Here is a 1,094,784-nt window from a genome sequence, read left to right on the forward strand (position 1 = left end):
CAATGTAGGTCAAGAGGCTTTTATTGCTAGGCCGCTGGTGCGAGAGCGACGACACTCCGTATCTATGCTTACTGCAGGGCTTTTCTGTTTGGGAAGCGAGGCATAAACAGAATAAGCATAGCTGGACAACACCTTCAGCACCGCAAAGGCTGGCTTCGCATGCCCGAAAATCGAGTCCGGCTGCTGCTTCTGACCGGGCGCGCAGGAAGCAACCACTGTGCTCTCGGCCCCCGGGTTACGTGCCCGCCTCGGGCATGAAGCCGCCGCCGGAGCGAGGGAGCAAGCTGCCCGCGAGTCAGCGCCAAACTCGCCCGCCGTGCCATAGTCCGGGGATTAGGTGAAGCCCCGCGAAGTGGGGCTGGAGCTGTCCGTGCCAGTCGCGGGTCACCGCTCCCTCCTCCTCCCTTTCGGGGCCTGGACGCGCCGCTTGCCGAGGATTATTCCCCCGCCCAGCAGCCTCCTTGTCTCGGTCGCGAGGCGCGGCGGCTGGCCGCCCGCGATGACGCGACCCCTCCTGGAAGGCCGGACCAGGAAGAGGAGAAGGAGGCGCGGTCGGGCGGCCTGCAGGGCCTGTGCCGCGTTGTTATGGCGACCTCGCAGTCCACGGCCATGGCGGACGAGGAGTCGGAGCGCGACAGCGTCCACACGGGCGAGTCGCGGGAGCTGAGCGAGGAGCTGCACCAGGACCTGGCCCAGTACTCCATTCACCAACTGGTCTGCTTGGTGGAGGAAGTCAGGTGCGGCGAGAAGAACCCGCGCGGCGGCTCCGGCTCTTCCTCCAACGTACACCCGCTTGGGGCCCCTCAAAAACACCCCCTTTCCTTCCCCGCCACTGGCTGGCAGCCATCCCTGTGGGCAAAGGGAACGACCTACCCTGGGGCGGCGCGGGTCTCCCCCAATCGCCTTCTAAATCCGGCCCGCGGACGGTCCAGGCATCAGCGTGTTTTTACATGAGTAGAATGTGTCCTTTTATGTAAAATGCATCTCTGGGTTATTTGTAGAGCCTGCCTGGTGTTTTTACATGAGTAGAATGTGTGCTTTTATTTAAAATGCATCTCTGGGTTATTTGTGGGGCGTAGGAATTCGTTCTTTTTTTCTTCTTCAAAATATAGTCCTGTCCCCCCCAAAGGTCTGAGGGACAATGGACCGACCCCCTGCTATAAGAGTTTGCTGGCCTGTTTTAAAGAGTAAGCTTTAAAACTTTTCTCAGGTACAGGTAGGTAGCCGTGTTGGTCTGAGTCGAAGCAAAATAAAAAAATTCCTTCAGTAGCACCTTAAAGACCAACTAAGTTTTTATTTTGGTATGAGCTTTCGTGTGCATGCACACTTCTTCAGATACTTTCTACTTTCTCAGGTAGTTATTGTTCCATAATTTATTGCTGCTTTACCTCAAATGGAACCCTCAGAGTGGTGCAAAAGTTATACAGTATACCCCCCCTCTCTAAGGAGCAGGTTACCATAGATTGCAGCTTGAGGATTTTGCCTTAATGGATGCTGTTGTTATCCCTTTTGGTTTGCGACATGCATTGCTCACATGAACCACTGGGTTTGCTCACCTAATCTTTCATCTACCTTCAGCCATGACAATGCCATGCTCAAACTCGAGACAACAATGTTTGAGAAGACTTTCAATCGGCTTGAGCCAAGGGACTTGTTGCTGGAAAAGTTTGGCTCCTTTATGGACATGGGACAAGCACAACTTGTAAGTTATGGGATTATTTTACAGATACTGGTATAGCTGTTGTGACAGTATTTGTGGTTTTGATGGTGCAAAGAGTCGGCTCCCATGTCCTTTCCTGAAGCTTAACTGGCCCAGAGTGTGGATGAGAAGCAGACCCTGAATTTAAAATGCTGTTTTTGTCCTATAAAGCCTTAGGTGGCTCAGGTCCCCACTACCTTAGGAACTGCTTCTACCTGCATGGACCTACTCAGACCCTGCACTTGTCATCTGAAGCCCTTGATGTCATCTGAAGCCCTGCTCCAATGGAAGGGCAGAGGGTGCCAGCACAAGATTGGGCCTTCTCAGAGGTGGCTCGCAAGTGTGGAATGCTCTCCCCAGAGAAATGTACCAAGTTCCATCACTACCTATATTTAGACCACATTCCTTTTCATCCAGGCATTTTGTTCTTAATTGATGTTCATCATTTAGTAGGTTAGGTTATGATTTGTCCTTTTTATTATAGGATGAGTACTTTTAGTCAACTAATGTTCTTTTATCTTTTTTATTTATTTTGAATTTTGTATCATGCATGCTTTTATAATTGTAAGTTGCTTTGAGACTTTTTTGTAATAAGCAACAAATAAATATAATACTAACAATATTTTATTGTTATTATTAATATCAGGCTGCCAATCTGTCTTGTATCCAATTCACCACAAATTTCATCTAAGACACCTAACAAAGCATATCACTTATTAATATTCATAAAGGGGGAAAAGAAGAAACAAATGGTAAATTCTAGAGTTCAGTTGCACCTTTTGTGGCTTTTTATGTAGAGCTGTGTGCTGCTATCTTGCAATCATTTTGTTTCTAGGCACGAGGCAGGCGCAAATCTAAAGCCCGGTTAACAGCAGATCGCCTGGTGGGTCTGACGGTGGAACAGAAATGTGACATAGCACAACGGGAGCTGGAGGAGACAAAGGAAGACGTTCAGAGGTTAAAGGAGAACTCAGAAAGGCTCTTGCAGAACTACCTGGTATAGTTGTCCATCTGCTCTGGGATAGGAAGAGGCACATTGTGTGGTATCGCTGTACTGAAGTGTGTGATTTCTCCTCATTGAGGCACCTGTTCATGCCAGGTCAAATTTAGTAACAGTGAGCAGTGGTATACCATTTTTGGCCCACTCAGCAGTATCTGGTGATTCAGGTGAAGAGGCACTTTTCTACCAATCAAATTTATAATCCAAAGGTAGTTCATTTAGTCAAGGCTGTAGACAAGTGGTCTTATTGAGAAGCAGAAGGCAGGAAATGATGGCACTTGATAACATTAAAACACTGAGCTTCAAGATCCCCTGAATTTTCTTGGATTTAGCGCTGATCTTGTCATACGTTTCTGTGCAGTAGTACTTTGGGAAAGGCTTAAAAACACCAATTTATGGACACTCCAAGGAGCTGCGGGCTTATAAAAGCCATAGTTAAGGGGAGGATGTGCCTTTTAAAAAACTGTCAGTTTTGCTGTTGATTGGGAAGATACATGCCAGGCTGCCTCTTGCAGAATCTCAGAATATTTCTCTTTTGTGTATGTTAAAATAGATGCTGAAGAGCTAAAACTTGGGTTAAATGTCTCTTTTCTGGATATTTAAACTTGGGGTGCATAGCTGGCCAGAGTGGGTGGCTGCTTAATTTTTCTGCCAATAAAATCCTTCTTTTCCTCATTCATTATTTCAGTACTATAAACAAAGCAGGAGCTGTGGCATGAGAAATACAGCTGAAGTACTTGACAGTGTCATTTGCTCACACAGGCTCTTATGCATGGAGTTTGGGGAGCCCAATTAGGGTTAGTTCCAAGATTATCAGTTGCAATAACATGGTCAGGTTTGGAAAGCTTTTCCAATGGAGTGTGACTTTCAAGGTGGGAACTGAGCAAGGGAGATAGACAAAAACATTATATGGGCCTGCACCATCTGCCCTGTGGGAAGGAAAGGGGGGAAGCAAGAGAGACAGGAAACATCAGTGCCTGCTGCCATTGGACTCACCCACTCATAGGCAACTTTAAATTTTATATCATGTGTTGGATTGCAATGTCAAAATACTAAAAACAACAACTTGGGTGCCTTGGCAGAAAGGCAGCATATAATTGTTGTAAATAAAGAATTGCTGGACATCTTACAATCAGTTAGGCATTGTTCATTAACAGTCATACCAATTAATGGTCTTGGGCAAGGAGTTCAGCTGGAGTAGCACAGCCAAGCAATTCATGTTTGCCACCTACTTCTTGCTGCTGGTCTCCACCTTTTTAACTCAAGGGTTTACAGAACACAATACTTTGTCCCAGGGCAGCAGCTGGGCAGCATGGTTCTCCATGAGAACAAATCAATGACATGCAGCCTTCCTTTACTGACGGTGCAATCTGAATTTGGCAGGCTGTCCTGGAGGAAACAGACATCCGCCTAGTTGACATTAAGAAAGCTGTGCAGGACTTTGACAAAGATATAGTCAAAACCATCACCAAGAAGAAAGGGAGTGTCATCGCCTCTGAAAAAGTGCTGAGATACATGGAAGATAGGATACGCTACAGGGTAAGTGGGGAGAACATTGGGCAGTCCCATCAGCTGCTCTCATTTTGCTCTGTTAGCCAGTTGATAAGCTTGGTAAAACAGCCTGTTAGTGGGACAGTCGGTGTCTCTAATCCTCCTGCATGTGATCATGTTTTGTTAGATACCAGCAACTGAGTGCTGTAGCCTGTAGACATCATGGTGGGATCCCACCAAACAGTGGCATACATTCAGATCCCTTAAACAATCTTTGCCATTCAGATGAGGACTTCCTGAGAAATGTGTCCATTTCAGAGCATTATTATTCTATAGAACAGCGTTTCTCAACCGCTGTTCCGCGGCACAGTAGTGTGCCGCGAGACGCTGGCTGGTGTGCCGCTACCTGCGGTGACGAGAAGGGCGATTGTCGCCCGCAATGCACCAGGGTGCCGGGCTGCCAGGGGCGCCGAGCCGCTGCGCCCGTGGCAGTCGTCCGGCGCCCACGGCAGTTGCGCCCGACTCCCGAGCCGTGCGGCGCCTGAGGCGCCCGTCATCACAGCCGCACTGTGTGGGAGGGGGCAGGGGCTGACGCTGACACTCCCGACGTTCGGGAGTCCTTTGCGCATGCGCAAAGCGCAGCTGTGGACTCCGGTGGTTTCTCCCGAACGTCGGGAGTCGTCCGGCGCCCTCCAGACGGCCGCGAGGCGCCCGCCGGAGTCCGCGCTGTGTGGGAGGGGGCAGGGCTGACGCTCTCGTGGTCTCCTGACTCTGCCAGCCAGGTCTCCTTCTCCCGACGTTGGCAGCCTGGCGCAGCTCACGGGGCGCCCAGGGGCCGTCAAGGCAGGTGTTCGGCTCCCGCCGGCGGCCCTTCTCCCGCCATGGCTGCCGTCGCGCACCCGGCTGGGATCCAAGCAGGCGGCCGCGGGGCGGGTGTGTCGCTGGGTCCGCTCCTCCTCCTCCTCCCTCGGCAGGGCTCTGAACTCCGTGTAGGTGTGTTTAAACTTTTATTGATGAAAAGTAAACTCTTCAGCATAAGTCTGTCATGATATTAACACGTATTTTCATTTTAGGCAGGCTAAATCATTTCGATTAATGACACAGCACTTCCTGTCGAGAATCCCAGCAAAACAATTTTGCATAGGTGTACGCCACGCATCCAGGGAATTCCCCCCCCAAAAAAAACCCATTTATTGAGTACATAATCATAAAAGGACATCATTTTTATTCATCAAACTAATGAAACAAAAGCTTCACTATTTCTTTTAAATTAACAACCAAACTTTAAAAATACAATCTTAAGTGAGACACAAATTACTATCTTTTTGGCAAGTGTTTCTTACAGTCATAATTATATAGTCAATATAGGGCGGCACAGAGTTAAATTTTTTAACTTTTTTAATGGTGGTGTGCCTCGAGATTTTTTTCATGGAACAATTGTGCCTTGGCCCAAAAAGGTTGAGAAACACTGCTATAGAATACATATCTTGAAATTATAAAGCTGAATCAGTAAATAGGATGGATATTTATTATTAAATAACTATACCTAACTCTGTACCTGTGTCCTTAACATGCAGAAATAAAACAGGTAAAGCTCCTCCTCCTATCTCCATGCCAGCTTCACCACATTTCTACATGTTATATATTACATTTCAGCCTGGTAAAGACACAGGAGTGGGGCCAATGAAAAAGATGGCAACTGTATCTATGAAGTCCCAGTTCTGATCTTCATCAACTTTTCCTCAATTCAATCTTTCAGAGAATGGCCATTGCCTGTGCAAGGCAATAGCAATAATAATGAGCAGCTGGCATTCCTTCTAGTTTAACTGCATCAGGGTTGAGAGCTGTTTATACACAATTATACACAATTGTATAATTGCTCAAAATACTTCTGAGATGCACCTAACTCTTTGGCCTAAAATTGAGTTCTGTGCAACTCAAAAGTCTTCACACTTGTTAGAGTTGAGAGGCAATTCCATTTGGATACATGTGAGATCCAAGGCAAAGCAGCATCCCTGTTATTACCTGGGAGTTTCCTCTGGAGAGCTTTGCCGCCAGGAGTGATTGGTCACAGCCTGCAGGGTAAGTGCTAATCTCCCAGCCATGCATAAAGTACATGTAAACGCAGGCAAACTTTAGCAGCAAGCCTGAGAAAAAAATTAGGTGACTTTCTTTTTCAGGATGTACTGAAAGAGAAAATTCGTTTGAAAAATGATTCCCTGAAAGTCCAGAAGAATAAGATGCAAATGCAGCTCAAGCAGGTGGGTAAACTGCAATTTTGTGAAGGTGCATCTCAACAGGCCAGCCTCGCCTCGGTGTACCATTGTTTGGTGTCCTATACATTCCATGTTGTTGTTCATTGATCAGGAGTATCTCCATAACTCGAACACCATAATCATCAATTAAGAAAGAGCACCCAACATTTGGAACATGTCCTCTTTTAAAACCATCCAAATTTGACTATCACTGCCTCCTTTGGGAGCGAGTTCCACAGATTAACTGTGCGTTATGTGAAGAAATGCTTTCTTTTAAATTTCCTGAATCTTCCAACTTTCAGCTTCATTGGATGTTCTAGTATTATGAGAGAGGGAGCAAAACATTTACCTTTCTCCATGCCATGCATAACTTTCTAAACTTACATCACTTCACCTCTTAAATGCATTTTCCCTAAACTAAAAAGTCCCAAACACTTTCACGGGGAAGTTGCCCCATCACTTGATCATCTTGGTTGATGTTTTCTGAACCTTTTCCAACTCTACAATATCCTTTTTGAGGTGAAGCAACTAGAACTGTACACAGAGAAACCTGCTATACACTTGGGCTCCCTGATCAGTGACCCACACTGTTATTGGTTGGTCTGCAGAAAGAGGAACTCGGGGAGGCACTACATGAGGTGGATTTCCAGCAGCTGAAAATCGAGAATGCCCAGTTCCTGGAGAAGATTGATGAGCGAAACCAGGAGCTGCTGCAACTGAAGGTGACTGTGGGCAACGCTATCCAGGTCCTCAACTTCTACAGAGTAAGTAGAGCAGTCCCACAGCTCTCTCCCTCTCTTCCCTCCCCTGCTCTTTGGTTTTCCTCATACATGGATTAAGATAGCTGCTGGAAGAGACCTGGGACCCAACTGCCTGCACTTCCCCACTGAGGGGGACAGTGCTGCTGTAGACCAAAGCTCTGCTCTGTAACCAGCAATTATTCTGCTAAGGGGTAAACACAGCTTTTCCTCGTTGCAGCACAGAGTTCCAGTGGTCAGAAACAGTGGCAGGGGAACCTGGAACCTAACCTCTGCCTCATTTACTACACCTTTTCCTGGCTTGCTAGGGTTACTCCTTGGGGCAGACCAAGTGTAATAGCAACACTGCCTCTAGACATCTGATACTTTGCATCCAAGTGGACAAGTCCTTTCTCCAACCACAAATGTTGGAAGGACAGTTTTCACTGGGACTATTGTGCAAGAGGGCTAAATGCTCCCTTCTCCTCACTGTATTCTCATTAATGAGTCTCCCCCCGCCCGCCCATGCCCTCTGCATTGGGGGGTGGGGGTGCTGATATAAAAGCAGTGCTTTTTGGACAGGGAGAGTTAAATTGATCAAGTTGATTCCTAGAGAAGAGGGACAGAGCATAGGAAAAGAAATGGCAACAGTCCAGAAAATGGCCAGAACAATCTAATCAGCAAGAATAGAAGTGGAGGAAGGGGGTATATTCATTTGGGTAATTGTGTGCTATTGAATTGGGGTTTTTAAAAGTTGAATGTTCTGGGCACTGAAAAGAAAAAGAGGGAAAACTGAGTATGGGGGACATGATGTCATGCAAAAACCTGTGGAAAATGAGTGTAAAGCATAGGAGCCAACTTCTAGGGGCTGAGTTCTCTTTGGCCCCTCCCAATAAAATATTTGAGGGGGCCGTGTCCCCCCCCCAGTTGATGGGCATTGCTATTCAAATGGTGTGCATGAGCCATGTCTTGGGATCAATTTTGCGGGTCAGGGCTTACCTGCCCCCCCCATATTTTATTCAAGTTGGTACCCCTGGTAAAGCATGGCTATTCTGCAGTAAATGTCTAGTGTGAAGCAAGCTAAAGAAGGACTGAGTCTCTCTCACTCACACTCACACATCTCCTGCAAGAGGCACCATTTTGGACTAGTGGGTACCTTTTGAATTTTGAGAGAATCCTAGGGGCTCCAGGCACAAAATGGCTGCCATAGGGGGGGGGCTTGGCATAATGCAAAATTAGAGGGACAACTGTCCCTGAAACCTTATGCTTACCATGGAAAGCTTTCCCCACCCCAAAGGAAGATTCCACTGTGTGCAAATGAGCCTAGAAGAATCAAAACTGTGGGACTTGGTCCAGGAGGTTATATCATCCTGGGCCAAACTTAGAGGAGGATGAGCCTAGGGACACAAGACTCTAGCTCCATATTGTCTCTACACTAACTGGCAGCAGTTCTCCAGGAATTCAGACTTGGGCCATTCCTGGCCCTTCCTGGAGATTCCAGTGGGAGTTGAACCATGAACTTTCTGCATTCAAAGCAGATGCTTTTAACCTCTTAGCTTTGGCCCTTTCCCAAAAGCTTCTGGAGCATCTTTCAGTAGGAGTCTCTTTTTCTGGATCTCTTCAAATCTCTTCTTTGCACTACTGTCTTCATTTTCACTTCAGCATTATTCCCAGGGAATAATCCCACCAGCTAAACATTGCAATATATCAATATATCACAATGTCTGAAATGAGGATGGAACTATGTAAAGGCGAAAATCATTTTGTGAGCATACCTGATGCTTTCATTCTGGATTTAGTGTCTGTGCTGGCTACTGAAACCTCATTTTCCAGTTACAGCTGTTCCACATATGGCCAGGTAGCATTCAGACATGCAAAGTAAATCTGGATGCTGCCTTCTGAAAGTTCCTTCTGCTTAGGTAGACACAGGCCATCCAGCCTTCTTTTCCCTCTCAGTCTGGACCAACTTGTTTTATTTCAGAAGAAACTCTATGCTGCAATGACCCTGGCTACAAACCTGGTGAAAGATATTGCCCAGAGAAAGGAGTCCCTGGAAAAAATTGAACATGAGGCCATCCTTGTTGAGGAGGTAGGACTGAAGGGAGGCACAGGAGCTATTTAACTGCAAGCAAAGGTTTTAAAATAACCATGACAGGATCGATTTACTGGGATTATTTGTGTATGATGGTGTTGCCGCCGGGAACAGTGTCCAGTTTACTGGCACGTAATGTATTTTTATTACTTTTTATTGTTAATGCATGTGATTTTTCAGGCTTGTGAGTTAAAGTAGAACAAAAATGATCCCAGAAGAAAAATCAGTACACTAAGAGAGGACTTTATATGGTATTATCTGGGAACTAATTTGCTTGATGAGTGATGCTGAAAAGCCTGGACAGGAAATGAACCTATCACAATGTGAAACATTAACTTTCACATTTTCAGGAAAAAAAGTGTGAATGGTTGCAAACTGAAAATGGCTTATTTGCGTAGATCAAGAGGGGGAGTCATCTGACTAAGGAAAGAATGTCAGGAAAGGCTCAGTGCATCTTTATCTTCTGTGGATTGTACATTCAGGATAAACAGCTATTTCCCTTACTCAGAAAATAGGGTGGGCTACCAATGGGAGCCCTGCAATGTCTGGCTTCAGATGAAAATGGCCAGTCATCAGCTGCAGGTGCTTCCCCCAGAGTATGGGACCCGTGAAGGGTCTAACTCAGGCATCCCCAAACTGCGGCCCTCCAGATGTTTTGGCCTACAACTCCCATGATCCCTAGCTAACATGACCAGTGGTCAGGGAAGATGGGAATTGTAGTCCATCTGGAGGGCCGAAGTTTGGGGATGACTGGTCTAACTACATATTACACTGAAGATCTGTGATCAGCTCTCCAAACATTTTTATTTTTACTTTTAAAAAGTCACTGGGGGTTCTGAATGTGATTGGTATAATGATGTTGGATGAAGAGATGTTTAGCCCTGTCTCCCATTTCCCTGATCTAAATTCCCACCCACCCACCCACCCCCCACCCATACAATGCAATGAAATAAAACTAAAGAGAGTCTCTCATCGAAATACTTGTCCTTTTATATATATATATATAGGAACGGGACAAAGCCGAGGTCGTGAACAAGAAGCTACGGAAAAAACTGGCAGAGTACAAAGTGCCCCCTGTCCTTGACTATGTCCATGAGAAGATGGCAGTACATGAACTGGAGAACATCATCAAGATCTGGGAGAGGAAGGTGGAAATTGCAGAGGTATGGGCATGCTGGCCTTACATCTGGGCACCTGTGCCACATGGTTGACCACAGCGAGGTCTGTGTTACACCTCTATTCTGCCTCTCAACACAAACTTTGCACTGATGTGGGCAAAATGTGGCCAAGTGCTCCATTGCTATACTCAACACCAGATTAAAGAGAGGTAAAATTCCCTGTTGGAAAAGAGTGTTCAGATTGTGTGCAGGAAGTGTAGTTTGGGGATCAGTGTAGGGATAGCCCTGAACTTGAAGAGATGTGGCTATGGACAAAAACTCCACTTTCAACCTGTTGCCTTTGGCATATCCTTTCTTATCCTTGTTCTTTCCCTTGCTGGTTTGCAGAGCAGGGTTTTATTTAAACTTTCTAGGATTGTGAAGGTGGCAGTAGAGCATCAGGAAATAGATAAGCCCTGCAGATAGTGGGTGCTGCTTTCTGGAGCACTCTGAAATGATATTACTCCAAGGTGCAGATGCAGGAGGAGAAGCAGCCTCTCTGTTTACGTGTGTGGTTTTTTCTCCTTGCCTTGAATTTAAAAGAGGAGCAGAATGAGGATGAGCAAGCAAGAGAGGGCCAGGAACAGCTGCTCCACTCACCTTAGGGGCAGGAACTTAGAGAGCATTTGTTATTTAGGGTAAATAGAAGGCATGCAATAGTTGTCCCCCTCCCCCTGGACTACCCATCAGGTGACCTTTGGCTTCCCCAAGGTCTGGGTTTTCTTTCTCAGTCTCTCTCTCTGTCCCTCACTCCCAGTTCAATTTCTTACTGCTTTCCTCTTTTCCCTCTTCCGTCTCACAGATGGCCTTGCGGAGCTACCAGAGTATTTGGCACAAGACAAAGCTGGCTAGTCAGCAGCTGCAGGCTCTTATCCCAGAGCAAGCGAGCAACTGAGAAGGAGAGAGCTGGACAAAGGCACTTTACCAAGGGTCCAGTTGCCTAGCCTTGGAAGAGAGCATGAGCCCCTGCAGCACATGCCTCCTGCTTCCTCTGTCTTCTTTGGCTTTCTCTTCCTGACAAGGTATTTGCACCAGGCTCTCAGGACCCCTGCAGTTGTTGTCCCCTTTCCCTTTCTGTTCCCCTGTGATGAGTTACTTTATAAGTCGTCATTATATCTGGCTATATTTACCTTTTTGGAGTCATTTCATACCACATGGTTCTGAGGAGATTGAATAAGGAGGGTTTGAAGTTTAATTGTCCAAATGGGACTTCTGGGGAAATGACAGATGAGCATAACAGCACTCACTATATCTCAACTGTGCATTTCTCAGAAATGTCTGCTGCTTAACCTGCCACCACCCAGCATGTCAGAATACAGGGCATGAGGCTTGCAGAGAGGAGGCTTTCAGGCTGGCCTAACTTGGCTGTAGAAACAGGAAGAAGCTCCCCACTGTAGTAGTCATAATAGATGGGATCAGACTGCTTGGCCCGTGACTCAGCTGGCCCTTCTGGGAGCTCCTGGCTGTCTTCTGTGAGATACTCTGTATGATTAGGGCTGGTGTAGTCTGAGAAGTCAATGGCTCTCTCCTCCCCAATGGGTTCAAATATCCCTTTGTCCTCCTCCATGGGAGGTCTGAAGGGGCTGTGCCTTGAGCCAGGGATGGGAGAGGCCGGAGCTCCCCACTTTGCTGTGGTGGTCACGATCCAGTCGCCATAGGAAGACACTCTGGTGTAGAGAAACGGCCCATAGCATCTCATACCGCCCTTGGTCATCACTCCCTTCAGCACCCACTGCCTTGTTCCATCTGCCTGGCACATGACCGGGTTGCCTGGGTATCCCTTTGGAAGAGGAAAAAGCAAAGGTGCCTTTATTTATTCATTTCAAATACCTCTCCCCCACCTCTCCATATGCAGTTCAAGGCAACTGACAAAGAAATCATGAAATACAATAAAAGCCAAGGCAAAATAAGAAAATAATATGGAGCTCATGACCTCATGAAAGGTGCACAAAGCCAAAATTTTAGGAACAAGAACGATGGGTTTGTGGAGCTTTTGGGTGGGCCCCCTGTTCCAATGAAAAGGTTCCATCAGGAGAAGAAACTGCTGTTTTACTCTCTGCTCCAGATCCCTTCCAAATAGCAGATCAAGAAAAATGTTCCCCCAAACAACTCACTTCCACAAACAGGGATGGCCAGCAGCAGGCAGGTAGACATTAACATTAGAAATTGGGCACTGTGAGCTGGCTGGCTAAGGGTGTCATAGTTGCATACAGGGAGGGTTCTCCTCTCTGTTTTATTCTCACAATAACCCTGTGGATATGGGCCTGTCACCATCTCTGACCTAAGATCACCCAGTGAGCTTCACAGCTGAGCAGAGATGTGAATTAGGAGTGCATTTAACATTTACCTGTGAATCTTGAATAAATTGGATTGAATCCAGATTCATCATGCTCTGCTCTGTTTTCAGCCATCAGAATAATATGAAAATTAGACATTCCAAGACATTTCTGAGGATACAGTTCTGATATCACTTATGGGCTATGGTTCACCTACCAGCTCATAACTGGTCTCTTGAAGGGTGTTTCTTTTTTCTTTTCTTTTTTTATCAAATGCTGCCTAGGAATGAGTAGATTTGCCCCTTTCTCAAAAGTTCTTCAATAGATTTATATCCCCCTTTTAGAAAAAAATTCTTATAAGGGGTTCATATATATATATATATATATATATATATATATATATATATATACGCACACACACACACACACATAACAATATCTAAAAATTATAATTTAATAATAGAAAACACAAGTGCTAATGTTAAAGCACCACCCTGCCTAGTAAATGGCTGCAGCAATGCTCTCTTAAAAGAGGGAAATATTTTCTGTACTTTCACTATGCCTTGCTGAAGTGTTTGCATAGTCGCTAGAAGAGAACTTGTTGTATTCATGAATTGTGTAGAGGTAGCAGCAGATGAGCCTATGAACATGACTTTCTCACCAGGCATCCAGACACATTGTCAGCTTTCCTGTGGCTGCAGCACTCTGTCGTCATGATTCTGTGCAGGGGACAGGGGTCAACATCCACCACCGAGAGCTTCCGTAGAGAGACGCTCCCTGTCTGGACTGAGATACAAAGGCATGAGCAAAGCCTGGCCTTTCTAGGTCTTTACAGGACTAAGTTTGCAACGGAACACAACACACATTGGGCTGCCCATCTTCCCTTCAAAGCCCACCCTCCTGTGCTAAATGCTGTATTTCCTATCTTCTGTCCAGGACAAAGAGGAAGTAGCTCTCCTTAGTACACAACAGTGAGGGGCAAGGTAAAGAAAAGAAAAAAGATCTCACTAGCTTCCAGAATTTGGTTCTGGCAAAATATCTACAAATTGAAATTAGATTAGTGACTCTATTGGTTCAAAAGAATTCTCAATGTTCTAAAAAAGGTTTGAATAGCACCTTGTCTCTAGTGCCCAGCCAGGAGAAATCTTGGAATCCACATGCAATAACCACATGCAAGGAAGACATAGATCTGATCCCTGGGAACTGTGGGAAGTCTTCCACATGCAGATGGCCAATAGATGTGTATCCATGAGATGGATGGATGTTCTCATGGGAGGAAAACTGAAAATAGGTATAACACCAAATATGCCACCCAGAGCTCCTTGTAGGAAGAGTAGGATGTAAAAGCAATCCAAAAATAATGGAGCAAATGATCTTGCACAGGGTTTGTGAAGACTGCCTTTGTGAGCGCCATGGTACAGAAGTAGCTCACCTGTGTGAGGATGCAGCCAGCCTGCAATCAAGCAGTTCCTCAGAGCTGTCACAGGGAAGTTTTCAGGTGGGAAGCAGATGGGCTGCAGGGCCTTGCTGAAATAGAGCCGGGCGCCTATCTTCAGGAGGGCAATGTCATGGTGAAGAGTGAGTTCATCAAAGGCTTCATGTGGGATGATGGCACTGATGGGGATCAAGAAACTTCTGTGTTTCGGGCCTGTGATACCAACCAGGGCCAACACCTGGGTCCTGGCCATGGAAAGCATAAGCAAAGAGAAGGCACTTGAGTGAACACAGATATGGGCCCTTACTTCAGGCCTCTCCATTCCTGGGGAATGCTTCTGGGCTTGAGGCACAGAAATTGAAGAGGAGGTGCAGCGATACAGTGGTACCTCGGGTTATAGACGCTTCAGGTTACAGACGCTTCAGGTTACAGACTCCACTAACCCAGAAATAGTACCTCGGCTTAATAACTTTGCCCCAGGACGAGAACAGAAATTGTGCTCCGGCGGCGTGGCCCCATTAGCTAAAGTGGTACCTCAGGTTAAGATCAGTTTCAGCTTAAGAATAGACCTCCAGAACGAATTAAGTTCTTAACCCGAGGTACCACTGTATATGAAAAGAATCAGTTAATGAATGCCTGACTTTCAAGTACCAGTTAAAAGCACAGAAATCCTGACATCATGCTAAACATGTCTTTACATACTACTACTACTACTACTACTACTACTAATAATAATAATAATAAATAGCAGGCAGGAGAGGGGTTAGGTTTTCATCAGGATGCAGGAAATGGGGAAGTGAGGTTTAACCGTTTCCTTGTTGGCCACAATTCTGGCCTGCCCTCCTGACTCTGGCTATTGGCTTAAAAAAAATCCTATTGGTTCTCGGATGCACACAACCAATCAGGGTTTTGTCAAGCCTAGCAGGCAAAAGGGACCCTAATTCCTGCCTGCTAGGCTTGCCAACGTTTTGACTGGCCCCTGCTGGATCAGGCCAATTGCCCATCTACTCCAGTAGCCTGTTCTCAAAGTGGCCAACCAGACTTCATTGTGTTTCTTTGCTGGGGGCTATGTACTTCTGGCAGCCTATTGTGGTAGGATTCTGATTAACTGAGCAGCCAGTTTTCCAGTGTGGCTGGGAATAAAGGTCTTCATCTCAGGCTTTCATGGACTCGCCTGGGAGCGGTTTTCCTGAAACACCACCTTTTTTGCAGCTGCTGCAAGGGACAGGAGCAGGCCACTGAGCAGAGGACTCTGCCCGGGCTCCACTGCAACCCTGCTACATCTCCAACTTGACCTACTTGTCTAGCTAGAATGACCCAAGGATAGGATTGTGCTGCAAGAACTATTGTTGCAAAGTCTTTCCTGGCCCTTGAGGGAAGTTGCCTATACAGTGTTTGAAGATTTGCAGCTATAACTGTTCCTGTTCTATCTGTGTAAAAACCTCCACTTTAGCACCCACCTGTTCAGGAAAGTAGAGGCTGCACTTACTATCCAGTGTTTATCCAGGATGCAGCCCAAAGCCAAGTGGTTGCCATAGACATCCTGCAAAGATACCATCCAAGGGAGTTCATCCACAACTGCAAACTCTTGCATGAGTCTTCTGGGATCTAAGCTGATCTGCATGCCGCAATCTGTGCCAGTTAGAAAGAGGAGGGGCAAGTCAGACTCGGCCAGTATTTTCTCCTTTGTCCTGCTAATATCCAGGAGGTTCATTACTCCATTGTGCTGCAGGAAGCAGAACATGTCCTCCAGTGGATGGGGAGCCCCTGCATTCCCTTCTGGACAACTTTCCAAAGGCCACATGCCAGCAGTGGGTAAAGCCAAAGGGAAAAGTGGGTAGAGAAATGGAAGTACATTTGACCTCTCTATCCTCCATCCAGGCAAACAAGAGTCAGGCCCTCTGTTATAGCTGGAGCTGGTAGAAGCCAGAGTCCAGCATTTGGAAGGCCACAGGTTACCCCATCCTTCCCTCTGATACATGTTTGTTTCTCAGTTATGTCTCATCAGCCCTGTTTTCACGAGAAAACCCAAAGGTTGGAAAAGAATGCAAATCATTTGAAATAGTGTACAATCTTGGCCAAATTCTCCTGAAGGGGAGAAATTGTGTAATCTACTCTGAAAACTGCTTCAGCAGTTAAAGATGTGACCTAGGCCAAGTATACCAGTTTGCTTAGTTTACATTGTTTATGTTAGCCTTTGTCAACCTGGCAGCCTCCAAACGTTTTGAACTACAGCTCCCATAACGCCTTGCCACCTGGCAGGCACCTGGTCAGCAAAAGTCTGGTTTACTAAGGTACTAGCTGGCCCTGGCATGCATTGCTGTGCGTTAGTCTGTCAAATGGAGGGTAATAGGCCCCCTTCAGATCCCCCCCGAGTCTCAGAGTCCCCCTGTTTTACAGGTGTTATGTTTAAAAACGGGTACCCCTGTGAGTCCCCCCACCGTTCCGATCCATTAATTATCCTTCCCCCCACCCCCAGGTCATCCCTGTTATTGGGGTCACCCTGTCCTGAACCATGAGGTATTCGGACCCCGTTCTCCCCCCCCCCCCCCAGTCCCTGGAGATGCAGATTTTTTGGAATAATTCCCAGCTTCCCTGGGTATCTGAGTGGTGGGTTCCGAAATTTGCCAAAAATGGTGTTTTTTCGGCACAGGTATGGCATTTGACCATGGAAAGGGTATGGTGTCGCTCTCATAGTGGCAAGTGAGATTGTGGGCAAAGCTGATGAGTATTGATCCAGCGGTTTTTGTGACCATTCATGTGGAACAAACAGGGTCAGTCTACATTTATATATATATATAAGATTATGCACTGTTTGGATTTTGGATCATCTAATGTGGCAGTGCTAGCAGATAATACCATTATTATTATTATTATTATTATTATTACTACTACTACTTACAACACACACAAAATATTAGAAATGTCCACCTTCGTTGCTTTGCATCCCCACCCCATTTCTGATCATCTGTGCCCTCTGGCATCCTTGGGCCCAGAAAGGTCTCTTAGCTCTACCACCCATGGCCAATGTTCTTCTGCAATTTCAGACCCAAATGCTTCACTCACCAGCCACTGAAGAGGGCAAGATGGAGCAGCAAAAAAACAGGCTTCCTATGCAATGTCCCTGTTAGAAAAAAATAAATAAGCAGACGGTAAGCTTGGCACAGGCATTTCCAAGGACCTTTCCTCATCTTCAGCAGTAGTCAAGTCTTTCTGTTCTGAAGCCCAGATCAATCCCATAGCCACTGGAGAAGCAAATGCAGCATGTCTAACAAGGTTCTGCTAGTGTTACAGTGATCAGTTTTACCTTGAAACCTTTTCTCTTAGGCAACACATACAGACACCACTTGTCATCTTCTTTAGTACAATGGTTTTTCAAAATGTCTTCAGGAAGGCCTTTCAGGGATTTCTCAAGGAAAGGCACAGGAATGGCAGGCAAGCTTCTCCAATTAACGGCTACTAGCCACAATGGCTGTGTTCTACCTCCACTGTCCGAGGCATAATGTGCTGGGAAGCACAGGTGGGTAGAGTGCTGTTGTGCTCATGTGCTGCTTGAAAGTTTCCCACAGGCATCTGGTCGGCCACTGTGAGAAGATGATGCTGGACTAGATAAGCCATTGGTCTGATTCAGCTTTTCTTGTCCCTCTTCCCTTGCAATGTATAGTTGCAAGAGGGTTGGGTGTGTTCTTGGTCACACAGTAGAAATGGGCCAACAATGATATTCCCAGAGTTTTATTTACTGCTGAACATGAACTGGGTGATCCAGAATTCTCCACAAAACGGCATTGGAATTCCATATCAAGTGTGGGGATTTATTGGAAGGCCCATCATTGTGCAGGGTTGCCTGGAAGTAGGAAATTGGAAAGCCACTGCTTTAAAGCAGGGGACCCCCAACCTTTTGGGACCCATGGACCATTTGCAAACCAAAGGAGCTGTCCTGGGCACTGCAACTTATTCTATTGACTACAACAGAATGCTGCTTTCAAGATTAATTTCAGCACAGGGAAGAGATCCTGTGGAAACCACAAAGACCTTGACAGGTGCATGTGTGCCTATTTGTCGGGATATTCACTTTTTGAAATATGGGAATGATAACTATGCTGGTTGGGGCTGATGGGAGTTGTAGTCCAAAACATTTGGAGGCCATTGGGTTTAAAAAGTCTGAACTAGAGGCTTGTGTGGTTTGAGAACAAGAGGTGTCCCTCCTCCCACAGTGGATTGAAAAGTAAGATACTGTACTCAAATCAACGAGTATAACAGATGGATGAAGATCCATGGCCAATTCTATTGAAACCTTGTCCTGCGTTTATTCTTTATTTATTGCATTTATATCCCACCTTTTTCTTCAAGCAGCTCAAGGTGATGTACATGATCCTCACCTTCCTCATTTAATCCTTATAACAACCCTGTGAGGTAGGTTAGGGTGCAAGGCAGTGACTTGCTCAAGGTCACCCAGTGAATTTCATGGCCAAGTGGGGATTTGAACCCTTGTCTCCCAGGCCCTATTGCAGCACTCTACCCAGAGCTTTCCAAACTTCTCATGTTGATGACACACTTTAGACATGCATCATTTCACGACACAGTAATTCAGTTATACCAGCAAACTGGAGGTTAAACTAACCCCTTTCCAACACTGGGAGGAGTGCAGGGAGCGTTCCTGCAACACACCTATACACTGCAGCTGACACACTTAACATGTCGTGACACACAATTTGGAAATCTCTGCTCTAACCATTACACCACTGTCTCTTGTTCTCCTTTGTTTGACCTTCCTAGAAACTCCATTATGTGGTTCTTGTCTTGCTCTTTCTAAAACACAAGCCTTTTCCTATTCCATCTCCCAAGTTATTCTGTCAAGAGCAACCATATATGTTTCTGCCTTTTACCAAAGAGGTCTTGGCGCTGTCTTGTGACCTCTGATTTCCTGCCATCAGGTAGAGCCCAGGAGCGACCATGCCCTTTGCCAGAATTTGGCACTGCAGACTCAACTATTGTTAGGTCGTGGTTGCCATGGTGCTGGAGTTCCTTCTTGCTGGTCTCATGACCAAGAACCTTTCTGGGACTAGACCTGCTTGCAATTCCCCTTCTCGCTCCGAATCCATGACTGCATTCCCTAAACTTAAGGCAAATCTGACCCCAGGGTCATTACTGAATCCTACAAAGAGAAGCTTTTCTAGGGATGACCTCCCCTAAAAAAACTCAACAACTTTGACTAGGCGCTCCCCCTAAAAAAAAGTCAACACGTTTCTGCACCTTTTTTCTAGAAGAAAAGACCTGGTGAGGGTAGCCAATGGGTCTCAAACTCTCGGTGAATTAGGGACTTCCCCTGCATGCGAAGACAGGCTCAAGAAGGCGGTTTCTGCACATGGTGTGGGAGCAGATGGGGCCTGTCAACCTAGGAAGGTAGCCCATCTAGAAGGAAAACCCTGATCCTAAACTTTTTCCAAAGAGGGCCAGATTTGATGACGTGAAGGGCCGTGGGGTCCGACCAAAGTTGGTGACCTTTTTAGGGTTGAAGTTGTTGAGCTTTTACCCCAAAGTTGTTGTGCTTTTTTTAGGATTTTAGCCCACTGCCACAAGGAGCAGATTAAACCGACCGGCGGGCCACATTAGGCCCCCAACTTTGGACATGCCTAAGGATGAAACCCTACATAAATCCAGAGTGGAGTCCCTAAGATGGTTGGATGATGCCTTTTACACCTCCTTCCAGCAACTGCTGCAACTAAACTGGTGCCAAATGTATTGCTCTGCTTTCCTTTGGACCACTTTAGCAAGGCCAAGAGGGGGGAGGGTCTTGACGTCTGGGAAACCCAGGACCTCCTGGAGGTAACTTTGGTTAACACAGTGGCTCGACTTCACCCCCAGAATTGGGAAAGGTTAACACTACGCTCCCTGCATGCTGCCCTCCCTCCCATGATAGGCTTAGGGGAGGAAAGGTCCAATTCATGCAAATAGGACTCACTCTTGGCTCAGTTGCTACATTCTGGTGGAGAAATGGGTGTCCGCTGCTAGCTCTTTTTTGACCTTGCCATTCTGTGTGTGTGTCCCACACTTTCCCTCATGAGAATGCAGCAATGAAAAATGAAAAAGAATGAAATAAAAAAGTCCATAAAAACTGAAACAAAAATTGAAACAATAAAAAAATGAAAGCAATGAAACAAGAACGAAACAATAAAATTGTCAGTAAAAACTGCTGACAACTATTTAAAACCTTTGAATAATTAAAACAAACAATAAACTAAAAACCGGATTAAAACACACGTCCACATTCTACATACCCGGTACAATAGGCTTGCCTAAACAAAAATGTTTTAATCAGGCATGGAAAAAGTGCAGTGAAGACGCCTGCTTGATATAAGTAGGCAGAGTCCCAAAGTGCCACATTAAAAAAATCGTACAAGATAACTCTTCTTTACTATTTAGTTGTAAATTAATTTAAGTTTCGTGGCCAGATATGCACCAAGGTTTAGGAACTATTATACTGTAAGTAATATCTCTGTCAAGAACGATTGAAATTAAATATTTTAATAAATCAGCCGTTCTTTGGGGAGCGGAGAGACCCCCAAGAAGGCCTGCAGCCTTGAACAGGGCGAGTGAACCCCAAACAAGCAAATGCACAAGACAAGCGCTTTGCAGCAGCCAGCCCACCGCGCAGGTGCGCGACTTGCCCCGCCCCCTCGCCAGGAGGAGCCATTGCGCGTGCGCGAATCAAGCGCGGGCTTTTCTGTAGCGGCGCTATGGGCGAGGCCTACACGCCGGTGGAGACTGGGCTCGGGACCGAGGAGAGTTTCCTCTCTCTGGCAGACATCCTCATGTCGCAAGAGAGGCTGCCGTGCCGCGCGGAGATCAAACTGCCTCGCCTTGCCACCGTCTTGGGTAAAGCGGCCACTGCCTCCGCCTCCTCAGACAACGCACTCCCTGAGGTGAGCTAACATCCCTCCACCCTCCTGGATGGAATGACTACAACTCCCGACAGCTTCACGTCGGAAGTGACGATGCAGAACGGGAGGTTCAGACTTCCGTTTAAATCGGCTTTGCCCATAGATCTATAATGCGACTTCGATACCATGGCGAGTTTCCGGGTTGAGTTTGAAGTGTCTCGGAGGATAATGAGAAATCCCGGGATTTCAGTGGGGGAATCCAAGATGACTGGTTGAGCAGCAGCGCCTGTTCCCCACCCACCCCTTCCCAAAAAACAATGGCACAATGGGTCGGTGCATCTGGCTGTTTACCAGAAGGTTGGTAGGTAGAGCCCAATCAGAGACGGCTGTGGACAGGATTCCTGCACTGCAGGGGGTTGGACTAGATGACCCCTGGGATCCCTACCAACTTTACTGTTCTATGATTGTATGAATGCAGAAGGTAGCTGCAAGGGCAGCTGTTCGTGTTCTTGTAACTCAAGACTTTTTAATCTTTTTCCTTAATGAGGTCCTAAATCATTCAAAATTGCAATGCATCTCCATACAGGTCAGTGGAGCATGAGGCTTCTGCTTGCCATTGGGCTCTGGACGGGCAACACAAGTAGATCATGCTTCTTCGGGCTGGTGCTCCAAGCCAGCTTGGAGCTCTTGGGGAGGGGAGGCTAAGGCTTGCTCTGGCTCAAGAGAGTAGAGCCCAAACCTTTTTAGACTTCAGCCAAACTTTGGCACCTGAGGATGGGGTGGGGTCCACAGCTCAGTGGTGGAGCATCTGCTTCACATTCAGGAGGCCCCTAGTTCAATCCCTGGCATCTCCAGGTAGGGCTGGGGAAGAAGCCTTTGTGATACCCCAGTGGGCCACTGCCAGTCAGTGTAAACTGTACTGAGCTAGATGGACCAATGGTGTGACTTGGTATCGGGCAGCTTCCTATGTTCCTCTCCTCTGTAGCTTCAGGGCTGTCCCCAACCTGCTGGCCTCCAGTTCTTTTGAACTGCATCTTCCTTGGGAACTACAGCTGTAAAGCTATTGTAGCTAACAGTTTCAGCCACGTGCACCTTCCCACTGCAATATGAGGTTATTTACCATTTGTTGCATTTATATCCTCTTCTCCACTCCCTGTTCATTTAATCCCCACAACGTTCCTGTGAGCTAGGTTTAGCTGAGAGGATAGTGACTGGCCCAAGATCATGTAGTGGGCTTCATGGCTGAGCGGGAATTTGAGTCCTAGTCTGACACTCGATAACCACTACACCACACTGGCTCTCTTTATATGGCATGAAAGTTAGAGCAAATGTCTTAATTTATGTTTTCTGTACTTTTTTACCACATGCATGAATTTGTGGTGCACCTTACTTTGGAACCATTTTTTTAAAATTCTAGAGCAATAAAAATGTTATGCTTTATGTTTGACCTTTATCTTTCAAATCCATTTTTTAAAGCCTGAAACCATTTCATTATAGATTGGCAACAGTTAATCCTTTTCTTCTGTCTTTCTGAGGTAACTTTATTCAAATTCTCATATATTATTACAGTTAAAATGTAAAAACATTTTATTCACAGTACAGTATTGTTTTTTTAAAGTTGGATATCTCCATTTGGAATGATTTTAATTTTGTAATTTTCCAGTCTCTTTATTTCATTCCTACCCTTTTTATATATATCTATACACTTCCCTATGCCATTTTGTGTAGAAATATATCCTGACACAAATAATTAAAAAATCTAACAAATTTTTAGTAGGGTTACCCAAATCAAGCATCCCAATATTGTCTAACCACTTAAGATTATAGTGTAAAAATACATATTTTCGTTACTGTTCTGGTAGTCTAAAATGTATGGAAAGTCTGCTATTGTCTATTCCTTAATTTTACCTATTCATCTGGGAGACTCTGCCAGTACAATTTTGTTGCAATGTCTGAAACTATTACCCCCCAACTCCCCCTCCTAAAATATTAGAATCACTTTATACTGGGAATGCTTCCCTGTCCTACACCACATCCCAAACGGCGCAGCAGAATGTGCTTTATCCCCTCAATTTCAGTGCCGTTTCTGTTTGTGTCGGTTCTCTTTAGGCTGCAAACAAATTTGCTTCTGATTTACTGTGGCAGCCAATGCAAGTTTCTTGGAGTACATAACGTGCCTGCAAGTCTGTTACAGTTTTATGTATACTGCTTATTGATGGTTTTAACCTGTTTGTATTTTGCTTTATACAGGGCTCAAAGCTGGAAATCCCCCTCTGGCTGGCCAAAGGCTTATATGACAACAAACGGAGGATCCTTTCTGTGGAATTGCCAAAGATTTACAAGGAGAGTTGGCGGACGGTGTTAAGTGCAGATGCCAATGTGGTTGACCTGCATAAATTGGGGCCGTACTACTATGGATTTGGCTCCCAGCTGCTGAATTTTGACAGTCCTGAAAATACTGAACTAGCTCAGACTATATTGCAGGTAAAACACTGAATTTGACAGAAGGTTTTCTGCCCCTTAATGCTTCTGAGCTCTCTGTACTATGGCTTCTTTTGGTACTGAAGTGTTGCTCTTTGAGAGCTGTTAAACGTTCATAGCAGCCTTCCCACCCAATTTCCCCCTGTGCTTTGTTGACTTATCATGGTAAGTACAACACTTGCTTCAGTGCCAAATGGCAAAGACCTTCATTAGAACCAACCAAAGTGCTGCTAAATTTTGAGCAAGCTTTCAAGTTCTTCAGCACTCTTCATCTGAATGGATGTTCAACAAAACAGGAGGGAGGGGAGAGTAGAAAGAGTTGGGCAGGATCTTGACACTCCAAAATCTACAGTTCACAACAGTCTTAAAATGGGAGTGCAGGAGAGGCTATGCAGACATAAATAGATACACCTCACTGGGTGTCAGACATGGCAGGATGTGCCCAGGGCTGCTGTGACAAAGAGGTGACAGTGGCTGCTTCCTCATTTTTGGAAAATAGTGTGTGTAACATTTATTCATGTCAATCCCCGGTGCTAGACTTTAGATTTACTAATAATTATTTGTGTGTTTATTTTTTGTAGTAATAGCCTAAATGGCCCTGGGGTGGGTTACAGAAATATCCTGGTTAAAAGCACACAGTAGTGGCACAAGATAAAACTTGGGAGGGGAGGTCATTCCATAACCTGGGAGCCATCTCACTGGCCACTGTCCCTTGGAACACCTAGGCAGGTTGATGTTGGAGGAGGTGTTTCTTAATATTTTTCAGGCTGAAGTCATTTAGAGCCCTGTATGTCAGTGCCAAATTTGGCTAGGCAACTTCTGCATTCTGCACAAGTTGCAGCTTCCAAACCATCTTCAAGTGCATTGCAGTAGTGCAGTCTGGAAGTTACCTGGGCCTGGAACATTGTGGCCAAACTATCCCTGACCAGGAAGGGCCATACCAACCAGAGCTGGACATAGGCTCTCCTAGCCAGCAAGGACCACCTCGTCCTCAGGTAACTTAGATGCTTCCAGGGGAGTACCAACCCACCTCCCTACCAGCTGGACTTGAGTACCTGCAGCACACAGTACCTCTCTCCTGTCCAGATTCAGTTTAATGTATCGGTCCACATTACCAACTCCAGGCAGTGGTCAAGCACCTGAATTGCCTCTCCAGTTTCAAATGGAGCATACTTTGCATGGTACACTAAAGACCAATCTGGATAGTTTTTCCTAGTGTTTTGGAGGGATGTTATCTCCAGAAGTATTAAGTCCCATCTTTGTTTGGTAGAATATCATTTCTTTCCAGTTTTAAAATCCTATTCGTAGACAGCTAAACATGGTATTCTCAAAAGCACAGGAAATTGGAGGTAGCTGTGTTGATCCATTGCAAAAACTAAACCAAATCCATTGGATTGTTATTAAGTAAATGTCCCTCTATGGTCTAGAGATGCTACTATGGTCCCAAATCATTAAGCTCATAATTCAGCCACGGCAAGCCTCGGTCAAAGGAGAAGCTAACTTGACCCAGATCTTTTTGTCTTTTCCCAGGCCAGGACCCCCATCAGCCCTGTTCCATGCCTTCCTTGAGTGCTTTTCCCTGCCTGGAATCTGTCCTTGATCTGTGATAATACATTTTGCTTCCCTGGGTGGAGGTTTTTTTTTTTTTGTGTGTGTGTGTAGAAATCTTTGACTTTTGTGTGGCTGAAATGTAGCCCATTGTACAAAGGTTAGGCTTGCATCCATTATTCTTCCCGCTTTTGCCTCTGACCCCATTAACATGCAGCCCCAAGAAGGTTGGCCATGATGGACTGGTAAAAGTCACCCACCCACCGACTGCTGCTCTAGCTTGTTAACCTGGCTCTGTGTGTAGCCTGGCACTCCCTTTGGCTGCTTGAGCCTACTCAGGACTTCCTTCCATTCTTAGTAACTCTGCTTCCCTTTTCAGACATTTATTGGCCGATTCCGTCGCATCATGGACTCTTCCCAGAATGCCTTCAATGAGGACACGTCTGTGCTGGTGGCCCGTCTGGATGAGTTGGAACGAGCCTTATTTCAAGCAGGCCAGAAAGGACTTAATGACTTCCAGTGCTGGGAAAAGGGTCAGGCCTCCCAGATCACAGCATCCAGCCTAATCCAGAATTACAAGAAGAGAAAATTTTCTGACTTGGACAGCTGAGTTCATGAAGGGCATAGTTGACACTTCCATGGCAAGAGACAAAAGAGGATATGATGTTCATCTTATGAATTGAAAACCTCCCTGGTAACATCTTGAGATTGAACTAGAGCATATTTCTGAGGAATGTTGGCTAACACTGTGTGGCCTGCACCCGTCCACTCACTCTTCTAAGGACGTACAAGATTATTCTGGGTTTGTGTCTGAATGGATACCATCAATTAGAACAAATCTTATAGCGGAATAATTAACATTTTATTCAATCTAATGCAGCTATGTTTTAATCTTTCAAGTGATGACTCTAGAAATGCAGGGCAAAAGGATGAACAATTCTCAGGCAAATGAGTTTGCCCTCAGAAATCATCATTGGAATATTTGTACATAGTCTACCAGGTTATTTTGTCTTGTCTTGCCTTTGCTTTTATTTGCTAGAAAAGTGATCTTTCTTAGGGAGAAAAGGCAGCTCCGATATATTTTAATGTGCCTCTTGGTGCCTGCCCATTGCAAGACTTCCTGTCCAAGGGTCTTAGCTACTCTACTGAATCTTAATTTAGTGGGCAGCTTTTCCAGTCGTTTGAAATGCAGTTTTCTGAATGCAGTTGGGATCTTTTAACTGAGAATTCTCAGCACTCACAAAACTGCTTCTACAATTTATTGGAGGAAGCTGTGGCACTTAAATAGCTTATGCTTTTAATCTAAATGACATTTTATCTTGCTTCCATTGTGTATTGCTTATTTTGGCAGAGGGAGGAATAAATGCCCCATACCTGCCCCCTATTTCTCTGCGCCTTTGCTGCAGACTCAGATTGACAACCCATGTGCCCCTCTGTACCATCTCCCTGGCATGGATTTCCCTACTTTCCAGGAAAGTATATGCTCTCTTCAACATCCTTGGTCTTGGGAATCTCCAGGTTTTCCAGATTTTGCATTCTGGGTTCTGTTCCATCTTTAACAGCATAATTTCAGTGTAGGTGAAAATTAGTAATCTGCTGTTTACCCTTTTACAATTTGTTTAGCATTGCATTATAAATAAAACTCATTTTAGCAAAGCAAGCCTATCTATACCTGTCTATTGAGGCTGAATCGTTCAGATCTATTAGTATGGCTTCATAGTTGCACAAGCCCAGAGTGGCCCTATCAGAACTGCCCCTGCTGATGTAACTCTTCCTTGTTGTGGGCTTAAGCACATGTTTAAGTTGCACTCCTCATACACTATGATGGAATAGAGGCAGATTTCAGTTGGATTCCTGCCTGCTTCCCCACAACTGATTGTCCTCTTTTTCTGCTGATGGGGGACAACAGGAGTATATTTTTCATCTCTTGCCATATGGCCAGTGCTTGCCACATCCTTCTAGCATTTCTCAACCTCTTCCTGGGCAAGGCCCTATATTTTTAGAAGTACACAACAAGAAAAGGTTTGATGTTGATACTTCTCAGTTAGTTCTTCTAGGCTGAACTCAGCATTTTGTGTCTGTCATTTGAGCTGTTACTTGCTCTACATTTTGCTCCGTCTGTCACCTGTGTTTGATCAGGCATTCGGAGTCCGACCAGGCCATCTGCGACTCATTTTTCTCAGAGGAGGCAACGCATGAAGATGGACATTGGGAGAACATTATGTTTGCACCTGTGTGCAGGGCCAGAAATTAATTAATGTTGAAAAGTCATCTAGAAATTAAAACGCTGAATGCTGGAACCTCTGCATTAAAGGTTCAGTGTACATTGTGGGCTTCCTGGGGAGACAGTTTCAAAATGCCACCTCTTGATTTTGCACACACCTCCTGGTTTTTACTACCAGAACTGGCCTTTGAAGGTGTTTGTAGTTACGCACACTCAAAAGCACCCTTCCCTAACCTGCCCTCCAGCTGTTTTTTACACAACTCCCATGAACCTGTACCTGTCCCAGGCCACACCCCCACTGGCAGCCCATTGGCCTGCCAGGCAGAGGTGGGCCAAAGATACCCTGTTACCAGGTGGGTGGCACCCGGCCAGGTAAGCCCCGCACAGGGTCGCAAACTCCGCGCACCTGTTGGGAGGGGGTGAGCGGGAATTTGTACACAACTCCCACTAGCCGCAGTTAGGCCATGATGGAGTGTTCCAGGTTAGGAAAGATAGCTCCAAAGCAATTACTTTGAATAAATTATTTCATTTCAGCACTGGCACATTAACAACTCTATTCCTCTTAGCAGGAGGAAAGACGCAAAGAATATAAGCAAAGCACCGTTCTTGCTGGACACAAAATTTCAGGTACATGCCTAAATGTTTTAAGACTAAGAATGCTTTTGCCTTTCAAAAGAATCTGATTTATTGATTTGTTAATTGAATTTGATTGAACTTAAATGTTAGCATGGGTGCTTTTTTGAGATACTGAAGAAAGGTATTTTTTTTCTTTTAATAACAAAAATCTACTATTAGAAGAAAAAAGTTGTTTATATTTTGTTTTTCATTTTCCCTTATAGTAACACACCAGAACTGAAAGAGCCTTGTAAAAGAAGCAGATGCACTCTAAGCTAGTGACCTCTCCAGCTGAAATTTCCTTTCTGGGCAACTACCTCCAGAACGCTTAGGAGAGGCAGGTGGGGATTACAGGCCAAAACATCTGAAGTGCACCAGGTTGGCAAAGGCTGGATTCAAGCGTCCTCAGCCATCCCAGCAGAGATCTTTTTGCCCAGAAATGCCAGGGAATGAACATCCAGCTTTTTGCACAGAAGGCATTTGCTCTGCTACTAAGCAACATCCAGAGCCAAGGAGGATAAGGCTATCAATAGCTGCTAGTCGTGATGGCTATATATTCCCTCCAGTATCGGAGGCAGCATGTCATTGAAAACCAGTTGCTGGGAAACAGGAGTGGAGAGACGGTGGTTGCACTCATGCCCTGTGGACGCATCTGGTTGGCTGGTGTGGCAAGCTGGAAACTGGTGTTGGTAGCCTTGGACCTGATACAACAGCCAGGCTCTTAGGGGCTTGAGGTGGGCCTGTCTTGGAAGATGCAGCTGTTGCTTGCATGGTGGGATGGATAAATTCCTTGGGGACACTTCCCACCCCATTTCTGTTTCTGCCTTAAGCAGGAGGGGTTAGTGCTTTTGCTGGGTATCAAGAGAGCATGCTCTTTTGCACAGGATCACAATGGTGTTTCGGGGCTGCAGTGTGGAGTAGTCTTCATGAACCTGGTGCTCTCCAGCTGTCTTAGGCTACAGTGCAATGCTTGCTGGAGCTGATGTGAGCTGTGCTGCAAAATGTGGAGGGGGTAACAGATGATTGGCAAAGGCTGCTGTAGGGTGTGCTGTAGGCCAACATGCCTACCAGCCTAAGTTCAAAGTGAGGGATTCCTCACCTCATTGCACTCGACTGCGGAAGGCTCAGATCATTTGCTGCTGTGCAGCATGTGGGTTAAGCTGTTGCTTTGCTTGAAGGAGCTGCACCTGGCATACTAAGCCAGCAGTGCCAAGAGAGCCCTTGCTGCAGACCTCCCTGCCCTCAGGGTCATCGCCAATATCCCCTTGGAGGATCGGCCCTGCTTTTCCCCAGTACGCTTTGTGCTGGCTCCATCCCTTCGTTGTTTGACTTTGGCCCTTGTGTCCCAAGGAGAGCCAGAGGGCTGGAGCCAGAGAAGTGAGCTGATTGGGAGCTGGCCCAGCACCTCTTTGTGGTGCTGAAAGCCCCAGGAGCAGATTTAAGCCCAGCGTGCTAATTGGCAGCGACAGCTCATTTGTTATCTCACATGTCGTTATTGACGTGGTGTGTGCATGTGACTTGAGGCAAAGTGAAGGTCGAACCAAGCTCAGGGAAGCCTCCAGACAAGGAGGGCTGTCGTCCTCCTGCCCCATCCCTGCTCCAGCAGCTTCTGCTTGAGGATGTGCTTCAGCCAAGCCCAGAGGCTTCAGCCCAAGGCTGTTTCTTCCACAGGCTGCTTGGGGATACCCAGAAGCAAACCTAGGCTCCCTTGCATCCTTGGCAAGGAGTTACGGTATATTGTTGCCCCCCATTCTTTGCACCGTTGGTAGAGGAGCCTGCGTCCCTTGCCTGGCTACCCAGAGCAAAGGAGGAGCGCCCCAAGGAGTGTGAGGGCAGGCAGGCGCCTAGCTACTCTGAGACAGAATGGAGAGATGTGATTTTTGTGCACCCACCCGCCCCTGCACCCTTGGTAGGGGCCAGCCCGACCAAAAAGGATGCATTAAACCAAGACTTGCACTGAGAAGGTGGGTCAGGACCTACTAGTTCATAAGAACAATCAAACAGCCTTGCAGCTAGATCAGGTCAAATGCCCTCTGTATCTAGCATCTTGTTCTCCCAGTGGCCAACCAGATGGCTAGGGTGCAACAAAGTTCTCCTCGCTTGTGATTCCCAGCAACTGGAATTCAGAGGCACACTGTCTCTGACAGTGTGGATAGAACATATCCATTATTAGTAGTAGCTATTAACAGTCTTATCCTCCATGAAAGTCTAATCCAATCCATTCAAGTTGGTGGCCAATTCGTGGAAGCAGATTCCACAGTTTAGTGATGTGCTGTGTGAAGAAGTACTTTATTTTGGTCTATTTTGAATCTTCCAGCATTCAGCTTAAGAACATAAGAAGAGCCTGCTGGATGAGGTCAATGGACCATTGTCATAGATTCATAGACTCATAGAGTTGGAAGGGACCACAAGGGCCATCCAGTCCAACCCCCTGCCAAGCAGGAAACACCATCAAAGCATTCTTGACATATGCCTGTCAAGCCTCTGCTTAAAGACCTCCAAAGAAGGAGACTCCACCACGCTCCTTGGTAGCAAATTCCACTGCCGAACAGCTCTTACTGTCAGGAAGTTCTTCCTAATGTTTAGGTGGAATCTTCTTTCTTGAAGTTTGAATCCATTGCTCCGTGTCCGCTTCTCTGGAGCAGCAGAAAACAATCTTTCTCCCTCCTCCATATGACATCCTTTCATATATTTGAACATGGCTATCATATCACCCCTTAACCTTCTCTTCTCCAGGCTAAACATACCCAGCTCCCTAAGCCGTTCCTCATAAGGTATCGTTTCCAGGTCTTTGACCATTTTGGTTGCCCTCTTCTGGACACGTTCCAGCTTGTCAGTATCCTTCTTGAACTGTGGTGCCCAGAACTGGACACAGTACTCCAGGTGAGGTCTGACCAGAACAGAATACAGTGGTACTATTACTTCCCTAGATCTAGATGCTATACTCCTATTGATGCAGCCCAGAATTGCATTGGCTTTTTTAGCTGCTGCATCACACTGCTGACTCATGTCAAGTCTGTGGTCTACCAAGACTCCTAGATCCTTTTCACATGTACTGCTCTCAAGCCAGGTGTCACCCACCCTGTATTTGTGCCTTTCATTTTTTTTTGCCCAGGTGTAGTACCTTACATTTCTCCTTGTTAAAATTCATCTTGTTTGCTTTGGCCCAGTTGTCTAATCTGTTAAGGTCATTTTGAAGTGTGATCCTGTCCTCTGGGGTATTAGCCACCGCTCCCAATTGGTGTCGTCTGCACAGTTGGTGTCGTCTGCATGTTGTCCAACATCCTGTCTGCACAGTGGCCAATGTGTCCTCTCCTGTGGCTTCAGGCAACTGGTATTCAAAAGCATTGCAGCTTCTGACTGGAGGCAGAGCATAGCTATCATGGCTAGTATCCATAGAGAGCCCTTTCCCGCCATGATCCAAGTTGGTGGCCATCAGTGCCTCCTGTGGGAGGGAGTTCCAGAGTTTTAACTATGTGCTGCATAAACAAGTACTTCCTTTTATCTGTTCTGAATCTTTTAACATTCACCTTCCTTGGGTGTCAATGAATTCTAGTGTTATGAGAGCGGGCGGAGGGGGGACTTATCTATCCACTTTCTCCATGCCATGCATCCTTTTATACACTTCTATCATACTTTTCCGTTTTGTGTTTTTCACAGGTAGTGAGAGTCTTATTGCTTGCCATTGTGATGCTTGCCACATCATGTAAACCTAGGAAGAATTTGGATGGGTGGATAAGTAAAACTTTCTAAAGCAGCTACAAACCTTTTTATTTTTTTACTGGAAGTGAGAGATAAGAAACCTGAGGCTTCTCCGCCACCTTTAAAGACAGACCTTTGGAAGCCATAGCAGTTCAAGAGCTGACTCTATAAGAAGCACTTCCTTTCATAAATACATCCCTCCCCCAATTCCCATGCCATTGACCTTCCCCTTGAACAACAGTGGATTGATCCCATTTGCTCTGGGGAGGGATGAGATTTTCTCAGTAATTATTTTGCCCTGATTCTCACTAGTGCACAGCAGTTGCTCTTGCTGCTACCACTGGTTATAGGCTATGAATGTCTGCCTCTTTTGAAACACAGATGTAAGTTCGCAGTGGGCAACGCAATTGTCCTCAGCAAAAAATAAAAATAAGTTCCTATATTAACATCTCAAGTGTTCCAAAGGCTTTATATATAGTATCTCAGTAATACTTGCATCAGTTCTGTAAAATTATCCCTATATTGTGGGTTTTAACTGTGATCCACTTGGAGGGTCTATTTGGCTCACCAAAAGTGGCAAATGGGTGTCAACAATAACAACGTGGTAATTCCCATCTTTATCAATTGCATCTTTTTTTGACAGCACTTCCGAGGTGTTGTAAAGTTAGTGAGCTGCTCATTGATGGAACATTGCTATTCAGAGGTTTTTAGCCAATTATGGTCACAAGAGGGAATGCCAGTGCTAATGATCAGCCAACAGGACAACCCAAGTTTGAAGCCAAAAGCATTTCAGTGGCCCTCGCTTGGCAATCCTTCAATCATGGGCAGTTTTTTTGGGGGGGGGGGCGTTATTTCTTTTCCAACCAAGTGGTGCACCTCCTCTATGTGACACTTGGGCCGTACATTTCAATTATGAACCAACCTTAAACCTGACATTCCTCAGCTGGACAGTCCAGCTTCCTGCTGCTACTCAATCCGTATAACCACATGGATCTCTCCATGTGGTGAAAGAAACAAAATAAAACTGCTTATGTAATTATAACCCTAATTAGTTTATCTTTGCTTGGCTGAGCTAAAAGCAATGTGGGGGGAAACATCTACTTATTGGGATTTTAAAAAGCATGCTGAAAAGTAGATAAATCCATACCAGAGCACAATGGCCAGGTCACAATGTCCTTTTACAGGTGCTTCCTTTTTTGCCTTAGCTCTTCTCATAACTTTCAGTCAAGTCATTGTTACATACTTCCACATAACCTGAACAAAGCACAAGTCTTCATGACATTTAACTAGCAATGCACTAACTTCTATTTTGATTTCCAACAGAGATTCATAGAGGAGAGAGCTGATAATCTTGCAAAGCCCAGCACCTTTGTGTAACAATCTAGGAAGCCTCCAGTGCAAACTTTGATTCAAAACCTCAGGTTTACGCTAGCCCAAATGTGACATGCCTGCAATGTGATGTCCTAGCTACCCGTATTTTAACTGCATGACTGTTTATTGAGTTACAGCAGTGGTGGGCAACCGCCAGCCTCAGGGGTTAATGAGGCCCACTAGGGCTCCCCATCTGGCTAAGCCACACTCACCTGTCCTACACATGATGTTGTATATGATGTCAAGGGTGGGGTGGGGGTAAGGTCCTGGCTCAGCTGAAAGAGGGTTCGCAGGTTTGTAGCTGACCCAAGCCCTGGGCATCAGTTGACTACCAGGTCTTGCAAGATGAAACATCAGCTGATCACCTGAGCTTGCAAACCCCGGTGCACAGAGCTTTGCAAAACCTGACCACAAGGAGGCAGTGATGGCCACCAACACAAATGGATTTAAATTAGACAATTTCATAGAGGATGAGGAGCATCAATGGCTAGTAGTCATGATGGTTATGCAGTTGGAAGCAGCAATGCTTCTGAATACCAGTTGCTGGAAGCTGCAGGAAGGGAGGGTGCTCTTGTGCTTGGGTCCTGCTTGCATGTTTCCGTCAGGCATCTGGTTGGCTACTATGAGAACAGGATACTGGACTAGGTGGGGCACTGGCCTGATCCAGCAGGCTCTTCTGATGTAGTGAAGCTCTTATTATGAAACCTTCACAGCAGTGAAATGCAAGAAGAAACTTGCTACTGGTAAAAGCTGAGCGTGGGGAAGACTGCTTTGGGGACTGGTTGGCTTTCCTCCACTGGAAATACTGAAGCAAAGGCTTGAAGCCCAGCCTGTTTGCCAGAGATATAACTGCAAATCATGTATTGAAGATTTTGCATTCTGGTGATCTCCATGGTCCCTTTCCACTCTATGGTTCTGTGGCAGGGGAGGGGAACCCATGTACTTTCAGATATTGCTAGACTCCATTTCCCATCAACCTTTACTATTGACCATGTGCCCTGGGGCTGATGGGAGTTGGACTCCAACAATATCTGGAGGGCACTAGGTTGATAAAAGCTGCCTTAAATGTATAAAGTTGCAATTTATTGGTCTCTGTCTCCCAATGCAATAGCTCCAGACCCCTTTTCAGGCTACCCCTGGCCTCACCTACATTTGATGAAAGGGGAAATGAACTGCTATAAGCTTACTACCAGCACCTCCCTTTAAATTCCTAATTTCCTCTAGTAGTTTCTCTAGTAGTTTTATACAGCACAGGAAACACTCTGTATAACCCTTAGTAGCAGCAACACCAGCCTGGGGTGAAGCACTAGCCTCCTTGCATCTCCCTCTGCAACCAGCATGTCAGGTTTGACTGGAACCACTGGACTCCAGTGCCCCCAGTTCCCTCCCAGCCAGCTGGTCCATTAGGATATAATGGTCGATGGTATCGAAAGCCACACTGAGAGGTCCAGGGTAATCAATAGAGTCACACTCTCTATGTCCCTTTCCTTGCGAAGGTCGTCCACTAGCGAGACCAATGCTGCTTTAGTTTAAAAATAAAAAGTGACATGGGATTTGGGAACCAGATTAAAATGGATTCCAGATAATCTTCTGCATCCAGGGATGCCCATAATTGAATGCCACAACCCACCTGAGTATTTTTCTCTAACCTAAAAGGTGCAGAATGGGGAAGGGGAAGAGAGAAATGTGTCTCAAAGATGCCCAAACAAAGGGAATGCTTCATTGTTAAATATGCCCAGCACATTTTGGCACAATTGCCTTTATCAAAGGCTTAGGTAAAGGGACCCCTGACCATTAGGTCCAGTCGTGACCAACTCTGGGGTTGCGCGCTCATCTCGCATTATTGGCCGAGGGAGCCGGCGTATAGCTTCCAGGTCATGTGGCCAGCATGACAAAGCCACTTCTGGCAAACCAGAGCAGCACATGGAAACGCTGTTTACCTTCCCGCTGTAGCGGTTCCTATTTATCTACTTGCATTTTGACGTGCTTTCGAACTGCTAGGTTGGCAGGAGCTGGGACCAAGCAACGGGAGCTCACCCCATCACAGGGATTCGAAACACTGACATTCTGATCAGCAAGCCCTAGGCTCAGTGGTTTAACCACAACGCCACCTGGGTCCTCAAAGGCTTATTAAGGTAAAAAAGAATGCAGTTGCTAAACCACACAGTGAGTATGTTTGTATGGGCTATAAGATATGGCTGATTCTAGTTAACATGGGTTTCCCTTGAATATGAATTTTTGAAATTTATGAGTATTTTAAAAGTTTCCAAATGCTGTATTATTATAGAATAGTGCTGTATTATTATAGAATACTGTTGTATTCTTATTTCTTTAGGTTTTTTAAAGATTTTATTGCGAGTTGCCACAGAGGTATTAGACACTCCCCAAGGCAGCTGTGGGAGCAGGACTTTGAAATTGAGCTGATAAAGTGGAAGCAAATCTGGGACCCATTTCTGTTCTGGTCAGTGTCATCCTGAATGAGAGAGAACACCTCGCTTCCTCTCACTCTTGTTAGAATTTCAAATGCTAATAGTCCACTATGCTGGAGTGGCTGTGAAGAGTCAGGTCCCTACTGTTTTTCCATAAGTGGTGGTCATGTGAGAAGATAAAGGAATTCTGGGAGTGGGGTGTGGAGTGAGAGATAGGAAATGAAACTTATCATGCCTCAGATACTAGACCCAGATCACAGTGTGTCATCATTATCCATATTTGATGAGGTAGGTCAAAAGGTTGCAAATAAGAACTATCAGACTATCATTAGATTGGGAAGATGCAGGAGACAACTTGCTCTTTGGTAAAAGCAAACTTGGACACTTGCGTTTCAGGGAAAATGGACGCCAAAGGTGAAAGATGGGAAGGCAAAAAGGCCCTTCACCCAATTCGGGGTCAGGGGTGAACTTCAGGGGACCAAGCCTTCTCAGCCAGGACCCCTCTTGGCGGCAGACGGGACGCCTTGTGCTCCCCCACCCGCCCCTGGAGTGGGGCCTAGCACAGCGTCGGCAGGGCCAGACACGTCGGGGTGGCGGAGAGAGAAGGTCTGGGGGCGGGCTGAGAATCATTGCTGCGGGCGTTCGGCCTGGAGCTGCGATTCCTCCCCGGACCAAGCCCGGGAACCCGGTTTCTCCGGCTGCCTTGCTAGCACTTTCCCGGGGGCGGCCCTCCGGACCGGAAAGATAATTCCGCCGACGGCTGCTTCTGCAGCTCGAAGAGAGGGAAGGAGTGTCTGGCCGCGCTCGGACTGGCTTGCCTTCCCAGTTCCCGAGCGCCTCTGTCCGTCGAAGGTCCAAGCACCCAGCCAGGCTCAGCCGCAGAGCGCCAGCCTTGCTCTCAATCCCCGACGGCATCTCCGGAGAGGGCTGGGAGAGAGCCCTTGCTGCCAGTCAGGGTAGACAATGTTGAGCTAGATGAGCTACGGACTCGGGGGAAGGCAGCTCCCTCTGTCGCTTGGGGGGGAAGAGCCCCGACGGCGCGTCCCTAGCAACCGCCGCCGTTGCGACGGAGAGTGGGAAGGCGGGCTGCAGGCCGAGGCCACGAGACCCTCCCCCTCCCTCTCCTGACGCAGCGGCGGCGCCTCCTCCCCCATTTAAACCGGGCGGCCTCCCGTCCGAGCGCAGCAGCGGCTCTGTCCTCCTGCCAGCCACCGACGCCCCGCTCCCAGGCGCCTGCAACGCGGGAGGCCGCGCCGGGACGGCCCCTCCGTAGCAGACGGAGGAGACCCCGGCCTGGCTCAGCACCGAGGGAGGGAACCACCTGCTCTGGGCTGTAAGTAGTAGACCCGCCTCCCTATCGTCTTGGAGACCGAAATGGAGCTTGGCCGACGGCGGAGTGGGGTGTAGAGGATGCCGCCGCCGCCTCCCGCAGCACGACATGGCAACGGGAATGCGGGGGGGGGTTGTCCCCCCCGCCCACGGTCCTCTTCATCCCCCCCCCGCGCTGACGTTGCTTGGCCAACCGACGGGCTTGGCATCTCCCCCCCCCCCCATTCATCCATCCTTCCTTCCCTCCCCCGCCCTCTTCCTCGCCTTCCCCGCTGGAGCGATGCCCGCTTGCTCGCTGCCTGCCCAGCCGCAGTGAGCAGTCTGGCTAGCTTGGGAGCAGCCTTTGTCTCTCGCCGCCTGCCTCGCAAGCGCTCGCTCTCTCGCCGCCGCCGCCGCCACTATGAAGGTTTTGGGACATAAGATAGAATTGCTGACAGGTAATCCGACGCCCCTCTGTTTCCTGCAGGCTCTCCGAGGTCGTGGGGTGTGGGCGGTTGCTCCAGCTTAGGAGGCTCCCCCACCCCCGCCCCCGTGCCTCTTCTGAATTTGATGCAGCTGCGCTGGGGAGCCAGGCTGGCACAGCTGCGGTGGACACTCCCCCCACCCCAAGGGGAGACCAGGAGGCAGCGGGGGCTGCAGATCCAAAGCCCTCTCCCCAGCTCCAGTGTGTCAAGGTGGGGTAATTTGGCAAGGGGTGTGTGCTCCCTAATGCCTCCCCTTGTACCTCATTTCCTAAATAGCTAATGCTGGCATTTGGGGGGGGTTGTTGTGCCAAGGGACCCTGAGAGTGGCATTCTCTCCCCCCACCTTACTTGGCGAACTGTGAGGGTGTAAAAGGGTTTGCAGGCAGCCCTGGAGGGAGCCTCTGCTCAAGGCAGCCTCCATGATTTCCCATGGGAGGGCTGTGACTCAGTGGTACAGCGGCAGATGCCCTGGCGGGGGTCCAAGTTTGGTCCATGGCATACGCTGCGTTTTCCAACCTATGACTCTCCAGGTGTTTTTTTTTCACTACAACTCCTAGCAGACCCTGCTGGCTGGGACTATTTGGAGTTGTGGTCATAGAAATCAAACTGCCTTATCCTGAGTCAGGCCTTGGGTTCATCTAGCTTCACATTGTCCACCAACTGGCAGGATTTGACCAGGGTTATCTCCTGGAGATGCTGGGAACTGACCCTGGGACCTTTTGAATGTAAAGAGGATGCTCTAACGACCATTGAGCTATGGCCCTTGAACACTGTCATACCTGTTGGTGAGGTGGGTGCACACTCTGCACATGCTCAGAGGTGTGGTTTTATTATTTCACATGTGATCAGGGTAAGCCCTCGCACTGAGAATTTGTTTTGGAGCAGAGACCTGCTTCAAAGCACAACTCAACCTCCGCACTCTGCTCTCCTTATAGGCTGAAGCTGCCTACTCACCATATGTCCAAAGCACATAGTTTCTCCCCATAAAGATCCTTGGAACTTCAGTTTCTTAAGGGTGCAGGGAACTGTAGCTCGACAAGGGGTGAACTACCATTCCCAAGATTCTCTGGCGGGGGCGGTCAAAGCCATCTGGAGGGCATTGGTTGGGGAACATTGGTTGGTGTCAGAACATTGCTATGGTTACACACCACCAATTGCCATCAAGTCCTATGCTTCCAAATGTGCAACCCTTTCTGCAAAGGAGGTGCAAAGTCACAGGAGACAATTCCTTTGCAGCCGACACCTTCAAGAGAGCCTAGATCAGGCATCCCCAAACTGCGGCCCTCCAGATGTTTTGGCCTGCAACTCCCATGATCCCTCACTAACAGGACCAGTGGTCAGGGATGATGGGAATTGTAGTACAAAACACCTGGAGGGCCAAAGTTTGGGGATGCCTGGCCTAGACCGTTGCTAAGCAAGCTTCACAACTCATATTGCATTGATCTGGGTTAGGATGGAAGATTCAGAGCAGGGATTTACCATTCCCCAAGTCATGTATTATTATTTTTTTAAAGGCAGGGCATGTGAAAGGGGGTTCAAAAATTACATGCCGTTAGTATTTTTAAGCCATGTAAATATAGGCTAGTGAAAAGATTCCTACAGAAAGCATTTTACAGTGATTATTGCTTGGAAGCACCTTAGCCAATTTTAAAATAGGAGCTAATGGGTGGACTCAAGATTCTTGTTTTTTTAAAATAAGTTTGGTACCTCCTGGACTGTTCAAAACCATTGCTCTGTTGTCACTCTCCTACACTTCAACAGGGGTGGCCAAACTAGCCATGAGCAGTTTGCCTGCAGCTAATGAAATAATGGTGGAAGACTTGAATTGGATTTGGTTAAGTGTGCCCCAGAGCCCTCTTGCAAGGCCTTTGAGGTGCTGCTACTGGTGGTGGCAGAGAGGAAGTACCGTACTTTTTTTCTCCACCAGCATCAAATCAGCTGCATAATGTCCAGCAGATCTCTTCCTGGTGCCAAGGGGCATTTCAACCTCTGAATTTATGTCCCAAGAAGGTGAAACATCATTAGCTCCACTGTGACCTTTTTTACTTGGCTTTTTTGCTGATAAAATAAAACCACTTGTCTCAGCTCCAGCTTTGATGCTCCAACTCAAATGGAGCCTGCTGCAGAGGGCTCAGAAATGCTGGCAGGTCCCTGTTGCTTGGGTTGCAACACTCTGGCTCCCCTCAATGACATTGACTGGTTGCTTGGTGCTGTGTAGGCTGCAACATGTAGTGTAGATCTCTGTCCCTTGTGGTTGGTGAAAGACAGCAATAGGTAGCCTCTAGTGCTACAGGTCAAAGCAAACAAAGTGTGTGTCTGTGTCTGTTTCCTGCATTCTCGTAAGGAAGGAGTGATTTGTTCTCGTCTCAAAAAACCAATTCTATCAGTTAAGGGGGCTTGGCCGGCTTTAGACCTGTGGCAGCAGAACTACTGTATTCATTTCTTCTCTCTCTCTTTTATTATTTCTATTATTATTTCATTATATGATGTATATAAAAAAGAGAATATGACAACAGATGAAAATTAAAAGATGAAAAACAAAACTATAAAGTAGGCATGTAGCACACTGGGTTAAAATAACCAAGTCCAAGTAAAGACTATCAGTGTTACCAGATTATCAAGTCTAGTTCCAGATTTGCTAGGCTGGTGACGAGGTTTGTCTTGAAAATGATGGTTCCTCTATATATGCATTTTACATAATGCCAAATTATATAAAAAGCACCCGGAGGTTCTAGTCCTTGTTGAAATCTCAAAATAAGGCATTTATTAATCTTGTTCCACTTCAGTCTGGCTTGTAAGTGTGCATCAGAGACAGAAATTGTTGTCTTTGCCCTGTTTTGCTGAGGCTTGGTTGGGGCCTGCAGGAATTACTGATTTCCGGAGCTTCTTCCAAGACAAGGTGGTTCACAACCTTGGACAGCTCCCAGGGAGACCAGGCGGTTTGCCTCAGCAGTCATCTAAAGGTAGGCAGGGCCTTCTCTTCCCATAATCCGTCCTTTGCCGACAGTGTAAGCAAAGGCCCATGAGTCTTCAAGTGTCTGCTCCTGCAAGGTTAGGGAGCAGGAGAAACTGGAGAAAGCTGTAGAGTCATGGTGAGAATGATGGAAGAGCCATGTGCTCAAACGGGAGAGTGTAGAAGGGGTGCTGAGGGTTCCCTCTCAAGAAAGTCAACTGGTGTGTCACCTGCATCCTCCCCAGACCCTAAAACAGGGGACATGATAGTCCTGGTGGATTACCTTCGTCTTGCGTGTGGCTGAGGCTGATCGAAGTGCAGTTCCCAACATCTGAAAGGCAGAAGTTTGGCAAAGGCTGGTCTTGAGCTTGACAGCCATAATACAGACAATGTTGATCTTCTAAAACCTCCCAGTGGCTTTTGATAATGTGAATCATACCATTCTTTCACAGCACCTCCAGATCTCACTTGGGGGCTGGGGGATGACTCTCCTTTGGCTCCATTCCACCTGGTCTGGATGGACGCAGGATGGGTGATTGGGTATGCTGACTCTGCTCCTTGGGGACTGTACTGGGATGTCCCACTAGGATTGTCCTTAGCACTCATCCTGTTGAACTTCTCAATGAAGCTGCTGAGAGAGATTATCTGTACTTTGGGATTGAGGTGCCATTAGTGTGATGGACACATCCAGTTCTGAACATTCCAGTTTCTGAAAGTGGCATTCATATAGAGAATAATCTTTTTCTTTTTCTTTTTAAAGAGTGTGTTGGATTACAAGTCAAGGTACAGGCAGGGAAGCAGTATATATCATCCCTGTGGAAATGGAGTGCATGTAGAAGTTGTTTTAGCAAGTAATAGTAGGAAACAGCAGGAAGGGTGCTTTGCTTGTATTGCTCCTATGCACAAGAGAACTTTGGATCAGAGAATATGATGCTTTGCAGAAGGGAAGGATTTCCTGCTGGGGATTGAATGAAGAGAGAGATGTTGAGTAGGAGAACTTCGGGTGACTGACAGAAACAAATTTAGAAGAGATGAAGTCACAGGTAGGGACCCTAGAGAAAGTTGCAGAGGGGTGGGCCTACAAGTAATAAAGGGAGAGGAAAACCTGGCAAGGCCAATGGAGAGCCTTCAGTGGCTACATTTCATCTCCATCTCCATTTTTCATTGGGAAAGGATGGCCTTTATTGAGGCCCTAGTGTAAATGTTCAAAGCAAACCTTGGGACTTAATCATTTCTGATATTTAATCTTGAAAACCACCAAGCACTGTCTTTAAATGACAAAATTATACCCTTGTTGTTATAAGCTTTTGGGACCCAGGTGGCGCTGTGGTTAAACCACTGAGCCTAGGACTTGCTGATCAGAAGGTTGGCGGTTCGAATCCCTGTGACGGGGTGAGCTCCCGTTGCTTGGTCCCAGCTCCTGCCAACCTAGCAGTTCGAAAGTACGTCAAAATACAAGTAGATAAATAGGAACCGCTACAGCGGGAAGGTAAACGGCGTTTCCATGTGCTGCTCTGGTTTGCCAGAGCGGCTTTGTCATGCTGGCCACATGACCGGAAGCTATACGCCGGCTCCCTCGGCCAATAATGCGAGATGAGCGCCGCAACCCCAGAGTCGGTCACGACTGGACCTAATTGTCAGGGGTCCCTTTACCTTTACCTGTTATAAGCTTTACCAGGACTGGCTGTGAAATGTCCAGAGCAATGACAGATCAAATGCCTTTTCAGACATTTTCTTGCATGTATTATGCATTCTCTAAAATGAGAAAGGCTGCAGTTCAGTGTAGAGCATCTGCTTTCTATCTAGAAGGTCCCATGTACAATCTTGACAGCATCTCCAGGTAGGGCTGGGAATGGTCCCCTGCCTGAAACCCTGGAGAGTCGCTGGTTGGCAGTACAGTCGTACCTCTGGTTTTGGAACAGCTTAGTTTGTCAAACGTTTGGGCTCCTGAATGCCGCAAACAGAATGACTGTTCGGTTTGCAAACTATTTTTGGAACACAAACATTCGACGGGGCTTCCAATTGGCTGCAGGAGCTTCCTGCAGCCAATCAGAAGCCGCACTTTGGTTTTTGAACGTTTTAGAAGTTGAACGGACTTCCGGAATGGATTCTGTTCAACTTCCAAGGTACAGCTATACTAGCTAGATGGACTAAGTACTAGCTAATCTGACCCAGTATCGGGTGGCTTCCAGTGCAGTAATTGCAGATGTGCTATCAAATGTGTTCCTTCCAACAAATCAGTTCTTGTAAAGATGTGCCTAAAGCAATAAAGGAAGGCTCAATAAATGAATGGACTGGAGTACCTCCTCATTCATAGCCAAGCTTTTGCTTAAGTGCAGCTGTATAGTTGGCCTTGAAATTTATCAGTTTAATATCAGTATTTGGGGACATTTCCTCCTGGTGCTATTCTTAGCAATGCTATCAAGGCTTCCTTTCCTCTTATGTACCTGGGCTGATTTCATGTTCTAACCTTTAAAACTCTGGTTGCCTTGTCCTACCTCTTCTTTCTGTCCTTGGACTTTTGTCCTTGCTCAAACCCTCCCTCTTCAGCCACTCTGTCCATCCTCTCTTGCCGTCAACATATACAAGCCTCCCTCCTTCAGGTCTGAGAGAAATGGGACAGCTGCATTCTTAGGCAGGGGCAGTATGAAAAGGAGAGGGGTCTGGGGGCTCCATGGAATGACTTAGGAGAGCTCAGAGACCTCCCTCAGAGCGATACTAGGACCTGGATGCAGCAGGGGATAGGATGTAGTCCGCTCGCTCCCTTAACAGAGGAGCCCAGCTCGGTTTGCAATGACGAGGTGACTCCCATCAGGGTAGGACCTCTTGCTGCCCCAAGCGTGGGTCAGAACAGAATGCCTGGCAAACCTCACAGGTCTGAGGGGTCTGTCTCACACCCTATTTGACATCGTAAAGCTGCAGCACTGTCACCATGAGGCAAAACATGGGTATGTGTGAGCTGCGATGCCACATCATAGGTAGAACCAGGCAGAGGGCCCTCTTAGTAGTGGTGCCTGCCCTGTGGAACGCCCTCCCATCATAGGTCAAGGAAATAAGCAACTATCCTACTTTTAAAAGACATCTGAAGGCAGCCCTGTTTAGGGAAGTTTTTAATGTTTAATGCTGTATTGTGTTTTTAATATTCGATTGGGAGCTGCCCAGAGTGGCTGGGTAAACCCAGCCAGATGGGCAGGGTATAAATAAATAATTATTATAATTAGTATTATTTGTGAAGGGTGTTCTGCTGAAGGAAGCCAGCAGGCAGGCAAGAGTGAGAGAAGGTATCAATGCCACCCAGAGTGGCTGGGGAAATCCAGCCAGATGGGTGGGGAATGAATGAATGAATGAATGAATGAATGAATGAATGAATGAATGAATGAATAATAATGCAGGATCTGGCTATGGAAAAGCAGTGGTGGCTTCCTCTCCTGGCTTCTGATCACGAGGCAAAAAAACCCCAACAACCTTTGCGATACCATCTGGACTTGCTTTGGGTGGAGAGGGAAAATTCCTCCTCCCAGGTGTCCTGCTCCTTCCAGCATCTGTAGTTGGCAGAACACAGGAGGGCCTGCCAAAAACACAGCCTTGCAGAGCAGGCCTGGACCATGGCAGCCTCCCACCCACCTTCTCTCACTCTCTGATACCTACCCTTGGTGCTTAGACTGCTGGGTCTTCCTCTTCATCCCTCCCTCCCCAGCAAGTCTCCTTTTCCTGGCATATCCTTCCCCCAGGCTTCTATCCTGTGACTGAGCCCCCACCCCACCCCCTTGCCTAGCTATGCCCTGAGCTAGCTGGTCATCTCTTCTCCTTTCCCCTTGGCTCCCACTCCCTGCAGAATCACTTGCCCTCTGGGGGTCCCTCTGGCGTCACCTGGCTTCCCTTCTTTTGCAGACAGCTTCATGAGTTTCTACCCAAGTGCAGAGGCCCTCTGGCTCCAGCCCAGTTCCCGCCTCTGTGTGTCACCAGGCAGGCAGATTCAGCTCCTTCTGACCCAAACTCCCCTGCCCTTAGGAGTCAGGAGAGCTAGCCCCATGATAAGGCAGCTTGGTGAGCATCAACGGTGCCACTGGAAACATTTCCCAGCCCCTGCCCAGTCTGCGAGAGTTTACCAACTCTTGTTCCCTCAGGACTAGAAACTTGCTTTTTCAAAAAAAAAAGTTGAGATTTTCAGCACATTGGAATAGGAAGCCAATGCCAATTCCTGATTTAGTGCAACAGAATCATTGATGGCAAACAACTCTACCCATGACTTGGTAGCCCCCCAAGCAACTCAGGGGCACTGCTGGAAAGCCAAAGGAACCAGGCAATCATGAAGCCTGCTTTGTAGGGTATGCAGAGGCCATTCCTAGTAAACTGCTGCAGAGGGAGACTATTCCGAAGGCTTCCTGCCTCCACCTGTCCTCTGCTTACTGTGCTAAACCCTCTCTGGTGTGCAGTGAAATCGGCACTCTAGTGTTACTTGGCTGGGGCTACCCAATGCAGCAAGACAGAGAGTGGGTGTTTGCAGCCCAGATTGTTGCCTCATTGGGGCCCCCAGAAATGTGCATAGCTCTGGGCTCCATGAAGGAGGCATGTTGTACTGCTGCTGTTTTAGATGGTTCCTCCTTGAACCTTGGTGTGCTTTGATGAGATGCCAGACACCTTGAGCGGGCTGTGCCCCAAACGGTGGCTTACATAAAGGTAATAAACAATAAAAATAAAATTAACACACACACCCCGCACAACTTCTCCCTCTTCCCTGGAGAGAAAGAACTGTGCAATCGCCACATGATGCCATCTTCTTCTGCCCATTTGCTTCATGCACTAGATCTTCCCCACAGTTTGTGCTCTGGGTTTTGCTCCGTCAGGGTGGATGAAAAGGGGTTGTGTGAAGGACTATGCACAGCATGTGCAGACCAAGGGTTCTGCAGGGGGGAGTCCCAGAGTCTGTCTCCACCAGGTGCTTGCCTCCTGGCTGCAAAGGTGCAAATGGGTCAATACCACATTGCAGTGAGTGGCTTACATCTTCCAGGCCCAGGATGGCCTGTGGGCAAACCCTCCTGCTGCCCCTGGTGTGGCAACGTCCTCCCAGGGCTGTGCTCTGTCTCAGACATAGGTGGCACTGCCCATTCTGCCCTGTGGCATCATCCCACTTGCATGTGCCTCTTGGCTGGCACAAGATGCCACAGGGCTGGGTTCTTAGCCTGTCAGAATGTTCTGTGTAGTTTGTTTCCCCTGAGTGGAACTGGGCTCCTCAGCTGGAGCAGGGAGGGATAGAGTGCAGTTTACGTATGTTTAATTTGAATCTTATTTATTTATCCTGCCATGTCTTCCCCAAAAGGCACCCAAAGTGATTCATACCATATATATGTATATATTAAAAAAATACATGGGAATCCATAAAACAACCCTCCCAAATAAAGAAAATGCAAGTACAACAAAATTGCAATGCATTAATGAACAGAAGGAAGCAGAGCATGTTCCTTATTCCCCGTGTTCAGGTTACCACCCCCAGCTGCTCCTCAGAAAGCCAGAAGATTTTGCAACAGGCAAAGCTGGTGGGGTGTATTATGAATTGCAATGCAGGAGATACTCTCAACAGCTCCAAATGAGACATTCTCCTTCCTCCCCAGGGAATGTGACTTCTTGTCAGTTAACTGCAAACAGGCAACAAAGCTCCCCAATGTATCCTGTTTCTGGCTCAAAGAAGCAGCTCTCTTTCTCTCTTTCAACTTCTCCAAGTTGCCGCCGCTGCAATCTGCAAAAAGCCAAGCCAAGGCTCACATGAGATGGTCTCTGTTTTCGGCTTGGGCCTTTTGCATCTGGCTCTGGCAGCATGTGCAGGAGGTCACCTGGTTGTCCTTTTCCTGTGGAGACACCTGCAAGGTCTGCAGGGACAACAATGGGAACAGGACACTGGGGGCAGAGGCTCACAGCATCTCTGTGGATGGGGAGTTGCTGTGTCCTTGTCCAGTCACTGCTATTTGGCCTCCTGCAAAACTTGTGTAAGGCTGGGACCTCCGTTGGCCTGAATGAGAGGTTTTCTTCTGAAGTCAGATGAGGTGGTGGCTTCAAGAAGCTAATCTGTGGGAGCCAGAGGCACAAACTTGAAGAAAATGGGGAGCGGGGCAGACAAGGGCAGTGTTATGGGATGGAGTGTGAGAGGCCTCTTTCCCAGTTGCTCCAGCTGAGAAACAGCATCCCCATTCTAGCAAGCCTCTTCCCACCTGGGAAACTGCAGATGAAGCCATGGGTGGACCACCAACTCTCTTCACAAATAGTCTTGGGCAAGCCATGATTCTCCTGACCTCAGTGTTCTCCCGTCCACCCTCAAATCTGAGCTAATGTGGGTGAACCATCCAGGGCAAAGTGCTCTATGAATGCCAAGCACAGTGACAAATCCAACTTTACTTCCTGCTCCTGAGCAGGAAGCTCTGCCACCTGAAGTGTAAGGAGGTCCAGGGAAGTTCTGCCTGGTTCCTGCCTGGGTCAGGATTTGGGCAGCCCTGGGGCTGTGCTGACTGCTGTGCTTGCATTTTCCCCTTCTGCAGGACTTTTGCTGCAGGAAGTGACCATGGCTGGCCTGCATGAGCAGCGATTTACAGAAGAGAAGCCACTGCTTCGGGGGCAGGACACTGAGCTGGTGAGTCCTGCTGGATTTGGCATCACTTAGCAAAAAAACATTTAAAGGGGACAAACCAAGTGGTAGCTGACAAGTGTATGGAATTGACAAGAGGGCAAGCAACCCCTGGACTTAAATGTAAGCTCTTCCCAGGACTGGTGCATTGTCGAACTGCTTTGGGAACGGTGTCCATGATGGTCTCAGATTCAAAAGATACCTGAGTGAGAAATTACTCAGAAAGTCAGCAACAGTTGGGAAGGACTGTTCCCTTAAAGCCCTAGTTTTGGGCTTCTCAAAGGCATCTGATCGACAAGTGGGGAAATGAAGCTGATGGACTAGGTAGGTCTTTGATCTTATCTAGCAAGGTTCTTAAGATACTTGTCCTGAAACTTGTGCCAGTGTGACGTTGAGCTGGTCACACACCCATCACTTTCATTCCAGAGACCTCTTCCACTGGAGATCTGTGGTCTGTGGCTTCAGGACCAAATTCAGCCCCTTTATACTGCATAGGCTGCCAGTTGCTCACTCAGAGGCAAGAGGGATGTATGTGGGTGTAGAGATGGCCATTGGGCCACAAGCAGGAAGCAGGAAGCAGGGCCCTGCCTACCACCCTCCATTCCTTCTTCAGTGTGGATTCCCAGTAAACAAGAGGATGAGCAGAGCCTGATGGAAAAGCCAAAACTCTCCTGGACGTGTTGACAGGTGGGCCTCTGATGTGATGCTGATGCCACCAATAAGGAACTTAAGATACAAACCTGGTGAGCCATGTCAGTAACAAAGAAGTTTGGAAGCTATCTTCTGCCATTATATATATGCAAATATTTATATCTTGATTTAAATCCAGCTCCAAACAGGTGTGTGCAAGTGAAATTCCAAATACTGGCTGACTATCATTTTCTCCTGGCTTGAGGAGAGAGAGGTAAGCCTACTTGGTACTTCACACTAGCACACAGCCAAATTCCCAATTTCCACTTGGCATCTACGCCACGGCCTCTGGCCAGCATGTTGACCAACCAGCCTTCCTCCCAAAATCTGTGCTCTAGAGATGGGCAGAGATTCTCCTAGGCAGTTGCACCTACTCTTAAACTGCAAATTTGAGAGGGAGGCTGGCGGTTGTATGGCTGTTATATTGCCAAGGTTTGCCAGTGACGATCTAGAGTGCCTCAGGTTCTCCACCTCGATTTGTAGAGAGTCGGGATAGATCCCAACCTTTCTGTGACAGGCAGCTGAATGATCCTCCTTTCATGAAACACAGTATGGTGGGGATGTCCCAGGTTTGGGGAGTGCACTCAGTAGGCTTGGAAGATAGTCGTGAGCTATAATAGCCTGTATGAGAAGTAATGGTTTGAATTGGTCTGTTTCCTTCCCAGGAGAATTCAGATACTTTCCTCTCTGCAGTGAACACAGACTGGAAGGTAAGTTGCAATGTCTTCTCCTTGCCTTTGTGCGCCTGCCATGCTCAGCGTGGTTCAATAGATGCAGGCCGGTGGCTTAAAAATGTCAGAAATGGCATTTTGGGGCTGCAAGGAAAGGCACCTATTAAGTCTGAATAAAGGTGTGCTGTTCAAGGTGTTGTCACCTGCCAGGCCGGGCTTCCATTGGTCAGTTTCTTTTAGCTAATGTGGGAGCCAAATGTGTGGTTTAGCAAAGCCCATCTGGCAGGTGTGTCTAGTGATTTTTATGCAATTAACCACATGACTTGTGATGTTTAAGACAGCTTTTGTTTATTTAAAGTCAGATAACAAGCAGAGTTGCAATTTGGTAACTAGGCAAAGGCCTTACCGGTATCTGACAGAGCAAAACCAACATCACAGGCAAGAACGGAAGAACAAGGCCATAGGCTATCTGTGTCAGCAAATTCCTATGCACATCTTCAGAGACATATTGACTCTGTTACAACAGGAGGGGAGTTATTTGTTTGTGTGGTTTTTTTTGTTCTTGTTTTTCTCTTGTGTTTTGTGTTTTTATATTGTCTGTCTATGTTGTGAACCCTGAGATCTACGGATGAAGGGCGCTCTACAAATTTAATAAATAAATAAGAATAACATCTATTCATACTTTTACTGCCTTTTAGACCATCTACCAGTATACTTATCAATTATTTTCTCACTGCATATCCCAAGTTATCTTTTGGGCTACTCATCACTCCATAGGGCTCCTTGTCACATTAGCTTTCTTTATGTAGCCTTCGCCAACCTGGTGCCTACCTTTCCCCTGGGACTAGGTAGAGGAGGCAATGCTTTGGTGCCTTCTCCCACACCTGTCTTTGCCTCTGGGAGGGGGCAGGACTGGTGTGTGAAGGAGTTTTATAGTGGCGATTGAGACACAACTTTTGCACAGCGGAAGGAGTGACTCCTGCTGCACAGGGAGTAACAGGATAAAACCTTCAGGCACCTGCAAGGGGTATGTCCTGACAGACCTCAGGCTGAACCTTCTGTGCCAGGTAAGATGCCACCCCAAAGGCCCTCCCCCCCATAGGGTGAGCCTGCTGATTTGACTGGCCAAGTGGCTAAAGAAGGGAAGTAAATTACCTACCCAGTCCAAAGATTTTCCCTCTCCCTTGCCTCAAGAACCTCACCTTTTGCTGAAGAGAGGGATTTTCAAATATTGTGGTGGTGTCTCTGTTTCCCAGTCACCAAAGATCAATCAATTTGGGGCTGTAGGTTGGAAGACATCAAAATGACATTTACCCAGAAACCCTAATCTGTGGAGGCCACTTGGACTCTTGTTTGCAATAATTGCAGACTTGAAGAGTGTGGTTGTTATTGATTGTTTTATTGTTTAATTTAACAATCTAAACTGTAATCATCATTATCAGGGCAGCTTGGCAGTCTGTCTCTTCTGGGCCAAAGCAGATGGGCGGATGTGCATATTGATTGGATGGGTGAGCGGACTGCTCGTCAGAGGAAGACCCCAACTTTGTGGAATGGTGGTTCGGAAGATTGGAAAATGGGCTAAGACATCTGGCATGAGCCTAACTGGATGGCAGACACATCTGGCAATGCAGGCCTGAGAGCTAGGAGCCAGGTGAAGGCCACATCTGCCCTTTCCAGTCTAGCTCTGGAAGTTTAGGAACCTGTATAATCTCCTTTGTAGATCTCCTGAAAGCAGGAACTTGTTGTGGAATGGCTTTCTCCCAACCTGGTGCCCTCCAGATGTTGTAGTCCTATAACATATGCATAGCTGCCAAGTCTCCTGTTTTTCGCGGGAAACCCATGTATTTTAAACCGTTTCCCGCTGGCAGCCTGGATTGGAAAAAATCCTGTAAATCCCCCGGATTTCCTACCTGCCAGGGAGGCTCCATTTTGGGTCCTGACGCCGCCCGATTTCCGGTGCCCAGACATGGGTAGCGCGGCACCAGAAGTTGCTTCTACGCATGTCCGGACATGCGTAGAAGCGACTTCCGGTGCCGCTCTGCCCATGCCTGGGCACCGAAAATTGGGCAGAGCGCATAGCTGCCAAGTTATCCCTTTTTAAAAGGGATTTTCCCTTATGCTGAATAGGCTTCCTCGCGAGAAAAGGGAAAACTTGGCAGCTATGGCAGAGCGGCACCGGAAGTTGCTTCTATGCATGTCCAGAAATGCGTAGAAGCGACTTCCGGTGCCGCGCTGCTGCTGATCCCGCATTTTTCAGCGGGAGACTTGGCAGCTATGCATGTGGATGGCATCAGGTTGGGTATAGCTGTTGTGGAAAGGAAGGTGGCTTGTTGTCTGTTGGCAGAATCTGTGTGGAGGGGTGTCGAGTGCCTGAAATCCAAGCTCATTTGGCTGGGAGGAATTGCTCTTGTTTCCATGGTAGTGGTTGCTTGAGCAACAGTTCTTTGAGTATTCTCATGTCAAAGCTTGAGCAGCTCTTTTGCCTGCCTCTGACTTTTCTTTCGTTTTCATGCCCAAAGAGACAGAAGTCTGCAGTTTCTGAGCCCTCATTGCTTAGACTATGAACTGTCAAGTGGGGAAGGACGGAGGCCATGCTAACGGTTGGCGTCCCCAAGAAGCAAAGCTCAGGCTGCCTGGGAAATTGCTCAACTCCTCTTCACCTGTATGCTGTACAAGCCTGGCAGGAGCTGCCTCTTGTCCTTTAGACTAAGACATTCGTTATATGTTGCTGTTTTTGTTGTTGTTCTGTAAGTGGCCTTGGTGTTTGAAAAGCAAAGCAAAACACAAATCATTTTAAATATAGTGTTAAAAATAAATATTTGGCATATCCACAGTTTTCCTCCAATGCATACTCTGAGCATCCTCAGCATAATGTCCTAGTTTTGACCAAAAGGGAGAGTCCCCAGACAACTTCGCACAGTCTCCACTCCCTCCCTCTTTCCATGCCTTTCTGTGGTTGGATCCCTTGACCCCAGATGCCAATGTATGGGAGAACCTGAATCATGGAAGTTGAATAAAACATGGGGAACTAACCAGACAGAGGCAAACAAGCTTGTTTTGCCTCAGTCCTCGCAATGGTAGGGCCTGGGCTTCCTGCTTCTTGCATCCCTTTGATTTGCTGATACGAGGATCTCCAAGCAGTGTTAACTGCAGGTTAGATTGCAGGTTCCTGCTCAGTATGCATGCATGATTATTCCAGCCACTCCAGAGCTGGTCTTTTGGGAACTGCACAGACCAGGTATAGCTTTGACTCTCATTGTGGTTTGGTACACTGGATTCAATGTGTTTGCCCAGACATCTTAGAGAACTGGATGGACTTTCAAAAGCAGGGCAGGAGAGCTCCTCCTCCTCCTCCTCACCACAATTTCTCACTGTGTACACTCTTCCCTGCTCCACCCTCCACAGCTACCACACCACGGACCTCTACCACAACCTGGTAGGAGGAGATCTCTCCTTTCACTTACTGCCATCTCATTCAATGTTACCACAGCCACATTTATTGCTGTTCAGGGGGTAACAAGCATCTCAGTCATTTTCTTCTAACATTTCGCAAAGCCTCTGTCTGCTTGCTTTCAAGGCTTTTCCTCTCTGGACAGTGTATACTCCTTGTTAGAAGTATTCAAATTCTGTGCCCATCATAGCTGGATTGTGTGACCAATATGAAATTGTTCAAATTTGCTGTTTTGCATTATACATTCTAGTTTTGCTAACCATGAGAAGGGACTGCTGAAAATCTGGTTCAGCAGCTGCTCTGACTTCTGAAACTTCAACCATCAGTGTCCAGACACTTTATAGCTGTAAAGGATCTTGCTTTTTAAAAATCAAAGAACCATGAAATTCTTAGAAAGTTGAATTCCGTGTCCTCAATTTCACATAATCTGCTTTTCCTGTTCTTCCTGACTATGTAAGTCCAGGTCCTTTTTGAAGTGCTTGTGCAGCGTGACTACATTGGGCTTTAAGCTATCCTGGCTGTCAGTTTCCTTGGAGGGCTCTGGGTTTTTGCATCTTCAGAGAGTTTTCCTGCTTTTGTCACCAGAAATCTGGATGGTTTTTGTAGGAGCTGGCACAGGAACACAGACCATTGAACGTCTGAGTGCACTTATCCTCATAAAAGATACAGAGAGAGAATGAATGAATAGATGAATGAAATAACTGCTAGAGCCAGGTTTTATTCCATTTGAATTCCAGGTAGACAATTTTCTGCGGCCTGTGAATGATGGGAACGAGCTGTTCTTCCCATTAGGAACTGCAAATGCCACCCCAACACAGCCTGTGAAATCACTCCTGCTGTTTCCTGGCACAAGTGACAGCCTTCTTTCTTCTTTCTGCTGCCCCAGCTCTAAGAAGGAACGCTTCTGGTCATTGCGAGCATCGATTAAAAAAAAAACCACATCAATTTATATCTCCAGCATGCTAAAGGTTAAAATCAACTATTGCTGGTCTGTGAGCTACTTTGTGCTCCTATTGCAAGTCATTGCAGGATGAGGTTCACTGAAGCTCAAGTCCAGTGATCCATCTTTTGTTTGTTTATTTATTGGATTTGCAGACCACCTTTCAGTGCAAGATGCCCAGGGCGGCATCTCATGAAAGCATGAAAAGCAGCATATACTGTAGAAGCCATACAAATGGCACTAGCAGTAGTTGCCGAGGGTCAGTAAAATTAGTATATTCATAAAATCCAACAAGCCATTAAAAAACACAATACAGAGCACTGCACACCAAAAAGTTCTGTCCTCAGACACCACCCACCTAATTTCAAATGCTGTGTCGATGCATGTAGAATGAGATACTAAAGAGGGCCTCCAATGAAGAGCAGGCTCATATGGGCTGAAGGTGAGCCTGTTCCCAAACAGTTCAGGGCTTTGTTGGCTGCTAAGCAGAAGCAGACGCAGGTGGCGCTGTGGGTTAAACCACAGAGCCTAGGGTTTACTGATCAGAAGGTTGGTGGTTCGAATCCCCACGACGGGGTGAGCTCCTGTTGCTCGGTCCCTGCTCCTGCCAACCTAGCAGTTCGAAAGCACGTCAAAGTGCAAGTAAATAAATGGGTACCGCTCCGGCGGGAAGGTAAACGATGTTTCCGTGCGCTGCTGTGGTTCGCCAGAAGCAGCTTAGTCATGCTGGCCACATGACCCGGAAGCTGTACGCCGGCTCCCTCAGCCAGTAACTTCTCCCAGGGGTGGCCCTTTAAAGTGACCCCTATGCAAAACAGTGGCAACATTGAGCCAAGAGGGTCCTTGGCCTCTCAGGGTCTTTGGCCTTATAAAAACCAGGACACCCACCAGGAACTCCTTTCTGGCTCCTGTTTCTTGCCTTTCTTTGAGACAAGCTTCATGGAGCCCCTGAAACTCCTTTCTGGGTTTGAACCTGGCAAACTTTGCCGTCATCTATGCAGCAACAGCCATGTCTCAACCCTCTCTCATCACATTTCCTTATAGTCCAGTCATGGAGCAGCTGCCTTAACCTTATTTCTCCTCTTTCACTTGTTGGAAACTAATTAGGGCTGCTTCTCCACACTCAATTTTCATGTGCGCGCACACACACACACACACACACACACAACCTACATACACCAGAACTTTATAAGATAGACAGACAGACAAGTGTTGTTGTTTTTTAATGAATGATCTTTTTGGTGCTGAATGATCTTTTTGGTGCTGTATTTTCACACCTTGTTTCGATTAGAAATTATGTGACAGACAGACAGATGCTACTTTGGGAGCACAAGAGTGAAATGTATCCATAGAGTGATTCCAGGCTAAGAAGCAAAGGAATTTTATTTCAAAAGGCAGTGGAGCTGTGTAAAAGCAGCAGTTCACAGGGCATCCAATGCATCTCGTGTGCATGTTTTTTGTGCCATCCACATGACATTGTTCTCATCCAAGTTGGCAGCCCACACTCACCCCTGCCCCCAATTTAATTCGTCTTTCCTGATCTACAGATAAAGTGGTGGTGGGGGGAATCCAACATGATACCCAACTGTGGACATATTGAAATGTATTGTGTGGCCCATTTGTGTGTGTGTGTGTGTGTGTGTGTGTGTGTGTGTAGAGTGACGTTTTTCTGGGTGCCAACATTTACAAGACCCCCAACTTCCACTGGTGGGAATGGCATGACATGCACTTTAAAAATGTGTTTGTTTTCTGGTATATCAGAAACATAATTTTTTTTAAAAAAATGGCAGCGCACCCAGGTAAATTAAAAGCTGCAGGCATGCCCACAATGGACCTTAGGTTTCCAGAACTCATGGAGGATGAGAAAGTACTAATTGAGGGGAGGGGACAACAAGACATCCCATCAAGCACCTCCCACTAGTGTGGATGGGAAACATTGAGACAGAGTTCAACTGAAAGTGCTCGTGTATGGATGAATGTGTACAAAAGCACATATGGAAAAATCTGATCTGTGACACCCATATGCATATGGACATTCTGGAGTCTCCATATGTGTACACCTTAAGGTGTGATTGCAGCATACACATTTGGCAGCTTGTACATCATACAGAGACATCTGGCATCCTCACAAGTCTCACCCCCCCCCAAGGGCTTGCTGCTGTTGACTGCATAGACAATGGGTTCATCCACACTTCACCTAGAAAGCATGGGTCCAATTGGTTTTGCCTTTCCCCCATGTCTTTCCCCCTGAAAACCTGCTCTTTAGTGCTAAAGAAGGGACCCCTGACCATTAAGTCCAGTCGCAGACGACCCTGGGGTTGCGGCGCTCATCTAGCTTTACTGGCCGAGGGAGCCAGCATTTGTCTGCAGACAGCTTCTGGGTCATGTGGCCAGCATGAACTAAGCTGCTTCTGGTGAACCAGAGCAGCACATGGAAGCGTCATTTACCTTCCTGCCGGAGCGGTACCTATTTATCTGCTTGCATTTTGACGTGCTTTCAAACTGCTAAGTTGGCAGGAGCAGGGACCAAGCAACGGGAGCTCGCCTCGTCATGGGGATTCAAACCGCCAACCTTCTGATCAGCAAGCCCTAGGTGGTTTAGACCACAGTGCCATCTGCGTCCCTTTAGTGCTAAATTGCAGCAAATGACAATCTCTGGAAAACCTGAATGCTGGCTGTTCTGATTCAGCACTAAACCACGTGTTTTTGTAGGGGAAAGCAGTGGGGCAAATGGAAGTGTGGGTGAACCACACACAACCAAGTAAGCCAGAATCCTATTTCTAGCCTTGATAAACCAGTGCTGGGATCCAGTTGAAGTATGCCAGGGGGAAGCTCTGTCTATTTCAGCACCATGGACAGTGGGTTCATTTGCATACTTTGTTGAGCCCTGAGCAGAGCTTGGCAACAGATTGGATTCTGTCTCAAATCAGCAAGCTCAACCTGAATTACTGAATTACGGTACCTCTGCTGTCCCAGGCTGCGATCTGGGCCCTGGGGCTTTCTGCAGACTGCAGTTGTGCTGCAAACCAAAAGATCTGGTTTCTGGACCAGATTCTGATGAATCTGTCAGGCCTGCCAGATTTGATTTTAGATAGGGCGGAATTAAGTTGTCATCTACGAAACCACAGTGTTGAAAACCTGACAATATTTATAACCAACTGCAGAGTCCAACTCACACTATGCCAGATTTCAGATTGTTAAGAATGGTATTAAAGTTAATAAAGAATCCCATTGAGGAGACAATATGAAACACACCAGCTTCTTGGTCTCATTTCATATGTACAGCAACTAATGGGGGTGTGGAGTGTGTCTCTCTCTGTCTGTCTTCATAACAAAACTGAGGATCTCATTGTGGGTAAAATGTCAGACTTAGATCAGGGAGGGCTGGATTCAAATCTCCAATCAGGCACAAACTTCATGGGATGGCCTAGAGCTTCACCAATCTCACCTCACAGTGATGTTGCAAGGATAAGAGTAGGGGATTGGCTCCTCAGGGGAAAGGCAGAATTAAAATGGGGCGAGTAACACTACTTTCATTTCCCCCCACGTTTTGTCTGGAGCTGAAATGGCTCGAGTTAATGGACCAAATTAGACTACTGAAATAGTACCTAACTAGTTACTGCCATTGAATTGTATGTTCCAAAAAGACAGGAAAAAATAATCCTGCAATTCAAAACTGTCTGGAGAGCGTCAGATTGGGGAAATCTGATGTCAGCCTGTCTTTGCTCCCTCTTTCTGTGGGAGCCAAGCCAGGCAGCAGTCACTTTTAATCTGTGAAGTGGAGAGGGAGAGAGCTGTTTTTCAGAGCTTTTCTCCCATCCCAGGCTTTGAGCCCAGAAAAGTCTACCTCCTTGCAGCTTGTCGTGCTATTTTTTACTTTCTTTCCTTGGTTTCTTGCCCTCTTGTTTCTTTCTCTTTCTTCTGATGACTATTGGAATGTTTCCACCCTTCTCCTGCAACTGTTTCTTTGGGGTTCTGAGGACACCTGCTTTTAAATCTACTTCTGGGCCTTTCAGCACTTCTTTCCCTCTTGACAATTGCATGGGATACTGCTGCCCTTGTTTGGCCTTCCGCACAGACACTGCAGTTTCAGGTAATGAGGCTGCTGAGGAGGGAGGGAGGTCAGTGGTGAAATGCAAGAGAAGCACCTTCATGGTAGGCAATTAGTCTGTAGCTAAGGCAGCAAAAGCAATACAACCCACCTCAGAGGCTCTCACCACCCTTCTGAGTAATACCCCTCCCCACCTTCTGACTATACATAAGGGTCTGGTGACTTCTGTTTCAGTGTATCTGAAGAAGTGTGCATGCACATGAAAGCTCACAAACTTAGTTGGTCTCTAAGGTGCTACTGGAAGGAATTTTTTTTATTTTTTGTTTCGACTACATCAGACCAACACGGCTACCTACCTGTAACAAACTCTTCTGTTAAACAGACATGGACTGATCCAGGGCAAATTCTGCACCCTGTGAAACTCCTGGCCACCTGGGTGAGGTCAGGTAGCTCTTTACCTGGACCTCAACCTGTGCACTTGACAGCTACCTGCACTTTGGTGCAATGGGCAGGGCTACATTTGTTTGGGTTGGTCAATCTTAGCCAGTTTTTGCAAACCTGGTACTTTCCAGCATAGCGATGGAAGTTGTAGTCCAGAACATCTGGAAAACATCTTGCCAGATTGGCAAAGGCTGGTCTAAGCAATATTTGTGGCTTGCTTGGAGGGTAAAATGAGCCTGGCACTAGCTGCAAGCTGACTTTTCACAAAACCGGGAGTGTCACATTTTTAAAAAATGTTATGCAACTCTTTGGTTCTCTCTGAACCAGTGGGCATGACATAGCTTCTGTGAGTGGGTGTCCATTTCCAGCTCAGCACACACTAACTAAAGCTCTTATTTGTGGGTACCATTTTATGACCCCACTGTAATTTTTAAAAAGCATTAGTATTTATCTATTGCTAAATGCTCTTCTGGTTTTTTCTTTTTAAAGTGAAACCAAGGCATGGTGTTGTAACACTATGGTGTTATAGCACCATACCTCTCTTTCATTGTTGCTTTTTAAATGTAGCTAGAGAAGCATTTTAGTGACAATTTAAAAATGTGATTAATTAATAAAAACAGGGTCACAAAACAGCACCCACCACAAATGTCATGATCAATGTGTGCTGAGCTGTGATAAGTTAACTTTCCAGATGTGTCGCTGCCCATGTTAAACCCTTCTCTTTTAAAACCATATTTACACATGTGGAGATTGTGGTACTCTTCCATCCTTCTAGAAAATTCCACTCAGTGTGGTCTGAGAGATGATGGAAGAACCACAAGGAAAATACAGGGTGGCAGTGAATGGCTATATATTAAGTGAAGGGCTATATATTCTCATCAGTTCTGAGCCCAGCACTCTTTGTGACATGGAGAACACAAATATATTTATTTGGAGGATTGAAGTATATGTACTGGGGGAAAGGACTAGATGTGTGCTTGACAAACCCCACATATGGGGAAGAGCTGATGCCCCCCAGGCAAAGAGGTTGTTGATGTGTGTTACTCCCCTCCTGCGGAGCAAATGTCCTCAGGAGGGCTGGCGCTTGCAGCAGAAGGTGGGCAGTGTCAAAGATGCTGCAGGTACAGATCTGTCACCTCTCAGACTTGAAACAACCTGTCCTTGGGCATACCCCCAAAATCTGATACACTCCCTGAAGTGATGGGGTGCTGGAGCAAGGAAGGGGCCCTGTGGATTGGTTGCTGCCTACCCACCCCACTCTCAGTGCATGAACGTACAACCCTTAAGCTCGTATGCATGCACAGCTTTTTGTGAGAGGTCAGGAGTTTGCTTGATACCCTCCCTGCTTGTCTTTTCCACCAACCCCTTGAGTGTCTCTGTCCTTGGAATAGACTAAAAGTGCCCACTTTCCATTTTTGGAACCTGAGGACTGTGTGTGTGTTTGCACCTGCATTTGGAGAGTGGGTTTAGAGGAAGGGAAACTTGGGAATGCAGCAGGAAGGCTCTGTCCTTTCTCTGACGTGCTTTGGTGTTCTCTAACCCTTCCTACGGAGAAGGCAGGTGCGAAGCTGAGCATGACTGCAGTGCACCAGAGAGAGAGAGAGAGAGAGAGAGAGAGAGAGAGAGAGAGAGAGAGATCTTCCTCCTCCTCTAGCTGGGGCACCTCTGGGCTGCCTTGCTTTCTCCTTCCCACCTTTCAGAGAACATGCTAGTGGGGTGTGACATGCAGGCATGCAATTCTGGGCCCTTTGTGAGTCTGCAGATCTGCTTCCTCTTCCTGGGGGTGCATCCGTAAAAAGTGAATGTCAGCACTCTGCACTTCTGCCTGCGCGCTCCCATCTTTATTCATGAGGGTAAAATGGAGACTGGCTGGCTGTGTAGTAATGTTGTTGGGAAATAAACATATAAATAAATAAAACAAACAGGTGCATTTCCATCCAGCAGGAGCATGACTCATCTCCCCACCCCCCCACCCCCACCCCCCCACCCCCGCCCATGCCTATCACTGGGCTCCATTTGAGCAGTAGAATGCTTCAAACCAATCTTTCCCCGGTGAGCTGGGGAGGAGGAGGAGTTAAGCCAGGGGGGTGGGTCTCCTTTATCAAGGCTGGTGGAAAGAGGCCAGCCCACTGCAGAGCTGTGCATCTTCCCAGCTGAAAGAGAGAGAGGAGAGCCTGTCTAGAGCTGGAAGTGGCCAGAGAGGCAAAGGAGGAGGTTGCTGCTGCTGCTGCTGCTGCTGCTGCTGCTGCTGCTGCTGCTGCTGCTGCTGCTCTTGCTCCTGCTCCTCCAGAAGAAGAAAGGGAGCTCACCATGCCAAAGTGCTGGGATGGGGTAGGTACAGCTCAGCAAGGGAAGATGGTGTGTGTGTGTGTATGTGTGTGTGTGTGTGTGTGTGTGTGTGTGTGTGTGTAGGTGGTGGGGCTGCTGCATGCCACTGCTGGGCAAGGGGAGGGGGAATCCCCCCTCCAACGTCGCTGGAGTCCCCAGCCTGCTCCTTAACCTTGATGTTTTCTGCCCCAGCTTAACACAGTCCAGTATGAGGGGGATGGATCCGCACTAGTCCTTGAGCACGTGTGGCAGGTAGGAGCCTTGAAGGACAGCCTGGGCCATCCTCTCTTAGAAAGCGGAGGGTGCTTTTCCCTTTGAAGCCACGGAAGGAGAAATCAGGGCACAATGCATTCCGAGTGCCAGCTTGGCCTGGAGGTCCTGCCCTCTCATTTAAATGCCAGGAGATGTGTGTAGGCATTCCGTGGCAAAGCAGAGAGGGGAAATGGGCCAAGCCTCTTGCTCCTGCTTCCCTTCGGGACAACCACAGACTTGGATGGCGCACTATGGAGACAGGGCATGGATTCCTTGGGTGCAACCAGCGGGGTGGGCGGGCAGGGGAAGCATCTCCTCATTTTGCAGTGACAAGGGCTGAGGCTGCAGGCATTTTGGGGGAGGGGAAGAGGAGGGGGATAATCCATGGCTGGTTTCTGCAGTTTCGCTCCTTGCTGTTGTGTCTGAAGCATACAGCAAGCAGATGGGCGAGAGGTTCCGCCGAGGCACATGCTGCTGCCTGGTGTCACCTCTCTGCTGTGCAAAGGGCATGTGTGGCATCTGGGGAGAGAAAGTGCACCATTTTCTCTGCACACCCAGTATCCCTTTTGGCACGTACACAGCTCCTTCCCTCCTTCCCTCGCTGTTTCCATTCCTACTGGCTGTCCTCTTAGATCCTCTCTGCCTGGCTTGCAGAGGTGGGTGGAGGAAGAGAACCTCATTTGTGGCTTTGCACTGGGTGCCGGGACTCATTTGCAAAGCAGGAGGAGAACATCTTTGGCGCCATGAAGCTGAGGCAAGACGTCTCTCTGTCCTTGCTGAGACCACCCCTGGCTTCCCCAGAGCCCCACAGAGCTTTCCCCATCAAGGACAGAGCAGGTGGAGCCTGGAGGCAAAGCTGAACCAGGGCTGTCCGTCTGGAGGGCTGCCTTGCCTTTCAGCTCTGCCCTGCTGTTTGACCTTGAGCAAAGCTTGCCCTTGATAGGGATCTCTCTCAATCTTCCCCTCCCCAAGCATTGCTGATGCTCTGATAGGCATCTCACTCCACTTCCAAGATGTGGGGATAATCTTGGCTAAACCTGCCAGGATGAAGGGAAGAAAGGAGGAGCTTCCCATAAGTGCAGCCTGACCCTTCTCAAGGATGGTGGTGGGACTGGAAGAGGAGAAGTGGGTGGCCAAGCAGAGCCTCCTTCAGACGACTTGACCTGGAGAATGACAGTTTGCTCTTTTCAGCAGCTTTTGGGCTGCTCCCCTGCTTACAGGGTGGAGTGGTGGGATATAGACTGTGTGGGTGTTGTTGCCTCTAATCTACAGGGTTCCCAAAGAAGGTGTTTGCTTCTAAAATATGCAGCTTCCTCTGTGGGGCTCGGTGGGGAGATTTTGCTGGGGTGGAATGGGAGCCATGAGTCCTGTTGGATCATGAGGGCCAACCTCCTCCTCCTGCCCCTCTTGCCCTCCTTTCTGGCATGGCTGCCTCTTTGGTCTCTCTTTGCCCTTCCTTGCTTCCATCTCTCCCCATCTGCTATTGCCAGTTGAAATGGCTGCTGTAGAGGTCAGCTGAGGGAGGAGCCTGATGAAGCTGGTCTTTTAGAAGAGCTGTGAGTCGCCTAGTACTGAGTCAAACCGCTGGGCCACGTAGCCCAGTCTGACAGGCCGTGAGGATGTCTTGAGTAGGGTACTACGTGAGAGTAAGTATAGGAGCCTGGAGCACTCCGGGCATTTGCTTTAGGGGCCCTCTTCCCTTCCCCTCCCCATTCTGGAGTGGGAAGGGCAAAATAGGCATTTGTTACCCGGAGGGGGGTTCTGTGTGTTGCAGAGTTGCTGGTTTCTCCCATCCCAAATGTCCTATAGCCTAATTTTTAATGTTCCATCTATCTAATTTATATTCTGCAAGAGCATTCAAGGCAGCTTGAAATAATGAGCAATAAAATGCAGTAACAAGACTATATCAAAACAGTGCTGCAATAGATGTACAATATCAAAAATGAGAGGTGGTGGAGCTTCTGGAATTGACACCTTCCACCCTGGTGACCTCCCACTCCCCACCCCCGTCCCCAATCCCAGGTTTGTACAAGCTATTTGGAGCTACTCATAACTCATTCATGCTGCAATGGCAGCCTGCACATGTTCTGAAGCCCAATGGATATATTCCCACCACAGCATGAGAACCGCTGCCAACACTGTCTGGTTGCAAGGGATGCTGGTCATGCTTGTGAGATGCTGACACATCGTCTTGCAATCCCTAGAGCTTAACTGGCGGGGTGTGAGGCCGAACCATACCAAAGCTTATCTCATGTAACAGGAAGATGTTCCAGAAAAAGAGACCTGGCCCTGAGAAGGGGCTCCACTGCTGAAACTTGGCTCCAGATAATAGGAAGAACATAGAAAGAGCCTGCTGGATCAGGCCAAGGGCCCATCTAGTCCTGAATTCTGTTCTCACAGTGGCCAACCAGATGCCCATGAAAAAGCAGTCACTTGGCACAAGAGCCATCTCCCTTCCTGAGACTTCCAGCATCTGTTTCTCAGGAGCGTTGCTGCCTTCGATTGTGGAAGTAGAGCAGAACCACCGTGGCTAGGAGCTAGTAGAATAATAAAGAATAACAATACTAAGCTATTCTGCAGCACTTTCAAGTTTTTAAAGGGTATCAAAAACATTACCTCAATAATAGTCAAAATGTCTCATTTTAATTTTATTTGACAACATTTGCATATCCCTTAGCTGTTATCAAATCCTCTAAGCAGCTTACAGAAATAGATTTATGTATGCCTTAAAAATATTTTTTTATCCATTTTATCAATGAAAATGTTGACCCGGAGGGTGGCTGCTGTGAAAAAGTTGAATAGCGTATTAGGGATTATCAGGAAAGGCAGAATGATAATGCCTTCATGCCAGCCTTCCAGCCCCAGACCTAGCACCCTTCAGATGTTTTGGACTACAACTCCCATCAGCACCAGCCAGCATGGCCAGATGATGCTAGGGCTGATGGGAGTTGTAGTTCAAAATATCTGGAGGACACCATCTTGGGGGAAACTACACCAATTTTATTTTGCAACTGCATTTGGAATGTGTGTGTGTGTGTAATTTGGGATATTGTAGAGCTAAGCAGAACAGAGGAGCTGCCATGAGCAACAGCTTCCCAGGTTAGCTGTTTCTGCTTAAAATTGTTTTAATGGTTATGTTTTCCCATAGCTTGGCTTTATTGTGTATTTTAATTAAATATGTTGTAATATTATTGGGTATTTTAATTATGGATTGACCTTACAGTTGTAAATAACTTAGAAGCCATTTTGGCATGTAAGCAGGATATATATTTTTATATTTACTGTTTCCTGCTTGGCAGGGGGTTGGGCTGGATGGCCCTTGTGGTCTCTTCCAACTCTATGATTCTATGATTATTAATAATAGCTAATAAAAATAGATCTGGATTGCCTTCTCCCAAGTGAGCAGCAGGGTCCCAATCCCTTCCTTGAGTCCTTTGGGCCACTAGACTATTTCTGCATATTGTTGGCAACTGTGGCCTTTTTATGCTCATGCACTGGCTTCAGGGGCATTGATGTCCAGCCTCTCAGGACAGGGGCAGATCACAACCTTCCGTTTTGAATAACTTCACTAGGCCAGGGTCACCAGGGACCCATAGTCAGATGCCCCATCATCAGCTGAGTATGTTCAGATACATTTGATCCACCGTCAGGAAGCTGGAATCCTCCTTGCTGCTGTTTGACCCCCATTTTTTATCTACCTCTTTCTTGTGGGTCCATCGTGTGTGAGAGCAGATGAACTGGTCCCTGATCCACTGGCTCCCACATTGTTATTGGAATTGACTACTCTAGGCCATCATCCTATAAATGCATCACTTCAGCTTAACAAATTGCAATCTATTTGCATCATTTTAATAATCATTTAGGGAGTCCTTTTAAAAAGTGGGTGTTATCGCAGCAGTTCCATGAGGTAGATTGCTACTATGTGTGTTTTACGAGAGGGCAACCCCACTTATCCCATGCAGGATATGGATGTTCATCCCTCTCCCCACTTATTATATATATATTTATTGCTTCATTGCATGTATATCCTACCTTTTTCTCCAAGGTGCTCAAGGTGCCGTACACAGCCCTCCTCCTCATTTAATCCACACAACAACCCTGTGAGGTAGGATAGGTTGAGAGGCAGTGACTGGCCCAAGATCAGCTGGTGAGCTTCATGGCAGAGGATGGCGGGGTTTGAGCCCAGGTCTTAGTTTGACACTCTTAACTACTCCACCATACTTGACTTTTGTGGTGGCCCTGGAAACACGCAAAGAAGACGGGCAGGGGAGCCAGGCTTCCACACTTCTGAGGTCTTATGGGAAAATGGGGACTGGCTTCTTCTAACCGTACAAACAGGCTGACCATGGAAGCAGCAGTGCCTTACACAGGAAAAATTGAAAATTGGGAATCGGACAGAGAAGACGGAGGTGCCTCTTCCTCCATTCTGACACCTGGACCCTTCTTCCTGCCAGGGGAGGACTGATACAGCTCTTTCTCTTCCATCTTTCCTCCAGGAGCACGATATCGAGACTCCATATGGGCTGCTGCATGTCGTCATTCGGGGGTCCCCGAAGGGAAATCGCCCGGCTCTCCTGACGTACCATGATGTGGGACTCAATCGTAAGTGTAGCACTTTCCTTCTGACCAAGGCAGGAGAGGATTAACTCCACCAAAGGATGGGAGGTTCTCAGTTGCTGTTGATTGGACCAACTGTGCTTCATGGTTTGAGCACCAGAAAGGAGCAGGATGGTGGCAGCAGGCCACAACTTCAGTGCCTGGGCCCTCCTTGGCTGATTTGCACTTTGGGGGCTGCCAGTGTGGCTGCGAGTCCCAAGATCTTTTGAGGCAGAAGAGAGGGGCCCGATTTTAGTTGGTCACCAAGAAACAGAGACACAGAGTTGGGTAGAGAACTATGATTAGGCCAGCCAACAAACGCTTCCTCAGATAAAACGAGTCTTTTTTAAAAAAGGGTATAAATTCTTGCATTTCTTCTTAGACTAGGCTGGTCCAGCAGATCAAGAGGCAGATGAAAATCAAGGCCAAGAGGATTTATTTGAGGTTCCTCATGAATAAATAAATAAATTTGAAACTCCCTGCCTATTGACATCAAGCAGGCCCTTCGCTGTACTCTTTTCAGGGCCTGGGTATAACTTTTATTTAAGGCAGGCCTATCCAGGCATGTAGATGTTTGATACCCTTTAATCTTTTTTGGCTGTTTTAATTATTTTAAACTTGTTTTTCTTTCTCAATAATTTTAATGTTTTTTGTAAACTGCTTAGAGATTTTACTTCAATCAAGAAGTGTATAAATTTTGTTAAATGAATAAATAAAGCTGGAGGCCCTATTGTTGGGTACTGTTCCTTATGTCCACTGTCACCTGTGTGCCCAGTAATGTCTTGATCAATTTGAGTAGGGTGGTTGCAAATTTCTCTTTCAAAATCAAGGCACCGCGGAGTCTTCCGTGTCTTAGAAATATGGTTTGCTCACACATATTTACACCTGGAGCCTTCAACAGAGGGGGTGCAGAACATTACACCCAAAGAGTGTTCCTCAATGATTCTCTCATAGCTTCAGCAAACTTGGCTCCAAAGCAACAGCCAGTTATGGCCCCTGATCTCTCAGTGCAGCCTCTTCCAGACAGGATTCAGGAATCCATTAGTTGGAGTCTTCTCAAACTCTAACCCTTCACTGAATGTAGAGATTGCCTCCCCAATCATAACAATAAGGAACATAGGAAACTATGATTTTGAGTCAGACTGCTTGACCCATCTAGCTCAGTATTGTCTGCACCGACCAGCAGCAGCTCTCCAGGACTTCAAGCAGGGATCTCTCCTAGCCCTTCCTGGAGACGCTGGTGATTGAATTTTGCAGGCAAAGCAGCTGCTTATCCACTGAGCGTCTGACAGTGCAGATGGCAAGCGTTGACATTTCAAACTAGTCACAGGGGCTACCAGAAAAGATCAGGCCTACTCTGCTGCCCTGTGCCTTTAGCAGAGGCTGCCTGGTGGCAGAGGCTGTTGTTGCTGCTGCTGCAGGTGAGGGGGGGAGGAGGGATGTGGCTGGGCGAGGAGGAGAAGGAGGCGGTCATGTGACTATTCGGCATGAAACTGCTGCTGCTTGTCCAAAAAGGTCACCTTGGAATGCTGCAGAGGGAGAGGGGTGCTGCAGGGAAGGTGGCTGGGAGGCTGATCCTCTACACAGCCTGAAAAAAGGAGAGAGGCAGGGAAAAAGCTGTCAAGAGAACAGAATGGAAAGCTGCAGGCCGATTCCTTTCAGGCATGTTCTAGGCTGCGCTGATCCAGGGACCTTGTTTCCATGCCACCCCTTTCCCCTGAAATTTCTGTCCCTGAGAATCTGAACAATGCCAGTGGCAAACCATTGCAGTCCAGTATGTATTTCTGTGTTGCAATGAGTTGCACTAGATGACCCTGTTCTGGCTGGGGCTGATGAGAGTTGTAGTCCAACATCTGGAGGGCGCCAGGTTGGCAAAGGCTGTCCTAAAGTGTGCGCGCGCCAGCATGGCTTGCTCCCGCCAACCCCAGCATCATATGCTTGTGCTGGCTGGGGCTGATGGGAGTTGTAGTCCACCAACATCTGGAGGTTGAAGTCTGTTCTGTGGGAAACTCTGAAGGTTAGCACACTCAGCAAGGACTGGTGCATGGTGTTCTCCACCAGCAAGGCAAGGAGTTGGCACGAGAAAAGGGGAAGATCAGTAGGCCTGGTCCCACGGAGCAGCTGGGGGAAGCAGGCCAGGCCAGGCCTTCTGCAAGGCCCATGGCTAGTGCTGCTGGCTATGGTTGAGGCAGGCAAGGGGGTAGCAGGAGAGCTCTAGAGATGTGACTATCAGACTTTGAAAAGTGGGTATCACTGGATCAAGTTCATAAATTTTGTTGACTCAACTAAACTAAGTAATCTTAATTGGATTTTTGAATAAATGTGTGATTCATTGTGGCTTTTTCGATTTTCATTCTGTTATTATCTTCCTTAGTGAGTCATGCAAACTGCTAATCCGAATAATGCTTTTTATAGCGTAGGATAGGGTAGGGTTGGGGCATTGGGGATGAGTTTATGGAACCAAGGAGACAGTGGCCAGAAAAGTTTGGGCACCACTGTTTCAGGCTCTGGGGACTGCCTTTTAGTCTCCTCGGGGTTCCCCTGACTCTCAAAGCCACCTGCGCCATCCACCCATTGGAATCTGGTGGCAGAGGTGTCTCTTCAGAGGGCTCTGGTGCCAGTGCAGTTAACCACCCACCAATTCAATCTACATTTATACATAACAATGAACAAATGCAAATTTGTGTCATGCTGCAACCCCTTTAAGCACCTAGCAATTTCACAGGTTCCTTGTAATTTGGACAATTGGGTCCCTGAAGGCCAGGGATGATGGTTTCCCAGCACTAGGCAGTTACACTGGTGCAGAAACGGCTTGAAAAGAATATTTCTTCCTCCCCACACCTGGCTGACAGTACAGTACAAACAGGTCACACAGGAGCGCCAGTGTAGTGTTCATGGTTAGAGCGTTAGACTGTGACCTGGGAGACTGGAGTTCGAATCCACACTCAGCCCTGAAGCCCACTGGGTGACCTTGAGCCAGTCACTGCCTTTCAGCTTAGCCTACCTCACAGAGTTGTTGTGAGGATAGAATGGGAAGGTGAGAACCACACACACCACCTTGAGCTCCTTGGAGGAAACAGTGGTTTATAAATGCTATAAATACAATAATATAATAAAATAAAATAAAGGGTGGGGCAACCAGCACTCAGAATTTATTTCCAAGGACATGCTTCTTTGTTCCTCAAGCTTTTCAACCTTTTTTTTTTGTCCTGAGCCCTGTTGACTTTGACTCTGTCTCTCTTCCTGCCCCCACTTTGATCCCTTGCAGACAAGCTTTGCTTCAACACTTTCTTCAACTTTGAGGATATGCAAGAGATCACCAAGCACTTTGTCGTCTGCCATGTGGATGCTCCTGGGCAGCAGGCGGGGGCCTCACAGTTCCCTCAGGGGTAAGTGCCTCCCATGGAGCAGCCTCTCCCAAACCGGCACCCCTCCAGGCATTTTGGATTACAACTACAACTCCCATCAGCCACCAGCATCATATGGCCGAGCTGACTGGGGCTGATAGGAGTTGTAGTCTGAAACGTCTAGGACACACTCTGTTCTTGCTGTGTTATGGAATTGCTTGATCATCATTGCCACACCTGGCCAGGTTTCCCATCAGGGATCAGGAATGTGTGGCCCTCTAGGTGTTGTCGGACCTCAGCTTCCGTCATCTCCAGCCGTCAGCCAGGTGGGCTGGAGCCGATGAGAATTGCACTTGGACCCCATCTGGAAGGGCACAGGGTTCTCCATCCCTGCCTTAAACGGAGTCCCTCAAACACTCCCTTGTGGGTCATGCTGTGGTGATGGTTGTAACTTGGCAGCCTAGTGAGGATGTGAAACTTGTGGTGGATGATGACCTTCTCATTGCATGCTGATATCAACTCTTCCTGGGAGGAATAACTGTCATGGGTCTGTGTATCAGTCATGTTGGTCATGTGAGCTGGCCCTGGTTCAAGGCAAACATGGCTGGACCTTCTCTAAGGGTAAATGGCATGGGCAGCCAATAGCTCAGATGCCGAAGCAGACCAGCCCCACACTCCCACAGATTGGGGGAGGAAGGAGAGGTCCAGGACTGGCTCAGAGGATGGGGACTTCTCTAAAGGAGAATTGGGGTTTCCCCAGAAGATCAAAAAGAGGGGTGCTTCCCTAGTCTCTGGTGGGTCTTTCCCTTATATCTCCCCCATCATGCTAGAAGAAGACATCAACATTGTGTCCTGGCTCTCCTGCTTTGTCTTCACAGGTACCAGTATCCTTCCATGGACCAGTTAGCTGCCATGCTGCCCAGTGTCGTCCAGCACTTTGGGTGAGCCTTGGGTGACCTACTTTTCCTTGTTGTCATGTGAAATCACATGATGGGGCAGGACTCCCAGGGAGGCAGTGGAAGGAGGAGGATGGTTTTTAATTTAGCTGGGAGCAAAAGCACTATACCTTTGCAGGCCTCCTGCCCTATACAGTAGATGTTTTAGACTCTGGCTCCCATCATCCCCATCACCATGTGGTCCTTCTGGCTGGGGCTGATGTAGTCTAATCCATCCAGAAGGCAGCAGGATGGAGAAAATGATGGCATGAGTGAACGGTGGATGAAGTAATTGGATAAATTGCCACTGATAAAGCTGGGGAATATTTTAGAGCTGGTTAATAAGTTGCTTGGAAGGAAATAAATCAGCTGATAGTATTTGTCTTATAAAAATTCTATGATTAAGATATTTGGCAAACACGAAGCATCAAACTTTATTTGAGTGAAGGAGGCTTGAAGGACAGCCACGAAAGTCCACCAGTGGGAGGAAGGAAAGGAAGTGGCTGCCTAGGGACCACTGATCACTTTTCTTTCCGCAGGTTCAAGTGTGTGATCGGGATTGGTGTGGGAGCAGGCGCCTATGTCCTTGCCAAGTTTGCTGTAAGTGATCAGATGGTGGGTGGGTGTGTCCTGCATCCTAGCCAGACAAGGGGTTTTGGGTTGTGTTTTTAAAACTATCAAGGCCCAGCACCATTTTTGGTGTTTTCCAGGGCAGGGACCTGCAGTCTGATCCTTGGCATGCTTACTCAATGAAGCTGATTGCCGGGTAAGAAGAGTGATAGTACCACCAATTCCTATTTGAAGTGACCTGGGACTTGCAGCTCAGGGCTTTGGAGAGAAAACACTTTCTCCACCCCACTCTTTGATTTCTTAACTCCCCACAGAAGTCTCAAGTTGTGGCTCTGAATTGGACGGACTGTGCCTTGTTACTGGGCAGAGCAGCCTTCCTCGACTTGGTGCCCTCCAAATGTTTTAGACTACAACTCCCATCAGCTCCAGAAAAGCACTGCTCCTCTGGCTGGGGCTGATGGCAGTCGTAGTCTAAAAGCATCTGGAGGGGAAGGCTAGAGAAGGTAACCCAATCAGTGTATTTGTATTTTTAGATTCTAAAGATGTAGCGCTTGCTTTAAGATGCTCGCTTTGATGCTTACTAATTGCCTTACTAATTGTACTAATTACTAATCTCTGTCCCAGTGGATACATCTGTGAGCCAGAATAAACTCCATCTGCTTGTCTATCTGTCTTGATTTAGCTGATCTTCCCAGATCTGGTTGAAGGCCTTGTTCTGGTCAATGTGGACCCCAATGGCAAAGGTTGGATTGACTGGGCAGCCACCAAGGTGAGACAGCCTCCCCTCCCTGCCGCTACTGGGTGTGTGTCAGAGCCAAGTCTCTGCAGGCCAATTGAGGTTTCTGCTGCTGCTGCTCAAGTAGACTCATTGCTGGGGACAGATCTTTGGATCCATGGACATCCGTGCAAAAAGCAAAGTTCATGCATCTCCCTCTGGCAGCCCATACAGAGTGGGGCCACAGGGCAAGTTTGGGGGGCAGGTGTTGGTAACGTAATGTTTTATCCATTTTTAACCGCCAATAATACATAAAACAGGAAACAAATTTTCCCCTCCTTTCCTATCAATAAAAAAAAAACTAATTACAATGGCCTCCCTGATTGCTCACTTTTAGTTTGGTTTGCTTAGCATACAAACAAACATATATTCTTAGGTAATTAGTACAAATGATGAGTACATTTGCCCTCATGTGGCTTGTCCTAATTCACTGGTTCTGTTTCCAGGTATGTTATTACTGCCTGCCAGTCTTTCATAAAATGATCTGCTTCTGTCTCCTTTCTTGGCTTCTAAATTGTTGTGCTAATTGATCCATAATTAAGAAATCCCAGGGTTTTCTTAACCCAATCCAAGCATGTAGGGGTTTTCATTTTTGTGCTATCACAAATTGAGCAGCTGTTTACTAATCTCCATCTAGGGCTCAGAATATCCCAGACCGCAATAACCTGTGCAAATAAATAAATAAATAAATTTTCCATCTGTTTGCTTAATCCCTGTTAACTCCCCCCCACACACACACACCATTTGCACACCTTGAGAAGAAAAGCAATTCAACCTTCAGCAATGAAGGCAATGAGTGACTTAGCACAGAAGGCTTGACAGGGGGATGTGTAGAGTGTACAAATGACACACAGAGCCTAGCCCCCCCAAAGCTTGCTGCTGCCGCTCTTCAACATCTGCCACCTGAGGTAGCTGCCTCATTCTACCTAATGAGAGGGCCAGACCTGGAAGCTGCCCACACATTTAATGCGACAAGCTAGCTCTTTTTCAATGGGCTATTGGGGTGTGCAGAGTGTTCACATGCAACCATTCTTGGGGCAATTAAAACCCCCACACCTCCCAAAATAAAGCTGCCTGTGGCTCAGTGCAGTGCTGGATCTGTATAGTAGTTACCATAGTCCTTTGCTCCTATTTTCCAGCCTTGTGATGGAGGCTTCTCCAACCTGGAGCCCTCCAGGTTCTATCAGTCGCAACCAAATAACAGATTCCAGTACCAGAGCACACTGCCATTCCTTTCTGTGGGTGTCACAGCTTGGGACATACTTGGTTGGGTGTGTGTGTGATGATGGGTAGTCTCAGGAGACCAAGAGCAGGTGGGCAACAGTGGGCCATCCCCAGCTGACAAGACAGCTCCTCCCAAGAGTTCTGCTCCCCACTTGGCTTGGGTCCAAGCAACTGGGTTCTACCGGTATGTCCACCCCTGAGAGTCCATTCTTGACCCACCTATAGGATATTTCAAGCACATAAAGTCTCTGTCATCTAATTTGGGTCTTGGTAGTGACCACAAAATAACATTGATGGGCTCAAAAGCTCAGATGACTTTAAAAGGGAATTCGCCCGGCCTTCCCTAGTCAAGGGTCTTCCAAAAGTTTTGGACTATGTGCATCATCCCCAGCTCCAGACAGCTGTGCTGGCTGGGGCTGATGGGAGTTGTAGTCTGGTTGAGGAAGCCTGAATTAGACAAATTCCTGGAACAGGAGAGGATTGTCAACAGCTATTAGGTGTGGAACATCAATTGGGCTTAGAAGAAAGTCACACTTACTTCAGGTTCAGAGGGCACCGGAGTGGAATGTTAGTCTGATATTGCAAGGCAATTAATTCTTTACTCTTATGCTCTGCTTTCAACTTTCAGCTCTCTGGCCTGACTAGCACATTGCCTGACACAGTTCTGACTCACCTGTTCAGCCAGGTAAGAAACATGCAACAGCTGTGGAAGGAGCTGGGAGAGGTGGGGGGTACTTCTCTGTTAATCTCCTCCCATTCTGCTTTGGGAGCTGAGACACTTCTTGAAAGCCTCCAACTGGCCCTGTCCAAGAATGACTAGGGAAACCTCTTTAAAAGGACACTGCAGCCTGAGTCATCCATGCAAGGAGCTTGAGAGGCAGCCTGGTGGAGGTTGTCACATCCTGACAAGGTGTTGGTTCCTGTGATGCAGCTTCCCACCTGGTTTTGGCAATATTTTGGTGCAAGTCACCAAGAGAGGGCTTGGGTTTCCCACAGTAAAAAAAATATCAGATGTGACCCTGTGATGCACAGATATCTCCAGGTGACTGCATTTTAAGCAGATGCTTACAGGTGTGGAGGGCCTGGGGCAGAGAGTAAGTCCCTATTTGGTTTCAGCAGTCAATAGCAACAAAATGCCAGAGACTCTGTAAGAGAGACCCAGAGTTCTGCCCCACGAAAATGACACGTTTTCAAAGCTGGGACAAAAGCCCTGAGCCAGGCCTGAACGCTGGCAGGGCTTCTTTAAAACTTCACGCAGGTCTCTTACCAAGGATGAATCCAGAGGGATCATGCTGGGAAGTGTGTGTGAGAGAGAATATGAAACCGAGTGAAAAGCCACCTGTCTGCAGCACCCCTTCTGGCAGGGTATCAAATACCTTTCCTTACCCAGGATCAGGGTTGGCAGCCAGCCAGCCTGCTCAGCAAACTCAAAATTGCAGAGGTGACCAGACTTCATTTTGTGGTGTGTTTCTAGGCACAGGTCTGCTCTTTAAAGCACCATATCAGAGTGCTTTGTTTTGCCCCCTACACTTTCCCTGCGAAAACTCTTTACTGCTGAACCAGAGCAAATAGCAATCTGTGGAAAACCCAAATTGCTGTTTGTTCCGATTCAGCATCAGAGGGTGGGTTTCTGCAGGGAAAGTGTCAGGGGCAAAGAAAAGCACTCAGACAAGGTGCTTTAAAGTGCAGACCTGTCTCTGGAAAATGTGGGGGGAAAGTTAAGTACGGCTGAGTCCTAGGTTTGCAATTTTAGTGTGGCTTTTAAGTGGTGAGTTGTGCCCAACAAAGAGGTGCATCCAGCAAGAGTCCTTGGGCTCACAGAGGTGCTTTCCCAGTCAATGCCTCCTCCAGCCCAGAATGGTGGCTCTGGTCCTCAATGGTGCTCTGACTTGGCCTCCTTTCTGTCTGCCCTCTTTCTACACCCACAGGAAGAGCTGGTGGGGAACACAGAGCTTGTGCAAAGCTATCGGCAGCAGATCAGCAGCATGGTGAACCAGTACAACCTCCAGCTCTTCTGGAACATGTACAACAGGTAGGGGCAGGGGCTGAAGGAACTGCAAGCATCTTGGATCATGCTTTCCTCCCAGTAGACAGCTACCACCATACTCTCCCCAATCCCCCCTCTTTTTAAATTTGCTTGCAAGCTCTATAGCTCACATCCAGTTATGATGAAGCTTGTTTTTAATAATACCTTAAAAAAAACTATTTATTAATGTTTTTACTTATTAAAATGTATATACTACTTGATTGCAAAAAAAACCCAACCCTCAAAAAGCCTCAAAGCGGTTTACAAAAATAATAAAACAATAACATTATTAATAAAAAGAAGAAGTTAAAAACAACTCTTTTAAGCTTATTCAAAAAGGAATTAAATTCAACGATAAACTAACAACTAGATGAAACCACATGTCAACATTCTACATATCTGGATAGCCTTGCCTAAACAAAGATGTTTTTCAAAGGCACCAAAAATAGTACAGTGAAGACACCTGCCTGATGTCAATAGGCAGGGAGTTCCAAAGTGTGTACTTTATGTTGTGCTTCTGTTTTTAATTATATTGTCTCATTGGTGTTTTTTTTGTTACATTTTTATACACTCCACAGAGATATATTTTTTTAAGTATGTGGTTTACAAATGCTCTTAAATAAACCCATTTCAGAAAGAAAATGAAGGACTGGGTTGATTTCCTAGCAGCCCTCACCTACTCCCTTATAATTTCCATGTAGTGAACATTTCTTCCCTCTCATTTATTCCTGAAATAATCCCCTTGATAGCTTGGCAAAAGTGGTGCCTTGGAGTTAGGAGCTAGGTCTGAAGGTCCTAGTTCCAGGGTTTGCCAACCTGGTTCCCTCCAGATTCTTTGGACTACAACTCCCATCAGCCTCAACCTGAGAGTTGTAGTCCAAAACTTTTGGAGGGCACTAGGTTGGCAAAGCCTGCTCCAAGTTGCCAACCACCATTGTAGAAAGCGAGACTGGAGGACCATGAAGCTGCACTGAGTCCTGAACGCACCCCATGGCAATTTAGAGCCCAGCAGAGCTAGTCATAAAAATCCCCTAAAACCAAGCAAATTTCCTATGCTTGATTGAGAGTTTCTTGCAGAATTTTACAAATACGTTGTAAATAAAAGGTGAAACGCCACGGTGTGATGCAAATATTGTAGTCCTGCTGAACTCACACATAGCACAGTGGCAGAGCCCCTGCAGGTTTGTCTGCTTCAATTAAAAATCCTAATTTTTTCCTCAGTCGCAGAGACCTGGACATTAACCGACCTGGGAGCATCCCGAACGCCAAGACACTCCGGTAAGCCACGGATTTGCTCCAGGGAGGATGAGGAGGGGCCCCGAGCAGAGCAGGTCTCCCCTGCTAATCATGTTTCTCCCCTTGGGGTTTGCAGCTGCCCAGTGATGCTGGTGGTGGGTGATAATGCACCGGCCGAAGATGGCGTGGTGAGTAAGGAGCTAAGCCCCAAAGAGTTAATTTCCCTGCTTGAATGATGTCTGGGACCAAGCTCATAGCATGGGTTTGTCCTTCCCCTAGACTGCAAGCTTGTCTCTTCTTTGAAGGCTGGTGGGGAAGGCGGTTGGCAGGTACAGTATTTAAGAACAACTAGAGGCCTCCTGAGGATGCCTTTGCAGACTTCAGACCTGCCTTTCACGCATTCTGTTTTGTTTGGTGTGACTGATTTGGCCACTTTGTTCAAATTGGTTTGTGAAATGCAGTGGTGGATAAACATCCCAGCATGAAGCACTTCCTGATACCCCATTGCCTGCTCTCTCCCCCTACCCAGGAAGCTTTGGGAAAGAGAAAGGGAGAGAGGAAGGGAGGGAGGGAGGGAGGGAGGGAGGGAGGGAGGGAGCTGCAACTCCCTTGGCTCCTAAGGGGATTTATTTATTTATTATTTATTGCATTTACATCCCACTTATTTTTTATTATTTTTATTTCATTGCATTTATATCCCACCTTTGTCTCCAAGGAGCTCAAGGTGGCGTATATGGTTCTACCCGCTCCTGATCTAATCCCCACAACAACCCTGTGAGGTAGGCTAGGCTGAGAGATGCAGTGATTGGCTCAAGGCCACCCTGTGAGCTTCATGGCCAAATGGGGATTTGAATCCCTGCTCTCAGGTCCTAGTCCAGCACTGTAACCCCTACACCACACCCCCTATCTTTATTGTTTGAGTCATGAGTGTTAGAAACGTTATGGTTAAATATCTGGAATGTCACATTCCTTTTATTTATTTTAATTGCTGTTGCCAAAGCTGTACACCACCCCCATTTTCCTGCTGTTTCCCTGTTTTGAGGGTTTACTGCAGCACAGAAGCTACAGGGAGGCTAGCCAGGTTTTTTGCCCCAGGTGAAACTTCCAGAGGGGTGCCATTGAGGCTCCCAGCCTGTGTGTGCGTGCATGCACAAATGTGCGAGGGGGTTCCAAACTGGGTCTTTGACCTGGGTGAAATAAAGCCTAGTTTCGTCCATGGTGTACTGAACCTCTGAGGCTGATTGTGTTGGTTGCTGGGTCACCCCACGTGCAGGGCAGGTGATGCTTCTGCTATTTTGAAACTCTGACTTTGCTGTTTCGTTAGGTTGAATGCAACTCCAAACTGGATCCAACCACCACCACTTTCCTGAAGGTGAGATAGAGGACTAGTAGTATCTTGCAGGCACAAGGAAGGGCAAGTCTTCAGGACAAGCCCCTTAATCCCTAGTCCGCTCTCCCCCACGCCTCACCCCTAAATCTCATTCTGAGTAAGTGATTTTGATTCCATCCAAATTTGCTCTCCCCTTCTTCCTCCCACTGGACTCTTAAGGGCCAAGGACAAAGGTGCAATGCCTTACGTATCTATACCCCCCAAACCCAATTGAAAATAGGAGCCATTGAGACACCTAGTGGGGATGGTGGTGCTTATCCCCATTTACTTATGAGCCACAGTTCGGGAGATGGAGATGGTGTATAATACCGTAGGAGCTACAGGCATTGCAGAGGTCTTACAGCACAGGGTAGAAGGCCACCAGCAGGGGTCACTCTAGTTCTGGATATCTTGCATTTAAGAGGAGTGAAGAGGTTGACCCACAAGACCCGTACTGACTCTGTGATTGGTGCAACTTGGGCTGGGCGCTTCCTGCCCTTTGGGAAGGGGAGTGGGGAGGCTGTTTCAGAAGCCACAGCCCTTCATTAGACATCATGGCAGCCTAGCCTTTCTAAAAAGGGATAGGACTTGAAGCACAGTGCGTCAGCCCTTCCCTTCATCTTTGTGCTTGCAAAAGCTGCTGCTGCTTCCAGTTGTCTTTCTCCAAATGGAGTTCTGAGGCTGGAAGAGGCAGCCCTTCTGCTTGCCTTCCCCACCCACAACAGATAGGGATTTGGCACCTGAGCCTCCTAATGTCTAGCTTTCCTTTCACTAGCTGAGGACGTCGGCCATCTTGAAAAGATGGTGGGCATCCCTGGTTGGTTGTCTGGTACAGAGTGGCATTGACTAAAGCCAATGGAAGCTGGGATTTGCAGGCGCCCGGCCCAGCAGTGACTCAGGGGCCCCTTAAGTCTGTACTCAAAGCCTAACCCAACCTTCTGCCTTGCTGATGTTTTGGACTGCAACTCCCTTCAGCCCCAGATAATGACTGGGTGATGGATGCAGTTGAGGGGAGGAGGCTGGTCACCTGGAAGGGAAGGTGAAGCTTCTCTGACTCAAAACTCTGTTTTCCACCCAGATGGCTGATTCTGGTGGGCTCCCTCAAGTCACACAGGTGAGTTCTTCCTCTTCCTCCATTCTCTTGTTCATTAGAAGACCTTCTGTGGAGCTCAGAAACCTCCGTCTGGGTGTGCCTGGGCACTTAGGCTGGGTGCAATTCTCCCACCTCTTCATTTCACCCAAACCTCCCTGAGTTGCGTCCTGCTCTAGGATTAGTTGTTGCAGGGACGCTGTTTTGAAGAAAATCCACATTTTGGTTCAAAGCAGTTTAAAGCAAGGTAAAGGTAAAGGGACCCCTGACCATTAGGTCCAGTCGTGACCGACTCTGGGGTTGCACGCTCATCTCGCGTTATTGGCCGAGGGAGCCGGCGTACAGCTTCCAGGTCATGTGGCCAGCATGACAAAGCCACTTCTGGCGAACCAGAGCAGCACACGGAAACGCCGTTTACCTTCCCGCTGTAGCAGTTCCTATTTATCTACTTGCATTTTGACATGCTTTCGAACTGCTAGGTTGGCAGGAGCTGGGACCGAGCAACGGGAGCTCACCCCGTCACAGGGATTTGAACCGCCGACCTTCTGATCAGCAAGTCCTAGGCTCAGTGGTTTAACCACAGCGCCACCTGGGTCCCCAGTTTAAAGCAAAGCAAAACCCAAATATCTCTGCCCCCCTTTTGCTTGGTGATGGGGAGCTTGTGCAACTGGACGGGGCAGGGGGAGGAGGGGGAAAATAAATATAAGATCAGCATTTAGATTCACAAACAGAATACAGAATCTGAATTTTAAAAGCTCAGATTCAGAAGATACTGGGCCTATCCACATGTGTCTAGCTTGATGCACACACCCACACACCCACTATTTTTGCAATGCCTGGTTGTAGGTGTTTTTCTTTCTGTTTTTCATCCGCATCCCTCTGATTTCTTGAACAGCCTGGAAAACTGACGGAAGCATTCAAGTACTTCCTTCAAGGGATGGGCTACAGTAAGTATTTGTATAGTTTGACGGATCAGTGTGCTCAAAAACTGTTTGTGTAACTGAGGGATTGTAAGAGATGTTCATGTGTTTGTAATTGGAGAGTGTAGAAGCAGGTGACTCAGCAGAGGATAATTTCGTTTGGTCTATATTTGTAATGAACTGGCCTAATTTGTACCTCCCAGAGTAATATTCGGATGAGAGTATAATGATTCTTTGGATTTCACACTTGGTCAGTATCTGAATTTTATGATGCCATTGTCAGCTCAAAGAGTGTACCAAAACATGTATTTTAGGATAAAGCATGTTTTAAAATGCATACATAAGACTCATATGGGTTTAAATTTTTATTTTGTGATAAATTCAGAGTCAAATATGTATTTAAATATGGGTTTTTCCATGGACAGAATGGACTTATGAGCAAACACTGGCAAAACTGGCACATACTAGATATAGATTGATCCACCCAGCCCTTCTCAGCTCAGACTGTGACCACATTTAAAGCTGTATTGTTCCATTATAAACAGTCCTAGGTTCTTAAGGGTGGTGAGAGCTATTAAAAGACTCCTATCCCCCCTCCCCCTCCAAGCTACAATTTCCAGAGTAGTTTAACAATCATTCTTTCTTCCTTGGGAACTCCAGCTCTATGAGGGGAATAGGGGTTTCCCAATAACTCTCAGCAGCACCCTTAACAAAATACAGCCCCCAGAATTCTTTGGGGGAAGCCATGACTGTTCAATTGGAATGCTACTGCTTTAAATATATAGTGTAGGTGTGGTCTCTATGCATTTAACGTGCTCCCATGTGTCCCCACTTCAGCCCCAAACAGATTACTAGCCCTGTTGTTGAGAGCCTGCTCCTGGACAAGGTTCCTCCATCAAGGGCCCATGGCCTGCTGGATGTGCCATACAGAGGCAATGAGCTGTTAGTGTGTTTATGATTAAGGAAATGGGTGTGTTTGGGTGTTCTTTGCCTGATACTTCCCAGTTCTGTGCATGTCTCTGACACCATGAGAACAACTTACAGTCAGTTCCAGGCTTGGGAATTAGCACCTGGAGTGTGGCCAGGGTTTTGCATCAGAGAGGTGGGTGAAGATGTCAGAACCCAAAGGGCATTTGCACTTCTTTCAGTGTGGATTTAAAGACCCATTATCTGCCAACCATTTCAGATCTGTTCTTCTCTTCTCCCAGTCCTGATCACCCTGGTCAGAGAGAGCTTGGCCTGAGCGACATTAGGTATCTCAGAAATAAATGATAAACAAAAATCATAGAAGCATGGAGTTGGAAGGGTCCCAAAGGGTCATCTAGTTCAGTCTCTCCAATGCAGGAATAATTTGTATGTGTGAAATTCTTCCTGCCTTCTCTGTCTCTGTCTCTTTTTCTCTCTCTGGTTATCGGTTGTGATGTTCTTGTCTTGTTTTTCTGCTGCTGATCAGACAAGCCTTGAATGTGTGATGTTCCCCCCCCCAAAAAAGCCTCTCTTGCCCTCCCAACCCTCAACCAGACTCTCTTTGCTTCCACCTCCTACTCAACCTCCCCTCCATATCTCTCTTAGTTGCCTACCTGAAGGACCGAAGGCTGAGTGGAGGATCAGGTATCCCCTACCCCTAATGTCTGCTCACTGTCACATCCACATGCTGCATGTACCCTCCGCCCCCGCCCTCTCCTTATTGTGCATTGCTGCTGTACAGAGTGTGCTTTTCTGCTGCAGCTTCCATAGCTGGTCCTGCAGTATAGAGACAGGCAAGTAAACAGGCAACTGAGGCTGACTGAAAAAGAAGCATCGGCCCTCCCCCTGCTGCATCTGTAGCATGACTCACACACTATGGGAAGCGCACAGCTATGTCATTCCAATGGTGTTTGTTGAAACAGTTTTCCCAAAAAAAGATTTGCCTGCTGTGCTTTCTAAGGCAGCCTCCCTCATTCTGGTGCTCTGCATGTTTTTCAGACTGCAACTTCCATCAATCCCAGCTTCCTATGGCCACACTGACTGGGGCTAATGGGAGCTGTGGTCTGAAACATCTGGGAGGTACCAGCTTGCAGGAAGCTGTCCAAAAGCATCCTGAGTGTGTTGTTGGTGTGATACCTTCCTGCTGGTAGTCACATCTTCCCACAGAGAGATGCAACAGCCAGGTTGTTTGGCAGCAGTGTCACACCTGACTGAATCCTAAAACACGCAGTTCCTGGGGGTTTGCAATTTCTCCTCAACAGCCACGCATGTGCACTTACAAATCCTAGAGTGTCCCTCTTGGAAGATTTATTTTTTTAAAAAAAAGAGGTTAATGACCAGGTGTGGCATTTTCATAGGTCTTGCAATTACGAGTGCACCCATGACTTCTTGGATTTTGTGCATATTGGTGCAGAAAGGGAATTGTGCTCAGCTGAACTGCAGAGTTGGGGGCCCTGTTCATGGGTGGATGCACAAGAGCGGAGTCAGCATGGCCCTTGACTAGCATGGGATGTAAGACCATGCCAAAAGGAGAAAAGGTATCAATAGGAGGAGAGAGGGCCTATCAACAACTACTAGCCACGATGGGCTGTTCTGCCTCCACAACCAGAGGCAGCAATACTTCTGAATACCTGTTGGTGAAAACAAGCGGAGGAGAGAGTGCTGTTGTGCTGGGGTCCTGCTTGCTGGTTTCCTGCAAGCATCTGCTTGGCTGCTGAGATGTTGGGGATTGTGTGTCAGTGGCAGAGCAGGGCACACAGGAGGTGCATCCAGGTGCAGAGTGTCACTTTGCTTCCTTCCCTGTCCCACCACAGCCCTACCTGCTCCCTAGTTCTGATGGTCACCTGTGCCTCTTGCAGCGGTGAGGGGAGGAAAAAAGGGGTGTGTGATGGAACCTCAGAACAGTGGTGGAAGAATTTATTTTGCAGCTTGACATGTCCCATGTGTGTTTTGGCACTCTGCAGTCTTCGGGAGCAACTGGGTCACATTCTGCTTGTTGTGGCTGTTTGCTTAGTCCAGGGGTGGCGTCCCCTGCAGCCCTCCAGATGTTGCTGGACCCTGACCACCATCATCCCTAGCCTTTGGCCAGGTTGGCTGAGAGGGCAGATGGCAATCACAGGGCCTGAGCGGGCTCCTGTACTTAGAGCACATCATTCTGAAATTCTTCACACAAGCCATTGTCTAGCAAGCCACCCACTGTCTCCCCGCAGTCAGCTTGGCCATGTCTTTGGGGTGTGATTGCTGGGCTGGTTTGTCTGCCTTCCACAACCTGGTGCCTTCCAGATGTTTTGGACCAGGCACCCCCAAACTGCGGCCCTCCAGATGTTTTGGCCTACAACTCCCATGATCCTGAGCTAAGAGGAGCAATTGGTCAGGGATGATGGGAATTGTAGTCCAAAACATCTGGAGGGCCGAAGTTTGGGGATGCCTGTTTTGGACTATGAGTTCATGGAGGAGAGGGTGATCAATGGCTACTAGCCAAAATGGCTCGGCTCTGCTTCCACAGTCAGAAGCAGTAATGCTAGAAAACCAGTTGCTGGAAATCACAGGAGGGGAGAGTATTCTGGTGTTCAGTTTCCAGTTTCCCACAGGCATCTACCGTATGAGAACAGAATCCTGGACTAGATGGGCCATTGACGTGATCCAGCAAGCTCTTTTTGTGCCCTTGTGTTCTTATGCTTCAAGAGTTGGTGCATGGCTAGGGCTTGAGTGGCTGAAGGCTGCTGGGCTTTAGGCGCCCTCTGAGGCCAGGGGCTTGATGTTGCTTCTTCCCTCTCCTGTGGCAGCTTTGCTCGTCTTTGTGGCGCTCGCTCCGCCTGGACCCTACCTGGTTCGCTTTTTGTCCCTGGCAGAAGCATTGATGCTCTCTCTCTTTCTTTCTCTCCCCGTAGTGCCCTCTGCCAGTATGACGCGCCTGGCCCGCTCCCGCACGGCTTCCCTCACCAGCGCCAGCTCTGTGGAGGGCGGGGGCAACCGCCCAAGAGCCTGCACCCACTCGGAGAGCAGCGAGGCCATGGGGCAGATCAACCATACCATGGAGGTGTCCTGCTGAGCGCCTCCACCTTACTCCTCCTCGCCGTCTTCTTCACGGGTGACCTCGAGGGCCCACTCATCCAGCCACTCTCCAGCTGGCTCCATCCCCTGCGGCTTCCTGTGGCTTTAATTTCTTTTGCCGTCTTTCTTTTCCTTTCACATTACGGAATACTAAGTTGGGAGGGGGGCATAGGGAGAGTGGGAAGCAGCAGCAGTAGCAGCAGCTTGATGTCAACAGCCACCTCCACCCATAGGCCCAGGTACCATTTTGAACCAGGGAGATTCCCTTGGGTTGGTTTCTAGCTGGCTTGGAAGTGGCAAGCATGTCCCTCTGCACAGCTTGAGGCAAGGCGAGCAGGAGGGATGTTTTACACCTGCCTAGCCCAGGTGCCTCTTCTCCAGAAAAGCCTATAACCCAGTGAGTCAGAAGGGGGAGAGTGTTCTCGTGGGCCCTTCGCCTTAGATGCCCAACTATTAATCCACAATGCACCCATGCAGTGGTTTACTTACTTTATTTATTTTCAGACACTTATATCCCTCCTTTTCCTCCAATGAGCTGAAGGTGGCATACATGGTTCACCCCTCCTCATTTCATCCCCACAACAACCCTGTGAAGTAGGCTAGTTGAGAGAGGCAGTGACTGGCCCAAGGTCCTCGCCTGACACTCCAACCACTTTACAGCACTGGTTCAGGATGGAGGGATATTGCAACCTTGAAGGCAAATGCCTCTTAGTTTCTACCCTTCTCTTTGGCCTTGGAGCACAGGCTTTTTAGTTCCACAGCTTTGGAAAGCCTTTTTGGTGGTTGACTCTTTTGCTGGCAGGTTTTGTTGGGAAGACAATGGAAATTGGGGCTTGACTGGATAGCAACATGCACATAGAGTCAAGCCGTTTCTCCAGCTGCTGTAGAAAACCATCCAGGGGCTCCTATTGCATTACAGCATTTCCTTCCCCTACATGTAAAGTCAGTCAAAAGCAGGAAGTGAGAAGTTGTGCCCCCCCCCCATACAAGGAATGAGCAGCTGGACTTTCCAAGCATAAGGGGTAGGGAAAGGTTATAGTTGGTTTTAGGATTTGTTTGGGGTTTCCTCAAGCCTTTTAACCAGTGCTATAAATGGCCTTTGGGTAAAACTTGTTGCAATATAAGCTGCCCCCACTACCATCGCTTATTATTTTTTTAAAAAAAGACAATCAGTGGCAGGAATCAAAAACACAAGGGCACATTTACGCATGTTTAGACCATGCTAACCCTTGTGGCTTTCCTCTCAGGAATCATAGATTCTTGATACTCTTGCCCAATAACTAACTATCCCCAGGATCCTTCCCTTGAAGGAAACCCCTCTAGAAAGCAGTGCTGGGTTGTGCATATGCCTTTGGGCTCAGCAGGAATAAGTAGCAGAAGCTTATCCAGCCTCAAGGAGGGAAAACAGGGCCCAGGAACATGAGGGCATTTATTTAGTTATTTAAAATATTTGTTTCCTGTTCTTGGTCAACAGTCCCAGAGCAGAGTACATGAACTATTTTAAAACACAGCACAGAAAATAAAAACATATAAAAATATTCCCAACTAGGCAGGCCCTTGGGGTGTCATACTCCAGCCCCTACTGTCCAGGATCAGCTCCTCGTTGTATTTGCAAGTTTTGAGGAGAAAGGCTTGTGTTGATGGGGATAAAGAGCTTCCTCCCCCAAAACAGCCCCATAGGGGACTGGTCACATCTCCTCCATGGTACCACCTGTATGAAAAAACAGGTAGGCTCTTGGAAGGTCCTGATCCCGAAGTTTTGTCTGTGGCCCCCTCTGCTCCTCAAGGATGTGATGGATCATGTGAAGGTGCTGGGATATCTGCCCCTAGACTGTGCCTGTCCACATTCGATGCTGTATCTACTGAAGTTCTACTCTGAGTAGAACTAGCACTGGATAAGAGGCCATTGTTCTAATTGACCCATACCGGTTGTTAATTTATTGAGGTCTTTCCATTTCAATTCATCTCAGAACCCCTTTCAGAGTTTTGGGGAGGAACAGTTAGCAAGAATTTGCCTTCGCATTTCTCCTCAAGTTCCGCACATTCATGCCTTTGAAGCGGCCACTCTCCCTACTCGCTCTGCATTACTGTAAGCCTGCTATTGACGTGAAACCAGAAAGGCTCTTGTCCATGCCACTCTGGGTTCCAAAGGAGCCAATATACCTTCCATTTCCTTTCCCCAAACAGCTGCTGGACCACCCAGCCAATTGTTCTTGCTGAATCCCAAATGCATCCTTACCGTGTCCTGATCTCATGTCAGACACTCAGTTCTTTTTACTGATGAAACACCACACGCACCCACCCACCCACATCACCAATCTTGCGCGTCACTGCGTTTCCACGCAAGCAAAGAGCTTGAAGTGGGGTTTGGCCCAAAGAGCAACAAGCAGCTTGCGAGGAGGTCTGTCTCGCCTCTCTGCTACTCTGCAGGCTTTGCACCTGACTTTCTCGCTCCTGACAGTGCGCACGTCAAGGGGTATATATGTGTGCGTAGCCAGGCATCTTTGCATTTAAATGGTTTGATGTTGCCACAACCAGTCCAGACACACTCTCTGTTTGATGTAATCCTCTAATCTCAGACTCTTTTATTCTGTGTGCTTCCTTCTGAACTTTAAATATGAATGACTGAAGGCTACCAGGACCCTCTTTTACTGTAGATCAGCTTTTGCCAACCTGGGACCCTCCAGAGGTTGTTGTATTACAGCTCCCATCAGCTCCTCAGCATCACAGAGCCAGGTGGGCTGGAGCTGAAGGAAGTTGCAGGAGAGAACACCTGCTGGAGGGCACCTGTTTGGAGGAGGCTGCTGTAGATATTGTTGCCTTTTTTCTTGATGTGTTCTTTCAGATAAGATAGATCTATAAATTCCTATATATAATATTTATCTTTGATTCCACCCCTGCCATTTACTTGTAGCAATTGGCAACCAATGTGCAGTTTTTCATTTGAAGGTGATCTAGCTATTACTGTAGGGTGGGGGTGGGGGGGAATTGGATTTTTTTAAAGAAACATTTTCCTGATTAAGGTGGAATTTAATGGATTTCTTTTTTTCTGTATGAGGTGAAATGTAATATTTTTGTGCATGATGGTTGTTGATGCTCTCCGGTTGCATTGATGCCACAATATCTACAAAATGTAAAACAAGGCAAACAAACAAACCCATTGATGTAGAGAGGATTATTGTGTTGAAAATTAATAAAGATATTAAGATCAAGCAGACTCACACTGCAGTGGAAGCGGCAGCTTATTCACAAGTGCCACACTTACTCATTTACTGTTAGCAGAACCCAATATATCAGGGTTGGGGAACCTTCCGAGCCCAGGGGCCAGATTGTGACCTCCCTTGAGGCAACTTGCAGGTGGGTGGAGCTTCCTACCTGTCAATCACCTGGTGTCATAATGAGATCAGACTACCTTTTTCTGTCTATTTTCCACAGCACTTTGGGGCTTCTGAAGAAATCCCCATTCAGAGCACTGAATATTTTTTACTTGCACCACCCCTCCCAAAAAGTTGTGTTGACACATGCCATGTGATAAAACACCTTTGCTTTGATTCAATCCATAAGCCAGTGGTTTTCAACCTGTGTGCCGTGGCACCCTGGAGTGCCTTTAATGATGGCCAGGGTGCTACGGGCAACACTGGTCTCTGTCCCTCTTTCCTTCCCTCCTTTCTCTGATGCTCTCTTGTGTCTCTGACTCCCCAAGACTTGCACAGCTGTCTGTTGCAGCAGCCCTGGCTACATGCTCCCTAGGCGAATGGTGCCTCTGTGACTGGTCAGGGGCTGCTCCCCAGTCCCCTGTGGGGCAGTGTGAGGAGGCACCTCTCTTTGGGGTGGGATGAGGGGCAGCTCAGACCAGGAGCAGCAGCTGTGGCTGCCCAGAGGACTCCCAAGGAGAGGGGAGAAGAGGCTGAGGGAACACTCCACAAGGGAGGGTGTTCGAAAAAGGAATGAGGGGCTGCCAGCTCTGCAGGCAAGGTGTGACATAATTAGGCTCCTCAGCCCCATAGGGGTGCTGCAGAAATAATGTAGTTGGTCAAGGGAGCCGTGGACCCAAAAAGCTTAAAAACCTTTGCCATAACCAATTACATTTTCCAATGTGGTCTATGCCACCATCTGCCAATAATGTCCTCCTGCATTCTACTTAAGACAACAGGGCAGCCTCTATACAAAAGAATAAATGGACACAAATGGACATCAGAAATGACAATATCAATAAACATTTCCACTTCCTGGAACCCACTATAATTGACATTAAGATGGCCATACTGGAACAAATGAGTTTCAAAGGGAGACTGCAACCTGTAGATAATGTAATTATTACAACTGTTAATAGCAGAATACCCTCAGTGCTCTTCTGCATTTCCTCTCAGTGTTTACAATTCTCTTCCTCAACCATGTATGTTGGTTGTACAACCCAGGATGTAATGAGCTCATGCATCTGTTGAACTGGACTGCTGTCCACGAAAGCTTAAGCCATTATAATAAATGTGTTGGTCTCTGAAGTGCCCCAAGGCTCTGACTTGCTGCTTCTTGCCTTGATGCTCCAGGGTGAACACATCCAACAGCAACTCCTGCTCTCCTCTAACAACCAGGGGTGTGAGAATAGCCCACAAAGGAAGGTGTTTCCTTTGCCATATCTCAGGGGCGGGAAACACTTTTCATCCTAAGGGCCAGATCCCTTTGTGGGGAACCTTTCAGGGACCAGATCTGGCAGGGCCAGAGGCAAAAGTGGGAGGAGCAAGACATTTGACTCTTAACCTTTGTGCAGTAGGCTCCCTTGCAGTCATGCAAAACCCAGATTGCTACACAACACATAAACAAACGTCTCTCCATCCAGGCAAGTGAGAGGCCTTCTCACCATTCAAGAATATATTCTAGCCAAGGAGAAACGGTTGCTGTGGAGCAGGACCAATGAGCAGAACGAGAATGGTTTAAGGGAGACCTACGGGAAGTGTCAACTCTGCATGTGGGAACTGTGGAAAAAAGCATATTTGACTCCAGTCTGCCTTGCACATAAAACCAGAGTTGGTTCCCGCATGTAGCGAAAGAACTTACTGGCACTTGGGGTGGTATTGCACAAGTGCTTAACTTTTGGAAAGAACCGAGAGCTCCGTCAGAGCCCCTGAAGAAGAGGAGCAGCAGCAGCAGCCCGGCTGGGGCAGAAGACGGAGCGAAGCGCCCCAGGGGGCTCTTTGGCGCACTGCCCGTGGTTGCTAAAAGCGGCTTTGTAACGATATCTTAAAAAACTAACGGGGCGGCCAGCGGAACTCCCTGCTACGAGGACACGGAGGAGAGAGAGCGGCTGCCTTGTTGCCAGGCAGCCAGGGACGTTCGCTGGGTACCGCGAAATAGCCCCACCCTCCTGGGCGGGGTTTTGCGGCTCCGCCCCGTAGCGTCAGACGAGCCTTTTTCCCGTGCGCGTGCGCATCTGGGCATTCGTAGTTCCGGGTGCGTCCAGCATGGCGAAAGCGGCCAAGTGCGCCAAGGTGGGTCTGGCGGCCGGACCGCGGCCTGAGGGGCGGCTAGTGGGCGGTGTCGGGAAGGCCTCAGCACCCCGCTCTCTCTTTCTCTCTGTGCTCCGCAGGTGGAGGAGGAGGCGGCGGCGGGTGACTCGGGCGCCCTCTCCGCCTTCCTGGGCTGGTGCGGCGACGCGGGCCTGGAGCTGAGCGCTAAGGTACGGCCCGCCAGGGGCTTCCGCGGGCGCGAAGGAATTAGGCAAACCTCCCCCCCAAAAAACGAGAAAATAACAGCAACATACAGTATCTGCAAAGGCATTGCATCTGCAAGGGAAGCTCAGCGAAACTCCAGGTCTCCAACAAAGGAAAATAGCAATTCAGTGACAAATGTATCTATGTACTGGCTGAATGGGAAAACTTCAGAAATTCATAAGAAACCACTTGTTGTATTAATCTTCTGAGTTCCAATGGCATTTAGGACCCAGGGAAGCGAGGGAATGGTGAGAGATCCCACCACAATCCCCAATATGTACAGTCCCGTCCATCTGCAGGGCCTTCCTAAGGAATCATGATTGATGATAGCCCAGACAAGAAAAAGGGTTGCATTTGACTTGACTCAGGGACCAGGGAACTGTAAATGCTTTCCTTTGTACTGTGATGAAGTGTGAAAGACTATATTTGAGTGACAGGGGCATGCCTGGAACTCAGGTTCTACCCTGTTGTTGTTGTTTAGTCGTTTAGTCGTGTCCGACTCTTCGTGACCCCATGGACCATAGCACGCCAGGCACTCCTGTCTTCCACTGCCTCCCGCAGTTTGGTCAAACTCATGTTCGTAGCTTCGAGAACACTGTCCAACCATCTTGTCCTCTGTCGTCCCCTTCTCCTAGTGCCCTCAATCTTTCCCAACATCAGGGTCTTTTCCAAGGATTCTTCTCTTCTCATGAGGTGGCCAAAGTACTGGAGCCTCAGCTTCACGATCTGTCCTTCCAGGGAGCACTCAGGGCTGATTTCCTTAAGAATGGATAGGTTTGATCTTCTAGCAGTCCATGGGACTCTCAAGAGTCTCCTCCAGCACCATAATTCAAAAGCATCAATTCTTCGGCGATCAGCCTTCTTTATGGTCCAGCTCTCACTTCCATACATCACTACTGGGAAAACCATAGCTTTAACTATACGGACCTTTGTCGGCAAGGTGATGTCTCTGCTTTTTAAGATGCTGTCTAGGTTTGTCATTGCTTTTCTCCCAAGAAGCAGGCGTCTTTTAATTTCGTGACTGCTGTCACCATCTGCAGTGATCAAGGAGCCCAAGAAAGTAAAATCTCTCACAGCCTCCATTTCTTCCCCTTCTATTTGCCAGGAGGTGATGGGACCGGTGGCCATGATCTTGGTTTTTTTGATGTTGAGCTTCAGACCATATTTTGCGCTCTCCTCTTTCACCCTCATTAAAAGGTTCTTTAATTCCTCCTCGCTTTCTGCCATCAAGGTTGTGTCATCTGCATATCTGAGGTTGTTGATATTTCTTCCGGCAATCTTAATTCCGGCTTGGGATTCATCTAGTCCAGCCTTTCGCATGATGAATTCTGCATATAAGTTAAATAAGCAGGGAGACAATATACAACCTTGTCGTACTCCTTTCCCAATTTTGAACCAATCCGTTGTTCCATATCCAGTTCTAACTGTAGCTTCTTGTCCCACATAGAGATTTCTCAGGAGACAGATGAGGTGATCAGGCACTCCCATTTCTTTAAGAACTTGCCATAGTTTGCTGTGGTCGACACAGTCAAAGGCTTTTGCATAGTCAATGAAGCAGAAGTAGACGTTTTTCTGGAACTCTCTAGCTTTCTCCATAATCCAGCGCATGTTTGCTATGTGGTCTCTGGTTCCTCTGCCCTTTCGAAATCCAGCTTGCACTTCTGGGAGTTCTCGGTCCACATACTGCCTAAGCCTGCCTTGTAGAATTTTGAGCATAACCTTGCTAGCGTGTGAAATGAGCGCAATTGTGCGGTAGTTGGAGCATTCTTTGGCACTGCCCTTCTTTGGAATTGGGATGTAGACTGATCTTCTCCAATCCTCTGGCCATTGCTGAGTTTTCCAAACTTGCTGGCATATTGGGTGTAGCACCTTAACAGCATCATCTTTTAAAATTTTAAATAGTTCAGCTGGAATATCATCACTTCCACTGGCCTTGTTATTAGCAGTGCTTTCTAAGGCCCATTTGACTTCACTCTCCAAGATGTCTGGCTCAAGGTCAGCAACCACACTACCTGGGGTGTACGAGACCTCCATATCTTTCTGGTATAATTCCTCTGTGTATTCTTGCCACCTCTTCTTGATGTCTTCTGCTTCTGTTAGGTCCTTACCACTTTTGTCCTTGATTATGGTAATCTTTGTACGAAATGTTCCTTTCAAATCTCCAATTTTCTTGAACAGATCTCTGGTTTTCCCCATTCTATTGTTTTCCTCTATTTCTTTGCATTGCTCATTTAAGAAGACCCTCTTGTCTCTCCTTGCTGCTTTTTGGAAATCTGCATTCAGTTTCCTGTATCTTTCCCTATCTCCCTTGCATTTTGCTTGCCTCCTCTCCTCCGCTATTTGTAAGGCCTCGTTGGACAGCCATTTTGCTTTCTTGCATTTCCTTTTCCTTGGGATGGTTTTCGTTGCTGCCTCCTGTATAATGTTACGAGCCTCCATCCATAGTTCTTCAGGCACTCTGTCCACCAAATCTAAATCCTTAAACCTGTTCCTCACTTCCACTGTGTATTCATAAGGGATTTGATTCAGATTGTATCTTACTGGCCCAGTGGTTTTTCCTACTTTCTTCAGTTTAAGCTGGAATTTTGCTATAAGAAGCTGATGATCTGAGTTACAGTCAGCTCCAGGTCTTGTTTTTGCTGACTGTATAGAGCTTCTCCATCTTTGGCTGCAGAGAATATAATCAATCTGATTTCGATGCTGCCCATTTGGTGATATCCATGTGTAGAGTCGTCTCTTGTGTTGTTGGAAGAGAGTGTTTGTGATGACCAGCTTGTTCTCTTGACAGAACTCTATTAGCCTTTGCCCTGCTTCATTTTGAACTCCAAGGCCAAACTTGCCAGTTATTCCTTTTATCTCTTGATTCCCTACTTTAGCATTCCAATCCCCTGTAATGAGAAGAACATCCTTCTTTGGTGTCATTTCTAGAAGGTGTTGTAGGTCTTCATAGAATTGGTCAATTTCACTTTCTTCAGCTCCGGTAGTTGGTGCATAAACTTGGATTACTGTGATGTTAAAAGGTCTGCCTTGGATTCGTATCGAGATCATTCTGTCATTTTTGAGATTGCATCCCATTACAGCTTTTGCCACTCTTTTGTTGACTATGAGGGCCACTCCATTTCTTCTACAGGATTCTTGCCCACAGTAGTAGATATGATAGTCACCCGAACTGAATTCGCCCATTCCCTTCCATTTTAGTTCACTGATGCCCAGGATGTCGATATTTATTCTTGTCATCTCATTTTTGACCACATCCAGCTTACCTCCATCCATGGTTCTTACATTCCAGGTTCCTATGCAATATTTTTCTTTACAGCATCGGACTTTCCTTTCGCTTCCAGGCATATCCGCAACTGAGCGTCCTTTCAGCTTTGGCCCAGCCGCTTCATCAGCTCTGAATCTACTTGTACTTGTCCTCCGCTCTTCCTCAGTAGCATGTTGGACGCCTTCCGACCTGAGGGGCTCATCTTCCAGCGTCATAACTTTTATATGCCTGTTGTCTTTGTCCATGGAGTTTTCTTGGCAGGGATACTGGAGTGGCTTGCCAGTTCCTTCTCCAGGTGGATCACGTTTAGTCAAAACTCTCCACTATGACCTGTCCATCTTGGGTGGCCCTGCATGGCATAGCTCATAGCTTCTCCGAGTTATTCAAGCCCCTTCGCCACGACAAGGCATTGATCCATGAAGGGTTCTACCCTAGACCACACCTTTTCTGTGACATATGTATGTCTTGATGATGCATCTTGAGATGTATTATGGGAAACTTTGAAATACAGGTGTAACCCATTGATTGGGCTTCTGGCTGCTTCATCTTTGTGGTGGTAGGAAGTCTTGTTGCAACAATAAAGATCAGGGTCCAAGGAGTCCCGATTACACTTGTGAGTACAAAAGGGTAGTTAAATCTATTAAGGGCCAGCTTTTGTGATGCTAACCAGGGACCTGTAAGGGTTGTAGTAAAAAAAACCTTTTGGAGTTGGAGAAAAAACTTTTTTTTCCTGTGTTGTAGGTCAGTGTGAGCAGAGAGGGCACAGTAGCTGATTATGGCTTGGTGGCCAGGGAAGACATTGAGGCAGGAGAAGTCCTTTTCACCATCCCAAGAACAGCAGTCCTTTCGCAGTACACAAGCCCCCTTTCTTCCCTACTAGAGAAAGGTACAGGAATGGTTCCTGGGGGATTCTGTAGCTTCATTAAAAGTTTCATGTTCATTGGGCAGCCTGTCCAACCAGGTGCTCTCCAGCTGTTTTGAATTACAACTCTCATCAGCCCCAACCAGCATCAGTGTGCTTTCTATCATATAGAATAGCCTTTGCTAAGCAGGTGCCCTCCAGATGCTATTGGACTACAACTCCCACCAGCCCCACTTGGCATAGTACATATGCGCACACACAGTGCCCTCTATTAATATATCCATATTCTCTGCGTGTGTCTGGTTGTGCTAAAGGAGGTAGGGGCCCCCAGATTACTGTCCTATGGTGTACAGTATTGACATCCAGTCATAGTAATGATAGGAATTATAGTCCAACAACAGCTGGAGGGCACCAGGTTGATGGAAGGCTGATATAGAGTGCTATTGTCCTACAAAGAAGAATGTGCATGTTGATACTTGTAAACGGGGTGGAGGAAACAGCAAGCTTCTCAGCAAGCTTCCAGATTCTTCAGAATGCCCCAAACTGTCATCCTTGAGTGAGATTGGAGAGTTGTGTTCTCAATTATGGACGTAGGTTTCTGCCTGCTTTGGCTTGCTCTCTTAACAGATAATAGTTCTGGCATTCTTACACACTATTTCATTTACCTTTAATAGAGCAAGCCTCTCTGGAGAGTCAGTCCGGCTGGGTTCCGCTCCTGCTTTCTTTGCTTCATGAATCCACAGCCAGTGATTCTCGTTGGGGGCCTTATTTGTCACTGTGGCCTAACTTCAGGGGTCTGGATCACCCCATGTTCTGGTAAGAGGGGAGGCTGTTTGGCTGTGTTCTGCCAGAACCCAGCTTCCTCAGGTAAATCAGTTGCAACACATCTTCACCAAACAGATTTGGAATCCAGAGCAGAGTCAACCACTTCAAGGATGTTTGTGAAGCATGCTTGCAGTAGCTCAGAAAATAGGGCTGGGCTGGGCATGGTCAGGTGCTTATGGTGGAGCATGACTCCAGTCCTAGGGCTTTTCATTCCCCCTTGTTATGCCAGAAAATGCAGGCAGGCACTCTTAATTTCTTCTGTAGGAAGAAATTATTGACACTGGTGTTACCAGCTTGGTAGTGCTTAAGGGTGGTGCTTGAGATGTTTGTTTGAGAGCCTAGTTTATTTCTGGATGATAATGGTGAGATGTTTGAACCTCAGGCAGGTTTGTGTCTACCCACCCCTACCTCTTTGTTGAAAGCTTCTAAGAATAGGTTTAAAAACACTTGAGAGTGGGTCATCTAAACAAATATCACTTGAGAATCAAATATTAAGCTGGTGACAATAAGTGCTTCTTTTTATGATGGAGTGGGGGGAGTGATGTAGAGAGTACTATAATGAAAGGGTGTTTTAGTGAGGGAGGTGCGTAGAGTGCAGAAACCACATTCCAGTCTCTGGGATTAGGAAAACTAGGATGGTTTGAGAATACATATTGGATCTTTCAGATACCAAGGTGATAGCTAGATCTCCAATGAGGGAGTAGCCAGCTTGTTAATACTGTTCAGCACAGGTGAGCAATTTGGGGGACTCTACATTCTTCAGCACAGCTAATCCACCCAGTCTGGAGAGGGAGAGAAGATAGGGCTATGGATGAAGAAGATAGAGGGTGCTTGGTGTGGGGGTTTGTGTGTGCATTAGGGTGATTACTTTTTTTACAACCTCATTTCCCTGTATCATAATTTGATGAGCTTTCATGAAAGATTAGATAAAATCTTACTTTCAAAGAGATTTGATAAAAAACCTCACACACAAAATGATTTTAAAAAATTAATTTATCAGTTTTTTGATCATTTTTGAAGTCACTGTAAGCAGATATAAAATTGAACCCAAGCTTTAGAGTCATATATATACAACATTATATAGGGTCATCAAACGCATAAGGAAGCTTTTTTTAGCTGCAGTAACAGTATAGACGCCGATAGAGGACAATGTTTTGCTATCTCTCCTGTAGGTTCTTTTCCCAGCATGTCCGGCAGGGTCTGCTGGCTGAGTTTTGAGGTCCCCAAAAGGGGCTTTTACCTTGCGCAGGTGTGGCATTTGTAAACCCTATGTTGCTAAGAACACTCCCCATTGTGGAATGTGCTGTTGTGTCCAAATTTGATACGAAATATATATAGAATTGTTAATACAATTTTATGAAATGGTAAAATGGCATACAAAAAAATTAAAAACGGTTTGTGTGTAACCTTTTAAAATATTTCAATGGAATATACCTCATTTTAGTCATTTATAGGCAAAAGTTCATCCATTTGTGCTACAGGAAATAATTTTTGAGAAAAAATATGAAAAGGTCATCACCCTAGTGTGCATGCATGAGAGAATGGATGGAGTGAAGACGGAGAAAGAAAGTGGATGTTTCGGCCACTTTTTGCTTGGGTGCCACTTCTGCAACTGGCTTGTAGTGCCTCGCCGCTTTCTATCCAAGAGAGTGTAGCCTGCTGTACAGGAACCATTTTGATTGTTCACATACTTGGCTCCTTGCTTAAAGAAAGAAACTGCACCTTCTGCTCGCTGTTTTGTATAGGAGTAAAGAAGAGCGGGTGAGACTTCTGCAAGGAACAGGGATCCCCGAAGCTGTGGACAAGGACTTGGCCAATATCCAGACAGAGTATTCTTCCATCATCCTGCCTTTCCTGAAGGCCCACCCAGATATATTTGACCCTGCAGTGCACACTCTAGAGCTCTACAAGAAGCTGGTGGCCTTTGTCATGGCGTACAGGTGAGAGAGAGGAAAGATGGGAGCCATGAGTGGTCACTCTCTAAACTCTCAAGGGGTGAGCAGGGTGTGTACTGTTGCCTTCCCTCTGGGACACTGTGGTTTGGAGTTTAAAGAGATGGCACCTGAGAAGCATTCAGGCTGAGAAACTAAATATATGCAGGAAGTGAGTTGATAGAGGAGTCTCAGATGAGGTTCAGTTTTTGGTGAACTGAGAAGGTAGAAAAGCAAAAGTTGCCTATCAACAAAGAAGAGAAGTGTCACTGCTGTGTCTCTCTTCCTTTCCACATCTCTGGCCTTGGACAGTTGGAACTTTCCTTGCACAAACCACAGCAGGGATGCGGAACCACAGGCCCAGAGGCTAAATGTGCCTACCTGGCCCTCTGCTTGGCCTTTGGGACTCTTCCCCAGGCTGTGCCCATTAGTAGCCCTGCTTTACACCTTATTTGAATGTTTTTGCCTGACTGGAATGTGTCTTTGAAGTCTGATAATGCTGCTTGTTTGCTTGGATGAAGGATGGGGTTTGAGGGAGCATGTGTAGAAACGAGCCTCCTGTGGGAAGTTAAGCTTTCCATCCTTCGCTCTGCCTTCTTTTGCCTCTGGCCCCTCCTAGGTTGCACCTGTAGAGAATGCGGCCCTCAGATTGGAAATGGTTCTGCATCCCTGCTCTACAGACTGTCTTTACAGTTGAGCATATAAACTGGTATGTTGAGGCAGGAATATACAAATGAACCAATACTGTATGTTAGAAGAATGATGCTCCACTTTTTAACTGTAACGTCCTGCAGCTCCTAGAGCTTTAATTTAAAGAGCCTCATCTAGGGTGGCCAAGCAGCCTAGAACAGCTTTTCTCAACCTTGGGTCCCCAGATGTTGTTGGACCAAACTCCTATCATTCCTGACTGCTGGTCCTTCTCACTAGGGATGATGGGTTTTTTAGTCCAACCACATTTGGGGACCCAAGGTTGGAAAAGGCTGTTCTATGCTGCTTGGGGTGCTAGATGAGGCTCTTTAAAGTAAAGCTCAGATTGAGTTCAGGGGCAGTTTTTGGATTGTGTGTTGCAGTTTCTAAACTAGTAGCCATTATCAGAGCCGTGTGCATCTCTTTCCCTCTCACCAACCTCAGCATGATTTGGCTGTACTTAAAGTGCCTCGGTATAGTATCTCCCTGCTTTGTTCCCCACTAGTTTCCAGGAGCCTTTGGATGAGGAAGAGGAAGATGAGGAGGAACCTAATCCCCCAGTGATGGTGCCCATGGCAGATCTCTTGAATCACGTGGCAGACCACAATGCCAACTTGGAGTATTCGGTGGTGAGCAGAGCATGCTGAGCTTAGATGCACTTGAGCCTGTGTGTGTGTGTACACCAACCTCCCCCAGCCGTTCAGAGCTATTCCATGAGGTGTGAATTTTCAAAGGGCCAAGTGGTTTTCCCCCTGGAGATGTCTGAGCCACAGTGCCCATCATGTGTGTTATGACTTGTTCAGACCAGAGGACTCTTCGTCCTCGATGCAGCTCTGCAGTGGCCAAAGGAACAATTCCTTCTTGCAGCAGTTTCTGCTTCCATAAGGAAAAGCAGGATATGCCATCTGTAGCTGCTTGACCTGCTGGGATTTTTGCCTAGAGAAAGAGAGTCTCTGGGGAGAAGAACCTAGAGCTTGGCTTACATTGTGCAGTACCTTGTGGAATTTAAATTGAGGCTGTTTGGGGAGCTGATATTTGCTGAAATGCAGGAAACTAAACCAAGTACATTTTCTCTAGCTCCCAAGTACCAGTAGGAATCCTTGGGTGGCAGCAACATGACTGACACTAGGTCATGCAATTGCTTTTCCTGGACTTGAGAAAATCCCTTCCTAGATTGCTGAGTGAGAGGAACTGCTTGAGTAAGAAGCTGTTGTTTCTTGTTCCCCTCATCACAGTCCGTGAAATCAAACCTGCAAAAAATCTTAATGAAAAAAATTACAGGTCTGTTGTTGGGCAAAAAGGCGCACCCTTGTTTCCGATCTCAGGCACACCCTTGATTTTTGGTACTTGGATTCTGTTTTCATCACTTTGCAAGCAGCTGTATTTGGGCATGCCTGGGTCTCACCTATCAGGCCCATCACCTGCACTGGTTCCTTCGGGTATTGCTTCTCCTTTGGGGAGCATATAGGGGGCAGGTAAAGGTCTGGTTCAGCCAAAACGGACTTTGCAGGCTCCACTGATCAGCTATGATGATGCCATGGGGTTGCCAGGCCCAAGAGGGGTTGGAGAGAGAACAGTTTGCCCCATTGAGCTAAAAAGCTCCCCCATCCCTCATGCAGCCTTTCCACAGACTGTCCTTTCTTGGTGGCAGATGGGTGGGAGGCTTTGCTTTCTTACATCCCTCTCCAGAATTTTCTCCTGTCTCTGAAGAGCATTCACAGCAAATTTGGTGTATTTCAGGGGAATGCTTGGGAGTGTTCAGGCAATGTTTCCTAAGAGTGAAAAACAGGAAAGATGTCTGCTACTCTTACCTTCTGTATTCCTCCTCCAACTGCATCCCTTTTGTTATTCCTCATCTGTTGCACACATTGCAGGAGTAGAGAAAACTGCAGATGAGCAGGCCAGAGGAAAACGTTTTTCTTGGGAGATTTCTCAGGACTGGACAGGATCTGTCATCTGTCAAGTTTTACTTCCCTCTTTTGTCTGCAGGAAGTATTGAAAATGGTTGCAACTCAGTCCATCTGCAAAGGCCAAGAGATCTTCAACACTTACGGGGAGATGGCAAACTGGCAGCTCCTCCACATGTATGGCTTTGCTGAACCATATCCTGGCAACACAAATGATGCTGCTGACATCCAGATGCTGACACTATGCAAAGCAGCACTGCAAGGCAAGAGGCTGGCCAGGAGACACTTTTAAAAAAAGAAACATTAATCAGCAGAGTAAGAGGATATCTGAAAATCCTTCTGTCTGTCACCTTGTGTTGCTTTTTCCAGCTATGTTTTTAATAGGTGGAGGCTGCAGTTAAATACAGGTGTTTATATGTGACCTCTGCAGCTGCCGGTGGCATCCAGAGCAGAACAGCTTGATTACTTTGCCTCCCAATCTTGCATAACGCCTCCTGCGTCATAATGCCAATTTAAAACAAAATAATCTGAAGGCATGGAACTTTCCTCCATGATGCTCTGGATGGCATTCAAGGTTTTCACCCCCCCCCCCCTTTCACAACTCTGTGGGACAAGTTAGGCTGAGTATGTGATCCGAAGTCTTGTTGGGATTGAGTGAGGACTTGAAGCTGAGCCTCTCTGGCCCCTGCCAGGCACTGTTAGCTGTGGCACTACACTGGCTTAGAAAAAATGATGCGCTTCTGCTTTTGACTGCAGCCAATGTTTCCTCTGCTGCCTGTTGAACCTGCTTTTGTCTTCCTCTCCCTCCACCAGCTACAAAGACAGAAGCTCAACGGCAGCTGGTCTTGGAGCAGTGGGACTTCCTCTGCCAGATGGAGATGGTGGGTGAGGAAGGGGCTTTTGTGATCGGCTGGGAGAGAGTCTTAACTGAAGAAGAGCTGGCCATGGCGTTGAAGGTAAGGGCTCTGGCTGGTTGCTGTGCCATTAGACTCCTGGGAGGCCATTTTACTTCCGTACATGCTTGCTGTGATTACTCAAGCAGTTGACAGAGTTTTACTTTACAGGGGTGGCATGTTGGACTTAATCTGAAGATTCTTTCAGTTTAGATGGAGGGAGGACAACTCCTCTTTGTTGATCAGTGGAGGAGTGCCTTGTGAAGGCTTCTTCCAGTGGCAGGCAGGGAGGCTTGAGGTTGCTTGGGGACTTGCTTATGCACTTTGTCACCTGGGCTTTGCAACCCCAGAATAGGAGAAGAGTGCTTCAGTCTTAGCTGGCTGGGTAAGAAGGAAATTCCTCTGTCAGTCTATAGATTGCAAGGGAGGGGGCAGCTGTGCTTTGTTTTTTGCTGGAGGCAGCACAAAAACTCCTCCCATAATGCAGTGTTTCTCAACCTTTTTTGGGCCACAGCACACTTGTTCCGTGAAAAAAATCACGAGGCACACCACCATTAAAAAAGTTTAAAAAATTAACTCTGTGCCGCCCTATATTATAATTATGACTTTAAGAAACACTTGCCAAATATTGCTTTCCGGCGGGTCAGCGCTGCCGAGTTCTTAAAAGATCCGGGTTTCTGATCCACCCCACCTGACCCCGCCGTCCCGTATCTTACCCTGTGCGTGTTCTCGGACTTGTGAGAGGACGATTTGGTCTTCATGGCTCCGTGAATTAGCAACAAACTACCTTTTGAATGATGGAGATTGAATATTTTAAAAGTAGCTACTTGAAGTCCGCTCGGTTTTCCAAAAAAAGAGACACACGTGCGGCACTATTAGCTGCTGGGGGCTGCCATCTTGGCTAAAGGATTCTGGGATGATCCTGTCACGTGAGGCATGGGGAAAATGGAAATAATGAAAGCTGATTGGTCTGTGGAAACTAGAAGGGGCGAAGAAATAGGACGCCCAGGGAGGTGGAGTTTGCAGCTGCAAAATCGCCCTTCTCGTTGCCGCACGTCGCCGCACACCAGCCAGCTGCAAAATCGCCCTTCTCGTCGCCGCACGTCGCGGCACACCAGCCAGCGTCTCGCGGCACACTAGTGTGCCGCGGAACAGCGGTTGAGAAACGCTGCCATAATGCACTGGTCATTTTGAAGTCTTTCCAGGGCTTGTCTCCACTGGAGGCATTGCCCATTACAAATGTTGCTCTGTGGGCTGTCTGTGTGCTTTGATGTTTTTTGTGTAAGCCCTCCCTATCCCTGGGTTCTGGGATGCCTCTTAAGGGCACAGCAAGCAATGGAGAAGCTATTAGTTGGGCAAGTGTGCCTCTCTTTCCTCCAGGGACTGGCTCACTTGCAGGACCAGGGTGAAGATGTGCACATGTACTCTTGGCTTGCTACTGCTGTCTATTTTAATAGGCAAGATTTAGAAATTGTAGGAAGCAGCCTTCATTCCACCTCTCACAAGTTCTGTTACATGGCGTGCAAATTCTTCCACTGAGACTCTTTTAAGTTGTTGGTTTCTGCTTAAGTTCCAGGCGGCTTCTACCATGTTCTCTCTTTTTATGCAACCACCCCTTCCCCATGTAATAAGCAGTACAGTATATTCTGTAGTGGAATGAATGGGGCAGGTCTAAACTTTTTATGCTGTGTGCCAATGCCGTATCTTCTGTGGTGCTGTCATTGTTCCCAGGAAAGGGAGAAATGCGGCTAGAGAGATTCTGCTTCCATCCCTTGGGACTTCTTTCTCTGGCTTTTGGGGGTCAACAGTTTCACTGACCTTGACCTCTAAGTCGTCTGCCAAATTCCCTGCAGGTGCTCGTCAAAGGACAGTTTTAGTACTAATACTAATACAGTGGTGCCTTGGTTCTCAAACTTAATCCGTTCCAGGAGTCGGTTCCACTCCCGAAACAGTTCAAAAACAGGCACGGCTTCCGATTGGCTGCAGGAGCTTCCTGCACTCAAGCGGAAGCTGTGTCGGACATTTGGCTTCCAAAAAATATTTGCAAATTGGAACACTTCTGGGTTTGTGGTATTCGGGAGCAAATATGTTCAGGAGCTAAGCTGTTTGAGTACCAAGGTACCACTGTAGTTTCTTTTGCTTTGAACATAATCACTAACCAAGTTACATACTTGGATTAAATGCTGTGTGCCTTTGATGACTTTTTCTGCCTGTTCCAGTTGTCTCATTGGAAACTTAATTTCAAAACATTTTGAATGACTTGTCTGCTGTTCCTCCAAATTCTGCCTATAGAAACTAGCAAGTGTTTCTCCCCTCCCCCAAATTATGTAAACTTCGTATCCATCTAATTTTAATGTTTTGCAAGATGTTCTCACTAATTTATCTCTTCCAGAATGTAACTTAACTTGGGAGAGGGGAAGGTCCATAGTTTTAAATCCTGAGAAGCAGCAGGATCCCTTTTGGAGAATGTTTAGCCAACATCTGTGGGGCTGTTGTTGCCTTGAAATTTACTTCGAGAAAGACCAATAAATTGGCTCTCAATAATCCCAGTTCTTTGTGGCTGTAGGTGCTGACTATGTCTGCAGATGAGTTCAAGGAGTTTAAGGAGCAAGAGACCCAGGAACCCAAAGCAGGCGAGGATGGTGCTATGTGCCTGATGCTCTCAAATACTACAATACCAAGACTTGAAGCCTCCTGGAAGAAGCTACTCTTTGATGCTACACTGCTAACCCTGAAGTCATACAGCTCAGACTTAAAAACAGAGGAAGAAATGCTCAGAGACACACAAGTTTATTCAAAATTAAGCTGCCGGGAGAAGTTTGCCCTGCAAGTGCGTTACGGCCAGAAGATGATTTTGCACCAGTTGCTGGAGCTAGCAAGCTAGCCTAGCAGCTGAGGAAGGCAAGTGCTGTTGGCCTGGGAGGCTTAGCTAAAGGTTTCTAGAAAGGCAGAGGCATCTATTTTTATATAAAAATGTTTTTCTGTGAGTATCAATTATATCAACAGGTAGCAAAAGACAATTGTTATATCTGTTTCTGAATCTGAAGGACATAACAGTAGGAAACATGATCCCATAGGAGGGCAAACATCTTCCTAGTGTTGTTTCTGAGAAATTGGAGCCTGCAGGCCACAAGCCTTCATTGTTACTTGCTTCTTAATTGGTACTCCAGAAAATGCTGTCTCTGCACAAGACATTCCATTTAGGTGGCATGTCATAGTGCAGCTACTATGGCCTTCATTAATTTTATCTAATTCACTCTTTAGCCACAAGAGCCACTAGTGCCTGCCAATTCAATAAGTGTGTTTGAAGGTCCTTTTTTGGGAATGTTTTGCATCTAAAGTAGCCTCCAACAATTATCCTTGAGGTTGGGCAACCTAGGAAAAGTTGCTCAATCCTTGTTCTGTATGTTTAAGGCTACTAATTTACACAGCATGGAATTGACACAACTGGGGAATCTGTGTTTTTGTAGATGTGTTCGGACAACTCCCATCATCCCTGACCAGGCCAGACCAGCTGAGACTAATGAAAGTTGGAGTCAAAGGACACCTGGAAAGCCACAGTTTTCCTACCACCTCCTAGGACCCCCTGTACATTAAATCAGCTGGTAAGACGGCCAAGTGAGACTCTTTCACTTGCTTACTGTCTAGATGCTCTTCCTCATCCCTGGGTGTTCTCGTCCTTCTAATGTGTTTCTGAAGGTGAAATTTTTTTCCTACAAACATTTTCATTGTTAAGTCTATTATTAATATTCTATTTTACATCTTGAATGCCTTTGTAGCAACTTACTTTTTCCAACCTTCTTCCCATCCCACCTCTGCCCAGCTGAGCTGCATAGATGTATAGTTTAAGACTAGGCTTGGAGTTTTTAAACAATAAAATGTATTTGTATTGATAAGTGAGAAAAGATGAGAGTCCTGTGTTATTGCTACTTTAATGGACAATCTGAGGAGTTAAGTCAAATGAGTGGGGTCAAATGGTGTACTGTAAAGTTCTATCTCTCCCCTGGTAAATCCTCAATGGTGACTGCAGCACCAGGACTATTTGTTTCTGAACCCTAGTTCATGCCATCTGAAGGTAGAAGGGCCACCACCTAGTGTACATCCTGCTCTGGTCCTTTGGTTGTTTTTAACTCCCCTTATTGGAAACCCACTTACTGCCCAAGGAATCAGCAAGAATAGGATTCTTGTTTACATTTTACTGATGCCTCAATTTTATCCTCTTAAGATAGCAGTTAAACATTGTTAAGTAAAGTAACAATATATTAGATTGTTTGATGTAGTGCACCTTGATAGTATAAAAATTAACATCCTTCATAGATGATGAGAAAACAAGGACACTTGCTGCTTTTCATGACTTTAATGTTTAACTACAGAATGCATACATACAAGAAGTGGGAGAACTAAAGCCCAAGAGAACTAGAAAGGCTACAAAATACAACACGTGGACCAATACATTTACAAAACATTCAAAATCCTTACAAAATGGGCTGTATTGGTCCTTTTTGTTCTTTTTACAAACTCAAACTTTGTGGCCACAGGGGAGCAGTTAACAGATTCACATCCTCCCCATCCCAAAATTTACAAGTGTCAAGAAAGAAAATCTACAGGCCTGGTCTCTTGTTTCCCTTGCTAAACCCACTAGCCCTCTCCCAAAGGGCATCTTTGCAAATCAAAGCAAAGGAAGTCCTCCGCCCCACCGTTCGTGCCTCTTGCTGGCAGCATTTGATACTGGGAAAAGCAACATACTGGACCCTAATCCTAACCTCCCCCCACCCACTCTCCCATATACTGTAGGATCCTGTGCTCCATTTCCCCTCTCTTTGACAACTTTGTGATTTACAGGTCTCCCACCCACAAGAAAAATAAGTTACATAATATTTAAACTGGCTTTTCCATATTCTTTGGGAGTCTGGGAATGTCAGGAGAGCAGATCTGCCCCAGACAAACACTTGGCATCAGCAGCCACCACTTCTATTACAGGCTGGTCAGGCACACAGTATGTGCCTCTCTTGAAACACAATTTGCACAAACCCAAAGTTCAGACAAATATTTCTGTTCTGTGTATTTACAATAGTTTGAAATTATATTCACAGCATCTTCTGAATTTTGGCCAAGAGTCAAAACTTGTTTTTAAAACTTTGGAACATGCCCACAGAGGAGGAGATTTCTCACACAAAGATCTGTGATGTAAGCCCAACATGGGGGGAGGGAGAGGCAGCCTCCAAGGTCTGGCTAGACCCACACACATAATTCTGTCAGCTTGATGGGATGGAGATCTCCAGGCTGGCACAATTTCCAGGGTGGTTGCTTTCTCTAACTAGCTCCAGTTCCTTCCATTACTTGTTGTGCCTGTTTTTGCCCCATACAACATTGCGCAACAGACTGGAACAACCTACAACAAGGAGAATAAACTTATTTTCAAGACAAAACTTCCTCTCCTCTGCAAGTACCAGAGTTCCTAGGACTGAGCCCCCCTAATTCAATGACCAACTAACTGTTTAAAATTACTCACTTTTCAATTTCTGGAGCACAATGGACAAACTCGTGATTCCAGAACTTAAATGCTGGGTTTTTAATCAGCTCGATGAAGGTAATGAGGAGACCCCATGGGTGAGGTCTATTTACAATCAGTCGTTCTAACAGAACTCTGTAAAAGAAACAGATTAAGGCATGGGGAAAGTCACACCGTGTGCCAGTATGAAAGACTTGATGCAGGAATATCAAGGTCCTGCTGAGAATAGGTACCCTTATGGGATTGCTCCTGGCAACATCAATTAGCACTTTCCTGCTTTAAGAATGTGGAATACTTTGCTTCTTAATATAATGTGAGAGTGGGAAACTTGATTCTAGGCTTCACCACTGCAGACTCTGGCTGCGGATTTGTGGGAATGAATGCTCCTCCATCCAGAAAAAAGGATCCTTGCATGGAATCATTGCAACCACCTCAACAACTGTCTTTCAAACCATGTAAACCCTTTAATCAACACTGGAAGTCCTACTCTACATGTGGATAAGAGGGGCAAAGCTTAGAGTGTTTGTTACATTGCCAGCAGTGACTTGCTACTGCTGCAACAGGGACAAGCCACTTTCTTCCTGGTTGCTAGGCAGGGCAGCTTCAGATGGCAGTGGACCAACTAAGAGTTAGCTCCTGAAGCTTCTCCCCAGTTCCCCACTGGCTCTTTTGTGAGAACTAGGCAATGTAGGGATTGTTTTAGACTCCTTATATCTCTTACCTGGTGATTTGTTCTTGAATAGCTTCAGTGTTGGCCTCTGCAAATAGGTAAAGCATGGTGCAGCTGAAATAGTGAGTATGACTGTTTGGGTACCGTAACTGATTGGCAATTGCATTTAAGAAGAGGTACCGACCTGGAACACAAAAAAGGTAAATAGTTAGATTAACTTAAACACAAAGGAAATAAACAGTCCTTGCCTGGCTAATTTGTACTTCCAAGAGTTGTGTCTGAAAGTCAGGAAGGTTAATGAAATGGGTGCTGCCAGCAGCTGACATGAATTTCCCAGGCTCACTTCTCCAAGTTTCCTAGTTTGTAATTCATTTTCATAAACCTGTTGGGTTACACAAGGGGCGGAGGGGGGGCACATTTTGCAACCTGGAGGTCACATCCCAGGAGGGGGATCAGAGGCAAAAGCAAATGATTAGACATTAAGCTGCATTCCAGCTATGTAAAAGTAACCGGTTTCTACAGATACCTACAACTAACTCTGTTCTCCATACAGCCAAGCAAGAGGCATCATCACAGTTCAAGGACACATTCCAAGCTGGCAAACTCAACCAAGGAGAGTGTGGGACATAACCTGGCTTGGGGGTGGGGAGTGATGAGGTCTGGAGGACCACATTTGGCCCTCGGGCTAAAAGTTCCCCACCTCTTAGATGGAACTAAACAAATCCTTTCTATTTATTAGTTGTGGAATATTTTAAACATAATTTCTAAAATCTAACAATCTAAAATCTAACAATATGTTAGTATTATCCATGTGGGCTAAATGGTGAGATACAGGATTGATTATGTCATAGAACGTCAGTACCTGCAATGATCAGCTAGCCTCTGAAGTCCAGTATCAATTGTAAGGCTAGCACATTATCAATTATACAGTATTTATATCTGACCTCACCAGGTTGATTTCCCAGGCTCTTCCCCCCCCCCCCCCAATAGCCAAAGGCCTAGAGAGATAAACCTCTTGCATCTGATTTCACATAAGGCTAGCTGATTTGAAGTACTATCAAGCTTCCTTTTTTACCTTCTGTGTCCAGGTCAACAGCAAGATTCTGGAAGATATCCATGTGAGCCGAATGGGTGATGGTGCTCATGGAAGGAGTGCTGCCTTTGTTGTGAATATGTGCAATAGCTTGAGTACCTACATACAGCACCAGGGCATTTATCAGCTGGATATTGTAGCGATTGCCAGGCTCATTTGATACCTAGAGGGGTGAACGTAAAAGAGGCAAAATCACTGCCTTGGACCTCTGAGACAAGAGCCCTGAAGAAAATATATTAGGCGATTATGAATGCTTAAACTGCAGAGTATAATTCACTAAAAGGTCTGCCAAAGCCATTAGCTTTAACACCAGGCAGGCTTCTCTTATCTCTTCTATCACTGCTGCTGCACAATCCATCCCCAACTAGGTACTAGTTTTTAAAACACACATGCATTACAATATAGTTAAAAAAAATTGCTAAACACAGACCCACAGCTCCATCAGGATGCATTATCTGGGCCAGGTCAAACTGATCTTTTCCTAATTTATGTCTCTTTAAGTGGGATTGATGTATGACACATTCTGCAGTGGGATCAGGGCTGAACTGGGATCTTTCCTCTCTTTGATGACTAAACTATGCATCTGGCAAGCACCAGATCTGTGATTTTTACTGTAGGTCCACCACTGTAAGCCTCAATCTGATTATTAGTTTTAAGGGACTCCGTGTAAAACCGTGCAAATTCAAGAAGATCCATTTTAAGTCTATTGGATCTCATTTTTACCGAAATATTCCCGCCACAAAACAGTAAAGAAAATATCTGTTTGGGGAGGAGTAACACAAGGACACCCTCAAAATTCCAGAACTGCCCACAGCCCCAAATAAGGTTGATGAGCCCTGCTTTAGACAGAGGACCTAAAAGCCTGTTTTGGAGCAGAAGACACAGCAGACATAGGACTGCATGCTAACCTCTTCCTCAATCAGATTTTTGAGTAAGCCCCTCACCTGCAAGTTGCTGCGCAAGTCGGACAGGAACGTGACTGGAGAACGGGTTTTGAGGTAGGAATCCAAATCCTTCTTGAACTGAGGTGGCATCACTCCAGTGAAATTGGTGAGTATCCGTGGAGCAATATTAATCTCGCTCAACATGTCCACCTGTCAAGCACACAGAAGCATCCTAACATTATTTTCTACCATTCAGCTGTTACGCACCAGAAGTCCACAGGGAAGGCTGAGTATCACTCTTGTATCACCATCATCTTAAACATGGCAGTTGCTTTATCTTGCCCAATGCAAACCAACGCGACTTACAACAAACCAACCAAAAAAACCACCCCACATCAATATATTAAAACCAGTGGGGAGGACAGACATTGAAAATATCCTGCCCAATTCTCAAAAGCCGCAGATAGTTAAGGGCCAAAGGACTGGTTACAGAGGAAAGTTTTTGCTTGGTGTTTAAATATACGTTATGATGGTGCCAGGCAAGCTTCCCTGGAGAGAGCATCCCACAAGCAGAAAGGCCCCTTCTCCTGTTAACACCCTCTGGATCTCTCGTGGTGGCACACAAAGGAGGGCTTCAGATGATTAGAACAGGTATAGGTGTAGCATAAGCAAACTGATATGCTGGAACAGATGCCAGTGCTCAAGTGCATCTTTACTACTAGGCAATGACTGCCATTTATGTTTCAGGACAGAATGCTCTTTTCAACAGCAGGAGTTCACAATGACATTCCTCACCTGGGGTGGTTGAGTGTTCTAAACAGCTTGAGCTTCCCTAAGGCTGGGGGTAGCTAATAGGGTGCCCTCCAGATGTTGATGGACTACAACTCCTATCATCTTTAAGCATTAGCCTTCTAGTTGGGGCCAACAGGAGTTTGAGTCCAACATCAGGAGGGCATTATATTGGCTACCTTGTTTCATCAAAGCAGGTCAAGCTGACCCACTAGGGTCTTACTGACGTAGTTGTTTATGCAAAAGCATCAACAGCATTGCACAATCACAGGCGCTTCAACAGATGAGCTCTCATACAAATCAGGCCTTGTACATTACCTTAAGGTTGGGAGTGAAGGGATCTGGAAGCCTCATATTACGTGGGAAGGCACTCAATATCAGATTCCTTAGCTGAATACAGTTTGGAGGAATCACATCACAGAAACCATAGTGGTAGTCACAGAGGAATTCTGGGAAGTCATGTAACAGGACCAACAACACACGCAGAGTACCCTACAAAAAACGGGGGGAAAGAGAACTAAGTATCTATGCTAAATCTATGCAAAACATCCCAGCCAACACTATTATCAGCTTTCCAAATGTTTCATGTTGGTGACACACTTTTTAGACATGCATCATTTCACGACACAGTAATTCAGTTTTACAAGCAAACCAGAGGTTAAACTAACCCCTTATAAAAGCGTTCACGCGACACACCTACACAATGCAGCCAACACACTAATGTGTTGCAACACACAAGTTTGGAAAGCTTTGCTCTATGGATAAAAAGGAAGGGAAAACTGGATTGCGGACTTTGGATCTTGCTGGAATGGAAGGGACTGGCTGGGACCGGGGGGGGGGGGGGGGAGGGAGGAAAAACCGAGAATAAATGGAAAAATTAAAGATTGGGAAGGTAAAAAGGATTTAGATGTATGGAGGTACTTGGAAAGAAATTGTGGCAACGGAGGAAATGAATGTTAATTTTGTGGGAAGTAAGGAGTAATATTTAATTAAGAATATTAGGAAAATAATTTTTGAGGGATGAACAAAAGAAGGGACGATTGGGCTCTTTACCCCTCCTGCTTCTCCCTTGCTTCTGGGGGACTCCTGGTTGCAGGGGGGATCCCTTGGGAGGGGTGGGGGGGGGAGGGAGCTCAATTGGAAAAAGAATTATTTCGGACCCTCCCTTGCCCCTAGGGACTCATCGTGGCAGGATGGGTCCCGGGGGTGGGGTGATGAAATAATAATAAAAGAGAATTTAGCAGGAAAAGATGGATAGTATGTCAAAAATAAGATTGGGAAGTTTGGAAGTAGAACGGGGAATATGAATAGAAAACTGTTTAATTGAGATTTTAAAATGTAAATCTGGAAGGGGGGAGGTAGGGGAAGCCCATATAAAAATGTTTATGAAGAATGAATAGAAATATAAAAATGTTTATGAAGAATGAATAGAAATATATATATCTTTTTTCTTTTTCCTTTCCCCCCTCTTTTTAGTTTTTTCTTTTTTGGGGGAGGGGATTATTTTTCTTTTTTTGGTGGAGGGGAGGGATGGGGGGGCTTTTTTCTCCCCCCTCCTTTTTTTCCTTAGTAGATATGTATGGATAGATAGTTGGGTGGACACTCTTCTCTGTCTTGCCTCGTAACCCAGGGCCCACTGGTGGCAGAAGTGGACTCTGGGGGAGGGAGGAGGGGGGGGGATAAACCCAACTATAAAATGGACCACCTTCAACTATCCACCCGGCGCGGGACCTTCTCGTGGCAGGAGGGGGCTCGTGGGGGGTGGTGGAAGAGGGTGGAATGAATTTGATATGTGTCTTTTATGTTTTATTTTGTAAAATCAATAAAAATTATTTTTTTAAAAAAGGAAAGCTTTGCTCTATATGGTATATAGCTAAGAGTACAAGGGTAACCATGAGCTCAAAAACCATGGCTTAGAATGGCATCCCCAAACTTCGGCCCTCCAGATGTTTTGGACTACAATTCCCATCATCCCTGACCACTGGTCCTGTTAGCTAGGAATCATGGGAGTTGAAGGCCAAAACATCTGGAGGGCCACAGTTTGGGGATGCCTGGCTTAGATCTCAAGTCAAGTCACTCTCCTAGAATCAGCCATTCTGCAATACCTGATTCTTAGAATTTTTCATAAGAGTTACTAAGAATGCATGACCCTTAGGAAGAGTTCTATATAGGTGGGATATCATCACCACCACTTAGTATTACTACTACGGTATATAAAGATAAGATGCAAAATAATAATGCAACAAATGTCTATGCATCTGGCTTCCTCATAGTAAAGTGAGGTACCTCGATACACCAAATTAGTCCAATGATCCATCTCACCTGAACTATCAACAAGTTCTTCCAAGTTTGAGGCAGAGGTCAATTTCCTCATCCACAATCCCATGGAAAAGGGCTGTATGATTTGAACTTTACTGTGAAGCTACAATTGTGCTGGGAAAATAATCCAGACCATCACTGAATTGAAACAAATTCTCTTCTGCCCCATTCTAAATTCTACTTACCTTGTACAGAATTTGCATAGGTTTGGCAAGTTCCACATTCCTCAGGAAAGGAGCCAAATATTTAAACAGATCTATCAGCAGCTGAGCATACATAGGCCACCCCTGGAAAGAGAATTTACATGCTAAGAGTTATGTGATATTTGCTAATATATTTACTGGATCCCATTTAACATTGGTTGGTAGAACTAACAACTTGCATATTACAAAGCAGTATAGTACACTATTCTTTAATCTCTCAGGGCTACCTGAAATATGAAATCCATAGTGAAACCAGCCAATTTTGTACAATAAGGGGCACTGTAGGGGTTGAATTCTGGACTTAAGGGAAATGGAAGAATGAGTGAGATTTACTGGAAAGACTTGGTCACATCTGCCCCAATACAGTGCAGCTGTGGACTCTCAGAAGTTTGATACAACCTACAATGCTGCAAATGGTTCCTTGCAAGTTGTATCAAACTTCTGTTTAACATCTATGGCTGCTGGAGTAAACTGATTTAAATATTCATTTTAAATAGAAAATAATTTTAACCTCTCTTTCTCCTACACTGCACAATCCTCCTCCCTTGCCCCTGCCTAGAAACAAAATAGGGAACTTGTCCATTGCAACCCATGTGCCTCTGCACTATTGTCTTTGTATCCTCAGAGACAACTAAAGGGCCAAACATTTTCAGAAGCAAGGGCTGGTAATTAATAGCCCTCCTAGCAATAATACTGGATCACATCCTACTGAGACAAGCACTGGATCCCAGGACATGCCATGATATGTCAAGCCTCACTCACCACCACTTCAACCATACTATCAAGCTCATAACAATTGTAGCATATAACCATATTTCTCCTACTTCCTTCTCCCACGCAGCTGGGAGGCCTGGCAGGGTTTAGTTTTCACTTTTACAAAACTTAAGAGTTATGTGTAAAACACTGCTAAATTTCAAAACAAATCAATCACAGGTTATAAAGTTGGCCTGTTTAATTAATCACTGTTTGCTTTAAAGCACACTCCTGAATCTAGTGTTCCATGCAAATGCAGCCAGTGTATTTGACTGAAGAATGATTCAGTTTTCAAGGGTTAAAAGTGAAGGTTTAACATTCTTGTATTCAGACTGAATTTTACCAGGCTGGGTTTTTTAAGGGATGAGGATTAAAATCCCATTTTTAATCCGTCCTGCTGAGGTTTCTGGACCTCTTCAGGTAATCAACTCTTAGCAGCTACATTGTGGGAATATGGTAAAGACCTTAAAAGCAGAAATCAAAAATTTAAATGGCATAAAGTCATTCTAGTTAAACAAAACCTGCAAACCAAGATGCATCCTTATTCCCTTTGGAAGCTTCGTAAGTTACAGAAGATAAACTGCAGCCACACCTTCTGCTGTGGTGTATGTGCCAGCATTCTTGCAATAAATATCCGGTGGGAGATCAATTCTAGCCAAGCATAAACAAAACCTGGAGCTTTTGTAGGTCTCAGGATGTGAAATGTGTTACTGAAATAAAAACATACAACACAAGCTTTGTGTCAGATTTGTTTAAAGCACTGCCAAGAATCTGCATTGGACTGAGACCATCCTCGAAGTCTAAACCAGTGATTTGTTCTATGGCACTATACTAGGAGATTTAAATCTCCCTGTCCACCCCCAGGGTTGCATCTGCCTTGAAGGCAGAATTCCCAGTGGCCTATGGGTAGTCATAATGCCCTTCTGTAAAGCCCCGTCTCCTGCCCACAAGGGCCCAACAATGCCAAAGCCATCAAACTACAACTTATTCCTTCACTGCATTTAATGCCAAAAATCTGTGGATTTTATAAGTTTTATAAGTAAGTTTTATAAGTAAGTTTTCTATTTATTTTAAAAGTGCATCAAATATTTCTCCAAGGAATGATGGTGGCCCCAAACCATTCAAATATAGTAAAAGATGCATAATTAAGATCCAATACAATAATGTAACGTATAGGAATCAAACAGATCCAATAAAGTAAAGGAGTGTTTTAGTTGTCATAAATTCCCATAGATGCCCAGAGGGCAGTCTTTACAACTAGAATAGCACCATCTCTTGAGTGGAACACAGGCTCAATGTCCCAGCTTGACCAGGGATTGAGTCTGGCTAAAGCTCTAGAACAGGCATCCCCAAACTTCGGCCCTCCAGATGTTTTGGACTATAATTCCCATCTTCCCCGACCACTGGTCCTGTTAGCTAGGGATCATGGGAGTCGTAGGCCAAAACATCTGGAGGGCCGCAGTTTGGGGATGCCTGCTCTAGAATGTTCTAAATCCAGCTCCACAGCTGCAGATCCCAATGTGGGAGTGCCCAGAGATTAAGACAGAGCAGTATAAAAACCCTTCCCTCACACCAAGAGGTTGAGAAGCATCGGTTCCATACACTAGAGAACAGTCCGCACAGGGAAAGAATCCCACATATGCCCACGAATTTTATTAATGTGCAATTATTCCAGTAACCAAAATAGACTCCAAGTATATCAACGTATTTAAAATTTAAAACACAAAATTAGTATTAACTAAAGTGAACTCTAGAGTTTGAAAAGACCCCAAAGTGTCCTCTAGTCCAATTAAATGATACCTACCAGAAGGCTGTGAGTGTCTGAAAGTTTATGGTTTCCAGGACATGTTCAGGAGCATTTAATTCTAACAGCAACATGATGAAAATGCGGTGGTAGGGAAGCTGCTGGAATTCACTTTGACGAACATCATGATCCTGCAAAAGGACTCCCACAACTATCCCAAGAACCTAGCGGTAAAAAGGCAATGTGCTCAGAATACAACTTTTATGTATGCTTATAATTACTGCAATGACAACTGGAATTCATGCACATACTCAGTATTTTTTGAAGACAATACAAACTGGTGATCCTGACTGCAACTTTACAATAATGTTTTCTGCCCTTTCACACGCAAGTGAACTAGAGATACGCACATTTCAAACCCTTATTCAGATTTATGTAATGCTTTCGTAAATGCTCCAAGTACATCCTGCATAGTACACTGACATTCTTTACAATGTAGCTAAGGACCCCTTTTACAGAGGAGGCAATCGCCTGCCAAACACCATCTATAGATGGATCGCGATTTTAAAACATGGAATTCCTACTCTGTGTTCATAAAAAAACCATGCTGCACCAGTTCCCATTCATTTAACAAGGAAACCTTTGCCAACCTGGCTCCATGGACTACAACTCCCACCAGCCTCAGTCATCACAATTCTAAAGTATACTACCCATTCTCACAACCAGCTAAACTCAAGATAGATGGGTACTGGGGGTGGGGAAGGGTGCTCCCAACCTTGTTGAGCAAGTTGATCTTGGTGACTGTGTTGGTGGCCTCCCCAGAGTGCTTCACCAGCAGTGCAATGAGGCGCACAAAGGCATCCAGGTTGTGGTAACACTTGGCACGGATCATGGTGGGGTTGGCAGCGGGGTTGTGCTGCTGCTCAGCTTGAGCACGATAGCTGATCTCAACACACATTTCAGTGCAAAGACGAAAGAATCGTGTGATTAAATCATCGGTTTTCAGGATTCCTTGCTGATGCATCTGTAATGGGGGAAAAGGTAGACTCAGACCTAAAGAACTTCTCTTTTTTCTAAAATCAAGCTAGTAATGTTCTATCTAGACATGCTGGAAAGCAAGTGGGCTAGACTGTAACACTGCAGTTTGGCACAGAGAAAAGGCTGGTGATGCTTCTTAGAGTCAATTCCTACTACATTACCAACCATAGCAGCGTAAGATCATTTCTATATAATCAGGTACCACACCACACTGGTAACGTCTACATCCAGGAACCAGGTGGAAAAGGAAACTATGCTGGCAAGGAAGTAAACATGACACCCATGTTGCCTCTGTACGTAGGTGTTACTGATGCTGCGTGCTATATGCAGAAAGGGACATTTCTTACTGTGAATTCCTGTTCTACTTCTCTTGGAGGGCATTCCCAACCAGTGGGATAGCAGAAATAAACTCTAAATGCCTTAAAATAAAAGAACCAACAACCTGTATGCAATAACCCAAGCATACATGCAGCAAAAACATGAGGAGCAGCTCCCCATCTGTGCAGTGAGGCAGAAGCCTCAGAGCAATGCTTGACCCACAGGAAACAATGGCAGGTGGAATACCCTTCTGGGTGACACTGAAAACAGGAATTAAGTGCAATAGACAATCTCTTTCTCTCAAGGTTTCTAGAGTACATTCCAAAACACTGGAACATGAAGGAGCAATACCATTCCAGCGTAGACTGGAACTATGGAAGCTGTACTTTATGCAGAATACCACACATCGATTCTGCAGTGTTGAGAGGCCCAACTAGTCATGCTTCTCCTCCAGGGACACATTGCTAGAATAGGATGCAGAAGTGAATGGTCCCTTCCACATGAGGGTAGGAGAAAAGTGCTCAGCAAAAGTAGTGAAGTGAAATTCTAGGCAGGGAAGCTACATAGTGTAGGAGGGTTAAGAAAGACTACTACCCCTCTTAGGAATGTAGGCACATGAGAATGGATTGCTACTCCTGTCACTTTCATAAGTAGACTGTCGATAGATATTTCAGTCACTTGCAAGATCTGATATCACAATTTTTAAAGCATAAGTTATTCAGGATGAAATTCTCATTATGAAAGCATTCAAAACACTTTTCATAAGCAATAATCTCTAGAATGCAGAGCAACTAAAGTGGCAAACCTGAACAGAAAATTCTGCTACTGAACAACAGGGCTCCATTCATCAGTGATCCATTCCCTCTGGCATTTTACAGGGGTCAGAGTAACATTGAAGGCAGACCTGATTTTCAGTTTCTTCCCTACACATCTTTATCAGTTTTACTTGTGCATTATGTAGGCAAATTATGTTGCATTTCAGAGACACTGCAACTTTTTCGGATAGCTGTCTAGGGATCTGGGGGAAACGGCATGTGAAATTTTCCTGTCCTCAATAGTATTGAATAGTTTTCATAGCCACTGTTTTCAAAGTGCTCCATACACCAATAAGACTTATTCATGTTGGCCACATGACCCGGAAGCTGTCTGCGGACAAACGCAGGCTCCCTCGGCCTATAGAGCGAGATGAGCGCCGCAACTCCCAAGTCGTCCGCGACTGGACCTAACAGTCAGGGGTACCTTTACTTTTACAACCATTTCTGCAGTCTTAATAAATACATTTCTATCTGGAAGAGGACCTGCAATTTACTTTATCCACATATGCAAGCAGGCAGTGGAGTGGCTACTTGAAATGCAACTAAAATAAGGCAGCAAAGAAGTTTTGGCACCTCTGAAGGACAACTGTGGTAGCGGAATAAAAAACTGGCAAACTGCTTGCCATATTCCATGCCTACGTATGTAAAGAGATTCTAGCTTTTGCAAACACCTCTCTTAACATCTGCAACATAAGAGTCACCTGGGGGGGGGACTGATTTATCCTCCTGCTGCATTGATTTATCCTCCTGCTGCATTAAGTAGTGTACAAGCAGTGGCCATACTTGGCTGGTAGCAGTCACCCTCCCCTTCGGGGTGGCTGGCCCAAGGCCACACTCAGAGGGCACAGGGATTCTCCTTGGAGCATATCCCACATGACCTCTACATCTGCCTTCAGAAGAGCAGCTTCTTCCTTTGGGCACAAAATAAATGAGTGGAAGACTCTCAGGACTGTCAAGAGCTGCACGAAGTGCCCACTGGCGGTGATGCCTGATGCTCAGGTACATCCTCTGCCCTAGTTTCTTAGGTTTCTCTCCTCGGAGCAATGACACATCCTCCACCCTGAGAAATCCAAAGAGCTCTGTGGGGCACTGGGAATCTTTTCCTTGATGACCACCGCCCCACGGCATGCAGTCCCCCTCAGCCAGGTCATTCTTCATTTAAAGAACACAACCTCCTAGTGGATGCAGTGGAGAGCTCCCAGCAACATGATACTGGCTAGCACAAACAAATGACTATTTACTAACACGTTTCAGTACACTGATATGACATCAGTTGCATGTACTGCCATCATGCAAAGTGGAATTTTTAAAAAGGGGGAATCGATATTACATAGTACTCTACTGGATCCAAGGGCATCATAACCTACTTATGTTGAATAAAAAGCACCTTTCTTTCCCCAAGCTCTACCTGTCCAACAAATGCAGAGAATGCTTTGGTGCTGTCACGCCCAGCTGCTGCAGAGTGGTAGAGATTCACCCACTCCCTCAGGAGGTATTCTGCCTTCTCCCTCAGGCCAGGGGGATCATCATACTCAGAGGCCTGAGAGATTCCAGAATGCATCATGAAATTTGGCCCTCCATGAGCACGGTCAATCATGGCTTCATAGTTGGACCGTACCACTTCCATCAGCTGGGGCAACCTATGAGAGATCCAGAATGAACATGCTTGGGTTTAGATTACTTGTGCTATGTGCATAATTTTTAAAAAATACTCCACAATCAACGGCATTGTATTTCAAACATTTGCATCACAGCCTTGTCCCACAGAGATAGCATAAAATATATTATTATATTATTGCAACCAAAACTATGACGTGGTTTAGGGGCAAGAGTTGGGAGCCCAGTTAGCATCTTGGTTCAGCAGACCTTTGAATCAAAGTCACCTAGATTTAAGTCCAACATGCCATCCACTAACCCACAATGGCTCCATGACGTAACAAAAAAACACAGTAAGAACCTGAATAAACTGTGCCCTATTACTGCCAGATAAATTTGGAGATAAAAAGTGGGGTGACCTAGTCTAGTGCCTGGCATTAGGGAATGGATCTGCTGTAGTTGGGCAAGAACAGAAAAGAACGGCCTCTGTCCTTCAGCCCAAGACATCTAGAAGAGTGGACTACAAGTGCGTCAGAGATGGTGGGTATATTGCTTTTCAAAACCTTTGTCACTTATTATTACACCCTCAGTGTAATCATCACTACCTTCCAGTATGAAGATTTGAAGGTGTCACACTAGGGCAGGCATCCCCAAACTGCGGCCCTCCAGATGTTTTGGCCTACAACTCCCATGATTCCTAGCTAACAGAACCAGTGGTCAAGGATGATGGGAATTGTAGGCCAAAACATCTGGAGGGCCGAAGCTTGGGGATGCTTGCACTAGGGCTTACTTCCACAAAACCATGCCTAATACTGCAGGCCTAAAAAGGCATGTCAATCTTGTCTGCCTGCAGCAAACTTAAGGTTTGAATTACATATTATAAACTATCAGGTGGCAATTTCAGAAAGTAGTTGGGAGAATCCATGTCTGAACATTCCTCAATATGTGCAACTCCCTAAACACTGGAAAGTTGCAACCCGGGGAAAGGGATTCTAGTCTTTTCCCCAAGATGGCAATTTTTATATGTTCACCAAGTTTCTGATGTGGAAGAGCATTCAAATCTCCCCTGACTATTGTTGCTAAAGTGGCAACCGTCTCAAAAGACTTATCACATGGTACTTCCAAATATGTAGTATGATTCTAAACTGGAAGTAAATGTGCAATGGCCCATAATAAATCAAAGTTGTCCCTAGATTAAGTAGAAAAGTAAACAATGGTTAAAGCAGGCTTGTATTATCGCCAAACTTGCACTAGCAGGAAACATTCTTTCACTGGCATTCAACACTCTTAGCATTACCCTTCTGGTGCATTCCCTCTGGAGTGAGCATTAATTCTCATCAAAGTTTCAATGGTGTGAAACAGATCTGCTTCTGTTATGTGAGCAACACTTCTTTCATCCACCAAGAGGATTTTCACCAGCTGCATTGCAAATGCCACTGCCATGTAATTCAAGCCATTCTCCATTGACTGTCAAGAAAAAGAAGGCAAGAATGTGAAGTTTTCCTTCTAAAGCATAAGCAGAGATTTAATAACTAACTTGGCGGCAGTATCTCACCTGAGCCAGGTGGAGGTCATACTGCTGCATGTTAACTAGGTGGTTACGGATCAGTAGCTCCACTGCTTCTACATTGTATTTATATTCATCTCGACATTCTATCAGGCACCTGGAAAAATTAGATGTTTTCTTGTGTTAACTTTGTTTTCTCTTCAATCTCAAGTTCCAAAAACACACAGAGAGGTAGCTTCCTCTCCAATTATTCCACACATTCATTTCAGAAACAGCAGCTGACTGTAAGTGCCCCATGTTAAGAAAGCCAACAGACTTTGTAGCTCAAGATGAAGGAGTCCATCTGCCCCATTCACAAAAGACTGGCCACCCACCAGCAATTCCATAAATGGAGAACACAAACACCCTTTCCAGACAGGAGCATCAGAAAATCAGATGCCTATCCTCTGATGACCTGAAAGCACGCGAGGCAAGAGGAGGAAACCTCAAATTTGAAGTGCATAGGAAAGGGGTCTGGGTAGAAAAACTCAAAGCACCATTGCTGAAAATGTAGTGAAACAAACACTTGCACACCAGAACAATTAGCTGCAAACAATTGGTCAGAATTCTGAGGAATCAAATGACCCATAAAGACCAGGAACAGCACAGGCAGCCACCTAGAGTGCCAAACCCTCACATCTAAGTCTACTGCTTTCCATAAGATTGTTGGAGAGGAGCAGAGGGGCATCATCTATTTTAGATGGTTAGTTTCTGGAAATGGAAACAGGAATTAGGTAGTATCTTGAAATGCTGACACCAGCAAGCTGAACCCTTGCTTGTATCCATATTATGACAGCCAACAGCAAGCCAATACACTTCTAGGGTCCTATACCAACAATGCATGGAAAGCAAAATAAAACAAATTCTATCTGGCTTTTTTATTTCCACTTTTACAGCTTATATATGTAAATACTGACAGACAATACAGTAATCAGAAACTGTAGCCACATTGCTAGGAGCAGCTTATAACAATGTAAAACCATAAAGTCATAGAATAACTATTTTAGGAATCCAAACACATTCATTCTGCAAGTTTTAGATCCAAAACTAGATGAAATTAGCAATTGTGTGGATGGCTTAAAAAAGAAAAAGCAAAAGCAAGTAGGGTAGGGATCTGAATTGAGGCCCTAAGCATGGCTCAGGTCCCCTGCACCTGCCACAGTGTAATGAATGGAAGTTGATCTCTGAATGAAGGTAGCAGGTGCAGGCTCTCCAATTCAAATAGAAGCTGCAAATGGGGGGGGGGGGAGCACAAATGTTTTAAACCCCGCCACACCAGACTCTCCATACAGACCAGGGGTCAGTTTTGCTTAAGTTGCATGAATGGTGCCTCATTTAGTTTGCCTCTTTTATCATCCAACTTAATTCTCACACCAATATCCTATTTCAGGAGAAAGCCCCAAACCCTGGACTACTGAATCCATATGGCACTCATTATGCAACTCATTATGTAACTTAGTGGGATACAGGGCAGTAACATACTAGGTGAAAACCTTATGTTGGCCAAAATCAGAATACATTTAAATACTCGTATTTAAATAGAGCTTCTACAGCCTTCAAAGCTTTATTCTTTCATCACTGACCTTGTAATCTGCTTGTTACACCACGGAGACCCATAAGCACGGCCATCCTGCAGTGCTTTTAAAACAAGCAAGTGACATTCCCGGTACCGGAGAAGGAGGTCAGCATCTGCACCACTGGTGGCATCTAACAAGCCTTCAACTGCCTGTAGGAAGAGTAACAAACACTTAAAAGCAACATCTTACTGAGTCATTTGGAGAGGAATAGAACTGCTTTGCTCTTGGGACACAATGCATTCTGTGGTTTTTGCATAGTATGAATGCAGCCTATCCTCATCATCATCGCCGTTGCTCCTTGTACTTTTGCCTCCAACAATGCTCACCACCAGCACTCAAGCTCTGGAAGAGTAGCCCACAAGGGAATGCGGCAATTGGGCAGTAAAAGGGCTTCTAATGACAGACATTCCCAAGCAAATGTTTTAAAGCCTCCTACACAACAGCCCAGAAAACACAGCAGAAAACAGCAGATGGCAGGAGGAACTGCTATATCCACTATAGAAGGATCCTTCCTCACCAAGTGGAAGGCAGCTTTTCTTAAACAGTATGTATTTTCCCAAAATAATCTTGATCATAATTCAATCCTGTCTGTCCTGATCCTGTGTTCAGTTCAAGTAGTTTAATGTTGTAACTGTGTGAATGTTTCTAGAGTAGAAAGCTTCGGATAAAGTGAGCCTCTCTCCATAGCCCAGGAGTCACAGATATATAACGAAGCAAGTTCATACACAAACCTTCTGTAGCAGTCCAAGGGCTGCAATAGCATCACGAGAATTACGAGCCACAACAACAGCCTCCAAGAGGCTTCGTAAGGCTTGAGTCTGTGGATTCATAGCCAGGGTGTGAGGAATGGACTGAAGGTGCTGCTCCAGTTCTGCCATACACTTATCATAGATCTGTGCTACATCATCTGTTGCCCAGGCTTGCTGATTTAAAAGAAATCAAGAATACTTTATTAGTTAAATGAATGCTTGCTAATGAATGAGAATTCTAACCATTTATCATGACAGATTTCTCAGTAACTTTTAATATTGGCAGGTTCTTTGTTACACTTAACTTTTAGCTAAAAACAGCAAATAATGTGCAGATTTTATTGTGAACAGTTTATAATGAAACAAAGTATTAAGTGTTTGATAAATAGTCATGGATTAAGAAGGGGGGAAATCAGTGAACTGGTTTACGTAATTAGCTCCCACAGAGTTCATAATCTAAATTTCTTTGTGTGGGATTTCATTCTGACTGTCAAATAATACTATTAGACTGTATAGCTTTGAAGAGAAGCACAAACAATAAGTGACCTCACTATTCTCTAGAAGCCTCCAATAACTTGTAAAATAAATGGTCACAGTGTAGTTTACTTTAACTTCTGAATCACTTCAACCATCAACTGAATTTCTACCTTCATAGGCTGAGCTAGGATTCCTGTGGGCTGGGTTGAGTCATTGGTTGGTAAGAAACCAGGAACATTGCGTGCAAATTCTTCATAAACAGCTAGCTGCTTTGGGTCCACTCCACCAACCTTAAAAGAAAGTTGGAAAATTTGGATAAGTAGAAGACTCCAACAAGGCCTTCCAACTGATGTTGTGGCATTGATCATAATTTTAATTCTCTTAATTTCTCACCTTCAACCTGATCTGTTCTGGCATCCGTTCAGCCTGATAAGTCAATACTACAGGATCACAGTACCTACGACCCTCTTGCCTGGCATGTTTTCTGAGCTCAAATTCCTGAAAAAAAGAAGAAAAAAAGATGAATGACTCGGTAATTACATGATTTAACTTTTAACTGAAACTCTGCAACATACTTACAGTGGCCAGCCTCTTGTCCATTTCAGGGCCTGCTTTTTCTACAGCTGTCTTCTGAATGAAACAGCATGCCAACTCACAGTTATCTTGGGCTAACTGTGCTGCTGCCTGCTCCATCATCTCCCTCTGCTGTGGTGAGGCTGCCTATTTTAGAAAGCAAGCCATTAAAAAAGGACTATACCCACAATGGGCAAATACTCATAATGTCAGTTACAGATGTTCATAAATATGGCATCGCTTTGTATGGAGTTAGCATAAAGTAAACCATTAAGCAAATTACATGCTTCATTCAAAATCTACATATCAGCAAAAGGGAAAATATCTGCCAAATAATTAGCGTGTGCCCCACATTACATACTTCTAGTGCAATTCTATGTATGTGCTTTTTTTCTGAAATAAGTTCCAGGCATAGGACTGAACTATCAGTTTATCATAGGTGCCCTCTAAATGCAGTAATGGGATATTTTCCCTCATTAGTATAAAAGGTAAAGGGACCCCTGACCATTAGGTCCAGTCGTGACCGACTCTGGGGTTGCAGTGCTCATCTCGCTCTATTGACCAAGGGAGCCGGCGTACAGCTTCTAGGTCATGTGGCCAGCATGACTAAGCCGCACCTGGCAAACCAGAGCAGCACACGGAAATGCCGTTTACCTTCCTGCCGGAGCAGTATCTATTTATCTACTTGCACTTTGAGATGCTTTCGAACTGCTAGGTAGGCAGGAGCTGGGACCAAGCAACGGGAGCTCACCCTGTCACAGGGATTCGAACCGCTGACCTTCTGATCGGCAAGCCCTAGGCTCTGTGGTTTAACCCACAGCGCCACCCGCGTCTCATTAGTATACACAAATACAAAAACCAATGTACTGGAACGAATGGCTTTACTAAACCACAGCAAAAGATCTTTAGCAAAAGATCCTTCAGTAACGGGCTGCCCTTATTTCTTCTCGTTTCTTCTACAAATAAAGAAAAATTATCTTGATTAATGCTGTCTGACAAATCAACAGAATTCTTATCTGCTAATGGCAAGACTCTCTTAAAGCCATTACTCATACCATTCCTTAGTGCTGCAACATTTTATTCAGCCTCAATATCAAAACAGGCATTCTCATGCCTGTTATAATGCCAAGAAATGTGAACACAAGAAGATTCACTCCATGAAGAATTAGCGCAGTTACAGCTGTAAGGCTGTGTGTGTTTGTTGTAAACTTCACTTGCTTCCATAGCCTTTATTCGCAAGTTGTTGCTGCATCAACCATGGGCCACATAGCAAGTGTTCAGAAAGTCAAGCTGAATTGTTTCACAGATGAACTAAAGCAAATGCTAAAGTCTACTTATTGGCCACAAGTCTAAACTACAGTTTAACAAAATGTGAATGAGCCTGCTAGCCATGCTCTTGTCCCATCACTCCTCCCCTCATCTTGCATGGATGAAAAGAAGTGCAAAAGTTTTCACTTCCTTTTTTAGTTAACCACAGGTTCCTGTTTCATCTGAACCTGGAATTGTAGTTTAAACTAACGATGGTTAGTTTAATAACAAGCCAGCTGCAAAAACCATATCCACTGACAATATCCCTATCCACTGTTATTTTATAATAACAATGGATTCCCTCCCCCCCTGGAAAAAATACAGAAGTTCTCCACAGCACGTCACTGAAAAATCAAAGGTAAAGAACAATGAAGAAGACAATTTGAGACTGGATTTAACAATGGCTTATTAACTTCAATCAATGGAAAATGGCAACAGATGAGATGTGGTCTTCAGAAATCTTCAACCCACAATTCATAGCTCAGGATGCAAACAACAACTGCTGATGGGAGGCAATAATTATCAGGACTGCAGAAGGCGTGTGCGCGAATCCTTTCCTTCCCAGCTGACAAAAAATTCTCTTTTAATCCTATTTGCATTTTGAAAAACATGTAGGTTAAATGCAGACATATCTCACTTCAAATCTAATTTGGTCCACATTTTCATCACCTTTCATCACAGATTATAATACTATTGAATCTGAGCAGGGCATTAAAATACATCATGAAACTAACTCCTACCTGCAAAAAAGAGAGTACTGCCAAATCTTGCAAGAATTCAATGCCACAATACATGGGTTTAACTTATTCTGCTTCAAAAAAAAAAAGTCTCTTATAAACTGCAAACCTACCCGCAATGCAGTGGCAAAGCTGTTCTTCAGGTTGGTAGCTATGCTCATCAACAAAGGTTCCCTACAGGTGATCATAGCCATACCAGCAGTCAAATTCCTCATCATGTGATGTGCCGCTACACGCATGCGCGACTCTTCTGAATCTAGTGCAAAATCCTTCCTCACTATCTGCTCACATGTAGTCATGGCAATTTTAATGGACCGATCCACCACAGGATGTACAAGTTCTTGGACTGCACGCTCTATGGCTTGACGCACACACTGCTTCAACTGTGGATGGGCCTGGAACAATGGAATCTGAGAAGGCAAAACAACCAAGAGTCAATGTCAACTTTTTATACACCATTGAAAGAAAGCGTAAAATTGTCCCTTCCAACCTAAAGGTGAAAGTCTTCTCAAAGTGACTAGGTCTAAAAGCTTACCGTTGGATTGAGCGTAATGTGTGGAGATAGTCCTCCCAGGGAGTAAACGTTGATGTCATGGTAACTGTACTGTGGTTGTGGGGGAACAGTAGCTGTGCAAGTGGTGCTGGTAGCTGGTGTAGTAGAAGCAGCTGAGAAAATAAAAGAGCAAAAAGGAGAAGTTTTCAGAGTAGGTCCTAACATAGACTCAATACTTATGGGGAGGGGGGAAGAATTTTGGCAACTAATATGACAGTCATGCTGATAAGTCTGACAACACTATTATCTTTGATATCAGAGATGTCACTTGAAAAGCAATCTGGAATTAGGTGAACTGCTCAGGTAGAATGAGTACTAGAATTTACTATAGTATTCCTACTACCAGGAGGTGGGAGGGTATCTTGTGAAAGGTTACTCTACCCAGGACTAAACTGAATTCCCTGTCTCCAGGTTTGCTAAAAAAAAAGTTGTAGTATTAATAATATTAAGAGTAAGAGAGAACAGATAATAGAAAAAAGATTCCTTACTAATCGCCCTGCGAGGTGCAGGCTATATTTGTATGATACAAGGATGATTGTATGAATCATCCTTGACACTTACTAGTGGTCGTAATTGGTGGCAGCTCTTCTGGTTGTTTTACATCTTTCTTTGGAGCAGACAGCTGTTCATCCAAACTTTTCAATCGATCTTTGTCTTTTAGGAGGTTCCCAGGTTTCAGTTCACTGATGTCAAGGGCAAGGTTCTTGCAGAGCACTTCAATTTCAAACTTCAGATTCAGCTGTACAATATTTAATGATTTCAAGGTTTTTAATGTAATTATTAGTTATGCATACCTGCTATATAAATCTTAAGGCAATTTCTGAAGAGCTACATGCTTCAAGGCAAATATTTTGAATGAGGTATGAGGTAAAAACCATTGGAACATGTGCAATTTTCTGGAGAAAGTCTACTCTCATTAAACTGGCTACAGCTCACTAGCCAAGTTCAAATCTTCAAACAGATGCATTGTAACAAGTTGTTCAAAAACAAAGCAATGCTGAGGAGCTCAAAGCAGCTAACTGAAACTTACTTTTAAGTCATGTTCCTGGTGCAGCTCTGCTAGTACATTCATAATCGCCATGGTCCAAGGATTTGGAGGCCGGAAAACCTACAAAAAAAGTGGAATGATAAAGTTAACAGTCCCGTTTAAAAAAGAGGGCTAGAACATCATTTAAATGCCGTTAAAGCATGCCTCATCTTTTAGCAAAACAATGGAAACACGAGGCTGTAAACTTTAAGCCAAGAAGGAGAACCCAGTGGCCTCCAGCTGCCGATGGCTTCCAGCTATTACCAACACTAACCGCAGGGTCCCACCTCTGCTTTGAACTAACACACACAACACAAAATATATGCAAGATTCTGCAAGTGTCATCACCTCTGTCCACCTACTTCCCTGCCCATGCTTGCCAGTCAAGGAGCAGCAAAAACAAAAACCCCTTTTCCCAGTACTAAACTAAGATTCATCTGAGAGTCCAGTTGTTTTCTCTCTGTTCAATGGGAGGAGCACCATCCTGTGCTTAGGCTTAGGCTGCCAAGGGTCTTGGACCAATCCTGTCTACTTGTTTGTCACAGGACACTGTACATCATACTTACCACACTTCTCACACTGGATTCCAAAACTTTGGCAACAAATGGCACGACATACAGAAGTTCTTGCTGTCCCTTAACATAAGCCTCCAGGAGTAAGGATTTCACATCCAAGTCCTAAAATAAAAGGAGTATAAATTAAACCCAGCAATGGGCAGTCACACCCACAAATTAGATAACTTTCTTTTGTAAATTTTCTACATGTCTTTCCCCCCTAATTATAAAAGGCACCAAAACCTGAGCTGATTTAAGCATGCAATAATATTTCTAGCCTTAAAGCCAGTTAATGTTTTTCTCCTCCACCCAGTCTCACCGTGTGCAAGATGGGTTTGTTTTTAGCTAGTGTGATCATTCCCAGCCAGTGACCCAGGTTCTTCAGCAAGGACCGGTCTGAAAAGTTGGCAGCAGCTTTATCTGATGTGAGTAGCACCTGAAGGATTTTTTCCCCAGAGAGATGAAATATTAGTTAACAGGAAACCATGGTAAATCCATGAAAGTGCATTAACCATCTTCTTGTATTATTAGACTAATGTTATTTCAAACAACAAACAACAAATTTTATTGGTCAACCATATACAGCCTATAGCTATAAAGCAAAAAAGAAAAGGAAAGAAGTAAATACACAATCTCAGAAATATACTAAAACATATGTGATAAAATGCTTATAATATAGCATGTATGGTATATGTTATTATTAAACTAGTTTATAGACTGCTTCAAGGCATAAAGTCATCAAAGCAGTACACAAGGTAAAAACAGAATAAAACACATCATGAACTCTAAAAGCAGAAAAATCAATTTAACAAACTGAAAACAGCAAAATGATTTGGAGTACTTTCCTCTCTGTGATCTTGCTCAGGAGATCACTCCTCCTAGAAAGGAAAACTACTTATATGGGAGCTAATTGTTTGGGTCCCTGAAGGACAACTGGAAACAATGCTCTAGGGCCCATCTGTAGCACAGAAACAGCAATCAAGGTAGTCCACCAACACATTACTTTGGTGATCAAATTCAATTAGTTTTCAAAATAGGAGCATCTAGCTCTGTTCATTGTTTTATAGTGGCCGTGGCCACAGCCGCTGCAGCAGCATAATCTTATGAAGGTGGTGGTATACATGGGAGAAAGTTTTTTGTTTTGTTTTTGCTTTGCTTTGCTGTGCCTCCCTGAAAGCAAATATTTTCCAGTTAACATTCATGTCACAAAAAAGAGCAACTGAGAACACTCACCTTGATATTTCTGTAGGTTTCGCTGAGAACCATTTTGTTGAATTCCGGATTCTTAAGTGTGTCAAGGAAATTTGAATAAAGGCTGTGGAAGTTTGGCTCAATACTAACTCTCTTCATCACAAGGTACTGTGAAACCCAAGGCATGAACTCCTCTTTCACAGTTTCTTTCAGTTCCTCAACCTGGCTCCATAAACACAGGTTAAAGGGAAATGGATCAATGAAACATAATGTTCATGACACTCACAGGCATTCGTTCCAGTGAAAACATTCAGTTACCAAGACTTGCAACCTAACTAGCACCACACCACTAACTGATTTGCTTACTTCAATTAACCATTTATTTCCTACTGTAAAGCCATTTATTTCTTCCTCTCCTGCTAACTCATCATGAACAATGCTATGTGGACTCTGAGCTAGAAATATTATAAGCCAAGAAAATCAGAATTCAGAGATCTCTAGAAATCATGCAAATAAAATTGATTTGCATAATACTACTTCTCTTGATTAATAATAATGACTTTATTATTTATATCCCACCCATCTGGCTGGGTTTCCCCAGATACTCTGGACAGCTTACAGCATATTTTAAAACATTGTAAAGAGTGCCAAAGCGTTATTTTGCTAGGCTTCTTCCACGGTTTGGAAGCCATAAATGAAAAGAAACTTACATCAAGTAAAAAATGATTAAGGTAAGCAGAATCTGGCACCCAACACCACTTTTTATATTAGGAATATGGAGAGCCAATTATGCAGTATAGAGACCTGCTTATACAATGTGGTAGAATAAATGTGCACGCAATGCCCTTTTCCCCCATTAAATAGTATCAGTTGCAGATGATAAAATGTCCCTGCAGAAATCTGGCAGCAGATAAGGTTTAAAGTTTTTGACCTTTTGGTAGACAAATCTGATCACATTTCCCCAATATATGAGTAGCAAAAGGACTACCAAAGGCACAAAAGACTATCCCAAAATTATTTTAGATTTTAATTATTAATATGTTAATTCATTATATTTATTTTATATTTACAATTCTAAAATTTTGGAAGGCTGCTAAATAAAAGAACATTTGACATGCATACATAGGCATAATTTTAGTTAGTTCTCTACATGTATAAGAATCACTCAAAGAACATAAATTTTCAGGACTAAAATGTTGTGCGACACTTGCCTTCTGAGTCATGTTGGATTGCGACAGGTTGTTGAAGATAAAAGCAATCTTTTCCTGCACGTTTTCAGGGGGTTCAACAATTCTCTCTGTTTGATCTGTGGCTACTAACAGGGTGTCAATGTTGGTTGTATTAATAGAAGGCTGCAGAACAAGAAAAAAGATTTGAGGAAGTGAGTTGATTCAGTTAATCATACAACAGACTATCATGGACTTATGCTATAGCATAAACACTATTTCACAATGCAGTTACAAAAGGGAGACAACAGCTATACACGCAAACAAGAATGTACGTTTAATTTATGTGTTAGTGAATGATAGCGTTAATTTAAGCTTGGGAATCTATAAGACACGTGGAGTAAGATTTTTGCTCACATGGGCAACAGAATAGTGAAAGACAAAATGACTTCATTAAACAAATTAAAGTCGAAATTCACGGTACAGGAAACAACAGCCGGAAACGGAAACCCAGCAGGATTCCTTAGTTGAAACTGGCCCATTGAAAACAGTTTGGAAGAACTAAGAGTGAGAATAGAAAGTAGGAGAAGCAGGTAACGCCAACACAGGGAACGAAACAACTGCTTGATATTTAATAGCAAAACAACAGAAAAAAACAAAAATGGCATACAAGAAAAACAAAAGGTAAAGGACCCCTCACAGTTGTCCAGTCGTGAACAACACTCAGGTTACGGCGTTCATCTCGCTTTACTGGCCGAGGGAGCCGAAGTTTGTCCACAGACAAGTTTTTCCAGGCTCTGTGGTTTAACCCACAGAGCCACCCGCGTCCCTTTATTAGATTGTAACTATGGTTAAAATATCAGAGGTTTTGCATGTGATATGTGTATGCTATGAACATTAGATGGGGTTTATCTTCCTTGTTTTACTCCTAAGAACTGATGCATGTGCAATCTCATTCTTCTTCCTCCCGTAAAATGGCTCATGTACTTACCGGCACATCCTTCTTGAAGCTGACTCGACCCACTGGAGTGATTGTAGTCTTTGCCACAGTAGTGGTGGTAGTAGAGGTGGTGACTATAGTGCTAACTTGACCAGCAAGAGGAGTTTTTGCCGGAACCTGAGCCTGGGCCTGGGCCTGGGCAAGTGCAATACTTCCAGGGGTGGTGATTGACCCCTGCATCTTCACAGGAGGATCTCTAGACTGCTGTCCATATTCAATGTACTATAACAGACAAGAAATATATAGCTCTTAAAATTCACATACAACCACAGGTATGCAATGTTTCAACTGCCTTCTAGAACTACTCCCCAAACTCTTGGCCTTGAAGTTTTTTGGCACAAATGAAACTCCATTAATGGTCTGAAATCACCAACAAAAGACACATTTTAGAAGTTTCCCTTTTGTCTTGGATCAATTAGCAATTCCAATATTAACCCTGGATTCTCCACTCCATCCTCTTTCTCCCATTCTGTGGGAGCAGAAGTAGCAGGAACTAGATCCAAGATGTGCCCCACTTCTGCAAGGGAGGGTAAGCCTTCCTTGCAGACTTCAATGAGAGCAAAAAGTAGTAAACAGTGAAGTAATCCAGGGGTAGAAATATTCCAAATTCTATCTATAGTATAGATAAGGACAACAAATTTCCTGCAACGACTGATGAAGCCCATTACGTTATTACAACTAAGAGATTAATGCTGTCTTTTCTGAAGCAAAGGTGTAAGGACTTACAATTGGTAAGACTTTCAGTGTTACTAATCACATGTAAATATTCAATACTGCATATAAAACATAGAAATCCCCACTGATTGGTGTGTTACTAACGCAGAGATCCTAAACCAACATTGCTTTTAGTGTTTGGACTACAGCCTTTGGATCAGACCTTCAGAATCCTAATTCCACTGTCCCTGGTTTTGTTTGCTTTCAGAAGGTCTGGGCAGACAGACTGCTGTGCCTAGCGGTATGGATTTATTTGCTAGGAAAGACCATGTACAACCCAACCATATAAGAAGCTGCTTGGCAAGGATTAAAGTAACTGTCAAATGAACACTTCCAGTGGCAAAGGGCTACAGGTCTCCTTGAAAGGAGGTTTACGGAAAAGCGGACATGCATTAAGATTAACCTGTTTCTCTCCTCTCAGATGCATGGGCTACTTACACTCAGGTTTTCCAGATCCTTTTGTACCTTTTACAGAATGTACCCTGAAGCATGAAACTAATGGAACGCTGAGGTTTTTCAATAGACAAATACACCTAACTCAATTCAGATGTCCTCCCCCACCCCTCACTGTCCATGCCTTTAACACTCACCTCCTGCAGGTGATGAGGGAACTGTATAAAGTGACTAATGGAAGCCAAGTGCTGACAATACTGGGGATAGTCCTTCAATCTGTCAACAGTAAAACTATCCATTAGTAGGAGAAAACAAATGGCCTGATCAGTACATTAATGGTTAAATTTTTGGCTTAACTGATATTGGATCTGCAGTGATGCAAGCTAGTTAGCAAAAGTATGAATGCTATTGATGTAGCCAGTGATTCCAACTATATGCTGCCAAGGCATAAGCAGAACACAGCCATCGTGGTACCTAGGAACTACTGCTGGCTTTCTCCTCCAAGAATACTGCATATTGCAAAGGGGCCAACCTACCAAACAATAAGACTTAGATCCACATTTATGGGCCACCCCCACAGATTGGGTTTTTAGAAAAGGGTAGCTAATAGCACAATAAATTTGTCAATATAGCTCTCATAGTTCCCAATAACATCTTTGGAAGAACCACAGCAGTCTTCTCAACTGACATATGCCTCTTTACTACATACACAGCCTTCTAACCCCCTCTAGAATTCCCTACCCTGTTGGCCCTCTTTCTTCTGCAGCTCTCCCCAGAACTTTCTTAGTGCAGAAACACAGTTTTACATGCAGAACATTCTGCAATTTAAGGCTAATATAGGTACAGAATCCAATTTGCATAATTCAGCCATAAAAATGTTTTGATAACTAAGTAAGTCAAGAAATCTCAGTCTTGCTTGTTAAATACATGAAGGCTAACTTCAATTTCAGAACTGTATGTTTTTTAGAACACCTGTCTGCTTAGATGTACTTTAAAAATAGGAATCCTTATGCTCTCTCATTTTATCAGCTAGATAGCTGTAAAACTATGGCAGCTCTTTGAATGAAAATTTATATTGAACAAGAAACCAATTCAAATACACAACACTGAAAGGAAGAACAGTAGAGAGCAATAATGGATAAAAATTACACAGTCTCTCAGTAGGGATATTAAACAAAACCCCAAGTTGCACTGATGTTCCAAAGATGTGCTAAAGTTCTGCGAATCTCAAGCTTTCATTAAAAACTTGCAGTAGTTATGGTTTCAGAAATCCTGAACATGGCAAGCTTTCCCACAGGGGTATGAAGCTATGTATCTTGCTCCAAAGATGCAGGAGATAAGGAACAATATGCAAACTGTCTGAAACAGATAGAAGCGTGCAGAGTCACAAGAGTGCTTGCCACAGGATTCACAGGGGTGGCATGGAAGAGTACACAGAGGTAGTGTGAAAGGAAGAGGAGGGGAAACTGACTACTGGGATGTGGAATGGTCACGCCGCTGTGGGGAGAGGAGATATTGATCATACTGGTTTCTACTGTGCAAGAAAAAGTAGCTACTTACCAGCACTTTTGACATGAAGGCATCTGGTAAGTGAGGCCCCCACTAGTTGTTTCTAGAGGGCCATGAATACTGCCTTGCAAAATGGATGAAAGTTAAGCTTTCCATCGTAACGAATCTTGGGAGATAGACCTTGCATGACCCAGACGTATAAAGTACAATCCAGTCAAAGTTATTTCAATGGGAAAGAGGCTCCTCCCAATAATACAAATGAGACAAAAATGGGCTCGGCTCGACTTTAGCTGGATTGCTCCCAGTCTCTGTAAGTCTACAAGGCAGCTTCACACTTCCAGTACCACTGATTTGCATTCTTCTTTTTTCCAATAGCATTATAATATATATGCCACCTGATACTTTTAAAGCCTGTTTAAGGCAATTTCTATTCAGATTCAGACTGTAAGTAATTTACTTCCCTTTCATTTATTTTAAAATCTGCATTCCCTTTATTAGCCGAAGTTTCTATTTAATTTACGCTCTACTGTGAGACATGTTCAATAACTGCAATATACTGTCAACCTTGTATTGGAAAGCTAAATATATTGCTGAAGTAGGCACATAGTTATGAGATTCCCCCATGCATTTTTGGAAATATTATAAAAACACACTCACCTATTTTTAAATCTATCTAGTGCAGCAATACCAAAATAGTACATTTTGGATGTAAAAGGCTTTCGTAAGGCTTCAAGAACATAGCGCAAAGCCAGGCCCAGCGCCATATATGTAACCAGTCCTTTCTCTATTATCCCACCAAAGAGGCAGGCTGTTATGTGCAGCTCTTTATCGGGGTACTGGGGGAAAAACCGATATTCCTCAAACAAGTTCCTCAGCATACAGTTAAATACTTCGCGTTCTCGTTTAATGTTGGAGTCCTTAAACCTCTGCAGCATTTCTAACACCTGTAAAGAAATCAGAATGTTATGAAGAGACTCAATTTATTATGCTTAGTCCTTGGAGAACCTACACAAAGCAAAGTTTGCTGAGAAAATCAGTAAAAATTTTGCTAGGGAAAACCTCACATGTATTATTTATTTATATACCGCTTACTTGCCAAAAGGGTTTCTCCAGTTAACATGCTTGAAACAGAACACCAAGAACAAATAATACTTGCTACATGCAGCTGGCCTCATTCACTGAAGTTTATGTCATTATGCTGGGTTTTGCACGTTTATATTATGATGATTTTAACACTATAAGCGCAAAACATTAAATAGTGTGTCCTAATATTGCCTAAAATGTGTTCAGAAACGCATTCTAAAAGGGGGGCCTCTAATTTGATCCATTTAGTGTACTGGGTCACCCAGACATTTAAGGCTCAGCAACTGCAGCTTTCTTTGCTAAGCAGCACTTTGTTGATTTAGGAACAACCCCCTCCCCTCAGGAGAAGTGTTCACCCAACAGAGGCACAAATGAAATTAAAGTGAAGTATAACTTTTCCCCACTGTGACATATAACAAGCAGACAAAACTTTCAGAATAGTTATCTTTCCACTGGACCCAACTTAAAACATCCAATTTCACTTGCACAAAAGTTGTCTGCAACTATGTGGACATACATTTTGGAATTTTACAATTTAAATTTCCCTTAAACTGCAACCAAACAAAAAGCAATGTTGCAAGTACCTACTTTCTCAAATTTTCCATAAGACTGAAAAGAAAGTCTACAGTAAGGAAGAAGGGTAAGTTGAGAGAGATGCCATGACTACCCACAGCTCACCTCGTCTACAGACATAGTTGGATGCGGTGGGTGATTATAAATACGCTGAAAATAGCTGTTGGCTTCATCATCAATCTCTTTGCTAAAGTGCTGATTTGCCTCTGGCCATACCTGAGATAAGTCAGCTGTTGAAAAAAGTAGATACTAATTAAATAAATACACAAAATGGAGGGAAAATGTATTAAATTCATAATGACAGATCCAATGCCAAGGAAACAGAAGCCAGTTTGGAATATTTCAGTAGATTTCATGATGATGCAGCCTCACTCATATTATGAGCTCAAAGAGGTTGCTTTCCTGTCACTGTCGTTCTTTGAGTGGTCCTCCGTTCAGTTACATGTATGGATTTGTGTGCCTTTGCAAAGCAAACTTGTAGAGATAAGCCACGGAAAGGTTTTGGCAACTTAGTTAAAAGATTGGATAGAATTTGAATTAGGCAAAGGTATATCTTTTGAGGGGGAAATTATAGGCTAAAGGAAATTATTAGAAATAGTTAAGAGTAATATAGTTCAAAACCTAATAGAATTTATTGTGTGGGGTATAAAAAAGAAGTTGTGAAGTTGGATATGGAATTGACCCGGGAGGGGAGGGACGGGGAAGTCGGGGACAAGATATTGTTAGAGATACTATTTTTCTTTCTTTTTTCCTTTTTTTTCCCTTTTTTTTCTAATTTTTTCTTCTTTTATTTTTCAAGCTTTTGTATTTTTGTGCTGTATTTTTTTATTGTTAAAAACCTCAATAAATATAATTTTTAAAAAAAGGAAAGGTTTTGGCAAGATGCCCTGTCTCAGCTACCAAGGCGCTTGCCAGCAGGATGTGGCTGCCCAAAAGAGACCAAAGAAGAGCAACACCAGCAGAGGGAGAAAGAAGCAAGCTGTGTGATTGCACAGATGACCACTCAAAGAGCTACAGTTACAGATAAGCAACCCACCTTTCTTCTTCATGATCAGTGTGTGGTCCCACATATGGAGACTAGCAAGCTGTCTTACCTCAGGGTGGGAAAGGTACTGTCAGGAAAACAATATGTTAAGTACAGTCCTTTCAATGACAGCATCTACTCAAACTTGGACATCAAAGGGGTAACAATTTCACAGAAAGCAAGGTTGCAAGACTGTGAATGTAGTTACTCCCCATGTCAAATGTGAACAGATTACTGACAGGGACAGCAATCAAGCTACTTTATAGAAAATCTAATAGTCGTGCAGACCTAGTAAGAAAGTTGTTGAGTTGGGATTTGGGTACAATATAAAAAGAACTAAGTTCCAGTTAAGATGGAAGACCAATACCACCTTCAGCAGGCAGGACAGATCAGATCAAGCTGTATCACAACAAAGGATCAAGTGCACATAATCTTGATCATTGCGATTGGAGTTGGAAAAAGAACTTTGGGGGCGGGGAGTACTGGCAAGAGCAAGGCAGGAAGCATAGTAAGTTGGGGACAGCCACCCCAATAAGGAAAGGCTTCCCAGCATTTCTTGAAGAATGATCGCTGTTAGAGAAGAAATGTGAGACAACTAAAAAGAGGATACACTAGGAGAGAAGAAGAAAATAAAGCTGAAGATAGGCAAAGCAAGGGAAAATAGGGCAAAGTTCTGGTATAAATGGGAGGAAGCAAGCTCCAAAAACTGCTGCAGCAGTCAAAAAGGCACCTGAGCAGGAAAGAAGGAGGTCTGTGTCACCAAAATGTGGCATAGCTCTAAAGGGTTCTGAACGGTGTTTAGCTCAGATATGTAACACATATGTGGGACTGCATATAGACCAAGAATTTTAGTTAGAAAGGGCTGGTTTAGTTATGAGAACACATTTGTTCTTCATTAGTGATTATTCTGGAAGCCAGGAAAGCAAATCTGAATGACTGCAGAATTAAAGTATCATTCATCCCTAGATCAGCGTAAAGGGCAGGATTCAACAAGCACTCACAGCATGCTGAACATTAATGTGCAGGTACACTTTCAAACTTCTTCAGGCAGAGCAAGAGATTAGAGATCATCTCTGTTCCACAGGCTCACATTAAGGTGTTTGCAGATAGCTATGATTATCAAAACATAATGGCTTTGCAAACTGTAGACGTACGTTCTCACTACTTGTCTTCTCTGCCCAGAAGAGTCCTTTTATTTATTCCTGACACCAAACACCAAGCATTCCACATTCAACTGGCCGCCTAACCCCTTGTTGACCCTCTAAAAACCACCACCCTAATACCAATGCTAGCATATTTCTACATCTTTCTCCTATTTTCTGGCCATTGCCTCAGTTTGGTTTACTGGGAAATATTCAGCAGCAAGATTTGAAAGATGCTGCCTATTGTATGTCTCATCTTCATGATTCAAAGTAGTTTCCCGACCCCCACAACCCAGACACCCATAAGCTGGGGGGGAAAATCACCAAAGGACACCAAAGGTACACTTTGAGTGAACGAGAATTAACAGACAAATACAAGTTGCATAGACTCAATGAGCTAGACAAAATAAATTTCTGGGCAAGATTGCAATGTCACTAAAAAGTGGCAGAGACTGTACACAATGCCACTTTCCCATCAATCTGAGGGACATTTTCCTAGTCTAATATCACAAGATTGGTCTTGAGGACAATTGTGAATAATTCTATGAAGTACTCACATGAAAGCTGTTCGTTCATGAAGCCTGATAAACCACTTGATCTGTGTTGGTTTAAACCTGAAATTACTTTGAACCTACAACTGTACAAGGTTAAGCTTTTGGCATCAGTAGCTGGGAGCACGATTAGCATGTTAAAGCCAAGCAGGTTTTAATTTAGTCACCACAAGAATGGGGGACTGCCTGGAAGCCCAACATAAGCTGCTCCAAGATTCCTGGGAGAAAGGCTGGGCAAAGAAGGCTCCTTAGAGACCACTGCCAGCCCCCACTCTAGAGGGAAAACTCACATTTACCGCACAGCCACAGTCACACTTCACAATCAGACAACATTACCACTTACAAGGTTTCATCTTACTCTGCTGGAATGTAGGCTGGTTCAGTCCTGATGTACTCAGTTTTCTTGGCACAAATGGGTCATTATTCACTGCAGGGAGACCAAGGGCCCCAGTTCCTATGCCCAGACTACCTGTTGTAAGACCACCTACTGAAGAAAATAAAATTATCATTTCAGTTATGTTTACAAGTGCTGACAGACATTATAACTTGTTTGCTGTTCCCACCTTGAATAGTGTCAACATGGTACTTCCATTCGGCCCACTGAAATTAATTCACACAACTAATTTCAGTCCATTGGTTTCAATGGGTTTACACTGAGTATACAATTTGAAGTGCTTGCCCCCAGGCAGAATTATAGGAAAAGCAGCCACATTCCTCCCATGAGTACCAGCCCCTTTACACAAAAGTACCTGGAAGCTGTGAAGACAGTCCGCCAATCCCACTAAAAGGTGTATTCTGGTTTTGTGTGGAAAGTGGTGGAAATGCTTTTGCTGGTGACTGCGGAGTACTAAAAGCAGAACTCAAGTTTGGAGGGAAACCTGGCATACTCTGTGTGTGTGGAACTGCTGAACCACCTAGGCTGAGAGATGCCATCCCAGCAGCAAGTGGATCAATCTGAGGATAAAATCAATATTCAAAAAGAGACAAGGGGTTATTTTCTATATCAATCAATCTTCATTCAGATCAGCCTTCCCAAAATCAGTTAAGACCACACATCAATTCCTTACACTTTGGGTCTACTCTTACAGACCCATTAGGCATCCTCCACCTTCAAAATGCATGCAATGCAAGGCATTTCTGTATAACCTTTTAAAACTAAACATCATCTTGTGGTTATGGAGGTTGGACTGCACAGTAATGCCATATATACTCGAGTATAAGCCTACTTTTTCAGCACAAAAAAAGTGCTGAAAAAGCCGCCCTTGGCTTATACTCGAGGCGGGCGGGCAGCAGAGAAAGGCACAGGACCGGGGGTTCGGAGAAGCACTGCAACTCTCCGAACCTCCATCCTATGCCAGCTCTGTGCGAGGCGGCCGGGGGGGGGGGGGGAGAAGCGACGAGGAAGGGATCCTTCCTCACCGCTTCTCCCCCCCACCCCGCTGACAGCTGGGAAAGGTATAGGATGGTATTTATTTTTATTTTTGAAATTTACCAGTAGCTGCTGCATTTCCCACCCTCTGCTTATACTCTAGTCAATAAGTTTTCCCAGTTTTTTTGAGGTAAAATTAGGTGCCTCGCTTTATATTTGGGTCGGCTTATACTCGAGTATATACAGTACAAACTGAGGTACCACTGTAGTTTGTTCTGGAGCCCAAGCAACCACTTAGCTTTAAAAGCTAACTTTTACAAAAAGCTCTGTGAAACTTAATAGAAGAAAGCTTAGAATCCTTACAGTGCTACTGTCACTGTGTGCTTGTTAGTATCACACAATTTCTTTTCATTAATTAAAAGCTGCTCAATTAATCTTTAGTCTGCAGAATGGCGCCAAATTAAATCTTTAGAAAGTAAATCATGAAAGGCTATTACGGTATATCTTCCACTGAATATAGTTACTAGAACAAGGTCTTCCTCACTATTAAACCTGGAAGAAGCAGTGACAGTGTGTGGTGATGAACAACTAATATGTGCCTTGTTTTTAAAAGAGCAGCTCAGCTGAGAACTGAGGAGCCCCAGTTATAACAAGTCCTTACAATCTAGCACCATTGCTTGACCCAAGAAGCCATGAAAAAGACATGTCAGGTTCAAAGATGGTGCTTAAACTGCAAGGTTTCAATTAATATGTTTGAATTAAATTTGATTATGAATAAAAAATAAGTTTAAAGACATATAAAAAGGCACCTCCTCCCATTATTATGCTACCTTGGCTTCTTTCAGCATCCACATACCTGTACAGGAGAGATGGCATCTAGGCTACTAGCACTTGGTGGACGTCCTTTGGGCATAACTCCAGGTGGTGGCTGCCTGGCTTTGTTCATGACATTGCTGCAGTTGGCTACCATGGTTAGAATAGTTTCTGACAGCTCTTGAGACACACTTCTAATGGGAGAAGAAATGATTTTTACTTGCCAATAACTCCCCCCCCCTTTTATCAAGGTGCCAAGAGAGCTGTCTTTAGAACTAGGATAGCACTAGCACTGCCTGGAACACAATGTCCCAACTAGAACAGAGGAAAGAGCTCCCCAACCTCCCAAGACCAGAAAAACTATCTCCTGGCTTTATAAATTTATCAGCCAATATATATATTGACCCCTTATATAACTGAAGGACAAACTTGCCAACCAACTAACAAGGTATTACAAACTCCAGAGACAAGTGACGAACAGCCCTGTGGAGTTCTCCCCAACTCTTCTATATATGCTTTTAAGTACAACTTAAACATACAAAATCCTACTCATTACACAGCACTGCACATTGGCAAAGGCAAAACCCTCTGTCCAAAGGCTGCAATTGACAAAGCCCTGACTTTATACTTCCTAATAATGGCCCCAATGTAACTAAAATGACTTACACAGGATTTATTTAGTACTTTTCCAAAATCCTTGAAGCACTTCCCACTCAGACACAGTACAAACTTTATACCAACCTTGCCAGATAGGCCAGTGCTACAGAGGATCTGGAGGATGAGAAGGTGGCTGAGAAACTGCAGCTCACAAAGGCCACCTAGTGAGCTCATAGCCGAGTTCCCAGTTTGTAAATTCACCTTCTTAACCACTATTTATGAGACTGACACCCTATCCCAGAAGATATGATCTGCTTACCCAGCACAAGCCTGCAGGCAAGCCAGCATAGTTGCCAGTGTCTCTGGAGGAAGCTGAGCACTTTTGGGCTGGTCTTTCTCTGGGGCAAGGCCACCTAAGATAGAGGGGCACCTTCTCTTTAGGAAAGTCATACAGGCTTGGATGAAAGGCTCCTAAGGAAGGAAAAGTGCAAATTACAGTGGGATACACACACTTAACAATAGTTCAAGAATGTTAACAAAATTATGATATAGAAAATACTGGGTATTAGTTCAACATTATCACTCAAGAGTGCATGCTGAAAGCAATTTTTATAAACTGCAGGGAAACATATATTTTTTTAAAATGAAGTGACTGTTACCACCAAAAAAATTGCAAAAATAATTAAGAAAATCCTGCTTTACCCCATGCTCCCGAATTTTATCTGTGAGCCATTTGTCTAGTTTGAGGTATTCCCGTCGAGAGGCAAGTGCAGCAAGGTCAATAACAAAGGCAAATGGAGTACCATTTAGCAGCATTGACAACGCCTAAAGAAAGAGAGTTAGAAAACTGCTAGTCAAAGTATCAGGCTACGCTTCCCTCAGAATTAGCCTACACACATACACCCTCCCCCACCATATCTATATATTATTCAGTTCCCAACATTTTTTTCCTGTCACACAGAACATGACAGAGACGGCAGCCAGCAAAGCAGCTTCCAGGGTGGGAATTCCTCCTCCTGGGAGAAGAATACATTGGACACATTCACATTGCTTTTCCCTCCAACCTAAGAATTTGAAGCGGGGGGCGGGGGAGAGATGTGGAAGACCACAGACAATGCAAAGCCACTGAGGGTGGAAGGCTTCACAGCAAAGTGACATAAGTAATTCTTCTCTCCCTATTTTCTGATCTATAGGTGGCAGGCACCCTCATGGCCATTAAAGCTGGGTGGGCTGTGTGCATTATCTGCAAGTGGGACTGCTCACTCTTCCCTCCTTCAGCGGTTACGACTCTTTCTATGCTTGGGTGGAACAGGCCTAGAAACTGCCTATGCAAGACTGGAGGAAGACCAGAGCTGGACCTGGAGAACCAACCTGGCTGCTTGGGAGAGCAGCTTTTATGGATGGTTTGAGTTCCTATCACTGCTGGAAACCCAACATTATCCTGCCCATTAAATTTCAGAGGAATATATACTATACATGACATCTATTCATTTCAATTGCAAGGGCTTTTATACAAACTCCAAAGAAAAAGAGGTTGCATAGCCATGGTGCTTGAGGCAATACACTGATACCTTCTGGTGACAATACACCTTGCTTGAAATAAGCAAGTAATTATAGGCCTTCAGCAGTGCTGAACCAAACTGCCACCCTGGGCTCCTTTGGGAGCAGGGCAGTCTCAAGCAGGTCGGGCGCCCTGGCACTGAGGGGCAGAGATCGCTCCGGCACCCCCGCCCTCACAGGGCATAGCATGGTTTCCGCTTTGCCGCGCAGTGCCCTGCCTACCAGCCCGGTGCCATAACACACCACACCACCGGGGCTCTACCTAGAGCCGGCCCTGTTTGGGAGAGTTATAACATGAATGCTGACACAGTAGTATCTAATAAAAGCTATAGAGTTATGATATTCAATGCCACCAAAATCTCGCACACTTTCTTGATGAAGAGGAAAGACAAACATACAACGGCAGTGACACTTTGCAATTTTTTAAGAGTCTCTGGAGTTGCTCTAATGCAATATCGTAGAAACAAAAAAGAAAACTACAGCTCAGGATCTTAGTAACTCTGCAGATGGAAAAAATTACTTTAGCAAGTCACAAATTTAGCAACACAGCTTCATATTAAGCAAAGAGATGAGTTTCTCTTCCTACACATAACCTCTTCCTGTCCTTAGAATAAACATGTCTTCTGATGTGATACTTATTTGCCTCCACTCCCAAATCTTGCATCTCACACAACCCCAACACTAAAGTCAAAGCACTTTCCACAGAATTAAAATATAGAATCAAACTCACCTTCAAGTCTTGGGCCACGTCTAGAATACGTGATAATTTTGCTTGGTCGTACTGTTCCCCTCGCATGTACCATTCTGCCATAGCATGCATGATGAGCTGGCGAATTGAAGGAGACTGGCCCTAAGGAAACATCAGCTGATTTTCAGATTACTACATAAATTATCTAGCTCTTGAAGAGCAATTACACTGGCACATGGCAAGTCCCTTGCTGCTCTGCAACACTGAAATCACAGGTTCCAATTCAATGAAAACAAAAGTAGCAGGTGGAAGAGAGGGTGGGTTTCAGCTTATTTCTCCCCCCACCCTCAGTTCTAGGTACCTTGCTCCTCCAACCCTTTAGCCTCCACAACTTGCCCCTACCATACAGCCAGCTTGGCCCTGTGCTTTGCTCCACGAGCAAATATGGTGGGGCCTGATTACAATAACAAATCAAACCACCAACCCATTTTCCTCTTTACTGCCTTAACTTTTAGTAATAACAACAGAGATGTTAAAGATTGGCTCCACTTTTAACACATTTATGCTCCATCTCTCCATAAAGGCATTTACAAAGGCAAGTTACAGTGCTCCCCCAGAAGAACAATTAAGTGACTGATGCATCTAAGCATAGCAATTTATTTCCATGGTCAGGTAGGCAAGGTATATTATTTCCTGAGGTTATAGAACTGTAGCAGGTAGGTCATATTGCATATAAATACAGGATCTGTAACCATTAAACTTGGCAGGGGGGGGGAGGCAATAGCACATGTGTGCTGTCTCTCCAAGAGACAGAATGCACATGCAACTGCTGCATGAAACAACTTTTAACTAGGGAAAAGGAGAGGGACAGGGACAGGGGGTTGCTACTGCCAGTCTCTACCTCAGTGTGTTTATTCCAATCCAGCTGTGCTACAGGCCACCCAAGCACTAATATAGGACTGACCCCTCTCTGTTCCTGGGTCAGATTAAAATGAGGGACACCTGGAAGTCATAAGTATATTCATACTGAGGTCAAGCTGTTTGGATAGCTTTACAGTTGAAAAATAGTACAAGTACATAACAAAATTCACCTCACACCCAGGACAACTCTCATAGAGCAAAGAACAATTAAATTTCTATCCCACCCTTCTTTCAGGAGCATAACACAGTGACAAGTTTAAACTCTGTTGTCAAAACAAAACCAATGTAATGCCCTTACCTGGCCATGCCATGCATAATGCAGGATGATGGCAGAGTTGGGATGGTTGCCAAGAAAAATGGGCATAAGTGTGGAGATGAGTTCATGCCGCAAAGTATGCCAGGAAGTGTTGATCTGCAGTAATGCCAATACCAACATATCTGGACAGTGCTTGATAGGGAAGCTGAAGAGCTGCTTAACCTGCTCATACTGGCCAACCTCTGCCAACCGCAACAGGGACTCAATCAAGTCCAGGCTCTTCCTAACAAATAAGGGGGGGAAATACAATATTGTGAATCAGTTGACAGGATTCTGGCTTGATGTCTGTTAGACCAAGTTAACATGGGTATCAAATGAGGTAGTTCTAAATTATGTTACACTCGACAATATTTCAAAATAACCAAACTTGGGGAAATAGATCAAAGTCAACTTCCTACAAGTAGCATGCAGAGCGGTCAGAAGGCAGCACAGCCCAAAGGCCTGCCTAGAAATCATGATCCAACCTTCCCAAACCAGACCACAGCAAAAATATAATCAGTGTTTAGTTCACAGCAGGTTAATACACATGGCTAATTTTACATGTTGCTCTCATTATCTATGCAACTATTTACAGACTAGCAAATGCAGCCAGTGTCTGGGGGAGAACCCTCTGCTGAACTAATGGACCATCCCTCTTGTACATCCTCTCAAGTGAGAAGCACTTGGTGACTCAAAACCTTCTTACCAAAAGGCTGTGAGAAAAGCTTGAAAGGGATATCAACCATTAATACTCTGGCTCATCATTTCAGAATGCTGAAGCAGCTGTATTACCAAGAAAAATAATACTGTTTACCATGTGGCAATTTCTCGATTGTCATCCTCGGGAGGGGCTTTCAAAATATCCGTGGCAACAGTATGGCAGGCGTAGTCAGCAAAACAGAAGATCTCTGGGTTAATGAGGGAATGCTGGATGAATGAGAGCTGCAACAAAATTACAGCACTGTAAGAGTCATTTCATATCTACATCCATGTTACACTGTCTTGATGCACTTCCTCCTAAACAATCACCACCCTCCCTCTCTCTTATGCCATTACGATTGCTTTTCCAAATAACTTTCTGAAAGTTCTAAGGTTCAGTCGTCTATAGTCTGATTGCTACCTGTTACAGTAATTGCAGTCTATTTAAAGGGTATATCACATCTTGATAGCAACTGTTTTCTTAGTGAGCCCCAAAGCCAAAATTCAACAAAAACCTGATATAACACTTTTTTAAAGTTCTAGGGTAATTATACTACACTAACCAATGTGGCAGTAGTGAGTGAGAGAGAAAGCATGAAAAAAAATCTCCTGGTTTTTACCTGTCCTTCTGCATGTTTCCAAGGTCTGTATATGAGATCAACTGGGAAGACATCTAGCCCTAGCCCTCTCTGGACACCATACACCACAATCTGTAAGCCTTTGCTATCACGAATTTGAAATCCAGGGTGGTCAAGTTCATAGGTTACTTCCTTGAAGTTCAAATTTGGGTTCTGCAAAGAGTAAAACAAATAGTGGTGCAACTTATGGAGGCAAAAATAAAGAACATGCTTTCACATTTCTCCTTATACAACTTTGAAACAATTCGTAGGATATGAAGCAGGCCATTAGCTCATCTAGGTCTAGCTCATATATTGACTGCTACTTTTGACAACAGCTTAACCACAGAGGGGAAATGGGGTTTTCCCATTCCTTTTACCCATTTTTAAAGCAAAGATGCCAATGACTGAACCTCAGGCTTCCAACATGCAAAACATGAACTCTAGCACATTCCCCATAGTAAGTCTGTGAATATAACTCTGCAGTTAAATTTTTTCCTTTAATATGGTTCATGTGAGTTGTCAAAATGATGAATAGTCACTATATATTTTTAAGTCAGTCATTTAAAAAATTAGTAATCATGTAAAAATTGGTCCCACAAGCTTTCAAGAGTCCTTGTATGCATTATGCAGAATGAGGTGTTATATTTTTCCCCACACGGAAATGTCTATCAATCTTTCTAGTCCCTATGCACCAATCAGAGCAGTTTACAGCATTTTAAAAACAAGGTACTACATAGAATATATCTTTTAAAAATACGAAATACAACAGAGGATAAGTGTCCCTTAAATGAACTAAAACACTGCTAAATACTTACTAAGGATTTGTCACCAGTAAAGAACAAATAAAGGTGTGCTTTAATGATACCATACATCTAATCAGCACCACTTGCAAAGTCCTGATCAAAGCAGAATAAATCTTACATCATTTGATCAAACACACAATGTAAGCATGGAGCCAAACAAGAGGACACTGCACTAATGCTAATCATGAACAGGTATAGCTGTTCAGAATACACATGCTATGTCATCCTCAGTTGACCTTTGAGAAAATAGTGACTTGCCAGTTCATCAGGGACCTAGTTACAGTGATGGCAATCTAGTACGAAATGAACCTCTCTCTGGTTATAATCTTCTCTGGTTAAAATCATGTTTGCTTGTCTTCTCAACATACAGTGTACAGTATACAGAGCTTGCCTGTTAATACTGTTGATCAGTTTTTCTAAGTTTAACCTATATGTTTTACAACCAAATGCAGCAGAACCTACCAGTCAGCATTTCCAACTATACACATGGCAAAATATACACATGCTCAAACATAACCCATACATATGCAGTTTCTTTCACAGAAGTGACATCCTTACAGGAAATCTATCATACAAGAAGCAGCCCTTAAATTTCTGGCATTCGGTTTTTCCTCTAAAGGTCAGATTGTGATCAACATACCAGTTCTTTAAGCACGTCAATCAGAACCTCCACATTCCAGGTATGGGTCTGTGTTCCATCATTTTTATCTCTTCCGTCACTCCAAATTCCACTTCCAGGAGCAGAGATGGACTGTAAATTAAGCATGTAGGTTAAGAATTCCTGTGATGTCAGTTGTGTAGATGGATTTAGTAGATCAAGAAATAAGATCAAGTGACATGAGTGGAGTTTGAATAATACGATTGCAACACATTTATTACTGCAGATCAGCAGTACTTAAACTGTATTCTATAATGCATTGTCAGCTTGTCCCTTAACAATAAAATAGAGGAAAAGGCTTTATGAGCAAACAGTAATAAACAGAATTAAAAACAAAATCCCTTTTTTGTGAATGTTAGACAAAAAGCAGGAGCATGGAGCACTATTATGATTGTCACTCCTGAGGAACGCAGCAACAAGGCAGGGGCATGTGTTAAGGTAGACTTAGATAATCTGACCCAAGTTTTTCACAATCCCTTAAACTTGGCTCAGTAGCATACCAGAAGCCAGGGCAGTCCTTTCAGCAATGGTGTTGTCAAAATTATTCTCCCTCCTGCAACCTTGTTACAGCATCCTGCACCAGCTGCAACTTTCAGACATGCCTTAAGAGAAGCCATAAGCAGGGTACACTGCAGCAATCCATGGATCATGGCCAATCTATCATGATCCAGGAACGACCACAGCTGTCATATCAAATGAAGCTGGCAGAAGGCACTCCTATCCACTGAAGCCACTTGAGCCTTGAGTAACAACAATGGATTTTGTGCAGCCCCACCCTACTGACCAATTTCCTGCCCACCCAGAGAATCTCCATCTTTCAAGCTCAGTTTACTGGCCACCCTCTAGCTCAGGCATGTCAAACCTGCGGCCCTCCAGATGTTTTGGCCTACAACTCCCATGATCCCTAGCTAGCAGGACCAGTGGTTGGGGAAGATGGGAATTGTAGTCCAAAACATCTGGAGGGCCGCAGGTTTGACATGCCTGCTCTAGCTCATCACTGCACCCAGGCACCAGTTCATTTCTTCCACAGCCATACTGAATTAAGATGGTACAGAGAAACAGAGTTGGATATTATGACACAGCACTTCCAAGTCCCCTTATAATCCTCCCACACACACACCAACAGGTTACACAGGGCTGTTAAACAGCATTTGGCATAAAATCATGAAGTGCTGGAAGTCATTTAACCTTTCAATCATGCTTGTTGCTCAAGATCATAGGAATTAAGTGGCTCCAAAATCTTCTGTGTAAACACCATTCAGTAGTTCTGTTTAATTTATATTCAGTTACAACACCTCTGCACACAGAGGACACTCACCTGCAAAGGAATGCCGTCTGCCAATCCTGAGTGTGTTCGAGCCATCATTCCCAAAACCCTGGCAACCTGGGCAGCAGTGACCTCTCCCACACCAAACTGCGTGATGATGTTGCGACATTCCTCCACACTAAAAAATACAAGTCACAATGACCTCCACAAAACTTGGTATAATTGTTTTCTATCAAGTATGTCTATTTTAGGGTGTATTACTGATACTCAAGTCATTACATTAAGCTGGACTACGGTGGAATCTACGTGCATATAAAAACCATTCTGAAAATAAGTTTTTTAAAATACATTGAATTTTCCATAAGGCTTACCATCGCCGCCTAGTGTTACATTGTATATTGCACTTAAAACACACTAAAAGTTTCATTTGCAGCTGCATAGCTGTCCTGCGACCTCCAACAGCCCTCTCAACTGACTTAACTTGTCCTTTCATTTCAATGGGGCTATTCAAAGTATGACTTAAGAGTCAGAACATCAACTCCAAATTTCTGTGAATTTATCTACATACCTTGTACAAAAGCCATAGCCAACTTCCTGCATGAAATCCGCAAGAGAGCTCTCCATCATTGTTTTTGCTATCCCTCCAGAATCAGGCAGGATCCTGTCCATTAGAATGTCCCGTTTTTCAGGGTATAGGAGTGGTGCAAGCACCACAGGGCAACGTTCCTGGGGAAAATCTGAGATCCCAGAGTATTTTAGCATTTCAGAAGGACCAATAACCAACACATAACCCCAATAATTGTTTGTTTCATATTGTGAAAATAATATTATGACCAAAGGAGTTTTGAATAAAAAGGTGCTTATGATCACTGTCTTAGAATGCACGAGACACAGAAAGTAATTTATTTTATACTCCAACTTTTGGCCTACTTACTGTCCTGCTGTGACAGTACAGCTATTTAGATACTATATGAACTTAGTTGCATACCATGGTAAGCCATACTTAATGTTTTACCATGAACATGTCTCGCTTGGCCCCTCTGCTCCTTCCCCCACACGCTGGGAGGAAGCAAACAATTATCCCAGGGCTTAATATTATGACCAAACCAGCAATTGTGGTTCACTTTGCTCTCAACAAGTAATGATTATAGCCCATTAATGTGTGTGCACAGTAAACTATGGTTTACTATGTTGTGCAAACTGGGCCTCACAGTACGGCCTCCATTACATCCTCTGGACTGTCACAGCAACATTCCAAAGCACCTTGAAACTGCCACAAGTTTAGACAGGAAAGGGAAGGGGAAGGCTAAGATAGTAGGGCCAGAGAAGCCCAGGCCAAAATTGCAGAGGAAATCATCAATTTATATCCAAGCCCCATCCCATTTCTAAATGGAGTGCCAACAATAATACCCATCTTGGTAGTTCTAAAGTTGTGAGTAGCCAAACGTCTACCAATTATAGTATCTGAAAGACATACTGTGCAGACAATCCTATCAGGATCTGCATTAAGATAATCGTTTCAGGATCCTCGTTTCTTTTCTGGATTACCACCAAATGTTTACCCCCCACAAAATTTTATTCCTTTTAGAAATGGGTTTCAAATAGCTGTATCAAATAAAATACTTGCCTCTACGTAATGTTTTGAGGAAAGCGTCAATCTGTTCCTGTCCAACCCCAAAGGCTCCCTTCTGTCCAAAAAGAAGATGGGATAGGAGGAGGTGCAAGACCTCTATTGCAATATCTTGGAAGCCACCTTCTTGATTTCCACTGACGTCTGCGTCAATGTATGAACGCAGAAGATCAGGAAGTTTCTGTTTAATAAACTGAGCAGCTTTGAGAAAGAGAGAGAAAGAGAGAGAGAGAGAGAGAGAGAGAGAGAGAGAGAGAGAGAGCGAGCAGTTAACTAAATTGCTTTTTTTAAAAAAGTTTGTGCATCTGCTCTTCTGGTTTATCAACAGCACTTGCCAACTGCTCTGATCATCACGCAATAAGTGTGACTGTACATAGACAGTTGCATACTAGAACAACCAGTCAGAATAACTCAGCACCACCCTGCCTTGGAATGCAACCTCACCTGATGCCATCTTGCATTTCCTTACACCGTTTGCTACAAGCACAAGGAAGCAGAAGTGGAAGCTGGTACTTCTCCAGGCATACATGCTTGGCTTTTTCACCGACTTCACTTTTTCCTGCTTAGGTTGCACCTAAAACCTGCCCACCTATCATGACTCTAATCAAATTCTAATTTGTGAGCTTGCCTGTCCATGGTGATCCAGCTATAGCTTCTATTACACCCTAAGAATTTTTACTTTGTGGTTCTAGGAAACTCAGATTAATGGAAAAATTGTTGCCTGCAGTTGCCTCATTTAATTAAGAAAGTAGGGAATATTTTGGATCAGTGACCCGCTGATCAACTATTTTCAGAGTCAATGTCGATAGAACTGACATAAGGAAGCAGATTTCATATTTCTTAATTACCTCTTAAGATTTTTTGGGTGTGTGTGTTGTATTAGATTTATATTGTGAGCTCAGAGCAGCTTACATATGGTTCCCATGTTGTCTTCCCCTTCTGGCAGGGCTCAAGGAGAGCTGTATCTTATGTCTTCAGAACATTCTATTAGTCACAAAGATCAGGCAAGGTTTTCAAGATCTGGGGTGTTTCCCCTCCCTCCAAACATCAGCAGAGGCAACTACAAGGATGATCCTTGAATGAGTTAACTGGATCTTGCACTGTGGTCCCTTCTGGCCCTTGGATTCTACAACTTAAGCAACTAGATCCAGGAGAAGGATGAAAACTAAAGTCATCATCATCATCCTTTTTATTTGACCGTCAGTCAGAAAAACATACATTTAGAAAACTAAAGTCTCTTATAGACAACTCAGGAATCAGATTACTGTCATACCTCGGTTTAAGTATGCTTCGGTTTTAGTACTTTCAGTTTAAGTACTCCGCGGACCTGTCTGGAACAGATTAATCCACTTTCCATTACTTTCAATGGGAAAGTTCGCTTCAGGTTAAGTACAGACTTCTCGAACCAATTGTGTACTTAAACCGAGGTACCACTGTATACTAAACTGAAGTAAAATCTGGTATGTGTGTCTATGATACTATACAAATTTATCTTACCAAAACCTCGTAGATCTGGGTTGAAGGAGTTTAGCAAAGCAAGGCCAAAAATAACCTACAAATAGAAGAAAGAACTGCATTATCACCTATCACATACATATAGTCCAGCTGTCTGGCAACTAGAATGGCAAAGAGAAACACCAGGGCTGAACTTTACTGTCCTCCCAACAACTCTCCTCATCCCACTGCTACTATAAAGCAAAATGGACAGGAAATCATTGTGACTAATGCCACACCTTATTTAATATGGTTGGAACATTTCCAAGATCACTACCAGCTGTTAACCTTCCTCAGATTCTGTCAGGAAGTCAAGTCCCCCCATAGGATTCCTATTGGGTCCAGTGCTTTTAATTTGTTCATAAACGATCTATATTTAGGTGCCCAAGTTCATAGCGTAAGACCGTAAGAATAAATTCATCATCATAGCGGACATCAAATTATTCTGGGCATGAAAACAAAATAGTGCTCCCAAAGGTATTCACCAAACTGGGTGACTGGACATTTAAAAAGGAAATGCAGTTCAGCATAAAACAAGTGAAAAGTGATAAACAAAAGCCTAAAAAAACCACTGATGAGATCTGAACTGAGAAAGCCACCAGGAAAAAGATCTTGGGAGTTGTGGTGGAGTTTCATGAAAATACTGGTGTAGAGTGCAGCTGCTCTGAAAACAGCAGATTATATATTGATAAAAGTGTTAGGGTTTTATGCTTTTGTTTATATTTTGTTGTTGTTGTTTTTGCTTGCTTTTTTGTTTTTTATGAAGAATAATTGTTGAAGTTACAAATTATAAAATAAAATTTACAAAAAAAATGAAAACAGCAGATTTCATGGGTACCATTAGAAAAGAAATAAAAAATAAAACTATCACTATCATAGTGCCTTTACACAAATCTATGATTTGCCTGTGTTCAGAGTAGCGTGTAGAATTCTGTTTACCACACCTCAAAAAGCATATTGTAGAGCTGCAAAAGGTGAAGAAAAGGGCAAGTAGCATGATCAACTGAAGGAACTCCCCAGTGAGAAAGCGTTTCAATGACTGGGGCTAGTGGGGGGGGGCTGTGAGGTGGTGGTAAGGGCATGATAGAGGTATATAAAATTTTGCATGTTGTTGAAAAAGTCACTGGACAAATATTCATTCCTCATGAAGCTGAATGTTGGGATATTCAGGTTGGATAAAAGGTCTTTTTTTCACAGAGCAGACATAAAAAGCATGCAACTATGGCCAACATTTTTAATGGTCAGACTAAAAGGGGATCAGACTACTTCATGGAAGATAAATCTATGGACTTAACCCACCTCTTGAACCTTGCTTAATTTGATAACTTTGCTCAGCTGAGTGAATAGATGGGGTGACGGCTTAAGACTCTGAAAGAAAAAAGTTATCTATGAGATGCTTATGTTTATAGTTTAAGAGAATACTGTACCAAGAAAAAGATTATCTGTGTCATAAGCTCCTCTACAGAAAAAATAGAATCAACTTCTACTCATTTATGGTACTTCCCAGCTTCTCTGAATATAATATCATTTGTTGCCAAACTACCAGTATTCTCCAATTCCAGCATACAAAGTTCTGTAAATTCCTACAGAAGCCCCAATGAAGAGTGGGTGGTGCAGAGCAAAGAAATGTAAAATAAGTCAATTACCTGGATATTTTATGAGTACAGAATTTACATGATCTAAATCTTAAAAATTCCTTTGTGATAATGAACATAGGTGTACAGTTTGTAAAATTAGCTCACTGACACCTGAATAGGTTTTTCTTTAACATTCTTGTTAACAGCACTTTAAAACTGCATACAAACCTTTTGATAATGCAATGGATTTTCAATAGCATAGGACAGCGTCGAAATAAAATTTGGCTTTGTAATCAATGATGCACACTCCTGGATCAGAAACTGCGTCTGAAAAGGAAGGAGACAGCTGTAGCAAAAGTTTTGGTTGGTTTGGGGGAGACACCCATGATCTAGTTACCAGATATTACCAGGATTTTGTTTCTGTAAACATAATATATACCTCCATGAAAGTACTTCGAACTGTCTTCTTACTATAGGATACGTTTGACAAATATTTTGATATCATAAAGATGAGATGGCAGATGAAAATATTTTGGTTAGTCTTTCAAGAAGGTGAACACAATTCACAATTCTTAGTCATTATTGATTATGCCCAGCACAACAAACATCATCTGAAGACTGTATCCATAGTAACAAAATAGAAGCTAATATTAAGAAATATTTTACAGAGACAAGCCAAACAAGTAACTTGACTTGACTTGTGACTAAACTTGTGACTAAAATTCAAGTTACTGAACTCAGTTACTGAGTCATTCAAAGCTTGAGAAAAATGAAGTTCCATCACACAAGGCCTTAGGAACAGTAGTATTCAAAAGTAGCTCAACTCTTCTATTTTAACATTTCCTAAAGTTCGCAAAACTAAAATGTGTTGGGATTATTTACATTTACAAGCCACCTTAGAAGTACTCAGGGATACAGTTATTTCCATTTATGAATAGCTTCCTAAGAAACCTCCTGAAGCAATTAGTGGCACTTCTATGCAACTTTTGTACTCATAAGCCAATCTGAAAAAAGCACAGGTCTTCTCTTGAGTAGAGCCTCTTTTTAACTCTCCCAGAAACATGTGCTTACCTGACTCCCTTCCAGATTTCTACAGGGTAACGAAAACAATGTTTTAGGAAGTTTTTGAACCAACTGCTGGACAGAAAATCAAGCTATATTTTAAAACTTAGGAACACAGGAACCTGTCTTATACAGAGTCAAGCCACTGGAGCATCTAACTCATTTTTGTAGACTGACTGGCAGGCACCTTTGTAGGGTTTCAGGCAGGAGTGCTTAGCATACCTGCCTGGAGATGCAACTGGAGCATTTTATATGAAAAGCATGTGCTCTATCAATGAGCTATGGGACTTTTAAAAGTAGTGTTCTGTTGTAAATCTGTTGCCTGTTTTAAATGTATCTATAGGTATGCTGTTTTAGTAGTAGTTTCAATGCTGCTTTTACTTTATGTATTTTCACAATGAATTTTGTAAGTCACTACAAGACGGAAGCATTGTAGAATTAAAAAATGTAAAAATTAAAAATCAAGAAACTAACTGGAAATTCTTTAAGGACAAAATTTACCTGATGGAAATCTTTACCGCTACTTTTACCATCGCCACTGAAATCCACATGTGAGAATAGACAGCGTAGTAAATGCCTGTCTGCCTCAGGGCCGTGCCGATTCACAATCTAGTTGCAAGAAAAACAAAAGAGCTGAAGCAGGTACCATAGCATTTGTAACTACTGTACATAGAATCATAGAACTGTAGAATTGGAAGGGACCTTGAGGATCATCTAGTCCAAGCCCCTGCAACACAGGAATATGCAGCTGTTCCTTATGGGGATCGACCTGCAACCTTGGTGTTTATCAGCGCCAAGTTCTAACTGAGTGCTTCTACCACTATCAGCTGCACTCTTAAGGAACAGGAGCCACACAGCTTTCTGGCAGGGTCCATGCTAGTAGCAAAAAGCAGAAAATAAGGGAAAGTCACACAGTGTCCAGGACACATTAAACTACAGTTTAAAACAAGTTTTGGTTTAACATGACTGAACAGTGTACTGTAGTGGTAAACACTGCTCAAATGCCACAGGGTCTGACTTCTGATGTCATCTGAACCTGGGCTCATGGTTGGTTCCCCCCCCCAAAAAAAATATTCAAGAGGCTAGCCAAAAATGAACTTTGTTTAATGCTCATGGTTTGTCAGGCAACATGACAAGCCAGACTGAAGGGGGAAGCAAGTACAGCAGCAAGTGACCTTAGCAGTCTTTCAGAGGTTCAAATGGGCCAATGACCCAGAAAAATAGGGTAGGGCTGAGAACCACTTTGTAAAAATGAAAAGGGATATAATTTAAATTACTCTTTAATAAACAGAAAATATGTTTGCTTTTAAAGTAGAGCATGTTAGCACTAAGCAAAAGAAAATAAAAATCAACCTAAATACATTGCATAGTATGCATATAATTGAGGTAATTCCTGGAGTCCAGAATCAAATATTTTCATTTATTTATTAGATAACAAATTTATCTGGGTTACTTATATTAAATATAAAAGCTATTTTAATACAAAGTAAGTTCTACAACCAAAAGCAGCATAAATATAACAAGAAGGAAACTGCATAGCAACCCCAAAGTTAAAACCAGTACTGGTATTTAAAAAATTTAGAGGCCCAAACCACACCACTCTGTCAGAAGGCCTGAGTGAAACAAAAGATTTTACCTGGTGGCCAAAAGACCACAGGAATGGGATAAGACAAGCCTCCCAGAGAAGGCTGTCTCATAACCAGGATATCACAACTGAAAGATTACTGCCCTCACTTATTTTGGTGGGGGCACCAGGAGTAGAGCCTCCAAAAGATCTTAAGGTTCAGGTAGGTACACAGCTTGCCATTTATAAACCAGCACTTTTAAATTAGCCCTGGAAACAGATGGAGAACCAGTGCAGCTGAGCAAAGCACAGGCATAATATGATCAAACTGCACAGTCTTAGTTAAAACCTTTGCACTCCTTTTCTGAACCAACCACAGTTATTGGACCATTTTTACAGGCAGTCCAACATATAGGTAAAGGGACCCCTGACCATTAGGTCCAGTTGTGACAGACTCTGGGGTTGCAGCACTCATCTCGCATTATTGGCCGAGGGAGCCGGCGTACAGCTTCTGGGTCATGTGGCCAGCCTGACTAAGCCGCTTCTGGCGAAGCAGAGCAGCGCACAGAAACGCCGTTTACCTTCCCACTTGGAGCAGTACCTATTTATCTACCGTACTTGCACTTTGATGTGCTTTCGAACCGCTAGGTTGGCAGGAGCTGGGACCGAGCAACGGGAGCTCACCCTGTCGCAAGGATTCGAACAGCCGACCTTCTGATCAGCAAGCCCTAGGCTCTGTGGTTTAACCCACAGCGCCACCAGCATCAACAGAGGATGGTCAATTGTGGCCAAGGTATCACCACTTTGGCAAGGTCAAAGCTGGTGTATCCATCCACCAAAGCTGAGAATAGGCAATTTGAGTCATAAGATCATTTGAGCCTCCAGTGCTGGATCAATAAGCACCCACAGTTGTACACCTGATCCTTTAGGGAGAGTAGAACACCATCTAGAACAGGCTGAATACTATTCACCTGGATAGATAAACCAACCAAACAGGGCAGCCCAACTTTTCAAACCAAGTGGGCCACAATAGTAATTTGACACAGAGCCCATGAGCCATACACTGCCTTGTTGTGCACATGCTGTCCCCCTACCCCACCAGACTTCACACTGCCTTTGTAAAGCTGCCTAAGTGAGGCACCAGGCTTTGGAAAAGGTCCTACAGTTCTCCCACCTCTGTCCCAAAGCCTTGTTAGCTCTTTCCCAGCTTTGGGAAGGAGGTGGGAGGGCTCTTAAGACACAGTTACAGCCCTCACTCTTCCTTCCCAAAGCCCAGCTCCTTACTTAACCAGCTTTGGGAAGGCAGTGTGAAGAATGGTGTGGGTCTGTGTCAAATGTTGCAGAGGGTTGCAAAAAAAAGCCTCAAGGGCCACATGTGTGGCCCTTAGGTCACGCAATGGACCACCCTGAACCAATCAATACCTCTAATCTTCAGTGACTATGGGCAAGAGGGCTTCCACTTGCACAACAGGGTTTTCCTTGCTCTCCTCCCACTACCCCCAAAATTGGCTGTAAGGTGAGGTCAGAAGAAATCCCCAAAACAGTGCACAGGAAGAGGGAGGATCATTCCATCTGGCAAGCTGCATTGCTTGTACTAATAGGGACATTCATCACAGTGTGATGTTCAATTCCACCCTGAACCTCTGTTTTTCAGAGTTGCCTCACTTGCATCTGATGAGCAATAAATATAAAGTGGAGTATCGTCTTCATTCTGGTGATACCTTCAACCAAATCTTCAGGTGCTCTTTCTAAATGGTTTCATCAAGATGTTAAACAGTGTGGGCAAATGAATAGAACTCTGCAGAACAAGCATCAAGCAGTATCTCCCAAACTTAAACCAGACAGCCGAATTGAAAGGACATCATTAATGGCACTGAACACTACTGAGAGGTCCAGGAGAACCAACAAGGTTCCATTTCCCATCTGCCAGCAAAGATCAGCCTACAGGATGACCAGGGTAATTTTTGGCCCCAAACCAGGTTAGAAGCCTAATTGAAATGGATCTGGGTTAGGAACCTTTGGCCTTCCTGATGTTGCTGAATCACAACTCCTATTATACTGTGGAACCATAAGAGGGACAGGCAATTCAAAACTAATCTGATAAAGCACCTCTCAAATAATTTTTCCCTGCCTAAAGCTTCATAAAGGAAGCTTATTGCTGAGCAGCGGAAGAAGAGAAAGCAGTTTTTTGCCAGTGCTGTCTTTTGATAATGTGTGTGCAATGAATCACATACTGTCTGTGTTTGCACATAAACTGTGGTTAATGTTATTTAACAGACCATGACTCACCTCTCAGACAAGCAAACAAGTCACAGCATGTTTACTTCGTATCAGAGCAGGTGTGAGGAACTGTGGCGCTCCAGATGTTGCTGAACTACAACTCCCATCATCCCTGATCCTGGCCACTAGCCATGCTTCTGAGACAGATGGGAGTTGTAGTTCAGCATCATCTGGAGGCCCAGAGGTTTCCGACCCCAATCTAGATAATCAGATTAATCTAAGAATAATTATAATGGGCAAGCCCCTACTCTCTTGATCACCTTGTGAGGAAGGCTTTATTTACAATTTTCTTTTTTAAAAAATACTTACAGCCCCACACATCACCAAATGGACATGAAAATTTTATACAAAATATCAGTTGAAAACAATATATAGTTCATTAAAATCCTAAGCTAAATTCAGAAAACTAAACAAAATCACAAGAGCAACAAAACAGGAGTGCAGCAATGCAGCAGAAGGGAAAGCAGAAGGGAAACCTGCCTGAAAGGCTTGGTAAATAAGCATGTCTTAACTTGACACTGAAAATGGTACGACACACCCCAGAAGGGAAATAAATAATAATAATAATAATAATAATTTATTACTTATACCCCACCCATCTGGCCGGGCTTCCCCAGCCACTCTGGGCAGCAGCCCTCTTATTTGTCACCAGTATTCAGTTGTTTGGGGCTTTTTATATTAACATCTTAGACTTGGCTCAGCAGCAAATTGGCAACCAGCACAAAATCCTTCAGGACCAGCGTAAGGTGAGCCCTGACAGAAACACCCAGCAGTAACCTAGCTAGCTGCTATATTATGCACCAGTTGCAGCTTCCAAACCATCTTCAAGGGGGACCCCATAGAGTGCACTACAATAAACCAATAAGGAAACGTTAGCCACTAGCCTATAGTTAATATCATCTGGATCCAGGCTGAGCCGACTTGTAGCTTCTTTTAAAGAAGATTGAACAGCTTATTTTGTCAATGAAGAAAGAGGAAGTGTGAGTTTAAGTACAGGGGGTTTCGTTGTATCTTCTGCTGTGAATTCATTCAGCTTCTCTGCATTCACCTTTTCTTCCTTTAGACAGCTTTTGACTCCTTTACTGTTCAAAGGTCCAGCTGTCTCCCTAGATGGTCTCTAACTACTGAAGTATTTTGTGGTTGTGGATTTTTCTTTTTAACAGCTGTCATCCTCAAATTCTTTTTTTGCATCGCTTATTGTTTGCTTGCAATATGAAAGCCTTATTTCCCCCTCCTACATGCATATTTTAGTTTTGTTTTTCATGTTTTAATTTTGGTCTATTATAATTGTTCTCCGTATTATATACAGTATAACATGAAAATTTAAAACTTTACAAAAGAATCAGTTATTTAAAGACCCTTAAACACGAAAGTTTAAAGGCATTTGAAAGTTGGATGTAAACAAGGATCAAAGTAGCATGCTTCTAAGTAGTACTGAGTATAAGACCCTTCAAGTGAGGAAGACCAGAACACACCGCTAACCAAAAACCCTCTTGCCAGCTTCAAAAGTTTGCAGGAAAACTAGGACAGCAACAACGTGGGCATATGGTGCCATATAGATGTTGCCCTGGAGTAATTGTTCTTCAGGTCACTATACTCATGCTACACTTCTTCCGCATTCACTTTTTCACATCTCATCCAGGAGAAGAGACCTGCTAGTTGAGAATTAAATGACATTACTAGCCACACTGGGCAGGGAACTGCAAACCTGAAGGTTCACTTCACTGTTTTCACCATCATTTCCACCACCAGTGCCAGCCTCAATTCTTTTTTTTTTCTTTTTTTAAAATCTAACCATTCAAAAAAGGGAATGCAGACCTGGAGGCAACAAAAAGAAAGATGCAACTACTTTTGTAACTATGAAAAATACAAGCTAGAATGAACCATTTTCATTTAATAAGGAAAAACAGGCAGTTTTAACACTTGCAATTAATTCACCCTAGAATGAACTAAGTATTGCCAATTTAATTTTGCATTAAATTACCACAAGACATTGCAAGAAGGTCAGGGCATGCTGATTTTAAATAAAAGAACTCTTATAAAAATGGAAATGAGCAATAACTCTACAGGACCACTGAGTAAGTAAAGCCAATGTCGTAAATCAATTCAGATACAAACCAAAAAAAGATGAAACAACAGGATAAATAGGATATACAACCACATTAGAGTTTAATAAACTTGACAAGACAATTGTCAACTCCCAGCAAGCAAAATATAGTAAGATCTTAGTGGCCTGTGTTGTTTTGCACTACAAATCACATCAATCAGTTAACATGGTCAGTGGTCAAAGCTGTAATCCACAACATCTGGAGATTACCAGGTTGGGGAAGGTTTTTCTAGCAACTAAACCAATCAAGCAGTGAGAAGTAGAAATATAAACAGTACGAACTAAGTTGTGGATACCCTTTTCATTTCTTTTTTTTTAAATGTCATTCACAATGTCACTTACATGCTGTATTTCCTGCTGGCTGGCTCTGTAGTTTTTCTTGGTTAAATTGTCCACCAGGTAGCTGATTTGAGACAAGGCCAGCGAGAGCGAGTCAAGATTCATTGCTGGTTGGGGCGGAAGCAGGCGGCCGAGCCCGGCGCAAAATCACCATTATTCCCCTTTAGTCACCTCAGAGACAGGTTAATTTTTTTCCAGTTTGCCTATATAATCAATTTATGCTGTATGTTCAGCTCTTCTTTCCCAGTACTCTCACTCTGTTCTGAACCATGGCACCTGCAAGACAAAACAGCAATGATTATACATAATCTATTTGCTAGTGACTGGTCATGTATAACTAAACAATCGTAAATGTAATGATGGAACAGGCCAGAGTTTTATGGGAAAGCACTTGCTTTGCAAGCAAAAGGTTGCAGATTTGATAAGGCTGTTAAAGGCAGTTTGAACTATCCGGACCTGAGGACTGAACCCAAAACTGCCACACCATCTGTGAACCACCTTCAAATGAAGAATCAAAGAGCACTCAGTGCACTCTGGATACTTTCCAGCCCCAAATTTAATTAAAATTGGGACTGCAGAGGAAGATTATTCCGCAGAATATTTTGCCACTTACCTTTCCAAAAGGAGGGCTTATATTTGACATTGAATGTAAATTCAGCAATGAAAGCAAGTCAAGGATCATCTGCATTTGGGAGCTCAAGGGAACAAGTGGCAGATCACGGCAATGCTCCCAATTGTTCCTCTAGAGCAGGCACAGGCAACCTTGGCTCTCCAGATGTTTTGGAACTACAACTCCCATGATCCCTGACCACTGGCCCTGTTAGCTAGGGATCATGGGAGTTGTAGTTCCAAAACATCTGGAGAGCCAAGGTTGCCTATGCTTGCTCTAGAGCCACAGCAGTACCTGCCCTACACCTGAAGTCATAGGTGAGCGTGGCATGGGACAAAATGGTATTGAAAGTCAATCTGGGGCTCCTGGTAGGCTTGTGGTTTATTCAAAACCACCATCATAAGCCACAGTCTGAAGTTGCCCAATTCAGACAAACAAACCAAAGTTAAAACTAACCACATTTGGCCCTAGTTTGGGCATAACAAGCCACTCTAAGGTGGAATAAAAAACAAGTGCTTTCAACTTCCTCCTCAAGGTTCCACTGGAGGAGGAAAGGAGTAGTGCACAAGCCAATGAACACTAAAATCCCTGTTTAGTTTATTATCCAAACACAGCTAATGAGTCCAATCGGAGCAAAAGACTATTTCATTCAGATCTACAGAATTATGAAGTCTTCACTTGTTAATGAGAACACAGGAGTTTATTTACACTTTCAACAGCATGAAGTGTCATGTATAAGATGTGTACCCAAGTACCAAATCCCAATTATTGTGTTAAGCAAATCTGCAATCTTAAAAAATAATTTTAAATGTTCATTAGCATTTGCCTCTTTTGAGAGAAGCTTATCATTATGAGTGTAGATTTCTTAATAGGTTATTGTCCTGCCAATATAGATTCCAAACTTATGCAATGATAAAATTGCTTCCTGTTTACCAGGCAATCTTGAAATCTTCACCAGTTTTGCATTCAGTTTTTATAGGCCACTTCCAAGAACAATGAGGAAAAGATTGCAAGGCCTAAAATTCTGTTGAGGAAAGATAATCATTCTGTAATATATAGAGAGGCGGCATTGATTTGTGGATGGACTGAATATGGGACAAAAGCGGGGGGGGGGAGTCAGAGAAACAAAGATTTCATCCTGATGAAGTGGGCAATAGAGGAAGTGTAAATGAGGATTGGTAGATGGGAGGAAAGATGAGACATTTGGCTGTGAATGTGCAGTGGATCCCCCAGATACGAACTTAATTCATTCTGGGGGTCCGTACGTACCCCGAAAAGTCCGCATCTAGAAGCGCCACTTCTGCACACACACGTGGCGTGACAGAACGCTTCCGCGCATACACACTTCCGGGTTTGCATTGTTCGCAACCTGAAGGTTACGTTACCCAAAGGTAACGTAACCCGGGGGTCCACTGTATTGGCAACTATGAAGCATCCCAGTGGAAATATCAGAGAAGTGATGTGGGGTTGGAAGGAAAGAAATATTTTGGGGGGCACGGCTGTACAGTATTAGCATACAGGTAGTCGCAAAGCCACAGTATGTGATGAGATTACCCAAAAAGAATGTACCAAGAAAAATAGCAGAGGGCCAAAAACAGAACCCTAAGGGATCCCCACAAACTGAGAAAGCAGAGGAAGAGCTTCCTCTTGTGTGTTAGAAGTCTGACTGGCCTCAACTAGAAGTCAGCCATTTGGTGTCACTGGTGTTCCATGCTGTGGAACACATTTGCAGCAGTGATTTGGCAGGCACCCTTGCTTTTGACTGTCAAGCACCTCTTAGACTTTTTAATGCCAAGGGGCCCATGAAATTGTTTAGCATTTTCTTGAGCGGCCAGTCATGTTAATGATTGTTCTGTACTACTTTTAAAGGATTGTTATAATGTTGATTTATAAAACCCCAATGTTTTGTGAGAGCAACATATACATACAGTACTTTTCTAAATAATGATTAGATGGTTAGGAAGAGAATCAACTGAGGGCTGAATCAGGGACCTAGGGCTTAAGGAGAATCACAACTTACTTGTAATCAGCTGTATCAAGGGGAGGCAGAGAGATTGAGGAAGCTGAGGACTTGAACAGAAACCTTTCCACTTGCCAAATAAACTATTTTCATGAGGGTAGCCAATATTGGTGAAATACATAGTGGTAGTCGAAGTCTATCAAGGTTAGCCCAAATTCAGCTAGGGAACTTTTAACATTTAAGCAGCAAGGTTTAAGACAAAGGAATCCGCTAGCTACATTGCAATTTAGATTACAACAAAACTGCTTTCAGCAACTTAAGCATTAGCCATTCTGCATAGAGACTAACCAACTGGTAGGACTACCACTCAAACCACATTGTGACACACAGAGACACAAAGCCACCTTAAATAAATATATAAATCTAGTTATCTACAAGGCAGAATTGAGTAGCTTAGTATTCTCAAATACTAACAGCACATTAAAATGAAAAATCATGATGATTGTGTAAGATAAAACAAATATAAATGTTTCAAAAAGGGGAGGGGGAGGAAGGGTGAAAGGAAGAGCTTCCTGAAAAATTAGAGCAAGATGAGAATTGCACACAAGTAGGAAACAAAACATGAGTAGCCAACATAAACTGATTGAAATGTCTAAATGAGCATGCAACAGCTTCTGCCCCACCCATATTAGTTTATTGCCTCACACGCAGTATCAAGGGTAAAGGTTAGTAGTACTTGTTGTGTATGTTGAACAAATGAAACTACAATGTTGACAGATGTTAAATCCTTTAACCTGTATGAGTTAAATATGGAACATCCTAAATATAGCTCGAAAATCACATAACTTAGCACTAAAGTTTGCCACCTACCAAGGATTACATGGTAGAGCTAACTACAATTGTGCTGCAAAGAAAGCCAAACTTTTGCTGAATTTGATTGGGATCCTAAAACTGAAAGAGCTGTTCCCCACGATGCGTCTAGCCAATTCATGGTAAAGTGAGATTTGAACTATAAACTTTCTAATTAATCGGTCTGCTAGATACACTCCTTTACACAAGAATTAGGCCCAAGTTGTTGGATCCATTATTGCCTCTAACTGGAGCCAGACCACAGCTATCATGGCCAGCAGCCACTGAAAGCCAATTCAAGTGGTTTGCCATTAGTCTCCTGTAGGAGCAAGTTCCACAGTTTAACTATGCACTGCGTAAAGAATTACTTCCTTTTGCCAATCCTGAATCTTCCAACACTAAGCTTCACTGCATGTTCATGAGTTCTAGTGCTATGACACAGAGAGAAAAACTTTTCTCTTCCCACTTTATCCATGCTGTGAATAATTTTATAAACTTCCATCATATCATACCATATATTTGTATAATGGCGTTATGATACTGAAAGTTTTATTTTAATTTTCTTTCCCTAGCATGCCTTTTCCACAGCTGCTGCACACTGGGTAGACATCCTCATTGAGTTGCCTACTATGACCCCAATGGCTCATTCCTGGTCAGTCACTGCCAGTTCAGACCCCATTAGCACAGATGCATTATTATGTTTCGCATGCATCTCCTCACACTTTATTTACATTGAATTGCATTTGCCATTTTACAGTCCATTCACTCAGTTTAGAGAATTTTTTGAAGCTCTTGGAAATCTTTAGGGCACCTCATTGCTCACCCCTATCTCTAGATCCTCTATGAACAAGTTAAAAGGCACAGGTTCCAATATCAATCCTTGGAAGACTCTGCTTTCTACAGCTCTCCATTCAGAGAACCTTCAGTTTATTCCTGTTTGCTTCCTATTAACCAATTCTTCCTCTTATACCATAACTGCTGAGCTTACTTGGGAATCTTTGGTGGGGCAACTTGTCATAAACCTTTTGAAATCCAAGTAAGTGATCACGTCTATGTTTATTGACATTCTCAAAGAACTCTTAATAGCTTCGTAAGACAAGAGTTGTCTTTGCAGAAGCTATACTGGCTCCACTTCAGTAAGTCTTGTTCTCCCATATGCTTAGTTATTTTCTTATTCTTATTAACAGCACTTTAGACCACGCATCCCCAAACTGCGGCCCTCCAGATGTTTTGGCCTACAACTCCCATGATCCCTAGCTAACAGGACCAGTGGTCAGGGATGATGGGAATTGTAGTCCAAAACATCTGGAGGGCCGAAGTTTGGGGGTGCCTGCTTTAGATCATTTTTTCTTGCACAGGAAAAGTCCAAGGCCATATGAACCATGCAGTTCATATGAAAAGATAAAAGTTAGGAACAACGGTTTCAGTTCTGTAATATGAAGACAAGCAAATAAATCATTCTTCAAGTTACCAGAAAGCATTATTCCAGTGCCTGCCTCACCTGCCAAAAGAAGCCCAGCCAAACTAGCATCAGACCACAGACTTTTGCCAGAAATAAGATCCCACTACCTCACCGCCTATCCCCGGTAAAGTAACGCTGTTTATAGGACGTTTGAAACAGATACAGCACCTATAAACAGATTCAAGCCCGTCGTGGATCAGAGATAGGAGGAAAAAGAACAAAAACGGAAAATAAGCTCTTTCTCTGCCTGTATTGTTACAGCCTCTGATGATTCGGGAGCGGCTGAGGAAGCCCGAGGGCGGCACACCTGGGGCTGGCGGGAGCCTCGACATGCATTAACTAAAGCCTCTGAACGAGCAACAACGCTTCCCGACCCGCCTCGTTCGCTCCCACAAGAAGTTGCCCAAGTCACTTCCGGCTTCGGAGGGCGGGCAAGACAGGCCAACGGAGCAGACGGGGCCCCTCACCATTTCTCGGTAGCCCAATTGGGACGGCCTCCTGGGGGCAGGCAGGAGCCCGCAGTTGCCGCGAGCGACTCTCGGTTTCGACCGGACTCGCCTTCGGGGCGCAAGAGGGGAAGGAGGGAGAGAGGGGTAGGGGGTCTCCGGGAGGCCTCCTCGCCCCACCACCGGGGACAACACGTGCAGAGACAGGCGAGCTACGGGCAGGCCCAGCTCACCACTCCTTTGCTTGGCGCTTCAGCGCCGGCTACGCTGGGAGAGACGCGGGAAGCAGGCCGCCCACCGCTACCGCCACTACCGCTCGGCCTTCCGGTGGCTTCCGCCAGCGCCGGCCTTGCCGCCTGGAACGAAGGGCGCGGTTCTCACCTGGGGCGGGGCGGGGGGCGAGGGTCTCGGGGCCGGGGCGGGCGCCTGGCTGAGCCGCTCGCGCTTCTCTAGTTACCTCCTCCGCTGGTTCCAAAACAAAATGGCGCCGGGAGTCGCGCGCTCACGTCGCGGCCCTTCTCTTCCCGTCTTCCCCTGCGACGGACGTAAGGCCAGGGGGCGGGGGCTCCTGGATCTCGCTCAGGTCGCCCGCGCGAGGAAGCCCTGGCCCAATCGCAGGCTGTGTCCAGCTCCGCACTCGAGCCCGCCTCCTTGCTTCCGTCCAATCCCCACCTTGCTTCTCGAGGAGCAGCGCGATATTATTTTTCCTCTTTTGCGTCTGCGTAGGTTACCCAATCCATGTTCGGAAGTGGTTGCTGGAAGGCGGCGCAAAACGGAGGAGATGGCTAGGGGTCGCTGCAGAACTATCGGCCGACAAGGATTGGCTAAAGGCAATATTGAGCTTAGCTCGGCCAATCATAACATGGCGCCACGAAGGGAGCGTGTCAGCTACGACCAATAACAGTCGGGCGCGGTTGCGGTGGCCGAGTAGCCAGGCGTCAGGCGCGATTCCTTGGGAAGTGTAACGGGGCAGCTAGGAGGTCGACGAGCACTCCACCCTGGAAGGAAGCGCATGCGCACGGGCTTCCCGGAGGGCGGGGGTGCGCCTGAGGCGGTTGTGCAGCTGCTAAGCGGATCTTCGCAGCCTCCCTTCGGAGCTGCTCCCGGCGCCTGGCTTGTGGGGTGTCCTCTCGGAAGGCCGCTTCCCTGGGGGCTGGGCTACTCCGCGGGGCCGGAGTAGACGGGGGCTGAGGGGGACCAAAATGTTGGAGAAGCAGCATCCTGGGTGGGGGAAACCACGTGCCATTGAGGTCTGTTTCCTTCAGAATAAAAAGGGCAACTGAGACCGAACGTGAAAGAGGTGCTTAAAACCACGGCGGTGCAGTGGAGAAAGTGGGCAAAGAAGTTTCCCCCCTCTCTCGTAACGCTGGACCCCCGCCAGTGAAGCTGAATGTTGCAAGATTCCGGCCCGACCAACTCGCTTCTACTTCCTCCTTTCCTAATTAAAGAATGTTGCGACCATAGATCTCGGCAGTCCACAACGTAAAATCACAATGTACATAACACAAAATATGTAATTTAAAAAAAAGACAACCCAATAATATCCCCTTCCACAGCACATTTTAAAAGGGCATCGGATGTCAGTCGGCCAAAGGCCTGGTTAAAGAGGACCATTCCACAAATGGGAAGCCATTGCAGAAAAGGGCCATTCTAGTGTTGCCACTCTCCGAACCTCTTGTGGAGGGGCCTTCCAACGATCTTAAACTTCTGGTTAGTATTAATCTTCCCCTGCTGCCATTTTCCCAGCAAAAATTACCTGGGGTAGGGTATCCTTGCACAGACCAGAGTTTTAATCCTAGGAAGTAGGTTGTTTAAAATCCCTGAATCCTGATCTTTCCCCCCTTCCCCAAAGTGAGTTGCAAAAAGGCATCATTGCATATGGTTTGGCTCTGCAGAGTAGGACACTGGTAGTTTCCCCTGTACCTCTCTTGCTGTTTGTGGCTTTGCTCTTCAAGGGCTCCAGCCAATTAGGCAGGACTTTGTAAAATCTGTTTTGGCAGCTTGTGAGCCTTGTAGACCTCAGGTTGGAGTGGAGGAGGATTTTCTGTCGTAGCATGAAAAGCTGGGTAGAGTTGAGACAATCCCTGCCCCCTTTGCGCCCATGGCAATGGGAAGACCAGCCTGGTCCTACCCAGTGACAGAGCAGCCTCAGAGAGCTTGCTCCTTTCCCACAACAACAACAAAAAAGTTCCAAATGCCTGTTGCTCTTTGGCAAAGGAAGAGCAAGCCATTTCGGCCCTATGTCACCAACCAGACGATGAAGAGCCAGTTGCATACTTGCACCACTTATATGTGAGGAAAGGAGCATGACCTGGATGTGGAGGCTTTCGTACAACTTACACTCTGTTTTCACAACGTTAGGCTGATCTCCCATGTTTCTCTTGCTTTCTTTTAGTTAGTAAGTCAAAGGGGAAAGCCTATTACTTTTTTATGTAAGCGGGCTTTGCGAAACAATATTCTTCTGAAAACAGTACCGTATATAAATATAATAAATCTATTTAGGTAGGGTTGCCATATTTCAAAAAGCAAAAACCAGGACACCCCAAAAGTTGAGCTTTTTTAAAATACAAAAACATGACAGCCCTAGAATCAGGTCATGATATAGGTTCTCTACCACAGAGGGGGGGGCATTTCTTTGTGATGCCCCCCAAAAAGTGCCATAGAAGTATCTGTTCTCCCTGCCCTGCCAAGACTGATCACACATCCAAGAGATTACATGATTTAATAAGTTTCTGCAACTATTCAATCATAATAATATATGTACATAGCTTCAATTATGCTACTATGTTACAAAGTATTGTGTACTATGTGTACCATTTCCCCACAACTTTTCAGTGACATTTACTAAAGGCAATAGATCAGATGTAGCTGGCTTTGGAGAGGAAGCATTCAAACATCTTCTGAGCTTGTCCAGGCTTATACTGTGGAACCATGTGACCAGCACCCTATATATAAGAGGGAAAGATGCTTTAGAAAAGAGCTGATAAAGCACATCTGAAATCATTTCCCCCTGCCTAAAATATTGTGAAGGATACTGAAAGCTTATATTGAGCAGAGCAAGAAGAGACAACATCTGTGTGAAGGAGAGAAAGCAACTTTTTGCCAGTGCTGTCTTGATAATGTGTGTGCAATGAATCACATATTGGCTGTGTTTTCACATAAACTGGGGTTAATGTTATTTAACAAACAAGCCATGTACTGTTTATTTAGAGCAGGTGTGGGAAACCGTGGCCCTCCAGTTGTTGCTGAACTACAACTCCCATCATCATTAGCCATGCTTGCTGCGACTGATGGGAGTGATGGTTCAGAAACAGCTGGCAAGCCAAAGGTTCCCCACACCTGCTTAGATCCTATTTTGTTTTCTAGCTACTCTTACGCCATGCCTTCCCAGCTTGAGGAGCATCTGGGGTCATGGCAGAGAGGTAGAGCATGTTAAATGTAAGAAGTGTTTGAAGTAAATACAATCTGGGGTAACAGGTAGGGAAGACAACCATAGTTAAGCAGGATTGTTAGGTTCATGCATAATGTTAAACCATAGTTAGAATAAGCCATGATTTTTAAGCCAATACCTAGCCATGGCTTCACATTGTCATTTATTGATAGAAAATAAACATGTGATATGTTTTCACATGTTCAGACAAACCACAGTTAGGCTAAACAAACCATAGCTTAATGTTACATGAGAACCAAGCCTTTGTTAAGGGGCCCAAGATTACACCTAACCCCTTTTAATAATGGGTCTCTCCAGCTAGAGAAGCCATTGCCCCCAATGTATTTTCTGTTGGCTGCTTATGCTCTAACTGACCAGCATTTTTAATGGGACACTGCACACACACACACACACACACACACACACACACACACGTCATAGGTGAGGGACTGGCTGCTTCTGTAGGGCACACGGAACAGGTGGCAGGTCCTGTTTAACTGTGTACTAAAATCATAGTTGTCGCTTGATGGGGAGGTGATATAGCAAGCAATAGCATTTCCCAGGCTAGAAGTACAGTAGTGTAAACTCAATCAAGCCATGAGTGCCAACCCCCCACACCATGTACTGGGGGCAACATTTTATTTGCTCTATCTCTGATTGGTAGTCAGTGCAGCAGTTTCCCCTAGGCTTTTCCTTAAAGGTTTATCCTGGGAGCAAAAAGCTTCATTTTTAAGGGCAGAAGATTCCCAAAGTAAAATTGTTACCCAGATCAGCACTTTTGCCTGCTAGGACCCATTTTGGCAAAGAAATAAAAGGTGCTTCCTCCACCTAGAACCTGAAGGAAAAGCTGGGAGAGTAGAAGTAGCAATCTTTTATAACCCAATGCTTTATATATTGGCTTTATTTACTGTTGGAAGAGGGGTTGACCTTTTTCTGTGGCTGTGTTGGGATGAAATCTGTAAAACAGTCACTGGGCCCATCACAAACCTCTATCTTGAGAGCCATGTCATGCTTAAAAAATAACCGAGCCCATATAATGTGCTTTCTAAAAAAGCTTTTTGACTCTGCTCCTGCTTTAAAGTATTGTCTGTTAATGTTGCTCTTCCTGTTTTTCTGTTATCCTGCTGTTTATAAACTTGTTATTTTGTGTTTTAATTATTAGCTTGTTGCTCATTTTTACTTGAAATCTGCTTTGAGTAACACTGTTATACAGGGGAGAAGCAGGGCATAAATTTTTAAATAATGAAAAGTATAATGCCCACTGGCTCCAATTAAATCACTGACCTTTACGGTGAGAAATGTGATCTTCTCATACTCCTTGAAAAATCCTGCAATCTGATCATTGAAATACCAGGGTTGGTAATCATTTAGCACCTGTGGAATTAATGAAAAAGAAGGTCACAAACTGGAAACGGACAGCAGACCCAATTTACTGTACATACTAGTCTATCACGGATGCTCCAAAAATGGCTCTTGGTAGACTTATTACTCCAGATCATGTTTTGCTAACTTTCTCTTCATCTCTGCCCATTCATTCTAACTTCTTTTCTAAATGACAGCTTGGTTATGTCTTTAACAACAACTGCACATCTGTCAGTGTTGGAAACCTGTGTCTAAAAGGGAGGATCACCTGTGTCTTTACACAAAAATTAAGGAGCAATAGGTTTTCAATACAGTCATACCTCAGGTTGCGAACATGATCCATGCGGGAGGCACGTTCGCAACCTGCAGCATTCGCAGCCTGAAGCGCCGCGTTTGCGCACATGCGTGACACGATTTGGCACTTTTGCGCATGCGCGTAACGTCATTTTGTGCTTCTGTGCATGCGCCGAAACCCGGAAGTAACCTGTTCCGGTACTCCTGGGTTCGACACAGTCCGCAACCCAAAAACGCGCAACCCGCAGCGTTTGTAACCCAAGGTATGACTGTACAGCACTTAAAATATGCAAAGTTCAAAGGAGTTACTTACAGTCTGATTTAAAGACTCAACAAACTTTTCAGCCCCCAAGAAGTTGCAGGCCATGTCCACGTCTCCATTATAAACCAACGCTCGTAGGTCCTGAGCCAGCAGATACTTGTAGAAGGGAGTCATGTCTCTGTACACCCTTTGGTAATGAGCGCTAACCTGTGGACTGCATGGAGAAGAGAAATGCATGGGGGTGGGTTTCCAAGGAGCTTGGGCCCCTCATCCCTTCTCCCCTTTGTTTCACCAGTAAGATCAACCAAGGGTGCCCTTTTGATTTTGTCACCAAGATGCAAATCCAAGCTGCCAAGAGCGTGCAAGTTGGGGTTCTCATTGACTGCCAACAGCCACAGAATTCCTTTCCTGCCCCTGCAGGCCTATCAGAATATGAGCATGAGCCAAGGCCGTCCACCACCAAGTGGTTTAAAGAGGAAATGAGGCTGAATATGCAAACCCATGTACTCTATGCCTTGCCCCAGAGGAAGAATAATAAAGAAGCTGGGGAGGAATAAATGTTCCCAACCTTAGCGGTCCACGACTGAGACAAATATCCTTTAAAATTTAAACCAGAGATGTCTGGAAGGCAGTTTGTTTTACAACTGTTTCAGAATTCTCATGCAATTGAGATCCAACTTATTAGTTCCAGCCCAAACCTCTTAATGCCCAGTAGTAGCAGTTAGTTGTTGTATTCATTGTCTCTTTTAAGGAAAACCACCTAAGCCTCAATAAGCCATTTTAATGGGAAATGGTGGTAAGCATCAGTACCTAGAATACAGAAAAATGCTCAACTGTGCTAGGTGTGAACGAATGTGAGGATTAGCCATGTGGGTGGAAAACCTTACCCTTGGAGAAGTTATTTCCGCAAATAAATTTTCTGAACATGTAATGTCACTTCTCAGTGAGACTGAAATACCCAAATAAATAATGATAAGGTTTTGCACACCCCTGCAAATGCCCAGAAAAAATACCACAGAGGACTATTGATGACTGCATGTCAGTAAGATGAACAAGGAGAAGAAAGGTCCATTTGTCACCTGAAAAAGTTCTACCAGATTACTCCCTATGCATGCAACCCCAACAGAGAAGTGGGGGAAAGATTTCTTCAATATCATAAAGGGCTTATGCCACATCTTGCAAGATGACTGTAACATGATTGTTGTTCTCCCAGGACTATCAGAATTGGAGATCTTGAAGAAGCAAGGTAGTCAGTACATCAATAAAATATTCAGTTCCCTTCACTTGATTTCATATTGTACATCATATTGTACATCAACGGTGTCTCCGAAAATTTTTACATATCACTTGGGAAGACAGGCAAAATAATATCAGTGTACTGGAAGAAGCAAAGATCACCAGTGTTGAAGCAATGATTCTTCAACATCAACTCTGTTGGACTGGTCATGTTGTGCAGATGCCTGATGATCGTCTTCCAAAGCAACTACTCTATTCCAAACTTAAAAATGGAAAGTGTAATGCTGGTGGTCAACAAAAGAGATTTAAAGACTGTCTCAAGGCAAATCTAAAAAAAATGTAGTATAAACACTGACAACTGGGAAACCCTGGCCTGCGGGCATTCCAGTTGGAGAACAGCCTTTATCAAAGGTGTCATGGGCTTTGAAGACACTCAATCTCAGGACGCAAGGGAGAAACGTGCTAAGAGGAAAGCATGCTTGGCAAATCCACACCATGATCAACTCCCGCCTGGAAACCAATGTCCCTACTGTGGAAGGACGTGCGGATCCAGAATTCACCTCCACAGTCACTTACGGACCCATTGTTAAAACCATGTTTATGGAAGACAATCTTACTCGGATACGAGTGATCGCCAAAGAAGAAGATTATATTGTACATCCATACAAAAATTGGAAGTATTTGGGACAGAATTATCTGGGAAAGGAGACTACCCTTGCAGATAATTCTGACATCACTTCCCCAGCTTCCAGGCTTAGGGCAAGAAAGTATGGGCAGAGTGAAACAGGTGCTTCATGTTAGAGGGTTGTCAAAACAAAGATGGGGAAGCTGTTTTTGTTGCGGTCTGCATTTTCATTTGATCTCAGTCCTAGTACATACCCATATGTTATCAAGCTCTGGCACCTGCAGTGCATCAGTTGTATACCAGCAGAGAAACACCACTTTTCCACAAAGCCTTGCCAGGCCACTGCCCTTCATTACCTTTCCATTACAAAACAACTTTTCCATGCTTCTGAAGGGCAGAAATATTTGATGGGAGTCACCTGCAGAGCTCCCAATCTGGGAGAGTGCTGGGGATGTGGAGAGCCTGCCGAACTTCATCCTGGTTCAGCCAAACATACATAGCGGTGGCATTTATACAATGTGGCACTCCTGGGATGGAGCCAATTTTCTGAAAGTGAAAGCAAGGAAAAGGCAAGATGAGGTTGGATACTTTTGGGGAAAGCTGGTACAAGATACCAGCACCTTGCTTTGCCAGACCTAAGCCTGATTCAGCAAGTGGCCCATAGTTAATTTATAAATGGATGAATCATGCCTTCCTAGCATAAACTTTTGGGAATAAAGTTTCCATACTGAATACTAATGCTTAATAAATTTTTTAAAAAAAGTTTGCTAAATTCACAGAATCGCTAGAGCCACATGAGTGATGTAAACAGTGGCAGAGCTTCATGCTCTGGCACCAGGGGCGAAGAGCAGGTGGGGGCGGGGCTGGTATGCGTCCCGGGGGCAGAGCGCACCACCTGCAAGGGCGTGGCACGCATTCTGGGGGTATGGTGCACCGCCTGCAGGGGCGTGGTGTGTGTTCTGGGGGCGGGGACCGCCGCCTGTGGGGGCGAGGCGCCCAACGCGGGTGGGGGAAAGCAGCCGCGATGGCACCCTACCGGGATCGCACTGCCGGGGGCGGCACACTCCCATCGCCCCCCTCTTCCCATGTCCCTGGATGTAAATGTGATGAAGATAGCCTAGCAACTCACTGGCACTGGAACATCAAACTGGTAGTGGTGGAAGAGGCTTGACAGATCAGCTTCATAACGCTCCTGGTAGTGTGCTCCTCCCCAGCATGATGCATAGAGGTTGTACATGTTGAGGCCAATTCCATAAAGAATTCCATACGCTTGTGATATCTTGAGGATGGGAACAGGGAAGAAGAGGATAGAAGAGTTAGCTACGCTCTGAGTTTATGTGTAGAAAGAGGAGAAAGGAAACAAATGTTTGACATTCGGTAATATTTATAGCCTTCGAGGGTCATCAGTTTATTTTTATGGGTTTATTATCAAATTTATATCTCACCCTTCTGCCCAAAGGAGCCCAGGGCAGCTAACAACAAAGCTATAAAACATATTCCAAAATCTTAAAAACAATTCCAATACAGATGCAGAGTGGGGTAAAGATAGCCTCTGAAAATACAACAGAGATTGCACCTGTGTAATATTCAAGGGGAGGGGATTCCAAAGGGTAGGTGCCCCAACACTAAGGACCTGATTACTACATTGTGCAGAACAGACCTCATTATAAGACGGTATCTTCAGGCAGCCCTCACCTACAGAGCACTGTGATCAACTGAATATATAAGGGGTATGATTATCAGGAATCCTAGTTCCAAGGTGTATAGGGATTTATGCACCAAAACTAGCACATTGAATTTAGCCTAGTAACTAATTAGCACCTATTGCAATTCTTTCAACGGTGTGGTAACATGTTGGCAATATCCTGCTCCAGTGAGCAAGTTGATCTGCTGCATTTTGCACCAGCTGCAGCTTCCAGTCCAACTTCAAGGGCAGCCTCGCATGGAGCAGACTGCAGTAATCCAGCCTGGAAGTTAGCTGTGCATGGATGACAGTGGACAGGCTATCCTGGACCTCAAAAAGCTGAAGCTGGAAAAAGGCACTCCTAGCCACTGAGGTCACCTAGGTCTCTAGTGACAAAGATGGGTCAGGAGCACCCCTAGAATACGATACTGTGATATAGAGCAATTCTGCTTACTCTGATTTAAACTCAGACAAGGTTAGAGTGAGATTGAGTTAAAGCAGTTGGCTGCTTTCTTTTTCTCAATACATGTCTCCAAATCAGCCCAGAAACTTGCTTGACTCCAACCCCTGCCTCACAGCTGCACAGGATGTGCCAGCAGAGAGGGAGAGCTCCTCAGCTATATGGTAAGTCTCAACAAAAGCCAAGCTTTTGTCCCACCCCTTTGAAAACATTGTTAAAGCCTGCTCGTTGGGATGGTTCTTGGCAGCCAAGGCATACCCAATTCATAGTGGGTTTATTCATCTATGTATTATTTTGGTGTGGAACCATTTGTTGCCCACCCAGTGCCATTACAGTTGAGAAATGTAAATTTATCTCAATATAGCTGTAAGATTCTGCTTGCTGGCAAGTGAAGACCTTGCTAGTCCAACAGGCCTTTGGGAACGAACCTATTGATTTTGGCGAAAGGTCTGGTGCTGTGTTTTGTTTTTGTTTTGTCTGTGTCTCTAATGAATCTTCTTATATTATTTTAATTATTGTCTTTTCTAAGTTGTTAGCTTGTTCTATTTTATCTGTATGGGAAACCTTGTGTCTCAGTCTGGGAAAAAGGCAGGATATCATCATCATCATCATATCCTCCTGATTTCGCACATCATCCCAGCTATTACTGCAAAAGTACTCAATGGGCATAGAGAAAGGTCCCATGAGGCTCAGGAGCATAGCTGTCAAGTTTTCCCTTTTCTCGCGAGGAAGCCTATTCAGCATAAGGGAATTTCCCTTAAAAAAGGGAGAACTTGACAGCTATGCTCAGGAGTTACATGGCGAAGTTGGTGGGTCAACAATTCCTAATCCCAGCCTAATGCTGTTCAGAGAATTTGATGTAGTAGGTGCTATGGGCACAAAATAGGGCAGAGACATTTCCAGAAGACTTTACTAAACCCATAATCTACCAGTTCAGGCCAAAACACATTATTGCATAACAATTAGAACATTCTAGTTTGTGGCCAGGTAGAAACTGAGTTTGTAAAGTGCACACTACATGAGTTAGTATCAAGGATTTTCAGTCCAGGCACTCACTGCTGTGATACAATCACTGTTCATGTTGCTGGAGAAGTTGCAAGTTCCTTCATCACAGCAGTTTTCGTTCAAGGAGGCCCACAAGCTGTAAGGCAGGAGAAAAGGAAGTAGAGTGTCAGGTAGAAGGAAGCTTATTCGTTTTTATTCAATCATTAAATTTGTATACCACCCTTCACTCAAAGATCACACACACTCCAGCTCCCCTGCCCAACAAAGGAGAACAGATACCGTAGTTCAAACAACGTTGACAGATATCTGTCCTGTGTTCCCTGGAGATGTCAACAACCTCCCTGACTATTCTGCCTAGTTTGTGCAAATTAAGCTTTTCTTTCTGTCCTCTCTTCAGTGGCGATAATTGCTAATTTTATTCACTGAAGGAAGGACAGGAAACATCGGCTTCCCCTTATTTAGCACACCTTTGACTCACTTGCCATCCAACCGCCTTGCTTGCCAGTTTATTGTTTCTGATGTACTCAGTGATACATGATAAAGGCAAGACACTACTACATCTCCACTCTCCTTTTTTCCTTCTGATTTGATCTGGCAAATGGAGAAGGCGGGGGCAATTCTTTTAGAGGCCAGATGTAAACTTGGAGCTACCAGTTATTGACTTGTATGGCGGGAGATAAACCTGTGGCTACTTGCTGACCCAACTCCCCTTGTCCTCTTCTGTACTCACTCATCTCCAAACAGTCCATGGTAGTAGGCAAATTCCATCAGTGTCTCATCATTGAGGAAATAGCTCAGCATGCCATTGCCAACCCCAAATCCCTGAGGAATCAGATAACAAACGATCATGCCAAGGAAGGAGGAGTTGTATGAAATTGGATGATGGGATAGTTAAGTTGAAAGGCTATAATTAGAACCAGGCCTGATGCCAGGTTTGAAGATAGCAGGCAGAGGAACAGTAGTGACTAGTGCCTCTTGAGATACAGCACAACTGGATGTGGGGCAATGGCACCGTACATTCAGAGGCAGCTACCAAGCAAGGCCTTCAAAGTGGATCCACCTCCCCACTTCTAGGCATGTCCTTTCCATGTGGCCTGGTTTGGATGTGAGAGGAGGCCTTCAGGGCTTGTTGTCATCAGGGCAAAATCTGTATTAGTGGCTGCTGCTTGTGGGTTGGCAGTGGTCACTCATGTGCCATTTGGCCTACATGGAATATCTTAGCTCTCCTGGTTTTCCAGTGACTCTGCTTCCTGTACCGCGATTGTGTTTACCTTCAGGTTAATGCCTGCTGATCCTTCCGCAATCTTGGCAGTGAGAGTGGGGACATAGATTCCACCATAACTTTCCCCAAAAACATAAAATTCGTTGTTTGCAAAGTCTGGGAATTTAGCAAAGAAACTCTGGAGAGCCTGGTAGTTGTCCTCAGCTACCTGAAGTAGGGAGAAATTTTGACCCACCACTTAGCTTTGGTGCAAATCATAGGACAGAGTTTGATGTGCATATCATGTGTGGCTGCATTAAGAAACACACTCCTGGCATTATCTTACCCCACCCCACCCCTCTGCTCCTCATCCGCCAGGAGAATATGACAGAAGTCTTGATTTGGCTCAGTGAACATCCAAATAAAGACTTATCCTACCTGTCGGGCAAATGGATTCTGTCCCAACAATACTTACAAACTTTGTAAGCTGATCTCTCACAGCCCAGGCAGCTGTGTAGGAAGTCTATATTGCCTCTGGATAGAACCATGCCATACATTTAAGGCACAGCCAATGCACATTTACAACACATGGCTCCCCCAAAGAATGCTGATAACTGTAGTTTCTGCAGTTCCCAGTGCCCTCAGCAAACTACAATTTCCGGGATTCTTTAGGGGAAGTCGTATGATTTAAATGTGCACTGGCTGTGTTTTAAATCCGTGACTGAGGTCCAGCTCAAAGGGCCTTCAGGCAGTTCCCTCATTTTGAAAAAGTAAAGTTACAGGGAGCCAGGACGAGGGCCTTTTTGGTAGTGGCACCCACCCAGTGGAACACTCTCTCATTAGATGTCAAAGATATAAACTATTATATGACCTTCTGTAGACATCTGAAGCCAGCCCTGTAGTGGGAAGCTTTTAATGTCTGATGTATCATGTGTTCTTTTATGCTCTGTTGGAAGCTGCCCAGAGTGACTGGGGCAACCCAGTCAGTTGGGTGGAGTACAAATTAATTATGATGATGTATGGTGTGGTTCTGCCCTATATTACTGCCACAGGACTGACAACCTTCCCCCATCAGCTGCTACCATCACCATTCCATCGATTGCCCCACCCACCACTGCTATGTGACACCCCCCGCCCCTGGTTTGTTTACTAGGCCAGGAACAAACAGCAAGTTACCTACCTGGCTGTCATTGATAGGGCTGTCCTCTGTGGCATAGGAATAGCCAACTCCAGCCGGAGATTCCATGTAAAGCACGTTGGCTACCTTGTTCCAGCTGTTGGGGTTCAGGTAGAGTGTTGCATCGTCATTCAGCTACACAAAACCACAAGGCAGACAAAGAGGGATGTGATGTATTTGCAGCATGCTGTTCACTAAATCTTCCATATCAATTGCCTCCAAGCACAGTCTCAGATTCCCAGTCCTTGAGAAATCAGGCATCTGTGAGTTGGTCTGGGCATTATTGCAGGATTGCCATACATCCAGATTCTCCCAGACACATACAGAATACTGCAGTTGGCAGCAGTGTCCAGGCAGAAATCGGGCAAATGTCCGGGGAAATCCCCAAAAGCTCAACAACTTTGGGCAAATCTAAAACGGCACAGAGCCCCTTTGCACCTGGCTCTGGTGATCTCATACTAAGTATGTTGCCTCTGCACTTTTCCCTCCTGACAGAATGATCCCAGGCAGCCTCCACAACTTTGAGATGAGATCAAGAGCTTCAGGCCCCAACTGCCTGATCCACAACCCCTTCCTTGTCCCATGTTTCTCTCCTTTCCCATCAGCATACAGAGCGGCCACAGACTTACATGGAAAGGTCCATTCTCAGCCAGGAGGCCTTCCATGGAACTACAGCCAGGTCCCCCATTTAGCCAGAGCACCACGGGGTCAGTCGCTGGGTTGCCCTGAGACTCCACAAACCTGTCAGGATGGAAAGGGAGAGAGCAAACACCCTGATAAATATGTCTGGAGGACGCCCAAAGAATGGAGACCCGAGGAAGATACCCGATGCAGTAGCAGACTTTGGGCTCTCAAATTTAAGCGGCGCCCTGTGTGACGCTAATATTTGGTGCAACCTCGCCTCTTATGCTTTGTTCTACAGCATTGTTTTGGTGAACCCTGCAGTGTGGCACCCAGTGTGACTGCTCTGGTTGTGCAACCCTAAAACTGCCTCTGCCTGATGTTACAAAAGTCTTACAGCTAAGCATGCCTGTGCTGAGTGAGGGGCTGCATTGGGAACATGGAAGGAGAAACAGGGGCATCATCATTGGGGTGTAAATAAATGTTGTGTTAGCTGGTGGGACTAGTGGGGCAGAAGGCAGACAGGCTAACGGTAGGCAGAGAGAGGTGGAGCCACAGCCAGCAACAGGCAGAGCCAGAAAATTTTGTCTCCATCCTCCTCCCAAGTGAGTTCTACAAGATCAGCCCTGAGACTGAGGAAGAGGAAGGTGGCCGGCAGGGCCACTCCCTGGGCCCTTTGTAAATCATATGACAAGCAGTTGTGACATGGCTAAGGTTGGTGGGGCTGTGCCTCATTTACGCTTGTGAACCAGCCCTCACTGAATCAACATTTTCCTCCATGCAGCTGCCCTATGGGCAGGAATCCAGGAGAGAGGCTGGCAAGGAACTACATACTACAACATCCAACATGGCGGCCTGCTCCTACTGGACCTGCCTCCCCCCTGCCCCCACCCCTCTGCAGGGCCATGGATCACCACCAGAAATGAAACAGCTTCTGTTTTGATAATGTTCTTATTGTTATTGCACTTTGACTTTATTTGTAAGCTGCCTTGGGGGGAATTTGTGCATGTAAAGGGAAGACACAAATTATTATAATTAATCAATCTAACTAACTTTACAAGCAACCAACTTATTCTCACACTGCTCCACACAGCTAGTTCCAGGGCAGTAAAGAAGCATAAGCGTTTCTGTAAGCTGCGGCTCATCCAGAACATCTTGGCAAAGGCAATTTCAACAAACGGTTAGCAAGAGCATAAAGACATCAGAAGAGCCTGCTGGATCACACCCAAGGGGGTCCATCTAGTCCAGCATCCTGCTCTCATGGGGGCAAACCAGATGCCCAAAAGGGAAACCTGCAGGCAAGACACAAGTGTGCTTTGCCCTCCTGCAGTTTCCACCAACTGGCATTCAGAAGCGTTGCTGCCGCCAATGGTGGAAGTCCATGAAGCAACTGTTCCCTGGTAGTTAGCAATGTGTCTAGCCAGGATTAGCTTTTTAGCTATTAATGAGCAATTGGAAGTATGCATAGGTTAGCCAGCACATACCCAAAGCAACGAACAGTTCAATGAAGAGGAGACATGAATATTAACTCAATATTTCTCTCTGTCTCTCTGCTTACCAGTAATGGAAGTATTGGCCAGATCCTGCCTGGAGATAGCCGGACCATTGCTGGAAGGCTGGCATCTCAGACAGTCCTGGAAGGGAAGTGATGAGATCCGGAGAGGCATCTGTCCCTGAGCAGAGGCCATAGGAGACACTGAAAACAACGCACAACCTGAACAAGAGGCGCATGGTGCTGTTTTGGCACAGGTTGCCATAGAGTGGTGGAGTTGCAGGGCACCTTATATCATGCTCAGCCCGTGTCCACTGATAACAAGCCAACAGCATAATATTGTTTATTGATCACTAGAGATAATGGGAAGGCGGGCAGTGTGGCTTACTGTACCAGCAAAACACAAGCCAGGCTTCTTTGGAAGGAAATGTCATTTGAAATGTCACCTTCACCTTATTAGCCTAACAATACTTCAGATTAGATTTGGCTAAGTCTCTGGCTTCAAGGTAAATTATGACCAATCTTTTCCAAGCATTGGTACTGATACGGTTAAGTGAAACTTCCTTAATGGAATCTCTCAAAATCCAAGAAGCAGAAATATCTAGGCATCAACATCTCTGAAAACACAAAATCTGATAATTGTTATATCACATTTTCCATGACATCAATACTTCCAAACCTCTACTTTTATCCTGGTTTGACAGAATAGTGGCTGCTAAAAATCCTTGGATTAACTTTCTTTTTCAAACCTAGGTCTCCCAGACATTTTTTTTTGGGGGGGGGGATGGATAACCAACTAAGGATAACAAACTATTTCATTTGGACAGGTAAGAAAAGCTTAGAGGTAGCAATAATACTGTAAGCTGTTGCCCAGTGACAAAAAAAGGAGAGTGATGTATGAACTCCCCAATTTGAAACTTTTCTTTGATGAAGTGTATCAACAACCACCACTGATTCACTTACATAAATACTCAGATCTTTACTGGATCAATAGGGATAGACTGAATTATAGAATAATGAATTGCCTCTGGTTCAAGGAGCCTTAAAAATCAGCACTTAATTCAGAATTGGTAATTAGCCATTTAAAAGCTGAGTCCAGCGCCTCTATTATGTCAGTGCTGTTATATCCCAACTTCACAATTGTCTTAGCTAAAACCTGATACATCACCTGGAAAAGTAAGGGTGCAAGACACTTGGGTGATCTCATCTGGTGGAAGCTGGTATATCACATCTCTAGCAGAATAAAAAAATTCCTTCAGTAGCACCTTAAAGACCAACTAAGTTTATATTTTGGTATGAGCTTTCGTGTGCATGCACACTTCTTCAGATACACTAGAAACAGAAGTGTCAGACCCTATATATATACAGAGGGTGGTGGGGGTGGGTGGGAATGGGACTTAAGTAGCAGACTTAAGTAACAAGTTTGAAAAATTAGGTAGTTTCATTCATAACCCAGCTGAATTTCACTTCTCCACCAGGAGTTAGGCTTTTCCAAAATATAAGGTACCCTTTCAGTTATGTGGAGCACATATGTGGACCAGCTTCTGACTGTATGAAGAGACCCCATTGAATAGTGTGGTCTTCGTGGTGGTCCAGGCTGATCTCCCTGATATGCATTGGCTCAATCCCACATGCTAACCATCTCCTAAGTGTGTATGTGTGGGCCAGCTCACAGGCTGGGTCCAGAGTTTCTAAAGTGCAAAACGTATCTTCTCAAAGTCATGGAAACTTGCCCTCCTGGCCCGGCATGCCCTCTTCTACTGATGTGGTGGATGCTGCAGATTGTGGCTGCCTTCTCCGGCTTGTTCCATCAAGCTGTGCCGGAAATATTTATATTTGAGGGTGGACTAGAAGTTCTGGATGCCTGGAATCATGGTGTGCAAGCTTGAGATGGGCTGAAGATGAACAGTCTGGTTCCCTCTCTCAGTAAGATGTTGCCCAGGCTAAGAGCTTAAATTCAGTCAGGAGTGCCAGGCTGGCTTACCTGATGCCACTAGTTTGTCCAGGCCAGAGAAATGATGGGCTATGGCACAAACACCCCACTTGGAAGGAACCATCTGTAATTCACTCCTCTGAGAACCCACTTCACTGAGGTGTCAATGGTGAATCCACAAATTTACCCATTCAAGCCTGGCAGATGTTGGAAGGCACACAGATGGGGTTGCCCCTTATTGAACACAGGGTAGGTGCTTTGGGCTGACAGGTCATCTGGTTTTCTACCCAGTCATATTCATTTCTTTCCAGATCCATCAATTTGGGAAACTGAATGCCATCTATCAAGTTATCTAATCCTTTGAAGGTCTTGTGTACCTCTCAATCCCTTCAAGCAAGTTCACCTGGATGAAACTGAGGAACCCCTTCTCAGGTGGAAGTGAGACTCAGCAACACCAGCTCTTAATCAGCCCCACTTTTCACCTTTGGAATTTCCCCCCTCAGTGTGAGGTGGAACAAATAATAAAATACAGTAAGATAAAAAGAGCAGTGACCCACACAAGTTCTAAGTAGGTTTTTCAAGGTTGCTGCCTCCTTTTTCCCAGGCAAAATATTTTCTATTGACTCAGCATATTTCCTGCCCTTGCAAAAGCTTGTTGCCAGTGCAGTTTGAGGCCAAGCAGCAGTCCCTTCTTAGACACCAAAAAGGGTGGCACCAAACAAGACACAAGTGAGGAATGCAGCTGTAGTGAGAGACAGGTGGTTTCTTGATGCAAATTATACAAATCTCACCACAGTGCATTTAAAGGACAGGGTCCTTTGTGGGAGGAGGATATAAAAATATATAAAAATACGAGATGGGGGAGCTGCCTCCCCCACTCAAAGCCATTCACAAAAACTATTCCATGCACACCTCCAAACAAAGGTGACTCTGTTGGTTCAAACTCTGTACATGGCACTAAACCAAAGTCATATACATAATAATGTTTATTTATCTGGGGCGTGGCAGCTCACTGGTATCCCCAATCTAGACATTGATAAGAAATCACCAGGAACAACTTAAAATCTAGGATGCAGGAAGAGAAAAATACCGCTATCGGCTTATGTCTACACCACTGTAGTTGACACTGGCTGAGGATTTGCAATCCAAAACATCTGGAGGGCACCTGGTTGCGGAGCCTGAGAGGCCTGCTCCAGCTCTCACATTTTAGCAGCATTTCTGCTGGTGACTTTGACTGGTTTTATTTTTCTTTGTACTGACTTTCTAAACAGTGGTTCTTGTGATCATGACCCACAGAGCTCTATGCAGAAAGGCGGAACATAAGCAGATACGAAGCTAAAGGGCCTGCAGCAAAGGGTCTGGTTATGTATATGAATATGTTTTGCAAGCATTAATCAAATGCAATTTGTTTCATAAAGATTAGATAAACAGAACTTGAAAGGCAATGTTACCCTGCATGGATGGCCCACACCAGTTTCCCTAGTGCTGTCTTCTCTCTGTCTCCTCTTGTCAGATCTTGGAGAGGGGCAAAACTATTTTGTTCCAACTATGTTGCATCACTCAATGAGCGAAAGAGAAGCTGGGAGGGGTTGCTCAATAGCTGGCAGTTTGGCAAAGAGATGGTTCCTGCAAGGAAGAAGGTGAAGGTGGGTAAGGGAGTTTCGGGCTTCTCTGTCCCCCTCTGCAGGAGAACCAAGCTATAAGCCACCTAGAACTGGATCTGCATTAATGGACAGGAATCAAAGCACAAAGCAACCCAGAAGTTGGAATTTTCCTTTTTAATTCTTATTTCCATGGTGACATTGCCCCATTAAAACCCAAACCTTACCACCACCCACCCTGGCACACAAGATTTGAAATGGTGGCTGGGGGGGGGTTCACATCTCCCCCCCCAAAAAAAATCTTCAAAATTAATATATAATTGACATTGAGAGAGAGCCTGGACTTTAGCCCCATCTGCCAGGACATAAGAGACCTTCAAAAAATCTGCTTTGTAAACATCAGAACATGCTACAAAATGGCACATTGCAACCAACAGATACGAATGGGGTCCTGCAACAGAAGGTGTGGCCCCGAGATGTTGCTGTACTAACAGAGCTCCCATCATCATCCCCGACACTTGGGCCTGGCTGGTTGCACAGGCTGATGAGAGCATCTGGGGGGGGTGGCTACAGGTTCCCCACACCCGGTAAACCTGTGCTACAGCCCCAGAATCTGGCATCGACTTAATCAAATGAAAACATAAAAGGAAATAGGTCTCTGACAACTGAGAACCAAATGAATATAGTGGGTTAAAACATGATTGGATTGGAGCAGAGATACCGCCCAGCAAAGGAATAGAGGTTGTTCATGTGGCATCTGAATCTGGCGAATCTCACCAGAAAGGAGGGGAAGGAAGAAGTCAGGTGACAGGAAGGAAGGACCTGTGTGAATCTGATGCCAAGGAAATGCCCTCGAATGTAGTCAAATATTCCCTTTTCCAACGTATGTGTATCTAAAACTCGAGGATCTTTTCTGTCAGCTTTCATTTTCAAATATAAAAAGTATAAGGACAGCAACAATATAAAAACAAATAACTTCCACAATAAGCACCAAGTCCACAGGCCAGCCTTTACCAACAGGGTGCCTACCAAATGTTTCAGGTGGAAACTCCCATCAGTCCCAACATCATACGGCCGTACCAGCTGGGGCTGATGGGAGTTGTCATCCAAACCAGTCTGAGGTCACCAGGCTGGGGAAGGCTGCCTTAAAGTAATTAAGCTGTAGTTCGCACTGTGCAGTCATGTCATTAACAACCACATGACCTTTGCTACATCACTGGTCATGATACAAAGATGAGCCCCCCGGGCACATGAATTTAGAGCAGAAGTTGTGTAGTGAATGGCCTGGGTCCTCTTACATAAGTGTGTGTTCAGAGTGTGAAGCTGCATGCACAGCAAGTGGCCCTGTGGGGTCTTGACTGGTCTATCAAGAAGAAAGTGGGAAAGAAGATGGAAATCAAAGTCTCGGAAGAGGCTCCCAACAAAACAAAACAAAACAGGAGTAGCACAATCACTAGGGAGAGAGTGGAGGGAACGGTTGCCTCCTGCTGACATGAGACATCCCCAAAAATTGGAATTCAAGAATCCAGAGGAGGAAAGGCACACTCCGAGGGCAGTTGTAGGGAATCACTTCTTGAGATCCATAAAGATAGCATTGGTAGTTGTCTGTCCAAAGATAAACGCTCCAAGGATAACCATGAAGACGCCGTAGCTCACCATCGCCCACCAGCTATGGATAAAAGAGGGGAGATTGGCATTAAGCATGCATGATTCCATAACCACTGACCCCACATGGATGAACTGGGCAAGAGGAGGCAGCAAAGAAGAAGCACAGCTCTTACCCGGCTGGTCTGGCCTCTTGTAATTCAGAGAGCTTGGTGTGGATGAGGCAGAGTCCTGGCAAGGAAGGAGCAGAGGAAAACAGTGAAGGCGAAAAGCGGCAGAAGGAAACACAAAGGTATTTTTTTTTGCAGCCATCTAGCTCTCAGAAGCAGGTGGGGATGCAGGTGGTGCTGTGGGTTAAACCACAGAGCCTAGGGCTTGCCGATCAGAAGGTCAGCGGTTCGAATCCCCACAATGGGGTGAGCTCCCGTTGCTCGGTCCCAGCTCCTGCCAACCTAGCAGTTCGAAAGCACGTCAAAAGTGCAAGTAGATAAACAGGTACCGCTATACAGTGGGAAGGTAAACGGTGTTTCCGTGTGCTGCTCTGGTTCGCCAGAAGCGGCTTTGTCATGTTGACCACATGACTTGGAAGCTGTACACCGGCTCCCTTGGCCAATAATGCGAGATGAGAGCCGCAACGCCAGAGCCGGTCACGACTGGACCTAATGGTCAGGGGTCCCTTTACCTTTACCTAGCTCTCAGAATGATGAACAGTTCTAACAAAGCCAGTGTTACGTTCAACGGTTTTGAGCAATATCAGGTTCTTGTTGGTGTGCAAAGGAAGTATGTCTTGAACTCTTTAGTGAAAGAAGATCCAGCACTGAGGTGGCTGCAGAAAAGTCACCGTGCAGAAGAAAGTTGGTTGTGTGGACTAACAATAAATTGCTAATTTATCCAAAGGAAGTGGGTGTGGGAAGAGTGGCAACTCAGGCTGAACTTATAGAGAAAGAGAATTCTGGCTAGGGGAATATTCTGGCCTGTCCAGAGCAGGTACCCGTGAGGTGAGGTGAGGCAAGCTGGTAGTAAAGACCACCAAATAAAGTTCCAAGGGAGCCATCTGCTTTGCTAAAAGCAGAAGTGAACGGAGGTCTTCTGAGTACCTCTGTCCGATTTAGCCCTCCTAAGCGAGACTCCCCAGCCTGAGGGCAAGTGCTTCTCTGCCTCTCTGTAGCCTTCTGCCTGAAAGGCTCCCCCTGCCATTGGGCAGGGACCCTGGAGTGGGGGCACCTTGACTCCTCAGGCAAATCAAGCTGGGGGAGGCACCTCCATGGGTCCCTGCTCACAGCCTCAGGTTCATATCCCCCCACCAAAAGCAGAGTAAGAGCCCCCCCATTACACTTGGGGGGGGAAACTACCTGGGAAAACAAAGATGAAGCAGGCAGCTAGGCCCCCAATGAGAGAGATGACTTTGCCAATGTCAGGAATGAACAAGGCCAGGAGGAGGGTGAGGAGGAACCAGCTGACCGTCTGCAAGAGGCGCCTCCTCCTCTCCCGCACGATGTCTTCTTCAACCGCCTCCCCCTTGTAGCGCAGCCAGAGGCCTTCCAGCACAGCCCTGGGCAGGAAGCCAAGACAAAAGGAGGAGTTAGGGGTTGCCCTCTGCCACTGCAACACCCCCTGCAAGGACTGCACAGCAGCAGGAGAGGCTTGCACCAGCCAGTCCCACCAACCCCTCCCGCTCCACGCTCACCGGCCACAGAAATGCAGGATTGGGTAGGAAGTGAGAACGCAGACGATGATGAAAACCCGGGCAATGGCAACTGGGATGTCGTTGGAGGGGTAGGACATGAGCACATCCTGCTCCACACTGGACCCAAACGTCAAGTATCCACAGACTCCTGGCAGGAAACAGGAGGAGGAAGAAGAGGAGAAGAAGAAGATGAAGAAAGAAGAAGGTGGTTCACAATGACCCAGAGCCAACCACCAGCCACTTCCCATCCCATGAGGGAATAGGGATCAGGGATCAGTCTCCCTTTTGTGGCTCAGAAGAGGAGATTGAGCGCTTCCTCTTTTTCATCCTGCCTACCTGTGCCCGTGTAGACAAAAAGAGCGATGACCATGGCTGCTGTCACAACGGCCCCCCATGGCTTCACCTCTGGTCGCTTCATGCTGTGGAAGACAGGCACGCTACTGACGTGGCACTGCCAGGGAGAAGAGGAATAGGAAAGGGTTGTTAGGTGTGGAAGAGCATCTCCACCCCCATTGTTCAGACTGGACACTGAGATCCAGCGCCGAGGGCCTTCTGGCGGTTCCCTCACTGCGAGAAGCAAAGCTACAGGGAACCAGGCAGAGGACCTTCTCGGTAGTGGCACCCACCCTGTGGAACACCCTCGCATCAGAGGTCAGAGAGATAAACAACTACCTGACATTTAGAAAATACCTAAAGGAAGCCCTGTTTAGGGAAGTTTTTAGTCTGTGATATTTTAATGTATTTTGATGTGTGTTGGAAGCTGCCCAGAGTGGCGGGGGAGACCCGGCCAGATGGGTGGGGTATAAATAATATATTATTATTATTATTATTATTATTATTATTATTATTATTATGAGAATGCTCACGCAGAAGTCATCAACTTGACAGGAGATCCTTCTCCCAGACTTGTTCTTTGGGCTAGTGCAGTTTTTCCACACATACGTTTTCACAGCTGGAGACCAAAGAGCTAGTTAACAAATTCAGCAAAAAATAGCCTTCACCAACCTGGTGCCATGAACATCTGGAGGGAGGATGCTATAACAGGGCCTTTGATTTTCCCTTAAGACGGTTGAAGGGTAAGAATCACCTCTGCCTCATTCCAGGACCCAAGTAACTCACATAATCCCATTTTAAATGTTTTCTGAACCAAATTCCATCATAACTTTTCCTAGGACAGCTGTATTATTATTCTACAGTAATCCATTTCCCCTTATCCCTCATCTGTCAAGAGTAGGGAGCGCAGGCTCCTTATGAGCACTTCAAAAGCTTTTATCTGTCTGTTCACACCTTATTCAACCTTTCTTGCAAGAGGTTGAGGCTAGTGTACTTAGGATATCACATCCCACTTATAAAAACCGGACAGAAAAAGACAAGGCTACATACCACAAACACCATATGAATGAAAACACTACAATTACATCCAAGATAAAAATGAATTAAACTTGAAACAAAGGTCAGGGTTTAGATTATTCTGTCTCTCTTCCCATCCCATTACACCCCCAGTGTCTCCAAATAGAGATGAGAAAGACCCCTGAATGAAACCCCAGAGAGACCCTGCCAGTCTGGAGGGCGCCAAACTAGCATAGAAAATATTGAGTTGGGTGGTTCACTGTGCTTTTACTTGGTACAATTATTGTTACTAATTAAATTTGTATGCTGCGCTTCATCTGATCACAGGGCAGCTCACAAAATAAAAATAACAAGATGAGAACACAAAATATATACTAAAACAAATACCAAGAGCTGTTCCCTCCCCCAAACACACTTAAAAGGCCATAGAATGTTTAATCAGCCAAAGGCCTGGTTATAGAGACACAGAGAGAGGTGGACTTTTTTGCCCTCAATGTGCCCACACCCACCTGGGGCCTTCAGACAAGCCTCACCTGGAAGCCAAAGCAAATGGTGGGCATGGCATTGAAGACAGACATCCAAGAGGAGGGGCTGCGGAGAGGAACGCACACGTTAGTTCAGGATGTGGTTCAGCAAATGTCTACCATCAGCATTTACTCAGAATTGAAAAATCCCTGCGGGGAGTAACATGTCAAGAACTGATTGGAAGGATCTAGTTTTAACTCAAGACAGTCAAAATTAATGCAGGAGAGGCACTTCCAATGAATCTACCTTAAGATGCACATCTCTATTTTCACAGGCAATGCCTAAACGGGAACCCTTCCACTCGCGAACGCAGCCTTTCTAAATCTGATGTCTTCAAGATGTTTTGGACTACAACTCCCATCAGCCCTAGCTAGCCCAGTCACTGAAATCCAAATATATAGAAGGCATCGGGTTGGGAAAGGATGGGTTAATGCATCCTTCTTCCCCCTACAGTGAGAATTACCCTCTTCCTTTCAGGTGTCCCCCACTGCTGCAAGCCGTCAAGTCCTGAGCAGGGGAGAACTGGATGGGTCCCCAGCATAAGGATGGCCAAAGGTCAGAGGAATGGGATGTGCCTCTCGGCAGCTTATAGAGAGTGCAGATACAGTGCCCACCTCAGAAATTAAAAGCTTTTTTACATTGATAGTTAAAAGCTAACTGGCGACTCTCGATTGGGTAGTCTAGTAATTAAATGGTCAGGCCTCTCCACTGCCTTACTGCAGAAAACAAAGAATGGAAGGGAGGCAACTCAAGAAGGCTCTACTTCTTTCTGAAGGAGCATCACTCCCACGTACCTTGTTGTAATTTCCTCTGGGATGTTCTCATCAGGCCAAATATATTTGATAATTATGATGGCTGTGACATACCAGGTCCCGACAACACTCAAGCAGCTGTGAGGAAGAGAGAGGTGGGACAGGTGATGGAGCTGCTGCCGCTGTTGCTATCTCTTTCCAAGGATCATCTTGAGATGCCAACACCCACCTTTTGCATCTAGACCTGCCCTTGACAGAGCAGTTCAATGGCACCTAGTCTTTCACTCAAGCAAAACATCCTGGCAGGCAATACAGAGGCATGGCCTCTTTGCCACCCTCACACTTTCGTCTCATGCAGACCCTGGTTGGCAGCAGTGGCTGGGGAGCATTTGCCAAGAGATGTGCCAGCTGAGAACTGGCCTGTGCTTACCTGGCGTATTTCTGGAAGCCGATCTCCTTCGGCACTGAGAGGGGAAGAATGAACATGAAGGCTGTGATGCTGATGGTGAATTTGCGGTCTGTGTACCAGTGGCCGCTATCTGCCCCCGTGGAGTCCTTCATCAGTGCTGCAATTACTAGATAAAGAGAGACTGCAATCATCCTCTGGGCCCAATCCACCAGGCAGAGGGAAGTCAAAGCTCAAAGGTCAGTGCACAGTTACACTTGCCAAGAAACTCACAGGCAGGAGTCTGAGGCAGCTGATGCCCAACTATTCAATGTATCTTTGTGGCAATATAGTGTGACTGTTCTGGGTGGGTATTAGCCATAAAGTTCAGTTGGTGGCCTGGGTGCAAGCCATCCTCCCTCAGCCTTGCTCACCACACAGAGCGGTTGTGAGGGCAAAATGCTGTAATGAATCAAAGTGTTCTGTATATTGAAAAACAGCATAGGCAGTTATTCTATATAGCCCAGGCATCCCCAAACTGCGGCCCTCCAGATGTTTTGGCCTACAACTCCCATGATCCCTAGCTAACAGGACCAGTGGTCAGGGATGATGGGAATTGTAGTCCAAAACATCTGGAGGGCCGAAGTTTGGGGGTGCCTGATATAGCCCCTCAGGCTGTAATTCCTCTGAAGGCTACAGAGTATGCCCTCCACAAAGGAAACAGGACCTCCTCTTGTGGCATAATTCTCTGTGAGTTTCCTAGTGTGGAAAGAACCTTTGGCTGCCCAGATGTTACTGAACTACAACTCTTTATCATCACCCCTGGCCATTGGCTACAGGGGCTGATGGGAGTTGGAGTTCAGCAACATCTGGAGGGCCACAGGTTCCCACACCTGACCTACAGAAAAAGTAAATGAGGAGCTGCCGCCATGGTGGAAGAAGCCAGAGCCAAAAACAGGCAGTTGGAAGCTCTAGAAGATACCCCAATGGAGCTCAATCAAGCCTTGTCTTCCCCATCAGATTTCAAAATGAAATGAATTTTGACAAAGAGGGAAGGGCATAAAAGCCCAAACACTGTGGGAGCCTGGACAATGTTCCCTTGGTACTCCTGGAGCCTGTGGCTAGAGAGACAGAAAGGCCCCCACCCCAAACAGGCCTCCTCCTTTCCCAGCAATACTCACTCTTGTCCTGCTGATCTCCAATGATGATGAGGAAGGCAATGCAGGTGCCAAAGGTGTAGACAGCAATGGCCACCTCACACAGCACCCCGGTGACTTTGCCACACACGGCCCACACCACCTCCTGGTAGGTGCGCTCATTGCTAGCCTGGGAGCAGTAGGCCAGGATGACCAGGCCGCCAATGATGAAAACCAGCATGCACTGCAGCAGAAAAGGGAAGAGTGGCACCATGAGATGAGTGTCAGGCACCAATGGGCAAACTGAAAACAATAAAAAGCTCTGGGCATATTTTTTTTTACTCATTTCCTGTCTTGCTTTCCTGCTCCATACATAGTTTAATTTATTCTAGCTTGCCAACCTGGCTTTCCAGCCAGCACTGGTGTTATGATGCTAGGGCTGATGTAAGATGCAGTCCAAAGCATCTGGAGGGCACCTACTTGGGGAAGGCTACATTGACCCCATGACAAATTTTTGGACATTCTATAGCTGCAAGTTTATTTTTAAAAATACTTTTAAGAGCATAAGAAGAACCTGCTGGATCAGGCCAAGGGGAGCCCATCTGGTCCAGCATCCTGTTCTCACCTGCAAGTAGAACCCAAGCACAAGAGCACTCTCCCCACCCGTGGTTTCCAGATATAGAAGCATTACTCCCTCCAACACTGGAGGCACAGCATAGCTATTGTTCCTAGCAGCCACTGAAAGCCTTCTCCGTGAATTTGCCCAATTCTCTTTTAAAGCCATCCAAACTGGTGACCGTCACAAGACCCTCACAGCTGCCCACATCAAGCTGTGCTCCAGCCAGGCCAAGTGAGAAAGAGCACCAGCACACTGCACATTCCCAAATGGATCCCACATGTTTTTCCTCATCCCCACACCCTCCCTGCTTTCACCATCTGCAGCGTGATTCCTGCAGCCACTCCGCCTGCCATGCTGAAGGCTGCTGGGAAGTTCAGGAGGCCGGCACCCAGGGCTGCGTTCACAACAATGAAGACAGCGCCCAGCTTTGAGGTCGCAGCAGGTCCTCGCTCCTCGTTGCTCTTGGGTCCCGTCTCCACATTGGGGCTCTGCAGCAGCCGGGCCCTCTCGCCAGCATCCGCACTCCATTCCCAGTCACCATATTCGGTGTTGATCCCCAAGGGGCCTTCAGACATCTCCTCCGCTGGAAAGGGCCACTCAGTGGCAGGCTAATCTGTATCCAACGAACCACCCTTTGCATTCCCCCACCCCCCGAGAAGCACCAAGTGTTATCCTGACAGACATGGATGTGTGGCATATAGAAGAGACATGTCTGAGCTCAGAATAATGTCACAAGCAGGGCTGCTCACAGTTTGGTGGGGTCATGTGGCCCTAGAAGAAACCAAAGGAAAGTGTCAGCTCTGTGCAGATGGAAAGGAAATACAGGCCCCTGCTCACAGAAAACCTCAATACCCAAGCAGGAGGGGAACATTTAAGAACTCGTTTCTGGGCCTCGTGATTTTTAAAGCATGCAGCAACTGCTAAGAGCTCAGAATCCAAAGTGGTGACGTACGAAGCCATTCCCGCTCAGTACTATCTTCACAAAGATTCAAAATTTGGCCCTATCATACCTGTGGCCCGGTTCCTAAGACACCAAAATCCAAGTGCTCAGCACCCAAGGATTCATTTGCAATGGCTAAAACAAAAAAAACTGAAGAGGTCTTCCGTTACTGCTTATCCTCTTTTGTGGGCTGCTAGAGAAACCAGCTACATAAGCACTTCCCTCTACAACTCAGCAAAAAAGCTGTTTTGCTCATGCTGGGCAAAGTTTAGAATTGGATTTTTGAAAAAAAAAAAACAACCAAAAAAACCACAGGGTGGGGCTGAAAGATTTCTCAACTGGTGAAAAAAATCAGTTTTTCTTCTCCCAAGCCCCATAATTTCTATTGCATAATCCACTGCAGCAGTAAAACTATTTTTATTTTATTTTTCTCACATCACCCCCACTACATCACCTAGTTTAGTCCCCAACTCCTCAATCTGCTATACAGAAGGGTGGTGGGTTTTTTTTTTTTTGGTTTTTTTTTTTGGAAATCAGCAAGGGGAATTGCGATCTCTGAGGAGCAGGAGTAATTTGTTCTGTTTAAATTTAAACCCCCCTTCCCCCCAAGATTAACAAACTAGCGTAGGTTACAGAAAAATCTTCCATCATTATACAATATTCTAGATAAGAACCACAATTAAAGAAATCCAAGTAACTTGGATATTGATAATTATTTAATCACACCACTTCAATATTTTTTTAAAATTAAGTGATTTATATTTTTATAAAAAGCATATTTAAAAAAAATTACAGGACAAAAACAAGGAGTGGTTCAAATGGGATGCTACAAATAAATAAATAAATGGTAGGATCTTCACCCATTTCTCTACAACCTGCAGCAGTTATCCTGGCTGATACTTTAAGATTCGAACTATGACTTTTGAATATGTTTCTGTAGCCAATTCCACATTTCATTTGAAACAGTAATGCTCAGATCCACCTCCCTTTGACCTATAAACAATTCACAATACATTAGATTTATTATTCATAATTAGAAGTTCAGATTCTGATATTTCTCTTTGAAAGGATGTGTGTGAAAGTGGGCATGTTTGTTCATCCAATTCTTCCTCTGACTTTATGGTACTGTATTGTAACCTCTCCTTCAGTTACCTGGGGTACTGGACAACACATTTTAATTTTCATTTCTTCATTTCACTTCTTCACAGTAAGAAACTGTTTAAGCAATCCCATGAGGAATACCACAAACATTATTTTAATGAATTAATCCCCCTTACCCCTTTACCTCTCTTGCTCTGCCAGCAAGTTTTAAATGGAAAATTATGAGTGTCAGATGTTTCCTCCTATTATTTCTGGCAGATAACAGACACAAATCTGAGCAGAAAAGCTTCAGAGCCAACACTGACAGGCCAGTGACTAGGCTTGGTGGGAGCCATGGATTCAAAATATTATACACCTAGGCATATGGCAGCGAAACTCAAGGGAAGAGAAAAAATATCCACAAAGTTCTCCCTAAGGGATTCAAGGCAGCGTCCTCCCCTCCTTTTAATTCTCACAACAGCCCTGTAGGGCAAGCAATGCTAAGAGATGGCACCAGAGCCAAGGTCGCTCAGCGAGTTTCAGAGCGCACAGAAGGCGCCTCTCCCTGACTCACCCACAGCAGGGAGAGGCGAATGCTAGACAGGGAGCCGGCAGGCCATTGTAAGCTGTGGGCTTAATGATCTCGGGGCTGGGGAGGAGACACACCGCAACCCCTTTAGCTGCTCAGCCCATTCAAATCGTCGCTGGCCGGCTCACTCCAGCGGGCTGAGGAGCCGGAGCTTCTACTCTACTCCAAAGTGGATGATGGAGGGGATCCCGCCCCCCGCGGAATGGCCCCGCGGCCACCCCCATAGGTGCGCTTGCCGCTACCGCAGCGGCGGCCCCTTCGTCTCCCTGGCAAGCTAGCTTTCTGTTTGCAAGGAAGGGCGCCTTCAGCCCGGGTTGGGGGCGAGGAAGGCTCGCCAGGAGCGGCCCTGCAGCTTCCTTGCCTGCCGCAAACCCGCTTACCCACCTCCTTCCACACCGGCTGCTCAGCTGACGAGAATCACGTGGCTGCAGCAGCGGCGGCGGCGACAGCGCCCTCCCCTGGGCGCGCGGAATGCTGGGAGTCGTAGTTCTTGAGGTCTAACCGCGCCCCTTTAGGCCTCACTGCCTGGGCAAAAGGCCGAGTCAGTCCACTATATTCGCCGGAATCGCCGCTGACTCGCAGCAGCGGCTCTCCGGGGTTTCAGGAAGACAAAGTCATTTTACAACCAGGCCTAGAGATGTCGGGGGTGCTTTGGGTAGCAAGGATAAGGAACCTGAGTGGAGCCCTCCGGGTGTTGGCCGGCAACTCCCATCATCCCGCCACATGCTGGCTGTTGGGATTTTGTAGTGCAGCGCCATCTAGAGGCCCATGAGTCTCGCAATCTGCTCTGGCAAAGTGGTTCCCAAACTCCCTAACTCCCTCCCCCTCCACAATCCACTTGAAAATGGCCAAGGGTCTTGGCAGACCACTTCACCTCTTTCCTGCCTATTGTAGTAATTGTAATGTGGTGTGTTTAGGTGTTGCATGATTTTTAAAACAGCATGGGTTGGTTTTTTTTGCTCATTTTGTTTCTTATATTGCATTTTACTGAAATACAATTTGTTTTCCATGGAATTCAAATTGTAATGCAGTGAAAGAAATAAAGCGAGCAATAAAAATCAGTATGAGCATTTCATGTGGACATGCTATGGGCCACCTGAATGGAGCTTGCAGACCACTGATGGTCCATGGACCAGTTTGAAAACTCCTGCTCTGCAGTACTGTATTGCAAACTGAAGTAGCTGGAGTGGGGAAGAGACAAAGGTGCCTGAAGCAATGAAGAACAGCAGCAGCAGTTAAAAAACAACAACACAGAGGGAGGGAGAGTTATAATAATAGTTATTATCATTATTTTGATCCCAGCTGTAGCTTCCATATGTGATGGGGAGGCTGAAGTTAAACCTGTAGCTGGACAAAGGAATAATGGCTCCCTGCTTAGAAAGTTCTGCTTCTGCCTTTCTCCACAGAGCCAAGTTCAGAAAGCTGCCCTTGTCCTCCACTCACCCTACTTCTGCTGGGATACAAAAAAAAGGAAGCTTAGGCAGCTTTGGACAAATAGGGATAGTGGTTCTAATTTTCCTATAAGCTTGTGAGAAAGGACAACCCAGCGTCTGACCCAGCACTGATAAGTAGGACAAGGAAGATACTCTTGGCATACTAATCCAATATGGTATTCAGATCTAGAAACATCTTATACAATGTAGGAATAAGAGGCGAAAATATAGCCACTATTAACATCAGAGCATGGACATGCACTTGTTACTTCAAAATTTGCCTGGTGTAAAGACTGCCTAGCATCTCACTCTAGCATAGCCAAGAGATGCAGAGCAGGAGCAAGCCAAATAGAATAGATCTCATTCCCCATGTTACTCCGCACACCCCATTTACCAGGATGCTACTACTATGGGAAGAAGTGCTCACGTACCTCACCACCACTCCTTGTAATAGCAGTAACTCTTCCCCACACCAGGCTGACTCCATTGTGCCTCCACCAGGATCATTCTGCACAGGATGAAAGTGTCAGCGCAAGGCCCACCACGCAACCTTGGTTATTCATTGTCATGTTGCAACACAGAAAGTTGCTTTAACTGTGGAAACCTCACAGCCAGATTTCTGCAATGTGCGGCTACCTTGGGGCTGATCCAGAAGGTGCAGTTCGTATAAGTTATTTCGCTGGATGTTGGGACTGATCAGAGTTGAACTCTGAAAGTGCTGGAGGGCACACCAGGTTACAGAAGGCTTGATTTAGAGTAGTGGGATGCAGGCCTGAGCAGAATTCACCATAAATAAAAGCCTCAGATCTGAAACGCTCAGATGTACAGCAGCTTAATTTTTTTAACAGAAATGACAGGCTGCATAAAGGGAAACATGATTTATTACTGAACAGCAGAATATTCTCCAGTGGAGAGGACGGAGCATTGGAGACAGTAATCAGAGAAGTAGAAGTGGTCTAAAACCACAGCACAGAAAAATGAGGACTATCCTCTAAATCAAATCTTTCAGTGTACAACAGCAGCATGAAATGTCGGAGAATCAAAAAGCTTTGGGAGTTGGGCTGCCTTGACTCTCCTGCTGAAACAAGCTGAAATAGGAGGACCACAAAGGTTACTGACAGAAGGAAAATGCTGTTCTTTTCTCTCTGTCATGTGAGAATTACAGCGAAACCTGCAAGCTCTTTGCAAGAACAACTTTCTTTCTGGTGATCAGCCGAACACAGCCTTTAAAAGGAAAGCTCTGCTATTCACGCAGAATGAAACTCACGGCTAAGCACCTTAAACAGACTGGTTAAGGGCAGACCGGACAAGCACACATATCCCAAACAAGGAGGAAAGCAGCAGCAGGTGATAGTACTGTATGTGAAAGCAACGGACAAACAGGTTCACTTCTGCCCCTAGAGGCAGCGCAGCTCCACATATGTAGCTATGGCCACTGGATGCAAAGGCAAGCCACCAGCCTGAGGCTTTTTCATGCTGCGGCAACAGCTCTTCTCAGCCTTTCCTCATCCAATATGCATGCTTTGACACTCAGCTAACACAGAGATGGGGCTTAAGGCCTGGCCTCAGGGCAGGCACGAAAGCCTTAAGTTGTTCACACAACATAAAGGAGACACACACAATGCATTAAATACTCAACTGCCTTTTCACAACAAGGGCAGTGGGTAGGCAGCAAAGTACATGTTTTGTAGCTCCAAACAATCAACATCTGGCCACAGAGAGGGAGGCTCAACTGTTCATGGTATCTGCTGTTGTATAATTGCCAAAGCTGAAGAACTGATCTCTGTCACTCACACACAGAGACAAGAAGATCTGAGAGATCTGGTAAGTTTTCCCATGGGTTTCACCTGCCCCCTTCTTTCTACTTTGCAGGGGGAGGGAGAAGAGTGAAGCAGTTCCATGAGAAAAATGCTTCAGACAAAAATGTTTTCCATCTTAAGTTGTTTGAACACATTGAAGAGTTTATCTTGCCCTACTTACATGCCTAGTGATCTGTCATTCAATTGCAGTGGATCTCTGGGCTCGTCAGGGGCCAGCAACCTTTTCCAGCTGTGGGCCCGTCCACTGTCCCTCAGACCTTGTGGGGGGCCAGACTATGTTTTGAAAAATATATATGAACGAATTCCTATGCCCCACAAATAACCCAGAGATGCATCTCTCCCTCTCCCTCTCTCTCTCTTTCTCTCTCTCTCTCTATATATATATATAAATGTAAACTGGCCATGTCCGTTAGTATCCACGTTTCAACAAAACCGCTTGACCGATTGCGTTCAAATTTTGACACAATGCCGCATGCGAATATGAGAGTAACCCTGTACAGTTTTCAAAGACAGATGTCACACCTGTGCCTGGTAAAAACCGCAAAACCCCGTGTTTCAAAACACACCACTCAGACGAAAATGCTTTCTAGGAAAAGAACCAGGTTGCAAACCAGCGCACTCTAGTACGCCTACACTGGTACTGCCCCTATAAAACCTTCCCTCTCAACAGCACATTGGCTCCCATTTACATACTAGGCCGAACCCTTTGCAGACTAGGCTGAATGGAGGTACTGACTCGCCTGGGTGGGGGCTGGGGGGAGGAGGGGACGAGATAGGTCAGGAAACGGTGGGACCAGTCACAGGGATGAGCTGGGGGTGGGGGGGAAGAGGGGGCATGATACGTCATGGGTCGGAATAGGGTGGGGGGAATCACAAGCCGGGGTGGGTGGGGGCGGGATACGTCGTGGATCGGCATGGGGTGGGGGGAATCACATGGATGAGCCACAGCAACGCGTGGCAGGGCCAGCTAGTTTTAAATAAAAGCACACATTCTACTCATGTAAAAACACCAGGCAGGCCCCACAAATAACCTAGAGATGTATTTTAAATAAAAGGACACATTCTACTCATGTAAAAACACTGATTCCCGGACTTTCTGCGGGCTGGATTGAGAAGGCGGTTGGGCCACAGCCGGCCCCCAGGCCTTAGGTTGCCTACCCCTGGCTCAGGTGGTGGATATCCTGAGCACATGTGAGTTGCAAGAACAGAGAGGAAACTAAAAGGGGCCAAAGTTAAGTTGCACTTAAAGAGCAGTTACAGTTCCTGGGGTGGGCAAAGCTATTCCAAATTCATAATAGAGCTTTCGTCCCATTTAAGGATTACAAAGAATTGAAAAGGATTACAAAGCATTGTGTGAGAAAGGATTTTGGAGAGAACGAGCAAGGGTCCAGCAGGGCTTCCCATGACCAAAAATTAAAAGAAGCAGAGTTTAATTTGTTGCCCTTAATGCTGATCAAAGATGCCAGAGAAGAGTTAAAAGATTGTTCTATTATCTGCCTTTTATTTGATAGTGAAACAAACCTATGAGTCAGCATTATAAACTGTCTATGCATGGAAACAATGAGCTTTTTAGCGAGGAAGAAAAAAAAGAGGAAGTAATTTCTCTTTCAAGCTTCATTACACAAATTCCCAGTGTGCCAGGGACCTGGGGTCCATTTAAAGCAGGCTGATTTCAAGTGATTTTTATTTTTTTGGAGAAAAAGCAGAACTAGAAAGCCAAGAGCCAATGGAAAGAAATGCTGACCTGGGAATACCCCTGCTTGCCTTTTCTTGGAAGAACTGGGCAAGAGGAGGATCCCTGGGGAGAAAGCCTCTTGTGAAGCCAGAGGTGGGCCCTGCAGAACGCCCCGATCCAAGTCCAAAAGGGCAGACAAGGAAAGGCTCGTCGTGCAGAACCCTGGCTCAGGAACAGGGAAGCTGCAGCCCTTCAACACCCATCAGCCCCAGCCAGCATAGCCAATGGACAAGGATGGTGGGAGTTGTGGTCCAACAATGCCTGCAGGGCCCCACCCCTGCCCTGACACTCATATGATGAGGCCACCACACACAAAATGCCGGCAGGCAGACATTCACTAAAGCATTTGCATCAAATCTGCCACAAACTCTTGAAGGATTCAAGGATCCATTTTTGGTAAAGTGGCTACTTCTGAAGGGAGGAGAACACACATCAACAGCTCTGCCTAGAGCCAAGCAGTGTGAGTAGGGAGGGCTGAGGCCTTGCCGCTACAGAGATACATTCAAATGACGTTGAAGTGTTGTGGAAAGAACAGTTTTGCTTGCTGATGCTGCCGCTGTCTCCTCCTCTCACCCACCCTCTGCTGAGTCAAAGTGTCCAGAGAGCACAGAAGGGAAGGCCGGTCAGTCCACCCATTTCTGTCTTTGCTTTACTTGGAGACTTGGTGGATGGCATGGGCCAGGTAAGCCACATTGCCAGAAGTGACTCCAGCAACAGAGATGCGGCCATCCTTGGTCATGTAGACAGAGAACTCCTTGGTGAGCCGCTCCACCTAGAAAGCAAAGCACAGGAAAGACGCTATTTCAGGAAGTGGTCAACTCAGGCAGCTTCTCAAGGCCAGGTGCGTCTGTTTGGTACCACCTACCAGGGCCAACTTGCAATCTGGAGGGCAGCGAAGCAACTTCCTAGAACTTCAAGTGAACGCTCTTCAGCAAACAACAGCCCAGCCAGGCTGCTTGATACCTACTCAAGCCGGCTGCTGCCACATCTCACTTCAATGCAACTAACACTGTGCTTCATGTTTTTTAACAATCCCTTTCCGCAAAACCAGCCCAGCAGAGTGCTTTTCTCATCAATGGGGGATCCACATACTCCCATTCCCAAAGTAGTAGCAGCTGCCGGCTTCCTACTCAGCTCCCACTTCCAACCCAGCCCCACTTCTCTCAGCCACCAATTAAATAATGGAAGACATTCTAAATTCTTCAGAGAATTAAAATGCAGCCACACTACTCATGTTCTGGCCTTTTCCTGGTGTGCCTCAAAGACTAATTCTATACGGCTGTTCCGGAGTTTGAGGCACTTTAAGCCCAGCTATGGGGGGTGGGGTGGGGTGGGACCAAGCAAATCAAATGCCAATACAAAATAGTTAGCAAGTTTTATTCAGGCTCATTCCTTCACCCACCTGTTCAGGTTTCAGTCCTGTGAAGCAGAACATGCCGATCTGGTCAGTGATGTGCTGCCAGTTATGAGGGGAGCCTTCTTTCTTCAGGTTTGCCACTAGCTGGGTGCGCATGCCAATGATTCGGTCAGCCATCCCCTTCACCTCTACCAGCCTGTGCCAGGGAAGGAGGCAAATGTGGAGTCAATACAAGGCGAGAGATGGAGGGAGATGGGGGTGGGGGAGCAGCCAAAGGAATAATCTAGGACAGTGGTTCCCAACAGGTGGTCCGCGGACCCCCAGGGGTCCGCTTGCTATGCCAGAGGGGTCCGCAAGATGCTATTAGAATAAAAAATATATTTCGTATGATAACAGATTTTTTGTTTTGGCCGCTTCCTGCATGAGCAGAGTCTAGCGCAAAACTAGAATTAGATAGAGGCAGTAGTTCTGCTGTATGCCGTTAGGTGGTGCTTTACAAACACTACTGTTTTGCAAAGAGGCAGCGCGCGCATTCTACTAACGCTCACCTCCCCAAGATGCTTTGCACGCGTCGGCTTCATTTGTGCGCTACTGCGCAGGTACCCTGTCTTCTCCATTCCCCTCCCTCGCGCGCGCTGCCTCTTTGCAAAACAGTAGTGTTTGTAAACAAAGCGTTGTTTTTCGCGGAAGCTACAGTTCGCGTAGTTAAAAATGGACCGTTGGTTAAAAAGTGGTTCGTTAAAACGACAAAGGCCTACAGATGAAGAGGAAGATAATGCTCCCACTTTTTAATTTTAGGATTAGGAATTAATGGGGGTCCTTGTCACAATAGTGGCTCGATGAGGGGTCCTCGAGAAAATTTTGTTGGGAACCCCTGATCTAGGAGGCTCCACCATGCCTTGTGCCCTGATGGGGTTTATGTCCATGGAAAAGCATAAGAAGTTTGCACAGTCCTGCCTCCCAAACAGCTTTAAGGAACCCCAGGTTGGTTTTGTTTTTTGATTCTTTAACCCAGCCACTTGCCTGCTACAGAAAGGAACAGCCACAGCCCTTCTGCCTTTGGTGCAGATTTGGCATCATCCAAGAACAAGGTTGAGCAGACTAAGCTTGCTTAAAGTGTTGCCCTCCAATTTGAAGGACTCCTCTGGTTCGCTGTTGCAGCCCCACAATCTACTATCCTTAAAAGCCATCCAGGGCTGGCTGTCCCCCTCCCCTTTTCTGTTCATCTGCTGGCTGCACATAGTCAGCCTTTCAAGGAGGCCTTACCATTCCTTTCGCAGGCCAGGGTTATTCAGGATGGTGGAGGCTATCCGAGCCCCATTAAGGGGAGGGTTGGAGTACATGGGGCGGATCAGAATCTTCAGCTGCGATTCCACTCTCTTGGCCTCATCGGAGTCTTTGCAAACCACCGTGAAGGCCCCCACACGCTCCCCTGGAAAACAAAGACCAGAATGCAGTGCAGTTGTGTCTCCCTCTGTGGCTCTGTGCTGCTATTTGGAAGAGGCACACAAATGCCACCTGGATCTCTCCTCCTCTCCCCTTCCTTGTCCAACCCTTGCCTGTTCTTTTATCTGCCTCACATCCTTCCTTCCAACCCAGACTCCTCTGCCTGAAAGAAGAAAGCATCAGCCCTCTGGATGGCAGCTAGGTCAAATGCAGACTAAGAAACTAAACAGTGCAATCTCATTTTATAGCACCATAGGTGCACTGCAAGGATTGGGGATTTCTTTATCCCCAGAATTACTTTTTAAAAGGGGGGGGTGTTAACCCCTTGTGACTCAATAGAGAGGCCCTCATAAGGTAGATTCAAGGCTAGAAGCAGCTCTGCCCTCCTTGATGCTCCTATCATGTGGAATCCCCAAAGACACTGTGTGGTTGCACAAAGAATGCATCTTCATACAAATTGGACAATTATAAAAATTCATGTTCTCCTATGACAGAATTGTGACTCCACATCACAGCCACCTCTCTTCAATCATAAACAGAGTTCTTGGCTTGCTTTCTCTATTAAGAGCCTCACAAGCATTTCCCCAGTGCCACTGCCTTTCCATTTCTAACCTGGGACCATCTCTGAAACAGGAATGTAGTCCAAAATGCAAAACTCAACCGGACAGCAGGACTTTCTCTTGCCTCTAGTCCTCCATAGACCTTTCACCCATATACTGGAAAGTGAAAGCAGCTAGCAAAGTGCTTAATCCCTTGAGCAGCTTTTCCCACCCACAGAGATGGCAACAGACCCCGGACTTAAGGGCTTACCATACAGGCCCATGTTCTTTGCATATGACTGGGACAGCACAACATTAATGCCTTGTTCAATGAAGTGGCGGACAGCCCAGGCGTCTTTGTTTATATCACCGCTAGCAAAGCCTTGGTAGGCCATGTCGAAAAAGGCAAAGAGGTTCCTTTTCTGGAAAAGAACAGAGGCCACCTCAGCTTAAAAATGACAACACTCCTTCCTAAGGGCAGCTATGGTAAATGGAACAGGTCACACAGCAGAGGAGCATCACATCATACAGAAACAGTGAGGTAACAACAACAAAAATTGTTGTTGTTTTCTGTGTTTATAATATTATAAAAGTAAAAAAAATCATTTCAAACAAAAAACAAAAATTGGGAGGTGGCAGTGCCCATTCAGTTTTTTGATTTTCACAGGAGTTACACACATCTCTTGCCCAGCCGAGGTCTCCTCCCAGGGTGTGTCCTTCCAAACAGGCAAGCAGACCCGCTCCTTCCCCACACAGAGAAGTTCATCCCTCAGCCGCCTGCTCTCTTGCTACCACGGCCCTCCTCACCTTCACTGCTGCTGCCAGCTCCTTCCACTGCTCTGGCCGAGGGTCTACTCCAGTTGGGTTGTGAGCGCAGGCATGGAAGAGAACAATACTCTTTTCCGGGATTTTCTTTAATAAAAAGGGTATGAGAAAAACGAGCCATTACTCTTTGCTTAGTCCATTTATATACCAAGTGACCTCAAAGCAATTTCCACAGCGAATGGAGCCATCATTAAAAGTCACGTGCCACAAAACAATGAACTATCAATGATAAAACTACACAGACAACACATACACACACACACACACCAACAAAATAATAATAAACAGACTCAAGGCTCAAATCCCATCTAACAAGAGCCTCCAAAAGGCAGAGAAAAGCAGCAAGATTTCACTAAGTGGCTGAACTCCTTAAAGTCATGACCATCCATGGCTCCCGAGGAAGGGAACGCCATAGCTGAGATGCCCCTAGAGAGAAAGCCAATCACTATACAGCGAGCTACATCCATTGGTGGTACCACAAGCAGCCCCGTCTCTAGCCCAATCTCAGAGCTTGGGCTGCCTGGTATGAGAAGATGTGTTCCATCACATACAGCGTGACCAGAAGAACCTTCATCCATAATGGATCACAAGAATTGCCAGTTCCACTTCACAAGACAGAAAGTGGGCAAGTGTCTCTCTCCAACTCTTTTCATGATTCTGATGAAGCAGGTTGCCTATAACAGCTCCTTCCATGATGGTGTTGGGTTTAAAAGGTACTGCAAGACTTACTTTTGCAACCAACGCTGTTATTCTATTAAGTTTACATTCCCAAGACCTGTCACTGCAAAACATTTTACTATGAAGTGTTGTCAGCAACTGTCAAAGTTTGGGATCATACTGGGCCTAGTATCAAAACCCTCCTGGCTGTATCTTTCCTTGCTCACCATTCAAACAAGCCATGCCCAAACTCTCCATGACCTACACGTCCCCATTAGCTCACCCTCAGTTGTCAACTTACAGAGATGTCATCCAAAGCTCCAGTGAAGTCAAAGCCACAGGTTTTGGGCTCATAGTACCGATAGCTTTGCAGTTGCATCCCAGCATCCCTGAAGATGGGAGTGTGATTCCCCCAGGATGGTTTGGGGAGGTACACGTCACAACTGGACTTGAAGAACCGTTGCTGTATGAAGAAGAGGAGACGGGGTGTGTTTGAACCATAGTTTCAAAGCCAGAGACCACAGCTCTTTCAAGAGATGTGGGGAAACTGTATCCCGCCATCTCTTCATTTTTATGTTGTTAGATTACAGAAGCACTTACCAAGAAGTTGGCACCAACTCTTAAAGATCCTGTTCCAGAAATTGTCTGCACAGTGACATACTGAAAGAACAATGAACAGGCACGTGAGACATCGCCAGACAAAATACAACAGGTAAGCACTCCAATGGTTGCTGGCACTGAGTGTGCCTCATAATCTGCCTATTTTACAGATGAGGCTCTTGAAACATGACTGTAAGGGCAAGAGGAAAAGACAGCTGTGTGCAATATTAGTCAACAATCCTACCTGCGCAAGAACTGAAAGAGAAAGAGTAACAAGGAGGAATAAAGCGTTTCTCAATGCTTGCAAAGGCAACACTATCTGTTAAGATTGAAGCGCATGCCAACACTTGAACAATGAGAAAACATTCATTCCAGTAGCTCATCTGAGTGATAAAAGAGCCTTCCTCTTAGCTGGTTTTTCCCAGCAGCAAGGAAGTTCAAACTCTGTTCATAACTAAGCATATAAAACTGACCCAGTTTTTATTATTTATTTATTTTAATTCTTGAAGAATTTGGACTCCTTTGGCATGTCCAAAGAAAAAGATAAGTTGGGGCCAAAACAACACAGAGAAATATGGATCCTAGGCAAGGAATTTTTTGGCACAGACTGGCTCTCTTTTTGGTTTCAGAAGACACAAAACACATCCAACAGGTTCACCACCAAGAGATTAGAATCTTGCTTTAAAGTAAGGAGTCAAATTCTGGACTAGGATCCATCATAGGCCCTAGAATAAAATGTGGTGTTGCTTGCATTTCTGGATCCTTACAGTAACTCTAAAACGAACTCCACTGCCCCCATTGACCTAATCACAGGGATCATATGTTCTCATGTGTACAAGTTTCTTTGGCAGTGACTTTTCAAACTGTATTGTGAGGAACCCTGCAGTTCCTCAGAACGTTATCGGGCATTCCTCAACGAGAAAGGTCAGAAGTGAAACAAGATGGAATTGGGCTATGATCCATGAGAACACTACATTTGCAAGGGTGATGGTGAGGCCCAGCCAGTACGTTAACGAACTGCCCCTCTTGGAACACTTCAAATCCTGCGCAGCATTCAGTGGGTACTCAACATATGTCAATCTGCAAAAGGTTGCCTATAGGTGAAAAGTGTCAAGGCCCCCAGTGCAGGAATCCATTACTTGAATACAGTATTAATGAATGCACTTGATAACCTTGGCTCCTTACCCGGCCACTCTGAATAACCTCGTGTGTCTCTCCCAAAGCCAGCTCAGCTGACGCCTTGTTGAACTCTGCCAGGCCAGCAATTGGCAAGTATTCCTTGTCCAACTTCTTTGCAGCTATCTCAGCTTCTGCCTAGAGAGAACAGATTGCGTTTTCTTATTTGTTTCCTTCATAGGTTAAGAGGAGAGGCAACTTCCATTTATCACTCCTAGATTACACACCCAAATAACTAAAGGGACGCGAGCGCACATCCCTTTGCAGGATTATCCTTGTTTCACAGAAAGAACTGACAAGTGACTTAACCCAGGAGCTTTAGCAAAGCTACTCAACATCTAGCATCAAGAGCCTCCAACCCATTCCTCATTCATCTACTCAGAACCGCCTTTGTTGCTCCTTCAATATCTTTGCAGATGGTGCCCCCACACCCCTCCTCCCAGCTGCCACTGTTTGCTTGCTCCTTAAGATTCCCAATGCAGAAAAGGCCAAGCAGCTGCAAATTCTCTCCAACCCCTGCTTCAGTCTCAACCCTTCCCTTTTATGCTTGTGGCAGCTATATGGCCTCTCGGCCTGCACAACGCAAGACTCAATTCCTACCTAAATAGTTCAGTTCGCCTATTGCCACCCTCCAACTACTTCACAAAGCCATCGTTTTGTGTCTCCCCACCACCACAAAGACACTTGGCCACACTGGGATGGTTCCAAACGCATCTCAGGCAGCTACTGGGTGGAGAAGAGATCTGGCTCTTTGTTTTGTTCAGACGTATGAAAGGAGTAGGAAGCAGCTAAGCTGCTCACACAACCCTAGCTGCTAGAACCTGGCTCCCATGACTGCCCATAGGCACGTCCAGCTGCCACACACAGCCACATCTACGCAATCCCTCACATGCTCTTAATGTGTGGGAGCTGGCGCTTTTGCTTACTTTGCGGACACAGTTCAAGACGTATGGCTTGCCATTGTCATCTCGGTAAGCTCCGACTCCCAGGTTCATCTTCTTACTGCTGGTGTCTCGCTTGAAGGCTTCCGTCACTCCCAAAATAGGATCAGGGGGTCCCATCTCCACATGAGCCCACCAGGAGCTGCAACATCAATGCAAAGTGTTTGTTTCTGTTTAGAGCTCCATTCCCTTACAAGGAAATGAGGCATGGTCAGTCAACGTCTGTTCATTTAGCTGCAGGCTAGAAGACATTTGCAGCCATACTGTGTTTCAAATGTCTTCCATGAAACTGATTTCTTGTTCTTTTTTACCATGTAAAAATGACTATACATATAAGCTGTTTTGGATGAGACCCAAGTAAATTCACACACTTCAGGTCTTGTGCCTCATTTACATTGTATGAGTGTGCTTAACCTATTTCTGTAATACATTTATCAAATATTTCAAGGCAGTTTACAATAAAATAAAAAAAATTTCTAGTTACAGGTAGGTAGCCGTGTTGGTCTGACGTAGTCGAAACAAAAAATAAAAAAAATTCCTTCCAGTAGCACCTTAGTGACCAACTAAGTTTGTCATAGGTATGAGCTTTCGAGTATCTGAAGAAGTGTGCATGCACACAAAAGCTCATACCTATGACAAACTTCGTTGGTCTCTAAGATGCTACTGGAAGGATTTTTTTTTTCTGCTAGTGATTGAAGAAGGGTGTTGCTAAGATGCCCTTGTTCAGGACTGGCTGATGCAGGAGGATGTGTTGTGACACGTTCCTCTATATCTGAATTTCATTGTGAAAAATGGAGACGCCTCACACAAAATGGAGGCATGTTAAGGCATTTATGTGAGGCTGCTCTGCTGGGATTCGCTCTGAATAGGAGCTCCTGACCTCTTGCCAACTGGCACGCTCAGAGCCTTGGTCCAGATGTTCCTTGTCCGGGTCACTGCTATTTAGGATTAGGCTGACTCTTTTTGTCAGCTGTGCTGCTCCTGGTATCTGCTCTTCACCTGAAGCTCTTGCTCAGAGAGATGTATCTCGTAGTACATTCAAACTGCTGCCCCCCCCCCCTCAGCCCAAAATTATGGGCAGCTGGTTGTGAGGGGGGAAAAGCAGCTATAATTTTTTATAATGGTGTTTAATATGTTTTAATGGATTATCTTATCATGTTGTATGCCAACTTGATAACTTTGTAAAGGTATTATGTAAATGATTTTAATAATTCATGAGGGATACACATTTTTTAAAAGTGTAGAGGGCTTCAGTTTTCATATTTACCTATGTGCCTTATTTTCACATTGTTGTTAAGTAGGTGTCCTTTAGCGCTGAAGAAGCCTCCTGTTCACTAATACTCCTTTACAACTGCCATGCTTCTGAGGCTGTAGCCCACGGCCCACATTTGGCACCCCTTGACTCTCTCCTTCACAACTCCTGACCCTTTTCTGTGGGGGGGGACACCCAAGCAGCCCCCATTCAGGCATCTCTTGCTTACTACCTGACCCCCTTTTCACTCCCCACAGCCCCCTCCCATTCATCTTCTTCATTGCCCCCGGTGGAGCCCCATGTTGGGCAAGATACCTGCACTGCAGGGGGCTGAACTAGATGACCCTTGTGGTCCCTTCCAACTATGATTCTATGTCATAGCACAGTGTTAAGAAGACTGCCATGTAGACCCATGAGAACAAAACAGCACAAGCACTCACTGTTACTGCTTTCTTGGCATGCAAATATTCTTGATCTTCCTGCAGTTACTAAGGGCTCACCCATACTTCTGTTTGTCCCACCGCTTTCCCGGGATCTAGCACTAAACTGGAACAAATGGCAATAAGGTTTTTAGTGGACTGTCATTTGTTCTGATTTTCTGATGGGAAGTGGCACAGCAAAGACAAATCTACTTGAGATCCATGGTTGGACGCTGCACAAACAGGTTGCTGGACTAGATGGGCCACTGGCCTGATCCAGCAGACTATTCTTATGTTATGTCCAAGTGAAGGCCACTAGAAATAGCCTCAGTGGTGTGGCTGCAGCCCTTCTACATGCAGTAAGTGTAAATGCACAAGTGATTCAGCTGGGATGTTTTTATGTTTTTGCTTTGAGTGAAACCATAAAACTATTGCTGTGGGAGGGAACAGGCCTGCTGCAAGAGGTATGTGTGTTTTTAAAAGGGGGAGATTACCGACTAGACAGCCATGCCACAGCTTGAACACACATATATCCCTGCTGCTGCTGTTCTATTAAACAGAAAAGAAGACGTACCTCAGTCGCAAGCATCTTAACAGATAATTTCAGGAATTAAAGGTATCACCGGCTATGAGTTACAGCCAAATCTTCTTAAGGATGTTAAAGGACAGATAGGCAAAGATTATGTTGCTATCATGGTGGTATAAGTGTCAAGGGTGAAAGTTCTCAAAGTGAAGCTGGGATTTTCTTTTCTGCCCCTGAGCGCATCACTTTAAGCTTGCTTAGGCTGCCATTTTAACACCTATTCACCCTTCTGGAGCTCCTCAGAACCCCCCCTTTTTCTTTTTACCACCCTGAACTATCAGGTATCATGACTAACAATGCCATCTATACCAATAAAAGGGTCATCAGAGGAGAAAGATTTCCAACTGCATGGCCATGAATAAGATAATAAACACGTGTTGAAATCAAAAGTGCAGAGTAAATTCAAAACTTCAAATGGGTGGGTGGGAAGAGAGGAGTTAATGCAGTTTCAGTTGCCAGAATCTCTCCAGGCCAGACGAACTTGGAACTTTGGACGCACGGGATTAATTTACGGCAACCAAAGCACATTCCTAAGCAAGGACGTCCCAGTGAATCCAACGGGGCTTTGTTGTTGTTTAGTCAACAAAGGGGGGGGGCTTGCCCACATTTACCTGGGAGTAAGCCCCCCCCCCAACGGGGCTTACTCCCAGGTAAATGTGGGCAGAACTGTAGCTCGTATTACATACACAGGCCTGGAGAGAGTGGCGGGTGTTTTTTTTTTTTTGCAGTCTCTGTCGCTTCCCACCGCCCTCCAAACCCTCTCCAAGGGCACTCAAGTCCAAGGCCAACGCCACCATCTTCCAGCCAATCCGAGGAAGGCTCTGTGTCCCCGCCCTTCATCGCAGCCAATCAAGGTCGCGGACCATCTCCCTAGCCGGCCGCGTGCACTGAACGCGAGCGACGGGTCCTGCCAAAGGACAAAAAGGTGGAGGGATACTCTCTCCACCGAATCGCCTTTTCGTGCATTAAACACTGGCCGGGCCGGTGCCCTGACCCACCAACTCCCTCTCTCGTCCAACACGCCGGCGTTTCCGGCCCCCAGGCACGGCCTGGCCCCATTCACACACGTTCCCGTCCTCACACGAGTCGAGAGCGTCCGCACGCGACGGAGGCTCGAGCTGCCTTCGAAGGCGCTTTGAGGGCGCTGGCGCGACACGTGTCGGGTCGGAGAGGTGCATCGATGTAACCAGTCGAGGCCTTCCCGCCCCCGGCGCGCGTTACCTGGCTCGGGCGGCGAGGGAGGCCAAGCAGGGCGGCGGGAGAAGCAGGAGGCGGCTGCCGGTGGCGGCGGAGTGAAGGAGCGCCATGGCGGAGCGGGCGGAATGGAGTGGAACCTGCGGCGGTGGCGGCTGCAGCTGCTGCCTTGGCCTGGAAGAAGCCGGAAGGAGGCGGAGTCGCAGCCGCGCTTCCCACAGGCCGCACCGAGCGAGGGAGGGAAGGAGGGGCGGCGCTGGCTGGCTGTGGGGCGGGCCGAACCTCGGCCTCGAGACTCAGGGAAAGGGAAGGCCGCTTTGCTTGGCCCCGCCTTGACGCTGAAAGAGTAGCCGCAGGGAAGGGCAGCCGGCTCGCCAACAACAACAAAATATTTTATATTGTTTTACAGATGTAGTTGGTGGGTTTCATGAGACAGGAGTGGGAAACAGATCGTACAGACTTATGCCAACTGGCACATGATGTTCACACAATATTTTTCTTTCCCAAAACTATTTATCCTAGGTCATCCAAGCGGCAGCGTCTATCTATGATGACATTTCTATGGGAGTCTATTCCAGGGACAGGGATACTGGTGGTAAACTACTATCTAAAATACAGCGACAAGTTCAGATGGACCAGTCCAATGGTGTCTTTTTTAATAGCTATTTTTTATTAAAGATTTCTTAATTTTCAAAAAATACGTGCATTGTCTCTTTTTTCCAATTGTGTTTTCTACAGATCCGTTTCATTTGTTGTGAGACATTAGCGTTGCATGTAGTATTAGGTTACGGTAGGTGGGAAAGAGGGGGGAAATGAAGAATGGTGAGTAGGGTGGGGTTGGGTGGTTATGCTGCTATTCTTCTACTTAGTGTATGTGTGGGGTTTTGTGTCAGCATAACATGTATGAGTTCTCTTATTACTCGCTTGCTGTATTTCCTTGGGGTGGCCTAGGGTTGTCTTTGGTTTTGACTATCACATGTTAGCTGCCAGGTGTCCAGCAATCCCACCTGCTTTGAATACCTCTTTATTTTAAAGTGCAAGCATCATATGTGTATAATCATTTGGTTTTTCATCATTTGGTCAAAGGACCTCCTGTATATTAATAAGTGGTCAAGGAGATGCATTGAAGAGTGACAATTGATCCCAGAACTTCTACCAATATTTAGTCGTCTTAAGTTCATTTCCTTTTTGCGCTGAAAGCACTGAAGAATTACTGTAGCTCTCAAATTTGTCGCTAGGTGGCATTGTACACTAGCTTTGTTGCATCAGATATGATTTGTCAAATTGGAAGGAACCACGAGGGCATGGGTGTAGCCAGGGGGGCAGCTGTTCCCCCTAAATCATGCAAATCTGAGGTTCTGCCACACTAACAAAAGCCTGCACCAATAAAAATCCTGGCTATGCCCATGCACGAGGGTCATGTAGTCCACCCCCTGCAATGCAGGAATCTTTAGCCCAATGGACTCAAACCCACGACTCTGAAATTCAGTCTCTTGATCCACTGACTCTGGTGTAAATATGGAGTCACTGGCCCAGTCCCTCAGCTACCAAAGTCATGTCCCCAAACTGCAATGATGAAAACAATTGTTAAGTGTGTGATCAGCAGCTGTACTTTTAGGTGCTCTGCTCCCCAATTGTGGAAGGAATTCATTTTACATTTAGTAGCGGCAGCTAAATATTTAATAACAACCAGATAAATATAGAAACCAAATGCACATCTATGCCAGAATGGTTCAGTCAGTTATGGAAAATTTTTAGTTCTTCATAAAAGGTTCCTACACAAATCAAAAGAAGTACAGTATAAACACCAAAGGAATTATTCATTGTGAGGCAGAGTGAAGATGCAGCTTCAGAGGGCAATTGTTATAGGGCAGAGCTGTGTGTGTGTCATGGGACCAGACCTGTACCTCTAAGCAAGTCTACTGCCCTCGGGATCCTGCCATGTTACCTGCAGCAGTTGAATAATCCGGTCTAATTTCTGACTTTCTATTTTTCTTTTGGGGAGGGGCATATAGCTCAGTGGCAGAGCATCTTATTTCTATGCAGAAGCTCCCAGGTTCAATCCCCACTGGCATCTCCACACAGGACTGGGCAAGACTTTTCTCTGGCTGAAACAATGAAGAGCTGCTGCCAGTCAGTGAAGACAATACTGAGCTAGATGGTCCAATGGTCTGACTCAGTATAAAGTAGGGTTAGCAGATTTTTTTTCAATGAATCTGGGGACACTTTTCAACTTTAATGGATTTTGTCAGGGGACTGATTTGTAAATCTGGGGACGGATGTCTGGTAACCTTAGTATAAAGCAGCTTCCTATGTCCCTGTGGATGTGTGTGTGGTGTGGGGGAAGTGAAGAGACCACCTTGTCCTTGCCTCAGGCTGTAAAATGGCCCAGTCATAAGTATAAATCTCAGATATATTCATACCTTTGGGGGGAAAAATGTGTTTAACATTTATTAACTATACACATAAGAAAAATGTATAGCAGACCTAAATGGTTGGCATCTGTTTTGTTTGAACTATTTATTGATGTTTATTTAGAGCAACCCTTATTGTAGCTCTCAGCTGCTTTAAGACTATCTTTTTGGCTGCTACACAGGATAATGAAGACCGCATCACATTCTTCCCCCAAAGCACAAATCTTCCACCGTGGTCAATCAAAGCTGAGCCCAATGATAAGCTACCAAAGGCTCCCTGCCTTTGAAGATTTGTTTAATAGCCTCTCAAAAGAGACAGGCCCTGGAGGCGAATCCCAGAGCCCACTAATTAAGAGGTCTGGCACTAATGGGGGCGAATGCTCTAGTTTCAAGAACAACAACAACAAAATTCCAGCTGCATTCAGAGATGCGCCAAGGGAAAACATCTATTGTTGGTGCTTCTGGGTGGATTCAATGCACCCTGTACTGTGGAATAGTCAAGTGTTCTTGGTGCGTCTGTTCACACCTGTCCTAATTTAGCCTCAGCATAGATTGCAATTTGCCGCAATTAAGACTAGCCCAGCAGATGTTCTCTGTCTGATCTTGTTTTGTCTCCCATAGGACATCAGAGCCTCCTTGTGTTCCACAGAATTTTTGCTAGAAGCCATCTGCTGGCTAACTTGGCAATTAGAGGAAAGAATGCTGAGTGCCCTGAACTTCGATCTTATCATGATGAAAATGTCAGCTGCTCTTTAAAAATATGACATTCATTACCAAGCATGTTTCCCTCCCCACCCCTTTCCACTAGCCTTGGAAAGACTATTGAATATGTACAGAGAGTTTCTATGAAAGCCTTCACTGTCCATGCCCCATCTGTACAGAGGGCTCAGGGCGTAGTGGGGAGGGCTCAGCCATCCACCTCTACTGATCTTCACCCACATCTGTCCCTATTCCTTGTTTCCAGTTATAACAATTCACAATACTAAAAAATCCAGTTTGTTCTTGTTAGCAGTTAGAAACATATAAGGTAAAAAAGGTAAAGTATCCCTGGATGGTTAAGTCCAGTCAAAGGTGACTATGGGGTTGTGATGCTTATCTCACTTTCAGGCCGAGGGAGCTGGCATTTGTCCACAGGGAGCTTTCCAGGTCATGTGGCCAGCATGACTAAACCGCTTCTGCCGCAACGTAACATTGTGACTCCATTTACCTTCCTCCGCAGTGGTACCTATTTATCTACTTGCACTGGCGTACTTTCAAACTGCTAGGTTGGCAGGAGCTGGGACCGAGCAATGGGAGCTCACCCGGTCGCCGGGAACCGCTGACCCTCAGATCAGCAAGCCCAACAGGCTCAGTGGTTTAGACCACAGCGCCACCTGTGTCCCTAAATTAGAAATTTATGCACACAGGCGGAATGGGTGAAATGGACTGCGGTCTAAACCCCACATTTGGGGGAAGGAAGGAAATGATCCAGTGTGCTTATCCAGCCATGCCTTCACTTCCCCACCAAGGGTTGTTCCATATTGGTATGTTATCCCAGAGTGTCCATGCACATGTGGGTGTCACAGATTAGATTTTTCCATGTGTGCTTTTATGCACATTCATTCACACATGCTAGCTTTCAATTGAACTCTGCCTCAATCTTTCCTACCCACACTGGTGGGTGGTGCTTGATGGGTTCTGTTGTCCCCTCCCATCTATTAGTACTTCCTCTACCCACCCTGAGTTCTGGAAGCCTGAGGTTCATTGTGACCATGCTTACAGGCATTGGTTTACGTGTGTGTGTGTGTTTATCTAAAATATAAATAAATAAGTTTTCTGATATACCAGATTTGCATAAAGCAGCACATTAATTTTCTTTATTTTAATGTGTTGTGCCACTCCCAGCAGGAGCCCATCAATGGAAGTAGGAATGTAGGGGGTAGCACCCAGAAAAACGTCACTAAACACATTTAAAAGCCCAATCCTGCCCCGACAAGGTGCTTCACAGAATCTTAGAGCTGGAAGGGATCCAAGGGTCATCTAGTCCAACCCCCATAACAGGAATCTCAGCTAAAGCATCCATGGCAGATAGCCATCCAACCTCTGTTAAAAAAAACCTTTCAGTATGCCCAGAATTGGGTAACGTGATATTATGTTGAATTCCCACCCCCTCGCCACATTATCTGCAGATCAGGAAATTCAGATTAAGTGGGGGGGGAGTGGGGGCTGCTAACTGGGTGAGAATGTCATGCGGATGACACACACCTCGGGTGCATCAAATCCACTTTAAATTGCTGTGTGTAGACTACAGCCAAAATGAGCCAAGTTACAAGTTGCTAACTTCAGTAAGTCACTGATTCTTCCCACCCCAAAGATTGTCCCTCTTCACCCAGTGTCTACAATGAGAAGGGAAGGCCAGCAGTTCAGCTGCACTTTCGCATTGCCAAGATCTGGGCATATTAGTTGTATAGATTCTTACAGTTTCAGTCAAAGAGGGATTTGAATGAGTGCCAAGTCTGCCCTCTTGAAAATCTGGCCCATCCTTGCAGAGCATTGCAACATTTAGGGAATGAAAAGATGCAACTACACAATTCCTGTAGCAGAAGATCAGTTTTATTTGTAAACTCTTCTTTGGTAATCAAGAAGACTTAGTGTGAAAAGAAAGCAAAAGATAAAAATCAAGAGCAAAAATAAAATACACTCCAGATCAGAGGATGTACAGGACACAAACTATGCTAACCAACACGGAGAGAAAAACAAGCAGGAAGAGGAAACTGATGGTTTGGATCAGAGCCCCCTCTGGGAGAGGAGGCGCCATCATCCGGCAGCAATTGTGTGGCCAAAGTCAGCAAGCAGATCAGCAAGCCAAGCCTTGCGGGGTCGAGTGGATCGCCCAGGTACAGGTTGGACAGTCGGCCTCCCGTTGCTCCTTGTGGTCTTTTTTTCTTTTTCATTTGCCTTTGTGGTTGGTTGTGGCAGGGCGGGGGGCGGCGGGTTGAGTCGTGGAGGGGGTGGCTCATCTTTACAGAGGGGGCTCGCTGCAGAGAACGATCTCCAGTTCCTTGCGGTAAAGTTTCCCCCCATCGGACAGATTCATGATGCTCTTTCTGTAGTTGGTGAGCTGGTGGATGCCCATTTCCTGGCAAAGGGAAAAGAACAGGGGAGGGAGCAATGAAATTTCATGTGACTGGGAAGGGAAGCGAAGTTCAGAGCAAGGCTTTAGAGAACTGGAATATCTAGCAAATGGCATAGAATGGAATGGAATACCTAGCAAATAGTCTCCCTCAGAAGGTTGTGGACACTCCTTCCTTGGAGGTTTTTAAGCAGAGGTTGGATGACTGTCTGTCATGGATACTTTTGCTGAGAATCCTGAATTGCAGGGGGTCCCTTCCAGCTCTACAATTCTATGATTCTGTGAACTGTAGAGTTGAAAGGGGCCCAAAGGACCATCTAGTTTAACCTCCTGAAATGCAGGAATCATATAATGCACTTCTTTGCCTCCTTACTCTCCTATTTTAATGTAAAAAAAACAACCAGGGTGGTTTACTTATGGTCCCAAACAGTATTTGGGAAAGGAAACATGCAGAAAGGGAATTCTTTGGTGAGGCCCCCAGCTTTGATATGGTTTCCCCCTTGAGGTAGGATTGTCAACCTCATTGCTGGTCTTCAGAGGGCAAATGAGGACTCTTTTATCCAGGCTTCTGTAGTTTATTTATGGGATTTTCACCCACAGCAACAATATGTGAATGAATATTTTAATAACTTCTTAGTTATGCATTAACACTTTTATTTTAGTTACTGTTTTATTGATGTCTGTGTTATGCAGTTCATACCTGTTGTACATTGCCCCAAGCTGCTGTGGATGAAAGGTGATTTGTCTCAAAACACACAGAGACCAACACACACACCTAATATCATGAGCCCAGAACTCAACAATGATCTCTCTTTCACTCCTACAAAGCTGGATACAAAAAGTAAATGTTTAATAAAAGCTGAAAGCCAATTACACCGAAGTATCAAATCTTACACTTAAAAATTCCAAGTTCTGACTATGGAGAATGAGAAGTTTTTCACATGCAGTTTTTAGGTGTATGAATTTTAAAACCAGAATTCTTTCCAAGGCTCCATTTCGAATTAAACCTCTGATTGCTAGCAGTGCGGTTGAACCAATAAGTAAAGGGTACTAGATCAGGGGCGTACCCAGGATCAAAACTAGGGGGGGGCAAGCCATGGTCATTCAGGGGAGGGGCCAAGGCATGGGAGGGGAGGGGCCACAAAGTGGGGATGTGGGCGGGGCTACAGGGCCAGCGGGCTCGACGACTCTGCGGCGGTGGCTGCAGCCGCTAAATGAACCCCCTAAACTCTCTCACACGAAATTCCCCTGCTCTGAAGACACCGCTCCCATCCATTTACGGCCTAACCACCCCCCTGAAAAACCCATTTGGGCCCCACTTTCCCTCCTCCAGGTCCCCCCGAAGCCCTTCCAGTTCCCACCCTATATATCTGGGATGGGGAAGGGGCTCAGAGGTCTGCTAGTGCTGGGGGGCCATCCCCCCGTGACCTGGGAGGATACCGGGGACCCCCCCGCCAAGCTGAGACCCTCAAAGAAGAAGAAGAAGCTGCCACCGCCGCCTCCCCATCGCAAGGGAGCAAAAGATGGGAAAGGTGGGGTGGCGCAGCGCAGGCGAGTGAGCCCCCCCAGCTGCGACCCTACAGCGGCCGTGGCGGCTCCCCCACCCTCAACGCCCCTCTCTCGGCAGGGGCAGCAAGGGAGAGCGGCTGGGGGGCATTGGAAAGAAGGAAACAGCAGCCAATACCCGGAGAGGGCAATGCACGCAGGGAGAGCGGAGAGCTGTGCCGCCCCCCAAGGCGGCTCCTTTCCTATTGCCCGGGGTGGAGGGTGGCGAGGAAGGGTCGCTGCCGCTGGGCTACTCCTGCCACCGGCAATCCGGCGCAAACGCCCCCACGCAGCTTCCTTTCAGCAGCCGCGACCACCGCCTTCGGGCGCCGCCCCCACTCCTCCTTTGCGGGCTTCTGCTGCTTCTGCCCGCTGAGGCTGAACTGGCTCCTGTCGGTGCACTTCCTCTCATAGCTGCCAAGTTTTCCCTTTTCTCGCGAGGAAGCCTATTTAGCATAAGGGAAAATCCCTTAAAAAAAGGGATAACTTGGCAGCTATGCTTCCTCTCCCGGCCCAGGAGGAGTCTCAATACCAACTCCTAACTCGGGGGGGGGGTAGGTGGGGGTGCGGAGGGGGGGAAGGGGGCGATTCCCAGCCCGCGGCGGCGCCGATCGCAGTGCAGCCTACCAGGAGGCAGAGCACGGCAGTGGCTGCATTCACTTGCCAGCCACGTCTCCTTCACTTGCCAGCCCAGCAGAACTCTTAGGCAGGAGAGGTTTCCGCCCGGCAGGGCTTTCCATTGGGAGGCACAAAGGCTTTAGTGGGCGGGAATTGGTGCAGATGTAGGCAGGGCGGGCTGAGAGGAGGAGCTGCCGCCGAGGAGCCGCAGCACCAGCAGCGTTTCCTCCCCCCCCCTGTCAACAAGCGGGGCGCCGGGTATTTGCTTCCCTAGTCGGGCCCGCGGTTTGGCCTTCTAGGGGGGCAGCTGCCCCTCCCTGCCCCATGGTGGGTACACCCATGTACTAGATCCCTCAAGACAGGGTGCAACGGTGCAATCTTTCAGACATAGTTTTTGGGACAGATTTGCAAAGAAATTTTCTCATTTGTTTGTGCATCAGGCTATAATCTTCACAGTAAGTGCTTGGACATTCCTCATAATGTGTGCTCTAATCTTGTGTGTTCTCTCTCTCTCTCTCTCTCTCTCTCTCTCACACACACACACACACACACCACCTTATGCACTCACTTTCTTATTTTTCTCATAGAGATCTTTCAGAAGAGCATCTAATTCATTCTCATCAATGAAGCCGCTTCCATCCTGGATATTAATGGTAGGAGATAATAGAGAGAGATTAGGCTATTCTTTTAACTCAAAAGATCAAGGCACACTATTCCCAACCCCTGAAAGTCTTCTTTTCCTTCACTTGTAATCTGCAGGCACACCAGCCTTACTCTCCATCCCAGCTGTTTGAAAATTTTCTGCTTTCCTGTTTGAAACCCTGGAAATATAAGCATCATCAAAAGAAAACCTTATTTTATTATAACAAAGTGATCAACTTGGCAAACTGTTGAAACAATACCAGCTGAATGGCTTTCTTCACACCCTACTCATTGCCCCCAAGGAGAAGAACAGACCAAGCCGAGGCTCGTCTGGGCCAGAAGAGAGTTCCATGCATGGCCAGCCAAAGACATTTTGGCACCTGAGGTGAACCACAAAATGGGGCTCGCCCCTGGTCAGGGAAGAAGAGGTGAGTGAAGATCTAGATATTGTACCTTGTCATAAAATGCAAAGATAGCATTGAATTCGTCTGAATCTAGCTTCATTCCCTGAATAAATGAGAAGGAGAAATGGATTAAGACAGGGATCAGCAAACTTTTTCAGCAGGGGGCCGGTCCACTGTCCCTCAGCAGACTTTGTGGGGGGGCGGGCTATATTTTTTGGGGGGAAATGAATGAATTCCTATGCCCCACAAATACCCCAGAGATGCATTTTAAATAGAAGGACACATTCTACCCATGTAAAAACACCCTGATTCTGAAACCATCCGTGGGCCAGATTTAGAAGGTGATTGGGCCGGATCCACCACCACCCTGGGCCTTAGTTTGCCTACCCATGGATTAAGATAAACAGGAGGAAAGCAACCCCACCAACAACCCACCACCACTTTTTTTTTACCTGAAACTTAAGAAGGAAGTTCTCTTGCACAGGCAATAGTCTGCAACATGAATGGGATAATGTCAGACAAAAGAAGGTACAGCATGACTTTTGCCAGCACCACCTCTGAATAGGTGAGTTTTGTCTGTCAGTTCCAGGTGCATTTTGCTTGGGGCAAACGTTTAGATGGAATGTGGATTTCTGGAGCTGGGATGATAGTTGGAAATTGGACCATGCCTTACTGGGATTGGAGACATTTGCCTCAGAAGTCCTTTTGAAACATGGTCACCTTACAGGGACAAATGGCAAGAAACCCCTCTGCTCAAGATGTGGGTTAAATGGGTGTGACTGCGAGGTAGGTGAGGCTGCAGGCCAAGTTTAACAGGGCTTCGTGGGTGAGTCAGGATTTGAACTCTGGTCTCCTGGATCTTAATCTGACACGATAACCACTATTCCACACTGATCCAGCCTTGCACAACCTGGAAAATGCCTACCACCCCATTCTTTTGGACTGCAGCCCCCATTGGCTGTGCTGGCTGAGGGTGAGGAGAGCTGTAGTAGTCCAAAACAGCGGGAAAGCACCAGGTTGGGGATTACTCAGGAAGAAACTCAACTATTCACACTGGAAGGGTGCATTGGAGATTTCACCCAGAGAAAAAGAGACTCTACACTTATATTATTTCTGCCATATGGAGGGGTGTGGGGAGGTCTGAGGGCATGAGAGCATTGTTTAGAAAGGGCAGGAGCAGCAAACTCTCAGACAAAATCAGAGTTTTCCCTGCCAGAAAAGTGACAACCAAAGAAAGATGCTTGGCTTTTTGGGGCTCATAACAATGTGATGGATCAATGGAATGGACTCCCTTGGAAAGTGGTGGACTCCCATTCACTAGATATTTTTAAACGGAGGTTGGATGGCCATCCGTCAGCTGTGATTCCTGCATTGCAGGGGGTGTCCTAGATGACCCTTGGGATCCCCTCCAATCCTATAGATTCTATTGATCTTACCGTGACATCTCCGACAGGCAGAGCTTCCCATCCCCATTCAAGTCAAACATTCGCAGCTGTGGGATCAGAAAGTGACAGTCTGTGAATGGCTCCTAAGTTAAAGGTTTGGGCTGCAACAAGACTCTCCTAATGATAATAACAATAATTTTATTATTTTATATGCCACCCATCTGGTTGAGTTGTACCAGCTATTCTGGCCACGGCGGATGAAGCCGCTTGGGCATCTGGGGCACGCCCATAGGGGTGGGACAAGGGCAGGACACACTGCAGGGCCTCTGGAGTCTGCCTGCCTCCTCCCACTCAGCCGCCCTACAGCTGGGGGGCGGGAGGCAGCGGGTAGACCGTTTGGGCAGCGTGGAGCCTATGCACACCCAAGCCACAGCATCTCTCCCAGGAGAGATGTGTGGCTCGGGCGCGCTGCAGGCCCCGCGGTGTGTGCCGCCCAGCATTTCGTCACCCCCCTCAGTGGTGACACCTAGGGCAGATTGCACCCACTGCACCCCCCTTCCTCCACCCCTGACTCTGGGTGGCTCCTACCAGGTGGCCTCTTTTCATTGCCCCTCTCCAATGCAATGTGAAGTGAAGTGTATTCATATTACCACCTTAAAGTGCAGTGAAGTTACATTTCACAGCTCTTTCTCCTTTAGCTGTTCACATCAGCACAGCTTCATTTGTGTCAGACTTGTTTCCATTCTGTTTGTGTACACACTAGGGGGCATTGGCAGGGCAGGGATGTCTCTACCCCGTGCAAAGGTGTTTACACCTTGGCTGCAGCTCAAGGACCCCAGTCAGTATGAAGCTGTTTGAGAAACAATGGCATCAAGCAGTAGCATCTTATAATGAAGGACAGATGCTTATAATGAAGATACATATGCATTTGGGATAACGACCACGGATTAAAAACCCAGAACTGGATCTGCTGGGAGTGCAAAGTCAACCAGAGTGTGAACACAGCCTCTGCTGAAATTGGCAGAGGTAGCACAGCAGCCCCTGAAGAAGCCTACTTGCTTCCTCGTCTCCAGATTCCCTTGGAAAAAAGAAAATGGAAGACACTTCTGGTGTCTTTGGAAAAACAAAACCAACTGAGAGGCTGAGAAGGCATTGGAGAGTCACAGTAAGTATGTCTTCTTCTTTGACAATTACTCATAGCCGAATAAGATTGTCTTCCATGAACATGGTCTTAACAGTAAGTCTGTAAGTGTCTGTGGAGGCCAATTCTGGATCCACACATCCTTCCGCAGTGGAGATATAGGTTTCTGAGTAGGAGTTGATCACAGTGTTTTTTTGCCAAACATGATAGCCCCACCAAAGCCAGAAAGGCTGTAATTGCCCACCCATTTAGGCTGATTAAATTGCACTGAGGCCAATGGGATTTCAGCAGCCTGACCGCATAGCAGCCCTCCCCCAACCTGGTGCCCTCTGATTGTCTTAGATTATAACTCCCACCAGCCCACGTTAGCATGGTCAATGATTAGGAATAAGGGGAGTTATAGTCTAAAACATCTGGAGGGCAGCAGGTTGGAGAAGGCTGATGTGGACTGCAGCCAGAGAGGGCACTTTTAAAGTTGTGGCGGGACGCAGGTGGCACTGTGGGTTAAACCACAGAGCCTAGGGCTTGCCGATCAGAAGGTCGGCGGTTCGAATCCCCACGATGGGGTAAGCTCCTGTTGCTCCTGCCAACCTAGCAGTTTGAAAGCAGGTCAAAGTGCAAGTAGATAAATAGGTTCCGCTTCAGCGGGAAGGTAAATGGCATTTCCGTGTGCTGCTCTGGTTCACCAGAAGTGGTTTAGTCATACTGGCCACATGACCTGGAAGCTCCCTTGGCCAATAAAGCGAGATGAGCGCCGCAACTCCAGAGTCGGTCACGACTGGACCTAATGCTCAGGGGTCCCTTTACCTTTACCTAATTAGTCGTGGCAGGCGCTTTTGGGGGATACAGCCTACAGGGGACAGAGGAAGCCTGCAGGTGGTTCTGGAGTGGAGCAACGGACCTCCACACCCCTACAGGAGACCTTCCCACTCCTAGGGGGCTTCTTGCACTTACGATGGTCTGCGTATATTCTTGCAGCTTTGGTTCATCGTAGGGCCGGTTGGCTTTTTCAAGCAAGTCCGAAAGAAATCCCTACAAAAAGAGATGGCATGAGAAGGCACAGGTTGATTTACAGCCCCATCGTAAACATGCCCACTCAGAACTAAGCTCAACTGTAAGCTCAAGAGGCCTTGATGTCCTAGGAAGGAAGCACAGAAATGCAGAAGAAATGAGGCATCCTGGGCATAGCTGCCAAGTTATCCCTTTTTTAAAGGGAAATTCCCTTATGCTGAATAGGCTTCCTCGTGAGAAAAGGTAAAACTTGGCAGCTATGATCCTGGGAAGGACTCAACTGTTGCTGAAAATGGCAGCTACAACTCTCCTTCCTGCATAAACACCACCATCACAGTCCCCAGTGACAGATAAGACTGTAGGGGAAGCAGGCAAAGTGAATCCCGCCAAAGCAAGGTGAGACATCTCCTAGCAGGACATTACAGTAAGAAGTGGAATGAGCTGTGCATAAAAGCTGCAGCTCTGCCTTTTAACAAGAGACCCTTCCATTGACCAAAAATGGCTTCTGTTTGGTTTAGAGTCTTGACGTGAAAAATGGGGGTAAGAGGCAAATGCCGTGGCGACAGTAAAGGGCAAGAAGCACTTGCACATGAGAAGTGCTCTAGAAACTGTAAATAAGTGTGCAACATGCCTTTCAGTGTGACATACAATCATAGAACTGTAGAGTTGGAAGGGACCCCACAGGCAGGGGGTGGCTTTCAAAGAGGGTCAGGCAAACCCATGGAGGAAGAGGAGGAGGAGGAGGAGGAGGAGGAGGAGGAGGATATCAGTGGTTACGACCCAGTATGGCTATGTTCTTCCTCCATAGTTGGAAGCAGTATGCATCTGAATGTCAGTTGCTGGGAATCACAAGCAGAGAGAGACCCGCTGCTGTGCTCAGGTCTGGCTGCTGGGCTTCCTATTGAGGCATCCGGCTGGCCAGGGTGGGAGCAGGATGCCAGACTAAAAGGGGGGGCACTTTGCCCTGATCCAGCTGCCTGATCCTTTCTTTTGTCCTTGGAGTTCCCTATAAGGAGGAGCTCCATTCCCCGCCATTCCTTCTGTCCACAAGTCAAAACAAAAAGTTGGGTGGGGGAAGCAAAGGGATATGCACTGGGGCAGAATCAGCTGTTTCCCCACTGCCATCACAGACCTTGAGCCACAGTCGTCGCATCAGCAAAATCCACTCTCCCCACCGTGATAAAAAAAAAAGGAGGACTGTGTTCGGTAACAGCCCCAACTCACAGCCTCCTGTTCAACTGCACATTATCTGGCCTCTGAAAGATGGTGGTGACAGTGGAAAAAGAAATGGGGGAAAGGAAACAGAATTTGCCTGCTGGGAGGTGGGAAGTGCTGCCACTCCTCAGCTTCTCTGCTTGTTCAAGCAGTGACAACCCACACATTACAGCAGAGCAGACACTGGTGGATGACAGCTGTTGGACATGCCCTCGCTCTAACACAGGGTTTCCTCTTTTTTTGCAATGAGATGCTCCAGAGTCTACACAGCTCTTGCCCACTCCATGCAGAGATTTGGATGCAGCTGGGGAAACATGTAAGAGCATGGCAACATGATGGATAGGGAGGCCACTTTCAGCACAAACAAAAGATGTTGTTGCCGCTGTTTGGACCCTTGTTGAAGCCGCCTCTTAGTGCTGCTGCTCTTCTCCCCCACTCCGCCACCCCCTCAAGTGCTAAGGACAACAGCAGTGTCAGAGCTGTGATCAATGGATGCCTTGTGAAGAGCAGGGGAGGGGGGGGATCGTTGTTGTTGTAGAATAGTGGTTCAAAGAGTGAATTGCCAGCCACAAAATACCCGGGAGAGTCAAATCTCACTTCATCATTGTGCTTGCTCAGGAAAGCCTCTCTCGACCTTAGCTCCCACCTATAATGTGGCCATCTTACACCGGCCAACCCTACAGGGCTATTACAAAGAGTACTGAAAACCAAAGAGAAGTGCTTTGAAGACGCTGAGCACTGGTATTGCACAGAGGCTATTTGTGCATTCGAAAATGTGTGTGTGTGCATGCAAGTATGCAATTGGCATTAACTTTTAAAAGATTATTATCCCTGTGAGGCATTTTGCATCTGGTTCTATCTTCTCCTAGCCCCGACCTCAGCTCAGCCTACCTTGAGCTCATTGGCTTCGATGTAGCCACTGCGATCGGTATCATACTTCCGCCAAGCCTGCAATGGAAAGAGCACAGATTTGTCACAACAATTGCATTTATATTGATTTTTATACATTTTGGGATTTATAACCCACCTTCTCACAAAATGCCCCAAGGCGGCTAAGAACAGCAGCAGCACCAATAATGAAGAAAATAACAAATGAATCAGGCAGATTAGGAAAAAGCAATAATGAGCCGGTAACTGAAAATCCATCAGAGAGCAGTTCAATCAATTAAGAAATGGTCTTTGGAGCCATCCTGTGTCACAGAGCAACAGCTTTCCAAATCTTCAGTATCAGTGGGAAAAGATTCTCAATATTGTTTTCATCCGGAGAAAGGCCACCACAGTGGAAAATGCTGTGTCAAGGGTTCACCTTCATTATTGAAAGAATGAATATTTTAAACACAAATTATTATAAGCAGATCAATTTTAATATTTAATTGCCTGTGCCTGTCACACAACTTAATTTGCCCATTAGCTAACAGCAGATGGACTCCAGTTTCATTTCCCAACATGGTATTCATTTCCTATTATTCATTTTAATTGCTTGGATGGATTGCTGTTTCACAGCTGTTGGACGTATGTCTCAAGATGACGACATATCAGTAGCGTTTTTATTTATTTATGTGCCTCTAGGGCAGAGAGCACCTATTTGCTTCCAGGGAGAAGTTGTCCAATGCCAACCTTGCGACAGGCCTGCTGGCCTGGCCTCTTCTGTTTCACTAAGTGGGCCATAGCCCTGTAGCAAAAGTTCTGGGGCGAACAGGCTGGCCCATTTCCAGTTGGTGCCTATCTCAGAGCTGAAATCCTGTAACTTTTCATATGGCAAATGTTATTGTGTATTTTTTGTCCTGCTCTTGGTGCTCTGCAGTGCAAGAGGGCCCTTCCAGATGGCAATAATGTGGTAACACTGGGGAAGAAACACAGAATAACTAACGAAGCAGATTGATGTGGACGGCCCAGTACAAATCCACTATCAATCACTGTTACAGCGTCAGCAGCATCTTGCAAAATTCACCTGCTATAAACAAAACCCACCCCAGTCTGGAGGAGCCCCAAATGAGATAGCAGGAGCCATGTGTTCTCCTTACCTCCATGAATTCGGCACTGGAGCCAACGTGCTGCCGGAAACAGAGCAGGAAGTTCTCCTCTGTGGGCAAAATCTGTGCCAACTGGGTGGGGGTGGTGGAGGAGAAAGAGACAGGAAAGGCATGTCAAACTCAGAGAGAGAAACTGATTGAGAACAGTGTAGATCAGGGTCCCCAAACTAAGGCCCGGGGGCCGGATGTGGTCCAATCGCCTTCTCAATCCGGCCTGCGGACAGTCCAGGAATCAGCATGTTTTTACATGAGTAGAATGTGTCCTTTTATTTAAAATGCATCTCTGGGTTATTTGCGGGGCCTGCTGGGTGTTTTTACATGAGCAGAATGTGTCCTTTTATTTAAAATGCATCTCTGGGTTATTTGTGGGGCATAGGAATTCGTTCATTCCCCCCCCCCCAAAAAAAAAAATATAGTCCGGCCCCCCACAAGGTCTGAGGAACGGTGGACTGGCCCCCTGCTGAAAAAGTTCGCTGACCCCTTACGATGATATCAACAACAACAACAACTGCTTAAAAGTATGTTCCTGGTCTCCTTTCCCCTGACCTTCTGTCTTGCCATTTTTCTAGGAAAGAATACAGGGAGAAGTTCAACTTGGACAGTTTTGGAGCAAGCCCACTTTAGATCACTGAAGTGAACTGTTGGCACTCCAAAGGACTCCTGGTCACAGGGTAAAATGGCTGGTTTTAGAACAGCATAATCCAGATTAAGGAAGCTGCTGGGAAATATGAAGGAGGATTCCTCAGAACAGAGGCCAAATTTTTGTTATTTAAGTAGCAGCTGCAGGGAAGCTTGAACAGCCTCTGGAGGGAAACGCATGGCCTGCAGAAGGTCCCGTATTCAAATTCCGGATGACATCTATAGGTGGGGCTGGGAATGTCCCCTCTGATTCACCCCCAAAAGCCATGGTGGCTGCTTGGTTTTATACTAGATGGGCTTCCTCCGGCTTTTGCCGCCTGCTGTTCTGCATTCTCCAAGGCTTTAGTACAGCCTTCCCCAAGCTGGTGCCCTCCAGATGTTTTGGACTACAACTCCTGCCAGTCCCAGCCATAGGATCCTGGGAATTAGGGGAGCATAACCATGCTGATGAGGACTGATAGGAGTTGTAGCTCAGAACCACTGGAAGGCACCAGCTTGGGGAAGGCAGCTCTAGCAGAGCTGAGGCAAACAGCAACAACAGTGTGGAGATCAGCCACCTCATCTTGCCCTCCTGAGGAATGGTGAGGATTGGGCCCAGAGGGTAAGAGCAGCAAGGAGGCATGGCAGTGGCAAGAGGGGCAATCTTCTTCCCATCAGGAGATCTGCAGCATTTCCCCTTTGCTGAGTTTGTCCCTGCCTGCATATAGGCAGAGTCAGAGTAGTCATCATGCAGAGAGGAGCGAGCATTCTGCTGAATGCACAGGATCACACCCTCTTCAGGGCAGGGGGCTCCTGGACTTCTGCAGGGGGGAGGGTGTCACACAGCTCACCTCAGACATTTCAATTTTCCCATCGGCGTTCTTGTCGTATTTCCGCATGAACTCCTGCATCTTCTCCGCAACGTTGACATTTTTCGATTCCTGAGAAAAGAGGGGGCAGGGCTCACTCCTCTGATGCAGGCTCAGCTTGGTGGGTGGGCAGAAACAAAGCCACTCCTGGGCTCTGTCCTGTGCCCAGACCAGCAGGCGAGCTGCATTTCGAGGAGAAATGACCTTTGGGATCCATGCACCTCTCCATTGAGTGCAGCCCCGTCCCTAGCAGGCTTTGCTTTTAAAATCCTCAAAACATAGATGGAACAGAAGTTGTCTCTCAGAAACACCTCTGGGGGCCACAGGTTCCCCCAACCTTTGCAATAAAGCAACAGTGTTGAATAATAAGAATATGACATTTTGATTAACCCAAAGGCAAAAATTACAGCAATGCAAACTTTAAAACCCAGTTTAGTCCTTTCTTTTAGGGGTCAAGCTAGATGCTTACTCCCAAATAAATGGGCCTCTTTAAGTTGAAAACAGGAATAGGAGCAGAAGTTAATGGACGGGAGAAAGAAAATGCACAGGTCATTACCATTCCTGCTCCCTTCCTGGCGCTCTCTAGCTCTTGGAAGAAGCTTTCCAGTTCTTTGCCTTCAATGTAGCCGTTTCCTGAAAGAAGAAGCACAAAAGGGAGCAATAAGGAGCATCCGAACCTGGAAAAAAGGATAGCAGAAGGTATCTCTCAACTTACTTTGAGTAACAAATGAACATGGTCTGTGCTACCCTTTCATCCAGCCATGCCTTCACCTCACCACTGGTGTGTCAGGCTCTGTACACACCAGTGTCCATGCACACATGAGTGCCACAGATCAGAGTCTTCCATGTGTACTTGTGTGCACATTCATTCACGCATGCGAGCTTTCAGTTGAACTCTGCCTCAGTTCTTCCTATCCACAGTAGTGGGTTGTACTTGATGGGGTATGTTGCCCCCCCCCTCAATTAGTACGTCCTCTGCCCTCCCTGAGTTCTGGAATGCCTTGACTCCATTTTAAGTTGCCTTGTGTAGACAGCCTCTGCCACCCAGGATTTAATCACTAATGTGCCAACCTGGGATTGGGACTAATGTGCCAATCACTAAGGAGCCAACCTGGCATTCAATAATAAGACCAAAGTGGATGGGCTAGAAAGAGTGGATCCTTCTCAGACTTGGCCTCCTGAGTTCTCTGCACAGCACCAATGTAGGTTTGTGGGGTTGCGGAGAGGGAGTAGCTGTAGTTAACAGGGATTACATCTCCATCTCCCTTCTGGCAGGATGCAGTTTTTAAGTATTGGGACTTACTGCTGGGCATTAAAGGACACCACTCTGCTCTGAGGTTGATTTCTGAGGTATTTCTGAGAGCCCTACTAGGGGAGTTTCTGGCTGATGCTGTGGGTGCTCCCACTGAAGCCTGTGAGATGTGTCATTCTATAAGGCCCCTTTGAGACCCAGATGTAGTGAAAAGTAGGGTATAAGTTTAATTAAACAAGTAAACCCAACACCATTGTTTCCAAGTGGTTCAGGGTCTATGCTCCATCTTGGCCAACAAGAGGCTGCACGAGAGCTCCTGGAGGTAAGTGGTGGCAGCCCAATATTCCATCTGCTTCAGCAGAGCTATGAATCCACACCTGACTCCCAGTGAAAGGCCAGATTCTCCAGTAAGGAACTGAGGTACCCAACTCCACACTCCTAGCTGACAATGGATGAATTTTGGAGGCGCTGGTTTGGTCACCATCAAGCAGCTTGTCCAATTAGCTGCTAATTTCTGTCTCAATGGCTGACATATCTGTCTGCTCCCTGTGTTGCAAATGCTCTGCCAACAGAAAGCCGGCTCAGCAGGCCAAAGGCTTTCTAATTCCCTCTTTCCTCTATGAAGGTTTCCGCCTTTCTGACTTGAACATTTCTCTTTTGTGCTTTTCTTTGAGTACACTTTCAAATATTGTTTAAAAGAATTTAATGGTAGCAGCTCAAATATCAAAGAATTAAAAGGAAAGGCATGGTTATACCTATTGGGCCTCATTCTGCAGGGTGTCCAAAAATTCTGGTTTTCATATGGCATCCCTTAAAAATCATTTGGACGAGGGGTTTTCAAAGCAGCAGAAAACTCTTTCATATAGAAACAAGCTGCCCAGCGAAGCCCTTATTAAATGGCACAGAGCTCACTCTGATTTCTCCACAGTTGCTGCTGCTGGCAAGCTTCTTTTTGAAGGACAGAAGCCCTCTTCACTTCTTATCTTGAATGAGACTAAGGACATTCCAGATAACAATGGCTTAAGCTAGATTGTTAAAGTCTCTTCCGTAGGGGCTACAAACCTAAACCTTTCGGTTAACTGGGGAAAATGCACAACAAACCTTCACTCTAACAATAACCCTGTGAGGGAAATTGCTAAGGAACTCATTTTAAGAAAGGGGAACCGAGACAACTTGCTTGAAGCCACCTCAGAATCTGCAGCTCAGTGGCTACTTGAACCCAGGTGTGGCAGATGCACGTGCAACACCACAGTTGTGTGCACGGAGCAGTTGCAAGTCAACTGGTCCATGTGATAAGCATGAGTCACTAAGAAGGTCTGAAAACACTCTTTCTGATTTGAAGATATTTAAAGCAGGGTAAGAAGAAGAACAGCTAAACACCTGTAACCAGCAAAGGTAACACAAGAAGCAATTGATTATGAATTGGTTAGATTATTCCCTCTCGCAATATAGAACATAAGAAGAGCCTGCTGGATCAGGCCAATGGCCTATGGGGAACCTGGCGGCAAGCAGGACTTGAGCGCAACAGCACTCGCCACTAGTATTCCAAGCATTACTGCCTCTGACCGTGGAGGCAGAGCATAGCCCTCATGCCAAGGGGTGTGGGATGGGCTCGTGAATCTTTAATAGGCACACTGAAGAGCGAAATTTGGCTGAATCCTCCAGCAGTGAGAAGGAGTGTCTGTCGAGGCTCCCTCTTCTACAGAGCTACACTCGGACCTGCCCTCCTTTGAACCCAGAATCCTGCTCTAGAAGGCCTGCAAGTGTCCCTTCCAACTCTGGGGATCCCAAGCAGGATGGAAATGAGTGTTCTGAAAAACATCTTTTAATGGTATTTCTCATGAATAGACAGGGAGGCTTAATATGCATTTATTCATACTCCTAGAGAAGTCTCACCAAATTAGGTCAGCTGAAGCAAGGCTCTTATAAGACCCGACTTACTAAAACAGTCAATGCATTTTTAAATTCCTTGCAAAAAGTTCTGCTATGCTAATGCCCTGCAGGCCATCCGGGGACCTGATTAGCCTCTCAAAAGAGGGTCTCACACAAGTCAGCCAGGAAGGCAGAAGAGCACATAATCTCTTCTTCACCATCAACACAAACTGTGATGGCTCCTTCCAATAGAGTGCCATTGGAGAACTGTCATTTTGGGAAGGTACCAAGGTGCAGGGTGGCTTTTCATGAGGTGTTAGGGGAAACTGCAACACCAAAGTTATCAGCATTTATAAACAGGAGACTCTGAATGTTCAATGTGTCTCTTCCTAAGCCTTTGAACTTCACCCACCAGCTTCAAAGGAGAAACAGCCTCAGGCTGGAGAGCCAAATTTAGCCCTTTGGACTCTCCCTAGGTCACACAGCTGGTTCAGAGCCCCAAGAGGCTTTCAGGAGCAAGGTGGAAAGCAGAAAGCAGAGAGAGAGAGAGAGAGAGAGAGAGAGAGAGAGAGGGAGGGAGGGAGGGAGGGAGAGGGAGAGGGAGAGCTGGATGCTTTCCTTGTACTGGTGACCTTACACCAGGCATAGGCAAACTCGGCCCTCTAGATGTTTTGAGACTACAATTCCCATCATCCCTGACCACTGGTCCTGTTAGCTAGGGATGATGGGAGTTGTAGTCCCAAAACATCTGGAGGGCCGAGTCTGAGGAAGCCTGCTTTACACTCTGAATCCCTGGCAACCTCTCCCATGAATTTTATGTGGGCACCCCAGCTCATCTCACGATAGAGGTGTAAAGGTTCTAATTTGTTCTGCTTTCAGACTGTAGCTTGCCTTCATTAATAAAATCCTTAAGCATGTCTGTTTCCTTTAGGACTCAGAAGAGTGGTTGCCAGAGGATTTCACTGGACGTCTCCTGAGCATCAATGGGAATACCAGTAGCAGCCCTGCCATTAGGCTGGTATACACTTTGTGACCCTCCAGCCCTTTGTAGGCATGTAGCCCTCGGAAAGGACACCTTCACAAGATTTGCCTGGGAGTTAAAAAGCTGCCTATCACCCAAATATGCACATGTGGTCCCTGAGATGTTGCAATGTTGCAGGACACGGTAGTATGAGAGGAGCTGGGGTGGGTGGGGAGGATGGTTTTCTTTAATTCTCCCAATATCCTTGCGAACAAACTATTGTCCCCTCCCATAAATGCAATGCAGATCAAGTAATGAAAAGAAGATCCTGATCATGCTGAGTAAACTGTCTTGTTCTTCTTTTTGTTTTGTCTTGAGTGAGTTACCCATTAACTACCTAAAGACAGTTGTAATTAAGCGCTATATTAATTGTCAAAATAAAAACGCAATTTGGCCAGCCCTGAACTTCCCCTGGCACTCCCTCTTCCACCCTGACCTTTTCCAGCTGCATGTGGCACAAGAAATCAGCCTGCACGGGCAACTGCTAGGCCCCCTTTGCCAGGCCCAGGAGAAGTAGAGCAGCTGGCAGTGCTTCACCCATTTCTCCTCCAATGGGCACCTGGGAAGGCAGGAGGGCTGGCTGGTGCCTGCCCTGTCTGCACAGTGGGCAGCCCAGTCATCATTCTGACTCCTGGGCTGAAACCCAATATCAGCATCCTATTTGGGAGTGCAGCGAGAAGGATAATAGATAGGCGCAGCATTTTATAAAACCAAAATTGATAAGCTCCATCAATGCCATCATTCAGCCAGTAATAGATGAACTCTTGGAGGAGAGCCCATTCAAAATGGAGCCTTTAACAAAGGCAATAAATCAAAATAATGTGGTAGTTAATTATTCTTTTGCCTTGTTCTGGCCTGCTGCACAGCCGTAAACCTCAGCTTTTCAAAAATGCTGTCCTTGGCTCTGAATCTGCAATATAAACCAAGCTGAGATTTTATATGCAAACTTGAAATACATAGCACTTTTTAAAATCCCTTAATCAAAGCCCTTTACACATTAGAACTCTTATCACGCCTTACAATTTTCAGGGCTTTTGTTGTTGATATCAGTACAGTGGTACCTCGGGTTAAGAACTTAATTCGTTCTGGAGGTCCGTTCTTAACCTGAAACTGTTCTTAACCTGAGGTACCACTTTAGCTAATGGGGCCTCCTGCCACCGCCACACGATTTCTGTTCTCATCCTGAAGCAAAGTTCTTAACCTGAGGTACTATTTCTTGGTTAGCGGAGTCTGTAACCTGAAGCATATGTAACCTGAGCTATCACTGTATTGCAACTCTTCCTCCAAGGAGCTGAGGGGTGTATGCAATTCTCTTTCCTTCACAACAATCCTGTGAGGTAGGTTAGGCTGCAAGAGATTCATGGCTAAGTGGCAATTTGAACTAGGGTTTCCCCCCAGTCTGAGTCCAATTCTCTAACCGCCACCACAGAATGTATTGTTGCATTGCCAGAAGTAGGGAATCTGCCCTGATATGCTTCTCCTCCCCAGCAGTCAACCTTCCTAGGCAAAGCAAAAAGAACTTCATTTCAGCACCTGCTCCACCTTGACTCCTACCAGATTTAGAGAGCTTCACCACAAACCATCTTGCCTTCCTGTCGCCTGCCTGCATTTTTTTTTAAACTATGAAGAGTTTGGATAACTCAAAAGCCTTGCAGACTCTTTTGTGGACATTTTGATTGGTCCTACTAATGGCATCACCAAACTATGGATTTTGGAATTTTTATTTTGGGCCAATCTATCTAATTGTGGAGATACAGGCTTTATTTTTATTTTTTTTAAGGAAATATATGTAAAATGCCTTTCAAATGTCTACAAGAAATAGCACTTTAATAAACTGGGTTCAGTGGTCTGCTCCCCCATCAGTAGAAAACTGAATGTGTAACAGACTCCCTTTAGATAGATGTGTCCCTGCACAATCTTCAGAATATCCTGAGGCAAAATGTGCTTTTGGCAGACTTGACAATATGGAAGAAACACACACCTGCTGTTTGGTGTTTTGATAGATCAGCACTGAGGCCTGCTGTTTCTCAGCTTGTGAACTATAGAATGGGCAGTGGGGTGGGGTGGGAAGCGGAGGGGCCCCTGTGGCACTCTAGATATGGTTTGGCTCTCATCATCCCAGCCTACTGGCAATGCAGGCTGCTGGGGCTAATGGAAATTGGAGTCCAATGACTTCTGGAGGGCCACAGGGCAGTTACCCATGCCACAGACAGAGGCTCTAGTGATCCATTCCTCCTCCATTTTGTTTTTCAACCCAAGGAGCCAGGGCAGGAGGAGGCTGTGTTTAAGCAGAAGGAGGGCAAGCAGCGAGAGGCAGCAGCTTCCCGCTTCCCCCTCCTGTTGTTTTCCAGTACAAAATATCCCCCCCCAGGCATCTTTTTCACCTGCACAATGAAAGTTATAAGGCTCCCAACCAAATATATCACCAAACTATAAACATGTGAAGGAAACAATGGGTTTCCAGTGCAATGTTTTCCTCATGGCAGCACCTGGGTGGGGGAGTGTTGAGAGGGATTGGTGGCTATGAGAAGGCACTTACTCCTTCCTTGGCCCTGGGTCACCCCTGCAGATCCCCTTACCGTAGTTATTTTAAAATGTCTCCCCTCCCTCATCGGGTTCCAGAGCTGGAAGTGAGCCCAACCAAGGGGTGGGGCCTTTGGGGGGATGGACTCAGTTGTAGGGTAGCTGAAGGGGAAAGGAATGAGCCTTCTTCCCTTTCCTGCCATATTCATTGTATTAATTTATTTTGAATATTTCTAGATTGCCCCCTCAGGGTAAAAGCCTCTCAAGCCAATGCGGCCCACATACATACTTGAAAATATCAAAATGAAAACTATCCACTTATATTAACAAACTAAAATAGCCATCTAAAGGCACTAGGCAGCCCCAGCGGGCACACACGTACATCCTGTAACATTTAAAACAATGGCAAGGAACTCAAATGCTGTTTAAACAATAGGAGGCTAAAAACTCAGCTCTACATTTCAGCTGAAAGCAGATGGAACCAAGTGGGTTTTCAAGGCTGGTTCAAAAGCTAGTGATGATAGAGCCAGCCCTATATCCCTTCAGATGGGATTTGCACAAGTACGGGGCCATCATCAAGGACAAGCTCTACCATTAGGCAGAGTGAGGCAGCAGACCTCAGGCAGCAGATGCTGAGGGCCGCGGAACAGACAGAACTGCCTATGCCATGCAGTCTACCTGGCCACCCAAAAAGCCCTAAATGCAGAGGAAGACACTGTCCCACCAACCAGTGTGGAAGCAAGATTCACACACCAATCCAGTTGGACTCTGCATGTAGAATAGGTGCAGCATCTTGGCCTTAGGCAGCAAAACTCTTGAGCTGGCCTTGGCACTCTATTTTATCCAGTGTGAGGTTGGGACCAGATGCTTGCTGAGTCTATGCTCACATTGGCCCCAAGCAACTTTGTACACAGGGCCACCACAGGTTCTGGGAATCGCAGCAGTCCTGAAGATGAGTCCTGCTGGAAAGCCTGAGATGGGCGAGGCAAGTGTTTTCTTAAAGCAGGTGGCATTGTGTAATTGATCCCTGATGGGGCCCCGAGGGAGAACCTTTAATCAGGGGAGGTTTTACTGGCACATCCCTGTGGGGTGAGCAGCCAGTGAAAGAGTGTGGGACAGGGTGGCACAGAGCAAGCCCGCAAACAGGGAAGGTTAAGCCATGGCTTTGGAAAGGAGAAAGTGTGAGCAATGAGAAGATGGAGGGTGGTAGAAAGAGACCTTGCATGTTCACATAAGCAGTCGGAAACTAATAAACCACATTCACACAACTTTTAGTGACACACAGTCAACATGGTTAAATTAATGTTCCCCCTACCTCCCCCATAACCCATGATTTATTTAACCCATGATTCTGGAGCCCTGCCTTACACATGAAGCAAAGTGAGTACCAGTTCAGAACACACAAGTAGATGCTACTTTTGCATGTCTCCTTGTGAATGTGGTGGGGAGGGGGGGGGGAATTGCTGCAAATAGAAAACTAGTGTATCGGGGTTTGGCCTGCTGTGCTTGGCTTCTACATTTAGGAAATTACTCAGAAGTACACTAATGAAATGCAGGTCTCTGCCCCCACTGTATTCCAAAGTTATGCACAGTTTCCTAGCTTGTGAGTGGTTTGCCATCCTGCAGTTTGGTTGTGAGCACCACCCCCATCCTGCTCTGCTGATGCCATTCTTGCCCCTGGGTTGTCCTGCATGCAGCTGAACCAAGGGGGAAGACAAGGAGGAAGGGGTTTAACACCTCAAGGGGCTTCAGGAAGCACCAAGGTTGAGGTAGGACATAACTTGGTGAGAATCCACCATGATTAGGATCTCTAGATTTTGCATCCTCTGCGACATCAGCTGTTGATGCAATGAAAATAATGGTGATGCTTCGAGCACCCTGAGTATATTGTACATGGCTTGATTCATCAGAAAGAAAGAAAGATAAGATAGAAATTGCAGGGGTCCTCTGATATAATAATGGGATTACTAAGCAGGGACAGTATAATTTCAGACTGATGCCAAGTCCTTGGTTCCTGCTCTGATCATTGCAAGCGAGGTGATGTAACTGAAAAGCTGTGCTTAATGATAAGTTGCCAAAATGATTATATTAATAACAGGTTAGATCTCCTTAGCTCCCCCGGGAAGAACCCCCTCCACACATTGAATCACCCTCAAATTACACTGCAACAACATATCATTTACGTCTGTGTATGTGTGTTTGTTTGCGGGGTGGGGGTGTCATGTTTGTTTTTAAGCTGAGCTTACTTGAACTGACAAAAGGTGTATTGGTTGCATTCATTCTGCTCAAATTACGATGCATCCTGCTCAAATTTACAAGGAGGGAAACCATAGTTGGAGGGGTGTAGAGGGGTACATAGGAATTACAGGGGCCAATCTGAAATGCAGTTCTTTTGGGAACTCCATCTTTCTCTTTCTTTCTCTCTCCCCCTCCTCTCTTTCGCTTGTATTCCTCATACCTGCCTTCTCCAACTTGGTGCTGTCCAGGAGTTTTGGGCTGCAACAGCCATCCACCCCAGCCAGCACAGCCATGCTCCCATCAGCCCCAGCTTCAGATGGTTGTGGGGCTGGTTGGGGCTGATGAGAACTGTGGTCGAAAAATCTGGGGGCACCATCCTGGTGCCACCAGGTCAAGTAAAACTGCCTTACAAATCTTACCAATAGGAGGGACTGAGAGGGCCTCCTGCTTGCTCCTGCTTGCTCACCAGAAGTGAGACAAAGCAAGGCCTGGCGACTCAATGAGATCTGGCTAGCACTGCTTAGACTGGCTTTTTCTTGCTTGGTGTGTCCTCCTTGGCCAGTGAGGTCTGCTGACCGTGTTCAGGTTGGAAGGACAGTCTAGGGTGCCCTGAGTCCACTGAGCCTCATTTACCAGCTTTGCTGACAGGCTGGAAAAGTGGCTGCAGGAGACACCCTTGTTGCCTTACAGAATGTCAGGAGGGGGATCTTGCTTTGCTGCCACCTCTACCAATCAGGCATTTAGGATAATGCCCCACATGGCACCGCTTTAACAACAAGGTATGTAATCCACAATGATAACAAGGTCTAGCCATACTCAGACATTCTGTTCAGAGTGAGTGAGTGAGAATGAGTATGGTATGCTCTGCCCTGCCTGCCCCCCACCATCAATCATCCTTCATGAGCTGAAGGATTAATGCCTGAAGCAGGCAGCCTTTTTCGGTCAATGCAGCCTTTCTGCATGGCACAGAAATCAGGGAAGGAGGGAGTTTACCCAAGGGGAGCAGACACCCCATTTCAAAAATTATGCCTCCAATGCATGGGGGGTAATGATGATGGGGTGGGGAGAGGTCCTCCCTCTCCTTTAGGGTGCCTGAACAGGGCTATGTCTTGCTGCCTTTCAAGAGTGAGCCTTGTAGGGTTATTGTCATGCTCCAGCCGCATCCCAGGGGTGGGATTGTGTTGCTGCTGGAAAGTCAGAATCCCCTGTGCCCTCAAAGAGAGAGAGAGAGAGAGACCCCTGAGGGAGAGCAAGGGGAGTCCTTCTTTTACTACCGGTAAATGCATTTCATGGAGTTGCTCTTAATCTCACGGAAGGAGCAGAAGGAGCAAGAGGTTGAGCTTTTTGAACAACGCAAGGAAATATGTTCACAGCAGCTTAAACCAACCAACCAACCAACCAACCATACCTACAGGGGTTAGGTGGGGAAGGTACAGGGGTCTTCCAAATGTGAGATTGCAAGAGAAACAGGTGGCCTTGTGAAGTGCAGTTGACAAATGCAAACTGGGTACCTGGTGTAAAATATTGCAGATGTCACGTGTTATCTAGAAAGGCTGCTGGAGCTCAAGAGAGAGTCTGCAGTCATAGTACTGATGTTTTTGGGAAATGTGGTTCACAGTTAACAAATGAAAGTCCAGGACACATGAAGGCAGCAGTTTTAAAAATGCTACCTTTCCTGCCTACAGGGCCAAATAGACAGATAGAGCCACAAAGTCTTGAACACTTTGTGAACAGTCCTGGAATCAATTCTTGATCTAGAAATATTTGAATTAATTGATTAATGTCTGGATGGGATCATGGTCCCAAAGGGCTGCCTTTGAAAGCAGTCTGGGAATTTCCTCTGGTCCAAAATAGGGCAGGCAAGTTTGTTTACTAGGACTGCATGGCATGGTAATGATACACCAGTGCTTTTTGCTCTGCTCTGTCTTCCAGTCCATTTCTGGGCCCAATTCAAAGAGCCACCATTTTCCATTAACCTTTAACAGCTTGGGACAAGGTGACCTGAAGGACTGTCTCTACCATATATACTTACCTGGGCATCAGTATCTTCTGAGGTCCTTCTCAGGGTCTCCCCAACAAATAAGGTAATGCAAGTAGTTTATAGGGAGAGGATCTATGTGGTGACTTTCATTGCTTATAGAGCCCCTTTTTATGTTTCCTGGGTTTTCAGTCTTAATATATTTTAGTGACAGATCTTTCGTATATTCTTGGAGTTTTAAGACTGATGACATTTTGGTGCTGCTGTGAGCTCTGTCGTATTGATTTTGTATTTTGCTGGTAGTTTTCTGCTCTATTAGATTTTGTGGTGCTTTTATGGTTTTATTATCCGGCTGTATATTTATTTGCTTTAATTTTTAGTGGAAGCTTCCCAGAGAACATATGTTATTAGGCCGCCATAAATAAACTAAATAAAAGATGCCAGCATGCCTTCCTTCTCTAGGAGGGGCAACGAAGTCAGCTTCCTCCTTTTTTGAGAGCTTCCAGGCTGTTGCTATTTTGGGGTGGGATTCGGTTCACATACTGGCCAGTTCAGGTTGTGCTTGGGAGAATCTCATGCAAAAAAACCCAAAACCCCTCTTCCCTGAAAAGATCAGACATTCTGAGATTCGGAAAGTGATGGGGAAATGCACCAGCAAGTGTAGACTAGCATTTGCTTGATGCACCATTGTCAGAATAAATGCTCATTAAATAGTCAACACTGCTTAATTTCCCTGCAAACAAATCAGGCTGAATAATCAATAAACAAGCCATCTGGAAGAGGACTTGTTCAGTGCACTTTAGCCACAATCCAGCAGTGAGTTATGTGAGCTTAACCCCAATCAGTTTCTGTAGGCTTAAGCTTGCCTCGCCCCACAGGAGATCACGGACTCTGGGTGAGCTGAAAACACCATCCCGCTTTTCACTCCTCTCCTGTCAGCATCTGCCCAAGGTGAAGGTTGCTCAGTGCCTTCTGACATACAGACTATGGTCTGATCGTTTTGCTAGGATGTTTTGTTTCAGCTGCTTTGAGTTTCTGAGTTAGGGCTGTGGAACCTCTTTTCTATCAGGGGCTCCATAACCTCAGAGGCAATCAGGGGGGTGCGGGGGGACTGCATACTGACAGCTGAGACCATGGTCAAAATTGGCTGGAGTTTACAGCACTGCAGGATTACACAGTGCCCCCCCCCTTCTTACACACAGAGAGAGCAAGGAAAAATGGGCCTGCAGTTCCTGGAGGGCCACTTGAAACTAAGCTGGGGGCCACAGGTTGTCCCCCACTCTTCTAAAGAAAAATGATATACAAATACAATAAAACTCCACCCCTGGAACCCTGCTCCCTGTTTGTCCTGAGGTTGCTGCAACCATGGAGAATCATAAAGTAGTCAAGCACCCACCCACATGCTTCACCTTCCCAGCCCTTTGATCATCCACGCCATGCACAATATGCCACAGAAACTCATTGTTTTGAAAGCACATGCTCTACTTAAGTGGCTCCAGCAAGAAATCCACCTGGCAGCGCACCACAGGGGAGCATCGTGCACCCCCTGCCGCATACTGGGGTGTGCCTTCAGCCAGTTCATCTCAGAGGAAAGTCTCTTCCCTGTCACCAGTGTGGCAACTGGTGCAGTCAAAACATGCACATATATGGGGGGGGGATTTAGTTTATGAAATTTTTGGTTCACTTTCATTTCATAGGACAAAAAAAAGTCAGAAAAGGCCCCGGTTAGATTTATCCCTATGGCCCCAAACCATGTGAACCTCTTGCCTCCTGCAACAGTATCAGGGAGACTGTTTCACCCCTACAGCTGAAATTCTTAAAGACCACCTTCTTCCAAGTTCTGCTTTTCGTGAGCGAACCCCATCATGGCTGGGAGAGGAGGCGCAGCAAAGGGCTTTCAGGATATGCATGTATCCCCCTCTCCCACAAATAAAAAGCTTTTTGGATCAGCGTTCTGGATAGCAGCCATCTGTTCCTGTGTTGTGTTAGATGTTAACAGCCACCACCTCGGGCACCTAGTGACATACCTCATGTGAATTACTTGTAAGTGGTGCTTAGAGGCAGGTTTGCAGCTATCCAGAGTAAAATCCTGCTATGCCATCTTGACACAGTGACTAGTGGGGAAAACCACATTGTACACAGAATTCTCCAGACTTCAGATCAAAGGTTTCTAAATGATAATGGACACCCGCAGGGGGTGTTATCAAGACATGGTCACAGGACCCTTTACAGTAAGGCAGACTCCCATCATACTGCAATCATTGCCCTCCTCTACAGGAGCACATGTTTAGCTGCACAGGCACAACCCAACAGGAGAAGCCACCTCAACTCTTCCTAACATGGGACAGGATCTCTAACCAGACTTACTTATAGTGGCAAAAAGTTTGTGAGCCTCCAAAGGTTATGAAAATAAACACCAGGAAGACAGAAGACAGAGACTATACTACTCTAAAACATATTGAATTCTACCAACTGAAACACTTTTCAACGTCCCACGCCCATTGTGCTCACTCTCATCAGAAACATTTCCATTCCTCTCTCTCTGCTCACTCTTTGTCTCATTATTTCCAACTCTCATTTACTACAGCTAACAAAAGCGAACAATTTCTAAAACGTAGACACTTAAAAACCACAGCAAAAAGAACAGGCAACAGAAACTACCTTTCTGAATTCTGTCTTAAAAACCACCTTATTGCAGCCTTTGAAATAAAAATTCAGGCAAAGTAGAAAGAAACTTAGCATGCCTACTGTTTAGCACTGGCCATTTTAAGCCACTGATCAATCTCCTCCAGCCACATGTTGGCACCAAGCAATAAAACATCAGTTGTTCCTAAAGGTTAAATGAACAGAAGTTTGTGTCCCTCTTTTCATTCTCACTGACCATCAGCATCATAATGTTTCCAGATGTCCAAGAACTGGGAGGCGGTCAGCTCTGCCAGGTGCAGATAAGGGGGCTGCTGTTTCCCTGCCATGAGCGAACTAGTCCCCAACCGCGTTGCTCTCTTGTCTGCGTTCAGCACCAGGAACTGTCCAGCAGCCTCTCCAGCTCCCTCTCTGCCCTCTCTGCCTTTATAAGCCTTTCAAAGCTTGCAGATTGAGGCAATGTCCACTAGAGGGCACACAGGCTGTTGAGGAGGCGGCAGCAGCAGCAGCAGCAGCAGCAAGGGAAAGTGTGTGGTTGTGTGTGTGTGTGTGTGAGAGAGAGAGAGAGAGAGAGAGAGAGAGAGACAGAGAGAGACAGAGAGAGACAGAGACAGAGACGTAGGTCTGTGCCACTGTGTGTTCTAATCTGGAGGTTCTACAACCTAATGAAAGCAAAGTACTTGGGTGCATGACAGATGACAGGGAGGGAGGTCTACACGAAATATTTGAGTTACATCGGTTAAACATGTGCAACTCCTGGTTTCTGAACAGGGCAGCTAATCATCTGAGACAGTCTTCATAGTTATCAGACAGACCATGCAAGGTCTGCCCCTATCAAAACCCACCAAAATGATGAAGAAAAACCATGTCATTTGTCTTGGGGGAGCAGCAGCTGATGGCAGGATTGGCACTGGGATTCGTAGCATTTGTCGGAAATTGAGAGGGTCAAAAAAGGAGCAGGTGTAGCCACTCCTGAGAAGTGATTCCTCCTCTAACTCTCCTTCCCTGCAGACCCACAGATGGAACCCACCTTCCCCCTTTGGACACCTTCCACTACCAACAGAGGATATCTGAACCAAACTGCAATTAGTTCTATAAGATTGTTCACCCCAGAGTTTGGCACATTCTGCATTTTGGACAGAGCAGATCCCAAGTATTTTAGACTCTTGCCATAACATTCTCTGACTGGGAATGTGGCTACTGCTCCCTTGACATCCAATGATATACATGGGGTAGATTTGGGGGTGGTGGTGGCATGCAACAAGGTTAATCAGTGGGAGACTTTGCAGTAAAACTGGTGAGGCAAAAAACTGAGGACACGTTTCCTGGGCATATGGAGGGCGCCAGGTTGGTGAAGGCTGGACTGCATCACGACTCAGTCTTGCAAAGGGAAAGCAACTGCAAGAGGCATCCTAACTTCTCCTGGGAAAGGGCTCCTCAACTGGCACCTACTCACTGAGGAGGACATTGCCGTAGCCACCTCTACCTCCAAGGGCCAGTTGCTCCTATCCAGTCCTTTGCAGTACCAGGATTTGGTCAATGGGCTCAGTCAATCACCCCAACTGCAGTTTAGCCAGCGTTTCACAATACTGTGGCAACAGAGGCCATTGTCTTTCCCCCCTGGGCTCCCTCTGTTCTGGGGTTATCCATTTTTTGCTGGCCAGTCAGCCAGACAGCCAGTCCTTGTGACAATGGCACATTGCAGGAAAGGTCCCTACTCCTCCTCCCTCCCTCCCTCCCTCCCTCTAATTGCACTGCCTCCTCTCTTTCTCACGCACACTAAGCATCACTTGACCCCACCAGCCCTGCCAGCTGGCTCATTTTTCACAGAGATGAGTCCTGCTTCCGCTAACTCAGAGGTCACTGGAGGATGCAGGGATCACACCATCCTCTTGCTGAAGGTGTCCCATTAGTGCAGTAGGATGCACCTAAATCTATGGAAACAGAGCTAGAGGAAGAGGCATGGGACAACTCTGGCCATAAGCTTTGCATTTACTGTATGCACCAAGGCAAAAACTGGCATGTGCAAGCAGCCTTCTCTGGGGGAGAGCGCAAAGCAAAACTCTTCCGGTACCTTCTAACTTCCCCATCCCATCCCTACATTATGTCATGGGAGCCAATTTTGATGAAATTGAACAGTAAGCAGAATTTACACTACTGGATGCAGGGTACAAAACTGTCAAAAGAAGGCAGAGCGCGTGCGCACACACACACGCACACACACACACACACACACATGATGGGACAGCACCTGAAGCCTTAGCCTTAGATGAACTTTCTCTGAGAGGCAAGTTTAGGGTAAATTCATTTATCCCTGTCATGCATGCTCTTGAAGCCAACCTAGACAGAAGAGCAAGGGAGTATAGGAGTGTACAGGAATATGGCTAGCTATTTTTCATTTTGGGTGAACCTGCAAGCAACCAAGGAGCAGATTCACAATGGCATTGAGATTATTGATGTATCCAAAGGATGTTGACCTTAGTCTTCTAATCTAGTCGATGAACTTTGCACTTCCACCTGTATGTCAAACTAGCTCATGATGAAAAAGCAAATTTCAGCCACCAAGATATGTATCAAATAACATTCCAGGAGAAAATTCAAACAGCTTTTGCAAATGTGGAAACAATTTTCAGATTGTTCCTGAGTTTAATGGTTACAAACTGTACTTGCGAAAGATCATTTTCTAGACTAAAAAGGATAGAGAATGAGCTACAATCAACAATGTCCCAGGGCTCTAGGATGGTTGTGCAAGGTCTCTGAGAGGCTCCCATGAGATCTCGGACAGCCTTGACCTTGTGAGATCTCAAGACAGAGGGGGAAGGTCATTCTGATTTTGCACAATTTTGCCTTTATGTGCAACCAATAGGAGCATAACCCTCATGTCAATTGCAATCACCCTGTATTTGATGATGATGATGATGATGATGATAAAAATAGGCAAAATTTTCTGTACTGCATAATTTAAATACTGTTGTGTAGGAACAACATAAAATCAACAGTAATATTACGTTAATAAAACAATCCAGAATATATGCATCTCCAAAGCACAGATGAGCAGCACCAATGCAGCTCTCTCAGCACAGGTGTGAGATGTTGTCCCCTTTTAGTCCCTGCAACCATGTTCCTGCTGCTGCATTCTGTCCTAACTGTGGCTACCAGGTCAGTTCAGAGGCTGTCCCTCATAGAGTGCATTGCAGTAACCCAAGCTTGGAGGAATGTCCGGTTCCTGGAAAGGCCAGACAACCTTTTATGTGAAGAAGAAACCATTATTCCTGTCAATTGCAAGAGGGTGGGTGTTCGAATAAAAACAAAGACTAAAAACCTTGCCTTTGTTAATAGTTTTTAAATGATGCCACGCAGAAGAATATGTTCTAACCTGCTTACTGATAATTCATCCTGATTTGTTTGCACAAAGTTTGTGCAAACAACTGTTGAACATCAATTCTGATTTGTTTGCCAGGAGGTTATATGGTGTTGCATCAAGCAATTGTTATCTCACAACTTTGCAGTCAGTCCATTTCCCCATCACTTTACTTATTGCGAAAAGTATTTTGTGGGGGTGGGGGTGGGGTTGTTTGTGGAAGAACACCAAATCAACTTTAACTGAATTTGCCTGTAAGTGATTGAATCCACTGGCGACCACTTGGAAGCACCACAAATATTGTGAGAGATGGCTTCGAAAGTGCATTTTCCTCCTGCTTTCCAGGTGGCTGGGGGCAACAGTGGTGGTGGGGAAATGAGCCTATCTTCTGGATTGTGGGGTGTGTGTGTGAGCAAATAAAGGAGTGAGTGACTTTTAGCATATCTCCCAGCTTAATACTCCCAGAAAGAGTCTGGTGTTCCTTTGTTTAACTTTGAATTTATAAATGATTGGGGAAGCTGGCAAAGATTTACAGGAAAAGGAGAGACAGTGAACCATGGATTTGGTAAGTATTACAGCTTGTCACACACACACACACACACACACACACACACACACACACACACCATTGCTTGTGTTAACATGCATTGCCAAATTACTAGAAGGGATGTTCCATTCTTCCCTCGCAAGGCCGAAATAAGGCTTCCCTCCTCAGGTGCTGGCTACCTTTCTTACAGCAAAAGCTGGATGCTAGTGGTACTTTGTAACTGTTACTCAGCTCTGCATCCTTAGAGGGAAGTACAGGTTCTCTTTGTAGGTGGCAGACAGGAATAAAGAGAAACCAGATGGTCCTCTTTATTAACAAAGCTGGGGTGAATTTTAGGTAGGGTGCAAAGGGGCGAAAAAGGCAATAGAGGCAATAGAAGCTACACTGGATAGCTTTACCTAGTAGAGGGAGAGAATAAAGTCCCATCGGCAGATGGTATATGCAGTAGCGGCCTGTTAGGTGGCACAAATGAGTCACTGTTGCTCTCCTGGCTTCCCAACACAAGAGGTTGCTAGCATTTAGCAAGAGGGAGAGGGGAGCAAGCAAGATCCGGGGAGTATGGCACAGTGCTGCATGTGGTGGTGGAGCCAATCCCACGCTCCCACCATCTTGCGCCACACTACATCACATGCTCTGCACCTCTCCCCTTCCCTCCTCCTTTTGGTAAGTGCCAGTGGCCCTTTGTGTTGGTTATCTGGGAGTGCAACAGTGCCCCACCCACACCACCTCACCCACAAGTACTGGGTGCAAGATCCTCTTCCTCAAGTTTTGGATCCTGCTGTTGTATGGCTAATGTCCAGCTAATGTGCTTCACAGAACTCTTCTCTCTTTTTAAAACCCCACCTAGAAGATGGTCCCATTTCAGGACAAGAGAGTGAGGTTTCCAAAGAGCTGTTGTTTTCCTGGAGTGCCAATTATCGTTTGGACTGTTTGCAAAATCCGCTTTCTGACATTTCCCGCCATATACAAAAATTCCAGACCCAAAGCAAGAACCTCCTTCTTTCTTTTCCGTCGCCTGCTCTGACAACTGCTCTGATCCGGAGGGTAAGTGCATTGCCATGGATACCAGAGGGAAAAGAAGGCAGGTTCCAAAAGAAAAATGTTTGCCAGACATAAATGGTTAATTAAAGATTAAAGTAACACTGAATGGTTCTAGAGTGCTCAGGAGTGGAAAGAAAGACCTCTCTGTCTCCTGGGGTGAACACTGAATAGCCACTCAGGCTGTACAGGTAGCACTAAGTGTCTCTGTGTGGCACACTTTGATGGAGTTGTTTGTTGTGGGGAGGGGGGAATACAGGAGGGGCTAGGTCTGATGTAGCTTAGTGGTGTCTGGCATTCTTACGCCTGAAGTTAACCTTGAATGGACAGCTATTTACTATATGGTCTCTGAATAAATATCTTCCAGCTGAGCCCTTCGAAACAGTCGATCAACTGGTCTCAGCTGGGCAGACCTTTTGAAATGTATGCTCAGAGTCAACTAAACTCTCAGTATCAGAGATGGAGCAGATTTCGCGATTAGGCCAAATGGCCCATCTCAGAATAGAGCTGTCACTAAAACTTTCCCCAATGTGCTAAAATAGTATGGCTCAGCTACATGTTTGTGTTCTAATGCTAGTTCACAAGGTTCTGCCAAAAAAGAAGAAAGTTATAGGTTTTGAGAACATAAAACTTTCCTCTTTGTTTATATTTTTTCCTAGAGCTGGGCTAAAGGAAAGGGTCCTGAGGGGAAGGGACTCAGAAACTCCCTCCAAAGATGACAGTGCAAGCTTCTCTTCTCAGGCTGATAGAAGGGATGGTGAGGGGGTGATGATTTTTGGTGGGACAGAAGCACAGGAGGAAAGTATTAAACCACTTGCCATTAGCTAGAGTCTGGCTCCTCCTCAGTCCCCCTTCCTGCAAGACACTATTGTTAAAGTGGGGGAAAGAACCACATGAAACCCATCCCTGCATTTTGCCTCTCCTCTGTTTTGGCTCTCAGATACAGTATTGCCTGAAGCCAGAAAGATAGACAGGTGCATTCTTTGCTCTGAGAGCTTCAAATGATAGCTGGGAAGAGGGGGAAAGGAGGGAGGCCTTTGCAAGCAGCTGAATGTCTATATTAATTATTAAGGGAATGATATGGCTGCATGGATATAAATATTTCACTCTTTCCAGTTCAGTGCCTTTCTGACAGGGCAGCGATGATCTAAAGGAAGAAGTGAGGCATTTTAACATTATTACCACCATCATTATAGTATTACATTTATATTCCATCTTTTCTCCAACGAGCTTGTGGTGGGATGCACATTTCTCTCCTCCTCCATTTTATCCTCACAACAAGCCTGTGAAGTAGGTTAGACTGAGAGATAGTGACTGATCCAAGGTCACTCACAGGCATGAGTGGGAATTTGAACCCTGTTCTCCCAGGTCCTAGTTGGACACTAACCACTGTACTGCACTGGCTCTCAAAGTGGTCTCTTCAGTTCACTGGTGCTTGCCAGGCAGAGAGACACTCAAGAAGGGTGTCAGGCTACACCCATGAGGAAAAGCAGAGCCAATATCACATACCTGGAACTAAAATGATTTAGATTATGTAGCTGTCTAACAACAACAACAACAACAACAACAACAACAACAATGTCTTAATATCTGTTTATCTAGTTGGTACACTGCTTTATACATATTAATTTTATTGTTATTAATTTATTTTTTAATTCCTAAAATTTATACACTTGGTAGTAGAATCTTTTTTACTTTATGGTAAAAAAACAAAAAACACCCCAAAGCATTTTACAAAAAGATTTTTTTAAAAAATGAATTAAAAAAATGAAACACTCTTTCTTCCTTTTTAATCTTTCTCCCCTAGAAAGATTAAAAACCCAGAAGTGAACAATGGAAAAGACTATAAACTGTCCATTTGGTATCCAGAAACTAAACTGGTCTGTGTTTGTTAATTTTCCCCAACCACATTTCCTCTTATAAGCCAAAACGAGTTAGGGAACATTTTCTTTAAACATGCTTAAAGTGCAGCCAAGTGTCCATGAGTTATTGTGGACCTGCTCTGACTGTGCTTATGTAACTGGGCAATGGGATAAGTCTATGGGAGTCCACAATGTTGCATTGGAAACCTGAAGCAGGATTAGCCATAGTGCTGTCTGCTGTAGTACTTGTTTTACTTCGCTATGTATATATTTCTCCATAAAATAAATATTACAAAGACGTGGGAGTGTTTAACAAAGTCTATTCAGAGCAGCCCCACCGAAATTAAGGAACCTAAGTTACTAATTGATTGATGCTTTTGAATTATGGTGCTGGAGGAGACTCTTGAGAGTCCCATGGACTGAAAGAAGATCAAACCTATCCATTCTGAAGGAAATCAGCCCCGAGTGCTCACTGGAAAGACAGATCCTGAAGCTGAGGCTCCAATACTTTGGCCACCTCATGAGAAGAGAAGACTCCCTGGAGTCTTCAGCTGGTCTACTCTGAGTAGAAATAGCATTGTATACCATCTCTTAAGTCTCGTATGTCCTTCCATCCACAGGAAATGAAAGCCTTTAGTGCTGCCCTGGAATTCTCACTGTTCAGCTAAGTGGGGAAGCACTTAACAGTGCATTTTTGCTCATCTTTTATTAGCAAAGACATTCACTCTTTGAGAAAAGCATGTGGATTTGGGTCACTATCTGGCAAGGTTTGGTTACACGAAACAAAGAGATTATTTTAGACAGCCTGGGGCAAACACAGTTTTGCTCTAAAAGGTTGCTTGACAGCTCCAGAATGGTTTCTATCATGCTAGGCGGGAGTTGAGTCTGACAATACACTCTGCCATCCAACTTTTTGTTTTATTATATATTTTGTGCTTTCATTTTGTTGCATGGTGTAACCTCAAAGCTGTGAACATGTACATTCTTTCAGTGGCAGGGCTGGCCACAACAACCATGGGCTCAAGAGGTAGACCAAAGAGCAGCTGTAACCATTGTTATGTGTTGTGCCATATTTGCACCAATTTCCCAAAAACGTCAGTGCAAAACAGGATGGCAGGTCAAATGCACAATGTACAAATGATACAGACACGGCCAAAGTTATATGTGGCTAGCTGTGATAGACAGTATATCCTGAAACATTAATTAGATAATACTTTCACATATAACCTGTTCAGCATAAGTGAAGCTGGTATAATTACCACTGCAACACCCAAAAGCTTTTCCATACATTGATCTCGGTAGGAGCAGTTGACCTAGGAGACATTTTGACCTTGGCAACATTACTTCCAGAGCTGATCAATGACATCAAGACCAGCAGCCTGACATGCAGGGGGAATGGCACTCCTGCATTTAGCCCATGGTTCATATTGTGATCCAGGAAGCTTGACCTGACTAAACAGGATGCACAAATACAATGTTCTTGCTCTTGTAACTCTAAAATGCTTACCATGAACTCTGTCAGTGACCTACTATGTAATATCATTTCCTGGGAGCAGATTGCATATCCCTTGTGCCACACAGAAACACTCCAGACTGGAGAACCTGAAACCGTGTTTGTAAACCATCACCTTAACAACATTTGCAAATAGGAAGGAGTGGAAAGCCAATACACTGGAGCAAGAACCTTAAGCCTGGTGAAATATTCAAGTTAAGACACAAGGAACTAGATTAGAATAATCACTCCTGAGACTCAAAAGTAGGACTCAATGTAATTTCATCCCCCTTTACGACTACTGTTGTTGCTGCTGCTGCTGCTACTGCTGCTACTACTGATCTTAATAATGCAGTCAATGAACATTGCAAGAGTAGAGCATCTTTTGCCTGCAAAAAGTCCCAGGTTCAATCCCTGGTACTGTATCTCCACGTAGGGCTGACAGAGACCCCTGTCTGAAAGCCTAGCAAGCTGCTGCCAGTCAGTGTAGACCAGGCATCCCCAAACTTTGGCCCTCCAGATGTTTTGGACTACAATTCCCATCTCCCCCGACCACTGGTTCTGTTAGCTAGGGATCATGGGAGTTGTAGGCCAAAACATCTGGAGGGCTGCAGTTTGGGGATGCCTGGTGTAGACTATACTGAGCCTGATGAGTGACACCCAAGTCCCCATCTCTCTCTTTCTCTCTCCTGAGACACAGAAAACATTGCTGGGTCCTACATTTACCCAAAAGTTGAAAATGTTATCCTTGATGCTGCTAGACGAAAATCTTCTCACCTTAATCTCTTTACTTTTTCATTCAAACACCGTTTTTTAAATCACTGTGCTCAGTGTGAGATTTTTTTTTTACCATGGAATTAATAATATGCTGCTAATGCTACTCTAGTCAGATAAGGAAGAGGTCAAATTGCTTGTCTGCTACTGAACCAAAACCACAAATGAAGTGTGATAGTGTTGAGAAGTTATTCGTTCCTTCTGCGAAGATTGTCTATGCTTGCATGCACTCTCTCTGTCTCTGTCCCGTTGTTGTTTAGTCGTTTAGTCGTGTCCGACTCTTTGTGACCCCATGGACCATAGCACGCCAGGCACTCCTGTCTTCCACTGCCTCCTGCAGTTTGGTCAAACTCATGTTCGTAGCTTCAAGAACACTGTCCAACCATCTCATCCTCTGTCGTCCCCTTCTCCTAGTGCCCTCCATCTTTCCCAACATCAGGGTCTTTTCCAAGGAGTCTTCTCTTCTCATGAGGTGGCCAAAGTATTGGAGCCTCAGCTCAGAGCCTCAGTCTCTGTCTCACACACAGCCATAAAGTGCATTCATTGCCTTCTGCAGATGTATTTTTTTGTCATTGTACGGACATTGTCGACTTTATATTGTTGGTAAATTATTTGGTGTCCTGAAAGCACCTTTTGGTAGAATGGTTATAAGCCATATTACATTTTTACAACACAATCTGAAGCCCCTGTTGCCTTGTGTGAAAACTGTGAACACCTTCTCATGGATCCTCCTATTGCGGAGGGTACTATGATGTTGTTGGGCTGCATATGTGTAGCCCATCCTCCCCATTGCTTTGGAGATTAAACTGAATCATTTGGCAGGGGTGGACTTTGGTAATCTTTCATAATATGGTGCCCTGTGCAAGATCAAAATTTGGTACCCCAAAATGGATCTTCTCTATTATGGATCTTCTCAGGTCTCAGACAAGCTCTGCATAGGCCTGTGAATTCCTGAATACTGCGTTATAGAGAAGATCAGTTCGCTTCCTGTTTCCAGTGGTGAGAAATGGCTGACTCCCACATGATCCGACCTCAGCCGTGCCAGTAATTCAGGATTGATATGGGGGTAATTAACCCTGGCAGACTCCCCAGGGTGGGGGAGGATTGTCTCGTAGACCCATAGATCGCCCGAGATTTGTCAGCTGGCATCAAGATGCAAGGTGCAAGTGGCAAGGATGCTAGATCCTAGAGCACGGCAAGGCTGGCACTCTCTGAAGTCACTCTCACAAGCCGGAAATATCTGTTTCATAAAATAATTAGATTCGGACAATAAACAGACATAGTCTGGACCGAAGAAGATTGAGGAAAAATCTGCAGAATTGCACAGTCCCTGGTGTTTAAGCTCAGACTTCAAAGATATTCTCATTATGGTGTTTGGATTTACAGAAGTGATTGGTACGTTCTTTCTTCTTCTTCTCTATACCTACAATTGTTTTTCTATGCTAAGCCTCATTAAGAAACCTTTTTTTAAAAAAAAAAAACACGGAGTACAGATGGACTTCTATTTATAATTAAGTATTCAGCTGTGCAGCTTTGCTTAGACTTGATAAAGATAAAAGAAGAAACAAGATGACGCTTGTTAGTATGACGCAGCACGGAAAAATGAGAATTCCTCCCTTTTTCGAGGGAAGTGGGAAATACTTGCTAGCTGACTTTGTAATGACTTGAGATAACAATTTGGGACAACATACAGTGCATTTGTTTGCAGAATTTCTTCATTATGAGCGAGAGAGAAGGCTAAGTAGATGTCTAGCAACCCCCTTCTAGGGCACAGAGGGGGGGGTTGTGTGATCTCCGGCAAAACTGATCGATCGCCAAATGACTTACATCGGTGGAATACAGTTCATTTACATTGCAATATTACAAACAGTATGCTTAACAACTTAACATTGGGAATTTATCATGAACAGTAACAATTTAACAACTTGGGAGTTACTGCGTCATTAAACTTCAAACGACAGGCTTGGACAACAGCCCGGATTGGAAGATCGGAATGAAATCGGGAAAAGCTGCGCTAGCAAATTGACATTTGAAAAGATATATATATATATATACATAAATAAAACTGTACCCGATGAATGAAAGGATATATGATCTCTGACATGATTGAGAATCACACAGCCAGGGATGGGGAACTTTAAAGCGTTAAGATCGAAATGTGGAAAATATGAGAACAAGAAGAAGAAGGCAGAAATGAAAATATAGGAGATATACTTCAGAGGTCCAGAGTATGAGAATCCCAATAAATAAATAAATAAATAAATAAATAAATAAATAAATAAATAAATAATAAATACTTTGGATTGTAATTTGGCTGTTTTTTATTTTATTTTATTATTTTTAATTTGATTATGATTTGATGGACTTGTTAATTGGATGTTCTTATTGGAAAACTATTAAAAATGATTAGAGAGAGAGAGAGAGAGAGAGAGAGAAGATCAGTTCAACCTCCTCCCTGCAGCAAAATGACAGTAATTTCAGTTGTGGTACCATTTTATTTCTCTTTATGCCCCACAGGTTCCAAGTGTCTCTGAAAGGATCTGACAGCCTTATTAGAGGATCTGATAGCCTCAATACACTATCCAAAACCCACAATCTACCTTTATAGGACCCTATTAGGTAATGGGAAATTTGATGTGAAAGCCTCTAGAGAGGACTAGAACAGAGAGTTTGACTCCCATTACACTTGAGACAATGGCAAACTGTGTTGGCCTCCAGAAGGTTTGGCTCACAGGCTGCACCTAATCCAGCAAAAACTTGTATTTCTGGCATATTGGACTCTTCATTACCTTTGTCAGAAATGTCTTTCACCTATAGATACCTGCTGGTGCTGCAGTACACCATGGGCAGCACTGAGGGGGAATTAGTTTGCATCCTCACCGGTACAATGTATTTATTTTATTTTATTTTTTGTTTTGTTCTTTTAGCCACTGCCAAAACTGGCGAGGTCACCCTTGTAGCACACTATGCTGGATTGGTGCGGAGAGCAGGGAAATGAGTGGCTTTGCAGGCTTGCTGTGGCCCAACTTCCCCAGTCAATACTGGTGTCCTGGTCAGAGCAAGAAGAACAAATAACAATTCGAAAAGAAATTAGAAACCCCAGCCAGTCCAGTGTTGCTTTAAGGCGTTTCTAGTCTTCCTCCTCTCACTCCCTGGGGCTAATGGCTAGGCTTGCCTGCCAGCCAGCAGTTGCCATGGCGCTGGAAGGCCTTGCCGACCAAGTTCTGTGTATGAGCCCTGCCAGAGGGAAGGCCCTGTTGCTATGGGAACCAGAGTAACAGCCACAGGCCGGGAGGGAGAAAGAAGGCCTAGAAGTTGTGGAGCTGCTCTGGAGGCAGCAGCAGCAGCGGCAGCAGCAGCAGCAGGACCAGGCAAGTAAGTGCTCAGCCAGCCTTTGTCTGCTCTCTTGGTCTGGAATGGCTGAGGATGGGCTGCTGGGCTCTGGGGCACCTGCTCAATGTCCTTGGAGACCTCCTTGCTCATGTCCTTGCTAGGACTGGTACCTGGCAATTGCACTCAAGGAACTTTTGGTGTGGGGAGAGGGTTGATTAGGCCCGGGCTTTGAACACACGCATGGAGCAGGGATGAAAAGCCTCAGTGTTAGAGGGAAGGGCCACAGTGAGGGGTGGCCTACTGGGCTCTAGGAAGTAGCAATGGAGGAGGCAGCTGCCTCAGAAAGATGGAGTGGCACCACAAGAGCATGTGCTTTGCATGCAGTAGATCCCACGTCCCCACAGCATCTGCAGGTAGGGCTAGGAATGGCCCCTGCCTTAAACCCTGCAGAGCCATGGCTGCCAGTAAGTAGAGATTGCAGAGCTAGATAGACCCAACGGTTTGACTCGGTATAAGGCAGCTTCCTATGTTCGTATGAGAAACCAATTGCAGGTTGTTATAGGGAGTTATTGTGGATTTGAAAGCACAGGGCTATAAGTATCAGCTATTATTTATTAAGAATACCTATAGCCTGCTCTTTAGCCTCACACAGTGCATAGTTGAACTATGGAACTCCCTTCCACAGGAGGCAGTGATGGCCACCAACTTGGATGGCTTAAGAATCATAGAATCGTAGAATTGTAGAGTTTGAAGGGACCACAAGGGTCATCTAGTCCAACCCCCCTGCAATGCCGGAAACTTGGCCAACATGGGACTCAACATGGGGCTATGAATGGCTACTACCCATGATAGTTATGCTCTGCCTCCATGGTCAGAGGCATTAATGCTTCTGAAGACCAGTTGCTGGAAACCACAGATGGGGAAAGTACTCTTAATAATAATAATAATAATAATAATTTATTATTTATACCCCACCCATCTGGCTGGGTTTCCCCAGCCACTCTGGGCAGCTTCCAACAGAAAAATAAAACACAATAATCTATTAAACATTAAAAGCCTCTTGTGCTCAGGTCCTACTTGCAGGCTTCACAGGCAACTGTGAGAACAGAATGCTGGACTGGATGGACCATTAGCTCATCCAGCAGGCTCTTATGTTCTTATGTATATGTTGCAAGAGACTTTCAAAGCAGCTTACAGAAGTTTCCCAGAATAAATCACATTCAGGTTTAATATCAGGAGCAAAAATTACATGGTGTCCCTCTGGAGCTAAGTGTTCTGCCTGCCTCCTCCTCCCTCCTGCACTTTTGCTCCTTGTCTAGTGTGCAACAGCCCTGAGGCATGCAAGGGAACTGGGCTGAGTAGCTGGATCTAACTCAGGCCATGAAGGAGGCAGGTCTTCTTATAGCTTCTTAAGTGCCTCTAGGTAGGAGTTCATTCACCTCCACCTTACCTCCCTGTGTCTCACTTCTGAGCCCTCTACCATATAAAGAGGGAGGGGACAGAGGAGATGTAAGCACTGATACCTTCATGTTGAAAGATTTGAAATGGAAGCAGAACATGAAAGGAGAGATCTGTTGGAGCTGGGATGCACATTTCGGGGTCACACGCAGTTGAGCATCTGTATTATTGGATATAGCAGGAGGCAAAGGTGCTACAGTGGAATATTGCTACCAATGTCTTTTTGAAATGCCATCTGCTATGCTTTCAAGTTCCTACAGAGCCCTTAGATAGATCACAGTCTTTCAGTTCTTACAGACAGGAAAGAGAAAGTGTCAAAATCAGGCAGGTAAGAAGCTTGCTGTTTGCCTTTTAAATTGTCAGCTGCCATAGATAACCATATGCCTTCCTCCCAAATGAGCCTACTCACTAAAAATAGCATTTCTTTTCTTATGTATTTTTTATTATGTAGTTATATCCCATCCCTCCTGAAATGAGCTTAGAGTGGCCTATACAGTTCTCTACTGCCTCCTCCCTGTCCTTACAACATCAGGTTGGTTAGGCTGAGAGATGATGATCTGAATTCACTCGCAACCATGCCAGCTTCAACTGGATTCTTCTCCTGTTGCTGGAGTATACAGGATATAATTCCAGGGCTCCATTTTGTGGTCTTTAAAGGGGCCTCCCCACACTGTAACTTGCAAGTGTGCTTTGGAATCTGTGCTTGCAGAAATATAATATTTAAGATTATGCAGTGAATAATAAGCAATTTTTTTTACCTAGTGTAAAGTATTTCCAGTCTGTGTTTGATGATATGTGTGTGTGTGTGTGGGGGGGGGATATGAAGACAGCAGGACAGTAGATTCTTGTATATTGGCCATTGAGATGAAATTGGTTACATTATCTGTACAAGGGCAGCAAATAATTTATGGAAGCCAGTTTTTCGTAGCAGATTACTGTACAGATACTTCCAGACAGAATATTTCTCAGGAGTTTGGCATGTTGATTCAGTGCACCAATAGTAGTGATGATGAGTGAGCTCCCCCAGCTTGCATTGGATTGCCCCCCCCCCCAGCTTTCTAGGAGAAAGCTTTTAAAAAAACATAGAGATCACTCCAACGTTTCAAGCCTGCCCGCTCCCTGTTCCAACAAGCATCTTTTTGAACAACCTTGAGGATGTACTGACCATACTTCCTGCTTGGGTGCAGTGAACTTGTTTTCTAGGCTTTTTGGTTTATTCATTGAATTGGGAGGCCTAGAAAACTGTAACTCCTATGAATCGTGGCAGGAAATTACAGTCCAGCTAAGGAGAGGTCCACAAGACCTTTCCAGTAAGCCTTCCCTGCCATTTGTTCCTCCATCCCTTCACAAGGATAAGTTTCGGAGTGTGTGTGACACTGGCGCACAAAGGTGGTTTTCTAGTAGTAGCAGTGACCCCATTACAAGCTCCAAATTTCACTCCACCAGGACCCAACATTTCACTCACTAGGCCCCAAACATCTGTTTGAACTTGAACAGAGGTGAATGGCTTTTTACCTGTACAGTGTCTCTGGGCGAAGATCTTGAACCATGTTGGCAAAGGCTACATTAAATCATTAAGTTAGAAATGTCACAGTTTTCTCACTTTCCTTCTGTTCTGTGAGGGTGCAGATACCAATGTTCAACCAGTGATTTCTGTTTTACAGATTCTCCATTTTAAGGTACAGCTCCCTGACCACTTCCCTTTGAAACTGTATTAAGTAAATTGATTTCCCCTACGCTCTGGTCTTCTTGTTTTTGTTTATTAGCTTCTACTGCATCTCTGTCATAGGGTTTATGAAAAAACAAACAATACCTAAAATCACAGAAACCATTACACACAATCCAGCTGAAAGCCATGCATGAGTTAGCTAAATAAGAGCTCAGTTAGGAGCCCACGAACACTTTCAAGTAAGATGCTCCTACATGCAGATAGAAACTTGCAAGGGTGGTGTATTGCCTGCTGCATCTTAAAACAACCAGGTGCTGTTCTGATCCAAATAAACAGTCCTGTCCATTAGCAGATAGCATGGTAGGACTGGGCGGGTCATCTGGCCTCCCTCCAATGAAGTCACTGCATACCAGGATGAAGAGGGAGATGGGAGCAGTGACGACAAGGTCCGTGTGATGCTAATGTGCTGGTAGAACTGTTCTGACACTCCTACTAGCACATTTGCACAGCACCAACCTTGCAGTCTCCCCTCTCTGTTTCAGTATGCAGCAGCGACTCAGCTGGAGTGAGAGATGCAGCCACACCATGTCATCCTCTGATTGGAAAGGGGGACTCAAGGCACCTGTTGCACATCACACACAAAAGGGAGTGATAACTGGGTAATGGGAGGCTGACAATTCTCTTGTTGGAATACAGAGAAACAAAAATCCATGTAAATGAGAATATCAGATCTTGAGACTGCTTCTCTACTAATTTCCACTTTGAGTTTCATATTGATATATTTTTGAAGGGAAATAATTAGCAGCCATTCTCAGTTCAATGATAGTCAGGAATGAAACTCAAGCAGAACTGTGAATTCCAGGAGACTTTTTTCTCACTGTTTAAACCAAGTTTTTTGTTGTTGTTATTCCAGAGGTTCTGACAGATTAATCAAAGATGCTAACAGACCGAGTCCAGAAATCCATGGGTCCCCACAAGTTCTCAGAAGAATTTCAAAGCAAGGTGGTGGTACCTCACATCCCAAAACTGGTCAAAGAAGAAAAGAAGCATGCCCCAGTATGTTTGCTTGTGCTCAGCTGATCTAATACCTGGCCAAGTCATTGAATCTGCCCTTGCCCTTTAAGCACCTAGAGAAATTAGCCCTACCAAAAACCCACAATAAAATAGCAATGGAATTTAATTACATTGTGCCTTAACTGCTGTCTTTGTTCAGCACAAGAGAGAAACCATGCAGACATCTGAAAATCTTGCAAGCAGGTGCCATTTCCAGTAAGAGTTCCTTTAAGATAGGTAGAATGGAAGTCCTGCATCCTGAATTTTAAATGTTTCAGCAGGAAAATTAATGGAGGTCTAGGATTCCCTTGGCAGCAGTGAACACATATTAATCAGAAGTGCTTAACAAGGAAAGCCTTTCTTAACTCAGGCATTTATGTGGTCTTTGTTTTCAACTGCAGTTGACTCCATCTGCCTTCCTGAAAGCAATGACTCTGACAACGGAACAGAGGCTGGCAAACACCCATGAGGTGCGCCGGCCTCGAATTGTGCAGCTTCTGGACATGAGCGAAACTTCACACCAGAAGGTATCTCTTCCACTTTCACCCCTATTTGTAACTTAACACATTAACATAATTATATACTTGCAGGTTGATAGGAGCGGCAGGCCCAAAGTTGGGGAATGCTGATCTAGTTGTTCAGCCCATAGATTTGCAGTCCCAAGAGGGGTCTAGTGCCATCATCCAAAAATGTCTGACCAAAGTTTTCTATGGGTGTCCAGTGCCTTTGCTTACCTATTTTTAACACTATATGTTAAAAACTGGTAGTCCATACATTCTTGTACGTTTGATTTAATATCAGTTTTGCTTGCTCCTTCCAAATAATTGCCACAACCTTCCTATTCACAACCATCAACAAGACTGGTAGTTCTTTTTTCTTATGTCTCTGACATGATGCTGAAAGAGACCAGTGGCATGCCTTCATGCTGAGGGTTGATTTGGTCACTATGGTAAAAACCAGTGAAATGTACCTTAAACTTAGCAAAGCTTTGCCTCACTAATACTAACTTGTGAACTGAAAGAGCATAAACATGACCAGATCTTGTGCTAGTTTACTTGAAAGTCAGTCCAGCTGCATTACATGGAACTTACCCTCTAATACTGTAAGTGTGCATAGGATTATTGTAGCCTACTTCAGGGGCAGATGGGGCTTATCAACCCGGGATGGTAGCCCATCTAGGAGAAGGAAAATTGATCCTAAACCTCTGCTGCCTTGCAGCTATACTCATTTGTGAGAAAGGCTTTGGATGTAAACCCCAAGGAAAAATCCATACCCACTGCCTTGTGGGACATCTTTGAGAGGAGTAAACCCTACACAAATCTGAAGTGGAGTCCCTAAGATGGTTGGGTGGCGTCTTATACGCCTGTTTCCGGCAACTTCTGCAGCCAAGCTGATGTATTGCTCTGCTATCCTTTGGACCACATCAACAAGGCTGAGATGGGGGTCTGGTCGTCTGGGCAGCCTAGGATCTTCATACACACTGCACCCCTGAGAGGTCACTTTGGTGTTGCTAAAGCAGCAAAAACAACACAGAAAGCAGGAGTTACGAGTTACGTGTCTCTGCAGCCACAGCAGGCTGTGATTCTTCAGTGGTTTGACCTCACTCCTGGAGGTGCACTCCATTTTCTCTTGAAACAGACAGGTGCCAACAAACTTGGGAATAGGCCTGTTGAAATCAGTAGGGCTGCTTTCTGTGCAAAGATGCATAAGGTTGAGTTGTCTGACTGGCATTCTTCACTTGGCCATCCTGCCACTGGTAACAGCTCCTTCATTGGCAAGTCTAGGCCCAGGGCTACCAAGGACTGGTTTCATTAAGAGAGGCAGCCGCAACAGACTATGCTTTTTGCAGCCTAGGATAAATATTACGGGCTAGTTTCTTAAATTACTATCCAGTGTGTAACTCCAATTACTGTTTATTTAAGGTAATTATTCTCATTTACTCCTATAAGTCCTAGAGCTGAATCATTAAAACTAACAATTCTATGAACACTTTCCTCTGAAGGCAGCCCTGTTTCGGGAAGTTTTTAATGTTTGAAGTTTTATTCTGTTTTTAGTGTTCTGTTGGGAGCTGCCCAGAGTGGCTGGGGAAACCCAGACAGATGGCCATGGTATAATAATAATAATAATAATAATAATAATAATAATATTGAACACAGGGTGACTTGCTGCTGAGTGAACATGCATGGGCTTTGGTTCTGAAGTTGGTAATTTGCCAGCAGCAGCAGACTGATGATATGTTGCCTGGTTAAACAGCCTGGAAGAGCTGAACCTATCAAGGCTGAGCAGGAGATGGTGGTACACAATAGCACTGAGGCATAACCAGAGAAAACAGGACTAACTAACCCATGTAATAGGTCTGTTGGAATACTACTAGAATGGCATGCTACACTTCCCGGAATGCCTGAAGTTGTACCTTTCCTTTGGGGCAGGATGGCTCCGCTCTGAGTGGCGCTGGCCTGTCCTGCTTCCCAGTCCGCTGACTGCCAGGCAGCATTTACATGCATCCTTTTGTGTCGTCTTCAGTTCTCTTCTGTTGATCTGGACCAGTCTCTGTTTCAACCATTCCCATCAGAAGTGATTTTCCAGAATTATGACCCTTGTGAGATGTATGAAGTGCCACTAATTCTGAGGAACAATGACAAGGTATGACATGTCAGTGAAACTGTAAAGTAGTTTTAAGGTGGGATGTAGGGAGAGAAAGCACAATGGCTGGAGCATTCTTCCTCTTCTTCCCAGTGAAATAACTCTCCTGGCAATTTTTTCAGTGCCTATGTCCCATTTTAACTTGCTCTTTAGCCATTGTTGTTTGCTACTTAGTTGATCTAAGGACTGAGAGGATGGCCTGGTGAGGCTTTGGTGAGGTTTCAATAAAAGTGGTGGCCATTTCGATCCCAAAAAAGGTTGCAGTGTCATTTATTGTTTCCTATGCCCCTACCATAGCATAGCACCATAGCACGTGCTATGGTCCATGGGGTCACGAAGAGTCGGACACGACTAAACGACTAAACAACAACAACAATGCCCCTACCACGGTGACTCAAGGCTTACTGCAACTGGGCTCATAATTCACATATCTGTGATCTATGGATCTTAACAAGAACCAAAGAAAACTATCGGGGGAATGATATATTTGTCTACAGAGCTGCTTTTTCTTTAAATGCAAAGGATTTAAAGGCAGGATACACCTTATTTTTAACTGCATGTTTTATTAAATGTTGTGAAGTTAAATGATTTAAGTCCTTTCCAAAAGGGCAACCAGATTCCTTAGTGAAGGTTTGTTTTTTGTGCTCCCTCCAAATGTCATAATCTTTTCAGATCTCATTCTCACAAATATATACAAGGCTTGTTTGATCTATCTTATTGATTATGACCATGCTGAGATGGCATAGTCATGAAACTGAAGCCTGCTCAGTGCCTGGGATTCCTATGAATGCTGCCGTGAGTTCCATCACAGAAGGAAGGATATAGATGAGATAAATAAATGGAGCTTGTTGAACACTGAAAGTAGAGTAGCCCACAGCTTCTCAACTGGCTATTCCCCCCCCCCTTCATGACTCAAAGGCTCCTTCCTTCAGGACTGTGTTTTCACCAAGAGTCCTGTGCTGCTGCCTGCAGCATGTGTACTCTTTGCTTAACTGAGCAATCATGATCAGATTACATGCACACTGCATCCCTTATGCTTTGTCCATCAAGTACTGTAATAGATTGCCTCCAACAGTCAGAAATGGCTTCCTTGCCCCTCAGCTGCCAGCATCCATTTAGCTAGTTTCCTTCCAGCACTTGGCTTTAAGCTGCTGTTGAAAGGAACAGCTGGCCCTTTAGTGGTTGTTTGTGCAGAGTTTGCCCCAAATTAGCAAAACTAGGACTTACATATTTGTTCTAGTGTTCAATCAGTGTTAAATTTGCTGTCATTTCTATCTTTGCCAAGGAAAGGAATAATGTGTTGAATAATTTGGCATTTAATTATAATGTCATGTAGCATGTTTATGGACTGGTTGAAAAACACATCCACCCAATCTGAAATAAACCCTTTGCCTCTGTTCTGAAATTGTTCCCAAATGTGAGCTGGTGGGGCATTTCACCTAGTCCTAGGAGGGCACCTCAGTTTCAGTCTTTGCTTTCCTGGAAGCTGCTTCTTGGAGTAAGGTTTTCAAGCTGTGCTGTGTCAATGAAAGGAGGAAAAACCTGATAGGCCAAAAACATTTATATCTCATTTAGGATATGGGGCTGTATCAGTTGTTGTCTTGTCAGTGGCTGCTGACTGTCTTTCCCCCTTAGTGCCACCATAATTGTGCTTTTCTTTCTTCCAATCCTGCATGGAGAATGTAGGACACCACAATGCTGAGAGCCTCTTCCTGCCATTGGTCCATGTCATGGGCAGGACCCAATGAATCCCCCATTTTCTTTGGGCTGAGAACGGAGCCAGTTTTAATTAAACAAATGCTGCTTAGAGGAGCATTACAATGCACAGATAAGGCATATCCACACTTCATGCCTTTTTGGACTGCCTGTCTCTCTACCCCCAAACTTCTAAATTTGGCAACTTGTGGAATTCTATGTGGGGCAGTGTAGTGCTTGTCCATGATTGACTTTGGCAGTTTACCAGCTCCACCCCACCTGACCCTGACTTTCTTTTCTGCATCTCTCTTGGCCCACAAAAATAGTTTACAGGGAACTGGAAAGGTCTTGGGGGCGGGGGACACTTGCTAAAAGGGGAATCCAGTGGGAATTGTCACTAGGAAAGTTACATTGATGGAGATGAAACAGAAAGCATACTAAAGGAGAATACTGAAGGTCTGAATCTTTTCCTTGATACTTCGCAATAAATGTGCTAGAAATGGACAGAAGGGCAACATGAACAAACAAGGAAGTGTGAAAAGTAATCAAAGCCACAGTTGTGTGATTAAATACTGCAGGAAGATGGTGAAAAGTTTGGAAATGCAGCAGCATAGTATCAGTGCAAACTAGTGCAGCACCAAATATAAGGAAATATAAATTGGAGACAAATGAATATTTCCCTGGGAAAATAGCTAATAGGGAGATAACTGATGCAGAAGCCCAAAGTGGATGCAATGTGGTTTTGCTAATACATCTTGGGTAATTTTATTATGACAGGGTTTTTATCTGCAGCCTCAACTGAAGAGCACAGTGTCTATGTCCAGAGGGCACAACACTGAATGTTAGTAATAGAAGAATATTGGAAATAAGACTAAGAGAGATGATGTTTTGTCACAATACCAAAGAGCCTAGGGGAGATAATTTTGCAAGTTTCTTTCATCCACACCTCAGTTCAGGTGATATATTTGGGTGTGAATTTATTTAGCCCTATTGGTTTCAGTAGGATGAAATCATTCTAAAGCCGAGTTGTGGTGAATCAGGGTGCAGTGTAATTAAATCTTATTAATGCTTGCAAACAGACAAGTGTTAAAAATAAATACACACACTCCCCTGCCGCTACATATAAAGGTTGAATACAAATGGTGGTCCTTCCTTTCCCATCTGGCTCTGGTGTTTTTCCTGGCTTTTTGGAGACTGCTGCTGCTGGTATTTGGGTTAGGATTAGAGATATCTGAGTCCTTTACCCTGATGTTGTGTATATACCAGTCATTGCCCTCCTTACTGCTCTATTGCAGCAGGCCTTTGACAAGGGTGATGATGTGAGCTCCTCTTGATTGCATGGTTGTGAACTGTGTGTGAAGAGGATTTGGATTGGAATCATGGAATCATAGAATCTTAGAGTTGGAAGGGACCCAAAGGGTCATCTGGCCCAACTCCTGTAGTGCAGGAATCACGGTAAAGAATCCCTGACAGATGGCTATCCAATCTCTGCTCTTACTGTCAGAAAGTTCTTCCAGATGTTTTGTCAGAATCTCCTTTCTTGTAACTCAAATCCATTGGTTTGAGTCCTACCCTCCTGAGCAGGAGAAAACAAGCTTGCTCCATATTCCACGTGGCAGCCATTTAGGTATATGAAGATGTTCAGTGTTCTCCACACTAAACATACCAAACTCTCTTAATTGTTCCTCATAAGGCTTGGTTTCAAGACTCTTTATCATTTCAGTCACCCTTCTCTGCACATGTTCCAGTTTATCAATATCATTCTTAAACTGTGGTGCCCACAACTGGACACAGTACTCCAAGGCAGAATAGAGCAGTACTAATACTTCCCTTACTGATGTCATTGTGGTTTTCCTGCCATTGCTGCACATTTTTTGGTACCTTGTATGCTGTCAGAGACTGGCTGGATAAGGAAGAGTGGTGGGAGCCTGTCCAAGAGCCTTAGATCCTGGTGGTGGAACACTGAAGAGCAGTCTGCAGAAGGGTCGAGCTGGGAGGTGCTAGAAGCAAAGGGGTCGAGTGATCAAGTAGGTCAGGAGAAGGAGGACCTTCCAGGACAGGGTTAGAGGCTGAGAGTCACAGTGTGAGCACAGATTCAGACCAAGAGAAGTCAGAGGTTGGCCCTGCTACACGGCAGCAGGACAGTCTCAGTCCTGCTGGCTCGCCTCCTGCTCTGACACCCCGCTTGAGGAGAGTTGTGCAAGTTGCTGAGCAACAGGCCAGACATGCCCAGAGGAGGAGCTTGCCCCCTTGTTGCAGCCTTTGTCTGCTTGGGAGGAATCTAGAATGGAAGGCTAGAGGGGGAATGGCGGAGCTAGTGGTCAGTTTCAGCAACGTCTTAGCTGGATTAAGGCAAACCAGAGGCTGTGTTGCTATTTTCTATAAGAAAGAGTTAATTGCCTTCTGTGCCTTCCATGTGTGTGGAATTGCCTTCTGTGCTTGTCCTGGATCATTGACAGCTCCTTGACATATGCATGGATAATGGGTGGGCAGTCTTGGTGCACAACATCATGTTTGGTGAGGAGCAGCAGAGTTACCAGGGATGTTCTCAAGGCTGCATCTTAGCACTTATTTCTCCAGTAATTCTTGTGCTGCCTCACTTGTGCTTACTGCTGTAAGCGCATAGGATTACTTTACCACCACTATACAGATGTAGCTGGACCAGAGGATCAGCCCGTCTAGGTTGTTGGCTGCTAGAAAACAGAATATGTCTCTCATGGCAAGGCTGGTTAATTTTATTCATCTGTTTGAATCATGGCATGGCAAAATATTTTTCTGTATTTCTTATAGATCCCTCGGCTGGTGAAAGTTGTTCTGGAGAGTTCACCTTACTTCAGAGTCATAAGCCCCAATGATGTGTGTAACAAAGTTGCACCTGGCATGCATTCGACATTCCGCATCCTCTTCACTCCTGAAGAGAACAAGGTAAGATCATCGCCTCTCCTGCTGGGAAATCTGTGTTTCTGTTTAAGGCCGCATGGCAAAGAAAGATGCAGGAGACTGGGAGCCAAAGAGCCTAAGCCTGAGACTAGCAGGCCTTTTCACATAGCCCTGCAGTTCAGGCTCACCCTTTGTGGAATGTGTGGCATTTCTCATTTCCTCCTATTGTCAGCATCACCCTCCTTGAACACACAATTGGCAGAAGGACTTCTCAAACAAAAGGAATAAATCAGAGAAGGAAAAGTTGGTAGGATGTTTGAAGAGGAACACAATGTATAGGAGCTGATGTGCTAATGCTGCACTCTGCCATCCATTTGCTGATTCTATCTCTGGCTCTCTTAATGAGCTAGTATGGACAAGGATCAAGGACACAGGTGGCTGGCCTCAGATACCCATGAATCTTGTCTAACTTGAACAAATGGAAACATCAAAGAGATGAATAAAAATTTCATTTATTGAGGCCCAAGGATATGGACAAGGCTGCCTTGATCCTTTGCCTAATAACATCTTGCACAAGGATGAGGAACCTGTCTCAGCCTGAGGGATACATCTGGGTAACTATTCAGAGACCACATTGGTGGGCGGGGGCCTGAGGCAAGAATGGGTAGGGCAATGAATATAAATTTTACGTTTGTACAGTGGGTAGTTTCTACACATATTCACATGGATGTGTTCACATGTAACAGAAAGCCAAACTATGGCGGAGCACAAATGCATAGGCTCCCAGAGAGCAGATTGCAACTGCTTTGCTCCTCTATTTTTCTTGCTGTGCACTAAGATATGGTTTGGCTTAGTCTGTTGTCTGGTTTGTCTCCTCCAGAGAAATAAAAACTGTAAGCCCATAACAATACTTGGTTGCAGCTCCTGGTTTGTCCAGAGAGACAAATCAGCTCCTGGAGAGTCATTGCAGGTGTTTGCAGTGAGACCCTAATCAGAGGTTGAAGTGAGTTCAGGTGTCATTTTTCTGGGGCAATTGGGTGTGTCAGTAGATCCTACAATACTATGCTGTGCACTTTGAAGATTTTTTTCTGGCATCTGCTATGGTGGAGGGATGCTGAGCCCCCAGAAACAAGGCTTCTCACTTGCACATTATTCTTTCTCCCCAGGATTATATCCATGAAGTAACGTGCATTACTGAAAGGGAAAAGTTTATTGTCCCTATTCGAGCCATTGGTGCCAGAGGCATTTTGGATTTCCCAGACAAGCTGAATTTCTCCACCTGCCCGGTCAAGTACAACACACAGAAAACACTGCTTGTTCGTAACATTGGCAACCGAGAGGCCCGCTATCAAATCACTACACAGAGGTAAAACCTCAAGATTTCTGTCTGGGTTAGAAGGTTTCAGATTATGGAATGTGACATCAGTAATAGCCAGAACATGAGACAATGACTTCCCCCAACCAACCAACCTTTATTGTATGTATTTTAATATTTCTGTATAATAAGGGAGACAATGACTTCAGTCAAACATGTTTAAAGTTACTGAGCAGGTTTCTCATAGGCTGCAGGAAATATTTCTTGTGCTTTAACCTTGGGGAATTTGGGCCAGCCACACCTTGGATATAGACCACTGACATGGTTTGGGTCTAACACAGCTCTGCATTAGTGAGAGCTAAGAAGGCTGGAGTGCTGGTGCTGTGGGTGTAGCTTAGACCTAAGATATCATTGGCTACCGATGGCTTTAACTGCTCCCCAGCTTTCACTTTGTCTTATCTAGGTGAGCTCTGCATTAGAAAAGAGCTCCCTGCTTATGCCCTTGTACTCCACGTGAGTGTGTCACTCTGGTATATCCAGTCTTGGTTTTGTACCTGCAGCCTAAGGACATAAGAAGATGATACTGGCTGCTAGTTAAGACCAAAACCCACCTCTTCAGGCATCTTGTTCTCACAGTGGCAAAAAAACATACATCTGAGAAGCCCTCAAGCAGGACCTGAGAGCAACTGCAGCAGTTGGTCCACTTGAATCCAGAGGCTGTCTCTGATATGAAGATAGTTGAGAATGGTCAGTGCTGCTTATTGACATGCCTTGAAAGAGGGGGATAAATACACCTTTTAGATCTCTTTAGCCCTCTGGCTGGGAGTACAAAAGCCCCGTTGAAAAGTGTTACAAGATCACTAAACCGTGTTAACCAGGCTAGTAAAAAAATGAGTTTGATCCTGACCAAGGTAATTGCAATTAGTTCCCATTGAAATCCATGGGCTTCAGATTAATGTGTCCCATTGATTCCAGATTTCTCCTTTGCATTTCAGACCCTTCTCTATCGAGCCCTCCATTGGGACCCTTGGAATCCAGGAAACCACACAATTCACCATTGACTTCCATCCTCAAAAGAGTGGTAACCACTGTGAGGACCTTGTAGTGCATTATGACACAGGTGAGTGCAAAATAAAAGGATGTATCATTTTCTTTTAGCTTTCTTGTTGTGGAATGAAAGGGTACATAAAATCAATCCAGTGTAATCTAGGAACCTCTACTGCAGATGCCTTGCTACTTCCATGGGGCTGCTCTGCTGTCTGAACTGAAGTCACTTCCAGGAGTTTGGCATGAGAGTTGCACAAGAGCCCTGCTGAAATGAACGGTGGCTGCCTAACAGCATTGCTTGCAGACTTTTCTGCAACATGCTTCACCTAACCCTGCTTTGCCTACTCGCTGATTCCTCCCAGGTCAACACAGTTTCTGAAGCAACAGTGCTCAGTAACCCTTTTTTGTGTGTGTGTGTTACCTGCCAGCTGCTGTAATAATGGTGCCAAAGCAGCATATGGGTGTGACACTTCCACAGGCACTAAATGACAGAAATCTCTTCTGTTGGATGAAGTTTTCAGAACTGCTAGAACAATGCTGTATGTGAATGAGTGCCTTCAGTCATGTCAAGAGGTACCTAAATTGAAGGTTACATCTGATTTGGCCCTCAGACTTTGGCTTAAGCTCAAGAGAAGATCTTCATCCAAGCATTTGATGCAGCAATAGTACCAGCAGTTTGCAGTTGTCCTGCCAAAGATGCTGTTTATGCCAGAGCCTATATTTGAAAGGTTCCATCACAATGTGGAAAATCCCACTCTGCTATCACTACTCAGCCGTGATTCCAATGTTAAGATGATCCTGACGTACTCAGAGAGAGAAATACCTTTGTATTTTCACTAGAACCAACCCCTGTATGCAGCGCATGGCACCTGTGCATTAACAGCCTGGCTTCTCTTCACAGAAGGCTGTGTGCCACTGAGTCCCCTTCAATCCAGACTGCAAACTACCTGGCCTGCATAGCAGGATACCAACATGATTGATGGTGGCATGTCTCACCCTTTCTGAAGCACCTTACCCAAAAAGATGAATTGGTGCCTGATTCAGGTTTTTGAGACTTCTATGCTGACAAAACAACAAATCAATACTGTTATACGCTCAGTCAATTGTCTGCATCTGTTATGCTGAGAAGGCACACACGCACACACATAGCTGAGAACCACAGTAGTCCAGAACAAGATTGCAGGGGTTCTAGGCACTTACACAGGGTTTTTTGGGGTGTGTGTGTGTTGTGGTAGGGAAGGGAATATGGCACTGTTGGTGTGTATCCAACCTGTTGTATCCCATGATCCACACTTGTGGGTGTGATATAACCATGTGTGCAGGAAAAGGACAACGCACTCAAACACACTTTTTTAAAAACAACATTGAACAATCAATTTTTAAATCAATGTTTAATTTGTGCTAACGCACTTTTTAAATTTAAGCGCTATTATGCATAACTTTGAAAATATCTTTAAAGTTATTTTAGGGCAAATTAGAAGGTTGGGTGGAAAAGCATGATGATAAAATGTTTGCCAGCTAGAAAGACTAGAAATGGCAGCGTGCTAAAACAACAATCCAGTATTGATTTTGCCCTAAAACAGTTGCTTGTTTAAGTGCTATTGCATAATTTACACAAATTATAAACTCAGCTGTGAAAAATAAGCATGCTGATAAAAGGGCTCCACTGGAGAAAGGTAACAGGGATGGTATGCCAAAGTAAATGCATGGTAAATGCTTGCCAAAAAGCATTATTATTGCACATGCCAACATCACACCTTTTGAAAGGATGGGAGACAAGCACTAAGCCTATCTATTTCTGTGGAGATTGCACTGTTCTTCCACTATTTTCACAAGCCCCAGGTATTGCTGCTGAGACAATGACCTAGACCAGGGGTGTCAAACTCAAATTCATTGGGGGCCGCACCAGCAGTTTGGTCACCCTCAAAGGGCCGGTTGTATCTGTAGGACTATGTGTCCACTCTTTATTATCATAAATTATTGTCACTGCATTCAATTATTACTGTTTTTTGTAATAATTAAGTAATAACTAGCTCTGAAAGCAGAAACATAGTCAGAATAATGGCAAGTAGATATTCAAATGTACAATTATTGTACAATTTATTGAAAAATGATTTTTGGTAACTGCACTGGGTGGTGGAGGCTCGCTAGGGTTTCATGCAGGACCTTTGCAGAGCTACTAGTGCCTGGAGATGCTGGGGTCCTTCTGCATGCAGGACAGATGTTCTGCCAGTGAGCCACCACCCTTCACCAAAGGGACTGGCTGAGGTTGACTCCCTGGAGCTGTTCTCCTGGTTCCAGGGTTTAAGGGCCAGAAGTATAAAGCAGCATCCCATGTTTCTGAGGAGAGCGAGAGGGAGGGGAGGGGAGGGGAGGGGAGGGGAGGAAGGAAGGAAGGAAGGAAGGAAGGAAGGAAGGAAGGAAGGAAGAAAAGAGGGAGTGGGAGGGAGAGAGGAAGGAAGGAAAGAGGGGAGAGAAAGAAGAGTAGGAAATAAGGAAGGGAATAAAGAAGGAAAGAAAAGGAAAGAGGGAGAGAAGACGGAAAGGGAGAAAGAAGGAAGGAAGTAGAGGGAAAGAAAGAATAAGAATGAGGGAGAGGAAGAAAGATGGGAAGGACGGAGGGAAGAAAGGAAGGAAGTAAGGAAGAAAGAAAGAAAGAAAGAAAAGAGGGAGCAGGAGGGAGAGAGGAAGGAAAGAGGTGAGAGAAAGAAGAGTAGGAAAGAAGGTGAAATATACTCGGAGTCGAGAGTGAATTTCATGCTCTTTATTCAGCTCATATTCATCAAGGAGAAGAAGAGAAGACGAATGGCTCTTTTCCCAAAACCATCTGCTTATATACATTATTTACACAATGGGCCTTGCGTGATTGGCTACTTCAGGGCTACACCTGTGGGCCAATTATATTGTGGATTGACTTCTGCCTGCAGCCTGATTGGCTGCTCCTACAGGCCAATCAGGTAGCAGATTCACTTCTGCCAGCCGCCTGATTGGCTGCTCCAGCAGGCCAATCAGGTTGCGGATTCACTTCCACCTGGAGTTGGATTGGGTAGCTCCCGCTGATTCTGAATCCTATTGTTCTAGGATTCAGCTCAGTACATAACACCCCTCCCCTCTAAGTTCCAGTCCTGCCCGGGAAGTTGCATTCGTAGTCCCCAAGGTCTGCTGGCCGCCTCCGTGTGCGTTGTGGCCTGGGGTGTTCCTTGGTCAGGGGTTCTGGTTCTGGCTCGTGTTCCGAGGCTGCTGGCTGTGCCGGGGCTGTCTGGTCTGGCGCCACTGAACCACTAGGTTGTGACTCTGGTTCCGGTGTCCTTCCAGCCTCGGGGCGCCCCTCTGTGCCTACTACTTCTGCTTCCCCTGCCCACCCCTCTCGCTCTACAGGCCTCACTGCCCTGCTGTCCCCTTGGGACCCCTCTGTCCCGCTCTCCTCCCGGGTTCCTCCTGGGAATCGTCGCCGTAGCTGGTCGCAGTGGCGGCGCCAACATTGCCCCCCTTCCGTTAGTACCTCGTACGACACGGGACCGGTCACCTTGGTGACTGTGGCGGGTACCCATGCTGGGCCTGCCCCAAAATTCTTTGCATACACTGGGTCCTGGGCCACAAATGTCCGGGGGTTCCTGCCTTTCCCCACCACTACCTCATCCTGAGCTCTGTCGGGGTGAAGTCGGTCCAGTCTAGTTGCAAGGCGCCGGCCCATGAGTAGTTCAGCTGGGCTCCGGCCCGTCGTTGTGCTTGGGGTGCTGTGCTGTGCTAGAAGAAATGCGGCAAGGCGGTATTCCCAGTCCCCTTGTGTTATGCGGCGGAGGCTGTCCTTGGTGGTCCGCACCATGCGCTCCGCTTGGCCATTGGTGGCAGGGTGGAATGGTGCTGAGCGGATGTGGCGGATGGCGTTCTGCGCTGTGAAGGTCTGGAACTCCTCTGACGTGAATGCGGTTCCATTGTCCGAGACGAGGGTGTCAGGGAGCCCGTGGGTTGCAAACAGCTTACGTAGTACCCGGATGGCTGCCGCCGTAGAAGTGGACGGTACCAGTGCGACCTCCAGCCATTTGGTGTAGGAATCCACCACTATGAAGAATGTTTTTCCCTGGAAGGGGCCAGCGAAGTCCACGTGCAAGCGTGACCATGGATGTCGGGCGGACTCCCAGGGCTGGACTGGGGCCCTTGGGGGATCCGGGCGGGATTCTTGGCAGGTCTGGCAGTGTTGGACCCAGGCCTCTATCTCTCTGTCAATCCCCGGCCACCACACATAACTCCTGGCAAGGGCCTTCATCCTCACTACCCCTGGGTGTGTCTCGTGTAGGGCTGTGAGGACCCTTTTGCGGAGGGGCTGGGGAACAACAACCCTGCTTCCCCATAACAGGCATCCCTTGTGGGCCGACAGTTCATGTTTGCGGTTTGTGTAGCCAGCGAATTCTGGCCCGGCGCTGCTGCTGGGCCATCCTCGCCACACCCAGTCCAGGACCCGGGAGATGACCCTATCTTTTGTGGAATGGTGCGCAACTTCTTGTGCCTGAATGGGTCGGTCGGGAAGCAGCTCCAGGGTCATAACCTCTTGCGCAGGTGCTGGGTCGGGGCCTGTTTCTGGTAGTGGTAGCCTGCTGAGTGCATCTGCGTGGCCCATCGCCTTCCCAGGGCGGTGGATTAGTGCATACTGGTAGCCGGCAAGGAAAATTGACCACCTGAGGACACGTGGAGACAACACTTGGGGGGTCTGCTTCTCGGGGGCAAACAGGCCAAGCAACGGCTTGTGGTCAGTCACTATGGTAAAGGGCCGCCCGTACAAGAAATCATGGAATTTTTTTACGCCCTTCACGATTGCCAGACCCTCCTTGTCAATCTGTGAGTAGTTTCGTTCGGCTGCAGCAAGCGTCTGGGAGAAGTATGCCACCGGCACCTCTCTTCCATCCGGGAGTTGGTGTCCCAGGACAGCGCCGATGCCATAGGGAGAGGCGTCGCATGCCAGCACCACTGGCAGCCTCTCGTCGAAGTGTGCCAAGACCGAGTTTGAGACGAGCAAGTCCTTGACTGCCTGGAATGCGGCCCTTTGTCGCTGGCCCCACACCCAAGGGGCCCTTTTATCTAGGAGTCTGTGTAGGGGCTCCGCTACCGCTGCCTTATGGGGAAGGAAGGCATGGTAAAAGTTCAATAGTCCCAAGAATGACTGAAGTTCGGGCTTGCTCTTGGGCGCTGGGGCCTCACAAATGGCCCGTACCTTGTCACCGGTTGGATGGACCCCTTCTGCGTCCACCTTAAATCCCAGAAAGTCCACCTGCGGCACTCCCAGTAAACACTTTTCCCGCTTCACCTTGAGGCCCGCCGTCTGGAAACGGTGCAGGACGGAGCGGAGGCGGTCCTCAAATTCCTTTGGTGTGGGCCCGGCGATCAGTACATCATCGAAGAAGGGGGTGACGCCAGGAATCCCTTTAAGGAGAGAGTCCATTAGATTCTGGAATATGCCTGGTGCCACGCTAACGCCAAATTGCAGCCGCTTTACTCTGAATGCCCCTCTGTGCGTCACAATCGTCTGAGCCTCTGCTGTGGCTTCGTCCACAGGCAACTGTTGATACGCTTGGGCCAAGTCCAGTTTGCCAAAGATTTTTGACCCAGCCAGGGTGGCGAGGACATGGCTGACCACTGGCACCGGGTATGCATGGGCCGTGAGAGCCTTGTTTATGGTGCATTTGTAGTCTGCACAGATGCGGACCGAACCGTTAGGCTTGACGGGTGTGACAATTGGAGTTTCCCAGGGGGCGTTGGGCACCGGCTCCAGCACTCCTTGCTCCACGAGCCGGTCCAATTCCTCGTCTATGCGGGGTTTCAGGGCGTACGGGACCCGGCGGGCCTTGTGCCTGATGGGTCGTACAGCGGGGTCTAGCTGTAGGGCAATGGGGGGTCCTGTATATCGTCCCAATGCCCCATCGAAAACCCCTGGAAACTCTTTGCATATGGCGTCCACGTCCACTTGTAAGCTAGTGCGGTTCACCCCGGTAACGGCTAGCCCCAGAGGTCCAAACCATGCCAGTCCCAGTAAGCTAACGTAGGGGCCCTTAACTACCAGCAAGTCCAATTGTTGCTTTCGCCCTCGATATTGCACCCTGAAGGTCCCCACCCCCATTGTAGGGACCTTACGTTTCTGGAAGTCCCGGAGGGTGAATGGGGCCGGCCTTAGTTTGGGACCCCCATTAGGGCACAGTTCCCTTAATGTTCGGGCCGAGATTATGGATAGAGTTGAACCCGTGTCCAGCTCCATGCGGCATGGGGCTCCCTCTATCTGTACCTCTATATAAATTTTCTCTGTGCTGGGATGGGGCAACTGGAATACCTGGTAGTCCGTGATCTCCGTCGAGTTGCCTTGGTGCATGGTGCCGTGTGACCTGGGGCTCCTGGGTCGGTCATCTGATGCTTGTCGACGGGTGAGTCGAGCCCGACACACCCGGGCGATGTGTCCCAATTTTCTGCACTGCCTGCACTCTGCGTTGCGGAAACGACAGGTCCTCCTCTCGTGGTTCTCCCCGCAGCTTGCACAGTTCCCTCCTTCTCGTCGAGGCTGCTGTGGTGTGTGTGCTGCTTGAGTGTGCCGCTGTACTCGGTGTACTTCCTCCCTGTCAGATTCGGATTCGTCGGTGAGGTCTTCGTGGTAGACCCTCGGTTGGGATGGCGGGGCCGGTCGTGCCTCTTGCGTTGACCTCTCGGCGGCTTCGGTTGCCAGGGCTTCCTCCAGAGCAATCTGGAACGTGAGGTCTTTTTTGGCGTAGAGGCGTCGTTGCAACATCTCGTCCCTCAGGCCACCGACGAGGCGGTCACGAAGCATGTTCTCCAACTCTGAGAAGTTGCATAACCGGGTGGCTTGGCGGAGGGAGGTCACAAACCCAGTTATGGTTTCCCCTGGGGCTTGCCGCTTTGCGTAGAAGGCATTTCGGCAAGCTACCACCGAGGGCTGTGGTGAAAAGTGCTCCTTCAGCCGTTCCATTATTGTTTTGTAAGAGACGGTAGCGACATCTCTAGGTGCAAGGAGAGCCCGGGCGATTTCAAACGTCTCCTCTCCACAGACGCTGAAGAATGTCGCCCTCTTCATGGCATCGTTGGTGACTTCTTTCGCTTGCAGGAGGAAGTTGAAACGGGCGGCGTACCCTTCCCAGTCTCCTGATGCTGGTTTGAATGGCAAGAAGCTGCTGTCGGTTGCCATTCTGGGTTCCTTGGGTCCTGGAGCTGAAGCCTGGATGCACGGTGCGATGCAGCGGTGCAGCAGGTGGCGGTGCTGCGGTGCAGTGCGTGGTGGCGGTCAGCTCAGCAGGATCCCATCCTCGGCGCCAGTGAAATATACTCGGAGTCGAGAGTGAATTTCATGCTCTTTATTCAGCTCATATTCATCAAGGAGAAGAAGAGAAGACGAATGGCTCTTTTCCCAAAACCATCTGCTTATATACATTATTTACACAATGGGCCTTGCGTGATTGGCTACTTCAGGGCTACACCTGTGGGCCAATTATATTGTGGATTGACTTCTGCCTGCAGCCTGATTGGCTGCTCCTACAGGCCAATCAGGTAGCAGATTCACTTCTGCCAGCCGCCTGATTGGCTGCTCCAGCAGGCCAATCAGGTTGCGGATTCACTTCCACCTGGAGTTGGATTGGGTAGCTCCCGCTGATTCTGAATCCTATTGTTCTAGGATTCAGCTCAGTACATAACAGAAGGAATAAAGGATGAAAGAAAAAGAAAGAGGGAGAGAAGACAGAGATAAAGAAGGAAGGAAGGAGAGGGAAAGAAAGAATAAGAATGAGAGAGAGGAAGAAAGAAAGGGAGCGGGGGGGGGGGTCGCCGCCTTGATTCAGCACCAGAAAAGAGCGCGAAGGGACCCAGGCCAGGGGCAAAAAGCATTTCCCGTGCAGCGTGAGGCAGCGGGTGTCCATTTTAGGAGAAGTGCGTAAAGCCTCAGAGTTGCATGTTCATGAGGCTGAGCCGCTGCTGAGCTCACGTTCATGAGGCTGAGCCGCGGCAGGAGGAGGAGGAGGAGGAGGTGACGCAAGAGGAGGAGGCGGCTTGCCGGGTCGGTGCCCGGCAGCGCCGTGCGGAGAGTCCCGAGCCTCTGGGACGCAGCAGTGCTCTGTAGCACTTTGAATCCTCCACGTGGCGCTGCTGGGTGCTTTGTCTGTGCTTCAGCAGCAGCAGCAGCCGTTTCCAGGCGCCGAGCCGTGGCAGGAGGAGGAGGATTCAAAGTGCTACAGAGCACTGCTGCGTCGCAGAGGCTCGGGACTCTCCGTGTGGCGCTGCCCGGCGCTGACCCGGCAAGCTGCCTCCTCCTTCTCCTGTTGTGGCTCGGGGCGCTCCACGCAGCGCTGCTCTGGCTGCCTTTCTACCCCCCGCGGCCCCAGCTGTTTGTCGGCGCTTTGTCGGCGCGGCGCTTCAGCAGCAAGGTCCCGCTGCTGGGTCCCGCTGGCTGGGGCGCTCGACGGGCCACATGACGAGGTCTGGCGGGCCAGATTTGGCCCGCGGACCTTGTGTTTGACACCCGTGACCTAGACAGTTCCATTCCATGTCTGGCCTAGGAAATCTTCTAAAGAGGAAGATTCCTTGTTGGACACACACAAGCACCTGTGTTTTGTGGAGCTTGTTGAAAGAAAGCACTTCTCAAAAAATGCAGGTCTTCTCAATTCTGTCAGTCCTCCATTTCTCATTTGCTGTCTCTCCTAGGGGAAGATATTCATGTAGGCTTATATGGAGCAGCTACAGACGTCAATGTGAGACTGGACAAGAACTCCTTGATAGTTGAGAAAACTTATATCACTTTAGTGAGCCAGAGGTCTGTGGTTATTCACAATCGGAGCGATATCATTGCGCGTTTCCAGTGGAAGATCTTTGCAACACAAGAAGAGGAAGAGCAGAAAAAACAAAGGTAAGCTTGAGGGCTCTGGATTTTTTGGGTTCCCCACCCCAAACTTTTAAATTCAGTATTATAGTGAAACATATTCACAATCCTTACTCACTTTCAAAGTTTATTACACCATAGTTTCATATAATTATGCAATGTATCTAATATAACATATAAATACAAATAAAGTGGCCAACTGTTCCCAAATAAAATATATATTTAAAAAGAAATCCCTGTTAGCTTGTAGGGTTTTATCTTCAGGTTACAGAGAAAGTATGTGTGGTTTTTAAGAAGTTTAAGGTGTCACATAATTTGAAAAACAGTCCATCATTTGGGTACTTTATGGTAAGTATTCTTCGAACCCTCCTAGTGTGAAACCAAAACGTGTGTTTGTCTAGGTCAGGGCAGTACAACCAAGTGGGCTGCAAGGGTACTTTGACATGGATCTTGCAGGCCATACACTGCCTTGTGGTGCACGGGAAGTGGGGTGGGGTGAGACAAATTAGGCCAAAATTGGATGCCTTCACACTGCCTTCCCAAAGCTGGCTAAGTGAAGTGCTGGGCTTTAAGAAGGAAATGTGGGGCTCTGGCAGGGTCCTAGAGTCCTCCTTTCTCCTTCGCAAAGCTGGGGAAGCGCTAACTTGGTTTTGGGAAGGAGGCAGGAGGACTCTAGGACCCTGTCAGAGCCATCATGCCTCCTTCCCAAAGCCCAGCACCTCACTTACTTGACTTTGGGAAGGCAGCATGAGGGCTGCCAAAGGAGGTATTGAGAGTCTCATGTGGCCATTAGGCCACATCTTGGGCCACCCTGATCTTGGTCAATGCCAATTATATTATTGCATGCCACCCCAGTCTCTGAGTGGTGCATGATTGCAGGGGTTCCAGGTGCTTACACTGGGTTTGGTTTCCTCAGAATAAGGGACGACCGAGACTATGGTGTCTCTATGATACATGGTTTATTTATACATATATAAAACCTGAGCCTATGATGGAGGAACTTACAGCATCAAACCTGTAAGAAGGTCTTCTTCCAATAGCCACACCTTGGATTCCAGCAGAAATCAGGCATGGCTCTTTCACTCAGATGCTCAGCCTGCCTCTAGCCTTTAGCTTTCTCTCACACACACCACCACTATAGTTTTTGTCTTTCTAACTAACAGGTAGTTGAGGGAGGGCCCACCACCCATTTTATCGACCCATACTTAGGCCATTATGGCTCCTACTAGATAGTTCAACAATTGAATCCTTGCTGGATCCAGGAATTAGAAGGATCTCAGGCAGTCAGCCTAACCTCTACCCCCACCCCACCCCCCAAAAAACTCACAACAATTTTAAAGTACAGAACATCTTATACAATTTCTACACCAGCCACATTTGTGTAACTCTATTGCTCTGTTGATTCCGCTGGTTCCTGTGGCTCTAACAGTGCTCTCAGTGTGGACCAAAGATGGAACTTAACAGGCACCAATCAATGAGCTGGTTTCTTGTGGCTACCTATCAATGCACAACTTTGCATGATCCCCTCAGCACAATATGCATGTGCCTGCTGTTTTACCACACATGGCCAGTCTCCCAAAATTCGATTTCCAACTTGCACCAACTTTAGCATGGACAGTAGATTCCTTGATGCTAATGCTGCTTTTGCACAAGGGCAATACAAAGTGCAGCTACTGGGCCATGGCAGCAGAGTGTGTGTGGAGTAACTGGGTAGCAGAGAAGGAATTTTAACAGCAGGAGAGGTGAAAAATGGGCAATCTGTTGGACCCTTCCAACTTTGCACTTTTCTGAATGTTGCTGTTCCTGTTCTCCAACCCAAAATGTGTGAAAAATGTTTATGTTAAGGGAAAGTATGCATTAAAAGCCCTTCATTGGTGAAAGCAACATCTAAAAATGCATCCCATTAAGGAAAATTGCTTGCAAAAATGTGGCCATTATGAGAAACATGCACTAAAGCACAGATAAATTTTATGATGAGTTTTTTTTTAAAAAGCTAATGCTAGCGGATGTGGAAATGTGGTGACCTGAAGAGTTGGAAAATGAGAAATGGAAAGAAACCGAAACTTCCAGACTCATTCATCTCTAGCAGCAGACTCTGCTGCCATCAGAGTCTAGAGCTCTCTGAGAGGCACAGAACAGGTGGAGAAATGGGGTGGGGATGGGGTGGCAGGTGTAGCTACGAGAATGGAAGGGATCTGTGGCAGGATGTCTGGGGCTGAGTTGGTGGGCTGGTCCTTGCCTTCTACTTGCTGTGGATTTGAAGGCACCTGTGGCTTCCCTAAAGGACCAGACTGCAGGCGACACTACAGTAGCTGTAACCTTCCTCTTTGGTCAGAGTGAGACTTGAGGCCAGTGAGTGTATGGGCTATATGCCCCAAGGAGAAAGAGGAACAACTTGGGGTAAGGGGGCTCAGAGTTACAAGCCAGGAGCTTCCAGGGTTCCTTCCCTTCTCCCTCAATAAAAGGAGGGTCTTCAAGGATAGGTGCAGGGTGCTGAGAGGGAGGGGAGGCAGCAGCACCCAGATTCTGACACCCTTCTCAGACTCCAGCCCCTGCTGCTAAGTCTCAGTGCTGATGCCCAGAGGGAGCATGATGTTTGCCCTCCATCTCCAGTGGGGCAGAAGTGAGGATGAGTTCAGCCCCTTCCTTTCCCTGCTTCCACCCCTCTGGATCCCTGTGGCTGACACAGCCTCTCCATAACTGCACAATTGGGAGGAAGTGAGGGGGTGATTTTTGTTCCTATGGGGACCCAGATCTGAGCAAGTAATGGGGTTTGGGGCTGCAAGGAGAGGTCCCTCAGCACAGGATCCACATGCAGGATTACCGGTACCATAGCTGCCTGAATTGTGACTTGTAAACAGGCTGGCCCTACTGTTAGGCAGAATGAAAGAGTCATCTCTGGTGGCAGCTGCTGAGGGGTGGGGAGCAGACAGAGGTGTGTGAGTCATGCAGCATCCCTGTAAACACTCCCCCCCCCAGGTGCAGTGAAAGAGGATGCTGCCCCATCACCAGTGTTAAAATAAGATTCAGCTGCCAGTTGGTTGGCTCTTGTACTTGGAATTGGGAGAGAGAGTTGGTGTCTTGTCCTTTGCCTCAGGCAATGAAATGCCTTGGGCTGGGCCTACCCGTTAAGCACTACATTATGCTGGTCTGATCTAAGCTCTTCATGGGAAGGTGAATTTCAGGGCTGAATGCAGAGCAGACTCTTCATTTCTGGACACTTTTACCTTGTCATGAGAATTAGGATCCCAAGACGGCTACTTGATGTGTTGGCTGTCAGAGCTGGAGGGATTGGTCTCAACATTCCCCCAAACCTTGAAAACCTGCTGTTTATCCTGCAAGCAAATGCCAGTTGTAGCCTGAGAGTTCCCGCCATCCTCTCTTGCTCTCTTCTATGGAGACTCCAGTTTCCCAGCTTGCAGCCAACCCTCCTTGGCTCCAAGTTGCCTATTACAGTACATGATCCATTTCCTCCTTCCTTTCCCCTGCGGCTCCAGGCTATGCCATACACTGCAGGCTGAGGAAGAGGGTATGCTGGATGAGCTCCTGGCTGAGTGTAATATGCATCCTGATCTTCGTGAGCATCTCTCCATTGTTACCCGTACCTTTCAGAACCGCCAGGCCAGGGTGCAGGAAGACTCCATGCTCTTCAACAATCACGTTTTTACTGTTGAGCCTCTGGTAAGAAACTGTGCTTAGAAATTATGACAAGCATAGGAGTGCCTATGCCATTTGTATGCTGTGTTCTGCTATTTGCATGCTGTGTTCTAAAGAAGCTTTTGGGTATTCTCAGTAATCCTCACCCAAACTTTGTGAGGGAAATTCCTTTCCCCCCTCTCCCTTCCTTCCTTCCTTTCTATTAAAAAGAACAGCGTCAAATTGCATATACAGTAGAACCTTGGTTCTAGAATGCCTTGGTACTCGAATATTTCGGCTCTCGAACACTGAGAACCCAGAAGTAAGTGTCCAAGTTTTCGAATGTTTTTTGGAAGCCAAACGTCCGATGCAGCTGTTAGCTATTGTTTCTGGGGCGCTAGCACTAATCAGAATCCACGCCTTGGTTTTCAAACGTTTCGGAAGTTGAACGGACTTCCGGAATGGATTACGTTTCAGAACCAAGGTACCACTGTATCTGTTATTCTCCTCACACTGGAGATGGAAGGCTGACCAAGCAATCCTGTGTTTGAGCTATGTTGGCTGAGGGGCTCTTGGATTTGGCAGAATGCAAGATGCACTGCCACTATGGGTGTAGCCCTGGTAGGGTGGCAGACAGCTGCCCCCCTAAATACAAATCAATACAAATTTGAGGTTCTGCCCCCCAAAAAAACCTGCCCCTCAAAATCCTGATTGCACCCATGACTACCACCATGAAAGATAAGGCCAATGAAACACCACAGGTATGCTAGCAGAATGCTCTGCCATTGCAGCTGTTCTGCACTAAATATATGCTAGCAGAGCATGGTTTAAAAAGTGCAGTCATTGATAGGATGGGGGTAGCACTGGGCAGAAGCCATATTTAACACTTCTTACAATTATGAGGAAGAAACATCAACAACCTCAGATATGCTGATGACACAACCTTGATGGCAGAAAGTGAGGAGGAATTGAAGAACCTTTTAATGAGGGTGAAAGAGGAGAGTGCAAAATATGGTCTGAAGCTCAACATCAAAAAAACTAAGATCATGGCCACTGGTCCCATCACCTCCTGGCAAGTAGAAGGGGAAGAAATGGAGGCAGTGAGAGATTTTACTTTCTTGGGTTCCATGATCACTGCAGATGGTGACAGCAGTCACGTAATTAAAAGACGCCTGCTTCTTGGGAGAAAAGCAATGACAAACCTAGACAGCATCTTAAAAAGCAGAGACATCACCTTGCCAACAAAGGTCTGTATAGTTAAAGCTATGGTTTTCCCAGTAGTGATGTATGGAAGTGAGAGCTGGACCATAAAGAAGGCTGATGGCCGAAGAATTGGTGCTTTTGAATTATGGTGCTGGAGGAGACTCTTGAGTCCCATGGACTTCAAGAAGATCAAACCTATCCATTCTGAAGGAAATCAGCCCTGAGTGCTCACTGGAAGGACAGATCCTGAAGCTGAGGCTCCAATACTTTGGCCACCTCATGAGAAGAGAAGACTCCCTGGAAAAGCCCCTGATGTTGGGAAAGATTGAGGGCACAAGGAGAAGGAGATAGAAGATGAGATGGTTGGACAGTGTTCTCGAAGCTACCAACATGAGTCTGACCAAACTGCGGGAGGCAGTGGAAGACAGGAGTGCCTGGCGTGCTCTGGTCCATGGGGTCACGAAGAGTCGGACATGACTAAACAACAACAACAACAACAAAATTATGAGGGCACCTCCATCAATAGTGGAGCTGTACACCATCCTCGGACCCAGCACTAGGACATTCCCTCCCATAAAATCATAGCATTGAAAGGAATGAGGGAGGTCATTTCTGCAGGGCAGGGTGTGCAGCTACAGCATCCCTGGCAGTTGGTCATCCAGTCTCTGCTTAAATACCTCCAGAGGAAGAAAGCATACCACTAGCTAAGGGAGCCTGTTCCACAGTTGAACAACTCTTGCTACCTGCTTCCTTGCCATTTCCTGTAGTCTGGAACAACAGGGAACACGCCTTTCCCATCTTCTGCATGACTGACAGCCCTTCAGATATTTGAAGACCCCTATCATGCCTCCCGTTAATCTGCTCTTCTCCAGGCTAAGGCTAAGCATGTGCAGCTCCTTCAGCCATTCTCGCAAACTTTGTTGCTGTGCTCTTGAGTAGGGGGATGACATCAGAGTTGTATAAAATTATTTGTAGTGTGGAGAAAGTAGACAGATAAATTTCTCCCTCTCTCTTGAAACTAGACCTCACTGGGGGTCATTCAATGAAGCTGGATGTTGGGAGATTCAGCTTTCTCTTCTGCTGACACCAATTAAAACCTTGCTTGCAAGCAGAAAAGCTTGTAATTATTGTTATCTCTGTTTTTTCCAAAACCTTATACCTTGGATGATGTTGTCATAGAACCTTAGAGCTTGGAAAGGGAGCTGTAAGAACATGAAGAGCCTGCTGGATCAGGCCAGTGGCCCATCTGACCCAGGATCCTGTTCTCACAGTGGCCAACCAGATGCCTGTGGCAAACCCACAAGCAGGAGCAGAGTACAAGAGCACTCTCTCTTCCTGTGATTTCCAGCAAATGGTATTCAGAAACCCTCTCCATGAATTTGGTGAATCCTCTTTTAAAGCCACCTAGGTTGGTGGCTGTCACTCATGGCTTTCAAATTTCGGATTTGAAAATAAGGGATCAGCAGCAGCCTCACCTGTCCTGGGGACAGTCTACGGTATATCTAACAATCCAGGATAGCAGTGGGAAATGGCACTGGAATAAGGGGATTTCCAGCAAAAAAAGGGAAGGCTGACAGCTGTGGCTTGGAATAAGGGAGTTTCCCGCAAAAAAGGGAGGGTTGACAGCTATGCTGTTACTGACTCCTGTGGGACTGAGGTCCTTGTAGGCTACCTAGTCCAACCTGCTACTTAAGGCAGGAAATCTGGAACTGAAGTTCTCACACTGTGAAAACTGTATGTGAAGAGCAAGATCTCCAGCAGGGAACCAGTAAATGACAAAAGCCAACTAGGCTATATCCAAGATGATTTGTTGTTTTCACTAGTCTGCAGGCATCACTCCAGAGACCCACTGGTGAGTCAGAGTCACCTAGTCAGTAAGTGGTGTTAGTAAAGAGTTGTTTCTGGGCTGCAGATCTAAGCTCTTTGTGGTCTGGTCTAATCTTGTTGCTTGAACAAAGCAACGTGAGGACAGATTCTGAAACTAAAGGGTTATGGAAAAATAAAGAAACCCAACTTTAAAAAAAGAATATGTTTGTGGAAAGTAAAAAGCCAAATGATCTGAACATCTTTCCAAGCCCATGGGAAATAAATGGTTATGCAACTCTGACTTTCAGAGTACATCTCAAATTTAGCTTGATTTGGTTTTGCAAAGAAGCATGATCTGTCAGCAAAAAAGCTGTGGGGGAAGCCCAGGTGGCTTTTGCTCTTCTAACTGCTGAATAGCTTTGATTCCATTTGCAACATCTATTAGCTGCAAGTCACATTGTGAACATGTGCGAGCTGACTCCTTGGAAATGGAAACCAGAAGCAAAGGGAGGTAAGGTGTGTGCTGCTATTGCACTGCCCTTGACAGGACATCACTGCCCTCCCCTTTAAACATGCTGCTCTGTCAGGAATCTTAACTTTTTATACCCTCTTATCAGATTGTTGCAGCAGCAAATAAAAGCTGAAACACAGCTAAACTCAACCGCCTAGAAGGCCACTTGGCAAATGCATATTTTCCAGAGCAAGTTCCTTTTAATTAGCTGGTGATGTATTGCATTTGTCAGTCCACTGATGAATGAGCCCATAATATTTTGAGGGTGGGCCTGCAAGCTTAGATATTCTGGTGATGACTCCAGCCAATAGGGGAAGGACTGTCTGGGAATGTGTGCCAAGGAGGCAACACTAAGGCAATGGGCTTGTAATGGCTCCATTCTTAACAGGGTGGTTTTACCTGGGTGTGTCTGACTTTCTGGTTTCCTGGGGAAGTCAGGATACTGGGAACAAACAGCAATTCCAGTGATGCAATTCTTATAACATTATTGGGCTGCATCCGAAACTCTGAGAGGCCAAGTAGGAAGGAGCCTGGTAAGCTAGCTCCATATATAAGGGCATCCTTGGTCTTGCTGATTGTGGCATGAAATGAGGGCTACACAACCAACCTATCTGAATCTGTCCTGCTCGCTGACCCTTCAACATGGGCTGTTATTTTGCAGGCTCTTGGTAAGAGCTGCAAGACCCCTGAAATGAAATGCCCACTCATTTGTGTGCACTGACCATCCAGCACACTTAGCTCTAAACCTCTGCTTCTCAGCTCATGTGTGGACGAACTAGCTCATGTGTTTGGTTGTAAGCAGTAAGAGGAAAATACCATTAGTTCTGATAACAATATGTTTTTCTAAACAACAAGCCATACCAGGTCTTTTTTGATAACTTAATGGATTTTGTGGATAAAGTTCTAAGCACTTGATCCAACCAATATACCTTGACTTCTGCCAGGCTTCTGTCAAAGGCCGATGTGACTTTATTGTATGTGGTTTGAAAGAAAGCAAGGTAAAGTAATAATCATGCCAACATTAGATTGGAAAGCCATATCCTGTGATACACAGAGTTCAATGTTCCTTTTCTGGTGCCTTAGTCAAATATTTGACGTGAGAGTAGCAACTATGATCTTCAGATTTGTCAACAATACATGTCCCCTGCCTGAAACCCTGTAGAGTTGCTGCCAGTCAGTGTAGACTGGGAGGGGGGGTTGTTCTGTTTTTGTTCTTATTTTCATTATGTATTGTGTATGTGTTTTATATTGTAATTTTATGTTGTGAACTGCCCTGGGATCTACAGATACAGGGCAGTATACAAATTTAATTTAATTTAATTTATAATAATAGTAGACAATACTGAGCTAGATGAACCAGAGGGCTGACTATGTGTATGACAGCTTCCTAATGCTCAATGTACAGTAAAGTGTTACATACATACAGTAAAAAAAATGAAAGGCACGAGTATAAAATGGAAGGCAGCCAGCCAAAGACCATTACTGCAAAAGGTTTAGCAGAGAGAGTTGTTGGAATACACACTGAGCATGAGTCAGGTGTGTTGTTTCAGTGACTCAAACGGTCACTGTCAAGACCATAATGCCCAAGTCTTGGGAAAGGAGAGTGCTGCTCCATTGAGCACTGGTTGGTTCGTCAACAGAGCAATTAAAGAACCTGCTTGGGTAAGAAGGTGGTATCTTCTTCCTTGAAGGAATGCTTGGGCTCTTAGAGGTGCTTTAGATGTCTTGGAGGAAAAAGTGAGGTGCTCCATTGGGTCCTCTAGCATTAGGGTCTCAGCCCCCACTTTGTGTCACCTAGTCCAGAATTCTGTTTCCAATGGAGGCCTGTCAAATGCCTCTGGAAAGCTTACAAGCAGAGCATAAAGCAAATAGCCACAAGCACATGTTTGCTGCTGGCACCTGCCACTTGGTGGGACACTGTTTTTGAAGAAGGAGGTCTTATTAAGCTAGTGCACAGACAGGAGTAGGGAGGATGAGACTTGGATGTGTGAAACTGAGTAAAGATGGTATGGGATAGCTTAGCAAGGGGAAGGGGACTTTTCAGAGGCCCCAGGTGCCCCTAATTTTGGGTTGGGAAACTGCCTTGCCATGTCTTGTTGGAATATTTGAACACAGAAGACAATCCAGCAAATGCTGCACTTCCTGCTCCCCAGGTTGAAAGGATTATTTAGACCTGCTTCATGTTGAGAGGGCAGAGCTGGAAGTGTGGTGCTTAAAGTGTTTTTGAAAGACCTCACATATCACTTTCCTTCCATCTTTAGGAGGGAGAGGTTTGGCCCGATTCCACAACCGAAATCAGCGTGATTTTCAGGCCACAAGAAGCTGGGGTTTATCACCGAACTGTATACTGCGATATCTCAGGTATGATATTCCCGCCTCACACTGTCATTATGGGATATGTTAGGTGCTTTCAGACTTTCTGAAGTCTGGATCAGTAGGCCTCCCAGTTATATCAGATGCCTGCCAGCTTGATTGGGAGGTGCCTAGCACAGTCTGAATCACATATTCAAGCCTGCTCTGCTTGACAAGAGGAAAGAAACCAGCCCTGAGCATGTTTGTTTGCCCTTTGCAGAGAAGCAGTGTGTTGTTGCAGGCTCTGGACTGGAGCATACCTAGCCATTGGTGAGGTTGGCCCCTGCCTAGGGTGCAGGCCCAAGGAGGCATGGAAATCGTGCTGCTAGTGTGTGTGGGGTGGTGGTGGCAGAAAGGCCATGTGAATCTTTCCTCTCTCTCTCCTTCCATGTTTGGCCACCCCCAACCTGGCCAGAGGCTGAGACCAGGGGAGCATTGCTCCTGCCACTTCCCCGACCCCGACATTGACATTGCATTCCCATGTATGGTCGCGTGTTGCTCTATGTTTGATTCTCGTTTGAATTGCAACACAGGGGTCTGTTTTTTGTATTTACTTCCCCGACCCAGGCAGCAGGAGGAGGAGCACAGCACAGCTGTCTTTGCAATAATAGCAGCTGCTGACACATTCCCTTCTCTCTCTCTCTCTCTCTCTCTCTCTCTCTCTCTCTCTCTCTCTCTCTCTCTCTCTCTCTCTCTCTCTCTCTCTCTCTCTCTCTCTCTCTCTCTCTCTCTCTCTCTCTCTGTGTGTGTGTGTGTGTGTGTGTGTGTGTGTGTGAAATCTTGAATGGAAGAGAAGTTGGGGGAGGGAAGGAGTGTGTAACCCTTTCTCCATAGCCACTTTTCTGCTCCATATCATTTTACCCAAACTTAGTTTCTCTCAACGTTGTTTCAAATGTTTCCACCACAAACATGTGGAACACTGAATGTGAGTATCAAATGCAGTGGGAGGGAAAAGTATTGCTGGGAGGAGGACATATTTGGAGTAGAGAAACAGTAGTACTTTGTACTCTTTCAAGAAAACAACCATATCCTTGTGGTCTTTGCAAGAGCACGTAGAAATGGTATTATGATCAGCCACTCACAATAAGCCACATTGATCCATCAGGGTTCCATGGAGAGGGAAGAAGAAATTTATATTTGTTGACAACTTGCTAGCTATTCCTTGAAGAACTTGACTGCTGATCCCCAGTATAGGACTGGGAAGGTCTAATCAGTGGTGGCCATAGCTGCCAAGTTATCCCTTTTTTACAGGGGTTTTCCCTTATGCTGAATAGGCTTCCTCGCGAGAAAAGCGAAAACTTGGCAGCTATGGTGGTGGCTGGTGGAAGGCAGAGAGGCCAGTAGGAAGTGGAGCTAGAGCCAAAGAGAGGCAGAGCCAACCAATTCTAGTTTTGCCCCCATCCTCCTCTCTACTTAATGACAACACAGAGATTGAGGAGAAAACTGACAGCCAGTGCCAGCAGCCCTGGAACAGATGTACGAAAGCAGACAGGTGGGGACTGGCTGATGGCAGACCAAGGTTGGTGGGACAGTTAATGGACCAGCCTTAACTGGGTCTTTTTCTTTATAGTATGGTTTATATTCTGCCTTTCTTGCATCCTGGAACCCAAGGTGACATACATGGGATTGGGGGCAGACCAGTTTTCAGGCAGTGTTCTACCCAGCTGCTGATCAGAGCTAGCCTGCTTAGCTTCAGTGGCAAAAACATCTGGAAGGATGGATAGCACTTCAAATACAAGTACAGCAGAAAACTTCACAATTTTCTTCAGCTTTAATAACAACAGTAGTAAAAATAATTTATGAAGTCCTTAAACTAACTTTAGGTGCTATAAGAACATGCATCAAAATAGGGGTTGACAGCCTTATTTTGACAACAGAGAACTAAGAACTTGGGTGCATGAAAGCCAACTGTAATTAGAAATAGACCACCTGAAATAAAGGAACCTCAACGTCCTATTATTTAAAAAGAAAAAGATTCAGTTGAATGAAATAATATGAGCTAGTAATGTATTGTGTAAATAAGAAGTGATGAGAGAAAATGCACAAAGATACAGAATAGGGGAAGAGAGTTGGGACACAGGAAGGTACTAGAAAACTAGAGAGGATAACAGGAAAAAAATCAGAACAGAAGGATACGAAAAAATGAAGAGACCTAATGTAAGGAATAAGGGTTCTTTGCCTCGTACTTTGCTTCTGTCATGCAGGGGACAGCTCTCAGGCAGAAGGAACTATTGATCTGCCTAGCTGGACCAACTGATCTTGGGAGCCAATAGGAACTTGACTGCCAGGCTTATATAACTGTCCCTCCTGAGGGAGTAACTGCTCTAGAAATTCCCATGCTGCATCTCACTCTTCTAGACTGCTGCCTTTCGGAACTTGACCACCCCATATGACCATGGCTATGTTCTTGCCCCTGGCTGCTCTTATTTTTGTTTGCTGCTCTGGACTTTGGCTTCTCCCTGACATAACTATGCCCTCACTGCTGTCCCTTCCCATGGATCATTTGCAGGCCTAACCCTGGAAGGCTGTGACAGTCCCACAATATGGAATTATAAGGAGGAAAGAGTTAAAACATCTCCCTTGGCTGAAAGCAGAACAGGGACAGCGGTTTAGCTGCCAGACACAAATGCAGTGTGTTAGTACACATTTGTGCTAATTACCATGTGTGGTTGTTGCCAAGCAAACCCCATGCAGTGATGAGAGAGAGAACACGAACTTTTTAAGGGCTAAAGCAGAGGATTCAACAAATGGATGTGCCACACAGACTACAAATTAAAGCATCCACTTACACAGTGGGTTTCTTCTTCTTCTATAAAGTATATATACTTTCATCTAAAGCCCAGGGGGAGTGATACTTCCCTGGAAAGCCCACCAGAAAGACTCAGTTATTATTAACCAGGAGCTTTACCCTTTGAGCAGAGCTCTTCCTCCTAGTGTGTTGGGCTCAAACCAAAGTAATAATATTAGCGTCCAGGCAACATGATGGATCCAGGACTCCAAGTAAGTCAGAGGAGACTCAGAGATTAATGAACCTAAGTTAATCAGTAAACCTACTCTAAGTATAATGTAGCTAGATACAACACTGTAAATCTGCATGACCAGAGAAAGTCATGCACACACATGCTGTTACAAGACTGTCAGCTGTCATCTACAATGTTTGAGCTTGCCTTGCTTGAGTTGGCTTCCTGGCTATATATCTGTCTACTCGGGTGCTCAAAGTATGGACCTGCTTCTGAGTTTTAGCCCTCTCTGCACCATTTCTCTTGAGTTTGATGCATTGATTAGAATATCCCAACATTAACTTTTCATGCTTTTTCAGAAATTGATGTAACTTTGAAATTACAACTTGTGCAAAACAGTTGTGATGGTCAGACAAAACCCTAGCTGTTGTTTCAACTATTTCTGTCAGACCAGTTTCACTTTTTTGCTTTAGTGCTTCCTTCCACTCAGTATCTTTTGAGTTCATATCCTAAAGGTAGATTCTCATCTTCCCAGGGCGAGAGACCCGGCTCCCTCTGCGCATCAAAGGAGAGGCCATGGCTCCCAAGCTGCTTTTCAACTTTGACCAGCTGGATGTTGGGAAAATTTTTGTTGGCTCAGCCCACAGTTATGAGGTGAGTCCTGTTTTTCATCAGAGCTGTGCTCTGCCTTTCTTCCATGAGCTTAGGGCATTCACATTGTTTTATCCTTTGAGGTCACTTAGGCTAAGAGAAGCAGGATATCCAAGGCCATCCAGTCAGAGCCATAGCTGAGTGAGGTTTTGAACTCATGTCTCCCTGTCTAAAGTCCAATACTCTTATCTACCTTTGGTTCATAGAAGCCAACCTCCCACATTCCTAGCCAAGGATTTTGTAATCTAGACATCTGTGATGATGGTAACAATAGAATGGAAGTTGGAGACAGCAGCACCAGTTTTAACAGAAATGTAAATGAGTTGCTTCTTTGCAGGGGCGTACCCAGGATCAAAATTAGGGGGGGCAAGGGGTGGGGCAAGGGGCGGGAGGGGAGGGGCCACAGTGGGAATGTGGGTGGGGCTACGTTGCCTGCGCCGCCCAGCTCTTCCGAGGAGGCGGCCCCAGGCTCCCGGCGCGAAGCTCCAGAGGTGCGCGGGGAGTGCAAGCTTGTGGCTGCCTCCTCCGCCTCCCAGGTCTTCCGAGGAGGCGGCCCCAGGCTCCTGCTCCCGGCGCGAAGCTCCAGGGGCGCGCGGGGAACGCGAGCCTGTGGCTGCCTCCTCCGCTTACGCTCCCCGCTGCTTAGCGCTCCTCCGCTTACGGTCCCCGCGCGCCTCTGGAGCTTCGCATCGGGAGCGGGAGCCTGGGGCTGCCACGCCTGCGCCCCTCAGCCTTTTGCTTCTAGGGGGGGCAATTGCCCCCCCTGCCCCCTGCCTACGCCCATGCTTCTTTGAGAATTAAGATTGTTTTCATCTTTTTCCCTCCCTTGCTGCAGGCTATCCTTTCTAACAAAGGAGCTATTGATGCCCTCTTCAGCCTGGTATGGCCATCCACGGCCCTGGGTGCCTGTTTCACATTTCAGCCCAGTGAAGGAATAATTGAGCCAGGAGGCCACCAGGCCATTCAGGTCACCTTCAGCTGTACCATCCTGGGACAATTCTTTGAAGAGTTCAAATTCAGTGTGAATGGATCTCCCCAGCCTGTGATCTTAGTGATTAGGTAAGCTGGAGAAACTGTGGCAATGAGTTTCATGCATATCCCTAGGGAAGTTTCGAGGTAAAACTGATGTTTAAAAAGAAAACATTTTTGTAGAGATACAGACACACAAAGCTATACTGACAACCCACTTCCTGAGGTCCATCACATTCATAACTCAAGAAGGGGGTTATTCAGACAATGGAGGTCCCAGTTCTCTACTGCTGTCTTGAGCTGTAGTCTGTGACAAAGATGAGTGTGTGTGCACATATGTGCACATGTGCATGTATATTCAAATGCATCTGGTGTTAGATTCTGTATTCCACAACAATTCAAGCATAACTCTCTCCCTTGGTCCCCTGACAACCACACTTGTATGTTGCAAAGGCAGGGTGGGAGCCTTTGGCCCTAAAAGTTCTGCTTAATCCTTCAGCTAAAGGTGACTTTTCTCTGAGTCCTGTTACAAAGGAGTCTCTGTTTTCCCTCTCAGGGGCTGCGTCATTGGACCGACATTTCATTTCAATGTCCCATCCCTTGATTTTGGGGATGTCTCCTTTGGTAAGTTTGCACTATTTGTGGATTGTTGTTGTTGTTATTATTAATTATAATTATTAGTTAGATTTCTTTAAAAACAAGGGCAGTTGTGAATCCTACTTGTAGGCTAGACTGGCTTTAAGGACATAATAAATGTGTTGCTCAAGCAGACCAACATCCATCTAATACACTAGTGTTCTGTTTCCTACTAAGGGCTACCACCCAGGTGCTCACAAAGAGCAGTGCATGGAAATCATAATGGGTTTGTCCCTTCATACCCAGATGACTTAGAGTAGCCTTCCCCAACCTCTGTGGCCTTCCAGCTGTTTTGGACCAGTACTCCCATCAGCCCTAGCCAGCATTGCCACCAACTGTAGGGAGTACCAGCTTGTCTTAGAACATGCATTTTGCAGGAATAGAAATAATAGGATGGGGAGGGCTAGGTAAGGGCAGCTGAGAGTGTGCTCAAGGTGAGGCATTGGTTCTTCTCCAGGAAATGGTGATTGCGAAGTGAGTTTTAAGGTGGGTTTTGAAGAAAGAGGTGGAAGCTGTTCTAAGAGAGCCTAACAAAAGTAGATGGGATGGGGGTGGCGAAGAACCAAGAGCTGAGGAAATACAAATAAAGAAATCTTCAGGAAGGATTAGGGTTGACTGGGATTAGTTTCAGGAAAGACCAAATAAAGTACCACTTTATGCAATGCATAATTTCCTTATGGAATTCATTATTGCGAGAACAAATGATGGTCACTGGCTTTGAATAATAAAAAAGACCAGTTAATGTCTTTCAAAACTGATTAGCTATGATAGCTAAATGGACTGCCTCTGAACCTTGAGGGTTCCAGCTCTAAAAACCATCAAATCAATGAGGAAAGGAGAGCTGTCTTTCCATCTTATGGACTTCCAGAGGCATCTGCCTCACCACTGTGGCTGGGCTAGGTGGACTGTTGGTCTGATCCTCTTGTTATGTTCCTATTGCTGATGTAGCTATTCAACCCCCCTGTTCTCCTTGCAGGCCTGTATTTGTTTCCCTCTTCCTGCTGCAAACTCATCTTCCCCAATATATTCTTAACTCATTATTTCAGATAATTTGCATTCCAGTGTTGATCCTGGCTCCTCTGTCCCAGCCTCATTAAAGACAATCTGACGTTTAAATGTGAAATCAATAGTGGTGTGGCTGAAGGCGTAATTGGTGCTTGATAGCCACCATAACCTGCCCCATCCTGCTCCATATTCCTGTTATTCAAGAGAACTCATTACTTTTTCTGCACATTTTCCATTTCTCAACACCATTTCATTTTAGCCCTCACCTCTTTGTTTTTGATGAATAAATTAGAAATAAAAATCCAATCGAGTCCTTTTTGATGCCTTGGCTGCTGGCTGGCCTACCTGGAGAGCTGCCTTTGAAGAGTGTTTCGAAATTCCAGCTGGTTCAGAATGTTGTAGCCAGACCAGAATACCTTGGTCATGGTGATCAATACATAGATAACCTCATGTCTGGATCATTTGTAATGGCTTTATATATGAGGCTTCCCTTAAAGATGGCTTGGAAGCTTCCATTTGAGCTTCCATTAGTGCAGAACTCAAATCCCAGAATTTTGACTGGTACAGCCAGGTAGGTTCATATAGAATCAATTTTGAAAGAACTGCATGGCTGCTTCTTTGCTTCTGAGCCCAATTCTGAGTGCTGGCCCTTTTAAAAGCTTAGAAAGCCTGAGACCCAAATACATGGTGGAGTTCCTCTTCCCATGTCTTAAGATCTTTGATCAAGGCCCTGTTCTGAGTGCCTTCTGTAGTGGAAGTATGTGATGTATTTTAAAAGGAAAAGCCCTGAGTGGGGAGGGCATTCCAAAGTTGAGAGGGGGGGGGTGCTCTCATTTGCAAATACAGACATATCTTGGAGATACTGCAGGTTCTTTTCCAGAACATCACACTAAAGTGAATATCGCAATAAAATGAGTCACACAATTTATTTTGTTTCCCAGTGATATATAAAAATTATGTTTACACTGTACTGTATACTAATCCAGGCCCACCTGGCTGCAGAGGCTGAAGGGGGGGAAACCCGGATATAGCCCTTGCCAGCTCCACTGCTGTGCCCAGAAGAGGGGTATTGGCAGGTGGTGGGTGGGCTTCCTCCCACTGGAAGTGGCTGGGCTGCCTGCAGCTGAACCCACATCCTCATAAGGAGCAATATCTGCAAAGTGCAATACGTAAAGCGAAATGCAGTAAAATGAGGCATGCCTGTGGACAACATACTTCAAGTGGCACCAATAGGACAATCTTTTTTGTGATGTGACATAGTTTACATTGTAGTTTTTATAGTTCTGTTTCTCTGTTTCACTGTGACATTTTGTTAATCTGTTATATTAAACTGTTAGTATGATTTTTTTTTTACTTATGCCTATTGTACCTATATACCTAGAGTACCTGGCGTGCTCTGGTCATGGGGTCACGAAGAGTTGGACACGACTAAACGACTAAACACACATTGTACCTTTTTGTGTTGATCTACCTTTTGTGCCTATTTATGCTTATCCTGGAGTTGTCTTGGATTAAGAGTGGTCTAGAAACTGTGTAGATTGGAAATTAGCCTTGAGAAGTGGGTGTAGGGTTGTCTTCCCTTCTAGCATATGGCTTGGAGCAGGCACCCCCAAACTTTGCCCCTCCAGATGTTTTGGACTACAATTCCCATCAACCCTGACCACTGTTCCTGATAGCTAGGGATCATGGGAGTTATAGGCAAAAACATCTGAAGGGCCACAGTTTGGGGCTGGCTGGCTTGGAGTGTCATTTAGGAACCTCACTCTCCTTGCAAACCATGTACTGTATGGTTATTCCTTCAGAACACCTATACCTCTAGGGGAAGAGTTGTTGCTCTTCCCCTAGAGTTGCTATATGACATAGGCCTGTGCGCTTGCTGTGTGGGCCATAGGCACAAACTCCTTTTCCTAAAAGAAAAAGTTGACTGTGTGGAGGAGTCCAAATGAGTGTCCTTTTGGGTCACTTTCAGTGCCTTTATGGAGCTCCTTCACAATTCCTGTTGAGTGAAAACATTCTCTTGCAGGTTTCCCTCAGACCCTGTCCTGCTGCCTCAGCAACACCTCTTTGGTGCCCATGACCTTTGACCTTCGTGTCCCAGGAGATGGCACTGGGGAGCCAAGTGTCATGAGTGAGCATCAAGCCTCTGACATCTCAAGGCCAATGTGGAGGAAGGCACGCAATGGAGGGGCAAAGCCCAAAGAATTTACCATCACTCCCAACCGAGGCACCATCCGCTCACAAGGACTCATGCAAATCCAGGTACAGTGCCACTTATGCTGCTGTTTGTCCTCAGTCAGGAGCAGGTGGATCCTGAAGTACAGCAAATTGATTATACAACTTGTGCTGAGGATAGATTGTATTATAAAGGCTCACTAAAGCTATGAGGCAATTATTGAGTTGCAGAATCACTCACTTGAAAGTCAATTTAAGTTACAGTAATGTTCATACTGTTCACATCTTGGAGAAACTGGTCAGTGACCTCAAATGAAAAGAGAGAATTCCCCTCCTATATCCAAAGGGCTGCTTCCTTTGTAGCATCTTCAGGACATGGCCTTTTCTGTCTTTTCCTCCTGCAAAAATAATGCATGTTCAAACTCTGCCTCATGCTGTTTGAGGCCACATAATGATGCTCCTTGCAGAATGTCTCTCCTGCCATCTTTTCCCCCAGAAACTCCTTTTTCTCTCCCATCACTGTATTAAGGTTGCATCACCCCTCATGGCTTGGGGGCAAAAATTGGGGTTACTTGGGACCTCCAACCATTTTAAGGAGCACAAAAATCTTTCCTATAAAGCTGCCACTGTCTTGCTTTTCTTACAATTGAAGTAACCAGGTCGCCAGTATTTAAGATGTGTCTGTCCAACACTCCTTTCAAAAGAACTCCCTTTAATCCTTTAATCGGGGGAGGTGCAAGACCCTTAACAGCATGGGACCCAGTAGTGATGTGAGTAGGGTTGAGTATGAATTTACCCCTGGCACAGAATTAAAATTATGAAGTATTTATTTTATTAAGGAAATCAGAGTTTACAGACATTTAGATGGAAATATGAACAAAGATAAGAACAAAGAATGACAGTGTAAACATCTTGCTTCCTGACCAATGATGGTTAGGACAGAGGGCAGAAAAAATAGTTCATGTTGCCTCTGTGAGTACAGAGGGGGGGTGGATAGGAGAAGGAGAATAATAATAAGTCCGTTGATTGAGTGCACTCTAGGTCTCAATGGTAGAAGTTGTGTCTCTCTTACTGATTTTCACATTTCCATATCTATTACCTATACTGTACAGCACTGAGAACTCACAGCCCCCTTTTAATAGAAGAATATAGTTGGGAGAAGATGGGATCAACCTGAGTCAATCAATCAGAGATGACAGTTCACAGAGGATAGCCATCATATAATGGGGTCATCAGAGGACACAGTTCTCTCACCCATTCACACTCCATGCAGATAGTGGGCTAGGAAGCTATACATTTATCTTTCCAAGTAGTGCATCAGCTAAGAGCACACATCTCACAGGGTGACTAATCCCCATTCATTCAAGGAAAGTATGTCCCCTCACATGGAGGTTAGGGTTGTTAAAAAAACGAAACTGTTAGGTATCAAAGATGACATTAAGGTGACCAAACTTTTAAAGATACAGCTTATTTCTGCTGTGCTCCTGTCTCCCCAAATCAGGGGTTACCAGTGTGGCACCCGTAGATGCACATGCAGCTGCTGAGACTTTCCCTGGTGCCCACAGGATACACTCCCTCCACTGAAATTAAACTTGAAAGAAGCATTTCATTGTAGTCAATAAAATAGGTTGTCTTGTGTGCTTGTTTGTGGGTGGTGGTGATGGTACCCATGCCTGTTTCTTTGTTTTGCAAATGAGGGGGGAGATTTCCATGGGCATGCTGGGGGACTTGGAGGATGGTCAAACCTCTGGAGGACAGAACAGAAAATTGGGCATGACCACTTAATTTTATTTATTACCAGCCTTTCAGAGCCCTCTTCCCCTAACCAAAATTCGCCCAAATACATTTTATATGCTCACCAGTATGATCAATAGGTAATGCTGACTTTCTTCTATTCACTGCTGGCTTCATTGTTTCTCCCACTTTGATGATCGTTCACCTTTGGCTACTGAAGGCATCAAATAAACAATGCCAGTGAGACATCTTACATGGGTTGTGCTGGGTGAGAACTGGCCCACAGTGCTTTGAAGATTGTTAGGGCATGTCGCCATCAGAAACATTTTGTCGCAATCCTTACCCCTTTTTTGTTTTATTTTATATCTCTCTGTGCCCCAACATCCCAGGGCTACTCTGCTTATATATTTTTACACGCCTGCCTTTGGGGGACTGGGATTTGGGCTGGTCAATCACAAGGTTATGAACCTTGTTCCTGTAACCTGAATTCTTTCTTCCTTTTCCCATGGCAGGTGACCTTATGTTCCAACACTGTGAAGACGTATGAAACAGCACTAGTAGTGGATGTGACGGGGAGTGGAGAAGATGTACTGGCTCTCCCAATCACAGCGAGGTATTGCTACTTTGATTGCTGTCTTTGCTGGAATCCTGTGTTGTGCTGAACCCATCCTTTGTGCCAATTCTGAATGAGATGGGCATTGCAACAGCATAATTGCCATTGTTTGAGAATCCGGTGCAGCAAGATACAACATAAGGAGTTTGTGACTGCTTCAGTAAAAGCAACCTGAAAAATGCAAGACCTGTCACCTCTATCTTGCTTTATTTCTTTGCTTTCTCTTCCCTCTGTGCACTTTAAGTCCTGGTTTCAAAAAGCACTTTCACACTGCCTCTGGTAAGTCAGCCCTGAATGTACAGAAATGGACAGTGCTAAAAATTCCAACAGGCTCTTGAGAAAAACAACCTGGCTTTCTTTCAGCAGAAAAGTGAAAGGCAAAAAGATGCCTGCTAGAGCAGTTCCTCTGAGGCCAATAGCTTGGACAAGTCATCAGTACTGCATAATGTCACCAGGACCCCACATCTGAGTCTCCTGTCCCCTTCCAAGCATTTAAAACAAAATTGTTCATAAATTAGGATAAGCTACCAACCAAATGCATTTTCCGACTGCAGCAAAGTAAAGTGTGGACATATAGGCTGTTAGACCTTTAAAATACAGTATGCCCTTTTGAGTTCCAAAATATTTGCCTCTTCCCCCAGCATAGAAAAAGACCATACTTTTGGTGAGTTAAAAATGGTTTACATACAAACTCTCCAAAGGCCAGGTTCATATGCTTTTCTGTACAGCATTCAGAAAAAGTTGCACAGGCAATAAAACCTGACTTAGTTACAGTGGTGAAAGTTCCTAAATTATTGGTATAGGAACAGAACAATGGCCTGTTGGAGCCATGTGGTCTGAGCTTGGAGCAACCAGCTCAGATCTCTTTACATGCTGAGCTTCTCAGATAGACTAGAAGGCAAACAAAGTCTTAATTACCTAGTCCCTCCCAAAGTAAGGGGAGTGGATATAGCTAAGCATGGCAGGACAGCTTTAAAGGTAAAGGTAAAGGTACCCCTGACCGTTAGGTCCAGTCGTGGATGACTCTGGGGTTGCGCACCCATCTCGCCCTATAGGCTGAGGGAGTCTGTGTTTGTCTGCAGACAGCTTCTGGGTCATGTGGCCAGCATGACTAAGCCGCTTCTGGTGAACGGAAACGGAAACACTGTTTACCTTCCCGCCGGAGCGGTACCTATTCATCTACTTGCACTTTGACGTGCTTTTGAACTGCTAGGTTGGCAGGAGCAGGGACTGAGCAACGGGAGCTCACCCCGTTGCAGGGATCCAAACCACCGACCTTCTGATTGGCAAGCCCTAGGCTCTGTGGTTTAGAACACAGCGCCACCCGCGTCCTGGCAGGACAGCTTACTCTATGGTATTAAACCTTCATGCATTAATTAGATATATGTATGTTGGTAATAGGGATGCGAGTAGCACTGTGGCCTAGGGCTTGTCAATCAGAAGGTCGGCAGTTCGAATCCCCATTACGGGGTGAGCTCCCGTTGCTTGGTCCCTGCTCCTGCCAACCTAGCAGTTTGAAAGCACGTCAAAGTGCAAGTAGATAAAAAGGTACCGCTTCGGCAGGAAGGTAAACGGCGTTTCCGTGCGCTGCTCTGGTTCACCAGAAGTGGCTTAGTCATGCTGGCCACATGACCTGGAAGCTCCCTCAGCCAATAAAGCGAGATGAACACCGCAACCCCAGAGTCAGTCACGACTGGACCTAATGGTCAGAGGTCCCTTTACCTTTATGTTGGTAATATGAGGCTGGTTATCCCACATTTTCCAGGCCATATCTGACAATTTGTGCAGCAGGACTCTTGACACTCAAAAAGCCAGGAAAGCCAGGCTGCTTACAAATTGTGCAGGGCAAGATCCCTCTCCATCCCTCTTATTGCCAAGTGAGGGTCTGTGTCTATCGTCTTCACTTCGGATCTACTTTGAGATGGTGTGCTAGGAACTTGGCCTTTCTGAATTCTAGTGGCCACATGGCTGATGATGAGCCTCTTCTTTATAATGATAGATGTATTATTATTCTCTGTCTCCTCATTATCAGATCTAAACAAGCTTTTCTCTCTGTTTATTTGCTCATGTAACTGACTAGATGCAGCACGCCTCCACTGCATGTGGCTAATCCCATCCTGAATTTTGGCCGCTGTTTCTTGAAGTTCCCATACCAGCAGATGGTGAAACTAGTTAATGAAAGTGATCTTCCAGGGTGCTATGGTGTTCTTCCCCAGGTTAGTTTAGTTGTTTCTATTGTATTTTAAAGGCCCTGAGGAATGAAGGAGAGGGTCACCCCCACCACTGGCTTCAGACTCATCAGGGAGCCAGACTGTGTCCCCATGCTAGTATTATTTAGAGTTTTGGAACTTATGACAATTTTTCCAGCAAGGTGGATGTTTGCAGTGTAGCTACAGATAAAGCTGGGAGCAGAGAGGAAATGTTTAAGTCCAGTTATCACAGTTCCCGGATGACTTTATCTGATTTTAGAATATGGGAATCTTCTTTGTTGGAGTTCTTAAGCTACTCAAAATCATGAAGAGCCCTGACGGGACACCAATGAAAACCAAGTTGATAACTAAAATGAGTGTTTTGTCATCAAGATCTTTAAAAAACAAAAAAGAGATGAAATAAACAGATGAAATAAATAGGTTTCTTCACTGAGAAGACTTGGACAGCTTAGCAAGTGAAAAGTATGAAGCAGCTCTCTCTGAAGGTTTGGTGTGGTGTTTTTATCTCCATCCAGGAATATGAGAAGTCCCTCACTGTCTTGCATTCCAGTCCTCTGCCTTGTGGTATCATTCAGCCTCATTCCACTGTCGAGATCCCCTTGGCCTTGGAAGTCCAGGAGAAAGGGCAGCAGGAGGCAGTAGCCTTCATTGCTGTCTTTGGGAATGAAGTCTTCCCACTGGTGAGTGAACTAAATGAGGGACCTGTGTGAGAAGGAGGTCTTCTCCCCTGCCCACCCCCACCCCTTTGCACTCTTAAAATGCTCAGGGAAATGGGTTGTATGTATATGGTAACAAGTCCATTTCTTTGTAATGTATGCATGCTCAGAACTAGTATGTCTCTGGGATATTTGCATATTACAGAGATGAGAATTTCTGGCCGCAATCCACTTGTATTCTTACGCTATTTTTGAACATGAAATTGAGAAGCAACAGTTGCCCCAGGTGATTTTGCACTGTTAAAAGCCGCAGTTCATCAAGGCCAGCCAAGCCATTTATTTATGCTCTTCCTAGCCAGAAATCTAAACAATATATTTGAGATAGATGCCAAATTCTCTAGGACAGGCATGTCCAACAGGTAGATCATGATGTACCGGTAGATCACTGGTAGATCATTGGCTCCCCCCAAAGAAGCTGAACAACTGTGGCTCCCCTAAAAAAAAGCTCAAAATTTTACCTCCTCCCTGAAAAAACTCAACAACTTTGACCCGAACCCCCCCCCCCAATGGGTCTTCCTCCTTGCTAAAAAAAGCTCAACGACTTTGACCTGTGAGTAGATTGCAGTCTCTTGGGAGTTGGCCACCCCTGCTCTAGGACATGCACACCTTACCAGATTCAGAAAGGAAGGCCTTTGAGGGGTAGTCATGTGCCTACAGCCCTTGGCAGCAAATGTCCATCCCCATCAGGAATGAGGAAGAGACTGAAAGTCTGACTCTTAAAAGAAGTGACTGCAAACCCCCCCCCCTGCTTTCTCCTATTCTAAATGGAAACATGAATGAGAAAGTATCTTTCCTGCAGACCTGAAATGTGAGTTAAGCCCAAAAGAGATGTTAGTGCTGGAGGAGCATTATTATACAATGGAAACACATAATAAGCAGAGACAGATTCATGACAAAGTAGGGTATACAGTTCTTGCTCCCATTATGGAGTCTTTTCAGTTTACAATTTGTTTCATTTTTATGAGTGCCTTTTAAATAGAGATTATTGAACTGCAGTATCCTTCTGTATCACATCTGGCTGGTGCATGTAAAATCTTCCACCTACTTTTCATAATCTGCCTTCTTTGTTGCATGTTCTGTGCATGCTCTGGGCTTTGTCGCCTAACTGCTAGTAATAATAATAATAATAATTTTTTATTTATACCCTGCCCTCCCCAGTCAAAACCGGGCTCAGGGCGGCTAACACCAATAAAATTACAATAAGACATAAAAAAGAAAACAATTAATTAAAATACAGATTAAAATACAATATTAAAATTTAGAATTTAAAATGCAGCCTCATTTTAAGTAGTCCATAAATCCAAACCATGAGGGAGGAAAACACAGGGGTCAGACCGAATCCAACCCAAAGGCCAGGCGGAACAGCTCTGACTTGCAGGCCCTGTGGAAAGATGACAAATCCCGCAGGGCCCTGGTCTCCTGTGAAAGAGTGTTCCACCAAGTTGGGGCCAATACTGAAAAGGCCCTGGCCCTAGTTGAGGCCAATCTAGCCACCTTATGGCTCAGGATCTCCAGAATATTGTTGTTTGTGGACCTTAAGGTCCTCTGCGGGTCATACCAGGAGAGGCGGTCCCGTAATAATTGTTGTTGTTGTTGTTGTTGTTGTTGTTGTTGTTGTTGTTGTTATTTATACTCCGCCCATCTGGCCCCAGCCACTCTGGGTGGCTTCAAACAAAATACAGTACTAAAAATACATTAAAACACCAGCAGATCACACTTTGGGGCAGGCTGCTTGGCACTGGGATAGGTCAAGATTAAAGGATAAACCAGTCCCAAGTAGGCCTTGCCTCTGGCAGAATTGGCCTTATATTGTCACTGTGGACCAGTTAACAAGAACATTGAGACTGATAGCAAACTTCCTTCTTATCCTGTGCAAATACATTTTGGAGTCTGCAAAATCAATCCTTTTATTCATGTCAGGTGGGCTTTTCATGTGCAAAATGACTGTCTGCCTATATTATATTGGTGAACATGTGAAGGGCAAGAGCAGTCAGACTCCCAAGTAGAGTCTAGCAGCAGTATTTATTTTGAACTGAGACCTCAGGGTTGAAAATGCAGGGCCCAGGTCTGTACTCAGCTTAGGTGGGGACCTCCAACTGAGCCAAATCTTGTCAGGCTGAAGAAGTTTGAATAGAGGCAGACAATGAGATGCCTTCCAGATGTTGTTGGGAGTCCATCATCCCCAGCCAGCATGACTCATGGCCAGGGGTGATGGGGGATTGAGCCCAACCACTTCTGAAGGACATCACATTGGCTACCCAAGGCCTTAGTAATCTCCCTTTCAACAGCCAGAGTCTGATGCTGACTTTTCATCTTTGTTTCCTGTTTCCTGTTATCCTCTGTGACAGACGATCCAACTTGTGTCCTTTGGAGAAGGCCCTGTCGTTTATGTGCATCCTGCTAAGCTAGACTTCGGTTCTATCCAGGTTTTAAAGGATGTTTCTCGGGTGCTCTATCTGTCCAATCAATCTGTTATTCCTGCACCATTTGAGGCACAGATGGTAAGCAGTGTGTGGCATGGTTTCTAATGAAAACTGTGAACGGGAAGGAATTGTATCTATAATAGCCTGTGGTCTGGTTGTATGTGAAGGCATCTCATTAAACTATCTTGGGCTGAAAGCTCATTGGATGTGGTTGCACTCATGTGTTTCTGGGTGGCCTCCAAATGCATGAGACCTTCACTGACATAACTTGATGCTCCCATTGTCTCCCAACCGTACCTTTCCCCCTTTCTTCCTTATAGTAGTGATGGTCACTGAGCTGTGCTGGTGTGATTTGCATCCCTTGGTAAGCAGGGGCAAGGCATTCTCTACAAGCCTTTCTGCTGAGAATCTGCAAGTGGCCCAGGGGATAGGGATGTTGGATGTAAAGCTGGGAAGCCTGGATAGGTCCCTTCTCACTTTCTTTCAGGAAAAAAAATGAGTTAAGGTAAGTGGCGAAGAAGGAAGGAACCAACTACAGAGTGTTTTGCACAGAGAATTTTGCACCTGACAAATACATACTGTACTAATATGAACTATGAGCTGGAAGTTCTTGGTGCAAATCTTAGCCTCAGCCATGACCTTACAAGGTGCCCTTAAGCAAGACAATGTCGTCAGTCTCCTATCTGTAATTTGGGGATAATAATTACAGTTGCCTTAACCAGGTGGTTGTAAGGATTACAGAGGCCATGTGTGTGAAGTACAATTTTATCACTCTTCCAAAAAATGTTTCTTTAGCCAAGGATGTTATTGAGAAGGCTGAAATAAAAACCAAACTCTTCCCTAATCCTCTGCCCTTCTTTCTAAGATCTGTCACTGAGACTGTTAGCCATCTGGGGAGGGAATCATTTGAATCCTGTCGAATTTCACAAGCATAAGAATTGGTGGCAGGGGAGGGTGTTGTTTGGAGTGAGAGAGGCATCTCCAGCTGTGCTCTTAACAGCTGTGTGGCAGCCTCTGTGCCTCCTCTGCCAAATGCACTGCTGAGCAATTTCAGAAGTGATCATTCCCTCTCTATTAATTACTGTCAACAATTCACAAGAAGAGCAGTTGTACAGCCAGTGAAGCGGTCACAGAAGACTAGCCCACTTTTGGAATGGTTTTATATTTTCACAAAGATGGTGGACTTGATAGCCAGGTGTTTTATTATCTGTTACTACCAGTGTGAACTGTACAGGTCTAGAACTGTGTATATGAACTGGTCTGGAAATGTAAACTGTATCTGGCAGAGTTGGGATGGTTCTGCAGTTATTTGAAGAATATGGTAACAGACTTATTTGACCTAACTACAGAGAGCAGGTTGGGATGCTGCTTCAAAACCCAGTGAAGCCATGAACCCAAGAGTAAGAACGGTTTAGTGCATCAGTGGGCAGAGGCAGGCTGCCCTTCCCAGGTAGGAAGCAACTGGAACAAAGTGGCAACACGAGAATGGGACTTTTCTGTAGTAGCTCTCTGTTTGTGGAATGCTCTTCCCTTGGAGGCTCACCTGGCAACTTCATTACAGTGGTACCTCTCAAGATGAATGCTCTGCAAGACGAATTTTTCACAAGACGTATGTGTCTTGCGATCTGATGGTGACTCGCAAGACGAATTCGTTTTGCGAAAAATTCGTCTTGCGAATCGTGGTTTCCCATAGGAATGCATTGAAATTTAATTAATGCGTTCCTATGGGCAAAAAAAGAAATTTCAATACATTCCTATGGGAAACCGTGATTCGCAAAACGAATTGACTCACGAAACGAATTAAATTCGTCTTGCAAGGCTTCACTGTACATACTTTAAGGCACCAGGTGAAAATGTTTCTCTTTAACCAGGCCTTCGGCTGATTAACATTCAATGTCCTTTTAAATGTGTTTGTGGGAGGGGGGATTATTGGTTTTTGTTTTTTATTATGTATTTTGTGTTCCTATTTTGTATTTTTATGTTGTGAACTGCCCTGTGATCTTTGGATGAAGGGTGGCATGCAAATTTAATGAATAATAATAATAATAATAATAATTAAACATGGCACAGAATTTGGAAGGAGTCTGCTTCCAGGCCTTCCAAGGAAGAGGTTTGAGATTCCACACACCGTTGTTTTGTTCTGCCCATGGCAACTTTCTGCTCACAATGAAACGGGTCCACCACAGATTTTGTGAATAGGAGGGAACCTAGTGAGCACTGTAGAGATTTGTAGCTTCTTCATGTGGATCAGGGCCTGACTGAGTGCCAGGGCCTCACTGGTGCCTCCAGGTCCTCTGTAAGCAGTTCCCCACCTGAGCTGCCTCAAGGTTGGGGGAGTCACTCCATGCTTCAGTCCTCCTGAATGGCATGTGGGGCTTTTGCAGCAATGAGCATGTGGGGCTCTCTGTGGCGCTGTGTCTGCAGATGGAAACTGCAGCTAGTGCAAAATGTTCCTGCCCAGCTGGTGGGAGCAAGATGTAGAGAATGTGTCCACTACTGTAGTTCAGCTACATGGTTTCTGAACTAAAAGTTCTAGCATTTGCGTTTCAAGCCCTGTAAATGGCTTGGCTCTGCTGTGCTTGCTGAAACACTTTCCTGCATATTTCTTCCCCATCCCTTGAGGTCTGCTCACAAGGACAGAAAAGGCCCATTTTGCATTTTGCACCCATTTTGCCTGGGTGAGGAAAGAGCAAGGCCACCTTCATTGTGATGTCCATCTCTGATAATTCCTGGGCTCTGGTGGGCTACCTCTTGGTGTCAGGTGATGGTTTCCCTTTACAGTATTGGAATGCCTTCCTTCCATGCTGTTGATGGGCAGATACAAAGATTTTGCATCTAGAATTTTGCTGCTGTTTATGAGATGTAGGGTGATTTTTATAGTTGACTTTTATTTTATTGATTGTGATTTATGTTTTTCAGGAAAGTGACCAATAACTAGAAACACTGATAAAAAATCTGAACAATCTGTTTGCTGTGTGATTTTTCTGTTTCCTGTTGTAACATTTTTCTACCTTCCTGCCTGTCCTACAGAATGGGAGGCTTTGCTCTGATGGTCTGAGGTTCTGAGAATCAATAGAATAAATTCTACTTGGTGCAATAACAATTCAGCTCTCCTAACAGCCTCCTGGTTTTTGAAAAGCACCCCAGGTCTCTAAGATGTGTGCCAAGTTTGTGCTGTTGTGATCCTCATTTTTTTAAAAAACAATAAACTTCTCATTTTTATTTTCTTAACATCCATAACTTAATGAAGGACTCTGACAGAACTTAACCATTTGTAAATACCTTCGAAGTATAGCTAAAGTCTTACTTTCTAATGTCCAAAAATACTAACTGTAGCATATGCAACTACAGAAATGCAAATATATATGTTGTTGTGGTCCCCATTTAATTAATTTAATAGACAGCTTAATATTTGTTTGGTTTCACAGTCTATGTGTTGCTCTACAGAACACAAATTCTGCTAAGTGAGCTCACTAGTTTGCAGCCATGGGCACATGCTTTTTGGTGGCTTCTGATCTGGGTTTACATATGTGGAATTTCTTGAGAAATGTTTCCTGCTGCTTTAAGTACTACTGTATCTCTGAGTGGCTCTTTCTTTCTTTTTTCTTTCTTTCTTTCTTTCTTTCTTTCTTTCTTTCTTTCTTTCTTTCTTTCTTTCTTTCTTTCTTTCTAAAAATAAGTTTATGCCTTGCAATGTGAGACATAGATGCTAAGACTGGCTTTTGGATTGCGTTTCAGGCCCGAAGTAATTCCCTGTGGAGAATTGAGCCTAATAAAGGAATTGTCCCTCCAGAGAATGAGATATCGATCATGCTAATAGCTAACCTGGATGACACTGTGCTGTTCCAGGACAAAGTTAACTTGAGCATAGAGAACAGCAATTCTTACGTCATCCCAATCCAGGCCACTGGCATTGGTACCACCATTGTCACAGACAAACCTTTTGCTCCAGCCATTGATCTGGGACCCTGCTTCAGGTAGGGTGGCTTTGTGGCTTGTGGGAAATAGTATTCTGTTTTTTGGATGAAAGGATATGAGTTGTTTAATTCTCATAGGGCAGTACAAGCAAATGGAAACCTTGAGCTCTTGTCATGATGCCTTGGCAACCTACAAGTAAAGGCAATGTATACTTCAGTACCATAGAGCAAATTCCATTTTGTGAAAGCAAAAAAATCTCATTCTTGGGTAGTCCTGTGCCCACTTACACTGCATGCATTGAAAATGACTGACTGTGGAAAGTGCACAGGTGGTAACAATTCTAAAATGTATGCACAACTCTTCACATAACAGACAATGCTTCCCTCTGTAGATACACCTGAAATAATGACCAATCTCACATTTTGTAGCTACCATTGAGGTAAACATGGCATGATGACCAGGTTGATCTAGAAGCACTTACAATCTTAGGAGTTGGCATGATCTGCTCCCTTGGGCTTTGCACTCAGCCCTATATTATGTCACTGCAGTGCACTGTGTGTTGGGATGCTTTTGGAGACTATTTGGAAACTGCAAGTAGTTCCAAATATTACTGCTACGCTTTCAACTTGAACCAGGTGGTGAAAAAATATTCACCAGTACTTAACAACTCTTGGACCCATTTCCATGCACAATTCAAAATACTGATGCTTACCTTTGAAGTCCTTCATGGAGCACGGCCTATGTGGAGCACTGCCTCCTGCAACATGAACCTCACTATACCCTGAGATAAAGACAGGAAAGGCTTTATCCCTGGTGGTACCACTGTAGGGTGCTCTTCTCAAGGAGGTGTGTATGGAAACCTTGCTGCCTTTTCATCCCTAAGGACATCTCTGTCTTATTATTATGCTGCTTTATCTGCTCTCTCTCGTTTCTATGGGGGTAGCTTTCTGAATTATTTTATGAGGCAAATAGGAGTGATTTGGGTGAGGTTTTCACATAAGCAGGATTGAGCTGGGTTAGGGACCTCCTGTGGTCACAAGTTGCTCAATGGACATGGATGTCCTTAGAGTGATGGCTTCATTTTATAAATAGCAAAATCAAGCTAATTAGGGAAATGCCCTCCATTGAAGTGGGAAGCAGTGGTGGAGGGATGGGGGATTTTTTTCATTTTGACAGACGGGTCTGTCTTCTAATCCCAGCCCTGGGCGTACCTGGCGTGGGGCGTGGGGGCAGCTGCCCCCCTAGAAGCAGGGCTGGCGCAGCTGTGGGCGAGAGCAGCGCTGCCAGCGGGGCTGGTGGGCAGTGGCGGAGGCAGAGCACACCCTGGGGGAGCACGAGTTCGGCGTTCCCGCCCAACGCGCCGCGCCCTCCCTCCAGCTCCCCATCGTGCACTCCGGCAAGGCCATGCGCGGCGGGGAACCAGAGAGTGCGACGGGAAGCTGGAGGGCGTGGTGCGGCAGGCGGGAATGCCGTTCTCGCGCTTCGCTGGGCTGTGCTCCGCCTCCGCCTCTGCCCACCAGCCCCACCGGCAGCGCTGCTCTCACCCACGGCTGCGCGCTCCGCCGGGGTCCTGGCCATAGTGCACCGGGGGCAGCCAGGCGGGCCAGAGCGAGCGCCCTGGCTGCATGCTGTCAGCGGAGCCCCGGCGCCTCCAACTGCAAAAAGCTTCGCGGCGCCTAGGTGAGACCGGAGTCAGTTTCACCTGGGCTCCATAGCCCCACCCACGTTCCCACTTTGTGGCCCCTCCCCTCTCGCCCCTTGACCCGCCCCTTGCCCCTCCTAGTTTTGATCCTGGGTACGCCCCTGATCCCAGCCTCTTATTTTCTGATGCCTGGGATTAAACACTGATTTGTGATAGGGATGTTGAAGTAAATATTTTAAGGTGTTATTTTTCTCATGCATCTATACTGTTGTTTCCACAATCACCCCCTTCCCCCATGGTAGTCAATGGAGAGAAAATTCTCTCCCAGAGAGATGAGGTTGTATTCCCAAAAATTCCTGCTGGAAATCATAAACCTATCTCCACCAGTGATCCTTGGGGTAACAGTCCTTCCTTGGGAGGTGACATTTCACATACCCTGTCTTTCCTGGGACCCTCACCCTTTGCCCCACTATGATTGCTATCATAGCCACTCAAAAAATGGTAAAGTCTTGTCTGACAAGACACCTATTATTCTGACATTTGGAAGACTTCTTTCCCTTAGCTGCAAATGGTTTCCAGTTCTGGCAGAAAACAATAGTTTTTCTTTTAAAAACAAAAACTTTCTGGATGTATCAGTATACAACCTGTAATAGGTGTAATCTACTCTGGAGGGACCCCTACGCCAACAAATTTAATTTCACTTCAATGAAAAGAAAAATAATTTTGAGACGTTTTTAGATTCCCCTTTATAGAGAAACTTTCTTTTCAATAGATCTTACTAGTTTGGTTCTTGGGAAAACATAGAACAACTCTCAAACAAACTGGGATACTTTCCAAAGCTACAGGTGCAAGTCACATTTTGGGAGCAGTGCACACCTCTAGTTTTTAATCTTGTTTCATGTGGTGTTTTAAATGGTTTGCTTCAACTTGTCGGCTGCCCTGGAAATATTGATATTGAAGGGTTGCATTCTTAATCCCTTAAATAAATAATTTCACAAAATATAGTAAAGTCCATTCTTATTTGTTGTCCTGAGATTTAGCCTCTCTCTGCCCCTCCTTTCCTAGCTTGGATTCCTGCTGCTATCGCTTCAGGATCACTAACCGCGGGCGCCGCACTCATCAGCTCTACTGGATGACAGAAGGCTTCCCCCCATTCCGCCAGCGCAACACCCTCCCTCCCATCAATGGTAACACAAAAAAGTCCTCTGAACTTCCGCTCTTTAAGCTTCAGCCACTGAGAATGGAGCTGACCCCAGGAAAAAGCATGGACATGATGCTGGAAGGCTTTTCTGACATTCCCAAGGTAGATAGACTTTCACCTCTTTGTTGGGGGCATTTTGGGCTCTCAGTTACTTATTTATAGAAATGAACCAACTTCTTTCAAGGATTGCTGCCATGTCACAAGTTGCCATAGTAGCATCAGCTGCATTTCACCTACTTGTTGCCAAGGGTTACTGTATCAATCTCAAAACATCATATATGAGTTTTTATAACTGATGTAAGAAGAGTTCTAGTTACAGGTAGGTAGCCGTGTTGGTCTGAGTCGAAGCAAAATAAAAAAATTCCTTCAGTAGCACCTTAAAGACCAACTAAGTTTATATTTTGGTATGAGCTTTCGTGTGCATGCACACTTCTTCAGATACACTAGAAACAGAAGTGTCAGACCCTATATATATACAGAGGGTGGTGGGGGTGGGTGGGAATGGGAGATGGGCTGATGGGAGTGGTAAACCTGTAGATGGGTGTTAATGGCTGCTGATGGCTGCAATTAGTCCTGGGCTGAGGTGCTAAAGAAAGCTTGATCATGCATAATGAGATAAGAATCCGATATCTCTATTCATCCCAGGTGCTTCCATGGTTTTAAGCTTGGTAATGATTTCCAATTCAGCAACTTCCCTTTCCAGTCTGTTCCTGAAATTTCTCTGTAATAAAACAGCTGCTTTGAGATCTTGTATAGAATGTCCTGGGAGATTGAAGTGTTCTCCTACTGGTTTTTCAGTCTTATGGTTCCTGATGTCAGATTTATGTCCATTTATCCTTTGGCGTAGGGTTTGGCCTGTTTGTCCAATATAGAGAGCTGAAGGGCACCGTTGGCATTTGATGGCATACACAATGTTAGAAGATGAGCAATTAAATAGTCCTGAGATGGTATGTTGGATGTTGTTGGGGCCAGTAATGATGTTGTCCGGGTGTATGTGGCAGCAAAGTTGGCATCTGGGTTTATTGCAGGCTCTGGTACCAGTGTCCATGTTAAGTCTGGTGGTTGTATTATTGTGGGTGAGGAGTTGTTTAAGATTGGGTGGCTGTCTGTAGGCAATGAAAGGTCTTCCTCCCAGAGCTTGAGAAAGGGAGCTGTCATTGTCCAGGAGAGGCTGTAGATCTCTGATGATGCGTTGTACTGTTTTAACTTGGGAGCTGTATGTGATGACTAGTGGTGTTCTGTTATTTTCTTTTTTGGGTCTGTCTTGCAGCAGGTTCTCCCTAGGTATCAGTCTGGCTCTGTTGATCTGTTGTTTAACTTCATCAGGTGGATATTTTAGTTCTAAAAAGGTTTGCTGTAGATCTCTTAGGTGAGATTCTCTGTCTGTAGAGTTGGAACAGATACGGTTGTAACGTAGGGCCTGGCTGTATACGATGGATTGTTTGGTATGTTTGGGATGGTAGCTAGAAGCATGTAGATATGTTTGTCGGTCAGTTGGTTTTCTGTATAAGGTGGTGTCTATACGTCCATCCTGTATTTTTATAGTAGTGTCCAAAAAATGTATTTCTTGCATAGATTGGTTCATTGTTAGGTTGATGGTGGGGTGAAAGTCATTGAATGTCTGGTGGAAGGTTTCCAGGGTCTGTTGTCCATGTGTCCAGATAATAAAAATATCGTCAATGTATCGTAGGTACAAGAGAGGTTTGAGTGGGTAGGAGTCTAGGAAACGATGTTCTAAATCTGCCATGAAGATGTTGGCATACTGTGGGGCCATGCGGGTGCCCATGGCTGTGCCGCTGATCTGGAGGAACAGGTCATGATGTAAGAAGAGTTCTACGAGGCCTGATCTAAACTCAATATTCAATTATTTTGTCAAGATTGCTTAATCCAGGAGAAATGGACCTTTTTCAGGCTGAGGACTACCTTGGCCCATGTTCAACCTACATCCTACATATGTGTGTGTGTGTGTGTAAGTAAAATCACAGCAAGAAACCATTTTCTGTATAAAATACATACTAATGAAATAAAATGTTACATTACAAAAAGGACTAATATAAGTGGCATTAGAGTAAAATGTCTGATATGCCCACAGGAATTAATATAATCCAGGGCACAAAGAGCAAAATATCAACAGGGTATTGATGCCTTCCCTAATGCCTGCAGGAGAAAAATGAGACAGGATTATGGTTATACAGTACTGAATTTTAAAATCAACACAGCAAGGCTGCAATCCTAATCCCATTTACATGGAAGTAAACCACACTGAATTCAATGAGACTTGCTTTTGAGTAGACATGGCTAGGTTTGCAGTCATAGATGGCTTTATGATTGGCCATTAGCTTTGTCTTTAAGGTGCCACAAGACTCTTCATTGGGTTTTCTGAAGCAAAAGTTTGACAGAGTTACACCTCTGGAAATTGATTAATTTTCAAAGGGAACACACAGGGAAGGGAGCTGAATTGTAAATATCTGTTGATGGCTGAGATATGCATACTGTATATATTGTGCAATATATGTAAAAAGTTACATTGAAACAGTAGTGAGACTTGTGCATAATAAACCAATCACAGTGGAACAGAAAATATCAGATGAAATTGTGGATGAATGTTGGAACAGATTGAAACTTGCTTGTACATCCCTACCATTTACACAAATGGCTGATTATGTCCTTGATTCTCACAGCCATTTAATTTATTACTACAGTGGTACCTTGGGTTACAAACGCTTCAGGTTACAGACTCTGCTAACCCAGAAATAGTACCTTGGGTTAAGAACTTTGCTTCAGGGCTTCCGGGTTCAGCGCCAGCGCCGATCGGCGGGGTCTCGTCTCGTCTCCGAGACGGCCCGTCCCTGCTAGGAGTGGGGAGGGCAGCGAGAGCGACGCTGCGCCCCTTAGAACCTCGGAAGGGCGTCCCGGGGGCAATTTGCTCGGCACAGCCCAAATCCGGACTCCCCAACTCTTCGGCTAGCTCTAATAAGAGCTCCGGAGCGAGGAGGGTAGAAGTCGCGGGGGCCATTTTGAGCGGCAACGTTATTCTAGCAGGGAGAAGCTTCAAGCCGAAGGCGGAGAGCGCTGGATTCTTCCGAAAATAAAACGATTGGAAAAGATTGTAAGTAACCTCACGATTTGGATTATAAAACAATTTGGATCTGGGAGAGAGGGGAGAAAAGAGGAAGCCACCCCCCCCCCCACGGCAACAAAAGAGACAGTAAATAGAAACCCGAAGCCATAAACAGAAGATTTGCAATTCAAAGGATCCCTCAAAGGCATCAAAGAGAATCTCCCCTTTGATGCAGGGTGAGAAGGGGAGAGAGACTGTGGTTTATGACTGCCCTGCAGCAAGAGGTAAAGACTGAGAAAAATCTTTCTTTTCCTCGGGAGCCGGCAGCCCAGGCAACCCAGTGAGTTGATCAGGATTTATGAGTCAATTTTTATTTCATTTTGTATTTCTGGACTTTGTGGAATTTCTTTTCTGGTTTAAATGTTTGTGAAATGTGAGTTCGAACTTTATTGTTAATAAGACTTGAAGAATGCAGCCAGCTTGTTAAAATGGAGTCGAGAAAATAAACTGTGATCATATTCCACCCCACGTGACAAGTTTTGACCTTGGCAGGATTGAATTATGTCAACAAAAAAGTGTTCCCCTGAGTTCCAGCGGTCTGTTTTGACCTTAATGTGGGAAACAAGAATAGAGCTATGTCAAGAGGAGACACGACGGCAAGAGTTACAGCAAAAATTTCAGATGGTGATGGCAGAATATGATTTTTTAGGAGATGAAGCTTTTGACACTGAAAAAGATGAATGCGAGAATGACAATGATGATGACTGTGATTTGGAAGGAAAAGATGAAGATGAGGACTGTGATGATTCAACACAAAATGAAGCACACCACGAAAAAAATGATGACTTTACTCTACAAAAAGTTGGATGGAGTGCCCCGCTTTTGAGGGGGGCACGATTGGTATTATTGGAACTCCAGAACGCCCACAGGGAAGAAGGAAAAAATATGCAGAGAAGAGAAGAAATTCAGGGGCCCTGTATGGTGGCCTGGATGGCAAAAGACTGTAAACAGGGGGTGGGGTGAAGGGAAAGTGATGTTGTGATTACATGGATGGATTAACAGGTTTATAACTGGTCTGCTGATTATGGAATTTGCTGGATTGGGGGGGTGGAGCCGGTAATCGGGGATGTAAGGTTAAATTGAGAATAGTTATAGTTTTAAAAGTGAATGGATTTTGGAAAATGTGAAAATATGGAGGCTTATAGAGGGAGAAAAAATTAGGCACGGGAAGATAAAATGGGAGTTTGATTTTTCAGTGATTTGAAGTTGTATAAGATACAAAGGTGTATTTCTATAAAGTAAGAAACTGTTGCAGATGATAAAAAAGGGATGAAAACCGGGGAAGGGGGGGGAGGGGAAGCCCACAAAATATGGTTTTAAAATCATGAATGTAAGAAAATTTTTTCTGTTTTGTATTGTTTTTTTCTCTTTTTTTGCCCTTTCTTTTTTTTCTTTTTTCCTATTTCTATTTTTCTCTTTTTTTTTTGGTATGACAATAGATGGTTGGATGGATGGCCTCCTGCGTACTGCCCTGGTTTGCTGGAGCTCCCTGGTGGCAGGGGGGGCTTTGGGGTCAGGGGAGGGGGAGGAGGACAGAAATCCAAGCATAAAATGGAACATCTCTGACTGTTCACATACATGGGATACTTCTGTGGCAGGGGAGGACCCATGTGGGTGGGTAGGAAGGAGGTGGAAAAGGTGTTTATGTATGTACCGTTTTTTTTGTTTTTTTGTATTCTGTAAAATTAATAAAAAGTATGTTTAAAAAAAAAGAAATTGCCAAGAACTTTGCTTCAGGATGAGAACAGAAATTGTGCTCCGGCGGCGCGGCAGCAGCAGGAGGCCCCATTAGCTAAAGTGGTGCTTCAGGTTAAGAACAGTTTCAGGTTAAGAACAGACCTCCGGAACGAATTAAGTTCTTAACCAGAGGTACTACTGTATACAGAAGGTGGGTTTTCTAAAAATAATAATTCTGTGGGAAATGTTATGTTGCAACTGCATACCAATATGACCTTTTTGTGGAAGGATAGTATGATCATCCGCTTTCCATGATTTGCTTTCAAAGGTCAGTCCTTAGGCACCAATTGGTGCAGAATTCAGGGTAAATGGAATTGTCAGGAATCAAACTTCTACAAAAGAGAAATATATATTTGCCAATTCATGCTTCTTTTGCCTGGAACCAAATGATAGCCAAGGCATAGTTTTCAAGGTCAGGGGTCCACTGCAAGCACCACAGGCATAGTGGCCCAACCTCTTTTATTCTGGCAAAAAACTGTGCTCTTCTTTCCATATACAGGTCGTAAAGGAAAGGCTGCTCTGTCATGCCATCATAGGGAAGCAATCTGGGAAGGAGCTTATCATGAAGGTTGATGTCATATGTGAATTCATTGCACCCATTCTACACATTTCCCCGAAACAGATCACATTCCAAGTGGAGAAGGTTAGTGCTTTGGCTATCAGGCTGCCTGCTGGCATGTTACAAAGGGCTAGTGGAATGAATGGAGGATGGAGTGGGTTGTGGAAAGGGGGGGGCTGTGATCAAAACTGCAAACACACTCAATCACATTTCAGTTCAAAAGAGGCTCAGATGTTCTGGGCATCATCAGGAGCTAAAGTGACAGCCACCTCCGTTTTGACAGAAGGTTTGTGCAGGCAGAGATGGGTAACCTTGTAACACATCAAAACCATGCTTGCCAAAGAGATCAGCCCAACTCCTAGGCTCAAAGAGGCCCTTCCTTCACTCCTGCACAAACATGCTTGCCAAAAGGTCATTTTGTGACTTGTTTAGCTTCCTCCAACTCAGGGCTGAAATATGGCTTCATAACAGAAATTATTGACTAAGAAGGCACAGAAAGGGCCGTGATCAGACAGCAATCAAGATATTCGAGTAACCTGGAGCTCCTGCCCCTGGATATATAATTTCTCTTCACAGCAGCTGATCAATTGGGAGAATTGGAAACCTTTTACCCCCATTCAGAAGGGGGAATGTCAATAAATATGCTGAAATCAAAACAAGGCAGTTTAACAAACTTTCTCAAGCCACAAGAACATTACAGAGAAGCCAGGGCAATGAGCCAGCAGAGAGATAGCATGGCGCTTGGCCCAATTAAGTCTGCCGAAGCCATGGTAGAAAAAGATACAAATGTAGTGCTGAGAGGAATTTGCAGCTCAAGGTATCCTCATTAAATTAAAGAAATTATTACAGAAACGTGGAAGGAACTGATGGTTCATCTCAGAAATAAGGCGAATGCAGTGTCATTCGGAATTAGAAGGAATTGTGGAAACTGCATCAGCAGCAATAGATTTAAGTTTACAACATTAAAAATACCCTTTAAAATTCTTCAAGTGAAAATTAATATAAAATCAAAGCTGTAAGATTTTCAAAAGAAACAAAGGGTCAATTTTCATCTGAGGAGTTTTGTGGAAGGGGCAGAATATGACAATATTATGGACTTGATCGTCCATAGATCCATAGATCTAAGAAAAAAATAGGAGTTTTTGACTGTGCGTTAGAAATGTGGAAGATAAAACTTTTGAAAATTAACACATGGTTCTCTTGACTACTTTGATCAATGGAACTGGCACAATTACAGGTGCCCATTCTGCATTTGTAAGAACTCAATCTTTTAGTGTGAAGATACCTTCTCAGTAGTGGCACCTGTAACTTTGGAAATTCTTGCATATCGATATCAGGCAGGCATCTTCACTGGACTCTTTCCAGCGCCTGCTAAAAACATTTTTGTTTAGACAAGCCTACCCAGATGTTTAGAAAACTGATGTGAGTTTTAATATGTTTTTAATCTATTATTTTAACTTATTAATAATTTTATTGAAATTTATTGTAAATCACTTGGAGGGTTTTGTTTTTTGCTTTTGCAATCAAGCAGCGTATAAATTCAATGGAATGAATGAATACACGAATAAAAGGGGATGGAATCACATCAGTTTCTACCCCACCTCCTAATGAATGGGAACAATCAATGACTTCTAGTACCAAGTAGCTGGCTATTAAAAGTGTAATGCTATCCCTGCAAGGTGGTCATTTCTCATCATGGAATATGGAAGGGCTTGATAGGATGGGATGGAAAGTGATCCTTTGGTTGATCACTTGGTACTGTGATGTACAGCGGGATATATATATATTTCTGTTCTTTAATACATCTCAAATGTTTTTGCTTTCCCCCGCCAGGACCCCAATGATAGCCTGAATCCCCAGTACGAACCTCTGACTTTGAAAAATGTTTCGTCTTTGCCAATCAATGTCCTGCTCTCTTTGCAAGAACCTTTTTCCCTCTGTGATACTGATCATGAAATGCTGCCAGTACCCTGTCAGGTATGAAGAGTCTCTTTTCACCTCAGGCCTTTGAGTAAGGCCCTTTGCAGGCTGCTGGTTGTGTCCTCAGGCCTTTGAGTAAGAGGCCCTTTGCAGGCTGCTGGTTGTGTCCTGTCCATTCCTAGACAGCGCTGCAAACAGTAACTGAAAATGCAGAAGTCATTTTCAAAGAACTACAGTGGGGGGCAGATACCAATCAGTTATTTATTTTATTTTTTTAAAATAAACTTATTTCTTTCCTGATTTAGGCCTTAACTATGGAAGTTGGGGAGGTGCATGACCTCTGTATCAGGTTTGACCCTCTCTATAGAGATGACTTGTACAACCGAGTGGTAGAAGAAGTCTTGACTTTCCGTTACCTGGAGCATCCGCATGTAGACCACATCAACCTACGGGGAGAAGTGCGTTTCCCTAACCTACACTTTGAGACAATGGATTTGAATTTTGGCTGCATCTTGAATGACACAGAAGTTGTCCGTGAGATCAATATGACCAACTGCAGCCCCCTTCTTGTAAAATACCGCTGGTCCTTCATGACACAGGATCGTAAGACCCTGATCAGGTAAGAGCAATCATAAGTCCTCCCTTTGGGATTTTGTCTGATGTTCCCAAGACGTTGTCTGCGGGTACATGACACAGTCACCCTACTAAGTGGTTAAGCAGGTCTGGGTCTCAATGGGAGATACTTGGGAACTTAATGGATACCACCTTGAGACCCATGATGAAGTAAAGGATGGATCAAAATGTATTAATTACATGCTATTTACATTGTTTATAATCTCTTGAAACCAACATTTGGTTCCCAATGTCAACCTGTGGCTGACTGGTTTGGATGATGCGCCAGCCACCCAACTTTTCCACCCTGATATTTATATTTTATTAAGGTGATTTCAGTTAAAAGAAAGAAAGTGATACAGAAAAAAGGGAAAGTGAGAGGGAGAAAAACAACAACAACAAAGATACACATAAAAGCGAAAATATGGGGGGGGGAAACCCCCACAAATATATATATACAACTAGCTGGCCCGGCCACACGTTGCTGTGGTTCTTTCCTGTGATTCCCCCCACTCTGTCCGGACACATGACTTATCCTGCCCCCTCCTCCCCCCACCCCCTGGTTCATCCCTGTGACTGCCCCCACCCTGTCCCGACCCATGAGCTATTGAGTCCCCTTCTCCCCCCACCCCTCCGGCACATCCCTGTGACTGGCCCCACCCTGTCCTGACTCATGACCTATCAAGCCCCCTCCTCCCCCACATCCCCGCCTGATCCCTCTGTTGTCTCCGGGAGTGTTGGCCCCTCCCCCCTGTTTCTCCATACCTTGGCCCCCACCCTTGGATAAGGAACTGTCAGCTTCTGTGTTCTGTTTCCCAGCATGCACTTTTGTCTGAGCCCTCTGTTGTCCCCGGGGAGTGTTGCTCCCTCCCCCCTGTATTTCCATACTTGGGCCTCCACCCTTGGAGAAGGAACTGTCAGCTTTTGGGTTCTATTTCCCAGCATACACTTTTGTCTGAGCCCTCTGTGTTGGCCCCTCCCCCCTGTATCTCCATATATTGGCTACTGCGCACGCATTGTGAACATTTATATATATATAGATTATTATTATTTTTAAATAAGAACATGAGAAGCATGAGAAGCAGAAGTTACTATTGTTTAATTTTATTTTGGGGGTTGTCATTTATTTTGGTGGGTATTGTATGATTTGGGCGTTGTGTGTTTTGTGGTTTGTTTGTTTTGGTTATTTGGATTTTCTAATTTTGGAGTAGGTATTTTGAATGTAGGATGTGGTGCTGGTTTGAGGACTTAAACTGGGGAGAGAAAGTGCATGGTTGTTGGGTTTTTTTTAAGACTCAGAGGCTGGCAATCAGTCATAGTATAAAGCCTAGGTTAAAAGGGGCATGACTGCCCTTACTTAAAATGGCTGCTGTAGCCTCGCATGTGACACAAGGCCCACTAAATTAAAAAGCAAAAACCCCTTGCTGTGCCCCCAAGTGCGTGTTAGGGGAAATGATGAACGACTGCCTAATGCGCCAGGCGTTTATTAATGCAGCCGCTGGGAGAGGCTTTGGGCTTGGGCTTTGGAGGTGGAATAGCCGTTTTGGCAGCCGGCCTATTCAGTTTTCCCTGCCCCAACCCACTCCCCACTGCTTTGGCTGACTCAGGGTCCTCCCCCCCCCATGGCTATGTGTTTCCCCCTCCCTTTGTTGTGCCTCATCCCTATGCCCCCCCCCTCCGTTGTAAAAGGCCCTTTTCTGTTTGTTTTCCCTGCTTGGCAATGCTGCGGCCTATTGAAAAAGCTGGGCCTTGTTGCTGCAAAAGGACTGTTTTCGGTTGGTTGCTGTGGAATTTTGTGATGTCATCTGGCAGAGCAGCTGCTGGAGTCTTCAGAGTTTCTGGTGGTGACGTCTAATTTGGGCGCCACTTTTTTGTGTGTTTAATCATTATTTTAGGTGTGAATGGTGTGGTTTTTTGGGGGGAAATTTATGCCAGATCCCTCCCTGATGGGCATGGAACGTTGTGGCCAAATTTGTTACATTATGGTTCAGCAGTTACGGAGAAAGGCTGTTTCATCCGCGTGCGCAATGTCTACATTTATATATATACAGTGGTGCCTTGCTAGACGAATTTAATTCGTTCCACGGGTCTTTTCTTATAACGAAAAATTTGTCTAGCGAATCCCATAGGAATGCATTGATATTTTTTTTTTGGATTTTTTTTTGCCCAGAGGAACACATTAATTGAATTTCAATGCATTCCTATGGGAAACCGCGATTCGCTAGACGAATTTTTCATAAAACGAATTCGTCTAGCGAGGCAACCTCCGCTCGAAAAATCCTTTCATTAAGCGGAAATTTCGTTAAGCTGGGCATTCGTTAAGCGAGGCACCACTGTATAGATATTTTCATACATTCTTGTATAAATTGGTATAGTGTTATTGTCCTAGTGCTTATGTAAATGTTAATAGCCTGCTGCATTTTAATAATAATAATAAATTTTTATTTATACCCCGCCCTCCCCAGTCAAAAACCGGGCTCAGGGCGGCTACCTGAGTTTGTATAAACTCATTCCAAATGTTATCATATCATATATCCATAGAGTCTGCGCCTGCCTGTAAGCAGTCCGTTCATAAATTGCCAGTGATGTCATATTGTCAGTCCATTGATTAAACAGTATCATTTCTTTATTTTCCCAATTTCTCAATATCAATCTCTTGGCCACCATTGGGGCATGGAAAATCCATTTCTGTTGTCCGGTTGATAATTTCCATACTGCAGGTATATAGTTCAATAGAATGTTCTCACACAGGGACCATGCTTCTCCTCCATCTTCAAAGCCAGAAATCACCCAACTTGAGAGGAAGCCCTCGGCTCCTCCTTCCATACTACTCATTGTGAGGATGTGGCTTCTCCTTCAGTCTTGGCCTGCTAGAGTTTTCAAGGCCGTTTCCCCCCAAAATCACATACACCTATGAATTGGGTGATATCACCCAATGAGTGGCTGATGTCAGCTGATCAGTGGGCAGTTCAATGGGCAGTTCATTTGTGCAGTAAGGTAAAGGGACCCCTGACTATTAGGTCCAGTCGTGACCGACTCTGGGGTTGCGGCTCATCTTGCTCTATTGGCTGAGGGAGCCAGCGTACAGCTTCCAGGTCATGTGGCCAGCATGACAAAGCCACTTCTGGCAAACCAGAGCAGCACACGGAAACGCCATTTACCTCATCTCATCTCGCTTTATTGTCTGAGGGAGCTTCCAGGTCATGTTGCCAGCAGGACTAAGCCACTTCTGGTGAACCAGAGCAGTGCACGGAAACACCGTTTACCTTCCCGCCAAAGCGGTACGTATTTATCTACTTGCACTTTGAAGTGCTTTCGAACAGGAGCAGGGACCGAGCAATGGGAGCTCACCCCGTCGCAGGGATTCAAACCGTCGACCTTCTGATCGGCAAGCCCTAGGCTCTGTGGTTTAACCCACAGCGCCACCTGCGTCCTTTTGTGCAGTAGATCCCTACAAAAGGCAGGCTTCAATTCACCTCCCACTAACTGATGGGTGGGAAGCTGAAGCTTGGTTGTTTTTGTTATCTCTCCTTACCCCTGTGGATAATCCACTTGTCAATCATCAAACATCATTATTATGGCAGATGAATGACAGCTGGGTGTCAAAGTTGGTCTGCAGAGATTGGGGGAGAAAATGATCTGGCCAGTGGTGCTACCCTATTTGATAAGCAGCTTATACTGTGCTGCCAGTGCCTCCTCTCTGCCTTAAATGCCACAGAATGTCTGAACTTTGGTTTAATTCTTCTTCTGAAAGTAAGAGAGAGAGAGAGAGAGAGAGAGAGAGGTGCAAATGGTAGAAATGATTGCAAACAAGAATAGCTTTTGTCAAGTTGCCTGCAAACCTCCTTCCTTGCAAATATATGAACCAACAGTGCTGCTGCTTTCTCAGACTTGGCCTTCGTGCAGTTATTTTAATTACAGCAGCAAACGGATTTTCCACAGTGCCCCAGGAAGTCCAGTAAACATAACAACTGCATTGATGGTCTGCCATTCTGAATAACATCAATAAACAATTTCCCGAGGAAAACATAAGCCAACCCAGTGGAAAGGCCTTTTTGGCTGGCGGAGGGTGGGTGAGGGGAGCCACTGAGAGCCACTCCTCCTCGTGAGCTCATTAAGGAGTCTGATCCTGGTCTGTGCCAAGTGTTTTCTGTCAGACACTTTATCCCTTACAAATGCAGTTTGTAGCTGTTTGGGAAACAGTGGAACCTGAAGGATATATATATATATAATACTGTAAATGCAACCCCCACCCAAAGCATTTCTGGGTCTGAGGCTGGTGGTTTTGTCACTAGAGAGTCCCAGGCCACATTTTTACTGGGGCTGCTCACAGAGACTTTCCTTCCTCATCTTCAGTGTTTTAGCAAGCAAACAAATGCAGGTGTGGGACCCTAGTGGCAGGAGGAGGATGGTTGGAGGGCAGTAGGGCTTAGAAGCTGCATTTAACTCCAAGGCTTGGCCAAAGGTTCTGTGGGATAAAGGAGCAAGCCAAGTACCCCAGGAGGAAAAGATGTGGGGAGGAAATTTGGCAAGGCAGACAGGCAAGGTGAGGGCATGCTGTTGGAGCCATGCTCTAGTTTCCATTTCAGTAAACTTCTATTTTACTTGAGGTTGACAGCATCCCTCAAGTCAGCTATGGGAAGGGAAGAGGATGGACCATGATGTTGTTCTGTGGTGGCTCCAGGTGGTCCTCCCAACATCCGGTGATCTACAGGATCCCAAGGACTTTTCTACATAATCCATCTTGCTAGTTGCCTACATAGTAAATGCAGATTTTTTACAAATTTGTTTCAGGGGAACCGGAGGAACTTCCTTCAGAGAAAGCGGGAATATTTTGTTTTCCCAGCACACACTGGGCTTGTCTGCTCTCCTGGCTCCTCAAACCTGTGTATGATTCTTACTTGCTAGCTTCCTAGCTGCACTAGGAGTCTTTGCCAGTGTTGTATCTTTATCGAGTATGGAGAACCTTAGGCCCTTCAGCTGTTGCTGAACTACAAGTCCTATCAGCCCCAGCAAGCATGGCTAATGTCCAGTGATAATGGGAGCTATAGTTCAGCAACATGTGCAGAGTCAAAGGTTCCCTACACCTGATCTGTACTCTGGGATTCCACGTAAGTATATATAAAGAACTAGACACAGCATTCGCAGTATTACTAGCTTGATTTGGCAGTCCTTCAGCTGCAATGTAAAATCAGAACGGTTGTGAAGTGAAAGCCTTAGAAGGCAGGTAGGTGTCTTGGTTGTGCATCTCCTTCTTTTACTCTTACTTTCTTATAGGGCAACCTCTGGCTTTGCTCTTACTGGATTGTGGAAAGGCTGGACCATTTCTAGCAGTCCACAGCCCCCTCCCTTGCTCCCATTTGCAATCTGCTCTTGTCAGCCATGATAGATATGAGGCTGTAGCCCACCTCCTTCCCAAGTGTGATGAAATCCTGAGTCTCAAAGTATGATCAGTGCAGCTAACAGATTGAGGTTGAATCCTGACAAGACAGAAGTACTGTTTGTGGGGGACAGGAGGCGGGCAGGTGTGGAGGACTCCCTGGTCCTGAATGGGGTAACTGTGCCCCTGAAGGACCAGGCGCGCAGTCTGGGAGTCATTCTGGACTCAAAGCTGTCCATGGAGGCACAGGTCAATTCTGTGTCCAGGGCAGCTGTCTATCAGCTCCATCTGGTACGCAGGCTGAGACCCTACCTGCCCGCAGACTGTCTCGCCAGAGTGGTGCATGCTCTAGTTATCTCCCGCTTGGACTACTGCAATGCGCTCTACATACCGTAGGGCTACCTCTGAAGGTGACCCGGAAACTACAACTAATCCAGAATGCGGCAGCTAGACTGGTGACTGGGAGCGGCCGCCGAGACCACATAACACCTACATTGGCTCCCAGTACGTTTCCGAGCACAGTTCAAAGTGTTGGTGCTGACCTTTAAAGCCCTAAATGGCCTCGGTCCAGTATACCTGAAGGAGCGTCTCCACCCCCATCATTCTGCCTGGACATTGAGGTCCAGTACCGAGGGCCTTCTGACGGTTCCCTCGTTGCGAGAAGCCAAGTTGCAGGGAACCAGGCAGAGGGCCTTCTCGGTGGTGGCGCCTGCCCTGTGGAACGCCCTCCCATCAGATGTCAAAGAGAAAAACAGCTACCAGATTTTTAGAAGACATCTGAAGGCAGCCCTGTTTAGGGAGGCTTTTAATGTTTATTTTATTTCATTTTTCTGTTGTAAGCCGCCCAGAGTGGCTGGGGCAGGGTATAAATAAATTATTATTATTATTATTATTATTATTATTATTATTATTATTATTATCTAGGTATTCTCATAGGTCTAATATTTAGTAGTATCTGCACCCTTGGGATAGGTCAGAGGGGGCATGGAGGTTCCCTTCGGCTTGAAGGTCACAGGAGAGGCGCATGGAGCTGGGTGTTCTAAGCCCCACAGCTCTATCGATATTGGACTTGGGTCGGCAAGATCTGACATATGTGGCTGAGGAAGAAGTAGGGGGTGCTGAATGAGTGGTACCTGAGTAAGATGAGGGAGGATCTCCCTTTTCTACCCCAGGTTCTATTGCTTGGGGGAAAAGAGCAGGGATGTCAGGTACTGCCAACAATTCAGGAGGGCTTGGCGCAGCCAAGGTGGGATGAACTACTAGAAGTGGAAATGACTTTAACAGGAGCCTCAACAGGAGGGTGCAGTATTGTTGCTTCAAACAAGGCTCTGCCTTCATAGATGGGAGCAGACCCACCCACCCTTTTTGCACATTTTGCACCCTTTTTGCACATTTTTGCAATTCTGACATTCCCTGAAGGCAGCAGAGTCTTGTGAGTGAGTGCACACCTGGTGGTGCACACCTGGGTGTGACAGGTCATGGAAACTTGTTGGGACATCTTTGTTGCTTCTGTCTGGTTCTGAACTTCTTGCCCCGCTCTTGAACTATGGCTTCTGAGCCTTTTGTCTGCTGCCGGTACCAATACTTGCCTGAATAATGGTAAGTGAGAGATCTTACAAGAGTATCTATTTCTGTGTTTGGGGATAGGAGCCAGGACACATGGTGCATACACCCCACATATCACCACACATCTCCACCTCCTGTGAAGTTGCTTAAATAATACTATTTTATATTACTGCAACCCACCATCATGGAACCAGGCTTTTGGTCTCCTCTCTGGCTTCCCCAGCCAATCCTCTGTTATTTACTATTACACACACACACCTTCAGACTCTAACCATACTATGGCATGTTGGCATTTCAGAAGACTGTGTGAAGGTGAAATTGCCACATGCGGTGCTCAGGGGCATCACTAACATCTCACAGGATTAGACCTTTCATTCTCCAAGGTTCCTCATTAACCTTCCGGATGTGATGCTGGTTGACCCCTTTCTTTTCATCTCTCTCTTTGTGTATTAATTAGGCTTCCTGGCTGTTTCACAGGGTCCTTGTGTTGGCACCACCTGACTACCCAGAGGACAGCTGGGCCTGAAGGGAGCCTCCAAGTTGTTAACACCTTCATTTGGCCATGAAGTGGCCAGGAAGAAAGCACAGCTTGTCAGATATTATTTCTCTTTTGCTACCATGTGTATAATTACATCCAGCTAATGCAGCCTGACAGTTTGGTAGCTAAAAAACAGGTTACTGCTATTCTATCCACTCTGTGCCTTTCAACACAGTAACTAATTGTCATTCAGATTAACATCTGTTTTTCAGCTGGGGTGAAGAATGACTTATTTAGTTTTATTTCTGGACCTTATAATTAGGGCAGTGACTTTTATGGTTTTCATCTAATTATTCAGTCTTAACCTTTCATTTTCCCCTACCCGCCTTAGGAGAGTACACATGAAAGCACTCCGTTCTTCTGCATTACAGTATTCCGGAATTATTCCCCACACTCTCCTCATGCTAACATGCAGAGTTGGGAGAGTCATGCTGAAAAAAGGGGCAAATGCCATTCTGCATGGCATGCAGCATTAACAAAACACCACATGTGTAGCAAATGATCGCTTGTCATATGTGTTGGGAACATCAATGTGCCTATGATTTTGGGAGACAAACTATGCAATAGGTTACATTGATGATAGGAGCACATTTGAAACTTTCTGTAGTGTTGGTAATATTTAATTGGATTTAGGATGATGTGTCTGTGGATCAGATGTATTGGGCAAAAGTCTTGGTAATTGCAGCCAGAGTAGTATGGACCACATCTACAAATCTATATAGGAATAATAATAATAATAATAATAATAATACAATAATAATAATAATTTATTATTTATACGCCGCCCATCTGGCTGGGTGCTTTGAATTAGCAGAAATAGCTGACCAGTTTGGTCTATAAAACAAAGTTAGTTCAGAGGTGGCCATACTTTGTAAATTATTGATATATGAATCTGGGAAATATTACAATTTGTAAATCTCTAAAATTATGTATGTATGTATGTATGTATGTATGTACACATACACCATATGTGAAGCATGCTCAGTAAGCCCAGCACTTCTGGGTTCTGATGGATTACTGTTCCCCATTTTATAAGGATCCAAATAAATTAGATAAATAAACATTTTCAGGGACTCAGAAATACTAACACACCCCATTTTACTGTCCTTTGCTCCCCCTCCTCCTGCTCCTCCTTTGGGATCCCAGTCAATCAAGGTTTACATAGCAAAGGCCAGGGGATGACATCCCCATATAGGTAACAGACAAATATAAATACTGAAGAGCCTAGAAGGTCTGTCCTATGGAGAAACGAGCTGATCCTCTTTCCCAAAAAACATCTTACAGGGATGTTGCACTTAGACCCTGGGGTGGCCTTCACCAAATGGCAGGTGACATGCTGTGCACATGGAAGCTTCCAGGTTAATCGCTGCCTGGCATCTCCATTTTTAAAAAGATGTTGATGTCTTATTAGTGCTTTCACATTACAATAAGGATATCTGCATAACCGGGGTGTGGGGAGCCTTGCTTGTGACTTGGAAAGCTACTTTTAGTCGTATTAGACATCACCATCTTGCTTGGACTAATGGCCTGAGTCAGTTCAAAGCAGTCATGTACTTAACAGGAGTTCAAGAGCAGAACCAATAACTTCTCAAAGAAAGAGATTCCAGACAAGATTGGTTATTAAGGCTGCTTAAATGGGGCATGGTTTGGACTGTAGACCTCAATATACATGCGTTCTGTCCATCCCCACCCTCTGCTCCACATGCCTGTAGGACTCTGAAAATTCTTCTTCCCTCCCACAGCCCAGTCAAGACATTTTTCTGTTCCAGGTGGCTGCATCATACTCTCTTGCAATGTGGTAAGAGAATGCAGGGATTTCATGGGATTGCAGGCAGACCACATCTTCTGTGGCATAGCAAAGGGACCCAGGGCAAATCCTGTTATTGTGTGTGTTTGTGTGTTTGTGTTTGTGTGTGTGTGTGTTGGGGTGAGGGGATTATACATGTTTTATTAATGTTGGCTATATCTGGAGTCTTTGCATTTTAAAATAAATAGCTCCGCATTCCCAAATCCCCATGCTTCCTTCAGCTCTCTAGGACTCTTAAATTGCTGACAGTGAAAGAAATATTATCCGACACTGTACAGGAGTCTGACACCCCCGCTGGCCTCAGAGTTCTTTAGCACCAATTTGTTCCCATCCCAGACCCTCATGTCAATCAGTGTTACTGTCTGTGTTATCCATTGGGTTGTGTGCTCCTTGAGGCAAGGATGTTCATTGTCCAAAAGTCTCATGGACACCTTGACCCTTCCAAATGTAATGGAAGTAACAAGAGGAAGAGCAGCCAAGTAGATACCACAACACTTTCCTCTTTGTTTCTCCCATCACTTGAGAACAGTTTGATGAACTGAAGGCTGATAGCTTCTTTGATAGGGGATAGAGCTTTGTATAGCCTGCTCCCCTGGGGCTTGCTTCTGACATCCCAGGCCAAATAGCATGAATGTCAATTGCAGAAAACAAGGTTTGGATTTACAGGCATTTCTGGGAAGGAGAATCAGGGGTTTTGAGAGGATACCGCTGGGTGGTGAAGGGCTTCTGCCTCATAAGAAAATAGGCTCCAGGGGTCACACAGCTAAATTGCTCCATATATAACTCTGGCAGGGGCTGGTAGGGTTTGGTGTCCAACAACACTTGGAGGGCTGCAGGTACCCCACCCTTGTCTTACTCCATGGGTTGGGAACTGGATCCCAGCAACAGGCACACAGAGCCAAAATGGTTTTCTACCCCTGCTGTTGAGCTTCTGACAATTATACTCTTTCCTCGGCTTGATGTCTCATTCAGTCTGCAGGCATAAAAGGCACAGATCCCTGGCAGAAAATGTGTTTTGCGTGCAGAAGATATCTGGATCCACTCCTGGCATCTCCAGTTAAAAGAATCCCATCAAGTAATGATAAATACCCTTCCCTGCTCAAGATTGTGCAGAGCTGGCTAAGTGGATGGAGATCTTGACTTGACTTAAGGCAGAAACTTCTGATATTTCTGACCTTATGCACAAAACAAAACTGATTCCATGCTGTTTACATAATTGGCCTGGGAACTATCAGGATAGGAGGGCATATTCTGATGTTATTGGCTGTTGATGAGCCTTTGATTTCAGATGTTTGAGGCATGTGTGCCCTGGCTGGGTAAGCCAGCCCCATCAATATAGAAATCATTGCCAGCTCTGTGTCTGTTCTTGTTTCCGTCTGATGGATTTCTGTGATTATACTCAGCATTTCTTTTTTTCTGTTGTTTGACATCCTGTGAAACAGTCACAGTGAAGTTATCTGTGTTTTTCTGGGCCCTTCCCAGCTCCCTCACATCTCCATCCTTCTGCTTTATGCATTGTAGCCCTGAAGTGGAGATAGGATGAGCAGTTTTGTAGATGCATTTGGGGCCTCCTCATGCCTGCAGTGAGGCTTTGATGTTTGGCTCAATCATGAGGTCACATTGCATTAAGCTGAGGATACAGGGAGAGCAAGCCAAATAATTGGAAAGCTAGTTTAAGGCTAAGCTGAAGAGCCCTGAGCAGGACCTCTTGACCAAACTGCCAGAAGCCTCTTCTTCCTTCCAGCCCTTTTAAGAGTTGCTAGGGGGGTAAAGAGAGCAGGGGTGTTCAAGTGACATCAGATGAGATTGAACTGCAGGATAGGGTGGCAAGGAAGAGGCAGGATGTGTGCTGTCCTAGGGAAATGTTCCAGGTATTGTGGAACCTGACTCTCACCGGGTGCTTTCCCTCTTCTTGATAACATAAGAGCTCAGCTCAATTAGACCAAAGATCTGTCTAGTCCAGCCAACCAAATATTTGTGGGGATCCCACAAGTAGGACATGAGGAGTTCAGTCCTCTCTTGCTCATGTTATTTGGAGGCATATAAATCATATCAGACTTGGTTTAATATTTTACCATTAATAATAACAGCTCATACTGTGTTTTATTGATGGATGTTGCCTATTATATAATGCATTAAAAATGTTGCAATGTTACTACAGTACTGTCAAAATGGATTGTTATTTGAAATTGGTTGCTATTATACTGTTAATTGGAATGATATGTTGATGTGGATTTTTGAGGTTGTGTTGTTAGCTGCTTTGGGAGTGTGTTTGCCATGAGCCCTGTGGGAGGGGGCTGGCTGGGCCAGCACAGAGAAGAGAAGTGGATGACATGACTCCAGGGTGGGATCCAGTGGGTTGGAAAGATCTCTAACCGGATTAGGAGAGCCAGAGGAAGAGGCTCCTGGCCAGAAGCTGGTTCTGGCTCCTTCACCTTGCCTATCACTCTGGCTTCTGTGCCTCTGGAGAAATCATGTCAAATCCCAGCTGTCCCATCCACCTCTGAAGAGGCAGTAATATCTTGCCTAGGTCATGGAGATGGCAACTCAGGCATAAGCAGACAGGCTCGTTCAACCTTCTTGGGGAAGTGTTAGGTTGCTTGCCCAGACTGAGGACCAAATCCACTTGCCATGATATGCTGTCTCCACCCCTTTTTATTACAACATGGTTGCGGGGTAGGGGGTGTTGTTGTTGAGTCAACATCTTTGCTTGTTTAGTCATGTGTAGCAACTACTGTGCCTTTGAACAGTGTTTTTTGCCTATGTATTGCACCAACCTGAGCATTAAAGATAATCTGAGTTTGAGTTCTGCATCAAGTAGGGGCCAGGACAGCGTTGCTGCTGCACAGAGTGAAGAAGCCCCTTCCCAGAGAGAGTCTATCAACTGACACAGGGTTGGTGCTCAGCAGCTATTTTGAATCACCGCGAGTTGGTAGTGAATCGTATTAGTAATATGACAATTTTTTTGTTTTCTACCTTATTTTATCTCCTGTTGGTGTGTTTTATATATATATATGATTATAGTGATCGAAAGTTTTTCATGCTGTTGTTGTGAACTGCTTTGAGTTCAGTGTGGTTGTTGGGAAAGTGGAATACAACTAGTAAATACAATCAAATCAAATCAAAATGACATTGTGTTTTTCAGATTCAGCCCCAGGCGTGTTAGAGCCCTTCCTGAACAGGAATCAGCCACTGAGCAAGAGGTCCCACAGCCACAAGAAACTACAAGTCACAATGACACCAAAGACTTTGAGAGGTTTGCACACTATGCCTCAGAAATGCATAGTCTGTGTCTTAGTCCTGCATGGCTAGGTGGTCCATGCCCATCACTCTGCCTGCTATGCCACACTTTGAGAATGAGAGCAGATGACAGATTAGGGGGCTCTTGCTCTCTGCCATCCCAGGGATTTAGCTTGAGCAGTTAATTCCTTAATGTATCGGCTGCGGCTGTAAGTGAAATACAGCAAAGCTCCTCTTGCCACTTCACTCCAGAGTCATGCTCTGGTCTTTTCTGACCCAAGTGCAGCAGCTTCATCTGCAACCATACCTGCCTGTTGTGCAACTGTGGCTGCTTACACGGTTTACATACATTCAAAGTATTCTCCGCTCCCCGAATCCTGGGATCTGAAGGTTACCTCTCACAGAGCTACTATTCCCAGCACCCAATACAAACTGCAGTTCCCAGGATTCTTGATTTGAATGTACCGGTAGGAACACACCCCTACCCCCCAGCATTGTTCCAAACAGATATTCATTGAGAGCCACAGAAGGAGCAATGAGTCTTTTCTTGTGGGGAGAGGGTGGGTGTGCTAAAAATCAAAACAAAACTCCTCAGTCCACAATACTTTAAAGGAAGGGTGCTCCCCACAATTATTCACATTTGCCTGCCCCCAAAGATTACCCTCTCACTCATATTTATACAAAACTACGTTTGTGTCCCTATTAGTGTTACCCATACCCAGATATGCTGAGCACCATTAAGTAAAATTTCTGTCCCGATATTATGACTCCAGAGAAGCAACTACAGAAGAAAACCTCAGCTATGTCAATGAAGAAGAGACTGCCCCTAAGGAACTTCCAGACATTGCAGAAAGTATCCCAGAAGCCAATGCAGCCTCCAGGGTACCGGTAATTGTTCATCTCACCTTACCTTTGGCTTGGAGAGGTGGCTTGGTTAGGACACAGGTAGCACCTGTGGGTGATTTTGCACAAGTACCACTGATGTGAGTGAGCTCAGTGGGTTGCTCTCTATGACTGTTTTGAGGCTGCTAGAGCAGTCAATGAGTATCTGCGAAAGGTTCAGTGGGGCAGAAGGACAAGGGGCTGTTCTTACTAGGAGGAGAACACCTGGATGTTAGAAGGTTTTCCCTTAGTTTTATCCTTGAAATTTTCTGTGCAAAACATTCCAGTGCCTTGGCCTATCTGATACTTTTATTGTCAAGGTCTGGGGTGCTATACATCTGGTTATCTGAAAACCTTCAAGCCAACCTACCTCCACTGCCTCTTGCACCTATTCCTGATGCTCTTTTTTCTAGTCCCCATTGACAGCTGCTGATCAAGGGGAAGAGGAGCTTCCAAAGAAGAACGAGGTGGCGACCAAGGAAGTCCTGTGGTGTGCAGAAGCAGGGGATCATCATCTGACAGGCGTGGAAGAAGTGAGCAGGAGTTTGTTTTTATCATTATTATTTTATTTATTCATGTAATATATGTGTATATCACTCACTCAGAAATAATTTTCTCTAAGCTGTGAACAATAAAATAATATAAGACAATATGTAAAGAAACCACAACACTGAAAACAATCTAGCGATCAAACTGATAAGACAAAGGTGGTTACACTTCAGGGCAAACAAGACCATTCAAGTGCCTGTAAAATAAAATAGCCACTTGCTTAATAGACAAGGGGAGGGGATGCCATAGTATCATCATAACTAAATGCTCTACTCCTGATCATGGTCCAGTTCTCCAAACCTTCACCCAGTCTCCATCTGCTGATCATTCAAGGCTGGACCAAGCTGGACTAAAGAGCTGGAGCCATGCATGGCTATGCCACTTCATGCTGGCTGAAGCCCACCAAAGTCCCTCTCTCCAGTGTGTGCCTCGGATGTTTGTGTTTGATGATGACCTCTGCTCCCAAAGAAGCTAGGTCTTCCTCCTCAGCCAGAGCCAGGAGACAAGCCTGATCAGCAGCTGAAGCAGCTGCCAGAGTCCAGGGGTCAGCAGACTTTTTCAGCAGGGGGCCGGTCCATTGTCCCTCAGACCTTGTGGGGGGCCGGACTATATTTTGGGGGGGAAAAATGAACGAATTCCTATGCCCCACAAATAACCCAGAGATGCATTTTAAATAAAAGGACACATTCTACTCATGTAAAAACACCAGGCAGGCCCCACAAATAACCCAGAGATGCATTTTAAATAAAAGGACACATTCTACTCATGTAAAAACATGCTGATTCCTGGACCGTCTGGGGGCCGGATTTAGAAGACGATTGGGCCTCATCCGGCCCCCGGGCCTTAGTTTGGGGACCCTGTGGCAGACCCTTCCCATGCTGGGAGGCACAACAGTTTCAGACCTTGGTTATCACACTTGGGTTGGCTAAGATAATGGGAAGAGGATCAAGATTGTAATCATCCTATGGAAATGTGCAGTACATGGGGTTTTGCACAGGAAGAGCCTGAGTAAAGGTCAGAATGTATGAAGATTCATCTTTTTGGTGCCAATCCTGTAGGCACCATGCTTTCCCCACAGCTGCAGTGGCTGCCCTCATCCTGGACTAGATCTTGGCATTTGCTGGCATGCAGCCTCTGCCCCTTTCTCTTCCCGATCAGGTATTTGACATCATGCCGCTGTATGGGATGCTGGAGCCGAGCGAGATCCAGCGGATGACATTCACATTCTATGGCCATGCTAACATCATTGCTCGTGTCAAAGCCATCTGTGAGGTGGAAGGGGGCCCCACCTACGAGATCCTACTGAGGGGTGAGGCCTCCCTTGTGAGTTATGCATTTGACAGGAAGGAGATTGACTATGGACTCCAGGTAAGTGAAAGCTGTGTACACTTGACTCTGCAGGCCTCCGGCAGGTCACTTTAGTTATTTTCCCAATAAACATGCCTTGCTGAAATCAGCCCCTGTGCTTTCCTCCACCCACCATCCTATGAAGAAAATGTTTTGCAGACGTTTATGGTGGGTTGAGTCTTATGGGGACTTTTTTCAAGCCTGAACTATGTAGAATGGGTTTCCTAATTGCCTCTGAAGTACCAAGAGAACACAAAAATGCTTCTGATCACAGTAGACCATTGGAAGCTGTGCCTAAGCATCCTCTTTCTCACATACCACCCATTTCTTAAGTTTACACCTAGTTCACATCCACTTCCCAAAAGGGAGCCCAACTTCTTTGCCTTTATATATGCTTCCCCTCCACATGACATCCGACCCCACAATACCCCTCAGCTGGAAGAGTGTCAGTCAAGTCCACTGGATTTCTTATACCTCAGAAAATGGGCTCTCAGGCTCCCGACGTTGCTTCTGCTTATACCCTTCAAACTTCCACTCCACATGCTTCTTTCTTGAATTGCACATTCTATGTAAGAACCATGCTGTCTGTCCCCCTCTCCACAAGGACCCTGCTGAAAAGGACTGCTTTTCCCTCTTCATTGGGCTCTATTGAAAGAGTTCAACCACACTTACTAAGCCTGCCTTAACCGTGCCTAAAGTGATATTCAGGGAGGGAATTTGGGTCTTCCTTGGCTCTCCTCCTCCTCCTCACCACAGCAAAAACCGCAGTGCACCTCCTCTGCCATTATACCCCTGAGAGGATTGCCGAGCCCAAGAACTGGGGCAGCGGTAGGGGAGACTCTCCCTAGATATCTGCTCTCTGATTTAACCTAGCCATTCTCAGGTGGCCTCTGTCAGGTGCTTATGCCTCTAATACATGCACCCCTCCAAGCAGAAGTCATCCCAGCAGCTGACGTTCTCTCAGGGTTGGGCATAGCCAATTTTACAGCAGGGTTTGATCCACCAGGCCACTCTCTCCAAACCATGCCCACCTGCCCTACACCTTGTGCAGCTGACCCCTGCAGAAAGCAGGATTGAACTCTCCACACATCAGCTGATGTGCAGGAAGTTCAATCCTGCTTGGTTGTTATCCCCACCCCACAGCCAACTTTGGCAGGTGACTGAAACAACTCATCTGGGCATCACCTGGCAACAAATCACCGAGAGGCAGGTGGTTCTTCTCCCCTGCCAAAGTTGGCCCCCATGGTAGGATTAAAAGATCTGGCTTGCCAGGCCAAAAAGATTCCCCACCAGGTTAAGGTTAGGGTGTTAGGATTAGGAGGATGGGGGTTCAGGTTCAGGGATGCAAGGCGACTTATAGATATTGCATTCACATGATCTGAGGATACACAGCAACGCTACCAATTCTCTCTTAAAATAAGGTTTTAAAATAAGGACTTAGGAGGGTCCTGCTCAAGTGAAAGATCTGGAGATATTTTGTTGCTGACAAGATCATAAAAATATAGCAGACTAGTGCTGGTTGGACAACTTTACACATGTGTAGAGCATCACATATGATGTGGTGCTGGAAATATTACATGATCTCCTCCCAAACAGCTGGTTGGTGTTGAGTCAGAGGAGGGATGGAAAGAAGGGCTCAGGGCAATATGCTTTCAGCATTGCAGCAAAAGGTTTGCACGTTCATATTGGCATCACTCTTTTTTCTCTCCCTAAGCCTTTTGATCAGATATGTGTGACTGAGATTACGCTGAAAAATACAGGAAAAGTTGGATTTGAGTACTTTGTGACTAACACCATTGCGGCTTCACCCAACAACCCTGCACCTGGTGTGCCACTGACTCTGCCTGTTTCTGTGAGTAAGAGCAGAAGCCGGATAGATGCTGTTGTGTTTAAGGGTCACTTCTTTATGCATTTAGATTTTTGAATTATTGTGCAGATTGGGAGAAGCAAGGCAGGCTCTTGGAAATGTGTCATTAGAATTCAGGTGGAATCTGCTTTCAAACATGAAGCCCCTCTTCAAGTTAAGGCTTCCTTCCTTCCTGGGCCTCTCTGTCTGTCTGTTCTCTGGAAAGAGCTTTCCATTAAGATAACTCATTCATCTCACAAAGACTCAGGCTGAGCAGCACCCCCCCTCCCTCTGCCCCCCTGTGCGAGGTGAAGTCCATCTATAGATGTCAGAAGGGAGGTTTTCAGTGTGGGGAGCCTTTCTCTTTTGCTACCTGCTCTAGGTTCCTTTCTTGTAGGTGGGTCAGCATTGAGCCGGGTGCTCTTTCACAACAAGAGAGGGGAGCGCTGACCTTAATGCCCTTAAGGGTTTAGTTATTTAGTGCCTCAGCAAGTAAGCCTGTACTTCTCTTAGCGCAGGCTTGTGAGATGCCCACCAAATCCTGTCCTTGCTCATCTTAGTATTTTACTTTATAGAAGTAAAATTTCCAGCAACAATAAAATACAAAAAGGTGGGGAGATAGCCACCCTGCCCCTAGGCTAGAGACACTGGAGACACTGGCACAGTCCATCAATCTGGGACTGGGTCTGTGAAGATGCCACACTATCCATGCCATCTCTTTCCATTCCTTTAATCCTTACTTAGGAATTTCTTTGAAAGCTCAAATCCTTCTGTATATTTAAATGACAAAAGCAAATGTGCTTAATTTGCATGATGTCTCTGGTAGCTAAACCTGGGTTTTATTTGGTGGGAAATCTAAATTTAAAAAACAATGCAAGAGTTTACACAGCCATCTGTGTAACAGGCTAACATCATGTTTCTCACTGATCCAGTCTTGTGCCCAAGACAAAGAAGATGCCAGACTGTTGACTCTTCCATCCCTGGTTCAAGTCAGCTGTAGAAAGCCTGTGACAACTGCCCACATCCAAGGACATCAGAGAGACCTAGTCTGAGCAACTTAAACCATTCAATGAAGGCAAGGTTGCTCAGCCCTCTATTTGGCAAGGAGCAGTGTTACCTATTCAGGATTCTCCCACTTGTATCTCCTAGAGTTATATTGCATCCGGGAAGAAGCAGGTGTTGAAGGTATATTATTTGCCTGGCATTCCGGAGGTCTTCCAAAGAACCTTCCAGATCCAGGTGGCCCACCTGGATCCAGACCTCATCACCCTGAAAGGAGAAGGAATCTTCCCCAGAATTTGCCTGGATCTACCCATAAATGTTAAAGGTAGGGGTTAGAATTCTTATAACAGCATCCTCAGAGCTTCCACCTTCCTTGGAAAGTGCAACTCCATCCCTGGTCCAAACTCTCACCCATTTGTGCTTGCTGTAGAAAATGACCGGTACAGCATCCTCCTAAGAGAAGTCAAGGAACGCATGGAGCAGGATTCACACAAAGATTCCATCAGTAACTTGGAGGCAGTGGGCACAGACCCAGCCGTGGAGGAATCCAACTCTGCAGTAAGATTAAAAGCTCCTTTGCTTGCTTGTGAGCTAGGCTGGGCTGGGTGAGGGCTGGAGTTGACTGGGACACATTGGCAGGAGATGTTTGGGAGGAATTGAAAGAGCCATGGAAGCCACACCGTTCTGACATGCAGAAGGAAGGGCTGAGCAAGAGCACAATATAGCAGATGGCTTCTTCAGAAGGGCAACAAGTGGGCATTGGCAACCATGGAGGTGTAGGAGGCCAGTAGATCAAAAGCAACCCACAGAAAAGGGAACTTTTTGGTGCTGATGCTGTAGGGTAAGCAGGAAGAACTGTGCAGGACCGGGGTCAGGTTGGCTGACTGTCTCCTTGGTCTTGACAGCTTGCCATGCAAGTGCAGTTGGAGGTGGAGAGGCTCCTTGTTCGAGAACATGCCTTGGAGCAGCAGATGCAACTTTCCGGTGACCCAAAGGAGGACCCTGCCATCAGCCAGCGAGTTCGCCGCAGACTTGTCAAGTGGGTGCAGATCTCCTCCCTATGGCCATTTCCCCAGACTGCAGGGTTATGAGGGGGGCTCCCAGTACCTGAGTATTTGGAAATAAGTAGAGAATCTCAGGAAACTGCCTGGTCCTCCCAATCCACCCAGTTTCCTCTGCCTCTGGGAAGTGGGGAAGCTTTCACCATGTGAAGCTTCTTAGCTTGGCTGGCAATCTCTGTTTGGGCAGTCTGCAATCTGTAGCAAGCCACCAGACTCTGATGCATTGAATCCTGTCAGAGGTACACGGGGAGTCAACCCATGGCTTGTCCAGGTCTTCCTAGCTGAATACTGTTTTGAATCTACCTACATTTGAAGTATAATAATAATAATAATAATAATAATAATAATAATAATAATAATAATATAAGAATAGCCTACTGGATCAGCCAACAGCCCATCTAGTCCATCATCCTATTCTCACAGCAGATGCCTGTGGGAAACCCTGAAGCAGGATCTGAGCACAAAATCACTCTCCCTTCCTGTGGTCTCCAGTAACTGGCATTCAGGAGTATTTCTGCCTCCAGCTGTGGAGGCAGAGCATAGCCTTCATGGTTGGTAGCAACTGATAACCTTTCTTCTTCATGAAGTTGTCCAGTCCTCTTTGAAAACCATCCAGGTTCATGTCCATCACTGTCTCCTGTGGGAGCAAGTTCCATATTTTAATAGTGCTGCATGAAGAACCATTTTCTTTTACCTTTCCTGTATCTTCCAACATTCAACTTCATTGGATAATAAAAGTAATCCCCTCCCAAAGGGCTGCAGTGCCATTTCTGTGATTGGCACAGAGGAGAATGTTACTTTCCGCTCTGCTTCCCTCTGCCATAAGTATGCTCTGGCACTTAAGTGAAATGTTTAAATCCTCAAAGTCCTGTTGAAAATGTAGCCCTCACTATCCAGCTGAGCATCAAACATCTATTTACAACCAGCCATTGCTACTTTTTCAGAGCACAACTCCCTGAGTACATCTTAGACTTTGGCTACATCATCCTGGGCACCGTCCGGACCCACATTATCAAAATCACCAACACCGGCCAGTTTCCTGTGTCCTTCTATGCAGATAGGCGGAACTTGCAGGATTCAGGTAATAAGGAGGTCTGGTTCCTTTTCATTTCTAGCTCAGCCTATCCTGAAAACTTGATCGGTAATTGAATAGGAAAAGCATATGTAAATATATTAAAAACCCAATAAATTTGCCACCAGTACAAGCCCCTCCCCTCCCACCCCAATTGTTTTACCCTCATACACTGAACACTTTTTTCCAAATAAGCTTTTCTTCCGCATCCAGTTGCTCACTATGGGCAGAGTATGGGTAAGCACAAAGACCAAAGAGAGAAGGAGATGTGTGTCATCAGCAGGCTGATGGCCCTGTCAAGATTCACTTCTGGTCCTGCTCAGTTTGCCCTGTGCTGGGAAGATTATTATGGTTGGAATGACTGCTCATCTGATTGCTGTGAAGGTGGTCAGTGGTTCCCTCAGCCCCAAATTCTTGAAATAACACTACACAGAGCCCTCTCCACAATTGTATTTCTATGGTCTGAGATTTGCCTATCAGCGATACAGCTATGTGGACTTAGCCCCTTCTCATGCTAATTAGCAAGAATTTGCATTTGTTAGGTTTGGCTGCTAATTTCCCACATTCAGTTTCTCTCAGAGGGAATTGTACCAAGCAGGCAAGCCTGACATGGCTGCCTCCAGTTTTCCAGCGTCAGGTGCTTCCTCAGCCTAACCTACCCCCTGGGTATGGGGGGTGGAGAGAGAAATTTGTGCAGCCATTCTAAGCTCCTTGGTGGAAGGGTGTCATGTCAGTGTAATTGAAAACAAACAAACCAATGGCTGATTTCTCCCCGCACACATGAATTGACAAGGGATGACACTGTTGCTCTTTGGAGCCAGGTTTCGACACAGAGCTGTTCAGAGTGAAGAACCTGCCCTACTGCGAGACGGAGACATTTGGAGTGCGCTTTGATCCCCAGAGTGCCAACCAGCCCCTGGGAGAGGTGGAAGTGATCCTGCCAGTCAAGGTGCCTTTCATTTCGCAGCCTGCCATGCTGCACTGCTTTGGCCCTTGGCTGAGGCTGGGGATGGGGAAGGAATTTGGCTCAGTTTTTAAAAATGGATGAAGCAATATGGAAATTGGAAAAATGGGGACACTGCAAGGAACTGAAACTAGTGGGTTCAGCCCTCCTAGTTGACATGTCCCACAAGGCAGGCAAAGTTTATGATGCATCACAGCTAGGATGTAACTTTCAGAAAGAAATGCAGTCATCAGAAGAGCCATGAACTACAACTTTAGTTGTAGCTACAGCTGGCCTCCCATGATCCACTTTGAAGTCCTTGGAGTTGAGTCAAAGCCTGCAATGAATTATGGAGCCACATGGGTGGGCAGGGGAGACCAGCAACTAGACAACTGCATGGGAATTTATGGAGGGCAGCTGGATAGGCCCATAGCAGAGGGGAAGGGACATAGCTGTGTGGTAGAGCACTTGCCTGGCATGTAAACGATCCCAAGCTCAATCTCTAGCAGCATCTCCACACAGGGCTGGGATAAGATTTCCTATCTGAAACCCTGGATAGTCGATCCCTGTCAGTGTTGACTTTACTGGCCTACATGGACCCATAGTCTGACTCAGTATAAGGCAGCTTTCTGTGTTCATAAGAAAGGCTTAGGAAGGCCACATCTGACTCCAAGGCAGACTATATGCTCCAAGAAGTGCCATAGGCAAACTGTGCCCTTATAACTAGAGCAATTCCTGCTGTCTGAACTGAGCCCAGCTCTCTTTGGTCAGACCAGGCTCCTTAAAAGTGTTCTGGCCTGGAGTCTAACACTCCTTTGGGACACAACAATGCTGTAGAATGCAGTGGTGAAATTTGAGAGCCCTATATCTGCCACTGTGGCTCTGCCCACTTGTCAAACCTGGCCTGTGAGTGGTGGGGGAGAAACTGATCCCATATCTCCAGGCCCGATCTGCAGCATATATATTTGATTTCTCCACCATTTGATACCTGCATGGTGTCGTGAGTGCATTAAGGGTACAGTGATACCTCGGTTTACAAACTTAATCTGTTCCGGAAGTCCGTTCTTAAACTGAAACCATTCTTAAACTGAGGTGTGCTTTCCCTAATGAGGCCTCCTCACCATTCGGATTCCATTCTTAGACCAAGGTAAAGTTCACAAACTGGGATACCACTTCCAGTTTTGTGGAGTTCGTAAACCGAATTGTTCGTAAAAAGGACTGTTCTTAAACTGAGGTACCACTGCATGTGTGGTTAGAGGTTCCCATTTCCTGCACATGGTGCTTAGGTCCTGTTTGTTGTTTGCTCCAGGTCCTGAGCGGACCCACATTCAACATCTCTCTACGTGCCATGGTGATTATGCCATCTCTCTGCATGTCCAATGACAATTTGGAGTTTCCTGCCACTCAGTGCGGGCAGTGCCAAGTTGAGACAATTCAGCTTCACAACCAGCTCCAGGTCACCTGTGAGTGGTTTGCCACCAGCAGCGAGCAAATAAAAAAGGTAAAGCAGACCTGGCCGCAGGCTTCTCTTTTTGCCTTTTCTGACCATCAGGTTCTACCCTGCTCTTTCCACAAGGGTTGCCACCTCATCAGAAATGAGTCGGCCTCTACTGCACCTTGAACAGCAGCTCAATCTATGGTAACTGACCAGTGAAGCTTTGCACTGGATAGAGATTAAGTTGTACTTAAAGGCGTAGCTACAAATGATAGCTGAAAAACTGACAGAATCTGCCCTCCTTTTTCTACTCTTGAGGCTGAGTCCTTTTGATCCATAAAGCACTGAGGCAAGGTCTCATAGGTTCAGAAAGCCAAGTACTCAGACACAGGCCCTGCAGCTTGTTAAGCCCACAACTGGCAATTCAGCTTCAGATTTACCTGAGCCACTGAAGAATGCAAAATAAAATAAAACAGTGAGGTAAAACTCTCTCCTGCTGCTGCAATGGGGAAAGCATCTTTTTCCTTCCTCGTCATCCTAAACTGGGAAAACCTTATTTACTTACTTATCAAACCTTTATTAGGCATTTTACAAATAAAACCAGAAAAGAGAAAAACACATATAAGAGCCTTGAAATATATATAAAAAAGGCAGCAGTTGGCTACATAGACTGATTATATATATATATATATATATATATATATATATATATATATATATATATATATAATCTGTGGTTTTCCCTGTTAACCTGCTCCTTGGAGGACTGCTACTAAAAACTCGGCTACCCCCACCGTTAGCCTTTGGTCAACATCAGATAGGCAGAATCAACTGGGAAAACCTTTTATTCTTGTGCCTATGGATGGAGGGCAGCACCACCCAGGGTGCACTGAATTGCTGAGAGACATTGGTCCATCTACTTGGCTAGCAGGTTGTTGCATGTATCAAGACAGCAGGCACCTGAATTTCAGATGCACTTTGGGTGGGAACAGGTCTGTTCCCAATGGCACAGAGATCCATTGCTCAGTGATGTCATTGTTTGTTGTATGTTTAGGTGGACAAGCACATGCCAATGTTCTTACGTCAGAAGATGCGCCGTGAATTAAAACGCAAGCCCAATATATTTGAGATGATCCCTCCCTATGGGATCCTGGCTCCGGGGGAGAGGCTCAATGTGCAAGTCAAGTTTGCACCCAGAGAAGAGGTAGGAGGTCAGGATGCTGTTCATGCCATTGAACAGGTGCAACCCTCATTGCAAAGAGGGTTCAGTGGTAGCACATGAGAGTTCTCTAGTCAGTATTTGGAAAAGGGGGGAATGATGATTTAAATGATTCATTTAGTGACAGTTAGTGTGAATTATTTTAGCTTTTTAAATGTTGGCAGACAGGCCAACGAGTCTCTTAGAGTTGAACCACAGCATTGATAGCCCTGCTATTGATAACATTGAAAGTGATGATGTTTTGGAATGGAAGGCCAGGTCAGAGATGTGTTCACCCAGAGTCCTTAAGGATCAGAACATGGGAAGGGGCTTGGCCTCATTGAACATAGAGCACATAAGGTTAAGAAAAGCTGTTGAGAATAGGCTATGTCCAGAACAAGTTGGGGAGAAAGTGACTGTTCTGTTCCATTTGGAGTGCTTTAACTTGTTTTTATAATAGGAATGGGTTTATCTGTTTTTATAATCACATATTGTATTGTTGTGAAAGATGGGTAAGAAATCCCACAAATGACAAATAACAAATACTGTAAATAAGGTATCAACACCTTTAGCCTTGATAGCCAAGAGGGCTCTTCCAGTTTAGAGGATGAAAGAAAAGTGCTGATGACCGGCCATGAGGGATGAGAGGAATCTTGGTCTGGCCCAGCAAAACAACCAAGAATATTGTGGCACCTTCCAGGCTAATATATATTTCATGGCAGGAGGTTTCATGGACTAGAGAGAGCCTGTGTTATCAGACATGAAGTGCTGCCTTCTGCTGGCAGGTGTATTTATAGCAGCATGGGTGGTGGAAGAGAACGTTATTTATTACAGAGTGAGGCCAGAACTCCCATATGGTTGACATTACTATGCTGAGCACAATGCAGAGCAAGACAATGCAACAAGTATGACTCCATGGGCATAGTTTTCTTATGACTGCTAGGCAAGAGCTAAACTTGGGTCTTTCTTTCTTTCTTTCTTTCTTTCTTTCTTTCTTTCTTTCTTTCTTTCTTTCTTTCTTTCTTATATAAAAAGAAGTTGGATGGTCATCTGTCAGGGATTCTTTAGCTGTGATTCCTGCATTGCAGAGAGTTGGACTGGAATGAATCTTGCTGCCCCTTCCACCTCTAGAGTTCTGTGAAATAATCCCTCCAACTTTTGTCATCTTAGAAATTCTACCGCCACTACCTGATTCTGAGCATTTCCCAGAGCACCCAGCAGCTGCAGCTGAATGTCTCTGGGCAAGGTCTGGAGCCGCGTCTAGAGTTCACTCCTTCCATTCTGGAACTTGGGCCCCTCTTGCCTTACGCCATTGGGGATGAGGCTGAAGTGGTGGTGAAGAACCCTTGCAGCTTCCCCATTGAATTCTACTCCTTGGAATTTGACCAGCAGTATCTGTTGGAAGAGCGGGTAAGAACCAAGCACACTTGCTCCCAGCTGAGGCTACAAACTCTGGCTGCGCATACTCTGCTAATCACGCTGTTCAAAGTGTGGTATAGTGTCAACAACAGGTGGTGGGCCCAAGTCTAACAGGTTATCGGCAAACTGACTTCTACAAGTCGAACACTGCAGCAATTCAGGGTCATTCATACTGGCCTCAATGGAGCACTGGTCAGACTCCACATGAGACAGTTCTTTGTATCCTTTTTTATCTGCTTGGTTTTAGATTCTGCGGATGTTGAAGGGCTATGACACCCATAACATGCTTCTGTTGCCTCCTCGCATCCCTGGGGAGAAGCTGCCTTTTGAAGTCCTGGAATATTATGAGGAGCAGAAGAAGGTTCAAGGTGACCAGGAGACAGTTAATCAGGAAAATGGTGAGCTGAGGGGGCTGGGCTTTTTGGAGAGTCCAGCTGCATGGGGTGGCTATTTTCGGACATCAAAGAGGGTGTAAGGGGACTGACTGATTCCATCTACCTGCTGTGCTCATTTCCAGATTTTGCATATACTCCTGGAATAAAAAGGTGGGATAATGCCTTGATGTCCATTGCTGGTCATTCTCACAGTAGACCCATTGAGGTTAATGGACATGACTAATTTAGGTTCATTAATTTCAGTGGGTGAGGAATCGTAGAGTTGGAAGGGACCATGAGAGTCACCTAGTGTAACCTCCTGCAATGCAGGAATATTTTGGCCAATGTGTACTCTGAGTAGGAATGAGTTGGATATAAAAGAGTTCCGCAAGGATAAAGTATTCAGAAGCATTGCCTAAAGTGGGAACCCAAAGTGACGTCAGGTCTGACGCACTGCTTCCATATCATCTGACCACCTATTCCAGTATTAAAGGAGGCCCTGCCTGATTCACAACTGCCTCCCCCCGGCAGCTCCAAAATTTTGGGGCTGCATACACACCATTCATTTAAAGCACATTTGAAGCACATGGGTTCCCCAAAGAATCCTGGGAATCGTACTTTACAAACTACATTTCCCAGGATTCTTGAATTGGGGGCAGGGTATGTGCTTTAAAGATTTGCAGCCCAAGGGTATGGTCTAAGTGCCAGGCCAGGGGAATCCCTTCTCCCACCTTGGCGCATCTGGATGCTTCCCATTGAGAGGACTTGTAACTTACTTCCCCACACAGACTTGGTTGCTGTGACTGAATTCCCTATTCCTTTACCACCACCACCACCACCCCCCCAGTACTAATCCCTACACCACCACACCGTCACAGGATGGACTACATAGAACATGAACTGGGTGGGTGGTATAAATCATTATCCCTTCATTCCAAAGCCATGGTGTCTTTCAAAAGCAGCCTCTGCCCATCTTATTTTACCATTGGTTAAGGTGAGCCATACATAAATGCAGTTATTTGTCCAGGCAATACAGTCTGAAGACTAGAAGCTAATATTCTGTGTTTTTGAGCCTATTTCCAAGAGCCGTGCTGATTGGTGCTGGTGGCAAAAACATCTGGAAGGCACCAAGTTGGCAAAGGTTGGTCTAGATTGGGCCAGCAAACTTTTTCAGCAGGGGGCCAGTCCACTGTCCCTCAGACTTTGTGGGGGGCTGGACTATATTTTCGGGGGGGAGGGGGGATGAACGAATTCCTATGCGCCACAAATAACCCAGAGATGCATTTTAAATCAAAGGACACTTTCAACACACTGAATCCCGGACCGTCTGCGGGCCAGATTTAGAAGGTGATTGGGCCGGATCTGGCCCCCGGGTCTTAGTTTGCCTACCCATGGTCTAGATCAGGCATCCCCAAACTTCGGCCCTCCAGATGTTTTGGACTACAATTCCCATCATCCCTGACCACTGGTCCTGTTAGCTAGGGATCATGGGAGTTGTAGGCCAAAACATCTGGAGGGCCGCAGTTTGGGGATGCCTGGTCTAGATAGAGAATGGCATGTCCTTCACTGGTTTGCTTTGGTTAAGACCGAGTGTGGGGAACTTCTGAAAGTGCCATCAGTACATTACATGGTGTCTCTTGTATGCACTGTGACATCTGCCCTCCTTTCCTCTTTAGTAGAAGACGAAGAAAATGCTTTACTTTCTGATCATGGGATGAAGCTTCTCCCTTCCAGTCCTGGGCAAACAACATCCACGGGGGCCTCTGCTCATCCTTCTCTTTCCCTTAATGAGGATACCAGAACTTTCAGGGTGGAATCGAAATTTGATCAGGAGGAAGAAGAGGAAGAGGAGGGGACAGACAGAGGACAAGGTGAGTGAGAGCTTCTGGTGCTGCTGGGACAGTGAAAAGAACATGTCATCATCGCCATTGAAAAAAGAAAATTTATGTGATGTAATGGGGAAAGATTTAGACATCCACATAGTGACATTTTGCTGCCACCTCATGGTGAAAATCTATAAGGAACTAGATCAGGAGAAATATATATACAGTGGTACCTCGGGTTATGAATGCGATCCGTTCCGGGTCGCAGTTCGTAACCCGAAAAGTTCGTAACCCGAAAAGGGCCCAAACCGCCGTTTTGCGCATGCGCAAAGCGCTATTTTAGCTATTTTCGCGCTTTGCGCATGTGCAAAGCACGCGCGTCGCTTCTGCGCACACGCGCGCGGTGAAAACACTTCCGGGGGTGCGCAGTTCGTAACCTGAGGTGTTCGCAACCCGAGGTGTTCGCAACCCGAGGTACGACTGTATATATATAAAAGTTTAGTAATTGTTCATGTGCACACGAAAGCTTATACCAAGAACAAACTTAGTCCAACACGGCTACCTACCTGAATCTAGATCAGGAGAGTTTAGGTTCCACATGTGTTGGAATTGTGGACCAATGCATGTTTTCCAAATCTCAAAAATACCTGGCTTGACAAACTCCTTTTGACCCATAATTGTGTTGCATGCTATTTTCTGCAAACTTACTTCTCCAGCGTGAAGCAGCTGCAGAAGTTGTAGTGGAAATAAATTATCTTGACTTTTCCCATTGGACAAAGGCTTAAGCCCTGCCCACCCATTGCTTGTGCACAGGCCCTCACTATGTTGACAGAGGAATTAGGCTTCACTCTTGGCTTGTCTCCCCTGACATTGCTGATCTTTTTTGCATGTTATGTGCAGGGGTCTGTGGTGAAATTCCAATGCACAGTGTTTGATCAATGCACATAACAGCATTGGTAAGAAGTCACATAAAGGATGTTGAGGCTGGAGGGCCAGAGCAAGCGATAGAAAGAAGAGAGAGATAAAAGTACATTAATAATGTGATATATTAAAACAAAAACAATTTCTTGTCCTACCTGACAGGATCCGTATAAATTGTTCAAAATAAGCTCATTCAAGTTTGCTTGATATGCTTATATTAAACAGATTACAGGTTCTGGAGTTAGATTTATTTATTTTTAACCCCAGAGCAAATGTATAGATATATACTGTCTGTTGCAGTAAAGGATTAAAAAAGCCACGGACACTCCTGCCATCTGTATTTGTATTTGTACCTGTCATCTTTCCTTTCTGGAGCCCTTTGAAGGATATGGCCTTTGATTCCTTTTTAGGAGGGAGTCAGCAAAGTGTGATCAAGAATAAGGAAGCTGTTGGAGAGCTAGACAACAACCCCGTCTCAAAAGCTATTGCGCGTCACCTTGGCATTGATATATCTCCAGAAGGACGGGCTGCCAGGAATCGCAGGGGCATTGCCATCATCATCCATGGTGCTCCCCTTACAGGTACAAAGACCACCTCTGAGCAGCAGGGCTACATCTGTGGTGACTGTATACTCCCAAATGGCAGCTGAGTACCACCATGTGCTCTGAGATCTCACCGACATCCTCTGTTTTTTTGCAGCTCTCTTCTGAATATTTTTTAGTTTGTGAACAACTGTTTGGGGGGCTGAAGGACTCGAGGCATTTTCTTGCCAAGGCTGATACTAACTGTGGGCTAAGCTAGGGGTGTGCTTACTGCAGAGCAGGCAGAGTGACCTGCCTTATTCTTCCTTGATGAATGGCGGGTGCCAGGAAGAGGGGATTTGCCCTGGGAAGGCAGCCACGCTCCTGTTTTACGAGAGTCTGTTGAGAACTCCCCTTAGAACTCTCCCCAGACCCCACTCATCCATCACTGCTGGCCCTTCTGATTCAAAACCACCCCACCCCCATGTTTTTGTCTTACTGGACTATGTCCTTGAATTCTTGCTTCTCTGGATGGAGGGTAGAGAGGGGTGAGTGAGAGACTATGTGGAAACTGGCTTACTATTCACATTCATTGTTCCACCCACTTTTGCCTCCACCCCCCACTGCCATGTGGCCCTCAGAAAGTTGTCCAGAAGAGAATGTGGCCCTTAGACTGAAAAAGCCCCTCCATCCCAGATATAAAGGGATGTCAATAAATGATGGATGGTGAAAGTGTGTGTGTGTTTAGCAATACCTTTGTCTCTTATTCCTCTAGGAAAGTCCAGTGCAGCCATCACCCTTGCCAAACACTACAGTGCTGCTTGCTTATCCATTGATTCTGTGGTCTTGGAAGCCATCTCTGATGGGAACACTTCAGCAGGGCTTCGTGCTCGTGAACTCTGCATCCGAGCCGCCATTGAACTGGCACAACGGGAAAATGAGGAGGGGGGTAAGTGGGGATTGGGGGGGGGGTTGTGGGTGTCTTCAACATCATGGCAAGTACCCATCTGGCCTTTGCCTGTCCTCCCCATAGCCCATCCTCAGTGAACATTTACTCTCTTCTCAGGACCAGCTTGACTCTCACTCCAGTAGGGTATATCCAGTGGTGGGGTAGTAGTTAGAGCGTTGGGATAGGACTTGGGAAACAAGGGTTCAAATCCACACTTGGCCACTTAAATCCCCACTCAGCTTCAGCTCACTGAGTGATGACCTTGGGCAGTCATGGTCTCTCAGCCTAACCTACCTCACAGAGTTGTTGTGGTAATTAAATGAGATGGGGAAGAACCACGTATGCCATCTTGAGTTCTTTGGAGGAAAAGATGGGATAGAAATATAACAATTAAATAGAAAATACTCTTCCATAGGGAAACTACTTGAGGGTATGTCTTGCCTAGCGACAAATTAAGAAAACCTTAATGTTATCATGAAGGCTGTGGAGGCCTGAGCTGACCCAACAGTGGCCTCAGTGTGAATGTTCTGCAACCCTACATCTGAGAGGGCCTCTAGCAGCTCAGTCAGGGAGGCTGTTGTGAGCTGCACTAACTACATGCCCAGTCTGACCTTTTGGCTCCAAACTAGATACAACCTCTCAAAACCTGGCCCTGGGTAAAGAGGCCTAGTGGAAGAGAGCACAGCGCTCCTTCTCCTTGCTTATGCTGACACTGCAATGGGTAGCCAGGCAGACATAGCTGGCTGAGGCCAGCCTTTCCCAATTAACCCACTGAGATCTCATCACTATGCCAAACTTGGATGCCATAGTAGTGTTCACTTCTCTGACTTGTAAAACATCAAGGAACTATTTCTGTTTGTCTTTCCCATCAAGGAACTGAAGGGCAGCTTGGCCTGGCTCTGAATAACAGGCTCAGTGCAGAGGCTTTGGGTAAGCACACCTCAGAGGGCAGCCATAGTTCAGAGTCCAAAACAGGACCCCTCTCAACTGTCTCTAGAGGCTATAGGGGGAGCACGGCGACAGCAAAGGGCAAGTCTGAAGGTCACACATCACAAAAGCAGCAGCAGCATCAACAATCTGATCAACCTGGATCCCAGGTGAGAGAATTGAGGAAGAGCAATGACCCAGTGGTAGAGCATATGCTTGGCATGCAGAAGGTCAAATGTTCAATCCTTGACATTCCTAGGATGGAATGGGAAACTACCCTGTTTTGTTTAAAATCCTGGAGAGCCTCTGCCAGTCAGTGTAGACAGGCCTCCACCAACCTGGTGCCCTCCAGGTGTCGGACTACAACTCCCATCAACCCACCAGGTTGGTGTGTAAACCATACTGAGCAAGATAGATCAATGGTTCAACTCACTGGAAGGCAGCTTCTTAAGATTTGCCAAAAATTCCTGCCATCCTCTTGCCCCTTCCTGAGGGAAATAGTATGGTGTCCCAGACATACTTTCTAGTGCAGATTCACAATGATTTGTGCTCATGATGCTGTCTGGTTGGTCACACATGATCCCACTTGCAATACTGCTTGTGCCTTCAAAAGTTATGGGGCAGTTACACCGCTTCATTTCCAGTCAGTGCACATCCTGTACCTTACTGCTGAAATTCCCCCCAAAATTATAGCACTAATGTTTTGGCTTATATTTGTCCTGGTTTTATTGCACTGCAACTCCTCCAGCCAGCAATTACATGGTAGCATTGTAGAACAACTAATAAAGCAGAATAAACCCACTGTTGATACACTATTACTGTGTCAGGAATGTCTTGCAGAATACACCCGAAGCAACACACTACCTGTCTAGAGTGGCCTTTGGTTAAACATTCCTGTTTTCATGCCTTGAGGGCAGTTCTTACCAGGCTCTCTTGCTGGCCTTGCCGTGGAGCCACTGGGGGAAAAATGGGCAGCTGCCCTTGGGAAGAGGAGCCACTTGTGGCTGGTCCCCTTGTCTTGACACTTGGTTGGAGCTGCCCCTCTGCCCTTTGAGAACCAGCTGCTGAAGCTTGGAGAGAGCAATGCACACATCAGGCATTTGAAGCACCTTCCTTGGAATGACATCCTGCTGGTTTTGACGTTAAATGGTGCCATTTGCGTTTAAAGCTTCCCTTAGTCAGAATTTAGCATCTGACCTTCACTCTGTTCCTGCTCTCACAGAGGGCAGCCCAGATGGCCAAGGGCAAGAGACACATCTTAATGGGAGGCACAAAAAGACCTTAGCTTTGAGAGACTGGCCCAGAGAGCCATATTTTGTGGAGAGTACAGTATTTCAAAGTGTTGTGTATTTATTAGTTTGCATATGTGTTTCTCTTTCTGCCTCTCCCCTGCCTCAGACTCCCCTCCCTTGTCTTCTTGACAATTGACCATGCTTTATTCCATCTCCCTAAGCTTGGGAGGGAAAGTGGTGACCCACGGGTGGCTGAGTTGAAGGGAGAAGCTCAACAGGTTTCTTGTAGGAACATTCTGCCTTATCCCCAATGTACAGATTCCGTCCAGCCCTATTCCCAGCGCTCCGATCCAGCGGCGCCTTAGCCTCTGTGGCAGTGTGGCAGGAGATTATGGCCTGTTGAGCTGTGTGCTTCCAGAGGAGCTATTGGTGGAGATTCTTTCAGAGAGGATGCAGGTAACAGCAGCAAAGGGAGACACTAGCCATGTGGCCTGGGGATCTTACAGTGGTTCCATCTGGAATCCCGGGCCTGGGTCTGCACAGTGTCTGCCTGCCAGGTCAGGAGTATCCTGTCCCTTCCTGCATAAAGGACCATGGCAGAGTTGCAGATGGCTTTCTAGGGTCCCTTTTCCTGGTGTGATTCCATTGGAGAGCCAGTGTGGCCTAGAGTCCTGTGTACTTGGCTATCGAATACCCATTGCCAAATCACAACTCCTGGCCAATCGCAATAAAGAAATGGAGGGACCATGAGCACCTGTCAACCTCAGTTTTCCAGTCTCTAAAATGAGAGTACTAATGACACATTTATTGCAGGCATCACTACTATCATACTATCAATTCTTGTTCCATCATTGTACGTAGTGCTTTATGAAATATTGTAAACTAAAAATGTCAGGTTTTTGTTACAAGGAGTTTATAGCTCAAATGTTGGCAGTTGTGAAGACTGCCAAGGGAATGGGGAGAGCAAAGAATTGAAGAGATGAGTGTGATCAGGTAAAATTACCTGCACTTAGGCTCTCTTGTAGCTGGCAAACAAGAATTGGGGTTTCCTACAGTGCTAAGGACTATGGATCACTTCTACTTCGAATGAGCTCCAAAAATGTGGAGCAGTAGCTATAATCTAGATCCAGTTGTCTAGCAGGATTCCCATAAAATGTCTTTTGCAAAGATGGTTGTGAAGTAACCCAGGCTCCACAGACAAAGAGAGGGTGAAAGTTATATTTTGATGAGGAATGCAGCTATACTAGAGGGCCACAGTGGATTATAATTGGTGGTGATGCTTGGGGAAAATGGAGAAAGGCCAAAGAGGCAGCAGATTTGCCAGAAGAATCTGTGGCTATCAGTTGAAGGGGCCGTGGGGGGGGGGCTCAGGTCTCCCCCTCTGTGTCCCAGTGATCCATACCTAGATGCCACAGCAATAGCACTGAAATCCTAACTGGCATTATCACTGAGGTGTGGGAGCCCAGGTGAGAGTGCCCTGCAAGGAGGCTTCTGGCCAATAGCTGGCTTGGGTGCCTTAACTCCCTTTTCCAAAAGGGCAGAATGAGTGTTTATTGAGAGTTGGTTTTCTTTCCAGCAATTCAGTGGCGCTTCAGCAGTGGCGCTTCAGCTGATTTTAGAACCCCTTGAGCTTTACTTATTTAGAGCATTTGTACCCCACTCATCTGCCAAAAAGGTTCCCATAGTGTCCTACATACAATAAGTTAAATGAAACAGTCCCAGCCCACACAGGCTTACAATCTAAGAAACACAACACACAAGGAAAAAGGGATAGGGTGAGAAGAGACGAAAAACAAACTCAGGCACCAATTCTTAAATATTCATTCTTAGCATGACCAGCTGTCATATGAACAGTTCAGGGGCCGGAGGTGCCTTATGGAGCTGGTTTGGTTTTTTGGGGTTTTTTTTGCAAAGTTGATGGGATGAGCCTCCTGCTTCCCATCTCTCTCATGCAGGCAGCCTATCAGCAGAGTGACTGCTGCCAGGTGACTCCTCCTGCAACAGGATCTGTGCCTGGCAGTGGCCAAAGCCTTGCCTGAGCCTAAAGGGGATGTGCTTTCATTTCCCAACAGCTGAGTGACTGCTATCGTGGCATGGTGTTTGATGGGCTGGATACCTTGTTTGCCCGCAGCATGGCATCGGCGCTTACCTGTCTACTCAAAGCTATCAACAACAGGCGCTACATCTATTTTGTGAACCTGTTCCAGGACTTTGTTGCTATGAAAGCCAGAGAGAAGGACAAACAAGAGCAGGAAGGTGAGGAGGAGGAGGAGGAGGAGGAGGAGGAGAGTTGGGAAGGTGGTAGCCCCTTGCTTAGCCCAGCTGTTCCTCTTTGCTTTGCTTCCAGTTGCTGAGAATCAGGGATGGGGGACAAATTCAATTTTGTACATTTGGTTTACAGGCTTTCCATACATTAGGAAAATTCTTCACATGCCCTGGTTTTCAACAATTTGGTTTTGTTCCCACAAAAAGGTGGTTTCCTTCAAAAACTCAACAATCTGGGGTCTTGCTCAACAACTTTGCGGGTGCCAGGAATTTAACTTTGTGAAATATGGCAACCCCAAGTGTGCAATATAAGGGAAAGTTGCTTTGCAAAAAATGTGTTTTAGGCAAAACTGCATTCAAACTTACATATATTAAGAAAAACTAGCAGTCAAATGTTGATGAATTTTCATGAGGATTTTTTAAAAAAATGCAAACTCATTTGGAAATGTGGAAAACAAACTGAAGAGTGGAAAGATGAGAAACGGAAATGCAGAGGTTCACCCCTCCCTACTGTATATAGAACCCAATCATTCCCTCCCAGGATTTTAGCTTAATGCTACTGCTCAGTTTAATTTGTAACTCCCCTGCTTTGCTGCCCCCACCCCCTGATATTTGCTCTGCAATAAATTTAATGGGTTGGGGGCACGTGTGGCACGAGGTATTGCCACTTGCCTTGGATGTGGCTCTCCTGGTAAGTTTCTGGTGTCTTTCTTTCTCCTTTGTCTGCTTGGAAGAACGGGAGCAGCAGGAGGCCATTGCAAGAGAGAAGGCTCGTCTTCAGGAGATGGATGAAGAGGAGTATGATGCCCTCACCGAAGAACAAAAAGTCCAGTTTGATAATGAACTGTTGCTGGCCCTGCGTGAGAGGAAAAAGAGGTCAGAGCAGGCCTGGGAATATACTCTGTCCCTCAAAGAGGGGGGAGGACATTGTCACTGTGGGCAGTGATTGTAGAGTTATCTTTAGGAATGGATGTAGTTCGCTGGTCATTTCCATTGTGATATTTGCTGCTCTACATCCTCTCATTGTGGCTTCTTTCCCCAGGCTTGATCCCTGAACTGTGGGAAGCACATGCCCCCAAGGGTGTTTAAGCATGTAAACTGGGGGAGATGAGGGCAAATAAATATACTTTGAAAAGTTCAAGAAGGAGACCCTAAATGCTGAGCCAACATTCAGACACCCCAACACACTGCAACCAGAATGTGGTGATGGCAGCAAATCTCCGTAGTTCCAGTTTCTGGAACTAAGAGTTCAGATTTCACCTCATCCTCCATATCAGAGCCCTGGTGACTCAAAGCTCCAAAATGGGCTTCAAAGGGCCAAAATGACTCTGACCTGCCAAAGGTTGGTTGGCCCATGGTGCACCTGATGACATAATGAACTGCTCAAACAGCCTCCCTATACAGTGGAACCTCAGTTTATGAACACCTTGGTTTACGAATTTTTGGTTTACGAACGCCGCAGACCCATCTGGAATGGATTAATTAACTTTCCATTACTTTCAATGGGAAAGTTCACTTCAGTTTATGAACGCTTCAGTTTATGAACAGACTTCCGGAACCAATTACACCCATGCTTCGGGTTAAGTACGCTTCAGGTTGAGTACTCCGCGGACCCGTCTGGAATGGATTAATCTACTTTCCATTACTTTCAATGGGAAAGTTCGCTTCAGTTTATGAACGCTTCAGTTTGAGTACTCCACGGACTGCCTGGAACAGATTAATCCACTTTCCATTACTTTCAATGGGAAAGTTCGCTTCAGTTTATGAACGCTTCAGTGTGCAGTTTATGAACGCTTCAGACTTCCGGAACCAATTGTGTTCATAAACCAAGGTACCACTGTATAGTCTTCCTAGCTGAAGGAGGACCTCTCTGTCATACACACACACACACACACACACACACACACACACACACACACTTTGTACTTCTTACTGATAGCTGGGGAGGGAGTGGGAGAAGATGGCAAGAGGGAAGGGCAAGAGGTTTCATGAGGACATTCCTGCTCATGGTTGGGGAATCCTAAATTGCTGGTCATCCTGGAAGCCGTACTTCTTCCCATGCCTAGTCACCTGGGTTGCATTTACCTGGCACAGGACCGCAACTACCTGCTGCCTTCCCAGACAATTGGGGTCCTCTTCCCCATGCACCCTCCAGGAAGTAGAATGATCTGTGTGTCCATGGGTGGGAAGGGCCCTTTTTAGCCAGAAGCAGGGGTGGGAAAGCCTCTGGGCCCTTTTGAGTGCTCTGAGATGACGTTCGGTGCCTGAAGAGGCTGAGCTGATTCATACTAAATGGGGGGGGGGGGGGTAAAAGCTTGATTTGGGGAAGTTTTTCAGGCACCTGGTGAATGAATTAAGATCCTGATTTTCCTGTGTGCCATGCATTGAAGGGAGCAGGAGAAGCTGGCTCGAGAGCTGGAGGAGAAGAAGCACCAGCAGGAACTGGAGCGCCTGCGGGAGGAAGAGGAGATGAAGAAGAAGAGCAAGCGCTACAAGAGGGAGGCAGCAGTGGCCAAGGAGAAAGAGGAGGCTGCAGCAAAGAAGGCCCAGCAAGCAGGCAAGCAAGTAAGTCCCAAACAGCCTCTGAACCCAGTGGTTCCTCCAATGGGTGGTACTTGCCCCTCCCCCCGGGGGACAGTGGGAATCGCTAGAGGCAAGGGGATGGTAGGGCAGTACTGGAGGTATAAACGACTATCAGATTTTGATAACCTGGTCTCACTGGACCAAGTTAATTAGTTTTGTTGAAGTAGTTAAACCAAATTTCATTTAATTTTGAAAATATGTGCCGTATATTGTTACTATTCTGAATTGTATTGTGTTTTTATGTTCCTTAGTGTGTCATGCAAACTGCTATTCTGAATAATGCTTTTTATAGGGTAGGGTAGGGGGCACTGGGGATGAGTTTACAGAACCAAGGAGGTAGGGGCCCAAAAAAGTTTGGGAACCACTGATCTAAGGGCATGTGGCTGATGGGGAAAAGAGATAAGATTCCTATGGCTAAGTGATGCATCAGCTCATGCCAGGGCACTTATCTCCACTTGGTAGCATTGGGCAGTTTGAGTGGCTTTGTTTCCTGAAGCTTTTGTACTAGTGACCAGGTTGTGGGGAAGTGGCCTGCATTTTTTAGGGATAAGCCAGGTCCCAGGTGGCTCTCATCATCATCATCATGCTGTTGGGACACTTGGATCCTTTAGAATGCTTCAAAGGGTGGCTATTTGGGCTCCTTGCTGCAAGACTGAAGCTACATACTTGACAGGCTCTCCTTTTTTCCCTTGGTTCTGCCCTTCCAGAATGCCCCAGTGCCTGCTTTGAAATCTGACGGGAGGCTGAATGAAGGGATCGAGCGGAAATCATCAGCCAAGGAGCGCCCAGAGCTTAGTGCCAATGACAAAGATGAGAAGAAGAGGAAAAGTAAGACGGGCCCACAGAATGGTCAGCCAGGAGCTGCCCCACCCGCAGCCCAGGAAGATGAGGAAGCCGAGAAGGAAATGATGAGCGAGAGTGAAAAGAACTTGGCTCTGAGGTTCAAGCTCTATGAGGCGAACCAGAAAGACATAGTCCAGATCCTGACCTTCTGGGACAGAGTTCAGTTGATGCAGCTTCTGCCACCAGGCTCTGAAGAGAAGCAGGAGGAAGCAGAAGACCAGCGGCAAGCACCTTCAGGCCGCAAGGGCAGGAAGGACAGGGAGAGAGAGCGCCAGGAGAGACTGGAGAAGGAGAGAGCAGAGAAGGAGCGCCTGGAGAAAGAGAGAGTAGAGAGAGAGCGCCTAGAGAGGCTCAAAGCGATGGAGGACAACAGGGCTGGAGGGCAGGAGGGAGAAGGAGAACCAGATGTGGGGATCCCATGTTTGGAGTTCCAGGTGCTCAGTTCTGAGGACTCCAGTGGCAAGAGGATCCTGGAGAGTGGCAAGCTGCCAGAAATCGTCCAGGTGGGGACCCTCAGTGATTTTCACAGAATGTGGTCTGGACTCCACACACCAGAGAAATGGGGATTATTCTAGTGGAAAGGACCACCTCCAATATTAGCAAGAGTGTAGAAATTTAGCTGGAGGGAGCCTTACAGATGTGATGGAATCCTGAATACCTCAGTTTTCGTTTAGAGAATAAGCATGATTCTAGCTCTCATAGAATGTTGGTTTAATTGTTTATGCACAGCACAGGCAGGTCTTCAGGCAGGCAATGGCAGTTTGAGACAGGCAAATGGCTCATAGTCTCAAGAAAAGAATGGCTAACAGATCCAGACATCCTTTCATGCCATCCTTCAACAGCTATGGTGTTGGTATTTTAATTGCTATGGGCAACTGGTATTTTAAATCCCCATTCTATGTGTGGGAAGGATGCAGTTCCACCTAGATGCCTCTAGTCTCCCATGGCCAATACTAGGAAGAACAATATGCCTCTCTGCCCACTGGTGTAAAGAAAGAGGCAGGTCATTTCATTTGCATTTTACAATAGCAGCATTGCAACGAGGCCTTAATATAGCTTTCTCTCTTGCTGTAGATCTTGAATGGCTTGGGACTGGGTCCTTCTGGGCCACCCATTCCTCCCACTGCTTGTTTCTCTGTGATCCCATATCCGGAAAAGCGGGCAGCACCAGTTCCTGGAGAAGCTCTCAAGCATTTCACCTTCCTCTTACCTGAAGATCCGAGTCTGGAGGAGGACAAGAAGGAGACTGAAAGTATCTTTGAGACTTCAGTGACTCTCCCTACAGTAAAGGTAGAGGGCCTCTTTGCTCCTTCATGGGAAAAACAGAACCTGAGAAGGGGAAAATCTGCCTATAAAGTTGCACAATAAGGAGGACTGACAAATGCCATTGTGATCAGGGAAGCTGCGTTTGTTGCCTGGGAGACAAAACTAAAAAAATGAACCCCTTCTCCATCCAGTCAGGTCTTTGGGTTCCTCTTTGGGTCTGCTTGTTTTCTGCTTGACCCATGCTTTTTAGTCTAAGTGGTTCTGCCTTTGCCCCACCGCTTTCCCCCATAAACTATGCTCTTTAGTGCTGAATCAGAGCAAACATCAATCCACAGAAAACCCGATTGCTGTTTGTTCCAATTGAGCACTAAACCATGGGTTTTCCTGGGGGAAAGTGGGGCAAACAGAAGTATGCATGAGCCCTCTGTCGCACTGACCAGGTCAGCATGCTGACTAAATCAGAGGTAAGGCTGCCTTAATTGCCAGGCGTGTGAAACACATCACATTGAATGGAAAGGAGGACCCCCAACTGTCATTGACCAAGGGAGAGATGCCAGCATTTGGGGAAGACAAAGATGATGTTGATCCAGAATGAGACTTAAGAAAGCAAAAATCTTTTCACACATAAAAAAAATACTAAGATTTTAAACTAGACAACAATTCTGACTACTAGACTTAAGTTGCAATCACATACTTGCTTACCTGAAAGTAAATAATACAGAACTCAGTGGGCTTACTTCAGAGTACAGTGGAACCTCGGTTTATGAACACCTTGGTTTACGAATTTTCGGTTTACGAACGCCGCGGACCCATCTTGAACGGATTAATTCACTTTCCATTACTTTCAATGGGAAAGTTCGCTTCAGTTTATGAACGCTTGAGTTTATGAACAGACTTCCGGAACCAATTACACCCATGCTTTGGGTTAAGTACGCTTCAGGTTGAGTACTCCGTGGACCCATCTGGAATGGATTAATCCACTTTCCATTACTTTCAATGGGAAAGTTCGCTTCAGTTTATGAACACTTCAGTTTAAGTACTCCACGGACCGTCTGGAACAGATTAATCCACTTTCCATTACTTTCAATGGGAAAGTTCACTTCAGTTTATGAACGCTTCAGTTTATGAACAAACTTCCGGAACCAATTGTGTTCATAAACCGAGGTACCACTGTAGATATATTCAGAATTGTGCTGTAAATAGTGTAGTGGGAACTGAATCTCTGCAGACTAAACAAGATTTATAACTAGTAAAAATGTAGCAGTCGGTTTATGTAATAGGTTTTGTGGTCTGATAATTACTGATCTTTTATGATCCATGATCAACAATTGTTAAGATTGAGTAACCTAATGCTAAATAAGGTTCTACTAAATAAATACATTTCTCTTTTTTGGATAGTGGAATAGCCATTTTTGTTAAAGCTTCTTGGGATGTTTAACTTATAAATAAAGGTAAAGGTACCCCTGACCATTAGGTCCAGTCGCGGACGACTCTGGGGTTGCGGCGCTCATCTCGCTCTATAGGCCAAGGGAGCCGGCGTTTGTCCACAGACAGTTTTTCCGGGTCATGTGGCTAGCATGACTAAGCCGCTTCTGGCAAACCAGAGCAGCACATGGAAACATTGTTTACCTTCCCGCTGGAGCGATGCCTACCGTATTTATCTACCTGCACTTGATGTGCTTTCGAACTGCTAGGTGGGCAGGAGCTGGGACTGAACAACAGGAGCTCACCCCATTGCAGGGATTCGAACTGCCGACCTTCTGATCAGCAAGCCCTAGGCTCTGTGGTTTAGACCACAGCACCACCCACAGCGCCTAACTTATAAATAAAATCTGCTGGCTTCCGCTTGTGCACGCTGGGAATGGCGGACAATACCATCTGCTCCGCTTCAACGGTGTGTTTTTTGGCAGCTGCTTCGGGAGTACGCAGCCTCCCCCACCCCTCCCAGGATGCTACGGGAGGGGGCCGCTGGCCCGCAGATGCCCCTTAACCCACCCGGACCCTGGGGGTGGGGGTGGGGCCTGGGCCGAGCACCCGTTGGAGTTGGCACTCCTGGAAGCCACCCAATGCGGGCAAGGGTCCCATAACTTGGAATTTTAATTAGATAAAAGTTTGGGGCATGCCTCAGATGAAGGAGCAAAAAATTTATTGCCTGCGGACCCAGCCCTGAGCAGTAGAGAAAAATACTTGATTTATGGCCACTGAGAGATAAGAGGTGAAAACATCGCAGAAAGGAAGATGGATTATCTGGAGAAACCGAGAAGCCTGACAGGGAACGCTCCCCCCCCCTTCACTTAAAGATTTACTAAACACCTTTTCTGGACAGGCTACCGGATTTACCTAGAGCAGCAGAAAAATATAAAATACAAACTGTGTGGACATGGAAATATAAACGATAAAATGGAGGAGTTATATATGCTTTGATAATTTTGTAAAAATCTCCCTACTAACAGCTGGTATTTGCTGGGATTCATTGTGGACTGATTAAGAAGATTAAGAAGCCATTGTTTGTTTTTAGAAGAGTGATAAGATTTGACCTGGCTAATTCCTCGCTGGAAAAGCTGTAAATCTATCTTCAGAGGAGCTATGGAGTAGAAATTTGGACATGATTTGTAATTTGTGTGCTTTGTTGGATTCGGAAGACCAGCAATCAGAGGGAGACTAAAGATACAACTCTACGCAGCGACAGAAAACATTTTGATAAAACCTGGCTGGCAACACAACTCAAAGGCTTGGAGAAGATTGAAGGATGTCAACAAAGACTGTTAGGAAATGACTGCATTATTTTGGGACAAGATGTGAAGGTTTACATCAGAGGCTGAATAACAAGGGAGAAATTATTAAAAGCAAATGGCAGTAGTGATTAGCAGGAAGCTCTGGAATCTGAGGCATGGGAAGTCGGAAAAATTCAATATAATTAGGCATAATTGGAATGTTTCTTTTAATTAGAATTGCATAATTGATTTGGATAAAGTGTAATTGGGAATAATTTCAATGTGATTTGATGTTGTTTAATTGGAAAACTTAAAAATTATTTTAAAAAATAAATAAAATCTGCTAATTATGTGTTGACTGTTTAAAATAAATATCATGCAATGATCTGGATTGAGGACTCCCTTTCAGAAAAAAATATGAAATGAAATTGTTTATTACGGTTGTAAACCAGCTCCAACAGTACATTCACAAAAATAAAATCTGGATTTATAAACAATATACAGCAAACCTCTTAGGACTTAAAATTGAATTAAACAGACGTATGAGAACCTAAAAGTTTAAAATTTGAAATACCATACAGGTTGACCCTCTCACCCTCGAGGCCTTTGACTATTTTCCCCACAGGCTAATTTGTTCTGGGAGGATAGACTGCGTCTGCAAATCTGCGTGCAGGATCTGGCGACCGACCAGGTCGTCTTTTGATCTTTTCCTAAGAGGAGGGCATTTAATTTAGACTTCTCTGGAAGGTCAGCAAGCCTCTCCAGTAGAGAGACAATGGTGTCTCTGCGTGCCTCATCGTAGAAGGGGCATCTAAAAAATATTTGCTTGTGAAGAAGACTAGGCGGGGATGCCCCTTTGTCACCATTTGCTACTTTTCCCATGGCTCCAGAACCATCCACAAGATCCATAAGGGGAACTGGAACTCCTGGAGGAATTGCACATACTGTATAGATTAGATATGTAAATAGGTATTTATGTTCATGGTGTTAGAAGGCCTAAAGATTTCTAAGTAGTAAGAGAAAGATTTCTCTTTCTTCCTGTGTTTCTTCTGGGTCTTAGGAGGAACAGACAACCCCAACCCGAGGCAAGGGCAAGAAGGAGAAAACTGACACGACCCGTGATTCTTCAAAGGATAAGAAAGGCGTCCCTCGTGGCAGGAAGGGTACTCATCCTACCCCTGGTGCAGTAACAACTCTGTCAGAGCTAGATCAGAGTGGCCTCACAGGGGAACCATCTACTGAGAAGCTCTTCCGGTAAGGGAGCAAGAAATAGGGCCTGGGGCATGTCTCACAGCAGACAGAAAGCACTTGTGTGCCTCTGACTAGCCAGGGCTGGGGTGCTCCTTGAAACATTGGCTGAGCAGAAACAGAAAGTGAGCCTTGCATGCTGATCTGGTGGGGGTGGGCAGAACTCTGCTTCTATGATCCTTGCATATACCCCACCCCAGTTGTTTGAAGTAGACTCTTTGTGCTTTGCATTCCACAGGTTGACCTGCTTTCGTTGGACGGTCCCTGCTAATGGAGAGGTTACAATGCGCCTCCATTTCTCTTCCACCACAATAGGGTACTTTGATCAGGTCCTAAACTTTGAGATCCTGGGGACCCAGCGACACTATCAAGTTTTCTGCAGGGGTGTCTGCACATATCCATCCATTTGCCAAGATCCTACGTAAGTGCTAGGAAAAGGGCACTGCCTAGTTATATGAGCCTTCTGGGCTAGGATCCAGAGCTGGCCTGAGAGGTGTGTACCTTCACCTCCTTAAAATAAAGCTGCATCTAGTACCCAGGAGAAAGGTATTCTGCAAATATGAGGTCCTGGCACAACACAGAAGAAAGAGGATGCTCCAAGCAGATAAAATGTCACCTGCTGATGTGGCTGCAGACACTGGCGTAGGAAGCCCCTCCGGCACCCGGAGCGGCAAACCTGATGTGTACCCAGGGTGGGGCATCGCTACGTAGCACGCACATGCAGTGTCGCTACGTACGACGCATGTGTCGCTACATAGCGACACTGCGCATGCGCACTATGTAGTGGGTTGCCACCGCCGGTGTTCCAGCACTGTGATCCTCTGCTGGCAGCTGCAGCTGTGAGCAGAGGATCCCAGCACCATCCGTACGCCGCTGACGCCCCTCTCTGGCCCGCCCCTTGCCTCCGACTGAGCAGGAAGAAGGAAAGCGTGTGCTGTGAGCAAGCAAGCTGAGGAGCGAGGTTTTTTACTGGGCAGTGGGGCTCGGCTTGGGAGTTGTGGGGTGTGTGTGTGTGAGTGTCACCCCCCTCCAGAGTGGCACCCAGGGCGGCCCACCCCAAATGCAACCCCTTGCTACGCCCCTGGCTCCAGACACTGGCTGAGGGCTGTGCCCTTGACTGCCCCGTGAATCTATGAGTCTCTTGCTTCCTTCTGTGGTGAATTCTGTTTTCTTTCTGAAGACAGTAAGGAAAAATGCTGCCAAAGGCTGATATGGAAATCAAACATCTGTATAAAGCAGTTATAATGAGAGTGAACCTCATTCCTTGCCCCTCTTGCATTATACCTGCCAAGACACTGTGCAGTCAGACTATTTGCTGAAGCACCTCTAGGGTAAAGGTAAAGGGGCCCCTGACCATCAGGTCCAGTCGTGTCCGACTCTGGGGTTGCGGCGCTCATCTCGCTCTATAGGCCGAGGGAGCCGGCGTTTGTCCGCAGACAGCTTCCGGGTCATGTGGCCAGCATGACAAAGCTGCTTCTGGCGAACCAGAGCAGCGCACGGAAACGCCATTTACCTTCCCGCCGGAGTGGTCCCTATTTATCTACTTGCACTTTGATGTGCTTTCAAACTGCTAGGTGGGCAGGAGCTGGGACCGAGCAACGGGAGCTCACCCCGTTGCAGGGATTTGAACCGCCGACCTTCTGATCAGCAAGCCCTAGACTCTGTGGTTTAACCCACAGCGTGAATTTTCCAACTAAAAGATACATAGAGATTACACTACCATGGGGGAAAAGATTATACCTACTGTATTTTCCTCATAGTCAAAGAAATTTAGAATTGGATTTCTCTTGAATATCATCGACATTAGTTGACAGTATAAGATTTGTCTCATCTTGGCACCAAGGCCAAGGGAAATGACTCAGTAGTTCAGAAGCTATTTATTTGAGAGGCATGTCTGTATTGCTGCCAACCCCCCCCCCCCAACAGGTGCTATGCCATCACATGGGTTGATGTTGCCACCTGGTGTCCAAGGCAGGAAATGTTCAGACTTGAGACTATTACCGGTACTACTTCCTGTCCTTCTCACCCAATCCATTTCTTGCTTTCGTCCAAGGTGGACAAATCCCCAGCATGGCAATAGCATGGATCTCCTTCCAACAGGGATATTTGCCCCTTCCCCAAGGGACCACCTGAAGTTCCACTATTGCAGTCTTGTTGATCTTTTCCCCATGCATTTCTGATGCATTTCTGCTTCTTTCCTCCAGGATTGTCTTCCCGCACCGTGTAAAGAGTGTCAAACCCGATGAAATAATATCCAAAAAGTACATCATGAATTTGGGGGTCTTTCACTTTGGCCCCTTGCTGTGTGGGAAGTCAAGGGAAAAGTAAGTGCTGGTTGTGTTCAGCATAAAAGGACAAGCAGTTAGCCCAGAACTTCAGCAGTATTGAACTTACTGGCTGACAATATACCAGAATTGTTGAAGTGCCCCCACATGAGCTAGAAACCTGAATGCTGGGTCCAAGCCCCATGATCAGTGGTGAACATTTTCAGTGCAAAAACAAGCTTTTCAGGGTTGTGAAATGATTCTTCAAATTCTGCCAATCAACCTTCCACTTTTGTGTTCTCCATCCTGCTGTAAAAGAAGGCGTGATTCCATGATTCAGGTCTCCTTTGAGTGCATATTGCTCGGTTTCCACAGGATGTTGCCTGCTCCAGGCAAACGTATCTGAGCCAGGGAACATGGGAAGTGCTTCAGTGTTAGGCAGTGCCTTGTCATGAGAGGCAAGTGTAGCCCTGATCTCCCCTGCAACTCCCAATGTAAGCTATTCATGCCTACAGGTACAAGGCCCTGCGATACCCCAATCACTATGAAAAGCTCACCATCCTCAACATATCTCCTTTGGATGCGGAAGTTCATTTCTTCTTCCAGTATGACTCCAAGGCAGTCACATATCTCTTTGACCCCCCTACCATGACACTCAAGCCCAACGAGAAGCAGGTAATGACACAATGCGGCCATTGTCTGTACAGTAGTGTGCATTCCACTCAAGTCAAGGATTTCTTGCTGAATGTGTGTCATCCTGACTCCCCAGGAGCTGACAATTTGGGCTTATCCAACAGCCAGTGGTATATTTGAGGACAGCGTTGTCTGTTGCATTAAAGAGAATCCAGAGCCTGTAATCTTCCGGGTCAACTGCCAAGGAGTTCGCCCAGAGCTGGAGCTAGATCGCCGGCAGGTGCATTTTGAAAAGCTCCTATTGCACAGGTAGATCCGGCTGGTTTGACCAATCTCCAGTTGCTTCCTCTGCTTTAAGATCCTTGAATGTTTTTGCCTTTGGGTCTTCATGGAGTGATTGAGCATGTGGCATTTGGTGGGAATGTACTTTCCTGGCCAGGATAAGGTCCTTTGGCTCTCTAGCCTTTGAGACCATCATTTCTTTGAATGGTACTTCAGTAGACCCACAACTTACATGGGGGTTATGTTCCAGACATAGCACATAAGGTGTCATTCTCCAAGAGATGTTCCCTTCCTTTTGCCATATGAGTCATGGCCACTTTCCCGGTTGGGTGAACAAGATCTCACCTGCCCAGCATAAAGAGGCACAGCAAAACTCTTGCAGCCCCCAGAAAACGATGCTGCTTTGGCTTCTCTTGTTTCTGCAGAAAGGAGACAAAGCCACTCTATCTCAAGAACTTCACTCCTCTGCCCGTTGCATGGAGGGTCAGCGGCATGGAGAACATTGGTGATGATTTCTCTCTTGCTGTTGATATGGGTGTGATTGAACCCTACTCGGAGTACTGCCTGCTAGTGAACTTTAGGGCCACAAAGACACTCAACATTAAGAAGGCCATTCGCCTAGAGGTGAGCATTCCTTGACAGCTACAGTCCAGTTGCATGCTGCCACTTTTACTGGTGGGGTGTTTTGTGTGTGCAACAGCTTGGGAGTGTCTCTGGTTTTGGGGGCTGTAAAAATATCAGGGTGGCACTTACAGGAACAGCCCTATCATTTGGCAGGATGGGGCATCTGCCTCAGTTGGCAGATCCCGTGGGGCAGCAGTGAGGTGTTGGAGGACAGAGCTGTGTATGCTACATTGTCTTCCCTGCACCCCCTCACTTGGCACCCACGTTGAAGTTCATTCCAGGGGATACTCTGGTCAGCCTCTACATGTGGAAAGGTGAGGACCCCATTTTGTCCTTTGCCTGAAGCAGCATAAAATATTGGCCAGGCTCTGGGCACTTCTTTAGCTCTGTGTATCATTTGGTGTCTAGGGCTTGAACTAAGACTAGAATCAACTTAAAAGTTACACCCTGCTCACTTGCAGAATATCATTTTTCATCTTAAACTGTAGTAAAACATTGATAGAAATCATGTTTTTTTTCTTATTGCTTCTGAGTGCTGCAAGTATCAGTCATACTTTTATTTGAGACCAGATAATTGCAAGTTATGGCAACAAGAATGTGTGTGCAGATAAGAATGCGTGTGTTTGTTCTGGGTAAAGCCAGTTGTGGAACTCTTCACCAAGCCACAAGCTCTCAAGAGGGTTCTCAGCCTCCTCTCATATTCTTCTGTGCAGACCAGTTAAATTTGGATAGCTCATTTGGTTAGAGCGTGGTGCTGACAGTGTCAAGGTTGCTGGTTCGATCCTGTAATGGACAGCTGCATATTCCTGCATTGCTGATGGTTGGACTAGTCAGGCATGGCCAAACTCGGCCTGCCAGATGTTTTGGGACTACAATTCCCATCATCCCTGATCACTGATTCTGTTAGCTAGGTTTGATGGGAGTTGTAGTCCCAAAACATCTGGAGGGCCAAGTTTGGCCATGCCTGGACTAGATGATCATCAGAGTCCCTTCTAAATCTATGAGATATCCGTGAGGTATCTCAACTATCGCTAGAGCCTTCTCTAGTCCTGATTCTGCAGGATTTCTTCCATCAAAATCTCCCTCTGTCCTTTCATCAGCCCTCCTCTCTTCCTCAGGATTCTCTGCTGCTTATAAAGCAGAACTGGCCACTCCTGCTTGTTCTGCAGCTCTGCTTCCCATCACCACTCCACATATAGGCCACCTGAACTTAATTACAGCCAGCTGCTATGGGTGGGGAGCACTGCTGCCTCTCCCATCTTTACCACACATATGTTCTACTGGTGGGATAAGGCATGGCTTCCCCCCTGCTCCATTTTCACAAAACTTTGTTCCCTGTGAAAAGGGGGCAGGGAATTGTTCGCATTGTTGGGGGTGGGGGTAGCAGTGGCGTACCAAACATGACAGAATATGACATGGCTGAGGGATTCATTTATTGTGCTTTTTAAAACATCTCCTAGGCTCTTATATCAACCACAAGGTCTAGCATCATTCTCACTGAATTCTGGTCCAGAAAATATGGCTGTGTTGGCTACAAATTTCACCCAGCAAAGAGTGATCCTAAGGGAGCTCAACAGGACTGTTGCTTGCTGTCATTTCAGGTTTCCGATGTGGAAAATATTCTGGGGATTGTCCAGATTGAAAACATCCAAATCATTGCTGAGGCCTATGATGTTGCCCTGGACATCAGCTTTCCCAAAGGTGATTTCAGCGCTTCCCAGCCAAAACCGTTCTGAACTGATTGCTTACTGGAAAGAATGCTAAATAAGGGTGGGCAGTCAAGAGTAAAAGACCAAAAAGACAACGAACCAATATTGGAAAACTAATAAAAAAACAATAAAGGACAAGGAACCTAATTCCTGGCCTCCCAAGACAGGACTTCCCTAGGTCCCTTTCCTACAAGCCCGTAAGAAGAGCGCTGCAGCAGGATCAGACCAAAAGCCCATCTGGTGCAGCATTCTGTTCCCACAGCAGCCAACCAAAGGCCACTGAGAAGCCCATGACCATGGCAAAGCACAATAGCCCCTGCTCTTCCAGTAGCTGGGGGTGTTCAGAGGCATGCTGGAGGAGTAACATAGCCACCATGAGAGCAGCCACCACTGCAGGGGCATTTCTCAGTAGATAGTTCTTTCAATATGGTCATATGTTATTGCTTCTTGTGGTTCTCCCCTTTCAGAGAAGCAGATCCTGACAGATGTAGGAGCTCCTGCACAATGTACAGTGCGGGAAAAAAAAATATTTGATCCGCTGCTGAATTTGTCCATTTGCCCTTTGAGCGAAATAAATATTTGATCCCTTTGCAAAAGATGACTTAGTATTTGGTGGCAAAACCCTTGTTGGCAATTACAGAGGTCAGACGTTTCTTGTAGGTGGTCACCAGGTTTGCACACATCTCAGGAGATATTTTGTCCCACTCCTCTTTGCAGATCCTCTCCAAGTCAGTAAGATTTTGAGGCTGATGTGTAGCTACTCAAACCCTCAGCTCCCTCCACAGATTTTCGATGGGATTAAGGTCTGGAGACTGGCTAGGCCACTCCAGGACCTTGGCCATGTGTTTTGGGTCATTGTCATGCTGGAATACCCATCCTCGACCCATTTTCAGTGTCCTGGCCGAGGGAAGGAGGTGCTCACCCAAGATTTGACAATACATGGTCCCGTCCATCGTCCCTTCGATGTGGTGAAGGTGTCCTGTCCCCTTAGCAGAAAAACACCCCCAAAGCATAATATGTCCCCCTCCATGTTTGATGGTGCGGGTGGTTTTCTTGGGGTTGTAGGCAGCATTCCTCCTCCTCCAAACATGGTGAGTTGAGTTGATGCCAAAGAGCTCGATTTTGGTCTCATCTGACCACAACACTTTCACTCAGTTCTCCTCTGAGTCATTCAGATGAGCATTGGCAAACTGCAGACGGGCCTGTACATGTGCTGTCTTGAGCAAGGGGACCTTGCGGGCTCTGCAAGATCTCAGTCCTTCACGGCGTAGTGTGTTACCAACTGTTTTCATGGTGACTACAGTCCCAGCTGCCCTGAGATCATTGATAAGTCCCCCCCTTGTAGTTCTGGGCTGCTGCATCACCGTTCTCATGATCATTGCAACTTCACAAGAGGAAATCTTGCATGGAGCCCCAGACCGAGGTAGGTTGACGGTTATTTTGTGTTTCTTCCATTTGCGAATTATTGCACCAGCTGTTGTCACCTTCTCACCAAGCTGCTTGGCAATAGTCTTGTAGCCCAGTCCATCCTTGTGCAGGTCTACAATCTTGTCCCTGACATCCTTGGACAGCTCTTTGGTCTTGGTCATGGTGGTTACTTTGGAATCTGCTGGATTGATTGCTTCTGTCGACGGGTCTTTTGTACAAGTACTGTAACGAGCTGGGATTACAGGTAAGACCTCTCCCTTAGAGCAGGTGCTTCTAATCTCAGCTTGTTACATACAGGGAAGATACCAGGTAGCCTGACATCTGGCTGGTTGATAAGGGATCAAATACTTATTTCACTTATTATAATGCACATCAGTCTCTGACTTTTGTCTTCTGGGTTTCTGGGGTTTTTCCTGTTGTTATTCTCTGTCTCGCAGCTACAATACACCTACCATTAAAATTATGGACTGGTCATTTCTTCGTCAGAGGGCAAACGTGCAAATTTAGCAGGGGATCAAATACTCCCCCCCCCGCACTGTAGATAAGTCACTTTGGGAGTGTGTGTGTGTGTGTGTGTATGCATAATAATGGGGCTTTTGAACCCTTTCCTAAATTCATCCTGTCTCACCTGGGACCTTGTTATCATATGATTGCCTGGAGTGCTGCCTTCCACTATCTGCAAGTGCACTCCAAGTGTTGTCGGACCCCCAACTTTCAACAGCCCCAGCCAGCATCATCTGTGATCAGGGATGATGGGAGTTGTAATCCAAAGCAACCTGAGGGCACCAGATGGGGGAAGGCTTGAACATCCCTTTTCCCCATCTTTCTTTCTGCCTTTCTCTATGCTTACCTGCTTCATCCAAACATATGCATCTCCCCTTTGCTCTCAAATGAGGAGTTTAATTGGTTTTAAAAAGCAGATAAAAAGGAGTCTTGCTCTTCTGGCTGCATCACGGATAACAAAGCTTCTGGGAAAAAGATATAAAGAACTTCAAGGCAGAAACTGCCCAGCTGTGAGATGTGCTCTGGCATCCTGCATCACTCCTTCCTTAGTACTCTACAGCAATTGCTTCTGCTTCCCTCCCCCACCCCCGCTGCTGTCAGTGTAAGGGTTGCAGTCTACCTGGTCCTGCCTGTGGCTTCTACTCCTAAGGGTGGGAGAATAGCAATGAAATCCAGAGCACTCATGACAATGACTTTTGGCTGCTGCAGGTACAAATGGTGGTGTGGAGCTTGGGAATATTAAAGTCATGGATGAAGCTAAACAAGTACTGTCCCTGAAGAACAAGGGAAAATATGAGATTGGGTACAGGTAAGCTCCATTTACTACGAAGGCACCTTCTGTTTTGCCCTTTGTCTCCTGTTGGCTTTATTAGCATGGACTGAAGATGGTGCACAAACACTACTGCCGTCAAACACTATCCTCTTCCTCCTCAGTCCTTCTGAGATTATTGAGCTTGCCTTTACCCTAATTGTAACCCAGATTCAGGTCATTCTACATTCAGGGCTTCGGTTTAAGTTAATTCTTTGTGTTTCCAATATCTTGGCCGAGGACTTTCCTTATGGTCTATGTATTTTGGAGGCAGGAGCAGAGTAAGTGGCATTCCTTCATCCAAGCAGCAGCCCACACTTCCCCACCCACACTTTAATTTGGGTTTTCCTGATCTACAGTAAGGAAAAACTCCTACATTAAATCCCGTTACCCAACTGTGGATGTACTGAAGTATGTTGTGTGGGAAGGGTTTTTGTGTGTGAGTGAGTGGTGACATTTTGCTGAGTGTTGTCTATCACCACCCCTCCACTTCCATTGGCAAGCTGATCCCTGGTGGGCTGCTGATGGAGTCAGACATGGCTCGTTTTTAATGCTGTTTTGTGCAAGTTTTATATACTGGAAAAAGTGTAACTGCAAAATAAATTTTAAAATGGCTGTGTACAGGCAAACCAATACCTGAGCGCATGGCCTACAATGAATCTCAGGTTTCCAGTACCCAGGGAGGATGGAGAAATTCCAGCTGAGGGGAATAGACAGCACAACATCCCATCAAGCACCACCCACTAATGTGGATGGGAAACATTGAGATAGAGTTCTATTGAAATAGATCATGTGTAGATGAAAGTGCACAAAAGCATATGTGGAAAAATGAGCTCTTCAACCCACTGGCTCATTGACACAGGCTCATTGTGCTCACATTTTTCAGGGGTCATTATATTAGTTTAAAATGGACACAGCTGGCCACAACCTTTAGGGAGATTGTTTCAGTATCTCTTCATTTTCTTACTGCCTCTAGCTTTAGTGTCTGTCATGATTCTGGACCAGTGCTGAGGAGTCTTTATTTTGTCCTTGCTCTTTAGCTTTGTTGTGGAATCCACAGATCATGTGATGCCCAATGTGACTCCATTCTTCACCATCACGCCCCCTAAAGGGAATTTGGGTCCCAATGACCGTCCCACTTCAGTCCTGATACTTTTCCGCGCTGGGAGGGAAGTGAAAATTGAGGAGAAGCCTATTCTGCAGTGCCACGTAAGAGAGCTGGCAAGAGCTGGCAGTAAAGAGGCCTTGAAATGCCTTCACTGTGTATACTTGAGTTTGTGTGTACATGGCACAGGGACTTGGTGGCTAAGCAGTGCCTTCTATGCATAGCTGCTGCTGTACAGGATCCTTCTTTGCTTAGGTGGTCACTCCAGAAATCACCATATGAGCGGAGAAGCCCTAGCAGTCAGCCTTTCTACCTACCAGAGAGACAAATCGGGGAAAGAAGGCTCAGAGCCAGGGGACTGGTGGTGGTACAATGATGAATGGTCAAAGGGAGAAGAGGGAGCAGACTGGGAGGAGGAGGTGTTAGAAGCTGAAGAGGTGACAGGGTTTGATGAGCAGAGAGCAATCCAGACTCAGAGGCAGAAGCGGTGTGTGTGCGTGTGTGTCAAAAGGCAGAGTGAAGGCAGGCTGCTGAAGAAGCTAGGGAATCCCCCCTCCTGCTGTGACCAGCTTCCCCGCCACTTGTCTCCCAGAACACGTAGATATATGAAGAGGGCAGAGACAAGTTTAAGGAGGCGTAGACTGCTGGGGAAGAAACTGGGAGAGGAGCAAGAGAGAGAGGTGGGAAAGTGGGGACCTTTGGTCCTTGCAAGTGCCTCATTGGGGCAAGAGCTACTGCTGTGATCACTAGGCCTGCACTGTTTGGGTTTCTTTGAATAAAGAGTGCCTCCTGACAGGGAGTCTGCTCTTGTGCCCAGGTGCCTTATTCTTGAAGCGCTGGTCTCTGACTGCCATTCCTTATGGTGACCCACATGCATTGGAACAGTTCTGTGATGGGAGGAGCCAAAGGAAACCAATCTCTCAGCAGAGTCTGTGCTGGGCAGGGGGCGTGTTTCCCACCTCTTCCTCTGCAGCTTCCAGGTGGGAAGAAAAGAACAAGAGGCTCACCAGGGCAAAGATTTGGATTGTGGTGGTTTATCGCCACAAGCTGGAGCTCATCCTTCTGCCAGCCTAATCTCTTGTCCTCTGTCTAGGTTATTGAGCCCAACCTCTGTGAAGGAGGAGAGATCATTGCCACCATTCCCATCAAGGTGTCAGTGCATTGCATGTTTACCAAATACAGCATCACCCCTCCATCACTCATAAACTTTGGGCCTGTGATACTCAATTCCCGGAAGACCAACAGCTTCACCATTGAGAACAAAGGGGTCCTCGACTTCAAGTATGGCATCTGCAGGCAAATCCGAGATGTGGTGATTCCACTGAGGAAAGGGTGAGTGGGTGATGGGGGATGTTTTCTTGAGAGAGAGGATGGATTTGGGCTTTGAACTTGATTGCAATTTGGAGTGTGTTTTCAGGCAAGGCCAGTGTGGCCATGCAGCATCCACAAGTTCAACCTTCCTTTTCCTTTCAAAACCTCATTAGGTTCTGAAATATACTCGGAGTCAAGAGTAAATTTCATGCTCTTTATTCAGCTCATAGTCATCAAGGAGGAGAAGAGAAGACGAATCGCTCTTTTCCCCAAACCATCTGCTTATATACATTATTTACACAATGGGCCTTGCGTGATTGGCTACTTCAGGGCTACACCTGTGGGCCAATTATATTATGGATTGACTTCTGCCTGCAGCCTGATTGGCTGCTCCTACAGGCCAATCAGGTAGCAGATTCACTTCTGCCAGCCGCCTGATTGGCTGCTCCAGCAGGCCAATCAGGTTGCGGATTCACTTCCACCTGGAGTTGGATTGGGTAGCTCCCGCTGATTCTGAATCCTATTGTTCTAGGATTCAGCTCAGTACATAACACCCCTCCCCTCTAAGTTCCAGTCCTGCCCGGGAAGTTGCATTCGTAGTCCCCAAGGTCTGCTGGCCGCCTCCGTGTGCGTTGTGGCCTGGGGTGTTCCTTGGTCAGGGGTTCTGGTTCTGGCTCGTGTTCCGAGGCTGCTGGCTGTGCCAGGGCTGTCTGGTCTGGCGCCACTGAACCACTAGGTTGTAGCTCTGGTTCCGGTGTCCTTCCAGCCTTGGGGCGCCCCTCTGTGCCTACTGCTTCTGCTTCCCCTGCCCACCCCTCTCGCTCTACAGGCCTCACTGCCCTGCTGTCCCCTTGGGACCCCTCTGTCCCGCTCTCCTCCCGGGTTCCTCCTGGGAATCGTCGCCGTAGCTGGTCGCAGTGGCGGCGCCAACATTGCCCCCCTTCCGTTAGTACCTCGTACGACACGGGACCGGTCACCTTGGTGACTGTGGCGGGTACCCATGCTGGGCCTGCCCCAAAATTCTTTGCATACACTGGGTCCTGGGCCACAAATGTCCGGGGGTTCCTGCCTTTCCCCACCACTACCTCATCCTGAGCTCTGTCGGGGTGAAGTCGGTCCAGTCTAGTTGCAAGGCGCCGGCCCATTAGTAATTCAGCTGGGCTCCGGCCCGTCGTTGTGCTTGGGGTGCTGTGCTGTGCTAGAAGAAATGCGGCAAGGCGGTATTCCCAGTCCCCTTGTGTCATGCGGCGGAGGCTGTCCTTGGTGGTCCGCACCATGCGCTCCGCTTGGCCATTGGTGGCAGGGTGGAATGGTGCTGAGCGGATGTGGCGGATGGCGTTCTGCGCTGTGAAGGTCTGGAACTCCTCTGACGTGAATGCGGTTCCATTGTCCGAGACGAGGGTGTCAGGGAGCCCGTGGGTCGCAAACAGCTTACGTAGTACCCGGATGGCTGCCGCCGTAGAAGTGGATGGTACCAGTGCGACCTCCAGCCATTTGGTGTAGGAATCCACCACTATGAAGAATGTTTTTCCCTGGAAGGGGCCAGCGAAGTCCACGTGCAAGCGTGACCATGGATGTCGGGCGGACTCCCAGGGCTGGACTGGGGCCCTTGGGGGATCCGGGCGGGATTCTTGGCAGGTCTGGCAGTGTTGGACCCAGGCCTCTATCTCTCTGTCAATCCCCGGCCACCACACATAACTCCTGGCAAGGGCCTTCATCCTCACTACCCCTGGGTGTGTCTCGTGTAGGGCTGTGAGGACCCTTTTGCGGAGGGGCTGGGGAACAACGACCCTGCTTCCCCATAACAGGCACCCCTTGTGGGCCGACAGTTCATGTTTGCGGTTTGTGTAGCCAGCGAATTCTGGCCCGGGGCTGCTGCTGGGCCATCCTCGCCACACCCAGTCCAGGACCCGGGAGATGACCCTATCTTTTGTGGAATGGTGCGCAACTTCTTGTGCCTGAATGGGTCGGTCGGGAAGCAGCTCCAGGGTCATAACCTCTTGCGCAGGCGCTGGGTCGGGGCCTGTTTCTGGTAGTGGTAGCCTGCTGAGGGCGTCTGCGTGGCCCATCGCCTTCCCAGGGCGGTGGATTAGTGCATACTGGTAGCCGGCAAGGAAAATTGACCACCTGAGGACACGTGGAGACAACACTTGGGGGGTCTGCTTCTCAGGGGCAAACAGGCCAAGCAACGGCTTGTGGTCAGTCACTATGGTAAAGGGCCGCCCGTACAAGAAATCATGGAATTTTTTTACGCCCTTCACGATTGCCAGACCCTCCTTGTCAATCTGTGAGTAGTTTCGTTCGGCTGCAGCAAGCGTCTGGGAGAAGTATGCCACCGGCACCTCTCTTCCATCCGGGAGTTGGTGTCCCAGGACAGCGCCGATGCCATAGGGAGAGGCGTCGCATGCCAGCACCACTGGCAGCCTCTCGTCGAAGTGTGCCAAGACCGAGTTCGAGACGAGCAAGTCCTTGACTGCCTGGAATGCGGCCCTTTGTCGCTGGCCCCACACCCAAGGGGCCCTTTTATCTAGGAGTCTGTGTAGGGGCTCCGCTACCGCTGCCTTATGGGGAAGGAAGGCATGGTAAAAGTTCAATAGTCCCAAGAATGACTGAAGTTCGGGCTTGCTCTTGGGCGCTGGGGCCTCACAAATGGCCCGTACCTTGTCACCGGTTGGATGGACCCCTTCTGCGTCCACCTTAAATCCCAGAAAGTCCACCTGCGGCACTCCCAGTAAACACTTTTCCCGCTTCACCTTGAGGCCCGCCGTCTGGAAACGGTGCAGGACGGAGCGGAGGCGGTCCTCAAATTCCTCTGGTGTGGGCCCGGCGATCAGTACATCATCGAAGAAGGGGGTGACGCCAGGAATCCCTTTAAGGAGAGAGTCCATTAGATTCTGGAATATGCCTGGTGCCACGCTAACGCCAAATTGCAGCCGCTTAACTCTGAATGCCCCTCTGTGCGTCACAATCGTCTGAGCCTCTGCTGTGGCTTCGTCCACAGGCAACTGTTGATACGCTTGGGCCAAGTCCAGTTTGCCAAAGATTTTTGACCCAGCCAGGGTGGCGAGGACATGGCTGACCACTGGCACTGGGTATGCATGGGCCGTGAGAGCCTTGTTTATGGTGCATTTGTAGTCTGCACAGATGCGGACCGAACCGTTAGGCTTGACGGGTGTGACAATTGGAGTTTCCCAGGGGGCGTTGGGCACCGGCTCCAGCACTCCTTGCTCCACGAGCCGGTCCAATTCCTCGTCTATGCGGGGTTTCAGGGCGAACGGGACCCGGCGGGCCTTGTGCCTGATGGGTCGTACAGCGGGGTCCAGCTGTAGGGCAATGGGGGGTCCTGTATATCGTCCCAATGCCCCATCGAAAACCCCTGGAAACTCTTTGCATATGGCGTCCACGTCCACTTGTAAGCTAGTGCGGTTCACCCCGGTAACGGCTAGCCCCAGAGGTCCAAACCATGCCAGTCCCAGTAAGCTAACGTAGGGGCCCTTAACTACCAGCAAGTCCAATTGTTGCTTTCGCCCTCGATATTGCACCCTGAAGGTCCCCACCCCCATAGTAGGGACCTTACGTTTCTGGAAGTCCCGGAGGGTGAATGGGGCCGGCCTTAGTTTGGGACCCCCATTAGGGCACAGTTCCCTTAATGTTCGGGCCGAGATTATGGATAGAGTTGAACCCGTGTCCAGCTCCATGCGGCATGGGGCTCCCTCTATCTGTACCTCTATATACCCTGATTCTCATATTTTAAGACATACCCATAAAATAAGCCATAGCAGGATTTTTAAGCATTCAAGGAATATAAGCCATACCCCGAAAATAAGACATAGTGATAGGCGCAGCAGCAATGCCGGCCGCGGCAGGAGGAGGAGGAAAAAATAAGACATCCCTTGAAAATAAGCCACAGTGTGTTTTTTTGAGGAAAAAATAAATATAAGACGTGTCTTATAATATGAGAAACACGGTAAATTTTCTCTGTGCTGGGATGGGGCAACTGGAATACCTGGTAGTCCGTGATCTCCGTCGAGTTGCCTTGGTGCATGGTGCCGTGTGACCTGGGGCTCCTGGGTCGGTCATCTGATGCTTGTCGACGGGTGAGTCGAGCCCGACACACCCGGGCGATGTGTCCCAATTTTCTGCACTGCCTGCACTCTGCGTTGCGGAAACGACAGGTCCTCCTCTCGTGGTTCTCCCCGCAGCTTGCACAGTTCCCTCCTTCTCGTCGAGGCTGCTGTGGTGTGTGTGCTGCTTGAGTGCGCCGCTGTACTCGGTGTACTTCCTCCCTGTCAGATTCGGATTCGTCGGTGAGGTCTTCGTGGTAGACCCTCGGTTGGGATGGCGGGGCCGGTCGTGCCTCTTGCGTTGACCTCTCGGCGGCTTCGGTTGCCAGGGCTTCCTCCAGAGCAATCTGGAACGTGAGGTCTTTTTTGGCGTAGAGGCGTCGTTGCAACATCTCGTCCCTCAGGCCACCGACGAGGCGGTCACGAAGCATGTTCTCCAATTCTGAGAAGTTGCATAACCGGGCGGCTTGGCGGAGGGAGGTCACAAACCCAGTTATGGTTTCCCCCGGGGCTTGCCGCTTTGCGTAGAAGGCATTTCGGCAAGCTACCACCGAGGGCTGTGGTGAGAAGTGCTCCTTCAGCCGTTCCATTATTGTTTTGTAAGAGACGGTAGCGACATCTCTAGGTGCAAGGAGAGCCCGGGCGATTTCAAACGTCTCCTCTCCACAGACGCTGAAGAATGTCGCCCTCTTCATGGCATCGTTGGTGACTTCTTTCGCTTGCAGGAGGAAGTTGAAACGGGCGGCGTACCCTTCCCAGTCTCCTGATGCTGGTTTGAATGGCGAGAAGCTGCTGTCGGTTGCCATTCTGGGTTCCTTGGGTCCTGGAGCTGAAGCCTGGATGCACGGTGCGATGCAGCGGTGCAGCAGGTGGCGGTGCTGCGGTGCAGTGCGTGGTGGCGGTCAGCTCAGCAGGATCCCACCTTCGTCGCCAGTGAAATATACTCGGAGTCAAGAGTGAATTTCATGCTCTTTATTCAGCTCATAGTCATCAAGGAGGAGAAGAGAAGACGAATCGCTCTTTTCCCCAAACCATCTGCTTATATACATTATTTACACAATGGGCCTTGCGTGATTGGCTACTTCAGGGCTACACCTGTGGGCCAATTATATTATGGATTGACTTCTGCCTGCAGCCTGATTGGCTGCTCCTACAGGCCAATCAGGTAGCAGATTCACTTCTGCCAGCCGCCTGATTGGCTGCTCCAGCAGGCCAATCAGGTTGCGGATTCACTTCCACCTGGAGTTGGATTGGGTAGCTCCCGCTGATTCTGAATCCTATTGTTCTAGGATTCAGCTCAGTACATAACAGGTTCCAAAGAAGTATCATAAAATCCAGCCACTGCAATAAGGCAGCATGTTTCCAGTGTAATGAAACTACCCTGAAGGTTTGCTGTAGTTACCCCGCCTCCCAGCCTAGAAGACTCCATGCTCTCCTTTTCACCCTCCATTCTTCACCTGACACACACCATCTAGCTGTGACATGAAGTCATTTGCCCCTCTGCTTTCACCACTTCCTCATCAGCCTGAGATCACTGGCCCCATGCCAGCCAGCCAATGACTTGCAGCCCTTTTGGAGGTGCCTGTCTGCTGGTGACTCAGACTTTGGGAGCCTCTGACATGTGTCTGGTCATGAGTTTATCCCCAATAAGATGTATATTTCAATTCTTCCCAACTGCAGCTGTAGCAAAGTCAGGCTCTGGAGTGGTGGCTGGAGTCTACACCCCCATCCAGAAGTATTTTGTTTCCACTTTCTCTTGCAGACCCTCTCATGAGAAGACCTCCCGCTCTAGTGATGTCTACCTTGGCCGGCAGACGGCTCAGCTGGGAAGGCAAAGCAAGCGCACAGAATCCATGCAAAAGGATGTGACCATGGTGGTGCAGGTAGGCAGGGGCCTGCTTCCCCTTCATCCCCATGAGCTCTGGGTCTGGCACCTGGGTCTCTTGTGTGCTTTCAAGGCTCCTTGGGAGCCTTACTGTTTTTGGGAGGTGGGGTGGGAATGGTATTGCCAAATAGGTTATTGTTTTCACCTATTTATACAAGCAGCAACAATCAATATTCAGCAATGCCCCCCCCACAAAGCACCAAATGTCTGTTTAGTTACATTTAATGTTTAAGTCACTTCAGTTTTTAAGAAAAGGTATCATTCCACAAGTTTTTGGAGGCCTATATCCATGTTCTGTTGATGTTGCCCATGTAATAAAACTATGCTGGGTTGATTGAAAGTATTTTGTGTGTGTGTGTTTGACTCTCTTGGATGTGGGTTGTCAGTTTGTCCATTAATATTAAGTCCCAGAGTTATCTAGAGTCTTCCAATACCTTGCTGATTTTCAATGTTGTAACTTTGTGAATTGCATCTGTATGGACATTACTGTTGTTAGCTGCCTTGAGATCATTTGTTAGAGACCAATGAATGAATTAAATGAAGTATCTAAACAAGCACATGTGCGCCATCTTGGCAGGTGCTGTACTCAGGGAAGGAAACCAGGGAGAGGAGGCAGAGCATTCCTTGGGAACAACCTCTCCCTCCCCATGTGTTCCACATTAATGGGCTCCAGGAAGGAAGAGCAAGTAGGGCTGGATGCTCTGATTTGGTCCTCAGCTTTCAGCATCTTCAGCATTGGGCACACTGCTGCACCTGTGTAAGGTTTGCCAAGTGCAGATTCCTTATGTTGCCAACTGTCTCTTTCACCTGCTTCTGTAGGAAGCAGACCCAAAATAGCTGGTGCAGCAGTGGAGCAAAGCTATTACCTGCATTGGTTCAGTGGCAGCTGTAGTGAAGTCTGCCCCCTGCTTGGGCTCTCTCCGCAGGCTCGCCTCTCCCTTGGAATATTCACCGTATCCCCTGGATTTGGAACCATTCCTCCGGGAGGCCATCAGACCATAACTGTGGACTGCATTGCAGATTCAATAGGGAAATTTGAGGAGTACATGACCATAGAGATCACTGACCGAGACCCCGACGACAACCCTGGTGGCATTCAGTACAGTCTGCTTGCAGAATCGTGTGTCCCAGGTAGGTGATGGTAGCAGCTCCGGAACCATCACAGCTGGAAGGAGAGCTAATCTCTTGAGCCTCTTTCCTTTTGCCTGCCATCTGCAGGGAGGGAGGGATTTATTTTGTCCTGTGATACTATTCCAAGGTGTAGCCCTCTTCCCCTGAAGCCCTGTGAAAGGAATGATAAATAATTACTTTTGGAAGAGTTGCTCTGTCCTATCTCAACTTCAATCTGTAATTAAGTTGTCCTTACTGTATTTTCCCAAGGTTTTGTGATTGATGACATGGGGAGCATTTTTGAGGAGCATCGGATCTGCAACAGCAGCAACCTCAGCCAGGTTCTGAAGACCTTAGGATGCGAGTGTGTGTTTGTGACTGATGAAAACAAGTTCATCTTCAATAATGTTTTGGTTGGGCACCAGGCAGTTGCCCGGTTCAAGATCTGCAACACTGGCCGAATCCCCTGTGATGTGGTTTTTAGCGTAAAGTCCATCTCTTCCAAGGTGAGAGCAACTGCTGTGTGTGGTGGTTTTGTGTGGTAGCTGCTGCTGCTGCCACCGCCCCTTGGATTGGGAGTTAAGTATTTATTTAACCCGGCTCCAGGTGGCCATCATGGGTCTCTCTTGCAATCTTCCTAATGTTCCTCCACTTCCACTGCTAGCTTTGATACCTTGTTTTTATTTCCCCCTGCCTGACTGCCAACCACAAAACAGATTCCCTTCCTTGTGCTTCCTGTAGCCAGTTCCCTGGAAGGGTTGGCTAGGGCATGTAAGTTACGTGACTGCGATGGGAAGACTGGAGCATGGGGAGGATTCGCTTTCCCCATCTACATTTTCCCTGCAAGAGTGTATATAGGAATGAATGGCCATGCCCACCATCATGCGCTCCACCATATGTGGCTGCATATGGTCCTTAGGGATAAGCAAAAAGTTTGCCCATCTCTGTTTAACCCAAGAAATCACCATGTACATAGCTGAAACAGAATAGTCTAGGAATTTCACGTGGAAGCTTGTTATATAAATACAGGGAAGGCTTATATGGTTGCCCCTATCATAGCAAACTGGGTCCATTGATAAATCGGTCATGGCAGCATTTGCTGCATTGGCAGAGCTGGCGGCAGCTTGCAAGGCTGCCCATTTATGCCAAAGCAGGCTAACTGCCAGTCCAGAATGCCACAGCTAGACTGGTGACTGGGAGTGGCCGCCAAGACCATGTAACAGTGGTCCCGAAAGACCAGGCATGCCCAAACTATGGCCCGCAGGCTGGATACGGCCCGAAGGACTCATTTATCCAGCCTGCGGTGACCCCCGCCGCCTGCTCTTACCGGCGCGGCTGCCCACTTCCGGGTCGCAGGAGCACCGGAAATAGCTTGTGCGCAAGCGTCATTTCCAGCGCGCTTCCAGGTCGGAGGAGCCCGTGCGCATGCGCACAAGCTATTTCCGGTGCTCCTGCGACCCGGAAGTGCACTGAAAATAGTGTGTGCACATGTATATGGGCGGGCATTACCGCACACTTCCCCGCCCTCCTGCCCACCGCGCAATCGGCGCTGCAGGCACCGGCCCGGAGCGCGGTAAGTTTGGTGGCCCCTGCGAAAGACCTACATTGGCTCTTGGTATGTTTTGGAGCACAATTCAAAGTGTTTGTACTGACCTTTAAAGCCCTAAACAGCCTTGGCCCAGTGTACCTGAAAGAGTGTCTTCACCTCCATCATTCAGCCCGGACACTCCCATCAGATATCAAGGAAATAAGCAACTATCTGATTTTTAGAAGACATTCAGGAAATTTTTAACGTCGAATGTTTTACAATTTTGTATGGGCTGTAAGCCGCCCAGGGTGGCTGGGGAAACCCAGCCAGATGGGCGGGGTATAAATAATAAAATTATTATTATTATTAATTATTATTAGTCCAGGAAGTGTCCTGTCAGTCTCCACATCCTCTTATTCAGGGAGGGGGCTTTCTGTGAGTGGTTTTTGAAGCTTCATCAGCTGTATGATGTTTTCCACAGTCCAATGTCCGGATCAGTGACATCTTTGAGCTCCACCCAGTGCGGATGTGCATCGCCAGCCGTTCACATGCCTTCACAAGCCTGACCTTCTCACCGCAGAGCATGCAAAACTACCAGTGCATTTTTGAGGCTGCTGTTGATGCACCGTCCAGGTATCCCAGTGGTGGCTGATGGAAAGGTGTTGGCTCCTTTGGGCCATCTTCTAGATATGCACCCAAGGGCAATGTGTTCCCTTGTCTCTTACTTTCAGTCTGGTTGCAAAGTCAAGGAATTTATCCTTTGAGGTCACTGGGGATGGCAACCTCCCTCAGGTCACCATCATGCGCCCTGTGCTCCGCAATAAGAAAGGGAACCCACTCCTACTCTTCAAGAGGCTCCTGTTGGGCCATACAGAGATCCTTCCTCTGGTCTTTAAGAACTGTGGCAGCATCCTAGTCCAGGTAGGCAACTTTGGGCACGGCAATGTTGCTCTTATGTGGTCCAGAAAGTGCACTTATAAATATTTTTCTAAATAAATAAATAAATAAATAATACATATTAAAGTGGTTTACAGCAATAAAATAAATTACTGGTAAATGAAAAACCATATGAAAAGTGAAAAAGAGGCATCAGTTAACCATTGTGGAATAATGTATTGCCTGCATACGCCTGGGGAAATAGGAAGGTTTTCAGCAGGCATTTAAAGTCAGCATGGAAGGGGAAGCCATGGGCTTTTTTTTATACATGCGGGGAGGGCTTTTCACTTTCTTTCCACCATCCTAGTCACAGGGACAGCCACTCTAAAAGCCCTGCTTTGATTTGGTGCTTTGAGATCTTTGGGAATGAGATAAAGAGAGGGGGGGAGGGAGGGAGGGAGGAGTGGTTCCGCTGCCATCACCTGATCCTCCTGTTCTTTTTTCTTGTTCCTTTTTCCACTCTGCCACACATCCCATCTTAGGGCTAGCCCTTGAGGAAGCAGCCCTTGGCCACCATTGCTGCCACTGGGGTGTGCCGCTGAGTGAGGCTGGCCAGAAGAAGGGGTGGATGGTGCGTGGTGCGTGGTGTCCCTCCCCAGGGTGCCTCCCCTCCACTGTTGTCCAAGTAGCTCTCCACTTTTTCCCAGCTGCATTCTTCTTCCATGTGTTTTTCAAGTGACCCAGGGTTCCTTCTTCAAAGGGCTCAAAAGCTGCCTCCAGGAGGCTTTCATGACACTAAAAGCTACCATGCCAGAGCCAAGGGGGAGAGGGCGGTGCAGGATTGACTTAAATATCCTGGGAACAAGATCTGGCCTGGAGGTCAGCAGTTTCCTATCTCTAGTTTAATGAATTAAAGGGTTTCATAGCAGCATAGGCTGAATTGGTTACCTTAAACATCTGGATGTTAAGAATTTACAGAAAAGGCTGTCAGACAAGGTTCTGCCTATCTGATAGTATTCCAAGGTGCTGTGTGGATCTAAATGGTCTCCCAGGACTCATGGCTGTGTTGCTGTTCTTGTTTTGTCCCTTTCCCCAGCTGTTTCTCAACATTTCAGATGAAAATTGTGCTTTCACTTTGAAACACAGATCCACTACCAAGTGCATTTATATGACTTCTCAGAATGAGGAGAATGAACCCAGCGAGGGAGGTAAATGACACATACCTGCTACCATGGCAAGGGCGCAGTAGCTGTGGAAAGGATATGGGTGGGTGGGGCTCCCTGTGGCACTGGCTGCCTTTTATCCCCTTGTCCACAGCACTGAGACATCTGCCTGAACAAAATGCCTGCAGAGGTGCAGCTGAAGGTCTCATAAACAAAAAGCAAAAGAAGGGCCCTTTCTTTCTCCCCGAGATCTCTGGGTGAAATATACTCGGAGTCAAGAGTGAATTTCATGCTCTTTATTCAGCTCATAGTCATCAAGGAGGAGAAGAGAAGACGAATGGCTCTTTTCCCAAAACCATCTGCTTATATACATTATTTACACAATGGGCCTTGCGTGATTGGCTACTTCAGGGCTACACCTGTGGGCCAATTATATTGTGGATTGACTTTTGCCTGTAGCCTGATTGGCTGCTCCTACAGGCCAATCAGGTAGCAGATTCACTTCTGCCAGCCGCCTGATTGGCTGCTCCAGCAGGCCAATCAGGTTGCGGATTCACTTCCACCTGGAGTTGGATTGGGTAGCTCCCGCTGATTCTGAATCCTATTGTTCTAGGATTCAGCTCAGTACATAACACCCCTCCCCTCTAAGTTCCAGTCCTGCCCGGGAAGTTGCATTCGTAGTCCCCAAGGTCTGCTGGCCGCCTCCGTGTGCGTTGTGGCCTGGGGTGTTCCTTGGTCAGGGGTTCTGGTTCTGGCTCGTGTTCCGAGGCTGCTGGCTGTGCCGGGGCTGTCTGGTCTGGCGCCACTGAACCACTAGGTTGTAGCTCTGGTTCCGGTGTCCTTCCAGCCTCGGGGCGCCCCTCTGTGCCTACTGCTTCTGCTTCCTCTGCCCACCCCTCTCGCTCTACAGGCCTCACTGCCCTGCTGTCCCCTTGGGACCCCTCTGTCCCGCTCTCCTCCCGGGTTCCTCCTGGGAATCGTCGCCGTATCTGGTCGCAGTGGCGGCGCCAACATTGCCCCCCTTCCGTTAGTACCTCGTACGACACGGGACCGGTCACCTTGGTGACTGTGGCGGGTACCCATGCTGGGCCTGCCCCAAAATTCTTTGCATACACTGGGTCCTGGGCCACAAATGTCCGGGTGTTCCTGCCCTTCCCCACCACTACCTCATCCTGAGCTCTGTCGGGGTGAAGTCGGTCCAGTCTAGTTGCAAGGCGCCGGCCCATTAGTAATTCAGCTGGGCTCCGGCCCGTCGTTGTGCTTGGGGTGCTGTGCTGTGCTAGAAGAAATGCAGCCAGGCGGTATTCCCAGTCCCCTTGTGTCATGCGGCGGAGGCTGTCCTTGGTGGTCCGCACCATGCGCTCCGCTTGGCCATTGGTGGCAGGGTGGAATGGTGCTGAGCGGATGTGGTGGATGGCGTTCTGCGCTGTGAAGGTCTGGAACTCCTCTGACGTGAATGCGGTTCCATTGTCCGAAACGAGGGTGTCAGGGAGCCCGTGGGTCGCAAACAGCTTACGTAGTACCCGGATGGCTGCCGCCGTAGAAGTGGATGGTACCAGTGCGACCTCCAGCCATTTGGTGTAGGAATCCACCACTATGAAGAATGTTTTTCCCTGGAAGGGGCCAGCGAAGTCCACGTGCAAGCGTGACCATGGATGTCGGGCGGACTCCCAGGGCTGGACTGGGGCCCTTGGGGGATCCGGGCGGGATTCTTGGCAGGTCTGGCAGTGTTGGACCCAGGCCTCTATCTCTCTGTCAATCCCCGGCCACCACACATAACTCCTGGCAAGGGCCTTCATCCTCACTACCCCTGGGTGTGTCTCGTGTAGGGCTGTGAGGACCCTTTTGCGGAGGGGCTGGGGAACAACAACCCTGCTTCCCCATAACAGGCACCCCTTGTGGGCCGACAGTTCATGTTTGCGGTTTGTGTAGCCAGCGAATTCTGGCCCGGGGCTGCTGCTGGGCCATCCTCGCCACACCCAGTCCAGGACCCGGGAGATGACCCTATCTTTTGTGGAATGGTGCGCAACTTCTTGTGCCTGAATGGGTCGGTCGGGAAGCAGCTCCAGGGTCATAACCTCTTGCGCAGGCGCTGGGTCGGGGCCTGTTTCTGGTAGTGGTAGCCTGCTGAGGGCGTCTGCGTGGCCCATCGCCTTCCCAGGGCGGTGGATTAGTGCATACTGGTAGCCGGCAAGGAAAATTGACCACCTGAGGACACGTGGAGACAACACTTGGGGGGTCTGCTTCTCAGGGGCAAACAGGCCAAGCAACGGCTTGTGGTCAGTCACTATGGTAAAGGGCCGCCCGTACAAGAAATCATGGAATTTTTTTACGCCCTTCACGATTGCCAGACCCTCCTTGTCAATCTGTGAGTAGTTTCGTTCGGCTGCAGCAAGCGTCTGGGAGAAGTATGCCACCGGCACCTCTCTTCCATCCGGGAGTTGGTGTCCCAGGACAGCGCCGATGCCATAGGGAGAGGCGTCGCATGCCAGCACCACTGGCAGCCTCTCGTCGAAGTGTGCCAAGACCGAGTTTGAGACGAGCAAGTCCTTGACTGCCTGGAATGCGGCCCTTTGTCGCTGGCCCCACACCCAAGGGGCCCTTTTATCTAGGAGTCTGTGTAGGGGCTCCGCTACCGCTGCCTTATGGGGAAGGAAGGCATGGTAAAAGTTCAATAGTCCCAAGAATGACTGAAGTTCGGGCTTGCTCTTGGGCGCTGGGGCCTCACAAATGGCCCGTACCTTGTCACCGGTTGGATGGACCCCTTCTGCGTCCACCTTAAATCCCAGAAAGTCCACCTGCGGCACTCCCAGTAAACACTTTTCCCGCTTCACCTTGAGGCCCGCCGTCTGGAAACGGTGCAGGACGGAGCGGAGGCGGTCCTCAAATTCCTCTGGTGTGGGCCCGGCGATCAGTACATCATCGAAGAAGGGGGTGACACCAGGAATCCCTTTAAGGAGAGAGTCCATTAGATTCTGGAATATGCCTGGTGCCACGCTAACGCCAAATTGCAGCCGCTTTACTCTGAATGCCCCTCTGTGCGTCACAATCGTCTGAGCCTCTGCTGTGGCTTCGTCCACAGGCAACTGTTGATACGCTTGGGCCAAGTCCAGTTTGCCAAAGATTTTTGACCCAGCCAGGGTGGCGAGGACATGGCTGACCACTGGCACTGGGTATGCATGGGCCGTGAGAGCCTTGTTTATGGTGCATTTGTAGTCTGCACAGATGCGGACCGAACCGTTAGGCTTGACGGGTGTGACAATTGGAGTTTCCCAGGGGGCGTTGGGCACCGGCTCCAGCACTCCTTGCTCCACGAGCCGGTCCAATTCCTCGTCTATGCGGGGTTTCAGGGCAAACGGGACCCGGCGGGCCTTGTGCCTGATGGGTCGTACAGCGGGGTCTAGCTGTAGGGCAATGGGGGGTCCTGTATATCGTCCCAATGCCCCATCGAAAACCCCTGGAAACTCTTTGCATATGGCGTCCACGTCCACTTGTAAGCTAGTGCGGTTCACCCCGGTAACGGCTAGCCCCAGAGGTCCAAACCATGCCAGTCCCAGTAAGCTAACGTAGGGGCCCTTAACTACCAGCAAGTCCAATTGTTGCTTTCGCCCTCGATATTGCACCCTGAAGGTCCCCACCCCCATAGTAGGGACCTTACGTTTCTGGAAGTCCCGGAGGGTGAATGGGGCCGGCCTTAGTTTGGGACCCCCATTAGGGCACAGTTCCCTTAATGTTTGGGCCGAGATTATGGATAGAGTTGAACCCGTGTCCAGCTCCATGCGGCATGGGGCTCCCTCTATCTGTACCTCTATATAAATTTTCTCTGTGCTGGGATGGGGCAACTGGAATACCTGGTAGTCCGTGATCTCCGTCGAGTTGCCTTGGTGCATGGTGCCGTGTGACCTGGGGCTCCTGGGTCGGTCATCTGATGCTTGTCGACGGGTGAGTCGAGCCCGACACACCCGGGCGATGTGTCCCAATTTTCTGCACTGCCTGCACTCTGCGTTGCGGAAACGACAGGTCCTCCTCTCGTGGTTCTCCCCGCAGCTTGCACAGTTCCCTCCTTCTCGTTGAGGCTGCTGTGGTGTGTGTGCTGCTTGAGTGCGCCGCTGTACTCGGTGTACTTCCTCCCTGTCAGATTCGGATTCGTCGGTGAGGTCTTCGTGGTAGACCCTCGGTTGGGATGGCGGGGCCGGTCGTGCCTCTTGCGTTGACCTCTCGGCGGCTTCGGTTGCCAGGGCTTCCTCCAGAGCAATCTGGAACGTGAGGTCTTTTTTGGCGTAGAGGCGTCGTTGCAACATCTCGTCCCTCAGGCCACCGACGAGGCGGTCACGAAGCATGTTCTCCAATTCTGAGAAGTTGCATAACCGGGCGGCTTGGCGGAGGGAGGTCACAAACCCAGTTATGGTTTCCCCCGGGGCTTGCCGTTTTGCGTAGAAGGCATTTCGGCAAGCTACCACCGAGGGCTGTGGTGAGAAGTGCTCCTTCAGCCGTTCCATTATTGTTTTGTAAGAGACGGTAGCGACATCTCTAGGTGCAAGGAGAGCCCGGGCGATTTCAAACGTCTCCTCTCCACAGACGCTGAAGAATGTCGCCCTCTTCATGGCATCGTTGGTGACTTCTTTCGCTTGCAGGAGGAAGTTGAAACGGGCGGCGTACCCTTCCCAGTCTCCTGATGCTGGTTTGAATGGCGAGAAGCTGCTGTCGGTTGCCATTCTGGGTTCCTTGGGTCCTGGAGCTGAAGCCTGGATGCACGGTGCGATGCAGCGGTGCAGCAGGTGGCGGTGCTGCGGTGCAGTGCGTGGTGGCGGTCAGCTCAGCAGGATCCCACCTTCGTCGCCAGTGAAATATACTCGGAGTCAAGAGTGAATTTCATGCTCTTTATTCAGCTCATAGTCATCAAGGAGGAGAAGAGAAGACGAATGGCTCTTTTCCCAAAACCATCTGCTTATATACATTATTTACACAATGGGCCTTGCGTGATTGGCTACTTCAGGGCTACACCTGTGGGCCAATTATATTGTGGATTGACTTTTGCCTGTAGCCTGATTGGCTGCTCCTACAGGCCAATCAGGTAGCAGATTCACTTCTGCCAGCCGCCTGATTGGCTGCTCCAGCAGGCCAATCAGGTTGCGGATTCACTTCCACCTGGAGTTGGATTGGGTAGCTCCCGCTGATTCTGAATCCTATTGTTCTAGGATTCAGCTCAGTACATAACACTGGGCCTTGTGGAGGAGGGATTCTGATATTTTGGTCTCCTATTTCCTTTGTTCTTTCATAGTCAGGAAACCTCACACGGCCTCTCTTGTCCTGCACAATGGGGAGTCCGCTGAGTTTGACGTGGTTTTCCAACCCAGCGTGGCCCAGCGCATTGAAGGACTGATCCACCTCTCTATTGTGGACAATCAGTACGAGGAGACCAACATACAAATGGTGGGTGAGGGCTACCAGGATGATGTCGTGCTGGACAACATCCACAGCTTTATTACGGAGACTGATTCTGAAAGACATCTGGAAGAGAACACAGCCGAGGGTGAGAAAAAGGGGAGGTGCTTCAGTGAACTGGGGGTGGGACCGCTAGCAATGTGTGACAAATGATGCCTTGTTTAGGGATACTCCCAAAATGTGCTGGCCATACCTAGCTGATCACAGACTATCAGTTAATTGATGCAATGGATTTCCTCAGAGCAAAATCTTACCCAGAACTTGAAGATTCTATGCTGGGATAATAGACAAACAATAATTCTTCTTGCATGGACAGCTTTCAAGACCAACTTTTTTTTTAATGTCTCAAGAATATAATCCTTTCACAGAATAAAAACTAGTAACTGTATGCATAAGCTGATGCATAAGTAGACCCAACTAACGTGGTAGACACTTGTGATGTGAAGGCTATCATATTATTCATTTTTAATTGAAAAAAAATCAATTAAACAAAATAAAGTGGAAGACAAGAAAAATGAAAGAAATGGTGCATAAAAAAAGGAAAAACCCACTCTAATGACATACATACTTATCTAATACAAAGGCATATAAATGAAATTAATATTCTAATACATACATGATTATTTTTAATCTACTATATTTTTTATGAATGGCTTTCAAATGTCATACTAGGTATCCATAAACAGTCTATGTCTGTAAGCTATTTGTTTGTATGTTGCAATAGTTGTCATATATTATATCCATTGATTAAAGGGGGCCATATATTTATGGTTCCAGTGGATCAATATCAGTCTTTTATCAGTCTTTTAGCTGTAGTGAGGGTGCAAATAATCCATTTATGCTAACCAGTTGTCAAATATAGAAGGTAGATAATTTAAAATAATATTATCCTCTGACAATACTAGCTTTCCCCGCAAAGTAATATTAATAAACTCTAGCACTTTCTTCCAAAATTTCATAAGCATTGGACATTGCATAAACATACTTTTCAAAGAAGCATTATTACATCTCCAACAGGTTGTCATAGATAGTCCCTTTCTATACAAACATTAGAGTCCAATAAATTCTAAATATTATTTTTGTTGTATAAGACACAATTTTAAATTCATCAACACCTTTGCTACAGAAGTTGATTTCTATATTTCCTAAGATAAAGAAAGTAGATTTATATCTATTTGCTGCAATACTTCTTCACAAGTATTACTACATTGTTAAAATTGTTACTACATTGTTAAAAAAACAAAACATAGGCAAACAATTTTTAGTAGTATCTCATGGCAGGCCAGATCCTGAGCCCCTTCTCCCCCAGCAGATCACTTTGAAAGGTTGGTGATGCTCTGAGGAGATGGAAGCAAACTTGTGAACATAGAAACCTGAGTTCTAAGCAGATGGAAAACAAAAGCAGACAAGCAGCTCCAAACCGTGGTTTGCCAGCTGTGCATATGGACATTCAAACTATGATGTAGGTTCTTAACATTCAGTGCATACCGTGGTTGAGTGTGGCATTTGAATTGAGCTAATGGGCGAAGGGGCTTCAAGGATCAAGAAGGCAAGTGTGACGTAAGAGGCTAAGCCTTGCAACAATGTCTTTATCACTGGGAGGCAACAAAATCTGCCGTTGTTCAGAACACCTGGCCTCTTTCCCCACAGCTCCCAGAATAGATTGCATCCAGTTTGGGGACTGTCACATTGGGAGGCCCTATCAGGCATCGTGTACCATAACCAACCACAGCAAGTCAGATGTGATGAGATTTGAATGGCCGACTTCGGGTCCACTTCACTTCTCCCCACAGGTAGGTGGAGGCACCCCTGTCCTCAATTCTCCTTTGCTGCCAAAGCTCCCAGAGGCCCAAGGCTTTGCACCCCACTTATCTCTTGCAGGCTCCATTGTTACCAAAGGTGGGGGCAGGCTTCCACAATCGTTTAGTGTGGAATTGCCACATGTAGTCCCAACTGGAATGAAAATATGTTTCAGCATGTTGAAGATCATATAGGAGAGGCTGCAGCCTGAAGCCGCTACAGTCATACCTCGGTTTAAGTACGCTTCGGTTTGAGTACTTTCAGTTTAAGTACTCTGCGGACCCGTCTGGAACGGATTAATCCACTTTCCATTACTTTCAATAGGAAAGTTTGCTTCAGGTTAAGTACACTTCAGGTTAAGTACAGACTTCCGGAACCAATTGTGTACTTTAACCGAGGTACCACTGTATTGTGCTTTTCACCAGTGCTGAATTACCGTAATCCCATAGGAGAAAAGTGCAAGTCACCATTAACGTGCTCTCAGTTTACTTTCAGGGCTGCCCAGTGATCAATGCAGGTCTTTTATGACCCTGCTATTTCTCCTTGGTTATCTTGCCAACATCTGACTCTTTGGTTCTCCACACCTCTCCCCTAGGTTGGCCATCTCCACAGTGGGTGCACCAAAAACATCACAGTGACCTTGAAATCTAGCCTCCCCGTCACACTGAAAGAACAGGCCATCAAGTGCAAGGTGACCAAGATTGCCTTTCAGCTGCCAGCTGACCAAGTGCCTGATTGGGACGATCGCCTCCACACTGTCAAATGGGTGGACATCTCAAAGAGTATCACAACAACACGCCCAACTAAGAAGAAGGTAAGAAACAAGGGAGCGAAGAGGTTCTGAGAGAGGTCTCAAACAGGCACTGATGGAACTGAATTGAACAACTCCAGGCGTGCGGACCATTTGGATCCCTTCCCGTCAGGATTCAGGCCTCATCATGGGACTGAAACTGCCTTGGTCACACTGGTTGATGATCTCTGGCGGGCTAGGGACAAAGGTGAGAGCTGTTTCCTAGTTCTGCTGGATCTCTCAGCGGCTTTCGACACCATCAACCATAACATCCTTCTGGATCGTATAGAGGGGTTGGGAGATGGGGTCCTGTCATGCAGTGGTTCCGCTCCTTCCTCCTGGGTCGTGTTCAGAAAGTGGTGGGGGGGATGAGTGTTCAGACCCCTGGGCTCTCACTTGTGGGGTGCCTCAGGGCTCTGTCCTCTCCCCCATGCTTTTTAACATCTACATGCACCCGCTGGGAGAGATCATCAGGGGGTTTGGACTGGGTGTTCATCAGTATGCGGATGATACCCAGCTCTACCTCTCTTTCAAATCAGAACCAGTGAAGGCGGTGAAGGTCCTGTGTGAGTACCTGGAGGTGGTTGGAGGATGGATGGCGGCTAACAGATTGAGGTTGAATCCTGACAAGACAGAAGTACTGTTTGTGGGGAACAGGAGATGGGCAGGTGTGGATGACTCCCTGGTCCTGAATGGGGTAACTGTGCCCCTGAAGGACCAGGTGCGCAGCCTGGGAGTCATTCTGGACTCACAGCTGTCCATGGAGGCGCAGGTCAATTCTGTGTACAGGGCAGCTGTCTATCAGCTCCATCTGGTACGCAGGCTGAGTCCCTACCTGCCTGCAGACTGTCTCGCCAGAGTGGTGCATGCTCTAGTTATCTCCCACTTGGACTACTGCAATGCGCTCTACGTGGGGCTACCTCTGAAGGTGACCCGGAAACTACAACTAATCTAGAATGCGACAGCTAGACTAGTGACTGGGAGCGGCCGCCGAGACCACATAACACCGGTCTTGAAACATCTACATTGGCTCCCAGTACGTTTCCGAGCACAGTTCAAAGTGTTGGTGGTGACCTTTAAAGCCCTAAATGGCCTCGGTCCAGTATGCCTGAAGGAGCGTCTCCACCCCCATCGTTCTGCCCGGACACTGAGGTCCAGTACCGAAGGCCTTCTGGCGGTTCCCTCGTTGGGAGAAGCCAAGTTGCAGGGAACCAGGCAGAGGACCTTCTCGGTAGTGGCGCCCGCCCTGTGGAACGCCCTCCCATCAGATGTCAAAGAGAAAAACAGCTACCAGATTTTTAGATTTTTAGGGAGGCTTTTTAATGTTTAATAGATTATTTTATTTCATTTTCTGTTGGAAGCCACCCAGAGTAGCTGGGGAAACCCAGCCAGATGGGCGGGGTATAAATAATAAATTATTATTATTATTATAAGGCTGAATTCTGCATCAAGGGAATGAGGATTCTAGGTCCAAGACAAATTGAAACAGGGGAGTTGCTGCATGTTCCACATGTTGTACAGCTCAGGATTTGCCATATGAGCCTGTAGCCTTTTGCTGTCCAGGAGGTTTCTCTGCTGTTTTATTCTTCTGCTTGCTGCTTTGCCAGATATGAACCTCACCTGGCACTTGTTGGGCTCTGGGTTCAGGAGCTACACTCTCATCTGGAGATGTCAAAGGAAACAAATGCTATTTTCTTCCCAAATCTAATGGGTGATGAAAAGGAAGCCTGTCCTCTTGGGATTTGCATATTGCTTGGAACAAGTTACTTCCTCATTACCTGACTTGTGACGTTGTCCTAATTTGTTTACTGCTGTAGCTAAGATTAGGCAAAAGCTTGACAATCTTGAAGCTGCTTGCTGAACTGGACATGAGTTGTTTCCTTTGCTGAATCTCACTGGCAAAGTGGCCTCTTCATGTGCCTCCATCCACTTGCCGGCAGTAGTAATGCCCCTAAATACCAGTTACTGGAAACCACAGGAGGAGGAGAGTGCTGTGGCACTTGGTTCCTGCTTGCAGGCTTCCTATTGACCACTGTGAGAACAGGATGCTGGGTTAGATGAGCAACTGACCTGATCCTGAAGAGCTGTTCTTGTGGTAGCTTCCTATTGTTCTGCTGTTGGTGTAGGTGATTGAGACAGATCCGGAACCTGCTCACACGACTGTGGAAGACAGTGGCCGAGAACTGGAGCTCTGGGTGAATGCCACTGTGGACTACGCACAATACAAAATGGAGGTGGAGACAGTGAACTTCAAGGACACTTTGCTGTTTCAGACGAGGGTGTACGAGTGAGTAACAAATATGCAGAATCTTGTTCAGAGGCTGCCTTCTATTTTTGTGGTCCCCTTTTTGTGAAGCCCAGCTTTCCTACCTTACAGTCTGCTGGACACATATACCTGCATTCCCATGGCTGATTCATGCTTCAGGCCACCTTGTTTCCCCCAAACTCAGTGATGAAGAGGATTATATGTGACCAGAGCACAGTGACTCCTCTCTTTCCTCTGTTCTGAGCCAAACCTCCCGATTTCCTCCCTTTCTCTCTGCCCTCTTGTTCTACCAGTGTGGAGCTGTCTAATACAGGGGATGTGCAGCTAGAATACACCTGGAATGTGGCCATGGAGGAGACTGGGAGGGCAGTCAACTTTGCTACTGAGCCTCTGGCAGCCAGCCCAGAAGGTGCAGCAGGTAAGCCTCAGTGGGCTTCTCAGGCTCTACTTTCCACCATTTCTTGGGTGCCTTGAGAACATCCTCAGATCCTTTCCTTCTAGCTTGTGGAGCATCACATGCCCCTGTCCACTGGCCCTTTCCTCTCATCTTTTTGGATCTTTCAAGACTGTTCATATATTTGCCTGGGACATTCAGGGCAGGTTGCAACAAGTACAACAGTAGCTGCATCAGCCAGAAGGGAGTTACTTGCCAGGTGATTGCTTTCTAGAGAGTTAATGGGGAACTTTTAGCTTGTCTGTATACTTATTTAAAACATTTCTTTGGCAGTTCACAAGCATATAAATACATTTTCTATTTAAAAAAAACCCAACCCAACACATTAAAATGCAACAAATGCATCCAGATGAAGCAAGACAATTTTTACAATAGCTTATTGTTAAGGAATAGCAAATGAGCCTTTAGCTAGCGCTGAAAACTCGATCTATAGTTGGGGCTTGCCTTATTTCAAAGTGGAAGTAGCATCACAACAGAAAAGCAGCACCCCACCCCTCCCCAGTTACCACAATATGGATCTCAGCAGCTGCAATGCAACTCAGTTTGAATATCTAAGCAGAGAGACAGGTCTATCTGCAAGAAGGCTTTCTTCCACATAACCTAGCCCAAGCTTGCTAAGGACTAATCCCAGAAGCAAACACACAGGCAGCACAGTTCTTTTAAAAGTGGTGCTTCTTGCTCACAGTCGACCACTCCACTCAGTCGTGCCATTTCACAGCCTTCTGTGCAAGCTGCAGCTTCCAGGCCAACCCTAAACATGACATTTTTGCTCTATGTCTCAAGTGCTTGCTGTTGCCATCACCTCTTCCCCACAACATTCTTTGGAACATGAAGGACACTGGCCAGGGCCAACTTGCATGCCAAGCCCCAGAGATGTTTGCCCTGGCAGATGGGTTCATAACAAGCCATAACATCCAGATTTGGAAAATAAATGGAAGGTCACAAAATGCTGCTTTGAATAATGCATTGAGGAGAAGCAGTTGTCTCAGCAAATTCTGCCTTCAACCCAGGGGAAGTTCCATCTGCTGCTTCCATCAAAACCGGGTCCAGCCGACGGTTCAGTCATTTTGAGAGTACGGTGGACAGCCTTTCTTCCTACGTGTCCCCAACAGCCACTAGAGCTCCCTTCTTCATGCAGCCCAGCTGTGGTACCATCCTTCCTAAGAGCTCCCAGACACTCCAGATGAAATTCTGTCCTCACGAAGTGGGAGAGTTTGAGGGCCGCCTACTCTGCAGGTAAGGAGACTTCCCACAACTGCCATCCACAAGTCCTGAGAAAGCAAATCTTCCCGACACTGCAGATATTGTTATGTCTTGCTCTCACCTTGAGTGCTTCCTTACACAGCTGCTGTGGTGCTCGGTGGGAGGCAGGCAGCATAAGCATGCTCTGTGACTTCCTAACAAAATGGCTATTGCCTAGGTTTAGAAGGCTCTGAACTTTGTTCTGTATGACTGCACAGAAATTATAGTCGCCATCTTTCTGGCATCAAACACTGTCTCTCTGAATCCAGGGGAGGAGGAGCAGTGCAGAGGCAGAAACACAGGTTTCCTCTTACCTCATTGCCCCCTTTTGATGGGCTTGGGGTGGCAGCAGCTCAAGTGTTCCCATAAATAGGGGGGAAAGGCCTCCAACAACAGAGGTTTGACTTTCCCTGACAGTGCCACAAGTAGTTGAGCCTTATGCTGTGGAGGCCTACACCAGTCAAATGCTGAACTTGCCTGAATAGTATCTGCTCAATGGGACAAAATGAGGGCGAAGCTTTTGCTCATGCCTTGGAATACCAGCAGATGCAAATGTGCATTGACCACATATTGCTTGGTGAGAAACTGAGTAAAATGGGGATTTGTTAGTCCAGGAAGGGTGGTGATCACTGCCACAGAGACAGAAAAATAGCAAGAGAGTTTTCTTGTGGGGAAAAGATGGATCACATGCCATGTGTGGAGTATGGAGTCCCAGAAATTTATTTTTATATTCCCTGTCAACCTGGGCCTTTTTCCTTTCAGTATTTCTAACCTGAAGCCTGATGAGGAAGGCCCGGTTGTGGCTGTGAAGGGGAAGAGCCTCCTGCCCTACTGTCATTTTGAGCTGGAAGATTCCAATTACATCACTGCGCACAGACGTAACCAAGACTTGCGAGGGCCTGGTGGGATGAGCCTGGATGCCAACACCAAAGTGATTGAATTTACCTCTATAGGAGTGTACGTCAGGAACACCCGGTAAGTATCCAGTCAGTTCTTTGCATTGACTGCTTCATTCAAACAGTCATAGGTGTTCTAAGCAGTGACTAGGAACATCCCTTGGGCTTGGGCTTTCAGCCGAGAGAGCTGCTTTCCCTTTGGCAGTGTTGCATGCCCAGGATGGTGGGGCTGCTGGTGCAGCAGTTTATTCCATGGTTGGGTTTCTGCTATTTCTCCTTCCTGCATGGCACACCAGCGCCAGTCATGACTCTGGAGGGGGTCTGAAGCAGCTACCTTGGAAGCATTTGCTAACATCTGAAAATTTGGCATCAGTGCAAAAGCACCTACATAGAAAAAAGAATGTTTATCAGCATAAAAGCACAAAAGAAATAAGGATATATCCTCAGTGGTTGGATGTTATCACTGCCTCCAAGGACAGTTGATAAAATAGATGCTATTGAAAAAGATTTGTCAAAATGGGTAATTCAACTGGTGTTCCCTCTTCTGATTAATATTATTTGGGTTGTTTTGCTGTATCTTTATTGATGTAATAAATAGGTCTTGTTATTGTTTATGCTTTGGCTTCTGGGAACCTTTACCATTGTTTTTCTTCATATAAAGCATGTCACTTATCTGATAAAAGTCAGGAGAGTCAGGGATTCAAGCTTGTGAATTTCATAACTTCACCCGATAACTTGAGCTCTGGCTGACAGTGACCCACATGCTGAATTAGTGAATCAGGCACTTTTATTTGCATTGAGGCTTCAAGCTTTTATTGATGTGATCAGTAGATTAATCAACTCAAGTTTATTTGATTCACTGGTGGGGGCTGACTTTTAATCACTAGCACTCTGAAAATAAGGCACACTTGCTTATTTTTTATGTGGCTTTGTGATAGGCTTGTTACTGTAAAGGGAAAGAAAATCAAATGTTAAAAATAGTCCTTCTCTCTAAAATGAGTGATAGCTTTAAGAAATAAAACAACCAAGCACATATCCTTGTACATAAATGCAATTTGTTACTGAACTGGTTTCTTAAAAGACAGATGATCAATCAACTAGACTTTTCCCCCATTAGCTGACAGTCTAACATGTCTCTGATGTCACTTCTTCCATGTCTTGGGTAGGAGCTTTTCCATCATGAACCCCACCAATGCCACCTACTCTTTCCAGTGGGTCTGTGAGCAGCAGGAGAACAAAGATTATGCTGCCTTCATCTGCTTTATGGAGCGAGGCCAGCTCCGGCCAGAGAAAAAAGTGGAGGTGAGTTGGCAGAGGGAATGCCAAGTTAGGGCCACAATCTCTTGCCTCTGAGTCTTCCTTTGCAAGGGTGTAGCCACTCCTGGTAGCCTGTTCCTCTTGCAAGTGAATTCAGATATACAAAGGGTGAGATATATATGGATTTGTCATATACATGTAGCTTTTCCATGTGCCACTTCTGGTAATTCTTATTCCAACAAGCCGACACAGAAGCACATCAATTCTGGTAACAGCATGTTTTGAACCCACATGCACGTCTAGCACTCGTGTATTCATACACACAACTAAAGTTAGGTTTAGGATCTTGTGCTGGAGTTATGACATGTGCTTGTTATGTGTTAACCCTTAACCCTCATGCCAACAATAACTTCTCACCCCCCAAGGAATAAAGAAAGCTTGGTTTATTATAGGAAATACAAGTGACAGAGTATATAAATGTTGCTTCGGACAGCAAAATTACAAGTTAAGCAGGCAGCAACTACTACAGTGCACACCACCCTTGACCTGAAGAGTGAAAGAGAGCCTATGGAAATGTGGGTGTGACAATTTTGAGAGCAAGACCCACACTAAGAACAAGAAATGGAAAGGGAAGAATAAATTTGGTGTAGGTGGGTCTCCACGAGGCAAGACACAGCGATAATAGCAAGAACCTTTATTGACCTACATAACTGGGAAAACAGGAGCAAAGCAACTGCTTATATACATTCCTGAAAGCCTGGGCCACTTCCACTCCCAACGTGATTAGCTGTCTAAACTTCCAAACTGTGAATCTTGACTCAGAGTTCAAGGGCCAATAGCAGAGTCCCAAATCCTGAAATGTTCTGTGATTGGACATCACGTATCAAATCAGAACACAGGAGCTCAGAATCCTTAGTCCAGACTCAAGCTCAGGCAAACACAGATCACTGAATACATAAAAATTTCTGTCCTTAAAGTGAAGCAGGCCTGTGCTGTTCTTTGAGAGTGCTGAGTAAGAGAGTTCCTCAATATTGACTATTGGAAAACCGGGGTTTTTAATAAAATAATATTTTTAGCCAATGCCTCCTAGTAGAGAAGGAAGAGGCTGCAAAACTGGGGAAGTCCTTAGTGGTGTGTGTGTGTGTTGAAATACTTTTGAAAGCATTGTGGTGAAAGGGGGGGGGTATCAAGAGCAGGGCTGTGCCAGAGGTTTCTAGTTGCCTTTTTACTTGTAGGTCATATTTGAATTCATCCCTCAACATCTGGACACCACAGAATCCTTTTGGACTTTCACAATCCCTGAACACAACCTTTCTGTCCCATTCCTCTTGGTTGGCCACACCACGGACCCTGCTGTGTATCTGGAAAGATCCCACCTGAACTTCCGCTCACTCCTTATTGGTAAGGACAGCCTTAGGAGGCAGCGGGGGGGGGGGGCAGATCTGTCCATTTCAGTTTCTTATTTTCCTAGTCTGAATATTTATTTGCCATAGTTCACACAATTTGTATAAAGGTATGGTGCAATTTATTCATATTCTGCAAATTAATCTTAAAACAAATGTTCATAAAAATTCTTTAGTATTTTGGTGCACAAAGAAATCAACTTTGCAAGGTAAGAACCAAATGGTCTTTCCCTTTAATATATCCATTTTTGTTTATATATTATAGTTGGAAAACTGCATCGGCATTGCAAAATTCAGAGACATGTGAATTTTAAAGGATAAATGTGTTTCATTTTGCATAAGTTTTTATTGGGGGGAAATACATTTTACTCTTAGACAGTAAAGATTCTGAGTAAATATAACTGGGAAGGCAGTGAGTTCTCTCTAGCAAACTGACTCTACTCTAGCATACTCTAGCATTCTGCTGCTCTTCCTCTCTCCCTAAGGACACGAGGCTCGTGAGAGCATCGACATTATCAACAATGAGAATGAGACCTACAATTTTTCCTTCAGAGAAGGCTCTCGTTTTTCAGAGGGGCGAATCAGCTGTCTAAAACTGCAGCCCATGGAAGGCTCAATCCCACCTCGTTCCAGGTAAAGGAGGCTGTGGAGCTAGATGGCAAGTGCCTTGAATGGCACATTCTTGGGACTCGTGTCGCTGTTGATTGGGAGTGAGCCAGACATTCCTTTCATAAGATTATTGTGTTTCTGGTCCCATGGCATCATCTGTAAAGCACTTGTTCTTTGGCCCCTTTCTCCCCTGCAACTCCACATTCTGCATTATAGGGAAGGATTTGGGCTACAGGCTTAGCACAAATCATGCATTGACATACATGCAAATTTCTGCAAGTTTATGAGGGGGTAACTGGTCCTGAAAAGCCCTGAGTGCTTTTTTCCTTGTGACTAGTTTTCTCAGTGCAACCAACCCCAACCAAATGTGTGGTGTTTTCTCACCAGGCTTCCTATTAGCATCTTATTCATGCCAAACCTGGAGGGGGAGGTAAACTTCAACTTGATCTGTGATGTCAACAGAAAGAGCCAGCCCCTCTGTTTGAACATCAAAGCCACTGGCCAGGCCATGAATGTGTCTGTGAAGTGTCAGGAAAGTAATGGTTTGCTTACTGAGCTGGACCCCGACCAGCCACACCGGATCAGCTTTCAAGAGGTGAGAGTCCAGGAGTTTCTTAGCGCTACTTGACTCCAACAGGCATCAACAATTTGCAGAATTTTCCTCAGTCAGTTCCTGCATAGTGATGGCTTGAGAAACAGTGTCTGTAACAGCAAGTGTTACAGTGTCTGTGTTGATGGAAACATCCCCAAGCGGATTGGCTAGGCCGATCCCTAAGCACCAGCATTGTGGATTCATTTGTAGGAAAGGTAGGGTCACAATCTGAGAGAACTGCAGAAAAGTACTCGCATGCTCTTTGGCAACATTCCAGGTAGTGACAAATTCCTTTCTCTCTCCCACTTCAGAAGGCTCGTATTATGCATGCAACTTGAGGGGGGGAAATGAAACTGAGCTCAGTGGAGCTTACACCCTAGTGCAGAGGTGGGGCACGGGTACCATTGGACTCTTAACACCTGAATGGCTCAGACTACTGACACGATTGCCCCTGAGCACTGGTATATTCCAGAGCTTGGGGCAAGGAAACAAGCTGGGAGACAGCTTGAACGCAAGTGGAGGAAATATCTGAATGATGGCAACTGAACACTGGTACGGGCTTATTATCAAGCCTACCTAGTGGTTGTGAAGGCAGTAAAGAAAGCATACTTTGCTGCTTCCATTGCACCCTCATTATGTCCTCCTGCAGAGCTTTTCCAGGTTGTACAGGGCCTTTTACAGGCTGGCCCAAAGGAGGTGGGAGAACCCACGGTAGCTCACTCCAACTTGTTTGCAAAGCATTTTGAGGATAAAATCACTTGCATCTACCAAGACCTTGACTCTGCTGTTATAGCAGATGAATCTCATGGGGTGTCCAGAGCACTGTCTAGTCCTGTTGTGTTGGATGAGTTTCAGCTGGTAAGGTTTGAGGATGTGGACAAGGTGCTTGGATCGGTTAGGGCAACCACTTGCACTCTAGAACCTTGCTCCTCTTGGGTGGGAACAGCAGACTGGGCCAGGGAGGTGATCAATGCCTCTTTATGAGAGGGGGTGCTCCCTGCCTGTTTGAAGGAGGCAGTGGTAAAACCATTCCTTAAGAAACCTTCCCTGGATTCAGAAAACCTAACTAACTACCGGCCAGTTGCTAATCTCCCTTTCCTAAGCAAGGTTCTGGAGCGAGTGGTTGCACACCAGATTCAGGCACTTTTGGAAGAAACTGATTTTCTGGATCCATTTCAATCGGGGTTTAGGCCCGATTTTGGCACAGAAACTACTTTGGATGATGACCTCTATCCAGAGAGAGACAAGGGAAACATGTCCCTGTTAATTATTCTCAACCTCTCAGCAGCTTTTGATACCATTGACCATGGTATCCTTCTGGAGTAACTATCCAAACTAGGGGTGGGTGGCACCACTTTGTGGGTGGCACCACTAGCTCAAAGGAAGACAAGCCTTGCCTATAACAACCTGTGGTTCTGCAACAGTATTAATGCTGCATCTTCTCTTTGTTCTGGACAGATGCAAGTCAGTGATTATGCTCAGTGCCATTTCTATATTCTGAATACTGGCAAATTCAACTTCAACTTCTCATGGGAACTTGACCTTGCCAAAGCAGTTAAGCAATATTTTGTCATCTCTCCAAATAACGAAGTAGTAGAAGCAGGGAATCGGACAGAGGTCATGCTGTCCTTCCACCCGCTGAAGCCATGCACCTTAAAAGATGTGGAGCTGAAGCTGCAGGTAAGGAAGACCCAGGGTCGGTGGTGGTGGGTTTCTTCTGTTGTCTGACGAGAAGGTTTCAAATCACCCACTTGATATTTACACTAAGGATATAAAAAAAATAAAGCTTAAAACTCCCAGCAAAATCAGATATTGTCTTAAAATTAAAATTAGCCAAGTATATATTAGTCTGACAATTAATCTGACCAGTTCTGAGGCAGCCCCTCTCTGTGCTCACAGATCAGCCATGGACCAACATTTACTTGTGTGCTGGAAGGCTCAGCTGTGAATCCCAGCATCCATTTCTCTACCACCAAAGTGGGGTTTGGAAGCTGCTTCATCTACCAAGGTGGAATGACCATTTCCAAACGAATCCTGACTGTCACGAATAAGGATGCCAAGGATGCAAGGTAAGCTGGACCAATGATGTGCCTCGCAGACACAGAGCACCATGGCAGATGTACAGGAGGTAAATTCAGATGCACAGCACCGGCAGTGGTGTGATGTTGGGCTACAGGCAGAGCAAAGAGCCAGCAGGGTTGAGGGCAGAAGGTGGGAGAATCAGAACCAAGAATCACAGACAGGGAAGGTCAAACTGACCATTGCTCAGACAAAGTCCCATGCCTGCCTTGGGAATTTATATAGCCCCATCAGCAAAGGGCAAATCAATACACTACCTAGATCAGCGGACTCTCCTTAAGAGGCATCACAGCCCTGTCAACCTTTCAATCTGCAGCATCTGTTGAGGTTGCAATTAGAAGATCTCCTGCTGCTTAGATGGGCTTTTGGGGCATAGCTGCCAAGTTTTCCCTTTTCTCGCGAGGAAGCCTATTCAGCATAAGGGAAAATCCCTTAAAAAAAGGGATAACTTGGCAGCTATGTTTTTGGGATAAGCCAGCTGGTATCATTAGTGGTCCCAACCTCCATTTTCTGCCTCACTTGTTGAAGGTGTTGCAATTTTGGAAAGTATAAACCTCACCCCTGATATGGTAGTTGACAAATGTGTGGTGCCCCATTTGCACAGGCACATTAGCAGTCAGGAAGGGATGAATGTGTGACACAACACTTTGGATCATGTCTTCTCTCTCTTTGCTTGCTCCAACTCTGCCCTGGGAGGGACCCCTTGTGTTCTAGTGCCTTGCCTCAACATTGTCAGTGGAGGCGACAGCGTTGGTTCGTCTAAAGGCCAAAGCACTGTGCATCTCTCCACTGAGAGCAGCTATTAGCCCAAGAAAAAAATGCACATAGCAGAAGCACAGAGAGTTGGAACAGACATTAGAGCTGATCATTGTATGGAGAGATGGGGGGGAGAGGGAGATTGTGGAGGCTGTGAGAGGGTAAAAAAAGGGAGAGCAGTGAAGTTCAACCCCTGTCACATTCATTTGCTTTTTGAAAATGTAGTTTAATAATTCCAAATAAGTGGCATGGATTAAATAGGCGGCATGATACAGGGCAGTTTATACAGAATTAATTAGTTTTACCATCTATATTGGCAACCCTGCTACTTTTAGCTGTCAGTGATACAGATATTACAACTAGAAAGCAAATAATACAGTATACAAATAATTATAACCCCAAGTTAAATAATTAAATAAAATGATGAGGCAGGTTAATAAATAATTAAGTAAATGATTAAATAAAAAGTTAACTGGGTAGGCAGATCAGCATAGAACATATCAGTCACATGTAAATCGATTAAAATGTGCTGTAAAAATTCATAAATTGTCACATTGTATACATAAAGATTAACCTAAACCTTAAATATAAATTTCTTCTGAGCAACATATAGGACTCTTACAAAACAGGAAAAGAGTTATAACCTGGCACACCTTGATATTTATTCAAAAAATCATTTTTTCAGTCATATTTGAGATTCACAAGTCAAACTGTTGGAAAGCTGCTCATCTTTCAGAGTCAGAGACACCTTTTTGGAGAAAGAAACATCCTGTTTCACTTCCGGTCTACCGCACAAGCTGAGCGGCGAGGAAACCTCGAGCTCCAAGGTTTCTGGCTGCGTGGAGGAGGGGGGGGACTCCGCGAGAGCGATGCGGACCTCCAGAAGAACCCCAGATTGAGCGTTCTGGGGTCGTGGGAGCTTGGCAGTGCCTCGGAGCGACTCCTCTGCTGCCCAGTAAGCTCCTTTGGAGCCCTGAGAGCCAGTGGAGTGGAAGTCACGGGAGCCATTTTGAGCCCAATGCTACCTCCATGGAGCAAAGCTCCGAGCCGGCAGCCTGTAAGCGGCAGGTTTTCCCATTAAAAAGAAGATTTGAATGATTTGGATACCGTGAGTAAATGAAAAAATCAAGAATTTGATTTGGAAATTGGCCACGGAAGGAGATCTAAAAGGGAAGTCGGTCTCCCCCTCTGAGTGCTTGGTAACGCAGTAAAATTGTCTGAAGCCAGGAAATGATAGCAAGCTCTGTTTCGCCTAAAAATTTAATTTAAAATCTTTCCCCAAGGCAGAGTAAAGGGGAAAGTCGAACTGTGTATTGATCTCTACAAAAGACTGTGTTTTGACAAGGGGAAACCCTTTTGGAAATTGGAGTCGGGTCAAAGGAAGGATCAGCTAGCCGCCATTATGACGTCATCATAGAAAGGAATGTGCTTCTTTGTTGGAGGCTGAGAGCTATCAATATGGGAAAGAGGCTGTAACTAAAGTTAAAAAATATTTGAAGGCTGCTCAGTGTTGAACTTAATACTTTAAAAATCTGATGAAGATTAAAAAGAATGGAGGTTGGAACCAGTTTGGATGTGATATTATGTTTTCAAGGCTTGGAAAAATAATATAGTACCATTTCCTGCTCTGTTATACCCATGGAATTGGAGAAGAACAGCATGATAGAGGAGAAGGCATTGGATTTTGAGGATTTTGAAGACACTGAAAATCTACTTTGGGATCTAATTTTGGAAAAAATCCTGGAACTTAAAGAGGAGATGTGTAACCCTAATGGAAAAACATTAACCCCAAAGGAGAAGACAGCTGAACCAACAGACTTGAACTTTGAATTATTAGATTTGAGCTCTGAAAAATATAAGGAAGAAGAAGAAGAAGAGAAAGAAATTACTGTTCCACCGGTGGGAGGGGGGGAACAGGATTTGTGCTGGATTCAAAAGTCCCTTTAAAAAGAACCAACATGGAATGCTGCCTGTCCAGTGAGGGGGGGGGCAGGATGCATGTTGGGGACAGAAGGTGAAGAGCATAAAACAGGGAAGAGGAATGGGAAAAAATGGAAGGAATAGGAGCAAAGTTGGGAGTTGGGAAAGCAACAGCTGAAGAAGGGGGTTGGGCAAGGGTTGGATTGGGTCAGAGTAGGAGTGGGGTGAAGGTGGTTTATTTAAGATTTCATGGGATGGATAAAGATGGTCTGAATCTGGAATGTTCTAAGGAGCTAGCAGAAATTTATGGAGACACTGATTCCAAGGGGGGGGGGGTTGAATTAATCTTAAATGTGGGGTTATAAATAGAAGATATAGAAATTGATTGCCTGAATATTTTTGGGTAGGGAATATTGGCTTTGGAGTAAAATAAAAGTTAAGAGAATTAGGTTGTCAGAATATTATTAAAATCAGGGTTTAGGAGTAAATTGGGTATAGTTTAGTAAAAGATTGAGTTTAAGTGAGAAGGATTTATGTAGTGATAAATGTTTAAGAAATAATGTTTAAGAAATAAGGTATGATGTTAGAATTAAAAGATTTTGAGATAGTATTGATGATATATGAAAACTGCATGATTTAGTTATAAAAAAATGAACTCAAGGAGGGAGATGCGCGGAAGTCTGCAATGTTAAGAAATGAGATTTGATTTTGGGTGTTTTTTTCGTTTTTTTCTTTTTTCTTTTGATATTTTTGATTCCTGTTTTTATTTTTGTATGGGGTTTAAAATGAATAAAACTTATTTGAAGGGGGGGGAAGAAACATCCTGTTTCAAAATGTGGTATCAGTGTCACCTAAGTCTAAAACCTAGTAGGGGCTCAGGCAGGCCTTGTGGCTGGAGAGAATGACCACCACTCAGTAAGGCTGATGATAGTCTCTTCTACTTCTTCATAGCATAGAATGCTTGTTCACCAACACGGCTTACCTCGAGGTTGGTTTCCATGCTGAAGTGCTGGCTGCTGGAGGAAAGACAGAGATTCCAATCACCTTCTATCCCCGAGAGGCCATTTCCTACCATGAGGTCATCACCTTTGAAATCAATGGGGTCTTGCAGCGTAATATTGAGGTCTTCGGGAAGGGCATTGAGATGAAGGTGAGACAGTGAGTGTCCTGGATCTCTGGGCTCCACAGCCAGAGAGGCCAAATTAAGACTTCAGCTTTTGTGGCTCTTATAAGATGCTGCTCAAATATGTTATTCTTTAGGCAAGTGGGATGTTTTTCTAGGAGCTGTATCTTATTTATCCTTATTGAATTGGCTTCCTTCAGCCTTGCATTTGTTGGGTTTCTACAGTCAAATCTAAGTTGACAGCAAGGAAAAGATCCTCCAAATGAGTAGAGGCTGCTTCTCAATTTTTACATTGAGATAGAAGAGTTAGCACTGACATGGTCATTAACTGAGGTGTGCAGAGTGGGGCAGAACCTACTAAGTTCTTGCAAATACACAGTGACATGAAAATGGTTGCAGACAGGGTAGGAGTAAAGCAACATGGTTAGAACTCTTGAAAGTCCCCTCCCTGGGCTGAATATGAGATCATTGAATTAGGCACTTCTGAAACAACATTGCATCACAGGGATTTCCAAAGCTCACACAGCAAGGAGGGTAGATGTTCACGACAGGGATGGGGATCATCTGTGCCCCGACTTCCAAAAGCCAGCAGGACCAGTGCTCAAGGACTGCAGGAGCTGTTGCCCAGTACGTTCTCCACCTCTGCTTGGTGACATGCTAGGCCAGAGGGAAATGGTGGAGTTTGACTTTCCATCATTGAAGGAAATCTGGAGATCTTGGAAGGAGACAGGGGGGCTGAGGCATCTGAAAGAAGCATCAGCAGCTTCTTCTGGGCAATCCAGACATCATGAAGGCACAAAAAATTCGAGTCTTTTATGCTTTCAGCATAATCACTCACCTGCCATTTTTTCCTAAAAGACATTGTTGTTTTCTCATCCTTGAGCCTTTCATGCACTCTCCTGGTGTCATTTTGTCCTCACGTCTAATTGTTATATGGACCCTTCATCACACTAGCCTGTGCCATTTTCTTACCTCTTTTTCCTGCTCCATCTCAGTTGTCCCCACTGTGTGTTTTCTTTGCCCACAGATAGAGGTTGCAGAACCTCACAACAAAGTGCTGAAATTTGGAGCTGTCCCTCCAGGGAACGTTGTGAAGAAGATGGTGACGATAGTGAACCGCAGTTTCACTTTTGTCACCTTCAACCTAAATTTCATGTATTCTGCATCAGAGTTGCAGGAACAGAAGGTAAGGGTCCCCCCCCCCCCGCTGCCATGGGACCCCCTGCACCACCGGTCTTTCTAACATAAGGGATTATGTTCTTAATACTGTGATGCATTTCTAATTTCAGTGGCTTAACACCCCCCCCCCCTTTGCAGGATTGCATATGCGAAATCGCTGAGAAAGAATTCAGATTAATAAGTAAGGCTCAGAAAATTATTTGCTCAGAAAAGTTAAGACTTGGATATTGTTCACCTGACTCTATTTTGAGTGAAGGAAGAAATACTATTGCATAGCAGAATCATTAACCAAAAATGTCTTACCAGTCAAATTTGGCTTCTGGAACACTGCCAAAGCTAAGCCAGACAAACTCTCACCAAAGAGGTCCCTCCCAAACATAATGTATTTTCTGGCTTTCCTCTCCTTTTGACAATGCATGAGAAGCCTGGATGGCTTTTGTAGTTGGTTACCTTAGGAGGGGAGAACTCTGGCAAAACTTGGATTCTGCTCCAGTTTGGGCACTTTGAACTGGGTTTGGACGACTTCAGGTATTTTTTATGCAGACTAATGTTATAACTTTTTTTTCTTCTTCAACTGTACTCCTGTGAAATGATGACTGGTTCTTGTGATCTAAATGGAACCTCCATGTTCAAGCAGTACCATATGCTGGTGGAAAGCAAGGAAAATGAGAAACATGAGTGGTTTGGTTATTTCTGAAAATGGTTGGCTAGCAGACCAGGCAGCATGGCCTCTACTGGGGCAAATGAATTGCTACCCATTTATCTGGCAGGACCCATATGGAGAAATACGAAGCATTTGATACCTAGCAAGGGTGTCAAAGTTTATAACTGAGATGTTTGTTTGACTATCACGTTTCACAGTTCTGAAAACTCATACCCATTTTAGATAGAATCCATCTCCCCTCTGAAGTTCAGCCCAGTGTTGACCCTCCTTGACAAAACCGCCTCCAATCCAAGATCACCAAATGGCTATGTTTGCATCAGGAAGATTTCATTGGTCCTTTAGACTTTGGATATAGCTATAGCAGTATCCTAGGCATAAGGACCCCTGGGAGCTTTAGTTCCCAAAGACGTCCTTATTAGCATCATCAGGATCCATGGGAGCTACTTTTCCCAGTTCCAGAGGGGTAGCCATGCTAGATTGTTGCAGTGAAAAGAACAAAGAGTATTGTGTAATCTTCAAGACTGACACATTTATTATGGCTTAAGCTGAGGTGAACTACAGTCCACTTCATCAGATGCGTGAAGTGTTATCCTGAGTTACAGGTACAGTATATGTTTGACATGTGGAGGACGTGCAGGGAGGTCAGAGGGAAATGAATTACAGAAAAGCACAGACAATTAACAGTTGTTGAAAAGACATCCTAGTGTTCTGTGAAGTATGTAGTATCCATGGATCCTGATGGGTCTACTAGGGCACCAAGAGCCATGGAACTACATCTCCCATGAATCTTTGCAATGGGAATAAGGTTAAGTCCTCCTAATTGCAACGTTTTTCAAGTGAGTTTGGAAAAAAGTGAAGCATTGCGGCGGGGTTTCCAGGCCTGCTTATCAGGAACATGAGAGGGTGTTACCTCAGAATGGGACCCAAGTTTAATTTGTTTGATGTAAGGTTAAGGTAAAGGGACCCCTGACCTTAAGCTCTAGTCACAGACTACTCTGGGGTTGCAGCGCTCATTTCGCTTTACTGGCCGAGGGAACTGGTGTACAGCTTCCAGGTCATGTGGCCAGCATGACTAAGCCGCTTCTGGTGACCAGAGCAGCGCACGGAAACGCCGTTTACCTTCCCACCGGAATGGTACCTATTTATCTACTTGCACTGTGTGCTTTTGAACTGCTAGGTTGTTTGAGGGAAGTCCATTCTAAATCAATCCAGGAAGAGCTTGCCCTTCACTAATTACGTATTCATGGTGCAAAAGCCATACATTTGCCTGTTATGCAGCTGTTCTGCCAGAGAAAAAAGTGGCAACCTTAGCCACCAAACCTATCAGACTTAGCTGGAGAAAAGCAGTCCCTTGGAGTTATCTGGGACAATGTCTGGTCCAGGGAGTGTTCAGTCCCATCTCTCTTGGACAGGTTCTTTCCATGACTCCATGCAATGAAATAACCCTGAAACCCAAAGAAGGCACATGCCACGTGGAGGTGACTTTTGCCCCGAAGAGCCGCATCCTGCCGTTCAAAGAGGAGGTCCTGCTCGAGTGCCTCGGGATCCTGCGCTCCCTCTTTGTGGTGCAAGGCTGCAGCCAGGGCATCGAAGTCAGTCTGGACCAGCATCATATCCCTTTTGGAGCAGTGGTGCTACGGAGCCAGGCTTCCCGGCGCATCATGATGCAGAACACAGGAGACATCGGTGTGGGGTAAATAGAGAAAGTCCTGCTGGCTGAGTTTCCCTCCCCACGCCCCACCCCACTCCACCATCCTTTATGCTCCACAAGGCTGGTCTTCGTCCCTTCAAGTACACCTGACTTAAGTGGTCATTCACTTGTTCCAGAGGTGTCGAAGGCAAAACAAAACAGAGCGGAAACAGGACAGTAAATCCATGTTCACTGGGTCAGCTTCAGCTGGCAAAAACCTTTGCACATTTTTGAGTAACCGAGGATTCTGTTGGAGCAATGCCACTCACCTGAGTCTCCTTGCAATCCTGTTATCCTTTCCCCACCACCTCCCACTGCCTTTGTCACTAGGGGGTTGTGGCTGCATCAACTCCTTTTCAGTAATTCTGTAGCCCTTCCTTGGCACACCAACCATCTTCAGAAGGGCTAATCCAGGCATCCCCAAACTGCGGCCCTCCAGATGTTTTGGCCTACAACTCCCATGATCCCTAGCTAACAGGACCAGTGGTTGGGGAAGATGGGAATTGTAGTCCAAAACATCTGGAGGGCCGAAGTTTGGGGATGCCTGGGCTAATCCATAATGTGTGTTTTCCCAACCCCAATGGAGGCATCTCTAATAGATTGTGTCTATTATAATACCTCTAATTCCCTCCATGACAGCAACTCTCAGCACTAGAAATCAGCAATCTGCAGCCAGTGGGTTTGGCCTGCAGCCTCCCACGTGCTGGTCAGCCTCCTGTCTTTCTCTTTCAAATGTGCCTCTTGAAATGGCTCAAGAAAGGAAGCATGGAGGAAACGAGAGCAAAGGGGCTTTCTGGGTTGTCCTCCACCCTCCAGCTGAAATGCTTCTTTTTCTTTTCATGAAAAGATTTAAATGGGACGCCAAGCGCTTCAAGCCAGACTTCTCCATTAAGCCAGTGGAAGGCTACATTTCCCCAGGAACGGATGTCTTCTTTGAAGTGACTTTCCACCCCTGTGAGCAGAGCCAGGACATCTGCTATGAGAACCTCCTGTGCCACATCCAAGGCAGAGAACCACTCAAGCTCATGATCACCGGATGCTGTGTGGGAGTCCCCCAGGTCAAAGAGGTACAAAACCTCCTCAACAGGACTGTTTTCTTCTTCTTTTTCAAATTATTTTTATTAGCATTTTAAACTTTAAAATTTCCATTCATTTCTTCATCTTAAATCATAGTATCATACAAGCAAACATCAACAAAGACAAAAAATAAAAATAGAAAAAAGAAAAAGAAGAGCAAAAAAGAAAAAAAAGAAAAAAGAAAAAACCAATCTAATATTCATAACAGTTTCGTAAAACCACTTCCGCTAACACGGAGGTGGGGTTGTGGGCTTGGCCCGACAGAACTCTCGCGATGGGGGCTGAGATTCAGCCCCCTCGCGAGAAGGGAATCCCCGCCACGTCATAAGCAGGCTGGCCAATCGGGCCAGCCGGGGCGGGGCTTCAGTCCTTTTAAACTGGGACGGGGCGGGAACGCGTCCTCTTTCGCCCCGGATCCCAGAGCAAGAAGTTCATCCTCTTGTTCTGCCTTCGCCTATTGATTTTGCTTCCGTCGCCTGGCTGCCGTGTTCTTGTTTCTTGCCTACCGGAGCATCAGCTGGGAAGCGGCTCACGAGCGCGGGCGCCGCTCTAGGTCTCCTTATCGGAGGATCAGCTGGGAAGCGGCGTAGCGCCGATCATCTGGGAAGCGCCTCGCGAGCGCGCACGCCTCCTCGCCTCCGTCCCCAGCCACTGGCAGCATCCGCGGAGACGGAGCCGAGTCTCCAGCAGCCCGCAGCCCCCCCGCGCTTTTCACAGTGTGCCGGGACCTCTCCTGCGGAGCCTGCTGACGCTTCTTTTCGCCAGTCTTGGTGCGCTCCTTGTCGGTCGTGCCGTGCCGTGCCGTGGCCAGTAGTGGAAGCCGTCGTGCCTTGCTGCTTCGCGTAGCGCTCGCCCCGCTCCGCTTCCAGCCTTGGGGTTCTCTCGTCCATCGCGCGGGGGATAGGCTGCCGCCTCCCCGCCTTTGCTCCGCCAGCAGCAAACGCCTGAAGCCTCACCGCCCGTGCTCCACCGGCAGCGCCAGAAACCGCAGGGGGTACATCGGCTGAGTGGTGAGCTAGCCCGCGCGCGGGTCAATTGCTTCCTTTAAGGGGTTTAGCATTTTTAAATACGTTTCAGCATTTTAATACCCCAGTGGTCACGGGAGCCCAGCTCAGGGAGCCATTGTAAGAGTGGCCACGTGTCCCAGGTCCGGAAGCCATTTTGTGTGGGTCATTGCAAGCGGCCGCCATTTTGAGAGTGGCCACGTGTGCTTGCTGCAGCGGCCATTTTGGGTGGGTCATTGCAAGCGGCCGCCATTTTGAGAGTGGCCACGTGTGCTTGCTGCAGCGGCCATTTTGGGTGGGTCACTGTAGCGGTGCGCTGGCCGCATACCCTGCTGGTTCCTTTTCTTTGGGCTTCCGTACTGAACCTTGCTTTCGTTGAATTCTTTCAGTGCCTCCATATTTCATTGCAACGTTACCCTGAACTCAGTAGTGCTTCAGTTGTCGTGTTAATTTGGTGGCTAGGTATCCCTCGCTTGCATCTAACTATCGGTCATTGTTTAACCAGCTTGGGTCTATTTGTGTGGCTGTCGTTTGCTGCACCTTTCCAGTAATTCATCTGTTCTATGGTTTATTGGTATCGGATTGCTTAACGTCATTAGCGGAAATAATTGCATAATACTTAATACTCTATCTTACAGTAATATAGTACAGAATTCGGCATAGTGATATAATAATAACGTAGCGCATTACTATTATTTTGTGTAGGGATTAAGCTGCTTGGCCTTTAGGATTTACTGCTTGGTGCGTGCGTTTTATTTTTGCTAATACCCTGCTGAGTGTTCTCGGCCTTACATTGATCCGTGACATTAGCATAAGTTTGCATTAGCATAAGTTTGCATTGAAAGCCTACTGCTTGATAGCCTGAAAACCATGGCTGGTCGCAACCTGCGTAACAAATCTAAGAGTGCAGCCCCCCCAGCCAATACTGACAACGCAGCTGCAGGCCCAGCCCCAGTTTTCAACCCGGATGCTCTGGCTCAGGTAGCCTCTAATTTGCAGAATATCTGTAATCAGCTAGGTCCATTGTGCAGCACTTTGGCCCCCCTGTGTGTCTCTCTCGCCTCTGCGAACCGGGCATCACAAAATAGTGTTGCTAGCTCCCAGGCCTGTGTCCTCGAGACTCCTCTGGAAAATAGTCAGGCATCTAGCTCCTCTAACTTCTCCCTGCTTTGTTCTCAGGCTAGCAGCGGGGGAGCTCCTGGCCCCTTGCTCACCAGCACGCAACAGGATGATGGTGCCCGCCCGGGCACATCGGCGTCCTTCACGAATAATTTCTCCCTTCTCAGTTCTCAGGCCAGTGGTGGGGATGCTCTCAGCGCATCTGCCGCCTTGTTCTCTAGTCAGCGGCAGGATGCAGAAGCACGTGGGGGCACATCTGCCTCCTACATGCCAAACCCTCATCAGGCCCAGGCTACAGCTGCCTCCTTCAGGCCTGACCCTCTTCAGGTCCAGGCGGCAGCGCAGCCATCTCAACAGGCTACTGGATCCTCCTTCATGGCTAACCTGCATCAGGTCCAGGCCTTAGCGCAGCCGTCTCAACAGGCTAGTGGAGTCTTGCAGGGTACATCGGCTTCCTTCGTCCATAACTCTCAGCAGGTTACCAATACGCTACAGGCAGCGCAAGCAGGCGTTCAGATCTCCCACCAAGGTCCACGCGACCCCTCTCAAGACTTGGGTAGGGCCCCTCCGTCCCCCCTCCTTTCTGCTCAGTCTGTTTCAGATCACCTCAGGTCTCAGGTGGCGCAGGCGCAGACGCGCCCGGGACCGCTCCAGCCGGCGGCAGGGCTGAGCGCGGCACCAGAGGCCATCAGCACGGGGCCAGAGCCCGCCAGGGGGGCCCCTGCCACCGAGGAGGGGCATCAAGGTGGGAAAGCGAAGAAGAAGACCGACAAGCGGAAGCGCAGCCGGAAGGACGACTCCGATGATGAATCAGGTACGTCTTCTGACTCGGACGCGGACATCCCTATGGAGGATTATTGGGGGGTGGCTGAGGACCAGATGGGCCTCCCGGCCTGGGTGCATAGGAGGAGGGCTAGCTCCCATCGGAAGTCCTTTAATGGTACACTAGAGTGCCGGGGCGGGGCTGTGGTTCCTGAAGTTAAAGTCTCCACCTGTGCGGACACTGACATAGTCCTGGGGTCCCACCTTTCAAACCGTAAGCGGGAAAAAATACTGAACGGGGACTTCATAGATGTCTTCACTCTCCTGCCCCTCTCCCACATGTTAGGAAAAGGGGAGAAGAGGAAGCAGTATGGCAGGCGCAAGTTTAGAACCCCGCGCGCTGAGCGTACTTTTGACAACTGGCACGAGGGCATACATATTTGGGTGGCTGTGATTTCGGCAGCATACCCCAAGAGGGCCATGCATTTAATGGCTTACATAGCGGACGTCAGGTTGGCCTATTCAATGGCTGGGGAGGTGGCGGCACTAAACTATGATGAAGATTTCCGTAGAAACGCCTCTCAAAACGCAAAGACTCGCTGGGACCAGAGGAATCAGCATTTCTGGAGCAACCACGTGGTCCCCTATGTCGAAAAGAAGCAGGCGGAGCCACAAAAGTCTCTCAGGTTGGAACCCAGGAAGGACCCCCGTCGTAGGGTCTGCTGGGAATTTAACAGGGGCCTCTGTCAGAGGCCCAATTGTAAGTACGCGCATGAGTGCGACAAGTGTCTCGGACAGCACTCTGGGGTATCTTGCTTCAAGGGGAGGCAGCCCTTTCGGGGAGGGAGAGGCGGTGGCTCCAACCAGGGTTCCAGGAACCCTCAAGGAAGTGCACAAGGATCAGCCCCTGGCCAAAATAGATACTAACACGTCGCTGTCAATGGCACGCTCCCCCATAAAGCTCCCCCCCCTGCGTTCACTTTTAGACCTCTACCCCAACGTCACTGCGTCTACCTACATCTGGGACGGTTTCTCTCAAGGCTTTAGAATCCCGGTGCTTTCCCCGCCTTTATCGGGCGACCCGCCCAACCAAAAGTCGCTGCGTGAGAGGCCAGACATAGCGATCAGGAAAATCAACAAAGAAATAGCTGCCGGTCGGGTGGCTGGTCCCTTCGAAGCACCGCCCATCCCCGGACTCCACATTTCCCCTCTGGGAATTGTGCCAAAAAAGACTCCGGGTGAATTCAGACTCATTCACAACCTCTCTTTCCCTATTGGTAAATCGGTAAACGATGGTATCCCGCAGGAGCTTTGTACGGTGAAATACGCTTCCTTTGACCAAGCCGTTAAGTTGGTTAGACAGTTCGGAAAAGGGGCTTTGATGGCCAAGTGCGATATAGAGTCAGCTTTTCGCCTTCTGCCAGTTCACCCTCACGACTTCAAATGGTTGGGCTTCAGGTTTGAGGGAGCGTACTTCGTGGACAAAGCCATGCCCATGGGCTGTTCGGTTGCGTGCGCAGCATTTGAGGCTTTTAGCACGTTTCTGGACTGGGCCCTCCGCTTTAGAACAGGATTAGCGGGCGTCACACATTATTTGGACGACTTCCTCTTCGTGGGTAAGGGTAACAACGCGGACTGCGCAGGCCTTATGCGGGCTTTCGCTGCCCTTACTCAGGAACTTGGGGTGCCCTTGGCGGCCGATAAAACCGAAGGGCCCGTGGTTAGATTAACCTATTTAGGGATAGAATTGGACACCGTGGCGCAAACATCGCGCTTACCGATGGATAAGCTTACTGCCCTTAAGGAACTAATCTCGCAGCTCATCCCCCTCAAAAAGGTTACCCTTAAACAAATTCAATCCCTACTTGGCCATCTTAACTTCGCATGCAGGGTCATTTCGCCAGGACGTCCTTTCTGCCGTCGACTAGCGAGGCTGTCAGTAGGTCTCAAGCGGCCTTACCACAGAGTCCGCTTGCCCAAAGGGGTGAGAGCCGACCTTGAGGCCTGGCTGACCTTTCTAGATCATTTCAATGGGGTATCACTATGGCAGGACACTCTGAGCTTGAGTTCCGATTTCCAGGTTCAGTCGGACGCAGCAGGGTCCCTGGGGTTTGGTGTTTACTTTAAGGGCAGATGGTGTGCTCAGCCTTGGCCACCAAGTTGGAAGGACTCAGACATCACACGTGACCTAACTTTCTTAGAATTTTTTCCGATAGTGGCCGCGGTGCACTTGTGGGCTGCGGAATTCAGGAACCGCCGGGTCTGCTTTAGGACCGACAACCAGGCGGTGGTTAGTGTCCTTTCACGACAATCATCCCGTTCCAACAGAGTCTCTGCCCTTCTTCGGGCCTTTGTGCTGCGCAGCCTAGAATTGAACATGCAATTCACAGCAAAGTTCGTTCCAGGGGTAAATAACGATATCGCGGATGCATTGTCTCGTTTCCAGATGGACCGCTTCCGCTCGTTGGCACCGCAGGCACAGCAGTGGCCAGAGCCATTCCCGGAATCCCTATGGAGCCTTGGGAGCGAGAAATCTTGAAGGGAGTATTTGCGTCTGTTGCCCCCTCCACGTTGAGCTCATATAGGCGCGCGTGGAACGAATTTTTAAGTTTCAGACTTAAGGGTCCCACTGCTGCACCGCTAGACCCCCCTTCAGAAAGGGAGGTCATGCAATATGTGGTTCACCTCAGGGAACTGGGTCGCGCAGCTAAAACACTCAATTTGCACACAGCAGCCATCTCATTCTTTTGCAAATCACTCTACTCTAGGGACCCCTGTGATAATTTCCATCTACGCAGGGCCATGGAAGGATGGCGCAGGTTGCAACCGCCGGCTCGCGACTCAAGAAGGCCCATCACGTTTGATCTGCTGTGTCAAATTCACACCCACCTGCGTGTCCTCTGCTGGTCCGACTACGAATCTAGTCTCTTTTCTGCAGCCTTTTCCTTAGCATTTTTTGGGGCCCTAAGGGTGGGAGAAGTAGTATGCGAAGACCACCCCAATGGTCTCTCCCGAGGGATCAGGATGCAGGATGTGTCCTTGTCCAATTCCTTAGCGGTCGTGCACATCCGGCGATCGAAAACTGACCAGCGGGGAATGGGTGCCACCATTCGCTTACCAGCAACTGGCAGTCACGGCCCGTGTCCAGTGCAAGATCTGAGGCGTTTCCTTTCCCTGAGGCCGGCTGGTACTGACCCTCTGTTGGTTCATGAAGACAAGTCCAAACTCACGCGTGCCCAGTTCACCCGGGTTCTACGAAAAGCTATAGCGGCTTGTGGCCTGGAACCCAGCCAGTTCTCCGCCCATTCCTTTCGTATTGGGGCAGCTACCTCCGCTATGCACATGGGTTTGTCGTCTGAAAGGATTCAGGAGCTGGGGAGGTGGAAATCGAGCGCTTACAAGAGCTACCTGCGCCCCACCCCTTAGCCTTCTCCCCGGACTGATCCCCGCCTGTCATTTTCTTTTTCAGGTGGGCGCCACATCTCAGTGTGGATAGCGGGTCACAGCATCGTCCATTGGGCCCAGAAAAGGGCAGTTGAAACAGGTCTGGGGAACGGTCTCGGCCTCCCAGAAAATGTGAAAGTTTCGTGGATTTCCCGGAGGGGAATGCGATGGAGCGAACTCGTACCGGCAGTCCAGGCCAGGGCTGCTTCAGTTGGGCCCCCCCACGCGCTGGTCATACAGCTCGGGGAGAATGATTTGGCGTACAGGAACGCCGTGGACTTGAAATTAAGCATCTTTGGGGACTTTGATAAGTTGCTGGCTTCCTTCCCTGGGATGACGCTGCTGTGGTCCTGCCTGTTGCAGAGACGTGTTTGGCGTGACGGGCACTGCCCTAAAGCTTTGAACAAATCCAGGAGGCTCTTGAATTCGTTTGTGATGCGCAGGGTGCTGGACCTTAATGGTCAGATAATCGCTCACCCGGAATTGATACGCACTGAAGCAGCCCTTTATCGCGAGGATGGGGTACATTTATCACCACTGGGAAACGATATTTGGTTGGGGGACCTAGTCAGGGGATTAGTGCATTGGTTGCGGGTGTGAGGGTATTGGCGGCGAGCCTTTGGGGCTCGAGTGGCGGTTAGGCATTGGAAATTTGCATAAGAGAAATGGGGGGGGCAGATTGCGTCATCCTCTGCCCGCAATTTGGAGATTTAACCCCGGTAAAGGGGTTCCGGGGGCGGTTGCTTTGTCCTGGGCCTACGGAGGTCAGGGCCTTAGGGCACCCCCCAACGGTGGCCACAGGAGGTGTTTCAGTAGATTTACATCACTGGGCTCCTTTCTGGTGGTTAATTTCTCCCAGACTGTAACACACGGGTTGCAGTCAGATATAGTCGGTTAGGTTCCAATGCCTAAGCCAATACCGCTCAACATCCGAAACCAATAAAGTTGTGGCCTTTTCGTCCACTTAAATCTATTTCACTGTGTCCTGTGTTTTTATTTCCTGGGGAGGGAGGGACATTGCTACACAAAACCACTTCCGCTAACACGGAGGTGGGGTTGTGGGCTTGGCCCGACAGAACTCTCGCGATGGGGGCTGAGATTCAGCCCCCTCGCGAGAAGGGAATCCCCGCCACGTCATAAGCAGGCTGGCCAATCGGGCCAGCCGGGGCGGGGCTTCAGTCCTTTTAAACTGGGACGGGGCGGGAACGCGTCCTCTTTCGCCCCGGATCCCAGAGCAAGAAGTTCACCCACCCTCCCGCCCATTTTAGGCTAGGCAGGTCAGGCAGGTTAGGCCGACGCTGCTGTGGATTTCGGTTGGTCGCCTCGGTTGGCCGGGGGGCCGGGTAGGACTTTTTCCACTTGGGCTAGCCAAACTGGTTTTTTCGCCTACCTCATGGCAATTCGTCACAACTTGGTTTTGCGGTTAGGCATTGGAAATTTGCATAAGAGAAATGGGGGGGGCAGATTGCGTCATCCTCTGCCCGCAATTTGGAGATTTAACCCCGGTAAAGGGGTTCCGGGGGCGGTTGCTTTGTCCTGGGCCTACGGAGGTCAGGGCCTTAGGGCACCCCCCAACGGTGGCCACAGGAGGTGTTTCAGTAGATTTACATCACTGGGCTCCTTTCTGGTGGTTAATTTCTCCCAGACTGTAACACACGGGTTGCAGTCAGATATAGTCGGTTAGGTTCCAATGCCTAAGCCAATACCGCTCAACATCCGAAACCAATAAAGTTGTGGCCTTTTCGTCCACTTAAATCTATTTCACTGTGTCCTGTGTTTTTATTTCCTGGGGAGGGAGGGACATTGCTACACAACTTTGACTTCCCCGCTCCCCCCATCCCGAGCCTAATTGTAACCCCTAATTGGCAATTTTCCTGTTAAACAATTCTAAAAATCTAACATTATACCAAACATCAAAATTCCATATAACACATAAAAATTTCTTCTTACTCTGATTATTAATCCTCTAATTATTCCCCTTTAGCCTCTTAATTTTGCTAAAAATATTCTAACTTATAAGATCTAAAATTCTTTCACCTCAATTCATAATTAGAACCTAAAAATCCCCTCTCCTCCACCAGATGGCAATCCCCTGGATATCCCAACCAACTCCTGTGTACAGTCCATTTCCAAACCATTTAGTCAGTCCTTAAAATACAATAAACCTCTCATCCCACTCCATCTCTCACCCACTCCAGCCCATCTTCTTCTTTCCCCCGGCCCCTCTGCCAACCCCAGTCCAAATTTCCTTTTTCTTTGACGTCCCAATTGACATATTCTTCGCCTGGTTCTTGCCTCCCATCTCTCACTAGGGAGGTTCGAATCCAGGCCATTTCTTTAGTCTTTGACACAGCTTGCCTGTTTCCCAGAACTTGCTCTCCCCCTCTCACTGAGAGAAACAGTTCCTGGGCATCTCTATACAATGTAGCTCTTTTGTTGCAGCCTCCGTCCTGTGCAGTCTCTCCCACCGGCTGCACTTCGTTCAGTGTCTGGAGCTCCTCTTGTACTTCTTCTCCCGAAAGATTTGTGTTGTTACTTTCAATTGTTTCAGACTGTGTCACAATGTCATCAGAAAGAGATCGGTTTAATGTTGCAATGCATAACTTTGTAACTCTTGTATATTCTTTAACTCCCATCATCACCTCTTGGACTTTTTCCCACACGCTTTGCATCATTTTCTCACACATCATGTCCGATTATTTTGACTAGCTCAGTCCTTTGTCTTCTCAAGTTGCAATATGGCGCATGGGCTGTTGTGACCAAGAGAAAATCCTTACTAGCTGGCCAGTGCAGCCAGGTTCCTGCCACCCCGCTGCCGGAGAGCTCGTTCTTTTTTTAGACCCAGATTTTGCAGAGATCCAAATTAAAAAGTCCACTCACCTCCCCTTGGCTCCGCTACCACCAGGGAGGTGTTTTAATGAATTTTTGCAAAGACCAAAGTCCCGTTCCAGCACTATGGCTGCAGGCTCGGCAATTGCAGATTAGTTTCTCGGTGGGGGGGTGGGAACGACCTCCGTTTTCTTTTGAATTCCCCTCCTGAGTCCAAATTTCTTCCAAATTAAAAGATTTCCTTACTTACAAGTCCAGATCGTTGCTTTGGAGGTATCTAGCGCGCGTTGTTGCCGGCTCGGAGCTTAACGCCTCAGAGGTAGCGAATTGACCCAAGGCTCCGTCCCGCTCTGCCTGCGCACGTCACCCCCTCAAAAAAAGGAGGTTGTCGGGCGGCGAATGGGGCTTGAAGGAGCTCCGCTGGGTATCCAGGTCCCCAAAAAGCCAAGTTTGGGGGTTCTAAGGGTGGCCGCTTCACTCGAACGGCTCAACCCCCCCTCTGGGGCGCCGGGAATTTCGGAGCCCGAAAATTCCCCGTCAGCTTTCAATGGCGGCTAGACCGGAAGTCTCAACAGGACTGTTTTCGTGGGATGGCAGGTCTCACATGCGACTAGCCTATGGAACACTCTCTGCAGCTGTATTTGCATATTTGGGCAGAGGATTAATGTGTTTGGATCAGGCTTGGATGTGAAACCTCTGAGATTTGCACTCCCCTGAACTACCATGCAAAACTGAAGTACAGCTATCCTTCAATCCCCCTCCCCCCCATTTGGCCATGTCCCAGCACTCTCCTTTTAGTTGCTCTTTTCTGTTTATTAAAAAATAAAGGTCAGGTGTGGGTATCTCCATCCTTGCCATAATAACCTGCAACATACAGTACAATTTTTATTTGGGGAAACTGTTTGTATACAACCTACAGAGGCCTTTCAGCTTCAGTAGGCATAGCTGATGGCCAGGGGTAATGGAAAATGTAGCAGTATTTGGAGGACACCACGTTGTTGCTATCCCTGAATTACCAAATAAGGAGTAATACAGATGTAGCAACTCAAATGTCTTCAAAATGTCCCCCAGTGATAAAATACCAGTTGCAAATGCTTTTTGTGCTTGGGGGAAGATGTGCTTTGTGGGATCTTGAGCTCTAAGCCAGCCTTCCCCAACTGGGTGCCCTCTAGATGCTGTTGGACTACAACTCACATCATCTTTTGACTTCTGGCCGTACTGACTACAGCTGATTGGAGGTAGAGTCCAAGAACACCTGAGGGCTCAAGATTAACTGACTCCAGACTATGAAGGACTGACAACAACCCCACCCCACCCCGCCCCACCCATTTATTTTTCCTTTGAGACAGTACACTGGCACTCTTGCTTCCCCAGTGTAATTCCCATCTTCAGTCAGCTGCCCTGGTGAGCTTTTTCCTCTTTGTGAAGGGAAATTATTTAGCAAGGTGAAATTCAGGAAACCAGTACCGAAACAGCTCTGAAGAAAAGGAGGCCTGGACAGCCTGGTTTTGAATGTGCTAAAACCACCCGGACCATGTTCAGAAATCAAGTGTGTTGACAATATGGGAAAAAACTAAGACACTCTCTGTCCCCTCCTCTTGCTCTTCAGGTGGTGAATTTCACATGTCAGGTGCGGGCAAAGCACACACAGACTATTATGTTATCCAACAAGACCAACCAGGCATGGACCCTGCGGCCAATCATCGAAGGGGAGCAATGGAAGGGTGCAGAGTTCATTAGGGTTGAAGCCCACCAGCAAAACAAGCCATATGAAATCACCTACAGACCCGTTGCCATGAATTCAGACAAGAAGGATCAGGTATTTCACAACAAAGGGCAAACATGCCAACAGTGGGGAGTGGGGGCCGAGAGGATCTTTTGGGTCTCAGATCAGAATTGCTAGGGAATTGGAGTAGATTTGTGGGCTTCTTTTTACGGAGACTTGCTATTGGCAGCCAAAAGTTTCCATGTACAGTACCTTTATCAATCAATTGTTTTAAAATAATTATTTTAAAGTAATTATTAAAAAGAAATATTTTATTTATTGCATTTATATCACACATTACTTCTCCAAGGAGCTCAAGGTAGCGTACTTGGTTCTCTCCTTATTTAATCCTCGCAACAGCCCTTTGAAGTGGGTCAGGCTGAGAGGCAGTGACTGGCCTAAGGTCACCCAGTGAGTTTTATGACCAAGGATTACAATAATAATAATAATAATAATAATAATAATAATAATAGAAAAAGATAAAATAGCATTATACTAAAAGAACACAAAAACTAAGAGTTGGATCCAATGCTAGTTATACTCAATGAACCCATTGAAGTTAATGGCTCTAACTTCGGTTCATATCTTTAGGTGAGCTAAAAGTATTTTAGCTGTAGAAGCACCTCTGGAGCTTCATTTGATGCTCTGCTATGTTGCATTGAGCATGGTGGGCTTACTCCAGAGAGTGGCATTTCCAGGAAAAGGCAGCTGTTTTGTTTTTCTGTTGCAAATGCCAGGTGACGTGAGGGCCGTCTTCTTTTCCTAGTATATTTCAAAGCAGCCACATTTCACAGGGGAAATCTGGTCATGTCATGTGTGTATCTTGAGGTTTTCATTTCTCCTCTTGCCTGTTAGGGGTCCATCTTCTTCCCCCTCCCAGATGGGACGGGGCTGCTGTACCTCCTGCAAGGCACTGCAGAGCCTCCAAAGTCTGCTGGGAACATCATAAGAGAAATTCCATGCAAAACATTCTACACAGAACTTCTCCCCATCTCCAATTGGCTAAACAAGCCACAAAGGTAAATGGGATGTGTGTGTGTGTGTGTGTGTGAGAGAGAGAGAGAGAGAGAGAGAGAGAGAGAGAGAGAGGGTTGGGACTGGCAGTGTCTGTTCCATCCAGTGCCAAGCAGGATTCTACAGTTCAAGGTGTGCCTTGGCATCCATTGTCAGTAACCTGTTACAGACCATAGTCCCTGAATCCTTCAGACCTCTTGCCTTTCTCAGCCCTCCCAGGCTGAGTTTTCCCCAGGCTCTCTCTGCAGTTTCGGTGGCTGAGTGTTGCACTCTGTTGGGTGAGCTTTGGTTGCAGTCCAAGGAAAGCCTTGAGACTTCTGCAGTGACCAGTGGTGAGCTCCATGCAAGCTATGACTTATCCCCACAGTAGGAAGTGGGAAGAAAGGAAGGAAGGATCTATAGCCAGGCATACCTCAAAAACTTGGGCAGCACCAGTGAAGGATGCAGCAGCTAGGCTAGTCTGTGGTCTAGGTCTTGCAGTTTGGTTGCACTGTGTGGCACAATAATTTTCACTTTGTTACATCCTCCTCCTTCTAAGTCCAGGGCAACAGTATAGCTCTGAGTGAGTCTCCACCTGTCTTCCTTCTGTTTTATGTGAGGAAACTGCAATACACCCCAGAGCTCCCAGCAGTTGCCTTTCTTAACCTTAGACCCTTTGAGGTCCACATAAAATGAACATTGTCTCCATAGAGGTGGTTCTGAGCACCCCCAAATGTTGCTCAGACTCTTCCTACCCCCTAACCACACCAATCTCATGCCTGATGATGATATATCAAAGCAGAAATATATTGAAGGACCATGAAATGGGTAAGATTGATGGTCCAAGTGTGCAATGAAATGTGACTCTTTTGAGTCAGGTTGGTGAACCCTCATCAAGACTATACTGTTTGTGATGGGCCACAGGAGCAAAATGAATATATTCCTTTCACAATTGTGGTGGGGGGTGGCACTTCTCCAGTGCTTCTCCAAGCTGGAAGTCAACACCTTGCCCCCAAATGGACTTTCAGCCTCCTTTCATATTTTCTTTCTCTGTCACTTTCTGTGGTCACATCAATCAAATCCCACCTTTGAATATTGCTCCAGCAAGTCCATGTTATATTCCTCTGCCAAGAAAACCCAAACTAAAGACTTAGATGCTATGGAATCAGACAAGAATCTTGGGTATAGGGCAGAATACAAATTTCAATAGTAGTGGTAGTAATAATAATGGCTGCCCTGTGCCTTTAACACCATCTTAATCTGTAGAAACAAGCAAGTGAAACTTTTCACATCATTGGAATGAATATGATTTCCTGCTAAATGTCTGCATCCCTGGCCCTGCCCATGACCCAGTTGAAGAGACTAAGCTATTTATTTTTTAACTTGCTTGAATAATAGTTGAAAAGCTGCGATTTATACAGAACACAGTTCTTTGCTTGTGGTGTTTTTCTTCAGTGGATAAAGCTGGGGAGAAAGTGGCCTCCTTTTGTCTGCACAGCCCCAGCCAACATTCCACATCTAGTCCCTGTGGAGCATTTAGAGGGTGAATGTGGTGACTGTCCTTCCTCTGACAGATTCCGTGTGACAGTGGATATGCTGAAGCCCGAAAGGCTGGAATTGACCACCACAATTAAGACCCTGGACTATGTGGATGTGCCTGCTGCTGCCAAGAAGGACCACAAGCTCACCTTCTTCTCTTACAGGGAAGGCATGTACAGTGCCAAGGTAAATACCCCACCCGAACACCATCCCCTTTGCCCTTCTGAGGGTGCCTGAAGTAGAAGGATCCTTCCCATTCATAGGGACCACATCAGTGGAGGTTTAAGGACAGCCTGCTCAGTAGAGCATTTGGGGATGCAGTCATTCCACCATCAGCCCCTTTCTGGGCTGCAGGGATTTCCATACAAGAGGCTATTCTGCAGGTTTTTTAGGCATTTTGTATCAAATGGGTGAAGGCAGCTCACATGATGCCCCCAGGTGTTGTGGACCATTTATTGTTTTATTTATTACATTTATACCCTGCCCTTCCTCCCAAAGAGTGCCAAACAGCTGTAGCTTCCAGTATCTCTGACTGCTGCCTTTGCTGTCTAGGGCTGATGAGTGTTGTGGTCCAAAAAATTTAGAGGATACCACATTGGATATCCCAGGTGCACAGCTGAAAAGGAAAAAGTTTCTGATATCAAATGCTTTGGAATCTTTCCCCCATAGGCTCTACATCTGCTGTCTTGTGTGGGCTGAGAATTAATTGCCATCCTTTTCGCTCATCTGGCCATTTTGCATTTCTCCTTTTCTGAGAGCAGCCCAGCCACTGCTGGCAAGAACTGCAATCCATCATAGTTTCTGTGATGCTGAGCTCCAGCACTAGTTCAGTTGCCCTGCTCTAGTCAGTCTGAATGCTCAGTGCTTCTGGAAAAAACCACGGTGCTCAGTTTTGTGCAGTGTTTTGGCAAAAGGTGGGTGGGAATAAAGCTGACCTGAATGGATTTACATCCTGCAATGGAGTCACCACCATGGCAGCTCCTGACCCTGACACTTCCTTGCCTCTGCAGGTGACCTTCCGCAATGAAACAACTCAGGAGTTCCTGTTCTATGTGATGACTTTTAAAGTCATCCCATGTGGCCCACTTGGCACCATTGAGCTGATGACCCTTGTGCGGCAAAGCACCTCATCTTCTGTGAAGATTGAAAACCCTCTCAATGTCCCAGTGACCTTCAACACTGACTGCAAAGTGCCAGACATCAACATTCCCCCCCAGTTCATTGTCCCGGCTCAGTCGGAGGTATGAATTTGCCTTTGAAGTGGCCAAAAGCCTGGTCTTGCACCTGCCTTAGCCAGCAATTGCCAAGACGGCTCTGCTGTCATTCGACAGTCAGCAGAACTACATCTGGGTGATTGCTCCCTTTCCCTAAAATGTTTTGGTTCCACTTTGTATGTTGTTGTAGTAGTAGCAGCAGCAGTAGTAGTAGTAGTAAATCTGGATTTCCCACCTGCTGGAGTCTGGCCTGGAGCCTGGCTCAGACCTGACCCAATCCCTGGGACAACTTTAGTCCTACCCTTAAGTTGCTGAAGGAAGCTGGCACAAATCTCTCACCCTCGTACGTCCTTATTCACTGAAGAATCCAGGATTTCTTTCTCTTTTCCCATTTCTCTCCTGCTCCCTCACACACCCTCTTTTTCCTCCCACTGTCTCCTTATAGCAGGCCTCTAAAAAAAAACCCTTTCACCTTCCCTCTGGCATTCTCCTGTGGAGATGCTCCCTCCTTCCCCATGTGGGCATTCTGCCTGCAGGAAGGACTGGTTGACTTTCTTTTCACATTTTGAAAGCAGCATAAGGAAGGGCAGACAATTCACGAGTTACTGCCAGATGAAAACAAGCTCCTCACAGGAAGGGAAATGTCCCTGCTGCTGCTGCTGCTTCCAACATCTCCAAGGTGTGGAACGCCCTCCCGTCCCCTGCCCCTCCCAGAGTCATCAGGTAGCCACAGCCCCTTGGCACTGGCCTGGCTCTCACTGGCTAGATTGTCAAAAGGGATTTACTAGCATTGTTCAACAGTCCATACTGTTTTGTAGAACAGAAAGTGAACCAGCCCAACTGACAGTGGGAATATTCTGGCCTCAAGATGTGATTTCTCTATTATTACCTTACCCTCCAAGGAGCCTTGGTTCTCTCCCTCATTTAATCCTCACAATAACTATTTGAGGTAGGTTAGACTGAGAGACTGTGAATGGCCCAAGGCCACTCAGTGAGTTTTATGGCCAAGTGGGGAGACCTGCTTTCTCCCAGGTCCTAGTCTGACACTTTTAACCACTATGCCATACTGACTCTCATGATTCTAGCTCTCTATGCTTGCCTATTCTCTTGCCTGTTCCTTGCCTGCCTTCCATGCTGCCCTCCCAGCCTGCCACCCTCATCGGCTTGCCTGCTGCTCAACTGTCTCTATGTTGACCCACTGGCTGTGGCGCCTCTGTCCCAAACCTGCTCTTGAACCTGCCAGAATTTGCCCCTTCTGCTCTTCCACATGCTCTCCCTTCTCTGCTGCTGCTCAGTGTTGGACAGATGCTGAACATGCAATCTTACAGAGAAAGGGAGCTGGGTGGATGCAATCAGTGACTGTCAAATCCCCCTCCACTTCTTGACCAGATGCTTGTTCTGCCCCCTCCCCTCTTTTCTCAGGGGGTGCTTGTGTTTGAGTTCCAACCAATGAGGCCTGGAGAAGTTACTGGGCGCCTGTCCCTCTACAGCAATGAGCTGGGCTCCTTCCAGTACGACTTGATCCTGAAAGCCACCCCAGCTCGGCCAGAGAAAGCCCTCTCCTTCTGTGCCATGCTGGGCAGCAGCCAGATCGTCTTCGCCAAGTTTGTCAACTACACCCGTCAGAAGACAGAGTACACCACCAAGGTGATTCCAGTTGCTGTGATGCCACTTCTGGTCCAAGTTGACAGGCACAGATCTTTCACCCACAGTAGCCTTTGCTTGTAGGCAAATCAAAATTTCCATCATCCTGCTCCACTAGCTTATGATACTGCCACACTTTGTGGCATTGTAGCTCTTGCTACAGGCCCTGCAGGAGCAAAATACTTCCTCCCACCCCATCTTGGCCACAGTGCCAACAAGCTTCTCTTCCGAACTAGCTGGAAAGCATGTGAACATCCCTCTGGAGTTGCTTTCTGCTGAGTCAGTCCTGTTAACATCTGCTTTTGCAGGCAGAAAAAGGTATTTCCCAGCCTGGGACTGAAGCAGGGACCATGTGCATATCTTACTTTATGGTGTTTATACTCTGCCTTCCTCCAAGAAGCTCAAGGTAGCTTACATGGTTCTTCCCCATCCCAAATGTATCCTCACAACAATCCTATCCGTGAGAGGTACTGACACTAGCTGAGTGGGGGTTTGAACTGAGATTCCCAAGTCTCTTTGACTCTTTGCAAAGCATTTGCTCTGCTGTCCTGAGCTGTGACCCTCCTGTTGCATGTGCCACCCACTCCCAGCAGACAATGGCAGGGGTGGGGAAGGGCTGTTAAATTTATATGGACTTTGGCTATGACGCAGCTGAAATCTATGCTAGCTGGTTGTGGGTCCCTCTCCCTGCTCAATAGGTTTAACCCAGGCTGGCCTGAGCAGTCAAATGGTTGTTTATGTGTGTGACTGGGGTGCTTAGCTGCCGAGTATCCCGTTTTTCGTGGGAAACCCCCGGATTTTAATCTGTTTCCCGCTGTTCTCCTGAATGGAGAAAAATCCCGAAAATCCCCCGGATTTCCTACCTGCCAGGGAGCCTCCATTTTGGGTGCTGCTCTTCCCATGTGTGGGCACCGGAAATCGGGCAGAGCGGCACCGGAAATTGCTTCTACGCATGCCCAGCGGCCATCTTGGTGGTGGCCGCATGGTGGCGGCTGTCACCAAGATGGCTGCCGCCATGCGGCCACCACCAAGATGGCCGCTGGGCATGCGTAGAAGCGATTTCCGGTGCCCACACATAGGAAGAGCGGCCCCGGAAGTTGCAGGTATGCTGGGGAGAGGTGAGGAGTTCTCCATGAGGCAACATTGACTTTTCTTTCTAGAAGATGCAAGTTCTAGGAGTCTCCCCCTTGCTGCCAGGCAAATGAAAATTGCAGAGGAAGTGGGAAAAGTTTGAGGCAGCACGGAGGCAAGGGTGGATGTGACAATGCAGTGCAGTGCAAATTTGCAACTGAGAAAGCAAGAGGCCTCTGGCCTTGAAAGAAAAAATAGCAGAAAGCCTGGCTGCCCACCTGCTGTGGTAAATTGCTGCCTACCCATCCTCTTTCGTGCTGTTGCACATGAAGCCTCATCACTTTTGAGAGTCCATTCTACACTTCAGGCTCTGTCATATAGGCCAAACTACTGTGGAGAAACTACCTACCTGAAAGGGCTTGGGGGCACTCCTCACTCCATTTGAACATACCTTTTGGGTTCTGACAAATATCTCATCCTCCAGGATATTGTAAATAAAAATAGCTGCTGCCAGGCTCCAGATTGTTTCCTTCTGTACCCAAGTTGGGATTCTTCTTACAAGGAAGGATTCTGGGTACAAGGAGATCTGCTGCTCCTGCCTTACAATGCCTGTGAGTTTTCAGAAGCTGCCAGGGTGAAATGCCTCTAGTCTAGGTGCATGGGACCTACCCCCGCCTCTATCCCTCCCTCCCCTCTCCAGTGAGACTCCTTTGTTTTCAGAACAAACCAGTACAATGGGTTGTGCTCTTCTGTCTGGGGTTGGTGGCTGATTGCTTCATTGCTCCAAAGGACAAAGGCACTGCAGGAGGAGTTTTGCCAGGGAGAGGAAGCAGTAACTGAGCCTGAGCACAACAATAATGCAACCCAGTTCTGTTTTTTGTTTGTTTTGTTTTACTGGGGTTTGTTCTGACCCTCTGGACAAGAGTTGAGTCAATAAGAAATGTTATGTTTGTTTGCTCTTTGGTACAGCTGCAGCCACCAGACCAACCAGACTGTGATTTCTCTTTCCAGATTGACTGCCCTGACTTCCACGTGGACAAAGTCATCAATGCACCTGCAGGATCTCTAGGAGGCACTGAGGTCAGCGTGGAAGTAATCTTTGAGCCTTGCCAGCTGGGTGAATGCAAGGGAACGCTTGTCCTTTCCTCAACCATAGGAGGTGACTATGTCATCCCTCTCAGTGGCACATCAATCCCTCCTAAACCACAGGGGCCTATTCAGATCAGGGCTGGGACCAGCGCATCCATTCCCTTTAAGAATGTGTTTCTGCATCCCATGGCTTTCTCCTACATTGTGCAGAATTCTGCCTTTACTGTGAAAGCCACTGAGACTATTAAGTCTAAGAAATCAGCTACCATCCTAGTCTCCTTTGAAGGGAACCCAAGTGGCACCAAAGCCCCTGTCACTAGCAAGCTGGTCGTTTCTTGTCCTCGTGCAGCTGGGCTGGGCTCAGGAGTCTCCTGGATTTATTATCTAAAGGGTATCACACCTGAGAAATGAAACTCTGGGGAGCCACTGTGTTGTCTGTTTCATTTAAGCATTGCCATAAGGAGGGGGAGAGAGCTACAGAGTCAGAGCATGCCTTGCTTTTTGGTATTTGAGCCCCTGTGTCAAGCACCTTCCTTGCTTTTCTTAGGAGAAGGGAAAGTTGGCAATGCCTCTGTACCTTTTGGAAGGAGGGAGGAGCCCTCTGTGATTGTCCTTGCAGCAAGCACAGAGGACAGCAGAATGTGTTATACAGGGCTTCCACATACAAGATTTCTGTTAGAACAAACCAAGTGTCTCCTTGTGTAAGGAGGGCAGCACACACCATACCAGGAATGTCCTTCTTCCCTTAACATTCCTCCAGTGTTCAATCTGCTGAATAAGTTAATGCAGCAGCATAAAACATCACCTGGATATGTGCAAAACAAGCTTCTGCCTTATATTCATGATAAGAATGTCTTGTTACATAAGATTTTATTTTGGAATAAAGGTTATTAAGCAAAACAAGAAAGTGCTTGGAAGTTTGTCAGGACAAGGCTGCGGGCAGGATTCTGGGATCTGGTTGGGAGAGAGCCAGACCAAAAGCTTAATGTCTGCTCAGGCTGCCTGGATACAATGATTTGGATGGCAATAATCAGCTGTCAGTTCCCTCCATGGTAGAAAGTGGGAGAGGCAGAACAACCATGACCTGTGACATCAGTGTTGTGCATAATGTCACATTCCTGTCTGTAGACTCAGCTGTGCAAATGTGCAGGTTAGGCTGAGAAGGGACAGCTGGCATCCCGATAATCTGTTTCTGGAACTTCTGGCTGCAGAGAAACATATAAGGGCATGGGCAAAATATCCATTGAAATATTTGACTCCAGAGGGGATAACAGGACTTCTCCTGGTGATAGTGATGGTGACCATGGCCTCCTTGCTTATGACCCAGATGCTTTCCCACAAGGTGCTATTTGCCAGCATGCCCTTCTTCAGAACTGTCTGTGAAAAAGTTATGTATGCTCTGCCCTCCCCCAGTGTTGGCTCTGACAACATACTAGGGCCAAATAGAGAAAAGTGAACAATTTCAGCATGTTGCTGATTTCTAATTAAGCAGCACAATCTCTGCCACTGCTCACAATTGTCCTAGTGTCCGGCTTTCTTTTAAGTAAACAGGTAGAGGGGGTTGTGCTTGCCAGTCTTTCAAATGAAACTTAGGGACATGGGGTATAAGTATTGACTAATTGTTTCTCACTCAACATGCCATCATTTAAGTTCCTTCAAATCAGAACGCTTTACAGCAGGGGTGGCTAATGTGGGCACTTTCCAGAAGTTGTTGGGACTCCCAACTCTCCTCAGCTGGATGGCTGCAGGTTCTCCATACCTCCTTTACAGCAATGCTCTGCAACAGAGGGTCAGGGCAGCGGCATTATTTGCCAGATACCGGTAGTATTTCTTTTAAAGGGGTCCCCAAATGTCTGTTTGGACGAAAGGTGGGATTCGAGTGTCAAACTGTTGAAGGCAATTACAGTGGTACCTCGGTTTACAAACAATTGGTTCCAGAGGTCTGTACTTAACCTGAAGCGTACTTAACCTGAAGCAAACTTTCCCATTGAAAGTAATGGAAAGCGGATTAATCCGTTCCAGACAGGTCCGCGGAGTACTTAAACTGAAAATACTCAAACCGAGGCGTACTTAAACCGAGGTATGACTGTACTTTATAGGGTGAGGAAAACGGTGCTGCGGCCAATGCTGGGTCTAAGAGACCCGCTGACATGAATGAAGGCGACTAACTTAAGCCATCCGTATCAATGGGTCTATGAGCAGCACTGAGTTGCAGGCAGCCCAGGAAAGCAGGAAAGTGATTTATACCAGGTCAGGCCACCTGCGGGAGCTGCTGGCCCCTGGAGCCGGGCGATCAAGCTCAACCTCCTCATCCGGATGAGGCGTCGTCGCTCGAAGGCGCTGGCTGAGAAGCCCCACCAAGCCTCCCCGAGCTTCAAGGTGGACTGCGCCGCGCTAACTGCAGCTTGATCGCTGGCGACGCGCGGGAGGTGGTTCGAGGGCCGCATGAACGAAGGAAAACGGCTCGGAGAAATTTGTCACGTGAGACCGCCGAGAAGGGGGGGCGGAGCAGGAAGCACCTGATATCTCACGTGACTGGACCAAGATGGCCGCCGCCTGGTAACCGGAGAGAGGGGGGGGAAGCGCCTCCTCCGCTACCGCAGCGCCAGTGCCTTCTTCCCGCCCACCTGCTCCTGCGCTCGGGGAGCCGCTCGTCCCTTTCTCCCCTCCCTCCTTCCTTCCATCCTTGAGGCAGGTGCAAGGCGGGACGACCGGCGCGATGAACCCGGAGAAGGACTTCTCTCCGCTGACGCCGAGCATCGTGCGGGCCCTGAACGACAAACTCTACGAGAAGCGGAAGGTGGCGGCGCTGGAAATCGAGAAGTGAGCGAAGGGGGCGGGCTGCCTTCCATTCACGCTCTTGGGCCGCCGAGGGGGCCCTTCTCGTACTGCACTGGCAAGCAGCAGCCGCATTAGTAGTGCCCGGTAGGGTCTTTCCCCGCCCTGCCTTGAGGTGCCATTGGCGGGGCTTCAGCCGCTGAGCCTCAGCCCTTTCCTTAGCGCCCGCCTCCCCTTGCTGAAGAGCTGGCCCGTTGGCTGCTCCTGCTCCTCCTGCATAACTGTCAAGTTCTCCCTTTTTTTAAGGGAATTTCCCTTATGCTGAATAGGCTTCCTCGCAAGAAAAGGGAAAACTTGACAGCTATGTCCTCCTGTCACCGAAGGGCCTCTTCCTTCTCTTGGAGCAGGCCTGAGTGGGGGCGGGAATGCTGGTTTAGAGCGGGATCTACAAACAGCAGCTCTGAGGAAGTTGCGCCTCTTCTCTCACTCCTGTTTTTCTCCGCTCTCGCCACATACCAGGCATAGAGATCAAGCCCTGAAATAGGTGACACAGAGACAGGCTGCTGTTCGTATGGTGGAGGGGCCTTATTCAGCCACAGAGAAGACCAAGCCTTTCTCCCTGCATGCACCTTGCAAAACTACTTGTCAGCTTGTGTGGGCAAAACTGGGCAAGGTGGACCAGTTTTCTGGCTCCATTTCATTTGTTAATAGATGATTCATTTGTGGGCATACAAGGCTGCGAATGGCTAGCTAAATTAAAAGAAATATATTTCTCATGTTAAACTGGAGCCAGACATGCACCTGGTAAGACATGATACAGTCGTCTTCTTCTCCTGTTTTTTAGGCTGGTGCGGGAATTTGTGGCTCAGAACAGCACAGCTCAGATCAAGCATGTGATTCAGATTCTTTCTCAGGAGTTTGCACTTTCCCAGCACCCACATAGTCGAAAAGGGGGGCTTATTGGCCTGGCAGCCTGCTCCATTGCTCTTGGGAAGGTAGGTGGTGTTGCTGTTTCTTTGACCTCATAGGAGGACATGAGCCCTTGTCCTCTGTTAGAAGGGAGAGAGGCTGCCTGTTCTAACCTCACAATTGTTCCAGAGGAGGAAGACATTCTGTGATGGGTGACTTTGGAAACCTAAAAAATGGATTCCAAATTAGTTACAAAATTATTTATCACAATCTCCAAAAATAAGTTGTATGAATAATTACAATTAAGCTCTAATTCTGTTTTGGTGCAATGTTAAGAAATATCTCCTAGTAACATCTTCATATGTAGGGAAGCATTTAGTCAAGCTGTGTGCTGCTTCCAGCTGCCTTTGACCAATTTCCTGCCGTTTTCCCTGGCAAAATTTGGACTTATTCACACATTACTTTAAGCCACCTTTTGTTTGTTTTGTTTGTTTTGAGCCATCTTTTGTTTGTTTGAGCCACCTTTTGTTTGTTTTGGCATTGTCAGAAGAGAACAGGTTCTCTTCTCTCCATCAGTGGCCAGAAAAGGCAAGGGAGATGGGACTTCTTGTTAGCAAAGTGACGGCTCTTCCTGCATTCCTAAAAAGAGGCTGAATTCTGGCCCATCTCCTCTCACTGTTTAAAATGGACTTTCTTGCCTTTGCTGCATAGTAAGGAGCTTTTGCTCTAGGTTTGGGGTGCCCATATTTTTTGGATTTGAGGACACATTTGGAAACTTAAGAAACTGTTGTGGGACCAACAAAATGTTCATTTCACAGAAGAATCCCCCCAGCTCCCAATCCACATCCCAAAGACCAACACCAACCCAAAACAGGCAAAAAAACAAAAGAAAACAGGAAACACCCCCCACAACAACTTGCTCCCATCTCATTTTTGAAAAATGGAAAAGGGATGGAGACTTTAGCACCTGTGTGCCTGAGGAAACTATGTTGCCCACAAGCATAATGTTGGTGACTCTGGCTATAGTCAATGCCTGGGCATTCTGTTCTTAGTCAAGTTTGCTGTCCCTATTCCAAGCTTCTCCACCCCGGTGCACTTGCAAGAAAGCAGGGACTCCACTCTGGTGTAGTCACTGCTTAAGTCCATGGCTCCCCCCCTTATCCTTGTGTTTTGATTGGCAGGACTCTGGGCTGTACTTGAAGGAGCTCATTGAGCCTGTGCTGACATGCTTCAATGATGCTGACAGCCGCTTGCGGTACTACGCCTGTGAGGCCCTATACAACATCGTGAAGGTGGCCAGAGGCTCTGTCCTCCCCCACTTCAAAGTGCTGTTTGATGGCTTGAGCAAGGTAATGGGTTTTCTTGACAGGCCAAGAATGTCTCACACATGTAAGGTCTCTGATGTTATGTATATGTCTGCTCTCGGGCTCTTTGGAGGTGTGGGTGCTGATTCTGGACAACTGGGGCAGAGATCTGGCACTGAGGATCACCACAAGCATCCCCTAGAGGAAAACGTTCCTCCTACATTGATGCCTTCGCCCCCTAAGACTAACATGGCTGGAGAAGACTAACATGGCTCCGGGAACCTGGCAGAGAGTCTGGTCAAGGGGTCCATGAATGTGCTTTCCAGATTGCTCACGGCAACCATAGCTCGGATGGTGGTGTGCACCTGTGGGTGGGGGCTTGCCTCTGGCTTTGCACACTTTCTGGGCATTTCTGGAGCTCAGTTTGTTGTCAGACCGTAGGCGGTGTCCCTGCCCCATTGCTGGGAGTCAATAGCCAACAGAAAATAGTTGTCTCCTTGTCAAGTCACTACTAGTGTCTTATTCACATGGCTCAGCCACACTACATACACTCTCTGTTTTTCCTAGCTTGCTGCAGATCCAGACCCAAATGTCAAAAGTGGATCTGAACTCCTGGACCGGCTTCTGAAGGTATACAGTTCTTCCTGCTGACAGCAGCTCATGATGTGCCGGGGATAGGTTACGGATGGAGGGGTGCATATTTCCTGCATTAGTCTTGGGGTGTTTGAGTAAGGCGAAGAACCTAGGAATTTGCTTGGCTGATTTCAGGTATCAAATTGTGGTATTTGTGATCTCATGTAGAATCTACTATCCTGGTTTTCAAGTTTTAAATGTAGAAAGTGCTAAAAAAGTGAGGATGTTCTTCTGGGTGTGATAGAAGTGATGAGTAATATGAAAGGTAATTTTGCAGAAAGTGGTGAGTTTGGGTGTCTGCCAGGATCTCAGGCCAGGAGAGAGACCATGTTCTCAGCAGCCCTGCCATTCATGCTTTATATGAGGCACCTGAGAAGGCTGGAGACTGTGTTGGAGCTAAGTAGCACTGGAATGTGAACTCAACTCCCACAGACAAACGCTTCTGCTAATTTTTCTAAGGGAATCAGAAATTGATGGGAGTTTGAAAGATGGGAAACTGAAACCAGGTTCATAAAGCAAACCGAACATGCATAATGCACCTCTGGTTGGATGCTCTAGCTCAGGCATGTCAAACCTGCGGCCCTCCAGATGTTTTGGACTACAATTCCCATCTTCCCCAACCACTGGTCCTGCTAGCTAGGGATCATGGGAGTTGTCGGCCAAAACATCTGGAGGGCCGCAGGTTTGACATGCCTGCTCTAGCTACTGGCACTGCATCCTAGATTGCTAAGAAACAAGCCATCTTGTTGTAGAGGCAAGGCGGATGCTGCTGACCAGCCTCCTTCTTTAGAAATCAAAGGTCACCTTCCTTGTTCCCACTGTCCTCTAAGATTGGTTGTTCACTGAAGAGCAAGCAGAATTACACGAAAGCGAGCTTCCTCTTCCAGAAGAAACAGAATATCTGAGTTCCCTAGGAAAGGGGAAGAAAAAGCTATACAGTAAAACCTCTGAAGCAGCTTTGGCCTTTGCCTGGGCATCTGGCTGAGCTGCCAGAGGACTTCTCAAGCACCCCAGAGAACAAAGAGCACATACGTAAAATGGTGTGAGGCTTTGGTCACTTAGGACATGGGAAACAAACAGGGTTTTTAAAAAATAAAAGATTGTGAAGATTTGGTTCTTCACAACCTGTATAGAAAATGAACATGGTGTGGTTGTTCTCTGTATGAGAAAGAAGGCATAGAGTCCAAAAAACTAGAAAATGAAAGAGGAACCAGCTCCTCCACAGAATCCCTGTTGGTCATAGTACCAAACATAAAAACTAATTTAGCACGGAGGGCATTGCCCTCATGACCAGAACTCTGAGGATCAACTGGAAGTGGGGGAAGAGTGTTGTAATGAGCATGGTTTCAACCACATTCACAGCAACAGAGTAAAAACGTGTTTGGAACACAGTAAATTACCTGAAGTTCTAGGTTTACTAAGATGCTGTGCCTTAGAAGGGTTCTGGTCATGGAACCTCCAAGCGTGCGGCAACCAGGAACGTAATTCTGGTTTTAATAATTAACCCCAGGACCTGTGTCCCTGATACAAATGTTGTTGACTGATTGAGAACACGGCATTACCAAGTGTGTTTGTGTGATATGGAGTCCTCTTTTGAAACTGAATGAGACTTATGTTTAATTTAGTTGGCGATGTTTCACTTTTGTATACATATGAAGGTGACTGGAGATTTGCCATCTAAGTTAACTGTAGTTGCATTTGGTTTCAAAATCGGATTTTTTTCAATAAGAAGGGAATAAGTTCAAAAGGAAAATTAAGGACATTAAATCTCTGCAGAATGCTTGGATATGAGGGATGTTCAGGGATCATCCTCTTACAAATGCTGAGAAGTCATACATTTGCACTGGAATATAAAGGCAAGTGTTGGCAATCATGATGTGTTCAGCAAGCATATGAAGCAGATTGTAGGACAGCATCAGCTAGAACCCACATCTCTGTTAGGAAAAGGCTGGTCAGCAGCCCTTCAAGCACCACAATGTCTTGGATTCAGGCAGTTGGTCTGGAGATAATGCAGCCTTTGGCGCACCTGACATCTTCCAGATATTTTGGACTCTAGCTCCCAACAGCTGTGTTGGCTGTGACCAATGGGAGTTGTCCGTAACATCTGGAAGACTCCTGGCTGGTAATGGTTGGAAGGCTCTCTTTCCTTTCTAGAGTGGTAGAGGTCCTGGACTTTATGTAGGGTTCAAGCACTTATGGGAAGGGAGTCAAGGCTCATTCTCAAGCTCATTGGTCTGATTTTCTAGGACATTGTGACCGAGAGCAACAACTTTGACCTGGTGAGCTTCATTCCACTGCTGCGTGAGAGAATCTACTCCAACAACCAGTATGCTCGACAGTTTATCATTTCCTGGGTAAGTGTTTTTGGTTTGATGCTGGGATTTGTTTCTCTGGCATCTAAAGTGAGCAGTGTGTTTTATAACTGTCAGCTCAGTGTTTTCTGATACTTTGGAATGGATGGTGGTATAAACAGCAGCATGGGGCTTGTTTGCTTGTTACCTGCTTGGGAAGCAGCTGGAGCTGCTGTGTATATTGTTGCTCTTGATGGCTCTGTTAGAAACAGATGATGCATAGTTCCTTTGTGGAAAGGCCTTTCTTGTTTCTCCTTGGCAATTGTTTGCAGTTTGTCACCAGTAGCTGCTGACTTCCTGATACCTTCCTTCCAAGCCCTGTTGCAGGGTTAGCAGAAGGAAGTCCCTTGCTCTGACCACCTGTGTGCCCTGGCTGCATGAAAAGGTCCTTTGAGAGACTTTCTACAGGGGTGGAATTCCTTTCCAGTGAAGACTTGCTGGTGCTGAAGGCACCAGCTCTCTTCTATGTGAGGTGCCTCTTAGTGATCTAAAATTACCTTTCAGAGTGTGAAAGGCTGATTTCCACCTTGTCAGACTCAAATACTTTGGGGAGCATATTTTAACCTTGAGCTGGCTAAAAATTTAAATGATAAGTGAGGCAAATCTTTCATGTGCCTCAAAGACTTTTGGGGTCTTGTTTCTTTTGAGTGAATGTACATAAAAGGGCAGATCTACTATTAAACAAATGAAGTTTAAGCTGCAGTGCCCCTAATCCTGGAGGGGCCACAAAAGTGAATTTAGTCCACACTGCTTAAATTTTTTAGTTCTAGCAGTAAGGTAAGGTAAAGGGCCGCTGGACAGTTAAGTCCAGTCAAATGCGACTATGTGGTGCAGTGCTCATCTCACTTTACAGGCCAAGGGAGCCAGCATTTGTCTACAGACAGCTTACCGGATCATGTGGCCAGCATGACTAAACCGCTTCTGGCACAACAGAACACTGTGATGGAAGTCAGAGCTCATAGAAACGCCGTTTACCTTCCCACCACAGCGGTGCCTATTTATCTACTTGCACTGGTGTGCTTTCAAGCTGCTAGGTTGGCAGAAGCTGAAACAAAGCCATGGGAGCTCACCCTGTTATGCTGATTCGAACCGCTGAGCACAGCACCACCTGCGTCCCTAGCTGCTAGTAGACCCAATTTGAGTTGAGCTTTATTGTATATAATTCAACAATCCTATAGTTTGAGAGTCAGTAGCACAGATGTGAATGTGTGGGGATCTGTCCTCATTGAAGAAGATAACAGTGGCTACCTACCGTGTTTCCCCTTTTTTAATACGTAGTCAAAAAGTAAGCCAGGGCAGCAATTTTAAGCATTTGAGAAATATAAGACATACCCCGAAAATAAGACATACCTCCATGCCTGCCAGCTGGGAGCCTGGAACCAGCTTCTGCAGCGTGGAACGCTCAGCAGCAGTGGGCAAAGCAAGGAAGCAGAGCGCGGAGATACAGATAAGCTGTAGCGGGGAAATCAGCTGTTCCTGGTTCAGTTGTAGCGCGCGCCTAGCGAAGTCAGCCCTGAGAAGGGAAAATGGCATTTAAAAACGCTGTTTGAAGTGATTTCAGCTTGCCTCCCCGCCGCCCGGAACCGGCTGCTGCAGCGCGGAGCGCTCAGCAGCGCCCGGGTGGAGCGCCCAGCAACACGGACGGAGCGCTCAGCAGCACCAGGAGGAGCGCCCCACCGTGCCGGGCGGCGGGGTGGCAGGCCTCCTTGGCAGGGCCAGGAAGAGACGAGGCCACTGGCTTGGGCGCTCCTGAGTCCTGACCCCAGCCGCTTCCATGCAGCAGCAGCAAAAGAGCCGTGCGGCCACATGGAGAGGCTAGCGCCCGAGCGGGAGACGCGCTCTCTGCAAAGCTCGGCACTCACTTCATCCGCCCGACGGGAAAGCGAAGTGGGGAAGAGAAAAAGAGAAAAAGCCGCCCGGCACGGTGGGGCGCTCCACCCAGGTGCTGCTGAGCGCTCCGCACTGCAGCAGCCGGTTCCGGGCGGCAGGGAGGCAAGCTGAAATCACTTCAAACGGCGTTTTTAAACGCCATTTTCCCTTCTCAGGGCTGACTTCGCTAGGCGTGCGCTACAACTGAACCAGGAACAGCTGATTTCTGCACTACAGCTGATCTGTATCTCCAACTGCATGTGCCAGAAAGTGTCATGTGTGATTGCACTGACTACTAGAGCACCAAGCCTTAAGACATCCCCTGAAAATAAGACACCGTGTGTTTTTTTGAGGAAAAAAAGTTATAAGACGGTGTCTTAAAAAGGGGGAAACACGGGTAGACCTCGTTTCTGGTTGCAAGGAGCTCCCATGACAGTTCAATTTTCAGGGGCCCCAAAATGTAGGTCCACCACTGGCACATAATCTGTTTTCCCAGAACACAGCCCATCTCCTTTAGAAACTTACTTGCTAAAGGCCAGGCTGGGTTGGCTGAAGGTTGCCCCTGAAATGGTGTTGCCCCCACTCTCTGTCCCCTTCCTTCCCTCCCATTATGCAAGCTGCTCCTAGGACCCGAAAAATGCCACTTGACATCTCATGGCAAATCCGGTTTAGGTCTAAAGAGACACATGCTTCTCCTTGCCACGGTGCTTTTCTATCATCTTCCTTTTGTTTGTCTTTTCCCCTTGAGTTAGATCTTGGTTCTGGAGTCGGTTCCAGATATCAACCTTCTGGATTACCTGCCAGAGATTCTAGATGGCCTCTTCCAGATCCTGGGTGATAACAGCAAGGAGATACGTAAAATGTGAGTGCAGAGTTGGATCTGGGGATAACTGCTTGGCTGTTGATACGCAGGCTTTGTCCCCCTGTTTCCAGGGCAGTGCTCCATAAGTTGCATCACCATTTCCTTTGGCTTCAACCCAGTTGACACACTTAAACAGGAAGCAGCAGCTTTGGGTAGGAGGAGAGGGCTGTTGCCTTGTGTGCCCTGCTCAAGGACTTCCCACAGGGACATCTGCTCGGCCACTTGAAGAATAGTTTGCTGGGTGAGATGGGCCCATCTTGGTGTGATCCAGCTTCAGAGCTCTTATGTCCAAGTGCCTTGGTAGAAACCAAAGTTTCTAGGCTGGAACCTATGCTGGATGCCCAGCAAGTAGACTCCTGTCTCCTGAGGAGAGTGAGTGAACAGAAAGGGGCATCTGCTTCCCTTTCCACCTTTTCATGTTATTTCCCCTATAGCGGAACACCTATCTCTGAACTCACTGACTTTCCCCCCTTGCAAACAGGTGTGAAGTGGCCCTTGGTGAATTTCTGAAAGAGATCAAGAAGAACCCTTCCAGTGTCAAGTTTGCTGAGATGGCCAACATCTTGGTGATTCACTGCCAGGCTTCTGGTAAGTTATTTGTATTTCCAGCCCACCCTTCACCGCATGATCCTCGAGAGTGTTTCAGAACCATCACAACTGAAACAAGTATTATTAAAATGAAACTACAAGACAAACAAAGCACAGGATCAGGACAGAAGCAGCATTGTTCAGCAGTGATGGAGGGAAGGCTTCCTAGGGAAAGAAGGGGCACGTCAGCCACCCATTTCCAGGCACCCTGCTAAACCACCTTTTTGTTTCCTGATCACTTTGACTGCAGATGACCTAATCCAGTTGACTGCCATGTGCTGGATGCGTGAATTCATCCAACTGGCTGGCCGGGTGATGCTGCCATATTCCTCGGGGATCCTGACAGCTGTCCTGCCGTGCCTGTCCTATGACGACCGGAAGAAGAGTATCCTTGCAGCAGAGGCTGTTGCCTCCCTCCCTCCTCCTCCCATCCCTTCCTTCACAAACATCTGTCAGCATCTGGCAGAAAGGGGGGAGGAGGGTCAGGCTAAGTCAACAGCCCTGGTTTATGCCATTGGAGGATTTTACTGCTGCTGCTTCCTTGTGAGCCCATGGATTATGAAAAGGACAGGGGGGCAGCCCCATAAGCAGCTCTGCTTTCTGTCCTTTCCTTGACATTAGAGCAGCCCCACAATTGCTTTCCCTGGGATGCTAAAGCAAAGGATTGGCTTTAGTAGGAGAGCCATTTTGTGGGAATCTTTACTGAAAGATGTAGCTTCTCTCAGGCTGGTCCATGAGAAGGAATCAAGCATACTTCAGTATCCCTTTTGATCCATGAGTTGAGAATCTTTCCTTTAGAAAATTCTAATAGAGGGATTGTGCTGTATTATTCTCTAAACATGTCAAATCTGGTATCTGATGCAACCTTTGCCAGCCTGAAAATTAAAATATTTTGTTTTGAAAACCATTCAACCTGAAACCAGTTTTCTAGCACTTATAGGTTGCATAGAATTAAACTATGGAACTCATACAAGAAATAGTGATAACCACCAACTTGGATGGCTTTAAAAGGAGACCAGACAAATTCATGGAGTAGGCTATCGGTGCCAACCAGCCACGATGGCAATGTTGTTCCTCCACCGTCGGGGGCAGTGTGCCTCTGAATACAAGCTGCTAGGAATCTCAAGTAAGGAAAGATGCTCTTGTGCTCAGGTCCTGCTTGTGGGGTTCCCAGTAAGGTATCTTGTTGGCCACGGTCAGAAAAAGGTGCTGAACTAGATGGGCCCCTTTTGACCTGGTCCAGCACCCCTCCCCCTCCCCATCCGTGGTTTTAGTGCCTATGGGCCCCTGTGAAAGATCTTGAGGCTAGACTCTTGCCATAGGGCCTGTTCTGTATGAGCCAACTCCAATGGTGATTGGGGACATGACTTGGGGGTGAATGTTCCTTACATCCGTGGGGTGCAGGCATCAAAGAGGTAGCCAATGTGTGCAACCAGAGCCTCATGAAGCTGGTTATTCCGGAAGATGATGAGGTTGATGAGACCAAGCAGCCCGCAACAGCCCCCCAGATAATGGAGGGTGATCAGGATGAATCCCTCTCCAAGCAGGAGGTGACCTCGGGTGGTAAGTCCTCCCCCCCCTCCCCCAAAGCAAACTGTCTTTCTATCTGGCTTTTTGTACAGATACTTATCCCTGCTCTCGTGACCTGGACTTTGGAGTATTGCAATGTGCTTTCTGTCGGGCTGGAGAGAAGGGGTTACCTGAGAAAAATACAAGGCTAGGGGAGTGGCAGGATAATGTGCTAAACAAGTGGAGATAGGACAGTACAAGTTTCTCACCATGGAATGACTGGAAAAGGTGAGCCAATCAAGACAGTGTGTTCCAAGGCTACCCAATCACTCCGTAGTGGGAAAATTGTATCTCCAGTCACTTAGCCCGTCTTATATTGGCTGAGTTTTAAAAGGTGGTGTTCTCAAGCAGTTCTGTGTGTAAAAAAAAGGGTGGAGGGTGCAGTCCTCGAGAAAGAAGCAAACAACAACTGTTGATCAGGTTCCCGGTGAGGGGAGGGTCAGTTGGAAATGAAGCCAGGCGTTTTGGCAGTTGCTCAGAGTGTCAGCTGCACCATGGACCTCAGCAGCGAAGCTGCTTGGTTTTCATTGTCCCGACTGTTATCTACAGACCTGACTACCTCACTGTCTTGATGTTTTCAGAACATTCTTGCTTGGGGCCACATCCCTAGTTTGTTTGGGGAGCTGTCCTTGCAAGTGCTAGCCCTTTGTGTTCCTCTGACAGTGTTGTGCCATGTTCAAGCTAACTGACACCTGTCTCCCTGCAGGCTGCCTGGATGGCTCTGGCGATTCCAATTTCAGCGACACCAGTGTCTTTATACCAGCCAGGTAAAAAGCAACCACCTCTTCTTAGTGACACTGGGGGATCCTCTGTAGAATTTTACAGAGAGGGAGATTATCCTGGGCATTCCTATGCTTGGCTCTTGCGCTGGACTGTATCGTGCCATTGACTTGCTGCAAACCACGGTTTACAGAGTACTGCATGGGCTTTGGTGGCAGAGGATGCTGCTTAGAAGGAATTCAGAGCAGCTGGTGAACTATGAGGCACCTCTCAATGATGTTCTTTCCTGCTGGGAACTGTTTTTTTGGGGGGGGGGGCATTCAGATGAAGCGAGCATATTTCTGCATGAACTCTCTCCCCCCTCCACCATAGGCTGGTGATGTGGGTCAAAGCAGACCTGTGCTTGGGATAGTAAACCTCCTTCTAACCCACAAACTCTCGTTTACAAATCCAAATGCTGTTTAGACTTTAATAGTTATGTGAATAGCTATGAAACTTGCGTTTGGCTGTCTCTAGGGGCAGCATTTGAGTTTGTGCAAAACATCTGATTTCAAATGGTAGCAGAAGCTGGTGAGTGGCAGGTATTTTGCCTTTGGGCACTCAGCAGTTTTGCAGGATCCCTTCTGGGCATTTGGGGTGGGCATTGTCCATTGGGCAGAAAGAGCAAAGCAGCTGAATCCTGTGGGATAAAAACTTCGCTGAAACAGAGGAGGTGATAATTGAGTGGCATTTGCCCCAGACAGTTAGCTTGCCTTCACCCCATAAAATGAACAGGACTTGACAGTCTGTTTGTGTATATAAAGGAAGCATGGAACATGAGTGTGGCCCTCTCATCAGCCTTGGGTTTCTTGTATACCTGGAAACCTGCGTACCTGGAAGGTTGCTGGGGCTGATGGGAGTTGTAGTCCAAAACATATGACGGGCACCAGACTGGCAAAGGCTGTGCTGCAGCATGCATAATTCTGCAGCTGCTCAAGTCTCCCTTCTCCTCCCCTGGTCATCTTAGTTTTGCAGTTTGCCTTGCAGGGAAAGTTCTCAACCCAACCTGCCCCCACCACATACTTTTAGTCACTCCTTTTCCAGCTCTCAGGTGCCCTTTTTTAGATGAGGCAACAACCAGAACTGTGTGTTTTCTTTTTTAAAGAAATGTTATGTTACAATAAAACAGTCTAGACCAGGAGATGGCAGAACAGCACAATGGCCAAGCCTTGGGAATGGAACTCATGGTTGGAATGTCTGGGAGAGTAAAAAGGTTCTTTGCTTGGTGCTGAGGTGCCAGGGCAAGGCATTGGCACTGTGACAGACCTTTCCCCTGGTGGTTACTTGCTGCTTTGAGGGAATGGGGGTACTCAAAGTTCCTCCTTGAGGGTGACCTTGGGGCACAAGTAGGCTTTTGTGGGGAAAGTGATCCATACACAACGTTCTGTTGGTGCATTGTATTCCACATACAGATTTATATGAAGTATTTATAGATTTGACTTTTAACAATAACTGCATCACAACTTTTAATTGCAATAGTAACAAATGATAGTTGATCAATATGCTGAGGATGGTCAGGAGGAAGGGAAAATGCTTGGAGAAGGAGCAATGAAAATGAGTCAAAAGTGGATGTGGTGATTTGGAGGCAAGCAGTCAACAGTTAACTGTGGACTCACGGATAAGGGGCTGCATAAGAGCTGGAGAAAAAGAAGTGTCTTAGAGCACTAGAGGCCTGATGCTGGATCTAACCACCCAGGCCACCTCTTTCCCACAATGGCCCATCAGACACCTCAGTTAGGACCCCACAAGCTGCTTCTTCTTCTTCTTCTTTCTTCTTCTTCTTCGAACACTCATAGCCGAGTAAGATTGTCTTCCATAAACACGGTTTTAACAATGAGTCCATAAGTGACTGTGGAGGCCAGTTCTGGATCTGCACGCCCTTCCACAGTGGGGACATAGGTTTCCGGGCGGGAGTTGATCATGGTGAGGGTTTGCCAAGCATGCCTTCCTCTTAGCATGTTTCTCCCTTTCAACCTGAGTTCGAGTCTCTTAAAAGCCCATGACACCTTTGGTAAAGGCTGTTCGCCAATTGGAGCGCTCACAGGCAAGTTTTCCCCACAAGCAGGACATGGGAGGCCACATCTCCCTCCTCTCCCTTTTGTTACCCAGTGACTGGCACTTGGAAGCTTCTTCCACCTCTCATCCTGGAGGCTTTGTGCCAGGAAAGGAGACGAGCTCAAGAGCTGCTTTTCTGCAGTGCTTTTGCAGGGCAGTGGGTCCCATGCAACCCCCAGTAAAATTAAGGTACAGAGTAAACAGTACCTGGTGGGTTTGCTCCCTGTGTCTTCTGGAATATTGAAATGAGATTGCATAATATTCCCTGTGACTTTTTAAAAATATATTTAAAAAAATATTTCATAGATGTAATATAAACCTGCTTTTTTCTCTCTCCCACGCATGCCTCCTAATACTTCCTAAAGGGGGCAGCATGCATTCCTTCCAGCCATTCTCTGTATGGAACAGAATTGGTTGCTAGCTGTGAGGCTACCAATTTTCTTCCCTTCCGTCCAGATCTGCTTGGAAGGGAGACGTGATCTGCACTTGGGAGTAGCGGGAGCCTTTGTACTTCCTTGGAATTGGAGTAATATATTGACATCCCACTGTTCTTCCGTTGTGGAGCTCAAGACTATGCATATGGCGCTTCCAAGTGGTCTGCACATCCGTGCACTGACAAGATGCAAACCTGGGTGGCTTTTGCAATGTGGCTACATCACGCGCCCTCGGGACCAAATCAATAAGCACAAGCTATTATTAGTAACAAGTAACAAAACAAATCACAGAAGGGGGTTTGTAGCATGCAGTGCAACATCAGGAGCAGGGGGGAAATAAGTTACATCCTCTTGGTTATGTCTGTATCTTTCATAATGGGATGGAATGTCAATATGTTGCTTCCCTTCTTCCGAAAGCCAAAGAGAATAATTTTTTTCAGCAACATGCAGCCACACAGATCCATGAGCTGGTATTCAGTGAACAGCAGTTGCTTTAGTTGCCACAGATTTTTAAGGGTTTGTTCTTAAGCATACAAAATGGAATGGTAGAAGCAATATGGAAAAAAGTATTCAATCTACAGACAAAGGAGGAGAGCAGTTGCTGGAAAATAGCTGCCAGCATTACTGGAATGGAGAATGACTTTGCTTTCATTCAGTTGGCAGCTAAGGAAAGCAAGCGAAGGAGCAATAATATAGTCATTTATGGGAGAGAAACCTTGTCTCTTTGCAAGGTGAAAGCTGTATAGTATGGGGAGTGTTTGTTGAGGTGAAATGATGAACCAAGAAGCCTGTTGCATTGTGATTTTCTGTGTACAGTTTATATATGGACTCAATATAGGCAGCTAAGTATTGAGAAGAAGTCATCCAGCAAATGCCATTGACAACAGGGAAAGAAACCAAATGGTATAAGTTGCCCTGAGGTTATTTATGTTGAAGGGCAGTATAGGAATTCATTGAGTGAGTGGATGAAACCATGCTCCTGTCTGATCTTAACTTCTGTCTCCTTTTACCTTCAGCACTGAGAGAATCCAGGTGACCCTGAACCTTGATGGAATTGTCCAAGTATTGGACTGTCACCTTCACGATTCAACCATTGGGATGATGACACGGATAGCAGTCCTGAAGTGGTTGTACCACTTGTACATCAAGACTCCTCGCAAGGCAAGTCTGCTCGTTGGTCAGATCAGGCCTGCAGAATGGCCATTGGCCTACATTATAGAGTTTCTTTTCCTCCTGGCTCTTCCTTGAAGAGAAGCTATGATCCTATTCTTAAAGCTTTGGAAAGCAAGCTTGCCTCTTAAGAATACAGTGGTACCTTGGTTCTCAAACTGAATCCGTTCCAGAAGTCTGTTCCAAAACCAAAGCATTCCAAAACCAAGGCGCGCTTTCCCATAGAAAGTAATGCGAAACAGATTAATCTGTTCCAGACTTTTAAAAGCAACTCCTAAAACAGTAATTTAACATAAATTTTATTATCTAATGAGACCATTGATCCATAAAATGAAAGCAATAATGTACTGTACTATAAAAGAAATAAGGCAGTACTGTATTGTAGATGATAAAAATTAAAATTAATTTTTCCCTTACCTGCACTGATGATAGTCTTGCTTGGATGGGGGGGCTTTTATCCATTTCCACAGTCACAAATCAATCAATCAAACAATCAATCAATGATAAAAGGAAGAACAAGCCACAGTCACAAAAACGAAAAAGCCACACAAACAAAAAAACGCCAAAAAATAGCAAAAACAAAAGCATCAAATATAAGCTCCAACTATCACCTCAGAACACTATAATTGGAAATGGAAGGCTTTGATTACAATGGGGGAGGTGCGCACAAATTAGCAGCACAACGGTGAAAACGGAAGCTCAGGACCACGTTCGGCTTCTGAAGCAAAGTTCGCAAACCAGAACACTGAGTTCCAAGTTGCAGCATTTGAGTTCCAAGTTCGAGAACTAAGCTGTTTGAAAACTGAGGTTCCACTGTATAGCATTGGATACATGTGCTTTTTCAGCCCGGAAGGAACTGTGGTAATTTTTTTAATTAAGTGAGGCACAGTTGTTGAGTCAGAGAAATTTGGGAGCTCTTTTCTGAACATTCCATTGCAGAAGTTTTCTTCCTTTTCTCCTCCAGCTTTTCTGCTCCCCCCACCCTTTGGTGCTGATTGGCTTGGTAATAAAGTTGCTTGTAATGGATGGAAGCCCAAATCGTTTCATGCTTTACATAGAGTCTGCTGAAAGTGCTAAGGTTATGAGTGCTCTGGCTCAGTTTGCATGTAATGCTAAGCCAAGCCATGCTTCATTGTGAACGCACAGGCTCCCTCAGAGGACATTGCAGCTGCTTTTCTCTCCCTCCAGTGCTGCTGCGCTGCCCTGACCTAAGCTGTGGTTTGGCATGGAAAGTGCTCTGAACCTGGGGCCTGTAGTTTGTCTCACTGCAGACAAACCATGAGCTGTAAATCAAGAAAAGCCTTGGCTGCATGGTTTGTCTCCTCTCTGCGTGTTCATGTTAAAACACAGTTTGGCTGAGTGTTACGTGCAAACTAGTTCAATATATCAATAAGCAATAGAATACTTTTCAAAGGAAGAAGCCGTTCCTCTAGTTGGTGACTCTGGCCTCAGCTGCAGAGTTTGCTTGGCAAGCTTGCGAGAAAGGAGGGCTTCTTTCCAGGACAAGGACTGGGATGCTCTTAAACCTGGAGGCAGCCTTTGCTGTTGTGGCGGCAGCCTGTGGCAGAGCACCAGACACAGTACCTTCTGTGACTGTTTTGGACTTCTTTTGCCTTTCAGATGTTCCGGCATACAGACAGCCTGTTTCCCATCTTGTTAAAGACCTTATCCGATGAGTCTGACGAGGTGAGCATAAATCCTGCACTGGAAACATTGAACTCCATTTATTTTATTTGTGTGTTTTTTTAAAATAATAATAATAATTAAAAAAACCTGAGAGAGAGAGAGTAAAAGTGGCTAGTAGGCTACTCAGACCACAGGTGAAAAGTTCATCAAATTCATTGTCTCCTGAGCACTGGTGCTCTTGGGCAGCTCTATTTAGCGGGTTAGGTTGTAAACAGAGTCAAACCACCCACATGTTGAGAGGTGATTAAAAGAAGTGGCTTTCAGAGTTTCCCTTTCTCAGCCACAGATTCTCAGCGTGGAACTTCAGATGGTGCTTCCCTTGGAGGCCATGGCAGCTTGAGCTGTTGAATAATGGAAGCAATTGTACTAGTCACATTTGCCTGGAAACTGAGAGGCTGCTGTCTCTGGTGAAGCTTCTAATTTGATTCTGCCTCATGACTCGGAGGGGATGGTTCTCAGGAATGTCCTCCTGCAATCTCCTGGAATAGAAATCCATGGCAAATTCAGTTTCACTTTCACAAGAAGGGAGCTGCCTGCTGAAGTATTCCCACTTGGTGGATCTTGCACCAGGATGAGGCCCTTTCTATCATCTGGATTTGACTTCTCTGCTACTTTCTTTGTTGCAAAGAGGCTGGGATATTGTTGGGATAATGAAGATATATAAAGCTGGATACACTTCGCTGCAGAGGCCCTGCATGCAGGTCGTTAGTAAGCGATCATTGTGGTCCGGGACATCCTGTGTTAGAAGTTTGTGCCATGTGTCCTTGTCCACACATTGGGAAGTACATGCATCTTGGAGTCACGTACCATAATGCAAATTACACTGAAAGGAATGAGGAACCAGATAGCAGATCAAAGTTTGGAAATACGCTGTTTATTACAAATAGAGGCCGTGATTATTTACATAGGCAGTATTTGGTTTGGACTGGCAGCTTGGAAGTTAAATCTAGGACACAGTACAAATGTGAGGGATCTAATAGCAAATATGGACAGTAGAGATTTGCTGGAGCCAGGTAGACAGGTGTGGAGTTGAATTGCATTAGAGGGGGAAGAAGGATGCAAATACTCATCTCTGCAAAGCAGCATCAGTACCTGTGTGAGCGAAAAACTGAAGCTCAGATATAAACTATTCCCAGATGGGGAGTGATTCTTCTTCGGCTGGGTGGGTGGATTGCAGTTAATAAGGAGATTGTCTTGGCACTTGGACCCCTGGAGTTACTTAAGCTGTCTGAACTTCTGGCTCTTCATTGATAATATGTATTGCTGCCAACAAACAACCAGAGAAAAGGTAGTTTGGGAGACTGGTGGTAGGCTGAGCCCCTGTAAGTTTTCTTGAGCTCTGTATTGCATCTGTATCGCTGTGAAAGGGGTCTGTGGGTTTTGCGCCTTTCCTGGAGCCCTTCCTTAGCAGATTTAAAAAGACAGGAGGGAGGAAAGGCAAGTAGAAAGGGGGGACCATGCTAACAAGTAGTGGAACAACTGAGATTGCCCGAAAGCCAGCCTTGAGCAGACAAAGATGGAATGGGCTTTAATTGAATTGAATGGGCTTGAATAGACCACTAACATTTAGAAGCAGATTTTTTCCCCTGGCTACTCCAGGAAGGGTTTCCCCCTGCAACAAAGGGGAGCTGGAGTACTAGTTGGATCTGAGCTTTCCCACTGGGCATATTGAGAGCCAAAATGCATGATGTGCAAGAAGGGGTTCCAGCTGCATACTTTGCATGGAGGTGCATGTTTTGCATGGAGGATCCTAACCTTGATGGATGCTAATGGGTGTTCAGGTACCTAGGATGTGTTTGTCGGGGCGTTGCATCTTCTTGGGCCAATGGGATATTCTCCAATAGGGCTCTGAGTAAACCAGATCAAGATGTACCTTGGGTGGATTGATCAGATTAGAGGTTGGGCAGAAAAGAAGGCCCTACAATGCTTGACTGGCAAGAGTCCCACCTGTCGATTGATTGAGTGAGTGAGTGAGTGAGTGAATGAGTGAGTGATGCAAGGGCACACTGTGTTTTACTTGCCCAGCAAGCCAGAGATTTCAGAGTCAGGATGCCTGGGAGCATCTTGTGAGGCTGAGGTCCTTGCCCACAATGTGGGATCCCATGGGAACAGCCAGCCCATGGCCCTGGTGCCACTGGGTGAGTGAAAGGAAGGAAGGAAAGAGAGGTGCTTGTTTGAGGGGGGGGCGCTCACTGAGATGTTTGGCAGAGAAGAGAGTGGCATTTGCTCAGGGTACTAAGACATCCATGTGGTTGTCCTGAAACTGTTTAGGGTGGGGTGGGGGCGAGAAATTGCAAATGCTTCTGAAGACCTTCACGTTCTCCCCCACTTTCCTGTGTCCCCCTCTGCCGTCGGGCTTTCCTGAGGGAGGAGCTTTCCTGCGCTCCGCTTCCTCACTCTGTTATTGCCCAAAGCTGTAAGCCCTCTTGCCCCAGCCTTTCCTGCGGAATGGGCTTTTTCACACTGAGTCCCATGGGGCTTTTCTCCATGTGATGCAGCTCCCAAGTACAATGAAGCTTAACAAAAGCTTGTGCCAAAGTGAATGGCTGCCTTTATCCGTTTATGCTTTTATTTGTGCTTGGCTGGATTTCGGCCCACAGTTCCCCCAGTTTCCCAGCTCCCAGCTTGCCAAGGCTGAAATTTGGGACTTTGGTGTGTTACAAAGAACAAGGAGGGTGAGCTTGACGTGACCTCGGATGTGCTTCCTTCCCCTTTGTTCTCGCTGTAGTCCTGGAGTCACCGTTTCATTTGCAGGCCAGCGGATTTGCAGGCGAATGTGGCAGCCTCCAGGGACAATGTGGGTGTGGGAGAGCACTTTTAGGGACTGGGCAGCCCTGGGGTGAGGCAGGCAACTTATTCAGACCTGCGAGTTTGTGCCATGGGAGAGGCAAGCTCCTCTGCCACCCCTCCTTTTAGTTTGTGTACACTCTAGACTTAGGGAAAACATTCGGGTAGTCACAGGTTATGAATTTGACTTGCAAAAATATCGAATTAATAAAAGGTGCGCGTTGGGCCATCAAAATTCCTAACCCCTCCTATGTGGTCTGATCTGGGGGGGGGGGGGACGACGACTAACCGGGAAGATCTTGGAGTTGTGGTGGATGGTTCATTGATAATGGTGTTAGTGCTTCTGGGCATATCCCATTTTGTTTCAGTGGGGCCCGCATGGGATAAATTCCCCTGTTAAGCCACAATAGTTTAAATAAGTGTGGGGAGAAGGGAGGGACTTTCCTGCTTTCTGGCAATGTCAGTTCCAGATTGAACAGAAGCAGGATGGAGACTCTGAAATTTTCTGGTTCAGAGACCAAGGGGCAAAGTTCACCATCCCATTCCCCTACTGAAAAGGGGGCTAGTTAAGTTGTCACTGGAAGATTGATTGGTTTCTCTTGGAAATGGGGAAGAGGGAGCAAGCTTGGTATTCACATTGCACTCTTTTTTTTTTTTTGGATGGGGGTCTGCCAGATAGGGGAGATCTTGTTCTTGACCGGGTTTCTTCTTTCTCGGATGGTTGTACAAAAAGAAAATTACCGTAATCAGAGAAGCCCTTTGAGGCAACAGGGGGAGAGAGAGAGAGAGAGCTCGTTGCCTGCCCTTGCAGAAGGGGAGTTGCATTCAGGGCCCAGGCAGCCTTCCTATGAGATTGGGAGCCCTCCCACCTCCCAATGGGGCTGAGCAGATTGAGCTCCTTGATTGCCCTACAGCTGGGACCATCAAGTGTTCTGTCAGGCACTGGACACTAGGGGGCCTCAGAGTCTACAGCAGCCTCTTCATTTTCTGTTGCCTGGTCCCCTGCCATTCAGAAACCTGTGCGGAAGTGCTTCTGGTAGCACGGACCTATTTGCACTTGGCAGGTTGTGTTCCACTGGTTCATCTATCAGCCCAGGGGCAGTTGATCTGAACATTAAGCTGGAGGACATTCCTCGGTCTGTGTTTGTCACCTAAGAGGCCCAGGTGACTTCTGTGGCTAGGATGACCTCGCCACAATGGCACATTATGCATTGCTAACCTCGGGACTTGATCGCTGTAACACACATTATGTGGCGCTGCCTTGTAGCTGGTCTGGAAGCTGCAACTAGTGCAGAATAATAATAATAATTTTATTACTTCTACCCCGCCCATCCGGCTGGGTTGCCCAGAATGAGGCAGCAAAGCTGCTCACAGGAGCAGATTTACTGGCAGCATGTTACTTGGCACTGAGAGAGCTGCGCTGGTTGCCGATTCAGGGTTCTTGTGTTAGCCGTAAACAACTTGGACCAAAAGTAACTCAAGGACTTGCCTGGTCTGTTGCTCTTCACCTCCGTCACTGAAATCCTGTAATGGTGGGCTTGGCTGCCTTGAGGAACTCACTGCCAATAGAGGGCTCAGCAAGAACAATCCCTGCCCTCTTGTAGTCATCTTCTGAAAACTCTGTTATTTAGACTGGCTTTTGAAACTTGAATTCTTTTTTTCTTTTCTTTTTTTGCTACCCAGTATTTATTGATTCTGTTGATGCTTCTGTTGATTTTGCTGCCATGTTTTTATGTGCCTATAAATATTTAAATAAATAGACATCCTAATAGTTGGGGAACTGAGCCACGTGGCAACGGATTGGGACAGCAGCAGCACCTTTTCCCGTTCTTTCTCGAGGAGGATCTGGCTTTTCAATGGTTGGGGCTGGCCATTTGGGGCTAACTCACAAGTTGCATCATCACCCTGCCTATCCCAAGTATAAGGAGGCCTCTATCCTTTGAGATACTGCTCTCTGCGGATGGTAGGAAGTGAGGGGGAAGCAGCAGCAGCTCCTTTTTAGTGAAAGGAAGATGCTTCTCAGTTGCTGTCGAATGTGTCACGTCTGCCTGAGTGCTGGAGGTCTGCCAGAGGCCAGCTTCATTTCCTTTAGCTCCAGTTATCTTTGCCAGCTCTGCTCCCTTGACCGCGCGCCTCTTCAGAAGGGAGCAGAGAGGCGAGGGAAGCAAGGCAGAGAGCTCAGGGTGACTCCTTTGGTAACCAGAAACCTGCCCACCAGTGATGGCGGTGGGACGAGTGGATGGGATGTGACAGCAGTGTCAGGCAGATGTTTCTGCTCAGGATGCTGACTTTTGGACTTGTGTGTGTGTGTGTGTGTGTGTGAGAGAGAGAGAGAGAGAGAGAGAGAGAGAGAGAGCCCTTTATTAGTGAGCAGCAGGGAATAGCTTTGCACAAAAGTAGATTGCAAGAGGATGCAAGAGCACCAATGAATAGTGCTAAATAATTGCTGTGTGTAGATTCTGTGTGAAATGGTGTTTCCTGGGATCTCAGAAGACTAATACCAAGCCATGAGGTTCTCTTTTTCGATGTTGTGGCAAAGTTATCTCCTGAATAATGGCATTCCCACTGCCCCTGCATAAGCTATGTACACGCACTGCAAAGCTGCCTTCATTTTATGGAAAGAGGTGACCCATTTACACAATGCTCGTAATGCACCTGTATCGTGTAGCTCTGATGCTAGGGGTGTGGAAGGACCAGGACAGGCACAGGGTGCTGAAGCCCTGGAGGCTACAGGAATTCTGGCTCAAAGCCCAGACCCAACCGTGCCCCCTTTTGCAGCAGTGGGTATGAGAGATTTTCAGGGAGCCGAATCCAACACGCAGCACCAGTTCCTGCACTGGTGATCCTGGGACAGATAGGTCATTCCCCACAGACCACTTTCCAGCCATGGTGGCGTTTTGTGTTCCCATCCTTAAAGAGGCAGCAAGATGCACTCCCGAGGTGCTGAGGCCTGGCACTCTTGAGTATTCAAGTCTTGGGGGGAGGAGGAGTGTGTGTGGTGTGCTTTCACGCACCGCCTCTTCAGCAAGACTGGGGCAGCTTGCACATGAGCCAGTGGAGCGAACATCAGATTGGTTCAACTGGAACATGAGGCACATTAACTTGACCTAGATCTGGTTAGCAGAGGAAGTCTCGTAGACATGCATTGGGGGGGGGGGGAGGCAGCAGCAGGCTTTTCATTACTAGAAAACGCCTTCTTGAAATGATTTTGCGCTCCACTCAGCAAAGCCAGTGTCATGTGGAAGGCTGAGCTGTGTTTTTTCCATTATTCGTCACTCTCAGCCATTACGCAGTGGTAGTAAACATATTAGATGGAAAACCCAAAAACCTCCTTGCAGTGCTGTTTCCTAGCCTTTGTGGTTATGGACAAATACATGAAAACATGTCAAGAAAGCTCAGCTTTGTGCTGTGATACACATGCATTCATTGCCATTCCCAATAAGGCTGCTCCTCCTTCCACCACCACCCCCTTTGGTGTGTCTCTGCTCTCATCTTTTCCATAAGGAACATCTGACCAGATCCAGCATCTGAGAAGAAATAAAAACAGATTTCCAGATTATGTAGAACTTGGGCAATAGCTGCAGCGACCTGTGCAATCCAGATTAACATTTGCACGGATGCATGCTATTATTTCCCCCCACCTTCGGGGAACAGGAGCATCTCTCGCTGCCAGTTTTATCTAGGGCTTTTCTTTCTTTGAGCCTAAATCCTTAAAAAGTAATCTCACCTTCCCATTTTTAAAAAATAATCTCTGCCAGCTGATCTGGTGGCTCTTAATGCTGAGTGCATGCTTGTGGGCTGCACCCCTTCCCCCACCAGGAAGCCCCCCACCCCTGCTCTGCCTTGTCCGTGGGGGAGGGGGAGGGCCTCCGTGGCCTCAGCCCTTTCATGTCCAATAATGGGAGCTTAAAGAGCTGCTGCCTCGGCTGCTTCTGCTTCTGCTGCTCTCAGATGATGGGACCCAGCTGATGCGCCTTTCTGGCACCTGGCCTGTTGCCGTGGCAACGTTAGGCATTTGTGTTCCTGCAGGATATTGCTTTTCTTACACCCTTCCAGTTTCATTCTTTCTCTCGCACAAAAGAGAGGGAGAGGGAGAGAGAGAGAAGCTGCCTGCTGGAGGCTTGCTTAGTCGAAAGATGCATCGCGCATGCAAAACACTGTCCCTCTCCCTCCCCCACCCCGCCCTCGCCATCCTGGTTGAACTCCTCTTGATAGGATGCACCATTTCAGTTCATTCAAAGGCAGCCTTGCATGTGGAAACCGCCAGGCTGAATAGGGTCCAGGGGGGTCCAGCTAATTTCACAAGGCAAGGCAGTGCACATCAAAAATGGATATGGGCAAACTCGTTTTCTCGTTCCTCTTCCAGGGCAGCAGTGGCCAAGATGTGGTGCTTCCCCCTGACAGCCTCCTGGTGCCACAGCTGCTTGCTGCTCAGTGCTATTCACAGGTGGTGCTACATTGTCTATATAGGTTCAGCAGTAGGGTGTGATGGGACACCGGCCATTGCTGAGGAGAGGTGGTGGGGGGAGGCCTCTTGCCTTCATGTAGGTGCTGGGCCTTGGCCAGAGCAGAAAGCTTCCCGCTGTGGAGCCTTCCTTCCTTCCTTGCAGAGAGTGCTCAAAGTTCATGATCAGGGGCTACCGTATACCAAACACCCTTCCTCTTCCAAGGCCAGGCTGTACGGCGGAATAACTGAGTCTCACTTGTCCCAATCCAGGGGAAGGATCACGTGAGGAGACACTGAGCAAGAAGCAGAGTTCACCCACTGAGGTCACCTTCACACCATACATTTAAAGCACTGCAAATAGTGACTTCCCCCAAATAATTCTGGAAACTGCCGTTGGCTATGGATGCGGAGAGTTGTAAGGGGACCCTTATTCCTCTCACAGAGCTACCATGTCCCAAGTTCCCTTTGAAGAGGGATTGACTGTTAAACCACTCAAGGATTTTATGGCTCTAACAACGCTCCCCTAACAACTCTCAGCACCCTTAACAAACTACAACTCCCAGAGTTTTTTGGGGGAAGTAATGACTGTTCAAAGTGGTATTAAAGTGCTTCAAATGTGTGGTGTGATTAGGGAAGGTGGGTTAGAGTGGACACATTGCAAAAGTGAGAGGCCTATACTGAGTCACCTTGTGTGCCACCTCTGTTTTGGCAGTGGAGCACAATGCCTTCCTGGGCTCCTGGGGGCAGATTGTGCTACCCGTCCAGTGGTGGTAATGCCACGGCCATGAAGCAAGTTAGTGATACGTGTGGCAGCTTGACAAGTGGTTGAGCGACATGCTAAAATATGCAACATGGCACAATGCAGGACAGATGGCAAGCATGGTGCTGTACACATGCCTGGTTTGGTGCTTTGTTTTTTTCCCTTTAGTGGACCTTGGGCAGGGGCTGAAGCTGGTGAAAGCCCAGCCTCTGCCACTTGGGGACATCTCTGCCCAAGACCGTGAAAATCCTGTTGCCAGTCAGAGAAGACAACACTGTTGGCCTAATGCTTCACGTATCAGGTAGCATCATAGTAGGGGCAAGGGCAGTTTTCCCAGCCAGGAGCCCTCCAGATGTTTGTTCTACAACTCCCATCAGCCCCAGCCAGCACAGCCATGGGGCTAATAGGAGTTGTAGTCCAAAACACCTGGAGGACACCAGGTTGGCAGAGGCTGGGTTAGAGTGTGGGATTAGGACTGAGGAGATCCAGATTCAAATTCTCAGTCAGCCATGAAACTGGCCTTGGGGTCAGTCACTATAGCTCTCAGGCCAGCCTACTTCTCAGGGTGGTTGTGAAGATAAAATTAGTGGTGAGAACTATGGAGGCTACCTTGAGCTCTTTGGAGCAAAAAATGGTGGGATATTAAATATCTTTGCTTTTTCTTTCTTCAATTTTTGCATGCTCACCTTACCTAATCCCATTGACTGGGGGTGTTGGCTTGACAGGTAATCATCTCTTGGAAAAGCATCCCTGGTGAGATGCATGAAAACAGGTCCTTACCCCCCCCCCGAAAGCCTCAATTCCTGCTGACAACGGCAACAGTGACTTGCCATGCCCATGACAACCTCTAAAATTCCTATGCAGAGGACCCTCTACCATGAGTCCTCATCATGGAGCCAGTGAAGATATTTCCCTTTGGGTGTGTGAATTTGCTCTTAGTTCAGAACTAGATGTGCTGGGATGTCCTGCTTATGCTCTGAGTGACATCCCTACACCACCTTCCCTTGCCCAAGGTGCATAAGAGTCGCAAGTTCCATCGTTGTGTCGCAAGTTTCCCCACCATCATAAATGGTGGTCGGTAAGGGACATTTGTGTGTGTGTGGGTAGGGGGGAATGACATGAAGCATGGAGGTATTATACTGCACAGTTTGGATAGCTAGAAATTATGGGATGCAGGGCAGGAGATGTGGAAGCTGCACCATCAAGCTTGTCCATAGTCTTTCAAGTGCATGGATGGAAGTGAGTTCATAAGCATGTCATAGAAATCAGAAGATCAATCAGGGATTGAATGTCAGATCATAAGGGCAAGGCAGGACCTGTTCAAAAGACACCATGCCTGCATGCTTGCCAGCTTGGCCTGTGTGGGTGCCAGAGCCAGTGTGGTGTAGTGGTTAAGAGAGGTACACTCGCAATCTGGGGAACCGGGTCTCCTCTCCTCCACATGCAGCTGCTGAGTTACCTTGGGCTAGTCACACTTCTCTGAAATATCTCAGCCCCACTCACCTCACAGAGTGTTTTTGTGGGGGCAGGAAGGGAAAGGAGATTGTTAGCAGCTATGGGACTCCTTAGGGTAGTGATAAAGTGGGATATCAAATCCAAATTCCTCTTCTTCTTTTACTAGAAGCCGTCATTGAGGTTGGGGTGTACCTATTGCAGCTTAATAACAGCTGGGTATCGCTTGGCTTCCACCCTCCCACCTCAAATCCTGTATTTGGCTTAATCTCCATTCAGTTGATTTAAACACTTTCCCATTATTTTAAATCCATGCATTTCAAGAGCGCACACTATGGCTATGATGATTCAAACATTTGTTTGCAATGGAGTATTCCATATTCGGGATCCTTAAGAAAGAAACTGAAAATAAAACTGCCAATATTAAAGTGACCTTTTACAAACCTTTAGAGCTTCTGCATTTGGAATACTGGTTTAAGTTCTGGTTACCATATCTCAAAAAAGGATATTGTAGAGCTGGGGAAAGGGCAGGAAAAGAACACAGGCGTCCTTGTCTTCCCTGCCTGCCTTGTCAGCCACCCCTTGATCTCTTTTTATTCCTTGATTCCAGGTTATCCTCAAGGACCTTGAAGTCTTGGCTGAGATTGCATCCTCTCCAGCAGGTCAGACAGAAGGACAAGGGGCATCTGACGGCCCCAGTTTACAACCTGGGCAACTGGAACTGCACATTCCTGCTCCAACTAAACCTTCCCAAGTTGGCTCCTCTGGTAAGTGCCCCTGTCTCTGGCAAAGATCTCACACACTCTGAGCAGCCTCTGGATATTATTTTTCTCCTGATGCAAAGTGGCATGGGGCAGCTTTAGACAGATGAAGGCAAGTTATTCCCTGGCAGAATCGGTACCAGTATTTGAGGGAAATGTGTTTGTCACAGAGGAGGGCCACAGTGTGGTTCCAGCTACAGCTGGAGCCTGAATACTTCTGTGCAGCTTCTGCCTGTAGTAACGGCTGTGGGTGGGGAGAGCGAACGGAAGCTTTTGTGTTGATAATTATACACCTCCAGACTGATGCAGAAGGAGGGTGGGAGGTGAGAAGAGAAGCAACAGTTGTGACACCAACAAGGAGGCAGTTTGGGAATAAAAAATGTTTTGCTGTGTGCCTGCCTTGAGTCCTCATGCCTGCAGAGTAGAACTGAGCTACATGAGAGCTTAGAAGAAGTTTGAGGGTGAGGCCAAAACTCCATTTCCTGCTCTTCCCTATTGCTGGCCAGTCTCCTTCATCCCATCCCATTCCTCTGCTTCTGAAATGCTATGCCTGCGCCCTTCTGTTGTTGGGACAGACTGCAGGGCAGCCCTTCTGGAGCAAGCCATATCCATTCATCAGGCTGGTCTTCAATAGAGTTTGTGTCGACAGGAAAGGAAACAATGGCTAAAGTTTTAACAGGGAATCTATATTTCCACGCAAATCAATCCCCAAGCTTTTAAGGGATGTACATTATAGTTGCGCAGTGTGCCTAATTTCTGCTATTTGTGAATGGTGGGAGTCCTTGCCTCTGCCGCGAACTGCTTCTGATTTTGTCTTAGGGCAAGTGAGGTTTTATGAATGGGGACATCTCAGAGCACAGGCACCCTTTTTAGCCCAGATGGGTGAAACTTGATGAAGGTTAGCATTAATCAACATACATAACAACAAAGCCGCTATACAGAGGGGTGAAGGTAATAAAGGGGAGGGGAAAGACAAATAAAGAGAGAGAGAGAGAGGGCACACAAGTGAACAGCCAGCCAGTGGTGCTGGGGGTCTGTGGCATTTGGAACACAGGTCAAAAGCACTGAAAAAGTGCCACCTCCCCCTGGGTTTACAGGCCCAGCTCAAAGGGCTGGAAGGGCTTTTTCATCATCAGGGACTGCCTGCCCACTCTTCCAGGTCATCAGGGGAAGCCCTCCAGGTCCCCCCCCCCAGGAGCTTAAGAATCAAGCCTCCTCTTTCCATGTGCCAGACTGCACTTTCCTCCTCTTGGCTGTCCACCTTACAAGAATAGTTAACAATATTCAAGTAGTTTTCTTCGTCCAGGCCAATTAATTTGGGCTCTATGTGTGTGAGGGTGCTGGATTAATCTGCTTATCCTTTGCACTGTTTCCCACCTCCCCCCCCAAAAAAAACCCACCTTTTTACTGTTGTGCTGTTTCTTACTTTAAGAAGTTTCTAACTTTTATTACTTTCGTCTTTTTTGGATTGTAATAATGTTGAATTTATTTGTAATGTTTCTTATGGTAACGTGAGACATAGCAAAGGCTTGGTGACTTGTTTGGTTGCCTTTGTACACAAGGAGCTTGGACAGGGGATTGGGTCCGTTTGTTCTGCTGATTTTTCAGGAGCTTCCATTATCATTGGCCATGGGCTGTCATTTTGGAGAGTTTTGCACCCCTTTTCGTGGTTCTCCTTAGAGGAGCAGTTTCAGTACGCTCACATCTGATGCACATTTGGCAGAAACCCCAAGCAGGGGCTTCTTGGTGGCTGCTCCCAGTCTCTGGAACTCATTGCCAAGGGGGACGAGCTAGCACCATTTTTGACCACCCACTAGCTGTCAAAAACATTTTTATTTAGAAGAATATCTGACTTTAGAATATGTTGAAATTGGTTTTTTCCTTGTGGTTTTGATTTGATTGATTTATTTGCCTTATTTTTCTGTTCTTCCTCGCTCTGTATTTTATTGCTGTTTCATTATATCTTATTGTACTTGTGTTGTTGCATTTAGCAACCTGGAGCACCATTTGGTGGAAAGGTGGGAAATAAATGTAAAGATCAAAGACACAAGACCGTATCAAAATGTGTATGTGGGTAGGTAACATGGCACCGGTGGAGGCTGGTTTCTTCGAAGAAATGACAACTCACTTAGGATTTCCTTATTGGTAGAATACCTAGTTGACTCTTCTGATCTCTGTTCAATCTGTGGCCAATTCTGTAGCAACAAATGCGGCCCACAGAAAGTTGCCCAATTGGGAGTTCATTTGGGTGGTTCCCGCTGCTGCCTTGCCAGTGTTTCCTTCCAAGGTTCCAAGTTCTTCAGGGAGTCTTCAAATACCATCTTGGTGGAGACTAAAGGCAGTGTGAAAACATCAGAAGAAACCTGAAGTTGCAGCTGGATCAGGCCAAAGGGGGCTCATCTAGTCTTGCATCTTGTTCTATCTACACTGGCCAAACAGTTCCCATAATGGGAACCCTGTTGCTGTTGCCAAATCTGCCCAGTAACACAGGTAAGAGAGTCACAAGATCCCTGCAGGTGCATCATAGTGAATGAGTTGTCTCTGCTGACTCATGAAGAATTAACCCATTAACTGCAGCAGCAACACTCTCCCCACCTATGATTCCCAGCAACTGGCAGTCCCAGACATACTGCCTCCAATAGTGGAGGGATAACATAGCCATAATGGCTAGTAGCCCTCTCCTCCATGAATTTTTCTAAAGCTGTCGCATCACTGGCTCTTGTGTCCATCACTGGCTCTTGTGGGAGCAAATGCCATGCTAGTTCTGCTTCAGCAAGACTTGTTTTTCTATATGCTTGGTAATTCTATCATTAACTATGCTTTCCACCAGCTTTCCTGGAACAGATGTTAAGCCAATGAGCCTGTAATGTCTCAAATCCTTTCAAGATGCCCTTTTAAAAACTGGTATTATATTGGCCCCTTTCCAGTCCTCAGATATGGAGGCTGATCTTCCGGATGAGTTACGTACTTTTGCTAGAAGATCAGCACTTTCACATTTGAGTTCTTTGAGAACTCTTAAGAACGTGTTGAGCCTTGTCCATTCAAAAGACAAAGAGTGGAAGTCCAAGCAACCTCATTCTTTTGTGACTTCAAATCTTCCACTCTGCCAAAGGATCCCAGGTAGCAGTCCAGTCCAGATCTCTAGGAGAGGCACCCACAGGGTGCTTCCTTCAGGTTCAGAGCAGGTAAGAATTCATAAAAGTTTGTCACCCACCCAGATCACATAGGTATGGCAGAGGCCTGACTGCTGGGTTGCTGAAGGATGCTCAGAGATGGCCAAGGTCCTCAGGACTGGGTTTATGACATCTATGGGAGAGTTGCATGCCCTCCCAAGTCATCCCTAATCCTTTTAGCCTCTATTGGGCAGAGGGGCCACTGAACCAGCCCTTGCCTGCTGTCAAAGAGACCCTCTTACCTACTAATTGAGGCACCACTGAGAAGGGAAGATTAAAAAATCACGGGGAAGATTACAGATTTCATCAGCACCATGGAAATGTGAATTTTGCATGCAGGGAGCATCTATGCAGACAGCCCTTTACTTGCCTTGATTGACTCACGTTCCAGAATGCTTAAAATGTGTTTGGCAAGGTTAGGACATGAGGGAAGGGAAGGTTTTGTTAGGCTTAGCACGTCGTGCCTCTATGTACACGCCATATATTTAAAGCACATTGCTTCCCCCTAAGAGTGCCAGGGACTAGTTTGTTAAGGGTGTTGGGAACTGTAGCTTTGTGAGGGGTGAACTACAATTCCCAGGGTTCTTTGGGGGGGGAATAATGTGCTTTAAATGTATGGAGTGCATATGGCCTATGTGCTTTAAATGTATGGAGTGCATATGGCCTATTCAATGTATGGAGTGCATATGGCCTATTTTCCCCTCCCCCTGCCCCCCTGGGACCTCACTCACATGTGCATTTCTCCCCAGCAACTGTGCAAGAGAGGCGAGTCACACAACAAGCTTCATCCCTGTGCAGGGGCTTACCCTGATCTCTCTTCCCTGTCTAATGCTCAGCCCACCACACTGCACTGGTTTCCCATCTGGTGCATGGATGATGAGCAGGAAGGGCAAAGGGACAGATCATGACAGGCGGTAGAAAGGGATAACAGGGTGAATGCCAACCATAGCCTGCCTGGTTGTTTGCTTATAGTTCACTATCTGACCAGAGTCTCCCTACTTCTTCATGAGAGGGTTCCAGGTTACCTGAAGTTGTGGCTGATTCTTGGAAGCTTTTGGACCAGCCTGTAATGCCCTGGCTAGGAAGCACGATGAGCTCATGCTGCTTGTCCCACTGTTGGCTTGCACTGAGCACAGCTGGGAGCAAATGCGCAGGGCCTCGAGTGTGCTATTGATCCTCTGTCTGTGCGGGAGACGGGTGGGGGGAGGAGCTGGCTAGGCGGCTGCAGAGCTGTGCTTTAGATCAAGTGGATGGCTTTCTCTTCCCTCCCCTGTAGATTATCTAAAAATAGCCTTGCAGTTGTGGCATCCATCCTAAAGGCTGCCGTGGCCCCTTTAACTCCATTCTAGTCCAAGCCTTTTATGTCACATAATAATTTGGAAAGAAGATGTCCAAGAAGTGGTGTCTCTCAACCTCCCTCCCCACTCCTACTTTCTTACTACTTAAAACATCCATATATGTGCAGCCCTTTTAAGGACATGGCTATGGTTTTTGTGCCCAGGACCATAATATCTGCAGCTGATTGCCAAGTGTCTACTGGCTAGAGACTAGGAACACAAAGAGGTTTGCCGAATTTTATGAGATGGGAACCCCTCAGCATCTCAAGTAGGTGCAGCTCCATCATAACCGTTAAGGCAGATGGCCCAGTTTGCGGGACTGATCCTGCGCAGCACCACTTAAGTTCTTTCTTCTGAGAGAAGAGGAGAATTTGGTGATGTGGGGGAAAGTCCAGCAGCTTTTGACAAACATGCTTGTGCCAGAGGGTTTTTTTTTCCTTTGGGGGGGAGGGTTATTCCAGACTCAGGCCTCCAGCAAATTCTGTACATTCAACAAGGCGTTTCTCCAGTTGCACAGTGGGCTTCAGGGCCAAGAAGATGATGTGGCAAGCTGCCCAGACTCTTTCTGGGCAAAGACAGAGCTGGGGGAGGATGGCAAAGATAGGAGGATCAGAAGCTGGACTGTTCTTCCAAGTAGACTCCTAGGCATGCTGTGCTAAATGGCACCTTTGCAAGCCCCCATCTCGCCCTCCCTGCTGGTTTCCATTATATGTTTGCCTGCTCAAATGGCAAACCACCAGATTGGCTCCTCAGGGTGGAAGAGAGGGCCAGTGCCATTTCATCCTCACACTTTCCTCAGAATCTGTTTATGCAAATGCTGCTGTTTGCTTTTCCTGGCGGGGTGTATTTGCTCTGCTTGCTGAGCAGATCTGCTCCCTGCTTTGCTTCCCCCTTATTTCTCCTTTGAGAAAGCTGCAGCGAGGTGTGCTGAGTTGTCTTCATGCTTGAGGAAAGTCTTCGTACTTTTTTTCAAGCTGCCCTTTCTTTTATTTGGCAATATTTCTGTGACTGCGTTGGTACATGCCCTCGCTTTCATAGGGCTTCGCAAAGATGAGAAATGCTTTCTTGGTCTGGAAGTATCCTGGTCATAGCCCAATATGAACATGTGGATCCTCAAATATTTGATTATACCCCACCTTTCCACCACCCAGTGGGTTCTTCTGGGGGAGTGCAACCTTGTCAGAAACAGGCTGAGCATCTAAACCTCAAGTGAGGGATAAATTTGTAAGAGTAAGTGAATTGTGCCCCACTGCCCCAGACAGAAACAACAATTTTAAAGGGGGCAGGGAGCCAGGATAACAACTATTAACTTCCCCGGACTCGTGACTTCTGTTTTAATGAGGAGAAGGCCTGGCTTGTGATCTTGAAATACTTGGGCAGGCTCTCAGAACCAGCAGATCAGCTGCCTTGTCATGTGAGGGCCCAGCCAGAGGGGAAGCAGAAAGCTCTGCTGTGAGTAGATGACTTGCTCTGGTGTGCTAGCTAATCCCCTTGCCAAAATGCTGGCTCTAAATCTGTAGCTCTGTCAGACACAAAACCACCCACAGAGGTGGGTTGCCCCCTCTGTCTTGGAAATGCCTGGCTAGCACTTCATGGAACATGTTAAAGTGGGCTGGACCTCTGAGATCCTAGTAGTGTGCTGGAATCAACCCCCCCCCCCAGCAGCCAGCATTTCTTCACCTCAAACTGCTTAATTGAGAAGCAAGTTGCTTTCCCCTCCCCTTGTGATGGGTGGCCGGGGGGGGGGGGCAGGTGAAGCAAAGGATTTTGATCTTTACAGTGTCAAATGCTTTGACTTATGCTCCTCCCAGTGTGTCCCAGCCCATGAAAGAAGTCAGCTGTGTTCTCTGGGAGAGAGGTCAGGGAGGCAGCAGATGTCACAAAGCCAGCCACTTGTGCTAATCTGAGCTGGCTTGCGAAATAGGCTTTGGAGATTAGGCACTCGGAGCAGGGCCTGAGTCAGGGACCCGCAGAGCAAGAGGACAGGAGGATGCTGGGCTTCGAGCCAGACATGGCCTTTCTGGAGTCTTGCTTGGGCATCACCCATTTCTAGCCTGGCATTCAGATGTCATTTCTGGAGGGAAGTTCCTAGTGTCCGGCTGTGGTGAAGTCTCACGTACTGCATGTGTTGACCTTCAAACCCTCTTAATCGGCAACTTTTCCCATGCAGAGAAATGTGTGCATCAGCCTTCCCTGGCCTGGGGCTGATGGGCGCTATAGTTCAAAACATCTGGAGGGCAGCAGGCTGGGAAAAAGCTGATTTGCCACATCAGGTGTTGACATTTTGTAGGCAACTGTTTTGCCTTGTGTTCTGGCCTAGGAGAGCAGCTCTGTCAGTGGATTCACACAATAAACCTGAGATGTTTCTAAATGTGTGTACGTTCCACCCACCCACTTTTCCCCTGTGCATCTCTGTTGCTATAAAACCCTGCAGAGGTATGAAGCATCCCTGTGAAGATCCTAGGTCTTGTGCCCAATATGCAGAACTGACTGCCTTAGGCAGGGCAGCCATTTCTTTGGGTCCAAATTGGCTTCCTGGATTGCAGGAATGTCTCCCCTTTGGGCTTCTCCACCACGACCGCCCTCCCTGTGACCTCCACACTTTCCCCTTCTGCCTTGTTTCAGTCAAACAAGAGCTTACTCTGGAGAGGGGTCTTTCTGCTGCCATGTGCCCCTGGAAATGGGCAAGGCAGTCAAGGGTGTGTGGCGACAGGGCGGAGGGACAGGCACACACCCAGGTGCCCTGTAGTTGGGGGAGGGAAAGAAGGAAGACTGGCTTGTGTCTCTGCAAGCCTTGGGAAGGGGGAGCCTACATCTTAGCAACATCTGTTTTGGTGATGAATTGAGAGGCAAATGTCTTGGGGCGGTTCTGTTTTTGTTCTTTGAGCTGCTCTATTTTTATCTCCCCATGTGATGTTCCTTTACATCATATTTACCAAGTTGAAATACAAAACATCCTGTAGTAGTATTAACCGGCTGGAAAGTCTCTCCTGCACATCAGGTTTCACTTAAGATAATTTGCCTGCTTTTTCTGGCGGTGGCGGCGGCGGCAGCAGCAGTCCTCCTAGTGCATGTTTGGGGATGGAGAAGGGGGTGTGGGGATCTGCTCTTGCACCCGCTCATAGGAGCATGATGGTCAAAAGGCAGCTTCCGCCTCTTGAGTGGTTCCTACATTTAGAAGCATAGGATTGGTGGAGCTGCAGCTCTCTGAAGCCCTTTCACAGCCCCATCTGCCTGACGGACAACTGGGGGAGGGGGGGGAGGACTGGAAGATCATTGGTCTCAAGGCACTCCAGGAACTTTCCAGTGGCCCCCCTCCAGCCCCCCCTCCGTTCCTGCAGAAGAGCCAAGAGACAGAAAAATTGTTGCTCTGTGAATGACACAGAATTTCTTCCATCTTGCTCTGCCCCAGAGTCGCAGGCAAGAGATACCAAGCAAAATGATTTAGACTAGAGGAAAGGCTCCCACAGGCTCTCAGAGCAGTTTTCTGTTTGGGGGAATAGTCTGAAACGTTTCTGGGGGAAACTTGGAAAAGAGCTTGAATAGCAAGCAATCAAAGGGCAAGCAATCAAATTTGGGGCAATGCTCTGTTGGCCTTTACAGACAGTTATGACACCTAGTTTGGGGACTGAAGCTGCTATGGTTGGGCTGGCAGACTCCTGTTGTGGTGACGGAAGAGGGAGAGAGGTGGTGGTGGGGGTTCCTTGCTAAATCTCCTGGGTCCCTCAGTAGCATTTAGATCAGGCATCCCCAAACTGCAGCCCTCCAGATGTTTTGGCCTACAACTCCTATGATCCCTAGCTAACAGGACCAGTGGTCGGGGAAGATGGGAATTGTAGTCCAAAACATCTGGAAGGCCGAAGTTTGGGGATGCCTGATTTAGAACTTTTGGCCTCCTCAGAACCTTTCTCTGTTGACAGTGGAGGGCACAGTGTTGAGCAAGGGCTGCTTCTGTTTTACAAAAAGCTACCATAACGCAGTGCTGAGAGACAATTGTCCTGCCACAAGAGGGATGACTCTGCAGGGCAGTGCCAAATTGCAGTCTTCGGTGGTGTTGACCCATCTGTATGGAACTGCTGGAGAGGAGAGCAAGTTAGAGTGTCTAGTCCTCCTGTTGCCTTTCTGCAGGGAATAAAGCTGGGCTTGTAGGGAATTTTCCTGGGCAGAAGCATATCATACATGGTGTAGAGCTGGTCTAAAGAAAGAAGATTGCCTGCAGGAGACTTCCCCAACCAGCTAGTTTTGGAACACTGCTCCCATCAGCCCTAGTCCAAAACAACTGGTATTTCTGACTGATGGTGAGCGGCCTGAGTAGGCCCATGCGTATCACACAGTTTGCTTGAACTGCTTATCCTTTTAGGGAATCTTTGCAGAATCCTCCCATACATCCAGCGTTTGCAGATGCCAGAGAAGTAAAACTTGCTTCTGGACAATTTCTGCAGAAGTACTGAACACAGGCTAAGCCTGCAGGCTGCTGGGTTGCTGGGCAGATTTCCCCATTATCTTCATCTCTGAGGAAGTAGAGGGAGAGAAGAGAAACATTAAGGGAAGGGGGGGCTCAGGCACTTGTTTAATACCAGGTGAGGATGTGTGTGACAGAGAAGTTGAATTTGGGCACATGTAGCAATTTCCTGCTTGATCAAACTGTATGGTTGACTAGGTAGTGGAGTTGAGGAGAAATTCAAGCTGTCTTCTTTCTGAGCTTCCCGCTAGAGTGCAGTCTGCTGTGGCAGGCCATGGGAACATGATGACGACGACTGGCGAAGGCATGTACTGCTCACCTTGGCAGTGAAAGTTAACACCATCATAGTTGCTTTCCAGGAAGCCTCTGCAGCTTCTCCAGAGGTCAAAGAGAATACAATTACCAGACCTTTAGAAGGCATCTTAAGGCAGCCCTGTTTAGGGAAGCTTTTAATGTTTGATAGATTTCTGTATTTTAATGTTTTGTTGGAAGCCGCCCAGAGTGGCTGGGGGAACCCGGCCAGATGGGCGGGGTATAAATAATAAATTATTGTTGTTGTTGTTGTTGTTGTTGTTGTTGTTGTTGTTGTTGTTGTTGTTGTTGTTGTTGTTGTTGTTGTTATTCTCCCTGAGCAATTTCCCTGAGACAATCCTACTCAATTGCAACTCACCCTTGTGGCAGCTGAGCTGTCCCAACACAACACTTGTGGGCTTGGGCTTCTCTGTATGTGCACTAACAGCCAGTCTGGTGTGTTGCGTATCTGTGAAGCCTCTGATTTGTGAGTATCAGCATGAATGAATCGGTTCAACTGTGTTTTCCTAACACCTCCTCCTGCCTTTCTAGTATTTCTGCTCCTATAAATAGCAAGGCGGGTTTAATTGTATCTTCTTGCTATGCCATCGTGGGCGAGCCACCCATCGGTGGCAGAAGCTGGAAGTTAAAGGGATCTGGGAGGCGTGGGTGGGACTCTTGGAAGCCTCTCTGCTGCCTGATGGTTTCTGTGTTGTAACCGTGCAGATTAATTGAAACCTGGCTGGGCAGAGATTAGGAACTGTGAAACGGTGGGCGCAGGAATACAAAGCTGAGGTCTTGCTATGGATGTACCTTCATAGCAGGAAGTGGGTCTCCTCTCTCCATGCCTCACGCTGGCTGCTGCTTGTACAGTGTATCCAAATTTAACAAATTTTGCTGCTGAACCAGCAGCAGATAGAAATAGTGGAGCTGTAGCCCATTTCCTTCTTGTGTTGTGCATTGTGCAGCAATATTTGCCAACTCCTGACCCCAAATGATACTTCTGTGATTTTACAAGCTGCCTGGCAGGCAGGGAGAGGGGCTGCCAGAGTGGCTTTTCTCGTCTGTTCTGCAGTGGCGCACATCTTCTTTCCTTGTCGTTCATGAGTGTGGAGCCCAGGAGTGCTGACTGAAGAGCCAAGCATTGACTTCCCCATCAACAGCCAATCCCTGGAACTGTTTGACCTGCAACTTTTTTCCTCTGGAAAAGCATCTGATTTGTATAAGGGGGAAAAAGAGACCTATGTTAGGGCACAATCCCTGAAGCTTTTACCGTCACCTGGACATTCTGCCCAATTACATTAGGTCTGACCCTTGCAGATAACTTCCTTTGAAGATGGCCCTGTTCAGCCTTGAGTAACAGTTCCCACCCACCCCTTGCCTTTCTGTTGTTCTCCATATATTTGGGCAGGATAGTAAGCCTTTGCAAGAGTCGAGAAACAAGTGGCTTGGGCACTTAAGTGCCTCCAGACTCTCCAACACCTTACAAAAACAAAGGAACCGTGGGTGCTTGTGAAGAAGGGCTGGGGGGGGGTGAGAGAGAGAGAGAGAAAGAAAAAGAAAAAGAAAGAAAGAAATGCATGTTTTGTTTCCTACATCCAAAGAGTTATACCCTAAGTTTGAGAGGAGGCTTTGAGAATGATATTTGCCTGCACATTCTGCACCTTTTTAACATTATGCTGTCTGAAGGTTTAAACAAGTATTAAAGTTTATCTTTATTGCCAGTGCCTACCATGACCACCAGGGACCAGGTTAAACCACTGAGCCTAGGGCTTGCTGATCAGAAGGTCGGCGGTTCGAATCCCTGTGACGGGGTGAGCTCCCGTTGCTTGGTCCCAGCTCCTGCCAACAGGGTGGTTTTGATTTAAATCAAACTGATTTAAATCACGATTTAAATCACGATTTAAATCACTAGTCAGTAAGGCTTGATTTAAATCATAGTTGATTTAAATCATAAAGACTAATTCTTGCTGGTATAACTTTATTATGCAAGTAGATGAAGATTTTTAGAATAACAACTTTTCATATTAGTTTTTTTATCCCCAGTTTAATAGGTTAATCATTCATATTTGGACAACTTTACTGTTGTACTTAGGAAGGAGAAAAATAATCATTACCTTAATAATAACAATTTAAATAGATTTATTCAACTGAAACAATAACATTTCAGCAAATGTTATTTGCTTAAACAAACATCCATGTTTGTTAACTAATTTGGCTAAACAAAAACAAAATATATATATATTAAGAAACTTAGACTGTCAGCCCAGCCTACACATGAAAAACTTAAATACTGTCCAAACAATCAGAAAAATATTGTTTCTATTCTATTCACTGAACTTCTTGAAACTTAGCACTGAAGGGGTTGCTTCTGTATTCATAGGTTTGTAGAACAATAGGATTAAGGTCTTTTTCTCAACTCTGTTCATGTTATAACATTTTTGCTGTGAAGAAGAGGCATGTGATCTCTTTTGAGTCAAATTCAGTTTTGAGAACTGCAAAAGTAAACCAAGCACCTGTGATAATATCTTGTAGGCAGAGAAACTGCCCAATAATCTTACAAAAACCTCTGGAAGAGGTGAATGGATTAATGGAATTTATTTACCCCATAAATTAAACATATACAACCTTATACTACATAATTAAAAAAACTAATCTTTATTTCATGATGGAATAACCTTTGGATGGTAATATTCTTTCCTCAAAAAGCATTTTATTTAAAAAAATCCAATTTAAATCAAAAAAATCGATTTAAATCAAAAAAATCCGATTTAAATCAAAAAAAATCCGATTTAAATCAAAAAAATCCGATTTTTTTGATTTTTTTTTAAAAATCATTGATTTTTATCCACCCTGCCTGCCAACCTAGCAGTTCGAAAGCACGTCAAAGTGCAAGTAGATAAATAGGAACCGCTACAGCGGGAAGGTAAACGGCGTTTCCATGTGATGCTCTGGTTTGCCAGAAGCGGCTTTGTCATGCTGGCCACATGACCTGGAAGCTATACGCCGGCTCCCTCGGCCAATAATGCGAGATGAACGCGCAACCCCAGAGTCGGCCACGACTGGACCTAATGGTCAGGGGTCCCTTTACCTTTTACCATGACCACCACCCTTTCTAGCAAGAGGACACACCTTTCCCCTTCGAAAGAAGTTTGGCTTTGGGGTTGTCTTTCATCTCTGTTCTCCATGGCCTAGTGACTGACTTGAATCACAGTTTATCTATGCTGGCTGGGGCTGATGGAAGTTGTAATCTGAAACATATGGAGGGCATCAAGTTGGCAAAGGCTGGCCTTGGACATACCTGTTGTGCAAGGTAGTCTTGTGGGTTCATAGAGCATCTCTCTTGAGATGCTTCATTTCCATAAGATGTTTCGATTTCCATTTTTCCATACTCTAGCCTGCTCTATCGCTGTGCTTAGCTGGTTTACTTTAAATGCTCTTTGGAATGACTGCCTAATAATCAAGTTTTCACATTTATCTGTCAGCTTCCAGCTTTGGTTTCTATTGCTGTGCCAGATTTGTGCCAATGTCTGCGTATAGGAAATGGATTTTATGCCTTTTCAGTTCAGATGCATCTCCACACCTTTCCTCTCCCTGTGACTCAGAGGAGGACCAGAGTTCCTGATCTCTTTTATGACTGTGTAAAACAAATGACAGGCTAAAACAAATGGTAGTGTGCCTTCACTGTGGGCCACGGTAGCTCAGCGGCAGAGCATCTACCTTGCATGCAGAAGGTCCCAGGTTCAATCCCCCATGGCATCTCCATGTAAGGTTGGGAGATCCTTGCTTGAAAGTCTGGAGAACTGCTGCCAGTCACTGTGGACAGCAGGAGCTGCTTGGTATAAGGCAACTTCATGTAGCTGGAGAGAGTAAAGCTGCCACTTCAAATCAGAGCTAGGATTGCCTGCTGTGATCACGGGTGACAAGCAGAGCTCGGAAACCCACCTGTACTTCTACAGGCCCTTCTTCCTTAAACAGAATTAACTTCCTCTATCCTCCTTCTTCCAGGTACCAAAGGCATGGAGTGCTCTCCCTCGACACCCACCATGAACTCCTACTTCTATAAGTTCATGATCAACTTGCTCAAGAGATTCAGCAGTGAGCGAAAGCTCCTGGAGTTCCGGGGAGCTTTCATCATCAGGTGAGACCACATCCCGCCTTGAGTTGCCACCTCTGTGCTTCCAAATGCCTTTCTACTATCTCTGTGTTCCTGTGTACAGGTTTGGTGCCTGCCTCAAGTGCTGGGGTGGGGTGGGGGGCTTAGTTCTCTTCCTGCAACCAGTGGTACCTTCCTCTCAGCTTCCTCATGACCCTTCTGTTGGTGTGAGGTCAGGAGACAGGCTGTCTTTGGGCTGTCGGTAGTGGCACCTGCCCTGTGGAATGCCCTCCCCTCAGATGTCAAGGAAATAAACAACTACCTGACTTTTAGAAGACATCTGTAGGCAGCCCTGTATAGGGAAGCTTTTAATGTTTTCTGTTTTACTGTGTTGGATGTTTTAATTTGTTGGCAACCCAGTCAGACGGGAAGCATATAAATAAATCACTATATTATTATTCATTTGAACTTAACATGTGAACATAAAAATAGCCCCCTGGATCAGGCCAATGGCCCATCTAACTGTTCTCACAGTGGTCATGCAAATGCCTTTGGCAAACCTGCAAGAAGGATCTGAGCTCAAGATCAAGCTCCTCTTCTGCAGAGTCCAGCGACTGGTATTCAGAAGCATTGCTGCCTCCAACTGCAGAGGCAGAGCATAGCCATCATGTCTACTAGCCACTGATAGCCCTCTCCTCCAAGAATTTGTCTAATTCTCTTTTAAAGCCATTCAAGTTGGCGGCCACCATTTCTTCCTGTGGGAATGAGTTCCAAAGTTTAATTATGTGGTGCATGAAGAAGTAATTTCTTTTGTCTGTCTTGAATCTTTCAACGTTCAGCTAAATTGGACGTCCATGAGTTCTAGTGTTTAGAAGAGCAGGAGAGAAACTTTTCTCTCTCCACTTTCTCCATGTTTGTTCAGCTTTTCCTCACCAAAGTCAGGGGAGGGGAGAGCAGAGCCTCTGGCTCTTTGATAAACAGAGATACAATGGAGCCCAAGCAGCTGTGAGCTGTACTTCTGTGGTGGGCTGCAGGCTTGCCTGGGACAATGCTCTGCTCAGCTGGGGCAAAACTAGGCTGGCCAGTAGCCCTCTTTCATCAGAGTGTCTCCCCCCCCCCCAAACTCGGCTGCCGCCAGCTCGTTTGCTTTATGGAAAGGAGCAGCTCATGAGAGGCCAACTGTTGTTCATGAATGCCTTTTAGTCCATGTGAACTGCATGCAGCAGCCCATGTGAGGGGAGGCGGCAGCCACAGGTTTCAAGCCTTGGGTTTCCTGTGTGTCACAGAGCCAGCCCTGCTTTTGGCTACCCTAGATTTTGAGGATGCATTCCTGAATGAGAAACGAAAGGATTCTGTTCAGACTGAGAGCCTACAGACTTTGGCACCATTAGGATGGGCCTCTGTGATACGTCAACCGGAGAGAACACTTCTTAAATCTCTCCAATTGTGGGTCAGAGGATGTCAGGGCAGCTGTGCCGGCAGGCCTCACTCTTGCCATGGGCTTGTGGGCAGCCAGATGATGGCAAAGGGGGAGCAGTGTGTCCACAAACCCACTCATAGAATCAGAATAGTAGAGTTGGAAGGGATCCCATCTAGTCCAATCCCCTGCAATGCAGGAATCACAGCTAAAGAATCCCTGGCAGATGGCTGCCCAACCACATGTTTAAAAACCTCCAATGAAGGAGAGTCCATTCTACTGTCAAACAGCTCTTTACTGTCATAAAGTTCTTCCCAATGTTTAGTTGGAATCTCCTTTCTTGAAATTTGAATCCATCGGTTCACGTCCTCTCCCTCTGGAGCAGCAGACCTTCATATATTGGAAGGTGGCTATTGTGTCACCTCTCAGTATTCTCTTTCCCAGGCTAAATATACAGTCATACCTCATGTTGCATCCACTTCATGTTGCGTCTTTTCAGCTTGCGAACGTGGCAAACCCAGAAGTGTTTACTTCCGGGTTTTCCCACACGTGCAGAAGTGTTTTGCGCGCTTCGCGCATGTGTAGAAGTGCTCTACCAGGGTGCTGGGTGCAAACGGCACCCCGGAACGAATCATGTCCTCAATCAGAGGTACCACTGTACTCAGCTCCCTCAACTGTTCCTCATAAGGCTTGGTTTCCAGACCCTTGACCATTTTGGTCGTCCTCCTCTGCGTGTGTTCAAGCTTGTCGTTATAATTCCTAAACTGTGGCACTCTCATACTGCAAGAGTGGATCACCTTGAGAACAATTTTTTCATTATTATGTATGCCTATCTATTTTTATCCACGTCTGCAGCTCTTTTCCAAGTAATGCATCATGCCCAAAAGAGAAATGGTTGCTCCTGGGAGCTTATAAACCACATTTTGGCTATTGGGAAGGAAAGGAAGAAAAGCAGATGGGTGAGGAGGAGGGAGTGCTTCTGTTTTCCTCTGTCTCTCAAATGGATTGGCAGGTGCAGGGCTGAGTGGAGGACGTGGGTGAAAGGGCAACTTTTTCAAAATATTAAGAGCCACAGGATCTTCCTGACAGGCTTCTTTCCTAAAGGCCCTCAAGACAAATTCTGGGGTTTGGCCGCCAAATGTAAACCCCAAATGCATCAGTAGCCCATGAAGCATCTGATCAGCGAGTCCAGGTTCATTTCTAGGTCAGGCCAGCTAACCTTTCAAGCTGTCCTCCCCTCCCTCCTTCCTTCCTCATCTTGGTTTTGAGTAGGACACAAACTCTCATAACTCCACTTACATAAGAGTCATTAGGATGCACGGCAGCCCACTCTGTGGCCGTTGACCATTTGGCTTGCGAGGTTGGTGGCAATCGGAGCGTTACTTTGCTGTAGCTAGAACTTCGATTCATTTTTAATTGCTCTGTGGCGAGAGGCACAAAGAACCCGCCCTTTTGTGAAGGTTGCCCTTGTTTTTTGGTGGGCATGTCCTGAACATGAATGGCTGTTCTTGTTCGCTGCTGTTGTTGTCTTCAACACGTCCAAATTGTTAAGATTGGGAGCCATTGGCCAATATTTCCGTTGGCTTCACAATGCCTCCCTCTCACTATTCTGGCTGTGCTGCTGTAGCTTGCCTTGACATCCCTTCTCTTGAGTTTCCTCAGAGAAGAAGACTTGGGTGTGTCAAAATGATGAAATCAATCGCCACAACTCACTCTACAGTGATATTCCGATGCAGGAATAATGCTCTATGTAAGTGGGCAGTACTGGGCTTACCAAATGAGCCTTTAAGAGGCAAGGGGCGGGGTGATAGGAAAATGCCGGAGGTGCAAATGATTATCAGACTTTGAAAAGCTGGTATCACTGGATCAAGTTCACCAGCTTTGTTGAATTAATTAAATTGAACAGTTTTAATTGGACTTTGAATAAACATGAAATTAATTGTTACCTGTTTGAATTTTATTATGTTATTATCCTCCTTAGTGGGTCATGCAACCCACTATTCTGAATAGTGCTTTTCATAACATAGGGTAGGGAGCACTGGTTGGTTTATGGAACCAAGGGGTCAGTATATTTTTATCCTGTGAAATGCCCTGAGATCTTTGGGTGAAGGACAGTATATGAATATAATAAACAAAAATAAATGAAACAATAAATTTGGGAACCACTGCTCTAGAAGATAAGACACCAACCATCCAGTTGGAAGTGGCAGCGATCTCTGCCTAGATCCTAAGGATATTTAGTGGGCCTTCTTCATAACATGTTCTACCTAGCTGCCAGTGTGAAGCTTTGTAACAATCACTTGTACTTCCCCTTGCTGTTTTGCTGAATAAGGAAAGAAGCACCTCTGGTTGCATCATTCTGTTTTGCTGTTCAGGAGACTTGAGTGCTCCTTGCGTGAGGCTCTTGTGGACATAGTCCTGGTGATAATCTGAAGGCAGCAAGAAGCAAGTCATTCTCCAGGCCTTTTGTCATTTGATTACTTCGCCATTCTAAGCTTGTCACTGAATTCTGGGACGCAGCCTGCACTTTTTGGAAAAGGCCAGCTGGTGCCACAGTGTTCATTCTGCACTTGAAGTAATAGTTTACTGTAGTTCACAGCTGCGTGTGGAAGAGGGGGGAATTATAGAATCATAGAATCGTAGAGTTGGAAGAGACCACAAGGGCCATCCAGTCCAACCACCTGCCGAGCAGGAAACACCATCAAAGCATTCTTGACATATGCCTGTCAAGCCTCCACTTAAAGACCTCCAAAGAAGGAGACTCCACCACACTCCTTGGCAGCAAATTCCACTGCCGAACAGCTCTTACTGTCAGGAAGTTCTTCCTAATGTTTAGGTGGAATCTTTCTTGTAGTTTGAATCCATTGCTCCGTGTCCGTTCTCTGGAGCAGCAGAAAACAACCTTTCTCCCTCCTCTATATGACATCCTTTTATATATTTGAACATGGCTATCATATCACCCCTTAACCTTCTCTTCTCCAGGCTAAACATACCCAGCTCCCTAAGCCGTTCCTCATAAGGCATCGTTTCCAGGCCTTTGACCATTTTGGTTGCCCTCTTCTGGACACGTTCCAGCTTGTCAGTATCCTTCTTGAACTGTGGTGCCCAGAACTGGACACAGTACTCCAGGTGAGGTCTGACCAGAGCAGAATACAGTGATACTATTACTTCTCTTGATCTAGATGCTATACTCCTATTGATGCAGCCCAGAAATGCATTGGCTTTTTTAGCTGCTGCATCACACTGCTGACTCATGTCAAGTTTGTGGTCTACCAAGACTCCTAGATCCTTTTCACATGTACTGCTCTCAAGCCAGGTGTCAACCATCCTGTATTTGTGCCTTTCATTTTTTTTTTTGCCCAAGTGTAGTACTTTACATTTCTCCTTGTTAAAATTCATCTTGTTTGCTTTGGCTCAGTTGTCTAATCTGTTAAGGTCATTTTGAAGTGTGATCCTGTCCTCTGGGGTATTAGCCACCCCTCCCAATTTGGCATCATCTGCAAACTTGCTCAGGATGCCCTCAAGCCCATCATCCAAGTCATTGATAAAGATGTTGAATAAGACTGCGCCCAAGACAGAACCTTGTGGCACCCCACTAGTCACTACTCTCCAGGATGAGGAGCCATTGATGAGCACCCTTTGGGTTCGGTCAGTCAGCCAGTTAAAAATCCACTGAATGGTAGCATTGTCTAGTCCGCATTTTGGCTTCACTTGCCCAGCTGGAAATGGGCCTCTTGTGTTATCCGTGGCTGTGCTCTGTGGGTATGTCAAGGTAGTTGGAAGTTTTGGAAATCAGAGTTAAGATTCTCTCTGCAAACAAACATTTTTCATTGAGTTAAACAGGTGCCACAAATGTGCCTGCTTCTACAAAGACTAAGAAAGAGGGAGGAGTTGAGAGCATGATAGACAGGTGGAGAGGAGGCACCAACTCAGGGTAGTCAGTGCAAAGGACCAGGAAACTGCAGGGGGGCCACATGCCCCCCCCAATGTTTTCCCATCTATTGGCTTCTGAGATAAAGCCGAATTTTGGCCCCTGCACAGCAATTGGATACCTTTTATTTTACTTAAAAAATAATGATAAAGCTGATAACTTGCACTGAATCCTATGCCAGGTGCTTTCAAGACAACCCACCTCTGCCCTTACAATTCACCCCAGTCAGGTTTTCTTCAGATTTCTTGAGATTCCAATCTTTTTTAAAAAATACCACTGAGTCTTAGAAAGCTACTAACATTTTGCAAAGCAGTGTGTGTCAGCTGCAAACAGCCACTACCCATGGCTTTCAGAATGCCAGCAGCAGCAGCAGCAGCCGCCACTGCCTGTTGACATTCTCTTCCCTGTTTGCATGGCCAGAGAATGCTCATCCTGAGGATTGCAGGGGGTCAAGCTGGGCTCCCCCTGTTCTTAGAAGCTGAAAGTCTTTGGGTCTTTGCATTGTTTTTAGATATAGGAGGACTAGATTTTCCTGCTTTGCTCAAAGCACTTTGGCAGTGGGTTTCTCGGAGGATGGGAGAGGAGAAGGTGGCTTGTTGGGTTATAAACCAGTGGGATGGAAGACACAGTATTCAAGTCCGTCTTGCATGATAAGAGAAGGTCACAGGGCAAGGGGAGCCAGAGCACAACATGGGTGCATCTCAGTGCTGCTAATGGGGCAGTGTTGTAGCTCAGTGGCAGAGCATATGCTTTGCCTGCAGAAGGTCCCTGATTCAATCCCCAACGGCATCTCCAAATAGGGCTAGGAAAGGCTCCTTGCCTGAAACCCTGGAGAGGTTCTGCCAGTCAGGGCATACAGTACTGAGCTAGATGGACTGAGGGCCTGATTCAGTATCAGGCAGCTTCCTGTGTACGATGCCACATTTATCTGTATGCCTGCGGTGCCCTAATCTTTCCCCTTCTCCTTTTGAAGGGTAGGTTTCTGTTGAACATGAAGCAAAATATTTGATGACGAGAGCAGTTTGACAGCGGAGCTGATTTAGCTGAAGGGGAGTGATGGGTTCTCCTGCGCTGGCTGCCTTCCAGCAAGCAGGGGCTGGACAGCCATCTGTCTACCCGGGGTGCTCCAGATCTCTGGCTTTCCTGCATCAAGCTGTAGTGGAGATGGGGTGTGTGTGGACTGGGCTACCAGGAACTCCACAAGGCTCCCTCCAGCTCTCAATGCATCTGAGCAAACTGCCAGCCCAGGCTTTTTTTTCTTTTATTAAAAGAAAGTTAATAGATTGATTTGTTCAATAGATTCATTCAATACACCAATAGGATTATTTACAAAATTAAGCTAATGTATGATACCACACTCCATCAATATATTGAGGCATCTTGCGTCTGTGTGGGAGACCCTTTGGTTGGGCAAATGTCCAATTTATTTTACTCATTGATGTATTACTTCACGGATCTCTTTTCCATTCATCGCAAGGCAATGTGCTTTCCTCGTGGCTCCAAGAGCTTTGCAAAGTGGTTGAGGTGGCCCTGTGCACAAAACGACTTTCTCTCCCTCCTTCCTTCCCCCAAAGCATGCATGATGTTTGTAAGGTAGAAAGCATTCTTGGCGGTGTTGAGATTATCTCAAGGTAACAGTTGACTAGTTAAGCAATCTCTAAGTAGCCATTGCTGCAATTAAATCTTAATTGGTCTATCTGCGCTGCATAGGACCCCTCAGTGCTGACATGTGGCTGAGCATAACTACTTGGGAAACAGCTGGTCCATTCTGTGGGGAGAAGGCATATTGGCCAAAGACCATTCATTTCAGAGATGGTAATGGCTCCTGTGGAGCTATTAGCATCCCCGATAAATAAGAGGATGCTTTTGAAATACGCAGGGATCATCCGTGCTTGGTCTCAGTGCTCTTTTTTTTAGTAATTGATTGACATTAAGCTTCACATCTGCAGCCTAATGGCTTCAGATTCTGAGAGTGGGAGGCAGGCTGTCTAGTTAGGTAGGTGGTCAAAGTGAGCATGCCAGCGCTTGTGATGTGGAACCCGCCCCTGGACCAAGACTAGATGTAGATGCAGAAGTGGCATATATCTGCAGTATGGGGCAGGTGGCAACTCTGCTTTCAGAAGAACCAGAATGACAGGGAGTGATTTTTGCTTCTTAAAAAACCTTTGCATATTATTATTTTTTATTGGGGGTGAGTAGCTTTTCAGCGGACTTTCTCGGTTGTGGGAGGAGCAACTTGTAAAACCGAAGCCAGTCTGTTCCGATTTGGTAGCTTCCTGCTAGAGATAGCCAAGCTCTCCTTGGCCTGGATTGAAAATGTTCAGAATTTTTCCAGGGCAGAAAAATGGGGGAAAGGAGAATAATTTCCCAGCCTCCTTCCTTTCCCCGCAGAGACACAGCTCCTTCCCTTCCCTCATAGCAGCAGCTGATTAGGTTAAACCAGACCCTGTTGGAGAACCCTAGGAAGAGGGACACATCCTGCTTTCAGGGTGGCCCACGTGTCCTTGAGAAAGAAGACCCGAAGCAAAGCAAAACGCATCTCCTCTTTGTCCTTGCTGTTCCGGTGCCATCAGCAGCCTTAAATATGAAGACGGAGCTTCTGCGCCCAGTGGGCATTTGGCCAGGAGGGGAATGAATGCCCTTGGCGTGGGAGGCTGCACAGTCAGTGGTGTGCAGAAGGGAGCCACTTCAGAGTGCAGGTGCCTCTCTGGGAAGAGGGTGGCATTTGGGAGCCACTGTGTTTGCCTTCCCCTGGGCTTCTTGTGGGTTTGCCTTCTTCCTGCCAAGTGGAGTCTTGTGACTGGGGTATGCATTCAGTTCATTACAGCCGGCTGTGATCTTAGCACTCCTCGCTCTTTCCCCCAGTCTGTTAGTCCCACACCTGGGAAGAAGGGGTTGGACGCTTTGTTTTTGAAAACCCTGCTTAGGTTATTCATTTGGGCAGCTTAGTTATCAGTTTGTTTTGCCCCCATGATGCCCAGGTCCAACTAGACAAAGGACACCCACCATTTCAGCATGGGGATTAATAGAAGGGCCGTGACAGAAGCGAGCCAGCAGTAAAGCACACCGAGCAAGTTGGAGTTGACTTTTTATTAGCAAATACAGGATCTGTACGGGAGTGTCAGGCCTAATGAGCACAGCAGCTCATCTCTGGCAGGTCTTGCCCCCATGAAGCAGTTGCTGAGGCTGAAGGCCCCACCTCCCTGCAGTTGCCTAAGTCCCATACTCTTCAGGCTTTCCCCCATCCCCAAGCAATCTGAGACTGTGTCTATGTAAAGCTAACTTTTCCTCCGCCCTTTTCATGCCTCTCCTGGTTCTGGGAGACCAGGGGGGAAGGGAGCTTGTCACAGCAGTAGAGGAAAATACCCATGCCTCTTCACCAGCTGGATTTATCTCTGCCTCCTTCCTCTCCTACTTTAGTTTCTGCCTCTGATTCTGAACTTGTCTCTGCCACAGACTCCCCCAGCTCACTAAGCCCTGTTACCCCTTTAGCTTCCAACACTTCTTCCCAGTCTTCTCCCTCTTCTCCCTCTGTCCACTTATCGTCTCACTACCAATCCCCTGGCTCTGAGCTTTCTTCCCTTGGGGGCTCCCCATCTGGTTCCTCCCACCATTCTTCAGTGTCCAGCCAGTCCATGACAGAAAGACTGCCTGAGTTCAGATGTACAGTGGTAGCTCTGGTTAAGAACTTAATTCGTCCGTTCTTAACCTGAAACTGTTCTTAACCTGAGGTACCACTTTAGCTAATGGGGCCTGCTGCTGCTGCCGCGCCGCCACCACATGATTTCTGTTCTCATCGTGAAGCAAAGTTCTTAACCCGAGGCACTATTTCTGGATTAGCGAAGTTTGTAACCTGAAGCGTCTGTAACCCGAGGTATCACTGTAATCAGAATGTATTTATTTATTTACTTTATTGAATTTCTATACCACCTATCATCCGAGGAACACAGGGCATTTTACAATACAGAAACACAAAAATACATACTATTATAACAAACAAAAACCATACGCCCATTATGTTTTCCTGCAATGAGAACAAACCACAGTGAGCCTTAGGTTGTCCTCTCCTTAGGTTTTGCGTCCATGAGGAAGATCTTTTCTTTCTTTCTTTCTTTCTTTCTTTCTTTCTTTCTTTCTTTCTGAGAAGCTTTCGATTTTAAACTGCCTACAATTCCTTGTGATGTGTTGTTTCAGCTATTGTTAGTGAGAACAAGGCAGGAACTAAAACTTTGATCCCCACCCCACCACCCGGCTTATTCTCAGTAACTATACTTTTAAACAAACCACACTTCCCTGAGTTTCAATGTCTCGAGAAGTGTAGCTGTTCTAAAATTGAAAGCAGAAGCTTCCAGCTTCCTTGCAGGCACAAATGAGAAGTAGGAATACAGAAGCCTGAGACTTGCGATGTCTAGCTAATGTAGTATTAGGAAACCATGGTCTCCTGTTACATCTGAAGTGAGCCATGGTTCTCTGTAGCAGAAGATGCTAATTGGCAGCCATTGAGTCAGTAATCATTTGTGTGTAAACTATTCACCCGATTCCCTATGCATTTCTGAACACAGCGAAGGTATCTGAAGGTGCCATCTGTCTTCAACACTCCTCCTCCCTCTGTGGAAATCCTTAATAACATTTATTCACCTTTCTCATGCTGTGTTAAAGGAAGGTGCAGCCTTATCACTGCATATTCCTCAAAATTGGATAAGCCTGTGAGCATTTGCTCTTGTTAGCCCTCCTGAAGCGTCTTCATCTATTGCGTTTCTAATGAAGAAATTGAATGGTTAGAAATAAGGAGCTTGAGCTGCCTCGGAAATTAGGCCACAGCTGTCAGCCTGAAAGCAAAACATGCATCTCTGAGGAAGATGCTGGCAGAATCCGCTGCTGATTAACCCCCTTTTAAACTAAACCGAGTTGAAAAAAACAAAAACAAAACTCCTGGTGTCTTGGAGCAAGCTGGGGAAAGCAGCCAGAGAGAGGCAGGGAATGGAGCATGGCGCCTCCTCCACAGAGTGAGGGCAGAGATCTTCCTTTTGCTGTGGGTCTTCGGAGCTTTGGTCCAGCTCAGCCTTCCCTAAGCTGGCGCCCTCCTTCAGAGGCCTTGGACTACAACTCCCATCAGCCCCAGGCAGCCCTGCTGTGGAGTCTTCCTCTGCAGTGTTTAATAAACATTTGGGGTAAAGTGTGTTTATTACAAAGGGACTTAAGTGTCACTGTCTCTGTGTTGTTCCACTCAAAGGTCAGCGAATCTGACCCCCTTGCTGGTACAGAAAATCTGTCGCCACAGCTTCCCTAATAGGTGCCCGTCCAGCCTTTGCCAAGAGGCCTGTAGTGAAGGAGAGGCTGCAGCCACCTTCCAATGTAGGTCTGTTCCACTGCAGAAAAAGCTTGTGCCGCCTGCTTAAGTTAACTGGAGGTCCTTTTTCTTCTCCTTTGAACCCGTTGATTCCGATGCTGCTCCCTGAAGCAACAGAAAACAAGTTCAAACTCGGTCTTCCATGTGGATTTAATTTTCAAATAGTCAATGCCTCAAGCTCATGTTTATATTTAATTTGTTTGCACAGGGTCAGATGCCATCTACACGGTACATTAAAGGTGTTCCCTGTAGACCCCCTGGAAGCAGTTTAAAAAGTGGCGTTCTTGCGATACAGTCCTTGTCTGCTGATTCTCTGCTATATCTGTCAATGCTGAGCCTTTGGGGAATGGTGCACAAGCCCATTTCACGCACACACACACACCCTCAGGGCTCAGCATTGGGCTCTGTGGGAGTCCTTGGCCATAAGAGCTCAGCCATGCTCCATGGTGTCTCTTGATCTCTCTGAGAGCAGAGATAAGCAGGAGTTTTGGGATGGTGTTTGCTGCAAGTGCCTCTTTGATGCTTGCTCTGTTATACTGGCAGAGGAAGGCTGCTTCAAAATATGGGTTGCGGAATTTTTCACCTTTTATTTTTTTGTCATTTTGCATGGTCTGTTGGGAAGTTGGCTTTCTTAATTCTGGGCAGTCAGAAGAGTTGTGCCAGAGGATGTCCCTTTTAGCCAGAAGAAGCTGGGGCTTCTTACCCAGGCCTGGCAGAGCCTTGCATCACCAAACTCCACCATGAGGGTGCTGCTTTGATCCTCTTGTGTTTGCACTTTCCAAAAGTGTTTGCCACTCAGCACCAGCGGCTGCTTCTGCATTGCTGCAGCCTGGACACAGATCTGCATGTGTAACGGATGAGGGCAGTGGAGCTGGAGCGGCCATGTGGCAGCTGCTCATTTTTTTAGCAATTCTTCTCTTGTTATAGGCTCGGCCAACATGCTTTTCCGTAGAGGCCTGGAGTCAGGAGTCAGAGTAGCTCTTTGGGGTAAGGTAAAGGTAAAGGGACCCCTGACCATTAGGTCCAGTCGTGACCGACTCTGGGGTTGCGCGCTCATCTCGTATTATTGGCCGAGGGAGCCGGCATATAGCTTCCAGGTCATGTGGCCAGCATGACAAAGCCGCTTCTGGCAAACCAGAGCAGCACATGGAAACACCGTTTACCTTCCCGCTGTAGCGGTTCCTATTTATCTACTTGCACTTTGATGAGCTTTCTAACTGCTAGGTTGGCAGGAGCTGGGACCAAGCAACAGGAGCTCACCCCATCACAGGGATTCGAACCGCCAACCTTCTGATCAGCAAGCCCTAGGCTCCGTGGTTTAACCCACAGCGCCACCTGGGTCCCTCAGCTCTTTGGGGTATGATGCTGTAACTCTGCAGAGAGCCCAGCAGGATAGGTGAAATCTGGGCAATTGCAGGATAGAGCCTCATTCCAGAGAGTTTCCTTCCTGTTCATATTTTCCTGTGTGGCTTATGGTAGCCTTGAAAACACTGGCTTGGGAGGTGCTTGCCCACTCACTCTCCCTTTCCCTCTGACTCCACTATCTTTCCTCATCCTTTAATAAAGGCAGGGCTGGCAGGAGGGATAGCCCCATCCTGTGGTTTCAGCAGGGGGAAAGGCAGTGAAGGCTCATCTTCTGCCATTGCTTTGGCCCCTCTAGAGGGGACTGAAACTGCCTTGGTCGCGCTGGTTGATGATCTCCGGCAGGCTAGGGACAAAGGTGAAAGCGGTTTCCTAGTTCTGCTGGATCTCTCAGCGGCCTTTGATACAATCAACCATAATATCCTTCTGGACCGTCTAGAGGGGTTGGGATTTGGGGGGACTGTCATACAGTGGTTCTGCTCCTTCCTCCTGGGCCGTGTTCAGAAAGTGGTGGTGGGGGATGAGTGCTCAGACCCCTGGGCTCTCACTTGTGGGGTGCCTCAGGGTTCCGTCCTCTCCCCCATGCTTTTTAACATCTAAATGCAGCCGCTGGGAGAGATCATCAGAGGGTTTGGGCTGGGTGTTCATCAGTATGCGGATGACACCCAACTCTATCTCTCTCTTAAATCAGAACCAGTGAAGGCGGTGAAGGTCCTGTGTGAGTGCCTGGAGGCGGTTGGAGGATGGATGGCAGCTAACAGATTGAGGTTGAATCCTGACAAGACATAAGTACTGTTTTGGGGGGACAGGGGGCGGGCGGGTGTGGGGGACTCCCTGGTCCTGAATGGGGTCACTGTGCCCCTGAAGGACCAGGTGTGCAGCCTGGGAGTTATTTTGGACTCACAGCTGTCCATGAAGCCACAGGTTAATTCTGTGTCCAGGGCAGCTGTCTATCAGCTCCATCTGGTACGCAGGCTGAGACCCTACCTGCCCGCAGACTGTCTCACCAGAGTGGTGCATGCTCTAGTTATCTCCCGCTAGGACTACTGCAATGCGCTCTACGTGGGGCTACCTTTGAAGGTGACCCGGAAACTGCAATTAATCCAGAATGCGGCAGCTAGACTGGTGACTGGGAGTGGCCGCCGAGACCACATAACACCGGTCCTAAGAGACCTACATTGGCTCCCAGTATGTTTCCGAGCACAATTCAAAGTGTTGGTGCTGACCTTTAAAGCCCTAAACGGCTTCGGTCCTGTATACCTGAAGGAGCGTCTCCACCCCCATCGTTCAGCCCGGACACTGAGATCCAGCGCCGAGGGCCTTCTGGCGGTTCCCTCACTGCGAGAAGCAAAACTACAGGGAACCAGGCAGAGGGCCTTTTCGGTAGTGGCGCCCGCCCTGTGGAACACCCTCCCATCGGAGGTCAAAGAGATAAACAACTACCTGACATTTAGAAAACACCTAAAGGCAGCCCTGTTTAGGGAAGTTTTTAATCTGTGAAATTTTAATGTATTTTGGTATTTGCTGGAAGCCGCCCAGAGTGGCGGGGAAAACCCAGCCAGATGGGTGGGGCATAAATAATAATAATAATAATTAATAATAATAAAGTTTACTGTTGTTGTTGTTGTTTAGTCGTTTAGTCGTGTCCGACTCTTCGTGACCCCATGGACCATAGCACGCCAGGCACTCCTGTCTTGCACTGCCTCCCGCAGTTTGGTCAAACTTATGTTCGTCGCTTCGAGAACACTGTCCAACCATCTTGTCCTCTGTCGTCCCCTTCTCCTAATGCCCTCAATCTTTCCCAACATCAGGGTCTTTTCCAAGGATTCTTCTCTTCTCATGAGGTGGCCAAAGTATTGGAGCCTCAGCTTCACGATCTGTCCTTCCAGGGAGCACTCAGGGCTGATTTCCTTAAGAATGGATAGGTTTGATCTTCTAGCAGTCCATGGGACTCTCAAGAGTCTCCTCCAGCACCATAATTCAAAAGCATCAATTCTTCGACGATCAGCCTTCTTTATGGTCCAGCTCTCACTTCCATACATCACTACTGGGAAAACCATAGCTTTAACTATACGGACCTTTGTCGGCAAAGTGATGTCTCTGCTTTTTTTTTTGCTTTTTTTTTGCTTTTTTTTTGCTTTTTTTGCTTTAAAAAAAAGTTTACTAGAGGAAGGCAAAAACTTGGGGTATCTCTCCTTCTGCTTTGTTGGTATCAGGGCATTCTAAAAATGCAAAAAGGTTGTCCATGTGGAATAGTTTCTGCTCCCATAGGCTCTGCTTGAGCAAGGGGCAGTACCACAGGCCGTATTTCAACAAGCCACAAATAATGGCTGTGATCTCTACAGGATCTTGGGAATTGCACAGCAGCCAGCTTTCAGGAAAAGGCTGTGTCCTGTCCATGATGGAGTCAGGAGGGCAGTTTCCCCCCATCTTTTTACATTTTGGCTCCTTACATGCCTGTTGCAGAAGCTCAGGCTTTATGTCCTGTATCTGGTCATGCTAGGAGGCTTTCCCCTCTTTCAGCCAGAGCACACAGATGACCTGCATAGACACACACTCCTAGCTTGTTTTTCCTTCTGTCCTCCAGTCACTCACAAACACCAGCTCCTCCAACCATCTCATTCCTGTAGCAGCCATCTTGGTTTAGGGAAGAATCTCTGTCCAGACAAGTCATTTGTGCTCTTCCATTAATGATAATCCATTGATTTACAAAGAGACATGAAAATGTATAACACAACAGGTTTTTTTCAGAATAGGAAGGGCAGACCCTCCGCTGTTCCTTTGAACGTCTGGCTTCAATTAAAAGGGAATGAAAGCCTCCTGCTGTATGCTGTACCTGTGCAAAAATGGCTACAAGCAACACAAAATGGATAAAAGAGGGGCGTTTTAAGTAAACTACCATTTTTCAACAGGTCTGGCTGGATTTAATGGATCCTCCATGCTTGGTTAAATCTTCCGGATTTTATTAACACTTCGAACAGTGTGCCTCCTCTCTGTTCTTCTCCAGCTTGTATAATTCCACAGCAGGCCAAACCTGCTCCTGCTCTTTCCTGCCTGTGGTCCTTGGAGTGTTATTGACTTTCAAGTGTGAATGGTTAATGGCCTTTGCCTTGCTCCTGCTCCTGCTCCTCATAGAGGGCTCTGTGTGCCTCGCTGCGCCTGAACGGCTGAGGGGTGCCTGGGGTGTGATTTTGCTTGGCCATCAAGCCCGTCTTTCAGCTGTGGCGGTCTCTTCCCTGGAGTCTCCAGATGCTTCACAGCAAGCTTTGGAGTTCAGTAACCTGGAAGCAGCAACTTCCCCTTGCACCTCTATGTAGCAAGTTTTGTCCCGGCCGCATGGACACAAGGAGAAATGTGCAAATGCAAAACTCAGAGGTAGAACAGCTGAGTTCTACCCACAAATGTGGAAAACCAGATTCAGACCTTGAAACTACCCTATGAGGTTTGGGCAACCTTCCTCTTTCTGTTAGAGCATTTTCAGTCCTATCTAGGAAATGTTGCTTATGAAAGCCAAAGGTACCTCTGGGTGTGTCTGGACTCCGAGGGGTCTTTGTCACCCTATTCCTGCTTCCCTGGAAATCACAGATGGCACAAAGGGGGCTCCATCTAGATCTGAGTGTGGGTTGCGGCTTTGCCGGTTACTAGGTCAGTGGGTAGAGCATACACTTTGCATGCAGGTATCAGGTTCAGCCGCTGACACCTACAACTAGGGCTTGGAAACGCTCCTGTATGAAACATTGGGACTCCTCCAGAATGATCTGTTTGTTGAGCATCCAACCTTATTTGCTTGCACAAAGCTTACACAGAGGTTACACAGTGTCTCCTCTTAACTGACTGTTCACTCTGATTTGTTTCAGTGGAGATTATATTAGTATGGGCATCCCTCTTGACCTGCTTGTGCAGAGGTTATACATCTTCCCATCAATCATTTGTCCCACAATTTTTTAGCGTAAAAGTCATTTTTTTATTTTAAAAATGCTCTCTTTTTTGCATCAGATCACTTTAATCCTCTTTAATTGCACAAACCCAAATTTCCAGTGTGTTATTGAATCCCTCCTGCAAAATACTGGCAGTCTGAAGAGTCGCTGTCAGTCAGTGTCAACCAGGGGAAGGGAACCTGCAGCTCTTCAGATATTGTTGGACTCCAGTTCCCATCAGCCTCAGCCAACTTGGCCAGCAGTGAAGGTAGTAGTAGTCCAACAACATCTGAAGGGCTACAGGTCCTGATCCCCTGGGCATAGACCATGCTGAGCTCAATGGACAAGCACCCCAACTTAGTGTGACCTACAGGGAACCTGTGTGACCTACAGGGAAAAGTCTTGTGTGCTCTCAGCCCCTTACAACAAGCTGTTTGAGCAGGCAAAGCACCATTGCAGCCTGCAAAGGCACATTTCAGGCTGTGGGCACAGAGACTACAGAGGTGTGAGACAAATGTCTGCGCTCGTCATCACAACACAGTTTCCCATTTCAAAGCAAGCAAATCCATGGCAGGCTGAACGAGGGAGCTGGCCTGTAGCCAGGGAATGCAAATAATAAATAGCTGAATGGAAATCTGTGCAAATGTCTCTGTTTTGCCAGCTCCTGTTGGTAGAGAGGTTGCGTAGTGTGAGAGGCAGCAGCAGAGAGGCTGTCTCTTTTAGGAGATTACTGTACCCACCTGCCCCCCCCCCACCTCTGGTGGCTTCTCCTCAAGCAGGTTGGAGCCTGAACATGGAGCCAGAATCCCTGAGACAGCACCTTGGAAAATTATCTCCTCATCAGGGCCAGAACCTGCAATGCCTCTTTGGCTTTTTTGACCCACTTAGGCAGAGAGGGGCACCCAGCTGGCTTTTGCTATGCCTCGATCAGTTGCAGTATGTAACGTGTCCTCTGGGGTATTCCTGCCATTAGGCCTGAGTGATGTATCAATACATCATCCAGGACCAGTTTGAGGTCCAGATGGTGATGGCGTTTTGACCCGGCTATATTTTGTGGGTGGGGCTGGCACCTTAACTCCCTTCTCCGGCCAAATGGGCAGGCTGCCTCCTTCCTCCCTGTGCCGGGCAGGGGCAGGGGCGGCTTCACCCCGGTGCCTTGCAGGGCCAGTGCTCCTTCCTTTTCAGCATCATGATATATCACTATATTGCAATGTACAGCTGGTGATACATCACGATGTTGAAAGCCTGATGGTGATAATGGTGCCACCAGCCTTGCAGACTTGGGGCTTGCGCAGCAGATAGTGCCACCCGCTGCGGTTTGCTAGGGTGCCTCTCCGCAGCCTTCCCATTGCCCATGTGCCATAATCCCCCTAATGCCGCTTGTGCCAAGGATGCAGGGAGGGAGGGAGGGTATAGAGGCTGGCTTTTAATGAGATGGAATTCACCCGTCAGAAATGTGTGTGCTCCACATTTCCCACGTTACTGAGATGACATCAGGGAGTTTCCATGTGGAATGCTTCAGCTGTCGGTTGGGATCACAGAGGACGCCAGCTGCAGCATCACTCCAGTTGGTTCCTGTGCTTCTGTTCTCTCTCCCCACCCCTCTGCCCTCCACCTTCTCTGGAGAGCCTCTATGAACTTCCCAGAGGTGCAGCAGGGCAGAAAAGAATTATTGAGTACAGACAGCTGGTTTGAAACAAGAACACAGAATAAGTCTTCTTAGTAGCCTTCCCTCCTCCCACTGCCCCAAACCCAGATGCAGCGTGGCTGTTGCTTCAAGGTAGTAACTGAAGAGCCTCAAAACGTTGAGTGTCATCACCATGAAGCATATGTGACAGGTGTGGGTGTGCGGCATGGAAAGAATTGCCTGTTGTGTCTCTGTATGTAGAATCTTTGCATTCAATCTTGTATCGTTCGCTCGCCAGGGAGCGCAGCTTGCTGTCTCCATCAGGGCTTTTCAGACTCTTCTCCAGAACTGATGTGTCAAAAAGCTACTTGGTGAGGGGGTGGGGAGAATGGAAGACTTTCCCTCCTCTTATAGCATCTAGATCGAGGGAAGTAATAGCACCACTGTATTCTGCTCTGGTCAGACCTCACCTGGAGTACTGTGTCCAGTTCTGGGCACCACAGTTCAAGAAGGATACAGACAAGCTGGAACGTGTCCAGAAGAGGGCAACCAAAAAGGTCAAAGGCCTGGAAACGATGCTTTATGAGGAACGGCTTAGGGAGCTGGGTATGTTTAGCCTGGAGAAGAGAAGGTTAAGGGGTGATATGATAGCCATGTTCAAATATATAAAAGGATGTCATATAGAGAAAGGTTGTTTTCTTCTGCTCCAGAGAAGCGGACACGGAGCAATGGATTCAAACTACAAGAAAGAAGATTCCACCTAAACATTAGGAAGAACTTCCTGACAGTAAGAGCTGTTCGGCAGTGGAATTTGCTACCAAGGAGTATGGTGGAGTCTCCTTCTTTGGAGGTCTTTAAGCAGAGGCTTGACAGGCATATGTCAAGAATGCTTTGATGGTGTTCCCTGCTTGGCAGGGGATTGGACTGGATGGCCCTTGTGGTCTCTTCCAACTCTATGATTCTGTGATTCCTCTTCCTCTTCCTTTTCCCCTGGACAAGGGGGCCTTGTGAGTTGTCACCCTTCCTTCGTGTTGTGCTTTGAGCAGTGGCCTTGGCAAGAAAGGGCATCTGGGTGGGCCTGGCTTTGTTCTTGTTGTCTTCACCCACCTACTGAGAACCAGAATCTGAAATGCAGCCCAGGAAGTAGCTGAAAAGGGCAGCATCGATATGGCTGCAGCAGCGGCTGGTGTGGCGTCTGTGTGACATTCCTTTCATGCAAGCTCTTTTTCAGATTTCCCCAGGCCACAAAGAAACAAAATGAAAAGAAAAGAAAACCCAAGCTACCTTCCCAGGCTAATCGAAAGCAGGCCTGCTAGTAGCCAGCCGTTTCCTTTTGGGCTCCTGCATGAGAGGAGTCAGGCATGAGCCAGTGAGATGTCAGGGCTTCTATTTCTGGAAAATGGCTCCTCCTCCCTCCTTTTTGGTCAAGGGAGCCAGACGTCCCTCTCTCCTCCCTCCTTGCTGCTGTAAAGCTTGTGTGTTTGGGGGCGGGTAGTCATTGGTGGGCTCTTCCCTCTCTCTCTTCCTTCATACATCTCTTTCTTCCTGGCTGCTGCTGCTGCTGCTGCTTTTCCTAGAAAACTTTCCAGACTGTGTCTGCTTTTTATAGTATTAATCTTCATTCCTGATCTGCAAAACACAGAGCAGTTTTTAAGAAACCCTGTTGATAAAAGTCACACAAGCCAGGTCAGAGTTTCCCTCCTTTTCATTCTGGGAGAGGAGGGAGCTCTCCTTCTCTTGGTCAGGTTGGAAGACCACACCCAACCAGAAGGTGATGCTATCTCAGATACAAAGACTGTCCTCCAGGCTCCTACCGGTAGAGCAGCAGGATTTACCATAAAGTAGACATTCCTCCCCACCAACAAGATTTTCTTGAATCAAAAGTCCAACACCAGAATCCACATACAGTGGTACCTCTGGTTGTGGACACGATCCGTTCCAGGGTGCTGTTTGCACCCCAAAAAGTCCGTAACCAGAGTGGCGCTTCTGTGCATGCACAAAGCGTGATTGATCGCTTCTGCGCATGTCAAAACCCAGAAGTTAACACTTCCAGGTTTGCTGCTTTTGCAAGATGAAAAGACGCATCCTGAAGCGGGCGCAACATTGAGGTATGACTGTACTGTTTATTTTGCTCAGAGACTCCAGTCACTGGCATCACCACGATGGTTTTAAGCCATGGATATATCTACCTCCTGACCCCTTAGCCATCTTGCAGAGGCTTGGAATGTCTCCTCAGAAGTCTGGGAAAGGTCTGTGAAGATCTTCCTGATAGATTGTCTTTCCCTTATGATAGGAAAATAATGTGTAGAATCTCCTTAAAATTACTGGAACTGGCTGTCATTTTCAAAGTGGGCGAGTCTGCACTTTGCAGATGGCAAGTTGGGGCTGCATTTTGGAGTGGCACATCTTGCTCACAGAATTTCTGGCTTTATAGCCACCCCTTGCCCAGTTTGATCAATAGATGCAACGTATTAGGATTGCCCAGGTGGAGACTGTGTGGATGGAGGCAGTGCCCCTGTCCTCCGCTGGGCATCTTAAAAATTAATCAGGTGGCATCTCTTGCTGAGATCAAGAATCTTCAGCATGGGTTGTTAACAATCAGCATGCCGACAAAGCAGGCAGGGCAGTCAGAAAGCTGCCACCCCCTTCCTTCTGCTCTGTTGGAGATAGATCTGCTCCCTGATTTGATTGCCATTAAACATGTGCCTGGCCTCACCAGCAGGTTGACAGCACTGCTATTTTGAGCCCCCTTCCTGTTAGCAGGGAAGATGGGGCGGCTGTGTTTTCCTTCAGGAGAGTGTCGGATGCCCTCAGGCAGTATTTACAGATGCCACTTCTGATTATTTGATGGCAAAGTCAAAGGAGCGAAGGACAGCTTGTTATGGGCCTGCAGAGGCCCTTCAAACCTCTCTGTAGTGGAAAGGGGAGATCCTCACATCTGGCTCTGTGTGGAGTAGGGAGCAAAGAAGTGTCAGGAATTTGCACTTCCGTTCTAAAGTGGATCCCTGCTCACAAGGAGCACCTTTATTGTTCAGATTTATATGTTGCCAATCCAATCCTAATGGGGCCCTCAATTATGCACAACAAAAATGAAATAAAAACAAGGTTAAAGTCCACAGGTGCTCCAGTTCCAGTCAGTAGCATATCAGAAGCGCAGATCAAAAAAGCAAATCAGCTTGCCATACAAAAGCACGTTCTAGGTAGTGAATTCCACAGAATAGAGAAGAGTGCTGAGTGGGCGCTTCTTGATCCAGAAGGCCTATGTGGGTGCTCAGAGAGCAGGACTCTTGTCTGGTGAGCTGTTAACATATGGGAGGATCTGATCCCTGAAGAAACCTGGCTTTAGTAGTTAGAGCAAGTCCATCAGTGTCAGGGTGATGGGCTTCTTCCAATTGGCATCCGTAGAGAGCTGAAGTTTCCAAATATTCTTCAAAGACACATTAGAGTCCAAAGAAGAAGTTGCCAGAGGATGTATGAAACTCAGAAAAATAGGAAAGAGCACATTTGCAAAGCCACGGCCAGCCACCAAGGCTGCCTAGAGGCACAGCTAAATCAAAGAGCATTTATTCCAGCTGTTCATCTGGACCCCAGGCAGCCCTTCTCCTTGCCCCTAACCCCCATGCTTAGTAGAGTAAAACCCTTCCAACAGTGTCTCTTCTGGATGGAGTTGGTTTATTGTGTTTCGGCCCACGACAACTTCTCAGGGAAGCCAATGAAAAGGAGGAACAGAATGGTGTACCTTCTCAACGCAATGTCAGCAAATTCTGGACTGATCTGCAGTAATGCTGTTTTTGACCTCACAGTTGCTAATGGAATTGCCTAGCGAACATGAAAAGAAAGGAGGCTGGCCTCTGAACTGGCCAGAGGAATAGCAGCCATGAGCGGGGGGCGGGGCACAGGATGAGGAGGGCGCCACCAGCAAGGAAGGTCAGCCTGGCCTGGCTTACAACTCACCACTTAGTTCTGGCCAGTATCAGTCTGATCTTTCTCATGCTTTTCCCTCCACCCACACTCAGGTGCCCTTTATTTCTAGTTTGTAAGCCTGAGAGCAGGGTCTCTGTTTTCAGAGACCCATCTTTATCTGAAAAATGAGCTGAGAAATATATAATAAAATGGAGTTCAGGTAAGAATTGCCTCTCCATTCCAGAACGCATGGTCATCCCTGATAAAAATGCTGGGTGAGGTTTTTGTGCTTCATGCTCAGAGTCCAGCCTATGCATTCCATCCCTTTGATGGGAGGGAGGAGGCACATACTTGATCCATGTATCTTGGTCTGGATTGTTCCGCTGAACTGTGACCTGTGCACACTTGTCACTGCAACACAAGCAGAATGCTGCAGCTTCAGGTGACCTAAACATCTGAGCAAATACCATATCTTTGTTTCCTATTTTCCCCAATCTCAAGAGCATGCCCTAATCATGTTTGCTGGATGTTGGTCTCGATAGGACTTAGAGCCCCATCTACACCTGCTCACATTTCTCTCCAAGTCTCTTTGAGAGAGATTAAAGGGAGCTGCCTTTGTGTTCTACAATCACTTGCTGAATCACCCTCTTTCAGACTTGAAGCTGTTCCTGCTGTAAGAGCCCGTTGGGTGCTGATTCTGAGAATCCTGCCCCTGCCTCCCAAGGAAGCAGCTGACAACAAGACTCTTGCAAGCTGCTGCTAGTGGAGTGGAACCCTCTGATGGCGATGGGGGCCTGGGAGGGGGTGAAGCCTTGCTTAGTGATGAGCTTGGAGAGGCAAAGCCCCCTTGAGTTGGCTCCCTTCCCAACTCTCTGGAGCTGTATCCCAAAGTTGGAGGCCTACTTTTCCAAAGCATGTCTCTGCAATTTAAATGGTCTTTGACAAGAAAATCTTAATGAGTGTCAATGCACTAGGGGAGCGGGGTGGGGGTGATTTCTCCAGAGTTTCTGTTTGGGACTGATTGAATGACTATTCTTGGACTTGAGCAGAGGCCTTGAAATGAATTATTATTCTGTGCTGGAAATAGATCAAAACCAGAGCTTAGAGCCTTTAGATGGGCTGAAAGAGAAAATTGATCAAGTCTCCCTCGCCTGGGGTAACTCGGGTTGCCGTTTCCCATATCCTTTGAATGCACAGAGCTGTGAAGCCAAGCTTGTTAAAGGAGGCAGCAGCGGTAGCGGTATTAGCACTGGGCTTTGTGTCAGGCGTCCTCAGGCAAACCCTACAGCGCCACCACCGCAGGCTTGGCAGGGAGAAAGAGGGAGCCCATAGAATCAAAACAAACACGGAGGGAAATCTGGCGCTCGGTTTCCAATGCATAAGACTTTGGGGGTTCCTGGAGAGGTTAAGCAGAGCATTCCTGCTGTGACTCGCTGAGTCCCTGTGAAAAAGCTCCAGAAAAGGTCAGCAAGGCTGGGGCTGGGTGGGCTCTGAGCAGATATATTGGTAAATCAGAACCACCAGACTTGCAGCACATCCTTGGGAATTGGAGACAGGGTTGCAACACAGGTGAACCTCTGCTGGCTTTCTGCTGTGAAAGTGGGGGCATCTCCCTCCCTGCACAAATAACTTTGCAATCACCTAGCACACCTTCCAGATATATCATTACTGCCATCACAGGGAGCCTTTACTGGAATCGTGGGGAATAAATATTTATTCAAATAAAAAAAAACCTGATAGAAGGGAAATGAAGGATGAAGATAATGCCACATACAAGATTTGTTTGTTTGCATTTTCCTACCTTACACTTGCTTTGAACTCAAGGTCATTTGTGAAAGAACAGGGGTTTGACCTCAGCCCTCCACTCTGTCTGGAAAGCTTGAAATTGCTTGTGTTAATCCAGAACAGATTGGCCTGGGGTGAGGGTGGGGGCGCTGCCTGATGTGTCCCAGAGAGCGAGTTGGAAGGAAGAGAAACTAGGTGAGACAGCTGCTGCTGCTATGTGTGTGTGAATGGGGCCTGTAATACAAAAGCTGCAATATGGAGCACTGTTCTCCTTTTCTCTCTCTTCCATTCTGGTTTCCCCTTTCCAACAGGCCACTGAGTATCCATGGCCTCTGAGTGGGCTTACATGATTGGGTTGTTGGGGGTCATTCTTTCTCTTCTCCCCTAAGTGTTTTTTTCCCCTTCATAATATGTGCTATACCTTTGCAAGACCTAGGGGTATTCCCCAGAGCATTTTAATTCCTCCTTTGTTCCTCAGTGTACCCTGTTTGCTAAAACCCCTTTGGCACTCACCACCTGAGTTCACTGTTAGAAGGAGCGATGGGGCTTCTTCCCTAAGGGGCAGGTTCAGTCTTGTCCTACTGGGGGGAATGGTGACAATGCTGATAGGAAGGAGAACACCTTTGTAAAGGCTTGCTGCAGAGGACGGGGCCAGGAACTTGTTGCATCCTAGATTCTTGCCCAAGATTATTCTCCTTGATATTTGGGGATTGTGGGGGTGGTATCCCACCCCCACCCCAGATTCACAGCAACCACCTTTGTTGGTCAACTCCTAATCTCCATTTTTTTGGTGCCATGCAGGCAACTCTGTCTGCTCCTGAACGCTGAGAACATCTTTCACTCCATGGCTGACATCCTGCTGCGGGAGGAAGACCTCAAGTTTGCCTCAACGATGGTCCACACCCTCAACACCATCCTCCTGACTTCTTCTGAGCTCTTCCAGCTGAGGAACCAACTCAAGGATCTGAAGACGGTGGTATGTTGCACCTGAGAGGCTGTGTCTGTGACTTTGCTGGGCTGTGCAGCCTCTTTCTCGCCACTGCCTCTCGCAGTAGTGAAATCAGAACATGAGAAGAACACCCACTTTCCCCCTTCCTTGCCTTCCTGGCATCAGCTGGCCATATGCAATTTTCAGCTGTTTTCTGCTACCAGCAGGACAGGAAACATAAATTTAACAAAGCCCCCGGGGGTGGGGGTGGGCAGGCTGTGAGTGCTGATCATGTGCTTGGGTCGCTATCTACCATAAGTGGCACACATGGCAGTCCTGCTGTGCTTGGCAGTGCTGAAGCCCTGCCACCAGGACATCTGGCTCTGCAGGAGGTGACCCCTCATCCCACCTTGCTACCTAGTTTTGGGGGCTCTGTTTTGCTGGAGTTGCCTTTGGTTCCCAAGAGCGGGCTTGGGAGTGGTGTGTGGAGGTGCAAGACAACAACTCTTACTTTTTTGTGTCCCCAGGAGAGCCGCAACCTGTTCTGCTGCCTGTACCGTTCCTGGTGCCACAACCCAGTGACCACCGTCTCCCTCTGCTTCCTCACTCAGAACTACAAGCATGCCTATGACCTCATCCAGAAGTTGTATCCTTCTAGCACGGGGAAGGAGGGAAGGTAGCATGAGACAGCGGCTGTCTCTGCACTGTGGAGTCTAAGCAGGCCTCGGAAGCGGCCTCCTCTTGGCCCATAAAATACGGCAGTGAACTCGGCCTGCCAATTGGAAGTAGTCGGCCCCAAGGTCCTTTACATTGCAGAAGGGATCTTAATTTTCTAAGATTCACCATTGCACGTCATGATAGCAGCAGAGACTGAACGGCTCCTGTGGATGGAAAAGTCTCTCAGATGAAAGAGCTCGAAAGCCGTAAGGATGTTGGGAGAATGTGGATGATGTCAGGGGCATAGCTAGCTGCTCCGGCACCCCAAGCGGCGGGGCTATCAGCCCAGGGAGTTGGGGTGGTGAGCTGCCCACGGAGTCCGACTGGCGGACGCAGGCCCCTCACTGCCGTTTCGAGCAGCGCAGGGCCCCGAGCCACCGTGTCACTCCCAGGAGAGATGCATAGCTCCGGCGCACTGCAGGGCAAGCCCCGCAGTAAGTGCCGCCCCCCGTGGTGTGCCATTTTGTCACCCCCTTCAAGGATGACACTGGGGCGGACTGCACCCCCCACCCACCCCTTTTCCTATGCCCCTGGATGATGTACAGGACTGGATGTACTCCCTGCCTCTCTCCCTCACCAGACAGATTTCACATAATTGAGAGCAATGTTTCTCAAACTGGGGTCCTCAGCTGTTGTTGGACTACAACTCTTATCATCCCTGACCACTGGTCCTGCTAGCTGGGGGTGATGGGAGTTGTAGTCCAACAACAGCTGGGGACCCAAGTCTGAGAAACACTGCGGGTTTGGTCATCTTAAAATGGGCATAGTGCAGAAACAGAGGAAAGCAGAGGGCGAGTGGGGGCAGAAGAGACAGCAGGGCATTGTTTCAATTGCACATCCTTTGGCTTAGCTGCAGTAGGGTATTATTTTGGAGATTTATATCCTGCCTTGGATTGATCCTCAAAGCAGCTTACAATAGATTGTAGTAACACAGAGAGAAACCTAAAGTTCCCAGCCATGCAGAGCATTGGCCACTGAGCACGTGGCACAACTTGCTGGTTAGGACTTCCAGGAAAAGCGGAGGTTTGAAGAGAGCCTATTTGTAGCATTCGCACAGTTCTCAGCTAAGGCCAGTTTCATGCCCAATGCTGCTGGGGAGTGCAAACTGCTGGGCGCTGTTTTTTGTCTGAGGTCTCCCCTATGTGCTCTGAACCATGTTTTAAAATTCATGGCGAACTCAACTTCAGACTTCTAAAAATTATCTTAATGGGCATAAACAGAGTACTACAGGCTATATGTGCATGACCAATCTATTAGGTACACATAAGTTCAGATATCCACATAAGATTCTCTTTTAAGAGCACTTGGAGTCTATTAAAATTATAATAATTTTAATCTTACTAAAATTATCACCACCAGTAACTTTAAATCCACTAGAGCAGCCTTCGCCAACACAGGACGCTCCAGACATTTTGGACTGCAACTCCTAACAGCTCCCCAGACAGCACCAGGTTGGCAAAGGTTGAACATTTAGATTTTTGCTGTTACCACTGACCTGCTTCTGCCACAAAAATTTTGAATATGGGCCTGCCTTAGCAGAAACTGTCCGTTCCCAGGATTTTTCTCCAACAATGAGGATTAAACAGCTTCTCTGTTTTTAGTTTATGTTTCCGTGTTGAGAAGGCGGGAACAGTCAGATCTGGCAGAATAATCTACATTTTGTGCTTAGCATTGGAAAAGTGGCCTGTGGGTGGGCAGGGGGGTTTCTTCCAGGAAGGCATCTCTGTGTCTCTGCACGAGCCCCATCAAAAGGCAGTGATGTTTTGCAAGCTCCTTCATCATGCCACCTTCAAAGCCAGGAGCTTAAGAGAAGGAGCTCGTTCATCCTCTCTCTGGTCTTTGGCTTTGTAGGGCAGCGTGGTGTTAGGCTGTGTGGCTTCTGCCCACCCCCCACCCACCCCGCCTAGTGCCTTCCAGATTTTTTGGACTACAAATCCCATCAGCCCCTGCCAGCATGTGCAGATTAGGCTCCTTAGCAGCCGTGCTCAGTGGTGACCTGGAGGTCACAGTGGATTTCCTGATTGAGGTTGACAAGCTGGTCCAGTTGATCGAGTGCCCGATTTTTACATGTAAGCTCTCTTTCACTCTCGCAGAAGTGTGTATGCATGTGCGCTTGCATTGGCAGGAGGGTTTGGGGGGCTTTGCACTTTGTGGTGCATTAGCATTGGCACACGTACCCCCTCCTCCCCCACTCCCTCATTGCAACTGGCGACATGGCCCAAATAAATAGAGCAGAAGTTATGAGCCTCTTTGCTGTGAGACCTTCTGGCTCATGTGCCCATTAGGGCCATCCAAAAGCAGCAGCAGCAGCATTGCAGTGGATAGGAAGCAGAATGTAGGTTAGGGACACAAACTGCATTTGCTCAGGAGAGGCCAAGGGAAACGGGGTGAAAAACCAGCCCCAGGAGGGAAGGTGGGAGGAACTGAGTGGGTCTGCTCTGGAGAAGAAAAGGATAACATACTACAAGTCCCTGAGGGCCCCCTGCATAAGAGAAGTGGAGAGGCTTCTTCGCTACTGCCGCTGCTGCCCCAGAGAGGGCAGAGCCTTGACCACATGGGCTGAAGTAATAGGTGGGTAGATGTTAGCTGAACATTAAGAGGCTTGCTGGGAAGAGCTGTTGGACAAGGTGATTGCAGGGTGGGGTGGAGGCCCTCCTTAGCTGTCTTCCTTCAAGCAAAGACTACTAGCCACAGTGGCCACGCTCTGCCTTCCACAGCTGCTGGAGGCAGTCACGCTTCTGAATATTGGTTTGCTGGGAACCACAGGAGAGGAGAGCGCTCCTGTGCTCAGGTCCTGCTTGTAGTTTTCCTACAGGCATCTGGGTGGCCACGGTGAGAACAGGATGCTGAATTAGACAGACCGTTTCCCTGATCCAACAGGCTCTTCTTATGTTCTCAGAGGCTGGACAAGTCCCTCTTTGATCTGCTGGGGATGGAGGCTCCAGCTCTCAATCTCCTGCATTGAGCAGGCAAGTGGTTGGACTACCAGGTGGCCTATAGTCCCCCACAAAAAAGACCCTTTTTGATTCCAGGCTCTAACCTGCGTTGGAAGGTGGGTGTGGAAACCCAGGTGGCAAGTTCCACTTAGGAATGTGCTTCTGAGCTATCTGTTGCTAGAGAAGAGAGAGCCTCATTAGCAGAAACAACGATTTCTCCCACTCCTGCTGAACCGTGTGACCTTGTACCAATGTACCATGCCCTCCAGAGTCTTCCTTTACATGCAGCTGCAGTAGCCACCAGTGTAGTGGATGTCAACACGGGAGCCACTTGCGACGATGGTTGCAAGGAGCTTCTGTTCCATGCAGAAGCCCCCCTCCTTCTTTTGAATTGCTGGGATCTTCACTGGGGGTGGGGCACTGCTGTCTCCCACCCATGCCTGCCCAACTGGGCTGTTGCAAGGCAACTATCTCACTTTGGAGGGGACCTACAAGGCAATCTGGAGCGGCACCCTGGCCTACACTAAGGTCCCCTTGTCCACATAAAGCCTCTCCTGCCTGCTGTCCCTCATAAGAAGAGCTTTGCAGCTGGATCAGGCCAAAGGAGTCTCATCTAGTCCAGCATTCTGTTCTCACAGCAGCCATCAAGTTGCTTCAGTGGGAAGTCCACAGCTGCACTCTTTCCATGTGATTCCCAGCAACTGGTATTCAAAAGCAGGCTGCTTCTGATTCTGGTGCTGGTAAGCAGCCATTGTGGCTCGGGGCCATTGATGGCCCTACCCTCCTCTGTGAATTTGTCTAATCTTTTAAAGCCATCCAAGTTGGTGGCCATCACAACAACATGCAAAGCAGATTCCATAATTTAACTGTGCACTTGGTGAAGAATAACTTTTCTTTTCCTCTCCTGAATCTCCCTCATTGGATCAGCCTCATTGAATGTTGCGAAGTTCTAGTATTATGGGAGAGGAAGAAAAACATCTCCCTGTTTGCTTTCACCCTCACGCTGCCTTCAAGGAAAGTGACATCACAGCTTCCCTTGACAGCTCAAAAGGCCCTTGCATTGTCTTGCTAGAATAACAACCTCCATGTCTTTTAAACCCTTCACACCCTGTGACTTTTTTTGCTATGGATACACTTGGCTACTGTGAGGTGAGCCTTTCAGGAGGCTCAACCTAACCATATGTCCAACCTGCCCTTGACTGTGTTGCCTTCTCCAGCTTTCAAGCATTTCCTTCTTCTCCCTTGTCAACATCCTCCGTGAGCTCTACTACTCAGAACTTTAATGTCCCCTCCCCCCCTTTCTGGCAAGATAGCATTTGGTTTTTCCCCCCTGTTGACCAGAACTCTGCTTGGTAGTCCCAAGGTAACAGTGCCAGTTGATGTGGAGAAAGGAAGCCAAGAAACTTGTTCCCATGCAGGCTATTGAGCCATAGATCAGGCCGTCGTGTGACCTTCTGAGTCAGCCCTTGGGCTCACATCCCTGCCCGGGCCTCACACTGTCTCCTGAACCTGCTTCTTCAATGGCAAACCTTTCTCCATCAGCTGGCTTTCCTGTTCCTATGATACCCCACAGAGCAGGTGTTCAATTCGTCATATCCCCTTGCCTGGGCTACCAAAGAGGCATGCATGCACACAACACTCCTTCTTGCACAAAGGCAGTCCCACTGTGACTCTCCACCCCTCCCCCAACCCTCCGAGATTCATTGCCATTTCACTGTCCAGTGTCCCTCTCCTATTTCTGGGTCTGTTTGCTGAGTGGATGGCAGCATCTCTGTGCTTTCCATGGCAGGAAGCTCCCCACTTTCCACCAGGGAGACACAAATGGTGTGATGGCATGCGGGTACATGCATGCATGCAAAAGGCAAGAGGATGGATGGAAGAGATGGACTCGGAGGTTCTGTGCACCCTGCCTGTCCCTCCCTCCCTCCCCTGCTTACCCTTCCCTTCTTTGCTTGCAGATCTCCGCTTGCAGCTGCTGGACGTGAAGAACAACCCTTACCTCATCAAGGCTCTGTACGGGCTTCTGATGCTCCTGCCCCAGAGCAATGCCTTCCAGCTCCTCTCCCACCGCCTGCAGTGCGTGCCCAACCCAGAACTCCTGCAAACAGCGTAAGTCGCCAACGCCTCTCTGGGACGTCCTTCGGAGCAACCGGTGACTTGCCCCACTGCCTTTGCCGCCTGCCCTACAGAGAGGCAGAGCTTCTGCAGAGGCTGTCTTGCTGCAGGACCATCCAGCCACGAAGGAGTGGGGAGGACTCCCTGGGCACAGGAGGGCACATATAAAATGCTATTTGTTGTTGGCACTAAGGGCAGGGTGCACATTTTCAAGATAATAACACTAAGGCAACAATAATAATAATGCTATGATTTTTCTGTCCAGTACATGAGGTGAAAAGATGTGAACTTATCCAGCAGGCTGACTTGTTGTGGTACCATGAGGAGAGACGCCATGTCTGTCTACGCCCCTCACCCTCTTTCCTATGCAGCTGCTGCATTAAGCCCAGAGCTTTATGTTGGGTCAGGAGTTGGCCCAACTTGCTGGTTCTCCACCTTCCTTTCCTTCTAGGGCACCTTATGGTGGCTTTGGCAGGACTTTCAGAGCTCTCTGCATCTGTGGAAGATTGGAGTTCTGGTTGGTTGATGGTGCTCATTGATGGTAGGGTCAGCTGATCATTAGGTGCAGATGTGCTTGTGGACTTGGTTGTGTGGATGCACTCAGTCAGGGCCTATGTTTCGAGCAGATAGCACTTCCCATGACAGCTTCTGTTCATTAGCAGAAGGAGTGTCTGTTGGCCCCGTGACTCATGTAGACTGGCTGGAGTAAGAGGAGGAACAGTAGTTCATTTTAAACAGCAATGATGGAGCGTCCGCCTGGCCTGGCTCCACTACTGGGCATTCCTGTGTGTGCCGACAGTGCCCAGCCCTGACTTCAGCACATGGTGCTGGGGGAAGGGGAAGGATCCCTGTGCATGGCCCAGATCCTGCCAGCCAGCCATGCCTCATCCCACCCCCAGGCAAACATAATTTGCATGGGTTTTCTAGCCTGGGCTCTGCCTTAAGTTAAAGCTCGCCTGCTGGCCTTTCCTACCCCTTGAGCTTGTCACCTTCAGGCCCAGCTGAGGCCCACGTCTGTTGCCATTCAGACTTCTTGCAGAGTCCCTCTGTGTGGTGGTGGTGGTGACTGGCCTCTTGCCTCTCTCTCCCCCCATGGCAGAGAGGCTATAAGGGAGCAGCGATCTGAACCCTCCAGTTTTCTTCTGTGGCTCTTCTGCTTCAGGAGAGGCCTCCAGGGACTGTAGTCCTTGAGTTGGGTGGGGGGCTGCAACTCTCAGCAGGCAAGGCCCCCCCAAGGGTGTGTAGAGAACCATTCCTGCAGCTGTTTTGTGAGAGGGGGGAGGACTTCAGGTCCATCCTCTTTGCCCTGTACAGTGAAGCACTTTTTGAGTTTTGTCTATATTTGGTCAGCCTCGGAGGGCTGTGCCTCATCCACAGGCATTTGGCATCTGGGATGGAAACTTTCCCTTGTGGTATTGCCATGGAAACAAGCAGAGCCATGGAGGAGATGGGAAGGAACCCGTTCCCATCAGCATGCCAGGGGAGGTTGTTTAGGTCTCCTTGGGGATCCTGCATGAACCACAGGCAGCAAGAAGCCAGCTCTCTCCTCCTCCTCCTCCTCTTTTTCCAGGCGCAGAGTGCCTGCTGTTGAGGCTGTCGTCCGGCAGGGCAAGGCAGGGTGAGCCACCAGCTGCCCCCTCCCCTTTTCTCCTCTTCCCTCCTCTTCCCTTTGGGTACAGCAGCTGCATTTGGAAGACTCCTTCCCTTTCAGGAGAGTTTTCTCTTTGCCGGGCTCTTAGGATTCTTGCATATAAGGGCAGCAGCTTTTTGTGCTGCTGTTTTTCAAAGAAGCCCAGTGGGGAATCGAGTCCATGTCCAAAGATCCATTTTTAAAAAATAATAATAATTGCCTAAACCAGGGAGCCAGGTGTTGGTGTTGGACTCCAAACCCCATCAGCCCCAACAGCCAGCATGGCATCACATAGCCAGGAATGATGGGAGTTGGGAGTCTAGCAATACCACCTGGAAATGGTACATTTCTGGAAATGGCTCCAGGAGAGGTGGCACGTCTCCTCCCCTCTTCATATCTTAAATCTGCTCTGTTTCATGGGCAAGTTGCTGCTATGCGGCTGCTGTGAATGCAGGTCACTGATCCTCTCCGTGTGGGCTTTGGGCCAAGAGTAGAGACAACTGCTAGGGCCCTTTCCCCCCACCCCCACCCCGGCTCTATGAAGAATGCAGCAGGAAGGGCTCTCGCCTCCTGGAAGGCCCTTGTGTCAGAGTCTCCTGGGCTGGCCAAGAGGCAGGGTGGGGTGGGAGGGAGGAGCTCTGGCACTGGGGCAAAGATGAGAGTGAGGGGTGGTTAGACTTCTTCAGCCTGTAAATGACCACAAGGGCCTTTCTTGTCAGCTGTGTGTAGGGGAGACCTGTAGGAAAATAGCAAGCCATTTAAGTAACAGGAAAAGTGAGAGTTGCTGTGTGGATTTTACCAGGGTTGGGGGGGAGATGTCTGCCCCTCCCCCATTTCTTTAATGTCAGTTCCTGTCCCAGATTGGTGTCACTGTGACACAGCCCAATTCCACCCCCAGGCTTGGGGGTCCTGGAGGGTCACTTTGCGTGTGAGCTGTTCTCTTCTGTGTATTTTCTATGCCGCTTTTCTCCCATGACTGCTGAATATTCGGAGCTGTCAGACAGACTGAACATCTGATTAACTGTGACCTACATTCCATTAAACATTGGCAGTGACTTTCATAACAAATGCAGCTGAAAAGCATCCCCTCCCCGAATTAGCTGGAGATGGGCAGCATTAACTTGCCTTCCTACTGCCCCCCTCCCAACCCTTCCCTGGTGCTTTTTCCATTTCATTACAGGGATCAGGTAGCAGATCTCTTCCCAAATGGCTCCTTTTGCAGTTCTGCACTGACTGGGAGAGGGGAGGGGAGGGGGACCTTTTTGACCCAGAGGACAAGTTTATTATCTCCCCACACCCCCAGGGCCCAACTTTGCCAGTTGGCAAAGGCGACTACCCACCAGTCAATGTCATTAGAAGCCCTAATTGAATCACCAAGACAGAGGCTGTTTGAGGAGATGGTGTTCCAGATCTTCTGGGTGGGTTCACACTCCTCTTGAGGAGTCATGTGTGCAGCTTGTTGGAGCTTATTGATCTTCTAGCTGCTGCCACTATAGAAGCGCAAGGCACCTCAGTGGCACACCTTGTCTTTCGCCAGCTTAGTGTGTCAGCCTCTCCTGACAAAGAGCCTAGCCAGAGATATTTATGCTCCTGTAATCTTCTGTTTAGACTACTGCTGTGCCCTACATGTGGGGCTGCCCTTGAAGATGGGTTAGCTGCTGTAGCTAGTACAGAATGCAGCTATTTTGTGGTTTCACCCCCCCTCCCCCTTCTAAAGCAGTATTTGAATTATTATGTTTGGCCTGGAAAAGAGGAGACTGAGGGGAGATATGATAGCCATCATCAAATATCTAAAGCGCCGTCACATGGAAGATGGAGCAAGCTTGTTTTCTCCTGCTCCGAAGGCTGGGACTCGAACCAATGGATTATAGTTACAAGAAACACCAGTGGATTATAGTTACAAGAAAGGAGATTCCAACTAAACATCAGGAATAACTTTTTGACAGTAAGCACTGTTCAACGGTGGAACAGACTCCCTTGGGCGGCTGGGGACTCTCTTTTTTATTATTAATGTTTTTTATTAAATTTTCAAATTTTACATTTCAACTTAAACATGTTTTATTATACCATACATTCATTGACTTCCTTCCCTCACTTTCCAAGGTTCATTTAACTTATCCACCATTCCTACATATTTTAATATATCCATCTAATTTAATTTTCCTACCTTACATCACTTCAAAATATGTTATACTGTTGAATTACTTTAATACTGCCAGCATTTTTAACTGTGCACAATTATTTTCAATATACTTGACAAAAAATTCCACTCCTCTTTAACCTGTTCTTCTTGTTCTCATATTTTACTTGTTAGGCCTGCTAATTCTCCATATTCTATCATCTTAAGTTGCCAGTCTTCCTTACTAGGGACCTCTTTCACTTTCCATTTTTGGGCTAACAAGATCCAAGCCGCCTTTGTTGCATACATGAATAAGTTATTCTGACTCCTGGGAAGCTCTGTCTGAATAATTTCTAACAGAAATGCCGCTGGCTTTTTTAAAAAAGTTGTTTTAAACATCTTTTTCATCTCATCATATATCATTTCCCAATAAACTTTTAACTTTTTTGCATATCCACCACATATGGAAAAAAGTTCCTTCTACTTTTTTGCATTTCCAACATAAGTCTGATTCCACCTTATACAGTCATACCTCTGGTTACAAACGTGATTCGTGCAGGAGGCACATTCACAACCCGCAGCGTTTGTAGCCTGAAGCATCGCGTTTGCGGCGATTCAGCGCTTCTGCGCATGCACGTGACATTTTGCATTTCTGCACATGCATGAGCGCCGAAACCTGGAAGTAACCTGTTCCGGTACTTCTGGGTTCGGCGTAGTCCGCAACTCAAAAACACGCAACCCGCAGCGTTCGTAACCCGAGGCATGACTCTGCATCTTAGCCAATCTACTCAGAGTGAAATACCATCTATGGGTCATTTTCATATAATTCTTTTTCAGTGTGTAGGATGCAGTAAATTTCAGATCGTTTTTCCCAAAGTTTCTCCTAGAAACTTTAAGTCTATATTATATCCTAGTATAGCCATTGCCCAGTGGGTCATTGATTCTTTTATCAGCTCATCCATTCCAATAATACTGTATACATTTTGGACAATAATTTTTCCTTGTTCGTCAATAACTCTTTTTCAAATTGTGAGCTTTGGTTTTCAAAAAAAAAAAACTTACTGTATCTAATTCAAACATATCATGTAATTGGTGATACTGAAGCCAATCAGTAACTTGGCTCCTTACTTCTTCCAGTGGTTTCAATCCGGGTCCGTTCCCTGAAAAGTCCAACAAATCCCTATAGGTCACCCACCGTCTATCCATGTTTATTCTTTTAATTGTAATGGTTTCCATTGGCAACAACCATAGGGGTTGCAATGCCTGGCATCTTCCAAGTCTTTCCATCCCTTTGGAACCCCATCCTCTCCACCTCCCACTTCTTGCAACATCCTTCTCCTGGTTGCCAAGGACTAAACTCTTCCATCATGACATTTCACTCCTTTCCTTGTGGAAAATGAATTTCCAAGGCATTTGCTGCTGCTGCTGCATTGAATCCAAGAAAAGAGGTGGATAGAACTGGAGAAGTGCTCTCTTTCTTGGACCAGCTTAGGTCAGCAGCAGTTTGGAGGTCTATTTTGACTTACCGAAAGAGAGTGTCTGGTGGGGATTTGCGAAGTTGATAACTGTTAACAGCAGGGTTTGTTTTGTTTGGAGCTGGCCCTGTATACGCTATGGGTGTGCACATTGCAAGCACGCACACACAAAACCCAGATCTGAATCAAAAGCATCCTCACCCTGCAATCAGAACAGATTAGGCAAATCTGAACAGTTTGCTTGCCCTGCTTCCAGTGTTTCAAAGCATGTGCTTTCTTTGAGGGCGGTGGGGAAGGGCTCATGTAAAGGAAGGTTTGATCAGTGACAGATTAGCCCAGGGGAGAGGGGAGAGTGCTTTGAATTGCTGTGCAGGAGGAGCTGGGAGGTTGCCACTGAGCAATGGCACTTCTCTTAACTCTCTTGCAACTTTTGAGATTACAGCAAAGTATCCCCAAAAGGTTTTGGTGTGTTTTCCTCTGCAAGCTGTAGAGCAAGGACTGGAGACAAGGGATGCCACATTTTTGCCAGGTTCTGCTCTTGCCCAGCAATTCTAGGGACAACAAGTAGGCCCCATCTGGAGCTCATTGTGGTCCTACTGACTAGAGTCAGTGCTCCAGAACAAGGAAGGTGCTGGCTGCCTCCTGTGGAGGGGGAGAGAGCTGATGAAAAAACCCCAATTCATTTACCAATTGCATTTTGCTATAGAAATCTCTCTTTAACTCTCTCTAAAACTAAGGCTATGGTCCTGGGCATATCCAGGCCATAGAATTCTGCTGCACTTACTTCCAAACATGCATAAAATTAGACTGCCCCTCTCCAGTTATATCATTTACCAAATATTAGATAGAAACACCAATATTTCCAATAATTTAGTTCAGTTGCCTTATCACAAATATTTATTTATTCTATGAAATCTATGTGCTGCTTGATTGTAAAAAAACAAAACACCTCATAGTGGTTTACAAAAAAGACAAACTTTTAAACTTGGGGCATATAGTTGTTATAATTGTAAGATTTTGTGACAATATTATATGCAAGGAGTTGCAGAGTATTATAACATTGCAAGGACTCTTATTTAGTCCAGTGTCCTTTGCATAATTAAGTACATTAGCTGTCATTTGCGAGGTGTATCTGCCTATTTTAAGGTATGATGTAACCCCCCCTTCCTCCATCCCATCCCATTTGCCTTTAGGCCCTAAATGAGATTTGCCTTTGTCAAACTGTCCTCCTACTTTCCTCTTAGCAACTGCAATTCACCAATGTTCTGACACTTGGTAATGTTTATGAACATGCTGTGGTATCACAGCTAATCAGCCGGTGATTGGAGACAAGTGTCTACTAACAGCCGGGTTTTAGCCTATAATGTATTTGAGATATCTGAGAAATAGCAGCCTCCTTTCCATCTCCTACTATAGAAGCACCTGTCTGCATCTATGCCAGTTTTGGTTTACACCACTCCTGTGTTTCACATTCCCCTGCAATTTTGGAGAAAGCAGGCAGGTGTGGGCTCAATTCTGCGCTCAGTTCGGTGTTTGTCACCAAACACAGATTCAGCCATTTGCTTTACAATGCAATCCTAAGCATGTTTACTTAGAGCGGTTCACCACTATTAAGCAAACCTCCTATGGGAGCAGAGCTGTGGACATGAGTGTGCTAACTTTTATCTCTGCTGTGAGCCTTCCTAGAGACAATTGCCTTTGAGCTGGCAAATGGAGGGAGATCTTCTTGTGATACTGCTCCCTGATGAAGGCCTGCCATTCTTGGAATCTGGTTGGCAGCTCAAGCAGCCCTGTTGCTCCTGCCTCTGATTCCAGCTGTTGTTCCTGCATCTAACCACCCCCACGCCCCGTCTTGCCTGGCCTTCCCATCCCACTTGCAGTTCCAGGGTGCTGAGCCACAGAGCACCAACCGCTGGGCTGTCCGCTTACCAAAGGGAGAGACGCGCAAACAGGAAATTCTTTGCAGTTTGAGCAGAGCTCAGGCACTGGGCTTTGTCTCCAAATACACCCTGGATTAGTCACACCAAAAGGGCAGGCTAGGATAAAGAGCCCTTCTTGCCCCATTATGAATGTTGGGAGCTTGTAGGAAGCAGAGAGAATGAGATTCAAACTGCCCAGTTCAGATACAGAGTTGGCATCTTGTCTTGGCTGTGAGACCTACACAATTGTCCTATGAGGAAACACAGCATCCTTGCATGTACGTGTCATTCCTGGCATTTGTAAAATAAAAAAATTCCTTCAGTAGCCATGCAGGGAAACCTCTTTGCTCCCCTCTCTCTTGATAGGGAGGTTGGTTGGTTGGCTGCAAATTTCTCTGCTTGAGGCTGTGATGGGTGATCCAGCCAAGGTCCTTTTTCGAAATGTCTAGTTTGTAATGGTAGCTTTTAAGGGCTTCCTCAGTGAGAAGATGAGTGAAGGCAGACAGGTGACTGCTCACATGTCTGCTTCCATCTTCCCCTGCAATCTGCACCCACAGGGACGTTTTTGGGTGTATATGGTTTGCAATAAACTAGTTCATGCCACGTGAACTGATTGCATGCCCCAGAACAATCTACAGAGCACAAGGAGAGGTTCCTCAGCATGCTGCCCTGGGATAAATATTATGAAGATAAATATTATGAAGGGCAGTCCACAAATGTTGTGAACGAAAACAAAGCAAAATACAAGTCAATTGGGAGGATCTTGGAGACCTCCATGTTGAAAACAACTGTTGTACATTTCTGGTTCAGAAAACCAATCTTTTTCAAGAACATGATTGGCATTGAAAGAAGGAAGTTGCAGGCAGACACCACTTTGAGATAAATGGGGATGGCTCAAGAGCATTGAAGAGCTGGGCAGGCATTATTCCTCGTTGCCCTTGAGGTCTCTGCATGAGAATCAAGATCAATCTCAAGCTGCATATTCAGGAAATGGGGGTCAGAGGTGGGGGGCATCGCCTTGGGCAGCCACTTGCCTGCCAATTCTGAAGGTCAGCTGTGTTGAACTTCAGGTGAAGCAAAGCTCTTGTGGCTGACTCAGATTTGTTGCACCTGGGCTGGATTTCTGTGGTTTTAATATTTGTGTTTTAGCTTACGTTTCTATGAGATTGGGAAGAGAAATCCTGAATATGAAACCAGTATCAGATATATTTTCTCTGAAACAGCAATTCTGTTATTTGTAAACTTATGGATTGCCATATGTTATGGATGCTTTAGCTGAGATCCCTGCATTGCAGGGGATTGGACTAGATGACACTTGAGGTCCCTTCCAACTCTGTAATACTAGGATTCTATTATCAGAGATAGTTAAGAACATTTCCCCTTCTTCAAAGGGACTGGTTGAGCACAAAAGGGTCCTGCTGTACCTGCATATGATTGCAAGGAGACGGAGTAGAGGTGGTCACAGCATTGCCCTTTTCTTTTTTTTTACTGTTGCATCCATGGGCACCTGAGTGGTGACTATCTCAAGAGTGCATGTGTCTTCCTGTTCCCTGCCCCTCTTTCTGGCCACAAGGCTGTTAGCAACAGAGCCCAGCCCCTGATGTCTCTCTTCCCTCTCCCCAGGGATGGCCCAAAGGCCAGCCTCACCTCCAAGAAGACATCTGTCACCACCCCTGCCATGGACTACGCAGAGTTGCTGCAACACTTTGAGAAGGTCCAGAGCAAGCATCTCCAGGTTCGGCACCAGCGAGCCAACAGGGGTGAGAACCTGGATCGGAGAACTGTCTTCTGAAGGCCAGAACCCAAGGGGCATGGAGGAAGCAGCCAAGCAACCGGAATAGCTTAACTCCATGGCTTGGAGTTGGGAAGAGACCTTGGCTGAATATTGCTGCTAGCTACACATTGAAGAGATGCCACCTACCTGGCTGTGGGGACGAGCCAGCATGTTCTGGGGGGCCTTTTCTGATCCTCCCAGGCAACATTTGCTCGTGGGGTGGAACAAGAAGCTGTTGTCAAGTTTGGGGTGTGCTTTTTCCCTCCGGCAGTGGTGCAAGAGCCCTTCCCTTCCCTTGTGATGGTCATCCGATGGTCGTAGCCGTGCTTGTGCAGCTGCCAGAGGGGGAAGAAGAAATGGGAGGAGTTCCCACTTCCAGCCTGAGAGGGGGGAGGGTGTGTGGGAAACCCTGGTGCAGCCCTTCCTCCCCACTGATTTGGGGACGCAGTAGCCAAATCCACAGCGCCTTGACCCTTCTCAGCAACCCTGTGGTTCTTGCACACTGGTCCCCATGTGTGGGTTGGTCAACTGCTATGAACTCGCAGCAGGATCACCTCCCTTGCCTGCTTCCTCCCCCCCCAAAAAAATCATGTGTTTGGACTGCACACTCTTAGCTAACAGCTAACCTGTGTGTATGTGTATATATAGATCTCTATAGACCAACTGTATTTCTAGCCTGGATTTCTTTGTACTATTGTAAAACGCTCCTTGCAATAAAAGGTATGGCAAATAAAATGATTGATGGAAGAATGGACTTCACTTCCTTTGACCTCTCTCATGGCAGGGAGGATGTAGCCAAAGGGGTTGACCAGTTTGCACTGCTATTTGGCCAAGGGGGCCTGCTGAAACCTGCCCAAGACTTGCCCATCCTTTTCCTCCAGCTGTTTTGGACTACAATTCATAGATTTGTAGAGCTGGAAAGGATCCCCCATCAGCCCCAGCCAACACAATGTGATTTTGGGACTGATGGGAATTCTAGTCCAAAACAGCTAGAGGAAAGCAGGTTGGAAGGTGCATCTATCCTGTGTGCCAGTCTGAAGGTAACACAGCAGGTGCTGGACCTTCATTCTGCTGCTATCCACTCTGCACAAAGTTTACCCCGATTCTGCACGTTATACTCAGAAATAGGTCTGGTTGCTTTCATTTCTGTGAACAGACATTGCATTTTCTTCTGTTACAGAGTGGAGAAGTCCTTTGCCCTAGTAATCTGAACCCTGACATTTTATTTAACCTTTGGTGTCCTGTATGAATAAAAGTTTTTTTAAAAAAAGAATAATAAAGGCTTCTCCTGGATCAATGAGTGTCATTTCCACAGGCAAAGTTCCCTTTTTAGCCACACTTCTCTTTGCAAGTTCTCATTTGCAGAGACCTCTGCAGTTCCTTCTGTGTACCTGCATTAAATCTGGAACCTCACTTTGTAGCCTTCTGGTTGAAAAGGTTTACTAATTGTGACAGGAAAATCTGCCTGCCTTTTGAGAAGCTGATTCTCTTACATATCTGGCTGTGCCTCCTTACTTAGGACATCAAGCAGTGATGCAACAGGCAGCCTCTTCTAGAGGAGATAAGCAGCAGCAATGCAATGATACCAGTACTTCCCCACCCCCAATCTCTTACTACCTAGAATGGAGGCAAAGGCTAAACAGTAACTCCGTGGAGACCCTCCAGGTGGACTTTGGGCTCAGGGTTGCCTTTGACCTTGACCTCGTTTCTAGCTTTAGGCCCAAGAGGTCCCTGCTTCTTGAGCAGGGCACCCCTACAATTAAGAAGGCTGTAGCTCAGCGGGAGGGCTGCTGCTTGACCTGCAGTTCAATCCCCGGTAGCCAGTCGAGCTAGGTCAGTCGAGCTAGGTCTGAGGTTTTGGAGAGCGGCTGCCAAGCAGTGGAGGCAAGCTTCGGGTCGCTCCCATTTTGCAGATGGGGGCTGGGGAAAGTCCAGCCCGTCCACGCAGCGTGGAGCTTCGAGGCAACAGCCAGAAAACGCAAATGCTCTGCGCCCCGCCCCCCCCATGTGTAGTAGCCGAGACCCACCGGGCCTCCCTCCCGCCCACTCCCCTCGGGTCCGACAGGAGGGGTGTCTCCTGTCCTCAAGGGGCCAGCTTCCACCTCCTCCTATTAGTGGTGAGGGGAGCGTCTCCCAGGGCCCCCTCGGCAGCTCCAGGCTTCGGTGGGCGAGAGGAAGAAGCCGCTGCATCGAAGCTGCCCAGGCGGAGCGCGGAGTTGTGGGTCACCCGCGGGCTCTCCACGAGTGGCGGCGGCGGTGGCTCCACCGCTCTCCCTGCAAAGCCCCTAGCCTGGGCGGCCCCTCCCCCTCCTCCCGGCCCGGCCCCTCCCCGCATCGCCCACGTGACTGGATCCCTCTCTCTCTCCCCCCCCCCACCTCCTTCCCCTCGGATTCCGGCTGCCTTCTCCTGCGCCCCGTCGCTCTGAGGCGTCCGCCCGGCTCCCCTTTTGCGCGCGGCGACGCTCTTTTCCTCCCCCCTCCCCGGCCGGCGAGGTGCTCGCCGCCGTTCTAGTCGTCGTCGCTGCTGCTGCTGGTGCTGCTGCTCCGGGCCAGAGGATGGCCACTGCTCGGAGCGCCTCTTCATCGCCTTCGCTCCCGGCTGCGGCAGCGCGGAGGGCCGCCCGTGGCGGGAAGTGACCGAGGGAGGCGCGCCGAGGATCCGAGCGAGCGAGCGCGAGAGACAGAGAGAGGCTGCGGCGAGGCAGAGGGAGGAGGAGACGCCGCCTTCGCCTTTGCGGGGCTGTGTCGGGACTGGCCCCCCTCGACGGGCTGCCGCTGCTCGGCCATGGAGACGGCGGAGAAGGAGTGCGGGGCGCTGGGCGGCCTCTTCCAAGCCATAGTCAACGACATGAAGGTGAGCCGCTTCGGAAGAAGGAAGGGACCGACCGGTGCCGCCGCCGCCGCGCCCCGTCTGCACAGAATGGGGAGGATGCGGGGACGGGGGGCGGAGGCTGGAGTTGCTGCTGCTGCTGCCGCGGGAGGCCGAAACCCGTAAACAAGCCTGGCGGGGAGGGGCGGGCAAGGCAAGGCAAGGGGGCTTGCCTCTGCCTCCCTTTCCGGGGAGTCCGTCGCGCCCTTGGCTCCCTGGCCCGTCGGACTCCTGAGGCTGCGCGCGGAGGATGGGCACGCTCGACGGCGGGCGGGGGGGGGGCTGTCTCGAGGCTGGCCTGCCGCCGCCGCCCCCCAGCCCAGACAATGCTGTCATTGCAGGAGGAGCGATTGCTGGGGGGGGGAATAAAACCTTTGGGGTGGCGGGGGGGGGGAGCTGCCGCCGCCTTAACTCATTCGGCGCCGAAGCTGTAAATCGGGTACCCGAGGCTCCCTCAAGCGCGGCGGCGGCGGCGGCGTCTGCCTTGTGCTTCCCTCCATCCCGGTTGCTCGACTTCCTCCGTCAGGCTGTTTTCCTTCTTCAAAATGGCCAGGCGCTGCTTCGGAAATAGCTGCGCATAGTAGCAGTTCTAGCCTGGACGGTCGCGGAGACGATACCTCCGAGCATGGGCAGAGGGCCCTTTCGCCACCATTTACTATATATCTAGTCTAGTCCCTACGCAGTAGAAGCGCCTTAAAGCTCTGCATAGTGACAATTTGTCTAAATACCAAGGAAGGGGTGGGAGGGGGACTTAGAGAGAAATGAGTGGATCAGTGGCAGATGGAGGAAGGGGGCGGGGAAGTTGTTGGTGCTGGGCCTGGAGAGCAAAAAGCAGAGGCGAGTGGCACTCGCTGCCTTGCCAGATTCAGCAGGGAGGTAGTTGCCCCTTGTCCTGGCTTGGCCTGCAGGAGCCTCTCCTACCACCACCACCTCCTCCACCACCCCTTATGCAATCCTGTCAAGATTACTTCTCTTACATGGCGGTAAAGAAAGTGAAAATGCCACATGGAAGAAATCCACACACCCTAGAAAAATGTGTGCCCTAGGAGGGCGACGGCAACCAGGAGTTGTGAGGATCAGCAACCTAACTGGCCTCACAAGGGAAAGTGGCCAACCCTCTTGGAGAACCAATATTAGAATGGCAGTTTAACCTGAAAGGATCAAATTAGCAGGCTCAACAACCTTTGAGGATTCAAACAGTTTTTCACCAGTGAGTCCTGGCTGCTCTGGCATCTGCCCCATGCTAAGGATCTGAGGAATTATCAAGACAGAAAGAGTCTCTCTTGTCTTGGACTTCATCTTGAGCCACATCTCAGACAAGGTGCAAAATCTGGCCAGCTGAAATTGGTGGCAGCTGAGTTTATTGAGTATTGGATTACCTTGTGGACAACCACATGCACCTGAATTCCCACTGCAGAAATTGGCCTCGAGTAGGGAGGCTGTTAAAACCCAGCTGGTGAAGCCTTGGGGAGGGGATTGCTAGAGTGAAGCTTTGGGTTGGTCACCTAGATCAGTCTCCCTCAGCCTGGCTCCCTCCAGGTATTTTGGACTACAACTCCCATCAGCCGTTCCAGCCAGACCCCTCTTAACCCTTAGCACAGAATTTCTGGTTCCATTTCTGGCACTGGCTCCTGAGGCATGAAGCGGTTTCCTGGATACCTTGTGCCGAGCCACATTTCATTGTCAAAGTTGGGCACAGGCACAAAGTGCAATGTTTGAGTTGCCCTTTCTCCCTGCTGCATCAAATCATGGAGCTGGACAGGTCCCACCCACTCCCCAGTTTCCCCCCTACTGCTGAGTTTGATTTCCAGTTTCTCTTCTCTCAAGGGGACTCAAGATGGCCTTAATTCTGAAAGCTGTGTGTCACACTTAGCCTGAGCTGTCACTGGTGCTACAAAGTAGAAGGAAGGAAGGCAGCCATCCAAGGGCTGGCCCTGTTTCAGCAAAATTAGTTTTGCATTAAAATGCAGTGTGCTGCAGATGTCACTCACTTGCTTAATATGCACTTTAACCCCCCCTTCCATTTCTGGCTTTACCAAGAGAGGAGGGAGCAGTGTGTGCTCACACATGTGTGGGTTTTCCTCACATAGATTGTTACCGGGGTGGGGTGGGGTGGGGGTGTTGTTAGATACTGTTAGTGCTTCAGGAACTGTGGGTAGCTAGATCCTGGAGGAGCCACTTCCCAGGGCAGTAGACAACCATTTGAAAAGTAATCATTGGAACAATTAAAATTGTAATGCAGAATAGAATGCAACAAATAATCTAAGACAGACTTAAAATAATAATCATAGTAATTACCAGAATGAAGCACTAGTAAAAACCTGGGAGCATAAACTCCTTTCAAATGAACTGGCTCGGATCTTGCATCTTTTAAATAGTAAATAATTCATGGAGGTGATGGAAGCTCCTGTGGCTGCTGGGATCCTGCATTCAATGCCCAGTTTGATGAGTTGCCTCCCTTTCTCCTCCCCTGTCCTCTTATGACCACTGAACACCCAAGGGTGTTCCTAAAACACCAGACTTCCTCTTAAAACTGGCATAAAATCCTTAGAAGCCCATGGATGTTTGAAGGGCCCCCTGTGTCTATTCCTGGGCCCAGGATGGCCCTCCAATTGCAAGTGAGAAGGGTTCGCCCACCTCCCTCCACCTGCCTTCTCCAGGGCCTCTACTCCCCCTTTCCTTTACTCTGACCAGTTGCATCAGAAGCCACCCCAAGCACCTGCACCTTTTTTTTCATTGAGGTTTCCCAAATAATTCTGTGGACTGGGGAGACTGTGCCCTTCATCATGTCCCATCAGCCCCAGCCATCATGACCAATGATGAAGGATAATGGAGTCACCCCCACCCTGGGCTAAAGCCAGCAGCTTTGCTCTGAGATGAAGCAGCAGAGTTCTTCAGAAGCATTCTCTTCCAAGCGGTGGGGGAGTCACTCCCATTCATTCAGAAACCCGTCCCCACATTTTAGGAAAACCGTGTCATTCTTGTTTGATTTATTACCTGTCCTTCCCCCAAAGGTCCCAGGGCAGGTTGCATCATTAAAAACAACCATTTAACCTCTTCAGACCTCAGACACATTTTATACCACTATAACCAGCAGTGCACGTTTAAATGTTCTTTTCATTTCTCCCCTCCCTCAGTTCTCCTTTTCTGTCCCTGCTTTTTTTTAATGCTTTGGTTTCTTAACAGGCCAGAAACACGCCCTGGGACATCAGCCCGGGCAGTTTTGTTCATGATGAGCACCTGGTGTGGGAGCTGGGAAACTGTTAAGCCAGCAAACAGCTGAGATGAAGGCCTGCTGCTCCTCTTCTTCCTTATCATTCCTGAGTCATTGTTTGCAGCTGGATCTTCTCTCAGCCAAGTAGACCCTCATCCAAGGAGATGCCTGGCAATAAAGCCTTCTGGTATTCAGTCAGGTGCTCCTGGGCTTTGTACTGGGTGCACTGCTGCAATCTCTTGAGGCCCATGGGGGGCGTTCTCTCTGCCACACTTCACGTACACAGGGGTAGCCAGTGTGGTTTCCTCCAGATGTTGTAGAACTACAAGTCCCATTGGCCATGCTAGCTGGGGCAGATGGAAGACACAGTTCAAACACACCTCTGAAGGGCACCACATTGGCTACCACTATGTCACTAAGGTGTGCTCACCTGGTCCTCTTAATGCCTTTGCCAACAGGCTCACCTGCTGAGAGAGGTGATGGTGATGTTAGGCATCGCATAGGCCTCCTCAGTAGGTCTTGCTGCCATGGCTCCAATACCTGTTTGGATTCCTGCAAGAAAGGCTCCACCAAGTGTTTGGCTTGCAGTTCTGCCAGTGAGCACTGTGTTCCCTGGCTGCCAGTGTATGGTTGGAGCTTTCCTGGCCTTGGTGGGGCTTGTTGCCCACGTGAGTCTCCACTAACATACAAGGCATGCTGAATTGGCGGTTTTGCAGGAGACTCTGACCTGCTGCGTCAAGGGAGACTTGCACTCCTCCCTCTGTTCTGGGAGTGTTTCATGAGGTGTGGGTGCCTGGCCAGTGGCCTTTCTCCTCTTCCTAGCCCACTGTTCTGTGTGTCGGTGAGGACTGCTTTGGCCTGGCTGGCCTGTTTCCCCTGTGGCTTCGTGGTTAGTCTTAATGCCCAGCTTCTGAGGCTGCAAGGATTAAGCCAGCTTGCAATGGCTTCCGCATTTCTGTTGCTCTCAGTCACACACCACCTCCTTGCTTCTTCTGCCATGGCTTCAGGCACTGCTGCAGGTGAGCTGGCTTCCTCGCCATGGCTACCAATCTTCCAGTTTGCTGCTGAGTTTGTCAGCCTCCTGTTGTCCAGAGAAGGAGGGTTTGGCATCTGTAGAACAGCAGATGGTTCTTAGTGGAGTTACGATGCCTGTGTGTGTGTGTGTGTGTGTGTGTGTGTGTGTGTGTGTGTGTTGTAAGGGCAGTTCTGATTCTGGTTGTGGTGCAGGATACCATTTTCCCTAGCCATGCCTCCACTTCTTCCGCTGTGCCCCTTTCTCCACAGAGTGGATGGTGGACGTACATAGGATGAGTCACGAGGTCATTGTCCCATCATGTGATGCCAGCACTAAGTGACTGAGAAGTAGTTTTGGACTGCCCAGCCCGGCATTAATGGAGGATAGGATGAGGCTGTCAATTAATCTAACAGAGCCAAAATAATTGTTGCCATTTCGTTTAGAATTTACAAATGGAGTGGAAGTAGGGGAAAGCGCAGCTCAAAGGTTAAGCCTTGAATGAATGGGAGGATGATGAGGCCGCAGATTGAACTTCAGGAATGCAAGGAGAATGTAGCCAAGCACTCAGTCTCGTTTTATTGAACAAGCCTTTCATGGGGGATGGGCCTTTCTAGGTGCTCTTAAATATTGGGATAAACTTGGACCATCCCTGAAGCACAGACAGACCACCATGTTCCATAATTTTAAGTTCCCCCAGTGTGGATTGAGCATCATTTTCTGCCACTGATGACACCCAGGCTCAGTGCACAAAACACTTTTAAGTGTGTGGATACTGCAGGCTTCCATCTCCCCTTCCAGATGTTAATTGTACACAGGTGCAGGCCAGGTTAGTGATGAAAAGTTTGTAAAGCCAAAACTAGATGCAGGGGCTAGAGGCCTTTATGTTTACACGTGGATAAAGTTAGCAGGAGCTTCTGATTTTTCAGACAAAAGGAAGCATGCAAGTGAGGGGGTTTAAGACATCCTCAAGTCTGTTGATTCCCTTCACATATCTTCTTCCGAGGACTGAAAAGGGAGAGGTGCCCTAGGTGGTTCAGTGGAACTTTAAAAAACTGGATACCTCATCCTACACCTGCTTGTATACCATTTACAAACTTTTCTCACATCGAAGCTACAACTCTCAGGAAGTTCAGGTTTGGGCCAACCTCCAGCTTTGATGCCACCCTATTTCCAGCAACTTTGCCCCAGGGGCAAGAGGGGGGTGGGGAAGCCATTTTCTGCTCTAGAGCCCTTCAGAACCAGGGAGAGGACAAAAACGGTTGCAGTGAGTTATTGAGGCCTAGACCCATAGCTGCCAAGTTATCCCTTTTTTAAAGGGATTTTCCCTTATGCTGAATAGGCTTCCTCGCGAGAAAAGGGAAAACTTGGCAGTTATGCCTAGACCCTTGTGGGGCAGGGAGAAGGAAGCCTCCCACTCTCAGAACAAGGGATGTCCCATGGAGGGCCTGGACAGATAGTGCCAATGCAGCTGGACCTAGGGGAGAGCCAGGAGGCCCTGGCCAATGCCAGCCTTCACCAACTTGGTGCTTTTCATATGTTTTGGACCACAACCATCTATCAACCACACTCGGCATGATTTATCACCTTCAGTTTAAATAATCTGGAGGACACCAAGTTGGTGAAAGCATTCATCGACATTTTAGAGGAAAGAAGAGGCAACTTGCCTGCCCTGGATTTTGCAGCTGTTTGCTTCATTCATTTCCTACTTGCTTGTTTAAGTCATTCATTTCTTTCTTGCTGAATTCACAAAGCAGCCAGCATCCACATTGCTGGCATCTGAAGACGCATTGCATTCCCAAATGACAACCCTGAAGGGTCCACCAGGAACACCCTGTGTGCAGCTGTTTGTAGTTCTAGTCTGTAGCCTGCGCTATGTTGTGCTCCAGTGGATGCCCTTGGGGACCAGACTAGGCTCTTATCCCAACAAGGGCAAACCCTTTTACCAAAACACAGGGTTCAAGATGTAGCATAGTCTCAACAAGTTGACGTCAAGCAGAGACAACCACTCTGGATCCAAAATGTAATCTGGAAACATGGTTTGGCTCATAGGGAGTTCAACAAGGAGACAGAAGCCCGTTTTTATTTACAGCTACTGGGGGGCTTAAGTGGGAGGCCTTATACCCTCTGGTCTCTGAAACCACAGTCTCTGGCAGTGAAAATGAAGCAGTATCAGAGATTGCATACTCATGAGTAGACCTGTGACTGTATCCATAGGCACATACTAGGTTATTTTTGGCCTGGACCCCAAGCTTTGGGTGCTGGCATTCTTGAGGACTGTGCAGGGAAGGCCAAGTGAGGAGCCTCCTCTGACAGTTGTAGAGGTTCTTCACCAGGGATCAACCCACAGGGCCCCTCAAGTGGATCCTCAGCATTGGATCCAGGGGGCCGTGCCTGCTCCTCAGACCCTTGACCTGCAAGGTGTCTCAGATCGTTCTTGGAGGGCTCGTGGTTATGAGAACTGTTGGGCCTCCTGCCCTTGGGCAGAAGCAGCAAGGGTTTCACTTCTCTGTTAATGAGTGATTTTTATTTTTTTGTCTATGTGGACTGAGCATGGTCCACTGCTTGGTGTGCAGGCCAAGGAAGGGGCAGGATAAGGTCACGCAGAATGCATAGCTCCAGCTGCTGCCCAACTCTCAAACAAGATCAGGTGAGGAGCTGACTGAAGTCCGACCTGTAACATTGGAGTTTGACATGTGGGAAATGGGGGTCTCTGGTCGAAACCCCACCCCCCTGCAGGAAACCTGTCACAGCTTCTATCCAGCCCTTGCTGAGGGGCCTCTAACAACGGAAAGGTGGCCACCTTCTGAGGCAGTTTGTCCCACTGTCAAAGCAGGACATATTCTGGACATTTCCCCTAATGTTTCCTCAAAAATCTCACTTCTTGTAATTTGAACTTGTTGATCCTGTATCCTGGAAGAACAGAAAATAAATTTGCCCTGTCATCTACACCAGCCCTTCAGGTATTTGCAGACGGCTATCATTTCACCTCTAAAATTGTTCCCTCTCCATCCTGGACCTGTACGGCTGCATCAGTCTTTCCTAGCAGGTCTGACTATCCATTCTGAATCCCAGTTGCTGGAAACCACAGGAGAGGAGGACCCTCTTGTGCTTAGGTCCAGCTGGTGGGTTTCCCATTAGGGCATCTAGTTGGCTGCTGTGCGAACAGGATGCATGACTAGATGAGCCCCCTTTGGTCTGATCCAGCTGCTGAATGGCTCTTCCGATGTTTTTCATGGCTTTGCATGCAGAAGGTTCCAGGTTCAATCTCCAGCTACTTTGGTTAAAGAATCCTCAAGAGCAGGCTGGGAAATACTTTTCTCTTTGACAGAGACCCCAGAGGGGCTGCTCCTGCTACAGTAGTCCTTTCTGAGGTAATTGGACCAAAGGGAGTTTCTCCATCATCTTTGTGACAGCCTTTCAGGTCTTTGAAGATGGCTATCGTGTCACCTCTTGATCCTCTCTTACCCAGGCTACACATTCAAAGCACTGTAGGCCTCTCCTCCTCTTAGGACATGGCCTCCTGCCCTCTCTGGACAGTTTCCAGTCTGCCAATATCCTTCTTAAACTGTGGCACACAGAAGTGGGCATGGCAGTCCAGGTGTGGTGCGACTTAAGCAAAGATGGGTGATGCCGTTAAAATAACATCTTCTAGATGCTTTTTTTCTGCTAATGTAGCCTAGAATTTCATTTGTCTTTTTCGCCACCACATCACAGAATTGACCTGTGTTTAGATTATGATTTACGGAAACCCCTAGAACCCCTTGTTATTTTTGAATCCTGCTGTTGGGCGTCTCTATTCTTCACTTCAGGTTTTAGCTTATATATAAAAATGTGGGATAGGGATCACACATTGTTAGCGTTACACATAATGAAACCATAGGGCCGTTATTATCTCTCCTCTCTGCAGCTCCCTGGTCAAGTCTGTTTGTTGTCATGAACTTCTTGGAGGACTCCATTGCAGCAGGATTATTAGTCTTTTCTTTTGTACAATGTGATGAAGGGTGACTGCAGATCAAAGTTCTTTTCATATTTCTGTCCTCTTGTATATTACATCCAATTTATCCCAGCCAGCAGGTATGTTTGTCCTGGAGGAGCCAGACTTAAAAGAGGATAATGATATTGGCCCACAAGCCTCTCTCTGGACCACATGTTGGCTGGGCCAAGTGAGGAAGTGAGTCCCAAATATAGGCAAGCCTCCCTTCCTCTCTTGATGGCATATCTGAGCAGGTGCTGTGGGGAACTCTTTCTCTCTTGGTCATGCCATGTAATGGGCACCATATGCACAATTGCTTAATTTTACAGTGGTACCTCGGTTTACAAACACAATTGGTTCCGGAAGTCTGTACTTAACCTGAAGCGAACTTTCCCATTGAAAGTAATGGAAAGTGGATTAATCCGTTCCTGACAGGTCCACGGAGTACTTAAACTGAAAATACTCAAACCGAGGCGCACTTAAACCGAGGTATGACTGTACATTAATTTCATATTGGCATCCCATGCTACTTGGTGCAGAAGTATAGGCAATATTGGTGGATAATATGGGGGGTGTTTTATTGCGGATGACACCCTGCTGATTCATTAGTTCTCTGTGGTAGGCAATGCTCAATCCTCCCCCTTCATGTGCACAACATTCGTGCACGACTTTATTTTTCTTCTGCCCTGCTCACTGCCATCTTAATATTAACCATTTCTCTCTAAACATCCATCTCTGAATCTGTTGTCTGCATTGATGATCAATTAGATATTTAGGCTACCCTGAAAAAATACAACTTAAGGATTAAAATAGCATGTGTGTGAGAGGGAGTATATGTGGTGTGGAGACTGGCAGCACTTCCAAAACCATCTCTCCAAAGCATTCTGAAAATAACTCTGGGGTCTACAGTGGCTGCCTGCCTGCAGTGGGGACCATCCGTGACAGGTGTGCCAGAAGCAGCAAAGTGACAGTTGGCTCCGCGCTTTGAGCAGAAGATGAGCAGCTGCAGAGTCTGGTCTGGCTTCAGAGGAGCAGTGGATTGTTTGGCTGCGAGGGCCAGGTGGTGGCAACCCTCGAAAGGAGATGCTTGGGCCTCGTCCTGTAGCCCTCCTGCCTAAAGTGTTAGAGAGAAGGTGGAATATGGGGAAAGGTGGATATAATGCAGAAAATAACTCTTGGTGGGCCCCTCAATGACAAACGGAAATCCTACTTCCCTCCTGACTTCTCAGCTTGAATGACGACTACCGCTTTATTACTGGTCTAGGGCCATCCATGAAAATGGTGCTTTATGAAGAATGAGAGGATGCCTGAGCTCTGGAGCTTACAGTGTAGAATATGGCACACAGGAAGCAACAGAAGAAGGGGACGGGAAATGGGGGAGGAATTGTCACACATAATATTCATAATAATTTTATTATTTATATCAGGCACCCCCAAACTTCGGCCCTCCAAATGTTTTGGACTACAATTCCCATCTTCCCTGACCACTGGTCCTGTTGTAGGCCAAAACATCTGGAGGGCCGCAGTTTGGGGATGCCTGATTTATACCCTGCCCATGTGGCTGGGTTGCCATTGGACTTGCCTTGCTTCAATGCCTGCGTTGGACTATCTGCTTTTATATACAGTGGTACCTCGGGTTACAAACGCTTTGGCTTACAGACTCAGCTAACCTAGAAGTAGTACCTCTTGTTAAGAACTTTACTTCAGGATGAGAACAGAAATCGCACGGTGGCAGCAGCGGGAGGCCCCATTAGCTAAAGTGGTACCTCAGGTTAAGAACAGTTTCAGGTAAAGAACGGACCTCTGGAACGAATTATGTTCTTAACCAGAGGTACCACTATATATACATTTGAAACATTCCTCTGTTGCTTTTTTAAAAATACTCTTCTGGAGCTGGGAAGGGAAGCAGCCCTTCTGCTGCAGACTTGCAGAGACCTAGCATTTTCAGAGCTTGACCCTGCAGCATGGAGGAAAGGGGCATTTGAGTTGAGCAGAACAAGGGCCCTGCTGTTGTTAAGCACCTTACCTTGTCACACCACCCACAGGCCTCTCTGCTCCCTGCAGTGGTCACTCAGAGATGCCTCAGAAGCCCACAAGTGGAGTTGGAGGCCCCATAGCCACTGGAGTTGAGGGGTGCACGCTGCTCCTGCTGCTGGAGGTTCCACGTGGCCAAACAAGATGGTTCAGGTCCATTTCAATCCAGGAACAGCCTGGTGGCATGACACTGAGCCTTCCTGAGAATGTCTTGTCTTTCAAGGGTTAGGTGTCGGCCTTTGGGCTTGCCGGGCCTTTAGGCATTGGGCCTGACAGGAATAGCAGTGTTGAATGAGGAAGTGCAACAAGAAATACTGCAAAAGAGAGAAGTTTCCTGTTGCACGCCGTGGATTGCACGCTTCATGCTATTGCCATCATTTTGGCATGCTGTGACTGTGCCACTTGGCACATGTTCTAACTGTGCTACTTGCCAATGGCACATCTAGTTCAGCATCCAGTAGTGGCCAGTCAAAAGACCTTATGGGGAGCCTTCAAGCTGGACCTGAGCTCATCAGTACTCTCCCCTCCAGCAACTGGTATTCAGACGCATACTGCCTCTGACAGTGAAGGTAGAGCATAGCTATTATAAACTTCTGTCTTGTTGCTTCGGACATCCTTTTTCTCTAAACTAAAAAGCCTCAAATGCTGCAGCCTTTCTTCACCTCGATCCTTTTGGCTGCCTTTTTCTAAACCTTTTCCAGGTCTACAATATCAATCTTGGGGTGAGGTGACCTGGACTGTACGCAATATTCCAAGAGCAGTTGCAGCATAGATTTGTATAACAGCATTATGGCATCGGTAGTTTTATTTTAAATTCCTAATGATCCCTAGCATGGAATTTGCCTCTTTCACAGCTGCTGCACACTGAGCCGACATCTTCATTTTCTCTCCCTTGGGTAGGCAACAGACAATTTTTTTTTTTAAAAAAGACTTCCCCAAGAGGCTTAGCTGCAGACATGGCAACCCGTCCGTCTGGCACAGGGCAGGCGGAGGAAGATGAGCTGGGTGAGAAATGAAAGGCGCTGCAGTTGACTGCTTGAGCTTTTCCCTGGCAGAGAGACAGAGGCCTCTGTGGCTAGGACAACTGTGCCTCTGAAGGCCCAGGTTCCTCTGGACGCCAGCCCGGTGACTAGGGCTTTGTATAACCACAGGCACTCCAGGGGTTTCCACTGCGAGTCAGTTTTGCCAGGGAGGGAGAGATGATGCCCTGCAAACCGCACTGCAAGCAGCTGGGAGAATATCTGCTGAGTAATACAGTAAACATCCGAAATGAGATCACTCCTGGGTAGAAGATAATTTTCCGATGCAAACTGAATTTTTTTCAATGCAAATTACCTTAATTTGCATCTGAAATTGTTCCACTTTAAAAAATTTTAAGAAAACCCACATGGCTGCACTGAGTGTCTTCCTTCTCCTCTGGCTGCTAGGCAACATGCCTTGCTATCAATCCAACCCTGAGAGTTAACATACACTTGAGACCTGCCCTGCTCCTCTCCTCTCCTCTTCCACATTCATTGGCTGACCTGCTTGGGTCTGCATTGGCTCTGCTGTTGCCATAGGATGCCAGATTCTAGTCAGCAGTTGCATTCCAAAATTGTCAAAGGACAATTATGGCTTATGGTTTTCATGGCACATTTTTCGGCAATACCTTGATGGTTTTCGGTGAAATGTTGTGCATTGCCTTGGGCTGTTTTCTGATGGAGTCTGGGGGCTTCTAGTGTTCATAGTCACTATACTTCAGCTGTAAGCTGCAAGCAGAATTGCCGTGGATTGACTCCTGATAACTGCTGCATTTCTTCTATTTGGTCATTCAACTATGTTCCATGCACCCCAGTGGGCTGTTGTGGCTGGGGAAGTTTAATTCACCTGAGAAGCCACTTGAACCTCAGCACATGTTCACTATAACTTTTGTGATGGGCATAATTTTTCCCACCTTTTTGTATTTTATTTAGTACTAATGCTTTTCTGGCTGTGCATTTTCATAAAAATGGTACTTCACTAGAGTGCCTTGGCACTATAATACAACAATGATAATTTATTTAGAACTGCAGAAGATTAGGTGGCATATAGAGCATGGGGATCTACCCAACAGCTTGCATGGACAGCACCAGCTCCATCTGATTGGTGGGCCTTGTTCTCTCTTCCAGGAGCCCTGGGGGGGGTCTTACTTAGTTGCTGCAGTCCTTGCTGCAAGCAGTGTTGGGCAACTGGGCCTGATTCCCACAATGCCCCGGGGTAATTCTATACTGGGGGCATTGGTAAAATTAAAATAGTAACTCGACCCAGCCTCCCCCCCCCAGTGCTGCTCAAAGCAGTGGGTCCTGGGTAGGTGTTATTAATGGGCCTTGTGGGGCATCTTACCCATGAGGACTTTAACACATGCCAAAGTAGAGTGGGTAAGTGGCTGGGGCCAGCTGGCAGGGACAAAGACAAATTCTCAAGTAGGCAAAGAAGCCATGTAAGTAGTTGCCATCATCCTATTTCCTGAACAACTGAACTGTCACTTTTCAGATAAACTATTTTGAGAGAATAACTGGAGGGACTCGCAATAAACACAGCAATCAGGGGTTATTAGCTATCTAGCTAACCTATCCTTTGCCAACCAGGTGCCCTTCAGATGTTTTGGAGTACCAAAGGTGTGCTGGCAAAGGCAGGTGGAAGTACAGGGCAGCTGGAGGGCACCAGGTTGGTGAAGGCATGGTGGACTGATGATTTTGGGAAGCAGGGTGAGATTCCCCTCTGCATCATGCATGGGCAAAGATCACAGGGAAGTCTCCAAAGCAGACTTTCTGACTAGTTTGTAGTGTATGTCATAAAATGATTTTACAGTACAAAATGGATGTGAGCACAATTTTAAAAGGGGGCAGGGAGGGAGTTCCCCAGGTTGTGGTTTTGATTTTTGATAGAGCATGTCTACCTGAGCATTTTGGACTAAGGAGGGTTGTGCTGCAATTTCTTTGAAGCCAAGTTGAGTTTCAAGCCTGGTGGTCTAGATGCCTCATCCTCTCTATTCATGACATTCTAGAATCCAGCAGAAAATGGGTGCATGTTTTTTCTACACTTATAAATGCCTTCTGCGCATGGAACAGTCTGATCAGGGAACATTGTTGTTGTTGTTCATCCTGGGAAAGAGTCTTGATTGCTTTCTCTCCTTGTTGATTATTGGCTTTTGCTCCTCAAGTGTATCTGTGGCAGTACTGAGGTGCACTGTAGCCAAGTCATCCTGAGGTGGTTTTGCATGATGTCATATGCGGAATGTTACTTTCATCATTTCAATAAGAGAGGCTTGAGAAAGTAGCAAATACCACATCTCACCACCTGGAATACATTCGTAGGAATTGCCACCTTCTGACCAGTATTAGAAACTGATATATAAAAGCTAGGAGCTAAATGGCACCTTAAACCTAGGTGGTTGGCGCAACTTTTTTTATAACAAGAATTCAAAGCTGAAAATGAATGAACTGCAGCTAAAATATTATGTTCATTTTTCACATGGTGTACTCCTTCCCCTGCCCACCCCCCAATATTCTTAAGAGGGTCTCTTCTCCAGTCTTCAGAGAGTAGCTGGAAGTGGGGAGGCAGAAAAAGGTCCTCCTTTCCTTCCACTCTGCTGTTTTAATCTGAAATCTTAGGTGCAGTACTGTGCACAGAGCTCAGAAACTGCTTGCGCTAATGAAATTCCCTGTCAGAAAATGTGCCTAGAACAATGGGAGTTTTGGTCATTGCAGTCCAGATGTCCAGCTCCTTGGGACATCCCCTCTCCTCTTGGTTCTGTAAGTCTCCATAGTCTCTTCCTTCACGTTTAATCTGACTGGTGCTGCTGGGCAAGATTGTGCATAGAAATATAGAGTAGAAGGAGAACTCCAGCTCTTGCTGTTTTTTTGCCTCTTGCCTGTTGTTTATGTGTGGCTTGGCTTCTATTGGCAGCTGGATGTGGGAGAGCAGAGTACAGTTAAATCAAAACCAGAGCCATGGCAGTGGTAGCAGGCAGCCCCATCTGGTAGCCAATGATCAGGAGAGCACAGCACCCAGGGAGGAGTTCAAGCAAGCTCTCTCTAGCCAGGCATGCAGGAGGCCTCCTTTACACCACCACCCCCCTGCTAGCCCTACAAGTAGGGCCAGAAAGGATTCTTGTCTAAGGAGAGATGCTGGAGAGATCCTGTCAGTCAGAGCTGCTGGCACTGTGCTAGACGGGCAAATAGTCTGACTCTGTATTTAGCATCTTCATTTGCCCCGCTCAGCAATCTGGGGGAGGAGCTCTAGCATCGCTTGCAGCTCCCCACCCCTTGGTGCTGCCACCTTCAGTGGTAGTTTTGCTGCCCCGATCAAACATTTCATTCTGTCTGGAAAACTTGCTTTCAAGATGTCCACCTTCCTTCCATCTCAAGAAGTACATGTTTTGCCAACAAGGCATTCCAAAGCTGTTTTCTCTTCCCGCCCCTGCCCTCCCCCCAAGCCCAGTTTGACATGTGGTCCAGTTCCCGCAATACTTTTCAGGATTTCAAAATTACTTGCAAGGAAGTCGGGTTTTAGTGCAAAGGGTTCAGGCAGTTTGCAGCAGAAGGGGAATAGGCTCAGCTGGATGCGATGCAGATACTTGATGTAAATTTGGTGTGTTCCCAGCAATGGCTTTTGACAGATGTGTGATGAAAGGTGTCTCCAGGGCACGTGCTTTGACCTCCTTCTCCCTCACAAAAAAAACTTTGGTGCCACTGTGGGTGCCCTGTGTCTGAGAGAGCTGAATTTCTTCAAAGTAGATCAGAACCGGCAGGATTCCTGAGTTCCTTGAACAGCTGCCTGGCTAGAGCTGTTGCTGTTTGTGATCCTGTCTTGGGTAAGAGCACTGCAGTGGGAGGTGAAAGGGGTGGGCTTCCCCTCTCCAGCTCTGTTTTGAGAAAGCGGTGGAGGAGGCTGCTGTGTTTTCCACAACTGCAGGACCGGGAGAAAAAACCTGGAGCTTTTCCTGGAGTTCCTAGAAACAGAGAATGTGGCACTTGCCTGCTCTGCATGTATTAAAGGGTGCTCCAGAAAGAGAACAGCGCCTCAAATTGAGAGAGGCGTTTACTTGCTGTTTAGTGCCAACAGGGGTGGTTCTTGCCAACCCCTTCAAAGGTGGGTATTCCTTGCAGTTCAGAGAGGAAACACATTTTAATATGGCTTAAGTTGGGCAACGGGTACTGTATTACAGTATCATTCTTTATTTGGTTTATTTCTATGTATGTACGAGGAGAGGAGAGATAAAGCATTAAATAAGACCATTATTATCAGTTGTAGTCATCATAAGACCGTTCCTGAATAAGCCTTCCCTAGACCTGGAAGATCTGAATAATTTTTGATCAGTATCAAATATCCCCCTTTTAGGCAAGGTTCTTGAGAGGGTGGTTGCCAAACAGATCCTGGTACTCTTGGAAGAGACAGATTTTCTGGATCCATTTCAATTTGGACTGAAGCCTGATTTTGGTACCGGAACTGCCTTAGTTACCCTGTATAAATGACCTGTGTTGGGAAAGAGACAGGTGGATTGTGACTCGGTTGATCCTCCTTGATTGCTTGGTGACTTTCAGTATCATTAGCCATGGTATCCTTCTGAGGTGACTGTCTTGAGTTGGGTATTGGGGGCACTGCATTGTGGAGGTTCTACTCCTCCTTGGATGGATGGCTCCAGAAGGTGGTTCTTGGGGAGCATTGCACAACTCTTGTGTTTTATCTAGGAATCATAGAGTCAGTTCTGTTTCCCATGCTCTTTAATATCTAGATCAGGCATGTCCAAAGTCCATTTCAGGGGCCTAATCCGGCCCGCTGGTCAATTTAATCCAGCCCCCGTGGCAGTATGTGTCCTGGGGTAAAATCCTTAAAAAAAACCTCAACAGCTTTGGTTGGCCCTCATGCATGTTCACTTCATCAAATCTGGCCCTCTTTGAAAAAAGTATGGGCACCCTTGATCTAGATCAGGGGTGGCCAACTCTCAAGAGACTGTGATCTACTTAAAGAGTTAAAAACTTGCAATGATCTACCCCCTTTTTGGGGGTTCAGGTCAAAGTTGTTGAGCTTTTTTGGGGAGGAGGAAGCCCCATTTTTAGGCATTCAGATCAAAGTTGTTGAGCTTTTTTTAGGAAGAAGGAAAGTGCCATTTTGGGGGGTGCAGGGCAAAAAAATCGAGCTTTTTTATGGGAGCCAAAGTTATTGAGCTTCTTTGGGGGGAGCCAGTGATCTGCCAGTGATCTACCACAGGCGTCCAGTGATCTACTGGTAGATCATGATCTACCTGTTGGATGTGCCTGATCTAGATGAAACAACTGAGTGGGTTTATACTGATTTCTGGAGTGTGTTGTTATCAGTATGCTGATGACGCAGTTCTAGCCCTCCTTTTCATCTTATGCAGGTGAGGCAGGCAGTGTTCTGAATCAGTGCTTGGTTGCAATAATGGACTGGATGAGAGCCAATAAAACTAAAGCTTAATCCAGACAAGACTGAAATGTTGGTAGGTGGTTCCTCTGACATGCTGAGTGGCGTTTGGCCTGTTCTAGGTGGGGATTACACTCCCCCCCCCGAAACAGCAGGTTCATAGTTTGGGCATTCCTCCAAGACTCATTGCTGTCACTTCAATTATGACCCTACCTATACTGGGATAACTTGGCTACAACAATCTTTTCTCTGGTGACGTCGAGGTTGGATTACTGTAGAGCAATTTACATGGGGCTGCCTTTTAAAACCTTTGGAAGCCTCAGTTAGTGCAGAGTGTCGCTGCCCAGCTGTTGACAGCTTCAAGACAAACAGATCATATAACACCAGTTCTGTTCCAGCAACACTGGTTGTCTGTATGCTGCCAAGCCCAATTCAAAGTGCTGGTTTTGACCTTTAGTGCTCAGGACCTCCAATATGAACCTACCGGGGCCTTTAGAGCCTTGTTTGAGGCCCTTCTGCAGATTCTGGCTCTGAGGGCGATGACAAGGGAAGAGGGCTTTTCAGTTGTGGCTCCCATCTATGGAATGTGCTCCCCAGTGAGGCCTGCCTGATGACTTCACTGACTTGATGCCGGCATAAAGCCTATGTTTTTCCCCAGGCTTTTGACAGATGGAAGATGATGCTTTTGCTGTTAGTGCGCTGCCAAAGCTTCCTGCAGCTCTTAAGGGGTTGCTTTTTGTTTTAGTTCCATGCTATAGTATATTTATTTGTGCTTTTAACAGTGTTGTAAGTTACTTGGAGACCTTCAGGTAGCAAGCAAATAGCAAATCTGATTAATAATAGTGTTAATACTACTGCTGCTACTAGCCTGTGGAACAATAAAGATTTCAAAATCTGTCTAAGAGTGGAGAGGGAGTTCTGATACTGTTATTTCTATTTTAAAGACAAACTTCAGCATGAACAATAAAAAAACCCATCCTTCACAGAAAAAAGGGGGGTCATTATTTTTTCCTCTCATCTGCTTTTTCAATCAATTAACATAGGTTTGGTTATTTCATTTATTCCTTCTTCCTGTATAGAACACACTCACTTTTTCACAGACACAATTCATACCACACAGAGAGCCCATGCAGAAGATCAATTTATGTTGATTCATAACAATAAGGGTCAATAAACCTGGAGTAAATTATTAGGGTTGCCAGCTTTTCTGTCTCAGCAGACATTAACCAGTAATAATGTACCTTTTGGATTCTTTAGACTAAAATGCTAATAAAGGCACAGTGGGCAGACTGGGCATTTTTTTGGTTGGCCATGTGGTATTGTGGTAACTGTAGTGGGCATAAACTCTCTGTGGAAACAGCTGGTTCTCCAGATAAAGGCAGAAAATGGCACCTCCAGCCTTATTTGAGCAATTCAATCCAAGCTGTTGCTCCCCAAAGACCTGGGAAAGCACAGCACCCTCCACAAGCAGCATGCAAAGCTATGGACATGAAATGCACTGCTCTCCATCCTGTTTCTGATTGGCACTTCTGCTGATCCTGCTTCTACATCTGAGGACACATGTTTGGCCTAGAATCTTTAAAGGAAATTATATGTTAAGCCTGGGTTTTGATGTGGCAGTGCAGCACTGCATGAGCACAAAGTTCCCACTAATTGCAAGGCGGGGCGGGGGGGGGACCCGTTTTGGCATCTTTCCCTGTCTCCCGTGATAGGATTTGCAGAAGAAGAAATTATAGGCAGTTCATGTTAAGAGCTAAGTTTGTTGCTGAGTTGCCTTTAGGCCTCTCGTAGGCCTGTCCGTTTCCAAACTGGGGCAGGAGAATGTGGACAGCTGCATTTCTTCCATGCAACAGTGAAATATTTTCCCTCATTCATGACCCGGCAGAAACAGCTGGGCCTCTGCTGTTGGTCATTGGACCTGGCAGCCGCTTGGCGGCATCTCTGCCTCTCCAGCACAGGGGACAGGAGACTGCTGGGACAGCAGATGCAGTGGAGGTGATATTTTCACCCTTGACAAGATTTTAGGGCTGGGCTGAGGCAGGGGGGTTGCCCACTTCCCCTCCCAAGCACAACACCCCTTAACAAGGTAAACATCAGCACCAGATGGTAACTATGGTTAAGGTAAACCCGGTTCCCACCAGGGTTTGCTAAGCAGCTGAGGCCTCTTTCAAGTTCAGCTTCAACAATCAGTCATTTAAACATGGCCTTCTTTAACAGTTTTCTTCTCAAAAAGAGGCAACAGTCCTCAGCCAGAGATGCCTGCTCACATTTGCGAATGATGCTGAAAATGTACAAGGAGATGACGGTTGGTCTTTTCACAGGAGCCCTCTGGATTCAAGATTGGCTGTTTGTTGTGTCCTGTTTGTGGGGCTGGGATAGCTCAGGCAGTGAACACAGAGCAGTCACCTGTTTGCTCAACTCTTTCCCCCCTCCCTTCTCTGTTCCAGAGTTCCTACCCCATCTGGGAAGATTTCAACTCCAAGGCAACTAAACTCCACTCCCAACTGCGGTGAGTTTCTCGACAGTGCTGGCACAGCAACAACACAGCTGCCATTTGTCCCCCAGCCTGGTCTTCTCGCCATGTGTGTCATGAAAAGAGACTCTTGATTTCTTCTATGCTCTCAGCTTCCTCTCCCCACACCCTCCTTTCTTTGGAAAATGAATGATGTGTCCCCCAGCTGGTTCAGGTTCTTTTGAAACCCCACAGGCAGTAGCGCTGTACGTAGAGAGCGTAGACCAAGCTTCACCAACCAGCTGCCCTCCAGCTGATTTGGACTACAACTCCCATCAGACCCAAAATCACCTAGTCATGCTAGTAGGGTTGCCAGACTCAATAGAGGACAGGACTTTTGTGCCTTTAATTGCCCTGCTCTCTTTTGAGTCTGGAAACCTTAAAAGAGAAACCAGCAGACCCTTTGTTTAATTTCCAAGCAAAGGGTCTGCTGGTTTCTCTTTAAGGTTTCCAGACTCAAAAGAGAGCAGGGCAATTAAAGCCACAAAAGTCCTGTCCTCTATTGAGTCTGGCAACCCTACATGCTAGCTGTAGCTGATGGGAGTAGTAGTCCAAAACAGCTGGAGGGTGCCAGGTGATGGGGCAGATTTTGCATGGCAGATTACGGTTTCATCAGGCGCTCTTGGCCAAACAGCAGTGCAAGCTGGGCAAATATCCCTAAGTGGTATATATTTTCCAGCTGGCAGCTGCTCTAGGAGTTGAACGACACTGGCCAGAGGAATGAGAACTAATGGGTGGGGGGGTTTCTGTGTGTATTATTGTAATCTGCTGCAAGCTACCTTGGAGATCATTGGATTCAAAAGCTGGGTGGAGGTCTTCTCTCAGACGAAATGCAGTCTATTTTTAAAAAATCACTCTGCCTCATTTCTATGTGGGGAAACAAAACCTATGCAAATCTGTGTCAGTTTTTCTGAGTGTGTCATAGGGCTCAATCCACATACAGTGAAATGGGCCCAGGAAATTCTGCTGGCACCCCTGGAGGCTGTGACTACCGTGTTTCTCCTAAAATAAGACGTGCCTCTAAAATAAGCCATGGCACGATCTTTTAAAGGCAAAAAAATGTAAGACATCCCCCAAAAATAAGACGTGTTGGGGGAGCCAGCGGGACGACCCAGCGGGAGCCGGCAAATGCAGCAGCGTGCGCCGCGCTGAGCCCCAGCACAGCGACACGCGGAGCTCCAACTGAACGGGCCCCAGGGCCCGGCAGCGGGCGGCGCGCGAAGCCACAGGACCCGGCAGGAGCAGGCAGCAGCCCCAGCCGCGCCGTACTGCGTGAAGCCCAGGGACCCAGCAGCGGGTCCTGCGGCTTCGCGCGCCGCCCGCTGAGCCCGCTACCGGGTCCTGGGGCTTCACGCGGCATGGCTGAGGCTGCTGCTGGCTCCTGCCGGGTCCTGCGGCTTCGCGCGCCGCCCGTTGCCGGGCCCCTGGGCTTCACGCGGCGCGCGAAGCCGCAGGACCCGGCAGCAGCCCCAGCCGTGCTGCACCGCACCGCGTGAAGCCGCAGGAGCCAGCAGCAGCCGCGCCGCGCGAAGCCCCAGGACCCGGCAGCGGCCTCAGCGGGTGGCGCGCGAAGCCGCAGGACCTGGCAGCAGCCTCAGCCGCGCTGCGTGAAGTCCCAGGAGCCAGCAGCGGGCGGCGCGCGAAGCTGCAGGAGCCGGCAGCATCCTCAGCCGTGCCGCGTGAAGCCCTGGGACCCAGCAGCAGGCTCAGCGGGCGGCGCAAGAAAGCCCCGTACCATACTTAACAATAAGACATCCCCTGAAAATAAGCCGCGATGTATTTTTTTAGAGGAAAAATAAATATAAGACGTGTCTTATTTTAGGAGAAACACTGTATCAAATAATGAGCTGGGAATGCCCCGGTTCAAAAATAAAATAACTTACTGCTTTAATTTAAGAAGTCTTAGAAGCAATGAGGAGGGCAGAACCCAAGTAGCTTTGCTGCCAGTAGTGAGAGGTCCCACCCATATGGCTGCTCAGAAACAGCATAGTTGACCCCTGAGTTCCTTTCCCCTGCCTTTTCTTACCTGGACGTCCCTCTCCACAAGAAGGTACCATTTCTTAGCATGATCTGGTGTGCATGTTCGGATCCTCCTCTTCATCCCCTTCCAGCCATCACAGAAAGGTAAAGGTAAAGGGACCCCTGACCATTAGGTCCAGTCGTGACCGACTCTGGGGTTGTGCGCTCATCTCGCATTATTGGCCGAGGGAGCCGGCGTATAGCTTCCAGGTCATGTGGCCAGCATGACAAAGCCGCTTCTGGCAAACCAGAGCAGCACATGGAAACGCCGTTTACCTTCCCGCTGTAGCGGTTCCTATTTATCTACTTGCACTTTGACGTGCTTTCGAACTGCTAGGTTGGCAGGAGCTGGGACCAAGCAACGGGAGCTCACCCCGTCACAGGGATTCGAACTACCAACCTTCTGATCAGCAAGCCCTAGGCTCTGTGGTTTAACCCACAGCGCCACCTGGGTCCCTGAAAAGCATGTGCCAAAGCCACAGCCTCCCTCATGTCAGCCGCTTTCTCTCAGACAAGTGTGCCTGCTCTTTTCTCTGGGACTGCCATTCTTCCTTCTCTCCCTTTTGATAGATCATCACTGTGATCTTGTTGTTCGTTCTTTGTATCCTGGTTTTTTTTTTATTTTCTCTCAAGATTTTTCAGACCTTGTGGCTCTTTTTGTTTTGACATCAGGCATGCTGCTAAAAAGAAGGTTTCCGCCTTCTTTTTAGTACCACGTTGCTGCCTGTGAGGTACTTTGAAGTCCAAACTTCAAGACTCCAAAGCCCAGCAAAATGGAGCAGGGATCTCTCTCATGAACCCAGATCAAGCTAACTTGATCTCCCTTTGCATCAGCTGATGGGTGGAGAGGTCAGGGGCAGTTTGGCGCATCTGTTTGGCCTGTTCCCAGAAGGAATGGCCAAACGGAGCTCTTTGTAAGCAATTGAAATAAAATTGGCAGACAGGGCTGTCACCTTTGGTCCTCCCCAGCCCCCAAAAGTATTTCTCCCTTTCTCAGGAGGCTGTTCCTCAGCTGTTTCTCCTCTGCCTCATCTCCTCCTTCAGTCCCTTTCCCTCCTCCTTTGCTTCAGCTTAAACCTCCTGTCCTTCAGTTTCCACCTTCCTCTCCTCCTAATTGTCATCACGCTGTAGTTTGCAGGGCTAGTGCCATCTGTCAGTGGCCTTGTGAATTACACCATGACAACAGTCTTGTATGTGTTTTACAGAGAAAAGGGAGTTCAGGGGTTGGTGTGTGAAATTAATTGCAGTGCTGATGCAATCAGCTAAGAGCTGGTGGGTTTCAGTAATGAGTGGAAAGATGTCATCTGGATACCAAGCTAGGTGTCTCTGCATCCTGTCCTTGTACCTTTGGCCCTTATGTACTTAAATGGAGGATTTTACATTCATTTCTACTGAATTTCATGTTGTTGGTTTCAGCCCAGCTTTCCAGCCTGTCAAGGCAGTTTTAACCCTCGATTCTGTCTTCTGTAGTGTTAGCTGCCCCTCAGTTTTGCATTATCTGCAGTTTTGATAAGCATTCTCTATGTTCTCCTCCAAGTCTTTTGTAAAACAGCAGAGGGCCTAGGACAGAGCCCTGAGGCACCCTGTGAGACCTCCCTTCCATGTTGATGCATAGCCCTTGTGAGCACTTCTTGGGTATCTATCCTGGATAATAATGAGCTAGAGGGCCATTGTGTCACCCCTTTGCAACAGAGAGAGTATACAGTGGTACCTCGCTAGACGAATGCGTTTTGCGATTGGAGGTTGCCTCGCAAGACGAATTCATTTTGTGAAAAATTCGTCTAGCGAATCGCGGTTTCCCATAGGAATGCATTGAAATTCAATTAATGTGTTCCAATGGGCAAAAATAAAATTAAAAAATTCAATGTATTCCTATGGGATTCGCTAGATGAATTTTTCGTAAAACGAATTGACTCACAGAACGAATTAAATTCGTCTTGCAAGGCACCACTGTAGGTTGCTTTGGTTGAGGTGGCGAAAGGAACTGAAGGATTCTTTGGTTAATAATAATAATAATAATAATAATAATAATAATAATAATAATAATAATACTGTCTCCAGGATTGCCACCTCTTACTCTGATATGCTATAATATTGAAGTAAAAAATGAGGACATTTTTGGGAGCAAGATAATCCAGTGAAAGTAAGAAAATGTACCGTGCCAAGGAGACATGTTGTCTTGCTCAGAAGCCTTGGGGATATTTTCTCAGGCTCACCTTCTGTGATGGTTCCAGTGCTTCCAGGTACTGGCCACCTGGTCCAGCTATTAACCTGGAAACACAGGCCCCTAAAGGAATGTGTATATTTCGAGAAAGGCACAAGTTCTCCAGGAACTAAAGAGTACATTATATAAAGCATTGCCAGAATCAGATATTTGCCCTTATCCCTAGCAAGGTAAATGGGAGCGAGATCTACGGATAAATATTTCTTTAGACAGCTGGAAATGCAGATGGAACTCTGCAACTCCAGTGAATATGAGCACAAACCTTAAGAAGTTTTACAAGTGATTGTGCAGATGATGTTTCTCTCCACAGGGACTGAGGGTGCTTCCGGACAGCAGCTCTTAAGCTGCAAACAAGTCCTGCATATTCAATTTTTCTGTGTGCACTTTTGGTACAATATCTTCCACGCAATCCCACCTCCACCCCCGTTTTAATAGTCACTAATATTCTGCTGCTTGACATCCACACCAGTGGATGGATCTTGCCTTAAAATAAAGGAATTTTAGGAATGATGATACAGAATACATGACAGGCCATAAACTCCCACTACATCCGTTAGTCGTTCTTTTTAATCACACAGGAATAATACTCTCTAAGGAAGATCAGGAAATGGTTATTTATCTTTTAATGGCTGCCAGAATATGTATTTCACATATAACAGGAAATTGGAGGTTACAACAAGCTTTCAGTGGCTGTGAAAAAAATCTGGGATTTTAGTATGATGAAGCTTACTAATTTTACTCAGACAAGAAGCAGAGTAAATTGGAAAGTTACTCAGTTGAGAGTTGAGTAAGATTTTTTGGAATTGGAAAGTATAGGAACATATATAACCCCAATGAGTTATTATGCACAATTTTACAGCACAGATGTTGTTAATTAATGAACGCTTATTAATTCAATCTGTAAATGCTTTGTATTGATGACACAATATGGACAAGGCTTCCTTTTGTGCTGGGGGCAGGGGGCAAGCAATCAAGGGGTGTTAATAGACTTTCTCCATTGCCCTTTCCCCAATAAAAATCCCTGCCTTCCCCCAAACCATTAGTCCCAGCCAGCATGGGTAGTGGCCAGGGATGATAAATTGTAGTCCCAACAATATCTACAGGGCACCACTTAAGTTACTTGTGACTTACAGAGTCACATGATCAGGGTATGGGCTAAGCCCCCCTCTTTTTGTCCCACTACTCCAGCTGAAGTTGGAGCCCTGCCTCCCTGTTGCAGTGAAATAAAAGAAGTCCACATATGAGCATCATAGTGCCTAGTGTGGCTTTGATTCATTACCAGCTCCTTCCAGCAGCTAGGAAGGCAAGTCCTGGCTCTCCTAAATTCCAGGTAAATGTGCCAAAATTGTGATATGACCAGCTCTGAAGTCTCTCTTTGAGCCATGTTGCGCCTTTCCATGCAGCAACACAGAAGCAAAGGGGCTGGTTTTGAGAGTGGCAAGGCAGTTGCAGCATCCAGAGGGAAGCTGCAGAGCCCCCTCCCCACATATCATGGCCCCAGGATCCCGATGCAGTTGAGATCCCAAGAGGTTGACAGTTGCCTTGGCTGCCTTGCCCGTGAGCAGCTTCCAATCAAAGCTGAGTAAGAAGGTTTCCTCCCCAGAGTTCCCAAGAGGATCCCTGCTCCCCCCCCCAGCCTTGTTCCCAGGGTCAACCCCTTGCTTTGCTTTTCCCTAATAGTTTTTGGAATCCTCCCCCTTTCTGCTTGCCAGCTACCTCCTCTGGCATATCAAAGGCTTCTATGAAGAGGCCCTTTCAGCCTGTCCACCCTGGCTTTGCCGTCGCCGGATATGCCTTGTGCGGCTGCCCTATTAATAGCCCCCCTGGCTTCGCTGGTGTTTCTCAGCCCTCCGTGGAGCTGAAAGAGCCTCTTGTGTTCCGCTCAGCATCTCCTCAGCTGCTTGCGCACTGTGTTCCCCTTCCACTTTCCCAAAGCGCCTTTTGTGCTCCTTGCCTATCTGGAGAGAGTGCTCTCCATTTCCTCCGCTTTCTCCGCACACAGAGTAACTCCACATCAGCTTAGAGCTAGTTTGGGGAGGGAGAGATTAAAGCTCTGGGTTCTGCCTAACAAGGAGTGTTGACCAACCCATAAGTAGAAGGGGAGGCTGGACAAACTTGGCACTTAAGGCCTCCCTTTGGGAAGAGCCTCCTTCCTCTGTTTTAATTGATTGATTGATTGATTGATTGGATTTATATCCCTCCCTTCCTCTCCAAGAAACCCAGGGCAGCAAACACATGTATCATTTAAAATAAAGAAACAAAAAAAGGGAAACATTTTAAATCAGTTTAAAACATTGTAAAAACAGCTTCAATTAAAAACATTTAAAATCAGTTGCAGTTAAATTAAAAAAAAAACATTCTAGAAGCAGCTAATAATTAAAACATTTAAAATCAGTTGCAGTTAAATTTTAAAAAAAAATCTAGAAGCAGCTAATAACATTCTTCCATCCAATGATCTTAGAGTTACTTGAAACAGTATTTTGTCAGCTACTCCACAGCCAGGGAACCACCACTGAAAAGGCCCTGTCACTTGCCATGCAAACCGTTTGAGGCTCAATTTTTACTGGCAGCTCTAGGTAGGGCTGGGAATGGTCTGTGTCTGAAACCCTGGAAAGCCTTGGCTGCCAGACAGTGTTCATAATGCTGCACTAGATAGACCTAGCAGTCTGATTCGGTATTGAGGCAGCTTCCTATGTTGCTCATACTGGGGGGAGCAGGGAGTGCAAAGTCCTTGCACAAGCTTGGGCCAGCCATGAACAGCCCGCCCGGTTTCCAAGTGCTGCTGCTAAACACCGAGGGCAGATGATGTGTAAAGAAGAAGTTGGCAGACTGCGGGGCAAGGAGCCAGCCCTGAGGTGGCCAAAGGCAGCAGGACGTCAGAGAGAGAAACTCAGGGAAAGGAAGGCCTAAGGGGGAAAGACAAGAATAGGGAGGGAAGGAAGGAAGCTGAAACAAAAACAGGGCAGGCAATATAGTTCCAAGAAAACTGGAAAGCTGAGGAAACATTGTTGCTGGCGTAGAGTCTATTTGAGCTGGTTAAGTTCATTCTTGAGAGAAATGCTGCCCACCCCCCACAAAAAGAAAATTGTAGGTTTTCCATCTACCCTCCCAATTTCCTGGGGACAAGGCACCTGAGAGTGATTACTGTGATTGGTTCTTTAAAATCTACCTAAGACAGGTGTGTGGTGCTTGGCTTGACCTAGAGGTTAGGGTAAGGATCCGTCACATGCAGGCTTTTTAACATCAGTGCACGTGGATGTGTCAATTGGGACTCTCCCCATGCCTCTGAGCCATTTGGCACATGGAATCCCCAGGTTGCTAGCTTGGCTTTCTTGGCCTTGCAGCCAGCCTGTGTCCACAGAGCCCAGAGTATGCACTGAAACACACAGTGTGCTCCTTTGCAAAGTGGGTACATGTAAGGGGGGGCGCAATGTCGATAGAAGGTCAGCTGTGGTCAGCCCATAGTCTTTCTGCTGCTCAGGAACCCTGATAAGCTTCAGAGGAATCTCGAGTTCTCCAGACCACAGGCTGACAGCGCGGGCTTTAAATCACTTGTTAATAGGGTAACTGAGGAGAGTTGTGCAAGAGGCACTGGATGTCCTCAAGATTTTAGAAGCAAATAAGTTTTCTCTGAATTATTAGCCCAGTTGTACTTTTGGCCTCTGATTACCTGAGTCTTGGCAGCATTGCAGGTTTACGCCTAAGTGCTAATAATGCAGGTCTGGCCGTGAAGGGATGAGACTGACTCACTTGTTGCACCCACCAGCCCTTTGAGATGGCAAAATGGCTTGTGTGTGCTGTTCCTGCGTGAAGACCGCCAACTCTCTGATATCTCTCTCTCCCTCTCTGTCCTTATGTTTTAGGACTACTGTCCTGGCTGCAGTGGCCTTCCTAGATGCCTTCCAGAAAGTGGCAGACATGGCCACCAACACACGAGGTACGTTGTGGGAGCTTTTTGGACTAAAATCTAGCTGATTGCAAAACCCGCCATGTTGCACAGCCAGTGGCAGAAAGCAAAACAATGCCTGTGAAAAAAACTCACCACCAAACTGGCAGGCTCATGGCCCCTTTCTGTTTACTCAGGATCACTTACAGTGCTGCAGTTACCCCACAACATACTTTTAATCCCTCTTTGTACTCACACTCAATCTAGTGCCTGTGCTTGGTTTCCACCTGCAGCAGCCAAACAGGTGCCTCTGGGAGACATTCAAGAGGGACATGTTCCAACATCAGAGATGGAGCAAGAATTGTTCTGTGTGTTTCTGTTTCTGTGACATTCCCATGGGTGACCCTACTGTGGTACTAAGTTTAGTGACTATCGCCACATCTTGTGGCAGCGAGTTCCAAAGGCTTTTAATTTATTAGCAATAAGCATGTTTTCCCGAGGAAAAATATATTAGAGGATTTGTTATGTCGCCTTCCCACTTCTGAGGAAGCATTTGAGGCAGTTCACATCGGAAATAAACAATAGTAATAAAGCAGCCAAACGAGAGGGGGGGTGGAAGCAGCAGATAAAATATGTGATGCATTCTGAACCAAGTTCCAGTCAGCATCTGGGAAACCCTGAGCTTGTGGTGCTTAGAGAGAGAGAGATTAATTTCATGGTGGGGTCTTATGTGGTCATTGGCAATCCCCCTGCTGATCTCTGCTAATCCAGACATGCTTGTGGGATCACCATGAGGGGAAGAGCAATCATCCTGCTTTTCTAGCAATGCTCATTCGAAGGCCCTATGATAAATAGGGCCCTCTTTTAAGTGGCACTTCCTTCATTTCTGGGTGGGTGCTACAGTTGCGGGGGAAACGGGCTCCTGGAGGCAGCGAGGCAGGAGCCATTAAAAGTTACCTATAAATGAGTTACACTGGCATCAGGCAGGCGCCATCAGTGCACCTTTTGGGTTCCTGCTAAGAATGTTTTTGTTCAGGCGAGTGGCAGTCTTTCCAGACATGTAGAAGCCGCCATATGTTTAAATCTGGTTTAGTTTATTGTTGATCTTTATTATTTTTGAATGTTTTAAATATTTGCTTTTACCTGGTGTTGTTGTTTTTACTGATCATTTTATTGTTATGTTTCTAAACTGCTTTGAGGTTTTATCAAGCAGTATAGAAATGTTGTGAAAGAAAGGAGAGTTTCAGAATGTGCCTCTTCTCCCTCTGTGTAGGGCAAAGTGACCTTGTGGCATGTAGGTGGCAGAGGTCACCTACATGCCACAAGGTCATATTTTGTTTTGTTTTATTATATTATATTCTCGCCCTTCACCCTAAGGTCCAAGGTAGGTTACAATTTAAACAAGGGTCATGGTTGTTGTTGTTGTTTAGTCGTTTAGTCGTGTCCGACTCTTCATGACCCCATGGACCAGAGCACGCCAGGCACTCCTGTCTTGTACTGCCTCACGCAGTTTGGTCAGACTCATGTTGGTAGCTTCGAGAACACTGTCCAACCATCTCATCCTCTGTCGTCCCCTTCTCCTCCTCTTACCCCACATCAGGGTCTTTTCCAGGGAGTCTTCTCATGAGGTGGCCAAAGTATTGGAGCTTCAGCTTCAGGATCTGTCCTTTCAGTGAGCACTCAGGGCTGATTTCCTTCAGAATGGATAGGTTTGATCTTCTTGCAGTCCATGGGACTCTCAAGAGTCTCCTCCAGCACCATAATTCAAAAGCATCAATTCTTCGGCGGTCAGCCTTCTTTATGGTCCAGCTCTCACTTCCATACATCACTACTGGGAAAACCATAGCTTTATCTATACGGCCCTTTTAAGGGACATGGTAAAGGTAAAGGGTAAAGGGACCCCTGACCATTAGGTCCAGTCGTGACCGACTCTGGGGTTGCGCGCTCATCTCGCATTATTGGCCGAGGGAGCCGGCGTATAGCTTCCAGGTCATGTGGCCAGCATGACAAAGCCGCTTCTGGCAAACCAGAGCAGCACATGGAAACGCCGTTTACCTTCCCGCTGTAGCGGTTCCTATTTACTTGCATTTTGATGTGCTTTCGAACTGCTAGGTTGGCAGGAGCTGGGACCAAGCAACGGGAGCTCACCCCGTCACAGGGATTCGAACCGCCGACCTTCTGATCGGCAAGCCCTAGGCTCAGTGGTTTAACCACAGCGCCACCTGGGTCCAAGGGACATGGTATGCCACAGTAAAAACTGGGTTATCTAAGAGGGAGAATCAGCAGTAAGCCAAAGTTGGAAGGAATTGACCGGGCAGGTTAGTTTGTTATTTGACAAAAATTGACAGAATAATGTATGCGGGCAGTATTTGTGTTGAGCCATCAGTTGTGTGGCAATGTCCCTCCCTCCCCAGGAAATAAGACGCAAGACACAGTGAATTAAATTTAAGTGGGCGAAAAGGCCACAACTTCATTGGTTTCGGATGTTGAGCGGTATTGGCTTAGGCATTGGACCCTAACCGGCTATATCCGACTGTAACCCGTGTGTTACAGTCTGGGAGAAATTAACCACCAGAAAGGAGCCCAGTGATGTACATCTACCGGGACACCTCCTGTTGCCACCGTTGGGGGGTGCAATAAGGCCCTGACCTCCGTAGGCTCAGGACAAAGCTACCGCCCCCGGAACCCCTTTAACGGGAGTAAATCTCCAATTTCGGGCAGAGGATGATGCAATCTGCCCCCCTTCTTTATTTATGCAAATTTCCAATGCCTAACCGCCAAACCAAGTTGTGACGAATTGCTATGAGGTAGGCGCTGTGTGCGGGGGCGAAAAGAGGTTGTTTTCCCGCCTCCGGCCTGATTTAAAAGAGGGCAAGCCCCGCCTCCCGGCCGACCCTATTGGTCGGCCGGGTATGACGGAGGCGGGAACACCCAACCCACGAAGGGGGCTGAGCTCTCAGCCCCCATCGCGAGAATACGGTCCGGCCATGCCCACAACACCACCTCCGTGATGCGGAAGTGGTTTTACTGGGATAAATCTCTGAAAGCAAGCAGAGAATTGGGTAGGATGGAGCAGGCGATAAAGGAAAGCTGAGGAGGCTGGTACAAAATAAGGCGATGGAGGGAGGGCTGATGGATTCTGGAGAGATATAGGGAGCACTGAATGGAGCTTGGGAAGGGAAGCAAAATGTACATAAATAACACCTCTCACCGGAAGCAGGATGAAAGAACTGGTTTGGAATGTGAGTTAATCCCAGAATAAGGTCTGAAGACACAAGAACTCACCACTTTGCTATAGCTAAGCAACCCTGGGCCTGGTCTGACTCCTGGATGGGAAACCACCTGGGAACCACAGGAATGCTCCCTTGGATTCTAAGGCCACAGAAAGGTGGGAGAGAAATGTAAGAAATAAAATGTTAAAAAACAAACAAACCCGTACAAAGCATTGAAAGAACCAGATGGGTTATTGGTCTCATGCAGCAGGCTCTTCATACATTCTTATGAACCTAGTTATTTCCCTTTTTCAGGAAAAGCTCGGTGTGGGGAGGCTTCTTCCTTTGAACGTGGCTTTTTGTATGAGGGCAGAAGGGCTATGGAGCGGTTTCCTGGCATTCTATCATGGCTAGTTCACTCTGGCTTTCAGACAAGAAGCCACAGCTTGTTATCTTTAAACATCTAGGGAAGGGCTGTGACAAGGAAACAAGGGTAGACCTCCATATTTACTTGCACAGACTTTCTGCAACTACTGTCAAACCCATGCAGAGATTGGTGTTTGCTGCTGGGATGATGTTTTGGGAAGATGTGGCAATGCCAGCTCCCTGTCCCAGGCTAGGAGTGTGCATGCCTAGCAAACACATGCTCATTGATTTGGTTATAAATCATGGGAGGGAGTTTCACTTTTAACGCAAAATGTACCACATGGCATGTGGGGAAATGTCCTAAAGAAGTAGGGAAAGGGAGCAAGGTTCAAACCCACCTACCCTTGTGTGCTTACTTTTAGTTTTAGAAGTAACCCCCCCTCCTCCAAACCAGTGAGCAACACATGTTTAGACAGCATCTTAAAAAGCAGAGACATCACCTTGCTGACAAAGGTCCATATAGTTAAAGCTATGGTTTTCCCAGTAGTGATGTATGTAAATGAGAGCTGGACCATAAAGAAGGCTGATCGCCGAAGAATTGATGCTTTTGAATTATGGTGCTGAGAGTCCCATGGACTGCAAGAAGATCAAACCTATCCATTCTGAAGGAAATCAGCCCTGAGTGCTCACTGGAAGGACAGATCCTGAAGCTGAGGCTCCAATACTTTGGCCACCTCATGAGAAGAGAAGAATCCTTGGAAAAGACCCTGATTTTGGGAAAGATTGAGGGCACTAGGAGAAGGGGACGACAGAGGACGAGATGGTTGGACAGTGTTCTCGAAGCTACAAACATGAGTTTGACCAAACTGCGTGAGGCAGTGCAAGACAGGAGTGCCTGGCGTGCTATGGTCCATGGGGTCACGAAGAGTCGGACATGACTAAACAACAACAACAATGCCTGGCTTGGCCCAGACTGCCACCTCCCCCAAGTCCACAGAATTCCTTGTTCTTTAGGTCTAGAGAATTAAGGTCTAGGGAATCACAGCTGTGGCTGACTTTTCTATTACCTGTGGCTCCCTCCTTTAGTAATCACCCTGCACAACTGTCCACTAAGGCCTTAGTGGACAGATGTGCAGAGTGATTACTAAAGGAGGGAGCCACAGGTAATATAAAAGTCATCCACGGCTGTGATTTGGAAAGGAGGTCAGGGGTGGGGGGAGGGAGTCCTTCAGGAGGAGGGGCTTCTGGGCTACCTGGCAGCTTGGAGTGTGTGCCCTTCAGAGAATTCCACAAGAGGGGAAACTGAGGCATCAATCATGCAAATGGAAAATGAGGTGGTAAAACTTTTTATCTATGCCATTTCAGATCACAAGTAGGAAACAGTTGCATGCTTCTCAATAGCAGTAGTAATAATTATAATTTATATTCCGCCATCTGGGCAGCTTCCAACAAATTATTAAATATTAGCATGTTATTAGCATATGAGCATAGAAAACTATTCCTTACCCCACCCTACCCCCAGCTTTCTATACTGTACTCAGTGAGTCTCAGGCTGTGAATGAGAGTTGCTTTGCTGTGTACTGTAATTCCTTTTGACATCCCTGTTGCCTGCCTAGCCTGTGGGCTGCACTGCTTACTCAGACCATGGTGAATGTCCCATCTGATGCATCTGGATCTATCTTGGGAACATGGCCTCTATGCTTGAACCACATGTATAGGACACCACCCAGTTCCAGACTCTCAATTTTTCCTGCAGACTAGAACTGCCAATTCACCCATAGCTGTTTACTGAATCCAACTTTTCACCATCCAGGTATTTTGTGTGGGTGGGCAGTTTCTGCCTCTGGAGGTTAGTTATCTTGGTTATGGCATGAAACTAAAAGGAGCTGAATTATATAGAGTTGGACACAATAGATAATCACCCAGAGCCTGTTGGCAGCTAGATATCATCCTTCTCTTTGGGTCTCCTTCTGTCCAGCTGTTCAGCAGAGAGCAGCTGAGAGGGAAAGACTTTGATGATGTGCAAAATGTGCAATTGTGGTTCTTTCCTCTGTAGGGAGATCAAAGCGGAGGCAGGGATGTCTCAGTTAGGTGGTAGACTTATGTTCTGTACAAATATGCAAAAAATCATACATGCCTTTCTTTAATTGCGGGCATGCAGTTTTGAGGTTGCCATTGCAAATTGAAGTTTGAGACTTTGAATAGTTGTAAGGCAGACTCAGCGGCGGAGCTTCATACTCTGCCACTGGGGGCGGAGAGCAGGCGCGCTGCCCCCAGGGAAGTGGCATGCGTTCTGGGGGCGGGCGCGCATTTTGGGGGGGTGGGGCGCGCCATGCGCAGGGGCGAGGCATGCGTTTTGAGGTGGGGTGTGCAGGGGTGGGGTGCGTGTTTTGGGGGTGGGGCGGGCAGCAGTGATGGCGCCCCTGGGATCGTGCTGCTCGGGGCGCCCCGCCCCCACCGCCCCTATCTTCCTATGCTCCTGGGCAGACTTACAGCTCAGCTGTTACTTGCATTATTCTGCTGCTATGATTGAGTTTATTTTGCCTTTTGCGCATTCATGACAAAAGGGGATGTTGAGAACTTTTTTTATGAAGTAAACAAAACATCTAGGGATAATATAGAAGGTGAAACAATTTTAAATACACCCCTTTGCTTGTAGCTTTTGCTCTTTAACTCACAATGCCTTGCCCTGCTCCCGGACTGCAGAATCCGGGGCCGGCAGCCTTGTGACACCAGAAGTTGCGTCGACGTAACTTCCGGTGTCGTTTTGCCTTTCTATTGGCACCAAAAATGGCCGCCATCGGCTTCGAAAGTCGCTTCTACGCATGTCAGGAAGTGCGTCGACACAACTTCTGGTGTCGCTCTGCCCATCTATGGGCACCAAAAAAGGCCGCCGCCGACACCGGAAGTCGCGTCTATGCACTTCCGGACATGCGTAGATGCGACTTTTGAAGCCGCCGGCGGCCATTTTTGGTGCCCATAGAAGGGCAAATCAGGAAAAAAAATGGCCGCCGGCAGGAGAAAATAACGGAGAAAAATGGGAGACGAAGTGATATGGGTGACCACCGGGAAAAGTTAAGTAAAAACGGGGGGTTTCCCGGGGAAAACGGGGTACTTGGCAGCTATGCCTGCTCACTGTGTTAGCCCACTTGTGAAAACACTTTAATGGCGACAGGTTTTTTTGATCCTAAAGGCGGCAGATATGTCCAGGATATTTGCTTGTGGGTCCTTGATTCACCATAATTTGAAGGTTGGGGAAGTCATGGTTGTCTCTGTTGGATGTCCAGCTCCCTTTACAGGTTCCCTGTTTCAGAGACTCTCAATTTCATGTGCTTGAAAGCCTGGTGCATGTGCTTGTACCACTTGGCTGTCCTTAATCAAGGCTGGCCCCATTCATTGTCCCAGGTTTCCTGGAGTACCAAGTAGCTACCGGTAGTCCATGGGAAGGAAGCCATTGTGCCCACAAGCCTGTATCATCTCAGTACAGTGGTACCTCTACTTACAAATTTAATGTGTTCCGAACACACATTTGTAAGTCGAAAAAAATTGTAAGTCGAATCCCATAGGAATGCATTGGGAGAAAAAATTCGTAAGTCGAAGCAACCCTATCTAAAAATTCGTAAGTAGAAAAAATCCTATCTAAACCGCATCCAAGATGGTGGACGGAGCTCCATTTGTAAGTAGAAAAATTCGTAAGTAGAGTTACGGTATTTGTAAGTAGAGGTACCACTGTATTCCAAAGCTGACTAATGCTTCGACGTGGCAGGAAATCTGCCAAGGAAATTTACATGCAGAGTTAAAATGGTCAACGATGCAATAAAACAGTCTGTGGCTCAAGAGTGACTTTTACTAGCACTGTGGGCTTGTCTGGAAAAATAATAATTTTGCCACATTTCCTCATGCCTTAGTAATATCTAGGGCAATGTTATTTGTGGGGCTGCCAATAAAAAGTGTTCAGAAACTTCAGTGCAGTAGATTCAAAGTGTGGTAGACATGCATATGGACTAGGATCTGCTGTGCTGATAATATTTGACCAGTGGTTGAAAGACGTTCACTGGCTTCTCCAGTTCTCTACCAGGCTCAGCTCGTGTTGTTTGTATGTTTTCTACCTATAATGCCCCAAGTGGCTTGGAATCATGGCTTTTGAAGAGCTGTCTAACTTAGCCTTCCCCAACTTGGTGCCCTCTAACACAGGGGTCCCCAAACTAAGGCCCGGGGGCCGGATGCGGCCCAATAGCCTTCTAAATCCGGCCCGCGGACGGTCTGGGAATCAGCATGTTTTTACATGAGTAAAATGTGTCCCTTTTATTTTAAATGAATCTCTGGGTTATTTGTGGGGCATAGGAATTCGTTCATATTTTTTTTCAAAATACAGTCCGGCCCCCCACAAGGTCTGAGGAACAGTGGAACGGCCCCCTGCTGAAAAAGTTTGCTGACCCCTGCTCTAACATATTTGGAGATAGGGCTGGACAACTCCCATATGAACTTGCCTGTATACGGAGTTGCTAAACTCTCGGTAACACACACACACACACACACACACACACACACACACATACACACCACTCCCATTGCAGGGTAGCGATAGGACCTTTGCTGCAGTGGGGGATCATGCACTGCCTAGTTTTTTCTCCTCCAGGGCCAAGTGAAAGCTGCCCTATTATTCTAGTCGGACACCGTTAAGGACAGGTTTTTGGCTTTAACTGGTTATTAGTGCTGATTATGTTTTGCTTTTAGTTGTGTTTGAGGACTCATTTGCTTATGACTGTGTTTTGTGGCTTTTATTATGTCAAGCACTCTGGGGTGCACAAATGAACCTATTTGCTCGTTGCATTTTAGCCTGTTTTAGTTCGTATTTTGTCCTCGGTGCTATTTTAACAGATGTGCATAAGCTCCTTTGGAAAGGCAAGTTATAAGACTTATAAATAATTGCAAACATTGCAATTATTGCAAACACTGCTAGTGTTGCTAGTGTCCCGGAGCTGGAAGTGATCACAATATTATTCGGCTCACAATTCAAAGGAAGGCGAAAACATTGAAGTGCAAAACAACCACAGGCAGGGGAGGCACCTTCCCACCAAGGGATGTGGGAAGGGAGCAGGCAGTTCTTCAGGTACCAGCTTCTAAGCAGAGCAAGGCTTTACATGTCAGCACCAGTGCACTAAATGGTCTGGAAACGCACCACAGCTACTGAAGCTCCAAGCTTCCAGCCCCAATAAGTAGCCGAATTTAAGCTCAGTAATTGAAGGAGAGAAAAAAATCAACTTGGCCCGGCCTTCCCATCTTTACACTGGCGACTTTTGAATGCATTGACTCCCCACCCCCTTTTAAATTTCCTCTTTAATGTTTCGCTGTTGTCCAAGAGGGTTGATGGGTGGGTGAGTAGGAGGTGCTGCTTCATTTTAACCTTTGTCTTTATGGCAACAAAATTCCCCAGGCAGTCTCTGAAAAGAGACAGAAGGGCCTGTGGGACTGCGCAGTTTTATCCACTGAGTTGTTAGTGGGGTGGTGGAAGAGGACAAGGGAAACCGGGGGGTTGCTCTTGTTGCACATGTGTGGACACTGCTCGGGAGGGGGGTGTTGCTAGTGAAGGAGCCAAGTGCGATTCAAAATGCGAACCACAAGATCTCAGCGTTTGCAGAAAATGCTGGGAGATTATTATTTTTCTGAAAGAGATACTAAGGATGTATTTTGTGTCAGGTGATTACAGCCATAGGGTTGGGGGCTGGGGGTAAAACGTCTTGGCCAAGAGGGAGCAACTCGTAAGAGGAAGCAGCACTCCTGGTCAGAACCGGGAAAGGGGGAACAGGAGGAAATGATTTCTCCCTGTCAATGTCTGTGATCTGCAGCAGAAGCCCCGTTCAGCAAGCTAAGGAAACAAGCAAAGGAAGTGAGTCATCCTCCTCTGTCTATTGCTGCAGCTGCACAGCGGTGGCTCTGGAGCCAGGATGACCCCCACCCCCAGTAAGAAGGGGTGTGTGAAGTGCACCACTGTTAGGAAGGTAGTGCTGGTGCCTTTCCATCCTCCATGGTTGGGAGCAAATTCCAAAAAGCAACAGAGGGTCAGTCACAACAATGTCACCTTCTGATGCCCTGGCACTAAAGAGTGTTGCTCTGGAAGGTCAGGCTCAACAGACTGCAGGACCAGAACCATAAGCACAAGCAGACTTGCGGAGAATTAGCTGGCCTCATCTGAGGTCAAGAAGGAAATGGTATTGGGCTCTTGGAATGTACGAGAGAGATAACTAGTGATCATGCTTAGCATTGAGCAAGGCCACTTGGCAAATCATTGCCTAGTAATCCCAGACTAGTAAAAGGAACTGGGTCATGGGTAGGATACCTGGCCCTCACAGGTACCCCTACCTTCAAGAGCACCTTTTTGATCAAAAGTTTAAAATTGATTAATCTCTGTTTGATTAAAAACTTTGCAGCTCGTCCTGTCCCGTCCCCCCATGATAGCTGACAGGTCAGGCCAACTCATGCACTGAATGAGCACCGGGTGCCTCACCCAGAGCTGGATGAAAGGTGCCTTTCCAAACAGTATGGCTGGCCTGCTTTAAAGGGCTGTTTCAAGGAGTAGGGTTAGAGAATGTATGTCAAGTGCTCTGGGGCAGCCTCCAAATATCCCTTCCTGAAAGCTGTGTTAATGTCTTGGAGAGACTCCCTGCAGCTTTTGCCACTTCCTGGCCAGTTCAGGCTGGCCAGCAGAAGGTGAACTGTTTTGGCATGCCTTAGATTCTGCTTTGAAGAGGGGCAAATTGCTCTCTGCAGCTTGCACAGTGCTGCATAATGGTGTGCGTGCAGATCCCTCATTAACCTGGATTCATCATGTCGGCCGAGTTGATCATGGTCTGTTGCATCCACTCTTAACTTCCTCCCTCCCAGTACCTTTGAGGGGTGGATCTGCCATTCCCAGGTGACAGTGGGTTCCTCTGACGTGTGATTTCTGTGCATTCGTCTTTCCAGGCACAATTGCGTGCCTTTGCCTCATTAATCTTTCACAGTCATTCTGCTTCGGTGTTGTGGGAAGTGCTTAAAAGGCAGGATTGAGAGGAAGACACATCCTTCAGGGGCACTTTTTATGTATATCTCAAGGAAAACAGAAGGTAGTCTAGATCCTGGAGCCACCTTTGCCAAGTTGGTGCCATTCATGTTTTGGGAAGCAACTCCCAACAGCCCCAGTCAGTACAGGTATTGTAGTCCAAAGCATATGGGGTGCAACAGATTGGCGAAGGCTCCTCTAGAGCAGCAATTCTTCTTCTTCTTTGGTGATCACTCGTAGCCAAGTAAGATTGTCTTCCATGAACATGGTCTTAACAGTGAGTCCGTAAGTGACTGTGGAGGGCAATTCTGGATCCGCATGTCCTTCCACAGTGGGGACATAGGTTTCTGGGTGGGAGTTGGTCAAGGTGAGGATTTGCCAAAGCTGTCTTCCTCTTAGCTCATTTCTCCCTTTCGTCCTGAGTCCGTGCTTCTTTAAAGTCAATGACACGTTTGGTAGAGGCTATTCTCCAGCTGGAACACCCACAGCAATTACAGCACATGTGACCAGGAGCAAGTGGAAATGGAAATGAGCAGAAAGAGACAGAAATCACCTCTGGCTGTTAGTTTCTGGTGCAATCAAGGGCATTTAGCTGCGGCCCACAGGGTGCCATCTCATCTTGTGTAAAGCCCCTTAAAATGCATGTTCATGGTCATTTCAATGAGGCTTGCACTAGATAACTTCTCAGTGGATTGGGCTCCCATGTGAATTAGTGTATGTGGGCATTTTTCTCACCCTCAAGCAGCAGAATGCCCCATAATCCATGCTTTGTGAGGGATGCTGTTTGATAGGCGGTTCCTATGAAAGACTGTTCCATCCATTCATATCCTCATGTTCAAGGCTTGGGGAGAGAGAAAGAGAGGGGTCAGTGTGGTTATTGCTACCTCCAATGGACAAAATCTGAATTGCTCTGTTCTCCATCAGGCAGGGCCCTCAATCTAGACTTTGAGCCGATTGTTAGCCTTTGATAGTGATAGCCTTTAACTCAAAGGATATTCTAGAGCTGGGAGGGAAAGGCAGAAAGGAGCAACCAAAATTATCAAAGGGGCTGGACTAATCAACCCTACTTTGCGGAAAGGTTACAACATTACAATGCAGCTCAGACCTCATCACACTGTATTTATGGGTAAAGTTAGGGGGTGTACCCCAAATGCATTCCCCCCCCCACCTTCTTACATCAAAATGCATTTGATTCCTAATCTCCCAGTTTGGAAGGATCCTTCTGATGCTCTTTAAGTTGCAAACACTGCCTCTAGCTCCACTGTGTAAGAGGGAAAAAATCCTCTCCTTGTAATGGAAACTCTTGTGAACATTTTACTAATTTGTGTAAGATAGGCTGTTGCCAAGTGAGTCACTCTAGCATGAATGGAATCCTGGAACAACCTTTGGCAAGGGGAAGAAGTGTTTGTGAGATGATTTTTTTTGGGGGGGGGGGTTACAAGCCCACTGGAGAGTCCATTTTCACCTGTGAAATCCTGGAGGGGAAGATGCTCTTGTGAAAGTAACATATGAGGCCTTTCTGTGTGTCCCCTCAGGAGGAAAGTCAGGAGAGAGCCCTGATAGCTCTGCTTTGCTACTTCTGAAACAAGGTGCTCCTTCCTCAGACTCTCAGGCAACTCGGTTTCCCAGCCCATGTGATCTCACTCCCTCACACAGCCCCAATGTCAGGCTTTCCTTCAGCCTGTGGTGACATCTCAATTCCTTGCCTCTCCATTTTCTTTCTCTCCAACTGAACAAGAGAGAAGTAAAGAAAAGGAATTTCGTACTTGATTTTTTTCTGAAGTACCTCTTGACTGTTGTCCATTAACATGAGGGCTGGTTTTTCACCTCAGGAGCGACGAGGGACATCGGCTCCGCGCTAACCCGGATGTGTATGCGGCACCGCAGTATTGAGACCAAGCTGAGGCAGTTTACCAAGTAAGTGCCTTTTGTTAGACTCGCGTGCTTGTCATGTGTGTGGGCCGGCCCCAGGCTCCGAAGAAGAAGGAGAAGGAGAAGGAGAAGGAGAAGGAGAAGGAGAAGAAGAAGAAGAAGAAGAAGAAGAAGAAGAAGAAGAAGAAGAAGAAGAAGAAGAAGAAGAAGAAGAAGAAGAGGGAGAGGCTCAGTGGCCTTGAAAATGGGATTGGGGAGGTGCTGAAATAGGCAAGACATGCAGAAGGAGGCTCAGGGTTTTAGAAACTCGAGCCACTTCCATACTCTAGTCCAGAGAATGAGTTATTGAGCCATTTGGCTCACCTTGGCACATTTATGGGGATTTCATTGCTAACCCTTCTCCATGTCCCTTGGCCCCGCTAACCTGCCTCTCTCTGGGTGCCTCCCCCCCCCCTGCAGTGCCCTGATGGAGAGCCTGATTAACCCCCTGCAGGATCGGATAGAGGACTGGAAGAAGACGGCTAACCAGCTTGACAAAGATCACGCGAAAGGTAAAAGGGCAGGAGGCACCCTGGCTGCCCCCATAGCCTGTGAGGCAGTGTCTGATGCTCAGAGGAAAGCAGTGGCAAGGATGTGACTTGGCTGTCAGGACTGTGGGGCTTAGGGTGGGAGGAGATGAAAGCCAGGAGTTGAGCCTGGGCCCCATAGAGAGCAGTGGCCTCCCTTCTCTGCTCACGCCATGTGGGGGACTTCGGGGTCCACCTGCCAAGTGTTTGCTTTCTGGTCACTTGGAATCAGGCCTCATGTCTCCTGGTTCCTGTCTCCTTAGAATACAAACGAGCCCGCCATGAGATAAAGAAGAAGTCCTCTGACACACTGAAGCTTCAGAAGAAAGCCCGCAAAGGTAAGATCTGCCACAGGGTCTTTCTGGCCAAAGGGCAGGTCAGTTTGGCTAGTGATGTTGGCCTCCAACCCCTGATTGGAGAGGCGGACTGGATTTGCTGGGCTGCCCTTGGATAAACTAAATTGCTTCTGCCTTAGCAGTGAACGTTTCCCTGCACAGGTAATGGCATGGATGGAGCAAGGACCTTGGTTTAATTCTTCAGTTAAATGCAGTGCAGTGCAAGATCCTGGTTAAACTAGGGTGGAGGCCTCCTTGCAGCATAATGTCCTGGGGCCCAGGGGTTCTCCAAATCCCTTTGTGGGTTGTTTGCTTTGCAAGTGAGACAGAGCTTTGTGTTAGGCAGTGACAGAAAAGAGAATGAAGTCTTGAATTCAGCTTCTTGAATTTATTGGGGGCGGGGGTTAAAGCAAGTTTCTGCCCCTGTTGCTTGACAGTGTGGGTGCGCAATGCTGGCTGAGGCCTCAGAAACCAGAGGAGATGGCCGAGTGAGAGGTCTGCTGATTAGACTCACAGCATTCACCTTTGCTCAGTTCAGGAATCTTGGACTTACTTGTTTTAAGTGCAGAAGCACACACATGCCTCTCAGCTAGTGATCCTCTTCAAAGCTATGAGGCATTTTTAACTCCCAGTGAGAAAGAAGGCCCAGCTGTCTGCAGAGTTGTGGTAGCAGATTCCAAGGAGAGATGGGTGTTTGCCTGCCTCTGGTTCGCTTGTGTGTCTGAATGGGTCTGGGTGAGAGTGGCAGTTTCTGCAGGGGGCGTTGTACAGCCGCTGCTCTAAGTTTCTACACTTTTGGTCTGCCCTCCCGTCTTGTGAACACATGAGTGCCAGGGGAGGGTTGCTTTCAGAGCCTTGCCAAGTTCTTATTGCCCTAAAATCAGGCCAGTGTGTTGATCCAGGTCGTTGCTCCTTGAAGTTACCATGTGTGTATGCTGGTGCTGACTGCAAAGGGAGAGGGGGACCTCGGGGATAATTGCCTATCAAAGTGCCTCTCCCTCCCCTTTATGCACATACTCTGTCATGGGAAGAGAACTGTGTTGGTGTTCTCAGTGTGGCGTCTCATACCATTCTCAGTCCTTCTAGGTATTGAGAGGGGTCTTCCTGGCTCCTGCAGCGGACCCTCTGAGGCCCAAACCAGATGTTACGTGTGCACGTGGTCACCAATGACTCCTTGGGAAAGACAAGGTGCAGGGTGCAAACATCTCTGTGCCTCCCTCCTCCTGTTTGGCTGCTCTATGCAAGGTGGATTGGGGACCTGTGGCATTTGGCTTGGGTCTGGGGCATTTGCATTCTGCCTTGGGGAATCCCCACCCCATCCCACCCTTGGATCTGCCACTGCCCCCCACCTGGGGGAGGTTACTAGAGTCTTGTGGCTCCCACTTTTGCTCCTTGTGCTAGTGGAGAAGACCTGACCAGACGCGGCTGTCCCCTGCTGTCATTTTATGGCAGGAGGGCAGTTGTACTTGGTTATGTGTGTCTGAGTTGGGTGGTGGTTCTGTGGGGTCCTGTTCCGGGTGAGAAGATGGCTCTATACATCAGCCTGTCTTTCACACATTCTTCTTTCTCTCTTCCTCCCTCTCTCTTTTCTCTTCCCTCCTTTCCACATCCTTCCTGTAGAGCTACTTGGTAAGTCAAACGTTGCCATCTCAGCTTCATCCAGGCATCCCTCACCCTTCCTCCACGCTCTTGGCTTCACTACCTGTAATCCTCTCCTCCCTCCCTCCCTCCCTCCACTCTGTTTCGGTTGGGCTTGAAATGAAATGAAACCTCCGGAGGCCATGCTGACGCAAGTGGTGCATTGAGGGTTGGGAGCAGCTTAAGCTAATGGGGCCGACTGAGGCTCAGCCCAGCTTCGCTGAAGGCAGAGAGGAGGTGGTCATTGCTCTGTGATGAACGCTGGAACCCGAAGTGTAAGGTGCCAACAGGCCACATTGCAAGAACGGAAAGGCTAAGTTCATAGTTGCTTCACTATTCTCAGTGAACCTTGCAACAACCCTGTAAGGCAGGCCAGCATCACTGCCCCCCCCCAATGTTGCAGGTGGCCAGACTGAGGCTGAAGAAGAGCAGCTTACCTCAGGCCAAATTCGAGACAAGGGAGATTGTTCCAAAGCCATCTTATTTCAGCCTGCTGGCAAGCAAGACCCCGTAGGAAATGGGTGTGTACCTCCCCTACTACACCAACCCCCAGACTAGCCCATCCACAAACTACCGGTAGCTAAGCACCTGAGGTGCCAGAATCCCTGGGGCTCTTGCCTCACCTCTGTTTAGAGTAATCTCCCGCTCCCCACTTATCGGGTGCCTCCCAGATGTTGGTGGAGTACAGCTCCTACCCCCAGCCCCAACCCTTGGCCTTGCTGGCTGAGGCTTATGAGGCCTTTTAGGTCAAAACATGTGGTGTGTCCTGGGTTTATTTATCTATAGTTTGAACTTTTCAAAAACACAACAATTGAAAGAGTTTTTTTTTCCTTTTCCTTTCTAAAAACTATTGCAATTAAAAATGCCCTAAAGCAGTTGCAGTTGAAAACATTATTAAGAACATTATTTCATCCAGTATTCGCTCAGGTTGAGGAAGGTTGGGCTTGGAGAAACAGAGCATCTTCCCATTCTTTTGCAGGAAGTGCAGATTGTGGCCTGGCTGATCCTCCTGGCTTCAGCTGCCTGGGGCAGCTGAAGGATGCTAAGCATGCAAAGGAGAAAAGAGTACACCAGTCACATCTTGATCCTCTGATGAGCTATTATTGTTATGCTGCTCATCATACATTATAAGAGGTGATGATGCTACACGACCCCTTGCAAGACGATGATGCTACACGACCCCTTGGAAGAGTTGCAGTCAGGCCCCACCTTCCTGGGCCTGCAAAAAAAAACTGGGTTATTTTACAGGATGTATTGCAGGCATAGGCTAACTTGGCCCTACGTATGTTTTGGGAAGAAGGCTGATCGTCGAAGAATTGATGCTTTTGAATTATGGTGCTGGAGGAGACTCTTGAGAGTCCCATGGACTGCAAGAAGATCAAACCTATCCATTCTTAAGGAAATCAGCCCTGAGTGCTCCCTGGAAGGACAGATTGTGAAGCTGAGGCTCCAATACTTTGGCCACCTCATGAGAAGAGAAGAATCCTTGGAAAAGACCCTGATGTTGGGAAAGATTGAGGGCACTAGGAGAAGGGGACGACAGAGGACAAGATGGTTGGACAGTGTTCTCGAAGCTACAAACATGAGTTTGACCAAACTGCGGGAGGCAGTGCAAGACAGGAGTGCCTGGCGTGCTATGGTCCATGGGGTCACGAAGAGTCGGACACGACTAAACGACTAAACAACAACATGTTTTGGGACTACAACTCCCATCATCCCTAGCTAACAGGACCAGTGGTCAAGGATGAAGGGAATTGCAGTCTCAAACATCTGGAGGGCCACGTTTGCCTATGCCTGATGTACAGTGGAACCTCGGTTTACGCCTACCTCCGTTTACGAACGCCTCTGTTTACGAATGCCATGGACCCGGAAGTGTTTACATCCGGGTTCCGCGGTGCCCGGATGCGCAGAAGCGATCTCTGCAGCGTGTGTGTGCGCAGAAACGCTCTATCGACACTTCGCGCATGTGCAGAAGCGTTCCTTCGGCGAGCAAACGCCTCCGCGGAATGGATTGCGTTTGCAAACCGAGGTACCACTGTATTGGGTTTAATCCCAATTTAAAGGATTGGGTAGCAGCAAGCAATGTGAAGGACGAAGAAGGGGTCCTACCCTCTCCACCTGCCTGAGACCCTGCAGAGCCACTTCTGGGACAGGTGGGCAGGGGTCTGCCTCAGTGCAAGGCTGCTTCATATGCCTTATTGCTACTTTGAAAAGGGGGGAATCAAAGGGCACATTCAAAGCACATACACTTCTTTGATGTCATCAGTTGAACACAAAATGGAAAAACAGCTTGAATTCTCACAGAGCCAGACTGGCTCAGTCTCTCACTCCAGGGCCATCTTCTCCAATCTGGTGTTTTGGACCACAACTCCCATCAGCCTCAGCTTTCTTTGGAAGAAATCCTCCTTGGTATTGCTTATGGCAGGCATGTCCAAAGTCCATTTCAGGGGCCTAATGTGGCCCGATGGTCGGTTTAATCCGGACCCCTGTAGCAGTTTATTTCCTGGGGTAAAATCCTCAAAAAACCCTCATAAAAAAGCTCAACCACTTTAATCCTAACAACATTGGTTGGCTCTTTGGTCAGCCCCCATGGCCCTTCACTTCATCAAATCCGGCCCTCTTTGAAAAAAGTTTGGACACCACTGGCTTATGGGATTTGTAACCCAAAACATCTGGAGGGCACCGGCTTCAGGGAAGGCTGCTCTGGAAGGTGGCTAGGTCTCCTTCAGAGGGAGACCACATTTTCCACCTGCAGCAGAGTGCCACCATTTGTCTGGGCACTTAAGGGCCCCAGGTGCTTTCAGTTAGGGACCAAAGGCCTTGTTAAAATGATTGGTGCAGGTCGTTGAACTAACTATTCCTTCCCCCTTAGGCCAAAGCAAAGAGGGAGGCCTTCTTGTCTTGTGCTGTGAGACTCTCACAAGAGCATCCCTATGATCCCTCTTAGTATCCTCACCCTCGTGAACCACAAAGGCATAAGCAACAAAACATAGTCAGTGGGTGCTTTTTAAGTTGGCTTTCATTTCAGGCCTTATCAGCATCACCACAGGGCCTCATTATTCCCATCTGGACACTCCTCTTTCTCTGGCTCTGCTGCACCGCTCCAGAATGGCTCTGGGGCAAATGCTGAGATCCACCCACCTTGGGCCCAGATCCGCCCCAGAGAGTGACAGCCTTGAGATTGGAGATGGGGGAAGAGCCACTTTAAAAAGTGGAATCGGCCGGGGAATGCACCCTTCAGCAACAACTCATCAGAAGAGTGGGTTGGTGCCTTGGGCTCCATTTTCAAAAGGCCAGTTCTGGCTTTTCCCAAGCATTATTAAATTCAGCAAGCATTACAGTGGTACCTGGGTTTAAGTACACAATTGGTTCCGGAAGTCTGTACTTGACCTGAAGCGTGCTTAACCTGAAGCGAACTTTCCCATTGAAAGTAATGGAAAGTGGATTAATCCATTCCAGACGGGTCTGCGAAGTACTTAAACTGAAAGTACTCAAACCGAAGCGTACTTAAACCGAGGTATGACTGTATATAGGTCTGGCAGGTTCCCCTCAACTTTATAGCTCCTTTTCCCTGGGTCTTTCGGCTGCCAAGCCCAAACATCAGGATCTCAGCCTTAGCCCTCCAATATCCTGGGGCCCACTGCCTCAACAGCTTGGCTATTTCTTGACTTTTTCTCAGCAATCAGCCATTCTTCCAGTCTTCCCCATTCCTCCCCACACTGGTTTTCCACCCGCCTGGCTGCTCAGTCATCTTGCTTTACCTTCTTTGCATGTGGGCTGGTGGTGGTGGTGGGAGGCAACATATCTGAGTGGCAGCAGGGCTGCGGTTGCACAACGGTGGTCTTCATTGCTGTCCATCAAGCCAAGCATTTCATGGTTGGTTCTGCACACATTGTGAATTGCTTGCTGGCACCTCTGTTTTGCATAGCCTGTGATCAATGGGTGGTTGTGAGCATGGACAGCTCCATGGGAGCCTTGATCCTAAGGGCTCTCTTGGTGTCTGTGCTTCTGACGAGCTTTGGAAGTCCATGTGTCTGTGTCTCCCTTTGTGTGCCCTTGAGTATTTGTATGAGTAGCAATACCTACCCACCCACCCCACCCCAGATTGCTCACAGTGCAGCCTTCCAAGCAACTGAGTCACACAGAGTCACCGCTGTGACACTAAGGTCTGAACTTGGAATGAACTTGAACTTCTGCTTTTGAATTACAGTGTTGGAATTGTGAATGGGTTTGTGTGGGAAGGAGAGAGTGATGAATCCAGCACAAACTGGGAAGGAGGAGAGAAAGGCAAGGTGCATCATGGGAGCAGGGCAGCTCTCTCCGTGACTCTAGGAGTGCCAAAGGACCACTGTTATCTGTATCTGGCTAGTGATATACAGATCCACTGCTGGGCCAACTGCTGGGACTCCTCTTGCCAGTGGGCAATTGGAAAAAGCATGTGGGGTGAATTCAAAGAAGCAGTAAAGGATGGATCTAGACACACCTGCCCACCTTTGGAGAGTTGAAGAGCCAGAAGCCAACATGAGCCTCTTGTTGTTTTGGCCCAATTTTACTGCTACACCCAGGAAATGAAAATGCTACATAGCAGGAGAAGACCTCCCACTGCTTAGACCATGACCCCTTCAGACCTGTGTGGGCCAATGGGGCTTTCTTCTCCCTGCAACCCTATGTGAGAAGGACAACCTGCATCTCATGTAACATCTAGTTATTGCTAGCAGTATGGTGGCTCCTCTCCCAGTCTAGAGAGTCAGGCTAGAGAGTAAAGTCTTGGCAAAGGACTTGTGTGAATCATGGAGGTGAAGGGAGTGGTAATAGGAGGAGCAGGAATGGTGGAGCGATTGTGCTTTGCAGAGGTCACGATGGGCCAGAAAGAAGGTAGGAAGGTGACTTCACAGGTTGAGAGTGAGGAGGCTGCTGTTCCAGGTGCCGTAGAACGGCATAGTCGAAGGTGCAAAGGCAGAGTAGGGAGAAGAAGGCAGGGGTAAAGGAGATCTTGCTTCGGGCTAAGAGGTCAAAGAGAGGAATATTTCATAGGAAGTGAAGAGAAGGGGATGGAGAGCTTGCATCCTTGGTGGGAGCCAACACAGGTGCTTAAGGAGAGGAGCGAGATGCTCCTTGGAGTGGAGATGGGGACAGTTGTGACATCCTCCACCCCCTTCATTGCCTCATACCGTATTTCTTCATGAATTGGCAGCAGTTGGGGACTATGGGGTGAAATAAGGCTTGCTTCCATGATGACATCTGTGAAGTCAAATGAAGTCAGTTGAGGGAGTAGGCAGGAGAGGGTGGTACAAAAAAACTGGCGGGGGGCATTTTTGCAAGCAATATTGAAATAGCATGGTGGGCATGTTCAGTTATGCAGAAGATGTTCCTGAAAAACAATAAAGGTTTTGGCTTAGCCCCATTTACAAATGTAGTTATTGTTGATAGATTGAGTTTAAATTACTTGTAAGCTGCTTAATATTTAAACATTCCAAAGCAGTGTACAAAGTATACTGCATTCAGTGCACAACATGCAGCCTAGAAAAGACATGAATACAGTTTGTTGCTTTCCACAGTGACCAGGGATATGACATATCTGGCCAATATCACTGCTTTCAGAATGCAGACATGGACAGAAATGTTGCCACGGCTGATGTGGACCAGGAGCCCAGTGGCTCCTGGAGGGCCAGCCACAGATATTAACACACTTTTATAGACCTTTGCAATATATGCAGTCATGGTGCTACTTGTCTGAAATCATCAATTTTAGCACATGTGAACATCCATAAAAATTAAGCAAGGATGAAACTGAGCTTCCCTCTATCATAACAATAGGGACTGAGGGCATCAGAGCCAACATCATAGTTCATCAGAATGACAAATCCTGGACAAAGACCAGTGTTTACTTATTTTAAAAGTCATTTAACCTGCTCTTCGGGCAAAAAGGCTCCAAAAATAGCTTGTAGATTGAACAAAAAATAGCCCCTCGTAGTGTTTGGCAAACCAACATGGGTGTGTTTCTTCACAACACTCCGAGTATTTTAAACATCTCTAGTACAGGTCAGAGGACTCACAAAATGGTTGCTTTTGCTTCTTGGGAGCTATTCAGTAAGTCTGGATACTGTTGCATTATGCTATAAACAAACTGGTTTAAACAGAAATTAATTTCATGTCTGAACAATAGAACATGAGGAATTGCCGTTTATTGAGGACACGACAGGCTCTTTGACAGAAATCTGTGACACCAGGTTGGAGTCTGCTCCATGCCCAGGTAGTGTTTATTCAGCAGAGACCACCAGTCACTGAAGATATCAGGAGACATCACTCACAACAGTAAAATCTAGGAAGGTTTGCTTGTTTCTAGACTGGCATTTTCCCTACCTAGAGGACCTCTCGGTGCTCCAGTTTAGGTTACCCAGTTTCACCATAGTCAGGAAATATACAGATTTGAATTGCCACATCTGTTCAGGGGCCACCTCCAGAAGTAGGCCAGAACTTTGAGGCTGGACCTGGGGGCTGGTGGGTGAAGAGGAGGTGATGTCTCTGTCTCCATGTCCTTCTTTCAGGTAAAGGGGACCTGCAGCCTCAACTGGACAATGCACTCCAAGATGTCAATGACATGTACCTCCTTTTGGAAGAAACGGAGAAACAGGCTGTCCGCAAGGCACTCATTGAGGAGCGAGGACGGTTCTGCACCTTCATCGCTTATTTGCAACCTGTGGTGGTAGGTGCCCCCCCCCTACCTTACCCAATATTCAGCTGCTCACATTTGTTTCTGTTAGCATACACGCAGAAGACCTGGGCCTCAAGCCCCCCCCCCCAGTAAGCCTCTGCCAGGTGTCTTCTCCCTCCGGTAGCCAACTGTAACACGATCCAGGCTCTCAGAGTCTGGACACGTTATCTGCAGAGTCCATTTCAGTGTTAGCGTGGTGTGGCAGCAGCAGCAGCAACAAAGAAGACTCAGAGAGAAGTCCTTGCATATTTACAAGCGTTTATTCTAAAGCATCTCAGAAGCAAGACCAAACGTGTCTTTCTTCATCAGCAAAGCAAAAGCAAGAGAACTACAATTACAATAGTACAACAAACGGAAGTATACATCATGTGACACATTCAACATCCTCTTCAAAGCCTGTTCCTGTTTAAGGTGGAACAGAATCTACTAAGAAATCCTAACAGTTTCATGGGTTGAGTAAACTGAGAAAACAAGTCCCTGTATTCTAATTTGCAAACAAAATTCTGGCAGCCACCCCTACCCCTCCCATAGTAACATTATACATCCGGGGTATTGGTAGGTACTTAAAATATTTGGTGCACGGGCCCATTGGACTAAAATGTGCTTCAATTTTGTATGTGGTGATTTATGCATATAGATGCAAATTTTGGCAACTTGCAGAGAAAAACAAACTCTGGCTCCTCCTAGACTTACTCTGAGCCATGGGGTGTCAACAGGATTGGATTGCGCCCAACACTGTCCTTCACACACCTGCACTTGCCCCTGTTCATATGGCTAATCTACATCCTGTCTTTATCTATCCATTCCTTTCCAAGGCTTCAGCCCTGTGCATGGGAGCCAGTCCTATTGTGGATTTAGGTGGGCTTGCCAAGTTAAGGTTAAGGAGGCTGTGTGCACCAACAATCAATGAGACTTTGGTTGAGCCCTTCCCTTGAGATGCTGTTGGTTTATTTATTTATTGCATTTATATCTCACCTTTTCCTCCAAGGAGCTCAAGGTCGTGTATGTGGTTCTTGATGACTACATATTAGATCAGCCTTTCTCAACCTGGTGCCTTCTAGTTATTTTGTACTACAGCTCCCATCAGGCCCAGAGGTGTACTGTGCTTGTGGTAGTATCGCCCAGGCTGAACTGCTGAGTTGCCTTTGGCTCTTCATCCAAAAATCCATACTTCAGTCTCCAAGGCTAGGGAACCATATGGCTGGGCCCTGCCCAGGTTAACCCACATAACCTTCATCAGACAGAACCTGCACTCGCAAAGGGTCCATTTGTGATGCAAGTATACTTATAATAGAATTGTAGAATTGGAAGGGACCACAAGGGTCATCTAGTCCAGTCCCCTGCAATGCAGGAATATTGAGTTTTATTTCTCCAGAGCGCGGCAAATGCCTGATTCTCTCCTTTTGTCTCTCTTGCAGAATGGAGAGATCACCATGCTGGGAGAGATCACCCACCTGCAGGGCATCATTGACGACCTGGTGGTCCTGACAGCTGACCCCCACAAATTGCCATCGGCCAGTGAACAGGTGGGAGAGCCAAAAGGATGGAGTGCTGGGGAGGTTTTAGGAAAGGATGTGTAGCTATGTGGGGGTTATTTGGATTTATATTCAAAATCTGTGTGATTCTTCAAGTCAAATTCTCAGAGTGGCTTCCGGTACAAAAGATAAAACATTAACAATTTAAAAGCAACAATAATGAGAACACAGTAGCAGCTTCACCAAATCAGAACAAACCCTAGAAGGCCCTTGATTAAATTCTCAGTTATTTTATTGCAGCACGCGGTTTGGGAAATATGCAACTAGTTCAGCCAAGCTCCAGCTTCCAGAATTTAATTGTGACAGGTGCCCAGATAGCCCAGCATGAAACTTCTAGCAGTGGCAGAGTCTCTAACTGAAACCGGGGAGGAGGTAATCCGAAAGGAAGGAATTGGAAAATACTTCCTGGGTTCAAAATGCCTATATATAACGGGAACTAATTATTCCTTCACACCCACAGTGATGGATACAGGAGCTTAGCCAAACCTAGTAGTGACTTATGGTCATTATGTGCAAGCATACCGGGTATGTCTTTTGAGAATTAAACAAAGAAAAGAAGTGCAGGCTTAGAAGGTGGAATTGAAGGGGTTAGATGGACCAGTGGTCTCGAGGCAGCTAAAGATGGTTTTAATGGGGCATTGTCAGAATGTGTTTCTCCCTGTGTGGGATTGTTGAGTGGCCACTAGTGACATGTCCTCCTTTTCTGAGAAAGCAGAGTAACCCCCTGAACTCTGCTCTAATTGGGATGACATATGAGACACAATTGGAAGAACGTTTTGCACCCTGAGAAGTGTCACGGAGCTACCTTTTAATGCCAAATATTTTGCAGGTGATCAAAGATTTGAAGGGCTCTGATTATAGCTGGTCTTACCAGACCCCGCCATCCTCTCCCAGCAGCTCTGGGTCCCGCAAATCCAGCATGTGCAGGTAGGTGTGTTTGGCGCAGCTGGAGGAATCTCCCAGCTCAAAGGACAGCATAGCATGACCTGCCTTTCTCTAAGTGGGCCTGTCACCATTTGTATGATCTCAAGGAGGTAGTGAGTGAGGTGCTTTAATTCTTGAGTGACTCTTTTCCACTCCTTTCTTTTTTTAATAGCGCTTTTTGTGGGGTTTTTTTTTAAAATCTCAAGTTCAAATAACTAATAAGAACCTCTTCCCATCCCTGTGGGAAGAGAAACTAGCAAATCAAAGCTCTGTTGATCAACAGTCCCCTAGTTTGGATCAACAGGAAGCAATGGAGTCAGTCACCTGAACTTGCAAAGGAGACATGTTTGAAAGCACAGGAGCCCTGAGGTGCTTTAAGCACATGTTGTCTGCTCCTCATGCTGCGACTGTGTCTCGGGCTCCCTCAGGAAACTCTGGCATGCCATGTGGAATAAGAAGTGGGGGAACATGGCACTTCCAGAGCAGTGGGCCTGGTGTAGAAACACCCTGGGATTGTGTGTGTGTGTGTGTGTGTGTGTGAGATCACTGTCAGGCCTTCAGCACCACTGCAGTCTCTTAGCTGGGAGAGAATAAGTGTGTCACTTTCCCCCATATGCACCTTTCCTGTCTGTAATATCACTTAATTCCTCACAGTTTGTGTGGACTGGGTTTTGGTTTTGGTTTTAAATAAATGAAAACAAAACACTCTCTTCCTTCCTTTGCACCCCCTGCTATTCTCACTCCCACCCCATCAATGCGCTTTGATGATGCGCTTGGTCTCTCCTGCGCTCCTCGTCCTGCCCCCCCTCCTGCCCGCCATGCCGTCTCATCCTGCTACCCTTTAGCGGCGCAAGCAGTGCTCAGGGTGCCTCCCCCCCCCCCCCGTGGCTCACGGGTTCTCAAACATACTCACCAACTTACATATGTCGCTACCGCAGCCTGGCACAGCCCGTCAATGCCAACACGCGCCTGTCCAGCGTCTCATCGCATGACTCTGGCTTCATCTCCCAGGACGCCATGTTCTCCAAACCACCTTCGCCAATGCCCTCGGACCTCACCAGTCAGGTAAGCTTAGCGGGGCAGCCGCCAAAGGCCACAGAACGAAAAGGGGAAGCCCCGGGCAAACATGGCAGCTGTCAACACTCTTCTTGCTGTTACTCTGCTGCAGGCAGGCCCAATCCGGTTGTGCTGTCCAGGGGTGCTGGCGGCCATAGGACAGGTGACAGACCCCTTGAATGATCTGCTATCCCCTCCAGTTTAATTAGATTCCTCTGCCCTCAGGCCTTCCTTTTTATAAACCAGGCTGGTTGACTATTTAGGTGGTGTAGGTTCTCAGCACTACATGGGCTTTGCAGGGGGTGGGTGTGCCAGTCCCCATTTTGGCTGGCTCCAGGTGAGCCTCCTTTTTGCCTGGGAAGGGAGTAGGCCCTGAAATCTGTGTGAGGAAAAGAAGCCTGCTTCTCTCCTTGGCCACCCTGTGGTTGCTGAGCCCCAGGAACTGACAGCCTCAGCTCTCCAGGGGTGATGAACTCCTACAAAGGTGTCAAGGCTTCAGATTTGGGGGACCTGCAGCTCTGAGCCTCCCTTGATGGGCAAAAAGATCTCTCTCATCCCTCCAGCTGAATAGCCAGGTGCACATAATGGCTTACTTCTCTGTGACTGGGGAAGGGGCTTAGTTGTGCAGGGAATGTAACAAGACCCTTATCCACTCAAGTAGCTTTTGCCAGCCTGCCGCCTATTAAGATGCCTGCCCCAGTGTGGCCGTTACAGTGTGAATCTGGAAGGCTCTCTGCGAAGGCGGCACTAAAGCATGGGTTTCTGAATCCCACAGTCATAGCGGGTTACAGCCACTCAAAGGTTCTCACGTCCCCATTTCTTTTAAGTGTAAAGAGCCAGCAGCTCTTTCTCTTGGGGCACCCGCAACAGATGGTTCAAGACTTGGCAGAGCGAAGGTTTATCAAGCCGCCCCAAGCTAAGGGCGGCTCCAAGAAAAGCAAGTTAAGATATTTATGGATAATGGTTGTTGTTTTTTTGGTAAAGTGTCTCATGGAGGTGCAAGCAGAATGGCCGGCCTGCAGGCAGGAAGAGGGCAGCTGCCGAGTGTGCACCTGTGAGGAAGGTGCAGGAAGTTTGGGACGTCCCTCTGGCCTCCTGTGTGCCTTGTTTCCACACCCTGGGCGAGAGGAGGCTTTTCCCTCCTGCCTCTCTGCTTCCTGCAGCTGGCCCTTCCCTCTTGCCCTTGCGGAGGGAGGAGGCCTTCCTTCTTCCCAGCTCCTTCCTCATCGCTTCCCCTGCTGAAAAGTTATAGCAGAGGGCCTGGAAGAGCTGTGCAAAATCCATGTGAGGCCCCTCATGGGCTTCCTGTGAGTGTGTGGCTCCTCCGGTGCTTGCACTGCCTGCTGTGATCTAACACCTGGCTCTTGAGTGTCAAGGCTGGCTGCCCTGCGCTTACACAAGCTGCCTCCTCGGGTCTCTCTCTCTCTCTCTCTCTCTCTCTCTCTCTCTCTCTCTCTCTCTCTCTCTCTCTCTCTCTCTCTCTCTCTCTCTCTCTCTCTCTCTCTCTCTCTCTCTCTCTCTCTCTCTCTCTCCTGCTTTCCCTCCACCAGCTGCTTAACCAGGTCTCTTCTCTCCCTTCTCTCCCATATGTCTGTTTTGCTCCTGCTGACCTTTGGACTTTGGGCATGGCAGAAGTCCTCCAGCTCCGCATCGTCCGAGGCCTCAGAAACCTGCCAGTCTGTTAGCGAATGCAACTCCCCAACCTCGGTCAGTTCTAGCTCTGCCCCCGGGGCATGGTCAGGCGGCCGGAAGGTGACTCGCAAATCGGCAACATCCTTCCCACCCACCCACCCATCACCCACCCAGGATCCTGGGATACGCACCCCACCTAGTGGCTGATGCACTGCAGGGCTTTAGCATGTCACAAACCTTTTGGGAAATGGACATCACCACCTCATGCTCCTCTGGTTGCCGCCTCCCTCTCCTCCTCTTCTTCCTCCACCATTTCTGCTCCCGGTCCCACCTTGTTGGCTGGCTTTTGGCTCTTGGCTTTTTGATGGTTGTCATTTTTTTTTTGCCCTGGCTTGATGATTCCAGTGTGATTCTGGCTTCCTCTGCAGCTCTGCCCAGCCGGTTGCCACGGGCTGCCCCCTTCCCACCCCCTGCAGGTTGGCTGGGTGTGCAGCGGTCATGCGTGGGCTCTGGGTTCTCTTCACCGTGGTTTCTTACTGTGTTTCAGTGGAAACCCCTGAATGTAGCTCATGTGGCCAGGACTGAAGGAAGCTCCAGAAGAAGCCTTAGCCTGGTGTGTATATTGTGGTGTGTCCGTTTCTGAGACCTTTACCAGGGGAGTCAGCTGCTCCAGAGCTGGAACAGGAGCCTTCTGTGGCTCTGTTGGCTCTGGACCCATGTAGCTCCAAGCCTTATCTTCCAGCAGCAGCCTATGGATTCCCCTCTGGAAAGCAATGGAGGTGATGCTGCAGAGGTCACTCAGGAGCAAGAGCCTCTGTTCTGCACGTTCTGTTTTGGGGTTTTTTATGCATCATTTAATATGCTCAATAGTTGATCCCAGCCAAGCTCCCACCCCAGCATTTCTGGTGCAGCTAGCAAAGGCTCCCATCAGCATGAAGCCCCAGGGATAAGTGGCCCCAGATCAAACCCATCAGGTCATCTGAAGCAGCCGTTCTTTCCCCTTGCACACTGGCATTGTGAGCACATCAAAGTGCTCTGGAAACAGGAAGTGCTCCTTCCTGCTTCCTGAACACAGGAAGACTGCATCAGGACAGCTTTGGGATGGCAGAATATGAACTATTTCCCCTCAGCTGACTTGCCTGCCCCCCCCCCCAAGTCTCTGCAATATCCCTGTGCTGCCATCTCCCTGTGTTGGGGCGGGAACTGCTTCCCATACACAAACACCACGTAGGGCTTGGTGTGAGCGAAGTGGTGTTGCGGGGGGGGGGGGGAAGAGGCTGAGAACAGTCCTGGCCCAGAAGTCCTCCTTCCATTCTCAGATCAGCCATGAGCTCACTGAGTGCATTTAGACAGCAGTCTGCCTTTCAGGACCATTGTATGGATCGCGCAGAACTGAATGTGCTGTGTTTTGAACTCTCAGTATTTATATAGCACTTTCCGTAAGAGGGAAGATGTATTCACCTGACTTTTTCCAGAAAATGTGTTTGAGGAGAGCGAGAGAATTGGGATTCCAGTGGGGTGGGGGACACATATTGTTGGAGGTACAATCTACCATGGCTGCTTCAAGGTCTTGGGGAAGCAGCCCACACTTTTAAAAGGAAGCAGGCACCCTTCTGGCCTGGTGCCTCCACCTTTCCTGTCTTTGTTGAAACCCTTTTTAAGCCAAGAGGGGATTTCTCCGTCACCAGCCCAACAGAGCAAAATGGTGGCAGAGCCATTTTGTGATTGCCACAACCCCTGCTCTTTGCCCTGGGGTGGCCCTTTTGCCAATTCCTCTCTCCCCACCCCCTTGCCCAATCCCTCTCCATCCATTTCTGTCCTATTCCATACTCACCTGACTTTGCACTGCTGTGCCCGATGTTGGGGCCCCAGCTGTGCCGTACTACCCCTCTCCTCTTGGATTTTGCAGGATTGGTCCAAGGCTGGCCTCTATGAACAGCCGGTGGTAAGCACACTGCAGCGAAGGAAGGACCGCGTAGAGCATCTCCGTGAAGCTGAGCTGGGCTCCACCAGCCTGGTATACCAAGGAATCAGCTTGGAGGAAGGCTCCAGGCCCCGCATGTCCCCGGCCTCCATTGCTGCCAAGGTATAGTGTCAAAATGGGAGTGTCATAATGTCCCAAACCTTAGCTAGGAGAGAGGCAACTCCCTGGAGGAGAAGACCCGGGCCTCCTCTGCATGTCTTGTTTCAGGAGGAGATTTATCCAGGTAGCAACTGGCATCCTTGAGCTGAGGAAGTTCTCTCAGAGAAGTGTTTTGCAGTTGATGGGTTTTGCTCATATGAATTGTGAAAAATTGCCACCCCCAGCATGCCATCACATGCCAGCAGCTTCCTGTGTAGCCCTTTGCCCTGATGGGGCTGTGGAGCCCTGGAGGAATTGATTGATGCATGTCTGTTGCTTATACAGTGGAACCTCGGTTTATGAACACCTTGGTTTACGAATTTCCGGTTTACGAATGCCGCGGACCCATCTGGAACGGATTAATTCACTTTCCATTACTTTCAATGGGAAAGTTCACTTCAGTTTATGAACGCTTCAGTTCAAGTACTCCGTGGACCCGTCTGGAACAGATTAATCCACTTTCCATTACTTTCAATGGGAAAGTTCGCTTCAGTTTATGAACGCTTCAGTTTATGAACAGACTTCCGGAACCAATTGTGTTCATAAACCGAGGTACCACTGTACTTCATATGTTTGGTCAGGGACCAGCTTGAGTGAGCCTGGCAGACGTGATGCCTCCTCTCACCAGTTGCTGTATGTGAGTCACTGGGGAATAGCCAGAGCTGGCCTCTGCCCTTAGGTGCCACTTTCCTCATCCCACTTCCACCTTGCCTCTGCCCCACAAAGCCCCCTCACTTCAGCCGCGTGCGCCCCCCAGTCCACACAAAAGAAATTGGAATTCTTTGCATGTCCTGTCTTGAGCAGAGCTACAAATGATGAGGGGCTCATGGGGTGCATGTGGAATTGGGGCAGGCGTGTTAGCCTGGGAGAGATCCAGGCTAACCACCCTCATGGCACCAGCTGCTTGCCCGCTGCAGGTGTTGTGTTCATGGCCAACATAGTTTTGGGGAATGAGATAACTTGATCATTCTCCTATCTCCCCATCTCCACTTGCTTTCCATTAATGTTTTCTGACCTTTGGGTGTAGTTGACCTGGCCCCAGGCACACACATGGTGTCCTCTCCTACAGTTCAGGGCGCCATTTGCTTGAGACCAGCTCATCACACCTCTCATTCCCCACCCCACCCCATTTTGTTTCTCCATCAGCATGGGGAGGAGGTGTCCCCAGCCGCAAGTGACCTGGCCATGGTGCTGACCCGAGGCCTGAGTCTTGAGCACCAGAAGAGTAGCCGGGACTCCCTGCAGTACTCCAGCGGCTACAGCACACAAACCACCACTCCTTCCTGCTCTGAGGACACCATCCCCTCGCAAGGTATCTCTGCCAATGGGCTTCTTGGCAGCCAGGGAAGGGGTGTGTGTGGCATTTTACTTAATGTGGTTGCCCAGTTTAATGATAAATATTTTTAGGGTGGCATACATTGTTGTTATTATATTTTTCTATAACTTGCCTCCCCCTCCCCCCGATGGGATTCAAAGCAGCTTACAACTAAAATAGACACAGGTTATATATATCAATGAAACATTAACGGAATCAAAATATATATGTATGAAAGGTCTCTTACAGTGGAGAGTGTTGTGCAGCAGTGGCTGCTTGGCTGTGCTGCACCTGCCAACTGAGAATGCTGACACCCACCCTGTCCATCTGTCGCCTCCACAGGCTCAGATTACGACTGCTATTCCGTGAACGGCGACATGGAAGGGGAGAGCCAGACCGAATTTGACAAATCCTCAACTATCCCTCGAAACAGCAACATTGCCCAGAATTACCGGCGCATGATCCAGACCAAGCGGCCTGCTTCTACCGCTGGCCTGCCCACCGGCACTGCCCTGCCCACTGGCACCACGCCAGGGGTGGCCACCATCCGCCGCACACCTTCCACCAAGCCCACGGTGCGCCGAACCCTCTCCAACGCTGGCCCCATTCCCATCAGACCCCCCATCGTCCCTGTCAAGACGCCGACAGTGCCTGACTCTCCTGGGTACACCGGCCCCACCCGGGTGGGCAGCGAGGAATGTGTGTTCTACACTGATGATGCCTCACCAAGCGCCATGGACTTTGCCAAAGCCTCGCCCAAGAGGCTAAGCCTGCCAAACACCGCCTGGGGCAGCAACGTGATGGAGATCTCTGTGTACGCCGGGAAGCACCTCTCCACCGAGGAGGAGGAGCAGCAGCTGGCAGCCAACCGGCATAGCCTGGTGGAGAAGATTGGGGAGCTGGTGGCCAGTGCCCATGCCCTTGGCGAGGGCCAGTTTCCCTTCCCCACGGGGGTCTCTGCCCTTGGTCCCGGGGAAGAGACACCCACTCCTCCCCCGGCGGCCTCCAGCGACCCTCCGGCAGAAGACATGCTGGTGGCCATCCGGCGTGGGGTGCGCCTTCGCAGGACCATCACCAATGACAGGTCAGCACCCCGGTTTTTGTGATGGACTCTTCCCCAGCGCCTGCTCAGTGCCCACCCTGCGGCTGGAGAGCAACCAGTCAGGACTAAACCAGGGGAAATGGAAGAGAAGTAAATGAACCACAAAAGGCAAAGCCACTTTATGGAGATCGTGTCAGTCTAGAAAGGAGACTAATCTATACGCCTTTGTTAACAAACCTGCACGGGCACAGCCTGGCACTGAACTGGTTTTGGAGCCTCTTTTATACACATTGTTTTTCCATCTGCTGCCCTGTCCAGGTATCCTTTCCCTTCCTGCACCTTCCTTCATCCTGTCCTGCAGAGACCGGTTGCTGCTGCTGCCACAAGGAGGAAGGCTATTCCCTTGCTCCACAATTATCGGGGAGGAGTGAAAACCTGAACTGGATCTAGCAGCTACAGTGTTCTTAGTATAAACTACACACACTTGCATATGACAAAGAAATGGAGGCTGCTGTTCCTAGAGAGCACCCACCTCTTCCGGACAAAAAAATGCAGTTAGTCCTGTGCTGAATCCTTCCTTCACAGCTGTCTGTCTGTCTGTCTCTCTTTCCAGTTATTTTCTGTTTGCCATCTGTTTGTATCAGCTACTTCAAGAAAGACTTTACAAGCAGCAGTTAACACCCCATGAACAATCCCGGAAGCCTGTCTTGTGTTCCCAGGTGGATCCCAAATGCGCAGCTGGAGGAGGGGGTGCAAGGGGCAGGGAGTGGACAACCTACAGGCTTGTCACCAGGCAGGAGGGCCCAATCCCCCCCCCCAAACAAGAGGCTGAGTCGCAGCCACAGACTTACCGGCCTCCGTGGCTCTACTGGGAGCAGAGTGGGCAGGTTGGTTATATTCGGGAAGAGGATTGTGCTCTCGTCCCAAGTGGGCTAGGAGCTCTGCAATCTGAGAGGCCGAGGGTTGGGCTGCTGTTGACCTGCCCTCAGTGCCACTTCAGGACTGGGCTTGAACCTTTTGGTAAGAGCAGTGGCTATGGTTCTCCCTTGAAGGTGGGTTGGAGGGAGCAGAATTGGCAGTGATGGAAAGGTGAAGGTGGACAGCTGTTGCTCTGGAATAGCTGTAGCTAAGTGGATATGGGCTAAAAGAAGGCTTTTTGTCGATGGTAGTGGAGGACTCTGGTAACCTTAGAGGGTTTTGAAAGCAGGGTGTGTGCAAAGACCAAGGGTGTCTGCTCTTGAATTCTCCTACAACCATCTGGCAAGGCCAAAGGTTGTCAAACTGATGCTCACAAGTTCTGGTGTCACTGGAAAGGCTGTAGCGGAGTGGTAGAGCACCTGCTTGGCATGCAGAAGGTCCCAGGTCCAACTGTTGGCATCTCCAAATAAGAATAGAAAAATCTTTGTTGTGGGAGGCTTCTGCCAAGCAGTGTTAGGCAAGGCTGAGTTAGGTGGAGTGCTGGGTCTTGGCCAGGTATGGGCATGGTTATGACTAAATCTGAGAGTGTGTGGCAGGGCACCTCTTCTAACAGCATCAAAAGGGGCCCCATTTTGTCAATATTGGGTGGATACTTTGAAAGGGGTAAAAAGTATATGCAGAGAAGGAAATAGCTGAACCAACCCTCTTGGTTCGTTCATTTACCTTTGGCGATGTTGCTACTACTTAGCCAGGTCTGATATACGGTTAACCACATCCCATTCATGGTACGACTCCCCAATTCACCCTGACCTGCTCATGAAATTAGAGCCCATTGCTGTTAAAAAAAGTGCCCCAGCAGAAAGTGAGGAAAGAATTGCCACAAGCAGGCTTTAAAATGGGGGCAGAGGGGATTTACAGAAACAGACCAGCTCCCTTCTTCTGGTTTTGGCCTCTAGATCTATAAACAGATGAATATTCAGCACAGCTGTTTCCTCTGTGCTTGGAGCTGAAGGAGCATGAGTTGAATGCACAGCATCATCACTCAGCTTCCCCCATTTTGGATTGCAGCTCCAGCTTGGGCCATGCAGCTGCTGTAAGAATATCCACATTTCTCACTGTTTCAGGCCAGGAATGGAGAACCTTTCACCTTCCAATGTTATTAAGACTCCCATCGATGCTGACCATGGGCTAGGCCAACTTCTGGGCCTGATGGGAGTTAAGAGTTCAGCAGGGCTGGAGTTTAGAGCAAGCAAGCCAGGTAGTCAGAAGGAACATACATACAAATTGTGCCTATCACCTTTTTACGCTGTTTGCTTACTTCCACCTGCCCCCCAAATTTGGAACGTACCTGCCTATTCTGCCCTGCAGAAACAACTTGTTAAGGGTTTGGATAAATTCATAGTTTATTTATATTAGTTATGTAATGCAACTGTTTAACAACTGCTTATACCCAGATCTGGAGAGTGCAAGAGACTTGGCTCTACCTTGTGCTCAGCCTGATATTGTCCCAGAAAGTCTAGAAATCGACTGTTGGCGAATGGAAAGTGATGTTGGGAAAGGGGACAGTCTTGAAAGAAAGAGAAAGTGATGGGGAAAGTCGGTGGCTGGGAATTAAGGTCTAAGGTGAGAGGGAAAGAGGGAGAGGCCTTTCCCTGTGCTTGACTAGGAATCAGAGAATTGTAGAGTTGGAAGGGACCATGAGGGTCATCTAGTCCAACCCTTTGCAATGCATAATTTTTTTGTCCAACATGGGGCCTGGGTTATGAGTCTCATGCTTTACAGATCAAGCTTCCTTGACAAATGAGGGTCCCTTAAACGGCCCCTGCTGCATAACCTCCACCTTTTGTGTTTGTTGGGCTCAAGAATGAGCATGTCTTGCTTTTCTCTCCTGGGATTGTTGAGTATCCAAGGATCACTGAACAGCACAGATGTAGCACATACGGGGTAGCTAAAGTAGGGGAGGCAGAGCTCATGCTAGACATTAGGGGCTTCCTTTGTCTTTGGACTGGCCAGGCATTCGAGTGCAGAGCTTACCCATGCAAAGAAAAAAAATGAAAGATGGGCTTGTGACAGTTATTCCAAGAGAAATGCCACCAAGTTTCTCATAGCAGCAGCACGGTGGACAGCAACCCTTTCTAAAGTAGAGAGAGAGCACAGTTCTGCATAGTGTAGAGTGTTGTGTGGTGAAGCACGAGCAAAGCACAGCGGTGGTGAATACACGAGGTGGCCAAACCAGCCAACTCAAGGCCCCTTGCAAGGGCTGGGGAGCCTAGAAACCTCTGAGAAAGCACAACTGTGCCTGCTCCCTCTTGCTGGATCCCTCCCGTCTCCCCATCCTTAGCCGCTGCAAGGCATAGCAGGGCCTGGTGTTGTCGTTGTTGTACATAGAGCCACAGCAATCCCCTCCACCCCTCCCCACAGCCCAGACGTCTTATGTGCGCTTGCGTGGGTGTCACGTTGTAGCCTCCTTAACTCTTATACTGTCGTAGTAATAACAGTTTAGTTTCTAACCAACCAACCTTCCTGTGGGTGCCCCCCTCCTCCCTGTCATGGCCAGAAATGACAACAGTGACAATGCGTGAGAAATGTTTGCATTTTGCTTTTTATTTTTCATTTTTTTTGTACAGAGAAAAAAAAAACCTTTAAAATGTCTCTCTCAACTGATGTTAACTATTCTGGTGCTGTTAACTTGTTCTTTTTTTCTAATTTATTTCCCCTACCCACCCCGCCCCCCACCCCTGCTAGCAGCCCTGGCCTTACCCAACCGCCCTCTTTCATTCTTAAAGTTAATTATCCTCTCCCTTCTTCCTTCATTTAAAATAGTCACTGCTACAAGTAACGAATGCACTGTGAAGATTCCAGTATTAATAAAAGTTGTACTGTAATTAACGCAAATTTGTTCTACCCCATCCCACCCATTCTTACTCTCCTGCGCTTAAGAGGAACAAAGCAGTTGTTTCTTCAGGCCAGGCACAAAACATCCACAGGTGGTTTTCCTACCTGTAACCCTCCTGGAATCAGCATAAATGTTAACACACATTTGTCGCAACCATTCCAATTCTGAATTTATGGTTACAGAAATGGAAAGGTGAGTGTATTTTTTTAAAACAAAGAAAGCACCATCTTCTATAGTTCTAGCCTAGAAGGGGTTCTTAGAGAGATTTCTTAAGGCGTATTTCAGACGAGCATAAGAAGAGCCTGCTGGATTGTAGCAAAGGCCCATCCCGCTCTGGCAGAGACAAAGCAGATGCCTGTAGGAAACTCAAAAGCAGAGCACACTAGAAACTCCTCGTGTGATTCCCAGCAACTGGTATTCAGAAGCACGCTGCCTCCAACAGTGGAGGTACCGTAGCACTCAACAGCTGCCTCTCTCTGTTATCTTCTCAAATGGAAAGCAAAAAACATGTGTTGTTGTTTTTTAGCCTTCTGGGGCTTTTCTTGTTCTAATGCTGTGTCTTTAAAGCCCCAGCCCCTGACTAGGAGAAAGGAGCTGGGCAGCATTGTCAATTTCAGTGCCAGTCAGTGCATCAATCCCCAACCCTCTTCTCACAGCCATTTGCATAATTCCAGCGCCTTGTAGCAAGAAACCAGCATTTCCATGCCCATAGAATCTAAAGAGCTGCTTAGTATCAAAGTGTGCTTGTGTATGTGCTTAAACAACAAAGGTGATGTCTGAGGGGTATTATTTCTGTAGCTTCCACTATAGCAGCATAGAAGATAGTTCTTCCCCACAGCAATCTTTACCACAGTCTTTGTCACTGACAGCTGCCCTTCACATCAATCCCCACCTCTAATCACTGAACCATTTCAAGGCTGGGCTGTGTTAGGCTTCTCCAACAGCCCCTACCTTAGTGAGGGAGCTGGGCAGCAGCAGTCCTCCCAAGGCTACACACTGCTCCACTCTGGCCTTGTCTAAGAGGGCAAGACTCTTCCCAACCAGACACAGCTCCCTTTTCCGCAATCCCTCACTGGCTGCTGGTTCCCTTCTGATGGGGTCTCCTTTTCTTGGAGACAGATGATCCAGTGTGGCAGTTTGACATAATAGCATGTCAGAGCCTACCCAAAGCCAAAAGATAAAGAGATTTTCAGCTGATGAGAATTTGCTTAGTTCTACTGGATCCAATCCAGAACTCCCACATCCATACAGGGAAGGAGAAATAGCACTTTAAAGTAATTGTTCAGTGAAGACATTTGAAACGAAACCTACCTGAAGCACCAGGAAACTCTTGAAAGAGGCCCAGAAAGCCTGGCCCAATTTCTAGATCTAAAATTCACCTGGCTTTGGGCTTAAATAAAATACTGCTCACAAGTTCTCTGCAGCCTAATCAGCCAAGTGCCCATTCCACCAAGGGGCAGTGCTACCAGTTCCACTGTATTTCTAGCTGGACCTCAACTAAAGGTACCCAAAGCACGCTTTCCCAATACAGAATCTTAGGTAAGGATTCCCTGCAAAGTCACCAACAGCTCCCAGAACCCAGTTATTGAGAGGGAAAACAGACTCCATCTCTGAGGTCACGACTATTAAAAGCCATGACACTGATCTCTCAGAAGCCAGCACATTTTGAACTAAACACCTGGTCCCCGTAATATCTGAAGGGCATTTGTATCTCTGCAAGCAAGTATCTGCATTTAGGAGCTGCAGCCAGTCACAAGTTCTACAGACATCTGCACTCTGTCCTCCAGAGGTCGTGAACCTGTGCCCTCCAAGTATTTGCTACAGCTCCCATTATCCCTGACTATTGGGCCAGGCTGACTGAGATGAATCAAACCCCTGTACATTACTTTTAACACAAGTAGTCAGCCCACCATAGAAACAAAGAGATCTGTCACTCACATGTAATGCAGCCCCAAGAGCGGCTCGGAGGGAGGAAGTGCAAAAGGTTTTCTTTTGAGGAAAGTAAACATAACAGCAACGTTATTTTCCCTGAAGGGCTAGGGTAGGGTAGGTTGGGAGGCAATTCCAGAACTTAAGCATAAACCTCCTAAGAGGGCTGAACAAGTCTTCCACAGCAGAGTAAATGGAGAATAAGATCTCCAGAGAAATACAGAGCCTAATACTAGACACTGCAAGTGCAGGGAAACGTGGCTTTCCTCTGCAGCCAAAAGGATAATGAATGAATTTAATGTTCGATTGGCAGAGCTGCTCCCTAGCTCTTGTCCGCAGGAGCAGGTAAAATTCATGAGAGAAGTCACCAAACAGGTTTGTCAGCCAACCTTTAATCCAGATGCTGGGTTTTATTAAAGAAAAATCTATGGCCAGATTCACACAGGCCATCTCTTCAACAGACAAAAGGCTAACTTGGTACAAGACTATATTTACAAACACAGAGATAAAAACTGCAGGATGGAAAAATTACACCAGCCACGCCCACAAGGCTTCCCAGACACTGGCCAATGGAAGAGGAGGAGTCCTAACATCCCTGTGCTCAGATCTTACAAACTCAGAAAAGGGGACTTCATCTAGCTAGCTCACTTGACAAGGAAAGGGCACCAGGGCCTTGTCCAAGGGCAGGTTGGTAGTGGGTGCAGCACCCAAACTGTCTGTAAAAAGGGTGGAGCCAGAAACACACCTGAAAGGGGAGGCCTTGCCACTTGGGAGAACCTGACTGACTCCTGGCAGGTTGATGACATGGTTGGACTTTCAAGTCGCAGGAAGAACGCGAGTACCAAAGTGGGAGCAACTGGCCAAAAAAGCTCATACCCTTCGAAACATCTTCGGAACAGGAGCCCCAGCCACGTCCCTGAAGAGGCCCCTCTCAGAAAGCATAGCGGGTGCGGATGTCCTCTAGCTTCTTGGACACCTCTGGTGGGGTCCTGTCCAGCTCTTTAGACACGTTCTTCTGCTTGTTGGGCTCCATGGAGTTGAACTGCTCACACAGATCCCCATCAATGACATTCTAGCAAGAGAAAGGGGGGCTATTTTAGAAGCTGTAGCACATGGAACAAAGGAGGGAATGGGCTCAAGCATAGAAAGCAGACCCAAAGCACACAGAACAAGAGGCAAACAGTGCCCAAAGGTTCTCCATAGGAGTCAGAATGAATAAAAGCAAATTCTCTCTTTAAAAAAATACAGGTGTTCAGCAGACATTTGCCTAAAAGTGAAAAATGAAGGTGTCCACAAGTCCATATAATGGGGGGGGGGCGGCACAAAAAACTAGAACTGTCTTGCTCAAGTTACAGGTAGGTAGCCGTGTTGGTCTGAGTCGAAGCAAAATAAAAAAATTCCTTCAGTAGCACCTTAAAGACCAACTAAGTTTATATTTTGGTATGAGCTTTCGTGTGCATGCACACTTCTGTGTATCTGAAGAAGTGTGCATGCACACGAAAGCTCATACCAAAATATAAACTTAGTTGGTCTTTAAGGTGCTACTGAAGGAATTTTTTTATTTTGTCTTGCTCAAGATCACCCCAGGGCTTGGCAATGTGGTGGATTTGCAGGTTTAGAGCTACACTGATAATGCTGCAGTCTGGAAATGAACTTAACAGTGCTAATGCAAAAATAACCTGCTGCACGACTCCTCATTGTCACAGAAGCATTTCCTGAAATGCAGATTCATATTGGGGGGGGGGGCAGAAACCGAATTCTGACACCATGGACAGTGCTGCCCTATCCATGATGTACAGGTGACCCAAGAGAAACACATGGTTTCGCAAGAAAAAAGTAGACCCACCTTGATACCTAGGTCAGTTCTAATGGGATGCAACCATCACCAGGGATAATTGCAATAGGGAATCCTGGGGAGGGGGCTTGAAATCTATACATATCACTTAGAAAGGATAAATGTCCATTCAGACAAACCACCCAGATGGTGAAAAAGAAAAAGTAAGAGAATCACGTAGCCCCATTGCTGATTACCCTTCTTAGCAAGCAGAACCCTGTCCTGGAAAAGCCGTTCCAGAAACCTCAGCAGATGCTCTGACCAAAGCATAAAATGCAGGGGGAAATTTGGCCTTCCTTCACATTGGCAACTTTTACCCATAAGCATATGCTTACTAGCATATGATGGACACGTAGCAGAGACCCACAAACTCAGCCTACCTTCACTGGGAAGTAATAGGAGCGGAAGCTGAGGTGGTCTCGTCCACAGAGAGGAGGGTGTTCAGACCTCAGATGCATCTCAACATGTTGGAAGAAGTCATGATCCTGAAAAGAGCAGAGAGCGACATCAAAGGGAAAGGGAAACAGCTGGAAGCAGCAGTGTCAGGCCACACCCGGTGCCAGAACTGAGAAGAGCAGCAGCTGTGATTGGTACACTGGTTGACAACACGTCACCTGAACAAACCTCCTAGAGCAGGAGTAGGCAACATAAGGCCCGGGGGCAATCGCCTTCTCAATCCGGCCCATGGACGGTCCAGGAATCAGCATGTTTTTACATGAGTAGAATGTGTCCTTTTATTTAAAATACACCTCTGGGTTATTTGTGGGGCATAGGAATTTGTACATTCCCCCCCCCAAAATATAGTCCAGCCCACCACATGGTCTGAAGGACGGTGGACCGGCCCACGGCTGAAAAAGGTTGCTGACCCCTGTCCTAAAGAGAGAGTGAGCCCTCTGCAAGCTGGCATGCATTCATTTTGGGGAAGGGAGATCAACAGAACTGTGGCCCCAGACAGACTCCTTTTTAGCTCTGCTTCATTCTGTCATGCAATAAAATTTCGGTCATGCTTCATGGGCAGAGCCAACTGGCAAATGTGGGCGTCACCTGTGTCAGCAAAGGTTTTCAGGGTACATTATATTGCCATGTATAAGTGTATGCAGGGGGGGGGAGAGACATACAGAGAGCAAAGAGAGCCATAGGCAGCTCAGGAGGTCCAACAGCAGCCAAGCTCAGTACGTGCATTAAAGCAGATCAATTTCTGATCCACACAAGGAAGAGCCAAGAGGCCAAATGTGGGCAGGGAGTGGCATAGCCTCCCCTCCCTTTCAGCTTTGTCTTCCATCCTCCCATAACTCACTGTCACTACCATAGGGCATTAAGTGCTCCTGCTGCACTAGGTAGATGAACAACTCTTAATATTTCCATCATACAAGAACTTCCTACCTCATGTGATGTAAATGGGACCAGAATGCCAATGCCCCCGGATAAGGTTGTGTAGACAAGAGATTCAGAGCCTCCGGGGATTAGAGTCGTCTTCTGCAGGGACAGGACTGTTTCCCCTACATGGTAGTTCATAATCACCTCTGCCTGAAAGTAAGACAAGCAAGACTTCAGCAGGTGACCTAAGATAATGCATTAAATCCAGACAATCTCATTTCCATCAAAGAAAACCTACATTTATCACTTCCAGCGGTTGGTGAGGACATTTCTAAACACACTTATAATGCAAACTTGCAACAGTGATATCCTATGTGTAATGGGAGCTGCTATTAGGCTACTGGAGTACATTGGACCCCTTCCATTATGAACCCAGTATTTCATCTGGGCAGTATTTCACATTTCTAAAATGAAGTGTCAACTAAATTACCCCCCCCCCCTAAAACAGGAGGACTGTTGAAATATGTATTAAAATTTACTTCCTGCTAGGACCTTGGACTCCAAAAGCAGATAGATAAGTGTAAAAAATAAAATTGTGTAGGAGGGTTACCTCTCCTACAGTAACAGGGGTGCTATGAACCTCAGAAGGCATTTCAAATATTTGCAAAACTTTTAAGCAAACCTGAATCACTTCATACTCCCTATAAAAGGTAAAGGGACCCCTGACCATTAGGTCCAGTCGTGACCAACTCTGGGGTTGCAGCTCTCATCTCGCATTATTGGCTGAGGGAGCCGGCGTATAGCTTCCAGGTCATGTGGCCAGCATGACAAAGCCACTTCTGGCAAACCAGAGCAGCACATGGAAACGCCGTTTACCTCCCGCTGTAGCGGTCCCTATTTATCTACTTGCACTTTGCCGTGCTTTCGAACTGCTAGGTTGGCAGGAGCTGGGACCGTGCAACGGGAGCTCACCCCATCGCAGGGATTCGAACTGCCGACCTTCTGATAGGCAAGCCCTAGGCTCTGTGGTTTAACCCACAGCGCCACCTGCACTCCCATACTCCCTATACTGCTCAACAATTACATGGGGTCAGTTGTCCTGGCTTGTTTCTCCCCCATACTGTTTCAACTTTCATTTAACTAACAGGGGTCCAGTGTTCCCCTATTGGAAAGGGAAACTGTCCCTCCTGTTCCCAGGAACTTCTCAAAACAGAGTAGGGGGAAATCACAAGAGTTTTGCCTGTAGCATGTTATAGCATTTCATGAACACGGGAAGAGATTTTTCTGTGAATTTTTTAAAAATCTCCATTCCTTTGTGCATGAAAAACAACTACAAACAACCCTAATTACAAAACTCCAAAGGCATCTGCTTGATCACAGGAGTACAATTTCACTCTATGCAGGGGTTTAACTCTGCTCCACACTGCATTTATGTAGACACAGAAGTTAATTTCAAAAGCCCTTTCAGGCTCCAACCGGCAGACAGTCTTGTTATTAATTCCATAGGGATACTCGCTTTTAAAAACCAATTCACCGTAACATATTTTTTATCAGTAGATTTATGCATTGATTTATATATTCTTAAAAAGGAAGTTGCCGGTTCCAGAAAAAGGCAGGTAATGAAGTTAATAAATAACCAGTGAACTCCAGTTTCTCACCTGAGGAAGCACCCCCTTCCCTACACCAAAGTTACCTTTTGAGAAGCCCCATTAAGAAGGCCTCTATCCCACAACGCCTTGTTTCCAGTTGGGTCCTCGTCTACCTCATCATTTGTGTTGGGTGGCAGCCGTACCTACAGAAGGAGGCATCAAGAGTGTCAAACTCACGTGTGGCCTTAATGGCAAATGGGAATAACTGGAAGGTGTTGCAAGCATGAATTCAGAAAAAGCCTAAGCCAGCAAACACGCTGCATGTCATATCAAACCATAATGAGTGCTCCAACCTGGGTTCACAGCATGTTTCTCCCCAAACAAACCATGAGAGTTAGTCAAGGTTTGTTCTTGACTCGTTGTCTGTGCTTGTTGGGAGCAAACAAACCAACAGGCTGAGGTCTGGAAGTCACAACAAGCCGTCGCAGCAGCAGCAGGAGAGAAGCAGAGCAAGAACTTTTCAGCAGCATGCACCAACACAACCACATAAATCCGCAGTCTGTTTTTAGCTGTGGGCTGACTGTGATGTGTGACCCAGGCCACAAAAGGAGAGCAACCAAACGTATGTCTTCATTAACAAGACAGTCACAAGGTGTACACTTTGGCAGAAGAGTATCCAGAGGAAGTTGCCACCCCCCCCCCATAACAGTAGCATGTGGGTGTGGGAGAAAGGTCTCAGGCCACCAGCTAAATGGTGCTTAGCAAAAGCAAAAAGCTGGAGTTTTACTGTCATCTCCCGCATCAGGGAATCAAAATGACAGCAGGGCAGTTCTCAAATGAGCCCCAGGAGTTTCCTGGCTGCCTTCAGGCTGACTTACCACACAGATGTTGCCAAATTTGTCAGCCCCAGCCACTGTGTCGTAGTCGAGGAGGCAGCCAGTGGTGACCCAGCGGGGGTGGGTGTCATCTGCAAAAATGATCAGCTGGTTCTCATTCCTCTTGTAGCGCACCCAGATGAAGCTCTCTTGGACATCTGAGACGATCACTCGGTGCCCAATGGTCTGGATCCCACAGATGTAGTTGGCAATGTGCTGTGAAGCAACAGAAATTCAGAAAAGCAGTTCAAAAAGCAATGAAGGGAGACTGTTCAAGGCAAGCCCCCAAATCCCTTCCTGAGCCATTACGCACATGAAATCTGAACATCACTGGCATCTCTCTGCAAGGCTATGATCATTTGTTGTGCAACAGTTGTAGCTTTCTAAAACTGAGAAAAGGGGAGCTGGGACATTGCTTATCTGTGATCACTTTCTGTATCTGAATGTGCACCGAGAACCAGTGCTAACATCATTATGGGTAGCTCTCCTGATTCTAGAAATACTCAGAAGGTCAAACAAACAAGGGAAAAGCAAATACCTGTATGTGAAATATGAAAATCTTCCTATTTCTACTTTCTATAACTCAGCACCCGCCAGATGTTTGGGACTACAAATCCCATCATCCTTGACCACTGGCCACGCTGACAGGAGTTGATGAGAGTTGTAGTCCAAAACATTTGGAGGGCTCCAGGCTGCTCTGTGCCCTTTTCTGCAGACGGTTCACTACACCAATATAAAGTTGGTGTAAGGAACAACTATGAAAAAATCCAAAACTTTTGTTTTTCCAAAACAATTTATTAAATTTTCAAATAAACCACATTAAACAATAACGAAACATTAAACATCAAACAACAAACACAACCACACACAATAAACACAAAATTTCCTCCTTTTAACCTCTATTCAACTATTTTACTTCTTTGCTCTGCCGAGCTTTGACTTCCCTCCTTCCCCTCAGTCGGTTTTCGTACCCACTCTTATCTCGCAGTTCCTTCATCCTATATACTTAAAGTCAATTCGTAGGATATATTTCAGTCCTGCAAGTGTCTTTAAACTTCTACAGTTCCTCTCCATATAGTCCACAAATTTACTCCAATCCTTTTGGAACCTTGACTCCCTGATTTCGGATCCTGCAAGTCAGTCTTGCTAATTCCGCATAGTCCATCATTTTTGTCTGCCACTCCTCAATCGTCAGTAACTCCTGAGTTTTCCATTTTTGGGCTAATAAGGTCCTAGCCACGGTTGTCGCATACATAAATAATATTTCATCTCCTTTTACAATGCCCTCTCCTATAAGTCCTAATAGAAAAGCCTCCGGTTTTTTGGGAAAAGTGTATCTAAAAATCTTTCTCAGTTCATTATATATCATTTCCCAAAATCTTTTAACTTTTTCGCATGTCCACCACATATGATAAAATTCACCATCCTTGTCAACTTCATTCTATTCCATATTTCTAAATCTTTCTTTATCTCCTTCCACACTGGTTCATAAATTGTCATTAAATAGATTAATATTTTTGCTGTCATCCATATTCCCAAATATTGTACTTTTTTCGCCACTACGATTCCATATTTCTGTTGTAATTTTTCCTTTTCTTCCATCTTCATATTCTTAACCACCATTTTTGTTTTCTGTCTATTTAATTTAAATCCTGCCAACTGTCCAAATCTCTCAATTTCTTCTATAGCTTCTACAACACTTTCACTGGGGTTTTCCAGAGTTAAAACTAAATCGTCCGCAAAGGCCTTCAATTTAAACTCTTTTGCACCAACTTTGACACCTTTGATCGCTGAAACATCTCTTAATCTGTTCAATACCCCCAGGACCGTGATGAACAATAATGGTGATAATGGACATCCTTGTCTAGTACCTTTTGTGATTTCAAAATATTCCGTCAAAACATTATTTATTATCAATTTCGCTCTTTGCTCAGAGTATATCGCTTCAATTCCATTCAGGAAAGATCCTCCTACTCCCATCGATTCCAGATTCTTCTTCATAAACTGCCAAGAGATATTATCAAAAGCCTTTTCTGCATCTATAAACATCAATATCGCAGATTTATCAATCCTGGTCTCCAGATATTCTATTACATCTATAATATGTCTGACATTGTCTTTTAGCTGTCAACCAGGAAGGAATGTATTATCTTTATGTATTATCTCATTTAAGATCTCTTTCAATCTCCTTGCCATTATATCTGCAAAAAGCTTGTAATCATTATTCAATAGTGATATTGGGCTGTAATTTTTCACATCTAAGCCATCTGAACCTGGTTTCGGAATCAATGTTATATAACCTTCTTTCCACGTATTCGGAATCTTTCCTCCTTCAAGAATATTATTCATCACTTCTGCTAGAACTGGTGCCAATTGTCCATTTAATATTTTATAATATTTTGCTGAAAGCCCACCTGGTCCTGGAGCTTTCCCTTTTCATTCTCTTCATTGCATTTTGTATTTCTTGTATTGTTATCGAAGCATTTAATTTCCTCCTTTCCTTTTCTGGTATTTGTTTCAATTTACGTTTATCCAGATAATCTTTGATTTTCCCACCTTCCTCCTTTCCTTTGCTGTATAAACCTCTGTAAAATTTTTGAAAGGATTTCCTTATTTCCTTTGGATCTTCCGTCAATCCTTCTTCCGTTTTAATTTTATTAATTGTATTTTGATTTTGACGTTTCCACAATTGCCAAGCTAACAATTTTCCTGTTTTGTTTGCCAATTCAAAATTCTTTTGTCTCATTTGTTTTATTTTCCATTCTATTTCCTGATTTACCAACGTGGAAAACTGCGTCTGCAACATCTTTATATTGTTCTTGATTTGCAAATCCTCTGGTTTTGCGATCAAGTTCTTCTCATTTTCCATGAGATATTTCAGGATTTCCTCCTTTTTCTTCTCTTTCTTTCTTTTCAGGAAACTGTTTTTCTGTATTAGAAAGCCCCTCATCACTGCTTTGCTCGCATCCCACACCATGTCCAATCCGGTATCTTTATGTAAATTCCAGTAAAAATAGTCCTTCAAAATTCCTTTGGGGAAAAAATCCAAAACTTTCAACTATCACCTTATGTGAATCACAGGCCATAGCTTCAGAAATACAAGACCACACCTTTGAGCCTCAGATTCTCAATTCTATTCCAAAGGGAAAGAAAATGATAATCTATCCAGTGAAATATAATAAGGTACAGAGAGGGTGGAAACAGCCCTGAAGACTTGCCCCTTAAGCAATTTAGGATAACTTCTTTTGAAGGAAGCCAAAGCTCTGGGCAAGAGAATGTTTCCCTGGAACTTGAAAAAAGTTCAAAGGTTTCAACCAAATTTGTTAAAAGTGATAGGGTATGTCTGCCTTAGGAAATACAGTATCCAGGAGATCTGCGCATACAAACACACACACAACGTTCTAAATACCTTATTCTCACACTTCCGGAGCAGCTTCTTCTTGCCCAAGTCATATACCCGCAAGAGTTTCCCCACGCCAATGAGCACTCTGCCTTGGAAGGGGGCAATAGCAGCTGGTACCTCCTCTACTGGGGTCTGAACAGAAATGAAAGAGAAGCAGCCTTTGTCAAGCAGACAAAACAAAGATCATTAATAGTACCCTCACTGCATAGATGAAGCCCCACCACTGCAAGAATGGGAAAGTTTCAGCCCTGGCAAAGTATGCAGATCTGCCACCAATGACTTTTAGGGCCCACTTGAATCAAGTACCCATTTGCATCCACTGGGGAAGAGATGGACACTGCAAACCGACAAGGACAAACTGCCTCTATAGTCCAGCTCCTGCCCAACAAAAGAACCTGCCTCCACACAGGTGCAGGCTGCTAGGTATCAACAAGGAGGGAGAATTCAACTTTTGCAGTGCTCTGTACATTGTTGATTTTCTCCATGCCAACAGAAGCCAAAGTATTCAGCAACCACCATCAGGTGCTGCAAACGCTCAAGTCAGATCACCTATAAATGACTCATTCACAGGTCTATGGCTTGTTTTGCTTCAAATGTCCATTAGATAACTGCAACTGTCACACCATTATTATAATTGGTCAAATTTCCCTGGCAGCAAGCAATGTGCATACATTTTGCATAGCACACACAGGGAAAATCCAATGTGATTTTTGATATGGCTGCTGTTTTGTGGACAGAAGGAAAACCATTTGTGGAGTAGTTACTAACAGTGATGGTCCTCTGCTCCCAATCAAGAGATTTCCATCCCAAAGAGTTGGGTCTCATCAGTACATTTTAGCAACCTCTTGGCAAGCCCCATCCATGTTCATTTCCCCAGATTCCTCCCCCTCCAACCCACTAGTGGAGGACATTCTCACCTTGTGCAAGAACTCAAGCTTCTCCCCACTGTTTATCAACTTATAGGTGTAAACAAAGCCCCCAGCCACAGAGCGTGGATTCAGGATGAGGTCCTTGGCTACGCCCACTAGAACATGCCAGTCGTCACCACCATTGGCAAATCGACACACTGCCACACTGTAGAGAGCGAGAAGGAGAATGTTACTTGACAAGACAAGGGAAGACTGGGAAGGCAAAAGAAGCAGTTGCTTCACAGCAACAAAGAGCAAGAGAGAACACTTTGGGGGAAGGCAGCAGCGAAGAGTATGTTGTACTATTTGCTAGTGCTAAGGCAGCATAAAAATGCAATACGCAAACTGAATGAGATTTAATTAGGGCTGTTATCAGCTGAGCAGATCATGGTAAATGACTGCCAAGTATCTGCCCCAAGACCCCAAACAACTTCAGGTAGACCGCATTTTTTTGCTTTATTTAATTAGATTCTAGAGTCATCTGGCAACAATAGCATAAGTAAATATTTGGCTTGACTGGTGTACTTCAAGTATGACCGAAGTAAGTATACCAAAGTATGAACTGGTATAAAGAGTATTTCCATTATTTAGCAGAAAGGGCAGCATTCAAAAGGGTAACTTGCTTCACAGGTGCAGGCACTGTTCCTTACCTGAAGGCAGCTTCATTTTGCTCCAGCTGGACTAGATCTAAAGTGTTTCCTTGGATGGGGTTCATCACCCGGACAACAGACGCCCATTGTCCATTTCCTGCCTTTGGGGCACCAAAGATGGACTCGGGAAGGTTCTCGTTCAGAAACGCTGCCGCCATCTCTGCAGCTAGTTCTCTCTCATCTTCTCCTGCAGCTTCCACCATTTCCTGCAATACACAAGGGGGCAAAAAAGAACTGTAAGAGCTGCCTGCTGGTTCAGGTCAAAGGCCTATCTCTAGTGCAGGATCCTGTTCTCACTGTGGCCAAAGCAAATGCCTCTTGGAAACCCAAGCAAGACCTAAGTCATTCCCAACAACTGGAATTTAGAGACATGCAGCTTTGGGCAATGGAGACAGAATATAGTCATCATGGTTAATAGGCAACTGATAATCTACTGTTCCATGAATTTGTTTAATGCTCTTTTAAAGCCATCCAAGTTGGTGGCCATCAGGGCTTCTTGTGATTATGATGATTAGGCAGTCCTAACTGAGGTGCAGAAAGTGAGATTTTCCATGGGTTACAAAGGCAGAGTAGCCTTCTCTCTAGAAAGGAAAGTGGTCACTGCTCTGCATTATGTTGCGACAACTTCCCCACCAAGTGCAGCAGTAGCAAAAGAAGCTCCAGCTCACAGAGTCCTGTCCCTGCCCTTCTTTGGTGAGAGCTGGGCCCCAGGCAGAAGCAAGGCATGTTACCTCCGCCATCTGCTGCTTCCTTTGGGCTTTAGTTGCCTCAGTATAAGCATTGTGGTCCGTCTCAATGATGATTAGGTTGTTGCTCTCAGGGTGGATGACGAACTTCCTAGGAGTGTACTGCAACGGGAAGGCAACCTGGTTGAAGACGGCTCCAAGCTTCTCCAGGGCCAAAATCCTGTGGGAGCCAAAAAGTTCCAGACATTAAGGTTATCCAGTGAGCCACCTTAAAGGAACTAAAAGGACATCCAGGGCAAACAATGGAGCCTCCCTGGTGGGCAGGCATCTGTGGCATGAACCACCTTCCATCACACAGACGTGGGAACTTTTCAACCTGAAAACTGACAACTTGCCTGGTAGCCATCAGTGATGGGGAGCTCCATGAGTGTGTGAGTGAAAAGCAGAGGAGGAAAGGGTCCTTGCGTCCCTCCTCCTTCAGTCTGCTTAGTGGAAGGAAGAGCATTGTATATTCACCTGCACTTGCATGATGGCCAGAGACTAGTTACTTTTGCAGGCTTACAATGGCACTGACAGCCAATTCACAGTACTTTGCAGTCTATGGAGCTTCCTGCAGGAAAGCCTGTGGGTATCAGCATGCCAGGCAACCTCCTTCAAGATCAGGAGAAACAGCCATGGGCGTACCCAGCGCGGGGCGGGGGGCAGCCTGCCCCCCCATGAAGCAGGGCCGGCGCATCCATATAGACAAGCTAGGCAGCTGCCGCAGCAGTCATTAAGGAGCGCTGCCAGCCTGCCCTCACCCGCCGCTTGCACTATGGCCAGGACCCCGGCGGAGCGCGCAGCCGTGGGTGAGAGCGGCGCTGCCGGCGGGGCTGGTGGGCAGAGGTGGAGGACAGCCCGGCGGAGCGAGAGTTTGGCGTTCCCGCCCACCATGCCGCGCCCTCCCTCCAGCTCCCCGCCGCGCCCTCCAGCAAGGCCAAGCGCGGCAGGGAACCAGAGAGCGCGACGGGAAGCTGGAAGGCGCCTCCCACCTCTGCCCACAGCCCCGCCGGCAGCGCCGCTCTCGCCCCCGGCTGCGTGCTCCGCCAGGGTCCTGGCCATAGTGCACCGGGAGCAGCCCGGCGGGCCAGAGCGAGTACCCTGGCTGCGTGCTGTCAGCGGAGCCCCAGTGCCCCCTACTGAACTTTCCCCACATTTGCTCCCATCCACACTCCGGCAGCGCTACGCGCGGGAGGACAGAACAAGGCGCCCGGCTGCCTGTCACGGCGCAGAAGCCATTTGGATTTGCAGCCTCGCCAAAGTTCCCCCTTCCCTCCCCATCCACCACCTTCCACCCACCCTAATCACTGGGCCAGGAAAGCATCTCCTTCCGCGCAGCCGGGGAGACCGCAGCGCCTAGGTGAGACTGGCGCCTAGGAAAAAAAGCTTCGCGCCGCCTAGGTGAGAATAGAGTTTCACCTATTTCAGAACCACCTGATGCTTTGTGAAAAAGTAGAGCAGTCTCTGAAGTGAACACTCCACAGACTGGCTACCACCAAGGAATAATCTCCTCCCAACAACTAGTCATGCTTTGGGTGCGTTGCCGTGGGTGGGTGGCTGCCATGTACGGCTCTCCTTCCCATCTTGAGCAACTGGGAAGGAGACCAGATCAAGCCACTCAACATAGAGTGGGTGAGCCACCTTATCCATGCAAGGTCATGTAGAAAGGAAGCATTCAGGGCAACCCTTTTGGGCACCAGCTGCCCCTGCTTCACACAGGAAGGAGCTTGGGACAGACAAGCAAGACAGACAGTCCTGTGTGTCAAGAGAGAAGGCAAACAGGTTCCCTTGTTTGTTTCCTTTCCCACTGCTGGCATTTTGATACAAACCTCAGTGTGTTTGTTGAAATGGCTACTATGCCCTCTGGACACTGCTCTGAAGCAAAGCCAGAGGCAAACTCCAACGTTTCATATGAGAGGGGTGTTAAGTGGAAGCGGGACTGATAGGAGTAACTCAGCCAAGAACGGCTTGACATGGCCAGCACCTGGAGCAGGAGGAAAAGAAGAGAGAGAAAACTCAGGGAGAGAAGAACAAATGGGACAGAGCAGGTCACACCTCTGGGAACCAAGCTGGCTGCCTTCTCCTCCTAGCAGTCCACAATCAAAGGCTCTGTTGCCAGGGCAGGGCAGATCTAATTACAGTGGTACCTCGGTTTAAGAACTTAATTAGTTCTGGAGGTGTGTTCTTAACCTGAAACTGTTCTTAACCTGAGGTACCACTTTAACTAATAGGACCTCCTGCTGCCGCAGCGCTGCCAAAGCACAATTTCTGTTCTCATCCTGAAGCAAAGTTCTTAACCCGAGGTACTATTTCTGGGTTAGTGGAGTCTGTAACCTGAAGCATTTGTAACCCAATGTACCACTGCACAGGCTCTAGGAATCCCCAAGCCAGCAGCATAAGAGAAGTTGTGAGGGGGCCAAATTGAGATTCCTGCAATGCATGGTGTTGGACCCACAGGGTCCCTTCCAGCTCTACAACAATATGATCCGTAAGGCTGCAAGCCTGGCTACTTTATCACCAACTTTCAAAAACACCTTGCACTCGGTAAATCAGGTGCAATGACTACAGCAGCAAGAGCCAAGCAAACAAAGGAACTTGAGTACTTCCTCCTTCTTTAATGTCCTCCTCCCTTTCCCACAAGTAGCTAAAATGAGCAGGACCCAGAAGCAGGCCCTTCCCCTGGCCTCATCAACACTCTTGTTTTCTCCCTCACTCACACCCCCATCCAATAGCATGCATTTTCCCTCTGTTCCAGTCAGTAAACAGGGGATTTTGTTGTGAACTCATCCCACCCCAAATTTCTAAAAGATCTTAGTCACCAGATTCACAGTCCTCCTGAAGTTTTTGCTCCTCCCCCTCCAGTTTTTCATGAGTGCACTCCTCTGATTCCCTGCTCACTCACCGCTTCTTGGCCTTGCATCCGAACTCGGAAGAGCTTCACAGGGCGTGAGCCCAGATACCTGGTCCTTGTGTCAGAGAGGTCACCAGTAACTGGATCAAGGACAGTTCGGAGAAGCACACCGTTCTGGGTTACAAGGGCAGATGAGCAAAGCAAGGTGGGGGAGGGGGGAGAGGGACATGGGCAGGCAGAGAAAAAGAGGCACCAGATGAACTCAGAATACCAATGTATCTTCAGCTCCTGACTCAGGCAGTCTTACTATTTCCAGGTTCGCTCTGGCATGTACAAAATTAAGCACAACACTGCTATAAAGCTGCTATTTCCTCCTTTAACAAACTAAGAAAAGGCTTTTTTGTGAAACAGTTTAAAGTGTAAGCTACTCCCACTTCACCCCCACCTACTACAAAGACCCCTGACCTGCTGGAAGATGAGCTCTATTTCCACCCTCCTCCCTGGCAAACAGAAGGTACTCTTCACAATGGGACTAGAGCAGGCATCCCCAAACTGCGGCCCTCCAGATGTTTTGGTCTACAACTCCCATCACCCCCGATCACTGATCCTGTTAGCTAGGGATCATGGGAGTTATAGGCCAAAACATCTGGAGGGCCGCAGTTTGGGGATGCCTGGATTAGAGTCTGCCTTAATCAAGCGGGAGAGGGTTATGTTCCTCAGGAGCTCAGGAAGAGTGAAGAAGTTGGCAGGAGGGACGCAGTCTTCCCTTCTGGCAGGCCTTCTGGGAGGGTGTGTGGAACGGGTCTCTACAGGGTTGTATGAATTCAAGAGCATGGCTTCCGACGCAGTCCAGTCAAATGCAGCAACACCTGGTCCAATCCCATATATCAAGGATCTAGCAAAGGTTCTGGGCAGTAACTGCTCACCTGCAACCCAATGTTCAGGTACAAGAAGCCAATCGAGCCCCGCTCTCCCAGTTCATCCTGCTTCTCAGCTCCACCCATTTCCACAATGCACAGTGATTCTGGCTGGGCAGGGAGAGCTTGCATACTCAGCGGCTGAAGACAGTCCTAGGGGAGGGAGAAGGAAGACACCATTACTAAAGCAGAGAGAAAGAGCAAAGCATAACACATAAGGTCTTTGTTGCTACCCTGAACCACTTCAGACATCAGGTGGAGGAACTGTATATGGCTGGGTTCTCCTTTGTATAAAAATCCCTGGCACATTTGAAGGAGAAGACTAGGCCAGAACCTTTCCCCTGACCTGCCAATTTTCTATGTAGGAGGGCATTCAACCACATTCCTCAGCAGTCTGAAGAGATGTTGATTGTGCCAACAGCTCAAATTGTTTCTCCATTTGGAGCAATCTGTGGGAAGATTAATTTCACCTGAGGAAGTCTTTAAAGAATCATTTTTAGCTCTGGCCTTCTTTCAGGCAACCCAGTACCTTCCAAAAGTTTGTAATACAACTCCCATAACCCTCAGCCAAACTGGCTAGGGCTGGGGTGAGTTGTAGTTCAAACCATCTGAAAGTCACCAGGTTGGAGAAAGCTCGTGTACAAGGTACACCTTGATTATTGTGAATTGACCTATTATATGGCCACTGAAGCATGACCAGAGGCTTGATATTCCTTATTGGCATCGAGCCCTTTGGAATGCCTGAACCTTCAAATTAAGAGGCAGGGGTATCAAAAAAAGAGGGGAGAGAGGGGAGAGAAAGCAACTGCAGTTTGGGTTGGAAAGAGAGCATGCTAAGAGTTCAGCTGGAGTCAGCTAAAACAGTAAGACATATTGGGGGACTGAAGGAGTAAGCCATGCCTTTGGGTTTCTGACTAAGCACCAGCAGTTGTATTGCCCACTTTATGAGTCTGCTTGCTTCCAACATGCTCTCCTTTCATATTAGGAAACAAATCACAGTCTAGTGCATTCTCACATCCAAAGAAAGAAAAGCCCTGCTAATCACCCCTGGAACTTCCTCTCACTCAGTTTTTTTTTTGGGGGGGGGAAGGAGTTTTGGTTACAATACTTTAATTCGGGTCAGCAAAGGCTTACCTACAGGCAAGGGACTCTCAGGAAGCACTTACAGAGGGGTCGAGGGAAATGATGCGCACAGTGTTGTCCACCAGCCCAACAGCAAGGAACCGGGAGCGCTGCTCTCCTGGGGGAACGTTGGCCAAGCTCATGCACACCACGTCAGCAGACATCTCCTTCCTCTCTGTGTATTCATTCAGCTGCCCTGACTGGTGTGGAAAAAAGGCACAATGGAGGAAGGAAGTCATACCTGGATTAGCAGAACCAGACCCATTTCAGATCAAGAGATGTGCAGTAAATTCTTTGAACCATGTAAGATAGGCATCCCCAAACTGCGGCCCTCCAGATGTTTTGGCCTACAACTCCCATGATCCCTAGCTAACAAGACCAGTGGTCAGGGATGATGGGAATTGTAGTCCAAAACATCTGGAGGGCCGAAGTTTGGGGATGCCTGATGTAAGATGACAGGTGACCTTGCTTGTTTGACCTTTTGAGGTAGGAAGCCTGGAGCACTTTGAAGACCACCAAGTTTATCAGAGATAAGCTGGTCTTTAAAAATATGCAAGTCTCTGCAATGGTCCACCAAAGCAACCCCAAAACACTCACCCCACCCAAATGGCACAAATCACCTGAATATTCTCCTGCACAACAACCCCTGAAATGAAGGAAAGTGACATAAGGAGCCCAAGAATGCTGTGATGCAGTTCTCATTTGTTTCCATTGCAAGCCTAGTCTGCAAACCCTCATGAAAGTCACATCTCCCTCCAGCTCAGCTCACGTACCGGGTCCATCTCAAAGTAGACCAGCTCTCCCCCTGTCAGTGCGATCACCACTTGTCTCTGATTCACAGCACATTTGACGATGGTTTTCTTCCCTGGTGTTTTCCACTCATTAACTCTTTTGTCTGCTCTGATGTGCCGGATGCCATCAGGATAAACCTGAACAAATACAGAAATAAGATGCTGAGTCAGTCCATCTGACAGGAAGTACCTTTGCTGTTCTTTCCATTATTAGGCTAGCCTTGCAAGTCAGTTCACAGAGGCCTTCTCAAGAGATGCCAGGAGAGCACCACAACCAAACCCTCTCTCCTTGCATCTCTTGAGAAGGCCAACGGGCCTGGCTGCAAAAGACAAGCAGAGCACTAAGAGGTAAAAGGCCCCTTACCTGCACCAAAGCATCATCTCCCAACAATGAGCAAGACAAGGTGGGCGTAGTACCAAGGAATCCAGAGTCTGTGACCTCCTCTACAGTTTCTCCGATAGACAGTACCAGGGTGGCATTGACGAAGGACACAATGATATAGGCATCAAATTCATCTAATTACAGAAGAAAGAAGACGGATGCCAATAGAAGGTCAAGAAAGAGGTTTGTAGAACAAATATGGACAACAGAAACTCTTCACAAAGGCTACTACAGTTATTTTCATCATCACCATCACACACAAGTTCATGACAAGGGGGCAGCATGGCCTTCACACACTTGGACCATAGTAAAGGAGAAGAACACTCAAGGCACAAAGAAGCTACAGCTGTGCGAGAAGTGTGAACCTTCTTTGTGAGCCTCCCCCTCTTTATATAATTGCATCTGGGTCAGAATACAACTGGAATGAAAACAGTTTCTTGCTCTCCTCCTAACCACAAGAAAATGATCAGACAAGATGTTTATGCCTGCAGCCAACAGAACAGTTTATTCTCATTTGCTTTCTCTAAATCACACACACAAACACAGCGTATCTGTAAAACAAAAATGGTGATGTAGATTAAAATAAATCCCACAGGTTATTAAAAATACACCAACCCAGACAATGTAACATATCTAAAACATATGAGATGCAGCTAATTTAGTTCTTTTTTTTAAAAAAAGATGGAGTTGGCAGGAGGGATAACAAAACACTTATGAAAAAAATGTACTAATGGAGCAGGTGGAAGCTCAGAGAACAAATGGTTAGCAATCTCTCACAGCTTTTAGATCTTCCCACCAAAGTTAATAGTAAGAAGCCACACACCTTCTTTCCACATTCCAGAAAAGGGGGGGGGACCCAGAATGCCACTGAACTATTAAGTGCCAGATTGAGCAATGTGAGTCAGAGCAGGCTTTTGCAGAGCTAGAGAAACTTCTATGGCTTCACAGGTATAGACTGCATTGAACCATCAAAATGCAAGATTAGAAACCACTAGAAGCCCATGGTGGCAAGACCCCCACTTCTGCATCAAGATGCTCTTCTCTTTGTATCTTCCCACAATGGAGCCCTACAAGAACTCCAGGTCAAGCATTGTTGTACTTGCTAGAGTACAGCACAGCACAGCACAGTACAGTAGATGCTAAGTGGCAAGTCCAGTTTAGTTACCAGCAAAAAGACCAAGGGGATTTCTTGTTCAAGGGGCAGAAGGGAAAGAATTTGGCTGCACAGTTTTATGGAAATGAGTGGGGGCAAAAGGGAAGAATTAAACAGCAATACTGCCCAGGATGGATACCCGGGGGGGGGGGGCAACATAGATTCCACTGAAGTAAAAAAAAAAGTGGGGCTGGAGAAGAGACTCCAATGTTAACTAACATGGTGTCCACTCAGCTTGGAAAAGGGGAACATGAATACTTTCCAGTTATTTTCTATCCACAGAAACAAAATAGCTTATTCACATGTTTTAAATATAGAGCCAGAGATTACATAGGATTTAGATAAATGCATAGATACGTTAATATGAATTGTAATTGGTTGTAAGTTGCTTTGGGTTGCCTTGGGCAATATAAAGTAACTAACAAATTTAATAAACAACAAATAAATATGTAACATTTTGACAAACACTTCACTGTTCAGTTTCCTCACATTCATTCTGCCAATGAAACCATTTAGAAATTACCACTGTAGCAGAAAACATTTCCCCTGCTGGTGCAATCCCCAGTAGTGCTGCAAATATCCCCCAAAGGAAAGCCCTGCAGGGACACGGCCAGTTAGGGAAGACTGAATACTGAGCCAATGGATGGATACAAGGCTGCTTCCGTGTTCCTGTCACCTATGCTTGTGTGGCTGCATTCCATGTTGAGCACTCTCCAGCTTGGCCTTTTACAGGGGCAGCACACAAATCAGGATCTTAGGCTGTATATTTCTTTTCATCTGTAGACCACCAGCTGCAAAGAACTCAGATATGGAAAACAGCCATTCTAAAGAGTTAAATACCAACAGCGGACTGGCCCACCAAGCTCAAAGCCAATCCTATGCAGGCAGCAGGCAGGGGAACAAGCAGCTGAGCAACTCACACAGGAGGGCTCTAATTAGTTCAGATTCAATGTCAGAAACTAGATAACAGTAAACTTGTTACTTAAAGGTAAAGGTAAAGGGGCCCCTGACCATCAGGTCCAGTCGTGTCCGACTCTGGGGTTGCGGCGCTCATCTCGCTCTATAGGCCGAGGGAGCCGGCGTTTGTCCGCAGACAGCTTCCGGGTCATGTGGCCAGCATGACAAAGCTGCTTCTGGCGAACCAGAGCAGCACACAGAAACGCCGTTTACCTTCCCGCCGGAGCGGTCCCTATTTATCTACTTGCACTTTGATGTGCTTTCGAACTGCTAGGTGGGCAGGAGCTGGGACCAAGCAACGGGAGCTCACCCCGTTGCAGGGATTCGAACCGCCGACCTTCTGATCAGCAAGCCCTAGGCTCAGTGGATTAACCAACAGTGCCACCTGGGTCACCTAAAAACTTGTTACTTACATATATTTAATTTGTGCGAATTCAGCTTTATGTGCTCGGCAAATAAATTAAAAGGGGGGCAGGCATCCGGGGGGCACTTTCACAATATCATCCAATGTGTTTTGGCTATATGTGATTTTGGCTTTCGGTGCTATCCCCAGAATATAATCCCCACCCCCATAAATTGCAGGCTTACTGTATAGCCTTCACCAAACTGGTGCCCATCCAGCTGTTTTGGGTTGCTGGGGAAAGCTGATAGTCCAAAACAGATGAAAGGGCCCTAGGTTGGCAAAAGCAAAGCCATTCACACTTTTACTTGCTGACCTGAGTGGAACTCACTCCCACCTCAGTGCAGAAGTCCATGACATGTGCTCCTCTCTGACACAATAAAGCCTAAAACTGCCACCCAAGTCCTCCACAGATTCCTACTACAGTTCCAGATCAAGGCACTCAGGTGTTCAGATTCACCCATGTCATAAGCTGGATTTGACTGTAATGGATGCACAGGGTTCAGCAACAACAGGCAGCAAAGCTTCCTTATTCATGAAGCACAACCCCCCCCCCCGGCCCCTGTCCTCAGTCTGTTGGCATCTGACAACTGCCAGAACTAGCTTTTGGGGGAGCGGGCACTCCTGGACAACTATCAGAGTTCCCATGCAGCTTCATCCCTCATGTGTTTCCCCCACTCTTTTTATCGACACAATTCACTTTACCTTTTTTTAAACACAAGAAACAAATCAATTATTTGGAAAATCATAGTGTCCGAATAGTCAGAAGTTCATTATGGACTAGATTGCTAACAGCATCATTAGCACTGGGAATTCATTCACAAACATTATTTTTTCTTAAGATTCCTTTATTGTGGTTGCAGAAGTAACCTGTTAGCTCTAATGACAGTGCATACATGACATTCCTAACCCTATATCTCTTGGAAAAATTAAATGAAACTTATGCTCAGTGTTTGGCTGCTCCATAAAAGACAGCATCAGCAAAGTTTTGAGGGAGGGAGGAGGTGATCACAGCAGCACCTGAATCTCACCGTTTAAAAGTTGTAGAGATGTCTGTGATCTCATGCCTCTTAACTTTGCACACAGGTTTTAACTGCTGCATAAGCTATGCTGTATTAATTTGTCTTGCAAGTCATTTTGTGAGCAGCAGTGAAATAGTAACACCACCACCAACTTCCTGTGAAAGGCAGGGGAAGAGGAATCAAGACAGGCAAGCAGCACCTCCTTTCCCCTTCTCAGGACAGAGCAAGGTGAGGCCAACAGGATGAGTGAGCAGAGACAAGGTCCATCATGTGTCAACAGCACATCAGAGACAGCTGCCTGTATAGTTCATTTTGTACCTAGAGTGGGAACTCTGGTAAGGAACCATAGTCACTAAACCCACAACTCTGGGGTGTAGAAGGATATGTTATAATGAATATCTAGACTTTGTCCCTCCCCCCCCCAATTAAAATACTGGAATGCCCGGACCAGTGGGCAAGAACAGTTGGCAGTTCCCTATAGTTACAGGCATGTGAAGCTTAACTTTATCTTGAGAAAGGCTCCAAGGATGTGGAAAGCAATTGGACAGTAAAAGCCAGTTCTTATCCCAGGAGCTCAGGGGAGGGCTGAGGACTCAGATGGTACTTGGAATACTAACTTCTTACATACATTTTGTTGAGAGAGGTGTTTGCAAGAAAAGTAATTTTAAAAGAGCCTCAAGGTTGTGCCTCTTTCCCCCCCTCCAGTTACAGCCCCTGGCTGTAGGTACACACCTGTGGGAGGGGATCAGCACCTCCACCACCAGCCACCTGTGGAAGAAAAAAGAAGGCTTGGTATTGGTAGTAGCAGGGACCACATACCAGCCAAGGTTAGTATTTGCTTGGAAAGGGTTCATATGGCACACATGTAACATGAGAGAATGCAGAACTTCAGAAGCACAAGCCAGACACTGGCAGGATTACCACATTATGACCAAGTCAGTTTTGTACTACTGGCCTGGTTTGCACACAAAGTGAAGCCATTACAGTGGTAACTCTACTTACAAATTTAATGCGTTCCGAACGCACATTCGTAAGTTGAAAAAAATTGCAAGTCGAATCCCATAGGAATGCATTGGGAGAAAAATTCGTAAGTCGAAGCAACCCTATCTAAAAATTCGTAAGTAGAAAAAATCCTATCTAAACCGCATCCAAGATGGCAGGCGGAGCTCCATTTGTAAGTAGAGTTATTCGTAAGTAGAGTTATTCGTAAGTAGAGTTATTCGTAAGTAGAGTTATTCGTAAGTAGAGGTACCACTGTATTTGTTTGGCCATGTATATGGCACAAGTTGTACCACAGATAATAAAACCATGGCTTTCTTTTCCCAAGTTTGGTTTCTTTTCAAGCTGATCTTGCCGCATGTCTTTGTAGCTCAGTGAGGAGGTGGTGAGGTGGCCAAAGAAATAGTGATTGAAGAAATGTGATGGATTCATACATAATGGCAAGCCGTAATTAAAAACAAAACAAGGTTCCAAAGCCAACAAGAACCCACAGCTTCAAATTGTGGTTTGTTGGCAGTAAACAAACCATAGTTAAGCCCACTGGGCAGGGTACAACCCAACCATGGTTTAGCATTTCTTGGACACCAAGCCATTGCATTAACACATTACATGGTGAAAACTGGCAAACACCTGGTTAGAGGGAGCCATTAATAAATATGAAGTTCATCAAACAACTTTGTGCATGATGTAAAACTGAACCAGTAAAGCTCTCCTCCTGCCCAAGGTATTCTGCCCAAGGTATTTGGGGTCACCCAAACATTTATGAGGCACTGAAGTCCACATATAATGAATTTATTTTCACACATGGAACAAGTTGGAAGGCCATCTGTCATGGATGCTTTAGCTGAGATTCCTGCATTGCAGGGGGTTAGACTAGATGGCCCTTGGGTCCCTTCTAACTCTAAGACTCTAAGTTCCACTCCATGAAAAACCAACTGCTGTCTGGGTAAAGTATCACAGGGTTTTTCTTTCTGACCACCAGCCATGTGAATGACAAGCAACCCTTGCAGGTCAGGAAAGCATTTTCAGAGCAAATCTTGAACTGCTGAAAATACACAAAGGCTGATAAAAACAGGTCCTGGCTTTCCAGAGTACTGTGCTGGCTAGACAGCTGAGAACAGCACAGGTGTCGGCCCGCGGAGGTCTTGACTGGCCCATGAGGTGCCCGCTTGCGTGCTGCACTAAACCAACACAGCGCGGTGCAGGGACTAGCTTCCACAACACCGGAAATCGCATCAGCGCAGACACTGGAAATCGCGGGCACGCAATCCAGCCCATGGAGGGATCTCAGTGGGACCGATCCAGCCCAGGCATGATAAACCTTGCTGACCCCTGGATTAAGGCCTCTTCTTCTTCCACAGACAGATCAGGTTCTATTGCAATGATAATACACCCCAAGACAGAATGTCCCAGGACAGCCGCCCAGGTTGATTGCCCCAGTAGAGATTCCAGGAACACACAGAAGGCATAGTAGCACATAAGATACCAAAGGCTGTATGGCAAAGACAATTCCAGTAAAAGGCTGAGGGAACACCATGAGTTGCAATTATCATCTAGTAAGAGACACCAAGAAAGGCCATGACAGTGAGCTTCAAAGGCAACACTGCCAAGAGAGCACTGAACAGAATGCACCACATCCAAAGCAAGAGGGGCAACAGCACTGTCAGTGCTCCTGCTCTCAGCAGGAAAGGGCTCCTAAAAACCTACAAACAGGCAGATTTTCTCTCCTAGTTGGTATTTGTGCTTACTCCAGTTTAAGAATGTAAGTCATAATCCTGAGGCGGTAGATATGCTCTCCAGGCACAGCCATTTGAACCAAGGAAGATTACTTGTAGATCAACAATGACATTCAACTGCCATTTACCACGGCATTTGCATCACAGAAGACCACCTACCTTCAACATGCCTCCTCACTGTCCATACAGCATTGGGGTTACCAGGCAACTCTGAGACAGCCATTTCAGATACCTAGAGAGAAACAACTTTTATTAATGCTAAAAGGCTTAAACCAGAGCTTTGCTCCACCAAATAAAATGGACCTAATTATTACTACTGTATTACACAGGAGAAAACAAAATAATAATTCTGTTCTTCAACCACTATAAGACTGCTTTACACTGAACCCAACCACTGGAAAATCTAGCTCAGTATATTTCTCCAAAATCCTTTTTAAACAGAAGATTCCAGTGATTGAACCCAATACCTTCTTCACCCAATGCACATGCTATTTATGACTTCTTATGACATTCTCACGCAGTGCAGCAAAGGTGATTCACCCACCTGGCTCTAAAATCCAAACAAACTCTGAGATCAGTTAGGCTGACATTCTAGCCCAGGCATAGGCAAACTTTGCCCTCCAGATGTTTTGGGACTACAACTCCCATCATCCCTAGCTAACAGGACCAGTGGTCAGGGATGGTGGGAATTGGTGTCTCAAAACATCTGGAGGGCCGAGTTTGCCTATGCCTGTTCTAGCCCTATTCAAGCATTACAATTTTCAATCAAAGCACATGGATCAGCTTTCCCCATACATGAAACACCCTTCCACATTGCTGCTGCTGTTGTTGTTAACATTTATATACCGCTCTATACCCACAGATCTCAGGGCCCTCCATAACATTGCTTTACCAGGGCTGACAATTGCAAGGAGGCTTACAAACACCCTTGGAACCTTCCCACTCAATGTAGGGTCAGCATGTTAGTTGACAGGAGACAGGGCTGATGAGCATGGCCCCACACACTCCTCACGTCTTGATTTTTGTTTAGGCATAATGCAGTGCCTAGCCCCATGTGATCCCATGAGATTCACAGCCGAGTGTTCCCAGCCCTCACCTGAACCACTCCGCCACACTGGCTCTCCATCCTCCATCTTGTCTACATTCAGACTGCAGCAGCTTTCCATGGTTTCAAAAAGAGGCCTATCCCAGCCCTGCCATCCAAATCCTTTAACCAGAGACGCCAGGGGCTGAACCCAGAAACTTTTGCATGTCCAGAGCATCCCTACACCACCCATCACAAGGTTCAGCTTCAGAATACACCAGTGAATCCAATCTCATCTAACAAAAAAGGTTTCACCTAAGAGGAAGATCCAGAATGGCTTTGCTCTTCAAGTCCTGCCCTTCTTACCTCAAGTCCATGTCTAAGGACCCTCAGCGAGGATCGAGGCCCCCTCCCACAGGCCACATATAACTGGGGGGTGTCTTCATTAGCCAGATCAGCTATCTGCACAGAAAGCAGCCAAGATGCAGGGATAAGATCAGTTACCACTTTCAAAGCATCATAAATAGAGCTACAACATTTTATTCCCATTTGCATATGTGACTGCAGCAAAGGTTCCCACATTTGCCACTTGATAAACTGGTAATCTGCATTAATAACTAACGGCAAATGACATCAAGTGGGGAAGATATTCCCCTGAATTAGTCTCACAGTTGGAGCGATCTTTTATGGAAGAGCTCATCTTCCAACCTTTTACTCCATGTTTTTCAGATTTCAACTTTTCAGATTTCCCTTCAAAATTGTATTTAGGTTTTTTTAAATATACCGTATTTACCGGTGTATAAGACGTCTGGGCATATAAGACGGCCCCCAACTTTTCCAGTTAAAATATAAAGTTTGGGATATACTCGCCATATAAGAAATACGACCCGCCGTATAAGACGACCCCCAACTTTTGAGAAGATTTTGCTGGGTTAAAAAGTAGTCTTATACGCAGGAAAATACGGAACAACAACACACACAATAACAAATACAATAACAACAACAAGCAAAGAAAAATATATACGAAAACAATATCAAATCCATAAAATAGGGTTCTCCGAACCCCGTGACTACCCCCCGCCCCGGTTCCCTTAAGTTTTCTTTTCAGCTGCGTATCATTTCTACTCCAAATTATTATTTTTTACCTCAGATTTCCTGTACTATTTCTAAAATTACAAGTGTTTTAAAAATCCTGCCAATGCATTAACCTGTTTACAATACTTTTGCAAATACATAATAAATATTTCCCGTTTTATTTTAATTTCTTGTCGTCTTGATTTCTGAGCTTTCCAGTTAACAGGTCAACACAGACCCCAGCAGCTTGTCACAAGCTATGGGACAAAGCACACAGCATACCTGACAACACAAGATGGGAGACAGGCTGTCCAGTTCATCCACCAGCACCAAGTTCTTGAGAGGCCGAGGCTGGAAAAAGAATGTGTCTCCTTCCTCCAAGGGCATGGCAGAGGAGAACTCTGGCTCCTCATCATCATCCCCCAGATGAGCAATCTGATAGAGGTAGCTGCAAAGAGAAGAGGGAGGCTCTAGAAGGGCCACTTCTGATGAAACAAGACCGTTTCCTCCCCACCGCAGGCTTTGCTATTTCAATTATGTCCAAGATGTAGGGCTGCTTGCTGAAGAAAACACTTCGAGCAAGGATAAAGAAGAGCAGCTGAGGGGCGAAGTTTAAGACACATCTTCACATCCTCATTTGTCTATCTCAGGGGTTGTCAACCTGGTCACTACCGCCCACTAGTGGGCATTTCAGGATTCTAGGTGGGTGGTAGGGGGTTCTACGACACAAGCTGAATCCTCCTTCCATCAAGCACTGGTGGGCGGTGAGGAAATGTTACCATCAAGAAAGATGCATTAGTGGGCAGTACGTATAAAAAGGTTGACTACCGCTGGTCTATCTGTAGAAAGGGCAAACAATACGATATGCTCTCTGCCCCAGATCCTTTCTCTCTTCCTGTGAATGAAATGTCACACCATGAGCTATATGTGTATAGACATGTTTAGGCCTCACTGGCTAAACAAATCTAAAAATTTATCCCAACATAACAACCCACAACAGCCATGTTTGCTGTAAGATTCTTAAAACAGGACATTTACACACTCCTTGATGAAACTGGCAAGATGAAGCCAACCAGGCAGGTCATACCTGTGGTTGGTTGCAAGGGTCTGAGGTTCTGCCACAACTTGAACAATTTCCAGATTTGGAGAAGGAAAGGTAGCCACTGCATGTGTGCTTTGCAGAACATCAACAGCATTACCACGCTTAAAAAATCAGCAACCCTTCAGAAAGAAGTTGGAGATTTTACTTACTGGTTTCCAAACTCAGAAGCCACAAAGAGGAACCCAGTTTTCAGCACACACATGGCAGCAGCGACAGGAACTGTATCAAAGTACTTGAGTCGAATTTCTGTTACCTGAAACCACCACAAATGAGTTACTGCTTGATGTGGATATGATAGTTCACACAGCACCCATTCTCCTTCCCTCCCCCTCGCAAACATTTCTCTCTCTCTCTCTCTCTCTCTCTCTCTCTCTCTCTCACACACACACACACACACACACACACACACACACACACAAACCAACCAAACATTCATGAACACAGCAGGAGACGTACCATGTCTTCATCAGTCTCCAAGGTGATTTTGAAGATGTCACCCTGCTCAGTCTGAGCCAAGAAGAAGAACATAGACTTGGTCTTGTGTGTAGCAGAGCAGACAAAAATCATGCCTCTTTCAGGGTCATCCAAGTCATTCTGCCAGAAGTAACAGCAAGTCAGACTCAAAGGCAGAAGCTGCTCTAATGGAATCACAGCTAGAAATCACCTTTGTTAATGGCTTCCCTACTGCAGATATCACCCCTCTTTATAGCAGCTTTGTCAGGCTCCCTCACTGCTTTCTTCCATTCTGGGAAAGTTCTTCTCCTGCTAGTCTTCCTTCCTGGGCCTTCTGGGATGCTGCTCCCCACCCCGCTATCAAGCCACTTCCCTCGCTTCTTTCGCTGGGCCTTGCAGGAACTACAGTGGCACCTCGGATTAAGAACTTAATTCGTTCTGGAGGTCAGTTCTTAACCTGAAACTGTTCTTAACCCGAGGTAACACTTTAGCTAATGGGGCCTCCCGCCGCTGCCACGCAAATTCTGTTCTCATCACAGTACTATTTCTGGGTTAGCAGAGTCTGTAACCTGAAGCGTCTGTAACCTGAAGCATCTGTAACCCGAGGTACCACTGTATAAGCCTCACCATCCCTGGTCCCCAGCTCTCCCTCCCCCCCACCCTCACCATCAAATATCAATTTCCAACATGATCTATTTATTAAATTAATTATATCCCCCGACTCTTGCCAAAGCACTTCAATACCTTACAAGTAAACATTAAAACATAAAATTAAACTACCAACAAAAAGAACATTGAAAGCGGTGGCTTGCAGCGGAACAAAAACATAAACCTTAGAACTGCAGCTCAAGGGTCTCAATCACCCTCTGAAAGAGGACCATTTGTAGTTGCTGCCTGAAGACTAAAGCAACAAAGGAGTCTGTACCCCAGCTCACCCAGACGGGAGGGACAGCCCTCTCTCAGGGATGTCTTTGACTGTCTAATATAGATTTGCAATTTAAAAACCTCTAGACAGTATCTTCTGTGTCCTGCACAACACCAAGTACCGTATACACAGTCATACCTGATGTTGTGTCCGCTGCGGGTTGCGGTTTTTCATGATACGAACAAATGGTTTCACCCCACGCACATGCATAAAAGCGTTCTGCACACTTTGCGCATGCGCAGAAGCACTCTATCGCACTTTCGCAAAAGCGCCACTCAGGTTGCTGACTTTTCTGGGTGCAAACGGCACCCCGGAACAGGTCAGGTCCGCAACCCAAGGTACCACTGTACCGGCACTTAGTACGTAATCACCAACAATGCTTGATCAGAAAGAAATGCCATCTCCAGAATAAGCATCAGAGAAGAGACATCAACTCATCACATCAAGCCACAACAGCATTTTCACTTTCAGTTAACAATTAGCAGTACAGTGGCACCTCTGGTTGCGAACGGGATCCGTTCCAGAGGTTTGGCCGGATCCCGAGGTTTTCAAAACCTGAGAAGCAGTAGACCGCTTCTGCGCATGCACACACGGCAAAACACTTCTGGGTTTGCCGCTTTCGCAACCTGAAATTCATGTTACCCGAGGGTAAAGTAGGTGCTATTGTACTTCCATACTTACTCATTTCTATCATAACAGTTTCAGATACCAGTAAATTAATATTTTTGTGGCTGGTCCTATAATGAGCCACTCTACACCACCGGCTGAAGACTATGCACCCCTACCCTCAACTGACCGGCCTCCATCACCAGCTGCCACTACTGCTAGCCACCCAACTGGGTCCTTCCTCCCATAAAGCAAGGATGGCCCAGGTGCTCTCCTTGGTGCCTTTCTCATGCCTTGCTCAGAATAAGGCACAGTAGGCAAGATCACCCTGCAAAGTGCATGCATTGTTGCCATTTTGCTGTGAGGAAAGCTAATACTGTTTAAGAGTATTTTCCACAGTTATGACAAAGTGGTGATGGAGTATGCACTTTCTAGAGCAACCTCTTCCACAATTATTGCAGAGTCTACCAGTACAGCTGCTGGAGGTGGCAATGGTGGTCTGCCTGCCTAGCTCAGGCAGCACAGTCCCTTGTGGACTCTTCAGATATGTTGTTACATAGATTCAAATTTCTAATGATCCCTAAAAGTCTTAGCAAGACAGTGAGCACTGAGAGAATTTTGTGAATTTTGCAAAATCATAAGTCAACCTTTTGCTGCCAGCTCTTACTAGCTGATATGGAAAAGCAGTTAAAAAGCAAGGTGTGGCATGGGAAAATCCACTCCATGGAAGCCCAAGTTCACTAAGAACATCAATGAAGCCTACACAGCTTTGTTAATAATGCATTCATCTTCATACAAATGCTGCGTTTTCTGGCCAAACCTGAAAGATGAACCATTTTTTCAGCTGCCCAAAGAATGCTACTGGGATATTCCTTTAGGGTGAAAAAAGCTACAAGATCCTTACCCTTCTCCTGGGAATGGGACATCGGATATCTGGTTGGTCACCAAAGTTTTTGTAGGTGATGTAGTTTTCAGAACAAATCAGCACTCCACTGGGACCATCAGAACCTCCAGGAACTGACGAATAAAAGAAACATGTTGTAAGAAGCTGAAGAAGAGCAGCTGCATCTATAGTTTCGTCTGGTTCTTGTGGAACTGGTTTACCCAAGGTATACTTGAGAACAAACTGCACAAGTTTGCCACCATTTTCAGGCTGAAGAGGGGTCTGTGTTCAAGCAGAGGAATTGAAAGCAAGGAGGGACTTGCAAATATCCGATGTTTCTTTCAACAGCATGACCCAACTGGTTGGCAGGCCAGCTCTACTACTCTGGCTGCCCCTCTGCCAATCCTGCCCTGTCCAGTATTGGCCTGGCTGCCAGACTACTTGGTAGTAATGTATTCGTGTTTGAATGTCTGCTGCAATAAGACAATGTCATGGTTTCGGCTAAGGTGCAGACAATCATCAGGGTAGCAAAGAAAAGCACAGGATGAGAGGGTTACATATGGTGAGCTTTCATTAATCTGATGGTTTCTGCCTACTAAGTAACAGAGGTCTCCACTTTTTAACCTACTTCAGTGTTCCAATGTAGAGCATGGAGTGGAAATACTTGTTGCACTTTTGTAAAGCATGGCACAAAAGCAACTATCAAGGATATGTAATTTTCATTCATCAAGTATAGCTTGAGCCTACAGAAAATGTGCATTTGTCTCAAGCAGTTCTTTCTGACATCTTAGGATAATGCCTTTTCCCTAAAAGGACTGGAAATGGTAGCAGTACCTGTAATAAGGAAGTTGCCATGTTCTTCCAAGGGTTCACTGTATTTCCTGACAACATGGTTCAAACCCAGATCTAACTCATAAAATGTCAAGGTTTGCTGGGTGTTGGCTGCCGCTTCTCCTGTGGGGTCATTGTCAGCTTCCTGTGGAAAACAATACGTGTACCAACAATAAATTAGTGTCATACTCTGCCTCGTAAGAGAACATACATTTGGATACAATTTTAACATAAGCTGTCCTGGAAATTTCAACTGAAGAATACTATATAATTGTTCATAATAAAGTGAAAAAATTAAGAATAATAAAGCAGACTGAATAGGTTTGCCTGCACTGTAAGAGAAGGTCCCGAAAGACAAAACTGCCATGAATAAATTTTTTAAAATATCCAATAGTTCAGAAACCGATTATTCAGTCTGCCACCTGCCTGTTTATCTGGTGCAGCAACTGACCCTATTGCCACAAAATCAATGCAACATAATATATAAGAATTACTTATAAAAATTAAAATTATGTTTTGTTCTTTGTAAACCACCGTTTAACCATTTTGGTGAAGGGCAGTACAGAGACCTCTAATATGAACTTATAATCAAACTAACCAATAAAAACACCCCAAAGCACTTCAAGAGACATCCATGCAGCTCCTCTCTTACAGTTCCTATCCCACATGTATCCAGAGTTGACATAACTTAAATAACGAACACACATTCTCCACCTGCCTCCCCAATTCCTCTACTGTTTCCCTGTGTCTGTTTTAGAATGGAAACCTCTTAAGGGTACAGGAAAATAAAATAATAATAATAATAATAATAATAATAATAATAATAAATTATTTATACCCCACCCATCTGGCTGGGTTTCCCCAGCCACTCTGGGCGGCTTCCAACTGAATATTAAAAACAGTACAGCATCAAATATATCATACCGGTGCATACATGACACTATATACACAACAAATAGTAATACTGTTGTTGTTATTAATATGCCACTAAGAACAAACTACTAGTACAAATTCAGGTGAGGTGCCCTCTGATCTTAGGCTGTGTTCTCTCTAAGCCCAAAGTCAAGGACTTGGGCACCTTTGGAGACCACCTGCTCTCCGCAATCACTTGCTTGCCCACCAAGGCCTGTTTCCCTCCTTGCCCTTCTGATCTGTTTATGTACTCGGTCATGTGACCTGCCTAACTCTGATAGTGGGGACCTAACCCATGGCGGCACTGGAGGCCTCCTCCACGCCATCCAGAGAAATATCTATGTTGCTGTATTATGGAGAATACGATGAAAGACAGCTCACTTATAAGAAGGGCATACTAAGCATATTGGAGAATTTGAAGATGGACGGTTGACTTTGTTGACAAATGAGTCAACAAGGTGTTAGTTGCATTTTTTAAAAAGAGACACACAAACAGTTGAGCAGGGAAGAGTCACCAGAGAGACGAATTCCTCAATACCTCATAATCCATTTCCAGACAGGCAAACATGGGATTTTCAAACCCGACATCTACTCCAACTACATGGTAAACCAAGGTGTTGGCTTTATGCGCTTCTAATGGGGAAGAAATTGTGAGTCGGGCTGCGGCATCTCTGTTCAGAATGTACACTAGCTTCTGCTTCTCAATGGCACCTACAAAGAGATAGACAGAGAGAACATTAGGAATACAGAAGCAGAAGATGTCTGCACTTTAATGCTTAAGGTGCCCAAGCCCTACTCTTGCATAAGCAGGCCTTGCAGTCATCTCAAAACAGAGCAGTTTTCCTCTGCTACTTTCCTGTTGGAAGAACCAGTAGTTGCATTCAGATGTAACACTAAACCAGTTTAACATTAGTTGAACCACAGCAGGACTTGGGTTTCACACACTCATCCTCTTCCGGACTACAAGAGCCGAAACTGCCATTGTCATAGTGCAGCCCCATATAAAGAAATGGTGGCATTAAGGCAGCTGCATACCCTCTTATAACCATGGCAGTGAAGGCTCACCTGAAGACAACATTTTACTAATCACAGGATGGTAAACAATTAGAAAACCATGTTCAACATTCAATGTTTTTACAGATCCACTTTAGCCGCTAAGGTTTGTATCAAACCCCAAAATTACATTCCAGCTTTAAAAAAAAATTGGCATGATGCATGCAAATGAAAATGGGCATTTATGATGAGAACCTGATCAGAATTGGATCCAAATGTCTCCATGTCTTATGTCAGAGAAGAGACATGAATTCCTAATCATCACTTCAGGGAAGAGAAAACTGGTTGCAACAGATACATAGGGCTCAAGTGCTTTTCTTCAAACTGAAACCCACAGAAGGTTCCACTTACACCCCATTAAGCAAACTAAGCTGTGTTTCTAAGTTCAGTTTTCTGCAGTCATACACATAACCACATCAAGTACCAAATGGGTAGCAGGGAAGTATTTTAAATTATACTACATTCCAACAAATTCTTTGTAACATGGAATCACCCTGATTGGCTGAGAGTAAATCTAGCTGAAGTGGCTAAGAGTGTAACTGGGAATCCCTGGTCTAAATATCAACTCAACCACAAACTCACTTAGATGGCCTAAGGAAACTCACAACTTCTCAGTTCCCATTTGCAACACAGATCTAGTTGCACTGGGATTGCCACTAAAAGCACTTTTGATTGGAGCGGTTTCAAAACCTAAACCAAGGATAGAAAAACCAACCAGTGTTTCTTATCCAAATCATTTCTCCCATTCAGTTATTCAACAGTATTATACAGCTACCACTGAAAACAACCATCCCAACTTACTGATCATGACAGCTCGCCCTTTAGGATCCACAGCCAAATACTGTCCAGGAACAATTCTGCGACAGCCACTCTTGCCAAAAGTTTCCTGGTGAATCTTCTCAAACACATTTTTTGAGGGCTGATATTCCAAGATAACAATGCGACCTGAATCACTGCCCACCACAATGTAGTCTTTGGTTCCACCAGTTAATCTGAAGGCCATGAGAGAGCGAATGATTCCAAAGACTTCCACTGTCAGCAAAGTATGAACTTTTCCTGTGTTCGGATCAGGACGAAGCAACTCCAAGATTTTGCCTCGAGAAACAACAATTTCTTGTTGTTTGGTACCTAAAAAGAAAAGAAAAACCTGATCATCAGCCAAAGAGGAAGATGGCCAAAGCATCAGCACTTCTCTATCAAACCTCCCATTGCTCCTTACAAGTTCAAAAGTGCCTTGTAGGTTTGTTTTCCCTACCTGACTTGTGACCACTTTTTACAGAGAACACATAAGTAGTCGTTCTGAAACTGATTCAGACCAGAAATCAGAATACCAAATCTTGAATCAGAATTGGAGGTCAACAGACAAGCTGCTTACTTTTCAAAAGCATATTGCTCTGCTATCCATATACATGATGTGTGGCCACTTAACCCTACCCTTCCTTGCCTTTTGATAAGCCACTCACTAAGCCAAGGAAAAAAGTGAAAACGTTGCAAGCCTAACTACTGCCTGATGTCTGAAGAGGTTCAGAAAACTTAGTTTATTTGGCCCAGAAAAATATGACAAAGTTGAGATCCCATATTCTACAAGAATCTCTGCCATTCTGAACAAAATTGCAGAAATACATGCTATGTCTAATATCAAACTATGCTTTCACCTTTCATCTAAGCTTTCAGTCAGAACTGAGTACCTGAAAAGTTGCCATGGATGGCATAACTGATCCCAGTGGCTCGCTGCAGAGTTAGGTTATAAAGGAACATGGTGCCGATTGATATCACTTCACCTCAGTTCACCTGCTGAGAAAAGGAACACCAAGCAGTTAATACACTATGCATGTTTTTTTTAAAACTTGTTCAATTCTGACCACACATTAACATAAATGCCAGTTGGTGGAGAAAACTTGAATGTTAAACCCATTTGAGAGATGGTTCATATGAACACTTCACAGACTGAAAAACCTCAACGAGGTGGTTTCTCCTTCCTAACTTTACACAAAGCAAAATGCTCCTATGAAGGAATCAAGTGTTAAAACTTAAAGTAATGGGCACCCTGAAAAAATCTGTTTTCTAATTTTAATGATGAATCAACATCAACTTGCAGTTTCACTGGAGGGGATACAAACTTCTTACAATGTTACTTAATAGATTCACATATTACAAAGGAGCAGACATTCCCAGAGTAAAGGTAAAGGTAAAGGAACCCCTGACCATTAGGTCCAGTCGCAAACAACTCTGGAATTGCAGTGCTCATCTTGCTTCCCCGTACAGTTTCCGGGTCATGTGGCCAGCATGACCACATGACAAGAGTAGCAGCCATTAAATCTCCTGCAGCTAATACAACTAAATATTTTGTGGCATGTTAAAGACGCAAACATTATTATGAGATAATATTTTATGGACTAAAGTCCAGCTCACCAAACAATTATTTTAAAAAGTATTAGACAACTTAAAAGATGTATGGCATGATCAGGGAGAACAATTTTAACAGGCCTTGTTTCTGAGTAGACATGCACAGGACTGCACGGTTGCATGAATCCTGACCACATTCACTTTCGAGTACACATGCAGTAGAGATGGGCGGAGAAATAAGTCTCTTACAAATAAAGAGCAGCACCGTTCTCTCCACGTTGACTCAAACGTAAGTACTACCGCCCTCAATGGGGCTTCCACCTCCACAATAAACCTGCCTTTGTATTGTAAGTTATGTGGGTTAAAACAATGAAGGGTCGGGCTTAAACCCTGCACGAAAAACTCCCTCGTGGTTTGCGAAAAAGCAGCGCGCGTCTTACAGCTGCTGCTAGGCGACCCCCTCCCCTCAGTGGGCAAAGTGAAAATAAGGCAAGATTGTCCAGAGAAGTGTAAAAAGCGCGGCGCCCTCACCGCCTGCTTGTCCAGAGCTCTTTCCCGCTCGCACCGGCGTCGCCCAGCAACGGTCCACTCAAGGGCCTCGGTAACACCGCGCGCGTGGCAGCCTACAAATACGCCATGTCCTCCTCCCGCCGGGGATTAGAGAAGTTGCAGCTTAATTCTGAAAGGGAACTGGCAGCGTTTACCGCAGGAGCAGCGCGGATGGCGGCGGATCCTGCCGCTGCTTCACTTCCTCCACAGCCCGCACTCAAGCACCGCCATTGCCCCAGCGGCCTCCCGCGCTCTTGGGTCCTTCCACGTAAGTAGCGCGGAACTGAGCGATTAGGCTGACCTCGCCGTGCCAGAAGCAACCCCCGCGCGGCTTGAACTGTTCCACTTTACCCGTTTTAGCCTGGAGTTGTTTTGCTCTGGAAGTAATCTCACCATTTTATTCTGCAATAGAAACGCCGCTGCTGGTGGTTGTCCCCCCCCCATCCACCCCCGAGACACAGGCAATAGCTTAGGCATCTATATTAATGTCCCGGATGTGACGATTTGTCTGCGATATTTTGGGTCTATTTTCGGTAGACGTATACACGGACGCCGGAAGCCGGATTCAAATTTGGACGCTCCCACTAGGAGCTTCACGGTCTTTTCTGTCCATTCTCCTGCCAGACTCTGCCTGCCTGTGCTCCGTTGCCTCGCGGGTTTTATTCTCCGCTTGTATTATTTTAAGACATCTGAAGGCAACCCATTTTATTGCTTGGTGTTTGACTATGTTTATATATATGCTGTAAGCCGCCAAGAGTAGCTGGGGAAACCCAGCCAGATGGGCGGGGTATAAATAATAAAATTGTTGTTGTTATGTTGAAACGCTTGGGCTGAAATGCACTGAGCCGGTGCGGTGTCCTGGTGACCGTGTTAGACCAAGACTTGGGAGGTCTCGGGCATGTCCCCGTTTCTCAGACCCCGATCTTCCTCGCAGGGGTTTTCTGAAGACAAAGCAGCCCCCGTGGAGCATGGAGACTACGTACAGCGCTTTGAGCCCCTTGGAGGAAAGGCGATGAGAGACAAAGCGAAATGAAGTAAAACAGGCGTTGCAGCCATCAGGAGCCAGTGGAGACCGCAGGAGACACGGCTTCACCGCCCCCGCTCAGCATTGGAAGTCAGAGGCTGCTCTTGGGCTAATTGCTGCCTCTCGGCTTGTAGGACTACCTCGCAGGGTGGTTGTGAGAATAAAATGTGGGAGGAGAGCCGTGAGCTTGCTGGGCGAAAGAGGGCGCAGAAATCGAATTACAGATCACTAACAAAAGCTGCCATCCCGCGGCTTCTGTCGTCCGTTTACGATTAGGGCCCGGGCGGGAGGGGGGGGTACCAGTAAAAAAAAGCGTCCTCAGGAGCCCGGAAGCGCCATTTCCTGGGTAATCGAGCGCGACTCTGCAATTTTCTTATCTCTAGAATGACGTGAGGCCAAAATGGCGGCGGCGGCGGCCGGTTCAGGCCTGAGGGGAGGGAGCGATGGCGGCGGCTCCGGACCTTCTGTTTCCTCAACCTCCTCGTTATCCATGGAGCAAATCCGGGCGCTCACTGACCTGCCGGAGCTGGAGGCCGCCTACAGCCGCCTGTGCGGGGAGGAGGTGCGGCTTGGATTATATTCTCTCCCTCCCCTCCCAGCCCCCGTCACTCCGGATCTAGGCTGCCTCGGTATCCCTTCAAGCTTCGCTCCTGTCGAGGGTGTCCCCCCCCCCGCCGCCTTCTTGAGTTAGGAACGGGGAAGCAAGCGGTGGGCAAGGCCCCTTTCCCCCAGAAGAAAGCCCCATCTTCCCGCGGCACAGAGTTAAACTGCGGAACTCCCTTCCGCAGGAGGCGGGTGGGCACTAAATTGGAGGGCATTAAAAGAGGATTGGGCAAATTCATGGAGGAGGAGGAGGAGGTTTTCAGTGGCTATTATCCAGGATGGCTATGTGCTGCTTCCATGGTCAGAGGCAGCGATGCTTCTGAATAGTAGTAGTTTCTGGAATTGCAAGGGGGAGAGTGGCTGTCGCACCTATATCCTGTTTGTGGGTTTCCCTTTGGGGCATCTGGTTGGCCATGGTGAGGAAAGGATGCTGGACTCTGTGGGCTGCCTTTGGCCTGAGCCATCAAACCCCTCTTAGGTTCTCCTTCCTTCAAGATGGGAGACCAGCTTTCGCCAACCTGTTGCCCACCAAATGTGGTCAAATGATGTCGGGGCTGCATGGTTGGCAAAGGGTGGGTTAAATAGATGCTCATGACTCTCCCTCACAAAACTTAAAACAAGATAAAATGATGAAAACCTAAAATGTCATATCACAGGGCCACAAATATTCTACAGATAAAATTCCTGGGTGCATCTGAGCAAGTGTCTGTTTCGGTTTCTGGATAGATGTGGTAACAACTGTCAGTACTCTAGTCCCAAACCTTTCATGGCCTGGGGCACATTTGGGAATCTAATAAACTGTTGTGGGCACTGCAAAGACCCAAAAACTAGTGATACACAGAATACCTCGTCCCAAGTAAACTATAGGGAAAACACTATCATAAGCAAGTCAAAGGGGAGGCAACCTCCGCCAAAACAATCAAAAGGTATCGACATACCTACCAAAACAGACAGCCAAAAGGTATGCAACCTCAAACGCAGGCAATCCAAACCCCCCCCCCAACAAAAAAGGCAAAACAGCCCCACTAAGCCTGCTGCCGCCGCCACCCACTCAAGTACTGGCAAAACATTCCAACCCACTCAACATAAAAGCCAGTTAAAGTAACACATACTGTATATAAAAACAGCCAGGAACACGCCCATATCACTCTCTTCTTTAAAAGTTAAAGATACCGTAGTAACAGGATTTTGCCTTTTTCTTTCCTGAAAAGGCGGCAAGACAAAGAAAGACATGAGCTTCCAGCTGCCCCACCTTCCTTTCCTTTCCTAAGAGGAATTTCTCTGCGCCAAGAAAGGGAAGAGGGTACGGCACATGAATGCCTGCAGTGTTAAGCATGCATGGGCAGGTGCACCACAGGGGGTGGCTGTGGGCGTTGTGTTGGGGACCCCAAATCCAGCATAATGTGGATTGTGCCATATGATTGGGTACAATCAGCGCTAGTGATGTGCAACAAATATTGGTCATGTGTGCAAAGGTCCTCAACCCAAGGAGACAAAAGAGCCTTGTTGGATCATTCCAGGGCAGTATCTGCCTCTGGAAGCTCAGGAGCATGATATGATACCGGTAGTGATGGATATGCCATTTATCTGGTAACGGACTCCATTGTTGTTTGAGAGGAAGCACACCCTCTTTCATGAAAAGGATAAACTGATGCAGAATAGAGCACGTGATGTGCCCTGCCCCTATTAGCAACCTTTTGCTTGTATCCCTGATCTGATGTCACACTGAGTTCTTAAGTAATGCCGTTACCATTGATCTTGAAAGGGACAAGCTGCAAATTGGGCATTGATTATGCCTGCAGCATTATATTTCTGTTTTTCAGAAAGCCGTGGAAGAAGAGTTGGAGATGCTTCTGGAACAGCAGAGCTCCGTGGAGAGCAAGATGGCTACCCTTCATCGCATGGGGTGAGTAGCAGTTGTAGTACTGTATGTGCAGTGCTGTATCGTTGCCAGAATAGAGCCAGATGAAGGCCAGGCTGATCATCATTACCCTTGTGGATGCTGCTTTTTCCAAAATAGAAATCCTACTTTCCCTTGTTTCCCTTGTTTCTTTGTTTTCAGCCCTAACCTGCAGCTCATTGAAGGCGATGCGAAGCAGCTAGCTGGGATGATCACTTTCACCTGCAATCTGGCTGAGAATGTCAGCAGCAAAGTCCGACAGCTCGACCTTGCCAAGGTAACTAGATAAAGCCATACTGAGCTTAGAGTCCAGTTGGGTTGTCATGACATGGTTGTATGTGATTGTCGACATTTAAGGAGGAATTTCTCTTTCCCTCCCCACCACTGGTCCTTTCATACCTGTACAGTAAGAATATTGTGGAGGTATTGTTTTGGTTTGTTATCATGGTCTGTATTTTTGTGTTTTTATATTGTGAACCACCACGTGATCTTCATAAGTAGAGCAGTATATAAATTCATTAAATAATAAGAATACAAGGCTGTCCCCTTTTACTCATCTGTTTTTGTGATGTGGTCTTTATTTGAGTTGTCAAGGGTTGCAGAAATGTTTCAGATGCACTTGTTTCAAATACAACTGTTCCCACACATTCTCCATTTACATGGGCATATACCTTCACATGCATAATCAAGAGACATGTTGGGATCTTTTAACCTGGAGTTAAAGTGGGCCATGATCACAGAAAGGGGAAAGAGTGAAGAGACATCAGGCCAAGGTCTAAGGCAGGCATCCCCAAACTTTGGCCCTCCAGATGTTTTGGACTACAATTCCCATCTTCCCTAACCACTGGTCTTGTTAGCTAGGGATCATGGGAGTTGTAGGCCAAAACATCTGGAGGGCCGCAGTTTGGGGATGGCTGGTCTAAAGTATTCAAATATATGAGTTACTACAGGGATAGGCAAGGAAAGGGTGCATTGGAGGCATGCTGGAACAAAAATGTCATTGCTTGACATCTGAAAACAGGAAGGGAGCCCATCTCATCTCCCAGGGCATGGAATGCCACACACACAGTGCCATGACAATGGTTGTCCCCTGCGTTCCCACCAGGCACCCTTTTGGTGCTGAGAGCAGAGCCTCCCCTGTGTAGATGGGCAGGGTCCTTGTGGGAAGAGATGGTCTGCCTCCAAGTTGTTTAGGGCTTTAGAAGTAGTCATTGGAAGCCATGACACCTGACATAGCAATAGCAAGCTGCAAAAAGCTTGCCCCAGTCAAAACTCAAGCTGAAGTTTCCAAATGTTTTTCAAAAACATCCTGATGCAGCATGTGCTGCTTGGCCCAGCCTTGATGAGACGAATGTGTGTGATTGTGGCCAGGCTAGTTGCATCCTGGAGAACTCTTCCCTGCTGTGCTGGATCTTGGAGGCCCTGCTTGTCATGTCTTGAATGCATGCTCACAGAGCAGCAATCTGGCTGGTGGGATTGGCGCAGAGCACCCATAGCTGGGAAATCATCATATGTAGCTTTTAGCTTTTGTGGTCTTCATTAGCCTCTTCTGCTCCTGCCGTGCCAATTTTGGAGGGGAATTAATTGGGGCCCTTGTTGGCAGAATCGCCTCTATCAAGCCATCCAGAGAGCAGATGACATTCTGGACTTGAAATTCTGCATGGATGGAGTCCAGACAGCCCTGAGGAATGAAGATTATGAACAGGCCGCTGCACATATTCATCGCTACCTTTCTTTGGACAAATCTGTCATTGAGCTCAGCAGGCAGGGCCAGGAAGGTATTCATTTATTCATTATGTTTATTGGATTATTTAATTGTATCTAATATCCCACCCTACACTGTAAAAACAATATTTGGGGTAGATTCTAATATACAGTATTAACAATAGCCAAAAAGGCACCCAATTGTTATGAAGTACATTAAGTGTCATTTGGTTTTACAGAATACACCCAGAAGTCATCCTGTGTTCTGTGTTTCTGTGATGATTTCTGTTGTTTCTAGTAAAAATGAACAAAAGCCAACTTGTCAATACAAACAAATGCTGCCTAAACTTCTACTACTTTCATTCCTCATTTTTTATTTCACATATTTATAACACCCCAGCGCTTCACACAAGGGCCTCAGGGCAGGGCATGACGCATGTTTTAAAAACACAATAAACAGTACAGTATATAAATACAGAACCATCATAAATCCTAATTAAAAGTCAGATTAAATGGCAACAGTGATGAAATAAAAAGATAACCAGCAGAAGCAAATCACAGTGCCCTTCCAAGGTCTGAACAAAAAGGAACATTTTTTAAAGTGATAATATTGATGTGTGACCCACCCCCGAGGGGAGGTCCTTCCTTAAGTATACTGTAGAGCCATTGCAGAGAAATGATACTGAGACTCTCATTTCTGGGCAGGCAGCATAATTGAGGCCAACTTGAAGCTTCTGCAGGAGGCAGAGCAGCGCCTGAAGGTGATTGTGACTGAGAAATTTGACATTGCCACAAAACAGGAAGACTTGCCCCAAGTGGAGCGCTTTTTCAAGATATTTCCTCTGCTGGGCTTGCATGAAGAAGGACTAAGTAAATTCTCCGAGTACCTGTGCAAACAGGTAAGAGTAGCTTGAAAGCTGCTGCTCATTTGCATCTGAGATGCATTCCGAGCTTCTTGGGGTTGAGCCATTGCTCCTGTTTTAGTGGGTCAGTCTTATAGAAACTGGGACTTTTTAGTTTAGAAAAAAGATGGGTAAGGAGGGAACACAGTAGGTGTGTGTGCAGTTACAAGCAGCCTCATATCCATCATGTAACACATAATTCAACTATGGAACTATCTGCAACAGGTTAAAGTGATGGCCACCAGCTTGGACTGCTGTAACGATTTATTTGATTGGATTGATTGACCGTTTAACGAAATCTTAATTTTTTTAAAAAGGCTCCTCCAGGAGGATTGTCCTTGCATGAGTTTTGACTGAGGCTGTGGGATAACATAGGCTAAATGTCTCAATTCTTTTCAGGTTGCAAATAAAGCAGAGGAGAACCTGCAGTTGGTGATGAAGACAGACATGAGTGACCGTAGAGCTGCAGCTATCTTTGCAGACACGCTGACCCTACTTTTTGAAGGTAACCCTCTGCCGCCATTGAGAATACCTTAGAATATTTGCCTTATGCTAAGTCAAACCATTGGTCCATCTAATTCAAGAGTGCCTATACTGACTGCCAGGGACTTTTCATGATTTCAGTTGGGGCGTGTTCCCAGACCTACTAGGAGATGCCATTAAGGACTGACTCTGGGAGCATCTGCATGCCTAGCAGATGTTCTACCACGGAGCTGTGGCCCTTCCCCATATTACTAGAAACAGGATGCTGTCTTGACAGCATTGCACAAGCAGTGAAGTGTTGGAGGATAGTATTGGACTTCTGTTTAGAATGATCCTTTTGTCCTCACAGGATGGGGTGGCAGCTTTTTCTGGAGCACTGCACAACAGTCTCATATCACCTGTTTTTTCTTCTAGGGATTGCCCGTATTGTGGAGACCCACCAGCCCATTGTGGAGACCTACTATGGACCTGGCAGGCTTTATACATTGATTAAGCACCTACAGACAGAATGTGATCGACAGGTAGAAAAGGTTGTGGACAAGTTTATCCAGCAGAGATCCTATCACAGACAGGTGAGAGACTTGCCAGTGTGGCCTGAGGAAGACATGGAGAAACCCACTTTGAGCCAGTTCCATGAAGCTTATCTTGAGTTTGCTGGTGCAAGAGAACCCTTTATACAGCTTGTAACAATGGGGACAGCACATGCAGACCTCACATTGTGGGCTGCTGCTGGGGTCACTTTTGTTCTTTTACTGGTGGTGGCATGCCAGTGCAGAAGGCTAGTCTCTTGGCTGGTTAGGGAACTCAAATGCTCTAATTGCTAGTGGCCCCAGTGACTCTCACCCACACACCCTGTCCTGCCTGCTGTATACCTTCAATCCCTGTTGGTTCAGCTTTTACAACATCCCAGTGATGGCTGTCACTGTTTCTGTCCCGTCTGCAAATGGGGCAGAGTGTGGCCACCCAGTGCACCCAGACCGATGTGCCTAAAGGGTCTTGAGGTCTCACACAGAAAAGTGCCCCCAAATGTCTGCAGCTCTCTGGAGCCACAGCCCACACCCTCCCCTTCCCTCTCACTCAAGGCATGTCAGAGGGTGAGTGACTTTTTCTGTAGTCCCTAAGCTATTAACTCTGCAATGTGCCATGTACCCATTGCTACCCATTGCCTTCCAACTCTCCTGTGTGTCAGTTTAGCTGGCTTGTCCAAGGCCAATGAGCTTCAGGGCCCAGCAAATAAATGAGCTTGCTCGCTGTCTGTCTCTCTCTCTCTCTCTCTGTGCTGAGTCATGCTCTAAGACTTGGTGGTGATTTCCCTGTAGACTCCTGTTGTCCAACATAGCAAATACTTCTGGGGTTTGCTTATTAGTGTTTTTTTCTTTTATTTTTAATGCTTCTTTCAAAAGCTCCTGTTAACATCCTTCTGTTTCTGATCTCTCTCTAACTAACCCCTATGTAAATTCCCCTTTGTGTGTCATCCTTAGCTCTCCTTCCCTCTATCTGTTGCCTTATTACTGCTCCAGCAGGAGGAGACTGGTAATTTAGGAGTCAACAAGCAGAAAAGAGGTTTCTAACACCTCTCTACTTCTTACGCTTGCAGTTTCAGCATGTTCAGAACAGCATGATGAGGAGTTCAGTTGCGGAAAAGATTGAGCCAAGGTAGGCTCGCCAAAATCTCCCTCTCTTTCCTTTCTGTTTTTCAGCCACAACTCTTTTCATTGTGGGAAATTGTGGTTTGACCTGGCACTTAAATGTCCAAGGGTATCCTGGAAAGGACCAGGCTCAGTCTTACGAAACTAGTGTGTTCTCGCTCTGTGATGCCATCCAGTGTGTTCTCCTTTGCCACCACCCAATGGGACAGACATCTGTCCACTAGGAGGCAAAGGCTCTTTCATAGATTAGGGGGAATCACCTACTTTCTCCCCTGGCCTGTCTCACTATGGAAGACTGCATGAGATGGAATTGTGTTGCACAGTATTTGTGTGTTTGATGGAACCATTTGCATCAGAGAGTGATCATATAAATTGGAATGGAAAAGGGGGAAGAGTGGATTACAATAGGTAAGAATGTAAAGTGGTGAGGATGAGCAGGCCAGAGACCTATGAGGTGACTTGCACCCTGGAGCAAATGATTATGACAACTACCACTTGGTTGCTAATGCTTTCTCAGGCAGGTACTCAAGAGGGTTGTGGCAGTTGCTGGCTCTGTTGAAGACTGGCCCTTAACTAGACACAGTTCCAATCTAGGTTCAGGCCTGGCTGGTATTACATTTCTCTGCTTGAGTTGTTCAATCAGCTGGGTGAATTTGTAGGATTGAAGGCAATTTGCAGCAGCCAGAGGTTTGCATCTCTCTCTGGAAAGGAAGAGCAAGAGTGTGTGTGTACATGTGTGTGTACATGCACCACTTTAAAACCCACTCTCCAGAGCTGTCGTGGCAAGTTTTACCTACCTTATGAGTTTGTCTCTGGTCATTGCTAAGCTCAAGTTTTAGCCACCCAGCTGATGACTACGCTGAGGTGTCTGGGGATTCTTGTTCCTGCCAAACCCAAATGCACAGTTATTAACCAATTTCCTTGCAGGAACAGCAAGGCCTCCCCTTAAGTTTGTTCCTCTGCTATGAGGACCAGGTTCATTGGTAAACAAAAACCACAAATCATTGGCATGACAGGAAATGGCAAATCCAGCCTTATGGTCACAGAATGGCTCATTGCACTACATTTCTACATCTGCAAATGTTTGTTTGTTGACTGGAAGCATTCATTTACATGCGGCAATTTCAGGATTCTAACATGAGCTTGCTGGCTGTCTTGAGAGCTTTGTTCTACCACCTCATCTTTTTGTGAAATGCCTGCTTTCTCAGTGGTTCTGCTATTGACTGTCACTTTTCTTCTCACAGGGAACTTGACCCCATTTTAACAGAGGTTACCTTGATGAATGCACGGAGTGAGCTGTATCTGAGATTCATTAGAAGGCGCATCATCTCCGACTTTGAGGTGGGAGATTCCATGGCTTCAGAGGATGTGAAGCAAGGTGAAAACCTCAAATGCTCCTTGCACAAAACCAAATCTGAGATGCTCTTTGACTTGTGGCTGGTTTGGCTTACCTGATGAACTTTTGTAATGGGCAGGATTTCACAACAGAAATAATACGTTAACAAGTTATGCTGCATTACTAACTCCGCTTACTGGGAGTAAGCTCCATTGAATTCAGTTGGACTTGCTTCTGAGTAGGTATGGTTAGGATTACACTATTAGGATTTCTTGGCCATGCTTTGTGGGCTCTGGATCAGGCAGCATTTCCCAAGAGTCACGTGCCAATGTGGGTAGGGTTGGGACAGAAGTGGGCAGAGTAACAGACATGACTCTCACCTTTGTACAGCTGGCTGAATTCCAGCCATGCAACAAACAGCACAAGGTTTCTCCAGGCACACACTCAGACATATCCATCTCCAGCCTCCATCCAGGCAGGCAAGAGGCATTAACACTTTAGGAGGGTACAGAGCAGGACTAAGGAATTGTTCAACCCACCCACCCCCTCACCTCTGCAACTTCAGTCCTGCCAAGAAGGTTGTGCTCCCTTGGCCTGTGGTTACCAAGGAGGTTGTGGAAATGGCTTACAAGTTTCTTGGGAAAGAGTCAGAGCTTGCAGTCCATATCTCCTACCCCTGCCTCAGGATCTAAGGAAGCCTTCCCAAAACCTGCCACCTAATTCATTCCGAGTGCATTTCCCCCCCCCCCCCCCCGGCCCAAGTCTTGCGTGAGCATCGTTCCCCTGCTCGTTTTCCTCCTAAATAGGCTGTTGATTGCAAGACAAAGTGTGCAGGAAATTGCAGTTGCTCAGAAGGAGCTGGGCTGGTGTCCTGCTACTGCAGCCCATGGCCTGCTTTTCTGCTTGTACTCCACAGAGCATCAGAAGTGCCTGGACAAACTGCTGAACCACTGCTTACTGAGCTGTGCCATGCAGGAGCTGATTGGCTACTATATTACCATGGAGGAGTATTTCATGAGGGAGACCGTCAACAAGGTAGGGGCAGCTGCCCTCCTTTTCAGGATGGAGGGATATTGAGTTGAGTTGCCCTGTGGAACGCCCTCCCAACAGATGTCAAAGAGGAAAACAACTACCAGACTTTTAGAAGACATCTGAAGGCAGCCCTGTTCAGGGAGGCTTTTAATGTTTAATAGATTATTGTGTTTTATTTTTCTGTTGGAAGCCGCCCAGAGTGGCTGGGGAAACCCAGCCAGATGGGCGGGGTATAAATTATTATTATTATTATTATTATTATTATTATTATTATTATCTTAGGGTACTGAGTGCATCATAGTGAATTGCGGCCCTTCTGATTGACTGGGCTCTGAAAATTCCTGTGGGATGTAATGTTGGGGATTTCTGAATTGTCTATAGTGTGAGCACCAGAAAAGATTGTTACGGTTTTGAGACCCCTTTGAAATTCTCTTCATAGATTACATGAAGTCTGGAGGGCGCAGCTGCCTGCCTGAGCAGTTCATGATCAGCTGGCTTTGCAGGTCATGAAGAGTCTTGCTGGCCCTCCTTACTTACTTGTCTTGCTCTAAGTGACTTACTAAAGGTTCAATGACATAACATATAAGGCAATACATTTCAGTAAAACCATTCCGCTAACCTATAATCAAGTCCAGCAGAAAAACCAAAAACCTCAGCAGGAAGAGCATGCCATCAAATAGGTGTCATACTAGGTCATATGCCTGGTAGAAGAGACAAGTTTTAACCTGGCACCTAAAGGATGTTGTTGACCGTGCCAGACAGACCTCACAGGGGATAATCGCCTTCCAGAGACTTGGAACCAGAACTGAAAAGGCCATGCTCTCCCTTGTTCTTTCTCTGAATCTCCCTCAAAGAGTGTACCCAGAGAATGGCTCAGATGAAGATCAATGACTCCAGGGAGGTCCTGAATCATAAAGGGCTTTATAGGTGAAAATAGGCACTTTGAATTGGGCCAGGAAACATGCAGATAACCAGTGCAGCTGCACCAATACGTATGTGTTCTGCGGAAGTAAGTTGTGTGTTGATTTCTTTGCCAGGCTGTTGCTATGGACACATGTGAGAAGGGTCAGCTGACCTCCAGTATGGTGGATGATGTCTTCTATATCGTGAAGAAGTGCATTGGGCGGGCTCTTTCCAGCTCCAGCATTGACTGCCTCTGTGCTATGATCAACCACTCCATCACGGAGCTGGAGTCAGACTTCAGGTGTGTGGTGTGGAGCTTTTTGGCCCTCCTAGGCTGTGGTGGGCCAGGCAGTTCACCTAATACAGCCCATATGGTTACAGATTTTCAGAACATAGATTTTTGGCCTCCACCAGATGGTACCATAAGGTGCAGGTTCCTACCTGCCTTGTACAGTAGGTATCTGCTCCAAGATTCTTCAGCTTTTGTCTCCCCCTTTGAAAGGGTAGTCTACTTCCAGCCTCTTTTCTGTGAAAGGTTTCAAGATGAGCAGCAGAGAGGAGCAGGGTAGCCTCTTCTTTGAGCAGGGAGTGAAATTCTGAATTTGACACAAGGGTCCCATCATGTCTAGTTCCACAATGGCAAATGTGGAACTGCAGAATTCCTTGGCTTCTTCATACTGCTTCTTCATACTGCAGCCTTCCAGGTTCCTGGCCATTTTTGCACACAAGAAGGGCTGTGACTTTAGGGGCACTTGATTGGCATGCAGTGAACAGATGCTCTGGGGATGGATGGCCAAGTGCCTCAAGAATATTCCTGGGCAAGAGAGCATAATATTTATTATCTGAGCCCTTGTGGGAACTGTGTATGTCACTTCCATGTGCTGTTGAGCACCTGAAATAGAGGCTGGTTCTAAATAAAGGTGGTGAGTAGGAGGGTGGCAGGCAATGATTGGAAGAATTTGGAGGAAGGGAAGCCTTGGAGTTCACTGCCTTTGTCCTCTTTGCCCAGTGTGGTATGACAGTGACTTGGAAGCAGTCAGATCTCACATGATGTCTTGGCAACTTCCATCTCCTCTCTTGCCCTTTCCAGGGAGGTCTTGTGCAACAAACTCAAGATGGGTTTCCCAGCCACCACATTCCAGGACTTCCAGAGAGGTGTGACCAGTGCAGTAAGCATCATGCACAGCAGCCTTCAGCAGGGCAAGTTTGACACCAAAGGCATTGAAAGTACAGATGAGGCCAAGCAGTCCTTTCTGGTGGGTGTGCCGCTTTAAACACCTATAATAATACAGGTGGGAGACATAGGGAAGGAATGGGAGCAAGCATTTTGATCTTTTCTGTGAACCGCCCCGAGACCTCTGGGTATAGGGTGGTATATAAATTCTAATAATAATAATAATAATAAGCCAAAGCCAGGATCTAGAAGATTAAGCTATGGTGTCAGAGCAGTGTAACTGGGTGAGAATGGATGTCACCAAGTAGAAGCCAGTGTGATGGGCTCCGAGAATGAATGTCAAGCATAATAAGGTTTTGTATTTACAATGAAGAGAGTTGTACTTACATCCAGGTGAATGGGATGGAGAGGGAGTGGTGAGGTCGGTCACGGTGTTCTGTATTCTCTGTCCAGAGGGAGGGAGGGAGGCAGCCAAACAGGTGGGTTGTCTTAACCCACTACCCAAGCAAGCAGTGGCAAGTCTCAAGAGAGCATCTAGCTATGTCCTTCTTCATGCCCAATCCTAATCGTGTCTGCAGCAAGGATCTTCCAGGAGTAGCAAATTTCACAAGATTCTGATCCCCCTTTCCTCTCTGTCTCCTCCCATTTAGGTGACATTAAACAATGTGGAGATCTGCAGTGAAAACATCATGACACTAAAGAAGACCCTGGAGGTACTGTCAACAGACCTTTCACCACTGATTACCAAGAAAGGTCTTGGGGGCATCTTTCTCTTATCTGTTGTTAGCATTATTAGTCTGCACTCTTTGCTCTTGGCAGGTTGCCTGTTGGCCTGACTCAAATCTGCAGTTGAGAGCTTTTTATCTAGAATGATTCATTTTCTTAAACTTTTTAACTGGCTCATCCCAGCAGTTTGGGGTGGGTAAACAAACTTAAATCACAGACTACTAAAACTTCTCAATAAGATGTCTGTTAAAATAAGCTACTGGGTTTTAACTGCCCGCTGCCTGCTTAGCCCCAGCTGTGAGAGTTTGTGTGGGGTGAAGAGGTAGAGGCTGTCAGTGAAGTCCTCTCCCACCTCAGCTCTTGCCTCTTTTTCTTTCACCCTTTAAGATGTTACCCTTTGATACTGTGTTGAGCCCACAAAACAGTGGGTTGTGGCACTTGTGGCAGAGAGTCTTCCCACCTATTTCTAAGGCCAGCCTGCTCCCCCAAGTGTTTTGGTTTTTTTCCAGCAGAAAAAAATGGGCAGAAGGGTCACTTTCTGCTTCTTGGATCAGGATTGCTACCAGACAGTGATGAAGGGCAGGGGCAATCCCTGAAACAGTTGTGGCTGGGACTATCCTCCCACTTCTTTTCTTCCTGAGGGTTAGTGAGCAGAGGATTCTTCTGTGTTTATTTACACTAAAGCATGAGCCCACTGTTTCCTGCTTGCCAGTCTAGCTTCAAAGGCCATTTCTTTAACTTCTCTTTAACTATGTTCTCTCACACAATCACCAGTCATGTTTCTGCTTTGCTCCTGGTAACAAACAAGGTTCTTTTGTGCTTTCACACAGAGTGACTGTGCCAAGCTGCTTAGCCAGGGGTTTGGGGGTGAACAAGCACAACCCAAGATTGACAGCTGTCTTTCAGACATGGCAGCCATGTCCAACAAGTTTCGAGATCTGTTGCAGGTAAGCTTTCCAATGTTTGAACATGGCCTCTTAGCTTCGTTCAGCATACAAATCACAAGGACTGACTTACAAAACTGTCTAGTGATAGTTTGCTCAGCAGACTTACTCTGATTTCTGATTTCATGCTGTGGCTCCATGGTTGAGAGGCAATCCCTTCCTCTACTGCAGGAGTCACTCAGACTCAGGCATATATACGTGCAGCTGTAAGCCTGCTACCCAATGTTGTCAGACTCCTTGGTTGCTGCAACTGCAAGCAATCTCCCTCTGTCTTTTGGAGGCAGAGGAGTCCCGTGTTTTGTTTGCACCTTTGTCAGGACCTGCTCTCCTGAGCAAAGTTGGTACACATAGGCTAGCAGTGGCTAAGAATAGCTCTCTGGTACCTGGTTTTTTTTAATATGTTGTATTCTCTTTTTCTCCACCTGCTTCCCCACAGGAAGGGTTGAATGAGCTCGCTAACTCAGCTATCAAGCCACAGGTAAAACCTTGGATCAACCTCTTCCTGTCAGTCTCCCATAACATTGAAGAGGTGAGTCCTACTGCCTGCTCATTTGAACTGCTCAGATGGTACAGAGAAGGAGCTGTTGGAACGAACTCCTCCTACTTTCCAGCAGAGAAATACAACCAAAACAGCAAGCTAGAGAATGGCTGGGCTAAAACTGACAGCTCTCTGTTATGCTGCTGGTAGTTTTAAGTACTCTTGTGGGTTTTAAAGAAAATAACCTTCAATATTATTTTTACTATATCTTGCACTATCTCAAGCACTTGGAGAGGCAGGATAAGTATTTTTAAAATCCATCCTCGGGGGGTGTTTCCTCAAGCCTTCAGGCTTCCTCTTAAAAGGAAGTGAAGAATTGCAAGTGACACTGCAGGGAAACATGCCAGGTGCTGATGAAGATTCTTTGGTTAAAAATGCCAGGGCAGTTGAAGGGGATCCTGTGAGCCCTTCTAGCTACAAAGAGGTTGGAAGGATAAATGCCCACCTGTGACTCGGGGGTTTGAAGATCTTACTGCCCTTTTCACATTTGAATATATATCTTACAATATTGCTTGAACACCTATTTGGGCAAATGGATAGCTTGCATTAATGTATATGTTTAAATTAAATTTGATAGGTTATTCTTATCATTTTTGATGGATTATTCTTGTTAATGGAAACAAATATGGGTTTCCCTCCTTTTTTTCTTTGGCGTATTTGGAATAAAAAAGCTTTTAAAAAATTAATGGGCTTGTGCTGGAATGATGGGAGACCCAATCTGTATCCTCTTCCCATTGTAGGAAGAGTTCAATGACTATGAGGCCAACGACCCCTGGGTCCAGCAATTCATCCTCAATCTGGAGCAGCAGATGGCAGAGTTTAAGGTGTGTTTGGGGCCCTGAGCAGGCGTTATGTACTCTTTTGTAACCTAGCTTGCCTGTGGCCCTGACGACACATCACAGGCAAGTGGATGTACCACCACAGAGGGGGCCATTAGTGCCCTCAACTCTTCCCTCTCTCTTGTTTTCCAGTAACATTGCCCTGTGAGATGCAGCCCTTGTTTTCTGTCTGCAGGCAGGATTGTCACCGGTGATCTACGACAGCTTGACCAGCCTGATGACCACCCTCATTGCTGTTGAACTGGAGAAGGTTGTTCTCAAATCTACTTTCAGTAGGGTAAGGAAAGACCTTAAGCAGGAAGGGCGAAAGAGCAAGCAGGCTGACTGCTCCCTTCTTGCCACTCCTCAGAATTCTTGTCCCATTACTCTTCTCTCGGTGGACCTGGGTTTCTCACAGTCAGAAGCACTTGATGCAGGAAGCAGCTTCAGTTTGAGAAGCTGAATCTTGTAAGCAAAGCAAATGCTGACAAGAGACATGGCAATGTGAATCTAAACTATTGCAGATTCCTGGAGAGAAGATTGCATCTGCTTTGCTTCTCTTCTGGTCCTGCTGCTGTGGACTAAGCCATGGTTTGAGGTATATTCTATGGCTTCAACTTCACCATAGCCCACAGCAGCAGAATCAGAAGAAGAGCAAAGCAGTTGCCCCCTTCTTTCTGGGACTCTGCCCATTTATGCTGCACCAAGCCATGCTTCATCTGGGCTTTATTGGTGTTATTTTCACTTTGGTTTGGCTTTATTTCCTGAGACCGAATGTTCTCCATCACCCTGTGGCACACCATTCAGAGTGGCAACCCCTAACCTCTTGCTCTGTTTTGGCTTCTTCAGCTGGGTGGGCTGCAGTTTGATAAAGAGCTGCGCTCCCTAATTGCCTACCTCACCACAGTGACCACCTGGACCATCCGTGACAAGTTTGCCCGGCTCTCCCAGATGGCAACCATTCTCAACTTGGAAAGGGTGAGCAGGCTTTTGCTCTCTTTGGGAACTGGGAGTGGGGAGGAAGCAGGAAGCAATGACAAGATATATATATGTTCCAGGGTAGGCTCTGACCCGTTTGCTCCACTCACCACAACCCACCAGCTCTCCTTGGATTTGCTGTGCTCTGAGTCAGGAACAGATTAATTGTTATTAATGTTCCCAGCTGGCAACAAGACAGTGCAGTAGAGAGCAAGTCACAGGCCTTGCTTTCTCACTCTAGCAGCATCCCATCCTCACAGACCTATGGAAAACACAGGCATATGAAAGCCCTGGAGGCTACTGCTGCTGCTTCCACCTGGCTTTATAGAAAGGGTCCAAGATGCCTGGCCAGGCTCTCAGCATGCAAAACAGGATCCTTTGAACAAGTGCAGAATGTCTCTCCCCTCCCTCACTGGGTAAAGGGCAATCAGCAGCAGGAGAGCAAGGCAGGCAGAGCAGATGCACAAACAGGAGCAGAGGGCTGGATGGCTGACTCACTTGACTTGCTTAGTCCCACCTTTAGAAGTCCAGAAAACTCTGATGCCTAGAGCCATAGCTGCCAAGTTTTCCCTTTTCTCGCGAGGAAGCCTATTCAGCATAAGGGAAAATCCCTTTAAAAAAGGGATAACTTGGCAGCTATGCCTAGAGCAAATAAAGCATAGACTAAAAATAGTATGCCTCAGCCTCTTCTGTTCAGGTGCTGGTGTTGGGCCTTGCAGCTGGAATCCTCGCACGTCACACGCTGGCTAGAGAGGAGAGCACTTGTGGGCCCATGTTGGGTACATGCTTCTCTTCCTCCACATAGAGATTAGCATCCAGCCCAGCAACATATCAGTCCCACTGCTGAGGACAGGCACAGCTATTGTGTTCCAAGCTGCCTACCTGCCTTTTGGATGGACTGTCACTTTGTTCTTCTGCCTGGTGAATCACTTTGCTTTCCCTCTTCCGTTCAGGTAGCAGAGATTTTGGATTACTGGGGGCCAAACTCAGGCCCACTGACATGGCGCTTAACCCCTGCTGAGGTCCGTCAAGTGCTGGCCCTCCGGATGGATTTTCGCAGTGAAGACATCAAGCGACTCCGCCTCTAGCTGTCTTTGCAAGAACCTACTCGTGCTAGCGGAGATCACTGGTGCACTCTCCTAAGAAGGCCTTGCTATGTTCTTAAGACTGGAGGGAAATGCAAGTCCCTTTCCCAGTGGGATCTCTGAAGCTGAAAGAACAACCACCTTGGTTGTTCAAAACCTTAGTTCCTTCTTCAGAGATTTTCCTCTTGTTTTTCTGCGAGTTGGTACAGCTCGCCTGTTTCTACATCTTTATCATAATGCACAAACATTTCTACACAAATTCAAGTTAAATAGCAACTGAAATTGCAAAGCAATTACTGTAAATTTTGGGCTCGCCTGTGAGTTGACCTGTGGTCTTAGCCCCACTTGTTAAGTCATAGGAACAAGATGGTGCTTTGGGCAATGTGGACATGTTTTCTATGCCAGTTGATTCTGCATTCTGTCCTTGGTGTCTCCAGTGAAAAGGCTCTTTGGAAGCAGAGACAGTTAAGATGCCCGACAATGACCCTGGATAGCTGCCTCCAGTCAGAGGCAACAGTGCTGAGCTCCACCAATCAATAGTCTGAATTCATTTAAGATCCCTTAATGTGTCCATCATATGCTGTGCGGAGGATGGATTGATTTAAATAAAGGAGATTTACATCAGCAAGGAAATAAAAAGTTTTTCATTGATTACTTCACATAATTTCCTGAAGAATGCTGCAGATCTGACTGCCAGGCCCTACTAATTCACAACTAAGTATTGTTTTTCACTTGGGTGGGGCAGATGCTGTTTTCACCCCATCTGCAGTGAAGGAGTGCATGAATCTTCCAAAGAAATACTAAACCAAATTCAGCCACTGAGTCATTCATCCATAGATCTTGCACAGCTGTAGGATGTGGGCAGGAAACCCTGCAGTGCCTATGGCTCCCAATCTTCCTCCAGAAGCTGCATTTGGAAGCCAGCTGTGTCCACCTCCACAGTGTGGATGCTGAAATTCCCCAGGCCCTGAAAGGAAGGCATGCAGGGTGAGTGAAATCTTCACTACATTTTGTAGAATATTTTGTTCCGCAGCCTGGTGGAACTTCAACACTACAAGGGGGTCGACTGCCACTCCTGACCTGACATCAGGGCTACATGCCCTGGAAGGTCACAGGCCAGTGCAGAGGCCACTCTTCTTTTTGGCCAGGAGGCTACATTCTAGCTCTGCAAAAAATTAGGTTTCTACACACAGCTACATCTTCATCTGACTAAGCAAAGAGGCATCATCACAACTGAAGAGCCAAGCCAAAGCACTCAAAGATTATGCCAGGCAGTGTTGGTGAGGAGTGCAGCCTGGCATAACCCTGGCCAGAATCTCAAGGGCCTGTTAGAGAGGCGTGGATGGCCAAACTCAGCTCCCAAGTGTGAGGCTCCCCCTCCCTGCAACTACATGGTACCCACCTACCACCTCATTTCCCCTCTCCTAATTTCCTTGGGAGAGGGTGTGCATTAACCTGCTCCTGGAGCCCAAACCTGCAAAATGCGCCCTGCTGAAATTTCTGCAGGGAGACACCGATTGATAGGCACTTAGGAGCTGGCTCCACTCACCTCTGTTTCCATCAAGATCCTTTGCAAGGCCTCTTGGTTCCTGGGCTCTTTAGTTAAGACATAGAGAAAGCCACCTCCTCCAGCGCCAGCCATGCTCTGCCCATAGACATGAGGCTGGAGCACCTCCATCATGCGCCGGACAGCCAAAGGCTCACACCCAGGGGCCATATTCTTCTTCTGCAGCCAGTAATGATTCATACACTTGCCCAAGAGAGCCAGGTTGCCTGGGGTGAGAAGAAGGAGTTGCAGGACACCCTGGTATTGAACGATTATGTTTGCCCATCTTAGAGCAAAGTTGCTAGGTCTCCTCAGATGCAGCCATGACAGTGCTCTTGGCTCTAATCACATGGTGTGCATGTCAGCCTTCTTCCTTCTCTGGAAATCTGACACCTGGGCTGGGCTGCCCACCACAGAAGTGGGAAGATGGCTGCTCTTGCCTGCTGCTTCTCTGTCGCTTTCAATCTAGCAAGAGGAGCGCTGCAAGATCCAACTAGATAGAATTGCTTTCCCCAAACTAGTGAGTCCTGATGGCGCTTGCCGTCCAGATGTTTTGGACTACAGCAATTTGGGGAAGGCTAAAGTCCATGATGACATCCTTCCACTCCCATTCGTTGTTGCATGGAATAATTGCTCTGAAGCGCGCACACACAACTACCCTAGTAGCTCCTGCAAAATGAGAGCCTGTTCAACATAGGAGGTGGTTTCTGCGCAAGGTGTTTTGAGCAGAGGCGCTGTAGCCTCTGCCCTGGGTAATGAGCTGTACAAGATGCCCAAGGAACAAACTGCAGTACCTTGCCGAAGGGCCTGGGCACACTCCTCTGCGTTGTTCACCAGTGCGCTGGCATTCTGCACAATGGTGGGTAGCCGGGCATACCAGTTCCTTAGAACATCCTGAAAGAAAAGGAAGCAATGAAAAGTTGTCTCCGTTTCTGGTGCTCAAGAGTTCTTAGAGGAAGAAAGTCCTAGCAAATTCCTCCTACAACCACCTTCCTGCACCTTGGGGAAAGTGCCAGTGTAAAAATACTCATTTTAACATAGTGTTTTAATTGAGAGCCATCCTGGTGTCATTGGTTAGAATGCTGGACTAGAACCTGGGAGACCAGGGTTCAAATCCCCACACGACCATGAAACTCACTGAGTGACCTTGGGGGCCAGTCAGTGCCTCTCAGTCTAACCTATGTCACAGGGTTGTTAATGGAGATTAAAGGAAGGAAAAGGTGGGCTATAATTAAAATAAATAATAAAGTAAATTGCATTTTATGTGACCCTAGGACTTTAGGGTGAAGGGGGGGTAATAAAACAATAAGGAAAGTATTAATAAGAATACATGCAACCCTAGCAGGTGAGTCATCCTACCTGTGTAGACCAAAACTCAAGGATGAAATGCATCATGCTAACAGCACAGGGAGAAAGGTACGCCTGTTGTAGGACAGGTACAACTCTGCTCTAAGGTATGTCAGAGCTGTGGACCTCAGGCCACAACTGACACCTCCAAGCACCTTCAGTACCTGGAGCAGGTTGCGGGCCAGGCGGGTCTTGCCTGTGTACAGCAGGAGCAGGTGCTCATTCAGGGTGTGTATGAAGCTCTCCGGGATGGTGATTTGCTCCACTTCTACCTTTAGTGGCAGCTGAGGCTTTGAACGCCCAATCTTGACGCCTGGCACCAGCCCACCCACTTGGTCCTGCCACCCTCCACCTGCAAGGAACAAGAACAAGTGTTGAGGAAGAGATCCTGCTTGTTTACCAGTTGCCAGGTGAATCCCTTGTGGGAGGCAGGAGGGGTCTCTGATCCAATGAAGAGAAGACTTATCTATAGTTGGGAGCCCTCTTTCTTTCTGAAGCAGTAAAATTGCTGTTGTGGGAAAGGACAGAAGGACCCTGCTTTGGTTTAATCTGGTTTCAATTATTACACCATGTTTTTATAGTTTAAAAATGTATAATCAGACATGATGAAGCATGGGATAGAATTCACATTATTAACATCACTTGAAGTCCTTTTATTTGTCCAGGCCTGCAGAATGATGATGGCCATTTAATTACTGTATTTTGCCGATGGCTTTATCCCGTTCTATGTTGTAAGCTGTCCTGGGCACCCTTTGAGTAGGAACCGTGTCATGGAGAGGGGTTAATCAAAAGTGACTTCCCCCATCAGACTGAGAACCTTTCCATGATGTCTCATCCTCGACAATATTAGGAAGTAGGTGTGAGAAGCAGAATACCAAAAATAGATCATTGCTTCAGCCAATATAGATTCACCCACATCTGTTTATCTGCATGTGAATGCTCTGCCCCAGTAGCAAAGCAGCACTGAATGGAATTATCAAAAGAAAACAACACTCTGCCCAGGAGTGGAGAGGACCCCCCTGCCATCAATGCAGCCCTTCCCTTTGGCCTGAAAGGGCTGCTCTGCCTTCACCCTCACTCTGATGCATCCCACCCACTGCCTTTTCCTCTTTAACCTAGAACCCTGTTTGCTTCTAATCGCTTTTGGCTCCTCCCCACCCCTGGGCACAGGCCCAGATCACAACCCTGAAAAGCTGCCTCTGGAAAACTCTTTCATTGCACAAGAATCATTTCATCACAAGGCTAGTTCTCATGTCTTCCTAACAAGTCTGGGTCATGGCTGTTGGTGGGGGGCTCTGCCTTTTATTATGCACATTCCTTCAGGGCCAAGTCAAAAACACAACCAAAGGGCAGAAGCTACTGGACTGGCACCAGAATCCAGACTGGCATTAAGACCTGTTTATGTGTTACTCAAGTGGAGGGCAAAAGTCTGCAAAGCAAGGAGGAGGTCACTGACTTTTAGCTGCTTGGCAGAAGGGCAGGATATGACATTTTAAAAGGAGTAGCATAGAAGGAATAAAAACATTCATCCAATGCAACATACAGAAATGGGAATCAGACATGGCCAGGACTGTGGAGAAGAGGGAGCAGTTTTGTGCAAGTGACAGAAACACCCCAAAATATCTTCCCTTGTGGAAGGCAGAAAACGGCCAACAGCACCGTTGAAATCTCAGCAGTCAAATGAGCTGGAGAGATTTCAGCCAAGTCTTGATCACAGAATTGTAGAGCTGGAAGGGACCACAAGGGTGATCTTGTTCAACCCCCTGCAATGCAGGAATCTTTTGCCCAACATGGGGCTCAAATACACAGCCCTGAGATTAAGAGTGTCATGCTCTACCAACTGAGCAACCAAGGCAGATGAAGAAATGCCTTCAAGGCCCTGCTAATGCTATATTTGAGGCTGACTTCAAGAAAAGGAGGACGAGATGGCGCTGAGATAGACATCTCCCTTTCTGCGGATTTTTGGTTTCTTTGGCATGTGCAGCAGAACAAATAAAAGGTCTTACCTGTTGTGAGAACCTGCTCCAAATGCAGCACGGCGTGGATGAGGGACTCAACGCTGGTGGAGTGCCCAGATGCCTGGTATAGAGAAGCCATCACAGCCCCTGCCAGGATGCTGCTGGTGCCTGCAGGAGAGAGCAAGTGAGCACAACATAGCTAGCGGTGTGGCGGGGGGGGGGGAGAGCTACCAGTTTTTTTCTTTGTCACTGGAGCCCTACACCACCCTTTGGATTCCACAGCACCAGACCAGAACCTTGTCATGAGAAGGGCCAGACTAGGTTAGACAAAGGCCTCTCTGGCCACGTAGATGCCTCTGAGAAGCCCTACAACAGCCATCTCCAACTGTTGCTCCTTGGTAGCTGGTACTAGTCAGTGGTAGAGTGCCTGGAAACTGGAGGTTCCATACACCTAACATCTCATATTCTATTTCTATTTCTGTTCTTCTGCATAAGACAAGAGGGAGGTATTGGAAAACTCAAGGGAAGGAGCCCAAGGTCTGCAGAAGTATATAAAAAAGCACTGATCTTGAATGGAGGAAAGGAAGGAGAGGTGAGTGGGGTTCTCATCTCATGCCTTTGGGGCAGGACAGGATACATGAGGCCCCTCTAACGTCAACAAGAGAAATACTGCCAGAGTGAACCTGAGGTCTTTGCTAGGTCCCCTTGAGCAATGCCAGGTATGCACGTAGAGAGGTTGGAGGCATACCCAGTCCTGATCCGTGAGGAAGACGTGACCAGGTGCGGAGTTCAAAGCCGCCTCCAAAGTGTTCCATCAGTTGCTCCCGCAAGGAATTCTGAGAAGCAAGGTCCACAATGTGGGTGCAAATCAAGGCTGCTTTCAACAAAGCTCCTAAGAAGAAGGGAAAAAATGGGAGTGGAAGCCAGGATAGCCCCTTTCTGGCCCACAGTGGAAAGAAATGAGACCTGGACTCAGGAAGGGGCTAGCGGGGTTGCAGTTAGGATCTGAACTCGGGAGTGGGAATGCGATGAAGCTTAACAGGCCATGGTGGGAAGATCAGGCAGGGGAGCCACTTCAAAAGTCAGCAGGAGTGACGCTGGAGGGCGGGCACAATTCACAGCAAGAGTCAATATGGCATTGCAGAGAAACAGGCCTCATTCCAAAGCATTGTGATCTAGCAGGTGAGTAGCTGGTCCTGAGGCCCATTAAAAGAGGAGCAAGAGGCCAGCTACTCTCAGGCATCCGACAGACATGTGAAAACAAAAGGCACATTTTATAGCAGATGCAACTCTGCCTAGAATCAAAGGAAGCTGCCTTCTAACAACTCAGGAACCTTCTGCATGCAAAGCAGCTATTCTACCACTGAGCTACAGCCCAGCCAGTACAGGGCTCCCTACTGCCACCTGATAAGCCTCTCACATGGTCTCCTCACAGCAAGCAAGGAAGCTGCTTTGGTACAGTTGCTCCCTTCCCGCTCCAGGAAAAGGGGCTCCTACCGGGTGCATGAGGTTGGCAGTAATCCTGTAGGTCTTCCAAGTCTCTGCAGACCAGCTCCACCACCATCTCTCCTTCCAGCCTCCCGCTGCTGCTAACAAGCCGCAGCTCTGGCTCGGCAATGCGCCGGGCCTGTGCACCAATGGGCCTGTGCCCATCCACCAGGACAGCCAGGTCCACCACTGCACCTCCGTGTTCATATGTGATGGGAGGAGTGTCACTCCAGCCACCTGCAAAAATTAGCCCAAGGGGGGGTCACATAAGAAAATGCACAGCCTCCTGCCCAACCACCCACCCAAGCCCATAACCAAAGAGTGGGACTCTCCCCAGGAGACCTTGCAACACTTCAAAAGATGCTGGGTGCTGCTTGCACACAACTCATCCTCCACGCCCTTGCATGAGACCCTGCACATCACTTCATGCTTCTGCTCCTCATTGAGCCCAGGGCTTGCTCCTGCCTTGCTGGGGATGGATCCCCCAGCACTCAAGGCAGGAGCCAAATGTCACTTGCCGGTAGGCAAGCGGCTACCTGGCCCCAGGAAGGGCAACTTGGCAAGCCCAGGCCCAGCAGCCACTTACCAGAGAGGTCTATTCTGGCTGGGCAGGCCGCTCTCACCCAGCGGCCCATGGGAGGCAGTGTGGCCAGCCTGAGGCTGATGAACTGGCAGGAGGACATCACAGCCTGGCGGACAAGGATCTGCTCAGCACCCTCATAGTGCCGAGCGGCGCGGACAAGGAGGACAGGCCTGCAAGGAAGGAGAAAAGGGTGTCTCTGGTTGCTTGGGCTGCTTCTGCCAACAGCCTTCTCCAACTGGGTGCCCTGCAATGGTGCAATACTTCCATCAGCATGAGATGCTGTGAGTCAGCATGGTCACAGATTATGCAGGGAGTTGTAGTCCTAGGCTGGCGAAGGTTGTTTGATTGGCCAAGTGCTTTTCCATCTCAGTTGTGTTTACCCACACAGAGGCCATCCTGAGGGGCAAGAAACTCTCCTTCCCATTTTCCCAGTGGGGTGAGCTCCACTCGGAGGCATTCCAGCACAGAGGCAGCTCTCTCATGCAGGCCCCCAGATTCTTCTCCCGTCCTCTGTCTGCCACCACAGGCTTGCTCTGTAGGGCCACTTGTGAGCCTCTGTCCCTTGCGCAACTCCAAAGGCCCCCATGGGCCAAGGCATCTGCTCTGCAATACCCCATGGACATCAGAAGCAGAATCGAACCCTTGGTCTATGTAGCCCAGTCTCTGACTGGCAGCAGCTCTCCAGCACCTTGGCAGAGGAGGGTCCCTCCCATACATGCAGTGTTTTACTTGTATGCCCTATTTCCATAGTTAAAACCATGCTCAAGGCGGCTTACAACATGAAAAACATACTTAATTAGAAATATAACAAAAACAGCCATAAACAATAAATAAAACATCAGAAGCTGCACAACCAATTTAACAATTCCCACATTAAATCATAACAAGGTATAAAAATAAATATACATAAAATTATTATCAATAACCATAACAACTGTCCCCGCCCCCTAACAACATCCCAGCCCAATAGCCTGTTTAAGAGCCTCAGCTTTTGTAGCTGGAGTCAGTCAAGGGACCTGCCCAACCAGGCCAGGTGGAAAAAGGCCTCCCCATCACCTGATGCCAGGATTTGAGCTTGGCTCAGGTGCTTTGTCACTGCATACCTGCCCTTCCCCTGAGGCCTCAGAAGACAAGGCCAGCCCACCTTTCCATGTTCCTTCCCTCCATGCTCCCAGTGAGTGCAGGAAACAGCATGGCCTTGAGCAGTGATGGCAAAGTGTTCCTGGTCATGTGCAGACTGAGCTTTGCACAGAGAACTTGCCTTTGCCAGCAGATGGACAGGTGGGGCCAACAGGAATACAGCTTTATCACTACACACACACAAACACACACTTGCAGTACCTGTCCAGCCACTTCTTCCTCTCCTTGGCCAGTTCCTTGACACCCTCAGGGATGTCCCCCTTCTCAAGGTGCTGGAAGGCCTGGGCCCAAGCCACGTTGGCTGCCGGGCCACTCCGTAAGCCCCCTTCCCCTTTGGCCAGGCAGCCCAGGAGGTCAGCAATGCAAGCCAGGGATCGAGCAGCAACGCCAGGGTCTCTGGCCATGGAGGCAACTAGGAGGCAAACAAGAAGTGGCCTCAGAGCCCAAAAAGTGGCTCCTTGGTTTGAAACTGGTCTGTTCCTGGGAATGGCTACACCTGGGAACATTGGGAGGTTTTAATGGGTGTCAAAACAGTGTGCTCCCCAAACCCAGTAGTCCTTGGGAGGACTGGGAGGAACCGTCTCCACAAAGCCTGTGTGGATTCACAACACAAGTGTCCCTGGAGCCAGGAAGAGTGGAGGGGAAGGGCCAGCTCTAGGAAGAGCTTCAGCCACATGGGCAAGGCCAGTCTGCCATCTTTGAAAACAGCCAGGCTGGGCAATGGCAGAGCTGCTCACTGAGGCACTGGTGGGTGGAGCTGCCAGACTCCCAGGGAACTCTGGGAAAAGCTGAAGCAGAGGTGCAGGCTTCCTCAGACTGGGGAAAGGCAATCCATGGGCAACCAGAAGGAACCAAGGTGGAATTCTCATCCAGCCGTTGGCAGGCACTGGGTAGGAGCTCCCTTCCTTCCTTCCTTCCTTCCTTCCTTCCTTCCTTCCTTCCTTCCTTCCTTCCTTCCTTCCTTCCTTCCTTCCTTCCACTCCCATATATAGGCACCCTGCAATTAAAGGGGCAAAATGCTGCTCCAGACACAGAAACACACACACCCTGCCAGCATGTCTCACCCTGGTCTAGTGTCTCCAGCATGGCCTTGTGGTAGCCCTCCAGGGCTGCGGAGCGGATCAGCGGTAGAAGGCTGCAGTTGCTATGCTCCATCAGGACCTTCTTGGTCTTGCTCTGGGCCTGCAAGAAGAAGGTGGCCCTGCGGGCAGCCAGCTCCGCCTCCTGGTCCAGGCTCCCCTGCAGCTCCTCCCAGGACATGCGCCAGGAAGTCCGCCAGCGCTGCAGCTGCTCAGCCCCTGGAGGAGAAAGAGGGGAGCCCAAGAGCCAGAGGACGTCCCTGACTCCCAGGGGCTCGGAGGCATGCAGCACGGGAAACAGGCGGGCATTCAGCAGGCAGCGGCGGCTGGAAGGGGTGTCTGGGCTCCAAAGATCGTGACTCCTGGGCAGGGCAGGGATGGTCGCACGCCAGTCACTACCACCCAGCAAAGCACGGAAAAGTAGCCTCAACCCCACAAGGAAGGAAGGTGGCAGCCCCCAGCCAGCCCTCCTCGCTACAAGGCCACAAATCAGTAAAGTCCTCCACTCCAAATGAACAAAAAGGCTGCTTTGTCCCTCATTTTTAATGGGACTGTAAGGATCAAAAACCCAAACTTGCAACACAGATTGTACATTGAATATGAAATACACCCGGAAAGTGTCTCTTGAATGAGAATCAGTTGCACAAATTGAAATCTTGTATTAATTACTGTATATTCCTGCGGATAGGGCTACTTTTTAACCCAGGAAAATCTTCTCAAAAGTTGGGGGCCGTCTTAAACGCCGGGTCATATTTCTTATACGGCGAGTATATCCCAAACTCTGTATTTTAACTGGAAAAGTTGGGAGTTGTCTTATACACCGGAATATACGGTAGTTAATGATGAGCCCCATCACCTAGAGCTTGTGTCCAAGGAGGCATTTTTAATTTATAGTTTTAACTAATTCTGTGTTGTACTTTTCATACACTGTTCAGGGGCAATTGTAGATAAGCAGTACATAAATAAAATAAATGGAGGCAGAGCAGCAGCTCCACAGCACGGGGTGGGGGTGGCTGATGTGTGGGGCCCTCAAGAGAATGGGCTGGGACCTGTGCACGTACCGTATTCCAGTGTGGAGGAAAAACTCATTCCAGGGCATGTTCAGGTAGGTGCCGCCTTCTTCTGCCATACTCTAAAGAGAGAAGAGGGCAGGTGTGAGTGCCTCAGAGAAGTAGGAATAACCAATAGAATAGAGGTGGGGTGGGGCAGACAGTTCTGGGCTTCTTAAGGTCACCTGCCTCAAGACAAACTGCCACCCCCAGCTCTCTGAAGGAAGCAGCAGGGTTGCTGTGGGGAGTGGGATTCCCCAGAGAGTTGCAAGGTGCCTCCAACCCGTAGAATTTGGGCTCCTTCCCCCCATGCCAAGCAGACTCCTGTTACACACCTGCCAGTCGTCATGATGCCCACTCAGGGTGAAGACCTTACAAGGGATCCCTCTCAGCCTGACGGTGTGTCCCTGGACAACCACGTCCCGAAGCAGGTAGCTCCTGAGGGCCACGGAGGATGCCACATCCAGCCCAGTGAGGAGGCAGCCAGTGTGAATCTCCAAAGGGCCCTGGAGAAAAAGACCAAGGGGCCACAGGCATTTCTGACACGTGCTCAGCTCTGCTGCCACTGGAGGGAGCCCACACAGAGGTTGCTCTTTGGGGGTTGGAGTAGAGTTGTCAGGACAGCTGGGAGAGAGGGGAGACGGTTTGTCCACTGCCCTGGGCAAAACCCACCCAGAGAAAGCAGACCTGAGATCCCGGCTCAAGGTTGCTGCAGCCAGGTCACCCTGCCTGTGTGTCAGGCAACTAGCTGGCTGGGGAGAGTTGCGGTGAACAAATGAAGGATGAGGCTGCATTCAGTCAACAGAGGGCAGTGGCAGGCAAAACACCAACAGCTCTGGCTCCCTGCAACCTATTTACAACATTTTTGCCTCACCTCCTTTCCTCCAAGGAGCTCAAGGTGATGTATGTGGTTCTCTGCCTCTTCAGTTTATCCTCATAGCAGTCAGGTAGATCAGGCTGAGAGGCCGTGACTGGGTCAAGGCCACGTAGTGAGCTTCATGGGTGGATGTGGGATTCGAAACCTGGTCTCCCAGGTCCTAGTTCAACATTCTTAACCCCTACACCACACTGAACCTTGGGTCCTTGTCCTCCTCATATCATCTCCTGCCCTGGACCTGATCCTGCCAAACCTCAAGGCTTGGCCCAAATACCACCTCTGGGACTGGTTCCTGTTTCTAATCTGCCAAAGATGACCCAGGGAAGCCAAAGAGAGAACTTCTGGTGCCGAGCAGAGAACAAGGGCTGTTGCCAACCTCCTTACTCCCATCTCCAGCAAGCATGGCCCACCTTCAAGCGGCAGTGCTGGATCACGCTCCCAGGCCCCACTTTCACTGCTCCCTCCAAGAGGCTGTTGGTGACGGAGCAGCCCTCAGCCAGCAGCTGAGGCTCCTGCATGGGAAGGAAGAGGAAGAGGGGTCATAGGGAGTCAGGGAAGTCCAAGCAGCCTTATCTGCCTACATAAGCTGCCAGTCCTTATGGGTGGGGAGAAAAACGTGCAATCACGTGGGGCAGCAGCAGGTGAAATACAAGGCCCCAGAGCAGAGCTTAGCAGAAGGAACTGCCCTATATGAGCCCCATGGCAACTCTTTGCCCCTTCCCATCTGGCAACAGCTGCTCCTGCCCACACCTTCTAAATTACAAGAAAACCAGAATTTTGGAATTTTAATTATGGGAAGTTGTCTCGTCAGCAGAATGCACATAGACTTCAGTTTCACCCAGTTGCATATCACACCTGCTGCCCCACCCTGCCAAGCACACACACAACTGTGCTGCAGAGAAGGCTGCTGGGGTGAAGTGGGGGCCCCTCCCACAAAAACAAGGCACTCAAGAGCCTCTGAGGCATCCCCCAACCAGGGGTGGTACTCACAGCCACATGGGAATGTGCCACTTTGCAGAAGGACCTGCTGCGGGCATTGCCTGGGTGGGGCGTGAGGTGGCGGATGTGGTCGCTGGCAGACATGGTCATGTAGTCATAGCAACCCTCGGGGATGTATGCTGTGAAGAGGGAGGAGACAGAGGCCACCATTGGCACCTCAGAGGGTATCCCACACCGACAAGGCCTCCAAAGGCCTCTCGGGAAGGAAGGTCAAAAGAGGGAACGCATTACGTAGCCAGTGCTAGACCTACTGAAATCAATGGACACAGTGGACTCTGGTGTGCTCTGAGTAGAACTTAGCTGCCTATACAAGCCAATGTGTTTTGTCTCCCCGGGGCTCAGTCTGGCAGCCCCTCTCCTGCCTCCTACCGTACCAGAGAGAAACAGCCTCCCACCACTGCAGAGGAGGAGATGGAGAGACCTGCAAGCTTGTCTCCCTGGAGGCAGATGTCGGGATTTGTTGTGCAGTGTGCCCCTTGCCTCCCCACTGGGTACCCTTTGCCCACTCCCTAGGACAGAAAGCGATGCGCTGCCCCAGAAAACCAGCATCACCAAATGGTGGAAGGGAGGCCGATTTCACCAACGTGGAGCCTTCCAGATGTTTTTGACAACAACTCGCATCAGCCCCAGCATTGTATAGCTGGGCTAGCTACGGCTGATGAGTCAAAGTTCAAAACATCTCGAGGGCACCAAGCATCAGGCTGGAGAGGCTGGCTGGTATTGGACGAGGCAAGTTCACAACCTCACCCATTGTGAGCGGCGTGGCATGGAGAGTTTTCCACAGCACGGAACGGGCACTTCTCTCTGCCCCTGTCTCCTGGACATTGTCGCCACTGCCCATCCCTGGTCTCTGACCCTTCACAAAGGCCTCTTCACTGACTCCCTGAGCCATGCAGAGCAGGATGTCGAAGAAGAGAGAGAGCTGGCATGAGGGAAGAACAAGGAGGGGGTGAATGAGTCTTCTGGTCAGGGAAACATCTGGCTCCACAAGGAGACACCCAACCAAAGCATTTGCACATCATGACAAGTGGAGGGACAGTTTCCAAGGTGTGCAATGGACTGACTGGAATAACAAATGGGGTGGGTGGGAGAGATTGAAGGAGCACTGTCTCAAGTTAAAAGCTGCCCAGCAAGGCTTCCGGGGGTCTGCAAGGAAGCAGGCCTAAGAGCATAAGGAAAGCCTGCAGGATCAGGTTGGTGGCCCATCTTGTCCAGCCTCCTGCTCTCACAGTGGCCAGCCAGACACTTGGGAGAAACCCACAAGCAAGATCCGAGCACCAACAAACTTAAAGTAGCATGGGGACAGACAAAGGAGGGCACCTTCATCCCAGTGTGGCTCCCCTTTATCACATATAGAGGCCAACAAGACAATGGCCTATCCAACCCCCCAACAACATATGAATCAATATGACTAATCTGACCCAACAACCCCATTCTCACGCATACACACAAACCACATTGCAATCAGCCAAGCTCTGATAGAGGACCGAAACACATGATGCTGACACAAACACCCTGCACAAACATTACGAAACAGAAAATCATTATCCCTACCATCTCTCCCCTCCCCATCTCTCTCTCTCTCTCTTTTCTCCCAGCTGCATAATGCAGATGACAACAGTGTTTCATACCAAATGTAAACAAACTGTGGTAAAGACTCTTATTAATTGAAAGTGGATATACTATATATGTACTTTTCTTTGTTTATTTGCTTGTTTGTTACACAATAAAATCTTTAATAAAAACTTTTTTAAAGAGCACATTTCTCTCCTGTGGTTTCTAGCAACTGGTGTTCAGAGGATACTACATACCTCTGGTGGTTGAGGCAGAGAATAGCCATCATGGCTAGTAGCGGAGGATCTCTAGGCTCAGATAAAAAGCTCACTCACTGTTCTGCAAGATGCAGAAAGAGGGAAGCTGTGCAAGCTCCAGCGGTCTCTGTCTTAGGGAGGTGTTATTTCCCCCACCCCCCAAAAAAGGGTATTGGATACAGAAAAGGAGAGGAGAGAGAGAAAGAAGGGGCTTCTCAAAGTGCCCCACCCAAAAACCCATTTATTGTAGTTGTTAATGCCCATTGAGAGGTGGAATAACTGCTTCAGGGGCAAATACGAAATACTGTTTAGGCTGCTTCCTCCTTGGCCAAAGGCAGCCTCAGTTGTATAAGTCACAAGAAGAGGGAGGGAGGGAGGCCATTCCTCCACCACACAAACACACACACCTGCAAAAAGCTGCCAGGATTCAGGAGTAGAAAGAAATGATGGGGGAAGACCACAAGCAATTATTATTACAGACAGCATCACGGCATAAATTCCACCAAATACAATATGAAAGCAGAACAGGGTGCAGGCACAAAGCTCTGAGAACAATAATAAGATCAGTTAAACAAACTCAAATCTTCACACACACTCTAAAGAAAGGATTTCATCAGGTACAAAATTGATCTTCCACAAATGGTAAGGTTACACCTCAGGGAAAGCCTTCCTCTAAACAAAAATGTATTCCATAAGCACTTAAACATCATCCTGTGGGGTGCCTGACTGTTTTTGGTAGGTAACTGATTCCAGAGACCTTATGTTGCAACACTAAAAGCCTGGTTTCTAATGCAGGCTAAGGACACCTCTGGGGCAGGCAGTACTCTGGGGCTGCAGTTGCAGGGCAGCAATCTATGGTGCAAGGCAGCCCTAGACCCTTGAGAGATGAAGAAAACGCTTTTGCAGCAGATTATGCAAAAAAGCCCTCTCAGGGACAGACCATGAGATCCTTGGCAGCTTGAGGCATTCTTCCCAATGTCTAAGAAACCATCACTGCAACGCTAAAGCCAGCCCAACCTCACTGTCACCTGCCTCCTCATAAGGGAAGATGGGGAGCGGGCAACACAACTGCAGCTCTGTTGTAGCATATTTTGGTGCACATGGGCATCCCAACATTTTGCAGCCTCCAAAAGAAAACCCACCAGGAAAAGAGATAACTCAAATGGAGGAAAATTCACCATGGCAGGGAAGCCTTGAAAGGCTTCCAAAGCTGCAATAGGACCTGAGGACACTAGCGTGCCCACAAGCCCACAGCGCTGCTTCCTGCAATAGTTGTTACTGTGAAGAAGTGGGGGGACACATTTTCCCAACAACTCAACGCTGCAGTTAGAGAACAGGGGAAATGCTTTGCCCAGGAGCAGATGTGCTAGGTGTTGGTGTTGGGGACATTCTCTGGATCACTCATATTGACTGGAGGCAGCAGCCCATTCTGGGCCTGGGAAGACCCAGAACACCCCTCCCCAGATGGTGCCCTCCAGATGCTGGCTGCAGATGGCAGAAGCTGGAGGGTGCCATGTCGGCTGCCCCCCCCCCCGCTTGACTTGGCAACTCTTAACACAATCTTCAAGAGCACTTTGATCTCAAACTCAGGTTGGACTGGCCTTTTGAAGGCTGACTCAATGGGCCCAAAGCCCCACAGTTCACTCACCTGGCCTGCACCCTGCGACCATCCAGTGTGGGGGTCTCTGGCCAGGGGCTTGCTGCCGGCCACTCGGGACTTCCCCCAGACCAGCTGCGCCCTTCTTCCCATCTTCTGCAGCTCTCGCAATTCACACCTGGGCAGATTCATCTGCAGCCCCCCAGGTGATTTCCTCTTCCCTAACCTGCCTCTTCACAAGGGCCTCACCTGGATGGCAGGGGCTCCTGAGTCCAGCCCCATGTAGGTGCAGGCATCAAGGGGTGACATGACATGGGTGGCCAGAAGCTGCTCCGCTGCTTCAGAGGAGAAGAAGACAACCCCACACACCTGCAGGATTAATAAGCAGCTCAGCTTTTCAAGTGTGTTCAGCTCTTCAGTGAGATTTCAAGAGTTTCAGGCAGATGGTTCTGCTGCAGGCTTGCCCTGCAACTGAGGGCTCACCCACACTTAACTTTTGCCCTGCAGTTTGTAGCCACAGGTCCATGCTACCCTCACCCCCCGGATTTCCACAGAAAAACCTGCTCTTTGATGCTGAATCAGAATACATAGCCATTTGGGTTTCCATGGGTTGCCATTTGCTCTGGTTCAGTCTACCTCTGAATACCAGATTATGGGGAATAACAATGGGAAAGTTGAAGTTTCCCTCGGGTTCTGCTTGGGGGCTTCCTTTCCTTAGGGGCATCTGCTTGGCTATGGTGAGAACAGGATGCTGCACTAGATGGGTCTCATCCAGCTGCAGGGCTCTTCTTGTGACTCCAGCCCAGGCCCAGAACTCACCAGTGGGACCTTCCCGTCTGGCCCCACGCACTGCTGGATTTGGTCTTCGGGGCTTTGGTAGAAGATGTCATGCACTACCCCCTGGAGGGACAAGGATGAGCAGAGTTACCCCAAGGAGCGTCAACAGCCAATGCACTTGGGCAGCAATTATCTATGAGAGGAAGGCCTAACGAGACACGGTGCTAATCACTTTGTTGGCTTTTTTATTTTTCTCTGAAATAGTAGCCCGGAGACTGAGGCTTTCACCCTTTGTCTCTTCCACAGTCCTGATCTGGGCTGCATCTGCCAAACCACATCTATCTGCCCTGGAAGGAAAGATACACAACTATGTCTTCTTACGGGCCCATGAAAGTAGTGGGGCAAGTGAGGAGAGGCATCTTCAGATGCTGCTGGGTTTGTAGCTCTCATCAGATCCTGCAAGAAGCATGGCTAATGGCTAATGGCCAGGGAAGATGGGAGGAAATGCAAGGGAGGAAGATGCCTGGAGGAAAGCAAGCAGCCCAGGAGAAGGGTGCCTTCAAAAGGGAAAAACACCCAAAAGAACTCTGGGCCTGAAATTTGTTATCCATTACTTTTGTGAATTGTAGAGGCTTTCCAGACCAAGTGCCGAAAAGATCGTCCAGGATGCTCCTCTGCCTGTCCCAGGCAGGGGGTTAGAGGGGCAACTGGGTGGCTGCTGGAAGAGGCCTTGGGCGAGGTACCTGAGCGTCAGCGAGGTAGACTCCATGCTGCCTAGCATAGGAAATGCTCCCAGGCACAGCAATGACTCTCACCCCCTGGAATCCATGCCAGTCGATCTCTGGGAGAGGAGGGGAGGCATCCAGCTTTACATAAGATTTGGCAAATCTTGCCCATTGAGGAACACCCACCCATGACCTCCCAAAATAGAAATCAAAATTAAAGGAACACCTCAAAATGAATCAGGGGAGGAGAAAGAAGGCACTTTTTAGCCATTCCTCAGGACGCAACCTTTTCCGGCTTGCACAGAACCACCACTCTCTCCCAGCCAGTCCTTGCAGCCTCCCATACACCTCACCTTTCATGGTTGGGACTGTGAGAAGCATATCCGTGCTGGAAACCCAGACCCCTGGGGGGGAGCCTCTGCACACCTGGAAATGAAGGCAAGGAGGAGGAATCTGAGCCTGTAGGAGCAGGAGCTGCACCTCTGAGCCCCTGCAGGGCACGGTGGGGGTTGGCAGGGAGAGGGCAAAGCCCACCAAGGCACTGAAACAGGACAGCCTGCAAGGATCCACCACACTGACCTGGTGCATCAGGGTTGCAAGGAGGCTGTCCAGGTTGCAGGTGAGTGCCTCAGCAGGGGCTGCAGGATCCTCCAGGGGGAGGCAGGTGAATGCTCGGCTGCAGTCATCGAATAGGAAGTCCCGGCCCTGGCAAGAAGGAAAGCAGAATAGCAGAGCAGCAGAGGGAGCAGGCCGAAGGCACAGCCTCCAAGTAGCTGAGGATTAGGAGCAGCTTGTCCCATCCAAGAGGAGGGAAGTCTCCTGCTGTGGAAGCTCTTCTCCTTGGTGCCTGACTAGAAATGAGGCACCGCCCTCTTGCTCTTCTGAGGATCGCACCCAAGCACGGTCAGTACAGCCCCGCCACAGAGCTCACCATGTGCAGAATGAGGATCCAGGCCTTTTGCAAGACATCAGATGTGACCACCTGGAAGGAACATCAGAGGGGGGTCTCTTAGATTAGGAAATACAATGGTCTGGAAGCTGAAGGACAAAGGCAGGTGCCGTGAGCAGGGCAGAGGAGGCAGAAGGAGGCAGCTTGGGGTCAGGGATCCTGGCAGTGGACAGTTGGCATTTGTCTTCTCCCTTGCTCACCGTGTAGCCTGCTCGAGCGCTCAAGTGCTCAGCTGCCACTAGTAGTGCGTTGAGGGTGGCTCCTCCGCTGCCAACCTGGCCCTTGGGGTCTTCAACCGTCAGCAGGATGGGCTGTCGCCCCAAGGAGCCCCGATCCCTGCGGACCTCCAGTTCTGGAAGCCAAACGAATAGAGACTCAGTAAACACAGATCACAGCATAGAGAGGGAGAAGGGGGGAGGCCCCCGGCAGCTTGTGAGAAGCCCCGGAGGTAGGAGTGGAAGGGTCAGTGGCTCCCTGGTTGGTTCCAGCCTTTCCTGCATCCCTCAGCCCTGCCAGCCCTTGTCTGATGCTGGTCCAGCCATGCCTGCCAGTGGATTCTCAAATACTAAAAGTTTTCAGGGTGACCCAGGACACTGCTTGGGCTTGCTTTTGGTCAGGCAGCAGAATATTAAAGGCTCATAATTAGCTGCTAAGCCTGCCACCTCCCCAAAGACATCAAATCTAGCCTAAAGCGCGAGAATAGCAATTAAAGGATTGCCTACGATCAACAAGGTGTCGTCAGTGAAAAATTTAATACCATACTGCCAACTCATTTTTTAAAAAAACCACAGTGCTCTACAACAAAATCATGAAAGCATAATGAAATTACAAAATCACAAAATAGCTCTGGATTTTCAACAAAGGGTTGAGTGAGGTGGCCTACAAGCTCCATTCCAACTTCATTGTTCTGAGGCCCCCCCCCCATTTTTAATTCAGCTCCAGCCCTAACCTTGCCCTGCAATGTGTTGGCTCGGATCTCTGTGTGGACAGGAAGGCCTCCACTCACCTTTTTGGAAGGCAAAGACGCTGTCCTTGTGCTGACATGTCAGAACGATGACGGTCCAGTCCACCTCTCCTCCAGCCATGCGTTTAAAACAGGCCTCTCTGCTTTTTGCACTGCTGAGCCTGCAAATAAGGGAGCCACCTGCCAATCAAGCTCAGCTTAAAAGCCACTGATCTGAGTGACACAATTAAACAAGCCCTGCCAAATCACAAGGTTGGGCCCCTCCAGTATCTATTAGTGAACATGGAAAAGGGGTGGCATATGTCAGCCCAACCATGCAGTTCTTGGGTCTACTGAAGAGCCAACGTGATTTTTTGTTGGACTACAACTCCTATCACCACTGAACACTGGGTCATTTTTGGCTATTGCTGATGGGAGATGGAGTGCAACAACTTCTGGGGGACACCATATGGGTGCAGTGGGTGAAGAGAGTAGGGGAACCAGTGTTCCAATTGCTGTCTGCTTATGAATCTTGCTGGCTGATTGATGTGGGCTACCTGCTGTCTCACTGGACTACTGTGTGTCCCTGTGCCTGCCTGTAGGTAAACCTAAGTGGGTATGACTTCCCTAATGCGTACATTGTTCTTTCCCACTTCCCTCCTCCTGCCCATGCAATCTCAAATATACATTGGATGCCCCTTGCAGGACAGGGTGGGTAGGGCAGTGGCGGCTCTCCTCTGGCGCACTCTATAAACACCAGGAACACCATGGATGAAGTTATATGCAAAAATAAATAATACAAAGGTTACTGCATATCACCAAAGGGCATTGCATCTCTCTCATACTTCTCTCAAAAAGAAATGGATTTATGTTCACTCTCTCCTGGATAAAGTTTATTTATGCTGATAAAAAAAATTGGTCCCCAGAAGGCAAGGGGTCATTGATAGGTCTATGGGGAGCTTTGGGTCTCTAGCTTTTGTGGTCACCCCACCATTCTGGCGGCAAAGCAATTGTGAGGATCCTGCTCTTTCAGCGCTTTTGTGCATCATTCCTTCTTTCACAAGCTGAACAAATTAAGCTGAATATATAAATATAAAACATGCAGAATTAGCATGATTTATACTGGCTGCAAGATTTGTTTTTCTCTAATGCCACTAAACATAGACCTAAGTGTTTTAATCAACACAGCCTGACGTAAAAACAATCCTGGGCATTAACTTGGGCGGGGGAAACAAAACAAATTGTGCCAGGACTACTTGGCATTGGCATCCTGCCCCCCTGCCCAAGTAGGTGACTCTATTTTGTACCACAGTGAAACAAAGAGTTTGTGGGATCTTGCCACAGCCCCACTCCCATTACAAATAACTGCATTTTTGACATGCATGTGTGCCGCCAAAGCCAAGGCCTTCCTACTGGGCTCCCTGCCAACATCATCCCTGAAATTTTATCTTTTCCATTTTATCAGTTTCATTGTGTAGAGAGGAAAAACCCACCCCACAGTCTCACCCCAGAGGGCTCAGCATCTGAAGAATACTTGCTAAGCTTTTACATTTTTTAACGTTTTGTCATTATTGTTACATTTCTATCCCACTACCTTTTCTACAAAGAGCTCATGGAGGTGAAGATGGTTCTCCACCCACCTCCTCATTTTTATCCTCACACCCACCCTGTGAGGTAGGTTAAGCTCAGAGAGCGAGAGACTGCCATGGCTGAGCGGAGTTTTGAACCCAGGTCTCCCAAGCCCTATGAGGCCAGCACTACACACCACACGGCCATTCAGCTGCCCTTGAGGGGGGCATTCCCTCCCTCATAGGAGCCAGGCGCCCCCTCCACTCCTTGGGGGAAGGACTTTCCGGCCCTCTCACGGGGCTTCCTTCCGTGAGGCCCACTTTGCAGGTAGCGAAGCTGTTGCAGCCCGAAAGTGCATGACACGCTTACACGGGAGTAAGTCCCACTGGAGCCAAAACGACTTACTTCCGAGTAGACGTGCAACAAACCCCTTTTAAATATCGGATTAATCAGCCCCTCCTTAACACGCCACGACAACCTCCTCCTCTTGCACTGGCGCTTTAACTGAGCCCTCTTTCCCCTGGATCCCCACCCCACCCCGAGATATGCACTCTGGGAAATGTAGTCCACTCACTCACAAACCGGGGAAGGTCCATCTGCTCGTAGAACTACACTTCCCAGGAGGCGTTATGCTTCGAGTCGGGAGGTGGGGCTGCTCTTCCTTCTTTAAAGGCACAGGCCCTCTTTAGCTCACATAGGTGCCTCCTAACCAGCCTCTGCGGCGGCGATATTGCAGGACTTGAGTCAGCACCACCTTGCAATGCTAATTCCTTGGAAGTTTTATATGTGTGTGCTTGCGTTTGCGCGCGCAGTGGTCCTATGCGGCTTACTTTGAAGAAAAGCCCTCTGAGTTCAGCAGGCGTTAACTCTCAACTAGATGTTCAGCCGGATCCTATGCTCACTTACTAGGAATGAGCCCCTAAGACCTTCATTGGTACCCTTGGGTAGATGCCCCAGACCCTGAGCTTTCACTTAAATATTAAAAAGTAAGTCTCTGGACCTCCGAGAAAGAAATTTGGGAAGCAACTGTGAGGGTACCTTTGTAAGCAAACTGTGAGAGTGCCTTTCTGAAGTGAAATGAGCCAAACGCTTTCCCCCCTTGCGGCCTGCCACTCTTCTTAGCTAATCAGCAAAGTCAGAGTTATGAATGATTGACGACGAGCGCGATGTTCCGACACCAGGGGAAAATAATCCCGGAGTCTTAAAAGCGGCCGTTTCCTCCTCCCATTTGGTGTGCTTTCCCTGCCTCCTCCTCATTTTCTATCTAGCCCATGGAATCTCCACCGTTTCCACTGCCTTTACTACCAGGCAGCAATACTAGTATGCATCTTTCTTCTCAGAAAAGTGGTCCCTAAAAGGCTTATTCTGAGATCAGGTAGTCTCTAAAGAAAGTCATTTATAGTATGTGCACATAGCTGCCAAGTTATCCCTTTTTTTAAAGGGAAATTCCCTTATGCTGAATAGGCTTCCTCGTGAGAAAAGGGAAAACTTGGCAGCTATGTGTGCAGGCGGATGTTAAAAGAAAGCCCTTCTCTCCCCCGCCCCCTCTACAAACGTAAAAACGTCTTAGGCACGTTTCCTGGTGTGCAGCAGCTGAACGCCATACACTCTTTAAGAATTTACTGTATTGTTAACTTGCAGCACCATAATATACGTCTATTCAAAAGAAAGCCTCTTTGTTTTTAAGAGTGCTTACTCCCAGGTAAGCGAGTATAAGATGACAGCCTAGGCTTTGGTTTAGGTTGGCGCTAGGGAAAATCGGGTTTTTTGTACCTCGAATAGCTGCATGGCAGGCAGAATTTCAACAGGTTAATACTTTTCTGGTATGAAAAAGCCTCACCATGACTGTACTCGTTCTAATTTTGTGTTATGCTCTGTCCCCCTCCCTGGCAGCCATCCCTGTGCCTTGAGTAGTACAGCCCAAAATTCAAAAGTCTTCAAGCAGGAGGCTTTCCCAGCCTTGCTTGAAGGAGTTGAACCAGGAGTTGCACCTGTCCTGGGACCTTTTGATTGCAAGTCAGGTGCTCTGCCACTAAGCCTTTGCTCTTCATGAGTCCCCTTAGCTTGCTCAGTGTGTTAAGAATGTGCGTGAGAAAGCAGGCTGTCTGTGGACTTGTGAGAGTGTGTATGTTCTGGGCTATTATTCTCAGGTCCCATCCACACTATGCATTTAAAACAGCATCTTGCTACTTTAAATGGTCATGGATTCCCACAAAGAATTCTGGGAACTGTTGTGTGATAAGGGTGCTGGGAGTTGTTAGGAGAGCCCCCCCCCCAAGCTGCAATTCCCAGAGTTCCTTGGGCAGAGCAATTGATGTTTGAACCTACTCTGGAAACAGGAAATGGGAAATGTAATACAGGAGATGTATTAGTGCACGTGGGGAAAACAAGTGTCTTGTGCTAACCATGTGATGGAGGAGCTGTCCAAAGAGTTCAGAGGTAAATAATGAATGAGATCTCTCCTCGTGGCAGGAAGCTTAGCTATTGCTCCATAAGATGGGACAATCTGAACACTGAAAGTGGGCTTGGGGGTGGGGGTCTGCTGATTGCTCAAGAACTCCCAAATCAACAATGGGTGCTTCCAGGCAACAACCTGCTCATTGATTTGCTTGCATCCCTCCACCATTCTTTTTATTGCTGTTCGTTTGGGGAAGAAGCACGCAGCTTTGCAACCACTTCACCTGAGTTCGGCAGTACGTGATGAAGGCAGGACGCTTCTAGACTGTCGCTAACTCAATCAGGCATTGGCAAATTCGGGTCTCACAATTACTGCACGTTGGGAGATTTTGCACATTGAACGAATTCCCCCCCACCTACCCAAAGATCGAGGGGTTTGGGTTAAGGAAAGTGCCGGGAAAATGCTCTTCTTTGCATCCGACTTCCTCACAAACAAATCAGTATACAGTAGTTCAATAAATAGTCAATCCCGGGGGGGGGGGTGAGTTTTACCAATAGTGACTCGAGGCTCCCCCACCTTTTAGAGGAGCTGTCCCTTTAGCAAGCACAACCACCGAGCTCCCCGCACCCCAGTTTTCTTATTTCCATCCGCTCTTCTCGGAGGTCGGTTTATGCCGCCTTGCAAGGAAGCGCACAGCCTGGCTTTCTTGGCCACGAGTAGCGCATTAAAGGCCGCGCGCCGATGCCCTGAAAGAGCGCGTGCTCCTGCCGGTGCCCTTGCTAGATGCCTTGGGGCAGAGATCTCGGAAAGCGCCGGGGACGCGTCCCGCAGGGCTAGGAGGGCTACGTAGCGGCGCCCACCCGATCACAGAGGCAACGGCAGCCCTGCTGGAGAGGAGTGGGCTGCGGCGGTAGCCCCCTCCACCCGCTCTTCCCACCGCCGAGGCGAAGCTGGCGAGGGGCCGAAGAGGCGGTCTCTTCTTCCCGCCCCGGGGGCCGAGGCAGCTGGGAGCCCCCCGCCCCTCGCCCCTCCGCAGAGTCTCCGCCCCTCCTCCCCTCCCCTCCGACGGCCGGCCTCGCTCCCTCCTTTCCGCGCGCATCTCGGCCGGCGGAGCGGCGCTGAGGATGGGGCGGCGGGGCGCCTGCGAAGGCAGCAGCCAGGAGCCCCGCGGCAGGACAACGACGCTGCCCTTGCTGCTGAGGAGGCCGCTGCCGCCGCCTGGTGAAACGGGGCTGAGCTGAGCTGGGCCCGGTGTCGCCAGTCCGCCCGCCCGCTGCCGCTGAATCCCCCAAACGCCCACCATGGATGGGGCCCGCGGCAGCCGCCGGCCGCAGAAGCAGGTAAGGGGCAGGCAGGACGACGACGACGAAGAGGAGGCCTGCGCGGGGCTGGGCAGCGAGCAGCTCTTTCCGCCGCCTTTGTCTCTCCGGCCCTCCGGGGGAGTGGACCCGGCCCGCAGAGCAGCCCAGTGGGGCGGACCGCCTGCCTGCCTGCCTGCCGCAGCATCGCGAGGGGCTGCTGAGCTGTGGCAGAGGCCGAGGGAGGGCCCGGCCGGGGGCTGTTGCTGCTGCTGCTGCTGCTCCCTTCTGGCTTCTCTTGCTCTGCGAAGCAAAGGGGCGCTCGGTCGCCGCCGCGCTTTCAGGGGCTTTTCCCGCTCGGGAGGGCGCCGCCGCCTTGGGTTCTGCGCGCCCGGCTGTAGCTAGCCCGGCGGAGTTCTGCCGCTGCTGCCTGTGAGGGGTCCCAGGTTTCGACCTGGCTTTGCCGGGAGGCCGAGCCGAGCCGGGATCTCTATTCTGGCAGGGGGGCCGGGGATTATCCTGGGCCCCTCGCCTTTCCAACGCGTGCCTCCGGGATCCCTGGCTTGAAAAGGGGCTGCTTCCGGCCGGGCCTCTTGCCGGCTGCTCCTACGGAGTCTTCCTCAGCCCCGAAATCGGTAAAATTCGGTATGTAACCGGAGTATTACCTTGCCACGGCTGTTCCCTCTGCATTCGGTTGCTTCTGGGCATGTGTAGAGTGGACTGCCTGCCGCAGCTGAGAGCACTTTGAGGCAGCACCTCTCTCGTTGTTTTGCGTTGGTGCCCAAGAGTTCGAAAAGGGGTCAATTGCCTCCTGAGGGCACTTCAGTGGCAGAGAGTGCTGGAGTGGAAGACCCCGGGTCCAGTCCTGGAAGAGCTGCTGCCAGTCCGTGTAGGCAGAACAGGGCAAGATGGATCCATAGTCTGACGGCAGCCTTCCCCAACTACCTGCCTTCCATATGTTTTGGGCTGCGCTTGACCCCAGCATCCTACAGCTGTGCTAGGTGAGAGGAGTTTCAGTCAGAAACATCTGGAGGGCACCAAGCTGGGGGTCCATCCACCCCACCCCATTCTCTGTTCCCAGCACTGGTCAGCCAGAAGTCTCAAAGAGAAGCCCCACAAATTGGACATGATGGCAACATTGCATGCCCCCAGCACCTGCTGTCCAGAGGTAGACTGCCTCTGGATGTGGAGGTTGCATTTAACTGTGATGTTAGACAAAGCTATAAAGGGAAGGCCTATGTCAGTGGCAATCACTGCCCCTTGTGGTGAGGGGTTCCCCATAAACTGATGGTTTGTTTTGTGTGATTGAATGGACTTCCATCCTTACTTAACAGTCTGTTGTCAGCAAACTTCATTGCATGACCCTGGGGCCTAGTTTTTAAAAGAGCTTCGACTTCTTTAACTGTGTGATGTCGTCAGTCATATGTATCAAATTCTTACATCTTGATACAGAGCACCACCCAAACCTGTGTTTCAGGTCAGCCTTGACAAAAGTCTCTAGCCTGCTAAGAGACTGCTAGCAGCCTGCCCTGGAGGATTCTTGGCTGTCGAGTAAGCAGACTGGGGGGAGGAGGGAGGGAGAGATCATTCTGCTGCCCTTGAGCCATTGGGCCAACCCATTTGCTTTCTGTGCTGGTAGCCACAAGGGAATTGACCTTTCTTCACAGCTCAGCACAGAAAGCAAGTGGGCTTGGATCTGCTCCTCTGCTAGCCTGTTGTTGTGTTTCTGTTTTGGCTTCCTTCTCCTCTCTGTGTCTACAACAAAAACCAAGCCATGCAGTGATCTCTCTCCCCACCAGCCTACTCACTTGCCAGCATGGAATTCCTTGTTGCCTATAGCGACTAGGCTTGCTATTTAAAGCTGGTTCCGATGGGTTTCTCTCTCCAGCATTTTGCACAGTGAGGACGGATGCAATTTCTGCTCTCCAGCAACCCTTTGCCATCATGGCCCTGGCTGGCTTCCATTTCCTGAGGTATTTAAATTGGTTGTCTTTATGCCTTTAGGAAAGAACACTTCAAATGTCTTCATTTGCTGTTTGCTGTATGCACTTGTCTGCTCAGGGTTTGTGTTCCTTTTTGTTCTCATTCAGGGGCAATATGCTTTGCACTCCCTCCCCCCCCATTCTTATGACTTCTACCGTGTTTCCCCTTTTTTAATACGTAGTCATTAAGTAAGCCATGGCAGGATTTCTAGGCATGTGCGAAACGTAAGACATACCCCGAAAATAAGACATACCTTGGAGAGGTTTGAGACCATGTGGGAGGGGGTGCATGAATTGAGCGCGTTGCCAGGCGAGCCGCGCTGGGAGCCTCCCCGCTCTTCCCAGGACTTTTTTCCACTCGGGCCGAGCGCCCGGACAGGGAAACCCCCCGGCGTCGGGAGCGCTGCTGGCCCCTTCCACGCCTCTGGAGCATTGTGGGCTGCATGGCCCAAGGCTGAGCGGCGGCGGGAGGCCCGCTGGCCCTTCCATGCCGCCAGGGCAACGGACGGCGGCGGGAGCGCTGCTGGCCCCTTCCACTCCTCTAGAGCGTCGTGGGCTGCATGGCCCAAGGCTGAGCGGCAACGGGAGGCCTGCGGGCCCTTCCGTGCCGCTGGGGCAATGGGTGGCGGCGGGAGCGCTGCTTGCCCCTTCCGCGCCTCTGGAGCGTCGTGGGCTGCATGGCCCAAGGCTGAGCGGCAATGGGAGGCGTGCGGGCCCTTTCACGCCGCCGGGGCAACGGACGGCTTTTTTTCCTAGCTGCTTTTAAAAACAAGGCGCTGGACTGGAGGCACCTTTGGTTTGGTCCGCCTGGGCTCTTTCTGTTTAAGCGCGGGAGAACAGTTCTTCGGAGAGGCTCTCCCAGCTCCCGCCTTGGGCTCTGCAGCACCACCTCCCACACAGAGGAAGCGTGAGAAGCGCAGCTGCCGAGGGCCCCGCTGACCCCCGCGGAATCCATCACGCCCCTCCCTCAAAGCCATGTTGTGCCGGAGCAGCCCAGCAGCTTAGCCGGCAACGTCTTGCCCCGCTCCCAATCCGCCTTGCCACCCACGACTGGGCCATTTCAGATTCCACCCCACTCCTGCCCTGCCTCCTCAGCCGCTGTGCGATCTAGCCCCCGCCAGCCAGCCGCCCAAGCCTGGCTCCTTGAAGGCTTCGCCTTAGCAAAATCCCTGCCTAGGCTGGAGCTGGGGGAGCCTCGCGCCATCGCTTCACACACCCGCTCACGGCGCGCCCCAAGCACCAAGCTACCCCGGCGAGGGACCTGCCCGGTTCCCGCGTGCGCAGGTTCAGGCCGCGGCTTCGGCACCGAATGGACGGTGATGGGAGCGCTGCTGGCCCCCTTCTGCCCCGCCGGAATGTTGTGGGCCGCATGGCCTCGGCGCCCAGAACCGGCGGCTGCTGCAGCGCCAAGCAGCGCCCCGAGCCAGCGGCCTGTCATAAGGTACCGACTATACTTTCCTCCCTTCCTGTATTCCGAGAGCCAGTCTCTGCAAATTTCACCTTTCCTGTCTGCCTTATAAGACCAACGAGCAACAGAAGGTACCGTAATAAAATAAAATAAAAACCTAATAAAAAAATTAAGACATCCCCTGAAAATAAGACACCTTGTGTTTTTTTGAGGAAAAAAAGTTATAAGACGGTGTCTTAAAAAAGGGGAAACACGGTATAACCCCAGGCAGAATTGCAGTTGACTGTCAGGAGATGCAGTAGAATGGTAGCATGTATGTTTTTGAATTTGCACCTTCTTGTATTTAAACACTATTGCACAAATATTTCATTCCCCCCCCCCCAAAAGGCTTTGCATAAGTCAGTTAAAGGCCAGTTTAAAAGTGAGTGAATGAAGCATATCTAGTCCATTTCATAATACTAATATTAATGTTCAATTAAAAGCAACACTGAATTATTTGTTGAAGAGGATCTTAAATCAAATGAATATATAGACAAAATGCTTCATTGGGCAATATGCTGAGTTCTTGTTCCTCTGTGATACATACTATCTAAGCCTCTACTATAGTCGTTTCAAAAGAACCTCCAAGTTTCCTTAATGGATTTTGATTCTTCCCTGTAACATCTCTTTTACAAATCCTTCATTGTTGAGTAATTCTCTGTCCTGAAATTAAATACGACTTGAGTAAGACTTTCTGGACATTCTTCCACTCACAGACATGTTGAATTTGATCATGCTGTGCTAGCTGCTGCTCCCAGAAAGTTTTTCCTGTGCTGTTACTTAACAGCTTCCTGCAGTGCTCCATGATTCAGATTTCCTAAATGGATATTGAGGGAAACCAATGAAAGGGTTAATGAAATTAGGAGGGTCCAGGAGGAGTGGCCTGATATTTTCATAAAACATGTGGCTGGAAACTTTTAAATTAAAGCTCAGGGTTTTCCAAATTCTGTGCCAGACAGCAGTTTCTGTGACTGCCCAGGAGTTGAATTGGATAGCGCCCAATAAGATGGTTGCAGTCAAAGCTGTGGGGCAACTGAATCCTCACCTCTGAGCATAGTTTATGTGATGCTTCTGTGATGGATGTGGGCCCAGAACAGAAGTGCTTGGTGAAGAAAACGCTTCTGTGCCCATCACTGCTTTCAAAACACCACAGTATAAAATATTCTTTTATTGACATATCTGCACTATTGGCATAGCCTCCCACTTGTTGTCTTGGTGTGGCATGGTGTGCTTTGCAAAGAGTTGGGGGTCCAACCTTGTCGAGTTTCTTGGACTGCAGGTTCAAGGATTGGGCTGGAAGGTTTTTAATGAAAAAAATATTAGCACCCATTTGGCTCCCATCTTAGACTCAGGAACCAGTTCAGACTTGCAGTTGAAAATAAGCAAGTTGATGAGCACACTTGTTTCAGTTTGTGGGCAATGCAACACACATCCTGTTACCAAACCCCCTGAAGTCACTGCATGGTAAAATCTGCAAGATCCCAAGCACAAAGCATACATGGCCTGGTTGTTTCTTTTAATTAAAGTCCTGGTTGAAACCTACTGTTACAAGATGTAAAAGGCAAAGACATTTTAGAGAGTGTGAGAAAAGTTACTGTGTCTGGAGCCTGCTGTGCTCCTGATGATGTCAAGGGCTGCAAACCAAACCTGCCCTGAGGGGGCAGCAGCCAGCTTGAGGCTGCTCAGGAATTTTCTGAATTGTGTCTGGATTTCTGTTGTTTCTAGAGCATCTGTGCACACTGCACCTCCTCTTGGATGATAGGGCCTGCCACTTTGACCCGTACTTTTGCAACTGCTGAGCTTGACTGCTTTGGTATGCTTCACGTGGGGCTGCCCTTGATGATGACTTGGGAGATGCAAAATTCTGCAACCCATCTGTTAAAGGGAAGAAGCAAGGAGCATATTTTCCTCCTTCACTTCCAGAGGAGGGGTTGGCACCACAGCTCATTGGCCCAGTTCAAGGTGCTCATGCTTAACCTGTAAAGATTCCCATAATCTAGTACGCAGATGCCTCTGACACAAGTCATCTCTATTGCTTTCTTTGTTTACCCAATCAGATCCTGCTTCATTGAGAGCATCTGTTGCTAGGACGGCACTCTCTCCCTCTGGAACTGAGAATTTGTTCATCTTATAACTTGAAAGGACTGTCACAACTTTTCCTTGCCTGCTTCTAGCACAGCCTATCCCAGTCTGGTGCCCTCTGGATATTTTGGACTACAACTCACATCAGTTCTCACCAGCACAGGTGTATGATGCTGGGGCAGATGGCAGTTGTGGTCTGAAGCATCTGGAGGGCATCTGATTGGAGGAGGCTGCTCTAGGATTTTTCCTTGGGGTTTTTTTCTCAAAGGCTGAGAACATCTTCTACCTAAGGAGGTTGTTTTTTTTAATTGTGGTTCATCAGTTGTTTGCAGTTGCCTTGAACCCATGTCAGAAAAGCAGCAAATACATATTTTAAAATAAACAATGAAAACCATTCGAGGATGGCTAAGTTGGTAGATCCAGCCCCAAGGCAGTTTCACAGACTAGCTGAGGTGCAGTAAAAGTTTGCCCAGGGTTCTTACCTGAGAGGAGAAAAGAAAGGAGTTCAAAGTTTTTCCTCACTTTAATTGCCTCTTTATTTTCTATGTGACATCTAAATTATCTTACATCTGCACGGAGTGCAAGGGAGCCAATAGCAAAAGTGCAAAATGTACTTCTGGCCTTTGGAGCGTGGCCTGCAAACCAGAGGCAGGTTCTTGAGAAGATAGTTGATGGCCAAATTCACATTTGGTCTTTTCAGTAGCTGTTGCAGTTAAGAGGCCTCCTTGCTCTTTGTATGTGTGTGAGAGACAATGCTTCTAGGGGTACTGATGGACAAGTGTGTGATCTGCATTGTACTCGGATCTGTTTCTGTGCAGTGTTTTGTAGAGAGATGGATGGCACCAGAGCCATCTTAGTTAACTTCAGTGCAACACAGATTCTTGCAGGGCTCTTTAGGTCTGACTAGATAGGTGCCTTTCCCCCCTAACCTTTTCTAGATCTGTGTGCCAGAGCTCCAGAGGAAGGGACAATGAACGCTGGACAGCGGCAGCCACATATTCCACCTGCATAAAGCACTTTAAACTGTACAATTGAATCTGTGCTGTGGTGCCCAGTGTGATATAGTGGGCAGTTAATTATAATTGCAACAGTTAACCTTGAAGGATAATCCAGTTGGACACTTCAACTCACTTTACAACAACAACATCTAAAATGAGCTGGAGAAATGTATACTCAGGCAGTGTTACCGTTACTATGGCCCAGATTTCTGAAACTTCTCAATATGTACAAAAATACCCAGGCACCCACTCTCTGTCCAGAAACCTTTTAAAAGGGTGACTTGTGGGTTTCATTGGCCCACACAGACCTAAGAGGAGGAAGGGGGAGCCCTTTCAAGAGCACAGAGAACTGAGGAATGAGGGGGGCACATGGGAAAGGTTCCTGCCCATTTAGCAGCCACTTTCCTTCAGGTACTGTGAGGTTTGCGGTTTTGCTATTCATGCAGCCTCTCTCCAGTCTCCTGATTTTCCTGTGGATAGAGCGTAGGCTCTTGGCTCTGTTTGGCTACCACCACCGCTGCCACCTGCTCCTGTAAGCAGCCAAGCCTTGTTCACCTACACAGGAGGATGTGGAGTTAGCCTGAATCATGTGCTCAGCCTGCAAAAGTGGCTTCATTGGAAAGTTTAAATACCCAACGGTTACTTCAAACCCCTTACTTGCATTGTAACTCCTGCCCCCAATCAGAGAGTGTTTTAAGTAAAGAGGGAGCTGAAAACATTACCAGAGTGTGATCTTCTCTTAGAATGACTCTGTTCCAAATCTAAAGCGATTTGGGGTGTGAAGTTCCTTCTGGCCAGCACCATATCTCAATCTGTTTGCCGGTCCCCACTCACTCGGTGTAGGAACTCCATGCAAATGAAATGTTGGGGTTTGTTTCAGCATAAGCTTTACTTAAGTTGTAAACCACCCTGTGATCTACAGATGAAGGGCAGCATAAAAAAATTAATTACTCATACAGTAATCCTAATAATATGGGACGCAGGTGGCGCTGTGGGTTAAACCACAGAGCCTAGGGCTTGCCGATCAGAAGGTCGGCGGTTCGAATCCCCACGATGGGGTGAGCTCCCATTGCTTGGTCCCTGCTCCTGCCAACCTAGCAGTTTGAAAGCACGTCAAAGTGCAAGTAGATAGATAAATCGGTACTGCTCTGGTGGGAAGGTAAATGGCATTTCCGTGTGCTGCTCTGGTTCCCCAGAAGTGGCTTTGTTATGCTGGTCACATGACCTGGAAGCTGTACGCCAGCTCCTTCGGCCAATAATGCGAGATGAGTGCAGCAACCCCAGAGTCGGTCACAACTTGACCTAATGGTCAGGGGTCCCTTTACCTTTACTTTAATCCTAATACATTTTATTCTATAGCCCACCCTTTCTTTAAGAAGCTGAAGGTGAAGAACCTGCTTCCCTCCATCTCTTCCATTTTATAGAAATTGTGCCAATCTGCATATTGTATCGCATCCTATAAGAAGAGCGCTACAGCTGGATCCGACCAGAGGTCCTTCTAGGTCAGCTTCCCATCCCTCTTGGTAGAAGCTCTTTCTGACTGCCCCCCCCCAGCCTTGCCCTCTCTCTCTCCCTGGGCCAAGGCCTTGCCAAGCTGCCTCCGATTTATCTGTGGTTGGCTCAAATTCCCCCTCAATTGGCAGTTTCCACCTGGTGGAGTCTGCAGGCTGATATCTAGCCAATGGAAGGATCTCAACGGCTCCAGCAGAGCTGCTGCTGCAGTGCAGCACCATGAAAAGGAGGTGGGGTTCCTCTTCCTCCTCCTCCTCCCAGAAAGTGTGCCAGATGCACACTCAAGTCTAGTGCTGCTTTTCTGCAGCAACTGTTATGAGAAAAAGGAGGACCCTCCTCTTAAGTGATGGCGCAATGGATTCAGCATGCAGCATGGGCCCTCTGGAGAAGGTGACTGTTTCCACAGAAACTGTTATAGGATGCCGACCCACCGTGCTCTTCCACCACCTTCCCTACCAGACTTCCAAGCTCAGTGCTTATATTGGGGAAACACATGTTTTCCGAATGAAAATTGAAGAAGGGTTTCCCTTTTGGCACCCAGCAAAATCATTTGGCTCTAAAGGAGCCATCCCCTCTGTTCTGGTTGGACAGAAGAAGGAAGTCCAGGGCAGTGAGGCCAGATCATCCAGTCTGCATGAGGTGAGAGTTCATTTGCACCTAGTGTCCAGCATATGGAATGACAGGCAGGGCAATTGCCTTAAATCAGGCTTGGCCAAACTTGGCCCTCCAGCTGTTTTGGGACTACAATTCCCATCATCTTTGATCATTGGTCCTGTTAGCTAGGGAAGATGGGAGTTGTAGTCCCTAAACAGCTGGAGGGCCAAGTTTGGCCATGTCTGCCTTAAACTGATAATGAAGCAGCAGGCCCAGAATGCATCAGATTGCATTTAAGAGCAAGTTTTAGCTCCCATGATTCTTCATGAAAGTGATGGAGAACGAGCAGAAAAGTTGCATTGTAATCACCATAAGCCTGTCCCATGCTGGAGGCTGGGTTGAGCCTTCAGGAAGCAAAAGAACTGAGAGTACCCAGAGCAGCTGACTCTGGTCATCTGCAGTCAACAGGACCCTTGCATACCAGGGCAGGAAATGTCTGTAGTTGGTCTGATAAGGTGGCTTTTTAGAAGTCTGTAAGACCAGGCCCGATTTTTCCTTTTCCTTTTTTGAAGGCCACTTCCTTTCTTAGCCTCTTTTGTTTTGCTGCAGCTCTCATTTGAATAGAGGGCAATTCTGAGTGCATCTCTCTTGACAACAGGCTCAGACTCTGGGCTCATCTACACCTCCATTTGCCCCACTGGTTTCCCTCAGGAAAACACAAGTTTTAGTGCGGAATCGGAACAATGGGTGCATTCTTCTTGAAGCTGTCGAGCTGTGAAAATCACGTCCACTGTCCCCCTAGAAGGTCCAAAACCATTCTGGGATTCAGGAAGGGTAGCCTTGGATATTGTTAGGAGATGGTTTGCTAAGGCCCTTGCAAGAATTTTGCCGGCTGCAGCTAATAAAGAGATGCCTCAATAGTTTCTACAATCTGTTCTAGTACCTTTAAAAAAAAGAGAGAGATTGATAATTTTGGTATCCCTAAAGTCTGCTGAGATCTCCTCTCCCAGATTTTTCTGATGAACTTGTGAAGTTGTTGTGCAAGCTCAATTCTGCCCACTTTGAAGACTACGGCAGGTATCCCATCAGGTCCGCTGGCTTTGTTGTTGTTTTCCAGATTTAATTTTTATTTACAAACCCATCCAGTGTGATTAGTCTTAGGAGTATGCTTTCTTTCAGAAAAGTTGTACTCTAGATAAACTTCTATCTTCACTCCATTAATGTATGTTTACTTCTTGAGTAGCTGGTGCCTTACAATAAAAGGAGCAGCAAATCCACTTCCAAAGAAGGCTGCCATCATTGCCAATAATCGCCATTTGTTTTCCACAGAAAAAGGGAGGTTCTTTCCAGGCCCCTCCTCATAATGCGAACGGCAAATGGCCGAGGTGGCGAACCGGCGGACGCTGACACCCAACATGGCGCCGGGAGGACGAGCATGCAACAACAGTCTTTGTTGTTTTTCATTTGGTTAATGGTTTTGGAGATACTGCACGCTCATCTCTAATTTGTTTTTGAGAATTTGTGAGAGGACCTCAGCAGCTACGGGGCAGTTGCAGCTAAGGAGATTCTGACAATGTTCTTTCCAGTGCAGTGTAATAGCTTCTTTATCTTTTAGAAGTGTGGTACCATCTGTTGAGCTTAGGGGGCATATGCCATGATTTATTGGCCTATAGAAGGTCTTTGTGGCCTTAAAGAAATTCTGTGCATCGTGAGTGTCAGCTAAGTGCTGGATCTCTTGACCTTTTTTTTTTTTTATCCACCTCATGTTCTTTAGTCCTCTGGTTCTTCTTTGGACCTCAGCCTTAGCGTTGGCATAGGGGTTTTTTCTTAGTGGCACAATTTCTATCTCTTTGCCAGATTTGAAAGGCCTTCCTTTTCTTGTCAATAATAATAATAATAATAATAATAATAAATTTTTATTTATACCCCGCCCTCCCCAGTCAAAAACCGGGCTCAGGGCGGCTGACACCAACAGAATTACAATAAAACATAAAAACAATTAATTAAAATACAGTATTAAAATTTAAAATGCAGCCTCATTTCAAGTAGGCCATAAATCCAAGCCATGAGGGAGGAAAACACAGGGGTCAGGCTGAGTCTAACCCAAAGGCCAGGCGGAACAGCTCTGTCTTGCAGGCCCTGCGGAAAGATGACAAATCCCGCAGGGCCCTGGTCTCCTGGGAAAGAGCGTTCCACCAGGTTGGGGCCAGTACTGAAAAGGCCCTGGCTCTAGTAGAGGCCAATCTAGCCATCTTATGACTCGGGATCTCCAGAATATTATTATTTGTGGACCTTAAGGTCCTCCGTGGGGCATACCAGGAGAGGCGGTCCCATAGGTACGAGGGTCCCAAGTCGCATAGGGCTTTAAAGGTCAAAACCAGCACCTTAAACCTGATCCTGTACTCCACCGGGAGCCAGTGCAGCTGGTAAAGCACTGGATGAATGTGATCCCGCGGCCGGGACCCTGTAAGGAGCCTCGCCGCAGCATTCTGCACCCGCTGGAGTTTCTGGGTCAGCTTTAAGGGCTGTATGTGTTCAATAATGTGTTCAATCTCACTGTCATTCTCATCAAACCAGTTTCTTGGTTTGGTATCCAATAGTTTGTTCACAGGCTGCAATAATGGATTTTTTAGCTTGGTCCAGTGTTCCTCGATGTTATCGGGGAACTTCCTCAATATCAAAGTAGTTTCCTGGATCTTCCTCTGTTCTCCATCTGCTCCACTGAAAATAAGTTGAGTATTTGTAAACAAACACAACACCTGTACAAAACATGCAGAAGGGATTCAGCTGATCTTGGAATGTCATTTAACATGCTCTGTAGAGTCAGGAGTTTCTTTTGGAAGGAAGTGTCAAAAGAAATGTGGTTATCCTACGGACTATGTAAGGAATTTCCCAAAAGACAGATTGCTGATGGGGGGAAAGAGGTTCTGCATCCTGCTATTTATGCATGAGAGGAATGGGAACCATTATTATTATTTAATTGTCTTGTGGAATTATATTGTTAATTTGGTTTTTCAGCTGACGCACCCTGCCAAAGTTGCTAGATCCAGCTTTGCATTGCGTAGCCCAAGGCACTTTCCCAGTACTTAGGCATCTCTACTTTCACTGCTGTTAGCATTAAGTCTTTTGTAAATAGAGAATGTTGTTAATAGCAGATTGGGGTAATAAAATAAGAGTTGGAAGCGGCCTTGGAGGTCCTCTGACCCTACCCCTTGCTGTTTGGCAGATCTGCAATGCAGGATCCAGGGAAGACTCCCTGGCAGTTGGCCCAGCCAGTCACAAACAGCCTGTTCCCCTGTTGAAAAACAGGTTTTCCCATTAGCATAGCTGAAACCTGCTTCCATGCAATTTCTGCCACTTGGTTCTGAGCAGCTCTCATGGCATCCCCATGTAAACCCCTCTTTGCCAGGCTTACCGTAGCCCAGCTCTTTCCACTGTTTCTCAGAGGGGTCCCTGGCCACCATCCTGGTCTTCCTCTTCTGGGCACACTCTGTTTGGCAAACACCCTCCTTTTAAAAATTCATTTCAAGTTTTTCTTTTTGATGTTTTATACAGGTAACCCTTTGGGCGCGCGGGGGGGGGGATTTAAAAAAAATGTTGAGGAGGGTGTGCCCAGTCACTTGAAACATGTCCATATATGAGATTGGTATACCATCTTGTCTTAATTTGTGGAAAGCTGCTTCCTCATCTGCAGCACAGTCAAGTCACATCCTCTGGCCCTTGCACTATTGAATAGGGCAGGGGGTGGCTGTTCTTTCCAGTCCTGGAATAAGAGCTAGTTAGCCACCATGACTGTACCTAGGAGCCAGTCACATTCTCCATCAGTCATTGCTATCTTCTTTTTTAAAAGAACCCCAAGATATGAACCAGGCTTCAGCCTGTTGCAAAAAAATACACATAACATTAAAAAATTCTGAGCCCAAGAATTTCTCCTGAGTGCTAAAACTGGATGGACTGCACAGTCCTTCCATGCAAAAATCCATTGTGGTGATCTTTAAGTTCTCTTCATTTCTGCAATATACTTTGTGGGGGTGGGGTGGCTCATTTCATTGCTAATATTGTTAAACAACTGGGAGTAAAAAAGCATTACCTGAATCCTTCTGCCCACCTTCAATCTAGAATCTAGAGGACTTGATGCCGCCTTGACAAAACTCCCACCACAGAGAAAGCTAGCATGTTGAGGCATGCCCTGCCATGCTAGCTTTTTTATATGCATGGTGGCTGTGTTGTGGTTTTGGTCTCTTTGCCAGGACTGCAGAACCAACTTCAAGAAGGTGCTGCCTATCTGAGCCGTTTAAATATTCATAATCCATAGCCAGATGCGGTTGGTGGTGGCTTTTGAGGTGCAGTGAGTGGGTGGGGAGAGATGCTTCAAGTGAGTTTTCTTGCCGAAGTTCCCCTTTTGTAAGCCGCTCTGGGGATTTTGCTGAGGGGTGGGAAGTGCAAATCCCTAACTGCTTCCAGCTGTGCCAGAGCTGCTTTTGCAGCAAATCTCTCTCCCATTGCAAGGATTACCCTGGATTCCTCCAGCTGCTGTTTTAAGAAGGAGCCCATAGGAGCTTGCTTTGCCTCCTGGCGGATAATGTAAGGGGAGGGGCTAAATCCAGGCAGGGGGAGGGGGAGGGCGTCATGGATACAAGCTGGAGCAATTGATGGCTGTTGGGTGGGCATCAGAGTGACCTGCTGGAGGAAGAGGAGGAGGAGGAAGGGGGACAGGAGATGCTAAGAAGAGACTGAGAGTTGTCCTCTTCAGTCTTGAAATACAAAATGTGCTGATGAATGGGAGCCCTTGAAGGGTCATCACAGGTCAGTGGGAAACAGGAAGAGACTAACACCTCTGAGCCAAGAGAGGCGAGCATTTTCATGTTAAGGGCTGCATTTCCTTGGGTGGCACGTGTAAACTATTAGGGGCCAGATCCTGGACCAGACTTTCTCTTGCTCTTTTTCTGCATACGGTCCAATTATTTCCTGTTCTGGAGCTAAATCATTGAGCTTATTTTTGCCATTTTGGCCATGCCTTGTTAAACTATTCAGTTATTGTAGTGAGTTGCTTGGTCAGCTTGACATCCTTCAGGATTCAGGTCACTTTCCAGGTGCTGCAGCAGTTAAATCTCTGGGTGGGGAAGGGGATCCATTTTGCCTATTGCACATGTAGGTACCGGTAAATGTGTGCTAGCTCCACACGGAAACTCCACCGCAGGTGCTTTTTGCCAGTTCATCTGCTGAATTGGTTGATAAACCTGATTCTAGGGCATAGTGGTTGACTTGCATGTCCTTAAGCAGAAAAACAACCTTACGGGAAGGGTTGTGTTGGAATGAATAAAGGGAGCATAAGGCTGTGTGGGGCAGGGCAGCTTCACCCAACCTGGTGCCCTCTAGATATTTTGGACTACAACTCAAAAGAAGGGATTGTGAGGAGCTCCAGATGGAGAATGAGCAGCAAAATGGCAAGTGCAGTTCGGTGTAACAACTGTGAAGCGATGCATGTTGGGGCAAAAAGATATTGATTCACAGCTATGTTCCCAGGGTGGTGACTGACCATGAATGAAACCTTGGGGTCACAGTACATAACTCAATGAAGATGTCACCCCAGTGTACAACATTTGTGGAAAAGACATATTCTATGCTAGGGATCATCAGGAAAGAAATTGAAAATTAAACTGCCAATATCATCATGCCACTACAGTATATAAATCTATGGTGTGATCGCATTTGGAATGCTGTGTACAGTTCTGGTTGTCTTACCTCAAAAAGGATATTGTAGGGTTGGGAAAAGGTTCAGCAAAGGGAAACCAAAATGATCAAGAGGATGGGAGTGACTCCCCTATGAAGAAATGTTTCGGCATTTGAGTATTTTTAGTTTAGAGAAAACGTGAGTAAGAGGCAACATGATGAAAGTTTATAAAATTATGCATGGCTTGGAGCAGGCATCCCCAAACTTCGGCCCTCCAGATGTTTTGGACTACAATTCCCATCTTCCCTGACCACTGGTCCTCTTAGCTAGGGATCATGGGAGTTGTAGGCCAAAACATCTGGAGGGCCGCAGTTTGGGGGTGCCCGGCTTGGAGAAAGCGGATAGAGCTAAGTTTTTCTCCCTCTTTCATAACACTAGGACTAGGTTGGAGGTTGACCTGGTTACTCGTAATGCTTTTATTGTAGCTAGAATATTATTGTATATTTTAATTGATAAGTATTCATTATTGCAAGCAGTCCTGGAAATTTTATTGACAGGTGAGGTATAAATTCCTATAAAAAGAAATAAATAATTGTGGTTTTTTCCTACCCAGTTTGAGGCATGCAATGGTATTTGGGTAGCCAAAATTTCCAGCCAAACTAAAATATATTGATTTCATTGACTATTTCAGATAACAAGGTAATCCTAGGATCCGTTCCTATTAGGTATCAAAGTATCTTATAGTTTACAAAACATATTGCTGTCACTTACATATTTAGACACCTCCCCCACCCCACCCCAGGTGTGTATGAAGCTATTTAGCAAATTTGTGTGTTTTGGCTTTCTTAAGAGTGAAGGCATAACTTACCTTTGTTCATTGAACCTGAGTGCCCAGGTCATTCTTATTGCTTAAGAACTTTAGGAGTGCCCTGCTGAATCAGGCCAAAGTGCTGGGTTCTTAGCATGAATCCCAGGAAATGGCAAGTTCAAAGCAGTCTTGACCAATCAGTTGTTTTCCATGAGCTAGTAATCAGCTAGTAATTTTACCACCTGTAGCCAGGACTCCTTCACTGGAGGCTTTTAAGCGGAGGTTGGATGGCCATCTATAATGGATGCTTTAGTTTAAATTCCTGCATTGTAGGGGGTTGGAATAGATGACTCTCAGGGGTCCCTTCAAACTCTACAGTTCTATGAATTGTGTCTCAGTCTTAAAGTTAACTTTAAGATCTACCAGGACTAGTATCTAGCGTTCTCTAAATGTATGATAACCTTTGTAGCTATGAGCCCTGTTTACTGTACGAACTGCTATCTTCGACAGGGACACTGTGGTTGCACGCTGCAGTTAATGTTAGCTTATTGTTCGTTTGAAACAACCAGCTTCAAAACTGCACAGCCAGAGGAGGGATCAGGAGGGGTGAGAAGCTGCAGGGCTCAAGCGGCCCTTGTGTGTGTAGCCCTTAACTTGGATGGCTGAGGTTTTTGTCTGCATGAGGACAGGGCTTTTTCATGGAATGTACTCGACAGTTACCAAATCGGGAGTTTTTCATCAGACATACAATAAAAACAAGACAAAACACATAAACAACCCTTGGAACACTTCCAACAAATCACAAAGGGCACACATTTTGTATAAAGGTCGTTTGTTAATCTGAGGAAGGAAGGCGAGGTGAAGAATCTTTAATATCGAAGGTCGCAGGAATGTATGGGAAGCAAGGCAGCCGGTCTGCAGTTGAAGTCCAGAGTGAACAATAGGAGACCATTGGTTCTCCTCTCGGAATCTTTTGACATTGAGACCTGAGTGCGTCCTGAAGCTGTCACTTTTATGCCACTGATTAGGGAACACATGCCTTGGTTTAAGAACGGACTTCCAGAACGGATTAAGAGTTCGTAAACCGAGCTTCCTCTTCCTCTCTCTCTCTCTCTCTCTCTCTCTCTCTCTCTCTCTCTCTCTCTCTCTCTCCCTATCTCTCTGTCTCTCTCTGTGTGTGTGTGTATTTAAAGGTGTTACGGTATACGGAAACAATTGACACAGACTTTCATCAAGAGCACACTAGCAGTAGCTTACAGGCCAAGCTTGCCAGTTCTAAAAGCAGAGGCAGAAATGCAAAGCCAGAGCTAGATGGGGTAAAATTGGGCAAGTTGGAGAAAGAGGCTCGTTGAAGCAAGGAGGAGTGACAGGTGAGGTGAGGAGATGAAATGGATGGTGACTGGGGCTGTTTGCTGCCAGAAGAGAAATAGAAGTTTCCAGAGGAAGAAGGCAGCTTTTGGGTATTGACTTTGTGAGGCATAGGCATTAGGTAAGATTCGGGCAAGAATGGAAAGAAAGCTGTGGGAGACTTGGGGGGCATGGCTTGTGAATGGGTGGAAGGCAAGTTATATACCAGCAAAAAAAAGCAGAAGTGCAGATGAAGGAGAAAAGGGCAAAGCAAGAGCAGATCTCCAAAAGCAAGATTGGAGAAACGGGGGCTGAGAGTGAGCGAAAGCTTGTAGTCCTGTAGGGGAGAGATTGGGGGCAAGAGGGAAAATATAGAATTTGGCCAGCTAGTGGTCTGTGCACTCTGGCATTCATCACAGTGTCCCATTGTACCAGAAGTGGTTTAGTCATGCTGGCCACATGACCTGGAAAGCTGTCTGTGGACAAATGTGAGATGAGCACCACTCCCCATAGTCGCCTTGGACTGGGCTTAACCATCCAGGGGTCCTTTATCTTACCTTTTGCCTTACCGGTACTTCTGATGAAGATGAAGATGAAGACGTGGTGGGGCTGAGAAGAGACAAGATGGGTTTCCACGTGGAATGTCGTTTGTGAAACGAGTGAGATTTCTTCAGGGGTTCCAAAGGTTCCCAGCTGCTAGGGCAAAAAGCAATTGCTTTTATGCCCAAGATAAGAGCTTCATGATGTGAATAGAAGCAAAGACTCGCAATCCATTTTTTCCTGCCTACTCAAACTCCCTGGATTCAGAGGTTGTCGTTCCCTTGGTTAAAGGCCTTGGTTAAAGGATAAAACCAACCTGAGCTGCAACCACCTTTGTCTGTTGCTTCTAAGTGGGGGACTTGGTTTTTTAATTTAACAAGCAATTCAGAAGGAGCCACAGGTGTGGGGGCTGAGACAGTGTTGTAGATGCTCCTCCACCAGGTTTTTGGTTATGACACAAGCTGCTCTGATCTCTTTGTATGCCTAGAATTTCAGCTGCCATGATCTCAATCAAGTTGATCTCATAACAGTGGCTGTATGAAAAAATAATGCACCAGGAGCACTCACTGACTTAAGTAAGGGGCAGCTTCATCAGGGATTGAATCTTGTGAAAAGCAACATGCTTGCTGCTGAATGAATAGAGCATTGGTCAGAATAATGGACATACTGTGTGTTTGCATGTAAGTAAGTGGGCCAGACAATGCAATGCAGAGGCTCTTGTCGTTCTATTGACAAAGTCGGCCTTGAACTCTTGCCAGTGAATCCTCTCTGTGAGTTTTCTGTTTGAAACAGAGGAAGACTTCCTTTGTTTTAGGGAAGAAAAGAATCTGTGTCTTTTCCTATTGCAGTAAATTAAGCAGATTCTTATTAGGAGTCCTCCCCTAACAGAGTTGTGGGGCCTCTCAGCTTCATATATAACAGCGTGATGATTTGACCCTCTCACTTGGTACATTTGTAACATAAGTTGGCACCTCATTGGAGGGTGATTTTAGGAGTTAGCATCCTCTTCCAAGCTCAAGGACCACTTTGTAATTCCAATTTATGTTTGGTCAAATGAATCTTCTTGGGGTTTCCCCCCCCTCCCAAATTTAAGATGCTAACTGTGTTCTGGAGACTATTGTGCAATTGGTGATCAGCTGCGTGTGTAGTGCTCACCCCAGTATGGAAATGTCATTGCATCTAACCTCTGGGTTTCTCCACATCTGCCTGGAGAGGTTCTCCCTAGCTATTCTAGGCTGCACCAACAGAAGCATTGTGTTCACATCAAGGGAAGAAATAAAAGGTAATGGTACCCCTTACCTGACCGTTAGGTCCAGTCGTGGAGAACTCTGGGGTTGTGCACTCATCTCGCTCTATAGGCCAAGGGAGCCAGCATTTGTCTGCAGACAGCTTCCGAGTCATGTGGCCAGCATTACTAAGCTGCTCCTGGCGAACCAGAACAGTGCACAGAAATGCCATTTACCTTCCCGCCAGAGCAGTACCTATTTATCTACTTGCACTTTGACGTGCTTTTGAACTGTTAGGTGGGCAGGAGCTGTGACCAAACAATGGGAGCTCACCCCATCATGGGGATTTGAACCACTGACCTTCTGGTCGGCAAGCCGTAGGCTCTGTGGTTTAGACCACAGTGCCATCCGCATCCCTAAGGAATAGTACTACTCTAGTCTGTCTTGGTCAGATCCCACCTGTTCTACTGTGCCAGTTCTGGGCACCACAATTTAAAAAGGATATGGACAAGCTGGAACATGTGTGAGGGTGGGTGACTAAGCTGGTAAAGGGTTTGGAAGCCAAGCTTTGTGAGGAAATGTTGAAGGAGATGGGCATGTTTAGCCTGGAAAAGAGGAGACTTAAGAAGAAATATGATAGGCCTCTTCAAATATCTCAAGGGCTGTCACATGGAAGATGGAGCAAGCTTGTTTACTCCTGCTCTGGAAGGTTGGACCCAAACCAGTGGATTCAAGTTACAAGAAAAGAGATTCTGACTAAACATCACGAAGAACTTTCTGATGGTAAGAGCTGTTTCACAGTGAAATGGACTCCCTTGGAAAGGGTGGACGTCTGGCCATGGATGCTTTAGTTGAGATTCCTGCATTGCAGGGATTTGGACTAGATTCTAGGATTCTGTGATTCTTTGGAGAAGTATTTCAGGGAAGTGGGCATGGAATATGGCTGTGGGTCATATTGTTTTGGATGCCATTGGGCATTTTGAGGTTACCAGTCACTGCTTCCTTCCTGTCTCCTTGGAAAAGGGATGTTTAGGAATCTGATACACAGCAGCCTGCAGTATTGGCTGCTGTTGGAGTGTCAGAACTGATCCAAGGCCAGGCTGGGTTGGGAAAGATGGGCTGCTTGCTCTTTTTGATTAAAATAAAGGAGCAAGCTTGGTTTGTGGATGTGCTGTTCTTTTCTGCAGAATTCCAAGACGTGATTTTAGGAGAATGACCAAAGCCAGCTGGATGTCCTGTTGTGGGCAAATGCCTGCTTTTACAGTCATACCTCGGTTTAAGTACGCCTCGGTTTGAGTATTTTCAGTTTAAGTACTCCACGGACCCGTCTAGAATGGATTAATCCACTTTCCATTACTTTCAATGGGGAAGTTCGCTTCAGGTTAAGTACGTTTCAGGTTAAGTACGGACTTCCGGAACCAATTACACTCATACCTCGGGTTAAGTACGCTTCAGGTTGAGTACTCTGTGGACCCGTCTGGAACAGATTAATCCACTTTCCATTATTTTCAAAGGGAAAGTTCACTTCAGGTTAAGTACACTTCAGTTTAAGACTCAGGCATTCCCAAACTGTGGCCCTCCAGATGTTTTGGCCTACAACTCCCATGATCCCGAGCTAACAGGACCAGTGGTCGAGGAAGCTGGGAATTGTAGTCCAAAACATCTGGAGGGCTGAAGTTTGGGGGTGCCTGGTTTAAGTACTCCACGGACCGTCTGGAACGGATTAATCCACTTTCCATTACTTTCAATGGGAAAGTTCGCTTCAGGTTAAGTACAGACTTCCGGAACCAATTGTGTTTGTAAACCTAGGTACCACTGTATTTTAAAAGAGCATGTTCCTATCCCTGGGGTTCAGTCCTTACTAGCAAAAGGACATGATCCAAGACAGTGAGAAATGCAAAATTGTGCCAGAAAGTGCCCAGAGCTGGGTGTGTGGTGCTTCTACTTTGAAAGGCAGTTCTAACTTGAAGCCTGACACCCATAGCCTGCAATGGATTTGCACAACAGAGGGGGGTGGGTCCAGGAAAAGGGTTTTTCTTCAACCTTCTGAGTTAGTTCTTGGAGATCAGTGTGGCAATCTGAGGCTTTGACTACAAAGATTTATAGTGGATTTCTGTTCATGGCACAATTGATGCAAAGGGAGAGAAGAAGCCCATGGAAAGCAGTCTGCTCTTTTTCTTACTGTGGTACCCTGGGTTGCGACTGGCTTGAGCCATCTGTAGCAGCCCTTCATTGTCTATCCTGCAGGAGAGGACAATTTCACACAAGTTCCCTGTTTCTTACAGGAGGGGAGGAGGGCTTGCATTGATCAGATGTTGCAACCAAGAATTTGCCTTCCCTGGGGGCTGTTGGAGCATATTGGGGGTGGGGGGGGGGAGTGTCCCTTCCACCAGGCACCCTTGGGCAAGAGGCTTCCTCCCTCTGGCTGACCTTTGACAAGTCTTATTTTACATATGTATCATTTTTAAAATCCTCCTCTTTCTCTCCAGTTTCAGGGCTTTGTTGCAGCAGAACCTTTTCTGGGCCAGCAAGTGGAGAGGGAAAGATTGCCAAGGGATTATTTAAAAGCCTAAGCAGCGGAGGAGGAGGAGGAGCCACTGGGACACTGCACTTCCACGCCTGCCAGATGCCAAATTGGAGAGGAAGTTGCAGGGCTGAGCGGGAGCTGTGTCTGCAGACTGAGCGTGTGTGGCAGCAGCAGAGGGCGGAGAGAGCGCCTGGGCCACCCAAGCGGCGGCTGTCCCCGGGCAGCGCTGATCCAGATGTGCAGCTGCCAGCTCAGAGGCGAGGTCCTGGGATGGGAACTGGCAGGAGCTTCCTGTCTGCTGGAGTGGTGGTGCTGAGGGAACGTGGCTCATTAACCCCGAGGATGGAGCTGCTCTGATACTTGACAAACAGCTGCTTTCTCTTTCTCCGGCTGGGATGCAGAGCCTTGAAATGTGTGCCAAGGAGCAGACAGGACCATGACATTCTGCTTTGTGTTAGGACAGGCTCTGCCTCTCCTCTCAGGAAGGAAAAATACTCAGGCAGAGTTGGGGACCTAGTTTGCTGGGAGACCCTGTGGAAACGGCTCTCTTTTGAGTCAAACAGTGGAAGAGGGCAGAGGTCGCTCTTATTTTGCTCTCCTGTGGCCCAAATTCTGTATGCAAAATGCTTGGGCGGGGCCAGAGAGGTTGTGACTGATGTAAGAAGAACCCAAAGAGTTGTGGCTGGAAGCTACCTGGGATGGTCTGTTCCAAACACCTGCCAACAGCTGCTGTTGCATTTCCGTAACTAAGTTGGTCTCTGCAGCACCTGGAGAACTGTGAGGGTTCCCATAATAAGCTTTTGAGAAGCCAAACACTTTCTCTGCCAGCTTTCCCCCCTGCCTTTTTTTCTGTTGCAAGAGAGAGACAGACCAAGTGACCCTTCCTGGCCTCTCCTCCCCTCTCATGCCCACCATGAAGTTTTCGCTGCGCTTCTGGTTCCTCTCCACGGCTTTCCTGCTTGTCTTCATCATGTCCCTCCTTTTCACCTACTCCCACCACAGCATTGCCTACCTAGACCCCAGTGGGCTGAACGGCATCCACCGGGTGAAGCTTGTGCCAGGCTACGCTGGTATGCAGCGCCTCAGCAAGGAGGGGCTCTTTGTGCGGAGCTGCACCTGTCGCAGGTGTGTGGTGGACGTGAGTGACTCAGAGTGGTTCGACACCCGCTACGACAGTAACATCTCCCCAGTGTGGACCAAAGAGAACATGGACTTGCCGCTGGATGTCCAGAGGTGGTGGATGGTGAGTTTTTTGGGGACCGGGGACCGGGGGAGGGGTTGACATTCCCACTCCTATTACAACCACTTAGGGCAGCAAGACCAGGACAGCCTGCTAAGTCTAAGCACCGTGCAACAAAATTCCCAGCCTGCAAGCTGCTTAGTCTGTATCCTGTATCCTGTTAGTGGTTCCCATCAAGCTCTCTGGTACTATTGCTGCTATAATTTACAGTGCTGTGATTAATCCAGGTGAAATAGCACCTTGCCTAGAAGTGATCACTATATAGCAGGGCTTCTCTCCCCAAAGGCCAGATGGAATGCAGTTCCTGGGTTGTCTTAGTGAAGGGATGACTAAAAGTCACATTAAAGCCTCTCCCTAGATCTCTGAACTTTTAAGAGTGATTTACCTCCCGGCACCCCTCCACCACCCCAAAAGTAAAAAAATATATCCTGTTTTTTTGTTGTTGTTTCTTCCTTTTAAGCTCCTCTAATGCACCATCAAATTCTGTCCATTCCACATTTACCAGGGCCATTGTGTGGCTAGCAGTTGGCTGCCCTTGGGCTCCTTTGGGTGAAAATGTGGGCTACAAAAGGAATAATCAAACTAATAGTGTGTGCTCAAGTAGCAGCTGACCATGAGTGCTTTTTGTCAGTTGTACATGGCAACAGGGCTTCCTAGACATGAGGGTTGCTATCTTGCCTGCAAATCTTAAATACCTGTTCTTCAGCATCTGCAGACAAGGCCTTGCACTACAGTCTTCCAGGGTCAAGCGACAAAGATGGTACAGGCATCATTTTCTTGAAAGCTGCTTTGGTTTGCTTTTCTCCTCTGCAGGAGTTTCCCCCTTAGCGCAAGGGGAGGAGAAGCAGAAACCTGCAGTCTAAACAGAGCCATGACTCATGCATGTGCAGGTTGCTTGGCTTTTGCCTCCCTCTGCCGTTTGGGCAGAACCAAGGTTTGTGCCTCTCCAGATGTGTTCTTAGTTTGGGTGTTGCTACTTGGGAAGCAGCAACCAGCTGCAGCCTCTGCCTTGGATAGCCTGCTTCTTCCTCTCCTCTCCTCTCCTTTTGGCCATCCAGCAGCACCATCTGTTTGATGAAAGCTGCAGAGCTTTTTGCTGAGTGACTGAGGCTGGATTTGCTGCAGGGGCTGAACTTCTCACCTTTCTTAAAAGGCCCAGATTGGTGCTCTCATTGTGTAACTGCTAAGAAGAATAAGGAAGCAGCAGGCCAGCTGTTCCTTGCCTCTTGCCTTGCCATCTATCTCTTCCAGGAATGTTTCCCTCCCCAGCCTAGTGCCATCCTTTTGTCAGACTAGCTCAGTCGGTGGAGCTAGGGCCATGGGTTTGAGCCCCGCATTGAGCAAAATATTCCTGCATTGCAGGGGGTTGGACTAGAAGATGGCCCTTGTGGTCCCTTCCAGCTCTACAGTTCCTACCAGCATGCCTTTGCTGGCTGAGGCTGATGGGAGTCTTAGCCCAAAGCATCTGGGTGGGGGTCAGGAGGCACCAGGCTGGGGTTGGCTGGTTTGCTCCAGCCAGGAGTAGCTCTCCAGGGTCCTCAGCAGAGAAGGGCTTTTCCTAGTCCTGCTACCTTTTAACTGGGGATTCGGAGGAGCCAGGTGAGGATACCTGGGGGGAAGGCACCATCCATCCTCTTAGCATCTCTGGCACTGGGAAGAGAAATAGGCCATATGCAAGAACCACTTTCTGCCTTCCTGAGGATATGATGGCTGGTCCTTGCTGTGTAGTTTGGTCTGTCCCCCTTCAGCCACCTCTGCAGAGGAGAACGTTCTTCTTTTGAATTTAATATTTTGCAGGTAAACAACCAACCAAACAGAACAGGGTAACAACACAACCTATTCTTATGTCCTCAAGGGAGTCAAAACCATATCTCACCATTTGTTGTCCTCCAGAGAGATGTCACCAGTCCTGGGAATAGTCTTTCATTTCTTGTTTTTATCCAGAGTCAATGCTTTGGAGATTTAGTGAAGAACTTTCTTAGGGCCTGCTGCAGGAAAGGCTTGCCCCCAACCCCCCGCCCCACCCCACCCCACTGTTTCTTGTGTCCAGCAGAGTGTGGACATCTCATGCAGGGCAGAATTCCCAGGACCAAGAAGTACACAGTGCTCTATATTCTTCTTTGGCTTCTGTACATTTCTGAATATACAGCATCAGGAAATGCCATCTCACACTCTGCTTTTCAGCCTCCCATCTCTTGTAACACATCTCCTCCACTCCCCACTTCTTTATTTTTCAGTTTCAAAAAACACGTATAACAAGCAATCCCCATATAACCCCCAAGAAGCATTATGTGAATATACAAAGTAAATGCTACTGTCAAACAATAAGCAGGTTAGTACAATAGTTCATGGTTGATTATGGCAGTTAAGGGTCTTCTACTCTGTTTTAACAGATTGTCCCAGAGTAAGGCATCGGTAGCTGGTGGTGGGTGGACAACATTGCCCTTTCCATTGTACTAAATTAAACATCCACCTTTCATTCCACATTACAGTTCCTCTGGTCTTTGTCTTCCTGAGCACTCTAAGATGTTTCTCCATGAGGATTATATCCCATAGTCTATCCCACCATGCCTCCAGAGCTAAGATAGTATGGTAGCTGTTTTCTAATATTGTCTAATTGTATTTCTAGCTGCAGACATGAAAAAGATTAGTAGTAGGTTCTGAAATAATAAATTCTTATGGTCATCTGTAAACAGATTTAATAAAGCTAGCCTTGGATCAGGTTGTATCACCTGCCCTGTAATAGAATAAACTTCTTCAAAGACTAATTTCCAAAATAATTGGAAAACAGGTATGCATTCACACCACATAATGCAACACACCTTGACTCCTGAGGAAAGAGGCTTGTTAATACCCTGGATTGCATCTTGATGTTATATTTGTATGTTGCTCTTTCCCAAATATGCTTGAGCTAGTGCAGCGGCTCACATCAATTGTAGCCCCATCAAATTTCATTTTGTCAGAATAGCAAAAGCAATACAATATATATCTGAAATTCATAAAAGAAAATCACAGAAGCATATTTCATATCAGTGACACAGTGATAACAGCACTGAATACCAGGCCAAACTATCAATCACCTCTGCCTAATCCAATACAATTTGTATCACAAGAAGCGAATAATATTATTGTAAAGGGATCTCCGCTCCCTCTCAAGTCTTCAGCTCCTAGGATATGTTTGGGGGAAGCTTTGGTGTTAAGCTGGTCTGAGTCCAGTTTCAGAGCAAGGTGTAAATGTAGACAAAAGGCAGCATGTCCTTCTCCTACTCCCATGTGTGAAGGATTTAGTATACCACACTAACAGCTGGCTGCTTGGTGCCTGTGGGGTGTTCACTTTGGCCTCATGTTGCCCTCTCCTTTCCCTGCAGATGCTACAGCCACAGTTCAAGTCCCACAACCTGAACGAAGTCTTGGGGAAGCTCTTCCAGATTGTCCCTGGAGAGAACCCATACAGCTCCCAGAACTCACAACCGTGCCGCCGCTGTGCTGTGGTTGGCAACTCGGGCAACTTGCAAGGCTCTGGTTATGGCAGGGAAATCAATGGGCATGACTTCATCATGAGGTGAGTGACTGGGAGGGCCAGATCCCTCTGTGTCTTGGGCTGTCTTCTCTCCATCATTGCTGGGCTGGCTCTTGCATCGGAGAACAGCAGCCCGGCAAACATTGGGGACGAAGAAAGCAGCAGCAGCAGCTGGTGCCACCTACCTCTTCCACTCCAGTTTCTCTCCCTGCTGAGGAAGGAGGTTTGACTCCCAGCCCCTCTTGCCTGGCCAAGGGACCATCTGACTACTTGGCGATTCTCTGTTCGCCACCTTCAGCCACCCCACTAGCTGTCCAAGGAACAGATACCTGTGCTTGCATTTAGTTGCTGCTGCCTGAAAGTTTCCAGAAGCTCTGCCAGCATTTGGGGTCTGTCACTGGGCAGACATTGCTTTGCAATTTGAAATAGTATGAACGTGTATCTGGATTGGCTGAAACAGGCCTAAAGTGGCTGAAACTTTTTCCCAGAGAAAGGCCTGGAAAGCTGGCATTTCAACTGGAAGCAAATAAAATAAACATTGATGAACTTGGGCAGCTGCTCTTGAGTCCCCTGAACTGGGTAGTTTTCCCTTGAATGCATGAGGTGGGGTGACCTATTACTCCGACAGGATTGCCTGCAGTGCAGAGTCAGTTCAGTTCAAGCATAGGCAACCTTGGCTCTCCAGGTGTTTTGGAACTACAACTCCCATGATCCCTGACCACTGGCCCTGTTAGCTTGGGATCATGGGAGCTGTAGTTACAAAACATCTGGCCAGCCAAGGTTGCCTATGCCTGGTTCAGGTGTTTGGCTGCAGGTCAATATGGCATTTGGATGGTGTTGTCAAGTGGACACTTGGTTAATCGTATTCGTTCCTCCACCTCTTCTCTCCCACTTTCCCCCCAACTCCCCGCTCCTTTCATCTCATGGCTTTCTACAATTGCAGCGCGGGTGGCGCTGTGGGTTCAACCGCAGAGCCTAGGGCTTGCCGATCAGAAGGTCGGCGGTTCGAATCCCCGCGACGGGGTGAGCTCCCATTGTTTGGTCCCAGCTCCTGCCAACCTAGCAATTCAAAGCACGTCAAACTGCAAGTAGATAAATAGGTACTGCTACAGCGGGAAGGTAAACGGCATTTCCGTGTGCTGCTCTGGTTCGCCCGAAGCAGCTTTGTCATGCTGGCCACATGACCTGGAAGCTGCACACCGGCTCCCTCGGCCAATAACGCGAGATGAGCGCCGCAACCGCAGAGTCGGTCACGACTGGACCTAATGGTCAGGGGTCCCTTTACCTTTAGGTAGGGGGTCCTTGTGTTCTTGTACAGCACCTAGCACATATGAGATGCTTTTGCATATAACACGTAAGTGGTGTGGGGAACCAGAGTTCTCATTCTGAATCCAGCTGACTGTGTCTGCCCTACCACCACAGCACCCCTTTCGGGACCCTTTTTGCGGCTATAAGATCCTTCATCACCTTGCTGCCATCTAGTGGCAGCTCTCTCAAAAGGCAGCTTGAGGTGAAGCATCCTGCAGGGTCCCTGGTGGACAGGGTTGCCAGCTGCCCTTAAAGAGCAGGTGTGGGATCCACATGTTTCTCTGCCCGCTCTGGAATCACATCCTGGATGGGGCTTGGCTGCCTCCTGTGAAGCAATGCGGCCTCTCCTTTCTCAGTGAAGCAAAACCCACGGGTCTTTCTCCTTGGTTACTATTATTAGGCCTAATGTTGTGATTTTGCCTAACTTGGCAACTGGTGGGTGATCCAGGACTGAGCTGAAAAACTTTGCTCCCTTCAGTGTTTGTTGGAGATGGGAGAGACCTAGTTCTGTTGCTGTTTGCATTTGAGGAGAGCCAGAGTCAGAAGTGTGGATGTTTTCATCAGAATTGCCCCTGGTCATCACTTGTTTGATTTACTCCCATCCGGATGTCAGTACAGGACTCTATTTACAAAAACATCTAGGCACAGGAATAGCATTTTTCCTTGTGCCATCAAAATGTTGAATCTGTAGTTGTGGGCGGAGGGGGGGCCAGTTGGTGGTGTGCGTCTTTTCACTGTGCTGTTGTATTGTGGGGGGAATACTGTTTGTATGAGGTACGTTTTATCTTTACATTGCAATGAAGTCGAAGCAAAATTCCAAGTATGGTTGATACTTGGCCAATAAATTATTCTATTCTGCAAATAGTTACAAAGGCACTGTGATTCTTCACTGTATGCTGTTATCATTGCAATGTAAAAGTTGTGCAAGCACCCCCCCCCACCCTCAAAATAATATTTTAGTGTTCAGAGGCTGGATTGAGCTGCCACACACACCCTTTTGTAATAATGAAATGCTCCAGACCACAACTTCAGCTAATGCTTCTCCCTGCTCCCCTATTCTTTCCCTGCAGGATGAACCAGGCCCCTACAGTGGGCTTTGAGGCGGATGTTGGGAGTAGGACAACTCATCACTTCATGTACCCAGAAAGTGCCAAGAACCTGCCTGCCAACGTTAGCTTTGTTCTTGTGCCCTTCAAAGCCCTGGACCTGCTGTGGATGGCAAGCGCCTTGTCGACGGGCCAGATCCGATTGTACGTATCCTGCATTGCAGGGAGTTAAGCTTGGATGACCCTTTGGATACCCTCCAATGCCACAATTCCATGATTCTATCCCACCCAGTGAGGAAAAGATGGGCAGCCCTGGCCAACAGGCACCATGTCATTGCCTGGGGACGAGTAATTCCCATTCCTGTGCCTTCAACCCTTTCTGGACCTTTTCCAAAAGATGGCTGTCTTAGGTAGCATGCTGGTCCCACCCATTATTATTTTCCAGTGTATGGTTAAATGTTTGAAAGCAAAAAAGTTGCTTCCAGGGTGTAAGCAGAACAGACAGTCCACACTTGAATGTTGTACACAAAATGAGGGATGTAACATACATAAAGGTATGCTCTGCTACCTGTATGTGAAAGTTCACGTTTTGTGACAGCCAAGAGTGGCGGTAATGAAGGAAAGAAGAGAATTGTGTTCTCTCTGTAAAACTCCAGAGCTGCTTGGTTCAATTTCAGGTTTGTCCAGTCCCCAAATTTTCACTGTGTCTGTTGGCCCCTCCATGCCCCCCTCTTCCTTTAAGAGTTAATATGGGGATGTGACAGAAAGAGGGAAGGGAGGGCAGAGGGGGCAATTGAGCAGAGCATCTTTTTAGCAAGAGGGGGGGCGAGGAGCATCTCATTCACGTTATTTCTCCCTTCTGCTTCTCTCATAGCACTTATGCGCCCGTGAAGCCTTTCCTTCGGGTGGACAAAGACAAGGTAAGTCTGGCCTTCATGGAGGAGAGGGAAGGGATTCTCTGAAAATATCCATGTTGGCTTCATCTGCATGGGTATTTTCTAAATTCTCATCTCTCTTAAGTTAGCTTGAGAAGCAAGTATTTTGTTTTTTCAGGGGTTGGTTGGTTCTACTAAAAATACAAACATACTACAGTCATACCTCGGGTTATGGCCGCTTCAGGTTGCGTGCTTTCGGGTTGCCTCCCACACGGATCACGTTCGCAACCCGAGCATCCACTGTATATGCATTACTATACACATACACACTCCAGGTTTCCTAAGGCAATCAGATACATTTAAAAAAATGGAAGTCGCTCTGCAGCACGAAGGGCAACTGAGCATCAAGCAACAGCAATGGGTCCAGGATTACCCCCAAGCTGCTTATGCACTCCTTCAGAGGGTGTGTAACCCCATCAAGAGCAGGCAACTTCCCAGCCACCCGGTCTAGGGAACCATCCACTAACAGTGCCTCAGCCTTTTCCTCTGGACTGTGTGGACTGAGATTGAAATACTCAATGGCCATGTGGAGGGGCTTCCCACAGAGAAAGCACTGCCTGTTGTGATGTTGTCTTCTGTGATTTGTGTCCTTAGGTTCAAATCTACAACCCAGCTTTCTTCAAATACATCCATGACCGATGGACAGAGCACCACGGACGCTACCCTTCCACGGGGATGCTGGTCCTGTTCTTTGCCTTGCACGTTTGTGATGAGGTGGGTTCTTAAGTAGCTGGAGAGGCTTCCCAGCTTGTAAACAGAGATTTCATGTTGCAGAGGGAGGGCCAGCGCCTGGAATTTGGCAGGCTCCTCTGGTCTATTTAACAGACTGGATGCATGTGTGTGGGTGTGGGTGGGTGGGTGTGGGTGTGTACGTGTGCCTGTGTGTGTTTTAAAGGGGAGGCAAGAGAGACAGAATGTAAAAAGGTGGGTCACAGTTCACAATCACTCAGCACAGAGATTCAACACAAAGCAGGACCATGGACAGGTCTGCCAGTTTTACTTAATTATACGGTAGTACATTAATTCACACACACACACACGGACATAATAATAAAATATGCTGTATATTGAAAGATAGAAGAGATTATAACCAAACAACCTGATGGGGACCAACAATGCTAGGTGTCTTCTATGGCTGTATCCACACTGGGACATCTGTGTGTATGTGGGTTGCTCATTCCATGTGTGCATCTGTGCAACTTCATCCACACATGAACGCATTTAAAGTTATGCGTCTAAAATCTGTCTTAGTGTTTCCCATCCACGTTAGTTGACAGTGTTGATGGATAGTATTTGTCTTCCATGTTGCAGTCCTCTTCCACCTTATGTTCTGGAAACATGAGGCCCATTGTGGGCATGTGCACAGATAATCTTAAAAAGGAAAAAAACAATTTAATGTTGAAATACAAGTTTCCTAATATGCCAGATTTGCACAAAAGAGCAGTGAAAAAAAATGAATGTGCCCATTTGGCTCCAAGCTGGGCAAGTGTGTGGAGCCCCTCCCATGAAAGGCCTGCCACTTCCTCTCCTCCCGTTGTTGTTGTTAGAATTTATATACTGCCCTATATCCAGAGGTCTCAGGGCGTTTCACAGAATAAAATCAAGACATAAAACCACAACACACACACACACACACACACACACACACACACCAATAACCCCCCCCCAAAAAAACATTTTAAAGGGCATAGGATGTAAATCAGATTAACCAAAGGCCTGATTGAAAAGGAACATTTTTTGCCTGGCGCCAAAAGGTGTACAGTATGTATAATGATACGGTGAAGCCAGCTTTGCAAAGTTTGGAAGCCATTTACACCTACAGTGCCCCCCTGCCACTCCATTGTCTCTTAGCGGGTAATCCCACTGAGTTTCAATTCAGTGGATGTTTCCCTTGCTGACAAGGACCCTCTCTTTTCTTTCCCTGGCTATAGGTGAACGTTTTTGGGTTTGGGGCAGACAGCCGTGGCAACTGGCACCATTACTGGGAAAACAATCGCTATGCAGGAGAGTTCCGAAAAACTGGGGTGCATGATGCTGATTTTGAAGCCCATATCCTTGATATTCTGGAGAAGACAAACAAGATTGATGTTTATCGTGGTAACTGACCCCTCCAGGCTGCTGTGTTCCAGCACTGACTTGGTGACTGGCCTGCAGGGGATGATGGGCCAGGTGGCTACCTGTAGGGCCTGGGCTGAGCACTGGGTTTCCCCTGAACCCATCAAGATGGACCCTGGGAAAACTGCACCCCAGGGAGACCCCAGAGAGCAAATGAGGTACACTGTTTCTGAAAGCAATTGCAGCAGAAAGATACTCTCAAAGGGGAGTGAAGGAAGTGTGTGTGTTTTGTTGTTCCTCTCCCCTCAAATCAAGAGGATTTTCAAATAGAACAAATCAAGTTTTGAGTACGTAGCACAGGCTTCCCCACCTGGTGGCTAAAAGGAGATACATTGCTGCACATTTTCTTTCTTTGAATGAAGATTAAAAAGTAGGAAGGGGTGCACAAAAGCAGCCAAAGGAGGAGGAAATCTACCTGGTGGCTGGCCAGGTTTGGCTGCTCTTTGACCAGTTCTCAGAGGTCTGCCATTCTGAGTCTGCTGGGAAGCCTGGACACTGACTGGTTGCTAAGAGCGACACACTGCAAGGCTGCCCCAGAAGCTGCAACTGGAAGAAGCCCTTACAATCCAGAGAGGCTCCGCTGTTTTTATTTTTTTTAAAAAGCAAATGAACAATCAACTTTCCTTTGCTAAATGGCACTTCTCGTTTCCCACTTTTGTCCAGGGAAGATTCTTTTTTGTGTGTCTTCATTTTGTACAATCAGGTTTAAAATGCAGAGAGCAGCTGGATTGTATTTGTTGTTGTTACAATCAAGTAAACTCTGGAAGATTTTGCTTGCGGAAGCCAAGTCTGGGAGGTGCGGTGCCTACGGAAGACTCTGTCGTTCGGCACCCTGACTCTGGTGGGTGGTTATGGACACAGGCGGTTTTCAGGGAGCCAGTGCCACTAGGGACAGGCACTGCCCCCTTGTGCTAGAACCTAAGGGGAACCCATGCCAAAGCCACCCGAATTTCAGACCTGGTGACTTCTACCTTTCTCTACCATTCATGGCTGTAATCAAGTTGACCGCCATCTTGGGTTTGGGTGAGCAGGAGGTTCCCTCTCATGGCAAACCGTTTCTTGTGATCTCAGAGCAGGGTGCCTGCATGTGTTTGCCTACTCTACCTCCACCTTTCTGCCCCACCCTTTTACTCAAATTGTTTCAATGATTGGGGGGGAGCCAGGGAAGTGGCCCCCAGTCTGAAAGGACTGGCCAGCTCCCTCCAGTTAGTCCGAACCTTGGCTGAAAGAACTGCTTGCTGCCCCACGACCAAGACTCCCTGCCATTGGACTGATTTGTGTAGCTAAGTCCCTCCAGATTGCAGCAGAGAGAGAGAGAGAGATGGTTTGGAAGGGTGGAAGAGCACCAGGCTGCATTGTTGGAGGGTAGCAAGCTAGCTGGAGGGCAGAGTAGGAGGAGCCAATTTCCTTCTTGTTGGGTTTGCTCTCTTGCCCTAGAAGCTAGGCTGGTGGAAAGTAGCATAGCATGTGGAGAGCTGCCTAGTTTCAGGGTTTGTTTGTTTCCCTTTTCTCAGAATCATATTCAGATGCAGCAGGGGTTCCTGCTGGTGAGCAGAAAGTCGGGGCAGGTGAGCCATGCTACTCAGGAACATGTCCTTCAGGAAAGGAATCTGGTGTTCGGTTCAGCTGCCTTTGGGCAATTGAAGAGGACTGGCTGGCAACTTGTCAGCCCTCTAGACCTAATGTTTTCCATTCCTGAAGGCTTCCAGGATTTAACCAACACAGGTATTGCACACAGGTATTAATTAATGCTTTGCTGTTGGGCCATGGGCGAATTCTGCTGAAATGTTTTATAACCACTGAAAGGAGCAGGCAGATTTGTCCTTTGAACGGAGCCCTGTGGCATCCTCACTTCGCACTGTCCATGGGTTTGCACTGGCCTCGCCTTTTAGTTGGGGGCAGGAGGCTTAGGAAGTTGGGCTACATTACATTACTTGACCTTGGAAGGGAGGAGAGCAGGGACGAAGGCAAAGCTAAAGGACTTCCCTCTTGTTTGGGCATCAGGGATTTGTGGGTATGCAGGCCAAGACCCCAGGCACCAGCCCGCCCTTTTCTCTGCCCTTCAAAACTGCAATCATGCCAAACAGTATTGAATAAGTATTTCTTTTAAAAAAAAAGATGAGTTGTGTAGGAGGGAGCAGCCCCAAAGGGGACCAATCCTAATTCCTTGTGGCAACAGTGACTTAACTGCACAGCCTAGAAAACCCTGTTTCTTCCTCTTTCCTCCTGTACCTCCCCCACCCTGTTTACATGCCTCTCAAGAGGGTTGTGTGTGTTGAGGGAGTAGAGCATATTAGAGGGTTGTGTGTGTTGAGGGAGTAGAGCACATTAGAGACCAGAGAGATGTTCTTTGTTTGAACTGCAAAGTCTTCTGCTAATGAGCTTCTGCTGCCATCTGGATGCTGAGAGGCAGCAGGACTGGCCTTCCAGCTGCTGTGTATGGTCAGAGCAAAAGAGAGCAAGTCTGTCTCTAGAAGAGCATCAAACAGCCATGTACTTCTAGGGGGGCAGCCATCCAAGCACCACCCTCCAGGGGTTTGAGACTCCTCCAAGCCAGTACTGCCTCATGCTGCTGTGGCTGAGAGTCTAAAACCCCTGGAAGGCACATCTGGTTGGGCAAGGAAGTCTGGAGCCTGCCAGCTGGCTGAGGGAGCAGGCAGTCCACCTGTTCTTTTTTCTTCTTCTTTCCAATACTTTCCTAAAATCTCTGGGCACTTTTTGGGGGGGGCGGTGTGTGGGGGATAAATTTTGAGCATCAAAGAGTGCCTTGACTTGCCCTGCTGGCTCCCTTGGACTCTTTCCACTCCCTGGTGGTTTTGTCTGCTATGTGTTTGCCTTTTTCTCTCTGTCTCTCCCTTCCTGCTGCTCTGTGTGGAGAGGCTTTGCCTGGGCGAAAGAGCCAGCTTGGAACAAGGCTAGGGCCTGCCTGGCTCTCAGCAGCACCTGCATGGCTGCTTTTTGGTGGGAGTGATGGGACAATCTTTCCAGGCCACTCCACCTCTGGGTCTTCAGAGCAGCAAATATTCCTCATCTCACTCTGTCACTTGGAACTGGAAATCTTCCCCACCCCCTCCCTCTGCCTCTTTTGTGGATGGCTTGAAGAAATCTCTTCTGCCTCTTCAGCAGCCTGGTCACTTAATGCCTGCAGGAGACAAAGCTGGTAGGTTGTGATGGGTGACTATATCCAGGTAGAACTTGTATGGCAGAGCATGAAATGTTGGGCAACCTTGACCGGATCCTGCCTTACCACTTGCCTTCTCCTTTGGACCATCTCTGATCCAAAGATAAAAGCTCCTCCCCAGGAATGCATTCTACATTGCCGACAGTGAGCTGTGGACTGGCAGGATCAGAGTTCCGATTGTGTAAGTGGCCAAGTGAATGTTCAAAGTTTGAAAGATTCTTTAAGATGCTCATGCTGGGCATCTCTGTTGGCTGAACCCAGGTTTCTCCCCCCCACACACACACACCTTCAGTGAGGTAATTTCCACTTGACTTTACGGTAGTTTTGCCACCTGGTCAAAGAGTCCTGCATCTCTGAGCCACCCTCCCCTGGCTCCTACAAATGAGCTGCCAGCTGGACACGGGGCCAGCTCATCCATAGGACAGGGCAAATGGTTGTTCCTGGACTGGATCATTTGCAAGGGAGCTTCCCACTGCGGCTGTGACACAATTCCTTTCTCCACGGTAGCTGACCTTCAGTCCCCAGCCAGCAATTTTGCTGAATAACCGGGGTGGGGGGGTGGGGAGGGGGGAACTTTAGAACTACAGGGAACAAACCTCTGCCATTTCAGAGCTGGCAGTGGCTGAGTTGGACGATGTATGCGGTGGCTGCTGGCAAACCCCAGGACGGTTTCTCAAACCGGCAAAATGGTCTGGGTAGAGGTTGCAGGTGTGAGAGGTGTGCCCCATGCGTCTTAAGGGAAGGAAAAGTCTGGAGAAGGCCTTGTGCTTTCCCCAGTGTGATCAGAAGGACTCCTGCTTAAATCCCCCTTCTGCTTCCTGAGCTCCACAGACTGGGGTAGACTTGGAGGCCTGGACCTTCAGCTCCCACCCATGGCCCAAGCCCCAAGCCTGACTTCCTTTCTCTTCCTCTGAATGGAAGTTCTGCCTGCCCCCCCCCATCCCTTCTGCCTTGGGCTGCCTCTGTAGACAAATCTCTTATAAGCAGCTACTTATAAACTAAGGAAATCATGGATCCAAAGCTGTTTGCCCTCCTTTTCTAGCCTACACTTCACTTTATCAGTATTACATGCAGTTCTGCTGCCTCAGTTTGTACTTTTTGACTTCACATGCCACAGTTGGAAGAAACTGGATTTATTTTGTGTTCTGTTGTACAAAATAAAATCTGTACCTTTTTCCTTCTGCTGATTTCTGCAATGGCTGCGTGGGTGGAGTTTCCCCCCCTTTTCCTTTCTATGTTTGTGTTTCTGGCCCCCTAAGTATCTCCCAACCCAGGTTATCAGCCATCACCTGGGGGTAGGGAGCAGCGAGGCGGCCTCTCAGGCTGCACTCAGTGAGCTGACCTTCATCTTCATGGATGAAGGTGGTGATGGTGGCAGGTGATGGTATAGCAGAAGTCATTAAAAAAACAACCCCACACATCTCCTAATCTTGGAAGGGCATCCCAAAATTGTCTCTTAATAGATACTGCTGGATCCAGAGGTATAAGAAGTATTAGAATTGGCTTATTTCATGTACTTTCCTTAAATTTGAACTGAGTTTTTTTATTGAAACACAGAATGTAATTCTGCAATCTCAGCTCTTGTTTGTGACTTCCTGGCTCCAATGAGCCCCCAATGAGCCCCCACCCCCCCAATACTTGGGCCCCATCTGCACTACACATTTAAAGCACTATGCTGCTGCTTCAAACAATCTTAGCTTCCCCCCAAAGAATCCTAGGAACTGGAGTTTGTTAAGGGTGCTGACAGTTGCAAGGAAGCCCCTAGTCCCCTACCAGAGGTACAGTTCCCAGAGCACCCTGGGAAGACCCTCTTCAAGAGAGCCCTACAGTTGCCACCAAGGATTGGCGTATTCTTCATTTACCACCTCAGGCCTTCTGTGGGCATACAGTGCCAAGGACAGGGTCTCACTGATGAGAGAACCCCCCTGTCCTCATTGAGAGACAGGCGTGCCACTTTCCCTCCACACAACGGCTTCTAGGCTTAGTTTCTTCTGCCTCAGGTGAAATTTTTGAAGGATGCTCTGAGAGGTCACTGGACAAAAGAGGAGCCTTTGAAGAATAACTCATTTCTTCCACCACAATAAATCTTCCTGAGTTTCAGGTGCCACAAGACCCTATTTAGGGTGTGTATTTAACATTATTATGCACTTCTTGGTGTTCTAGCACGTACGAATGGGACTTTAAAAAATTGTTTTCAAAATTAGATATAGTTACCTGGCTTTAAGACTTAAGAACTTCAGCCATCTCTACTCTAGGTCAAGATTTTACCAGTTTTTTTGGGGGGGGGCCTTTCATATAGGTGAGAGGTTGGGCAGTTTTGTAGCTGGCTTTAGCGATTTGCCAGCGAAGGAGACAGCACCCAGAAGGTCAGCAGACTACTACCAAAGTCTAATCCAAGAGCTCCTTTTATTGCTTTGCACCCTGAGTAGCTGAAGACCCCAAACTGTGGCTCTTCCCATCTCCTGTGTGAATCTGGCATGCCCCTCAGGATTTCTGGAAGGCCCTCAACTTCTGCCTTTGTATCTTCTTCCTCACCAAGGGACAGTTTTTCCTTCCCAGTCTAAAAAGGTTCCGTTGTCCTGGGCAGAGAGGCGGGAAAGCACTTGGATGATCCCTCTTGTGCTGGAGGCCACACTCAAGACTCCCTGGAACAAAAAAAGCGACATCATGCTGCATTATTAAGTGGCCAAAAGCTGCCATCTGTTCTACCACCAGCTCCACACAGGTTCCTGGCATTCGCAGAAGCAAGGCTGGCACCTCCTGGGGATGTGCCTGCTGCAAGAATCTGATTTGACTGACAAAGAAGCCTTCCTTCAGGAGTGCCAGCCCACCGCCCTGGGCATGCTGGAGCAGACTTGCCAGGCAAAGGATGTGGGGGTGAAGGGCTGCAAATGGGATTTGAGGGGACGGGAGCTGAAGTCTGGGATGTGGCACCACACCAGTCTGGGTGGAGGGCATGGAATTATTGAGACTGGTGGAAGGAGGCGCCTTGGGAAATTTGGGTGTGCCCCCCCCCCCAAAAAATGCAAGCTAAACTTTGCTTCAAGGTATAAACTGAGCCCAATTTCAGCTTCCCTCTGCTTGGGAACTGGTAGGAGGGAGACGCTTGAAGTAGGCCTTGCTGCACCACTGCTTCTCAGAAAGAAGCTGTGTTTCACCCCTGGCTCTTACAGCTCCTTCCTCTGATACATGAACTTGCCTAGTTGGACTGGGAGAGACCCTGCCGTACGTTTCCATGGGGCTGCAGCACAGCCCTGCTCCCCTTGGTCACAATGACTCCCCAGAGCCCTCGCAAAACAGCCCAACTCCACATGGTTCCCTGCTTGTGTTCCTGGTGGTATAGGAGAAAGTGTCCGACCATTTGGCCATAATGAATAAGTAAAGAAGTTGGAGTTCTTGACTGAAGATCCCACAGAAATAGTAGAAAGGCAAGAACTCAGGCCACCGTAGTAATGTATGACAGGGCCCTGTTTTGACAATTCTTCAGCAAGTAGACTTAAGAGTCAACGTGTACAGGTAGATCAAATATCAGTTCTTGCCTTTCTACTATTTCTGTGTGTTCCTGGTGGGGCAGAGGAAGAGGGCAGTCGGCAGCCCTTTTGGCTTTGTTTCATGTGGAAAGGAAATGCCCCACCCACTCCTGGTTCTGGCTCTACCCAGTACCACCCTCTGGCCCCTGACACATGACTCTATGGGAAAGTGGCCCTCAACAGGCCATCTCCTCCCCCCTCCTACTTGCCTCCTTCCTGAGTCATGGGATGCCTCCACCCTTCCCTGCTTTATGCTGCCTGTGGGTGTTAACCAGATGCCATTCTGGTTGGGCAGCATTTCTTAAGTCAGTCCGTAGGTGTCAACAGCAACTACAGGCGATGTTAGTGAGCACACCAGGGAAACCAGAAGACCAGCTCCTTGATTGCATTAATGATGAACCTGAATTTTGCATTAATGATGAACCTGAATTTTTGTCCCAACTCTCACCTCAGCCTCATCCCACGGAGACATTTGCATCGTGGAATCTGACCAGCAGGTCCCAAAACGCTGTCGTGGGCGGGTGGGGGGGGACGAAAGGTCCACTCTAAAGGTGCTCAGAGGGCACCGCTGCATGGAAGCCGTGCAGGCTGCGTTTTCCCCTGCTGCCGTTGAGCTGGATGAGGCTGACCTCATCTGTGACCTCCTGCCAGTGACTCTGCAGTCCAGGCAAGTAAGGATGATCACGTGTGGGCGCTGCTCTCACTTATTTAATATTCCATAAGTGCCTCTTTCCAAGCTCCCACAACAACTTAACTGGTCTGTATGTGAAAGCTTGTGCCTTTTTCATCCCATGGGTTCACAAGGCTTCCCCTGACTCAGGGTTGTAGAATTCACTCCCCTCCCCTTCCTGTGCATCCTCTCTGCGACCTTAGAGTAGCGAAGTCCAGGAGGGTCTGAGCTCCCTGCAGGCACATCAAAATCCACCCTATATCGTTGCTCAGAAGTGGGCCCTGAGGATTCTTCTTCGGGGGTGGTCAGGCTGAAATCCACAGCACCATGTCGTCCCCCCCCCATTATCACTTGGGCTGGTGCCTACCTGCTCTACTCCAAGTTGGGTCTTCACTCCTCCAGGGTGGATAGAGACACACAGGATCCCATAGGGGCCATACCCAAGAGATTGGCAGCGCATTAGCATGTTCAGAGCTGCCTGCAGAGGAAGAAGCACAGTCAATTGGGACCTGTTGGTTCAAGGGATGCCTAGCCAAGTGTGAGGCTGCAAGAGGGGGTTACGTTGTTGCCTGCTTTCATGCCCTGGCTGGTTCCAGCCGTCTACAAGCATATTGTGGCTCTCAGGCCATGGAGTGCCTATCCCATCAGTGCCTGACAGAACCATCCATGGCCTGGAAGGGTGGTTGGGCAGCTCTGCGGGAGATTTGTAGTCAAATCCAATAATACATATTGCTGCTGGTTTGCATGTGGAGGGGTTAAGACCATAGAGCTGTATTGCCAATAATCCAACTCAGACCATAGAAACATAATTAGTAGAGATGACTCTGTGTGGTGTCATTTCCCCTCCTCTCCAGGAGGGAAGAAGCAAAAGTATTTTCTGTCCTCTCCCCCTCCTCACTCTCACTCTTTTCAACCAGCCACGAAGGAGGACCTGCCTCTGATCACTCCTGAGGCTGTAAACACATTGTACCTGCCTTTGGTTCTAATGCTGTTGCTGCTAAGGATGAATGCTTGACTGTGAGTAAAATATATGTTTTAAACTTCCTTTTCGGTCTGTAGCCACTTTCTTTGATAAACGTGGTAACTGTTATAAGAATTTTAAGAACTTACATATATAAAATAAATGTTCCGAAATCTACCAAGCAAACAAACACACACACACACACACACACACATATCACATGTCTGAAGCCACAGAAAAAGTCCTGAAACCATTTTGTCCCTCCCAAATTGACCTCAAATATTTCTCTGCAAGATCGAAGGAAATGGGAAGAAGAAGAAGAGAAGAAGAGTTTAGATTTGATATCCTGCTTTATCACTACCCGAAGGAGTCTCAAAGCAGCTAACAATCTCCTTTCCCTTCGTCCCCCACAACAGACACCCTGTGAGGTGGGTGGGGCTGAGAGACTTCAAAGAAGTGTGACTAGACCAAGGTCACCCAGCAGCTGCATGTGGAGGAGCGGAGACGCGAACCCGCTTCCCCAGATTACGAGTCTACCGCTCTTAACCACTACACCACACTCCCCGTTGTCTCTTTGCTCACAAATCCTGTCTTAAGGGCACATTTAAGATATGAATAGGGTGAGCCTGTGACCTGGATTTAGGTAGTTATCGTCACAAAAGAATAGCCAGGCTCTCCAGGTAAACCCCTTGAACAACCAGGTATACTCATCAACAGGTTTCCTGCCGGCCCCTTCTCCTATGTATGATCTTTCTGGGAGTGGTCTTGAGCTCCAGAGCGGGGAATTTCAAAAGTCTATATAGGAGTTCTCAGTCCCTCCTGCCTCCAGCGTGTGGTTGTGAGCACCCTGTTGCAACAGTTAATAAAGATCAGGCTTACTAGTGGCTTTGCTTCTCAATATTCTCTGGGTAGCTTCTGTTATTTTCTCCTACCGATAGAGAACCTACAAAAGGTCTAGCTTGTCTAACTATAATGACACCAATATGCAACTCAACAAGGAAAAAACATCTAAACAGGCGTGGCTGCTGGCTACTTCCCTCCGGAGATCCCATCCTGCGAACAAATAAAATGTTTGCATAATCATTATCAAAGCCATAACACCTATTGTCCTACTGAAGTCCTCACATAGGAAAACCTGTCAACCTTTGTACTTACCTGATTGCTCCCTGTAACTTGTTTCTTCCCGCCCTATTCCTGTCATTTGGTAATATTGGGAAAGAAAAACTATAAAAGTCGGGGGAAATCCTTTGTTCTGGGTTCTTCGCTCCGTCTAGCTACGTGAGAGGGGAACCGCTGTTGCAACAGCTTTTTATTTTGTCTTAGAATAAATCGCCTTGCTTTTTAGGAAGTCCTGGTGTGGTCTCTGTCATTTCGCTGTCAGTAAGAGCTCCTAATTTGTACCTCTTACTGAGGTTCTTGGACTCCTCCTGGGTCAGAACCCTTGCTTCTCTGGGTCTTCAATGCCCCCCCCCCCAAATTCCTATAACACAAGCCAGGCAGGAGTTTCGGTTGCCCAGATTCTGGGGGCGAGGAAGGACTGGTGATCCAGCATGCACCAGGCCATTTGCCAGGAGGAGCCACCAGTCCTCCAGTGATCCCAGGGTCTGGAAATAACTGGAGTTCCAGCGGGGCTAACCAGAGGAAGCAAAGCTCGATCGGGCCGGCCTTAAACAACCAGTCAAGAGATCCCTGGATCGCCAGGAACAGCGCACGCAGAAGTGAGTATGAGAGAGAAAATGGGGAATTAAGGAAACCAGGGTAGTGGGCGAACTAACCACAGCAACTAAAAATCTTCTCTATCTTTACTGTCCAGTAACAAAGGGGGAAGATCAGCCTAATGCTTTCAATTAAACTGCATAAGATGGGATATAAACTCTGTTCAGCCCTGCACTTTTAAGCACAAGTGGTAAGCTGATCCTTTTGTCTGTTAAACTCCCCCCCCCCCCGGTGGGTCTGTAGGGGGATAAAATATAGTTAATTATAGTCCCTCATCTACCTAATAAAACCTTTCAAGCTCTTTGCCTTCCATGAGGCTGCTAAAGAAAACCCTGTGTGCCCTGAGCAAAAGTAGAACTGATGGATCCCAGGCCCAGGGAACACCCATCTCACCCAGCTCCCAGTTGGCCTGAGAGGACTCTGCCATTCTCTGCATTTTATATCATTTATTTGCTTTAGCGTTTTGAAATTGTAATTGACCTTAGGCACCTATAAATACATCAAATAAATAAACCTATGTGTCCTCATAGACAGTACAGTGTGCCTCAGATTCACCCTGTGCCCCAATCATTCTCTCCATTTTACCATCTCTCTCTCTCTCTCTCTCTCTCTCTCTCTCTCTCTCTCTCTCTCTCTCTCTCTCTCTCTCTCTCTCTCTCTCTCTCTCTCTCTCTCTCTCTCTCTCCTCCCCACTTCCTCCAGCAGTGATACTCCCGGGCTCCTTAGCACGAGTCCAGCCTCTCCCCCTCCTTTCCCACCTTGCTGCAGCGGTAGCTGACGTCTTGCTTCCACTCCCACCCGTCAACGAGTGAGATGGAGCCATAGCTGCTCGACATGTTGATCACGGCGGCTTTGCTGCAGCTCATCCCGCTGTGCGTGCTTTTCTGAGCCGCCATTTTGAGCAAAGGCAAGAAGGCCTGTAAAGGGAGAGAGAAGCAGCACCCATCATCCATTGTTGTGCTTCACCCTATAGGCCCCCACCCATCTCATTCTCTCTCCTGCTAAGAAGCCTCAATTCTTTCCTCCATTCTTTTAAGATTAGCTGGAGACCGGCTTCCTGCCGCTTCCTCTCAGTGGGAAGAGGCCCACAGCTGGAGAACTGGCTTATGGGTAGGACAAGTGGCCTTGCAAGGGTTTTAACCAACTCTCTCCTCACCTGACACACCAGCATGGGCCCAGTCGTGTTGGTGGCATATACGGACAACATGTTCTGGGCGTTCTCGGAGCTCAGAGTTGTTTCACAAGCGATGGCGGCATTATTTATGAGCAGGTTGAGACCACAACCTGCCACACGCTCTTCCACTTTCTTGGCAGCTTCCTTGATGCTGTGAGGATCTGTGACATCTAAATCAACAGAGGAATTTAACAAGTTTGGCAGCTGCTGCCACTCTGCCCCTTCCTGTGGCAAAAAGCAAAATATTTCTGTGGTAATTCTGCAATTGTGGAGAATCAGGGTAGGTTAAGGAGAGTGGCAAAGGTATACAGGTGCGAACTGAATTCAAATCTCTCTTTGGCCACTGTCTCTTGCCTTAGCAGGTGGCGCTGTGAGGTGGAGGTGTGAGCCTCCTGGGCTTGCTGATTGGAAGGTCGATGGTTTGAATTCCTGCAACCAGGTGAGCTCCCATTGCTCTGTCCCAGCTCCTGCCAACCTAGCAGTTTGAAAACACACGAGTGCAAGTAGATAAATGGGTACCGCTGCAGCGGGAAGGTAAACGGCGTTACTGTGCACTCTGGCTTCCGTCACGGTGTTCCGTTGTGCCAGAAGTGGTTTAGACATGCCAGCTGCATGACCCAGAAAGCGTCTGTGGACAAACGCCGGCTCCCTCTGCCTGAAAGCGAGATGAGCACCTCACCCCATTGTCGCCTTTGACTGGACTTAACCGTCCAGGGGTCCTTTACCTTTTTTTTACCTAACCCTAGCCTACCTCAGAGCATTGTGAAGATTAAAGATGGGAATTGTTATCTGCTACCTGCGTTCTTTGGAAGAGGTGGAGGAATTAGGAAAGACGAAGAGCAACAACAAATGGGTTGCCAGTGGAAAGGGCAGTGCAAGACTATCATAGGTCATGGTGGGTACATACCTAGTTGAAGTAGAACAAGAGTTGAGACGTTTGAATACCTGCGAGCCAGTTCCTTTAATACCTGGAGAAAGAGAAATCAGTTTGAGAAAACAGGCAAGTTTACATGCTAGTCCCTAAGCAAGCGCTTGCTCCAAAATTCAAAAGCAACTGGGCTATGGCTTGGGGGGGAGGGGGAGAGATAAATGGAATCCCTACACAGGTGGGGCAAGCACCTGTTATATCAGGCCCAGTTTCAAAGTCACATTTTCTCCTACCCCCTGCCCCAGCTTCCATAATATGTATATTATTATAATTATTATAATATTTTATTTTATAATAATTTTATGAGTTTTCAATTACAATCCAATAATAGCCTCATTATAACAATATCAATTTATAATACAGTTATTAATATCAATTCAAATACTGAATTATATAATTTAGATAAGGCGGCCCCCCCACGTGCTAGAATTGATGGCTTGATTATTTGCTTTATTTCTGCATTCCAAAATCTTAATCATTTGCATTACATTCCAGCCATAATAATAATCCCCTATACAACAACTGCAATATTAATAACTTCTATTCGTGTTGACACTTTAAATGATTTATAAAACAACAAGTGAGGAACTCAAACTATATCCTTCCTGTGTGTGGTAATTATTCTGTCTGTGGTGGTTCTTCCTATCCTTGTAAGATGTTATGTTTTTCTTTCCCCCGGTTGTTGCTGTTATCCATCATGCCTTGGGCGGAGCTGATATCCCATTGTTTCTTTAAAAAAAAATCTCCATTGCTCTGTCCTGTGCTTCATTGTTTTGCAACTTTAACAACAGATGCAAAAAACACTCTGTCCCAGTAAATAATCTGTTGTCACCATTATTATTTTTCTCAGCCTGGGGCAAAGAACAGTCTGTTGAACTGCAGATAAACTCAATAAAGAACTTTATCAGTTCCTTGGCAGTTCACACACTCCTTTCATCCTTCCATCCAACTGAAGATAAATGAGTAATTACACTTCCTATTAAATTAAATTCTAAGTCCTCTTAGCGTTATTCAGTTCACTCCATTAGTAATAAAGGATGGGGAAGAGTCAGCTCTAAGCTTCCATCATAAACCTTTTGTAAAATAGAGCTTCCCTCCCTTTTTTTTCTTTTTCACACACACAGTTCCGTTTAATGTTATATTCCATATCTATAATTTGTGATCTAATCTTTTCTAGCACGCGCCTGTACTTTAGTCCAATAAAACTCTACTTAACAGGGCTTGCTGATCAGAAGGTCGGCGGTTTGAATCCCCGCGACGGGGTGAGCTCCCGTGCTCTGTCCCAGCTCCTGCCCACCTAGCAGTTCGAAAGCACGTCAAAGTGCAAGTAGATAAATAGGTACCACTACAGCGGGAAGGTAAACGGCGTTTCCATGTGCTGTTCTGGTTCGCTAGAAGCGGCTTTGTCATGCTGGCCACATGACCTGGAAGCTGTACGCCGGCTCCCTCGGCCAATAATGCGAGATGAGCGCGCAACCCCAGAGTCGGTCACGACTAGACCTAATGGTCAGGGGTCCCTTTACCTTTTTAACAGGAGAACACCTGCTTCTTAATGGCAGTGTTGGTGGATTTTCAACAGACGAAGTGCTTTTGCACTCAGCGCCTCTCTGCTTCCTGCAATCCATGCTAGAGTGAGAGCCAGGTACCAAGGCAAACTGCGAGTAAAGCCCGTTTCCCCCCCCCCATTCCCTGGGGGGAATCTGCAAGGATAATTACCCTCACTCATCATTGTTTTTCCTTTGCCAATGATCTCCCGCTGTCGTGGGTCTGCCTCCATTAAGGCAGACCAGAACCATTATTATTATTATTATTATTATTATTATTATTATTATTATTATTATTATATTTACATTTGTATACTGCCCTTCACCTGCAGATCTCAGGGTGCTTCACAACATAAAAAAATATGAAAGCACAAAATACAATATACAATATAAAAGCACAAAATAAAAAGTACAAAACCACCAAACAATAACCCCACCCCTCCCACAAACACATTTAAAAGGGGTTTAAGATGCTAATCAGCTAAAAAGGTAAAGGTAAAGGACCCCTGACAGTTGTCCAGTCGCAGACGACTCTGGGGTTGTGGCGCTCATCTCGCTTTACAGGCCGAGGGAGCCAGCGTTTGTCCACAGACAGTTTTTCCGGGTCATGTGGCCAGCATGATTAAGTCGCTTCTGGCGCAATGGAACACCAAAACCAGAGTAGCGCACGGAAAAGCTGTTTACCCTTCCGCCAGAGTGGTACCTATTTATCTACTTGCACTTTTTGGCATGCTCTCGAACTGCTAGGTTGGCAGGAGCCGGGACCAAGCAACGGGAACTCACCATGTCGCAGGGAAAGTTCTGCATGGGGTCACAGGTGGCAGCTGTTTAGTCTGCTCCCTGAACAGCCACTTTCTACTACAAATTTGCAGAGTTTTGGAATGGAAAGGGACAGTGGCTTTGCTGGTTTAGAAGTGCACCCATCACTGGCTCCACTTTAACTTCTAACTTTTAACCAATACAACACAAAACACTTCAGTACTTAGCTCAGCCAACACAAAATGCTTTTGAACCAAATGCAGATAAATGCTGTATATATTAATTAACAGAATTAACAGAATTAATTAACAGAATAAACAGTACAAGCAGTGTAGTCTGGTACAAAATGAATGCAACGCAGGAAAATGGTTATTTGGTATATCTTCAAGAATGCACATGCAACACCCACCCATTGGAAGATTTCAAAACCATTCCATTCAAAAATGCCCAGAGTTCAGTGGTTAGAGCCACTGGTTTGCATGCAGAAAGTCCCAGGTTCAATTCCCAATGTCATCTCCTGGAAGAGCTGGAAGAGACTCCCAAGCCTGAAACTCAGGAGAGCCATTACTGCCAGTGTAGACAACACTGGCTCTCTGCCTGCTTGAACCCTGATTTCATTAATTTACTCCCCTGAAAGTAATTTACTCTACTGAAGGAGCCTTCTGAAATCTCCTGGCTCTTGGCCCTCCCTGGTGTCAATTGGAGTCAGGTTGGCTCCCACCTAGGCTTCTCTGTATTCTTACCCAGATACTCAAGGGGAATAATGGATGGATATTTCAGCCAGCAGATTGGCCAATGTCCAACTGTTTCATCCCAATCCTCAGGTGCTCACCTGTCCTTCGGGTCCATCTGGATGCCGGCAGGTGGCAAAGATGAGCTGAGGTGGATATGGCAGCTGGAGAAATTGCTCCACCAAACCCAGGCCAATCCCCCGGTCGCTTCCTGTCAACAACATGCTCTGAATTCTGAAATCTTCCATGTTGTCTGTCCGTCTGTCTGTGTGCCTCTCTCTCCTCTGACTGGAGGAACCTGGGTGGAGTGGAGATATAAGAGACACTGCCCATCTTCAGCTGATATTAATGGTTATGCAAGTTTGCAAAATGTAAATTAAGTTGTCACAGCACCAGAGTAATCACACACGAGCAGCTTTAATTTCAGCAACAAGGAACTATTTAAAATGATGCATAACCTCAATGTGTCAAGTTCAGGTGTGACCTGAATGATGTTGAGACATTTGAAAAATAGGTCTGATCACACCATCTTCCCTGAAAAGCATTAGCAGTGGGTGTTTGATTATGATGTTGACGATGACTTGATCAGTTTGGAGAGCTCTTGTTGCAATTCATAGAACAGGCATCCCCAAACTGTGGCCCTCCAGATGTTTTGGCCTACAACTCCCATGAGCTAACAGGACCAGTGGTCAGGGATGATGGGAATTGTAGTCCAAAACATCCGGAGGGCCTAAGTTTGGGGATGCCTGTCATAGCATCATAGAATTGGAAGGGATCCTAAGGGTCATCTAGTCCAAACCCCTACAATGTCGGAATCTCAACTATAGTATCTATGACAGATGGCCATCCAATCTCTGCTTAAAAACATCCAAGGAAGGCGAGTCCACGACCTCACAAGTGAGTCTGTCCCACTGTCAAACAGCTCTTACTGTCAGAAAGTGCTTCCTTTTTTTTTTATTTAAAATGATCTTTATTGAAATTCTTTAAAAAACAACATATAGAAAAAATAAAATGTAGAAAGCAAATATAACAAACATGACAAAGAAAAAACCTAGGAATTAAACAAAGCAAATCAAACAATAATATCAACACAAGAATTGCCGCAAATGAAAAATAATATCTAACTTAAAATAACCTGACATAACGTAACGTAAAATATCATAACAATTATAACATAACATAACGTAACTTAATATAACTTAACATAACAAACACAATTTAATAAAAGAAAAAGAGAAAAAAAGAAAAGAGAAGAGAAAAAAGACATGTTTAAACAAATATTGCATTGCGCATTGTTAAAATCTGTTGTCCCCCCACCCTTCCCCCCTCCACCATGTCGTGACTTCCAACCTCTCCTATATTCTGACTTAAATTACTCTGATAATCCGCATACACCTATCTGATTTAATTTGATTTCATGATATTGTACCCCTCATAAATCCGCTATCAGTTGCGCTTTTTCCACTTGTTTTTGTAAATAGGTCTTGAGTGGTTTCCACTCTTCTCCTGCTTTTTCTTCGCTTAGACCTTTAGATATCCCAACTTTAATTGCTACATTTTGAGAATTTATTAATTTGGTCAACCACTCTTCTTTGCTTGGTGTTTTTTCACTTTTCCAATTTTTAGCGACTAAGAGTCTGCCCGCTGTGGTCGCATGCATTAGCACGCATCTGTCTTTTGGTTTTATTTCTTCCTTCAACATACTCAAGAGGAAGATTTCAGGTTCTTTTTTAAAGGAGTATTTAACTATTTTTTTTAATTCTTTATATATCTCATCCCAGAACTTCTTGATTTCTTTACAACACCACCAAATGTGTAGGAAGGTACATACTTCAACCTTACACCTCCAGCAGATGTTACTGACCCCTCTATACATCTTAGCCAATTTCGAGGGGGTGAGATGCCACCTAAATTGCATCTTGAGCACATTTTCTTTTAGGTCGTAATTTGAAATATAATTTGAGTCTCTAATCCATAAACTTTCCCAATTTTCAATCGTAATTATTTTTCCCATATCTTGTGCCCACTTTATCATAACTGCTTTGGTTAACTCATCTTTTGTAGCCCAATCTAATAATAATTCATACAAATTTCGAATAAATTTATCTTTTCCCTCCAATAGTATTTTCCCAAATTTGGATATCTCTCTTTCAAAACCAATTTTTTTTATCTTCCCTAAATTTCTGATTTATTTCAAAATATTGCAGCCAAACATTGCAATATTTTTTGACTTCATTATATTCTTTCAACTTCAAGTTTCCATTCTCTTCTTCTAAATAAATCTTTATACATTGGCCAATCTTGATCCATATTAACCCTTTTAACTGCTATTGCTTCTTTAGGTGACAACCACCACGGTGCTTCCTGATCTTCCGTTATAATCTCCTTTCTTGTAACTTGAAGCCACTGGCTCGAGTCCTACTTTCTGGAGCAGGAGAAAACAAGCTTGCTCCATTCTCCTTGTGAAAGCCCTTCAGATCTGAAGATGGCTATCATATGTTCTCTCAGTCTGTTCTTTTCCAGATTAAACATACCCAACTCCCTAAACTGTTGCTCATAAGGCTTGGTTTCTCAACCCATAATCATCATTGTTGCCCTCCTTTGCAACATGTTCCAGCTGCTGCATCACACAGTTGACATTCCTGCCTAATTGTAGAATCTGAAAGTCCTTAAATGGATCACGGTGCCAGATTTTACCCGGCGGAGAACAAGCTGTGAAGCTTCGTATAATCGGCAAATGTCCAAATCTGATGTCCAACTCTGAACTCTGCTGAACAGTGTTTCCGGATAACAACTACCGTTTCATTGAATTCTTCATCAGCCAATTAGTTCAACACTCGTAAGTAGAAAGATATGTATTTTCTTCATTAACTGAAAATAAAATATTCAAACGATGACCTGCCACATGCATAACAACAACTTCAAGTAGCATAGAAATTATAAACTGTAACATAAAGAAGTTACATACCCAATCTTTTTTCGAATATGGCAGATATAATATACATGTGAATGAAAAATACTCTGGAACAGTGCTCATGCGATTATGTAGTCACTGTTACTGACAACATTTTTTGAAAAATATATATAGCCAACCCCAGGTGATACTAATAACAAGGAGACCGAGTTTAAAGACACAGTACAAAGTAACAGATAATCAAATAAAACAATTGAGGTCTAATTCAGAGTTAATTCCCCCTGGATGAATAGTTTTAAACATAAAAATAAAACGGGTTTCTTGCTGCCATAACTGTCACTCATAATCTTTTCTGATACTAATTGTCTTCTGGTTCACCCATAAAACTGTAAATAATAAATCCGTGTCTGAATGATTGTGAGAAACAAAATGTTCTACCAGAGGTGCCTCCATGTTGGCATTATGTATGTGTGAGTGATGTTCCCCAATCCAAACCCCAGCTGCTCGAGTGGTAGAGCCTATATACAATATTTAAATAATATTTATTAAGAATTATAGCAACACAAATAAAGAGTAACACAAATAAATAGATAAGACAATACAGCAATACAATAAAAGAAGAAACCACATAATTAACAACCTCCATCACCTTGATCTTTAATATTTAATACTTCTTCAATTGCAACTTATAATTCCCCCCATCCTATTTTATTCTGCTATGTTGTTTATTTTTATTCTTAATATACACATTCTTTTCATTATATTATCCAATAACCTTGCAATTCAAAATCTACTCTATTTCCTATTGCCTACTTTCCCTTTCCCTATTTCCTCATCTATCTCTCTTCACTTTCCTATTCTTTATTATCTTTTTTTCATATATAATTCTACGCTTTCCCATTCTTTATTAGCTTTCTGGATAGAGCCTCCTCTTACTAATACTGTTAATTTTGCCATTGTCATAAACTCACAATTTTTTATCTCCATTCCAACAATTCTGGTATTGTTGTTGTTTTCCAATTCTTAGTGATTAATATTCTTGCTGCTGCCGTCCCATAAAGAAATATATTCCTTTTGTCTTTTGGGATGTCATCCGTTAGTAAGCCCAGTAAGTATGCCTCTGTTTTTTTGTGAATTGTCATTTTCAATATATTTTTTAATTCTTTATGAATCTTAACCCAGAACTGCTTTATAGACCTACATCCCCACCACAGATGGTAGAGAGTTCCTACCTCTGCATTGCACTCCAGCAGAGATTGGAAGAGTTTTTATAGATCTTGGCCAACTTCACTGGAGTGAGATACCAGCGATGACACTTTTCCATAATATTTTCTCTTATCGAATAGCGTGCGGCAAAGTTTATATCATGGCTCCATAATTTTCCCCATCTATCTAAATTAATTGCGTTGCCCAAATCCTGCAACCATTTTATTGTAGTTTCCTTTATAATTTCTTCTTTTAACTCCCATTCTAATAATATATTATACATTCTCGTTTTTATTTTTTATCTGATTTTAATAATTCATTTTGTAATTTAGAAATTCCTTGTTCAAAACCTTTCTTCTTATCCTCTTTGACCAGGTTTGCAATCTGATAATATTGAAGCCAACTGCTACAATATACTTTAATCTCCGCATAAGGTTATAATTTTACTACACCTTGTTCTTTTACTAATAATTCCTGGTATGTTGGCCAGATCTTTCCCATATTTAATTTTTTAAGTCCTATGACCTCTAGTGGTGAAACCCACCAGGGTGTTTTTTGTTCAAGCAGCCATTGATGAGTTACCCATACCTTGTACAAGGATTTTTTAATTATATGGTTTGAGAAAACTTTGTTTACCGCCACCTTCCCATATATCAGGTAGGAGTGCCACCATGGGCGTAGGCAGGGGGGGCAGGAGGGGGCAGCTGCCCCCCCCAGAAGCAAAATATTAATGTATTTTACAGACCATAACCAGCACTTTTCCCCTCCAAAAACTGAAGTGGAAAGGGCTTTGCTTTAGCAAGAGCAGCTCAGTCTCCACTTGCTGGGGGGGGGGGGAGGGTGGGAACACAGCTGTAACAAAAACACATCAAATAAATAAAGCAAAGTGGCTACCGGTAGTTAAGCAGTTAAGACAATGGAGCAGATACCCCCAGGCAAGATGTGATAGCTCACCACTTCACCCTATTGTTCTTCAGTGGGAGTTGTCAATGAGCATTCAGGGATCAAATTAATAGTTCCATTGGCAATTTAATGAGGGTGCAGAGGATTCAATTTGACTAAGGTGGCTCTGCAAGGCTAAAAGGAAGTGAATAAGAAAAAGGGGGGCTGTAGCTTTGATAGACACAGTGATGTTTATAAAAAGCAGTGGTGTTCCAGTCTGCCCCTCCTCCTGCATCTGTATACTGTAAATCAGGGGTGACCACCTCCCAAGAGACTCTGATCTACTCACAGAGTTTAAAACTGGGAGTGATCTACCCCCTTTTGGGGGGTTCAGATCAAAGCTGTTGAGTTTTTTTTTAAGGAAGGGAAGCCCTGTTTTGGGGGGTTTAGGTCAAACTTGTTGAGCTTCTTTTAGGAGGGAGGGAGGCCCATTTTTGTTTAGGGCTTCAGGTCATAGTTCAGCTTTTTTTTAGGGAGGAGGGAAATTTTGGGTGAGCTTTTCTTAGGGGTGCCAGTGATCTAGCAGTGATCTACCACAGACATCCAGTGATCTACTGGTAGATCACAATCTACCTGTTGGGTGTGCCAGCTGTAAATCAAGCAGAGAGAAAGCTGCTTACAAGGCTCCTGTACAGGCGTACGGGTATCTTCCTCTTGCTGCAGAGTTCCAGCATCACAGCGTCACCCAGAGGCACCCACAAATATGAGTTATCCCTCTCTCTATTTCTTCCTTCCTTCCCTCCCTCTTCCATCCTTAATAAAATACTGGGGGGGGGGGCAGATAAGCACCACATAGAAAGCCCATCAACATGGGGGGGATGACTCTTTCAAATACGGTATTTACCAGTAATTGGGGGGGGGGGCACCTAGGCCTCTAGGAGTTGGCTGCTATGCCTAGGAGTAGGACAATTCAAGAAAGCAGAATGATGCATATACTATGGTAATATATCAATAGAATCATAGAATTGTAGTCGGAAGGGACCACAAGGGTCATCTAGTCCAACCCCCTGCAATGCAGGAATTTCCCCCCAAGGTGGGGCTTGAACCCACAACATGGTTGAACTATTATGCTGATATGCAGCAACGCCTCGGAGCTGTCGTAACTGCCAGCGTGCTCTGAAAATGACATGTATATCTGTACAGTTGAAGGTATGCAAAAAAATGTATTCCCTTGGGATACAGTATATCAGGGGTCAGCAACCTTTTTCAGTTGTGATGGGCCGGACTATATTTTGAGGGGGGAAATGAATGAATTCCTACGCCCCACAAATAACCCAGAGATGCATTTTAAATAAAAGCACACATCCCACTCATGTAAAAACACCAGGTAGGCCCCACAAGTCACCCAGAGATGCATTTTAAATAAAAGGACACATTCTACTCATGTAAAAACATGCTGATTCCTGGACCATCCGCGGGCCGGATTGAGAAGGCGATTGGGCCGCATCCGGCCCACGGGCCTTAGGTTGCCTACCCCTGCAGTATATACAAGCTGCTGTTATTCAGGTAAGAATTTGCGCTTGTATTTGAGGGTGTGATTCAGAATATTTTTTTCCTTGTAAAAAAACTAGGTGCGTCTTATGGTCAGGTGCATCTTATGGAACAGAAAAATATGATAGGTATCACCTGCCACTGGCAGATTTTCTCTTGCCAGATTTTCCTCTTGTAGCATAAACTACTTAGGATTTTTTCCCCCTCAGGATTTCCAAGTAGGATTTTCTCTCTCTCAGGATTTCCAATTAAACCAGGCTCATTGGTTCTTGGGTTGTTTTTTTACTCACCTTCCTGGTATTTCCTCTTTTGTCTTTTCTTACTCTTCCTTCCCAGGCTTTCTAAAATTGCCACATCAGTTTTCAATAATAATTCCCAGTATCAAATCAAATCAAAATGACCAAAGGCTCAGCAGTCTGAGCCTCCTTTGTTCCGTAGTATGGTGCCTCTTGGTTAATCTGGAGATCTCCTGCACCAGTAAGGTACTCCTGTATCTAATGTTGGTGTCGTTGATTGTTGGCATTTGTCTTGAGAGTCAATGGAGTGCACCTCTGGGAGTGGATTCAAATCTCTGTGTTAGCGGCACCAAAGTGACCTCCCTGGGGAGCAAGCCTGTGTAGTGTGTATGAAGGTCCTTGGTCTCCAGGGCCGCCTTAAGCATGTCGGGTGCCCGGGCGCCGTGGTGCGGAGATCGCTCCAGCACCCCTGCCCCGTTTCTTGTTGTGGCTGGTGGGCAGGCGCGGCGCCCCCTGGCAGCCCCGCGCCCAGCCTTCCCCTAGAGCTGGCCCTGTTGGTCTCACTGATGTGGTCCAAAGGAAAGCAGAGCAATATGTTTGGCATTGGCTTGGCTGCAGGAGTTGCCAAAAGGAGGTGTACAAGGTGCCACCCAACCGTCTTAGGGACTCCAAATTGTGTAGGGTTTTTGTGTAGGTGGACCCACTATTAGTCTCATCTGTTCAGTCCACCAGAGCCTGCCTTTCTACACAGAGGGAATACCTAACAGAGAGTTTCAGACCCATTGGCTATGCTAACTTGGTTTAGCCAGCCAGTAGAAGCCATTCCAAGGATGTGGCCGCTTCTAGGAGGCACAGGGCAGCTGTCTACCAGCTCCATCTAGTATGGCGGCTGAGATCCTATCTGCCTTGCTAGAGTGGTAATATCCTTTAGCCAGGATAGTGAAACTGCTGCATTTGCAAGCTCACTCATCTGATGTCCAGTCAATACTAGATAATGGGCATGTGCCAATCACTCAGCAGCTGGAAGAATTTGTTGTGCCCTTGGGATGTTCCAATTCCAATAGGCACCCTTTCCCAAATTCCAATAGGCACCCTTTCCCCAAACAAGATTGCAGAAACGTCTCATGAGGAGAGGCGGAAGGAAGTTGGGATGCTAACTCTGAAGAAGAGAAGGCAGAGGGGGGAATCTGAAAGTCCTCTCCAAAGGGTGGGTGGAACAGTCACAGAGAAGAGGACAAATACCCAATGGGGACTTCCTGCATCAGGCTGGGGGCTGGATCCCTAGATGGCCTACAACACATACACACAACTCTAAGCTTCTAGTCCTTTTCACTAGCAACCAGAATAGCCTTTTTAAAAGCTGTATAGCAGCCTGGGGTCTAACGCGGAGTAATAAATGGGTGCCAACTAAGGCGCCAGTCCTGCCTGTCAGAGTGAGTTGCGGCAACTCCCTTTGAGCTCATTGAGGTTTATTTCCAAGTAAAGGTGAATTAAAGTGGGTGGCAGTCAGTGATGTAACTTCAGGGATGCTTAATAATTGGTACCAAAAAAAGCACTTTGGGGCTTTATGCCTGGCTTGGTGTTTTGCCCTTCACAATGGAAGGTGTGCAGTGAGCAGAATTAAACAATGCCAACCCCTGGATTGCTCACCAACCATCTAAGCAGGCTAGCAAGGTAATTAGATGACATCCACTCAGCCCAAGGGTCAGGAAAGGACTTGAAATGATTCCATTATTCAGTCCCTAAAGCAGCCCAATTCTGAGCTAAGAATACTTGCAGAGTTTGGTCTTGAGCAGGCATCCCCAAATGGCGGCCCTCCAGATGTTTTGGCCTACAACTCCCATCATCCCTAGTTAACAGGACCAGTGGCCTGGGAAGATGGGAATTGTAGTCCAAAACATCTGGAGGGCCGGAGTTTGGGGATGCCTGGTCTTGAGTTTTGGCCTAGAAACTTGAAGTGAGTTGGGTAGCCAGCCTTGACTTAGTTCTCGCTGTGTTCTGAGAAAACTGTGCATGGATTCTGAAGGAACCTGCTGCTGTGGAAAAACTCCTCACCGCTTTGTCTGTCTCCAGGTGGGACTAATATGAATAGACAGAGACCACTTCCATAAAGCTAAAGCACCCAGGAGGTTGATATTTATTTCACTGCTGCAGCAGGATCCCCTGTTTTTCCCAAGCTAAGGTGGGGGTCATGAGATGCAAATGGCACAGTGCCAAAATCTTTTATACCCTTTCTGAGCACTCTGAGACAAAGAACTTTAAATTAATTGGTTACATTTCACAGAAGTATGAGTTTGTGCAGTTCATATGCTCTTATTCAGGCATCCCCAAACTTCGGCCCTCCAGATCTTACAATTCCCATCTTCCCCAACCACTGGTCCTGTTAGCTAGGAATCATGGGAGTTGTAGGCCAAAACATCTGGAGGGCCGCAGTTTGGGGATGCCTGCTCTTATTGGTGATTACATTCCTAACAGCATTTTAGTAGACTCTGCCCCATTTCCTTGAAATGCCCCTTTTCTTATCTGTCTTACTCCTCACTCATCAGTCTTACAAATCTCAGGTCACATAAACATTGGACTTCTCACACACCGGGCTGTGCCTTGCTCAAGTTAACTTCAAAGCTTCTTCACAATGCCTACCAGTTATATTTAATTGGAAAGCATCTTTCATGAGTCACTGAGGAAGATGCTTCCTGAGAATTTTCTTGTAAGGCAGTTCAAATGTACACACTGCTGTGTTAAAATGTTGTACAATCTTTTGAATCATCCTAGAACACACGTGCTATATAAGAAGAATTCTGAAGCCTGCAAACCAACAGCCATGGAGAAACTTCATGTCCAGAGTGTTCTAGTGACAGGATCCAATCAAGGGATTGGCCTGGGGCTTGTCAGCCAATTCCTGGAGAAGCCGAACCCGCCAGAGTGGGTGTTTGCCACCAGTCTGGATCTTGAAGGACCTAATGCGAAGGTAAGGCTGGTTCTATCCACTGCACAAGCAGGAAGATGGGGCAGTAATATCAAGGAGAGGAAAGAAGCCACTGGAAGCCTCACGCAATTTGACGGGGGCTGTCACATAGTTTCAATTCTGTGCAGTTCCATTTGCAACTTCATGAACTTTCAGTTTGAACATTTGATTTTGATATACTGATTTTTGAGCTTGGAAAGTTGAAGGGGGATGAAACTCAAACACAGCAGGGGCTCATCATGCCCAGTTCGCTTTCAGTGTGCTCTGCAGGTGCATCCCCTCACACGTGAGATAATATGTCAGTTTGATCTCATGTATCATCTCTTTTTTTATGAGGGGGAAAGAATTACAGGCAGTGGACAATTCAGAACATGCCTAACCTCATCTACATGAGAGTGGGTTTGACCCACAGAGCTTAACACTTCTCTGGCTGTGGTGACAGCATAAAATGGCCCTAGGACCACGTTGTGGCTCTCCCATGCTCTCTCTGAATGATAGGACTGAGGGAAAATGGGAAGAAGCAGAGAGGAGAGTGGCACCAGTTCAATCCACAGAACCTGGATGAAGGGGTCAAGAGCCAGGAGGGGAAACGGGAGCTTTGGTTTGGAGTGGGGTGGGTGGGAAAGGAAAAGCAATTGCTCCACAGAGATACAGAATGAGGCACCCCCTGCCCAGGGTATTCCAGCTGTTTTGGACTGCAGTTGTCATCTGGGAACTGTAGTCCAAAATATCAGGAGGTCACATTAAGTTGCCAGATTATGGAGGAGTAGATGACATAGCAAGGGGAACTTTGGATGCTTGGGATGTGGCCACTTCTTCTCTAATACCCTCCACTGGATCTCATCATTTTGGTGTAAAAAAGGGGGTTTCAGAAATGCTTTTTTCCTTTTTTTTGGTAGAAGTTGGAAAACCTGGCTCTGCAACATCCAAACCTGGTGGTGCTACAGTTAGGTAAGTGTGTTTTCATCCTGCCAACACTGCTGATGGATGCAAAATTTTACACATTTCCCTTGCAAATTCTCACTTACTGTCTTCATCTTATTGTTGGCATCACATACAGTTTCACACACACACACACACACACACACACACACACACACACACACTGAATAGAGCGGTTCCCAGGGAGCACTGGCACTGTGGAACACAAGCCAGAAATAAAAACTTGCCAGAATGCTCTACTGCTCTTGTGGCTGATGCATGAGTGCAAGCCTCCCAGAAATTGGCTGAGAGCTTAAACACAGGAACTTAAGAAACTTCCTTCTACCAGCTCCAACCATTGGTCCAGCCAGTCTGATCCTGTGGTGAATTTGTGGTGAAATGGTCATCTGATGGCTTCATCAAGCAGGCAAAGCATAGTGCAGTGTGCTCAACTGAGGAGCCATAGCTCAACACAATAGCATCTACTTTGCCTGCAGAAGGTCCCAAGTTTGGTCTCTGGTATCTTCTAAGATGAAGACAGGAGTGCCTGGCGTGCTCTGATCCATGGGGTCACGAAGAGTCGGACATGACTGAACGACTGAACAACAACAACAACGTCTTCTAAGACTTGGACAGGCACTGCTGCTAAGACAGGGCTAGTTAGCTAAATCAGTCAATAGGGCTTGCTCATCACTATCCCTTTTCTTCAAGCAGATATCCGAGATCTGAAGAGCATCGAGGCTGCTGTGCAGAGAGTCGAGGAGCATGTCAAAGGAAATGGCCTGACATTGCTAATCAACAATGCTGGCATTTTGGTCAAGTTTACCCATTTGGCTAATGAAACAGCCAAGAACATGTATGACCTGTACAATACAAACACTGTGGGAACCTTGCAAGTCAGTCAGGTGAGGATGTGCCAGGTTGTTGTTGGTGGTGGGGCCCAAACTCTTCATTTCTCTGGAACCTTCCGGAAGTTACATGATGAGAGTGAGAACAGGTGCAGGAAGGAAGCGGTCCTGTGAAGCTGTTACCTCTCCCAAGAGCCACAGAAGTCCTGGTGACGGATATGTGAGACTTCTTCATCTTAGACCAAGCCTGCTCAAGGCAAGCATGGCCCCCAAGTGTCTGCTGAGGTCAGATGGGCCCCAGATCCTGGTCACAAGGAAGACACTTGGACTTTGGTGGCAATAGGGCAGTGGTGCTGAGGTAGATTTAATTTAGGTTGAGTCTGTTCTGGACTATGGGGATAAAACAACCAGGCAAGGACTGAGGGAACGTAAGTTTCACTAGGTCATCGGAGAAGGGTACTTTATTACAACCCTCCCCCCTCAAACCTTGCAAGAGTCTTTCTGGGATCTGACAAGGGAAGTTTGTTGACATTGATAAGGTTCACTTTTAAACATCAGATAGGGGGCTTGTTCCAAATAGAGTTGCTTTCTAAATGAGTTTTTAAAAAAAGGAAAATATATATGCATATACTGTACACTATATATGTGTGTGTGCAAATAATAATGTTAAAATTAAAATTATACAATATATTAATGATATTATTATTATTATTATTATTATTATTATTATTATTATTAGCTGCAGCTCAATGATGGAGTATCTGCCTTGCATGCAGAATTCCCAGGTTCAATCATTTGGCATCTCCAGGGAAGGCTGGAGAGAGACTCCTATCTGAAACCCTGGAGAGCTGCTGTCAGTCAGTGTAGACCAGGCATCCCCAGACTTTGGCCCTCCAGATGTTTTGGACTACAATTCCCATCATCCCTGACCACTGGTCCTGTTAGCTAGGGATCATGGGAGTTGTAGACCAAAACATCTGGAGGGCCGCGGTTTGGGGATGCCTGGTGTAGACAGTACTGAGTTAGACGAACCCATGGTCTGACTCAATAGAAGGCAGCTTCCTGTGTTCCTGTCTGTGTGAATGAGACAATAGTTACGACAATGTGATGGGTTGTCTGACAGTGACCCTAAACAGGAAGATGAAAGCATGCAAGGAGAAAGACGAGCCCAAACTCAGAAATGTCAAGGCTGGTGTTCTGCCCCTTTTCCTCCTGCTGTTTAGCCCATTCTTTTCCACACTTTCCCCTTTCCAGTCCTTCCTTTGCTACCTTCCTGCCACTAGAAATGGCTTCTCTGAGTGGCTGTCCATCACCCGGGATCTTCTTTCCATCTAATGAGCCCCAGTTGTGCTGGTTTCTCCCAGGCCTTCTTCCCCTTGCTGAAGGTTGCTGCCCAAAGAAGCCTCCAAGAAGGGCTGAGCTGCAGCAAGGCAGCCATCGCCAACATAGCCAGTGACTTTGGCTCTATGGAGGAAGTAATTGGATGGGGCCTCTCTCAAGTCATCTCCTACCGCTGCAGCAAGGTACCTCTCAAGGTTTTGTGCTCCTAATGTTTGAAGTATGATTAAGATGTGGAAGATGTAGCTAGTCCAAAACAGCAGCCCACACTAGTTAGTCTAAAGCAGGCATCCCCAGACTTCGGCCCCCCCAGATGTTTTGGACTACAATTCCCATCATCCCTGACCACTGGTCCTGTTAGCTAGGGATCATGGGAGTTGTAGGCCAAAACATCTGGAGGGCCGCAGTTTGGAGATGCCTGGTCTAAAGGAAGCACCAGATTCCAAGAGATTTGTGCATTAGCCAAGCAATGAAATTTCGAGTTCTTATGTAGGGTAAATGTCAGAGCCTTGTGAATGTGTTGGAAAATGTGACGTTGATGAGGTCCACTTTTAAACCTATTCTGCACCAGGGTTTTCATGTGACTTCACCCTCATGACAACAGTCCACTGGGGTAGCTCCCCAAGGCCTGAATTTTAGTGGCAATGGGAATTATAATGCCAAGAAACAGCATAAAATTTATGTTTGTATAGATATGACCGTGTTCTCTACTTTTCATTATTTGTTTGGGTGATGTAATGGTAATGGTGATATCATAAAATCATATACAGTCGTTATCAATTGCACCACCATTACATCACCCAAACAAAAAATGCAATGCCATTGATAATGATGGTCTTGTTTAAATAAATGAAATAATAATTTTGAATGGTGAACTCACCACTTCTTGACCACACTCAGAGGTTAAGCATTAACCACCTAACCCTCTGTGCTCTGGCTGCCAGAGAGTGGCCAGCTGCTGCTGCTGCTACCTGAGTGCTGCTTTTAAGCTGGATATGCTGTGAACTTCTCCAGGCTGCACAGATGCCCTGTGTGTGCGCATCCTCCCTAATCCTAAACACTTGGGGGGGGCAGCCAGATCTTGGACACCACCTTTTTGGGTAATTATCAGGGCAACTGGACCCTGGTGCTCCCGAGTCTTTGAGGGACCTCTGCCCAGAACATCCCACACCCGATGTGCCCTCTTCTCATGGCACCTCTTGCCCTCAGGTTGCTGTGAACATGCTGACCAGGTGCCAGTCCTTGGAGTATGGTCCGTTGGGGATCCTTTGCATCTCCATCCACCCTGGCTGGGTGAAAACTGCCATGGGGACATGTCTGGTAAGTGACACCAGATGCACCCGTTAAAATGCCTTGGATGGTTAGGCATTTTAGTGATTTTCCCCTTAGAGGAAGTCTTTGTAATGGAAGGCCAAGGAGTATCAGAGAGTCTTCCTGAGGGCTCCACATTTGCTGCATAAGGAGCAGCCTCAAATCCATTGCTGAGGTCTTTCTTGGTCAGGCGTAACACTCACTTTTAGCTCCAACTACACCTTAGTCTGGTTGCACTTCTGTAAACTGCCCTAAGACCTGCGAGTATAGGGCAGTGTATAAATTCAATAAATAATAATGATAATTTGAATTGGAAGAATGCCCTCTTTTAGACTCCTGGGGAGGGACTCCAACTCAATCAATGAACCCCAACAGGATGTTCCATGGAGATGAATTAACTTGGTTAATTCAACCTATGCACTGAGAAACATTTATATGATACTTTAACATATAGATAATTTCTTAAGGAAGTGAGAAAGAGGTAAGTAGGAGGGGCAAACAAGCGGGGGTCATTCGTACATATCTATAACAAAAAATATTTCAATAAAATAGTACTGTATAACACAAAAGTTGGAAGCAGGCGCAGCAGCAGGTGGCGCTGGTGAGCAGCTGTGGGCCTGGAGAGGAGATGCCATGGCCTGCTCGCTTGCACATGTTCATGCATTCCGTTGTGTGGCAGTTTATGACAAGGTCTGTCCCTGTGCTTGTGAGGGCGAGAGACTGATAGAACAGAGCCGACAGTCAGCCCTGTCAACCCATGGGAAAGGCAGATTCCCTAGTAATTCCCGTGGCATTTCTAACTGTTCGCTCTCAATTTCATAGGTCCCAACTACAGTGACTGAGAGTACCAGTGGGATCTTGAAAGTGCTTTCTGATGTCACTGAGAAAGACGCAGGGTCTTTCCTTGACTGGAAAGGGCGTGTTGTTCCTTGGTGAGAAAACGAGTCACAAATCATGGACATCCATCCATCCTTCTGCTCCATGTGTTGGCAATAAAATAAAAGCTACGTGAACTTCCTGAGTGGCCCGCTTCCATTTCTTTCTCGCTTGCTTGTTTCTGTTGTATCTAGAAATGCCTGTTGATGCCAACTGATAGATCCCGTTTCAAGTTTGCAGGTTGTGTCTGTTTTCAGTTTGGGAGAGACAGAACCAACTTGGCAACACAGCCCCACATCCACTTGCTCCTTCTTCAAAGGAGATGACCTTGTTGTCCTGCAGAGGAGGCACAGGACTCACCCTCTCTTCATCCAGCTGCTCTTGGTGGCTGCAGATGTTCTACCCATCAAGAGTAGCAACTGCACACTCATCCTGAATAGGCTGTCCAGGGCAAGCCATCCTTTGGGGGCACCAAATACAAAATGCACAAAAACTGTGAAGAACTATGAAAAATATAAAATATATTATAACAAAAATATAACCAAAAATAACATGAGCTGACAAACATCACTTAAATGGCTATAGCCTATGGCATACATTCCAAGTATGGTCAACTCTTAAAGTGCAAAAGTTATGATGTTTAAAGCAAAGTTCCTCCATTGTCCTCATCTGTCCGACGGGTTGCTAGCTAGAAGTCTTCCTGTTTCACTGGTTGGAGTCCAGCTTCTTCAAAGGAATTGACTCTTATCTTCAACAACAATAGCAATAATACACTCTGTCATCATTTCGTATAACATACTGGAATATTTATACAAAATAATTTTAAGTACTCACCAATAGAGATAAAGAATAAGGAACTTAAACCATAGCCAAAAAGCTCCAGCAACTCTAGCATACATCACTTCGGCAAAGGCTAATACATGTACTGTACAAACCGAAGGTTCCTCCGAGTTAAATACAAAAAGCTAAGAATCATTTAAAGGGGCAGAACACCAATGCGAAACCACAACACATGGGATATTTAGTACAAAATTCAAAGGTATAAATATATGAAGCCTGAATATATATATAAAGCTAGATTACAAAAAGGAACTATTGTCAATATAGAGATTAAAGCCTGAAGGAGCTAGAGACCCAAACCTATAGATCCAGTGGGACTCTTTCTGGTGTAATTTCTTTTTTAAAACATCTGCATTTATCTCAGGAATATTATGCTTGTAAATGACAAACCATTGAAAGTCAGTGGCTTTATGGTTTGTGTCACAGTGGCCGGAGTGGACTACTTCAGAGTAACGACGCTACGCAGCTCTGCATTTTATTCTTTTATTGGTGCTGCGTATTTACAGTGCTCAAGTCATTGCTATTTACACGGAGCGATGTTGTCAGTCGGTTTCAGAACCTCCTAATGGCTTTTGGCGCGTCTTTCTCCAACACAAAAGCTTTGGCAGACCCATCCTCTTGCCCCTCCTCTTCCTGCGTAATTCTGGAGTTGGGGGGATGGGTCTTCCCCCCTTACTTGCCCCTTCCTGTCCCACCTGGGACCCTGGCTCCTCTACCTTGCCTGAGCCTCGGACACGACTTCCTGCTTCCCCACTGGAATCGGAACTCTCCCTGCTTTCCCCTTTGCTCGGGGACGGGCTTGAACTCAGGAGGGGAGGGACTTCGCGATATCCCCTGTCCCTCACATCCACCCCCCTCCCAAGCTCTCCTTCACCCCTCCCCAGGCCCCCCCCATGTGTCGGTGACGACTGGAAGCCTAAAAACTCGGTGCTCTCCGAGCCCGTTGGTGTGAACACCTCCCCCCAGTCCTGCGAGCCCCCCCCTTCCGCCTGGGAGGACGGGAATCCCAAAAAGTCCGTGGCGTCAGAGCTGGTGGGGGTAAAAATGTTTTGCCAATCTGCTCCTTCCTCTGACTGGGTGGATCTTGGCGACACCCATACCTCATCCTCTGGTTCCTCAAACTCCGCTTCCCAGCGCCATGGTGAGCTGTTCTCCCGTGCCTCCTCCTCCTCCCCCTCCCTTTCCATGTGCCAGGGCTTGGGTCTGTGGGGAAAGAGGGCGTGAAATTCTTCCACCAAGAATTCCTCCTGTATCTGAGTGGCGGGAACCCATTCATTCTGGGACGGTGGAGCATCCTCCCATGCCATGAGGTACTCCAGGCCCCCCACCCCCCACCTTGAATCCAGGATGGCCGTGGCCTCATTGAGTTGCTCCCTGCTTTCCCTCTCCCCCCCTCCCTCGGGGGTTTGTTCGCTGTCTCTGAGCCTGCTGCTTTCCCTGTACGGCGACAGCAGCGATCTATGAAACACTGGATGCACCCTCATGTCCTCTGGCAGTGCCAGCCTGTATGCCACCGGGTTGACCTGTTGCGTGACCGTGAAGGGGCCCAGCCATTTGGGTGCCAGCTTTTTGCACCTCCCTCTGGTGGGAAGGCCCTCCGAGGACAACCACACCTTGTCCCCCACCCTGATGACCTCCCCTTGTCGCCTGTGGCGATCTGCCCCCTTTTTGTACGCTTCCTTGGCCCTCTCCAAGTGTTCTCTGAGCTGCTGGTGCACCGTCTCCAGTTCCTCTGCCCAATCCTCAGCCTGTGGGCCCTCCTCCTCCTCCTCCCTCTCCCTCTCTGGGAAAGATCTGAGGTCGCGCCCGTAATTGGCCTGAAAGGGCGACACCCCTGTGGAGACGTGCACTGCATTGTTGTAGGCAAATTCTGCTAGTGGCAAGCGATCCACCCAGTCCGTTTGCCGCTGGCTGACGTAGCATCTCAGGTACTGCTGCAGAATGGCGTTGACCCTCTCCGCTTGTCCGTTGGTCTGCGGGTGTCTAGCCGTCGACAAGCTGACCTCCACCTGCAGGAGGTTCATGAGCCGCCGCCAGAACCTGGAAACAAATTGGCGGCCACGATCCGAAATAACCCTTAAAGGTAATCCATGCAGTCTGAAAATGTGATCAACAAACAGTTTGGCTGTCTCTTCTGCCGAGACTGCCCTGGCACACGGTATAAAGTGACACATTTTGGACATGAGGTCCACCACCACCAACACTGCAGTCTTACCCCTGGACGAAGGCAGATCTGTGATGAAGTCCATGGACACCACTTCCCACGGCCTGTGTGGTGTGGCTAAGGGCTCCAGCAACCCTGGTGGCGCTGCTCTGACCACCTTCGCCCGCTGGCAGGTGGTACAGCCCCTTACATAGTCTCGAACATCTTCCCTCACCCCTGGCCACCAGAAGTGTCTCATGACTAGGTGAGTGGTCTTGTCCCTTCCAAAATGCCCCGCTGTAGGGTTGTCGTGCATCTGCTTGAGGACCGTACGTCGAAGCTGGGTGGTGGGTAGGTACAGCGCACCCTTGTAGAAAAGCAGCCCTCTGCGTTCTGCAAAGTCTTTTGCCTGCTCCCTCCCCCCTCTCAGTTCTCTGAAGATGCGGTTGGCAAATTCATCCGCTGCCGTCAGTGCTGTGAGTTCTGCCTCGCTCACCACTGCTGCTCCGCAGGACCATGCCGACGGGGGGAAAATGTGCCTTGGGGCTGGTGGCGCCTCCTCCTCCATGTACTCTGGCTTGCGGGAGAGGGCATCCGCCCTGACATTCTGCTCTCCTGGGATGTAGTGTATGGAGAAGTTGAAGTTCGAGAAGAACTCCGCCCACCGTATCTGCCGCTGGTTGAGCACCCTGGCAGTTCTCCAGAACTCCAGGTTCTTGTGGTCTGTGCACACCTGGATGGGGTGCTTGGCGCCCACCAGGAAGTGTCTCCAGTGCTGGAACGCCGCGTGGATCGCAAGAAGTTCCCGATCAAAAACTGTGTAGTTTCGCTCGGGCTGGGTCAACTTCCTGGAGAAGAAGGCACAGGGTCTCCACTCTCTGTTGGCGTCCAGTTGCAACAAAATGGCGCCCACAGCCTTATCAGAAGCATCTGTTTCAATGCGTAGGGGCGCGTCCTGAACCACGTGGAACAGGTTCTGGTCTGAGGCGAACACCCTCTTGAGGCTTTCGAACGCTGCTTGCGCCTCTGGTGTCCACCTGAACTTCTGCTTGCCTCTCAGGCAGTCAGTGATGGGAGCCGTAACTCGAGAGAAGTTCTTGATGAACTTCCTGTAGAAGTTGGCAAAGCCTAGTAGGCGTTGGGCATCTTTGCGCGTCCTGGGGCTGTGCCAGTCCAGGATGGTCTGCACCTTGTCCTTGTCCATTGCCAGCCCCTTGTCTGACAGCTTGTAGCCCAGGAAGTCCACCTCCTTGGTGTGAAACTTGCACTTCTCCAGCTTCACATACAGGTGGTTCTCCTTCAGGCGCTGTAACACCTCCCTGACGTCCTTCACGTGCTGCACTGGGTCGTTGGAGTAAATAAGGATGTCATCCAGAAAGACCAAGCATTTCCTGAAGAGTAGGGACCCCAGGACGTGGTGCATGAAGGCCTGGAAGCATGCTGAGCCCCCTTGCAACCCGAAGGGCATCACCAGATATTCAAAAGAGCCCAGAGGCGTGAACATCGTGGTTTTCCACTCATCGCCTTCCCGGATCCTGATCAAGTTGTACGCCCCCCTCAGGTCTAGCTTGGTGAAAATCTTGCCTCTGCGTGCCGCTGTCAGGAGATCATCCACTCTGGGCATGGGGAAAGCCACTGGCTCTGTCACCGAATTCAGCCGTCTAAAATCCACCACAAGACGGCGCTGTTGCGTGTCTTTCTTGTCCACCCAGAAGACCGGGCTGCCCCCTGCTGCCTTGCTTTCTCTGATGAACCCCCGCTTGAGGTTCTTGTCGATAAAAGCGCGCAGATCCTCCAGTTCCTGGTCTGACATGGCGTACAGCTTGGCTGGGGGTATAGTTGCCCCAGGCACCAGGTTGATCTGGCAGTCAAAAGGCCTGTGTGGGGGCAGGTGGTCGGACTCCGCTTCACTGAAGACCTCCTGCAGGTCCCAGTATGGTTTGGGTATCGCCTCACCCCCTTTGACGTGCATGGTGGCCACCGTGGCTATCGGAGGCCCCTCCCCTGGTTGGTGCTGCATGCAATGTTCCAGGCAAAAGTCCGATCCAAAAGTGATGCATCTCTGATGCCAACTTATGGAGGGGTCGTGGCGCGCCAGCCAGCTCATGCCCAAAACGATTGGGGGGTCTGAGATGGTGGTGACGTTGAATGCCAGTGTCTCTGAGTGCCTTCCAACCGTCATTCTCATGGGGGGGTTTTGATGAGTGATGGCCCCTCCCAGCAGCTCTCTGCCGTCAATGGTTGCCACGTGCAGAGGAAAATCCAGCTGCAGAAGCTGGATCTGGTGCTCTTCTGCAAAGTTTCTCGAGAAGAAGTTGGCTGAGGCACCACTGTCAATTAGGGCGAGGACCGTCAATGGATAGCCATTTGGGAGCGTGAGCGTCACTTCTAGAACCACTCCTGCTCTGGGAGGGGTGGGCTGGCTCTGCTCCTCTCTGTGCGGGTGGGTGGGCTGGGGCTGTTGTCTGCTGACTGTGCCTGGCTGCCGCCCCTTGTCTCCTGCAGCCAGGCTTTCCCGTTTCCCTGCTGTGGTGCTGCGTCAGTGGGGGAGGGCACAACCGTTCCCGCCTTTCCTTGCCACTCCCTGCGATGTGGGCAGTCTCTGACGAGATGCTGGGGGGAGTTGCAGAGAAAGCAATTCCCACCCCTTCCCTCCTTGCGTCTTGGCGCCGCTGGGGTTTGAAAAGCCCGCGCGCGCGCGCTATCAATCTGCATGGGTTCCTGGTCCTGACTGGCCCCAGGCGTGGCTTGAAAGGGTTGTTGAGGGAGTGGCTTCTCCTGCGACCATGGGAACCAAGCCCGCTTTGCGCGCGTTGCTTGCTTGTCGCTCCATCTGGATTCCTGCCTCACCCCCACCGCCAGAGCCGCTTTGCTCAGTTGATCCATATTACTGGGCTTTGGACCTCTCGAGAGCTCATCCTTCACCTCCTCATGCAACCCCAAGTAAAACGCCGCTTGCATTGGGGCAGACTCCAGATCCCACCCCAATCTGTGCACCAGCATGGTGAATTTCGCCCAATACGCGCGAACTGTCATATTTCCTTGGCGTAAATTATGAAGTTCCTCCTTAGTCTGGTCCATATGACTATCGGACGAATACATCGTTTTCAAACCTTCTAGAAATAGTTTGACATTCTTCATGCAAGGATTCCTTGTTGCAATTAACGGTCTTAGCCACTCCCTGGCCGCCCCTGTAAGGTGCTCCACAATAAACGCTACTCTGTGCTCATCATCAGGGAACTCATCGTGGTGCAGCTCAAGAGCATACACAATCTCAGTCTCAAAGCCCTGAAACTCCTTCGGGTCTCCATTGAACTTGCTTACTAGGGTCCCGGCTCTCCTTCCTGGCAGCACTTGGACTTGGGGTGCCCCTCCCGCCTTGTTTTTCTCTGCATCCAGCTTGTTTTGGAGGTCTACCGCCACCGCCCTTAAATGCTGCTCTTTTTCCTGGAGCTCTCTCACCTGTTCCGCAAGTTGTAGCCGGTCGTCCTGGACCTTCTTAGTCTCCTCTTTAGCTGCCTTCAATTCTCCCTGCGCCTGCAGCGACAGCTGTTGCAGTTCTAGCTGGGCTTGCTCAGCGATCTGCCGCCACTTCTCCGCCTCTGACACGCTCATCCCGGCAACTCCAAAGTAGCCCAAAAATGATTAGGAGGTTGCTGTCACAGTGGCCGGAGTGGACTACTTCAGAGTAACGACGCTACGCAGCTCTGCATTTTATCCTTTTATTGGTGCTGCGTATTTACAGTGCTCAAGTCATTGCTATTTACACGGAGCGATGTTGTCAGTCGGTTTCAGAACCTCCTAATGGCTTTTGGCGCGTCTTTCTCCAACACAAAAGCTTTGGCAGACCCATCCTCTTGCCCCTCCTCTTCCTGCGTAATTCTGGAGTTGGGGGGATGGGTCTTCCCCCCTTACTTGCCCCTTCCTGTCCCACCTGGGACCCTGGCTCCTCTACCTTGCCTGAGCCTCGGACACGACTTCCTGCTTCCCCACTGGAATCGGAACTCTCCCTGCTTTCCCCTTTGCTCGGGGACGGGCTTGAACTCAGGAGGGGAGGGACTTCGCGATATCCCCTGTCCCTCACAGTTTGCTTCAACAAAATGAGAGGTAAGGGGTGCCTCCATGACCTTATTCAAATACCAACAGTACCATTCAATTAGAATAATTTACCACCTGTGATTCCCGAGGGGTCGTTTATGCAATTCAATGCAGTTGTGGTCTATGGTGCGTAGGGAGCACAGTAAGACCTGTTAAAACAAGAATATTAGAACATAAAAATCGTATTTTGAATAAGGTAAGAGTGGGGGGGGGGCAAAAGGTGGAAAAACTACCCCAGCAGGAGCATGACATGTCCCTCACTTCTGCTCTGCGCCATGAGTAAATAATATTGAAGATGTGAAGGAACTGGAATTTGTCCTTACTTGTATGGACTGTTTCAGGAAGGATGGTGGGATTTGAAAGGAGAACTTACAGCTTATCCACACTTCCTATTGCCCTGCTGCTTTCCCCTGGGAAAACAACTCTTTAGCGCTCAATCGGGGCAAACAGCAATTTGGGTTTCCCCTGGATTGCCATTTCTTCTGATCTGTCACTAAAGAGCAGTTTTTCCCTTGGAAGGGAGTGGGGGTAAACCACTCAGACCCATGCCTAGAAAGTGTAGGTCAAGTGGAAAATATTACAGGTGGGTCCCAAATTAATCTAAAATGCTTGAGAAGCACTGGTGCACACACCCATTTATTTCATTCTCTTTTACTGTGGTCACAGGCATTGGAGTCTTATTTATTTTTTAAGTCCAAAAGCCTGCAAAACTTGTAAAAACATCCTCATGCTTGAGCACATCCCTTCTGCCCATTGGTTCTGAGCAAAGAGCAGTCTGAGCGTGCCTAGCACAGAATCTGATATTCTTCTGCAGCCAGCCAGTGGGAAGGAAGGCGGGTGCCCCAGTCACGGCAGGAAGTGATACACGTCCAGCCTACTGGAAAGAAATCTTGGGGCAAGACACAGAGGAGCTGCAGAAAGGAGTAACGGCTTCTGTGAGAACAGGATGGCATCGGGTCACATTCGCAGTGTCTTGGTGACAGGATCCAACCGAGGCATCGGGCTGCAGCTGGTGAAATGTTTCCTTGAGAAACCAAACCCTCCCCAAGTAGTGTTCGCAACCTGCCGGGATCCAGAAGGGGCCAGAGCACAGGTGAGTTGTTAGACTCTCTTCAGCTGACTTTGAAGGCAGAAAGTCTCCCTCTCGGGGGACACACACACACACCCATCCACGATAAGAGGACAAACACTTTCTCTGCAAAGCTGATGTGTCTGAGACAGGCTTCTTTCTGCAAATCCCATTTTCTACCCCACTCCTGCACATTGTTTATAAGCAGAGATATCTTCTTTCCTCCAGTTTAGGGATTTCAATTCCTGGGTGTGCGTGCAAGAGAGAGATCCACTTTCCCCCCTCCCCTGAAGCAACTGTCAGGCATCCATCCACACCCCATCCTTTCCAGCTGGAACTTCTCCTTCCCTGCTGCCAGATTGTGTAACTCTGACTTCCGTAAGTCAGTGTTGCATGCAAGAGCCCTTTTCAGAATCTGTGCTAAAAAGTTTCCAAGTTGTTATATAAGCAAGAGGCTCGTCTCAGCCATAGAATTTAAAACAGGAGATAGGCAAGTTTGCAAAGCCTTGTTTGAGAACTCTGGTTGTTTTGTTTTGTTTGTGGAGTTGCATGCTTTAGACTTCCCTAATTTAGGGGCCTCTCCGTTTGGAGGAGAGAACAGGGAGGCTCGGATTTATTTACAAATGCAGAAGTTGAGTGTTGCTGGAGGCAAACTGAGTTTGTAGCAAAGAGAAATAAACATGAGGTTGAATATTAGAATGACGCTTATTGTTCCAATAAGAAAAAAAAGAGTCTACTGCAGTGGTTCGCAAAGAAACTCCTTAGCACATGACCTTGTTTTAACATGGTAAGTCAGTCTACATTGAATACTTTGGAGCTTTCACAGGGGTATAGCAGCCATGTTCAGCTAGCTCCAGGGCATGTTAAAAGTTAAGCTGCTTCTACACTGGTCATTTACTATGGAACAACCACACCTTTGTTCAAGGCACCTGCACAATGTGAAAACATTCCCCTCTAATGCTTCCCCTCTTCAGCTTCCAGCTGTTGTTTTCTGAGCACAGAAAATCCAGCTTTTTAAAAACTTTGGAATAGCTTCACAATTTCTCAGGGGTAGATGGCCCCTCACTTGGCTGTTTTGGTCAGTTAGTGGCATCACCAAGACTATTCCCATAGGGCATAAATTTCCAACCTTTTCAGACCCAGGACTCATGTTTTGTGGGATAAACAGCCTCATACAGTGGAACCTCAGTTTATGAACACCTTGGTTTATGAATTTTCGGTTTATGAACGCCGCGGACCCATCTGGAACGGATTAATTCATTTTCCATTACTTTCAATGGGAAAGTTCGCTTCAATTTATGAACGCTTCAGTTTATGAACAGACTTCCGGAACCAATTACACCCATGCTTCAGTTTATGAACGCTTTAGTTTAAGTACTCCGCGGACCCGTCTGGAACAGATTAATCCACTTTCCATTACTTTCAATGGGAAAGTTCGCTTCAGTTTATGAACGCTTCAGTTTAAGTACTCCGCGGACTGTCTGGAACAGATTAATCCACTTTCCATTACTTTCAATGGGAAAGTTCGCTTCAGTTTATGAACGCTTCAGTTTATGAACAGACTTCCGGAACCAATTGTGTTCATAAACCGAGGTACCACTGTATAACCAACCTGCTTAAGTCTAAATAATGCATGAAGGGGTTAATGCCATAGAGTAAGCTGTCCTGCCAGGTTTGGCTCACCTTGGGAGGAAATGGGTAATTAAGCATATTGTCCTTCTTCAGTCTACATGTGAACTTCAGCTGTGAAGAGGTTTGAACTTGTTGCTCCAGCTCCACCACATGGCTCTCACCAGCCATTCTTGAGTTCTTTCTTGATGTTTGAGTTCAGTCCCACAATGCCCTTGTGGGAGCTACCGTAGTATGGAGGCCTCAGGCTGCCACCTGCACAACAGGGCTAAGACTGGCCTAGTTACAAGATAGTTATAACAACTGTGGTAATGTATGTGGGGATCTTCGGACACATTACAACATGATATAATTTGTTTTCTTTTGTTTCCCACAGGAGCTGAGGCACCTGGCATCCAAGCACCCCAATCTGGCAATTCTGCAGCTTGGTAAGCCCTCTCCTCTCTTTCAGCAAACAGCAGCAAGGCTGTTGCTTCTTAATTTGAGCCCCGGCAGCTTCTACTCCCTGTTGTATCTGATCATTTCTTAAGGCACTGGCTGTATTTAGATTCTCCTCTAGACCATGTACTAGATAGAGGATCTTTAACAAGCCCTCTCTCCTCCCTTAACTTGCCCAAAAAGAAGCACTACAAGTCAGAATCTGTTGGACAAATTTGCCCTAAGTAATCTGTCCAAATTTCCCTCCTACATTGTCCTATTGGTTAGGAGACTGCAGTTTACAGACTTCCCAGTCCACTTATTTCATATTTCCCCCTTTGTATGTACCCCCCTCATTACATACCAGTACATCCCATGATCATGCTAATTAGCTCTAGCTCCAACCGGGCGGTTTGACTAATATTCATAGCCTTTTAAAGCATGCACAATAGTTTTCTAACTGTTCTCCTCCATGTCCCCTCGTGGTTCTAAGTCACCCACAAACCTTCCTAGTACCTTATAAGGCTTTATCATTTTCATCAGAGAAATGTCGGAGGGTTGTGATACCCACCCAAACCTTTGAGAGGAGCAGCACATTTAGCTCTAATTTCATAACAGGCATTAGTAGTTTTGGAGGGCTGAGAATGCCATCCGGGTTCACGAGTTACTTTCCAGTTGATCAAACCGCATCTAAGATTCTGTGGGATAAACAGGCAAGAAAAGCTTAGCAGACATGACCATGCCTTGCGGTTGTAACTGCTTGCATTGCAAAGAAAGAAGAAACTTGTGGTAACATCTCAAGAAATTGCTGAGAGTAGCCAAAAGATAATGCCTTATTATGAGATACTACCGTAGGAAGCCTTGGCATGTGTGCAGTGATTAGCAGTGGTGCCCTGAGCCAATAAATGGTCCCCTCCCAGCAACATTTGATAGCAATAGGCTGGACTTGACAGCTGACTTATCTAACACCCCAATGATTGGATGCAGCTGCCATGGCAATGGAATGGGTGTGTGCAACTCCTCTGTAAAGTTGAATGAGGGCCTCGCTCAGCAGAGATTAGGTGTTCTACTTGATTTTGAGGCCCCTCCCAAATACTGACAAGCGCCCAAGGCTTTTTCAAAAGACAAGCTTCTATTTGGTTATGAAGGAAATAAGATAGGCACCTCTTGATGACATTTCAACTATAATTCTCACTCCTCCCTACCCCACCCAGCTCCTTCCCCCCCCCCCTGGCTATACAAAGCAAAACTGCATGACTGCCCCTTAAACAAACAGAAGTTTGCAGAGGAGTAAGCAAGCATGATTGAAAGGGATGGTTTCTCCAAAATGCTCTTGGCAGTGGGCCCCATTATCACCTTGCTTAACTATTGTAGCGTGGAACCTGGGAACCTTAGTTCAGTGGTTTCTCAAGGAACACAGACACGGTTGTGGAGAAATTGAAAGTATTTATAGCTGACAGCAATAGGCTGTTCTGGACCTCGAACAATAGTGTTCAGAGTTTATATACTTTTCCAGGTAGCATTAGACATTACATATTCATATATTGCAGCAAAATTAAACCAAAAAGTGTTGGCTTGCCCATCCATGTTAGTAAACTGCAAAAATCAGCAATCTTTAGGTACAAAGCCATTAGGTCACTGTGACAATTTAAGGTGTCCGAAAAAACCCCTTCTCTGTCATACTTTCTGGGCTTGCAGCCAAGTCTAGGTTAGTATCCTGTTTGCAAACCCGTGACCAGCACTGGGCTGCCCCAAACCTGGGTGCTTTCCACCCTACCCTGTAAGCAACAGATATAATTAATCATTAACATTAAGAGTATGACCCATAAGATTCCTAAAAGCACTTCCAACCAATATGTTGATTATTACTAGGCTTTAAAGCATGCTCCAGCATTCTCAATAAGCAAGACAGTATACTAAGTTCAAATATAAAATGACATTTTCTGCAAATGTTTGTTGACTGTCAGTTCCCCTTTATCAGAATTCTGGGCATCTGGTCAGAACATTAGTCAACTTGAACTGTCTGGTGACTGAGTTACCAGAACTCCCTTCGAGCAGGTGTCCAGTTGCAAGCACAGCAAATTCTTTGGTTTCAAGAAGCTGCTTTCAGCAAAACAGTAATAGGCACAAAGGACTATTACTTTCTGATGGATTTCTGATACTAGCATCAGTAAAGACCATTTTGTGAACAGTGAAACAGATTACCTGGCTCACGTGCCACACTATTATATTTTTTAAAAAAATCGAGCTTTAAAAATGTATTGGGCCTGGTCACCTCAAGAGCCATCTGCACCTGTATTAAGTAGCCCAGGCTTTGAAGCTGTGCCCTCCTCTCTATCACCATGAATGGCTGAGCAACAAGGAGAGCCAAGCCCTCTTAGGGATGGTACTCCCTCCAGAGATCTGCCTGGTTCTCTAGTAGGATGAATGCATGGAGTGGTGTGTGTGTGTGTGTGTGTGTGTGTGTGTGAGAGAGAGAGAGAGAGAGAGAGAGAGAGAGAGAGAGAGAGAGAGAGATGCCCCCACCAACCTCCATGTACACATCCAAACATGTGACCTTACATACTGTAGCTTTCAAGTGTTCAGATGAACACACTGAAGTTGGAAGCATGCAATCCTGCTGTCCCCGCATTTCTCCTACGTGAATGAACATGCCAATAATTCCACCTATTGTGAATAGCTGACAGGTGAGAACGCAGTCAAGTCCTACACAAAAGAGAGTCTTGTTTCTTCTTCTTCTTTGTAGAAACCACTGATGAGGCAAGTGTCAAGGCAGCTGCCAGGAAGGTCGAGGCCCGCCTGGGAGGCTCTGGGCTGAACGTGGTGATCAACAATGCCGGGGTCATGCCGCCCTGTACTTTGGAGTCAGCCACTGCTAAAGACATGCTGGACGTCTACAACATCAACCTTGTGGGTCCAATGTTAGTGACCAAGGTCAGTTTTTCTGCTCCATAAGAGCAATCCCTTCCTGGATTACAGAGTGGGAAGCAGGCCCCCTTGTCGCAGAGTGGATTAGGACTTGCCCCTCCCAGGCCAGCTCCTGGCAGCACAGCTGGTCAGAGACAGCAAAGGGCAATACAGCAGCCTTTCCTCTTTGCATATGCAGACTGGATTTTTCTTCAATGCTGAGGGTCAAAATTATTACAAGACAAGAATGGGGTTTGTGGGCTTGGTCAGTGGGTTGTAAACGGTGCACCTGGATTTGAGTTAGGGAGGGAGGTCACTCCTCCCATCTTCAAAAGGCCCCTGGAGAATAGCCTCTGGCTAGGTGAATTCAAGGCTGAGTTGGAAAGAGAAAGTTCTGCTGGATCAGCCCAGCTCTGTGACAGCATCTACCCTCCATTACTCCCAAACAAAGCTGAGTCTTAATATCTTCTGTTTTGAAAAAGCCAATTAGGATGTTGTGGGGTAGAAATTGAGAGGTGTAAGAAGCAAGGCCAGAGGTGGTTAGTCTTTGCAATCTTGTGCCCATTTACTAGATCTTCATGCAGACCATTTTTGTACAGCTGCAGAGCTTTTGCCTCTCTTTAGGAATTATTGCCGTTGCTGAAGAAGGCTGCCCACGGATCCAATCAGAAAGGCATGAGCTGCGGGAAAGCAGCCGTCATCAACATGTCCACCGTTCTAGGATCTATTGAGAAAACACCAGAGCATTATTTCTCTTTCCCAGTCGTCTCCTATCGCTGCAGCAAGGTCAGGCTTCTCCTGTGGGACATGGGTCAAATCTGGCATTTCTGTCCATTGCCTTCCTTGAGAAAGTTTTTCTACATACCCAACAATGGCTGGCCTAGTGAGCGATGTGCTACTGAAATGCCTTGTGTAACACCCACCAACTTTCTCCCTCTCCAAGTTGGACGTTTTGTCCATACTGAAATTGTTCTTAGAGTGGATAAAATGGCTTTGCGCACCTGAATTCCACAGTAAGAATTCTTCCAAAATTCATGTAGTGGCCATGTTGGCGGAGACTGATGGGAGTTGAGGTCCAAAACATCTGGAGGGTACTAGGTTGGGTAAGGCTACATTATATAATTATCGTACGGTACCTGTTGCAGTTTCCATGCCAGTGGCTGTTACCTCCTAGGGATGGTGGGGGAAGTTTCTGGACCAGTTGCAAGTGATGTGGCAACTGCAACTACACATCACCATCTTTTATTCTGTGTCTCAGTAGCAAAACTATCCCAGAACTTAGAATTCAGCTTCAGTGTCTGCCCAATCAGTGTTGGTTATGTGAACAGCAGGGAGACTTTGGGTCCAAAGTGAGTGGTCTTATAACCTCAATTTATATTGAGCCAGTAGCCTAGTTGACCTTTCTGCTCTCTGTCCATCTATGATTGGGGTCTGCTCATGTCTTCGTCCATCCCCAGGCTGCTTTGAACATGCTCACCAAGTGCCAATCAATGGGCTACAAAGATGATGGGATCCTGTGCACTGCTGTCCATCCTGGCTGGGTGAAAACAGAGCTGGGAAGTGAGCAGGTGAGTCAGCTAAGGATTTCTTCTTAAGAACTCTCTGCATTCTAAATCAGAACTACACACACACACACTAATGGCTCATCCACACTTCTTTTCTGGGCACAGGTCTGGGATTTCCAGGTCTAGGCAGAGAGAGAGAGCTGCCCTGCCACTTTCCTCAGTAAAACCAGTGTTTTTACTGCTGAATTGGAGCAAATGGCAATCAGTTTTTCAGCAAACTGCTGTGTGCTCTGATTCAGCAGTCAAATACAGGGTTTCCTGGGGAAAGTGGCAGGGCAAACAAAAAACAAAACACACACACTCGGACACAGACCTGGAAATCCTGGATCTGTGCCTAGAAATGTAGCATAAAAGGAAGTCTGGCTGAGCTTAAGCCTGACCCGTTTTCTTGCTGAGTCTTACTACTGGTAATATTGTGCACACCCAAGGGAAGAGGCTCCTGCTGGCAGGCCCGAGCATTGACCTTCCTTGCCCACCCCAAGGAGTTGGCCACTAAAGTCTGAGTTAAGGAAGCCCCCAGGTGTTGGAGTGTCTTTGGCAATGGAAGGAGAGCATAGTTGTCATGATGGCTAGTAGTCATTGATAGCCTTATTCTCCACGAATTTGTCTAATCCTCTTTTAAAGCCATCTAAGTCGGTGGCCATCACTGCCTCCTGTGGGAGTGAGTTCCATGTTTAACTTTCTTTTGTCTGTCCTAAATCTTCCAACGTTCTGCTTCACTGGATGTTCAAGAATTCTAGTGTTATGAGAAAAACTTTCCTCTATCCATTTTCTCCATGGTAATCATTCATATATACATCAAACTGGAAGCCAAGAGCTCACTAACAGATGCATTTTTATTCACACTTGCCTGTAATAAATACACTGCTGGACACATTTTTGGTTGGAGAATTGCATCACAGATTTTTGGGGTGTGCCAATTTCCAAGGATAGCTGCATATAGTTTTGCTTATTGTCTGGAGAAGTGAAAATTCAGTCAGGCCCACACTAAAATTACAACCAAAGACAAACTTATCCCTTCTGCTCACTCCTTTGGTAGCTAGATAGGCAAAACCATCACTCATGTGGTTGGCTGAGCTCTCATCCATCACTGCAGATTTTCTTGTGCTTCTGCAGAATCGCTATCTAACCATGGTTTGTACCTCGCAGGCTGACCTGACTGTCGAAGAAAGTGTGTGTGGCATTATGAAAGTGCTTTGCAACCTCTCTGAAAAGCAACATGGGGTGTTGGTGACTTGGGAAGGGAATGTTTTGCCATGGTGAGAGCCTCGGAAGGAACCAAAGGAAGGGCCAATGCATAATGAGGATGGAGCAGCCTGAGGCTTTGTATAGCTTTCTATCATGAGTCTTTTGAATAAAAATTAAAGCGGCATCTCTTGGGTCTCTTGTCTTCTGTCCCAAAATGTGACATGTAAAGAAATGGGATTCCATTCCCAGTCCTATCTCAACTCACCAGCCCTGGGTTACTGGCACTCCTCCCTCAACGAAATATGCACCCATTTATATCCTACTAGCTCTCCCTCACAGAAGCTGTTTTATAATTAAGGCAAAACAAAGCATGGGTGAACCCAACCTTAAAAGGCTGGTGGCAGTTTTACCTTCACCAGTACATCACAAGGTTTCTCAAATTAGGAGGCAACTTGGAGTGAGTTGGCCACCTCTGCAGTCATGTGTTCTTAGGGCCCAATTTTTAGACTAGGACTGCTCTTTTGAGCACTGTAAGTGCTGTGACACAAGAGGACTAGGTATCGGAAACAAAATAGATACTTTGTGAGATATGGCACTGGCAAAATTGTTAAGATTTTTAATAAATAAATACTGAAGTCTTTCTTGTGCACGAGTGATAGAGAGATCTTGTGCTAGACCTCTGTAGTTGGTACTCTTCGTATCACAGCCTTGAAGGCAATTCTCCACACATAGTGGATTGTTGAAATCTGCATGCCTCCCGTGTGCAGGAAGTGGTGAAAATAGGCACAGGAGTGTCATCAACATGGCTGGAAGCAAATGGAAGGAGAGGAGTGGCATGAATTGCTGCCCACTAAAAACATCACACCACACCACACAAATCACTCATCATAAAGAAATGTGCCATCATGGGCTCTTTCTACTTGCCAGATTTTCCACAGTAAAGGGAAATCCATATTAAAGTGCAGAAGAAAGTCTGGCCTGTCATTCTCATGGTGCAATATATGGATGCTGCAAAAATGCTTATTTGTACAAGCAGTACCAATTCCAAAATAAGCTTCCACCTTGAAGCACCCGGCTGGGTGGGGTGGAGAGAGAGGACAACTGGGCGATACCTCTCAATTCAAGCTTAGTGTTAGCAACATACTTTCAAGCTGTTTTTATCAGAGATGATACATCTTGAATTCAATTATTTTAACAACAACTATGATTTCCCCTTTTGCACACTCTGGTGTGTAATCCCACTAGCTAAGGATTATACTCAGCATTAATACATGGTGTTACTGCATCAAACCACCACACCTTTCCATCTGGATACTGTGAGACAATGAAGCCTTGGCCACTATAAAGTTCTGAAGAAAGGAAGCCGCCTGGGCCCAGGGAAAGGGCCGAGGGGCATGTGTGGAAGAGAACAGCAGAAGGGCATTTTTGAATAGGGAAGAGATGGAGTTAACCATAGGCACTGTAGGATGGCCACTGGAAAGCTGGGCTTTGGTTCAGGCAAGGAGGACAAACTGGGAGAGGGGGCTAAAGCCACTGTCCCTGAGGGAAAAAGGTAGAGCAGGGAGGCTGTGGACACTCTTCCTGGCCTTGGAGTGTGTGAAATAAGTATGTTTGTGGGTGCTTCTGTTTTGGGATGTCCTCAGAGCACATCTGGACACTCCAGTGAGTCCCTCCTAGGGCCATGAGGAGTCAAAGAAATAGTACTAATAAAAGCAGCAAAGAGTAGGCACACCTGCCAACAGGATTTCATACTATACTTATGTGAAAATGAAGAATACTGGTCACTGCCTGTAATAAAGAGACTGATTGATTGGTTGGTTGGTTATGTGAAAATGAAGCATAATTTGTAAGACAGTCACCATGGGAAGAAAGTGATTCTGTGCTTTCTGTCAGAGAGGACAGCTGCTTAACATTTCTGGATTCCAAGCAATGGGAGAGGTGAGGGAAGCACGATGGGACGTTCTCGCAGGGCAAGAGGCATGACAAGGAGCATCAGGGATCTTCTCCGAAAGACGGCGTGTTTTGCCTACAGAAGGGTCTTGTTCTTTATTCAGCTGCTGCAGAAGGAAGTTGTTTGTGGAAACAAGAGACCTGGCAAGAAGGAAACAATGAACAGGGACCACCCATGGCAGAGCCCAGCATCTCTGAATGAGCTAGCTTTCTTGGACTTTCAAACCAACAAGAAAAGCTAGTGCAAACAGGAGTTTCATTAGTTGCCAATCTAAGTCTCCAGCTTGATATTTTCAATCATTGGACATGTGGCATAGGGACTAATCCTGACCCTGACCAGAGGGTTTAATTGTCCCATAACCCATGTCCCCCTATAAACCAGGTCACATTGCTCATCACATTAGTTAATGGACAGGAGGGCATGGTTCAATCCTGCCTTGGGTTTGCAAACAGGCCCTTGCAGCCAAACCAGGATTTTGCCTCTTGCGTTTTCCCTGCACAACAGCCAAGGTAAGAAGAAAAAAAAGGTGCTTTTGTGAGCATCGGCAGAGCACAGAAGTCCTGCCTGCTGCATTTGCTTACAAAAAGCTACTTTTTTTCCTCCCCTCCAAAAGGTGCCTATCACAAGCATCAGCAAAGGACAGGATCTGCTATCAATGCTCTTTTCTTCTTCCCCTCTGCATCAAATTTGCAATCCCCATGCAAGAGCTTTTGACAGGTGGGATGGACAACCTGCTTGCCAATTACGTGTCATGATAAGGATGGACTGTGACTCTTTCAACTAGTCACTTTTTCAGATTAGCCAACCTCACAGTGATGTTGTGATGACAAAAGGGGGGGGCACCATAAATGCCATGCTGAACTGCTTTTAGGAAGGGAGGGATAAAAAATGGAATGATAGCCCTACGCCCCCTTCCCTAAGTGAAACTGCCAAACTTAATTTACCTTTGGCTCTCCTTCAGCAAACTGATGGTATCCTGTTGCTTTTTAAGCTGCTTTAATTCAAAAGTTAAGATGTCCACCTGGGCATTCAGCTGCTCATTTCTACTTAACAACTCATCTAGGAGAAAAATATCAGCGGATGAGCAAAGCTAGAGCTGTGCTTGATCAAAGGCATGGGGAAAGGTACAGAGCAAAGTGACCCAAGGAACCCCACCTATTATTCTAGCTATGATCATTTGAAGTCTTTCAAATGGCTTTTTGGGGTATCCATTTTATTCTGATTCTAGGCACAGCAGAAGAACAGAGGTAGTATGAAAACTGAACTGGAACATGTGCCCCTTTGGAGACTTTGTTTTACCACCTGTATTCTAGACTTTGAATGTACAGTGGACACTCAGGTTGCGAATGTGGTCCGTGTGGGAGGCACGTTCGCAACCCACAGCGTTCGCAACCTGCAGTGCTCCGTCTGCGCAAGCGCAGGTTGCCATTCGGCACTTCTGTGCATGCGCAAAGCATGATTTAGTGCTTCTGTGCATGTGGCAAAACCCAGAAGTAACCCCTTCCGGTACTTTCGGGCTCGGCACGGTGCGCAACCTGAAAACACACAACCTGAAGCATCTGTAACTCGAGGTATGACTGTACTTTTGTATTGTTGAGATGCTACTACTGCTGTTTAGTTTGTTGCAAACTCCCTTAAATTGTTCTCAACACTTAATCTTTTTTAAAAAACGAAACACTGCTTTATTTATATTCTGCCCTTCCTTCAATAAACTCATGTCCTCATTCCTCCTGCCCCCTATTTTATCCTTACAAGAACCTTGTGATGTAGGGCAAGTTGAGGGAGGGAGCGTGACTGGCCCAAGGTAAACTTAATGGTTATCAGCAGGGTTCAAAATCTGGTTCCTTCCAGCTCCTTTGTCACCCTGTCCAACCTTCTATGTCATCTTGCATCTCTCTGGCTTCACCCCAAGCCCCTCCCCCATGGCTGGACATTGTGGTACAAATCTGCCTTCCCCAGATGAGAGGAAGTTCTCCCAGGCAAGCTCTGTAGCAATGGGCACTGGTGGTGGAAATGGCTCAGTGATACATCCTATGCTATGGGGATGTTGTTTATTTTACTGGGGCAGGGACTTGTGCCTGTGATCTTCAACGCCAGCCTAAGGTTTTAACTTGAGCAGGAGAGGTAGTCAATCTCTCATTCAACTGGAGCATGCAGAAACAGCAGTTAGACTGACTATGTGAAAGCCTCCCTCAACACAAGCGTAGAAAAGATATGAAAGATATGTCCAGTCAGACATCCCTCTGGTATTAAACCAGTGAACTTACCGTAAGAGAGAGAATATATTCCATGGGAGCTGGAACTGGAGGTGGCAGCGGCAGCAGCACCACCTTCCACACCTCGTTCTTTGAAAGTCGGGCTCTGGCGCTCTTCCACCTTCTGTTGGGGAGGGAAGGAAAGAGTTAGTAGAGTAGTTCAACAAGGGGGAAAGGGGAGTCTGTTGGTCTGACATAAATATGTGGCAGCAATGGCCACACATGTGAGATCAAGAAGGTTCCTTCTTTAGGCAGGACTAGAGATTTCTGAAGGCAACACCATCCCGTCACCAATCAGCCCAGGACCTTCTAAATAAAGCAATGTTTGTTTTTGGGCATTCAGATGCAATGCATGTAATGAAACCGCAACATAAAACCCCCATGACTATCAAGAGAGTATAGAGGTATTGAGACTACTGGGTTGCAAAGAAGGTGTTGCAAGGGTCTGTGTTTTCTGGGAGAGCAATCCAGAAGCTGTAGGGTATTGTTTAAGAGTGTGTGTGGCAGTGGGAGGCTATTCAGATACCCAAAGGGAAGCTGTGCTGTGGGTTACATTCTGGTGTTAAAAGAAAGATACAAAGCGCTCAGGCCCAGTGTCAGATGGCAGGAGGCCCCAGTGCATTGGGGGGAGGGGGCGGTCTGTAGACATTTCTTGTTCTGTCATTCCGAGGTGGCATAGCAGCCTAGGGGCCTGGCATGGAAGGTGGCAAGTACTGGAGTAGACAGGCTTAGTCAGGGAGAGGTCCTTCTGAGCCCATGGGGGCTCTCGGCCACTACCTGACCACTGGCACATGGTGATCCACACAAGTCACAGGCTCTGGGCTGGATGGCTCCAGAATTCAGAGCAGCAGCATGGATTTGCGCGCATGGCTTATCAGATACTTGGACAGTAAGTTATCTTATTTATAAAACATTAAAGATTCTCTCGTAAAACAGAACTAGGTTTGCTTCCACTTTACCTAGGCAGGAAGAGGGAAGCAATGGTGAAAAGCACATACCCTCATAGCCTTCTCGATGACACTGCTGATGTGCTGCTGAGAATACTTTGGGTGTTCCCTGGGAAGCTGGCAACTGAACCCTGAGGAGCTGGGGCCTAGGATGGCTTTGCGGGTTGAGCAAACGTCCTGCTGTGAACGGGCAGCCGTCATCAAGTATGCAAGCAAATCACGTGCTGGAGCTGCAGGACAATAAAAGCACAAACCAGATTAAAACATGGTAAGTGGGACCTGCAGCCAAATGTTGCAGTGTGGATATGCTCCTGATCAGGGTTTCAGCCAACCAGCCCTGCCCTGTCTCAGGATAACCCAGTCAGCCCCACCCCACCCCGTCTCTCCTGACCCTGTCCTTCACATTCTTTGGCTACTGTGCATACGCAGTCCCCAGTGACCTGCTTTGGATGTTGTTGTCATCATTCCATTTGTGTTTTTTCCCCTTCTAAAGATTTTCTGTACTATTGCAAATTTCAGGATTCCCCAAAATATGTTGGTATATCCTGGTTGCTCTGCAGTTTTCAGGTTTTCAAATTAGTTTTAACTTAAGTTTTAATTTTGTGTTAATTGGTTTTAACTCGCCTTATCAACATTTTACAGAGTCGTGACCAGAAGACATAAGTCTGGATTTTATCTGCTTGGAGGTCTTTTTTTTATTTTTTTAAAAAATACATTTTTATTTAAAGATTTTTAATGAGTAACAGAAGTACATTCAGCGTCTCTGTTTTCAAGTTGCAGAGTCCTTCATATAGGTCAATTACATTATATTTTTAATGAATTCAGACTTGCCTGTAAAGGGAGTATCGCATGACACAGCGTTTTTCAGATAAGAGTGGCTGGTCATCTCATAACCCTGAAGAGCTGCATTTTTCTGTGGAGTAAATTATCTGGGTGGTGTGCTCTCTACCTGTTCCTGCTGTAATTTACATATTGCTTACTTTAAGCAAGAAAAACATTGGGTGTTGTAACATCTTGCATGAATTTGCTTCGGGCAAAAAGAAAAATCAACAGAGCCTGGAGTTTAGTAACTAGGCTAGGAGTTGCTGAGTCATTAAAGATGAAAGAATCTGCCCTACAGTTTGAAATATTACCATATTTACTTGAATCTAATGCTCACTTTTCTTTGGCAAAATTAAGGTGCCCATTAGATTCGATGGCACATTTACATTTGCCAACAAATACTTATTTTGGTTTCAAGGTTCTGAAAATTGAGGTGCCCATTAGATTTGATGGCACATTAGACTTGAGTAAATACAGTAAGTGAAATAAGTAGATCCATCTGATAGGAGGTAAGATGGTCACAAGAACGCAAAAAAGAGATTAGAACAAGTAAAGCAGGCCAAACAAAGCCAAAAATTGGGTTTGATCTTATGTGGCCCAATTTTGGCTACTATGCTGTTGGCACTCACCAGTCAAGTTCAATGTTAGAGGTAGTAAAGACAAGAGGTGTTGGGCCTCTAGCTAGCCTAGGAGTTATCCTGTTTACCTACAAGTGTTTACCCCAATCCCTGGGTGCATGTGACCTGGTTATCATTACTGTGTTGTGAGGGAAAGTTATTCTGCACATCCTCAGAGGTATTGAATTCTTCCTCTTTCAAGTGTCCCATGATCACAGCCCTGCAGACACCGAATATTGCCTGGTGACATGCTTGGCAAGTGGTCTGCTTCCCTTCTCTGAAAAGAAGGGGGTGGTGGGAGCTTTAGGCACATAGCCTGAGCCTAGAACAGCATACCAAGGAAATCCTTATTGATAAAAAGGGAGCCAGAGCCGTTCCAATAACGATCCACTAAATCCAGGAGTTGCTGCAGGACAGTGACAAGAAGACATTGTTTCTCGGTGCTGCTGACAATACTTGCTGTCTGGAGAGGGCTATCGCTATGCTCTCTGGAGTGAAGCTACAAAACACATAAGTAACATTTGTCACATCTGGACATATGGAGGCATTCTGACAAGCATATAAAATTTATTTATACTCATTTAAAGAGGTGGATTAAAGTTCAAGGGTAGGAGAGAATTTCTGACAACTTGTTTCTCAAATAAATCATGAATTTTTTGGTTTTTCCGTTTTTTTTGTAGATGATGATGATGATTATGTAACACTCAGTGGAAATTAACATCAAAAAACAAAAAGCAGACAACGAAGAGGCTGATACTGGTCTGCTCCTGGCCTAGCCCCCAGCCTTCCTAGCTAGCTATATGCCTTGCCTCATTGCCAGTTTTTATCAAATTGGGTTTGTCCCGCCCCCGTTCTTTATAACTGAACTTTAGCTAATCTAGGCTTTCTCCTGAATCTGGTGACTATCCTTTGCCACTGAGCTATGTCCTTGTTTGAAATCAGAAGAGCAGGGCAAAGGTTCAATTCAGGATCAGCATCACTTTGACAGCCCATGATCCTGAGCATGAGGGAAAGATACAACTGGAACCACTGTTTGGCATCCCTTTTGAAATGCCTTATAATGGGGTATGTAAGAGTGGGGAACAGGATCCGGCGCTGGATGCCTGTCTCCCACTCCCAGACCAACTCTGACAGGTTGAACAAACTATATTGCAACACAGGGGTCTGTTTACCAACTCTGACAGGTTGGCAGAACTGCCCACTTGTCAATCACCTGATGTCATAATGTTGTTAGGTGACTGATATCAGTCTAAGATCAAAGGAGGTTGCTGTAATGGCAGACCAGTGGTTTCAGTGATTACCTTTGATGATGCACTGTTCATGCCAACCAACTGACTGGCACTGGGAACAAGCTTCTTGTTAACATTAACCCCACACTTTTGAAAGAGTTGTTTTTCTAAAGTGGGTTTGTTGCACTAGGCTAGGGCAACAGAGTATTCTGACTCATTTTAGCTCTGCAAACCTAAAGTTCCAGTAAGAGTTTGAATCCCTCTCACAAAATACTGAGAGTCTGGAGACACCCTGAGACACAATTATAAGTTTATACTGTGCTGAAGAAATCAACTGCAGCAGAATGGGGCTGGGAGGAACAGATGAAAGGGCAAATGAATGTCACTCAGAACAATCTGAGGCATGCCTGTAAATGTCTCATAGCCATGCTAAAGAACAGATAACACACATGCTCATTAGGCAGCATATCAACCCATGATCCTTCCCCTGCTCTACCTGCTCCACAAAGAGGATACAGAACAAAGCACTCACCTCCATCACTGGCTCTTTAAAACAATGTTTGGGGTTTACTGGAGTGTGCTGGCTGCTGGTATGCTTAAACTCCATTCTTGAAGGACTGAGAGATCGGCAAGCTGGTGGGTCTCGCCCTTTCCTGGATGTGGATGTTAAGGCTGTAGCTGACTGTGAATTCCCAAGAGACACCTCACTTAACAAAGAACGATGCTTTGACAGGAAATCTCCAAAGCTTGTAGAAGCTGAATTGAATAATGAAAGAAAGGGACTGTTTGGTTAGCAGATGGGAAAGAAAGGCTTACACTGGTCACAAGGCATCTTTAATTCCCAGCATCTTGAAGGTGGGCTACTAGTCCAGTTCTATCCTCCACCAGCCCAAAAAGGGCCTGAATTATTTTCATAGTGGCTAAACATCCAAGCACTGTAACAGAGCAAAGAATAACATAGAAGAAGAAGAAGAAGAAGAAGAAGAAGAAGAAGAAGAAGAAGAAGAAGAAGAAGAAGAAGAAGAAGAAGAAGAGTATTTTGGATTTGATATCCTGCTTTATCACTACCCGAAGGAGTCTCAAAGCGGCTAACAATCTCCTTTCCCTTCCTCCCCCACAACAGACACCCTGTGAGGTGGGTGGGGCTGAGAAACTTCAAAGAAATGTGACTAGCCCAAGGTCACCCAGCAGCTGCATGTGGAGGAGCAGAGACACGAACCCGGTTCACCAGATTATGAGTCTACCGCTCTTAACCACTACACCACACCCTGTCTTCCCCACACTTGATCTAAATGCATGATCTCTCCAAAGTTGATGTCTGAAAAAAATAAATCCTGCAAGTCTGCAGGTCACTGTACACAGTACTGCTTCACTGATGCCCTTGGTGTCATGATTCCTCAGACAGTTTACACTTTTTTAAGGTGTCAAAACAAATAATAATAATAATAATAATAATTTTTTATTTATACCCCGCCCTCCCCAGTCAAAACCGGGTTCAGGGCGGCTAACACCAATAAAATTACAATAAGACATAAAAGAAAATAAAACAATTGATTAAAATACAGATTAAAATACAATATTAAAATTTAAAATGCAGCCTCATTTTAAGTAGTCCATAAATAGATAAATACTAATCCAGCATTTGTTTAAAAGGTGATTAGCTTACCCAAAGCACTGGGGACAAGGTAGCAAGTTAGGCTGCTGAGCCATGCTCACTGGCATGGATGCCCGTAATTTAATTTCTCACCCACTGTGAGCTCCCCTTTTCCATTTCCCACCAAGATTGAAAGCAAGTGGCCATCAATTCTACACTTGTGGCCAACTCTTGAAAACAAATGAAATCAAAGTAGAATTTAGGCCAACCAAATTCCAAAAATTCTGGTAAAGATAAAGGGACCCCTGACCATTAGGTCCAGTTGTGACCGACTGGGGTTGCGGCGCTCATCTTGTGTTATTGGCCGAGGAAGCCAGCATACAACTTCCAGGTCATGTGGCCAGCATGACAAAGCCGCTTCTGGCGAACCAGAGCAGCACACGGAAACGCCGTTTACCTTCCCGCTGTAGTGGTACCTATTTATCTACTCGCACTTTGACGTACTTTCAAACTGCTAGGTTGGCAGGAGCTGGGACCGAGCAACGGGAGCTCACCCTGTTGCGGGGATTCGAACCACCGACCTTCTGATCGGCAAACCCTAGGCTCTGTGGTTTAACCCACAGCGCCACCCGTGTCCCTAAAAATTCTGGTAACCATGGCAAAATCCTCCATGCTTTCTATGGTTCACAATCATAGAGGGAGGGCGGGAGCAACCAAGTACGCTTGCCCCAGGCCTTGGAGGGCTAAGCTGGCTAGGGGCCCCTTAACTCTGTCATGCTAATAATTTTATTCTAACAAGACTCCCGCCCCAGGCCTCAGACAAGCTGTGCACAGGCTTGTTCATCATGCAACTCTGGTGTAACAAAGTAGTCCTTTCAAATGCTCCTACAGGTAAAAAGAGCATGTGTGAAAATTCTTTAGAAGAGCCGGGCTCAATCCAAGTATGTGTGTGGTGACAAGAACTGTAAACTCATGACAAGAAGTGTAAACTCATTTCCCAATGGAGCAGCTCAGGATACTTTACCAATGGAGCGTGGGAACAGGTTCAATATAGCAGAAACAGCTGTGAGGCTCAACTTTGTTCTCTCTTTCTATTCATTTGTGCCCTGTTTTTCTGCCCTTTCGTCGGTATTTCTCCTAACTCCCAGATTTGAGTATCAGTCTCATAACTACATTCAGTTATGCACTCAATAGGTAGAGGAACAAGAATCTTTGCTGTAATTATTAGTTTTCAAGAAAATGTACTTTATAAATTTTGAAAATGGGGTCAAATTGCTCCCCCATCCCTAGTCTCACTTTAGGTTTGCCTCTTTTAAGCTAAGTGGAAGAGATAGAGTGACGATCTTTTCCTCTACGGCTATTGACTGTTGACAATACACTGAATTCTGAAAATTAGGAGAAAGCCCATTGCTCAGTGTTTTTGCCTTCATGTCTCTTTCTTTGAAGCTGAAATTTGTGAACAGAAGCTGGCTGCTCATTATACTGCTGACCACCTGTATTTTGCAAAAGGAGAAGGCTAAGAAATATTATTAATAGTGGCAGAAAGTTGACATTTTGAGTCACCAGGAGAGAACCAAACAAAGACTTCCTTTCATTCAGAAAGGTTAGGGAAGACTCAATAAGTTATGTCCTGAAAACTAAGACAATAAAGCCAGCCTTTACCCGAGCTGAGCTTTAAGGAACTTGAATGGTCTGCATCCGCTTCTGAGTGCTGTCCCAGGAAATCTCCACATGAGGACCGGGCAGGACCCAGGACTTCGTTAGCAAACTGTGAGGTGTAATTACAAACATCGTCTGCTGCCGTCTTCTCATTCCTCTCATCATGAAGCCTCTTCACCAGCTCCCTGCGATTAGCAGAGGATGGGGAGTACAGGTGCTCATAACTCTCTGGCCTTAGATTGGTCTTCCCTGCATCATCACTCAGACTCAGCCTCCTAGGTGGAGAAGCAGCCCGGCCAAGGTCGAGAAAGTCCACTTTCCTATTTCCCGTTTCTCTTTTTCCTGGACAGAGGAAGTCTAGAGATGAGCCTTCAGAAAAGGACACGTGGAACTTCCCCTTACCAGACACAGCTCTGCTTTTCATCTGGGAGGGCAGGGAAGTCTGTGCCTGCAGGGCAGTGGGAGACCGGAGCTTCTGTTCTGCAAGTGACAAGCAGAGGGAGGACATTACAATTCACTTGTTCATTCATTAAATATATTTGTATTCAACAAGAAGTATAGATGGCTCAATTAAAAAAAACCTCTAAGTGGTTTACATAAATTCATATCAGGAGTTGTTTCCATTTATCACAAGATAATCATGGTTAATAAACATTGCTGGGAAGAGATGTGAATTTAGTCACACTTAGGATAAGGTTCCATTTATCAATTAAATTATGTGGGTTGACAGATGTTTGTTTCATGCTCTGAGGCAAAGGCTGAGCGGGCCAAAAAACTGGAGCTCTAATGGTTGAGAAGCATATTAGCAATATACCTGCCATTTATACTGATAGTTGCAAAAAGAAAATCCATCAATCACTCAAAACTTATCCCACAAGTTATATCTTTGTACCAAACTGGAAAACATCTCAATAAGTTGAAATAAAATCTTGTAAGAAACATCCAAATCTTCAAATAGTCAAGGTTTCAACTAGATTTAGGCCTAGTAGTCAGAAAGAGCAGGTAGGTGGTAAGCCCATATTTGGACTGTTCCACTTCAGACTGCAAGTGGACACTTACATGATGCAGTATGGGTCCCCAATTTGGGGGAGGGCTCAGAGGTAGAAGACTTCTTCACCTTGACATGCAAGGTATGTTTTTTTTTAACGTACTGATTAAATCTTCAGGCTCAAGTGGCAGAATCTGGATAGATTTTACTACTTTCTGTCTGCTTTTTTTGTCAGAACTGGCTCAGAGAAACATCAGAATCAGGAGAGTTCTGACCCCTAAAGGTTGAGAATGCACACAGATTTTTATCAGGTTGGAAGAGGAAAACACTCACCTCTGTCCAAAGAGTTGTGACTCAGAAACTGTCTTGCATTTGCATTGTCTAGCTGGAAGATATTACAAAGTTAATATTCTGTCCAATAGCAAGAGTTACTCATTAGTTTCAGAAAAACCAGTCTTTCATCACCTTAGCTTTTGGCATTGCTTTACCATTTGAGAGTTTTAAGTATTTTGCATTTCAGTTGCTTTCTCCAGGCCTGGGGATGGAAGCACATATGGTTTGCATTTTGGCCCTTTTCTTTCACCACATGAAATGTTTCTGAATGTTTCAACTAAGAGGCCATAAATGGATCTCGGGGCAGAATTAGGCATTTCAACAGGCAAGTGGTAGGAAATATTCATAAACTAACCATCATGCCACTGTCCCTGGAAGCACCATGTGATATGAGGCGTAGGACCATGAGCTCTCATACAGGCCTACTGTTTCTCTCCTTCTAGTCTGTGAACTAGCCCAGAGCTTACTGATTTCACTTAGTTGCATAACCCAAAATGTGAACACATGTTCTAGTCATTTAATGAACCAATACAAATGGGATGGACAAAAAGAGTAGGTTTGGCATTACCATGCTTTATATATAAGAAAGGACATAAACAGGGGGGTTGCCACAATTTTGAAAAGGAAAGGCCTCCCTCTCAAAGCATACAACACCTGAAAACTTTCTACTGTTGACACTGATGCAACTAACTGTACAGTTAGAGGACACAGAAGTTTAACATAGCAAGGCACTGCCCAAAACAGCAGAAGCCACCTGCCTCTGTTTGACTTCATCAAGCCCACTTACCAGGATCTGGTCCTTGTTTCCTTTAGTTAATTTGCTGGTTGTCAACACAGAAGCAGGCGATGTCTTTAGATATGAGTCTCTCTCATCATGGCATGGCATGTGGCGAGGAGATGAATACTTTGTACCTGGTTTTGTTTCATAAGGAGAAATAATGATGAGCACCCACTGCTCGTTTGTAGAAGAATCAGAATGAAACACATCCACATGTTCCAGACTGCTGAGGCCCATCCTTTTGTTTTGCTCTTACAGGAAGCTCCTCAGGGGGCATTTATCCATTTCCTTACCTTGGCAGCCCAGTGGGGCACTAAACCATTTATAGCTCCCAGATATACCACTGAGCTCAGATGTACCATAAAATACAGTGGTACCTCAGGTGAAGAACTTAATTAGTTCTGGAGGTCCGTTCTTAACCTGAAACTGTTCTTAACCTGAGATACCACTTTAGCTAATGAGGCCTCCCGCTGCCACCGCCGCACAATTTCTGTTCTCATCCTGAAGCAAAGTTCTTAACCTGAGGTACTATTTCTGGGTTAGCGGACTCTGTAACCTGAAGCATCTGTACCCCGAGGTACCACTGTACCCCCAAAATAACTGCAACACCTTCCTGAGTTAGAGGGAAAAAAATCAAGTATAAACTGGGGAGAGAGATAAATCTAACTGGGGAATAGTGTCACAACTCTGCTTGGTTCAAAAATCTGCCAACCCAATTCCCTGAGACCAAGGGTTCTCTCAAAGATCAGAACTCCATCCCACAAATATAAGTTTTTTATTTATTTTTTTAAAATCCCCACAGAGTATTAGTCAAAGGAATAAACAAAGAAAACAACTGGTTCAAATTAGGGATGGATGGAACAGTCTTAATTATACCAGTTTCCATGTTACATGTGTCGACCAGGAAATTAGTTCCATCCCATTTCTGTGAGGATTTTCTAGAATCCACATGAATGCAGAACCTCTTTAAAATGCTCACAAAATGTTCTGGGGGCTGTCTTCTCTCCCCACCTTTTTTACAGGTTCTAGCTATCTGAAGTGGCTAATGCACACTGCTCCTCTGCCACACGTTTCTAATCCTACCATAGTTCCTCCTTGGAGTGACAACATCACCCAGGGAGATTGTAGGGCAAACACATGGAGGCCTTTGTACCATGTGTGTGTGTGTGTGTGTGTGTGTTACTAGCTGTTAAAATAGTTGAAGGCAGGCCATATCCTACACGATATGAGAAGATTCAAAATACCAGGGAGTAAGTTTGGGTGAGAAATCAAAATCCCTTCTCCCTGACCTTTAAACAGAATATAAATTGTGCAACACTGTAAGAAAAGCTTTCTGATAACCCCATCTGAAGACCCTAAATACATTTGAAAGGATTTTTTTGAGAAGATGACATCAAGAGATTACCCACTTGAGGGTATCTGGCAGGGATGAAACAAAGTTCAATGCATTGTAGCAATATACAGTTTTGCCCCTCGGTGAAAAGGGACGATTAGGATCTGTGGTGAAACAAACACCAGCAAATTGCAGCTACACACATTTCCTCCTTAGGAAAGAAAGAGGGAAGGCAAGTCAAGAGTTTGAGTGAAACAAAGGTCAGATATGGACTTACAGACTAGCTATAGAAAGGAAAGATCAAGCATGATCCACGCTTTAAAGCTCTGTGTCCAAGCACCACTTTTTTTTACTCCAGAGTTTTCCCTATGAAAACCTACTTTTGGCAATCCATGAAAATCTGAATGGCCATTTGTTGCACGTCAACTTTAAAGCATGTGTTTTCACAGGGAAAGCTGGGGGGCTAAAAGAAGAATGTCCAGACACTGAGTTATAGAGCACAGAACATAGAGCACAGAACTGTACCTAGAACGAGCGGGGCAAAAAGCAAGTGTGGACACACAATTGCAAGAATGCCTTGTGAAGCTCAAAGCAGCCAATATCCAAGCATGTCTCATGGAGAGTCACTCATCAGTGCCCAACCGGATCAGGCCAGTGGCCCATCCAGTCCAGCATTGTGTTTTCTACAGCAGCCTCCATGAAGAAGCAGAACATGGAGGCAAAAGCTCTCTTCTGTTGTGGCCTCTGGCAGAGGGGCATTCTGGGTCAGCAGAGCTGATGGTCAGGGACAATGGCAGCTTCCAGACCAGGTACAATGGCAGCACCACATAATGTACATGAGCACAATCATATTCAGGCTAAGCATACTGAGGTTTTCCAGTCCCAGTGTGATTGTCTCATAAAACCTACCAGTACGTGTCCTGTTACTCTCTGTATTCATACTGGATGTTGCAAAGCTCTCTTGGTCTAGCACTTCACTCCTCATTATAATTTCCCTAGAGGTAAATTTAGCAACAGCAATGTTAGGATTAAGGTAACCTTCAATATCAAGCACCTCCTTTCCCATCCAAAAGTGTTACTTTTCAGCAGACCACTTCCATACCTTGACTTGTCTTTTTCCAATGAATCCTCTTTGCTCCTGAGGTTAAAATGCAGGTGGGCAGCTTTTCTCTCACGCTTCCTAATAGTTCTTTCATCTATGAAGAAGAAGACATGCAGGATCAATGACTGGCTTCAAAGAGCGGTAGCAATTATGTGAAATCATAATGGTGCCATGAGATTGACAGCTGGGCTGCCCTACCAACCTGTTAGAATTAGACTGCAGAGGTGGGGCCAGATAAAGACCTGGCCCACAGAACCATAACATTTCTCCACTCCTGGACCAAAGTGTCAGAAATAAAGGGCAGCAGCGCCACTAGAAATTATGGAGGCAGGCAGCCATTTTTCTGCCTGTAGGCTTGTTGTCATTTATTTAGAATACTAATATCCCACTTTACAGCCTCACATCACCTTACAAAGGACAACAGAATTACAGAAGTACCACAAAATTCATCTGATAATGTGATTATTCAGGTGATATATCCTGCCCTCCCTTTTAATATTTCCTTTGTTCTCTGATTACTAGGTGGCAGAGCCCACCAAGGACTTGAGGCAATAAAGAAATGGGACCAAGCAGTTCAAATTCACTCAGCACATGATGTAAACAAGTATAAAGTTTATCCTGTAAACTATGGAATGCTCATTCCCACTGTCCAGTAATTTCCTAAGAAATTTAGAGAGCAGAGTGACTAGCCCAAGGCCATTCAATGAACCATGCCCAAAAGTTGGGTCTCTCATGTCTCCCTATGCTTTACACCAGGCATCCCCAAAGTTCGGCCCTCTAGATGTTTTGGACTACAATTCCCATCATCTCTGACCACTGGTCCTGTTAGCTAGGGATCATGGGAGTTGTAGGCCAAAACATCTGGAGGGCCGCAGTATGGGGATGCCTGCTTTACACCCTACTGGCTCACAACAGCACAAAGTCATATTTCACCCAATCCTTGGAGTTGTGATCTTGCAGAAATCTCTAACAGGCCCCTTATAAACCCACCAATTCGAAGGAAGAAGCATGGAATGAAGACTGTTTCTGTATACAGTATATGACACACACACACACACCTCCAAAATGCAGAAAGATTTCTGGAACGTGCTATTTTTTATTTTACTGAAATTATAAAACTATATATGTTCTGTGTTCTACGTCAGTCCTGATGAAGTGAGTGTTGTTTTCCATCTAACATCTAACTTCCAAATGTGAAATGTACAAGTTGAACAGACATAGAGGTCTTTCTTACCGTATTTGCAATGTTAAGCACAGTTTTAAGTACCATATTGCCTAACATTTGTTTAGAATGCTACATGTGTGGGCAATCTCTGCTCACTTCTGTGTCTCTTTTCATAAGCAGCATTCTAGTTTTGTTCATGAAATACATTGACAACACTCACACAACTCAGGGTATCTGGCCAGAGAGATGCCCTAGGGCCCCTTGCACCCTCGGCAAGGAGCTGTATTACATCCCCCTCAGGAAAAAAAAACTTTACTGCAATAGCCACATTAGAAATTACCATATATACTCGAGTATAAGCCTACTTTTTCAGCACCAAAAATGTGCTGAAAAAGCCGCCCTCGGCTTATGTTCAAGTGAGGCGGGCGGTGGCAGGGAAAGGCACAGAAGCAGGGGTTCGGAGAAGCACTGCGCTGCGACTCTCCAAACCCCCGTCCTATGCCTGCTCTGTGCGAGGCGGCGGGGAGGGAGAAGTGGCGAGGAAGGGATCCTTCCTCACCGCTTCTCCCCCTACCCCGCTGTCGACAGCTGGGAAAGGCATAGGATGGTATTTATTTTTATTTTTGAAATTTATCAGTAGCTGCTGCATTTCCCACCCTCGGCTTATACTCGAGTCAATAAGTTTTCCCAGTTGTTGTTGTTTAAGGTAAAATTAGGTGCCTCAGCTTATATTTGGGTTGGCTTATACGCGAGTATATACGGGTACTATATTTTACACAACCCAAGTACAGTACTCAAAATCCTGGTAAGCCCTGTAGACTGGAGCACAGGCCAGATCCTTTGCTAACTGAACTATTTTGCAGCGCAGTTTATTTTTTTAAAAGCAAATGTTCCAGTGAACATCGGTCCAAAATACTGACAAAGTAACACCCCACCCCCCAACATGAGCCCAAATCTATATATTCAGCATATTGTTAAATATGTTGTTGAATACAGTAAGGCTTGTATCTCTGATGCCAAAAAAAATGATGAACAGCACAATCCTCTGCAGGCCTACTCAGAAATAAGCCCCACTGAGTTCAATAGGATTTACTCTCATATTAAGTGTATAGGATTGCTGCCTAAATCTGCAACTCTACTCAGGCATATATATTCCACAGAGTCAGTCTGACACCTTCCTAGCAAGAGAAAGTGGCTGCTGTTAGGGCTCATCATTGCAACAGCCTGTCCTGACCTGTGACTGCTGAGCTTTGCCAACTCACTAGGTTTGACTGAAAGGCAGCTACTGCAGGGTGGGGGTAGACATATTTTGAAAGCCCTCTCTCCCCTCTCCTCTCTTTCCCCATGCTGCAGGATCCAAAAGCGGGCTAGTGCCACTTCATCTCCCAGTCAATCTCCAATGGTGATTCCCCCCCACACACACACCCTCCCCGGTGGAGGCTGGTTTCACCAACTCCTAGGTACAGCTCTGTCCAGCCCTATTCTATGCTTGAGAATACTGCAAAGAAGGATGCAGGGCAATTTCAAGGTAGGTGGATGCAAACTAGAAATAAGGCATGGTATTCACTGAATCAAAACTCACAACATTTACTGGAATTTTGCTACGCTTCAAGGTACAGAATATGGTTTATGCTCCCAATTTGCTTTCTAAGCCCATTATATAGAAGTAACAGTTGGCTATATGTCACCATTTCCCCGTTCTCTCTCTCCAAACTTACTCCACCACACCTTCCAGTCTTTGTATCAAGATTGGTTGTTCTTCAAGAAGATGCACCATGCATGACAGGTAGCATCTGGAGGAAAACAAGAGGTCTATAGCAGAAGCTCAGTCTAATCTTAAAACTCTAGGGACCTGCGGTTCTCTTTCAAAAACATCAGACTACTGACTAATCTAGCTTTCCAAAGTGAGCACAAGTAAAATGGAAGATTCAGTGAGGCAAAGATTTGTGACAGCATAATATGCTTCTCCATAGCAACAGAAGCAAAGTCCTTAGTACACAGTTACAGCCGCAAACACACACCCTTTCACAAGCACACTCCTTAGAAACAGTGCACAGGGTAATGAAGGAAAGGGGGAAGGCTTAGTTCTAGGACTGCTAAAATAATATTAAGCAGAGGTTCTCAAACTACAGTGTCAGTCCATGGAGGGGTGCGTGTCTAGGCAATGTTTTAGAGGCAGATAGGATCCACAAGCAGTGGTGCGGGGGGGGGGGGTGTGAGTGTTCCCCATCTACTTTAAAATTATGGGGGCAATGCACTCTCACCTGCCTCATCTGTTAGTCAGGAAAGAGAATTTGGGATTGGTATCCTGACCATCGATGTAGCTCCCCATGAGACTGGGGGGCAGAGCTACTTGTAGTTACTGGCTGAAGCTATGACTGCAATGTTTGAGAAAACAATTGGAACAATGACAAGCTTTGCCCTTATGCCAGCATCATAGAAATGACATCTACTGTCCCTCCTTGCTTCAACTCTCACCTAGCATCTCCAGAGCTTGTAATCTGTACACAGTGAACAGTCTATAATCAGATTCCTTCCTGGTTACAGGGTTGAGACGCAGGTCCAGCTCTCTAAGGAGAGGCAACGCTTGAAGGCGGGCAACTTCCAGCAAGGATGAAACATGATTATAGTACAAATTCAGATGTTGTAACAATTGTAAATACTCAAGACCCTGCATGGAGAAAAAGACAAGGTTGCAATTTGAAAATAAAATGTTTCTTTAAGCACTGAACTTGATCTCACCAACTGAGCGAGTAATACATTGGAAGTGGGGAAGAGCAAGCATTTTCTCCATAACATGCATAGTTTTATAAACCTCCACCAGGTCTATCACAGTTATATTTTTTGACACTAAATGGCTCCAAATGCTTAAGGCTTTCCTCTTGGGAATATACTTTATCTGCCTGAACAAATTGGTTGATCTTTTCTAGACCTTTTCCAACTCTATGATGTCCTTTATCAAAAGGGAGTGATCAGACCCACACAGCATTCCAGTGTGGTGCTACAGATGGGCAGACCAGTGTGAGGCAGCAATGGGAAAGGTGGCTTTGACCACCGGGCCCTGCAAGACCAGCATTCAACCTTCGCTTAGAAACCTCCAAAGAAGGAGAGTTCAGAAACTCCAGAGGGAGATCCACCTTCCATATAAGGTATTATAAAAAAGTAAACAACATTTATTTGACCCCATTTATTTGACACAGGGGGGGAAACCTACAAATACAGTCCAAAAGGCACATAGGGAGTTCTGTATATATGGAATAATTTTTTAAAAAATCTTGTATGTCAAGGAGCCCTGGCTGCCTAGATAAAACACTAGCCCCACAAACCCTTACCTGGAAGTAAGGCCCACTGAACTCAGTGCAGCCTTCTTCTGAGTAAATACTTAGCTATTTACTAGATGCAAGTCAGCAGCACCAGACGACCCCACTTGGCTAGGCGCTGGAATGGATTTCACCCCGCACCTTGCAGAGCCGGACCTATGCTGCCAACAGGCCCTGTGCCCCTTGGCAACATCTGAAGACCCTGATCCACTAGGCGCTGGAGTAGATTGCACCCTGCATCTTGCAGAGTCAGGCCCAGACTGCCACTGGGCCCAGCAGTGGTGGCAGCAACAAGCAGCTCCAGATCTCCCAGCCCTACCCATTGCCACCCTAACCCAGCACTGACCTGGGGGTTCTGGATCGCGGGCTCTACCAGTCAAAACAGGAGCCTCAGCGATCACCCTCTCCTGCCGGAAACAAACCAGGACTGCTCCAAGAAAATGCATATGGCAAAAAAGAGTGCTAAGCCCTGGTGAGCTGCCCTCTTACCCTCTTGTGATTGTCCAAGTAGATATATATATTCCTTCACTTCTCACTTCCCTCTGTGGCCCCCTAGCCTTGTGCTGTGCCCCCCCCCATTTACGCAATTTTCACCTGTGGCCCCCTTGGAATATCCTAGGGGGGCCCGGGGGCCATATGGCCCTGGTTGGGAAACACTGGTTTGGAGAGCTCTTTTGGTGTTTTTCACAATCTGCTTGCATTTTCGTCATTCTAAATGACCATGAGTTCATTCACACTGTCACTTAAGGTGGAAAGTAAGCCTCCTGTACCTCCAGATTATTTGTGAATAAATTAAATAGCCCTGTAGTACTCTCCACAGGAACAAACCCTCCAGAGTATTCTTAGACCCCTCTTGTGCCAGAGAGCAGGCAGGGCACAGCACCACTCTTTGTCCCTTGCTCCTGGGCCTAACAGCCTCCAGCGCAGGTCTGAGGACAGAGTCTATCCCTCCATCACATTAGTCCCTCACACTCTTCCTTGGAGATGCCTCCGTCTTTTGCCTTCTCTCTTGACTTGCCCACCCACCTCCACCTCTGGCTTTTTCTGTGGCTCAGAAAACTCTTATTGCAACCCCACCACTACTGCTGTACACTCACCCTTGATTCCAAATTTATTTTATTATTAAATTTATATACTGCCTTTCATCCAAAAATCTCAAGACAGTTCACAATACCATGAGAGCCAAACTATAGCCTTAGCATTAACTCCAGCCTCATCACAGGCACCAGCTCCAGCCTTCAGGAGCCACGTTGCATGCTTATATTTATTTATGGACATTTGCAAATTATTGTTGCCTTTAAAAATATTGCACTATTCTGCAAAAGATAAACGTTTTTCTACCATCTCCTTCCTGGTATTAAACCAGTTATTGATCCATAAGAGAACACACATTCTTGTCAAAAGTGTCTTGGAAATATATAGGAACACATACTGAGTCTTGGTCGTCTAGGTCAGTGCTGTCTACATTGGCTGGCAGAAAATCTTCAGGGTTTCAGGCAAGGAACATTCCCAGCCCTACCTGGAGATGCCATGAATTGAACCTGAGACCTTCTGCATGCAAAACAGCTGCCCTGCCACGGAGCTGTGGCCCCTTCCTTCAAAATATATAATTTCTGCATAATCGCCTTTATATTTCCACATATTGTCAACATTCTCAAATAACTGTAAAAGGTTGGTACAATCTTGAATTGTGCTGGAAAACACAAGGAAGCCAGCACAGAGCTGCATCTCTGTTCTGAGCATTGCACTAGAGATTTACTTCTAAACCACCTCCCAATGGTTCATGCCCAGGTAAGGGAATAAAACCTTAAAGATATCCAAGACAGATATGCAAGCTGAGCTTCCTGGTAGGAACCCAGTTTATTCAAAGAAACTATTGCAATACTGACAGTTACTCCAAATCAGAAGTCAGGAGAACTGCTCCAAACCACATTTTAACAAAGTTTTCTTGTTTCTTTGTTTGAATTAAAGTTTTATTAAAGATTTTATTGTGCAACAAAAAAGAACATATGATGTCTCCACTTTCAATTCATAGAGTCTTTTACATTTAGTATGAGACACTGTTGACATAGACATTATGTGGCTGGGGGAAAGGGGGGGAGAGAGAGATGGGGAGATAATGATTTTTCATTCTATTGCATAGTTTGTTAAGGGTTTTTGTGTCAGCATCATGTGAGTAGGACCTTTATTTGTATATCTATTTTTGGTGGTGGTGCAAAATATTAGCGGATCCAGAGCTTGGTTGTTTGTTCTCTGTTGACTGCAATGTGGTATGTTTGTATGTGGGGAGTGGGGGGTGTTGTTGCATGGGCCGGACATGCGTAGAAGCGATTTCCAGCGCCACGCTGCCCATGTCCGCAGCGCCGGAAATCACTTCTGCGGCTGCGCAGACACTGGAAATCGCACCTGCATAGAAGCGATTTTCGGTGTCCTAGACATGGGCAGCGTGGTGCTGGAAATCGCTAGTCTGTGGGAATGCTCCAGCCCACGGCCGCAAAACGTTGCCGACACTTGGTTTAGGAGCAGAATGTTTATGTGCAAGGCCGTTTTTACCTTGAATCTAGGAAGCTATAGGGATGGGATGTTAAGGACTATTTTGAATGTCTGGTTGTCAATAAAACAATGATAAGTAGGTGAAGCAGAAGTCCTGAGGCTCCAGAATATTGTGGTACACGAGATAATAGAGACAAGAAGATAACGAAGTGGAGCAAGACAGTTTTTAACTCATTGATATGTGACCTCCCTTTATTCTATGAGCTAATGCTTGTACAACCTAAACTCACACAGGGACAAGCAAAGGAGGACACCTTCACCCCAGTGTGGCTCCCCTTTATCATATACAGTGGTACCTCAACTTACGAAGACGATCCGTTCCGCGGCAGTCTTTGTAAGTCGAAGTCTTCGGTTCTCGAAGCACCCATTCTGCACATGTGCGAAGCGTGATTTCACGCTTCTGCGCATGCCGCGTCTGTGCAGGCGCAGAATGCACGTGTGGGGTGTGCGCGGCGAAAAGACTTCTGGGGTTGTCGACTTCTGAAGTCGAAACCTTCGGAAGTCGAGTCATTCGGTTGTCGTGGTACGACTGTATACACCCCTACAAGACCTATCCCACCACACCCCACAAGAACATATTTTATTAAATGCTAAATTAGGGTTACCAGACGTCCCCGGTTCCCGGGGACAGTCCCCGGATTTGCAAATCTGTTCCTGGACAAATTCCATCCCCAGAATGTCCCCAGATTTGCAAATCTGTCCCCGGGAAATGTGGCAGTGGCAGCCTCAGCAGCCCCCACTGCCGAAGGGGAACCAGGGACATCAGGCGGTACAGATCTCCTGCCCACTTTGTTTTGACTGATGGGGGAAGCTCGGGAGTTGCAGGCAGGCGGGCGTTGCCCAGGAGGGTTGCAAGGCACGCGGTTTCTCTGTTGGGCAAGGTGCAAAGCCCTTCTTTCACACCCTGTGAAACATAAATGTGCAGTTTTTTAAAAAACTGGGCAATGGTGCGCCGCCCACCCATGACTCCTGAGCCTACCCCGATCTCCTGCCCCCTTTGTTTTGACAGATCAGGGAAGGTTCGGGAGCTGCGGGTGGGCAGCCATTGCCCAGTTTCTTAAAAACTCTGCACATTTATGTTTCACAGGGTGCAAAAGAAGGGCTTTGCACCTTTATACAATATGCATGTGTGCTTGGGCCCAGGGTCTTTTGCCTCACCATCCCCACTACTGACTCCCTGTTGCTACTCAGCTTTAAAAAAAAGTGTCCCCAGATTCATTGGAAAAAAATCTGGTAACCATATGCTATATAGGTTTCTATCTAATTTTATAACAGTATCCCATGACTGCAAGATCTTGAGAGAGAATGGCTGGGAGAGAAGCCCTGTTTCCATAGCCACAACCAACCAGCCAAGCAACAGGCAAGAGAGGAAGCAGACAGAGCTTCCACAGGGCAATTTAAAAAGTTTTATAAGTCTAAATGCTGCCCACCCAGGGCAGAAAGAGCGCAATCCTAACCATGTCTACGCAGACGTAAGGCCCACTGAATTCATTGGGTCTTACTCCCAGGTAAGGAGGTTTAGGATTGCAGCCTACAGTTTAGGTGTATATCAAGACTTGAGCTGCTTGCACGCCATGTTAGACATGTGAAGGCAGGAAAGGAGATGGGTGAGATGCCTCTTACTAATTCCAAGCTCCTCCACTTGGGAAACAAGAATCACTCATCACCACAATTACCGGCTCCACAGTTCAGGAGCATCCCAGGCTCTGGCTTTGGGGAAAGAAGAGCTAAATAGATTACCCTGCAGCAACCATGAAAGGCTGCAGAACTCACCTCTAGACAAGCAAGCAGGTTCTTTGACAAATCTAAAGACTGAAGATTTTTAAAGGCTTTCAGGCCATCTCCAAGAGAGACAATTTTGGCTGCATGGGTTCCCTGCAGAGAGATGGACTCCACCTGTTCTGGAAAAAAATGGCAACTTGTAAATGTGTTTTGGTCTTTCCTACAGTTCTTAAACTGCAGTTTTTCACATATCAGAAAATTTGTTTATCTGATTTCTTTTAGCTTTGTATATTCTGACTGTGTGTGGGGAGTGTGTGTGTAGTATGGGTCCTATTAAGCTGCAACCCCTAAACCCCACTGTGGTAGAAAACAATAATGCAAACTGGCACCAAACTGAAAAAAAATTAAAGAAATAACTCTCAAGAAACACAAGTCATAAGCAGCATTTCAAAGGAGGATCTCTTAGGATAGAGAAAATACTTTCAGAAGAGTGCACAGACGTTTCTTTTGTTGCACTGTTGCCTCTAATCAAACAGGTTTTTGTAACCATTCAAAACCTGCAGAACCAATTTATCTAGAGGCAAAGATGGGATGGATGAGCACAGCGGAGGACCTTGGGGTCTCAATATTTAATTTAGCACCTCCTCCGCACAATTAGAAATAATAGTTGCAGCGCCCCCTAGGCTCCGCACCGTGAACCGTGCACCGTGAACGAACTGGTCAAACTCCCCTAAATCTGCCTCTGATGAGCATTTAGAAAATGAGAAGCAATTCTTTCAAATCAGATTCCACTCTCTTGAGTGTAAACACAAACTATCTAGCATTTTCTTTCTTTCTTTAAAAAACGATTTATCTTTGTTTTCTTTTTAATACTTTTATGGGAGAGAGGAGTGTGTTATAAATAGTATTAAAAGTAAACATATAAAAAGAGAGGCAGGCAATCTGCCCAACACAGTCAGAGTGGGCGTAAGGCAGCACTTAATTTGCTGCTATAGGTTTAACAATATTAAATTCCCCAACCTGGTGCCAAAGGGCAGAAAGCTGTAGAAGGCTCGTGGGATCTCCCTTTTTATGTAAGATCCCCCCACAACAAAACAAAGCTACTGCTTCACCCTAGCCTGATTTTGCTTCAGTGCACCCGAGTTGCAGAAAAATCCCTGAAGTGGCCTCGTGCTACTCAGCAAGATACTTTGGCTGCCCCGTCCCAAGGACCAGCACCCCGACCCCTCCCGCACCACCACCGTCCCCGAAAGAAGCCCCTCCCCCACTCAGTCCCCCTCTGGGTCCTCCTCAAGAGGCCGAAAAGATTTCGCCACGGCGCGGGGGGGAGGGGGAGAGAAGAAGCCAGAAGAAAAAAAGGGAGCCGTTCCGCATGGAACAAAAGTTCAGCGGAATTAGTTCTGTTTCACACATGCCTCCTACCTACCCCACACTACCCTTTTGACTGGCCAGAATTTCCCTGGAAACGTCCGAATGCTCTAATGAAGTCGTGGACGGTGCCAGACGGGAGTATGAAAAGGAGCGCTCCTGAGCATGTGCAGAATGTCCACACCCGGTGACCGAAGGGTCCCTTAACTCTGGAAGCAACGAGGCTTGGAGGTAGGCTTGAGTTTGGTTGGGCCTAAGTGGTGGTGGTCGGCCGGCCGGGGAGGCTGCCCCATGGCGGCGCTGGGGGGCGCTCCTTGACCGAGCGAGGAGGCCCCTTCGCGTGCGCCCCCGGCCAGCCCTCTCGCTATCTGGCGGTCAGTACCTGTCGGTAGCCCCCGCAGAGCCGGCTGCCGGCGGATCCAGGCCTCGCTCAGCTGCACCGCCACCGCCATGGAGCCGCCGCGCGTTGCCTGGCAACCCGGGCAAACACCGCGCGGCGGCGGCGGAAGGCCGCGAGCCAAGGAGGCCGTTGAGCGGCCGTCGCTCGGCCTTTGCTTTGCCCTGGTGGGCGCTCTGCCCCGTCCCCTCAGGATGGTCCTCCGCCCCTCCCTCCGCCTCCCCAGCAACATGGTAAAGGGGATCTCCTCAGGAGAGCAGGGCAGAGAGAGCGGAAACCCCAAATGGGCCCCTTGTGCGGGGCTGGAACCGGGGGCAGGGGAGGTCTCCCTCTACACACGCCCCCACACGGAGCGCGCTCTCCGCCCTTTTTTCAGCGCCAGGAAAGAGCGTCTCTGAGCATGTGCAGCCGGGGAGCATGCATCCTTCCCTGCCCCGCACTCGACAGCATCCTCGGATCCGAAGCAATATCGGAGAGACTTCTTTTTAATATATATTTAAAAAGAGCGGGTGGGGGAGGGGAATTCATGAGTGTGGTTATTTTAAAGGCTTAGGACAGGCATCCCCAAACTTCAGCCCTCCAGATGTTTTGGACTACAATTCCCATCTTCCCCAACCACTGGTCCTGTTAGCTATGGATCATGGGAGTTGTAGGCTAAAACATCTGGAGGGCCGCAGTTTGGGGATGCCTGGCTTAGGATCTGCTCTGGGCTTGTACTGATTTCTCCCCCACCTTTCAATTAGGAAGAATCAGAAATAGTTCCTGAAGCTGAATCTTCTGAGGAAGAGCTGATTCACCTGAATGTCGGAGGCTGGTGCTTCTCAGTTCCCAAAAGCAAAATCGCCCAGTTTCCAGACTCTCTGATCTGGAAAGAGGTTTCGGCTTTGACTCAGAATGAAAACGTGCGCCTGTTCATTGACAGAGATGGTTACACCTTCAGGCACGTCCACTATTACCTGCACACCTCCAAGCTGTCCTTCTCCAGCTGTGCTGAACTGAATTTGCTGTACGAGCAGGCCATGCTTTTGCAGCTGACCCCGCTATTGCAGGTACTGCCTTTCCTGGCTGTGGTTGAGAACATACTCTATTGCCCAAATAAGAAAGGCTGTTAAGTTAGAGGCCAGTTCAATGGGACAACTTTCACAACAGTAGTTTCTTCTCTGGCTGCCCTGGAACTGTCCTTTTTGGACTGTGGAACAGTTTATAGGGATGGTTGTGCAGCTCCATCTGGCTGGGAAAGCAAGTGCCTGTGTCAGTTGTACAAAAACCTTGGCAGAATTAGAAGCCAAAGCAGGCAACAGCTCAAGTTAGGCTTAACCATGGCTTGGAATGTGGGAGCTCCATGAGGACTCATGTGCTCCCAGCTTCATCTTACAACTGGGTTCTTTCCCACTACCTGCTTTTTGCCAGCCATAAGCTGTTGTGGCTTCTGGACTGGCAAGCTACAGCTAATAATTTGCTTCACATTCATGATTTGAATCCCAATGTGAGTTTGTACACCCTGATTTGCTGGTTAGTGTTAACTGGGTTTGCCAATTTGCATGTCTGCGTAGAGCAGGCATCCCCAAACTTTGGCCCTTCATGTTTTTTGGACTACAATTCCCATCTTCCCCAACCATTGGTTCTGTTAGCTAGGGATCATGGGAGTTGTAGGTCAAAACATCTGGAGGGCCGCAGTTTGGGGATGCCTGGCGTAGAGTGTGATGAATGACAAGCAGAATACAAAGGAAGGAATCTGCATGCAAGAGGAGAGGAGGAGAGGGGGCTCCCTCATGCCAAGCCATGGTTCAGTGTTACATCTGAGTTATCTATTCAAGCAGGCAATCAAAGCACTGAGGCAGATGGAGCAATCAGATTGAGGAGCCTGGAGTCCAGGAAAGAAAAGCCCAAGAGAACAGTAAACTGGGAGTTCTGCTCTTATCTAGGCAAAAGCCAAAGCAGAAGCTATTTATACCTGGCTTGGCCCATCTGGAGGCCTCTGTGTCTGCTTCACTAATGGAACTACCGGTATTGTGGGATCACCCTCCCCCCTTTCCTGCTGACTCTGAAGAGGACCCTGCAAGTCCTAAGCATACTATGGAGCATGATCCCTCCCCATCCTGAGTTTTCCACTTCTAGCTCAGCATCCTCTCTGCATGAGATAAGTTCCATTTCAGTCAAGGGGATAGACTGGGCAGTAAAAGTTCTCAGTGGATTGTGCCTCCTGTGTCGGTGTTTTAAACCAAACCAAGGTGGTGAGGATTTGCAAGACCCACCTCAGTCTTCAGCTGCTTGCCTGTCTCACGTTCAGGCAATGAAATGGAGGGCACCAAGACCAAAGGTTGGCTTTGTTCTCAGATTAGGCATCACAGAGAACGTAGAGAGGGAAGGATGCCTATCAACAGGTGTGGGTGGGACCTGTCACATAGACATGTGGGTGCAAGCTGGTTGATGAAGAGCTTCAGGGCTACTTAAAGCTGTTTTTCCCCCTACAAGGCACAATGAATTGGACAGCAACACCAATTCACCACCTTCTTAAATTACTCATCCAGACTGCCTTTGTGCTGCGTTTCTAGGCACAGGCCTGGGGCTTTAGTGCTGCATGTCTGAGCGTTGTTTTTTGTTCTAGCACTTTCCCCAGGAAAACCCACATTTTACCACTGAATTAGAGCAAACAGCAATCAGGTTTTCCACATACTGTACTGTATTGTCATTTGCTCCAATTCCGTGGTAAAATGTGGGTGTTCCTGGATAAAGCACTGGGACTAAAATACACTGTTCTGACACAATGCTTTAAAGCGTGGACCTGGGCCTGGAAAACACAGTGCAAAAGGATGTCTGGATGAGCCCTATGACAGGTTATAATGGGTAAGCCATGAACTGTCTGAGTTGACAGTAATTTACACTTCTGAATAGGGTATAGGTTATCTTTGCTAGGTTTCATAGGTCTGACTTGCCCTTTATTGAAAACATCTATGACAGATTCCTCCTAGGCTTCTCCTGAAGACAGAAAAATAAGTTGGTTCCACTGCCTACATTGCTGAGCTGATAAGCAGTTATGCTGTTTGTTGCAATCATGCCCTTCTTCACACAGTGCCTAGTTAAACTATGGAACTCGCTCCCATAAGATGTGGTGGTGGCCACCAACCTGGATGATTTTAAAAGAGGATTGGACAACTAAGCAGGGCTTGAGTTGTTGCTGGGAGTCATAAGTGGGGAGAGCACTGCTATTGTGCTCAGGTTCTGCTCGCAGACTCCCTATTGGGGCATCTGATTGGCCACTGTGGAAATAAGGTGCTAGCCCTCTGGGCTGAGTCAGCTGCAAGGCTCTTGTGTTTTTCTAAAGCCTCCCTAGCTGAGCCTCCCCAGATGCCACCTCAGGAAAAGGGAGAGGAGCTACCTTCCCTCTTCCTCCTTAGTCCCTTCTTAATGAGGGAACAGTGGGAACAGAAGCACATAAAAGGTTTGTCAAAGGGAAGCATCTTTATGAGCCTGAAAATAGCATCATATAGCTTAAAATAGTGCTTACATTGATGATGATGACCACAAGCTTATTAAAAACTTTCAGCTTTGCATTGCTTAGGAACTCTTACTTTGTATTGAAGCAAATGTCATTGATGGCAGTGCCGAAGGACAGTATCCTGCTATGCGCACCATGCTGTATTGCAGCCCTCCTCTTTTAATGCTCCTGTGATTTTGTTTAAATATAATTAAAATGCATGCTTAAGAGATGTTTGCCTGTCTTAACAGACCTTAGACAATTTGAAGGAAGGAAAACATAATTTACGTGTCCGTCCTGCGGATATACCAATAGCTGAAAGAGCATCTATGAATTACTGGAGAACACGAAAATGTATCAGCAAGCCTTCAGAATTTCCTCTTAAAAGTCCAGCATTTACTGGTAAAAGTCCATTGTAAGCAACTACTTAAGGTTAGACCGGACCAAAATGACAATCTTAGTGATCATAAGCAAACATCTTGGATAATTTTTATAAACTTCCCCTGGCTTCATTCAGCCCCATGATCCTGTGGATGGAGTGCGGGTTAAGTCCAGGAGACGTGGACTCCAAGCAAACTCAGTCATCGCTGATTTATATCACCCCACCCCTCAGATACATTAACAGAGCGACTTAAAATATAATATTTAATAACACATCACACGAATACATTAACATAAGCTTAAAGCAGCAGCCCTATAAAAGCATCAACCAAAAAGCGTAAACACCTAGGAAAACAAAGAAGCCTTTGCCTGGTGGCACAACTTCAGAGTGGTCACCAAGTGAGCCTCTGGGGAGAGACTGGTTCATAATGTCTATAACATAGTGTCTCACATCAATTGTAACTGATCCATAGAAAGGACTCGTATGAACTGAAAGCTGAAACACTGTACTGTATGTACTTTTGTTACCCAAGAAAATCTTCAGTAAAAACAATTAAAAACAAAACCAGGTGCCATTGCTGAAACAGCCCATTTGCTGATAGCAACTGGCCATATCTCAGATGATGGGGGAACCCAACGAAGGAACTCCAATGCAGATGTAAGTGTAGAGGCAGGTGAGGGGACGGGCCATCATTCAAGTACCCTGGCCGTACATCAAGAAGGGCTTTACAAGAGAAGACTGTTGGGGCAAGATGCTTGCAATGACTCATTCCAATTAAGCCTAGCAGCTGTATTCCCAAACCAGAGGCAACCCCAGGTGGCTAGGTGAGCAGATTACAGTCATTCACTGTCAGTTACAATCACATATCTCAGTAGGATTATAAAATGAGTTGATGTTGATGCTTAATTGTGTGGCTGCATTCCAAATCACTGTTCTTCCTCCTAATAAACTTTTGCCTGACATTAATTAGAGTGCTGCCCCTTGGGTCATTTGCTCTAGAATGAGGCTTGCTTTATTTTTCACTCGCTTGGGTTATGACAGGATAAGTAGCATGCCCATGAAGGTGCTGAATGTGGTTTGTTTGTTTTTTAAGTCCTCTGGAGAGAAATTAGCAGTTGAACTTATGCACACTGCTAAGTTGTTTGTGACAAAACTCTTAATATAAATTTGTATAATTTTGTGAGAAACATCCCCTAGGAAAGCAAACAGAAACCAAGTTCCTGTGGCTCTGCCTGTCACTTTTGGTCCCAGAGGCGTGATAAAAGGCAGCAAGGCACAAGACCAGATTAATTTTGCCCCAAGAGGTAGGAGGCTGAACTGAAAGTTGATGCTCACTGACAAGAGAGAGTTGGGTTCATTATACTGCTTTAGAGTCACTGGCATATACTCCTGTAATTGAGCAAAGTGTTTTATTTACCCAGATGCCTTTTCAGCCGAATTGTTGAAATGTTACTACTAATTGTTTATAATCTGTTTTTTTAAAAAAATATTTAATATTATATATTATTTCTACTACATTTTACCGAGCTTGGTACATCATCCTGGGTACTTTAGCAGAAAAGTTATGACACTTTTTTTTATAAAAATGATGTATTTCTGTATTATTATAATTATTACTACTACTACTACTACTCAATACCACAACCAACAAAGATTTTATAAAGCCCAAAATACCCCTATGTCAGGCATCCCCAAACTGCAGCCCTCCAGATGTTTTGGCCTACAACTCCCATGATCCCTAGCTAACAGGACCAGTGGTCAGGGATGATGGGAATTGTAGTCCAAAACATCTGGAGGGCCAAAGTTTGGGGATGCCTGCCCTATGTAATAAGAAAGGAGAGAGAAAATGTGTGTGATTTTATATATATGAATGAGATTATAATAACCAGTGCTATTTTTCTAGAAAAAGAGGTGCCGGAGCTCACCATTAACTTCTGCCTTGTTCTCAAAGAATGGCAATGGTGCCCCCCTGAGAGGTGCCAGAGCTTTATTTCCCTTTATTTTTAATTCCTTTATCACATTTCCTAAGATTTCACTTTTCCCTTTATTGAGTTTATACCCATTAAATATACTTCAGATTTGTAAACTGTATTGTGGGTTTTGTTTAAATCAAATGGTGTATTTATTTATTTATTTATTTATTTATTTATTTATTTATTTTACAATGACCCAGGCTAATCTTTTGGCATAGATAATCCCAAAGCTTGCTGAAGATCAACAACCATGTGAGGTCAACTATTTCTTTCTGTTTTATTTGCCGGGTCTAGAAAAAAAAATGCAAATATCATTAGCCAGCACAGATTATCATGAGCTTGATCTTAGCAGTTGGAATTTTTGCTCCCCTGCTTGCACCAGTGGATAATTTCTTCTCAGTTACAAATAACAGCTTCAGATGAGGATTTCCCCACAGATCTACAGCAAGGAAAAAGGTTAGGCTTTCTTCCTAGCCTGCTGGGATTCCTAGTGATTATCAGCAGCAACAGCTGGTGCCATTTGCATGGGATGCCATGTATAGACTGGGGTCACACTCACATCAAACACTGAAAGCACATTGCTTCCCCCAAAGAATCCTGGAAACTAGTTTCTTAAAGGGTGCTGAGAATTTTAGCTCCATGAAGGGTAACCTCCAATTCCTAGGATTCTTTGGGGGAAGCCATGTGCTTTCAGTGTATGGTGTGTGTAACCCCAGGCTCTGGATTCAGATTTCTAGTCCTTTATCTGCTGTCTCTGGTCTTCCTAGCACCTTGCTGACATTCACTTTTTCTCCCTATTAGGATTACATGAGAAAGTTCCCCTAGGACTAATGGACACTCCATTGCTGGATACTGATGAAGAAGTGCATTACTGCTTTGTGCCACTAGACATGGTTGAAAAATATCCTTCCTTGGTCAATGATGACAACTTGTTGTGGCTGTCTGACAATGCTGTGCTGATAGAATGTGAAAGCAGTGAGTTTCGCTTCATAGGTAAGCCTTTTCCTTGGGGAAGACAGCAGGAGGAGGAGGCACCAAATAAATGTTTCCTTCTATTTCATTTTTAAAATCATTATAACACCCTTTCTACTACTAATATGCTACAGAGGCAGTATCAGAACCACAGGTCATGTTTGAAGGGTTGCGGCAAGTGGAATATGGGAGTAGGAAGTGGGTTCAGGTCTGGTTTTGGTCTTGGTGCCCTGATGGGTAACCTTCAAGAGAGTGGGGGATGGGAGTGCACCCCTGTTGCTTTTGCTAGAACTTTCAGCGGCTTTCAATTATCGTTGATCACAGTATCCTCCTGGACCAACTCTATGAACTGGGGGTGGGTGGCACTGTGTTATGCTAGTACCTATGGGAGCAGGTTCAGAGAATAGGGTTGAGGTCTTGCTACACTCTGGGCTTATCTCTGTGTTTTTCATTTTATAATTTCTAGCTAATTTTCTTCGCTCAGAGAAGATGCTTTTGCCCGACAACTTCTCCAACCTGGATGCTCTGGAGGCTGAGGCTGAGGCATTGGGGATCCCCGAAGTCACAGAAGCAGTGAAGACCTACAGGAGGAACCCTGGTGTGGTTCTTAATTGTATCTTTCAGTGTAACTCATCTCTGTATTAATAGATTTCAAAATAAAATGGGGATTGGGCCATGGGACTTTCACTGAATTAGAAAGTCAAGAGAGGTATAAAATATAATCAGGATTCTTAATTGTTTCTCATTTGTACATTTCCCTTTTAGGAATCCACTCAGAGGGAACAGCTGACCTTCAAGGTGTTGTGAAAAGCACCATGAAGAAGCCGCAAGCTGTTCAGGAAGCAGCAAGTCTCCCTTTGTTCCCAATGGCGCTTGGTCTCTTGGTCAAATATCCTGACTCTGCTCTGGGGCAGCTTCACATGGAGAGTACCCTGGATGGGAACAAGCTCTATATATCAGGGAATGGTGTTCTCTTTCAACATGTCATGTATGTCTTTTTGCACCAAAGCAGAACCAATTAGCTGTGAAATCAGATTCATTAGACTCAGATAAATGTCAGTGTGCCTAAGACCACTGGGGTGAGGTGGGATAATTGACCTTGCACTATGCTCAAACTCAAAAGAGAGGAGCTTCTCAGTTGAAAAGAGCATGACTGGGTCTTTGAGCAATTGCTGTGCTTCTAGGGAAAAAAAGGAAATCATTGGTGGCTTCAAAATATGTAGGGAAATGCTTTGATCTTAATACATTCAACCATACACCTATTTGGTTTTACTTTTGTGTACTTTGATGGTTAATTTATATGATTCTTGACCATGTTTGCTTTCCACCAGCCTTAATTACTGTTCTTTAGGTGCACAATTGCAATTTAAGGTTTTAGGCTGAAGTTTCTCTTAGTTGTGTAATCATAGCTGCCAAGTTTTCGCTTTTCTCGCGAGGAAGCCTATTCAGCATAAGGGAAAATCCCTGTAAAAAAGGGATAACTTGGCAGCTATGTGTGTAATGAATATGATTTAAATAAAATTGGGAGGTGGGGTGGCGGCGGAGAGAATCCATGTGTAGCCAAAATAGTAGCAAAGAAACCACATGGATATCTTTTTTTAAAAAAATGCAAAAATAGATAAGGTAATTTCTTGTAAGTCTATTCCCCTTTTTATCCAAAGGAATTGGTTAGGCACTTGCAGACTCCCACTTATACGGAAGATGTCTGAGCTTCCTGAACTCTGTGCCTATTTGGATCAAATGGATATCATATATGAGCCAATGAAGGATGCCTTGAAAACTTTTCTAAAACAAAAGGCACCTTTAGAAACCATGGGAAAAGGTAAGTCAGCTGTTACTATTTTGACCCTTTTTATTGAGTTTTAAGGGAGGGAACAATGTCTTTTTAGTAATGAACAACATGGAATATTGAAGTTTTAAAAGAGCAGAATATGAAACTTTAAGTTTGAACCAATGGTTGTTATAAAATACGTAGTCATTCCCCACAATGTGTTTATTGTCACTAACATTGCAAAGGACTTTATAAGGAATATCATTGCATTTTATGTCCATAATACTCTGATTTACAGTTATAGCAGCACAATCAGAATTCCACACAAAAGTATATAACTGCAGGTAACTGTAGGGATGTGAAGAGAGTGTGCCAGGTGTGTTCAGGCACACCCCAATGCTTAAAAATAAACCACTGCATATTCTCCAAGAGGCCTCGGGGGAACATGTGTATCTTGTCAGCATTTTGCACATTCTCCAGGTGACATTCATAACCTCCAAGACACATCAAAGAAAGTGCATATTTTAGCAGAATTGTGTACACTGCATAGTTTGTGCATATCTTGAGAGTTATTATACATTCTCTGAGCAATATGCATTATATCCAAGAAGGTGCACACTTCAACATAATATGATTATTGTAGTGTACAAGTAACCTCAGATAATCTGCAAAAAACAGCAACATAAGTAAGGACTTTAGTGGACTGTCTGTAAGTGATGTTGGAGAAAAATAGCTAGCAACTGTGGCGATTAAACTGAAGTTATTGTGCATATAGGGACCCAGGTGGCGCTGTGGGTTAAACCACAGAGTCTAGGGCTTGCTGATCAGAAGGTTGGCAGTTCAAATCCCTGCAACGGGGTGAGCTCCTGTTGCTTGGTCCCAGCTCCTTCCCACCTAGCAGTTCGAAAGCACATCAAAGTGCAAGTAGATAAATAGGGACCGCTCCGGCGGGAAGGTAAACGGCGTTTCCGTGTGCTGCTCTGGTTCGCCAGAAGCAGCTTTGTTATGCTGGCCACATGACCCGGAAGCTGTCTGCGAACAAACGCCGGCTCCCTCGGCCTATAGAGCGAGATGAGCGCCGCAACCCAAGAGTCGGACACAACTGGACCTGATGGTCAGGGGCCCCTTTATCTTTACCTTATTGTGCATATATACGCAGCAACTTTCTACACATAATAACCCTGCTGGATCAGACCAAAGACGCATCTAATCTTGTATCTTTTTCTCGCAGTGAGCAAGTAGGTGCTTCTAGGAAGCCCACAAGCAGAGGAAAAAATGTTCCATTTGGATTTTGTTCAAAGAGGCTCCCTGTAACTACTTATCAGTGGTTACAGCAAGCCCTTCTGAATGTATTCTCACAGCTGATTGGTGGTTACAGTGACCTCCTTTGAACTTTGCCAGGTGCCAGACACCTAATGTTAGGTGATTTACTGCTGTCAAAATTGGCCCACAGTGGTAGAATTGGGGATCAGGGCCACTGGCTAGATCTCAATCCCCACTCTAGTTATAAATGTTCTGCCACAGTGTACTGAAGTAAGACTAGAACAAATTTTGACCTTCCACTGCAAATGAGTCTTTGTAAGCATTAATAGAAGTGAGCAAAAAATGACATTCTGTTGAATAATTGACAATATGTGCATGAATGCTGAGCTGTAGGCTGGTATGGCTGTCATTCCCCACGGGCCAGCTGAAAACTGCCCTGCTCTAAGGGCAAATGGAGGGGAGAAAAAGAAGAGTAGGAGTGATTTTCTCATTGCTTTTCAAGTTCGGTAGATTATCTGCTGCTCCTTGCATGGGCAAAACATTTGTATATGAGCTTGCAATAGGGAGGGATTTTGTGGATCAAGGGTGTTCACCACACTGACAAAAGCAGCAATGCCTTTAAAATTGCATTCTGTTTCTCTTTCACATGCAGGCTGGGCAGCAGGACTAACAGTCTTTTCACTCCATCATATTGTCAAAGTGTATGTAGGAAGTCACTGGTACGCAACTTACTTGCAAACATTACTGAAGGTACAGTTCTTAAGAACGTGTTACATTGCCTTTCTTGCCTTTTGATAGTCTGAATCTTCAGGCCAATTTCCTAAAAGCATTGAGGTGCTTACACTGAACTATATCAGCATACTTGGGGGGGGGGGTGGCACTAAACTTCATTTCTGCTAGCATTTTGGCATGAAAGGTTCGGAGCTCACCTTGTCACACACTTGCTTTCTATGGGCAGGAATCTTTTAACACCTGAAGCTGCCTTATCCCGAGTCAGATCATTGGCCTGCTTGGCTTGGTGCTCTTTACTTTCCCAGCAGCTTTCCAGTACTTCAGGTTTAGTCTCCACCATCTTCAGTTTAAAGGGTTAATTAACTGTTTATGAGAGAAGACTCTTCTCTGCCTGAGATAGTCCTGGAGAGACAGCCAGAGAAGGCTATAAGGAAGGGAGCTTCATGGCATACAAATACTCCTTAACTGGATATGCTGGAGATTGAACCTGGGACTTTGCAGGCATACTTGATAATAGTGTTACAGACTAGCATACAAACTGAAGGTAATTCACACAGCTTCAGTGGTACCTTGGGTTACAAACACCTTGGGTTACAAACACTTCGGGTTACAGACTCAGCTAACCCGGAAGTAGTACCTTGGGTTAAGAATTTTGCCCCAGGATGAGAACAGAACTCGTGTGGCGGTGGTGCGTCAGCAGCGGGAGGCCCCATTAGCTAAAGTGGTATCTCAGGTTAAGAATGGTTTCAGGTTAAGAATGGACCTCTGGAATGAATTAAGTTCGTAACCAGAGGTACCACTGTATAGAAATAGCCTCATTGTATGTGAGATGGGATTGTTGCCCTGTGATCCACATGTTATGCAAGCCAGTTCTTTTAATTGAATACCCTGATCCAGTAGCTACAAAACTGTTACATACCACCCCAATCTCCACTAGTGGCGTGAGATTCCAGGGGTTGCAGGCACACTTACCGGTCTGTGTTCCTTTTTGGGACAATGAGGCACAGCGGAGTCTGTAGTGTCTTTATGATACTGTGGTACCTTGAGTTACAAATGCCTCAGGTTACAAACTCCACTAACCTGGAAGAGGTACCTCGAGTTGAGAACTTTGACCCAGGATTAGAACGGAAATCGTGTGTCAGCAGCGCAGCGGCAGCAATAGGCACCATTAGCGAAAACATGCCTCTAGTTAAGAACAGTTTAGGGTTAAGAACAGACCTCCAGAACGAATTAAGTTTGTAACTAGAGGTACTACTGTACATGGTTTAATTACACATATATACAACCTGTGTCTAGACAGAGAGAGCACAGAACATTCATATCCCAAGAAGTTCCTGTTCTTCCCATTGCTGCAGCCTTGTATTCCAAGACTCCAACATCCTGTCTGACCTTCTCTGCAGCATAAAACGGACTGCTTGCCTCATGCTCTAGTCTAGCCTACCCACCCCTGCTGCCTCAGCTTGCAAAAGGGACACTCTTCCTGTTCACTTGCCTCATTGCTCACAGCAATTCTGCCCCTCCCTCTTGAAACTCTGGACTTTTGTCTCTGCTATATCTCACCTCAAGGAGAGGCTTTCACCATTTTCTGTCTGGCCCAGAGTGTCTCTGTTATTGGCCTTCTTAATGGATTAATGGCTCAGCCTGGCTCATTAGCCTAACTAAATCCAGGGTTTCCTGTGTTTGACCCGGTTTAATCAAACTTTGATTACAGTAATTATAACTTTTCCTAAATCCAAGCGTTATGAGTGGCTTTCGCCCACAAACTCTGGCACCCAGAACCTATAATAATACAGTTTCCTTGTGGAGTAGAAAAGTTGTAAGGGTTATTTCATTGTGGGTGAGTGTGGGCAAAAGAGGACTGCTTTCTCTTTCAAACAGGTTGTGCTTCTGTTCTTCTTTATGGCATTGGTTTTGTTTTTTGCCAGTTTCCAGAGCTGCTGTCAAATAGCAAAAAGGTGTATTGGATTACTTATGGTCAGGCTCTCCTCATCCATGGAGATGGACAAATTTTTCGACACATCCTCAACTTCCTTAGATTTGGCAAACTCTTCTTGCCTTCTGAATTTAAGTAAGTTAAATGGTTGCCATTTCCTGTGTTCCTAACATGCTCAGCTCATGATTATGGCAGCCTTCTCCACCAATGCAGGACAGCCACGTGGGCTTTGTCAATTGGAAGTTTATGCTTCAGCAGAAGTGGTCTTTGGCTGGAGGGGCTGCAGCAAGTCCTCCAGCAATTTTAAACTCACAGCCACCATTCAGTGCCACCCATCAAGGGAAACTGGCCTTTGCATGTCCCATCTGGATGCATCCTTCCTGTTAGACAGAGAGTGGAATGCTGGCTACTTCCCATAAAAGTCCATATTCTGGTGCTGTGTGAGGGATACATGCAGTGCTGTCCTGTGGAGGTACCAGTTTCCATCTACTCTGCTTCCAGCTTGGCACTACAAAGGAACTGGGGTGGAGCCTCCTCTGTTTGCTCAAGTCTTTTCTGCTGTATCATGTGATCCTGCCTGATCTGGGTACTGGGTGGAAGATACAACAACACACTGGGCCTGTGTGGACTTTCACAGTAAATTGCCAGTGTTCCATTTTGACTCACACCCAAGATTTGATGTGAGTGTTGCAGCAGCGTGTAAGGAGGAGCAACCTGTTAGCTCTTGAGGGGACATGTGCCACCCGGGTATGTTAAGATGAGACATGAGCTTCAACACGCTTTTTAGAGCACCTGTATTTGAGTTGCACAGTCTTGTTTATTGCCAAGAACGTTTTTACAAAGTTTGACAGGGACTCTCTGCGCACTTGATTTGCATAAACAAGCCTTGAGTTTTGTTTCTAATTGTCAGAGAATGGTCTCTGCTGTGCCAGGAAGTGGCCGCGTATCAGATCCCTTCTCTTGTGGAGGCTCTTCATCAATATGACACATACAGGTATCCTCAGTTTCTTTCTCCTTTATCTTAAAAAACATCACGTATCAACCAGTGATGTTCTTAGGGGGCAGGAGAACTCCCTCTGGGTGGACAACAGGCCAGAATTACAGAAATCCAAAGCACATTTACAAGCTGTCATTTTGTACAGACCACGAAAATGCAAAATGGCTGCCAGAGAGAGAGAGGAAGGAAAGCCCCTCCCCTGTAGTTGTTTGTCCCTGAATGCCCTCTTTGTAGTAAACAGCTGGGAGGCAGTTTTAAGCAGGGGTGGGGTGGGGAGTTTGGTAGGAAACAGTATTTTATCCAACCCCCCCCCCACCAACCTCGTTGTCCTTTGTGCCTGAAAGGGCTGTTTGTGGGCATCAGCACTGTCATCCACACAAAAACCCTGCTTTTAAGAATGAGAAGGCATCAGTACAATGAGGAGGTTTCGGAGGAGAGATTTCTTGATCTATGTAATTCATATTCCACCTTTTTGCAGTATAGGACCCAAGGCAGCTCACAGTACAAATTAAAACAAATACTGCTAAAAATACACAGTATTGACACAATACTTTCATGGCATGCCTAATTTTATAAACTTCTATTATGTTGCCTCTTACTCACCTTTTTTCTAAACTAAAAAGTCCTAAACATTACAACCTTGCCTCATAGGGGAGTAATGCTGTACCCCTTTCTCAACTTTGCAAAAACCTTTTTGAGGTGAAGTCACTAGAACGGTACACAGTATTCCAAATGCAGTTGCACCATAGATTTACATAATGGCATTATAATATCAGCACTTTTATTTCCAAGTCCTTTCCTGATTATTCCTAGCATGGAATACATCCTTTTCACAACTGAAGCACACTAGGTCAACATCTTCATCAAACTATCTACTAAGTTATCAAGGTCTCATTTTTCCAGGAACTGATACAACCAACTCCTCTTCCCCCTCCATTTTTTCAGTGTCTGCATCTTAATACATTTTGAAGATGCAGGCAATATTCTTAAATATGGAGGCAGGCGCACTACCGCCAGAGCCATGGCTGACTTCACAGATGATTCTTGTAATGTGAAATGTTTTATTTACAGGTTGTGGGTGCAACAACAGGAAGCTCAAAGAGCAGCTTTTCCATTTAGAAGTCTTGAGATTGCAGTGCCAGAGAAAGAACAAGAATCTGGTGAAGAGCCTCAAAATGTAAGGTTATTCTTCACTCAATGTTATCAATAGGAAAATAAGAAGAGCCTGCTGGATGCGGCCACTGACCCATCTGGTCCAGCATCCTGCTCCCACAGTGGCCAACCAGATGCCTGTAAGAAACCCACAAGCAGGACCCAAGTACAAGAGCACTCACCCCTCCAATGGTTTCTAGTAACTGGCATTCAGAAACAAACCTGCTTCCATCCATAGAGGCAGAGCATGGTGATTGTGGCTAGTAGCCATTGATAGCCTTATCCTCCATGAATTTGTCTAACCCCTAACCCTCTTTTAAGGCTGTCCAAGTTGGCAGTCATCCCTGTGGTTTAGAATGAGTCTACCTTACAAACCTCTAATGTTTAACTGTCTTAACTTTCTCCCAATCATTTCTGGAAGGCTCTGTAATCCTCAGCATTTCTCAAAGAGCCCAATTTATTATTCACCCTCCAAAGATACAAAAGCAGCTGCCACACCTCATAAAATTATAACAGAATCCTGTTATGTTGCTTCTAAGGGAACTCTAATATTAAAGCAGTTGGAAAACAGGATACATTGACACTGCCAAATTATACTCTGTCTTAGAATTTTAATGGAAAATTTCCCTTTTCTTTTCTTTTTTAGCACTCCTATATTGCTGTGGATTTAGACCAATGTGCCAATAGCTGGAATTTATCTAGAAATACACAAGACCTGGAAGAAAGAGACAGAGTGAATGAAAAGTCCCCCCACATTTCCCCAACCAAGGGATCAAAGCGAAGAAATAATTGGGAAGGATATAGCCAGTCCACAGATGGGTGGGACAGTTCCTGCTGTTTCAGACAGCCTGAAAGGAAAAGAGGAGCAAAAGGCAATTTAACCAAAAAACCTGAAAACAGAGACACTCCCATCCAGAAGCTCATTTCCCTAGTGCAGGGATGGGATATGGCAAACTATCGGCGCAGTGAAACCCAGCAGGTGGCAACATCCAATGGTGTCAAAGTGGCTGAAGATCCTGAAAGGAGGGTGCCTTGCAATTTCCCACCAGCCACTTGCTTTGGGGTCAACAGTCCTGAGCTCACAAGTAATGGGCAGCTGCCGAAAGCTGGGCAGTGCCTGCTAGGCATCCCAGCTTCTGAGGCGTGGCTTGTCAAGATTGGAAGACAAAGCATTTCTGAGGAGGTTTCTTCAGTGGCTGAAAATGTTGCAGCCAAGGAACTGAGTGGCCAGAAAGAGAGAGAGAAAGGTAAGTGAACACCTGAATTTGCTGCTTCTAAATTAGCTCTCTCTGAGGATGTCAGGAACAAGGAGTGCCCTCCTCTCCCCCCCCCCAGTAGGGGTTGCTGGGTCCTTTTCTTTCTCCTTGCCCCTTCTGCCTAGAACCTGATGGCTTCTTGTTCAGCAGAGATGTGGTGTTAGTGATCAATCACCTCTTTATTGTGATGGAGAGGGGTTGGTGTAGAAGCAGGTGGAGTAGATATTATCTCATTGTCGTGATCAGGCCACTTCCTAGTGAAGTTTGGTCTTGCAATGATTACTCCTGTCTTCAGTGGTGGGGGACCTCTGCTGGTCCACCCATGAAGGCTGATGGCTTTAGGGGATTTTTCACTGGATAGACTAGCAAGTGATCCTGTTGAGGCTCTGGTTTCGTTGTGGAACAGTGGGACACAATTTGACACAATTGTTCCAAAAGGTCCTCTTTGGCACTGTGGAGACCACTCCCTGGTACTGAAGAACTGTGTTTGATGAAGCAGGCTGGATGAAGTCTGGAGTACAAGTGTCAGAAATCAGTGCTATGAAAAGAAAAAATGAAAGAGGAAAACAGTGATTAACTTCTCCTGCAAGGAGCATCTAAGGGGAAAATCTTCATGATTGTTGCTCTGTGTTGAACAATTAGAGGTAGAAGCTGCAAGTCAGCTTCCTCTGTAATGTTGCTGTTTAGAAAGCCCATTTGGGCAGGGTCTGTTCTTTAATTGCATGAACAGGTTGCACAAATCTTTAAGGGATTAAGTCACTAGTGTTTGTATGCAGAAAGAGGAAGGTTAGCTATTTTGTCAGTTGTTCTTCTGCTTGTTCTCAGCCTCTTGGGTTCTGCAAGTTCATGCAAACTCCACGGTTGCCATAGAGGGCTTATTTAGCTGATACTTTGCCGTGAAAAGTTGCTTGAATTGTTCAGGACGGGGCTATTCATATCTGAATAGCTTCATATTTATTTATTTTATCACACACAATGAAGAACGTAACACACCCATCAAACAGTATCAAAAGAGTCAAGAGTTGGATGGTGAAGCATAAACAAAGGCCTGTGTGAACAGGTGTGCCTTAAGTAGGCAATTGAAAAAAACTATTGATGATGCCTGCTTAATATGAATAGGAAAGGAGCTCCAGGCCAAGGTGCAGACACACTGAGTTCCCTATGAACCACATCATGTGGTACCCTTCATAGTGCCTCTATGCTGGGCCGCTATGGGAGGCAAGATGGTCTCTCGTCAGCTGTTCCCAAAGAGAGGTCCTCTTATGGATCAGTAACTAGTTAAGAAATAAAATAAAAAAATTCCTTCAGTAGCACCTTAAAGACCAACTAAGTTTATATTTTGGTATGAGCTTTCGTGTGCATGCACACTTCTTCAGATACACTAGAAACAGAAGTGTCAGACCCTATATATATATATAGGGTCTGACACTTCTGTTTCTAGTGTATCTGAAGAAGTGTGCATGCACACGAAAGCTCATACCAAAATATAAACTTAGTTGGTCTTTAAGGTGCTACTGAAGGAATTTTTTTATTTTGCTTCGACTCAGACCAACACGGCTACCTACCTGTAACTAGTTAAGAAATAGTTACAGGTAGGTAGCTGTGTTGGTCTGCCGTAGTCAATTTTTAAAAAAAACAAATTCCTTCCAGTAGCAGAGACCAACTAAGTTTGTTACTGGTATGAGCTTTCGTTAAGAAGAAATAGGAAGCTGAGAGGAGGACTAAATGGATAGGTCTCCCAATGGAGGGATGTAGAAAATGGGGTCCACCAAGGATTGTGATTGGGGGTTGTGTGTTTTACTTTGTTCACTCTAGAGTTAGGAATGAACAGTGAGGTTGCCAAGTTTGCTGATGATACCAAATTGTTCAAAGTGTTAGACTAGAAGAGGATTGAGAGGAGCTGTAAAAGGAAACCAATTCATAAATAAGCTTAGCCTAACCTCAAAACTGAGTGAATGGGCAGTAAAATGGCAAATGAAATTAAAAACTAGTGCAAATTGATGCATGTGGGATCAACACCCCCACCTTAATTTCACTTATACTCAAATAGAACCAAAACTGGGAGTGACTTATGAAGAATGAGACCTTGAGATTGTAGTGGATAGCTTGATGGTGTTGATTCAGTGTATAGCAGCTGTAGAAAAAAGGCAAATTCCATGTTAGACATGATAAGGAAAGGGATTGAGAATAAAACTACCAAACGACGCAATGTCAATGTACAATTTCATGGTGAAACCACCATGGGTTTAGTGTGTATAGTTCTGGTCACACCTCAAAAAGTATATTGAAGCACTGGGAAAGGTACCAAAAAGGTAAAAGGGATGGAGCAACTGTCCTAAGAAAAGGGTTACAACACTTGGCACTTTTTAATTTGGGGAAAAGTGAATAAGAGAGAATGTGAAACAGGTGTGCACATGCTGTGGCATACATGGGGTGTAATAACTGGCCACAGAATGGTGCCTCTTTGAATTCCATGTCTAATATGACTTCCTAAATTGTCATTGGTAGTTGCAAGTCAGGATGCAACATCTGATAACTCTTTATATGCCAATACATATGTCATGTTAACCATTTTTACCCATTTTTGCCCAGGGACATTCCCTGAACAAAGCAGCAGTGCTATCATGGATGAGCCCCATGGGGACACTGGCTTGATTCTTAAAGTGGAGCATCCTCCGATTGTGGCTTGTGATGGTTCCTGCTCATCTCATGAAAGCAGCATTCTCTACAGCACACACCTGGAGGACATGAAAGTAGCCAGTGGCCTAGCACACCCCATGGCCAAAGGTACTGGGCACGGGAAGGAGTTATATTCAGCGCTGCCCCTTCCTTATATCTCACCTGCTTTTGCTCTGAAGGGCGGGGTGGGGGGGGGTGGGACTCCGTCCTCAAAAAATAGAACCCCCGATTCTGTACCCAAAATCTTCATTATTTCTCCCCGCAAAATGAGAAATTACTGTGTATTTTGGCAAGAAGCTACCACTCTTGGAACCATTCCCGTAACACATGACTGGGCTGCGGTTTGATTTAAGGAGGGACACAACAGCAGCAGCACCATGCAAAGATTTGACTAAAAAATCAGAAATGGCTCCCTAAATGCATATTTTGGTTAAAAATGAAAATAACATAGAAACATGCTTTATAGTAGGGAAAATTGCTTTGCAAAAATATTAGGGGGAAATGTATACATTGGGAGAAATTCACACTACAATGCTGTTGAATTTTTATTTATTTTATTTTTTTACAAACAGAGAAAGAAATACGGTATATAGAACCAAATTTAAAACTGAGAAACTGAGAGAAATAAAATTGACATGATCCCCTCTTCCTCACGTTTCCAACTTGCCTTAGGCAGTTTTGCAGTGGCACTAGGATACTTGTGGATTGTGCTGTGACTAGCTGGACCTGTGGTGAACCAAGGATGTGACTCCTTGGCTACACTGAGTTACAGGGCCAGGCAGGAACCATGGGAGGTGGTGCCACCAAGTCAGAAACAAAATGCCCCAAAGCCAAACCAAGATCCAGTCTAGGCGATGCCATTTTTGTACTCCAGAGGGTGATGAGGGAGACACTGAAGGTATGGCAAAGAAAATGGGTGTTGATGGCACTCCCTAATTCTTCCCACTTATAGATATTGTCTTTCTGAGTTTTCCATTGTCACAAGAGGAGATTTTTTATGCCCGAAAGTGCCACTGCTTTCTCACCGATGTCATCTTAGATTCCATAAGGCAGAAGGACCCCAAGAAAATGACTGCCAAAGTCGAACTGCTTGTGCAGAGGCTGTGGGTAAGAAGACAACATGGCTGCTCTTGGGCTTATAGGGGTCTTGGGTGCCAATCCTGAAACCATGTGGCCTCTTGGCACAAACTCTGCTCGCCTAGAGCATGTCACCTGCTGAGACCTCCTTCCTAGTCTTAACAGCTTGACTGTGAGCTCTGGGACTATTTGGAGACCAACAAGATGTCTCCCTTCTTCTAAGGCTTCTGCAGAAGAGAGAGGAATCCTGCAGCCATACCTGCCTGCCTGGTCCTGGTCCTTCACCTCCCCTCCTCCCTCACAACCCTGCTAACTGCTCTTCTATGCAGTTGGCTCTAGAAAATGGTTGTTGTGTGCCCTCATTTCTTGCAGAGCCTAGAGATCACAGCTAAGGAGTTTGTGGCTGACTTGCTGAATGTGGCGCCCTTTAAAGCAGATAGTCATGCTTGTGAGAAGTTACTGAAATGGATTGAAGTAAGTGTGAACTATTGATTTGCTTCCTTTTGTAGTGGAGGACAGGGACTGCTGCTGACCCAGAAAGTCCAGGCTCTCGCTACTTGCTTTGTGACTTCCTCAATTTGATTGAACAGAATGGCTGTGGGGGGGAAAGGGAGAGCTTCAGAACCCACAGTGTCAGCTTAGATAACAGGTTAATGTTTGAGCAGAGCTGAGTGAAATTTGCAGGCATAGGAGCTCATTCTAAGGATATTAACTCTGCCAAATTGCTTTAGGATTTCACTTTTACTAAGTGCTTACTTTATACTGTGAGTGTTCTTTAAAAGTCAGCATCAACATATGTCTGTCACTTTTATTTCTTAGAAGAATTGGATGAAATTTGAAAGTCTAAATGTCAGGTAAATAGGTGCAGGGTTTTTTTTATTTTGGCAAGGGGAACCTGTAGTTTCTTTCTTTTTTAAAGGATCCCTTTACCCTATGGGGGCCTCACGCCTCCTTCTCAAAGCCCAGTGCCGTGCTTACCTGGTTTTGGGAAGGCGGCATGAGGGCTGGGGTGTGTGTGTCAAATGTTACTGAGGGCCACCAAAAAAAGCCTCAAGGGCTGCGTGTTGGACCACCGTGCACTAGCTAGTGGAACAGGTGTAGGAGGTGGCCAGTAAGCCTGTTGTTCTGCTGGACCATCCACATCCAGGGGTGTCAGGAGGACCTGGCCCAAGCTATCCTGGGTACACCTCTCTTGTCCACTAACCAGTGTTCCTGGGGAGATGCTGTGGAGGGCAGACATTGGTTCAGGAAGTGGGGACAGACACAATCTCCCTGTTAGTTGTGGTCCTCAAGCTGTTCTTGGAGCCACAGGGCCCTTGAATGCTGCCAAAGCCAGCCACAAAGAGCAAAGAAACAGCTTGAGATCTGTTTCTTCTGTGACCCTTCCACCAGCATTTGCGATTGTAAGTAAAAAAGAATAGCTCCAGTAAAACCGTTTCCCAATTCAAAACAGAACTGCATACCAACTCCTCTCCCTCACTCCTCCACCCTTTCTAGCATTTCCCATTTTTGCAGACGTTGAGGTACAAAATGTATCAGATTAGTTGAATGGGAAGTAAAAAAAACCCTTCCAAGGCTTTGAGGTGGTTCTGATGCTTGGGGGGGGGGGGGACCGGTTTGCTTCGCCACAGACTGTTTTGGAATAACTTCTGATTCTCAGGGAGTCTGAATACCTTTGAAGCAAAGGGAATCATCTTGGATTTGTGCCCCATTGAAGATGTTTGTGCACAATTACTAAATTGCATTCAACCTTTTCATGCCTGAGTCAATCTTTAAGCCTGACCTGCAGTGGAGGGAGTAATTTCTAAATTTTAAGCATGTGTCTCCTGAGGAGTTTGGGTGGCTTTCTATCTGGACACACACACACTTCAGCCAGTGATGGACTTTGCGCTCTCAAATTTCAGTGGCACCCTGTGTGACACTAAAAATTGCTGACCCTCCACCTCTCACGCTCTGTTCTACAGCATTGTTGTGGCGCCCCCTGCAGCATGGCTGAACCAGTTGCGCTACCCTAAAAGTGCCTCTGCTTCAGCTCCAAGTGTTTGGCAGCTGGTTCAACAACAAAACCCTGAAGGGGGAATGTCATTACCACTCCTTGAGCTGTTGCTAGCCTATTTGTTTTTCCCTTTCAGTTTACACTGCCATTTGCCTGGAAGTACAGTTGCTGCATTGACCTGCTGATAAAAAAAGGTTACTTTCAATCACTCTCTCATTTTGTCATAGGGAAATATTTACAGAAACCTTAATAAAACTGAAATTCTTTGTTTCCCTCCGTCCTGATAAATCGGCTGCTCCCTTCATGTGTCTCTATTTAACTGGCAACAGGAGCCATGTAGAAACTTAGTGAGGGTAGTAAAGTGGCACACAGGGAGAAGTGCTAAATTCGAAGTTCTCCCCTCCTCCTCGCAGCAGGATGCAGGGCAGACAGCATCCCTCTGGCAAGCCCCCAAGTACCATATTTCCTCAAGAAGGGGCAGCTTGCTCTCTTGCTTGGGTGAGCCTGGTGCAGAGGCCACCTGCACCCCTCTGGCTTCTCCTGCTTCAGTGGGAGCCTTCCAAGGCACAGGTAGGGTCTCATGGTGGAGTCTCTTTCAACGTCCGTGCTCCGGCCTGTCCCCTTGACGGTCTTACAGGGCAGGGCTGCAGCACACTTGGCCTGATGTCACATCTGGCCACCTGTTTGGGTGTCTTTCTAGCTGGACTGATTATGACACTTTCACACAAGGGCTTTACTTTGGAATTTCCCTTTCGCTTTTATAGGGCATACACATGGCATTGTAATGAATTTGGTGGCTTGCTGTGTTCAGTGTCTTTATTTTGTTAATGGATCACTCCTGAAATGACTGAACAATAAAAACATCACCCATAAATACCTATCTAAGAAACAAGTTCAGGTCCAATGCATATGCAGACTGGGATAAAAATGTTCCCTCGAAAGGCTTGTTGGGAAAGGAACTTACTCGGAAGTAAGTTCAGCTGATTGTAATGGGACTTACTCCCAGTGCGTATGCAAGGGTTGCAGCTGGAGCTTCTTCTCAGTGGAGATAGGTGTGCCTTTTCTTCTCTCTCTTCCCCGCACCCCTGCACATCAGTCCAACCCAAGCCACCCACTGGCAGAAATCCTGGCTCCTGCTGCATAAGCTACATAAGCAGGGAAGGATGTTTCAAAATATTTTCCTCTCTCTTTCCCATTTTGTTGTTGCAAACTTAGGGAGGGGAAATAGTTTTGCTCAGTCTTTTGTGTGTGTTGATGAACAGCCATCAGCCTTATTGAGCTAAATTAATTTTTAGATCACACGGCAGCAGACTCAAAACCACTTAAACTTGAGCCAAGCCACTTCACTTTCCTTTCAGTTCACATAAAAAAAATAAAGAGTTGAGTGAGTTTAAAATGCTGTCCTTCCTCTAAGACTTTACTTCTTACCTTTATTGTACAGGTGCTTTCATAATGTCAAAACATCTCTACCCATATGGAATTGCAAAAGCAAAATTAGATCTTGTGATGACAATAGTCAAAAGCTCTTAGAAATGATCACATGCAATCAAGCTAAAATGTACTGGAAGAAACAACTTTTATTAAGTAATTCAGTCAAACTTTGAACATAACATTGGTGCCAGCAAGGCATACATTAAGGATTTTTTTCCCAACAATGAAAAAACTGCCCAGCACAAGTAATTCCAGATACTGTTTCATCCAAAATTGATCCCAGGCTTCCTCCAGTTTTTTTGGGAACGCTTTGTTTATAAAAGTCAAAGTTATATTAACCAAGAAACATTACTTGGAAATTTCTAAAGTCATCCCTTTCCAGCTGTTCTGCAGGTGATATTATACCAAAGAGCTCTGGTATTCCATTCTTTGTGGGGAGTGGGCTGAAGAAATTCAGTTCATTAAATAAATGTAAAATAAGGGTTATATTTACAGCTCAAGGGTTTTAGAATGAAATGGGAGTATGGGTAGTAAATGGGAGGCAAGGGAGAGGCACTTGTGGACTAAAGCCAGAAGCACAACAGCAGAGAACTGTATGTGGCACACAATTCCAGTACTGCCTGGCTTCCAGATGCGTGAGGTTCAGAAGATTGCTAGTACTTCCTCAACTAGGTTGGCAGAAATGGCTTAGAGTCAGAGCTGCCTCTACTAGCAATGACCTGTTCCTGACTTGCCTTGGCAGGCAGATCACTGTGAACTCAAGTGCATTATTTCCCCTTAAGAAGTCAAAGGAGGCTGACCACTGTCCCTTGGGTAGGATCCCAGCTGGAGGTTCAGAAATGCTTAACAGCTTGGTCTATACATGAAGCAGAGTAAGATATAACACTTCATATAGCAAATGAGAACTCCCATTTTAGAATGCTCCCCCAATGGGAAAGCTCCCTGCGGGTTAAAAACTAGCACATCAGGAAGAAATCTCTATGATTAGGCTCTTACCTGCTGTGCTAGCTTTCTGTTTTCATGGACTTTTTTGTGCAAAATCCAATAAATGTTAAAATGTTTTTCTCTTACTTGCCCTCTGCAATGTCATTGCCCATTCAGCCCCTCATTCCACTGCATATTCAGACCCCACCCCCACCCCCTGTAAGGGCTGCTCCATGGATTAATTTAGTTTCCTAACAATGAACAGAAAGAAACAACTCTTCTAGTGACAACTTGGCTCTGAGGCACCTGTGGAATCTGCTAATGAAGCAATTAGTAGTAAGAACAAGGAAATAAATTATCTCAAGACCAGGCAAACCTATACAAAGAACTGGCCTGGATAACAAAGGAGGTTACTCTTTTTTTCAAAAAATAAATACTTTGTTTCTTTATTCTGCCCTTTGAAAAAGTTTTTTCCCCTAAATGTGCAGCTTGTGGAACAAAGCAAGTCAACTGTAAAAAAGACAAGTGACCAGCCAACATCTATCTCTCTGATCCGTACCCTCAATGTACAGTTGTTTCTCTATCCATGGCCACATCAGGACCACCAAATCTTGACAACTGTCCCCCTAAATCCCCTCCCTCAACAATGGCGCCCAAACCTTTCACTGCTGCTGCTCACTGTGGCTACCCAGCCCCAGGGCTGCCTTGTGAAACAGCAGCAGAAGGCAGCAGGAACTCACACCTACACTGGGGGCACTCAACCCACTCCACAATTCAGTCACACAAACAAGGGCATTTTCATGTCCAGTGCTGTGGCCCAGTCTAGTTAATTGCATACTCAATATTCTCCACTACTATTATGGGCTCCTGGGTGCTGTGCGGGGACATTCACAGGTTCCTTCTTCCCGTCTCCTGAGAAACATCACGGAAACCAGCGTTTAGACCTGCAACACAGCATTATCCATGATCAGGAGACTGGGAGATTCTTACATAGATCCATGGTGAAAGGAAGGACTGGACTGGCTCTCCCTCCCCCCATCCTGCTTCGTGTGGGCCAGAGGAGCAGCATGTGCCACAAGCTTCACCTGCAAATCAAGGATCCTGCCCACAAGCTATGGGGAAGCAGACCCCACTCTGCCAGTCTCTAGCCCAGGGGCTGGATCCACCTCCCATCAACTCCAGCCAAGAAGGATGAGAACTGATAGTTCAGCCCCATCCCAAGGGCCGCCTGTATTCCACTAAGGAAATCTCTCCATCTCCTAACCCCAGCTGCTGATTTCTAAAGTGGGGGCCTCACATTTTGTTTTACTGAAATGGCTCGAGTTGGCTTCCTATGGTCTGTTGGAAGGATAGAGTGTCAAGGCCACAGACAGGGCTGAGGTTCCCTGAGCAAGGCAGGGAGGACTAGTGATTCTATGGCCTGGATCCCTTGGGCACATTGGCAAGGTCCTGTCCACTTACCGCTGAAACATACTGGCTTTTGGGGAAACAGGTTTTCTGCTCTGGGGGGGAGGGAAAAGCGGAGCCTTTGGGGATGGGTAGGGGTGAGCCAGGGTCTTCACAGAAGCTCTCCTGGGGAGCGCTGGATACGCAGCCACTGTCAGAGCCACTGGAGCCGCTCCTTGACATGCACTGGGAGGAGGATTCTGAGCTCTCAGTTGCTGGGGACAAAAAGAAGAAATTCAGCCACTAGACAAAAGAGTCCATTGGGGGTAGAGGTATATCCCAGCCAGATGTGTAAGAAACTGCAGCCCCAAAGAACCCACTCAGCTTCTGGGGAGCAAACACAGCAATGCTCTACACACTTCCAACCTTTTCACGTCTTAGTTTAGGCCACATTCTGACTGTCCATCCCATGCTCAATGACTAGCTAATGCTCTTGAACTGCTTGCCCCCATTTCTACGGTTTATAGTGCCCCCCCTTTCTGCTCAGTGTCCTTAGGAACTGGGGAACCATCACAAAACAGCAAGTGCGCAGGGAGAGAATAGGTTGCAAGAGGGCCAGAAAGTAAAGTTGCTCATAGCTTGAATGAGTGATGCTGCCATGGACTGAAAGTGAGAGTCTAGAATCCCCCCCCTTCTGCCAAGCCAAGCAGCCATCGGCAGCACACTATGCTTTTAGAAACTGCTCCCAGAGAGCAAGGATGGTTTCTGAACTGGGGCTGAGACAGGTCATACGTACTCATGGAAGGCTGGCTGCTGGTCTCGTTCTCCATCTCATCCTCCTCTATGCATGTGCCCACGTCCAAGGGGTGGCTGGTCGAGAGCATGCTGGGCAGCAGGGACTGGTTCAGGTACATGTGCAAGTTGAGAGGCCCAAGCACTGTGCAGGAGGAGGATGGGCAGCCAGCAGGCAGAGGTGTTTGCGACCTCTTGTAAGGGTTGGCGTGGTCAAACAGAGAGACTGCAATAGAAGCCCGAGTCCTGGCTCCTGCCACAGAACAAAAAGGAGGGGGAAAGCAAGTCTTGAAGAGCTGGATAGCAGCTGTGTGGGTCCTTGAGGGGGGATGGGGTGTGAGAGGGTGGGATAGACTTACCCCTGCCTTTCATAATGTAATCAATGGCACGGTCATGGATGGCAGCTTCACTCGGCTTGATGTCCAGGAAAGGCTTGTTCCCCACACCCATGGACACCATCTCCTGCATGCGGATCTCTGGGGGTGACAACAGCCATGAGGAACATGCCTAGCCTCACAAAAAAAGCAGCTCTGTGAGTTCTCAGGGCCACCAAGCCCAGCTTCTGTCTCTGGCAAGACAAGCAGATTTCTGGTAGAAGGGGCAACTTAGATCAAACTTTTCCACTAGGTCACATAGCTTGGCTGCCTCTGGAGTAGCAGCTCTGGGCACAAGGAGTCCTAAAGGACAAAGCAACCGCCAGACCAAGAAGCTTGTCCCAGGCAGTTGTCAATGCTCTAGTTAATATCTCCCAAGAGTGTCATCTTGCTGGCATCTCCCAGGTATTACATGTTAGCCAGGGGAAAAACAACTGCTGGTAGTATTGGGGAGGGTCACCTGGTGCAGTGAAGTCCAGGGCTTCTGGGCCCTGCCTAGCTGGCACTTGCAGCTCTCCTCCCTTCTGCGTATAGCACAACAAACTGCCCCCCCCATCTCAGACACAGGGCAGAGCACCCCTATTTCATGTGACCAGTCACTGTAGTGGGAGTGGGGGCTTCCATGGGGAATCCCGGCAACCAATGCCCTACTTTATGTCTGCAGCTGTCATGCCCAGAGAAGAACGTGGATGCCCTACCCAACAATCCTTTTGTGCTGCCCCTGCTGGTCCTTCTATGAGCCACTAATTCTGGCAGAAAGGATTCAATGGTCCCACAGGGAAGAGGGTGCCTGGCTTAACTGACACCAACCTTTATTCCGGGCAGCCTGCTCCCATAGGATCTTGGTAATGTCACTGGTCCAGGCCAGCTTGGTCTCGAGGCTACTGGCCTGCAGGACGTAGGTGTCACTCGATTTCCGCCTTCGAAACCAGATCTCAAAGCGCAGCCCACTCTCGCCGGAGTTCTCAGTCAGGCCAATGTCTGCTGTCTGCAGGGACAGAGCGAGTGTGTCAGCAAGCCAGGAGGCAATTGGGTTCGCATGCTGGGCTGAGGGTATGCAGGGTGAGGCAGAGGGGGTCCATAAGCTGCCGCCATGATGATCCCCTCAATGGTGTGGTTTGATTTAGTGCTTACAAATGGGAAAGAAGTTCGCTCTGAAAAGTTCAGCCTCGGTAAGCTTGACAGGGAAGGTGACATAAGGTGAACTTGGGAACGTGACGGTGTTAAAGCCCTGCCCTCCAACTCACACAGCCCACAAGCTGCACGTGGGCCTCAGAAAAACCCTACTGCCACTGCCTACTGGCTAGCTGAGCATCTGGCCGCAATGTGTATGCGTGTGAGCACGCACATGCATGCCCGCATGCACACACACACACCTTGATGTATCAAAAATCATGCAGGTCTGCCTGAGTTAGCTGATAAAACTGGCTGCCTGAATGTGTGACAACATCCTGCTTCCCCCAAGTTTTCTCTTGCAAAGCCTGTAAAGAAGGCATCCCTCTCCCCATCTGGTGCCATTTCACTTCCTTGGAGATGCAATACCACTCACAAGCAGCAGTGGGCAGCCTTACCTTAAAGGAGCGCTTGTAGATGTAGACATCCAGCCCCCCCTCAACCCGCTTGGGCTTGCTGAAAAGGATCAGGTCTTCAAAGAGGAAGACATGGCGCTGGCACTTCCTGCGGCCCAGACAGACGCTGAACTCATCCTGGCGCACCAGCTGCCCCTGCTCCTTGAGGTTCACCTGGGCATAGAAACCATTCGTTCATTTGCAAAAAGGTCTGGACTGGCAACATTTGTGGGGGGGGGGGGTTGATATCAGTTGTACAGTAGAGGACTGCAAGCCAAGGGGACAAGCAGCAGGTGCCCTGTTGGCAAGGGCAGCCTGACAGGCCTCTGATGCCAGAGTCCCTCTTCCTCCTGCCCAGAGCAGTCGGTTTCTAGCCTGCCTTGCACTCCAGGATGTGAGCCTGCTGCACCGAGATCCCTTTCCATGGGATCAAGGAGATGTGTAGGAAGCCAGGAGCTCAGCGGGTGCTGTTCCTGGCAGGAATCTGCTCCCCTCCCCTCCCCTGCCCCCCCTCCTCCCAGCCCACTCACATCACAGTCCCGGATGGCGTCCATGGCCAGGAGGTCGTTGCCATGGCGCAGCTGGAAGCGCACCATCTCCTCGGCGGCTTGCAGGTAGGCCAGCTCCTGCTCCTGAGCCTCCCCACACTGCTTGATCAGGTCCTTCAGGAGGAGGGCATACTTGCTCATGCGCTGGATGGGCTTCAGCAGGTAGGAGGCCAGGTCCATCTTGTCCCCCAGCTGCATCTGCTTGAGCTGGAGGCCAGAGCAGGAGAGCCGGAGCTGAGTGGCTGGAGCCAGGGAAAGACCAAGGGCCACTCCGCTCCAGCCCAACGCCTGGAAGGGGTTGCTGGGAGGGGACAGGACTTACCCTGAAGAAAGAGTTCCCACGGCTGGCCAGGAGTGAGTCAGACTTGGGCTTGTTTTTGCTGTAGAGAGCATACATCCCAAACTGATCTTTCTGCAAAAAGGGTTAGAAGCACACAGGCCCCCCCACAAAGGGAGGCCACAGACTCTGTCAAGGGATTGGCCACAAGCACACAGGCATAAAATACAGAGCCTGGGCCTCAAGGAGAATGGGGCGTGGACACCACAAAAGCCTGCAGGCCTTCATGCTTCCAAAGGTGATGGCAGGCCCAGGCTAGGCCATGTCCAGAGAAGGTAGTGGAGGCCCTATCCTGGAGGCCTTCAGCTTGCGCTGGGGCTCCTGCTGACTCTCCTTCATCCTGTTCCCCTTTGAATCCTCTCAGCAGGCCTTGTTCATCTGCCTGACCGCCTCTCCCTCCCACTCCTGCAGTGGTCCTTGGACCTAGAGTATGGTTACCACACGCCCCCGTTTCCTGGGGACAGTCCCGGATTTACAAATCTGTCCCCAGACAAAATCCATCGCCGGAATGTCTCTGGATTTCATTTAATGTCCCCGGATTTATATAAGTGTTGTAGATTAGTAGCGAATGAATGTGGCATGATTGCTTCAACGGCACATCATATGGGGACTTCTGGCGAGGCAAAATGGTGGGTGCCACAGCAGCGAGCAGCTCCTGAAGCCAGCCAGAGCCAACTGCACTACCAGGCTGGCTCCGGGCTGCTGAGGCTGCTGCTGCCACCACCACTGCCAAGGGGGAAGCGGGGACACCGGGCACATCAACTGGGGGAACCACTGACACACACACCCCACCGACCCAAATCAAGCTGGGAGCGAGAGCGCCCGGTCACCTGGCCGACTGCCCAGCGGTGCTTCAGGGCCAGGAAAACCCCAGAGCCGACGCAGGAAAAGGAGGAGAGGAGGAGAAGGAAGAGAAAGGAGAAAAAAGAAAGGAGCCCAACCTTCTTGTCACGCTGCTGCTGCCGCCACCACTGAGAAGGAGAAGTAGGAGAGCACCGGGAGGGCAAGGACACATGGCTGAGCCCAGGCCCGACCCAAGCCTACTCCATGGTGGATAGCACTCCAAGAGAGCAGGCTGGGGCTCAGAGGAAGGCCGCACGACAGAGGAGACCACAGAAGATATTTCTTAATTTTTTTAAAAAAATAACTTTTTTTCTCTCTAAAAAAAGGGTCCCCGTATTCTTTGAAAAAAAATCTAGTAACCTTAACCTTAACCTAGAGCTAGAAACACTGGCGCTGTGGGCGGGCATTTCTCCTTGGGAGCCCTGAAGCCTGCCTGCCCACCTACCAAAGTTCCCTGCAACCAGCCCCTCCCCAGCCCTGCATGAGTTTCTCCAGGCCCCTTACATGTCGCAGGAAGCAGTGGCTGACCCGCAGCGGGTGGTTACAGCAGTTCTCCAGTTCCCGCAGGAAGTACTGGCTGTGGAAGTCGTAGAGCTTCTCCAGGTTCCCAAAAATGACGCTCCGCTTCCCCCGCAGGTCTTGGGGCAGGTCCAGCCGCTCCATCTCAGGGAAGTAGCTCTCAATGATGTAGCGCAAGGACCGGACGTACTCCTGCTCAGTCATCACCATCTCCTCAATGATGTGCCGCAGTTTGCTGCAAGAGAGGAAGCCAGGAGCAAAGTTGGAGGATGGTGAAGAGAGGCCTCGATTCTTCAAGGTCTGTGGAGCCAGAGGGAGAGCCTACCAGCTTGCTTGGAAAAAACAAGCTCTCCCCCAACAGCTGCAGATAAAAACACATCCCTGAAGCCTTTTTAATCTGCACCTGCCCCAAAAGACGTCTCTCCAACCCCACCAGTTTCTTCTTGCCTTTTTGTACAGTGCTCCATGCTTAAGCTGCCAACTGCTCTGCCAGCTGACTCCCCCTGTTGGTCCATTCTCCCTCCCCAGAATTAAATAACCCAGAGGCTCAGGGAACACCTTCACTACAAACATATGCTGGTGCTACTCCACTTTAACTGCCCGGCTGTAGATTGTTGACAAGCTGAGAACACCCACCTCCCTGAATGAGGAGTCCCAAAGGGACTGGGCTGCTAAACAGACTTCTGACTGGATCAGCCCACAGCCCCACTTGGATGGCTGTTAGCAGGTGATACCGGTACTCCAACCTCATCCATACCTACCTGCCCAAGCTCTTTGCCTCTGATATGGAGAGGCTGCTCCTCTGCTCCGCTTGCAAGCCACCAGGTGCCCAACTGGTTGGGCTGAGGTGTTGCCGGGTCACATGCTCAGTACTGCTCACTTCCAGCCCCTTGATGAAGACGCCGGTGTTGCCGTAACGGGCTGGCTCACTCAGAGTCCGCTGGCAGCCAGAGCGCAGTCCCTCTGTGCAGGGCAGGTCAAAACTCTGGGCCTTCCTCAGGGGCCTTTTGGGGAATGGCTGCTGGCTAGAGGCTGGGGTGGAGGGGCGGGAGGGTCCTGCCTCCAGGACTTCCACAATGCTCTCCAGAGTGACCTTCTCCTCATGGAGACGGCACGGCAGCTTAGAAGCCTCTGGAATGACCTGGCTTGGGAGCACAACCTGCTCCCCAGTCCACCCAGGGAGACGGAAGGGGAGTGGCCCCTCCAAAGGCGGCCTGCCCTCCTGGCTGAGCTCTCTCTCAGCCGATGGCTTCAAGTCAGGAGGGCACAGAGAACTCTTGGTCCTCAGGGCAGCTTCCAGCTTCATCTCAAAACCCAGCATGGTCTCCTGGCACTTGGACCAGGCTAGCTGCCATTGCTTCAGGGCACGGCTGCTCTTCAGCTGGCATGCCAGCTCCTTCATCTCCTGGAATCTGGCACTACTGATTTCTGGGTGCTGTCTCTTGTAGCTCTCCAGGCTCCTGAGAGCTGAAGCACAATCCTCAAGGGAGCTGCCCTCCTCTGTGCTGATGCTGGAAAGGTGGCGCATGCCCTCCAATGCCCATTCGTAGGCCTGTAGGGGTGGGACAAGGAAAGAGCGATCAGCGGAGGGAGGGAGGGTGGGTGGGGTCCACAGGCCTCTGCAGCTAGGCCTCAACAAGAGGCTCTCTATCTGAGGCTAGGCCCTGTCACCAGCCTGACTGACTGCCAGGCACGGCTGCCAGGCTGCGATGGAGGCAACAGCAGCTTGGCTTGCTCAGGCCCTCCCCAGGAAAGACGGCACTTGGAGCTGTCTGGGGAAGGCCCTCTTCTCCTTTGTCCACAGTCTGCAAGCCACATCAAGCTTTTCCGTGTGCCTTCCCTTGCCCCTCACCCCACCTTTTCTCTCCTGCTCCATTTTCATCTTTTTCTCTAGAATCTTGTATGTGCAAACATGTGTGTTAAGTATCACATGGACTGCTAGGATTGAGGCATTGGCTGACCCAACAGACAGCAAAGACACAAGACTGGAAAAGGCCCCCAAGCAGAGTGCAGGGGGTGCACTGAACTGCTGCCTGTAGTGGGAAGATCAATGTGGCAGGATCAGTCCCGACATGCCCCACACCCACCAATACTCTGCCCAACAATAGATTTGTGGGGAGTTGTTCCAGAGAGGAATCCCCCTCTCCCACCACCACCACCACCACCACCAAGAAAGCAGTGTGTGTGTGTGTAGTCAGAGGGTGCCACCAGAGGGCGCCTTGTGTGTGTGGAATCCCCCCCCTCAGCCCCAAACTGAAAACGACTGTCCCCAGAGGGAATATGGAGAGCTCTGGCAGATCTGGAGTAGGACTAAGGCTAAGCCAAAGGAGGGATGGAGCCTTAAGGAATAGCATGCAGAACATAACCCCCTGCATGCCACGATTTGGACATACAGTAACTGCATTGGAACAAAGATCGCTCCTGCAACCAACTCCAAAGAGAAGAGCTAGTGCAGAACATTGCCTCACATCCCAATAAAAGTGACCCCCTTTTGCCAATTTCCAAGAAAAGCTTTTGGGGGCTCAATGGTGGTGAGAAATGCAGTAGCCTATGGCTGTCTCTTCTGCTTCAGTGCGGCCTCAAGTTGCCCAGGCAAAGACTTCGCCTCTCCCACGTCCATTCAGATGACTGGCTTCGTTGGCCCTCACCCGCTCTCCTAGGTTAGGCCTGGTTGGTTCTAGCCTGGACCAGATTCTGAATAAATTCAAGTGGGAGGTGGAAATAGAGCACAGTGCAGCCAAGGCCTGTCAGAAACAAAGTAAGGAGTGCTGAGCAGGGCTTAGGTCCTCATGAATGCCATCTTGGTTGCCAGACTGTAGTGGGTATTTTGGGCGGATGGGAGTGCATTATTTACGAGACTCCACATATCATTCCACTTTATTAATTGTTCTGTAATGCTTTCCCAAGTGTTGCTTTGGTATTGCTGTCTAGAGGGCAACATTGCAAAAGTAGGATAGGAACGCCCCCACCCAGAACATTTGTGTTACAAGATTTTCACAGGAAGCTACAGGGCGTACTGAGCAGTCTGCCCACCTCAAAACTTTTGCAGGAGCAAACAGCACTGAAAGTGTGATTGCATATACCGCGCCCCACCCCATCCTGAACACAATACAGCCCATAAATGCAGAGTTTAAAGCACTCAAGGGGGGTGTTCCATAATCTCCCAGCCAATGGCTGGCCTTTACAGCCTGAGACAGCATCCCACACAAAGGACTAATAAAACTGAGCCTACAAGAGAAAGTGTCCTCATGAAAGAACTCTGCATATCCTTGGTATGTCCAGTCCTGTCCTCACAATACTGGTCGCACTGCAGACATGCAGAGAACTCCAAGGCCAGCCCCCAAGTGGGGGGTTGTGGGCTGAAAAGAAGAGCAGATGCCAAGAGTCTGGTGCCTGCCACTTTGAACAGAGCAGGCTGAGCAAGGGGTGTGTCCAGCCTCCCTTATTAGACATGCATTTCCAGCTAGGCCTGGAAAATCATCTGCAAGCCCAGGATGCATCTGCAACTCTGATGCTCCCTGTCCCCAGTCTCCGTGGCACAAAAGAGATAGAATCACAGAGTTGGAAGGGAATTCCTGACAGATGGCCACCCAACCTCTGTTTAAAAAGCTCCAATGAAGGCGAGTCCACCACCTTCCGAGGCAGCCTGTTTCTCTGTTGGATAGCTCTTACTGTTAGACCATTTTTTCCTAATACTATTTAGATGGAAGGAGGAGGAGGAGGAAGGTGAAGAGGATGTGAGGTCAGCAGCCCTTAGAGTATCAAGTTTAACACAGAAGCAGGATCAACAGGTCAGCACAAGGACAGTTTAGGAAGTTTTGTGGTCCCCATCCTCTCCTTTTACTCATGCAGATACACCAGTATACAGTGCAAACCGAGTTCCACACTGATACATCCCCAAAGGGCCTCCTTATATTTTTTCTTATGAACAAAGACAATGCTTGGGTAAGAAACATTTTTAGTATCTATATACTTGGTGCAAAAGAAAGTGCAGGTAGCATGCCCTGAGCCTTTAATGTTGAGACAGAGGGAACACCTGTGGACCTCCAGAAGTTGTTGGGCTGCAGCCCCTACCATAATCTCTGATCATTGGCCATGCAACATCTGGAGCAGGCATCCCCAAACTGTGGCCCTCCAGATGTTTTGGCCTACAACTCCCATGATCCCTAGCTAACAGGACCAGTTGTTGGGGAAGATGGGGATTGTAGTCCAAAACATCTGGAGGGCCGACGTTTGGGGATGCCTGATCTGGCGGGTCACAAGTTCCCCGCCCCTAACTTCATGGGAGAGCATTTTCTATCAGTCAAAGTTGGGGTAATTGTTCCTGGGTGTCAGCTGCCCCTCCCTATTTGCCTTCCCTCATCACAGACTAGAAATTGACCAGCCAAGAAAAAAGGCAAGAGTGGGGGGGGGAAGGTGGGGGGGGAAGGCCTTCCCACATCCTGGGTGAACTCTACGCTCCCCCAAAGACAACAAGCACCTCTGCTTCCTATTTGGGTTAACTTTGTATGGGAGGCTGCCTCTCCTTTCCTTTCTTCTCCCTGCTACTGACACCCCCAGGCAGATAGAGAGAGAAAACGGTATCTGCTCAGAAATGAACCCCCTGCAAGACAAAGGAAAGAAGCTCCAGCATACCTTCATCCTTCTGGCAAGAGGCTCCGTAGCACAGGGTGAACCACCAAAAGCGTAAAGCCCAATGGAGGTCCCGCTCTTCCCTCCTCTGCAGCCAAAGCGAAACCCAGTCCCAAAAGTAACCAATGAGGGGGCTCCAGCCAAAGAGCCAGCCTATTCACAGGCAAATGCTCCCTGCTGAAATGCCAGATGGAAGAAGGGGGCAGGTGGGGGTGCTGGAGAGAAGGGTTGGAGCCAGCACAACAGTGGGGGGAGGAGAAGCTCCAGGGCCTGTGAGGGACAGCACTCTATTACTGCTCCTAAGCAAAAAAGCTCTTACAGAGACAGGCACCAAAACAACCCAAATACCCACCCGCCCACCCCCTCTCAGGGGTGCCTGGTGCTGTTTTATCCTTGATTATAGGAGATATACAGTTTCCCATTCTTTCCAGGAACTTAGAACGACCACTATTATAACGTACCCCCAACCTGAGGCATTTGAACTACTTGCTGACCAATGGTGGCTTGTACAGGTGAATGAGTCGCCACAGATCAAACTTTACTGGCAGGACTCAAATGCCATCACTTTCGACAAAGGCAGTTCACACATTCAGCCAAGAGGAATCAAGCCTCTGTGAGTGACATATGCGTTTCCATGACTGGAATTGGGAACTACGTCATGTAACCTGTGATTCTTTGGCAAAGAATATTGATTTTTCTTTTTTAAGTACAGAAAGTAGGAATGTTTTCTGAGAAGCTTCAACTCTGCCCAGCCACTTGCCAAGACACAGAATATGACCTCCTGTCCCAAATCTCTTTTGAAGCAGGGAAGGGGTGTCAGCTGCCTGACTTTTGTTGAACCTGTTGGAAGTGCTGGGATGCAACTCAGCTTATATTGTATTAAGGCCAGTAAGATGGGTAGGGGCTCATCCACACTTCTGCTTGTCCTGTGTCTAGAAAGCATGGGTCCAAGTGATTTTCTGATTGTCTCTGGCTTTCTAGGCACAGGTCCAAGCAGTTTTGCCTTTGTCCTGCCTCATTCCCCCAGAAAACCCGCTCTTTCGCACAAAATTGGAACAAACAGCAATGTGCGGAAAAACCAATTGCCCTTTGTTCTGATTCAATGCTAAACCACAGGTTTTTGCAGGGGGGAGTGGCAGGGCAAAGGATGTGTGAATGAGCCCTTAGGAAAGAGTTCTAGCTATCAAGCATGCGTTTCCTATAATAAACATAGCTCTCTTATTTTCATACCCAAAGTCTCACTGTGATTGCTTTCAGGCTAAAAAGCATCCAAACAAGGATCCACGACCAAGCTCAACTTCTGCTGTGGCATATAAACGCCGTATGCTAACACACACAGAGCGAGTGCAAGCCATAGCATGACAGTGAATCTGACCAGATGTTACATCAGGGGACATTTGCCTCCCTCTACAGAACTCACCTGGTCAAAGAATTCATACAGCTTGATGGTCTGGCCTATCCGGCTCCTGCTGGCCTCCAGTTGGCTGCAGAACCTCTGGAACTGGGTTCTGTACATCTGCAACTTGATACCACACCCTGCGTGCAGCTCAGCAGAGGAAGCATCTTCCCACTTGTCCATCTCTTTCAGAGACTCCCAACCCCTTCGGCAATATTCCTGGAAACAAAGCCCAACAGGAAATCATTGCATTGCCTCTGGCGGATACATGCAGCTTCTCCTGGTGTTGCAAAGATCCTGAAGGCTGATAAGCTGACTATTCCAATGTGGTCCTGGGACCTTTCTCGACATGAGGACGACCAGCCCTGGTCATATAGGCCTGCCTGGTGGAATCGTGGCTGCCCCACAGCTCCAAGTTCTGCTGCACTTCAGCCCCAGTTCCTAGTATCCCCGATAGGGGGAAGTCTTTTGAAGGTTTCAATCCCTCCTTAACTTACTTCTCATTTCCCTTTCAGAAGACTATTTGCAAGTATTCAATAGCTGGTTTTTTCCTGCTCTCAGGGGTTAATGTTGGAGATACAAGTTACTAAGGGTGTAAGGTAAAAAGGTAAAGGACCCCTGGGTGGTTAAGTCCAGTCAAAGGCAACTAAGGGTGTAACTGGCCTGCTCTAACAGTAGGTGGTGATGTAACCTCTCTCGTCACTTGGCTAGAGTGCATAGTTTTCTCTATATTGTTCAAACGTCCTCTCTAATGTCTTATTACTGCTTCTTCTGCTGAATCTAGCTGTGCAGCATTGCTTACCGTTGCTTGTACAGCTGCTTACTCTTACTGTATTATGTTCTCAGTTCTACTAGAAGTTAGAATGTTTGTCAAAATTTCATGACATTTAAAGCAGTGCAGATCCTAAAGTTCACCAAGGCACAACCAATGTACAATGAAAGTTTTCTTTGAGCCAAGGTTCTTCAGGGCTTAGCCCCAGAACCTCTTTACATGTCAGTGCTCAGCCTTGGAATATGATATATTAATGAAAAAGTGTTTGCCTCTAAACAAAGCAGCCAGCCTGTGGATTTGCGTGGAGAGTATTGGGGGAGAGGACTTACACTTGCAACGAGCTCAAAGTCCTGGAACTGCCTCTGTGCTTTAAGCAAGACCTCCAAAGAACCATCCAGCTCACTCAGCTCCGTGAGCCGTGTTTGACCAACATTCTCCATCCATCTGCTGACCTACAAGAAGCAAAAAGGTAGATCAAGGCCAAGAAGAAACCTTTCTGCTTTCGGAGAGCAAAACCACACACTCCTGTTTCTGGAAAGAAGGGGAGTCACCCCACCCTTTGGTCTACCAGGGAAAGAGCCTCTTCAGTGGTGCCCCCTCCACCTTCCACTTAAGGGAATCTTCTCTCCTCTCAATCATTTTAGCCTTCTAGATTATTTTTTTTTTAATCTCAGCCATGTGATTCTGTGCTACTTTCAGATTTTGATCTCTTTTCACGCTATTTAATTTTATCCTGTTTTGTGTTGTAAGCTGCCTTGAGATCTTGGTGACATAAAAATACTTAGAATGAATAAATCCATATGCTTGTCACGACAGAGGGTGGGCTCTGGAGCTCTTTGCTCAACACTTTGAGTAGGAGGTCTCTTAGACTCCAGAGACTGGGACGGTGCAATTGTGGCACTTCACATTGCTCCTAGCGTTCCTAGGTGCTGCTGCTCATGCTCCTAGCACAGTCCTTATATTGTGGACGTTTTTGGGAGCCTTACCTGCCAAGCCCCAGGGAAAGGCCCCATGTAGGTGTCCCACTGTTCTTCCAATAACAGAAACATGAGTCCAAACTGGATGCAGGATGCACATATATCTACTGACCTCTAAAATGCCAGAGCCTTCTTACCAAGTGGTGTTAACCTGCTCCAGTGATGGATCACACCCACCCTATCAACCTCAACCCCAGGCTACAACACTCAGTGGCCAAAGGAGGTGAAAGAAACTCCCATTGGTCCAAGGCCTGCCCATCACCACTATTTCAACCCCGCCAAGATTTAATTTCAGCCACTCCAGGTGCTGTTTAGTGGACGTTCTGCTTCACTGTCAACATCAACCCCTGAGCCTCATTGTGCATAGCTTTTGGCCAGTACAGCAGTTAAAAGGCTTGGGTTGTAAATCCATCTGAGCTGCCCCAAAAATGTCAACAAACCTCCCGGAAGCTTTCTTCAAAGGCTCCAAAGTCTATCACCAGCTCCAGGGCCTGGATGCGCTTGTTTGACATCATCACCAGCTGATGGATGCCCTCGTCCACTCCATTGTAAAGCGCAACAGCTGCCTCCAGCGCATCTCTGAAAGGGAAGCATGGCCCAGGCATCATCAGCTGGAGTTCCAGTTTCTTACAACCTGCTACTGTGGGTATTGCTTAAATCCCTGTGACGCAAACAAAGGCCCAAGATTCTAGGACATTGGAGGGTGATGGGGTGGCAGAGGGGGGCACCAGCTCATTGCACAGCCATGTGGCAGGGTGGAGAAGAGATGCCAATGTCCCGCTGCCCTCCAAGAGCTTCCCTTCCCTTCTGATCAGGATGCAGCAAGCAGCTGCTGGCGTCCTCCCTTTTGGCTGGCTTTGTGGGAGTGGGAAAAAGAAGCTCTCCTTGTGAATGGCTGTGTGGCTTGCCAGGCTGCCTCAAAGTTCATTTTACACCTAGCAGCATCTCAGTCTGCCCTGAAAACATCTGAGAACTACTGCAGGTAGAGAAGGTAGCGTGGAAACTTTTTCAATGGCATGGTCACAACTGCTACCACCCCCACCCCACCCCCATTATTCCTGCTGACAAGATGACTGGCAAGCTTGCACAGAGACCTTTCCTAGTCCAGAAGCTCATCCAATCAAAGAGTTCATCTTCCCTTTTCACCCCAATCTGAGGCAAATACAGCCACGGCTGACTGTTCTGCTCTGTGCTGTGCAGGAGGCAGCAGTCACAGCCAGCCGAAAGGGGCCTTCCCTAGGCTGTGCTCAAAGCCTTGAAGAAGGATCTGGTAAGTGGAGCAGTGGGGCAAAAAGTTTAGGATGGCAGAGCGCCAGTATGCCTTGCCGCCTGTGCTGAGCTCAGTAAAGGAGGTTACCCCACACATACTTTCCAGATCAAATCACCATATTCAAGCAGGCCTACAACAAAAAGGAGACGCTTGAAGTGGGTTTAGAGCCTCCCCCTCCCCACCGGAATCTGTTTTCCTTGGCCAATGTTACTTTGTAGGGGGGTGGGGGGGAAGGTTCCAACACCAAGTGCCAACAAATGTCTTATGTGATTCCAGGGTAATTTTAGATTCCTGTGTCTGAAAGTTGCTTTTGGCAGGACTCCTTTTTGGAGATTTCCTTACCAGGCTGAAGGCTCTTTCTCTCATTTATGTGCTGGTGGGGGTGCTTGAGAAATAAGGAAACTGAACTCACTCAATTTCAAAAGGAAAATGCAGGCACTCTTAGCGGAACGAGGAACATCTTCAAAGGCAGCGTCTCAAATATGGGCCAGCAGGGGGCAAAGCCCTTTGTCTTATCACCACTGGCCCTGGCAGGGAGAGCTCTCTGCCCCATGGAAGCTAGTCTTCAGAGTCTTCTGAGCCCACCCACAGTGCCTGAGCATGGCTACAGGCCTTTACAAGGCAAACCGCAGACTGGAAGGAGACCTTCCCAGGCTGAACCAGGTCAGAGCAAAGCAACAGGCAGCCATGACCGGCCTCAGGAGGCAGGGCAGAGCCAGGCCATCACTCTTGTAAAAGCATCAGAGGGAACTGGCAGCCTTAGGACAGCCCAGGTGGGAGCCCAAGCATGCAAAATGGGGGTGATCCAAGTGTTGGCAGAAAGGCCTGGAATTCTCTTGAGAGCAGTAGGGTTGTTGCTGCACAGCTTGTTACTTGTCAGCTAAGCAGGGCTTCATCAGCTCTCTTGGGGTCTGAGCTGAAGGTGACTAACCAGGAGATTCCTGCATTGCAGGGGGTTGGACTAGATGACCCCCGGGGTTCCTTTCAACTCTACAATTAAATGATTCTAAAAACAAAGGCTGTTTCAAGGAGGAAGGGCAGGATATAAATTCAATAAATAAAATCAATAAATAAGGTTGCAGTGGATAGCTCAATTAAGATGTCAACCCAGTGTGCGGTCAACAGCGTGAGAAAGGGCTAATTCTATTCTAGGGATCATTATTAGGAAAGAGATTGGAAATAAAACTGCCAGCATAATAATGCCCCATTATGGAATCCTATGGTGCAAACACACCAGGAAGATTGTGTACATTTCTAGTCACCTCACCCCAAAAAGGATATTATAGGGTATGAAAAGGTTCAAAATGATCAAGAGGATGGAGCAACTCCCTTATGAGTAAAGGTTACAGCCTTTGGCTTCTGGTTCACTTCCAGGCATCTCCTTCAGCAAAGGAATGTGGGTCTCTGGCCTGAGGGCCAAATGTGGCCCTCCAGGACCCCCCACTTACCCATGGGACTCCCTCCAGGCCACGCCCCTTCCTGAGCCACACCCACCAGTACTGTTTTGCCTGGGTAGAATGAACTCATATAATACTTCTTTCTTTGTATGCGTGATGTATGCATGAACAGAAACTAGATGGCTGTATAAAGGTAAAACAAATTCACACTCATTGCTTTGCCCACTTTTGCCTCTAGTCCCACTCACCACTGTAATGTGGCCTCTGGAAGGCAGCCCAGAAGGGAATGTGGCCCTCTGTCTGAAAAATATTCCCCATCCCTACTTTTGGATTCTGATTGCTGGAGGAAAGCCAACCACCTTCCATATGGAAGGGCCTTGAACTTCCGTTCAAGTGTAGTGGAAAGTACCCCCAAAGGAAAGCCGGTGCTCATTGCTTGGGTCATTGGAGCTTGTTTACAGCAGACTCCCCAAAGCAGTGCTGGAAAAGAGCATTGGTACAAAGAGCTGATTTGGTATTTGCAAACTTAAGAAAAGCCTGCTGGATCAGGCCAGTGGCACATCTAGTCCAGCATCCTGTTCTCACAGTGGCCAACCAGATGCCTGTGGGAATCTTGCAAACAGGACCTGAGTGCAACTGGAGCGGAGCTTTTCAACAGGCAGAAAGGTAAGGTAAACACAACAAACTGGTTCAACAGCAAGGCAAAGGCAGCCAGGAGCCAAGGACTTTGTCATGAACCTGAGTAAATCAATAAAGGCAGGGACCCCAAAGGCTGTACATGTGATCCTCCTACAGGAGCCAGACTGGCAGGGGAGACCTATTTTGCATTACTCTGTTAAGGACACAAGAAGCAGCGGGCAATCCATCAAGCACTTTTTGGGGGGCTAATCCTGGGTGCTGCTGAAGACTGATGTGTTTCCTCCCTGTCCCCCTGAGCAGGCACGAACCAGCCCTGCTAGTGGCAAGAGGTCATTTCTGAAAGCACATCAATAGAAGGACTGGTCTGTGCAGCCACATCCCAAGTTCAGAAGTATTCAAGGGCTTATCCACACTTCTTGGCCCCCACCCCGCTGCTATCCCTCAGGAAAACCCACGGTTTAGTGCTGAATTGGAACAAATGTCAATTGGATTTTCTACAGGTTGCTATTTGTTCTGATTTAGCACTAAAGAGTGGTTTTCGGGGGTGGGGGGAAGCAATGGGGCAAACACAAAACTGCTCAGACCTGTGCCTAGAAAGCACAGAACAAGCAGAAAACCACTCAAACCCATGCTTTCTAGGCATGGGACAAGCAGACATGTGGACCAACCCCAAGAGGGCATTTTTCTGCTTGTGCAATTCAATGCAATTAGATTCTGCAAGCCGTCACTTGAACAGCACAGCATATTTTTGCCTCTCACGCTTGTGGGTGCACACAGCAAATCCCTGCCCGAATCTCCAGAGTCCAAATCTGCAGTCCTGCTGTTGTGCTGCAGACTCCCTTCCTCATAGCTTGGAGTCCCAGGGCAGGGGGAGAACCTCCAGCCAGCAGAGCCAGAGACTCTTCCCCTCCCACCCAAGGAAGCTGCAGAGGGAGGAGCTAGGGCCTGCCTGGGAAGCAGTATGAAGAGTGTGCAAATGGAGCACCTTTATGCAAATAAACAAAAAGCATTCAAACATGTCACTCACAAAACAGTGTGACATGGTGGATTAAGGACTGGAGCTTGTATCCCTCCTTGTCCTTGGAGCCCACTGAAGAGCTATGGGCAAGTCATTCTCAGGTTAAGCTACCTCCTCCTCACAGGGTTGTTGGGAGGATAAAACACCATGCACCAAACTCTGAACTCCTCAGAGGGAAGGTTGGATAAGCATTAGATAGTAAAATAATTTATTATGAGTCACTGTTATTTATGGGCATCATTTAATTTTAATTTGGGGGCAGAATCTGAATTGCCAGAGCCCCTATGGCAGGGTGCATGCATTAGGGGGACAGAGTGGCAGTTCTTGTGTGCTTGGGGGCCTTTCACAGCACACCCATCCTTCCTGCTTTTCTCCTGGCCACCCTCCCTCCCCACTCTCTGTTTCCCTGTAGACTCACCTGTAGTCCTCTGTCAGAGTAACACAGGACTCTTCTTTCCTCAGGCGAGCAAGAAGTGCCCCTCCTTCCAGCTGCAACCTGACCAGCCGTCTATCATCAAGAACAGTCTTCATTAATTGCCTGTAGCTCTCCAGCAAGGCATCAGCCTCCTGAGAAACCAAGAAAAGCACACAGACCCTGCTCAGGGCATTTACAATCAAAGGTTTTTCTTAACCGTGGAAAGCCCAGTATGAAAAGCAGGCTGAGAAAATTGTCCAACCCTCACAAGCTCCTAAAAGTGACCTGGGAACAGAAGATGAGAATCTGAGGCCAACAGGACAGCAAGAGGCACCCAAGTTTCCACACTGAAAAGACGACACAGCATGGCAGAGGGCACTACCTCCTTACATCCTGCTCTCTGCTGCGTTTGTTCTGCAAAGCCTGCTGGGATGGCCAGGTCTCCAGGCACTCCAGGGTCTCCTCCCTAGCAAGTTGTCTCTCTGTGGCAAGCAAGAAGCACTGGGGTGCCCAAGACTGACACACCCACTCACTTCCCACAATACGCTCTGGACAACTGTTCTTTACTTCCTGGAGCAGACCTTCATTTCTGGCCATGGCGGCCAAACATAATGATACATTGGGGTGATTGTAAATGTTAGTGTTTGTATCATTTACTCAGTGCTCCCCTCCCCTTGCTTACTCTCCAAACTCTTGAAACAGGTGATGGTTGTTGCTCCAACAACTATAGACGGGAAGCAGAAGACTCACCTCCGCTTTCTCTGGCCAGCTGCTGGACTCCACAGCTTGGATGGCTTCCCTGAGGAAGGTGCCAGCATCTTCGCATCCATGCAGCAAGTGCTCCAGGCGCTGAAAGGCCAGCAAGCAGTACAGAGTTGACTGACAGCCCACCTCCTTCCTTGAGGCTCCCAAACCAAGCGGTTTTCCCCTGGGTTAGGGAGGGGAATGCTGGGAGGCCCCAGAGACTGCTCTGGACTATGGCCAAAGCTGCTTATGCCACCAAGCGGCAGCATTACTGGGCCCGGATGTGAGCATCACTCACTCACCATTCGAAAGCGCAGCCAGTCCTGATGGCAATACGGAAGGGCCCCGTCAAATTCTAGGGGCAGCTGCCCCCCCTCGATATGCTTGTGGAGGGACTTCATGGAGGTGAGAAGTTCCCACTGAGGAGAAACAAACATGCAAGTGCAAAGCCTAGGCAAAGAGCCCTGAACTAGGCCAATAGGCCAGCGAACTGGACCCGGACTCTCCTGCTGGCCTTCACATCGATACCTCCCAGCTGTGCTGCATCTTGGATAAGGCACTTGCAGGAGAGGTTCAGAGAGGAGAGAGATTTGGGCAACAAGAGAGGAATATTGGAAAGGTCAGGACAGAGAAAAGGCAGGCCTTTTTCACACAGCACCACCTAGCTGAGCTGCGGTATTTTCTCCCACAAAAGGCAGTGAAGATCAACAACTTGGCTAGCTTTATAAAGGAGGTACGATAAGCTCATGGAAGAGGGGAAAGCTATCAAGGGCTACCCGCCATGATGGCTATGTTCTGCCTCTACCTTTGGTCAGCAGTTGGGGATAGGGAGGGTCAGAGTGATTCTGGGTCACCATGGGTTAAAATGCTGTCCCAAGAGCCAGGGGATCTGTAGACACTCCTCCTGAGAGCCTGAGATTTTCCTTGGATGAAGGAGAAGTGCATGGAGTGAATACAGACTAACAAAGCAAGGCGGGTGAAGGGCGGCCGCCACAGCCCCACCCCCAACAACAGAAACTCAAGATGACCAGCTGGTTGGTGGCAGCTCAGCAGAGCAGCACTAGAGGAGCTACCCAGGGTCAGGCATGAGTTAGGAAAGGGAAGCAATGCCCTCAGGTTTCCCCTGGTGATGGCAAAGCCCTCCTTATCTGGTTCAATTGATAATACCTTGGAAGTCAAACACCTTGCGAGTCGAACGTTTTGGCTCCCGAACACCACAAACCAGGAAGTGGGTGTTCCAGTTTGTGAATGTTCTTTGGAACCCAAACACCCAACATGGGTTCCACAGCTTCCAATTGGCTGCAGAAAGCTTCTGCAGCCAATTGGAAGCCGCACCTTGGTTTCCAAATGTTTTGGAAATCGAACAGACTTCCAGAACAGATTCTGTTCGACTTCCAAAGTACAACTGTACTTGTTTGGTGTCTTCTGCTGCTCTCCCTTCTTCCAGAGCCTCCTTGGCTTAAGGCTTAAGCCATTTCTCCTCTAGTGCTGAGAACATCTCCCCGCCCTCTACAGCTTCCTTGTCTAGTTTAATCATTGTCTTTCCTTTGAGCTGACATAATGGCATGTTGATGCCTTCTGCTTGTCAGGTTTGCTCTCTCAACCTGAGAGGCTGGTTCCTTTCCACATGCTCAAGTCATGTGAAATCTAAATCATGCCCAAAAGAGTCAGGTTGTCATCCTAAAAGAGGAAAAAGTCATGAAAATATGTTCAGATCTGGAGCAAATTGACATTATTCACCCAAAATAATCCATACAAACAACAACTATGATTGCATGCTTTATTTTGAACTTTTGGTTGCCACCAACTAAGTATTACACAGAATAAACCAATTAAAATTAACAGACACAACGAACTTAAATCCATTAATTTCAATGGGTCTGTTCTGAGTTGAATGTAGCTGGAGAGAAACTTTTATATTTGGAGAATTGCAAGAGGCCACAGAGGACCAAATATTAATGCTGCAACTGGACCAAAAGGACAATGTTTGAGCTTCTTTGCCAGCTTTGAAATTAGCTCTTTTGTCTCAGCAGTATTTTGGAGCTAATGTGAAATTAATTTGTGGGAAGGGGAGAGAGAGAATCAGAGCAGCCTTTTTGTTTCTCCTAGAAAGCCCAGTTCTGATGTGCTTTTTGCATTTTGGGAAATTCAAAAAATGGCTACAACCATTAAAAATGTTTGGTTCTTTTTCTTCTCACTGGGAGGCAGCATATGAATATGTACAGGAAAAGAACATTTTTACAGAAAAGTGGACTCTTCCCCCCAGCAGTTCCTTTTATTTGAGGGGTGTAGTGTTAAACACCTCTCCAAATAAAAGCAAGTCATTGAAGCAGGTTTGTTAAAAATATAAAGTCACAGTGTACCAGTCCATGCAACCTGGAATAACACAGAGACAGGTCCATCCAACACGTTTTCTAAAGTCTCCCTGCAACTGAGCTTGGAAACTAAATAAAGGAAAGTAAAAGGAAGTTGAAATTCCTCTACATCCAAACTCTGTGCTAGATAAGACTACCCAGAATTTTGCAACATAGAATTGCAGAGGCAAACAAGCCTGAGAGTAAAAGAGTGAAGTGCTCAGAGATGAAAAAGGTATGTGAACACCTCTCATACCTGTATAGAAGCTGGTTTTTCCAATCGAAAACTGATATCTTTCTCAACAAGCAACAGGGCCCCATGGATGCAGCGAGGGACAGCATCCTGAAAGAGCAGAAACAGAGATTGGAGGAGCCCCTGCTGTTGGCTTTGGCTCTGGTCCAAAGCCTCGTCTGGTCTTATGAGCAGCCGGGCAAGGATCTTTTCTTGGCTGTTTGCTTTGCACAGACTTTGCTCTGCCTTCCTACAAGCCATTCCTTTTTTTAAAGTGAAAGAGACAAATTTGACGGCCTGATGGGCACTGCCACCTGCTTGTTCTAACCAGGTTCCTCTGGTCACTCTTTGGGGTTGGGAAGGAGAGGAAAAGACAAAGGAGTTGGGAGCAAAGGCCTCACCTGCAGAACAGCTAAAGCTTTAAAGAGAGCTGGGACTGGAGAGCATCGACGGGCATCCACCAGGATAGTTAGGCCCAAAGCCTGGCACTCGGGCCTGGAAGTCAAAAAGAAGAGAAGACTTCATTGCTGAGAATCCATACAAGCTATTCCAGAGCGCTCAACTCCAGACAATAGCCTCTCAGCAATAGCAGCCCTCAACAACCCTCAACCCACTGGCCCTATTTCTTATACCACCAAGGGTGCTTCTAGACAGGTGGATCCTGGCTTTACCCAATTATTGCCCTTCTCTTCCACAATACAAGTGGAATTGCAGCTGACTGTCCACATTGGTCCTCAGGGCTTTTATTTGAGGAATGTTCATGGGGTGGGGGGAGAGAACCACCACAAAAGGGCACTTTAAAATCATGCATAAGGGCATTTTTAATCTTCATTTTAAATAACTGCACATTTAAAGAAACAAATAAATGCAGATTTAATTAAATAAGTGTCATTAAACATGGGTTGTAATAGTAAATTATTGTAATTCTAAGGAAACTTAGAATTTAAAATTTAACTTAACACATCAAGAACTGTGAAGGATTTTTTTAAATTATTTTTTTACAGAACCCCACCCAGCATAAATTTCTGGAACAGACCAACATTGTTTCCTGTGTCTAGTGGAAAACAGTAAGCCAAAGATCATACTACTATGTACTGTCTACTCCATGAGGATTGCTCCTTGATAGGTATGTACAGGATTGCAGCCTGAATTGGTTAGCTTTAAGGTGCTAATAAGGGACCCGATAAATTTTCAGACCTATGGGGAAAAGTATTCCCCTCCCCCAGCTTCTTCATTTCTACACATTTTCCCCAAAATATGGAATAAGGTGAAGATATATTAACTGGCTTAAGACCTGGGAGGTCAGGATTAAATTTCCACTGTTGAACCTTGAAGCAGTGAAACCTTTAACCTTACTGTCTTGTCAGCCTAACCTACCTCACAGGGTGGTGGTGGTGATAATAATGATAATGATAATGATGATGGTGATAACAACAACAACAATAATATACCCTACCCATCTGGTTGGGTTTCCCCAGCCACTCTGGGCGACTTCCAGAACATATAAAAACATAATAAAATGTTAAAAACTTCCCCATGGGGAAATGGAGAATCATGAGTGCAATCTTGAGCTCCTTGGAGGAAATGAGGCAATTAATGTAATAAAGAAGATCTCTAGCCTGTCAACCCCTGGCCTGAGGGTAGTTCTTAGGCAAGGTCTGAAGTAATATAAAAACAAGGAAGTCTAAAAAAAATCAAAGAAAAAAGAATCTGGGACACAACCAGGATTTTCTGGCCTGTGCACATTAGACTCTACATGCAAGTCTTTGGCAAATCAAATGTGTAAGTTTCTGCTGGGACAGGCTTGCCTGGGTGGGTTGTCCAGGCACAGTGTCATCCATGCTCCTGTACTATGTATAGGCTTTACATACTATGTTCTAATTTGAACAGTCCCTTGCGGCTTACTACTTTTTGTAATGCCATTTAAAATTTGCCAAAGCACTTTATAATAATAATAATAGTAATAATAACAATAAATTATTATCATTTTTTATCCTCTCAACTACCCAGTAAAGTAGGCCACAGTGCAATTTTAGCAAAACAACAAGAACAGTACTTCCACCTTGAAGGTTAACTAAGTTGCTGTGCTCTGGGCTTGATTGCCCCAATGCCTCCTGATTTTCAAAAGTATCTCTGCAAACAGCACACATGGAGAAGAAATGCAGCCTGCAGAATGGGAAACTCTAGAAGGCCTACTGCTGTGATATATATATATATATCGTGCAGCAATATTTCTTCCTGCTCTAGTCACTCTCTCCTTCTTCCCTTCCTCAGTCATCCCACAAACCTGAGGACACTCCGTAAGTACAGGAGGAGGCGCATCAGCTCACTAGCATTGCAGTGTGGGTTTAGCCAAATTGTATTCCTCATTGTGATGATGACCACCGCATGTCCATACTTGTCTCTGGTGCCTGTGAATAAGGATGATTTGGTTAAATCTGGCTACGGGGCATGAGTTACAGTTATGCTCTTTCCACTTGGGAAATGTTGGCCATTGGCCATTCGCCTAGACAGGTAAAATGCACGTAGACACACAGACTTTATTCTAATGAGATAACCTGTGGCTCATAATCCTTTTAGTGGACAAAACGGGGGTTTCACCTTGGGCCTTTGATCCAAAAGGATGTCTCTGTTGGAACCCCAACACAGAAGATGGGCTCTCTTCTAAATAAGACTAACCTGACTTAGTGAGGTAGAAGGATGAAAGTGTGGGAAAACGCTTGCTTTTTTTTTTTTTTTTTAAAGGCAGTTCACAGTTCTCTCCTTCTATTACTTGGGTTAGGCGCTTTTAATTGCAGGATTTCCATGCAAATGCTGTATGTGGAACACCATTTGAAAACTAGTAGTAGTAGTAGTAGTAGTAGTAGTACCGTACTACCTAATACTTAAGACTAGAGCCCAAAGACTGAAGACACGGACTGCTGGTTTATTATCCAGTTACAGTACAGTAGTTAGTTACATCTGTCTCTTGCCTTTCCACCAAATGTTGCTAGCTACAATAAAATGCAAAATAACAATAAAACATAAAAATAGCTGTAGTAAATCATTAACAGAACTTCCCCTCAAACCTCCAAACTGTTCTTGCCTCCTTTTCTTGCCTCCTGCTATTCCCTTCCAATCACTCTTTAATATCTTTAAATATATATATATATTCTGCCACCCTAAGGCACTGATTGGCTTAAACAAATACATGGTTATTTAACACAACATAAATAAAACCAATACAAGAACCTGCCTTCACCTGCTGCCTCCAGCCCAGCAAGGGCCACCCAGTCTAGCAGCTGCTATTGTAAGCCTCAAGCCTCAGTTGGCTTTTTTCCTCTCCACCTTTAAAAAGGAGTCTTAAGCTTGCAAAGCTGTATCCACTCATTCACTGACAACCCACTCACAACTGCAACAGAGAGATATTTCCTAAATATTTGATGAATGAACAGAAGAATGAATGAATACCAAAAGACATCAACACATTTTGAAAACCTGTATCCTAGAAGCAGATGTTAACAAAGACAAATGCAAACCTGCATAATTAGGTCCTTAGGGCAGAATTTGGCATCTGTGGACATACAATGAACAGAGTGCTGTCAATGAAGACCCCACTCAAGCAATGGAGTGGTCTTCTGAAAGCTCCATTTCCCCCCCACATCTTCAAAACAAGCAAGCAATCTCAGCATGTGTTGGAGAGGCTACAGCACCAATGTGGGAAAGGGTTTGACAGTCAGCCACTATGCTTTGGGAATCCTGCTGTGGCCACTATCAAGTCACACTGGCCCTCAGGCAAAGGCAGTGAGCACCTCATAGCAGCCCCATCAGTGCAGTTGGTCTTGCCTCTTTCACCTGGAGATGGGCAATGTTTTGTGTCTGCTCTCTCAGCACTACAAGCCAAAGGAGAAGCATAGAATGATCTGGTCTATAAGGTAAACATTAAGCTTCACTCAGGCACACACACAACCCTTCTCCACCTGCTGCCTTTTTGCAAAGGCAAAAGAATTTCAGCAAGAGCCTATGAAGAGCCATGCTTATTACCTGGTAGGCAGGCAACTCCACTCCTAAGCACCTCCCAGTTTACATCCTTCATGGAAGTGGGGACAGTTTGCTGACTTCCACCAGATGGAACGAAGGGATATTCTTGGTGTGTGGCCACTGCTGAGCCTTCTTCCCAGATAGATCCATGATCGGCTGGCACCAGCCTAACTTGATCACCTCCTCTGCTGAATTTTTCTACCCATTTCAATGAGGCTTCTGTAAAAGAAAAAGTGATGCTAGAAGAATAGGACTATCACCCACTTTGTGTGGGTATTTGGCCGTGAAGCTTGGGTTATAAAATTGTTGCTTTTTCCTCTTAAGGCCTCTTTTGCATAGGAGAATCAGAAGAAGAAGGAAGGGTTGATTTGGCAGGTTTGCTTGCCCACCTTCACTTTCACTGTGCAAACTACAGCCCATGCTGTCGCAGATGTGCACAGAGACCCATGTCACCATTGCCAAATAAATTCAGAGAAAATGAGTTTATTTATTAAACTGCAAGAGTAAAAATAAAGCAAATATAATAAACACAAAAAACCCAATTATAGTGTGTTTAAAAGCCACCACTCCACACACCTGCTTATTCATAGCCATTGAACATCAGCCCAAAGAGGGGAGGGTAGTAACAGCTCCCATGGGAATATACCACCTGAGACCTAGAGAAACAACAAAGGACCAAATTCAAGACGGGCAGGTTTCTAATCTGACTGCACCATTTTCCTAATCTAAATGCCCCCTAATTTAAGGTTATCAGATTTTTTTCAGTGAATCCGGGGACACTTTTCAACTTCAATGGATTTTGTATGGGGACTGATTTCTAAATCCGGGGACTGTCCCCGGGAAACAGGGACGTCTGGTAACCTTACCCTAACTGAAGCTGCCCTGCAGGGGGATATAGGTGCCTAGGATAAAAGTAACTGAAGAAGAAGAAGAAGAGGAGGAGGAGGAGGAGGAGGAGGAGGAGGAGGAGGAGTTTGGATTTGATATCCTGCTTTATCACTACCCGAAGCAGCTAACATTCTCCTTTCCCTTCCTCTCCCACAACAAACACTCTGTGAGGTGAGTGGGGCTGAGAGACTTCAAAGAAGTGTGACTAGCCCAAGGTCACCCTGCATGTGGAGGAGCGAGACACGAACCCAGTTCACCAGATTACGAGTCTACCGCTCTTAACCACTACACCACACTGGCTCCTCAGGGTTGGGGAGGCAATTTAGATTGGAAAAACAGCACAGAAGGAAAGGGTTAAATGTCTCCTGTCCAAGTGCTAATCCCCATTGATCCAATTTGTGAGGCTCTATGTCTGCATTGAACTGAAACAATTGTCCCACCACCATGCACAAAAAATCTCAACAACAACTGGCAGAAAGCTGCTATCAGATCTCCTGACATCTCATCTTGCCTCAAGAAGCAGCTACCAGGAAAAAAAGTTCTCTCAACACCTTACTTGCCAAACGTGGCATGCAAATGGCCGTTTGACTGATCTTCCCTCTGGCAAGAGTAGGGAGGAGAGAAGGCAGCCTCGGAGGTAATTAGAAACAAAGCCTAAGAGTTTTATTGGTCAAGAGCCACACCTTACATTGTGACCAGAAGACAATAAGGAGCTAAAATAGATGCTGGAGAACTGATGTAATTCATTCTTTGCTGTAACTGAGAAGGTGGGCTGCTGTGTGTTTTTGCCAAATGAAGCTTCTGGATATGTCACCATCTAGGTAAAGGTAAAGGGACCCCTGACCATTAGGTCCAGTCGTGACCGACTCTGGGGTTGCGTGCTCATCTCGCATTATTGGCCGAGGGAGCCGGCGTACAGCTTCTAGGTCATGTGGCCAGCATGACAAAGCCGCTTCTGGCGAACTAGAGCAGCACACGGAAATGCCATTCACCTGCCCTTTGTAGCTGTATCTACTTGCACTTTGACGTGCTTTCGAACTGCTAGGTTGGCAGGAGCTGGGACCGAGCAATGGGAGCTCACCACGTCACGGGGATTCGAACTGCCAACCTTCTGATCGGCAAGCCCTAGGCTCAGTGGTTCAACCCACAGTGCCACCCACATCCCACTACCCAAGAGCAAGTGCACACCCTCAAAACACCAGCCACCACAACCTGAATGCTCCCAAAGAGAAGGTGCTACCCTCTGCACAAGAAAAATAGGAACCACTATAAAAAAGGGTGAATTCCATGCTTAGGGATCATTGGGAAAAGAACTGAAAATAAAACTGCTGATATCATAATGCTATAACACAAATCTGTAGTGTGACCACATTTGCAGTCAGGAAGGAACAGACAAATACACACTCACATAGCTGTCAAGTTCTCCCTTTTTTAAGGGAAATTCACTTATGCTGAATAGGCTTCTTCGTGAGAAAAGGGAAAACTTGACAGCTATGCACACTCCAAAACAGCCAGTTTTTGCCTTCCACAATAGACTGAGCATGCAAGATGCTCTGACCTGCTTGAAGCATTCATCAATATCTTTACCTAAATGCTTCTTCAGGGAGGGAGCTTCATTTGCATTACGAATCATTTTGAAATGTTGTGTGTTAAGCAACAACTGTGTGGGCAGGTAGGCAGGCAGGCAGGCAGCCGATTCCTCTGACTCAGCTCCAGCACGTGCCAAGCGAGCAGGTAAACACACTCACATGCGCTCCACAAGTGCACACCAAGCAAGGCCTGTTTCTTTTCATGTCACAACAACAAGGACATCCCTAATGGACTGCTTCCCTGCCCATCCTCTCATCCTTCTGTTTCCACTCCAGGTGATTTTTCCTAGCTGCTGCAGCAAAAATAAGCCATGAATTGGCTTTGTATGTTGTCTGGACCCAGGCTTATTGATTTGTCTCACTCCAAAGCACAAGTTGCAACCAAATGGGTTTCTAGCTCAGTCTGCCAGGGGGAGAAAAACTACAAGCCTGCGTTCAGACAACATGCTAAGCCAAACCATGGTTTAACTCAAGGTAGCAGGGCAGCAGCAGCAAGGCTGGAAGAGGAGCAAAGCTGCGACCTCATCTCTGGGAACCCTCATGCCTGTATATTCACACTTAGTTTAGATTAGTGTTATAAAAGCACTATAGAGGCCTATGCATATGCTGCACAGTCAAAAAATCGAAATCCTGCAACCAGAAAATTAAATTATGTATCCAGAAAAGTTTGCACACTTCAAATGTATGCAAATCGCTTATTTGCACAAAATGGACCATAGGAAGAGTCCTGTTGGATCAGGCCAATGACCCGATGGCTGTAGGAAACTGGCAAGTAGGACCCTTCATGGAACACAAGGGTTAAATATTGGTGTGGAGTTTTTTGCTGGTTGCAGTGATGCTTGAGATGCTTGAGATGATGTCACACAGAGGAGGCCTGAACTCTCAACCTCCACCCCTTGCCTTCCTTGCATAAAAGTCACTTTGCCCCCCCCCCAAAAAAAAATATTCCGAAATTAATGACACAAATCCTACCTGTGACTACTTGGTCCCCATTTGTGACATTCCTGGTGCTGCCTTGTAACCGCGTTGTCACTGGTGCAGAGGGGAGGGGTGCTACTGGGCCCTCCTTATTGGGTTGGGGCTTGCCTGTCAAACATTCCACCTTTGGGGGGGTTTCCAACATCAAAGTGTTTGGTTTGCTTAGCAGGTACGGTAGGTCCACCCAGCAAGCTGCAGCTTCTTCTTTGTTACCCTGGCTTGAAGCATCCTCTACTTGTGTATCTGTCTCCACTGAAGGGCTGCTGCAGCTGCTCCCCAACGTTTTTGCTGTTATCCCAGAACTGACAGGCAGAAAAGCACTCTCAGCTTGCTGTTGAGAACAATCCACATTCTCTTGCCCAGCCTCTTGGAGCAGGTGTGCCTCTGTCTCACCTTGGAGTGGCAAGGTGCTTCCAGAACTGGTCTGCTTCTCCTTCTGAGAGAGACTTTGCTTGGCTAAACATTGGAGGTTTTCCTCTCCATAAACGCTGCTGCCCAACCCCACTAATGCCTCTGCTGGCCTTGGGCTCACCTTCTCCAACTGCTCAACTGGGTGATGGAGCTCCATCAGCCACTCAGAAGTGTGACCTGTGACTTCAACTGACAGTTCCTGTGGGAGATGGCTGTGTGCTACCACCCTCACATCAGAGAAGGGTTTTGGTGGCAGTGACTTTGGCATGGGTGGGGAAAAGGCATTCTCCTGCAACCTTGGGCTGGAAGGGTCAGAGTCCTTGGCCAAATGTCCCAAATGAGGCTCAGGGAAGTTATCCTTCCCAGAACTCCCACAACCCTCCCTGGTGCCTGTTCCTTGTGTGGCCTTCATGCCTAGCACACTAGAGCAATAGCCATGCTCAGAGACCCTGCTGCCATTTTCCAGCTCTGTACTACTCCTCTGAGCTGTCTCTGTTATTTCAGAAGCCACAGACCTACATTCAGCATCTTCTCCATCATGGAAGCTGCACATTGCATACCTCCAGTCAAGCTCATGTTCTGGCTGGGCCTGTCCCTTTACATGAGAAGGTTCCTTGGGATCAGAGCCAGCAGAGGCAGCTGCAGGCCCCTCATAATTTTCCAATAGCAATTTGTCACTTTCTAGTTCATTATCATCCTCCAAAAGATTCCTAGCATTACTGGCCTGGGTATCAGAGGGCTCCGCTATGTCCAGATGCCCATGTGGAATTAATACGACTGCTAAACCATCTCCATTCCTCAAGCGAGTGCTGCTATCCTGACTGGCTGCAGGCCTGTCCTTTGCTCTCATCCTCGGCTTAGTGCAATAACTGAGGCAGACTGACTGAGGTTCAAATTTAGGCAGTGAAACATCTGTGAGCTCCACATATTCCCCTTCCAGGTCACTTATAGAGTCTTCTCGAACGCCTGGGCTCACACACTCCATGCTGGCAGCTGCCCTCACAAGTTGCTCTGTTGTATTGGTCATGAAGAAGCTGTCTTCAGGTAAACTTGGCCCATGAAAAAGTTGGGACTCCACTTCAAGGGAGCTGTTTTGAGACGGCACCTCTGAAAAGCCCAAAGCTGAAGGCCGTTCAGTCACTGGAACAGAACTTAGGCCGCCGTCCATTTTGGGGGGGCTTTCAATAAATTCTGGATTGACTATTCTGTCCCAGGGCACCCGGAATATTTTATCTTCTGTACCTAGTAAGCAGTTTTCCAGTGCCATTCCCATCCGCTCCCTGTTGATGCCATTCAGCCATTCCACAGTGAAAATGGAAGTGTAGGAGACTTCAGGGACCACAAGCTCATCAACATTATGCTTATCCTCGGCCAAACATTTCACAATGATTCGTGGGGACTTTTTCAAGTAAGGGACCACCTGCAGGTAAAAGTCTCCTGGTCTCAGGATCCGCCAGTCGAAGGAGCCAAGTTGAACTACAATCTTCTCATGGATGCAGAGGGGCCAGCCCTCATGCCGGAACAGCAATCCGCAATACTGGACCTGAAGGAAAATGATAATCCAGGTGAACTGACCGCAAGCAGGTTTTCAGAACAGACATCCTAACAATGATCTCATAGCTTTCTATTAACAGCAGCACAAATGGAAACAACCAGATGCTGGAAAACTGGGGCTGGTCTTACATTGACTTTTGGCATGTCGGAGTGTGCACAACCCATTTTATTTCTATAATACATGGCAAATTGTGATGAGAGTATCTCAAAGACCCCCTGACTCATTAGTAAGATCTTCAGGTAACGCCACCTTTCAAGGTAGCTTCCCTGTGGCACGACATTGTATAACTCCCTCCCCATATCTATCCATTTGCTGTTCTTCACGTTTAGGCTTCTAAGAGCAATGAAGTCTTGTTGTATGCTTTTTCTTTCTCGGCTTTGCAAGTTTATGTGGTTGCAGTCCTGCAGCATTTTAAAAAATGTATTTGTCAGGCATTTCCATACTGCCCTTCGGAGCATCAATCCCAAGGTGATTGTTTTATTTACTTGTCTTTTTTGTTTTGTTTTACAGTGATACTGTTTTAAAGGATAAGTCACGAACCAGGGTCAAAATGCAAAGCATCAATGCATAAATAAGCAAAAAGCTGCCCAAGGAAGCATTTTGGTGGTAGCAATACCAAGGGCAATCCTGTTCACTTTGAATGTGGTTCTACAGCTTGAGAAAAGAGGTGGTGATCCTGAGGCCACAGAAAAAAAGCTAGAACAGGCCACAGGTCCTTCCCTGCTTTGCATTTAGTCTGCCTACACAACCCGCAACCCTTTGACTCTGCGCACAAAAACAAGTATGAAAACACGCTAAGGCACGAGTCCCACACAGAGGCAGCACTGCCAGGAGGCAAGCTGGGACGGCCATCCCTGGGGACAGGTTTTGGGTTCCATGAAGACCCATGATAGTGGGAGACTGACAGACCTGGCCCATGGGTTACAATCTTCCAATTCTTCTACGGTATTTAAGTCCCACTGAAATGAATGTGCAGCAGTGGGGAGGGAAGGAAGAGCCACATGGGTGTTCCACACCATGCATGTCCTGGGCCAGATCTGGTTCCGTAAAGTCTGCACAAAGCAGAGAGCCACAGTTGCTACTGGGGAAGGAGCCTCCTTAGCAGCTACTGAGATCCGCAAATATTGTGACAGCAAAGGAGAACAGAGGCAAAACTTCTGATTGGGCAATCACTTGGCACCTTTCCATCAGAAACCTGACAGTCTGCTGCATGCCAAGAGTAGGTGGGGGGAGGGAGCTGAAGGTGAGTAACTGTAGAATCCAGGCAAGAGAACATACCTCTTACAAGACACCCCACCCTTTTTGTTCTTGCATTAATATGCATCTATAGAGAACATGTGGCTAATGGAGGGCATGTTTTGTTGCTAATGTTCAGGCTGGACCCTCAAGCTAGGATGCCGGCGTGGCAATGCAGGAGGGTTGGAAGGAGGTCACACGGTGACTAGCCTTCAACGCTGATGCATTTGCATAAAACAAAATGTTTCTAAATCTGAAAAAAATTGTTTCTCTTAAGTAGGACAGTTAAATAATTGTTCACTATGATAAACACTTAACAAGTCAGAACACTTAGAGATTCCAAAATAATCACTGCTACTGGGAGGTGGGGGTGGAGATAGGGAATCCAGAGGATTCTTTGGCTACCCTTTGGCTACTTTCACCAGTGCATCTGGTGGCAATGCTCCCTGTCCCCCCTCCTCCTTAGCCGACTAGGAGCCTAGGCATGAGCATCATGGCGGGTTCTCAGCTCCCACCTGCAGCGCTAGCAGAATCTTCTGGGTCAGCCTGGAGGCAGCATGATACTCACACAGGCATCCTGCTGAACGCACTGCAAGATGTGCTTGGCTGGAATCAGAAAGTCGATGAGGTAGTGCAGGCCGTCCCCACGGTATGTCTTCTCCACCACATCAAAGACCTGGCACAGAACCGTGGCTGCTGTGACCTCGAATGGAGGGTAGAGTGCCGAGAGCGTACTCTGGATACAACTGTCCAGGGACTGGGAATCCTGCCAAGAGAAGGAGAGGAGGGTGTGAAGTGGCTCGGGAGGAGCAACAGGTGGAAACTGTGCCTGCCGGGACTCAGGTTGCTACTTGGCAGAGGACACCGACGTATCCGCCCTCTTCATTTTTTCTGCCACCATTCTGAACCTCCACCATCCAGCGAGCCCAGCTCCTCTACCGTGCAAATGAAGCGCTCACCTAGTCTCGACAGAGTGGCGGCAGACAGCTTACGCTGCAAAATCCTTCCCCTGACTGAGCAGGGGTGGGGCTGTTGCTAAACTATTATTATTGTAGATATCAGTGCGCAGGGGTGTGCATGTGTGAGAGAGAGTGGAAGAGAGGCTAAAAAGGCTTATGTAGCTGCTGGTCCGGCTTCCCAGGACTGCAGGCTTACAAGGTGTCCCCTGGTGGAATTATACTGAAAAAGGAAAGTTCCCCCTAAACTGGAGGTGGAAGGTGTAGGAAAAAGAAGTGGCTAAAAGTGTTTAGTGCAGTTTTCTCACAGTCACTCCAGCTAGAAATGGGACTCCAAAGCCAAGAGCTTTAGAAAGCAGCCATGATGACAGCATGGCAGAGCAAGAGGAAGGCCTGACCCATCACAAGCTGGGTTTGGGTTTCTAAAGCCAGCTAGAGCGTATCATAAAGAGTTTATATTATGCTTCTGAACATTGTCCATGTAGTCCCCTGTTCTGCTCTCAACATACAGCACAGTCTCTGCCAGCCCTAGCCTGGAGGTGCCCTCCCTGCCTTTGAAATCTGCAGCTGCCCACCTTTATTTATGAGAAAGCCAGCTCTTGCTCTGGTGACTGCTACATCAATCCTCTTTCCTCTCCAAGAAAACATAAATTCTTATTATAAGGGAATCTAATTTACATAAATTTTAAATAGCTCTTTTAAACTGTTATTATCGGTGATTTTTTTTGTTTTTACTCTTTTTGTAAACTTATTTAAGGTTGCTTTGCTACAATCAGGTGGTAAATAAATATTATGAAATAAATGTGCAAAAACATTTAAGCATTTAATAAATTACTATTTTAAAAATGAGATTCCCATGTTTCTTTTAATTGCATTATTAGCATTTACTAGAATCTAGGGTAGGCTATTTAAGCAAGAATTAGCAGAACATATTGTATTATTATTATTATTATTATTATTATTATTATTATTATTATTATTATTAAAATTCATATACCCTTCATCATAAGACCTCAGGGTGGTTCACAGAATAAATTACAAGATAAAAACACAACTAAATAATTAAAACAAAACAACAAAACAATAACCCCTCCTCTGGGCCGAACCCCCTTCAGGTTTCTGGGAGACTGCATCACTTACCCACTTTTCAACTACCACAAAGAATAGGAACTCTAACTCCAGATTAGGGGAACCCCAATCTGGATCCACATTCTGAACATGGAGAAATTTGTGGGCTTTTTGACTTAAAATGGAAGCAGAAGGCACAGCAGCATCTACGCACATGCTCAGAAGACCGAAGATTGGCCTCCTGGGAGTGATCTTTGTAGCAGGGTAGGCCGCAGGCTCAAGAGCCAGCCTCCCTTCTTGCAAGGGTGGCTTCCTTCACTGTGGCACCAGTGCCAAAGAGACCAAAAGGCAGGATCCTGCAGTCTCAGCAGTTCTGCTCGCTGCCAAAACGAATACATCTGACAACAATTAACTTGTCATCTCCAAATGAATTCAGATGAACCACCCACTCTGCAGAATGTGCTTCAAGCACAGAGTGTGTCCTTTTCCTCAACATCTGAGGCTAAGTCACAGTTTTATTTTAAGGGTCATGAATCTCTAAATTTACTCAGGGAAAGCCTTTAAGTCTACTGTATTGGTCCCTACAAAGCAGGGGTCCACAAACTAAGGCCCAGGGGCCGGATGCGGCCCAATCACCTTCTAAATCCAGCCCACGAACGGTCCAGGAATCAGCATGTTTTTGAGTAGAATGTTTCCTTTTATTTAAAATGCATCTCTGAGTTATTTGTGGGGCATAAGAATTCATTCATTATTATTTTTTCCAAAATACAGTCCGGCCCCCCACAAGAAAAAGTTTGCTAACCCCTGCTCCAAAGTGACAATGCTGGAGACCATCATGCAGCTCAGTCTATCCTACTTTATCTTCTCCCTATCAAAGTGTGAGTCACTTTGAGTTGCCTTGGGCAAATTATAGCGACTAACAAGTATAATAAATATAACAAATATAATCAATAATAAAATGATTTCACATAATTTGTTGTGAAGATGAAATGCAGGTGCGGGGAGGACCCTAAATTCCTTGGAAGAAAAACAGGATATAAATATAATAAATGCAATGCAATTAAATGAAAGCAAGGTGATAAAAGTTACCATGTGCAAACTTTCTTCCTTAGAAAGAACTTAACAAGAGATCCTGGACTGCAAGTGTGAATTACTATTGCCTCTGCCAGAAATTATAGCAGCTGTTGTTCCTGGGGCTTTCTGCTTTTTCTAACCATGCCCAGCAGTCTCTTTCAAAGACCAGCTGCCTAATAAAGCAGAGACCCCGGTTCTGAAATTAGGTGGGAGCTTCCGCACAGCGGAGAAGGTGGGCTAGCTTGTACTGGAAAGGAGCACACAACTTTTCTGCGTTACCCTGACAGTCATCACTCACCTATCTGCTATGCACAGCTATGTTATAGCCATTCCATGCAGAGAGCGGACAAATCACAAAAATTTTCAACACTACTGTATAAAGAAGCAGGTTACGACGTATCACATGACTTGTTACTGGATCCATTTTTCCTTTACGCCTGAAGTAAACTGAGGTGTGCCTGAATCTTTCTGAGTCGCTCAGCACTCACCATATTATACTACAGGGGTCAGCAAACTTTTTCAGCAGGGGGCCGGTCCACTGTCCCTCAGACCTTGTGGGGGGCCGGACTATATTTTTTTTGGGGGGGGGAAATGAACAAATTCCTATGCCCCACAAATAACCCATAGATGCATTTTAAATAAAAGGACACATTCTACTCATGTGGCAGGCCCCACAAATAACCCAGAGATGCATTTTAAATAAAAGGACACATTCTACTCATGTAAAAACATGCTGATTCCCAGACCGACCGGGGGCCGGATTGAGAAGGAAATTGGGCTGCATCCGGCCCCCGGGCCTTAGTTTGGGGACCCCTGTTATACTACAACCAAGATACAATGATTGGCATACCCCACAGAAAATTAATGAGGCTCACCAGTCCGCAAAATGGGGGTGAAGTCTGACATAAACAGCTGGCAATTGCTGGCATCATTTTATACTGATAGCATATCACTCTTTGGAAATGGTTTAATTCAGGGGGATCCCCAAACTAAAGCCTGGGGGCCGGATGCGGCCCAATCGCCTTCTAAATCCAGCCCGCAGATGGTCCGAGAATCAGCATGTTTTTACATGAGTAGAATGGGTCCTTTTATTTAAAATGCATCTCTGAGTTATTTGTGGGACCTGCCTGGTGTTTTTACATGAGTAGAATGTGTGCTTTTATTTCAAATGCATCTCTGGGTTATTTGTGGGGCATAGGAATTCGTTCATATTTTTTTCCAAAATATAGTCCGACTCGCCACAGGGTCTGCGGGACATTGGACCGGCCCCCTGCTGAAAAAGTTTGCTGACCCCTGCATGGGCGTACCCAGGATCAAAACTAGGGGGGGGCAAGGGGAGGGGCCAAGGCACAGAAGGGGAGGGGCCACAAAGTGGGCGGGAACAGCGAACTCGCGCTCCGCCGGGCTGTGCCCCTCCCTAGCAGCAGGGCTGGTGGGCGGAGGCGGAGCCCAGCCCAGCGGAGCGCGAGTTCAGCGTTCCTGCCCGCCGCGCCGCGCTCTCTGGTTCCCCGCCGCGCTTGGCCTTGCCAGAGGGCGCGACGGGGAGCTGGAGGGAGGGCGCAGCGCGGCGGGCGGGAACGGCGAACTCGCGCTCCGCCGGGCTGTGCCCCTCCCTAGCAGCAGGGCTGGTGGGCGGAGGCGGAGCCCAGCCCAGCGTAGCGCGAGTTCGGCGTTCCCGCCCACCGCGCCGCGCTCTCTGGTTCCCCGCCGCGCTTGGCCTTGCCAGAGGGCGCGACGGGGAGCTGGAGGGAGGGCGCAGCGCGGCGGGCGGGAACGGCGAACTCGCGCTCCGCCGGGCTGTGCCCCTCCCTAGCAGCAGGGCTGGTGGGCGGAGGCGGAGCCCAGCCCAGCGTAGCGCGAGTTCGGCGTTCCCGCCCACCGCGCCGCGCTCCCTGGTTCCCCGCCGCGCTTGGCCTTGCCTGAGGGCGCGCCGGGGAGCTGGAGGGAGGGTGCGGCGCGGTGCGGCGGGAATGGCGAACTCGCGCTCCGCCGGGCTGTGCTCTGCCTCTGCCCACCAGCCCTGCTTCTAGAGTAGGGCAGCTGCCCTAACTTGCCGCATGGTGGGTACGCCCTTGGACCCCTGCCTTAGAACCACCAGTGAAAAGATTGCAGGAGAAGCATTCTGAGGGGATCACAAATCTTGTTGAGTGGCTGCCAGTCAGAGTAGACCAGGCACCCCCAAACTGCGGCCCTCCAGATGTTTTGGCCTACAACTCCCATGATCCCTAGCTAACAGGACCAGTGATTGGGGAAGATGGGAATTGTAGTCCAAAACATCTGGAGGGCCGAAGTTAGGGCATGCCTGGAGTAGACAGTAGTCCCACACAACATAGAGCAATGATCTGACTCAGCGTTACACAGCTTCGTACGTGTATGTGTGTGTGTGTGTGTGTGTGTGTGTGTGTGTATGACACCTCATCCGCAAGCGAGGCCGTTCCCTCTAGTAACAGCCCACTCTGAGACCTATTTGAACAGCAACAACCTCACATGCCTCTTCATTTCCATGCAGATCAAAGAAGGGTGGAGACTTTAAACAACTTGTAAAAGACGCCTTTGTGCAGAAAGGGACGTGTGCCAAAATATGGGCGTTTATGAAGCACAGGAACACAAAGGGGAACATATCCCCAGGCGTTTCTCCCTGATCTATTAATCAGCCTAGCATACCAGCCTTTGGAAAGTGTAAGGAAAACCTCAGTTAAAAAGATGAGATGTGTTCCTAGATGGTCCAGTGAACAAAGAATTGACAGCCACCAACTAAGTACTGAGATAAAAGCTCTCCGATTTTGCAGGTCTAGCAAGGATCTCTAGTTGACTCCTTGGCATTTCCTACTTGAAAATGGGGGTGGGGGGGGGAGAGAACCTTAACTTTTCCACCCCCACTTTCCCCCATTCTCTGTCACTGTTGGGATCAAACTAAAAGTTCCACTAATTGTGTGGCAAATTGGGTGCTTCTGCCCCTCATTTCCCCTCATACACTCTGCAGATTTGTTGCTGCTGATGCATTCCATCTTTGAAATTCATTTTGTGTTCGTGGCCAAATCCCCAGTCATACTTGTCCCATTGAGATCCTCCATGCTATCCCAGGAGCACATTCATCACCCACTGCATGAAAGGCAAGTAGGGAGCAGACTGGCTCAGATACCACTGGGCACAGGAAGCCAAGAACCCTCCTTACCGGCCAGGCTTCATTCCAGGTTGTGGGAGGCCCCCAGCAACATGCCAATGGGAGCCGGTGCTCTCATATTTTTCACAAACACCCTCAATTGCCTTTAATTTGTTCCTATTTTTCTTGTGCAGCAGGTTGTTTAATACTAGTTTCCTGTTTTTAGCCAGCTCAAGTGTGCACATAAGGGGTGAGAGAAAAATTATGAGGAATTATTTTGTCTGCAAAGAGGAAACTCATAATTAAAAACATTAGAAGAGCATGGCTGCTCATCTAGCCAAGCACCTAATTCTCACAGTAGCCAGCCAAATGCCCCAAGGGAGGCCCATAAGCAAGCAGGACCTGAGTGCAACATCAGGGCCCTCCCCACCTGTGATTCACTACTCCATAACTGTTTGGTCATGAGATCATTATCAGAGTGTGGACTTTCTCCAGTATTTCCCAGGATCTACCAGATAAAAGAAATACGGTTCATTCTCTGGAAAGAACTGAGTCTGGGGCATTCTCATACAAAAGTGGTGGGGTGTGGAAAGTATTATTATTGCCTTCACCATCGTTAAAAGGTGGCTAAAGTTGTCACCTTTTTACTGCCCTGGCTCCTGTGCCTTGAACAGCAACTCGACACATTGAAATTCAAGCTATGTCCACATTCCCCTTTACTGGACACTCATTAACTTTCCAGTGCTGGGTTTTCAGTCTGTGTTCACAAGACATCATCAAAAATGCAAATGAATCTTGTACAGTACTTTGTTATAAGATACTACTGCCTGATGCCGTTGCTTCTCAAAACCAGCTTCACACTGATTGGAGCCCTTAAGCTATTCCTAATTAGTCTCTAGCCAAGGTGTGGGCAGCTATGCATCAGGGAAAGACATCCACACCCCTGTCAGTGCGCTTTAAGGCAGTAATATGAACACACCCTTTGTGGGTGAATCTTCTGGGAAGGGAGGGAGAAGCTGCACATGCACAAGAGCAAGATCAGTAAAAAGGTGGCAATCTTCAGCAAGCCCCCATCTCCCAGGTACCTCATGTCAACTTTATTCGTAATAATTCATCTCACAGCGGGGGTCTTCTCATCTCCCTCTGCCCAGGTTCTAAGCCAGAAAGAGCCTTAATGGGATTTTTATTTTTAATTACAACAGGGCTAGCCAAGCCCTGAAAGGATTCAATGTGCCTTCCAGATGTTGTTCCAGCACTCCAATTCCTAGAAACCCCAGCAGCCAGCATAGATTAAAGTCAGGGATGGTGGGACTTCAAGCCCAAGAACATTTGGTGTGGGTGGGTGTGCACCCAGTTGGCAAAGGCAACTGCTGCAGGCTTCAGCTTGACTTTCTTGCTTGGATCTTGACCTTGGCCGGTGTACTCTCACGAGGCCCAAGACAGATGATGCACGTGGTGGCATAAGATCTACCTCTGGCAGAACTCAGCCCAGCCTGGCAGAGACTGTTCATGCCGTGATGCCCACAAAAGGAGCACTTTGCTCTCTCCTAGGGTGCAAGGCAGCTGCCCCCATGACCTTTGCCCCTGGGCCCATCAGAAGCACCACAGGACAAAATGTCCCTTCAAACTCTCCTGCAGAAAAAGCTCCTGCCCTTCCTGTTTTATGGTGAAGTCAGCATCCCCTTGCTGGACATTCCCACATGACTCAGGCTGGTCACTGCCTCTTACATGATGCCATAATCAGCTGGTGAGAAGGAGAGCAGGAGCCTGAACTCCGGGGAGGGAGAACAATGGGGCCCTCAATTCTGCTCCAGCAGTCTCCTCTCTACCTACAGTCATCAGGTGTGCGGCAGGTGGGCATGGTTTTGGGGGAAACCGCTTTGCAGGCAAAATCTGAACACCTGGCAGGTCAAGTATGGCCTGCAGACCAGAGGTTCCCCAGTCCTGAGTTACAGGGGGAGGGGCTCTGATGGCTACAGTTCTCTCTCCATCTCTCTCAAGAGAGCACCAGAGAGTTAGGCACATTGAACTTCCTAATCAAACACCTGACGTATCATATTCCCGGATCAAAGGCTGTTGGGCAACTCTGGCTCCTAAGAAGGAACAGAGCTGTCGGGGCCTAGAAGTCAGTCTCTCTGGGAGGAACACCCAAGGGTGGGGCTCACCTTTGAGAGTGCTGCTGAGTGCAGTTGGTGCCTATGGCTTACCACATGCCTCCCACATAAACTTTCTGCCCAAATCTTCAGATGATCTTCAGAGACTCATCTTTGTTATGTTGCTACTACCAGAGAGGCCTTTGAGGCCTTTCAGTGGTCCTCAAAGAGTTCTATGATTGTCCCAGAATCAGGCTGAAGCCCTTTTAATCTACCCAAGCTTTTTAGATGCTGTTGATAAATGATTTTGCCTTACTTGCACTGAAGTTAAGCAGTTTTCACATCTTCTGCTGCTAAGGTTATTCTACTTTCATAGTTTTACTGTGCTGAATTGTTGCCTTAGGGAGCTTCCAGATGTGAACAGCTGAGCAGCACCTCATCATTACTGTTCTGCTTTAAGCTGCAAGTGGAACAGCAACTCTGCTTCCAGACTTCTGGAATCCAGACAGCATGCTGCAGCCAGGTAAGCAGTGTCTCATTCCCTGCCTTAAATATGAGGGTGTGAAGTGGGGAGATTGATATTTGTTTGGACAATTGGGGGGTGCAGTTGGGTTTACTATTCACTCCACCTTGCAACATGACTGCCCCACCCTGCTACAAGATGGGGGGGAAGAAACAGATATAAATGAAATACTAAATCCATCTGTCATGGATGCTTTAGCTGAGATTCCTGCATTGCAGGAGGGTTGGACTAGATGACCCTTGGAGTCCCTTCCAACTCTGCAATTCTATATAAAAAGGAAGGGTTTAAGAATCAATTCCCAGACAGAAACACATTCTTGTGTCATGTTTTACCTGTTCAGCTCTAAAGAAAAACAGCAACAGAAGCTGAACAGGTAAAATATGACACAAGGATGTTTTGTTCACATCATGTAAATGGCCGTAAGAAGTTAGTGAACACTGTGTGGCTAAAAAGGTAAAGGTAAAGGGACCCCTGACCATTAGGTCCAGTCGTGACCGACTCTGGGGTTGCGCGCTCATCTCGCATTATTGGCCGAGGGAGCCGGCGTATAGCTTCCAGGTCATGTGGCCAGCATGACTAAGCCGCTTCTGGCAAACCAGAGCAGCACATGGAAACGCCGTTTACCTTCCCGCTGTAGCGGTTCCTATTTATCTACTTGCATTTTGACGTGCTTTCGAACTGCTAGGTTGGCAGGAGCTGGGACCAAGCAACGGGAACTCACCCCGTCACAGGGATTCGAACCGCCGACCTTCTGATCAGCAAGCCCGGAACAGCGATAGTTTAATTTTTTTGGAATTCCTAGACACTCTGGAAACCCTTTTACGGTTGAAGAGTGATATGTAAATTTATGTAAATAAACAACAGCCCTGCCCTCCAGGCCTACTGTGCACTGTGCACCACAGTTACTGTACATGTACGCCCATTTGCACCCCCAGCTTTCTCTGCGTATTTGCTGTTAAGCCAGGAACAGGCAAGAAGGGAAGTTTATCCTTCATGCACATTTTAAACCCAGATCCAGCAACTATGGAAAAGGTTGCAGAAATCTGCCCTGTACAATTAAATCTCTGCACTGCTCTCAAAGATGAGGAGGAAGCCACAGCAGCTCCTGCCCCTCCTTTGTCCTTCCCACAGCTACTGCTGCAGTAAGTAAGTAGCAAGTGGGGGGGGCATTCTCCCCCAGGCTGAGTTCCCCCCACAGCCCAGGCAAATAAAATGAGATAAGGAAATGTCATGACCTAGTCCCTCTTCTAAGCATGGGTACCTGTTGCAGCACAGCACAGCACGGCTTAAGGGCCCAAGAGGAGCCCGCCCCCCCAAACTTCTGGGGTGAGCTTTTGATTTATGCAATGCTTGAATTGGCAGGTCACAAACTGGGACCCCTGTCAAGCGAGAGGGCGGCCCTGAAAGGTCTGGTATGCTTTTCCAGTTCATGTGTCCCTCCCCTCCCCTCCTCCCTCCATCTCCCCCCCCCCCCCGGCCACCTCACTATGCAATCAAGACCTCACTTTTGCAAGCATAAAAACCTGCCTTCAAGCAAACGGAAAACTTCAAGAATTAGCCACTGAAATCAACCCCATGTGCATCTTCAAAATAAGCTCTCTCCTCTAGAGACTATCGGAAGGGCACCATCTAGTGGCAGCACGGCATTCAAAATTCTGACCACAGAGATTGCATCAAAATCTTTGGGAAGTAGGTATTCTGGCACTGCAGGGAGCCCCACCAACGCCAACGCTAGCACATGCAGAGTCTTCCTGAGAGAAAGGAAGCAGGAGCCTGAGAGGGCCACATATGGGTCTAGCCAAACCAAACTCCCTCATGCTAAGGAGCCAAAGGGGTTTCATTTCCTTGGTGCCTGCAGAGCTTACACCCTTCAGAACAGAAGGATTAGATATCTTCCCAGCATTTGTTACCTCCTCTTATTATATTAGTCAATCTCGCCAAATCTAGAAATCCAAATGGTTTTTCTTGCCATTCATTCAACTTCGGTACCTCTTCCTTTTTCCAATAATACATAATTATTACTTGATCTTGTTTTTGGATTTCTTTTTCCACCATCCCCAATAGGAGGCTTTCCGGTTTTTTCTTTAGATTAATTTTGACTTTTTTTTTATTTCCTCTACAATTATATTCCAAAATGGTTCAATTTTTTCACACTGCCACCACATGTGTAGGAAGGTTCCTATTTGCTTTCAGCACCTCCAGCAAACAAACAAAAATTCGAACAAAATTGGGTAAAATTCGGAAACTATATGAAGCAACAATGCCCCACAATAAAATCTTGGATTCATTTCTAATGACGGCACTGAAAATAAAAAATTGATAATTGAAAAATTTGAAATCAAGAAATTTGGATTATTAAAATTGAAAATATAGAATATGCAGAGCATTGAAAGGAGCAGTAGGAAAAGTAATTATGAAGACCGAGGTGCAGATAAGTGGAAGTATCAAAAAGGAGAGATGTATTAATTATTTGATTTGATTTGATTTAGTTTAAAAATAAGAACTTTCATTTTTAAAGACATTATTGTATCATAAGAGGGTAATGGTTTATTATGGTTTTGTCAAATTTGTGTATGGTGTTGTAATAATTTGTATGTATTTTATGTTTTCATCTTAATAAAGATTATTTTAAAATTTAAAAATAAAATAAAAAATAGATATCTTCCCAGCAGTTACTCTGTAGTGTAACTGGACTGGTGCAGTTTAGTTGCACAAGCAACTCGTTGTTGTTGTTGTTTAGTCGTTTAGTCGTGTCCGACTCTTCGTGACCCCATGGACCATAGCACGCCAGGCACTCCTGTCTTCCACTGCCTCCCGCAGTTTGGTCAAACTCATGTTCGTAGCTTCGAGAACACTGTCCAACCATCTTGTCCTCTGTCGTCCCCTTCTCCTAGTGCCCTCAATCTTTCCCAACATCAGGGTCTTTTCCTTCATGGATCAATGCCTTGTCGTGGCGAAGGGGCTTGAATAACTCGGAGAAGCTATGAGCTATGCCATGCAGGGCCACCCAAGATGGACAGGTCATAGTGGAGAGTTTTGACTAAACGTGATCCACCTGGAGAAGGAACTGGCAAGCCACTCCAGTATCCCTGCCAAGAAAACTCCATGGACAAAGACAACAGGCACAAGCAACTCACATCCCCCCAAACCCAGGGGAAGCCAATCACCTGCAGCAGTAGCAACCTAAGGCAGTCTTTGCCAACTTGCCCTTCATATGTTTTGACTAAAATTCCCATCAACCACATAACATCTACAGATCTTATTACAGGTTGGCCTAATAGTTTATTTTAATAGCTTTTCCCCCCTTGTGGTCCAACGCAGCAACACTTTGCTTCTTATTATTGTGTTATTATTTATCAATTTTTACTGGTAGGCCTGCTGTTAGGCAGAAATGTGGGATATAAATATTGCAAAAAATTAAATGATGTCTGCCTTGATTAACCCCCAAGAGCAAGTAAAGGTAAAGGTAAAGGGACCCCTGACCATTAGGTCCAGTCGTGACCAACTCTGGGATTGCGGCGCTCATCTTGCGTTATTGGCCGAGGGAGCCGGCGTACAGCTTCCAGGTCATGTGGCCAGCATGACAAAGCCGCTTCTGGCGAACCAGAGCAGCACACGGAAATGCCATTCACCTGCCTGCTGTAGCTGTATCTACTTGCACTTTGACGTGCTTTCAAACTGCTAGGTTGGCAGGAGCTGGGACCGAGCAATGGGAGCTCACCACGTCACGGGGATTCGAACTGCTGACCTTCTGATCGGCAAGCCCTAGGCTCAGTGGTTTAACCCACAATGCCACCCACATCCCACTACCCAAGAGCAAGTGCACACCCTCAAAACACCAGCCACCACAACCTGAATGCTCCCCAAGAGAAGGTGCTACCCTCTGCACAAGAAAAATAGGAACCACTATAAAAAAAAGGTGAATTCCATGCTTAGGGATCATTGGGAACAGAACTGAAAATAAAACTGCTGATATCATAATGCCATAACACAAATCTGTAGTGTGACCACATTTGCAATACTGTGTAAAATTCTGGTTGCTTCACCTCAAAAAGGAAATTGCTGAGTTGGAAATGTTGCAGAAAAGGGCAATCAAAATGATCAAGAGGATAGAGAAATTCCACCCAGAGGAAAGGTTGCAGTGTTTGAGCCTTTTTAGTTTACAAAAAAAGGCGAGGAAGAGGTGACGTGGATGCAAATAAAATTATGCATGGAGTGGAGAAAGTGGTTAAAGAAAAGTTTTTTTCCCTCTCTCATAACACTAGAACTCATGGATGTCCAATTTAGCTGAATGTTGGAAGATGCAGGACAGGTAAAAGAAAGTATTTCTGCACGCAATGAAGTTACCTGTAAACTATGGAAGGTCCCTTCCACTTGGATGACTTGAAAATAGGATTATACAAATTCATTGAGAATAAGGCTATCAACAGTTACTAGCCACAATGGCTCCCCTGCGCAAGGCAATATGTGTCTGAATCCGTTACTGGGAATCACAAGTGGGCAGAATGCTGTTGTGATCAGATCCTGCTTGTGTGCTTCCCCTAGGCATCTCTATGAGAACAGCATGTTGGACTTCCTGATCCAGTCATTTGTAAAGATGTTGGACAGGACAGGACAGAAGCCTGCAGCGCTTCACTCTACTTTTCACTTTTTTCCAGGGCATCATTTGTCTGCATACCAGGAGAAGGCATTTCGCCTAATGAATTTCAGTGTGTCCAGCAGCCATGGAAGGCCAAGCGAAAAAGCCAGCAAGGCGAGAAGGCGCAGTTCCGCTTCCGAGGGTGGCCCCAGCATTCCACTGGGACTGGGACTCCAGTTCATGCATTTGAGCTCCGTGGGCGGAAAGAAAGGAGCACATTGCAAGGGCAAAGTGATTTCCTTGTGAAGATTGGAGAGACGGGCAAAATGTGTGCAGGCCTCTCTGCAGACGCCTTTGCCCTGTGCTCAAAGGCCAAGCATTCCCAGGGAGTGGGATGACTGGGGCATTGTGTTCACGCCTTCAGTCCATATGGTGGGCATAGAGTTAAAGGGCTTCATATTCTCATCCATGTCTGTGCTCTTGAAAGGGCACATTGGGGAAATGGAACAAAACAGCATCCACCCCCTACCCTGCATTTCAGCAGCCTTGCGCTTGGATGGCAGGAGGCAATTAAAAATCATTTCGGATGAGCTCATTTGCTTCTTCTGCTTCTTGTACAAGGACCATTGTGGCCTTGGCTTGTGTCTCTGAAATCTCAAAGTTTACTCAGCAGCAAACCTGGGTGAGGGTTCAGTCCCATTTCCTGCCCTGAGGAAGCTGACATTTTTCAATAAAAGGAATATGAGAGGACGCCTGTGTGACAGTTTGATTCTGTCCATTTGAGCTTGAAATAGAGACAGTGGTTTTCTGTCCCACTACAGGTGCTAACACTCAACAATGCAAGGAGGAGTGTGTCATCACAGACGGTGGCTGTTGTTGACTTGGGTTATTTTGCATACATTTAAGATTAAACTGAATGTTAACAGTCTGAATACCTTTTGCATTTATTTCCCATTTGATCTCCAGTTTTTACCATTTTATCTCAACACGCATCCCTGCCAGCTAAGACTCACCTTTCTTCCTCTGTTCCACAAATATTTACGCCATAATAAATTTGTTTGTCTTTAAGGTGCTGCAAGCCTGTTAGTTATTTTTGCCAGGAGGAATGCAGAATAACCATGCAAAGTTATTCCCTATGTTGTTTTAATTAGAGAGATGAGTCGTAGGCAAACACTGTGACCAGGATCCCACAGACAGCACATAGATGCTGGAGAAAGCCTCCTGGGGCCAGGTTGGAGGCCAAGAAAAGGAGCTGCCTGCCACCCACCCCACCCCACCCACACCCACACCAACACCAACACCCCAAAGAAAAGGCAACCCAAATTTCAAGAAGAAGTCCCCCCTGCCCTGTGTCAAAGGCCCTTTCCTGCCAGGACATGCGCAAAATCAGAGACAAGACACTAAGATGGGAGGTTTTTTTCAGTCCATGCAGACTTGTTTCTCTGCTCCAACTAAGCAGGGACACAAGAAATCCTGGCTAGGAATTGGTTGCTATAAGTAAAAAATATTCTCTGTGGGGAGTGGGCTCGAAAGTTTTGTTTGCATTTTGATGAGAAACTACCTAACTTGCACTTTGCAAACTAATACACAGACTGAGACACAAGTATCCTTCCACATTCCCTTCAGAAGCTGCCTTGTATTGAGTCAGCGCATTTACCCATCTAGATTAGTGTAGTGACACTGACTGACTGGCTGCAGCAGCAGCAGCAGCAGCTCTCCAGGGTTTTTCAGACAGGGAGCTTTAGGCACTGTGCTACTATTATTATAATTATTATTATATATTTATTTATACCCTGCCTTTTTCCCTGCTGGGGACTCATGATAAAAACTATGGCCCTTCCTTTGCTAGAGTGGATGGCTGAGGACAGGAACAGACGGAGGGTCTCAAGACCCCCCCCCCTTCTTCTTAGTACAGACAGGCAAGTAAACAGGGTCAGCTGCTCAAATTCCCTGGGAGTGGAGGAAATCTCATTAAAGAATTCTGGAAAGCCTAACCTCAAACTATAAACATTGCTCTATCATGTTTGGTTCTCTCTGTTTATGCAGAATGAATAAATGCACATCCTTAAAGTTATTTGTTTACTGGCTGAAACTATAGCAATTTTTTCAACTTTTAAAATCTCATTATTAGTTCAGCAGCAGCAGGTGCTGAATGACTGAGGTTTTTCACTTGCTTGTGCTGAAATATTACTTGGCACCTTTCAGCTGCAAACTGGTGGCTGTGCACATGGGGTCCTGCACCCTTTATCGTTACCAGGTAGCAGAACTGGTGGCAGGCCTCAGGGGTCACAGCTTGGGGAGGTTTTGAACCTGGGACTCCAAAACTTTAACAACTACTCTGCACCCTACATTGGCACACATTTCTGAAAGTCATTTCCACTTTCAGACCAGTTTGCAATGGCAGGGAGCCTGTTTCCATGGACCGTGCCTTGCCCCCGGTGGCACCAGTTTCAAGCTAGAAAGCTGCTCTTTCCCCTTCTCAAAACAGCGCTCTTTGGAATATGCCGCGCGATTACTTTTCCGCAGGGAGGGTTGGCCAGGTGCTCTAGAAGAGGTGTCTAAGAGAGAAGGGGGGCGCGATGGATATTCAGAAGGGGCTCAACCCAGGGCCCCCCTTGGTCCTTCCCGCCAGCTGCCCAACAGGAGCAGGGCAGGAAGGTCACTCTGCAGCCCCGGGATCCTGGAGAGGCGGGCTCCGCCGTCCACCCCTCCCTCCCTCCGGGGATCTGTGCCACCTGAGCCGCCGGCTCGCTTCGCACCTGGAGGGATCCCGGCCTCCTCCAGCGCTTCGTAAACACTGAGAAACGGCGAAGAGCAACGATGGATTGGTAGATGGTGTCGGGGGCAGCAACTGCCCTCGAAGCTACTTCGGGCAAGGTTCTCCGACCCCAATTCCGTGCACGAAGGAACCTCGGCGGCCCTAAAGCTCGGGCGCCTCCGAGATGGTCCTCGTCCGCCAGCCGGCAGAGTTCGGCTCCTGCTTCCCCTGCGGAGCTGGAGCACCAGGCTCCTCCCGCTCCTCTCCCCGATGCACTCTGCACATGCTCAGAGAAGCCATCAGCCTTGCGCGCGCTGCCGCCCCGTCGGGCGCGACTCACCATGGCCGTTGTTGTTGAAGCTGCGGCCGCCGCCGGCGGCAGTCTCTTCCCGGCGCTGCTGCTGCTGCTGGAGGCGCCCAGCTGAGCCCGGCTCGCAGCCGCAGAGCCAGCCGGGCCGGCTCTGTAACTTGATCCCCCCCTCCGCCCACCGCCCCGCCTCACCCGGCTGGGCTTCGCGGGCTTCACAGACTGCTCCGGCTCACAAGGCCCCGCGGCCTCCCAGGAGCAAAGCGGAGGTAGCGCCGGGGCGATCAGCTCCCGGCCTCCACTCCAGAGGCGCCCCCGGAACGCCCCTCAGGGCCCCGGGAGCGGGGTGGATGGTGCCCCTCACTCCCCGCGATGCCCGGGTTGGAGATCTCTTTGGGGCGAAAGAGCCGCTCCAAGGGAGCGAACGGGGTCCGACTGCTGTCCAGGCTGCGCCTCCATGCCGGCTAAAGGCTATGCTAAGGGAAGCCAGAGGCACACCTGGAAGAGGCCTCGTTGCCCCAGGGTGACTGGTCAGAGGATTCCCGGGTGACTCGGGGAGCCCGTTGCTCTCGCTGTTCTCCCTCCAGGCAAAGCCTGCCGTTAGCCTCCTCGGGTTCGGGTTCGGACTCCTGCTCCACGTCGCAGGGCTTGCCAGAGAGAGACCACCACTAGCCTCCTCTGCTCTCCCTACGACTCTGTGGCTTTGCCTGCAATGATCCTGGCACTGGCACCCTCCAGCCTCTGGAGGCCTCTTGGCTACCCCTGGCACACACAAAGGCCATCTGGTCCTTGAACCATTGCACCCTTTGGAGCCCCTGGTTGGCCTCTTCTAGTGCCAGCCACATCCTTACCCAAGTGGATTCCCAAACTGTGTGGTGGGGGGAGGGGCATAATGCCAGGAAGAGATGCCAAGCCTTGAGCACCACCCCTTGATTTTGGCCACCGGAGTGATGCCCAGCTTCAAGCCTGCCTTCAAGTGGCTGGCATGATATTGGGTCCCTAAAACAATCCTGAGCCTTGAAATCAGCATTCTCTTTTGCCCCCCCCCCCCAATAACCCCAACCTGTCTGACTGCACTTGACCTTAAGCCTCTCTTAAGGTAGCAAAAAGAAACCCTTTAAATCCCTCCCATAACAGCTCAGTCTCCCAACATCGCACTTGTCACCCCCTCTCTTCTTTGGTGCCAGGTTCCGAGGCCCTTCATTGCCAATCCCAGGTGGCACCAATATGCAGGCAAAGTTTAAATGGCCAAGTAATTCCTGTAGCTGTTCAGGGTCAATTTTTCTGGGGTGGATACTTGTCTTCTCAGTCGACAAGCTGAGTGCTACAAGTTCAGGGTTGCTATGCTGTGCCTTTTGTACAATCTAAATAGGTCGGATTGGAAAAAGGGCCCTCAGCCTTTTGTGGTGCCCACCAATCACTTGAGCTTCTGTGAGTGGCAAACTCGTGCCTAACTGCCTACATTCTAATCCACGTCCTGGGGCTGAAAAAAGGACATTGACCAGATGATGTCCCTAGTCCACTCTTTCAATACCCACTCCTATATGGAACAACATTTTTCAAAGGCAGCTCATGAAACTGATCCTCCCATGGGGTGCGCCCATTCCCCAGAAAATTCAACAAGACAGCTGGGTGGTGAAATGCAGTTTTTATGCTAGTCTGTCCTGTCCCAGGTAGTGGGCATTGCTTGAACCCAAGTGGGTGGGTGTGCTATGTACAGTTTCCTAGTATTGCAGGCCACCTATCACTAGTCCCAATTTGGGATCAAGCAAATCAAGTCAGGTCTAGCAAAGGCCAGCAAGGTAAGGTCATATAACGCAGGGTGGGAAATCCAGCTAAACCAGGTCAGGCAAAGCAGAGGTCAAGGTCCAAAAGGCAAGCAAGCAAGATATTTAGCACCCTGGAGAGCTCCAAATGGAGTCTGGAGAGGCAGGCTGGAGTGTTGCTTCAGCTACCAGCAAACCCAGGCTCAGGGACTACCGCTTCCTCTGGGCAGCTACTCCTGCCTCCTCCTGAGGAGTGGAGTCCTGACCAGGCCCAGTTTGGCGTTCTGTTTTTATAAATGTTTTTATTTATTTTGCAAATTACAGTAACAACAATAAAATAAATTGTCCAACAACAACCAACCCAAATTTGTCCTCTTACATGTACAGATGTGTATCGTGCATTATAATAAAGTTTCATTCAATTATTCTAAACAGTCTTGCTACATTTCCCCATGAGCATCAGGTGGCTTCCTTCCATGGTCTAAATGATTCATGCACTCAATAAATATTTGCCATGTATTATAGAATGAGAATGGATTGTGTTTGTCACTAGTTGCTCTGACTTGACAAGCCAGCTTCTTGGCCAATGCTATTGACCACACTCTGGCATACCAGGAGTCAATGTTAAGACCTGTTCCTGTTATCCAGCTTCTGGCAATTTCCATACATGCTGCTGTTAGCAGAAAAGCTAGGAGCTCATAATCAGAATAATCTAGAGTGGGTGGGATTCTAATTCCTAGCAAGCCCAGCATGTTTCAACAGCCATTGATTCTGACGTCTACTAGGGTCTCCTCCCAGATGGAGTCTCAGTGCAAGAATGTGACCTCTTCCAGCCAAAGAAGTGCTGGCATCATGGGGTCCTCTAGTGCTAAGAGCCCCAAGGTGCCCTCAGCACTGAATAAGCCTGAGTTTTTTGTCCAAGATGCACTTGGTGTTCCCGGTCTTTTCCCTTGAGCCCTGATTCATGGCAGGCTCTTTTCCTTAATGTTGGTCTTCATCCCTTCCAGTGAATCCCTTGCCATCCTAGGCTCCCAGATGCCTTGGCAGGAGGGTAACACAGATCCCTGCCAACAGATAAGTGGTATGGTCAGCTTTTGGGTATTGATCCCACACGAGGAGGGGGAAAGCAGCCACCACTGGGGTGGTGTCTTTTGGTGGAGCTTCTCCCTGCTCTGTGTCCTTGACTTTCTCTCTTTGGGACAGGAGGCAAATGGATAGGGTCCGGGACTGATAGGGCACTGGGCTCAGCACCCCAGGAGTTAAAACTCCCATCAAAGCAGGAAGGGTTGAGCCACCTGCCCCAGCCTCCTAGTTGCAGAAGTTCCACTTTGTATGTCCCCACCGACCATGCACCAGAGAATGCCCAGATACAGGTGCCCAGTATACCTGAAGGAGCACCTCCATCCCCATCAATTGGTCCAGACACTGAGGTCCAGCTCCGAGGGTCTTCTGGCGGCTCCCTCACTGCAAGAAGTGAGATTACAGGGAACCAGGCAGAGGGCCTTCTCGGTAGTGGTGCCCGCCCTGTGGAACATCCATCAGATATCAAGGAAATAAACAACTACCTGACTTTTAGAAAACATCTGAAGGCAGCCCCGCTTAGGGAAGTTTTTAATGTTTGATGTTTTATCGTGTTTTTAATATTCTATTGGGAGGCGCCCAGAGTGGCTGGGGAAACCCAGCCAGCTGGGTGGGGTATAAATAATAAAATACTACTACTGCTACTACTACTACTACTACTGTCTGTCCAGACAGTGTTCTCGAAGCTACGAACATGAGTTTGACCAAACTGCGGGAGGCAGTGCAAGACAGGAGTGCCTGGCGTGCTATGGTCCATGGGGTCACAAAGAGTCGGACATGACTAAACAACTACTACTACTACTACTACTTTACCAGGCTTACTGCCCCCAAGGGGTGGTTTGCAGAACTATGCCATAGAAATGGTTAAATCCTGTCAGGCCGGTTGCCCTGTTTCCCCCACACTTCCTTGGCTTCTTTCCTCTAATCCTTGGCTTCAGACTCTCATTGATATATTCCTTTCTCCCAATCTTTTATTTTGGCCCCATGTGGGTCAATACCTTCCCTGGAGCACCTGTTAAATGCAGTAACAGCACCAGCCCAGCATGTGAGGCATCTTTCCCCAACCTGGTGCCCTTCAGATGTCTCAGACTGTGAATCCCAACAGCTCCAGCCAGTGTGGGAATAAGAAAGGCTGTGTAAGACATGGGACTTTCTCTCCACTGGGATGGACAGGGTTCTTGAGCATCTCCCGTCCCTCGCAGGGGAGCTGGCGTGTGTCCTAGTAGGGGGCTGTAGCCAACACAAGCCTCCTTATTTTCCCAGCACCCAGCTAGTTCCCAGCCCTGCCCTGTGGCTGACCACCAGGCACTCCTAACAAATTGCCAGCATCTGGTTCCACGGTAGGAAACAAAGGTGGAACTTCCAAAAATCCCCCACTCCCTTATACACACACAGAAAGTTCAGCTTAATAAATGTTGGGAATGAAACATTACGGAAATGCCGATTGCAAGTCATGGAATCATAATCACAATCCTATCAAGGGAGGGCTGAAGGCTTTTTCCTCTTAGACAGGAAGTCATTTTGTGTGGCAAATTCCTCCACCGGTCACAGTCAATTGTTTCCAATGGCCAGGGGCCAAAGGCGAGAGGGAGGGGTCACAGTAACAGCCAGCAAATGGTCTGTTAAACTGGAACAAGGAGAGCAATGCAGGGAGTAGGTGGCTGTTCAGGTACGGTCTCTCAGGGCTTCCAGTTCGATAAAACAGGCAGGAAGAAGAAGCAGGGCCCAGGCCCAAGGCCAAGGCCCATCCAGGCCAAGATGGAACAAATGACAGAGAATGCTGTGTTTGGGGCCTGGGGGGAGTGGAGTGGAGTCATAAGGCAGCAAGTCTCGGTCCCGCCCCCCAACTGCATATCAGAAGCTGTATCCTGAAGGTTGGGTGGGATCCCACCATTTATCCCAGGCCTGAGCAGTCCAGAGGGACAAAAAACTAAACTAGAAAAGAACTAAGCTATGCTAACATCATTCATGGGGTTGGCACCCCTTTTTGTTAGTATCTCCAAGTTTTGGACAGCCCCCTCGCACCAAAATTTGTAGAACTGCAACTTTTAAGCACTTGCTGTCTCTCTCTCCCCCCTGATCCCTTTTTTATTATTTATTGATTATCATTATTATATGTCTATATTGCCCTTCATTTGAGAGTCACAGGGCGGTTTACAATGTAAAAACACAAAAATGCATAACATTGTAAGAAACAAACAAAATAAAAAGACCTCACATAGTTTAAAAGGCCATAAAGGGACCCCTGACCATTAGGTCCAGTCGTGACCAACTCTGGGGTTGTGGCGCTCATCTCGTGTTATTGGCCGAGGGAGCTGGCATACAGCTTCCAGGTCATGTGGCCAGCATGACAAAGCCGCTTCTGGCGAACCAGAGCAGCCCACGGAAACGGCGTTTCCCTTCCCGCTGTAGTGGTACCTATTTATCTACTTGCACTTTGACGTGCTTTCGAACTGCTAGGTTGGCAGGAGCTGGGACCGAGCAACAGGAGCTCACCCCGTCGTGGGGATTCTAAATGCCGACCTTCTGATCGGCAAGCCCTAGGCTCTGTGGTTTAACCCACAGCGCCACCCGCGTCCCAAAAGGGACCCCTGACCATTAGGTCCAGTTGTGACCAACTCTGGGGTTGCGGCGCTCATCTCGCGTTACTGGCCGAGGGAGCCAGCATACAGCTTCCAGGTCATGTTGCCAGCATGACAAAGCTGCATAGATTATTTAATTAGCAACGGCCTGGGAAAAAGGAATGTTTGTTTTTATTTATATATTAATTTCCCTCACGTGCAACATATTTTGAGATGATAAGCCTGAGTTTCTTACTACAATGGTACCTCCAGTTGCGGATGGGATCCGTTCCAGAGGTCCGGTCGGATCCCAAGGTTTCCGCAATCTGAGGAGCACTTCTGCGCATTCGCAGACCGCTCCTGGCATTCGTGCGGGGCAAGACCTGGTAAAATACTTCCGGGTTTGCAGCGCACGCATCCCGAAGTTTACGTAACCATGGAGGTTCGACTGTACTAATTTTTGTTAGCTGCTCTGGGAGCACTTTCAGCTAAAGTGTGGGGTAAAAATAGTTTAAATAAACCCTGCTCTGTGTAGCAACCTGGGGTAGTTTAACATCCACTGAGAAGAGAAACAAGGAGTGGGAATGCATCAGACCCTCAGTTCACTCTGATCCCTTAGTTTGTGGAAATAAATGCACCCCTTCCAACATGGTTGAAAGTAAAGTTGGCAGAAATGCCCATGTGCAAAAAGCTCTCAATAGCTGAAATCTATAGCTAGGAAACAATTCAGCCACAACACAAAGGCTAAGATTTCTGGCAACTCACTACTAAAACACACTGGCTACCAAATAAATGCAACCCCCCCTCCCTAGGCATTTCATCTTTCGGACACAGGAGAGGTGGACGTCTGTATGGGACCCCCCACTCTGAGCATATAGGGAGACCTCTGCTATGCATGCGTCCACAAGGTGTATCCAGCCAGCATACTGAGCATCAGCATGATGTAGTGGTGAGTGTTGGACTAGGACCTAGGAGATTGGGGTTCCTATTTGCACTCTGCGATGAAGCTGCCTGGGTGACTTTGGGCCAGTTTCTGCCTCTCAGCCTAACCTACCTCACAGAGTTGTTGTGAGAATTAAATGAGGTGAGGGGGAACCACGTACACCACCTTCAATTACTTGGATGAAAAGGTGGGGTAGAAATGGAACAGAATGAAACAAATCAATGCAGAACCCTGCACTACCTTGACCAAGAGGAAAGTTAAGTTCCAGGATACATTGGCGAGATCAGAAGCAGGAGAGGATTTGAAACAAAAGCTCTGGGGAATCTCTGGTCTCCTCCCATCAGTGGGAACCATAAAAGAGCCCACTGCTGACCTCCTGCTCATCCCAGCAGAAGCTGCTCATTCAGATTAGAAAGGCTTCCCTCTTCCCTCCCCATCCTCTGCCAAGCCAGATCAAAAAGCCATTGGATTATCTTGGCAATGAAAAATGTTTATCTTGCTGACTCTTAATCACCTTCATTCCATGCTGAGAAGCTTTGCCGGCCTACAGGGGTCTGGATTAATGTGGTGGGCTTGTCCAAAGGACAGAAGGGCAGCCTGTCTACAGCAGCCAGATGCTGTCTGCTGCTGAACCAGCCAATGCATTAACTGCTCCAGAATTAGGGGCAAGTTGCCCCCCCCCCACTGCCTTCCCCCTCCCCACAGGTTTGTCCTTCAGGCAGCCTCTTGGCTTTCATGCCTGTTGCTTCTGGGGGACCCTCCTTGGTGTTCCTGAGGCACTGCTTTCCTAGTTAATGGTGGCTCTACACAAGTGCTTGACATAGCGCTCATTACGTATCCTGCAGTGCTCTTCCTGATGGCCAAGATTCTGTAGCATTTACTCACAAGTCAGCTCCATTCACCAAAGGATTCCAGCAGTTACCGACCCCCAACTTTCCAGTTAAAATATAGAGTTTGGGATATACTCGCCGTATAAGAAATACGACCCGGCGTATAAGACAACCCCCCGACTTTTGAGAAGATTTTCCTGGGTTAAAAAGTAGTCTTATACGCAGGAATATACTGTAATTAACTGCTTCCTCCAAGTAGATTCAAATTGCGTTATTGCCTCCTGATCAAGGCAGCTGAACAGTTAGTGGCAATACCTCATTTATTGTGCCTTGATTAGTCTCCTTTATGCCTATCAAATATTTATTCTGCACTTCTTCCAAGCTACTCTCTTTTTCTCATCACAGCAACCTTGTGAGGTGGGATGGCAACCCTTCCTTCTTTTAGCAAAGCAATTTTGTTCTGTTCGAGAATGAAAATAAAGCCTCCCCCCCCCCGCCAGAACAGAAACTGACATTGGAACAGTAAAAAGAGGTTACCGTATATCAGGGGCAGTTAATAGGCTATCAGTTACCAGTCCCTCACCCTTGCCTCTCAGGAAGCAGTAAAATGGGATGAACCTGCGAGCAGGAAATCATGTGTACCGTAATTAAAGCTACACTTTTAGAAAACTGGGGGGAGATGTGGTTTGAACAAAAGGGAACAGGACTGCATTCTATTGCCATCACACAGTGTGGCTATCTTTGGAAGCTCATTCACACACACACACACACACACACACACACACACACACACACACTTTCATTTTCAATGCTGTGCTTTCCCCTTGTTCATCACATTAGAGCACCAGCAGCAGGAATGCGGCCTCTATACTGCTGCAAGCAACTGGTGTGTAAACTTTAAGCAGGGTTGTGGATATGGGGCTGGCTCCGCTGTTGCCTGGGTTTAGAATCGCTCTGCAATCTTGCACTGTTGGGCAAGCGCTCACCTGCCCTTTGTCAGGTGCTAGAAGGCAACAGTGAAGCCTTTCTGATGACTTTAAAACAAGAAGTTAAGAACAGAGGGAAGAAACGCAGCGGACATTCCTCCAAATGGCATTGGGAGCGGGGATTAACAGCACAAGGCAATGTGAAATCCCAGTTGGACAGACTCCACATCAGAAAAAGGGATCTGGACAAGGTTAAGTCTTCTAGCAATATTCTGCTGGCAGTGGGATTGAAGAAGATTTATTGGGGCTCCCCCTTTGGGCTCATGAGAGAAGGGCAAATTCTCATCGGAAGACATTTAATGGTTCCCTTGAGTGGCACAGAGATATAATCAGTAAATAAATCAACGCAGGATTTTGCCTCCCCACCGCCACCTTCTGCCCAAGCTAGTATGAAAAACAGGGCTACTGTGGAGATGGCAGATGGTGACTCTGTCCCTATCTGGCTGGGATTTAGACTGCTCTCTAAGGAAGAAGCTCAGCTTTCTAAAGAGGCACACAGACTAAGGAGAAGAGCAGAACAGGGCAGAGCCCATAACTCATCAGCAGAGCCTTCCAGTGCACCCCCAGCAAGAAGGGTCTTAGGAAGGGAGCTATCCAAAGTCAAAGTGGTGGGATAACAGTCTGACTCAGCATGTCAATTATTGCAGCTCCTGCTCTGCCTGAGAATCTGGGTTGAGAAACCTGAGCAGAACCAGCAAAAGCAGCTGTAAAGTACAGGGCAAAGTATAGTTTAAATGCTAGTTCTAACAGCTCTTAACTAATTTGTCTTTATTCCTTTGTATTTAATAATGTTTTGAAACGCAGTAATCCACCTTGAAACCCAACTTGAGAGAGAGAGAGGCTGGATATGAATACATTATGTAATAATAATGCTAATAATAATACCCAGGAGCCGCCTGAAAACAAGGTGATGTCTACACATCAACCAAACACAAGAGGCTGGCTTTGGGATGAGTAGACAAGCGTGGGACTTGTTGTGAGAAATGCTGAGCACTGATGGATTTGAAACCGAGGGGTTGCTAGGACCAAGGCAACACCACCTGCCTCTCTAACCCCATTGCACTTCTGCAGAGACCCTCCCAAGGTGGCCACCCTGAGGGAAAGTTGTGTTGCCTGGCAAAATCTGTTTTCTGAAAGTCCAGAGAGTGGATGCCTATCTTATTTCAACAGGGATTTGATATCCCACTTTATCACTACCCAAAGGAGTCTCAAAGCAGCTAACATTCTCCTTTCCCTTCCTCCCCCACAACAAACACTCTGTGAGGTGAGTGGGGCTGAGAGACTTCAAAGAAGTGTGACTAGCCCAAGGTCACCCAGCAGCTGCATGTGGAGGAGCAGGGACATGAACCCGGTTCACCAGATTACGAGACTACCGCTCTTAACCACTACACCACACTGGCGCTCTTGAGGAGAGATGCTCCTGCAGAATGCAGGACATAAAGGACATGTACAAGATAAGGAAATCTCTCAAGTAACCTGGCCCTGAGCCTTTTATGTTAGTACCAACACCTTGAACTTGGGTAGCAGCTTGACAGCCACTGCAAATCCTGCAAGCAAGGTGTTACATGCAGGCAGCAGTTTGCCCCCACAAGCAACTTGGCCACTAAGTTCTGCACCAGCTGAAGACTCTGGACCAACTTCAAAGGTAGCCCCACATACAGCTTAGTCAGTAATAACATGAGATACTTAAACCCAGGGCTGTGGGTTCAAGCTCACACTGGGCAAAAAGATTCCTGCATTTCACGGGTTTCGACTAGATGACCCTCGTGGTCCCTTCCAACTCTATGATTCAATAAAGCTATGAAAATGAATTGATGAGTTTCAATCCAACCCTTTTACGGTGGGCTCTCCTCACCTGTCAGAGTGATCTAGCAGCTGTGATGAGTGATCCCACCATGGAACCTAGGAGTTCCCCTCTGCTTCTCTGGTTCTTCAAGTGCAGCATGTGGCAAGAAACAGGTTTGGTTTTCCTCCATCAACATGGCAAGGTCAGGGTCCAGAAATCAGGGCAGCTTCTCATTGGCCACATGAGGTTCTGTTGTTCTTCCTCCCTGGGAGGCTCCAAAGAGAGGTTGCTGCGTTCTTAAGTGCAGAAAGTCCAATGAGAGGGATGCCAGGTTGCCAGTCGGTGGGGCTGCATGCCCGGGAAGGCAAGGCTGTCACTCCTGCTGGTCACCCTTGTCTGTCTCTTTACAGCTCTCTGCCCCTCACTTGATGTCTTATAGAAGAGAGACCCTGCTAGTCTCCTGGTCCCACTGGGAAACATAAAACATACCCAAACACTGGAGAAAAACAGAATAATAGTGATGCAATTTGATGTCCCCAAAAAGTCTGAGTCTGGACTGGCTGCAGGGCTGCCGCCAGCAGCTGAATAGCCCTCTGAGTGCTGAGGAAGATTTTCCCCCGCTTGTGGTCAGACCCAACAGCTCCAGCTCCTGCCTCAGAGACAGCTTGCTGAGGCAATGGACTGCGGAAGGCCATCAGAGGTCTGGCATGGAGTTGAGGGTAGGCGCTGCCAAAACCAAGCAGGCTTCTATAAGTGCATGCGCCCCACCACCAAAAAGGGGATCCGTTTCTAAAACCTCAAAGTTAGGATTGTGTAGCCACTCTCCAGAGAAACCAAGATCTCCCCCTACCAGAAGGGTGGAAAATAAGAATTCTGCCATGAATAAGAGTGAATGGGGTGAGTTGAGGTGGGAGAAGGTTGAGGCGCACAGCCCAAGGCAGTCCTTCTCCAGTTTGGCCCTTGCAACTCCCTTATTACCCCTATTGCTGTGACACACACACACACCCCGCATCAACCACACTCAGAGCTGGCTCTACCTCTGGGCAAGGGACAGCTGTCATGAGTGCCAAGCCTTTTGGAGTCTGAGAAAGCTAGCATATGGACCTCATAACTCCCCTCCCTCCCTCCCTCCCTCCCTAGCAGAGAGGTACCTCTTTCAGACAGGAAGTCACTGTTCTTTACATCAAGGTGCTTCTGAATATGACCGGGGGCGGGAGGCGGTCCTCCACTTTCAATGGAAGTACAGTATATTGGTGAAAATTAGCTCTGAAAAACAGGTCGTTTCAGAAGGGGCCACTTTCAGCCTTATGGACTATGCACAAGGTCCAAAGCATGCATAGGTAACCAGAATAAATCATTTGTGGCTTTGTGGGAGTAGGAGCTGGTCTTTCTCACACAACAGAAAAACCAACTGGAACCAACGCAGGCCAATCTGCAAAACTGAATCAGTAGTTGAATCAGACCCAGGTTTGGTCCCCAATAGTCTCTCTAGTTAGGGATGGAGTCAGACTTCCCTGGAACCCTGGAGAGCCTTTACTGCCGTTAAGTGTAGACAATATGAACCAACGAACTCAGCATAAGCCCATTTCCTATGTTCCTAAAGTGCTAATGAAAATAAAATAAAAAACTGTCCAGTAGCACCTTAGAGACCAACTAAGTTTGTTCTGGATATAAGCTTTCGTGTGCATGCACGCTTCTTCAGATACACTGAAACAGAAGTCACCAGACCCTTATCAGATTCTTGTCTCATTACATATGCTACATATAAGGGTCTGGTGACTTCTGTTTCAGTGTATCTGAAGAAGTGTGCATGCACATGAAAGCTTATACCCAAAACAAACTTAGTTGGTCTCTTAGGTGCTACTGGACAATATTTTTTTATTTTTTTTATTTTGACTGCGTCAGACCAACACGGCTACCTACCTGAATCTAAAGTGCTAATAATAAAGTTGTGTTTTTGCATGACTCATCAATGCACCAGACTCACCAGCCTTCATCAAGCTGGTGCCCTCCAGATGTTTTTACAACTCCCACCAGCTCCAGCCAATACAGTAATGTAGTCCAAAACATCTGGAGGGCATCAGGTTGGGGAAGGCTGCCCTCAACCATTCAAAGGGATGTTTCCCTGCTGTCAATTCTCTGTGCCTCTGTGAGGGGGGGGGTTGCAGAAGTTTCAAGAGGGCACCTTTCTCAGGATTGCAGGCAAGCTCCAATCATGTGGAAGAGGGGCTATGCTGCTCTCTCAGGCAAGACTAGGCATCCATTTCCTGCCCTGCACACAACTAAAAGGTAAAGGTAAAGGGACCCCTGACCATTAGGTCCAGTCGTGACCGACTCTGGGGTTGCACGCTCATCTCGCATTATTGGCCGAGGGAGCCAGCGTATAGCTTCCAGGTCATGTGGCCAGCATGACAAAGCCGCTTCTGGCAAACCAGAGCAGCACATGGAAACGCCGTTTACCTTCCCACTATAGCGGTTCCTATTTATCTACTTGCATTTTGATGTGCTTTCAAACTGCTAGGTTGGCAGGAGCACACAACTAGAAGCATAGCAAAATATAAAAAATCCTTCCAGTAGCACCTTAGAGACCAACTAAGTTTGTCATAGGTATGAGCTTTCGTGTGTATGCACACTTCTTCAAATATTCTTCAGATACTTCTTCAGATATCTTCAGATGCACACGAAAGCTCATACCTATGACAAACTTAGTTGGTCTCTAAAGTGCTACTGGAAGGATTTTTAAATTATTATTTTTTACTATGTCAGACCAACATGGCTACCTAACTGTAACTAGAAGCATAACAGGCATCAATCGCAATGCAATACTCAAAATGATCCCCCTCCCTTAATCAATGTGTGGACTCTTGCTGTTGAGGGATGAGAGTTGTCCTTAATCCAAGAAGATGTACATCCCCAGCTAGGAAAAGATGCACAATCTCTGGGAGCCTAAGGATTGGGAGCAAAAAGTTCCCCAAAATGGTAGAGCATCACTGCAAGGGCTTGTTGGCATCTGGCAAGAGCCTCTGGCCACAGCAACCACTATTTTCTTCGACACCTCCCCCCCTCCCTACATTCAAAAACGATTCCAGAGATCTCCACAACAGACTGGAAATCATGGAAAGAGGCAGGATAATTGTGGTTCATTATGGCTCCCCCAGAGACCATGGAAATTCCACGTCACATAAACCCAAATACAGACTAGTGATTTGATCCCTCTGGGCTGCTGCTGCCATGGACAGCTTACTCAACTCTGACAACTCCAGGAATGATTCACAGAAACCAATAGCAGTTTCTGGCTATGGCAACGGAGGCTGCTCATCAGCCTACTTGTGGTATCTGACGGATTTTGTTCCATCTCTGGAAAGAAGGGTTGCTGCAGGAAAGCGCAATCCTAGCAATTATTGTTCGTAGGCATCAATCTGCTGAAAAGAAATAACCTAGTTGTTTCTGCCAGTGTTTCCAAAGAGGATGCATCCTGTTCAAAAATGAGTGTTGTTGCCATTTCTCTTCAGATTTTACCTCCTTTGTGAGGCGGAGTCTACTGACAGGTTTGTAAGCCCCTGAGCTAGGTGTGTGTGCACTGCTGCTGGGAAAGGGGGGTCATGGTGCACCTCGGGGGGAAATAGGGCGACTTGAGAAACACGGTGTCTAACAGTATAAGCCTAATCATGTCTATTCAGAAGAAAATCGTGCTGAATTCAACTGAGCTTACTCCCAGGATCACAATATAAATGTATACCCGTTTAATCACATTTCAATAAAAAGCAAGCAGGGGGCCAGCTTTTATCTTCACATACAAACTGAAAAAGTAAATTACTCTTGTGTCTCAAAGCAGATGGAAAGCATGTTGAAAGGAAAAATGTAAAGTTCTGAGCTAAACAAATCTATTCTGGAAGAAGGAAGAGTTCCTCTTCATTCCTATAAAACCTGCCTAAAATGAATGCTGGCCTGTCTTAGCCAAGGGCGCTCTGCCTCCTGGTGGCAGCGTCTGAGCCCGGAGGTGCGGAGAAGGTGGGGGGGGGGGCGAGACAGCCACCCTCCCCAAGGAAGAATGGAAGGACATGGCGCGGAGATGGCCACAGAGGGACTCGGAGTGAGGAGCAAGAAACGTTCTGGCCCGAGCATGCAGAACTCGGGAGCCAGGCTGGGTTGAAGGGGCGTCCGGTGCGAGGAAGCTGTAGACTTAGAAGCAAATCGAAAGGGAGCCTCACCAAGAAGCCCCAGCCCAGCGTTCCCTTCCGCTGCGGAAACTCCGCTGCCGGCGTCGCCGGGGCTGCCACTTCTGGTAGGAGCGCGCGCACGTGGAGCAGGCAGCGAGTGGCTCCGCCCACCACGCCAGCGGCGGCCAATCAGGCTTCGGCACGCCCACCCCTCCCTAGGCCCAAAGAGCTCGGGGCTCTGTGGGCGCAGGTAGACTTCCGGCTCTCAATGGTCAGCAGGAGCGGTCCGCAGAGGCCACTCCCGCTGTGTGTTGGTGTATTTTATGTGCCCAGTAGAGGCCGGCGGCGGCCGGCGGGCGGGGCTAGTAGCTCCTCCCCCTGCTGTGTCTCGACTCCGCCCCTCGCCCCTCCCGCCACTCGCAGACTCTCTCGCCGGGACTGAGGCGAGGCAAGTCTGGGTGCCGCGGCCATGGGCGAGCCTCCCGTTCCTTCCGCTTCGCCGCCTCCGGGCTCGGTGCTGTGCCGGCTGCAGTACCTGGAGGACGGGGACCCCTTCTCGTGCGCCGCCTTCCCGGAGCCGCGCCGCCCGCCCGCCCAACCCGTAGCCGAGGCTCTGCCGCTCGCTGCCCAGCTGCCCGCCTTCCACCGCCTTCTCGACGCCCCACTCCCGGTGAGAGAGAGACAGATGTGCGCGGCCTCTGAGCGCGTGCAGAGTGCCGGCAGGCGAAAGCCCAGCCGCCGCTTTTGTAAGGTGCAACGGGGCAGGAGGCGATAGAAGCCTCTGGCTGTGCTCCCCTCAGAAGTCCACGGGGCCAGCTGCTCCCTGGATGGGACTGCCTGGCGCCAGCGCCGCCCGCGGCTACTAGTCCCGGTGGCTCTTGGTACGGGGGGGGGGGAGGACAGCGTTGTCCGCAGCTGGGGAGATTGCTGCTTCCTGGAGCCCTACGATGGTCATGTGCTTGGTTCCTATCAGGGCAGGATGCTGGGGTGGGGGTAGGAGAGAGGGGTGATCCAGCCTCTGGGAAGCAGCATCTGAAGGTCTCCCTGGAGGAGAGAAGAGCCACCAAGGGAGACCTGGCTTTTTCTCCGTTTTTGCACTCTTGGCATGCTCAAGGAGGATTGGGGCTGGCATGGCTTCCCAAGGGGAGCCCCCTCCCCCCTAGTAAGAGACAAAAAAACCAGTGACAGCGTTAAAATGATGTACTGTATAAATTTTTGGCAGCCGCAGGCATGAAATAGATAAGCGCTCAAAACACATGGAATAAATGAATAATGTCCATTTTATATCTTGACATCATGGCTTAGAATGTATGCACTGGCAAGATATTGATGGACCTGTAGCATTTGCTGTGCCAGTATGACTCAAACCATATATTTAGGCCAGAGCAGATATTTTGATCACCATAGATTGGTGTTCAGTCATGCTGTTTGGTCAGCCTTGCAGAGGTATCCTAGAAACAGCTCTTGGCTGCCTCAGTGGTATACCGTAGTCCCTGTGTTGCATCTTGTAGCCTGGGCCAGCAGATTTGGAGGATGTGTGTTTGGGTTGCGTTTTATCTCCTGGCCTCTAAATAAGCTGAACTCCCTACAATTAGATATTGGTCTTGATTTGTTGTTTCATTTACTGCTTTATTTTTGGCATGAAGCAGCTGAATATCTCATGTCAATAGTCATGGGGTATTTTTTTTGTTGGCAACTAAAGGGGGTTGGGAACAAACAGGCAAAGCCGTTCCAACTAAGTGTGCTTGGGTTTCAAACATGTGCTCTAGAGCCAGGCTATGTGCACAAACAACAGCTCTTATAGTCTAGTTATTGCAGGAATTGAGACTTAACCCTCAATGCCTCTTTGCATTAACACAGACCCCCCCCCCCCGCTGCTGCGCTGCCCTAAAAAAGGCAAAGAGCATCAACTGGGGGTTCATCAATTGGGATTGCTGCTATGGTCTTGATGGAGGAATGTAACCCGATTCTCTCCTGCTATAGTTTTGGGGGAAATACCTACTGTGAAGATAATGATGATGCAAATGGAGGATTTCCTCCCAATGCAAAATACTTGCTTCAGAAGAGGTATCTTCAGGAGTGACTTATTTCCCCTTCCACTCTTCACCTACAAACTCATGAAGTGTTCTCCTTACTCCTGCTCTCCATCTTCCCACTCAGCTCTTGTCTTCCTCCTCCAGCTTCTAAACCTGGAACTGCTCTTGCAAAAACCTCTGTTTATCTCTCACTACAAAGGTCACTACTTGGTCCTCGTTTGGTGTGCCTTTACTACAGGGGGATCCCTCTCTCCTGCTTGACCCCCTTTATGCGAATGGAGCGTCACAGCTCCCATCATCCTTGATCGTTGGCTGCTGGGAGTTGAAGTGCTGCAGCAGTATCTGGAGGGCCACAGGTCACAAGCACGCCTGCCTTATGCCCACCAGTCAGTCTCTGATAGAAATAGAAATACTTTATTGTCACTGTACTACTTGTTTACAGTGAGATTAAAGGAGCCCCCCACCCCACCCCCAGTCTCTCAGTCCTTGTTACACTCTGTGTGCTGGTACGACCACCAATCCCGACCACCAACCCAAACTTCAGCTGCAATGTTGCTGTCTTCCATTCAGCAGCCTCACGGCCCATGGGTAGAAACTGTTCTTTAACCTGTTGTTGCGGCTTACCGGTATCATGCTTCTATATCTCCTGCCCGAGATTCTGTTTTCATCTGGTTTTTTGCCTGTCTAAGTGTTCTTTCAGTGTTTTCCTAGGTGGAGTATCTTCCTTTGTTTTCTTTCTCTTTGTTGAGGGGCCTGCCTCAGGGATCTCTTGTTGTTTTCTGCTCTTCTCTCCACACACTGAGTGACCACTTTCCCAGGGCCACCTGTACACAGACAGAGGTTAAAGCTTAGCTCTCTCCCCCTTTCACTCCCATTTCTGCATCACCCAACTGATATTTCTGTTCAGATGCTTCGTTGTCTCAAGCGCCACTGCCTCCCAGACTGAACTTCTCAGACTGAACTTCTCATATTTCCTCTTTAGCTCTCCTTTTTTATTGTATTTGTTGATGATGTTACCATGTATTAGGCAATACATATGCCTGCAGAGTCTCTGGTGCTCTCCCTGCTGAAATTGGGCTTGTAAGGAAGCTTCCTATTGTAGGCAATGGAACAGGTGGGCAGTGTGTGCTTGGTGCCAATGGCAGAGTCCGTGGTTTGCGAATGGGGGCCTGGAAAGCTTGGTTGATTTCCCCCCCCCCACCCATGTACACTGTTGAACAGGCCTGGGTTTGAATGCCCTCTCTGTTCCCTGTATTCAGTCTGTAGCTGAGCCATCTAGTTTCCTTCCTTCCAACTTTACAGAAATCCTCCCTCTCTGTTTCCTTGAGAAGGGTAGTGAGAAGGGTGATTGGTGTGGGCTGCAGAGTGTTGGGTAGACATGAGAGGTGTGGGCTGAGAAACTGAGAAGGATGCTGGGTATATCTCAAAAGATCAGTTTGCTACATGGTACATGGGTGAGTAGTGGGAAGTGCAAGAGCTCATTGAAAGACCTGGTGGAACATGCCTGAATTAAAGGTAACAGCCTCAGGCTAAGCGGTTGCTCTCCACCCACCCACCCACTTTTAGAGTGTGAAAATCACTTTAACTAGTGAGTAGCATTAGTCATATCCTCACATAATTCACCTTTTTGTTTAGCTGTTACAAGGGAAATCAGTTCCTGAATTTCTTGTTCCAGACTGACCTTTGGAGTACAAAACATGCTTTCTGAAGATGACCCACACTCTGACTCCTGGAATGAGTCTTGTCTGTCCGCATTTAATCCTAAAAGCATTTGCAGAACCTGTCACATGTGCCCTAGTAGGGGCGTAGCCCTACTGGAGATGTTGGGCTGATGCAAAGGGGCCTCATTCTGAGGGCATTCCTGATGAAGCAGCAAAGGTGCTGCCCCTTGAGGGTAGACTGAGTGCTGGTTTTAGTAGCAGCAAAGCAGTGGTGTTGCTGGAAACTTCTCTCCTGTACGCTGAGGAGATGGGATAATCATGCACAGCAAAGACCAGCTTCTGTGTCCAAAATTAGTCCGGTGACAGTCAGATTTTCCTCTGGAGTTTGTTTCAGCTATTTCATCTGGGAATATTAAAAATAAACGTTCTCCCAAGTATACTCAGGGCCATCAAGAACTTCTTGTCCTCTGTCTTGGGAGGGCTATTCCTGACTCCCAACTTTGTGTGCTGCTTTTGACAAGAGGGCTAGTTTCTTGGCCATCTTGTTTGCTGTTGTCTCCCCACTACCATTGCCTGCCACAGGTAATGATGAGCCAACCTTCCCCAACCTCTTGCTCTCCAGATGTTTGGGGCTGATGGGAGTTATAGTAGAAACATCTGGTGGGCACCAGCTTGCGGGAGGCTGCTATAAGATTTGTGCTACATCAGCAAACGAGCAGCTAAATTCACCCCACTCCACCCCCAGGAACTCTATTTTGGAAGATTCTGAAAGTTGCCATGTTGACAGTAGCCTTGATCTCCTGCCTGTCTTGCATATCCCAGGTGAGGCTCAGAACTCTGAGGGGCTGGAAAGCAGAGCAGCCAAAGGAGAAATCCATACGGGTTGCAGGAGCAGAAAAACCGGAGTTCTAGAGCTGAGCAAGTGGCACTTCTGAGCAGTACTACACTGGACTGTCCTTCACTGAAGCTTTTAAAGCAGAGGTTGGATGCCCATCTGTCATTAATGCTTTAGTTGAGATTCCTTGGTTGGACTAGATAACCCTTAGGGTCTCTTCCAACTCTGATTCTATGACTAGGCTCTGTGACCAGTGCTGGTTGCTGAGCATCCCCTCCTAACCACAGCCTCTGACTTTCAAGACTTTGGTGAAGCCCATGGCTGCCACACTTCAAAAAGAAGTGCAGGCTGGCCCTTTCGGGAAACAGAGCAAGTTTCAGCACACAACACACAGTGACAGAGTCCTGTGTTTTGATGAGAAGCAGGGCTTAGCCTGTTTCCAGGCCAGAGGGAGAGTTGCTGTCGTGGGTGCCTGTTGGTCATCATGTTCCTTGTTTTCTGAGCACAATTGGCATGAAGGGTTGGCTCTGCTTGTGACACCCCTCATTAATCATCAGGGGCTGTTCTCTTTTGGGCACAAGTGCAAAGTAAATAGTGTGGTCCTGGTACATTTGTCTCCTTCCTTGCTGCAGAATTTGAGCCTAAACAATCTGGTCGCATGGTGCAGAGTGGAAGGTGCAGGGGGAAGGAATGGGATAAGAAAGGTGGGAATCTAGACTGACTTCTCTGATGCGAGGCTCGGTTTTGGGGGACAGTAGCCATGAGAGGATATGTTACGAGTTCTGGAAGCTCTGCCAGCCTGGACAGGTCTAGCTTGTGAGCCTTCATTAGATGGTAGCCACATTGCTGGTAAACATGAGAGCTAGGAACTTTCTACTTCTGGTCTCCGTCTCCTCCTGAGATGCCAAATTCTCCACTAGACACCTTCTAATTCCGAAGTGGGAAGTTCTCAGTAGCCAGGATCCCCATCAGGGATTAATTTCTCTCTTGCCTCCTGTAGCCTATGGAGGAATGGATCTTGCAGCAGCTTTTAAATGGTGACTGTAAGAAGTTGTCTGATCCTGAAGCAGACCATTGGGGGTCCATCTGTCTCAGTATTGTACACACCAGTGGTTCCAGTTAGTTAAGTACTGCAGCCCCTCTGTTTTTCAGAAGCCAAGCTATGAACCCCCTACTTTTGAAAATTTTGATATATCTATAGAAGTTTTTGTTATGTGAATGGACTCCCTGAAGTCCAAAGACCACCAATTGGGAACTACTGGTCTACCCAGTGTTAGAAATTAGCCAGGCACATTTTGCAATTGGCATGGCTCCAATTGCAACCATATGGAGATCTCTGGATGCCAGGTTGGCGACTGAGGAAAGCAAAATGTCAGTGGAGGACGAACTGCAATATTTTCCTTGACGCTTGAATTGGTTTTATTTGATGTTTTGTTGTTGTTGTTTTGTTGTTGTTTAGTCGTGTCCGACTCTTCGTGACCCCATGGACCATAGCACACCAGGCACTCCTGTCTTCCACTGCCTCCCGCAGTTTGGTCGAACTCATGTTCGTAGCTTCAAGAACACTGTCCAGCTATCTCGTCCTTTGTCGTCCCCTTCTCCTAATGCCCTCAATCTTTCCCAACATCAGGATCTTTTCCAGGGAGTATTCTCTTCTCATGAGGTGGCCAAAGTATTGGAGCCTCAGCTTCACAATCTGTCCTTCCAGTGAGCACTCAGGGCTGATTTCCTTCAGAATGGATAGGTTTGATCTTCTTGCAGTCCATGGGACTCTCAAGAGTCTCCTCCAGCACCATATTTCAAAAGCATCAATTATGGTTTTAATGTGATGTAAATCACTCTGAGATTTTTTTTCTTTAATGTATAAAGTGGTATAGAAATGAAATTAATAATAATAATAATACCTCACCGCAAAAAAGCCCCTAGACATACCATTGTGGTGACAGCAACCTAAGTTTCAGGTGCCATTTGGCGGTTAGATTATATACAGTATCTGAGTCTCTAGCACTGGACTCTACACTAACTGTCAGCAGTTCTTACGCATTCAGGCAGGGAATCTTTCCCGCTCTCCTTGGAGATGCAACTCAGGATCTTTTGCATGCAAAGCAGATGCCCTACCACTGAGCTTAAAGATGAAAGCTTCTCATGCTAGCTCATGGCCTGGCAACTTCCTGGGCAAAAGAGGTGGTCCTTCTGCTTTAGGAGAGGCTGGCAGCACACTCCATGTGCTCATTTTAAAAATAGATTTATATCCTGTCTTTGAGAAAATTGATCATGAGATACAAGTTAAACATATAACAATAAATAGAAAGTTCCAGCAAAAGACAGAAAATCAGTACCATATAGTCATAGATAAAGCTCGTAGAGACAACCATTAATAAAACAAGTCGGTGATCCCACGTCCACTAAAACACAGCCAAGCTCAACAGTTGAAAAGTCCTGTCCTTCAAGAAAGATCCTGAAAGAATAATGAAGTTTTAAGATCTCATTAGAAAGCCCGCAATGTTTGATGGAGCCCAGTTGGCCATGAATCTCATTGGAGAGTGGCCACTGCCACATCCCTGCCAATTCCACCTTTCCTTGGGGTGGGCAAAGAAGGGCCTCTGTTGCTGGGTGGTCATCCGCATATTGATGCCACTTCAGCCCAAGCCTCTGGGTGACCTCCCCCCCAATCAGTTTCATGTACGTAGTGGCACTGATCTGTAAGTGAAGAGGTCATGTTTGGACACAGGCCAGCCAGTTGCCTTTTTGAATGGCCCTGCAACATGCCTTTCTACCTTTCCAGACCCATTATCCTCCACTGAAGCTGTCCAGAATGTGGACAGGCAGGGCTGGAATGGCCTGAATCAGCCTTGGAACTGAGAATGCTGTGCCCTATTTGGGGTTGAGCAGGATTCCTGCCAAAGCTCATCACAGGAGGGAGGGGCAGCAGCAGCAGAGACCTTAAAGGCCTGGGACTTGGCCAGCCTTTCTTCTTCACAAGGCTTGTTAACTCTACATTGCCTGGCCTTGGAGAGCACCCAAAGAGTGGCTGGTGAGGAGGGGATTTGCATCACAGCCCTCTTCCCAAGAGGAGCTGTTTCCTGCATCAGGACCTGCTGTGCCTTCCACTGGGAGAGGAGCAGCTCCCTGCCTGTCCTGGCTGAGCAGCAGGTGAGAGGGGCAGCCTAATGCCTCTCTGGATTCTACAGCTCTCCTTGCATGAATGTGTCGATCGACTAGTTTGCCAGCCCTTCCTTCAGAGTGTTGGTTGTGGGGCTTCCTACCCCTGTTCTGATCAATCCAAAGCCTACTATTTGGAAACAGAGCTTTAAATCTAGCTTATTTTTGTTTTGTTTTTTGCTTAAAGACAGTATTCCCCTCAGATCAGGCATTTCCCTTGTGATGGCTTTTGGGAATAGCTGGGAGCTTCCCGTTGTGGTGATGAGGTCTGACTCAGCATGGGGTGAGTCAGCTGCAAGTCTTGCAAAGGGAGGGAGAGAGGGGTGTGACGGCAGATCTCAATCTTCCCTGTCTCTGAGATGAAGTTGGTTGTATCTCTCCGGCTTTCTTGTTGGCATCTGTCTGTCTCTGGAGACAGTGGAGGAGTCTGCCTTTGGGGATGAAGGCAAAGTGTTGGGAGGAGAGAAGAAACCCCACAGCCCTTGGCTTTTGGTGCAGCCTGCCTGTCTCTGCAGTATGGGGCTAGCAACATTTCCCCCTTCCCAAGCCTGACACCTCACTTCCCTTTTTTCCAGCATATTTGGCATACTTGGGTCACCTGGGGAAGCTATTTCTCCCAAGAACCATCCTCACAATCTTGCTTTGCTCTGCTCTTCGGGCTGACCTCTGTGTCTTTCCTGCAAGCTTCCTCTGCTCCTTCTAAAGCAGAAATAGCCCCTGCCATGCCACTTTTCTTTCCCATCCCACTTTCTGAACACCTGGGCTGCCTATTCAGTTGGTGCAGGCAGGGGGCCAAACCACCTTGGCATCTCCTCTAACCTCATCACATTGACCACAAAGAGTTTCTGGAAATGAGAGCTCCTAGTAGTGTACAGGCATGCTGACCTGTAGATTGACACAAAGCTACCACTGGAAATGGAATCTTTTATGCAGTTTCAACATATGCTACTCAGTTCCTCAAGCCAGAGGATTCTCTGCGAGACTTACAACACAATTAAAATCCACTTAAGCAGTAAAATCACTAAACAGAAAGTGGAATAGAGACACCCAACTCCTTCCTGCAGTCACTCTTTGGGCAGTTCCCTCTTTTGGCGGTCATTTTCAGGCAGTTGCCTCCATCTTCTGCCAGGGTTTTTATCCACTGAGTGGTCTTTGCATCCCAAGAATTCTGAGCTGCAGCTCACCCTTACTGAGTTCTTTGCTCACCCCAAGGCTCCTGTTGCTCGTCCACCGAGGAAAGCCAGCTGCTGGAGGCTGTAGCACTGAGCCGAAGGGCAGAGCCTCTATCTACTTTGGGGTCCTCCTTCCTGGGGCCTACACCACTGACGTAGAGCCTAAGGCTTTATTTCATCATGGCTTTGGTTCTTCATGCTTTAGAACAGGAGTGGCCCATGGTCGGCATCCAGCCCACCACCGTAGCTGTACCTGTGGTGATTCACCCACATTCAGAGCAGAGGGAAGGGTGGAAGAGGAAGCTGCGGGTGGGTTTCTAATCAGCTTAACCTTGCATACCACCTTTTCTGGTAGAAAGTATTCGTACTTGAGGGAGCCAGGGAGGGTTCTGCACTATCCACCTCCAAATCATGGGAAGTTGGCTATCACTTCCTTGTATCTTTTGAGTCGCCAGGGGAGAGTCTGAATTAGCCCTTCTGTTAAACTTGAAGGGCTTGGGGAAGGAGCACAGGGTGCCTGTCAGGATGGCCCTGCTCCCTGTGCTAGTAAGCCTGCTTGGCTCACCTGCCCACTGCTCACCTGGCATTGGCTACTCAGGACTGTTTCCTCACTTTCGCTGTGCATTCTTTGCTGCCCTGTTGATTCCCTAAGTGAGCAGGCAGGCAGGCTCCCTACCTAATATTGGATGTGCTTGTGTTTTGCAGCTCGAGGACTGCACTTTGCAAGTCTTGCCTTCTGGGCACTACCTGGACTTGGAGCTTTCCCTGCTGGAGCAGAAAGATGAGCTGGAAGGGTTCTATGAAGAAATCAGGTGAAAATCTCTCTCTGCTGCAGGGTATATTTTCTCTTTCCCAACCTGTATCGGGCAGCACTTTCCATAGGTTTCTGGCTTCACAGGTTGCCATTTAACCCTAACAACCTGATGCAACCTTGTCAAGCAGATCCAGAAATATGGTTGTTAGTAGATGTCCACACTTGTGAAGTTGGCATGGTTAGGTGGTCAGTGCCCCAAGTTCCTCTTGCCTCCCCGCTGAGCCAGTGGCATCTTCTCTCTTCAGCTGTTTGGTGAGCAAATGTTTTGAAGAGGAGGGGGAGGAGGTTCCCAGTGGCTGGCTGGCGAGTGTTCTTGGGAAGCAGGCTGGGGCTCAGGGAGCCTGTGCTGATCTAGGTCCTGTTTCCTTTCATGTCGTTGCAGCAAAGGGAGGCGGCCCATCCTGCTTCTCCGCACACAGCTCTCTGTCCGAGTCCAGGCCATCCTGGGTGAGTCTCAACTCTGTTATTGCTTAGAGCTCTTTCAGCTCTTGCTGGCCACGGATTCTGAAAGCACTTGTTGGGATTTGCCTTCCAAGGCACAACCACGGGAGGGCTAACACAGGGTCAGCTGCTGCTGCTGCTGCTGCTGCTGCTGCTGCTGCTGCTGCCTAGCTCTGAACTTGGCTTCTTCTAGTGCTATGCGGGGGAGAAAATACCTTGATGTGGGTTGTCTGGAATTTTTTCCTGTGCAACTTGGGGTACCTTGCCCTGGAAAACTTTCTGCTACCCTCAAGAGTGATCCAATCCAGTAGGTTTACTTTTATTTTTACTTAGTAAGCAAAGCTAAAAGTGCTGGAACCGCCAAGTTTGCCTAATTATTTCTACTCCCTCTAGGGTACAAAAGATTGACAAGTCAAGCTTATTATATTTTCCCCTTTTAATTTGAGTGTGTAACAACCAAGAAACTCTTCCAAACTGAGGTTTTACCCAGATTACCAGTGCCAGTTTGCAAGCCTGAAATATGGCTCTTGGGACACCTTGCTTTGCAGCACAGTTAGGGAGCCTGTGGCCTTTCATCTCCCATGGGTCAGGGTGATGGCATTTGTTGTTCAACAATGTCCAGAGGGCCAAAGATTCCCCATTCCTACTTAGCAGCCTTAAGATACCTGTGTCCAACTGAAGGAATCAACTGTTCACAACTCATATGGAGGGGGGAGAGAAGCTTTGCTTCTCAGCTGAACCAGCTGCCTCTTCCCTCTCCCTCCTGCCTGCAATTGTTCTGCATGCTACTCTGCTGTTGCTTCAGTCCTGGCTGCTGTTTCCTTATGATTCAGCACATGCACTCCCGGGCTTCCCTTGGTTTGCTTCCAGTCTTGTCAGTGCTGATAAATGTTGCAAGTATTTCCGGAGCCTGTGCGGGCGGCTGCAGAGCCTCTCCCTCTACACTCAAAATAGACTCCATGTACTGGACAGCAGGACTGCCCCAAGGGCATGTGGGAGCAGAGCGCTGGAAAGCCAGAGGTTTATCTGGGAGGTACAGTTGGGTGACCACAGTGAGGGAGGATGCTGGTGGAAGGAAGTACTGAAGCACCCGCTTCTTCCCTGTGGCTTCTCTCATTATCCCAGTGTGGCCAGAAGAAGTCAAGCCTCAGAAGAGGAGGAAGGGGCTTGAATGGTGGTGCTTGACTAAGTCAGTGGAGAGGGTTCCTTCCTGCTTAATCTTTCATATAGCAAGGAATTCTAGGAACTTGGCCATTGTTAGAATAGTAGCTAGTTAGTATTTTCTGACTAGGATGGTTGCCGTCCCAACACACATGGGCGATAATGGTGATTGTAAGGAGTTCGCAGAAGACGCTGAATCTACACTGAAGGCAACAAGGGTTCGGCTTGGTAAACAGCCCTGCCCTTTGAGTTCCCAGGGCTCTGTTGCTGCCTGCTTGGGAAATGTGTACCCTTAAAGAGCGTCATTTGAAGGGGCCAAAACCATGGAATGTAGCTTGGAAGTCAGGCAAATAATGGAGTGTGAGAAAAGAGAGAAGTCCTTGGCCCGGCAGGAATCATAAAAAACACATGGCTTTCTGTTGCTTTTCCAGCCATAGTTTTGCAAATTAAAGTTCTACAGTCGCAACCCTACTTGGGTTCTTGCTTCACTCATGAAACATTCTGGGAAAGATTTGCCAGACGCAATCCTGAAGTGGAGCCAAAGTTCACAGCCTGCTCTTTGACCTTGTTGTTCCTGGCAGGCTAGTGTCCGAGGGGGGGATGTGCTTGCTGTTGTGGTGGACCAATGCACTCCATTATCTGAATGCTCCTCCACAGATATTTCTATGTACTGTTTCTTTGGGGTCACTTGCCTCTTTGTTATCCAACCCTTGCTTTCTTTCTTGTTAGAGAGTCTCTCTACATAGGGTCAGAAAGGTGCAGAGAAGTGTCGAATGCCAGTCCGTTTCCCTGGCGGGAGTGGGTTCTGTATGCATGGTTGCGTTCTCCTGCAGTGGGACTGTAGGTGCTGATTGATACCCCTGATGTTACTTAGGCAGAAAGAATCCAGTTGGTCTCACATAACTCTGCCCAGGAAAAGATAGACTCTAGTACAATATTTTCTGCCCCGCCTTTTCTTGAAACCTACAGGGAGGGGGACTCCACAGCCAGCTAGACAAATGTTTTCCATTGGTGAGAAAAGAAGTGATTCCCGGCTTTTAATTAAAATCTGCCTGCTTTATCGCGCTGGCTGAAATAACATGTACCGATACGGTACATGACCATTATCACTATGTATCGTGCTAGCTCTCAAACTTGACTTGATGAACGTTGGAAGATTCAGGACAGACATAATTAAGGATTTCTTCACATGGTTTGTGATTAAACAATGGAATTCACTTCCACAAGAGATAATGATGGCCACTAACTTGGATGATGTGAAAAGAGAAATAGACAATTTCATGCCTATGAAATAGACAATTTCATGTCCACTAGCCACAATGGCTGCGTTCTACCTCCACTGTTGGAGAAAGGATACTTCTTAATACCAGTTTATGGGAATCACCACAGGGGAGAGGTTTGTTGCATGCATGTCTTGCTTATGTAGATCCCATAGGCTTTTAGTGGGCCTCTTCTTTGAGAACATGATGTTGGGCCACTGGTCTGATCCAGCAACCTGTTCTCATCTATGTGGGGTGTTTGGGTTGCCATCACAAAGCTGACCACCTCCCCTACATATCACCAGTTGCTTTTGAAACTTCTTTCAGTTTACAAACCAGCTGACAATCTGGGGAGAATAAAGAGGCTGGTGTTCAGGAAAAGCAAATCTAAATCCCAGGCCCTTGCTTGGGTGTGGGGCAGCCAGGTACACTTGCCCCGGGCCTTGGAGAGCTAAGTTGGCCGTGTGACTATGCTAGTGACTGGCTGCTTTTTGGTTTGAGGTTACAACTTTATTCCAAAGGACTCCTGCCCCCAAGCCTCAGACAAGCTCTGCACAGGCCTGCTGAATTCCCCTTCAATGCACTGGGCTAGTTTCCTGGTTGTTGGATCCTGGCCATAGCCTGGTGCTCCTCCTTGCCCAGAAAGCAGAGAGTGATGGGGAAAGAGGACTAAGCAGGTGCCATCTGGGGACAAACTTGGCTCTCTGCTGCTATGTCTGTCCATGTGAATGTTTGGCCCTTCATTGCCAGGGGTGTTGGAAGAAGCACTCTGGGCAGCCTGGCAACATCTCCTGGGTTTTCTGCCTTCAATTATTAACAAGCACTTTTTAGTTCTTAAAAACTTGTTCAAATTTTCAACACGTGATGAAACCTTTTGGGTTATATCCAATTGCACCCCTTTCTTGTCCTCAGGCCAGGCAGTAAAAGGGACACCTCTCCTCCCTCTGGCACCAGGTCTGTGGGCTCTTTGTGTGGGGCTGGCCCTCTCCTAGATGCCTGCCCTGCCCCCCTGCCTCCCCATTCAGCTGATGATTCCTCAGTGTGGAAACAATTGTGCCCTCCTGCAGAGTGAAGTTTGCAAGGAATTCCAGGGAGGCTCCCACTGCTGCATTTAGGCTTGTTGCCCAGTTGGCTGTCTTCAGTCTCATTTTAAACCACAACAGCTCCAGAGTGCCATAACCTCATTCAGTTCAAGTTGAGCAAACTTTTAATTTTGGACATGTGGGGGGAAGGGCAGTGCTGCAGTGCTATTCCACCAGAGGTTGTCACACAGTGTGTGCCTTGAAATGCAGGAGCTGGGAACTTGTGAAGAATCCGTCCTGCTTCAGAGCCAGGCAGCCAAAATGCTCCTTTGAGAACTCCTGCTCCCCCTGTCTTGGCAGGGGAAGTGAACAGCCCGTGTGAACGCAGTGGATCCTTAGGCAGCTTACAGAAAGCACACAATAAGATCATTTTAAAATGAAAGAGAAACCCACTTACAACTTTTTAACCTGTGGCTCTTGAAGATGAGAAAATTTTGCAAGGGTTGGTAATTTGATAGGCCCCACATGCTTCCATTTGAAGGAGGAAAGCATGTGTAAAGGCATGTGAGAATAAGACTAGAATGCAACTAGTGCTTGGGAAGATACTTTTCACTGCTAGCCTGTTGGGTGAGTCTTTCACCATAACCATAACCATAACTATAACCATGCTTACGTGTGGGTTAGGGTCATGGCTGGCTGTATAAGAGGGGATCTCCTGGCGCATTTGCAAGCTTCCTTCCACCTGCAATATGCAGCTGTTAGGTGGAGGTGTCATATCTTTGCCGCAGACTCATAGCCTACCAGAGGCAAATTCCATTAACTTAGCTGCTGTCATTTTGCTGAAATGGGACTCTCTGACCTCTTGAGCAACAACATTCCCAAAAAGACAATTGGGACGGCTGCACAAGTGGCTCTTCCTCTCCTGCGCCTTCTGAGCTGTCCTCCCTCTTTCCTTCCTGTCTGCCTGATCCATGTCTGGCTCTTTTCCTCTGTCTGCACACGCTTTTTGGTTCACGTGCCCATTCCCAGCAGTGGCACTGCCATCGACATGCACATGTGCTCCCTTGCCAGGCCCTTGTGCACCAGGCTGCCAAGGCAGGAAGTGTTGGAGGTTTTGTCTTCATTCATAGAGGAAGTGGAGCTTCCGTTCTGCCTCCTCCTCATCTCCACCTTCGCAGGCTGCCACTGCTGTAGTAAAATCTACTCTTGCTCCTTTGCAGACTCCAGGGTGAGGTCCCTGTGCTTTGAGTGAAGTAAGAGTGACTTGGAAAGCAAGACGCTAAGAGCATGGTGCTCATCCTCCTAACCAGCCCCCTGGACCTGCTAAAACCCTGTCCTCAATCCCCACCCGAGGCAGCTGCCTTCACCACTGCCTGTCTGTCTCTGCACTCGCTTGCCTGCCTGTACTTACCGCATCCCTTTGCAAGCAAGCAGTGATTCCTATGAATGCTGCAACTTGATGGAGTGGGCAGGCAGCAAAATGGGGGTGCAGGTGGGCACCTTCACCTGCCTTACCATCCCACCTGCAGGGGGTGAGGACACCCTTACCACCTGTTCAGCAGTCACACCAAGAAGAAGAAGAAGTCCCGGATGGTACCAGCGGAGCAGGGCTGGTGATCTCTCTGCTATGCCATTCTCTGGGAGAGAATGCCTCAAGGGAGATATAGGCATTACCTGCAGAGGAGTAACGTTTAGCTGGGCAGTGCCCTTTAGCCACTGACACCTCTGCAGAGGAGAGTAATCCCTGAGAAACCAGTTTTGCTTCCTTCTCTACCTCTTCCATTTCCTGCAACTTGCTTAATCTCCATTTCCTGTTTCGGGCCCAGGGCTCAGCCAGGGGACAGTCTGTTGTTAACTCTCATTTCATTTTGGCTAGTCAGTGAGACTGGCTACCTTGACCTCTTGGTGCCTGAGGAAGGAGTTGCAAATCCATGTCTCAATGGAGCTTTGGTCTGTTCCAGAGAGAAAGAGGAGCTCCCCTCACTTGCTTGTTTATAGAGTGCAGGGCCCATGCTCTGGCTCTGGGCTGAGAGAGGAGAAGAAAGAGCAGCCTGGCCTGCCTTCCTCCCTCTCTCTTTTGTCAGAGGTCTCCGTCTGTGCATAGGAAGCTGTAAGAGATATTTATATAGTACTGCAGAAAACAGGAAGACTGCAAGCTCTGCGCCAGCCGGCCTTACTTGGGCTACAGCTGCTCTCTGGCGCTTGGCCCACAGAGGTGGCCTGAGGAGAATGGCCGCAGCTACTCTTCTGTTTCAGAATGGGGGCATTGGGAAGAAGAGGGGGCAGACAGAGCCGAAGGAGCAACCTTTGGCAGTGCCACTTTGCATGGGGAAAGAGCCATAGCTTTGTGGTAGAAGAGCATCGGCAACTCCTGCCCCTGTTGTCAGTGACACCACCTCTGCCTGGGAAGAGATCCTGGGCTGCAGGAAGGCCAATGAGAGGGAGGGCTGGCCAGAAGAGCTGATTCTTCCTGCTCCAAACCTGAGCCAATATTGGCTTCAGAAGACAGAAGCCCCACAGGGGTGGTTGCTTTCTGGGGAGGGGTAGAAGAGCAGCTGTTTGGCATGTTGTAGAAGGTTTAATCCCCACTAGCAGCATTTCTAGGTGAGGTTGGGAATGTCCTGTGCTTGAAACCCTTGAGAGCCATGGCTGGCAGTCAGTGTATGTATACTTTTTGAGCTAGAGGGACCAAGTGGTCTAATGACTCCATATAAGGCAGATGATGTGTTCTGTACCAATCCATAGGCATTGAGTGGTGCCCTTCATTCATTGTTATTATTTGCTTTATTATTATTTATTAGATCATCAAAAGATCTCGGGGTTGCTCGCAATATTCTCCACAATTGTGCTCCCAACACAACTGAATCACACCCCTTTGCCCTTTCCTGCTCTCCCTTTCCACTCAGCCTTCTGTGTCTGGTCTGACTTGAGTTGCAAGCCTGTGCAGTGCCCATGAGTTGTGGTGGGGGCTGCAGGAAGGACAAGAGAAAGCAGATCCTCCAGAGGCAGCTCTGGAAGCCCCACGGTTCTCAGGGGTTGCTGGGGGTGATGAGGCACCCCTTAGGGCCTCCCTCTGGGGCTGAGCCAGGCCACTTCAGATGGTCAGGAGGGACTGAATGGCTGGACACTCCCGGACAGAAGTAGGCGAACCTGACTAGATGGGCTTGCCCAGAAAAGAGGCCTTAAATAGAGGGAGAAATTGCAGGCTGCTTCTAAACATCCAGGGAGGTTCTGGCTCAGAGGGAGCATTGACAGTCTATTCTCTCAGCATCTGAAGTGATGCTTCTGTTGCTGGGCTGATTCGTGGGAGCCCTCTTGGGCAGCAAATGTGTGAGAGCCACGAGGCAGTGGTGCCAATGAAGGAGAGAGTAGCCTACATCCTGGCAGCTGCACCAGTTGCAATTTCTGAAAGTCTGGAAAGGCAGCCTGATGTAGGGCTCCTTACACTGGTTTGTCTTTGATGTTACTGGTATGAAAGTAGGAGAGGATTCACCCCCCCCCCTTTCTAGATAAGAAGGTGCATTCTATGAGGTTTAAAAGTTCTCCTTTTAGAAACTCCCTCTGTCTATATAGGAATAAAGTGCTCAGGTTCAGGTATGGCAGCCAGTCCCAAACCTTTGCCCTTTAGTGCTATAGCACAATGGAGAACTTTTTTAGGCATGGGGGGGGGAACAGAGGAGCTGCCCCTTTCCTTACCATAAATTGCATCAAAGTGCTCAAGTAGAGAAATGCTTTTGGGTGGGAAGCAGGTGCTTGTGGGGTTCTCTTCTTTGGGTGGGCTATTTGTTTCTGGTCAGCTGCAGCTACTGTGCTTATTCTGCCTTGCTTGGTTTTGCTTCTTCAAATAATGGCAAGTGACTTGCCCCAGGTCACCCAGGGCCTTGAACCCTGGTTGCCCAAGTCTTAGTCTGGCACTTTCACTGCTGTGCCACATCATTAGGTTGTTTTTGCATTCTTTCAAGCTAGCACTTCCAGGCATCCTGAAAGCAGCTGGTGAGGAGGGGTCTCCTCCTCCTGCTGATTCCTTTGGAGCTCTGAGATGGACCCAGGGGTGCCTGTTCCTTACGGACATAAATTTATTTTTTCCCTCCAGAGAAGCTCTACAGGTCGAAGGGCCCTGAACTGAGGCGCTCCCTCTTCTCACTGAAGCAGCTTTTCCAGGTAAGGCTCCTGCCAGGCCCTCCCTGTTCTGCCCCCAGCAGACCTGGCTTTGTTCGGGGGGGGGGGGTTGAGCCAGCCAGCCCAGCGCTCTGTGTGGACACCACCAGGCTCTGCTGCTGACTCTTCATTCCCCCTCCTCTTTGCTCCTTGGCCTCTTGCAATTTCTGCTCTCCTCTTGCGAGACAGGACTGTGCACAGACCTGTTCCCTATATGAGAAGGCAATAAGCAGGCAGCCTCCCCCCATGCAGGAGATTCTCCCAGACAGATTGTGGGCTGCAAGTGGAGGGGTGAGCATGCACGGTATGACCTTTTTCTGCGGATTGCAAACATTCCTCTCTCTGGATTTCTGCTGCAGGAGGATAAGGACCTTGTGCCTGAGTTTGTGAATTCAGAAGGGCTGACGTGTCTCATCACAGTGGGAGCTGAGGCTGACCAGAATTACCAGAACTACATCCTCAGGGGTAAGTGACCACCAGGCCAGCAGGAAGTGGAGAGAGTGTATGAGAGAGTGTATGAGAGAGAGAGAGAGAGAGAGAGAGAGAGAGAGAGAGAGAGAGAGAGAAAGAAAGAGAATCTGAGCCCCTAGAGTAGATAACGTTTGGGACCTCCCACCAAAGAGTCAAAGTCAGTGCAATTAAACTGACACCTCCAATTCCCAACTGAACATCCTGAGAAAGGATGTTGTTGTTGTTTAGTCGTTTAGTCGTGTCCGACTCTTCGTGACCCCATGGACCATAGCACACCAGGCACTCCTGTCTTGCACTGCCTCCCACAGTTTGGTCAAACTCATGTTCGTAGCTTCGAGAACACTGTCCAACCATCTTGTCCTCTGTCGTCCCCTTCTCCTAGTGCCCTCAATCTTTCCCAACATCAGGGTCTTTTCCAAGGATTCTTCTCTTCTCATGAGGTGGCCAAAGTATTGGAGCCTCAGCTTCACGATCTGTCCTTCCAGGGAGCACTCAGGGCTGATTTCCTTAAGAATGGATAGGTTTGATCTTCTAGCAGTCCATGGGACTCTCAAGAGTCTCCTCCAGCACCATAATTCAAAAGCATCAATTCTTCGACGATCAGCCTTCTTTATGGTCCAGCTCTCACTTCCATACATCACTACTGGGAAAACCATAGCTTTAACTATACGGACCTTTGTCGGCAAAGTGATGTCTCTGCTTTTTAAGATGCTGTCTAGGTTTGTCATTGCTTTTCTCCCAAGAAGCAGGCGTCTTTTAATTTCGTGACTGCTGTCACCATCTGCAGTGATCAAGGAGCCCAAGAAAGTAAAATCTCTCACTGCCTCCATTTCTTCCCCTTCTATTTGCCAGGAGGTGATGGGACCAGTGGCCATGATCCTGAGAAAGGATAGAGCACCCTAGAGATCTCTGGGAGGAGTCTTTTAAGTGGAGCTCTTTCCCAGTTTGCATCTGTACTGAAATTGTTTTAAATATGTTTTTTATTATTTTATCCCTTGCGGTTTGCCACCTGGGGCTCCTTGGGGAGGAAGGGTGGAGTATACATTTAATAAATAGACAGATGCTGTGGCTTCACCTTTTTGCAGTCTACATTTTCCCATGAACAATGTTGATCTGATGGATGCTGACAGTGAGGACTGTGTGTGACTCTTGTCTCTATCTGTCTCCCTCCCTCCCTGATGCTTAATGCAGTATGGGGAGCAGACCCAAAGCTGGTGTAGGCAGGCTTTGCAGGACTTATTTCTCCTGGTTGCTTTTAAGCATTCCTATATTTTCCTGCCTGAGCAAAATTTCAGTGGCCAGGTTTAGACTGCTGCTGAGGGATTTCAGCTAATATTTCCATTTTAGGGATAGTGGCTAGGTGAGAAGATTTGGAAGTTTTTTGTGGTTAGGTTTTTTTTAATGGTTTTGACCCATTTCTGAGCCTTCCAGATGTGGTGATAGCTCCATCTCACTGGCTACTCAGCTGGGGATGTGCAAGCGGACAAAATCCAGTGTGTAAAATTTTAGCCGCAATTCATGAGCCGTCGTGGAGAGACCACTTTTTCTTAATGACAGAGCTTTGGGCCCCAATTAAAGGAGATATTGGTCTCCATGATCATCTCTTTTTTCCTAGGACCATGGCACCAGTGGAGGGGGTCTATGGAAGGAGCTGAGGCCTTTTCTGTCTGCCCCCCTCCCTTTCTGATGCTATTTCCTCTGATGTCACTCATGTACAAGTACTGTTTGCCCTGCTGTAGGGAAGATGTGACTGTGTGTCTATTTCCCCAAATGGGGCAAGCAGCAGCTTGGGGAAGGCACCAGACTCCCCCCACATGGCTGGTTTTAAAAGCTTCATTTGGCCCTTAGTCTCAGGGGCTTGTGACTGGAAGGGAACTTTAGTAGACCTGGCAGCCTCTGTGGGTCCTGTTGACAAAGAGGACTCTTTTGGAAGCAGCCTAACTTTGCAGCTTGCACCTCAGGGTGGAAACAGCCTGCCCTGGTCTCAGCAGCCTTTTGTGCCAAGTCATTCCTGTCAGATGTGCAAATCAATCCATACTCCTGACAGCTAGCCTGCCCTACCCATCTGCCTTTTCTGGGCACTGCCATCTGCTGTGTGGCAATTCCTAGTAGTATTAGTAATAATATTATTACATTTATTTATATCCCACCTTTTTTTCTAAACTGGGACTCAAGGCAGCTTACACAAATTAAAATGGCACACATAACAAACAAGAAACTAAAAACATAAAAAGAGAATAGTTAAAAAGTAATTAAAATTCTTCAGAATAAAAACAAAAACAAATATTTTTAAAATACAGATAGTAAAAAAACAAAACAAAAAACAGCACAGCACTATTAAAAGCCCTTTCCTTAAAAGAACAGTCAGTTCCCAATCTTGGAATAAAACAGTCTTCTTCTGCCGGCAGAAGGACAACAAGCAGGGAGTCAGTCTAGCTATTGTAGGAAGGGAGTTTCAAAGTCTGGGAGCAGCCAGTGGGAAGGCCCTCCCCTCACATCACTACCTAGTGTCCCACTCCCCAATTTGATGTCTGCATTTGGGGGGGGGGGAGACAACACCCTGAAAGCCAAAGAGTCAGACTTGGATGGAGGGAGCAGAGGGGGGTTGCTGCTGAGTGGCAGGCGTCGTGGGGAAGCTTCACTGCAAGCAAATGAGCAAAGCACATCAGTTGCCCATGGCCAGCTGGCATCCTCACAGTGCTCTTTGCTCCTTCCTTCCAGCTCTCAGCCAGATCGTGCTCTTTGTGGATGGGATGATGGGGGTGATAAACCACAACGAGACGGTACAGTGGCTCTACACACTGTGCGGGAGCTTGGTGAGTATGTGGCTGCCGCAGAGGGAAAGATCCCCTTGTGAGCGCATCAGAAGAGCCCTGAAGCTGAAGCTGGATCAGCTCAGTGGCCCACCTAGTCCAGCATCCTGTTCTTACCGTGGCCAACCAGATGCCCCAATGGGAAGCCCACAAGCAGCAACTGGTATTCAGAGACAGTGGAGGAAGAACATAGCAATTGTGGCCACAAATTTGTCTATTCCTCCTTTAAAGCCATCCAAGCTGGTAGCTATCACTGCCTCCTGGTAGAGGGAGTTTGGTAGTTTAATTGTGCCCTCTGTGAATAAGTACTTTCTTTTATCTGTTCTGAATCTTCCAGCATTCAGCTTTGTTGGATGTGCACAAATTCCAGTGTTACGAGAAAGGGAGGTGGGGTGGGCTTTGAAAAGGGAAGGATGTGTGATGTCCTCCTGACTGCGGCCTAGTTTCCAGCTCCTTCCATCCAGCTTTTCTCACCTACCTCACTCCACAGGAGAGAGTCATGGGCTCAGTGGCAGAGGAACCAATCCCCAGTGGTTTCTCAAGGCAAGACAGGAAAGTTTCCTACCTGAAACACTGGAGGGCTCTGGCTAACAGTGCAGGGGAGGCCAGGCTGATTGAACAGGATGCTGGACTAGATGGGCCACTAGCCTGATTCTGAAGGCTTTTCTTATGAGTCGACCCACTATAAAGCAACTTCTGCTGTCCCTCTGCTAGTACCGCCTGGTGGTGAAGACGGCTCTGAAGCTGCTGCTGGTCTTTGTGGAGTTCACGGAATCCAATGCCCAGCTGCTTGTCCAGGCAGTCATAGCAGCAGAGCAGGTCAGAGGTGAGTGTGCCATACAGCTGCCCAGGGAAGAGAGAGAGAGAGAGAGAGAGATGGGCCTGATCCCATTAGCCTCCAGATTGGGAAGAGCAGTCACTAAATCACAGCAGGCAGCCCCTTGCTGGGCAAGGTCAGTGATGAGGAGAAAGAAGGTTCTTTTCCTTAGCTTGTGTGGTCAACCACATGGCTTACTCATTGCCTTGCAGGTGGTTTTCCGTGGTCTCCCATTGTGGCAATCCTGGAGCAGAAGAATGGAGCTGACACGGAGCTTCAGGTGTTCGCCATGACACTCATCAACAAGGTGAATATTGCCCAGGTGGGGAGGGAAGCAGCAGGTGCCAGGCTGTTCGGCTGGACTGGGTTGAGCCAGGCTGAGCACCTTTCCTGCCCTGACTGTGGTGCCCTGTGTTGGTGTTGTGCAGACTCTGGCTGCCCTCCCTGACCAGGATTCCTTCTATGATGTGACAGACTGCTTGGAGCAGCAGGGCATGGAAAGCATCATCCAGCAGCACATGACCCACAAGGCGACCGACCTGGACTTGAAGCAGCAGCTGGCTATCTACGAGGTGACGCATCTTTCCCCCTTGGTGGGAGGGAGCTGGATATAAAGAGAAGGCCTCTAGAAAAAACAGGCAACTTCCCCACTACACACTCAGCACCTGGCAGCCTGCCCTTCCAGGCCCCCCTGAGCTTCTGTCTTCCTTGCAGAATGCCCTCAAGTACGAAGATGGTGTGGAAGAGCCGCCCCCTGGCACACGCAAGGAGCGGAGGAAAGGGGAGGAGGGCCGGAAGGGGCAGCGGCGCTCCCTGGGCTACATCCTGGCCCAGGAGGATGGCCCAGGGGCTCGACCTGCAGAGAACTTCCAGCCCAGTCCTGCAGAGGCTCCCAGCCTGGACAGGGAGAGCAGCCAAGACCGGTGAGTCGTTGGCCAAGGCCAGGCATCCCCAAACTTCGGCCCTCCAGATGTTTTGGACTACAATTCCCATCTTCCCCAAGCACTGGTCCTGTTAGCTGGGGATCATGGGAGTTGTAGGCCAAAACATCTGGAGGGCCGCAGTTTGGGGATGCCTGGCCAAGGCAGTTTCTGCTTGTGGCTTTTGGTCTGCACGGAACTGGTGGGAAAGAAGCTGAGCCAAGAAGGTCGAAAAGGCCCAGCCCAAAAAGTGGGGCAGTTGGTGGAAGTTGGCAGGAGGCAAAGGGAGGCTGGAAGAGGAGCGTGTGGGTCCTCCAGAGGCCACCTTTGCCTGCCTGTGGTGATCTCGCCTCAGAACCCCTCACTCGGTCCAGGATGCCCTGTTCCAGGGAGCTGCCTCTGAACGACTAGAAAGCCTTGATGGGCCCCCTTTGGAGCCCTGCGTGCTCACAGCCCTCCTCCTGCTCTTCCCCCTCTCCCTATTCCAGGCCCGCCTTCAAGAGCATGTACAGCAGCGCATCCAGTGTCCAGCTTTCCACGCCGTCTGTTCCTGTGGAAGGAGAGCAGAGTGGCAGCCTGGGCGAGAGGAGCATTTTCAAGTAGGTCTCTCTGGCCAAAGGGGACACAAGATCCCTGCTCAGAGCTGCCAGAAGGACTAAGCTTAGCATGTAGGGCTGGGGGGGGGGCAGGTGGGGAGATGTGAGAGATGTTGACCTTACAGGGGAGATTCAGGAGCCCTCTGGAAGCTCCAGGAGAGGTGGGCTTGACACTCCCCATTCTCTTCTTCCCTGGCCAGAAGTTCTGAGGAGGCAGCTGTGGCAAGGAGGTGTCCGGTTAGCAATGGTGGATGGGGAGGAGGTGGCAGCCCCTGCTGTCTAGTAAGGCAGCTCCCCTTCCAAAGGGGCTTTTTTCCTGTCCTGCAGGGTAGGGTGGGGTGCAGTGTGGCAGTGAGAAATGCAGCAGGAGCCTCAGAAGAGGAGGGGGCCTCTGGTGGTGGTTGAAAGAATCTGGAGGCTCTGTTGCAATTCACCCAAAGTGAATGGAGTTCATAATTAAATGCTTGCCCCCCCCTTTCTAAGGTGGTGCAACCTTGAGATGGGCTTCTGTAACCCCACATCATGGAGGGCCCTGCTGTAGATGGGGGGCTGCAGGGGGATCCCCCCTGTAAATGATGCTGAACCCCAGTGCCGAAGGAAGGCAGGAGAGTTCAGAGCACAGGCAGATTGGAGGGTGGCAGGCTTTTTCTGTGGGTGGGGGATAAGGGCCTGCTGGGCTGGGAGAGGCAGTCATCCTTGTTGCACAAGTTGGACATTGAACCAAGCTGTCCTGGAGAGTCCCTTTTCTCACTTCTGTCCTCTTATTGTGCCCTCACCTCCTTCTGCTCCTGGCCCAGCCCACCACCCCTCTTCTTTTTCTTCTTCTGCCACCTCCTTCTCTCGCGTGCTCTCCTGCTTAAACTCCCTTTCCTTTTCCAGACTTCACGAAACTGCCCCTGCTTGGTAAGTGATGCCACAGATGTATCTTGTGTGTGTGTGTTGTGTTGTGTGTGTGTGTGTGTGTGTGATGCTCTTGGCCCTGTGGTTTCCTTTCCTCTGCTGTTCATAGCTTTGAATTATTGAAGGAGGGATCTGTTTGCAGGCTTGGGGCTTCTGGCATGTGGTTTGGGCTCCTCTGCCTTTGTGCTTCTCCAGCGACTTCTAGGTCTGGACCCTGCTGGATTGCCTTTGACACAACAGAAGAGGGGAGTATGTTGGGGCGAAGGGCCAAAGGTCTCAGCTGAGCTGAGGCACCAGCAAAGAGGGGACACGATCCTGAACCAATTTACAGAGTCAAGAGTGTGGCAACAGCCCCGTGTTGTGCTTCTGAACAGCTGCAGTGTTTCCACTTGTGGTTGTTGTGTCTGGCATCTGCTTGGGGCTCCAGGAGCAGACTTCTGAGGCCTCAGTGACCTTGGTGCATGTGTGAGCAGCCCTTTGGTCCAGACTTGGAGCACCAAAATGAGTGGCTGCAGGGAAGTGAGGTGGGATTTCAGCTGGTCAGGAGGAGTGAGTGCACCCCCAGATTGCTTTGGAGCTGGTGTAGCCTTGGCAGAGCTTGTGGGCATGCAGAGTGTGGTTCCTGTGCCCAGTGGTGCTAACTGACTTTTTCTCCCAGGCAAGAGGAAAGCCCCTCAGTATGTGGGGACAAGCCTATTCTGAGGCGCTTTGAGTAAGTACAGAGAACATGTGTGTTTCATCAGGCTTAGGCTGGTGCCGGAGGTCTCGCTTTAGTTACAGGCCCAGGAATTTGTTGATCCTTGTTGAGTTCCTCAGGCAAAGAATCCTCCTGAATCTCTGCAGTGACCTCAAAAGTGCCTGGTGGATGGAAGCCAATACTCTTGGGCAGCTTTGGCCCCCTGCCACTGATGGAAGGCCCTTCCTGGCCCTCTGGAGGCAGCTCATCCAGCAAGCTGCATTTGGGCCTCTTCTAGACCCACCATCCCAGCTGTCATGTTTCATCGTACAGGGCAGCATTGATGGCAAGACCACCCAGTAGCCAACCCAGGTTACCTAGCAGAGGAGGTGAAGCTGAGAAGCAGCAGCGACTTTCCAAGGGACCCCCAGTGAATTACAGGGCTGAGTGAGGTTTGAGCTGCTGTATGCTACCCACCCACACTCTCTTCCACCTGCTGGTCTTCTGGTGCCCACAGGAGAGGGCAGGGAGCAGGACCTGGGGCTGGCTGAGGTGCCATGCTTTCTTGTTTACATTGACATCCCTTTCCCACCCCATAGACTGCTGGTTTCTGTATGAGAAGGGGCCCTGGGCCAGATGGAGTGTGGCTGTCCTGGAGCAGTCCTGTGTTGAGGAAAACTGCAGGAGCTTGGGGAGAGAAGGCTGGAGGAGGGTCTGTGCAGTTGCCTTTGCTGCTGCTATTGAGGATCTCAGCCTGTACCTCTTTAAACAGCCATCGAGAGAGCTTTGGGCCTCAGAGGAACCACCACTGATGGGTGTCAGCATTTGTGCCAAGTGCTGGACCTCCTGTGTGTTGCAGCGTCTGATAGATTGGCTCTACCAGTCTCTGGGGAGGGACAGCTGTTGGGTGGGATGAGTCTCATCCTGCTTGCTGTGTGGTGATGGAGCATTGCCTCCCCGGTGCTGAATGATGTGGCATTTTGCTTCTCTTGTAGAGCACGCTTCCTGGAAAATCTTGCTGCCTCCCAGAAAGAGAAGTTGGTTGCAATCTCCAAGGGGCGAGCCGAGGTCCTTGCTGAAGCTACTCCGAGCACTGAGCAACTCTCCCCAGGTAAGGCAGCAGAAGAGCCAGCAGTGTTGGGGACAGCCCGTGCTTTGGCCAAAGGCTTGTTGCTGAGGCTTCTCCTTTTCTGTCAACTGCCTAGCCTGTCTCCTTTCCTAGTTAAACCTTAACTCTTCCTCTGTGCCCTTAGGGAGGTGGAGCGAAGGACAGGAGAGAAGCGGCGATGGAACAGAGCTCAGCTCTGCGTTGGCCTTGGCTGGCTTTGAAGGTGAAGAAGGCAGGGAGAGCCTGCCAGGTGAGGGGCCCTCCAGCAGCAGCCCTGGGCTGGGTCCCAATTGCACCCCAAGCCCAGAAAGCCCAGTTCCACTGTGTGATGGAGAAGATACCCACAGCCACCCTGCGCCTGGAAAGAAGCTCAACCTCGACACACTTTTCTCCAATAACAGCCCTGCAAGGCTGGAAGGAGTGATTCTTGCCCCAGCAGAAGAGTTCCAGGCAGACAGCCGGAGTGAAGAAGGCAGCCCACAAGGCAATGGAAAACAGGGCAGCCCCTCTGACCTGCGGGCCCGGCCATTGCGGGCTCAGTTCAGCCTTGAGGCGGAAGCCAGCCTGCAGAGTCTGGAGAGGACTTTCATGACTCCCTACAGGAAGGGAGCGGAGGTGATGCGAGGGCCCCTGGAGCTCAGCCCCAAGCACCTGAAGATCCGAGATTTGGACTTCTCTGACCTGGGTGAGGAGGAAGACTTTGATATCCTAGAAACAGAGACTGTGCCTGACCATGTGGTTGTGGCTGCCACTGGGGCTCCACCCCCTCCACCCCTCCCTCCCAGCTGCCCTCCACCTCCACCAGGCTGTGCCTTTCCCCCTCCCCCTCCTCCACCCCCACCAGGCTGTGCCTTTCTCCCACCGCCTCCACCCCTACCAGGCTGTCCTCCTCCAGGCTTGCTGGGCTCCTCCAGGGAGGATGCCCACTCCCCAGCAAAGAAGAAGAAAACAATTAAGCTCTTCTGGAGGGAGCTAAAGAACATGGACAGCTCTGCCAGGCGGGGAGGAAGAGGAGACCCCTTTGGGCCAGCCACTCTGTGGGCATCTCTGGAGAAGGTGGAGGTCGACACGACCAAGATGGAGCATCTCTTCGAGTCCAAGACGAAGGAGGTGCTGAGCTCGAAGGTAGGTTGGAGCTCCTTAGTGTCAGCTACAGGAGGGAGGAGGACTCTCTCCTGAGCTTGGGGCTGTGGAGTTCTTGCAGGAGGCTTTGCCCATGCTTTCTAGTGGGGTTGTGGAATAAGTGCGCCAGAGGCTCAAAGCAGAGGAGCCCAAGGAGCTGCCTTGCCCTGAATCTGACCCTTGGCCTAGTCTGACAGCAGCTTCCCTAGGGCTCTAGAAGCTCCCTTGGCCTGCTCTCTGGAGATGTCAAGAACTGATCCAGAGACTTTGGGCTCTGCCCTTGAGCTTCTCTCTGACTTCCAGTCTCCTCTATTCAGTGCTGCTCTTCCTTATCACTGCTTCTTCAACCCTCTTGCCTTCAAGGACTTCTAGCCCATGTGATTTCTTCTTCCATCTTGAATGTGTCTGGAGCAAGCTGCGCTGTCAGAGCCTAGCCAGCAGAGCCCCAGGCAGAGACTGTTCTTGTCAGTCAAAGAAAAGAAGCTTTGTCCTTTGCAGGCAGAGACCAGCCACTATCTTCCTCTGGGGTCCTCTGCCTGTCCTGCTCAGTCGTGATACTTGCAAGTTGACATTGGGTCCAGGCCTCACCTGCCAGTTTACACTACCTCGCAGGAGAGTTGTGGGGCTGAAAGAGGAGAACCTCCAAAGATGGGGTGATGGTGTGACAGACAAAAACATCAACCCTTCCTTTCTTTCACTCCCAAGAAAGTTGTTGATGGGAAGAAGCTAATTGTGGTCTTGGATCCCAAGAGGAGCAATGCCATCAACATCGGCTTGACAGCGCTGCCTCCCGTACACATCATCAAGACGGCGATTGTCAACTTCGATGAATTTGCAATTAACAAGGAAGGGATTGAGGTGAGAATTCTGTGTCTCCTGAGAACCCTTGACCATAAAAAACCCTTCTGGACTACAACTTGCATCAGCCCCAGCTTCATTCGCTCATGATGGCTGGGAGGAATGGGACTTGTGGTCCAGAACATCTGCATGGCACCCGGTTTGGGAAAGCTGCCATGAAGGGCCAGGTGGAGTCATTGTGTCCTGACCCAACACCCTCTTCCCTCTTCTTTTGCAGAAAATCTTGACGATGGTTCCAACCGAGGAGGAGAAGCAGAAGATCCAGGAAGCACAGATGGCCAATCCCGACGTGCCTCTGGGTTCAGCTGAGCAGTTCCTCCTCGCTCTCTCCTCCATCACTGAGCTCACTGCCCGGCTTCAGCTGTGGGCTTTCAAGCTGGACTATGAGGCCATGGAGCAGGTACACCCCTGCTCAGGATACTGCAGAACCTCTGAAATTGGGGTTGGCGCAGGTGGATCCCCCCCCCCCCAGTGCTCTAGCCAGTCCTCCCCGTAAATTTGGCTGGACCTTCTTGCTGAGCTTAAAGGCAAGGGGGCCATCACAGGTGAACCAGCCTGCAAGGGAACTGGCTGGCTTGGCGAGAGTGGCTGCTGTGGTTGGTCTGGCCACATGGCAAATGGTTCCAGGTGTCGCTCAGCTGCCCTTTGCTTCCTCCTGCTGCTGAATCCATCCATTGCTTTTTGGTCCTAAGCAAGAACCTGCGTATCTGGGCCAGCAATTTCCTCGCTCCCTCCAATTTCGGGGGCAAACAGTGTTAGTATCTCTTACTCACAAGTAGGACCCTGGCAGAGACACATGCCTGACTGGCATGTTCCCTCCCTCCTGGTCGATCGTTCAGGAGCTTCAAAAGCTTTCTCCAGCCCAAACATCACAGTGACTGATGCCAACTGACATCAGCACACTTACAGATCCGCAGAGTTTGTGCAATTGCCTAACAGACCTCAGCAACTTAGTATTTGGCTAATCTATTATATTTACATATAAACACACACGGAGCACTGCAACATGGCTCCCTCTCACTCTGGCATCAGGCAGCAAAGAGAATGAACAAAGGACCATAGTCCCACTTCAGGAAACACAGTAACACAAACATCCTGTTTCTGTCACGTCCCACTCTGTGGAATGGAAAACATATACAGTCATGTGATAGACAATAATCCCATGACAGCAGACACGGGGAATGAATCTCCAACAAACAGGTCCTCACAGCTTGTCTTCTGTGTTCCTGTGCAGGAAATTGCAGAGCCGCTTTTTGATCTGAAACTTGGGATGCAGCAACTGGCCAAAAACAAAACCTTCAAGTGTATTCTTTCCACTCTCCTGGCCATGGGCAACTTTCTGAATGGATCCCAGGTGAGGCACGAAATGAGGGCGAGGGCAGGGGATCAGCTCAGGAGCCACCACCAAGCAGCTTTGAGCATATGCTGAGCACCGTTTCCTTCAGCAGGTGATCAGGCATCTGGGATTGGAGCCTGAGTTTTTTTGTTCACAGGGCCCGCCCAGATTTTTTTCTTGCCCAGCTGTGGCATTGGACCCTCTTAATGTCCACTGTGCTCACAGGAAGCTGCCTTCTGTCAGGTCAGGCACTTTGCCTGCATCACCCTGGAGTCCACTCTGGTAGTGACTCTCAGACAGAGCCAGGTCATTCTCCTCAGTTGTACCCAGACCCTTTTCCAAACTGCAGGCATTGGGAGCCTCCACCTGCCAGTAGGCGTGCTGTGGGGGTAGGTGGTCCTGCACTTGGAAGCTGGGGCTTCAGTGTCACACACAAGGCCTGTTGGCTGGCAGCTCTTGCCATCCCCATTGCGTGTGCATCTGTGTCATATGTCAAGCACAAAGGCCTGTCTCAGGGCACATTGTGCAGGGAAGGTGGGAGGTAGAGCAGACTTTTAGGGCTGGTAGTGGTGATGGCACCTTCCTTTGGTGCAAGTAGCAGCTGCCAGGTGTCTGTCATGCTGCTGCAAAGAGAGCAGGTGAGGAGAGCCCTCTTCCTGGGCTCTACTTCTTTCTCAAACCTGGTGCATCATCTTAAATTTCAATTTTTGGGGTTTCAGAGCCAAGGGTTTGAGCTGAGCTACCTGGCCAAGGTGTCAGAGGTGAAGGACACAGTGCACCGACAGACCCTGCTCCACCACCTGTGCCACTTCGTGGTGGAGAAGTTCTCGGACACGACGGACCTCTACTCGGAGATCGCCGCTCTCACTCGCTCAGCCAAGGTCAGGGCTGTGTGGTTGGGGGGCTTTTTCTCTCCTGCTTCCGGGAGGATTTGCTCTGACTGCCACATCCTGGGCCCAAACTCCTGTGTGCAGAATTGATTTGTGTTTGATTTATTCGATTCTAGTGGGAACATGTTAAATAACGCACGATATCGTTTCAATAGCAATTATTAAACCACAGACCAAAACCCAGATTGAGTAAGAAGGATGTTGACAAGCTGAAACGTGTGCACAGGATGGCAACCAAGACGATAAAGGGTCAGGAAACCAAGCTTTATATATATGAGGAATGGTTGAGGGAGCTTGGTATGTTTAGCCTGGAGAAGAGAAGACACAGAGGTGGTAGGATAGCTGTCTTCAAATATCTGAAGGGCTGTCACATGGAAGATGGAGCAAGCTTGTTTTCTCCTCCTCCAAGGCGTAGGACCCAAACCAATGGATTCAAAGGACAAGGAGATTCTGACTAAGCATTTGGAAAAACTTTCTGAAAGCAAGAGCTGCTTACTAGTGGAACAGACTTCCTTGGATGGTGGTGGGCCCTCCTTCACTGGAGCTTTTTTTAACAGAGGTTGGATTTCCATCTGTTAGGGAGGCTTTAACCGATTCCTGCATTGCAGGGAGTTGGACTTCGATGACCATTGGGATCCCTTCCAAAACTATCAATTTTATGATTCTATGAACCCTTTAACAACATCATGATTAAAGCTGCCCATATTAAAATGTTTTTACCTGCTGCCAAAAGGATAGTGCATTTGGCACCATGAGGAGCATTCTACAGAGAGAAAGGGGGCTGTTGGCAAGAATTGCAAAGAGGCCTTGATATTTCTCTATAGGTGGACTTTGATGCGCTGGCAGAAAGCCTCCTGCAGCTGGAGCGACGGTGCAGAGTGTCCTGGGAGAGCCTGAAGGCCATCACAAAGCATGACACCAAGCCAGCCCTGAAGAGCAAATTGATGGACTTCCTTCACTCCAGCACCCAGAAAATCGTCATCCTCAAGGTGGTACATCGACGCGTGTTAAACAGGTCTGTGTTAAACAGGGGAGAGGTCTTAGGGCAGGGATGTCCAACAGGTCAATCGTGATCTACTGGTAGATCCCCGCAATGTTTTGGTAGATTGTGGTCGATCTCTGGCTCTGTTATTTCCTCTGTGTCAGTAAATCTGACTCTTGCCCCACCCCCTCATCCCGCCCTCCATTGTTGTTTGAACTCAGGAAGGAGGGAAGACAGAGCTCCCTCCGTGTGGCTTTTTTCATCCATAGCGATGTTTTTGTGAGTGACTTAACTCAAATTTCCTTGCCTTCCTCCCCCCCCCACAAAACGGAACTCCCCTCCCAAAAAAGCCTGCACCTTAACCCCCCTAAAAGGGGGCTTTCTTCCTCCCAAAAAAAGCTCAACAACAACTTTGAGCTGAATCCCTAAAAAAACCGGGGGTAGATCACTGCCAGATTTTAATTCTAAAAGTAGATTGCAGTCTCTTGGGAGTTGGCCACCCCTTTAGGGCATCTGGCTTCCCACCATCTGGCCCTGGGTGGCCATTATGAGGGCAGAGTGCTGGCTAGCTGGGCGTCTCTTCTGTTCTTGTGGCCTTTCTGGAGGTATCGTTTTAGAGGTGTCCTTTTACTGATTACTCTGTTGATGTGGCTTGATGTTCGGTTTGTTGCTCTTGCTCAGAGAAGAGCAAGTGAGTAACAAAGGTTATAAATAAATGAATGCCCTGAGCAGGAAGGAGGGAGAAGATGGTGGTGCCAGTCAGTTTCCTGCAGTTCAGCCTCTGCCTGCAGGTTCCGCTCCTTTCTGCTGTACTTGGGCTATGACCTACGCTTGGCACAGGAGGCAAAGGTCACAGAGTTCTGCCGGACCCTGCGGGAGTTTGCCCTGGAGTACCGCACCTGCCGGGAGCGAGTTCTGCAGCAGCAGAAGAAACGAGCAGTGTATCGCGAAAGGAACAAGACCCGTGGCAGGATGATCACCGAGGCAAGTTCTTTCCGCCCCACCTCTAACCCTTGCCTCACCTGTCCAATGGAAACTTCCAGCAGGTGGAGAGGCTTCCTAAGCCCTCTTGTGTCCTTGCAAGAGCAGCTCCTGTGACAGCATCTGCATTGTTGCCTCCCTAGCTGGCAGCGGGTGGTGTACCCCCCTGCCCTTCCTCATTGCAGCGTTCTTTCTCTCATTGTAGATGGAGAGGTTTGCTACCATCAGCAAGCCCGAAGACAGTCCGGCCCCCGCTGTGCTCTCGTCCAGTCCCGAACAGAAGGACGAAGCTGGTCACAAAAGCATGGCCACAGTGCTTATGTCCACTCCAGAACCATCTGGCCGCCGCTCCCGAGCCAGCAGAGGTAGGGAGATGTCTCTGTCTCCAGGTAGGGTCAGTCTCCTTTCCCACCCTCATTCAGCTTCTTGGCTACTCCAGCGCCCGTCTTGCTGGGGGTCTCCCCAAGCCACCAGCTTCCTAGCCGCTGCCTGGCCTTTACAGCTTTGTGTTCTCGCTTACAATGGTGGCTTGATAATTACAGTTGTTGCTGGAGTGGTTAAGAAACTGGATCCTGACACAACGGATGGGCAGTTCCCAGGTCCAGGCACTGGGTTGTGTCCCAGCTCTGAATGAGGTTGTGGGGCTGGTGCATTGTTTGAGGGTGCTCTGAGATCCATCACCATCACTAAAGGCCTGGGTGAGCGCAGTGGATCAGAGTACCCAGGCCCAACTTTGCCAGGGGTGCCAACTATTACCATTCCTGTACAGGGATAGCCTTGCCCTTTGCAGCCTCATGATCAGACTACTTTAATGTGGGGCTACCCTTGTGCCTGATCCAGAAGCTGCAACTGGTGCAAAATGCAGCCGCTTTGGGTGCTTAGCGGGAGAACCAGCTTTACACATATGACCCCAATGCAGAAAGATCAGCACTGGCTGCCTTTTGGCTACTGAACCCAAGTACAAAGGTTTGTTATTTACACTTAAAACCCTAAAGAACATGGGGGCAGGTTCCCTACCAGGCGGAAACCCCCAGTGCAGGCCAGGCTGCTCTTTCAAGGAGCCCCTGCTGGTCAGCCTGCAGCTGGCAGGCTATCTTTTGGTGACCATGCAAGTCTTTCTGTGATCAGGTCCAAAGTGGGAGGGAGCCTGCCTCTCGGGAGCTGGTTTTCACGGCAGCCTCCTCTCTTCTAGGTTTTGGGAAGATCAGCCCCCCCAGTGTGACCCCCCCTGAGGACGATGCCTCTGGCTCTCCCGAGGATGCCTCTGAAGAGATCATGGACCGCCTGGTGAAGTCTGTCACCCAGAGCACTCCTCCCCGGCCGGGTGCAGGGAAGGAGCGCAAGCGCTCACGTGGGAACCGGAAATCCCGTAAGCACAGAGCTTCTTTTATCGCCCCTTCACAGAAAGCGGCCATGTGTCTGTGTGTGTATGTGTTTTTATTTGTGTGTGAGAGCACGCTTGGCACTCCATGCCAGGCAACCCAAATCCAAGACCAGCAGAGAAGAGTGGTATTGCTTGTGCCAATTGGCCAAGGGGGCATCATTTATGAATTCAAACTTTGTTCCCGTTTCTTTCCCCCTTTTGCATCATTTCCTCTGGTTTTTGGCCAATCAAGGGGCAGGAGTGAGAGCCATGAAAGGACTGTCCCACATTCCACTATTTCTTCATTTGTTTCTCATTTGTTTTCTTACATTTATATCCCCCCTTTGCACCCAGGGTGCTCTGGTGGTGCCAGCTTTGGCCTTGCTTTGGGACTGGGAGCTCCTGCCCCATAGCTGTTGGGATGGGGGAATCCTAGGCTGCCTGTGTTAGACTGTCCCTGCTTACCTGGACTTCCTTGACCCCTTTGTGCTTCTTCTCAGTGAGGCGCACCCTGAAGAACGGCCTCAGCGACGAACTTGTCCAGGCTCTGGGCCTGGCGCAGGCAGCTGGAGTAGCTGTGTGATGGCGAAGAGGGCCCATGGCCTTGGAGGAGCTTCTGAGGTGGAGCAGACTGCCCATCGGCTGGAGGAAACTGGGGCTGGCCACTGCTTGTGTGTCCAGCAGAGCCCTGTGATACCTGCACAGTTCTACGGGGGAGATGCTCATCACCAGATTTGCCTCGAGTAGAACCTTGCCAGCGTGTTTAGCTTTTGTCACTCCCTGAAGCAAAGCCCCCTCACCTTCCCCTGACTGTGGTGCGACTGGGGGGGAGCAGTGCTGGCCATGCTGTGCAAAGACTTTCTCAAAGCGTGGGGGAGGGACTCCACCTGCCTAGAAAAGTATTATATTTGTGTGTGTGTGTGTGTGTGTGTGTGTTGTGTTGTGTTTAGACTGTTTCCGTCCAGTTCCTGGTTGAGGGGCATGGCTCAGGAACGAGAGAGTTGGCTACCTGGCTGCTGGGAGCCAGCTGGCTCCAAATCAATTCGCCTCTCTCTCTCCTGAGACTTCTTCCACTTAGCAGGTCAAATAGTCCACAGCCCTTCTGCAAGCCCATCCGCTCCTGACTGTGAGATGGAGCCACCTCTCTGGGCAACCCTGAGCTAAATGAGCCTTGAGACAGCCTCTTCCTGACCTCCCCCCCCCCCCAAAAAAAAGACAGGCTCTGCTGGCCTGTGGCTTGTCTGCAGTGGAGTCGCTTGCATCCCCTGGGAGTTGTCAAACTCCCAGCAGTCCCACCCGGAGGGTCTGTTCTGGGCAGCCGGTGAGCGGAGGGGACATTTGGGCACCTCACACTGCCGTCCAGGTACAACCCTGAAAAAGGGTTTTAAAAGCTGGCAGCCAGCTTCCCGGTTGCATAGAGCTCCTAATCAGTGGTTGGTTGGTGTTCAACTGAATAATGAGAAATAAAAGCTGTTACAATTCAGGCTGATGGCAAAGTTTCTTTCTTTGTAATATTTCTGTGCTGGTATACAGAGGCCGTTTCACAGCAGTTTACACCAGGCATGACCAACAGGTAGATCGTGATCTACCAGTAGATCACTGGACGTCTGCGGTAGATAGATCACTGATAGATCATTGGCTCCCCCCAAAGAAGTTGAACAACTGCGGCTCCCCTGAAAAAAAGCTCAACATTTTACCTCCTCCCTGAAAAAAACTCAACAACTTTGACCCGAACCCCCCCCCCCATGGGCTTTCCTTCTTCCTAAAAAAACAGCTCAACAACTTTGACCCGACCCCCAAAAAGGGGGTAGATAACTGCCAGTTTTTAACTCTGTGAGTAGATCGCAGTCTCTTGGGAGTTGGCCATCCCTGGTTTACACCCAAAAGGCAAAAATATTTCCTTCATTAGCTAGGCATTATTGTTTCTGAAAGCTTTCCTTATAATGATGCCTTTGGAAACATGGTGGGAAGTCGAAGGTCCCCTTTGGAAGGAAGCCCCAGAGCATGGGGGGGTCTTACAGCAAAGTGTTGGAGGAGGTGGCATTTCCAGAGCGCTTTAGTGAAGTCTAAGAAAAGGGTCCACAGGAACAGAAGCCACCTGCTCTTCCTAGGGCTGCCTGCAGGTGGCAACAAAGCCCCAGAGCTGACTGCTTGGGGTGACAATGTCCTGCCAGATTGCTGCCACATTTGGCTTGAGCCAAACATCTGTTTGACTTTCAGAGGGTGATTTGAAAATAATTTCAACAAGGTGAGCATGTTCCTAACAGGGAGTGGGCCTTTCCACATCTGTATTAAAACCCAGTACAGTCTGGCATAAAACCTTTTTGGCTAAATCCCACTTCGTGAAATGCATCAGCTGATGAAGGGGACCATGAAAATCCCCACCCCTAAATTCTTTTTTTGCTAATCTTATCAAAGCTACCTACACTCAAAATTCTAAAATGAAGCAAAAAAACTGGATAATGCTAAATAGCAATGATATTTTACTATTTATATGTCACCTGTGGTGCTGGGCAGCCAAACCCCTCTTGCTCCACTATGGGCTTTTCTGAAGGGGCTGAAGCCAACCATCTGTCTTTTGCACACAATGGGACATTTTGCGTTCCATGGATCCTTGAAGCCAAAGGAAGCATGCTGCATCTGCACCTCCTCTCTCTTCCCTCTGTGCTTTTTTTAAAAGAAGTGTTTTGTGTTCCCGTGGTTCACTCTGCCATGTGTTGAAGCGCCCGCCCGCCCACCTGCCTGTTTTTGCTCCAATCCTGTTGGCACTCAGCCACCATAGTTAGCTATTAGGATGAAGATGATGGTGACTTTAAAACTGGTAGCTTGGAAGCAGGCTTGGGTACTTAAATCCAATTTAACAGGGTGAGTAACAATAGCTCCTTCATGAATGGAAGTTTCTAAGACTTGGGAAGTTGCCGTCCTGGGCTGATTCCCAGGAAAGCCTGCCAGAGAGGATCCCTCATGCCCAGTGATGAGGCTCTTGATTCACGAAGGAGATTGCTAAGTAGAAATTGATTGACAAGAGGAAAAGCTTGTCTGCCACCTTTGGATGTGGCTCTGAAGCTGTTGCTGCCACCTTCCGAGTGTTGGATGTGCCCTCCCTCCTCCATACACTGCAGGGAAAGAACAGAGAGGGCACCACCTTGGCTGTGGGCAGCATGGAGGAGAGCCAGAGCTGGCCTAAGCAGCCCTGACAGACAAATTGGGAGCCCCCAGGAGCCTTTGCTGTCTTTCAAGGCTGGTGTTCAGCTCTGGGTTCTCCCTCTGCGTCACTGAGCCTCTCCCCTTGACTGTTCCACCCTCAAAACTTGCTGCCTCGAGCGACGGTTTCACCTCTTGCACCATAATGCAGGCCTAGGGGGTGCAGCTGCTGCTCCCTCAACAAGTCAGCAGTAAGACACAGGCACTGGGGTAGGATGTTCTGGGAAAGGAGGAAGAGGGCAGAGAAGCTTACCGTAAGCATGGGGGTGTGTGGAGCCTGAGGTGTCCTGTGCTATTGAGGACTTTGCTAGGGACACAGGGGATTTATGACCCCCTCCACAAAGCAGGTAGGGGGACCAAGAATGGCAAGGATGTCTCCTCCGCCCACCTGCTTGACGGCTGCTCCCTGCCCTGGAGGAGCTGCAGCCAGACGGACTGGGGGTGGGTCTCTGGGGGAGAGTGGGGGCCAGTTCAGGCTCTGGCACTCCTAGGCAGGTGGTATGAAGGAAGAGCTGGAGCAAAAACAAAGGGGGTGGAAGACCCTGTCTGGCAGGGGTGCAGAGGGTGCAGTTCCTCCAACAAAAATAACTCTTCTATCATCTGTCCCCCAAAAGAGAGCTCCTGCTGCTCCTCTGAGACTTGTGGGAAGTTTTATCATGTTTTTACGCTACGCTGAATCTTCCTTTAGTGGATTACTCTTTTGCAGCAGACAGCAAACGCAGGATGAGCAGACAAGGGAAGAAGGACGAGGGGCCCTCTCTCCGGTTCCTTGTCTTCAATTGGCACCTGCTCCCCGAGCCACGCTCTTGGGCTTATGCTGTTCTTTTCGTTGCATTTATTGAATTCATTCTCAATGTTCTACCAAAGGCTCAAAACTGGAGCTGTCATCTGATTTACAAAATCTCATCAGTTAATCATTTGATCTTTGTGCATTATTACATTTGTACGAATAAAACCAAGCATTCTGATAGTACATTTCCCAGTTGCCTAAAATCCAGCATGTCTCACGGACAGGTTTCCAAGGTTCTGGCACAGGTCACATGCCCATATGACATCAATCATTCAAGCCCCCACCCCGATGAAGCAGCCCCCTTCTTCAGCTTGCCTGGCCCAATAATCCACTTCAAAGAAACAACAAATTAATCAGGAGCCTCCACGACTCCAAGTGCACTCTGAAAGCAAATGACAGCTTAAGGCTGGAACCTTCTCATGCAGAGAGAATAAAAATGTCATTGCAGGAGAAAGTGGGTGAGAGAGGCTGGGTTATGTCAGCCCATATTGCCAGGAGCGGGAACAGAGAGAGGATCTCACAACAACCTTGCTGTGTGGCCCTCTGTTATCTGTTGCTGGTTGTTGTTGTTTTTTTTAAGGGAAACATGGCTGAGGCGCTGTTAGGTAGCTTGTTGCTGAAACATGGGGAGAGCCATTCAGGTGGATGGGTGTTTGCTAGTATGAACATTTTATTTTGCCTTTGGTTTTCAGCATTTTTTTGTTGCAATCTCTTTCCAAAGGAAAAAAAAAGCAAAATCATTTCAAATTCCACACCTCAAATATATGAGATGATGTACAAATAGAGCCAAACATACAAACCACAAGCTAAATACATGCAAATAAAACTCAAAATTGCCAATCCAACAAAAATAGCAAATATACTAATGGCAACAGCAGGTGCGAGGGTTTCAGCAGGAATGATCTCGGGGATAAAAAGTCATTAGGGAGGCAGTTCAGGTGAGCACCTGTTCTCTGTATAGTAGGAACACCATGAGCGAGTATGTTCGTGCCAAACACTCAAATCCGTTATGCTCAAAAAAGGAAAAGGGCGGTTCTTTGACCCGTGCTGATAACACGGCAATAGTTATTATATAACTTCAGGCACCAGGCGAAAGCATTTCTCTATAACCAGGTCTTCCTTGGGCTGTTTAAACGTTCTGTGACCTTTTATATGTGCTTGTGGGAAGGCGGGTCATTATGTATTTTGTGTTTCCATTTTGCATGTTTATGTTGTGAACCATACTGTGATCTTCAGATGAAGGGTGGCATACAAATTTCAATAATAATAATAATAATAATAATAATAATAATAATAATAATAATAACAACAACAAAATAGGTACCCCAAAAGCTATTTTGAGCAATTAATTTATGCATGTGTGGGTGTTTGGAGCTTGGCTGATGTCCTGCTCTCTCCTCTCAGGATCCCAGTCCAAAGTCCCACAGGTAGCTTTGCGCTCAGTGGAGAATTGCCAGCCTAACATCAGCTGCTGGGAGACCTTCAGGAACAGAAGTGTTTGGCAACTCCTGAAGCTTGAGTTCCTTGCCTGGTTCAGGGTTCGCCTTCAAGGAGACCAGGATTCCTGTGCCTTTGACAATTGGTGTGGCTTGCAGAAATTCAACAGGTTAACCCTTTTCTTTATGGAAACATGGATATGGGGAATGCTTCAGCTGTGGACATTCTGTCTGTCAGGCGTTTTATTACTCATGGGTGGCTCTTGACTTGTGTTTTCCCACCCCTACCTCGAAAAAAATCCAAACAGGTATCAAAGGTCACCTGACCTGGTCATAGTATCCCATACAGTGCAGATTCTACTTCTAAATGTCCATTCATACATCTAAATCCGCCTATGCAAACTGTATGTATTACGGGTGCAGCAGAGGGTACGATCCTCATGCAAAGTACTGTGCTCAAAAAATATTGTGTTCCCCCCCCCAAAAAAAAATTCCATGGAGCAGAAATCCTATGAGCATCCTTTTGCTCCATCAGAGTGAGATGGAATCTCATTTCTCCTAGATTTTGTAGGCATATGAAACTGGCTAAGCAGGGAAATGCCATTAACATCTCCTTACTGACCACTCAGTTGACTGGGAAGTTTATTCTGCACAGGGAGAGGCAAAATACCAAACTCGTTTTGGGGGGAGGGTATTGATGAAGTCTAGGATGAGTTGTGAAAAGAGGGCCCTGTGCCAAGCATTCCTGCCCTTGCTGAATGGCTTTGTAGCCACTGGCTCCCTGCTGCTGGTGACCAAAGCTTTCTTTACCATCATAATGGCTAGAAGCTTGACTTTAAGTAGAACTGCCCCCCTCAGGAGGTTGTAGATACTCCTTCCTTGAAGGTTTTTAAGCAGAGGTTGGATGACCATCTGTCATGCTTCAGCTGAGATTCCTCCTGCATTGCAGGGGGTTGGAATATGACCCTTGCTGTCCCTCCCAGTCCTCTGATTCTAAGTGGAGATTCACTAGAAGAGTCCTACTCAAAGCACTGGTCCATGGGCCTGTGTCAGACCACAAGCCAACAGTTGCTGGTCCACAGCAACTCCACCACACCCCAGATTGGGTGGGATGCTTCAGGGACCAAATTTGGTGCCAGTCACTGCCATATTGTATATGTGTGTGGGTATTCCTGCCCCCCATCCCCAACATCAGAGAGCTTGAGAAGCCCTGCTTTGGAATACACATGAGGGCAGAAGTAGGGGGGGGGATTTGGTCTTACCTAGAATGTGGTACGTGCAGAAGCCGAGGACGTGTGAGACTTTGACCTTGAGCGAGTGTTTCCAAGAGAAACAGCCGGAATGAGCTTTTTCCCCTTTGGCGTTTTAGTAAGTCTAACTGGTTTTGAGGATAACTCTCCCCCCCCCAAGAGGGGCATGTTTTGTAAACAGCTGCTGGTGCCAAAAGAGGACGGCTGAAGGAGAGCAGAGCCTCCTCATGGGACACTTGTGTAAAAGGGGCAGAGAAGATGCTGGTGGTGGGGGAGACCTCTTGGGGCCGGATTAGTCTGCCTGAAGGAGGCAGCGGGGGATGTGGAGAGGTGCATCCCAGGCACAGGGATGGGGTGGGGGGCAAGGACCCTCCTGGCTGCTCACTGGCCTGTGGTGACCCATTTATTGGCACATGAAAAAACCAGGGCTGACTGGATCTGGGGAGGACAGTTTACACTCTGTGCTAACATACACATGCTGTATTTTGCACCCAAATAACTCCCCCCTTTGGTACCAAACAAAACTGCCTCTTGTATAGATTTGTTTATACTGCAACATTCCCGTGTTTGAACGATGGAGGGGAAAGGGGTGGGCAATTCACTGTGTTGAACAGTGGAGCTACCTGCGCAAAGCCTTCCCTGGGAGTAAGGCCCACTGAATTCAATGTGAAAGACTTACGAGAAAACGTGGTTAGGATTCAGGCAGATGGAGGCTTTGAACCACCTCCAGAGAGCGAGAGGAAGTCTTGCTGAGTTCCATAGGACAGAGTTCCCAGCCAATGGCATAAAGAATTTGCTGGGTGAGAAACTTTGTCGGGTACAAAAATTTCTGGGTTTGTAGATAATGAATGTGATGTAGCAGCTAAAAAAGCCAATGCAATTTTGGGCTGCATCAATAGGAGTATAGCATCTAGATCAAGGGAAGTAATAGTACCACTGTATTCTGCTCTGGTCAGACCTCACCTGGAATACTGTGTCCAGTTCTGGGCACCACGGTTCAAGAAGGATACTGACAAGCTGGAACGTGTCCAGAGGAGGGCAACCAAAATGGTCAAAGGCCTGGAAACGATGCCTTATGAGGAACGGCTTAGGGAGCTGGGCATGTTTAGCCTGGAGAAGAGAAGGTTAAGGGGTGATATGATAGCCATGTTCAAATATATTAAAGGATGTCATATAGAGGAGGGAGAAAGGTTGTTTTCTGCTGCTCCAGAGAAGCGGACACGGAGCAAGGGATTCAAGCTACAAGAAAGAAGATTCCACCTAAACATTAGGAAGAACTTCCTGACAGTAAGAGCTGTTCAACGGTGGAATTTGCTGCCAAGGAGTGTGGTGGAGTCTCCTTCTTTGGAGGTCTTTAAGCGGAGGCTTGACAGCCATCTGTCAGGAATGCTTTGATGGTGTTTCCTGCTTGGCAGGGGGTTGGACTGGATGGCCCTTGTGGTCTCTTCCAACTCTATGATTCTATGATAAGCTGGTTCGGGGCCCAGGCAGCCAGAAAGTGCTGCTGATGAGGCTGACCTTCCCCTGGTGAACAAACTGTGAATCAAACTGAAGGTCAGACAAAGGATTTCAAGGCGATTGAGTGAGCCTTGGAGTACTGGGTGCTGCAAAATGACTGGTCCAGTGGAGTCTGCGCATCCCGCCTAGCTCAAGGCAACATTCTAAAAGTGAAAAGCACCAAGGAATGCTCAAATGGAAAGTAGAAACTGGCTGACCCAGTTAAAAAAATAAAAATAAAAAAGAGAGGCATAAAATGACCTGCACTTTGACACAGTGACAGAACGTCACACTTGCCAGGATGGCGCTAGGCAGCACTGATTCCCACAAGTATTTCCCCATCACTGAGCCAGGGTGGTTGTTTGCAATCCCCACCTTTCAGGCAGCCCATTCCCCATTGATCTCCCTCCACACCCACCACACCCTAGAACTGGCTGACCTCGCAGCTCTTGAGCAGCCCAGAACATTAGGTTCACATGTGTTTGTGTATGTGAAGGAGCTTTGTGTTCCTGTCTTCTATGTTTATATAGGGCTCTGTGCTTCTCCTGTATGTCTGTATGTGAAAGGTCCATTGTTGGCCCCTTGCCTGGAGCACACAAAAACCTGGAGGTGGCTTTTCTCCAGGGTGGTACAGAAGATTCTGGAGCTCTTTGAGCCTGGCCCATCCTCTCCATCCCCAATCTCTCCTCCTCCTCCTCCTGTTGCAAGTCTGTGAAAACATGGACTGTTTCCATGTGTGATACTAGAAAGCCTTTGTGCTTCTTCAGCCATTGGTGCTGCCACACAGAATTACAGCTGACAACAAAAGAGCCAAACTTCTTATTCTTCTAGATAGAATGATCAGTGATGTAGAGCTGAGGTAAGGAGCCTTCACCCCAGAAGCCAAATATGTTCCTCCAGGCCTCCCAGTCTGGCCCTTGGGACTCTCCTCCCAAGCCAAACCTCTCAGCAGCCCTACTTTTGCCATTCTTGAGGGGTTTTGCCTGGGTAGAATATGCCCTTGAAAGCTGATAATGCCTCTTAGTTGCTTGAGCGGAGGATAGAGATGGGGAGAGTGGCTTTGAAAGTAGTAGCTAACTATACAAACATAAAATGTGCATTCATTTATTTCAAATAAATTATTTGCTCACTTTTGACTCAAGCCTCATCCACCCCTGGCATGATGTGGCCCTCAGAAAGTTGTCCTGATGGGAATGCAGCCCCAGGCCTGATGAAGTTTGCCCACAGAAGAACAAGTCTTGATGAAACAGAACCAGCATGGCTTCTGCAAGGGTAAGCTATTTGAGAGTGTCAACAAGCATATAGACCGAGGTGATCCAGTTTGGCATTGCGTAAGACTTTCAAAAAGGTCCTAACCAAAGGCTCCCAGGTAAGCTTAGCAGTCATCGAATATGAGTCGAGGTCCTCTTGCAGATCATCAATTAGTCAAGTTGCAGGAAACAAAGAGTAGGAATAAATGGACAGTTCTGATGATGAGATGGAGAAAGTGGGGTCCCCCAAGGATTGGTATTGGAATCTGTGCTTTTTAACTTGTTCATAAATGATCTAGAGTTAGGCACGAGCAGTGAGGTGGCCAGGTTTGCTGACGATGCTAATTTTTGCAGGGTCATTAAAACAAGAAGAGATTGCGAAGAGCTCCAAAGGGATCTCTCCAAACTGAATAAAAGGGCAGTAAAATGGCAAATGTAATTCACTGTAAGCAAATGTCAAGTGATGCACACTGGGGCAAAAAAATATTAATTTAAGATAGACACTCATGGGGTCTGAACTGGTGGTGACTGGCCAGGAATGGGAGCTTAGGGTTATGGGCATGGGCAGGGGGGCTAGCTGCCCTTCCCCAAATCAAGTAAATAAAAAAAATACTTAACTGACTGACCAATCGCATTGCAGATAGCTTGGTTCTGCCCTCCCCCAAAAGTCCTGTCTCCCCAACATAAATCCTGGCTACACCTACGGTATGCTTAGGGTCATTGTGGATATCTTTAATACGTTGACATAGCTTGCGGGATTTGTGAGAAATGTGAATTCCATGCTAGGCATCATTAGGAAAGGAAGTGAAAACAAAACTGTTGATATCATAATACAAATCGATGATGCGACAGCGTCTGGAATAAAGGTAAAGGCGCCCCTGACCATCAGGTCCAGTCGTGTCCGACTCTGGGGTTGCGACGCTCATCTTGCTCTATAGGCCAAGGGAGCCGGCGTTTGTCCGCAGACAGCTTCCGGGTCATGTGGCCAGCATGACAAAGCCGCTTCTGGCGAACCAGAGCAGCGCACGGAAACACCGTTTACATTCCCGCTGGAGCGGTCCCTATTTATCTACTTGCACTTTGATGTGCTTTCGAACTGGTAGGTGGGCAGGAGCTGGGACCAAGCAACGGGAGCTCACGCCGTTGCAGGGATTCTAACCGCCGACCTTCTGATCAGCAAGCCCTAGGCTCAGTGGTCTGGAATAATGTGCACTATACCACAAAAAGGATACTGTGGAATTGGAAAAGGTTTATAAAAGGGCAACCGAAGTGAACAAGGAGTGAATCCTCTATGAGGAATGATTGAAGCATTTTGGGAAAAGATGATAGAAATGTATATATTATGCATAGTGAGAAGAAAGGGGAGAGGGTTTTTTTAATGTGGGACAAACTGAAATAGCTGTCAAGTGAAGACATCTACACCCCCTGCACCTACCCTTAATAAACATTTTCACCACATTTGCAAGCAGGTCTTCTGCCTCTAGAGAAGAAAGGGCCCCTTTTTGATGTGGCATTGCATTCTTAGATTCATAAAGGGGCCCAAAATATACCCAGCACCCACTTATGAACTGGTGCCCCTATGTTTGGGGGCATGACCCCTTCCTTGGCAGTGCTGCTTTTTTACACCTCGCCTTGGCTAAAGCCAAGCCACTCTCAACTCCCCGGAGCTTTCCAGCATCACCACACCCCAGAAAAACCACTCCGTCCAGTTTGCTGCCACTCAGCAAAGGTGCTGGTGTCTGGGCTGGTTGTGAAATATGTTTTTCTCACCCACCCCCCTCTCCGCGTCCACCCGCACTGCTACCACCAGCACTGCAGAATGGAGTTTGTTTTTGTTACAGAGTGGTGTGTGAGGATGGGGCAAGCCTCACGTCCCAGAGCCTGGGTGGTCCTCCACTGCCCCAGGCTCCAAAGCCAGCACGTTGCTCAGGAAGAGAAGGAAGCTGGGCCCTTGCAGCAGGGGCCCTGTGGCACAGCCCTGGCACACTGCCTTGCTGTGTTGATCCTGGCACACAGCAGAGTCTCTCCTAATCCCACGTGCTGCAGAGGACAGAGGGTCACGTTTTGGCACAGGTTGTATTGTGAGCCACAGGGTTTCTTAGACACATAGGCTGGGACCTCATCAGGAACAGGAAGTGGGCGGGAGCATCACACACACAGAGGAGGCTTTGTGACAGGTGCTCCTGCCTTGACTGCCCAGGCCAGACCGTGCAGGGCTGGTGTACACACAGGCTATGAAATGGGCCTGGACACGTGGGCCTGGACGGCTCTCCCTTGATGAATTACTGGAAAGCGCTCTGTGTTTAAAAATGATGTCTGCACCTCTTCCCATGCAGTTAGACCTGTCTGTGTTGCCTATTACTTACTGGGACTGGATATTAGGAGCAAGTGCCAGCCACGCTACTTGGTTCAGACCCCAGTTTAGAAAAGAGATTTGGCCCAAGGTACTTTAGAGATAGAGGTCCAAATACAAATCCTGACTTGGAAAACAGGTGAAATTTGCAGGGATATTAGCCCCTGCTCGGTTGATAGTAACCCATCTTGATTCATTGAACATTGATCTTCTGCACACACCCTCCAGGATAAAAGAAACACCGCTCACAAGTTTATAGACAGTTACATGGATGGTCATCCCCTTTCCAGGCACAACTCTTTGGTGCCAGTTGTTACCTTAAAAATGGACTTCCAAATTTGGCTTTCAGGCAGTCTCTGGAGTTGTCATTTATCAAGCAGTATTCGCTGTTGACTGGCGAATATTGCGAGAGTTCCAATGCCAGATAACCTTCTGTGCCAACTATCAAAATCTCAGATACTGTATACAGAAACAAGTGTCATTGGATGCTGAATTATGAAATATGTATACAGATTCTTGGAGAACTGTGTGTTTGATCCGTGACCTTCATGACAGATTAAGATTGACAAATCACAGAATCCCTGAGGGGCAGGGCATGTAGGCCACTTGGGAGTTCAACACACATGCATACATACTGATACTCAGTGCAAGAGGCAAGGACTGAAGCATCCATCCCCAGCAGATCAAAGAGGGGCTGCCCAGTCTCTGCTTGAAGGCAGCCAGCCAAAGAGAGCCTACATGTTCTCCCCCATGAAATTGGTGCCCATGTCCAACAGCTCTTCCCAGCAAGCAGTTTTGCCTAATCTTCAACCAACACCTACCCTTCAGCAGAGGCGAGCTAGCTGCCCCGGCACCTGGAGCGGTGCACATGCTGTGCACCCGGGGCTGGGTGAGCGTCCCAGGGGGCAGGGCGGTGATGTCACCCCCCTCAGGGATGACACCCGGAGCGGGCAGCACCTACCACACACCCCTTCCTCCGCCAGGGCCCTTCAGGTCATGTGATCTAGACCCTGCCTTCCCTCTGGAACAACAGCAGCAGCAGCAACAACAGAGAACAAGCCTTTTCCCTCTTTGATGTGATCTCCAGAGATTTGACAAGTTCAGTATTATCCATCTGGACAACTGAGTTCCTCAATGCTTCACTGTGAAAAAGCATTTGCTCCATCCAGACTCAAAGGAGCAAGAAGGGTATCCTTTCTTGAAAAAGAAGCCACATATGGGATCATACAATTTCAATAATGAACACCCTCCTCCTCCTCTTCCTTTATCGTCTACATTTTTTCCCCAAAATATTCAGACACACACAGAGAGAGACATACCACATCCATATACTACAGTACAAGGGAAAACATCCAGTTTACTAAGCAAGCAATTTCCTTCGAGGTCTGTTGTGGATAGCCCACACACTGGCGGAGGAAGAGGAGTGGGGGGGGGAAGCGCACCGTCCCCGGCAGCGCGATCCCGGTGGGGTGCCATCACAGCTGCCCCCCCCTGTGCTGGGCACCATGCCCCCACAGGCGGTGTGCCACGCCATGACGCACGCCATGTCCCTGTGGGTGGCGCGCCACGCCCTCAGAAATGCGTGCCAGCCCTGCCCCCGCCTGCTCTCCACCACCACCACCCCGTGCCCGGAGTATGAAGCTCCGCCACTGGGCCCACAGATTAGGAAGCAGAGAGTGGCAGATGGAATACCTATGGCAACATTTTCAGACCAAAGGGATTGAGACCCAAGGAGTAGGGATTGGGGGCTGCAGTCACATGCTCACATACACACATGCAATTTGCATGTTTGTATTATTAGTCACTTTGATTCGTTTGCAGAAAATAAAAAGTTCAAGTTCATAGAATCATAGAAGCGTAGAGTTGGAAGGGATCCCCAGAGTCATCTGGTGCGACCCCCCTGCAATGCAGGCATCTTAACTAAAGCATCCAAGTTGCACACTATGTCCACAGCATCCCCCTGATCCACCATGATTGTAACAGTATCGAAAAGAAAAGAAAAGAAATTTGTCTGGGATGGCTTGTTTTTTAGAAACCTATGTTGAGTCTTAGTAACCACGTCATCCTTTTCTAAGTACTCACATACCAACTGTTTAATCATCTGTTCTAGGACCTTTCCTGGTATTGATGTTAAGATGACCGTTTATTCTTTTTCCCTTTTTGAAGTTGGGGCAAGATTCGCCTACTTCCAGTCTGCAGGGACATCATCAGTTCTCCGAGAATTCTCATAGAATATAGACAGAGGCTCTGAGATTACATCCGCAAGCTCCTTTAGTACCTTTGGATGCAGCTCATCAGGCCCTAGAGATTTGAATTCATAATAGCTATGTGCTCCCTCACCACCTCTTTTTCTGTCTCGGGCTGCAGCTCCCTCCTTGCATTGTTTATTTTGTTATCACCAGGTTGGGCACTTCTTTCCTTCTGAAGAAGTGTGCATGCACACGAAAGCTCATACCAAAATAAAAACTTAGTTGGTCTTTAAGGTGCTACTGAAGGAATTTTTTTATTTTACTTCTGAGTGAAGACAGAGGTAACGTAGGGGTTGACCAGTTCTGCCTTCTCTCTGTCACCCAGTAGCAATTCTCCATCTTCTCCACGTAGAGGACCTAATACTTGCCTGTTTTTCCTCTTGCTTTGAACATAGCCAAATAAACCTGTTTTATTATTTTAACCTCTTAAGCTCATTTTGAGCTTTAGCCAGCCTGACCTTCTCTCTGCAACTATTGGATACTCGTGTATTCTCTTCCTTTGTGATCTCTCTTTTCTTCGTTTTCTTATACATGCCCTTCTTGCTTCTCAGCTCATCTGTAAGTTCTTACACAGCCACACTTTTTTAAAGGTAATTTACACTATCTTTCTTGTTGGAATTGTCTGCATTTGGGCCTTCAATATTTCACCTTGAAGAAACTCCCATCCATGTTGGACTCCCTTCTCTTTGAATATTGCTGACCATGGGAGCTCACCCAGTAGCTCCTTACGCTTCTTGAAATTGGCCAGAATGCAATTCCCTTGCCTGTGTACAATGAAACCCAACAGGGCATGATCACTTCCTCCCAGGTTTCCAAGTAGTTCCACTTCATCCATCAGTTTCTGTTGGTGAGGACCAGGACTAAGAGATATGATCCCCTTGTTGCTTCTTCCACCTTCTGGGAAATGAAATTGCCAGTGAGGCAGTTGCGGAATTTATTGGACCTTACATTCTCAGAATCAGATTTGTAGATTTGGAAGAGACCATGAGGGTCATCTAGTTCAATCCCCTGCAGTGCAGGAATCTCCTAACAGGTATCTCTGTGCAATATTCGCTACTTGCTCCATTGACTTGATCATTTTGTGACTCCATCAGTTCTACCAGATGGTTAGCAATGGCTGAGAATAAAAAGTTGTCCAGTTTAAGTTGGTCTTGACTGCTTTGCTGTCCTCCTTTTAGCTGTTACCTTTCTGCTGAAAGCTCCAATTAATATGGCAAGGAGGATATTGAAGAATAATAAACATGCATGTATGATTGCTGTGCCCACCGTGCTTCAGAAACAGGAGACTCAATATTAACAATTATGTCTAAGTTTGTCCTGGCCTACAGGTCAGGAAGAGACCTGGGCATCACTCTCTCCCAGTGAGTAGAGGGCCTACTACTTGCTTGTTTTCCCTCTTGCTTCGAACATAGCCAAATAAACCTGTCCTGAGAGATGCAGCCTGGGAGCAATCTGAAAACTTGCCAGGCCTTGCATCACAGCAAGGTCTCCTGAGCTGGCCTTAGAAGGAAGATTTCACACAAGCTACCCAAATGTTCTGCCTTGCAGGTCCTTAGGACCACCACTCTACTGGCACCCAGGATGTGGAGCTCCCTCCCAACCTGAAAGATGGTTAGTTGGCCCCTCGCTCTTAAATAAGCAGGACTTGTAATATCAGGGTATGAGGCTGCCCACGCACCATACATTTAAACCACACAACTTCCCCCCAACAATCCTGGGACCTGTCACTTGTCAAAGGCACTGGGAACGCTGTGAGGGGTAAACTACAGTTCCCATGATTATTTGGAAGAAGCCATGTGCCTTAAATATACAGTGTGTGCACCACCTGAGATGGCCAAACAACATTCTTTGGAAGAAGAATGTCACATTTCAGGACAGTTTTGCCTGTTTGCCTAGAAGCAGACTGCAAAAGGACTTGCCTGTCCTTCTAAGGCTTTCTAATTCAAGCAAGGAAGGTTGTACCACGCATTTGGGAAACTGAACAATTGCAAAACTTTGGAGTCATAGGCTATCTTTGGGCAAGGACCTCTGCAGCACCCGAGGGAGTCTGTCCCCTGTGCTGCTAGAATGGCCACCTAGCTAGACAGAGCAATGACCACATCCCATGACAACGAGGTCATTTTAATACCCCAGCCTAACCACCTCCAGTGGTTTCGATCAAGGGTATTGTCTGTAGCCTGATGCATGCACCAGAAACCTCAAGACTCAGTTATTACAATGTGCTCTATGTGGGACTGCCCTCATGCCTGGTCCAAAGGCTCCATCTGGTTCAAAACACTGCAGCTAGACTGTTGATATGGCCAGCACAGAACTTTCTCCAAAACTTGCACTGGCTGTCCAGAAGCTACTTGGCCAGACTCAAGGTTCTTGCCTTAATTTACAAGACCCTTAACCATTTGGGCCCAAGAGACCCAAAAGGAAAACCTTAAACGAGGAGCTTATAGGCACCCTGTGCAGCTCCCTCAGTGTCAAGTGGCTGCCCCACAATCCCAGTTCCCATGGACTGCTCTGGCCTATCTCTGCACAGAAGAGGGGCCCTCATTTCTCTGACGTCCCAGGTCTCCAGCTTGAACAGGTCCCTGGTACCACTCACTCTGCACTGCAGGGCTGGGAGACCAGTGGGGCCCCCCTTTAAAAGCCAGCAACCCCGCCCCCAGCCACCTCCTGCCTCATTAAACCCTGGCTCCATAGTTCCCATTGGATTCAGGTAGAAATGTCCTTTGATAACCTTTCTGCCAGCCTAAAAGAGGAGACTTGAACTCGCAGCCACCTGCTGTGTTGAGGATTCCCCGCAGGCAGCAACAGCCTCCCGGGGGAAATGCGGCTTCGGGCTTGACACGGGGAAGGCTGCGCGACCTGGTGGACGTTCCGGGAACAGCGCCTGGAAAGCTCCCTCCTGCTCCTGCCACCTGCTCGCCAGGAGGAAGCCCCGGAGGCGGCGAAGGCGAAGTGATTTCCAAGGGGGAGCCCCCTCTCTCCTTGCCTTCCTTTTGCCCCAGTGATGCCCTGTAAAGGGAAGAGGGACGAGGGCGCTCTGGGGTCCTCTTGAGGGTCTCAGGGAGAGGTCCAGGAGCACCTGAGGCTGAGGAGCCCAGGCTGTTCGGCTGGACGGGCTTCTCTGCCGGAGTCCCAGCGGGCGAGGAGGAGGTTCTTGTGTCCCGCGGCCTCCTTGCGAGGGCGGCGGGCGAACGGGCTGCCCACAAAGGAGGAAAGAACAAAGAAGCCAAGCCAAGCCCCTGGTCGGCGGGCTTGGGACCTTCCTGGCTGTAGGGTCGGCTGGGTGGAGAGAAGGACTTTGCCGCTGCACTTTGCATTTGCAAGTTGCTGGGTGTTTTTTGTTTGTTTGAACACTGCCTGGTAAGAACCCAAATATTTGTAGGCGGAGGGGGAGGAGCTCCTCCTGGATTGCTGGGGGGGGGGGCAGCACCAGCTGACTGCGAGGCCCTGCTCCTGCCCAGCGCATCCCTTGTTAGGCTTGGGTCAGGGACAAGCCTACCGACGCGCCCGTCGCCCAGCTGGCGCCCTCTCCCTCTCTCTCCTTCGGCGGCAAGGCCAGGCCGCCTCGCTCTCCGGAGGGGCCTCCCTGCAGCTCTCCAGCCATGGCTCAGGCCGCGGGGCCAGCCTCCTCAGGCAAGGCCGTGACTGCTGCCCCACGGGGGCAAAAAGGCTCCAGCTGGAGAGAGGGAGGGAGGGTGGGAAAGAAGGTAGGCAGGAGTCAGGCGGGAGGGGGAGGAACCGGCCGGCCAGCGACTCCCAGCCCCTTTGCTTCTATCCTGGGGCCACCATGTGCGCCTCTGCCTGCCTGCGAGGGAGAGGGAGAAAGAGGGCGAGAGAGAGAGAGGGGAGCCTGCAACTTCTCCCATTGGCAGGGCCCGGGCAGCTCCTCCCCTTTCCCTTGCCTGCTGCTCTTTTATAAACCTGGTGCCGCTTTCGATCTCCCAGTCCTGCAGATGCACCCCGTGGGCCCTCCTGCACAGAGGCCTCCCCTTGGCTGTCCCTCTGCCTTGCAAGCCCGGGGCTCCCCCTGCTTCCGCCCCTCGCGCAGGACCCAGGCTCTCCTCCCGCCCGCCCTTCCTCCTAAGGCTATGGAGCTGGGCTGGGCGTGCAGCTCCCTGCTGTGGCTGCTTTTCCTCTCCAGTCTGGCCGTCAAACTCCTGCGCGCTGACCTGTTGCTGACCCCCGGCCTGCTGCTCCAGGTGGGGCTCCTGGTCCTGCTGCAGGGCTTCAGCCGAGCCTTCCTGCCCCTGCCCCTGGGCACAGCTCTCACGGGCACCGCCTGCTGGCTTGTCTTGGCAGGGGCCACACAGAGGAAGAGGATCCCTGCGGTGGGGAGAGCCGTTCTCATCACAGGTGAGCCCAGTCAGCATCTCCGCAGGCTCTTGGCCATCCCTACACATGCTGGCTTCCTAGAATAGGGGGAATGGGAGGGAAGGAGGAACGTGCCATGCCCCTGGCCTGGCAGAACCTCTCCTGCTTTGGCTGATCCACAGAGCAGGAGGGGGACCTCCCTTGGACAGGGGCCTTTGGCACGGGGAGGCTTGCTCAGCATCTGGACCACAAGGCTGAGTCAAGGTGGCAAGAGTTCCAAAGGGAAGGGAGCTGGTCTTCTGTGCGGCTTGGCTTCCTTGTACAAGCCATTTCAGCGCCCTGCTTGCTGTGCAGAACGCCTTCCTGCAAATCACCTGCTCTCCGCTTTAGGCCTCCACAGGTGGATCTGTGGCTGGAGCTGGGCTTTGCTGCTCTTTCTTCAGGGGCCTGTTAGGTAGGGAAGACTCCTGGGCCAGGCAAAGCAGCCCAAGGACAGTGAGCATGCCACAATTGACCAACTTAACATTTGCCCTGTGTTCTATTGGTAAGGGAAACGTAGAGAGTCGTTTCTGGGTCTTATGTGTCAAGACTCAGCTTGAGAGGTTGTGCCTCATCACCAGGGAGCTCTGAGCAGTCAGCGATACCAGTTTCCAGGAGCACTTTGTGAGGGATGGCTCTTTGTGTGGCAAAAGACGCTTCCAGCCCCTAGGCTACCCCCTGGAAGACCAGGTGTCCTGCAAGAGCAGAGGACGGGGGCATCCCTGCGCTCTGAAAGGGGATGGAGTGGTGAACTGCCCCCTTCATCCCAGGTGTTGGAGAGGCCAAGGCCAATTTTATTCTTGAAGTAGGGATGAGGACCCACTGGAGTCCCATCCCATCCTGGGAAACCTCTAGCCTCCAGCAGACCTTGAGGGCATGGCAAGCATCTCTCTACCCCCACTTTGCTCCCTGTTCCAAGTTTTGGGAAACAGTTTGGAAGCCAGTCTGGCAGGTGTGAAGCATGTTGTTGTTCCCAAACCTTCCTGCCGCGCAGGCTAGTAAACCGAAGGTGGGCAGAGATCCAGCGCCCCCCCACACACACATTTGATTGAAGCAGCAATCTGAAACTTTTGCAGGCGGGTGGCATCACAGTCCCTCCAGCTGAAATAGATGGAAGTCCCCAGCTGGTGCTCAATGGGAATTGCTCCCAAGGAAACCTGCAGAGGTTGGGCTTTGCATCAGCAGCAGAAGCGAAGGGTCTTTCCCCTTCTTGAGATGCTGGATTGGCCAGAAGAGGAGGACCAAGAGAAGCCCCAGGGTGTCAGGAAGAACCAAGGCAGGGCTAGGTCAAGAAGATGGCCAGTGGGGCTGAGGGTCAGCTGCACCATCTGCCTGCTAGAGCAATGCAAGGGCTCTTTGCAAAAGGGGTGGGGAGGGAACTGGCCAATCCTGCTGTGGAAATAGGGACAGACTGGATGAGGGCTCATTGGGGTTTAGTATCAAGTCTGTGATGGAGGAGAGGGGGCTGAGCAATATCTTGTGCCCAGTAGGGCAGGCCATTTATAAAAAGAAAGGGATGTAGATGAGCCCCAAGTAGAGAACCCGCATTGCAGGGACAGTGTTCCTGTCTGAATCTCTGATGGCAGATAGGGCTGAGAAGCACCCATCTCTGGCTAAAAGTGAGGACCTGCTGCTGCTGCTGCTGGCAGTCAGTGTAGGCAAGACTGGCTTAATGCACATGCCTAACTTGAATCTACAGTCGCTGTGAAAAATGGGAATGTCTGCTTACAAATCCCATATGCTGGTGCCAGCCCCTGACAGTCCTGGCACTGGAGATAAAAAGAAATCAACTAGTAGTCAAATTGCTCGTGGTGGGGATGTGGACACAAGCTGCAGAGACAGTGTACCTCTGAGTACCAGGTATGTGGGAGATACAGATACAAGGGGGTGAGCATCACCTTGATGCATTTTCTGCTTTGGAGCTTCTCTGAGGCACCCAAGCAGCAATGCCGCTTATCTACCCAGTAGCCCCCCCCCCCCAGGAAAGTGCTCTTTGTGGCACCTGTGTTTGTCCCGGCAGAAGCTTTTGGGAACTAGAGATGCTTGAAGTGGTGTCCTGAGTGATGCATGTCTGCATGTTTGAGTATACGCATGGTTGGTAGGGATTGTTAACAGTGAAGTCAGAAAGAAATGAAACGCAGAAAGTACAGATAGGGATAATTACCGTATGAACAGGGTTCATTCACAGAAGTCTGTTGCATTGAAAACACTGACGTCCTGGCATTGGTGAGCCAATTAACATACGTTGTGTGTGATAAGAATCCATAGTGCTGATACAGTCCACCAGTGATAACTTCTTGAAGAATTGTAATTCAGCGGTTTCACGTTGCAGAGTCGCCCTTTGAAGTCCATCACTGGCTTTTGAATATTGCCATTCCTGGTGTGAGATTTGCATGCTGATTTGTTTGTCGTGCGTAGAACATGGAAGAGCATTGCTGGTAGAATATCACATGGGAAGCTGAGCGGGAAGCAGACCCCTGATGTTGTGAATGATAGATTGGGTTCTGTTATACTGCTGCCAGACCAAGGGTGGTGAGAATTTTTTTTTTTTTGCGCAGGGGGGGGGGGAATACAAGCCTGGCTCCCAAGACCTGTCAGTGGGGAGAATACTGCCTTGTAGTAGAAGATTCCTAGGTTACCAGGAGCCTTCACCTCCTTCTCTCTTTTTTCACTCAATTGAAACTGTGATGTTTAAGTGATTTGAAACAACACCTAAATGAACAGAATCACTTTCCTGGGGAGCAGAGATGACCTATGGACCCGCCCCAGGGGCTGGTCTCGTCTGGCCCTTTGTATCTCTCCGTCTGTAATGTTGTGAGCTTGGGTACATTGATGATGAACGGACATAGTTATACCTTTGGGCTTCGCTCCCATTGTGTCTGCAGGGCATTGTTCCACCCAAAGCACACCACAAACTCTGTGGCCACCAGTCAAACCCAATACATCTAGGTCTGGACACAGACTCATACCAGGTTTCGTGTTCTTCTCTGATGCTGAAACCGGGGGGGGGGGGGGCAACAAGCAAGACTGCAGGCTGGTCAAAGTTTGCTGGACCACTTTGTAAAAAAATAAATAAACCAGGCAGGCAGGATATAACTTTTATGAAATGAATAAATGTTTAAGCTCCAGAGCCTGGAAGGGCCAACCCTGGGGCTGAAGACAGGCCCTCCTTCCTTTGTTCCGTAGCTTTCTTCCCGACTGGTGATGTGGGTGGGATACACCTGGTTCTTCCAGCTCAGAGGAAGGTGTCTTTGAGGGTCCAGGATCTAGCCCTATAGTCCCTGGGTGTCTGGGAGGTTCCTCTGAGAGTTCTTGGCATTTCCTGGGGGCAGGGAGGAAAGTGTTAGAAAGCTAACAGGAGATCCTGTGATAGAGATAGGATTGAAGATAACCAGGAATGAGCTTTCAAGATACATTTTTATTTTTCCACCAATGTCACTTGCTTTTGTTCTTCTCCTTTCCATGCTGGCCTGTCACAGGTTTTAGATCCTCTCTGATCCTGCAGCAGCCGCTGCCCTTTTATGAAAAGGTTAGCAATGGAGGTGGGGTACAGTTATAACCCAGCTCCACACACCAGGGAGGCCCCTTGTATCCAGGCTGGATGCTGGGCCCTTGTGCCCAGGTGACCTCTCACAAGGAGGAGGAATTCCTGCTGGCACTTGCTTTTCTCCAGGCAGATCAGCTGGGTCCATGGGGTGGTCCAGTAGGGGGTTGCTGGACGCAGCTGTTCAAGCCCTGCTGCTTGAGCCTCCCTGATGCAGAGTTCCTCGCTGGGGAGGGATTCCATACTCTGGTTGTTGCAAGTACTTTGCCTGCTGGCAGATTAGGGGTGGTCCCTGGGTCTTCCCTTGCTTTTTCACACCCCTCCTCAACCATCTTGCAAAAAATCCTGCATGTCAGAATCTGGGAGCTGCTTCTAGCTCACCTCTTTCTTCTTCCAACTCTTGCATCCTGGTTAGTCTTCCATGGATCACTTGAGAAATCCCCAGAGATCATTCTGTTTCCATGTGCTTCCAAACATTTATTTGACCTGTTGCTGCCTTTGGTTCAACAGATCTGGCAGGTTTTTGAAACCATCAAAGAATCTGCGCAACCTGTTTGACCAGAGGCAAAAGTGGGGTGGGCACACAGCCCACATGCAATGATGCCTCTTTCAACCAGCCTTCACTCTTTGGAAAAACAACCCTCTGCCTGGGTTTCAGGTGGCCCCCTCACTTGCCAGGGGACTTCATCCACTTCACTTGGGGTTGACTCAGTGAGCACAGAAGGAGCTACCCTGTCCCTCCCATGGCTTCCTCTTGCCTCAGAGCCTTCTCTACCCTCTGTGGTGGGGGATGGAGAACTCAGGCTCTGAATGCCAAAGGGTGTCCAAATGTGAAAATAAACACTGTTCCTGCTGATGCATCAAATAACATTTCATGGGACACTTAAGATTTCTATGGCCCATGAAGGGAGACGCAAATATTTGCTATATCTGAAGACTAAGAAGAAAAGAATGAGGGTACGCCGGGGTGTCTGGGTGTGGGTGCTCTTCTCAAATCCCAAATAAGTTTCCAGAGCTGTGTAAGCGGGCTTCATTTTTGTAAGCTGCTTCAGGTCCAATATTGATGGAGATAAGTAGGCTATAAGTTGCTAAAATTTAAAATAAAATAAGAAACTAATGTTTGAAGCAGATCTTCCTTCACAAAAACAAAGTATGAACTCATGGCAAGCAACTAGCAGGTCCACATTTGCAAAGCTCGTGTTCCAGAGCTTCCCTTTGTGGAAAGATTAGGATTTTGTAACATTCTTGGGTACAACAACACCCACCTTTGGGGAGCCTCCTGGAGCCATGGAGAAGCAGTGGTGAGATAGCCTGATTCAGTCAGTCCCAGGTAGAGGGAGGTCCCACGATCTCCCCTGTTTCCCCTTTGCGCTGGTGCTGCAAACAACTGAACAGGCTGGAGCCTTGGCTTGGCCTCCCTGTATGCCCGCCTGCCAGTTTTGGACAAGGAAAGAGCTGAGGCTGGGAAGAAGCCCCTTTTGACAAGGGGCCAGAGCCCAATATAGTATATGGGAACCTGAAGAAGTCACTCATTGGAGTCATCTGCATCAGGACCACAAGCCCTTCTTGTCTCACCCCAGAACAGAAGGATAGAGGCAGCTGGAAAGATCTTGAGATGCTTGGTGGTAAGTGAAGCATTCTGATGCCTCCTTTTGCACAGGTTGATCTTAGCCACCCACAGCCCCTCAATCCCTCTGGCCCACAAAACCAGACAAAGGCTGGTTGGTGCTCAGAAAGAGTCTGAGCAATGAATGAAAACCCACCTTCCCTCATGAGGCTGACACTGAGAGGAGGGCTCAGCAGCGGCCCACCATGACGCAGCAAGCACAGTTTTCTCTGGAGAGTCAGCAGTTGGGGGGAGAAACTGCGCGTTTCATGGGAGAGCCGTGAGGGGAGCTCTTGGTCTTTTCATTCCAGTACGACTGTAAGTGCTGGTGTGCAGGCTCCGACTTTGATCCTATGCTTGCTGGTGGTGGAGATGCTTAACTCTTCCCTCATCAAAATTGCTCCCCTAGATCAGATCAGGTCTAAGTCCCATGGAGAGAAGATTGTATTTCTTCCTCCCACCCCCAGCAGCATATTTTTTTGGGAGGGGGGAGGTGTCACATCAGGCATTCAGCCCCCCACTTTTCCATAACTGCTCAATTAAACATGTTTGAGCCATCACCTCAAGAGAGTGGGGTGCCTTCCATGACTTAATCTGTCAGAGTGCAAGCCCCACCTCTTCTGAGCACCATGAGACACCAGTGATGCTTCCTTCCTTCCTTCCTTCCTTCCTTCCTTCCTTCCTTCCTTCCTTCCTTCCTTCCTTCCTTCCTTCCTTCCTTCCTTCCTTCCTTCCTTCCCTCCCTCCCCTTCACAACTGTGGCATTTATTCCTGCCCCAGTGCAACTTAGGGAGATCAGCTGGGCCCCCTGGAAGGCAGGGAGGGGCACCCAATCCAGGAGAGGCTGGGCTGACTTTGGGCAGGCTATCTGCCTGGGCGCTTGCATATCTTGGTCTCCTCTCTTGCCAGAAAGATGGAAATGAATTGTCGTGAATACTGCCAGGGAGGAGGGGATCAGAGGCATCGTGTCTGCATTATTCTAGGCCAGGGCTGAGCGGCTCTCTCTTCTCCACTGCTCTGTTGGCAGGAGACAGCGACTGCATCCTTCACATGTGTGCATTGGAGCGCCTCCCTCCACACACAAGCACTTTGTTCTATGCCTCCAAAATCTGTCCCAGTGTTTCTGCACTGTTTCTAGTGTGTGGCTCACGGAGGATGTGCTCATGCTATGTGTGACTATCCCTGCCCTTCAGCTGGCACTCCCCCACCCACCAGCAGTTCCAGAAACCTGAGGTTGCGTGTGGACACGCATACAGGTACTTTGTTTACTTGTGCATGCAAACCCCCTTTTTTAAAAAAAGTAATACAGGTTTCCTGGTGTGCCAGAGCAGTAGAAAAAAAGAAAAAAAAAAGAATGTGCCTGTCCGGCTTCGTGTCAGGCCAGAATTTGAAGCTTCTCCTCTGAAATGCCTGCCCCTTCCTTTCCTCCCCTTTTGCTTTTCCGTCTCCCGCACATGCAAGGGCAGATTTCATCATTATTTTCCATATTATTTTTTCAAGCGCAGTTCTGTGCAAGTGAGCTGCTTGAAAATAAATAATAAAATAATAACCACAAACAAGTGGTAAAAAGGCAAGCTGCATCAATTCCTTTATAACAACAACAACAACAACAACAACAACAACAACAAATTTTTATTTATACCCCACCCTCCCCAGTCAAAACCGGGCTCAAGGTGGCTAACACCAATAAAATTACAATAAGACATAAAAGAAAAGAAAACAATTAATCAAAATACAGATTAAAATACAATATTAAAATTTAAAATGCAGCCTCATTTTAAGTAGTCCATAATTTAGTCTGGTGGAAGCATAATGGCAGGGGAAATGTCAGCCACACATGCTGAAAAAAAAACACCCAATGTACTTCCACAGTCCAGTAATACGGCATGTGATTTTATGTTGAATTTTCTACCCTAATCAGATTGGATTAATTGGATGAGGAGAATGTGTGCACATTACAAAATACTAACAACAACAGGGACACGAGCAGCTTCAAATGCATATAAATCTCCATTGTGGACAAACCGAAAAGCCCTATTATTATTATTATTATTATTATTATTATTATTATTATTATTATTATGGCAGGGTGGGGTGTTGACTGCAAACTGGAACGAAGTGTGTGCTGAAATTACTACAGATGGCTGCTGTGTTCCATGGGCACCCCCCCACACACACACTTTGAATTTCCCCTGTCCAATAGTGGAGTTTTGCTTCTGATTCAGCTTCATGGTGGAGCTACATTATAGCATCCAAAGGCAAGTCCAATTGAGGGTAAGGGGCTCCTTCCTTTTCCACTCTGGGAAGGAAATGATGGCTGGAGTCCTTGCCATTGCTTCCAGGGTTGAAATAGTAGCAAAACTGTGGCCAGCTGTACACAAAGATGTGAAGTCTTCCTCTCCTCTCCGCTATCAAGGCTCCCTTTTGGAACCGAGTAGAATATTTGGCTCTTTTACCCTGGCTTTGAATAGGAATTTTAGGCTGTGGTGCCCTCCAGCTCAAAGTTTGACCCATGTGGACCAGAGCCCTACATATCTGCACTTGTGAGTCCAATGGAGAAGATGTGAGGCCTGCCTGTGTCCTGGGTATTTGGAATGGGGATCTTGCAGTAGAAGAGTCACTTGGCTTTGCAACTTTCTCAACAGGGGCCAGAGCTTAGTTTCACTCATGCTTAGAAATGAGTTTTGAGTCACCTTAGGGAGACACCCAGGTTTTAACCTTGGCCACATAAGGAACACAGCGACATAAGGAACAGGTTAAAATTCCCGTCATGGCTCAAGCCCACAGTGTGGTTACTGGTGGATGAAGAATTGATGTCACCAACAAATGTTAGAATCTTTCATCTTTTGAGTTGAAAGTTCGCCGGTGTTCTCATGCGCAATTCTGAGATGGTTTAGGAAAAACTGGACAAATTGGTTTAGGCAGTTTCTATGGTTAACATGTTTCAGTTTAAAAATGGATGTTCCAAACAGTGGTAAAATCAGTAAGTTCTAAGTTCTGATGCCCCTGGGGATCCACCAGAGCTAGCACTGCCTTGGTTTCCACCAATCTAAACTATGCTTTTAAGCTTCCTTTTAAATGGGTGCCTTGTTCTCGTTCATCAGGTTCAAGCTGTTGTTTGCTAACTACTGATGGAAGTGTTGCAGTGTTTTGTTAAGGAACTCTTACTTGAACTTCTGTTCTTTTGTGCTTCCTTTGTTTGTTTGAATTAAGCTTAGTCTATTGTAAAACTTTGCCTCTTTCTTTAATGTTCACGTGTACCGTTCGAGGGACCCAAATGGTGGCCAGGCCATCACTACATCTTGTGTGAGTATCAGTCCCACAATTTAACTCTGTGCTGCGTGAAGCATTTTCTTTTCTCTGGCCTGGATCCTCCAAATTAAGCTCTGCTGGAAGTCCACAAGCTCTACTGTTAAGAGACACAGAGGGAAACTTGCCTCTGTCCACTTTTTCAATGCCAGGTTTAATTCTATGCACCTCTGTTATCTTCACACTTAGCTTTTTCCACACTAAGAAACCCCAAACCTTTCCTTGTACTGGAGTAACCTCTATTCCCTCAAAAATCCCATTTGCCCTTTGCTGAACCTTTTGCAGCTTTACAATATCCTTTTAGATGTGAGCGAACCAGAACTGTACTAATACAGTCTTCCCAGTGTGGTCACTTCATAGATCGGTATACAGTAGTGGCATTATGATACCAGCAGCTTTATTTTCAATTCCTTTCCCAATGATCCCTAAGCATGGGTTTCAATGGCCAAGTTGTTCACTTAAGCATATAACTCCATTCCTGGCCCAACTGCACTGGATGCCAATTAGTTTCCGGGCCCAATTCATAGTGTTGTTTTTGACCTATAAAGCAGCAGTACCTCAAGGACTGCCTCTCTCCATATGGACTGACCTGGACCATACATTAATAATCCTAAGCCTCTCCTCGTGTGCCTCCTCCATGAGTGGCCCAAAGGGTGGCAACACGAGAATGGGCAATTTCTGTGGTGGCTCCCCATTTGTGGAATGTCTCTCCCTAGGATGGCTCACTTGGCCCCTTCATTACATATCTTCAGGTGCCAGGCCAAAACCTTCCTCTATAACCAGGCCTTTTAGAAGTGGGTGGGATGTTTTTAATGTATTTTTCGTTCCTCTTGGTCTACTGTCTGTTTGTCTACTGTCTGTTTGTTTGCTTGTAAGTCACTTTGGGTTGCCCTGGGTAAGCTGATATGAGTACATACATACATACATACATACATACATACATACATACATACATACACATTTTTCAAAGCTGCCACAAATTGGGCCAGCACCATCACTGAGCTATCTGCTGTGACCCCAAGGTATCGTTGCTGGTCAGTCACTGGCAGTTCAAACTGCAGGGACATAGGTGTGAAATGAAGATAACTTCCTGCTCATTATACACTCATTCATTCATTCATTTCCCACCCTTCACCCTAAGCTCCTACTGTACTTACATTGAATTGCATTTGTATTTTAATGCCCATTCAACTGGTTTGGATAAATCCTTCTGGAGCTCCTCAGAATCCTCCCCCTCCCCTGAACAAATTAATATTGTCAACAAACTTAGTTACATGAGTGCTCATTCCTCACTCTGGCTCATTTATGAACAAATTAGACCTCTACTACTTAAAGCACTGCGGGTGGCACTGTGGTCTAAATAAACCACAAAGCCTAGGGCTTGCCAATCAGAAGGTTGGCGGTTCGAATCCCCGCAACAGGGTGAGCTCCCGTTGCTCGGTCCTTGCCAACCTAGCAGTTTGAAAGCATGTCAAAGTGCAAGTAGATAAATAGGTACCGCTCCGGCGGGAAGGTAAACGGTGTTTCCATGTGCTGCTCTGGTTTGCCAGAAGCGGATTTATCATACTGGTCACATGACCTGGAAGCTGTACGTCGGCTCCCTTGGCCAGTAAAGCGAGATGAGCGCGCAACCCCAGAGTCGTCCGCGACTGGACCTAACGGTCAGGGGTACCTTTACCTTTACCTTTACTCAAAGCACAGGTTTCAATACTGATCATTGGGAGGTTTCACTTCCTACATCTCTCCATTCAGAAAACTGTTCACTTATTCCTACTCTTCACTTCCTGTTCCTTAATCACTTACTGATCCAGAAATGTCATGCCCTCATGACTGCTAAGCTTACTCAGGAGTCTTGGGTGAGGTCCTTTGTTGAACTGCTCACCTCTAACTATATGCTTGTTGACACTCTCAAAGAGCTCCCAGTGAGTTAGTGAGACAGGAGCCCAGGGCAGCAAATGTTTCTCTGATTAAAGAGCAAAAATCAAATAAAAATATATTTAAAACTTTTAAAACTATTTAAAACAACTAAAAACAATAAAATGCAAAAAACAACAACACCAAATTGAAGAACAGATGTAACCAAATCATGTGTCAGTGGGACAGCCCACTGTAACAAATGCTTTCAGCACACATCTGAAAGAGTACATTGTTGGTGTTTGCCTAACATCAATAGGTAGGGAGTTCCAAAGTACAATGGTACCTCGGTTTACAAACACAATTGGTTCTGGAAGTCTGTACTTAACCTGAAGCATACTTAACCTGAAGCGAACTTTCCCATTGAAAGTAATGGAAAGTGGATTAATCTGTTCCAGACGGGTCCGCGGAGTAATCAACCTGAAGCATACTTAACGTGAGGTATGAGTGTAATTGGTTCCGGAAGTCCATACTTAACCTGAAGCGTACTTAACCTGAAGCGAACTTTCCCATTGAAAGTAATGGAAAGTGGATTAATCCATTCCACACAGGTCCACGGAGTACTTAAACTGAAAATACTCAAACCGAGGCGTACTTAAACCGAGGTATGACTGTAGAGGTTTTGCTACCCTCAAGGAATGACTCCTTACAAACATGGGATAGACTTTTAAGACATATTGCCTGGTTTTTATGGGGGAAGGCTGGAGGGTGCTGAGAACTGGATGGGAGAAAAGCAAGACTTAATTCCTTTTGGCCCAACACTTGTCTCTCCAATGGAGAAAGAGATAGTGTTGTTTGTTTGTCACAGAGGTGAAGGTGCTGAATGTTGTCAAAAATAAAGTGCTTCAGCATTTTCTGGCTGCTAAGCAGAGGGGTGAAGAAGAGCCCTTCCCAAATGCTCTAATTAATAAAATAATAATAAAAATCTAGGCTTTTTAATCTCTGTGGGGAAATGTGGAGGTATCCATGTTTTCTTTTTAACCTTTCCAGCCCTGCCCAAATTTGTTAAAGCTCTTTTCAAGTGTCCTGCAGCCTGAGACTTTCTCTGCTGAGCTGCTGGAAGTTATAGCCCAAAGCCTCTGGAGATTGGTTGGTATCTGCTCCACCCCCTAAAAACCCTACTGTCTTCTCTGGGTGAATAGGGGGCTTGTCTATCTTCTCCCCCAAATGTACTGCTGTGAGTAAAGCCTCTGTTTCCACTTAAGAGTAGCAGGATCCACCCAGGGCTGCTTGGATAAGATTTGCTTATCAGTGGAGCATTTTAGTGTTATTGTTCTTATTTATACTTTTCCCTCATTTTTTTACAAGGTGTCTCAAAGTGCTCCTACTGCCATCCCTTCCACTGGGATAAGAGTCAGGCTTCCTCTTCTGCGTTGGTGCATCTTTCATGGGCACCTGCCTTTCCTTCCTCCCTCATGAGCATGTTTAAAAATTATAACTTTCAGAACCGATTCTACATTTTAAAAAAAAAACTACCCACACCAGATTACTGAGCTCCAGCAAATCAAAATCATGAAATCGTATATAAATATAGTCCTTCCAGTCAATCCGATAACTTATAAATAGTCCTGATATTTTCCAGAGACTATATCTTAAAGATTTCCCAGCTATTTTCCTCCCCGTCGCCTCTGAGTGTTTGCTGCTTTGTTGTTCCAGGAGAAAAGGAGGATCCCCAGTTAACCCTCCCCATCCTTTTGCCTGCTTTCTCTGACTGTCAGTTACAGCATCATGCATGCTCCACCCTGTATTCAAACAAGCCAGCCATCTGTTCCCTCCATTCCTGGCATGTGCCTCCTCTCCCCAGGCTGCAGCAGTGCATAGACAATAAGTTGTATCTAGTCCTTCATGAAAACTGGTGTCTTTAAAGTACCCAGATGGAATAATCCAAAGGAAATCCACTGGAACCTTGAGAAGACAAACATGTCATTTCCTTGCTTATTTTTACTTCTTTAGAGGCAAAATACCCCCAACATTCATTGACATCCCTATCCCTCCAATTCTTCTGTCCAAAGCCTGTCTCTTCTCTGTTGCCTCCTGAGGGCTGACCCTCCCCACTCCTTCGTACCCACGTCTCCAATGCCTCTCACCCAGCCAGAGCAGCCCCCCACCCACCCATTCCCTTCCTTCTCCTTTCAGCCAGGGTAATAATTGCATTGACTTGCGGAAAACCCTGGGCAAATTTCAGCAGAGTGTAGGTGTGTGCCTCGTGTGTCTTTGAAGCAGTCTTTGAAGTGCTGGTGGTGGAGGGGCTCCCCAAGGTCTGTCGCTCTCCAGCTAACGCCAGGTTGTCTCTCTTCATGTGTAGATGGGGCCCCCTCCACCTGTGCAAGGTGAGAAGCTGGAGCCAAACAGCCCGGCAGCATCAGCACAAGGAAGCTGGAAGGTAAAGTGGAAGCTCTTTTGTGCAGCCTCTTCTCTTGGAGAGACCCGGATGGCTTTGTCCTCCTCCTGCCTCTGCCAAATAGCGCTCTATAGTCAAGAACCATTTGCAGTTTCCAGCTTGTGCTGTTGATGGCCTGGAAGGAGGGGACCTTGGGGAAGAAGCTCCAGGAAAAGGCAGGAGGGGAAATCAACAACAATAGTGATCAGCCTTTATCTTGTGCTGGTGAGCGTTCAGTGCACTTCAAGCATATGAGCACAGGCTTAGTTTCTCGGCCACAGGGTGCAGAGATGAGGCTGGCAAGAATTTGCTTTCTTGGCTTGCTTGGGAGAGCTAGCATTGGATCCAGGCACTTGTGCCACCAGCTGCCATTCCAAGTTACTGCTAGCCTCTGCGGTGTGCTGCTAGGTCTCTGCCTCACCTGTAGAGTTGGAGAGGGCAGGGCAAGTCAGGGCTTGGCCTGCACCTCTGCAGGCATCACTAGTGCATCCACCACCTGACACTGCATGGCTCAGGGGCGCCTAGAAACACTTGCAGTGCCCGGTGAGAAAAGTCCACCACTGTCGCTTTCAGAAAAAAATATTCCCACATTGCTCTTCTGGAACTGGTCTGCTAGCTCTGTGTTGGAGCAGTGGGCTTCCACTTCCTTCATATTGAGACACCTCTTCAGGACCGTCCTTAAAGGTTAGGGCTCCATTGCTTGAAAGCGCTAGGCAAATGTGATGTGTTGTTACAATGCCACACAAGTTTAGCTTTTGTCGCCTGCCTCGGGAAGGTTGTCTAGGGCTCACCCACTTTGGGGGGCCAGTGGGCGCATTTGGAATGCTGAGGGAGTGCTGTGGGCACCAGGGGTGGAATGGCGGTTGTGTGGAGGGGTGTGCGCATGGCATCACACACAACGGCTCCCATGGGGATGAGGCAGAGAATGGTATGAGACTACCACTTTGGACTCTGGTATAGGTGCCTTTTCCCCACTGATGGAGGGAATAGGATGCAAGGAGAGGAAAAGCACCTCCATCAGCTACCACTGCACTTGCCCATTTTGAGGACTCCTGCCTTAGGGTGAAGAAGTACCAGGACTAAATAAATAAGGGGCAGCCCAAAGGCCTCTTCTCCAGAAGAGCTACTGTTCTGAAGTCTCAGGTGCTGTTCTTGACTTGGTGTTTTCTATCCCTTCTAGAAAGATAGAAGGAATCCATGGTCCTTTATGGGCAGACTGCCAAGCTGGCAGTGACATCTGTCTGTAGCTATTGACCTACAAGGGCTGTTGTGCTGAGATGGGTTCACCTGTTCATCGCTTGGACTGGAAATATTTTTTGGAGTGCCACTCTGAGGCTAGCATCCCTGGCAGGATTGCACAGGTATTTCAGATCATTGCATAGGACAGCTGCTGGGCTGGTAAAACGACTTTACGGCTAGACACCCAAACATCACCTCTGGTTTGGCGTGAGGTGCTTTTTCCCTGAGAAAGGCAAGCAATGGTCCTCGCTTGACCTATGGGCAGGTGTTAGACATGTGGGGAGATTTGTAGAGTTTTTTGTTCTCCAGCTGTAAGACTTGGAGCCACCTTAATGCTTGTTTGCACTTCTAAATGCCCAACCCCCTATGGTGGTCCCTGGGACTTACGGGCTCCCCTAAAATTTATTGGGGGGGGGAGCAGAAGGAGAAGTTCCAGACCAATAAGAGGCCAACGGAGGGAGGGAATCTGCTTTCCTCTGGCCTGCGGCTGACCCTGGGCAGGAAGCTGCTTTCTGCTGACTAATCCAATGCATCTTTGAGCCTGCTCTGGACTTGCTCAGTGGTCAGCCTTTCCCTGCACATACTCATAGGAGCTTTGTTCCTATGACTGACCCTGTGACAGGCATCAAGACCAAGCAGGTTGCTGGGCTGATGTCTGGCTTCCAGGCTGGACCCCAATCCTTTGTCAGAGATGTGTGTGCCGATAGTCAGAAGAGAAGGGCTCCCCACCACCAGAAGTCACAGGGGCTTCTCAAGTCTGTCTTCTACTTTGTGGATTAGCTGCCCAAGGCAGCTCCTTAACAGGCATTGGCACTGCTGTGGCCCACAGCCACCACCCGGTCCTCCAAGGCAAACTGGGCAACTTCCCGCAGCCCCACATTTTAGCACCTCCATCCAATGCACAGCTTTGGCAACACTTCAGTTTCTTCATTAAGTGCAATATTCAAGAAATGTACTGCATTTTAGATGTAGTGCATTGTGTATTTCTCAGTGTACCTGTGTCTGGAGAGGTTATTTTCAAAGTTGACATTGATGAAAGAATTACCTGCTCTCTTTTGCATTGCAAGAATGCCCATCATTGGGAGAGGTTTGGATTACAGTGATTTCATTAGGATGTTTCTTCCAAGGCGGCTCCCAAAAGTTCATTTCATTATGTAGGGTAACGGAGTATTGACTCTTCCATGATTAATTGCTATGTTGTTATCTATCAACTAGTGTCATTGAGCCCGTTAAATAAATGGGCGCTAGAACATATGTGAGAGGAGCGACAGGGCCGCGGCCTTCCCTCCCTCTCTGCGCTCGGCTGTGGGGCACGCCGGGAACGCAAGTAAACAAACTCACTATCCCGTTGTGCCCGCGGCCGAGCGCAGAGAGGGAGGGAAGGCCGCTGCCCCACCGCTCCTCTCACAGGCCAGGGAGGGTTGTCAGGAGGAGGAGGAGGCGGCGGACCAAGATGGCGGCATCAGGCTCCGGGGCCGCCGCAGCGGGAGCCGGACCGGGCTCCTCCTCGTCGTCTTGCTGCTGGTAGCCGGGGGGGAGCGTAGGGGGGGGAGGAAAAGGAAGCAGCCTCCTCCTCATCGCGCTTTAGCGCAAGTGCAGTGAGGCGCTCTCCGGCCGGGAGCGGCGGTTCGCGGCTGCAGGGAAACGGGAGGCAGAGGGTTGGGGGGGAGCGTGTGGGGGGGCGTCCAGTCCCTGCGTCTGTGGGGCACATGCGCAGTAGCACAAACCCAGGGACACAGGGACTGGACGCAGAGACACTTGGACTTTATTATATAGGATGAACTGGTTGTCACCAATTCCCCATAGGTCCCTCCTAGCATGATATCACACACTATGCTTTTTAGGCTTGTGTTATATACAATATATATATTAATTGCTCTCACATAGAAGGGGCAAATGTGTGTTCACTGGTCACTGCTGTCTCTTCCAAACATTAGTTCTTTGCAAGAGCTGCATCTGGAAGGAGGGGGTGTCTTTCTCTGGAGGAGCAGGTTGGGCTGGAAGATGGCTGGCTCCGGGGCTGCCTGGCGAGGGCCCATCCATCTGCCAGAGACACTTGGCATCTGCTCTTGGGTGTGGGAGGAAGACAAACAGCTGCCTTCATGCTTGAAATCAAGTTACTGTCCACAAAGCGGCTGTGTGGCCAGCTCCCAAATTGGATGAGGATGGGGATGATGGCAGCCCCCCCCCCTGCCCCGCTGGAGATGCTGGATGGAGGAAGGCAAAAATGGGCCATCAAGGAGGCGTTTCAGAGCCTCTGGGGATGTGATGTGGGAACACTGCTTTGGGGAAATGGTGGCACTCTTAATCTTGATGCGAGTGTGATGTTCTTTCTTACCTGCCTGGCCCTGAGAGTGTCTACGAAGGGGAAGGAGACAGTTGCCTGGTAGTGTGTGTGTGTGCTCGAAAGGAAGCAAGAGCTACACACTCTCTGTTGTGGTTTGTTCTCTCTCACACACTTTTTTTAAAAAGGGATAGTTCCACAATTTAAAATCCCTAAAAATTCCATTCATTCTAGGATGAAATAAGAGTTTGCTTTGGCTGTCCCAAACACATTTATTTTAGGATAAGCACCTTTTGGTTGTAGAAAAGGAGAGTGTACCTTTAAAGCTAAAACAGTAATTTGCATATATCTGTAACCTTGCATGTGCCTGGCTGGCCACCCTGAATACAGAAGGAGCCAGCATTGCCCCCCTGGGGAAGAGGGGAATATACAGTTGCATCTCTGGCCAGCCGCCTTGGGGTGAGATCTGGACAAGGCAAACGCCTCACGCTTCTCCTTCCCGAGCTTCCTTTCTCTTCTCCCCCCCCCCCCCCCCGGCATTGCAGGTGAAGTTTATGGCATGGCCTCAAACCGCCTGCAATCTGGCTTTCCTTCCGTGTTCTGCTCCGCTTATCTCTTCCATTCCGTGTCTTGGGGCAGGGCTTGTTCCTGATAAAGCTGCCTTTTGTGGGCATTAGATGAGTTTGCCCACACGCTGCAGTTATCTGCTCAGATAGGGAGCTGACTGAAACCTCAGCAGCGCAGCAGAGGTAGCAACAGCTTTGACATCACCCTTCCTAGGCAGGTCTCTGCTGCTGCCTGGTGCTTGGGAGGGAGGCTGGCTTCTATGCGGGGGCTTCCCCACCGGCTTTCTGCCCTTCTTTGGTTCAGAGAAAAGTGTAATAAGCAGAGCAATGAAGCAGGAGGTGCCATGGCCTCTTTTGCTTTGAGGAGCGGGGTGGGGAGAGGTTCCTAACCCTCATCACAACCGCCCCAGAAAAGCAGTATCAAACCTCTGGTTGGCCCTGTTGGTGGTGGCAGACGAACGTTGGGTGCTGCCTGGTTGGCACTAACCCATGGCCTTCTTGTTGGTTGTGCATTGAACTCTGCACCTGAGTAGAAATTAGTACGTCCCGTTTTCAGGACCCAGGCATGCCTTGCAGATATGTTGTGCTGTGCTCTGACGTGCCCCGACTCGAATGAAACTATTGGGTTGTTTCATTCATATTGTTTCAGAGGTGCCTGTGCGACGCCAAAATTGGGCGCCCCCTGCCTCTCATGCTCCATTCTAAATGATAGTTGTGGCGCCCCCTGCAACACCCAGTGTGACCAAAGACGTTGCCCTTCCCTAAATCCACCTCTGGTTTAATTGTATGAAGAAGTCCTTTCTTTTGTCTGTCCTGAATCTTTCAGTACACAGCTTTGCTGGGATCTTGGGGTAAAGGATATAGACAAGAAATCTACAGTGGTACCTCGGGTTACAGACGCTTCAGGTTACAGACGCTTCAGGTTAGACTCCACTAACCCAGAAATAGTACCTCAGGTTAAGAACTTTGCTTCAGGATGAGAACAGAAATCGCACGGGGCGGCGCAGCAGCAGCAGGAGGCCCCATTAGTTAAAGTGGTTGGTTAGTTAGTTAGTTAACCTCAGGTTAAGAACAGTTTCAGGTTAAGAACGGACCTCTGGAACAAATTATGCATTGCCATTACTATGAGAAAAAGGGTTTGTGTGGATTACTCCTTACTCCCTTTCTCCACACCCTGCATAACAACACATCTTCCTTTTTTCTAAACTAAAAAGCCCCCAAAGGTTGTAGCCTTCCCTCAGGGGGGAGCTGCTCTGCCAGCCCCTTCATTTCACTCTTTTTCTGCCCCTTCCCACCTGCTCTACACTATCCTTTTGAGGTGCACAAATTCCATGATCTATCAACCTGGGCTTGGTACAAAACAAAACAAAACCCATTCAGATGGAAACCATTCTGAGCCCAGGGATTTGTACATAATCCCAGAACTGAATGATACGTACCACCTTTCCACACAAAAGTCCACCCCGAGCTTTCTTCTTTTTTTGCGGGTGGGGGTCATTATGAAAGAATTGGAACTCAGAAATCCTTACTGATCTTCAGGTCACACAGATACCTCCCTGTTAATCCTGATTCACCTTCTGTCTGCACCCCCACCCCAAACCGGGCCTAACCTTATGACTTTTAAACTCCCTGTCTCCCTTGTTAGATTTAATCTTTCCTTTTGCCCTTCAGTCCTGAATGCTTTTTGCTGTCTGCTGTTTTGAAGTTGTATAAAAACTTCAAATGGGTTGAAGGATGGCGAGTTGCCTCCATTGCTTGATTATTTTCTCCAAATTGTGATGTCCCCATTGTGATTTTCTAGTCCCCTTTTGCCCACTGGGCAGATACAAGTGTGACCCACCTGGCCTTCAGGATTGCCTAGGGAGGGAGGGCCACATTCCTCAAGTGCACCCCCCCCCTGCCTGCCCTCCCATGTGGCTGATTCCCACACACTTAATTGCAGGGCCCGCTTCACTTAAGCTAAGCTGAAGAAGCGCCAGGGTCTTGGCCACATGACAAAAAGTGTAAAATCAGAGGATCAAACTGATTTAGCCAGAGAACCAGGCTGTGCCGAAGGCTGGTGCGATGGAAAGAGGGCCGCCGCCGCTGCTCCTTTGGCCCTGAGTTGTGCACGTCCGCCTGTGTGTGCAGCTTCCCAGGCTGCCTCTTGGCCTGTCACTCAGTGTTAATGGTTAATGTTGCCATAAACCCGCTGTTGAGGTTTGTAATCTCTGGGAAGGGAAGCTATCAGCCAGCCATCAGAAGTGAAAAGAACAGTCTGTACCCTGCACAGGCAGGCGGTGGGTGGGGTGTTTATGGCCCTTCCTCGCTTCCTCTTTCAGCAGGGGTGGGAGAGAGAAAGAGCAGCTACTGGCTGCTGTCCCTGGGAAATGCAGAGAGGGGTTGTCACAAGGTCCCTTAACCTGACTCTGGGGCAGATGTCCTCTCACCTGATCTGCTGCTAGGTGCTACACCTGTACTCATGGGGTTTTTTTGGGGGGGGCAAAGCAGAGGGGCAGCTTCCCTCCCTCCAAGGTACCAAGATGAAAAGAAATGAGTCTTGTATTCTACACACACACACACTTACTTCTCATCTCAAGGACCACTGCCCAAGTCCAGGTCTTCTCAGCCTGCTCCTCAGTTACTTGGCAAACTACTACCACTCTGCTCATCCCCATTTGCACATGATGGTCCCAAAAGCTCTTGGACCCCATTCAGTATTTGTGCTCTGTTTCTCACCATTGTGGCCATGGTACAAGAGTTCAGGGTGGGGAGAGAAAGGGCAGTCTTCCTTCCACAATTCCCAAGCCCCTCACCTCTCACAGGATACCTGCTTTGTGTTCGCCTGCCTGATGTAGGTGGAGCTACATTTGTGTGCATACTCAGCCTTGCCTCTGGCTGCTAACTTCCCCTCCTCGCGCTCTCCCTCTGCCAAAATGTAAACAGCATCTTCTCCAAACAGAGATCTGCTTTGTTGCCCATGGACTGTTAGTGGCAGAGGTAGTAAGGATAAGAAGGATAACTGCAGTGAACCCTAAGAATAGCTGGTGGCCCGTCCTGTTCTCATGGTGGCTAGCCAGGTGCCCTAAAGGGAAGCCCAGAAGCAGAAGCAGCCCCCTCCCCAATTGTGGTTCCATGCACCTGGTATTCAGAGATGAACTGCCTCCAACAGTGGAGGTAAAACATAGCTATGAGGGATAGTTGCCATTGATAGTTTTCTCCTCTGTGAATTTCTCTAATCCGCTTTAAAATCCATCCAAGTTAGTGGTCGTCACTGCTTCCTGTGGGAACAAATTACATCGTTTAGCTATGTGCTACGTGAAAAGTTACTTCCTTTTGTCCACCGTGAATCCTCAGTGTTGGGGGGGGGCTTTTCTCCATCCACTTTGTCCATCATTTTATAAATTTCTATCATGTCTCCTCTTACTTGCCTCTTCTCTAAATGAAAAAGTCCCAAAAGCTGCAACCTTTCTTCATAGGGGAGTCTCTCCATCGCCATGATTTTGGTTGCCCTTTTCCAAACATTTCCCAGCTGTATGACATCCTTTTTGAGAGGAGGTGACCAGATCATGCACACAGTATTTCAAATGTGGTTGCACCGTAAATTTGTATAACAGCATAATGATATTGGCAGTTTTATTTTCAGTCCCTTTCCTAATGTTCCCCAGCATGGAATCTACCCTTTTCACAGCTGCCACACACTGTGTTGAGATCTTCACCAAGGTAACCATTATGCATCTCTCAATTGGGAGAACTGTTCATGTATTCCTACTCTCTGCTTCCCTAACCCTAAACCCATAAGCGTAGATGTGAAATTAGGATTTTTTGCCGCAATGTGCCTTACTTTACACTTGCTTGCACTGAATTGCATTTGTCATTTTACCTCCCATTCACTCACTTTTTGGAACTTTTTGCAATCCTTAAAAAAATGAACAAAAAACCAAAACCCTGAACAATTTAGTATTTTTAGCAAATTTGGCTACCTCACTACTCACCCCTAACTCTAAACCCCTCCATTCAGAGAACTGTTCATTTATTCCTGCTCTCTGCTTTCTGTCACATGAGTACCTCTCCTTTTTATTCCACAACTGCTTTGACTTTGTCAAAAGCTTTCTGAATGTCCAACTCTGTGTCAACTGGATTTATTGTCTATATGCCTGTTAACACCCACAAAGAACTTTTAATAGGTTAGTGAGTCAGGATTTTCCTATACAAACTTGGTCCCAGAAAGCCAGGAGGTCATTGCACCTCACACACCTGTGACCTCTGTCCACCAGGCAGATAGTACTGTAGTAAACATAGGACGGTTAGTGTAAAACACTGGAAAATCCTCAAGCTGGCTTTCTGCCTGCATTCTAGCAATTTTGTAGTTTATTGAATTACTTTATTAGAAGCTTAGGTTTTGCTTAGACCAAGGAGAGGAGGGGCAGAGTAGTGTGTCCACATTTGGCTGTTTCTCACACAATGAAGTTTCAGGATTTGGAATTCTAACAGCAAAGCACACTTGCATGATTTTGTCACACTAGTACCTTTAATTCTTGGTTTGTTTGTTTGTTTGCCCTGCTTTAATTCTCAATTAATGAGCCCAAACAACATACAAATGCCTTTGGAAATCCTGGCAGTGTGGACTTCTGCCCTGCCGTAATGGCTTATGGAGGCCCCCAACAGCCAGCCAGGCCACCATCCGTGTGTGTGTGTGTGTCCATCCTCCTGTGGTTTATGCCTGGACGTCATGACTGGGCTCTTGTGCGCAAGGGTCCATACTGGGTCAAGGGATGGGGGAGTTATGAAGGCCCAGAGGAACCCCCCCTAAAACAGGGAGCTGTGTTGATTGGCCCTTGGGTAGGTCTGGGCTTTTGCTGGGACCCCGGCAACGTCTGATTGTGATGGTGAGAGGCGAGTTTGGGGTTGCGGTTTCTGGGCCCAACTTTTTATTAACTGGCAAAGTTAATGGTCCGGCAATCCAGAGCAGGGAAGTGGAGGAAGCTATTTTTAGAGCTGCATTTTTTGCAACAAATCACAAGATAAACAGGCATTTTGTTCCCTTTTCTGTGTGTGTGCAAGGTATATAAACAGCAGATCTGTGACTGAATGAGTTGTAGGCCCAAGGTCACATCCCCAGGTTGTGGGTGGAGCCACTTGCTAACACCTGAGCGGTGGCAGCAGCAGCAGCAGTCAAGATACCGAGGCAGCAGAAGGGGCTGGAGAAGTGCCAAAGCACCAGCAGCAGCCCCTTCTCTCGCCCCCACCCCAACTGCAGCAACTGCCCTTCATCCTGCTGCATCCTGTACTGGGAGAATTCCAGATTGTGATGGATGCAGAGCGAGCTGCCACATCCTGGGAACGCCGACCCCTGCTGTTGTGGCTGATTGACACAGGGGGTGACTTCCTGTTATGCTTGCCATTGCCATTGCGCAAGACCGGACATCCTGCGTCTTTCTTTAAAGGACAACAGTGTGTGCAAATTATAAAAGAAAAAAAAATAAAAGCTGCTGTGCCGAATGACCCATATGGTGGACTGTGGAGAAAAAGGGTTGTGCTGCTACTGAAAATGCCTCATGCAAGGCAGTTCAATCCCTGGCAGAGTTTTGTGTCTCTGTGCTTGTTCTGGCATCTCCCAGCTACCTTCCTCCTCCCTGCCTTTTTTCTGATCCTATGGTTGCTCTATGTCCCCCACCACCACCACCTCACCTCTTCTGCCTCTGCTGTAGCAGAGGTCACATCTACACTATGCATTTAAAAGCACATGGTTCCCCCCCCCAATAGAATCTTGGGAACTGTAGTTTAAGGGTGCCAGGAATTGTAGCTCTGTGAAGGGTGAACTATAGTTCCCAGGACTCTTTTGGGGAACCAGGTGCTTTAAACGTATGGTGCGGTTGCAGCCTTTGAGTTTTCAGGCATCTTTATGGCTTGCTGACATAACCTTTCAGCCGTGAATTCCTGCCTCCCTCAGTGCAGATTTATAGAATTTAGTTGTGCCTTTCCAAGCATCTCAGGGCAAAGCACTGGAGCATCTTTACATTTGAACTCCTTCAAATTACAAAGAGCCTTGGAGGTCTTTCCTTTAGTGCAAAAGCACTCAAAGTACGCAGCAATGTGCTGCGAAAGCTCTGCTGAGTGGGGTCGTGACTCAGGTGCACCCATTAATCCAGTCAGTCAGTAACAAGGGCAGATTTGTCCCTTCCTCTTTCCCTGGAATCTGTCTCGGTGGCATTTTACTTTGATAACAAGAGTTTTCCTGCTCCCCCAACCAGAGCCCAGCATCCCTCACCACCACCTTTAAACACTTAGTTCATGGCAACATTAGCCATCTTGGCAATATCTGCTAGTTGGGATAAAGCAGCTCTGATCTGATCCTCCAGGGACTACAAAGTGGCTGCCAGTCCACTGCAAGCACTTTCTGTATTTGCACATTTTATTATTCATTGATAGGAGACGCCTCCGTTTCCTGTCTTTTAGGGTCACCCAGTTTATTCTTCCCTATCTGATAGCTCAGTGGAACTTGACCCCAGTATGGACCACAGTGCTAATTTTGGGAATTTTTGTTCTCCTCCAGTTTTCCATCCACCTTTCCTTGGTAATGGTGATTTTTTTTTTTTGGAATGTCAATGAGTTTCCCATGCTGTTCACCCTATGGCTTAGGGAGACTTGACACTCCGCTGCTGTCATGCCTGCTGGCAAGCCTTGCACCACTCGCATGACCACCTGCTTTTAGTTTTATACTTGCTTAATTTTTTAAGGTTTTATATTTTTAGTTGCTGTGGGCTGCTTTGGGTACCTTGAGACAGAAAGGCAACATAAAAACAAGCAGCAGCAATAAATTAATAATAATAATAATAATAGGTAAAAAGGTAAATGACCCCTGGACAGTTAGGTCCAGTCAAAGGCAAGTATGGGGTTGTGGTGCTCATCTCGCTCTTCAGGCCAAGGGAGCTGGTGTTTGTCCACAGCCAGCTTTCTGGGTCATGTGGCCAGCATGACTAAATGCTTCTGGAACACCGTGACGGGAGGCCAGAGCACATGGAAACACCGTTTACCTTCCCGCCGCACTGTTATGCTTTCGAACTGCTAGGTGGGACAGAGCAACGGAAGATCACTCCATCGTGCAGACTCGAACTGCTGACCTTCCGGCAAGCCCAAGAGGCTCAGTGGTTTAGACCACAGCGCCATCCGCTCCAATAATAATAATAATAATAATAATAATAATAATAATAATGGTGGTAGTAAAAAAAAAGTGAAGTGTGTCTGGATTGTGCCTATTTAATCTTCTTGTCTTAACAATGCTTAGAGGTAGATCATCTTTATTATTCACGTGCAGCCACTGGAGAACTGAGGCTAGGTGGTGGTCCGTTGTCCACCCTTGCCCACTCTTCCTTTTGTCATTTTCCAGGATGTGACACTGGCTTTGGAAAGGTGGCTGCTCATCACTTAGACACCCTGGGACTGACCGTCTATGCTAGCGTCCTGGATCTGAAGAGTCCTGGCGCAGAGGAGCTTCGGCAGAGCTGCTCGTCACGCCTGACCCTGCTGGAAATGGACTTGACCAAAGCTGAGGACATCCAGAGAATCTTGCAGTTCATCAAGGCTCAGACAGTGAGGACAGGTAACTTGAGAGTGTTGGCAATCTGAACAGAAACAAGGTACCGTAGGTGTAGGATTCTCAGAGTCTCTTCTTTGGGATTTGAAACAAAACTTTCTGAGTTTCAAGGCTGAAACATGAAAGCGGGTGGTAAGCATAAATCTCAGAATCAGATTAGATAGTTGAGTGAATTTCTGAAAAAATCTTCAGTTTGTAGGCTGTCTCATATTAAAATGTAACAATCAAACAAACAATCTCCACACCAGCCGTTCTAGGGTGCGGTCATATAGGGTATTTACTTGCTAGAAGCAGGTGCAAAAACATTTTGAGAAAAGATGTCGGATGGATGGGTTCTTGCTTAATCTGGAAGCAGCAAAATGCCTTTGTTTGTCCACGCACATGGAGGAAAAGCGGCCAGGGGAAGAGCAGCCATTTGCCAATTTATTTTTATATGCACCACTGTATCATAAAAAATATGTCACAGGGGTTTACAACAATATAAACCCATGCAGCAGAACTGTAAAAATGGAAAGTAAACCAATTACAAACATCAGCAAACCAGTTTCCCTCTTGGCATACAGGGCTCTGGGGCCTGGTGAACAATGCTGGCATCAACACCACCCTTGCAGATGTGGAGCTGACGCCTCTCCACGACTTCCGCAGCTGCATGGAGGTGAACTTCTTTGGCACTTTGGAGCTGACCCAGGGGCTGCTGCCTTTGCTGCGCTCCTCACAAGGAAGGATTATCACCATCAGCAGCCCGGCAGGTAAAGGGAAGGAGAAAACCTTCCATGGGATCTGGTTTCGCCCTTTGGGAGTTGGGCTGCCCTAAGAAGCTGCCTTCCCTAGGAAGTCAGGCCCATTGAGCTCAGGGCTGCCTGTATACTGACTGGCAGATACCACCGCTGGGGATTGAACTTGGGACCTTCTGCATGCAAAGCAGGTGCTCTACCGGTGAGCTACAGCCCTTCCCTACTGTTTGACCCTCCTGTAGTCAAGATGGGGGTAAAGAGTAACCCCTCCCTCCTCTCCTTCTGCAGGCAACATGCCGTTCCCCTGTTTATCTGGCTACGGGGCATCCAAAGCTGCTCTCAGCCTTGTCATGGACACTCTGCAGTATGAACTTGCACCCTGGGGGATTCAAGTGAGCGTCATCCTCCCAGGGTATTTCAAAACTGGTAAGAGAATGACTGGGACCGCTAGCAGTGCACAGGGGGGTGGGATAATGTGTCTTTTCCTTGTCCACTGCTGAGGACTTGCTCTGTTTTGCAGGTTCCAAGGAAACTGAAATCATGGGGGGGGGGCAGGCGTAGCACAGCCTGGGGCTGGGGCTTCCCTTACTCTTTATGTGTGCAGGATCCATCAGTGGGAATTTTGCACACCACAAGGAGTTGCCAGTTTATTCTCTTACAGATACATTTGCACTTGAAGGATTGGCTTTGACCCCGAGAGAGAGCTGAAGCCCTTACTGACAACCACTTTGAGATACTTGATATAATAGTAAATAGTCTATAAGCAAACTAAAATAAAAGTAAAAGAACAAATAAATGTCCCATCTGCCTTGTTGCTGTAACTTGGAGAGGCCCCTCCTGGGCATCACTTGGGGCTAACTCTCTCTCTCTCCTCTCAATGCCTGCTTCCTGATTGTTGTGTCCCATCAACTGCTCCAATCTGCTTCAATTTAACTGCTATTATTCATTTCATGCCCAAGATCCAAATGGGAGGAGCAAGGAAACATGAGGAAATGCTGCCTTGTTGCTTGGCTCACGCTGTGGCTTTGGAAATTGTTCCAAACACTGCCCTTATTTTTTCAAGTTTCACTCCAGTCATAAGGACTAGAAATATGCCTTAAGTGGAAGCTGAGATTCTGGGGAAGCCAAATTTTGCACTAGATACCAAACTTCAGGGTGAAGGAATTGTATAAGCTACCTGGGCTACACCCAGCATGAAATCTCTTACTCCCCCCTCCCAACCTGTCTGTTCCCTGCAGATGGTTCTTGTAATCATGCTTATTGGAAAGAAAGGAAGGCTCAGCTGCTGGCAGCTCTATCCCCTGACCTCCTGGAAGCCTATGGAGAAGAATACCTGGAAGACATCAACAGGCAGTTTCTTGCTTCCATGAAGTTTGCTGTGGAGGACCTCAGCTCCGTCGTGGAGAGCATCGTGGACGGCCTCCTGTCTACCAGGCCTCTGGTGAAATACTACCCAGGGAGAGGCCTGGGCCCTATGTACTTCATCCACCACTACCTGCCCCACACCGTCCGCAACCTCTTCCTCAAAGCCTTCTTCATCAACCCAAAGTTGCCCAGAGGGCGACAGCCAAAGCCTTGCAACAGCCCCCAGAAACAGTGAAGGGCAGCTTGGCAGAGAAAGCACCTGGGAAAGACTTCAGGGCCCAGAGTAGCTGCTTAAGGTGTTTCTACTGAAAATCCACCAGCTCATTTGTGTCAGTGCAGGGAGAGGGCAAGCTGCAGCCATTGCTGCCCTTTTCCTAAGTGAACATTAAAATTATAGGAAGATGGTGGGATTGGGACCCATTCGCTTCAATGAACAGAGTGCTGGAGAAGCCCTACTGAGACCAATGATTGTTGCATTTGGGGAAGGGGGGAGTTACCAGTGGCAAGTAAACCCCCCCCCCAAATTCCTGACTGGCTTTTCTCTCCCCCTTTGTGCCAAAGGAGATTGTGGCGGCTGCTAACTGATAGTGAAAGGGCTTCAGCATACCTCAGCTTTGTGATATACCTCTCCATAAACTTCAGCTGAGCCAATGCCATGTCTCCTCACTGTACTGTGTCTTCTTCACTGCAAATAGCCAAAGGCCTTTCCAGCTTCTCAGTCTGTATGTAGCACACTCCCCCCTCCTGCCCGCCCCCCCCCCGGCACAAGCATGGTAATATTCATTAACAATAGTCACCACAGAAATCATGATCAAAATCAAAGTATTATAATTAAGAATCTATACCAGCCATAACTGGTACCTATTTGAATCACTCAGTTCAATCAATCAATTTATATATATATATAAAAATTCACACCTAGTTTCTTAGCAGCTCTAGAAACAGTAGCCATTGAGTAAATAATACAAAACTGATTATCAATTAATAGCTTAATTTTATCCAAAATTAATAGCTTGTGTTTTATCTAAATACTGAGGCACCATATGTTAACAAGGTTTTACTCCCTTGGATCCACATATAGTGGGCAAAAAATAATGAGTTGTCATTTTAGATTGTTTGTTTGATTTTGGATGCAGGCAAACAAACACCCCACCCCAGTTTTCATTGATTGCATTTATTCTGCTCCACAGTCTCAGGTGTAAAGCAGATCAGTTCACACACACACACAAAGTGGTACCTCGGAAGTCAAATGGAGTCCATTCCAGAAGCCTGTTTGACTTTCAAAAAAATTGGAAACCAAGGTGTGGCTTCCGATTGGCTGCAGGAAGCTCCTGCAGCCAATTGGAAGCCGCATTGGACATTCGGGTTCCAAAGAACGTTCACAAACCAGAACACTCACTTCCAGGTTTGTGGCGTTTGGGAGCCAAAACGTTCAATTCGCAAGGCATTCATCAACCAAGGTACGACTGTATTCCAAGATTTCCAAGTCTGATTTTACTCTACAGAATTTTAGCCCTACAGAATAGTAGGGCTAATAAGTCTCTACAGAGGGCAACTTCCAGGCCCTTGGAAGGCCCAGCAGCTGCTCTCCATTGCAACCAAAGAATTTTAGGAGCTGACGATTTGTCCTAGTAACTTATATTTTAATAGCTGCTAGTTCTCATTTCCAAGAACTTTTGTCAATACCTCTATGGATTGGGTCATTTACATTTCCGGAATCTATGACCAAAAATTATAATCTTAAAGGTGAACAATTAACGCCTAGCTGCTCCATCCTAAAGAAGAACCAAATATAAGCAACGTTAAAGCACAACTTGTTTAAGGAGAGTAATTCAAGGTTGTTTGGTCTAGAGCAAGATGAACACCTTTCATTCCACCAACGCAGGAAGGAAAAAAGAGGTGGCATGCCTGTAGCAATGTCGCTTACATAAAAATAAAAATTGGGCCAGCGTGAAACCCTGTTTTACCGTGTCTATATAAGGGTTCAGGCCGAACCCCACTTACCTGAGAGTAAGCCCCATTGAATTCAGTAGGTCTTACTTATGAGTAGACGTGACTAGGATTGCCACCTTACTTGTGTCAAGATCCCATAATGGCCAGCCCTTTTGTTGTAATAATAGCTGTATGAGCCAAAGAAATATTTTGCTAATATTAGCTGTAGCCAAATTGCACCATAACCAGATCGAAGGTGAAGGTAAAACCTATGAAGGCTGAAAATAACTGCTTATTTGGACCCTTGAGATAATGGGAGGTTAAATGGTGTAATTTGTAGCCTGGAAAGGGTTCAAAGTATATAGAACAGCATGTATGTACAAAGGGGCTTCTCTACATGTGTTCAACTGAAGGGGCTTGGAGCCTCTGCTCAGCTGGGGACCATGTGAGAAGGCTGAAGGTGCCTGTGGCTGGAACTGCTTGCAGCAGCACCCAAGTATTCATCAGTAGTCCCTGGTGCCTGCTCGTTTGGAGCATCAACCTTAAATGTTTGGGGACAAGAGGGGGAATCACCTAATTTCACAAAAATGTTGCATATTTGTGCAAATGAATGCAACGCATTATAGAACGCTGCTTGTGTGGATCTTGTTAGTACCTCTCATTCCTGCAGCTGACCTCAAGGATGCTGGGAGTTTTCTTTTCTTGCTGCTGCGGCAAACCTGCTGTTCTTCCGTCCTCCAAGCCTCATCACCATGCAGGAACTAAGCCAAAAAAGGCCGCCCCAAAGGGGGCCCCTCCTTGCCTCCAGAAGAGGGCAGGGACTCCCAGGCAGATGGCCTACAAATCTTGTCACGAAGAGCAAGGTCACGATTGTCACTTGGAAATAAATTAAAATGGTTATTTCATACTTTGGTTGTGTATCTTGATGTCCTGGGGGAAAGTCAGTGAGTCGGGTCATGTCAGAGAAAGTGCTTCATTCCAGATGGTGGCATAGGCAGACAGTGCACATCCAGGCAGTGTGCAGAAAACCCTCTCTCAGCTCTGGGGGGACCTGCTGCTGGCGTCCTTACATAGGTCCTGGGGCTGCAGAGTAGTAGGGGCCTCGTGCAGCCTGGAGCCAAGTGGCCAAGCCAGATCCACTACCCCCCGGGGCTCCCTGCCCCCTGGTCACACTCAGCCTATCCTTCACACAGCTGCTATGAAACTCATCTGGATCTCCTAAGAGGAAGGCACAGGAAGAGATAAAGATGTAACAAAACAACAGTTTCATAACACACACAGGGCAGCATGAAGCCCTTCTGCATGTCCTGGCACTCCCTTCAGCCGTAGCCAGTGATGAAGAATTGGGTAATGCTACTTGCAGTCCCCAGACCTGGAGGGCTGCTTCTTCTTCATCCTCACTTTAATGTGGAGACACCACAGATAATAACACCACAGCCAGGTAGGGCCCTGCATCACCTGTATTCTGCATTTGTATGGTGGGAAGCAGGCAGAAAAGTAAAGTCAGCTGGCCCTCATGAGGTCTAGAGCAGCAGCTGCCTTGCTTCCCACCGGCAGAGGTTCTATTCTCTTGTCCACTGACCCACCAAAGAACCCCTGGGCATTGTGGGGGATTTTGCAGCATGTTTCCATGTGCCCAACCTCTGCTCCTCACAGCAATTCTGTGGATGTTTGTTTCAAGGCTTCTAATCCATCTGAAAAGTCATGGGGCAAGGAGCACAGCCACATCTCCCTGCTAGAAACTGCCAAGCATCTCAGACCCTCTCCGGGAAGGGGCTGCTTCTCAGAGGGCACCCAAGACAAACCAACGGAGCGCTGCAATCATTTGGGGAAATAATTTATTGTCACAGTTTAACAGAAAGGTAATGAACAGCAAGCGAAACTCGAGGGGTCATACACCATGGAGCCAAGGTGACACATTTGGAAGGAAATTGAAACAGCCTCTTTCCATCCACACCAGCCAGAGGAAAGCCTCCCCACCCAGCAGCCACTTATTTGCACATACAAAGGAACTAAGAGACCGCCACCCATGAAAAGAGGCACAGCCCAGGAACACCTTTCCAAAGTGCTTGCAAGCAGAGAGGCTAGAGCCTGCTGGCTGCATGGGAAGGGCTGGGGGCTGGCAGGCTGGGTGAAGGAAGGGCAGCTTGTCTGCAGTGAAAAGGCTGGGACTTGAGACCAGTGCAACTCACAGCAAAAGCCCCATACCCTGAAGAGGGCCAGAGGAAGACCCACCACAGAACCTGCAATAGGGGAGTTCCCAGCTGAGGCTAAGTGGTTGCTGCTCTTTAGGAGTCCTGGTCATTCTTCCAAGTGCAGGTGGGGAGGAGAAGGTAGAGAGGCAGAGCTGCCTCAGCCACTTTCTCTACACAGGGTCTGAGGCACCCAGACCAGGCCCTGCAGCAAAGAAAGGGGACATTTTCACAGGACTTGTGCAGCCCAGCAGGTCTCCAATGGAGAGGCCCGGAAAAGACCAGGACCATTTTGACATCACCTGAGGGTCGCCATGGAAAGAGTAGTTTGACTTGCACATCTTTGGCCCAGCAGGAGAGGAAAAGAACACACACACCCCTACCCTTTCCTGACCTGGAAAAAGGAAAGACCTCTTCCTGAGCAAAGAGACTACAGGAACCTCTCCCCCGGAATGGAGCCTTGCTTGCAAAACACCTCCGGGCAATTGGATGGCCAAGCAAATTGCTCTGCCACTCGCAGAGAGGCATGTGCAGCCACAGATCTTGCTGCTTTGTCTAGTAAGTGGGCAGGATGCTCCAAAGCCAGCACCACAGGGAAGGAGGCTGTGCCAAATCCAGGGGACTGAAGCAGAAGCTCCACAAACATGCTTTAAACCCACTGAGTGGTTGTGGCTTCCTATCAAGAGCTGCTGTAATTGCAGAGCTCCAAGGACTTCCCCAGCCCTGCACTCTTTGCAGAGCTGGACTACCCAAGACTTTCAGAGAGAAGAGCCAGGAGAGTAGAGTCGGCTGAAAGATGCAGTACAACGAAGCCTCGAGTTGTGCAAAGACAAGCAGATGCTCACAGTCGACACAACACAAACACATCTCTTCACTGCTTGCATGACATTGTGCTGGCCGACCAAAGTGTTGCATGAGGGCACAGCGTTCCTGCTGACCCTCAGAAACACCCAGAATCCCTCCTTTGGAGGACAGTAAACTTCTAGTAATACTGAATGATCTAGTCTGATCTACACAAAGCACATACAGTGACATGTTAATGAGGAAGGAGGCAGGGCCCCCCATGGCCCAGCAAGACCCCAAAGGCTCCTCCCGGTGGTCCCTCGGAAAGCTACATCCAGGTCTGGAACTTGGGGAAGGGAGGCGAGGAACCTGTGGACTTGGCCCGGCAAAAGAGAAGGGTTTAGAAGATGGGGATGTAATTGTCTATCTTTGCCCGGTGGCGCTGGGCGATGCACTCCGCAATCCAGACGATGTTGCGGCACTCTTGCTCCTTCAGCTTCACAAAAGCATAGAAGACACCAAAGTGGAACTGGTTCAGGAAAGCCAGCTTGTTCAGCTTCACCTGTTGAGAGCAGATACCAGGTGAGCAAACACAGTCCTGCCAGCCACTCTTTCCATGCAAGCATTTCACAGCAACACCCTGCCAGCTAGAAGGAAAGTCACACCACTCTCCCCTCTGGCTTGCATGTGGAGAAAGGGGCCCACAGACAGGATCTAAGCTGGCCCCAGGAGCCTGCTGTGTGTCTCTGCAAGGGGAAATTAGCTGGTGAAAAGAATACACAGTACAGAACCCCCCCCACACACACACATTCACACCAGCTTAGTCTGATGGGTACAGAAGCCTCTCCTAGACATACGAGTGCTTGGCCACTGTCATCTGGGCTGCATGCTGGTTCACACCTTGCCCAGGTTAGTACAACCCTCAGTGCTTGGGGTTGCTTTGAAGGACACTTGGGAAACTGCAGCTGGTGAAATTAGGGCAGCAAAATTATGATCCTGGGACCGGGAGACGCATCTTCTTTGCCAGCTATGCTGGTTCCCAGGCACAATTTCAAGGGCTGGTTTTGACCTAAAAAGCTCTCAGTGGATGAGGACCAGAGGAGGTCAGCAGCAAAGCCAGAGGGATGTGGCTCCTCCACAGAGTACTCAGGCTTCTGTGCTCCTTGTCAGCCTCACGGCCATTCATGCTTGTCTGATCTCAGTCAGTCAAGACAGAATAAATGCCTCATTGGCATAACGGTGCCTTATCCACCAGACCTGTGGCATTCAGATAAGGCAGGGACCAACCCAGTGGTTTCGGAGTGGCCTAGCCCTGGTTGGTATTGGTAGCGGCTGTTTCCTTCCACACTCAGTTTGGGAGGGGGGGTGCTCCCTGCTGCCAGCTTCCTCTTGACTGCCGAGGACAGCGCTTGCAGCTGAAAAATAGCTGGCTGGCTTGGGACAAATGCCTACAAGGCAGAAATAAATGCAACAGTGGATGTGTTGGGGAAGCTTTCAAGAGACTCTTTGCTGGCCTCAGGCTGGGGAAGTGAATCATCAGGGCAGAGTGTCTCCAAACGCCCTGCCCACCGTGTTCACGGGGCTAGTCGAGCCTGTAGTGCAATCAAGGCACCTGATAAGCAAGGGAAGCCTACTCACTTCATGCTCAAAGAATCGATCCTCGAGAGTCTTGTCCCCTGGGTTGCTACCAGCTCCTTCAAACAGCAGCTTATATTCCTGTGGGGGAGAAAAGCTGTTACAAGACGAGTCAAGCAAGGGATTGGCCTTTCAACAAGCATGAAATGAAACCAGCTCAGAATACAATCACTGCTCCCTACTGGAGCCAGAGAAATAAAAGGCAGAGAAGAAAGCTGAAGAGAGGTTGGATCCTGGAGTGGGGTGTGTGATTTTAAAAACCACAAGAAGTAGCAAGGCAGCAACACCGCCATGCATGAAGAGGCTGCAGGGAAAGGGAGAGAAAATTCCTGCAGCTAAAGAGAGGGGGAGGGATAGAGGGGGAGGGAGGGAGAAATACACCAGGGGGGGGGCATTTGAAAAATTAGCAAGTTTTGAAGGTCAAGTTCATTAGAAGTTGACACAAATATGGAGCTTTGATGGGGGGGAGGTGTTGCTATTCATCAGTAGTGAAGCTTAACACTAGGCTTGCCGGGGGGGGGGGCAGGGAGGAGATGCAAACTCCCCAGAGACACGATACTGCAGCTTGAAAGCTAGGAAAGTGCAGTACTAATGACAAAAGAAAGTGGACTTTTCAGATTCCCCACCCCTGGCAAAGAGCAGCCCCTGGGAAGGTCACGCTATAAGCTGCTCTGGTCTACCCTTTTATGGGATACATGGAAGGAGGAGTGTGACAAAAATGTGGAGAGTGACACAAGGAAGGAGATTTATCCCCATTTTCAAAGCTCCAAAACATTATGGGTTAATAGCCTGATCACTGAAGCCACAGCCTGCTGCTGACAGCTAGGTACCTTTTGCCTATGGGTGAGGACTGAGCAACCACGTGATTGATTGCCCCAGAAACGAAACATGCCCACCCACCCCCAAATACTACACTGCACGTTGTCCTCCTCCTCCCCTAGCTCCAGGCCCAGCTCAGAGGCAGGAAGCTTACAGGGTAGTAGTCGGCGACTGCTTTGACTTGCTCGTAGTCATCTGCCCTGGCCAGTTGAGCCAGGCCCTCTGGATAGAGCTTTCCACAGTGGGGGAAGAGCTTTGCGCGGTCCTCCTTGGACAGCTCTGTGCCAAAGGAGTTGATGGTGATGATGAATGCTCTTCGGTCAGCTTCAAACTGCAAGGAAAGAGACAGGCAGGTTAGCAGTGTTAGAAAGGGCAGCAGGAGCCCAGCACCAGCACTGACCAGCTTCTTTAAAAGTTTCTAATGTATCCTAAAAGGGGGTGGGGTGGGCAGCCAATTATATTAAGGAAAGAAGCAAGGGATGGTGAGAGGAGGAAGAGTTCAGCTCAAATATATCCCTGCTCTGGCCAAATTAAGAGCCCTGGCAGCTTCCAGAAAAGGCTTCAGTTGCAACTTTGGCAGACCCCTCCCAAAAGGGACAGCACAGCCTTTTGAAAGCACTGAAGCGGGAATTCTTGGCTGGGCTGTGGCAGAAGGCAGGAGAGACGGGCGATGCTCGCTCCAGGGGCAGCCGGAGTTTCTCTGCTGGCTGGCCCCACACAAAACTAGGCAAGGGGGCTGCCAGCTGGCTCCTACCTCCAAGATGGGGCACATGGCATCAGCTGTTGTGCCGCCCAGGATTTTGCAGAACTTGTAGAAGGACTCGAGGTAAGCCTGGGAGGAACCAAATCGACACAAAAAGAGTCAGTGAGCCTGTCAGAGCCCAAAAACACAGTCACGTCAACAAGGAGGAACAAGGGCTGCTCTGCACACAGGAGGTACCAAATGGTGAAGGTGCAACCAAGGAGAGGGACAGCTCCTTGGCCTCTGCCCAACCCCTGCTGTTTCATCAGTGTTTTTGAAGGAGAAATGCTGTAGGGACCGGAATCCAGAGCATCTTCCACCCAACTCAAGAGATATTTATTTATACATACATACATACCCCACTCATCTGACTGGGTTTCCCCCACCACTCTGGGCGGCTTCCAGCAAATACCAAAATACATTAAAATATCACAGATTAAAAACTTCCCTAAACAGGGCTGCCTTTAGGTGTTTTCTAAATGTCAGGTAGTTGTTTATCTCCTTGACCTCCGATGGGAGGGCATTCCACAGGGCGGGTGCCACTACCGAAAAGGCCCTCTGCCTGGTTCCCTGTAGTTTTGCTTCTCGCAGTGAGGGAACCACCAGAAGGCCCTCAGTGCTGGATCTCAGTGTCCGGGCTGAACGATGGGGGTGGAGACGCTCCTTCAGGTATACAGGACCGAGGCCATTTAGGGCTTTAAAGGTAAGCACCAACACTTTGAATTGTGCTCGGAAACATACTGGGAGCCAATGTAGGTCTCTTAGGACCGGTGTTAAGTGGTCTTGGCGGCCACTCCCAGTCACCAGTCTAGCTGCCGCATTCTGGATTAATGGCAGTTTCCGGGTCACCTTCAAAGGTAGCCCCACGTAGAGCGCATTGCAGTAGTCCAAGTGGGAGATAACTAGAGCATGCACCACTCTGGTGAGACAGTCTGCGGGCAGGTAGGGTCTCAGCCTGCATACCAGATGGAGTTCATCCAGTGCAGGGACAAAATGGAGAAGCCTCAGCAGCTGCTGCCTAACTTAAGTTATCCCAGTGCCTCCCTTACATGCTCCCTTTACTGGACAGCAAAAGAGCCAAGTAGGAGGCTACAGGATCAAAACAGCCGCCACACCTGTGTTGGACTTGACAACACCTGCATGGCACAGGGAGAAACTGAGGAATTAAGTATCACTCCTTTGCACGAATCCATCTGATGCAGCAAGCAGAAAACGGCCCATCTGAGACTCCCTTCTACTGTTGGAGGAGGAGTTGTTGTTTATGGGTATGGAACAGAAGTAGCACTTCACCAATGGAAGGGAGTCCTCCACCTCCTGCGCCACAGACAAACAGCAGCAAGTGACTCAACACATTTCAAGGAAATCCACCTCTTTGCTGCTGCCACCTGTTAGTTCTAGGCCTGCCATTTAGAACAAGAGAGGTGAACAAGAGGACCACATTCAGCCTCTGGCTACCTTTGGGAGTCTGCATGTGCCAGGGCGGGCATGGCCACCCAACACCCTCATTTACACACTTACACACACACACAGTATCAGCTGAGAAGGGGGCTTTATCACTCTCTCTTTACTTGTCAATCTGATGATTCCCTGAAAAAAAAAATAGGGCAGGGCATCCCCCACCGAAGCACTGTGTGTCTATGTTTTCTTTTTCCCACTGCTGTCAAATTGTGAGCTGTTGGGCAGGGGCAGGAAAATTGGCCATGGGCAGGGCTGGATCAGGCCTCAGACTGGGATTGAGCCACCCCACCCTGCTGTACAGCAAGAGAAAGAAAGAAGCCTGCTCCACTTTCTCACAGACTTCAGAGCCCTTTGGTGACTCCCTTCCTTGTGTCTCCCTGTAACCTTCATTTCTCCAGGCTCAACATGCTCAGCAGCTCTTTCGACTGACCCTCACAGGACTCACCCAGACCACCCCCCCCCACTGAATCTGCATCACCCTCTTCAGAAGAGACTCAGAATCTGTCTCCTCTGAGGTGTGCTTGGTTGCACCGCTGCATATCTTCCATGGAACAGCCCAGTTAGTAGAGCACAAGACTCAACCTCAGGATTATGGACAAAACATTCCTGCACTGCAGAGGGTTGAACGATGACCCTTGTGGTCCCTTCCAACTCTGCAATTCCATGGTTCTATGATTCATTTATATGAAGTACCTTGTGTTGCCCAGGAGGTCCTTCTTTGAGGGTGGAGGATAAAGAAAGTTCCACCATTTTTAGAGGTATTATTTCCAACAGCTGTTTAACTGAAACTTTGCATTATATGTTGTTTTAATTTTTTGTGTATGTAGCATGCTGAAGGACAGAGTAGAAATATGAATAAAAGTCAGTCATATCCTTCTAAAATTGAGGTGCCCTGAATTGGACACAGGATTCCAGGGGGGCCTGACCAGCACCCAGATTCCACTCCGTGTCTCTTCAGGTAGAGACAGGGACCCTTTGTGGGTGAGTGACAGGTGCCCAGACATTGTAGAGTCCAGCTCCCAACATCCCCGGCTGCACTGGCAATGCGAACCTCAGACAGCCTCTTGGGGGGATTCACTGCCCCATCCTTGTGTCAATGCATGATAGCCGGGACTCTCTACTGTCTGTAAGGTCACAAGCAGGAGCCCAGTGATCCACACAGCTCCTTTGCTTGCCTGGATAGCAGCTCTCTGCAAACATCCTTTTCCTCACCTGCCCATTAACACTCTGGGTGCCTCATGTAATCCCACGCCTTGGCTCTCCCCCTGCAGACATGGATCTACCTGTAGCTAGTTAGGACCAGTGGGATCTAGGAGGGCAGCTGCAATCCAGGCACTCTGTTGCCAGGCATGTGAGATGGAGCGATAGACACGCAACCACAGCAGCATCACTGCCCCCCCCCAACATTTACACACCAAGAACAAACCTCCTGGCTGCAGAGCAGACTGATCCACCTCAAACCAGACGGTGCCAGCCAGAAGAGCTGTGGCAGGCAGGCTGCTCACAGCCCAGCAGGGACACGCCCTGAAGTTAGGTGCCAACCATTTCCCTCCACCCCACCTGGCTCCAGCCAACCGTATTAGCGATTGTATCAGGGCAGTGACAGTGCTGTACTAAAATCCTACAGGAAGGATAGTCACTAATTCAGAAACAGCTTGGAGCTTGGCATGCACCAAAGCTCAAAGTGACTCATTAACTTGGGGGGCTTGGAGACCCCCACCACCCCCACCAAGTCCTGCTAGGCATAAGGAAGCACTGAGAGGGAGGGGCCTTGGGTAGGACAAACGGCCCTTTCTGTCAGCAAGGGTAGCTGCAAGTGGCTCTTGGCTCAGCAGCAACAGCCAATTGGCCTGGCATTTATTTATTAATGACCACGTTCATAGTTTGCCCTTCATCTGAAAATCTCATGGCAGAAACACATAGAATTAAAACCAAAGTCCCCTCCCCCACATATAATTGCCAATAACTTAATACTGTATATAAAAAATAGAATTAAAACCAAAGTTAAACAGCAATATTCAATTGCATGCATGGAAAGCATCAGAAGCAAGAAAACTCCAATGATGCATTTAATGGCCTCAGACAATCAGCATCAATTTACAAAGTTCTTACTTGAGGAAAGTAGCAACTGACTTCACTCTCTTTGAGTGCTTACCTTATAAAGTGTGTTCCGGATAATTTCAATGTTCATTTCATCAAGGTCCTGCTCAGATATGCAGTCTTGGAAAAAGGCAGCTGCAAGGAAAGGAGAAGGGTGAGCCTAGCTGAAGGGCCAGGGAAGAAGGAGAGTCACCTCCCACCCAGACTCCCTGGCCAGCAGTTTCAAGTTCTGTGTGGTCAAGGCAAACCAGAAGGAGATCCTCCTCCTCTTCCACTGGCCCTCAAAGGTAAGGAGTCAGTGATTTTCACATTGAGCTTTCAAAGTAATCAAAGAGCCCAAAAGGATTTCCTGCAGTTACCAAACTGTACACAGTGGCTCATACTGTGTGCTAAAACACCACTACAGGAACCCTTCATGTCAAGAACCCCCAATAATTTTGGGTCTCCCTTTAAATACATTCCCCTGCGGAAGAGCGAAGCCCCTGAAACTGCTAACTCACCTAGGGGCGTGTCGACCAAAATGGCGTTGTACAGTTCAGCGGGGGTTTGGGCAATGTTCACCGCCTCCATCTGCTCAAAACTCCCCAGGGGGTGGCATTTGGGCACCAGCTCAGCAATGGAGCGTTGATGCAGTGTCCCAGTGATCAGGAGGATTACGTTGTCAATCATGTAGCTGTACCTGAAAGGAAGCAAAACAGACAACTGCTATGACCAGCCAAGTGGGGAATATGAACTCTTTGCCTTCACTGAAGTAGACTTCACTGAGGCTTCACAGCTGGAGGTGGAGTGCGGGGCAAAATGGCAGACTGAAGGTGCAGGTGCTGCAAAAGGGGGCCGCCTGAACCTGTTTAATTCCTTTTCATCTGCAAATTCAAGAGCAGTTTACAAGAGATTTCACATACACTATTGATCCAATAATGAAATCAGGTATTGCAAATCCTATTACCAGAGTTGGAAAGGGACCTCAGAGGCCATCTACTTCATCAGAACCCTTCACTGGTGGCCACCCAGCCTCTGCCAAAAAGCCTCTAAGGAAACTGAGCCCGTGCCCTTCTGTCCCAGGCAGCCTCTTCTCCCTACTGTCAAAAGAGCTGTTTAGCCAAAATTCTCTTTCGTGCCACTGTTCCATTTGGCCCCAGCTGCTGCAGCAACAAATGTCAAACCTACTCCATCATATCCATATGGCATCTCTTTAAAATATTTGAAGGTGGCTGTTGTGCCACGTCTTCTCTGGACTAAACATACACAACTCTGCCAGCCTTTCTTCCTCATAGGACTTGGGCTTCCTCCAAGTTCCTCTCCAACTTTGTCACTCTACGATTTTCAGTTTTATACATTTCAATAATTTTACAGTCATTTTAACATTTCAAAACTTGACTTCCTTCCCCCTCTTTCTGTGGTTCCTTAAGTTTATTTTTAATATTTTCTGCATATCCAAATTAACTTAATTTGTTCATTTATTCATCTACTTTAAATATATACTGTACTCTTGTAAAACTGCAGGTTATTAAAGAATCCTACCAATGTTCTTATCTGTTTACAGGTTTTGTTTTTTTAAAAAAATAGCCTTTGTCACTTTCTCCCTGATGTGTTTGCTCTGCCAACTCATGCTTGGTTTGTGGGGCACTAAAACCCCGAGATCCTTCTGACAAACGCAAATCAGACAAAGAGGCCGAAATTCATTAGGACACAAGCCTGAAGCCCTTCAAGTAGATTTAAGTGGCCCTCGGGTCTGGCACTAATAAATCTTGGCGAGGCCTGCCTAGGAGGTGCTCTCCACAGCGCACAGAGCAGAACACGCATGAACAGGAACATCAAAGTGTTTCTCAAAGCAGGGCCACTGCAGCCACATAGCCCATCACCTTACAAATGCCTCCAGCACAAACAAAGCAGGCCTGCTGCAGAACGATGGTGTGGAGTCAGCTGACCAAAGCAGAATGATCAAAGGCAGCAAGGAAAGCAAACTGAGGCAGCTGCTCCTTCCCTTTGGATCACCGAGAACAAGGGATGATAAGAGGGGAGCTGGGAAACGTCCCAGCCCACAAGTCAAAACACCCTGGCCAGATTCAGGAAGTGGTTTCCATCCTGCAGGTACACTTAATTCCTTCTCCTTCCTTGCAACATGCCTCAAACAACCCTTTCAGCAAAATTGCCAGGAGCTTGGGAGTGCTGCGAAGTGGCCGGCAGCCAGTTTGCATTGAGGAGAAGAACCAATAGTTGCAGGGAGGTGTTCCCTTTTGCACAGTGTTGTGCAACATGGCCAGCTGCCCAGGTGGCAGGAGCCAGCAGTGCTTCCACTGGTAAGAGAGCATGGCAAGGCTCAGCCACAGCCAACATAGAAAGCCCCATAGAGAGGCCCTGACCAGCTTTGCACCATGAGCAAAACGTGGAGCAGCTTGCAGGTTACTCTTGGAGGCAGGAGCCCTTTGATTGACAACCCAGCCACAGGATGTGCATCTTTTCCCACAAGATATGGTGTGCTTGCCACCAACGTGGACAGCTTTAAAAGGGGGTGAGCCTCATCCTCTGGGAATGGTTACTAGCCAAGGTGGCTATGCTCTATCGCAAGGCAAGAAAGTGTTGCTGATGCCCTCGCATCCTACTTGCAGGCTTTCCCTCAGGACCTCTGGCTGGCCACTGTGACAGCAGGAGGCTGAACTAGATAGCCACCCTTTGGCCTGATCCAGCTTCAGCGCTCTTGTTCATAGATATGGTCCTTCCCTATGCAAAATGGGTGAAGTGGTGCAGGCCAAACGGAGTCCCATATCCCCTATTTATGAGAGACTGAGGAGCAGAAGGGCAGAATCTTCCCATCATCTGTTAGGCTCCGTGAGAATCTTTTTCCCTTGCTTTTTATTTCTAAGCAGTCCTCATGGTTGGAAATGTCTGCTGCAGCGAAGAGGGGCAGGCAGAGCATCGTGTGCTCAAAGGGGGTGCTGCTGCTGCAGTGCTTTAAAAAGCCTCCACTCTTATACCTAGTACTGCTGCCTGCAGAAAACTGCCCTGCCACTGCCAAAGGGGAGGAGGAGGTGGCAGAACCCCACAGCAGCCTTTGTTGCAGGCACATAGATGCCGCATCGCTGACTTAGGTGTCGCCTGGTACAGCGGTGCAGGAGATGCTCTGCAGCTGAATGCTGCAAGCTTGGACCATTTTATAGGGTGTGTTGACTTTTTCAACTTTTAAATTCCAAAAATGAGCGGTGCTAAAAAGTTGTAACATGACTTGGGAGTTCAAAAATATATTTTGGCTAAATTAATATAATTTTGTTTTGTTTGGCCAGCAAAATGTGTGTACAATTGTCTAGAAATCATTAAAAAATGATTGCCAAGTACTTGCAGTTATATAACATATTAATATTATCATTATTATTTGTTATGATTTAGCATTACCTGATGGTAAAATAAAAATACTTAGGTTTTCCAAAAGCAGTTTATCTGTTTCTTCATCAAAAGTAGACTTACCAGGCTAAATGTTGTCCAATCAGAAAAATAGCAGATTGGAATTCCTCAAGCTGCAAAGCATTATTTTTAACACCCCCTCACTGAAGAAATTTGCAGAAATTAAGTTTGACCCCCTGAAATGACATGCCCTGCTGGGCCAAAGAGCCCCACCCAGAGGACAGACCAAGGTCTTTGGCAGAGGCACATAGGCCTCTCTCTAGTCCAGAAAAACAGAGATGTGGGGGGGGGGGGAGAGAGGCTACTTCAGCATGGGAGGCTTGCATGTTCTCCATCTCCTCAGGAAGCCATAAAAAACTGTTATCTGAATGACATTTGTTTTACTAGGTCTTTCAAGGCAAAGCCACCATAAAAAAGGATTCCAAACAAGGCACCATCTCCTAGGAGCAAGCTCTTATAATCCCCGCTGGTAATTAAAAAGCTGGATGGATCAAGACTGCACCAGAAGCACTCAAGAGTCGGAACACTCAGCCAAATCCTGCAGCGGAAGCCAACAAGCAGAGCGTGTTCTGAAGCCAGAGTGCACAATCACTCTCACCAAGAGGCCCAGGAAAGGATCTCCGCTTCTCTGCCACACCCAAGGCAGGAGCGAGAGCATCAGGACCAGACTTCTAGACAGAACAGACAATGTTTCCAAGCTCTCATCCAGAGATGAGCTCCAGTTTTCTTCAGAGATGCTGAGATTTAGATTTTAGGCTCCGGTTTAGGGGTGTTTTCTTTGTCTAATCTTAAGAGCAGACACTGGATCTTCTCACATTTCCAGCCTTGAACTATCTACCTGTAAAACTTTTGAAAGAAGTGGCTCCCAAATGGACCACTTGAAAATTGCTGTGGGTCTTGGTGGGTGGACTATGCAATGATTCTTCTGCCTGCCTGATTTTTAAATGTATTTTTATTGCTTCTTATGTTGTATTTTGCTGTACAGAATTCTAATTTTAATTCCATAAACCTCCAATGGCAAGTGAACCTCACTGGTAGGCCACAGACCACAGTTCACAAATACCTCAGAACAAGAATTTCCCCAAATCAAGATCCAAAGAGGAGAAGAAGAAAGGCAAGTTTCCTCACAAACTCTCTATCCCTTTCCCCGCCTAAGTTGTATATTTCACCCAGCCATCTTCTTCTTTCTCTCTGCCTACCCTGAAGAGTCTTTGGCCAATTCAGCAAGCTCTTTCTGGGCATTTGCCCAGGCAGCCTGGACTCCTTAGAAAACAAGGCCACCAGGGCCACTTGCCAGCTAGCTCTTTTGATTCTGCTACATGTGGCTCTTGGTGTGCTTCAATACCCTTTTCAACATTTCAGTAGCTGAGCTGCTTCCGCAGAGCCACCTAGGTGACGAAAGAGCTTCTTTCTCCTCCGTCTACGGAGGATGCACTATAGGCCCCTTTCGCTCCCTCCACAGGCATCTGTCATTGGTCAAAACATCTCTTTTGGATCATGGCTTATTAAGAAACCCAACAAGGTACAGTATGAGATATTAATCACATATGCTAACCAGGCTCATAGAACGGCAAGTAAAAAGCAATGATCCAGTCAATTCCTCAGAAGGAAAACCAGCTGTGAAAGACCCTCTTCCACCTTGAAGTAGCTTCCCTACTTTAATGTATCCCACGTGGAAACCAAAATCTAAAGTGAAACTAAAGGGTTGCTGCATTATTATTATTATTATTATTTTAAATTTTTTATTATTAACCTGATCTTCACCATGAAGTCTGGGGGCAGGTTAAAGGTAAAGGGACCCCTGACCATTAGGTCCAGCCGTGACCGACTCTGGGGTTGCAGCGCTCATCTCGCGTTATTGGCCGAGGGAGCCAGCGTACAGCTTCCAGGTCATGTGGCCAGCATGACAAAGCCGCTTCTGGCGAACCAGAGCAGCACACGGAAACACCGTTTACCTTCCCGCTGTAGCAGTACCTATTTATCTACTTGCACTTTGATGTGCTTTCGAACTGCTAGGTTGGCAGGAGCTGGGACCGAGCAACGGGAGCTCACCCCGTCACAGGGATTTGAACCGCCGACCTTCTGATTGGCAAGCGCTAGGCTCAGTGGTTTAACCCACAGCACCATTATGGTATTAGAAGAATATGGTGAAGAAGAATATGGTATTAGAAGAATATGGTGGATCCAAAGAAACATGTCAGGTGTCAAAGGCAAGGGTAAGGAGGTGTTTCTTCAGTATATGAGGAAAGACAAGCAATGAAGGTGCTACCCGGGGGGGGGGGGGGGTTCCGCAGCTTAAGGACTGAAACAGAGAAGGTCCCCATTGAGGTCACCACCCCTTGAACTTCCAAGGGCACCAGGACTATCAGGAGGGCATCCTCTGCCAATCATGGCAACCAAGAGTTTCAATTAGCAATAACTGCACCTCGGATTAACCTCATTGGCTACGAGGGAAAGAGACAACCCTTCAGGTATTAGGGGCTTTAGTTGCTTAGTGCTTTAAATACTCTCATGGGCACTCTGAATTGGACCAGGAATAAACTAGCAACTGATGCAGCCATTTTAAATGAGGAGTGGTGTGAATTGCAAATAGAACTCCGATCATTAATCTGGCTGCTGTGTTCTAGACCTGTTGAGTCATCTTGAAAGGCAGCCCCAGTTAGAGTACACAGCAATAATCTAGCCTCAGTTCCCAGAGCATGGACTACACTGTCCAGGATCACTGCTCATAAAACATTTTAAAGCCAAGCTGGTCAGGTCAGATTGCTTGGCAGGAGAGACTACAGAAGTCACACAGATGTAGGGACAGACACTACAGCTTCTCAAGGGAACCAACACGTTGCCCCATTGCATGTGCCCGCTGCTGGCTCTTACGTGATGAAGTCCAGGAAGCTGGCCAAAGGTTCATAGGCGTGATTTCTCATGTGGCGGAACTCCACCACCATCTTCTCCTTCAGCTTGTCATCAATGACAGACACAGTGAGGGGAGAGGCTTCGTTTGCAAGGAAATTCCCATAGTCTGTGCTCTGGAGATGAAGCTTCAAATCTGGGGGGAGAAATGAAGGCAAGTGTCATGACTGACTGAAGCACTACAGAGGACAGACCAAGCAAGGCCAATGGTGATGGAAGAGGTTTTTCTAGAAAGGTGCCACAGCAACACCTGCTGGGTAGAATGAGGTGGTTCTACTTGTCTAATCTGCTGAGCCTGCCAAGCACAGACCCAGGAATGTGAAAACGCACAAGGCCATATTTTCCCCTAGAAATAAAATGAAGTACAGTACACCACATGCCCCATTGTTACCATATAGCAAGCATTGTATTTTATGCCCTGGCCAGTGCTGTGGCTTAGCCAAAGACATGTGATAACAGCAACAAGCTTGGAAGTCTCTGTAAGGAACAGAGGGCGGGGGCTGGGAGTGGCAGTCAAGGCTGTAAACTTGCCAAGCAGCATTTTGGGGCTAGGAGAGGCAATAGAGAAGAAACAGGCTTCTCTGATCCCTTATTCACTGGGCCAGCTGACCCATTCATTCCATTCTGCCACCAAGAAGCCTGACTGGCCTCCCAGTGCTATTCCACCGCACCCAACTGCCTAAGAACTGTGCAAATACTCAAGCACCCTGATGCAAGCCTTTCAAAGAAGCCAGTCAAAGTAACCAGCACATTCAACTTCAGCTAGTTAGTACAGTGTGAAATAACTTATTATTTTAAGTACGTGAGGAGGCAGAAAGTAATCAATTTGTCCATTTCCCAGAATACAGTACAGTGACTGTTTACCAGCTGGTGGTTATGAGACCGTAAGTGGACCAGATGAGAGATGACCTGCTCATATGTTCAGTCATCAGTACAAAACACCAGAACTACCTTTGCGAAACAACTTTTCAAATAGAGGTCAACCAAGCAGGCATTTTAAGGTACTGTAAACTGATCAGTTTTATTATGGATTATAAATAAAAGAGTGAGTGAGTGATGGAAGAAAGAACTTTGTGCTCCACAGGGAAAGCAAAATGGTTTTAAAGTTCCACACGCAGCCAGGTGAAATGCCACCAGGGAACTCTGCTTGCGGCAGATTTTGCTGAAATATATTAAACCCGACAGAAAAAAAAGCAACAGAAAGGAGAAAGGGATCCAATTCCCTGAGTATCCTTGCTGCAGTAGCTCCATTCATAGAGATAATAACATAATATTTGCACTAGCTACTCTGGAATGAGCAGCAAAAGCAGATACTGCCCTCAAGTTGTATCAAATAAACATCAGTGATAATGTAACAGCCTGCTGGATCAGGTCAGTTGCCCATCTAGTCCAGCATCACAATGGCCAACCAGATGCCCATGGTGAGCCCACAAGCAGGACCTGAGTACAACAGCACTCTCCAACCCTGTGGTTTCCAGCAACTAGTATTCAGAAGTCTACTGCCTCCAACAGTGGAAGAACATAACCACTGTTGTTAGTAGCCAGTGATAGCCTTTTCCTCCATGAATCCCCTTTTAAAGCAGTCCAAGTTGGTGGCCATCATTGCCTCCTATGCAAGCAAGTTCTATAGTTTAACTCTGCACAGCATGTAATTCTTTCCTTTATTTGTCCTGAATATTACAACATTCAGCTTCATTGGTTGCCCACAAATTCTAGTAGTAGAGAGAGGGAGAAAAACATTTTTCTATCCACTTTCTCCATGCTATGCAACATTTTATAAACTTCTAGCATGTCACTTTTTACTTCATTTTCACTAAACTAAAAAGTCCTAATGGCTGTGACCTTTCCTCATATGAAAATTGCTCCATCCCCTTGATCATTCTGGTTGCCCTTTTCTGAATATTTTCCAATTCCGCAACATCTTTTTGAAGTGAGGTGACCAGAACTGTGCACAGTATTCAAAGTGCAGCCACACCATAAATTTGTATTGCAAAAGAACCTCACTTCTCACTTCGTGACCGCTAAGCTTTCTCATGAGACTTGATACTATCAAGAGATTTTTTTAAGTCTATGCATACTATGTTGACTGGGTCATCTTAATCTATATGCTTGTTGACACTCTCAAAATAATTCAAGTGTGTTAATGAGGCAGGGCTCACCCTTGCAGAAGCCATGCTGCTTGCTTCTTTTATCTTTAATAACACTTTCCACCAGTCTTGCAGAAGAAACATTAAGCTAACTGGCCTGTAATTTCCAGAATGCCACGTGGATCCCTCCAAAAATTGTTGTCACATTAGCCATTTTCCTGTCTTCAGATATGGGGTCTGATCTTAGTGACAAGTTACATGTTTTTGTTGGGAAATCAGCAATTTCAGTAAAGGTGCAGAGGGACTAGTGGACCAGTCAGGAATGGAGCGATATGAGGCCCAGGTTGACATGCTGCTGTAACGGGAAGAGGAAGGTGGCAAGAAATAGTTCAACTCTGTGTCAAATCCACATGCACAGACATATTTCCTCTTTCACTCAAAACAAGTTTTGAGGAAAACAGCTGAAGCTTTTCCCCACCAGGGCATAGGCGAAGAGCAGGACCACTGCCAGTCACAGATGTGGCCCACTGGCTTACAACTACTTGCCCTGGAAAGGCATCTCTTATCTGCCAAGGAAAGGCTTCAGGGTTCAGGCTCTGATAAACAGGCTTTTTTAGGTAAGGGCTCTAGCTCCATGGTCCCAAAAGGTCTCAGGTTCAATCCCTGGTAGAATCTCCAGAATGGGCTAGGTAAGGCTTCCATCTGAAACCGTGGAAAGCCTTTGCTGCCAGTCAGTGTACACAACAACAAAGTGAGATGAACCAGTGTTCTAACCTGGCATGAGACAGCACCCAGTGTAGGCTAAATACATCCAGTTATTTCAGCCTTGCTTCCCAAGACCTGCCCTTCCAGCTTCACGCTATGCTTGCAGCTCTCTTACACTGACTGACCCCCATCCCAGCTGTTCTGACAAAGACTCCAGCATGCAAAGTGATCTGGTCATGCCCTATCCAAGTCTGTACCTTTGGGGCTCCACATAATTCCTTTATGCATCCCTACAGGCTGTGAGCCTCACCAGCCATGAAACGCACAAGTTTAAACATGCTCTTTAAAGAGCCACTTGTGGCCCCAGCACAAAGGATTCTCCCTTTCCTTTTTCTGAGAGTTCACTTAACAGACCTTCCTGCGGGCAGTAAAGGGGCACAAAAGGGGTTTGGGGGGGGGAGAAGGAAAGAGATTGAATGGAACCAGATGGAAAACACCCGCCCAAATTGCTCCGAGTTTCTTGGAATCTAAAGAACTTCAAGGCTCTCGATGCCTCCAGGGAAACAGCAAGTTGCATAATCACAGCTCAACTTTACAGCAAGAACCAAGTAAAGGGGGAAGGAGAGAGATTGCATCCAAGGTCAAAAGGAGCCTCTGAGTGAGGCACAAAATGGGGGCTGTCACATGCAAGACCAACCAACTCTAAGGCTGGTTTGGAGCAACTACTGCCTCTCACACCAGCAGCTGGACAGCAGCCTCCATCTTATACCTGTGATAAGTTACTTAAATATACAAGGTCAGAGCAACCAAGGCACAGGTCAAGACACCCTCTTCTGCCAGGTCTGATCTAGCAATACAGACAACAGAACCAGTGAGACGCCAAAGGGTTATTCCACTCTGTCCAAGTTATTTCAAGACTCACTTGCAAGGCTGCAGGATGGCAGAAAAATCTCACTGATGCAGCAGCATCTTTTTAGGCAATAAAGTTGCAGGCTTGGAAACCACCCTTTCTGTGATAAAACCCCAAAGTTCCTCAAGTTCCTGTTTTTCATTTAAAAAAAAAAAAGCCAAACTGGCGTATTTGATCTTTGAGAATAAAGGGGCCTAGAAACCGAGGCTAGTACACCATGCCCCTCCCTGCAGCAGATAACAGAATGGCCACCCAGCCTCTCTGTCTGACGACCTCTAAGTAAAGGAGAGCCCAGAATATCTGCAGGCTCCATGGTCGGACAGCTCCTACTGCCAAGCCATTTCTCCTAATGTTCGCCTGAAACGGACTCTTTTGCTTGTGCTCTCAGCACACTCAATCAAATCCTGGTCGAGGGGGCTCTCACTCTATTTTGAGCACAAGCCTTTCCCTCTGCAGCTGCTAAGGAAGACCCAAACACAACACAGCTTCCTCAAAGGCACAAATCCCCCAACCACTTTGCTTTGGCTACTGAGAGCTTGGGCAGATGGGGAGACAACCTCAGTGCCCTCAGTGGCTCCAATACTGAACAGGGCACATCAGGGACTTGATGCAGCTGAAGGACAGGCCCCCTTTCAGGCCACAGCCAGTCCAGCAGGTCCTCCTGCAGGACACTACCCGGGGGCGGGGAGAGAGAGCACCAAGGCCAGATCCAGCCCAAAAGCAATTTTTATCTGGCTACCAATGCTCTACCAAATTTTACAAAGATGTGGTGAAAAGTTTGCCCACATTTCTACTTGTAAAGACATTAAATTGCTGGTAGTTGCATGAGATGGTAGTCATGTGCAAAGGTGACATTAGTTTGGATTCTGCATGCCAAGTGCCCTGGGAATTCCACGTTCTGTAATGACAAAGCCCACATTGCTATACCTCACTGGTTTTATTACAGAACCAGACTGTCTGCAAGCCATCCCTCTTTAAGAAGATCTTCCCCTTTGGCTGCCTGTCTTCATGGCTTCTATTCATCTGCAATGCTAATCTGACTTTTTTCAAAGGTTAATGGATTTCGGGCTGTTCCAAGGACAGAAAGGCCCAGCAATGATGGGCCAAGCCTGAGGGTAGACAAGGATGCAATCTTCAAGCTTGCTTTCTAGAAGAGGCGCCTTTAAGGGACACAGCAAAGTCTCCAAATATGGGCAGCAGCTGCAGTTTGACCAAACAAATGAGAAACATGGGGACAAAAGAGAAACCAACATGGGGTTGTTGGTTAGACCTGATTTGTTGGTGTTCACAACTGACATACTCTGTTTTTAGTCTTAGTCTTTTCTTAGGAATAGCTCAGTTTTCCCATCTATTCCAGTGGTCAAAGTATGACAAAATTATTTTATGTAGTGTTTTCTGGCCCCTTCCTTCAGTCATTCCACGATCTCATTCTGGGCCATGGAGGCAGGTATTTATGTACCTATCTGCATGCACTTTTTAACAAGAAATCACTGGAAGTGCACAAGAGCTGGGCAGTTGAGCATCCATTTCTATTTGACTGTGAAATAAGAAAACCGAGGTTCCATAAAATAAATGCATGTATGTAAGTGCATTAAACACATTCCTAAACACAGAAAACATAAACCAAACCCTAATGTTTGAAAAGCCACACCATCACTTTGGGAAGCGGCCCTTTAAATGTATCCTGCCCTATACCTAGCTGTCAAGCAAGCCAGCCACTAAGGGTGCTACAACTGATACCTCCTTGAAGTGATAGTATCTGCTTTTTGTTCACATGCTGTTCTGAGCCTTGAAAAGCACTTAGAGCTGAAGGAGGAAGTTGGAAGAATCATGCTCCTTCCCACTTCCTCCTTCAGCTCTATGTCTTTTCAAGGCTCAAAACAGCACAGCACGTGAACAAAAAGCAGAAGGCCCAAGAGGGTAAGAGCAAAAGGGAAAGGGAGATTCATGGCAGGAAAACAGAGGGTCTGGGGGGAGAAAGTGGGATGCCACAGGAATCAAGGGAGATAACGGAGGAAGAGTTGTGTGGTGTATGAGTGTGTGAGGAGAGCGAACTGAGGGGAGAGTGTTAGAGGGCAGACAGAAGTGCCTGCACACAGGCATGTACACACTTTGGAAAAGATGATCCTTTGAAACTGCATAATTTTCCCACAGGTCTCCATCATCAGATCACAAACATTTCTCTCCATTGACTGAATGAATCTGGTGCTTTCTATTACTCCTGTGGTGCAAAACCATGACCCTGATGTACAGATCCTGATAGATCCTCAATGTTTACAAGGTATCCACTCAAAATCTTAATCAAATTATAGGTCACTCTCTGCATGCAGATGTATTCTGCAATCTCGAGGGTATTGTTGTCATTCTCTTTAAAAATCACGAGGATCCACAAGGATTCAGGCACTGAAAAAGTGAGCACTTCTTTTTCCTGTTTAAGCACAAAGACACAGCAAATAAGCACACTGAGTTAAGAGAGGGAGCTGTTAGTAACAAAACCAAGTGACTGGCATTTTAACTGAAACTCCAAGCAGACCAGGAACAAGAAGGATAATTATGAAGTAGGAGAGGGCAAATTGTGGAACCAGGGGAAAACCTTATGGCGAACATGAAACACAGAGCATAGATCAAACCTACCACACACACACACACACACACTCACTCATACAAACAGACAAAGAGCAAAGCACATTCCTGAGGAATCCATAAACTTACTGGGGAGTGCTCTGGGTCAAGCAAATGAGCAAAGGCTTGCATTTCCTTTTGGGGGGCACAAGAGGGCAGCATAATCCACTGTCATATGTTCCCCACCTCTGGAGAAACTTTAATTTGATGGGGGTGGGTCAAGGAGAAGAGCTACAAATTCAAGAGGATCCATTTTAATTACACTGGATCTGATTTTTACCCAGATTACATGGAAAAGCAAAGTTGTGTGTTCTTTGCCTGTAGAGTGGGAGGGGGAAGGGAAAGAGCCAACCAGATGTGGCCGTTAGTGCTCACGGCATACTCTCAGCATTCAAAATGGGCCCCCAAAGATTGACGACTCCTTCACTTCTGCCTTGGCTCAGCCCCAGAACCACTGTTCAGCATTGGTGTGGTGCAGAGACTAGTGCTGGATTACATCTAGGAGATACAGGTTCCAATCAATCACGAGGCTCACTGGGTGGCCTTCGGCTAGTTCATGTCTTGCAGCTTAATCCGATTCACAGGGGAGGAGGCCAGGCAGTTTGCAAGGGCATTTTGTCCTTTGGAGGAAGAACAGCTCAGAAACACAGTAAACAGCAGCTGCGGACCATACAGAGTCTGAGTCCTTCAGACTGATCCCACAGTCCATCTCCATCCCACTGAATAACTACAGAGCCCCCCTATATTAGGGGTCAAATGTTTTCCAGGCAGACCTGAGCCTATGTAAACAAACAGCATGGAACCACCATGTTCAAAGGCATTATAGCCCCCAAAGGTCAGGTGCTGGGGCCAAACAGGAGGGGAGAGTTGCTGCTTACAAGCTTCTAGGAGTCACACAGCAAGTGGGAAAATGATGCTGGACTTGACAGAAGGCGGCGCATGGCTGTCCCAACAAATGCCAAGGAACATCCACATCAAAACAGCATTGCAGGCCATGGGAAAGGGGAAGAGCATTCAATAAGCTAACTCTCAAACACTCTCATACAGCTTCCTGGAAAACAATGAAGATTCTGCAAACCAGCAGACATGCTTAATGGCTTCAGCCACAGCACACAAGTTTTCATATATTTCATATATTTGGTTCTGGCAAACTGGAACCATGTACAAGGCAGGCAGATTCAAATGGAAAGTTCAAGGAATAGCTCTTATAGCCATTATGGCCAACAGGGCCATAAATGCAGGGAACCCCCCCTCCCCCACTACAGAGGCATGGCCAAACTTGACCCTCCAGCTGTTTTGGGACTACAACTCCCATCATCCCTAGCTAACAGGACCAGTGGTCAGGGATGATGGGATTTGTAGTCCCAAAACAGCTGGAGGGCCAAGTTTTGCCATGCCTGCTATAACACATTGCAAAGTCAGACAGGAAAGAAAGCCAGGCAGAGGCCTGGGGCACCACCTCATGGTGGTAGTGAGGAATTACAAGAGGCTGATCCCAGCAAGCAGGAAAATTAGAACACAAGCAAAGATGTGCTACTGGAAGAGAAGAAACCTCTAGAATGGTTTTAAACCTCTAGTCACAACCTATCCTTCTCCTGGCTGCCAGAACAGTCATTCAATGTCATGTATTTATTACATTTCTAGACTGCCATTCAAGCAAGGCACTGCAAAACAAAACAAAGAATCCACATAAGAATAATTAAAATGGCTAAAACAAATACATAAACATCTCCTCAAAAGCTTGTGGGAAGAGATGTGTATTCAGTAAACACCAAAGGAAACGCCCCCTAACTTACAAAGGGTGGAAGCTCCGTAGCTGGGTGGGCCATGAAAGAGGAAGCCCTGTCATTGTGCAACAAGCCACACCAATAGGCTAAGCAGGGCTCCTTCCCCTGCCAATTATAAAGACATGGCTAGAAAAAAAGACAGGAAATTGGATCTTCCTTCAAGCAAGCCCATTTAGTGATTTGTAGGAACATTCCATTCAAGCATCTTGAATTGGCCTGGTAGCAAATAGGCAGGATTGCTATTAGAAGAGCCCTGCTTAACATTTTGAGCTGAAGCTTTGAGACACATCATCTAGATCAGGCATCCCCAAACTTTGGCCCTCCAGATGTTTTGGACTACAATTCCCATCTTCCCAGACCACTGGTCCTGTTAGCTAGGGATCATGGGAGTTGTAGGCCAAAACATCTGGAGGGCTGCAGTTTAGGGATGCCTGATCTAGACAAGCAGCTCCCTGATCCCCTGACTTGAATCTCCCGACTTTTTGTTCTGTTTCCATAGATGTTTATACGTATATGTGTATGTTTATATATGCAGGGAGCTGTATTCTATAAGTGGTTTTATAACCAAATTCTTGATGTTTTGTCATCTGCTTTTATCAGTTTGTAAACCACCTCAGTATGGAAATGAAATGAGATATATACCGCTAAATTATTTTAATTACTTAGTAATAACCTAGACCTAGACTAATGAGTAAAAACATATGTAATCATTATCAGTTCATCCTGTAAAGCCAAGGGGATGTTGATACCATCACCCAATGAGATGAAACTCATCCTCCTTTGGACACTAACAGATTGTGTCACCTGGGGCCCAATACCCAATGACCCACTTCCAAGGCAGGGGGACTTATCCAGAGGAGTGGCAAGAGGGCTTTACTTACACACACACACACCAGCCCTTGAACAGCCTCTTCCATTGAGAGCTCAAAGAGACAGGAGAGACAGGCACTACCAAGCTATGAAGGACTCAAGGAAGAGTGCAGCTGCCCAATTTTAGTACTCAAACTGCTTAGAGAATTATTGCTGGAAAAGCAGCAAGTAAATATTATTAATAAGTGAGGTTTTTTAAAAAATCAATTGGTATGAATTGAATCTATTCGAAGTATGACAATTACTGGGTGTCATTTGCAGGACTGAGTCCTTCCTTCCTCTTAAAAAGCATTCATTTTTTAATTTAAAAAATGAGTAACAGAAGTAGCTTGTTCATTCAGCAGCCCAGGGTTCTTTTACATTTCCACCTCTTGCAATCCTCCACAGTGTGTCAGCCGATTACCCTCATAAAAGAGAAAATGAAGGAACTCCTGTCAATATTATTCTCCATGTGCCAGGCAGTGTGCAGTGTGACCATATGGATGTTTACTCAGACATAAGCCCTCCCAAGTTCAATGAAACTTACTCTCAGGTATTCTTGTAAAGAAGCTGGTAAAATGTGGGTTTGACAATGCTACCATTCAGTGGATTTGTAACTGGCTGATTGACCGAACCCAAAGGGTGCTCATCAATGGCTCCTCTTCATCCTGGAGAGAAGTAACTAGTGGGGTGCCACAGGGTTCTGTCTTGGGCCCAGTCTTATTCAACATCTTCATCAAAGACTTGGATGATGGGCTTGAGGGCATCCTGATCAAGTTTGCAGATGACACCAAATTGGGAGGGGTGGCTAATACCCCAGAGGACAGAATCACACTTCAAAATGACCTTAACAGATTAGACAACTGGGCCAAAGCAAACAAGATGAATTTTAACAAGGAGAAATGTAAAGTACTACACTTGGGCAAAAAAAAATGAAAGGCACAAATACAGGATGGGTGACACCTGGCTTGAGAGCAGTACATGTGAAAAGGATCTAGGAGTCCTGGTAGACCACAAACTTGACATGAGTCAACAGTGTGATGCAGCAGCTAAAAAAAGCCAATGCAATTCTGGGCTGCATCAATAGAAGTATAGCGTCTAGATCAAGGGAAGTAATAGTGCCACTGTATTCTGCTCTGGTCAGACCTCACCTGGAGTACTGTGTCCAGTTCTGGGCACCACAGTTCAAGAAGGATACTGACAAGCTGGAACGTGTCCAGAAGAGGGCAACCAAAATGGTCAAAGGCTTGGAAACAATGCCTTATGAGGAACGGCTTAGAGAGCTGGGTATGTTTAGCCTGGAGAAGAGAAGGTTAAGGGGTGATATGATAGCCATGTTCAAATATATTAAAGGATGTCATATAGAGGAGGGTGAAAGGTTGTTTTCTGCTGCTCCAGAGAAGCGGACATGGAGCAATGGATTCAAACTACAAGAAAGAAGCTTCCACCTACGGTAAATATTAGGAAGAACTTCCTGACAGTGAGAGCTGTTCGACAGTGGAAATTGCTGCCAAGAAGTGTGGTGGAGTCTCCTTCTTTGGAGGTCTTTAAGCGGAGGCTTGACAGGCATATGTCAAGAATGCTTTGATGGTGTTTCCTGCTTGGCAGGGGGTTGGACTGGATGGCCCTTGTGGTCTCTTCCAACTCTATGATTCTATGATTCTATGATTCTAAGTGTGTCTAGGCCTGCAGCCTACATTTGTTGACTCCTTTATGTGTGGAGATCTACACTGGTTACCAATTTGCTACTGAGCCAAGTTCAAGGGGTTACTATTATTATACTGGCAGCAACCATTCTAGGAATGTTTGATAGGTGCACAATTCTGCTGAACCCAAAAATGACACAAAAAAGAGGAGGAACAGAACAGGAGCAGAATGGGTATTTGCAGGCTTTTTCAATGCTGTTGGAAATATACATGATTTCACTTAAATGTGTGGTGCCTTGGAAAGTAACCCCCACATAAATTGGGAGTTGCCTGTATAAAGCCCTTAGCACCTTGGAACTAGTTTACCTACCAGATCACCTTACTCATATATGACCAATTGACAATATGTCAATTGTGGAATTGACACTATAATCCATAATATCCATTCCATATTTGTAAAAAATCATTTTTTTTAGTGCAGCAGCACCTAAAATTTGGAACTTCCTGCCTACTGATATCAGGAAGGCGTATTTGCTGTACTCTTTTCTGTGCCTGCTAAAAACATTTTTGTTTAGACCAGCTTATCCAGACACATAGATGCTGAAATGTTTTAACCTCTTTTACTGTTAATTTTGATTGGTTTTTTATTGTTTTTATTGATAATTTTAGTATTTCTGGTAAATCACTTTGAATTTTAGCCACAATTGGGCAGTAAATAAAATCTGGTAAAATAAAATAATATTAATGAAGGAAACAGTTTCATCCTGCAAAACATTCTCTGAACTCAACTGAAAAAGCTGCCAAGACAGTCTGGAAAATGCAGCACAAAATTTAACATACGATAAAAGGATGTTCAACCCAGGTGAAGAAATGCTGAATTTTGCTACTAATTTCCCCAGCTTACATTACTATTACTTCAAAAACTTCAGTCCTAAAGCAAACTTACTTGGAAAAAAATCCTAATGAATTATGAATCCAATGGAGCTAACATTTAAGTGAATGAGCCAAAGCCTTTGGCCTTAGAAATGTGACACAGCTTCCTATGACTCCCTTTCCATAAAGGATTTTGTTCAGAGACCCAAGAAGACTTGCTCCAGCCCTTACAGTCTGAAACACACTTTGGAGTCAGTTCCCACTTGCGGGGCTCTTGACAGCTGCTCTTGGCAAGGAAAGGCTCTTGACAGCTGCCCTGCAATCAGGGAATTCCCTTCATTTAAAAATCTGACGCTTGTTCTTGATTACCTTGCAAAAACACTCACTGATGACAAATTCCAGAGAGACAGACATGTTACATTACAAACACAAGAATGTGTGCTGATATCATAAAGACACCCCCCCCCAAAAAAAGTATTTCTACAGTTAGCGCTATCCAAAGATGTGCAGCCCAAAAATCTTTAAGTGGGGGAAAGCAGAATCTTAATGCAAGTGCAGTTACTATTCACAAGAGCAGAAGCTGGTGACTGTGCTTGATGCTACCTTTGAACTTATGAGGCTCTAATTCTACAGAAACTTTCTGCTGCAATAAACATGTCAGCCTTTAAAGCGTCACAAGTTATGTGCGTTTTCAGGGGAAGTATGAATCTGTTGGTTCCCCTGGTTTTCTCAGTGGCTTTTGAGAGCACTGACCATGTGAGGATATATATAAGTTGGGAGTTGGCAGCACTGTTTTCCTGTCCTCCCACTTGGACCTAGGCAGTCAATTCATAGCATCTATGCTTTGGGGTTCCAGAGGGTTCTCTCTCCTTACCCCACATTGCTTAATTAGGTGACATGACTGAATGAAGTCACCTGGGCACTTGAACTGCAGCAGCATCAGTACTGAGATGGGTGTTACAAACCTCTTTCACCAATACACCAGCACCTTTGCCTGCTTCCAGGTCCTACTCAAAGTGTGTGCATTTACCTTTAAAGCCCTCCATGGCAGGAACCTCGGCAAGGACAGAGCTATTTTAAAAATCTGGTGACTCAGAGAACTTCATCATACAACACCATCACAAGGAAATCAAGCAAAACAACTTGCTGCTGAAGCAAGTCACCTCCAACGAGCCCCCACCCCCCTAGTCCCCACTTCTGCTCCAGGCGCGGCCAGTCTCCTGACTGAAGAAGCGGCCGCCTTGAGGATGAAGCGCGACCAGGCAAATCGAAACCTGCCACGAATGGTGGCGGGGGCAAGGAGCAGGTAGCGGCCCGTGGTGTGGGCGGCTAGCTAAGAAGGGCCCGGAGCGGAACCCCTGAGGAGGAGTCGCGCTAGGCGCCTCGCCCCCCCGCCCTCTGCACATGCTCAGGAACACCTCCCCCCTCCCCAGCTGACCTTCGAGGCTCTCGCACTGGACGAGGTTGACATAGTCAGCCTGGCTGAGGACGCCGGCCTTGAAGCCTCGCACAAGGCCTTCCAGGTAGCCGCTGTCTACGTTGAAGTACAGCTCCGGGAAGCACGAGAGCAACATCGCGGCGGCGGCGGCGGCGGCGGCGGCGGCAGACACGGGAACCGGCCAGGCTCGGAGGAGGCTGAGGAGGGGCCGCCGGAAGTGGGAGCAAAAGTCTCGTCTCTCACGTGATCCCGACAAAACCGCTGCTCCTTCCACGACTCCTAGAAGGGCCCGCCGGGGTGGTTTCCTGTTTCCTATCAGACTCTTTTAAGCGCCCCCTCCCGGGTTGGAAGTGAGGGTTGCCCATAGAAACCAACGGAGCGCTGCCATTGGGCAACAGAAGACCTCGGCAGCCGCCGGGGCGATTTCGGTGCTTGCAGGCCCTCATTTGTGTATCCAGCGCGTTAGTCAGCTATGGTCCTCCTCAGAGTAGACCCGCTGAGGTAAATGGACACGATTCTCTTGGGTCCGTTACTTTCAGGAGGACTTAGTGGGGGCTCGTGAGGAGTGCGCAAGCCTGTCAGACCGGCCCCTGTCCGACCCCGCACTTCCGACGACTTCGGCGCGAGGAGAGCCTCGCGGGGCCGTTTCTAGAGAGCAGGCCGGAGTGGAGAAGAAGGGCCCGCCGAGGCCTAGGCAGGGATGGCTCCTCTAGGAAGGCGCACGTCTATGGCTTGATGCCTAGAATGGCGCGGCTGCCCCCTGCCGGCCACAGCGTACCCTCGGAGGTCCATGCGCAGGTCCAGCTTTCTGCGGCCCCGCAGATCAGCCGGTTGTTTATTGGGAAAGTGGGAAAGGGATTCTCCCTGCCAGGCCTGTCAAATGCACCCCCCCCACGGCCTACTTGAGGACGCGGAATATGACTCCGCCTCGGCCCCAGGCACAAAATAGCGGGCCAGGCGCAGAAGCAGCCGGAGCTCGTCGCCATCAGCTGGCATCGACTGGCATGCCTGGCATCGACGTTTTCTCCTGAGATAATTCGAGTCATTTTTGGAAATTGCTAAATAAACTGCGCTTTCTTTGTGGTGAGAAGTCCCAGAGCTCAGCGTTCCCCAACCCAATCCAGGCACTTGCTTTGGAGATTTAGCCACCTCCCCGTTTTATGCAAAATTCCCAAGTGGAGAAGGCGTATACAGTACAGTATAACAGTACAGTATATGCTTTCCCTCGCTACCCCCACGTTTCTCAAAGTATTTACACCCATCTCCTGTCTGTCTTCTTCCATTCTGCTATTACACTAGACTTGTATGTCATCCTCCCTCCAAAAAGACCCACCGTTTCTTTCATTCTTTTCTCCCCCCCCTTTCTGTGGGCCCTGATCTGTCAAAGTGTTGCAGTGTGTGCAGGCTTGTCAAGAGAGATGCCTGGTCTGTCATTGCTGTATTCTCTCCACCCCGTGTGGTTCCATCCAAAGCTCAGTGGGGACAAGCTGGTACCTTAATCTTACCTATGTAGCAAATTCCAGCTGCTATGCTAAAATGTTGAACTGTTATTGGTTAATAAATACAACTACTGCAGTTCACATTCCTGCTGCTGCTTCCTGGTATTAGGGCAGTCTTGTTGCAGAGTTTCTTCATCCAATGCGTGCCCTTCCCAAACCCATCAGGAGGGAGATCTCCCCACACACCTCAAACCTCTTTGTCTCTCAGCCATCTTCGCAGGGGTTGGCACTGGCCCAACCAAAAGGCAATAGCACAGTTAAGGGAGCTGGCCAGACTGCTGGCTTCTGGCTCACTGTTTGATAAACACTGCTCTAAACTTTGCCCCTTCCTGATAATGTCTTTTATCCATTGATATAGGACTAGTTCCTCCCTCCCCCCGCCCTTCCTTTCATTGAAAGTGTCTACTGGTAGACCCAGATGCTGAGTTTCAACTACTGCTGCAAGTGCCCTGTTCATGTTCTGAGGCTACTTCAGAAGTACTGTATAACCATGCCACAAAATTATATCCCACCAGAACTATGGAGTGGGCTCCATGCCCTAGAAAACTTACCACCCAGGCATAATATATGGATACATCATCATTATTAGCAGCAGTAGTATTTATTAATATAACACTTCATGACAAAAATAGGTTTCTAAGTGCTACTGTACAGTAACCTACTCAGAGACCCTGAGATGGGGAACCCAGGTCTGTACAGCACAATAAGCCATCCCTTTCCCAATCTCAAGTACCCAAATGCGCCAAGAATGGCTGGCTAAAGCTTTGGGTTTTAGGAGAATGCTGGAGAACTGTCACCTGTTGAGGCGATCAAGGCTTTTGGTTGTCTGTTTTTCCTTTGTAAGGAAAGAGAAGCTCATGTTTTTGTCACTCCTTTTTATTAAAATGGGTAAAAAGAACAGGAACCCATTTAAACGTAAGATAAGGGAGTGACACCCTGATGAAGGCTAGTTCTTGCCACAGGGGAAAGTGTTGCTAAATTTCTTGCAAAAGCAATTGGCATTGAAGAAGCGGCAGTAGCAGGTGGCACATGGATCACAGCAGGGAAGCTTGTGCCCAAGGCAAGATTCCTGCAAGCGGACACATCTTCGAGGGGAACGCTCTTCCCTTCCTTGGGTCTGCAGGGCCGTCAGCAACATCTGCAAAGAGAGCAACGGGAAGGAATGAAGAGATCAGAGGTGCTTGGCAAGAAGCACTTCTGCTGCTCTGAAAATACACATTTGCAAAGGAAAACACACACATCCACCTATTTATGGCTTGGGCCTAGGCTGCACAGAAAGCAACCTGGCAGCATCCTGTTGGCCACAGTATATTAATACAAATCCTGCCTTCCCATATATCGGTCAACAGCCTACCTGAAAAAGACTCTGACTGATTGCTCTTCCTCCAGGGTTTGACTTAGAATACATGTATGACTATAAAACAAGTTATGACAACCTCGGCCTGCTTCTACTTCAAAGGAACTTCTGGATTCATACATTTCAGGAGGATGGGGAAATGCCACCTCATTGGCTTGGGCCACCTGGTGTTGTTTGTTCTACTGGTATCATTAGGGGATGTTTTCTGATCATGACATTGATCTAGCACAAATTGGGAAGGTTGACCAGTGTAAGGAAGAGGGGTGGATTATCCAGAGCCGCAGGATGCAATTGTACCAAATGTTCCTTTTGGAGGAAGGGCAGGGGATACTTTTAATAATAAACTCTTCATTCTATGGCGTTGGTGGAGGACCCATAGCTCCATCACACACACCTTGCACAGGTAAGGTCCCAGATTTTCCCTTGCAGAATGACTGCCAATGTGACTGCATGATCCTGGACAAGATGAAGCAATGCCTGACTCAGTGTAGGAACGCTTCCGACATGCAAGCACAGTCAGGGAGCTTGTGGGATGGTTTCAGTTACCTGCTGTGGCTCCATTGCGTTTGCTTCTAGCACAAGGTCATCTTGGGCAATTGGCATCTCCAGGGCAGCCAGGTGTTCAAAATCTGTGAGGGGAAAAAAAGGTGTGGAAGATACTTCATTGCCTTCCCGGAGCTACTGTCCACAACTTCTGATCTATTCTTGCCATTGGTTTCTGCCCATGTAAATGTTTTTTCAGCCATGACCAAAAGCCCAAGCCTTTTAAATAATAATTTAGCTAATAAGATTGTTTTGCCTTTGGTGATTTGTTAAATTTTGTGTTCTTTGAGTGCTATTCAGCTAAATTTTCCTCTGCAAAACTAGTGAACATGACTAAGTTAGGTCCATTGATTTCAGTACATCTACTCAGAGTAAAACTTAGCTGAATACCACCAGCCTTTGCTTCTTTTGCTCTTATATGGCCTTGTCTTAATACTTCATTTAATATCATTGTTATTGCTGTAGTGTATTGTTATTCCAGGAGCTGCCCAGATAACTTTTTGTTAGAGGGCGATTTCTAAAATAACTACATGCATGAGATCAGATTCACAACAGTTGTGAATCTGGGTTTGCTTGATGGGTAAAGAGCCTGAACACGAGAGCTCTTGGCATCTGTGGCTGGGCACAGCCTCCTTCCCTATACTGTACTCTCCCGCTCCTGGCTTGGGAAGCTACCATTAGCTACAATCCACCCTGTCCTGTAGTTTCCTGAGAAATACTGTGTTTCCCTCCGAAACAGCTTTGATTCATATGAAGACATCTGCACCCCTGTCTTCCCACCTGTGTGGACAGACAGCAGGCGACTTGTATAATGATAAAAGGTAAAGGGACCTCTGACCATTAGGTCCAGTCGTGACCGACTCTGGGGTTGCGGTGCTCATCTCGCGTTATTGGCCGAGGGAGCTGGCGTACAGCTTCCAGGTCATGTGGCCAGCATGACAAAGCCGCTTCTGGCAAACCAGAGCAGCACATGGAAACGCCGTTTACCTTCCCGCTGTAGCGGTACCTATTTATCTACTTGCACTTTGACGTGCTTTCGAACTGCTAGGTTGGCAGGATCTGGGACCAAGCAACAGGAGCTCACCCCATCGCTGGGATTTGAACCACCGACCTTCTGATTGGCAAGCCCTAGGCTCTGTGGTTTAACCCACAGCACCACCCGCGTCCCCTATAATGATGCACAGGTGCTATTTGAAATACGGGGGGGGGGGGTGTTAAGGGTGGAATGACCTCACTGGGTTTGAAGCTGGTACATAACATGAACACATTAATCCACGCTTCCCCTCCAGGAACTCAAAAGTGTCAGGCCAAAGAAAACCACCCAGCAAAGGCGAAAGCACTCTGAGTTTTCCACACTGGGAAGACAAGAGGGCTATTCTTGCTCAGGGCCCCTCAGCTACATTAGAGCTGTGTTGCATGTACAAAGGCTGCAGAGACAGGCAGAGGGGAAAGGAGATAAACTGACCTGGGGGTCCCTCTTTGATCACCTGCAGAAGCCCTGGGTAGCTGGAGCGGCCTTCTTCATCCAGCATGGAGGAGCCCCGCTCGGCCAGACGGTGGCTGTGGTTGGGGTTAGAGGCCAGGGTGGTAGGGATTTCTTGCAGGAGTCCTAAGGACAGCAGCAGGATCCTCAACATCGTCTCCCTGGATAACCTGCAAGCAAGAAACAAGTGGTGGTGGGGAGCAAGAGGGCTTAGATGCTGGACTGAGAGATGGCCTAAATTGGGAATAAGACAGGTGACCACAAAGACCACCAACCTTTCTGGAGGGGGATCCATATCACACAAACCACACCATACACACCGCATCCCCTTCCCCCCGCTCTCCAGCTTGTAGAGCTGGGCTCCCTCACAGGCTTTTCTGAAAGAGGCTAAAGAGAGACTTTGCAAGGGGGTTGTCTCTCCAGCCTGAGAGCACCCCAGGAAAGGACAGTCACCTCAGGGCTTGAAGCCCCCACTGCATTCCGCTTCCCTTCCCTCAAAGCAAGCAAGCCAGCTGCCTGCCCATCATCTTCTCCTCTTCCTTCTTTGCTCAGAGCGATCTCCCCAATTAACCCTCATAACGATCCTGTGAAGTAGGTTAGGCTGAGAGGGCGGACAGCTTGGCGAGCTCCGTGGCTAAGTGGGGATGTAAGAGAGGCTTGGTCTCCTCTATCAAGGGCAGCATTCAGGCACCCGCAAACATTTGGAGCAGCTCAGTACAGAGATGTCTTCTTGAAATGGGTGCACAGTGGGCAAAGCCCTGTGGAAATACCCAAGCCCCCTGCAGACCGCAAAGGAGAAGGTGTGCAGCAGCTGCCCCTCTTCCATGGCTCCCTCCCACTGCCCCCACCAAAGGGCTGCTCTGCTTAATGGAAGATGAACATACAACTTTCTTTGTGCAAAGCAACAAGTGCCCTCCCCCCATTCTCTGGGCCCTATCCTGTGGAATGTGGTGCTCAGCACATTTCACACTCAGTGAGTAGGAGAGGCAGAAAGTTACTGTACCTGACTCTTGTCGTCTGTCTGTCCGTCCGTCCGTCGTCCTGACCGAGTGCTGTGGCTCTGCGGAGCTGCAAGTTGGCTAAGGGCTTTTATTAATCACACACGTAATTAATTGACTGGGCCACGTGACTGCAAACTAATGGGTGGGTGGGCTTCTGTGGTAGCATCACTTTGTGCATCTTCCTGCACGACTGAATTTTGCTCCTTCATAAGAAGATAAGAGCCTCAAAGCTGGATCAGGCCAAGCTTCTCCTGCGGTTTGCAGCAACTGAAAGCATGACTCCCTCTGCCCATGGAGGCAGGCAAAACCATCATGACTAGTAGCCATTGATAACCTTATCTTCCTACATGAATTTGTCGGCTTCTCTTCTAAAGCTATCCAAGTTGGTGGCCATCATTACCTCCTGTGGGAGAGTTCCATGGCTTAACTGCTTTCTTTTATCTATTCTTAATCTTCCAACATTCATCTTCATTGGATGGTCATGAGTTCTGTTGTTGTTGTTGTTGTTGTTGAACATTTCTCTAGCTACTTTCTCCATGCCAGGCATAATTTTACACATTTCTCTCATGTATTCTCTTACTTGCCATTTCTCTAAACCCAAAAGTCTCAAATGCTACAACATTTTTTCATAAGAATGTTGCTCCATCCCGTTGAACATTTTGGCTGCCTTTTCTGAACCCATTCCAGCTCTACAATATCCTTTTTGAGGTGAGGTGACCAGTACTGTACACAATATTTCAAACGTAGATTACACCCTTGATTATGATATTGGCAGTTTTATTTTAAATTCCTTTCCTAATGATCCCTAGCATGGAATTAGTCTTTTTCCACAGCTGCTGCACACTGCCTCATATTTACCAAGCTATCTAATATGATCCCAATGTCTTGTTCCTGGCCAGTCACTGCCAGTTCAGATCCCATGCGAGTTCATATGGGATTATTATTATCCCAACATGCATGGTTTTAACTTGTTTACATTTAATTGCATTTGCCATTTTACTGCCTATTCACTCCATTTGGAGGGGTGTTTTTGGAACTCTTCACAATCTCTTTTTCTTTTAACGACACTGAACAATTTAGTATCATCAGCAAACTTGGCCACCTCACTGCTAACCCCTAATTCTAGATCGTTTATGAACAAGTGAAAAAACACAGGTCCCAATATCAATCTTTGGAGGACTCCATTTCCTACAACTCTTCATTCACAGTACTGTTCATTTATTTCTGCTTTCTGCATTGTGGCACTTAACCAATTCCTGATCCACAAGAGGAACTTTCCCCTTCCAATTTGCTGGTGCTCAGAGATTTCAGTAGTGCAAACTTAGGGAGCCGGCAAAGTTCCCCTCTGAGTGGCACATACAACCAAGTTGATCTTTAAGAGCCCAGACAGCTTTGTATATCAGATTGGGTGCCCATATTAAATATTTAAAATATAGGGGGCCACCCATGAGGGAGCAGAGGTCACCTCCTCACAAGGTCTGTACAGCAGGTATCTTAAACCTCTTCAGACCTAAGACCCACTTTTAACCCAAATATACATTTAGGGAGCAATTATTTTACCATATGTCTGCTCCTGTTGCAACCCACTTTGGATCAGGTCACAACCCACTTGTGGGTCCTGACCTACCAGTTGAAGACCAGCGATGCAGAGCTTTAAGGAAATAAAATTATACAAATAAAGCAAGTCTAAAGCACAATGTGGACAGGAAGAAAGGAGGGAAATTTTGGCTTTCACAGCCCAGAACCCTATTATTATTGTTTTTGTTATAGCAGGCTGCAAAAATAGCATTGCTTCTTTGCTTAAAACTTTGGAACCTACTATTATACCTGATCATCCCCTCTTCATATTCCAGGAAACTGCCAAAGCCTTGGAAAAAAACCCTCTCCTCACCCCCGCCCCGTCCCAGCATCAGCTATAGCCCTGCCTCTGTGCCCCCCCCATGCAATACCCAAGGTCCCCCGAGGACCCCCCTGTTTTCTAAAGCTCATTAATGATTGTTTGTCTGGGAGGAAGAAGAGGATTCTGGGAAGAGATTAATGCCCTAATGAAGGAGGCAGCCCCAAACTGCCTTGAAAGCTTTTCAATCTGCAGAAGAAATGCCTGGCTGATGTGTGTCCCCCAACATTTAATAAAGGGATAACAACACAACCATTTCCAGGAAGCGAGGGGCCCACAGTAGGAAGAACACATTGTCAACAGAGCCTGCTCTCTCTCCCCCCCCCCAATACAAGGGCTGAAGGAGGTTCTCCTTCCATACCAGTGTTGATAGGTAGGGGTGCTGTGGTGTCCAGGGAAACAGCCTAAGTTCCTCAGTCAGCATCCTCTGGTTATTAGTACAGCTGCAACCACTGAGGTTTATGCACAGCCCAGCAAACTACAGACCATTCTGCATTCAGGGCTTGTGTGTGAAGGCGAGAGGCAGCCTTACTGTAAGGGAGGCAGAGTTGCTTCAGATAGGAGGCAGCTCTATCCAGCCCTGCGAACATCTCCTGCACACAAAAGTCAAATTGACAATGAATGAGAGGCCAATAACATGCCTCATGAGGTGTGTGTCTGGGGAGGACCGACCTTTGGATTTTTATATCAGGAACCAAAATAACTCTGGGCCAGTTCTGTTTGCGAGCCACTGTTTTCAGCCAGTAACCAGCCAAAGGGCAAAGAGGATTCTGGGAAGTTATTAGCATCATAGTGTAGGCAGCAGCTTCCTTTATGCCCCCACCCCCCACCCCAACTGCTTTGAAAGCTTTTTAATCTGCAGGGGAAACCTCAGGCGTATGTTTTGCCCATGACATGAAGGGGCTAAATGAAATCTCCTCTGTTCTGTACAGCCAATTCCAGGAAAGGATGAGCCCCAAATAGCAACAAAAGTGACTGACAAAGTGGTCAACAAAGCATGTTTTTCTGAAAACCGGAGAGAGGAAGGGGGAGTCAGGGGACAAACACAAACTCCCCCTTTCCATGGGGAGGGGAAAGGCGCCAATCAGAGTTTTTCCGCAATGCAGGCATGTGTGCCTGCCCTTCCCGCCTTGGCCTAGGCTCCATTCATCCTAGTGGTTCTTGTTGCTAGTTTGGGGGTCTCTCTGACCAGGGCCCTTCCAACCCATTTTAGGTCACGCTTCATGAAAATGATATTAGCACGAACTGCTCTTTCAGAGCCCGGATCCATGCCTGGAAGCTTAAATCTACAAGTGGGCGAAGGTCGCAGGTGGCTTCTCTTGCAACTGCCCTGAGGGTACCTGTCCTGCAGGACTCAGTGGGCCTGGCAGAATTGCAGCCTGGCCACCTGGAGCAGAGGAAACTGTCACCACACCTGCAGAAATTCCACATTAACTCTGATTAGGGGGAAATTAATTTATGAGTGTGTTTGAGGCCTTCACCACACACACACACCAAAAATCAATACCTATAATAAAATAGCAACTCAGAAAAACCAGCTTTATTTCTCCTGGCAGAGTGCTTGGAGCACTGGAGATGGTTGTGCTGGTTTATAATACCTCCCTAAGGAGCAGCTCCAAGAGGCACACACTGGCTTGAGGCAGCTGCCCAGGCAAAGAAGCACCAGGTTGCAAGGTGGGTTGACGATTATTGGCCAGAGGGAGAAGAAGGAGCAGACGGGGAGCAGGAGGTGTCAGAATCTGAAGAGGCAACAGGGTTTAGTGAGCAGGAGGAGGAAGAAGTTGGGGCAGAGAGCAGTCCTGATTCAGAGGCTAAAGAGGAGATGCCAGGAGACGGAGATGCGGCAGGCTGCTGAAGAGTCCAGGGAGGCTTTCCCCTCCCCGGGTATCCCAGTACACGCAGAGAAATGAAGAGGCCAGAGGAGAAATTGGTTGTGTGCAGACGCAGCCTCCAAATGTTTAGAAAATACCCTGGAGGAGGAAGACCTAATGGGAAGTGTTGCTGGGATCACAAGGCCTGCACTGCTTTAGTTTCTTTGATAAAGAGTTAACTTCACTGCCACTGGTGTTTGTTTGTTTTTATTGCTGACCCACATGGCCTGGCTTCTGAAGAAGACTGAGGGCCTTGAGAGAGGATAGGGGCCAGGGAAAGCTCAGCTGTTGGGTTCAGGGCATGTGATAAACAACCAGCACTTTCCATTGGGGAAGTGACTTTTCTGTGTGCACCATCTCCATCTGTCAGGCCCATGTCTCCTGTCTCCTCTGCTTGCTCCTGCATTTCGCACATATGTAGCACCTGTGATTTTTGAACTACCTTGGAAGGCAGTCCCACCCCAAGAATATTGCAGCAGTCAATCAAGTCACAAAACTGGTGATGTTTCTTTGTTGAGTTGCCTTTGTTAATTGCGCCAGAAAAGTTGAAAACCAATCATAACCATCAAAAATTAAATAATACAGCCGGAAAACGCTCCCAAAGAAGCCAAAACACAGATTTAAAAGGCTAACAATTAACTACACACAAATTCACCTGATCTCTATGGACAGCTAAAACGGTATCATAAAAGCTAAAACCACAAGAGCCATGATAAAAGCAGAAGCAAAAAGCCACTGTCGGCTTTGCACAAAGCTTACTGAAAAGGTGAAAGGATTCCCTGGGTAGACAGAAAAGTCTTGCCAGGTGCCAAAAAGCCACCAGCAGAAGCACCAAAAGCCTCCCTAAGGAAAACGTTCCATTACAGGGGTGGGGGCTAATGCTGAGAAGGGCCTCCTCCCTCCCTCCCTCCCAGCCCCTCTCCTCTGCACTTCTGATCGAGGTGCACTTGGAGGAGGAGGCACTGTTGAGGATGTGGGGGCTTGATGTGAAGAGGTGGGTGTTTTTTTTCAACACCAAGCCCTGCAGCCAGGATACTTGTGAGGTCCTCATGCTCCAGGGCAGGGGGCTTGGGAAAGTCCGGAAATAAACGGTAAATTGCAAGAACTCAGGCCAGAAGAAAATGGATTTCAAATAAATCTTCACAAGGTTTTATTTCACAAGGTAAAAATTCCAGTACACTTTGACCTGTGAATCTTTGCTGACGAAGAATAGTCAAAACAGAGAAACAGGGCCTTTGTCCTGACTTTTACTGGAATTTATCTTTATTTGCCTTCAATACTGGGATTGATTCCTATTTGAACTCCTCACCACACAAATAAAACCTTGTGAAGATTTATTTGAAATCCATTTTCTTCTGGCCTGAGTTCTTGCAATTTACCGTTTATTCCAGGGCAGGGGGCAGCAACCTTTTTCAGCCGTGGGCCGGTCCACCGTCCCTCAGACCATGTAGTGGGCAGGACTATATTTTGAAAAAAGAAATGAACGAATTCCTATGCCCCACAAATAACCCAGAGATGCATTTTTAAATAAAATGAGACATTCTACTCATGTAAAAACATGCTGATTCCCGGACCGTCCACGCACGGGCCAGACTGAAAAGGCGATTGGGCCGCATCCGGCCCCCAGGGCCTTAGGTTGCCTACCCCTGCTCCAGGGTGTATCAAGTCAGGTGTAACTGATTATATATATATATAGAAAGGCAGGTGCTATAATTCTGCTCCTCAAGAGGTAGTCTAGTTTATTCCAGATCATAGAAGCTAACCAAACCATCTTTGTTTTGTCTTTATGTGGCCTCAGTTTATATTATGCCATATTCATATCCCAGTTTTCATACGATTGTGAATTGATAGCACATTTGTCAGATACATAGCTGCCAACCGTCCCTTTTTTGCGGGAAACTCCCTTATTCCAAGCCACAGCTGTCAACTTTCCCTTTTTTTGCTGGAAATTCCCTTATTCCAGCGCTGTTTCCCGCTGCTATCCTGGATTGTTAGATATACCATAGACTGTCCCCAGGACAGGTGAGGCTGCTGATCCCTTATTTCAAATCCGAAAGTGGACAGCTATGGTCACATATTTTGCCTGCTGCAGGCAGAGAAGCTCTAAGGCAGCCCAGCCCTCCCCAAACCTAGTGTGTTCCCAAGTTTAAGTTAATGAAGTGGACGGATCCTGCCCACCACCCTCTGTCTGCATTCATAACAGTTTCCACCATGTAAATACAGAGTCCAGTTCTTATAATGAACCGCATCAAATAATATAGATTTTATTTTTGCCCTTGTGCTGAGTGCATTCCCATACCACCCAAGTCTTTACAATAATCATACATAATGGTGCATTGGGGAGGAAGAGGACGTGTAGAGTCCATGCAATCTCACACATGAGGTTGTTAGCCACAATCCATCAGTATCATGCAGCTTCTTGGGAAATAAAGTGCTCCTTCTCTCAAACCAGCTGCCATCTGATTTGAAAACAAGAGGCAGTGAAGCAGAGGTGTTTACATGTCAAGCGGCGGCGGCACGTGCGCCAATGACAACTTTGCTGAAAGGTAAAAGGCAGCTCCTGGGATCTGCAGTTCAAATTAGGGCCACAATGTGTGTGTGTGTTGGGGGGGCAGTAACTGCAGGGAGTAGGACTCCCTCCTTCCTCCCTTTCCCTGGGACTACAGAATGGGGGAAGGTGGAAGGCAACCCAAATATAAGGGAAGCCCGAAGCGCGCTCGGGTCGGCTCGTAACTGGCGTAACTGGCTCGTAACTGGCGCTTTGCCCGATCAGGATCTAAGCAAGGGGGTCCTGTGTCTAGCTCCAATGCCAAGGCCCCAGAGGCCACCCGCAGGCCGCTCTAAATCACCCCTTTCCCATCCCGCTATTGGCCCGTGGGGAGCCTGGGAAGGCCCACAAGCAGGACCCTCCCCAAAAGTGTTGCTTGAGCCACCAAGCGCTCTCCAATGGCTTCTACTACGTTTCTGAGACGTTGGCGCAACAGATCGACAAAATAGGGTTTTGCCAAGCCTCTGAGCATGTGCCGATTTGCATTTGAAACTCGAATCCTTCCCATCTGGACTGGGGATGGAGGGCTTTGCTTCTTTGCCGTGCCCTGAGCGCCTGTAACCATCTGCGTGCCCTCCTACGAGGGATGATGTTGTTGATCCTCAGCCCGGGGGAAGGGCGCTATTTTGCAAGCTGGCAGGCGAGCTGAGTGGAGCCTGGAGAGATGCGCGCGCGGGAGCGGGGGCGCTGCGGCCGCTGTTGCTCTCCTCCCTCTTCCTTCCGTTCTCTTGCTCCGCGGCTGCTCTGGCTCGGCTCCCCTCGCGTCTCGAGCCCCTTTAAGAAGCCGACGCGAAGCTCCTTGACGTCACCCGCCGCCCGCGGAACTCCCGCCCGCCCCGAGGAGCACCAGCTGCAGTAGCAGCAGCAGGAGAAAGAACAGCCGCGTCGCCCGCCCGGTGAGTGGCTCGAGGGCCTGTGGAGCAAAGCCTCTCCGGGTAGACCCCCCTTCCCCCACGACCGCTCCGGCCCCTTGCGGATCCCCCCGATGCCCCCCACCATCCTCAGCACGACCAGAAGTAGGAACAGGCCGAAGCTGCAGCGGTGGCAGCAGCGCCCCCTCTCTGTTTGCCGGGCTTCGCCTGCCCCTCGCCTTGCACCGACTACCCCGAGGCGGCGGGGACTTCTAAACTGGGGCTCCGAGAGCGACTCAGCCCCGGGCGGCGCCTCGGGAAGAGGGGCACTCTGCACGCGCTCAGGGGCACTCTGCGCCCGGCCCATCCTGGCAGTTGGGGGTGGGCAGCAAGCAACTCCGTCCCGCTCCTTGTCGCTGGGCAGGCAACCCCTCCTTGCAGAGCAAGTCCTGGGGCGGCCCCGACCAGAGCTTCCCCCCGCCCGCACGGCTTTTCTCCCGCCGCATGATCGTCCTGCAGCAGGCACAGGCAGATTTAGGGCGCCCGGAGGCGAGCCGGGCCATCGGGGTCCCCCTGGCTCTGGGTGCTGGGCAGCGGCTCCCTCAGGCGACCTGGATATGCTGCGGACCTTCCGCAAGTCGATCAACCCCCTCCCTTCCCCCAATCAGAAGAGATAAAAATAAAAATCCACTTGCAATAGAAAGACTAGTGTGCGCCCCCCACCCCCGCAATCTTCTTATTCAAACAGCCCCTTGCCAAAATCACTTGGTTAGGATGCAGGAGCCTGGTGTCGCCGGCGGGTTAGACCTTGGCCGGGGACGCGCAGTAGCCCCGGGACGAACAGCCCCCCCCCCTTTCCCAGCTTGGAATGGGTCCGTCCCCGCCTGATTAAAAGGCAGCTGCTCTTAGGCCTCCTTGCGGGCGGGGGTGTGGTGGATTTAATTTCTGTCTTCTTTGGAGACGGGGAGGCTGCGATCAGGCCGAGGGAAAAAGGAGAAGAGAAACCCCAAACGGGTGCAAATCCCGGAACGACTCCCCAGGCTTTGCTCTCTCCCCCATCCTGTCATGGCTGCTGGTTGCAAGAAGGACCCTGTGATGGCTGCCCAGTTCCTGCCCAGCCGGGTTCAGGCTCTTGGGTTAACTTTGAAAGCCCTGCACAAGGTAGGGCCAGGGTACCCCAGGGACCTCCTGAGCCCTCTGATCCCAGCTCCCTGACATCATTTGCAGGCGTGTTGTTGGCATCTCCTGAGTTGGTGAGGCTTATCTGACAGCCAGCGAATTGGAGCCTGGAGTGCCAGGCTCTGCCAGGAGAGATTCCGCTGGTGCCCCTTTGGCTTCGGCCTTTAAATGCCTGCTGAAAAGTTTCCTATGCTGCCAGGTTGCGTTTGCAGGCTACTAAGAGCACCTCTTTCCATAATAAATACTTGGTCTCCGGTTTTAAATTTTGTTTCAGTTCTGTAGAGATATTATTGTAAACTGCTTTGATTTTTCTTACAGTGGTATATAATTTTTTTATTTTTTTTAAAAAAAATAAGGGTATTGCTTTAGTGGTGGCGGGGAGCCAGGAACACTAAATGAGATCAACCAAGTGTTGCAAGGCCTGGTTGAGAGACAGTGAGGAACACCCTTTAGCAGTAAACTGGGGCCCTTTTAGGTGACCCATTTAGTAGGCTTTCTTTGTGATTTCCTGCACAAATTTTACACAGTGGGTTTGTCTCCAGTCAGTTCATAATCCCCTTAACCTGGTTTGCTTGAGGAGTTTTAAAAACAACTTCCCAACATTTGTCCTCCCCAAGCTTTCCAGTGCAGCCCCCCCCCCCCCCGGTCACTTTCCAAACCACAGAAAGTCAAGATCCTTTCTTAAAGCGTTTGTTGTGCTTGGGTGTCTCCTGCAAAATACTGACCATCTGGCAGCCCCCTTAATATGGGTTAGCAGCTGGATTAGCCTCATTGTTTAGGAAATGTATGAAGTATCTGTGGCAAACATCTTAAAATCGGTCCTTTTTCTTACTGAAATACGTATTCCTTTTTTAACTGTGGTGAGCATTGGCCTTTCTGTGTGGCAGAGCTGCCATCAGAAAAAAAGGATTGGTTCCAGAATGCATCTCCAAAACAGTCTGAGGAAGCTGTATCAGCCCCTCAGATGAAGGCCAGGGCATGGCTTCTGCTGTCCCTCTCGCTGCCACTAGGCTTTTCAGCTGAAAGGTGCCAATGCCAATTCGAGTAGAAATGTGCAGATTCGTAAGGAACCTGTAAGGCTTGGCTCGCTTGCATGAGTCCTCTGAGCCACGGCTCCTTTAGGGTACACTTTGCAGCCCCAAAATTACTGAAAGTGGAGCTGGGAGCCTTTCCCTCCCATGTCAGGTGCTTGAAGAGGGCCATAGGGAAGGCTTCCCCTCCCTCCCTTCACTCTGTGTCTTCTCTTTGCAGCCCCCACCTCCATGCCGAGACCCCTGTGAGGCGGAGGCTGTTGTGGACATGGCTGCCAGCGCCCGGGCATTCTCGGAAGGGAAGATTGCTGGCCTCTATGACTTGGAGCGCACTTTGGGCAAGGGCCACTTTGCAGTGGTGAAGCTGGCCCGGCATGTCTTCACGGGGGAGCGGGTGGCCGTCAAGGTGATTGACAAGAGCAAGCTGGATAGCGGAGCAGCTGCTCACCTCCTGCAAGAGGTCCGCTGCATGAAGCTGGTGCAGCACCCCAACGTGGTCCGCCTGTATGAGGTCATCGACACCCACGCCAAGCTCTACCTCATCCTGGAGCTGGGTGATGGTGGGGATATGTTCGACCACATCATGCAGCACGAGGGAGGCCTGGGGGAGGAGAAGGCCAAGCACTACTTCGCCCAGATTGTCCACGCCATATCCTACTGCCACCGTCTCCACGTGGTCCACCGGGACCTCAAGCCCGAGAACGTGGTCTTTTTCCAAGAGCAGGGCGTGGTGAAGCTCACGGACTTTGGCTTCAGCAACTGCTTCCAGCCAGGCACGATGCTAACCACCAGCTGCGGCTCCTTGGCCTACTCTGCCCCGGAGATCCTGCTGGGGGACGAGTACGATGCTCCTGCTGTCGGTAAGAGCTGGGAGGGGGGTGAGGGCTCTGAAGGCCTTTCGAAAGGGGAAGAGTTGGCCAGAGGCGGAGAGGGACATCCTGAGATCTACTGCACCTTATTTATTATTTTATTTGAAACTGGATAACCTGCTCTTCCAAAAAATATAGCAAGTCGGCCTACGGCATGTAAAATACACAAAACAGTCTATAAACATGTATAAAACATACAGTAATTAAAAGCACTGGTGAATGCTGGTTGGTTATTCTGAAGGCTTGCCCCAGCAATGCAGTTACCAGCATCACACTCCAACCAACTGAGCTATCCAGCCTTCCCTGGCTTGCCAGCCTGCCTTCTGGTATGTTTTGGGCTAAAGCTTCCATCATCCCTGGTCATTGGCCATGCTGGCTGGGGTTGATGGGAGTTGTAGTCCAAAACACTTGGATGGCCATCTACCTGTAATACTAGAGGCTGGAGCTATGCCACAGCAGAGGGGGGGCCTTCATGTTCTCCTTGTGGATTTGACAGAGAAAGCAAGATGCCATGCTCATGAAATGGCCCTTTGGTGTGATCCAGCAGGGCTCATATTTCGGCCTTGGATTATGATGAGCCAGGGGTCCCCAGACTTTCCCGGCTTTGGGCCAAAAGGCAGGGGAGTGCGCGCCCGTGCGCATGCACGCACACACTTACTGGCGCGGTGGCGCGCTTCCAGGTCAGAAAAATCGCCGAAAATCGTTTGTGCACATGCGTATGGGCCTCCCCCCGACCCGGAAGTGCCTCCCCCCGACCCGGGAGTGCACCGGAAATGACCTCTTCTGGGTCGGGAGAGGCCCATACGCATGCGCACAAACGATTTTCGGCGCTTTTTTCCGATCTGGAAGTGCGCCGCCGCGCTGCGCGCCGTAAGAACAGGCGGCGGGGGTCGTCGCGGGCCGGATTGGGAGGCCAATTGGGCCGCATCTGGCCCGTGGGCCATAGTTTGGGGACCCTGTGATGAGCCTTTGACATATTAGGGTGGAGTTTAATCCAATGTCAGTAATTGTGTTTGTTGTAGGACATAAATATATTCTCTAAATGTGGAATTGCTCCACAGTGGAACAACAACGCAGCAACATTTGTAGTATATCTGCAAGTTGTAATAGGAGAACTTGTGTTGCCCTCCCCAGATTTTGAAAAGGGCAGTCAGCTTCCTCTTCAAAATATGGGCAACAGATAAAGGTTAGGAGGACAGAAGTTTCTGCCATGTTGTCACCATTTTGGTGGTTAATTCAATCTCTGTAAATACATTTAGAGGAGAGGGTATGGATTATTTCAAAACAAACAGAACCACCTTCCCCATTTTTGAAAAAGGATTTTCACCCTGGTGCATGGTGCAATGCCATCCAGAATGAATCTATGAATACGGAATAATGATCAGTCTTGCAAAAATTCAGGTCATTTCCTGATTCTCAAATATCTCCAATGTTAATGATCAAACAACCCCCAGAGCCAAAGCAAGCAAAATGATGACAGTCTACAAGGCCCAGGATGGTTGGGTGTTGTGGCCTTTTCCCTTAATGGGTGGGGGCAGGCATTGGGGGGGGCTGCTGAAGGAAGTAATCACCCACTCACCCTGTTCTTTTCTGAGCTCTCCAACTTGGCTTGAGCCTCATGTTGGCAACAGGTACCTTGACTCGGCTTCCTCAATATCTGGCCATTCTTGGTGGCTGCTTCTGTAGGATTGCAAGAGAGGAGGCGAGTTAGGGCCCAGCCAGGAATAAATGTCTAGTGTGAGCTGTGTGCCTGGCCACACCCCCTCCCCACCTCCAAAGGCTGCCTGAGCTAGAGAAGAGGCCTGGGCAGGGCAGGATGTGGTGAGTGAGAGGGAGGTTTGTGTGTGTGTGTGTATGTCTGTTTGCTTGCCTGCTTAGAACTTTTGGTTGTGGCTGCTAGCAGGAAAGAGCAGAGCTTGTTGACAGGTGCAGAGCCTGCCTCCGGGCTGTGGCTTCTTCTCCCGGCTGGCATCCCCTCGGCAGCACCCTCCTGTGACCTGAAGCATGGGCTGCATGCCTCACACCCTGTTGCTCAGCTGACCCTTGACCTGCTGGTCTGCTGATGGCCTTGCCCCATTAGCCGCTGCCCTTTTCATGCCATGCTGCTCCTTGGCATACAGGGCACTCTGGTAGCCTGCAGCAGAACAGTGTGTGTGTGTTTGTGTGTGTGTGTGTGTTTGTGTTTGTAGGGAGCCCTGTGAGTCACCTGTGGCATTTGCTTGGTTTTCTCTTACCATTCCTGTGGTGCTGTTCAGTAAATTGCAGGGGTGGGGTGGGGTTGGATTAGCTGCTTCTAGAAAGAGAGGGGGTGTTCTGCCTGCCTCCCCCACTCATTGAACAGGACTGGATTGTTGGCATTTTGCAGCCTTTCATAGACAGTTGTTGCCAGAGGGCCTGAGCACCCTTGCCTGCTTCCTTTGCTCCATCCTTCCTGCCCCCCTCCTCTTTTCCTTTGCCAAGGCAGCTGCTTGACCTGGGAAGTGAGAAATGGTGCTCTGGGAAGGAAGAGGTGAGGTCAGAGGGAAATGGGTGGGATTTCCTGCCTGCCAGCAGAGTGTTTTTTTTTCTTCCAGTGGTCCCAAAGCCCTGAGAATGGCCACTAGTTCAGACAGCCAGGGATGGCTCTTTCAAGCTCTGGGAATAGCGAGCTGTGTGGGTATGAGAGCCAGCCATTTCTGCAGCTTGCCAAACTGATCCAAAAGTCCACTGACCAGGAGGCCAGAAGCCTTGAGAATTGGCTGGAAAATTAGGAAGGTTTCTGCAGCTTTGGGAAGCTTATTTCCCCGTCCCCACCCTAACATTTCTACCATGCGTGAAACAAAAAGATGCTTGTTGAGCAGTGCACATCCCCATCCTGCTGTGTACAAAGGGAGCCCTCTGCCTAGGCAGAGCCCCTAAACTGCAAGAGGTGACGGCTTCCTAGCCTGCAAGAGAGTTCATCCAGCAGTTTGAGGCCAGTGGGATCCCTAAAAGGCTTGAGAAGGATGCCATGGTGGGTTCCTGCTGTGCCCGTCTCCTCAAATGGGGCAACTGAGCCATTGAGCTACACTTGGTTTGGGTTTTGAAAGAGGACATCAAGAACCACAGGGTTGGCAGCCCAAGACACCCTGCTGCCTCTGGCACCCTCCCATGCCATGCACAGGGGCTGATCAGAGCGGCAGCAACTGACTTCCTTCCCTCCACGTGTTCTCCACTGCACACGAGGGCAGCAGAGCTAGCTTACAAGGGTGCACAGAGATGGATGGCACCCAAAGGGGATTGGCAAAAGCAGAGGCCTCAGGTGGAAGAGCCAGTGAGCTGCTACTGCAGCTGGGGCCCCACTCGCTCTGCCTAATGGTAGGACTGTCCCAGTGAGCTGAACGGAGCTGCTTCTCTCATTGAACCCATTGTGCTATTTGGAGCTGAGCCAGTGCAAGATGCTCTAGATTTCACCCTGCTGCCTCCAGGGGAGCTAATGGCCTTGCTAGCCCCTGGGCTTTTCAGGGGGTGTTTGTGGAGTGGTGTGTGTGTGTGTTGGTTTTGCTGGTCGCAGTGCACATAAAGATACCAGATATGACAACATGAGGGCAGTGGGGTTGGTGTCTGTGTGAGCAGCACCTGTTGCCTCTTCAACCACATACAAATCTTAACACAAAGTTCCAAGAGGAACCGAAAGCTGAAATCGCAACATCCTGCACCTTTGAGGCCATGTGCCTGTTCTGAGAACATTGCAGATTTGCACCTCCTTCCTCCTCCTTCCACCCTTTAGTTGAGGGCCCTGCCTACGTTACAGACAGCTGCAAGCCCCCCTGGCAGCTGAGACCTTTCTTTACGCCCCTGACTGCTGGGAGCCCAGCCACCCCTGAATGGTAACTTGGTGCTCTGCTCCTTAGAAGGAAAATGCTCTGTTTCAGAACAGCTGCTGTTCTCCTTCTCTGCCCCCACCCCCTGTGCATGCACCACCCCACCCTCAAGTCCCCCAGTGGCTGCTTTTTCCTCCCTGCTGCTCCCCCTCCTGGTCACCTGCAGCAATGAGGGCCTTGACTGCATAGCCATAGCAGCACCCCTTCGGCTGCTATTTATAAGCACCCTTGGAGCAGCGGCTGTGCTGGCAGTCTGCTTCCTGCTTCCTGTCTCCTCTTAAAGCCGGCTGTGTTGGAGCCTGAGATAACCTCTTCACAGCCAAGCCATCAAACTGAGGCAAATGTGTGGGCGAAGCAAGGCCTGGCTCCACAGTTCTCAGCAACTGGAGGGGGTGGGGGCTTTTTTTCCTGGAGTCCCTGTGTCCCAGCTCAGTGTATGTGTGTGAAAGTGAGACAGATCAACACCTTGCCCCTTGTCAGTATCCCATCTTAGAAGTGGCTTCCTTGCTTCCTGTATTGAGGGGACTTGCAGCTGATCCTGGGGCCCCAGCCTGTTGCTGGAGGGTGGGGGGAGTGGGCTGGAGTTGGGTTGACCAATGGGGTCATTGGTTTGTGGGCAAACAAGTCTTGCTTACAGTAACAAGTGGTGGACACACACACCCCATCGGCTGTCCAAGGTCCACCTCAGTCCCACCATGTGGCAACTGCAAATGTCAGCACACGCTGACGGCGATTTGAGAATAACTGCAAGAACCCACTTGCTGTAAGCAGCCTATCCAGTTAAGAACAGGATGTGGTAGAGATGGGGAGGCCACTGGAGTCGCATGCCCCTCACACCCAAATCCCTTCTCTTTATGGGCTCGTCCACACTTCTGCTTCTCCCATGCCTAGAAAGCATGGGTCCAAGCGGTTTTCCCCTTGTCCCACTCCTTTCCAAGGGAAAACCCATTCTTTAAGTCTGCATCAGAGCAAATGTCAATCTGGAGCAAACCTGAATTGCTGTTTGCTCCAGCTGAGCACTAAAGAGTGGTTTTTCTGTGTGGAAAGCTACAGGGAAAGGAGGAAGTGTGGATATGCCCTAAGGAGCATGAAGAACACGCCACACACAATATTTTGCTGTCTCTCACCCGGGGGCAGCTTTTGCAGGCCACGTTCTTTGTTAAACATTCGGTTTTAGTCTTGCATCAGCATTCCAAAGCACCTTTCTACCTCAGTCACTGCTGCCTTCCTCACTGCAGGGAGGGGCTTCCCTAGTCCTGAACTACTTCTGGGGCACCATGGGGTGGCAGGGGCAGCCCTCTCCCTGCCTGCATCTCCCTTGCAAGTGCCAACGTTCTGCTCCTGGAATAATTAGCCAGATGGCCAGCCTTCACACTGGTCTGGATGGGAAAGATTATAGCTATGCTGTAGGGCCCTGAAGCTGGGTGTGGGTGGTGTGTCCATGTGCAGCCTCTCGGGCATCTGCTCTGAAGGGAGACCTCTGGCTCTGCTGAGCCCAGGGGCCCTTTCCTCCCCAGGGCCCAGCTCTGCAACAGAAAGCAAGTCCCAGTGGTGGCGATGAGCACCTGTGAGGACACCAAACGGACCCCTTGTCTGGAGCAGTTTTGTTGAGGATAATAATAATGAATGCACAGATAGTTGTGTGAATATTCATTCACCATTTTTTTAAAAAAACCCATACAAGAATAAAAACCTGAGGAGGAGAAGCCTTTGCTTTCCAAGGACCTTCATGTGCCCTTCAGATGCAGCTGGTAGGAGGAGAGACAGCTCACCCCACAGCTGAAGGCTGTACAGTGAGGGTGGGTGTTTTTAATATTACAGCCACCTCTCCACCCTGAGATTTCAGCAGACATTGGCTACACACACACACACACACACACACACACACACACGCACACACCACAGAGATAGGGGGAGACTGGGAGACTGCTGCCCCTTACTGTCTCCCTCCTTGTTGATTTGGGAAAGGGAGGTAAGAAGACTCTTCAACAAGCATGGCGGTGCTACTGCGGCAACCTGTTCTGTTGAAACCAGGGAGTGTCCCAACAGCACTCCTACCTTTGTGCACATCCCTTTCAGATCTCAGACCTGCCTGCAACTGTCAGTAGACAATCGCCCCCACTTTCTATGGGATCCAACTAATTCCTCCACCCCCTCCCTAGTTTTTTAACCTGGGTGCAGAGCTAGGGGGACCCAGGCACATATCATAGTTTCCTGGACGTGTTGATAAAGTAGCATTTGCAAGTTTGATGCAAATGTGTGCTATGAACTGTGTCCGGAGTCATTTAAATCCTTAGCAGTGCCCCCTAAAAGCCAGAACAATGGAGAGGGTTGCTGCAGTTGCAGTCTTTCTGGGTGGGATGGGGAACAGCTTTAGGCATATCGGGGGGGGCATGCAAGGGTAAAATTGGAAAGGTCCCCTGGGTGGCTTTGGGGTCCTTTGACCCACTTGGGCAGAAGCGCCTAGCAGGAGGCGGAAGAAACAGTTCTTGCCAAAAGCCTGCCTGAGCCGATTATACTCCAAAGGATTTGAGGCCCCCACCGCACTGCTTATCTCCTGGGCCATCTGTGCTCTGTCCCCTCCTTTACTCTGCCTCCAAGAGCTTTGCCCACCCCCCTCTCCAGGCTGCCTTCTTTCCCTGCCTTGGGAGAGTCCAACTTGCTCTCGTCTGCAGAGAACCCAAACCCAGGGCTCATCTTGGTTGTTCTTGAGTTGGGGGCAGGGGGCAAGAGGCAACATCACCCCTGGCCCTCCAGACATTGTTGGGCTCCCCCTCCCTCCAGCCAGCATCCCAGCCATTCACCCGGATGGTGAGGAGTTGGAATCCAGCCAGAAAGGTGGGCTCTGGCTCTTGGGCCAAGAGGGCGATGGAAGGAGCCTTTTCCTGTCCTCCTCCACACATTTCACTGCTGCTTCCTTCTCCTCTCCTCTTCCTCGGCCCTACACCTCCCTCCCTCCCAAATCCAAGACAGCCCAGGTCCTTGGGCACCCCTCTCTCCTTTCCCCCATTTTTGGGGGGTTTTGCTTACGGTGTGCCGGTCCTTTTTTCATCTTAGTCCTTAGCTGGAAGGTGTACATTATACAGGCTGAGGTGTAAGTAGGACTACCCTTGGGACTGATCTGGAGGCTGCAGCTGGCGCAGACATTGGCTTGTGGGGGAGAGGTTCTGATCCCTTTCATGATTCTGTGGCCTTGAGGCTAGCTGCCTTTTCTGCAGCAGCCTTAGTTTTGCAAAGTGGTGCTGTGGTGGAAAGCCAATAACTTGTTGGGGTGCTTGTGGGGGGGGCTCTCTATTTCAGGCAAATGATCCCCGTTCCTCTCCTGCTTTCTGTCTTTCTCCAGATGTCTGGAGCCTGGGAGTCATCCTGTATATGCTGGTCTGTGGGCACCCGCCTTTCCAGGAAGCCAACGACAGCGAGACGCTGACCATGATCCTGGACTGTCGCTACGAAACCCCACCTCATGTCTCCTCCGAGTGTGCAGAGTACGACCAGACCCCCCCCTCCCAACTCACTCCCCCCCCCCACCTGTCATGCACCCCACTTGCCCTCACCAGGTGTGGCAACCGGGTCTTGCACCTCCTTCCTCCCCTCCAGACAGAGAGAAGGCGCCTGGGTTGCCTGTCCCAGATTGTAACTCTGCCCCTTTGCTGACCCAGTGCCCTCCAGCCTCTGCCCCAAGCAGCATGGTTGTTGTAGTCCCTAGTGGGCATAAGGTTGGGGAAGGATAAGGGTTCTGGATCCTTCCTTCCTTGCCCCCTCCCCGGACTGGGCCTGCTCCCTGTGGGGCATGGTGTGGGAGGTCAGGCAGGCATGCCTGAGATGGGGTACAGTGCCCTGTCACATGCTCCCCCCTTTGTCCCAGGCTCCCTCTGCCTGTGGGGAAGGAGGGGGGTGCTACGGCTGGCTGAGCTCCAGGCAGCAGCAGGCCCTGTAGGACCCAGCTGCCCCTGCTTAGAGACCAGCCATGTCAACAGTCACATTAACACCTGGGGTGGGGAAAGTTCTCGCCATGGGTTGGGGTGGGGAGTTCAGCCTGCTGCTGCCTATCTGTGTGGGGGCTGGGCTGGGCTGGGGCTTCACAGGAGGGGAGTGGGAAAGATGTGATATCTGAGGGCCTCTGTGTGACTCTGCCCTGCCCACCCCTTCTGTTGGACAGCCTGATTGCCCAGATGCTGCAGCGGGACCCCCAGAAGAGGGCCTCCTTGGAGCAGATTGAGAGCCACCCGTGGCTGCAAGGTGTGGACCCCTCCCCTGCCAGCCGCTCCCTCCTGCCTCTGACGTCGCACAGGCGGGTCTCGGAGGAAGAGCACGGCATCATCATCCAAGCCATGATGTGCGGCAACATTGCGGACCGAGAAACCATCCAGGAGTGAGTCTCCCAAGGGTGGGAGGAGGAATCTGAATTGCCATCAGACGGGGCTCTGGTTGGCTGGGAGGAAAGTGGTGGTGGTGGGGAGCAGGGAGAGAGGACTTACTTAAGTACTATGGGGGCTGCCTCCTCAGGCTAGCCCTGCCCTCCTTCCTAACCCCCCACCAGTTGCTGTGGGCTGCTCTCCTCAAGAGTCATAAAGAAGGCTGCAGCAGCCGTGATGCAACGCTCCTCCTCATGTGGAGGACTTCTGCCCTGGCACCACCTGCCTTCGCTCTTAGGATCTCTTCTCTGGTCGATCGTTGGGGAGCTTCAAAAGCTTTCTTCAGCCCGAACACCACAGCGACTGATGCCAACTGACATCAGCACACTTACAGATCAGCAGAGTTTGTGCAATTGTGTAACAGAACTCAGTATCACAACATTTGGCTAATCTACGTTTATTTACATATAAACACACACGGAGCACTGCAACATGGCTCCCCCTCTCTCTCTAGCATCAGACAGCAAAGAGAGTGAACAAAGAACAACAGTCCCACTTCAGGAACACAGTAACACAAACATCCTGTCTTCCTCACTTCCCACTGTGTGGAGTCAAAACATACACAGTCATGTGATAGACAACAATCCCATGAATGCAAACACAGGGAATGAATCTCCAACATTTGCTTCTGGGTTGGGTCAGCTTTGGCTAGCCTGAGGCCTTTCAGATTATTTGGACTACAGTTCCCATCAGACACAGCCAGTGCTTGTCACTTCCAGCACCGCTGTGCTGGCTGGAGCTGATGGGAGACCTCGGAGGGCCTCAGGCTGAGATAGGCTGGTCCTCTTTGACCAAAAGCATCTCATTGGTTGAGACAAGCCTGTTGGCAGTGAGTGCCCTCTGAGCATTGGGGGGTTTCTGCCAGGAGAGGCTTTTGACATCTTGCCTCTTTCGTCCTTCCTGGAGTTGAGGCTGCACCCCCTTCCCCATCTCCTTTGCCGTTGTATCACCACTACATGCCCCTTGCAGGGTCCTGCATACCTCCAAGGTTCCTCTTGACTTCTGTCCCTTGCGTCCCCTTCTGCACAGAGCCCTGGAGGCCAACCGCTACAACCACGTGACGGCCACCTACTTCCTGCTGGCTGAGAGGATCCTGCGGGAGAAGCAGGAGAAGCAGAGTCCTGGGGCCAGCCTGGCCTACAACCTGGCACAGCACGTCCAGAGCAGGCAAGTCTTGAGCTCCTTGGGGCAGGGGTTTGCTTTGACCATCATTGCAGCTTTCTGAGCATCTTCCCTTTCCCCCTTTTCTTTCAGGAGCTCCTTTAGTGCCATGGGGGACCCCGGCCAACTGCTGCCCACCACAGGCAAAAGCCCTCAGCCGCTGCCCACAACCAAGAGCGCCCTCGAGGCCTTTGCAGAGCATTCTGGGAAGTCCCTTCTGTCCTTCTCTGCGCTGGGGGAGGACGAGTTGACTTCCAGCTTCCACGGGTGCGGGCAGCCCATCAGAGCCCTGATCCGGCCCTCGCTTATCGAGACCCCCATTGCCAAGAGCACCCCCGCCCTGCAGCAGATTTCGGAGGAGGAAGAGGAGGAGGAGGAAGAGGAAGAGGGAAAGCCTGGCCTGTTCCGCAGAAGGACATCTTCCCTGAACCAGGAGCAGATGAGCGACTTCCAGAGTGCCAAGGCTTCCTTGCTCTTCTGCCGGAGTCTTGCGTCCCACAACAAAACAGGGAAGGCTCTCGGCCCAGGATTCCCCAAGGCCTGTGGCAGCCTGGAGCCTCAAGGGCCTGAGGGTGGCCTCTCCCTGGCAGCACCACAGAGGCCTCAATGCCCGCAAGGCGAACAGGAGGAAGGCACGGGCGCCCAGGTGGGCGGGAGCCTCTGCCTGCCACGGGAGGTGGGCCCAGAAATGCCAGCAGAAGGAGGGCCAAGAGGCAGTTCTTGGATGGGTGGCGAGGAGGGGAGGAAGGGCAGTGCCATCTTGGAGGCAGTGAGCAGAAGGGAGCAGCCCCCAGGGAAGGAGGAAGAGGCCAACAACAACACCCCCCCAGGGAAAGGAGGCGCCCGGGAGGGGGAGGAAGAAAGACTCTTGCAGAAAGAGCACGGGCCACGCAATGACGACGAGACTCTGGCTCGGGGCAGCTGTGGCCAGAGAGCAGCTGGGATGAGCCCAGCTTCAGACCCGGAAGGCCAATTCCGAAAGAGCCCTGAGATGGGACCAGCCCAAAGGCCGAAGCAGGACGGCCACCGGAACGGCAGTGGCAGTGAGGGCCTGGCAGATGTGATCAAGCTGGACCCTGCCAAGGGCAAGAACGCCAACCTGAAGGACCGGATTCTGCAGTTCCCGCTCTGTGAGAAGGCCCTCGCATTCCGGATGCGGCCCGCCTCCAAGGAGAGCCTCCTCTCTCTGGGACAGTTCAACTGTTGCCATGTCATCTGAGCTGTACGTCTGCATCTGCAAGAGAGGGATGTGGGCTGAGGAGGGGGGTGGCGGCGTTGGTGGAAAGGGCAAGGCCCCCAGCCAGAGGGCCTCAGGTCTCTCCATTCCCATCATCCTCTGCTCCCAGTGAATGGCTGCCACCATCCTGCCCACCCACCTGCCTGCCTGCCTGCCTGAGATTTCCATTTTGACTCTCGCTCTGTATATCTGCTTGAATCGGGTGAACCAAATGGCTGCTCCTCTCCCTCTCCCCCCCTTGTGCCAGCTGATGCTGTCCAAAGGCCACAGCCCCCACCCCACCCCCTTAGTTCACTGCATGCTGAACCTAAATCTCCACCCAAGACCAGGGTGTGGGTGTTCGTGTGCCCAGAGCTTCTCAATAGCAAATCGGCAGTTCCGATTCTGCTGGGAGCTCTGGGGCAGCTCAGCTGGAGAGAGGCCAGTGGGTCTAGGGAGGCCCGTTTCCTTCTATGTCCCCCTGCTAGAGGCCAAGGGTGCCTGTCGCAGAGGCAAAACGGATGTCGCTGGTCCTAAAGCTGACAGAGGTGTTGTGGGCGGAGATTCCTTCAACCTCCTTTACAGTGGCCAAAGAGCAATCTTTCTCTCCCACCACCCCAGCAAGGCTCCCGACGTGAGTCTTGCCATGTGGGGCCCTGCAGGTTTACTTATCCTAAACAGGTCAGCTTCAACGGCCACCTTTCTTGCCCCTAAGGCCAACTCAGATGGAAGCCACAGTGCTCCCGGCCACCTTCGCTCTGCTTCCAAGCCCCAGCCACCAACTGCTGCTTGGCTGTGCCTGCTGAGGCATCCCAGATTGTGACTGTCTGAGCTGAGCTCCCAGATGCTGCTTCCCCTTTCCTGCCAGGGAGGGACCAAAAAGCCAACTCTGGCCTGCATTTGCTAGTGGCTGCCTTTGCTTTAAGCTGACGTGGCAAGCTTTGTAGTTTGCAAAGGGGCAGCAGACCCAGGCCTGGACTCAAGCTCCTCTTCAGATGCCCTGGGAAGGCCCCTGGCTGCCTCTTCTCCTCCCTGGGCTAGGAGTCCAACAGTGTTGGCTGGCCGAGGCCTTCTCTTCCTACCCCATCACCTCCCAGTCCCATCTCTGTTTTGGAATCAGAGCCAGGCTGCAGGGAGGTGCAGATCAAGCACCAATCTGGGGTCAAAATTAGACACACACACCCTGCAGGGTAGAACAACTCCTGAGCACCAATGCCAAAAGCAGCTACTGATGTCACCACCTCTCCTGTGGGCCAGGCAACTGAGGTTGTGGCACTGCACCCGTGGCAGGGCTGAGAGCACCCCCCTCTTGGTCTTTCCCAACTGCTGGGCATGGGTCGAGAACGGGTGCTGATGGGGTTCCTGCTTTGCCCTTTATGAAGGCATCCCTCTCCGTTAGCACTATCCCTGCTGTTTTTGCCCTGCCCCTTATGGACTAGCTGCTTGGTTTGAGTCCCTGCTGGGCTGTGCAATGGAAGGAGTCCTTGCATCTGGTTGTGAGCTGCCTGCCTCTTTCTGGCCCGTCCCCCTGGACCCCTTCCCGAGGAGCCGCATGCATTTCTCTTCCAAAGCATCCCAGCTCTGCCGAGCCTGAAGAGGTGAGGTTTTTATAGCAATTGAAATATTTTTTAAGAATAGTCTATTTTAATGTAACATAGAAAGCTCTGTATCCCTTTTCCCTGCAAGCCCAGGGGTTTCCCCAGGCAGCAAATGCACTTTTTAGGAGTCAACTAGCCATGCTCTTATCCCTGCCTGTTCCTCCCCCCCCCGTTTGCCAGCAATGTTGCCCCTAAATTCCCTTCCCTTCTTTTTCTTCCGTCCTCCTGAAGGACTTTGCCAGTTCGGGTGGGCTGGATGAAGGAGGAGGATGCCACCACAGAGGATGGCTCCTAGCCATGCTGGGGAGGGACTTCTGTGTGTCTGTGTGTGCGCGCCCGCATCACATACGCACCCCCCTCCCCATTGCGTTCCTCCCTCCTTCCCCCCCTTGAAGTGCTGCCAATCCTCATCCGCCTCCCCATTTATGCCCTACACCAAAACCTCCATCTTCTCTCTGAAACTCTTCCAGGAAAATAAGCTTTCTGTGTATTATTATTATTATTATTATTATTATTATTATTATTATTATTATCCTTCTTTCTTGCTGGCAAGAAATGAATTGGGGATTTGATTGCTGAGCTCCCGCTGGGTTCTGTATCAAGTGCACTGACTGGATCTAAGGCAGCAAGTGGAGTCCAATAAAATGGCTGTGCTGGACTCTGGAGCCGCCTGTGTGTTTCCTCCCTCAGGGGAACATTGGGTGGGGATGGGTGTGAGCAGGAGGAGGAGGATCCCACTTCAATCTTGCCTTGTGGCTGTTTTCCACTTTCAACATGGCTGCTGCCACAGGGGAGTTTGTGCCTCTGAGCAGGATGAGGGACAGTGATGGAGGCGGCAATTCCACACCTTGCCTCCTACGAACACCTGAAGCTGCCCTTCTTCAACAGGGTGCCTTCCATATGTTTTGGGTTACAATTCCCAGCCAGCACAGCCGCCCAAACATCTGGAGGGCAGCTGGCAGTGGGAAGTTTGGAATAAATGGCAACCCCTTCTAAAGGTGGGACAGAATAAAGCAGCCGTGGCAGAGCCTCTTGGAAGCAAAGAGGCCTAGTGGCCCCTTCGAAGCCTGAGAGGTGGTTCCTCACGGCCTGAGCTTTTGTGGACAAGAGTCCCCTTCATCAGACCCACAAAGTGCTGTTCTCAGTTATCGGCTGTACAAATACGCACATTGTTCTAGAAAGGGAAAGAATGGAAGTAGTGGGGGCAGGAGGCCATGAAAGGCGAGAGGCTTGTGAATTCATAGCCATTTGGCCTCACACTTTACCATTCTCTCTCTCCTCCTCCCCTGCCAATTCAACATGCCAACTGAAGATATCCAAATCTGCCTCCCAAAAGCCTCAGCCATATTTACTCTCTTAAGTCTGAGACGCCACGAGACAGAACTGTTTTATTTTTACCGAAGGAAAGATAAATGGGAAAGCTGGGTTAACCTGGGGTTACAAAACTGCAAGAGAAAAATCTGCAAATGGCTGGCCAAAGGCAACAACAGGAAAGAACAAATGTCAGGAGGCACCACATTTGCCTATTATATAAACTCTTGCCAGTCTCGGCCAGCCAAAGTTTCACAAGGGCTGGCCAGGTCTCACCAGTGCCCCTGACCCACACAGTTGCTGGAGGGAAGGCAGTGAGGCACATGCAGTCTAAGAGAGGTGTGCCAAGAGCCATCGCAAAGTTTCCAAGTACGTTTGGGGCATGTGCAAAGTTGGCAAGCTGAGCAATCCTTCGCAGCCAGGCTGCAAGGGGTCTCCTATGCAGTCAGGCTAGGGGAGGTACTTTGCCTGAGGCCTCCTTGTCAGAGTGTACCATGCTGGGTTCAGTGCTCTGACTCTGTAGGAGGCATCTGTACAAGCTGATATATAGGCAAAGGTAATACAGTTATCTGAGATTCTGTAACCTGCAGAATAAAGCGGTAAGATCACTACATTCCCTATACAGAGAAAGCCCAGAGTGGGGCACAATTCTGTCTGCTTTGCATCCACTTGTGTACTTTGCTCAGAGGTCAGTCTCTCTCTTTGTATTTTGCAGCATGTTAAACAGCCATGGTCAGGGCAGCCAGCAAGTTGACTGAGACTGTGTAGGGGGACAAGTGGGGGGTGAGGGAGAGAGATGTGTGCTTGCTGTGAGGGAAGCGGCCCCGTCAAGGAAACATATGCTTCACACAATTTTTATGAAGCTTTGAAGCCATTTGCTGATAATACCAACAGTTCCTGCTTCATGCTCACACCAGTTGGTGCTGCCCAGCTTACACTGGGCTCCGCTGGGCACTGAATTTCCGCTGATACAAAAAGTGCCACTGATTTTTGATGTGGTATACCTTTCTTTGTTTTCTGAGCCAGAAAGTGGTTATACATTGGTGTAGAGCAAACACTTGCAGCTGACTGCCCTGAACTGCCACGATATGCATAAGCTTCCTGCAAACAGATGTCCCATTTTTGGTTGGCTTTCGGCCTGCAGACAAACAGTGAGGAATGCAAAGCTTTTAGAAGGGGTCTTGCTGAAAGCTGCATTTGTGGCTCCAAGCTGTAGTCATATGGATAGGAATCTCTGGCATCAGATGGTTTTGATTACTCCGGAAATGTCAGTCAGTCAGTAAGATTTCCTCCTTACTTGAGGGTAGCTTTTTCAAATTCCAGTGCCAACCAAACTCCTTTGGGTGCCCTTTGATTGAGAACAAGGCTTTCAATACTGGGACAAGTCACGTCTCCTCTGCCACCCATTCCTGGAAGGGTTGGGGCCAAGAGTCCCAAGCAGCTCAGTGGGGCTGTTCTGTGCACAGAGTCTGCTAATAATTTCCCCACATCCCGCCCTCTCGCCCTCCCTCCTACAAATAGTGTGCTCCATCGGAAAGGCTGCTGCTTTCTAGACCAGAGGCAGTGTCTGGAGGGACAGAGCAGAGTCCAGGATGGGGAGCTCAGCTGGGGCTGCAGTTGTCCTCTTTCTTGTCCTCTGGCAACCAGCAGGTGCCTTCTGGCTTTTCAATGTGCTCTTCCCACCCAGTACCACCCCAGAAGCAGCTCTCTCCAACAACACTCCCCCTGTGGTGCTTGGTAAGTTGGCATGGGGCACATGACAAGGGGGGCAGTGGCAGTCCTGGGGCTGGAGAGCCCAGCTCCCCACTGCAGGCAAAGTGTTGGCATGGTGGGAGGGGTCGGTGGGCTGGTTGAGGGCGGTCATTTGTGAACAGCCGGCTGGTCAATGTTGGGCAGGCAGGTATGAGGTCTGAGAAGAGTCTGTGTTGGGTTGCCTTGGCTGCGGTAGTGCCCCTTCCCCTGAGACGTGGATGGCTGAGAAGATGCTAGTCAAAGCAGATGGATCTGCAGGGTCTGATTAAGCTCACAGCTAGGATAGTTCAGGGCCTGACATGCTCATCTGGGATGCCTAGAAGCGGGTGTGTGCAGTGCTGGGCTGCTGGCCTTTTCTGTGGTACGCACTGGTGTGCAAATAGGTCTGAGATAAAGGTGAAGATTGGTGGAATGGGGATCGAAGTGATGTCACAGAACCACTGGTGGGATTCCCGGGACTAGAGGAGAGCCATGCTATTCTTTCCCTTGGAGGAGTACCTTGGAGGAAAGGGCATGTGGGGGACACTTTCCCAGAGGAAAGGCTGCAAGCTCTCCCCTGCATTTTGATTTCACCTTGCCCGACACTCCTGTAAGATGCTTTAGGGACAGGCCAGTGACCTCTCCATGAGTCCTGCATTGCCCTGCTTCTCCCTCATTGCCCCACATGAAGGAGGCCTTGGCAAGAGCGAGTGTGGCTGGATGAGATGTGCCTGGGAGCAGATCTATCCCCTCGTTTGCATCTAACATGGAAGCTACATTGACAAGCATGTTCAGCAGGGTAAGGGTCAAGCTGGGAATAAACTCTGAGCCCCCTAAATGAGCTGAAGTGTGGCTGCTGGGTCTTGCTTAGAGGGAGGCAGTGTCTTGCCTGGCATCTCCTTCTTCTTGGCCTCCAAGTTAATCAAGCACAAACTCCTAAATGCATCTGATCCCCCTTTCCGAGAGACCCAACATTGTCATGCTTAGATAGACCAGGGAGAGCTGAGCAGAAGGACATCCTGGGGCGGCAAGTTCCTTTCTGTCCGTAGGTTGGGGTGGGAGACTGTAGAGGGGATTGCAGTGCTTCATCTTGAGTAGAGGGCGGGACGTAGGAAAGGAATTCTTATTTTATTTTTGCTGGTGGCTCTCTCCCTCCCTCCCGCTGCAGAAAAACCAGCACTTCCATAATGCAAGAGTTAAAGGCAGAGGACCTCCTCTGTCCTGTGTTGAATCTGGTGAGCTACCTTTGACTCCTGGCTCAAAAGTGGCCTCTCCATCCCATGTATGTGCACACCCAGCCACCCACACCCTGGGAATCTCCTCCTGTCCCCGTCCCTTTTGATCCTGCCTGGAATAATCTTGCACAGTATTTTGCCGCACTGAATGGCCTTGACCGGACTTTGCTTTGTTTGCCTGGTGCTCTGAAAAAATGGTATCTTTGGCCAGAGAGCAAAAGTGATCTAAGTTGGTTCCTGTGTTCCTAGGAAAGGATGAGAAAAAGGACAAGCACCAGGAGGTGTCTTTAAACAGCATTCCCCGCCCCCAGTCTCATCACCAGCGTCCTGCCATAAAGAGGTTTTTACAGGGCCAGGGCTGTGGGATTCAACCCGGCCTTTTCTATATAGCCCTACATACAAATTTAATGCAACTTTTACCATTTTAACTTGTATTCTGTATTTTGTGGTATTACTTTCTACTTTCTCCCTCTGAGGGCAATTCCCTCCTCCATTCTGAACCTAATGCCAGGGTCCTGACAGAATCTTCCTCCCACATCTGATGCTCTTAACTTACAGAGAGCTTTGTTACATTTGGGGACAGTAAAAATAGCACCCCACACTTACAGCTCAAAGTGGTACAGTCTTCTCTGTTGCACGTGCTGGTGGAGAACATTACTCAAAGTGGCAGAAGCCTGGATTGCACTCCTCCTACCTTCAGGTAGGAATGTTTGCTGGGCCAAAGGCAGCAACATCCATCCCATGGTGTGGTCAATGGATTTAGCCATGACAATGCTGCCCCCATCCTTTTTGGCTCGAGAGTTTCATTGTGTGCAGGCTTTTCACATATATATGTGGGAGCTTTCAAAAATATGACACCACCTCCATATACCCTTAAAGTGGTACGGTATGGAATATGACCATCTCGTTCTGTCTGACATGTGGACAGCAGGTTCTGAGACCCCAACTGGCTGGCAGGTTCACTAAGGACAAACATGGGCAAAATCACATTATTGCACCCCCCAGAAGTAAGGGACTCCAGTTCCCACCGGAGCACCTGTTTCAGAGCATCTGTGGGAGGAGCTTGCCAGGAGTCTAAAACACAAAGCAGCTCCCTTGGACTGAAATTTAACTCTGCCCTTTGGCAGAATCCACTAGGAGACTCTGCGGAAGCCACTCTTGGAAGAAGACAGGTATTCTGGCCATGTTGGATCAACAGGTATCTTTTTTACATTAAGGGGGCACAGGACCCCCAAGCACACAAACAGAAGTGATTCCTCATGCCTTGCTTTTTGCAATAAGCATGCTGTCTCACAGGGTAACCTGTGGAAAGACTTACCAGACTAAAGCATTCAACTGATGCTCAGGCATGCTCTCCCGCACCTGTATTTGCTACTTACTCCAGGTTGTACAGTGTACTGTTTTTCAAGACCACTTGGCAGGGCTGTAGCTGCCGGGAATATCCTTATGTGTTAAGTTTTGAAAAGAAATTTGGTGGGATTTTATCATATATACAACAAATACATATACACAGGATAAGGTACAGCACAAAATTCGGCTTCCCGAATTTTCCTTAAGTACTCTCCTTAATGATTTAAGTCTCTTCCAGATATGCTGAGCTTTTTGTAGTTGTACTATTATTTTTGTTGTATTGCTTTGTTTGACTTGCTTAATAAAAACAAAAAACATTTTTTGCCATAGCAAAAAAAAAGTTTGAAAATAAATAAAAACAATTAAAATCAGTAAACAAGCTGATCTCAAGGCGCAGGCTGGCCAAAGGAGGTTACAGAAACTTGCTCAGACCTCAAAGCAACTGGTTTCAGGCCTGCTTGTGCTTCCAGGACCCAGAATGGAGGCAAACTCGAGAATCCCCCTGTCCCAGTCAAAGGCACAGCCCAGAGGCTGATATTCCAAAGGCTTAAAGCAATGGCTGGGAGGGGCAGGGAACCACCACCACTCCCTTTCCTTGTGGCATTTCCAAGATACCTGAGTGACATGAGTATCCTATAGGCATCGCATCTACCACAAGATCCTAACATAAAGACTCTTAACAGTGTCTTGCTTTTGTTGGGTGCTTTACAGCAGTAGGTGGCCAAAACATTGTACTCCCAGATGCTGTGAGCTGCAACTTCCACAGCCCCTGGCCCAGGGGGTCAGCAAACTTTTTCAGCAGAGGGCTGGTCCACTGTCCTTCAGATCTTGCGGGGGGCCGGACTATATTTTTTTTGGGGGGGGGAAATGAACTAATTCCTATACCCCACAAATAACCCAGAGATGCATTTTAAATAAAAGGAGACATTCTACATATGTAAAAACATGCTGATTCCCGGACCGTCCGTGAGCCGGATTTAGAAGGCAATTGGGCCGGATTCGGCCCCCGGGCCTTAGTTTGCCTACCCATGCCCTGACCTTTGGCCGTGCTAGCTGGGGTAGAAGAGTGCTGTAGTCCACAACATCTGGAAGGCTCATCATTGGCTGCCCCTGCCTAACAAGGACAGGAGTGCCTAGCAAGAAACTCTCCTCACCACACAGGCAAATGGCTGTACATTTTTGCTAGGAAAATGCTTGCCACCTTGTTTTGGTGGCCTGGCTCCTGTTCCCAAGGTATAGACAGGTGAAGCTTTGCCCACCATTTATATCCATGATGGGGAAAGCTTCATCAGTTCTAAATTTCCATGCACCAAGAGCAGGGCCCCTAGAAAATATAGCAACCCCCACCCCCACTCGCATTCTTTCGTTACTACAAAATAACTGCAATCTCTCCAGGACTTTTAATCCATTTCACAGGTGGCTTTAGATGCACCACTAAGACAGGCTACCATTCCTCTTTCTTCGGTCCCTTTCAGTGCCTGGTTGCCTGGGAAACCAACTAGAGGCCAAGCTGGACAAGCCAGATGTGGTGAACTGGATGTGCTACCGCCAGACAGATGACTTCTTCACCATCTGGCTGAACCTCAACATGTTCCTGCCTCTTGGGGTTGACTGTTGGATTGACAATACCAAGTATGTCGCTGGCTGAAGCCACTTTATAGCTTGTTATTCTGTGACTCCGTCACGTGAGGAGGGTCTCAGTTTTCGCAGAAACTGAACCATAACAGGGTGAGGGACGCTTCATCCACGGTGGAAGCCAGAAGTTTGTGGAAGTACAAAGTAGCACAGGAAGGGGACGGGGATCTGGTGTGCCGCCCCCTTCAGCTGTCATTGGGCTCCAACTCTCTTCCATCCCAGCAGCCAGCATGGCCAATGATGGAGACTGTAGTCTGACTGCTGGTTGCAAGAAAAAAATAGGTATAAAAAGTGTATTCCTGGATGCCAAGATCCCAACCTGGGGGCAAATAGCCTTCAATGAGAAAACCACAGTCGAGATTTAAAATCACAAAACCAAGTAAAGTGTGGAAATGTACACTGTTAGACCTTTAAAATATGTGCCCTTGTGAGCTCTCTCTTGCCCTAGCATAGGAAAGACCACGTGTTTGGTAAGTTAAAAACTGGTTTACTTGCAAACTCTTCAAAGGTCAGGATCATGTGCTTTTCTATACATCAGTCAGAAAAGTTGCACAGGCTGTAAAACGTAGCTGTTACAAAGTGGTAAAAGTTATTTATATAGGAACTCAAGAGTTGCTTGTGAGAGCCATGCGGTCTGAGCTTGGAGGAACCAGCTCAGACCTCCTAACACATTGAACTTCTCAGGTAGACTGAAGGGAACAAAGGTTTGATTGCCTCGTCCCTTCCAAGGTGAGCTGGGCTGGCAGGACATAGTAATCATTATGATTTTTTTAAAGTATTTCTTTTGACATTTTAATACCCAGGAATGAAAACCCCAGCATGGTGGTTGTGTTTTGCTTTGCACCTGAATCTGCCTTCTGCCCACAGAGTGATCTACAACAGGACAACTCGGAGGGTGTCCAATGCTCCTGGAGTCCAAATCAGAGTCCCTGGGTTTGGCAAAACCCACTCAGTGGAATACCTGGACAGGAGCAAACTGGCAGGTAGGAGGCATTGCTACCTGCAAATCAGTCATCTCTCTGGTGGAGGAAGGAAGTTTGCTCCTTCAGTCTGCTTGAGCCATGGGCATAGCCAATGGGGGGCAGGGAGGGGCAGGGAGGGGCATCAATAAAAATCAATAAAAATACATAGGAAACACAGGTTCTGCACCCCTAACAAAAGGCCTGCCCCCCAACAAAAATGCATTGAGCATTGCTAAAGAGAGACTTTTCTACAACGGGATTAAAATGAGGGTCCCATATGATATGCCAGAGAGCTGCCTTAAGTAGCAGCAAGGCCCATTTCCATGATGTTTCTGCAGTGCTCACTAGTCAACAGGGAGCCTTGGGAAGCAAAGGTGGTTTTTCCTCCCCCACCCCCACCCCTGAAACTTTAGTTAGGGGCATCTACCTTGCAATATCCTCCCCTGGTTGATTCCTGTCCAATTTGGTTCCAGGATTAGTAGCAAACAGATCTTGCTCCTCTTCCCCCTAGGAGTGGCGGGCACTTCACGCCACTTCCTCATTTTCTTTTTACTTACTTTTTAAAAAGTAAAATGCATAGAAAACAATTAGTGAAAATCAGTAATTACCACCCCCAGCAATGACTGAGAACAGACTTATTACTGAGTGAATGAAACATGCCCACTTCTGACTCTCAAAGCTACTTCGGAAGTGACATGGGGAAGCTGTTTCTGAGCTAGAGTGCAGGGGCTGACTTAGGTTTGTTGTGGGTTTTTAGGGGGCATCTGATAGCAGGGAAAGGCTTCTCTTCCTCCTTGCTCATGATCTTTTGTAGCTTTACCTCATTCCTCTTCTGTGTGTGCCACTTTCTTCTGTGTGTGCCACTTTCAGTTTGTAATGTAGGCACTGTTCCCCCCCCCCCCCCAGGGAGTATTCAAGAGTACACAGTAGGAAAAAAAAGCACCGAATGTAGGCATGCAAGAAAGAGGACCTTCCAGAAATTTTTGATGCAGCAGGATATGCACCCACTCTGCCCAACCATTTCCCACGGTCCAGAATTTCCTATTTTGTAGGCGTTTACCAGAATACAAGAATCTCTAGCTAGGAAAAGTAATGTATGTCTAGTGTTTCATTATGGTTTCCCTACTTTTCTTGAAGACATTTTTTTAAAGGGTGCAATTTCTGCTCCCCCCACTTCAACAACAACAAAAAGCTGCTCACTCCACACCTTGGCAAGTGGGTATTGTGCCCATACCTGAGGTACCAGGTGTTTTTTTTTAGCTGGGGGGGCAGCGGCGAGTGTTACCTATCGAGGAGTTGGCATCCTTACTCCTGCCTCCTAATGGGCTGGACCCAATGAGGCTCGGAGCAAGCCAGGGAGCCCTCAGAGCCGGAAGTGGTCCCCTCCAACAGGTCACCTACCCAGCCTTCCTCCCCTTGCCCCCCCTCCTGTTAACCTCTTCCTCTCCCTCCCTCCCTCCAGGGTACATGCACACACTGGTGCAGCACCTGGTCAACAATGGCTATGTGCGAGACCAAACCGTGCGCGCCGCCCCCTATGACTGGAGGATCGGGCCTGGTAAGCACAAATGGGTAACTAGGGAGGGGGCTGTGAGGAGGACTCAGTGGGTGTGCTTCCCCCTAAAGCGTAATGTTTCACAGACTATTGTATTTTAATATTTTGTTGGAAGCCGCCCAGATGGGCAGGGTATTAATAATAATTATTATTATTATTATTATTATTATTATTAATAATAATAATTGTTGGAAGCCGCCCAGATGGGCAGGGTATTTATTATTATTATTATTATTATTATTATTATTATTATTATTATTTATTAGCAGCAACCATGGAATAACGGTGAGGTCAAGGCAAGGAGAGAGGGGTGAAAGCAGCCCTCTTGAGTGTGGGGAGTTTAAATACCCCCCCCCCCACACACACCTGTCGCTGTGTGGCTAAGGCATCTTTTGGGGAAACAGCACAGAAGGAAAGGGCAACTATTTCCTCCCTTCGCCATTGTAACAGCCCTGGTGCAAATCCCCCCCCCCCATGGCTGATTTTTTTAAAAAAACAACAACACCAGAATCTTAGAATTGTAGAGTTGGAAGGGACCACAAGGTCATCCGGTCCGATGTAGGAATCTGTTTGCCCAACGTGGGGCTCAAACCCACAACCCTGAGATGAAGAGCCCCATGCTCTACCGACTGGAAGTCTGTAATGAGGTCTGGTCGTACATCCCACCTCCTCTGGGCGCTCAGCAGAGCGGAGGCTGCCTCAGGTTTGAGGGTCGGAATATCCGCAATCTGCTTGGAACATATAATATCTGGTGCTTCTGAAGCATCAGGCTTCCCTGACTAGAGGTCAGAGTTTGCAGGCAGGAGAGCGTGGCTTCTGGAGGACCTGAGACGCTGCAGCACCTCATTTTAAAAACACACTGTTCAAGTCACACAACTGGCAAGGACTCGCGAGGCGGCCTTGCACAAACCTCCACCTCTGACCTTCTGTGCATGCAGAATAGCTCGGGTTCAGTCCCCCATGGCAGGGTTTCCAAATAGGGCTGGGAAAAGATGCATCCCAGCCCCATCTGCTGCAACACCACGGGGCAGCCTGGATGGCCACTGGGGTGGCCAGCAAGGCCATGTGACTGGCCAGATCCAGCAACCCCAACTATGTCTCCACAGATCAGCAAGAGGAATACTTCTGCGACCTGCGCAGCCTGGTGGAGGAAATGCGTAAGGCCTACAAGAAGCCTGTCTTCCTCATTGGACACAGCCTGGGAAACCTGAACATCCTCTATTTCCTCCTCCAGCAGTCCCAGGCCTGGAAAAGTCAGAACATCCGGGGCTTCATCTCCCTGGGGGCTCCTTGGGGGGGAGCAGTGAAGCCCATAAGGGTCCTGGCCTCAGGTGAGTTGCTTGCCAGCAGGTGAGGTGAGCCGGAATATCAGGTCCCTCCAGACTTAAAAAAAAGGCTGTGCGCACCTCTTACCTGGGTGACCTCCCCTCCCCTCCCACTGTCTGGGGTTGCTGCCATGCCCCTTGAGGCTCAGGGATGGGGGTGGGGCTATCAAAATGGGGGTGGAGCTTAAATGCACATTTAAAAAACAAAATTACTCTCAGGCCTCTAGCACAGATTTGCTGTCTTTTATTGCCTCCTGCTAAACTAATCTAGACATGAGTATCTTGGGGGGTGGGGTGCATCTCCCACTCTTTTTATTATTGCTGTTAAAAAAAAGGAGATGGTTCTCTTTGGATTGTGTTGGGATTTCTCAGTTTTCCATAAAACTCAGTCGAGCTTTAAAGATGCAGAATGTACACAGCCGTAGTCTTTTTTCCCCTGCTGTTTTCCAGATGTGTGCTGTTCAACTCCAATATACTTTGTTTATTGTGTGGTATGAAACAGAAAAAGACTAAAGCTATGTACACACTATACCTTTAAAGCACATTTTAAGCTCCTTCTTTCCCTCAAAGAATCCTGGGCTCTGTAGTTTGCCGCTCACAGAGTTACAATCCTCAGCGACTTTAACAAACTAAAATGCCCAGAATTCTTTGAAGTGGGAAACATGATTTGAATGTGCTTTCAAGTCCATTTGCTGAAGCATGGGCAAAGCAGGCTTTGGGGGAAATTGGTTGGACGTCTGTGCTGGTGCTGCAGTTGATACCAAGCTGGTCTGCATTTCAGGTGATGACCAGGGCATCCCCATTATGTCCAGCATCAAATTGCGTGAGGAGAAGCGCATGACCACGGCCAGCCCCTGGATGTTCCCAGACACAATTGCGTGGCCAGAGACCCATGCCTTCATCTCCACCCCATCCTACAACTACACCTACCGGGACTACCAACGCCTCTTCACTGACATTAACTTTGAGGATGGCTGGTACATGTGGAACGACACCAAGGACCTGCTGAAGGGGCTGCCTGCCCCAGGGGTTGAGGTGTATTGCATCTATGGCACGGGTTTTCCCACTGTGGAAACCTACATTTACAATGACCGCTTCCCCTACGAGGATCCCATCGACTTCGTGTATGGGGATGGGGATGACAGCGTTAGCCGCCGCAGCCTAGAACTCTGCAAGCGATGGCATGGCCAGCAGGAACAGAAGGTGCATGTGGTGGAGATGCCTGGCGTCGAGCATCTCAACATGGTCTTTGACAACCGCACCCTCAACTACATCAATGAAATCCTGCTGGGAAACTTTGGGAATGCCACAGCTACAGAAGATAAGCAGGGAAAGGAGGAAGAGGCTTCTTAGAGACCCAACACAAAGACAAACAGGAGAAATGAAGGCCCTGCGCTGAGGAGATTGGGGCCATTTTATGCCTCCTGCATAGACACGAAGCAGGATGACTCATACGTGCCCCCCACATCCCCCAAAGTCTACAATGTTATGTGCAACACAGCTGGATGCAGAGGTGCCTTGCAGGATCCTGCCTCCCCTCTTGTTCTGAGAGGGAAAGACTCCTCCAAATTGCCAACAGCTGCCTGGAAAATTTCCATTGCTGGTGTGATTGTTGGGGCCCCTGACCTGAGAGTTCATGTTCCCCCAGCATGGTTTCAGTTAGGTTGGCAGGTGAACTAGCCCAGATATTTATTTACTCAATGCAAAAAGAACAAGGAGTCATGGGACACATTGAAGACCAACACATTTTATTATGGCATATGCCTTCCTGGGCTGCAGCCCCTTCATCCTATGCATGGAGTTGTGGGTATATCTAGACATACACATAGCTGTAGGGAGCGAACATCGTCAGACACATATTAAACACAAGAAGTATAGGCTGTATCAATTGTATTAAAGGTTAACAGGGCACCTGAGAAGGGCGACAGCCAGAAGAAGAGGATGATGAGCTGATGCCAACATCTAAAGGCTGTGCCCAGCAGTGGCTTCTGGCTTTGACTGCATCTTCCAGAAAGGGGTGGCAGCAGGAGGAGAGGAGAAAAACCCTCCCCTTCTCCTCCAACTGCCCCCCCTCTCCAGAAGACTAAAGACAAAGCTGGAAGCTGCTGTTTTACACAGCCTTCACATCATGTTGGCTTTGGGCTTCTCATTCTCTGGTTGCCACCCCTTTCTGGCCTTGGCTCCCCAATGTTGGCTGTGGGGCAGATGGAGGGCAACTGCCCAGGTGCCCTCACCTCTGGCTGCACTGCCCAGCATGGTGGTGATGAGGACATCCCTCCCTCTTCTTAGAGGACGTCCCTATGCTCTGCAGAACTTGGCCAGCTTCAAGGCCCCTGCCCTGGGCAGGCTCAGCACCCTGATCCCATAAACAAGCTGTATGGCATCAGCAACATCCTTAGCACACCCATGGCTACAGCAACGTCTGCCTGCAGTTTTCTCACTGGCCTGCCCCTCCTAAAGGAAGGGAAGACTGTGTCTAGGTACCCCAAGCCCCTGGCGAAGCTGCCCAGCCAGCCTCCCAACTTGTGGCCTGTATTTATGCGGGGTTAATCCTGGAGTGACCCTAGGCTCACCTGTCCAGGTAAGGTAGATCCTGGCGAGGAAAAGGGGTGTGGGAGGTTATATGAAGGAGGGGATAATTGTTATAAAGGGAAGGCGGGATTCATTTTAACTAACTCTGTAATCCTGATAATTTCCGAGAGAGAGCCCGAGATAGGGTAGAACAGCACACTGTCCATGAGTGGAAAATCTCTCTCCTTTATTACTTGGCAAGTTGCACAGCTAAGTTCTGCTGCAGTAAACAGGTTCTAGCTTAGGACTCATTGAAATGGGAAAGGAGACAAGCTAAAATTCAACTTGTCCAGTTGGATTTATCAGATGTTGGTGAATGCGGGGGCTAGGGGCCGGTTCCTTCCACTCTCCATCTCCCAAGCCAGCATTGCTTCCAGGAAGGTGCTGTTGAGGAAAGAAGGAAACTCAAAAGTTTTAAGGCAAGAGAGAGAGAGAGAGAGAGAAGTCCCCCCAAAGTGCCCCCTAATATAAAGCCCTCTCACTTGAAATATTTTCCCACACTCTTGGTTCTCTCTTTGGTAACACCCCTGAATAATTTTAGTCCTCTGTTCCACCAATTCTGTATGGGAATAATAAATGCTATACTGACCTATGCAGGGCTGTTGAAAGGATTTCTGAGATAATGTATGTGAAAGCTATGAATGTATTTTGTTTTTCCTGTCTCATGCCTGACACTGGGGATTTGGGGATGGCACAACTATTTGTCTTTAATTTAAAGAGGAGAAATGATTTTGGAATGATCACGGCACAGGCATTTTGATTTTACTTTTTAAAAATGGTTTTTGGTTGCTTGGTGCTGGTTTTTATCTTTTCCTTTCTGTCCTTTAGGATTCACAGCAGAAACCTATGCATGCTTACTCAGAAGTCTGTCTCAGTCTCACTATATTCAGTTGGGCTTACTCATAGGTAAGGTGCATAGGATTGCAGATTTAGCTGCATTCCCAGGGTCTTGGTAATCTCAGGATTGAGTATTGGATGTACCTTATCTCTGTCTGTACATATGTTAATGTGTGTACACTGCAAGGCATCAGCAATGCAAAGGTGGTCATTTTGCATACTAGGCTACAATGGCTGGTTTTGAACCGTATATTGTAAGACAATGTTTTTTCCTACTATAGCTTTTACAATTTTTTTGTCATTTCATTTATCTGTTGGAGATAAAGGTATTGTACATTATCCTTTCCCTTGCACATTTTTTCCTCACGAACAATCTGGTGACATGGGGTAGGTTGAGAGGTTGCAATTGGCTCAAAGTGACCTTGTGAACTTTACAAAGAAGCTGGAATTTGAACCTGAAACCCGAGTGCATTGCTGTGTGCAATGGGTAGGGAGGGTGGGGAAAACACTGAGTTTGCACAATGTTCCTTGATGTCTGAACTGGAATGCTAAAAACAGGTAAACTCAAGTTCTAGAGGGAACAAAACACTACAACTTGATTTTTGTGGGCTTCGTTGTGTGTGGACTACAGAGTTGTGTTTAAAAGTCCAGAGCCTCCAAGTGTCCCTATTTTCCAGGGACACCCCTGATTTAGAGAAGCCGTTCCAGTTTCTGATTTGATCCTTGAAGTTGCACTTTTCCTTAGGATGTCCCTATTTTCATTGGATAAATTTTGGAGGGTATGGAGTTATCCAACCCCCAATCCACCTGAATGCAATCAGAGCCATGCCCTGCTTTATTTTCTTCGATTCTCCAGAGGGGTGCAAAGTTGGGAGGATTTGGGGGAACTCTAAGGGGAGCCTAGATACAGCTGCCTAAGCCTCCTGCTTGGGGGTAAATGCAGGGGTTCACCAGATGGCTGACCTTGGAAATAATGGATGGTGAAGTGCAAATGCTGTGGTGAAAATATGTATTTCTACAACAACACAATTCTGGAGAAGAAATGGACTTGGTGAAAGGAGAACAATGATTGAAAGGATGCATCCAGATTTACACACCAGCAAGATGAAAAGAAAGAAATAATACAGAGACAACAAGTAATGATTTAAGGTGGAGTGCATAGCTGCCAAGTTTTCCCTTTTCTCGTGAGGAAGCCTATTCAGCATAAGGGAAAATCCCTTTAAAAAAGGGATAACTTGGCAGCTATGGTGGAGTGGCAAAGGGCAGAGTAACCTCATTTGTTTTGTTTTCATTCTGTTTTGGTTTTTTTTAAAGGGAATTGACAAATAGAGGGAGGGAGACGGGGTAAGGGAGGACAAAAATGTAAATTTAAAATAATTTTGGATTTAAGATTAGATTCCATAAGAAATGGAATGTGAATTGAAAATAAATAATGTAACATTAAAGCAGTAACTAGGGGATAGGAGGAGCACATTGACGATAGAGAGTGGGAGGTAAATTTAATGGAAAAATTGAATTAAATTTGATGTAATTAGGTACTGGTTTGTTAAAAATTTGGAAAATTAATAAAAAATATTTGGGAAAAAAGAGTTCTCTTTCCCAAAGAAATCCACTCCCCAAAGGCGCAATACAAAGGTCATATCACAAAAAGGGGAAATTTTAGCCCCTGACCTGTCAAAGTGTCTCTTTCACCTTTGGGGCCAACATTAGTATATCTCTTTGCTATTACAATTACCGTAGTGTCTGTTCACATAGTCCTTTATTTATGAGTAGATAGCCCTCTTTAGGTCTTTTGGTAGGTCTAGTATTGCCAATTGACAGATTGCTGGAAAGGTCAAGCATGTGCTGTCACACACAGGGGATTGTGGCTGCCCCTGATCTGACCACCTCAGCCACTCAGCACTACTTTGTCTATGTCCCTTGTTTTGGCTTCCATTTACTAGCAAACCATTTTATTCAAACATTTACAGTGTTTCTCATTCCTAAAATAGTTGATAGGCCTTAATTAATATTATTAATTATGTGGGGGGTTATTGGGATGGGTTATTGATTTATATTTTGTTCCTGTTCTTGTGATGTATTTTGTGCTTTTATATTGCATTTTTATGTAGTCAGCGCCCTGAGATCTGTGGATTAAGGGCAGTATACACCTTTAATAAATACATTTAATAATACTAACTTCCACAAGGTGCGTGTCTCTGCTTTTCCCCATGCTGTTTGATGGATGAGATGTTGGCAAGCTGTTCTGCAGAGCCAAGCCTGCTACTTACAGAGTTTTTCCTATAGAGGCTGCTGTTTCCTACGGGGATTTAAAATTTAAAGGACAACTGGCATTTTATCAGTAGCGCTTTCTTTCGTTGTATGGGGCCGTTTGTGCTTCTGTATCCTTGTAAACATGCACTTATCCACATGTGTTATATTCATGACACAAGGTTAATCATTCTATGGCTTGGATTGCTGTAAACAGTTTCAATGAGTGTGTGTGTGTACATGAGACAACGCAGTATAAAAATAATTTTATGAATGAATGAAAGAAGGAAGGAAGGAATGTAGTGTCCCTCTCTTTTTCTCTCCCTTTCAGCCCACAGGGTGCCTGGTAGACCCTGAGGGCAAGCAGCTCCTCCCAACACCCTCTCCTTCCCAGGTCCCCCCACAAGGGAAGGTAGCAGCGAACACCAAAGCCCCCCAGGGGAGCAGCTTCCACCAGGAGACCCCCCCCCCAGAGAATGAGCAGCTCACCCCAATAGAAAGGGCAGCCCCCAAATCTTCCTCAAACCAAGAGAAGGGAGCAGCCTGCTCCCACTCCCTCCAACCCACAATAGGGGGCAGCCCCCACTCTTTCTGCAGGAGAAGGGGCCACCCCATCCCACCCTTCCAAATCTTCCTTATCCCACCCCAGTCTGTCTGTGAGCACTTAGAAAAGGATGCTGTGATTACCAAGACCCAGCATGGGTTTCTCAAAGACAAGTCATGCCAGACAAATCTTGCTTCTTTTTCCGATGGAGTTACAAGCTTGGTGGATCAGGGGAATGCTGTGGACGTAGTGTATCTTGATTTCAGTCTATCTTAGTTCCTCACTGCATATTGAGGAGCATTCCTTCACATTAGCTGCCACCCACCTAAGCCCAAGTTGGCCACTTCACCTACTGCTTGTGAGAAGGAGGCTGATGCAACACTAGCAGCATACCAGCCTCACTCCTAAGTCCCCCAACTGTGCCTCTCTGCCAGTGGTTTGAGCTGCTGTGCCTGCAAGTCACACAACCTTCTCTACCCCTCCTCAGGTGGGGTGGAAGAGGGGGGCTTTCCACAGTCAGCCCCACTCCACTCAGCTCCGATACATGGAACTTGGGGGCAGGGGCATATTGAGCTTGGCCTCTGGCAGCAAACGCTTTGGGGGCTGGCCCTACAGGCAAGTCTGTTGTTTTACCCATAATATTTATTTATTTATTTATTTATTTATTTATTGACTTTCTATGCCACCCTTCCTCTGAGGATCTCAGGACAGTGTATAATATAAAAACACAAAAATACATAACATAAATATTGTACATAATAAAATGGCAAAAAATGTTAAAATTAGCTGTAAAAGCAAATTTTTAATAGAACACGCTGCCAAACATTTGTGATATGTTAAATTCCCAGTCAGCTGGGACAGCCCCTGGTTTGCACCTGGGGTCAGGGCTTTGCAGGGACTCATTCTGAAAGGGTGTGAGGGAATTGGTTCTTTCATGTTTAGATTTGCTGTTGAAATTGCACTTCAACTCAGACAGAAAAAAACAGCTTATGGCTGTGCTTTAGGGCAAAACCTGATCAAAAACCATGACAGTCTAAAATTAAGTGGTGGAATGACCTACAATGGCAGAAGTGAAAGCAGCTTGTTGTTGCTATTTATTGCTGCAGCTTAATGCTGCCGCTCCCCTCCCGCAGATCAGCTGGGAGCCGCTGAGCAGTGCCTGGGTCTAATCCCCGCCAGCCGACCCTTCCAGCCTTGGCAAGGAAGGCACCAGAGAGCGCAGGCGCACTGAGGCAATGCAGAAGAGATTTGGACCATTACCTGCCCTGTCCCAGGCAGACAGAAGAAGAAAGCCTTTGTGCCCTCGGCACCCGCTTGAAGAGAGCCGAGTTGATTAAGTGCCCGCGTTTCAGTGGGTCACAATGGATTAAACGGCCTATTTATCTATTCATTTAAAATGTTTAAAGTTGGCGCATCACCCCTGAAGAACACAATTTATTTTTTAAAAAATACCCAGCCATGAAACGCTCCCCAAAAGAAAAGGAGAAGCGAAACGAGGCATTGGAGTGGGAGGAAGAGGGACGGGGACCCGGGACCCCCACCCCCACTCCACCCCACTCCACGGGCCGGCAGCTGCTGGGAGACAAAGGCGCACCGATGCCTTCAGGTGATGCGCGCAATGGGGGGATTGGAGAGGCGGCCCTCCTTTCGGGTCCTGGGGAGGGGGCAGAGCGCGCTTACCCGCCCCTCGCGACACGCCCAAGGCTTTCCCCCAAGCGGCCCTCCAAGGGCTTCCCGCCGCCTCGAGGGGAAGGGAGAGGGCAGCGCCTGCAGCCCCAGCCCGGTTCGGATTCCGAAGGGCAGCGGAGTCATCCTGGTCCGGAACGGGAGCCGCCCTGGCACCGCCGCTTGTGTTTCGGGGGTCGCTGGAGCCCGCCTGCCCGGGGAGGGGTCTAGCTGCGCGGGCGCGCCACCCTCCGCAGCACCACTGAGCATGCTCGCAGCCCTTGTCTGTCGGTCTGTCTCTCCCCACCCCCGTCGCCGCCCGCCCCGCAGACCCTCCCACGCTTCCTCCGCCGCACCGACCAAGCGAGGGCCGAGGAGGAGGAGGAGGGAGCGCAGCCGGGTAGGTACCGGGGCGGCTGCGGTGGGGTGGAGGAGGGGAACCCCCGGCGGGCGGGATCTCGGGCGGTGGGGGGGGGTTCCCAAGAACAAAAGGCGGTTCTGGGGCTCGCTTTCCTTGGACAGCTGTGGGCCCACAAAGGGATCCCCTGCAAAGAAGTCTCGGGGAGCCTCAGAGGGGCGAACACTCCGATGATCCTAACAACAGCCCTGCAAGGAGGGTCGGGCGCAGACAGAGCAGCTGGCCCAAGTCCACCTATCGACCCACGTGCCTATTGCTGAGCAAGGCGTCTGAACCCGGTTCCCCCCCCCCCCGGCCCCCGTCTGACTCTCGGGGCCTTGTTGAAATCCTGATCTTGAGGATCTCCGTTGCCCAGAGGCAGCTTCAGCTCCGGGGTCTCGCGCAGGGCTTTTGTTTCTGCGCGAGGTCTTCCGGCAGGTGCTGCTATCCAGCTGTGGAGAATGTGTAGGAAACCCAACCTCCAGGATCTATTGTGTGATGGGGAGAGAGCGTGAAATCTCGTGGTCCCTGCCTGGTTGAACGGGAGGCTGACGGTGCTTTCAGGGGTCCCTCTGGCATGGAAACCTAACAGTAGCTTCAAGGACCCTTGGTTTACATGCTCTTTCCCACCCGGCACAGAGAATAAGGTCTGGCCTCCCCAAAATCATAGACTAAGTCATGACCACCTTCCTGTCTCCTTGGAGCTGTCCCAGCCCAAAGTGCTCCTTTTGGGGCACCCTCCAATCACCTGCTTCCCCCACTTGGAGATGAGGAGCCCTGGATTCATGTTGAGACGCAAGGACAAGCAATCATCAGCTTGCTTATTTGCTCTGCCATAAATAAGGGGAGCAGGTTTGGCAAGAACCACCTTTGGGTTATTCTGGGCAAACCTGTGGAGCCCCTGCAATTCCTGCGGTCTCCAGGCCATTTGCAGAGCTGATGGGGGCTCAGCCTGGATGGGGCAGCTTCCCTTCCCTTGCTCCAGGGATGCTTCCTACATACAGATGCATTCCTAAGCTCCTTGTGCCCTTGGCAAGGAGCTGAATCAGCATCTCCCTGCTCCCTGCTCCCTTCAGTAATGATTTGTTGAGAGTCCCCATGAAATATATTGTGTGAAGGTAGACTCTGCCTTCAGTTGTGGAATTGCACAGATGGTGCAAGTTGTGTGAGTTTGCTGTGCTGTGCTGGGGTTTCCACTAGTCCTCCTGCCACCCCTTCCCTGCTTGCCTCCTGTCCATTATGATGACATAAGACTCTCCTCTCTGGATCAGGCCAAGGCCTGCCCCAGCCAGTATCCTGTCTCCCAGAGCAGCCAGCCAGCCAGCCAAGTCTACCTTTGGGAAGCTCAGGAGCAGCTAGCCCCTAAGATCTGAGGTATATTGCTTATGGACATGGAGGCTCCATCCTTAGCTGTCCTGTTGAATAGTGGCTACTAGACCTGCCCATTCTGCTCTTTGACCTCACCCCTTGTCAGCCAGCCCTTTAAAGGTCCCTCTGGCTAGCCAGGTACTCCTGGGAACCAGGACACAGAGATCCATTTTTGCTTTATGTGATGGGGATCCCTTAAATCAGTTCCCTGTTGCATGCAGAAATCCTTCTTCCTCTTCCTCTCTACTGTGGCCAAACATGCTGAGTGCCTGACTCAGTTTGGCAGATGCTCAGGGTGGATGGCGGCAGGCTCAGGGGCAGAGCACCCAGTTGCCTTTCAGAAGCACCCTCGAAGCATCTTCAGATGGGAAGTATTGGTGGATCCTGACAGCTAAGGGTTGTAGCCAGTGTTAGTTCTACTGTGAGTAAGCTTAGGGGGAGGAAGCCCAAAGCCAGGGGAGAAACCTAGAGCCCATTTTTAGTGCCAATAACCTGGCCATAGAACATGCAAAGTGTAGTCACTACAAGGGTGACTGAACACATACTGAGAGTCTCCTCCTGCTGCTCCTCCTCACTGAGTAGTGGCAGCCAAGCTCTGCACATCAGACCTGTGGTCCCTCTTCATGTTTTCAGATAATGGGAAGCCTGTGGGGGTGCTTACTGGGTCACCATCCAGAGCTGCCTCTTGCGAGGAGAACAGGCAAAAGGAGAGATGTTGCTGTTGTCAGCAGCAGCAGAAGCACCCTTCTGCCCTGCAGCTCGTGAAGTACGTGAGAGCAGACTTGCTGGCTCAGGTCGATGGTACACATTCTAGTCTGGCATCCTGCTTTTACAGTGGCCAACCAGATGCCGCAAAGGGTAGGATTTCAATGATTAAAATGATGGTGTTACCAAAGCTATTGTTCTTGTTCCAAATGCTCCCAATAATTGGCAAATATGAGATTTTTGAAAAATGGAGGAAAGCAACACAGAGATCTTGGACATGGAGGGATGGAACAATCGTTTTGGTTGGCACACTTATTTGGTTTATGATAAAGTGGCCGTAAATAAGGATTTCCCGAACCATATAATTAGAAAACCCTTATATAAAGTATGGGTAAATTACCGGTGACTACTGGAATGCGGGTGGCGCTATGGGTTAAACCGCTGAGCCTAGGGCTTGCCAATCAGAAGGTCGGCGGTTCGAATCCCCACGACGGGGTGAGCTCCCGTTGCTCAGTCCCAGCTCCTGCCAACTTAGCAGTTCGAAAGCACGTCAAAGTGCAAGTAGATAAATAGGTACTGCTACAGCGGGAAGGTAAACAGCGTTTCCGTGTGCTGCTCTGGTTCGCCAGAAGCGGCTTTGTCATGCTGGCCACATGACCTGGAAGCTGTATGCCAGCTCCCTCGGCCAATAACGCAAGATGAGCGCCACAACCCCAGAGTCGGTCACGACTGGACCTAATGGTCAGGGGTCCCTTTACCTTTACTGGAACCAAAGATACCCTGGTGGGTGTTCCCACCAGAGGTATTAGCAGTAAAAAAAATAAACATGGAAAAGAATTGGCCAACATATCAAGAATTATTAACAAAAGAACATGGTGTCTTAAAATCAAAACCATATGATGGGATTAAGGAATACTGCAATAGCTGGCTAGAATATCATCAAATAGACAATCTGTTTAACGAAGGCAAAAAAATAGATTTTGAACAGAAAACTTCTAAACTGCAAAGCAAATTACTGCAGTCAAATAAAAAGATAATATCAAAAATGTATAATTTTCTCCTTGAGTGAGAATTGAAAGAGGAAGTAATAAAAGAAACAACAATAAAGTGGTCACAAGAAAAATTATGGAGTGTTGACATAAATTTTACAGCTTGTTATGTGATAAGAGAAAATATAATGAAAATGTGTTATCGTTGCTACCTTACCCCAGTGAAATTGGCTAAGATTTATAAAAAATATTCAAATCTTTGTTAGAGATGTAAAGTAGAGTTGGGAACAATGTATCATATGTAGTGGGCGTGTAAGGTGACTAAACAGTTTTGGACTAAGTTACATGAAGAGCTGAAAAGAATATTTAAGAGCACAATTCTTAAAAATCCAGAAGCATATTTGATGGGTTTAATAACCAATGATATTCCCGAAGACAAAAAGAACATATTCCTCCAAGGGACAGCAGTGGTGAGACTACTAGTGGCAAAAAATTGGAAAACAGGAAAAATACCAGAAATATCAGAATGGAGAACCAAGTTTTGTGAATTTATGGCAATGGCAAAATTAATAGCTTCAATTAGAGGCAGCTCCAAGCAAAAAATTAAGAGAGAGTGGGAGTGTGTAGAGACATATATGGAAAAATATGGAAATGGAAATAAATTTTAATATAAACATAAAAGGAAATCTTCGCAAGCATATAAGATAATATTACAAAGGATAGAATCATTAAGTACAAACAACTGTTAACACAACAAAAACCAATAATATAAATACCAATAAGATCGCACATGGGTGAGGGGAAGGTGGTATCTGAAGAATTATTAAGAACCTTTAGGAACGTGATATAAAAGCCAAATGATATATGTAATTGGAAACATGTTGACTGATTGTGGCTGTAAGCTTTTTATTTTCAAATAAAAATGAATTTTTTTTTAAATGGGAAGAAATCCACAAGCAGGACCTGAGCACAATATCAGCACTCTCTCCTTCTGCAGTATTCAAAGGCATTACTGAGTTTGTCCATGGAGGCAGGGCAGGGCAGAGCCATTGTGGCTGGCAGCTGTTGGCAGCCTTCTCCATGAATTTGTCCAAACCTTTTTTTAAACCATTGAAGTTGGTGGCTGTTGCTGTGGAAGTGAGTTCCATCATGTAGCCGTGTCCTGCCTGAAGAAGTCCTTTCTTCTGGCTGCCTGGAATCTTCCAACATTCAGCTTCATTGGAAGCCCATGGGGTCTGGTCTTATGAGACAAGGAGGAAAGCTTTTCTCTGTCCACTCTCCATGCCTTTCCTCATTCTTGAAACTTTGACACTGTTGCCTCTTTTTCATCTTGTCTCTAAACTAAAAAGTGCCATATGTGGCAAACTTCCCTCACAGGGAGTCGCCCCATCCCATTATAATTTTGGATGCCCTTTTCAAATTCTACAATATTCTTTTTGAGGTTAGGTGGCCAGAACTTGGCACATTCTTCCATATGAAGTTGCAACATAGATTTGTATAATGGCATTACAATATTAGCAGCTTTATTTTCAATTCCTTTCCTAATGATCCCTAGCATGAAATTCGTGTTTTTCACAACTGCTGCACACTGGGTCAGCATGTTCACTGAGCCATCTGTTATGACCCCAAGGTCTCAGTTCTGGTAAGACACCACCAGTTCAGACCCCACTTGTGAAATTAACAGTCTTTTTGCCCCAACTTCCATCACTTTACACTTGCTTTCACTTGCAATTGCATTTGCTGTTTTACAGCCCGTTCATTCAGATTGCAGAGGTCCTTGTGGAGCTCTTCAAATTCTCATTTTGTTTTAACAACCCTGATCAAACTTAGCTACCCATGTTTTTTTGTGGGGAAGGGAATCTTAGCCTGAAGCCTGTGCCTCCTTTTCTTTGCTGCCAGGGCTTCCTCCGAGCAAAAAATCCTCCGAGCTGGCCTGATGACACCCCCTTGGAGGGCTGCCCCCAAACAAGATGGTTCTGGACTCAGGTCGCCAGTCCTTTCGGCGGCGGGAACAGCAGCCTGATGTCTTTGGTGCTGGCCTGCAACAGCGGAGAAGTGGGAAGAAGGAGGCCTCTCGTCCCTATGAGGGGCTGCGGGTGCCTCCCTTCTTCTCTCCTTCCCTTTCTCTGGATTCAGACTCCTCCAGCCCGGGCCAGCGGGCGCCCGCCAAGACCAAGTGCCTCCAGAACCCAGAGCCCCAAGTGCCGCCCCCCATGGGCCTCTGCCCTGCCTTCCAGAATCCCTGCAGCTGGATGCGCCGGAGCGAGAGCATCTGCGCAGTGAACCGGAGGGACCGCGCGCGGGGGCAGATCCGCAGTGCCACCTCCCTGCCTCACCTCTCCAAAGCCAAGGCGGACAGGTGCATCGGGGGCAAGAGGAAAAGTCCCTGCCTGCTGGTGGCCCTGCGGCCGGTGAACGTTGACAAAGAGAGGGAGAAGTTCTTTGGGGCCTGCTATGCCTACAACCCCCAGTTCGAATACGCAGAGCCTGTCCCTGAAGCCGTGTTGGAGAAATACAAAGAGGCCTCTGGGCAGTTTATTTCACAGGTAAGAAAAGTTTCCCCTGCTCCTTCTACTTTTGCTGTTTTCTTCCAAACGGCTGCTCCTCCCTCCACAACCCTTTCACTCTGCTCTGCCGCAAGGAGACTGAGCCAGCAAGTCTCTGCCTCCCAGAGGGAGGAAAGATGCTTTGGGTCTCAGCAGCAGGAGCGCAGCTGCACCCATCCTGGTATTATACTGTGTGCATCAGTAATCCTCACAATAACCCTGTAAGGAGCTGGGGGGCAAAATGTTTTGCAGAATCTAGAGGTTCACCTACTTTTCTAGATTCTAGTTTGGCAAGGGGGGGCCAAGGAGACTCATGCCACTGGAGGGAGAGAGCCTGCTCCGATCCTGGCACACATGAGCACATGCCCCACTCCCCCCAACATCCAGGCAGTGTTTTACTATGGGATGCCAGGACTCGGGGATCTAAGAGGGTGAAGTTTGAAACTTGGAAATCAGATGCTTCTTTCAGCAGCCCAGGTGCTAGGACCAGTGACAAGCAGCAGGGGTGAATGGGCTCTCCTACCTGTGCACATTGGGTTGGTCAGAATCATTGCCTCCATATTGCAGGCTGGAGGGCTGAGACTAAGGGAATGGTGGCAGTTTGAAGTGGGTCTTCTGCTCACAGCTGGTGCTACCCTGTTTTGAGCTGAGCAATCTTTCTACTTCTTCTTTTAGAACTTTTGAGTCCTCTTGTTAATTCTCACAACAGTCCTCTGAGGGAAGTTGTCCACAGCAGTCTTTCGCAGAGGGGAGCTGAAAGAGATTTGCCAGGCTAGAATGACCAGCTCCTTCAGTTGCCAGACTTTGAGGAATCACAGAGGCTTGCTGCCTCTGGTTAGCCAGGTCTGCCTGTTGTGGAGCAACATGGCCTCAGTTCTCTGTGTTGAGGGCTGGGCTGCTTAGGGCTTCCTAGCTGAGGCAGAGGAAGGGGTGATCTCATGATGGCAACCACCAGTCCTTCATGCTCTTCAGTTTGTCTATTTGGTCTACAGGTCATAAATATCCAAGATAGTCTCTGGTTATCCAGGGAAATGCATAATGGAGAAAAAGGCAAAACACATGCATACAGATTGTGCCTTTTAAAATAAGCTACAGGAACAATGGAATAACTAATGGACAGGCACCTATTATTCAACTTGCTTTAATTTTTAATTCCTACGAAGTTAAAAAGTAGAATGAATCCAGGTTGCCAGCATCTGAAGGACACCTTCAACTAGCTTGTGTTGGACCTCCATTAACATTATGCGTTAATCTTGACTATATCAGGTGTACTCTCTTCAGGTGTGGGTGGGGAGTTCTTTCTTTGTATCTGGTAGCCGAAAAACATTTTAAAAATGTTATTTTAAATGGAAAAAGCAGACAGTTGTGGGTTGAAATTCACTTGCTGTGTGTGTTTCAGGCTATTGGAATCATTGACGCTGTGCTGGAGAAATATAGCACCTATGAGAACTTTGAGGCATCCAACGGAGGGAAGTTGCTCAGCAAATGCCAGATCTGGTCCATTGTCAGGAAGTACATGCAGAAGGAAGGCTGCTCTGGAGAGGTGAGTCCAATGCTGGCCAAAGACCTTTTGCATGATCCCAGGGAGGCACCCTGACAGCCTTTTGCGCAGTGCCCTTGGAAACCCCCAAATCCTTCCTGCCCCAGGGGTTGCATCCAGCCGTGATGGTGAGGGTGGGAAGCCACATCTGGGACTAGCCCTGGAGACTGCATGGACTGACTGGAGTCCTGCCAGGAAGGGAAGGTGCATGGGAGCTCTGCGCTGCTCCTTGCCTGACCTACCTCCCAAGAGCTGTGCTGGGTTTCCTAAGCAAGCTCAGAATATTGGGGGATAAATGCTAGGATGGTCTTGGTTGTCACATGGATGGATGGGTGGCCTGTGGTTTCCCTCTCCTGTTTCAAAGCTTGTTCTGCATCCTGGGGCCTCTGATAGAAACTCCCTCACAGCTCAGTTCAGAGTGTAAATACAGGCCCTGCTCCCCAATCTTCTTTTAGGTGGTGGTTCAGCTGACCGAGGACCTGCTGTCTCAGGCAGTGATGATGGTGGAAAACAGCCGCCCAACTTTAGCCATCAACCTTTCTGGGGCTCGTCAGAACTGGCTGGAGGGCATGTTGCGCCATGAAATAGGTCAGGATCTGTGAAGAAGGAGCAAAGTTTTGGGACATTCCCCAACCCTCTGTGCTCTGGAAGGGTACAGAACACGGGGTGGGAGGAGAGTGGAGAATTGTCTGCCAGGAGTTGGAACATCAATTTTTCTTCCAAGGGAAGGATGTACCAGCTGGACTACCCAGCCCTGAACTCTGGCTGGTTTTGGGAGAGGCCTAATAATTCTGTTCAGTGCCAGAGAGACCTAGAACTCTGAAGAGCAGGAGCGTCTGGGTGCTGACTGGCAGGGGTCTAGTTGTCAAATGCTGTCTGGCCGTGAACATCAAGGGAAGGCTCATGTCTAATACAAGTTCCATTATGATTCCACTGCTATATCAGAACAGATTTCAGCTTCATCAGACTGAAAGAAGCTGCTTAATAATAAGTTGGGCTTTATCTAGTTTAATGAACTATCAGGGAGCGTGCTGAGGAGGAATGGTGGAAGCTACCACTTCCACCTGCTCCTGAATCTTCCCAGAAGCAGGAGGACAGATAGATTTGGAACAGTGGTTTGCAGAGGGGCATAGTTCAGAAGGCAGAAGCTGGGAAATACTGTATGGGGAACAGCCAGAAGAAGAAACACTGGAAGAGAGAGGGTTAACAGATTCACAGTTTCTGGACAGCATTCCTCCACCCAGCCCAAGGTCGAGAAGAGCTCAGAAAGTCTCAGAACAGAAAGCTCAGAGGGCACAAGCTCAGATTACAAGAGTAGGAGTGATGTAGATTAATAGGGATGGAGGGGGTGTGAGCCTTAATTAGGAGCACCGCCATTCTGGGTTGACGCTTTCTTTTGTCCTTCACTGTGTTTATTAAAGAAACTAACTGGTAAGAATTCATTTTGTTTGATCTGCTCATTTATGGCCACGGGGGAGGAAGCCGATTCCCTGAAGACTGACATATAACACATTTTTAAGTGATTAATTTCATGGTTTTCAACTTTCCCAATCTTTAAGGCTTTCTAATTTTTCGAGTTGTCATCCAATGCTGTAAAGACATCAGGAGATGGGCAGGGAGTGGTCCCACCCACCTGATAGATCCAGTTCCCTACCCCTGGACACGCAGCCTAAAACCCAGGACGTGAGTCCTCTTTTGCACTGTGATTCAGTGACCCAGTGAAGGACTGGGAAGTGGGGTGGGGGGCAAAGCTGAGACAAGCCATTTGTGAAGGAGGAGTCATGATGGGGAAATGCCTCTCCTCTGCCTTAGGCACCCACTACATCCGCGGAGTCAACAATGCCCACCAGCCGTGGCACAGCTCAGAAGGTCGCCAGCACTACGGCCTGAAGCCGGCGAATCCCACTGAGGAAGGCCTGGCCAGCCTGCACAGTGTCCTCTTCCGCAAGCAGCCCTTCCTGTGGAGGGCAGCACTTCTCTACTACACCGTCTACCAGGCCAGCCACATGTCCTTCTGCGAGCTCTTCCACGACCTGGAGCGCTACGTGCAGGACCCTGGGGTGCGCTGGGAATACTGTGTGCGGGCCAAGAGAGGCCAGACAGACACTTCCGAGCCAGGTAAGGGCCTTCGCATGGCGTGAGGATGCTCAATATTGGAGAGATGCAGCCAGCCCTCAGGGTTCTGGCGGTTGGCCACTTGAGCAGCATTTGCTAAAATTCCTCTGCGATTTAGGACCCCCTTGCTCAGTCCCCACCCTTCACCATCACAAGATGATGGCTGGCTGGGGGATGGTGTGTAGGTGACCTGCAAAGGACAGCTCTGCTCTTGGGCACCGATGTGCAGCAGGGCTGGTTTGGGGGCCTCTCCTGATTGATGGTGCCCTTCAGAATTAGATTCTGATATACTGCAGAACACTAAAAGAAAAGAAAACTCCAAAAGCACAAGGTGACTTCCTGCAAACCTCCATTCTTCCAGCCCTCAGGAAGTTCCCTGATTTTGGCAATACTGTATTTGAATTTCTTGCCAGTATTTGGACGTCACTTTGAAAGGAAAACCCTACCCAAAGTGTCCTGGTTATGCTGGATGTGTCAATGGTTTTTCTCTTTCAGGGTGCTTCAGTAAAGATCAAGTGTACCTGGATGGAATTCTCCGGATCCTGAGACATCGACAAACCATCAACTTCCAGCTGCTGGCTGCCCTGGGGAAGGTAACAGTTCTGCCTGCTCTGTGGTCTCCCCCCCCCATGTGTGTGTATTGTGGGGGGCAGGTACCTTCACCTCCTCCATCTCATAGCCAAGAGGGCTTTTTTTGGCTTCACTTCTGGTGTTTGATCCAGTTGGAGGCAGATGGCTAGAGCAGGAAGAGACCAAGAAAGGAGGGAGGTGAGCACAGTCCTCTAACAGTCCTCGGCTAAGAAAACCCATGTTTTCCATCCAAGTGAGGCCCTCCAATTCATCTTTATCTTCCTCCAAAGGGCATAGAATGTCTATTCTCTCCCAGCTCCCCCTTTACCATTGTAACAGTCCTGTCTCAAAATGGCTGTTTTTAACCCAAGAGGCACTAGGGAGTTCTGATTGTGAATCTCCCACAATGCATCTGGCTTGGCCCTCAGTAGGTGTCTCCACCAGACTGGCTCTCAGGTGAGGTAAATTTGGTCTGTTACACAAAGCTCTCTGGTCTTGCAGCAATGATGATGTTTTTTGTACCTCACCCATCTGACTGGGTTGTCCCAGCCACTCTGGGTGGCTTCCAGCAAGAAGATTGAAACCTCATCTTTGAATGAGTTGCTAACTTTCAGTTGATCTGTGTGTTTTTTTTTTAAAAAAAATCAGGTCTCCTATGAAGATGTGAGTAAACTTCAGAAATATGGGGTGCTGGAGAAGGCTCGAATCCCTCACTTCATGGAGGATCTAGAGAGGTACATGCAGCAGCTCAACCACATTGTCGCAACCAACTGTCTGAATGACGAGGAACTGGAACAGCTGCTGCCAGAATGAGCCGGCCTTTGAGGGGGAAGAGGGAGGGAGGGAGAGGGCTATGGCTCCTCCAGCCTTTGCTGCTGTCACCCAAGACAGGCTGTGCTGTAATCATGAATAGGCCCTTTGGGGGTCTTCAAAGAAGTTGTTGTGTCAGATTGTGGTCCTGCTGAAAACAGTTTACTGGCTTACAGCCTACTATTTATTCTTTATTTATTGGGGTCTCTGGTTGAATATTGGGTGAATGAAGACTGGAATGAGGCAGTCTTCCAGCTATTCAAGGAGAAACCTTTGCAGGTGGTCTGTTGAGTGTACCAATCTGGAGCCATTTAAAGTAATTTCAAAATGTCTCAAGATACATGGAATGTGGCATGTTCCCTCTTCTGCGGAGCAGGCTGGCAGTCATCACTTTTGACCCTGCTAAAACAAAAAAGGCAATTCTAAGGGAGGTTGACTGTCCTGTGTTTGCACAAGCCAGTGTGTTTGGTTCACCAATTCAACCATTTGACTGAGAAAGAGCAGGTGCAGAGGTCACCAGCTGCCGCAAGGACGTCTTCCAGGGTTTGGCTGCCAAGAATTAGATACAGAACCCATTTACGCAAAGTTAGAAAATGTCTTCAGGTGTGTTTCATATCCATCTCAGTCAGCTTGCAGCTTTTCAGCAAAACTTGCTTTGTTGCATCAGACAGAGATCTTTCTCTCTTGGCCAGCATCTTTTGCTTCCAACTAGGCAGGTGCCTTGGGAGCTCACAAGCCAGGCAATGAGCTGCACTCGACATCTCCTGAATTACTTTGAATGCAGCAGGACTCCACAGCCTTGAATGCAGGAAGCTGCTTTCTCTGAAAGACCTGCTGGTCCATGAGTAGAAACAAGTAGTTCCGTCTAGTCCTTTGACAAAAGTTTTTGTCCAGTGTAAGCAGTTGTCTGTAGTTGGCATGTGCAGTGTGATGGGTGCTTTGGGGTTGCTTCAGCTGTGTTTTTGACAACCAAACATGTTTGTGCCCAAGGATTTTGGGAGAGGTGCAGAGAGAGACCGGTGGCCACCTGAGACAGGAGGGAGGCAAGGAAGGGAGGTGTGGGGGGGCAGGTAACTTTAGCTTATAAAAGGAAGTGTTTGATAAGCAATGGCAGGTCCTTCGTAAATGGAGCCAAGGACCTTGGTAGTGTTTCTCAAGCAAATAAAATGGGAGAATCTGAGGAAGCAAAGGTGCACAGGGGCCACCTCTGGGGTCAAGACTGAAGCTGTTGCTTTAACAGTCTCTTCTGGCATTAAGTGAAATATAAATTCATTTTAAAACAACCCCTTCCATCCTGTGATGCTACCTGTGCTTCTACACTGTTTGTCAAAGCCATTTCCACTGCTGGGCTCCTTGGTGTAAAACAGATTTTGCTCCATTCAATAAAGACTCTCCTCTGCTTTTGTTGTGCTTAGCTGGGGAGGTTGGCAGAAATCTTCATGCACTGCCAAGCTCAAATCCTTGCTCAGACTGAAGTGGGAGGGTGACCTTTTTGCTCTCTGAATACTTTGGAAAGAAGTCACACATGCCCGCCCCCACCTTGACTAATGAGAAGGGGCATCTCCCACCGCACCCCACGCCATTCCCTTCACTAGTTTCTACTAGCCCTCCAGTAAGCAACCAACAGTCATGAACCTATGGATGATACAACCCACCCCTTTCAATGTAAAGGGCCTTGGGCAATCCTGACCCCTGGGATCAAATTCTTCCTACCCATGTAGACTTTACCCACCAGGCTGCCTCTGCAACTGCATCAATCTGAAGGCTAAACAGCAGCCATAGCCATCTCCATAAAATGTGGTAGGATGTGTCAATGCAGATTAAGGATGTCAAGATACTTGCTATCATGTGCCCTTTTTGCCAAGGCTCTGGAAAACACACCTATCCATCTATAGCTGCCTGTCCTCTTTCATAACTGACAAAATCTCATTCCAAGTGCCCTCCCATTTCCTGAAAGATGGAAGCACATTTATAAAATAGGATTTTACTTGGTTGCAGGATTTTTTTCCACCTTGTTTTCTAAGCCACCCCAAAACAGCAAGTTTTGTCCATGGGAATGTTTCTAAACCAGAAACATTCAGATCGTGATAAAATATTCAGCTTTTTAAGAGTGGTATTTTGAAGTCCACTCCTCAATTTATACTATGTAAACATGTTCCTCAGTTTTCATGATTTACTTCTCAGATTCACGTGTGTTTCTAATCCAATACTTTTAGACAAGCTTAAGTAGGGAAAAGGGTATTGTCTTTATTTAAAAACAAAACAACCAGTTATTTTATTCACATACAGGTACAAGCTTTTAAGAGCATCTTTTGCTTGTTCCTACCCCAACCCCACCCAGCATGCATTATCAGGGGCGCCCAGACAAACACTGATTCACCACTTCCAACAGATGGTTGTTTTCCAAGGCAGCCGCCACTCTCTCTTTGTCAGCCAGTTGCTTGTTTACTGTGAAAAAGAACCCCACAAGAGGAGTTAGTGAAGACATCCATCCATCGCCCTCTGCTGTATAGCTCAAGGGCTAGGACCCCACCCAAAAAATTCAAAGTGGTATTTGTACTTTTACCTTCCACCTTTCCCTTCAAAACAAATATAGAAGGGAATGTAAGTGACTTATTCTGAGGGGTATTTTGTGGTGAATTTTAAACCTACCTGCATGCTCTGAGGCATGTGTTCCAGGGGTTATGTGGACATCCACCTGTGAGGAGGAAAAGAAGAAGCATCATCATTTGTGTCACCAAATAATGTTCCCCCGGGTTGAACCGATTGGAGGAATAATAAAAATTATACCTCGCTAATCCAATTTTACCTTAATTTAATTTGGTCGCTTAGTTATACACCATCACCAGTCCCCTCACTTCCATTCTGTATCTGATTGGTGAGGATGTGCTATCACTTGGTAGTTTGTTTCTAATTCCAACCCAAGATCAAAAGCCTTGATCAAAAGCTTTGGAATGCCCCCCCCCCTGGATATGAAGAAGCCACTAGGAAGCAGGAGTGGGAGGGGCTGAAAGAAGGCATCTGATTAATGGAGGGGCTGGGTGGCAGCCAGGGACCCCTTTCCTTATTGCTTTGAAAAAACGGCACTTGGTTTCCAGAATGTCAAATTCCAAAAAAGCAGCATGGGCTGCATGGGATCCTGCAATTGGTAGCCTCAGGTGCTTTAATAGAAACAAACGGGAGAAGGAAAGCCCTCGTATCCCTTTGATGGCTAGCCTGCCAAGTGCCAAGATGAGCAAGAGCTTCTGCAACTGGGAGTCACTGGAAGCAAGTAAGGAGGAAATTCACGCTGCTTTCCAGGGTGCTGTAGCTGCTGCCTCTTGGAGCCAAGCAGTGGTCTCGCAAACAGGAGCTACTCCCCAAGGGCCAAGCCAGCTGTTTGTCTGGGCCCTTTTCTAGGCAGATCAAGTCTTCTGGCACCACTGGTTGTTTGAATTTATATCTCCCATCCCCTGCAACACCTTCACAGCATTCTAGAATGTCAAGTCAAAGCAGCACTTTGGGGTCCCCCTTGAAGGCTGCTGACCCAGGTCATTGTTTTGTCTCCCACATTTGTCTTGGTTTTCAATGCTTTGAGGAGCTACAGGAACTTGCAGCTGCCACCACACTTTTTCTATCCCCTGCTGAATTCAAATTTCTGCTCATGGCTGGTGGGAGACAAGGGGTGAGCACTGCAGGTTTGCCATGGGGAATGCAGACACTGTAAAAGCAGAACTACCAGTACAATTCTACTTCTAGCTGATCACACAAGAGCAATGCCTCAACAGCCCCAAAGGCTCCTCATGTCCACCATATGAAACAAAAACAGAATTTCTCCATTGCTCTTTTGGCCATTTGCATCTACTCACCTTAAACCTTTCTGGTAGGGATCTGATCAGCTTCACTTTGACTGAAAGGCCAATTAATGTTGCCATACTGCAGTGAGGAATGGTGGGGGTGAATTCCACTGAAACGGTGCTCTCAGCATCATTTACCTGTGAAAGACCCATCCCGACCCAACCACAATTTTTTTTAAAAAAGAGTCATAATTTAAACCAGATAAAATGCTGTTCTAATTGGAAAAAGAGCTAATTGGCTTGTCTCTTTGCATCTTACTAACTGCAGTTGTACTTTGAGAATTGGACTCCTCTCAGTCTGAAGATGATGCCCAGGAATTCACAAAGAAAACCAAGCAACCTAGGGACAAATAGAAGAGGACGCCTTCACCCCCAAATTGCTCCCCTTTATCACATACATAGCCCAACAAGACAACAAGAAGAACCCATCCACAGCATGTGAATCAATATGGCTAACTTGACCCAACAATCCTCCCCCAAGGGTGTTGTTGGCCAACTACAGACAGCCAACAACACCCTGGCCCCACCCCTCTCATTACCAAGGAAATGTAATGTGAAGAGAACCTACCTAGTTGACGCTGACACAAAACCCCACACTTACACTATATAAAAGAATATAGTGTGAGTGTGAGCCAAGGGCCACTGAGCTAACCAGGTGGTGGTGAGAAGATGGGAGGGGGCATCACTGTAGGGCATGATGGTAGCAGCTTGGATAAGTCACACAGGTGCAGTTATATAAAAAGTCATCTGGGGTGTGCAGTGAAATGGGGAATTTAAGAATCAGGCCAGGCAAAACCGGAAAGACACCTGTTCTTCCTTGAAGCTGCATCTCTCCTAAAGGATCTGTTTGTACCTGGTTTTCATGAATTTAGTGACATGGGCTACAGCCTGTTCAGCCGGCCTCTGGCTCAAAAAGAGGCCATTTTCCCTCTCCAGCTTAGAAAAGGTAGAGAAAAGCCGCCAACACTCACCTTGACTCGAACTTGTTCTACGACGTTTAGTTCTTCTAATGTTAAGGGATGCTCTGGGTCGTTGATAGAACGAATGAGATGTAGAAAGTCAAGGAAAAACACTCCACCAGCAAAGCACAGCCAGGCACAAAGCAACAGGCCCTGTGGGGATGCAATTCTTCATTTAAGATGGGAGCTTTCCAAATGTTCCCCAATGAAGACAAACTGCTCAAGCCTTCCCAACGGGAACCAATGCAGAAAACTGGTTGGCTAATACCTCTTTAGAGAGGCCAACTGCACACTAGTATTAGAAAACATCTTTTTAGTCCAGGGGTGGGGAGTCTATGGCCCTCCTTATGCTCTTGGATTCCCCACTCCCATCAGCCTGTGTGATAGGCACTATAGTCCAATATCTGGAGGACCAAAGACTCTCCATCTCTGCTTTATGCTAACCTCCCCTCTTTACTAAATGCCACTTTCTCTTTCTTCTGAGATGATCACACCCTGGTAGGAAATTTTGCATGAGAACCCTGAGTAACCTGCTGAATGCCAGCAAGGAACCACCAGCTTTCCAATACAACTTAAAAAATATATTATATGAGCTGCCAATCCTACAACTCTACATATATCTACCTATTGCGGGGCTTCCACGTCATGCAAGCTATCAATCCTACCCTGAAGAGCAGGAACTAGAGATGCTTGAGGAAATCAATCTCTTATTTCTAATACAACCTGATACAGACCTGCTCTGTGCCTAAAAAGTTTATTCTGTGAACCACCTTGAGACCCCGAGTATAGGGCGGTACAGTGGTAGCTCCGGTTACAAACGATCCATTCTGGAGGTCTGTCTGTAACCCGAAACAGTTCTTAACATGAGGCACGCTTTCGCTAATGGCGTCTCCCGCTGCTGCTGTGCCGCCAGCGTAAGACTTCCGCTCGCATCCCGGGGCCAAATTCACAACATCTGCTTCCGGGATAGCGGAGCTCATAACCTGAAGCATTCGTAAGGAGGGTGGTACGTAACACGAGGTTCCACTGTATATAAATTCAATAATAATAATAATAATAGCCTGCTGAATTGGGCTAATGACCCATCTAGTCCATTCTCAATCATTTTGGTTACCTTTTCCCAGACCATTTCCTCTACAATATCCTTTTGGAGGTCAGGCAACCAGAATGCCACAGTGTTCAAAGAGCAGTTGCATGGTATGATACCAGCAATTTTGATTTCAATTTCTTTCCAAACAATCACAATCTCTTTTTATTTTAACAATCTGAAAAAATTAATGTTACCGGCAAACCTTGCCTCCTTGCTGCTCATTCCTAATTCTAAATCATTTATAAGCAACTTAAAAGAGCACAATCCCAACACTGATCCTTGGAGGACTCCCATTTTCAACATCTCCCCATTTGGAGAACTGTCTGTTTATTCCTACTCTTTCATTCCTGCAGCTTAAACAAGAGTACCGTATCTCTCCTGTCATTCCTCGACTGCTAAGCTTACGCAGGAGTCATTGGTGAGGGGCTTCATCAAGAGCCTTTTTGAAAGTCCACGTGCTCCATGTCAGCCAGATCACCTCTATCTACAAGCTTGTTGACACCCTCAAATAAATCTAAATAGGTTCATGAGGTAGACTTGCCTCCTCCTGACAGATTGTAACTTACTCGGCTCGAAAAACGCATCGAGGTGTGTTAAGAAACTGTATATTGATGTGACTATTCAACCGACCTGCTTATTGAGTGAAGGCGTGAAAGTGACACAATCTGTCCACCCCAGATACAAACCCACCGCGCCTGCTGCCCCCACAGCCCCACCCTGGGCTCCCAGGGTGGCTCAGCCCCTCTCGTCCGGCTCTTCATCCGCCTTCCCGACCCCAACCCAGGCGCCGCTGCAAGCATGAGGCGTCACTTCCATGAGCCACTGGAGAAGCTCTAAGAACCAGGAGAAGCGCCGGCCGGGCCCGCCCCCTCCGCCCAGGGAGACTTTCCCCTTTAGCAGGCGAACCCCGGCTGGGCTCAGCTGAGGATATCGAAGATCTCCCGGTCGTCGATGGCGTCAGGCAGCTCGTCGTCCTCCTCGCGCGCCGTGACGGGCCGCTCGCCCTGGCGCCGGTAGATGAGCGGGTTCGCGTTTTCCAGGGCGCCGCCCGCCGACGAGGCAGACGGATCTTGGCCCACCATGGCGACGACTGCGGCAGCGGCAGCACTCAGCGGACTAGACCGGGCGCCGTTGCCAAGCGCATCCCCACACCGGAAAGACGCTAAGCGGAGGTGGCTCTGGCGTAACGCGCTTCCGGCATTTGGGTAACGAGCTCACTTGAGTCAGCTGCCTTAGCACAGTGGAGCTAAAAATGCAGAAGAGCCCATCTCGTTGCCTTTAGCGGGCGCTTCCGGGTTCGTTTTGTTTCTAATTTTGCTTCTATCCGCGGCAGAAGTGCGAGTTGCTGGGAGGAAACGCCTGAGTGTTCGTGCACAGACAGAAAGTAGCCTCTGAGCATATACAGACTGCTCTCCCCTTACCTTGGGCAACTGCCGCTTCTGCTTTCCTTGCGCGGTTTGAAGGGTCTCTGGGAGCCCATCCAGTCGCACCTGCCTGTTCAGTTCAGGATTTTGCGGCTTCAGCCTCCCTGGCAGGAAGGCCACCCAGCAGCCGAGGGTCCACTGTGAGAGTCGCAGGCTGAGGGTTACTAATGGAAAAAGTCATCGCGGAGCCCCAAAAGTCACCGGGAAGGGGAGGGGGCTGCGCTATGAAAGGGACATGAGTGGAGGCCGAGAGCCTCTTTTTCAGCCCATGGACTGCATTTCCCACCCCGTGGAAAAGCTACCTGCAGCAAGAAGGGGAAAAAACCTGTCGCTTTACCCTCACGGCGCTACAATGTCCAGTGCCCTTATTGAACTACAGTTCCCAGGAGTCTTTTAGGGGAAGCTAAGTTTGTCATTGGTACGAGTTTTCGTGTGCATGCACACTTCTTCAGATACCAAGTGTGCATGCACACAAAAGCTCATACCAATGACAAACTTAGTTGGTCGCTAAGGTGCTACTGGAAGGATTTTTTAAAATTTTGTTTCGACTACGGCAGACCAACACGGCTAGCTACCTGTAACTAGAACTACCGGTAGGGGAAGCTGTATGCTTTGGATGCCCTTCAAATGCATGACATGGATCTGCCCACATCAGTTAACATTTTACTTTGACTCTTGGAGGGGAGGGACTGAGGGACGAGGTGCTGACTTTTCCTCCTAGGAGCCTTCCTCTCACCCTTCACAGCACCCAAAGGAACCTGGCATCACCACATGTTCCTTCCTGTTCCTCTGGCAGGAATGCCAGCCAAAGAGGGCACGGTCACACTTTCCTGCTTTAGACTCTGCCCTTTCCATTGGCGCCAGCTGGTTTGGCAGCTTTTGTATAACCTTTCTTCACATTACAGTTAATGATTCCCTTTTGTTGAAAGCTGAATAGTATTAAAAGCTGGTCTAGTATTATTATAGCTTGATGCTAGGTGAATCTGGACGTTTCCCCGGCTTTTATTTGTAAGGGATGCCGATCTTTGCACCCTGCCCTGAAAGCATATAAAGGCCCAGCAGCCCAGGGGCAGTAAAGCATAATGGCATCAGCCCCATGGAGTACCCTGTTCTGGGTTGCTGCAATTAGCACTGTTGGCTTCAGAATCCTTGAAGGCAAAGGTAAGAGGAGTGTTTCATTTTGACTGATAAGTGAAAGAGTGAAATAGCCCCTTGCAATCCACTCTTGAGGAGAGTGAAGAGGAGCATCTCTGTCTGTGTCAGTCACCTCTTTACATTTTTCCAGTTACACCATTTTTGTATTATTATTCCAGTCTGTAGAAGAGACAGTGACATTTCTCAGTAGTAGAACACCTGTCTTGCATGCAGAAGGCCCCAGCTTCAATCCCCAGTGGCATCTCTAGTAGGCTTAGGAAAGCCCCTGTCAGAAACTCCAGCAAACCATTGGCAGTCAGTGTAGACAGTTCTGAGCAAGGTAGATCAATGGTCTGACTTGATCTAAGGGCATCTTCATGTGTTATTCAGAAATACAACTCAGAATGCACCAGCAGCTCCCCCCCACACTTCATCCCTCTCTTGCAAACAGCAGCCCATCTCATTCCTGTGTCTGACACTCTGCATAAGAGCACTTCAGTTGCTCCAACTGCCATTCATCAGGGGGAAAATGGTTGCTGGATTTAAAAAAGATTGGGATGAGGGAGTTGGTTGTGTGTCAGAGAGAGAGAGAGAGAGAGAGAGAGAGAGAGAGAGAGAGAGAGAGAGAGAGAGAGATAGAGAGAGAGGAGGGACTAGAAATTGATTCTGTGATGTGTTCTCTTAGACTTTTCCTCTCTTGGTAAATGTAAAGGGACCCCTGACCATTAGGTCCAGTTGTGACCGACTCTGGGATTGCGGCACTCATCTCGCATTATTGGCCGAGGGAGCCGGCGTACAGCTTCCAGGTCATGTGGCCAGCATGACAAAGCTGCTTCTGGTGAACCAGAGCAGCACACGGAAACACCATTTACCTTCCCGCTGTAGCGGTACCTATTTATCTATTTGCACTTTGACGTGCTTTCGAACTGCTAGGTTGGCAGGAGCAGGGATGGAGCAATGGGAGCTCACCCCGTCGCAGGGATTCGAACTGCCGACCTTCTGATCGGCAAGCCCTAGGCTCTGTGGTTTAACCCACAGTGCCACCTGCGTCCCTGTTTCCTCTCTTACTTGGCAGTAAATCCAATTTTATCTGGAAAATGGATAGGGATGGGTTGGAGATGACAGCTGCAATAAACAAATTCTGCCCTTATTCCCTTATGGGTTACACAAGAGCCCTTGTAGAGTCCTTTGTAGGTTCTCCATCGGTAGGAGAAAATAACAGAGGCCAACCAGAGAATATTGAGAAGCAAAGCAGCTAGTTAACTTGATCTTTATTGAACTGTTGCAATAGGGTGAAGATTTACCAATAGGAGGTGTGGATGGTGGAGAGACAGGGAAAGGCAATTTGTATTGGCTGAAGACTTCGCCACCTCCTGATAGCTAAAGGCATCAAAACAAGTGATATCCCACCACTTAACTGCATGTGCTGGCTTCAGGACCAAAGCCATTGGGGCAGGCTCTTTAGCATTTATTTATACTATCCTCTGCACCGCTTGTTCTTATAAGATTGTCAGTAGTACATATGAAAAGGATCTAGAGGTTTTAGTGGACCACAAGCTTAACATCAGTCAACAGTGTGATGTAGCTGCAAAATAACATAATGCAATTCTAGGGTGCATTAAGAGGAGTAAAGTATACCAATCAAGGGAAGTAATAGTCCCATGGGCGTACCCAGGATCAAAGCTAGGGGGGGCACACTAGCCATGCCCCCCAGCCATGCCCCCCAGCCACCCGATTGGCTAGCTGGCAATGACGTGGCCAGGATCCCCCCAGGAGGCATGGTCAACATCCACGCCCCCCAGAGGAAAGGGGGCCGTTTGCAAGGCAGCACACGGAGCCACCCACGCTTGCACTCCTGCCTCTCCCGCTCCTTTAATGGCAGCGGTGACTAAAACAAGGCAGCAGCAGCGAAACTGCCTCCGTTGAAGCAACCTGGACCTGGACCTGGGCTAACTTCAGCCCACACTCTTTCAAGTCACATGTATGCAAATGAGGTTCCGAAGAGCATTGTGGGGCAGCACTTTCTGTGCTGTGCTCGCTGTGACTTGAAGGAGTGTGGGCTGAAATTGGCCCAGGTCCAGGTTTTTTTCAATGGAGGCAGCTTCGCTGCCGCTGCTGCTATTTCGCTTCAGCCAAGCAGGCTGAGGAGGAGCACAGCAGGCAGCGTCCCTGCCTGTCCTCTCCAGCTGCCCTGCTTCTGGGGGGGCAGCTGCCCCCCTGCCCTATGCTGGGTACGCCCATGGATAGTCCTGTTCTGTTCTGCCTTGGTCATACCACACCTGGAATACTGTGTCCAGTTTTTGGCACCACAATTTAAGAAGACTATTGACAAGATGGAATATGTGCAGAGGAAGGCAATCAAGGGTCTGGAAACCAAGCCTTATGAGGAACTGTTGAGGGTATTGGGTATTGGGTATGTTTAGCCTGGTAAGGAGGAAACAGAGAGGAGACATGATAGGCATCTTCAAATATCTAAAGGGCTGACACATGGAGGATAGAGCAAATTTGTTTTCTCCTGCTCCAGAGGCTAGGACCCAAACCAATGGCTCCAGGTTACAAGAAATGAGATTCTGACTCAACACCAGGAAGATATTTCTCACAGTAAGCGCTGTTTGTCAGTGGAACAGACTCCCATGAGATGTGATGCACTCTCATTCTTTGGAGGTTTTAAAGCAGAGGTTGGATGGCCATCTAGTTAATTTAGTTGAGATGAGATTCCTGCATTGCAGGGGGTTGGGCTCGATGAGCCTTGGGGTTCCCTCCAACTCCACAGTTCCATGATTTTTACCAGGTGACTGCAAGTCCTTTGGGATGATCCGCAGGGCTGTTGTCTGAAAGATTCTTTCAGTGTATTACTTTTGTTTCTGGTTTATTTGTTTTTAAGCTCAGTGTTTAACAGAAAGAGCTGCCAACGTTTAAAATGAAATAGTATATTTTTTAAAAGCTATAACCAGAGAAAACCCACTTTAACTCAAAGTGCTGATAGCAGAGGATGGCTGCTCTCATGTCCTTTGTGTGGAGGGAGAAGGGAGGCTGCTTTTGGCTTTGCACGGATCCTTTCTAGGGGAGGGGTGTGGTCAAGCCCAATGCTCTCTGGTCCCCTGGTTTTATATAATTCTATACCTTTGCCTCTATGTTTGCGATTTCACACATTTTAAAAAACTTTATTTGTATGCACGCATTGTGTAGGTCCAGAAGGCGCCCACCCAGAAGTGGCCACAAAATATGGATGGCTTCGAGGGAAGCAAGCAAGTGTAAAGGGCACAGAGCGGCTGGTCGATGTCTTCCTGGGCATCCCCTTTGCAAAGCCTCCCACTGGCCCCTTGAGATTCTCCTCACCTCAACCGCCTGAGCCATGGGGTGGCGTGAGAGATGCTACCACGTACCCAGCGGTGTAAGAGATCCTCTTGGCTGCGGTGGGGAAATAAAAACCAGCAGAGAGGAATGTTTGAGGGGAGGTGCTGGGAACCACCAGCATGTTTTCATCATCATCTTTTTTTAAAGGATTTATTTATTTTATTTTTTTGAGAAAGAAATCACTGGAAACAAAACAGGTCTAACTGCTGAAAGAAAATTCTGTTTTAGCTTAACACGAACACCACAGAAATTCCAATATCTGCAACCTTAATGGGTCAGAGCAGTCCAGACGTTTCAGCAGCCAGCCTGGCCTCAGCCATTGGAGGCTGAGAGCTCTTTCACTGTTAATCCCACAACATTTTAGCTGCATTCAATAAATTCACAATTACTTATTTGACCACGTTAGACAAATAATTTGCAATGGTATTAATTCAATGCTAATGGGCTCTAAACTCAGGGTGGTTAATTATTTGAGATAAGGCATGGCATATTATGTTCCAATAAGCTTGTGGAGGCTAATAGTCCCATCACATTTGTAGCACATCTTTCCTAAGACATCTATATTCCCAGCATTTAAATCTATTAACAGAGGATATCCTGTTTTCAGACTAAAACAGTTTATACTGAATTCCCTGAACAGAAAGGCTGAGTGGTCCTGCTCTGATTGACTGGAACATTGTCACCCGTTTTCTAAGATTAGAATGTCAAGAAGACCCCTTTCTTGTTGCCTTTTTTAAATAAAACTTTGAACAGGTGATTAAGTCCAAACCTTTGCCAATAAACCTTTAAACTGGCCTGTGTCAGTTTCTCCCTGACATCACCTCTCGTGACCTCTTGCAAATTATTATCTTTATATTTGAGCTAGTGCTGTATATTCACTCTGTTATTTCCAAAGTAATGCCGAGTGTGGGGGGTGTCCTTTCTGCAGGTGCCCCCAGGATCTGGATATACTCAAAGGAATTCAGAAGAGATGGAAAGAAAAGCACCCGCCCTTCCGAAGTTCCGAGGACTGTTTGTACTTAAACATTTATACTCCCGCAGATTCCCCCAAGGCATCTAAGTTGCCAGTAAGCACATATTTTAAATGGACTGAAAGCAGCGTTGCAAAGTAAGGTGGCTGACAGCAGATTCTGGGTTGATGGCAGTGGCTCTAGCCAATGTCATTTTACTCTGAAGAGTCTTCTGCCTCTCGTGTTCTTACAAAGGGCAATTTTGATTGGTTGCGCCACATCCTTTCTTTAATTGTTCTGAATAAAATAAAATAAAAACTGGATGACTGCATCTTGAACTGCACCCAAAACTAAATGGTCGCGAGGTCTTTTGTTGCAAAATTGCCTGTCTACGATGATGCAATACAGTGCGTCTTTCCCAGCCATTACAAGATAGTCTATATGTCCAATTATTATATGCAATTTATTTCAAAAACATTTTATGAAAAATGCTCTCTAGCAACCTTCCGGTCATTCCTATCGCCCCAGCCTTACAAAAGCTTAAAAATGAGCCAGAATCCCAACGTTTGAGAGCCTTGGTAGAATATAAGGTCCCTGAAATTACGATCAATGTTGCCAAATTCTGTGTAGCTGCTATTAGACGCAGGAAACAAGAGCTTTCCAATGTCAATACGCAGGCGAATGCGAATATTTAGTTTTATTTATGTCCTTTACAGTGTTGTCATGGCCTAATTTGTATTGAAATTGTCCTCTGTTTATCCCTGTGTTATCCTTCTTTGATCAGTTGTATGAGTCGTTTTGGTCTGTGACCGTTTAATAAAATTTGATTTGATTTGATTTGACTTCCGGTCATTCCCTGCCACCCCTGTTCTTTTGAAGGTGATGGTGTGGATTCACGGAGGGAATATGATATTTGGGGCTGCTTCCAGGTTTGATGGTTCCGCGCTAGCTGCCTACGAAGATGTGGTGGTGGTCATCCTTCAGTACAGGCTGGGCATTTTGGGGTTCTTCAGGTAAGATTCTTTGGCTAAAGGTATTCCAGGACCCTTTTCACTGGAGGGGTGTTGGGTTGACCCGTCATGTCAGCTCTTCTTGCCACTTGTGCATCCGAAACCCTCAAAAGGACCTGGCATTGAGTCAAAAGTGGCAACCTTTTCTCCAAAATCCACCTGAGCGCTGAGCTTGCTGCTCCTTGCCAACGGTTTCCTTTCAGCACAGGGGACGAGAATGCTAGAGGGAACTGGGCCCTTTTGGACCAGGTGGCAGCTCTCCAGTGGATCCAGGAAAACATCAGAGATTTCAGGGGCGATCCGGAATTGGTTACTCTCTTTGGTGTCTCTGCAGGATCTATGAGTGCTTCAGCCCATGTGAGTTCCAAAATGTTATATGGTGGGGGTTTCTATTGTAGTAATAGGCTGCTTAATTATCAGGTGGACATTTTACAAAACATACAATAATGATCTCAGACATTCTCTCAAAGCTGTGGAAAGGATGGGTGGGGGTAGCAGTCACTGCTAACTTGCAGAACCCATGTAATCATGGCACATAAAGTGGCCCTTTTCGCTCTGGCTGCAAGAAAGATTAGGATTAAGGAATTGGATGCAATAGTTGTAAGTTCTATGGGGACTCAAAAGGCCTAAATTGATATTCAACGCTTTTGTTAGGTCAGCAGCAGGGCATAATGTCTGTTGCCAATGATGTCCTTTCTCCTCTGCCAGGTTATGTCTCCCTTGTCAAAGGGTTTATTCCACAGAGCCATCCTGGAGAGCGGTGTCTCACAGCTTCCAATAGTCTTTCAGAACAGGTCTCAGTCTGCTGAAGTAGGTTTGTTTGTTTGACCGGATGAGACCAAAATGTTTTTTGTCCCAAGGACACTGGTTTTTTCTTTTCTTTTTTAAACACAGCCCAGGTGGCAAAAGTTGAGTGGAGCCCCCCAGTGGCATGAATGCAGGGCAGGGCCGGCTCACACATGAGGTAGGCTGAGGCAACCGCCCCAGGTGGTGAAACTCCAAAAGGTGGTGCCCTGAAGGCACCCTGTCCCCCTTGCTGCCTCCACCTCTGGCAGAAAAGAAGCAGTGGCTACTTCCGGTGAGCTCTTGCCAAGATCTTACTGAAATCTTATGAGATCTCACTACAACCCACCACCACAGCTTCTCTCAGTACCATGACTGGAATTAGTAACAGGTAACAGGTGTGGCACAGAGCCAATCTGGAGTAAAACAAAAGGACCCCAGGTAGTAACAATACGCACTCTTGCCCTTTAGAAATGGAGGTGTGAGGTATGTTGTGCTGGTTTCGGCTGAGGGAGAGGGACCACTCATATAGGGATGGTCCTGTTGGTAGTTAGACGGGAGGAGGCCTGCCAAGGAGCATAGCTGCCAAGTATCCCGTATCCGCCGGGAAAACCCCTTTTTTCTCACCGTTTCCCGGCGGCCTCCCGTTTGGCAGAAAATCCCGGCATTGTCCCTTAAATTCGCTTCTTCCCGGCGGTCATTTTTCTGGTGCCGCTTTGCCCTTCTATGGGTACCAGAAAATGGCGGCGCCGGCGCCGGAAGTAGCTTTTACGTGTTTCCGGTCATGCGCGGAAGTGACTTCCGGCGCTGGCGCCGCCATTTTCTGGTGCCCATAGAAGGGCGAAGCGCCACCGGAAGTCGCGTCACGCAACTTCCAGTCATGCACGCGCTGCCGATCCCAGATCTTTACGATCCGGACTTGGCAGCTATGCCAAGGAGATGTGATTAAAATGGGTCCCTCAGCACCCTGGCAGGGCCCTACTCCTATAGGGTGAGGGTGGTGGGCCGTTCATGCCCACTATGAACCCAGATGGTTGGGCAATGGGCAGGCTGCTCCTAGGGGCCTGAAAATAACACACTGACACACTGGGGAATTTTTAATGTGAGCATATTGGTCTTGGGGCCTACACTCGATGAGGTCAAGATGTACTGTAGACTCAAAACACCTGTTCCTTGGGGTCAGGGATAAAAGGACAGGCAAAACTATTGCTTTCTGTCACCAGGGTTCCAGCATTCTTAGGGACATGCAGGCACTGAAACCTGCTGAAACCTGTTCCTTCAGATCAGGGGCACTGGGGCACCTAGAGAGGTTAAATAATACCCCAAAATGACATTTTTTGTCATTGGGGCCCCGAAAGTTCCAGGGCAACACAGAAGGTTGGGCAGCCTTGAAACCCTTTCCATCGGGTTCTTTGGCGACAAGATGAATGCATACTGGGGTCACAATTCACCCCAAAAGCCATGTTTAAGGCTGGCACACGACAATAGTTGCTTTCGGGCAGAATTCTAAAGTGACCATCAAAGGGAGGTGGGAATTACAGTGAAAATGGGGTGGGGCACTTATCACTTTTAGTTTGACAAATGGTGGGCTCTCTGTTCTCCACCCTTTGAATGCTTAGTCTGCCAGCGATGGCAGCAGATAAGAGTTCCTGTCATTGTGTACATATACAGAAAATTGCCCGTATCTTTGGCTGTGAGATGACCACTTCAGCTGCCTTAGTCCAGTGTCTCCGGCAGAAGAGTGAGCAGGAGCTGATCCATGCTGACTTTAGCTTGCAGGTAAGTGACATGAGTGGTCGGGAAAGAGCCCCCACCCCAAGCTGGGGCCTTGATGCCCTGCTCAGTCGTTTCTCCCCTCCTAGCAAGGGGAACCATCTAGAGGGCTCATTAAGACCTTCTGCTCCAAGTGTGTATTGCTGTTTATGAGAGGGCAAGGAGGAATGGACCAGCCCGTCTTATAGCTTCCTTTTTGTCCTAGTGTACAGTGGTACCTCTGGTTACGAACTTAATTCATTCCGGAGATCTGTTCTTAACCTGAAACCATTCTTAACCTGAGGTACCACTTTAACTAATAGGGCCTCCCACTGCTGCTGCACGGCCGCCCTGTTCTCATCCTGAGGTAAAGTTCTTAACCTGAGGTATTACTTCCAGGTTAGCGGAGTCTGTAACCTGAAGTGTTTGTAACCCGAGGTACCACTGTAATATAAATACGGAATACAAAAAGTGCAGAAATTGGATTTAAATACATGTTTGTGTAGATGTCTAAACAGATATTTTATTTGATCAGAATATTATTATTGTTGATTTATTAATCTCAAGGCGATGTACAATAAAAACAACTAAAAACAGACAAAAACTGTGGAGCACATCAGTTTCCTTGGTGCTCTGGTGTCCTGCGTGCCTTGAAACAGGAGGGTTGGTGCTAGAGCTCAGGCGGCGTAAGACTTGGTCCAAACCTGTCTGAACAGGGTGAGGCTGCAGCATTGTGCCCGCTAAACAGTTGGCAGAGAGATGGGGAGAGTACAACTTTGCTTGTTCTTCTCGATCTCTTGGCGGCTTTCAATGCCATTAACCATAACAGCCTTCAGGAGTCACTCAAGGAAGTGGGGTTTGGGGGCACTGTGCTTCCTTGGTTCTGCTCATGAGAAGCTACTCATGGTTCCATCTTGTTCCCCATGCTACTGAACATCTATGAAGCTGCTGGGGGAGTTGTCATCAGGAGTTTTGAAGGCGCCACCAATAGGCAGGTGACACCCAGCTCTCTCTCTCTCTGCTCCACCTGAATCAGGAGAGGCAACTGAGGTGCTAGACAGGCTGAGCACATCATTCCTCCCGGCCTATTTTGGTGGGGGGTGGGCCTGGGCCCTTCAGTTAAACGCTTCCTTTCTTTCCCTTTGCTCAGGGCATGGGGCCATCTTTGGACGGTGTGTTTATGCCGAAGACCCCAGAGGAGATTCTGGCTGGGAGGGAGGGCAGTGCTGTGCCCCTCATGGTCGGAGTCACCAACCATGAATTTGGCTGGAATTCACGTGTGGTAAGATCCCGCTAGCGAAGCCTTTTCTTTCTCCCCCCAAATGTCTGCATGAAATCCCTGTCACAAGAGGAGCCTCACAATTAGGCTATGGATTTAATGGTTGGTGGTGGCTTCTAAGCACAAACATTGGTTCACGGTGGGCAATAATTAACATTCCCAACCAAGAATTAATCTGGAGTTTCTCTCAAAGGCACAGCTAACCCTTCTTTTCTTTTTTGATGCAGACTGGGTCCCTGGATGGGATTAAGGAAGTGGGAGACAGGGACAGAATCCGTACTACTTTAGAAGCAATCCTCCCCATTTTGGTAACTATTTATTTTGTTGATTTGCATCCTTTCTCTGAGAAACTTTGAGAATAAATATTCTGCAGTATGGTGCCTTTGGATCTTGTCTGCCCCCTCCTCCCACTAGATGAGATAGGATTGATTACGAGCACCACCCTGTAGATGTTTACCTGGATGGGACAACTCATGCCTAGGCTGAGCGGGTGAATGGTCATGGGGGGATTAGGACCCAGAGGAGTCCTTTCCTGACTTCATAGGGATGGAATGGGGGCTCTGGCATTAGCTCTGATGGTTGCTTGCAGGGTTGGCAGAGGAGGAGGAGGAGGGGGAAAGAGCGGGAACTTACCCCTGTCCCTCTCCTTCTCATGAGGCCATTGGAAGCAGCTGCTTATGGGGTGGGGGGAAAGTTTCACAGCCCTAACATGTTCCCAGCCAGTGGCCTTCCCCAAACCCCCTGAGATTGTTCCTGACCCAATGCTGGGAGGGGGCCGTAGGGCTTCTGCTTCGGTTCCATTCAGAAGGACATGGGTGTAGCAGTGGCAGGGTGTGAGGGGGGAGAATCACCTTTTGACTCCCTTTCCCAAGGTAGGGCAGTCATGATGCCCAAGATCAGTTAGGGTTACACCAGCACACCCTTCTTAGCCCCCTCTAACATGGAGGGGAGTGCTTTCCAGAACCCCAAGGCAAATTTATCAGAGGGTGAACAGAAATAGCATCCAGTTCATTAGTCCCTCCCCAGCGGCTGGCTTTTCTTGGTCAACCTGCTTCTTACACACTTGTAGCACGAATCAAGTAACAAAGGGCACGTTTGAGAAAGGAGGGGACACCCCCCCGTCCCAGCAACGGCCATTTCCCGCCATCTCTTTTCTTCTCTCTCAGGGGATCCCACTTGAACTCCTGCCAATGGTACTTGAGGAGTACCTTGGGGACACCAACGACCTGGATGAGCTCAGAGATGGGTTCCTGGACTTGATTGGAGATGTGTTCATTGTTATCCCATCCATAAAAACATTACGGTATCACAGAGGTAAAAAGAGTGTCCCCTACCCCCGCCAGGTGTTACTTATAATAAAGTCTCCTCTTGACATTAAAGCACCTGTCCATTTGAGGCACACCATTTCCCTCAGAGGATCCCCAGAGCCAGACTGTGAGGTGTCTGGAGTTTGACTCCAAGAGACTCTCTGCGTAATTTCTTCAGTTCACCTTTACTTGTGTTCACAGTTTCCAAGTGCTGGCATGGCAAGCAAGCATTGCCCCCCCCCCGCCACTTCAGTAATTTAAACTGTAAACTCATGACATCCAGTAGGTCTGTAATTCCTTTTGTCTAAGATTTACATAAGCTGGCACCACAACTGCTTTGAGGGAGAAGATCAGATTTATCCATGTGAGTAAATAGGCAAGAGGGGTCAGCATTTTAGCTGAGTAGTTCGGATGGGAGGGAGAATTTAATTGTTCTGGTTTAAATTGTACTATAGGGCACAATATCTGCTTCTGATACCAGATTTACTTCTTGCAAACCACTAGTGGAACACATCACATAGGCATTCTGCAGCTCATGCGTCGCATCACTGAAGTTCAGAAGACATTTTGGTCCTAAGTACCGTAACTGTGGGGATGCAGCAATTATTTCCTTCATCTGTGTTGTCAAGGGCTCCTGTGATGATGCCCCAGAATTGCAATCATTAATCTGTGTAGCTGCGATTTGAGTTCCTAGCTAAGTTTCCCCAGCTCCTGTGTGGTGTTTCTGTCCTAGTTAAAAGCTTTTTGCAACTATTTCTCAGCTGTGCATAAGTCCTAGTCAGTTCTCAGCAACCTTTGGTTCTTGGCCTGGTTATAGTGGAGAGCTTTGCTTTCTGTGGCACGTGATTTATGTGAGCGGCCGAGAGAGCAATCACACCCAGAACCTTCCTCACAAGGCACACCCCCACCCCCAATCGTTGGGGGTCACATAAGCTTCTATGCTTACCAAAGGAGAGTACACTTGGCTGGGTTCAATGCCAGCTTCTTTGATCCCTGGGCAAACAAGACGAGTAAATCATTCCTGAATTGGATTAAAGCCTGTGGGTGAAAAAGGCCAAGGTATGAACTTCCTCACCCATTAGCAGATACTGTACAGGCCTGGTCAAAGATGTGGGCTGACTGAGCCACTGGGAGCAGGTCATGAAGAAGTCCCACAGGGAGTAACATGAGATTCTGGTGCAAGGGCTACACCCATCTCACAAGTGCCTGCATAACCCCCGTTGCACCTTTTCAGGGTTTCTCTTTTCAATTGCACTAAATCTGCAAAGTAGTTTTTCAAAGCCTTTGGTTCATAGGCTTTGTATGTTTCTACGGATCTAGATAATGTTTGCGTTTAAATGGAAAGTGTGTTACAAGCTGCTAGGCAAAGCTCCTAAGAACAGGTGCTCAGCATCAAGTCCTTGGATCAACTCTGCCTATTTAGTCCATCTATGCCAGCAGTGGCTCTCTGGTGTCTGATGCTGGGAGAGTTTTCCCCTCTCCTCTCCTCTCCTCCTCTCCTCCCATCCTGATCCTTTTCCCTGGAGGTGGGACCTTCAGCTCTTCTGCATGCAAGATAGGCCTCGTGGTGCTGAGGTACAGACAGTCCAGCTTCTGCGGAGGGGTCATTGGTGGCATCTTTCTGAACCACCAAGCCAAACACATGCTCCTCCCTCCCCTGTTTGTCAACCTTTGAGGGCTGCTGTCATCCAAGTGGGGTTGAAACTCATCCTGACAAGGCTGTGGGCAGATGGTCTCCAGATTCAGAGGAATGGTGCACAGTCTGCTCTGGACAGGGTTGACCTCCCTCGAAAGAGCTGAGGGATTCTCCTGGATCCAACTTTGTCGCAGGAGACTCAAGCAGCCTTTGTGGCTGCAGACCCTTTTGTCAGCTGAAAGGGGTGATCGGAAGTATTTTGCTTTTGGGGGTCATTTACATGGGGATGGTGTGGAAACTCCCCCAAGGTCAGATGAGGGTCAGAGTTGAAATCTTAGAACCTTAGTGGTGGGTGGCTTTACCTTTAAAAACAAACAGGTTGAGGATGTTTTTCCTTTCCCCTTTTTCTAACAGCATGTCCCACAGGAGCACGCAGAAAAAGAATGTAACTACAGTGGTGCCTCACAAGACGAATTTAATTCGTTCTGTGAGTCAATTCGTTTTGTGAAAAATTCATCTTGTGAATCCCATAGGAATGCATTTTTTTGCCCATAGGAACACATTAATTGAATTTCAATACATTCCTATGGGAAACTGCGATTCGCTAGACGAATTTTTCACAAAACTAATTCGTCTTGCGAGGCAACCTCGCAAAACCCATTCGTCTAGCGAAAGATTCGTCTAGCAGGGCATTAGTCTAGCAAGGTACCACTGTAGTACCATGTTTCTCCAAAAATAAGACACTTATATTTATTTTTCCTAAAAAAACACACGGTGGCTTATTTTCAGGGGATGTCTTATTTATTTATATTAAGTACAGTATGGTACAGTTTAACCTACAAGGTTAAACTGCCTATCACTATGGCTTATTTTCGGGGTATGGCTTATTTTCAGAGAAACACGGTAGCACTGTTCCCTGGGGTGTTCTGGGATAGTGGGAAGGGATGAATGGCTGCCTCTCTGAGCCAATGACCTTTGGAGACATCTTGGAAGCTTCAGTCAGTACAGACGTCAGCAGGCAGGATTTTGACTGGCCCAGAGGGCAGTAGCATGCTGTCCCTTCAGGAGGCAAGTCATGAGGCCGCAGCGTGAGGAGGAGGCTGTGTGAGTGGACTGGAAGGAGCTGCTTTGGATCACGTGCCTGTAGGAGCAGTTGGCCCTACAGACTCCGCAAGGCCAGGGAAATCCTCTCTGATGTGTACTAGCAGCCAGGGATGACACACGAAGAAGCTGATCTTTCTGTTTTCCCCATAATCTATAGGTTCCCAGCATCACAGTGCATTGTCATAATTACACACAGTTTTTGGAAGGCCTCTGGGCACCTGGAGGAGGTTCTGCCTTCTCCCAGACCACAAACTGTTGAGGACTGCAAAGGTCTATTCTAGGCACTTCTCTGGCTTCTCATTGGCAGAGGTGAAGTGGGTGAAAAAGAAAGGAGGGGGGCATTCCAGCTGTGGCACCTCCACCTGTGGAATGTCCTCCACAGGGAAGCTGGACCGAGGGTGCCAACATTGTTTTCTTTTAGATGTGAAAGCCTTATAATTTCCCCTGGGGCTTTTTGAAGCAGAGAGTGCCTAGTGAGCTGAAATGAAGCCTCCCTGGATCTTACCAGAAAACCCCTCTGATTGTACAGGAGACCCTTCAGACCTGAATCGAAGGCTGCCCCCTACCTAACAGCTGAAAGGCAAAGGACAGGCAGCCACCGTCCTTAGGGAATGCACTGCTTTCTTCTCTCTCAGCCTCGATCTCCTTTTGTTCCCTCTTTAGAGACCGGGGCTCCCACTTACTTCTTTGAGTACCAGCACCGTCCCAGTTTGTACCACGATACCAAACCAGACTACGTGAAAGCGGATCACGCAGATGAAGTTGGGTTCGTCTTTGGAGGGCCGTTTCTCACTAGTGACATTCGCCTGCATGGTAAAAAGCGGCTATCCTGTGACCAGGACTTGCTTTTGGGGGAGGTTGCTGTAGGGTGGGTCAGCTTCCAGGCGCGGGAGGCAGGCATGGTGCCCCCCCCAAGCATGTTGGGTTTGCCGTCATCTGCGGTGCTGAAACTCTTTTGGCGTGACAGGGATTTGGTGCCTACAGATTACGCTAAGAATTGGCGGCAGAGGTGGACAGACTGATCACCTGCCCTTTTCGCTTTTCTAATTAACAGTTTGCATGTTGTTTTCTAGGGATATAGTACATTCAAAGTGAAATGAAACCAAAGGGTGATGTAGCAAGGCTCACTTTAGGCGGAGGACATGGGAAGGGCCTGAGCGGTTCTTATAGGGGTGGCCCACTTTCTGGGGCTCTGCTGGGCACCTAACCAACAGTGGGGATGGAGGAAAGTAGCAGGAAGCCACTCCTGCCTGTGGTCAGTAGAGGGCAGGCAAGGACCAGAAAACCCCCAAACCAGTTCACCTTCAACTGGGGGTGAGGAGAGGATGAGGAGGGCACCTCCTTCTTCATTGTTAGGCAAGAGAAGCTAGTAGGATACTGGCACTCATCCAAACTAGCCGCCCCCGCCCTGCCCCAAAGAAATCCAATCTTTACTGCTGAATTGGAGAAAACATCTCCAGATTGATGCCTGCTCCAATTTATTGCTAAAGAGCAGGTTTTCCTGGACAAGCGGGAACCTGCTCGGACCCACACATTCGAGGCACAGGACAAGTGCAACTCTGGATGAGCCCTGGGCTGTGCTTCAAGAGAGGCTCCCACCTCCAGGACTTCCCCATCTTTGCCTCTCTGGGAGGCAGCTTACCCCCTCACTCCCCCCCCCTCTGCCAAGTGTTTTGAGTGGCCTTTTCTTCTCCTGCAGTCCCCTCTGGGCATTTGGCCTGGGGCATGGCTCCGGCACAACCCCAGGACACCTGGCCCATCACATCCAAACACTTCTGCAGCCTCTGCCTTGACATGGACAAATCTATATATTCTTGTGAGGTTTCCCTGCCCATTTCAGAACAGAGCACCACCGGCCATGTGGTGCAGGGCTGTCAGGCAAGACTACACATTGAACCAGACCTCCTTCTTTGGAGATCACTCGTAGCCGAGTAAGATTGTCTTTCATGAACATAGGCTTAACAGTGAGTCCGTAAGTGACTGTGGAGGCCAAGGTTTCCAGGCAGGAGTTGATCATGGACACGGCTTGCAAACATGCCCTCCTTTTAGCTTGTTTCTCCTTTCAGCCCTGAGTTCATGCTTCTTCAAAGTCCACGACACCTTTGTTAAAGGCTGTTCTCCAATTGGAGTGCTTGCAGATCACTACAAATGACAGGCACTGTTTCATGCACAAGCTTTCCTGCAGATATTCTGATGGATGCTGCAGCATGTGTGCCTGTGGGAGTGGATTTGTATTTCCAGCGATCCCAGCTGTGTAATGAACTTCCCTCCCTCTGTTCTTCAGGTGATGCCACGGAGGAGGAGAAAGTTCTTAGCAGAACCATGATGAAATACTGGGCTAACTTTGCTCGCAGCGGGTGAGTCATGGGCCACCGTGATAGTTATGGGGGTGTGTGTGGTGTGGCTGGCTGGAAGGCATGTAGGGTGCCTTGGCAGACATGACAGAATGTTTGTCTGTTGTTGGTTCTGCTCCTAGAAACCCAAATGGAGAAGGCTTGGTAGAGTGGCCGGCCTATAACACCCAGGAGGAGTATCTAGAGATAAATCTGAAGCAGAAAGTCTCACTGAAGCTGAAAGAGAAAAAAGTGGAATTTTGGCTGAAGACTGTCCCTGAGAAGGTGGATGAACTGAGAAGAAAACACACGGAATTGTAATTCACAAGCAACTATGGACAATAGAGCACTAAAATGACATATAATACTGTAGTTACTTGTTAAAATATATTTTCCCACAAAACAAATACAGCATATTTTTTTATGCTGAGCTGCAAAATGATGGAGAGTAGGTAATAAAGAAAAATTAGTTAAATAAACATCTTTATCTTGTAAATTACAGTATGTTTATTCCTTTCCTGCAGGAGGTATACACATTGTTACTAAGCCTAGATAAAAGTACATTTTGTTTAATGCAGTGTTTAGTTTCAGATCTTTGCATTGTCAAAAGTATCCAGTAACATAGTTCTGATTTACAAAACTTGAAAAATAATTATAAAAATGAATATAGTGTTAGATTTAGACTTTCAGAATAAAAGGATGCCACCCCCCACCCCCCCAGAAAAGTGTCTGTTCATTGGTCTTCCTTCAAAGGTTTCACCCTTCACAAAAGGCTCAAGTAGGCTGGTGGGGCAGCCTCTAGTTTTTTAAAGGGGCAAAATGCAAGAGATTGTCCCCCAGTTTTGGATCAGGACTGTGTGCTTGACCCATACCTCCATGTGTCCCTGTTATGCACCAACACACATGCAAACATGTAACAACAGAAACATGCTATTTCAAAATATTGGGCCTACAGTGACTATGTACCAGAGAAAGTTAGCAAAACATCCTGTTGCCCCAATGTGGATAAAAACAAAAGACGGCTTATTATCACATAGTGCCAAGATAGTTGCACCTGTGCTGGGTGAAACTGCAAAAAACAAAGCAAAACAAAAACTACAGATAATTAATTGGCTAGTCCGTTGAAAAGTGGAGCATGGACTCCACAAACACACCACCCTGTCCAGACTAACAGCTTACACCAACTCATTTCTATGGGCAGACTAGGTTGGGGGGGTGGAGATCCCCCCACTGGCATAGTGTGGGTTGCCAGCATCTGGGGCAAGGCAAATATCCCTGCACCACCCGCCGATAGGTTGGAACGAAGGGGAAATAGTACAGCGACCTGCCTGAGTGGCAGTCACGGTGCCCCATGAGTGTCAAGCATGGCGGAGAACAGGACGGGTGATTGGTCAGGAGCAGGTATCTTTAAAAAGCCTGTGTGGAGCATGCCCTGGCAACCAGCCATTGCCCAAATCCACTCCTCCGTTTGCCCACGCAGACATTGGGATATTTTCTGTGTGAGGGGAAAGGTGGGCTATTTTTTATTACCGGTATTACTACTTTTCATTTCTTTTTGGAATTTTGTGTCCCTAAGAATTTGGCACCCAGCACAACTGCTGCTGTGGCCCCACCCATGCTATGCCACTAGGTCTTCTGTTCCCATTTAAGGAGCAGGGAGGGGCACTAAGGGTGCAGAAGATGGAGCTGCAGTGGAGGGCGGGACAGACAACAGGAATGCACATGAGCTGTGCAGGGGCAGAAAGGACTGCGAGACCTGGGAAATGAAGCAGGTGGAAAGCAATGGAAGGCTGCAAGTGCTGAGAGGAAGCACTTTCCCCAATCAGAGACCTGTGGCTGTGTGTTGGAGTTATCGGAGGTGCTAGGCATAAACCTTCTCAAACCAGCCACAGCCTGCAAATGTGGGTCGTCTCCCAAAGCCGTGGTGATGGGTGGCCAGATGCAGGCACCCCTTCACAGGCTGCCCTGAGCCCTGCATGGTGTGGTGCTCAGAACATGTGCTCTCCTCAAATCCTTCCAAAGAAGCAAAAAAACAAACAAACAAAAAACCACCCACACAGATAATTAACCAGAAGGGAAAGCAGGTGTCTAGAGCTTTGCACCAGAATGAAGAAAGGCAACCAATACAAGGAGAAGGGAAGTGTGGTGGAGAGAAGTCGGAGAGGGAAACATGATGGCCCCAGAGAAGTCTGTTCTGGAGCATCCCATAGCAGTGGCTGGAAGACTTAAAAGGACAGTGACTTAAATAATTTGAAATAAAATAAAAAAAATTCCTTCCAGCAGCATCTTAGAGACCAACTAAGTTTGTCATTGGTATGAGCTTTCCTGTGCATGCACACTTCTTCAGATACACTAAAACAGAAGTCACTAGATGCTTATATATAGTGAGAGGGTGGGGAGGGTATTATTCCCTCCCTTTGGTGGGAGTGGGTGATTGACTGACTGTGTTGTCAATCACCCACTCACCCACAACAAGAGAGCTCCAGGTAAAAATACAAGTGGAGAATCCGAAGCTGAAGAATTGCAAACAACTGTAGATTCCTTTCCTGTACTGATGAGGACAGAGGTTGCTGATAAGATGCTCCTCCTACCCCACACTGGGGCTAATTAATGGCCAAGGAGGGGCATGCACTTTTGTTGGTTGAGTGCAGAGCAGAGAAGAAAAGGCATCCGCAACCCTCTGGAGTCCTTCTTCCTATGGACTATAAACCAGCACAGCAGCCTGACTGCCAGCCTCAGTTGGGCAAAGTGCCACCTGTAAGTGAAATAGTAATAGAACAGCTGTACATTGCAGGTCCAGATGAAATTAACGAATTTGTTGGGTGGCATTCTTCCACTACAATGAAAGCAATTACTATCACTTCTACTACAATTATGAAGACACAACAGCATCTATACTCACAGATCCATCTCAGACCCTGGGGACTTCTCCTATGATTGCAGCTGCCTGGAGGGATAGTGCTAAAAAACCTGCATATATCTATCTAAAGCTGGGAATCCTTGCTAGCTAAAGGCATGAACAGACACTGGGTGGCATGGGAGGAATCCAGATAAAACCCAACCAGCTGGACAATGTGGCCCAAATAATTTCTGTTTTAAAACCAATTCTAAAGTTCAGCTGAAATGGATCTAGAAAGTCAGTGCAGTCCTGGAAAGCCGGGAGCTTGCTGGGAGCCTTGCCTGTGAAGGGAGTGTTTGCAACCAGCCCAGGGTTGCTCCTGGGTCCAGGCCACGTTTCTGCAGAGAGGTGAGTTTCTGCAGAGAGGTGAGTTTCTGCAGAGAGGTGAGTTTCAACACGGCCTCTTTGAGAATTGCCAGGACCGCACCCTCTTGCAGTGAGTGAGGAATTCTGTTTCCCTGTGTCAGATGCTGGAAGCGCTCTGTTTAGGTTGCATTGATAAGACTCAGTTGGACAGCTTCTGAACAGGCGGTTTCTTTTGTTTTTTGTTTGATTGATTGATTGATTTTGCCCTTGGGCGTAATGGAAAGGCAGTTCAATTTTCAGCCCTTATTTGGGCCCTTTCCCCCTTCACGTTTGGTGTTCCTTTCACCACACACCCTTGGCTGGCACTTTCTCCTCCCCCTTGGAGACTTTGTGCTTTTGAAAGCAGAGCAACATACTCTCGCAGGCAGGGAAGAACATGTCAGCTTCTGGCAAGAGTTGGCTGTTTGGAGTAGTGCTCTGTGGCCTGTCCATCGCTGGAACTGCAGCAGGGGGTAAATGCAGCTTCTTTTGCTTATTGTGGGGAAGTTTAAGAAGACTCCTTTCAGGGGACCCATTGGCTGCAATCCTTGGCATAGGTCCCCAAGAGTAAACCTCACTGAACACATAGTCCATGCTTCAATAGGGATTATGCTTAATCAGCCAACTAACTCTGTTTATTAGATTTGGAGGACAAAAACAGGCAGGAGAATTTTAGATTAAGATGGATTAACAGTCTTGATTATTGTAGGGGAAATGGGATACTACAGAATGCATGCTATAGCTTTACACACTGCTTTGACAGAGGGAAAATGATATTGATGTGGGTGAGTCAAGAGCTGTTGAAATTAAATATTTCATAGGAAACCTGCACTATTACAAATGAGACATGTGCATTATTAGCCAGGGTAATTGTATAGTTGCCCCTTAATCTATCCTTTATAAATGTGTGTGTAAAAAAGAAGAAGAGTTGAATAACAAAAGAAGAAGAAAACATTTGGGGCAGAATTCCCAATACAGACTCTGCTGTTTTGTTTGAAGTTGTTTATTTATGTATTATTGTTAAGAGTTAGAATTTATTTTAGAATTATGTATGTATTTGTTTATTCTTAATATATCTCAGTTCTGCCTTCATCCAAAATGTGAACGCCAGGGTGTACCAAAAAAAACAACAACCCCCAAATAGCAATGCTATATCAAAACAATTACAAGAAATAAAAACAGCATTGTGGAAGCTGAGAAAATAACAGGCCAAACACTATTCAGCAAACTAAGACAATACAGTGAATTTAAGAAGCCTGGACAAATAAAAATATTTTGGCCTGGAATTGGAAAGCAGACTCAAGTACAATTTAACAAAGCCGGTTTCCAAGGGGTGTGGGGTGTGACAGGTGACAGTGGCTGATCTGTGTCTCTCTGATGTCCCATTCACACTTCTGCTTGTGTGCCTAGACAGCATGGGTCAAAGCAGTTTCCCCATTGTCCTGCTTCTTTAGTGCTAAATTGGAACAAACATCAATCCTGAGAAAACCCAGATTGCCATTCGCTAAAGAGCAGTTTTCTCTAGAGTGGGGGGAAGTGTGGCTAAGCCCTGAGTGGTCCTGCATTTGAATTCAGCCTCTGCTCCTTGGGCAGTTGCAAAAGTGTTCCTGGGGAAGTTGATGGGAATGATATACAGTGGTACCTCTGGTTAAGAACTTAATTCGTTCCGGAGGTCCGTTCTTAACCTGAAACTGTTCTTAACCTGAAGCACCACTTTAGCTAATGGGGCCTCCTGCTGCCGCCGCGCCGCTAGAACACGATTTCTGTTCTCATCCTGAAGCAAAGTTATTAACCCAAGGTGCTATTTCTGGGTTAGAGGAGTCTGTAACCTGAAGCGTTTGTAACCCAAGGTACCATTGAAAAAAACACCAGTTGGAGTGCGTATTAACGCTGAGTAGCAAACAAGTAATAGCGGCAGCGGCAGCACCTGAAGGCAAAAGAGCCGCCAATTTAATAATCTCTTATTAGGAACACTTCAAACGACATGAACTGCGTAAGACTTGTTATGCTGTGATAAGATCCACCTGCTCAGGGTTGGGGTTTGTCCAAGGAGCAGCCAGCAAGCCTGGACAACGTGCAAGGCCAGAAAAGCTCACAACAGGCCTCGCCTTGTTCTTTGCCCCCAGCTCCTGTGATTCCAAGGCGTGTGACTGCCTCTGAACATGGAGGCTATGTAGAATTACGCAGCTCAACTCCTCACAACAGGGCAAGTGGGCGCGTTGGGCGCGTTGCAGCAGGACTTCCTCACATCCATCATTTCCGTTCAAATGTGCTTTGGTGGGTTAGCACATGGAAATACCACAAAGCTGCATATAACTCAATATCCTCCAAACAGGGGTGTCAACAGGATTTGACAGAACTGCTACATTGCATGGGGATTGGGGCCCCTGCATCACATCCTTCTGGCTTCTGCAATCTGTTGGCAAGAGCTGTTACATATACAGTAGTAATTTAGCCTAGGCTACATCGCAAGGCTGTTGCAAATATAAAAAGGGGGAGGGAAAGAAAACACACACAACCCTGGCCTCCTGGGAAGAAAAGCAAGATGCAAACACAGCATCAATGTAATTAGCTCCCACAGGAGGCAGCTGAAAGTCACCAAGTTGGATGGCTTTAAAAGAGGAATAACACAGAGGCGGGGCTTTTACACAGGCAGCCCCCGTGTTGTGGAATGCTCTCCCAATCTGTTGTAGCATTCCGTCTGCCCATCAAGACACCCCTCTTTAGGTGCAACTATTCCCCCGATCTCCTGAATTCCCATTCATTCTTAACGGTTATGTTTTGCTGTTTCATGGGCTTATTTATTAAGGATGTTTGTTTTAATGTTTTGATGAAATTGTTTCATTGTGTCTTGTGTGTGGCCATATTCTTAACTTTTGTTTTCTATTTGCAACCACTTTATAAGCCTTTATGGCAAGTAGAATTAGTGATGGATGATGCTGTGAGAAGTGCCTCTTTGTCTGCAAGGCCACCTGTCACTTGTCTTCATGGTCATCTTTTGTAGGCCAAAGAAATGACCGTCCCAAAGTGGTTACCAAGTATGGGCCCTTGCAGGGCAAGCTGGCCAGCGTGAAGGGCATCGACCAGCCTGTGAATGTCTTCCTTGGGGTCCCTTTTGCCAAACCGCCGGTCGGAGCCCTGAGATTCTCCCCACCGCAACCAGCAGAACCGTGGAGCCATGTGAGGGAGTCAACGTCTAACCCTCCCATGTAAGAATAAGCCAAATGTGGCTTTGCTGAACATCCTCCTTGGGCTAGATTAACATGAAAGTCCTTTTTTCGAGAGATGCACCTCCTGTCTTGCTTTTAGTTGGTAGCATAAATGGTTTACAGACCCAACTCAAATCTTCTGCAATAAGCAAGAAGAGTGTCATTTGGTACAGAAAGAAGAGCTATATTAATCTGTGCCCATTGGTAAAGACAATTCTGTCAGGTCAACAGGGGGGGCAAAACCTGAAACATTGTCTGGATAACTCTAGCTTGCTTTAAGATAGGAAAGCTATTTGGGAGCACAGTTCTTTGGGAAGAAACAGGGTTATTATAGCTCTTTAAGTAAACAAATGGGGAGATACTCCCTGGCCCCCAACCCCGTCATGAGTCTATTGGAAGCAACAACAGCCTCCTTATGGCTCCATTCCAAGGGCTGGGGCAGTATCTGTCTTCCAAGCCAAAGGGACTTTGCATCTGTTTAATCCAGAATTCAGAGGGCACCCAATTTCCCCAAGGAACCGGCAGCCTCTGAAGCTAAGGGACAAGGAGGTTTCACTCTGTGTTGTTCACCTGCTCTCCTTTCAGATGGTGGGGGCGATTGTGGGACCAGCGCAAATTGGGCAGTTCACACAGTTTGCTTTTAGGCATCAGCAGTGCTGCTTAGGGGGTGTTTCCACCATCGCCACCACCCATGGAACTGAGAGCAGGGGCTGGGCTGCTGAGCAAACATGTCCATCTTTAAGGCAGCAGGTGAAAGAGGAGCTTCTGTGCAAAAGAATGGCAGTTCCAGCTTTTCCAGTCTGGCCACATTGAATGCCCCAGGGCCTCTTTTCTGGTTAAACGGCACTGGGGAATGAGGAGCAGAGCACTGAAGGCTCTTGTCGAGCGATGAATCAGCAGCAGCAGTGGCTGCTGGAGACAAGCAGACCCATAAACTTCTGTCCTCTGTGCAAATGTATTCTGGTCTACAACAATTTGGTTTCTCCCAAATGATCCTGTGAACTGTAGCTTGAATTCTCAGTTGGAGCCCCTGCCAAGCACACAATGGCTACATCTCTCCTGGTTCCTGAGAAGGCAGTTGGTGGGGAAAGCTATTAAAATCTCCCCTCCACCCCACTATGAGCGTGACAGATAAGAGCTCCGCTCTCCCGTCCTTTCACATCCTTTCACATTCTTTTCGTTCTTCTCATCTGTTTCAAAGGTGCCTGCAAGACTTGAGATGGATGGCTGATTTTGGCAAGATGCTGAATGTGACGATGCCTGACATTGCGGTGGCCGAAGATTGTCTTTACCTGAATGTTTTCACCCCAGACACCAAGGCCAAATTGCCTGTAAGCAAACAAAGCCTTCCTTGAAAGTATCGCCTCATGTTGCCTGCAAATGTGCAACCAGAAGCAGCGCAGGATCCGGAGGCAGTTGCTCTTGAGGCCAGCATGTCAGAGGACAGAAGCAGCAATCCACAATGTTATGGGGCTGTTGCTCCCCCCCTTTAATTGCCCATGCTCCACTCGCACATGCACACATGCTTCTCGCACCTTTCTTTCCACAGCTGCCAGACATGAAGAAAACAATCAGCAGCAACTCTTTACCTTCAGCCTGTAGTTCACTCTTCTCTGAGACATTTCCCCCTCCTTTCCCTCAGCTTTTGCCTGGCATCTCTTCACAGTCCAAGCCCTTCAGCTGCCCCTCCACTCCCTGGATCTCCTCAGCCACTCTGGGTGCTCTGTAGCTGGGCTTTTGGGTTCACCCCAACCCCTTGTAGAGTCTGCTTCCCCATGCAATCTGAAACCATGCTGGAACCTGCTTAGTAGCTTCGCAAATGTGGTAGCAGTTTTATTGCTGCAATGGCATGGGTTCTGCCTTTCAGCTGCTCCACTGGCTCCTGGTGCAGAGCACCCAACTTCTATTGAAAGCTCTTTTAGTGCTGGTCCTGTTGCTCCATTAACATCAAGTTCATCTGTGCCAGGAATGTTGCTGTTATAACGAGTTCCTTTTATTTTGTGTATTTTCCCAGGTCATGGTCTGGATCCACGGAGGGGCTCTGGTATTAGGTGGAGCTTTTCTATATGATGGATCAGCCTTGGCTGCTTATGAAAAGGTGGTAGTCGTTGCGATTCAGTACAGGCTGGGTCTCCCAGGATTCTTCAGGTGAGATAGTTTCTAACACTTGAAAAAGCTGCTCTAACTTAAAGGTACACAGGGCACATGCAATCTCTTTGGTGAAGATTGGATATGCCTTTGCTTCTCTTGCTAGGAGTAATAAAAAAGCTTTGTAAGGAGAGAAAAAAGCTTTGTAAGGAGAAAGCTTGGGATGCAGGTGGCGCTGTGGGTTAAACCACAGAGCCTAGGGCTTGCTGATCAGAAGGTCAGCGGTTCGAATCCCTGTGACGGGGTGAGCTCCCGTTGCTTGGTCCCAGCTCCTGCCAACCTAGCAGTTCGAAAGCACGTCAAAGTGCAAGTAGATAAATAGGTACCACTGCAGCGGGAAGATAAATGGCGTTTCTGTGTGCTGCTCTGGTTCGCCAGAAGCGGCTTTGTCATGCTGGCCACATGACCTGGAAGCTGTACGCCGGCTCCCTTGGCCAATAACGCGAGATGAGCGCCACAACCCAGAGTCGGTCACGACTGGACCTAATGGTCAGGGGTCCCTTTACCTTTCAAGGAGAGGAAGGGAGGTGTAAAGAAAAGGGACAAGGAGGGGAATCCAACTTGCTTCACTGCTACATCTACCTGATTTGCACTACGCAAAATAAGACACAACCAAAAGACTTGCTACCCTTTGAAATTAGTATTTCTCTAAATTTTGTAATACAGTTATCCAACCAGAAAAATGCATGTGGAAACACATATTAGGGGAAATGTGCAAGAAAAGGCACATATTAGTGAAAACAGCCTGCGAAGTTGAGAAGCTGGAAGTCCCAAGCAATAGGGTCCTGAAAGAAGGGCTGAATGAAAGGGAAAATTGAGGGACAGAGGAGACACATGAATGGACAAAATGAGAAGGATCCTGGAGGAAATTCTCACTTTGCCCTACCTGGCTGCTGTTGCCCATTCCAGAGTGGTGGTGCTGAGGCAGAAGATTGCTCGCTTCTCAGGCCAAACCTTCAGCTTATCTCCTTGCAGAGCAGAGATAGAACATTTTGGGGGTGGAGGATTCATGTTAACCATCGTTTCTCCATTGCTTGACTCTTGCCTTTCTTTCAGCACTGGTACCAGTGATGCCCGTGGAAACTGGGGATTACTGGATCAAGTAGCCTCTCTCCAGTGGGTTCAGGAGAACATTGCACATTTTGGAGGAGATCCCAATTCTGTGACCATATTTGGAGAGTCTGCAGGAGCATTTAGTGTTGGTATTCAGGTAGGGATCCACTAAATCCCACTCTGAGAACTCTGCCAGAGATCTCTAAACTGGGGCTGGGAGGTGGGCAGAAGAAAGATCTGGATCTAGCTGTAAATCACTTTTAGGCTGGATCTACAAGACCAACACTACTGGCAAAATTAAGATGGTTTGTGGGAGATGAGAGTTTTTGTGTGGAAGGACTCTAGTACTTAGACACAACAGCTGCCTTTGCAAGAAATGTCACGTCTCCCACAAAATAGTCTGAAGCAAAGCAGGTTGGCTCCAAAACTCTGGACCTGCTCAGCTCAGGAGCTTCACTGGGCATTTCAGATCTGCCAAAGCTGCCTTCAGAGTCACCTGTCCCATGGAGACAGTGCTGGTGTGGGGAGCCCACATCCACCCTCGGGACAACAGACTCTATTTAGGGCTTGCAAGATTTTATTTTCCTCATTGTCAGCCAATGGAGACAGTACAGCCAGTTTTCCATTGAGTTATAATGCAAGGATTGTTCACACCTGAGCTTAATGTGCATTTGAAGCTGTTTGCATTCCCATTTAAGTACAGTCGTACCTTGGTTTTCGAGCAGCTTAGTTCTCGAACATTTTGGGTCCTGAACACTGCAAACCCAGAAGTGACTGTTCCGGTTTGCGAGCTATTTTTGAAAGTTGAACGTCTGACGCGGCTTCCGATTGGCAGCAGGAGTTTCCGCACTTTGGTTTTCGAACGTTTTGGAAGTTGAACAGACTTCTGGAACGTATTCCGTTTGACTTCCAAAGTACGACTGTAATGCCCTACACAAGACACCCCCCTCAGGCAGCTGCAATCCTGCTGATAACCTGTGAATTTAGATAAGTTTTGAAAAATGTGACTCCAAACCACTCTACTTGAGGTGGTGAATGCATTGCCTTGGATTCTGCTCCCGATTTTTAAAAAAATGTATTAATGTATTTAATTGTTACTTTTGAACAGCACAGAAAACTTTAGTTTGGGGACAGTATGTAAATATTGAAAATAAACACAGTAAATGCCATATTAAAAGACACCTTTGATCTTGAATGCCTTGTTTTGTGTCTCTCACCTCCTTCCTCTGCTGCAGCTCCTGTCCCCCTTGTCCAAAGGCTTGTTCCACAGGGCCATCTCTGAGAGCGGAGTCACTCAGCTTCCAGACCTTGTCATTACCCACCCAGATGTCCTTGCTCAAGTGAGTCAGTTGTTGTTGTGCAGGGAGACAATAGCCTTAAAATAAGGTTACCAGATTTTTTTTCAAAGAATCCAGGGACACTTTTGGGGGGGGGAGAGAGGGAAAAAGTTATTTTAAAAAGTTATTTTTTTAAAAAAAAATAAGAAGTGATATCTTCTCTTCTGTGGTCTCCTCTGTCGCATGGCCTTCCTCTGGGCCCTGGCCTGCTCTCTTGGAGCACTAGCCGCAGTGGAGTAGGCTTGGGTCAGGCCTGGGCTCAGCCACATGTCCTTGCCCTCCCGGTGCTCTCCTACCTCTCCTCCCTAGCGGTCGGGCTCCCCTCTTTTTTCTCCTTCCTCTTTCTCTCTCTTCCTTCTCTTCCTCTCCTCCTCCTCTGTGATGGTTTGTGTACGCTCTTCGCAATAAGCACCCTCTGCTCACTCAGAGAGATATTTACAGTTCTTTGTTTTACATATGTACAAGCAGCACAGTACAACTTGTTGCATCTGAATCCTCCAGTTCAGATTCGGGGAGTGGCCTCCTCCTGCTCCTCCTCCAACATAAGAGACGAGGAAGCCTCATAGGACGTCTCTGAACCATCCTTTTTAACCTTCTCCTTTCCTGGGCGGTTCTGGGTGTCTGATTCAGCATTGGAGAGCCTTGACACCTCCTGGCTCCTGCTCTCTCCCCCTCTCCCTCTTCCATCATTTGCTGACCGTCCCCTTCTGACTGTTCCCTTTCTGACTCTTCTCCCCCCCCCGACCCAAAGGCGTCCCTTGGCAGTCCTATGACATCTTCCCTGGGTCAGCTCCGGGGTTTTCCTGGCCCCAGAGCACCGCTGGGCAGTTGGCTGGGTGGCCGGGCACTCTCGCTCTCGGCTTGATTTGGGTCATGGGTGGGGTGGGGGTTAGTGGTTCCCCCAGTTGATGCACCTCAGCAGTGGTGGCAGTCTCAGCAGCCCGGAACCAGCCTGGTAGCACAGTTGGCACTGGCTGGCTTCAGGAGCTGCTTGCTGCCATGGCACCCGCCATTTTGCCTCGCCCGAAGTCCCCATATGATGTGTCTTGTGCCTTTGAACCAATCACACAACATCCATTCCCTACCAGTAAATCTACAGCAATAAAAATATACATCTGCTATAACGTTAATAATGCATTGTTAAAATGTGACACCAGAGGGTGCTGCAGAGCAGCAAGCCACTTGCAATAAGCAAACTGCATGTTAAACACTATACTGTAGAATGATATATCTAATACCGTTCTAATAACATTTAAAAGATCAGTGTAGATCCAGCCTGTGTGTATTTGTGTGCGCACTTCAGCAGCTTGACTGCCAAGCATGTTTCTTTCTGTGTTTAGAATACTTACATCCTGCTTTAGCCAAGAGGCTCTCAAACTAGCTTGCCAAGGGTTTGGTCAATACAATCACATTCAAAAAGATATGTGCATGTAATTGGAAAGAACCTGATCTCTTCTGCGTCTAGGGAAATGGAGGAGGTTCTCCCCATCACTCAACACAGTATCTAACATTAGGGCTAAAATTAATAAAACAAAAATTGCAATTTTGAGAAACATCCAACTCATGGTGCTATCAGTAAGAACAGAGTTCAGATATGGGGCATTATGAGGACAGCCTTCCCCCAGGTCTGTAACTCCCCCCATGAAATCCGGCAGCCCTTCTCCACACATGCACTTTACCTGCTTTCAGCAAACATGTTAACACCTTTTTAAAAAATCATGCAAGCTTTTGTCCAAAAAGATTCACACTGCTGGTTTTAACTGCTGCTTACAGTAAGTTTTATTGTTGTTTTGAATTGGTGGTCTGGGGGCCTCCTTGGGATGAAAGCAGGGGAGAAATTTAAAAAAATGCTGTTAGGCAATTTCATTATTGAGCCACCCTGGCCCTTTGGAGAGGAAGGGTGGGTTATAAATTGGAAATGATAGACAATAAATAATAAGAATACTGTAAGTGGGGGTGGGGATTTAAAAGCAAAGATGTCATCATGCCATGCTTTGTTTCAACAGCACATTGCCCAGTTTTTTGTGTGTGTGTGTGTGTGTGTGTGTGTGTGTGTGTGTGTTACTGGCCCTGTGTCATGGATGCTTGAAAGATGTTGAAATTCCTTGTCCATGAAGACAGGGGTCCTTGTTTCAGGATGACAACCACCCTGAGACGAGTGACAGCCTCAAGCTCTGTTTCAAACAAGTCCATGGAAATGTCAGGGTGTTGTGATTGTTCACTGTCAATGCAGTGCCAATTGCTGTGTGGTGTAGTGGTTAAGAGTGGTGGACTTGTAACTTGGTGAACCGGGTTCGATTCCCTGCTCCTCCATATGCAGCTGCTGGGTGACCTTGGGCTAGTATCACACTTCTCTGAAGTCTCTCAGCCTCACTCACCTCACAGAGTGTTTGTTGTGGGGGAGGAAGGGAAAGGAGAATGTTAGCCGCTTTGAGACTCCTTAGGGTAATGATAAAGCGGGATATCAAATCTCAACTCCTCCTCCTCCTCCTCCTCCTCCTCCTCCTCCTCCTCCTCCTCCTCCTCCTCTAATCTGTATTATTATTTTATTCCCTCCCCTTCCATCAAAAGCTCTCAAATAAAATTGCAAACACCTTTGGCTGTGAGGCCAGCAGTTCCGCGCTGGTGCATTGCTTGAGGAGCAAAACTGAAGAAGAACTCATCACCCTGACTGCCAAATTGACCCCGGTGAGTCTGAAAACTTCAACGACATCCACATAATGTGATGCTCTTCTGCTCTGTTTTCGCTCTCCAGTGTTTATTTCGGTCAGAGGTATGTGGGCCACAAACTGTTGGAATCTTCCTAGATGAAAAAGATTTGAACATGAGGGAGTTTGCATTGTTATCCTAGGGAGCAACATGCACACATGCCAAAATGTTTGTTTGGACTAAGCCCATGCCTCTCTAGGTTCCAGATTTAATCGCAGGATCTCCAGGTGGGAGCTGGAAAGGCCCATGCCCCAAACCTTGGAGCATGGCTGCCAGGCAGTGGAGATAAAACTGAGCTAGATTTGGTCTGGCTTGTAATAAGGCAGCTTCCTATGTTCCTACTTTTGGAATTGTCCAGTTTTGCTTCATTCTTGTTATACATAAATTTGCAGTTGTTTCTAGGGATCCAACACACATTAAAGAGAACTTTTCTTTAAAAACAAACAGGGATTTGGGATTATCCCCGCAGTAGTTGATGGAGAGTTCATTCGAAAGGCACCTGAGGAACTACTGGCCTCAAAGGAACTCAACACTGTCCCATATCTATTGGGTATGAATAATCACGAATACGGATGGGTTGTCCCTGCAGTAAGTTGCTCACAATTTATTTTTGTACCCTGATGTGTGGCTGAAATAGAGTCTGGTGCTTTTGAATAATATCTTGAAAGCAAAATATGTTTGCTGAAACTCCCTGCCCCTTCATCCCTTCTTCCTCATCCTCTTTTTGGATTAACCATGTCTTCCGTGGCTTTACAACTCAAGTAAAAGGAGTAAAAGGCAGGGTTCCATATTTCTTGGATGATATTGAATGTGAAGTCTCTATTTAATTCCACAGGCACTGAACATCTCCGGCATAGCTGAAGGCATGGATAAGGAGACCATCATTGCTACATTTCAGCAGATAACCACCTCCACAGTAAGAAAGAAGCCAAGGAGCCCTACTTACTGAGCTTTCTACAAGCTCCAGTGCATATGGAAATGGGGAGATAACATAAAGTGGGGCAGGAGAAACACCTTGCAAAACAGGGCCAGCCCCTTCCAAAGGCCTTTCCCTTCCAGCCCTTTGTGGTTTCATTTCTGCAGCCTTTAAAGCAGGGATTAAACATGCATCTAGGATCAAATGATCCACAACATCAGGTGCCAGTTACAGAAGCAAGAACAAAAACTCTGGGTGTGGTGGCAGGGTGGGGGTGGGGGAAACCTCCACGCCTTTGCAGAGTGTGAGACCCACCCACAAGCAGCTGGTGGCAGTGGAAGAAAACCCAGCGGCACCTTTGCTTTCTTTTGCAAACAGGCACCCCTGCTGCTTTGCGTGTCTTAAAGCAGGGATGGTGTCCAACAGGTCGATCCCGATCTACTGGTAGATCCCCTCGAAGTTTTGGTAGAGGTCTTTGGCCCCTCCCCTGCTGCTTTTATGGAAACCAGGGAGGTGGGATTAAGTCTTCATCACTCGTTCCCCACCCCTTCCCTCCCGGTCAGGGATGCATCATCTACACCCCTCCACAAATCCAACCATTCCCACATACGCACACCACTGGCACAGACATTTAAAGCTGCCTTTCTTTTGCCTCTCCCCTTTTCTCCTCCCACATCCCTGAAATTGTCCCCATTCACATGAGTGGGATGCTTTCACTAACCCTGTTGTGTAAAGGTGCAATTGAGGAGAGGGTTGCTTTCTTCCCAGCTCCTCCCCAGCCCAATTCCTCTGTCCTTGCATGATAAATTAGCCTTGGGGAGGGGAAAAAAAACCTATTTTCCCCTAAGCCTAATTACCATGTTTGGGGGCAGGAAGCAGATGTGTGGGTGCCAGATCCCAAAGCTTTGAGGGCTCTGAGTGGCCCACAAGCCAGAGGTTTCCTCTCCTTGTTGTTTCCTGGAAGAGCCCAGCTGCTGCACCCATTTCCCTGGCAGCATTTGCGGGGCAATGAATGTCGCAAGAGGAGAAGTGGTTCCCATGGCCTTCTCTGATGTGGCTGCTCCCCCCTTTCCTTGCAGAAGTTCTCACCTGAGTCTCTGCAGATAATACTGGATGAATACTTGGGAGACACCAAGGACCGTGCCAAGTTACGAGATCGCTTTCTGGACATGATGGGAGATATGGTCTTTGTTGCTCCTTCTGTTGAGATAGCTAGATATCATAGAGGTGAATTCACTTTTGAAATAACGGAATGGCCACAGCAAAGCGTTATTTGTCTATTTTATTTATTAGATTTATATACCAACCTTCATCATAAGATCTCATTAGAAGCTCTTGCATTGGGGGAAATTTCTAGAGGCTCCATGATTGTCAAGAGGTGCTGGGTTCTAGTCCAGAATGCGGCAGCTAGACTGGGGACTGGGAGCGGCCGCCGAGCCCATATAACACCGGTCTTGAAAGACCTACATTGGCTCCCAGTACGTTTCCGAGCACAATTCAAAGGGTTGGTGCTGTCCTTTAAAAGCCCCAAACGGCCTCAGCCCAGTATACCTGAAGGAGCGTCTCCACCCCCATCGTTCTGCCCTGACACTGATGTCCAGCACCGAGGGCCTTCTGGCGGTTCCCTCCCTGCGAGAAGCCAAGTTACAGGGAACTAGGCAGAGGGCCTTCTCGGTGGTGGCACCCGCCCTGTGGAACGCCCTCCCACCAGATGTCAAAGAGAAAAACAACTACTAGACTTTTAGAAGACATCTGAAGGCAGCCCTGTTTAGGGAGGCTTTTAATGTTTAATAGATTATTGTATTGTATTTTTCTGTTGGAAGCCGCCCAGAGTGGCTGGGGAAACCCAGCCAGATGGGCGGGGTATAAATAATTTATTATTATTATTATTATTATTATTATTATTATTACCCGAATGAGAAAAACTACTTGGTGGGGGGTGGAGAGAAGATGCTGCTGGTCCGGGGTGGGGGGCTTAGTCTGCCTCACCCTTTTGGTCTCCCCACAACCTGTCCTCTGATTGCCAGGTGCAATATGCATTTTATTTAGGATAGATTAATTTCTATCCCCACTTTTCCACCCAGTGGAACCACAGCAAAGTACGAAGTGAAATACAAAATAACATTCAAAACCATTAGACCCACACAGATAAAATGTCTTCCATGAAACCAGTGCTTTCCCCCCTAAAAATATGTTTAGGGGTACTCTCATTTTGACTCAAGAAAATCACCATTTTATAGTTCAAATCGGGGGAAATAAATACAGTAAATGGGCTAAAGTACAAAGATTCACAATTTTTTTAGGGGTATGTGTCCCCCTGTGTCCGCCCAGAAAAAAGCACTTCATGAAACTAATGCCACCATATTTACAGTTGTTATTATAAGTTAACTTTGGAGACCCAAACCCGTCTGAGTCCCCCTCCCCCCCAAATTTATTTACTGCATTTATATTCTACTTTTTTCCCCCTGCAAGGAGCTCAAGGTAGCATCCTCATTTAATCCCCATACAACAACCCTTTTGCTGTAGTTTAGGCTGAGAGGCAGTGACTAGCCAAGGTTACGCCAAGTGGGGATTTGAACCCAGGTCTCACAGGTTCTAGGTCCAACATTCCAACCTCTGTGCCACACTAGCTTTGCTTGCTGATAGAAGGCCATCAGAGAATGGGCTGTGTGGGCTTCCTTTGGCCAAGATATCCAAAGCCCAGGAGTGGTCACTGAAAAGCCCCTTTCTTGAAATTTCTGCCAAATACACTTCTTCAGATATTTGTGGCACAGACAGAAGCTCTCTCTCTCCTCCTCTGTCCCGGATCTCAACACTCAAGCAGACTTGTATGAGAGCAATCTTTCAGATATCCTGGTCCCGACTCCCAAGTCATTTACTGTCATAATGAACATTTTGACTTGTGCTCAGAGACGACTTCTAGACAGTGTGTCTTGCTCTCAATAGCTGGCAGTGACTAGCTGCCCAAGCATTCTGAGCCAGTTGCTATAGGAGTCCAAATTATAGCTGCCACTAAGATATGTGTCCCTGTGATGAGGTATGTGGTGGTGAACACATGATATTAACAAAGGCATTGTGCATGCTAATGACTGTGGTCGTATGTGCTCTGTGGATCACAACCATCGTAATGTATTGTGTCCCAGTAATCTAACCACTGCAAACACTGATCTCGCTCCCCCCGCAACCCGCTTTTTGTTTCAGATTCTGGAGCTCCCGTCTACCTTTATGAATTCCAGTGCCGGCCCAGTGCATTAAAACACACAAAGCCAGATTTTGTAAAGGCAGATCATGGTGATGAAATTGGCTTTGTATTTGGGGCACCGTTCTTAGGCAGTGAGTTAGCCGCTTTGATGGGTAAGAATCTTATGGATGTTTTCTTTTGCTTTGTTTTTATAAGGCAGGGAAGGGTACAGTTGCACAGGAGAAAGTCAATAAGGTCAGAAGGATTTCTTAAGGCTAGGCAAGACTGGCTTCTTTTGGAATGGAGATTATTGCCTCAATAGCTGAATCTTCCTTAAGTCTTCTGAAGGCGTAGGTCAGCGTGGAGGGGGGGCAGCGATCGCCCTGGGTGCATTTTTCGGGGTGGGACGAGCACTGCTCCTGCCGCCCTCCCTGAGCCAGGCTGGCACCGCTTTGTGAGACTGGGATCTGATATATCCTAGCCGTGCAAAGCCGCTTCGGGAGGGCGGCGTGAGAAGGTAGCAACAACCAGGCACCCTTCGTTCCCAGACGCACTTTTGCTGGTGAGGCTGGGATCGAAGGGAACATGGCTGTAGCGTCCTTCTCATGCTGCCCTCTCCAGATTCGAGCCTCGCAAAGCCGTTCAGGGAGTGCGGTGTGAGGACACCACAGGCATGCCACTAGGGACTGGTGTTGCTCCAGCGGTGACGAGGGCTGGGTGAGCAAAGTGGGCTCCATTTGTTCTCTGTGTGAGCGCATGCGAATTGGGCACCATGGAGACACACGGCCTTTCCCACTTCTAGATCAGGATAAGTGAGCAGAAAGGGGCAGAGTGTTGCAGCTCTGGAATGTGCCTTTTGGGAGTTTGCCTCTCTCTGGAAGTCTGATGTGGGTTTTGCTTTCGGGGTGTTTAAACTGCTGCCTCCACCTATGCTTAACCTGTATACATCTATACATCTGTAAAGAAACTCTAATATTTTTGCTCAATTGGCAACAAATTGGGAACAAATAATCAATGCTGGAGATGCCACAAGGAAACTGGCACATGCATTCACATGTGGTGGCATTGTAAAGACATCAAGGTGTTTGGGGAAATGATTTATAGAGAATTAAAGAAGATGCTGAAATACTTTCACAAAAAAAAAAGGCCGGAAATTTTCCTTCTAGGAATGATGGGAGATGCTATCCAAGCCAAAGACAGGTGCCTAATGAGTTATGCCACAGCAACAGCCAGACTACTCGTTGCAAAAGATTGGAAGTCTCAAAGAATACCAAATAAAGAAGATTGGCAACTCAAATTATTAATGTATCATAATATGGCAACAAAATATGAAGAAGTTAAAGGAATTAATGAAAATAAAAGGGGGGGGAATTGGAAATTGTTTACAGAGTATATTAAATGCCAGGTAGAGAAAACCGATATCTTTTCAGCCTTTTAAAAGCTCAAACAAATGAGGTACAATAGAAAGAAAAATTAAAAATACGGTAGTAATCTGCAGAGAACTGAAAGGAAAAATATAGCGTAGTATAGGGAGGTAAAAGGCATGGACCATAGGATTTATATTTTGTTTAATTATTTGTTTATATGTTATTATTTGTTTTTACACTTATATGTTATCATTTCTGTAATTTTTCTGGAAAATTAATAAAGCTTGATTTTAAATTAAAGAAAGAAAAAAGAAACTCTAATATTATGAAATGGCCTCAGTGACTTCCTTCCAAAGGCAACCAAACTTGGGTGAGTGGAGCTCACCTGGAACCTCTCCCCACTTGGAGAAGTGTGCTGAATAACAACATTATCAAGGATTACAGTAATTTAATCATTAACCAGCTTTAGCAGTTCACAGGCTGCTGTTTAAATATGCCCAAGGAATTTGATTTCAATATTAGTCAGACCTCTCATTCCCCCAGACAAAATATATATGTGGGAACTGTAGTTTAAGGGTGCTGGAATTGCAACTCTGTGGCATGCAAACTACAGTTCCCAGTGTTTGATTTTTTTCTAAGCCACTCTGGGAATTTTTCTGAAGGGTGTTAGGAGTTTACATCTGATAGGAAACAAAAACCATAAACAGATGAGGAAGCAAAACAAATTTTAAGCAAATGATAACAATGAAATACCTGCGTGCTATGGTCCATGGGGTCACGAAGAGTCGGACACGACTAAATGACTAAACAACAACAACCTCTTTAAAGCTCTACTGATAGTCAATTCCATAAATTCTACATGAATTACTACATGCTACATGACTAATACGTTCTTCCCCCCATACTCTTCAGGTAAAGCAACAGAGGCCGAGATAGAGCTCAGCAGAAAAATAATGAAATACTGGAGCAACTTTGCCCGAAATGGGTGAGATTCCTGGCTATTTCAAAACACTGTGCCTTAGTGGATGCAATATTTGCCTAAAGCATCTGTAGGTGTCTTACAAATACAAGGACACCAACAATCAAGTTTAACAATAAACCACAATAACAGCAAAATTGTAATACAGAAGCAGCAATAATCCTGATAATCCTCTCCTCTCAAATGCCTGGGAGAAGACATACGTTCTGACCTGATGCTGAAAGGATGTAAATAAATGACAGCACCAGGAAGGCCTCGCTGGGGAGGCTGCAGCCAAAATGACTCTCTCCCTTGTCACCACCTTCTAAACCAGGCATCCCCAAACTGCGGCCCTCCAGATGTTTTGGCCTACAACTCCCATGATCCCTAGCTAACAGGACCATTGGTCAGGGAAGATGGGAATTCTAGTCCAAAACATCTGGAGGGCCGAAGTTTGGGGACGCCTGTTCTAAACCTATCTTGGAGGGGAGACCCAGCGAATGGCCTCAAACAATGAGGTCTACCCACCTTTAAGAGGAGAGGCTTTAGGGCAGGGGTCGGCAAGGCTTACCTTGCCTGGGCCGGTTCACTGCCACGGAGCCTCCTCTGTGGGCCAGATCGCGGGCACACGATTTCCGGCGTCTGCACATGCACAGGCATGATTTCCAGCGCCACGAAAGCGAGTTCCCGTGCTGGTATAGCGCAGCGCATGGGGGCTCACTGAGCAGGCGGCTCAGTTCAGGGGCGGCTTGTGGCCCATGGGCCTTAGGTTGCTGACCCCTGCTTTAGGGCCTTGAGTCACATAAGGCTTTCCAGGTTAAAACCAGGACTTGGAATTGGTCCCGAAAACAGATAGGCAGCTAGTGCGGCTATGCCAGAACCAATGATGGGCTCAGACCACTTAATTTCCCTCATCAGTCCTGCTGCCACATCCTACACCAGCATACCTGCCAAGTTCCGGCCTGAGAAATAAGGGTCTGGACCAGAAGTAGTGCTGCCGCCATTTTGGAACTGGGCGGAGCATGCTCAGAAGCGACTATTGATGCTGCTCTGCCTTGTTCCAAAATGGCCGCTGTACCAGAAGTCGCGCTGCAGCCATTTTGGAACTGGGCAAAGCAGCATCAAAAGTCGCTTCTGAGCATGCTCCGCCCAGTTCCATAATGGCCGCCGCGCCAGAATAAACCGGGGGAAAACAAAAAAATCCGTTTTTTCGGCTGGGAACAGCTGGAAAAACGGGGGTTTCCTGGGGAATACGGGAGACTTGGCAGCTATGTACACCTGCTGCAGTTTGCGAGCTGTCTTGAAAGGCAGCCTCATGTATGGTGCATTGTTGTAATCTAAAACAGAGGTTGCTAGAGGATAGATTCCTGAGGAACCACCCACTAATAGCGTCTCGTTGTTTTGGATTGGGCCTCATCCAGTCCATCACCATGACCAGGCACCAGTTCAGCACACCAACCATCTCAGCGGCAGAAAGAGAGATGCATGCCGTCAGCATACGGATGGCGGTACGCTCCGAGATGCTGTATGGCCCCACTCAGTGGCTTTACGTACATGCCAAAAAGTACAAAACCAATATGCTGAATATGAACTGAATTCCTGGCTCTGTCTTTTTTAGGAATCCAAATGGCAAAGGTTTGGTGGAATGGCCTCGGTATGATCTGAATGAAGGATACCTGGAATTAAACTTGGAGCAAAGGAAAGCAGAGAAGCTGAAGAAGAACAAGGTGGACTTCTGGTTAAAGACACTGCCTGAAAAAATGAAGCAAATGGCTGAAGGAAAGGAAAAACACGGGGAGCTGTAACCAGTGGCCAAAATTGTCCCAGCTTGTTTTTGTTTGTTTTGAGAACAAACACTTTCCAACAAGAATTATTTCAGTCTGTTTGTGAATTTATGGCAATGGCAAAATTAACGGCTTCAATTAGAGGCAGCTCCAAGCAAAAAGTTGAGAGTGGGAGTGTGTAGAGACATATATGGGAAAATATGGAAAGGGAATTAAATTTTAATATGAACATAAAAGGAAATACTTGCAAGGATATAAGATAATAGTACAAAGGATAGAATCATTAAGTACAAACAACTCTTAACACAACAAGAAACAATAATATAAATACCAATAGGATCGCACATGGGTGAGGGGAAGTTGGGAGGGAGGGGGGGAAGTAGAAGGTGGTATCTGAAGAATTATTAAGAACCTTTAAGAACGTGATATAAAAGCCAGATGATATATGTAATTGGAAACATGTTGATTGATTGTGGCTGTAAGCTTTTTATTTTCAAATAAAAATGAATAAATAAATAAGAATTATTTCAGTCTGAAAAATCCATTTGTTCAACGCATGTTCTAATGCCGAAAACCTTAGCTATTATGAGATAATATTTATACAGCAGAAATGCCAGTTGATTCACACCAACAATTAGGAAATACTACTAATGATTTGAAGAGTAACTAGTTTATGCCCCCAGTGCAGTTTAAGAATCCTGGGCATGGCTGCAACGCCTTGTCGATTAGTCATATTAGGTTGTTAATCTTAAGCTTCTTCTCACGCAAATACTTGGCAAACAAGCACAGGCAGTTGGCATTATTTTAGGAGGGGCATTTCACCTTTTCTAAGATTGTGCCCGCTTTGAGAAGTTGACTTACTTCCTCCCTATTGGGTTTTAGATGAAAAATATAAGTGGGGCAGGATGTCACAGAAGGGAGAGGCTCATGCCAAGCCCATGAGGGTGGCACAAGGGTCCTTCACAATTTACTCCTCCTTGGTAGGACCTGCCGCCACCTCCCCCCTTTTCAAACACCTGGGGAAGAAATCCAAAGCTTGAGCTTGGATAGGAATCTAAGTAGGGTGGGGGTTCTTTGCAAACTCTGACCTGCGGACAGGAAGCTCAAGTTCAATCTGTAATCTGCAGTTCTTAACCTTGGAGCCTGTACAAAGGTTTAGGAAAGGTGAGGCAGCTCTTAGTCTGCAGAGCTCTTGGTGAAGAGTTCCAGTGCATGTATTTTATTCAAAAGGCAGCAGCATATAAAGCAAGCAGAGAGCACAGTTATACAGTACAAAAAAATTATAAACCAGTGCTTTGCCTAGCTAAGTCTTATAATAGGCTGACAGCCTCCATTGATCAGGGAGGATCTTGAGGGCCTGATCCTGACCAGCTTCAGTTAAAAGCAAATGGAAAGTGAAACAGAAAGTCTGTCTCAAACTTTTCCTTATAAATATGGGCAAGGTTGGATAGGCAACTTCTGGTCAGAGAGAATTCCAAGGGTGGTTTGTTCAATCAGCAATGCATGCCAGTAGAGAACTGGGCTTTGCACCTGGTCAGGGAATATCTGCAAGTCTTTCTTTCTCCCTCTGGCCAGACGGTTCCATGTGTTTTGGTAACTGAACAACTCAGAGGCTCTATATGTTGGCTGGCATTAGAGATTATGGGACAAAGAAAGCTGCCTTACGCTGTTGGCCAGATCATTGGCCCATCTAATTCAGGGGATGGGAAACAAAGAACCTTCCACATTTTATTGGAAGGAAGAAAAGGACCCATGGGTTGCATGGGATTTGTAAGGGGAAGAGATAGAGAGGGGCGTGGGTGACTTAGAGCTCTCCTTGGTGTTCCTTGGCAAAATGAGCCACATTTCATGTGGAGGAGAGTTGCTGCCTTTATTGTTCTTGCAAATTAACTAGGCTCCAACACTGCAAAGTGAGTTCTAAATTCAGTTTATACCGGTATTGCTACAAAAGTTGGGTGTCTCCCCCTCTCTCTGCCGAGTGGTGGCAAGAGCCCATGGAGTTCCAGGCAGTGGCGGAGCTTCATGCTCTGGCACCGGGGTGGGTGGGGTGGGGGTGGGGGTGGGGTGGAGACTAGACGGAGGCGGGGCTGACGCACATCCCAGGGGCATGGCACGCGTCCTGGGGGAGGGGCCGGCCATCTGCAGGGCGTGGCGCCCAGCGCGGGCGGAGGGACAGCCGCGATGGCACCCTACGGGGATCCCGTTTTGCATAGGCTAGCCCAGGAATCCCTCTCTACAGCTTGTATTTCTCTGACATAATCAAAATCCTACCATTTATTAATTTCTGGGGTTTAGAGCCCCATCAAATCTATAACAATATTAATTTGTTCCAGTGAGCATACGGCTAGTGCTCAAAGAGCCAGAACCATAGCAAAGGAAACAAACAAAAACCCCTGACAAATAGTGAAAAATTGTAAATAATTGCTTTGAAAGAGTAAAACCATAAATAAATTAAAAAACCCTGTAAATTATTACATAAATAAGTGAAACAATTACAATGGTTGTACTATGATCACTAAATGGAAGAAGCATAACATTATTTGTACTGACTGCTTAAAGTGCGTAAGAAATTGTAGGTGAAGAATGACTTTTCTAACACCCTGCTGTCATATGAACGAAAGCATTAAGAATGTTTAGAGGCAGAAATGCAGTACAGGAAGATGAGTTAAATGAGAGTAAATTAGATGCAGGTGATAGATATCCCCAATATTAGGGTAGCCTTCGGGGGGTTTCTGCTGTCCCACAGCACATTCTTGAGTGTTCGCCCCCTGCTTCCTTGTTTTTTTAAAAAAACATACTTTTGCTCTTGATGTGCATAGATGCCCTTGACTTGGCCATGTGCCCACAAGATGCAGTGGGTGGGGCAGGAGCCCATGTCATCTTGGGAGAAGATACTCTCTGGGCCACATGTGGGTGTCCTTCCGTGCCCCCCCCCCCGGTTTTGGGGTGATCACCTCCAGTTACTTATTCCCTCCACTCTTAAGTGTTTTTGACTATTGATGCATGTGACAGTACCTTGTGGAAGAAGGAAGCAGAGGCAGGATCCAATAGCTTCTAGCAGAGGAGGATGCTGTTTTGGAAGCATGTGTCATAGCTGCCAAGTTTTCCCATTTCTCACTAGGAAGCCTATTCAGCATAAGGGAATTTCCCTTTAAAAAAAGGGAGAACTTGGCAGCTATGATGTGTGTATGATTTGCAGTTGCCCAAAGTGAATTTTGAGGTGGGCACCCTCAATTCCTTTTTTTAAATAATGAATTTATGATGTCAAGCTAAATAAGGAGCTGAGAAAAGGGAACCATCAACCATCTTCACCGTGGAGTAATCAGTATGGCAGAAGGCTGCAGAACTACGGAAATCCAGGGAAGGCAACAGTCCCTATGAAGTACCATTCATAAAGGAAGACTAAGGACAACCCGCCCAGCCAATCACAAGCAGGCACTCTGCCGCTGTTCTTCTGAGCCTGAACTGCTAGTAAGTAGGTCCGTTTGCTAGCTGCGTGCTTGCAGGAGATGAGAGAGCACATTGGAGGGTGGTGTAAGTCCCTGGATTTAACTTAATAATAATTTTATTTTTGCGCATTCTGGCAGAAGGGGGCAATTGGAGGGGGAGAAATGGCTCCTTGCCGTGCCTGTGCGTTTGTTGGTGCTTTTGAAATTTAGACACATCGGAACACCCGGAATCACCTGTAACGTAGCAACCCTGTGCAAAAATACACGAACCGAAAGCGGGCGAGGAGGCTGAGCGGGCGCGCAGGGCGTGTGGAAGATTGCCAGGGCTCTGGGTGGACCTAAGATGCGGGCGGTGGTGTACACAGGTGGGTCCTCTCCAGTCCAGTTTTTTTTTGGGGGGGGCGTGCGTTTCTTCTGTGAGGATAGATAGAGGGATTGCAGCTTTATCCCTACAAACTCAAAAGGCTGTGAGGCTGAGATGGGATTATATCTCTCTACCTATTTCGCTCTGAACTTTTTCCGCGCTTCTAGGTTAGGGTTGGAAACTTCCTTCTCATGGAACTGTGAGTTCATCCACATTGGAGTGTAATGTGGGTTTGAGGTTTAAATACTTCCGTGTCCAATTAATGAATGCATTTACGTTTAAATATAGGAACATAGACCATGAGGATCATCTAAGTGCAAACCAGCCCCCCCCCCCCAGCAATGCAGGAATTTTTCACCCAACATGGGGCTCAAACTCACAACCCTGAGATTAAGAGTCTCATGCTCTACCAACTGATTAATATTATTATCATTTGTTCACAACCTCCATATCCAAGTGGCAGCCCTTACTTTACACCCACTAAATCTGGATTTTCCCGATCCACAGATACTGTATTCTGAAAAGGGAAGAAAATCCAATATAATCCACATATTACCCAATATTGGATCCAGTAAAGAGCACTGTGTGGGCGGGTGGCTGTGGGTTGTTGGTTTTTTGGGGTTTTTTTTTTTTTTTACATACATGGTGACGTTTTGCTGGGTGACATCTATCACTGCCACCCCCACCCACTTCCATTTTGTTTCCACCAGCCCAAAGGATACAGCCTGCCCCTTTATCTCGGTTGTTGATGGAAACATATTTGTTGTGTTTTTATTTTTAAAGCAGCTCTTTTGTGCAGAACTGCTCTTGCACATAGCAGCTGCATTAACATTTCAGCTTTATTTACCCTGGCAGCTTTACATGATGGGAGGCTCCGAATCCTGGCCTGGCTTGGAGCCAGGCAAATCTGGTATATCAGAAAGCTGTATTTCAGCCATAATGATAATGGGAGTCACTCGGTGCCAATGGCCAAAAGTGGGATTAGGAGGTGCCAGCAATTGATCAGTGGTGCCTTTAAAAGTCTCTGCAGGATCAGCTCCACTCAGCAGATCCTTGCCAAAGGCACCTGCAAGCCCCCTTGGGCAGGGTTTCTTCCTTTGAGTTCAAGTGTGGCTGCGGGGGAAGAAAGGGAAGAGCCAGGTGTGTGTTTACAGCTCCTGCTCCTGCTTCTTGCCTTTGAAGCTGGGTCACCCAGCACTGTGGTGATGTTAGGTGAGTGGCGGGTTGGCAGCTGCACCTGCCTGCCAAGGTGGCTCACAAGGGCTGGGATGGGAGCTCAGAATACATCCTGGCAGCCAGATCCTATTCCCTAGCCCTCACCTACAGCTTCATTCAGAGGAGCTGCCAGTGGCAAAGTGTTGCCTGCTCCCTAAGAGTCATCCTAAGTCCAAGAGGAGTGGCTGGGGTGGGTTTGCTTCCACTACTGCCTGTGTGCTTTTGCATATCACTGTGTTTGTTTGGTGTGGGGAGGGCTTGTGTGGGCCGTGTGACTGATAGCATCTCTCCCCTCGAGGGCACCACATGGCAGCGCATGCAAGCCACATGGGTTGTTAACAGCAAGTCTGTGTATTTGTGTAATGGTTCGCCGTTATTACCATTATAAAATTATAAAGGAAACACTGCTTACAACAGTGAGTGCTTGCACACTCTACTCTTACAATGTGTGCGTGTGAAACAGCAAAACACGCATAGGCAGAGAGAGACAGAAGGAATCAAAGAGAGACAGGGTGCCGTGATTGACAGATACGCCACTTCAGCAGGTGCTGAACTTAAAGCCAAAGGTGTGTGTGGCAGCAAGTGATACAGTAATTGTGAGGGACAGGGGATATCGCGAAGTCCCTCCCCTCCTGAGTTCAAGCCCGTCCCCGAGCAAAGGGGAAAGCAGGGAGAGTTCCGATTCCAGTGGGGAAGCAGGAAGTCGTGTCCGAGGCTCAGGCAAGGTAGAGGAGCCAGGGTCCCAGGTGGGACAGGAAGGGGCAAGCAAGGGGGGAAGACCCATCCCTCCAACTCCAGAATTACGCAGGAAGAGGAGGGGCAAGAGGATGGGTCTGCCAAAGCTTTTGTGTTGGAGAAAGACGCGCCAAAAGCCATTAGGAGGTTCTGAAACCGACTGACAACATCGCTCCGTGTAAATAGCAATGACTTGAGCACTGTAAATACGCAGCACCAATAAAAGAATAAAATGCAGAGCTGCGTAGCGTCGTTACTCTGAAGTAGTCCACTCCGGCCACTGTGACAGCAACCTCCTAATCATTTTTGGGCTACTTCGGAGTTGCCGGGATGAGCGTGTCCGAGGCGGAGAAGTGGCGGCAGATCGCTGAGCAAGCCCAGCTAGAACTGCAACAGCTGTCGCTGCAGGCGCAGGGAGAATTGAAGGCAGCTAAAGAGGAGACTAAGAAGGTCCAGGACGACCGGCTACAACTTGCGGAACAGGTGAGAGAGCTCCAGGAAAAAGAGCAGCATTTAAGGGCGGTGGCGGTAGACCTCCAAAACAAGCTGGATGCAGAGAAAAACAAGGCGGGAGGGGCTCCCCAAGTCCAAGTGCTGCCAGGAAGGAGAGCAGGGACCCTTGTAAGCAAGTTCAATGGAGACCCGAAGGAGTTTCAGGGCTTTGAGACTGAGATCGTGTATGCTCTTGAGCTGCACCAGAATGAGTTCCCCGATGATGAGCACAGAGTAGCGTTTATTGTGGAACATCTCACCGGAGCAGCCAGGGAGTGGCTAAGACCATTAATCGCAACCAAGAATCCTTGCATGAAAAATGTCCAACAATTTCTAGAAGGTTTGAGGACGATGTATTCGTCCGATAGTCATTTGGACCAGACTAAGGAGGAACTGCATAATTTACGCCAAGGAAATATGACAGTTCGCGCATATTGGGCGAAATTTACCATGCTGGTGCACAGACTGGGGTGGGTTTTGGATTCGCCTCCCATGCAAGCTGCGTTTTACTTGGGTTTGAGCGAGGAGGTGAAGGATGAACTCTCGAGAGGTCCAAAGCCCAGTACTATGGATCAGCTGAGCAAAGCAGCTCTGGCGGTGGGGGTGAGGCAGGAATCCCGGTGGAACGACAAGCAAGCGACGCGCGCAAAGCGGGCTTGGTTCCCACGGTCGCAGGAGAAGCCACTCCCTCAACAACCCTTTCAGGCCACGCCTGGAGCCAGCCAGGACCAGGAGCCCATGCAGATTGATAGCGCGCGCGCGCGGGCTTTTCAAACCCCAGCGGCGCCAAGACGCAAGGAGGGAAGGGGCGGGAATTGCTTTCTCTGCAACTCACCCCAGCATCTCGTCAGAGACTGCCCACATCGCAGGGAGTGGCAAGGAAAGGCGGGAACGGTGGTGCCCTCCCCCACTGACGCAGCACCACAGCAGGGAAACGGGAAAGCCTGGCTGCAGGAGACAAGGGGCAGCAGCCAGGCACAGTCAGCAGACAACAGCCCCAGCCCGCCCACCCGCACAGAGAGGTGCAGAGCCAGCCCACCCCTCCCAGAGCAGGAGTGGTTCTAGAAGTGACGCTAACGCTCCCAAATGGCTATCCCCTGACGGTCCTCGCCTTAATTGACAGTGGGGCGTCCGCCAACTTCTTCTCGAGAAGCTTTGCAGAAGAGCACCAAATCCAGCTTTTGCAGTTGGATTTTCCTCTGCACGTAGCAACCATTGACGGCAGGGAGCTGCTGGGAGGGGCCATCACACATCAAACCCCCCCCATGAGAATGACGGTGGGAAGGCACTCAGAGACACTGGCGTTCAACGTCACCACCATCTCAGACCCCCCCATCGTCTTGGGCATGAGCTGGCTGGCGCGCCACGACCCCTCCATCAGTTGGCACCAGAGGTGCATCACGTTTGGGTCAGACTTTTGTCTGGAACATTGCATGCAGCACCAACCAGGGGAGGGGCCTCCGATAGCCACGGTGGCCACCATGCATATCAAAGGGGGTGAGGCAATACCCAAGCAGTACTGGGACCTGCAGGAGGTCTTCAGCGAAGCGGAGTCCGACCACCTACCCCCGCACAGGCCTTTTGACTGCCAGATCAACCTGGTGCCAGGGGCGACGATACCCCCAGCCAAGCTGTACACCATGTCAGACCAGGAGCTGGAGGATCTGCGCGCTTTCATCGACAAGAACCTCAAGCGGGGGTTCATAAGGGAAAGCAAGGCAGCAGGGGGCAGCCCGGTCTTCTGGGTGGACAAGAAAGACACGCAACAGCGCCGTCTTGTGGTGGACTTTAGACGGCTGAATTCGGTGACAGAGCCCGTGGCTTTCCCCATGCCCAGAGTGGATGATCTCCTGACAGCGGCACGCAGGGGCAAGATTTTCACCAAGCTGGACCTAAGGGGGGCGTACAACTTGATCAGGATCCGGGAAGGAGATGAATGGAAAACCACGATGTTCACGCCTCTGGGCTCTTTTGAATATCTGGTGATGCCCTTCGGTTTGCAAGGGGGCTCAGCATGCTTCCAGGCCTTCATGCACCACGTCCTGGGGTCCCTCCTCTTCAGGAAATGCTTGGTCTTCCTAGATGACATCCTTATCTACTCGAATGACCCAGTGCAGCATGTGAAAGATGTCAGAGAGGTGTTGCAACGCCTGAAGGAGAACCACCTGTATGTGAAGCTGGAGAAGTGCAAGTTTCACACCAAAGAGGTGGACTTCCTGGGCTACAAGCTGTCAGACAAGGGGCTGGCGATGGACAAGGACAAGGTGCAGGCCATCCTGGACTGGCACAGCCCCAGGACGCGCAAAGATGCCCAACGCCTACTAGGCTTCGCTAACTTCTACAGGAAGTTCATCAAGAACTTCTCTCGCGTTACGGCTCCCATCACGGACTGCCTGAGAGGCAAGCAGAAGTTCAAGTGGACACCAGAGGCGCAAGCAGCGTTCGAAAGCCTCAAGAGAGTGTTCGCCTCAGACCAAAACCTGTTCCATGTGGTGCAGGACGCGCCCCTACGCATTGAGACAGATGCTTCTGAAAAAGCTGTGGGCGCAATTTTGTTGCAACTGGACGCCAACAGGGAGTGGAGACCCTGTGCCTTCTTCTCCAGGAAGCTGACACAGCCTGAACGCAACTACACAGTGTTTGATAGGGAACTTCTTGCGATCTACGCTGCGTTCCAGCACTGGCGACACTTCCTGGTGGGCGCGAAGCACCCCATCCAGGTGTGCACAGACCACAAGAACCTGGAGTTCTGGAGAACTGCCAGGGTGCTCAACCAGCGGCAGATACGGTGGGCAGAGTTCTTCTCGAACTTCAACTTCTCCATCCACTACATCCCGGGGGAGCAGAATGTCAGGGCGGATGCCCTCTCCCGCAAGCCAGAGTACATGGAGGAGGAGGCGCCACCAGCCCCAAGGCACATTTTCCCCCCGTCGGCATGGTCCTGCGGAGCAGCTGTGGTGAGCGAGGCAGAACTCACAGCACTGACGGCAGCGGATGAATTTGCCAACCGCATCTTCAGAGAACTGAGAGGGGGGAGGGAGCAGGCAAAAGACTTTGCAGAACGCAGAGGGCTGCTTTTCTACAAGGGTGCGCTGTACCTACCCACCACCCAGCTTCGACGTACGGTCCTCAAGCAGATGCACGACAACCCTACAGCGGGGCATTTTGGAAGGGACAAAACCGCTCACCTAGTCATGAGACACTTCTGGTGGCCAGGGGTGCGGGAAGATGTTCGAGACTATGTAAGGGGCTGTACCACCTGCCAGCGGGCGAAGGTGGTCAGAGCAGCGCCACCAGGGTTGCTGGAGCCCTTAGCCACACCACACAGGCCGTGGGAAGTGGTGTCCATGGACTTCATCACGGATCTGCCTTCGTCCAGGGGTAAGACTGCAGTGTTGGTGGTGGTGGACCTTATGTCCAAAATGTGTCACTTTATACCGTGTGCCAGGGCAGTCTCGGCAGAAGAGACAGCCAAACTGTTTGTTGATCACATTTTCAGACTGCATGGATTACCTTTAAGGGTTATTTCGGATCGTGGCCGCCAATTTGTTTCCAGGTTCTGGCGGCGGCTCATGAACCTCCTGCAGGTGGAGGTCAGCTTGTCGACGGCTAGACACCCGCAGACCAACGGACAAGCGGAGAGGGTCAACGCCATTCTGCAGCAGTACCTGAGATGCTACGTCAGCCAGCGGCAAACGGACTGGGTGGATCGCTTGCCACTAGCAGAATTTGCCTACAACAATGCAGTGCACGTCTCCACAGGGGTGTCGCCCTTTAAGGCCAATTACGGGCGCGACCTCAGATCTTTCCCAGAGAGGGAGAGGGAGGAGGAGGAGGAGGAGGGCCCACAGGCTGAGGATTGGGCAGAGGAACTGGAGACGGTGCACCAGCAGCTCAGAGAACACTTGGAGAGGGCCAAGGAAGCGTACAAAAAGGGGGCAGATCGCCACAGGCGACAAGGGGAGGTCATCAGGGTGGGGGACAAGGTGTGGTTGTCCTCGGAGGGCCTTCCCACCAGAGGGAGGTGCAAAAAGCTGGCACCCAAAAGGCTGGGCCCCTTCACGGTCACGCAACAGGTAAACCCGGTGGCATACAGGCTGGCACTGCCAGAGGACATGAGGGTGCATCCAGTGTTTCATAGATCGCTGCTGTCGCCGTACAGGGAAAGCAGCAGGCTCCGAGACAGCGAACAAACCCCCGAGGGAGGGGGGGAGAGGGAAGGCAGGGAGCAACTCAATGAGGCCACGGCCATCCTGGATTCAAGGTGGGGGGTGGGGGGACTGGAGTACCTCATGGCATGGGAGGATGCTCCACCGTCCCAGAATGAATGGGTCCCAGCCACTCAGATACAGGAGGAATTCTTGGTGGAAGAATTTCACGCCCTCTTTCCCCACAGACCCAAGCCCTGGCACATGGAAAGGGAGGGGGAGGAGGAGGAGGCACGGGAGAGCAGCTCACCATGGCGCTGGGAAGCGGAGTTTGAGGAACCAGAGGATGAGGTATGGGTGTCACCGAGATCCACCCAGTCAGAGGAAGGAGCAGATTGGCAGAACGTTTCTACCCCCACCAGCTCTGACGCCACGGACTTTTTGGGATTCCCGTCCGCCCAGGCGGAAGGGGGGGGCTCGCAGGACTGGGGGGAGGTATTCACACCAACGGGCTCGGAGAGCACTGAGTTCTTAGGCTTCCAGTCGTCACCGACACATGGGGGGGGCCTGGGGAGGGGTGAAGGAGAGCTTGGGAGGGGGGTGGATGTGAGGGACAGGGGATATCGCGAAGTCCCTCCCCTCCTGAGTTCAAGCCCGTCCCCGAGCAAAGGGGAAAGCAGGGAGAGTTCCGATTCCAGTGGGGAAGCAGGAAGTCGTGTCCGAGGCTCAGGCAAGGTAGAGGAGCCAGGGTCCCAGGTGGGACAGGAAGGGGCAAGCAAGGGGGGAAGACCCATCCCTCCAACTCCAGAATTACGCAGGAAGAGGAGGGGCAAGAGGATGGGTCTGCCAAAGCTTTTGTGTTGGAGAAAGACGCGCCAAAAGCCATTAGGAGGTTCTGAAACCGACTGACAACATCGCTCCGTGTAAATAGCAATGACTTGAGCACTGTAAATACGCAGCACCAATAAAAGAATAAAATGCAGAGCTGCGTAGCGTCGTTACTCTGAAGTAGTCCACTCCGGCCACTGTGACAGTAATGATAAAAACCATCTTTATTGTGTGCTGCTTTCTGTGCTGTGTGGCCCCAGCACATGACACTCCAAGACAGTGACAGCAGCATGCACACAGGAACACTCTGTTTTAGAGGCAGAAGCAAAATAACACAAGATGGGATTCTATAGAAAAAGAGACCTGCTAAACTAAGTCTCTTCATTAAGGTTAATTGCTCTGGTCTGTTAAGTATTTATTTGCAGGGGGCTAAGTTGCTAGAAATTACTACCTGGAGATGCTTCCAGAAAGGGGGCAGGTAGGTCCTCTTCACCTGGCTGGAGGTTATCACATTGGTGAGCATCAACGAACAGTCCCAGGTGACAGTCGAATCTTGAACTGGGCCAGGAAGAGACATGGGGTACTTCCAGTCTGTTGATATTTTGAGGTGGTCTTCAGTCCCATACCAGCAGATTCAGGTTGTGTGGTTAGAGTTGATTTGGTGTTTTTGCTTAATACACTTGCTCCCCGCTCCAAAAACAAAGCAGAAACAAAAACCCTCACACTTTTTGTGATAAGGGATCAGGAAAGGCACACTTTTTGATACAATATTGTATAGCCTCCCTGCAAGCAAATCAGAATGAATGCTCAACAAACAGGATGTCAGCAACCACAGAGGATGGGGCAGTGAAGAGGGGAGCTAGGAACCTCACGGGGAAGCAAGATCTGTTGGGAGTATTTGCGTTGTGAGCCCTTCAATCTTATGCTCAGGCTGCATGTGTGGCTACATAAAACCATATACTGCAAAAAAGGCGCCACTCTGTCTCTAGTGACCTTTATTCTAATGAAAACAAACCTGAGGAATGTGCTGGCACCCCTGAAATATCTCATAGCTTCACGATTGGGTGCCTGTATCGTTTCAACTCTGGCCATAAAAGACATGAATGCTAAATATATGTTGGAATGAAGTTCTGCTTATTGCTGAAGGATGTGTTTAGGACTGTTGCCTTGCTGTCCCATAATTCAGCCTTGCATTCAGTTCAGTGTGAAGGAGCAGCATTACTCTGGCCAAGCTAGGTGTGCTGTTGCCATTCTATCCCAAAGAGGAGTTCTGTGCAGACTCTTGATCTAAATTCAGTGGTCTAACAAAGTTTAGAGCCTTAGCAACAGAGCACTTTAGAAATGCTTTGCATGCATATCATCATGTTGCAATTCTTACAAACAACTTTTATAAGGTCAGTAAATACTATTCCCATATTGCAGATTAGTTCAGGGGTGGCATTGCATAAAAGCCGGAAGTCAACTGAGGGCAACTCAATCTGTGTTCCAAGAGTTCTGCTGGCAAACGAGCACCGTCCCGCATCTTGCAAATCCCATGGTGCTCTAGGAAGTTGAGCAGCACTGGGGGTTAAAAGCAGACAGTGTTCCAGAGTCCAGTCTCCCTTGACAGCCTCCCCCCCCCCTTAGTGGCATTGCCAAAGGAGATGGAGCTGCTGCTGCTGCTGCTGCTGCTGCTGGACCATCTCCAAGCACTGTTGAAGGTTAATTGCAGCCCTTTCCTCTGCAACTGAACTCTCCAGGCATCAGATGTTACACAATTCTTACTGCTTATCTTTGCCAATGCCAACCTTTGCCTGGGTGCATTGAAAGAAGCTGCTTGTGTTTCAGGCATCTGAGTGGGCTGAAGATTTCGATGGCTGGCTCAATGGCTTGGTTGCTCCCTCTGATCCTGGCTTCCTGGGCCACCGTTTTGGCAGCTGAAGGTAGGATTTCAGATTATATATATATATATTCAAATTTGCAAACAATCATCAAGCAAACAAATAAAACAATTTCCATAAGTTCCCTTGGACTTCCCCCCTCCCTTTTGTGGGTCTTTAGGTTAACTTTTTCTTCTGCATCTTCTCTGTTAATCCAGTTCTATTAAATCCCCGATAAAGCCATAGTTCAACATTTAATGGCTATTGTCATTCCAGTCCTACTAATAATTTTAATAGTTTACAATGATTTTTTAAGGTAAGTTATGTATTTCCCCCATTCCTTATTGAAATTTTGGTGTTCCTGATTCCTAATTCTTTCGGTCATTTCTGCATAGTCCATAATAGTGGTGTGGTGGTGGTGGTTTTGGAATGGGGGCTTCTGCCTTTTCTGTTTGGCTGGTCATTGTGCCCAAGAAGGGGAGATTGGCAACTGGATGGTAATTACTTAGATTTTCTGAATCCAAGGAGAGTTGGAGACCCCAAGCAGGCAGAGACCCCCCATCTTGCAAAGAGGCATTAATCAGCTCCCTGGTCCAGCCACCTGCCTGCCTCCCTGCTCATTTTTACCAGCCAAGAAGGGCAAGTATCCAGTGCACAACAGGTTGGAACATTTGCTCCTAAGAGCTCTTAAGTTAATGTCTCCTTAGTCTTACTTTGGGGGACCATGCCCCTTATCCTGTCAAGAATGTATAATTTGATCTTGCAAAAACATATGTACTTACTTTGCAGACCTTACATAACCCCTGCCTGGAACCAATGAAGCTATTTAAGTTAGATCTTGAATTTCGAAAGCTGCCGTAGATATTATTCCATCTATCTCAGGGCTGTTTACACTGGGCTTATCCATGCTTAGCTTTTGCCTGCTTCTTTAATGCTCTGTGTCCGAGCGTTTGTTTGTTTTCTTTGCCCCAAGCTTTCTCCATTTTGTCCACCTCTGGTAACAAGACACCACCACCGCCAGTGGAGACTGCACTCGCCCTCCAGCAGTCTTCCGGTTATGGGTAGGGTTGCCAGACTCAATAGAGGATGGGACTTCTGTGCCTTTAATTGCCCTGCTCTCTTTTGAGTCTGGAAACCTTAAAGAGAAACCAGCAGACCCTTTGCTTGGAAATTAAACAAAGGGTCTGCTGGTTTCTCTTTAAGGTTTCCAGACTCAAAAGAGAGCAGGGCAATTAAAGGCACAGAAGTCCCGTCCTCTATTGAGTCTGGCAACCCTAGTTATGGGAAGCTGGTGCATTGTTTGTGTGTTTTAATGCGCATTTCCCCAAGACCAGCGAGCGCCTTTACTCAATCTCTCTCTCTCCCTCCCCCCCACCAACCTCTTTTTTTGGGGGGATTTGTTTGTTTGTAGATGGGCTTCTCCACCTGACTTGTGTCGAGGTATGCACCCGACAACTTTGGGGTCCCCCCCGAAAAAGGTCAAGAACTCTGGGCAACCCTTTCCTAAAATAAAGCAAAATATTCAACAACAACAACAACAAAGTGTCCCCAGATTCCTTGGGAAAAAATGTGGTAACCATAGTTAGGTCATGTAAAATCTCCAAGGAAGGCGAGTCCACCACCTCTCGTGGGAGTCTGTTCCACTGCTGAACAGCTCTTACTGTCAGAAAGCTTTTCCAAATGCTTATTCGGAATCTCCTTTCTTGCAACTTGAAGCCATTGGTTCGGTCCTACCCTCCAGAGTAGCTATGGTTCATGTCTAGAAAGTGGAGGAAAGGTACATGTGGAGAAGTCCTGGCAGCAGCTCATCAAGGCAGCTGGAGGTTTGGTTCGGGCAGTTAGTTTCCTAACTTCATCATCCCAGGCACCTTCTTCAGAAGTGGAAATGCTGCGGTGGGGGAAGGGTTTGAAGGTCCCTGGACTGTGTGTAATTCTGCCCTTCACTGGGTCTTGACTTGGGGGCAAGTGATGGCTCCAGTGGCTATTTCCCTCTAATGCCCATCCTTTTAGACCTCTGGCTTGTTGAGCCAAACAAGATTTAATCACCCAACATGTCTCTTTGATCCCACAGCTTTCCTGTTCAGCTGGCACCTCAGGTCTAAAATGGCATCATGGCGCCACCTGACAACTTGGAAAGCTTTGGAAGTGGGCATTTTGGGCTCCTGCCTCAGCTGCAAGGTTGCCCCACTTCCAATTCTGACCTGTGAGGCACATTAAGCCCCCAAACCCAGAATTAGAGATGGTAGCAGAGGAGGATGCTGAGGTGCAGAAGGGGAGCTTCACATGGGCCAAGCTCACTTGGGGGGACTCAAACTGGGACTCAGCTACACAGTTGCAAAATAACAACAACAAAATAAAGTTTTAAATGTGCTGTAAAGTGAAATATACAGATAGGACACTAGATGGCGACAGTGAGCTATGCAAAATTCAATGTATTTTCCAAAACTTTTTTTAAAAGCATTTTCCCAGCAGTTTTTTATATGTGTGTAGATTCCACCAGGGATGTAACTCTACTACCAAGACAAGCAAAACTTGCTAAACTGAGACAGCTCTTGTTGTTTTGTATGCTGAAGCCCTAATCGGTTGCATTTACAATCACGTTCATGCTGCCAAATCACACAGTCTCTTCCCGCTGCTGTTGATGCCCAGGATTAAAATATGATCTAAAGGAACACAGAGGGAGGGAGGGGAAGTTACTAAGCAAATTTTGCAGAAAAAAGTGGGGGGTAAAAGAGAAGGGGGGGTGTTCAATCCTCCTGCTGAGAAGGTGGAAGAGGAAGGGGAGCAGTAGGACTGATGTTAAGAAAACATCCAAGGAGAATACAAAACTAGTGCACTGGTTGAGCGAGAAGATTCCAGTGAAGGAAATAGTTCCCAGGAGGGAATCCCAGATAATTACACCATCTGCACTCAGATCTTAGCCAGGAGGAGTGAGAGAGAGAGAGATCTGGAAGTCCTGAGTGGATACACATACTAAGCTTTCAGCAGCCAACAGTGTGGGGTGGGGTGGGGACTAAGGTGACACACATGCCATACTTTTAAAGCACATTTACATCATGTTTTTTCTCCCCAAAGAATCCCAGGAGTTGTTCTGGTGCTGGGAATTGTAGCTCTGTGAGGGGTCTCCCAACAACTCTCAGTGAGTCAGTACACTTAATAAAATATAGTTTCCAGGATTTGGGGGGGGGTAAATGTCTGGTGTGTACCCAACCTAGGTGGCCAGTGAGTCTTCCTCTAATTTATGATTTGATTAAGTAGTAAAAAGGTGCATTAAGTCAGTCAAGGATATCCCCAAAGGAGAAGTTCTGCCTGTCTTGTGGAAAGTGGAGCTTGTGCTGCCTTTGCCTGCATGTGGCCAGAGCAGCATTCCTTCAGGATTCCCAGGCTTTTACAGATGTGAAATCTAACCCTGCTTCTGACACCGGAGAGCTGAATAGTTAGCACTTGCAAGCTTGAAATTCTGCAGCTTCTGTGCAGGAATAGCAACGGTTCTCTGACTCAGACGTTTCTGTTATATGCACACACAGGCCAAAATCCTTCTCCTCCACAAGTGCTTACCAAGAATGGGAAGCTCCAGGGCCAGCAGGTCCAAGTCAATGGTGCTGAGAGAAAGGTGGATGTTTTCCTTGGAGTCCCTTATGCAAAGCCACCTCTTGGGCCGTTACGGTTTTCCCAACCGCAGCCGGCAGAACCTTGGCGCAATCTAAGAGATGCAACTTCCTACCCACCAATGTAAGTCAAGTGCAGGGGAAGTTGGGTCACCCCAAGAAAGTATTACATGCTGTCATGGGATTGTTAGAAAAGTTGACCTAACAGAACTTGCTAACCAGGCTGTAATTTTCTGAATCCCCTCTGGATGTGAAAATCCCCTTGGTCAAAATTAAGTGTTACTTTGGCCACTTTCCAGTCCTCAGATAATGGAGGTTCATCTGAGGGATAAATTACATATTTTTGTTAGAAGATCAGAATTTGAGGTCTCTTGGGTGGATGCCATCCAGACCCCACAATTTCTTATCTTTTATTTATTTTTATTAGGTCTATCTAGACCAGGGGTAGTCAACCTTTTTATAGCCTACTGCCCACTAATGCATCTTTCTTGATGGTAAAATTTATTTACCGCCCAACAGTGCTGCAGTAACATGTGGTGTAGAACCCCCTACCGCCCACCTGGAATCCTGAAACGCCCACTAGTGGGCAGTAGGGACCAGGTTGACTACCCCTGATCTTCTAGAGTATTCTAGACAGTGTGTGGCACCTGCAACCTTCACACCAAGCAGGCAGTATCTGAGTGTATCTGAAGAAGTGTGCATGCACACGAAAGCTCATACCAAAATATAAACTTAGTTGGTCTTTAAGGTGCTACTGAAGGAATTTTTTTATTTTACCAAGCAGGCAGGTTACCATGCACTCTGCATGCCAATGAGAAACCTAACTATTTATGTCCCTAATGATTGAATCACCCCCTACAAGGATCCCCCTGGTTTCCCACCAAGAAATTGTTCCCTTTTAAGACAGCATTTCCCTCTTTTTCCGAGTGATGCTGTGCTTCCCCAGGACCCCCCCCCCCCCGCCCCGGCCAATCCTCCATGAAACAAACTACTGTAGTTTCTAAAACAAACTGGCTTTTTAATGGTTTTAAACTGACCAGAATGCTGAAACTTGTGCCACAGCAAAGAGGAGGGCAACAGTCAGCTACTCAGAAGGCTTGTCTTAGAGGCTTGGTGGCCTTTGTTTGGCAGCACCACTTAAAGAAAAGACTATATCAGATCAGGCGAGGACAGGCTGCCGCCCTGGGTTTTCGTCCTTTGTTGGCATTCTCCAACAAAGCAATTCACGATAATTGCTTCCCTCCATGCATTAAGTCATGCAACACTTTGCTTCCTCTCTACTCAGTTGGTGTTTGCTGACGGTCAAACATGAGAAGCTTTTTTCGCACTGTGTGTACTGAATTAGTTTATTTCTTTTATTTGCTTTGTCAAGGTGTCTGCAGGACCCGGAGATGGGACAAATGCTGTCAGATATGTTTACTAACAAAAAGGAAAAGGTCTCTTTGAGTATTTCTGAGGATTGCCTGTACTTAAACATCTTCACCCCGGCTCATTCTGACAAGAACAGCAAGTTACCAGTAAGTCATGTTCTTCTTCAGGGCTTTTCACTCCCTATTATGTGTCTTCCCCCCATTCCAAATATTTTATTTCATACAAGAATTTACAGAAATTTACAAAAGTTACCATGAACAAACCAAAAATACAATAAATGATAAATAATCAATACATAATGGAAATCAATTTTCATCTCTTCAGACACCCCCACCACCCGTCCTACCACCCACCCTGCTGTGTTTTCCAGCCAATCTTATATTGCGCTCCCCCCCTATTTCTTTACTCATATATAGACCTATATCCATACTATCCATTTTGATATTCATTTATTTGAGCCTTCATAAGTCTACTGAGAGTTCGGCATTCTCCACAAAACTTGCTATATAATCTATGCTGGTCGAGAACCGTAACAATAACTAACTAACTAACTAACTAACTAACTAACTAACTAACTATCTAACTTCGAATTTTTTTCTATCTTTATCCTTTTTTTTCATTTATTCCTTTTATTTCTGCTATTTTTGTTGCCAAATTATAATATGATATCATTTTTATTTTCCAATCCTCTTTGCTAAGTATCCTATCACTCTTCCAGTTATTTGCTATAAGTAGTCTATCTGCTGTTGTCACATAACTCCCTATTATGTGTCGGGGCTTTTCACTCCCTATTATGTGTCTTGGCCAAGCAGCCTGCCAAATGTACTCCACATCTATATACTGTAAACCAGGCTTCCTTAACCTTGGCCCTCCAGATGTTTTTGGCCTACAACTCCCATGACCCCTAGCTAGCAGGACCAACAGGAAGCCTGCTGTAAACATATGAAGCCTTAAACAGCTCAGGATCCAACTCTTGAAGGAATCAGAAAATCAGGGAATCTAAAGAGTTGGAAGGGACCTAAGGATCATCTAGTCCAACCCCCTGCAATGCAAAAAAAAATCTCAGCTAAAGCATCCATGACAGATGGCTATCCAACCTCTGCTTAAAAACCTTCAAGGAAGGAGAGTCCAAAACCTCCCAAGGGAGACTGTTCCACTGTTGAACAGCTCTTACTGTCAGAAAGCTTTTCCATCTGTCTAGTCGGAATCTCCTTTCCTGCAACATTCGTGTGCATCCTACCCTCCGGAGCAAGAGAAAGGAAGCTTGCTCCCTCCTCCATGTGGCAGCCCTTCAAATATTTGAAGATGGCTATCCTATTTCCTCTCCTCTTTTCCAGGCTTTTCCAGGCTCTTTTCCAGGCTAAACATACAAGTGAAACATGACATCAGACACACTCTGAACATTTTATTTGGCTCTGGCGGGGCAGGTAACTCAGCACAAGCCCTGAATTCTATCCTTTGCTTTCAGGTGATGGTCTGGATCCATGGAGGAGGATTATTGGTGGGTGCAGCGTCCACATACGATGGGTCTGCGTTAGCGGCTTTTGAAAACGTGGTGGTGGTGGCGATCCAATACCGGCTGGGCATTCTTGGTTTTTATAGGTAAGATGTTTGCCCTAAGCTCCTTCGAGGCTACCAGGGCTGGGCGGAGGGACACAAAGGAGCTTGGACTGTGCTTTTTCAGGATTGCAGCTTTCGTGTCCCTGTTCTGCCGTCACAACAACTGTGAAGCAGAAGAGACACTAGAGCTCGTGGCCTGAGGCTAAGTGGGGATTTGAACCTGGATTTCAAGCCCAGGTCTCTAAGACTGGCTGTCAGTGACTGGGCAAGTGGAACTTCTATTCAGAAACTCACATCTCCCGCAACACCCCTTCCTCCCCTCCAATGTGCATGTGGTCAAATTTAGACACATCCAGTGAGACATCATTGCTTCTGGAGAGGCTGCTTCATTTCAGGGTAACCAGATTAAAAGAAATTACTGCAGGGCATTTTCTCATTGAATACCCATGGGTTGGTTTTGTATTGTGACTGCTTTTCAAAAAGTTAATCAGGTTTGGCAGATCTTCTGTCTGTGCACCAATGGGGGAGGATGCTGTGCTGCATCTACACACACACACACACACACACACACACACACACGCACACCTCCCAGGCTAAGATTGGATTGGATTGTTCCTTGTCATGTCTGTCCTCTTAACATCTGCATGCGGGCATAACATTTGAAAGAGGGTCTCTGCAAGCAAAGATTCAATGCATACAAACACAAATTGCACTATGAATTTCTGGATGATATATGTGTTGTGGATTGTGTTGCTCTGGGCCACGTGTGTTGCATTTGACATACGCAATGCAGTCCCTTCATGCAAATGTTACAGCTGTCTACACATGTCCAGGATGACAGGCATGCTGTGTGGGGTGGAACATTACCTGAACTGGTTTAGTATTGAGAACAGGTACTGTTTAGCATTAGAACATTTGAAAGTTTGCAGTTCAGCCAGGAGAATCTCTCCTTTCGATTTGCTTTTCAACAACACGAAAATAAGGAATGCTGACTATTTCCTTTTGTAGACGGCTTCTATTCTGAATCCCCAAACGCCATCTTAGCCTATCATTTCTGTGCTTCTTTGTCATTCCAGTACTGGTGATGACTTTGCACGTGGAAACTGGGGCCTCCTGGATCAAGTGGCAGCTCTCCAGTGGGTCCAAGAGAACATTGCAGCCTTCGGAGGAGATCCTGGATCAGTTACTATATTTGGAGAGTCTGCAGGTGGATTCAGTGTTTCTGCCCATGTAGGTTCATGGGGATCATAGCATGTGCCATTTAATTTATGATTCATTTTTTGTTCATAGAATTTCCAGGCCTTCTATTGCAAGTGATTAGCTACAAAACTAAACAAATTTTACATTTGTTATATTGTTCCATAAACCTAAGATTAATAATGTGAAGAAACTATCCTGAAAACAACTCAAGAGAGTGTTTTAATTGAAATGTTGCATTAAAAAAAACTGGAATAGGAAAGCTTATAAAACAAAATGGGCAACTGATAATGAAGGCAATTTTTGCAAATTAATGTCACTCTGAAGCAGTTTAATTTGAGAATAAACTTATACTGGATTTCTATTACTCAGATAGAAATTGGAAAAAGCATATTTAACCTTCTAACAGTTAGTGGTTCTCTAACCAGCCCCGCACTCCCAGGCTCTGAACTGCCATGACTAATAGTGAAATGTGGGGTGGGGTTCAAGGCCTGGCCCTGCTTATGAGCCAAGCTGGTGACACCTGTTTCATACCCTCCAATATTTCTCCATAAAGATTCCATAAAGATTCCATAAAGATAATCTCACTATTTATACCCCACACATCTTACTGAGTTGCCCCAACCATTCTGGACAGCTTCTAACATATATAAAAAACATAATAAAACATTAAACATTTTTTTTAAAAAAAAAACCCTTCCCTATACAGGATTGCCTTCAGATGGCTCGGGAGTCAAATAACTCCATACCCTCCAACATTTCTCCAATGAAAATAGGGACATCCTGAGGAAAAGAGGGACATTCCGGAATCAAATCAGAAACCGGGACGGCTTCTCTAAATCAGGGACGTCTCTGGAAAATAGGGACACTTGGAGGGTCTGCTGTTTGGGGTAACATTCAAAGGGCAACAAATGGTGCCACATGCCAAGGAGGCTGTCTCTCTGGGGGAGACCCCCCCTCCCTGCTTTGGTGGGTAACAATTGAACCTAGGAAGGTTTGAAGTGTGTCAGAATTGCTAATCATCCACATTAAGGGTCAAAGTAGCTAATGCGCTGGTTTTCAAACTTCTTTTTGGCAGAGCTTCAGAATATTGGATTGGATTGTAGACCACTCACATAGTTAATGCAGGGCTCTGGCCCAGTGTGTTGGGGCCCACTGTTGCTCCCCTTAACTGAGGGTGTGCCATAGTTCTGACACTCTCACCTGTGCCTGCACTTTGGAGGGATGAGGCCCAGGGTGAAGGCGGCATTACAGATCTTCTCGCTGAGAAGACCCTGAGGAAGTCCAGCACCCCTCAGGAGGAATGTTTGGGCATTGCCACCCTTTTGGAAATAGGAGTGATATGGCAAGGTTGTGACTGGAATGTCTGCTTTCCCTGCTTCCCTTCACAGGTCTTATCCCCTCTGTCAAAGGGTTTGTTCCACAAAGCCATCTCTGAAAGTGGCGTTTCTGTTATGGAAGCTCTCACAGAGGTTAATCAACAAGAGTTTGCAAAGGTCAGTGTTTGAAAATAGCCCTGGTAATATAGACGGAATTGGCGAGGGAGGGCAGCTAGAGCTGAGCGTGTGTGCTGGTCCAAGGAGTTGCCTTTTGGAGCTGTGTTGCACTTTCTAAAACCAAAAAACCAAAACATGAAGTGGCCTGTTTCATAGGGTGACATGCAACTGTCTCAGGGTTCTTACACCTGTCTCAGGATGTGTGTGGGGGGGTGCGTGTGTTGCACACTTGGTTACTGTGCATGGCGTTGAAGCGTTCTCCTCTGCCATCCTCTGCTCCTTTTGTTTACACCTCGCTGTGTCCACACAAGTATTAAAAATATTTGTGCTTCTCCTGATGGAGCAGAACGGCCTGTTCTTTCCGATGCTCAGCCAGGACTGGTTTCTTTCTCATGGTTGCAGAAAATTGCTGCCACCGCTGATTGTCCAACATCCAACTCAGTCGAGATGATTCGTTGCCTCAAGGGAAAGACAGAGAACGAGATCCTACAGGCGACTCTCAAGATGGTAAATGTGCAGCAATCTGATGCTGCCCTCTGCATAGATAGAGAGATAAAAGTTTTGATAGAGGTTAAGGAATCTCAGAGTGGAACTAGATGGAGAGATGATGATGATAATAATAATAATAATAATAATAATAATAATAATAATAATAATAATGGCGCAATCATTTTTAGTCCTCCTATCCTTGTTCCATCACTGCATGAGAATCGAGCAGGCTTAGTGGCCATGAAACGTTACTAGTTGGGAGGTGGGAAGCACTACAGGTAAGGGAGCAGGGAGAGAGTAGAATGCCCTGTGTTAGTGGAGCTCCTCACACCTTGGAGCCTGTCCAGCAGGCTGGCAGCACAAGCCCAGAAGAGAAGCTGCTCCTGCAAATGTCCCGCTGGTTGTTTAATCCTCTTCCTTCCAAGGCAGCATCTGCTCCTGGGGCTTTGCCCTCTTCTGCCCTGTGCACCCATTGTTTTCCTATGGGTGGGACAATTTATCAGTGATTTATGTCTGCAGACCTTTCAATAGGAAAAAGACCATGTGACACCTGTCCTCTCCCCTTCCCCCTTCCTGTGATTGCAGGATTTAACCAGAATCCATCTTGGCGCAGAAGAAAAAGTGAGTAAATCAACGGGATGAGGATGGCCTGAGGGGAGGGAAGCAAGTGAAGAACACTTACCATGAGAACAGGCACCAACAGCAGCCGACTGAGGGCAGCTCTAAGCCTGCTTCTTTTCCAAACTGCAGGCGAGAGTTCTCTGCACCTCAGGATCCATAAATCGAATCCGGGTGCACACTTTTATGTGCCTGGATGCGCCCCCCCCATTCTGTGTAAAGATAAGAGTCACGTCCATTGCTCTTCCCCCCTTCTGCATCTGCCCCCACCTACTATTGGCATCGGCTCTCAGAAGGCTGTTTATATGGCAATGTGGCCCTCAAGCTGAAAAAGACTCCCCAGCTCCATTTTGTAAGATGGCCTGTAATCTTGTTGATGTTAAGTACCAGCATCCTAGTTCTTCTTCTTCTTCTTCTTCTTCTTTTTAATGGAACCGGACCTCTTTGTACAGGCGTGGCCTAATTTAAAATGTTCCCTGGTGCCCCCAAAATTGAAACCACCCCTCTTGACATATCTGGCTCTGTGCATTAATGATACCTCAGCTTCACCTACCTAGCTGGCCCTGTGCATAGAACAGACAGCATTTCTGAGGAAGCAGCCTTGGATTTGGACTTCCTACTTAACAAGCTAAACTTTGCTCCCCCACAAGGCTACCTCTCCCTGTGTCATTGGTGCCAAAGGGCACCACTGGGAATTGTAGTTCTGTGAGAGAGATAAGCTACAGTTCCCAAGAATCTTTGGGAGCGGGGAAATGTGCTTCTAAGATATGGGTGTGGGTGTGGGTGTATGAAGCCTGAGATAGTCATCTTGTGCCATTTGATGCTGCAAAACCTTCCCTTCTTGCCGCTGATGGAGAGGTAGGCTTCTGCAGAAGACAAAGCCTGGGGCAGTAGCTCCTGATCCAGCTCCAGTCTCACAGAACAGCCCATGGAGCCCCACCCAGCTGGCTAAACAGAGCCAGCCTGGTCAACCAGGGCTGGCCCTTTTCTCGTGGACTTTTCATGGCATTGACCCTTTTGTGGGTCACAAACAGGCTTCATCACAAGAATTGCCTCCTGCCTTTAAGAGCAAGAGGAAAATCAGAACATTGGACATATTTATGTTAGGCATAAATGAAAGTTCCAGCCCTGAAGACGGAAGCAAAAGCAAATAACTGGTTGTTGTTGTTTTATTCCCTCCTCCCTCCAGCACATTGTGTTCTACATTGCAAGTGTTGATGGTGTATTTCTTCCAAAACACCCTAAGGATCTCCTTGAAGAGAAAAGGATCAATAATGTTCCATACATCATAGGTGTCAATAATCATGAAGCGGGATGGCTTATTCCTAATGTAAGACATTGTGTATTTTATTGCACCTTTCTGGAGCCCCCTAGTGCTCACATCTAGAACTAGAAGCTCTGTTTCTCCTCCTTTAGATGCTGCAGTTGCCGGATGCCACGAAGGGGCTTGACAGAGAGACGGTCACTCTTGTGCTGCGCAGCTCAGAGCAAATCTTGGTAAGGGGGTTTCTCAGACTGATTGACTTTCTCATGTCATTAGCCGTACTTTCCCCAAGTGAATTGTTGCTTGGGGTGGCAAGGAGAAGAGAGGCTTTATGGAGATGCTTTATATCTACTGGCAGCTTTCTGGCCGTCTAAAGAATTCTTTTGAGCATCTTCATCAAGGGGATGGCAGGGAAGGGAAATTCCCGGCAGAAGGGAATACGTAATGTGGTTCTGTGTTGCCCTTGTCCTTGATTATGGGGGAAGCTATGTTTTCAATAACTCTTCCTGCCTTTATCTGCCCATTGCAGGGTGTCGCTCCGGAACACGTTCCTATAGTTGCCAACGAATATCTGAAGGATGTTAGTGACCCTGTACAGCTCAGGGACCAACTTTTTGAGCTGCTAGGAGATGTGGTATTTGTTGCTCCAGCCATCCTAACAGCGAATCTCCACAGAGGTCAGTTGCTGTCAGAGTTGCTACATCACAGGTGGCCTTTGCTGGGCCAGTAGAAGCAAGCTAGCTGCTCACTGGGAATGAGGCATAAATTGGGATTCGTTAGGATTTCAACATGAACCTCACCAATTCACACTTTCTGAAACAAATGTACAAAGTGAAACATAGCTGACATTCAAAATTAGCATTTCTCCCAATTTTGTGATGCAATTCTCCCACCAAATAGTGTGTGCGTCTGGGGAAAGTTTGAAGGAAAAAAATCCATATATTAGTGTCACATAAAAATGCATTCTGTTAGAATAAATTGCTTGCAAAAATGTGTCATTAAGAGAAACGTGCACTAAAAAGCTTGTGGATTTTCATGAGAACTTAACAAAAACATTTCAAAAAATGTGGAGCGGCTTCCCCCCGAATTGATTACCTCCTCCATCCAAGATGTCTCCACTCATGACAGCTGCAGATGCTGAGCCCAGGTTTGTTGGTGTGTGAAGCATTTATTTGCTCCCACCGCTGAGCTGCTGGCCTTCAGCATTCACTTCCTGTGGGCTGTGGCTCTCTCTATCAGGAACTCTGGTTTTCAGTGTGAAGTCTGCGAAATAGTGGGTATGCTAGTTGAGAGAACATCCCCTGGAACCTCCACAGCTCATGGAAAGAAGTCAAGAGTCTAGGTAAGTTCCAAGAGTTACTGAGCCCAAGGAAAGGCTTTTCTTTCTGGTTTTGTATATAACTTATGTGCTCCAAACTCAAGGTCTGAATGCTATGAAGAGTTTTTAAATGGAGATGAAAGCATTTTGACAGAGGCTTCACTTTCCTTGGATGCACACACACACACTATTTTTTGGTCCCACTGTCACCTCTGGTTTTGGAAACAATTAAAAACTCTTCAAAGCCTCTTTCTCCAGAGGCAAAGTGAAGTGAACACCTGCCCCACAAGCAGTGACCCCCCTTCAAACTGTCATCAGCTCTCTGAAAAATGACTTCCGGTTCCAGTTCCAAAATCAAGAGTGGGGAATTAAAACTGGCTCACAGACTGAATCCAGAACTTCTCCCCCACAGCAGACCATTCTGGACCCAAATGGAAAGGTTTTTGTAAATAAATAAATAAATTTTAGTTTTCCTTCTGTCTTCTTCCACCAGCCACTCACTCAACATGTTGCTTTGTTGTTTTTTTTTGGGGGGGGGGGGATAATGTGCCAGAGATTGCCCCCTTCTAACAACGTCTTTGTTTTGTTTTCCAGATGCTGGCTACCCGACCTTTGTGTATGAATTTCAGCACCGTCCAAGTTCATCCCTGGGCTTTAAACCGGACTATGTTAAAGCGGACCACGGTGATGAAATTGTCTTTGTCTTCGGGAAGCCTTTCTTAGCAGGTGAGGTGCTTCTGCTCTCTAAAACTTTTTACATTTCATTTTTAGCAATTAATGATATTTTGGTTTCGTCTGCAAACGATGGGCATGTAATCACATCTAAACAGGATGTTTAAACCTCGGGATTGCTGGTGGTCACAGAGGGGCTGCGGGTGGCCGCATTCTGAAGACTCTTAAATTGTTGTCAGAGGCTGATCCACATGCAACTTGTTAACAGCAGTCAGTTTTTAAGGTTGTGAAGGTATGAGCCGCCGTCGCCAATCCAACACTTCCCACCCCTCTCTCTTCTGGTCCTGGCATCCCAGCATTGATTGCATGAGTGACTATCAAGAGGAGTGAAGTTATGGAGGAAAGCTGCAGGAGTTCCATTTTCACCAAGCAGTGAAGGTCTTTCGAAGCTTGTCTCCCTAATTACGGTGTGGTATGCTGGTTTGACAGCCACGGACAGAGAGTCCCTAAGGAGGGGGGTGAAGACAGCACACGATATCGTGGGCTGTCCCCTGAGTCCGCTAGATGTTATCACGGGAGACCGTTGTCTCAGAAGAGTGAGGAACATTCTCAGGGATGACTCACACCCTGGCCAGCACCTTTTAAATCTCCTCCCCTCCCGCCCATGATATAAGCTGCACCAACAGGTTAAAGAACAGTTTCTACCCACGGGGCCGTGAGGCTGCTGAATGGAAGACATCAACATTGCAGCTGACATTCAGGGTTGCTGGTAACTGAGAGATTGGGGGGGGGGAAGGGGCTCGTTTAATCTCACTGTAAACAAGTGGTACAGTGACAATAAAGTATTTCTATTTCTAATCTCTAGGACTCCTTAGTGAGTATCTTGTGACTCCAGCTGCAATCAAACAGAACAAAAGTGACCTACACTATTGGCCAAAATTGTGGAAACCTTTTGGGAAAAGTGTATTTCTGAGGTTTGATGGCTCATAACACCACTTCAGGCCCAGCTCGCCCATTGACTCTAGTGACGCGTTGCGCCAGGGCACCTGGGCGATCAGGGGGCACTGAGGGGCGCCCCAGCAAGTGGGGGAGCTGCGCGGCGACCTCCCTTTTCCCTCCACCAGCCGCGCCGGGAGAGCAGGGAGGGAAGCGAGCGGAACAGGGGCACTAGGACCCCGTTCCGCTCTGCAGCGCCAGGGTCATCCCTCACCCCGGCGCTGCGTTTCATTGGTAGAGGCGACGCCACATGGCAGCACCTCTACCAATGAAACGCAGTGCCCTGTTGGCGGGAAGGAAATGGCTGTGGATCCAGCAAGCGCTGGAGTTGCGGGAGACGGCCGGGAAGGCCCCGGCGCGACCCGGCCTGCCCAGGCACCCCGGCCCGCTGGGAGAAGGGAGGAAGGCCACGTGGAGCAGCGGTGCCCCTCCCCCACTTAATCCGGCATCGGACAGACGGGCGGCCTCCGGCACAGCGCAGCCCCACTGTAAGGTGTGTGGGCCGCCGTGAGGCTCCCCCCGCCACCCGGCATGCCAGGTAAGAGTTGTTTTTTTAAAAAAAGAGTTGGGGGGCGCCCGAGGGAACCCTGCACCAGGGCGCCCAATGACCTTAAGACGGCCCTGCACCCTTTTTTGGAGTAATACCATAAAATTATATATCAATGGAAAGATAATTTAATGAAGAATATAATGCAGCAAAGTTTGTTCAATTATCTGTATTCTATCAAATATGCAGTAGCTTTCCTTCATTTGAATGTAGCCAATGAGCATGAGTGCTTAGAGAGCCATCTAACTTTGGAAATACACTTTTCCCAAAAGGCTTCCACAATTTTGGCCACTAGTGTATTAAGGGCTAGGTGGCCTGTAGCAATGTATACCAATATGATCTAACTCATTTTTTTCTGTTGTACCCCCTCAAGAGCCACTCTGTGTGTTATGAAGCTATTATTGTTACGCAAGAGAAACTGAATTATTTCTGTATACAGGCTGAGCATAAGGGCTCATAGCATTAACACTCTACCTCCCCATTAGGTTTCCAAGAGGATCTCCAAAGCCTCGTCTTTGGTTTCACAGAGAGCAAGAAACCAGCCACCCAGTCCTATAACAATATTTTATATTGCCCTTTTGTTGTAGATTTTTATTATTGTGATAGTATTATTGTATTGCATTTTTGCATTTTTGCATGTGATATACATAGAAAAGGTAGAAAAGGTAAAGGACCCCTGGCCAGTCAAGTCCAGTCAAAGGCGATTAAGGGTGTGTGGCTCTCATCTCACTTTCAGGCCAAGGGAGCCGGTGTTGGTCCACAGCTTTCCAGGTCATGTGGCCAGCATGACTGAATCGCTTCTGGTACAGCGGAACACCATGGTTGTATCCAATGGGTGAAATTCAGTGAAGCTTTATTCAGAGTAGACCCACTGCAATTATTAATTTACTCTGAGTAAAAGTTGAAAACTATCCCATAATCTTTAAAAATGGTTTACATCTATATTTTTGACTCTTGTCTGCAGGTGATGCTACAGAGGAAGAGAAAAGGCTGAGCAAAACGGTTATGAAATATTGGGCTAATTTTGCTCGCAGTGGGTGAGTAATAGAATAGAATAGAATAGAATGCTGATGTTGTGTTACTGTAATATAGGCCTTTTTGAACCAGTGGGTGCATTTTGAATTTTGAGAGAATGTTATGGGCAAAAGTCACAAAATGGCTGCCATGAGGGTGTGGCATAACACAAATGCCATAACACAAAATTAAACCACAGTCATTGCTCCTTTACTCTCTCTCTCTCACACACACACTCCTCCAGGGAAACCTATTGCTTAGCCTGCGAAGCCAGCTACAGTATATCCTGCTAGCCCTCGTTGTGGAGATACAGCTGTTAAAGGCAGAATAACCCTGTTTTTTCTCTCCAGTGTCAATCCTACACTAAAGTCTAGGCTGCCATCAGATACCCACTTACCTGGAAGTAAGCTCCATTAAACACTTACTTTGAAGGAGGCATATAAACCCTTGTACTGTAAGTGAAAATATAGCAAATTCTTAAGGAGGGCCTGGCCTCCAGCTCCTGCAGAACAGGAGACATACCTTGGCCTCTTTGAAAAAAAATTCACCATTTGATTTTGCCATTTTGGGTGAGGAATTATTTAACATTCACACACACTTACTGTGTAGTATTTGCAGTAAAATAACTTCTAGGTGGGGGCCCACCACAGAAAAAAAATGCATCCCTGTTGCTGGAGAAAAAGGAAGGATAAACTACAGAGATTTCAAGGACCACTAGAAATATGTAAGTGAAGAAAGCACACTAAAGGCAAGTGGACATTAGCAGCTATTTAGGACCCTGGGGATCCTTACTGCATGATGGCCAAACATCTCATTTATCAATCAGAGATCTGACTTCACTTGGCAGATGGAAGATGCCATGCTGGCTCATTTCAGACAAATTACTTAAAATGATGCCTGCACATTTTGGTTGATAACTTTCTTTTTAGGAAGATCAGAGACTACCTGAATAAAAAAGATTGGAAGTTTGGAGTCCAGGGACTCCAACAAGTGTTTGCACATAAGGGCTGGTGGCCCCTGTCTTAGAAGATCACAGGATGAACATGAGCCAGTAGTGAGATGCCATTGCTTTGAAAGCTAATGCAATCTGAGGCTTCACTGACAGAATCATGTCCAGATCGTTGAAAACCATATAGAGTCAGTCTATCCTGCATTAGCCAGGCAGCACCTGTAGTCCAGTGTCCAGCTCTGGGTGCTACATTTTAAGAAGGACATTGGCCAGCTGGAGGTTTTGGGGGTGAGTGACCAAGGTGCTGAGAGATATGTTCTATTATAGGCTTAAGGATTTGTCCATGAAGCAAAACCCCTGACCCACAATCAGCGCCATAAAACATAGATTTACACAGCAATATAGGCAGGAGGGTGTAGTGGGAAGAGCACGAGCCTGTTCAGTTGGCTTGTGTGCCTTGCGAGGAGGTCAGGGTCCTACTTCCAGTGAAATGACCCCAAATTGTCCCACCATCACCCTCAAGAGTGAGCATATTTGGGGAAACAGGTCCTGTGGGAAGCTGATAGCCGCTTTTTATGGTTTCTAGGAACCCGAACAGTGCTGGCCTGGTGAACTGGCCCCTGTACGATGCAGCTGAACAATACTTGGAAATAGGCTTAAAGCAGAAGCCGGCAAAGAAGCTGAAGGAGCAAGCGGTTAACTTTTGGACCAAGACCTTGCCTGAAAAAATAGCTGAAAGCCAAAGGCGAACTGAATTATAAACCCTTAACCAGGCTCAGGTTGCTCCAACACAGGAGATACTTTTTGTTTCACTGGAAATGATTTCACAGAGAATTGTTATCCACAGTTTGACGTTCGGTCAGTTATTGTCCATTGCCCACCAATTTGTTGACCACTAACAAAATATAGATGGGGTTCTGATTACATTTGCAAGCTTCATAACTGAATGGCTTATTTTAGGCCCGCAGGTCTGATTAAGCCTCCTCATTCTGCCCCCAATACCATTTTTACCCTCCTTCCCTACAGCTCCATTAAGCATGATATGTCAGGTTTAGGGCAGGTAAAAGTCCAGCCCTGCTAGGAGGGTAGGAGGTTCCCCAGCACAGCTGATTTGTGGCATCCATGATCAGCTGGTGTTTGGGTTTTGTTGAGCCTCTTGCAGAGTATTCCACAGAGTCGGTCTGTGAAGAAATCCCGTGTTCCCCTGGTATTAGGGTTGCCAGACTCAATAGAGGACAGGACTTCTGTGCCTTTAATTGCCCTGCTCTCTTTTGAGTCTGGAAACCTTAAAGAGAAACCAGCAGACCCTTTGCTTGGAAATTAAACAAAGGGTCTGCTGGTTTCTCTTTAAGGTTTCCAGACTCAAAAGAGAGCAGGGCAATTAAAGGCACAGAAGTCCTGTCCTCTATTGAGTCTGGCAACCCTACCAGGGCCGGCTCTAAGGCAAGCCCGGGTGGTGCAGGGCGCCAGGGCGCCGGCTGCCAGGGGGACGCCATGCGGCTGTGCCCGCTGCGGTGAGAAATGGGGTGGGGGCGGGGCGCCAGAGCGATCATCGCACCACGGCGCCCGGGCGCCCGATATGCTTAAGACGGCCCTGAGCCCTACCTGTTATTGTCAGGTGACATCTGCCAAATGTGGCCTGCAAGGGGTGGGGGAGGTAACAATCCAGCCATGGATTATTTGGGGGAAGGAGTGCTCAGTCCCATGAGCCTTTCCCAGCCCTACTTAGAGATGCCAAGTATTGAACCAGAGATCTTCCTAGGTAGGAATTGCATGAATGGCTTTCAAAATATAGACAGCAGAGGCCTGATTTGCACTGATGTTGGGGAGAGGGAGTGGGGTGGAGAGCAGAAGCCTTTAATCTTCTTTGCCTTGCTTCAGTGCCTATCTTGACTGGGTCCCAATGCGCCTGCTATTTATTTAAAGGCTCCTTTCCCACACCTCCTGCTGCGGCTCAGTATCCAGCACATAGTCCCTTGGTGAAATGCAACACAATCAGGTCTCTCCCCAAAGCGTTTTCCAAAGACCTTGCATGCTGTTGTAAGAAGGCTTTTGAGGCAACGTTGCCACCATGCACAACGAGAAGACAAGCAGCAGCACCAAGACCCATCAGGCCTTCAGCTCAGGAGAGATGTCAGAGTGCAAATGGGCTTTCAATGCATTAGAAATTGGAGGTTTTCAGAAATCTGCATAGACATCCTGCCTGGTCATCACTCTCCATCAGCTCATGATACTGACTGTCATGTTAGAGGTGCGGTGGCTGGTATGGGACCTCAGCACTGCCTTGGGTGGGTGTGGCTGGGGGCTTAAACACTCCTCAGGAGCAGCCTGACCTCATCATCAACTTGTGGGCTCTGATTTTTCCAAACAGCAAGGTTTGGCTTTTCCCTCTCCCTCTCCTCCCACCCAGAGTAAAGGAGGGAATCGCATCAGCAGCTCCACCGCCTGGAGTGTTTGCAGGGGACAGTTTGTATCCCCACTGCATGACAAGCTCTTCTGGTACCTAAGATCTTCCTCCACAAATCACTCAGGCTTCGCACTTACTTGGGAGCAAGGCCTGTGAGGCTCAGTGGGACTACTCCCTGCCCTGGAACCAACTCTCTGCCAAGGATTCCTCCCATGCCACATCACAACTCTGGTCTACTTGAACTAATAACAAAGATGAGTGCCTCTGAGCATATGCAAAGTGTGCCCTGTGTCAGGGAGAATCACTGCCAGCCCACACACCTCTGGAATAAGCTGACAAGCACCTTTCCCCCACTCCCTCTCCTGTGAGAAATTGCTCACTCAGTTTAGGAAGGAGGGGAGGTGCCTTGTGTGAGCCAAGGGTTGTGGGAAATGTTCGGAGGCACCAATGATTTTTTCTTCTTCTATTCTTCCTGCCTCTGGAGTGTGAGATGCACCACTTCATACATGGTAGGCCCTGCTGCCATCAGAAAAGGATTTTGCTTGGAGCCAAACAAAAGCGGTTACACCAAATGCAGCAGACAAATCAAGTCGGTCTCCATTTCCCCGTGGGAAACCTCGGTGTGTGTGTGTGTGTGTGTGTGTGCGCGCTTGCTGGCAGTGGTCCAAAGGTGAGGCTACCATAGATGCAGCTCCCACCTTTACCCTGTCAGGTACATTCCAGCCAGGCCGAAAATCACCCCCCCTCCTCCCCCCAGGTGGTTTCTTATCCCAGCTCAGGGAAGTGGTCCAGCCAGGCAAAGACCCTCAGACAGAGTGTGGCAATAGTTTAGGAGTCGATACTGGGGTTTGGGGGAGGGGGGGCGTCTCTCAAAACCTCTGCAGAATAGCTTGCCAACATCTCACCCATCAAGCAGCAGAGGGCAAGGCAGAGACACCTTGTTGGAAGTTATTATTTTTATTATTTATTAGAATTGTTTACTAAATTAATCCACAGACTTTAGGGCGTTCGCAACATAAAAAATGCAACAAAAGCACAAAATACGGCAGAACAAACTGAGTTAGCAAATATGACAGTGAAAATAAGAAACCAGGACGAGACACAGGTAAGAGACGAGTGGAAAAACTTTGGAGAATATTTAAAGAGATATAACACTCAAATTAACTTACAAGTAGGAATAATTGTATGAGCAGCAGTTAACAACAATGAGGGAAACATATGGGAACAAATGGGGTGGAATAAAAGGATATGCAGCAATATGAAGTTTAAATAGAATGCCATAGACTAGTGATGGACTGGGAAGTCCTAAGAGAAGTGACCTATAATGGAAAATGTATGATGTATATACTAAAAATATCTGGAAAATGTACAAATACATATGCACAAAATACATGACAAGAACAAAAAAGTAACAAACCAATAACCCATAACTAACATAATAATGTTACTAATTAAGGCCTATAAACTCTTTTTTGAATGCAAAAAACTGTAAATTTTGAATAAAACTTTTTTATTTCAAAAGAAAGCTGTAACAAGCCATCCTGAGCAGCTTGCAAAAGCAGCACTTGTACTTGTGGTCCTGCTCACAAAGCGATGCTGGGCTTGTGGGGCACCATGAGTGTGCCCAGCTTTGCAGCAATGGGCAGGGGTCACTCTGGCAGCATGCCCCATCCTCACGCCCTTGCCCCCATGGTTCATCCACCCCAGGCAGGCACAGGCAGGGAATGCTCCACCACTGCTGGATATTCCTCTTCTGCAGCAATTCACAGGGCGTTGCTGATCTCAAATGATTGGGGAGAGGTTGTGATGGACTCTCCCGTGTAATGCTCCCACTGCTCCTTGTCCATCTCCTGCAAAAGGGGTAGCCCGGGGGGGGGAGTTAGTGACCCTAAGAAGGAGGGCAGCCGCCACAAGGGGGGATGTCCATCCCCTTCACCCAGCTGAGAAGGCTTCCTGGTTCTAAACCAGACGCTTTGGAGTGGCAGGGGGTTCTATTCCACCCCAAGGGCCACATGCCCACATGGGAAACTTCTTCGGGCTGAGAGCTTTCAGAAGAGGGACTGGGACTGGAATACCAAGGTTCTGTCCCCACCCTTATTTATTTGGCCTGCCAGGACACCCTCTCACACCAAAAGACTCCTCACCTTCAGCCTCTTGAGATTCCTTGAGATCTGCCCCATGAGGTCCATGATGGTCTACGCTTGGCCACTCCATCTCTGTTGAGAGACAGGGAACCCTCTGTATAAAAAGAGGCTGCCTTTGAGATGCCACCAGGCTTTTTCAGACAGAGAGCTGCTGCCCAGGACGTTTCCTAGTCTTGCCTCCTTCAGTGCCCATGAGTTCCATGGGTGGTAGAGATGACCCAAGCCAACTCTCTTCGCCATGACCAAACAGCCCCAATGAGTGAGGAGCTGTTGCAGCTTTTAATGATGAAACAAGCACACCCTTGCAGAGGAATGACTTCCAGTGAAACTGGGTGAGTTTAAATACCAAGCAGCCACTAGAGGGTGCAACAGACACACATTAGCTCCTGTTGCAACTGGGGGTGCAGTGGGGTGGTAGGAGGCTCTAACAACAACAACAACAACAACAACAACAACAACAAAAATTAATAATTTATTATTTATACCCTGTTAGGGAATTTTATAGGTGGGGCACCCAAATGAGGCTTCATTTGGGAATCAAGATTGGCACAAATGCCCTCAAGGGGACCCCGTCTGATCCTACAACAGCACTCTAGTATCGCACCAACACGAACCCCTCAAGATCAAGCCTTGTGTAATAAAGGCTCCCTTTCCTACCCTTTCTCTGTTGCCTGAGACTCTATGTAACCATATTTCTTTATGAATGAATACCGTGTATCTGTATTTCTAAATGAAACCCCCTTTTGCGACTCTGGCCAAGGGCTCTCAGGGATGCAGGGAACAGCCATAATCCTTTAAGCGAGAGATCACGTAGCCAGGGTGGTGCTCCTCTGCATATCCATAATCCATTCAGGTACTATCTCCTGCCACTCCCGAGCCTCCGAGCCTCCGAAGCCAGAGGCAATACACACACCTGTACCCATTGTTTTTTCCCGCCAGGTACTCAAGGATCCCCTCCCAGATACTTACTGGTACTTGCTTATCAATGTCCTGGGACATCGTGCATTGTTACCTTATGTTAATCCTGTTTACCTCCTCTTTGGTAAAGGTAAAGGGACCCCTGACCATTAGGTCCAGTCGTGACCGACTCTGGGGTTGCGCGCTCATCTCACATTATTGGTCGAGGGAGCCGGTGCATAGTTTCCAGGTCATGTGGCCAACATGACAAAGCCGCTTCTGGCGAACCAGAGCAGCACATGGAAACGCCGTTTACCTTCCCACTGTTTACCTGTATGCTAATGCCCCTTGCACCTTCCCCTTTTCTGACGTTTTACCCTGTCACAAGCGATGTATGTATGATGCTTTCAATGTGCATTATGGGATGGGGGTGGGAACTTTTAAAAGTTCTTGCAGCCCTGTTCACGGTGTTCAGTCTGGCATTGAACCTGCTGCGCAGTAATAAACCTTGCTGTTTACTCCGGATCGTGGCTGGACTCCTTCCTTTTATACTCCACAACGACCACAGGCCCTTGCCTGATGAGCTGGGTGGCTGAGCATTCTTGCACCCAGAATTTTGCCCTAACATACCCTGCCCATCTGGCTGAGTTTCCCCACCCCAGCCACTCTGGGCGGCTCCCAATCGAGTGTTAAAAACAATACAGCATTAAATATTAATGCTAGTTAACCTCAGTAATTTATTACCTTGTGCCTTTATTTATTTATTTATTTATTTATTTAGCATATTTGTGCCCCACTCATCAGCCAAAGGAGGGGATCCTGCCAACCTAGCAGTTCGAAAGCACATCAAAATGCAAGTAGATAAATAGGAACCGCTACAGCGGGAAGGTAAACGGCGTTTCCATGTGCTGCTCTGGTTTGCCAGAAGCGGCTTTGTCATGCTGGCCACATGACCTGGAAGCTATACGCCGGCTCCCTCGGCCAATAATGCGAGTTGAGCGCGCAACCCCAGAGTCGGTCACGACTGGACCTAATGGTCAGGGGTCCCTTTACCTTTACCATCAGCCAAAAAGGCTCCCAGAGTGACTTAATCAGAACAAGACATATACCGGTAGTCATTTACATAGACACTGTATATGGAAAATAAAAGTATTTGTAAAGTTAATGGGTCTTGATTATTTAGTCTGATGTAAAAAAACAGTCTTTGGACTAGGACCTGGCAGACCAAGGTCCCTCCCCCCTCCTTCAGCCATGCTACAGCTCCTTGATCCAGCCCTTGCATTGCATAGCATCCAATGCTAAGCATACCCTGAGCAGACCCACTTAAATTATGATTATGTCCCTTATTGTCAGTGGGTGGTCTGAGTAACAAGAGATGTGTACAACAAACTGTATTGTGGCCTGTACTACCTCGCCGGGCTGTTGTGAGGTCCCAGTCGCAGTCCCTTGGCCAGCCTTGTGAGCTCCCAGTTGGAGAAGGGGCACTGAGGGGCAGAGACATTGTTGTTGTGCATGTAGCAATGGGAGCAAGGTGGGCGCCCTGCCTGAGAAAGCGTGACCTGCAAGGAGACGCTATGGCCCTTGAGTAAGTGCGGCAGCGGCAGCAGCAGCCCCTCAGGCAGGCGCCCACTCCTTCACTTGACCAGGGGTGTGGGGTGGGCACTTCCTCTGCCACCCAGCTGACCAACTCCCAGTAGCCCCAACATCCACCAAGGCCAACAGTAAGTGAAGAAGGGAGTTGTGAAGCTGAAGGTGGCTTCTTGAAAGTTTTCTATGTGCATAAAGGGGGGAAAAAGAACAACTTTTATTGTGGTTTCCTAGAACTACTGAACGAGTTTGGACACAAGCACCCATGTGAATAATCAGCTCTCTCCCTTTTGCTTTTGGGTCTTGTCTTTCTCGAAGCCTAGATGGGTTTTTGCCCTTCCACATTCCATAAGTTGCTGACAGCAGCAGCAGCAGCAGCAGCAGCAGCAGAGCAGTTCTAACAACTCAGGCCTGAGGCAATATTCTGATTACCTTTCAGCATGCTGAGATCAGCAGGTTTCGTAGTCGGAAATAAACCGGGTGTTCTTCATAAACCAAGGACCTTCTTTCATTTGTGCTCCAGGGATGTTGAGAGCATCCAAAAATGGCTGCTTCTCCAACAGGTGAGTTCACGTGTTTGAACCTCTGCACATTTTGCAAGGAAAGGCAACATGATAAATGTTTATAACATTACGTATGACAGAGTAAAAGTGTCTGGATAAAAGTTTTTCTCCCTCATAATGCTGGAACTTGCGGACATTCAGTGAAGCTGAAGGTTGGAAGATTCAGGATGAATGAAGTACTTTTTCATGCAGGGCATAGTTAAACTGTGGAACTTATTCCCACAGGAGGCAGTGATGGCAATCAACTTAGATGCCTTAAAAAGAGGATCAGACCCATTCATGGAGGAAAAGGCTATCAATGGTTACTAGTACCATAGCTGTCAACCCTCCCCTTTTTTTTGCAGGAAACTCCCTTATTCCAGCGCCATTTCCCGCTGCTATCCTGGATTGTTAGATATACCGTAGCCCAGGCATAGGCAACCTTGGCTCTCCAGATGTTTTGGAACTACAACTCCCATGATCCCTAGCTAACCGGGCCAGTGATCAGGGATCATGGGAGTTGCAGTTCCAAAACATCTGGAGAGCCAAGGTTGCTTATGCCTGCCATAGACTGTCCCCGGGACAGGCGAGGCTGCTGATCCCTTATTTTCAAATCCAAAAGTTGACAGCTATGACTAGTACCCACAATGGCTATGCTCTGCCTCCATGACTGGAGTCAGTAACGCCTCTCATACCATTTACTGGAAACCACAGGAGAGGAGAGTGCTCTTTTGCTCAAGTCCTGCTTGAGGGTTTCCCACAGGCATGAGAACATGATGCTGGACTGGGTGGGCCATTGGCTGGATCCAGCAGGCTGTTCTCCTGTAAAAGCAGAGCCCTGCTTATCTTGCAAATGCTGGGGTCAGCTGCCACCTCTGCTTGCTTTCTCTCCCTCCCTCCCCCTCTGGGCATGATGGACACCTATGGCAAAGGGTAAAAAGGCACCCCAACATCATTGTACTTGAGGGCAGTGGGCAAGCTTGGGAGCCACAGGGCAGGTTGTGTGACATACACAACGCTGTTCCCCATCAACCTGCCCCCCCTCCCTTGCCCCCACCCAGCGTCTGCTGCCTCACTCTGCCTATTGGTAGGGCCAGGCCTGTGAGCATTTCATCTCCTTGGTGGATTATCCTTTGTTGTCATGGAAAGGAGCTGGGACTGCTTGTCGCAGCATCCCCAGTGGCAAGATGGTGCTATTTTCACGTCCACTTCCATCCGAAGGAAGCCTCCTCCCCACAGTGCTCTGATGATGCACCTTAAGTAGTTGCTGTTGCCATTACATTTCTACTCCACCTTTCCTCCAAGGAGCTCAAGGAGGGAGACAGACAACGGTTCTCTCTCTCTCTCTCTCTCTCTCTCTCTCTCTCTCTCTCTCTCTCTCTCTCTCTTCATTTTATTCTCACAACCTTGGGAGGAAAACAACAGCTCCTGCTGCAATAAGCTACTTGAGCCAGTGGGTGGTGATAGAAAGGCAACCTGGTCCTCCTCCTCCTCATTGATTCTTTCTCTTTTAGCAACTACTTTTGCTTTTCCCTTCCTCCCTGCTTCTCCGATTTTCTTTTAGTTCAAGCCAGTTAGTATGAGTTACTTTGTGCTAGTGCCTCTGTATCAGCCTGTGCTCGGAATAGCTTTGTGTGCCAAGACTAATCAACCTTAAGTTTTCTTTGTCTTTTCAACCAGTAGTCTTACCGGACTCTTTCTGTGTGCAGTCTGCTGTAACATATTTACCAAACTTCGACAACAACCAACAACCAATTTGTTAGGTAGATTAGTTTAGGAGACAGTGCCTTGCCAGAAGTCCGCCAAGTGAGCTTCATGGCTGAGCATGGATTTCAACTCCAGTCTGCAGGGTCCTAGTCCAACACTCCAACCACTGCACCATACTGTCAGTGATGCTGAATGCTATTATCAGTGGACCACCCAAAGCTTCATTTTTTCCCCAGAAAACATTGTTGCTGTTGTTGCAGAGAGCAAATCGTGTCTGCAAGTCATCTGTCTTGTGACTCTGTGACCCGTCTGCTTTTTGTCTCTTTTGGATGGGTTTCCTGCACTGCTGAAATGTGATCCGTTGTTTGATTGATCAATGGCTGTATATAAGTTCTGACATTCTGCCCATGTTTTATTCTTTTCATTCATTAACCGCTTCCCGTGAAACATCCTGAAGTGATTTAACAATAAAAACATCCAAAGTAAAACCATTTCAAAAGTCCGATACAGATTCAAACTGGGATAAAAAAAATCTCCACAGAAAAGGCTTGTAAAAAAGGGATTTCATAAGCACTGAAAACAAAGTAGTGATGCAGACACTTAGGAGTAAGCACCATTGAAACAAGCAGCAAGTCTTCCAAACAAACCTAACCCAACAATGAGTTTCTCTCACATACCGGATTGGGTTATAAACCACCTCCCTGGCTGCCTTGGAGGAAGGGGGGACACAGATGGGGAACAACAGGGAAAGGCTACATTCTCCCACTCCATCACAATATGGAGAAGATCTCAGTTTCAGCGTTTGCCCCCATGCAGTGTTTGTGAGTTCAGTTTTGGGCCTCCTGGGTCACACACCTGCAGCAGGTGCTTCTATCACTGTTATCCATTATTCTAGAAAGCGCTAAAATATACTACGCACTACAAGGGAGTGAAACGAACAGGCTCTGACCTGCAAGCTGATGATCTAATCTTTAAATCTACACAAGGCTGGTTTGCTGAGGACTCGCCTTTTCCTAAGGTAAGCTGTCTCTCTGTCTGACTGTCTCCTTTTTCTCCAGCCAAACTGTCTACTAGCTCGCTTCCCAGTCCCCTCAGGCTTCTCCTGTGGGCCTCTAGCTCAGTTTTCAATCCTCTTTCTGAAACAGGTTTCCTAGCCTGTGGAGCCTTTGGCACAAACACAGATCCATCCCACGTTCATCTGGTCCGGTTTCCACCTGTTCTCCTGAGAACAGGTGCCGACTTCCCCTTCTCAGGGTGAGATGAAACTCATTTGGTGCAGAAAGGATTCTTAGATGTATCTCTATATAAGGTCACATCTGCCCCATCTATTTTGTTAGCATATACAGTTCAATGAATCCTTGGCTGCAACACACTTGCTCACACCTTTGTTCTCAGAAGGCAAGATTCAAAATGACCTCAGGCCTCAAGGTCCAGAGAAAGTGTGAGGAGGAGGAGGAGGAGGAGGAGGAGGAAGAAGAAGAAGAAGAAGAAGAAGAAGAAGAAGAAGAAGAAGAAGAAGAAGAAGAAGAAGAAGAAGAAGAAGAAGAAGAGGCAAATAGGATACAAACTAAGATGCATCAGTCTAAACCTCAAAGGATAGAGGAAAGCAGATAAAAAGAACAAGGCTAGTCTGG

At 47.3% G+C, this 1,094,784-nt stretch overlaps 36 protein-coding genes and 2 non-coding genes across 87 annotated transcripts; 20 read left to right on the forward strand and 18 right to left on the reverse strand.

Moving 5' to 3' along the window:
• The first annotated feature begins 259 nt into the window (after nt 1–259).
• Nucleotides 260–23,332, forward strand: CCDC113 (coiled-coil domain containing 113). Of its 3 annotated transcripts, XR_009557770.1 has the most exons (10): nt 490–737; nt 1,579–1,702; nt 2,535–2,696; nt 4,083–4,238; nt 6,371–6,451; nt 7,054–7,209; nt 9,164–9,271; nt 10,282–10,437; nt 11,234–11,453; nt 23,274–23,332. XR_009557770.1 is itself a non-coding variant. In XM_035117316.2 (9 exons), the coding sequence occupies exons 1-9, from the start codon at nt 586–588 to the stop codon at nt 11,324–11,326; spliced, it is 1,188 nt and encodes a 395-aa protein (XP_034973207.1). In that variant the 5' UTR covers nt 260–585; the 3' UTR covers nt 11,327–13,047. The 3 variants fall into 3 exon arrangements, 2 of the variants coding, with proteins under 2 accessions (XP_034973207.1, XP_060131896.1); XM_035117316.2 differs by lacking the exon at nt 23,274–23,332 and having other exon boundaries at nt 260–737; nt 11,234–13,047; XM_060275913.1 differs by lacking the exons at nt 490–737; nt 23,274–23,332 and adding an exon at nt 744–1,210 and having other exon boundaries at nt 1,355–1,702; nt 11,234–13,047.
• Nucleotides 11,717–20,174, reverse strand: PRSS54 (serine protease 54). The gene is made up of 6 exons (XM_035117320.2): nt 20,105–20,174; nt 17,209–17,266; nt 15,603–15,774; nt 14,140–14,387; nt 13,369–13,493; nt 11,717–12,211 (listed from the first exon to the last, which is right to left on the reverse strand). The coding sequence occupies exons 3-6, from the start codon at nt 15,764–15,766 to the stop codon at nt 11,717–11,719; spliced, it is 1,032 nt and encodes a 343-aa protein (XP_034973211.1). The 5' UTR covers nt 15,767–15,774; nt 17,209–17,266; nt 20,105–20,174.
• On the forward strand, nt 20,743–28,052 carry GINS3 (GINS complex subunit 3). The gene is made up of 3 exons (XM_035117324.2): nt 20,743–21,065; nt 23,274–23,507; nt 25,432–28,052. Exons 1-3 carry the CDS (start codon nt 20,880–20,882, stop codon nt 25,660–25,662), a joined length of 651 nt encoding a protein of 216 aa, XP_034973215.1. The 5' UTR covers nt 20,743–20,879; the 3' UTR covers nt 25,663–28,052.
• An 8,535-nt stretch (nt 28,053–36,587) lies between these two features.
• Nucleotides 36,588–84,361, forward strand: NDRG4 (NDRG family member 4). Of its 5 annotated transcripts, none has more exons than XM_035118911.2 (17): nt 36,588–36,726; nt 46,670–46,761; nt 48,111–48,155; nt 64,076–64,181; nt 67,444–67,564; nt 68,401–68,463; nt 68,997–69,057; nt 69,710–69,796; nt 71,655–71,711; nt 72,955–73,058; nt 74,274–74,330; nt 74,425–74,476; nt 75,613–75,660; nt 76,736–76,771; nt 77,643–77,694; nt 79,240–79,278; nt 81,525–84,361. In XM_035118911.2, the coding sequence occupies exons 2-17, from the start codon at nt 46,693–46,695 to the stop codon at nt 81,683–81,685; spliced, it is 1,158 nt and encodes a 385-aa protein (XP_034974802.1). In that variant the 5' UTR covers nt 36,588–36,726; nt 46,670–46,692; the 3' UTR covers nt 81,686–84,361. The 5 variants fall into 5 exon arrangements, with proteins under 5 accessions (XP_034974802.1, XP_034974800.1, XP_034974801.1 ...); XM_035118909.2 differs by lacking the exon at nt 36,588–36,726 and adding an exon at nt 36,967–37,159; XM_035118910.2 differs by lacking the exons at nt 36,588–36,726; nt 79,240–79,278 and adding an exon at nt 36,967–37,159.
• Nucleotides 84,362–87,137: 2,776 nt separating this feature from the next.
• On the forward strand, nt 87,138–102,034 carry SETD6 (SET domain containing 6, protein lysine methyltransferase). Its single transcript, XM_035118928.2, has 10 exons — nt 87,138–87,173; nt 87,272–87,361; nt 91,402–91,546; nt 92,197–92,338; nt 94,093–94,287; nt 95,471–95,594; nt 96,955–97,135; nt 97,686–97,828; nt 100,332–100,666; nt 101,236–102,034. The coding sequence occupies exons 1-9, from the start codon at nt 87,147–87,149 to the stop codon at nt 100,647–100,649; spliced, it is 1,365 nt and encodes a 454-aa protein (XP_034974819.2). The 5' UTR covers nt 87,138–87,146; the 3' UTR covers nt 100,650–100,666; nt 101,236–102,034.
• A 73-nt stretch (nt 102,035–102,107) lies between these two features.
• CNOT1 (CCR4-NOT transcription complex subunit 1) lies at nt 102,108–163,152 on the reverse strand. 6 transcript variants are annotated; one of them, XM_035118918.2, is made up of 49 exons: nt 163,074–163,152; nt 157,293–157,565; nt 151,501–151,608; nt 150,166–150,264; nt 149,660–149,728; nt 148,364–148,418; nt 146,864–147,067; nt 145,805–145,973; nt 145,288–145,414; nt 143,952–144,062; nt 142,509–142,679; nt 142,004–142,131; nt 141,193–141,433; nt 140,016–140,135; nt 138,428–138,550; nt 138,045–138,196; nt 137,172–137,322; nt 135,696–135,900; nt 135,290–135,433; nt 132,335–132,459; nt 131,231–131,517; nt 129,262–129,340; nt 127,949–128,179; nt 127,003–127,143; nt 125,834–126,013; nt 124,920–125,036; nt 124,613–124,723; nt 124,050–124,127; nt 123,581–123,758; nt 123,002–123,132; nt 122,580–122,876; nt 120,428–120,568; nt 120,242–120,346; nt 120,019–120,138; nt 119,354–119,545; nt 118,629–118,771; nt 117,055–117,163; nt 116,797–116,966; nt 115,291–115,543; nt 112,508–112,756; nt 111,793–111,956; nt 110,581–110,698; nt 109,218–109,319; nt 107,032–107,205; nt 105,985–106,134; nt 105,023–105,203; nt 103,999–104,131; nt 103,278–103,412; nt 102,108–103,157 (listed from the first exon to the last, which is right to left on the reverse strand). In XM_035118918.2, the coding sequence occupies exons 2-49, from the start codon at nt 157,392–157,394 to the stop codon at nt 103,079–103,081; spliced, it is 7,152 nt and encodes a 2,383-aa protein (XP_034974809.1). In that variant the 5' UTR covers nt 157,395–157,565; nt 163,074–163,152; the 3' UTR covers nt 102,108–103,078. The 6 variants fall into 6 exon arrangements, with proteins under 6 accessions (XP_034974809.1, XP_034974815.1, XP_034974811.1 ...); XM_035118924.2 differs by having other exon boundaries at nt 115,312–115,543; nt 135,305–135,433; nt 162,998–163,121; XM_035118920.2 differs by having other exon boundaries at nt 135,305–135,433; nt 162,998–163,121.
• LOC118088064 (small nucleolar RNA SNORA50) lies at nt 136,907–137,042 on the reverse strand. Its single transcript, XR_004692924.1, has one exon. It is a non-coding gene; the product is annotated as a small nucleolar RNA SNORA50 (small nucleolar RNA).
• Nucleotides 163,153–165,341: 2,189 nt separating the features above from the next.
• Nucleotides 165,342–178,842, reverse strand: LOC118086888 (lysosomal protective protein). Its single transcript, XM_060275914.1, has 11 exons — nt 177,532–178,842; nt 175,982–176,093; nt 175,352–175,487; nt 174,246–174,400; nt 173,705–173,796; nt 173,026–173,110; nt 170,955–171,104; nt 170,244–170,371; nt 168,016–168,178; nt 167,331–167,420; nt 165,342–165,561 (listed from the first exon to the last, which is right to left on the reverse strand). The coding sequence occupies exons 1-11, from the start codon at nt 177,798–177,800 to the stop codon at nt 165,475–165,477; spliced, it is 1,467 nt and encodes a 488-aa protein (XP_060131897.1). The 5' UTR covers nt 177,801–178,842; the 3' UTR covers nt 165,342–165,474.
• A 3,473-nt stretch (nt 178,843–182,315) lies between these two features.
• Nucleotides 182,316–192,075, reverse strand: SLC38A7 (solute carrier family 38 member 7). 4 transcript variants are annotated; one of them, XM_035118931.2, is made up of 11 exons: nt 192,052–192,075; nt 189,373–189,829; nt 188,485–188,683; nt 187,349–187,493; nt 186,961–187,056; nt 186,175–186,232; nt 184,628–184,742; nt 184,292–184,439; nt 183,957–184,156; nt 182,781–182,835; nt 182,316–182,668 (listed from the first exon to the last, which is right to left on the reverse strand). In XM_035118931.2, the coding sequence occupies exons 2-11, from the start codon at nt 189,631–189,633 to the stop codon at nt 182,566–182,568; spliced, it is 1,380 nt and encodes a 459-aa protein (XP_034974822.2). In that variant the 5' UTR covers nt 189,634–189,829; nt 192,052–192,075; the 3' UTR covers nt 182,316–182,565. The 4 variants fall into 4 exon arrangements, with proteins under 4 accessions (XP_034974822.2, XP_034974827.2, XP_034974823.2 ...); XM_035118936.2 differs by lacking the exon at nt 192,052–192,075 and adding an exon at nt 191,653–192,043; XM_035118932.2 differs by lacking the exon at nt 192,052–192,075 and adding an exon at nt 191,151–191,642.
• A 4,699-nt stretch (nt 192,076–196,774) lies between these two features.
• GOT2 (glutamic-oxaloacetic transaminase 2) lies at nt 196,775–207,842 on the reverse strand. Its single transcript, XM_035119982.2, has 10 exons — nt 207,672–207,842; nt 204,182–204,338; nt 203,265–203,393; nt 202,080–202,139; nt 201,781–201,942; nt 200,805–200,909; nt 200,269–200,419; nt 199,279–199,444; nt 198,058–198,208; nt 196,775–197,427 (listed from the first exon to the last, which is right to left on the reverse strand). The coding sequence occupies exons 1-10, from the start codon at nt 207,755–207,757 to the stop codon at nt 197,305–197,307; spliced, it is 1,290 nt and encodes a 429-aa protein (XP_034975873.2). The 5' UTR covers nt 207,758–207,842; the 3' UTR covers nt 196,775–197,304.
• A 4,864-nt stretch (nt 207,843–212,706) lies between these two features.
• On the reverse strand, nt 212,707–238,533 carry CALB2 (calbindin 2). Its single transcript, XM_035119870.2, has 11 exons — nt 238,417–238,533; nt 225,208–225,284; nt 224,634–224,723; nt 223,156–223,236; nt 222,023–222,079; nt 219,860–219,937; nt 217,816–217,871; nt 216,832–216,871; nt 216,429–216,482; nt 215,902–215,973; nt 212,707–213,176 (listed from the first exon to the last, which is right to left on the reverse strand). The coding sequence occupies exons 1-11, from the start codon at nt 238,505–238,507 to the stop codon at nt 213,060–213,062; spliced, it is 813 nt and encodes a 270-aa protein (XP_034975761.1). The 5' UTR covers nt 238,508–238,533; the 3' UTR covers nt 212,707–213,059.
• An 11,992-nt stretch (nt 238,534–250,525) lies between these two features.
• Nucleotides 250,526–425,302, forward strand: HYDIN (HYDIN axonemal central pair apparatus protein). 7 transcript variants are annotated; one of them, XM_060275916.1, is made up of 86 exons: nt 250,526–250,627; nt 254,626–254,768; nt 255,167–255,292; nt 257,289–257,408; nt 261,894–262,028; nt 263,150–263,349; nt 264,294–264,418; nt 273,034–273,235; nt 276,706–276,889; nt 282,626–282,725; nt 286,212–286,330; nt 287,163–287,386; nt 287,853–287,920; nt 290,961–291,196; nt 293,356–293,456; nt 295,537–295,672; nt 296,182–296,346; nt 298,731–298,883; nt 302,544–302,782; nt 305,431–305,668; nt 310,924–311,067; nt 312,817–312,960; nt 313,209–313,522; nt 325,952–326,062; nt 326,820–326,934; nt 327,342–327,461; nt 328,636–328,845; nt 330,539–330,676; nt 331,820–331,997; nt 332,103–332,230; nt 332,578–332,711; nt 333,678–333,814; nt 334,627–334,754; nt 336,058–336,249; nt 337,238–337,387; nt 338,552–338,791; nt 339,048–339,198; nt 340,851–341,045; nt 342,329–342,499; nt 343,215–343,388; nt 344,262–344,485; nt 345,866–346,003; nt 347,620–347,803; nt 348,547–348,688; nt 350,203–350,377; nt 351,103–351,741; nt 352,313–352,528; nt 356,279–356,472; nt 356,705–356,887; nt 358,671–358,790; nt 359,246–359,405; nt 359,500–359,672; nt 360,071–360,269; nt 361,871–361,970; nt 364,619–364,718; nt 365,759–365,927; nt 366,917–367,155; nt 372,961–373,081; nt 374,010–374,214; nt 374,464–374,699; nt 376,203–376,354; nt 376,453–376,642; nt 377,694–377,805; nt 383,042–383,293; nt 384,856–384,998; nt 385,601–385,819; nt 387,922–388,082; nt 388,355–388,479; nt 389,526–389,751; nt 390,520–390,732; nt 391,820–391,955; nt 393,146–393,311; nt 393,799–393,946; nt 394,310–394,517; nt 395,973–396,194; nt 396,414–396,583; nt 400,221–400,419; nt 401,420–401,578; nt 403,648–403,928; nt 404,773–404,992; nt 415,770–415,979; nt 416,781–416,944; nt 418,493–418,643; nt 419,468–419,698; nt 421,094–421,318; nt 423,398–425,302. In XM_060275916.1, the coding sequence occupies exons 2-86, from the start codon at nt 254,649–254,651 to the stop codon at nt 423,884–423,886; spliced, it is 15,354 nt and encodes a 5,117-aa protein (XP_060131899.1). In that variant the 5' UTR covers nt 250,526–250,627; nt 254,626–254,648; the 3' UTR covers nt 423,887–425,302. The 7 variants fall into 7 exon arrangements, 6 of the variants coding, with proteins under 6 accessions (XP_060131899.1, XP_060131901.1, XP_060131902.1 ...); XM_060275918.1 differs by having other exon boundaries at nt 340,854–341,045; XM_060275917.1 differs by lacking the exon at nt 250,526–250,627 and having other exon boundaries at nt 252,859–254,768.
• Nucleotides 378,687–382,734, reverse strand: LOC132592324 (uncharacterized protein K02A2.6-like; the record flags this gene model as incomplete). The annotated part of the gene is made up of 1 exon (XM_060275915.1): nt 378,687–382,734. A coding segment is annotated over exon 1 (3,789 nt), but the record flags the coding sequence as incomplete, so codon positions are not given.
• Nucleotides 425,303–425,382: 80 nt separating the features above from the next.
• On the forward strand, nt 425,383–506,918 carry VAC14 (VAC14 component of PIKFYVE complex). Its single transcript, XM_035117290.2, has 19 exons — nt 425,383–426,298; nt 427,098–427,248; nt 428,344–428,511; nt 429,034–429,096; nt 431,346–431,453; nt 434,072–434,181; nt 434,663–434,769; nt 435,020–435,154; nt 436,174–436,332; nt 437,045–437,105; nt 440,603–440,747; nt 442,377–442,442; nt 452,499–452,655; nt 465,921–466,053; nt 490,102–490,276; nt 490,756–490,874; nt 492,935–493,014; nt 495,840–495,990; nt 504,763–506,918. Exons 1-19 carry the CDS (start codon nt 426,195–426,197, stop codon nt 504,929–504,931), a joined length of 2,361 nt encoding a protein of 786 aa, XP_034973181.2. The 5' UTR covers nt 425,383–426,194; the 3' UTR covers nt 504,932–506,918.
• A 374-nt stretch (nt 506,919–507,292) lies between these two features.
• Nucleotides 507,293–569,571, forward strand: MTSS2 (MTSS I-BAR domain containing 2). 5 transcript variants are annotated; one of them, XM_035120227.2, is made up of 16 exons: nt 507,293–507,767; nt 526,871–526,932; nt 535,042–535,115; nt 547,517–547,601; nt 548,016–548,107; nt 548,386–548,460; nt 550,078–550,086; nt 556,644–556,801; nt 558,229–558,336; nt 559,175–559,272; nt 560,208–560,334; nt 561,958–562,032; nt 562,505–562,570; nt 563,867–564,043; nt 565,226–565,391; nt 565,737–569,571. In XM_035120227.2, the coding sequence occupies exons 1-16, from the start codon at nt 507,699–507,701 to the stop codon at nt 566,498–566,500; spliced, it is 2,205 nt and encodes a 734-aa protein (XP_034976118.2). In that variant the 5' UTR covers nt 507,293–507,698; the 3' UTR covers nt 566,501–569,571. The 5 variants fall into 5 exon arrangements, with proteins under 5 accessions (XP_034976118.2, XP_034976120.2, XP_034976121.2 ...); XM_035120229.2 differs by lacking the exon at nt 562,505–562,570; XM_035120230.2 differs by lacking the exon at nt 561,958–562,032.
• A 2,984-nt stretch (nt 569,572–572,555) lies between these two features.
• On the reverse strand, nt 572,556–607,847 carry SF3B3 (splicing factor 3b subunit 3). 4 transcript variants are annotated; one of them, XM_035120225.2, is made up of 26 exons: nt 607,724–607,847; nt 606,362–606,467; nt 605,475–605,801; nt 604,159–604,331; nt 602,712–602,853; nt 601,899–602,011; nt 599,467–599,604; nt 599,160–599,263; nt 598,191–598,356; nt 597,201–597,296; nt 595,970–596,042; nt 589,526–589,677; nt 589,144–589,299; nt 588,415–588,570; nt 587,258–587,401; nt 586,383–586,505; nt 585,310–585,464; nt 583,487–583,661; nt 582,756–582,961; nt 582,115–582,271; nt 581,204–581,329; nt 577,798–578,010; nt 577,024–577,122; nt 575,397–575,540; nt 574,394–574,498; nt 572,556–573,251 (listed from the first exon to the last, which is right to left on the reverse strand). In XM_035120225.2, the coding sequence occupies exons 2-26, from the start codon at nt 606,429–606,431 to the stop codon at nt 573,111–573,113; spliced, it is 3,654 nt and encodes a 1,217-aa protein (XP_034976116.2). In that variant the 5' UTR covers nt 606,432–606,467; nt 607,724–607,847; the 3' UTR covers nt 572,556–573,110. The 4 variants fall into 4 exon arrangements, with proteins under 4 accessions (XP_034976116.2, XP_034976117.2, XP_034976115.2 ...); XM_035120226.2 differs by having other exon boundaries at nt 606,362–606,464; nt 607,724–607,844; XM_035120224.2 differs by having other exon boundaries at nt 606,362–606,464; nt 607,551–607,844.
• Nucleotides 604,865–604,947, reverse strand: LOC118088033 (small nucleolar RNA SNORD111). Its single transcript, XR_004692898.1, has one exon. It is a non-coding gene; the product is annotated as a small nucleolar RNA SNORD111 (small nucleolar RNA).
• A 370-nt stretch (nt 607,848–608,217) lies between the features above and the next one.
• Nucleotides 608,218–626,007, forward strand: COG4 (component of oligomeric golgi complex 4). Of its 2 annotated transcripts, XM_035119595.2 has the most exons (20): nt 608,218–608,722; nt 608,976–609,154; nt 611,019–611,101; nt 611,258–611,372; nt 612,699–612,873; nt 613,505–613,698; nt 614,101–614,206; nt 614,599–614,756; nt 615,782–615,840; nt 617,078–617,211; nt 618,086–618,204; nt 619,239–619,405; nt 620,195–620,360; nt 620,929–620,991; nt 621,835–621,951; nt 622,385–622,477; nt 623,227–623,310; nt 623,501–623,602; nt 624,154–624,282; nt 625,236–626,007. In XM_035119595.2, the coding sequence occupies exons 2-20, from the start codon at nt 608,993–608,995 to the stop codon at nt 625,368–625,370; spliced, it is 2,361 nt and encodes a 786-aa protein (XP_034975486.1). In that variant the 5' UTR covers nt 608,218–608,722; nt 608,976–608,992; the 3' UTR covers nt 625,371–626,007. The 2 variants fall into 2 exon arrangements, with proteins under 2 accessions (XP_034975486.1, XP_034975487.1); XM_035119596.2 differs by lacking the exons at nt 608,218–608,722; nt 624,154–624,282; nt 625,236–626,007 and having other exon boundaries at nt 608,895–609,154; nt 623,458–623,572.
• FCSK (fucose kinase) lies at nt 624,587–650,261 on the reverse strand. 6 transcript variants are annotated; one of them, XM_060275924.1, is made up of 24 exons: nt 650,166–650,261; nt 644,299–644,417; nt 643,493–643,644; nt 643,275–643,325; nt 642,923–643,048; nt 642,697–642,769; nt 642,362–642,459; nt 641,661–641,741; nt 641,091–641,210; nt 638,181–638,355; nt 637,425–637,552; nt 636,845–636,946; nt 635,893–636,063; nt 635,570–635,640; nt 634,494–634,870; nt 633,631–633,841; nt 632,293–632,459; nt 631,716–631,943; nt 630,967–631,110; nt 630,267–630,386; nt 628,425–628,768; nt 627,708–627,807; nt 626,917–627,140; nt 624,587–626,334 (listed from the first exon to the last, which is right to left on the reverse strand). In XM_060275924.1, the coding sequence occupies exons 2-24, from the start codon at nt 644,375–644,377 to the stop codon at nt 626,248–626,250; spliced, it is 3,429 nt and encodes a 1,142-aa protein (XP_060131907.1). In that variant the 5' UTR covers nt 644,378–644,417; nt 650,166–650,261; the 3' UTR covers nt 624,587–626,247. The 6 variants fall into 6 exon arrangements, with proteins under 6 accessions (XP_060131907.1, XP_034975479.1, XP_060131906.1 ...); XM_035119588.2 differs by lacking the exon at nt 650,166–650,261 and adding an exon at nt 646,210–646,319 and having other exon boundaries at nt 628,425–628,612; XM_060275923.1 differs by lacking the exon at nt 650,166–650,261 and adding an exon at nt 646,210–646,319.
• ST3GAL2 (ST3 beta-galactoside alpha-2,3-sialyltransferase 2) lies at nt 649,279–685,899 on the forward strand. 2 transcript variants are annotated; one of them, XM_035119597.2, is made up of 7 exons: nt 649,279–649,542; nt 670,200–671,480; nt 674,846–675,039; nt 677,376–677,555; nt 678,226–678,271; nt 678,881–679,000; nt 680,218–685,899. In XM_035119597.2, exons 2-7 carry the CDS (start codon nt 671,142–671,144, stop codon nt 680,389–680,391), a joined length of 1,053 nt encoding a protein of 350 aa, XP_034975488.1. In that variant the 5' UTR covers nt 649,279–649,542; nt 670,200–671,141; the 3' UTR covers nt 680,392–685,899. The 2 variants fall into 2 exon arrangements, with proteins under 2 accessions (XP_034975488.1, XP_034975489.1); XM_035119598.2 differs by lacking the exon at nt 649,279–649,542 and adding an exon at nt 651,179–651,473.
• LOC118087184 (cytochrome c oxidase subunit 7C, mitochondrial-like) lies at nt 659,236–659,706 on the reverse strand. Its single transcript, XM_035119600.2, has one exon. It carries the CDS (start codon nt 659,530–659,532, stop codon nt 659,344–659,346), a length of 189 nt encoding a protein of 62 aa, XP_034975491.1. The 5' UTR covers nt 659,533–659,706; the 3' UTR covers nt 659,236–659,343.
• A 70-nt stretch (nt 685,900–685,969) lies between the features above and the next one.
• Nucleotides 685,970–695,907, reverse strand: LOC118087183 (C-signal). The gene is made up of 6 exons (XM_035119599.2): nt 695,697–695,907; nt 692,541–692,601; nt 691,616–691,803; nt 691,218–691,376; nt 688,150–688,260; nt 685,970–686,227 (listed from the first exon to the last, which is right to left on the reverse strand). The coding sequence occupies exons 1-6, from the start codon at nt 695,841–695,843 to the stop codon at nt 686,114–686,116; spliced, it is 780 nt and encodes a 259-aa protein (XP_034975490.1). The 5' UTR covers nt 695,844–695,907; the 3' UTR covers nt 685,970–686,113.
• Nucleotides 695,908–698,257: 2,350 nt separating this feature from the next.
• Nucleotides 698,258–710,770, forward strand: LOC118087187 (C-signal). The gene is made up of 7 exons (XM_035119604.2): nt 698,258–698,434; nt 705,157–705,352; nt 706,249–706,300; nt 706,985–707,175; nt 708,483–708,641; nt 709,666–709,776; nt 710,590–710,770. Exons 2-7 carry the CDS (start codon nt 705,206–705,208, stop codon nt 710,701–710,703), a joined length of 774 nt encoding a protein of 257 aa, XP_034975495.2. The 5' UTR covers nt 698,258–698,434; nt 705,157–705,205; the 3' UTR covers nt 710,704–710,770.
• A 6,955-nt stretch (nt 710,771–717,725) lies between these two features.
• Nucleotides 717,726–726,683, forward strand: LOC118087188 (C-signal). Its single transcript, XM_035119605.2, has 6 exons — nt 717,726–718,817; nt 720,799–720,850; nt 723,586–723,773; nt 724,371–724,532; nt 725,204–725,314; nt 726,461–726,683. Exons 1-6 carry the CDS (start codon nt 718,671–718,673, stop codon nt 726,572–726,574), a joined length of 774 nt encoding a protein of 257 aa, XP_034975496.2. The 5' UTR covers nt 717,726–718,670; the 3' UTR covers nt 726,575–726,683.
• On the reverse strand, nt 726,130–752,723 carry LRRC36 (leucine rich repeat containing 36). 5 transcript variants are annotated; one of them, XM_060275927.1, is made up of 15 exons: nt 752,618–752,723; nt 750,919–751,046; nt 745,751–745,943; nt 742,108–742,201; nt 741,915–742,000; nt 739,682–739,806; nt 738,895–738,946; nt 737,577–738,053; nt 734,853–735,076; nt 733,428–733,590; nt 731,704–731,882; nt 730,718–730,829; nt 729,395–729,509; nt 728,359–728,590; nt 726,130–727,305 (listed from the first exon to the last, which is right to left on the reverse strand). In XM_060275927.1, the coding sequence occupies exons 1-14, from the start codon at nt 752,685–752,687 to the stop codon at nt 728,389–728,391; spliced, it is 2,220 nt and encodes a 739-aa protein (XP_060131910.1). In that variant the 5' UTR covers nt 752,688–752,723; the 3' UTR covers nt 726,130–727,305; nt 728,359–728,388. The 5 variants fall into 5 exon arrangements, with proteins under 5 accessions (XP_060131910.1, XP_060131913.1, XP_034975494.2 ...); XM_060275930.1 differs by having other exon boundaries at nt 726,130–728,590; nt 737,976–738,053; XM_035119603.2 differs by having other exon boundaries at nt 726,130–728,590.
• Nucleotides 752,724–753,379: 656 nt separating this feature from the next.
• KCTD19 (potassium channel tetramerization domain containing 19) lies at nt 753,380–774,553 on the forward strand. The gene is made up of 16 exons (XM_060276460.1): nt 753,380–753,681; nt 756,362–756,512; nt 759,267–759,458; nt 759,904–760,035; nt 760,203–760,425; nt 761,099–761,259; nt 763,124–763,221; nt 765,129–765,271; nt 766,047–766,130; nt 767,205–767,310; nt 767,932–768,532; nt 768,667–768,738; nt 771,134–771,328; nt 772,173–772,327; nt 772,670–772,771; nt 774,430–774,553. The coding sequence occupies exons 1-16, from the start codon at nt 753,652–753,654 to the stop codon at nt 774,541–774,543; spliced, it is 2,559 nt and encodes an 852-aa protein (XP_060132443.1). The 5' UTR covers nt 753,380–753,651; the 3' UTR covers nt 774,544–774,553.
• Nucleotides 774,536–826,121, reverse strand: PLEKHG4 (pleckstrin homology and RhoGEF domain containing G4). 3 transcript variants are annotated; one of them, XM_035118318.2, is made up of 23 exons: nt 826,033–826,121; nt 810,107–810,304; nt 806,331–808,290; nt 802,885–803,100; nt 801,149–801,272; nt 799,263–799,356; nt 798,886–798,972; nt 796,578–796,694; nt 796,282–796,380; nt 795,535–795,683; nt 791,233–791,371; nt 790,145–790,267; nt 789,068–789,262; nt 783,777–784,567; nt 783,001–783,250; nt 781,639–781,728; nt 781,299–781,523; nt 780,772–780,942; nt 780,011–780,188; nt 779,186–779,302; nt 778,831–779,079; nt 778,110–778,309; nt 774,536–777,592 (listed from the first exon to the last, which is right to left on the reverse strand). In XM_035118318.2, the coding sequence occupies exons 1-23, from the start codon at nt 826,033–826,035 to the stop codon at nt 777,587–777,589; spliced, it is 5,781 nt and encodes a 1,926-aa protein (XP_034974209.2). In that variant the 5' UTR covers nt 826,036–826,121; the 3' UTR covers nt 774,536–777,586. The 3 variants fall into 3 exon arrangements, with proteins under 3 accessions (XP_034974209.2, XP_060131914.1, XP_060131915.1); XM_060275931.1 differs by having other exon boundaries at nt 774,536–778,309; XM_060275932.1 differs by lacking the exon at nt 826,033–826,121 and having other exon boundaries at nt 774,536–778,309; nt 810,054–810,184.
• Nucleotides 826,122–840,525: 14,404 nt separating this feature from the next.
• On the forward strand, nt 840,526–874,868 carry FHOD1 (formin homology 2 domain containing 1). Of its 4 annotated transcripts, none has more exons than XM_035118442.2 (24): nt 840,526–840,781; nt 849,683–849,789; nt 850,174–850,238; nt 857,768–857,835; nt 858,192–858,297; nt 861,025–861,119; nt 861,831–861,942; nt 862,146–862,240; nt 862,362–862,505; nt 862,648–862,856; nt 863,342–863,452; nt 864,329–864,352; nt 865,008–865,061; nt 866,021–866,136; nt 866,279–867,258; nt 867,961–868,113; nt 868,331–868,513; nt 869,348–869,467; nt 870,169–870,330; nt 871,164–871,354; nt 872,113–872,305; nt 872,508–872,691; nt 873,495–873,671; nt 874,166–874,868. In XM_035118442.2, the coding sequence occupies exons 1-24, from the start codon at nt 840,581–840,583 to the stop codon at nt 874,246–874,248; spliced, it is 3,933 nt and encodes a 1,310-aa protein (XP_034974333.2). In that variant the 5' UTR covers nt 840,526–840,580; the 3' UTR covers nt 874,249–874,868. The 4 variants fall into 4 exon arrangements, with proteins under 4 accessions (XP_034974333.2, XP_034974335.2, XP_034974336.2 ...); XM_035118444.2 differs by having other exon boundaries at nt 872,508–872,667; XM_035118445.2 differs by lacking the exons at nt 864,329–864,352; nt 865,008–865,061.
• A 16,538-nt stretch (nt 874,869–891,406) lies between these two features.
• HSD11B2 (hydroxysteroid 11-beta dehydrogenase 2) lies at nt 891,407–922,236 on the forward strand. 2 transcript variants are annotated; one of them, XR_009557772.1, is made up of 6 exons: nt 891,407–892,044; nt 916,253–916,465; nt 917,023–917,208; nt 917,482–917,619; nt 918,432–918,854; nt 918,898–922,236. XR_009557772.1 is itself a non-coding variant. In XM_035118884.2 (5 exons), the coding sequence occupies exons 1-5, from the start codon at nt 891,645–891,647 to the stop codon at nt 918,791–918,793; spliced, it is 1,299 nt and encodes a 432-aa protein (XP_034974775.2). In that variant the 5' UTR covers nt 891,407–891,644; the 3' UTR covers nt 918,794–922,236. The 2 variants fall into 2 exon arrangements, 1 of the variants encoding a protein (XP_034974775.2); XM_035118884.2 differs by having other exon boundaries at nt 918,432–922,236.
• Nucleotides 922,237–922,311: 75 nt separating this feature from the next.
• ATP6V0D1 (ATPase H+ transporting V0 subunit d1) lies at nt 922,312–950,123 on the reverse strand. The gene is made up of 8 exons (XM_035118573.2): nt 949,446–950,123; nt 936,493–936,664; nt 930,720–930,898; nt 930,275–930,354; nt 926,674–926,751; nt 926,074–926,250; nt 925,104–925,181; nt 922,312–924,027 (listed from the first exon to the last, which is right to left on the reverse strand). Exons 1-8 carry the CDS (start codon nt 949,579–949,581, stop codon nt 923,866–923,868), a joined length of 1,062 nt encoding a protein of 353 aa, XP_034974464.1. The 5' UTR covers nt 949,582–950,123; the 3' UTR covers nt 922,312–923,865.
• A 1,418-nt stretch (nt 950,124–951,541) lies between these two features.
• AGRP (agouti related neuropeptide) lies at nt 951,542–955,096 on the reverse strand. The gene is made up of 3 exons (XM_035120814.2): nt 954,310–955,096; nt 952,848–952,930; nt 951,542–952,082 (listed from the first exon to the last, which is right to left on the reverse strand). The coding sequence occupies exons 1-3, from the start codon at nt 954,650–954,652 to the stop codon at nt 951,891–951,893; spliced, it is 618 nt and encodes a 205-aa protein (XP_034976705.2). The 5' UTR covers nt 954,653–955,096; the 3' UTR covers nt 951,542–951,890.
• Nucleotides 955,097–962,068: 6,972 nt separating this feature from the next.
• On the forward strand, nt 962,069–978,464 carry LOC118086876 (SNF-related serine/threonine-protein kinase). Its single transcript, XM_035118886.2, has 6 exons — nt 962,069–962,540; nt 964,926–965,565; nt 972,760–972,901; nt 973,576–973,788; nt 974,861–974,998; nt 975,086–978,464. Exons 2-6 carry the CDS (start codon nt 964,974–964,976, stop codon nt 976,209–976,211), a joined length of 2,211 nt encoding a protein of 736 aa, XP_034974777.2. The 5' UTR covers nt 962,069–962,540; nt 964,926–964,973; the 3' UTR covers nt 976,212–978,464.
• Nucleotides 978,465–978,578: 114 nt separating this feature from the next.
• On the forward strand, nt 978,579–994,526 carry LCAT (lecithin-cholesterol acyltransferase). The gene is made up of 6 exons (XM_035118887.2): nt 978,579–980,854; nt 984,909–985,065; nt 985,936–986,051; nt 987,493–987,588; nt 988,692–988,916; nt 989,692–994,526. Exons 1-6 carry the CDS (start codon nt 980,710–980,712, stop codon nt 990,261–990,263), a joined length of 1,311 nt encoding a protein of 436 aa, XP_034974778.1. The 5' UTR covers nt 978,579–980,709; the 3' UTR covers nt 990,264–994,526.
• Nucleotides 994,527–996,369: 1,843 nt separating this feature from the next.
• MATCAP1 (microtubule associated tyrosine carboxypeptidase 1) lies at nt 996,370–1,009,210 on the forward strand. 2 transcript variants are annotated; one of them, XM_035120164.2, is made up of 7 exons: nt 996,370–996,718; nt 1,002,136–1,002,782; nt 1,004,182–1,004,325; nt 1,004,778–1,004,910; nt 1,006,135–1,006,440; nt 1,006,933–1,007,030; nt 1,007,656–1,009,210. In XM_035120164.2, the coding sequence occupies exons 2-7, from the start codon at nt 1,002,207–1,002,209 to the stop codon at nt 1,007,818–1,007,820; spliced, it is 1,422 nt and encodes a 473-aa protein (XP_034976055.1). In that variant the 5' UTR covers nt 996,370–996,718; nt 1,002,136–1,002,206; the 3' UTR covers nt 1,007,821–1,009,210. The 2 variants fall into 2 exon arrangements, with proteins under 2 accessions (XP_034976055.1, XP_034976056.1); XM_035120165.1 differs by lacking the exon at nt 996,370–996,718 and adding an exon at nt 997,098–997,177.
• Nucleotides 1,009,211–1,010,044: 834 nt separating this feature from the next.
• On the reverse strand, nt 1,010,045–1,014,900 carry CIAO2B (cytosolic iron-sulfur assembly component 2B). The gene is made up of 5 exons (XM_060275934.1): nt 1,014,632–1,014,900; nt 1,012,625–1,012,702; nt 1,011,666–1,011,791; nt 1,010,470–1,010,515; nt 1,010,045–1,010,265 (listed from the first exon to the last, which is right to left on the reverse strand). Exons 1-5 carry the CDS (start codon nt 1,014,782–1,014,784, stop codon nt 1,010,168–1,010,170), a joined length of 501 nt encoding a protein of 166 aa, XP_060131917.1. The 5' UTR covers nt 1,014,785–1,014,900; the 3' UTR covers nt 1,010,045–1,010,167.
• Nucleotides 1,014,901–1,016,067: 1,167 nt separating this feature from the next.
• LOC118087440 (fatty acyl-CoA hydrolase precursor, medium chain) lies at nt 1,016,068–1,032,499 on the forward strand. The gene is made up of 13 exons (XM_035120078.2): nt 1,016,068–1,016,287; nt 1,019,450–1,019,654; nt 1,020,546–1,020,684; nt 1,021,447–1,021,580; nt 1,021,781–1,021,934; nt 1,022,286–1,022,387; nt 1,024,032–1,024,139; nt 1,025,263–1,025,394; nt 1,025,619–1,025,699; nt 1,026,558–1,026,705; nt 1,030,102–1,030,251; nt 1,031,723–1,031,795; nt 1,031,915–1,032,499. The coding sequence occupies exons 1-13, from the start codon at nt 1,016,209–1,016,211 to the stop codon at nt 1,032,090–1,032,092; spliced, it is 1,683 nt and encodes a 560-aa protein (XP_034975969.1). The 5' UTR covers nt 1,016,068–1,016,208; the 3' UTR covers nt 1,032,093–1,032,499.
• A 2,014-nt stretch (nt 1,032,500–1,034,513) lies between these two features.
• Nucleotides 1,034,514–1,054,199, forward strand: LOC118086955 (fatty acyl-CoA hydrolase precursor, medium chain). Of its 3 annotated transcripts, XM_035119073.2 has the most exons (14): nt 1,035,385–1,035,488; nt 1,037,142–1,037,292; nt 1,038,020–1,038,224; nt 1,039,426–1,039,555; nt 1,040,239–1,040,372; nt 1,041,429–1,041,582; nt 1,042,661–1,042,765; nt 1,045,334–1,045,450; nt 1,045,919–1,046,059; nt 1,046,307–1,046,387; nt 1,047,467–1,047,614; nt 1,049,589–1,049,741; nt 1,051,848–1,051,920; nt 1,053,512–1,054,199. In XM_035119073.2, the coding sequence occupies exons 2-14, from the start codon at nt 1,037,283–1,037,285 to the stop codon at nt 1,053,696–1,053,698; spliced, it is 1,638 nt and encodes a 545-aa protein (XP_034974964.2). In that variant the 5' UTR covers nt 1,035,385–1,035,488; nt 1,037,142–1,037,282; the 3' UTR covers nt 1,053,699–1,054,199. The 3 variants fall into 3 exon arrangements, with proteins under 3 accessions (XP_060131918.1, XP_034974962.2, XP_034974964.2); XM_060275935.1 differs by lacking the exons at nt 1,035,385–1,035,488; nt 1,037,142–1,037,292 and adding an exon at nt 1,034,514–1,034,528; XM_035119071.2 differs by lacking the exon at nt 1,037,142–1,037,292 and having other exon boundaries at nt 1,035,334–1,035,488.
• Nucleotides 1,054,200–1,057,398: 3,199 nt separating this feature from the next.
• LOC118087254 (fatty acyl-CoA hydrolase precursor, medium chain) lies at nt 1,057,399–1,084,792 on the forward strand. 3 transcript variants are annotated; one of them, XM_060275936.1, is made up of 15 exons: nt 1,057,399–1,057,491; nt 1,066,736–1,066,830; nt 1,070,295–1,070,499; nt 1,071,748–1,071,892; nt 1,073,215–1,073,348; nt 1,074,383–1,074,536; nt 1,075,895–1,075,999; nt 1,076,402–1,076,506; nt 1,077,074–1,077,109; nt 1,078,296–1,078,436; nt 1,078,523–1,078,603; nt 1,078,900–1,079,047; nt 1,080,283–1,080,414; nt 1,082,868–1,082,940; nt 1,084,453–1,084,792. In XM_060275936.1, exons 2-15 carry the CDS (start codon nt 1,066,761–1,066,763, stop codon nt 1,084,625–1,084,627), a joined length of 1,704 nt encoding a protein of 567 aa, XP_060131919.1. In that variant the 5' UTR covers nt 1,057,399–1,057,491; nt 1,066,736–1,066,760; the 3' UTR covers nt 1,084,628–1,084,792. The 3 variants fall into 3 exon arrangements, with proteins under 3 accessions (XP_060131919.1, XP_034975618.1, XP_034975619.1); XM_035119728.2 differs by lacking the exon at nt 1,057,399–1,057,491 and adding an exon at nt 1,068,179–1,068,207 and having other exon boundaries at nt 1,066,638–1,066,830; XM_035119727.2 differs by lacking the exon at nt 1,057,399–1,057,491 and having other exon boundaries at nt 1,066,631–1,066,830.
• The last annotated feature ends 9,992 nt before the right edge of the window (nt 1,084,793–1,094,784 follow it).

This window comes from Zootoca vivipara, chromosome 6 (genome assembly GCF_963506605.1).
Source record: "Zootoca vivipara chromosome 6, rZooViv1.1, whole genome shotgun sequence".
NCBI lineage: Eukaryota > Metazoa > Chordata > Lepidosauria > Squamata > Lacertidae > Zootoca > Zootoca vivipara.

What these genes read in the sequence shown, in the direction of transcription:
- AGRP (XM_035120814.2), bottom strand. Translation starts at nt 954,652, where the DNA reads ATGCGGTGTGTATGGTGTGGTTTGTGTGATATGGATCCCCCTCCAGAA. An exon ending in GATCAAAGAGGGACCCCCAG is followed by an intron (nt 952,931 to 954,309) that starts GTCAGTTTATCT and finishes TTCCCCTCACAG; the next exon opens with ATTTTGAACACCTGGCTGCC. An exon ending in ACGCAATGGAGCCACAGCAG is followed by an intron (nt 952,083 to 952,847) that starts GTAACTGAAACC and finishes CTCTCTTTGCAG; the next exon opens with ATGTTGCTGACGGCCCTGCA.
- LOC118087440 (XM_035120078.2), top strand. Translation starts at nt 1,016,209, where the DNA reads ATGGCATCAGCCCCATGGAGTACCCTGTTCTGGGTTGCTGCAATTAGC. An exon ending in TTGGCTGGAATTCACGTGTG is followed by an intron (nt 1,025,395 to 1,025,618) that starts GTAAGATCCCGC and finishes TTTTTGATGCAG; the next exon opens with ACTGGGTCCCTGGATGGGAT. An exon ending in AAGCAATCCTCCCCATTTTG is followed by an intron (nt 1,025,700 to 1,026,557) that starts GTAACTATTTAT and finishes CTTCTCTCTCAG; the next exon opens with GGGATCCCACTTGAACTCCT.
- HYDIN (XM_060275916.1), top strand. Translation starts at nt 254,649, where the DNA reads ATGCTAACAGACCGAGTCCAGAAATCCATGGGTCCCCACAAGTTCTCA. An exon ending in GCTATGGTGTTCTTCCCCAG is followed by an intron (nt 295,673 to 296,181) that starts GTTAGTTTAGTT and finishes ATCTCCATCCAG; the next exon opens with GAATATGAGAAGTCCCTCAC. An exon ending in GAATGAACCCAGCGAGGGAG is followed by an intron (nt 377,806 to 383,041) that starts GTAAATGACACA and finishes GTTCTTTCATAG; the next exon opens with TCAGGAAACCTCACACGGCC.
- ATP6V0D1 (XM_035118573.2), bottom strand. Translation starts at nt 949,581, where the DNA reads ATGTTGCTCTCGTGCTTCCCGGAGCTGTACTTCAACGTAGACAGCGGC. An exon ending in AGCTTCCTGGACTTCATCAC is followed by an intron (nt 930,899 to 936,492) that starts GTAAGAGCCAGC and finishes GCTTCCTTTCAG; the next exon opens with GTACAGCTACATGATTGACA. An exon ending in ATCGATTCTTTGAGCATGAA is followed by an intron (nt 924,028 to 925,103) that starts GTGAGTAGGCTT and finishes TGCTCTCAACAG; the next exon opens with GTGAAGCTGAACAAGCTGGC.
- HSD11B2 (XM_035118884.2), top strand. Translation starts at nt 891,645, where the DNA reads ATGCACCCCGTGGGCCCTCCTGCACAGAGGCCTCCCCTTGGCTGTCCC. An exon ending in GAGAGCCGTTCTCATCACAG is followed by an intron (nt 892,045 to 916,252) that starts GTGAGCCCAGTC and finishes GTCATTTTCCAG; the next exon opens with GATGTGACACTGGCTTTGGA. An exon ending in GGCTCAGACAGTGAGGACAG is followed by an intron (nt 916,466 to 917,022) that starts GTAACTTGAGAG and finishes CTTGGCATACAG; the next exon opens with GGCTCTGGGGCCTGGTGAAC.
- MATCAP1 (XM_035120164.2), top strand. Translation starts at nt 1,002,207, where the DNA reads ATGGTTCTGGACTCAGGTCGCCAGTCCTTTCGGCGGCGGGAACAGCAG. An exon ending in CATGTTGCGCCATGAAATAG is followed by an intron (nt 1,004,911 to 1,006,134) that starts GTCAGGATCTGT and finishes CCTCTGCCTTAG; the next exon opens with GCACCCACTACATCCGCGGA. An exon ending in TGCTGGCTGCCCTGGGGAAG is followed by an intron (nt 1,007,031 to 1,007,655) that starts GTAACAGTTCTG and finishes AAAAAAAATCAG; the next exon opens with GTCTCCTATGAAGATGTGAG.
- FHOD1 (XM_035118442.2), top strand. Translation starts at nt 840,581, where the DNA reads ATGGGCGAGCCTCCCGTTCCTTCCGCTTCGCCGCCTCCGGGCTCGGTG. An exon ending in CCAGAACTACATCCTCAGGG is followed by an intron (nt 858,298 to 861,024) that starts GTAAGTGACCAC and finishes CCTTCCTTCCAG; the next exon opens with CTCTCAGCCAGATCGTGCTC. An exon ending in AGGGAGAGCAGCCAAGACCG is followed by an intron (nt 862,857 to 863,341) that starts GTGAGTCGTTGG and finishes TCCCTATTCCAG; the next exon opens with GCCCGCCTTCAAGAGCATGT.
- GINS3 (XM_035117324.2), top strand. Translation starts at nt 20,880, where the DNA reads ATGGGCGAGGCCTACACGCCGGTGGAGACTGGGCTCGGGACCGAGGAG. An exon ending in CAGACAACGCACTCCCTGAG is followed by an intron (nt 21,066 to 23,273) that starts GTGAGCTAACAT and finishes TGCTTTATACAG; the next exon opens with GGCTCAAAGCTGGAAATCCC. An exon ending in TAGCTCAGACTATATTGCAG is followed by an intron (nt 23,508 to 25,431) that starts GTAAAACACTGA and finishes TTCCCTTTTCAG; the next exon opens with ACATTTATTGGCCGATTCCG.
- KCTD19 (XM_060276460.1), top strand. Translation starts at nt 753,652, where the DNA reads ATGCTTTTGCAGCTGACCCCGCTATTGCAG. An exon ending in TTTAGAAACCATGGGAAAAG is followed by an intron (nt 761,260 to 763,123) that starts GTAAGTCAGCTG and finishes TTTCACATGCAG; the next exon opens with GCTGGGCAGCAGGACTAACA. An exon ending in AGTTACTGAAATGGATTGAA is followed by an intron (nt 772,772 to 774,429) that starts GTAAGTGTGAAC and finishes TTTCCCTTTCAG; the next exon opens with TTTACACTGCCATTTGCCTG.
- VAC14 (XM_035117290.2), top strand. Translation starts at nt 426,195, where the DNA reads ATGAACCCGGAGAAGGACTTCTCTCCGCTGACGCCGAGCATCGTGCGG. An exon ending in TGTTTGATGGCTTGAGCAAG is followed by an intron (nt 428,512 to 429,033) that starts GTAATGGGTTTT and finishes TGTTTTTCCTAG; the next exon opens with CTTGCTGCAGATCCAGACCC. An exon ending in ACATCAAGACTCCTCGCAAG is followed by an intron (nt 440,748 to 442,376) that starts GCAAGTCTGCTC and finishes TTTGCCTTTCAG; the next exon opens with ATGTTCCGGCATACAGACAG.
- SF3B3 (XM_035120225.2), bottom strand. Translation starts at nt 606,431, where the DNA reads ATGTTCCTTTATAACCTAACTCTGCAGCGAGCCACTGGGATCAGTTAT. An exon ending in GGATGCAAGGCCAAGAAGCG is followed by an intron (nt 585,465 to 586,382) that starts GTGAGTGAGCAG and finishes CTCCTGCTCCAG; the next exon opens with GTGCTGGCCATGTCAAGCCG. An exon ending in TTAATGGGGCTTCTCAAAAG is followed by an intron (nt 575,541 to 577,023) that starts GTAACTTTGGTG and finishes TCTTACTTTCAG; the next exon opens with GCAGAGGTGATTATGAACTA.
- PLEKHG4 (XM_060275931.1), bottom strand. An exon ending in ACTCTGACAGAGGACTACAG is followed by an intron (nt 791,372 to 795,534) that starts GTGAGTCTACAG and finishes CTTCCCTTTCAG; the next exon opens with AGATGCGCTGGAGGCAGCTG. An exon ending in TTGAAGAAAGCTTCCGGGAG is followed by an intron (nt 790,268 to 791,232) that starts GTTTGTTGACAT and finishes TGCTTCTTGTAG; the next exon opens with GTCAGCAGATGGATGGAGAA.
- LOC118086888 (XM_060275914.1), bottom strand. Translation starts at nt 177,800, where the DNA reads ATGCTGTTGGCTTGTTATCAGTGGACACGGGCTGAGCATGATATAAGG. An exon ending in CTGAGAATGGACCTTTCCAT is followed by an intron (nt 175,488 to 175,981) that starts GTAAGTCTGTGG and finishes GGTTTTGTGTAG; the next exon opens with CTGAATGACGATGCAACACT. An exon ending in CAGCAGGCATTAACCTGAAG is followed by an intron (nt 173,797 to 174,245) that starts GTAAACACAATC and finishes CTGATTCCTCAG; the next exon opens with GGATTTGGGGTTGGCAATGG.
- LCAT (XM_035118887.2), top strand. Translation starts at nt 980,710, where the DNA reads ATGGGGAGCTCAGCTGGGGCTGCAGTTGTCCTCTTTCTTGTCCTCTGG. An exon ending in CACTCCCCCTGTGGTGCTTG is followed by an intron (nt 980,855 to 984,908) that starts GTAAGTTGGCAT and finishes GGTCCCTTTCAG; the next exon opens with TGCCTGGTTGCCTGGGAAAC. An exon ending in TGTTGGATTGACAATACCAA is followed by an intron (nt 985,066 to 985,935) that starts GTATGTCGCTGG and finishes TTCTGCCCACAG; the next exon opens with AGTGATCTACAACAGGACAA.
- LRRC36 (XM_060275927.1), bottom strand. Translation starts at nt 752,687, where the DNA reads ATGGCGGTGGCGGTGCAGCTGAGCGAGGCCTGGATCCGCCGGCAGCCG. An exon ending in TCTGCGGGGGCTACCGACAG is followed by an intron (nt 751,047 to 752,617) that starts GTACTGACCGCC and finishes ATTTTTTTCCAG; the next exon opens with AACAGGTGGAGTCCATCTCT. An exon ending in AATATATTCTCTCTCTTACG is followed by an intron (nt 729,510 to 730,717) that starts GTAAGTTCACTG and finishes TTTTTCTCCTAG; the next exon opens with ATGAGTTGTTAAGTAGAAAT.
- NDRG4 (XM_035118909.2), top strand. Translation starts at nt 37,123, where the DNA reads ATGAAGGTTTTGGGACATAAGATAGAATTGCTGACAG. An exon ending in GGGGGCAGGACACTGAGCTG is followed by an intron (nt 46,762 to 48,110) that starts GTGAGTCCTGCT and finishes TTTCCTTCCCAG; the next exon opens with GAGAATTCAGATACTTTCCT. An exon ending in TTGACTGGGCAGCCACCAAG is followed by an intron (nt 69,797 to 71,654) that starts GTGAGACAGCCT and finishes TTCAACTTTCAG; the next exon opens with CTCTCTGGCCTGACTAGCAC.
- COG4 (XM_035119595.2), top strand. Translation starts at nt 608,993, where the DNA reads ATGGCGGCGGCGGCGGCCGGTTCAGGCCTGAGGGGAGGGAGCGATGGC. An exon ending in TTCAGAGGATGTGAAGCAAG is followed by an intron (nt 617,212 to 618,085) that starts GTGAAAACCTCA and finishes TGTACTCCACAG; the next exon opens with AGCATCAGAAGTGCCTGGAC. An exon ending in GAGCTGGAGTCAGACTTCAG is followed by an intron (nt 619,406 to 620,194) that starts GTGTGTGGTGTG and finishes TGCCCTTTCCAG; the next exon opens with GGAGGTCTTGTGCAACAAAC.
- LOC118087184 (XM_035119600.2), bottom strand. Translation starts at nt 659,532, where the DNA reads ATGTTGGGTGTCAGCGTCCGCCGGTTCGCCACCTCGGCCATTTGCCGT.
- PRSS54 (XM_035117320.2), bottom strand. Translation starts at nt 15,766, where the DNA reads ATGCAGATCAGCTTAGATCCCAGAAGACTCATGCAAGAGTTTGCAGTT. An exon ending in CTGGCTGCATCCTCACACAG is followed by an intron (nt 13,494 to 14,139) that starts GTGAGCTACTTC and finishes TTTGTATCTCAG; the next exon opens with TCCAGACAGGGAGCGTCTCT. An exon ending in ACAATGTGTCTGGATGCCTG is followed by an intron (nt 12,212 to 13,368) that starts GTGAGAAAGTCA and finishes CCTCTTCCAAAG; the next exon opens with GGATACCCAGGCAACCCGGT.
- FCSK (XM_060275924.1), bottom strand. Translation starts at nt 644,377, where the DNA reads ATGGCTGGAGGAGAGGTGGACTGGACCGTCATCGTTCTGACATGTCAG. An exon ending in TCTACCTCGCTGACGCTCAG is followed by an intron (nt 641,742 to 642,361) that starts GTACCTCGCCCA and finishes TTGTCCCTCCAG; the next exon opens with GGGGTAGTGCATGACATCTT. An exon ending in GGCATCATGACGACTGGCAG is followed by an intron (nt 635,641 to 635,892) that starts GTGTGTAACAGG and finishes TTCTCTCTTTAG; the next exon opens with AGTATGGCAGAAGAAGGCGG.
- SETD6 (XM_035118928.2), top strand. Translation starts at nt 87,147, where the DNA reads ATGGCGAAAGCGGCCAAGTGCGCCAAG. An exon ending in CCAACTTGGAGTATTCGGTG is followed by an intron (nt 95,595 to 96,954) that starts GTGAGCAGAGCA and finishes TTTTGTCTGCAG; the next exon opens with GAAGTATTGAAAATGGTTGC. An exon ending in ATGCAAAGCAGCACTGCAAG is followed by an intron (nt 97,136 to 97,685) that starts GCAAGAGGCTGG and finishes TCCCTCCACCAG; the next exon opens with CTACAAAGACAGAAGCTCAA.
- ST3GAL2 (XM_035119597.2), top strand. Translation starts at nt 671,142, where the DNA reads ATGCCCACCATGAAGTTTTCGCTGCGCTTCTGGTTCCTCTCCACGGCT. An exon ending in TTCGGGTGGACAAAGACAAG is followed by an intron (nt 678,272 to 678,880) that starts GTAAGTCTGGCC and finishes TTGTGTCCTTAG; the next exon opens with GTTCAAATCTACAACCCAGC. An exon ending in CCTTGCACGTTTGTGATGAG is followed by an intron (nt 679,001 to 680,217) that starts GTGGGTTCTTAA and finishes CCCTGGCTATAG; the next exon opens with GTGAACGTTTTTGGGTTTGG.
- LOC118087187 (XM_035119604.2), top strand. Translation starts at nt 705,206, where the DNA reads ATGGAGAAACTTCATGTCCAGAGTGTTCTAGTGACAGGATCCAATCAA. An exon ending in CCTGGTGGTGCTACAGTTAG is followed by an intron (nt 706,301 to 706,984) that starts GTAAGTGTGTTT and finishes TTCTTCAAGCAG; the next exon opens with ATATCCGAGATCTGAAGAGC. An exon ending in GAACCTTGCAAGTCAGTCAG is followed by an intron (nt 707,176 to 708,482) that starts GTGAGGATGTGC and finishes GGTTTCTCCCAG; the next exon opens with GCCTTCTTCCCCTTGCTGAA.
- LOC118087183 (XM_035119599.2), bottom strand. Translation starts at nt 695,843, where the DNA reads ATGGAAGATTTCAGAATTCAGAGCATGTTGTTGACAGGAAGCGACCGG. An exon ending in TCTTGTTCTACTTCAACTAG is followed by an intron (nt 691,804 to 692,540) that starts GTATGTACCCAC and finishes CTGTTGATTTAG; the next exon opens with ATGTCACAGATCCTCACAGC. An exon ending in GGCCCATGCTGGTGTGTCAG is followed by an intron (nt 691,377 to 691,615) that starts GTGAGGAGAGAG and finishes CTCCCTTTACAG; the next exon opens with GCCTTCTTGCCTTTGCTCAA.
- LOC118086955 (XM_035119071.2), top strand. Translation starts at nt 1,035,413, where the DNA reads ATGTCAGCTTCTGGCAAGAGTTGGCTGTTTGGAGTAGTGCTCTGTGGC. An exon ending in TCAACGTCTAACCCTCCCAT is followed by an intron (nt 1,038,225 to 1,039,425) that starts GTAAGAATAAGC and finishes TCTGTTTCAAAG; the next exon opens with GTGCCTGCAAGACTTGAGAT. An exon ending in TGAGTTAGCCGCTTTGATGG is followed by an intron (nt 1,049,742 to 1,051,847) that starts GTAAGAATCTTA and finishes CATACTCTTCAG; the next exon opens with GTAAAGCAACAGAGGCCGAG.
- CIAO2B (XM_060275934.1), bottom strand. Translation starts at nt 1,014,784, where the DNA reads ATGGTGGGCCAAGATCCGTCTGCCTCGTCGGCGGGCGGCGCCCTGGAA. An exon ending in TAGAACAAGTTCGAGTCAAG is followed by an intron (nt 1,011,792 to 1,012,624) that starts GTGAGTGTTGGC and finishes GGTCTTTCACAG; the next exon opens with GTAAATGATGCTGAGAGCAC. An exon ending in ACATGCCTCAGAGCATGCAG is followed by an intron (nt 1,010,266 to 1,010,469) that starts GTAGGTTTAAAA and finishes TCTTTTTCACAG; the next exon opens with TAAACAAGCAACTGGCTGAC.
- SLC38A7 (XM_035118931.2), bottom strand. Translation starts at nt 189,633, where the DNA reads ATGTCTGAAGGCCCCTTGGGGATCAACACCGAATATGGTGACTGGGAA. An exon ending in CAGGAATCACGCTGCAGATG is followed by an intron (nt 188,684 to 189,372) that starts GTGAAAGCAGGG and finishes TTTCTGCTGCAG; the next exon opens with TGCATGCTGGTTTTCATCAT. An exon ending in CCAGAGGAAATTACAACAAG is followed by an intron (nt 186,233 to 186,960) that starts GTACGTGGGAGT and finishes TCCTCTCCGCAG; the next exon opens with CCCCTCCTCTTGGATGTCTG.
- LOC118086876 (XM_035118886.2), top strand. Translation starts at nt 964,974, where the DNA reads ATGGCTGCCAGCGCCCGGGCATTCTCGGAAGGGAAGATTGCTGGCCTC. An exon ending in GTACGATGCTCCTGCTGTCG is followed by an intron (nt 965,566 to 972,759) that starts GTAAGAGCTGGG and finishes GTCTTTCTCCAG; the next exon opens with ATGTCTGGAGCCTGGGAGTC. An exon ending in GACCGAGAAACCATCCAGGA is followed by an intron (nt 973,789 to 974,860) that starts GTGAGTCTCCCA and finishes CCTTCTGCACAG; the next exon opens with AGCCCTGGAGGCCAACCGCT.
- LOC118087188 (XM_035119605.2), top strand. Translation starts at nt 718,671, where the DNA reads ATGGCATCGGGTCACATTCGCAGTGTCTTGGTGACAGGATCCAACCGA. An exon ending in TCTCCTATCGCTGCAGCAAG is followed by an intron (nt 724,533 to 725,203) that starts GTCAGGCTTCTC and finishes GTCCATCCCCAG; the next exon opens with GCTGCTTTGAACATGCTCAC. An exon ending in CAGAGCTGGGAAGTGAGCAG is followed by an intron (nt 725,315 to 726,460) that starts GTGAGTCAGCTA and finishes TGTACCTCGCAG; the next exon opens with GCTGACCTGACTGTCGAAGA.
- GOT2 (XM_035119982.2), bottom strand. Translation starts at nt 207,757, where the DNA reads ATGGCGCTCCTTCACTCCGCCGCCACCGGCAGCCGCCTCCTGCTTCTC. An exon ending in CCTGGCCTGCGAAAGGAATG is followed by an intron (nt 198,209 to 199,278) that starts GTAAGGCCTCCT and finishes TCCCTGGCACAG; the next exon opens with GCTGGTAGAGGTGAAGGGGA. An exon ending in CAGGACTGAAACCTGAACAG is followed by an intron (nt 197,428 to 198,057) that starts GTGGGTGAAGGA and finishes TTTGCTTTCTAG; the next exon opens with GTGGAGCGGCTCACCAAGGA.
- MTSS2 (XM_035120227.2), top strand. Translation starts at nt 507,699, where the DNA reads ATGGAGACGGCGGAGAAGGAGTGCGGGGCGCTGGGCGGCCTCTTCCAA. An exon ending in AAGCTGAGGCAGTTTACCAA is followed by an intron (nt 547,602 to 548,015) that starts GTAAGTGCCTTT and finishes CCCCCCCTGCAG; the next exon opens with TGCCCTGATGGAGAGCCTGA. An exon ending in CTTATTTGCAACCTGTGGTG is followed by an intron (nt 556,802 to 558,228) that starts GTAGGTGCCCCC and finishes TCTCTCTTGCAG; the next exon opens with AATGGAGAGATCACCATGCT.
- CNOT1 (XM_035118918.2), bottom strand. Translation starts at nt 157,394, where the DNA reads ATGAATCTTGACTCGCTCTCGCTGGCCTTGTCTCAAATCAGCTACCTG. An exon ending in TCCTAGCTCAGCCTATGAAG is followed by an intron (nt 119,546 to 120,018) that starts GTAGAAATTCAG and finishes CTTTTAAATCAG; the next exon opens with CAAGCCTGGGCAACAGATGA. An exon ending in AGAGGGAATGCACCAGAAGG is followed by an intron (nt 115,544 to 116,796) that starts GTAATGCTAAGA and finishes GATCTCTCATAG; the next exon opens with GTTGCCCCAGCTGATGGAAG.
- CALB2 (XM_035119870.2), bottom strand. Translation starts at nt 238,507, where the DNA reads ATGGCAGGGAAACAGCAGCCCCCTTATCTGCACCTGGCAGAGCTGACC. An exon ending in CCAGTGCCGAATTCATGGAG is followed by an intron (nt 222,080 to 223,155) that starts GTAAGGAGAACA and finishes TTTCCATTGCAG; the next exon opens with GCTTGGCGGAAGTATGATAC. An exon ending in TCTTTGCATTTTATGACAAG is followed by an intron (nt 215,974 to 216,428) that starts GTACAATATCTA and finishes ATTAATATCCAG; the next exon opens with GATGGAAGCGGCTTCATTGA.
- LOC118087254 (XM_060275936.1), top strand. Translation starts at nt 1,066,761, where the DNA reads ATGGCTGGCTCAATGGCTTGGTTGCTCCCTCTGATCCTGGCTTCCTGG. An exon ending in ACAAGAACAGCAAGTTACCA is followed by an intron (nt 1,071,893 to 1,073,214) that starts GTAAGTCATGTT and finishes CTTTGCTTTCAG; the next exon opens with GTGATGGTCTGGATCCATGG. An exon ending in ATCAACAAGAGTTTGCAAAG is followed by an intron (nt 1,076,000 to 1,076,401) that starts GTCAGTGTTTGA and finishes TCATGGTTGCAG; the next exon opens with AAAATTGCTGCCACCGCTGA.
- CCDC113 (XM_035117316.2), top strand. Translation starts at nt 586, where the DNA reads ATGGCGACCTCGCAGTCCACGGCCATGGCGGACGAGGAGTCGGAGCGC. An exon ending in AAGATAGGATACGCTACAGG is followed by an intron (nt 4,239 to 6,370) that starts GTAAGTGGGGAG and finishes TTTCTTTTTCAG; the next exon opens with GATGTACTGAAAGAGAAAAT. An exon ending in AGGTCCTCAACTTCTACAGA is followed by an intron (nt 7,210 to 9,163) that starts GTAAGTAGAGCA and finishes GTTTTATTTCAG; the next exon opens with AAGAAACTCTATGCTGCAAT.